Consider the following 1,011,372-nt stretch of genomic DNA (forward strand, 5'->3'; position numbering starts at 1 on the left):
AAGTCAAGCCGTAAAAAAAATGGTGTTTTTGACGGGTCTGGTGTTCGGCTTGATGCTTGGATCTTGATGCTACGGGAGTTTTTTTGCTTCGGTGGAGGAACGGTGTCTTTGGACGTGGATTGGTTTCGAGCTGTAAATATCCGTTTGTTCTGTATGTATTTGCCTCAATTGGAGCCCGAACGGATATCCGTGTATAGTATTTCTTTTGGCCATGTCGTCCAGCAGAACCCACGAGGCCCGACGTATCGTGTAGTTGAGCCTCATCTCACTGTCGCCCGATCCACTTCCTGATCCACGTCTTGGCTGCAGATGAAGGCCATGCTTTCTCCCAAGGTTGGTGGAGCTGTCCCCACCTTGGCTTTAAGCATAAGATGGGTTATCTTGTAGTTTATCGCTGATCCCTGCATGGGTTCCACTTGAGCTATGACTCTCTTGTTGAGAGCGGTGTTAGCCTATCATATTTCGAGTTGTTTCTTATCATACGTCCAAAGATAGGAGCTGCATGTTTTTTTTGGTTTGTTTCTTTTCTTTTTCCAAATGAAGGATACAGAAGTTTCCCTTCGGTCTTGGAGCAATAGCTACAGTCTACTCTCTAGGAATAGGGTCATCAGGTATAACACATCTAAAGGGGATTTACATGGTCCCGAATTAGAAGCAAGTAAATACCTCGACAGAGCTCTCACGCGATAGCAAAAAGCCATATTGACGTCCGTTCTCCTCACATGAGCTTTGATCATCAGATGGCCCTCCGAGCCCAGTCGTTATGATCTCTCACTAGCCATTCTGGGGGGTGATGACTAGCTTTGAAAGTCTCCACAACGTGGTTTATAGACTGAGCATCGCGGTAGATACCAGGTTACTAGCTACGAATTCGGATGGCGATAGATCGCCCGGTGCGAGGTAGCAAAAAGAAAAGTTTGATTGTGTCCATATGACAACTGCAGGAAGAAGGCCTATATAGGCCGACAAAGCGAACAAGGCCTGGTCCTGGAGACAACCGGCAATCGGAAACCTGCATATAGAGGGAATCCCCAGTAGACCTCGAGGCCGAGGAAGGGCAAGCAGACGTCGAGACCTTGGGAAAGAGGAAACTCTATCAAATTATTTTAAAATTGTGCAATCGCCGTTCAAACTACTGCGTCACCGACTATTTGAATTGCAACTCCCTGATTGCCGACGACTATTCTTTTTGGCCTCCTATTTCTCACCCCAACCCATCTTCATCGCCTACCATCTCTGGCAAATCCTTATCTTGGCCCTCGAGGTATCCTCCAGGGTCCTCGTCACCCTCGACTAACCCCCCACGGCGAAGTCAGCGATACCCTGACGGAACTGGCAAAGCAAAATGTCGCCCCATTCCTCGCGAAATATCATCCACGACAATTTGCGCCCCTTCGATCGGAGGACGGTACAACCTCGGTGCCACGTACGGTCAATGCAGGCTACTGCTATCGCCACCAGCCAGACTCCAAATAAAAAAACCATATACCTTTCGTATTCGCATTTTCTCTAACTTATCCTACAATACTTCAAACGGGGTACACCCGTCAATATCACAACTAGCCTTACAGAAATCAGCGTAGTAGACATTCTCAAGTAGCCCCCGCGTACTTAGAGGTTTGTACATACCTTCTCCCGCGATCATTAAATAAAAGCATCCAGAACTGTTATGGACAATGTGAAACTTAAAATCAATACCTCTATTGGAATAAGACGACCGTACAGCTTCATCGATGTTGGCACCGTCTTCCTTGCCGAAGCTGGCGCCCGCATAGAGTTCAATGTTCGAGCGATCGGGAATACCCGGACAGTTCGACAGTAAGCTACCTAGGAGCGACCTGTGAAGCTTGTAGAATCCATGTAGATAGACCCAGGCAATTCTAGCCATCATAAACTGCATATCCTGCCCCGGATGTGCGGACAACGGTCAGATCGGTAGCATCGCGGACTAACCCTGACATCCCGCGCTCCCCCCGCGCGTGGCCGAGGGTCGGGTCCATTTATCCCGAATCTCCCCCACGTTTTAGAATGTCCCCTCTTCCTGACATTTTCAACACTCCGGTGATTCTACTGCTTGCGTTGATTTGAGCTTCGATCGTCGGAATTATTTGATAAGATGTCTTTTACTACCGCTATCCAGCGAAGCCTCAAGGGCCCTTCGCCAGCATTCGGCTTCTGGCTCACGTACGTTTCAGATGACCTCATTCGGCGCAATTGGCGGTGCCGATTTCGGTCAATCGCAAGCGCAAGCGCGGAAAGCTGTGCAGCTTGCTAATCCATATTTACAGTCTCCCCAGTGCTGCTGTTGCTAAGACTATTCTTCACGGTGCCTCCGGATCTTCAACAAAGTTCAGCTGGGTTCTGGTTGATGCAGAGCACGGTTTGATTTCCGACACCAATTATTATGAGGTTTGTCCTCAGAATCGGCTTAGCAATGCTGTCCGGCCAAGCTGACAGGGATGTAGCTCAACAATGCTGTTGGTTCTGAAGACGCCAGCCCCGTCGTTCGGGTTCCCTGTGCGGAGGAATGGATGATCAAGCGCGCGCTTGATGCTGGAGCTCACGGTATTATGACACCCATGTGCCACTCGGAGGTAAGTCCGGTTCAAGATCAGCTTCTTGATTACCGATGAAAGCGATTCTAAGTACGATCACTACACCGTATAGGTTGATGCTGCCAAGATCGTTAGCTGGTGCAAGTACCCGCCTCTCGGAACCCGTGGCTACGGCCCCATGTTCGCCCCTCACTCTTTCCCCGGAGTCAACCCCGGCCCCGAGTACGACGAGGGCTCCCAGCAGGGTGTGACCGTGACCGTGCAAATCGAGTCGCGTCCCGGTGTTGAGAACGTCGAGAAGATTGCCGCCACACCGGGGATCGACGTCCTCTTTATCGGACCTTTCGATCTCTCTAAGCAGATGGGTGTTACTCGCGGTGGCGAGGAGCACGAGGCTGCTATCCAGCGTATTTTGGCTGCTGCTCATGCGAATGGCAAGAAGGCTGCGATCTTCTGTAAGTGCCTGCAACAAACATTCATGAAGATTTCTAACATCGGCTCGTTGTAGGTACCGATGGAAATGATGCTCGCATGCGTGCCGAGCAAGGATTCGATATGATTTCCGTTAACACCGACGTTGGTGTTATCCGGGCGGGTATGTTGAACGAGTTGAAAACGGCCAATGGAGAGACCGTCAAGGGTGGCTCGCGTGAGGGTTACTAGATTCCTCGCAGAAATGAGATGCAAAATGTATATACCATGACTTTGATTGCTAAATATAACCACAACTTTCTCGCACCACTTTAACATTTCCTCGTTGCTGATCACTAAGTTGACAAGCTTATTGACTGCGGCTGAGACCCGATATCATATTGGGCCATAGATCTCATGAGGGTTTAGGCCTTGACTTTATGTACATGTATGGTACAAGGAAGAGAGATGGCTGCAAAGTAGACCGGTAGGAATCTACAACTGCCCCATCGAGTCAAGCGACTTCGCTTAGACGCAGTCAGCAACGGCGACCAATCAGGACGCAAAGTGGGCAGCCAGCGTAGGTAAAACCCGGGGTCGGTGGATCCGGCGCTCGCGTCGTTCTCGTCGTCGTTCTCGCTCTCATAAATTCGAAATCTCTTTACACCTCACGAAATAGTTACCGTTCCGTTCTCAGCTGCTATATCTTAAGGATACTTTCCCATTCCAAGTGACCGAAAACCATATTGAGAGCTTCAGGGTTGTTGTAGTCTACTGACGTCATTTTGATCTGGGTGAGAACAATTGTGAAGAACATTTATGAAATTTAACTGATATATTCCAAGATAAAAGGTCATAGAGGGCACTCAACATCCGGTATAGTGTGGGTAGATGTAACAAGTTTCAATCAAAAGGCAGGTGGGTAAGATACGGTAAGGTATTTTAAGAGAGGAAACTCGGAGGATATTCCACGTGGATGAGAACTAGTCCGAGCGGGGAAAATATCCGTGAAAACCTACAGCGGTTGCAGTTTTAGGTATAACAGGGGTACTTTAATCTCACATGCAACCCGAGAGATTTTAAGATTTTGACCTCGCCGATGGCTCGGTGAGATTGATCACCGGTGAATTTCTCGACCGGGACACCGTCGTGATCATTTCACATCGTCTCTCGGCTCGCACTTCATCTCGAGCTATCGCTAAATTTGCGCTGATATCATGACCCAGGGAGATGGAAGTGGGCCTCTAAAGGGATACGCTATTAAAAGGGTCGTTTCGTCGGAGGCACACCTTGCATGATGGAAAAGGACGACATCGTCGAGGAAATCAACGTCCAGAAGGACGCGGGTTTCCACGCGATTCTTCAGGACGCAGTTTACAACCTCTCGCTGCGAGATGTCAACCCAGTGAATGTCCGAGTAGACAATTTGTCTCTTCGTATCGACACTTCCGCTCCGATATGGGAATCATCGCCACCGCAGCTCTGGCGTCGCCTGCGAGGTCAGAAACTCGAAGGTACCTCGAAGACGGTGCTCGATGAAGTTGACGCGAGTATGCCGAGTGGCAGCTTGACAGCTATCATCGGCAGCAGTGGATCGGGTAAAACCTCTCTGCTCAATCTGATGGCCGGTCGCATGTCACTTTCTCGGGCCTCCGTATCGGGAAATACAACCTTCAACGACAACACCGACATTGAAAGCATCCGGAGTGCGTATGTCATGCAAGAGGACGTTCTCGTGCCGACCTTGACTGTTCGCGAGACTCTACGATACTCAGCTGATCTCCGACTGCCACCGCCGACCACGCAGGAAGAGCGATATGCTATTGTGGAGCAGGTCATCCTTGAACTTGGTCTCAAGGAGTGCGCCGACACACGGATTGGAACGACGGCCCACAAGGGCTGCAGTGGTGGTGAGAAGAGACGCACGAGCATCGGTGTACAGTTGCTGGCCAATCCCTCTGTTTTGTTCTGCGATGAGCCAACGACTGGCTTGGATGCGACCAGTGCTTTCCAGATTATCCGCACATTGAAGAGACTTGCTCGAGATGGTCGCACGGTGATCGTTTCCATCCACGCACCTCGTTCGGAGATATGGAGTCTTTTTGACAATGTGATTCTTTTGGCTCGTGGATCGCCATTGTACAGCGGAACGGTGAGCGAATCAGTGGCACACTTTGAACAATGTGGTCATGTTCTGCCCCCATTCGTCAACCCTGCGGAGTTTTTGATTGACTTGGCTGCCATCGACAATCGCACTGAAGCTTTGGAGGCTGCATCTTATATCCGGGTGGATAATCTTCGACAGGTGTGGCGATCGCGACCTTCTCCCGATACCAAAGAAAAACAAGCTACTCGGACACCTAAATTGGTTGGAGCTGAGGTCGGAGCAATGAAGAAAGTGTCGTTCCGTCGACAGCTTCGCGTTTTGACGTCGCGAACCTTCAAAACAACCCTTCGAGACCCGATGGGAGTCGCCGGCAGTCTGCTCGAAGCGGTTGGCATGGCCGTGATTAACGGCTGGATCTTTCTACGACTTGATGAAAGTCTGGCAGGAATCCGCTCGCGCGAAGGTAGTCTGTACATAGCTAGCAGTCTGAACGGCTATCTCATTTTGCTGTATGAGACGTATCGATTGACCATCGACATTCGCCTCTTCGACCGCGAGCGCAATGAAGGTGTCGTCAGCGTGCCTGCCTTTCTAATCAGCCGTCGAATCGCACGATTCCCGCTTGAGGACTTGCCAGTGCCACTGCTGTTCTCGGTCATTTTCTACTTTATGGTCGGTTATCGCCTTGATCCTGCACAATTCTTCATTTTCTTCACCTTGACTGTGCTCACGCATTACATCGCTATTACTTTTGCGGCGGTAGCAATTGGCATTTCAAGGAATTTTCCAGGTGCCACCTTGGTTGGTAATTTGTCTTTTACCTTGCAATCATTTGCATGCGGATATTTTGTTCAGGGAAATCAAATCCCCGTCTACGTTCGATGGATCAAATGGTGCGCCTATACCTTTTACATCTTCGGTGCGCTGTGCGCGAACGAGTTCATTGGACCGAACGGCTCCGAACTTGGTCATTTTTACGACTGTCCGTACTCGGACAATCCACTCGATCCAGCTTGCAAAGAGTACACTGGAAGATACATCATGCAAAGCTTGGGCATACCATCCAATTGGATTTGGCGACCGATCGTCGTGCTAGTCACGTTCATGATCGTCCAGTATTTCGTGGCAGGCCTTTTACTTCAGTACAATCGCTATGCCATCGACATCGCCCAAGCTCGGAAGACGGAAAACGATCCTTCTGCAGGAAAGGCCAAAATCGCAGTTCGCCCGGCCGTGGACGTGCGACGAGTAGCCATCTCGCTGGACAAATATGCTCTAGAGATTCGAAAGAAGAGACTTCCCTGGCAACGTCCCTTTTCGCTTCAGATATTGCGTCCCATCACGGCGGATTTCCTGCCTGGAGAATTGAACATCATCATGGGTCCATCGGGAAGCGGCAAAACTTCACTTTTGAACTCGATTGCTCGCCGGCTTCATGGCTCGATGGGTACCCAATATCACTTGGATGGTCGGATGCTGTACAACGGAGCAGTACCATCGGAGAACGTGATTCGGTCGGTGACCTCGTTCGTCACGCAGGACGACGATGCCCTGATGCCTTCATTAACGGTCCGTGAGAGCCTGAGATTTGCCGCTGGGCTGCGACTACCCACATGGATGTCAGCGGAGGAGAAGAACCGCCGGGCCGAAGAGATACTGTACAAGATGGGCCTCAAAGAATGTGCAGACAACGTCATCGGCAGTGAACTGATCAAGGGCATCAGCGGAGGTGAGAAGCGCAGGGTCACCATCGCCATTCAAGTCCTCACCGACCCCAGGGTGTTGCTGCTTGACGAGCCAACCTCGGGTCTGGACGCATTTACGGCCATGTCCATTATCGAGGTTCTGCAGGGCCTGGCAGCCGAAGGCCGCACCTTGATCATGACCATCCACCAGTCCCGGTCCGATCTATTCACTCATTTCTCGCAGATTCTGCTCTTAGCACGCGGTGGATTCCCCGTCTACGCAGGCCCGGGGCAACAGATGCAACCCCATTTTGCAGCATTGGGCCACGAGTGTCCGCAGTCAACCAACCCGGCGGATTTTGTCTTGGACCTGATCACGGTCGATCTACAGCAGGAAGATCGCGAAGCCGTCACTAGAGAGCGTGTTCAACATCTCATATCCAACTGGTTGGATTCGACTCCTGCACTCGGACTGACTCCGTCCGGGATTGCAACGCCCGCGGAACTGGGCAGCCTTCGCCGCAAGATGCTGCCTTTCGTGGTCACGTTCCCCATAGTGCTACGCCGATCGTTTATCAATTTTTGGCGCCAGCCGCCGCTGGTGATAGCGCGGACGATGCAGATTTTAGGTATTGCGATCATCATGGCGCTGTTCTTTGCACCGCTGAAGAACGACTGTCCCGCTGTGCAGTCGCGCATGGGGTTTATCCAAGAATTTGCAGCGCTGTACTTCGTAGGCATGCTTCAAAATATCGCCATATACCCGAACGAACGTGACGTTTTCTACCGCGAAGAAGAGGATAACTGCTACTCCGCCGAGACGTTCATGATCTCCTACACCACGATCGAGGTTCCGTTCGAGATCATTTCATCTCTCATTTTCGGCGTGCTAGCCGCCTTTGCCGATAACATGAAACGCACCGTGCAGATGTTCCTCATCAGTGCGTTTAACTCCTTCTGCATCATTAACTGCGGGGAATCCGTGGGAATCATGTTCTGTACACTGTTCTCGCACGTCGGCTTTGCTGTCAACGTGACCTCGGTTCTACTATCGATCTCCACGATCCTGGGTGGTGTGATGAGTCTGAACGTCAACGACGTTCTACAGGGGATCAACCACCTGTCGCCGATCAAGTACGCCATCGCCAACCTGGCTCCCTACGCGATGAATGGTCAGAAATTCGACTGCACGCCCTCCGAGCGGCTTGTCAATGGCCAGTGTCCCATCAGTACCGGAGAGGAGGTACTTGCACTCTACAACCTGGACAAGAACGGGCCCATGAATATCATGGCTCTGGGAGTGTGCACGATAGTCTATCGATTCGTGGCATATGCATTCCTCAAGGCGATGCGGTCACATCGCATGATGGAGCGGTGGCGGGAATGGCGATCCCGCCGGAGAAATTGATTAGGCTTGCTTGAATTGTTGCCATACTATACATAGTTGTAGATACCCGTTGGATACACCTTGAATGATAATGAATTTCGCGTTGAAGCTATTCACATTACGTCAGACTTCTCAATTGTTGCCTGAGGCATAAATTTAAGGAAACGGGAAATAGGAAACCGGTCTCGCGCTGGCCTTGTCCTTTGAGAATCTGATATCCATCCTTTCACACCCTGGCATTCCAAGGTTTATGGCTTGTATCTAGACTCCGTATCCCTGCCCTTTGATATCACTTGGGGCGAGGGCTAGATGCATTAATTCATCGCAGTCTGTATCAATACTGCCTTCCGCCTCCGCCCCCGCCTCCGCCTCCGCCTCGCTAGAGACAGCCCCGAAGAGGCAAACATTATCACCACCACCTTCTCCAATAGATTAGACTTTACCAAGACTTTACCAAGCTTCTCGAGAAAATTCTCAAGTGTTCTAGCGAAACCGAAGCCGGCTAGACGGCACAAGATCTCATTCTCGTGGCTGCTCTGAAGTATGGGCCGGTCTCTTCGGTACCGGTTCGAGGATTATCCATCCGTAGTGTGATTGGGCAAACCGGCCCTCCGCCTGGGCTCAACCAATTCCAACTCACCGACGGCGGCCGTTGAACCACACAAATCCAACAGGAACAAGGGGCTTACGTGTGCCCCGAATGGTCGGGTCGAAACAGAGAGTTCAGTACCCGACGAGGCCATGGGTCGCACCCTTCGGGAAGTGCAACGGATCAGGCACTGCGCTCCGACCCGACTGAGGTCATGGATCAGTCATACTCCAGGAACCGGTTTGATGCACACGAACTCGAACAGATGGAGCCCGGACAAAGTCCTACAAGTAGGGCCTGAAACATCGGCATTGTCGGATCTGTGATTATTCGCTGTGGAACGGGCGACACGTCGTCAACGGTGGAGATCAAGGGTGGAGGGGGATCGCGATCGGCGAATAGGCTTCGTCCCGGCTGCCTCCACTTGATGTTTCCGTCGAATCGCATAATTACGAGTGCGTAAAACTTGTGAAAATTCACAGGCGTCCCTGTCCATCAATTGTTCTAGAGCGCATTTCAGCTCACGGGCTTCGCGCGCGGTTCCACGTCCGCCCGCTTGAACAAATCATATTTCGTTCCATGCCTTTTCCCCATTCATTTTTTTTGCATTCATTTTTTCTGTCCAAGGAACCGGATGAACAAATTTTTATTTGTTCGGATTAGAGTTTGCGTCTTTGTCCTCGTCCTCGGTGAGCGTGGAAGTATGAGTAGGTTGGGGGGGGGGGGGGGGGGGGGAAAAAGGAAAAAGAAATTTTATGAAACGTGATAATTCAATCTCTATACGGTCTATCGTGGGCCATACCCTTCTAACTCCTGGAGATTCAATTTCCATATCCTGGTAGGGGTATTCAACAAAGACATCAAAAATTCATAGCTCGTAGACGACGTCCTGACCGGGCGGGATCAACCGCTCACGGAGAGAAGACATGTCGAGTCAACCGAACATGTAGATACAAAACAAGTTCAATCAAAAAGGGTCACCAACTAGGGTGAAACGAAGGAAGAAAAGGATCACCAAGCTTGCTGGTGAGACGAAAGGAAAGACCCTTTATAAAAGAGTGCGCGGGTCAACCGGCAGATCATGATCATGAAAAAAAAGACCGGTTTAGGACTGGCCGATGGTCAGGGCCAGACCTGTGTTGATGGGGCATCCATGAGTGGCTTGGTTATCACTGGGGAACAGGTAGGCAGCGGCGCAGTTGGCGTCTCCGGCCGCGCAAACGGCGGAAGGGCAGGAGGAAGACTCGCCCTCGGAGGGCAGGACGGAGAAACCGTACTGAGTGAAGTCGGAGCCAGACTGCATGTTGATGCAGGACAGATCCCAGAAGATGGTGTCGACGGCCTGGGTGTACTCGAACTGGAGCACGTCGGTCTGGCTAGGGTCGGTGGCCAGCTTGATGGAGACACCACCGCCGTTGGGGTTGGTCTGCCAGGCCTCAGAGTAGGTACCGCCGTTGGCGGGCAGGGTCTGCATGGGGCCGACGACGTCGGTCACGGACCAGGCATACACGTCCATGTTCAGGTTGTTGGTGATCAGGACGGAGCCGCTGGCGGGGACGGTGTCGTTGCGACGGACCATCATGCCCGAGGGCAGAGCGGAAGCCAGAGTGGCGAAGGCGGCGGCGATGCCGAAAGTCTTAGTGAACATCATTTTGATAGAAGATGTGTTTCTTTGTGAGAAAAAAGACTGTGGTCTGATATAGAGTTGTTTGTAAGGAAGGTGATTTGGTCGACAGACTAAGGAATGTCTCGAGAATCGATCTCGGAAAAGAAAAGGAATGTCTTGTAGAGAGAGACTGCTGTGATCGAGAAAGGGTCCAAATGGGAAGACGAGGGCCTCTTTATAACATTTCAGCGAGGTACCTGGCAGGGACCCCGGATAGCTACCGAGCCAGCCAAAAACGTGTCGGGTAGGCCACGAAGACCGGATCCATGGATCGAATCTAGGAACAGTGGATCCTGCGAAAGGCAAATTGGAGGTGTGGACCATGGAAGGCGAATCACGGCGGGGTCAAAGAAAGTGACGGAGCGATTCGCCCTGACGTCGCATCGACTGTTTCATGGTCTGGACCAAAGAGGGACCATTTTTTGAAAAGCGCTAAATCGAGTCTGTATACATAGGGCAGGGCATGTGATGCTACTGCATATGCTATACATCAGTAAATCCAGCACATCTATGCGTCTGTACTTTTGTCGCGAATTTCAATGCTTCGGAAATGACGGTGTGATAGGGAATAGAATGTGTCCAAGTGACGTGTCTCGTACCTGATAAACCCGAGCAATATCGAAATGTAACGGCGCGTGCGTGGTACGACGGTGCGTGTGGATTGCCTTCCCCCGCTATCACGCCGTGGCAATAGGTCCCCACCCCACCTCACGCTCCGTCCCTCCAAGCTGCAAAAAGCAGAACCCTGGGACGAGCCTTTCCGTGGCATCGGCACCCATATGGCTCATATAATATGGCATCGAATGGCCACCCGGCGACTGGCGACCTTCTCGCCTTCAGGCTAAATTTTTGCCATAAAAGAACAACGGTTATAGACGTAGCATCGTCAAGCTGACTGGTGACCGAACGTTGGCCGTGTCAACCTGTGCCTCCTCCACTCTACGACCTGCCTATCACATATCCTAGACATGTCGCCCGCGCTAACACTTTCTGTTCCTGAAAATCTCGCGTGTGTGGCTAACCCACCCTGTCAGAAATTTTCTTTGTTCTCCATTCTGTACACGCCTCTGACGTCGCCGGGCCCTTGGGTACCTGGCGATCGAGTCTGGATTCTTGCGACCATTTGGTGGCAATACGTGGGCCTTCAGTTTCTTTCTCTAACTACAGTATTCTATCAGTTCGGATTTCGTAATCGCTGGTCCATGCAACCCCGACCCCTCTTGAACTCTGCACTTGCACCGGGGACAGTTCGTCTACACACCCCGTTCAATATATTCCATGCATACTCCGATCGTTCTAGTCTCGGCCTAACGGTGTGTCCGGCAAACACCGGAGCCTACCTACCTTAACGAGTGGGCCTGACTAGGCTGTGAGTTGACTAGGGTAGGGCGGGAAGGCGAACGCTGGAAAGTTCGCCGAGCCGGTTCCAAGGCTCACAGACGATCTTCCAGAATGCCTGTGATCATTCTAGACCGCTACTGTTGGGCCTGAAGGGGCCTGAGGGGTCCTGAGGGGCCTCGAGAGGGGGCCTTCCAAGATGAGGGGCGCCGTTCTTCCGGTGATCCGTCTGGTACCTGCGGCCTAGTGCCCGGTGTGCGGTGTCCCGCTAGACCCCATTTCCGCCTCTAGTCCGCGATGATAGCATGCCCGGTGGGCTAGATGGTCCAGATCAAAATGCTCAATGATAGATACTACTTGGTATACTACTGTGTACAGAATTATCTTTCCGATGTCTCACGCCCTGAACCCTCTAGGGCTCCCCCGCCTGGTGGAGCCCACAGCCATTTTGAGTCACCTTCCTGGTTGGGACGGCGTACTCCGTCCTGTTTTCGTGGGCAGGGTGCCTGCAGCCCAATGGAGACCCGGAGTTGGTAGGAACGAAGCCTGGCTAACCTGCCGGTCTAGCTGCTGCTTCTGTCTTACCAATACGGCGCCCGCATAGCCGACAAACTGGCCAATGTACTCTCACCCGTCGATTCCTCCTTCTTGCGGTGACCGGCAAGCTCCAGGTTGATCTGTCGGTGAATGTGCACCAGCCAGTCCACGTAGCTTTGGGCTTCGTTGTTCCGGTCCTCCAGCAGTAGCCGGGCAAATTCATACTCCGCCCCGTCCAGTCCCTGTCGTGCCAGCTGGATCGTGACCGCCTTGGATCCACGCACCGATGAGAAGTATTGCAGCAGGTTTCGCACTTGGGCGTTGAGGTGTGTTTCCAGCACCGGCAGGGAAGAGAGGTTGGGACTCAATTCCTGCAGTGAGTTCTGGCCGGGGCCGAACAGGTCCTCCAAAAGGTTGGGCGAGACCTGCGCATGCACCCACAGTAGAACGGCCTGGCCATTGTCCACGAGATAGACACCACCTTCCTCAATTCTGGAGAAACTAGCCCGTAATGCCGGTGGGACTTGGAGCTGCCCGTGCTCATTGGGGAATCCGTCCTCGGGTTGCATGTTGTGGATGGGGATAATACGAGGGTAGAGGTAGAGAGAGAGCTCCGTACAGCCGAAGGCTCGAATCATGCGCATGTCGTGCGCCCGGCGGTCTGACGACTCATTGCCACCTAAGAAACACGTTTAGCAAAGAAAAGCCGTGGCCACAAGATGTTGGTAAGCTCACCCTTGAATGCCCTCGATTTGATCAAGCTGAGCATATACATAGAGAACTCTTTCAAGTTCTCCGGCAAGACTAGCTGCCCAGGTGGATGTGAGCCGGAAAAGATCTTGCGGTATCCGCTGAAGATATCGACTGTCTTCTCGGAAATGTGGGCACGGATATCCTTGAGGTTCTTGTCCAGAGTCTTGGAAGCAGCTGTAACATGTGGATCAGTATATTGACACCCATCAAAAGGTGGTACAGACTGTGAACTTACCTTCCTTGGCAATGACCGATACTACGGCGTCCTGATCAACGTATTTCATCGTCTCCATGCCACCCTCGTTGACCGCCGCCACGACGTTGACGCAGCGGACCCTACGCTGGCCATCAGCCGAAGTATAGAGCAATGCTGCTTGGAAGTGCGCATCGAGCTTGGGGTCGAGTTTTCCGTCGTAGCTGAAGATAACTCCGATGGCCTTGTCCGCATCGACGCCAGCGATCTCGAGGTCTGCACCAAGAGCATGTTGCACGAAGTTGCCATGGTACGAAGATACCTGGAGACCATTTGAGCATCGCACTTTCATTAATGCCTGATAACCCGTGTCTCGCTGCACGGCATGTGCCATCTCCCGTTGGATCTTCAGCAGATCTCGTGGTGCATGGAAGTTGGGATAGAAGAAAGTCTCGCCTCCGGTGAGGCCGGAAACGTGTCCTGTGTCTTTGATTAGTCGAGTGTATACTTGGCTTTGCGTGTTGCGATTTACCGATGGTCGCCACGTCCATATACGTGCCACCGGGAGCTGCAATGAAGAAATCAACACCGACTCCCGCCTCGGCCAGCTTGGTGGCTGTCTTTTTCCATGCTGGGTTCTCCGTCGTGAACAACTTGCGCTCCGCATCGGTTCCGTGGATCTTGGGGTCTTCCCGTATCGACAGGTGTCCAGGACCCCAGGTAGGCAAGCTAGCCACTGAGCAGACAACCCTACCGCCAGTCGGCTGCAGCGCTGACAGAGCAGCGTTGAGCGCGGGCAACAATGCCGGGTCGGGGTTTTTAATATGTTGGAAAAGGGCGGGTATCCGATGCAGCAGTGATGTGATGACGGATCTAGTTCAAGTTGTTAGCAGGCTTGTAAGGATTCAAGGCCAATTTGTACATACTTCGATTCGTACGGATCCACAAACAGACCCTCACTCAGTGGCACGAACGGCTCCTCCAGATCCGTCATTACCATCATCTGTGCCTGACCCAATGACGCCTGCGTCGCTGTCAGTAAGAGGCAAATTGTTCGTGGCGAATGGCTTCACCTACAGTAAGGTTGTAGAAGTGCACTTCCTTGTCAAATGTGACGATGCCGACCTTCGCACCTGCGGGGATTTTGCGTGATGTAGCCTCATCTCCCTCGGTGCCATCTGCTGCCCTATCCTCGCCGTACAGAGCCTCCGCGATACCCTCGCAGACACCCTTCAAGAAGCCTCGGTGAATCGACTCGCGGCTCACATCGATCAAGAACAGGGTCTGCAGCCCAACGGGTTCTTTATTCCAGTATTCCTTCGGCACTAAGAATTCGACCGTGCCCATCATCAACTCCGGCCGTTGCATGCGGTCCACGCGCGCCCCGGTCGGGTCGAGAGGCGCGAAGTATTCCGGGGACGTATCATTGGGGAACGTGCACATGTTGCAGACAAACTTGCTCCCGCCGGCGCGGAAGGACATGAAGGGATTGATATAGGTTCGGCATCGTCGGCATGCGCGGGGGCCAACATCCCCGAAATCCAGCACTGGTATGGGTTGTTCGCCGGCGTCCAGAGGTGCGAGCGGTTGCAAGATCATGCCCAGAGGCAGTCCGGTCGAGGAGAGGAAGTCGGACGTCGAGGGGATGTTATTGAGGGTCAGACGAGCATACTTGGGCGAGGAGTTGCCCTGGTCGTGGGCCACAAAGGGAATTGAAGACGGCGGAGGCAAATGCCGGTCCATGGTTGGGTAGACATGGTTGAAGTAGTACTGAGCGGGCACGTCGCGCGATCGGGGGATGCTGGGGATGTATTCGGGGTCGATTCGGCCTTGTGTAGCGACGGAGTCTGCACCACCGGCCATGCCAGGCTGCGAAGTCATTCCAGGTTGTTGGGGCATGCCGGGCGCGGGCTGCCCCGGCTGAAGTGCAGCTAATGGCGACACTGGCCGTGCATCATGATTCAAACCAGTGCTGAGGAATTGAGATGCCGGCTGCGCGCCTCCCATGGCCATTCCACCGTTGAACCCTTGAGCACTGGCAGCGCTCCCAGTCCCAATATCGTGATAGGCATGGCGGTGCTTCTTGCGATGTGTCCTAGCTCCGGCGTCTGCGGCGATTCCCAGACCACTCATCTGAGAAGCTAAGCCTGTCATATTCGGGTCTCCTGCCCCCATGGAAGCTGGTGCGGCATTGTATGGGGCACCCGGGACGGGTGCCGGGTGTTGTTGCTGAGGAGAACCGTACGCGGGCCACTGGTTCGGTGGCGAGTTTCCGTAGGGAGCTCCTGGCTGTTGAGGAGCAGCACCGGGAGGGTAGGCCTGTTGAGGGGGATGTTGGGAGTGCGGGTTGGAGGGGTCCTGAGGAGCACCCCCCATTGCGTGATACATGGAAGGGTCAGCCATGGTGAATCACGCCTAGGATCCAAGGAAAAGAGAGAAGAGCTCAGTAGAACATGACCAGGGACGAGTGCAGCACCCCGCGAATGTTGACGATATACCGGATTGACCACCTCTCCTTAGTTCTCCACGGATTTACGTGCTTCCGAGGTTCTTCACGTGGAACCATCCATAGCCAGACCCGTATTTGTTGATTTCACCTTGTGATATCTTTTCCTCCTTAGAAAGGATAACAGAAGAAGTTAGAAACTAAGGTTCATCTGATAACATTTTAACTTCTCTTGGAAAGTCCACCGCCATTCCAATGTGGTCGTGCTCAAGGCAAATTCGGAAGGCGCAACCAATCTATTGATGTTCCGAAAAACGTCCGATGTGGCTATTACGGCTTAAGTTCTCCCAAGGTACCTTCTGCTTGTCTATCTACAGCTGTTCATTTCCCTTTCGATCGGAGCGCAGCCCCGCGCGAACGTGCATCTACTCGAGTCAATTGACTCGCGCTTGTCGGCTTGGTCCTTCAGTCTGCAGAGAAGTGCCGACTGCCGACATTTGACCCGTTTGGCTTAGGGTTTGTTGTGCATGTCACCGTCTCTTCGAGTCTCCTGGATTCCGACGGACCTTGGCCCCCTCCACCTGGCGTCACCGTCCTAGTAGATATAATCCCTGTAGAATAGGGGCCTGTAAGTGCAAAAATTTAATTTTTGCTTTTTCCGTTCCTTCTTTTTCTCTTTATACTCCACCTTATCCGTACTCATGGATCAGACTGTCAAACCACCAGACCCGAATCGCAAAGTAAAGGGAGACCGCATTGAAGACCCGGTGTGGACTCCCCCTGTTCCGCCCCCAATGGCGACGATCCAGGATGACGATGAACTGCTGCTGGCTCGAATTGGATACAAACAGGTACCTGCGCCCGCGTAACACACATTCGATCCGTGCCAATCCTAACCACAGTTCGATCCAGGAACTGCAACGAGAATTCTCGAAATGGTCCACCATCTCGTATGCCATCTCCATCCTAGGGGTACTCGGCTCCGTGCCAGCAACCTTCGGCTCGCCGTTATCGGTCGGTGGCCCGGCCACGGCTGTATGGTGCTGGTTGATCGGCTCCTGCATGGCGATGTGTATCGGCAGCTCCGTAGCGGAGTTGGTCTCGGCCTATCCAACTGCCGGCGGCATGTACTTTGTCACCAAGCATGTAGTTCCCGCCGATCAGGTTCCGATCTTCTCGTGGATCCAGGGTTGGTGCAATCTGCTTGGCCAGACGGCGGGTGTCTCGAGTGTGGCGTATACCGTTAGCCAGATGCTGCTGGCCGGCGTCAGTATGAACTCGGATCTGGTAAACGGCCAGTATTCATATTCGCCGTTCGCAATTACCTCTTCAATAGCCAATTCCCCCGCTAACGTGCCTCTAGGACCGCATTACAGACGGTGTTGGTGTCGATTGGGATGCTGTGCATTATTGGCGTGATTTGCTCGCTGACTACGAAAACCCTGCATCGAATCATTCTCTGGTTCGCCCCGATCAACAGTATGGTAAGCATTAATCTGAAATGAGCACTAGTAATTTCATATAGTATCCGCGACCATCTGCATCTGCATTGCATTGGTGTATCTCACCCCAGATAAACAACCGGCCTCGTGGGTCTTTACCCACTTCACTGACGGGTCCGGATGGGGCTCCAAAGTATTTTCCTTTTTCTTAGGCTTCTTGTCGGTTGCTTGGACTATGACGGACTATGATGGGACCACCCAGTGAGTCTATTTACTTTCACGTCTGGCAATCGCTCACGTATGTTAGCATGTCCGAGGAAACCCACGATGCCGCTGTGAGAGGACCAGTCGCCATCAAGACCGCCGTATTGGTCTCTGGAGCATTTGGCTGGATGTTGACTGTCTGCATGTGCTTCTGCTTGACCGAGTTCGATGAGATCCTGAATTCCCCAACTGGCCTCCCCGCCGCACAAATTTTCCTAAACGCCGGCGGAAAGGCAGGTGGCACCACCATGTGGGCATTTGCTATCTTGGTGCAATTCTTCACAGGCTGTTCAGCCATGCTGGCGGATACAAGGATGGCATACGCCTTTGCCAGAGATGATGCGCTGCCCTTCTCCCGTTTCCTATCCGAGGTTAACCCTTATACCCACACACCCGTTAACGCTGTGTGGTTTGTGGTGTTCTTCAGCTGCTGTCTCAACTGCATCGCCATCGGCTCCACAGAGACCGCTACAGCTATCTTCAGTGTCACGGCCCCGGCACTCGACCTGTCTTATGTGTCTGTCATTCTAGCTCACCAGATATACAAGAAAAAAGTAAAGTTCATCGAAGGCCCTTTCACACTCGGCAGATGGGGTACTTTGATCAACTACATCGCTGTCATATGGGTGTTGTTTATCAGCACTATCCTGTTCTTCCCTTCTCAACTACCAGTGACACCAGCAAACATGTGAGAACCCTTGTATTCCGACTACCGAACTTTACTTATCTCGACAACAGGAACTATGCCATCTGTGTCGCTGCTTTTATTTCTATATTTGCCCTGGTCTGGTGGTGGGTTGATGCTAGAGGGTAGGTACTTTCCATTTTACAGTGAAGAGAAACAGCATTGACATTTCTCTCCAGAAAATACACCGGCCCCCAAACAAATAATATCATTCATGAGATTCCCTCTGAGGACGGAACCGACTACGAAGAACCTGATGAGATCACTGTTTAGAGGCTGTCCGCCAACTCGATAATTCATTTGCCATTATCGGCGTGATTTGCTCGCTGACTACGAAAACCCTGCATCGAAGCATTCTCTGGTTCGCCCCGATCAACAGTATGATAAGCTGTAATCGGAAATGAGCACTAGTAATTTCATATAGTGTTCAATGGCGGATGTCCGGACAGTATATACACGTAGACGCACACGTTGTTTCTCGAACACCCTCTTCATCCCGAGGTCATGCCAGAGTGAGCCCGCTGGCTGAAGCGCCAACGCAAATGGGATTGCTGCGAAACGACGAGGCTTCCTGATGACCCGTATGCCTCACAATCCTTGGAACACTACAATCCCCAACACCAACACCGTTGACGCCAAGGACACCCAAAAGTTCTTTGTAGTTGGTTGCTTGATTTCCAGGTAATGACAGACTGACGCTTCACTCACGGAAAGCGACTTAATACAACCAAATACGTTTTCATTTCCCTCTTTTCTCCTCCGCCCGAGAAGTTAGAATCCTTTTTTTCCGGTTTTCGAGCCGAGAACGAGGAGAATTCGCCAGATCGCTGACTGATTAACAGCCAAGATCCCTGCGCACTTGACTTTTGACCCGAATGTATTTGGGCTAGAGTATGGAACGTAGTAAATGAAACCCTACTCAAGCTTGCTAACGGTATGCCAGCCACTGTCTCGATATTCAGCCGGTCCATTAATGCGCAGGTTGCTCTTGAAAACGCAACCATATTTGAACGTAGCATCTGCGGCTTCGTAGGCATATATCGCACTCTTGCACCGAGGCTCAGCGGCACAGAGCTCAGCGCAATGCTTGAGTGAGTGTGCCCGAGGCGCCCCCACATCACCCCATGTGTGCCAGTCTATAAAGGTCAGAACTGCAGAACTGCCGAGATCATAGGATTAAGCAAACTTACGCTGGTTACACCAGATCTTAAAATCCTGTCCACCAGCCGCCGCAACCTTGACGGAGTTCGCCGGGCCTTTAACAATTAGTTGCTGCAAGCACGCCCTTGATGTTGGAAAGAGAGCTTACAAGTCTGCCAGGCTTGAGATTCATGCAACTGGGCTTCAAGGGCGGATTTGTCGACTTCACACTTTCCAAGTTTGTTTTCCAAAGTCGACAGTTCACTCTCGAGATCGGTAAGCCTAGCGTTGCATGTCTCTGCCTTGTCCTTATGAAAATTCTTTTCAGCATCACATGTTGATTTGGCGAGTTCGAGGTCCGTGATTCGGTCTTTGCAGGCCCTCGTTCGGCTCTCGCAGGCTGTATTTTGAGCTTCACAGGTCGACTTGGCGAGCTCGAGATTTGTGACCTTATCTTGACAGGCTGTCACCTGGTTGCCACAAGCTTCTTTCTCGCTTTGAACCTGCTCATACTGTGTCGTGCATTCTTCCTTGTTGGATTGGCACTTTTCCACCTTCAGCAAAAGGGAAGAGTTCTCCTCCTTACATCTTTCTATCTCTCTGCCAGTATCACCCTGATCAGGCACACATTTTCCATCGACGAATACCGTATCCGGGGGGCAAATCCCGTCGATGGAATCGTCTTCAATAAAGCGCTCCAACAACAGCCAATTGCTATTCTGGCGGATCTCGTATGATTCCCCTTTCGCGAAATAGCATCTCTTTTGACTATTAGCGAGACTCCACGAGGCTGCCTGGCAAGAAGGATTGCTAGCACAGAGAGAAGCACATTCGCGAGAATTGGCTGCTATATGTCCCTGGCCCTGGGAAGGATTTGCATAGGCACCACATGTGTACCGGAGAGAAGAGCCATCCAAGTTGATCTGGCCCTCACTCTGGCCTGCCACTAAACAACATGTGGCGGGATCATTTGACGAGCACGGTCCACCGCCAGGAGGAGGACCCTGTTGAGCCCACGCGGTGGCAAAATAGAGGAACAAGGTAGTTTTGATGATCATGCTCGATGAGTTGGAAGAAAAGGATTTGACAGGTTGAGAACAGAGCCCGGGTTGGTGGCTGCTACGTCTAATATATATAGACGTCACTAAGTACAGCTTCTTATCTCAAACTTGCGTTTCTCAACCCGTTGCCACGAAGGCAACCTCCGTAGGTCCAAAGGTCCAAAGGTGCATATAATGATGCTTCTGTCGATCCACGTTTTGGAAGGGGTAAAAGACTAAGGAGCGGGCCGACCCAAAAAAAAAGGTTCAAGTTACTGATGGAGGCAATATACGGTGAGAATCTAAGGAAAGATCTACGGAGCTATGAATTCCTTGCTCTACAGTGCTACTGTATGTCCAGAGTATTATAGAGATCGACGGTGCAATGGTGACCGACCTCCTAGCGTCATCATGTTCTTAGATGTTACACAAGTTTCAAGTGCAGCACGCCAAACGGTGCCGAGCTCTCCAAACAAACATGACCCGTTACGATCTAAATCACGAAGACGAGTACTGTGCCAGAGAGTCGCACATGAGACAATGAAGCAATACCACCGGTGTAATGCAAGGGTCTCCGCACTGGCCCGTAGGCATTTTTGTCGCTGGCTGCAACATCAGCTAAGGGTGCAGCTGTAGTCGGTAATGATGGGGGATGTACATCCCGGTGAGTATTTCAACCATTGGCCTACATATTCCATATGCACAGACAAAAAATTAAAATCGAGCGCGTTTTTTGTGCTGATCTCCGAATCACCAGATACAGGATATTTAGACAGATATCGAGAGGCCTCTTCATACTCAAACCGTTCTCCCCCAAGCAGCATAGTCCGTTCCGACTGGAGCAACCACTAGGATGGCTCGATTCTTGACCAACCACACGCTCTGCCGCTCAGCAGTAGACCTTACGTTAGTCATCGCTTGTCTCCAAATGATATGGTTCTCCCAATGGTACTCCGCGACTAAATGGTTGATCACCATAAAGAGTGTGTTATGAGGTGGATGAATGAAAGATCTGCGGTAAGGGGCAAGGAGGTAGGTGGTGGACCGGGGCAGAAGAGATTGAGCCTGCATAGAGTGGGGTACATTCCGCGAGAATATGCGGAATGATCATCCTTTGCTTGCTAAGCAAATGATAGCCTGAGTCCATGAGATAACTAGATATCATATGTAGTGAAGAGGACGCACTAGTAGAAACGCACGTGTAGCCCGTCCCTATCGAGCTTCTTCCAGCTACGCCCATTTCCGGCATTCCGGTCAGATGTCACACAGCATGATCAAGTGGTTAATGAAAAGGAATACATCGTTGAGAATTCATGCCTGAGCGCTACGAGTTTGATGATCCCCTCACTAGTCGCAAAGCACGCTGCGAGAGGCCGCTTGCCCCCTCATAATTGCAAGTCGTAGACGCACTGCCTATGTAGACTAGGTCAGCGAGACAGTCTCCTGGCGTCGAAACAATTATATTATAAGTCTGGAAGATGGAAGTACCGATTTATGTGCTCTCATTGGTTAACCTGACATTGATTCATGCAGCATAACCAAATATTGGGCCTACTCATTTCAAGCGCCGAGGTGGCAGGCTCGGTAGAAGGGGCTAACTATCAATACTCGCTTAGGGAGATGATCAGCCTAAAAATCTGTATAAGTCTCGCTGGATACCCTTGCCCCTACTCAACCAGACCTGGGCTCACCCTCACATCTGACTTGTCTACTTTATCAAGATTCGTTGGCCAAAATGACCCGGACCAAGACCGTTCTCTTTTGGTCGACCTTGCTGCCAGCCATCCATACTGCAGCGCAACAACAGCTCCTGTCGCAGTCTCGGCACTTCACCCTGAATGATATTTTCCCGTCCATCCATCCCGCCACCGGTGACGTCAAATGTTGTCCAGAAGGCACCACATTCGATGGCACGAGCTGTGCGCTAGGCATACCGAGATGTCCGGATGACACTCAGCTTCGAGATGGCCACTGCATCTCCACCAGAGACCCCATCTGTCCCAGTGACGGCAAGTGGAATGGTCATACCTGTACTACTTTCAGTGAGCCATTCTGTCCTTCGCCGTACATCCAGAAGGGTCCGGTCTGCGTTAGTCCAGACCCCCCGGCTTGTCCAGATGGATTTTCCATCAACGGAAACGTTTGCGAATCCAACATACAACCTGCATGTCCCAACGATGACCACTTTAACGGCCAGAATTGCGTTCACTCGGCTGGGCCAAGGTGTCCCGACGGCTCAACCCTATTGGGCGCTGTGTGTGTCATCGACGAGGACCCCGACTGTCCTCTTGATACTAATTTTCTGCCTTCTATCTTGAAGTGTGTTTCCACCACTAGCCCGACGTGTCCCGAAGGCAGTTATATCAATGAAGATCGCAATGCCTGTGTTTCGGACATTGGACCACAGTGTCCTGATGGCACCGAGTGGAACAAGAAAACTCAACGCTGCGTCTCCTCAGAGCCATTGCTATGCCCGAATGGAAGCCGTCCCGTCAATAACCTCTGTTCCGCGTTCGCGGATGCGACTTGTTCCGAAGGAGCGGAGTTAGTTACCGACCAGCTCTCTGGTACAGCCTTTTGCTGTCCTCTGAACATGGGCTGGGATGGTGAACAGTGTTTCTTGACTCCTATTGATGGCGAGTGTCCAGACGGAACCGTCAAGGATGACGACCGTTGTGTGAGGCCTGGCATTGCGAATCCATCATGCCCGCCTGGAATGGATTTCGAGGGAAATGCATGTGTCGCATGGGAGCCAGTTCATTGCCCACCCGGGCAATTCCACGAGGGAGCCTTTTGTGTTGGTCGGGAGCCTCCCACCTGTGTTTATGGAATCTTAACCGATGGAGAGTGTGTGATCACCGCGGACGTCGAATGCCCACCTACCACACACCTTGAGCATGGAAATTGCGTCAGCCGAGAGACCCCAGATTGCCCCGATGGGTCTCAATGGGATGGAACGGGCTGCATCATTGATGACGTTGTTCAATGCCCCGACGACTCTATCTGGACTGGTACCGATTGTGTCACGACCGGCAAGCCAAGATGTCCCGATGGTATGACATTCAACGGACAAGCATGCATCTCGGAGGACGCCGTCATTCCTGTCTGCCCCGCTCATACAACACTTAGCGGTGATGTATGTGTGGCTGACGTCCCCGTCGAATGCCCCGGTTCTTCCACGTTTGACGGAAAAGACTGCGTCACCGGTGATGCTCCGGGGTGTACTACTGTGGGAACAGAGCTTATAAACAACGAGTGTGTGGTGATCAAAGATCCATCTTGTCCTCCTGGGTTTGACTGGGCCGGCAACAGGTGTGTCCTGACGGAAGGTAGTAACTGCCCTGTTGGCTACATCCTGCGAGATGGGGAATGTGTTTCTGATGTCGAGCCTGTCTGTCCCGACGGTTCGTTCCCCAGAGGGGATAAATGTGTTGGTGGAAAGCCAGACTGTCCCCAGGGCGCTACTTTCAACGGCGTTGAGTGCATTTCGACTGCGAATCCGACGTGCCCCGATGGCTTCGAGCTTAAGAAGGGTCGCTGTGTTCTGTCAGAAGACCCTACATGCCCTAATGGTTGGAGATTCAGCGTCGAGGAGAAGAGCTGTGTCTCGGAGACGCCCGCTACTTGCGGTCCTGGCCAGGTTCTGCACGGTAGCAGCTGTGTCCTCGATGACTGCGTCAACTATGAATTCTGTCCTGCTCCGGTCACTTCCTCGAGAGTCTTCCCCTAATTGAGGCTCTTCGTTACCGATCAGACATGGGGTCCTCCCGTGGGTTGATGTATCCACCAAGCAAACTGCGCTGTGCACAAGTCACCTTCCCTTCATTTCGCATCCTCTGGGATAGATCTATTTCCCTCCGAGTTCAGCATCCTCACGTGCAGTAGCTCGTCCACTCTCTAGGACGTATTGCAACATAAGCTTCTCTTTATGCTTCTTTTCAATGCATCCATTCTTTTCTTGCTCTGTTTTGCCATCTTACATGCCTATGCAAGGCCTTGAAACCCCATTGTTATCAATGGGGCTCTCATTAGCTGAGAGATAGACCAATAAAACATAACTTGCTTTTTCAAACACTAGACCCGGTATCGTACCCTGCTCGCAAAGTCAGAATTCAAGCAGGTTCTAAGTATATCTTCTTGCATTCGCCACAGCCGACGCCGAATGAATGTCCTCCTACACCAGAATTCAGAAATCATATGGAAAAGCGCTGATTGTACCCCAAAGTGTTGTTCATAAGTGCATTAAGGCTAGAACTTACAAACGCCGGGTTCGTATCTCACGTCTAGGGCAGCTACATTTCAGAGGCTCAAGTTGACCAACTCTTTCCTCAATGTGCTAAGACCCGCACCTGGGCGATCAACCACTTTCGTTCGAGGAATGTTGACAATGATACCGTATCCCGACGCCTGCACTCGTAGATGTTACAACTTAACTTTCTTAAAATATCGGTAGACCTAAAGTTAACAGTTTCGGTCAAACTGTGCGAAATGATCGATTAAAGTCTTTTAGCCTCGTTGAAAAACGCATGCCCATGTGATTCAACAAAGGAAAAGGTGAAACCAGTACCCTTTCAGAACCAAGAACTGCGGGTTTGAAATAAAAGATCAACACAATTGTGCGCTGTACTGTGCGGTCTACGAGGCTTTCGGGGTCGAGGTCGTCTTGATTTTGTCTCGCGCGCCAGCCCGCTGTAATTTACTTGTTTAGGTTTGCGGGGTCGGCCCGGTCCACTGCTCAGTCTCGAGCCCCTTACAGTTGAAAGTTTGACTTAGAACCCTTTCTCTAGTTCGTCAATTGCCTAATATATCTAAACTGATAGGCTTTGTTGATTGAGAGCGATTTGGTGGAATAGTGTGTGGTTAAAGATAGAAAGAGGCGTCGGGACGCGAAAAAGTAGGTGAGCGATCAGCTCGGTGGTGATGTACGTTACGTCATATGGTGTCGCATATGCGATCCTCTAATATATTACTCGTCTCCAGCATGTAGATCGTAGCAGGTTATGTCTGCCCTTGAAACTTGTGTCACGTCAAAGAACATGACGACGCTAGGAGTTCGACTCCTTTGGCTTCGTCGATCGCTTCTTTGTGAGCTTCAGCTGCACTGTGCTAGTAATGCCGACCAAGTCACACATATCTCCGTAGATCTTTCCTCGGATTCTCATCATATATTTATCCTCCGCGAGCAACATCAACCTTTTTGGGCCGGCCCGCCCCTTAGCCTGAACCCCCTTGCTGAGATCGCTCGACACAGATGTGTTCATTTCTATCCTATCAAAACTACATAAAGCTAAGCAAGGCAGGTCTATAAATAATAATGCCGACTGGAGTAGTTTCCCTATACATATATCCCGATAAGTAGCGCCCCTAGCCTATCTTCTACATTTCTCACATCCCAACCTGGGAAGTCGCTTTCCATAGGATGATCAAACATGATGATCAAGTCAGCGTTCCTTCTCTGCTTTGCTACTGCTTTGGCTCAACAGGAGCCCCTCCTGGGCGAAGAGTCGTGTCTGTCAAAGCACGCGGCAGCATGTTGCTCTAAGGCGGGTCAGGCTCAGGGCGTCGAGGTCTTAGAAGACTTCACTGTCAAATACACCTGCCATGTCTATGCAAATCCCTTTATGGGCACAGGGTATACAGTAGCCAATGCTCATGAATGCGCCTCGCTCTGTGCTAGCAATCCCTCTTGCAAGGCAGCTATGTGGGAAATCGTCGATCGGAGCGGTCGCCGAGCAAATTGCTATTTCACGGAAAGCGATGAATACACCACAGTTAAGAACAGCAACTGGATGTTGCTAGAGGACCCTACCAACACCGCAGATCCTCCAGTTGAGCCTCCAGTTGAGCCTCCAGTTGAGCCTCCAGTTGAGCCTCCAGTTGAGCCTCCAGTTGAGCCTCCAGTTGAACCATGTGAGGAAGAGAGGAGAAAATGCGCCAGGGAAAAGGATCTCCTGGAGGACAAGAATCGCCAATGCCTCAAGGATAAAGAAGAACTTGCCGAAAGAAAACGGCAATGTCGTGCTGACCACCAGCAATGCAGCGACGATAAAGCCGAGCTTGGGATTGAAAAGCAGCTTTGTCAAAATGACAGAGATCAATTGGCACTCAATGTCACGCAGCAAAAAGAAACGAACTTTGACCTTCAGAACTCTCTCACAACCCTCAACTCCACTTACCAGAGCCTTCTTACTCAATATGATAGCGAAGGAGTTCTGGGGAAAGCTTGTCGGAAGGATATGATCAATGCTGGTGAGTTACTTCACGATCACTTTAAAGCCAAGTCGCTAGTAATAGTACATCATCGCTAATATCATAAAGAACCAAGAGATGACCGTTGTATCTTGACTCTATCTGGCAAGAAGTTTATGGTTTTCTATAAATCGCGTATGTCACACTTGACTATTTTGCCAACCGAGAGGGTCTTTCTAACCATACTAGATCAACTAGGGGGGTGGGAATGGGACCTTGGCCAGAAACCTTCAAACAATTTTGTTCAGTGTGCAGATCTGTGCGGTCAGAATTCAAAATGTATTCGATTCACGTGGGATTCGGGTAATTCTGATCACCGCTGCTTTATGGCCTCTGGCCCCGGTAAAGGCCCGATTTCCACCACATCAAGGACTCATGTCTATTTGTTGTCATAAAGATGATTTCCTCGTCAATGGTAAGTTTTGTTTTGGACAAATGCTTACTATGGTACCCTTTGCTAACAGAAACACGAGGCATATACTTGAGTCTCGAGAATTGGGCTTTCCACCTAGGTCCATATTCGGCGGCTCGATACAAAGCAATTCTCAAGTACCAACTAGGAGATTTTCTTTCAGCAAGCTTGCTCTTTCTTTTTGTTTGCCTTGGTCTAGGTTTTCCCTAATAAAGTAGGTTTTCCTATACTGTCATGCGAATGCAAAGGCCATGTTTTCTTAATAAGCACTCGTAACGTAACTTAGTTAACGTAATTCACGATTATCTCTGATTACAATGATTTGCCCGATGCCCTATGCCATACCTGACTACAAAAAGAGTAGGTAAATTGACGTCGTCGTGCTGGTGCTGCTGGAGACTAGACCTCATGAAAATCATTTTGAGGGCGGGTCCTTGCCTACCCTCGCCCGGCCCTTAGCCCTCATAGCCCTTATCCGCCCTCATTTACATAAAAAAAGTTGACCATTCCTAATTTCCTCTGAGGACGGAATCGACTACGAAGAACCTGATGAGATCACTGTTTAGAGGTTGTCCGCCAACTCAATAATTAATTTGCCAATAGACCGAAGTGTTGAGCGCTTTCATAGACTTTATAGAATGGGAAGGAGAAAGGGGATTGAGCCCAATAATTTAACCATTTCAATCTCAAAATCTATCCTATGATTCCTTAAACGAAGAGTCCCGAAGTCAGGACCAGTAAATCGACCATGAGTCCAAATACAAGCTGGCATAATAATGAATAATCTAGGGCTTCATTGCATATCAAGTTATACATCAGTGAATTGTAAAATTACATGTCATGCCCTTAATTTCCCGCCACAACGGCCAGACCTTCATAGATCTTCCTCTTTACAGCCAGGAAACTACCGGCACCACGGCCCTGAGCAGCCCGGTTGGCCGAGGACTGTGCTGAAGCTTCGACCTCGATCTTGCCAGTGCCAGACTTCCGCACCGCAACGGATTTGTCAATCAGGAGTGTACCTTCACCCCGGAACTCGGCAGTGTGGCCAGCTGCTTGCATCAGTTTGCGCAGATCAGCCAGTCGCAGGTCGCCAACATGTAGCGGCCGGGTCACCGATCTAGTTCCTGCAGCCATGCTAGCCGGTAAGGTATCGAGAAGAGGCACGGCGTCTAATTTGTCCGTAGACTTCGCGTGGTTTGTCGTCGGGGTGATGGCGGAAGATGCAGTCTCGTCTTTGACCAATTTCATTTTCTTGCCAGATGCGTCGGCGTCGGCATTCTCATCCTCGTTGACGATCTCGGGTCCTCGCAACTGTGCGGTGAGAGCGACAACGCCCAGACTGCGGACATGCTGCCAGTTCAGACGGCGGACAAGGTTGTTGCTCAGCTTGACCATCCATGCATTGGTGTCGACGCTGGCATCGATCTGCTCGCCATTTACAGGAGTAAAGATGATAGCGGCGGCTTCTGCTGCGGCAGCAGAGACATCGATGCCTGCCTTGGCAGCCAGCAGCTTCTTGCACTCGGCTGCCAAAGTGGAAGTTTCTTCTTTCATTCCACCGACCAGGATCAACTTCTGGGGCTGAATGAGGGGAATCAACATCTCCAGACTGCGCTTATCGTGCAAGCCCATGCAGTCGATGAAGGCAATCCGCGCATTGATCGTAAAGGACTCCTTCTTGTATACAGCCTTGGCAGGTCCTTCAAATGCTTGGCCATCCACCTCGTCTTCGGAAGACACAGCACCGTCGGCAGCTTCATCAGAGGCGAGGCTGAGATCATCGCCTGCACCTGAATCGACCCTTTGGCCATCTTTGGACACTTGTTGGCGCTTCCGTCCTCCCGCGCCCCCAGAGAGTCTGAGCCCACCAGAGCCGGCGGCCTCGTCCCATCGCCTTTTCTGCCCAAGCTTGGTCTGCGCTTCCGATCGTCGCTGCTGCATATCAATTTCCTCGCGCTCTTCCGCTCGTAGATATTCCTCCGGTCGAATGAACTCTCCGTATTCGTCGCCCTTCTTTCTTGATGTAACATAAGGGAACATGCGTTCACGTCCCTTCTTGCCGCGTACATCATAATCGTAGACGTTCTTGCGTCGAAGGAGAACGTTGATACCTAGATCTTCATCGGTAAGAGCGAGCTTGCTTCGGTTTGAGTGCGCGAGCGCTGCCGAGAAGTTGAGTACACGACCTTGCTGCTCGGAATCGGAATCCTCAGAGGAAGTTGAGCTTGAGCGGTCGTCCAACGCGTCTGCTGCGGTTTCGAGAGTTTCTTGGCCACGCGGTTGGGAGGTATCTTGGAGTTGTCGTTTTGTGGCAAGATATTGCTGATACAGTAGTTGCTCGCCAACATCCAGTGGGGCTCTTTGCACATCGGTCCAGGTCAACTCCCGTCCGCCGCTATGAACTTGTTCGAGCAATTCTCCATCGGATGCTTTCTCCAATGCCACGCCGTCTCTCCGTTCTTCATACCATTGCCAGATAATGCTTCCAATTGACATCATATTATGAGCCTCCTGGACATCGGGCACCTTTGTGCGGAAGGATTCCGTCAGCAACAGCAGGTTATTGGGGCCTTCGGCGACCCGGCGAAGGGACTCCTTGGAGAAACCCCAAGCCAGTGAGGTATCCGAGGCAAGGATAACTTTGGGGCCTTGGTCTGTCAGAAGTTTTTCGAGCCGCTTCTTACGTTCGACAGTCTTGAGATGTTTGAAAGTGAAGGGTCCTACACCCTTTCCAGAATTCTTATCCTGTCCCTGTCCACCGGCCCTCTGGCCAGCCGCATCTGCTCCTTCAGCAGCTTCAAATTCACGAACGATATTCTCATCCATCCACTCGAGCATACTGCGGGCCAGGCGCAGAGTGGTGTTGACTTTTCTGCCAGCCAAATACAAGCCGGCACCCGAGAGAACATCGTCCTTCTCACCAGCTGCCGCATCACGCCAGGCATGCTCAAGTGAGTAAACCAACTCGAGCACTCGCGCGCTCGTATCCGTTGGGATGAGAACGGTACCACCTTTCGCCAAGCTGCTCCGGATCATGTCAAGCAGGTGTTCATCTCGCTTTTTGCGACCTCCAGATGGAGCAAACTTATCGCCGCCTTTGGAACTACAAATCAAAGCCGTTGGCTTCCGCAACGACTCAATGACTTCTGTCCCGCTGGCTCCAGAACCACCAAACCATGCAGCTCCTGCCACGACGCCCTCACGCGCCTGGTTCCAATCCATTGCATAGACAATAGATTCCATTCCATGCTGGATGTGCCAGATGGTTCCACCCACGGTGTGTCCGGCATTGTAAGCGGTAAGCGTAAGCCCATCCAGGGGCGGCGAAAATGGAGACGGGGACGGTTGGTGCGGTTGCGAATACTTGAGGGGCTGAATCAAGGAGAAATATCGGGCAATTTCTTCCGTTGTTGGTGGCTGGAGGAGAATCCGTCCGGTGCTGCCAGCAGCTTTGATAGTCCCTTCTTCGCTGGACACAGCAGAGGCGGCGGCCGCCGCGCCGGGTTCTGATACCGATGCATTGGGTAGAAAAGTAGCAGCGAGAGGCGCGGAGGCATAGAGGTCTTGTAAACTTGTGCGGCCGAGGGCAATTACAGGGCTAGTCGCATAGATAGGAATTTGAGAAAAGAGAGGGAAGGTTCGGCAGCAATGGACGAAGGCACCGATATGCGCCGAGGTCGCGTGGGTGAGAAGAATGAGCGAAAGAGTCGGAATATGTCTATGCAACGTTTATATTAGCACCGAATAGAATACTTTGGTCGATCAGAGACTAACTTCTCCAACTCCGTCAAGTCACGGGTATCGAACGTATCGTCCCACCCGACATCCACGAGGATCTTAATGCCTCCATCAAGCTCTAGGATAGATGATGACGCCCTCGACGACGACGACTGCGCGCCGAGTAGTGGAGTAAAGGTAAACATCTTGCTCGCCGGTCGTCAACAATTAAGCATTTGCGACTGCGTCAGGCCGAGCGTGTTCGCGAGGGGAACACGTCCAATCGAGTTGAAGGCCGGGATCTGGGCTTAAATAAGAAAATAGTGCATTATCTTCGAGACTTCCCGGTGCCACAAGCTGTTTTCTAGCGAGAACGGGGAATCAAAGAAAGACCGGTCAGATTCGGGAGGAATCGACTGTCGCGAAGCTGTCTTCGTCGGGCTGCAATGTTTGCGCGGTTTGTACCCTCGATGTCAGGTGATCTGGACTCGAATGGCCAATCACGTCGTTGACCAGAACTACACGAAATGTATAAGACCTCGATTCTCGTTCGGTTTTCTCTACTCCAGGGCGCAACCTAGGATATACTAGCTATTAAAACCTTTGTAGTCAAACTTTATTTTGCAAGTTTCAAAACGCTCAACAAAGCTCGCGAAGTTCGCTTTAAACTTCCATCGCAATTAAAACGGGATCTGGCTACTCTTGACGATCGCATCGCGCAGCTTCTAGAAGACTTCGGACATCTTGATGACAAAACATAATGATGTGTATGTATGTACGCGAAATAAATATGGGTGGGTACCAAACTCGTGCTGAAATCGGTGTCACCACCTACACTCTTTGATTCCAAGGTTATTTCTCGAAACTCCATTACCCTAATCACTTTAGGTAATACTGATACCCAGATTGAGGCGGTGAGCTTTTGGAGCCATATTGTGTGGCCAAATCTTGATTTACCTCAGATAACGCTCCAAGAGGTGTTGCCTAGGCAAGGGTTTACTTACTGGTCGATTAACTGAGGTGGCCGGTAGTCCTAGGTTAGGGCGTATACCCAAACCAATTTGGAGGCTTGCGGCTGCGGACAGGGCGGTTAGATGCAGCTGTACCTACAGACCTTCTTTTGGCCTTGTTTGGGGCTTTTTGTTCCCCATTTCTTTTCCGCTTTTCACCCGATATAGTAGCTGCCTCGAACGCCACTGACGAAGAACCCTTACTTCCCGCTTCTTCTGGGGTTGTCAAGGCCTCCGGAGCTCCCAGCGGTCGCTTTCCTAGCAAGCCCGAGTGTTCATCTACGGTGCCGTAAAAGATTAGCCTCGACCTCAAACCGCAGGAAAAAATCAAGCTCATTTGCCGAACGGGCCATGCAATATGCAAGGGATGTCAGGAATGTCAGACACGTCAATGTGAAATCATCACAGCCAATAAACGCTCATCATATGAGTCGAGTGACGAAAGATATACAGCTTTGTTCTTGCGTGTCTAGGACCGAGCCAGTTGCACACACTCTGCTCAAGTGCTCCTTTGGCACATATCTAATTATATTACCTGATAACTTTGAACGCATACAGGAAGAGACACAGGAACATGCTGAGAACCAAGACGATAACACAAAACCAAACACATTTGTACTCACCAACTCGAGCGGTCCTGCCTCCATCTTCGACTATATCCACCGGATCAGGGCCAAGTTCGGGGTCGACTGGCGGTGGGTCGATGTTCATTAAATCGGATCCTTGCGAGGCTTCTTTGAAAACTCCTTCAGGAGATCTTCTAGGAGATCTCATAGGGGGGTATCCGGGGCTTCCTCCAGGCCCAGGCGAAGGGGCATTGTCGTCCTCGGAAGAAGTACCATGGAGATCATCAATATTATCTGGTTTCTCCATGGCCTCTCTCATATGTGCAAACAGCCTCTGAGGTAGAAGCTTCAGAGTCTTAGGGTCCTTCTTGGCGGTGGGTTGCACTGCCAGACTGGGCCGAGAGTAGTCTCCCCAGAAATTGTGAGCATTTTCAAACCTCGCCTGTGCGTCCGCGAGAGGATGCTTTCCGTACTGGCTGCGGGGGAAACTGCCCGTTTTGGGCGGGGGTGGAAGCGGCGGCAATGGATCTTCCACGTTTTCGACATTCTTTGCCAGAGGTCCTTTCGAGATTTCCTTTCGAAGTTGATCTCGGGCTACCCAGTCACCCAGTATCTCCTCGAGAGAACGGTACATGAACTCGAGTAGTTGGTCTCGTGACAGTCCATTCCAATCTGCTGGGTTGTCACCCGCCTCCACGGTCCATTGCAAGCCACCCAGCCCTATCGTTGAGTCAAAGGCTCTAGGAACCTTATACCCTGCGTTGAATCTGGGGTGAGACGGATCCAACCTGACGTCCCCCGTGGGAACCGCACCAGGAATCACCCATTTTCCCGGCGCCATTTTGATCAAGTCCATCGAAAGGTCTTTCTCATCTTGAGGGTCTTTTTGGTGAAGCGTGAACCGCACTCGAGGAAATGGCGCATCGTCTCCGAAATAGATTATAGGCCAATCGCCCTGAGTCACGATGCTCACAGTGGGTGGGATCAGGAAGATCTGTTGATTTGCATTTAATGGATTGACGATCGTAGGCAACCCGTGGCCTGCTGGTGTCGTTGGGGGAGCTCCCGGAGCTCCCAGCCCAGCCCTATCAGTCCCTGCACATAGGCGCGCGTATGGGTGTGAAGCTAAAGAAGACCTGCCATGACCTCCCAAAAACAGGTGGAAGTCACGCATGACAGCTTTCGGTGGCCTCCTTGGTGGCAGAGTCTCAATTCCTGGAGGAGTAGTCCCATCCACGTATTCAATATGTGATGTATCCGGAAAATAAGACCCGTCTCCCAAAGCAATAGTCTTCAAAGGCGAGGACTTCCTTCGTTCCTGGCCCCGAGCATGTTCATGCCATTTCTGCGGAGGCCCTGCCATGATCAACACTGGAAAGACCCTTTCACTTCGCTGTCGTGCAGCTCTGTTGGCGTATGTTGAGATCCGACAGAAAGATCACCAGTGTATTCACAATAAGTTAAACAAATATACCCGCGGGACGACTCAGTCGAGGAAAAGAAAATCACGTAACCGAAACGAGGGGAAAGGGTGTTGTTTCAAATTAATATGATTGCATTCTGTCCGATTTTTCATATTAGCATCGTGGTCCCTTCAACAAATTTCCTTGAGACTCACAAAGAAAAGAAAGTAGATGTACCACAAAAATAGCTCCTTTGATTATTGCACCGCTGGTCGTAACGTAATAAGTCCTCGTGAAGGCCCACAAAGAAATCGTACAGCCAAACTGCGTAGTGGAAGTCGGGTTTGTGCCCGGCGAGGAGGTGGAAATATCGAAGTGAAGGATCAACTCGGATTCTTTGAGAGAGCAACTCCAGTCAGTCAAAGGTTCTCATAAACCAAGAATATAGCACCGTGCAAGCGACACTCACAGGAAGAAATTTGAGAAATTTGAAGCAGGTATTGGCAAGACGCGATTAGACGACGAACAGAGGAACAGTCGCGGCCGATGCGATATCAGCAGAGGGCCCGGGGTGCAGATAAGAAGAAACCAAGATGGTCAGCTGAAGAGTATCAGATTTAGCAAGACGAGTCATATTGTTCCCATCCGAAGCAGTATGTTCTTCGGCTCATCTGACCAAGACAAAGGTTCTGGCTTGCGGGTGTTATAAAAAAAAACCACAGGTGGCGCCCCTTAGAAAATAAAGTCTGAAAAACACTATTACGTCCATACTCCACAGGAGCTCCCCCGATGATACATCGCACCGGGGATCGACACAATTCCCTAAGACCCTGGAACATTGCGAAGGGGGGAGCTGCCTTGCCCTGGGACTGGCTCAAGTGGGGGCATCCAGAGCAAAAGGACCAAAGCAGACCTATCTGGCCTTCCACTCCACATGAAAGGCCACGCTGACGGTGAGATCAAGGCAAGGCGCATTCCCCGGGGATTCTTTGTATACGCCGCGCTAGATGATTGAAGCCAGAGAGCGAGCCGTGGAGCCGTAGGAGCCGTGGCATCTGTGCGCGTCGGTGGAAGTATCATCCGTCCAATCTTGAAATTAGCCTAGGCCTCTGGAATGTGAGCGTGCTACTCCGTTGGTGTCATTGCCCTGTTCTGAACAGCCGTGGAGGGCAAAAATTGACCTGAACCTGTTTGGTGGAGCTTGCAATGAACGTGTGGCTCATATCAACGGACGATCTGATCGATTAGGTTGGTTTGGGATCGGCGGCTGTTCATCATTGGGCTGGTGATTGAACTGCTGTCTTGAGACAAAGAGTATCGGCACAAGGAACTCGTTCAAGCCGAATATTCGAATTCGACTAATTTCGAAGGCCACAAGGGCTTAGATTTCCTGCAAACAAAGAAAATGAAGCAACCGGCTGGATTTGGAGGGAAATGAAGTGGGCAGGCCGTTCTGCCCAGGACCCTGGGTTACCCTGTCACATTCCAATGACAACCGAGACCTGGGAATTAAATCATGCCATGGGCCTGTTTTACGCCCGAGGCGAAATCAGCCTCATTCGTGTATTCTAACGAGTCTTACCCCGAGTCATATTGAATAGGCCTAACCTTTATATAGGTCTTTTAATACACATTAAAATACCGTAGCTTAAGTTTAGCTAGTCAGGAAATCTTAGCCCCAAGCCAGTCATCCCCCAACTTCTTGGTTACGACCAGCACTCCTATCTACCAAGGCTACGTCCTATATTTTGGATATGTTTCTCTTTCTCTTTCCTGCCAAACTAACCTACTCTACACATAGGAATCGTTGCCAAGATATCAACCCGAGGGATAGGATCCAGCTAATCCCGGAGATGCGTCCAGAACGGTCGCTACAAGACGTCATGAATTAAAATAGGGCGGCTGTTTCACCGTATGGCTTGCGAAAGACAAAAAGTCAGTTCCCAAAAATCAATGGGTTTCATTGAAGATCATGATTGCGGATTCCCAGGCCTCGCGAGAGCTGCAACTCAAGCATTTAGAGAGGCATTCTCAAAGAAGACTTTCTCCAAACCATATTGCCCAACTAGAGTCCGCTAATGTCTTGTTTTCGAATGGCTTGGCGCTGCGTTGATAAGGCCCTTACAGACTACCCTTCAGACCAGGATAGGCTCGACCTGGAAACTATACTTCGGATGACTGCGCTGTTTTTGAAAGCTGTCAAGTTTATTCACATTGTCAGCATGTGCCGTGGCGGTGAATCTTCAGTTTTTGCGCGGTAGGATAACCGTACTTATTCGATGCTAGATATAGGCGGCAGGGACATCACATTCGGTTGCATGAAGTCGCTGGAAACGACCGAAGAGCCGCTCTCTGGTATCCTTGGAGCCCTGGAAATTGAGCTGGCCAATGTTGATATATGGCGTACGGGTTGTATGGTGCGTGAATATATTTTTCTTACAGCTGCAGTTTCCGAGCGCTGGAGTGCTTATAGAAGTATCAACGATAGATTTACTCTTTTTATTCACGCCATATCAATTCTGGTATCTCGGCGAGGACGAGATTTTGACTTTCTGGATGATTGGGCTTGTGGAGAGATTGCCCTCCGAATGGGACATTAAATGGCAAGAAAGCAGACGGGATGTAGCCACGATTTGGAGCTAGAAGAAGCTAAGCAATTTTGTTACTGTAAAGACCATCGCTAACCTCCCAGAGATTCCAGTGAAATGTTGACGCTTGAATGGAAGTTGGCAAAGGATGTGCATGACTCAACACTCCAACCTCTTCTTCATGTGACCCAGGGATTGATGCGATTCCTTCCATCCAGTCGCATTACTGGAGACGAGGCCCTTGATATTTTGCGCAACACTGAAGAATGATCGGTGTTAGATGGTCCAAGCAAATTCATTGCCGTCCAACGCCAGAATGATTGCTCTGTGATCATCTTATACGAGCTCAGTCGTTGGAATGTTAGCTCGTATAGGAGGCGCAGACTCTGGCACTTTAGCTGCTGATCTCCATACTGAATCTCTTCCATGTGGCATAACTAGAGTTACCCGGGTGCTCAAGTCCAAGCTCCAATGCAGGAGGCAGGCGCGGAATTCGAACCAACAGAATTAGGGTATAGATCACCGGAGAAAACAGCCGCGTCTGAAGACAAAAAAATAATTTATTTGAATTAGAAGATCAGTATTGGAATGTCCGCCATTCTAATTCCGAGTTATTTCTTCGTGTAACGAAAATCTCAAGGTCTGTTGCCTCAATAGCAAGGATTTCCTGCAAAGACGCAAAGCACTGGTCATGTCCGCCCTTGTACTGCTTATTGCCAGTATCGGGGCTCATCGAAGACGTGATAGCGGTGTCCGCGGACACCCTCGCCACGGAACAGAGCTGGGAAGCGACGGCCTGGGGGAACAAGCTCCTCAGGGATGCGCACCTCCTGCTCCGGCTCCGGCTCACCAATGACAAACTTGCCAACCTATAACGCTTGTTAGTCTGGATTCTTGTTGTGGTTGGTGATAAAACATACCTGAATCTCGGTGTCGGTGATGGTGTCGCGACTGATTCTGGCGTAACCTGTGCGATGAACGTTTTTGTACAGAATGTACTCGCACCATCTGTCCCAGTCGCTGGAGTCGATATCCTTCATTCCGCTCAATTCGCTGACATAGGTGTTGTAGTTCCCCTCCAGCGGCTTGGTGACCAGGTAACTCAGCAAGATCAGTGGACGCGGGGAAGAGCCCATCAACTTGGACAGATACTGGGTCTGAAGACGACGATCCTCGGGGTCCTCTTCCTGACCAGAGTGGAAGACGACAACGTCAATCATCTCGCCGTACATGTCAAGAGTTGCATGGATGGCCGGGGCCAACTCGCCAACGGGCGAGGGGAGAAGGTGGTGGGTGGAGTTGACGATAGGGAATTTAGACAACAAGGCTGAACCCCAGGTGTGCTTATTGGGGCCCGGGCCAAAGTCGACATAGTAGCCAAGGTCCTCAGCAATGTACTGAGTGACATCCTTGTTACCCATGATGATGCGCTGGTTATCAGACTCAAGGAAACCAATAACATCGAGCTCAAGCTCACCAAGAACATCGCGCATGCGACGCTCAGCAGCCCACATGTTATTGTCAAGACCGAAGTGCACAGTCCAGATACCAGCGGTGAGTACCTTGTCCTCCTTGTGGTGGGGCTGGTAGTCATTGGTGGGGAAGCGCAGGTAGGCCACGGAGATGGACAGCAACTGCAGCGCAGCGAGGACGTAAATGTAGTACGAACGCTGTCTCTTGCCGTTAGGGCCGATGGGCTTCTTACGGAAACGAGTGGACGAGTTGGAGGTGGCCGCCGAGAACACACCAGCTCCAATAGAAATCATGGTAGTGATCATAACCCAGTCAGTGTGCTCGCGGACAAGTGGGCCGCCAGGAACGAACGCGTAGGCGACAACCCAGACGTGGAAGAGCAGCATGAACACGTAGAAGATGAAGCCAACGCCAAAGGCGGTTGCAGGGGAGTGGCGAACACTGGACGAGATCAAAACGGGTGAAACGGCCATGACATAGAAGGCGAAAGCAAGAGCACCGTAGTATCCGGTCCAGTGGTGATAGCAGGTCAGGAGAGCCGCACCGAGAGAGCCGATGCCGTAGGCAGTCCAGCTTCCGGCCACAGCGGGATAGAATACACCGTAGACAAGACCAGCTCCCATGGCAAGAATGGTCGCAGCACCATGAGGCACAGCGATGGGTCCCCGAACGGGATATCCGTCCCAGACCCATGAAATCATAGTGCTGGAGTCGGTCAAAAGCGACACGATGGCAAACATGAGACCTCCAAATCCAATGCCAGCCAGAATTGACGAGCCCTTCTTGCCGCCAGACGGTAGGTAGTCGCCTCCGCTGGTGTTGGAGCCACGCTGAGACCGCAAGACAGCGAAGATGGCAACGACCAGACCGATCTTGTTCCAGCCACCGTTTTCAGCGTGCATGACGGGCCAGAGCGGATTGTTAGTATAGCAAGCGAACTTGACGATCACGGACATGATCAGACCAATACCCCAGGCCATGATACGAGTCTCAAGGCGGGGCGAGTTGGCGCGCTCAGCGAAGAAGCTGGCGGTCCACGCGGCGCAAGAAGTCGCGAGGGCGAACCCAGTCACGAAAAGTCGGTTGGCGGGATCCTGGAACTTGTAGGCAAGGAGACCAACCAGCGAGATCAAGTGCAGAGCTCGCAGATTCTTGGCGGCAGCATATCGCAATGACGGGATAGCGAAAAACAGAGGCGAGCAGCAGCAGACAATGGCAACCTCGTAGCCGGAAATACCCATGTGCCACAAGGGGAAGTACCAGACGAGGACGGGAAGACCGGTCACGATGGTCCAGAAGACGAATCCATTGTAGACATCGGCAGCGGCGTCGATAATCTCCGTCCAGAAGAAGCCCTCGCCGAAGGTGTTGCCCACGGACTTGCCCTTCCTAAAAGTAAAAGCTACGTGGTTAACCTCTGGCGGGTCGTTGGTAGATTATGGGATTGTACACACTCTTTTTCAAGGACCGAGTCCGCAGTAGTCTTCAACTGCCTGGAAAGAGCCAATTTAGAAAATGCTTTTTTTCTTCAAACAACCGACGTAAATCGTAACACTATACATTCGTCGTGGGTGTCATTTTGGAAGCCACGGTACATACCCTCTGCTGATCCCCTTGACATCGCGCACCACAAACTCAAAGCCCTCAAAGTCGAGGGCGGTGATTGCATCAAAGCCCACATCGAACAAAACCAGGGACCACTCAAAGAAGGCGTAACGGGTGTAGGCTGGTGACGTTAGCGCACGAAGATCGCAAGTATTGAGGTTGACCTACCACCGGGTACCTTGTGGACCTTGTGCTGGATGAAGTAATAGATCAATGGCACCAAGGTTCCAAAGAAAAGGCTAGCCAGGATCTTGCGATACTTGACGGCGCGGCGGTTGTTCGGGCTGAGGGCCAGGCAACCCAGAGTCCACGGCAGGGTGGCCACCAGATAGGAGATCATGAAAATATCATGCCAGTCATGGTCATCGGTGGAAGTGACATAGGTCCAGCCTCCGCAGGTCAAGGTCCGGAAGACACCAACGCCGGCAACAATCTTCGGCAGGGTGTAGTTCGGGCGCGCACTGAGGATGTACCACAGGAAGACGAGGAGGAAGCGAGGGCCGGAAGTGATGGCGATAAAGACCATGAAGAAAGAGCGCTCGGGGTATCGATCGCCAATCGTGGCGGACACGGAGGGGAACCATTCGTCGGGGTAGCCGTAGTGTTCATTCTGAACGATCTTGTGATAATGCAACGCGATGCCGACAATCAGCGCGCTGAAGAAGGCAGCATATGCGAAGACAGTGTGAGACCATGACACCCATTTGCCGTTGATCTATGATGGAATCGAGTCAGCTTGCAACCGAGGTCCGTAACGCGTGAAAGGCACTTACGGTCACCACGGCATCTCCGTCCTTGATTCGAGGAGCCATGGCGGTGCAAAGGGAGGAGAGTACTCCGCACCGATATATAGGGACCGCGAAGAAGAAATGAAAAGAGTGTGAGGAATTGAAACAATTCAATCAGAAAAGAAGATAGTAAGGGCCCCTGAGAAGGAAAACACCGGAGTCTCCGGTGCTTTCCCAAGTGTCCTTGCCTGGGAGCTAGGCCCGATGGGGTTTAGCCCGCACCCGGGGGTCGGTGCTTTGTCCATGCGGGATGCCGACGCTTTTTTTTTCTCTCTTCAGTGATCACCAGCCATGTCCGCCGCCACCGATAAGGCTCGATTCTTCCTCGAGAAGTCCGTTCCGGAGCTCAAGGAGTACGAGCGGAAGAAGATTTTCACCAAGGTATGTGCCGCCGTGCGGCTGCAAAATTCTCCGCTGATTTTGATTAGGATGAAATCACCGCCATCATCAAGAAACGATCGGACTTTGAGCACAAGCTCAATGCACGCGGCGCACAACCCGTGGACTTTGTGCGATATGTCGAATACGAGATGAACCTCGAAACCCTGCGCAAGAAGCGAGTAAAGCGACTCGGAATTCGCCAGGCCGGTCACAGCGGTCAGCGGCGAATTTTCTTCATCCTCGAGCGGGCGACTCGCAAATTCCACGGCGATCTCGGCCTCTGGATTCAATACATCGAATATGCGCGGAAGCAAAAAGCACACAAGAAACTCTCCATGATCTTCACCGACGCTTTACGGTTGCACCCGACCAGGGCAGAGTTGTGGATCTACGCCGCCAAATCGGTTCTCGACGACCATGCGGATATGACGCAGGCTAGGAGTTATATGCAAAGAGGATTGCGGTTTTGCAAGAGTGCCAGGCCACTGTGGATTCAATATGCCAAGTTGGAATTAATCTATATTGCCAAGCTGACTGCCCGTCAACGGATTCTCGGATTGGACGAAGCCCGGCCGAAGCCAGTTCAGGATACGGCGCAGGATGACATGGACGCCGACGTGATCGCTCTTCCCCAGATCACTGAAGATGACATCAACCCCACTCAGGAAGATGCTGAGGAGGCCCTGCAGAATCTGAATTCCACGCCTGCATTGAGCGGTGCCATTCCGCTCGCCATCTTTGACGCCGCGATGAAAAACTTCCATAATGATGACCATTTCGGATTCGAGTTCTACGAGATGGTTTCCGAGTTTGAGGAGGCGCCATGCCTGGGCAAGATCCTGGAGCACGTGGTGGAGACACTTCGGGCGCACAAGCCTACCAGCCCCCGTACGCAGATCTGCTACATCAGGCTGCCGACCGTGGCCATTCGGGTCACGTCACCCGAATTCCCACGAGCGCTGGGTAGCGCACTGGGGCGCCTCAAGGAATTCCCCTTGACCATCGACCTTGCGCGCGAGGTGTTGAACTGGCTGCAACCCGTTGCAGAGACGGAGGACTTGGATCCTTCGCTGAAGAAGGCCATCATGGCGACGATGCGCAATGCGGAGCGAGCATCATCGAAGGAGTAATTTGGGGGCATTTCAAAAGGCGTTGGTCGGAGTATATTAATGACATCAATCATAATCGGACCTGCTTGACCGCCGATCACTCTTCTTCTTGCTCTGAAGCTTCTTCCCCTTTAGTCGAGCCTCGTTCTGAGCGCGCTGCCTGTAGTCTGAATTAGGTCTTTTGATGAGCTGCATTGAGACGGGGTGGGGGGCTTACAGATCGCGCACCCGTTTCTGCTGCTCCGGCGAAGTCTCACCCGGAATGACCTCCTCGGCCGTAGATCGGAGGAGTTGGTGGAGCTTGTCAAAGCACGAATCCACGTTGCTAGCTTGTTTCCGGGATTCGTCGGACTGGATCAGCAGAGCCTGGCCCTGGCCCTGGGACTTGCCGACGGCATAGCGCGAGGCACGTAAAGGAGCGTGCAGCACCAATGGCACCAGAGGGAGCAATGCGTCCAGGGGCAGCTTCAGGGTTGCTTTAGAATTGACTCTGTCCCCATTTAATTAGCCCGTGAAAGTGAAGGGGATCGGACATGCACCGACTTGTTGACGTTCTGACCGCCGGGGCCGCTAGACCGGCTGAACGAGATTTGGCCGAGATGGCGGGGGATGGTGCGGGAGTCAAAAGACCTAAGCCACTGCCTGGCTAGTTCGAGGTCCGAGTCAGCCGACCTCGACGACCCGGGGTTGGGGACATTGGAGGCAGGGGGTGCTAGAGGCAAACCGCCGGGATGGTTGGAGAAGTCGTAACATGGCGCGGCCTACTCCTTCCCGGGCAGGTATAAGCCTGGCAGTAAGAAGACGATGAAGCAATGCAGGTGGAGTATGTCCTGACTAATTGAAATGATTCAACCGAAGTACGTACTTCCTCGGGAAGGCACCTTCTCCGATTTTGCCAGTACAATCGTCTGGCCCTCCCCCGGCCTTCTTTGCACGACCGACGTTGGACGGGTGGTGGATGCTCGGCGGATGCCTCGGTGTCGGTGTACGACGTTGAGTTAGGTTTCAGCGCTATTGGCGGAACCTTGGGACGAACGCCGGCATTCGCAGGGCTCCAGAACACCTGGGCACCTGGTCCCTAGTTCGTAAGAAAAGCATGCACGTCTCCAGTCCGGATCGACCCCCTCGTACAGCGTATCCTGCATGACAACCTGCACCTGGCATCCGTCGCTCTATTTCCTGTTCTCCCCCATCTCCATTTGCCTCAGTTCCCTCAGTTCCCTCCTCCTTTTTGACGTGTCCACTCTCCTCGCCCCGTTTACCCTATTTTGGGACCCTGACCGCCCGGCCCCAAATCTTTTTGCAATCGCCCCACCTTAGCTTGCGCGATTGCAAAATTCACTTTGGCACCTGACACTCTCCACCTGCTCTACGCACCTCTTTCTTCTTCTTCTTTTTTTTTTATCCGTTGTAGATGAAACGCCCTCCCCCTTTCAGTCTACATGACGCCCAGTCCCCCCGATGAAGCTCTTCACTTTCGCGGCAAGACTCTGACTCCGGAAAGCCCTCGCCCGCTGCATATTCCGGAGCCAGCAAATATCCCGGTCTTGGAGAACCAAATGGACCCCGTCTTCAACGATACTTCAACTTACGAACGCTCGGAGTGGCCGGAACGGCCGGGTCAGGATGGACGGACCAAAGAAGGACAGGGACGGTTGGATGGTGGTTTGCAGCAGCAGCAGCAGCAGCGGCGGCGGCGGCTGGAGAACACTGTGATCAATGATAACTCTGCGGATATCTACCCTCCCCACTCGACGGGTACTGGGCATGGCCAGGGTGCAAACACAAACCCCGGCTTCGCTCTCCCCAATTCCACTCACCCCTACGCGCCTCCGGTGGTCCCGGTCTCCCAAGGCATCGCCACCACAGGCGAGATAGAAAATGCCGTCGGGGTCGAGCCGGCCCGGATAGATGATGCGAAGGAGGATGCAGTTCCCAATACTGGTGTCAATTTCCAGACTCTGCTGGACAATCTGTCTTCTGGTGCAGCGACCGCCGCCGCTTCCCATCTAGAAGGCCCGTCGCTCCACCAAGCACCTACTGAAGAGTCCCCCCAAACCCTCCCTGCCCGCCCTCTTGATCCCTCCCTTAATCCCAATCATGCCCCCGGTTCTTATGAGCAACCCTGTCCCGCTCCTGCCACATTCTCCGCCTACGCAACCCAACCCAGTAGCCATGCCCAACATGTCTCTCCCTCCATTGCCTCGGGGGGTGCCCCAGGGACCGGCGCGGGCATCGGCTCGCTCCCCCCACCACCTCTTGCGAGCTTCCAGCATGCCACTTCCTCGAGCTCAGACCCCAACTTATCACAGGAGGTTCCCAAGAAAAGTCGCACCGATAAACAACCAGTGCGCCCTGGAAAGGGCACTGATGATGATCAGCCTTGGGGTCCGGAGGTCCAAAAGAAATATGATGAGTTCCTTCATGATGAGAGAATCTACGTGACGGAGGGTCTTTGGGATCGCTTCCCGATGGGGTCCAGGCTATTTGTTGGTCAGTTTTATCGCCTTGATCCATTCGAACCCGTTTTGACTGACTCGTTTCGTATATAGGCAACCTCCCAACCGAAAGAGTCACCAAGCGAGACATGTTCCACCTATTTCACAAATACGGCAAATTGGCCCAGATATCCATTAAGCAGGCCTACGGTTTCATACAATTTCTAGAGGCCGGGGCTTGCCATGCTGCGCTTCAGGTTGAGCAGGGAGCCTTGGTGCGAGGCCGGAAGATTCGTGAGTTGATACCCAACCGAACGAAGAATGGACATGGCGCTGACTTGTTCAGATCTCGAAATTTCCAAACCGCAGAGATCGACCAGACCTGGTCCGACGGAGGCGCCCCGTGCCCCTCCTCCTCGACGATCGAGATCGCCAGAATTTAGCCGTACCGGTCCTGCTCGGGCTGCTGCACGGCTTCCGGGTGATCGCTTTGATCGATCTTCCGAATCAAGTCGACTTCCATTCAGTGATTTCCGAGATGATCCGAACCACCGTAGGCGTGACGATTATCGGCCGCCACGTTCACCACGTTCACCTTCACCTCGGAACTTTCGTTCTGGTCGGGATGGATACCGATCACGGGATAGGACCCCGGAAAGGTTCGACCGTCGTGAACGAAGAAGATCCCGGTCTCCGCGCTCGCCTCGCTCGCCTCGCTCCCCCTATACTAGAGATCGCCGGTATCGCAGCCCCAGCCCAAGACCTCGCGGTGTCTATGAAGGGGAAGCAGGCTTGCCGGTCCCTCGACGGGCCCCACGAGATGTGCCGGAAGTGCAGGTGCTTGTCTTGGAAGAAGTGGATCGGTGAGTTTGGATATCGCCCGTTTTAATACAAGACATTACTGATCAGTTTTAGAAACTTTATTCTCCATGTGGAAAATGCTTTTCGCAATCGCGGCTTGCGCGTGGACGTGCTTGTGCTTGGTCCTCGAATCCCACTGGGGGCAGCCGTCCATCGTCAATACGTCGAAGGAGTACTGGCTGTTGTCAGACTTTCCCGGCCCAATCAGTTCTCTCGCAAGATCCCCCTGCAGATTTTCGATCGAAGTGCGGGACCAGATAACGTTCGCTTCAGTGGTTCGTAGCCTTGATATCTCCAAGGGTATACCCCACACCGCTAATTCTTATCTAGACTATCCGGAGGTTGACCCTAACATCGCCGCCGAAGTCATGTTCCACCAAGCGCAGGCGATGCAGCGCGGTCCTGTTCCTACCTCATTCGCTCCCAATCCTGTTTTCGGCGTCCCTCCAATGCAGCCTGTGACTTTACCTCAACCCGGCTTGCCTCCGCCGGGCCTGCCAACACTCACGAATCCTCCCAACATTGCAAACATGATCAGCTCTCTGGATGGCCCTAGCCTCCATACTCTCTTATCGGCACTTCAGCGCCAGGGACCCCAGTCGCAGCCAGTCTCGACCACGCAATCACCCTTCTCGTCACCTAACCCTCCTCCACCCGCCGATCTTGCCAGTCTCCTAACCAATGCGACTCGGCCTCCTCTGCCGCCAAACCCTCAACCTCTTCCTCATCCACCTTTTAATCTCCACCCTCCAAATGCTCCCGTCCTTTCGGATCCTCACTTGCTTTCTCTGCTCACTAAGGGCCTGAGCGGCCAGCAGCCCCAGGGGCAGCCAGTTGGTTCAAATGTGCAAAACCTGATGAACCACCTGGCAAAATGGAAGCAATGATTTAATGAATCTCTTCTCCGTGACTTTTCTCAAGACTCGGCTACTTTCTCCGGTGCTCGGCGTTCTCGCTATCTGTTTTATGGGCGGCTTTTCTTTTCCTTCATGCTGGATTTGCCGAGCGAACTGCAACCATAGGCGTTTGTGATTTTTGAGGAGAACATTCTAGATGATATGGCGAACGGTTGGTCTTGGTCGGAGTTGCCGTGTATGTTTTCCATCTCAGCCATCTGTGTGTTTGAGGCTTGCTTGCCTTTTCTGCTCCCGGCACTTTCCATTCTGGCTCGGGCAAGGTGAATATAACACGACGCCCACTGACGGGGCATGCTGTTCTCATCAATTCATGTTTATCCCAGTAGATCACATTCAGCTTCGGTCATATTGTCGTAAGCCAAACCGGAGCAATCCTGGATAGATTACACGCCCCCGCCCTCCGATCCTCCACATGAAGAAACCAGCTCCAAAGCTGATTAGAGTTACAAGCTTGCCTGATGGGTTTGAATGGACTGATCATCAGATACGTGATAAGAGTGGATATGGTAACATAATGTACAAAAAGCCGCCATCAACCAGGTTTTAGGTAGGCTTCCAGCCCTGAGACTTCAATTCCTGCACCTTTTGGGCGTCCTCGTTCTTGATCCGCTCGATTGTCCGGTCCCGATTATATTCCATCACACGTTTCTCCTTGAAGTATTTGACCTATACAAGCAAGCCACGTCAGCAATTCGTTTGGCCTGAAATGCCAGGGAGCGATGCATCGAAAAATTTCTCTTTTAGGGCCAGAATAAGCCCGTAGAGAAAACCAAGAACTGTACGTACCCAAGACTTGGAACACGCCGCCTCAAACTCCGCAACCTCCTTCGCACATTTTTGCCGCGCCTCCTTGTCATTTTTGATTCCATCGAGAATATCGTTGCGGTCCAGGCAGGCGAAGAAGTGATCACGACCCTCCCAGCAGCGCGCGCGACTTGTTCGGTCCGGAGCGATGCGGCCGCCGTCGGAGGCTTTGTTGGTGTCGCTGGAAGACCAAGGGAGCCAGCCCATTTTGGAAGTAGTGGATGTGCTAGATGTTGTGTAAAGAGGTTTCTGGGGGCTCGTGGACAAAGTAAATGTCCCTGGGAGGCGATATCGTGAAGCTCGAATTCTGTGGCGCGGTAATGAAGTTGCTTCGTTGCTCCCGCGGACTCGGCGAACGCCAAGACTGTTGATCACGGCCACAGAAGGCCGTCCGTTTCTTCTCACTCAACTCTCCTCCCGTTCACCCAGCTTTCCACGACTTGTACCCCCTTTTCATATTGAGACCGAGCACCTCTCTTACATGTACCGTTCTCGACCTCTGAACTCCTGGTCGCAGTCGCATATACCTTCGGACGCCCCTCGCCTCGACTTGAGCGCAGCGCTCAAAATCACCATCTTCCAGACTCACCAGGTCGCCGAGGGAAATCCCTGGCCCCCTAGTTGATGCCCGGGCGCCGGCGCCTTCCAGCGGGGTCGCGAACCGACCTTCCGCCACTGAAGATTATTCGCAAGATCATCCTTCTCCAGTTTGCCTATTATGTCTGTGCCACGGTTCTCATCCTCTTCACCACGGTCGTATATGGCGCGCCCTTCTCGCTAGACCTGATTTTTGGATGGGACTACCTGAGAGGAGACACGACAGTTGGATGGATGCTGGGGCTAGTTTGGATGTTGAACTGCTTCATTAGGTGAGCCTTGAGCGTTGGAGACAACAAATCCATTTAAATGACGAGGGACTAACTATGTTTTCAGCGTAATTTTTCTTCTGCTTTTCGTCTCCCGCTCCAAGCTGGTTCCCGATTTCGCCCTCACGATTCACCTCCTTCACCTCGTTGCCACCATCCTCTACACCCACTCTCTCCCCATGAACCTACTCTGGTGGGGACTGCAGTGTGCCAGCGCCGCCATGATGACCTTCGGAGGCATGTGGGCATGCCAGCACCGTGAGTTGAAGCCGATTGCCTTTGGCGGACTCGGCGGTAGCAGTCAAACGAACTCGTCCTCGCAACAGCCCTCAGACGACCAAGCCGAGTCAAGCTTCGGACGTGGCCGCGGCCGGGAGCGTAGTCTTCAGGACTACGAAATGGATGAGATGAAGGCGACGGGCGAGCACGCTGTATGATATGCAGTCAACACCTTGGATGCCTCCGGGCTATGATTTCTTTGGGTAATTTCCTTTTTTTCTTTTCTGATCCTTTGGCCTCATTATTGTATACCCTGTTGCGGTTGCATCTGTATAGATGGCGTTTGTCTTGGGGATGAGAAATGGATACTTTGTTTCCATTTGACGAATATATCAATTTACTGATCTACAATAATCTATGGAGTTGGTCTCCATCAATATCACTTTCATTCTACCAGACTCGAGAGAATAGTTTAATGCCTCTGCATGTCAACCTTAAGGCGTGACAGCGTTCCCAAGTAGTCGCCCAATCTCCTGCGCAATAGCCAACGTCTTCTCCTCAGTCAGTCTGCGCCCAATGACCTGCACCGCAACAGGAGCCCCATCATACGCCTCGGGATCATACTCAGCCTGAACAGCAGCATCCAACTGACCGAGTGGCTGATGGTCAGCCTTCTTCACATCAACACTCTTATCCGCAAACGTAACAGGAACAACAACACTCGTAAAGTCAAGTAAGTTAATCACAGAGGCATATCCATAATACCGGAATTGATTGTGGCGGATGGCGGCCGTCGCAGTAATCGGGGCGATGATGGCATCTACTTCCTTGCCCAATCGGTCTTCGAATTCCCGCCACTTGTCGAGGTACTCGCTCTGGTAGTCCCATTTCTTGAGATGGACGTCCCAGAGCTCGTTCATGTTGATTTGGCCCTTGTCTGGGTTTAGGAGGTCTTTGATATTGGGAATCGAAGGTTCGCCGGATGCGTTGATGTTGCTCAGGACATCCTGGTGGGAGTTAGTACACGTGTGCGCCTAAGTTGGTGGTTTCACATACGGTACTGCCATCTGCAGCGTAGATATTATTGATGAGATCGTGTCCGAAGTCGTGCTTGTATGGTGTCCATGGGTGAACGGAATGACCGTTTTGGTTCAAAGTTGACACGACCTTCTCAATGCCCCTGAGGATTGGCGGGTGGGGAAGAACCTATTCAGTGGTCAGTTATGGGCAGTATTACCAGAGTTCTTGAACATACAACGCCATCGCATGAGAAATATCCTAGCGTGAGTCCACCCGAATGCAGCTTGGACTTGACAGCATCTTCCTCGGCCTGTCTCCAAGGAATCGGGACGACTTTGGGATCATACTTCCACGGCTCCTCCGCCAGCACTGAAGTAAGAAACAGTTTCAAATCTAGGCCGGTCAGCATATGCTACTTAGGCAGCAGTCTCGAATGAACGAACCTTCCGCAGAGTGCGCAATGGGACCGACGACACTGTGTACAGTCTCCTGACCCTCCATACTATTGGCCATCTTGGCATAGGGCATGCGGCCATGGCTTGGTCTGATGCCATAAAGGAAGTTGAATGCAGAAGGCACACGGATAGAGCCACCTGTTATCACTGTTAATAGTGAATAAACAACTGGAATCATTCAGCTCACCGATATCGGTCCCAACTCCAATAACTCCTCCTCGGATACCAACCATAGCACCTTCGCCTCCAGAGCTCCCTCCGCAAGACCAGTTCTTGTTTCGTGGATTGACGGTCCTTCCAATGATATTATTGACAGTTTCGCAGACCATCAGTGTTTGAGGGACATTAGTCTTGGTGTAGAAGATGGCACCGGCTTTTCGAAGGAGAGTTACGAGGACAGATTCGGTTGTGTCGTATTTTCCTAGCCAGGATACGTATCCCATGGAAGTCTCGAGTCCCTATTCAGGAGAAATATTAATATACAGTATCACTTTTGGCTTGGGGCTTGCAGACTCGTGGGAATTGGGTATTTACCTTCACGCGTAGCTGATCCTTCAGAGAGATAGGAAGCCCATGAAGGGGGCCGATGGGCTTCTTGTGCTTCTCATAGTATGCATCAAGCTCCTTTGCCTGCGCAATCGCGGCTTCGGGGAAAAATTCTAGACAACAGTTTACCTAAGGTAATGTTAGAATAACATTATTAGAGTGAAAGTCATTACCACTATATTTACCAACTGATGTGCCAAGGCCGCCCTTTTACAAAAAGCAATTGTCACATCGACGGCCTTGAGCTCACCCTGAGCTAGCTTCTTGACCAAATCCGTCGCACTAGATTGTGTGATAGTAAGCTCCTGGCCCGAGAGCAAGCCTGACCGTTGGGGAAAGTCGAAGACTGAGTCGTCTGTTGGTAGGTTTTGGATCTTCCATTCCGAGGGTATCGAGTCGTCGATGCGGTTTCTCTTGTCCGCGGCACGTTCTTCCCACTTAGTTGCCATGTTTTGTGATGCGTTTTGTATACAGTATAATGGAAAGCAACTAATCAAAGAGTGCTTGAGATGTTATGGCGAGTTAGGGCCATGTGCTGCAGGATAAAATATCCAACATGACGCTGCAGGTGGACCTGCGCTTTAATATGTGGGACACGCCAAATCATGATCTCACGAGCTTGTCAATCCGTAAACTTAATTACCTCACACGTTCTTATCTCTCCTTTTATCCGACACTCATGGTAGGGCCGCGGCCGTATCAGCCTGAGCGGGGAGTTGGGGTCGTTGGAGCAGGTTCCGTCACGCCGAGGATCTCCGCATCCGATTGTCGGGGAACTAGGTACTCTCGTATTTCGCAGCATGAAAACAATCCAATGACATACTGCTTAGGCTTTTCAGATTTTCCAAGGGTTTCTCTCTTGCTCAGATATGCGATCGACTATTCGGTATTGATTAACATGATTGCCACGAAAAGGGCACCAGGGTGCTAGATCTTATCTTAAGGTGCTTTCTCCACTATATTGCCATATCACGATTTATAAGCCAACGTAGTAGTTAACTAACGTAACCAGTAAGCGAGCCAGCCATATAAGCGAGCCGGCCACCTATCCATTTTTTCGCGTCCACACGCGTCTTTCTATTTTCTACCAACCACTATGCCACCAAATCGCTGCCGATCGAAGCAATATTTAATTAAGCAGGAGGGTAGGGTCCTACTAGCTATTTCTGCTATTCAGAAGTATGAAATTAGCTTAATTCGTGAAGCAGCACGCCAATTCAATATCCCACGCTCTACGCTTCAAGAACGGCTATCTAGTCACCTAACCCGCTCTGCATCACGCGCCAATAGCCATAAATTAACCCAAACTAAAGAGGAATCTCTTAAGAAGTGGATATTATCTATAGATACACGCGAAGCAGCCCCTAGGCCCACTATAGTGCGAGAAATGGCGAATCTTTTACTTGCAAAGCGCGGTTCAACCCTAATCTAGACAGTTAGCGAAAAATAGGTCTACAACTATACCCACCATCATTCGGAGCTAAAATCTCGCTTTTCACGTCGATATAACTACCAACGAGCAAAACAAGAGGATCTAAAGGTCATTCAAGGGTGGTTTAATAGCGTACAAGCTACGGTTTAGTAATATAGTATCCTACTAAAGGATATCTACAATTTCGACGAGACTAGCTTCGCGATAGGGCTTACGGCGACCGCAAAGGTTATTACCTAAGCGGAATACTACAGTCGGCGATCAGTTTTACAGCCAGGAAATCGCGAGTGGGTGACTACAATTAAGTCAATTAGCGCTTCTAGGTGGGCGCTTCCGCCTACGATTATCTTCAAGGCTAAACTATATAATCTAGCTTAGACTAATGACCTTCTAAGAGATTGGCGCTTTGAAGTTAGTCAAAATAGATAGACGACAGACGAGATTGGCCTTCGATAGCTTCAAAAGCTATTTATTCCGTCGATAAATAGCTATACGCAAGGCCGATACCGTTTATTAGTCCTTAATAGCCACAGAAGCCATTTAACCCCCTAGTTCGACCAAATTTACTCAGAACACGAGATTATCCCTATTTATATACTAGCGTATAGCTCGCATCTTTTACAGCCGCTTGATATTAGTTGTTTTACGGTTTTAAAGCGCTTATATAGAACCTTAGTTAATCAAAAAATACGGCTTAGCATCAACTATATTAATAAGCTTAATTTCCTTACTGCCTACCCAACTGCTCGCGATAGCGCTTTTCAAGCGCTTACAATAAAAAATAGCTTCGCAGCAGCGGGTTTAGTGCCATTCGATCTAGAACGAGTACTTTCAAAGCTTAATATCTAGCTTCGGACGCCTACACCCTCAGGAAGCTGCCTAAGCAGCCAATCAAGCGTTTTTACCCCTAAAACACCAGCGACCGTCGCCGAATTACTTAAACAAGGAGCGTCAATCTAGGCTTTCTTAAAACGACGCTCAAATAGCCCACCAACACCCTCAAAAACTACGTTAAACCAGCTTATTAAGGGCTATCAGATCGCTATACAAAACGGTATATTACTTAAGCAAGAAGTTAAGGAATTACGCGCTGCCAACGCAGTGCAGAAGCAAAAGCACGCACGGGTTAGTAGGCGTGTAGCCTTCGAAGCTGGTATGTCAGTGCAGGAAGCTCAGGAGCATTTACAAGCCCATAGGGCTATTATACAGCCTACGGCACCGTCTCCAGCAGCACCCAACCAGCCTATTCAGCAGGCGATAGCACCAGCGCGACGACGTCAATTTACGTGTTCTTTATGTAATCAGGTTGGGCATAGGGCAAATCAATGTAATCAGAGATAATTTAGTGAATACAAAGGCGTTTTGGTTGAAAAAATAGGTGCAAAGTAAAAAAATAACTGGATGGGTGGCCGGCTCGCTTACATGGCCGGCTCGCTTACCGGTTACGTTAACTAATGTTTACTCTAAACCCCAAATTTCAGTCTCTTTGCCGGGCAATAATTTTGGGGACGCGGTGCCCGGGCCGAACAAGTATGCGAAGTCACTGGAACGCGCTCACTGGAGGACCCTTCCATTTGTCTCCTCAACGATCAAATCAAACTCTGGCTGGAACTCAGTATAGAAGTTGTGCTGCGATTTATCAATATCACGGACATGTTATCACTTTCTGATTGGGTCGTACTTACCGGGTTTTGAGCAAATTCAGCAGTATACTGAGCCACCTCGGGGCTGATGATTCTCTTGGGGATGCCATTGGCCGCAGCCGCTTCAGCCATAAGCTGAGAGTGACAGGCATTCTCCAACATAGAATAGAGGATAGCGGCTTCGTCGACCGTTGTACCAACAGTCAGGAGGCTGAGAGAAGCCAGTGTCAGTTGAAAATAGACAAATGGGGTTTCAAGGCTCACCCGTGGTTTTGAAGAATGCATGCAATATTATCCTTTCCCAGAGCCTTTGCAATTGCTTTGCCCTCATCCTGAGAGAGGGCAACGCCGGCATGGTCATCATAGACGCCGATACGACCATACAGGTTGCACGCATCTGTAGCCATACATTAGTCTACATGATAATTTCGATCATTGGTGAGCAACAGACCTTGCGTAAGCATTTCAATGGGCTTTCCAAATGCGCTCCATGTTTTGCCGTGGATGCTGTGGGTGTGTGCCGCGGCCACCACATCTGGACGGGCCTTGTGGATTTCAGAATGGATCATAAATCCTGCCTCGTTGATGGGCAGTTGGGCACCTCCTTCGGTGACGTATCCTTCGTGGTCCACCAGCACAAGATCGGAGGCTTTGATGGTAGAGAAGTGCTTGGCAAAGGGGTTCATCCAGAAATGATCCTTCAGGACAGGATCTATTACCATTAGCATCCTCTACTTGATGATTGGTGGCCACTATACATGGACATACCGCGCATCGAGATGTGACCAGAGACTCCCTCCCCATACCCCAGCTTACCAAACCAACGGAAGGCAGCGGCCATGTGCTCTTTCATCCACTTTCGCTTCTCAAGGGGATCAGAGAAAGTGGGAATGCCGCGCAACTTCAGCGTACCATTGCGGTTACCGCGGGCGAGAGACTGGAACTTGACATCGGTAGCAGCCGAGGGAATCTGCTGCTCAGCGGCCAGGAGAACAGATAGTTCAGCCTGTTGGGTGGTTGTCGCCGTTGAAGTAGACATATTAGAGTTGTGACTATGAATGGAGTTGCCTTTCTACTGGCGTCGTAAGTAATGAAGAAGGAGGGTTCTGCTGTTTATAACAACTCCATTAGTGCAAACAAAGAGACAAGTCGTGTCTGGAAAGATGTCCGGATCTTCCATATCAAACCTTATCTATGGACCCCCGCCCCGACCCCCGCTCGTGTCATTGGAAGGCGGCGCCATGCTGCTGTGTGGCTTCGCGGACTCTTTCCGGGTCTGGCTTTACACTTTTGTCTGCTTATTTGAGATCTGCGTTTGCTTGGTAAGGTCCTCTGGCTACTTGACGCAGCGTAATCCTCAATCTACATTCTAGCTCGTCAGGTGCTGTCGTTCTAACCTGGTTCTTCTTCTTGTTGTTCTTTGCGTAATTTATTGAGAGGCGTATGTTTTTTAGATTTGGTAGGATGAATAGGGGAGATGACACTTTTGAGCTCAAAGCAGAAAGAGTAATTGTCGACAACATTTAGTTTCAGTTAACGTAATCGGTAAGCCAGCGGCCCATGCCTAAACCACAAACAAAATACAACTTCATATCTTGACACCAATAGCTTATTCTGACTACATTTTGAGAAGATTGGTGGTTTATTGTGTCAATAATAACATATATTGACCAAGTACAAAAAATACATTGTATCTTTGGATCTGAGGATATATATCTTTATCCATCCCACAATCATTTAAAGTATTCCTCGATTTTTCCGAAGGTATATATGCCTGTGGTACGTAATATGAGAATATTATATAATTATTGAGATAGAAGGTTGTAAAATAGCATTTTGTATGTCTTTTGGCGTGCCCAGCAGGCTCACTCGTTCCCCGATTAGTTACTTTAGGGGCCTGGAGCCTCAGGCTGCAATCATGTGACCCCCTTTATCGGAGCCATGTGGGATTATCGCGGAGCTCGCGACTGCTGTCCTTATTCGCGAATCCCTTTGCCCAGTGATAGCTCACGACGCGCTCGAAGATCGAGCTGGAATAAACTTGGTCCCACCGCCGGTTCAAGACCTAGTCAGCTCAGCTTCTTCCCAGGCCCGGCGATTGCAAAATACATGCGTATGCATTGCCTACTTTATTGATGCCCATACGTTCCTCGATTGTTCCTCGATTGTTCCACGATTTCCCTTGGATACGATTGTCAACCAATACCATAAGGAAGTGATTATACGGTGACATTATTGGACATTGCAAATACGGAGATATTGACCATGGCGGAAGGGGAACCTTCCTACATTGACTATGAGGCTTTCCTCGACCCCGACTTCTCGCCGGCCAGCTTCGCCAATTCACTCGTGCTGAGCACCAATAATGCCACCGACACACCTCTGGACCTATCAACGCCACTTTCACGGGTTCTCTTCGACCTCCAAGAGATCGACACCCACATTCATGCGTTGACAACGAAGTCAGCACTCCCGCTGCTCTCCCATACGCAAGGTCAAACCGCGGCCGCAGAACACATCTTACAAGAGACCGGAACACAAATTGCCTCGGTGACCCAAGGTTACGAACGGCTGGAGAAAGAGGTGATAGAGAAATGGAAGGCTGCCGAAGAAGCCCGAATCGCTGCGGAAAAGTCACTGGCTACGGTACGGTTAGCACGGGCCGTTGCGCGCTGTTTATCACTTGGTCGACAGCTTGAAAGCCAAGTCGCGGAAATTACGGGTCGGGGATCGGCAGGACAGAATGCGACAGCAGGTGCCGACGGAGCTGCGACCGCAAAAGAAGGGTTCCGAGCACTGGAGCGCGCAGCCTACACAATCCTGAATCTACGTCAGATGCTCTCTGCCACATCAGAAGAAGACGAGGGCTATGGGCTTGACCGGGTTAAGGTCACTCGAACATTGCGCAATGAATTTGTGATTCCCGCCGAGAACATGATTAAATCCAGAGCGCAACAGACCGTTACTCGATTCTCATTATCGGGCCAGGCTAATGGCCAGTCCGTGCCATTGAGCTACAAGCAGGCTCGTGATGCTCGTTCGCGCCTTGCAACCGCCGCGGCCACTCTATATCTCCTCTCACCCATGCCGAAAGGGGAAACCTATGTATCCGACTTCAAGCCCGAGCTTCTTCTGTCGACATTGCAAGGGTACATGCACACAGCTATCATGACCTCCGTAAACTCACTTGCCCGAGCCCTGTCCCAACTCCCTACCGTGGATCGCACCCTTGCCGAAGTCTCTGCTCGATGCCAGGACATTATTGCTCTCGAGTCTATCCTGAGGAATCTCCGATCGCCATTCCACCCTCTCCTGCCGTCTGTCAACGCCGAGCAGCCTAGCGATCCAGAGACACCCAACAATATCAACCTCCTACAACCACTCTTGCAGGCCCTGGATACGTCTTCGCTACCATCATACTACTGGCGCTCGCTCGCCTCCTCCCTCTCTCCACGCGTCCAAGAGATCATGAACCGCGGGGGGGTATCTGCACGTACACTGCGATCCAACCGCGACCGACTGAAGGCCGAGATCAAGGAATGCGTGATGCGTGCATCACATGTATCTACGAGCAGTTTACTAGCCGAGAAGGGACGATCAGGAACCGACACAGTAAACGTGGGCAACTGGGAACGAGAAGCGGCGGTCATGGTCAGCTCAGTTGTCGGGCCGTTGGGCCGGTGATAGGATCCTAACATAGCTTGGAATATCTACCCTACAGGCCACCCGCAGAGCGAGATGTCGGCTCGTTTACGGGGAAAAAAACTATATAGCACCTAGACCTAATTCGAACACACTTTTGGTCCGATCCACGATCCAACGATCTACGTGCGAATGCCCGCACCACGGACCAACTACCCCAGGAATGTAGGCACCCATGTTCCAGGTACCTGGCAGGAGGGCCGAGGACGGTACCTTGGATCGAATTGCAAAGTGACACCAGGCTGCCGAACTGAGGAGCCAAAACCTCTGGAATCGGAGATTTACGATCAGTCGGATGACTCCTGCACGATGCACATGTTTCCAGGCAAAGTTGCGGAGAGGGCTGGGGACCGCGCGCACTGCAGCTGTTGGTTGCCTTGGACGAAAGGCGTACAGCTTCCTGGGCCAATAGGGGGAGCGGACCTGGCGCGGAATCTCAGATATCACATGTGCCGTGGGCAGTGACAGTGCTGATTCGGTCGATAATGCGCCGAGTAGCCTCATGTCTTGAGCTTGAGCGTACGTGGCCGGGGGGCTAGGGCCAGGTACGCGGGAAAAGCGACATGGGCAGGTACATGGATCCTCCTGGCTGAAGATGCAGACCGACAAAAGACCATTGGTGTTCGGAGATAATCAGAAGAACACGAGTCCAAGAGACCTGTCATCTGCCGCCCTGACCGCTTCAAAGGCAAACTGATCGACTGCAGTTCCTATACTGTACCCTACATGTAAACATGGGATTGGCATTTATTTACCACAGTTACCGATAACTCCGAATATCCAGACCAGTCAGGCTCGGAGAATTCAAGTCGTCGACGTCACCAGTCATGGAGAGCGGGTGAGGGGAAGCATTGACTCGGGTTATCGATAAGACCTGCAGCCGGTACCTGGCGCTACCTGGCCGTGCGCCCACTTGGCCTCAGGGTGGCGCCCTGCATTTTGTACCTACAGGTACCCGACCCTTACAGCTGAGGGGGGATGGTGTATAGTACGGAATACGCTTGTAGCCTTACGCGTGGCCGTGGACCCAATCATCATACTGGGCCCTGTCCTGCCCTTGTCCCTGGGAGGGGCAAAGCGTTGATCAAGGTCTCGGCGTTGCCTACTGTCGAGTCACCGCTAGTGGGATGTGGGGCACCGCTGTCTCAGCGTGCGTGTATCCTAAACGCCATCTCACCAATCGTGTTGCTATAAAGCATAATCCCGGAGGGGCATGTTGGAGAAGTGCAGCACATCATCCACATTTCAGGTGGCGTCACGTTCTTTGACTGAAACTGAATGTCGAGGACCCTGTAGAAAATCGCACGATTTTTATCCGTAGGGGAATTAGAGTACATTAAAGTACTCCTGTACCATGGCATATCGTATGAATCATCGTCATGCGAGCAATACATCTCTAAGGTTTTTTTTTTGTGCAACGGGCTGGGATCCGCCGATCATCGATATCAGTGTCCCGCATTGCCGTTTGCAGATAAGAAGAGGGGTTGGGGGTTGGGGGTGGGGAAGCAGTGCGAAAGTTTACATCAAGGTAGACGCAGGCACGGTGATCATCAACGATCCAGTCGGTCCCAGCCGGGCCCTGAAGGTTTTAAGGACTCATGGTCAGGGAAAGAGTATCATATTGCCAAACCTTAGGAAGTGCCAGTGCCAGTGCCAGTACCAGTACCGGTGCCAGGGCCGGTACCATATCTCCAAAGAGCCAGTGCTGCACGATAAGAGCCCCGCAACCTATACTTAGCATGTAAAAGGTACATCTCCGTAGAGTAGGGTCAGTGCCCAGATCGTACCTCAAGAGGCTCGAGCTCGTCTCGGCAAAAGCCAGACCAGGGGCAAGAGGCGGAGGTTTTTGTATTCAAACGGACCATTCGGAATCGCCCAACCCCTACCGCGTAACCATACCGAGATACAAAGTCAGTAACTCCGTGCAGAGGGAGAGTATGACGGACACCACTCCTCACAAACCCTGCGATGATACATCCACGCGGATGCAAGGGGGCCGTATGGGAGGAAAACAAGCGAGGTGAAAAGGTCGAGACCGATCGCCTTCTCCAGAAGAACCAGACTTGTAAAGTTCTTGGACGGTCCAAGACCATCTTGGTCGTGGACCGTTCTTTGGGTCCAGCAGGTGGTGAACGTCAAAGACTCGTACACTCGATCCGCCAACGGGTCCAGCGGAGGTACAGGGAGGTCCAGGACCCGGGGCTGCACCATGGTGGCGGAGGCGCTATGAATCATCCATCGTCGAGGTGCCTGGTACCTTCACAGATTGGATGCTGAATGGATGTAATGGAGACTGTATCCTCCCGCTCCTGGGTTAGCGTTCGTGGAGAGTTCCTGGGATTGGCAGAACGACGGTCTGGAACTCGCGCCCGTCGACACGCGGTTATAGTCGCATTGCGATCTGGTGAAACCCTCGATGATTCGCATCGGTAGCCCCGGAAAGCATGGAGTTCCTGGGATCTTCAATTTGATGTTGGAGAGAAGTTGCCCCTCGCTTCCGATAAGCCTTTTGCTTTCTCGTCGTCACCATTTTCTTATGTTCTTTACTTACATCACTCCCTTCCGTACCCCGTTGGTTCCTTTTCCTTTCCTTTTCTTTACCCTTTCAATCCGGTCGGATATATCACCTTATTTCATACCAACCTGAAACCTCGATCGGGTCCCACCATCCCTCGCGACCTGTCTCCCTGACAGTGCCTGAGATGCTCGCGATCGGCTAACTCTCTTTCCCCTGTCCTCCCACATTTTCTCTTTTTTCTTCTCAACCCTTGCGTCGCCTCGGACTTGGAAGGTACATTCCATATCCAACCCCTCTCCAACCCCCTCCCCTCCTCCCTCACTCTCCTAAGCTGCAAATGTACGTGTCGAACCGCTTTGTTCCTGTAGTCTTATACTAAGGTTTTTGCGCAAATGTTTACAGTCAGCCTTGCCATCCGACTCAGTGTCTCACTGCCCTCCGAGTTCTCCGGCGTAGCGCTGCGGCTCCTTCGACACTTCGACTTCGAGCCTGATAGAATACCGGATTATAGTGACGTGGACCGGGTTGTCAGCTTTGCGACCGCGGGAGGATAGGAGTGGTTTTCGCCCCCCCTCTCCGGAACTCGAGAGATCCTTGACATCCGCCTCCACCGCTGACGCCCACCATGGCCGCCTTCCTCCCCGTCAACAACTCTTCCCCCGAGGACCACGCCATGCACGGTGTGACAACTCCCCGTGCCAACCTTAAAGGGGACCCGGTCACCCCAGAACGTTCTTCCGTCGCGGATCAACGCCCGGACGCTTCCATGACCGCCGGTAGCGAAGGCCTGTCGCGGGCACCGGCGTCTGGCCATGCCAGGAACACTTCCTCGTCCGACGATCACATGCACGACGATTCCGAAGGGGAACATGATACCGACCACGAGGACGAGCCGGGCAGTGCGCCGCCGTCGAAGAAGAAGAAGGGACAGCGCTTCTTCTGCACGGACTTTCCTCCCTGCAACTTGAGCTTCACTCGCAGTGAACACCTCGCTCGACATATTCGCAAACACACTGGCGAGCGTCCTTTTCAATGTCATTGCTCGCGCCGCTTCTCCCGACTCGATAACTTGCGGCAGCATGCCCAAACGGTGCACGTGAATGAAGAGATCCCGGGTGATTCGTTGGCTGCCACGGGCACTCGATTCCAACGTCAGGTGCGTACGGACCGAGTGCGTCCACCGGGCCGCGCCCGAGCAGGTACAGGAGGCAGCGCGGGCGGCCACAGCCGCGGTCACAGTAGGAACCTGTCGACCTCGAGTATCACATCTACAGCCTCCACCTTCAGCCAACCTCCGGAACTTCGGCGACGACCCCCACCCCTCATGATGGCCAACGACCCGACCACTCGGGCTCGTTTAGGACTGGATCCGATGGGAGAGCCTCCGAGTACGCCGCCAGGCCAGATTCGTGGCGTCCCCGGTTCGAGCGGATCGCCGTATACTCCATCCAATGTGTTCTCTGCCGGGCCGGGTGCTAGCCCGCAGTATGCCTCTCCTATGTCCTCTGCATCCCATGGCTTTTGGGAAGGTAGAACCGCCGCTCGTCGTCTTTCCGTCCCCACCAGCAGCAATCCATTCATTGCGCAGCACGGCAGCGCATATCCTCCAGCCTATGTCACCTCACCCGCCGGGGCCCCGTACCCGCCGAGCGCGGCCGGTGTCTTTGCGAGCCCGACTAGCACCAACTACCCGTCGTCTCGTGATGAGGGTACTCTCACCGCAGCCGAGGCGGAAATGCGGAGAAGAACATGGCATCCTTCAACATATCCAGCATTTGGCCGACCAGGAACCAGTGGTCTGAGCCAGTTCCATACACCCGACACCGTCCAGCCACCAAGCGGTGGAATCAACAGCAACAAGTCGGAACATCCTCCCCGACTTCCGGGAATTGAAAGTTTCGACAAGGTTGTCTCTCAACAACGACCTTTGACTCCTCCTACCCGCAAGCCGAGCCCGATGCAAATTGATACCTACCACCGGCCTCCTCCAAGCCACGCGTTTGGATCCGGTTACAGCTATAACCAGCCGTCGGTGCGCCCGGCGCCTCCAATCTCCGGTCCTGGTCACCGTCGGGGCCATGTGTCCTGGGACATGTCATTGCATCACAACCTCACGGGTCTTGACATTCGGGATCGACGGTCTTCCCGAGATGCATCTCATTGGAGCCAGCAGACGATTGCAGAGCTCCAAAACGTTTCTTCTCGCCCGTCTTCCTCGTACCAGCCAGCCTTCGGCCCTATGGTGGAGAGGAGCCCTGAGAAACACCGTGGCCATGCTCCCAGTCTCTCGACTAGCAGTCGGCCAAACCACCAATCTCCGGAAGACTCCAGTAGCAGCGAGGGCGTTCACACTCCATCCACAGCATCGGTTGAGTACCACCCAGCGATTGTACACAGCAGCGGATTTATTGAATCGAACGACTCCTCGCTGCCATCCGACCATCCTCAACCGGTAGGAACTCCTCTTCGAACGGACGGCTCTCGCCTCGCATACTAATCGCCGTCATAGATCTGTGATCGACAATCTCCTCACACCGACGGCTACGCGGGTCACGCGGAGCGAGAGCCGCGGACCGGTGTCTTCTCCGACCCATCTGCACGGGAATCCGGCATGGGCCGGTTGGAGGCCCTGGTGGCCGTCGCGACGAGCGAGAACAAAGGAGCAACCAAGCTGTTCCTGTAAATTGGATTATCCTATACTTTTGCACCCCGACGCTCTTCCTGTCCATTCACACAACCGTGGACATTCTCTTTCTCTCTCTCCTCTTTCTCTCTCTCTTCCCTTGATGAATTGACGACTTGATGACTTATACATGATGGAAATCTCCTCCAGATGTTCGGGAGTTTTGTTTATTGGGTCAATGGAGCTCTGGTTCTCTGCATGCCCTGGCGTTCGTGCGGGAGCTTTGGATGGCGTCGTGTGCATGACGATACCCCAGCCTGGACTTGGTCCGGGCTGTCGACGGTCGTGGTGTGGCTTCGATCGTTCGAACTCTCTCTGCTTGGCCGTGTTTCTGCTTTTGGGACGACTTGTCTCTATAGTTCCGTTGTGTCTTACTATACTTTTTTTATGACGGTGGATTATGTGCCTACGGACTCTTGATGATCGTTATACTCAATATGACAATACGAATGATGAATTACGTTATGCGTTGTAGACTATCCAGTTCGAATGAAGACGATCTCCAACCCCGACCTTGACCCCGCATGGACAAGGATCCCCCATTCCCCCATTTCCCGAACACACGCACGAGGAGGCCCAGAATCTGCTAGTCGAGGGAACCCGATCCCATGGAAGGATTCTTTGATTGTAGAATACTAAGCAGCAAAACCGTGGGTGGCACGATGGTAAGTGGAAACGGGTTCGGCGATGACCAGCCGGTGACGTCGAGAGGGGAGCATTGGACCAGGCTAGCGCCGAATGAAACCACACCCCGACTTCCGCATCAATTCGTGAATGGCAACACCGGAGCATGAATTAAGGGTCAACGAGCATAGAAATAGACCGAATCGAACCATTTGAACATGACTATTTTTCCTTGTTTCCCGTAACCGCATTCCGAGTCGATCAGCCACCGACAAGCAAACGAGGTGCAGGCGGCAGCACATGCAGGGCCCGAGTCGAACGATCCGGGCATAGACGTCATAGTCTGCTGACGGCGACCCTTGCTATAAAAGCTGGCATCCCCGATTCCTTCAGGTACTCGCCCTTCAACCAAACTCACATTACTTGACCTACCACATTTCACCATGTCGAAGAACCGAATGCCCCTTTACCTCGTCCTCGCTGGCGCAGGCGCAGGCGGTTACTACCTCTACCGATCGGGCGGCAATGTCGACGGTGCCAAGAAGGAGATGAAGAGTGCGTTTCCTCGCCCCCGAAGCTACTGGAAGGTGCTAATCCGATACAGTTGACGCCGAGAAGGCCCGCGAGAAGCTGCCCCACGGTAACAATGCACAGCAGGCGGGCGCCAACTTCGGCAAGGAGGCCGGTGCCAACATCGATGAAGCTGTACGGCTGTCTATTCCCCAGGGGGGTTCCTGATCTTTATGAACATCGCTAACCAGTGCAGGTCAACAACGCCCGCTCCAAGTTCAAGCTGGACGAGAGAATCCCTGAGGCGGCGGAGGACGGAAAGAAGAAGTTCAGCGACCTTAGCCAGGAAGCCCGGAACAAGCTCAACGAGGGCATTGACAAGATGGATCGCACTGTTGAGCAGAAGGCTGCGGAGGCCAAGGGGACTGCTTCTGGCTGGTTCTCAGGCAAGAAATAGATGGGTCCATGCGGACGGGTCTGCTTTACTTTTCATCTCTGATGGTTAATTAATCGGCAATATTATGTTCATGATCAATGAGAGTCATCATTCAATTGCGTGTTCTACTTGAGTCGTCCTTGCGGAGTGGTGAGGGTGTCGATGCTGGCGGGGCGGGAATAGTATCACTTATGCAGGCCACGGTGGAGTACTTGGGGGGACTAAACTGCATTTGCACCTGAGTGCTAGCGTCAACTATTCCGCCCGGTCTAGTGCGTGTTGGCCGGCTGGTTCTGGCCAGCCGAGGATTTCGTAGTCCCGGTCGCGACATTCCAATGCCCGAGCATTACCACAGTGACGAGAATGTCGATCCGATTTCTCCTGAAGTGATTTCCCTGCTATACAAATTGTCATTCTATTATCTATTCCTTCTAACAAAACCATATTCTTTCTGCTGCACAAACTGCTGCTTAAGACACTTGGTTAATTCCGTCCAGTGGAGACACGCGTGATTTAACCCGATTGAGACAAGGGCGTTTCCACGCGACTCGGACGCGTCTCACGTTCACGTCTGGACTTCGCGCCCTTTTACTACCCTTCACGCTTTCCCTTCCGCAATTTCTCACTTTCTTGTTCTTACCCCAATTCTCTCTAATATCCCGGTATCTCTTACCCCGAGTATACTTCATCTCCATTTATCCGTCTCGACTTCTTCTTTCCCCCTCTGAACCCGCACGAGAAAAATTGCAGTCGCGATGCCGCGTACCAGGCAGAGCCTGCAGGCCCAACCCGCCATCCAGGTCTTCACCAGGGCAACCAAGGCCGGTATCACACCGCAGTTAGCCGGAAAGCCGACTGTCTCGCTACCTAGCAAGACTGCCACATTGCCGGTTACCCCTTCAAAGAAGAGAAAACTGCAGGAGCTCGAAAACGTCGACACCGGTACTCGGCAACCAGAGGAGGAAGCCGGGACCCCCTCGAAGACTCTCAAGTTCAGCCAATTGTCTGTCAACTCGCCTCGCAGCGGTCACTATGCCACACCCAAGCGCACTCCCAGTCGTCGAACCAGTACCCCAGCCCAAATTGACCAGGCCCCCTCGACACCCGGAACCCCTTCGAAGCAGTCGAAACTCAACTTCACCCCGATCCGCGAAGAGCCCAAACTTGCACCGCGCACAAAATGTATCAATGACTTCTTGGATCTTCACTCGTCTTTTGTCAAGGCCCTCTCTCTCCATGCTGCACACAATGGCCCGAACACCCCTGCCGATCTGAGAGAATTCCTTCCCAGCGTTACCCGTGTATGGAGGAAGCGCAAGGTGCAGATCAATGATTTGCAGCGTCTGCTCTGGGTCTGGGACCAAGGTTTGAAAGCCAAGGATGTTTCTTACCGTCTCGCAAACTACGGACTGGGCAAGATCTGCCTTGAACGAACTGTGCAGTCGGATACACAGCCTCCGGCTTTGCAAGATGCGTTTGAGCAGGCATTTGATCTGCTCTGGGCGCAGACTGAAGACTCTTTGCAGCAGGTCACCGAGGAAGATCGTCCTTCTCTGTTCCTTAACACACTCGATCTCGCCGTCATCCACGAGTCCCTCACCCCATTCACCGCGTTCCAGAAAGGCCAGCAGCGCCTGCAAGACCTGAGAGGAGGTGTGCTTCGGATGAAAGCCGACAAGTTGCGCTCGGACATGGAAAAGTCTGGCTCGAAGCCATTGGCTGCCACCAGCAGCCGTCGACAAGGCCTTCTGGACCGCATCAAGAACAAAGAGCTGATCCAGTCTAAGCTGCCCCCCCCGCCGTCCAAGAAGGAGATCCTCCGTCGCTCTGCTGCTGATAGAGTTGAGGAAGTTGCCAACATTCTGGCTCTTCTCCGCCCCGCTGGATATGTGGGCACTGGTATCAAGGCCATGCTTGCCAACCAGCGCAAGCCGTTCCAGCTCGACACCATCGTGCAACACATTCGCGACTCTGCCCGCAACCCCATTCCCAAGGAGGAGGTGGAGGCATGCATTGAGATCCTCGCGGAACCTGGAATTGCTGGTAACTGGATTAACATCGTTACTATCAATCAGATGCGCTCTGTGGTGTTGAAATCCTGCAAAGATATTGCATCTAAAGAAATCGGGGCCAAGGTCTCACAAATGAAGGCCAACTGGGACAAGTCTGGTTCTTGTGTGCAGTCTCCTCTTCTTAGTATTTGAGCGGTGGATTGTTTGGTTGATTGATTTGTATTCGCATCCGTGGAGCCGGGCTGCTCGCGGTTTTGCATCAGCGTTTGATGATACCCTGTACTGTAGCATTTTATGTCTTAGCCTATACTCTGGCTACTATTAGCATTAGATCCTCAATAATAATAACGATATCTTGAAATAAACTTCCATCAATTAGTAGTCTGATGTATCAACACTGGAGCCACCGACCACTTAACGCGCGACGCGTCCCACGTGACCGCGTCCGGAGCGCGTCTGTAGCTCATCCCAAGTTCAGCCCAGATCTTCCTCCTTAACATTGCAGAATCACCGATAAAATGTCTTCACGGCCAGATCTCAAGGTATGCTTTGCATTCAGTCTGCAGATCAATCCCATAGCAAAATTGACTAACAAGCACCGTGGCAGGTCGACGACGAAGTCGGTTTCATTCGCTTTTACAAAGACCTCCCCACCTCCGACAACAATGAGACCATCCGCGTGTTCGATCGAGGAGATTGGTACTCCTCGCACGGTGCAGATGCTGAGTTCATCGCTCGTACCGTGTACAAGACCACCTCCGTTCTCCGCAACCTCGGCCGCAGCGAAACTGGCGGTCTACCCTCCGTCACCATGAGCGTGACCGTGTTCCGCAACTTCCTGCGCGAATCTCTGTTCCGTCTCAACAAGCGTATCGAGATCTGGGTCTCTGGTGGTGCGGGCAAGGGGAATTGGAAGCTGGCGAAGCAGGCCAGCCCCGGTAACCTGCAGGATGTGGAGGAGGAGCTGGGCAGCGTGGGTGCTTTGTCTATGGACTCTGCGCCTATTATTTTGGCTGTGAAGATCTCGGCGAAGGCTGCCGAGGCAAGGAATATCGGTGTGTGCTTTGCTGATGCCAGCGTGCGAGAGCTGGGCGTTAGCGAGTTTCTGGATAACGATGTCTACTCCAACTTCGAGTCTCTGGTCATCCAGCTCGGTGTTAAGGAGTGCTTGGTGCAGATGGATGCTGCACGGAAGGATGTGGAGCTGGGAAAGATTCGAGCCATCGCAGATAGCTGTGGAATTGCCATTTCTGAGCGGCCCGCGGCGGATTTCGGCGTGCGAGATATCGAACAGGATCTGACTCGATTGCTCCGAGATGAGCGCTCGGCCGCTACCCTGCCCCAGACGGAGCTTAAGCTTGCTATGGGCTCTGCCTCGGCTTTGATCAAGTATCTCGGTGTGATGTCTGACCCGACCAACTTCGGTCAGTATCAGCTTTACCAGCATGATCTGTCACAGTACATGAAGCTTGATGCATCCGCACTCCGTGCTCTGAACCTTATGCCCGGTCCGCGGGACGGTGCCAAGAGTATGAGTTTATTCGGTCTGCTGAACCATTGCAAGACCCCTGTGGGAAGTCGCTTGCTTTCGCAGTGGCTGAAGCAACCCCTGATGGATCTAGCCGCGATTGAGCAACGTCAACAGCTTGTTGAGGCGTTTGTTGTGAACACCGAGCTCCGTCAAACCATGCAAGAGGAGCACCTGCGCGCGATTCCCGACCTCTATCGACTCGCCAAGCGTTTCCAGAGGAAGCAGGCGAACTTGGAGGATGTCGTTCGTGTATATCAGGTCGCCATTCGTCTGCCCGGCTTCGTCGGTGCTTTGGAAGATGTCATGGATGAACAATACCAGTCGCCGCTGGAGAAGGAGTATACATCCAAGATCCGGGCTCACTCGGATAGCTTAGCCAAGCTGGAGGAGATGGTGGAAACTACAGTTGACCTTGATGCCCTGGAGAACCACGAATTCATCATCAAGCCGGAGTTCGACGAGGGCCTTCGGGTGATTCGCAAGAAGCTCGATAAGCTACGCTATGATATGGATATGGAGCACCGTCGGGTTGCCAAAGACTTGAACCAGGAAATGGAAAAGAAGCTTTTCATGGAGAACCACCGAGTCCACGGCTGGTGCTTCCGTCTCACTCGTACCGAGGCGGGCTGCATCCGCAACAAGCGTGAGTACCAAGAATGCTCGACGCAGAAGAACGGTGTGTATTTCACCACTTCAACTATGCAGTCTCTCCGTCGGGAACACGACCAGCTGTCTTCGAACTACAACCGAACCCAGACCGGCCTTGTCAACGAGGTCGTCAACGTCGCCGCTTCATATTGCCCGGTCTTGGAACAGCTCGCTGGTGTCTTGGCTCATCTTGACGTTATTGTCAGCTTTGCCCATGCGTCTGTTCATGCTCCGTCAGGATATGTCCGTCCAAAGATGCACCCCCGAGGAACGGGCAACACTGTTCTCAAGGAAGCCCGTCACCCATGCATGGAGATGCAGGATGATATCTCCTTCATCACCAATGATGTTTCTCTGATCCGTGACGAGTCTTCTTTCCTCATTATCACCGGTCCCAACATGGGTGGTAAATCGACCTACATTCGCCAAATTGGTGTGATCGCGTTGATGGCCCAAACTGGCTGCTTCGTCCCCTGCACCGAGGCCGAAATGACAATCTTCGACTGCATTCTTGCCCGTGTTGGTGCTAGTGACTCGCAGCTCAAGGGTGTGTCGACTTTCATGGCAGAGATGCTTGAAACCGCCAACATCCTGAAGTCCGCCACTTCAGAGTCCTTGATTATCATCGATGAGCTGGGCCGTGGAACCAGTACCTACGATGGGTTTGGCCTGGCATGGGCTATCTCAGAGCACATTGTGACACAGATCCGCTGCTTCGGACTCTTCGCAACTCACTTCCACGAACTTACTGCATTGGCGGATCGCTACCCCAAAGCCGTGCAGAATTTGCATGTCGTGGCCTTCATTGGTGATGGCACCGAGAACCACGCCGAAGCGGAGGAGAAAAAGAAGCGACAGGTCACGCTGCTCTACCGCGTCGAGCCGGGCATTTGTGATCAATCATTCGGTATCCACGTCGCCGAATTGGTTCGCTTCCCAGACAAGGTTGTCAACATGGCCCGTCAAAAGGCTGAAGAGTTGGAAGACTTTACTTCTGCGAGTGGCGAGAATGTTGGTCAACAGCCTGCACCCTCGCTGGACAAGTACTCCCAGGAAGAAGTTGAAGAAGGCAGCGCACTTCTCAAGGAGATGCTGGTCAAGTGGAAAGCAGAGATCGAAGGCAAGGAGCTATCCCCAGAACAGAAGCGCCAGATAATGCGCGATCTGGTTCAAGCAGATGAGAAATTGCAGGGGAACAAAGTGTTCCAGGGCATCAAGGCTCTATAATGGGTTCGATTGAGTTGTTCAGGAGTCTGGCGTCCGCGGGAACATCTAGGAAAAGGCATTTCACGAGAACGCAACTTAGCTACATCTTTCTGGGGGGAATTCATACCTTTTTTCCATTTCCATCTACTTTGTTCATTTCGTTTACTTCCATTTTATTCATGATAAGTGCATGTAGATCCGAGTCACGTGGTGCCACCTTAATCGGTCCAGACAACGCGCGGAGCAGGCGCGGGATTGTCCTCATCAGCCACTCGTTTGAGCTCTTCCTCAACCTTAGGAATCCACCCGGTATCTCCATCGTCTACCCTCACAACTCTCTCGGAAATTCTTCGATCCTCCCCCTCCAGCTATGCGCGCAGACTAATCGGCGACCCGCTTGGATTACCCTGAATTCATGCACCCCTTTTCCATCCTCACCCTTGGGATCTTCGTCGCGGGCTACATCACCGCCAGGTGGGACCTTGTCACCCGTCTTTACGAATTGGCCATTTTCGCGTGGGATCACGGCGTCGTGGTACGTTGGTTTATGGGGGCAGCCCCTCCGCCTCGACTTGGCGCGCTATTGTTGCTCGGTTGCTTACAATAATATTCGGGTTTAGACTCGCACGTTGAAGGGGTTCTTGATTCTCTCGGTCTTTTTCTTTCTCTTGATTCTGCCTATCAATCACCTGGCTTCGAGGGAGGGCACTTTGGTGAGTTACACCAGACAGTGGAGATACATGAGCATTGATGTATTGGCGATATCGATCATGGGCTAACAGCGTGCGCAATTAGCACCCACGCCACGTGAACCTCGGCGTTTCCGCGCGGGAACAATTACGCCGGCGAGGCTCCTTCTAGACACCCGGAGGATGACAATATGCTCATGAGCGATGGGCTACTGCGGGTATTTTGGCCATATGATCTCCCGCGATCCTCGTTGCCGGGGGTGATAGTTGGATGGCGCAATTCGGAGCTGGATTTCTTTGTGCTCACGGTGCTGGAAGATGTCGAGGTTTGTGCTGAAGGCCTGGCTTTGCGCGGCAGTTACTGATTCTATTGACAGCCACGGAATGTCGACAATGCGCTTCGCGCTGGAATCCTCTTTCGAAATGCTCCACATCCAATTGTTCGCATATTCAGCCTCTGTGGCCGATCTCAGATGCATGTTCTCGGCTCGACGAATCTCCGCGATCCTCCGACGTCGTTTAATCCCTCCCATCTATATGTGACTACGCACCCGCCGTCGAAAGCGCCGCAGATTTATTGTCCGCCGGAAGCCAATTTGTCGGTTCAGGTTATTATGTTTCACCGTCCACAACCGACGCGCATGGAATATATGTCATTGGATCCGATTTCCCTTGCGTTGGGTGATAAAGTCAAGGCCACAGAGGATGGTGGCTCAGTAACGAGTAAGGTCGAGTCCGAGGAAGAGAGGGAGAAAGCTCGGTCTCGAGTCTTGGTTGAAAAATTGAAACTTCACACGGTGGTCAAGCATGTTCCGTCGCTTAAAGAGCAGGCTCTTCCTCTGATTGTCAACCAAGTCAATTGCGCCTACGAGATGAGTCAATTGATGCATAAAAACAGTCATCTAATTGGAATCCGGGCCAAACGAAGCATGAGCGTTGGTGAGCGTGTCGTGGAATCTGCTACGACATTGTGGGGACTCTTTGTTCTCTGCGTGGCTCATGTGTTCTGGCAGTGGATTTGGCCGGTTGTCACTAGGGTTTTTGTCATCGGGCTCGTGGCCCACCGATCAGTCGCGGAAGTCGTCCTACAGGTTCTGGAATGGCGTGCAAGACCAGATGCCGCGGCTATCAAGGATATTTCTGCAACTGCTCAACAGGTTGATATACGGCTGCAGCAGTTCTGTTACTGGCCTATCCAGTATGTCAAATTGCGTCAGAGGAAAGACAACTGGGAGAGTGTGACGACCAGCCACCCCGATTATATTCGGTTTTACAACAGTCTATGGCTGGTGGCCAATGATGTGATCATCGGAATTGCCCTCGGCTCATATATCATTGACAACGCGAATTGGGTGGCTTCTCAAATCAACCTCGTTCTCACTGGCTGGACCGTTGAAGGCCTGCAACGCACCATTTCATGGCTGATGGACTGGCCTGCCGGTTTAAAGCTGAACAACGAGCTTGCAGCCTTCCTCGGTGATCTCTTCCTCTGGGTCATTGAGAACTGGGCAGCCTGCATCGCCAATCTCCAACCATATCTCCCTGCTGTTATCTACATCGTCGGCTGTTCCAGCTTCGCCGGAGCCAGCATGCCCATTGCCCTCTTCTCTGACCTTCTCTCGATTCTGACCGTTCACATCTACTCTTTCTACATCGCCTCTGCCCGTATCTTCAACTGGCAGCTTACCATCATCATCTCCCTTTTCCATCTGTTCCGCGGGAAAAAGCGGAACGTACTGCGCAACCGAATAGATTCATGCGATTACGACCTCGACCAACTCTTGCTAGGAACCATTCTCTTCACGGTGCTCTTTTTCCTTTTGCCAACCGTGGTGGTCTTTTACTTGACCTTTGCCTCGGCTCGAATGTTGATCATTTCCATGAAGGCCGGCTTCGACACCTGTCTGGCGTTCCTGAACCATTTCCCTCTCTTTGCGCTCATGCTACGCGTGAAAGATTCCCAGCGACTACCTGGAGGTATCCGATTCGAGCTTCGGGATGAACTGGACAAGCAGAGCACGGATTCAGACTCTACCTTTTCATACATCCATCTTGAAGTTCGTCAAATTCTTCCCCCTATACATCAACGTTCTAACATTCCCTAGTCCATCCCACTTCCGCTCCGCGCAATGTTCGACCAATACTTCCAACTCGGCCACCGACTTCGAAAGCACTATTTAGCACCACGCGTCATCTTCTGCCTCGCTACTGGCCGCTTCGTCCCGCCCATCCACCGCCGCAACTTATACAGCATGCAGTACAGTATGCTCCCTGCACGTCGAGCTGGAATGGCTGAGGTGTGGGCTATGCTCACTCAGCCGAAGAAGGGTAGTGGTGGAAGTGGTGGCTCTGGCTCTGGCTCTGGTGGTATGGGTAACACGATACCCAAGGTCCCGCCGAACTTTGGGCAGGGGGACAGTCGAAGACGAGGTCATCGATGATGCGACGCGAGTCTTTATCCATAGTCAGCGAGCATATAGACTTGTAATGCAGCTTTTCTTGCCCACATGATTTCCCTTTCTAGGTTTTGAAGTCTGAATTGTGAATATATTCCAATTGGAAGGTTGAGTCGTCGTTGGATGAGATGGTCTTATTGACAGAATATGTTACATGCACCTGTCCATTTGCGCCCATTATTTGGAGAGAAAAAACTGCCGTCGCTCATATTAAAAGAAAGAAAATGCAAGAGTAGGGTTTATAATGATGCAGAGCATGATTCATGATTTTTTGAGAAACTCTGCATCAGTCTCACTGCCGTTGGTCTTGCGGGCATCTTCCAACATGGAATCAATGCCTCGCTCCTTGAGAACCTTCTATAAGTACAACCGTTTTATTAGTCACATGTCTTAAAAAAAGCCTACTAGAGGTAATCAGAGCGCATAACTCACGGTCAGGCAAGACCTGTACTTGTCGAACAGCGCCTCGCAGTCATTTGATGTGGTGTTGCCACGCAGGTATTCTGTCTTGCTGTCAGCCACGTCACAGCCTCTATCCAGCTGGTTTTGCATACTCTCGCTGTACCACTTGAGAAAGCAAGTGTCATATTTCCTGCAGAGCTCCAAGTTAGCTTCTATAGCTCTCATCTCACATGGAATGTAGAGGCAGAGGGTGGAAACCTACTCTTTGATCTCGTTACATTCGGGTGCAATAGACGCCGCCATCTTGTCCGGCGAGATTCGTGTCAGATATATCAGAAAAGAGAAATCCTCCCACCTAGGAATCCCTGAAAAGCTGAGTTTCTGGAGATATCGAAGTTGCCAGAATGAAGGCAGTCGAGAGATCGGCCAATAAAACGCCGGTGGCCCTCTGGCTACCTCGGGAAGGCGGTGACTGCGGGCGCATCTTTTCTGCTTCACTTTTTTTCGGAGCTACTCAAGCACAACTTTGTCGCGACTTTCTTTCATCTTTTTGCGGTTGGAGCTCTGCCCACCATGGATTCCGCAGAGTTTACTCCTTTCCAGGACAAATTGAAGTCCTCTCTGGTGCAGGTGACCCGCACCGTGGGCCAACTCTCCTCGGAGGACCTGAACTTCCACCGTACCTCAAGCGCGGAGTTTACAGAGTCGCTCGACGAACAGAGCCAGAGAATTCTTGCTCTCACATCGGCTGTCTTGAAAGCGGCTTCTACCGGCACAGATATCGCCGCCCCGACTCTATACAATGAGGATTCGATCGACGATAATTGGCGAGGCGTGGTCGATGTGATTGACTCGCTTTTGGAAAAGGCCGATGCCTGTCTGGACGAGTTCACAGGCGTTATCAAGAAATTGAGCCCGTCGCAGGAGGATCAGGCACCCGTTGTGAAGAAAGCACCCAAGTTCCCGACCGTTTACGACTATGGACCGTCGAAAATCCCGAAACCACAACTGCAGTTTGAGCAAAAGCCCGACAACTCCGGCTCGGGCCTCTTCCACCCTCTCCTTACGACCAAGCCGCATGCTACTGTACCACTCGACAAGTCGTTGAAGACGCGGAATATCGATGGCGAAGATCGGTACCCGAACCCTTACGAGACCGAGATTCGCGATGCGCAATATCCCGAGTCCGTCTACAAGACTGCCACCCCAAAGGACTATCTGCCGTTTGAGGGAACGACTGCTACATTTGTGGACACATTGGATGGAGTCAAGGAAATGTTGGGGGAGTTAAAAGCCGCGAATGAAATTGCTATTGATTTGGAGCATCACGACGTCCACTCATACCATGGTCTTGTGTCTTTGATGCAGATCAGCACACGCGAGAAGGACTGGATCGTTGATACCCTCCAGCCTTGGCGACAGGATCTTCAGATCCTTAATGAGGTATTCGCAAACCCGAAGATCCTGAAGGTCTTGCACGGAGCTACCATGGATATCATCTGGCTGCAGCGTGACCTGGGCTTGTATGTGGTTGGCATGTTCGACACTTTCCACGCAGCCTCCGCGCTGGGCTTCCAAAAGCGGAGTTTGAAGTTCCTCTTGGACAAGTTTGTGAACTTCGAGGCCGACAAGCGCTACCAGATGGCCGATTGGCGTGTCCGTCCTCTTCCCGAGGGCATGTTTGATTATGCCCGATCCGATACCCACTACCTTCTTTACATTTACGACTGTCTACGCAATGAGCTCATTGAAAACTCGACGGAGAACAACAACCTCATCGATTACGTGCAGGAGCGTTCAAAGAACGAGGCCCTGCAAAGATACGATCGTCCGGTCTACGACGCAAAGTTTGGAACAGGTCCTGGGGGCTGGTTCGATCTGCTGGAACGGAATGCTGGAGTAATCTCCAAAGAGCAGTTTGCCGTCTTCAAGGCCGTTCATCGGTGGCGAGATGACGTTGCACGGGCTGAGGATGAGGGCTGGCAGTGTGTGTTCCCGAAGCACATGCTCTTCAGGCTTGCGATGGCCATGCCGTTGGATATGGGAACTCTCTTGCGGACACTTTCGCCTGTGACTCCAATCACGAAGGACCGGGCAGGCAGTCTTCTTGAAACTATCAAGGAAGCAAAGATCGCGGGAGCCACAGGCCCAGAATGGCGTGATGTGGCAGCACCACGTAAGGCTGCTGCTGAACCAATGGCCATTGACGTGGAGGATGTGGATTTCCCTGTCGCCGAGCGTTACGAGTCGTCTCAGTTCTGGGGCAATGTCTTGGAAGCCAATGAACCCCCTGCGCCACTTGAATACTCCCTCGCTGCCTCAAGCGAAGCTCTCCGACTTTCTCTCCCTCTACCACCCATGCCGTCGACTGTTTCGCAGGCCCGGGAGAAGCTTGGCGCTGCCCCGAGCCAACCTGCTCCGGCTCCTGCCCCGGCACCCGAGGCCGAAGATGAAACCAAGAAGATTTTCACCGTCAAGGAGCTCGGTGGCCCTCGCAAGCGGAAGGTCACCCCGGTCGAGCCCGCCGACGAGGAACCGTTGATCCCCTTGACCGAACTCGATCCAATAGAGAAGGAGCACAAGAAGTCTCGCAAGGAAAAGAAGGCAAAGAAGGCCACCCAGTCCGGTTCCAACTCGGAAGCTGACTCCACGCCATTCGACTACGGTGCTGCCGACTCGGTCCTCAACGCTCCTAAAGCCAAATCCAAGGTTGCCCCTCCAAGAAAGCACTTCAACCCATATGCCAAGGCCATGGATGCTCCCTCGGGTGCGCGCAAGCAAAAGACGGAAACCCCTGGCAAGTCTGTTACATTCCGCAAGTAATGTGGACACTTTGCACTTCTGGTCTCCTCAAAAGCATCTCTGGGGCTGGGTGTTTGTTTCTATTGTTTTTTCCTGTATGCATAGCGATACCCGTGCGTCGAGGACTCTGGGATTGTTCTTTATATACGTTTAGAGATTGGGAATTCCCCTTGACAATGATATATTATCACACTTGGACATTTGGCATCACATTGTGTTCCACACATCACAAACTTTCGTCAAGGCTGTAGAGCAATACTTCAAGCTGTCAACGGGCCACTTGATTGCCTCTGCTCAGGTGACCACCATTAGGTATTTGATACCAGGCACTACCCTAAATTCCAGACGTGTATTCACAAGGTATCCGGCAATATTTAACTCCGCCCTGCTTCCTCGGCTTTTCCTGTTTTCTTTCCAATAGTATCTTTTCCATCCTGGGCACTCTATCGATACAGATCTTCGCGAATGAGATCAGCTGCTTGTTCGGCTAACGCATAGACCGTGGCCATCGGATTTGCACTGGTTTGATCCGGGATTACGCTGCAATCAACAACACCAAACCAACCACACCTTTCACGAGCAGCCTTTCATCCACAACACGACCCATTGCGCAAGTCCCGAGATTATGGGTAAAGAGCATGGAATGTTGCTTTACAAAATCCCGAACCTGCTATTCGTCCTCCAAAAATCAATTTCAGGAGGTGGGGTTATATAGATTGTGCTGTTTCCGAGATCCGGAGTTTCGGATTTTCGGAGCGAGAAGGCATCAGAATCGGTTTCCTTATCAACAACTTTCAAATTGATCGGAAGGAAAGATGTATGTAGGGTGTTAATGCAACCAAAAAATATTCAATACAGATCATCCGCAACCCACCTCGACATCGAAGCCACAATGGATGCGCATCGCTTCCTCTCTGAGCAAGACGCTTCGGTTCGCGTCTCGTCCACTTCCCAGAACTAGCCGATCCCTTTCATCTCCTCGATTCGTCACGCCGATGGGTCCTCTGTTGCCCATTGTCCGGGTTCCGCTGACTGTCTCCATCACACCCCGGAGGTTGGTTTGGCTTCGGATTTTCGTGAGACTCCGCGGACTTTCAACCTTCTATGGATCCCCGGGGTTTCAAATTGTCCCCCCCCCAACCGGCCTAAATAACACAAGCTCCGGACACTAAGAAAGTGGAAAAGGGAGGATACCACCATGATGGAGATTGAAAAAAGGGAATGTCTTTCCCAAAAGACTTATAAAACCTCTGTCCTGTCTAATCTGGCTCTTCATCCAGAGCAGCTATCCAGCCCCATCCAGCGCTACGCGATCCTCTCATCATGTCATCTACTGATGAATCAAGTACTCGAAACAGCCCCCTGCACAAAGAAGAGGAGGTCATGAACGGCCCTGGAGGTGCTGGCGAGCCCGATGCCGCCGCTCCCCCAAGCAACTTCTCCTCTTCCTTCCAAGAAGCCCTGTTCATCTTTATCATCGGCCTGTCGCAGCTCTTTTCCGTCGGCGGTCTGGGTAATGCGGCGTATTCGATGCAGGAGATCGGCCAGTCTCTCAACGTCACCAGCAACGGCCAGAAGTCTTGGTTTTTGGCAGCCTACTCTCTCTGTGGAGGTGTATTTGTGCTCGTCACCGGCCGATTGGGTGATCATTTCGGGCACAAGTATGTCTTCCTGTTCGGGTGGATCTGGATGGCGATTTGGTCGTTGATCTGCGGCTTTGCCCACGACGTGATCCTCTTCGATATTGCGCGCGGCATGATGGGCGTTGGCAGCGGAGCGCTGGTTCCAAATTCATTCGCGCTTCTCGCGCGCGCATTCCCACCGTTCTCGATCAAGAAGAACATCGCTTTCGCCTTCCTGGGCTTCTGCGCCCCCTCCGGCTACATCTTCGGTGGCCTCATTGGGGCCGCCTTCGCCGAGAAGGTCACTTGGCGTTGGGGATTCTGGTTCTGGGCCGTCGGCTGCCTCATCCTTGGGATGGTGTCGATCATCGTGGTGCCTCATCGCGTGGGCTGCCCGATCCCTGGTCTGAGTCTGAGCCAGTTTGACTACATCGGCAGTATGCTTGGTATCTCCGCCCTGGTCTTGTTCTCCTTCTCCTGGAATCAAGCCTCGGTCGTGGGCTGGCAGGAGCCATACACGTACATCCTGCTCATCGTCAGCATCGTGCTGCTGGCTGGGTTCATTTTCTCCCAGTCCCGCGCAGCCGCACCCGTCCTGCCCAACTCGCTCTGGACCCGCAAGGGCTTCTCGCCCGTGGTCGCGGCCATGTCCTTCGGCTGGATGTCTTTCGGCATCTTCCTCTACTACACCACCAACTTTATCCTTACCATCCGCAATGCGCTGCCACTCACCGCGGTGGCCGAGATGGTTCCCCTGGTCATCGGAGGCTTCTTCGCCACCGCGTCTGTTGGCCTTTTCATCGCCAAGGTACCCGCTCAGTACATCTTTGGCGTGTCCATGTTCTCCTTCTTCATCGGCAACTTGCTTATGAGCTTCGCCGACTACTCAAAGGTCTACTGGGCCTTTATCTTCCCTGCCTGCCTGCTGGTCGTCGGTGGTCCTGATCTGTCTTTTGCATCTTCCGGTATTCTCATCTCCAATGCCGTTCTGCCGGAGGAGCAGGGTGTCGCAGGGTCCTTCATCTCGACTGTTGTCCAATACTCGATTTCCGTCGGGCTCGGTATCGCCGCGACTGTCGAGGGCCACGTGAATGATGGCAGGAAGCTTGCCGTCCTGGGCTACCGTGGAGCGCTCTGGCTGGGTATCGGCTTTGCAGTCATCGGCTTCTTGATCGTGGTTCTCTTCGTCCGCGATACCCGGTCCGCTCCGAAGAAGGGGGAAGAGATAAAGCAGAAGCCCAGTAGCGCGGATGGCGTTACTGAGGACACGAGGGCTTAAGGAGCGTCTTGGTGGCCCCCACGGTAGCCTGGCCGTTGATTTGAAGCGCGGGATGCCGTCCGCATCTTTCCCTTCCGATGAAGCCCTCTGCTCGCCGGCTCCCTTTTTTCGTGCGAACGGGGGAGACAACCGCCCGATATGTCCATGGGGGACATGCGGGGTACTGCCCTTGTGTATCGCACAATTAGACTCTCATAGATCGAAAGGTCACCGACGTGTGTGGGGTGAAAGAATCTGCACGCGGGGTCAACTATGTAGAATCAGTTCAATCGAATTTAATTTGAGGATAACAAATCCCAATCATCATCGAAAATTCCAGACTTATGATTCTGAGAATTCACGCAAATCAATTTATATATCCAGGTCATCAATCAACGTATCAATGCAGAGGTCCGAGAACCCTTCAGCGTTGTCAGCTTCGCTCCAAATGCATCCGAGTGGAACGGTCCGCAACCCCAGACTATGTGGGTCTTGGGCGGGTCTGACACAATGCAGTCTTCCGGCTTACGAGAGGAAGCTCAGAAGCCTCCGAGCTGATCTTCCCCTCCGAGCTGATTGTTTCCTCCCCCGTTCCCCGTTCCTCGTTTCCCCTCCAAGATCCGGGACACGGTCAGAGGATGCTTTCTCGATTCTCACCGTCCTGATGGCACGCTCCACTCCCAACGATTTGCGTAAGACGAAGAAGTTAACACTCTCGTGTTCTCGATGTCGCGCCTGTAAATTGAAATGCGACCGCAAGGAACCCTGTGTAGGTGTGCCGCTCATCCCCCTTCAAATCAGGAGGACGACTCTGATCGGTTCGCGATAGTTGGAATGTGTCAAACGCGACGTTGGCTACCTCTGCACCAAGGATGAACGGCAACCGAGAGCGAAACGGACCAAGACCCAAGACAACGGCCAGACCCTCGGTCAGGTCACTCCGGCGCCAGACGATGAACCTGAGGTCGAGGAGACCGCCCGGATCTTGGAGCATTTCGTGGATGGAAATCCTCCTCCCGCGCCAGATCCCGCGGCCGTCGCATCAGACTTTCCGAATCGATATTGGGTCACGATGGACCCACGGAGACACGAACAAAAGCTCGCCCTCATTCGCGAGGTGGTCGAGGCGCTGCCGGAGTGGGATGTCATGAATCTTCTCTACGAGATTTTCGTGACGCGGTGTCAAGGCCCACTGGGCAATGTGGTGCACACGCCCACCTTCATGCAGCAGGCAGAACAATTCCGCCATTGCCTCCGTCTAGAGGCCCCCGACACCGCCATCGCCAGTACGATGACCATGGACTCGCTTGCCGGGTTGCTCCTCGCGGTACCTCGTTCTTGCCCTCCCTTCCCCTGCGTCGAGTGTCCGCTGATTGTGTCTCTCAGCTCTTGCTCGGATTGGCCTTCCATCCGACCCCGTCTCTTCTGGGTTGGACTTTGACCCCGTTGACGTGCAGCGTGGAACAACTGCGCGCTTCCGACGAGCCTGCAGCGACATGGCGAACCCTCGCCGTGCGTTGTTTGCATGGAGGCACCTCCCTCTTCTGTGGTTCCATCCCGAGTTTACAGGCGGCCGTCATGCTCTTGCTTGATGCCAAAGACAGTTCATTGGCGCTGGATGCCGTGTTGGTCACCGCCATCTCGGGCGCGCGCAAACTTGGACTGCATCGTCTCGGTCACATCACGTTGGATGCGTTGCCTGTCGTGGGTGATGATTTTTCTGCGACGACCGAACCGCCCCATATTCGCACTGAGATCGCCATCCGCCTGTGGTAGGTCAACCCGAAAGTTTCCCCCTTTCCCGGGGCGGTGAATGTACTATATCCGTGAGAAACAGAGCGCTGATCATTCTGGACTACCAGGTGGGCCCTCGTCATGAGAGATTGGTCGCGTGGGCAAGCACTCGGATACTGTACCATTTGTCCTTCTCAGTTTAACACCCGGATGCCGCTCCATATCAACGACGACGATCTTTGTCGGACCCACGGCAAGATTTGTGAGCGCCCACGCTCCGAGTTCACTATGCTCTCCTATACCGTGCATGCGTTGGAACTGGCGAGCATTGTGCGGGAGTCGATCAACCTTAGGGATGCGAGCGCCGGGGCGGCTCACCGACGCCAGCGGCTCAATCAGCAGTACGAGGAGTATGTGGCGGGCCTGCCATTGTACTTCCGGCTGGGAAGCACGGTCGGACTGACGGCTATGGGTCCCATGGCCGCCGTTCCGGTTCAGCGATTCCTCTTGCATCACCAACTCTGGAGTCTTCTCCTGCGCCTTCATCGCGCCAATCTCTTTTCCCCCGTGGGCCGTGCGGCCTGTCAGCTTCTGGCACAGAATATCATTGGCACCCAGGCCCAGATCCAGGCCCGCTGCGCCGTGTGTGACTCTCTCTCCACCAACGACACTCAACTGTTCAATGCAACCGTGGTGCTGATTCTCGGGTTGCTGTTTGATTCCGTACCCACGGAATCCGACCAGTCAAGTGCCCAACTCAGTCGCTTGATGACACGCGACAAGATCCGGGAAGCCATCGAGTTGTTGCGGTCCAGGAGCCTCTCCGAGGATCCTTCCCAGGACACGTTGCCTCGAGATATGGCGCATGGATCGGCGCTGCGGAGTGTCATGGCCCTAGAGGCCCTGATGAGACTCGAGGAACAAGACTCGGCGGACGGCGTCGATAGTCTGCCTGGCCATGGCACTGGATCGGACGAAAGACGCTCCCTTCACCGCCAAGTGGTCGAGATTTTGGAGACCTTGCGCGGACCAGCTGGTTCCAATGAATGGCCGGTTCCTGGGCTTTCGGCTCCTGGGGTCGGTTTGCCGTCTCTCTCCTTGTCCACCGCGGATGACTTTTCTGATCTGGATGTCATGCCAATTCTCACGAATAGTCTGAGTCCTAGTGTTTGGGAATTTTTGGATTTCCCTGCGGCACCCGACAGCGCAAAGAAGGACAATTTTTTTTCGATCCCGGGAGATTTGTAGGGGTTCGTTCCTAGGCCTCCAGACCTTGTTGCCGCCGCCCAGTGTCACCAACACGCTGAACCCGAGCTTGGGTGACAGCACTACGGGCATGGGCAGAACCGAAACATCTCCCTCCTCTCCCGAAAGTGAATTTACTTCGGATCCGGTCCAAACTCCCCCAAGCGCAGATGCCTTGACGGCCGCTGCTTTCTACCGTGCTCAGAGTCACGCGTCCCTTTCCTTTATGGTCACAACGCTCCGGCTCTGATTCGCGGCCTCCTGGCTGTGGTCCCCCTGGGCCTCGGGCATCAGACACGGAGGCGAGTCCACTGTCAGGCGTTCACAGGTGCGAACGGATATTTTGGATGGGTATAAAGCCTCGTAGTATCCAACCGACCCTGAGTGTGGTCTGTTCCATTGGCCTCCCGGTATAGATGTCATGGTAACCCAACTCTCACTGGGTTCGCAGTCGACAAAAAAAATAGCCTCGTATCCAGGAGTATTCGAATGGGACAAAAAGACAATCGAATGTACAATTCGACATTTGGATGGTTCCAGAGGGGGTCGAACCCTCGACTTTGGCGTTATTAGCACCACACTCTAACCAACTGAGTTATGGAACCTCTTCGTGGCCAAAAAATCCATTAACCGATTTTTCAGGCTTCGGGTAGTGTCCGAGAAGCACAGACCACCACTGCGGGCTCTTTAACCGAAGGCACTGCTAGTTGATTGTGTTAGCAGTCTTGTCAAAGCCGTCATGCATCATGATGCTGACTTCGGCCACGATTTCACCCATTCAAGATCACGAAGCTTCTCTTTCTCATCAAGTATCACAATTGAGAAAAACCATCAGGCGTTTTGCCATTCCTAGGGTATCTTTTCAAGTCCTTGCGCGGCTGTGCAGGACATGGACCATTGGCCGACTCAGACCACTGGTCGCATCAAAGACCTTGTATTCCGCGCCAACCATTTTGGCAAAGATAGTACTCTGGAGCTGTCTTTGATTCATGGGTGGTCTCTTTTTCGCAACGAGTCCACCTAGTTTACCTGGGTCCATTATCGGGTCTTCCTTTTGCGGACCTTTGCTTGAGGGACCAAGTTCAAGATATATTGTTTTGTACAAGGTCACCATTGGTAACACTCCACCTGCGCCAATTCAAGCTCAAAAATATACATGGAATGTACATCTAATAGACGCACCGCGCAGGGCTTGATATTACTTGCGTCTAGCATGGACATTCATAGATCGCGTTACGACTACTTTGTAAGGTTAGACTCGCCGAAGATTTTCCTAAACATGGCTAGCGTACCACGGATCCTGCAGAGCATGTGGAGACGCTCGTTCCCATTCGAGGAAGGTGGACTTATCATCAGCAGGTTCGTTGTTCATCGAATCTTCTTTTTACCCCCTCATTCAAACCTGATTGGTGGTCGTTTCGCCCTATATGAATGTTTGAGAATATACGAGGTCATTGGCGCCAGCAAACCCCCATGGTTTGACCCCCATTACGCGTGCGTCCCCGTTCGATAAAATGGCACCTTCGACCTCGTCAGAGATTCTTCTCTGCCAAATACTCTCAGCTGAAAATGACGGCTGTAGCAGTTGCATCTCCCGTTCTTCCCGTCCTCAGCGGCTCTCTGAAGGACCGTTTACCGGGAGGGCTCGGACAGAGTGGCGGCAGAGTTCCTACCGATCACATCGGTTTACTCCGACCTACGTCTGCTTCACTCCCTATGGAGGACATGAGACAGCGTCTTAAGCAAGATGGGTATTTGTTTGTGAAGGGACTGATCCCTAGAGAGGATGTACTGGATGCGAGAGAAAAGTAGGTCTTATTCCGTGGAATATATACTTTCGAAGCTTTCTGACGTGTAGATTCCCATCTAGCTACTTCAGCCAGTACTCAAATACCTCGCTTTTGGAACCCGGGTCGTCTCCACGACATGGAATCTTCAACTCATCTTCCCACCCGGACTCTCACAAAGGGATCGGCGGGGCGGGCCTACCGACCGACCCAGTGGAACAAAAGATCCTAATCGATGCTCATTCAGACCCGAAGTATCGCGAGTTTGTAGAACATCCGGCTTTGACTGGGTTTATCCGAGAATTCATGGGTTGGAGGGAACACCGCATTCTGGATCGGACGATGCTGCGGCACAACGTGCCATTTGGATCGGGAACTGGAATCCATTATGATAAGCTGTTTTTGAGAGGTGGCGAGGGCTTCTTTTTGACTGCTTGGGTACCTATCGGTAGGAATCTCTTTTCTCTTTCTTTTGGATACAAAACTTTTGTTACGGTGCTCTAATACTCTTAATCTAGGTGACATCGCTATCAACGGGGGTGGTCTTTGCTACCTGGAGAACTCCGTTCCTCTCGGACGCCATGTCGAGGAGGACTTTAATAAACGCTCCGAGGCCTTCACGCAGGAACAACGCGTCTCTGCGTTCAATGTCAATATGCTGGACGGTGGCATGATTTCGAACTCCCCTCAGGAATTCCAGGAAGCCCACTCTGCTTATGGTACTCACAAGTGGCTCGTGACCAACTATGAAGCCGGAGATGTGGTGTTCCACGATCCATATAGCATTCATGCCAGTGGGCGCAATGAAGATACAACTGGTAGTATTCGGTTGAGTACGGATCTGCGATTCTACGAGAAGGATGACCCGGGTATTGATAAGAGGTGGTTCAAGATCTGGGCCCCTGGTGATGGACTTTGAATTGAAATTTATGGAATAGCGCCGTTAACCCACCATGGGAGCCTTGGTAAGGCCACTTGTGAGTGAAGATGAAAACTCTAGTATATAGCAAAAAGAAAAAGAAAACCAAGTATAAAAGTCAAACAAGAACAGAAGATAAATGACAGCGCGGGGATATAGTACCACGTGACAACCTAGCCCACACCAATGAGCGTGCGCACCGATAGCGGGTGGGTCTGACTCATCGGCGATCTTGCGAGGGGCACAAGAAATTCCCGGTCTCCAGCTGCTCTGCACAAAAGGTAAGAAGGATCCTACCATACTTGCCCCATAGTGACTAACCGTTTGGATCTAGTCGCAAATCAAACATCATGGCGGACGAACCAGGCCAGCCCCCGGCGCTCACCAACTTGAGTCTCGGCGAAAAAGCCCCAGCACCCAAGGCTACCGGCCAGGTCGTCACCCCGTTCGATGTCTCCGGCGGTGTCGACGAGGCCGGCAAGCTGTTGCCTGTCGACTATGAAAAGCTTACTCGCGAGTTCGGTGCCACTCCGCTCACCCCAGAAATCCTTGAGCGTTTCGAGAAGGTCACCGGCCACCGCCCGCACCGTTTCATGCGCCGAGGCATTGTGTTCAGCCATCGCGAGTTGAACAAAATTCTGGACCGTCATGAGAAGGGCCAGCCCTTCTACCTTTATACTGGCCGTGGCCCCAGCAGCGACAGCATGCACGTGGGACACACTGTCCCATTCGAGTTTACCAAGTATGACAGACTTTCTTCCGTCTTTACTAGCAGTTAACAATGCTGACATGTTCTGTCGTTGAATAGATGGTTGCAAGACGTTTTTGATGTGCCCCTGGTGATCATGATGACCGACGACGAGAAGTACATGCACTCCGCGAAGATCGAAGTCGAGGACGTCAAGCAATACACCAAGGCCAACGCACGGGATATTATTGCAGTCGGATTTGACATGAAGAAGACCTTCATTTTCAGCGATTTTGACTTTGTCGGTGGCGCTTTCTACGAGAACATCTGCCGCATGGCCAAGCGCATTACAATTAACCAGATTCGCGGCACTTTCGGATTCAACGACAGCAACAACATTGGAGAGTTCCACTTCTGCGCCATCCAGTCCGCCACTGCTTTCGCGACCAGTTTCCCACAGATTTTCGGTACCGACAAGAAGAAGGTCGCCTCCATCCCCTGCCTGATCCCATGCGCCATTGACCAGGACCCCTACTTCCGCCAGTGCCGTGATAACGCTGAGAAGATGAAGTTCAAGAAGCCCTCGCTCATCCACTCCATCTTCTTGCCCGCTCTTCAGGGTCCCGGCTCGAAGATGTCCGCCAGTATTGACAGCTCCGCTATCTTCATGAGCGACACACCGAATAAGATCAAGAACAAGATCAACAAGTTTGCCTTCTCGGGTGGCCAGGAAACCGCTGAGTTGCACCGCGAGCTGGGCGGCAACTCCAAGGTGGACGTCCCGTTCCAGTATTTGACTTTCTTCCTAGAGGATGATGAGGAGTTGGAGCGCATCCGCACTACCTACGAGAAGGGTGAGATGATGACTGGCGAGCTGAAGCAGATTTGTATCGCCGAGCTGCAGAAGTACGTCCAGGGCTTCCAGGAACGCCGGGCCAAGGTCACCGAGGAAATTGTGGCCGAGTACATGCGCCCGCGTCCCCTGGAGTGGAAGGGCAACCCCAACGCCGTTGTGGCTGAGAAGAAATAGAGGTCCTCGGGGTCACCAGGCGATGTCATTTTGAAAAAAATAAACAATGCTACAGAGTTCCATGCACTGATATCATTCAATTAAATATTTGTTCATGAGGTCTAGGCTTCTAATTCCCACCAGGCGAGCGGTTCAACACAACCATGCCACGCATGAATCCTCGGACCCCATTACTCAACCAGCATTCTTCACCATCGACCAACTCTGCTCCGTTGATCGTCTGTTCCGTGCAGAACCCTTGAGCCAATGCGTATCTTCGGGTGGTGCCATCATTACCCCCACTGCTCAACGGCGGTGTAAACCAAGCTTGACCAGATGTTCCTCGTGCGCGAAAGTAAGGCGTTGTAATGCTTCCTTCCATAATCTCGCCGGCAGGATTAATCACTAAGACCTCTGCCGTTTCCGCAAAGGAATTGATCCCCACCCTTAACCGAGCTGCCGTGTAGTCTTCCCGAGCCGTGGTTTTGTGCGTGGTAAAACCAGAGGGGTTGGTAGCTGACGTATCAACATACACGCGCCAGATGGGTGATTCTATGGGCGGGCGCAGCGAAGGAATTAGTAGATTGAGTGGATCAATGGCTGCTGTCGGGTTGACATCGATCGAACCATTGCCATTGCAATCCACTGTAATTCCGAGCCGCCATGGTTTTTGCTTGTCCGGTATTGAGCCTTCGAAAAACCTTTCAAGACTGCCCAAGTCCTGTTGTAGCCATTCCAAAGCTTTGTTCCATTGGAAGAAGCGCGCCGCGGCTATAAGTCGATCCCGGTGGTAGGCCAGGAGGTAGTAGGGGGAGCGTAGAGGTTCGGGATAGCCCTCCGGATAGCTCGAGACCACATCAGGAAGAGCAGGATCGTATCGAAGAGACGTCATGACCTGGAAAGTCGACTCGGTGGCCGAAGACACGAACATCGGGGCAAGACAAGACCCGTGAGGTCATCAATTCCACCCTAAAGTTAGTCGCGCTTCACCCGCGATCGGGCTTCCCTCGGCAATTGAGTGCGTGCTCGACTAATCTACCCAAGAGCAGGAAGAGCGAGTCTTCACAGTAGCGTATAGATAGGGTGCAGACTCGAAGTTATATCCCTTCGGCGAAACCGGGTGTGGATTGTGGAGAATCTGACGTTGCCGTCGCAGTGGCCGTGATTGGCCCGTGCAGCCACTCATCCAACTCAGGACTTTTCCTCGTAGCTCCGTCACTTCTCCCTATCTCACTCTTCCCGCTTCTGGCGTCAAGGACCGGTTCGTTTCACCCTTTTCTTGTCGTGCATTGACGCGCTTCTAACTCCGCTCTATCGCGCAGAATCAGGACTCTCACAGCATCGGCCGCCGTGTCCGGATCCTCATACATTATGTCGAGCGAGTCGCCATTACCCGCAACACCCACCCAGGTGGTGTTGGATACTGCGAAGCTTCCCCCTTCGTCATCACAGTCGGTTTGGGACCGCATCACCAACTGGGTCTCTGAGAACAAGGCTGTCGTCTATACCATTGCCGGTGTTGCCGTCGTCGTGACTGGCGCCGGTGTTGTCTACTACCTGTCCGACTCGAAGAAGCCCAGCGGCGACGCTTCTTCCTCCGCGCCGAAGAAGAGCAAGAATCAGCGAAGGAAAGAGAAGAAGAAGGCTGAGGAGGAGAAGAAGAAGACCAAGTCTGCTTCCGTGCAGGATGGTGCGTGATGAATTCTCTTCGATTGCGATCGCGGAATCGCGACTGACATCACTACAGAGCCTGCCAAGAAGGCCGAGGAACCCGCCGAGGAGATCCCCGATGTCGATGAGACCACCGTGGGTCAGTTGTCTGAGGAGGTTTGTTTTTCCAACCCATTGAGTCGTTTCACTCGACTTTTAGTCGCTGACAATCGATGCAAGACCCGGAAGGAGTATGCTGGCAAGCTGAAGGCCGCCGGTAACAAGGCTTATGGCTCCAAGGATTACAACAATGCGATTATCCTGTACGGCAAGGCCATTATTTGCAAGCCCGACCCCGTTTTCTACTCGAACCGCGCCGCCTGCTATAACGTGTTGTCTGAGTGGGAGAAGGTTGTAGAGGATACCAGTGCCGCGCTCGCGATGGACAGCGAGTATGTGAAGGCCCTTAACCGAAGAGCCATCGCGTACGAGCACCTCGGCAAGTTCAGCGAGGCCCTCCTCGACTTCACCGCCAGCTGCATCATCGATGGATTCTCCAACGACGTCAGCCGCAACTCCCTCGAGCGTCTGCTGAAGAAGGTCGCCGAGAAGAAGAGCAAGGCTATCTTGGATGCGCGCACCAAGAAACTGCCCAGTGCCACCTTCGTTTCCAACTACCTGCAGAGCTTCCGCCCCTTGTCTCTTCCCGAGGGCCTGGAGGACTCTGTTGAGTTGAGCGAGGACTCGGGCAAGGGTCTGCTTCGCAGCGGTATGGTTGCCATGGGCAAGAAGACCGCTGATGGCTATGAGGAAGCTGCCTCGTCCTTCGAGAAGGCAATCCAGGCCGGCGACCTGGAAGACTTCGAGGCCCTGGCTCTCAACATGCGGGCTACTTTCACATACCTCGGTGGCAACGCTGCTGGTGCTCTTGAAGACCTGAACAAGAGCGTTGAGCTGCAGCCCTCTCTTGTCCAGAGCTACATCAAGCGCGCCAGCTTGCACCTGGAGCTCGGTAAGTTGACTCTGACCGCCGTAACCCCCCCCGATCGCCGACACCTTTCTGACTGTTGAACAGGAAACAAGGATGCTGCCGCCGACGACTTCGAGCTTGCCATCACCCACAACAAGGATGACCCCGATATCTACTACCACCGCGCTCAGCTCCACTTCATCCTGGGTGAGTTCGCCGAAGCCGCCAAGGACTACCAGAAGTCGATCGACCTTGACCGCTCCTTCATCTTCTCTCACATCCAGCTCGGTGTTACCCAGTACAAGATGGGCTCCGTTGCCTCCGCCATGGCTACCTTCCGCCGGTCGGTCAAGAACTTCGAGGAGGTTCCTGATGTATACAACTACTACGGTGAGCTTCTGCTCGACCAGCAGAACTACTCCGAGGCCATCGAGAAGTTCGACAAGGCCGTCGAGATGGAGAAGCAGAACAAGCCCATGGGCATCAACGTCCTCCCCCTGATCAACAAGGCTCTGGCTCTGTTCCAGTGGAAGCACGACTTCGCCGAAGCCGAGGCCCTTTGCGAGAAGGCACTCATCAGTAAGTGAACCAGCTATGTCTCAGAGGAACGCTCATCTAACAAGTCGTCTAGTCGACCCCGAGTGTGACATCGCTGTCGGCACCATGGCCCAGTTGCTGCTCCAGCAGGGCAAGGTCTCGCAGGCCCTCAAGTACTTCGAGCGGGCTGCCGAGCTTGCTCGCACCGAAGCCGAGATCATCAACGCCATCTCCTACGCCGAGGCCACCCGTACCCAGCTGGAGGTTCAGGAGAAGTACCCGCAGTTGGCCGCTCGCCTGAACTCCATGGGTGCCATGGGTGCTGGCCCCGGTGGCATGTAAAAGTGCTTACTGCGATTTCTATTCCTACACTCTTCCCTCTTTCCTTTCTCGTCTTCCATCTCCGGGGCCTGGACTCGGGTGCATGTCTAATTATTCCCTTTTCGATATCCGGACTTCGGACTCTCTGGCTCAGCCTGGTGGAAGCCCTGCCAATTTTTTCTCTGCTTGTATTTAGTATCTCCCTCCTGACATATTCCCTCTTCCTGTTGCTTTGATCGTGGGCGGGCTGTGATATCCAGAGATGCGAACCGGGATTTTGAGGGTCAGGGCGGTGTCCGCAGACACTTGCATTGGGTTGTGAACATTGGAGAGTAATTTGTGTACCATAGAGGTGAATGTGACGTGACGTCTTGATATACCGTTCAGTATGTGGCCACCATGGAGCACCATAGATGGAAATAGCCGGCAAAATAGAGAGGAATCCGTACCCCATCTCAGTCCCATCTACGTAAGCTTCCGCGGGGATCCACAAGTGGGATGCTCCGATAAGAACGCCCCACCGGTATACCTGATAAACTCCATGAAGTACACTCTTACTTGCCTACTACTACTACACTTACTACATGAAGTGCTCTTGTGATTCCTTGGGAGTTAACGAATGATAACCGCACCATTACTTTCCCATTTGCTGGGTCCGTCCGGGTCAATCCAAGGGACCTCAGAGGGCCGGGCACCCAAGAAGCCTTGACCACCATAGCCTGATTCATCATCTACCCCTCCCCCCTCCTACTTTCACCTTACCACCTTCCGCTTTTCCTGCCTTCCTTCCTACGTTCTAAACCTTCTCTCTCAAGTCATTTCGCTTGGGAGGTACCCGTCCGCAACAGCCGGATAAACCCGGTACGCTCTCACCGACCCCAGGTCCCGTGCTTATCAGCCTCCGTTGCAGCCTGGGCCTTTCTTGACGCCCCGTTGGCACATATGACCGCTTCTTATCTTCATCTAACTTGCGTCATCTAGAAATCACTCCCCTGTTTTTCCAACATCCACTTCCCACGCCATACATGCTGCCGTCACCGTCTGAGTCCGTCAACATGTCGGATGTGCAAGGTGAGTCCCTCGGAGTCCCTGCCTGTTTGCTTCGCCTACCTTCGCTATACTCTTACTGACCCGTCTGTGACTTTCTAGTATCGGTGGTGCTGTCCCCCGTCAACTTCGATGCCAAAGTTTCCCTCGTCCGCTCGTTCACCCTCTCTACCTCCGAACCATCTATCGAGATCGGACGCTGCTCAAAGCGTGGGCTCAGGAACCGCACCCCCGCCAAGGATAATGCGTGGTTTGACTCCCGGGTCATGTCTCGGGATCATGCTGAGCTGAGCATCTCCCTGGAAACAAAGGTACGCTCCAACTTCCCGTTCTTCCTCATTTGACCAAGTATGCTGATGAGCACGATCTACAGAATCTCTACATCTGCGATTATGGATCGACTCATGGAACGTGGATCAACAAATCGAGGCTGATTACTGGCGAGAAGATGCCGCTTATTCATGGCGATATCCTGACCTTTGGTGTACCCGTGGACCGTGAAGATGGTTCGTACCTATGTCCGCAAACCCCTATGATACCGACTCGTTGGCTGACTCTACCAACAGAAACGTATCCCGCTCTGGCCGTCAGGTGTAAATTTGACTGGATCTATGAGTACGAGCACTCCTGCCTTAAAGTTAGCATGATCAAGACTGATGTACACCCTAGAGGGCCTACCAGCGACGAAGTTTCGGTGAACCATAGCGTTGCTGAACCTATCACACCTCCCGCCTCGAAGCTCAGACCCTCCACATCCACCAACACCTTTTGTGCTCCCGAGGATGACAGTGATGTGGAAGAACCTATCAAGATCACGGCGGCCATGATGCAAAGAAACTTCTCTCACCCGTCGGAGCCAATCTGTGTGATTGAGGACGAGGAAACTGTGCTTGAGACCGTGCACGAGGAGCGACACATGAAAGAGGAGTCAAAGGCTTCGGGAGATCCATGCTTTTATCACGAAGACGAAGTCCTTGGACACCAGTCCGATGATTCTACAAGCCCTAATGACGAGCAGGGATCGGAACTCGAGTCATCAGAGCCCTCTTCGTTCATTAACAGCAACGATGGTGCCAATTCCAATGCCGCCGGCCTTGAGGAAACCGGATACTATGAGTACGAACAATTCTCCGAGGAGGACTGCGAGTCCGATTCCGTCTCAGACTCGGAGGCTCAGTCTGGGAATGAATATTCAGTCAATGATGATTCCTACGATGACGAAGAAGCTTACATCAATGACAATGCCTTCGTCGATCCCAGTATGCTGTTACGGGAAAAGATGCGTGAGGATGCGTTCATCAGTTCTGTGCAGTCCGGCATCAGTTCTGTGCAGTCCGGCCTTCAGGACGCCGGCCTTCAGGTCAAGCCCGAGGCGACCGAGTCCAAGTCTAGCGTTCCCACAACCAATGTCCCATTCCACGCAGAGTATAATTTCCAGGGGCCTTCTTTCCAACCTCCTCCCATTTCGGCTTACGATGTCAACCCGTGGAGACTGCCTAACAACTTCCCCCCTTCGCTTCACACGCCTTACCCGCGTTTTGATTACGCTGATGGGCCCTTTTCATACAAGTACGGCTCCGTCTACGCCCAAAACAACGTTGACAGCAATCCATCAAGCTCTCTGAAAGAGCCAAGCCCGGTCAAGGAGTTCAGCCCTGCTCTTGCTCCAGTCTCCCTGAAGCGAAAGGCTTCTGATATGGAAACCCAGGATGCGCAACAGCCCGAGGCGGTGATCCCTGCCTCTCAGCCGGATCTCAACAGCTTTCCAAACGCCGAAGTTGTTGATGCCATCAGTTCAGCGCTTTCGGAGAGTGAGCCTTCAAATAAGCGAGCCAAGTCATCACACTCCACGTCCACGGCAATGGCTGGCTACACCGCCACGGCTGTAATCAGTGCCCTTCTCGGAGGGCTGGGTACCATCGCTCTTCTGGCAGCGCTGCCCGCAGAATACTTCCAGTAATTCACTTGGATCTCCATGAGCATTACCCCTGTGTTCCAGGTGCAGAACAATTGAGTTTCATTTCCCCTTTCTCTCTTGTGACTTCAACATCAGAAAGTATCCCAACGAATTTACTGGCAAGGGTTGAGTTACAAGATACGGAGTTACTAGGACTGGAGTTTGGATAGGTTGATGCGATGGCTATTTGATGTTCTCTTTCTAGTTACCCTTTTGCTTTCCATGCCTTTTTACGGTTCTGTCATTTCAAGAAGCTGTGGTCTACCAACTATGGATCTTCTTGAACTGAACCATTACCTCACGTCGCTTATGATATCTCCCCCTTTGTTGCAATGGCGATCCCAATGCTGGTCATAATGATTATCAAGAATGAATTGCCAATCTCCTATCTTGCAAATCTCCCTCTACACTTGGTAGTCGCCGCAGACCACTGTAGCTCTTCAAATGCAGCGTGACTCTAGGTAGGCGGTCCTATCCCAGTGCTGTCAGGCACCGACCACTATCGGGGCTTGTTCAAAAGCGCGCTATGATGTCATCTCGCTAGAACCCATCTGAAAGGGTCCGTCCGTGTCCAATGTGGAAACTACGTTTGGCCGAATTTTATCGCCGAAACTCGGAAACAAGCTCCCAGATCGAACACCAACAGGGCCCGAACCTCCGAAGTGGCAGACAGACCAGATGGCAGGTCAGTTAGAATATCGACGGCCGAAAAGCCCCGGGCGATCCTTCCAGATAGGAGGGCCAAATCAGATCGAGAGATCACTTCGTCAATCAGACTGCATCTTTTCGCATTCATGTCAGCTGACTGGAGACTTTTCTTTGCCGTTACATCTTTTCTGCGCGCGGTCTCACCACATCCCCTCGAACAATGAATCCACCACGGACGCCGAAATCTCGGGAGTCTCAGACCACCTTTCGAGAATTGTCGTGCCGGGTCCACCACAAAGAACGCATGCTGCCGTGTGAGGCCATGACCCCAGTCCGCGTTCGAATTCCGGGTCTAGCGCGTGATGGAGAATGGCTGGCTGCAGCCCACTCCCACTTCGCTTCGAACCGGTCGAACAAGCCACCTGTCACCCTTTACTATGATGGATTCGATATGCTCTATGCACCAGCTGCGACGCGTCTGTGCGAACTGACTAGGGCTATGTACCCTGCCACAAAATCCAGGCACGTTTCTTAGTGTCGACTGGCTGCACGCAATCGCGGGCGGAGAATATACTCCAACGATAGTTCCGTAAGACATCTCAGCTCCTGAGCATCTGGTGAATCAGCGACTTCGGCTCTCAACGGTTGCCAGGGGGACCTTGCGTCCGTCTCTATTTACCAGGATCTTGTACCGAGTGCAGTCAAAGTCGAGTCCACCCAATTGTTAGGATCTTGTCCCAGCGTGGAAATATCTCCGGTCTCCTCGACTACCGTGTTCGACGGATACCTACTTGGAGGATCACGGTGGTGTCTGCCATGTCGCATCCGCCGGCGCTTCCCGAAGTTCGTTCTTGTTCTTTACACCCTGCAATTGGCCAGCGAGCCAACCTTTTTGGCGTGTTCTCGGCCTCATGATCTGCGAATCAGACGTGGGATTTTCTTTGTTTCTTTGTTTCTTTTAAGGCATGCGAGATCTGTCGCATGCCACATCGTCATTTGAGCCAGGGGTATATTCGCTTGGGACCCTGGGGCTGAGCTCACATGCACCGAGATCAACTGCCATAACGTCCGTTTGTTCGGGTCCTGCCTAATGAGGGCTGATGACGAATGTGGATTTGTCATCGCGAGTTGAATGAGCGCATTTCGAGCGGACCTGCAATATCTCGATGGATGCACAGCCGTGCCTTTTAGCCGGGGTTGTCTCTCTGATATCCAATAATATCTTTCCCTGGACTGTTGGCTCGGCTTGAACCATATGCAAATGACCATATGACTACCAGCTTGTTGAAACACGCGATGCATTCCAACCCCGTCAAGATGGAAAGCATATTTGGAGTCATTGTATGAAACTCATGGATGCAGTCTCATAAGCTGACAAACGGCATGCCAATGTGAGCCGAATGTGATTCGTATACCTCGGAAATTCCACCATCCTCGCATGGTGGAATGCAGCTTCCCGTGGATGGAATCTCCATTCATTGCCCCTCGACCGCGCAGTCTGGCCCCATTTTCTCCTCTTTCATTTGTCGTCTCCAGTTCCCCTCTGACATCCAAATTTGAAGCGGTCTACTTTCCCTACATACCCATCTTAGGACTCGTAACACCAAGCCGTGGTGGCTTCCATGCGGCTGGGACTAATTTTCCGCGCAGGCAACACCGAATCCAGTCTAGGCGCGCATTTGATTTGTGATGGTCGAAGATCCCCGTTACTTGATCCCTGCATGGTGCGTCTCTTCTACCCGGGAACTGCTATCACGTTGAACCGCGCAGTCCGGGAACACCGTTGTAGTCAGATGGTAACAAGTGCCAGTCAAAAGTCGCGGACGACGTTGGAACCTCGATCTACCTTCCGCTCGAAACAGCCTCCGCCAACGCGGCCTGTTTCAGCAACCCTGAAAGTGCGCCGCTGGGTACCTTAATCCCGGGCATCAAGACATGGGCTTTCTGCGCCATCCCTCCGACGCTTCTTGGCTCTACTGCGCGCGCGGCCGCTTTAAACCCAATACGGTGCATGCGCCGTTCTCCTCATATGCCAGATTCACTTCTGCGCCTCTCATTGGAAAATCGTCATCTTGAAATATGTCGCTGCGCCAAGTCGACCGACTCACCTTGCTAAAAAAAATATCGATCTTGGGCTGCAACAAATTGCATTGCAACGCTATGTCCTGCTGATCAAGTGAAAGATCGGCTCAGTCCCTCGGCGTCATCGATTCTTTGTTTTTCAATGTAACATCTGCCCTCGGGGTGTCGTGTGCCACCAGCTGGTCGCGCATATAAGATGCAATCCTCCTGTTTCTGCCCTTTCCGGACTCGTTATACTTTTGCCCAAACGGGATTTTATCCTTGCAAGATCTGTGGATTCAACACGTTGCCTTCTGTCCTTTTGTTCCGACGTTGGTTCTTTTGCAAGGGCACGTTGATAAAGCGCCGCCTTCCCTCGAATCAACCCAGACCACTCTTAACGACCAGCAAGGGAAACGAAATCGGGAACCACCGGTATACACAAGCTTTAAAGTATATCGTACCTCCAGTCACCCCATCCTTGCACCGACTCCCAGAATCGGCGCTTTGCATACATCTTCGGGCCGCATAGCCTCACTGCCTACCACCGCGCAATGGCCACCTCAAACGTCTCCCTCTTCGATCTTGACCCTGACCACATATCATGCATCGGCGGAAGGACCGTCTCGACATGTCGCAATTGTGCCGGAAATGCTCCAAGGTATATACTCTATTTCTTATTCGTACGATGACTCGACTCGATATTGACGCGTCTAATAGGGGAGCAATCTGTACCAGCTGTGACGGCCGGGGATTTAACATATTCGTCTGTGTCCATTGCAATCCCGCCGCTGGGGCTGCAGCCGTTCAATCAAGCGTCAATAACACAGTTTCCCCAGCCACAACGAACACAACACCAGGTTCTTCAGCACCGTCCTCCCCTGGCTCCTTGAGCCGCAGTCCATCTTCCTCATACCCATCACATCCTGACCCGCGGGCATCAAGGTCCTGGAAACGATATATAGGCGGGAGAGATGGTACAAGTTGTGGGCAAGTCGAGGCCGACAGCCCTCGCAATTTCTAAACGGCGTTGGCTTGTGCCGATGTTGAATTACCCCCCTACGTCTGCCACCTGGATGTCGTACTCGTACTGGATCTCGTCTACGGTTTTGTTTTCCTTCTTTTCCAGGTTCTTTTTATTCAATCTTTTCATCTGCCTGTCGTCATCGCAGAGCATGCTGTGGCACAGTCTTTACGTGTTTTCGACTCCTAGCACGAGACTTTGCTGAAGTGGTCGCTACTGAAGAGCTACTGGTTTTGTGACATGCCTTCGGCTTCTGTTCCTGTTCTTTCTTAATACACCAGTGGGTGCCACGTATACAAAGGCTTGGAATCGGTGACTCGACGGGAATGAAACACAAGAAATTAAAAGCTTGAAGAGCGAGATGGACTATGATTACTGTTCATTTTACAGATTTGAAGAAATCTTTCTGAGGACTCTCCTTGTCTTCGGCACACCTTCCCCGCAACAATCGATGGAGACTTCCGTATTGTAGTCGCGGGCAGTTCCGGAGGCTGAGCTTTTGACGCGTACTGCTTCGCGATAGGGCCAGATGATAACCATTAGCGTAATGTGCATGCAGCTTTTATTTTATCGACGGGAGATTTGATCATGGAACTATGGTACCGTAGATAGTCGTCTTGAAAACTCTGCTCATATTGGCCACGGTAACACTATCCATTGCGGCGATCGGCTCTCCGATCACGGGGAAATGGATCACGTCTTAAGGGATACGAGACGGAATTCACCTCGGCAGTGCACTGAAAGGGCCCGTGACAAGGAGTTTTTTAACGCCCGTCGGTTCCCTTGCCTTCCAGGTTAGGGGCCGGTAAGACTTGAAAGGTCCAACCCCATCAACACAATGGCTTCCACGGGACTTGTCAACGTGTCACAAAGCTCGCCATTGAATGAGCGTCTTGCAATATGGGTCCTTTTCATTTTCGAATAAAAATTTTCTATTTGTTGAGGTCTTAAGCTCGATCCACAATCTCCTTCGGGTTAGCCTCCCCATATCGCCTCTTGCCTCTTCCCATGGGTTGTCTCAACAACTTCCCCTGGTTTCCCCTTTTTTCAAAAAAAAAATTTAATTTGTTTAGAATCACGACTTGTTTCGAAATTCGGCTTGGGTTTCAGTCAATGACTTATGCGAAAGTATCTCGCTGTATAGGCATATTGGCTGGTCAGCACCCACGGTGCCTAGGTAGATAACTCTGCAAGGAACTTTGCACGTGCTGATCAAACGGAAAAACGGATCAATGAGACAAGGTCTAATACCAAGACGGACAAAGTGTTTCTAAATCGAGCGGCAAAAGAAAAAGGAAAAAAAAAACTGTCAGGGGGGATCCATAGAAGCTAGGGATTAGGCTCAAACTCAAACTGAGTAGCGGCTCCTGGGCCTATAAGAAAGCAGCCAAGGCAATTAGATTAAGCGTTAGCCGTGAGAAACAAAATTTGCTCCACGTGAATTTCCCGAAAATCAACATCTTTCGGAAGACTTCTGTTGGTCACTAAAGGCGGTCTCGGGATTTGCAATGAGCCGGACCGTGACATTGGCCCGATGCTGATCGCATCCATGGAAAGGGGTCGCCACCTATCTAGAAGAGGACTAGAATCGGCTCCGCATAGGGCTCCATCATTAGGATCCTACGAGCCAATCAGTTCACCATGCCATTCATGTAAATAAATTTTCATCCAAGGGGCTCTTCAATTTTCACTTTATCTTGTTTTTTTTTTGTGAGGAGCATCATTGCAAGTATGGCTTCCACTATTCAGACGGTTGAGCCCGTCATTCAATTGAAGGGCGAGATTGAGGTAATTCATCTTCTTCTTTATACCAAATCTCATTCATGCTGACCCCGGAAAAAGCCCAAGGATATCACTTATGGCTTCATCAGAAGCAAAGTCCCAGCTCATTGCTTTGAGCGTTCTGCACTGCGGTCATCCGCGTATCTGCTCCGTGACTTTGTGTATGCTTCAGTGCTGGTGTTTCTCGCCCTGAAGATTGATCTTCTGCCTTCGCCGACTCTCCGAGTTGCCGCTTGGATCCTTTATGGCTTTGTCCAAGGCTGCGTTGGCGTTGGAATGTGGATTATCGGCCACGAATGTGGTCACGGTGCCTTCTCTGCATACAACAAGCTCAACAATGTTGTTGGCTGGGCTGTGCACTCTCTTCTCATGGTGCCTTTCTTTTCCTGGAAGATCACCCACGGCAGACATCACCGTTACCACGCCCACATCGACAAGGATGTTGTCTTTGTGCCTCCCACTGAATCTGAAGTTCAGAACCAAAAGCCCACTCTGGTCAGCAAGTTTGTGGAGCTGGTCGAGGAGACTCCTCTCTATCACGCTATCACTCTGCTCGGACACCAGCTTTTCGGATGGCAACTCTACATGCTGTTCAATGTCAGTGCCGGAAACAAGAGTCTTCCCAAAGAAAACAGCGAGAAGATGTTCCGGAACAGCCATATTGACCCCATTGGCTCTCTGTGGACCAACTCGCAAGCTCCTCTGATCGCCATCTCCGATATCGGTCTTCTCCTCGTTGGAAGCGCGCTCTACTATCTGTCTGGACAGATCGGTACCTGGAAGGTCGTGCTGCTCTACGTCGTCCCCTATTTCTGGGTTCACCACTGGCTGGGTAAGGATCACTTTTCCAATATTTGCGACTGGAAGTTCTAACGTTGATATAGTTGCCATCACCTACCTGCACCACACTCACCCTGATGTGCCTCACTACGACGAGAAGTCTTGGACTTTCGTCAAGGGTGCTCTTTCAACCGTCGACAGACGCTTCGGCTTCATCGGACGCCACTTGTTCCACGAGATCATTGACTACCATGTCATCCACCACCTCTTCCCCAAGATTCCTTTCTATCACGCGGAAGAGGCTACCAACGCCGTTGTGCCTTACCTCGGCAAGCGGTACCATCTCGACGAGGGAATGTACATGAAGTCCCTCGTTGACACTTTCAGCACTTGCAAGGTCGTGACCGATGCTGACTCCGAGGGTGCTCATCACTGGAAGCTTCCCCAGAGCGCGGGAAAGAAGCTGAACTAGACCAGGTGCTGGCTCGCCCGCTCCATGCTTTTCAAAAGGCGCTTTTCTTTTCTGCATAGAGGTTCAAAAACTAGAATAGACTAGACTCAATTCATACTCCCAGCCGACGGGCATCAGTGATACCAATTTGAGCAACCTTCTCATCATCAACGACCTTGTAAGTATCAGATTGTAGTCATTAAGAGAAGAATCATTCATTACTAAACTTGCCGGAGTCAATACTGCAAGATAAACACCAACGTAAAGCTAACACCTAGACCAACTTCTGGGTATGCGCTCGCAACCAGGGTCCGGCAAAGTAAAGCGGCAGCGCCAGCGCAATCACCGCCCACTCAATTCCGGCAAACTCATAGAACATCTTTTCCACACCTTCCATGGCCATCCAAGAATATGCGCCCCGAGCCAGTCCGAACGCAACAACGTTCTTAGATGTGTTGATTAACACAAGCGCCTCGCCACTGGTTCGTGGGTAGGAGTCCACGACATACGAGAGCATGACAGAGGGAACTAGGGTCAGTCCGGCTGCGACCATGGCTGCACCGACGGCCGGTTGAACGTAGTGTGCTCGTCGTGCAATTGTGTATCCGAATACAATGAGGCCGACGGGACAGACCAGGAATGGAATGATCAGCGCTGGGAGACGGTGCTCGGGCTTGTGGATGTTGTTGTTGCGTCTGCGCAGCCAGCGAGAGAGGATATCGGTCAGCGGGCCGGCAATGGGCCACGCTACCACGATACCGATGAAGCTGCTGACGGTGAAGAGGCCCAAAGCGGCGGAGGTGAAGAGGTAGGGCGGTGGGGAGAAGAGGGAGGGGGCGAGGGTTGAGATCGCAACGATGCTGTAGGTTGATTAGCAATGGTCCCAGCGAAATGGCCGATTGAGGTGGACGATAGAGGCCAGTGAATGCTTACCCTCCGAGTACAACACCGTACATGATCGAAGCGATCAACACGCCAGGGACTAGGAGCAGGGGGAAAGGAAGCAAGAAAATATAGATGAAGTGCTTGAGGACGCCTCGCTCCTTCGCTTCCTTGGTGATGTTGAAAGTGAAGAGCTTCTTCATATATTCACCGTAGTCCATTGCAGCACGGTCACCTACCTGAGATTGCAGAGTCTGAACGGTCTCAAGATGGCCATGCGCGTTCTTCTCAAAGTCTTCGGTGACTTCTGGCTCTTCTTCGCGGTCATAGATTGTTTCGGGAAGCATGAAGATGGTGGTGACCAGGTTGACACCCGCAATGATGGCACAGAGAATGAAGAACCACCGCCATCCACGAGCTTCGATAAGGTATCCCGCAATAACAGGGCCAATCTGTGAGCCGCCAGATAAGAATGCCGCGTATACGGCCATGGCGCTCGAATAGTTTCGTTCAAAGAAGAGATCTAGGGGGCCTGTTAGGGAAGACCGCTGGTATTATCGAATGAAGAAGGCATACCTGCCAGGATACTGGGTCCCAGAGACTCAATAGCACCATAACCTGTGGCCATTATTAGCCAAGTCACCGTTGCTTAAAAAAAAGATAGCCCAACTTACCAAAACTGGCAAAGACTCGCGAACCGAGCAAACTGTTATAATCCTTGGCGACTGCACTCCAAATGATGCCACCCAAGAACATCGCCATGGACACGAGAACAACTGGGCGCTTTCCAAAGCACAAGGCCAGAGGCATCCAGAACAGGTTGGCCAATCCCATCGAGAGAACCGAATAGGTGACCAAGGCCGACAACTTGGAGTTGTCTGCATGAAGGGCTATAGCTAGGGACTCAAACCCCGTCGTTATGCCCGACTATTATCAACGTAGCTAGTCAGTATCAGGGGTCTCAGCAGTCATAAGACCCAACTAACCGAGTACATGTTCCCCATGAAGACGTATACATTGACGGTAAGAAGGGCGGCATATCGCACCCGTTGTGGGAAAAGCTATTGACGGGCGTTAGTAGAATATCTTAACCAACAGGGGCACAGTTCTCACTCTAGGATCTACGGCCGTCATCCTTGCGAGACAAACATTCGGTGGACTGAAATGTGGGGATGGACCGTATGATTAAGGACGATTGCCGGGGGACGCACGCTGCATTTAAGTCACGTCCCCGTTATTTTCCAGTCGGGGAATAAGCGCCCCCACACTGGGGTTTCAATAAAGCCAGTCTGCTTCCCCGCAAGTTAGTAGCTTTGAGCACGAGGAGTCGCCATCATTGACTGGAAGGCGCTGTCGGGAAGTCCGTGGGGGATTCGGATGCGGTTCGGGACCACATTCCTGCGCCGCTTAAGAAGCGCCGCAGTACTAATTCGGGGCGATTCGTGGTCTTGGGCTTCTCGTTTTTCTTTATAAAATAGTTTTTAAGAGTCCGATCTCTAAGGGTCCAAACAGAGCTGTTCTGTAAACTATGGGCTCTTTTGCGGTCCTTTCAGGTTTTTGCATCGCATTGGGTGCGAGGACATTGCCGGGTGTCTATTTCGCTCGTCAACATGGGAGCGAGTGAGTCAACGATAAGTATACCGAGGTCAAATAGCTTAGGTTTAAAATAAACCATGGATTGTTATTTTGCTGTGGACTTTGACAGTCGAGACTGAATAAGACAAATGCTCGGCTATTCATTCGGCATTGATACCCTGGTCAACCGGGAGATCAGTGGGTTCCCATGATATGCACCCCAGAAAGATAAAATAACAGCGTGAGTGGCGTCTCCACCGGCCGAAGGGATCCATTGATGCATCTCCATCAATCGTCGCAAGCGAGTGCAATCTGGGAAATCCGGGGCGCGTATGGGGCGCCTCGGAAATCCCGAGTCGTGGCGGTTCCGGGGACTCGGCCATTCCGGGGATTTTGATGAGCTGCAATAGATCCAAGCTTGCAAATTGCTTCCTCCCAGCTTCTTTGTCTTCCTTGTAGAATTATGAAACCCTCTCATAGGTGACCGCAGTTACGAATTTTCATCACACATCCAAGATGGTAAGGATAGTCCAGCAACCCTTGGAAATATCGGTCTGTCTTAAACTTGGTTGACCAAAACACAAAGCAGGTTCCAGTAGAAGCGCGTCTGCGCGTGGTCATCGTCGGAGCCGGGCTCAGCGGCATTGCCACGGCCATCTCTGCAGCTCTCTCCGGTCACTCGGTCGAGGTCATCGAGCAAGCAAAAGAGCTAGCAGAGGTCGGAGCAGGCCTGCAAATCACGCCGAACGCATCTCGTCTTCTGCAGTACTGGAATCTTCCTGCTTCTTTATGGGAAGCAGCTGCCGAGCCCACCATGCTCACAGTTCACCGATATTCGGGCCAGGTCCTGGCCCTCGACAGCTCTTTTGACAAGAACATCCGCACCAAGTACCATGCACCTTTTGTGGACCTACATCGCGTGGACTTGCAACAGGCTCTTTACGCGCGATCGCAGGAACTGGGTGTGACTTTCCACCTTGGGGAGAGAATTGAGCATATTGATTTCGACACGACGACCGTGCGTTCCGTGACGGGAAAGATCTTCTCCGGCGATCTGATCGTCGCTGCTGACGGTTTGTGGTCTCAGTGTCGGGAGGCGTTTGTGGGGAAGAAGGACGAGCCCATTCCTACTGGAGACCTTGCCTATCGGATTGTGTTGAATGCCGATCAAATCTCCGATCCGGATCTCAAAGCACTGGTTCAGAACCCTGAAGTGCATTTCTGGATTGGACCTGGTGCTCATGCCGTGGGCTACTCGCTCCGAGGTGGACAGGTGTACAACATCGTGCTGCTGGTGCCGGACAATCTGCCTCCAGGTGTTTCGAGGCAGGCTGGCTCTGTGGACGAGATGCGACAGCTGTTTGTCGGTTGGGATCCAATGTGAGTGGCGCTGCCCAATGCTATATTTCCCTGTATTTACCTATGGGGGCTAGTCTGAACCGGTTCCTTACATATGTAACCAACGTGGACAAGTGGAGGCTGATGCATCGTGAGTTCTGGATGACATTGCGACAGAGTGCACCATTAACGTTTTGACAGATGGAGAAATGGAGAAATGGGTGAACGACACTTCGAATCTTGTCTTCACGTGAGTCAAAATCATATCTTGATAGAGGCGACTTGGACTGACTTGGTTGACACCCACAGCGGAGACTCTTGTCACCCGATGCTCCCATATCTGGCCCAGGGTGCCAACTCTTCCCTTGAAGATGGCGCTGTCCTCGGCCTTTTGCTGGGAAACATGACAGACAAAGCACAATTGCCTTCCATTCTCCGGCTGTACGAGAGTCTTCGCAAATCCCGAGGAGAAGCAATTGTACGAGAAACATTCAAACAGGTGAGCGTCTTTGAACTAGCTGGTCCGGTCCGAAGTGTTCAAAGGAATTAACCCTCGCATCAGAGACACGATTTCCACATGGAAGATGGCGAGGAGCAGAGGAAGCGTGATGAGATTTTCGCCTCGCAACTTGGCAAGGAGATCAAGGGTGCTTTCCCAAGCCGATGGTATGTTTCCCCTTCCGTTCCGCACCAGGAATATATCTAATGCTTTCCCTATAGGACATGTCCAGAGGTCCAGCCCTGGTTGTACGGGTATGATGCCATCAAGGAAGTTAAGAAGGCCGTGGCAGAGAACCCCGATCTGTTCTCACAACAAACGACTCCGAGATCCTTTTGCCAGATTCTGTAGCTTTGGTTTCATACAGAAAAAGATCTTTGCATAGCTAATTCGGTCCAATCACATTTTCGGGGTTTCAAGACAAGATCTAAACTACCGAAAGATTGAGATGGTCATTAGACGAGAGAACTATCTACCAAGCGTTATATTCAAGATGCATTTAGATTCTGGGCTTAAAGATATCAAACACCTCAGCCTTGGGGCCAAGGATAGGCTTGAAGTTCTCGCCCTCACACTTCTTCATGGCCTTTTGATAAGCCGGGCGCTCGCCGACACGCTCCAACCAAGCAAGGATGTTTTTGTTCTTCACAGTATCCAACTCCACCGGAATGAATCCTCTCATAGTGGTGAGAGTGCAAATATTCATAACATCCGCAGCAGTCAATTCCTTGCCAGCAAGGTAAGCACCCGTCTCGCCCAAACGTGCCTCCATCATATCCAGCTGATGCTCCCATTTAGCCACCGTGCGAGCAACAACTGGGGACTTGGGATCAGACGTCGGGCCTCTGGCCATCATCACTCGGAACAGCGTCGGCTGGAGGCTTCCGTTGCCGAAATGGAACCATTCAAGATAAGGCGCGTATTCTGCACCGTCTTTGGGGGTACGTGCTAGGCGGCCGTTGCCGTAGACGCTGATGATGTAGTCCACGATGGCACCTGTTTCAGCAATGACGACCTTTGATCCGGTCACGGGAGAGGGGTCATCTTCCATCACAGGTGCTGTGCCAGCGGGGTGAAGGTCCTTGATTGATTGCGGGGAGAACATAGGGTCGCGTTTGTGGTGGACATATTTATAGTCGAGGCCGAGCTCTTCGGCGAGCCAGATGATGCGCTCGGATTGGGATAGGCCTAGGTGGTGAAGTGTCAAGACCATATTTGCTGGTCTCTGTGAATGAGAGATGGGATGTTCGGAAACTTTATTGAAAATATAGGAACCAGATTGTCGGGACCCCACGCTTTTATACGTTGTGCGGGTCCCCGCTTTGCGGTTCAGTCCGCACCGAATGGAACCGGTTTTATGACGATCATGACATCAAGTTGGGGTGGAAGCTTCCCCGATTGTCCAACACGAGGACACGTGATAAAGCTAAACATGAAAGTATAACCCAAGAACGAGAATCGAAATACTGAATTAATGAATGCCTATGCGATAATGCATCCGGATTTAAGTCCCGGTAAGTCCTGGTCAGCACTAGACCACAATGGGAAAGACTCGCGATTGATGAACTCTCATCATAATTGCATGAACTGCTCGCTAATAATTGAAAAATCCTGGCTAACCGTCTAGCATAGGGGGCCCTCCAATATCATCAAACAGCCGCGCAATCCCATCAAAAGAGTAGTCCGGGAATCCGAATCCATAAGCCCACTCGGGGATTTCGAACCCGATGCCAGGCCCTGATTCAGTTGCAGCCATCTCTTCGGTCTCTTCGGCTCCAGGGACTGGCTGCTGTGCACCCGAGGATCTAAAGTCTCGAAGATACTGCCGGATTATTTCCACCGATTTGCGGGCCACGACGGATTCGTCCATTGCTTCCAGGATCTCGACGCCCATTTCTACGGATCGCAGAAGAGGCATGGTTTCGGCGCACATGCCAAGCTTCGACATTGGAAGGAGGAGGGTCGATGTAGCAAACATCACGTAGGTTGTATTATACCACCTGCGTATTGGTTAGCGAGAGAAATGCAGTGTACAGTAGATAAACCTACCAGCATCGGAAGAATGTGTGGACTCGATAAATGTCATGAACGACCTCAATTGTCTTCATGGCAGCATCGAGACATTTGGTGATGGTTTCCTCCAATTCACTGGGAGGATGTCGAAGTTTGCGAGTAAAGTGGCTTAAGAAGGGTCTGAAAAGGAGCATCTTCACGTTGTAATATCCTGATGAGAAGACAACGGTTAGCGAACTTCGGTTTCAAATGTGATTTTGCGGCGACTCACGAATTCCCAGCACAAGCCGTTGTCTTCGGGCCCATTTAGGGTCCCGAAGCGCGCTCCGGGACAGCCTGTCTGCGCCAATGTCAGGCTTGATCTTCTCCGGGAGTCTTGCCAGCCAGCGATCCATTTCCATTTCGATCTGAAGAGCCAGCTGTAGCTTCTCCTGTAGCGTGATTCGGGAATGATAGATATGGACGGACACGCGTCGAATAATCTGAGCAAAATCGATCATCCAAGGAATGATGGCATACTCAGTGTCATCTCGCTCAGGGATGGCTCGATTGTGATACTCGTCCATTCCCAGAGTATCCGGTCGACCAACAGAAAAGCTCATTTCGCTGAAGGAATATTAGAGACCCGGCATTGAGAAAGCCAATTGGAGTCAAAACTTACATTTCCAGCGAGAACAAGCCCCTGAATCACCCAGATTTATCAGCATTTGCGTTGCGAGGCCGGGTCGGCATCTACTCACCACCACGTCCTCGAGATCCAGCTCGACCGTTGATCCTTGGGGCACCGGACCTCTCTGTTAAACCCCGCCGAAAGGCAGGTCCGCACGGCCAAGCCAAGATACATATATGCCACTACCAAAGTTAGTATCTATCAAAAAGAAACGGGCGGAGACACTCACGATTTGGGTTCAGCTCGTTTTGGCAAACTTTCGCCTGTGTAGTTTATCAGATCCAGCTCAGAGGTATGAGGGGTATGACATACCATCAGGTAAAGACACTGTACTGTCTCAAGATCATTCGAAAATTGTAAATAATTAAGATACGCTTGGGCCTCGCCAAATAACTTGCGACTCCATTCGAACCGCCCCATTCCCGCAATGGTGCTCTCATCCCATACGCGCACAAGGGATCCAAATGACAGAACACTCAAATACAAAGCAACAAAACTAGGTTCGGGCGTACGTGCTCGGTTGAACCATAGGTCGTTGGCGCGTACCAGGAAGTCTTCTTTGTCAATAAATGGATGAATGAAGTGTATGTTCTCGAAATACCCGTTCATGAAGACATGCGCCTGGTCAAAATAATAATTGTGTTGTTCGATCGATGCGAGCAACGTCGGATGGGCTGGACCCGTGGTACAGGATGGCGAGAAGCTCGGGTTATGCAATGTGGAGATCAATGAGAAATCTGTGGCACGAGAAAGGCGTTCTTCGTGGCTTTTTGTCGCTCGGGCCTTTTTCAGATGGCCGATGAGTGCCGCTGATGAAGTGCTCCCGTGGAATTCGATTCCGTTGGTGTGATGGTTCAGCTCATTAATCTCATCATCGGCGCCCTCTGTCGACTCCTCCTGCGTATCGCCAGGCATCTTTGCAGCATCCCCAGGTGTAGATTCAAGTTGTGTCATAGAGCACGGCGGTGTCTCGATTCCTGTAGAGAGTGGCAGTTGAGTCATTGGCACCGTCGGAGGCTGCGGTGATGTTGCATTTTGGGCCTCGGCGTTGCGCAGTCTCGAGGCCAGCTCCTCCACTTTCTTCTCCAGATCAGCAATATAGCTGTAATTCAATTAGCTTATTACAAGTTGATAGCGGCAACTTTTGACACGTCGACGCGGTCAAAGGGGATGTCATACTTGGCAGACCGGCTGCTTTCGCGCTCTCGATAGTTGCCTTGATATACACAATCCAATGCACTTTCTGCCAATATATCAGCATATGGTGATGGAGGCATGAAGCGTGTCACTCACTTCTACAGTGGGAACATGGATACTGCTCGTCGCACTTGTACTTCTTCGTCCTGCAGCGATCGCATGCCTGCGCAGCACGCGGTCGCTTGGCACGCTTGGGAGCTGGCTCATCCACAACCGGCTGCAGAATCGGGCTCTGACTGGTTTGCATTATCCCAGCGTCATTCTCTCATGGAATCCGGGGTACGTGTTTGGCAGCCGCGACCCTAGTCGGATGTAGATGATAACGAACATGCATTCGGGATTTCCGGGGTATGTGACCCACTGGCTCCACGTGACACCCCGCGGGGGCGCCGCCGTCGACTATGGGGCCAAATTAACCAATCAGTGACACCGGTGGCACAGTCTGAGGTAGGCTGGGAAGCTTCTCGGCAGATGCTACGAGGAGGGGAAACCGTTGCCGATAGAATGCGAGTGGAGCCAATTTGAAATTTGAACTTGCAACTAAATATATACATCGAATCGCTGTACCACATTTATACAGCTCTAGAAGCTCACGTGGAGCTGCTTCTTTAAGGAATCCAACTGAGCAGGGTCCCATTCTGGAGCTTGGTCTGGCAGAACGACCTCCTCAACCTGCTTACCCAGCCGATGGATCAGAGCCTCGATACCATCACCATCGCTGAAGGAGTGGACCTTGACATATCTGCTCTCAAACCCAAGAGAAAATGCCTGGCCTGCAGGAATAACAACAGTCTCACCTTCCCGGAAGAGAGAGTCCCCGAATCCCTGCAGACTAACCCTGAGAGTGCCCTCCATGACACAGAGGCAGTGATCTACCGATGCGAAAGTCATGTACTTTGAGAACACGGTCTCCCCATAATCCTTCGACGACTCAATGCTAGAGATAGCAAAAAGACCATCACTCTGTCTGGTGGTAGCAAACGGTCGAGACATCACGCCTCCCAGCATCCAGCGGGGCCCGGTATTTGAGCGTAAGAAATATCCTTCTTTACCCTCGGGCAGTTTCTCATCATCTTTGGTCCAGTCGCTCACTTCGGGAGGCTCGTAGTGGGGCTGGAAAACAACGTCAAACTTTCCCTTAGCGGCCATAACCTTCGGGATGAGAATGGACTTCAAATCGCGGTTGTCGGTCTCGGGCACCAGAATACCCTCGTAGGGTTCCGAGACATAGCGGAAGAAATCGACCCAGTCGCCGGGGGTAATCAGGCCCTGAATTTCTGTATGGGGACCGATCATTTCAGGGTTGTGAATGACTGTCTGTGAGCATCGGTTAGACCTTATTGCATGTAACTGTGCAAAGCGCTCGAATTCATACCGGAGGAACATAGGCAAAATCACCGGGCCCCATTACCCGGCATTTGTCTCCATTCCACAGCTTCAAATATCCCTTGGTGACAAGGAAGACATCGTGCGCATGGTTGTGGTAATGAAACCCCGGGGCGTCCGAGAGGGTAGCTCCGCTCTGGAAAACGGCCATCAGACCGGCAGTTTGCTTCGAGGAGGTCAGAATTCGGAAAACACCTTTGCTGCCGGGAATTGTGATGCGCTCACCCTCCAGCTGAGGGATGGCATAGGGCACCCGATCGGCCGGAGGTTGATTAGCGAAAGGTAACGACATTTCTAGGTTGAGTATTGACGAATTCACCAAAAAGTTAAAACCAGGATCTTGCCCAAGGTTTTAAGTAGAGTTATCGGTATGCGGGGGACTTGACACCAAGGGCGGAGAAGCCGTGCTCGGAAGATCCGAGTGGCCTCAATTGAGCTTTTTGCGGGGTTTAACTTCATTTACTGCCTGGTAGCTGTACGAGCTATGTACAAGGTGGATCCGACTGGCTCCAGGTTGATGACCGGGAAATCTGCATCCTGGATTTTTGTTACTTTTAATCTTGCGCTATACAAGCTCAGCTGGAAGGGTTCGGGGGGTTTTTTTTTTCTATACTGTTTGGTCATTCTAGGCACATCTCCACCAATGCCAGCTCCAAACGGGTCATCGGAGTAGAGACAGACGTGCTTTCAGTCGAGTCAAGCTAGCCTTGTGAGCCCCATTCTCGACCTAATCAGTCATCTAAATGTTCGTTATTCTTCCCCGCGGAACCCAGACTCCGAGAATATGGTCTCCCACAATACCTCAGTTCCCTCGGATGGGGGATGATCTCACACTTCTCACAATTGCAGAGCCGTTAAACCGACAACATCTTGCTTAGTTCATTGGTTTTCAACAGAAGAGAACTCATAAATCCCTTTCCGGAGCACCCGGATTGGTTGGAATGAAGTATCGCCACTAGTTTTCAACCTACGCGCGGATAAAATCTCACCCACTATCCCCACGCTCGTGGGGACGCCGCCTTGCACCGAATCGTGTGGGGTTTCCGAGTATAATACTTGATGACGGCCCGCATCCCTCCACATTTTGTCAATGATCCTACCTTGTACATCTTCCACCATGTCATCCTCCGATTCGGCGCTGGATAAGCCGACGGGCGAGTACCGCCAATACCTGCCGGACCTGAACCTCGAACGGTTCCAGGTGATGTGCACCCAGGATGCGCATGAGTATGCCCATGCCTTTAAGACCGGCAAGCAGCCGCCGTGGTTGCATGCGCTATATATGCATTGGTTGGAATTGTTGCAGGAGCCTTTCAAGGGTGTCACTACCGACGGTAGGATTTGATCATGATCTGTGCAATACGAATTCTAACGTCCATCAGGCAAGGTCCGTCATGACCTGTTCACATTACAAGATGAAGAAGTCCCGATTCAGCAAATCGTGGACTCCACGCAATTTATGGTGTCCCTGCTGGATGACAAGCAGAAGAAAGCTGTCCGCTACCACATCGATTCGCCCCAGTGGCGCACCTGGTCGAATCCGGAGTTCCTGCTGGCACACAAGGGCGTCCGCCTCGACGAGGTGAATGAGCAGACGCGCGATGCGATCATGGACATTCTCAAATTAAATCTCTCGCCGGAGGGCTACGAAAAGGCTGTCAAGGCCATGCGCATCAACCACTTCCTCGGCGAGCTCGTCAAGTCTCCCCGCGTGATGAACGAGTTCTCGTACAATTTCGTACTATTCGGTCGCCCATCGACGACCCGCCCATGGGGCTGGTCTTTCTACGGCCATCATCTGTGCTTGAACGTCTTCCTGTACAAGGGCCAGATTGTCGCGTCACCGTGGTTCACCGGTGCCGAGCCTAATGAGATCGACGCCGGTCCCCACGCTGGCACTCGTATTATGCAGGTGGAGGAGAAGCTCGGCCTGCAGCTGATGCAGTCTCTGTCTGCCGAGCTGAAGTCCAACGCCCGCGTCTTCGCCCAGATGAAGGATCCCGCCATGCCGCCCGGCCGCTGGAACAAAGACGACCAGCGACACCTGTGCGGTGCATACCGCGATAACCGCGAGGTACCGTACGAGGGTATCCTGGCAGCGACATTCAACGAGGCCCAGAAGAAGTTGATGTACGGCATTTTCGAGCAGTACCTTCTGTATCTGCCAGCAAAGTCGCGAGCTAAGAAAATCGAGGAGGTGCGCCGCTGGGAGGCCGAGACCTACTTCTGCTGGATTGGAGGCTACGGCGATGAAGATCCCTTCTACTACCGCATCCAGAGCCCTGTGATTCTCATCGAGTTCGATCACCACTCTGGTGTCTTCTTGAATAATGAAGAACCGAAGAAGTTCCACATCCACACTCTCCTCCGCACCCCCAACGGCGGTGATTACGGACATGCGCTGCGCGCTCAGATCCCAGCTGTCGAGGGATTGAATGGGAAAGAGATTGTCTGGTAGGTGGCGCCAGACCGTGGCATGAATCATTCCCATGTATGCTGTACGCGATGAACCTTGATGAAGCAATTTCTTATGTCTATCTTTGACCACTTGTGCATTCCTGGGGTTGTATGTTTGGAATGGTGTTTCTTGTTCTTATTAGACCGTGACGGCTGATTACTCCGGTCTGTTTGCTCTTTCAAGGTCTCCAATGCGAATCACGAAGATATGATTTACTCGACGAAAATGTAGATTCCAAAAAAGAAGGATCTTGACTGGACTAGTCTTAGGATGGTTTGAATGCGCTCCATCATCATAATATCCGTATTAGTTGTATGATGCCATCAAGGCACGGAAAGAAACGCAAGGTATATACAGTCACGACTCCGGAAAGAAGAAGAGAAGTAAACAGCAAACTGAAAGACCACCGCCAAAAAGCAGATCATGATGAGAAAAATAAATAGCCGCCACGAAAGCCAAGTATTCAAGTATGATGACCAGCAATTTCAACTTGGCAGATTTCCGTATACCGTCTACTTCGTGGAGGCTTGATGGTTTCAAACAGCCGCTTCGAATTGCAAGCCGAATATATCAAGAACCCACCCTGAGGTCATCATTATCCGGAATCAGCTCATAGCCACCCTCGGAGGGCAACACATGAGCCGCAACGACGACCACGCCAGCACAGAAAAGACCTAGGCACCAGCTGATAGTACAAAAGATCCACGACTCATCGAGGTTCCAGCCCACGAAAAACCGGTCTTCGTTATCGTAGAGATACGCCTAGCACAACCTATCAGCATGGACTCACTCCCAGCCGGACTGGATGGACCGGATGGACCTACCACTATGGACATGCTCGCAGCCTGCAAAAATGCCGAAATAATAATAAGCAGACTGAGGAGCCTCCATCCGTTCTCGCGGAGCCGCTTCCCGCCGGAGAGAATCACCAGGTACGTAACGACGCTCATACCCTGGAACACGACCGCGAACGACATCAAGAACCCGACGGAGCGCCACATGGAACAGAAATACCGGTCTTCTCCATGGCAGTCTTCGCGCTGTGGGAAGCTTTCGCACGTATCGGTGAGGGAGGAGCAGCGTTGGTGGAGGCCGTAGGAGTAGTGGTGCGCAGGCTGCAGAGTAAAGGGTTAGTTGGAATTCAAGGGGTGGTGTCGCATTTCACTTCACCTTTTCGCTGCTATAGCTGACCCATTTAGGGATTACGATCGAGCATAGTGTCAGGGCGAAGGCTGTCATGTGGGTTCCCCTAGTCAGCGAAGCTCCGGCTGCGGCTGCGGCTGCGGCCTAGTTGGTGGTTTCCTCGTCGCAGATAGCTACTCACATGCCAGGAAGAAGACTAGCGTGCCTGAATAGATGATGGTTTTCGTTAGGAAGCCCGTGTAGTTTCGATCCGTGCCTCGAGGGACCAGGTGGAAATCCATGATGGGTGTCTAGGAGACGCACGGCCGGTCGCGTAGGCGGTTCAGGACGTTTGGCCCGTGCGGGTGGTGCATCGACACCCTGGAGGTTCCAGACAGGGAGGATTACCAGAGATGAGAAGCTTCAAACCGGTGGAATATCAGCCCGTAATAAAGGAAGCATCAAACCAAGGCAGCGCATTCGAGGTCGGAGGTATAAATGGCGCAGAAGATCATGGGGTGCGACCCACCTTCTTATCAAACTCCCCGCAGACCAAAACCAAAACCGGGCAGAGTGTCTGAGCGGCTGGTCGATCTCTTGGCAGATGCCATTCTTGGTCGCTTCTGATTACTCGATTACTTGGTGGATTCCTCATCTAGGATTCGAGTTAGGGTGCGGCTAGGTATTGCGATCATCAGTTTCGGAGGAACAGCTTTTACTATAACATAAGCCAAGCATTACGATTGAGTTGCACAAAGATAACAAACGCGTCGCACATCATTGGGAAACCCCCCGTGAAACAGAAGGGTCCCCTGGAACAGCCGTCATCGTTAGAATTAAAAGCCAGCAGTACAGAGACATAATGTACAGGAGGAGGGGCACGAGGCCAGAGAAAAAAAAAACGCAAAGGAAAAAGCCATGTCACAAAAAGCCAACCCGGACGATACATACCCATCGCGAGAAAGTATGCGGGCCACCGAGAGAAAACAAACGCCAACCAGATTCATGCCATTAGGGATGTTGCGCCGGTTACTTTCAATGCCGTTGCACTTCATGCCGTACGGTTCTGCTGTAGCATCGCACGGAAATCATCGTTGCTCTTTTTGGATTTGCCACCATCGTCCCTGCTGTCGGCCGTGGTATCCATCTTGTCGTTGTCGGGAGTCGCCTTTTCCGAGGGACCGGCGGTTGCGGAGGCTCGTTTCAAACCAAGTCCGCCTCGGCGGCCTCCACGGCCACCAGGCTGTTGAGGGCGCTTGATCGGACCCGCAGGTTGGAGGCTTGTCTTCGGCTTCTCCTGCTTGATCGAGGTGATTCGGTCGGTCTTGCGTTCAGCGTGGAGCATTTTCAACTCCGCAACACTGCCAACGTGAAGCGGGCGGCCCGGGACGATTTCTTTCCCTTCGAGCGCCAGCGATGCCTTTCCAGCATCGTTGACATCGGCAAACTCCACGATAGCGCCTTGATGGTCCGGCCGCAAAATGATCTTGATCAACTGCCCGAATGGCTCCACCAGGGCACGGATTCGAGCGTCGTTGACCGTGTCAGGGATATTCATCAAGCCGAGTGTACGATTACCACGCTCGCCACTCGTTTCCACCGCATCCGAGCCATCACCGTTAATCTCCGCAGACGGCGACGCCGACGTGCGAACGCGCGAGATGATGGTGCTCGCTATGCGTTTGGCACCAGTTTGACCACTGAGATTGACCTGCAGGCGGCGTGACCCGAGCATTTCCTCGTTCATCGCGACCGCAGCTTCCGCTTCTTCTTTTGTGGAGAAAGTCAGGAAGCAAAACCCTCTGCGGCTGCCATCGACATTGAGTGGCATGTGGAAGTTCTCGATCGTACCGAATCGCGTAAATGCCTCCCGCACGTCCTTCTCGCTGAGTTTGAAATCAACATTCTTACAAAAGATCTCGCGGCCTTCCTGCATGGGCCCAGAGCGGTTCTGCTTCTTGGAAGGGTCAGAAATCTTTGCAATAAGTTTGAAGCCTTTCTCAGTAGAGGTGCCATCAAGTTCCGTAGCCTGATGTGCTGCACTAGAAGTTGCAAACTGCACGTAACAGAACCGCCGACTGGTTTGATACTTGAGCGAAGGGAAGCGCACTTCAAGAACTTCGCCGTACTTGCTGAAGAGATTACGAATGTACTCCTCGTCAGCAGTCGGAGGGAAGTTCGTGACAAACAAGGTGGTGTCGGTATCAATCTGCACTTCAATGGTATTTCCATGGAAGTCCTTTTGATCGCGAGTTTGGGCACTCAGAGCTTCTTCATGTGTCTCAAACTCGATGATTGCAACCTCCGAGTTCCTGTCTTCGCTGGGTATCATCTTGACGCCATTGATAGTGCCAATCTGTACTCTGGTCAGTAAAGATTTCCCGTGGGAGAACGAGAACAAAACAGGACTTACGTGTCGGAAGAATTGTCGGACTTGGTGCTCAGATGTCTTGTGCGGCAAATTCTTGACCACCACCGTTGCGTGCTCACGGTCACGACTGGGTCCCGCGGGCTCCACCACTTCTTCGAGAGCCGTCTCTTCGCCACGAGCCTTCTTGCTAGTGGGCTCACCATTGGCATCATCCTCCCGTTTCCTCTTTTCTGATGTAGAAGCTTCGGCAGCGGCGGCTTCCCACTGCTGCTGTTGCTGTCGCTGGACTGCGGCAGATTCGCGTGCTTCTGTTTCCCTACGAGCATTGACAGCTCTCATGGCCTTTCGGGTCTCGATGACCGCAAGTTGCAGCTCGTCCGAGTCCTCGTAGTCCTCGCAGTGGGCGATGTAGGTCTGGACGATCTTCTCCGGCCAGTCAAGGTCTTGTCGCTTGATGGCTTGCTTCAAAACTGCAGTCGCATAGCTCGGGTTGGGTGTCCGCCTCGCTGCATCGACTGTCGCCTCGCCTTGAACAAACTTGCTCCACGAGATAAGCTCCCAGCCGTAGTAGGTGAGCCAAAATTCGTAACTGTTTCCACGGCGAGGAACAAGGCCCTTGAAGGTCTCACGTGCGCTGTCCCAGCTGCCACTTTCGCTGAGGTATCGAATATAGATGCGCTCTAAACGAAATAGAGGGTCACCCTGATAGGATCGACCATATTTCTTCTCACCTAGCTCTTGCACGCTCTCAATCGCCGAGCGAATGCCAACCTCCGCCACGTCCAGATCCTCGTCGGTGGCCTCGGAGAGGAAGGCACGTCGACGAAGGTAGCTGCACCAGGTAATGTGAACTTTGAGGACCTCTTCCATCCCACCGGCATCAAGCAACCCAGTGCTAGTAGCCTTGTGCTTGATATTCGAGATCTTGGAGAATGACTGGCCCTCACGTTCTGAGCTCAGAAGGTACTGAGACCAGAGATTACCGGACCAGGGGCAGTGGCGAGTTCCCCGGTCAAGGGTCGCGATGGTCGTTGTGGAAGCGTGGCCATGCATGGATTCGCCGATGAGGAACATAACATAATCCTCCCACAGAGAGACATCGGTGGGGAAGTGTAGAACAGCGCGCTGGTAAATAGCATTTGCAAGGTCGAAATTGAATTCTCGCCGACGACGGTTGCGACTCAATTCCCAGTCAATGTACTCGGTGTAGATTGACCATTCAAGAGTCTTGTCTCCAGACTCCTGCGCCTTGCTCAGTCGAAGCTCGTGCTCTTCACGTGCAGCGTAAAGATCCTTCGCCTTCGAGCCCTGGGCAACTGTGTTGGCCATGATCTCTTCGTAGTTAGATTCATAGTACGAAGATATGAACCCGGAGAAGGTCTGGAAGGTCTGATCCCAGGTCGCGTGAGGTGTCTGAAGTCGCACATCGTATAGCCCTCGAAGATGATTAATCTTTTCCTGGGAGGGGGCTCGCGACAGATCCTGAGTATAAAGCTCCAGTAATCGGTCCCAAACAAGGTGACTGTTGTTGATCCTCCATCGAGTCGCTTCTGCGGCCCGTTGCCACACATCCAAGACCGACTGCCAGCTGAACACTTCACGCCCAACCAACCGGTCTTCTTCAGTCCATTGACCAGCTCCACCTTCGCCAGCCGCAGAGTTATAGAGGTACAGCACCCACTCGCCGTAGATATGCCAGAGTTTTGTGCTGCCAAATTCTTCCTCGACCGATCGTTGACACAGTTCCATCACGGCAATACGCTCGGTCACCGAATGAGCCAGCATGCTTTCATCCTGGATCCATTCGGCCCAAAGATCCTCGCCCATTGCGAAAAGCTTGTCCATTTCTTCTCGGGCAGTTCGTAAATCCTTGAGGAGATCGTATCGTCGAGGGTCGCCGTGGATATCCGGGTTGTTAGGCGGATACACGTGGTTTACGAAGCCCGCATGCAACAGCCCGATGAACTGCACGTGCGCATCGTAGGTGTGCGGGTTTTCCTGGATTTGGTTGAACAAGCTAGTCGCAGATTGCTGTGCGTCCGGTTCTAGCGATGTCTGCACGTAATTCCTCCGCGCACTTGTCCGCGGGCCTTCTGACATTGCGATATCGAAGGAGGTACGAGCAGCTGGAGTGTTGTGGTTGATGGGATTCACATGTGGGTGAATGGTGGAGGGAGAGAGTTGGCTTTGATACGACTCGGTGTTTCGCAGCATGGAGGGGGGATTCCGAGCAGCTTGCGGCTGGTGATGCTGCATCGAAGCCAGGTCTGCCAAGGTATCCATCCCAGGTGTCGATGGTTGCCTCGAGGGTGGTCGATCGATCACGGGAGCTGTGCCATTTCCCCCGCTAGAGTTAGAAGCGACGGGAGGGCTTGCGGCTGTCGGAGATGACTCGGGCATGGAAGCAGGCGCATACACCTGCTGCGCAAGAGGTGAGGAAGTCTTTCCTTTGCGACCAGTACCCGACCGGGTCCGTTGAATAGATTTGTGGGGGGACGACGCCGGGGCTGCGGCTGGGGCCGATGCGTTGTTCGGCGTAGGACCGGGCACAGGCGTCGAGTTTCCAGATTGAGGATTTGAGTCCGGGGAAAGCAGTGAATTGATATCCATCTTGCCGGATTCAAAGCCTGCGACGCACCCTAGAGAAGTGGAAGGAGCGATAGAGAACTCAAGGATATGTCAACGAGCAGTAGTCACGGATAGTGCTAGAAAAGCAGAGATCCAGTTCAGACGACAGCCACAATATGTCTTAACGACACGTCCATTCCTGCATCGGCCAACAGATCCCGTCTCCTCGTGTCGGATTTCGCGGTCGCCGGGAATATCGCGCTAAAATGAGTGCGCAAAGATTGACTCGTTCTGTTAAAGTTGTCTGTCGAGGAGACCGAAAGAGACCGAGGGTAGTCGACGAAAAGGAACGTGTGGAACAAGGAGCGGGAGAGGTCCCAGGTGTGGGATCGATCAAAGGTGTTTGAGGAGTCGAGAACGAAGCATGTAGGAGAGGAAGCCACAGGCAGAAGCCTGGGAAGTACTGGAGGGGGAGGGAAGTAGAAGAAGGATGGAAAGGAAGAAGGTGCCGATGGAGAAGAGAGGGAGAGAAGCACCGAAAGCCCTGAAAGAGGAAAGATGAGGGCTAGTGGAGCTTCCCTGTGGAGATGACGGTGTAAGGGAATGCCGGTCGCGACTATGGACAGAGTATGTAGAGCAGGTCTCCCATGAGCTCCGGGCGATAGTGACGGATTTCTGTTCTTGGTTCTTGGAGCTACCTGTAGTATGTTTCGACGATGCGATTTCCCAATCTGATCAATCGCCTCGCGATATATCATGCCTGAGGCATATACGGCCGGCCGCGGCCGCCACTTGCGCAGCCCGGTTCATCACCTTTTTTTGCACCGCCGTCCATACCAACAACATTCCATTCCAACGGCCACAATGGGTGCTGTCTATCCATACGGGCAGCTGGTTCGGGCTGGTTCGTCCCGTATTCTTCGGTTCTCGAGTGCTGTCCAATACTGACATTTTCTATTTAGCGGCCCGGACCCCCGTCTCGTTCGTTCCGCGGCGGACATTGACCTCGACACCGATCTATCGCGCCCAGGATGACAATCAAAAACCCGGATTCTTGTCGTCTTTTAGCGATTGGTTTGCCAAGAAAAAGGAGGCTGCGGCATCCGAGAAGCAGAAGGAAGCTACAGAGAAGGGTTGGGCTGTCGGTGGATCTGGAGCAAAGCCCAAGTCCGCCCACACACCGGCCGCCCCCAAGCGCGAGGAAGGTGGTCTGGGTGCTAGCTCCATTTTCGCCGACGATATAGGCTCATCCGGACCCAAGCCCAGCCGCAAGAAGGAGCAGCTCCAAGAACAACAGCAAGCAGGACAGGAGGCGCCTGTACCTTTGGAGCAACGCAACAAGGACCGCATGCAGCTGGCCTTGAACCCCAACCCTAAGGCCCAGCTCCGATGGGAGACCAAGATGGTCACCCGTGAGATCCGGAAACGCGGCCGCGTCCCAAAGGCCGTCCAAATCCAGCGCACCGAGCGCGAATCCCTATCGAAGTCACACTGGTTCAAGACCTCAGTCAAGAAGCTGGGCCCACTTGCCCGGCAGATCGCGGGCAAGAACATCGACGAGGCCATCCTGCAAATGCGCTTCAGCAAGAAGAAGGCTGCCAAGGACGTGCTGGAACATCTGGAGCACGCGAAGAACGTCGCCATGGTCCGTGCCGGCATGGGCCTCGCAGCTCAGGAGGGCGAGAAGTCGGAGCGCCCCAAGCCCATCACTGTTACCTTCAAGGACGGCGAGCGCAAGAAGATCACCGACCCGACATCCATCTACATCCAGCAAGCGTGGGTCAACCGCGGTCCGTACGGATTTGGCATGGACCACCGTGCTCGTGGCCAAATCAACCGGCTCCGTCCCCCGGCCACTGGCCTGTCGGTGTTGTTGAAGGAGGAGAAGACTCGCATCCGCGAGTGGCAGGACCGTGAAGCCGATGCGCTGCGGAAGCGGAAATCCCAGCTCTGGACTCAGCTGCCGGACCGGAAGATTTCTGCTCAAAACCAGTACTACAGCTGGTAATTGCGAGCAAGATTCCCTTTTGGCGTTGCGTTGTATTATTTACACCTGCATTCCACCAGTGGATGCACCGGTCTCTTTTGTTTTTTCTTTTCCGTTTCCCTTGACCGGGTTGAGTGTGCAGAAGTTTTGCATCTAGCAGTAGAAAGCCGGGCGAGCAGCCCATGTACAATATACAAGATTCAATACACATCTCATGGATACCTAAGCACCTTTGTCCGCCATGGCGCCGTCCACACGCCGCTGAAAAGCCATTTCTTCCGGTGAAACCTGGCCTGATCCCACAGTCTTCATCAACTTCTTAAGATTTCCGTCTTTTCCGCTCTCACAACGACAGGAATCATCGCACCAGTCTGTAATGGAAACTTGCGATGGCCAACAACTTCCAGAATACTGGTAATGGCACCCGAATGCGCCGTCAGCGAGATGAAAACATTTTCGTCGTTGGTAAAAATATCGTCCAGTAGAGTTCGCAGTCGCCGAGTCCGGTCCTCATCAGACTCTCGCGTCTTCGGGTCATACAGCAAGTCGTCTTCTGAGAAGCCAGGCTCGAATTGGTATTCGGGAAACTCGGCTGCGATGGCAGATGCCTTGGACCGACTGTCACAGGTGTGCAAACCTATTGTTTCTCGTAGAAGCTAATAAACCGTAAATATCATTTCAGACATCGTATCAAGCACTGGTGGATGTGTCTGCAGAAAAGTGGACACGACTGACCTCCTTAATGACCGGTCTGAAGGGGTTCGTGAGCGGCATGTCAAGCCCCTCGAAGGTGACTTGCGCCGTCTTGCAACACCGATTCAACGGGCTGACGTAGTAGGATTGCGGCGAAGGGATCTTATGCTCGATCTGCTTTTTCCACGCGTCGTGCGCTGTCTTGGCTTGAGAGATGCCCAGCTCTGTTAGGCGTGCATCCACCCATGTGCCGTGTTCATCTCCATCCAGGAGTGACCAGTAGTCCTGTTGATGTGGGTGAGCAAAGTCACTCCAGATAGCAGGGTAAGAGGGAAGAGATACATACGTCCCAAGCTTTGGTTCCATAACGTCTTTCGGCGACGTTGTGGACGCCTTCGCCGTGTCGTCCCAGGAAGAGAACTTTATACTGGACATCGGACCTGTCTGAGTCCGGGAAATCATTCAGGTGCTCGAATTTCTCTCTAAACTTCTCCCATTTGGTAAGGCTCTCGAGGGAACTTGGTTGTAGGTCGTATTCTCTGTCTATGAGACCGAAATTCGATGCCACCTAGGGGCGTCAGTGGATTTTTTAATGTTCTGAAGGTTGGGCTCACATAGTCGAATGTGTCTGGATCAGTGGATGGCTCATCCTGAAGGAAGTACCCAGTCACTGTGCTGTATTTGAAGGTTTCCTGTGTCATAATCGATCGCTGAATGCTAAGGAACGAGTTGACCGGTAAGTCGGATACGGGGCGAGTGTAAGCAGCAGTCGTCGTGGTGGGGCAGTGGATCCCAATAGAGAACACGCTCAACTTTCTACACGAGTAGTTTACTACGCTTCATTTACACAGTGAGAGCAAGTTAAAATCATCATGGCTTTTTGTATTGCAATTCATACAAATACGGGGTTTTACCCATTCTAGGCATAGATTCTAACTATCTATCCGGGGTAAGTCCAGCCATCAACTCCGATGCAAGATCTTCGTTTCCAAAAACAATGCCAAATGCGTCACAAAACCTTCAATGGCTCCTAAAAAGAATCATTCAGTGCGGTTTCAATCTATCAGCCTGGCTTCTGCCTAGCCAACGAAAAGAAACCAAATCATGCAGACCAAAAGGAACGCATACGGTGCAGCTGAAGACCCTTCTTAGCAGACATTAGGTTCTTGCCACCGAGGGAAAGGCCTTTATAGGCAACGACCTCCAACCAAGAGGCAAGTGACATCGATGATCGCCAGGCGCCGGCAAACGCGAGAACAGTTCTTGAGAATACGTCTCCCATTTGTCCAGCAAAACAGCGAACCATCGAGGCATTTGGACAAAACAGACCCGTTGAGCCATATTCTCTCCCCACGAGTTGCTCGTGCTTCGGTACGGATTGCAGTCGAGTCGCGAGAGTCGCCAGGGGCTGTCTCGAAGCTTCGAGAACGACCGGACGTTGGGGGATTCCTGAAACCAGGACTCCGCGGCTCTGGACTCTCCTTGGAGATTGGGCCTGGGTAGGACTGATTTTCGGTGACGTGGAATCGTCTTTGATGTGCTGCTGCACCGTAGTCTGTCTTGGGCGCCAGACTTCCATGTTCGGTGCGCGTACAGACACTGTGCCGGAGCGGGTTGTCCGTGACAATGTTTGGCTGGTAGTTTTGCATTCCGAGGAACTCGCAGAATTGCTCATCGGGGAGTATCCCAGAGCAGAGAACCAAGAGACATGCGGGCCAACAGACCTCCGAACCGACTTGATGAATTGAGGCGTGGTTGGAGACTGGGATGTCGGGACGTGACCCGGTGAACTGCGAACATGCTTTCCATCCAAAACTGGGGATAGAACAATAGTTGGGTTGTTCCGTGGAACGTGGCCCGGTGAGCTGTGGACGCGCTTCCCATCCTTGACAGGAGATTGGACAACAGACGGGCTGATGCGCGGGTCGTGACCGGGAACACTGTCGACATTGTTTTTCGTCCTGATTGATTGTTGCAGGGCAGATGTGCAGAGCGACGAGTCGTAGCGCGGCGAGTTGGTGCTGGTGAGTTTCTTGATCACCTTGGCTGTTGGGCGTAGTGTAGGTGAAATCATCGTCGGCTCGTGGCCAGGTAGACTGTATGGGCGCATGTCCGGGTGTACTGGCATCGGTACGTTTAGTGGCCTCGGGCGTTCCCTGTATGAAACGTCCATCGGGACATCGTTGACGCCAGCGCGGGCGGCGGCCTTCTCCAGGCAGTTGCACTAAGAAAAGTTAGACATCCCGATAACATAATAAGAATGGGTCAAAGGCTTACTCTCTTGTGCTGCTTCTTGTGCTTTTCGCAAGCGCCGTACTTGCGGGCCTTGATGTAGTTCTCCTTCTGAGCCTGAGAACGAGGCTTCTGCTTTTTTGGCAGGTGGGCGGCGGCGTTCATGTTCAGGTCAAGGACCATCTCCATGGCCCCACTCTCTTGTGAAGAGACGGGAGTGCTCTCCGGGCTGGTGCTTGTCGGCTTGGGAGAGATGCTCTCACGCATGTAATCGGACCAGCTCGGGGAGGAGAAGCTGGTGTTGGAGTCGGAGGACATCTCCAGGTCGAGGGCGGTGGCATCACACAGACGCTGGAGGTGCAGAGCGATTGCAGCCTCGCGGCGCTTCTCCTTGTAAGAAGCAATGCGAGTGTCCGCAGCGGCCTGAGCCTCGACCATCTGCCTAAAGTCGTAAGACTGGTAGCCGTGGAATGCAGCATCGTCAAACACCGGGGCAGGGTCCTGCATCGTCCCCATTTCGGGGGACTGATCAAGGGATGCATCCTCGGACATGTCGTAGTTGATCATGTCCGGGAAGGCGAGCTGGGTGAAGTCGGTCAGGTCGTTGCCGAACATGTCAGCATCGTAGGGAAGCGCCATTTCGGGCGAGACGGAGTTGGCGGAGGCGGAATAGTCATCGCCATCCGCCGCAGGAAAGTCGAGGAATTGATCAAAGTCGACATATTCCGCGGACTGGCCAGGGACTTCCGTATAGAAGAAATGATTTTGAACGGACGCCATTGCTTCGGGGGTATCACGGTATCACTTTTGGGGGGTATCTAAAATCGAGAATTGGGATAAAAGAGAGACTAGCGTGACAATAAGGCACAGGGCCGAGATGAGCCCGTGATTGAAGAGTATGATCCGAAGACCGTCAAAAGAAGAAGAACATCGAAAAGAACCTGAGGCAGGGTGGACAGCAGTTGTATATGCGCCCGCACATCGTTGTACGCCTTTCCCGTTCGGAGTCCCCGACCTACGCTAAACCGCATTGGGTCCCCGACTCGACCCTTCGTGTTGGACTGCGCGGTGACTCATCGCTCCCATTGGGCTTTATTGGGCTCCATCGGGGGGCTTAGAGCTGATCACGGCGGGGCGGACATGATTTTTGTGCCGCGGGTCCTTCGTTCCCTGGTTTGCCCTTTTTCTGTAGTCATCATATTCGGTATTGAATGGGCCCTACGGCCGTATCTCTTTCCATGGTAGATGTGAGGTCGGTTACAGTGCCTAGGCACTTATGAGGTATCTCCACAGGCATTGACGGGGGACGTAAGGTGCCTTGGGGAATGACTTCATGTCAGAAAACTCCCATGACTCTTTGACGATCCTAGGGCAGTGCTCAGCCTCGTTTTTGAATCATGAATTCCAATCTCACGAGCTTAACCTGCCGGGCTGCAGCAAATGCCCGCGCTGGCCTCTCTGATTTGTTGACACGGCCCAGCCGATGGCAACTTTATCTGCAGCCAAGGCCTGGGAATGCAATTGTGCCATGTCACGGTGAGAGGTCCAATTGAGGTCTGGACCTACTCCAATTGGTGATCGAGAGTACCCTTTTGTATCTGCAAGGCAGTGATGAGATGTCATCAATACCTACCTAGGCTTGGTCGGGTCAAATAAGAGTATAGAAGAAAGCAGATTAGAGAAAAGAAGTTGACCCGCGAATGGAGAGCGTGTCGCGAGTGCCTCTGGCCCCACCAAGGCATCTATCTCCGTGCGGAACTTTTTCCCACCGGGTCTCGTACTAACCAGCTGCACAACACGCACAATCCCTTGTCCGCCACAATGACCGACGAATATAAGCCTCCGGCGCTCCCGTCGCCTTTCTCAAATACCAGCCCGGCACCCGTGCTCCTCACTCAGGGCGCCGAGGCCCACGTCTACAAAACCGTCTCCCTCGACCCCTCCATTCCGGCCGCTCTCAAGATCCGCCCCTCCAAACCATATCGGCACCCGATCCTCGATCGTCGCTTGACCCGGCAGCGAATCATCCAGGAAGCACGATGCATGGTGAAATTGGTCCGGGAAGGCGTCAGTGTCCCCGCCGTGCTCTCGATGGACTGGGAGGGACAGGGCGGCGAGAACGGCGGCTGGGGAGGAGCTTGGCTGCTCATGGAATGGATCGATGGACCAGTTGTGCGCATCGTCCTTGAGCAATGGGAAGCATGGATGAAGAAGAACAGTGCCTCGCTGGATCAGTCCCAGCTCGAGCAGGAGGAGGAGCGAGTGCGGGGGCTGCTGCGACGCGTGGGACATGCCCTCGGTGGACTGCACAAGGCTGGCGTGGTTCACGGTGATTTGACGACGAGTAATCTTATGCTCCGATCACCATCTACGTCCTCGGATCCTGGGCCTACGGGTGTCTCCATGGAAGGAGAGGTCGTCCTCATTGATTTCGGACTTGCCTCGCAGACTGCGCAAGACGAAGACCGCGCGGTGGATCTGTACGTGCTGGAGCGGGCAATGGGCAGCACACATCCCCGCTCAGAACCCCTCTTCGAGGCCTTGATGCAAGGCTACCGGGAGAGCTACAAGGGCGCTACTTCTGCACTCAAGAGGCTTGCGGATGTGCGGTTGCGAGGCCGCAAGCGGAGCATGCTTGGATAGAGTGCTTGTTTTCTTCTTGCATACAATTGTCCGGCAGGAACGCATTCCTTTAATTTGGGAGTTCGTCTCATCTGGAGCCTCGAAACGCCACGCTGAAATCATGAATGAATGCTTGACGACCATTTTCCTAACTTTTACGCCCGGTCCTTGACGCATGTGCCGACGTCCGCCAATGCAAAATAGCCCTTGTTCTCAACCACTCCACGATCCTTGACCACTGCTGTGTATTTCACCACCCACTGCGGCTCGACGTCTCCTTGAATTCCATCCTCGGCCTCCGGGGCAGAAGCCAGGATCCCTGAACCATGCTCCGTGGGCCCAAGAAGCTCCCTCGTTGTGCCGACTGGAAGAATATCGTTGCAGTCGTTGTGGGTCAGGAGCTGGATGTGCTCCTGCTTGGCATAAAGAATCAATGACTTGGGCACGACACAGCAGTCTTTGAGATTGATCTGGTCCACAGAGGGCTTGACCTTGGTATGCGGGAGGAAACGAGCCAGTCGCTCGCTGCCGAACTCGGCCACGCCCAGCTGTGCAATCATACCCTGCTCGTGCAACAACTCCAGCACCCGCCATGTCTGCACCATACTGTCGAAGTCATCCGGCTCCCCGTTTGTCGAGGCCTCCTCATCTTCGCTGTCGTCGTCGGCATCGAACAAGATCCCGGGGAACGACACGATGAGCAGATCGATAGATTTCACATGTAGTTCCTTCAATACCAGGTCAATCGCCTCTCGGGTGTGTGCGCATCGTCTCGATACCGGGATTCCCGGCAGATAGAACAGCTTCACTGTAATATCGTACTGATCCCGCTCCTCGGAGAGCCCGGGCTGCGAGAAATCAATCGCGGGGATATAGAGAGCCCCGTCCTGTTCACTTGTCCATGACTTATAGTCCTGTCGCGAGGTTTGTGACCCGTTCGCGTCGCCGTTTGTGGAGCCGTTGGGGGTATCGATTTGCTGGGAGGCGATAAAGTTGGAGCGTAAGGAGTTGATCAGTTCGACGTTGGACTTTTGCGTAGGAGGCTGCCGAATGACGGACGGCCGGCCGCCCTTCATGATATTTCTGCGATCCGAGTCAGCCGAGCCGGGTTGATTCTCCAGGACGGGGACCACTTACGAGGTGGAGAGGATCAACTTCATGATCGCGTTGATCGGTGGAGAAGGACAGAATAGCAGGGCTCGCTCATGCGGTTACGAAAGAGAGAAGTGTTCGGAGAGGACGAGTCGCGAAACCCCGCGACGGCCCCTCCAAATCCCTGACAAATCCACGGCTCCACGGCCTTCGATCTATGCAATTTGCTCTACCGTCTGCACTAACACTAAGGTATGTAACAATTTTTAATCCACATCCACGGTCGGATCCCAGTCAGTCGGGCAATACTCTCCGGTGTCCAGCAATTCCATATCCTCCGCCGACAACTCAAAGTCAAACACCTCCGTGTTTTCTTTAATCCGTTGCGGCGTCACGGACTTGGGCAGAGGCAGGAATCCCTAATTCTATCAGCACGCTCCCAGGGTCCTCTTTCATCCGATACACAAAAACTCACCATCTGCAAACTCCACCGAATCAAAACCTGAGCCGGGCTCTTGCCGTACTTCTTCCCGATATTCTTCAGCACCGGCTCCCGAAGTCGCTCGCCATGCGCGAGAGGCGAATAAGCTTCGACGATGATCTTACGCTTGTGCAACCACGTCGCGATATCGGAATGATCCAACCAGGGGTGCAATTCGTACTGGCCGACGGAGATCTCGCCGCCGCCTCCGCCTTTGATGTACTCCTCAAGCTCTTCGAGGTGATGGATACCGTAGTTTGATACACCGATGGACTTGGTTTTGCCTGCTTTCTGGGCTTCAACCAGTGCCTTCCATGATCCTAGTCGGGCTTCTTTGCCACCGTAGGGGGCATGGATAAGGATCCTAAAAGGGATTAATTTAGATCGGCGAAGTAGTGGTAGATGTACACGTACAGATCGTAGTATTCCTGCCCAGCGCCTCGCAGACTGGAATCCACTGCTCGCTTCGTCTGCGAGTACCCCATTGATCCCGGGGGAATCTTGGTCGTGAAGAACAGTTCGGAACGGTCGACGCCTGAGTTCTGCATGGCCCGGCTACAGGCCTTCTCGTTTCCGTACATGACGGCCGAGTCAATCTGGTGCGAAAGATTAGATCGTAGTAAACGCCCAGTGGCATGGGACTTACATGGCGGAATCCCACCTTGACTGCCTCTGCAACAACCTTTTCTGTTGTAGCCGGAGGGCTGTCGTTGTTAGTTGGGTTTCATGCGGGACAACTATCTGATACGCACATCATATAGGACTATCAAGACCCAAGACATGTTGTCAGCTTTGTTCAATCGAGTGATACCATGTCCAGAAGTCAAGAAACAGTCCTCGACAGGCCACTAGTCTTTATCCAGGTGCATGGAAGTACGTACCCCGTATCCAATGACCGGGATCTCATGACCCGATAGCATCCGGTGTTTAGAATGGAGAGTGTACTTGGTCGCCATTTTGCTATTTTGCAACGTTGCAAAGTTTGCGCGCTGAGTAGGGAGGAAATAATTAGGTCCAGAACGGCAATGTTGGCAAAGAGATCTTCGAAGCGATGAGATCATGCCAAGTGGGGTGATCGAGTGGGATGCTGTTCTGTAGAGATCGAGACCGAGCTCGAACACTCGGTATTATCAACACTTTAAATCGCAAGCCGAATTGGGATCAAATAGAAGTCGAAGGCGAGTTTGGTATCTTGCACCCTGACATCACAGTGAAGAAACTCCGTGTGGCCGACCTATCGATTCCTTCCATTCTCTACCTGGTGGATCTCCCGACTTTACATCACGACGCGGTACTCTTGACGCCATTTCACGGCCAAGTTATCCATGCGTGACGAGAATATGTAAATTGCTACGAGGGAAGCTCTTTGCTGTAACATAGTTGCGATTGACTTCATTTGGCCCTCCGAGCTGCTTTGCTCAGCCCCCAGAGACTGGGCCCGGGTGTTCCGGACGTACATCCATCCCCACGCAATCAAAGGGAGCATACTACACACAATCTACCCAGACTAAAGGCGGGGCAAGAAACTATAACATCAACAGACTCACGAATTAAATTTCGTGCAAGTTCTATGGACCAATCTCCATATCTATGTATACATACAAGTCCACGAGCACTCTAACGGCACTTACATCTTCCTCTGCTGCTCTTTCTCTGCTTCAGCCTCCTGCTGCTCCTTCGCCTTGCGCTCCATCTCGCGCGCCAGCTGATCAGGGCGACGCACAGCGATGTCCTTGGGACGGAAGTCACTGAAGAAATGCTTCAGGACAGTTTCGATCAACCAGCAACCGCCGTAGTCGAAGATCATCAGTACCGTCAGCGTGAGCTTAAACTCGTTGCTGAAAGGAACCAGACGCAGTTTCTCGTTGATCTCAGGGACGAACTCGGTTGCGCAGGAGAAGGCAACACCCGAAGCGGCGACCAGACCCCAGTACATGGCCTTGTTCTCGCGGATGGACTCGCGGAAAGGACGGCCCTGGTAGTTGATCGAGAAGGTAGAGATTTGCTGGATCAGCTGGAGGAGGTAGATGGCGCTGTTCAGAAGAGACGGCTCAAACTCGCCCTCGAGGTCGACGTTATCAGATCTCCTATTGCATTTGTTAGTAACAACACCTGGCATTAAAGCGGGGATAACATACGGCTCAATGGAGTAGACGTAGTTGGAGAGGTAGATCAAAGTCACAATGTGGATAGCGAACTGTCCAAGAACGGATCCGATGATATACACATTGAAGATGTTTGGCTGCGGGCGCTCCTTGGAGAGACCCTCGACCGACTGGGAATCATTAGTATGACCGACACTTGAAAAGGTAGGGAGTAGGGACATACCTTGGCACGAGAGATAGACAGGAAGCAAACGCTCATCAGCATACCGCTGATAGTGACCTGACCGTCACCAAACTTGATACCATCCAAGTAGATGACACTCAGACTGTAGGCACTAATCAGACAGTTCAAAGCAAGAATTTTATACATCTGGATCGTCGCGACCAAAGTGCAACGGCCCTGGCGAATAATGTTCGGAATAGCAATGACGTTGGCCAGCTTGCTGGTGAATGGTGCAGCAACGGAGGCGTCACCCAACTTAATGGTAGGTGGCTCGCTCTCATCCAGTTCCTGCTCCAACATGGAAGAGGTGAGCTTGTCGGCAAAGCCGGCGGCGGCAGCTTGGACCTGCTGCTGTCTCTGCTGGTGGGGAGTCATGGCCTGGGACGACTGCAGTGCCTGAGCACCTGGCGAGGTGATGGTGGGAATCTCCTCACCCGGCTTGGCAGCGGCTACGGCGGCAGCACCCTTCTTCTGCACCTCTCGCTCGATGGCCTTCTGGTAGTGGGGATTGGAGGGACCGGGAGGGTAGAGGTGAGCAATTGGCAGAGGCACAGGAGGCGCGGGCTGGTTGAATCTCTGCATCATGCCAACCTGCTTCTCATACAGCTCCTTCATCTTGGTGGTCCGGTAGTGCTCGGCAATCTTGGTCAGGTCATCGGGAGATCCGTTCAGAAGGGCAACGCCGACGTGTGCCTGCTTCAGAGCACCGACATCGTTGGTACCGTCACCGCACATCAGGGTAGTGTAGCCAGCATCCTTGAGGCCAAGCAGAATATCTTCCTTCTGCTTGGGAGACACGCGGGCATACACCCAGGTGTGGCGAAGCAGGTCGGGCAGAGCCTTCTGGCCCTTGAACTTGGCCAGAGCGTAACCGGTGATACAAATATCCTTGGTCTGCAGAATCTCGGGGTCCAAAGGCTTGGTCGGGTCAACATCGATGTTAAGCTTGTCGTCAATGGTACGCCAGACAACCCGAGTTCCCGAGGTATCGTGCTCGGGAGCATCGAGAATAACCACTTCACGGTCCACAATCTCAACCTTACGGGCAACATGGACAGCAGTCAACGGGTTGTCACCGGTAATCATGACAACACGGTGGCTGCTTTCATTGAGCATGCGGACAGCCTTGATCGCATCATCCTTCAGAGGGCACTGGAGGACAAGGAAACCAGCGAAGATCAGGTCGGATTCAATCTCTTCACGAACGTAGTTGTTGATGCGGTTCTGAGAGAGCTCCGACTCGGTAGAGAGATACTTGTAGGCGAGAGCGAGAACACGGGCACCATTGCGAGTGAAGTGCTTGTATGTCTCTTCGTAGTTAGAGGGCAGGTTGACAAGCATGGTGCTGATAGTCTCAGGAGCACCCTTGACACCGACAAAGGTAGCTTTGCTCTTCTTCGAAGTCTTGGGTTCGTTGGTGGTCACAGTGGCGATGGTACTCTGGCGCTTCAGGGCAGAGGAGAACTGGAATCTTCTCTTGATCTGAACAGACTCGACGGGGCGGGAGGAAATAACAGGGGCATTGCCCTTGCTATTCAGGGTGTCCTTCTTGCCAAGAGTCCAACCAAGCCACTCCAAAGTAGCCTTCTCCATGGGGTCACCAACGACATCACCCTCATCCAGCTTCACCAGGGCGTGGGCGCTGGCAAGCACAAGAGTAGTTTCAGGACCAACAGTCGCAGTCTTTGCCAAATCAGTGTGAGCACCATCAGCTTCAACTTTAGCACCCGTCTGTCCCAGTGTGAGACCAGCAATACCGTCCACGAGAAGGTCCTCGCCAGTCAGGGTACCAGTCTTATCGAAGCAAGCAATATCCACGCGTCCAGCAAAGGGGATACGGAAGGGCTCGGTACAGAAGATAGCAAACTTGCTCAGGGCAGCAAGACTTGTGTTTACGGCCAAGCTTAGCTCCATGGGAAGCTCCGGGGGAACAACACTCGTGACAATGAGGACACAGTCCAGAAGAAGCTTGGATCGCTTACGATCCTTGGAAACACCCTCCTTCCACACGTACCACGAGGCAGCGATCGCGAAAATCAGGAGGAAAAGAATGAACAACAGAGCCTCGACATTGTTGGCGGAGACACGCTCGGTGGAGTAAATCATAGTGCGCACAAGGCTACCCTGGCTGGTTTCAAAGCCAGTCTTGACAACCACGCCGATAGCACCATTGTCGGGGGGAGCGGTAATGCCAGCGGCCAGGTTACTCAGTGACTCATCTCCAGTGCCGTTGGGGTGGGTGACCTGAAGGACCTTGGTACCCCCATGCACAAACGAGTTCTTGTCCAGAGCTTCCGGTTCAATCAGGTCATCACCAGGGCGAAGCTGAACAGAGTCCTTCAGAAGCGGGGTACTCTCACCAGAGAGCATTGCTTCGTTCACGATAACACTCCCCTCAATGAGGAGAATGTCACAAGCAACACCGCCATCCTCCTTGGTGCGATTGACAGACATCAGATCGCCGGGAAGAAGCTTGTCGCTAGTAATTTCCAGCCACTTGTTCTCGCGGTAAACCCACACATCGTATGGCTTGATGTTCATTCCACGGAACTCGTTGAGGGTTCTCTGGCGCTGCCACACCACGGTGCTCTCGAAAGCAACGAGCATGAACAGCGTAAACAACGAGTAATACCAGTATTCGTCCAACATCCACAGTCCAACGCAGAACACCTGGAACACGAAGAACGGTGCCACCGCATGCTCTTGGAAGAGCTCGACGAAGGTAGGAACGGGGATGTCAAAGGTGTTGTCGCCGTAGTGGTGTTGGATGCGCTCGATCTCGGCCTTGGTGGTAAGACCCTTGCTCTGCTGGAAGTACTTGAGGGGGGGGCTTGGGCTCCGCATCGAGAACGTAGGACAGAGGCGCGAAGGAACGGGTTTCGGGGTAGAATAGGAAGCGGCGCTTCTGGAACAGGAACGAGAGCGTCTTCTTGCCACCAGCGTTTTCACGGATCAAAGGACAGATCTCGGCGGAACCGGCGTTGGTAATGGGAATGACCTTGATGAGGCGGGCAGTATCAACGGAATTCGCCGAGGTGGTGGTGAACAGAGTGCTAATGTTAATGTTCCACTTGGTCATCAGCCACAGCAGCGACTGCACGGTGATGATGGACCCCGCAAAGACAAAGGTCCATTCCTGGCCCTGAATGTAGGTATCATAGCGCTCAGGGGAAAGGTAGAAGGCAAAGAACACGGGCCAGATAATCAGGAACGGCCAGACATAGGTATGCAATTGAAGCGGGAGGGGATTATGCAGGGACGCATGTTGGATCTGGGGATCATCTGCGAGTTTTGCCCTGACATACTGATTAGCGGATGGTCGAGGCATTGGGGGAGGTCGAGAAACAGGCATAGAAACTTACATGGTGGCAGCGGAGGTGACCACAAACGGGATCCAGTAAACGGCACACTAAACACGCATAAAGATGCCGCAACGAATGGATTACTCACAGAGAAGAGGCCAGTTGGATATAATTTCGGGTTCCAGAGTTCGCCCCCGGAACGCGCTAACGGCTTAGTAAGGTGGATCTGAGCCCTCACAGCCGACTCTGGTTCATGAATCCACAATTTCTTCATTCTTCCACCAAGCCCTGCCGGGCTAGCTCAATCGGTAGAGCGTGAGACTCTTAATCTCAAGGTTGCGGGTTCGACCCCCGCGTTCGGCTATTCCTACATATAACCTGAGATATTTCTTTTTTGGACATTTTTGGTACCAGCGTGCCTATACCCCCCCCCCCATGGGATAGGGTGAGCGGAGCGGGTGGGAAGTACGTTTTATACACAAAGAGAAAACGGGCTTATGTCAAAACCCTGTTTCCTGGGGCTCTCTGATCATCAATGCAAACTTTTTGACTTCCCTCTCCACCACGCTCCGTGTAATCCAGCTGTATTTCCTCGACGATCTTCCACCCGTGCTTCAAATACGCTGGCACTCCTTCCATCGTAGATTCCAGATATATCCGGGCGTTACTGGCGTCTGCTTTCTCGATACCCCATTTGAGAAACGCACTTCCTATTCCCATTCTTTGGTACTCTGGTAAGACGCATAGTAGTTCAAGGACTAGCAGTATTTTTAGCAGTCAATATTGCAAAATTTTCATGTAGAGTGGCAAAATGGGTTGACGAACCAATACCAGTTTCCTTGAGATGTATGTTCCTACTACGCTTTATCATTTCCTCGTAGAACGTGTAGGTACCCTTGTTCAACTTTGGGGCATACGCCCATATATTCTGCATTTGTGTTTGCGCATCGTTGCTCAGACTTGTGTCCACGGCTCTTTCGAGCTCGTAAATAGCTGGTATATTCCAGCGGCTGTATGCGATGATATCACCGGTTTTAGACTCGATACCCGCTAAAATATGGCACTCGGACTTGGCGAAATACTCGAGGGAAGAGACTGTTTTGAATGTGTGAACTACCAATGGATCACATCCCTTGTATGTGCTGCGCATATAATTGGACGAGGGAAAATAGCGAATTTCAATGCTCACGAGTCCACTTAGGTCAGATGCATTGGCGTACTTTATTTCAAAAGGCACAGATGGACCTGGCGCCATTTTCGATTGCAACTACCGTGAGTATGAAGGTTCAATTCCAGTGCAATAATTTGAATTTGTACACTGAATGAGTCATGCATAGATTCCATGACGCATTACGGTATGATAACGATGACTCACGGAGCTTTGAAATGTAAATAGATCAGAGCATCCCGGAGTTTTCTTCTCCCTCAGAATCAAGTACGTCCGAGCATACAAACTAGGTCATTTTGGACCAAGGGAGAGAGAGCATGGGTGGTGGTGTGGGGTGTGGATATTGGGGGGTGCTCGTTCCTTTTCTTCTTGTTCCTCATTCACTGCCCTGGTGCATAAGAAAGAACCCTTAGAAACTCCATGGAAATAATATTCAATTCCTTCAGTATAAGTTACTGGCAGTTAGAGCTCGGAATTTATAGTTGGATCCAGAGGTTTATTCAATGCGTTAATTCAATCCAGCCAGCATATGTACTCAGATGTTGATGCTCTACACACTTCCTTCCCAAATATCCCAAGTCCAATCATTTTATCCCTCAAGAAAGTCCATCCACCGGATCCATTTTCTCAGTCAGTTTCTTCACCATCTCCGTCAGCGCGGCAACCTGTTCCTTCAGCTGCCGAACCTCCGCTGTGCAGGGATCAGCCTTCATATCAGGCGTGCTCTGCTTGACCTCTTCCTTCCAATTGTCGTCAAGATCAAAGTCAACGTCCTCAGCCACATGTCCCCATTCCTGGGCGTCGTTCTCGTCCTCCTCTCCGTGACGACGGTTCCATTGGATTTGTCTGGCCTCACGGGTCTCAAGCCAAGCAGTGATTACGAGGAGAGGCGAGTAAATGATACCCATTACGATGTCGTTAAGCTTGGCGTAGTGCTTTCGCGAAAGCCACCATTCGAATGGAGCTACAAGACCCAGTATTTCGATCAGGTTGAAGGCTTAAAAGTAGAAATTAGCTGGTGACATGTATTGGAAGGTGACAGTGACTTACGCGGAATGAACACATTCTCATCCGGGGCACGAACGAATTGCATGGTCTTTTGGGCAAAGATGGCCATGTACTCATCGGTGGCGTTACCGGAGATGTCTTCATACGCACTGTTGTACAGCGCAATCAGAATATTCAATAACACTATGAAGGATTAGTATAGCTTCATCTATGCGCATGTGAAATAAACGTACCGATCATGACAACGAAGTTGAAAATGTAGTAGAGAATGATGCCGAAGGGGAATGCAAAGTCCTGGAAAGTTCCAAATTCAGGGCTCTGCATCACAGAGTTCGCCATGCCCTGGATAATGGGGCGGGTCATGTCGACATCGGAGTCAACTTGAGCCATTCCAATGAAAGCCTGGAAGAAACCAACCAGAACCACAAACAGGAGAGCAAAGAAAATTATGCTCTCCTTCATCATGACACGCAACACCACAAACATGGCACCGAAGAAGCGGAAAGAGTCCAAGTAGAGCATCATACGCATCCAAAACATCGGACCGGCAAAGGCCAGGAAGTTATAGCTCAGCTCATTGAACAAATGCCGCTTTTCATCCTGACTCGAGGGCAAATGTGCCAAGGCAACAACGCGCATAACGAAGGATATTGCCAGCAGCGCGTAAAGAGTCGAATTGAAGGCATTCCAGAACTCAAGATAGTTCAAACCAACTTTCCAGACCTTGGCTCCTTCGTCACAAATGAACGCAAGCGTCATTGTATAAAGAATGCACTCGGCCACATCAAGGTCGCCAGTTGGATTGACAGTATTGATCACAGCCGTGTATAGTGCAAGATAAATCAGAGAGAACAAGATCTGGCAGACGTTCTGGTACAGAGGGGTGCGCATCCGGTCGGGGTGGAAGTGAGTCCAGTAATCGGTGCTCGACTTGTCACCGTACTCGACGAAATTGGTCGGATTGCCTTCTTCCTGGCAGATCCAGCCTTGCCACAGGTACGAGATACATTTCTGGTATCCAGCTGAGCTGATAACTCGCAGAGCGCTGAGGTCCACCGAGCTCTCGATAACGTTGGCCGGGTCCGTTTCTTCTCCTTCAACAAAGATGGAGTATCGCTTGAGGAGAATGTTTTTGAGCAGATAGTCCTGGTCTTGCTCACCATCGATGCTGTATAGAAAATTAGTAAGGTTGCTCGTCGGAATCTATGTCTGCGGCGGGGAACTCGTACATGCGCTTGGCAATGACCTCGCAAGCTACAGCTCGATCTCCGTGGAGATCCGCATCCCAGAGCTCCACAGAGGCCTGAATCTTAAACCATCGTAAACACGTGAGAAGACAATAGACAACGCAGGCCTTGTGTTCCTCACCGCCGGCGTTTTTGGCTGTCTTGATCACATCCTCTGTGATAATGCGACTGTTAGGGTCAGTCAGCACGCTCTCCTGGACCTCGCAGGGGACCAGCTGCTCAATTTGATATTTCAAACGCAGAGCAACCTTAGAAATTTCCTTCGAGGACTCAGAAGATGGAAACTCATCGGCAGCGAACGCAGGGAGAACTGAGAAGCTATTAGTGACGTTACACAGCTTGCGTTGATCATGACGTACGCCGGCGACGCTCTACCTGAAAGCGGCGGTTTACTGTGCGGCGATCGAAGCCGAAGATATCTCCCCAGTGTCCCATGTTGAATTGACCGAGTCGCAGAAGATTGAGTCAAGTTCAGGGAGAAATCAGTGCCGAGACCTTGGAACAAGGGAGCGATCGAGATGAAAAGATCGGCGGATAAGTCCAAGCGCGGAGTTTCCCCACCATCAAGCGATTACCGGTTTTATTTTTCGCTTATCGTTTCTTGATACTCGCAGCTATATTACAATATCGGGATGAGTGCACCTTGGACAAGGGCTCGGGATTAGGAAATGAATGGCTCTAGAAGCATCACTGGCATTGAACGTCTCGGTTGCATCACAACATATTTACATCAGAACTTGGCCCTTGGCATCTCCAGCACTGTGAACAGGCCGGAGCATAAGGACTTCGCCAATTGGCACACAGCGCCTGCGTCGGCATGGATAGATTCATCCCCAGGCCCGAGGTGCAGGCGACCGTCCTTTGGTACAAAGGCAATTTCTGACTGCATTCGTACCCACCAACAGATGGAGCCATCAAACCGTCCATTCTCATGATCGCGTAATGTGCATGGCTTTTCTCTATCCAAATTTTGCCCAATTTTCCTCCTCTTTGCAGGGTTGCGCCTGTCGCCAGCGCTGATGAAGCGCTAGGCACCCCGTGCTTCGTAAATGCGATGCGCCATTTACTCGGGAACATCGGCGTCGCTCTCCGAGTCATCCTCGTCTCCGCTGACCTGCTGGTTCTCCCGCTCGCGCTTCTCCATGAGCTCGGCGAGAATGGCGTCGTCGTGCTCGGTGACGGCCTTGGGCGCCATCTTGACGGAGCAGTTACCGTTGGCCTCCTTGATCTTCACTGCGATCTTCTCAATCGCGGCCTCCAGCATCTTGATACCCAGGTTCTTGTCCAAACATTGGCTGGTCAGGACGTACAGAGGAGGAGCCACAAGCTTGACCTTGATCTGGTTCTCGGGGGTGTTGTCCGCCTCGGCAGTACGGAGGGCCTCCTTGACGGCGTCGATTCCATCGTAACCGAAGCAGGTGACTTCGATATCGGCACGGACCTTAGTTGGGTGGGGGGTAAGCTTCTTGCTGATGTAGTCCTGGAGCTCCTTCTTCACGGGTGCGGAGGGGAACTCGACATCGTTCCAGATATCGGGGTTGCTGCAAGACTCATGTCAGAGGCATCCTTCAAGTAGTAAGTATCCTTGCCACAGAACATACGTAATAGCGAGCTTGAACGCATCGTGGGAGTGGCCGAATTTCCGGTCCAAGGGCCAGGCGATCTGTTGGTAGAGGGTCTCAAGGGGTGTCTGGGTCGCCTCCGCGACGTGGCGCATGATCGAGTGCACGGCCTTGCTCTTGTTGTAGCGCTCCTCACACTTGACAACATCCTCGGGCGAGACACGACGCTTCGACAGATCGATATAACCTGTAAGACCATGAGTCAGCTGCCAGGTCTCCAATCCTTAATAACGGGTCCGCTTGCCCTTCTCCTTGTCGACACGCAGCACAATGACGACCTCGTTGCGTCCGATACGGATAAGCTTCTGGATGGATCGAATACGTCTTCGCGAAAGTTCGGAGAGCAGGATCATGCCGTCGATGTTGTCGTATTCAAGCAGCTTCACGTACGCGCCCATCTCGGCGATCTGCCCAAAAATCATTCGTTAGACATGTTCAAGAACCGCCAGATATACATCAAACGCTCGTACCTGCTTGACATTGACCATGACATAGCTGTCCACCTCAGGGTACTTCTCCTCGTAGAATCGGCAATTTGTTAAAGACATCTTGGCGGGGTTGCGCTGTAAATTTCAGCGACAAGATTTCGGGCGAAAAGTGGACTGATGAGTCGGCAGTCCAAAGAAGACGGGATGCTCGAGCCTGAAAGGTCGGTTCGGAGCAGAACGAGAGGATTAGGGGGCCGGGGAGAGGGTCTTTGATCGGAAGCACAATCGATTCAAATCACTTTGTGGCGGACTCAAAACCCACATTGACGGTGTTCACGTGACCTAAATCGCACGGTGTCATGTGACTCACCGCCTACAGCTCGCGGCACGAGAAATTACGTAACACGCGAGTCGAGCGTCGGCGAGTGGTTTACGCGGGCGAATCAAGAGAGAGGCTTTTGGCTTATATCTCGCCATGCCATTTTACCTTGATTATGACTATTTCCTTTGCACAGCAGCATCGACGATCTGCCGGAACGGATCACTAAGTATCCACTAATTCGAAGCTCTGACTGGGTGCGCTTATCATTCCCTAGCGGCTACCGCCCTTGCTAGTCGGTAAACGGCCGGAATTTCGGCCTCGAATCTCGCCCAGTCCCTGTTTGACATCCGCCTCAGATGTTACCGATGGAGGGCCCTGGTAGCCTTTTCCTTTGAACCTGAATTTCATCTGATTCCCTTGGAGCAAACAATCATTCCTGAATCCAGTCCGCTGCTCTGTCAGGACTCGGATACTCGTCGCTAACCACAGAACCGATTCGTCGAAATGTTTCGCTCGAACAACCGCTCGGAGTCGCCCTCGGGCTTCGAGTCCAGTGCCAATGGCACCCAGGGCCTTGGAATCACAAGCGAGCCGGACATGAGAACTCGGTTACTGGAATCCTATGATCGTTCGGGTCCAGTGTGTGGTGAAAGGCGCTGCAGTCATGGTACATTCTCTCCGCGGCCGGAGGGAGCAGAAAGACACTCGTACCTCGGAAATTCGGGCGGTGATGGATACCTTGGAGTGGGAGATGCGGGTGCGGCGTCTGGCCATTTCCATGACGATCTGTCCGGGTCTCGCGCAGAATCGGAGTACATGTCGCAAATGAAGTCTCTCTCGGCTCTGTCAATGAACGAGTCTAAAAAGCAGTATGCCAAATTCCAGCATCCTTGTAGCCTGCCTCTAGCCGAAGACTAACGGATACCTGCAGGTACATTTCCTACTACATTCCGCTTTTCAACTGGATTAGACAGTATCGCTGGTCGTTCGTTCGAGGAGATCTGATAGCTGCGCTGACGGTCTCTTCCATTTACATCCCAATGGCTTTATCGTTGGCCTCTAACCTTGCCCATGCGCCTCCCGTCAACGGCCTCTATTCATTTGTCATCCATCCTTTGATCTATGCCATCTTGGGCAGCTGCCCTCTTCTGGTGGTTGGACCGGAGGCGGCTGGCTCGCTTCTCACGGGTGCTATTGTCAAGGCCAGTGTCGGTGGCAGTGAAGCTGGCGATGACAACAGCATGGAAAGTGCCATCGTCATAGGAATAGCCACTGCAATGACCGGTGCCATGATCCTGGTTGCCGGGTTGACCCGACTGGGCTTCCTGGATAATGTGCTCAGCCGGCCCTTCCTGAGGGGATTCATCACTGCCATCGGCTTTGTGATCTTCGTGGACCAACTGATCCCAGAACTGGGACTTGCGGACAAGGCAAAGGACTCCGGTGTCAGCCATGGCACCACGGTTGGAAAGCTTGGGTTCATTTTTCGCAATGCGCAAGACAGCCACCTACTTACATCAGTCGTCTCTCTGGTCAGTTTCGGAATTATCATGCTGTTCAGGACATTGAAAAAATGGATGTTGCCGCGCTATCCTCAAGTGGTCTACTTCCCGGATCGTTTTCTAGTTGTTGTCCTGTCGGCAATCCTGGCATGGCGTCTCAACTGGGAAGACAAGGGACTCGAACTGCTTGGACATACCGAAATCAGTTCGAACAGGCTATTTGCCTTCCAATGGCCGTTCCAGTTCGGACACATGAAGCACATTCGCACGGCCATGAGCAAGGCATTCATCATCACCCTGCTTGGCTTCTTCGAGTCTTCAATTGCAGCCAAGGGTTTGGGTGACGGGAAACCGGATGGCATCCAGGACATGCACATGAGTGCGAATCGAGAAATGGTAGCGCTGGGCGTTGCCAATCTCGTTGGTGGTTGTTTCATGTCCTTGCCAGCCTTTGGTGGATACGGTCGAAGCAAGGTCAATGTACAGACGGGAGCACGATCTCCGATGAGCAGCATTTTCCTCAGCGCCATCACACTAGTGAGCATATTGGTTCTCCTACCATATCTCTATTATCTTCCGGTTGGTTTACCTTATCATTCTTTGTCTTCTGATCGTCTGCTAAGCCCTGGTCAACAGAAAGCGGTACTTTGCTCAATGATCTCCGTCGTGGCATACTCACTCGTTGAAGAGTGCCCCCATGACTTGATATTCTTCCTCCGTCTCCGAGGATGGACCGAGCTCATTCTCATGCTCCTCATTTTCACCGCCACTATCTTCTACTCCCTTGAGCTCGGAATGGCTCTCGGCATTGGCCTCTCCGTCATCATCCTCATCCGCCATTCCACCCAGCCTCGCATCCAAATTCTAGGAAAGGTTCCTGGCACTGAAGCCCGCTTCGAAAACGCCGAACTTCAGCCCGCAAACGTCGAGCTCATTGAGGGCGCATTGATCATCAAGATCCCCGAACCTCTTACCTTCGCCAATACAGGCGACCTCAAGAGCCGTCTTCGCCGCTTGGAGCTCTACGGCACCAGTCGGGCTCACCCATCCCTCCCTCGAGTGCGCCCGCCGGAGTATAACAAAAATATTATTTTCGACGTGCATGGTGTCACGAGTATCGACGGGTCCGGAACCCAGGTTCTTTGTGAGATCGTGTCTGCATACAGAGAAAAGGGGACCCGAGTTTTCTTCTGTCGATTGCCTAACGCGAAGGTATTCGGTATGTTCGAGCGAAGCGGCATCGTCGAAGAATGCGGCGGCTTGGCCCATTTTGTGCCTAGTGTTGATGAGGCAATTCGGTTGGCGGAAACGGAAGACCAGACGCCTGAACTCTAGACTGATATGACTCACGTTTATGATTGTCCACTTAGCCGTCTTCTACAATACGCCCTGTTTTATATGATCGAGATGCTTCTCTGTACATAGTGTGGTTTTCTGTAGGTTTTTGGTCGCTGCTGAGCATGTTACTGAGCGATAAAATTTATCTTGAATTGAATTAGATGATCATAGCTCATTTCTGTTCGCATGTAGCTGTCCATCACGGCTCTAACTAAGCAGCCCCTTGAAGATGTGGCAGATTGGTAGGACCCGAGGCCCCTTCGGGGCCATGTCTCTCCTGTCTGCCGTAGTGTAGCCCATCCCATTTTGCTCAAGCCAACATGATGTCTAATTCGTGGCAGCGTCCCATGTCCCTGCAAGTTTATCAGAGGCAGATGAATATCATCAATCGCTTCTGTAATTGCGACTGTAGTTGGACTTGATGCTCAACCCCCAAGCTTGAGCTGACCGATTTCCCGCACCAGAGCGCGGTCGTTCGAGGGGGTTGCCATTTGCTGGCGTTGGAGTCGTTTCGATCTTTCAATTTCACACTGTACATAATCAGGAACCACCTCATGTAGCCGTCTGGTCGCCAATAATAGCCCTGCGTATGGCCATCTGGAGCAGCGCTTCACTTGCACGTAAAGCAGGCGAGCTCTGATCGACCGACTCCTCATCTTCGGCCGGCTCCGCGCCCACAACCAACTTCATGCGTCCTTCGTTCCCCAGAACAAAAGAAGCGCATGCAATCTTCGATAGCCGGACATGTTTCCTGGCCATGTGGTTCTGCGACGAGCCATCCAGATCTAGCTGCATCGCCAGGTGTGTTTCGAGGTAAACGGTAAGGTTCCTGATCAATGGGCTGCGCTGCTTCTGTTTGAGCGTGCGCTTAGACTTGGAAGCTTCATCGCGCAAAAACTCAATCAAAGACGCTCGAGAAATGCTGACATTAAGTGACCTTAATGCTGGCGCGATTGAGGGCGAGAATGCGAGCGTGAGTTGTAGTTCCTTGATCCCTTCTTCGATGGCCTCGTTTCCAGCTGAGCGCCCGCTCGGTCCTCGTCCACTGCGCAGCTCGTCGACAAACGTTTCCAGCCCCGTGCAAAGGAAATTTGACGGGAGGCGGAGGTTTGAGCAGTAGGTGTCGAAATTGGCAGATAGAAATGTTATGAAGGTCTGTCGCAGCGCATTGGGCAATTTTGTCAAGAGCAAAGGGAGAAATGTGGAACCTTCGCGCTGGCTTTCTGGTTCCACGTCGGCCAGAAGAGCGGCCTTGTAAAGGATGTTTTCATATTCCAGAGTCACCAGGATTCCCGGAAATGAAGGACCGGTGCGTCTGCTCTGCGACCCGGTAGAGATAGGCTGCCAAAGGCACTCCTTAAGTGCGCCCGTCTTCGACAGCGCGTCATCTCCTGCTGTGGTTGCACTCGCGTGAAGACCAGCGAGGACATCGCCGGTAAGCTGATCGCGCAATCGCGTTGCATATGCTTTCAAGGCGGCTGGGTTATCGAGGAGGATCTCGAAGTCCTTTCCGTGGTGGAGAGGGGACAGACGGTGCAGTGTCCAAGACGTATTGAAAAGCTGCCACTGAGATACTTGCTCCATGGCTGAATATCTCTTCGATATATTGTTTTGATTAGAAGTCAAAATCCCCCAAGATCCCAAGCTTCGAAGTGTTGCATCGCTGATATGATATCGACGCGCCCGGTGCAAACAAAACAAACGCCCGAATGGGGATCTACACACTGCGAGTTGTTTACGATGGAAAGCAAATCTCAGTAAATCGTTTATTAAATTCCAAAGAACTCCCACGAAAGATGCCCAGGTATATATCTATCGCCGCCGCTTCAAAAAAAACAAAACACAAAAAAAAAGAAAGTCAATGCATCATGCTTGCCACCCGTCTATACGCTGGCAATTCCCGCATCCAAACAAGATCGGGATGCCGTTCCAGCACCAGGCAATTTCTTGATCATGAGGAAGCGCCTGTCTAAGTTCCAGTTCTGCCTTTGCCGCATCAAACCAGAGATCGCGCACCGAGCTATGTATACTTTGATTAGATGCCTGACCAAAGATCGTAGAATTCATGTGATCGCGCTCATGCATCCTCATGTCCGCGTGGAAGTTGTACATGAAGTCCTTGCGCTGCAACCGCTGGTTGCCTCCATCTCCGATTTCTGCGGAGAAGAACTCGACAATGCGCGCGAATGGCGACACTGTGAGGAGGGAGCTGATCCAAGAATCATCTATCTCTGCCTCGGGGGCCATCGTGTACCGTATGTATATCACCAGCAGATGCATACAGTGATGTGTGGCAAGTAGTGCCGCGGTATTGGTGAAAGGGGGATTTTGGAGAATGCGGGTTTGCAGATCTCGATACATTCGCTGGCGAGCCTCTAGTGAGATTGGGACCGCGAGACGCCCGGCTTCGTATTCCCGCAGGAGTACATTCGTTTGTTCGCGCCTCGCGGACGCATACGACTCGAGGAAGTATAAAGTGTAGTACCTAGCGCCGGTCAGATCATCTAGCACGTCAAAACAGAATGTCAGGGTTTACTCACATTGATGGTGCCAGATGAAACCATATACTGACTTTACCACGTTTGACCAGCGCTGACCGTTCGGCCCTCTTCGACGGAAAGGAAGTTCTCAAAAAGATGGGCTCTGTCTGCACGAATCGATCCATCACCCGATCTGCGAGGTAAAAGCAAAGCCTCGAGCATAGCTTCTGCCTCTGGTGCAATCCATAAAGATATCTGAAAGTGTAGAGGTGCCCGCCTCTGGCACTTTTGGAGGGCGGGAAGAGGTCCGACAGAAGGACCGCGTCATCCTCCGGGTTTCCGGTATAGATCCGTTCGTCGTCGATGGGCGATGGAAGGGTACCATGGCGACGATGACGAAGGTATTGTCGGACAATTTCATGTTCGTTCGAGGTGACAGTGTGGTTGAAGGCCTTACAAACAAGTTTCAGCGGAAGATAGTCGGCGGTTCCGCAGTGGGCGAAGATCGTGATTTGAATCTCGACCGGGAGATCACACAAGGAGGAAGGAGAAGAGAGGGCATTATCTAGACTATACAGTCACAAGGGAAAGTCAGCGTCTATCTTCGACTGCAGGAGATACGAGGCTTACCCCAGGGTGGACGAGGATGCTGGGGTGTCGCGCTGGGATCTATCCCTGCCGCGCTTTTTCCGGTAGATCGCAGCTCGGAACTTTTGCACGGATGGCAGGATCTTAGAGAAACCACTCATGCTGGTGCTTGAGACCACATGAATTGACCAACACCGGTGAGACACCACCGCGTGGGAAGCTAAGTGAGAGATTCACTGGAGAGCTCGGAGGGCGCTGCTCGACTTTCGCACGCCTGACTAAGCACTTCAAGGCACAGCCCTCAATCTGGGGAAGAATGCTATTTATTCTCGAGCCTTTTGGGGGTCCACTGAAAGTCGTCCATGTACATAATTTGATTCGTATGCGATGAAAGTTCTTGGATCGGTGGACGGCCGAGGCCCGCAGTGTCTCAGACCGACATCATTCACATTGGCCGGTGTCTTGCCAAAAGAGTATCTTTGAAAGACCAAACCCGGTTGCAGAGGCTGATATGATATGGGATCGTCAAGTTCTGATGCGACTGTGGACAAAATAGAAGCTATGGCACTAATTGACGTCTGAAATTGACTTCTCTGTTGATGATCGTCGACGGATTGTTTTGAACGGCCCAAGTTTGTCCCCGTAAAGTATACAAAAGTATCGCTCCGTCTCTGGGAACTCCAACGATTTCTACAGTCAAAACTTGTTTGCCTCGTCGAATATATCCGTTCCTACTGAATTCAAGTTCCAACGGGCTTGCATCACTTTGTGCCCCCAATTATGCGCATCCAATTATGCGCAAACTTCATACAATTACGTCATTCTTCTTGCGTCAGCTTGGACTGACATGATCTTGATAAACGCTCTCCTTGATTCCAAACAGCTCTCCATTAAATCGTCTTCAATAACTGATACTCGATATTTACCGCGATGCCTAACAATATCCTGATCGTGGGCGCGACACGAGGCTTAGGGGCTTCCCTTGGGGCTCTATACTCGAAAGAGCCCTCCAACCATGTATTTGGAACGACGCGATCTTCTTCCCCCGAAACGACCTCTTCCATCACTTGGTTGACTGAAATTGACGTCGCTCAACCTAACGTGGGCCAAAAGATTGTTTCACAGCTACCACCGTCTACCAAGCTCTCGACCGTGATCATCACGGCGGGATACTTCGGCCTTGAATCCTTCGATTCTCCGGATTGGGAGAAACAAGTCCGCATGTACACGACATCAGCAGTCGGTCCTGTCTTCGTGGTGCACCATCTCGTGAAGGCCGGCCTCCTGGTCGAGAGCAGTAAGGTGATCCTCGTCAGCAGTGAAAGCGGCAGCATCACTCTCCGTCATGAGGAGGAAGGCGGAGGCAACTTTGGTCATCATGCTAGCAAGTCTGCATTGAACATGGTTGGCAAGCTGCTGAGCCTGGACCTGAAGCCCAAAGGAATCGCGGTTGGCTTGGTACATCCGGGCTTCATGCGCACGGAAATGACGAAGAGCGTTGGCTTCGACAAGTATTGGGATGCTGGCGGAGGTAAGATATTCATTCAAAAATACTGAAACTATGCAAGAATTAGGCTCATTCCGTGTTTGCAGCTGTAACTCCGGATGAAGCAGCTCAGTCACTTGCGTCGTTTGTTGACACGTTCGACATTAGCAAGACAGGCGAGTTTTGGGCACCGCGAGGACCTGGGTATGTGACCTCTCTATTCGTTCAACGGGAATCCTAACGACTTTACAGGGATATTGGAACTGCCGAAGCTGTCCTCGGGAAGGGCCTGCCGACGCCTTTGCAGCTGCCATGGTAAACTAAAAAGCTCAATGTTTTCTCATGCCTCGAAGCCGATTTACTAAATGGCAGTTGATGAAAATACTTGCGTCAATCAGACGCCGGCCGAGAAGCAGGTCTCGCATTCATGTAGACCAAAATTTTCCCAATATCCGGCCGTTCCTCATGTCCGACTACCTTCATACCTAACACCTGACCGTAGAACTCTTGCAGCCGCTCTTCACTAGTGAGTAGCATGATTCGGCGTATATACGGCATGCTCTCTTTTGAAAAGACCTCCGCAACACAGTCGATAAGCCACCTCCCCAGTCCGTGTCCCTGGTATTCAGGAAGAACATAGGTGTCCGAAAGATATCCAAAGGAAGCCCCATCCGTGATCATTCGTGCAAGTCCAATCTGCTCTGTATTTTCGGTGGTCAAGGTAAAAGGCTCTGTCTGCGATTGTTGTGGTTGGAGCCGTCTGTACACGCCGAAGCTCATAGAGCCATGAAGCATTTGGTGAAGAACATCCTCGGGGAATGGCTTGGTCCAGTAGAGGAAATCTTGACCAAATGCTTCATTCACAGCCTTTACTGATATCAACTTCGGGTCGTTTGAGATGAAAAATGGGCTGTTGTCTCGCGTCCATGTTCGCGGGGTCAATGTGGCGGTTGGCGGGGAAGAAGCCATTGTAGCAGCAAAGGTGGCCCAGAACAGAACGAATAGCTTTCAAGATATGCAGAGTTCAAGCATTGACAGGTGTCTTTGCGGATTTCTCATCGCCTGTTGATTGTTGCTTAATTAAGTGAGTCATAAGCTTGGCGTTGCCGGAGATTAGACTTCCGTCTCCCGTTTTCCGTGCATACAGTCAGGACCCGCAACTCCAAATCTGAGACCACGATCCGGTCACCGCTCATCGTGCTCGATGTGGGTATCGAGGCCGAAGTTGCGCGCCGCAGAATCAAGATACGATGTCACGATGTTCCATCCAATGCGCCCGTTGCTAAGGTGATCGATGGTCGAGAAGCGTCTGGCCAGAGCGTAGGGCGAATCATACGTCGTGGATGCGGTCAGCCCGAAGCCGATGCTTTGTGTTGCAGCTGCCATGGCAGGAATGCTGTACAGGGGGTCGTTGATCGGGAACTGGGCTGCGGTAGGGATCGTCGGGCCCAGATTTGCAAGGATCTTGTGATGTCGTAGCCCCCGATAACATCGGCGAAAAAGATTGCATGGAACTTGGCTTTCTCGAGCTTCTGCTCGAGGGGGATCCAGTGTTTGATGTCCTTGCAGTTAGCACCCTTGTCTGCAGGGTAACGGAAGAGGCCTGGGTTCAAGCAGCCGGGCGAATGCATTGCAAACGCATTGACAATGAGTTGATTTTTGTCTGTTGACATGGTGATCTATAGGCGCCGCGCAATGATTGCAGCTTGTAGAGGTGAGAGGAGTGGAAATGAGCTCGACGTGTTCTCCGGAGCTTCCTCGGGCCCGTTTTCTTCAAATTTATTGTTTCTGCATCGGTTCCCCTCCTGTCAGCCCCGCAGGTCATTATCGCTTCGTGTGGCGTGCGGGATCGAGAAAACGTGAATTTGGAGACTGATGGCGTCAGCATCTGCAGAAGTCGGGGTTGCAAAGCTAACAATTGCTCACAAATATCGGTGGAGCTGATAGCACTCGTGCTTGTGATCTGGCAATAGCAACTCTTAGACTTCTGTTTTGTCGTGGTGCCTCAGACTATCGTCGTAAATGGCTCGGCTCGGAGATTACTAGATATAATGCAACTTTCAACTTATCGATGCGTTTATATCATAGCCAGCTGTCTCGGATGGGAGATTTTGCGAATAGGACTACTGTTATCAACGAGGTTGCTACGTACATTAAGTAGTGGGGTATTTCACTTTGCAGGGTCAGCATTGGGGCCGCCGTGTTGTGATGGTGCCCTAAATATGTTACAACCGTGAAACTCTACATAGTCGTTCACCTCAGCCACCCAACCAAAGAAGATCAACGTAGCACAGGTACCGAATCGACTGCATTTTATTTACTATTATAATCAATTGAATTATCAAATTCAACGTCGAGGATTGACGGGTGACTGATGTCAGAAAAACAAAAAAAGACATTGAATTGCATCATCCGTGAATCGAACACGGGCCTCGTCGATGGCAACGACGAATTCTACCACTAGACCAATGATGCTAGTTCTTATTAAGAATCTCTCAGTAATGGTATATAGCCAGTTAAAAAGTCCCTGTCAATCATCAATATTTGTTTGACGCCTACTCCACACGCTCTGATTGATCATCTGAATAATGTCATTCTAAAAAGTAAGAGCCCCATCGAGCTCGGCCTTCAGGTTCCACGGACAAGTGCCCATTCAATTACGAGCTCTGCCCGCGCCCCATAGGACTGCCTGGAGGTAACCCGTGGTTCAACGTTGGCCGCGAATCCGTCAGCAGTAGTGAGGAAGTCTCGACGTCAGGGCGCAGTGGACGAATCTACTGAAGCAAAAAAGCCTTCACGGTCCAAACGCCGTACACGGTGGCTATGATTCGTGTCTCACCGAACTCAAACTTGTAACACAGAAAGTACGAAATAAATGAATAAAGCGCCCAGAGGTGCCCGAAAACCCTGCCTCACAGCCCCCTTGTTCAAATGATGGGCTAGAAATCATCTCGAAGACTGTGGAACCTCACGTGCGGTATGACGATGGCCCGGATATCCCGTGTCCACGGGCCCTCGTTCTCGTTCACGTATAGCCCGATTGGGACAAGGGGTTGGCATGCCACATCGATACATCGCAGGCCAGCGAAGAGTCCAGGAATGGAGGCGGAAGGATTACATCCAGGCAATACTTCTTCGATCTGTGGTTACCCTTAAGAGTAGCGGTGCATCACACACACTTCGGTGTGCCCATCAAGCTACAATAGGGAAGCCGTGAGTCCTACAATGACGGATCGAGTAGGTCGGATAGTCGGCAACCGGGCGACCAATCCACGGCGAACCGGTGGATTCGCCCATAAATTGGATTCGCGCCCGAGTCTCAGCCATGAAGGCTTAGAGGGCAGTCTTGAGACCTCATGCGGAGAAATTGCAATTGGCGTAAAGCTTCGGCTAAGGAACCTCCCAGACCCACTGCCCACTGCGGAGAAAGCTAGCAAGGCTAATCTCGGAGCAACTGTTTACTTGTATTTAAACCTTGTCGCCTCCCCCCTCATTCCGCCATCTCATTCCCTCGTCTGCATCCCTCTCACCACCCGCAACCCATCTCAACCATGTCTGCCAACGGTGCTGGTACTAGCAAGGCTCCCGCCGAAGACCCCAACCCACGCCTTCCAGATGATCGCCATCTGGTCAAGGTCCAGCCTGCTCGTCTGGCTGATTTGCAGCCCCGATATGCCTCCACCATCCAGCACGACGAGGACAACCCCGATGCGCACGGCTGGTACGCGCAAATGAGTAAGGCTTCCTTCTGATACGTTTCGCGTCAACTCTAAATTTGATTTTACTTTAGTCCACAGCCTGGGAAATTGCATCGGTTTCTGCGGTGCTATCCCCTGCTGCTTATGCTGCCCTAACCCATTCAAGCCCGTGGCCCAGGGCCAGGTCGGTCTGGTCTCGCGATTCGGACGGTATGTGCTACGCCTTTCTCCTGGATAATCAATCTTGACAATCAATCTATAGCTTCGAACGCTCCGTCGACCCCGGTCTGGTCAAGGTGAACCCGCTTAGCGAGCACCTGACCACCGTCGACGTCAAGATCCAGATCGCCGAAGTGCCGCGTCAGGTCTGCATGACCAAGGACAATGTCACCCTCAACTTGACCTCCGTCATCTACTACCAAGTCACCTCCCCGCACAAGGCCGCCTTCGGTATCTCCAACATGAAGCAGGCGCTTGTCGAGCGTACGCAGACCACCCTGCGCCATGTGATTGGTGCCCGCGTTCTGCAGGACGTTATCGAACGTCGTGAGGAGATCGCACAGTCCACATCGGAGATTATTGAGGAGGTGGCTGTCGGCTGGGGTGTCCAGGTCGAGTCGATGCTTATCAAGGACATCGTTTTCAGTAACGAGCTGCAGGAATCGCTCTCCATGGCTGCTCAGTCGAAGCGTATCGGTGAGAGCAAGGTTATTGCTGCTCGCGCCGAGGTCGAATCTGCCAAGTTGATGCGCCAGGCTGCCGACATCCTGTCCTCCGCCCCTGCTATGCAGATCCGCTACCTCGAGGCTATGCAGGCCATGGCGAAGACCTCCGGCAGCAAGGTGATCTTCATGCCCTCCGCTCCGAACGTGTCGCAGCAATTGGCCGCCGCAGAGAATGCCGGCGAGGGCCCGAGCACCTACGGCGGAGCCCCGAACCCCAACATCGATGCCGGTTTCCAAAGTGCTATCAATGCTCGCATCGTCGAGGACATCTAGATGTCTCGCCTGTCAAGCGCAGCGCGGTTGTCGGTGTCATCCGGCCTTTGCTCTGAAGTGACGACCTCTTCTACTTCTGTTTGTGACTTATAATGCCCCTGAGAAGTCGGCAGCCGGCGAGCAGTACTCGTTATCGGTCGTGCTTCCGGGATTCAACGTTTTGTACTATGGTTGGACGTGATTTGAATCCATGACGATACCCACCTTCTTTTGCGATATGATTACCCCCTGGCTTTATGTCTTTGATATGCGCATGGTTCATAGTTAATTGGCTCTTCCGAGCATAATTTCAATCGACTTTTGATTACGATGACCGTATCCACTTTCTAAGATTCGTGATTATCAATCATATGAGTAACATAGTCATATTCATAGAAGACTCATGAAGAAGAGCGATTGGGGTTCCAAGACAACACTGACCAAGTAATGATATGGAGGCTATACCACAAAACAGCGTCTTGCGTTCAGCACAAAAAAGCGCTAGCAAAAACAAATGTTTTCACTCTCATGAGCAAATGATAAACCTTGCAACTGTCTTATAACAATCCAAATATTTAGTCTATCTAGTTGCTACTATGAAGAGTATCTCGAGTTTCTTGTCTGCACCCCAAGGCGGTGAGAGCAAGTGGAGAGGCGATATGCAGCTAACGTGGAGTATTGACTTCCCGCCTCAAATCACAGACTCATTCGGCAGGTGTCGTGAATCGCCTTTCCAAGGACTCAGTTCACTCCCTTGAAGGCAAGGAACAAACATTGCCGTTCATGGCTTCCTCGAACGGCTACAGCTCGACAGCACGAGTTGTACCCAAACCTGCCAATCCGCAGGTCGACACGACACCCAACTTCGCGGACCCGAACTTCGACCCTGCCGACTTCCTGAATGACTCCCTGTCGCCGTTGACTGTGGCATCATTACAGCCCAATGCTTCTCGAGCCCCCGGCTCCGTACCCCTGACCGAGCTGTCCGCCCAGGTCCAGTCCTTGCTCTCGCAGATCAGTGCACAGAACGTGCGCCTCTCGAGTACATTGTCCCAGCTTAGCGATGAGATACTCCGAAGTGGTGGACGGCTAGCATACGAAGTGGAGGTGTTACGAGGAGAGACAATCGGGTTATCGGAAACCCTGACAGAAGTGCTGCGCGACGACATCGCCAAGTTCGTCCCGGACACATCGAGCTCGAACGCTACTGCTACCGGTCGCAAGGCAGAGTCGGCACAAGAAGGGGCCGAGGACCCTACGCCTACCAAGGGAGAGGGCGGGGCCACAGAGGAACGAAAGCAAGAGGCCCCAACCGACCCAGAGTTCATCACCAACCTGCGCACACTCAATCAAGTCCGATCACGATTAGAAGATGTTGTCCAAACCTTCGGCGACGCGATGGAATGGCCTCTTCCACCATCCGAAGTCTCATTCTCTTCCTCCTTCATCTCGGTTTCCGGTCCCGAGATGGGGCCTGAAGGGCAAGATCAGGAGCAGAAGGGACAGGAAAGTATGAAGAAGCTACGCAACGAGATATCAGAGCTGCTGGAGAGCGAGGGCGGTGGGCAAAGTGGGTTGGAAGCCGCTACACGTCGCCTGGAGACATTGCGGACATTGGCAGCGGTATGGAAGGGATCTGCCGAAGAGAAAGCGCGCACTCGGTTTGTGGATGCCTTGGGCAGGGTCGTGGACGAGCGACGGCGAGTGCTGGAACATCAACAGGCAATGGCTGAGCAGAGCCAACGCGGGCCCAGAGCGCGGGAGCAACGGCGCGATAGCGATAGTGGCGCCCCCGCGGGCGGACTATTCCGCAATCTGCAGCGACTGCGCGAGGAGATTTACCTGGAGTAGCATTTGTACTATACCATCAATGTACTAAACAAGAACATAAACATTACCAGCAAGATCCATGGGCTGCGTGCAGGGGTTCCCTCGAGTTCCGGAAACGGGCTACGGCGATCGGCAGGGTTTCCAGCTCCACCTTCGATTGCGTAGTTCCCGCGTGGCCTTTAAATATCTCGAAACATCCTGGACCTCAGCGCGCACCATGTCCAGCCTGCCTCCGACCCCGTCTGTCGTCTAATCCAAGCTCAGAATGGCCTCCTGGAGCCCGTCTAATTTCGGCGAGGCCAAATCAGCGGCCTTGACGCTTCTACGGCAGGTCTATCACCACCGGCCGCGATCCCAGCGAGCCAAGGCGATCGCCATCTCTGCCCTTGCGTTTTTCTTCTTCCTGTATATGTTCTCGTCATCGTCAAGGGTGAGTGATGATCTTTCCCGACCTGGCTGCGACATGTCTCGATTGGGGAACCCGGCTAACGGTGATTGAACAGCAACCCGATCCCGCATTCTGGACCAAGTTCCCATCGCGCCACCCTTTCCCTGAGATCCCGGAAGATGCGCAGGTCGTTCTTCCTCAAAAGTCAGACATTTCGATTAAAGATACTCTCCCGCACGACCTGGAGAAGACCAACCCGCACCTCCATGTCCTCGTCCCGGCCCCGAAGAACCCCTTTCTCCCCTCGCAAGCTCGCGGTGTCTGTCGAACGTTGACATCTGCCATGATTCTGGGATATCCGCCTCCAACATTGCTCGGATACGGACACGAAAAGCCCGGTGAGACGGAGTTCGAGCGCATGGTTGACCGGATCACCCGAGTGCGAAATTATCTCAAGAACAGCAAAACCATCAAGGATCAAGACTTTGTGTTGGTTGTAGATGCTCTGGATGTGTTCTTCCAGCTACCTCCGCAGATTCTGGTTGAACGGTTCCAGGATATACTGCGCACGAATAACCAGAAATTACGGAGGAAATATGGTTTCGCCGAAGTTCAGAGCACTCCGGGTGCTCCAGCGGAGCTGGTGCAGAAGTACTCTCAGCGGGTTCTTTTCGGTGCCAGTAAAATATGCTATAGAGGCTTGGAAAATGATCCCGGCTGCATCTCCGTTCCCGAGTCTTCTCTCCCTCCGGATGTGTATGGATGGAAGACGGATATATTCCATGATGGAACTTTGAACCGGCCTCGATGGTTGAACCCGGGAGCCGTAATTGGCCAGGCTGCTGATCTGAGACTTATCTATGACGAGGTCCTTCGGGTGATTGATCAGCACCATAAGAAGCATGGTGACTACCAGGCTCTCACGCAAATATTTGGACGACAGGAAGTGGTGAGAGAACTGGAGCGACGCCGTACCGCCAATTGGGCCAAGGAATGGGTCTACGATCTCCTGGGCATCGGAGATGCTGTCAACATCACAGGCATTACTTTGCGACTCGAGACAGGACATCGCTACGAGTACGGCATTGGCGTGGACTACGAATCCAAGCTATTCTTCAATCAGATCATGTCCAGAAATGATGTTGAATGGCTCAAGTACAACAACGTCACCAAATCCGAGCGTCTGCAGATGGAGATGGCTGTTCCTCGCGAGTCTCGTCTTCTCCTTCCGGACGATATTGCGGCTCTCCCAGGTCCCTTCAACCAATCCCGATTTGCCAAACAGCAAACGACACACCCTACTTGGGACGCTACTCTCGACAAGCTGCCCAATTCAGAGACCCACTCCTGGCACAGCGTGCCTCTAATGACCAACGGCCACTCTGCCACCATCCCGGTCCTCGCACATCTCAACGGGGACCCGAAACTCCGCGATACATGGTGGCAGAAGATGTGGTTCTTCCCCTGGGCACGCGCCCTACTCCGGAGATACGTCCGTTCCGCACGCGGCTTCGACGCCGCGCAATCTGCGCTTCTGGGTGGCCAAGAATGGTGGGACATGCGCGGCGGACATGGCGGGATCTGGACCGACGACGAGAACTGGATTACCCTCTCTGATATCTGTGAAGGCCAGGAACGAGACCTCTTTGATGATGACTTGGGCCCTTGGGCGAAAGAAAACGGTGATCCGGACAAGCCGGTCTATAACCAATGGGGGAACCTAATCTATGGAAAAGAGCCCGAAGAGGAGGTTAAAAAACCTTAGATGCAAGCCGTCTTCCCTTTCAACGCCCTCCCTTTTATATTAGAACTGCAAGCCCAGTTCTATGTCCCACTCCCTACATGATCGATCTCTATTGATTTGGTCCGGAGAGACTTGCATACATTCGTTGTCCTGGCACCCGATGCCGGGGTCTTTTTCCTGTTTGATACCACTGATTATGTTTGGAGCCCCATCTCGTGTATGTGCCCATGCCATGGGGTTTGGATGTTGAGGTTGCACCGTAGATCGGTGCAAGATAGATGCCAGTTTTCATTGAGTTGATTATCATAAAATTGAGGCACATAGACTGCTTTTTCTCCCTTGAAGAGACTGCTCCATCCGTATGCTAATAAAGCTGTGATTATGACCCAGCACACCGGATATGAGGCTGTTAATGGATCAGCGTCTGCTTTCCCGCTCCTGCATTTACCGCTGCAGACGTAAGGCATCACCCTATCAATGCAAATGCATTGATCCAATAGCATCCTACATGAAAGGTACCCCACAGCCAAAAAAAAGCCGACAAATTCCAAGTCTAAAATTGAAGCTACGCTTCGGGATATCAAAACATTTATAAACACCAAAGCACCAATCCTAAGGTCTCCGTCTCACAGACCCTCTCCATAATTCTCCGCCAGCGTCTCCTTGATAATTGACAGAATCACTGGCACATCCTCATCAGCAATACGGTCCTCACGCTCCTCCACCACGGTATCAAACAACGCCATCGCACTATAATCCTCTTCACTCTCCTCCCCATTCACCCCTTCAGCATCCACACCGTTCATATGCCCCTCATCAACTTCCATCTCCCCATCACCATTCACGTAGCCTTCTGCGTTGCGGTCCTGAGGATCCGCAGCACTGGTGAGACCTAAGCCTAGGTTCAGGATCATCACCACTTCGGCTTTCGTGAGTCCGTAGGGCTGTAGTTTCGCGATGATATCACGGAGAGCATGGTCCATGGGAGTGAGCTCATTGGACGGGATTGGAGGGGTGATAGAGGGATCTGGCTCTGTGGCGCTTGGTCTCATGGTACTGGTCATAGCGGCTTGCGACTGGGATTGGGAGGAGGACGGGCGAGGTGCATGGCGTGGGTATTTGAGCAGGTGTGGGGAGATGCGGCTGATGTAGTTGTGAATCTATGCGGTGCTGTTAGTTTTGGGTCTCATGCGTTCTTGCTTGGAACGAAAGTCGCAATCTGCGGACGTTCCGTATGGAGGAATGGGGTTTCCAGCTAGTTTCTGCATGAGCAGACACGAGTTCAACCGAGTGCATGTCTCACCTCTTTGACTACTGTATTATGGTCTCTCAGATCTGGGCTTGGGACCCATTGTCCTCGGAAATGTGGTGGCCGAGGGGGAACCCGGTGGGGTGGGTTGGCATTCAGGTATGCCAACACCTCGATATTGGTAAGAACGGCAGATTGGGGATCAAGAATCTGCAGAATTAAGTCAGCAGTGTCACTCTCTTCTGTAACAGATATCTTACCCTCATTGTGGTAATTTAGTGGGTATATGAAAGGTGGGACGTTGAGTCGAACAGACGGAAAATTGCTCGTTCTGCCGATGGAAATAGGCGGTGTGAACAGCGGTCACCCACCAAATATCCATTGAAGGCTCCGAGTCTTGTAGTCCCAATGCAGTGACGACTGAAGTACACATTACGAAACTACAGAGATGTTGAAGTATGAACAAAATTATTCAGCTAAACTGTACTGCCTTGTACCATCAAGCACCTCTGCGCCAGTAAAAGACCACGTAGATCAACCTTGAAAATGCCCTCAAACATATGCGAGCAGGTCGCGAAACAAAAAGAAAGTGATATCATACAGATCCGCAAAAGCTGTCCGTCACATAGCGAAACTTTTTGAAAGAAAACATTTACTCGCCCTTGCTCTTCTTCTTCTTCTTCTTCTCGTCACCGTCGTCGTCACGCTTGCGCTTCTTGCCGTCCTCCTTGCCGGCCTTCTTGGCTTCCTTCTTGGCCTTCTTCAGGTCCTTCTTGCTGACGGATGACGGGTTTCCAGACTTGTCAAAAGTGATCTCACCCCGCTCGAGCTTGCGCTGGTAACGCTTGACGCTGAGGCCAGCCTTCGCGGCAAGCTTCTCCAGCTCTGATTCACCAGTGGCCTCCGACTCGGAGTCAGAGTCAGCATCAGCCATCTCCTCGTCGACCTCCTCAACAAGCTTCTTGTCCTTCTTCTCCTTCTTGGACTTCTTGGCGGACGCGGGCTCCTCATCAGCGAGAGCATCGGCGTCGGGGTTGTACTTGCGGGCCTCCTTGAGGTCGAACTTCTGGGGCTGGGCAGCGCCGTTGGGGGCAATGGCCACACCACGGGCCTTCATGGGCTTGCCCTCCATGGCAGCGAGCTTGCGCTCGAGGTTGAAGCGGGCCTCGGTACCGAGAGCAGCCTTCTCCTCCTCGTTGACATCGTCAGCCCACTCGGCAAGGGAATCCACACGGATACCCAGGGAGGCCTTGGCGGCGAGGATACGGGCCATCTTGCCCTTGTTGCGGCCGGTGGCCTGGCCGATCAGAGAGGCGTGGTAGATCAGACCGTACTTGGGAGTGTCGTGCTTGGTCTTCAAGGCACGGAACAGGGCCTTCTCGGCACCCAGAATCTGGATGGTAGAGGCGGGGCTCTTGGAAAGGCTGGTCAAGCTACCGGCGTGGGCAATGAGGCGGGCACCCACGAGCTCACCGACAAGAGCAGTCAGGTTAGGAGCAATGGCGTTCATGCGGGAGGTGAGGTAGCTGGCCAGACGCTGGCGGTAATCGGCGAACTCGACGACCTGGGTGGCCAGGGCCTGGATGTTCTCCAAATCCTCCTCGCTGATCTCGGTACCCATGGAGCGATCAGCAGCAGACTTGACGGCAGTCTCGATCTCCTCGGGCAGGATCTCAGAAAGATCGACAGTCTCCCAGTTGGTGCGCATGCCCATCTTCAGGACGAGCTTAGAGTAGGCAATGTTGTCGTTGAGGATCTTGGCCAGCTCGGGGAAGTGCCAGCCGTACCATTCCTTAACGCGCATGGCGTAGGTGTTGAGCTCCTTGTCGAGGTCGTCCAGCAGGCCAATTGCCTGGACGATCATGGTATCGATCTTGTCGGGGGAGAACTTGAGCTTGTGGCGGGCAAGAGAGTGGGAAAGACCGAGGGACATGGCGGACATGTCACTGGGAGCCAGACCGGGGATGAGGGAGGTGAGGTGCTCACGAATGGCACGGAAGGCGTCGGAGGTGGTCGAGTCGGCAATCAGATCAATAGAGAAGCCGGGCAGCTTGCCAATGGCGTTTCCTGTAAGACAGTTAGGACCAATTGTACTCGCGGTGTGACGCCGTATTCAACTCAATTGTACATACCGAGCTTAGCGTCCGCAACGGCGAGAGAGACCTTCTTCTCGTCCTTGATGCCATCGAGAAGGGAGGCCAGACGGGGAGTAACCTTGCCCTCAATGATGGAGGCAGCCTCCTCTACGGCAGTGGCAGCGCTATCGAACTTCTGGAAACCCTTCAACTTGAACCTGCAGAGTCGGTTAGCATCGTGTGCCCGCAACGAATTTTTTTGCGACCGCGCAGCAGATTAGCTGCGCGCCTGAAAACTTTTTTCAGGGCGACGAAAAGCTGCACATACATTTCAGAGACACCCTCAGCAGTGGAAGCATCCTCAGAGATGTCCTTGCGCTTCAGGAGCTTCTTGTCCTTGGCCTTCAGCAGGGCATAGCCCGCACTGGTCTCAGTGAGGAGGAAAAGCGACATGGTGGGCAGACCACGGCGTGGAAGGTTATGCAAAACTTCAACAGAAGAAAAAGACCCCGGTCTAAATGCAAAAGAATGGAGAGGCAGGGGTGGACCGTGGACGCAATCACCGTTGGAGAAGAACTAGAAATTTTGCACGGAAGAAAAAGTCACTTTTTCGAGTGCAATAGGCAAGCCACGCTGTGGCGGTGCGTTCTGACTAAGCCCGTCGCCGGTACATCGAGCTCCAAGTGTAGCTGGCGACTCCCCGTTTCATCTGTTCCCACTCCAAGCACCATGGAGGGCCTCTTCTTTAATGTTAATGCCGGGTAGGCTGCTACCGACCATCGTGGAATTACCTCAGTCTAACCGTTGTCCAGATACGTTGAGGGCATCGTCCGAGGGTATCGGAACAGCCTTCTGACCGGCCAGAACTACTCCAACTTGACACAATGCGAGACCATTGACGGTACATACTGCTTGACATCTAGATGGTGGGGAGGAATGTCTAACAAATGATCTCACAGATGTGAAGCTCCAGCTGGGCCCTGCCTACGGCGACTTCCTGGCCGCTCTTCCCCCCAACCCCTCCACCTCCGCCCTCGCAGGCAAGATGACCGACAAGCTGGTCGCTGAGTTCCGTTACCTGACCGCACAATCCACTGGATCAACCGCCAAGTTTCTCGAGTACCTGACCTACGGGTATATGATCGACAACATTGCCCTCCTGATTACAGGCACCCTGCACGAGCGCGACACTCGGGAACTTTTGGAGCGATGCCACCCGCTGGGCTGGTTTGAGACACTGCCCGTACTGTGCGTGGCAACCAACATCGAGGAGCTGTACAACTCAGTGCTCATTGAGACTCCTCTTGCCGCCTATTTCAAGAGCAGTCTGAGCCACCAGGACCTGGACGAGCTGAACATTGAGATCGTCCGTAACACCCTGTTTAAGAACTACCTGGAGGATTTCTACAACTTCATAAATACCCACCCCGATTTCTCTGGCCCGACACAGGATGTCATGTCCGAGATCCTTCAGTTCGAGGCCGACCGCCGCTCCATCAACATTACCCTCAACTCTTTCGGCACCGAGCTCTCCAAACCTGAGCGAAGGAAATTGTACCCCGAATTTGGCAAGCTTTACCCTGAGGGGAGCTTGATGCTCTCTCGGGCTGAGGATGTCGAGGGTGTGGCATTGGCCGTGAGCGCCAATGCTGACTACAAGTCATTCTTTGACGCCGTAGGTCTGAACCAGGGTGGTGGCCTTGGCGGTATGGGTGGAGGCCCGGCCGACGGAAAGAGCCTGGAGGATCTTTTCTACCAGAAGGAGATGGAGATGTCGAAGTTGGTCTTCACCCGTCAGTTCACCCCAGCGGTGGTATACGCGTGGATGAAACTCAAGGAGCAGGTAAGACCGCCACAAGAGTATCCATGAGTAGAAACACTTAACTGACAATCCGATAGGAAATCCGCAACGTCACCTGGATCTCGGAATGCATCGCCCAGAACCAGAAGGAGAGAATCGGAAACTTCATCTCTGTCTTCTAGACGCACACACACCTCATGACCTCGTTCCTCCCACTTCTTTGTACCTAACCCTCTGGCTGAGCGATATTGCTTCTGCCAATTTTGTTGTATCGAGTACCCAGTTTGTTTTTTTTGTATTGAAAGTGAGCGCATCACCTCCCCAGGCCGGGGCAATGGTCACATCTGGTTTCGGCTTCCTTGGCTTTTCGATTTGAGGCGTTCGGCTATCTTCGTGATCTCCCATTGTGATATAGAAGAGCAAAATTCTTCAACTAGATGAACGTCTTGGTATACATATCCCTGAAAATTACCCACGAGCCTCTCAAACGTCAGGGCCCTGCTAGAGCCTAACAAGCTGTACACAGGCCAACCGGGGTAATTCAAAATACGTGAGACACGAGAAAGGCGGAGAAAGGTGATGGACATGTTTGAATTTTCAATTCAGGGTTGTATGTGCATATGATGGCAGAGAAAGCTAGATAAAACAGGGAAACTTGGAAGCCAGCCAAAGCAACAGAGCGACGGATAATGAGAAATACACAAAACGCTCTCGGTGTACCAAGTCTACTCTGACCGTAGTTCTATATATTGGAAATTTCAGGTAGGTAGAACATTGCGAAGAAGAAGTTCGCATCAACAACGCCGTATTAAATCCAAAGAAATTCATTGTGGATGCCAGATTGGGATATGGGATCCAGCTCTTTTTTATTTTCTTTCCAAATCATCGGAAGCAGCTCAGTCATACTGGAACAGAACGCTGATACTCTCACCGTGGTGAACGCGGCGGATTGCCTAGTAGAAGCGGTCAGCATGTGGTGCGGGTAAATTGGACGAATGTAACTCACCTCGGCGAAAACGTGGCCAACCTCCAGCACCTCCAGCTTTGGGCATCGGCGCAGGTGGTCACCCTGGTCGACGCTGTTGGTCACCACTACCTTGTCAAGGGCACTGGCGTTGATGCGCTCGATGGCATCGCCGCTAAGGATTCCATGGGTGAGCAGAGCATAGACCTGGGAGGCGCCCTCCTTCTTCAACAACTTGGCAGCCCGGGTAATTGTGTTAGAGGTGTCAGCCAAATCGTCAATCAGGATAGTTATCCGATCACGGACGTCGCCAACCAGCATCATGGTCGCATTCTGGCGGTCAGTAATCTTTGTGGGGCGTCGCTCCTGCGAAGACGAGTCAGATGATCCGTTTGGGTTATCGCACGATTTGAGAGGTAAAGCGAGACGAACCTTGTGGATGAGGGCGAATTCCATGCCCATTTGATCAGCGATGGCGGTGGCGCGCTTGGCACCGCCAGCATCGGGGCTGACGATGACGGCCTGCTTGTAGTTGGGGATATTGCGTTGGATGTAGCTCTTCAGAAGAGGACGGCCGTAGAGGTTGTCGACCGGGATATCGAAGTAGCCCTGGTACTGGGCGTCGTGCAGATCCATGGTGATGATGTGATCGGCACCGGCACAGGTAAGCAGGTCAGCCACCAGGGTGCCTGCTTGTGCGACCCATTGCTTGTAGCCAGGACGAGGCTGGAAGGAATTGATCTTCGAGGAAGCAGAGCTTGCAGAGTCTTCGGGAGCCCCGTTCGTTGCCACGGACTTGAGGGAATCGGCGGTGTCGCTGCGTGGAAGTCCATTCCCGGGACGCCGCTTCACGGGGCTACCGTTGCTTTCCTCGATCTGGGCCTTGGCGAGGCTCTTCTGGAGGTTGTCGATTCCGTTCAAACCGAGACCATCCGCTTTGGCGCCCAGGCCCGGGGTAGGCGGGGTGCTTTCAAAGGTGTAGCCGTTGTTGGGCCGGTTCGGCACGGACGACTTGACGAGAGGAGCGCCAGTCTTATCGTAAGGTATATCGCTCTGGCGAGAGTAGGGGAACAGAGGAAGGACGGCCGTCACTCGTCGGGCCGATGCGGTCTTGCAGGCGGAGATGGTGATGAGGAGCTCCAGCAGGTGGTCATTGACCTTGCCGCCTCCGGACTGGATGATGTAGACGTCTTTTCCACGGACAGACTCTTGGATCTCCACCCGGGTCTCGCCCACGGCGAACTTGGTTAACAGGACGTCCGCGGGTGGGATGCCCAGGACACTGCAGATGCTCTGAGTCAACTGCGGGTGGGATGTACCACCGATGACGACGAGATTGCGGACCATGGTTTCTGAGAGTTCTGGTTCAATGGCTTCGAGGTGATTTGTGTTTGTGTGTGAGAGGAAAACGCTGGATCGTACGGAGGAGGTCGAGGGATCTGGCGGAGAGAGAGAAAATCTGGGGCGATATCGGACAAAGGTAAGAGAAGAGCGGACGAAGGAGGCAATAAGTCAAGAGTGGAGAGCAGGGCGACTACTTCATGACGCAGACACGAGGGTCAAGGCAAACGACACGGAAGGACGATCTAGAAAAAACGAATCGAAGCTCGTGTGAGTCCCGCGTTAGAAAAAAAGCCTCTTTTGGAGAGTGGAACGGGTCTTGGCCTCGGGTTGGCTGCAGTTGGCAGCCTCAGGCACGAAATAGTTCCGCATTGGGGATAGTGCGCATGAGGCCCCGCGGTGACGGGCACAACCCGGCAGAAAACGGCGGTGCAGGATATGCAAATGGTCAGCAAGTACTTTTCCCGTTAGGTACTAGTAGGTAGACCTCGAGGTAAAAAGTGCATGCTTAGTGCAGCATTCCATTATCCCATAGATACAGGTGCGCGGCGTTGGAGAAAAAAAAAGAAATAACACATTGAAATGAATAGGCTTCGTAACGCTCCCATGCTCCGGTTCGGTAGCAAAACACTCCGAAATCACACTTGGAATTTCGATCTGGATTCGTACTCCTTTAGTCGCCAGTTCCAACTTCCCTAGATCGTTGTTAGTTTCCGTATTCTTCGATATTGCGAAATGGGGATAATGTTGAGGCTCACAAGTCAAGCTGTACTCCGTTGCTCACGCCGTAGTCCTCCAGCGTCAACTGATCCTTGAATGGGCGTTCGCCTTGGCGTTTGAGGAGAATTTCGTGGGGTTCGCGACCGATGCGGGCGGCAACTTGGGCCTTGAATAGCTCTGGTAGTAGTCAGTATGCTGCAGCAACACGACCAAGAAAAGAGGATACGAACTAATAGGATCCGAGGCCAGACAGGGAATCGCAGCCTTAGTACCCAGACGGTCGTTGACATGAACGACAATCATTGGCTCTGATGACTGGGGCATGACCGGCTTCTTTTCCTTCTTCTCTTTCTTCTCCTTCTTTTTCTCGCGGTCTTCCCGCGGTGCATCTCGATCATCGCGCCGGCGATCGCGGTCACGATCACGGTCACGGTCGCCGTCCCTGTATCTTTCTCCGTATCGATCGCCATCGCGATCCTTCCGTGGGGATCGTGGCCGATCTCCTCGATCCCGATATCCTCGATCTAACTTGCGATCATCGCCGCGGTCATCGTCGTCGCGCCGTTTTTCCTTCCATCGAAAGCCTCCGGACTTCTTGGGTCGATCTCGGTCACCGTCATCCCGTCGGCGAGGAGACCGGCTTCGCGCTCGGTCATCCATGGTGGAAGATAGAGAAATGAGCGAGGTATGTTGGTGCCCGACTGGCCGGCCTCAATGTCAACGGAGAATGAAGGCGGTCTGCACGTGACCGGGGAAGCGCAGCTGGCAGCTAAACCCAAAGAGAACTAGTGGGATCTTTGGTCCCTGACGAGCTTCTTTCCGTTGTCCCTGGAAGATCGAACGGATAGCTTAAATCGACTCGAGCTCTTCCGTGAAGCTTTCCACACTCTTCCCTCGCAATGCCCGGTCGCCTAAGAGTCCAGCGGCCTTCTCCCACCACGGTCAGCTTCACCGTCTCGAATGCGCCTAGGCGCTCCAGTTCGCCCGCGAAGATCCTCTTTGGCCTCCAGGTTCTCCTACGCGCAATTCTCTTCTGCTGCGTGATCATTGTTGGAACTACGCGTTTACGACACGCGTTCTTCTATCAGGATGGTCGGTTTATACCTTGGCAGGAAGTGTGGTCGACTTCCCTCGGGTCCAAGATCTGCGATCTGGTGGATACTTACGACAACCCGTGGGCAATCGCAGTTATCAGCGCCGTGGTGATTTACGGAGTTTTCAGGAGAGGATATACTGGTATGATGGTTGAACTATTTGCTGCTTGAGACAATCTAATCCCTGTTATGCAGAGGAATCGCTCCTGGTTATCCGCGGCTTCGGTATCCAAACTTCCACCTCATCCTCCACCTATCTTTCGACAGCCGCGACCAGGTTCATTCCTACCACGCAGATTCAAGATATCATCATTCATGAAGCCTTCAAGGGCTTTGAGGTTCGATTCTATCTGGCGGTCATTGTAGAAGGCGAGCCCGACGTCTTGGTGGTCTTCCCGGTAGGTTCTCTGTCACCCTGCGTAGGTTCTGGGCTAACTCGGTTTCCAACTTAGCAAATGCTACCAAAGCGAGAGATTTTAGAAGAAGTATGGAGAGGTTCTCGGCGTTGTCTCTATGATGCAAAGTCATGATACACCGGGGGAAAGCCGTTGCTCATGTCCAATATAATGAGTATGTACATTCATCTCTCAAACACTCTCGTTCTTCGATGCAGCCTCTTGCTCCTTTGCAGCTATTTTGCGCTCTTTGGAGACCAGCCATCTGGCGTTCTGGACCTCCACAGGGTCCGTTTTGACCTTTTGCGAAATAGGGACATACTTCCCGCCGAGGCGAGCCTCATTCGCTCCATACCAGACCTTGACACCTCTACTCTGCTTTTTGCCACTGCCCTGTTTTCCTTCAAGGTTCTGCACCTGGCTTTGATTGCCCTGGCTGACTGTCAAATCCAGTAGTGCACCGGCCAGGATCTCATCGATCTTGCGCTGTCTCCAAACAGACCACAACCCATCAACCACGCCTTTCATGCCAAACTTGCTATCTCCTTTAGCACTTTGGGTCTTGTTCAGGCGCGGGTCACCGGCATAGACCCAATCCAGAGAATCTTCCCGGCTACCAGAGCTCTCGTCAGGGAAGATACAGTCCCACAGAACCAGAGGAGCATCAGATGCCATCTCGTATGTCGGCTTCCGTGGGTTTTTGGCAATATCCAGTAGCTCGGCGACAATGGACGGAGATTCAAGCCCTTGTCCGACCAAGAATAGAACTGCTACCATATGACGGACCTGGTGCCACAGGAAGGCGGAACCATGCAGTGTGAATGAATAAACTTGAGGAGTGGACACAGAGGGGTTTTCGGAAGGCTCCATGTCTACATCAGAGACATGGTCCTCTGTCACCTGGAATCCAGGTCGACCGATATAACCCAATGGGTTAGACTTCGGGTTTACAAACTCAATATCGGAGTGATAGATGATGCGCTCGAAGTTCTCAATCTGCTTGCTGGTGTCCAGCTTACAGAAGTTCCGGAAATCGTGAACTCCCTCAAAATGCTTGGCGGCTTCGCGCATCGCTTCGATATCCAGCCAGCCTTCGCGGTACTTTGTACGCGGGCCATTGGCTTTTCCTGTGCGGTCGTCGAAGCCGAATGAGCCAGGGGTAGGAGAGAATGCAGGCTGGGTGAAGAAGTATCGGTATCGGCGTTCACGGCAGGAGAAGCGGGCATCAAACCCAGGCGGAGGGTGGGGACACCAGGCCAGAACACGGATATCTTCAGGCAGAACCCTGTTCAGGAGTTGTATGTAGTTCAGTTCATCAGCCACATCATCCCAGTCCGGGCTCACAGACTCCTCGATCTGCATCGCATCGCCCCCTTCTTGCTCCGTAGCGGACTTGGGTTTAGGCTTAGGCCGCGCGCTGCGGACTCTTACACCGATAACCTGTCCAAATGCACTCACACCACGGTCTGTTCTTCCTGCCTTCGAGTAATCACATCCATCCCAGTGGATAGAATAGGGCCGTGATACTCTCGGTTCAACATCATTTGGTTCATCGTCCGTTGATGTCTCGGGTGTGATCAGCCGTGTTCGGCGCATCGCCTTCCACAACACCTCCTCAATGGTCGGGAGGGGAGTGGCATTCCCATTTGTATGCTCGAGACCATTGTACCGTTGACCCAGGTAGGCGAACTTTAGCGCAATGTATCGCGTCGAGTATTTGGACGGATCGAAACCACGCTCTTGTTTAGGAGCTCGCGAAGGGGCGGGGGTATGGGTGATATCGACTTCCGGCGAACGCGCACGCTTCTTCGGGAGCTGGGTCGCAGACTCGGCCAGTGGAATCGCAGGTTCGTATACGTCGGTAGAGATGGGGCCGCCGGATGCAACTTCCGGGGCCGCTGTTGTGGGCGCGTTGTACTGCGCAGTCTGGGAATGCAGTTGCCGCTCGAGCTCGGATATCCGGTCAATCAAGCTGGAATTGCTCCAGGTTGTGTAGTCGGGGCGTGCATCGTCACCGGTGCCCGCCATGTTTTGCAGTCTTGGTGGGCAATTGCTCAAGAAACGTGCTTGCGACTTGAGGGCGTATAGTCGTATATAACTCGGTAAAGAGAGTCTGGCTGGTGACCTCCACATGCCACTGAGGAGCTTGGAAGTGCAAATGGCTCCTGCAATGTCGAGACGGGATGGTTTAGCGGTGGAAATTTGAAGTCCCGCGGAGCTTTTGGTAATTGTCGTAATTTCTATGGTTCTGTACTGTAATTCTAGGCCCCATATCCCCTCTCCTGTCAAGCACGACATGTAATATTCTGTATTGATAGAATTTCACATAATTTGAGAGCATTTGCGTACATATGTGGATTTAATATTGATAAAAGAACAAAAACTTGTGGCCGTTGTCTACGATTTATATTTTCAAGAGGTCCCGAGATATCTCGGTGTAGATCGACCCGCGCGGTAATCTCGACCTCACAACTCAGCACTTCTGCACGCCCCAACATTATAGTGATGTTACGGTCTTGATGAACTGCACATACAGACCAGGAGGGATAGCATGGCCGAGACAGAAAGCCAAGATACAGAGACGACAGTCAAGTTGCTGCTCCTTGGTGACCCGGGATGTGGGAAGTCCACGTTCTTATCGTCAGTTTGTGCTTTCTCTGCATCTCCACATCCCTTTCAATTGAAACGATAAGTGCAGGTGGCGTCAAGCTAGGGCAACGCTGATATATATTGCTACAGCCGTCTGAAAAGTGGAAAGAGGCCGACACCACAACCCGGCACCGCGCCGGATAGCCCAACCACCCTCCTGCGAGACACTGACCAGCCTTTCATCTATGATATTCGGTTCTCGAAGAGAAAGTTTACTTTGGAGCTTTATGACACATCGAATCCCAATCAGCACTGGTCAAGCCTACAACCGGACGTGGTTGTGCTAGCCTTCGATATTTCCAATCGAGAGACTTTGGCCGGGCTCAGAGGGGTAGGTTCCTTGTATCTCTGGTCCAGAATACCTAGCTAACAGTACGCGCAATCAGTGGCGAAATGATATTATTCGGTATTTCCAACATGGACAAGGCGAGCGTATACCTGTTATGCTGCTTGGCCTAAAACGTGATCTGAGAAAGCAAGGCGAGGGCATCATTTATCCACAAGAGGTACGTGACGGTGACCCGATGCTACTCTAGACATGTCGACTGATAGCACCGTACAGACCTACCGCATCGCCCAAGAACTCCGGTGTGATAGGTATGCCGAGTGTTCGGCCGTGACGGGCGAACTTCTAATAGAGACATTTGAAGATTTGGCGAGGCTTGCGGGGATGACCACTACAGAGAAAGGTGGACAGACCGCTGGTGCCTGTACAATCCTTTGAGTATTTTCTGGGTTTCTTTTCTTTTTAGGTAGCTTCAACTTTACGAGGATAACGATATCTTGTTTCTACCACGACAGAGTATGTAACGTCACCAAGGCATAGGGCACGACCTACAGCGTAACATATACTGTGCCCGGGAAACATCTTCGCTTTCCTCCTAAACTTACGGGGGCTTGTTCTACGTGATCAACACTGCGAATACCGAGCACGACCTTTTCTGATTACTAGAAGATACATACAGGGAGAAACCAAGGTCACGATTAAGCCAACCTTGTAGATTGATAGCACAGGGCTTTCCTCGCAGTTGCAGAACACAACTGGATATCTTTCCCTCATAAGCGCCAGTCAATAATTGACGTTGCTATTCCTCCCCGGTGCGAAAACATGGAAATCAAAATAAAGTGCTGGCAAGAGATCACTGATGCAAAAGGACTTGAAAGGTTCCCGGTGAAAGCTCTTTTTTCTTCTGCTGTTTTTCAGTTTCTTTTTTTGGACATTGGACAGAAACTAGGATAGACATGTCAAGGGAATTTGAGAGAGACGGTGCATTCCATTGTTGTCAATGGTTTCGGAAGGTGAAAGAATAAACAAGAGCATTTTTCTCGTTTCCTGTGTCTTGGGAACACGGGAAATCGCCACAACATCCCGGATCGCCATGGCTTTTCGGGTATAGGTCATACGTCCCCCCTTTCAACGACTATCCTAGTCTCAGACCGAGTGAATTTACCACTTAGCCTCGGTGGCGGGGGCAGCGACCGGGGCCTCAGCAGCCCATTCACCACCCTGGGGGGCGGAGCTGGCAGCCCAGTCAGCACCGTCAGCCTCCCAGCTGGTGGCACCGACAGCAGCGCTGGCGGCAGCGAAGGCAGTGCCGGGGGCACCGGCACCAGGGGCGTTGACGTCCCAGTTGTCACCGACGAAGCCGGACTCGACAGCACCGGCGCCGATCTCATCAGCACCGGGAACCTTGGTCTCATCGGCAATCTCCTTGTTCTCCTCGGCCTCAGGGTCGCGGTAGAAGTAGAGGTCAACAACGGCGTCCCACTCGGTCTCACGGGTGGCAAGGGTGCCACGGAGACGGAGAACCTCACGGGCGAGCATCCACCAGACGAGACCGATGGAGTGACGACCCTTGTTGTTGGTGGGGATAGCAACATCGACGAAGTCGGTGGGGGAGTCAGTGTCGCAGAGGGCAATGACGGGGATGTTGACGTAAGAAGCCTCCTTGATGGCCTGGGCATCGGTGCGGGGGTCGGTCACGATGATGAGACGGGGCTCCTTGAAAGAGCGGGTGATGTAGTTGGTGAAGTTACCGGGGGTGAAACGACCAGCAATGGCAGTGGCACCGGTGTGAGCGGCGAACTTCAGGACGGAGCGCTGACCGTAGGGACGGGCAGAGATCACACAGATATCGGCGGGGTTGTCGATGGCGGCGATGATACGGGCGGCCAGGACGATCTTCTCCCTGTTCCATCGCATCGCAAATTAGAATCTGTAACTTGAATTCCACGAATAGTCATTATCTTCTGCTGCATACCAGGTCTTGCCAATGTTGATGACATTGACACCGTCGGCGCGAGTCTTCCAGAGGTAGGGCTCCATGTGCACCTGGATGTTCTTGGAACCGAGGTGGCACTGAGCAGCCAGGAGCATCTCAATGTCCTGGGGGGTAGGGTTGAAAACCGGGGGGAGCTGGGAGGGGGCCATGGCGGGCGATTGATAGATTGATGGGTTAGAGAAATCAATCGTCTGGCTCTTGTCGTGGTGATGGAGGGAAAAGATCGAAGCCGAACCGTGAAACGCACGCCGCAACTCGGAAAAATTTCGCTTGCTGGTTGTGAGCGTTAGGGCTAGGGCAGGATATATTACATAAACAAAATTCAGGCCTCAGGTGTCGAATGTTTCTAGCCTGAGGCATGATAGAATGACCAAATAGGACTAGTGTATTCCGACCGGCGACACGATTTCCCGGACAAAAGAGTTAATCGCGAAGAACTTCGCAGACGGTATAGGAGGCCCATTGATCATAGCCGGCCACCATGCCTCCGCGTTTCTCAGTCCAGCCTTCTTGGAAGGCCTTGACAGGTATGATTCGATCCATTTTAGTTAATGATCAGCTATATCATTCGCGCTCGAATGCTGATAGAACCTGGTACAGGCACGCTCTCCGGACAGACCCCGTTCACCCTGTCAAACGGAACCACCATCACTGCGCGAGCGGCATCCACGAAGGCCAAGTCGCCGAAAAAGCATGACTTCTTCATGATTGCACAGGCCCGCCAACGGAAGGCAGCCAATCTCTCTCGACAAAAGGTTCTCCAGGCGGAACGGGAAGCCTCGCTCGGCCACCCCGTGGAAAGCAAGCCGACACCTTTTATCCAGGAGATTCAGTCAATCCAGACTGGCGCGCAAATTCCAGCTGCTAGTACTGATATCAACTACTACTTGAAGCCGGATGGGCTTAGCAGTGCGCTGCAGTTCTCGAAGGATCTTACCCAGCCGCTCCAAAATCCCGATCGTGATACAGCAGATCCCCAGCTGGAGAAGGAGGCGGCAGAGTTACATCAGCAGCAGCACAGAAATGCAGAGGAAGCCATACAGCGCATCGTGAGCCTGAGCAATGGAAACACAAAGGACCGCCTTCGGTTGAATGTACAGAAGTGCATTGACCAATTCGGCCGACACAACACCGACTCATTTCTACCACCCAAACCCGCCGGTATGCCGCATGAGTCCGCACCCGTTTACCCAGAGAAGGCGCCTCGCATCGGTCCGGATACTGGCTCCCCAGAGGTCCAGGTTGCTATCCTGACTGTCAAGATTCAGAACCTGTCTCGACACTTGAAGACCACCAACAAAGACAAGCACAACAAGCGCAACCTACAGCTCCTTGTACACAAGCGACAGAAGCTGCTTCAGTACGTTCGCAGGAAAGAACGAGGAGGTCCGAGATGGCAGAACTTGATGGAGACACTCGGCTTATCAGAGGCCGCATGGAAGGGGGAAATTGCCATCTAGAATATTTCGCTTGGCTCCCGGTAGGACGGGATCTCTACCGGACTCTCAACCTCTTCTCCGGTGTCTTGAATTGAGCATCAGCGTGTTTATTTTGAACCAGCCAGGCCTGGCTCAGGAACTTGCCGGTTCAACTATCCTGATCTGAGACTTCGAGACTAATTTGTCTGGAAAGATCGGAATCATGTGTACAAATAGCATTTCATTCTCTTCGATCTCGTATTTGATCCTATGTCAGTTTGTAACTGAACTCCCAAACCTGTTTATGATTCACCGGCAACTATCCCATCTCGCATACTACACAGGTAAGCGTAAAGTACCACCGGAGGCATTGTCTGTCATAAATTATACATGTTGTGATGCGATTTTCCGGTCCCTTCAACTGCCGATGCTGGGGGATTTAGTATGATGGTTTACCAACTATATACTACCAAGGCGCTACGTTCCCATACTTCCACGGTAGGTTCCTATCGTAAAGTAAAAGCCGACAGGATGACTATTTATCGGAGTGCGTAATGAATCGGCCAATCAGAAGTGAAAAGAACTCTGTATTGCTATCTCCCTGAACCTGACCATTTTTAGGGAGGCCTTATTATAAGAAATATCCATATCTGATGATCAATATATCCGACCTCTACTGCAGCCCGACACTATTGTTTTGCCTGAGGAACCGAGCTCTCACCGCCTGGCCGATTCGCGGTATTCTGCCCATCGCCAGTCGACATTTTTGGATCACGTCGAAGTGAGCTCGTTCAGCAGGTGAGCGCGCCCATCGCACCTTCCTGAAGTGAGAGCATTAGCTCTCGCGCACCTTCCTCACCAAGTGTATCACGCCTGACACACTGCCCCCGCGGACGTAAACAAGCACCCCCGGCCCGACTATAAATTCCCCTTCCTTCTCTCTCGTCCTCCTTCTATTTTTTTCCTTTCCCCACCTTTCGCAAACACGCTTTTTGATCAGATCTCGTTCTGATCCCGCCTGCTTGTGTCCCACTCGCTTCCCAGCGACACCCCCGTTCGCCCACAAGGGCACCCCAACCCCAACCCTCCGAGACCGGTTGGTTGTGAGTGCGCAGCAATGCGTACCCGTTCCCACCCCGTCTCGCCTGGCGGGCTCGTCTCGCTCGACGATGTCCCTGCCCCACGCCGCCGCAGCACGCGCAGCGTGTCTGCCCAGCCGCAGGACGCCGAGCCCGGCTTGGGTGCGGTGGAGGCTGCAAAGCTGAAGCCAACCCCGAAGACCCGGAGAACTCGTGCCAAGAGTACCCGCGGCAAAAAGGTACGTGAAGAGAACAACAAAAGGGTAATGCCACGACTAATAAGGCATTTGAAAAGTCCGAGAAGAGCAGCCGCCGTCCTACCAAATCTGCCGAGCCGGAGCAGAAGGACGCGGCCTCCATACCTGCCGAGGAAGTCGGCCAGGACGACATCGAAATGGTTGGCTCCCCCCAAGTTGCGATTGACGACGAGCATGTTACCCCCATCGTTACAATCACCGAGGACCCTGCGGTCGAGAGGCGTCTCCCAGCCGACCTGATGCAGGATGTCGAAAATGTTGTGCCAACCATCTCGGAGACAGCCTCCTCGGCTCAATCTCCCGTTGCCAACATTGGGGACTCTGCAATGGAGATCGACCACCCGGATGACCTTATGCAGGATGTTCACCATGATGCCATTCCCATTGGATTGGAATTACTCGTCGCATATTCCGAACTCAGTGCTGATCAATTTGCGGCTGAACAGAGTCACGAAGACCGCGAAATGCAGGACGAACCTACCTCCGTGATCCCCTCCATCGAGACTGGCGATGTCGAGCATGGCGCCGGTGCCGGTGCTGCACAACGTGAGTGGATCCCCACCCTTGATGTCTTTCGTCTCAGCATCACGAGACCCGTCTACCGACAGCTGCGACTTGCCGGTATCTGCGACAAGTTATCGCGTTTCCGCGACTGGGCCGCCCAGCGCCTGTCCCGGAATCAACGTGATGAATTTTATCACCTCCCTTTTCCCATTAACCCAATTATTCATGGATTCCGCGACGGCCAAGGGAACGCAATTGACCAAATCGTACTGATCCCTATTCGCTCAGGCCGGAACCTCGCCCGCCGGACCCCCCGAACCTCGCCCCCTCGCCGTTCTTCGACCTCTCAGCGTGCTACTGAGGGCTCTCAGGTTTTGAGACCGCAGAAAGCCACTCCCATTCGCCGTTCCTATTCGAACATCTCCCAGACTCGTCGCACCGAGGCCAGTGGCCGCATCAATCGCACCTTGTACCGCCTACCTGATCTCTTGACTCAGAATGATTCAGATGGAGAAGCTCCTGCGCAGGACCGTCACCAGGTTGTAGAGACCCAAGAGAATGTATCTGTCGTTGCTAATCCTGCGACTCCCGAGGCTGTTCGGCCCAGTACTCCCATGACAGCTCCTCCGGCTGCCCATGTCGGAAACCCTGCGGCAAGCCCTAACGCTTCCCCCAGCTGGTCGCGATGGATTTTCAACAATGTTTCTAGAAGATGGACGAATATCCGTGAGAGGCTTGTTCCTCGTCCGACCGATGAAACCCAGTCAAGTGCGTTCCACTTACTTGTTTTTGTCATGTTTGGTTCGTGGCTAACTCTGATATTTTAGCTGCTGAAGCCGTTGAAGCCGCCGAAGCCGTCGAACAATTTACTGCACCCACCACATCAGCCGAGATCAGCCTGGCTACTGCGACTGCGCCCGAGGTGCCCCCTGAAGCCGTTGCGCCTCTACCTGCACGCAACACCTGGCGCCGGCGCTCATCTTTTCGTTCATCTTTTCTCCCTCACGACCTACCCGTTTCCCGCCCTCGTCGTCCTCGTCGCATTTCAACTACCGATCGTCCAGTGGCTGCGCCCAAGCCTCGCCCAGAGCCTACCGCTGCATCTGAGCTTCGATATGATCTCTTCCCTCGTCCATACGATGCAGAGCTGCTCAAGAGGTGCTATGCGCGAGGAACGAACCCCCATCTGACTCAGCCTTCCCAAACTGCAGACACTACGCAGACTATCAATAAAGCTGCTATCTCTGCTCCCAATGAGGCTATATCTCCCCCCAATAACGCTACCCCTGCTTCCACTGAGGATCAACCGCTCAAGCGCAAGCGTGAGGAGCCTGATAGGATCCCGAACCCGAAGGGTTGCAGTTATGGTATGGATGAGGAGTACTTTGACTTCACTGACGCCGAGTGGGATGAGGAAGAAAAACGTTTAGCTGCACTTGAAGCAAAGGAAGCAGCTCAACCTGTCACTAAGAAGCAGCGCGTCGATGCATCGCAGCCGCGCCGGCGTGCGACCACTCGACCGAATACTCCCAATGCTCCTCTCAGCTCTATGTCTCCCTCGCGGCGTCCTGGATTTGTTCCTAACCGCCGAGGCACATACACTGCCCCTGATCTGTCTCCAATCGACTCAAGTGGCTTGATGTCTGGCGCGGAGTCGTCTCCGATCACCCACTCTTCCTCAGATCAAACCGCCCTTGCTCAAACCACCCCCAAATCGACTGGTGCAACCCAGACACACCAGCTTAACACACCCAAGACCCAGCGAGGTCCAGGTTCCAAATTCAAACCCTCTGGTACGTATCAAGCTCCTTCTTGTTCTTCTCTGGCAGAGGAGACTCCGCCGGATGAACTGCCCCTTGTTCCCACCACTCCTCCCCGCACACGAAATACCTTCGAGACCCCTTATTCCCTTGAGTGGCCGAGTCCTGGCTTTACTCCTTCGCCCCCGCGGGAGCACTGGGACTTTTGGGCAGACCTTGATGAAAAGCAAATCCGTGAGCGACGTATTCACCTTGCTATCGCTCAATATGCTCGGACGAATGGGGGTGGAATCATCACCAATGTCATGATGCGTGATCACTCGATATTTGCGAGTATCGATATGGATTGCTACCACAGATCTGTGAATCGTCACGGTCACTACTACGGCCCAACTCTCCTGGAAGAAAGACGCCGGTTCACTGCCAGATTTCTGCAAAATGGCAGGATGAAGATCGAACCCTTATACTTTACCTACTCAGACGGAACATTCAGAACATACTCCGAGACAGAAGATACTCCCCTTGTTCGTGTCAGAAGTGATGGAAGTCTCGGAACTCATCATGCCTACACGAGGGAGCCCAAGGATCAAACATATACTGACGACGTTGAATCTCAAGTTACCGCCCCGAACTCCAACGATGCCCCCGAATCTCGTGAAACCGCCCCTACCGGCGCCCCTCACAATCTCGAACCCCCCGATGCCACCACCCAAGACCGGGAAACCCCAAACACTGATACTGACACCGACGCCGACGCCGACGACGACGCCGCCGATGGTCCATCCCCCTTAACCCGAGCTCGCAACAAGGCTGAACAATTCAAGCCCAAGACTCCAAGTCGTCTTCGGGAGGCTCATCCTTTCGCGAGCAGTATCGCCTCTGCCACCACCGCCTCGCCGTCCTTCTTGGGTGTTACAACGGGCACCCCATCAAATTTCGGCGCAACCTTGAATACTCCCTCCAACCTGGGCGCGTTGACATCTTCTCCTGCCATTTACAGTGACTCCATGTCCATTGATACCACCCTTGAACCTGCCACCCCGGGCGAAGATGCTAATTGGCTGCGTCAAGTATGCCCAAGTGGAGAGATCTCCCAGCTCCCATGGCCGGAACCGGCCAGCCTTGTTGAGACTTTGGGCATCGATCCTGCTGCTGCTGATCTTGTGAACCAGAATGTGGATCCAAAGAAGGAGGTAGAGGCAGCTGCTGCTTGGCAGACCATGTGGGAAGAATTCCAGCGAGGAGAGCTGGTTTTCTGAGCTCAATTTAATGATGATCTTGTGCAAGTACCGATTCCAGCCCACTGGGCTAATTTACGACATTTTTTGTTCTCATGACAGACAGTACCACTTCGCCAACAGAAAAAAACAAAAAAAGAAAAAAGAAACCGTTCAAGTTGCATTTCGAATGCCTGGTTGGAAATGATGGGCGTTGGCTGTATGTATTACAAGCCAGGTCGTGATTTGGGATTTGCGTTTGTTCAGTACATATGAAGCATGGAGTTTGGGATGTACTTAAATATCATTGAAATGAAATGGATATTCATATTCTTATGGACTGACTTTCAACACGTTTAATCGAAGCCCTGAAACTCATCGTCCCCACCCGCATCTCCCTTAGCAGCAAGGTTTCTGGACAACCGTTCCTGCTCATTCTTGATGCGAATCTCCTCAACCATCCGCTCCGTCTCACGAGTCTTTTGTTTCTCCTCCTCAGGCAGCTTTTCCCACCTCTCCTTCTGTTTCCGCGATTTCAAGGTCTCCTTCCGCCTGAGCCTCTTTTCCCGAGATTCTTGGTTGAGACTCCAAGCAGCACTCTCGCCCGCGTGTCGTTTGCGGGAATCTTGTTGCTGGTTGTCTCCTCCTTGAGCCTTCTCTTCCATTTCCTCCTTGCGCCGCTTCTCACGCTGCTTATCCTTGTAAGCGAAAGTGTCCCAGTCGACACTGACACCCAGCATCTTATCCCCGGCGAAGTTGCGCAACTCGGGCATTCTGGGTAGCCTGAGAAGGCCCCAAGCTTTGCCTAGAGCTTCCCAGTCCAGGTCTGATATGCGGAAGATACTGCTCGCTTGGTGTTTGCTGTAGCTGCGTAGCCAGCTGACAAAAGCCTTTTGGGCCTTGTCGTGGTGGGCACGGTCTTTGAGATTATTCGAGCGGACCTTTTGGGTTGCGGTCGCGGCGTCCGCATCGGAAAGAGGAGCTGGGAGACTGAAGGGTGCAACGGGAGTCTTGCGCACTTCGAGGAACGACACATAGTCTTCTTCCCGCCCGGGGTGGAGAAGAACAATACTCAGACCTCTGCGTCCAGCACGGCCTGCTCGGCCGCATCGGTGAATGAAGGTCTTGGGATCCGACGGCGGATCGATTTGCACAACCAGATCAACAGATGGGATGTCCAGTCCGCGGGAAGCAACGTCGGTGGTCAATAAGATAGATGGAGTGGTGGAAGTTGTGAAGCGTGTGAAGTTCTTTTGGCGGACGGTGGCAGGATACTTTCCATGGAGAGGGACAAGGAGGAATTCGTCTCCCAAGATGATTGGCAAAATCATGGCGAGATACTCCACACTGGAGCACGTTGACACGAAAAATATTGTTTTTTGTGGAGTGGGCTGGACGGATGAAAGGACATGCTTGAGGATAGAGAATTTATGGGCTGGCGGTGTTGTAAGATAGGTCATTTGCAGACTGATCATATCTTTAGTATCGTTTACCATATAAATCAAGCATTACAGAACATACCTTGCCGGTGTACGCTTATCTTCAACGCCAGACCCGCCTTTGACTTTGACGGCGATCTTGACGGGGTTGCGGAGTCCCACGCGGACAATTTGATCAACGGCCTCGCTGATGCTGGCACTGAACAAGCCCGTTCTCCGCTGCTTAGGGAGATGGCGCAGAATATTTTGAAGGTCCTCCTTGAAACCGAGATCAAGAAGTCTATCGGCCTCGTCCAGAACAAGCATTTCGAAGGATGATTGCGGGCAGTGGACATGAGGTGACGAAAGAAGCTCCAACAACCTTCCAGGTGTCGAAACCAGCACATTAGGCGAGCGCTTCAGGAAAGAGCTAAGGTCCTCCGCCGGGGACGTCGTGCCGCCCAAAAGGAGTTGTGGGACCACTTTCAAGACCGAGGACGAAGATTTGGGACGAGGCGCATCGCCTTCGGGAGGGTGGATGGCCGCGGCCGACGCAGGGTGGAATTCCAGTAATGACAAGAGGACCTGGTATATCTGGGACGCAAGCTCTCTAGATAGGATATTAGCAACAAGCCTAGAGCAGAAATTTGCAGCTAGACTCACCTTGTCGGAGAGATAATGATAGCTCCGATATGATGCTTCTTGATGGGTTCATCAAGGCGCAAAAGCTTCTCCACCACGGGAACCAAGAATGACAGAGTTTTTCCACTACCTGTTACGGCCTCGACGACCACATCCTTATGCGCCATAAACAGAGGGATGGCGGAGGCCTGAACTGGGGTCATGCGCGTGAAGCCCATAGAGGCTACGGCATCGAGAGTCCATTGCGATAGCGGTGGCGTGAGACCATCCCACGCCCGGGAGGACGAAGACGGCTTGGGCGCCATTTGCAGCAGATACAGGCAGAAAAATGCCTCGACCTGAGATCTGATAATCGCCGAAGATTGCGCCGAAAAAAATGCGTTATCGATTAGATAGAGACACGTGACTGCGGCATTAGGCGGATACGGGGAGATCGCGATCTACTTTTCTCTTTCGCGCCAACACTGCCTCGGTTGACCTGGCGAGTTTGCCTCTATTCTTTGATCTTTAACGAGCGCATGCCATGCGCCTTATCTGTCATTTCACACATCTAATCCATCCTCGATAACGCGCCGGCGCATATCACGATCGCCCATCATTGAGTCGTCAGCAAGGCCGTTGATTCCCGGCAGCTTTGCCTCCGACGGCGCGGATTCTTACAAAAGGCCTTTTTTCGGCCTCATTCGGACTCCAGCACTCCCTCCATTCTCCCTGGGAGCTTCAGATATGCCCTCGTCACCAACCTCGGTCCCGGCGACGCCGCGAGTAATCTCTCCGTCGCCCTCCCTCTCCGATAGATCTGACGCACGTGATGGGTATTTCGCACCAACGACGCGGTCAGCGGCGCGCCGACAACGTCTCTCCGAAGACACACAGGATGTACCAGAGTCGGAGTCTACACCCTCGGGCTCGACGCGACGACGACGGCCCCAACGTCGGTCCAATCCGAAAATCCCGGCCTCGCCCCCGTCCACCAACGGCAGCGCCTCGAACGGCTTTCTCTTACCGACATTAAGGATCCCAGAGACCTTGCGTGACATCTCGCGATCGCCATCACCGCTCGGCATCATCCCTCTACATACCCGTTATCGCAGTTTCATTCACCGCCATGAAATTCCCCGCAAACTACTGCACGTGTCGATCGGGTTTCTGACTCTCCACCTTTACAGCCGGGGTATCCAGACGTTGCAGATCACCCCCGTGCTCTTTTCTGCACTGGTCCCTATCGCAGTTACAGATATCGTCCGCCACCGTTCGGAGAAAGTCAACAAGCTCTACACGCGCTGCCTGGGCGCTCTTATGCGCGAGAGCGAGGTCTCCGGTTACAATGGTGTGATTTGGTACCTTCTTGGTGCATATGTTGTCCTAAGATTCTTCCCCAAGGATGTTGGCGTCATGGGTGTATTGCTTCTTAGCTGGTGCGACACAGCCGCGTCCACTTTCGGCCGTCTTTACGGCCGCTACACACCTCGGCTCCGACCCGGGAAGAGTCTGGCTGGAACCCTAGCCGCCTGGGCTGTCGGCGTTGCCACGGCCGCGGCCTTCTGGGGTTGGTTCGTGCCTTACATTGGCACCTTCCCAAATGACCCAGAAGGTTCCTTTATGTTCACCGGTCGACTGAATCTTCTTCCGGACTGTGTCCGGGGTCTTCTGGGCTGGACCGGTGACTCGTCTTCCACCACGATCACTGGGCCATTGGCTCTCGGTGTCATGAGCGTCGTTTCTGGCGTTATTGCCGCTGGCAGCGAGTTCATTGACCTGTGGAACTGGGACGACAACCTGACGATCCCCGTCCTCAGTGGCCTTGGACTTTGGGGATTCCTGAAAGTCTTTGGTTAAGTTCATAATCAGGTACAGCACGCACATTCTTTTCCTATGTTGGGTGTTTCAATGTTTAGATGATTGGATGCTTCACCTTTCGGGCATGACACTGCATCAGATCTGGTTCTGGCTTAGACAGAGCGCAAAGTCCGTGTTTTCTTGCCGATTTATTATATTCTCTCTTCTCTTGCGATTTTGGGTGCACATTTTGTAGCTATTGAGCTGGGCATATGTCTTTGATATACTCCATATTGAATTTACCTTGAATACTTGACATGCTACAGTAGGAAATTAACGTTGATTTATGTAGTGGAGATCCATTTTTACCCGTGTGGAGTCGTTGGCCTTTGATTCCTTGATGGGCTGAAGGAACACCTCGGCCCCGGATTGAATATGTTTACGGGTGGGACTAAGACTGGGTATGCGTGTAATCAATGCAGTGTCAATTAACAATCCTTGATAATTAATGTTCGTGCGCTGAGAAATGAAAAGAGTGGTAAGTAGTGAAGTCCGAAAATGTTCGGGTTCGCGGATCGATTTCGGAGTGACGTCGCTGCTTAAAGTTTACGGCGCGGGACTATATAAATGGTTCGAGCAGCACTTCACCGTGCTTCAGATCTTCCATTCAATCTCAATTTATCCCTAGTTTCACCATGTCTGCTATTACCATCCAGAAGGGCCCCATCCAACTGGCCGGCCTCATTCACAAGCCCACCACACCTGGCTCCAAATTCCCAGCTCTCATCATTGTGCACCCCGGCGGTGGCGTCAAGGAGCAGACTGCAGGCCTTTACGCAAAAAAGCTTGCCCAGAATGGCTTCGTGACCGTCTGCTACGATGCCTCCCACCAAGGCGAGAGCGGCGGCGAGCCTCACTTCCTGGAGGATCCATCGCAACGTGTTAGCGACGTCTGGAGTGTCGCTGACTACCTGGAAAAACTTGACTTTGTCGACTCCGACAAGATCGCCGTCGTCGGAATCTGTGCAGGAGGTGGATATGCCACCGCCGCCGCCAAGGCAGACCACCGCTTGAAGGTCCTCGCCACGATCAGCATGGTGAACATTGGCGACTCGGCACGTCTGGGCTGGGATGCCGACGAGGACCCGAAACAAAAGGTTGCAGCATTCGACATGGCAGCTAAGCAAATCACCGCTGAGAACAACGGAGCCGAGCCGGCGGCTGCACCCTACGTGCCTCCTCAGCTGGACGACAAGACTCCTGCTGATATGAGGGAGGCCCACGACTACTACCTCACCCCGAGAGCCCAGCATCCTCGCGCTTGCAACAAGATGTTGATTCGGAGCTTCCCGCTTGTGCTGAACTTCGATGCTTTCCACCTCGCGGATCTTTACCTGACACGGCCTACTTTGCTCATCGCGGGCGAGAAGGCGGGCTCTTTGTGGCACACTGAGAAGCTTGACAAGCTAATTGGAGGAGCCACGAAGAAGCTGATTGTTCCGAATGGAACCCATATGGACTTCTATGACCAGGACAAGTATGTCGATCTGGCTGTTAAGAATGTTTCGGAGTTTATGAACGAGAAGCTGTAAAAGAGAACAATATGGATTTTATTAGCATGTCAACGATATAAATGAATGCCATTTACACCATTCAAATGTTTCACAATTTACAACTCGCTCTTCGGTAATTAAAAATCCGTGGGATAACCGAAATGCCTCATGGATGATTCAAATATTCGAGAAAAATGGACTTCAGAAACTCAGTATTGATTCCGTTCAACCAGTCCTACAACTTATTCTGTCGCGAGGCTTCATTCCAAATATCCACAAGAGGGCCATCAAGACCGTATACCGGATCATGCTGTGGAATATCGACGCCAGCAATCTCTTCTCGCAGGGTTTCCATGTCTTCATTGCCCCTGCAGTAGTTGTTGCGCCATTTTGGGGCGGCCTGGAATCGCCATCACGTTAGTTTCGTAAGCCCTGGGTAGCAACGACGGTCAATTGACGACCGGGAAACATACCTCGGGGTAAACTCCAATATACCGATAATCCCCATACGCACTCAGAGATCGGTGGGATACACCTGCTGGAACCACGATGACATCGCCAGCCTTGACATCTACCTCCACGCCTCCAGTGGCCGTTTCGTGTCTTTCACGGCCTAGAGCCAGTCTTGATCCGCCCTGAAACACAGCTTTCACGTCAAAAAAGATCAGTGTATGTAATGGCCAAGAGTAAATTGCTCAAACATACCGTAGCATTCATGTGTGTTGGGATGGAAATGAGCAATGTAAAGAGCTCCCCATTCTCCCTAATGAATTAGTTCATGTATTTGATATCAGAGACTTCATCACCTACCCCTTTTTTGCCAGTGATTGCCTTCGCAAAGAGCCTTTGCAGATTCTGGATTCAACGGCTTTGGAAGAACATTGCGATAGATCAGAGCCGGGACACTATTGTTCGGGACGAACTCGCTTTTTTGGAGGTAATATGTTTCTGGCTGCATGGGTTGTATTTGTGTCATTATGGCCCGGATTAGGTGTCAAACTAAAGATTCCCGGGAATTCGTTTCAATATATAAGCCAAAGGAAGGCTCTCCCCACGCTTGACAGCTCCCCGCACACGATGACGAACTGAGATTTGATCTCACGGCTTGTGGGGAAATCGGCCAACTTTACCGCTTCTGGCAATATTTTGCGGATGAAGGTTGTATTTCGATTTGATGTGTCTTAAAAATAGTGCAGTGGTCACAGAGGTCTCTGGGACTGTGCTCGTACTGGAAATATATTCAGCCCAGCACACCGACAAAGACCTTCATTGGAATTCTGGAGGGATACCAGATTAGACCCAAATAGAAAGCTTTGAAGCGGGTTTTGGAATAAACAAGGCCAGTGCTGGTCAAGTATTATGGGGGGGGGGGGAACATCCTCCAAGTGGATTCGCCTTGGATCGAACCTATTCTTAGAACAAACCGGACCCAGGAGGACTAACTAGGCCGGAGAGAGCGCAGAGCATCTGCAGAATAAGCTCTCAAAGGCTATTGGAAATTGTGCAGTACATTTTTCAATCCGGATTATTTATATGAAAGCTGCGAATAACGCCGAATGTATGCTTAACGCGCTGCAGAACTGCCACCCACCTCCCAAAGTATATGTGCTTGATATGATGTATGTATCCTGCCCACGTAACTCCAAATTCCATTTCCAAAAGACATGCAAGCAACGGTAAAGGGTATCGTAAAGTATTCAAACCAAATCAAGGATGCTCACGCGAGGAACACGTTTCTTTTTGTCGGCTTTTTTCTGTCCAAGCTGTGCGCTGTTCACGGTCGCAGCACGGCTTGTTCTTGGGATGGTAGAATCGTCTTCGGATTGATTGAGAGTCTCAACCGTCCAGAAGCCATTCGATGTTGTGAGGTTTTCAAGATGGCCGGCGGTTGGCGTGGGCCCCGGTTCCCGGTCCTTTGTTTTTGTGCAGGCTCGTGGCTTGCTTTTTGACCTTTTGGGGGTGTTTGGTGGAGAGTCGGATGGTTGCGTTAGCAGAGTCTCAATCCCTTTCACGTCTGCTGGGAGGCCATGGGAAGACGCAGGTGCCACGGATGAAACAAGAGTCTCAGGCTTGGGGGTCTTGGAAGGACTACGGCTGGCTTCAGGTTCTGGCACCTTTAACGAAGCTGGTACACGCAAAGAACGAACTGGCGAGTGCTGGAGAGTGTCCTTTTTTACGTCCTTCAGTGACGGGGATAACGAGCCAGTGGCTTCTCCAAAATCTTCAATCAAGTGTGATTTCCCTGTTGGACGTGGAGACTTGACTGGTTTCTTGGGGCCATGCCGATGCTGTTTAAATGACAGCGATGCTGTTGCAAGATCTTCTTTACTTACTTCGGCGGTGGTTGTTGAAGTCTCGTCGCCTGAGACGGAGTGGCTGAATTTGATACCTTTTGGTAAGGCTTGCGGCGAGGCAACAATATCGACGAGTGGTATGGTTGGCTCTTCAATCTCGCCTTCGGTACTTGCCAGAATGCCAGCTCGGGCTCGCATCCGTGATTGAGTGGCCATCGGGTGTCGTTTGACCGTCGGTGTTGACATTGTGCGCGGCGTGGAAAATGTGCCAATAAGATCAGCCATCTTATGTGACTTGGAGGGCGTCAGATCTGAAGCCTGATGCTGTGAATACATACTCGGAGAAGAAGAATCCATCTCAGGATCAATGGGCGTCATACTTTGAAACAGGGAGCGCTGATTTTTGGCAGGCTTAGTAGAAGTAGCAGCTTCTAGCAACTGAGTTTTTGCAGAAGACGATAACTCCGATCTTTCTTTCGTAAGAGTTCCATACTTCAGGATGCTTCCCCGCATCATGGAAGGATCGATAGGCCCCTTCTTCTTGGGCTCTGTGCGTCGAGTGGTCGCCTTCTTGGGTTTGGGGGCAGCAGCCTTGGCAGCCTTAGCAGCCTGCTCATCCCCCCACTTCTTGACAATTTCAGGAACACCCAGCCTGGCTACAGTCTCGAAGATCCAGACCTTCTCAATGGCGAGCGGATTGTAGCGTTTCGTTACTCGAGACTTCGAAGGAGTGGGCGGTGGTGCCTCGGCGGCAACCTCTGGGTCTTCCTCATCGCCGGAGTGGTGCGTGCTTTGCGATGGCATGGTTTCTTGGGATGGAAGAGGCGGATTAGGTTCTTCAGCCAAAAGGTCGATACCAACAACGTCAATAGGAAGCATGTCCATTTGAAGCTCGGTAGTGCCGTCTGTGCCGAAATTTGCACGACTTTTGTGAATCTTTTGCATCCAGGGTGTATCACAATCGGGAGCAAGAGTCCCTGATTGCAAGCCCATTATAGGCCTCTGGAGACGAAGTCTGTAGGAAATGAGAGGTTCCGCAAGGAGTTTGATAACCTTCCTTGCACCTGAGCGGTAGTTCCACTCAAAGTACTCGGCAGCAAAGCTTCGAATCACCGAAGGATCAATCTCGCAATCCCAAGCATGCCTCAAACGACGCCTTAGAGCTGCCATTTCATCTTCCGTGGACACTATGGGCTCCGCATAGTACTTGAGAATCACCCGGTCAGGAAAAGTCTCGGGGATTTGAACGGCTTTGTGTTTCGTCGTGAACCAACCGCTCTCGTTCTCCTCGAGCTCAAATTGCAGCCGTTCCCGCCATTCGTTCAATCTTGAGTCCAGGTCAGGCGACTGAGATGAGATCTCTCTCAGCAGATCGTCACCAAATTGCGCTTTCGCAATCTGTGCAGCCAATTTGCTCCCACACTTCGGAACGCCTGAGGGCAAATAATCACCTCCGCTGAGCATGGCAAACAAAATCATTCCCGCTCGACTCAGGGGAACATTAGAAACATGCCCCTCGTTGCCCATGCGGTAACAAGTAACGTGTGTCGATGCTGATGTACCGGTTCCGCTCTCCTTCGAGAAATTCATGATCGTCATCGTGGATCCAAACATCAACGCGTCAACATCGTTGCTCATGACTGCATCAACGATACCAGCTCGTTGCAGCCGCGCGCACTCCGCTTCGGCCTCGCCGGGGGCTTCATGCCACGGAAATCGGAAACGTTCAATCAGATCTCTGGAGCGTCGGATGATTGGCGCACTGCCGTAACTGCGGGCAGACACTGCTTTGCCCCTCTTAAATGGAGGCTTGTGTTGGCCATCGTAGACGAAGAGCGGGTGAACTGGCAGTGACAGAAGCTTCAGAAGTCGAAAGAACAAAGTCCGCAGCTCAGGGTTCTTTCCGCCACGACCGGCTTGGACTTGAAACAGCCAAATCGAGATATCGACCGCGACTCGGATGGGTCTTGCAGTCCGCTCCAGGTGGCTTACAGCCAGCTTGGACAGAGAGATACGCTCTCCTGTGCCAATGGCATTGATTAGTCTGTCCCAAAATTAGCAAAAACGTCTCGTATCAGGGGTAGAAGAGACGATATTGTCATGGACCGGGCGTTGCTAGGCTATATTCCCGCGGCGAAGCCTTCGTCGATATATCCCTGCGCCCGAACCAATAGTTGGAAGATAGCACGTACCCCGGGATACCCATATGGCCAGCTTCAATTTCTGCAAGGCGCCGACTCAGAAATAATGGGATACAGCCATGTGGTGCTGGCACAGACGGTGAGGAAGGAGGAGTCGAGTGTTGACGAGAGTAAATAAACCACGGCCCGATGTAGATCCGTGCTTTCCAGCTGTGCAGTTCCTCGCCGTCATGATCGTCTCTTTCGCTTCAGATTTGTGCTCAATCTTGACTTCCTGATGAAAGATTATTCTCTCGGAGTAACACAGAAAATTTAGATGGCACTGTTTGCTCGGTCGGCGCGTCTTTGAAGCGATTCTCCCGCTGCGGATTTCAGTAGCTCCGAGGGGCAACGCCCGAATACGTCTCCACCAAATAACATGGCGAGTACCACGCCGTCTACTGGTGACAACAAGCGCACGATGTCTGCAGCCTCCAACCTACGCCATTCCCAAACCGCTCGACCGTCCTCCCCTCATACACCTCAGCAGCAGCAGCGATCGGGCAACGCATCGTTCGCCAGCACGACATCGCCGGGCTCGTCCTTCCGAAACGAAGACGACGCGATCATTTTTGAGATAGGTGCCCGTTGGATTCGGGCAGGCTTTGAGGGCAACGGCAGTCCGGTATGCACGGTGGGATTCGGCCCTGAAGAATCAAGACGAGTGGGAGACTACCGGGGTTGGATTCAGGGAGCTTCTGGCGTTGGAACGCTGCCACAACCTGTCAATGCGGAGGATTGGGTACGAGACTATGAGCTGTGGAGGCACGATCTACGAGATGTCGACCTGGGTCTGGTCGAGGATAAAATCGAACGCGCCTTTCGCGAAACCTACAACCAGCACCTGTTAACCGACGCCGGTTCCTCTCGTCTCGTCCTGACCCTCCCGTCGCTCATGCCGCACCCATTATTATCCTCGCTACTTTCTACATTGTTCGATCGCTGGCGCTTCCCCAGCGTCACCCTTCTCTCGAGCGCGACCATGTCTGCAACTGCGGCAGGACTGCGCTCTGCTTTGGTGGTAGACATTGGCTGGGCAGAGACCACCGCAACAGCCATTTACGAGTATCGGGAGGTTACAACAAAACGGAGCACAAGGGCAATGAAGCCTCTCATGCAGGAAATGGGTCGGCTTCTGACTGCTCTGTCCTCTGATAACGTCTCGGAGCAAGCTGCCAAAGATGAGATCGCCGTGGGATTCACATACTGCGAGGAGGTTACGACTCGCTTCGCCTGGTGCAACCCACACGGAGACGTTGGTGGATCGGCACCTGATCCAGGCCGGACCATCTCAATACCCTCCCCGACCAGCCCGGAGAAAGACTTTTGTGATATCCCGTTCGCGCGTCTTTCGGAGCCTGTTGAAAAGGTCCTCTTTGCGTCAGGAGTAGCGGAGTATGAAATGGACGACGAAGAGAAGTCGATACCTTTGCTTCTTTACAACACTCTTCTCACTCTGCCTCCCGATGCCCGGGGTACATGCATGTCACGCATCGTGTTCGTGGGTGGCGGTTCTCGAATTCCTGGATTGCGACAACGGATTCTCAATGAGGTGTCATCGTTAATTGACCGATATGGCTGGAGTGCGATCCGAGGCAAGGTCCTCGAGCGACAACGACAACGATTAGAGCAAATGAAGATTTCATCACAGAGCAACGGAGAAGCGCCTTCAACAAACAATGACTCTGCGTCTTCCCCTGATGAAGAGAAGCCAGATCCATCTCGAGAAGAACCCGAGATCGATTTCGTCGAACAGAAACTTCGTCGCCAGAACAAGGACACACCCGTCTCTGTCCAGGGAGTTATTCGAGAGGTCGAATCCCTTGGCGCATGGGCTGGTGCCAGCTTAGTGACAAGCCTGAAGATTCGAGGAATGGTTGAGATTGAGCGAGAGAAGTTCCTGCAGCATGGACTGGCTGGGGCGACTCGAGATTCAGAGCCGCCGGTCCCTGATCGCCGATCGGGTTTGAAGGCTGGTGACCGATCAAGCTGGACCTTGGCCGGCTGGGCGTGAGACTGTACATTTTGCACTACATCGTGAGCCTAATAGATACCCCATTTCATCCCGGACCAGCGACGATTTTGTCCTCGGTACCCGTTCAAATGTACTAGATTCATATAGATCCCCTGGATGGTATGTTTTTTTCCTGCTCCCCGCAACCAAAATGTTACACCACAACGCTAGGTGACGGCAAATTAGGCACCAAAATGGCTAATTTTGACGCCATTTTAAGCATCCTATTTACCCCATTAAAACTACACTTCATTCATGATACTGTCAGATATTGTTGGACAATGGGGCTGATTGGACCGCTATGCTGACGATATACTGAGAACGGAAACTGACAATAGTATGTCAATTCTGCGAATCTGAAGAAAACCTTTGATTAAGGGCCTGCAAATTTCAGTCAGGATGTACCTATGTTGTATCTCCTTCCGCACCGACGAAGATATTGTCGGTAACATTGAAATTATACTATTTCCGTATAGAATGCCTAGGTGGTATAATTTCTCGTCTTTCTACTTCCCGGCGCCATCTTGACTCCCGGGCCGCGTTCTTCTGCCTTCTCTATTCGACTTCTCACTATTCAACTACGCGCTGTCAAATTCTTTGTTAATTATCAAGCCTTCTTAGCAAACTTCCTCCGCTAATCGAAATATTCAGATAACACGAGTAGGCGAGCACATCTGTTGATCAGATCTTGGCCTTGGCCGGAGCCACAGTCACCCGACTATGAACATAGCTGATTTTTTGGAACTTCTCGATCGCCTCTCCCCATAATTCGTGGCGTAGTAATGCATATACACTGTAAAATAGCTTCAGTTAATACCAATTCAAGATTCTTACTCGCCTCTTCATCGTCAGACTTACCCCATCTTCGCCTTGGGTGCCCACTTTGCCCCCAGCTCCAGAGCGACATCCAGCATCTTCTCTGGCTCGGCAACAGCATCGACAATACCATCTTCCAGCGCCTCCTTTCCAGTCCACCTGTGTGCTTCGAGAAGCATCTTTCGTGCAATTTGAGGGCGCAATTTAAGTCGTGGAAGAGATCCAATTCCATCAAAGTGCAACCCCAGATTGACGGGCGGCATAGAAATGAAGCCGCGGCGCGAGTTCATGACGCGGTAATCATGCGCCAGTGCAAGAGGACAGGCGCCACCAAATGTATGTCCCGTGAGTAGCGCAATAGTAGGGAATGGAAAGTCAAGGATTGTATGGACAAGCTATTTCAATTCCATATCAGTTCAACTTTTTCTTCTCAAACCTCTCAACCAGGCCGCAGGAACAAATGGGTACTGACCGGGTAGAAGCCGTCCGTGTTTGCAAAAGGATTATTGTCAGATTCATCTAATTCCAATCCCTAGAGGCCTTTTTGTTAGCAAATCTGTCGCTATCTTGAAATGTGTTTCCGCATACAGTGCACCAGAACTTAGCATCACTACCGCGCGTAATCACTGCACCTTCAGAGTCTGGACCCAACAGTTTCTCAACTGCACGGTAAGCCCGTATCATTTCCTGGCAATAGTGCGAGTTCAATCGATTCTCGGGAGGCTTCTGCATGGTCAACACGAATACATTGCCATGTCTCTCTAGCGATAAATTTTGGAATTTTGGAATGTCTGCCATGGTGATTATGGTGTATGTGGTAGGTAGGCAATCGGAATGCTGTTCTTTGTTAAATCCAAAAGCCGCGGACGACTTGCTGGACAGCCTCGGAGCTAAGCTAGATTTCCCCGCGTTCACAGGTTGCCGGGAGGCCACTGTTTCGGAAGTCACCGATTGCCGAATGCCGAACATCATAGTGCGAAAATCATGAAAGTGACAAAAGATTCACCACGCAAATACAGATTAATGATAATTTTTCTTAGAATTGAACTGGCCTCAATGTATGCAATAAACAGAGCATTGTCCGAGCTTGAATTCTTGAAGTCCACCATAAGATTGCGCCTCAGGATAGCATCTCTTTCATTAGTAGGCTGTTTATGGATTTTAAACCCCGTGTACAGCCAAAGCCTGTTGGTGTCGGTCGATGAGCTTTGGACGTTACACCAGTACAAAATTCAACTGCTGAAAAGGCATCTAGAAAGACGTTTGAACATATATTCACTACCAACTTAACAAATTTTAATAAAGTCTAAGACAAGGGAGGCTGTTTATTGAATCTATAGCTTGGCTCTATTCTCTTTGCTCCATACCTGGATGTCGGGAAGCTCGCGATAGTTTGGCGGGAAGAACTTTGGCCCAAGGATCTTTTTCTGCACTTTCCCAGTCCCCGATTTGGGCAGCTCGCCCTTGATGACCCGCAGAATAGTTGGAATTTTATACCCGGTCAGCATGCTTCGAAGATCGCTTCTCAGCTCTGAGAGAGTAAGGGTTTTGCGAGTCGTGTTCTGATCCGTCTTGAGACTTATGGTGGCTGCAACTCGCTGACCGAACTCTTCATCCTCCACGCCGACAACCATCACCTCGGACACATAGTCTAGACCGAGAATCTCTCGCTCAATGTCCAATGCGGAGATTTTGTACCCTCCTGATTTAATTATGTCAATGGAAGCACGGCCGAGGATGAAGTAGTATGGTCCTTCTCGACGAGCAATGTCACCCGATTTGAAATAGCCGTCTTTGTCGTGTGCATCAGCTGTTCCCTTTGCATCATGAAGATATCTGCCAAGTATCATCATTAGATGAATGTATTCTAGCACTGAACCGGAGGTATAACTCACTTGGAGAACATATAGGGACATTTCACAAGAAGATGGCCATCGTCATCAAGCTTGAGAGAGACCGCTTCAACCACTCGGCCCACACTATTCCGTGGTGTTCCTGCCGGATCGAGGTCTGTCTTGATCACCGCACCAAACTCAGTTGCGCCATATCGAGTCAGAATCGGCTTCTGTCTTAAGTTCTCCCAGAAATCCTGCACAGGGCCAGGCAGGGCCGACGAGCCACACAGCATGGTGCGAATGCTCCGTGCCCCGGCAATGTATTGATCGCGCACTTCGGGAGACTGGTTAGCAATGTTTCCTTCATAGTACCGCATCATTCGCATATAAATGGTAGGCACGCCCGAGAAAAAGGTGAGGCCACCCTTCCGCCAACGCTCCCATGTCCAAGCCGTATTGAAGCTACCGCTGCGGAATTCGATGCAGGCGCCTGAGACGAGGAAAGGGAGGAAGGTGAGCCCCACACCGGAGGCATGGTGGACTGGTAAGGTATGGAGGACCACGTCCCTTTCTGTGATACCATAAAAGTCCGCGTCCGTCTCTGCGTTGCCTGTAAGCCAGGTGCGTCTCTGGACGGCGCCTTTGGGTGGACCGGTCGTGCCGGAGGTGAAGATGACACCGCTTGCGCCGTTCATGTCGAGAGCTCGGTTTGATGAGATGACAATGTCATCTGCTGGGAGAAGCGTGGGACGAAAGAAAGAAGCGATAGGAGATATGCACTGGATGTGGAAATTCTTCTCTTCTCCCATGAAGCGCACAATTGACTGCGCAAGAGCTTCGCTACTTGTGCTCGCAACCAAGGCAACACATCGCGCTTTGAGCAGGAAATAAGAGGCTTCTTCGACAGGAAGTCCAGAGGCTGAGAATTGTTAGCTTGATTCTCGGCTCTGGTGGTGTATTACTCACCCATTGGCACGACTGCGGCGCCGAGTGCAATGATAGCAACGAAGCCAACCGTGTATTCATAGCCACCGGGAGCCAGCAAACCGATGTATACCTCTTTGTCCTCGGCTAATTCACGAAGAGTCTCTCGACTTAGACTCTTCTCAATCTCACTGCGAAGGGCCAGAGCATCCGACAGGAGATCGTGAAATGTCTTTTCCACGCCGGCAATCACATCTCGGATGGCAATGCGCGACGGCTTTCGCTGGGCGTACCGCAACAACTTATGACAGAAGGGTAAATTCGGGAGGATATTCCCCCCTACATGCGAAGGCACAAATTTAGTTCGGTCACCCATTATTGTCTTGCTATATGATCAGGCCCTGTTCTTCTGCCCGCCATCAGATGGATGAGCGAACTCCTTAAAACAGAGAACTCGAATAGTGCTGTTTATAAATTATCGAAATACATCCGCCTGCAACTTGGGTCCTCGATAATATCCGAGTCGGCTACTTCCCCGCGATCTGCCCCGCGGATCGATATCCGGCAATCGGCACTCGGCGATTTGCAGGTAAACCATCATGTGCCTAGGCAAACACGATGAGGGGCTTGAGCCTATTGGGAAGGTCTGCATATATTACTAAATCATAAGAGCTCAACATTCTACTTCGAAGTGTTTAACAGCAGTCCACCAACATGCCCGACTTCACTGATAAACTTCGTCCAAGCCAACCAGATGGACCCACAACTCTTGCTCGAGAACGACAGCAGTCCAAAATCTCAGTGGATGAGTTAAGCCGACACTTGTTATCGTCAGATGGATTCTTAGAGCGCCAGGCTCGAGTTCTGCCAATCTTGCAGCGAGAGCCAATGCTCTCAAAAGAGAAACAACAGAACCTGTCCCGCCCAGAGCGATTCAAGCTAGGGCTTGCAAGAGCCAAGCTGCTGCGTCGATTGACCGATCAACATCAGTGGAGCCATGAAGACTACAAAATGGCCGAGTACCTGGTCGATGATGTCTCCCCGTACTTTCTGCATATGGAGATGTTTGTCACCACTATCCGTGAGCAAGCCAGCGAAGCACAGCGTGCATACTGGCTGCCCTTGATTGAGGAATGGAAAATTATTGGCGCTTACGGTCAGACAGAGCTTGGGCATGGCAGCAACGTCCGAGGCTTGGAGCTAGAGGCGCGCTGGGATAGCCGCACCAAGGAGTTTGTGCTGCATAGCCCCACGCTTACAGCAAGCAAATGGTGGAACGGGAGCCTGGGTAGAATTGCCAATCATTCAATCGTGGTTGCACAGCTTCTCCTTCCCAAGCCAGGCTCACCGGATCAGTATGTATCTCATGGTCCTCATCCCTTCATTGTGCAAGTGCGTGATATGAAGACCCACCAGCCACTGGACGGGGTGGTGATCGGAGATATCGGTCCTAAATATGGCTACGTTACTATGGATAATGCGTACATGCTATTTGATAACTTCCGGTGAGCTGAAGTGTCACTGTTTAACCCGACACTGCTAATATAATGGCTAGGATTCCCCACTCTGCCATGCTGTGCCGATACTCCAGTGTCAATCCCGAGACCGGTGCTTATACAAAGCCCGAGCAACCTGCTCTGGTGTACGGTTCACTGACATATGTCCGTGCAAATATTGTACATCACGCCAGGCTTGTGCTAGCACGCGCTGTTACTGTTGCGGTACGGTATACTGCCATCCGACGGCAGTTCCAAGACCGAGATAGCGATAAAAGTGGACCAGAGATGTCCGTCCTCGATTATCCCACGGTGCAGATTCGTATTTTACCCTTGCTTGCGACTACATTTGCCCTTCATTACACTGGATTGGCTATGCGCTCGGTTTATCAAACCACGCGGAATGATGTCGAGCAAGGTGATTTTCGCTCTCTAGCTCACATGCACAGCATGTCTTCCGGGCTCAAGAGTTTGTGCACTATGCTGGCCGCGGATGGTATTGAAACATGTCGTCGTGCATTGGGCGGACATGGATTCGGTGGGGGAAGTGGATTGATTCAACTGAACAATGACTATCTTTCTAAGCCAACTGTCGAAGGCGATAACTGGATGATCACCCAGCAAGTTGCGGCGTATTTGATCAAGAAAATGACGGCAGCTGCAAAGTCCCCCAACACCCCTGGTGCTGATAAGACTGAAGCTGGATTTAAGGATTTCATTCGGAACAAACAGAGCGCCGGCCAACGCCAATCTGTCCATGATGTCTTGAACAGAGACCAAGACATTGTCAAAAGCTTTGGATTGCGGGCTACTGCTCTTGTAAGTCAATAACTTGCTGAAATGATGCGGACTAAATACTAATCTCAACTCGCAGGCCTATGACGTTTATGAGCAGCGAGTATTGAAGAAGCAGAGCTGGAACAATCTCCTTATTCAACTGCACAAACTCAGCAAAGGTACCTCACAACCACTTTCTGCATCGTTCAATGACATATTAATAAAAAATCCAGCACAATCCCAGTCAATTCTAGTCGCCACTTTCTATGAAGCCCTATCAACAGACAATACCCTTCCCAACTCTAGCAAAGACATAATGTGGGACCTGTATCGACTCTTTGCACTGCACACTATGGAGAATGAAGGTTATGAATGTAAGCGACTCTACTTCCTAATTAAATGGCTCACTCCTCAACAAATTCGAACTAACAATGCGTTCATGGTAGTCTTCCGCTGCAACGCCGTGTCTCAAGCCGATCTCAACAACCTTCCCGCTCGCGTCCAAGATCTGATGGCGCGCATCCGACCCCATGCCGTGAAGCTGGTTGATTCATGGATGATTCCTGACTACCTCCTGGACAGGTGAGAAAAACCTTGTTTCTTTCAAGAACTCTGCGGAATTTTATTTCTAACTGCGATGACAGTGCGCTCGGACGATATGATGGCCGTGTGTACGAGGATCTCTACAATAGAGCCCATCGGTTGAATCCTCTTAATTCCATCACGTTCAATCCGAACTACTGGGAGGAAGAGATTGTGAAGGGAAGCGGTGACAACGGGTCGGGTATACTGTCAAAATTGTAACTTTACCTAAAGTGCTTCTAATTCGAATTGCCCTCCTTGGGTGGCTGGGCACTGAACTTTACGCAAAAGAATTGCGCTATTACTTTTTAGACGGTCGAGCCATGGGTATTGGTCTCTTGTTAACAGCTAAAGCAGTAAATCGAGTAATTATGGTACTTATGGACATGTAAGTGAAATGTGCATGGTGGAACTTAAAAAGTGCCGAACTGGTAGGTAGCTAAGTTCATAGCAGGGCCATCATTGGGACCGAAGATCTGGTACGGCAGACGACCCCACTGGGGCTGATTGATGCCATCAATCCAATCCTCTGTCTCGAAGACAATGCAGCCGTACTTGTTGACGTACGCAGCGCCAGCATTACCATCCTCCTGTTTATTGCGCTTGGCTTGCGACTCCTTGGTCGCGATGGTGCCATTCTGGCCGTTGCAAGTGTAGATCTGGAGCGCAGCCTGGTTGGTGGCGATGTCCAGGGTAATACCGGTCGTGTCAGAGGCCATGTGCACTGAAGGGACGAATGAGTTGCGAGCTGCATAGGCGGGCGGGCGGTCAATCAGAAGGCAGGTATCGTAGCCGGTGCAGCCACCACCGCACAAGCCGGAGGTCTTTGCAATGTCCTGGCCAACCAACTTAGGTTCGATGAAGTCCAAAGCGCCATCGTAGGCGGTATTCACATCGAGGATTTTGCCGGTAGGGACCTCAAGGGTGTCCCCAGCGATGAAGCGCTCGGAGAGAGGCATCTGCAAGTAGGTGTCATTCAAGATTGTTTGGTTCTTGAAGGCATTGAGGTTCCAGTAGAGGTGGTTGGCAAGCATGATGGGGGTCTTCTCGGTCAGAGCAAGGGAAACAAGCTTGGTGGATAATTGTGGCAGACCCTTGGGGTTCTCGGCGCTCTTCTCCGTCGAGACGCTGAAGACGGCATGATTGATCACGTCGCCTGGGAAGTTCTCGAAGCCTTCATCGAACAGGGTAAAAGTGATGGCAGACTGAGTATGCGCGGTAACAGTCCAATTGCGCATATCATAGCCGACAAAGCCACCGTGAAGGGTGTCCCTACCGCCGTGTTCGTTCTCTGGAATGTGGTAGGTGTTTCCGTCAATGGAGAAGGTACCATTCTTAATGCGGTTGGCATAGCGGCCAACGACCGCGCCGAAGTAGGTGTGGTTGGTTTCGCTGTCGTGAAGATATTCCTTGGGATCGTCATAGCCGACCAGGACGTCCTGGGTGTTGCCATCGCGATCAGGGACCAGGACGTGGGTCAGACGCGCACCGTAAGGGATGAGCTTGACCGTGATGTTCTTGGAGCTGATCGAGTATTCGGTGAAGTGACCACTGTCACCTGAGCTGCTGGGAGAAGACAAGGGTGCAGCCGATGAAGAGGAGGCTGAGGGCATAGCATTGGCAAGAACAGGCAACCCATAAAGGGCAGCCGTCGCGTAGGACTTGAAGTGCATCTTGAAACCCAGAGTCGCGGTGACGGAGAGAAACAAGAGGCAATAACAGAGAAGAATCCGAGGTGTGATCCGCGCAGGGTATAAGAACGAGCGACAGAAGCTGAGGGGAACGCGCATTTTATGGTAATGAAAGCTCCTTCCCTAACCCGGTAAACATCGTCATACAACGCTAGCTTACCTCCGCATGGCTTGACGCTAGGGGGCGGGGCAAGGAAACCGGGGTAGATCCAAACTAAAGTGAGATAGATCACGGATTACCCAAAAGCAGTTGCGTGAGAGGATCCCGGTCAATGATTGGAGCCAGACCAAGAAGCGGAGGCTCGCAGGATGAGGGGAGGAAGATCCGAGCCCCTCGTGAGGCTGTCCGCGCTCGGGCAAAGACGTCGGTGGGGACCTTAGTGAGCTGGTCTGCCGCAATTGAGGCCCATTCGGTCCTAGTGCGGTGCTGGGACAAGCTTCAGATGGCGCAGATGGCAAATGCCAAATGCTACCCTTGAGGACCCTGGTCCAAGCCCTGGAGCATGGAAGGCAAAACTCCGGTGGAGGAATTCCCGTCCCTGGCACGGCCCAATTGTATACGAATTACCCTGCCTCCCGCTGGTGCGCCGATCGTTGACTCGTTCGGTTTCCTTACCCTAGGGGGGATTTTGGTTTTCAATGAACTTGGGCATTGCCCGGAATTTGGCCGTAGTCAGATCGCAATGTCTGTGCTGCGTGCGGGATGCATCCGGCCGTACGTGACCTGAGGTGTCATACCTGACCGAGACATGTATATTATCCACTCGCTCAAAAGCCTGCGCTCTCTTCATAGTATCCTAGATATAAGGACTGTGCAGGGTCTCGTGACTTTCCCAATCATGGATCTAGATCTTGCATGTGCCCAAACCCACTGGCCCCAAAGGGCGTACCCGGTCCTTGTTCTGCTCGAACCTGAGAAACGGGCCTCAGATCTATTGCCCGGATATCCTCACAACGAAGCGAGATATTACTCGAACTAGCGGTATGGTACTGGTCGGTCAAGGCGCTTGTGGGGTGTCGCCATGTGTAGGTCGTCTAATACTCAAACCCCAATCGAGTGCCTGATGTCAGTACCGTGGATAACGAGCTTCAGCAGATGAAAATCACTGCTTTTGTGTAACTCCAGATCTTGCAGTCCTAGAGACATTGATATTTGATGCATCTTCAGAGACATACACAGGCACAGAAGCACAGTATGAGGATTGTGACTTGGATATTTACATCACTTCCTGATTAGGATGCGCTTACATAACACACGTTTCGCCGTCACCGATTCGTGCCGCCTCGAGCCTCTTGTTTACGCATTGCCCCGCGCTTTTTGTCAGCGGTTGTACAGTTTCGCTGGCCTTTTGAGGGCCATATCCTGGCCATCGTGACTTATTCATCAGCGCATTCCGCAGGGTGCGCTCTCTCCACGCCCCCTAGCGGCACGCGTGCCGAGATTCCATCCAGCCCGCCATGTCAAGCACGTCGCGTAGCCAGAGCTCCTCGCCCGACATCCTCGGCCCTCCAGGTGATGCCGAATACCTCATCTCCTCCCCCATCAAGCCCTTCGTAGGTCGCCAAAGCTGGCTGTCGCCCGCCAACCTCCGACGCCAACAAACACCGGCCAAGCGATCGCGCGTGAGCCTCAGTCCTGCGAAGAGCGCGCATTCGATCCGATTCGATGATGTCCTGCTCCCCGGCTCGCCTAAAATGAAGCTCCATGGTCGCCAGAGGTCGTTTTCGCCAGAAAAGGGAGAGGACGGCAACGTCAGCCCGTGGCGCATTCGGGTCACCCTCGAGGCAACTCAGGACGAGGAGAACGAAAACCATGGCAGCCCGTCACGCAAACGGCTGCGCCCATCTACCACTACAACCATGGTTCCATTGAAGGACGACAGGAGTCCGCTACAGGAAAAAACACCGGCAAGACGACGTGGGCGCCCAAGGAAATCAGACGTTCAGATGCCGAATGGGTCGCCGTGGCCTGCTAGCGCAGGGAACACCCCCGGGCCAAAAGGTGGAAGTCCGCAGAAGGGTAAACGGGGCCGACCACGCAATGGCACGCCGAAGCCGAAGGCACAGGAGGTGCCCGTCGCAGAAGAAGAGCCAACGCCAGCACCAGCGATATCATCTGGCCCCGACTTACACTTCAGTCCGATGGACATTGCTGTTGACGGCGGAGCTGATTCGCCTCGACAATTCACACCAATGAATCTTGGAACAGACGGTCTCGACAGTGACTCCCTCGGAGCTGACGATCTGCCTGTCGCTTTTCTTCGCCCGCCAACACCAGCTGTGAATAGGGATAGATGGGGTAACGACAACGCCCATGAGAGCATCGACCGCGAATACGGTAGAGCCAGCTACGGTACACCAGTTATTGGAGCTGCAGAGCATCACTACCTTGATCATGACGACAACATACACTCTACCCCCTCAAAAATGCCATCACCGACCCGAGAAAAATCCGTTTCATCTGCAAGGTCTGCGCATCAAGCAGACAGCACCTCACCCCGAACCTATCCTTCACCCACTCCCACTTCTTCGCTGGCCGAGGAAGAAGCCCAGCATGAAGAACCCCGAGTACAACAACAGCCAGTAGACGATGATCCACCTTCTGAGCCGGACCCTACGGACGAGCACGAAGAGTTCGATTCAATTATGGAAAGCGAGGGCTTCACTATGGTCTCCTTGGATACACTTCCTTCAGCCAAGCAATATGGCCTCTCTAGCGCCAAAATATCAACAGGCGACTCTTCCAATAGGCGAGATAATGGACGCATTGGCGACAAATTGAAGCGACAATTGCCAGGCGGTATCGGTGGCCTGCAAGATGACAGTCACAGCTCAACAAGGCCAAGTCCGGTTGCCCTGGCTCCTTCTTCCGCTTTACGTCCTCCTTCGCGGGCTCGTTTGGAATCTCAAAATCCGATCAGAAAGAGCCCACTTACCACTGTTTCGTATCCCGAGCTGCCTGCAGCTTCGCCTGAGAAGATATGGAATCCTCCTGACGTCGAACAAGAGCCTCCGACACATGAGAGGCAAACAGCGGAAGATCCGGCTGAAGACGAGGAGGCAGAGAACATCGATCTTGGGATGGATGGCGACGAGGGACAAGTCGAGGAAGTCGAGGAAATCGAGGAGGAAGATTGGGACGACGATGACGAAGTGCAAGTCGTCAACCCGTCACCTCAGTTTGGGAAAACACACTCGCCGCAACCAAGTCCATGGGGCCCACGAAGCATCCAGCGGGAGGACGAATGGCATATCGAACGACAGGCTGTCAGCCGGCAAGCTCGGGATCCGACGAATGTCCAACGATTGATCACCATTCAAAGTGATGAAGAGGTCTCTCAAGGTGAAATGGTCAGTGGCAAAGATACATTTGACATCCACTCACAGTCCGATGTAGAGTCCATCGTGGACGAAGATCCTTTCGATGAACGGCCTTTGGAGGAAGAGCTCGTGGAAGAAGATCATGTGGAAGAAGCGCCTTTCAAACAAAGTCCTCTATATGATGATGAGCAAGTTTTGGAGGAAGAGGAGGTCATGGAAGAAGATCCTTTCGAACTGAAACCCTTCCAAGAGGAACCCATAGAGGCAGAGCCTGTGGAAGAGCCTCCGCCGGAGAATCCTCGAGATTTGGAGTCGGTGCCTATGGCGGAGCGTTCGCGCACGGCAAATCAAGCAACGGAGGCTGAGCCGGAGACCTATGACGAGGATGATGAGTCTGTCGACATTTGGCAACAAGAGCCTGAAAACTCAGAATTTGACCGTCAACTTCAATCCCATACCACCAACCAGGCAGTAGAGATTGAGCAGGAAACCATGGACGATGACGACGGAGGTTTTGATGATATCTGGCAACAAGAGGCCCGCGACAACAGCTTCCTTTCAAAACATTCGGATGATCGCGAACAAATTCCGGCAGACGATGGCTACAGGGCTTGGAGAAGAATAGACGCAGCCTACTCGAACGAAAACTCCTTAAGTTCATCTCCAGCTTACGTGACAATGGACGACGGCAACACGAAGTACCTTGGACCAACTCATATTCGCAAACTGCGGGACGAGGACGTGGATCTGTCGGCTCTACTGGCACAGGAGGATACGCCAAACCATGCGCGCTATTACAATGGAACAAGTACTCCTCGGAGTATCCTAAGTCGGAGGTCTGGTCCCCAGCCTCCGTCGATCAATGGGTCGTCCATCAAGTCTGCCTCCTCGCGCAAGGCTGGTCAGCGTGTCCGTCTACAACCGATCTTTCAGTCTCCAGAGAGGGAATCGGAGGCCCAAGTCAGCTCACCCGCCATGAGGCACAAGCTTACATCCTCAGAGCCTCAACCAGATGAGGTAGACGAGACTGGTAGCGTTTCCGATTCCGATCTGCACGAGACTGAATCTATCCAGGCAGAGTCTGTCGCCACCCCAGAACAACCCCAGCAGCCCAATGCGGACGCCCCGGGGTCTACCTGGCTCCAGCGAATCACTAGCCTCACCCCCAGATGGCTGAAAGCCCCGGCTGATGCTCACGACGATAGCTCGAGTGCCGCCTCAGGGAACGAATCACAGGAGGAGGATGACGAGGATCAGGAAATGGATAGCATCGAATCGGCGAAAGAAGTTCGTGAGCATCTCGAGCACACGCCGCGTTCAATCCGTCTGAATGAATCCCCGCGATACTCGAACAAAACAGCCGGTGCTCCTCAATTGCATCCTGAAGATACCGTGCGTTCAATGGAAGAGGATGACGAAGATGAGGAGGAAGATCTATTTATTGAACAAGGCCCCCCAAACAAACCGTGAAACGTGACGTGCGTTCGGTAGAATCGGTAGAAGAGGATGATGAAGATGAGGAGGAAGATCTGTTCATTGAACAAGGGGCGCCCAATCAAAGTGCGAAACGCGACGCTGCAAGCCTCATTGACGACGATCACCACGAACTGTCTGGACCGCGACCTCTGGCGGTGTTCGGCTACTTCTCCGACGATCATTACAAGGCACTTCGGCGCTTGTACCGAATGGCAAAACGGGACCCAGAGCGATTCCCATATTATGACGCACCGGGGCGTGCACAAATTATCGGTGATTGGATCTGGACCTCGGACGGTCGTCACGGGGTGCCCATCACCGAAGTACAATTTGCCATCATTGATCGCTTTGTACATGATCTCTCTCGAGCCGACGTCCAGTACGGTGGATCCGGGCAGGTCGACTGGACAGAAGCTGACCTGCATCGGCGTCTGATCAGCATCATCATTGGCGAGCAGATCCGAGAAGAGCGAAAGGCCAAGGTGACCCGCGGGGTCTCTGTCGATACATGGCGATGAACACAAACGCAATTTCTTTTGATCCTTTCTTTGGCGTATAGTTGGGATGATGGATACTAGTCGATGGCGTCCGTGGTTTTTTTTGGTTTATTTTAAGATTCCCTCATGGTCATCGGCTTGCTTTGTATGGAGTGGTTGGTTTATTATTGTTGACCTTATGACTTGAATACTCTGGCGTTATGTACATGGGATGGGTTCTCCCCGTCACTGACGCTATACAAATGAATGCATCGACCACATTTGTCAAAGTGGATCGTCGGGCACAGCTGCAAACACCTTGTATGTATTCATTATAATGCGCCGCTACCAGATAACTCTGGTCAACCAGGCCTGAATCATGCAGCAATGTTCCTTATTTCTCCGTGGTTGACGCCGGATGTATGTCCCGCGGCGGAGATATACGCCGTTCGACGAACAATAGGGCCTATCTTTACGAATTCATTCCCTTCTAGACTAGCTATTATATCACCGAAGGTCTTTAAAGGTTGGCTCTCAACCCAAAAAGAGGTAGGACTTACCGTCGTCAAGACACATGTGCGCGACGCTAGAAATGGGCAGCGGTTGAAGTCTCGACCAACGCTGCAGCCATCACTCACTTGGACCAACCAGGGACACCCCAGAGTCCGTGTTTTTCGCGTGGCAAACCAAGCAGAAAACGTATCTGATTCGCACCGGGCTGATCCCCCACTCTCATGCGAATTCCTGCACCTTCGTTTTCTTCTAGGATGCCGGTCTGGGTGCGAACCAAAGTACAACGCCCCTCGGGGAAATTTCTGGGACATTATAAGAGTACCAAGGGCTGCATGCGGAAAATGTTTTATTGTTTTTCACTCTACGCTCTTTACAGCTATCTTCCCACGGACTCGGTTTACCCTCGGGCTATCATTATGTCGGTCATTGCTATTGTTCAACGCGCCCTCCCCTTCTCTCTTCCATGGAAACGAAGACAATCAACAAGCAAAGAGAAGGACCCCGAACTGAAAAGCCCAGACCAGGAATCCCACGAGGAGCCCCCACCCGGCAATCAATCAGCCGAATACCCCTGCACAACACTCCAATGTGACGTCTTGGACGCCCTGCATATAGCGGTGAGGCAGCCCCGGGACCAAAACACGAACTCGGGTGCATCTAGCTCTGAAACAGACTCGGGCTCGGAATCCGAGCATCAGACCCACCGGCTCTCAGACCGCACGGCCTGCGCACGCGAGCAGTTTTCCCGAGCCGTGAGCTGGGCTAGTATCATCCGGAATCAGTGTCGATGGACGAAGAAACAAGAAAAGCAGCTTGTAATGGCAGAGAAGCAGTTGAAACGGTGTCAGAAAGCATGGAGCTCGGAGCAGGAGGTTTGGTTGGCCTATGTACGTGTCCCGTGTCTTATTAGATGGTTATTGTGACATTATTCGCAGACAATATTGGTTCTAACACAATCGTCACCCCTACTAAGATAAAAACTCTGAGTGAAGAGAAAGAAGCTCATGAAGATTTTATGCTTATGCGCATGAGGCAGCAGGAGGAGGAGCGGAACCAGTTTCGCAAGTCTTGGAAGCGGCGTCGGTCCGTGGAGAGTGCGTTGGAAGAGGAGCAGGATGTTTCTCCTAATAGAAGCAATGCTACTGGCTTGGATAAGCTCCGTCGGCTGCCGCAGTATCGAAACCTGGCATCCAATTTGGCGACAGAGTCCACGGCTGTGGCATGTCGGGGATGAAGATCCGAGGTATAGGACCGGGGTAGATATGGGAATGAATCATAACATGAAAACATCTCTCTCGCGAAGCTCGTCTCCTTTAAACCCCCATTTATTGTGTTACATGTAATCTCTTGCAAATTTCTTCACACAATTCGCACCCCTTTCCTTAACCGTTCTCAAGGATGCGGCCACTTTCGAAAGATATCCGCAACCATATCCACGGGCGCAGTCAAAAGCCCCACAGCCGTCTCAAAAGGCGGCTTACTCGGCGCCAAAGGATGTGATCTAGAAGGCACAAACATCTTCGTGCGATCCAACAAGCTCGTTAGCGCCTCGCTATCTGCCTGAGATAGCTCATCCTCTAACGCCGGGAGGTCGCTGCTCTCCTCCTGCTTGAAGTGATACTCCACGTCATCCAACAAGGCTTCGAGAGTCGGCGCAAAGCGTGGATCCGTGACCTGAAGTCCCTGGCATGCATTGAGCTGCTGTTTGATGGTTTGATGCTCGATGCGGCGCTTGTCTGCTCTGCTTTGGCCGTCGTCTACGTGTTTGGCGAGGGCAGGGTAGATGACTAGTTCCTCGCCGATAATGTGCCGTGCTAGTTCCCAGATGAACAGGTTCTGGTATCTGGTTTGTTCGTCTGGGTCTGATGATTTCAGGATCTTGCGCGTGTGGTACTCAATTTCGCGGTGCTCGTGTTGAATGGTAGGAAGGATACGGGCACGAGGCGCCGGTGTCGTTGTTTTGCCCTTGTATGTATTTAGTGGTCGTCTGGCTTTTCCATGGAACGAAGGGCGCGGTATGGGGCTGGCAGTCGTTGCTATGTCGCTGGATACGGCGGTCATGGCAGATACATAGGGCGTGAGTGTATAGATGCAGGCGCGGGACCGGACAAAGACAAGGCGTCTGAACATGGATGATGATGTATCTCGATCTCGGTCTTTTTCCAGAGCTGCAAGTGTGAAACGGGGACGTTGTGATAGAAGAATCGGCCATGACTTCCGCCTGTCATCATGATTATATCCAGCCGTAATCGGGACCACTTGTCCGTCGCGTAATACCAGTGGCAATCTATTCACGTTTCTAACCCTATCCATAGGCTTGTGAATAGACTCAGACTGTCTACCACGATCGCTGGCTTACTCCCGAGTCCAGTTCAGGACAACCTCTAGTGTTAGCCTACTATCACAGAAAAAAAAAAGTCTCAAGCGATTAAGGATCCAATCTTGATTCGATCGTAAAATCCAACTATAAAAACAAACCTTGACATGCAATCCAAGCCCAACCCACACCAAGCATAATACAACATAGTACAACACCATTCAACCAAAGACCAAGGCCCTAACCTCAATGCTCTCCCTAATCCTCGCACCAGCAGGAGTCCGAGGATCCCAAAACGCCGTATGCGGCACCCACTGTGCCACATCCCCATCCCTAAGCCCGCGCGAATCCGAACACTTGAGCAACAACCGCTCATCCCCCGTCATCCCGGACCAGTACAACCACTTCTGGTTTGGATTATACTTAACACCCATCGTCTCGCCAGTGCGATTGGGATACCGATGTTCAATCGGTACAAGATCATTCTCGTCCACCGACGCCGCAGACGCAAACGCCAACGGCGCCGACTGCACCGGTTCAACGGTCAACGGGCGCCATACGTTCACGATGCGGTATCGGCCCGCGAGGAGCTTCTCCGCTTCCTCCGGGTCGGTGGTGTGAAGCCTAACTCGCTCGGCGGCTGCGCGCGGTGTCTGATCGACATGGGCGCGTGTTACGGGCTGTCGAGGAGCGCCATCTTTCTGGCGGCGGATTGTATGGTCGAAGAGGACGATTTTGTGGGCGCCGGGGAGTTTGGAGAGGAGGAGTTGTTCGACTTCTGGGTAGTAGATTGAGCGGACGGCGGCGTCGGAGTCGAAGGTTGCGTATGTTGCAGCCGAGGTGATGTTTTGGAGTGCTTGCACGGAGTCTTTATCTAGGTTGTATTCCGCTTCGTGGCCGCGGATGTCGTTGAGGGGAACGGAGTGGGGGATTTCGAGGTAGTTGCGTTGTGGTTGGCCTGGAGGTGGGGATTCGACGTAGTTGAAGGGCGCGCTATTGTCTGGTGGTGGGGCGTAGAAGGTGAGGTCGGCGGTTGTTGGGCCGCGAGGGATATACTCTGGCGGTGTTGTTGTGGTCGTCTCTGTGGTCATCATGGTGGGTGTAGTTGGAGTTGGAGCTGGAGTTCGAGTATGAAGTATAGAGCGGTTGCTGGATGGCGGATGCAGAATGCGAGATGCGGGATATGAAAGTTGCAGAGTATACACTGAATGATGACTCCTAGCGGAAGAGTTGATCACTCTATATATATACAGCTTCTGAACATCCAAGAAGGAGATTAGATTAGTGAGCAAAGTCCAGTCGGCGTAACTCGAGGCATTTGTCATCTCGCCGAGGGCGGAGAAACGGAGGGAGATGCGGCTATTCGGCGATGATGAGATGATGAGATGATGTGATGACTCCATTTCCAGCTGCAATCACCTCATTCGCACTTTATCCCTGGTCTTGCCTCCAATTTGTCAATAATATTGAGCCAAATCCGTATAGAGTCATCCGATCGTGAGGCTGTCCCACGGTGCTTATCATCGGTGGCGTCATCCGGGGATGTTGCCGAGGCCGACTGAAGGATGAGCTGACCACAACCTTACTGGGGAACATTCTAGAGACGCAATGGAACAGGTCCAGTAGATTATGCTGTAGAAACGACGGAGGAAAAATAGACATGAGAATCTGAATCTGAAAATGACCGGACGCCTGTTCCCACCCATCGTTGTCACCAAGAAAGAAAAAAAAAAGCCAAGTCCCGATTCCACCATAGACACCGAGTTCCCCTCCTTAAATTACATGTATACGCCTTGTGCGCGCAGGCCCATTAGTGGTTCCGGGTGCGCTTGCTGCTGCGTTCGCGTTCCATCCCGGTGGACTGGAACATCTCGGGGCCAGGATGAGGTCGCGCAGGTTGCAGGTGCATGCCCATGCTGGATGGGAACTCTGGGTGCAGGGCGTTGAAGTGGTCGGGGTTGGGCGGATGACCATCAACGGGATCAGAAGGCAGTGGTGCGGCGACCAGCTCGATGAGAGAGGAATCAATCCAGCCAGGCGGCTTGCCATGCAGACGATCGAAGCGCGCGCAATCGTCGTCGACCTCGTCGTTGAGCAGCGAGGTTAGAGGGGGCGCATTACCGTTGGGCCGTGCATGATAGTTGGACAAGACGTGGTATGGAAGGGCGGGGCGCGCCGCGGGCTTGTCGGCCAGTTCGGCCAGAGCGCTAAGAGCACTGTGTGCTGCCGTGCCGCGAGTCGAGCGTGTGACGTGGAAGTTCTGGCTCGCGGTGCGGATCATGTCTGCCGTAGGAGTACCGTTATCCTCGTGCCCGGTCACTTCAGGAGTTTCATCCGCGTCGGTGTTGTTGCCGTTGGTCACGGCGCCGGAACCTTGGTCTGAGCGCTTCGACGTCGAGAAGAAGTGCAGGGTGGCGACGTGCGCCTGGTTCGCGTGCGCGCTAAGCTCCTTGTCCGTAAACAGTGAATGGATCGAGTAGGTAGGCGCAGTTTGCTGAGCCAGATATTGTTTCTGGCGCTCGGCCGGAGTCGTGCCGCCCGCGTCCCGCACGGGTGAACCCACGTCCTCCTCCGGCGCCTTGCGCTTGCGCTTGTTCAACTCAGATACGATTCCATTGCCGAGCTCATCCAGATCCACCCGGTGCCGTGTGTGCCGAGTCTTTCGGTTGCTGTGAAGGCCACCGGGACTGGCGGGGTTGGTAATGCTGAACTGGTTGGGATGAAGCAGCAGCGCATTGGTATCGGCAATATCGAGCTGTTCCTTCTCGCGCATCAGACGCGACCGTTTGCTCGAGATGCTCTGCATCAATCGCTCGCGTAGGGTCGAAGACAGCTGGTTGAATTCTTCTTTGGCGAAATGCTGGCGGAAGTCGTACTCGCGGCGGTGTCGCTCAAGGCTATTTTGGTGTCGGCCCTGTAACGTTTAAAGGGCCCTGGTCAGTATTGTGTAACTTGTCAAAAGAAATTGCAGGAGTTAAAATACCATAATCTGAGCCAAATCCGCGTCCCTCTGTTCTTTGACATTGTTCACCTCCTGTACAAACTTGGCGTACCAAGTACCAGACAAGCTCGCCATCTCCTTGGCGAACTTTCCACCGCCCACGGTCTCTTCAATGAGCTGCGCAACATCCTCGGAAGAGTCGGGCAGTGGGCCGGGCTGGTAGGGGTCGGCGTTGTTAATGAGGGTCATGTCGCATTGCAGGGAATGAAGCTGCTGGCGAAACTGGGCGTCGCGGTTCTGACTAAAGGTAGCAGTCAAGTCATGCAGACGCTCCTGAAGTGCAGAGCGACGTTTGTCGCGTTTGGAAATCGGCCCTGAAGCACCGCCGGTGGGACTTGTAGAGCGACCTCTGGAGTGTAAACCGCCATGGTAGGCGGGCCCAGTGCCGGGCGACGGGGGCCCTGGGGAGTAAGCCATAGGGCCGATAAGATTGTGTTCAGAGAGTGGAGAGTAGAGAACAAAGACGAGAATAGTTGCAATCGCAAGGCAATAGGACCAACACCGGAGCAAATAGCGGAGGAAAGGAAGCAATTCGTCGTCAGAAAAGCGGCGCTGCAGCATGGATTCCCGATGCGGTTTAGGGTCGGTGCTACTTTTCACCGGCCCGAAGCATAGAGAGTGATGAAATTAGCTTATTCAGACAGTGGACAATGGATAGGAGAAGGCAGAGTAAAGAAGAAACCAGAGGAACTGTAGGAATGAACAATATGGATTGAGACTGCTCTGGTGAATGAGTCCATGTGGTGACGTTTGATCCACCGTGCCGTTTGGCTGGACCAGCCAATGCCTTCGGTATATACCAGGGTAACTAAACTGCCTTTGTATTTATTCACTGCCATTGAAGATGTCACAGTCGTATTAAGATGCATTGAATCTTACAATTGTGGTCTACCTCAGGTACTCGTGGAACACCCCAGCTTACCTTTTCTCTACACGCTTTATTGACCCATAAGTCTCATGTCTCAACAAACAAAATTTCCACCTAAGCCCTTGCGAAGGCAGGCTGCAGGGTAAAAGTACCGCTGCCAGGGCACGAACTATCAGGGTAAAAGAATCCTGGTCCCTCTCAATGGCTGGATCCAACCCCTTATCAACAAGACCGAAGAGTCGGTCAAGCAACAGTGCCTGACGCTGCCTTACGTATCACCCGGAGGTCTCACCCTCCCTATCTACAGAATCAACACATTCCGAGGAAGATTTATACATTGAAACTGCAACTCTTTGTATATTTATATCCATCGAGAAACAAAAAAAAGAATCATCTCGCCAAATAAGACCAACATCATGGGTATTCACGTTCATTTACCATCCGCCCGACGCAGTATGCATGGCGCGCAATCGCGGCCGAAATAAGAGAATGAAAAAAAATATCGAGAGCCAACTCCGGGGACAGTGTCGAGGTCCCATATGACATCGTTGCAGCAAGCTGCAGGGAACCATCTATAAAAAGCGATATGGTATCAAAGGAAGGTGTATAGAAGGGAAGATTTAAGGGGTAAGGGTGGTTGGTCAGTGTGTCCGACGGATCACGAACACACCCAACTCAACGCCGTCGCGAGGCTCGCTGTCCTCGCCGTACGGTCGTTTCCGGATGCCATCGAAGATCTCGCTGAGCAACATGGAGGAGGAGACTTCCTTGTCGCCCATCATGGCACCGGGTCCTCCAGAGGACATGGCTTTGTTGGCCGGGGCGCGGCGGCCGTTCTGCCAGTAAAGGCTGAGAACCTCCTTCATCCGAGCCTTCTCCTGGTGGATGAACCACTCGACCCAGAGACTGCGATCCAGGTGGGTGCTCGCCTTGCCGGCATCAGCGATCTCGAACTTCGAGGACGGCGAGCTCAAGGACTCGCAGAGAGCAGCGATGTTGGCTTTCATCGTTGAAAAGTCATCCATCTGGGATACTGTTGACAGCTTGCCCAGAAAGCGACCGACATCAGCGGACAACCCATTTACCACGACGAGTTGACGCAACAACGGGTCGAGAATAGGGCCCAAATATTGGGATTTGAAGGTGGAGGCACCCTTTTTGGTCGGGTAGGTGAAGAGGAGGGAGCCTCCGTTCGGTGATAGCTCGCAGAGCCGGTCCACGAGGAAGGAAGGTCGGGTAGGACAGAAGAGGTCTCGGTACTCCTGTGCGGATGGTGGGGGCAGGTACCGCTCGAGGACGGAGATGTGAACGCTGTGCGGAGGGACGACGGGCATTGGGGCGTGGGAGTGTTGTCGTTGGAGTGGGCCGCGGAAGTCGTGGTAGGCTCCTACGACTGCGGCGCTGGAGAAGAGGGTCGCATTAAAATAGTCGACTGCGGCGGTCGGAGAACGGGGAGTGCTGGGGGGAGAGTGAGGAAGATTGGAGAGGCTGAATTGTTCGGGCACCGCGTGGGTGACATTGATGTAGGGCGACTGGCCGGGCTGGAGGTGGTTGTGCACGGCCTGGACAATGGAGCAGAAGATGCTGTCATTTCGCGGCAGCGCTATGGACTGATCGGCCGTCGGCGGGTACGGGAGTGTCTGAGAAACGATTTTGACGGCATCTCCTCGTGGATTGGAAATTCCCAGTGATGATACTATGGCCGAGTCAGTAACAGACAGAAAAGGCCCCGTGAGGGATGTCGCTTACCAGTCACGTTGATTCCCTGATCCAACCATGATCCAACGTCTTGCTGGCAGTCCATCTCGTCATGTGGACCAGGGCTTCCTCCGGAGCTGGAGGAGCCGTGAGAGAGTCCGTCGGACGGGCTGCTGAGAGTGTCTGATGGGGCCGTGGTGGGGGAGGTGTCAACGCCCGGACCATCGTGCATCAAGGCCGAAGAACCGGGTTCCCGGTGTGGTTGCTCATCAAACAACAGCATCTCGGACTGCGGGTTCCACGCAACGTGGCTATCGTCGTCCGGCGGCGTGGGAGGCAGGGTAGAGGGGTAGTCTGCCGGGAAGGAGGAGGGCGAGTTCCAAGGCGACGAAGAGTGTGAATGGCCGGTCAACGGTCTCGGCCCGCGAGACACGGTGGTGGACAGACGAAGACGAGAATCTGCCGACCGATTTCGAGACTCGACACGGAAGGGCGAGCCCGGCGTGGAACTGCGGTGTTCCCAGGAAGGGAAGTGGACGGCCACGCTGCCCTTTGACAAGAAGCGGGAAACCGTGGAAGGTCTGGTGCGGAGGGAGCCCTGCGAGGCTCGTCGACGAAGCTTGGCTGGGCTAGGTCCGTCGGTGGACGGGTCCGGGAGAGATTGGTTGGAGAGACGGCGTTCAGGGTCGATTTTCACAGTGGCAGCAGCGTGCATGATCAAGTCGTCCGGGCCGTTCATTCCAGGCCAGCACCGTCCATTGCACTGCTGAGGATTCATCCAGGCTGTCCGGTCCGGAGGGCGGAGAGATACAGCGGCCGGCATGAATGAGCCGTCGTGGGAGGGGAGAGGTAGAGTTGTGAAGAGGTTGAGGTGAAGGAATGTAGCAATGGGGAAAAGAGGGAAAAGCCGCAGAAGAAGAGGACTTGGGCGACGTAAGGGGAGCGAAAAGAGCACCCAGGCTTACAGGTACCGGATACATGAGCGAAGAGGCAAAACGCAGCGAGGAGCAGGTACCGGTACGGGGGCCGAACAGTTCTAGACCCGGCGAGTGTTCTAGACCGAGGGTCGTCGAGTCATCGGTTCCAAGTATGACCGTCGCCTATCGCCCATACATTCGTTACACAGGGCATCTGTGGGTGGATCGTTCGGGTAATCCCATTTAAATTATACTATATTACTCTTCCCCACGAGATAGATTATTGTGCATTTATGATCCAAACTTCAAAGTGTTGTGTTGACCAGAGGCCGTGCTAAAAATGTGCAGCGTCTAGACGCCCGGCGGCCCTGCGACTGGCTGAGGCGCCCCACGCGGCTGGGGCGATCATTCTCGGTTCTGCATCGAGTTGATTGCTGACTCGTGTTGTGCCCTCCCTTTTTCATCGCTTGAACCAGACCTTTTCCGTGGAAGGTTCGGAATCGATCTCGATGAAACTCCCCCCCGTGACGAGGGCCGCGCGACCTGGTGTGTCCCGGGGATATGATCAGACTCCGTTTCCGGTAATCGTACTCGCCACTGTGAGGGGTCGTGTGTGTCTGGTTCGCATGGAAGTATGCCGTACCCTGGGACCCATACTGCAGGCATCTGGACTGGGCTATCGGGGCCAGATTCGTTGTAGACCGTGCTGACACCCGCCCCCTAGGAGCCTACTGTAGGACCTGCTTGGTAGAATATGCCCCTTCTTCGGATCACTCCGGTTTTGCGGGTGAAAAACAGCATGACAGCCCAGGAGATCAAGGCCGTTGGACCGTAATTTCCACCGTAGGGCCCGATCTGGTTCGCAGCCCAGTTTTTATCTCATCCAGGCTCCACCGGGTCTCAGATAGAGTGTAGCCGTTGCCACCACGGCCTAAAACGTGTCCTGTCTTGGCGCGAGAAGATTTTCTATTTTCTTGTTTTGAGAGAGTACGGTACCCCGGATTTAATTAAGGTTGAGAATCGAAATGAATATATTATCATTAGAGTTATATAGCGGAAATTTGCCCCCGTTGACGGGTGCTGGTTTCGTGGCCCTTTTTGGGACGGATCTGGACTCTGTCGTGCGACCATGGGCCCGACCGGTTTCCAAGGTTCCCCACGGAAATATATCTCCGGATCCAACTGACCTGAATCGCCAGCATAAGCGCTCATGAGACAGCTGGTCGTAGATCTTAGCCTTCCGATATTTTGTCCGTTGCATCTCGACCGGATCAAGGTGCCCGACAAGGGAATCCGGCTACCGATGACGTGTCTACAGCATTGGCGATACCTGGCAGTTTCCTCCCATGTATCCTCCGGTTCGCTCGAAAGCTCACGATGTCCTGTGCTCGAGGCTGGAGATACATCTTGTATCGGGGTTGTTCTGCTTAGCAGAGGTGATGTCAAGATCATTTCATCTTGTAGGAGGAAAATCGGAAAATGCGGTGATAATATCGAACCGCATCCTCTGCAGTTTTTCAAGACGTCATAGAGCGTCGGCGCGACTGGGTAGGAGCGCTGCCGCCCAGCGGCTGACGCAACTCACGCGAGCAGTTCCATGCGTTCCGCGCCATTGATGACCGGTAGCGCTGCTCCTCACGGCCGAGCCGAACCTGTTTTCGGGCAAAGCTGGAGGGCTTGATAGCAATAGTGCAGGCGGAAGTCGAGCGCTCGTAGACCGGGACAGAGGTTTTGGCCAAAGGAGGAGTACAGGCTGGGCTGTCGAGGGTGGCTCGCAGTTCGTGACACTGGCGAACCAGCTCCTGCACACCTTCAGTCAAGCGCGAAGCGCGTTCCTCGATCTCGGGCCAGAAAGAGTCGCCCCAGAAGGAGTCTTCGCAGACGGCAGTCTCGAGGGCTGCGAGCCAGCAGCCGAAACCGGAACGGGGTCCGGCGAGTTGTGCGGCCACGGTCACAAAGCGGATTGTAGGCTCGGAGTTGAGAACGTGAAGGACGATGCATGCAGGGCACCGCGCCGTCAGATACCAATCGTGTTCTTCGGTGAGAATACAATTGAGCCAGGAAAAGGCACTGCGGGCCTCGCCCCGGAAGACTCGCTCGGGCTCGGCGCCCTTTTTGCTGGGCAGGGCACGAGCAGCGATGCGCCCGGCCTGATGGTTGATCAGGAATAGTGGGACGAGGAGAGTATGGATGATGTCGCGATGCAGGCGGAAAGAGTCCTGCTCGGCGGAGCTGCACTCGTGGCGATGGGCAGAACAGAAGCTGGGACCTTCCATGCCGCAGTCCTGGCGGCGCAGCTGTTCGCGCATGGCACGGAAGGCCTCATTGCGTTCCAGGCCGAGCTGGTCGTGCAGCGAAATACGAAACGGTGAAACGGTATCGGTCGACATTGTGAGATGAATATCAGCTAGGGCCAAATTAGAGAAACCATGCCGTAGGATAAAAGAAGGCATAGACACCCGGAGTGGAAATCGATCTCGTGTGGGGGAGGGTGCCGCATGCGGAACTTATAAAAAAAAAAAGAGACCCTTCGGAAACGTCATGAGAGGAGGACGGGAATTGCAGATCGCACAGGGCCTCTCTCTTTGCATTTGGCGTCCAGGGTAAAGGAGTCGATCGCAATGGACCCGGCTCCACTGCTGACGAACACAGCTCGGTCACTGTCATCGATTGGTGGACTGCGTCGGAATGAGTGGATTTCGGTGGAGGTTTGGAGAGTCTGGACACTTTGGACTCGGTCGCTTTGGCTTGTTGGCTGGGGTGGCACCCAATGTCTGTTGTTTGTCTCTTCTATGTATAGATAAGACTCGGGGTGTTGTTCGGTGGTGTTGTATAGACGAGTGGTGTGCCTCTGCTCGGGTATCTGCATGGTTATCTACCCATCGCGAGGAATTTCCTACTGCAATGCCCGGGCTTTGGAAAACCCCTATCGTCGGCCCCTACTGGGTGGAAATGATCACTGTGATACGAACGCTATTACAGGGTCTCCGATCGGCACCATAGCGGCCCAAGTCCACCGTGCCCAATACCTAGACCACGGGCGATTCCTTCGGCCGGTTATCTGACCGCTGATCGGGAGGGACCCAGAAGCCTTCAAGCTCCCTCAGCCCCGGTGGCAGAGGGGGAAGATCGTTTCTGAGTGGAGGAGGTGGATCAAAAAGGGGTCTCCATTCTGTGGGTTGAAGGGGGAAAGTGATTGACAGGGTGTCTGTCTTGCCCGATTACTTGTGCTGCGTTGTTCAACCGTACGACCATGCGGTAGCTCTCATTCCGATCGAAGGATTCGTCATGCATTCTAGGAGCACTCCAAGGTATCGAAAGAAGAGATGGAGTCGGGCCTGAAGGATGGAGTAGAGTCGGTGCGGTGCTACTGTGTCGGTGGAACTTTCGGCAGACTCCGGGCTCGCTTCACAGTCTTCGGGAAAAGTTCTTGCGATCGTCCCCTTCATTTCGTGATCAACATGGAAGATATCGAGTTCCGAGATCAAGTCACGTTCCATGGGAAGTGATAGACCGCGCTGGAGGGCCACGCTGCCCGTTGCAGCCCGCTTTCCACGGTCCGCGGTCCGCGGTCCACGAGGCCAACGGTCTCCACGATGTTATTGCTTAGCCCTCCGTTTCCAATTGAGCTGCATATCCACGAGTTGTCATTGTTTACTACCCAATATGAATGAACCAGACCCCATAACTATGAACGTCCCAACGGGAGTTATACAAGCTCACGAGGCCCCTGGCATATCTCGCATCTCCCATGTCTCACTAGGCCCGGAATGACATCCGCGCTAACGCGTGCAATCTGCGAAATACCGGTTGCCAAGTTTCAAACCTTGGAATCCTGCCCTGTTTCCTTCCTAGTAGATTTTTTTTCTCTTTAGTCTTTTCGCGCTTTTTGTCGCGTCGCTCTTTCTGAATTGACGGATCGCTCAACCCAGATACACCTGAGACTCGCTCGTTTGTCCAGGTCTTTGCTTCTCAGGAATTCCCTCGTCCAGTGTGCATAATCGCTGCTCGTGTTACATTCGCAGATTCTATCTTTGACTTTTCAATTATACCATGTTATCCTCGCTTGCTCTTTCCGCGGTGCCGCTGCTGCTGGCCGGTCTGCAGGCTGCGACTGTGGGCGCAATCCCAACCATCTCGGCCGTCGGATCCAAATTCTTCTACGAGAATGGAACACAGTACTACTTGAAGGGTACGCCGGAACTTGCCAAGTCCCCTCGTATCCATTCGCCTGACTAACCGAGTGCAGGTGTCGCCTATCAGCTCACCCCCGACGACCCGCTGGTTGACACGGCCCAATGCAAGCGCGACATCGTTCGCATGTCCGAACTTGGCACCAACGCCATCCGTGTGTACCACGTGGATCCCCATGCTGATCACAAAGGCTGCATGGCGGCTTTGGCGGACGCCGGGATCTATCTGTTCGTCGATCTCGACACTTTCACCACCCAGATCGAGCAGGTAAGGATTGTGGACCCGATGGCTGGGTACCCGAGCTGACAGCGAGCGATAGACTGCGCCGCAATGGAACCAGACCCAATTCGACCGTTTCCAGGAAGTCCTCGATGAGTTCCAGAACTACGACAACACCGCCGGTGTCTTTGTCGGCAACGAAGTGCTCACCACCACCGAGGGTTCCATCGCTGCCCCATACGTTCTTGCCGCTGCTAGGGACATGAAGGCGTACCGGGACCAGAAGGGCTATCGCAAAATCCCCGTCGGCTACTCCGCTGCTGATATTGCTGACCTCCGGCCCATGCTCCAGAACTATCTGGCGTGCTCCAGCAACTCTTCCGAGCGCCTGGACTTTTACTCGTTGAACGCCTATGAGTGGTGCGGCGAATCCAGCTATACCCAGTCCGGCTACGATATGCTGGAGAAGAACGCGACTGGCTATCCTATCCCGATCTTCTTCTCCGAGACAGGTTGCAACACCCCGCCCCCCCGTACCTTTGATGACCAGTCCGCCATCTTCGGCAGTGAGATGTCTGACACCTGGTCCGGTGCCATCATCTACGAGTGGATTGAGGAGACCAACAACTACGGACTGATCAGCTACGGTCCTTCCGTCAAGAGTGCGGCTGCCACTAACACGCTTGTCGTGGGCGGTTACACCCGTCAGGGAACCCCTACTCCCGTGTTGCCCGACTTCGACAATCTCAAGTCCCAGTGGGCTACTCTGCACCCCACCGGTGTCGCTCTTTCTGACTACAGCAAAGCCGCCTCCAGCATCAGCGGCATTGCGTGCCCTGCTTCGACTTCTGGCGGTTGGGCTGTGGATCCTTCCTCACCTCTCCCTACTCTTGGACAGACCTACAAGAAGAACGCATCTTCCGCCACGGGAACTGCTGGCTCCGATAGCAGCACTGGCACTGGATCTGCCAGCGCCACGACCACTGGCAAGCACAACGCCGGAAACGCAGTGATGGTTGCTGGTTCAGCCACCGAGCGTCTCCTCACCGGCTCAATCCTTTTCTCCACCTTCCTGGGTGCCGTCGCCTTCTGGCTGTGAGAGTGACTTCACGCGATCTCCCCCTGGCATCCAATTGTATTGATATTGATATGCATGGTTGTCATTGTAGCCTACAATAGACGAGTTCCGAGCTACTGGGTTTTGAACACCGATTAGTGCGAATGCACTCATATTATCATCCAGACTCCGTGATCCACGGCGTACATACACGAAATGGCTATTAGTCCTCCTATGTGAATTATAATTAAAATCATCCAGTCATTCAAACATTTGCTCCATCCGTATCGTACAACGTTCCCAACTCGACCTACAAAAGCTACTCGCGAATTGTCAATCCCTCTATCCCAGTCAAATGGGAATCCAGGTTCGGCTGCGACAATTGAGGAGACACTCGCTCCACGGGTATAATCAGAGATTCCGCATCACTCTCGTCGTTAACAACCTCAGGAACACCCTCCCGATCCTGCTGATCCGACTCGCTATCACTCCCAACCTCAGAGAACCCAAAATCAAACTCAGAAACAGAACTTGAAGTAAGAATCGTCTCTGCCTTCTTCTCCTCCGACCCCTCCTCAACCATCTTTCTTTCCAATTCCCTTATCCTCTCCCCTTCCGCCTGCCTCTCCTCCTCCTTCTTTCTCCTCGTCTCGTCCTTCTCAGGATCCACACAATGCAGCTGCACACTCTCACCCCGCAACATCGGAATTTCCCGAATCGCATTCGCAAAACACTTCTGCACCCGCCGCGCACTAGGCCTCTTCTCCGGCTCCGGCGCTAACATCGCCCGGATAACCATCAGAATTGGCGGCACGGCATAGAAGAACCGGTCACTGCCTCGGCCTCGACGACACCGTTTCAGTGCGTCGCCTTCTAGAAGGGCGATCCATGATTGGACCTGCACTGCGTTTCGGGAGAGGTGGAATGATGCATCGGCCATGCCACCTCCACGACCGGCGGAGCGGTTGCGGGCGCTTCGATGGGAGGCGAAGGAGGATATGGAGCGTTTGCACACGTGGGTTAGGATGTCGAGGATTGTAGCGGCTAGGGAGAAGAGGTCTGAGGGCATGGAGTTGTTTGTTTGGTGGGATTCCCAGGTGCTGAGGACTGTTGGGCCGAGTGAGGATGATGAGGTTGGTAGGGTTACCGAGGAGCCTGAGGAGGAAGAGGCAGAAGAGTGGGATGAGGCGAGGGATGGTGTTGAGAGCATCTTTCTAGGTCTTGTAACCCAGAGTGGCAGCCGTTGTTGCTTTACCGAGATTGCTTCATTGGGCCCTGATGACGCGGCCGAGGACGAGGATGAGGACGAGAAGGCGAAGGAGAAGCGGGATGGTGAGCCGGGTAGTCCGATGCGGATCACCGTGCCCTTTGAGCCGGCTGAGTCTGGGCGAGGGAAGTCGGGTGATGTTTGTGAGTTTTCATCTAGAGGAGACAGGGCTAGTTTCTCGGGTTTTCTTCTTCGTGCGGTGCGACCTCCAGATGGGAGGATAGTACGACTTGGTGCAGCGGCTGGTTGGATGGGAGTAGCGGTGCGGACCCAGCGCTCAGGTGCTGAGTACTGGTACGACTCGAGATCGTTAACTCGAGGCGGTGCCAGCAGAGAATCTAGGGCTTGGAATTGGCCAAGGTAGATATGGAAATTGGGGTCAATGAGAATGTTGGATGGTCGAATGGCCGCGTGTGCGTGGCCACGAGCATGCAGCCAGTATAGTGCGGATACCAGACAATGTGGCCAGGTAATCAATGTCTGGCGGCGCTGCTCTTTGGCCAGACGTTTGAAGGTCGGCGGTTCATCCGTCAGGAAGCTGTTTAGAGTACGATCTGCCTCGGCGCCGGTGAAGAGTGCACATACAGTGTCATCGACGAAGTATGAGGCATATATGGAGACGAGGTGTCGGTGTGCCAACTTCCGTAGCTTCTTGACCTCGGCCAGTACCTCCTCAGAGGTGAAAAAGTATGGTGCTCCACCGACTTGTACTTGGGTGCGCATGAGGACGCGAGACACCGACCCGGCGAGTATGACCTTGTCGACTGTATCATCCCGACCTTGAACTCCGGCGCTGGTGATGGCCCGCACGACCTCCACCGGAACACCTTCATTTCCAGTATAAGTGACATGCTCACCCTCGGCAATCCCCCGCACCAAGAAGCGCCATTGAGCTTGAAAGAATCGAGCATCGAGGGCAGGGTTGTTGCCATCCGGGCTCAAGTTCAGCATATCAATGTTCGGCTCGGCCATCGGGAGATCGTCATCGTCGCGGGACTCGTCGACGAGGCTGAATATGCGATCGGGAATACCAATGGCATCGAGAATGAGGAATAGACGACCCGCTTTGAGCAAGATCCATTCCATGTATGTCACACTCGTCAGATCTTCCCCCCAGCGCGGCAGATCCAAAAGCATCGGCACCCTTTCGGGACGCAGGCGACTAACGATAAACTTGGTGTCGAGCGTGGCCTTGATTCTCTCTTCCGGCCACCAGAGAGAGGTGGGTTCATGGTGTTGGGCCATGATGGTGTGTGCATGGCTCGAGAACGATCACGGAGCTTCAGTACGGAGGACCGGGAGTTGACGGTTATATGGAAGCGGCAGCCACAAACCTTGGACGTCGCGAACCATGTCACGACGGTCAATTCCGTTCCATGGGGTTGCCGTGTGCTGAGTGGTGGAGGGGATTCTTATCTTGATCTCCGCCAGGGGAGGCTCAAGAGCCAGTCGATAGTCCGGAGAACCATGGAGGCGGAGAGAGTCAGCACTTGTAACTCTGTCCACGTTCGGCAAACGGCGAAAGCCAAGATGTGATTGATCGAGAGACATAGGAACAAATTAAAAAGCAAAAAAGACGCAAAGGAGATAATATGCACTGTTTGATGGGCAGCCAATCCGGGGCCACGAACTTATCAGGGCGCTTTCAAGGCGCCGAGATACGCGGAGATCTTCGTTGACGTCGACTTGACGGTCTGGACAGTCTCGTGATCTGTGCACCATTGCCTCTTTTGCAAGGAGCACGATCGATCATTGAGTGCCATCTGATCCCGAGTCCAACACCTTCATGCAGTGAAGATCGCAGTGGGATCCAGGCGATACCCAGATCCGGTTCCGGTTCCGGTTCCTGTTCCTGGTCGGACCCATGTCTGGGCCGGGCTAAATGGGGCAAGTGAAATGGAGAAAGCCACAGATACACAATTACCCTTTGAAGACCCATTCTCTCGGTTCCCCGAAGGCTCTCCGGCATGTCCTCCCCGCGGTCCGGATAGCGCTTCCTGTTCCTGGCGCCGTTCCTAGGTTTGCACGTCACCATCTATAAGTCCGCCCCTTCTGATCACTCTCTGCGTAGTAGACGCGCAATATGCAGATTGAGGGCGAGTGTCCAGATTACGTCTGGCGTCGCATACAGTTGCTTTTCCCGGGCGGTTGATTACAAACGTGCCGGCCCTAGTCTAATTGAGCCTTGAAAGCTTTTGGGACTCGGAATACCCGATATCTGGATATGGAAGGACAAGTCTGGTGAATATTGAAAAAAGGAGAACGTTAAGAGGGTTCCCGTAGATAAGGAAGAAAGCCCGCCACAGATTTGGAAACCATTGAAGTTAAAGTTGGAAGCGAAATAGAGACAGATGCTCGCCATTACATTATCTATCGAGCTCAGAGTATCTACCCTATGCGTGATATAACTGGCGGCGCCCTCGCTCGGTCCGCAGTCAGGTACGCCAGGCTGCAAACTGCAGATCACTGATCTATCTTTTTATATTTGAGGCCAAAGTACGCATTGGCAGATCGCTCGAAGGCTGAAAATCCCATGAAGCACATATAGGACAGAAACATTTCAAGAACCGGCCAATCATTGGAAGGAACTTTGTAATTCCATCGGTACTGGACTCGTGCTGAGTGGGCCTGCACAGTGGACAAGCTCTCTACCCCACAGCCCAACCGAGCGCTCGCCTCCGTCGGCAGATATGGGTTCCGAGAGAGTGCGGGGACTGTGTTGCTTCCGACCGACCAGGATGTACTTCGCCTCCTCCAACTTCCTTCGAATGCGATATCCCTTTCGACCTTATGTACGAGCGACAGAGGGTTTGGCGCGCTTGTCAAGCATGTCGCCGCAAAAAGATCAAATGCGACGGAGAGCACCCGTGTCAGAGCTGCACGCGCAGCAAAGCCGAGTGCGTCTATGTTGAACCTCATGGAAACATGAGGCTAGTGGATCCACAGTATGTTCCTCCTACAGGGATTTTATCACTTTTATTCTCTTGGATTTGGCAGCAACGAGACCCACTAAATACCGTTATAGATACGTTATGCAACTTGAGGATCGCATCGCAGTGATGGAAAAGCAATTGAAACAGCAGTCACCTACCTGGGAGCAACCTGGAGACTCTCTTATTTCATCCGAACAACATGTAATCGAGGATGAGCGTTCTCGCTGGCCGGCGGCTCCCGCTTCCGATGGTGCACTATCCGACCCGCCAGAGGCATTCTTGCGTGCATCATCTTCCACAGATGCCGCGGCTCAGACAGCAGAGTCAATACCAATTTACTGCTCTCCAATGACAGGGAATAGCACCCACAGAGTGCTAACTGAAATGGCTTTCGAGAGTCTTGGTGCCGAACAAAGCAACACATCGCTAATTGCGGAGCCAACTCTCGACGTGACAAGATTGGAAGAACCAATCCTGCACGCTCTGATTGAAATATTTTACTCCTCTATTTACCCCATTTTCCCTATCATTCACCGGCGCAACTTCCAGTCGCAATATGACCGTTTGACATCTGCTTGGAAAGACGGCAGGGGCACTGGCAATGACGATACCGACTTTTCGTTTCTCTTGTATGCGCTTCTCGCCGTGGCCGCATCGATTCTCCCATCAGAACACACAGTCTTCGATCAACCCGGCCTGGAAGTATACAAATGGGTGGATCTAGCTGATCTTCTCTTCTCACATGCAACTTCTGTGTCCCCGGGGATTCAATATCACCAGAACGGGACTTCTGCAATCAATGTCGTTATCGCGCAAGGTCTTCTTAGTCTCTATCTGACTGAGAAAGGCAATGCAAATGATGCATGGGTCACCGCCGGCCATGCAATTCGCCTGTATCAGGGCCTGGATATCGAGGACAGCGTAGATCCTTGCGCAAATGCGGGCAATCTGCCAAGCACCCGCAGCAATATTTGGTGGTGCTTATACATCTTAGACCGCTCTCTCTCGACCGCATTGCTGAAGCCCTTGGCTATTGACGATGCCGAAAGTGACATTGAACCCTACGACGAGGAGGAAATCTCAACATCGACTCTGGGAACAAAGACGAACCCCTGGTTTTCAGTTATTGCGGAATTTCACATTACTATGGGTCGCATCTACCGGTCTGTCCGATACATTCGCAAATCCCAGCCATTCAAGGGTGCCGAATTGAAAGATACTCTGCGATCATATGTGAAAAAACACGATGCAGAGCTTGAAAAGTACTATACCAAGCAGGTACTACCGAAGATCGATGCACCTAGTCAAGCAATGGGGCCGCTTGTACTGCAGACAATTGCAGTTTCATCCTACTACATCGGACTTGTTTTGCTATATCGTACCTTTATCGAGCGATTCAACATCGCCGAGCCAGAGATATTCCTTCGCTGTGCAGAAGCTGCATCGAACTGCATCAAAGTTACCCCGCAAGTGATTGCCACTGTTCCTGCTAGCCACTTTGTCATTCAACAGAGCCGTGCAATCTATGCCAGTGCCAAGGTACTTTTGCATTGTATGCGGCTGGCCCGTAACCCGAGCTTTACGCGCAAGGCATGGCCAGATGTCGAGAGCGGTTTCAACATGCTGCGAGATATCAAGATCCAATGGCCTGAAATCAAGAAATACCAAGTCCTTACTGAAGAGGACATGCATACGACGCAGATAGATCTTCAGAAACATGACTTGTTTCAAAGGACGTTCGATCGCTACGGGCGGGCTGGTCAAGATCACCATGAGTTTGATCGCCAATCAAAGCGACGCAAGATATCACAAAGTACCTGTCACTCCCAGACTTCCACTGCTGCTGCGACTCAAAAGTCACCGGTGATACGCGAAGAGAGTGATTGCCCCCTGGTGGACCAGATAACTATTCCTGATGGTTCTTTTCTCTCCGACTTCGTCCCTCTATCCACCACATCAGAAGATTCACCGGACAACTTTTTCGGAGATGCTATGTTGATGGCTTCCATTGATCAATTCTTCTTACAGCAAGAGCGATAGAGAATTTCTACGTCTCTCTTGAATAAATATCAATCTAATGAGCTCAGTTTCGAGCCCCCGTTTCATCCTGATAGACATAATCCAGACATTCACAAACATCTCAATGTGGTGGAGCAATCTGCCCACATGAACCACATTTCCGCTTATCTTCGTTTTCCATCCAGTCATTAACCACCTGTTTCAGTTGTTCCTCAATATCTTTGCAATAAAAAGCTTCTTCTCGTATGATCGTCGGAGTACCCTTATGCGCCTCCTCATTTTCACAGTACCATCTTATGCGATCGATCATCTGAGCAGGTCGAGTGCATTCCATGACCAGGCCAATTGTGTCTTTGTACCTTCTCGGAGAGTGGGCAGTGTTTGCTGGAACGAGAAATGTCTCTCCTTCTCGGATGACAATATCTCGAAAGGAGCCGTTCTTGACGATCTTGAGGAGCATCTCGCCTTTGATCTGGTAGAACCATTCCTGTGGAACAGCGTCAGTTTTGAGTAATGTGCATATTGACAGTCCCGCCTGGACAGATTAGTGGATTACCTCTGTCTCATTAACTATATGATTCATAGTTTAGTGTCTCTAAAAATATCGAGCTTGTTATTTCTTGAAATGAGCACTCACTGTGATAGTCATTCCTTGTGTTCGGTCCACCAACGGCCATCAGAATGAAGTCTTTGCCAGAGTATAGGCAACGATTGTTTATTGGTGGCTTCAGATTGTCCGCGTTCGCAGCAAGCCACGAAGATAAGGCAATGGGTCCTGGGACAGAGGATGCTGAAGGAGTCTCCATAATGCAGTACCGAGGCACAGAGTTGATCCGGAACAATAGGCTCTGTGATAGAAATCGGTCTTAAATGATGTATTTGAACGCAGTTACGGCGTTATCCGCATCGACTTTGCTCGGGGCATTCGCATGCTCTGTGAGATACGGCCTTGGCATGGCGCCAGCCGACCCGGAACGCCATCCGATTGCTCGGCCGGATGTATCCGAGAGCACCATGACTGCCTCAGACAGCGCAGTATGAATTCGCGCCCGAGTTGTGCTGGTAACTGTATTTCAAAATGGTATCTAATTACGCTGGCTAGACTACTAAAGAATTCCAAGGAATGAAGTATTCGAACGAGCTGACTGATTTTCCAAAACAGCTATTTGGATCAAGACCACGCCTATCTCCACCAGTGCAAAATGACAGTTAACTCATTTTGTTGCTCTTGTGCAGCAAATTCAACTCGACATGAGCATCACGGTCCTCATGGAACCTTTCGAATCGACATGCACACACATATTATGCCACCATCTTTACCTGATTTCTCGAAATCTCATGGATCCCCTACGGACGAAGCGCAAAGTTGGATGACTCTCAGACCAAACAGACACTCAGTCCCTGGATCAAATGGTAAAAATGGGACAACTTCCGACAAAGTCGACATGTTTGTTGGCGACCAGTTCTTTCGGACGGTGGAACCCAACTGCTTTGATCCGGACGTACGCATGAAAGAGATGGATGCAACAGGAGTCGACATTCAAGTTATCAGCACGGTTCCCATATTGTTCTCATACGACAAGCAGATTGAGCCTGCGGCAGCACTAGCTCGCTACCTAAATGATCATATAGCCTCTGTCTGTTATGAACACCCGCATCGATTTATCGGGCTAGCCACTGTACCCTTGCAGGATGTGTCAAGCTCAGTCATCGAATTGAAACGAGCCAAGTTGGAACTGGGACTGAAAGGTGTGGAGATTGGCACCGAAATCAACGGGCGCGCGCTGGACCACCCTGACTTCGAACCATTCTGGGCTGCATGCGAGGACTTGGATGTTCCGATCTTTGTTCACCCCCTTGGATATGAACTGGAACGCGAGAACAAAGCTCGATGGGGATGCTACTGGTCAGCATGGCTGATCGGAATGTAAGTATTCCATTTATTATCATGCTATTGATAACGCTAATCATGCCATCTTCAGGCCGAGCGAGACTGCGCTCGCAATGCACGCCCTTCTCTCCTGCGGTATCCTAGTCCGACATCCTAAGCTGCGTTTTTGCTTCGCCCACGCAGGCGGCGCGTACCTTCCTCTGCTCGGACGAATCCAGCACGGGTACAACTGTCGTCCGGACCTAGTGGCCCATAGTTCCCAGGGAGTGTCCCCGCAGAGCTATCTTGGGTCACATCAGCATAATATCTGGATTGACAGCTTGGTACATGATCCAGACCTTCTCGAGCTGATCTGCAAGAAGATTGGGCCGGATCGGATAGTGATGGGCAGTGATTATCCTTTCCCACTTGGTGAAATGCCGGTACCTGGGGAGATGTTGGCTAGCAACGAAGAGGTTGGGGAGCTGCTTTCAAAGGAGGCGAGGGCGCGTATGCTTGCTCGTAATGCTATTGAGTTTCTGGGGCTACAGGATATGTTCATACAGCATAAGTTCTAATATAGTAAGCTGAATGGATTTTAATTCTGGAGAAAAGCGACATACCATTTCTGTAAAGCGCATCTTCTATAATTAGTTTGAATGACGGCGCTTATCGGCTGGCGTACGGGGATCGAATCGGAGTGCTATCCGTTCGAGATCGGCGCTTCTGGTGGAGACGACCATTACAAGAAACAATATGTACTAGGTGTCCTCCGCTCTCAGAGACGAACTAGGATCTGAAATACCTACCTGGTCTTCTACGTCAGTGTCTGGCTCAACATGGATACCATTTCTACACTATGGGAGCTCGACACCCCCGAGCGAGCGAATAACTACCCGACCGATTCCGCAGGTAGCCCTTTTCGCATCCAAAATTTCATTGACAATGAATTTGTGGAAAATACCAAGACAGATGAATGGATTGACACATTCAACCCACGAACTGGCGAAGTATTGGCCCAGGTTCATAAAAGTACGGCATCCGACGTGGATCGAGCGGTGGACGCCGCCTCCAGAGCATTTCCGTCTTGGTCTCGAACTACGAGACAAGAAAGATCAGAGATATTACTGCGGATTGGCAGCATCTTGGAGGAGAAGAGAGAGCTTTTTGCAGTGTGGGAGAGCATTGATCAAGGAAAAACGCTGGCCCGTGCTAGGATCGAGGTTGATCGCGCGATCTCAAATTTCCGGTAAGATTTTCTCAGATCCTTGTACTTTCACAATATTGACACATTTGAAGATATTTTGCGACCTACATCCTTCACGAGGAGGGCGCTGTTCGATTCGTTGACGGACCATCCTCGACTTTGACATACGAGCATCGATCACCGGTGGGAGTTTTTGCACTCATATCGCCATGGAATATGCCTCTTTATCTCTTGACATGGAAAATTGCACCTTGCCTTGCATTTGGATGCACGGGCGTGGCAAAGCCGAGCGAAGTTACAAGCATAACAGCATTCTGTACGTGGCCATCTAGAGACCCTTGACCAAAGTAACCCGCTGATCTCAAAATAGTGCTAGGTGAGGTATTCCGACAAGCCAAATTACCCCCCGGGGTAATGAATGTCGTCTTTGGAGATGGACCCGGTGCCGGATCAACGCTTGTCAAGTCGCCTCGCGTCCGCGGCGTCTCATTCACGGGCGGCACCAGTACAGGAATTCGCATCAGACAAGACACAGTGGCCGATATTGGCAAGCACCTCTCACTGGAGCTTGGTGGGAAGAATCCCACCTTGATATTTGATGACGTCGATCTGGCCAAGGCAGTACCTCTGGCTGCTCAAGCATCTTTTGAAAACAGCGGCCAAATATGTCTATGTGGCTCACGGATCTATGTTCATCGCAAAATCTACGAGACGTTCCTATCTGAATTCGTGGAATACGTTCAAAGGAACTATCGCTGTGGAGAGACCGTTGGGCCAGTCGTCTCCCGACAGCACTATGCCAAGGTTCGGTCTTATCTGCTCCAGGCCCAAGAGGAGAATGCAAGGTTCCATACCGGCGAGCTCCCCGATGAAGCTCCACAGAATGGCTATTGGATCAAACCGACGGTGCTAGGTGGAGTCCGCACAGACAGTCGGGTGATGCGCGAAGAAATCTTCGGACCCGTCGTCACTGTGTGCCCATTTGAGACGGAGGAAGAGGCCATTGAGCTCGCAAATGACAATCCGAATGGACTAGCCAGTGTCCTCATGACCACTGATGTATCGCGGATGCGCCGAGTCGGGGAACGGATCGATGCCGGGCTGGTGTGGGTAAACTGCTGGCTGGTACGCGAGCTTGGAACGGCATTTGGAGGTATGAAGGTGTCTGGAACAGGTCGAGAAGGAGGTGCCCAGAGTCGTGATGTCTTCACCAATTTGCGGACACTCCATGTACGGTAATGTAGTTCAAGATAGTTTGAAATTCACTTTAGAGGACATGCCGCGAGAAACGAGATACCAACTGTGGCCTCGGATCGCGGCCCGGTCGGATCTATCCGAAGCTTTGGCGGCCACCTGAAGATGCAAATCATCTCTGAAGCATTCACTTTCTTTAGCTCTGCTCATTTTCCAGTAAACTCACAACGCTTTCTTTCAAACTTTCTTTTCTTCATCTCCGCGCGTCTTCCAACACGTCCAGTGTCATTTATTTCCCCCAAATTCCGAAGAAGAGCTCAGACACTCCGCCATCTACATCGGGGCAAACAAATAGCATCCGTCAACATGGCCCAGAGCATGCCATATTTCCGACCCGCAAACCACGCCCAAGGGCTCGCCAACTACCCCCACGCGCGAACAGTGCCGTCTGCCGATGGCAAAAGCCGATACATCTACGTCTCTGGGACATCGTGTCGCCGCGGCGACGGCAGCTTCCATGGAGCCACTCGCGGAGAAGACGGCTCCTTGATTGTCAACATCAAAGACCAGACTGGCGCCGTTCTGTCTAACATCAACGCGATCATCGAAGGAGCTTCTGATGGACAAGCCAATATTTCGAACGTGGTCGATGCCACTGTGTTCCTGACGAACATGGAAAAAGACTATACTGGGATGAACGAGGCGTGGAATGGAACTTGGTCTGATCGCACGGATGCCCCGGCTCGAACGACGGTTGAAGTGCGGGCTTTGCCTCGGGAGGAAATCATCGTGGAAATCAAGTGCACCGCTTACTACGAAGTCTGTCAGACTTGAAAGGGCTACAGTGGCGAGCGCTATTACCTTCTATGTCATGAACATGAAGATGCTCAGGTTCTGGTACTGTACCACGTTACGTAAAATTACATAGAAAACAATAAACTGGAAATCTATGGAAATTTGTAATAGATCCCTTCAAATCACAAAACATTCTGCAAATGAGATAAACAGGATCGAGTGCCTTCAACGATCGGTGGGTGTGTGGCTGAGTGTATTAAAATATATCACGAAAAAGCTCAACTACGGTTCAAGCCCTGCTGCTATCTCTCTTACGCTACAGCTACGTAAGGCGACGCTCTAGAACAAGGACTATCGTGCCACATCAGTCTATCTTGTTAAGAGCCTTAGTAATTATCTATGCGACGTGTAACAGTCTATCTATTCAGAATGATTAGTACATATACGTAGAGAACATAATTCCACGTACTTGTAACAGACTATATAATGAGCTTCGAGGTGGGGTCTATTCCTAGAATGAAATCGTTCACGATCTAGAATATGGTGCTTCTTTCAGACCTCTCTTTTATAGCAGCGGGTTTTACAGGCATTATAGAAAGCCCTTATGCTGATTCTAATGCTGTTAGTATGAAAGAAATGGTTAAATTTAGTATGGGAAGGATAAATATAGCATGAAAGCGTCGAGTTTAAAATTCAGGATGACCAATCAGATTCGGCAAATGCAGAAGAGAAAAACCGCAAGTTTAACTTTCTAACCTCCAGGAACGCCCGCAGATGACTAGTGCATGATGACTGTCTACCAGGAGAGGCAGGAAGTCGATTTAAACATGAATGGTCTTTATCTGATTAAAAGCAATCGCATAACAGGCTGGCAGAAGGAACACCAAGACACCAAACACATGCAGAAGAATCACGGCAATTGGCTTGATGAAGGTGACCACCGGTATTCCTACATATTCCAATAGCAACATCCCAGTGAAGAACTCGAGCAGGCTTTGGGTTGACAAGAGGACCTCTTTGCGCGCCCATTGGAAGTCAGCGCGATGGCGGAAGAGGGTATGCAAGTGTACATCGAGCAAAATGCGACCAGCCAGCATCCAAGCTAGGAAAGCCCCAGGCGTCATGACAAGACTTGGAGCTTCCACAATTTGGCGGAGGCCCCAATCGGTGCACGTAGATGCTTGCACTATTGGTGTGGCAAACCAAATATAACGTGGAGTCTGCTTAGTCTCCATTAGACCAAGAAAGGTAACCTAGACAGAAAATTCAATGAGCCAAAGCATTAAAAACTCACTCAGGGGAAAAATTGCTATACCTCCCAAGTGATATGTATCACAGGATTTAACATTGACCATTTGGCCGGCGTTAGCGATGTCAGCATTAACCCGATCGCCCCATTAGAAGCAGCGAAGAGCAGCGCGCGACTCCAGGGCAGATCAAATACGCACATCTGCTTGCTGAACTTTTGGATTGAACCCCGGGAAGCTCCAATGCCGCGTACGGGAAGCAGCCTGTGAAGCCTCTCAGGGACGGCAATAGATAAAATATAGAAAACACAACACAATATGAGAATTGCTGCTGGGTGCTGCGTCCAGTGCGAGATAACATCTCTATTTCCGTATAGCAGACGGCCTGCTGCGGAAATAATGAAAGCCAATGACATCATACGCAGACTGACGAAGTAGTGGAATTGATGAATGAGAGAGCGGTTAAAGTTAATGACGATCGCCAATGCATCAATGGCAGCCATAAGCCCTAACGCAAACCAGACATCAAGATAAAATAGACTAATGTCTATGTCATTGTGACCGCTGTCAGCAATATTTATGAGATTGGTGGCTGGGGCGGATGCGTTCTCAGTAGGGCTGCTGGGCTCCCAAACGTTGGCACAGTGAGAAAAAAAAACCAGCCATGCGAAGAACGCTATCAAGCCACCCAGCAGAAGCAACCAGAACTTCAGAGCGCAATAGTAGATTGATTGTTTGGGCAGTAGCGTAGTGATAGCAGACAATTCAATCATAGCACCTTTCATTTCTCCGATGTTGAATTTCTTTTCCCCTATGCAATGTATGTCAGTCAAAAAGATCTGATGGTAGCCCTGACTAAAGCCAGATTAAAATCTATCAAGCTATACAGCATAAAACAAAAGTAAAGGAACATAAGGCAATGAAGATAGGGGTGTCGGTCTGAGATAAACATACCAGTCGGGTTCTGATCTGCTTCCAACCCCATTTCAATAGTGATGGTTTTTATATAAACTTCACAAGCATGAGAATATGCTGATAAAAAGAATCATACGATGAATATGAGAGATTGTCAAGAAAAAAAGGTGAGAATATAAATAATGAAAAGAAAATTCTGAGATATGACAAGAAATAAACCTTCAAGCTAGAGCAGGGCATCTATGGCTAAAATTACTCGTCTAAAATTATGCCCTTTTTTGTTTACATGCGTTTTTTGTTTGCATGCGCTTTTTGTTTGCATGCGCCATTTTTTGTGTACACTATTTATCCACATGCGTCATTTATCCACATGCGGTATTTATTCACATGCGTTATTTACTCACATACATTATTCAGCAAATCGGGTATTCTGATTGAAAGCTAATTTTGGAATTTCTGATTCATTGTAGAAATCGAGTCCCCGACTAATCGAGCTTGCGGTATAGGTGGGCCAAAAACAGACGCTACATATGAAGATTATGCAGAAGGCCATCTAAAATGGTATGACTCGCAACTCTATTCTTGAGATCTATCAATTTTATTTGGTCGTTAAGAAAAAATTCTGCGCAGAACGGTGAATACTGAGACATAAAATGTCTTAAAAATATTGAAGGCACAATTGCACGGCATTTTTAAATGTTTCAAAACCATCGCTCGGTCCCTTGTATGACGAAACTTAAGGAATGTAGAAAAGATTCAAACAATTAAGGTGAAAAGTATATTCATTTCTGTTTGAGTCATTCTTGTTTTGATGTATACTGCGTAATCAAATGGTCGGAATGGTACGAGAGAAATTGCATGGGCGAAAGGAAGTAAAAGTCTCAGGCTCCAGCACATAATCGTCCATTCCCTGCCTCCTCCATCCATGAGCACCAGCCTCCAAAGAAAATAAAGAAAATTCTTTTTCCAAATTTCTATAGAAGGACCTTCAATTCCGACAACTTTCTACACAGAAATCGACATCTTGAACCGACCTCTTGTCCAAGCCATTACTGTTACTTCCAGCCCGCTGCTGCAGATGAACGCCCACTCAAATATGCGGCCAGTAAATGGTTCAATAGATGCGTCGGTTGATTCTGGCGTTTTCGAAATACAGCACACCCTCGTCGAGCTTCAAAACGCAGAGGAACAACTTATCGTTGATGACTCGGCTGTCCAATCATCTCCCTTACCGAAAAGGCCCCCTGTTCAACTTGCAGCTCAAGTAGAAACTTGGCCTGTTCACGGTGAAGAGAATGAAGGAGACATATATCCTTCCAAGTGGAGATTAACGCTGATAACCGTTGCATTGTGCTTATCGGTCTTTTGTATGGCACTGGTACAATCGCGCCTGAATCTACCCTAATTTGCTTGCGCTTTGTAATTGCTGACATCATGGTTTGACAGGACAACACCATAATTGCCACGGCTATTCCTCATATAACAGATCAGTTCCACAAGGTAGATGATGTCGGTTGGTATGGAACCGCTTATCTGCTCACAACTAGCACGCTGCAGCTTCTATTTGGGAAGCTATACACATTATACTCGGTGAAAATCGTCTATCTCACTGCACTTTTTATCTTTGAACTTGGTTCTTTTATCTGCGGGATTACTCCTAACTCCCTCGGACTAATACTGGGCAGAGCAGTGGCTGGCATGGGAGCGGCCGGAATTTTTTCGGGTGCCATTTTAATAATAAGCCGGACGGTGACCTTGAAACAGCGACCCACATACATGGGTCTAATTGGAGGCATGTACGGCATTGCTTCTGTAGCAGGCCCGCTGTAAGTCATTTCTTTATACCAATATGGCGGAAAAATATTGACTAAATGATTTACGCAGCATGGGAGGTGCTTTTACAGATCACGTCACATGGCGCTGGTGCTTCTACATCAATCTGCCTTTTGGCTTGGTGACGGCCGTTTTTATCATTATCTTCTTCAAGAGTCCAAACACCAGTTCCAACAATACTTCAACATTTCTACAGCGATTGCAGATGATGGATCTGGAAGGTACTACACTGTTCGTTCCGGGAGTTGTATGCCTTTTGCTTGCATTACAATGGGGTGGCACAACATACGCATGGCAGAGTGGCCACATCATTGCTCTTTTTTCGGTCTTCGGAATTTTGGCTTTTTGCTTTGTCTGGGTCCAGATCTGGAAACAAGAAAATGCCACAGTCCCTCCCCGAGTCTTCAAAAATCGCAATGTGTGGGGCTGCGCACTCTTTGGTGCGTTCTTAGGATCTTCCTTCTTCGTGATGGTTTTCTACGTACGAAAATACATTTACCCCCAGAAAAGTGACATGGATCTGATAGCTCAGCAGACACCTATTTGGTTCCAGGCGATTAAAGGTGCATCGGCCGTCAAGTCCGGGATCATGAATCTACCCATGATTCTTTCTTTGGTTATCATGTCTATTGCCACCGGTGGTATCGTCACCGTGGTTGGCTATTATACCCCTTTCATGCTGATGTCGTCAATTCTGATGAGTGTTGGGGCAGGCATGATTTCTACATTCAAGGTCGACAGCGGTACCGCGCAGTGGATTGGATATCAGATCCTCTTTGGCCTCGGCGTTGGTAGTGGTATGCAACAGACTATGGTTGCCGTTCAGGTCTGTCTGCCGTCTGTCGATATTCCTACAGGCACCGCCATTATGATGTTCTCGCAGTCTTTGGGTGGTGCCCTCTTTATCTCTGTTGCCCAGAACGTCTTCCAGAATCAGCTCGTAACAAATATTTCTGCCGCCCATATTAGAGGTCTTGAGCCGTCAATGATTATTCACACTGGCGCCACGGAAATCCAAACAACGATACCTCAGAAGTTTTTGCCAGTAGTGCTGGCAGCTTACAATACTTCTTTGACACATGCTTTCTATGTGTCAGTCGCCATGGCATCACTGTCTATAGTTGGTGTCCTCTTTGTTGAATGGAAGTCAGTCAAAAGGGGTGAAGAGTGAGATGGAGACCGGTCCTTGGATATAACCGGTCCCCTTTTGGGAAACTTTTACACACTCTAGCTGGTCTATATTAAGCAGTTCAATTTGTATGGTGGTATCCAACCTGCAGCCTAATCACCGTGGCCAATGGCATGAGGCGTTGGCTGCCAATACCTTCATTTGTATCTCATCACGGAACGCAGACCTAGAATCACAAGCGCGTTCGGGTGATTTGCGTTATGATTCGAGAAAGAGTCGAAGGGAGCAAGTGGTGACATCGTATCTCGATAGTACTGTACAGCCATGAGCATCTCAGGGCTTATTTTTCTGGAAGCCACTGCAGCTTCCTCTTAGGTTACATGAGTGTAGGTGAAGTCTACTTGAAGAAACACTCTCACAATTGAAAAACAGCATACGCTACGCAGGAGGTAGGGGGAGGTCCCCAGCAGATCTTCAATCTACGTGGCACACACAAACCCGTTACTCTAAATAACCTTAATTTATTTCAGCCAATCCTAATGTCAAGAAATAAGCAACAAACTAAATTTTCTTTCTTTTTTTTAAAAAGAAATTTTTTTACATTGCATATAGCTCTCTAGGCACAAGATAAGCTATCTACCAAAACGCAAAACAGAACAAGCAAAACCACCACCGGTGCTTTAGCGAGTTGCAATTCCAAAAAGCTTGAGTTTCTCAGATATGCTCATTTGCTGGATTGAAATTTCGCCAAATTAATAAACTTAAATGACAAGACCGAGAACCAGAGCTCCCACAACAGCAATATTGCCTGAGACTCGGCTTGCAGCACCCGTAAAGAGAGGGGCGGAAGGGGACGCTGAAGTAGGTCCAACAGATGACGTGGATCCGCTGCCTCCCTGCGCGTCGCAAGCAGCCTTCTCGGAGGCGCAGGTTGACAGGTTTGCACCGGGGGCACCACGGCAAGTATCATACTTAGCCTGGCAGTCACCCGCGGGCTCCGAAGTTGGCTTCACAGCCCCCGTTGTAGTCGAGGTAGTGCCTCCATTCGCATCGCAGGCAGCCTTCTCAGAGGCGCAGGTCGACAGGTTTGCACCGGGGCGGCGACGGCAGGTGTCGTATTTAGCCTGGCAGTCACCCGTGGGCTCCGGGGTAGGCTTCACAGCCCCAGTTGTAGTCGAGGTAGTGCCTCCATTCGCATCGCAGGCAGCCTTCTCAGAGGCGCAGGTAGATAGGTTTGCACCAGGGGCGCCACGGCAGGCATCGTACTTGGCCTGACAGCTCGATCCAGCACCTTCACATGCGGCCTTCTCAGAGGCGCAGGTCGACAGGTTGGCACCAGGGGCACCACGGCAGGCATCGTATTTGGCCTGACAGCTCGATCCAGCACCTTCACACGCGGCCTTCTCAGAGGCGCAAGTCGACAGATTGGCACCAGGGGCACCACGGCAGGCGTCATACTTAGCCTGGCAGTCGCTCGAGGGTCCCGGGGTTGGCTTCACAAACTGCGTCGTAGTTGAGGATATGTCGCTATTCGCATCGCAAGCAGCCTTCTCAGAAGCGCAGGTCGACAAGTTTGCACCAGGGGCGCCACGGCAGGCATCGTACTTGGCCTGACAGCTCGATCCAGCACCTTCACATGCGGCCTTCTCAGAGGCGCAGGTCGACAGGTTGGCACCAGGGGCACCACGGCAGGCATCGTATTTGGCCTGACAGCTCGATCCAGCACCTTCACACGCGGCCTTCTCAGAGGCGCAAGTCGACAGATTGGCACCAGGGGCACCACGGCAGGCGTCATACTTAGCCTGGCAGTCGCTCGAGGGTCCCGGGGTTGGCTTCACAAACTGCGTCGTAGTTGAGGATATGTCGCTATTCGCATCGCAAGCAGCCTTCTCAGAAGCGCAGGTCGACAAGTTTGCACCAGGGGCACCGCGGCAGGCATCGTACTTGACCTGACAGCTCGATCCAGCACCTTCACACGCGGCCTTCTCAGAGGCGCAGGTCGACAGGTTTGCACCGGGGGCACCGCGGCAGGCATCATATTTGAGGTCACAAGTGGAAGCCCCAGGCGCTGCCATTGTAGCACTAAAAGAAGTAATGGCCAAGGCCAAAAGCAAGTTCACACGAACCATGAGGGCGGTGTATTTGGGGACGGTGAATATTCGAAGTTCGTATACAAATCCAATTGCGATTAGAAATAAGTATGGGTGAGGTTGCCCTTATTTATAGATGGTACACCTGAAGTATTCTTATCCACTTACATAAACATCCTCCACAAGCTCGTATCATGTCTGACTATGAATACTTTTGAGACAATTAGGTACTACACAACTGATGCTAGAGATTGCGTAATAATTTTTATTTCCAAAAATATTGTTAACTTTTCTTAATATAGAAAGAACAAGCAGGCTATGGGAAATGTCTTGCTTTGATGTGAACCCGAGAAAATGCTGAGACATGTTTCTCGGGGGTTTTTTTAGCAAATTGCCAATGAATATGAAGCTACAGTCATATGATAATCCGGAAACGCCCAGAAAATCCAGCACAAAACCACAGGGCCACATGACATGCTTGCTCATAAGATTAAACCGCAAGTTCTACGGTTCAACGGAGAGGGTTTCCATTATTTTCTCCGGAAGAAGATTAAGAGTGGTGGTTTCCTGAAAACAGCTATCAGAGCAGTCAATCTAGAAATTGACTGCATGATCTGTTGCATGCTTAAAATTGGGGATGAAGCATGTATCAGGTGGCTTGGCTAGATTAACCTATGAGATGATATCGTTCTGATTTGAAGATTAGGCACAAAGCCGCAACATTGGAAATTGTACGCTGTATATATAGCTTCTCGTATTTTCTCAGAAATAATAACCAACCGACGAATCTTCCTCTGAATTGTAACAGATTTTAGTCCATTGTGTGACGCGGAAAAGGATGACCAGTGGTGGTCATATGACAAAAGTGATAGATGATAGCTAGTTATGTGGGAAGCACGAAATTTCATGTCTTGATTCGGCCCCCATGCCTAAAGCGGATACGAAGTTACTCTCGGCTCCGAGAAATTTAAGACACAGGGTCGCCGGGTCTTCCTCAAGCGCCCAGATCAGGATTGCCAAGGCCGGACCCACCGCCCGCCGCCCTCCGCCCCCTACATTGTCTAGGGAATTGTGTCATGAAATCCAACAATCTCTATTGCAATTCACTTGCTGATTGAGACCTCGCCTAATCATGCCACCAAAAAGTACACAGCCGTATCGCCGGGGCTTGTTGTCCATCCAAGTTTAGGTCTGGATCTGACGAAAGCCCGACAATAAGTCCAGCATAATATTTTGACAGAAAGAAGCATCGGTGTGCAAAGTAACCAAGAGTACCACCAAGACAAGGAAAGTGAAAATGCTACGATGGTAGCAAGGCTATGTTCACTAAGTCGAAAGTTTCCTAGCGTGGACAGAAATAGAAACTCAGTCTCGCACCCAGAGGGTGTGCCAAGCGTAGTGGGTCGACCCACCGGGAAACAAGCGAGGCCCTTTGGCAGCTCTATCTAAATCCGGGTATCTGCTGAAATATAGTATGAACTTGGTAGAGGTGAAGGTGAAGGCGAAGGCGATGGTGTAAGTGAAGGCAAAGGGCTATTCGTGATAACTTCCGGAGTCGCCTGGGGAGCGGAGCGGGGCGAGAGTTATGGATAGGTCACCCTAAGTGACGGGGACTGGCACCCTGGTTGTGACTTCGCGCTTAATCCCGACACTCGCACCTGATTACCCACCCCCACGCTAGTGTGAACTTTCCTCGTTGTTTCAAAAGGAAGGATAAGCTGACTGAAGCTCTTGACCTTTCACAGTGCTGGTGAGCAACCACCCTATATGCCCAGAACGTAGGCACAACCCGTTTACAAAGACCGCTGTGTGGACGTTCACCGGCTTTTACCGAAGTACCCGTGGGGCTCTGGATCCCATGTCCTGCACCTGTGGCGGCCAAGGAATGCTGCTGCGAAAAGAATTCCCACGCCTTGCTTGCCGTCAGTGGCGCAGTAGTACGGATATCCTCGTTTGGTGCAGTACATCTGCAGGATACGGAAATTGGCTACGTTGTCGTCAACAAGCAGTATCGTAGGTTTAAGACTGGGATAATAGACGAGATTGGGCGACTGCTTCTGATCCTGCAGCTCCTGAACGGGAGGGGTCGGCTAAGCCGTTGATTCTGTACGACCTCAGTGGCACCGTAGTCTCGGTGCGGCCGCTGGGCGACCTGCTCTGGGCTATACGCGTGAGAGACCTTGTAGCAAAAGCGATAGAACTGTACGTCGAAACCGAGGATGACGTTGTACGCCTGTGTATGTACCGACAATTGCCACAGTCTTGTACCGGAGGAAGAGCAGGTCGCCGTTACCAAGGTCGAGGACGAGTGAACTTACAGGAGTTATGGAAAAAAGCGATATTACCGCTAGTTGATGGCCAGTAGTTAGGGCTTCAGTGTTTTAAATGCACTTAACTAGCATACACAGAGCTATCAACTATTCGATAGCCCATCTCATCGTTACAAGTAGCATTTGATAGAGTTCGCTTTTGGTGAGGGGAGAATATAGATATCCGTTCCTTCAATCTCATAAAGGGACGAGCGACATCTCGAGTCGCTGTGACACGTGTGTCAGAAAATTGCGAGCGCCACATGGACAACCACCGAGACTTACGAAAAGAATCCGCACGTGTAACTAGTAGCTATCTTGATGGAACGAATATGGTGCGCCCTGCAATACGTCGCCACTCAGTACTAACAACAGCACGGCAGCGTACTCGCACTTACAGAAAACCCTCAACGATGGCACACTTCGTCGACACAATTGTCATGTTGGGGCCTTTCAGGCCAAAGTCTCCGTAGATGACACCCTGTTGCCCCATACAATTAGTCGATGTGTCTTAATACATAAGGGAGACAGAACTGGTGACTTGCCAGTGGTTCATCCCTTTGAGCCGACACCAAAGCAGTGAAAGCAATAGTGAGAACCTTGGACAGAAACATAATCATTCACGCCGAGGGAGGATAAATTGTAGACGATCGCAAGGGGGAAATGATCTAACCTAGATAAACACTAATCCTCGGATAGTATGGATTAATGGAGCAGTACACCAGTTATATACCACTGGCGTTACAGTCTTTCCTCTTGGACTGCACCGGAAACCATTGGCCGGAAAAGTTCCATCAAAATTACGCCGTCTCGCCGTTTGGGCTGCGCACCTTTGTAGATCTCAACCCAATAATGGAAGAGCGAAATACATTTATGAGGGTGAATTATTTAAGACGCAAGAATACCTTCCTAAGTCATCTCGTACGGCGTTACATTGCATGTGTCTTAGGTAATTAATATGCCGAAGGAACTTGGCGACGGGAGTCCTGCAATACCGGTTATTATTATACCGCATCAGCTTGTAATGAATTCTTCTTGCCGTGTCCACTCGTGGAGGATGAGTTCATCATGGCCACCGTAGTCCTCATGGTGGTCCTCGCGGTGGAGGTGCAGGATTACGTGGTGGTTACGGCGCTAGTCCTCGGGGTGCGGAGCGGGGAATTTCTTTGTGTTTGTACAGCGATGGCATGGCTAGTCGGGAATCAACGTCGGTACAAGATGAGTGTCCGTCATTGTTACTTGCCAGAATGTAAGACTCAGTAGGTGAGAAGACAGTGGAGCATTGAACCGTTCCACGAACCCTTCGCTTCAAATAGTGCACTTACAGCGCAAGGAATAGAGATTCTAAGTTTTGGGGTAGCAAAGCATTAGTGTACTAATGAATAAACTCTAAAGAGGAAGATGTGGATAAACAGAAGGAAACCCAAATCGTTATTCTGACGGACTTATGGCCAGACACGCTGCTTGAATGCAATTAATGTCAGTCATAGCGGCTCATATAAATAATGACATATCTTTACGTGGACGTCTTTCGAGCGATTGCACACTATCATAGGGGTCGACTATTATAAGGCTGCCTAATTTGCGGTGGCAACTTCCACTACTACCCCACTAGCCGCTACTATTAGCGCATCCTTAAGATATCACCCGTCTACGTCTCCAATGCTCCCGTCCCTGTATACCCCTGTCCCGCTTTAGCGGCAGCGAGCCCTTATGACATCACTGGTCCACGTTTTCCATATAGTTCCCGTCCCGCTTCCGAAGCACAGCGAACCTCAAGCCGCCTCTGATTGCGAATTTTAGTTCTCCAACCAGCTGGACAGAGGGAGGCACGAAGATGGCTGAGTGTATCTTCCGCCTTGAGCCAGAAAGTGATCTCCGCGGAGACTGCGCTCACACGAGTGGACATTGATGTGCTTCCAGACCAAAGCTAAGATGGTTTAGGCTACGTGACATCCTTGCGCATTTTGCGGCACCAATCTTATTTAGATACTACCTACTTCTCGATCAAGATCATAGCTCCACTACTCATATTTTTAGGATAGGCTGCTATTGGCCCATTCATTGGTGGCGTCTGAAAACAAGGAAAACCAGCGATACATCCCCCCCTATCCAGCATTTTAGTTTTCTGACGAGGCGTGAGACAGCAGGCGAAATACCAGATCTAGTCTCAGCATTGTACAGTGGGCCCGTGAACTCGAAAGGGTAAGTTACCCTAGCGTTCTGAGAATGAAACGTAATGACGTGCCATCCACTTGAATCATAAAGCAGCCACAGGTGCCATGAAGACATATTAGAATAGGCGACAAGAGATAAGGAATACGACGCAGGAGACGAGGGGAGTGAAGAGGCGTAAGTTGCAACAGGCAAATCTCCTGCTAATAGCCGCTATACGCGTCGCACCCTTTAGGCAACACGGACATGTCGTACGTGTTCGAAGTGGTCGGTATGCTCAGCGTCGCCCTAACTATCACGCGAACCTCTATAAAAGCATCCTTAACCACCACATGTCTACGGGCGGCAAAATGGACACGATTCTTGATGTCGGCCGTGGGCCGGGCAATGCCCGTCCGTGATCTCGCACCGTATTTTATCAACGCCATTGGCCTTGACCCATCCGAGGGTATGATCAGTAACGCCCTCTCTCTTGGTGACGTTTCGTCTAATTTCCAGCCTATACGTTTCGAAATATCTACCGCTGCAGACCTCGGTTCCGAAAGCTTGCCGCCAATTCTGGACTCTAGTATTGATCTTATCATTGCCGCGACTGCTGCACTCTGGTTTGACATGACACGATTCTAGCGTCGCGCGGCTGATGTGCTCAAGCCTGGAGGAACTGTTGCTCTTTGGGCTGCTAGTGCAGGGTACCCCCATCCAACCATGCCCAATCACACTGCTGTTCAGGCCGCCATGTTGGAGATTGGAAATAAGCACCTCAAGCCCTATATGTAACAGGGCAATCTCCTTGCCAAAGGTTCGTACACCGATCTTCCTCTCCCTGGGTCTCTTGCCGTGCTTGTCCCTGGATTCGATCGGAATACTTTCTATCGTAAAGATTGGAATAAGGGCATACCATGCGCCGAAGGTGACGAGTTCTTCGCGAGTCAACGTAACCCTCAATATCTAGCCATGGATCTCCAGGCTGCAGAACAGATGCTTGGGACCATAGGCACAGTAGCACGGTGGCGTGAAGGCCATCCGGCGATCATTGGGAGTGAGTTTGATGTTGCAAGAATGATGTGCAAAGAGATCGAGAGACTTTCACATAAAGCAGGAGTGAAGCAGGACGAGGAGGTTATCAAAATAAGTGTCGAGGGCGGATTGTAGATGGTGAAAAAGACCCATGAGTAACCTGTGAGGGGCTAAAAGTTCAATTGAAAAGGACATGAAAAGTCAGTTGTCAGCAGCATCCTGAAAGCATTTTGCCAAGAAGGCAGTCGCTCTCATCTCCCGTTGAGGATCGTGCTGCAGGATCCAGACCAATGTACAGAGAAGTGCAAAACCAGCTTCACCAACTTGCACTCTTCCATTCTTTCTTCGCCCCACTGCGACGACGCTAGCTTAAGAGATGGGTAGATCTAAATATAGAAGATATATGCATTTGGACTCAATTTAAAAAACTTCGCCTTATATCTACGAGTTCTGCCATCACATTGCCTTATTTCCCTTCCGCAGCCGCAGCCTTCGCCTTATCATCAATGGTTTTGGCAATAGCCGGGCGAGCCTTGATACGGTTCAACCAGGAATTAACATGCGGGAAGCTCTTCTCGAGATCCATTTCGTTCGACCAGAAGAGCGCAGCCACCTCAAACCACGGCACAAAAGCAGCATCGACATAGCTGTACTTGCCACCAACGAGGTACTCCTTATTCTGGAGCGATCGGTTGAGCACGCCCAAAACACGACGGATCTCGTTAACATAGCGCTCGACCGCACTGGGCACCTTCTCCGGGTGGTAGACCGTAAACCAGGTGGCCTGGCCGAAGTACGGCCCCTGACCGGACACCTGGTAGTGTAGCCACTGCTTGCTTTCGTAGTACTCCTTCGAGCCGGCGGTGAAGCTGATGGTGTGTTGCTTGTCGTATGTGTCCACTAGGTACTCGAGGATGGCGCCGGATTCCCAGATGGTGATGCCGGTGTTCGGATCCTCGAGGGCGGGAACACGACCGTTGGGATTGATAGACTCGTAGGGCTCCTTCTTTAGGTCGCCGAGATCGACCAACTTGGGCTCGTAGGGAACCTTGAGCTCTTCCAGGATCATGAGGACCTTCCAGGGATTGGGCGTGCCGGCGTGGCCCCGGAGGGTCCAGAGAGTGAGGGTTTTGAGAGACATGGTGAGCCGATGAGAAAGAGAGTTCGATACAGAGACTACACGGATCGAGGGTTGGTCTGCTTAAAAGTGTCGGTATACTCCAATGGCGGGGACATCAAGACATGAATTATTCAGTTCGGCACCCGAGAAGACCGAAGGCTTGGTAAGCTGGATAGTTAGTTAATTCTCGTGTTTTTCATCAGCAGTTGTTAGGCCTTGGTTATCAACACAAACCACGGACTATGCAGCAATCCCGCCCGGACCCCGGGACGTTGATTGGTTGGTCTCAACGCAAACAGCACAAACTACGATGCAAACAAAACTTTGGGTGGATTAATAATTGCGGAGCGTAGCGAACCATTGGTCCTTGGTCATCAACACAAACAGCACAAACTATGATACAAACAAAGCTTGCTTGAGGGTCTGGCTGGTTCTAACGCTTCTGTTAGTACCAGAAAAGGAGCCGGTGGATCTTTGCACAGTTTATCTCAGTTGGCGGCGGAATTACCGGGACTATGTAATCTGGTGGCCAAGTTGACGAGCCCACTTGACTAAATCAATGTGGCCATTTCGATTAAACATTCCCAACATCGCGTGCCCTTCTCAGGGATCGGAAGTATCTTTCATGCTGGCTGTAATTAAGTGATCCTGAATATGTACAACGAGATTTGAAACAGTACTGTCATATTCACTCTGGAAGTCTTCCCTATTCAAGTGGTTTTGTAGAGGGTCGGTAAACCCAAAATAGAGCTTTGAATGGTGAAAGCACAATTCGTCCAGTGAATCGCATTTCTATTGAGACATTCGTCAGTATGGAGAGCAGAATGCTCATAACGTAATGTACACAGGCCCATTTAGATCTACCCATTTCTTAAGCTAGCGTCTTGGTAGTGGGGCGCAGAAGGAAGAGAAGAGCGCGAGCTGGTGAAGCTGGTTTTGCACTTCTCTGTAACATTATACAAAAAGAGGTTCCTCATACAAAACCCACGGTTTACCAGGATATAATCCCACCCTAAGTGACATGACAAGGAAAAAGACCGCGACCTAGTTTGGCTGTGACAGGTTCATTCGTGGATAATTTTAGCGCCGAGCCTACAAACAAAGCGATCGTGCGACAATGAAGAGAACTCCGAGCGGCTACCCAGGAACTTGGCCATTCACAGGAAAAAGGACACTGGCCGCCAGCATGAAACAGAGTCATCAGCCGAGGGGCTTGATGGCGTTGTTCAAGGTCTCTGGGCTGCCTGTCAATACGGCTCGGCATAATCAAGACCAGACGCCGTTCAGGTACCGACGCCACCAAGGGTTCTCGGATCATGAAGTTACTCCCTCTGTCGGAATAAAGATGGCACCTGGCGTCCAGCCTCAGGTTCGGAAAAATAGCACACATGCTGCCTTTTTGCATCACATACAGAGCCGCTGACCGATTGCTTTTGGCGGTATTTGACATCGAGGCGTGGTGGATGCTGGTTGGGCCGTTGAAATGTGACCCGGCGCTAAGTCCATTGGCGGAGTTGGATCGCGGAGCACAATTCAGCTTGGGCATAACCGTAAAAAGCACGGGACAACGGTCGCGCCCTGTAATAGTGGGGATCCGTTAACCTGACCAGTCAGTAACCGGTCACCGACAGCTCAGACTCAGGGCGCGACGCCGGTGGCAGAGTTTCTTCACCTGCACCTGCGGCAATGTAGGTCCGACCTGGAAAATTGATGCCCCAACACCATATTCTGGTATGTCGGATGTAGAGTTAACTCCGTCCTTTCAGTTCAACATCCCTCGTTAATGGGATGATGTTGCGAAAAAGCCACCTGGGACGTTCTCACAGTCGGACAATGCATCGCACGAAGCAAGCCATGATCGCATCTCGATCCAAGTCATGCAACGATGAGTGATTGCGAGACGTATACTTTACTTCCTCAAAATCTTCGGCTTAGGAGATCGACCTCATCCCATGCATCCGTGCCGATCTGGCGCTTCCCTGATGAACACACGGTGCAGGGGCTATTTTTGTACCCCACAGCTATGATTGGACCTTGTGTAGTCGCCGCAGCGGATCCCCGGCTTTCTTCAGGAGTGGAGGTCTTTAACCGCTGGAATCGATCCCTGCTTCTGATCCAGCATGGTACCTGCTAGGTTACCTCCGAATGGGGTGCTCTTCGCCATTTTCTGGACGGTCTTCGTTTCAAGATCGGTGCCTGGCCGATGCTCATTGGTGACTGGACGCCTTTGTCCCCAGAATGTCTTACCAATTACTATTCACAGAGCAGATATGGTCAATTGGAGCAGGCAGCGTCTTAGGTCGCATTCAGGAAGAACCCTTTGTTCAGGTTCGTCCGGACGTTTCCGTTTAAGAAGCCTGCTCCCAAGGCCCCTGGGCTTCAGTTTCTAGATTTTGCCCTTTGTTTTGGTTTCCTTTCTTCTGCACCCTCGACCCTCTTTTTTCTTCTCATATCCACTTCTTTTCTTTTCTACACTCGTTCCAGGAACTCCTCGTCCTAATTCCCCTCTGCTGATTTTGTTACTGGCCTCCGGGGCCTCGTTGTTGTTGCTGGTCTCCAACAATTGGAAAATATCTCGTGATTTTGATCTTCATTCTACTTGTGTCGCTCGTTGACATCATTCATGATGAAAGGCGTTATCTCCATCGCGTTCGCTGCTCTGCTGGCCGTGGGCCATGCTTCGGTATGTTTTCGCGTCATAATGTGGTTGATATCAACATCGGGTGCTAACACTCTATGTTTTCTTTTAGTCATGGGACTCCAACGAGTCTTATTCCGTCCCGAACACTTCGGTCAACAAGTGCAATGAATACCAGAAGAAGGGCTTTACCTGGTCTGGTCTGGCTACCGGTTCTTTTGACCAGTACGGTGGCATGGACTTTATTGGATTTACGTGCAGCAACAGCTTCGGTAGCAGGAGTGTAAGTTGTTAACATTCCCTTGCTGATTCTATACATGGTTCTTTTTGACGCGTTGTTTGTGCATCCATATACTGACCTTCTGCTTAGGACAAGTGCATCACTGGTACTGCAATCAAGGGTGCTAGCTCCGGTGATAGCTCGTCTTCGCCTTCGTTCTCCGTCGGCAGTGATGAGTCCGATTTCTCTATCGCCAACCTCAAGGTCTCAACCTCCAAGGACACCGATTTGCTAATTATCTACAACATGCCCGATGGTCAAAAATGCCACAAGACTGCCTCCGTCTCAACTGCTGGTTCTACCATCACCAATGACCAATGCGGCGGTGCTGAGTCTGTTCAATTCGTTCTGCCTGATGACAGCAAGGAAGACAGCTGCGACTTTGGAATCTACAGCATCGGCTTTGACTGCACCTCCGGTACTTCAAGTACCGTATCCGCTCAGAGCACTGTTTTGTCGAACCGTGGCCTTCTTCCTCGTAATTTGGAAAGCTCGTCCATTCCCTATATTTCCGCCACCCCATCTGACTCCGTACCCTCGGGTACCTCGAGCTCTCCCCTCGTTGTGATCCCCGTATCTCCGGACTCGGGATCCTCGACGACCTCGAGCTCTTCCGCAGCGGTGGTTTCCGAACCCTCTGACTCGCCGGCATCTACATCCTCGAGCATTTCTACCCCAGTAGTGGTCCCCGTTTCTCCGAGCTCCGCCCCGTCTGGAGCCTCGAGCTCTTCCACAGCAGTGGTTTCCGAATCCTCTGACTCGCCGGCATCTACATCCTCGAGCGCCTCTATCCCAGTGGTGATCCCCGTATCTCCGGGCTCGAGATCCTCGACGACCTCGAGCTCTTCCGCAGCGGTGGTTTCCGAATCCTCTGACTCATCGGCATCTACATCCTCGAGCATTTCTATCCCAGTGGTGGTCCCCGTTTCTCCGAGCTCCGCCCCGTCCGGAAGCTCGAGCTCTTCCTTGCCCGTGATTCCAGGGGTCTCTGCCTCATCGCCGGCCACTATCACTACATCTCCTGCCAGTGTTTCGGCGAGATGGACTACCTCTACGGTCTACACCACCAGTGAGATTACCATTACCAGTTGCGCTCCGACTGTCACAGACTGCCCGGCCGACTCGACCAGGGTGGTTACTTCTACTATCGCCGTCTCAACCACGGTATGCCCTGTGACCGAAAGCGAGACTACTCCGGCCGGCGAGTCGACTCCTGCCCCTGGCCCGAGCGGTGTCTCTCCTGTATCATCTCCCACAAGCACAAGTCCGTCGGCTGGTCCCTCAGCCTCTTCCCCCGCTGGCTCGCTCTCGACTCCTGTTAGCTCGCCGGTAACCTCTGGCTCATTTCCCATCACTGGATCTACCACTCCTTCTGCCGGTATCAGCAGTTCAGGATGGACCACTTCGACTGTGTACACGACCAGCGAAGTCACTATCACAAGTTGTGCCGCAAGTGTTACTAATTGCCCGGCGGACTCGACCAAGGTCGTAACCTCCACAATCCCTCTCTACACGACTGTGTGCCCTGTGACCGAGACTGGTTCGGATAGCCATACATCTTCTACCGAGTCCGCTACCCCACAGACATCATCGGCTAGTCTCAGTAGCAGCTTGCCCGCAAGTTCTCCCGCAAGCTCACCCATTAGCCCATCTGGTTCTTCCGGTACCGTCACGTCTGTAGGCCCGTCTGGGTCCTCGCCAGTCACTGGCTCTATTACATCCTCGGCCAGCGCTTCGCAATGGACAACCTCGACTGTTTTTACAACTAGCGAGGTCACTATTACTAGTTGTGCGCTTACTGTCACTAATTGTCCTGCGGACTCGACTCGCGTTGTTACTTCCACGATTCCCCTGTACACAACTGTGTGCCCTGTGACTGCGACTGAGACAACTTCTGCTGGTCAGACTGATTCGAGTCCGGTGCCATCAACCACAATCAGCCCTAGCAGCAGCTTACCTAAATCGTCTTCTCCTGGTTCTTCGGTTTCTTCTCCTGCTGGTCCTTCCGTTTCGTCCCCAGTTAGCTCGCCTGCGAGCCCATCTGGCTCATCACCGGTGACTGAATCAATCACATCTGCTAGCGTTTCGCAATGGACTACTTCGACCGTGTACTCGACCAGCGAGATCACTATTACGAGCTGTGCGCCAACTGTCACTAACTGTCCAGCGGATTCCACCCGAGTTATCACTTCTACTATCGCCATCAGGACTACTGTTTGCCCCGTCACCGAGACTACTTCATCGCAGTCGACATCGGCACCGTCGGTTCCAGCCAGTCCTAGTGGAAGTTTGCCTGCGACTTCTCCTGCTGCGCCCTCGGGCTCGTCGCCTGTTACTGGCTCCATTACCTCTTCTACTAGTGTTTCTCGGTGGATTACCTCCACAATATACACGACCAGTGAAGTGACCATTACTAGCTGCGCTCCCACTGTCACGAACTGTCCGGCGGATTCAACTACGGTGATCACTTCTACCATTCCTGTCCGGACTACCGTTTGTCCTGTGACTGAGACTTCCGCTGGTGAAACCTCCCCTTCTGGCACGACTACTTCGATTATCCAAACTACTCCTGTCCAGTCGGTCTCTCCTGAGTCAACTCCCGCTAAATCAACTACTGCTGAATCAACTACTGCTGAATCGACCTCTGCCGAGTCGACTACCGCTGGCCCCTCTGGTTCTTCTCCAGTCACTGGTTCCATCACATCGTCCGCTAGTGTTCCGCAGTGGACTACATCCACCATTTATACGACCAGCGAAATCACCATCACGAGCTGTGCCTCAACTGTGACCAACTGCCCGGCCGATTCCACTTCAGTGGTCACCTCCACCATTGCTATTAGAACTACCGTGTGTCCTGTTACAGAGACTACGCCAGCCGGTGAGACATCTCCGGCTGTAGAGACATCTCCGGCTGTGGAAACATCTCCGGCTGTAGAGACATCTCCGGCTGTAGAGACTACTACAGTGAAATTGACCTCTGTTGGCCCCACTGGCTCCTCTCCGGTTACCGCGAGTCCTTCGGTTCCAACTGGTGGTGGTTCGTCAGTTCCATCGGACTCAACAGTCACTGAAGTCACCTACACCACCACAACTGTCTGCCCGGTCACTGCTACTATTAGCACGGGATCCTCATACTATGTCACGACATCTACCACCCTGTCAACCATCGTTGTTACTTCGACTTCGACCATCTGCACTAAGTGCTCAGCTGGTGCTACTACTTCTGTTCCTGGCGTCACCGAGACAAGTGTTGCGGAGACCAGCCCTGCGGAGACCAGTCCTGCACCTACCGTTTCGGTTCCTTCTGGCACCAGCCCCGAGTCTACTGTCGTTCCAGAGGATTCCACAACTACTATTGTGACTTACACCACCGTCACTACCTGTCCTGTAACCAACACTGTCACTACTGGTGGATCTACTATCCTTGTTCCTACCAGCACTGTCTCCACTGTCGTTCTGACCTCTACCTCCACCGTTTGCACCAAATGTTCAGCAGGTGCAACGTCTGTTACCGAGACTATCACTGTCCTTGGTGGTACCGGCACCTCGCCGACCTCAAGTCCAGCTCCATTCTCTTCTTGTCCCAGCACCGTCCCACAGTGTATCAACACCTGGCTGAGCCTCGTGCCAAATTGCAAAGACAACAGCGATGCCAAGTGCTACTGCCCCAACAAGGAGTTCACAGACAAGGTCATATCTTGCATCGACGCATGGGGTTCATCCAAATCTGAGATCCAGGTCGCCATGTCGTACTTCACCGGCATTTGTGCCGCTTGGGTTCCCCAAAACCCCGGCATCGTGACTGGCGTCCCGTCGACTATCACGCTGGCCCCGACCGTCTTCGTCTCCGCTCCAACCGGCAGCACTGTGGCTCCAGCGGGCGTAACCTCTGCATCCTCGGTCCCCTGCACCACAATCACCTACTCAACGTACACCGTCACGGTGCCGCAGGTCAGCTTCGTGACGTCCACACTCACCGGCTCCTCAGGCTCCACCCCAACAGTCGGCCTAGTTCCCGTCAGCCCAAGTGGTGTTCGACCCTCTGGCCGGATTCCCGTTCCGAAGGGGTCCTCCTCGAGACTAGCAACCTCAAGCATCCCCTACACATCCGGCGCAACGCCCGCCAAAGCAAGCGCCTCGCCAGTATTCAACTCAGCATCGACAGTGTCGATGTCATGGGGCGTGATGCTGGGCTTCATCGCAACGCTCATTGGTCTCGTCATCTAGACAGGCCTAATGCAGACTGAAGATGCTTTTTCTGTTCTCGATTCCCTAATTTGTTACCTTGTCCAGCGGAATTTCCTTACTTGTTTCTGGTTTCCTTTTGTTTCCTCCATGGCCCAGAGGCTCGAGCTGGGTGTATTCGAGTGCTGAATAATATTGCGCCTGAATGGACTGGTTCTCATGTCACTTGAACTGTACTTTATTCCTGCTTAATTGAAAGCAATAGACATCGTGTTCACACTTCATTTTTGTGCCTTGTAGATTTATAACGGGTTATCATGGCATCGGGAGTACATAGATATACTTTGAAAAAATGGTGCTTGGAAGACGTAGTGGGGTATTCAAAAGACGCTCGAAGGAGAACGTAAAGGAAGCCTAGGGAGTTTACAAGTTACCAGAGAGATATTGAATACTTTGATAATTTTTTGAAATTGACTAAAATTGAAAAACATCGTACAATGTAAGAGAGAATAAAAGATCCGCCAGGTGACTTTTCAGAAATAGAAAAAAAACATCGAAAGGAGGCAAGGAGATCCCCAATCTACATCAACAGATATAGCAAGGAGAGCCCGTACTCTTCTCGGGCCAAAGTCTGCCAGCGACTCAATCAAAAGTGAACTGCGTCCGTGTGTATCATGCGATCTTTGTAAATCCAAACTTCATAGAATCGTAACGGGCTGGTGACGCTGGTCATCAGCGGGGCTCGTCAGAGCGGGAGGTATGCGAATTTGCTTAGAAGGGAAGCTGGGTACGACGCTGGGCATCCATCAGCTTGCGTCGCACTGCCTCGCCACCCGCGTAACCGCTGGCCTTGCGCTTTCGTGTGGGGGTGCGCTGGTCAGTGTGTTTGGCGTGACGGAACACGCTGGCTGGTCGCGAGGGGGAGTTGGCGGGCATGAATTCGCGATGTTGAGGGAGGCGCAAGAGTGCCTGGTAGCGGTTGTGGTTACGGCGGAATGCAGTGACGATGCCCTTATCCAGGTGATTCAGGAAACTTTCGGCGTTATTGCTGGCCTGCTGCGACTCCGAATTGTTTCGGGTCGGGGTCGGGGTGCCCATGGGTGGATGCATGGAGTTCAAGTTACTGGCCATAGGGGAGATGAGAGCCTCGTCGTCGAAGGGCTTGCCCATGTCTTCCTCCTCATCTGAGGATCCATTGCCAAAGTCGATGAAGTCGTCGACATTGAGAGCAGACTCAGGGTCATCATCATCGTCGTCTTCATAGGAGCTATCGATGGTGAAGTCCTGCGAGGGGTAAAAAGCCTCGGGAGGACCCATGACCTGGCCACCCGGTGTCAAATCGTTGCCGAGGGCAGTCATCATCAGGTTGGCGCTGGAGGCCAGCATGGGACTGAAGACAGTCTGATTGGGGGATGCGAGAGCATCGGTGTCGCTCTCATCGACCAAATGCAGGGTAGTTTGGCGAGGACTGTTGTTGGCAGTCCCTGGCATGCTGTTGGCGGCAGAGTCCAGCCAGTCGTGGCGCGAGGATGCATATGCAGGAATGATGACAAGATGCTTGCCCGTGCAGTCTACCAGAGCTACAGGCTTATGAGGATCGGCCTTGAATGTGCCCATGATCGGGCCCCGTCGACGTGGAATGGTGTCAGACTTGTCATCACCGACAGCGGCCAGAGAGTCGGTAGAGTCACGGCGAAGAAGAGAGCGGGGGTGGGTAATGGTAGCAGGCGGGGGAAGATCTTCATCCGTGGTATCACCATCGTCAGCTGGAATTGGGTTAGCAAAGAAGTAAAGCAGCATATCCAAGAATCCAGCATACTCTCATATCCGCTCAAGCTACCTTCGGAGGTCCCGTCGGATTCAACATGGTAAATGTTTCCGTGACCATAGTCAATATCGGCGAAAATTTCTTCAGACTGTCGGCGATGGCTGCGGTGGTGATCATGGTTATCGTTTTCAATCATCCGACGCAGCTGGGGGTCTAGGGAATCCTGTTGCAGGAAATCGCCAGATATCTCGTCATCCGTGTGAGATTCACTGTCGGAAGAAGAATCCGATCGCTCTTCAAAGTGGACCCGGCGAGCAACTGGGGTTTCCACGGCCTCCGAGGCCATGTCGGTTTCACCAAAGGCATCCATGGCGCTATAGAGGTGCTCTTCGTCGAAGAAAGATGCAGCAGGGAGGAACATTGAGTCACCAAAGCCGTTGGGGCCGTTCCACTGGTCATTCACTTCAGATGAGGGCAAGACGCGGTGGTGATTCTCGGATTCCAAGATCATCATCTCTTCTAACTTTTCCACGTCCTGCTCTTCATCGTCTGCATCGGTGATGTAGTCAACAGCAGCATAGACGTCATCCGAGCTGTCCTCGGAACCGCTGCCATTGCTGCTGAAGCCACCATCCCAGTCTTCGTCATCGGAAGCCCTTCTCTTTTTCTTCATGGGAGGTTGGCGCCCCATCTTACGGCCCTTGTTCTGACGACGATTGTAAGACGGGGCCTTGGCCAATGGCCTGTCTTCTTCGTCGTCCGCATCATCTTCCGATTCATCGGCATCGTCACTCAAGTCTTCTAGAGAGGAGACACTAGAGACACTAGAGACAGACGAGGAGGAAGCCCGACGCTTTCGCTCGACAGCAGGTCGGGCCTTCTTTTGCTGACCCTTTGGAGACATGAGGTGTCGCCGGAGGTTTTCCGGGGTGGCTGCGCGATGGCTGCTTTTGGCAGACCCCTTGGGAGCCCGCTTGGAGGAATATGAATTTGATTGAGACATTGTGGAAAAATCGAAACTTTTGCGTTGTTATGCTTTTTCGGTCATGAAAAACCTTATTCTGGTGTTTCCAGGAAGGCCGATTGAGGTTGATCAGGTCGCTTGGTGGAGGAAATCTCTCTCGGTGGTATTTTCGAGATTTCAAGGAGTTGTCGTATATGTCAAATATGAGGAGATCTCGACTGATAGTCGTGAGGGAGGATGGCGGGGAGGGGAGGTGATCGGGGGAGGGAGAGAGTCCGGGAGATTTTTTTCGTAACCGGGCGAAGCACCTCGAGTCCGACAGGGACGTAAAAGTGCTCTTTCAGTGACTGTACTAGGGGGCAATTCCGACGCTTCGGAGCGGGCGTCGAAAGAGGATAATATCGTCAAGTGGAATTGAAGTCGGAGCTGCTGGACTGGGGAGCCGGCAGACAGGCTCCCCAGTGGGGGATTTACAGCTCAACGGCAGCCATTAGGCAGGAATTCTCGACGATATTTGTAGGTTGACAGTTCTGGGGGGGGAATAGAATAAAGACTGGCGTTGGCACAGAGAGAGTTGATGGAAGAAGAGAAGGGATAAGCCGATAAAAGTAGAGCGTCACTCGATTTTTCCCAAAGGTAAGTGGGGACGCGGGCTGATTGGCCACCCGTCGCCTCACATTATTCGTTGGCGCCAGTTCACCGCATCTTCGCGCCAATCGTCGCCTCCTGTTTACTTGTTCTTCTCTTTTCCGGAGAGCTAGACGTCTTCGCATAGGTGACTCAACGTACTCATGGGCTGGTTGGAATACCCCTGGGACAATCTCTGCCCTGGAGCGGTCCCTAGATGACTCCCTGCCTCGGTAGAACCCATGACTCCCTTGAGACTACGTAACAATCCATAGAAAAGAGGAGAAATGGAAATTTCGACACTAGTAGCCCCGAGTGGACAAGCGCATGCTTAGTCCGGCAATCCTGCGGGTCCATACTTGTGCCACCGTTTGCACGGCATGTGAGGAAATGCCCTTTGGATGTCAGCCCGGCGCCTGGCCCAGGGCAGTGGGTAGCCCGTGCAGTACTGCATATTAACATGGTGATTCATCGCCCGATCATGACACACCTAGCGATGAATCATATTGTTGGTGAGTAGCCGCGGGCCTGATTGGTCGGGTCCGAAGACCCCGTCGTGCTTTTTCTCCCGCGGTGGCAATTCGGGGCTCCCAATTCCGGCCGCAATTTACGTTTCACTTTTTATTCAGCCTGCGAGGTCCGATCTGCCCGGGAAGCTGCAGTTCCTCATCACTTAAAAAAGAGGGGAGAAAGAGGCGGTAAGCTGGGGGACAACATGGATAGCATGGACTACGGTGAACCTGCCGCGTGCAGGAGATAGATCGCATCATCTTATCTCCCTGATTCCAATGCCTGCAAGGGATAGTAGACCCCCAGTACCCCTCAGAGAAATCGATTCTCGTGGTGCCTGCAAGATCATCTCCGCCCCGCAGTCGCTGTGGATCAGAAACTTTTCCTAGCGCCAATCATGTCCGCTCCCCGCCGGGAGAAATGTTTGCGGCGCTAAACCTATTTTTATTTGAGGACCACTTGTCTAGTTTTCTCCGAGAGATTCAATAGCCAAAATGAGATTATATTACTTTGCAATGGATTCAATATAGAAAGGGAACAGGAAGGGTGGTGATGCACATACTTGGGTTACTCTATCTACAGTATTTTTTTTTTGCCGAGCGGGGCTTTATATATCAGTTGGGCCGCATCATAAAGATGCCCAGAGTCAGGCTTAGTGAGTAACTGCTAGTCTGGCTGAAGCTCCCTAAGGCGCTCACTGTAATCGTATAACTTATCAGCGATTCATCACGAGGTTCTACCTAGGTCCACCTGACTCGGTGGACATGATAAGCGCGTAGTTGGAGAGTACCTATGCTAGAGCCCGAGGGGTAAGCTGGTCTTGCTTACCCCTACCCCCCAATACCTATTTAGGGCTGTCTGTTAAGTATCCAGCCTTCGCTAGCTTGATATGGAAACTTGTGAAATTGAGACCGAAATGACCGATGTTATCAGGTTGCTAGTAAGTGGTTCTAATTTCACCAGATGGAGGGTGATATCTCTGCCTCTAGTTTGTAAACGGTCACCAAATATATTACTCAAGCGAGTGTGGCCGAGTGGTTAAGGCGGAGGAGTATGTATCCACTCACCGAGATATCCGGAGTTCACCCCACTAACAATCTAAACAGTTCAAGTCCCTCTAACGAAAGTTGCGCGCGTTCGAATCGCGTCGCTCGCATTCCCTTTTTTTGTCCCAAATCTGTTCTTTGTCGATATCCTGACTTATCTAAAAAGTGGGTATTAAAAGTACTGCAGCGAGTGTGGCCGAGTGGTTAAGGCGGAGGAGTATGTACCCACTTACCGACACATCCAGAATTCATCATCCTAACAACCTAAATAGTTCAAGTCCCTCTAACGAAAGTTGCGCGCGTTCGAATCGCGTCGCTCGCATTACCTTTTTTTTTCATTTTGCCTCAAATTGATTTTCGGTACTTTACGAAATGATCACTTCAAAGACGTGCTCGAATCTACCCCATGAGCACAAAGTGGCGAGCAGTGTCCCGTACGCAGGGGCCTGGTGTGGCGCATTATTGGGGGCCAGTTCTATAGCCCACCTAGCGTCACCGGTACCCCTCATGCAGGCAGCCTTATAATCTGAGCCTAGATAGACCTCACGAGTAAGTCCCAGCAACCTTGGAATATGGTGGATTTGCGGGGCTTGTACCACGTCGTGCTGTGTGATATTGCTGTCGCCTCAAGGCCTGGCGTTCCTAGAGGTACAGCCCCCTATTGAGTCTCGACCACCCCCCCTCCCCAAAGAAATATGGACAATCATACTGGCACATGTAGGCTGGAAGCTGCTTGAATAACGCGATATAGACTAACTAACATATAGCTTCAACGCGATGACCCAAATGCTCTCGGAGCGCCTGCCGAGGCTTGCGATGACTGGTGCTGCCACTACAGATGCGCTCGGTCACTCTGAACTACTTTGGAGCCGAAGATGCAGTTATTATTGAGGGCCTATACAACACTCATACCGCACGTCAAACACGATGTATCGTTAGGAGCGGCAATGAAATTATAGAGCCCCCGCGGGTTCTATTCATTCGGAGATTCCGTCCAGACAACCGAGCTGAGGCGAAAAGCACTATCCACGAAGCTATCAAGCGTGCCCGGAATCTCAGAGTACTCAAGGAAAAGACCTTGACTTGCCAACACCCAGGTTTGTACACCCTCTGGGCGAGCATATCGACACGGTTTTTGATCATTTCCGAGGATGGTTGGTTGAATAACTTGTATGTTGACTTAGATCGAATGTAGAATGTGGTTTTACTTGGTTTTAATAGAAGGTACGTACTACATCAATTTGTATATCCAGATGTCTAGAACATTTCAATGATAGCTGGATCCAGTACGGGGTAGAAATTACACAATTGAAATTGTATTTTTATACCCCGGGCCTACATAGATCATTCAGTATCCCCGGTCCCCCCGTTGTTCATGAGGTTGTCAAAGAAAGCCATGTCAACGCCCTGGAATGCCCAGTCCTGTCCCCCGGCGGTCAACCCAGGATTCTGAAAGAAAGGATCCGAAAAGAGATTATTGATTTGAGGTACGCTATTCGAAGCAGACCCATCTGTTCCAGTGGCAGTCAAAGGATTTGGTGACATGGAAGACATCTCGAGGCGATCAAAACGAGCATCCACACGCGGTTTCATGGCTTCAACATTTGGCATTTCGTGAGTCTTAGCGATTCCGCCATGACGCAAGGGATCTGCAGTATGGACGTTTCCAGGCCTTGTTTTACAAGGCATATTCATGGTTTGAAATCGAGGTAGGTGATTAAATATCGAGTCTGTCCGTTGTTGAGGATATTGATTTCTTGGGGCCTCCTTGCGCATGCCCCCGCCGGCAATCTTAACAATGCCAAAATAGGGAATGTTCACGGTAACGACAACATCGTCATTTTGGTCCGGCACTGTTTCAGTGGCAAATCCCTGCACGCTGATTCTCCCGGAACCATCCAACGGCCCGGATTCAATGGCCAATAACCGGCGTAGCAATTCGGCGCTCTTTGCACTCATTGCATCTGAATTCAAGCTGTTGACTTCTTGCATATTCTCTTGTGCCTGTTCAATCATGGCACGGTCGCTCAAGTATTGATGGGCAAGTAGATTCTCTGCCTCTGAGTGGCTATCGAGGTGAGCTAACAGCAAGGTCATAGCGGCCATCAGGGCAAGGAAATCGATTGTGCGACAGCTGTAGGCAATTCGATTAAAGCGGCGGAGCGTGATGAAGCGTGAGAGAACTTCCCGTGAGGCATTGACACATGTGATTCGTGAGAATTCGTATTTCCGCCCCGCTGAAGACGAGCGAAGCATATAAGGTAGATGGAGATGGTTGACGAGGTTGTAATGAAGTACCTGAGCAAACAATCGCCGTGTGTCCCAGAAAATGGCCTGCGAGTCGGTTAAGCTGGCGTTCAAGGTTGGTATCAACCACCATTTGCTAGGGAGTCCCCTTGCCGCTTTCTGCAGCTCCAGGTCGAGGGTTTTCATCATGGAGTAGTCATGGGGCGTTGAATGAGAGCTTGAAGCATTGCGCTCCAGAATCTTCGATGAAAGAACACAGTGGATTCGTTCAAGACGGCCAATGGGGGTTTCTCTTTGAAGCATCACGTCGGATGCCATGGTACGGTCCAGCGATCCTTGAGAAAGACCCAATAGTAAAGACAGTTGGCGGTCCAGAAACACGATTCGAAACCACATGATCTGTGGGTGGCATCTTGTGTTCGGGTCGAGCACTTCGAACTGAGTCCGATGATCCGATCGGTCGAGACGCATCAGCTGAGCAATTCCCATGGCTCTTCGATTTGATACCCAGCTTCGTCGCAAACTCCCGATATTCGCCTGATACATGCTCTCAATCATGATGCATTCTAAACCCTCAATGCTCCCAAGAAACTCATCTTTTGTTATCACGAGATCGATAGCAAGATTCGCTAATCGTTCCATGGTGGTCCTTGGCGTCTCTGAAAGACTCTGTATTCCTTCGTGGAGATCGGGGTGTAGATGCTGCAAGACGGTGGCAAGCTGGAGCATATACCTTGCTATCAGAACAGGGTGTGTATTTGCGTTGGGGACATTTAACAGAGTTTCACTCGTTTTCAATGCTGTTTTGGAAAGGATGTCGTATGGCATAGTTAAGATTTCATGGGCGAGAATGAAGGGATTACCCCCAGCTTGACATATCCTCTCGGTATCTTTTCGTGAGGGCAGTGATTCATGTAAGAGCCGTGAAAGCCTCTCATGCTTATTATGCGAGACTGGTACTTCACTTTCTGGCTTTCCAAAGTTATAAGAAAAGACACGATCTTCGGGCGATGGTTGCTAAAACAAGGAATGAGTGACAATCGAATGGCGGTAGGATCTTGAAAACACACCCGTGGTGATCGATAGAAGTCCAGAGAAGCCGAGGTTGGTAGAATCGTGGATGCTGGTGTCGGAATGCCATAGCTTGACCTTTTCCCATCTTCACTGGACGTTAAAGGTGTTTGTCCCTGGTCTGTTTCGATATTTCCTCCACCAGTCCGCGTATTAGAGATCCAGACGTCCTCGGGAAACTCTTGACTAACGCATTTAGATCCCCGAATTTGACATGGCTTGCAGATTGTATTACCGAGCGGATCGAATACACATTTCATCTTCCGCCGCTTGCATTCCCAGCAGCTGTGGGTCCCCTTGCGGAGCTTTTGGCGCTTTGCATGGGGCGGAGACATTGTATCTACAGATTGACCAAGACCTGACGTGTTGCGGAGATGTGACTAAAAAGTATGCGGCAGATGGCCGGTGGGCAACGGGGTTCTTTTGCCTGACGGCGGTCGAAGCGGGTTGGGGGCCTTTTGGGACTGGCGCCGGCGGTCGAAAGCGACGCTAGTCCTTTAAAAGGCCTAGTGGTTATCGGCCCGGCGGACGAGTTTAACGCTAATCCTAATTAAGCTTTTTCGATGTTTGGTATCCGGCGGACGAAGAGATTATCGTCTTTAATACCTTTACTAATTATTGATCATTTTCGCACCCTGTTGTCACTTCATCGAATAGATATATTTTCTATATTTATGCTTCCGTAAATGCTGCATCGAAACCCACGGCCTGTCCCGCAAGATATTCCGGTCACTTCAAAACCCGCATCATTTTACCGACCTGCCAAATCATAGAATAGCGAGAAAGTTAAGAGCCATGTCTTCTGAAAATCCTGACATGGGGGACGAGTCGGAAGCCAATTCGAGAGTGGTTCATCCGAGAATCTCATCTAGCGATATCCAGCACACCCCAGCAGAAAGTGACCAAGAGAAGCATGAAGATGAGAAGGACTTGGCCGCAGAGCCTTCTTACATAACGGGGCTGCGATTGTTTCTCATCATGCTCACCATCTTCATGAGCACTCTCCTGGCCGCCCTCGAGATTGGGATCATTGCGACTGCTATTCCTGGCATCACCGATGACTTCCACCAATTGAACGATGTCGGATGGTACGGAAGCGCCACTTTTCTCCTCGTTGGGGCATCCTCTCCGATGTGGGGCAAGCTGTATAAATATCTCCGCATCAAATGGATTTACCTGAGCTCCGTGGTGTTTTACTTGGTTGGCAGCATTGTCGCCGGCTCTGCTCAGAACAGTCTTTCTGTAATCATCGGTCGAGCAATCCAAGGATTGGGGGCTGCGGGGACTCTGGGTGGATCTGTCCTTCTTATCAGTGTCGTGGCCGAGCCAAGAAGGCGTCCAGTGTTGATCGGCAGCTGGATGGGAGTCTTTATGGTATCGACCATACTCGGGCCTGTTCTCGGAGGTGTCTTTACCAGTGAGGTCTCTTGGCGGTGGTGTTTCTGGATCAATCTGCCTCTTGGAGGTCCGATTGTCATTATGTGTTTACTGTTCTTGCGGGTACCCGGGCATATCAAGCCTGTCCCAGCCACTTGGAAGGAGATCATTTTACAGCTTGATCTTCCTGGGTTTTCTTTGTTACTCGGTTCTCTCGTGTGCTTTGCCTTGGCTCTGCAATGGGGTGGCCAGACAAAAGCGTGGAGCGCTGGTCTTGTCATCGCCACATTGGTTCTTTGGATTGCCTTCACGATCATGTTCTTCATAGTTGAGGGATTCCAAGGCTCTCGAGCTATGGTTCCATTGAAGCTACTGAGGCCTCGCATGACATGGGCTAATGCTTTGTGGTGCTATATGTAAGTACTCAACCACTCCATTCATAGCCTCTTGTCCCGGAGCTAACATTGCGTGCTTACTTAGCTCCAACTCTTCGTTCTACCAGGTTATGTTTTATCTCCCTATATACTTCCAGTCTATCCATGGGAAGACCGCTATCATGAGTGGTGTTGATACACTCCCATTTCTATCTTTCTTCTCCTTGGGGGCTGTGATGAGCGGTGGTCTCGTCGGGAAAACCCACTACATCATGCCCTTTCAGTTAACCAGTGCACTCATCATGGTGGCCGGCATGGCTCTGTTTTACACGATGGGAGTCGACACATCTCAGGCCCGCTACCTTGGGCCTCAGGTTCTTTATGGCTTTGGGCTCGGCTTGGGTAACCAGATCCCTATGACTGCAGTGCAGGGGTTTTCAAAGCCAGAAGACGTGGCAAGCTCCACTGGTATCATGCTCAGTATGAATTTCGCCTGTCTCTCTTCGCAAGTAAAGACTTTTTACTAACTCCCAGGAAAGTGTGTCAGTCCATCAGCGGAACCTATTTCGTTCTCGTGGCGCAGTCCCTCTTCGCCAACCGCATGCTACAGACGTTGGAGAGCTCCAACTCAAATATCAATACCTCATTGGCCTTGGGCACAGGCGCAGCCGAGATCCATCATGTTTTTACAGGCGAAGAGCTTACAGCTGTGACCACTGCTTATATGGTCGGGATCAAGGATGTTTTCGCCTTTGGTTTGGCTGGTGCGGCAGCGGCCGTTCTCTTGGCACTTCTCATTCCCCAGAAACAGCTTCCCGATCATCAACAGAAGAAGACGGAGGAGTCCGGAACTGCTTGAATAATCCGAGTTGGCAAAATGGGTGTGTTGAAACTTTCCGGTACTTGCCTTCAGCCGTAAGTCATAGATTGCCCACTGCTAGTTGGCTACCCTTACAAGATTTCCTTTCCTGAAACGGCAGCCTATAAACCTGATATGATATTTTTGTCTTTCTAGTGGACACCGAGATAGTAAGTCCGGTTTTGTAATATTGTTTCTATATGATGCATTAGGACTATGATTTGGATAAGACAATAATATTATGGGCACTAGTATAACGCCAGAATCAAAATACTTACAGCCATGTTTATGTTTCATTACCTTCACCGTCCTCTCGCAGCGTCTACAGTAATTTCGCCACCGACGGCCGGGGACCCGCATTTTGCCGCCTGCACCCATAGCCAAACCATGGAACCTCTTCTCTCCGGGGCAAAAGAATAACAAGTTGTATGTACAGCAAACTTTTGCCGAATTGAGAAAAAATTGCTATGGAAACACTAGGTTCCTGGGTAGGGGCCGATGTTAGAAGGCGTGGGCTCAGGACGAAAACGTCCAAAGATGGAGAGACGCGATTTGGATCGAGTCGGGGCTGGCGCTGGGTTTGGTTGGGCATTCTCCTCGCTGGGACTCAGGGGCTCAGAGGCATCGACAGGAGCTTGCACTACCAAAGCTCGGGCTTCGTTGACTTTCTTCACGCCTTCACGGACCTCCTCGGCCGAGGCGCCCTGGGGCGCTGTGGTCGTCAAGGTCTCCGTTGTACGAATCTTGCCTTCTTCGGTGCCCTCATTGAGCTTGTTTATTTCCTCCTCGGTCACGAGGCGCTCATTCTCCAGGCGGACTTCGCGGCCCCGCTTGTGGCAGTACCACAGGACGAAAAGGAGGGCTAGAGGGCGTTAGCATATAAAGTAGGATAATTTGTTTCATGGTCACTTACTGAACAAGGCCAGTGACCAAAGGACGTTCATGCCCAGCACAGCCGGGAAGCGGGCGCGCAAGAACGCCATGATTGATCGTAGCATTCCGACAATAGCAGCTGGCTTGGAAACCAGCTCCTTCAAGCTTGGAAGGTTCAGGCCGGCCTTATTCGCGGCCGCTGCAGCCTTGCCCACATTCTCCATGTTGATACCACTCTGGGCTGCGCGCTCGCCAGCCACAGCAAGCATCTCTGGAGCCAGTGTCTCGGTCCACTTCTCGGGAAGCTTCTCGATCAGCTTCTGAAGGAATCCAGGCAGCTTGGTATAGGTGTCTTGCAATTGCCGGTTCCCGTTTGTCAGGAGCATTTCCAGGTCGTGGTAGGCCGTTGGGACGCCGTTGATCAAATCCTTGAAGATGAGCTTGAACTTTCGCAGCAGTTCCTGTGTCTCATCGCTGACGGAGAAGACACGGTTATTGTCTGCTGCGAGGTTTAGCCGCTCGAGGATATCTGTCATGTCCTCCTGCTCTTTCTTTGCTTGATCCCCGCTGTCGGTCGTGGACGTTGTGGCAGGGGCAGGGCTTTGAGATTGTGAGTCGATTCCGGTGCTCGGCTTCATATTCTGTGGCAAGAGAAGGCGTTATTATTCCGAATCCGTCATGACGATCATTGGGTTAGGTGTGCATACCTTGTCCGAGTCCGTATTCTTCTTCCAAAACGTGGTGCTCCATCGTTTCTTCTTCTTTTCGGGAGCAGCCGAAGCTTCTGTCTTCGGGGGTTTTGATTCAGACTTCCCAATAGTCTCAGGCTTCTCTTGTGCTTTCCTCTCCTCTTCCCCCAGTTCCTTTCCAAACTCCTCTACCGGTGAAGTAGGAAGTGGGACATTCTGGGCTTCTTGAGAGCTCCCGTTCAGGCCGGGCTGTTGGGAGATCTCTGTAGAGCCTTCGGTGGCTTGTGCGGGTGTATCTTCTTGCCCGGAAGGCTCAGCCGTATTCTCAGGCTGAGCAGTGAGTTGTCGCAGATAGGCTTCCTCCTCAGCACTCAGAACAGGGTTCGAGGGTTTGATGATCTGCGACGATCGCCGCCGATTCTTGATCTGGTTGAAGTACTCCATAATCACGACGTGACGGATGTAGAAGAGAACTCTACGGGTATGTGGAAAGAGAAGTTGAGTCCCAAAAACAGAGACGAAACGGGTTGGGCGCGTAGTGAAAACAAGGGGTTTTAGCGCGCGCCCTGCTGATAGATCACCCTATAAAAGGTAGAGCTGCAGAGAGATCAAGTCCGTTACTGATCGATCACTGTGGCAACAGAGAAAGGCACAGAAGCATGAAGCCTGTACGGAGTACTCTAGAGCAACTTTATGGCCAAGGCCAGCTGCTTTTCCCCGATGATATCACCGGTGGCTGGCATGTGGACCAACCCTACACAGGCCCCTCGCGCCACCGCCACATCTCGTGTGCACCGCCACGGTTTGATCTGTACTAGCGATGGCACGGCCATATCGGGACTGGGCTACACTACGATGACTACGAGCAGGCAGTCTTCCTACAGGTTGATGTTTGCGCAACTTTACAGTGTCCTGTCCTCCGGTACGCTCTTAGTTCACTCAACATGGGTCGACCCCGCTCAGACTGCCGCAGGTACGGTCCGTTGGATGTGGGGTTTACAAGTTCAGACAATTTGAAGGGGTCAATACAAGACAGACTGCCGGCATGCAATGAACCTTAACTTATCTTATTCCCCCTTCTCGAACATCCGCGATTTCCCAAAAGCCCTACCTCTGCTTGTCTGAAGAACCCGAGGTATGCGAGAACGGAGGTACTTGCCGCACGACTTCGTGCTATGGCACCGTAAATGATTCTACCATGGTATCCCGTCCTCCTGAGCCCATATTCCGTCATATTTGGTTATAAAACGGAATACTACAGCTCCACCACCGGCGTAAAATGGCTCGGGAGAGCGTGATACCTCTTGCTCGGCTGGGCATAGTATGTACACCGTGACTACCGACGCTTCTATAACTTCGGCGAGGTAATGGGCGGTACTAGCTGTGGATCTCTCTTCTAAACCATTGATATCATAACGAAGATGGCTCCTCAAGAACCCATGATTCTGAACAGGACTATGTGACCGGGTCTCTAGATCCATGCAGCCGAGGTCTTGTTCTGAATCATCGTCTGCTTTGGCATGCCAGATAGGACGCCGGACCATTTAGCGTGGCCGATACCATGCGATCATTTATTTATTATGAAAAGGTGTATCATCAATCAAAGTCGGCCTTCACCTGGACTTGTGTGACGTCTCGTGACTGCAGATAAGCCCAGTAGGCAGAAGCAACGTGCATATGGCCACGCCGATCGCCGAATCACCGGCCAATGCGACACCCGGGTTTAGCGCCATTCCCCGAACGCAACGGCAGTTTGCAAATGAAGCTTGGGCTGTGCCCTGGTGATGGCTGTTGAAAGTATCACCTGACCCCGTGTCTTAAATAGCGCGTGCCCCCCTTCCCCTCGTTCTTTTCTTCACGTCTGCCAGAGTTGACAACCGCAAACGTGAGTTTTTAGGAACTTTCGAATGCAAAGCCATCATCCGGGCTAGTTTCTTCCCGTCTCTTGATGAAACGGTGAAACCATCTCGGAGGACGGCTTCCAGGACTCTCACTCTCACAGTGACTCGCAGCGTCGCTCATTCTTTCTTTTTGACCAACTCATATCACTCCTTCTGATATTTCAGGGCTTCTTCGTCGCTAGGTTTTAGATTGGACATTCTCTGTTGCTCTTGTCATGTTCAGACGCTCTTTCTCTTCGAGGAGCCGGGCGGGAAAGACCGTCAAGGCTACCAAGAAGAGGTACGACGAACAGGTCAAGGAAAAGATGCAGCAGGGGGTGGCCGATGGAGCGGACAACATGCCCGCGGGAAGGTGGTAAAGTCATCCAGTAGCTCGTCGAGCCAGGCTAACGCGTTTGCTGTAGTGCACTCACTAGCCCCATCATCACCATGGCGGTGGGCCAAGACCAGCGTCTGTTCGCTGCCCACGAAGATGTCTTGTCCATTTCGCCGTACTTCCGTGATTCTCTGAAGGAGAAATCGGCGGATGACGGCTCGAAACAACTGACTCTACCTGACGAGTTGGTACTGTCCCATCTCCTTGCGATAACACTCTAACATGCAGTGCAATAGGGACCCTGAGATCCTGTCTTGCATTCTGGAGTTCTTGTACAAGGGTGACTATTACCCACGCTTGCTTCGCGGCAAGCGTCGGGATTCCTGGCACCTCGAGAATGCTCAAGATATCGACAACACTGGCCGCGGGTCGAGCGAGGCGACGATCTTCCACCCTGGAGTGGGAGACGTTGTACTCCGGGACACGGCGGTGTACTGCGCAGCCGAGAAGTACGGCCTGGAAGAGCTGAAGCGCATTGCCCTTCGAAAGCAAGGCCTTCAGATCGGTATCTCAGCCGACGTGATCTTGCGATCTGCTCGGTACGCGTATGACAACACCCCTGACTCGGAGTCTCGAATGCGCGCTCATTACCTTGCTCTCATCATCCGAAGTCGCAAGACTTTCAAGAGAAGCGGGACCATGCAGATGGAAATGGAGATCGGTGGCAAGTTGTATTTTGATCTGTTTGTGGCAATGTGCAACCACATGGATGACCTCGCGGAGATCCGGTAGGATCCTTCTGTCCCCATTCCTTGATTTGGACCCCCTGTTCAAGGTTGTCTAGACTTCTAACATAACCCCTCTGCAATTTCGGCAAATGAATGCTTATACTCTCTCGCAGCGCCAAGCGAACTTCGAGGCTGTTCTAGCCGGTCGTCTACATTGCTTTTTATTGTTCAAATTGAGCTGCACGAAATTGAAATTGAACACGGAGGCGCACTGATTTTCAACCAGAATGGCTATCTGACTGCGATTTTGAATCGGTCTGTTATTTTGCTTTGACAGCAGAACAACTTCTCTTCCATCGAGGTTGGCCGCCATTTGATGGTTCCCCAGAAACCGCCCTATTCTCTTTTAATTGGTTGGAGTATGGTGACTTGCGTTGATCGACGTCTTCACTCCTTGATGATGCTCTGACAGTGTCGGCAACATTTCCGCTCAATTTCTGCGTTGATTCTGCGTTCTCGTTGATATGTGACATTTACGCCTCCATTCCTTGAATACCGACGCATATTCGTCGAGTGTGATATTATTGGGCTCCTGGCCCGTTGGTGATGAGAAATATGATATGAGAAATCCGGCCACCTCAAATTCGTCTCCAGTAGTCTCTAGAATGGAAATATCATATATAACGCTGCTCTGTTCATGGTGTGAATTTCCTCGCACCCAAACATGAACTTGTCTGCAACTTCGTTCTACTCAACTTGTCCTTCACGGCTTGTTTCAACTCTGAGCTTTTAACATTACATCTCGAGTACCTGTCTTACTTGTGGATCTCAGGTGTGCACCTACTATCTACTATCATCGTCTCTCTGAGTGCTTAACTTCTTATCTTCTTCATAGTCAGTTGCAGAAATACAACAACACATCTGCTACCATCATCTACCTCTTGACACCTCTACCATACCCAACCCTTTCACCTTCTTCAAAGCCAGTTCTAGATTTCAGATTCTCTCTCTTCTTTACACCTCGTCATTTGATACCATCTTCCAACCCCAGGCATCTTCATTCACTGATGCTTAACCACTCACATCCAGTTTCTCTACCAATCGACACACTCAACCTCTCGGTCAGCAACCGATAATAAGGGTCAAGGATTGAGCTCATCCCTACCTCTCACATACTCTATTCTCGAAGTTTCCCAATTTACATTTCGGTCTCAGTAGAGCCTCTCACCTTCGCAACATCTTACCCTACTTGATTTTCCACAAGGTGCGTGCTATCATGCCAAGATCTTTATCATACAACTCCCCTCCGGTGGACACTGTCTTCCTTCAACCCCTTATACATCCCACAAGACGCTCTCAATACATCGGAACACATTGGAGACGGGTCAACCTTCTGCGTCACATTCAGGTGATACGCACTCTTCTGTAGGCGCTAACTATCACACATTTCAGTCCCGGAAAAAGATCTTCGTCCTACAACACCCCATATCTCCATCGAGCACTTTCTACTTTTTTCGGGTCTTAACGCGCATCTTCCTGCCCTTGAATCTTTTTCACAACCTTCTACACTCTTTTGATCAATGACAAGTCTTCTTCCCTTGCGAGGTTTTTGCATTCTCCCATTGTCAGTCTTTCGAAGCCGTCTGCCTACAATCCTTGACACCAATTTCCTCACGGCTTCCTTCTAACATTCGATCGGTTTTCCACCAACTTTCCTTCACCTCTCTTTCCGAACGTCTTTCTAACATCCCATCCCACAGCTCTTTCTAGGCATCTGTCTTGACGTCTTCTCGAAGGTATGTTATTTTCCAAAGGATTCCACCTAACAGCTTCTCTTTCTGACATAGCCACAGTTTTCCAGGAAAAGACTTCTTTTCATCTCTTGTCTATCACGTTTATTTTCATCAGAGAACCTCTCTCTCCCACACATTCACTCGCCCTCCTTAATTCAGGCATACCAAGGTATGTAAACTCTTCTGATGGCATGCTCTTCCCACAAATTATCGGAGACCAAGAACCCATTCATATTCTGCTTCAGATCCATTAATCCGATGTTGCCTTGACCTTACTCAATTCTGACCAGTGACGAAAGATGTCAGCTAGTACCATCCCGGCCAAAATGGCCCATTACGCGCCGATGACGGCTGATCTCAGTCACATTCCCACGCCGAGAGAGGTAAATGCCGGCGAGGTGTTCATTGCCCGCTTCAAAAATTCTCACAAAAAATACCGAGTCGATATCTGGGTCGGTGTGATCCTCCCCGATGGATTTGAGCCAGGCAAAGGACTTAGCCGTCGACCAAAGGGCTCGCGACCGCTCATACAGGGTGGTGCATGGAAAACTCCGCTGAGAGAAAGGATGTATCCCGTTTACTTCCCGGGAAGAAACACCTTGTGAGTTGAGTCGAATATCCCTTTGAAATTTAATACTGATATGATTAGCCGGTGGACTATCTTCAATGATCTTTTTATGCTCGGTATTCGGATCCCATTTCACTTCAATGAGCCTAGCACCCGCAGTGATGCTAAGGCTTTCCGAAAGATTTTCAGGATTGCTAAGCAGCATCCCACCCTGCAGTTCTGGTTGGAGATGGCCAACCATGAGACTTCGATCAAGGGCAAGTCTGGCACTGAAGTATCGATTGCCGTTCCGGATGGATATGGTGCTATGTATGATGGCGAAAGCTCCGACGATGATGGAAGTGGTGACGGGTCATACGCAGATGATCTAGATGAGCCAGAATCTGGTGATCGATCTGCTAATGTGCAGGCGACCAGTAGCTCATTCTCTGCGTCGCGACTGATCGGACCCTTTGGCAAGAGAGCAGAGACTCAATCTACATCTCTCCGATTCCCTGGAGAGACAGCATCATTTCCGAGCTACTCCCAGTCCAATTGTTCCGGTACCACACAGGCTCGTCAAGGTTCACCTGAACAGGTATTCCCCGCTGTACTGAGACGAACTCAGTTGCCTACATTCTCGGAGTCCAGCAGACCCAGAATCGTGCAAGTCAATAGCAGACTCAAGACCGAAGATTCAAAAGACAGCTCAGCCAAGACCTCTGTTTTTGATCTGACCTTACGCTCAGCTCTCCAGCATGTCTTTCTGCAGGAAGATGATTCTTCCGAGGTTGTGGAAATTTTCCGTGAAGTGCTCCAGACTCAAGACCAACCCGAATTCTTACAAATTCAGTCTTGGCTGAGGTCGCATGAATTTGCCCCTCTTGTGGTTCAAGTCAATAATCCACCGCTAAGAGCCGCCGACGGCAATGCGTCACCGAACGTTGCGTCCCGCCAGATCGGGGACGTTATGAATATCCATCGTAAATACCATCTAGCTGCCGTTTCCGACTCGACAGACCTACAGGACAAGATCATCTCTCTTGGCCGCCTTTACACACAAGCAAGGAGGTATGAGATGGTCCAGCTAATTGACCTTATCCGAATCAAGCTGCAAGCTGCGTGGAATTCGTATCCTGGTCTTGCTCAGTTACAGCCGATCCTGCAGGTAACTACGATGGCATTCAGCCGGGAACCTGTGGGCTACAAACATGATAATCTCCAAAAGTGGCTGATCGAGTTTATCGCCGACGCACATGACCTGTTCCTCTATGACTGCCCAAGCAATTTCTGGGCTGTCATGCAGGAGCTTCCAGAACTGTATTCAGAGATCTCGAAGATTCGAACCGAAATACACACAAAGTCCCCGCAACGCTATGCGGATATTGTTTCCCTGATGCGCAGCCGGGGAATCGAGAAAGTGTGATGGGAAGAAGGTGCAGAGGAACGTTCCGAAAGATGTCCAGAAAACGTTCAATAAAGAGGTTATCAAGAGGTATAAAAATGCACCGCGGAAGCAAGTAGGGAGATACAAATAAAGGATATAATTGTGGAGATGCAGGCATTAAATACCTTGGGTAGCTAATTCGAAAAAAGATTCCCCTGCCTTTGCAGACCTTCCATTGTCTATATCCTTTACAAACTACGAACCGGGTACAAGTTATTGATTAATGATTCATTTGAATTGGTCTTGTGACATACATGACAGACCATGGAAAATAGAGATCCATAAACAGAATTCCAAGGCCCAAGTCACCGCCCCTGGTGAAAAAAAAAGGGAAATACACAGAAAATACTGCGTAATCAGAAGAGATTCAACCCATAGCACACCGAAGAAGGAGAAGCTCCAACCCACCTCGCGCCCAGTTGCAATCCAGAAAGAACATCTCAGGGTGCAGAAACAAAACACATGGGGGATTGGAAATGAAATTCCAAAGACATTTACTCCTTGGGAGCCTTCTTTCGGCCACGCGCGGCCTTCGTGGGGGGAGCAGACTCATTATCGTTGGGCAAAGTGCTGGTCTTGCCAGCCTTGCCACGGGCTCGCTTGGGCTTCTCGGGCTCGGAAACATGTGTCTCTTCTTCGGAAGTCTTGCGCTTGGTACCCTTCTTAGCAGGCTGAGCAGGAGTCTCAGTAGCAGCGGCCTTGGTGGGACGGCCACGCTTCTTGGGCGGGGCATCAGCGTCGGCAGCGGTGGCAGGCTTCTTGGCACGGGACTTCTTGGTGTTGGCAGCAGGCTTCTGCTCTGTCTCGTCAGTACCACTAGCATCCGGTTCCTCATTGACAGCAGCTTTCTTGCTGCGAGCAGCCCTCTTGGGCTTGGGCTTATCAGCGGGAACGGTGTCATCGTTGGCCTCAGAGCCCTCAGTGGTGGCAACCTTCTTCTTGGTCAAGTTAGATCTTTGGCCATTGCACAGTATACAGCGGACTTTACCTCATCTTTAGCATTCTTGCCCTTGGCTCCGCCACGAACACGGAATCCAGTCTTGCCAGGGCGATTAACCTCGAGATCCTGGTTTTGTTAGTGAAATTACATTCGCGGTTGGCACATGATTGGTTTGACTTACGCCCTTCCAGTCGGAGTCATCGACGTGTCCCTGGGTCAGAGCAGTACGAATCTTCAACTGAAGGTCCTCAGGCAGCTCATCGTAGCCGTCGAGCATGGTGTAGTCAGGCTCTTCGGAAGGAAGGATATCCTTCCATGCAGTGACGATATTCTCGATCACCTTGGGAGTGGTGCAGCCCCTAGGTACAGTTAGATGCCTCGCAATTCAAGGCTATCGATAGAGGACTTACCAGTGGCGCCAAGTGTAGCCCTGGAATCTTTCACCTTCAATCCAAGATCCAAGGCGAAGCTCGCCCTTGAGGATCTTGACCTTGGCATCCTTGCACTCCTTGTTGGTGCAAGAAGAGCGGTTGCTGGGAGCTTGCTCTAGAAGTTGTGTTAGCTTAGTCAACTAAATATTTGATGCTTGGGGATGGAGCTGGGTGCCGTGGGTATCGTGTCATCCATGCGGAGCTTGGTGCTTGGAGCTTGGGCCAACTGGACAGCCAGCACCGCAACCCCCACGACGCGCATTCGACACGCAATGGGGAGCAACAATGTATGAGCAGTTAAGGATAGACATCGCGATGCCCGAAAACACATCTAGATTATGTACAATGACGACGGCGGGATACGGGCAGAATGCTCCAACTTACCGAAGCGATAACTTCCCATGACTCGTGTTGGGCGCGCGGATCGCGCTCCAAGTTGGGGGAGAGAGAATCAGAGAGTTAGCGAAGCGACGATTCAAGTAAGAATGACACGGTTCACGACAGAAGCTGAAACCGTGGAGTGGATGGAGATGATGAAAAGGAAGATGATCGGGGGAGGGAAGTGAACAAAGGTGAAGAGATCTGGCGAACGCCGGTACGCAGCGCAAGCCAGCTTTCACTTTAGGACGACTACTATCTTCCCATGGCCCTGCGGTTGATCAAACTAATGTTGCTACTCCAAAACTAACCCTTATGTTCTATTTCGGAGACTTGCGAGCTCCTTGGGGGGAAGGTCTCGATCTCTGGCCCTTACGATACGGTTTGTTGCCAAACACGAAGCCCGAGCAGCTATCTGTGCGTTGACGCACTTTTATTTGATTATGATGATAATGAAAGCTCTTGAAGATCATTATGTATCCCAGATATCCAATGGCCAGGGTATTTTGTCGGAATTCAGGATTTAGAGCACAATTTTGTATGTTGCGCCCGGCAATTGGTGTTCGAGGAATGTGATGAGCCCATCCATGAGCCTTTCTTCGACGCACCTAGAACAAGAATTTCCATCACATTGCCCTAGTCCAATACTAGGACCTGGATTGATCCCTATATTATCTTGGGACTGCTCAACGGACTGCTCAATGTTAAATTCTTGCTGTGTTTACCACCGGGCGGGAGTTTTGCCTCAGGATATTGCTCCAGGGCCTTGGAAAATGCAGAGTCCACGGCCTTTATTCTCGATTTAGCAGGCTCATTGAACAATCAACTTCCATGCGCTAAACCACTTGTCACAGTTATCTCGCCATTTTCTACAGATGCTTCACATGCCCGCGAGACTATAGTGCAACGGCCAGTCCGGAAGTGGTTAGCGTGTCGCAATTCCGCCGCGGGCTTCGCGATCTCACCTCGTCATTTCCAGTCATTTCTCCTCTCCCCATTGCCTCGTCCAAGGAGCTTTCTGAAGCTCATATAGCTGCAGACCTTGCGTCGATCTTGAGAGGAGCGGTTCCACACCCCAATTCCACAGTGTACCATCCGTTGCACCGCAAATCCAACGAACAAAAGGTTCTCTCGGAACCACCTCCAATCCAATCTTCCTCTACGCGCTCTTCCCAGGGGAAAACACGTTCGCCTACCATTCAAAATGTCTGAACCAGGACCTGAATCCGTCCCAACAAGCGCGGACCCGCGCAGCAAACGGCCCATCAAGCGACGAGCCGTGACACCACACTCCGAACAGGCGGGCCAAATCGAGACGCTCTTCAAAGACCCGTCGAAGGAGATCCGTCTCCCAGATTCATCAAACCCGCGCACATCATCGTCACTCGCCCCGCCGCCCGAAATTGTCACCAATGTGCAAGGTTCGTCGGCCGGTGCAGGCTCCGGCGAGTTCCACGTCTACAAGGCGAGCCGACGCCGCGAGTACGAGCGGCTGCGTCTTATGCAGTCTGAGGTAGACCAAGAGAAAGATAATGCGGAATGGGAAAAACAGAGGGAGGAAGCGAAGCGAAAGGATGATGAGAAGACGGAGAAGAACCGCAAGCGCCGCGAGAAAAAACGCGCTACTAGAGGGAAGAAGGGCGGGAAGGATTCGGCGATGGATATGGATAAATCTTCTACTACGAAAGCGCCGTCTGTGCCTAGTCAGACAGATCAGGGTGTTAATGCCGAGGGCCAGGTGCCACATGGAGAGGTTCCTGGTGTGATTATCCACGATGAAGATTAGAGGATTACCTCGGCGCAATGTACAATACTACTCAATACGAAGATACCCATATGACAGTTCATTTTGGTCTAGGATATTCATACAGAAGAGAACCCAGAGGCAGTCGTGTAGCATTATGTACGGACCTGAGGCCCATGAATCATTCTTTTTTTGTTCTCGCGCTCGTCTATTACTCGTCACCACCACCGACACCACCGGCTTGCTGCGCCGACTTGCCGCTGCAAATGTCGTCGACACGGAGGAGCAGACATGCGGACTAAAATCAGTTAGTGGAATGTTATCAAATTGGGAGAAAGGTGGATAGCTTACCTCGACGGCCGTCTTGATACTCTGCAGCTTGACGGCTTCGGGCTCCCACACACCGTACTCCTTCATATCGACCAGGTTACCGGACTCGCCGTCCAAACCCCAAGTGGTGTGGCCCTCGACGTGCTTGGCACGCAGACGGGTCAGGACGCGAATGGGGCTGGCACCAGCGTTCTGGGCCAATGTACGGGGGATAACCTCCATGGCATCGGCGACAGCCTTGTAAGGCCACTGTTGGACACCCTCGATGGAGCGGGCCAGCTGGCTGAGCTTCACGGAGACAGCCATCTCGACGGCACCACCACCAGGGGACAGGCGAGGGTGGAAGATAACGTTGCGGGCAACGGACATGGCGTCCTGCAGGTTGCGCTCGATCTCGTTCAGGATATCCTTGGACGGGCCACGCAGCAGGATGGTGCAGGCCTTCGGGGCCTTGCACTGGCGCATGAATGTGAAGTATTCGTCACCAATCTTCTCAATCTCGAACAGACCGCAGCGGGTACCGATGTCGGATTCCTGGATATCGTCGACGCGGTTGACGATGGTGGCACCGGTGGCACGGGCAATACGGTTGTTGTCAGTCTTGCGAACACGGCGGAGGGCGGTGATGTTAGCCTTCATCAGGAAGTGCTGTGCGAGATCTAGAAGCAATCCAGAATTAGTAATGGTCCTGCTAGCAAATGGACTGGGTTCTGCTTACCCGAAACACCCTTCTCGGTGATGACAACATCGGGCTTGACTGCCAAGATGGCCTCGCACATATGCTTCACCTGCTCCTCCTCAATCTGCAGAATGCGGTTCCAGTCCTCCTCCTTCGAGACCTCGATGTTTGTCTGGGACTCGCCCTTCTTGTACTCCAGGGGGCAGTCGAGCAACAAGATGCGGGGGTTCTCAATTCTCCGTCGCATCTTGGGGTGGGTGATATCCTTGTTGACCATGACACCGTCGATGACCTCGGAATCCTCAATCTGACCACCGGGGATCTTCTCGATACGAGCATACCGCTTAATGTCGACCTCCTGCTTTCCACCACCAACGTCGAAGGAGACTGTCCGCACAGCATTCAAAGCCAAGCCGCACATCAGATCGGACCACCGGGAGACGAACTTGGTTCCGATAGAGGACTGGATGAGGGTGTACATAGCCTTGTCATCGTGGATGTCAACGGGTAGGGAGACCTCCTCCACGATCTGGAGGGCATCGGCGAGGGCGCGCTTGAAAGCGGAGATAATGACGACGGGGTGGATGTTGCGTTCGAGCTGAGGAAGAGCCTGGGCCAGCATTTCACCAGCTTTGAATATGTTAGGATGCATCCAGAGTACGTATGGGATAGATAGGAGTATTACCCAAGATGATAACAGTTGTGGTTCCGTCACCGACTTCCTCGTCCTGGGTACGGCTGAGCTCGATCATGCTCTTCGCCGCAGGGTGCGACACCTCAATCTCTCGCAGGATAGCGTGGCCGTCGTTCGTCAACACGATACCGCCCATTGGGTCGAGCAGCATCTTCAACATCGCCTTGGGACCGAGACATGACCGGATGATGTCGGACACACTAGAGATCATTTAATTAGCATGCGGACAGAAGGTTATCATCAAAGATGGAGGATCATACGTCTTAGCCGCGGTAATGTTGGACAGCTGTGCCCGGCGACCGACCTGTCTGTCACCAGCATTGGTGTCTATCGGGGAGTTAGCAAGCAGCAACAATTGCGGAGGAGGGGCAACGTACTCATCACCACCACCGGAGCCTGCATTTTGGCGGTGGACTAATGTGGAAGGGAATGAAAAGGAGTGAGGTCGTAAGGTTGATGAACACGGGAAGGTCTCGTCACAGAAAAGGAGCCAACTCGGATCCACGTCGAGTGTTGCCCGCATCCCAAATTTCCAAAGTGGGAGCTCCCTGACACTAAGCCCGATCGGGTGATTCAAACGCGTTAAACACGCCAAGCCTTCAACTATATAGATCAGCTCTACGACGAGCACGTTGTAGTCTTTATAATTGGGAGATAGCATTGGAAATATGTTCATGAGATTGATACAGGTTTTGTTGAAGTCTAGTAATGAATATCCGGTCATGCCGAGCATCAAGTCCATATACCCAAGCCCCGCTCCCATCTCGGCGTATCCACATTCCCTTATGAGCATCGACAAACGAAGGGCAAAGTTAATCAATGAAAAAGAGCTTGACCGTTTGATAAATGGTGGCGGTTCTTGCAGCATGACTGAGTACAGAATTCAGCTTGAGCAATCCTTGAGTCGAAAGCTCGGAGGACTTACCACGTGTGACCAGCACCATGCGGAGCGTCAAAGATATCTCCCGTGGGCAACGGGAAAAACGAAGTTGTGTAGGATTAATGGAAAGATGGGCCACTTGACTCCACGCTCTTGGTTCTTCGCCCCGACCCAGTCGATGCTCTCCACGATCATTGTTCACTGGACCTGCTCGGGATGCGAAGATATTGACTTACCAGGGTAAGTTAAGAGCAAGAGATAGAACAGAGGCATAAAGGCGAGAAGGCCGAGAAAGGAGGGAAATAAGTGGAAAGGGCTAGGTAAAGGAAACAGAGAGAAACAAAGGTGTATAAGTAATGGAAGCAAAGAAGAGAGAATCTACGGGCAGAAACAGAGCTCCGTTCGAGAAGTGGAGATTTTACGGGTTAGCAAGAACCTTGAGCACTACTTTGTTAATCAGGTCGATCTGGGACGTGCCCTCGAAGTTGTATCGCCCTCTGATCCGCCTCCCAACACGCGCACCCACAAGCCACTCCCTCCCGTGTGGTAGACCGAGGTCCGTGTATTTCTGTTGTCCCAGTCAGCTCCTTTTCTTCGAAGTTTGTAGCTGAGTCAGGTCTATGAACATGATCGTAGAGGGCGGAGCGAGTCCCTAGAAATATCTGCAGTGAGCATTCAATGACAGGACTGGGAGGGAAGTGATTGAGGACACGTTGAGATAGAAGAAAGAAATGGGTAAAGAAATTGTTCGAGGGAAATGAGGAATACGGGAATCTCTGGAGGTTAGTGAGGCAAGGGATGGCCTCAGAAGTGATAACTTCTTTGTAGATAATGGTGCAGTCATGCACTGAGCATATTAAGCCACTTCATTCAATTAATCGTTCAGGAATCTGAAATGAATGACTAGTTCTGATATGATAGGAATGGCATATATTCAAGTAATGCTTCTTAATATTGTACAGTATCAACAACAGCCCCACAGCCTCATCTGATGCACCTCAGCCTTTAAATGCTCCAGTAAATCCAGAGAATCACACAAGTAAAGATTAGACCTGGGAAGCAGACGACGGCAATAAAGCAGAGATATCAAAATTCTCGGCTTTCACCAATGTCTAGAACATCAAACACACCCTTCTCAGGCAGACCAAAGTGCTTCAGGGCAGTTTTCAGCTTCTCGGGGGGCTCAAGGACATCTTCCTCGGTGAGAACCCAAGTTCCCCAATGCATACCGAGAGCCTTCTTGCACTTGGTGTCCTTGAAGATTTCCACTGCATCATGGGGATCCGCGTGGGCGGCACTCCACACATGGCGGGGGGCATATGCACCAATGGGGATCAGGCCAAGATCAAATGGACCCCGGAACTCACCGATCTGCTTGAAAGCAGGGCAGACGGGGAAGTTGTGCTTCGGGTCGTGGTCGTCTTCTCCCTCGGGCAGCTCAGGGACCTTTCGGTATCCGGTGTCTCTGTTCCCCGGGTTAGATTAAATCACCATTACTTCACACTGAAAACAGCAACATACCCAGTAAAGTAGACCTTCTTGCCCCCCGACTCAATTGCCCATGAGCCCCACAAAGTCTGATACCGGTCAAATGCGGTACGGGCACTAACATGCTGGCAAGGCAAGTAGCCGATCCGTGCCTTGATTTCCGCAGATGTGGAATCAGCTTCACCTGCAGCCTCGACGTGAGTCACCTTGTCCGTCGACGGGGAAAGAGTGATATCGCGCTCATCCCACCAATCCAGCTCGGTGACTTTATCGATACCACAGCTGGTGAACCAGGGCTTAGTACCGAGTGGAATAAAGAAATGGCAATTGGGATGTCTCTTTGAGATTTGCATAACACCCGGGTACGACAGATGGTCGTAGTGGTTATGAGAGATAAAAACGGCGTCAATCACAGGAATGTCCTTGATTTGGCACGGAGCGTCCGTGAAGCGTTTCGGTCCGAGGATGTTGTATGGCCCGCAGCGCTCCTCGAGGACTGGATCAAAGAGCGCACGGAGACCACTGGGGAATTCAACATAGTAACAGGCGTGTCCGAGCCATGTCGCCCGTAGGTTGGGGGTATCTCGACTGGGAAGGAATTCGGGCTTCCGAACGGGAACCGTTGGACCACTGGTATCGGGGACATTTGCTTTACCGGTCACTCGGCGCCTAAAAGAAAGCATCAACTGTTAGGGAAAAGGTCTCGGGAATCCTCAAAGCCAGTGTAGACTCACATAAGCATCTGCCTGACGTTTTTGAGGTTGACATCCTGCCACGAGCTGTCGGGTAAAAAAATCTGGGGTTAGTGTCGCGCGACCCGGGGAAACCAACTGCATGGCAAACTCACTCCCAGGGATTCCTGAAGCCAGATTTCGCATGATGACTCTTCTGCAAAGCATCTTCAGGCGCCGGTCTGGCTGGAGAGCTAGCCACAGTCAGGGCGTAAAGCACGCCGGTGGTGGTTGAGCCCATGTTGCGAACGAGAAAAGCGCGCCAGTCAAGTGTCTGTCGACATAACCGGGGGCGCGGTAGAAAGCTGCGCATGGGAGGGAATAAAATTAAATAGACAACCCTCGGATCGAAAAGACCTCGCGGACCATGCGCAGGCTCCTATGATTGGGAAAGGAAAGTCAAAAGTATCGGAGTGAGCCGTACTAAAACCGCTATCTCCGCATCGGAATCGGCGTCAACGACTCAAACCGCGCATCGGCCCATGTGAATTCCCGAACCCGACATCATTCTGTGTCGATGCTAGCTTAAACCTAGACTTAGATACAAAATATACTATGGATGATCGCGGATGTTTACCGTACGCGCTGTACGGTTGTACAATCTACCACTGGGCTCACTCGGCCCGTTGAAAACTCCGATAATCTGGCGTTCTTATCGATGATCCGCTCGGCGCGTTCGACTTTTGACCTTCAAGTGCCATCCACAACCCTCTCTTCAACTTGGCCGGCATGGAGCCAAGTGGTGCTTCCAATGCTGCGCCGTCTGCGAGTGACCTCGTCCTGCAGCAGAGGACTCAGGCGGTCCAGCAGGCACAGCAGTCGGCGCAAAACGGTGACGGCAGCCTCATCTCACAGTTGACCAGCAATCCCTTCTTTACGGCAGTATGCGACCCTCTCCATGCAATCGCAGATTGGCAAATGAACCCAACGTACTTACAAACTCTCGCTGCTAGGGATTCGGCCTGGCAGGTCTAGGCGCCGGCTTGACATTTGCACAAAAAGGGATCCGTCATGGTGCGGCTCTGCTGCGTCGCCGCATGCTGGTGGACGTCGAGATCAGCATCAAGGACGATTCCTACCCATGGTTCCTCCATTGGATGACCCTCTACCAACAGTCACAGCTCACCGCAACCCGAGCCGCGGCGGAAAACTCCGGTTTTATCGACCGTATCTTCCAAAAAATGACACCGGGCATGCGCCACCTCTCCATCCAAACCCAGAAGGTCGAACACTCGAACGGAGCGATCCACACACATTTCTCTCTGGTGCCGGGCCCCGGAAAACATGTTCTCCGCTACAAAAACGCGTTCATTTTCGTCAACCGCATGCGCGAATCCAAGTCTCGCGATATCCAAACCGGCAAGCCCTGGGAAACCATCACCCTGACCACCCTCTACTCTCACCGTCACATCTTCGAAGACCTCTTTACCGAGGCGCACGCGTATGCCGAGAAATCACACGAAGGAAAAACCACAATCTACAATAGTTGGGGCACCGAATGGCGACCATTTGGACACCCGCGGCGAAAGCGCCCAATCGAGTCCGTCGTTCTCGACGAAGGGGTCAAGGAACGTATTGTGGAGGATGTCCAGGACTTTATCGAAAGTGCATCGTGGTATCACAACCGCGGTATTCCGTACCGACGCGGATATTTGCTGTATGGTCCGCCTGGTACCGGAAAGAGCTCCTTCATCCAAGCATTGGCGGGCGAGCTGGACTACGATATTGCAATTTTGAATTTGAGTGAACGCGGTCTTACCGACGATCGGTTGAACCATCTCCTGACGATCGTTCCAAACCGAACCCTTGTCCTCCTCGAGGATGTGGATGCAGCGTTCTCCAACCGGACGCAGACTGATGCAGACGGGTACCGCGGAGCGAATGTGACTTTCTCCGGTTTGCTGAACGCCCTTGATGGTGTGGCTAGCGCCGAAGAGCGTATAATTTTCCTCACTACCAACCACGTCGAGCGACTCGACTCGGCCTTGGTGCGACCCGGTCGTGTGGACATGACCGTTCGTCTCGGCGAAGTAACGCGCTACCAAGTTAGCCGTCTCTGGGACCGGTTCTATGAAGAGATCGACGCGGATGGAGCTCATCGCAAAATCTTCCTCGACAAGCTTCATCATCTCGGCTTGATCGAGGACGAGAGTGGCTACAAGGCTGACCGCTCGAGAAGCACTAGTGCAGCGGCCCTGCAGGGCCTGTTCTTGTACAACAAGGGCAATATGGAAGGGGCTATTGAAATGGCCGAGGGCTTGACCTATTCCGTTCACGATGAAGCCATGGACCGCAGCCAGAGCTGAAGTGATGAAGTGTATCATATGATGTAAATATTAGCCTCTAAATGTATAGATATCCACTTGTGTATACAAGATCATCTTGCTTTTGTCTGAGCGAGCGGCTATCTCTATGATGTAATTCTTCAAGATCGATCTCGCGTGGGGTGATATGCATCTGTAGCATTCGGTCCCTTGTGACTTCTTCACGCCCCAAGGTGGATAGACTGGCGGCCAATGAGCCAAGGTTCCTTCTTGGCTCTTTCCACTCTTTCTAATATGTGATGAAAGAGCGGTGATCAGTGAGCGAGAGATGGAACAGCATCAAGTGCCGAAGATCGCTGTATGCGCCGCATCTTCAGTCCTGCCGAACTTAGTCGTGCGACTTCTGCACGGAGCGACCGCCAATACGAGCTCAGAATCGCAGGAGTAAGACGGCTTACGGTCTTCAGAGACCAATCAAATAGAGAAATGGAGGCGCCGTTTCTGCGCCGCCATCCTCGTCCCATGATCGGGGCCAGTCACATCGACGGCATCCAAGCGCCGGCCCTAAAAATAGGCCGGTCACATCTACAGACCAGGACTACCGGGGCCAGGGCGCGTCTGGCTTCCATCTGCAAGAACCAGCAGACTTTATCCGGCGCGATGGAGTATATGTCGGGCGAAACGCCCCCTTGCTCGCGCTTTTCCGTGTTGACTGTCTCTTCACGGATCTCCTCTTTTGAACGCATACCGCCTCCACTACTAGGATGAACCAATTCCAATTATTCCCTCCTATCTCGCCCGTGAGAGGGAACCAGAATCCGTTTCGCAAGGGCACCAAAAAACCAACTGTCAAGGTTGAGTCTGGGTCTCCAATTCCTTTCGATGAGATCAAAGATTCTACCAAGACCGAGGCAGTAATACTCCAAATTATCGAAGATACTCAGTCTTTTCCACCGCCACCACCATCAAGAGCACCTGCTGTGAGAAACAAGTCCCCAGCAACGACAGAAGCGTCGTCTGCCTCCAAATCTCCTCAGTCCCCGCGCAATTGGAGCCGCCCGCCCAAGGCAAATCGGGCGTTGCCTTCACAAAGCCCGAGTAACACTAGCGTTAGCAGCAGGGCTGCAACATCAGCTGCATCACCACAATCCTCACACTCTTCGGTTTCCCCAGTCCCAATGAAATCGATGTTTCCACAGTTAGATTCGAAGCTCCCACTCAATAAGCAGAACTTGAACGCTCTGATGTCTACCGAACGCCCGACTGCAAAACCTCGCAGGCCTCAACTTACTCTTTTGCCGCCATCGTCGGATATTGATCAGACTCTGGGGCCAAAGACAGTTCCTGCAAGTGTGCTCAACTTTCCCACTGGGATGTTAGAGCCAGAGGAGATCCGCTATTCTTCCCCGCAGGAGTTGGACTTGCTATGGGAGGCTGCCAATGGCCAACGTGCTCAGAATTTGTTTGGAACATTCAACATGCGCATGACAAGGTAAGTGAATATTGCCTAAAGAGGCTTTGGTCTGTTACTAATTTGTTCAAGAACCGGACCGGCGACATTCACATTCGGCAACACCCAGCACCCATTCTATACATTGGAGACATACGAAAATGATGAACTTTCTATTTCTCGCGGAGCTCCATCCAAGCCTAATAGTGATGTGCCTATTATGACACTAAGTCTCGAGGAGCGCAGTCGTCGAGAGCACCCTAACGACGGGGTTGTCGCACTCCTTTTCTCCAGGCTGGCTGCCATGCTCGCCATTGAACAGGCCGACGAGATTAGCAAGCAACATCAACTCGCTGGGTCTGAGGCGGCCGAGGTCGAGAGGAATGCCCTCAAACGTGCTGCTGCGCAAGAGTCCTGCCGCCTATCCTGGAACCGTAACCTGCGACTCTACGAGCTTCATCATCCTTCGCTGTCGAAACGCCAGCCCGCGGCTCTAGTGGGAGCTGCCGGTATCCCGCTCTCTCCTGTACGGACTCAATCTTCGGGTACGCTGCACATCACCGTCTCTGAACCATCTAGTGACGCATCACCACGTCAACCACCGACCATCATTGTCACTGGGCCAGTATCTTCTACAGCCATGGCAGCGGCACAGCAAGCCGCTACCGCGCGTACGTCCACACTGCCCGTAACAGACGCTGATGAGCCGCTGGCGGCTCTGGACTTCGCAACACGAACTCTGTCCATTTGCCCAGCTGCCGTAAGTGCAACGATTCCCTCGCTATACGCCATAGATTCCCTCGTCGCAGCTATGCTCGCCGTCGCGGTCTCAGACGAAGCCACCAACCCCATCCTGGCAGACATGGAGCTTGGATCACCTCTGATAGAGCCGGGTTATATTTCCCAGTCGAGCAATTCGATGAAATTTAATGGGCCGCTGATCACGACACTGGCCGAGCGCGAAGACTATGCTCAAAGCATGCAGCTGGCATATCAAATAGAATCTGCAAATGCCTCGGCAGAGTTCGCTCCCAAGAGGAAAAGCTTCTTCAAGTTCTGGAATCGAACACCGTCTGCGCCACAGAGTCGGCGGAAGTCGAAGAAGAAGCAGGAGATTGTGATCGAGGAATTTGACTTGGAGAAATACGGTCGATACGGACATTCTTCGTCGCGTCGGGGGGAAAAATTGCCCGGAATTACTCGGAGTGTATTGAAGATTCTGTTCTTCGGGTTGGATTTGCTTGTTAAGAGTTTGACCCTTCTTGTGAAGATACTGGCTTGGTTATTGGTTAATTCGACGCGTTGTGTGACGAGTGAGAGGTTTTGAGCTGGACTTGGATCGCAATCTTCGTGTTAATTTGTTTTATGTTATACTGGACTTGTCAGTTTGTGATTTAGAGCGATAGGAGTGGTTCTTGGACTTGGTCATTTATACCCAATGGATAATCATCTTTATTTGAAGCAGACATAATGGCATCCTTTTTCACGTCAGAGATAAGCCGAATCGGTAAATCCAAGCCGAGTCGGCAAGCTATGTCCGAGTGTAAGCAGCAAGCAATGTTTCGAAGCACTTTTACTCACCAGAATATATGAAGGCACAGATATTGATTGATATTCCCTCTTTTTCAAATCACAATCTTTATTCACTTATACATTATTTAGCCTTGGGGTGGTGATTGAGGTAACAGTGTGGCGGTTAAAGTGAACTCGAAACCTACTGTACAGGATGCCAATATTCTAAGGCTGACACGGTTCATGGATTGACACAAACAATGGGAGAATACACTTCATGTACCTAGGTCAATGTTGGAGCTGAATCGTTTGTGCACACATTATAGCCATACTTGAATTGTACATGTTTCAATTTTTCTCTATGCATGATCACGCAACATCCGCATAACTTGATGTGATATCGTCGGAGTACGTAGGTTCTAAACCTCTCATGAGCCAAATGAACACTGCATTTTTCAGGGAATTTTTGTTGACTTTTATACGGACTAGTGAAAATCTGCGTTGCATATGAAGAAGATGTACATTCCTTTGGACGCTTCCACCAGTGTCACATCAAGACCTTCACGAACTGTAGGTAAACTTGGAACTTGGTTTCTCACCACCAGCTTGAAGACTACTGTATGCTTACTTTTTACGAACCATTGGATTACGCGGCCCAGTGTTATATCTCCGAGAATCAAATTAAGTTCCGGCCAGTTGGATTAAGTTGGCGTACCCGTGGATCATCCCCTTGTTTGAACGTGTCAGAGGACATTGCCACATTGCTTGAAGCTCCTATTTAAGTACGTTACACTCTGACAGTTGCTATGGAATCCACCAGCCTTTACTGCACTTTTGCTTGAGATATTTGGCGACTAAATTACTCACGATTCAAAACTCATATCACTTGCAAAATGTCTGGGGACCAACCAAGCCACGACAACTACGAACAGGGCATCTCATCCAAACAGGATTGACCATTCCATCATGGTAATGATCGTGGGAAGACCCTCCAGAATGACTTGGACGTGAGGATTCCTGGAGGTGGACATTCCTCGGAGGAAAGGGTAACTAGGGATACCACCAAACACTGCCACAAGGACATGGCAACTGGCACATTCTTAAGTCATTCCAAAGCGATCTACAAGGTGCTTCTGTGCCTTCAAGGGTGTATTTTACAGTGTGCAGGGTAAGCAAGATGCCAGCCAAAGCTTACGCCGCCGGTTAAGCGCCGTCCCCCTTCCCAACGGGGATACACACCAGAATGTCCGAACGTCATCACCCATTCGCCAAAGGCCTGGGATCAAGGGATGCTGATTCAGGGCCAATTATTTCACCTCGTTTGGTATGAATGCTGGGTTTTACTTAAGTCGATACCAGCTCCCAGTGCCGGGCGCAATTTCTCCTTACCACACCCAATTTTGCTATACTACACTTTAATCTTCACCATATCCTAATACCCATACGACCAAGATGCGTTCGTTCATCGCCGCTCTGTTCATGGCCGGTGCCGTCACCGCGCAATCTGCTAGTGAGTACTACGACTGCGCAACTGCTGCTCTCGAGGGCATCGACGTGTCCAAATTGAAAGATTGCACCAACTTGAACAACACGCAGTGCCTGTGTGCAAACAAAGATGCGATCTCTGAGCTGACACAATCTGCAAAAGATGCCTGCAACAAGGCCGGTATCGGTAGGTGATATCAACCAATCCATCGAGACGACTCAAGTTTAACACATTCCAGCCATGGACGACCTTGCCTCCTCCCTGTGCGGTGCTAGCGGCGACAAAATGGCCGCCCCCGCTCGCCACGGCAGTAGGCCCATGGAGCCCGCTGGGGACCTGAACATGCGCGCCTACTTACCCAGCGACGACAGCCAGGCTCGCATCATGACCGTCACCGTGACCGAGTCCTGCGCCTGCAAGGCCACCCCCACCAGTTCCATGCACGTCTCCCAGATCCCCGTGTTTGTGCCCTCCAGCAGCAGCATGGGTGGTATGGCCGCCGCTTCGTCGCCGTCCTACTCCTACGGTATCCGGGTTGGTGCTTCGTCTTCGTCTGCCGTCTACTCGCAGATGGCGGCTACCCCTACTCCCAGCGGTGCTAGTGCCAACCGCTTCCACACCTTCGAGGGCGCTGCTCCCCAGGTCAATGCAGCCCACGGCGGTGTTGCTGCTCTGGGTGTTGCTGCCGTCATGGCTCTGATGATTGCTCTGTAAGGAGTTGGCTTGGTTGATCGAAAATTGGGTGAAACTTGGATGAGATGTATATTCTCATAGGAATTATTTCTTTTGGTTCGGGAGTTTATATGGTTGTCTATTAGTTTATTTAAATTAAAGGCCGAGACTGTAATGATCAATGAAATACATGTCATTCCGTTATGCCGTGTTGATATTAAGTAGACGTTGACATGCACTTGTTCGTAAGACTCGTTATTCACGGAGTCGGCCCAGTTTTCAGGGTATCAATTTATTGTGCAAATTCCAAACGAAGGTTTTCCAAAGTTTAGGCGTGGATCGCCTGCTGCACGCGAGGGTACAACTGCACAAGCTTGTAATAGATATCCGGGTGATCGTTGATCATCACCTGGGGATCCCAGCCCATAGCCACGAAGATGGTTTCAACGCCACTGCCAATGGGCGTCAGGAACACTTGGCAGACCTGCAATCCAATGACGAAAGAGAAAGCCATGATCACCGCAGTGAAATCCCCGTTCGCGTTGTAGGCAGGTTTCGTGAATTGCAGATACAGGTAGGCCAGCAGGGCGCAGACGTACGAAACGAAGACCGAACCCATGGTCAAGACAGGACCCATCAGACAGTCCTGGACCAGGGCATCGATGCCGCGATCACGCATCATCTTCCATGTGTCTTTCGCAGCGGGAATGTAGGCCTTGCCGTACAGCGCAATGTGGCAGAAGGCATAGCGGTTGAATAGTGTGACGAGCCAGTCAAGGAGCGAGATGATGCATCCCAAGACCCAGATGGCGATACTACCAATCAGGTTGCCCTGAGCCGCCTCTTGTCGCTGTGCGACTGAGCATGCCTGGCGCATCATTTGGATAATCGCAATGATCAGACTTCCCAGACTGATACTGCCAAACGAGTAGGTCGTCGCCCGACGGAATGCACCTCGAGTCGATCCCTTGGGCATTCCACCGGCAGACTTGCTCCAGAAGTACCACGATCCATACACACCGGCGATAGTCGTGTGCACCGTGTTCTTGATCCATTCGCTGAGCCAGTACATGGCAAAAGTCACGTACACCGTGAGACCAATAACCTTGGCGGTACTGCAGCCACCATTCGCGCATGCTGGATTAGTCCCCTTGGAATCCGGCTCGTACTTGACATAAATCGCGACCAGAGTCACGGAGAACCAAGCCGCAAAAGCTACAGTGACGATGCCGCCCAGAGCACTGACCAGAAAGACGTGGCCATAGTTGCGCGCGACGTCCATGGTGGTCTGTAGCATAAAGGCCGTGAAGGGGATGCGCGGGATCCAGCTAATGAAGCAAATAATGGCGAAGACACCGAAGATCAAGAACACTATTCCGCCTCCGTACTGCTTCCGCGCGATATAGTAGATGCCCGTGGCGAGCGCGAAGACGATGTTTAGGATGCCCGTGGCCCAAATGAAGGTCTTGGTGAAGTATCTCGCGCCGAGAAAGTATAGCCATGAGAAAACTAGCGCGACGCAAAGGACGAAGATGAATAGAACCAGGGTGTTGGTGTCGAGCGAGAAATCGTTCGTGGAGTTGTAGATTCCACCTCCGTTGAAACTCTTGTTGGTTGCATACGAGTGAATGGTCAAACCCGACACTGCAACATAGCCCAGAAAGACAGCGATTAACTGAGAAACTGCTGTTAGCTTCGGGGACCCCTTTTCCCAGGGGACAATCACTTACCAACAGACCCGCCCAGAGATCGTTCCACTTAGGTCGCTCAATCTTGAAAGCTTCATCGAAAGTACTATACGGCGGGGGGTTGTCAGGATACGGCGGAGGTACCGCTGGCTTGGCCTCTGGCGCAGATTGCGGTGGCTGATAGCCATTGCCACGTTGATCATTGAATTCATTTTTGCCGTTGGGCTTTGCCTGGCCTTGGCCCTGGGCATCGAAGCCCTGATTGGGGTCGTAATAGCTTGCTGCTTGACCACTCATCGCTGCGTATCTGGGAGATAAGATCGGAAAGACGAAATACTCCTCGGTGGGGGGAAGCAAGGAGCTATTTATTCCCGCATTAGAATGCATGACGACATGCACCGCCGATGCGGTGGATGTGGAGGAAGCAGCGATCGACCCAATAATCAGCTCTGATACGCTCGGATCAGCCCTACAAGGGTCCATGGATCCATCGGGTTCACTCCGTCTGAATAGCGCTAAACTCATTTTGAGTCCCTGTTTGTGTTGCCTGCTCGGCATTTCTGGGCATTCTTCATGTTTTAGTGCTTCTTTTCTTTTGATGCTATCTATGCTGTGCTATGTACAAATGCAGACCTTGCACTCCAATATATCAAACATGCCTAGGTATCCTTCGAAGGCGCCTTAAAATGCAAGGGTTCCTCATGGTTGTGAGGTGTTCAACACTGCCAGTTCGGCGAGGACAATTATAATTACAGAGATTAGTGGGCCAAGAGTAGAGACCGGTTCTAGGTTGCCCGGTCTCCCGATCGTGGGGTGACCGGTCCACGGGTGAAGAACATCGGCTAGGCTTTAGCCACGACCCAGCATGCTATCGGAATGCATGTTGCTTGAGATTGCGCAGGGAATCCACCACACGCGGGTGACCATTTCGCGGGCGGACTCCGAAATCGTCGGTGGCTGGTTGAATCTGACCTTTGCTGAAAGCGACCGACCGGCGCATCTTTTCCTGGCGAACAGCTGTCCGTCGCGCGGCTCTTAGTTCTTCGATTCGACCTTGCCCGACTCGATGGCGTCGCACGAAGCAGTCTTCGAGCAGGATATTGGCATCGAGCAATTTCTTGGGTATGGTTTGTACCACCTGAAATACTTCCATCGGGTCGGAGACTGCGAGGATCTCCCGTTCGCATGCCTTGAAGACGGCAAGCGAGACACGGAAAAACGTCTTGGAGCCTTCGTAGAAGAAAATGTCCCAGACTCGCAGCGTGGTCTCGAGAGGTAAAGTACCAATGAACACCGACATGAGCCAATTCGTCAACCCCAGAGTGATGTCCGGTAATCGCGAATTAACAGTGAGCGGGGGTGTTTTGCGGCCGGACGGTGTCCCGCCCATGCTGGAAATCTTGGCGTAGACGCCGGGCATGGAGTCCCGGAGGAGAACCATCAGGATCCAGAGATCAATGTTTGCACCTTCTAGACTGATCTCATGAGTACCGGGGAGGTATTCTGAGGTGATGATGTGCAGCATCCAGAATGCCTTTTCCTCGGGAAGGAAAAGAAGAAGCATGCCGGTGATAAAATTGAGCGACTGCGTGTAGCCAACCTTGGGGTTGTGGAGTGCGAAAGCATATAACACCCGGCGAAGTGATTGAATCATCTGCGTCTCCGTCGTCACATCGGGATTTTGACCAGATTGGGCGGTGTCCACGCCGTCCGGCTTGAAATGCATATTATCGGGAAACGTGCGATGGAGGTCTCGTTCAATGTGCTCTTTATCATCGTTGCTTGGCGAGTTCATGACCTTTTGCACAAGGTCGTCATAATGGCCGACGTGTCGGTTCAGGAGCTCGTACCCGCCGGCGTACCAGAACCATGCTGCACCCCGGAACTCGGACGGGATGCCCTTTCGGACGAAACGCTTGACTTTGTTGGACTGTGCTGGGAATACAGTCGGGTCGTTCGTGGACAGCCCATGCTCCTTGAGCATTTCGTGCCATTTCGTCCGTCGCTGACCCGCGTAGTTGGAATATGGGCCTTTCCAGGCTTGATACATTTCCAACGTGACGTACTGTGTGGCTTTGCGGAACCCGTACTCATCCCGAGCTTCATTTCCAGAAATGAGAGGGGGTGGTACTGGCCCTGGAATGATGATTCGCGACTGCTGTCGCCGGTGGAAAGTCTGTAAATTGGACGGTTTATCGGAAATTGGAGATGTGAGCGGCGTCGGTTCGAATTGAAGAGTTGGTTCGAATTGAAGAGTTGGTTCGAATTGAAGAGTGGGTGGTGGTGGCGGCGGGCTTTTGGGCGAGGGCTCTGAGACTGGACGCTCTGATGGCGCAGGCTCAAATGCTTTTGGCTCCAGTAAGGTTGGCTGTGGCAATGGGGGTATGGGAGGGATGTCGTCCAGCGATGTCGTATTGGGTGGGAAAATTTTTTCGACGCGCGAATCTCTTGATGGAGGGGGAGTTATGGATGGGGCCTTGCTTTCAGCGCAAGACTTGGGCGAGCCTGGTTCCTCGGTCACATCGCTGAAGCCATCCAGGTACATGGAAATCGCGTCTTCCACACTCATTCCCTCATCCATATAAGGAGCGTCTGGGGTATCAGGTGAAAGGTCGGTGATAGAGCTGCTCTTGGTGAGAACGCTGCTGCGCTCGGTACCGCTGTTTTGCTCGACGCTGGATCGCGAAGTCATAGTGGAATTGACGCTAGTTCTGAGGGCATTGTCGTCCGCGGGTCCATTCGAAGGGAAGCGCGGTAATGGCAGAGCGTGTGGGTTCAATTCCTGGCGACGGTCCGGAGACTCCTGCAGTCTGGGCCGCCTGCTATTCAACCTGGACATCGACATGGAAATCCGCAGACCGCCCCTGGCAGGCGGGGCTTTGTGCTGGGTTGGCCCGTCAAAATCGTTATCCCGAGTATACCATGTCGGGGGATTTCGGTCTGCAGGAGGCGTGTAAGGGGGAGTGCGACCGGTCGGGGTTTTCGCTCTCCATTCTTCTCGGCCTTGCGGCGAACCTGCCCTTAACGATTCCGGGATCCATGGACGTTCCTCGACGACAGTCCGGTTCACTGGCGGCAGAGGAGAATGCGATCGCGGCGGGCGCGCGGAGTGGGGAGAGTTTGGCGACGATCTCAGGATTGGTTTTGCGGTTCGCAGCACGCGTGGTTCAATCTTCAAAGGATCCAAACGCGGTGGATGAGGGATCCTGCGACGGCCGCGAAGATCAGATTCACCCAATGGAGGCGGATATCGAGGGTTTCCATTTTCTGTGGCCATGGCCACGAGCTAATAGCACCCAGTTCCCGCTGGACATTGGTTTTCTTTATGACTGAGAATTGAAGGGAGTGACTGGAGCTCTGGGAGTTCTTCGGATACTCGAGCAAGGTGTACGAGAAAAGAGAGTGTATACACCGTAGACGCAAGTTGCGATTGCAAAGGTTAGGCGCGAAGGAAAAGGGTCGAGCGGTTAGATCTCAGGACGCCGGCTCGGCAGCGGAAATGAAAAATGGGTCGATGAGGTCAAGGGAACAAGAAAGGAAGGACGAGTGAAAACAAAGGGCCACAGCCTGCCAGAGGACTGGAATGAGGGCGAAAGGTCTCAACTTGAGACAAAAATCAACAGAGCTCGATTGGCACTAGTGGCGGATGACGTAAGGAAACGAAGGGGCGTTGGTTTCAGAGTAAACAGGATGTGACTCTTCATTTTCTCTTGAACTATCTATCAGTTCCCCGGGATACCCGCGGTGCAGTCCTGTAGTCCTGTGCAGACCTGTACACTTCCTATAGTTTACGCAGGCTAGATCGCGAAAAGTCGATGGCTCCTTCCGTTCCCCGGAGACCGAACCAGAGCCGGACGTTCACCAAGTCCTGCCGAGTTCCCCGACAATGGTCGCTTTTTAGTTTGCCCCTGACAGCTCCATTCGCGAGATTGAAGGAGTCATAATTCTCCAGACCCTGGTCTCCGGGAATGTGATCTTGTGCCTCTCAACAAATATTGCAGCCCCCGACAATGAGTCTTCGACTCCCTTCCCTTATTCTTTCAATGAAATCTGTTAGAATCTAGCCAGGCATAGAAGGACGTTGCTTCCTATGGCCGTTGAGATGCTAAACAACCCGAAACGCCGAGCCCGATCTGAAACTTGATACGGTGCCACGGATTCTCAAACTCTTCGGGGACTCTTCAGTCCGTCCCAGGAAGTTTCCGAAAACCCTAACCCCACCCATAGCTCAGGAAACATCTTCAATAACTCATCCTTTTTAGTAAAGCCCTTAGGTTTTCTATTGGGTTTAAGTCTGGCGAATAGGCTAGCCAATCCATAATAAAACACTCTTCATCTCGTAGCCAGTTAAGTACTCGACGCGCAGTATGTGTACGAGAGCCGAAAACACCCGTCTCTACGGTGTATTTCCTTGAAAGATAGTTGTGATTTCTTCTTCTACAGACGTCCCTAGACTGCGATCTTAAAAGTCGCTTTGGTGACAGCGAAGTAACGAGCGACGCGGGCGGGCGACTGGCTCGAAACAACGGTTGTAGAAATGTATTTGGGGGCAAAGAGGTTTCACTTGGAGTTAGGAAGCCAGCGTGTCACTTCTAGAAATTCATATCTCCTGAGTCAGCGCTTGATGCAAAGCCAGTGTACTAGGGTTCGAAATTGAAGTGTCAGTCAAACTCTGGCAGCTTTGTGGATAAGTGATGTTTAAAAAGGAAGCGAATTACGCGGTTTTTATAAGTCAACTTCGGAAGGCTTATCACGAGCGAAAGACAGCAGATAGTGGAGCTCACTATAGAGTATCAAGAAAAATAACTTTTAAAGGGCAACGGTGTAAGAAATGAGTTCTCGGTATTATATATAAGGCTACAGTATATAGCTCTTCTCGGGGACAAGGGCAGCTCCAATTCTTGGACCCTAGCCGATATTGAGACACAACTAAATACATATATCAATATTAGCTTGTGCGAGCCCGTAGATCACTACATCCACAATCGAATAGCAGTTTTATTGTGCTTCGCGCTAGTATCCTATAGGGGTTTCGGTGTGCAAATAGTCACTCGAATTTCTAGGCTTATAATCTTGATGCCGGCACAGTTGCTTGGCAGGGACAAATAGCGCCTACGCCTCGTTTCAGATCTTTTAGTTCAGTCTCCACCTACGTCTTAAAAACTCGATTCCCTAGGTCACATCGATGCATCATATTCTTTAAACTTCTTACGACTCGCCGACTCTTCAATTATCTTCTAACAGACACAGCATGGCAAAGGATCCCAGGGTCTCTTGGAAGGGACCGGACGACGGGACGTCCAAAGCCACGTCGCGTGCTAAGAAGTCTTGAGCCGGTTTTCCCAAAAGAGCTGTGCCAACTACAGCAGCAGGTGGAGTCCACGCATGCTATAATGCAGGATCACGTCCCATAGAACATCTTCAGCTGGTCTTGCACTACACATAGCGAGCTGGTACCGGCGTGCACTCGAATCTGGAACGCGATCGACGCCTTCCAGAACCGCAGACCAGCATCTTATTTGTCAGGATTTAGAGTAATCCACGGAAGTTGGCCCGACCAGGACGGGCCGCTGGGAACTCTGAGCGACAAAGCCCTCCCCGGGTCCTCCGTGTCGGGTAATCTTCCGCTTGTTACTCAGCAGGAGCCACCTCTAGCCAATCAATACGGCTCGCTTGTGTGAAGGATGACGGCTTTTAAGCTCCTTGGGAAGGTCCTGACTCTGAAGGGATGGAGCTGCAATTTCGACATCGTAAATCACCACCAAGATAGCTAGCTAGCCTCATGAAAGAATCCTCGCCCTACCGCCATTTCATGACAACAGTTAAAATTAGAAGACACATTCCGGCTTCGATTCATATAGTTACCGTCTAGGCGCGAATTTTATTTATGTAAATCCTTCTCGGGGACTGGAATTTCACCGGCAATCGCAGCAGTGAGTTCCTTAGATCCACGGCCGCTGGATTCGGTAGCAGCAGGGCCTACAACCCGGGCGGGCGGGCAGAGATTAGGACTGTTGTTTTGTAAATTGAAAGAGCATCTTGAAGAAGACTTCATTAAAGTCAAGATAAATTGGAACATGAAAACTATCTATATTTCAACTCGTGGGCTGAGATTTTGGTAACTAGGGATTTATTTCCATCTGTTTCAACGCGGTACCTTGTTCATCTGTACAATCATACATGCCCATGTTTGGGTGAGCGTTAATCGGCGCTTGCAATACCCGAAATCGGCGGTTTCACTTTTCCCTTCAATGCATGCCAAAGGCGTTCTATATAAATATAAGTAGTGTAGTACGGTGCTTCTAATCCAACACTCAAGCCCAGCTAGTTTTACCAGAGAGGCTCATCTTCAGAAACACACAAGAACCGAGGCCCACTTTATCATGGATTCTATATTGAAGCCTGGCGACAGCTTCCCGGACCATGTCGTATTCCAGCAAGATTCCCATCTCCCTATATCTCATAGTCAAGTCCAAATGTATCCTAACAAGCACCCCTCAATGGCAGATATATACCCTGGACAGAGGAAACGAGCTCCATAACCTCTTGCGGGATTGCGATCCCTTACAATGCTTCGGAAGAATGGTCTGACAAGAAAGTTATTTTGGTTTCTGTACCCGGTATGCTCTTTTCTCACTTCTAGTTGTTCCTACGTTACATGCATGCAGAAAAATAATCCTCCCATCTTCAATAGGTGCCTTCACCCGGACATGCTCTGGTCTCCATCTCCCCAATTACATTGAGAATCTTCCCGCACTCAAGGAAAAAGGTGTCGATCTCGTGGCAATTATTTCCTTCAACGATGCAAATGTTATGAGTGGCTGGGGGAAAGCAAATAATGTTACGAACAACAATATTGTATGGTTTGTGAGACAGTGGCAAATAATACTCAGCTGACGCACTTAATGTCAGATTTTCCTCTCTGATCCAAATGTCAGGTTCTCAAAGAGTATTAATTGGACAGAACCATCTGGTCATCGGGGCCTTCGCTATGCCATTGTCATCGACCATGGAAAGGTTATCTATGCACAGAGAGAGACTGAACGGGGTAAAATCCAGGTAGTATTTTCCATGTCATTTTTGTCACTGCTCCCAACATTGCGTACAGAGCTAATCCAAGATATCCTTTATTCGCGCAGAACTCGGGAGCTGAAGCCATTCTTCCGTATTTATAGATTCTATGGTTGTCTAGTTTGTTGTCCGTCCAGGTTGACTTGGGGGGAAATGAGAGTACAAGGGCCTGATTTGTGACCCCATTGATCACATCTGAGAGCTGAGTTGAATTATTTACGCAGAGAATCTCCAAAGCCTTTTGAATATACAAAAGTCCAACTTCCGATTCCCAACTATACAAAATAACAACCGATCTGGCAAAAAAGAGATAAAAACATCCAGCAGCAAGGATAGATCATTGCTTTTTTGCACGATAACCATTACTTGGGGCCTAGGTTAAGACAACTTGCTCGTATACATAGTCTAGGTACCATACATCGGAGTGGGATCCCCGAGATTGCCTCTTGTTGTTCGATTCTATTGTGTCATTTTTGCACACAGCTAGGCCATCGTGTTCAAAAAGCCCCGGAAGCATGTGTATAAACTCAGTCAATGATAACCAAGGTTTGGCAAATATTGGCGCAATTTTGGTGGTTAGTTGCATAGTAGCTCGTTAAAAGACATAGTTGAGGCCCACTGGCATATTTTCGAGAAGACTTGGGAGCCAAAACACGAACGCGGAGTCGAATTACTGTATTGTACGTGTGTACGTGCCGCGCTACTCTCTGGATTTCAGCGCCACCAAGGAATTAATTGCCGGGCCGAAAGCTTGCACCAAAAAAGCTTGGCCAGCGTATGGAGAAGATCCCGATTAAAGGTTTCGTGCCTTCATTCGGTGGTGCCTTCACAATATTGGCGCAAACAGGATAGCACCGAAGGCCAATTCTGACATGGACTTGACCCGTACGTTGGCCACACGTCGTCACATGTGCCTTCGCGCCGAGCAGGTTCCTTGGGCTCCGAAAACAGAGTCTGCGCAGTCTACCTTTTTCACTATGTCACGATACTAATACTATAATAACGACATTAACGGCGATGCGCTTTTCTGACCCGACATCGGGAGATGCAGATCACACCGAGATTAATTGCTAGTACTAGCGTTATTAGGTGGGAAGGGGGGCTCCGTTTGACGGGGGATTATTTAATTTAGATAGAGCTAGACCTCGGCATAGCTCGCCACGAGAACCCATGGCTCTCCTTCTTGGGGCCGCCTATGGGTCTGCCGAGGCCTTAGTATATACAAGATCATCTAGGGCTTATATACTTAGCTAACTTGGGCACAGGGCATCGGTAGTGGCCCGTATGACTCTGGGCGCGATTGAGGAGTACATGCGCACGTGGAGCTCATGTCACAAGTGGCAGCAACAGTTCCCGCACCGGAAACGTCGTGCAGAATATGAATGTGGTGAGGGCGATGGGATTGACCAGATGATGGAACCTATTCGAGAGGCTGAGCCTGGATTACGTGGAGAGGGATCCCGAAACAGTGTGGATTGGAAGGGGATCGAGATCGATGTGGAATGGGGCAGTGCTTTGGTCCTAGCGCGCAAACGGTAGTGAGTTATACCTTTTAAATTAGTGGGCCTTCTCTATATATCTGCCTGTTTTTGTTTTGTTTTGTTTTATTTTTTTGTTTTGCTTTTTTTAGGTGTCTGCGATCATTTCTAATTGTTCAAGACAAATGGACAACTAGGGAATGGATGAAACATGGTCTGCTCTCAGTATTATCGTTCATTCCCCTGAATTTCGCCGAAGATATGCCCGATTGCAATGTTCAGTCCCAACCTTACCACGTAGCCTGTAAAGGTAAGAGAAATGCCCGATCCAGGGCTTTAGGCGAAGTGGAGATGAAACTTCCACCAAAGTAGCATTTGATGGAGCTATCGCGGTTCAGCATTGCTCAAGGCAAGCAGAGAGGTCTTTAGCTTCTGACCATGAAGCTAGTATTTAATTTTTAGATAACGATTGCAAATTAAGCTAACACAACCTATTTCACAAGCGGGTCGCCGTCCCCCAAATCCCAAACAATTCACAATTTCATAGCTCAACAACTACACATTATTCCAAGTTGGTGTTTCCCGAGGGCTATCAACTAATGTTTTGCGCAATATATATTGATTAAGTAGTAAGAAAATGACTATTATACTATTTTACCGGATATTAGACTAGCTATAGCGACAAAATAATAATTAACCCTTTGAGGGAAGGGGCTGGTAGGATCAAATCTCTAAATAAATATGGCAAAGTGTACGGTTAAATAAATTCTTCTAGATGATTTATTCTTGGTGGGATATAATTTGTAATTTGTTGCATTTACTATGAGTTTTTACCCTGGTGGCACGCTTGTGAAATACGTTATTCACGGCCATTTCCCAAATTCCCTGCTTTGTTACTCCATCTGCCCACGAAATCACCACTCCAGCCCTGCAAGCCCCCTTATTTGGTCGATTCCTTAGGATCTCACTTTTCCGCGTTAATTGCCATGCCTGTTGGCTCTTGAAACGTGCTCCCTGCCGTAGTCAGCACAGGCTGCGGGGGTGCAATCTCCTCCTTTCGCTGTAACCCCTTGTCTCGAATGAAGACACAAATCATCAGACAGAAGCCCATGACGGGCGCCATGGAGATAAACACGGTGCGACTGGCCTGAGAGTATGCGGCCCGGAGTGCATTCTGGTCCGCTGTAGAGAAGTCACTGAGCGTGGGCAGCACATAACTGTCCCGACTGAGATAGCGCAGATCATCTGGGAGCGCCTTGCCAAAGGATGCCTGGAGTACAAGACTGGAACATGCTAAGCCGATGGCACCGCCAAGTGCACGGAAGAAGTTGCGATTAGAGATGATAACAGCTCGCAGATCTTTGGGTGAATGGGCTTGGATAGCGATTAGGCAGGGTTGGAATACATTGCCCACGCCGACACCGAGGATGATCAAGGCCACAATTATCACTCCTAGAGATGTGTCTTGCTTTAGGGTGCAGAGCACACTTGCTCCACTGTACGCCACGTGTAAGTAGAGGGTGATAAAGAAAAGAAAAGAAAATTCGGGCCACATACGCTGTCCAACAGATGAAACCAAACCAGATAACCTCCCCGTACCGTGAATAATGCGAGATGTAGAATCCGGAACCAACGGAGAATATCATCTGCGCAACCACCAATGGTACGAGGAGAGCTGCAGATACCAGTGGAGTCACCCCGCGCACATTTTCAAAATACAGCGGTAGAAAATATAGCTCGGCGTAATAGCAGTAGCCGAAGAAGAGGTTCTGCAGCAGAATGACCGTCACGGCAGGAGTGCGAAACATAGACACTGAACTCGTAATTAGGTCTCCAGCGCTGCATGAAAAGGATCCTGCAAAACGAATGGGGCAAAACTCACACGGGACCATTGGCAGCTTAGCAACCTTCCACTCGACCAGGATGAATGCAATCGTGGCCACGCCACCGACGGAAAGCATGGCGATGACGAGGGTAGAGTTCCAGGGAAAGTAAGACCCACCACCAGAAATAGGGATCAACGTACAGATGATAGCGATGGATCCAGACAACAAGCCCCAAATGTCGATCAGTTTCGCCTTGGCGAGGCCATTTCCTTTGGGCATGGTGGATGGCAGCAGGAAAAAATGAACCCATGCCACAGAGCACCATTAGAGGACTGATCAGATAGAAAAACCCGCGCCAAGTGGCTTGCTGCGTAAAAGAAGCTGATAGAAACGGACCAATCGTATTGCCTAGTCCGATACAACTGCCCAGGATGCCCTGATATCGGCCCCGTTCCTGTAAAGTGACGATGTCGGATACAATCATCATAGTCAATGAGTTGATTCCGCCAGTGGCAACACCTGCCATGCCACGAAACAGGTAGAAGGCCCACGCAGTCTGGGCGGTTGCGCAGAGAATGTCGGCAATGGCAAGCAGCAGTACCGCAGACAGATACACTTTCTTGCGGCCGAAAATATCAGACAGGCGCCCGTAGAGAACCTGAAACACTGTATTCGCAATCATAGAGGAAGTACCTGCCCAGCTAATGGTATCTCGCGCATTTAGATCCCGCGCGATAGTGGGCAAGGCCACTCCCACTCCGTTTTGATCTGCATAGGCGATAAGAAACGCGGTGGCCAGGGTACTAAACACAACCAGTAGCTGGGTGCGAGGCAGCAGATTGGTTTGATCACGCACAATGACTAGGGGGCCACCAGCGGTGATAGTAGCCATGATAAAAGAGAACAATTTAGGTTCCGCGTAAATGAAAGAAAGTGATCAAGTCAATTGTCGGAATAGAAGGTAAAGATATAGACTTAGTCTCAATTGGTTGCTCCATGATCAAGAGTCTTATATGGCGGCTGCAAAACCCACTACTGATGGTGAACAATAACGATAGTACTGGCAATTACTCTCGGTGTGATCTGCAATCTCCCGATGTCGGATTAGAAAAGCGCATCGCCGGTAACCGGCGTTATTACAGGATCGGTATCGTGACGAGGCAGATTAGCCACCTTGTCATCCCCGGGATTAGCAGGAATTCTATTTCGAAGGCTAACCGAATATACAATACCTAATCAATGTGGGTATCTTGAGGCTAGCGTGCTATTATCGCTAGACATTGACCTTCTACGTAGGATGTCTCGGCCCGTCCCGCGTAGACTTCGGCAAAGCCAACCCGGAACGCCCCTTTTGAGCCACGGGCGTCATCACATGCTATATATATCAGCTGCTTGGATAAATTTCTCGCATTTCTACGGCCAATCACAAAACGACTCTTACAAACTTTTATATCCCTGTCTCAACACTTTCATGTACTATCACTTCCGTAATCTTATTTTACAGTCAATTCCATTTCTTCTTCACTTCGTTTTGGGGTGCGCAGCTTGCGGAACGCGCGTCACCATTCTCGTAGGATCTGTCAGAGTCGGGAAAGCACACTTCGTTCCTATTGGGCCAAACTAGTTAGTTACTTCATGATATATTTTATACGAAAGTACTATACGCTTGCTGCCTACGTGCCCCTCAGCTGCTGTCCACCTCCCCACCCGAAAAGGTTTCTTCCTCACTGACCTTGACTGTTGTCCAAAGTCGAAACCCAACCTAGTACTAAGGCTCCCCCTCTCAAAGCTATACTTATAGAAAAGACTGAATTTTACATTACGCCTGTGAGACCTCAGAGAATAAACTTTACACTTAAATTTGGTGACGATGACCCTCGCGTTCCATTTACAGTCACTATGTAGGGTGGTGCTTAATAGACGAACGGATGTATAGGAGTTGTAGTTCAAGTGTACATTGAATGTATAGTGCTTGCTGTATATATCTGTATTAACTCAAACATGAGTAATAACTTGCTTGCTGCCATTATAGTTATCAATGTTGTTTAAGGCAGATTCACGAATTTTCTCTCTTTCAAGGCGGCCAACATTAAGCTCGGCGCCGGTATATGGCATGTCAACAGGGTTGAAAGGGTTGGGCCTGACTTCAAAGATGGCATCAATTTGCATAAGCGCGCGACCCTAGACATGTCATGCCGTGCCAGCTTAATAACGATACAACTGTGGCCATAAGCCGAAAAGAAAATCTCATGTTGGTCTCTGGGGGAAAAAAGAAGGTGACGATAAAGGCCAGTATTGAGATGCTGCGGAATACCCATCCAACTTGAAATTGGACGAACCGTCGATGCCCTCTTCACCACGCCTGGATTCAATTGACATAATGAAAATGTGAAACAGCCGGATGGTAGCTTCCCATTGATTGACACCTAGGTATTGTAATATTGTAACTGGGCATGTTATACACCCAAGATGCCGTCCATATCTCCACAATAATCTTGAAATGTCCCGACTATATATCACTGCGTGTCAAATTAACATCCATGTTTTTCTGCCGCACAAACCACGCATTGACCGTCTCCCACTCTTTCTCCGGGCACTCAAGCTCGATCTATTATTCACAAGGTCAGAAGGTGATCTCTAGTACTTGGGGCGCCTTTAAAGGAAGCCATATCTCACCTTGTATGTCAGCATTAGCGACGGTATGAGCTTGTAGATCTCCAGTAGACTAATATTCTTCCCAATGCATGTCCTCGGCCCAGCACCAAACGTAAAAGTTGCTCTGAGCATTTGCTGTTTGCGTGCCTGGAATTCAGAGTCCGACTCCTCATCCGCCTGCAGCCACCTCTCGGGGACAAACGAGTCGACATCTTTCCCGAAGAGCGAATGCCGATGAATGATCCAGGGATTGGCACCGACAATTGTCCCAGCTGGCAGAAAGGGTCCACCATTGGGCAACTGGAGACCACCAGCGGGGATGATGCGTTCTAAAAGGAGCCCCACGGCCGGGTGCAAACGGAGGGCTTCCTTGATCACTGCATCAAGGTACGGCAATTCCTCTTGACTTTGCTTCCATGAGACGGGTATAGTAATCCTATTTTCTTGATATGCGGTTCGAAGCTCTTGGTGTAGCTTTGACATAACCCTTGGGCTCTTGAGGCTGTAGTATAGGATCGCGCGCAAGGAAATAGCCGTCGTATCAGAGCCAGCATTCATGTTGCTTATGGTATATGAGAAAACTTGATTGTCGCTGACGATTTTGGGATGCTCCTGTTTTGCGTCAAGAAAACGAGCAAGAAAGTCCTTGTGTGATGGCGTTGCGGGGGTATCGGTATTCTTCGATTCTGATCTTGTCTGTTGAAGTCTTTCGTCAAGCCGAGCACGCGCAAAGCGAGCCACAGCACCAGTGGAGCCTCCTTGCACAAGCTGTCTCAGGGGGTTCTTAATAAACACATAATCCAACCAGGGCATCTGGCCAACCTGCGACCTCTCAGTAAAGCTGACAGAAGCGGAGAACAGACACACACCTTTCCTGAGTAGTCAAGCATATGTTCAAGTGCGGTAATGATTCCGTCTACATCACCTCCGTTCTCCAAGAAGCCAAGAGGCTTACTGAAGGTCAATTCGCCGATTACGTCAAATGCATCTGATGAGGGTTTAGCATTGACACCGCAGTTCATCCCAGGGCTCATCATACAGTACTGTAACCAGGCCGCAATGTCGCATACTTTCTTTTCAGCAACAAACTCATCTAGCCTTCTGAATAGCGTATGAATTGTTGTGTCAACGAACGGCTCGAATTCTGTCAAAGTGCTCATTGAGTATGCGGCTGAGATAGGCCGCTTGATAGAAGCATGAAAGTCTTCATCTGTCGTCGTGAACAACGTAGGTGTTGGCCTGCCCTGGGCCAGTTGTTGTTGCACTCTGTAGAAATCGGTCTGAGGGGCGTCAGGTCAATACTACTCAAGATGAGCGACATGCACTCAGCTGACCTTGTTATATCCTTTATTGATGCCATATATTATCTTGAGTGCGTCCAAATCCCGCACACTTACTACATTTGGACCTAGTCGTACATAGTCACCATGTTTCTGATGGAGTTTCTGGAGCGTGACCTCAGCATGGCCATTGGCCACATCAAAGAATCTCCAGAGATTGGATATTTTCGCTAGAAAGGGTCCCGGTACAGATGATGCTCCCGGTGTAAAGTAGTTGCGCGTGAAATGAGCCACAACCACCAGTAGGAAGATGCTCGGTGCATGTTGTATGAGAAAGGCTACTGAGTCCGAGATGATTGCCATAATGGAGCTTCTTCAGAGAGCCAGATCTCGGGTCCATTTCATAAACCCTGGCCCCCGTCCTTCATTTATAGCCCGGCACTTCATCTCCCGAGGTGTATATGCCCCAGATAGCTTCGGCCAACCAAAGCCGTGGGCCTGATTCCCCGTGGGGTCGTCTGCGGGGAAGTAGTGACATAATCGAGGTATCATTCCGCCAGCGGCATTGCAGTCCGAACACGCATTTCCACCTTGAAGATAGATTAGGTTTTTTTTTTTTTCTTGTCCTTGCAAGGGACAAAAGTCCGAAGGGGAAACCGCCGCTTTTCCAAATATGGAATGTTGTTAGTCCAACATGCCTGTGACTGGAATGTCCTTGTATCATCCTCGTACTCACCTAGCCATAGACTGAGCAGTGGTTCACTAGCAACGGCGCGCTAGTCATCTCACACGCCAGCCTTGGTTATAATTCCGCCACGCTACGGAACAGTCCCGCCTACGAGGAGCGGACAGTAAATCGGTAGGTAATATCAGCAAGAAGGACAGAATGAGTATTAGCAAAATGAAAATCAATGCTTCTTTTGTATGTTCAGATGCGATCGACTAGGATAAGCCCTTGGTTCCTTCTAATCCCCGACTTAGGCCATGACACAGAAACACCCCTCCCTTCATGATTTTCAAGATCAAAGTCATAGACACATAACTGAAAGGCTTCTCAACGATAGACTAGCCTACTGATGCGCCGCATGCTTTCGAGTCCACTCCCGTGCAACCTCATCATAGCGCTGACGGTCATTCCTGTATTGCTCCGCGATCCTCCCCTCGATAGCATCGTCGGGCATGGGCTCTGCCAGAAGTTGGCGAGCAAACTGCAGAACCGCACTGATCTTGGAGCTAGGTTTCCACTCGTCTGCACGCAGCATTCCCAAACACATACTGCCCTTCTCGTCGTTTGTAACATTGGGGTGGTAGATTTTGGTAGCGAAAGAAACCGTGGGAGGCTTGAATGGGTATGCGGTAGGTAGCGACAGTTTCAGAAGGAAGACTCCGCCCTGTTTCGTTACACATGGGGATTAGAACAGGTGTTCGGGAAAAGAGCAAACGGTATGCTGAGGCGTTTGCGTACCTGGTATGGTGATCCTTCAGGACCCTTCATATGCACCTTCCACTCATACAGGTTTGCCTCATCGGCCAATTCGACGCTGATGCCCGCGGGGGGCGACTCAACGAGCTCGGAGAGCTCCTACCAGAGAAGCCAAGGTCAGCGAACGGAGGTCAAGTGAGAAGAAAGTTTGGGGAGGCATTGTACCTTGGCTATGCGTTTCTGGCTGCCCATTTTCTCAGATCAGATTGTCTCGCGGAGCGCGTGACGGAGGTGCGGGGGCGTTGGCGGAGGGCGCGAAGAGTTGCGACAACAAAGGGAGGAGTTGATGTAAGGGGCAAAGTCGAGAGAAATTTCGAGGCAAAACACCGAAGAACGAGAGTGGCTCGGTGTGCGATTTCAAAGAAAGTGACCTGGTATATCGAAGCTAGAAGCTCTCCAGGATTTGAAGTGGGGGTGGGTGAAGACGTCAGCTTGGCCCACAAGGTCGCCTCGCAATTTACTTCGAGCCTTCTACATCTTCATCATCTTAATTCGCGCCAATACATATAATTTCACTGTTTACGGAAGACCCAAGTGTATCGATTGATTTATGTCGATGTCGATATATTTTTTATTTGACCGATCGAGCTTTTGCATGCCAATTACTCCCTTTGGAGCATGACCATCAATCCCATGATACCGAGAAGAACTGTCTTGAGCCAAGGATGCTCGCTGAGCATGATAGTAACATATCCTACCATCTTCAAATTGTTAATCTGTTGTCAGGTGAAGGCACGGGGTGATAGAACCTACAGGAATATACCCTCGGACGCTGCCCACGATGTCCTCCTCGCGGTTGAGATAATCCTGGCCTCGAGCATATAGCTCCGTGTCATCGGCAACGTTGTTGTCTCCCTATTGCAAAGATTTATTGTATTAGCCCGAGCTGTCACGGAAACATAAGGTATGATTGTCGACGTACTTTGGTCAGGAGCATGTGCGAGTTCGGTGTCGAGGTACTGAATATGCTGGTCAGTATTAATGTAATCCAGAATGAACCCATTCCGAAGAATTCCCAGATGGCGCCCAACACATACACTGTAATCTCCTTAACCTTCTTCGCCTTGCCCTCGACCTCGGGGTAGGTCCGCACCACTCGGTGCACGATCGGGATGTCTTTTCCGCGAACGTTGTAAACGACAATCTCGCCGATTTCTGCCCGTGGACTCCGGTTCCAGAGGAAGAGTAGGTCACCACGCTGGAAGGCCGGCTCCATCGACCCGGATAGAACCACCACGATCGGCGAGCTGGACGCCGAAGCGACGGAGAGGCCCTTCCATAGCATGAAAGCCGTCGAAAGAACCAGGGCAAAGTTCAGCGCTTGAGCAATTGATTGCCGCGCATTTGTGAGGCTGGACGAAAGTGATGATAGCATGATGGGTAGTTTGTAGGCGCGGATGGTAGGGCGAGGTTGGACAAAAGGACGCGCTGGAATTAGGCCGATCCAGTCAGTAGATCGGTACTATCTGGAGCTGTAAGCCTTAGATGCGAGCAGATTTAGGCAGTGAAGCTCACAGTCGAGTACCAGCCTGGCTGGTCAAGTTTGTTTTGGCCGAGCTGAAGACTGCGGAGAGGTGGCCTCGCCGATCCGCTGCGAATTGGCTTGATGGAGACCTCACCGCCTTGAGCGTCAACACGGATATAGATCTGAGTAGGAAATGGACGACAAGTGCATTTGACATCGTTTGAGGACATTTGCAAAAAACAGCTGACCTGCAATATTTGGGTATGAACACGCTGACTCAAGGTGGATTCGAGAGTGACTTTGTGTTTGGGGACATCTTCAAGATTCTGCTCTGATATCTTCCCCTTCGCGCGAACTCGCGATAGGCCTCATCACACCACAAAAGGGATATATCAGATATCTGATGATACTAACAATAACAACTAGACTATTATAGAGCCAATGTGAAAAAGGTATTCAGCCCGTTTAGGGCCCGCCCGAAGGCACATCCTCCACTTCAAGAGCCTCCCGCTGCACAGGTTAATGTACAGTGACGCCCGTGGCGAATGACGTACCGGTAGGTCTTGAGAATGTATCATATGACGAGGCCATCAACACTTTTTGTATTTAACCACTCGACCACCGGGGAGGATTGTTAGTGATAACGCCCGGAACTTGATGTTATTCCTCCCCTTCCTTCCTTCCTCTACAGGTAAACGACGGATCCACCACCCACGCCACCTTGTCAACCGCATTTTATAATAATGTCGCCGACCTTAGGGGTTCTCAAAACTACTCTAAAGCTCAACCTTGGCGCACACCAAGCTGCCCTCGTCGCCCCCCTGGCAATCCCATATCCCGCCACACCTCGACTTTGACATCAACCGTAAATCTTGTGTTTCATTGGTTCAAACTCCCAGTCATGATAATTGCCAACGTCCACAAGCCAGACAAAGATTACTACATGCCATTTTAGATCGCGATTGCTCTCCCAGGGACTGTTTGTAGTTCCTTGCTGTGTGTGATGTCCACTCTTGCCGCATGATCGGCTCAAATTTCCAAACAAAATCTCATTTGACCGGATGCTCTAGGGGTTGAGTGTTTTTGCCAGAATGCTTCGAAGCCACGAGTGGGCCAAGCTGTAGGCTCAAGTTGATAGCCGCAATGTGGCCCCTGGAGGCTGATAAGCATCGGCCTAGATTCCTTCGAAAACGTTCAATTCCAGCTTGGCATCAGGTACTGCTCGGCTAAGGAAGCAAGATACCAGTCATCTTCTGGATCTGCCACGAAGTGGGTCCCCTGGTTGCCCAAAGAATGCTACATCCCTAGCATCGAAACTCCGGAGGCTGGGGTTGAAGAGCAGTGTAAAATTATAGTTGATACCTGAACCGATAATCAAAAGCAATATGGCAAGAGACAATTGAGACTAATCATCGAGTATCATGATCAGTGCGTTCTAAGAACTTATTTAGAAGTATACTCTACGGGTCAAGGTAAGGTTGTCCGAGTGACACTCAACTAGACATAGATTCCAACGTGGGGCTTGCAGGGGGGCTATCATTCCTCAGGCTCAGTTGCTGGCCATCCCAATTTCTTGAAGAGAATTTATACTCATAGCACATGTCACACCAGTTGTTTCTTGTCACATCTCTGATCGCTTGTCTTGAACGAGCAAGCTTTCATTGATATCTGCGCATTCGCATTCGCATTATGAGAATATCGTCAACGCCGCAAAATGAAGTCCAGCCCTGTTATCACTGTGGAGCCGAAGTTCTACCTGAAGGAGCAGATGCAGGAACATTTGCGCGACCACTATCTTGAATTGACGCCAGACACCAAGTTTGTACGATGGCTGCGAGAGAATCCCAAGCACCCGAGAAACTGGTCGATTTACAGGAAGATATATGATCTTGGACTTGTCTGTTTACTGGATCTTGTTATGTATGATCGACCATTTACGACTCGCAATACCCAAGGACGATGGCTAACCGAGCTATACAGAACTGCTAGCAGCACCGCAGGCGCAGCCGCTGCGTGGCAAGCCAGACATGAGTACAACGTTGGGCATACATTCGCAACATTTTGCTTTGTGACACTGTAAGACGGACTTTCTTTGAGACCCGAGGCCCTTTCTAACACTATACCAGATTCCTTCTCGGGCAATGTGTGGGTACAATTGTGTTCCCTCCATGGACGGAGTCCTTTGGCCGCAAGAAGCTATACATTATCAGCAGTGGTCTGAGTTGCGTTTGTTGCGTCGTCATCGGCACCGTGGATTCCCTTCCTACGGCTATCGTTATGCGAGTCATTGCAGGACTTCTCTCAGCAGTCCCGGGTAACATAGTGGGCGGAAGTATCGAGGATTTATTTAATTCGCAGGCGCGAATCTGGGCGATCTACTGGTGGACTATTGCATCGAATATTGGCTTGATTGCGGGTCCGATAATGAGCAGCCACATCGTTGCCTTCCTCAACTGGTGAGTTTCTACGGTCAAGGCTTTTGCATTGTGACTTACTAACAAAATGCTTAGGCGATGGGTGTTTTACATTTACGCCATCGTTTTGGGAATTATTACCGGTCTCCTCTTCCTCATCTGCGAATCCCGATGTTCCTTGCTATTGACTCGCGAAGTCAATCAGCTCCGACGTAAAATCGAAGGCATCCCTCCTGCGCTGAATCACGACCACACGCCGACCATGCATAATTTCATGAAAGAACACTTGTTCCGGCCTGCGCAGCTCTTCTGCGCCGAGCCTATTGTCTTCGCCATTGCGATGATAATCTCCGTCGTCATGTCTCTCATCTACATCTTCACTGAGGCTATGCCCATCATTTACGAGTCAATGGGATTCACACGTCCCCAAGCGTCTCTCATGTTCCTGGCAATCGGTCTTGGTACCTGCCTCAGTGCGTTCACCCGTCTCCTCGACGCCCATATTCTCAGCAAGCGACGACGCAAGGGTCTACCTGTTAGGCCCGAAGATAAACTCGTGGGTCTAGGAATCGGCACTCCGTTTTTGGCCCTTTCCTTGTGGTGGTTTGGCTGGACCATCCCGCCCCTGATCCAAAATCCCCACATCCCTTGGATTGTCCCAACAGTAGCGCTCGTCTTTTTTGGATACTCGTTGACCGAGATCGACACCGTTCTTTACGGATATATCTCCGATAGCTATCTCAGCTACTCGGCTAGTGCCACAGCCGCAGTGGGCTTCTTCAGAGGGTTGCTATCTGGCTTATTCCCCCTCTTCACAAAACAGATGTTCCATGGATTGGGCTCCAATCTGGCTGTGTCGGTGCTAGCAGGTATCGCAACTGTCTTTTGCGTCGTGCCACCCCTGTTTCTGTGCTATGGGGAGCGAATCAGAAAGCGCAGTCGATTTGCAGCGTACAGCTGGGAAATCCAAGGACAAATGGGGAAGGATGAAAATGACATTTAGTGTATTTAGTAAATAATTCATTAGAAGGATTAACTAATCTATAATCAATATGAAATCCCATGATACCCACCATTCGAGGGACAGTTCCGAGAATCAGTCAGAAAATCAAACAATGATGACAATGGAAGACAGAAGCTCCACACTTATGCGTCTTGCGCGGTGCGAGTCTCGTCGGGATGAACACCACCGGTCTCCCAGTACTTCTGCTGCTTGCCACGCTTTGTAATTAAACCGTAAATGTCGAAAGGATCAATGATAGTCACGAGTTTGGGTCGGGGGTCGTCATAACCCGGTCCTTCAATTTCTGTCACGCCATCTGCGGCCAGATATACCTTGTTCGAGCGCGGAAGCACTGACATCGGATGGAAAATGTTGAGCATGGTGGTGTTGCTGTACATGAAGACGGCCTCGAAGAACCAGAAAAACCATTCTTGCTTGAGAATGGGACTAATGTGCTGGATGTCCGTGTAGTTGTTCAGGCTCGCAGCAGTGAAATACTCGACGGTACGGTAAATGGTTCGAACGGTGATGAGCGTGCAGCTGATGTAAAGAACAATCAAGGTGCGCTTAATTTTCCGATTCAAGACACCGCCCTTCGAACAGTTGATGTGAAATCGTCCGGCAAGTGCCACGAATCCGACCATCAAGGCAATCTGCATGATGAGTGCAGCCTTGAGCAGCGCTTTGCCGGTGTTTTGCTCACTGACTGTAGAGCTAGCACTGGCGACTCGGACGGCTCCATTGGCGGTGATAGCTTCAATGGCCGCAGCCAAGGCAACGAAAGTTGTGAACACGCGACCGGGGTGTATAGGTGAGTGATATGGGATGTAGTAGAGCATGCGACCGAGGATTAAGTAGTTGGCCGTTTCGTAGACCGGCCTAGTGGGAGAGAAACGTTAGCCATATCGTTCATCCCGTAGGTAATTGGGAAGTGGGCATCTCACGGTCCAGCCAAAAGGAGGACAGTGCTTGAAATATAAACTGGAATGTTGCCCCATTGTCCAAAGGCACCGATGGTGCGCATGATGAATCCTGCCGTGAAAAGAAGTGCTGACCATGGCAACATGCCCGTCACTTTCCAGGACTTGTAGCGGCTATAAGATCATTAACTTTGGGTCTTGAGTGCTGTTCGGCTGGAAGAAATAAACATACAAGGTCTGATAAAAGTGAGCTACGCCCGAGACAGCGAAGAGAATCGCAAAGGCTATGGGGGCGCCTTTGTTCGGTGCATAGAACCACAGACTCCCTGGCTCTTGTGGGGCGTCAGACTAGCATCTCAACAAATAGTATGATGATACTCACGATATGAACGTTCCTCAATCATCATGTAGGTGTGAATTCAGGAATATCACAAAGATTGTAGTTTGTTTCCAAGTCTCTGACAGAGAACCAGGAGTCTTTTTATGCGGGTGAAGCTCCTCAGCCCTATCGTATGGATCGATAGGCTCTAATGACAAGCGAAAACGAGTTACCCATTTGGGTCATAAACCACGAAACTACGAGCCAGATCAGCACGACGGGCGAATCACCATGCGGGATCCGAGGAAATGACCCACAAAGGTTCAGTCGAATATACCGCAGGGCGCAGCGTTTTGGCTCGCCCCAATACGAGGTCATTTCGGGCCCAAGCGCCGAACCGCGGGACTACTCCGTAGTATGGGCCGTATACGCTTGATTGGGCTGATTTTGTGATGGCTGAGTTACAGTGACTCAAAACGGTAAGTCTCGTATCTCCTATCCATGGGTGAAAGCGGGTTCTTCCGTGGCTGAACTCACGGCCATCGCCATGCTTCCAGAAAGAAAGCAAACTTGTCAATGCTTCAATGAGATCATCCAGCAGGCTAGCGGCAATTACTAGCTTATCTCCAGGCCGCGCTGAAGAACATCTAGGTGTATTTCGAAAGACTTGGAGGATGTTTAGAATATATACACGTGATCTTGGTTGCCACGACAACACAACGCCTTTCCACATCGGGATGGCGCGATGGAGATCTGTGGACATGTTTGCACTGGAGTCTCGACTTTTGACGTTTGACCTCCACAACCAACTTGCGGCTGGATGCTTAATCCAGACAACATCGTCATGTCGTCCAAACAGCCCCAAGCTTCGTTGTTTCAGGTCTACCTTCGTCTGCGACCTCCGATTGCGCAGAATCACGACGAAAACGAGCGATTCCTCACGGTCGAGTCACCAGAGGCATCTCAAAATGACGGCGAGATTGTGGCACCGGTTTCAACCCATATCACACTGCAACCGCCCAGTGCTTCTCGAAAGCGTGCAATCGAGAAATTCGCCTTCACCAAGGTCTTTGAAGAGAACGCCTCACAGGTGGATGTCTTCCATGACACTGGCATGGAGTCATTGGTGAGGGGAGTCTTGAAGGAAAGCCGCGATGGATTGGTTGCGACACTGGGAGTTACAGGCAGTGGAAAGGTTTGTTAGCTGTGGTTTGAAGCAGCGAGGACGAAACTAATATGGCGAGGGAATATAGAGCCACACCATCCTAGGATCCAAGTCCCAGCGGGGTCTTACCCAAATGGCCCTCGATGTCATCTTCCGGTCACTGGAGCCCACCGTGAAAACCGAGGACGGCAGCATCAGTCCCATGATGCTCGCTTCTTTGGCCGCTTCTGATGCTTCAGAGGCACAGATTTTCTCTGCCCAGACATTCCTGGACGCCGTCTACGGCGACCCCAATGGAGGTCGCAACTCGAGAGCCCAAACTCCTATGAGCCCTGGCCGTGCACACACCCCACTGACGGTACGGACACCCCATTTCCTGAATAGCCCCCAAGGATCACACTCCTCGCGTCCACCCGCTCCTGGAACCGGTCTTCCCAGATCGCATAGATACACTGGAAGCCCTCAAAAGGCGGACCTGATCTTGGGTCCCATCGGCAAGGATCGATCCGGTCAAGGCCTACAATCGACTGAGCACTTTGGGAGGATAACCCCAGGGCCCTTCAATCCTCTTCCCTTTACACGCCCCAATCCATATGATAGCCGTTTAGCTAAATCACGACTCTACGTCTTCCAGGAACCAACCCCTGCATTGGTATTTCCCCGCCGCCAGCAGCGTGAGCGACCTGTTACCGCGCCGAGAATACCCGACGTGAGCCATCTAGCCGTGGACTTGAATGCGAACGCCGACTACGTGGTTTTGGTATCCATGTACGAGGTCTATAATGATCGAATCTTCGACCTCTTAACTCCATCGATTGTCCCTGGTCAGGGAAGCGCCATGTCACGTGGAAACAGCCAAAAGGATCGACGTCGCCCATTGCTGTTCAAGCCTACTGAGGGCTCACCCGACCGAAAGCTTGTCGCAGGGCTCAGAAAGATTGCCTGCAGCTCCTATGAGGAAGCATTGGCTATCCTCGACGTTGGTTTGACGGAACGAAAAGTTACCGGCACTGGAGCAAACAGCGTCAGCTCCCGAAGCCATGGTTTTTTCTGCCTTGAGGTCAAGAAACTGACACATAGCAAACGCTACGGGGAGGCCAACTGGGTTGGAAACACCCTTACTGTTGTCGACCTGGCCGGTACGTACATTGTACAAAAGGATTGATCTAGATCCTGACATTTCTAGGCTCTGAGCGAGCGAGAACGGCGAAAACTGCCGGCGCTACTCTCGCGGAGGCCGGCAAGATCAACGAAAGTCTGATGTATTTGGGACAGTGCCTCCAGATGCAGAGCAATTTGCAGGATGGAATCAAGGTATGCCGGACCATTACTGAGGCTCAGTGACAGTCACTAACATAACGCAGACTGCTCTCGTTCCTTTCCGCCAATGCAAATTGACGGAGCTCCTGTTCTCCAACTCCTTTCCTTCGTCCAACCAAATGTCTCGAGGTCTCCACCCACAAAAGGCTATCATGGTTGTGACAGCAGATCCCTTGGGTGACTTCAATGCCACTTCGCAGATCTTGCGCTATTCTGCGTTGGCCCGCGAAGTCACTGTTCCCCGAGTGCCCTCGCTCACTGAATCCATACTGTCGGCTGTCTCAAGCAAGGAACGATCGGCCAGCGGACGTACCTCGCCAAACGTTGCTCAGATCGAAGAATTGGAGCGTGCTGCAGCGGAGATCACGAGGCTCACAAAGGATTGCCACGGTCTGGCTGTGAGACTTGCCGAGGAAGAGATCGCACGATCCGAGCTAGAAATCAGACTTGCAGCTGCTGAGGACCGATGCGTTATGATTGAACAAGAAGTCCGCGAAGAGTGCTGGGCTGAGATGGATGAGATGATGGAAGCAGAGCGGAAACGGTGGCAGACGGCCTGGGATGAACAGGTAAGTAATTTACTCTGCAGCCATGGTATGTGTCACTGACAGTTCACAGTCTGGCCGTAATGACGAGCACATCGATAAGAAGATCGAGCTGGTTTCTCGAGGATTTAACAGTAAGCCTAAGCCATTTCAAAGGCTGCTTTCTCGTTCACGACTAACCGTTTCACCAGTTTTTGAAGATCCCGAGCCAACCTCCGATCAGAAAGTGCAAGATCTCGAGGACGAGAATGAGCAGCTCCGCCGCCGCGTTGCAGCTCTTGAGCGTGAAATGAGTTCTCAGTCACCCACGCGTAAGCCTCGATCCAAGCATGTCCCGCCCAGCCGATCATCCAATCTCCTGGGCCGAGAAAGCGACATTGAGAATGCGTTGCAACGCATGAACCAGTTGAACCTCACAGACAGCATGTTCACACCTTCCTCACCAACTGCCTCGCCTGGCAAGAAACAGAGAAAATTGCCAACCAGGAAGTTCGACTTGGCTCCTGAGAACGAGATTTAAGCCATTGTAATGTCTCTTTTATCATGACTGTTATGATTTGATTCTGCTTCGTGCTTGCAAACTTTGCGATGGATTGGATACACCAATGGGCAGGGATACAAGGATTTCGGCAGAGGCGTTTTGGATTCGTGCTTGATGGTTCAGGAACATTCGGATTCATTGCTTATTACCTTTTTGTCTGGAAATAATTTCGCTTCTTCACGTGTTTTAATGGCATGAGCCTAGGATTGACAGATACCTTTCTATTGACGAAGGCAACCAGCGCAGCCAATGTAGCCCCAACCTCAGGTCTCAAAGGGCGGAAGTCCGCCGATCAACCAGCGTGTCGTCCCGATTTCCTTGGAGATGCAAAGAGTATAAGAGCTTGTAAAGTAAATATTTATTTTTGCGTCTATGTTCATGATCGTGAGCTCTCCAATTGCACCTTGTAATCCTGCACGGCCACTTCAAACGACTCATCACGCTTCATTCCCAGCGAAATAGCCTGGGAGTTATCAAACTGCGTAGGCCATGACTTGAGAATCGGCACCAGAGCAGGGTCTTCCTTCTCCCGAAGCAGAGCCAGCTTATCCTTGCCACCCACCTTCTCCAGCGCATCCATCATTCCCTGGACGGTCACGCAGATACCAGGAACGTTAATCTGGCGGATGTGCGGAGGAACAGAGGCACCGTCAAGACGGAGGGTAACAAGAAGATTGTGAACAAGAGTCTTGGGCGAGCAAAGCCATGACTTGAACGAGCGGTCTTCGATGGGGATAACACACTCCTTGCCATCCAGAGGCTCGCGGACCATACCCGACAGGAACGAAGAAGCAGCGGCAGTAGGCGCACCCGGACGAACTGAGATAGTAGGGAAGCGCAGAGTGAAACCCGTGATGAACTTGCGACGGGTATACTCATTGATGAGGGTCTCACAGATGATCTTCTCGGCGCCGTACGAGGACTCGGGTGTTGGGATGACGCTGTCAGTCACTACCTCGGGCAGCGGCTGACCGTAGACGGCCTGGCTGGATGCGTAGATCACCCGCACCCCGGGGCAGGTATGCCGCAGTGCCTCGAGCAGGTTGCGGGTCGCGTCAACGTTCACGCTCATGCCCAGGTCGAAGTTGGCCTCGGAGCCTGAAGACATGATGCCATGGAAGGCATAGACGGCGTCGATAGAGGGGTCAACAACATCATTAGCCCCGACGAGGAGGTCTGCCTTCACTGAAGTTGCATTCTGGGGGTAGCGAACGCCCTGGGGGACTGGGGGTTGATGGATATCTGTCAAGGTAACGCGGTATTCGGAGTCATTCAAGAGTTCTTTGGCGAGTAGCTGGCCGATGAAACCGGCAGCACCGGTGATGAGAATATGCATAATAAAGAATAATCGATTGTTGGGTGAGCAGGAATTAACCAACAGTGGGTTTATGAGCGCATCGGAGCTTCTCTCCGCATTCGCAGCAAGTCCGAGGAGATCCGCCGTTCACCCTCCGCACCGGACTTGGGCCGGCTGGTCTCCTTCACGGTGGATCTGCTCCACGAATGCCGTCGCTCTATCACCGGCGCATCTCAGGGCGCTCCATTAGACCATGCGCATTATTGTACTAGACAATTGGTGATGAAGGAACGGGGTATACTCCGCCAGCTAATGTAATGTATGCGCTGGGTGTTGGTGCCAGGAACAGGAACAGATGGTAGTGAAGTATGTATACCTAGCAACCTTAAGTAGAAAGAGACTAACATTATAGCAAGGGTCCTATCTTCAAACAGATGGCAAGCGCACAGCCTTCAAGCGTGGATCCAGATGAGGGCACACCGCGAATCCACCCTCGGTCTCCCCCGACTGTTCCACTCCCCCGCCAGTCTTTTGCCCCCTAACCCGCATCCCCCGGAGCATCACCGAATTCCTTCATGGATGCTTCGACTCCACTCAAGCGCTCCTCAACGGAGGCTGGCTTAGATTCACCAAAAGATCGTTCTGCAGATTCACGGCAGACGCCCAAGATCTCCAAGGCTCGCGCATGTGAGTGTTCGCCACCCCCACATCGCTGCATTGACTGACTCCAGGCAGGCGCCGAGTGCAAACGCCATAAGATCCGCTGCGAATTCCGACCGGGTGAGACAAACTGCACAAAATGTCTTCGCAGTGGCATCAAATGCGTGGTGAACGATTTTTCGCAGAAATTCGTCGACGACGACGGACTGTACGTTTCCTGACCCCGCGCTCCGGGAAACATCCCGAGCTGTCGCAAAGGAATCGTTGCTAATCCAATCCCTACATAGATGGAAGTCTCAGGCAGCTGCGTCGATGCAGCAACTGCAAACTGCGGTGTCGCAACTTTTGCGACAAGCCGGACTCCCTGATCTTTCAACCTACTCGACTGGTGAAAGTCGCAATGGACCCAGCCCGGCCTCCTCGCACCATGGCCACCGAGCGTCCATTGATGCGTCGCAATCGCACCCACACGCTACTCCTCAAGAGGGACCTGGTGTCGTGATGGATGTCACCAGGGAGCCATCCCAAGAACCGGACCCGGAATTGGTCCCGGCACCCATGCGCAGTTTATATGAGGTTACCAAATTGCGAAACCTACGGAATAACCACATTGAAGCACCCAGAAAGACTCTGCTGGAAGAAGACTTCATTACACGGGGATTGATCTCGTTACACGAGGCGGAAGAGCTCTTTGCATACTTCAGTCGCACCATGAACCAGCTGCTTTGGGGCGGGATAATTCTGGTGCATCGAGATCTGACCTCGGTCCGTCGCGCATCAACCCTACTCTCCGCTGCAGTGTTGACTGTTGCGGCACTTCATATTCCCAATCGCACAGATACACTGAATCGGTGCTATAACGAGTATGTGTCGTTGGTGTCTAGCATGGCGCTTACACGGGCCCACACCCTGGATGATATCCGCGGTCTCTGTGTTGGCGCGTTCTGGTTATCGGAACTGAGTTGGAAGCTCTCCGGGCATGCAGTACGCATTGCAACCGAGATGGGATTGCACCAGAGCTACCAGCGCCTGACTCGCGGAAACACTGACCAGTATGAGCGTGCACAGCTTTGGTACTTGCTCTATGTCTGCGATCACCACTTCAGTATAGCTTACGGACGACCACCCGTCATCCACGAGGATGTGGCTATCCGGAACTACGAAACCTTCCTCGAGTTCCCATCGGTTGTTCCGGGCGACATACGCCTTCTGGCCCAGGTCGCCCTGTTCATGATTTTGACCGAGGCCTACCGGACCTTTGGCAGCGACACCGAGCAGGCATTGACCGAAGAGGACTTTGGTCAATTGAGAGTATATAACGTTGCCGTGGATCAATGGCGGTTGCTCTGGCAGCCCCGATCTGGTATGTCTTGTCTGAGGTGTTTTGTCGAACAATATTTCTAATTTACTACAGCCGACAGCCCGTATGTGCGGACATACCCCTCCAAGGGAGTGGTACTACATTACCATTTTGCTAAATTCCAACTTAACTCGCTTTCGCTTCGAGCTCTTTCACCGTCGAACACTCCTGTCTTCTCGATGGATCGCAAAGAATCGGCCAATATTGCTATTTCATCTGCAATGGCCTGCCTCAACATGGTACTCGAGGAGCCTGACATCCGTGATGCGATCGTCGGTGTCCCCATCTTCACCCACACCATGGTGACCTTTTCCGCAGTCTTCCTGCTCAAGGTCGCGATTAACTGGAACTCCGCCTATCTAAGCATCAACGCACGCCAAGTGCGGCGGCTGGTCGAGCGCGTGATCGAGCTCATGAACTGCGTCTCTGCAGGTGAGCGGCACTTGACACGACACATAGCACGTGGGCTAGGCAAGATGCTCGAGCGATTCGACTCCTGGGAGGCTGCATGGCAAGTGGGCACTAGTAATGGCAGCGGCATGGATGGCAGCGAAGTGCCGGGGGGCGCGAATGCGATGGCACAGGGATTCCCGCCTCCAGACCTGATCTACGACATGGTCGGAACATATGGATTCGGCCTTGACGAGAACCTGCTAGACCCAAGCATGGCGAACTTTGAATTCTTGGCGCAGTAGGCTGGACAGTCGGAGAGAAAGAGAGAAATACACAGCTGAAAGTCCCAGCCACGGAGGTCTGAGCGGGAAAGAAGGAAGCGTAATTAGAACTACCGGGATGCACGCACTGCAGCACACATCGCCACGCACCCGTCTCCACAAAATGGCAGTGTAAGCTATCAGCCCATGTCGTCACCTATTCGTTACGTTCCCCTCCCTTGGTTGCCCCTTTGGAGCTCCGGAACCCTGGAGACCCTCCCCTTTCCTATATAACGAGGGTGAGATTTCATCTCCTCACCCTTTCCCCTCCCCTACACCTACACCTACACCTACACCTCCCTTCTCCACCCTCCGCACCTATACTACGCGAATTGAATTTAAATAACTCATACATTGTCCACCATGTCTACTCGCAAGAGAAAGCAAGACCCCGAGGAGGAGCTCCAGGCTCTCCCTAGCGACGACAGCGAAGAGGAAGAAGAGTAAGCGTGCTTCCCCGTATCCATTTCGGTCCAATTAGCGCTGCGCGCGCCTTCCGAGCTTTGCGCTGAGCCATTCGGTTCATTCTGCTTACCCCCGAATGGTCGCGCGTTGATCGCATCACCCTGCGCAGTCAATCCCTTGCAAGACACAACCCAAGATGTCGAGAAAAGTCCACTAACTCGATCGCGCATTGTTATAGATACGAAGACTCCGAACTCGAGGCCTCAGATGTGAGCGACGAGGGCGAGGGAGAGGAGGGCGAGGAGGATGATGAGGATGAAGAGGAAGAAGAGGAAGAAGCCGAAGCCGAAGGTGCGTTTCATCTCTTATCTACTGTACTGATCCATTTCCTGACCGTTTCATACACTCCAGCCCCTCCTAAAGCTAAGAAGCGAAAGACCGCGCCCACCGTTGAGGACGAAGAGGATGCCGAGGAGAATGGCGCCAATGGCGACGATGCTGAAGGACAGGAGGAGGAAGAAGAGGAAGAGGCCGATGATACGGCTAAACCCAGTGGTCCTGCGGCGACTGCGGCCAAGGCTAAGGGCGGCGATATTCCCAAGGAGTCAGATCTCCCTGAGGTTGATGCCGAAGAGTGAAGTTAAGACCTTTTTTTTGGCTAGGATTAAAAACCTCGTTTTCAATGGGATGGCTGTATGGCTTTTTTCCCCGTCTTCGACTCTGATCTAAATTGTTTAGAGGGAGTATATGGAGGTATACTGAGTAGATCTGGCTGGTTTTGTCATTTCCAAGGTCGTAGAGGGTTGCACTATGGTGTATACTTGTAACGGGCCATCTGTAGTGATTTCACAGAGCTCAAACCTTTTCATGAGGTCCCTGGTCACTCGCTTTTAAGGTTACTGTCAACATTGATATCCACCTGGGCAGTTAGGGCTTTTCCTGTTTCTAGGATAGTCGATTCTGGCAAGTCCTTGCCCTTCATAGTCATGTGATGGTATCTAACTTACAACAATTGCCAATTTCCCAACTACAAGTTTTAGAACAGCAAGAGAAAAAAGAAATAACACCTAGTATATACCTTCTAGCCTACGTTACTAGTAGTAATAAATCGAGTAACAGGAGAATTATAGAGATAACAAGTCTCATCAATCGGAGATAGTCATTAACCCCGGCGTCGCTTTACATCTGGAATCCAGGCAGTTCACAATGCCACATCCAGCTTTCCCAGACCTCGATTCAAGTATCGCTGCCGCTGCTACGGAAAGTAGCACAGAGTTGGCAGTATTGATGTGTGAGATCCAGAACTGGCTGGGGTAGGTTGGTAGCCTGGACGATACTTCGCACCTTGACAGCACCCTCATCCTCGATCAGCTTCCGCATCATGTATAGAAGCTCGGGAGAGAACTATAGGTAGTCAGTATTGCAGCTCATCTTTTGGGGTGTCAATATTCATACCTCGGAGTACCAACGGTACTGCCATGCGATCAGGCGGATCAATGCGCCCAGCATGCCTCTTGTGTCGTTCCTCTTTTCATACAGCTTCAAAAGTCCACGCGTGGCCTTGGGCGAGAAACGAATCGACAAGCAGTTTTGATAGGCCTCGATGCCCTCATCGAAGTGGTCCAGCCGCTCGGCGAGCTCGCCGAGGATCTCCCACTCGGTGGCGGACTTCTTGTATTCCATGGCTTGCTGGCGGAACTGGGCCATTTCAGTTCGCCAGATAGTGTAGATGCGGAGGTCTTCGTAAAGAACCATGAAAAGATTGTCCAGCCAGCGCTCACAAAGGCGCTTGTTCCGGAACTGGGTGTAGGCGCTGTGGGATGTATCGGGCTGTTGGAAGAGTCAGCAAATTAATCATAGAATGTCTATAAGATGAGCAACCTACATCATCGTTACCCGACTTCACAACCTCCGATGCCATTGTTTGCTCGGGGCGCTCGATGGTGTTCTCTGCATCAGCCTCATCACTGTTACCATTGGCAGCAGCCTCAGAGGCCTCTGCGAGTCCAGGGCCCGTGACAGAGCCAGTGTCTTCCTCGTCTTCATCCTCATCCTCAGCTCCATTCCCATTAGTCTCTGGCTCGAGCGACTGTGCGGGTTTGGGCGCATGATGACGCTCGACACGATACTCTTCTTCCATGACAAAAACCTCGCTGCGGACCTTCAGAAGCTGATCCCAACCGATTGCCGCAGCAATCTTCGTCAGCAAATTGTAGGCCTTCAAAAACGTGCCCTGATAGCCGGCGGCGTGCAACTTTCGCAGAGAGGGGTGGACATAGTCATGTGGGTCTCCTTGCTTAGGTTGGCCCTCATCAATCTCATCAAGGATACTTTCTGAAAGAATCGGAAGCATAATGCGAGAGGGTTGCGGCATGCGCGGGGTATCCTTGTCCTGATACGTGAACATAGGGCAGGAGTTGAGGGTCAGAAGCGCCAGGTCCCATTGCTCCATGCCAACATATACCTCCGCCAGTCGAGCCCAGGTGCTGAACTCACTTGGAGCCGCAGTTACCGCCCGTTTGGCACACTCCAGTGCCATCTCACCCTCACCCTTTTCCTGACAGAAGGCCGCTTGGCAATCAAGTAGAGCGTAGTCCATCGGGACATCCTGCAAGGCATCGTACAGCAGTCGCACCGCCTGTACCTCCTCATCGGCCATCAATTGTACCCGAGCCAGGAGGGACGAGACCTCAACATCCCGTGTGCGCAGCTTCTCGAACAGGTTGATGCCAGAGGTATAGCGGCCGGTTGTGTAGATGTATTTCAGGATACCTGATGTCAGGTGGTTGCTAACGGTATTGGGGACTTGCGTTTCCGGGTCTGAACTGAGCTGGCGTCCTGGAAAGTTGTCAGCGTTAAAATCAAGCTTATGTAGATGACGATGCGATGAGACATACCCAAGAAGAAGAGTTTTTCAGCAGCATCCAAGAATTTGTGCTCCATTTCAGTGTTTGTGACCGGGTTGAAGCGGCGGACCCCGACAATTTTCTTGATGGCATCTCCGCTTCCATTATCGGCGTACAAGTAGGCCCTAAGGACGGCACATAGGAAAGTCTCCAGCCAGAGTGCCTCGGTTGCCACACGTTTGTCGCCGCGCTCGTCAATGCAGTAGCTTTCCAAGCTTCCGGGGATCTTGACTTCGACTCGCATGTCCAGATGGGAGAAAGCATTGTAACAGCTGGTCGGTCATTAGTGAGAGGATTGCACAGCAACCAGATTGGATGTTCTCACCAGTAGATTCCTGATACCACTTTGTGTGTCTTATCAAGGGGAGAGAACGTGAGGGTGTTGACGTAGGCGGCTAGGCTGGCGGAGGAGGAGGCATCGATTCCGGTGACATGGTGATACACGCCAGTCTGCAGGTAGAGAGAATCGTCAATTGTTAATGTTAACTCCACACTATAATCGACCGGTATATTGGCATACCTGACGGGTTGAGTTGGCCTTCGGCTGTTTCACCAGATATACCAGGTCCGGGGGACCCAATTCCCGCAAGCTCTGCAGCGACTCTGTCCGCGCATCGACCGCAACATAGATATCCTCCTCCTCGTGGATCCTGGATAAATTCTCGGATGTCAGTTCACATTTCTTGCCGGTTGCGCAATCGCAGCCCCCGCCAGGAACGGGCAATGGCCATGCGCACGCATATCGGGGAACACGTAAACCAAGGATTCAGGAGCACATACTCAGGAACAGCGGGCGCGACCATGGCGCCTGCACATGCGGAAGGGTATCAACAGTAAGAGGATGCGAAATTCAATCGAGTATTAGTCAAGCTCGGCGTGGTGCTTTTATTCCTCTGAAGATGGCGAGGGGAAGTTGTTGTCGACAACACTGTTTGCCTGAAAGAGCATCAGGCGCCCAGGCAACAAGGCGGAGAGCGTTCTTGCCCGTTTGGGCCAACGCGCGGACCGCGATTTAGAGCTGCGTCTTTCGTGTCCCTTCAATCTACTTTCCTTCGCTCTCACCGAGGCCTCTGTGCGATGCCGAAGACCTTATTCACTTTAAATATTGGTCCTTGAGTACGCCCTACGCGGAGCCCCCACCATGGCGAGCTGGGTCGCTCTGAACGTTGAGCCCGACGACGCCGTTGAGGAGGAGGTCGACGATACCAAGGAGCTTCAGATCGAAGAGGCTCTGAAGCTATATCAGAGTGCATTGAAGCTCCATGCACAAGGCCCTGACTTTTATCATCAAGCGGCGGAAGCATACGAGGCTCTTCTCGGCTCGGAGATCTTTAAATACCCTGAATCCATCTCGGACTTCAAGCAGGCGCGGCAATCAGATACGCACAGCGCCGGCCGTGTCGATGAAAGCCCTACCGAAGCGGTCGCCTTCAATGTCAACGATTCGACATCCAGTCTGTTCCAAACGCTCTTCCTATCCTACAAGAACCACGGGAGATACCTTCTCGACTCGCTCGAAGATACTGTACGGAATGCGCGCCAGGACACTGCACAGGATACAGCACAAAAGACAATCAAGGCAACGAAGGAAGCTTTGGGTTCATTTGCGGATGCCCTGGAACGGGATGACACCGATCTCAATCTGTGGAGACAAAGTGCACGGCTCAGCAGTGCCCTGAAGAGTTACCGCTTGAACCGGTTCTGCTTAGAGAGTGTGCTGGCAGATGACGACAATCGTCTAGAGATACGTTCAGAACAACTTGGGCTGGAGGAGATATTTTCAGAGGAGCGTCTGCGGAGCACTCTCACGTCTCTTTTTGATGGGCTATCTGCTTCTCAAGTCCCCGTCAAGAAGCCAAAGAAGGCTCTCGTGAAATATCTCAAGCAGCACGAAGACTCGTATCCCTACTTACCCAATCTTCCAGCCGATTTGGAGTCGCTTGATCCGTCCAAAGGCCCTCTTGCTCTCTCCACCTCTAGACGGGAGATAACTCCTTCGAGTTCAACCTGGGAATCAGTTGGGAAAGCCATTCTTCAAGCACTTGATGCTGAGGACGAGGCGTCGCTGGCGGCCGCTCCGAGCCAGTCTATTCGCATAAATTTACCGCAGAGAGGCTCGGAAGCGGCCGAGTCTATAAAAACGGAGGAAGCAGAGAAAGCTCCTGAGCTCGATCGCGACGAACCTAAAGTTATGGATGAAGATGTGGACATGGTGCAAGAGGGCGAGCAAGGCACGGAGCCCGAGAAGCCGCCTGTGGAGACCACCGAAGCACCAAATGAGGCACCTGAAGAGCAGTCCTCAATCGACCAGAGTGCAGAGAAGCAGCTCAGGGAGTCATTGCAAGGTCACTACTCTGTGCAACCGCCCGAAGCACAAGTTGCTGAAAACGATGCCGAGGCCGAGGCTGAGGAAACGGAGCCCAAATCCCCATCTGGAGCTCGTAAAAGATCGTCGGCATCAGCCGCAAACGACGAACAGCAAGAGGGGCGAATGAAGAGTCGGCGAACACGAGCGCGTGAGTCCAACGCCGACGGACTAATAGTTCCGGAGGAGATTGCTTTTGACCAAGAGAAATACTACGAGAGTCGTCTGGAGATTTTCGTCAATGCGGATGACTGGATGTTCAACACGGTCAGCTCTCTGTATTCGAAGGTTGGCATTGAAGCGCTAGGAAGCATCGAAGGTCTGAGAGAAAAGGCAACAGCTGCGATCGATGCCGAAGATACTCCGCAAGAGACTGAATCCAGATTAATCCATGACCTGCGTGGAACTCTCAAGGGTTGGGATGATGCGAAGTCCCGCTTGATGCATCAAAAAGACGACCTTTCCTCTCTGAAGGATATTCGGGGCACTAGCAAGTCTGGCTTGGCTGTTTTCCTTGAGCACTCAAGAAAATCAACTCGCAAGCAGACACTCCAGGAAGAATTGCCATCTGGAGAGGAACTGCATTCCTTTTCAGACTCAGTCAACAGCGAGTGGCTACACCCACACGATACTTCATTCGAATGGCTCAAATGCCTACTTATGCCGGCATTTGGAGAAGCTTCCTCGGAATGGCCGGTCATGAAATCGGCATATGAGTTTTTCCTGTGGCCCAGTGGACTCAAGGAGACTGTCTTGGTTCTCTTGCTTCGAGAGGACGAGTTTCTTTATTCCAGGCTGAGCGAGCTTATCGCAAACCTCGAACGTCGCATCCTTGACTCGAACGACGAAGCTCCTTTCCATTACCAGACAAAGGACTTTTTCGAACTTGAAATGATCCAGTCTATTTATGAGCTTCACTTGGACATCTTTGCCTCTGTTGAAAACCTCAGCAGTGAGACGAGCCAAGCGAAAAGACTGGCCCAGAGTGATCGATTAGCCAGATGGGGAATGCTCGCCAGATCTTCCTTGGATCATTTCATTGATCACTGCCCGTCCGATGAATGCCGACAAAATATTGCTCTTCGTCATCTATGGACATCGGCGTTCCATGTAAACCTTGCTGGCGAATCTCAACGAGAGCACATTTTGCTTTGTCTTCAAGATCTAAAGCATATTTTGCAGTCGATTGGCGACCCAAGTATCAGCCTTGTAAATAACTCCGCCATGTCGGAAATGTCTGCAGCCACGATCGACCAAGAAGTCCTGAAGCTGAAGTGCATGGATTTCTTCGCAAAGGTTTTCAATTCTGAATCTGAAGATCCAGTATCGCTGATTGAAGCCATTGAACCTATTCTTGAGCCTTCGTCAATTGAATACGTGGAGGGGTCATCTGAGCAAAGTGAAATGAGTTCCCCTTCTTCACATCTTACCGAGATGGTTTCCTTCCTTGACCGAGGAGATGCCACCCTGCGCTTGTTTCTCTGGCGGAGACTCCAAGAAGCATATCAAGCTATCGACTATCCTCCCAAGGTTGTGTCCTGTTATTTACGAAGCATCGAGACGATTATGACAGAACTTGAAGATGCAAAGCATATCGAGGAAACAGACGGACAACGACAGCTTTCCATGCTGGGCTGGCTCAAGTCACTTGATGGAATCTTGGCTAAAGCCATTCCTCTCATCCTGCAGCAGTCAGAACAAGCCTATGAGTGTGTGGACATGGAACATTTGCAAGCTTCCATATCTGCAGTGGCTCGACTGGTGAGGCTGCTTCATAGCTTCATCTTGTATGAAGACTCAGTACGGGTAGGCCAAACCTCCGGACGCGAGTTTCGTGGGTCTCTAGCCAAATCGTTGGAGAACTTCAAGGAAAGGTTGCGGGAGCTATACGTCCGCTGCTGGATCCTGCAATATACCCTTTTCGTGGAAGCAATTTCTCAGAACAAGGACCTTTTCGATGAGCCGTTGGAAGATCGTGTTCAACTACTTCGGTGCGTACACAATGCGCTTGGCATTCGTTCCATGTGCAGATACTCCCAAAAGCGCTTCCTGAAACTCATGAAATCCGAGCTGTTCGATCTTGAGACCAAAGGAGACTATGAGCTTGACATCTGCCAGGTTCTTTTCGACCTCCATGGTATCAAGTTTTCGCCGTTTGATGGAACTGCTGATCATGGATGCTCCCCTGAAAAACTGGATCGCCCTACAGCCATAGCAATGATCGATTTTGTTATGAGACAAGCACAGAAGATGAATATGAAGGACCTGTCGAAGTCCGAGTTGAAAACGACCATTGAAAAGATGCAACAGGCGATTGGCCCTGCAAAGCTTCCATCGCAATCGCCGCAAATGAGCTTCAACCGTCGTGTGTTCAATGCATACATCAAGGCCCCAGTTAATCCCTCGAATCTTCTTCGCGCCGTCCAGGGCGTAACGGACCTCTCCATGATGACAGTGCCTGGAGAAAATGCAACAATCGCGGCGAAAGGCTGGTATTTTCTCCTCGGTCATGCTGCGCTCACCAAATTCCGGTCTCAAAAACGGCTCGGTCCGGGGTCAACTTCGGAGCTAGATGATGCCATCAACTTCTTCAGGCAGGATCTGGACCATGGGACTGGAAGATGGGAGACCTGGTATCGGCTCGCGCAGGCTTATGATGCGAAGTTGGAGGAAGACATCACCTGGGCTGCGGACAAGATCAACAACAATCGCAGTGACTTGGCAACCATCCAGCGATACGCCATCCATTGCTATGCAATGGCCGTCTCCACAGCCATCAGAACCGCGGAGCCAACGACAGAAACTCGTGCGCTTTTATCAGATCTGTACACCGATTTCGGAATTCGCATGTACTCTTCTTCTCGGGAGCCGCTTTCAATGGGTGCCTTTGGCCTCACCGATTTCTCTCGTCACTTCAGCAATGCAGAGAGTCAACAAATGTACAAAAGCCAGCCATTTAAAGAGATGTCTCTATACACGGTCTGGAACTTCGCCAGCAATCTTCTCAGAAGGGCAGTCACCGACAAACCAAATCGCTGGATGTTAGTTTCCCCAAATCCAAGGGCCTTTTGAATATTGACTTCCTAACGGTCGAACAGAACGCAGTACTTCCTCAGCAAGTGTCTCTGGAAGATGTTCAATTGCGACGACTCGAAGCGAACGACTTCAAAGCGAATTGAAATGCAAGATGTAGTTGACGCTCTTATTGATGCGATCGCAGCCCTTCCGCAACGAAAAGATTCCCGCTCTGATCCCATCTTCGAGCCCCATTTCAAGCTCTTGTCTGTGGTTCACAAACTCGTCGTGAGCGGAAAGATGACTGTAAGTGCAATCCTGTTGTTCGTTTTTACTACTAGCTGACCACAAAATCAGCCCGTCGAAGGAAGCCAAGTCCTTCTGGCGACGCCATGGGCTCGCAAGGTGGATGCTCCTGATAGCACCGAGGGCTGGAAACCATACATCCTTGAGGTCATTAAGAAGTTTAAGAGCGGCGATAAGTCGAATTGGCATCACAGGATAAGCGCTAAGGTACAACCCCCCGTATTTCTAACTACCTCGACCTTAGCCGTTAACTTTCTCAGGCTGCGCATGTCATTTATGATGATCAGAAGAACGCAGCAGCAGCAGCCGCAGCAAAACAAGAATTGTCTCAGATCTTTACCAAGACGCTCACCATTCAAGTGTGGCGTCCTGAGTACGAACGTCCCGGAAGACACTTTGTCTACACAACCCGTTACGTCTATTTCTTCGTCGACCTTCTCGATGAACTCGACGATCGTGCAAGTCTAGATCAATTGCTTCGACGCGTGAGGAAGAAGCAAGGCGATTTCATCAATCACACCAAGCTGTGGGAGGATATTTGCTTAACGTACGCCAAGATGATTCGGAGAGCTGCGCACATCAAAGAGGGACACGAGGAAGGTGTCTTCAGGCCTATTGGCTGGGAAGAATTCTCCACCAAGACAGCCCGACTCGAAGACTTGAATCAACTAGCGGCAGAGAGTCAGCCACTTCTTGAGCTAATTCGTGATTCCCTGGAGCTGAAGAAGCTCAATAACAACTTGATGAAAGTTACCATGTTTGAAGATCTTATCGCGGATCTTTACGCCCGCGTCTACGAGCTCAACATGCCCCAGCTCATCGAGCAGGTCAACGAGGAAAACAAAGAGAAGATGAAGGTCGATCATCTTCTCATGGCAGGTGATGCCACTACCGAGGTGTCCACACCGGCAAGCTCTGCCCCAGCCGCTGACACTCCGGCACCCCGAGGACGCACCAAGGGTATTGCCCGTCGAGACATCCAGAAACGAGCTGATACAATCGTCAATCTCAAACTGGGGCCTCGTACTACAGCCAAATTCACCGCTGCAACGGAGCCTGAACAGCCCTCATCAGCACCACGAAGACCCAGTACGACTGCTACATCAGGACCTACTTCTGCTCCTCAAGAGCCTGGGAAGCAAGCATCAACGACAGAAAACAATGTTGCTGTACAGCCAAGTGACCCCAACAGCACGCAGGACAGCGATGACGAAGGCGACGACGAGTTAAAACCGAAGAAGTTGGAGAAGCCTTTATTCCCGAACTTGAACAAGACTGACTCGGGTACTGTCGACACCGAGGATGAGGGTGCTGGCAGCAGTGACGAAGGTGGCGATGAAGCCGAAGGAGACGAAGGAGATGGGGACGAGGACGAAGATGGCAACGACAATGAAGGCGAAGGCGAGGCTGAGATTCCTGGCGAGGAAGCCCAAGAAGATGACGATGGCGGTGATGATGAGATACAAGACGACGATGGCGAAAATGATGATACAGAAGACAGGGGACCTGCCGATGAGTCTACCAAAGCTAGTGAGGAACAGACTGATGCACCCAAAGACGAGGACTCCGAGAAGCCGGATCCCATCGATGTCACACCTGCATGAACGAGACTGACATACACCGGTCTACCATCCCCTTGAAAGATGATTTTGGTTTTTACTTAATTTTTGTTTCTGTTTTTTTGCCTCCGTGAAGAGGCTGGCATGGGGAAGGCATTTGCTGCTAATTCGTGGTCGAGGCGTTCGTGGAATATCGGGCATTTCCATCTATTCATTGATACCAGATATTACTTTAAACAACCATGTGTCATATATCAAGCCTTAACAACTGCAACACATGTTATTGTCAAGTCCATGCCATACTCCGGAGGACACGCAGGAAAGCTGGTCACCAAGCTGAGGAATTGAACATGGAAACCCGGGCGGTGGAATTATTTCAACAGACTAAACCTATTTGGGATGAATGCCTAAAAAAATCAGGTAGGGGCGGTGCGAGTATCAACCCCCTAATAAAACACACATGTTATAACAAAGTGATAACAGACTACATGATAGTAGGGGATAACTCATCTACCCCATCAAGATGAGGTTGATTACCCAGACCAGTAGCATCAACAAGGCCGGTGCTGTGGCCATGCGCGATCGACTCGCCGGATTGCTGGCAGAAGACGTGCTGGTGATGGTCGGACAGGTCACGTTGGGATTCACGGGAGTATTGGGTGCACAGGCCCAGGCGGTGGCCGAGGCGTATAGACTGGAGGCGGCTGATGAGCTGATGTTCACGGCGCACGGATTGGTGGTTGGAGTCTGGCCGAGATGACCACAAGCAGAACCGAAGGATGTCACGTTGAAGGCATATGCTTCCATCGCGCCACATTGACCGGCAGAAGTGGCAGCCACCAGATCGGGTTCCTGGCCCGATTTACTAATCGTAAAGACGGTAGAACCACTTCGCGTGAGGGTGTGGGGTGGGCCCGAATACCGAGAGCAATTGGAGATTTCCAGAGACCAAGTCAAATTCCAATATCCATCTGGGTAGTCAATGGTGTTGAAGAACCTCGAGATCAGCCGTTTACTGGATGGGTCCTCCTCAAGCAGCTCAATGAGCCCCCCGTCGAGGGAGCCTGGTGAGCTATAGTTGTTGCCTTCCCATAGGTTCCAAGTAATGTAGCTCGCTAATGGGGGAGCCATGCTTGGGTTCTGCAGCGCCCACACGATGGGCATCAGCGCCTGGGGGGTATAGGTAACATTGCGTGGGAACACCAAGTCCACTTCAAAAATACCCATATTGGGGTAGCTCATCGTGCTCGTTGGACCAGCGATCGATGCTGCGATGCAAGACAGAGAAGTTGAACGAGTGTAAGCCCCAAGTTGTAATGAATGAGTTGCGAAGGATTTTATGGAAGGGAATTCAGTTTAACGGGGGGACGTCGGGGTTTCCCACTTAGTCCCACTTAGTATCCCAGTTTTGACTATACATGTACGGTGTACAAGAATCTCTTTAATAATACTAGTTTATCTTAGTGCCTCTTAGTGTCTTTTTAGTGTACGGTGGTTACTTTCATCCCACTGCGCTAGTACTAGCATTATGCTATGTTTGCTTCGCGACTCGGACCCTTCGCGACCCTTGTCTCCTACAATTTGTCTCCACCGAGTGCGAGCGCGAGGCAGACTACTTCCGATGAGATTTGATCGAAATCAAACGGGAGGTCTACTAACCTATAAAGCTCACGGGCTCATCATCCATCATGGAGAAGAACAAGAAGCAAATTCCACTATAGCTTATGTCGTGGTCGTCTACTTCGCTTTCGTAGCGGAAGCCGCGGAGTGCCTTCCTCACTCTCTTTCGTGTCACTCTTTTGACTCTTTTCTTTTCTGTCCGTCCAACTACTGCTATCTCGGAACCCGTTCGGCTCCCTGCCAGTCCTGGGTATCAAGGGAGATCTAATGCGTGTCCCACTCGATGTGCGGTCTCGGGACCCAACCCAGCCAACTGGCCATGTACCACAATTTTGATCAACTGGCTTGGCCAAAAATATTGCGAACTTCGTCAAGGACAATGGGCTCGACGGCATCAATATCGACTGAGAGTATCCAGGAGTACGTATTTACCATCGCCCTTGCGTTTCATGACTCTCTGGAGCTGGGAATTCCAATTGACATTTTGGTCTTCACGGTTTAGGCACCTGACATCCCTGGTATCCCTGCTGCTAGCACCGATGACGGTACCAACTATCTCGCCTTCCTTGCTATCTTGAGAAATCTCCTTCCTGACAAGGTTGATGATAACTAAAGGCGCTAGGTGGGTGCAAAATAGTGATGGTGCTGGGCGGTGGGCGGTGAACCACCCGCTCGCCGTCCAAAGTTACGGGTGGAAAGGCGGCCGTTTCTGGCGTCAAAAGCCGTCATTTTCGGCGTCAATTTCACAGGTCCTCAGATTCTAGATGTAATAGCGACCCGCTGGTTGAGAACATAACATGCACGAGATGACTTCAGAAACTCCTACATCTTCCCCCTCATAGAAACTTGAATGCAAGGAATACAATAATTTACTTCCAAACCTGGGATTCTCTTAGCACGCATCCGGGCATCATGTCAAAAAGTTTCCCAAACCTGTCCGTCAATCGCAATCAATCGGTTGAAAAGCTGATTTCTCGTTCCCATCGCCGTCAGTTGGTACGATTGGTCTGGCTCCTTGCCCTTAATGAGCAAGCCATCCACAACTTCCTTGCTCCCCATGGCCCATCCGACGACCAACTTTCCTTTCCATCCCAATCCACCCAGCTTCTTCATTTCCAGTATATCACTCACTGGTATCTTGAAGAAGACCGAGCCCTTCTTCCGGTTCTCCACTTGCAGGTCCCCGGGTTGAGGTAGATCGGTTGTGAAGTAAAGTATCGGGGTATCTTGGGACGAGTCGATCACCACAGCACCACGCTTACCTTTATACCTGGCATGAAATTCGACAGGCCCGACGGGCGTACTCGTCTTCCCCTTGGGACGCAGCACACCGACGCGATTCTTGGCATGACGAGAGCCAATCGTCGCTCGCATGCGATCAATTCCTCGTTTGCTCTCCACGCCTGTTGCAGTAGTATTACGAAAGAAGCCGACGATTCTGGATGCCAGGGTCTTTCCGTGGGGGTCTTCTGTTGGCTTTGGCGCTTGTGGCGCAAGATGAGGCTCGTGCGAGGCAGCCTGTTCGATTTCATCGCGAGTGGCACCGAGGGTCAGCTCTTCATGATGGAGTGAGGCGGGTCGCGATGGAGCTTTGTCAAGTGAGTTTGGAGGAGGCGGCAGTGGTGACATATTGGTTTCGCCAATTCGAAGGAGAGTCAGGGTGAGTTGAGCATTGGTTGGGATGCCTTTGAGAAGGGAGCTGTGGATCTGTCAGTGAATGGAACTGTATGAAAGGGCTGCTTGAATTACTTTTGCAACTCTAGGAGCCTCTGCCAACGGGGATATTTGCTGTTCAACCAAGCGATTCCGCGCCAAATAATAGGATCTGCGAAGAAAGCAAAGCCGATAAATAATCCGATGCTTTTCATCAATATATAGCTTGATATCAAAGTTGACAAGAGACATGCCGGGGCCAGGACGGCTACTAGGCGCAAACGAGGAGAGAGTCGAGGAAACGGCGGCGTAGCGGATAACGCACTGGGAAACGTCAATACTCAAATAGCTGTAACCACTCATGTCAAGCACTCACTTTCCAAACTTTTCAAATGTATCTGTAATGTCGCTTACCACCTCCATAGCCATGTTTGCCCCATCCATGACGGCTTGCTTCATAGGCTGCCGAGTCTTGTCGTGGGTATCGGACGGTATTTCTCCCCGAGCTGCGCTTTGCGCATCTGCGGTGTTAGATACAATATCCATTGCATCCGGTACAGACCCTTCTAGGGGTGCATCCTCGGGGACACCCTGATCATGCTTTCCGACTGCACTGCCAACAGCCACGCTCGCAACACTTGCTACCAAGTTGCTAGCTTCTTTCTCGGCAGCCTCGCCTTTATATTTTTCAGGAGCACCTGTGATACTTTCATGTGAGCCCAGAACTCCGGCTTTGGGCTTTTGGACCCCTCCCGTGTCTTTGTCGACGAGAGCAATTGGCGCTGGCGGGAACATGATCGGTCGGCACGGTGGGTATATGACCAGAGCGATCAAAGCCGCAAAAATTGCCGGCGCCAGAAAGTCTAGGATCCAAGCAATGACGTAAACCTATTCCGGGGCCCCGTTAATGAAATGAAGTATATGAGCACTGAATCTCAGCTTACCGCGCAAAAGACGCCCGTCCGGCGAGGCTCTTTCCAGGATCGAAGGCGAGCGATGTGTTTGATAAAGCTCGTCAATGTAATAACCACTGTTGTGTAGAACCTTTCCATTGTTGCGCGCAGCTTGTCTGGAGAGAAATCATCGTCATCCGATCGGGTCAGATCAAGCTTCTGCAGCGGAGCATTCGGCACAGCTTTGACATTGTAGACTTGCTACACATACTCAGCTCATATTCACACCGTGCTTCTTGTTCAAACTTGCCTTGTCAAATCGTCTGATATACATCCACAGATCTTCATTCGAAAGTCCAGCAATTAGCGGCTCTTCGATATGGCCGGCGGGTGTGATCCATCCGAGATCAGTCACTTGGGATGTGTCGCCGGTTTGTTGCGATATGCCTTTTTCATCCTGTTCAACCTGAGCCAAGACATGGCTATCCGTTGGTCCTTCCGGGGTGGGTGGTTGCTCGTTCATCTTGTCGCTTGTACTGTCATTGCGATTTGGAGCCGGAAACATGGCCGATTCGTCCTTTTTGGACATCTCGAGACGTTGGTGAAAGGAAGAAGCACAAACTATGGATCATCGAGGGGTTTGCGGGTAGGAAAACGTAGCGATTTCCATGGAAGTGGGAAGCTTCCTGGTATGTACTTCGGAAAACCGTCGACGTCATTGCACAAAAACGGGCTTCAAGATACAGCCATACAGCCCCGCCAACATCCACGACGCGTTATACTTTTGGAACGATTGAACTCCCATTATTCGTCTCGCATTCTCTTTTGCCTCAAATAATATTCGCATTGGATCGAATGTGTGACGTCCTTCCAAAACTAGGCTGCTTGTCTATCGGTCACGTGATAGTCGCGTTCCCAAAGAGGATATCCACGTCGCGTCCCTCGTTTGACTCTCAACGTTAGGCTTCACCTTTCCCCTGCAGCCCGATGGCTGCGAGGTCACGATGACCGAGGAGTGTGCAAACCCCCTGCTACTGGGTTGGATCAAAGAATGGCTCGACCAGGCCCGCGAGCGGAACAGCAAAGGCGTGACTGTGTGAGTATCCACCGTGTACCTCGCCGAACCGAGACATTCTGACGTTCCTTCCAGGTACAAAAAGGCCTATGAGTCGATGAAAGCATGTCCATTGCCCTTTGAGCATCCGTCTCAGGCTCAGCAGTTGAATGGACTGGGACCTAAGCTGTGTGATCGCCTGACGGATAAACTCAAGGCTCACTGCCAAGAGAATGGACTTCCTATGCCCGAGCCCCCTGGTCAAGGTATGTGATACTGAACTCGAGGAATATTTGCTCCTCTTCGCTGACGGGATACTACAGCCAACAAAAGAACGTCCGACACCAGTGTCGCAGACCAGCCCGCCAAGAAGCCTCGCAAAGTAAAACCATACGTGCCAGCTCTGCGCTCTGGCCCGTATGCGCTTCTTTTGGGTCTGGCTACTTTGGGAGAGAATTCATCTCAGGGCATGACAAAAGCCCATTTAATTGAAGTGGCACAGCCTTACTGTGACAGTTCGTTCACAGCGCCCACAGATCCCACTAAATTCTACACTGCGTGGAATTCTATGAAGACTTTGATTCAGAAAGACTTGGTCTATGAACATGGTCGCCCCCTCAGGAAATATGCTCTCTCCGAGGATGGCTGGGAGGTTGCCAAACGGATCCAGAAGACTCTTCCCGGGTTGGCTGAAAACATGATGGCTTTTCCTGGCGGCGATCCTCGAGGTCAACCACCACGGTCAGTTCAAAACACCGATCCCTCGACTCTGGATGATGATGAAGATGCCGATTTTGAGGATAGCAACCCTCTGGGTCGGTTTGCCAACACTGAAGGCCCCGCAGAACCAATCATCCTCCCTCCGAACAGTTTCACTGTCGAATTGGTGCTAGACACTCGAGAAGTGCGCACCTCGACAGACAGAGATTACATCGCCAATGAGCTCATGAAACAGAACATCACTCCTCAGGTGCGTGCTCTAGAATTGGGCGACGCAATGTGGGTTGCCAAATGCCGAGATCCCGCATTTCTTAGACGTCACGGCGAGGAAGGTGATGAGGTGATGTTGGACTGGATTATTGAACGAAAGCGTCTCGACGATCTGATCGGGTCTATCAAAGATGGTCGATTTCACGAACAGAAATTCCGTCTGCGCCGCTCAGGCATCAAAAATGTCATCTACTTAGTCGAGGAATTCTCGGTCACCCACCCCGATTCAGGGAACGGGAGCGCATTGAAATACCAAGAGATGGTCGCCTCGGCTATAGCCTCAACCCAGGTAGTCAATGGGTACTTCATGAAGAAAACGAAGAACCTGGACGACTCCATCCGGTATCTGGCGCGCATGACCCTCCTTCTGCGGAAGATGTACGGCGCACTTGACTCCTCCATATCAAGTGGAGACCAACCGGCCAGCTCGTCAAGGGTTGCCTTCATTCCCAGTCGGCGCCTCTCTTCCACCCAATCCTACCTCACTCTCCTGGACGACCTTCGTGCAAAGGATGCATCCCTCACCTACGGTGTCACATTCTCCACGTTCTCCGCCCTCACTTCCAAATCTGATGTGCTTTCTTTACGTGATATCTTTTTGAAGATGCTTATGTGCACGCGTGGTATCACGGGTGAGAAAGCACTTGAAATTCAGCGCCGATGGCAAACGCCTCGGGAACTGGTCGAGGCATACATGGCTTTAGAGCCGAAAGACCGAGAAACACTGATCTCAGACAAGCTACAATCACTTGTTGGACGAAAGAAGGTCCAAAGGGCTCTTAGTAAAAAGGTCGCAGAGGTTTGGGGAGAGGGAGGATAATGGAAGAATAGCTTCGTCAAATTACAAAATGCGATAATGAAAGTCGATTGATGGATATCTTGAAACAGAAAACAAAAGCTCAAAACGATGCGTAACTCTATCTACCCTTCAAACCCGGTTCTTCTTCCTGAAAACCCTCTTGATACTCTTCATTTCAACTCTCAGCATAAGACTACTCGTCACAACCGAGATACTGCTCAGCGCCATTGCCAAAGCCGCCCAAACAGGACTGAACCTCCAGTGCTCATTGACCATGACAGTTTCTTGACCAACGGTCTTCTCGTAGTGACCACTAACAATGGGATAGAAAACACCAGCAGCAACTGGGACAAGGCAGATATTGTAGAACACCGCCCAGCCAAAGTTCATTCGCACACGGTTGAATACACGTCGACTGAGTAGAACCAATTGGAGAATCGTGCTCAGATCCGAATTGAGGAGGATGAAACTGGCGGAGTTGATGGCGACGTCAGAGCCGGATGCCATAGCGATGCTTACATCTGCAGCGGCCAGAGCGGGGGAGTCGTTAACGCCGTCACCGACGAAGGCGACGATCGGGCGAGTCTTGCTCCGGTTTTGCGGGTTGACGCCTGTGGGTGATTCCTTCACTGATCTATCTTGTACCTGGCGCACGAAGCTTGCTTTCTCTGCGGGCAAGACGTTGGCCATCACGTTGGAACGTGGAATGCCCAGCATGTCTGCCACGGCATGGGCGGTTGTCTGGTTATCGCCGGTACACATGAACACCTCAACTTGGCGCTTGTTGAGCTGAGCAATGATGTCGATAGCTTCAGGCCGAATGGTATCCGAAGTTGCGAAGACAACTGCAGGAATGAATGGTGTAGGTTCGGAGGACTGGCAATCAAGACGTCGCAATGAGAGTATCGCTGTAGATTTACCTGCGGACTGGAACTTTGACAGCAAGTTGGAGACGAAGTATGTGTCGGATTCAGATGGTAGGATGCTGTGAAGAAGACGCTCGTTACCAATCGCAGCCTCGTACTGTTCCTTCCGTTCGGACTTGTCGTAGGACACGGTGAATGTTCCCTTCATTCCCTGCCCAGAAATCTCTTGGATATCAGAGGAATTAACAGCAACTTGTGGCTGCGAGGCACAAAAGGCAGAGATCGCCTGGGCTATCGGGTGGTTGCTACTCTCTTCTAGCTTTTGAGCTAGTGCCCATGCGACCTTCTGTAGTTCGTTATCCTTTGTCAAGATCTCGTGGTCGGAGACCTTAAGACTTCCTCCCTCGGTCAATGTACCCGTCTTATCAAAGACAATGGCGTCAAGGCGGCTGGCTTCTTGAAATGCTTCACCGCCACCTTTGACCAAAATGCCGTGCTTCGCTGCAAGCCCACCTCCGACAAAGAGCGCAGTGGGAGCAGCCAGTGCCAATCCACAGGGGCAAGCCACAACGAACACTGCGATGGCGAATTCCAAGCTCCAGAAGGTCCAACCACCTTGGGCGACATCCAGGTAGTCGCCGGGTAGCACTCCAGAATGTCCGAGAGCAAGCCAGATGATGAAAGTGAGAATGGCAATCAAGGTGATAACAGGCACGAAGTGGGAGGTGAGAAGATCAGCGATCCTCTCGAGAGGTGCACGTTTGCTCTGGCCCTCACGAATAACAGTAATGATTCGATCAAGCATGGACGATCCTCCGAGCTCGGTGATCCGAATGTGCACCGGATGACCGACATTGACCGATCCGGTGTAGACTTGGTCTTCAGCAACTTTTTTGACCGGGCGAGACTCTCCGGTCAAAGAGCTCTCATCAAACTGGTAAGATGCTTCTCCAACCACAATGCCATCCGCCGGAGGTGATGCGCCGTGGGGGATGCGGACGATGTCGCCGACCTCCAGGAGGTCAACACTGATGCGTTTCATTGACTCGGCTTCATTGCCCTCGTCACTCTCAGCATTTGTAGACTGACTCTCGATGAGCAGTGCCTCTGAGGGTCTGAGTTTGCCTAGCGATGTAACTGCATCTCCAGTCTTGGCTTTGCTGTAGGCCTCCAAGAATCGCCCGGCGAGGATAAAGAGGGTCAAGAAGACAACCGAATCAAAGTAAGTTGTGCTACGAGGACTGGATTTCGTACCCACAACAGCATCAACGATGAGGATCGCCAGGGAAGAGAAATAAGCCACCGATGTTCCTGCAGAAATCAGGAGGTTCATGCTGCCGAATCTGTAAAAGCGTCGCAAAATTGGCACTCGACTCCCAGGGCGCCACAGTGCGTGAATCTCTTTTATGGCTCGGGTGTGGAACACATCGGTGCCATAGAACATGACGGGTGTTGATGTGATGAAGAGAGCCCATTCCGTGCGAGTCACGCTGCCAGACCAGATTGTCTGGTCCAGATACATGCGAATTGGGTTGTCCGATGAGACCAGAGACATGAAAACAATGCCAACGATGAATGTTGGGATGGCTGAAGCAAAGACGAATAGCAGCCGAGCCAAAAGTCGGCGGCGCTCATACAATTGCATCGCACGAGACCGGTCTTCGATGCTAGGTGGGTGGTAAATGCTTGCAGTGAAAGCACCGTCGGCTCCGTTGACTGTTGCAAGTATGGAGCGAACAGTCAAGGTGGGCGGGCTGGGCGTATAGGACACTTTAACTATGGGTTTCTTCTCGCAGAGAGACTCCTCCACAGTGACATCTGGAAGAGTGTCCAAGGAACCTAGGACTTTCTCGGGACAGTGGTGGCAAAACATCCCCTCGACATGAATAGAGACTGTTCTCTTTTGGACAGGGCCAGCCTGGTCCTTGCTCTTAGCCAAGGGGTGCACACTAATGACTGCAGCGTCATATCCCAAGTCCTCAATCTTCTCCACGATCTTGTCCAAGTTCTCGCGTCCTTTAAACTCAACATTTCCGCTGTGTGAGAGCAGATTCACGGAGACGCTTATAATGAATGGAAGCTCTTCGATCCCTCGAGTCACAGACCCGACACAAGAGCCGCAAGTCATGCCGGTAATTGAAATCTCACTGACATAGCCTGTCGAAGATCTGTCGAGGCTTGGTGCTTTAGGGACTGGGTTGACTTCGTCCAAGAAAGCGTCAAAGCCAATATCATGAATCTTTTCGATGACAAGGTCAATATTCTCCCGGGGACCAAAGTACACCAGCGTTGCACTATTTGTAAGAAGGTTGACAGTAACATCCCCAATAAACTCCAGTTCCTGGACAGCAGCGGTAACAGAATTTACGCATGATGCACACGTCATGCCCCCGATGCTGATCCGTGCGGTAAATTCATCACTTGGCTGCGATGAGGGCTGACGCGTTTCGGGTATTTCAGGCGGGATCTTTGGAGTCGATGAGGCATCACGGTCCACCTGAGTTTCGGATGTAGTCACTGATGATGGAGTAGGGGCCTGCCAGACGGCCTCGGGGGATTTCTCATGCAGCGGGCTGGCCTCACTCTGGGTAGACAGACGGGAAAGTCTTTCTGCTTCCTCCTTCTTGCATGCATCGCAATTGGCAATATGCCGTTTCTCTCCGCTTGAGTGCAGCCGGTCTTTTATATTGGATGAGATGCTGGAATATGAGGTTCGAGGTGTGGAAAAGAGCGTTGATCCACGATGGTTCCATGAAGTGGTGTCGAGTTCGGATATCACGGCTGCGCGTTCATCATACGTCGTAACATGATGCACTTCAAATGCAGCGTGTATCAAAGCCACGACGAGGTCTGCAGGCGATACAGAGACGCCATGGGTAACGCGTACCTCGTGGGTGATGATCGACACGTCGATATCCCTGACGGTTGGGATTTCGGACAAAATTTCGGTGACATAGGCAACGCACGAAGAGCAGTGAACGTTGCTGACCCAGAAGACACTTCTCCTGGAATCAACCTCTGCATGTTGCTGCATATTTGGAGTGCGGGGAGGAGTCTTCGTCCCGGACATGATGATCTCCAGGATCTTGAATATTTCGTTTATCAAAGCAGCAAAGACTTCTTGCCAAGATGTGGCGTCGAAAGTCGGAAAATTAAATCAGCAAGTATGTGTCGAATATGTATGTGGTGGAAGTCTTGAGTCTCTGAAACACCCAGGGGCCCAGGGGTACCGCGCGGGTAGTAGGAGCTTGATATAGCAAATCGCCACGAGAAAACAACATCCACGACGGCGATGGCTACGTCATAAAGAAACAAATGTCAGGATCAAAGGCGAATGGGGCTGTCTGATGCATGTCTTGTAGACAAAAGAAAAAAAAAAAGAGTGGAAACGGGTGGATGACTCGCGAATGGCGAAGATGCGACATTTGTGCGTGATCCAAGGCGGAAGGCCGAACTACGCACAAATGCCGCATTAGCATTCCAGCCGTTGAGAGCCATGACGTTCGTGCAGTATGTAGCTAGGTCGGGCCTGGTTCGCCCTCAGAAGAAAAAGCACGTCTCAGACTCGAAGTTTGAAACTCAACCGCCTTCCATGTGCTTTTTGCATACAAGGATCAAAGTAATCACACGTTGGTCCAGAATCGGGCGTCGTCGGTGCCTGCGCAGTAAGGCAACATTGGAGTCCCATTTGTTTCCATTTTGGGACTAGTGCTCTTCTCTTCGGTCTGACTTATGTATCACGTGATATTGCCACAGGGACAATAGCACGGAATATCAGTGAATTTTGGAGAAGACCGGGGAACTATCCCGGTAGAAAATTAACTCGGCATTCCTTAAGCTCAGATTTCCACTTGTCCCACTGAACTTATCTCCGTAAAGCGCTGAACAGAATGTGGGTCGTGGCCGCCTCCCCGAGTTGAACGCGTGCCTTGCCCGTTTCCGACAGCTCCTTCACCGCTGAGCCACCCGTTAACGCCGAACAAAAAAACTTCACTTGGGTACCGCCCCCCCCCCCACCCGCGCGTTCTACTCTGCTCTTATCACTTATCACTTTACGCGCTTCACGTACTCGGGGTGGAATTATTCTCCAAGTTCGACTGATACTTCGGCAGAGAAACGATTGTCCTTGTCTCTCATTGTCTCTCCCCTCCTCATCCTCCTCCTCCTCCTCCTGCCGTCTTATCTCTCCACCTCTCCTCTTATCCTCGACTTTTTTCCCCTTCCTCATTGTCGCCCTTATCGACAACCTGCGCGCTATGAAGACGCGAATCTGATACGGCTGGAATCTCGTCTGAATAATTCTAGAGCTTTGAAGCATCTCGACCACTCGCCTGACTGACTGACTACGTGATATTACCACCACGCTCCGTTCCCCATTCCCGATCTTCCTTCTTCATGTCGAAGCCCGGCACGCGCATCAGCGTGACGCCCCGCGGGCCTCGTGCACCTGTCGGGCGTCTGGCTACTACCAGGGCTCCGACCCCGACTCCTATCAGGCGTCCTTCCTTAATCGGACGCCCTCAACCTTCTCGACCGACTACACATCCCAAGACTTCAAGCTGTCCCAACCCAGGCTGCCCCGCTCCCCACATCGTTGAAGATGAAGGCCAAAAGGTCTGCTCCGGATGTGGTACTGTCATCAGTGAATCCAACATCGTGTCCGAAGTCACCTTCGGTGAGACCTCATCCGGTGCTGCTGTTGTTCAGGGTACTTTCGTCGGAGAAGACCAGACCCATGTGCGCAGCTTCGGCCCCGGTTTCCAGCGAGGTGGTGCAATGGAGAGTCGAGAGATGACCGAAGCAAATGGAAACCGCTATATCAACCAGCTGGCACGAGCTTTGACCATCCCGGAGAGTGCTACGAAGGCTGCTGGCCAGGTTTTCAAGCTCGCCGTGGGATTGAATTTCATCCAAGGTCGCCGAACCAAAACTGTTGCTGCGGTATGTCTGTACATTGCTTGTCGTCGCCAGGACGGCAACACGGTCATGTTGATCGATTTTGCCGATGTACTGATGATCAACGTCTTCAAACTTGGTCGCACCTATAAAGCTCTTCTCGACGAGCTCCGCCTGGGAGGAAACGTTTTTCTAATGAACCCCATCGACCCTGAGAGTCTCATTTACCGATTTGCCAAACAATTGGAGTTTGGAACGGCTACCATGCAAGTCGCCGGTGAGGCTGTCCGTATCGTGCAGCGAATGAATCGTGATTGGATGACCACCGGTCGACGACCGGCCGGTGTCTGTGGTGCAGCATTGATTCTTGCTGCGCGAATGAACAATTTCCGCCGAACCGTCCGTGAGGTGGTCTACGTTGTCAAGGTGACAGAAATCACCATCAGCCAGCGCCTGAACGAGTTCAGCTCAACCGAGAGTGGAGAATTGACGGTTGATCAATTCCGCTCTGTACAACTAGAAAATGCGCACGATCCACCCTCCTTCACCCGAGCAAGAGAAGGTCGCAAGCCAAGTCACATCAACAAGAAGGGCGCAGAGACTGCAGCAGAACTTGAATGGGATACCGAAAGCGAATTTGGATCGGTTCAACCTTCAAGGGTTGACGCCGATGGCTTTGCCATTCCAAACCTGCCCATTGACCCTGCTTTGATGGAGAAGACACGCCGGCGTTCTTCCATTGCCAAGGCCGTGAACGAAGTCATCGAAAAGACCGAAAAGGATCAGGGTGATTCTAAGATCAAAGGCAAGCGGAAGCGAGAACCTCTTCCCGCCCCATCTGAGGAGCAAGTTGCATCCGAAGATGCTCTCGAAGATGAGATGCGGACCATGCTTGCCAAGGGCTCCAACATGATTGAGAGCATGGTCGAGCCCGAGCAGAAAAAGCACATTCCCGACGATACCGAAATTGCTGAGACCGAGTTCGAGGATGATCCAGAAGTCAAGAATTGCCTCTTGACGCCTTCCGAAGTCGAATTTAAAGAGACTATCTGGGTCTCCGAGAACAAAGAGTACCTCCGCACGCAACAAGCCAAGGCACTCAAGCGCGCGCTGGCCGAAGCAACCGCCGGTCCATCTTCCCATAAGCCTCGCAAGCGCCGCAAGGGCCGGATGGGCGACGTCTCCTACCTCGAAGGTGAGGGCGATGGCGAAGACGGCCGCAGCTCTCGTGCATCGACTCCCGCAGAAGCGACCCGTCGGATGCTGGAACGACGTGGCTACAGTAAAAAAATCAATTACAATGCTCTGAATGACCTCTACGGTGGAGAAGAAGCAGGCGAAAATGCCAAGGCTGAGAGTTTGAGCCGAAGCCAGAGTCGCAGCGTCAGTGTTGCCTCGCGCCGAAGCACCAGTCGGGCACCCGAGCCAGTATCTCGCCGCGGAGCTCGAGCCACCCCAGTGAAGGCACGCTCTACCCGTCCTCAGACTTCTGCTCCTCGGCCCACTCCGCCACCGACGCAGTCCCAGCCAGCCGAGCCAGTCTCCGGTCCCGCCGGCAAGGATGACCTTGGGGAGGAAGAGCACCCCGATCCGGACGATGTGGAAGATGATGAGGATGACGATATGGAGGATGACCACGTCGATGATGCATTCGCCGGCAACTACAGCAGGTACGATGAGGATGATTATTACGGAGGCAGTGACGATGACTTCTGAGCGACGGCATCTGGTGTGTGGCTTCGTTTTGTGTTCTAATAGATTATTTTCCGCTTGCTTGGTTTTAAAGGCATGATATCCTGTATCAATAAAGCAATCATTGACGAGTTGTCCCAATATCTTTTTAATAACTCTCCTTCTATCTTGACCGCTTCAACGCTCAGGCGCAAGGGCCACAAGCTTACTTGACCCTGCCCGTGCCGCCGAAGGGCTCTTAAGGCTGCCTTTTCCATGTTCCCTTTTATCCGCGTCATTTCCCGGGCCCCAGTGGCCCCAGATTAGCTATACAGTAGTTTTCGAAATCAGCTATACTGCCATACTCTAGAAATACTAGCAGATTGCGCAGGAGAACTTGGAGAAGGATATGCTACGACGTGAGATAAGAGTTGTAGCGAATAATGAATCTGAACTAATTTCTAAATAAAAGATCACGGCGATAACGTCACGGACCAAGCTTTCTTGGAGGCTGGGAACCCCCGCAATTTTAGGCCGCACTCATTTGAAGATCTTCCTCCTTCCTACAACACCAGGAACAGCCCTGATGACAATACGAGTGGCCATTATTGGCGCAGGGTATGTCCATGCCCTTCTTCAATTCTCCAAACGCTAATATTATGCAGCCCTGGTGGCCTGGTGACCCTGAAAACCTTGCTGGAGGCATCCAAGCCCGACCGGCAGATCGAGGCGTACCTCTTCGAAACGTATGTTTTCAGGCCTTGGTTCCCACATAGGTATTAACCTCTATTCCGCAGTGAGTCTGATGTCGGGGGTACATTCAACTATCGCTCTTACGAGAATGCCGAATTGGTGAGCAGTAAGCAGTTGACAACGTTCTCGGATCACCGCTTGCCGCCTGGGACTCCCGACCATGTTTCACTGCCCGAATACGTCGACTACCTCCGGTCTTATGTTGAGCGATTCAACCTGGGTTCATATATCAAGTTCAACTGTCCCGTGGTTCGCGTGTCTCCGCTCCATGATGGTTCCAAATGGGCTCATCGAGTGACCTATGTGGATCGGAATGATGGAGACGATACAAAGGAGAGTACTTTTGACTGCTCGCACATTGCCGTCTGCACTGGACTTCATGTTGAGCCGAATATTCCGGATATCCCAGGGATCGAGAATGTCCGGGGTGACGTATTCCACTCATCGCTTTACAAGAACCGTGATCAAGTAGCTGGCAAGAAAGTTCTTATCTTGGGATGCGGTGAAACAGCTATGGGTGAGTTTGATCCAAGCGAACCAGAAAGAGCTATCTAACACATTTGAAGATATTGCCTATGAGTCCATCAAAGCCGATGCCGAATCAGTCACTATGTGTTTCCGCACCGGCTTCCTCTCCTTCCCTAAGCAGCTCAGCCGATTCCAGGTATTCGGCAAGACCTTCAGTGGGGGCCTTCCAATTGATGGTCTCATTACCAACCTCTTCGAAACTGCATACGTCCATCGGGCAGTCGCTCAAAGCAGATTACGCTGGTTCATTTCCGACTTCGTGATCAAGCGAGTTCTCTGGTTCCTGACCGGAACCCAGGCCGGTATGAACCAGCATGTCGGCGCTCTTCCCAAAGAGCGATTGGGAAGAGCCTTTGTTTTCCTTAACAAGAGCAACAAGGCGATGCCTTATCTCAATCGTCCTTATAAGACACACAATCCATTATTAGCCTACATCGGCAACCGCTACATTGATCCTCCGGAGGATGCTGCATCCGAGCGAGTCGTTGACACTTGCACCTGGCCGAAATCTATTGATGATACGGGGCGAGTCCATTTCCAGCCAAACCCCGATAGAAAAGATTGGCAGCGTTTGAAAACCCGAAACATTCAGCCAAACTGCGTGATTTATTGCTCGGGGTATATTTCTCATATTTTGTTATAACCTGTCAATTCCAAGCTAATGGTACATTTCTTAGATACAAACAAACGTTTCCTTACCTTGACCCGTCATATCCGACGGCAGCAGACGCTCAAATCCGAAACATTATCAATTCATCACGTCCAGACATCGCTTTCATCGGCTTCGTGCGTCCCGGCGTTGGCGCAATCCCACCCATAGCCGAACAACAGGTGATGTGGTGGACGGCCCTCATCACAGGGCGCATGCAGATGCCCACGGATCCTCCCCATTATCATCTTCTTGCCGCCAAGGGATCTCGTATCCAATACGGCGTCGACCACAGCGCGTACATGAGCACGTTGGCCAAGGATTTCGGCGGTGCCCCAGGACTACTTGAGCTGTATCGTCACCATGGGTTGCAAATCCTGCTAATCTACTGCTTTGGTGCATCCTTCGTGACATTTTATAGGCTAATGGGGCCATTTGAGTCATCCGTTGCGCCTGAGATTTCCCGGACAGAATTGGCCGAGACTATTCTCCGACGGGGTTATATCGGAAACCTCTTTTTTGGCGCTATACCGATGCTCTTCTATGGCCTTGTCAATTCTGTGGCCTTGTTCCTCGACTTGATCGGGCTGCTTCCTCACGAATCAGAGATCGGGTGTGATGAATTTGAGATGAAGAGCAAAGCTTAATTGCTAGAAACCATATACATCGCTACCTTAGCGGTGATAGGGAAATGGAGAATGCGGTTGCTAGATGAAGATGCTAAGGAATATTAGATTTGAAGGCTAGACTAAACCAGCTCTTATGCTCGTTAGAGGGCTTTCATTGAGTGTTATAAATGGACCATACTTGACTGAAACTACCCAGGAAGGCCTTTATTAGAAGGAACTAGCCTCTAGGCACTACTCGATTTCAAAACATTGTGATCCACGTGTTTATGCAAGTCAAATACACATAGCTAAGCATTTGGCCTTGGCGTTGAAACAACAGGATTAGCGACTCCCTCCAAATTATAACCAACATCAATAGAAGGTCGAAGTACTGTAAATGAAAAAAAAAAAAAAAATAATAAATCGAAAAAAGATAAAAACCGCGCTAACTTTTGCCTATCTGGGCAAGTAACTTAGTGCAGGCTGACTAAGTCAACGATAAACAGTCCAAGCTTTGAACAGCGACCTCTGCAAGAACCGAAGGACCGACCATTGGACCTACCACATTGGCAGCACGTAGACCACACGTGGTCTCATCAGCTTCACTCCAATGCTGGAACCACTACATGCCTCCATTAGCCAACCCCTCCACGACCACCGCTCCCTCTCCATTCTATCCTTCTACCTAATCTCCTGCGCTGCCCTCACAATAAAGATCCTCCTCAACATATACCGCCGCTATCAAATCTGCAAGACGCAGTTAGATTGGCACCACGGCTATGGTCGTCAATTCGCCATATTCATTACCCTGTCGATCCTCAGCATAGTAACAACATGGTACTACATGTTCGCGTTCTTCGCGCATTCTTATCACAACTGGGAAGCCGGACAGTCACCCACACAGCAGGCATTGATTGAGGTGGCACCGCTTCTGGCAAAATGGGAGATGTGGCTGCGAGATAGTAAGCTGTTCCGGGAGGCGTGGGGAAGTGTGTTTGCGACGCCGGCGAGAACGTGGTGGAGCGGGCAGATTTTCCTCTGGACGATTGGATGGAGTCTTTTCTTGGGGGTCATGGGTCTGTATCTCATTCCATGTTTGGAAGTCACTTGAGAATATCGTTAACCCTAGCTCAGGCCGTCGGTACAACATCCCAAACGTGTGGATGTACATGCTGCTGGGGCAGATTGTTGCCATTTCCTTCGCGCAGAATTTGTTCTTCGTTACAGTCCTCGTCTCAAGCCCGAGTGTCACCCCAGCTACGAAGCTTGCCTGGGTGCCCCCCGCATTCCTCGAGCTTGCGCCAGTCGTGATATCCGGCCTTGGCGCTGCGGCTACACCTTTCGTCGCAAACACGCCGTACTTTATGCCCGTTCTCGCTATTCCTCATCTCCTATTGTTCGTCCCGGGTCTACTGTCCCCTCGAGTTCTACCGCAAGGCTGGGGAGCTTATATCGCTCACCCTACGCGGCGATATACCTCCTTGTACAAATGGCTGCTCGCAATCGGGGTGGCCATTCAGGCACAATCTACGTATTCGGTTTTTCTGGATGAATCTGCTTTTCTGGGAGCTTCAGTGGTCAATCTAGGGCGGAGATTGATGGATACGATGTTGGAGCATCCGGCTGTGAGTAGCGTTGGGTGGGATGTGATATGCTGTACGATTTCGGGGATTTTCTGGGTGTTGTTGCGGGGGTGGATTTGAGAACATACTTCAGTAACAGGCATGAGTCTGTCTATACATGTAATTCTCGGGTACACGTGAACTGATATCGATCCATGCTGTACATAAGTGGTCCTATTGGGAAATTTGAAGTCGACTAAGATTCTTCGGGAAACCAAGGATGGGTGCTAATCGAAAGATCGTGTAGTCTCCCGGAAAGTCCTCGCTGGCTCTACCGTGACAGCAGGACGGACTCGGTACCGTACTTGGCTCTCAGCCCAGCCCAGCCCACAATCAGCCCGCAACGCAACGCCATCCACGGTGTGTTGCAATCGGCCAATTGCCTGCAGCCCATGCTCCACTTTGAAACAGCCAAACAGCGCCGGATCCACTCGTTCCGTTCCCGTACGGTCACAGCCGCCCTGGTGGGTGCTCCAAGCGGGCGTATCGCCGTCAGGTACGGTAACCCTCCGCATTTGCAGATGGATCCCCGATCGCCTCGCCTCAGATCACTCGCAGCCCTCTTTGCGCTCGCCCTCTTTCTTCTCTTCTCCCACTCCCACTCCCACTTCCCTGGACCTGTCTTATCTTCTCTCTTCACCTCCCCCCCCCCCCTCTTTTGTCCTACCCTCACCTTTACTCCTTCTCTTTCCTCACCCTACCTTTCCTCCTTTATACTTCGCCTTTTCGTGATCTACAGGTGGTTGAAAGCTTATGGTGTGTAGCTCACTTAACCATACAGAACAGTTCCCTTCGCCTTCGTCGCCCCGAGGACATTCATCATGTGTCCAATGATTCTCAATCGCCTTTCCGATGGTCCCTCGATGGTCTTTTCTCCTCCCCAGGAACACGCCTTCGCTCAGTTCCCATCTCAATCCGTGCTGGATGGCCCCGGTACCTTCCATAGTTACCCTGCCAGCCCCAGTTCCGTCTTCGCAAGCAATGGCTCGGCCCAGCCCACTCCCAGCTCGAACTTCGCTTCCGCTCCTGCCGCACCCACGCCGTCTCGCAAGAGATCGCGTGACGAAGCTGCCTTCGAAGAGGCCGTTGCCCTGAACGTCCCCTCGGAGCCGGCGCCTACCCCGGCTCCGAAAGAGGAGCCCATTTATGGCGAGGGAATGGTGTTGCTGAACCCGAGCACTGGTATGGCGATTTCTGCCGACAGTCAAACCGGCACATGGTACGAAGAAGAGGCCGAGTTGCAGCAGATGAAGGCGGCGCTGGTCTCCTCGCGGTCGATCACGCTGCAGTCTGATGCCGCCGATATTAGTCGCAAGTCACAACGGCTGGACAAATCCGCCCCGGGTCTCGACGACATTGCGTTTTCGTCGATTCAGCAGCGCTTGAATGGCCCGGAAGCCGACCAGCACCGCACTCTCAACACTGGACCCGCGCCTCCAGCTGAACCTCTCATTGACGATGCCACCCGCCTCCTCGGCATCAGCTGGCAGCGCATTGACAGTGATGATGACATGGCCCCGGCCGTCCGTGGCTGGACCAAGTATATCGACAACCAATACTCGGACTATCTGCACGACTCGCAGATGCTCATCAAAAGCCGCGCCCTCAACGCCTATCTCGTAGCGGCAACGCCTACCAATGCGTTCTCGCCCGCCTTCTACCTGTTCAGCGACGACCTCACCCAGGCTCAGCTCGTGGCCTCTTCCTGGGAAGCATGCCTACACAATCTGCGCAGCTCCCCAATCGTCTTCGAGGGCATCGGCCCTCTCGTCGCCTCATCCCGATCCAACACTCCTCCCGCAGCCAGCCCCTTCACCGCTGCAGAAGGCGGCGTACCTCTTCTCCAACAAGCCCTCTCCAATCATGCGCCCACCAGCACCGGCATGGGAGCGGAATTGAACGGAGGCGTCGACATGGGAATGGAAATCGACTCGTAATAGAGAGGATTCATCTTCTATATTACTCCAATTCGCGAATTAAAAAACCACCGATCGAGCGACCCGACTTTGCCGACTACGCGACGCGACATCCGCCCGATCGACTTCAATTATTCTGTTTTTCTGATAGTTTACTGGATTTAGCTCGGCAACTCACTAGCGCCTAACTTACCCAGTTCGGCAACCCGCTCCACTTCTCGCCCTGGGAGGCTGAATGGGTTACAGTGTTGATATGACCTACCGGGGAGTTGGGGCTCTGGCGTAAATGCGGAGTTCTCTTCGCCTGTCTTTTGGCTTGGTATCCATCTTATTTTATTCTACGACTTCAAATGAAAAGAAATCCCATGAACTATTCAATATTGAATCTACTCAACTAAAAGACCTTTTGACAGATGGCTTTCCGAAGTTGCTAGTTCTTCAAAGAAACATTTGCTCGAAGAGCTGCCAGTGCCATCACCAGTTCACAGCAACTTACTTCCCCGGCCCCCGCACTTCAACTCCGTGGCGATGCCAAAGATGTGCCGAAGTAGAATCTTCTCATGGCCAGGTGGAGAGGTTAATACACCCTGGTAGCTACATAGTTGATCTCTACCTTACCTCAGTGGCTATTACCAAAACAGGCCACATCATGAACTATGTACCTGCATTTACCTTGTTCTCACGACGGAAACCAATACATCATCTTGCCATCATTCAATCATTCACACACCCTTCGGTAATGCGATCTAGATAGTACGCTTGAGTGGGAAATAGACGGAGCAGCCTTCAAAAAGTCTATTGGAATACTATTCAGACAACGAAGGGGAAGAAACACCAGTAAAGAAGGTCCAAAGCAATCCGACACCAGAGCTCGTGCAATGTCTAACATCAAATCAATGTTCGTGGAAAAGGAAAGAGTAACATGGAAAATAAAGTACGACAGTAAAACCACCTATGGTTCAACTGTATACATCACTGCAATGCGGTCGAGAAAGGAAAGGGGGAAGGAACCGGAGCTCTTCGGGATTTTCCATCGCAGCGCGAGGACTCCGGAAACAAGGGCCGGCCACCGGCTGGATTTCCTGCATTCGCCGGTCCCGGCCCGTGGGTGAAAAAAGGAGATGTGTTGAGAACAATCATGTTCTCCGCGCGTCCAACACTACGATAGAGTCCAAGATCATTCCAGAGTCGTGGACAACCTCCAGTCTTTCCTCTGTAAGCACCAATAGCCATTTTCACGGTAATGCTGGTGACATCGAAAGATCAGCGCATTTAAGCGTTGCCAGAGGCGGCACCACCCAGCATGCCCTTGACCTGGTTAACCCGCTCCGGGGCATAGCTGGGAGCCATGGCACCGACGAAGAGGAAGAAAACCAGAGCCGCAGCGCCGAAGATGACGAACTTGCGTTGCGCGGGTTTGGTGTTGCCGTACTCGGCCCACGCGCGGCCAGCCTGGCTGGTGTACTCGCGCATCTTGTCACTACCGAGCTTGTAGTACACAAGTCCGACCAGGGCAAGCGAGTAGCCGAAGAACTGGAGGCCGGAGACGGGGGTGTTCCAGATCATCATGGAGGCGGCTACCAGAAGGATATCCTTCAGGACTCCGCACAGGGTCATGACCAGAGAAGAGGTCTTGCCGATCAGGAAAACGACGGAGACGTTCAGCAGGAAGGCAACCATGGCGTTGGCAAGGAGAACCCAGATGCCGACACCGTAGATGTGGTCCATGGTGACGCGGGGAACCTCGAGGAACAGAGCAACGGAACCGTTCATAACGGCGCAGACGGGGGCGAAGTAGTACAGAGAGACCATAGGGTCCATCTTGTACTCGGCGGAGCTGAGCAGGCGCTGCACCATGACCAGACGGGTGGCCTCGAAGACGATACCGCCGAGCTGGAACAGGAAACCGACCATGACGAACTTGATCTCGCCGAAGGAGGCAATAATAACACCAACGACAATAATTGAGACGTTCGCGAGGGTCTTGTAGTTGACGGGAGCCATGCCCATACCCCAGGTAGCGAGCAGGACAGCGACGGGGGTGGTAGCCTGCAAAAGGTCCAATTGTTAGCGACGTTTGGAGTCCACTGTAAAACGCGCAAAAAACATACCTTCAACATCTGAATAAAGGCCACACTCAGGTACAGATAGGTCATGTTACCACAGATCAAGCTCAGACTGAACATGAGACCGATGGGGACGATAGCGCGCAGATAGACGCGGCCGGTCATCTTCACGGACTTGCGGCCATCGAGGACAGTGGTGGTGCGGGCCAGGAGCTGGGTCATGATGGTCGCGAAGGTCAAGTGCCATGTTGTGAGGATAATGGGGAAACGGAAGTTGGCGTAGTCGAGAAGGTGCTTGTTGAAGAGGATAACGGTGGAGCTCAGAGTGATCCAGACACTGGGTTATTGGGTATCAGCTAATGTGTTTCCCTCGTGTCTTGTCAAGTTTTCAACTCACCTCACGTAGACGGCGGGGTGGAAAGCCGCCTTGGGAGCCTCCTGCTTCTCCGCCGACGGGTTGACGGTGGGCAGAGTCTCACGCGGGGTCTCGCCGGACGCGCGGACCTTCTCGCCTTCGGACATGGTGAAGGCGCGAGTTTGATCGAAGAAGAACTGTTTCAATTCGAAAGGCCGGGGCCGGGAAAGGCTACCTTGGCTGAAGGCAGAGGAAGCCACGAGGGATAAAAGAGAATTACAAAGGGCTAAGGGACACTAAGTGTCTGGTTAACAAGTGCGACTGAGTTGGGCCAAAAAAGAAACGCGTGAACGAGTGGATGAAGAAACAATGGAAAGTTGAAGGGATGAAATGGCGCACGTACTTCGGGGAGGGAATCGACTTATTGATACCACGAGCAAAGGGACTGGACCGCTGGAACCTGGAACCTGGGACCTGGGACCTGGGACCTGAGAAAAAAGAAATGAAGGCAATGGTTAGTGTAAAATAAGAAGGTCCAGGATCCGCAGATTAATCAAGTGAAGCTGCAAACAGAGTGGAACGGGGAAACGGGGAAACGGGTCTGTTGTCGATAACGGTCACGACGTGACCGTGACGGGCCTCGCTCAGGCCACCTGTACATTTCCCCGCCTGGACCGGGGGCATCCACCCGCCCGGGGCCGTGTAATACCGATACCCGTACACGGTACGATACACCGCTGAATCCACGCTCGTGGCGACTCCTATTTTTCCCTGAGCCTCGCACCAATAACATCGGCTCGTCCCTCCACCCGCTGACCGAGTCTTACTTTCTCTTTACCTTGGGCTATATTTGGACGTGGCCTGCTATCTGTTTACTGACACCCCCAATTGGCACAAAAAGAGGGAAAATGTAACCTGCCCTACTGGACGCATGGCGTCGGGTTTGAGACAGAAAACACCGGCCTGTCACCATCCCGGGCAACGCTGATCCAAATTAACGGACAGTTGACACTCGCCGCATTACGCAAGCAGCTGTTGGCCAAGACCCACGGGAACCCGCGTTCAGCGTCCCTCGGAACCCATCTGGTCCCTTACGGGTGGAGAATGCGGCGATCGTCTTGAGAGGCTGTGTCTGACGCCATTGCCCCGTTCAGGGACTCTGAGTCCTTTCGGTGGGCCTTTTGGGGGCAGGCTAAGAAATAGGCAAAGGCCGGGGGCGCCAGGGGGTGGCCAGAGCCGATATCGACCGTGACTGGTGGTGGAGGTCTCAGATCAAAGAAGCTTTTTTTGCGCTGTTTCTCTCCTCCGTACCAGTCCCGGCCTTGTCCGTGACGGGGGCCAACTTCTGGTTCGAGAAGTTCTTCGGGCCATTTGTCGATCAATCAAAAAAAGATCGGTGCCTGCGGTTATTATGAGAGGATCCTCGTCGTCGTTTCTTGTTTGGGGAGGACAATCAGTGGAACCTCGCCTCCGTGCACATGTACTGGGTACCCTTGAATCCTCGGACACCGCTCGATCGAAGGGACGATCGCCGGCTGAGCGGGTTCGGGAGGGTTCAGGGTTTTTGGGGGTTTTTTTTTTTTTTGGGAGTACGGTACGGAGTAAAAAGTAGTCAATTGAGTCCCTTATACAAGGACTCTATCCCAAGGTCGGCCACGAGCGTCCAGCCAGGTCTATCACATCACAGTTACAACCCCCGTTGCGGCTATACACAACGTGCCAGACAACATCGGTGGCGTCCTTAGCCCGAACCGATCGGGGATCTCCCCCTTGTCGACCGTTTCCAATAATTAATAATGGGACTTGTTGGATTTGCGAATAAAATCCTCGGAGATGGGAAAGACGATAAGAACATTCTTAATTCGTGCAAGGACCCTGAAACCCGCCAAGGATGATTCTGCGTGTCGAGATCCGCATTCGAACGACACTCGAGCAGCCCCCTTTGGGAATCACGATAAGCCCGGAGACCAATCGACGGCCCTGCACGGTTTGTGATAGATTCGATAGTTTAAAAGTCAGAGTCTGGCAGGTGGCGCCGTGACAGCGAATGGCAAAACGACAAAACGAGAAAATCACAAAGCAGAAATCGAGAAAAACAAGAAAAAAATAAAAATAAAAAGGAGATACCCAGAAGCGTACGTGTTCAGTGTGTACTGTACACAATGTGCCCGGTGGGGAAACAGTTCTGTTCGCGGCCCCTGAGCCAGGATCACGACCAGTGGGGATGGCGCTTGGGACAATGTGTCCAGACCCAGATCGAAGTTTGAAGCAGACTGCTTTCATTTCAAGTAATAATCTAGTCGGTGCTAGCCCACCCGGCGTAAACCTGAAACATACACACTCTCCACTTCGACACCGCTCTGCGAAAGTGCCGGTTCCGTATCCCTATCCACGGTTGAACAACTTTCCCTCTTCATCCTCCTTTATTATCTCCCTCTTCCCCTGCCCTCACCTGCAGTCTACTTGCTGCTCCGTTCTTCTTCTATGCTGAACATCGCCCGCAAGACCTTCAAACGCGTGCCCAGCTTCCAGGACCTCCTTCAAGGCAGGATGACCCACCCCGACATGTAAGGACCTCCTCCCCTCCGTTCATCTAGCCTCAAGCTGATTCAATTACTCTAGTTCCGTTGACGTTCTCGTCATTGGCGCTGGCCCGACTGGTTTGGGTGCCGCCAAGCGTCTCAACCAGATCGTGAGTGTTTTCTACCCCGTGGAGGGGGAGCAGATTCTCCCCGGAAAAAAAAAGAAAAAGGGGGCGATGGAGGGGTACGGAGACCATTGAAGCTAACCAATTGTCTAGAATGGCCCCTCGTGGTTGATTATCGACTCCAACGAGATCCCCGGTGGTCTTGCTTCCACTGATGTGACCCCTGAGGGCTTCGTAAGTTTCTCCTGAAGTTTTGGCGTGGTTTACCCCGCCAAAATAACATCGCGGAAGAAAAAAAATCACTGACCGCCGCAACAGCTCTACGATGTCGGTGGCCACGTTATCTTCTCCCACTACAAGTACTTCGACGACTGCATCAACGAGGCCCTCCCCAAGGATGAGGACTGGTACACTCACGAGCGTATCTCGTACGTTCGCTGCCAGAACGAATGGGTCCCCTACCCCTTCCAGAACAACATCTCCATGCTTCCCAAGGAGGAGCAGGTCAAGTGCATTGACGGCATGATCGATGCCGCTCTCGAGGCCCGTGTTGCCAACACCAAGCCCAAGAACTTCGACGAGTGGATCGTCCGCATGATGGGTGTTGGTATTGCCGACCTCTTCATGCGTCCCTACAACTACAAGGTCTGGGCCGTCCCCACCACCAAGATGCAGTGCGCTTGGCTCGGTGAGCGTGTCGCCGCCCCCAACCTCAAGGCCGTGACCACCAACGTCATCCTGAACAAGACCGCCGGTAACTGGGGCCCCAACGCTACCTTCCGCTTCCCCGCCCGCGACGGTACCGGTGGTATTTGGATTGCCGTGGCCAACACCATCCCCAAGGAGAACACCCGCTTCGGTGAGAAGGGCAAGGTCAGCAAGGTCAACGCCAACAACAAGACCGTCACCCTGGCCGACGGTACCACCATCGGCTACCAGAAGCTGGTCTCCACCATGGCCGTCGACTTCCTGGCTGAGGCCATGGACGACAAGGAGCTGATGCCCCTCACCAAGCAGCTCTTCTACTCCTCCACCCACGTTATCGGTGTCGGTATCCGTGGTAAGCGCCCCGAGCGCATCGGTGACAAGTGCTGGTTGTACTTCCCCGAGGACAACTGCCCCTTCTACCGTGCCACTATCTTCTCCAACTACTCCCCCCACAACCAGCCCGAGGCCTCCAAGAAGCTCCCCACCATCCAGCTGGCTGATGGCTCCAAGCCCAAGAGCACTGAGGCTCAGGAGGGTCCTTACTGGTCCATCATGCTGGAGGTTTCCGAGTCTTCCATGAAGCCCGTCAACCACGAGAAGCTCCTGGCCGACTCCATCCAGGGTCTGGTCAACACCGAAATGCTCAATGCCGACGACGAGATTGTCTCCACCTACCACCGCCGCTTCGACCACGGCTACCCCACCCCCTCCCTGGAGCGTGAGGGTGCCCTCGCCCAGATCCTGCCTAAGCTGCAGGAGAAGGGTATCTGGTCGCGTGGTCGCTTCGGCAGCTGGCGCTACGAGGTCGGCAACCAGGACCACTCCTTCATGCTGGGTGTGGAGGCCGTCGACAACATTGTCAACGGTGCCGTTGAGCTGACCCTCAACTACCCCGACTTCGTCAACGGTCGCCAGAACACCGAGCGTCGTCTGGTGGACGGTGCCCAGGCCTTTGCCAAGAAGAGCCTGCAGTAGATAATTTGTCCTTTTCATTGATACAACTTGCACGAGATCACACCGTCACGGGAAAAAAAAGATATACACGCGAAAGGGAGCATTTGAAGCGGCATCTGGAGACCATCTTTGTTGGCGTTTCATGTGATTCTAATCCCCCATACTACTACTACTACCCTTTTTCACACAATGTCTTCTCTTCTCACCTAGAGCCGTTTGCTAGAGGTCTACCTTTTCTCGATACACATTTTTTTTAGACTTGCTTGCTTACTTTAATTGACTCCTATTGACGAATCCCAAGATGCGCTATTGATCATGAAATCTAGAACTGTTCTATTGGTGTTCACCCCTTGATGGAACAATTCGACTTGTTACCGACCACCCAGTAACTACGTCGCGGCATTTTCGGCCACCTTACTCCACCGTGCATATCCCGGTTCAATACAACCCTCGACCAAGTCTCGCCTCACAAGGTCATTATCTTTTGCCACACGAAGATCTCCAACTCCCAAATCCCAGGAATCAACGACCCTGGCAAACCCAACGGCATGTCTGAACAAGTGACCCCTGGACACCCGATCGAGGCGCCTCAACCAATCGAATTGACCAGCACCAAAAGACACGGTACTTTGGTTCTGGCTTGCGATTACTGTAGTGGCGTCGACAGTGGGTCCACAAGCCAAGCGTCTGGGACACACGGCTGAGAGATTAAAATTAAATTTCGCCTGTTACTATGGATAGAATAGATTACAGCCTCTTTCTGGTTGCACCCATGCGTGGCACCTTCTTGGGTTGATGGGTCCTGAACGTTTGTTACCCGGATAACGTCCGCCGGAAATGGTAGTAGTTGGTGGGGGTGATAACGGGAAACTCAAGCTTAAGTTCTCGGGATTGTAGTGCAACGGTCGACCCGATCCCGGTGAGGTTCACATGGGAGTGTTTGATTTATCGGTTCGCCGAGTGCTGCAACGGAAAGTGCTTGGAAGGTATTTCCGCATCAGGATGATAGATATGGCTTACACGTGACTTTATTGCCTGATATTCAGGGGGTTCAACGTTGACACCTCTGATGCGGGCCAAACAAAGAACAAGCCCACGGCACGTGCGAACATCTCATTCGCTTTCTTTTCTCAATCTGATGTGGAACATCCATCACCTGTCCAGGACTTGAGATCAATCCCCAGCTGTTCCGCTGCATCCACCATTGGGCTATGGCGCCGGCCATGTCACGCACAAATCGAATGTGGTCTCGGAGAGAGATTGAGGGATTGATAGCAAATGGGCAAAAGATTATCATATTTGGTGATCGGGTACTGAAGGTCGACGCGTGGATGCCATATCACCCAGGCGGTGATAAATCAATATTGCACATGGTCGGTCGAGATGCGAGGGACGAAATCACAGCATTCCATTCAGAGGAAGCACAGACACATATGCAGAGGTATGTGATAGGGAGGATACATGGAAGATGGGAGAATTTCTTGCCTCCGATACAGGGAGGAATATTTAGAGCGCTGGTATCGAAGGACCACGAAGCCGAATCCGAAGCGGAAGCGGAAGAAGATGCTAGCTCATCTGGACGGTCGACACCGCCATCACTGGTCTTCGATAGTGAAGAGATTGGATACAAAGTTCGTCTGAGGAGTATAGGCAATGTCACGCCTGTTTCTCGACCTTCATCATCAGAGCCGGAGCCGGTCCACTTTAAGTCTGCGGAAGCATCAATAGCCCACGCGATATCATCGGATTTTTCAAAATATCCTCATCTTGATCAAATGTCACAACACGAGGTCATCTCTAAGTACCGCCAGCTCGATGAAAAATTGCAATCCGAAGGACTCTATCAGTGTCGTTATAGCTCTTACGCTGTCGAATTCATCCGATACTCGACTCTTTTCGCTTTGTTCTTAATATCCCTTCACTACTCATACTACGCTCTTTCGGGTCTTTTCCTCGGTTCGGCCTGGCACCTACTTTCATTCCTCGTTCACGATGCTGGTCACCTAAGTATAACACATGGGTTCCACACAGACACCTGCATCGGAATTTTTGTTGCAGATTTCATTGGCGGTCTTTCAGTCGGTTGGTGGAAACGGAACCACAACGTCCATCATATAGCAACCAACTCACCCGAGCACGATCCCGATATCCAGCATATGCCATTTTTCGCCATCTCTTCTCGATTCTTTGGTTCCCTACGCTCAACCTACTACGACCGCGACATGCCCTTAGACGTTGCAGCACGGTGGTTTATCAAGCACCAGCATTATCTCTACTATCCCATACTTTTAATGGGCCGCTTCAATCTTTACCGCCTAGCATGGTCATACCTACTAGATCCGAAGCAAGCACCCCGTAAAGGCTCAGCATGGTGGCATCGCTACCTTGAAATGACCGGCCAGGTATTTTTCTGGTACTGGTACGGCTACCGAACACTATACCTCTCGATTCCGACATGGTCGTCCCGTATCGGGTTCCTATTCATTTCGCATATGGTCACCGCTCCGTTGCACGTCCAACTCACGCTTAGTCACTTTGCCATGTCGAGTGCCGATGGGGGTCTCCACGAATCTTTTGCTCAGAAGATGGTCAGAACGACGATGGACGTCGATTGTCCACCTTGGTTGGACTTTATACATGGTGGTCTCAATTTCCAGGTCGTCCACCATTTGTTCCCTCGTCTGCCGAGACATAACCTCCGCCAGGCGCAGAATCATGTTAAGGAATTCTGCGATGATGTCGGAATCCCCTATGTAATGTTCACTTTCACGCGCGGCAATAAGGAAGTTATTAGCAGACTAGGCGAGGTTGCTGAGCAATTGAGGGTGATGGAGGAATGTGGAAAAGTTGCTGCGAAGGATTTGATTGAGGGCCACCACAGCCATTGATTATTTTGTTTTGGTCTGTTCTGTCTTGTGTTATGAGATAACTAATGCGAGGAGAAGGGACACCAGGAGCCAATCAACTTGGATCAGTCAGCAGGAACGGTAACGTAATTCACGAGCGAGCGGCCCACCTCAAAACACCATAGTAAATGCGATAAATTACAACTTTATATCTCAACAACGGTAGCTTCTTATAATATCTTCTTATAAATCTATGTCCTTTAGAAATGAGTCTAAGGGTATTTGAAGGTCTCGGAGGTTTTTAGGATAAAATGGATTAGAAGATATATCCTGGAAGAATCGGTGCCCTTGGGGTGTGAGGACAAATGGTTGTCAAGTCGCAGATACGGTAAGAGTATTCTTCGGGATTTATTTCAGGCATATCCGATTGACGATTGATATATTGATCTCGGTGTTCTCCTTGCATGTACTCATGGTCTCATAAAGTCAAAACGGAAGGACCCAGAATGCAGTCGCGGTCTGACGGCTCTGCCCCGGTAATCAACTCATAGTCCTTCCAGTTTCTTTGCCATGGCCGCAATGCTCTCAGTGCGGGCATTCGTTAGGTTTGTCAATATTTGAATCGCCTCTAATAGGGCCTCATAACCGCTCTCTGCGCATGCGTTCCTTGTCCTCTGCCTTTCTTCCACAATGAAAATGGTGAGTTGTATGATTATCAAAGCGTAGATTGCGTTCGTCACAATGGGGAGGTTGAGGAACCACCATAGTGACTTTAAAATAGCTTTGATCCTCTTGTCTTTCGTTGTGGTTTTCTGGTTGTCTTCGCTCGGGGCTGAAGCGGGCGTGTCGGGGGCGGGTGAGTCGTTATCCTCTTCACTACCAGGGTGTCTCGTATTGTCTTCATTGAGTGGCTTCCTTCTGATGGAAGTATTGTTGTGTCGGTAAAACTCGGAATCCAACATGGGTTGGTTTTCCATCGTGTGTATTTGTGATGTCTTGAAGTTGATATGGAGTTAAGAGCCCGATGATCATAAGCTAAACTTCAACCCTTGGAAGTCTGAACGCACAAAAATGACTACCAGAAACGGGAGACAAGCAAGGTCTGCTGGATATTTGAATGTTACCGCCACTCCTGTGGCGTTGAATCGCACCGCCTTGCATTGACAGGTTGCCAAGGGCGATTTGTTGGCCCCCGGGGGCGGGGCATCGTGCAGGAAGGGGGCCGACCTCAGATAGGCCACCCTCATATCTATGGCGATCGACCTTGACTCGACAGTGCTAAAGACATACCTTGCTTCTTTCTATCAAGAGTAGGGAATCATGTTGCCTGGTTGTCGGCGAATGTCATGCAGTGACTGGTGGTTCAATCCAATCTTCCTCCGAGCGGGGTTTCGTTAAGCGAATGCGTCAACTCGGATATTTATTCCTGAAGTGTGTGGAAATATTGAGGTGTGATACATCATGCGCATAACAGTCATCTGTATCATCTCTATTAATACTATCTACCTGAATCATCAGATGAGATGCGGGTCTCTTTACCTATGAATGATGTATCCGAGCATAAGATCGGGAGTACCAAGAAAAATATATTTTCTGAATGTCCATATAGGCATATTGAATCATAAATCTAAGGAGATTACTGGAGCTTAAAAAACCGGTCGGATTCTTATTGTTTAGAACGGGTATTAGCCCAATACAGCTCTGCGTTCTTAAGCCGTGGGAAATACCAAAAGCAGTCTATTCAAGACAAATTTTTACCTCAATCTCACGATGAGGTTGATCATGATATTGCACATCAAGCTGGCGAATCTATTCATAGTTCTTGGCAAGGCTGTGTCACTAACAGACTCATCCCCATGAATGCCGATTGCCGAAGTGGCCAGGTCATGATTGCGATATCGTATTGCACCACATATGATATGTTTCTCTTTTAATACGATATGGCAATAGCGATAGTAGACGTTTTTGGATGGATTCATTTTGATTGAATGTAGTTGGGCCACCTGACTCCCTCAAAGTCTGCTCGGCTGGAAGATACATATTTAAACGCCGGGTGCGGGGCCCCATACGCCTCCTTGGCATCATCGTACTTTTGTATGTACCCTTGCTTCTATTATTATCGAGATATGGATCTCCCACTGCGTCGAGGCGCAAAGTTTGGCTGTAGCCTAGATAACTGAAAGGAACGTCCGAAATGACAAAGCCAAGCCAAACCAAGAACGTGGCGGTGTTTTTGAAGAGACGAGGATCACGTAAATGCATTAGTAGTACTATGAAGCGGTGACGACGTTATGAAAATAACCAGCAATTGGAAGGGTCACCTTACGTGGAAAACGGGGCGCATCGGATACGCGTCAGTTGTTAGGTCAAAAACAGCCGAGTTTTGGGCCGCGTTCCCCCCTCCCGCGAACTATAGATAGCTTGGGTTGTTCCCGTGATCGATGTTTCAGCCCAAATCCAGGCTCAATTAGTCTCTTCTTGTAACTGCCAGAACGGAGGTGCATGGATTCGAAAATTGCCTGGGTACCAAGCAGGGTTCATCCGGGGTGCAGTGTAATGTTCATGAGATGAAGGAGGGATACTATATATAGCACATTGAGTTGCACTGAGGACGGCCCGAGTATCTCGAAGACAGGAATTCAAGAACCTTACCACACCGCTTGAATAATGATAGCTAGCCGTAATAATTAGTGAGCCCAGCATGTGTAGACCACGCGTATCCCAGATCATATAGGCCAACAATTCCACGTCGGATGCCTAAACACATCCACGATTATGCATACGATCCCTCAAAGATCGAATCCGGTTGAACGGTGCCGAATTCCCATGTGGCGTCCACCGGATCAACGGGCAAAGCTTTCGTGTCGGCCAAGACTGCCTCGTAAGACTTTGTAGACGCTAAAGTTAGGCCCCGGAGTGGGACACTGGAGATTGTCAGTTCGGAACAGGAATCGGGCGACCACCGGGAAATTCGGGAAGCGGAGAGCCGTGCATCATGATTTGGAGCTTCTGCCCGAGCGCTGCTTCGTCGACAATTTTCTGCGCGATGACCAAGTCAATGATCCGATCGTCAGACTCCACTGACGATCATCTCGGCAGATAGGACCGACCTGTCTGTTTACTCTCCTGAGGACCAATGCTGTAGAGTTCAAGCTCGCGCCGTGAATTAAACAACGTCATGTTGGCGCTCAGGGACACACGAGACCGACTTGTTCGGTTCCACGGGAAAAGAGTGGATATCTGGTTCGTGGTGGCGGGAGGCCTGTTTGGTTCAGGAGGTTGGTGGAGCGATGTGGTCATTCCGGCCGCGGAGAGTGCAGTTGGAACTGTAAAAGAGCGAGTCCTGTCTGAAGAAAGGTCGTTTCCAATACAGGATGAATCACCGGTCGAGTCGGGCATGGTGGTGAAATCAAATTCGCCATCAGAATCAGATGCACAGGCATCCCCAGAAGAAGAACGGGCAACGGTGTGGTCGTCGTCACTCTGGCCCCGGTCTTCCAAGTGCAGTTGATTGAAGTCAGCAGGTAGCGTACGTAAGAAGGCACGCTGGAGATGGCATTGGAGTTCCTCGTCATTTAGCGAGATGATGGTGGGAGGCCGTCGAATCATGGAGTGCAACCCGAGGCAGTTTCGTGTATAGGAGTGTTTAGAAGGAATTACCTGTTGTCTAGCGCATATAGAAGAGGAGAGGAACCGGCGGTTGCACAGTCTCGGAGAAGAGAGAGGGAGCAGCTTGATGAGACGGATTGTGTCGAAATTCATGATTGACCCTGCCTCGAGCAAATCACGAAAGGCAGCGACGATGACGCCGCTTCTTGAACAGCAAGAAGGTAAATGGAATATAGTGCCTCTTGGTTCCGAGTCTGACCTCTGTAGTTTATTTCTATACTTCTCTCTCACGTATTCATAACCGTCATGCTCAGCCCCGACACTAGACCCGATTCCTACTAAGGAGCCTCCTGTTGATCCTTTCTGCCCCCCTCTCTCGCTACTCTCCAACGTCAACTCTGCCAACTTCGTTGGACCATGTCTCCACTGTCTTCACGATCGCCGCCTTAGTTCGTCGGCTATTTCCATCTTTCCTCCCTGTGTTCTTTCCCCCTCCTTCATCACGGCTTTCACCCCCTTCCGCCCACCTTCACCATGCCTGGCATGGGTGGTGATCTCAGCCTATCCCAATCCCTGGGAGGGCTCCGAATAGCAAATCCGGACGATTCGCCTCTCCCATCGGAGGAAGCGACCCCGAACTCTGGCATGACTCCATCCGATCCCGAGGGTGCGGCGTCAACACCTCCCCAGTTTCCCGAACCGAACGACGACCGTCCTACACCTTTTCCTCCTGCCCCCCTCGAGGCTCCTATATTGACTGAGAATCGCTCTTCTTCCATTCAGCCCTTCCCCGAGGTTCCTCAGTACCCCGCGGGTCAGTACCAGGCCTACTCGGCACTACCGCACTCAACACCTCCAAATCCCAACCGCCCCCTGTCCTCCGTCTACACCAACGGCTCTGCGGCCGCCCTTCCTCGGGATAATTCGTATCGGATGCGAACCGATTCTGGTGCCTCATCAACCTCGACCTCCCAATCTCGGATACTCGCCCGTGACGGCAACTCAGCCTTGCAAGCCGGTGTCCCCGCGCGCGACAACTCTCACAGCGACCGTTCCTACCGAACAGCACAGATTCCGTCCAATGGGCCGCCTGTGATGCGTCAATCGTCTCGAGCACACGGCCGAAGTTCAGCAACGCCTCAGATGTCACGCACACCGTACAATATGGAGAACGGGCCGGCGCCCAGCAGTGAGGATTGGCAGGATCGCGGTGCCGCGGTGTCTGTAAGACAAGAAGTCGATGCCAATGGAAAGACGGTCGCTCGCTATATCAAGAAAGGAGTCCGTGATTTTTCATTTGGAAACACCCTCGGAGAGGGCTCCTACAGTACCGTGGTATTTGCGACGGACCGACAAACGTTGAAGGAATACGCAATCAAGATCCTCGACAAGCGGCACATCATCAAGGAGAAGAAGGTCAAGTATGTCAACATCGAGAAAGACACTTTGAATCGCTTGACCGATCACCCCGGTATTGTACGTCTATACTACACCTTCCAGGATGAGCGATCGCTCTATTTCGTGCTGGACCTGTGCAAAGGAGGAGAGCTTCTCGGGGTGCTCAAACGGATGAGTACCTTTGATGAAGAGTGTACTAGATTTTACGGCGCCCAGATTCTCGACACGATAGACTATATGCACAAGCGTGGAGTTATTCATCGGGATTTGAAGCCGGAGAATGTCCTGCTTGACCATCAGATGCACGTCAAAATCACCGATTTCGGCACCGCCAAAATCCTCAAGGTGCCACGACGACCAGACGAGAGCACGAGCAGCATCCCGCCGATCGACTCGACGGATATTCCTGAAGAAGAACGAGCGAGCTCTTTCGTAGGCACCGCGGAATACGTCAGCCCTGAATTGTTAACGGATAAGAACGCCTGCAAAGCCAGCGATCTGTGGGCATTTGGCTGTATCATCTACCAGCTCCTAGCTGGCCGACCGCCCTTCAAAGCAGGCAATGAGTACCAAACGTTCCAGAAGATCGTTGCCCTGGACTATGAATTCCCAATCGGATTCCCCACTGTTGCTCGGGATCTCGTCGAGCGTCTCCTTGTCCTGGATCCTGCCCGACGCCTGCAGATCGAGCACATTAAGAATCACGAATTCTTCGATGGTGTCTCTTGGGGAACGGATATGTGGAAGCAGAAGGCCCCTCGTTTGAAGGCCTATGTGCCACCCGCGCGTGAACCTATCAAATTGAACGGCGGCGAAGGTGGTGAGAGCTTCCCTCCGACCATCTCAACGGCTCCGTCAAATGCACCAAATGCAAATGCCCGCGCCCTCCCTCGAGTAGTCACCGAGTTGCCTCCGCCTAGTCAGCTGGACATCGAATGGTCGCCCGTGCTGAGCAAGTCCAACGAGCGGATCTTGAAATTGGGAAATCTCGTGGTGCTGTCCTCTCCGGCATCTCACAGCCCAACATCGAAGAACGGCAGCGGCGAGATTGAAACCCCCAAGAAGTTCTCTCGTTTCTTCTCGAGCACAGCGACCAAAAAGCGACAGCGGCTTGTGATGGTCACGTCATCAGCACGTATCATCCTGGCTGCGGCTAGTGGCGATGAGAAGAAGGCAAAATTGGAAATCTCTCTCCTCGCTCCAGGCACTCATTATCGGAGTACGACTGATGCCAAAGGGCACTCATCCTGGATTGTGGATACGGTATGTCAAACGCCCCCCGCGACACATTTCTTGCTAACCCCAAAACAGAGAGATAAACACTACGTCTTTGAGGACCCTAAACCTTCCTCGAGCAATATCGGATCCACTGCAGTTTCAGCCCAAGAATGGCTTGACGCACTGGACCGGGCTCGTGAGATGGGCTTAAATCACCAAGGCGGGTCCTATTCCGCCGATGATGCATTCCGCGATCTTTCTTCTGGGTTCTCTAGTCACGCCAACACTCTTGAACGTAACTCAGAGCTACAGAATGAGCATAGCTCTCACCAACCGGGACGTCTCATTAAACACCAAGCGACCGACTCGGAGTCGACCAAGGGGAAGAAGAGATTCAGCAGACGTCACTCCAAAAATGGTCTCGCTGCGGTTTTCTAAGCAATTACTGGTCTTATCAAGGCCCAGAACCTTGCTTCTACGCTACACACATTTCGCTTCACCCTGTCTTGACCAGCGCTGTTTATTGCTCCCCGTACAGCACCTACTTATTTATAGGTAGCTGAGCTACTTCATGGCGCACTGGCTCTTCCCCACCATCGATGGATGGATGCCGCGTCTTAGCTTGTCTATTTTTATTTCTCTCTATCACCCACACAGAAAAAGACGGGTGTTTCTGCATATTGGTTCTCCTACCCTTGCATTTTACAGTGACGAGCGTGTTTTATCGTGTTGGGACATGTTTCTGCATTTAGATCTGGAAGGGAGCGTATTCTTTTTTGTCCTTACTCTTTGGTCTTCCAAGTCTTCTCTGTCTCTTTGTTTCCCGTCCGTCGACCGTTATATATCCCTGATTTGATCTGAAGCATACTCGACAACCTCAGGCCTTATTCCCTATCTCTTATCTCTTTTTCCGCTGGCGACTCTGGACTCCCCAAGATGTTGATGTTGATACTGTTGAGCTACCGAGCTGCAGTAGAATTCATTCTTATATCATCGTCTAACTTCCATTTCCGTGCAAAAGAATCCGATCAAGCGCTTCATTCCCCTTTTTGTCCTTTGTCATTTTTCTTCTCTCTCTCATTTTTTTTTTACCCTAGCGTCCTTTCTCTGGCTTCCACGTCTTCTCTTCTCCTACTCGTCCTCATCCTGGGCATTTTTCACTGTGACTTTCTTCCATTTCATTTATCCTCTTCCTATACACCCTTGATCATCTCCTTTCTCCGCGACAACCTAATTCTCTTCCCGAAACCCAAAAAATTTGATATACCCGGTTTCTTTCAGTCAGTCTTGCTGTGTCTGTATTTCAACGTCGAATAACGTCTATTTGAGCAGATCTTTGGATGGTTGAACACAAGTTCAAGGTCTTTTGATCGATTTATGCCCATGCTGCTACGAGATAGCCCTCTTCGAGGAACTTTTATGTCCGTTCCCGTAACTAATGGATCGCACGGTGTTGACTATCAACTTCCAAGTTCGAAAATTTAATTTCATCTGAATCGTCCAATATACAGGTACGCTCATTGCATTATGTACAAGCATTATAAACATTATTCGTGGAAGAATCCCTGGGGTTCGGGCGGTTGTACATCGAGGTTTTCGCGGAAACGATCAGATGAAGAGCCAATCTAGACGCGACTCGTCCATTTCATCGATCCAGTCGAATGCACTGTCGACTTCATCGTTGTAGATGTCGTTATCGTATTCAAAAATGCCGCTTTCCATCTGTTCACCCGCGAATCCCGAAGAAAAGTTTCCGTGACGCTTGGACCGTTTGAGATCATGTTTCTCCCACATGAGACGAAGGACCCAGGCGGCGTTGCGAACGTTGACGCTGGTGACCGCATTGTAGAGGGCGCCCAGCTCCTCGAGGATGAGTGCGCGCTGCGAGCGGGGGCATTCGGCGCCAGCAATGAAGGTGGGCCAGATGAGACATTTGAAGTGCGGGTCGGAGGGAGGAACGGAGCAGATTTGGGTGATGAGTTCACTGCAGACGAGAGGGTGGTCAGCTGGGACGCCGATGTCGGTCCAGGGGGGTGAGAAGCCCTGTCTTGCGCGGGAGAGTACACGGCTGGTGTATAGGTAGACGGCGGCTTTGTAGGAGGCGGCGAGGGCGGTGCGGCAAGAAAGGTCAGAGATGAAGTAGAAGGCCTGCATTTCTTGAGCCCAGGCGGCTGGATCGAAGTTGCGAATGCCTTGGAGGAGTGCAGCAAATGACTCGAAGGTGATACCTTGATCTTGCTGCATAGATTGGAGGAAAGCTGTAGGTTGCGGATTGGTGGTGGCATCGGAGTCTGGGTACCAGAGGCCGTGAACGAAGAAGATGACTTCAAGGAGGTAGGCTGGGCACCCGACCCAAGATGTTACTTCGAGTCTTTTGAGCATGGCTGGTCTCAGGGTATCGGAGTAGAAGGGCTTGGAGAGAACACCCGGACGTGCGAGTGTAGATCCCATGATTTCCATTCTGGTAGGAAGGTTAGTTGGAGTGCAGTACACAGGGGCATCGCGTCACATACATTAAACACCCGTCGATTGCAAATGTTTCGAGTCCTTGGAGAATGCCTTTTCCAAGTTCGTTTTCGGGTCGACTTCGAAGAAGCTTCTTTGCGCCTTCAATATGATAACTCCATGCGCCGCTACCCGACTCGAAGAGATCCAAAAGAGCGAGGACAACGATGGCGGCCAAGGTCCGATCGTCATTTTGCATTTCAGGATTTGTCAGATCCTTAGACAGCTGGCCAAGCGTTCGCTGCTTAAATTCAAGGAAATGTTGGTATGGCTGGGACGTAGGCCGTCGTGCGCTGGCGGGCATCATCATGGTTTCGATTTCCTCTGGGGACAGGTGAGAAGGGCCAGGCGTGGGGTCATAGGATGTCCAAGGCATCACCGAAGAGTCTGAATTCGTCATAAGTGAGTAATGAAGTGCTCCCATGGCAGATAAGCCATGTGCGAGAACGGGCGAGTCGCCGACCAACGCAATGATATCTCGCCACGGATTCTTGGTCTGGTCATACACCACGAAGTCTTCTGCCATGTTTTGATTATCTAGGAGGGTCAGTACATTTAGAAAGGTTGAGAGGGCATGAGTTAGTCCATACAGTGATAGAGGTAGAAACGTGCAGTCTGGCTGAGACCTTTAAGCATAGGATCTACCAGTCCCCACGGGGCCGGGATGTACTGGGACTGAACGGTATCCCGAGGGACATGAACTACCCTGGTTTCGGGCTCCTCCGGTGGACTGAAATTCAGCAGTGTTTCTGCATCTTCAGCTCTGAAAGTTATATCCTCAGACGGTTCCAGAGCCCAAGTATGCTGTTCGGGGCTCGTATGGGTTCCAGATCCCGGTGACTCGGTGTCGGACGACGTTTCAGCTATAGGGGAAAATCCAAATCCGGTATTCGGTGCCGTGGAAGCTTGCACTTGAGTGGTATGTTGGGATTTCGAGCTGTCTGCTGGTTGTTTCACATCGTCGAAGCTGCGGCCCATCATCTTGCCGCGACTGGCCACGCCACCTTTGACCCAGACCAGAGGCTTCTGGTAACCAAGACATTCTTTCCCCGCATCGTGACACTTCCTGCAGGTGGGCTGGCCATTATCGCAGATGATGCGGCGGCGGCGACAGGTATAACAACCTTTGGTCATGATTGACGAAGTGGAAGGTTGCGGAGTATAAAGAAGCTAGCCACGAGTGCTGTGCAACTCGCCATCGCGGTCAGGAACGGTCGCAGGGTGGGCGAGACCACTCGGTCATCGCTGGCTTGGGAGAATCGCGCGGTCGAAGCCAGATAGAGTGCTGCAGAACGTACAAGGCGTCGCCAGGGAAAGAAAATCGCCCGCGAGGTATCATTGGAAATTCGGTGCGGGGCTTACTAAGAGCATCTCGGCCTTTTCCCCTCGGCCTCCGCTTTTTGCCATCCAACACTCCGCGTCGCCAACATGGTGTGGAATCAGTTCTGGCTGAGAACCCTGGAGGTACGTATTCTCTCTGGTCAGAACTTTGCAGTCGCTGACATCTCCAGATCTGGCTGACCACCAGAGTACGTGCCTAACCCGGTGAAGCGGTGATCTCAACTAACCCATGCAGCTCCTGCGAAGTCCCATCTTCCATCAGATGGTCGGTCGAGTCCATCAGCGTGTGCAACATATCCGTCATGGCATTCCACCCGAACCATCTCGGACGTCCCTGGAGAACAACGGTATGCCTCCGCCCGACGAGCTCCGGTGCAACCGGTGCAGCATGGCTGATCGATATGCAGAATCCAGTTTCAACAAGTTCATAAAGTACTTCAAGGAGGAAATCAAGGATCAGGTGAAGGGAAACCCTCGGAACAAATTGTGAAAATGAGGCATCGGCATTGCTTTGGCGTTCGGTAAAAGTTGGATGATACCCACGAGTTGAACATGGTCTCTTTTTCGCTTTCTCTCTCTTTCTCTCTTCCTCTCCAGAAAATCATCAAAATTAGGGCATAGAGTAAGATGTATCGCTTCATGGAATGCGCCCCTGTATACTTGTCCGTAGAGCAACGGTACCGTTCTTTCCGCTGTTCCCGCTTGGCGTTGAATCTCCTGGCTGGGATTTGAAATTTGGAGCATACAGGCGGTCTTAACTAAATAACTACCGGTAGGAGCATAATAGGTTCCTACACGAGTCGGATTGGGCCAAGTAAAGACTCGTAGGGCATCAGGCAAATAAGATAAAAGCCGCCTCAAAAGCTTGTAGATCCGACGTAAATCGCTCGGCTGTCTACCCGACCAGAACCCAGTAAGGCAAACTTCCACGGACCATTCCAGGGCTAGGCAATCTCTCCCACGGTAGGACAGGCCCCATAGTCCCCGGCTTACCCCTGGTCTAGAATCTTTCCCGGGCAACGCATTCTCGAGACGTCGACTCCTCGCTCGTAGAGTCACGGACTGCCGCCAAGTTCATAATGCAATCAATGCACGTGAGGCGGCACACTCTCACAACTTCTCCCTGCCAACTCAGCGCCACCCGGCCTAGTTAGGGCTAGTCATCGGCTACGACGGCTTGGACCACCGAGGAGACTGGAACCCCGGGATCACGGCTGGGAGCTGGGGATAGCCGCTGAGTGCATGGAATAGCCATGATCGACATGGAGGGTGGTGAAGGGTGGGTAGTATGGTCGTATTGAGCTGCAGGACCTGATGCCATGTGGAGGACGTCAGGCCGAGGGTTGCTAATTATGGGATGATCGAGCGCGAGGGGGTGGAGCGAGTGGACCAAATGGGTGCCGTGACCCCCGTTTGGGCCCGGGACGCGAATGCCTTCCCACACACAACAGCCCCTCGTATGGACAAAATCTGTGTTATGGGCACTTCGTTCCCACTGAATATGACCGTGGTCATTCGCGTAGGTTTTAGTACTGAATACACATGTAACCCTGAGATGGCCGGTGGCCTGAAATCGAAAACGCAATCCGGAGACTACAGTAGGGCCGGGCGAGTGGGTCCCGATCGGGTTAGTGCCTTGCTTTGTTGCGCCGTTTCTCCTGATCTCCCTTTTTCCCTCTTTTCATATTCCACGATCGTTATTATCCAACCTTGACCTCATCCTTGAGGTGTCCCTCGTTTACACCATGCGTCTCGCCAAACTCTCCTTCGTCATTCAGGCACTGCTTCTGACCGCTGCTGCGGCTCAGAGTGCAGGGGCTTCCGACCTGCTCAGCGATCTCACCGAGCCCTCGTCCAGTGCAGCGACTGAAACCTCCACTTCCGAGACTCCCAGCACCACTCCCTCCGCTTCTGAGACTTCGGCCACTTCTACTTCCTCCGAAGCGTCGACTACCTCAAAGGAGGCCCCTTCCACCACTTCCACGTCCGCGAGTGTTGCTTCCACCACCTCTTCCAGCGAAGCCCCCTCAACAACAACAACTCACACCACTAAAAATGAACCTACTTCCACCACCCACGACGGCTCCACCACCTCTGCCTCTGACACTAGCTCGACTACTCAGAAGCCGGTCGTGAAGACCGTCACCTCCTACCAAACTATCGGCGACAGCACCATTGCCAATGTTATGACGACAACCTCCACTCCCACCTCGGGCCCGACCTCGCCCTCGCTTAACAGCGACAGCAAGAGCTCTTCGAGCAGCGGTGTGTCCGAGTCTGACAAGAAGATCATCATCGGTGTGGTGGTCGGTGTCGGCGGTGCAATCCTGCTGGGTGTTTTGGCTGTCGTGGTCTGGCGCATCCAAAAGAAGCGCAGCGAGCAGTACAATGATGACGATGATGATCTGATGGGTGGTACCGCTGTCGGCACTGGCCCTCGCGAGAAGGCCCCCAGCCCGGCTCAGGGCGGCACCCCATTCCGGAGCACACTGGACCAGTATCACAACCCTGGCCCTGTCAACGCCGCATCTAACTTCTAGACATCTGTCTTGAACCTGGCACTGAGGAAGACCAGTGCCCAGCGGCGTATGGCGGTTCGACGGCGTTCGAAGTGTAAAAATCTCTGTACGATCTTCATGCAATTATCAGGCGCTATGGGCAGGAACAGGCGAAGGTCACGATTGCTTTTTCTTTTCTTTGGTTGCGAATCTTTTTATACTTCTTCGGGGTTGAGCATTTCGCCCCTCCACTCCTTTCAGCATCATAGACTCGACTTCACTCCTTTCAGCGTTATTCTTCAGCAACCTCCACACTCCTTGTGATCGCACCTCGATTATCTGTTTTCGGCACTCCGTTCTCTCGGCTCTGCCTTGTTATCCTGCGTGATTCCCCAGTCAAAGCGCTTGGCTTTCTCTTACATGATTCTTATCATCACATCTCTTGTTACTTAATACATCACTTCCTTCAAGCCTTGGTCATTCCCCGGTTTTGAAATTGAAAGTAACATTGGAATCATTTGAACAAGACACAGGCAGCCTAAGGTACCGTACCGTCTCGGCTGCCAAGTAATTCCTGCTCGCGGTCCGTAGTGGCAGATGCGTCACGCGGGGGGTTTAAGAACCGCAGAGGACGGTGTCGTCGAATTTAGTAGACCAAATGGAGGGACAGACATCAGACTATTACCTCATACTCCAAGCAACGATCGATAGGCAGCTCAGATAAGATCGGACCCCGATTTCGCATGAGTTCCGCGATCGACACCTGATGTGCCTACGCGATCATCACGTGGCGTGGAATGCGCGTCGCGATGCGATACAATGAGATCGACAATCTCCCCAGCCTCTCTCACCTCATTGAAAAGTCGCGATTCCCACTTCAGCTGATAAGCTTCTATTCATATCGTTACTCAATTTAGCCTGATAATCAGATTGAAGAACCCAATCCCCGGACTCAGCAATATCACAACACACTTCCATTTCCGAACCACGGAACCCACTGAGCCAAATCTCACCACTCACCACGGTCACAATGTTCGCAGCACAATTACCCTCCTCTCCCTCAACCCCCTTCCGCCAAACAAGCCAGTTCTCCCCAGTCCGGCCATCGCCGCTGGGCCCGCGCAGCTCCAACATCGCCACTCCCCCATGGACAATGGGATCCCCGACTCGCGCGGGTCAGGCCCAGAAACCCAGTTTCGACCGGAATACGCAGAGCTCCCCAGTCCTCCCGACTTTCTCAAACCACAATGAGAACCAGTCGCAAGAGCAGGTCTCACCCAATCTGTTCGGCGCGTCTACGCCCTTCTTTCCCCAGCAATCCTCCATCATGTCGCCCACTTCTCCATCACCCTCGACACGTCCTAAATACTCGGAGCGCTATGCGTCGCAGATTGCAAACCCTATGAAGACGTCCAACTCGCTCGTGCGCTCGAAGACGCGCAAGATATTTATGAACCGCGTCAAAAACGAGCGTGACAGCGGCCGCTTTGAGGCTCGGGGCGAGCAGATGATGATGATGGAGCACCTTGCTGATAAGCGGCGGTGGGAGGAGTCAATGGCGCGGGATGCCGCTGGCATTATACAGAAGTTCGAGCCCGAGGAGGACGATATGCTTCCTGGTAGGTTTCACCTGACGTTTACGACTGCGGACACTCGCTAATTGTTGTATAGATGAGGCTGATGCACATGCTCTGAATGAGTTTATATCCGAGGAAGAGGCTATGCAAATGGCCATGCAGGAGACTATGGCCTCGAATGGCCAACAGTATCAAGATCAGACGGCTCGGCCGAATGCGTCTTTCAGCGATGACGAATACGACGATATCTTCATGACCATCTCGGACCCGGCACAGTCGAACCAGGATATGGATATGTCTTGATTGTCTGATTATCTTAGAGGGGTTATTGCATCGAGTGGCGTTTCGGGTTTGAAATCATGCGGATGCCTTGGGAGTAAATAAGGGTATCGACGTGGTTGTGTATATGTACAGAACAGAGCAAGCCGATGAACATGAATGTGTATCAAAATGATCCCAAAATCTTTATTGTTGCGGGCAGTCGGGAACTCCTTCGGCTCCTCCTGCACCTGCAGCGGCTCCGAGACCTCCGAGACCTCCCAGATCCGCCATATGAGGGTTGGATATCAGTTCCTCCGGCGGGCTGCCTGCGGCTTGCATCTGTAGATAATATCAGTATGAGAACACCAAACACGAACCAGGACCATCTTACCTCTTGCATCCGCTCCCAGATATACTCCCGACACTTGGGATCCTCATCCGTATATCCGGGCTCCTCGAACTTCTGCACGATCTGCTTCACAACCTTTGCCTGCGTCTCGTAGCGCGACATGTCCTCCGCGGGAACCTTATCCTCGGCCTTGTTCTTCTCGATCCACGGTCCGAACTTCCCATCCAGCTCCTTCATCGGCTCGTAAAGCATCTCCTTGTTCGATAGCTGCTCCATCATACCCATGAACATTTTCGTCAAGTCACCGTCCTCGCCTGCACCCGCCGCGCCGGCCTCTACAGCCTTGAGCAACTGCGCCAGCATATCATCCGAGCCGTCATCCGTGCTCGCCGCCTCGGTCGCCTTGTTGCCAGATTCCTTCATGCGCTCCATTGTCCGCTGGATAGCATCGTTGAACGACTCGGCGGGTTGTTCACCACCGGCCGAGGCGTTGGTCGGCGCAACAGCCGGCGCAGCAGCCGCCGACGGTTTCGCGCCGGACCCTTCGCCAGCCCCACCCTCCTCGGCCATCACGTCCGCCAGGAGCTGCTTCAAGAAATCGCCCGGCGGGATTCCGCTCTCCTCGAGCTGTTTCGCGAAGACGTCGGCACCCTGATTCACGGCGTTTTGGAAGTCCGGCTGCTCCGCGGTGCCGGGCCCACCTCCGGGTCCCGCGTTGCCCATCATGTTGGCCATGTCCTTCTCTAGCTGCTTTAGGAAGGCATCCTCGTCGAAATCGGGCGGGGCGACGCCCGTCGTATCCGCCGGCGCAGGCGCGGGAGCAGGTTGTGCGGGCTGGGCTTTCGGTTTGGAGAAGTCATCCAGAACGTCTGTTGTAACGTTAGTACGGTGATTGGTTCGTGGATGATAGCGCCGAGGGTTAAGATGGCGACGTACCGTCAAGTTCGTCAAAGTCCGAGTCTTCGTCTTCGTCATCGTCATTGCCTTTCTGTTGATCAACCTCTTTCTGCGGGGGTTCTGCAGGTGCGGCGGGGGCGGGCTGCTCGGTCGATGAAGGGACGGGCGCGGGAGAAGTAGAATCCTGCTGCGGGCCAGGCTGACCAGGTTGGCCGGAAGTCTCCATGATGTATGAGATCGGGAGATCAAAGGTCGGAGGCGAGCAAGCCGAACGACGCTTGTCTAGTCCGACAGACGAGGCCGAGTTTTGATGGCTAGTCACGGCATGTGACGAGCTCCAGTCGGCGGGGAACCGAACGCCGATCGCCGAGGGTTCATCATTACGGTGCACCGTGTATAACTTCGGTGTATAACTCACTACCTGTTCTAGGTAGAATGAGGTAAAGTGCGATGGCGTCCCACGATCATCTACGATCTCGTATTCCACCCGAGAATATACAGTGGAAGTAGTTTTAAGGTCCAGTCCAATAGTTCAGTTTCATAATCCCCCGCACGGAACGCGGGCGAGAATCTGCAACGCAACCAGTATTGCATGATGTCAAGGGATCCGGGGGCCTAAGAGCCCGGTGGCTTCGACCGCATCGCATGATCCGTAGCATTTCTCTTTTGAACTTCCTGGTCGGGTCGAGACCACCTGACGTGCGTTCCCCTGAAACCCCCGCGGTGAACTGAACTGAGCCTAGGCGGAAAACGCCGTCCAGCAACGTGCGACCCCGGTTCGCCCCGGTATCGGCTATTCGGCGAACCTTGGATGCCCTCGTCAGGATTTGCTGTCTCCTCGCCTCCCTCGTGTTTCTTTTGACGTCCGTATGACTTCTCCGCGGAGGTATCCTGCCCCTAGCAATACCTAGCGGTAGGTACCCCCCATGTAGGTTACTGGGTACTTCTGTTCATGCCACATCGTATCGTGCGACACGAAAGGAAGGACCTTGCGAATTGGCCACTGGAATTCGTCCGTCTGGGGCTCTCGAGTGGACAGGTGGACCCGTTGCCGGCAGTGGTTGGCGGCGCAAAGGCGAAGAGGAGAAAAAAAAAAGAAAAGAAAAAAGTCAATAGGCGAAGGCCCCTCTCTTTCCCCTCCAATGCCCCAAGGAGCCTTGGGGTCAGACGAATCAACGTTATTATTCGTTTAGTCAATCGCTTTACACATTTCTCCCTTCCTCCCCCCGACATCCCGTTTATCTCCATTCTCTGACTCTTCCTTTCTCATAATCCAATTTTTTTTTATGTCACTCTCTCGCCTCTCACTCGCTACGTCCCTTACCGCTTAGCCGCGCGTCTCTTGCGCCTGTTTTTGATCTCCGATCTGAATTTTCATTGTTGATTGTCCCAAAGCCCGTGGTTCGGCGGGGGGATAGCTTCAGGTCTTGCTGAGCTGGTCCGTGTCCGAAGACCGGCCTGCAGGGAAAGGGCAAACAGGGACGAGTCGCGATCCAGGAAGATCGTCCATTCCAATGGTCTCTATGGTCGAGACCTCTCACCCCGAGCATAATGACACGGTCATGGACCCCGTCGTGCCCAAGTCCGAACCGTTGCCGGACGGTTCGGGTTCTATCAGTTCGAACGTGTCAACTCCCGATGCTGAGGCGGAGCCTTTAACTCAGGACCCCGCGCAGACTCAGAAGAGGAAGGGTGGCAGAAAACCTGTACGTAACATCTTCTCTCCTTGCAGTAATCCGGGGCCCCGCATTCTTTTGCCTTCACATGTGTCACTGTCCTTTTTGATAGCCTTTTTACTTACTTTGGATAGATATATGCCACCTCGGAAGAGCGTAAGCAGCGCAACAGACAGGCGCAGGCTGCCTTCCGTGAGCGACGGACCGAATATATCCGTCAGCTCGAAACCACCATCAAGCGCAATGAAGATTCTTTACAGAGTCTGCAACAGAGTCATCGCACCGCTGCAGACGAGTGTCTGATGCTACGATATAAAAACTCTTTGCTGGAGCGAATCCTTCTCGAAAAGGGTGGGTGCCATTTTTCAACCGTCAATTGAACTCCCATGACTGACTTGATAATCCAGGTATCGATGTACAGGCAGAGCTACGCTTGAAGACGGGAGCACCGGGCGCTTCCGCGAAGGCGAACCCTATGCCCCCCAAGTCGGCTCCAGGACCTCTTGGCCCTCGCCCCGGGCAAAGGCATCCCGCCGGTATTGCCACCAAGCCCGATGTCTTCGGCATGTCGCAGCGGGAGGGTGCATACGGTGTGCCGTCTCCGCAGTTCCAGCCCACGCCTACCTCGCACGTGTCCTCGCCGTCCCACGCCAAGTCGCCCGGATTCGGTTTCCAGGGTGGCATGTCACCCGTTGGGGTAGAATCACAGGGGGGTCGTCCCCAGCTGTTGCCACAACCGCGAACTTTCAACAACCAGTCCTCGCCGCCGGGCATGAGCATGCCGCAAACTGACCCGTCGGACTCGAAGCCTCGGGGGCCACGTGGACGGAACGTTGCCGCGGCATATTACCCATCCCCTTTCCAGAAGCATTACGACCAACTTGGTAAGTCCTTGAATCTTTGAAACCGGTATTCTTGCTAACCCCCCGCAGAACAAGAATACGACGCACAGGCCGATCTCGTGGACGAAGATCAAGACGGCTCAGTAAATACACCCTACGGAGTACCGGGATTCACACCGCAGTCGGTAGCGTCGGGACCACATATCACAGGGTTCAACGCTCCTCCCGGTGGGGACGGGAACCCCGGAGATTTCGGGAATGCAAACCAGCTGCTGGGCCAGTACGAGCCAATGTTGGATGCGGATCCGTTCGGGCTCAGTGCCAGCATGCATTTCCCAACGCCGTTTAACTACGAGCAGAACAATTCTCGGACGTGAGAACAAAAGTGATTTTGCATTGCCCGGCGTTGGATTGATACCAGGGTCATAGTTTTGTCTATATGTCTACTGTGAACCTTTTACAAGTATATTTTACGGGTATACGGCGCATTAAAGCCAGGATGAAGTCGATTAAACCCCCGAAACTACCTAAAAAGCATGTATAAAATGGAAAATGTATGATGCCATGCTCCGCCAGTGACGCCATGATACCCTAAGCCCTAGCCTGATTCGCTTAGTAAATCGGGCCTAACCGGATTCGTCGTGCACCACAAACCTCCTTCTTTCACCTTGTGAACCACCTAAAGCCACCCATTCATCATCATCGTTGAGGCCGGATCCTGTGCAGGTTCTGCCTTGTGCCCGTTTTAACCCTTTATACTGATCTGTTTGTGATCGTCGAGAACCTTCCCGTCCGGAAGGTCTCCGCAACAGGCAGGCGTCATGACCGAAATCCGGTCCAAGGTACGCTGAACTGGAGCTTCAAGACGTGCTTTGCGACTGCACAATTGAGCTTGGACGGTGCATCGGAACTGTGGCTAACCTTTGTCTGCTTTTTTCTCCGGCAAATAGAACCTCTACGAGCTTCTTGGTGAGTTTTTACCAGCTTCCGGATCACCTCTCCCCTCACCCCAAGTGCTTTGGGATTCCATCTCCTGCAAGCGCAATTTTCTTCGTCCTCTAACGCATCGTCTTTTCAATTGCAGGCAATGACCCTGAGCTCGACCCTAACAGACCCGCCCCTCCCCCCGCTAAGGCCGTCGACCGCCCCGCTGCCCGCGTCGGCAAGCGCGATGCTCCCAAGGAGGCTCCCACCGCTGCTCCCCGCGAGGGCAACAACAACCGCCGTGGTGGCCGCGTGACCGCCGGCAACGAGGCCGGTATGTGATGTGATCGTGGAGACTCGATGCGAATCGCAAGAACTGACGACGTGGTCCCATAGCTTTCCGCGACCGCAACGCCGGTCGCACCAACAACCGCTCCAAGCCCACCGACGAGGCTGAGCAGCCCGCCCGCGGCGGCCGTGGTGGCCGTGGCCGTGGTGACCGCCAGTCCCGCACTGGTCAGACGTAAGCGACCCCTCAGCCGAGGAAGCCGAACGAGAAGAGACGAACATCGATCGTTTCGGGTTGCCGGGGATTTTATCAAAACGAAGACTAACGACTATTACAGTGACACTCGCAAGCAGGTCCAGCAGGGCTGGGGTGCCGAGAGCGGCGAGAAGGCCTGGGATGACGAGCGCCAGGGTGAGAAGCTCGCCAAGGACGAGGAGAACGCTCCCCAGACCCCCGCCGAGGAGGTTGAGGAGCCCGACAACTCCAAGTCCTTCTCCGACTACCTGGCTGAGAAGGCCGCCCGCGAGAGCCTGGCTGCCAAGCCCGTCCGTGCCGCCAACGAGGGCGTCAAGGAGGACAAGAAGTGGGCCAACGCCAAGGAGGTTGAGCACAAGGAGGAGGAGGCTTACTTCCAGGGTTCTGGCGAGAAGACCCAGCGCCAGAAGCAGCGCAAGGAGAAGAACTTCCTCGACGTCGACCTGCGCTTCGTTGAGCAGCCTCGCTCCGGCCCCGCCCCCCGTGGTGGCCGTGGCGGCCGTGGTGGTGACCGCGCTCCCCGTGGTGACCGTGGCGACCGTGGTGACCGTCCTTCCCGCGGTGCTCCTCGCGGCGGTGCTCCCCGTGGCTCTGGTGCCCCCCGTGGTGCCCCTGCTAGTGCTCCTCGCGGCGGTCGTGGTGGTGCCCGTGGCCCCGCCGGTCCTACCGTCGACGAGAAGAACTTCCCCAGCCTGGGCGGCAACTAAATCATTCCAACGCCCCCAGCGCCCTGGACGGGACTGCCTTCCCTGGACTTTTCCCCTTCTTTCCCTTCTCTGTCATCCCCGTTCTCTAGGTGTGACATAGCACTTGGGAGGTTTTTCTGATCTGCATGAGTCCATGGAAATTCAGCTCGTGCGATATGTGATTGATTGTTTTCGCGAGTTTCTGTTTTTTTCTGATGCGACTGGGTAGGGAGCAGTGGAAGAAGGGAATTGGTTTCTGATATTCAGGGAAGCCTCAAATAAAAATAGTCACCTGGTTTGCTCTCTTTGATATGAGACGGCCGGGTTCTTTTGTGTGCTCTTGACATGTTTCTTCGGATGTGGATGCGTGCAAACGTGAATTGGATGACTGAAATTCAACGGGCCCATGTAATTTGATTTAAACCCACAAGTCTTGAAAAACCTAGTAACGCAATGAAATCCTTCATCTGAACTTGGACTCGGTGTTATTCGGGCTGTAGACTTATATCCCGATCTCGGGAGGTGTCTTCGTGACACAACTTGGCTGGGAAAGGTTGGAATGTACAACATGACTGGAATGGAACCGGAGCAGTCAACAGACATTCCAGGATGAGGATGCAATCTCCCCAGAATCTTCCACCAGCAAGCAGCTTTACTACGAAAATCTCTCCTCTCCCTTTCCCTCTTTACTATTGATGATTGTACATAGGATGAAGTGAAGCAGAGTCATATGAAACATCCTCTCTCCCACTGATTCTAAGGTTATCCTGATATCAATATTGAATTGCAGGAGGCAATTGAAGGTTGTATGTAACCATGTACCTCCACTTTCTCCAACCTCAAAGCTACGTACCGAACCTTGGAAGACCCGAAACTTCGGAGTCTGGAACTACTTTACTTTGCTAGGGGGGTATCAAGAAGCAAAAGTGCAGACAACAGTTGAAACCACCATCTCCACCAGCCCTTGGATTTTCACCCCCAACAGGACCACCAAAGGAGATGACGTTAAAGCTCTCCATCACCGTGATGGTTCCTAGACGGATGAGTAAACTCCTCCGCCGCAACCTGGGCACTATGAGCCCAAGCCTGGACGGTCTCTTCGTCAACATCATCCAAGAAGGACAATCCCTTCATAGCACGACCACCACACGCCCGCTCCAGCGCCAAGAAAGCAAAGTGGCCGCCGATAACAGGGCGCGCAAAGAAGTTGGGACCGGGGAAGTTTCCATCGCCCTCGGTGTTATGCAGATCCGTGAACGGGCGGTCCGTCACCGTCTCATTGACCCAGCGTGCAACGGACTCGAGGATCTCAGCGCGGACGGGCTTGGATGCCACGGCCATCGAGAAGAACTCCCAGTCTGTCTTGGTGTACAGGTGCCGGCTGTCGAGGGGAAGGCCGAATTTCTGGCGCACGTAGTGGTACCACACGGACTCTTTCTGGTAAATGTGCCGGGGAACGAAGCCGGGTGACTTGGTCTTGTTGGATGAGGCGGTGCCTTCTAGGTGGAAGCAGAGCTGTGCGTCGGCGTATAGGTTGTAGATTGTGGTCCAGGAACCGTACCAGTCGTAGGCAAGTTTGGCGTGCGTGCCGTCCCGGGACATGGCGAATTCTTCCCATTTCGCGATGTACTTCTCGGCAATGTCCTGGTTTTTGCTATTAGTTAATTGTTCTCTGCATGGATTTGAGGTCCGCTTGGCCTACTTTGAAGTACGAGGCGTCAGAGTCGTGGCCAGTCAACTCGGCCAGCTTGCTCATAGCATTGATGCCGACGATACCCTTCAAGGCAAGGTTGGTTTGCAAGGCCAACCAACCGGCGAAGTCGTCCGTAGAGACTGTGACAGGTTAGCATCCGGTTAGAAAAGGTTCGCTGGTGACTTACGTTGATTAGCCGGCTCCAGGGAGAATTCGACCAGATATCCAGTCCATTGTTTCCAGAGACGGTAGCTTCGCTTCACCCACTTCTCGGCAAGGTGCTTTCCCTCTAGACCGCCACCCCATTTGCCATCCTGGTGAGCGATTCCTGACAGAACCTGCAGGTTGTCAAGTGGGAAGAGTCCAGATGACTCGCTGGAGAATGTCGAGGAGCTCGATCCCTCAGTAGACCAGATGGAAGAAGCTTCGGATGAATACTTGTATTGAAGCGAATTGGCAATAGCCAGACCCATGATCAGGATGTTACCGCACTCCTCTACCGGCATATACTCGTCGTTGCCGTCGGGGTGACCAGTAGCATTGGGGAAGTGGGTGCCTAGGTCATGCATCGCGTACGTGTTGGGATATTGTCCGCTTAGCATATGTTCAATCAGCGGCTCCAGCAAATATGCCAGCCAACGCGGGTTGGTGTATAAGAAGAAGGGGAAAGCTGGGAAGATCACATCAATGGTTTGGAAGTTACCATTGGAAGAGATCTCCTTGAGGAACAGGATAGGGTTGTCCGGAGTACCAGAGAACGTGGTAGCGCCCATTACCTGGCGTGCACTAAGAGCAACGATGTCGACATAGTCGTCGGCTCCCGAAAGGTACGCATCCTCGGCCAATTGCTGGGAGTAGTTGGATGCCAGGGCGCTGGCCGCAGCGTAGTCATTGTAGTGGAATGTGAGAAGCTCCTCGGTAGTGGGGAACCATGACTCCCAAAGAGGGCGCATCATGGTGAGCCCGCGAGCAGATGCATACTGAACAACGGGAGTTTGTACAAGACCGAGGGTGAACGTGACGCTGACGGAACCCGACTCGACTGGTCGGCTGAGATTGAAGAACTTGGAGAACGCAAAGACTGGTGTGCGATCACGAATAGCTCGCCACTGACCATCATTCTTGTTTCGCAAACCTCCAGAGCTGGCAAAGTTTTGCCTCACCTTGTCGGCCTCTCCGGATTCGTAGCGGGCACTGGCAGGTCCGGTGAAGTGGAGAGTGCCCCATTCACCACGATCGCGGATCTCAGTGAATAGAAGCTGTGTCGTTCGGCGAACCTGCCACCGCTGAAGACCTGGCTTCTTGTTTTTGTTGTCTCCGACATTTAAGGTATCCCACTCCCATTTAAGTTGGCTTCCTGTGTCTCCGCTCAACCAGCGTCCGTCCACATCCATATAAACGTTGACATCGATCTCGCCTCGTACATCAATAGTAATATATGATGCCGGGATAGACTGCCGCAGAGTCGATGTCGGTGTGATGGGCGAGAGGAATGAGACTGTGATTTCAAGAGGTTTGGAGTCATCGGTGTCAATGCGATAGGTAAAATTGGTTGTTGAGGCGTCGTAATTATTTCCAAGATAAACGGGGTATTTAATTTGATACCTGAATTCACCTGGTTAGCTTCTATTTCATTAAAGAAACATCAGAGCGCTCTCATACCCCCCATCCGAGCCCAAGGAATCCTGCGGCTTGCCGAAGAGAGGGTATACGGATCCCTGACTCGGCACCTGGGCCATCAAGGACAGGCCAATCTCTTCTCCGGTATAGAACATGGGCCATTTAGACCAGGGTGCGTCGCGAGCATCGCCTAGCCAGGTACTTAGGTAGGGATTCCGCACGGTCAACGGCAGAACCGGGGGCGTGAGCCTTGAAGCTGTGCTGACGGCGGCCTGCGTGACCGCCGCGGCCAGAACAGCGAGTGACAACTGCATGGTGGCAGCTCTTTCTCAAGGAATGACAGGAATGGCAGGAATCGGAGCTTGGACCAAAGTCACGAAGGACCAAGAAGTGTGAAGGAGCGTGAAACGAAGGGGCAGAGGAATGTGAATGCGGAAATGCGGGGAACGATGAACTCAGGTGGATCGGACTCGACCCCGGGTACCTTCCCGTTCGTATAGGATGTTCTATAGTACAGTAAAAGTCCAGGGGGAACGCAAAATGCAATCCTGATTGGACCCTGTTCCTCTCTGTTGCAGCTCTGCACCGAATGAATGTTGGAGTTTGAGTTCGCTCGTTCCGATGATGTCATGCGGAGACAGCTCGGGACCAACACCGCGCGACTTGACCCTTCAGACAGCATATCTGAAAGTGTATCTTTCATAGTTTACTTTGGAATGAAAACTATAATCCCATAACAAAATGCTGGCTATGCTGACCATGTCATAGATGCTCAGCACGATGGGGTTGAAACTTGGGATATGTGGCAGCAGTATTTGTCGCAGATATATAGAACCAGTCCAGACACAACTTTAGATAGAATTTGTCTTTGACATGACAGCACTTGAGAAAAGCACTATGCTAACGAGAGCGAGTAGAGAATATATTTCTATGGTTCTGGTAGTGAAAGTTTTCTTATAAATATTTCTCATGACTTGACCATCTATATGTCGAATCAGGTGAGGAATAACTTATATGGTCAAAACAGCGTCAATCACGACCCATCAAATGTGTTCAATAGCCAAAAGAGTGGCGCATACTGCAATTCTCCGAACCTTGCTGCATTGACGTCGAACTACTAACCCCATTTGGGAGCCCTGGTTATCGCGATAAGCGTCGCGGTCACGACACACAACAGCGCGTGAGGCAAGAATTCGAGTCAATACGCGCCATTGGCCTGGCTCGGAGTCTAGCTAGAATTAGGACCCGAATATTTTAATTTCACCCTAAGGGTAAGACCAATAATCAACGGGCAAAATTAAAATTGCCTGCCTTTTTTGCCACTGCCCACTATGTCATAAAAGGTTCAGGGCAATATGTTACGCTTATTGACTATCAATAAAAAATACTACATACGATCAGGTCAAATAAACCGGTTCAAATGATCCAAACTAGCCCAGCCCCTAAGTCAGGGCACCCGTGGACGCGTGCTCAACACGACCTCGGTGTGGAACCGCGTCCGTGCATCTATACAAGGCTAGTAAGGTATCGGGAGACTATACGCGATTGACGCGACCGTTTTGTGTTGGGAACACCCTTGCTCTCCAAGTCTTCTTTCTCACACTTTGATCTTCCTCTTTGATCTTGTATTGTTGTCTTCCTGGTTGTGTTGCTTGCATTGTTCGCGTGGACCACGAGATCCCGGCTCCGCTTCCCCCGCCGCTTTGTATCTTTCTTTCTAGACCTCGACACAGCTCTACACCCTCCTCTCCTACAAAGTCTCGGTCTCAGAGCACGCTCCAACATGCAGTCAGCCTCAATGCAGTTCAGTCCCGTCAAGGACGGACGCCGCATTCTCGGAGAAAAAGACACCAACGCGTGTCTTTCGCCAGCCCACCAGAGCAAACAACCGCTCTCGGTCGCCACAACCCCCGTCAAACGGTCTTTGTTCATGAATACATCACCCAAGAAGCTCCTCCCCTCACCGATCTTTGCTGGTCAAAAACGGACGAGAGATCAGGTGGATGAGACCGACGTAAACAACGGACACGTGCAGGAGCCGCGGGGCCTTGAGGGAGAAAGCTCCCAATCAACAGTCAAACATGACAGTCAAAAGGTAAGCTTGCAAATATGACCGCTGGAGCTGGACAATGAAAGCAGAAGAGCGATTGGCTAACATGGATGTCTCACCATAGCTGGATCAAGAATCAGACGCGATGGGAATCCGCGTCCCAACACCACCCTCCCAGCCAGAACGCGACCAGACCCAAGATCCCATGGATACCGACAGACTTTCTACCGCGTCTCAAAGTTTAGAAAAAGAAACACGGCCTGTTCCCGAAGACCCCGAAGCGCGAAAGATGTTCATACAAGAAGTAAGCGGGGCTCCATTAATCTATCATTCCGCGGCATATGCTAACTGTATTCTTCAAGAAAGCAACACTTCTTCGAAACACGCTTCAAAGTGCTATGCGCAATGTCACCGACCACCAAATTGACCGTCGAGTATCCGAGCTCGAGGCACACAGCCGCAAATGTCCTCGCCTCTCGTTCTCGGCTCTCTCCTCCCATTCTATGGCCTACGGAAAACATGCCACACCCTCTCAATTCCGCACTCCTCGAATTGGCACGACCGCCGAAATGAGCTCCACTCCTTCTCAAAAAACGCCTGACCTCCCTACACAATCATCAACGGGCCGGGCAAAGACGTCTCATCGCACCCCTCCTCGCACTCTTGGATCTCCAATGCAGCTGAGCAGCCCTCCGGCTACGGTTGTCCGCTATGCTCACAGTCACGATGTTACTGCGGCTGCAAAGCGCGAAGACGATGCTATGCGAGACAATCTGTCGCCGTCGCAAAGAGGAGACGCGGTTGATGGGTTACTCAAGCTCATGAGCACTTCCGAGAGAAACAGCACTCCCAATTCATGGACTGGGTAACTATACAGAATTGGCATGAAATTATGCCAATGACGCGTCCTGCCCTACGCGATGTATCCAAAGGGTATAATTCCCTGGATCCTATGTTTTGCATGATTGAGGTTCCTGCAATACTGGAGTATTGTTTGGAGATGATGAAGCGTGCTGCAATGACTATATCAATTACTGTTTGATACATTATGCCTCTTAGCATTGGCCTTGGAGATATTGTGGACGCTCTATAATTGGAACATGCGGCGTCCTCCACAAACACTCTAATCACTTGCAATCAACGATACCATTTGTATACTCTTACTCGTCTGACCATTGTAGATTACCGCTAGGTGATCCTCAGATAGATAGAGCCATGCCATCCACGGTCTCCACCTGCCTAGATTTGATGTAAACCCAAGAAGCCACGACATACAGACACAACTGGCCTGTCTTTCACCGTAATGTTCTCGATCCTCAGATCGGAGCTAGGGAGAGCGGGGATCTGCAAGATGACGAAGATTAGACAGATCACAAAAGGCGTTGTTGCATCTTAAGATCAAATGTGCCAATACTTGAGATCTAATTCGTTGGCTCCTTGAGAAAACAAGATTGCTGACGTCCCCTTACTTGAAGATATCATATTGGCTACTTTTTAACCTTGTTGAGATTGAAATGATGATGCCTACGAAGTTGTTTGCTATAGTAGTCGCCGTGACATCGCAAGGCATTTCTCATTGCCGGTCTACATTACTGTGTACTCTTCAAAATATCAAAGACCTCGATTGTTCTATTTCTCCACCAATGGGCATCGCTAAAGTAGACATTGATTCTAAAGATGGTATCAAGTAGACATGAGTATATACAGGTCCCGCATACTATTTACCGGACCTTCTTCAACTTATTACGCTTGCGACCCAGAACGTCACGACCCTCTTCAATCTCACCCGTAGCCTCACGCTTCGCCGAGCCAACCTCCTTGAGCACTCCAGTACGAGTAACACGGCCCTCGATGCTGACGCCTTCCTCGGCCCACTCTTCCATAGGTCGACCCACACGCTGCTCAATAGCGAGCACGAGCTCGATATCACGCTGTCCAACTAGCGTGACGGCCTCACCGGCTCGACCGGCACGAGCAGTACGACCAACACGGTGCACGTAGTCGTCTGGATTGCGCGGGACATCGAAGTTGATGACTAGGCTAACGGATGGGATATCCAGACCACGCGATGCGACATCTGTGGCGACGAGCACTCGGGCAGCGGCTGCGCGGAATCGCGCAAGGTTGGATGTACGCTCCGACTGAGGAAGGAGACTGTGGAGGGAGGTGGCGCGGTGTCCAAGGCGACGCAGAAGGCGCTCGAGCAAATCCGCGGTCTTGGTGTGGTTGCAGAAGATGATGGCGGGCTTGGAGACATTTGCCTCTGTGGATAGAAGCACATGCAAGAAGGCTTCACGATGTGTCATGGGGACCTTCAAGTAGGTCTGCTTGAGGGTTGGCGGGATGTTTCCTTGGTTTTCGGTTGATACTTCGGTCACGAAGATGGGGGGCTTATCCTCAGTGCGAGGCATTGACTTCAGTGCCCGAACCTCTGCAGTCAGAGTGGCTGTGAAAAGGAGAGTTTGGCGCTCTGATGAGGGAGGTAGCGCAGAGAGACAGGTTTCCACATCTGGCAGCATGCTACCTTGGCCGCTCGCCAGCAGTCGGTCTGCTTCATCAAGCACGACCATCTTAACCCGGCGCAACCCCGCCACTGTATCCTCGCCTGAAGTCTTGATGTGGTCCGCTAGCCGGCCGGGGGTTGCAATGATGACGTGGGGTCTTTGTGCCAGAGCGATCGCCTGGGGTCGCATATCTGTGCCTCCAGTAATGAGAATGGGCTTCATGCTCTGCGGTGCTCCGACAGCCTGGAATTGCTCGTAGATCTGCAGTGCAAGCTCTCTGTGAAGAAAAAGGGATCAGTATACTCGGTTAAGGGATGATTGGAGTTATCCTTTGGCTGCACATACCTCGTCGGTGTCAATACCACAGCAAAGATTCCAAACGGATCTTGCGCCCACTTCTGCAAGATAGGAACCGCAAAAGCCATTGTTTTTCCTGAACCAGTTCGGCTTCCACCGATACAGTCCCGACCCTTCAAGATCTCAGGGATACACGCCTTTTGAATAGCCGTGGGCCGTCGAATCGCCATAGTCGTCAAAGAACCAACGAGCCACGGTGAAACTTTCAAAGCCCCAAAGGTAGACTCCTCGCTGCGAAGTCCAATTTCGAGGGCATCAGCAATAGTGACAGGTTCCTCCTCGCCTGTAGCTTCGGGCTTCTTCACAGTATCGTCCTTCTTCTTGATACGGGTGAGGGTGGGGAGCGGCGCAGGCGCAACATAGGAGTCGTTGGAGGACTCGGAGAGACGGCGGCGCTTCGGTGCACGGTCTTGGACATCGTGCTGATTATCTTCAGAGCTATCAGATGCATATGAGTCCTCGGACACCGGGTCTTCTTTCGAGGGCGCCATTACTGTTTGCTGCTTTGACTCGGGGAAATAATTTCGCGGCAGAAAAAGTTATCTTGATCTGGCGGTGAGAATATTATGCCCTGAATTCGAGACAAAAATCTTGTTGGTCTTGATATCACGTGACTATATCCGGACTAAAATTTGGGATCAAAAATTTGATTTCTGGTGGTAGAAAAGAACACGAGAATAATTATACACATGGGATGAATGAGGAGTCGTACCAAGTTGGGACATTATTTAGTAACTCAGGTGTTGGATATATTAGGGAGCTATATTCATTCCGTGGAGTTCAAACTACAGGCATCGTAGCATCTTAGACGTTACCGTCTGTGCACCGTGACTATTCCGGCTCGCAATTCAATTGTTCCGGCTGGTAGTGCTCCTCCTCCTTACAGATGACAGATACGGAAGCTCATATGCCTCACCTCTCTCCAAATCATTGTCTTCAATGGCAGATCCCGAGGAAGAAGACGGGCGGTCCATCAAGACTCCGTCGTCTCTGCTTGGAAATCCTTTTGCTCCGCTACTCGTCGCCTCTTCAGCATCTTCATCTAACCCATGGGTACCACCAACGCTCTCCATAGTAAAGGGACTGGCGGTTGGAGCGTCTAAGGCATCCAGTTCCTCACGAGTAAACCACATGGGGAATAGGAAAGACCGCACAGGGATCAAAAGAAGAATGATGACGGGAAAACCAATAGCAGCGATGGTTTGGGTGATGGCAAAAGTCGCACCGAAGCCAAGGAGCTCAATAATGACAAATACCCAGACAGCGGCGCGTCGATTGAGCCGCTTGAGAGGGTTGGAGCCGGGCGTGAAGTTCTTGTCTTGGGCAAGGAATATCAGCTTTTGTGTGATACCGTTACCCTGCAGAGCTTGAACACCCATGATGAAGAACAGGCCGGCCATTACACCCTGTGGGATCAGATGGAGGACAATGAGAAGCGGGCCTGTCATTGTACCGAGGGTCAAAAGGCCTTGCGCGAGATTGCTAACTCGTTGCTCTACTACGTGGTCTGTGATGCGAACAGCCTTGCCCTTGTTGGATTCGTCCTCATCCGCCACTTGACGTGTGACGCAGAGCGCGGATGTATGGAAAGGCGCTTGGGGAATAAGACCGTTAGGGAAGGGGATTCCAAGTAGACCGGCAACAAAGGTAGTGAGACCAAGGAGCCAGAGGTCCCAGTGGAACCCGGCCGGTTTGCGGAGAGGGAATTCGGTGCCTTGCGCGATGAGAGAAGAGACTAGCGGAGAAAGTTCAATGTTAGTCATAAAACAGGCAATGTCAGCTCAGGGCTACCAACCATTGTGATCAAAGTAGAACAAAATTGTCAGGAGAAGCGCAAAAGGAATGGCCAAAAAGATGTCTCCCACGTCGATATCCCAGAACCGCACCAGCCACGACCGATCCAGTGTAGGGAAGAATGCCTTGCTAGTAGGAAGAACGGCAACATCGACGTCTCTCATGTGACCAATGTGGACGAAGCCGGTGAAGAATATAATGACCAACGGCGTGCCGTAGTCTTCAAGGAACTTCCGTACGTATCTCCCGAAGAGATTGCTGTTACCCAATTCTCCGCAGATCCATGCAGCCATCAGCACAAGAAGTGCTACCATGATGGCCAGGTAGGCTGAAGTTTCGCCGGCGGCGCCCCATTGGCGGGTCAGGACTTGTATACCCTTCTGGATATAGATGCAGGCAACGTAGAAACCGAAGATGTCGCATGAGAAGCGGGTGACATATTTTAGCCCATTGCAAGCATTGGTGATTGCCAGGAGCCAATGCATAACCAATGACCAGCTAATACCCATGTTAATATGTCACTGGCGAGTCAAGAGGGCGCAACTTACATGCCGATCCAACACATGAAAGCGAGATATGGGGTACCTCGAGGAGCTATAATATCATAGACTGTGTAATTGAACACGGTAATAGGACCTAAATTGATCTTAGCTTGAGAAATTGAGTCTCAAAGTGGCAAAACTTACCAGTAACGCCCACGATGACCAGAGGCTGAGCAGCGAGGAGAGAAAACACAACTGCTCCAAGAACAGAGGCAAGCAAAACCTCATTGACGCCGAAGCTCTGGTTTGTCTTTTCAAACATGTCCAGAGAGAAAGCAAGGGCAGGCAAAATACTGCGGCCATTGTAAGCACTCTGCTGCGCAAAAATATTGGTGAACGAAATTCAGCCCGAGACCTTGCCTCGATTCCCAATGGATACGAGGAATTTACTCATGGCGACAGATGGGACCAGAAGAAGCAAAGGAAATAAAACCGTCAAAATGGAAACAATAGAGAATCGTACTTAGCAAAATACATGTAAACGGTCGCCGGCACAATGCGATAATCCCACGCGTCCGTCCAATCACTCCAGTAGTAGGGTGCTCTCCGCTTGACATCCTTGATCATTCCCCGGAACAAACGCACCCGCCACCATTTTGGCTGGGACGACTGGGCAGAGGTTGCCGCCGACGCGCGACGCGGCGGCTCCTCGCGTGCTGGCTCCCGCTGGCTCGCGGATGAAATCGACTGGGAGTGACGCGAAGCATGACCAGACTTGCCGGAACGGATAGACGATAAGCGTTGGGACTTCCAAGAAGGCTTCCGCTGAGAGGATGAGGCGGAAGCGTGCATATTGGGACCCGAAGGGAGGGAGAAGTCCCCATGCGACGATCCCTGCATGCGCGGCACTGAACTAGACGTGACGATGCAGTAGACCGTTCCCAAGTCGGGGCTGATAGAAAGCGCTAATCAATTGCGTACAAACAGATGTTGCACGGAACCGATCTGCGGGGACGCAAAATAAGAGAACTGGGAGCCAAGACTGGATGTGGGGCCTGAGGTCATCGCGGAGAATCTCCAACGAAGCTACAAAGTTACGAAGCTACTGAAAGAAAATAAGATGCTATGTTGAGAGTGACTAAGAATGATGATTTTCAAATACAAGGCGCGACTGAAAATGGAAGTATTACGTGACAAAGATACAAGGCAACTTCTTCCTCGGGATCAGAGCGAAACGAAACCATCCTCCACAACTTTTCTTCACAATGAAACCAGCGGCGGGACCAAAATTGCTCACGCCGGAGGCGGGGGCGGGGGAGGCTGATCGCTGGGAGGTGGAGGAGGAGGCTGATTGCCAGGAGGAGGGGGAGGAGGTTGGTCGCCAGGAGGAGGCGGGGGAGGAGGGCTGCCGTAACCCATCTGAGGCATGCCCGGAGGGGGGGAGCAGCCATGCCAGGAGGATAGGCGTATCCTCCGTATCCTCCGTACCCGTAAGCAGCTTGCCCACCAGGAGGCGCCGGTTGCTGCCAAGGTGCAGCACCGGGGGGAGCACCGGGGGGAGCGCCGGGGACAGCGCTGGGGGCGGTGCCCGGCGCAGCGTATCCAGCTTGGGCTCCATAGCCGTAATCACCACCCTGGCTCTGCTGAGCAGCAGCCCAAGGAGGAGCAGCGCCGTAGTCGCCGCTGCGGGATCCGTAGTCGTCGCGGCGGTTGTCACGGCCTCTCTGCTGCCAGGGAGCCACGTCACCGGCCGGCGGGCCGCGCTGCCAGGGCTTCGCATCACCATCGTCAGGGTAGCCACCCTGCTCGGGACCGGCCTCAATACGACGGGGCGGGTATTCACCGGGAGCACCACCAGACAGCTCGTTCATGAGTTGCTAAAACCGGTATCAGTATCAATATGTACTTTGTCCCCACGGGATTAAAGAAACTCACCTCCATCTCACGGTCAACAGCATCGCCAGTACCGATGGCACGAGGAGCGCCACGGCCACCACTGAAGCCACCTTGTTGGTTGTTGCGCCAGTCGCTGCCTCTTTGGCGGTCGGGACAATCGCGAGCCATGTGTCCAGCATTGCCACAGACGCGACAGATGATGTTGGCAGTGAAGTTGCGCTGCTCGGGGCAATCGTACTTGCGGTGTCCGATTTGACCACCTGTCGAACAGTTAGAAACCACATTCTCAGTGACAAGAGGCATTCATAGACTTACAGTTCTGGCAAGCTTGGTTCTCATCGTCACGGAGGGTACCGTTGAGAGCAGCCAACTCACGAAGCTGGTTGCGCTTGAGTTCGTTCTGACCTTCTGGAATAGAAGCGGCCTAGAAATGTCTCGTTAGTATCTAGATTGAGAAGATAGAAAACAGAGTTATAGCTTACCGTCTCGATGACATTGTGCACCAGCTTCTTGGCTTTGTTCACCTTCTCTTCGGTGTCGGCCATGATCAAGCAGTGAAGGTCTTCTTCCTGGTTGCTAGCGTGAGCGGCGTCAGATCGGCCCTTGCCCTCCTTGACGGAGCCTTTGCCTCGAATGGCGATCTTGGCTCCGGACTCCGTCTCCATCTTCTTCAAAGTGTTTCCACGAGGTCCTATGAGTAAGCCAACTTTAAAAAAGATAGCAAAGAGCTAAGTGTTAGTTCATCCGGTAATTGTAAAGTGCGCAGAGCAATGTGCAACATCAAGCACCCAAGGGTTAGCAAGAAACGGGCCGAGGACATCCGAGGAAATCTCGTCAACTCGAGTCGAGCAGGGCGCCTTAAAAGACATAGTGAAGGGACAGTTAGGAGTTAGAGGGTTAGTTATCATACTGAAGTTAATCTCTGGATAGTCATTGACTGGGACGTAGACCTTCTCCTGGGTCTTGGTGGGACGTCTGTAGTCAGAGGGCGGGTGGTAGTTAGGGATGGTCTTCATGGCCTTTTCGACCAATTTGTGACGCTCATCCTCGAGTCGCTTGCGGTAACGGTACTCGCGAGTGTTCACACGTCTACCAAAGTTGTCGTACTGCGGCGGCGGCGAAGGAGACCTGCACGAGTCAGTATCTTGCGTCTTGCGAAAGGCGCATGCCATAGAGCTTGTACATACCTATCGCCATCACCCGGGACCACATCGTTGATCCGAAGCTTCTGGCTGATCTCCTCGATACGCAGGTGCAAGGTGTAAGCCTCGAGTTGTTCGCTGGTGAAGTTCGCCATGATCATCGTGGGCAAGCCCATTAGGCCGGCAGCCTTGTTCTCCTGCTGGTCTCCCCAGCGGTTGCGCTTCTTGCGCCGTTTGACACCATCGGCCGGGGGGTCCGCTGCGTCGAAAGAATAAAAGTCAAAACCAAAGGTTTGCGAAATACTCGTTGGGGGGGGGCGAACATACCTCGAACGGGGCTGCGGCCACGCTTAGGGCCATCGGGCATGGAAGAAGGAGTAGCAGTCCGACTATCATCCTCCTCCTCCGCAAACCCGCGGCGGCGACTCCCCAGAGGGATGTTGTTAGAGCCCGTAATGCCTTGATTGCGCCAAGCCATGACTCTTGAATTCAAAGGCCGTTAGTGGTATGACGAGTCTTCCAAGGAAGAAGCTCCCGTTCAGTGAAAAGTGGCAACGCGCCACGTGATATGCCATGGCGGTGAATGGATTCTGCCGGACGGTGGATCTGTTTACGACCGGTTACAGGTGAGACCTCGATTTAAGTCAAGAGTACATCAAAAAGAGGTGCTCGTTGTCCTGTGGTGGTTCAATGTTTGGCGATGATTCTGGGCTCAGGGGGGCCAGCTTCTGGATAATTTAGCGATACTAAGCCTGGCACAGGGCTCTTCAGAGGCCATCACAGGTCAATCGAAATCATATCATAATCGAACAGTCGAGCAGGCAAGGTTTAGAGGTGACGAGTTCTCAATTCTCCATTTACATTGGTCTCAGCTGCTCTTTGCCAAGATTGGATGAATATAATCTCCTAAATTATCGTGAGAGATATTAAGGCCATTACGTCTTCATCTCTCCCTCAGATCTTGTTCTTCGCATCATCCTTCATGCCCTGCTGGACCCATGCCCGTGTTTGGGCGGCGCTCTTCTCCATAGCAGCCTTATCCTTAATCAAGTCCTTGATGGTGTGCTTTGAGGGGACATGGCGGCCCTTTTCAGTGCCCTCCCGCTGAGCCATCCGCTCCTCCCAGGCCTTCAGATGCGGGAACTCCTCAATATCAACGCCAGCCCATCCAGCAGCCGCCACCCAGCCCCAGTGAGAGATATCAGCGATAGAAACATGGTCCCCGACAAGATATCCGGACTTGGACTGAGCGAGATGCTTGTCCAGGACACCGTACAGGCGGCGGGTCTCATTGACGTATCGGTTCACACCGTACTCAATGCGCTCGGGGGCATACCGCGAGAAGTGGTTAGCCTGGCCTTGCATGGGACCAACGCCGGCGTTCTGGAAGAACAGCCAGTTGTTCATCTCGTAGTATTCGCGGGTGCCCTTGGGGAACGAGATCTTGTGGTCGGTGTCATATTGCTCTGCCAGGTATTGCAGAATGCTGCCAGACTCGAACAGGCGGATCTTTTGGCCGTCACTGAAAGTGTCTGTCAAAGCGGGGATGCGGCCGTTGGGGTTGATCTCGAGGAACCAGCTGTGCAGCTGTCAGTCTCGGGTTCCAATAGTTGATGCAACTGTAAGCACGTACTCTTCCTTTTGCGTGTTCTTAGAGATGTCGATCTTCTCAACTTTGTAGGGCACTCTATTATGCTGTCAGTGGCAGGTCGAAACGCATCTGAGCTGATCACAGACCCTAGCTCCTCCAGCGCCATGGAGATCTTGATCCCATTGGGAGTCTGGGCCGTGTAGAGAGTGATGTCCGGGCGACTCATTTTTGGAGATATCGAATGTGACTGTCAAATTACTGTGGGAACGATCTGTTGTAAGATCTACGAGTGGATTTGGAGGGGCATTTAAAGCGACGGGATTGAGGTCATCCCAAGCTCACCCCACTCGGATTTCTAATCCCGCCGAAGCTTCCACGCCCCGGGCATTTCTGAATAATCACCATGCACGTCTATCCCCATTCCGATAAGACTTATACGAGCTCACTCAAATCAACCAACTAGAGCAGCATGACGTTGGGTAACGCGAGCTGACAAATGAATCTCCCGAGACAACAAAGTTCACATGCCGACAAACAGACCAATTGATTACTTATAATCCATGAGTACAGTATACCAGGAGCTATCACCGGCTAAATTAAGCCATTGCAACATTTACCCGGGCAGTCCGACCGGACATCCAGCTGCTGCCTTTCCCACACATGAATGCCATGGCGCTAACGATCTCTTCTGGTTCTCCAACCAGGCCAAAGGAACTGAATCCAGCGACGGTCTTCAAGACCTATTCTGGCTTTCCTGCCAGAAAGAGCCCTGTAGTTGTTGACCGAGACAATAGGGTCCTTTCACCATGAGGTTGGAGGTCTTATCAAAGTCCGCTTCGGTAGTATTCTCTGTTTGATTATATGTACCCACACTCATTGTAGCTGGCGTCCAAGCTACTAAATTATTCACCATTTCAGCCCCATCTGGACACTGCCGGGGGGCCATGATTACACCGTTTCGCTACTACCACTTGAACCTCAGCTTGCTTTTCCACTCCAACATTAGATGAAACAGATGCCCACAAAAGGAATTGACAGTTTCGTCCTTTTTTTTTTATATTTTTTATATTTTTATATTTTACCTTGCGAGTCAGGAAGAAGTTCAAGGTTGCTTCATATCTTGCATTAGTACATAAAGAATGTTTACAACTCCCAAAGTAATTACACACGCATCAGGGAGTATGACAAGTTGTTGTCGAAAGAATTATACAGGAAAATGCCAGGCCAAGGCTAAAGGAACGGAAGCAAACTCTAGAGTCCAAGCTAGAGAGTTGGCGAAGGAAAGAGAGCAAGACAAGAAAAGAAAGCGACCAAGACATGTCACAACCTATACGCTTAGCAACTCAACAAACATCTTCGCATGAGCACATCTACCAAGAGAAACTCTCCTCAACGTAGTCGATATTCGTGGGGCCCTGTCTCTTCCGGCAAACCTTGCGCACATCATCGCTCAAGCCTCCGTTGCCACAAACCATGACACCCATAGTTCCAATTTGGTTCTCAACTTCCATACCGACAAGGGTGTCGATATTAGGTCGACCAGGGAACATTTGCACGGTGGAGGAGGGACTTTGAATCTCCTTGGTATTACGCGGCCGGGTAATGAAGAGCATGATGCGGAGGACTTCGCGACGGCGGTCCATAGCCAGGATACTGAGCATCCAGGGCCGGATCCACTCTAGGTGCTCGGGGGACTGGATGATCCAGACGAGGGTCACCCGGCGCGTGGCTAATGTGCCGTCGGCGAAGCCGGACACGAGATGGCGGACGAAGGGGATGTGGTGTGTGATTCCGACACCACCGGCGAAAAGCATCACCGTTCCGTATGAGTCCATGGAGTGGATATTGCCGTAGGGACCTTCCGCAAAGGCGCGAAGAACGACGCGAGAGCCGCCGGCGTTGGTGGCCCGCTGGAATAGTTTATCGGTCATACCGGTGCGACGGCGAACGAGTAAGGAAATCGTTTCTTTTTGTGGCGAGCGAATCAGATCCTCTTGTGACATTGGCAAAGATGATTTCTCATCGATCATCAGGTTGTCGGCTTCGCTCCAGGCGACTGAGAACGGGTGCGACGTCCACCATCCGACAGCGGGAATGTAAAGGTAGATATGCTGACCAGGGCGGAAAGTCCATGGTCGCGCCATGCGTAGGGTGATGCGCATAGCATCGCCTGGCACGGCCTCGACGACTGCGGTGGTAGACTCCCGACCGAAGTTCCGGTAGATGATGATGAAGAGCCGAGTGGTTCGCTCCAGGACCCATAGGATGATAGCGACGAGCACGTAGATCTGGGGAGCCAAGCCGTCCAGATGCACCCAGAGGAAGCCAATGGAGACGGCTGCGAGGGCAAAATGGAGGTGGACGAAGACTTCATAAAAAGCATGGCGGATGGGCGACGGGGAGTGCAGCATCAGTGCTACAAGAGCGGCGGTGGAAACCGTGCCAACGATCAGGAAGCTGCTGCTACCGATGTCCATGGCAACCGTCTTCCAGTCCTTCTCCTGGGCCACGGGAATTGCCCAGGAGAAAGTGTGTGCAACGGCCTCTAGCACCACGATACGACCGAGCCAGCGGTGGAGCAGGTTCCATGTGTCAAAGGGTACATGGAGCATGGCGATGAGAGGGTTGTTCCGGCCAGCCATCAAGATCAGAGGAATCAGATTCACAGTGGCCATCGTGCCAGTACGGTTGCGCACAACGCCTGCGGCAGAGAGCTCGTCGGAGCCATAGGGAACGGTAACCACACATAGAATCACATTCATGGCAATAACTCCGAAGACAAGTAATCCATGGAAACGGCTGGGAAGGGTACCCATGTTGATAGCCGATGACAATTGCATCTCGCGATTGTGGCGCGTGCGGAACAACGGGGCATATATCAAGTGCTCCTTCACCCAGGAGAATGTGCCGTGTGCGGGCACGAAGTATTGCTGTCTGTCATCGCCGAAAGTGGATAGTCGTCGGAGGTGAGCCGTGAATCGAAACCAGATCTGCCAGGCGAGATATAAGGCAGCGACACACCCGAGAATGAGGATGGTGTAACGTGCCAAGGTATCACTGGCTGCTACGTAGGACAGTGGAAGAGGGGTCTTGGTCCATCGCTTTTCGATTTCAATTGCGCTACTCAGTCCCACGAGGGATAGAGTAAGAACGAGGTGCTGCATGATGTGTCGAGAATTGGACGCCTTGAAATTATATAGGGAGGATCCAGCTTTTGTTAATGGACAAGACCAGCTTTTGCTAATGGACAAGACCAGCTTGCCTGATGAGTTGGAGTAAGGAAGGGAAGGCTTGATATCAGGGCCTAGAAAGTGCTGGAGTTCTGCGGGGCGAAACGAATGGTGGGCAGCACTGCCTCAAGCAACACCGGGCTGCTTTAAATTGCGAAAGAAGAAGGAAATGCAGTGAAGGGCCACGATAGCTAGGTGATACGGCGTCAAGGGCCGGTGTCGAAGGGCCTGCCTAGTTTGCTGAACATATGGGTTGAAATGTGGAAAACGAAGGAGTAAACATCAATCGATGAATATCCTGTCGTCAAATCGTGCACGGCACCGCGTCAGGAATGACAGATCGGCCGAAATGCTTGCCAGAGGCCCGATTCTGTCGAGGACAACGAACGGAATGCTGGTGACCACTGGGTCACTACAGAGCAAAACTCGGTTGGAAGCTAGTTCGACCGCCAATGACGATTGTCAGAGATATAAAGAAAATTGGAACCGAAAGAAGGACAATGATTAATTTCGTAGAAGAAACAAAGCACGTCAAGGGAGAAAGGAGAGAAAAGCACTTTTGGGCTCTGCGTGGAGGGTGGGGAGGATATGAGACAGGCCAAGCCCTCACCCGGATCCACGATGACAGAGGGATCATATAGAAATAAGGCTGGGCCGAAAAAAGGTCCGGGTAACCGTGCTACTGGCACAACTCGAGTATCGTCTCATCCTGTAACTGATCATACTCCGTGTTCTGGACACCGAGCTCCTCAATCCACGGGTACGATTCTATGAATGCTGGCCATGTCACCGGTCAGGGGGACAGGCCAGACCGAGGGACAGGGCCAGACCGAACCGGCCCGGTCATTCTACCTAGGATAGATCCATGAATCGAATCAAATACCTAGAGGCGAATTCAGGCATAGCAAGATTTGCATCTTTGCCATCACCGCGAGATAGGTAGGGGCTTGGCACTAGAATGTGGCGGGACGCGCTGCGCCGGGTGTGACTGGTCGATCCTGAAACGCCCCTGTTTCTTGGGTTTGGCTTGGGAGCAACAAACGCGCTAGTCACTAGCCGATCCTCGGCACCGCGGTTTGGTTGATCCGCGGTTTGAAGATGTGGCCCTTGCTTCATTGGGGAGCCAATCTGTGCATCGCGACCCCGAGAAAGGGAGAGTTTCGGGAGGAACTCGATAGGCCCGACTGTCCACGCGACAGTCACGGAACCCGCCTCCGACTGAAACATATTTAGCTCGACGCTATTTCTCACGAACTACGGAGTACGCCTCCACTCGATTTAGTGATCTCCGCTGGCTTCGGATGCCTTGGCTTCATTTATCCCAGACCTTAACCTCTCTAGATGGAGTATCTCCATCCGAGAAGGGCCTCCGGCCCGCAGACTTCCCCTGTGTCAAGCCCGACGTGACAGGCGGCTGAAACGGGACTTGAAGGTGGAGGTTCTGTAGAGAGCATACGGCAGGTAGCAGATATTGATGCTGCTACATCCAGTGTCTGCAACGAATGGCGCCCCCTCTACACAGACTCTCAAGTGATCTCTGCATGCTACAGATAAAGTGAAGTATGAACGCAGCCCGTGTGTAGACTTGTCCGGTAGACTTGTCCGGTTTCAGATGCCATTTTCTCACGTGAAAGGTATCACTCGTAAACTTTAGATCTAAATCGGGTCCCGCAGGTCCCGAGTCTCCTGGTAGATCGGGACCAGACTGAACCATGGCGCAGACCGAGAACGGGTAATCAAAACACAAGGAAAAGAGAAAAAAATAGAAACAACGCTAATCCGAAGCTAAGGGTATCATGTCGTAAAAATCTCAAACATCGTCTCCAAAAATGTGGACCGTCCTTGAACCCAATTTTGGGTTTCGGTCGAGTTCATGCTCGCTTAAGCTCCGTCGAACCGTCCCCCGTCGAACACCTCAATTTCTAATGAGGTCCGTTCGCAATGCAAAATGAACTAGATACGGAGTACGCGAAACCGGACTCAAGACTCTCTCCAGATAAATGATCTGCCAGCCCAGCGGGGCGAAGAATCTCTCACGACCCCGTTTCAGAAGGCCCAGAGGGTTGCTACATGAAGCTTAGCTCGTCGTCGCTGCCATCCTCCGAACAAGGAATGATGAACCTTCGCTGAGAGGCAGACCGGACAGCCACAGTGGGGATGTCTGAAATTCGAGGTCGCCCAGGCCTTCGTCGCTCTACCGCACGATGGCCGTGTTTCTCATCGGATCCTGAAGAGGGATGCGCAGTTTCTTCGCTTGTGCGGGCCTGTTTCCTGTTGAAAATGACCACCTCGATCTTGGATGCAGGCTTTGTGCTGAGAGCAGGTTGGCTAGCGGTGTTGTGATTCAACATCTCCCGCAGAATGCGACGCCGCGGAGGCACGGGTTCCAAAGAGGGAGATTTGATATCAAGGCTAGAGGACGTGGATCCACACCGTCTGTCTTCTGAATTTTCAATCACGACCTCGCGAGCAGGCCGCCGACGTTTAGCCGGGCGTAGAGGCGATGAGTCGATTTCCTCAAATTCCCGGTTCGTCCCATCGGTCCCAATAGATGAGGGTGATGAGGTCAAACTCGAGGCGGGTGCTTCGAATCGATCCGACTCGGGAGAGCTGCTATCCGTGGAGCAGAAGATCCAGGGCGTAGGTAGTACAGTCGTGGATATTCGTCTTCTGACGAACACACTAGGCACTGGGTTCACTTTGGCTGCCGGTGTACGGGCAACCCATTCTCCAATGCTTTCTTCCCACCGGAACCCTCTGCGCTGCCCCTGTTCCTCTAGTTCACTCGTAGCTTCCGGACTTGGCTCCTTCCCATTCTGTAGCGCGATGACTGTCTCTTGAATCTCAAGTGCCCACAAATGATCACCCGGTTCCCCGGTGCCCTCTGCAAATCCCATGGCGGCCTCAATGGCAATTTGACTAAGCAGCGCAGATAGACACGACGCACCTGCCAAGCGAGGGAACTGCGAGATAATGCGGTGAATCTCTTGGGCCGTGTGGAGATGTTCGTTGTCCGTGGCACTTCGAAAGCATCGGAAAGCCTGCCGGACAAATAGTGCCAGTTCCTTCATCAAGTCGGCGCGCGATGCCAAAATCTCGCAATACTTTTCGAGTCTGGGGCTTGACGCCATCACACATTGGCTGTCGCCCACTAAAGCCGCATCGTTACACTGCAAAAGACAAGTTGCCAACAAGACGCACCCACGTCTAAACAATTGATGCGATGTGAGGTTGGTAATGTGAGAGATTGGCCTCGATTCCATGTCTTGCACCAGTGTAAATGAAAGATAATTGATGATGTGGCCCGCTTTTGTCCCGTTAAAGATCTCCATATCCTCCGTGTCGCGGGACCGTGAGATATGCATACCACATAATGCCGCCAAGAGACTTGTGATGTGGTTGCTCAGTGCATCTTTAACCAGCATGGGACAAGGTCGGGAAATGTTAGGTTTGCCCGTCGGTGCTCCGAAAGAAGCTCGAGTCGCTCTTCTACGAGCATCGCGGCGCTTGACTGGATGTCCTCTTCTAGGCTTTGGTGCCTCGGTAACCGGACGGATATCGCTGGCGGAAGCCAGTACAGCCTCGATCAACCGTGAAGCGGCAGCGCAGTCATTATCACCTCTAGAAAATGATATGGTGGCACGGGTCATCCAACTGGTCCAATGTTTGGTCGCCATCCATTCTGGAGGCAGCGCGCCACGTATAAGCAGCGTGGAAAGTTCGTTAAAGATAAAGGACCGGCTGGCTGGCCCATAGTGGGTGTACTTTCTCAATAATAGAACAGGGTCCCCGATGCACGACTCCGTGACGGGATTGAGAGCTAGAGGGCAAGGGTAGCTTGTGCGCGTCGAGAGGAACGTTGAGAGGAGTGATTCATACGCGTCTAATTCATGATATCCGCACTTTTCAATCAGTGCACATGCGATGGGATCCGTCACCCATTTGTTCTGGATCATGGTAGATACCAAGTAAATGCCCTGGGCACGAACCGCCTCGCGGAGAGGCTTCCAGCCTCTGCTGTGGGGTGCGTAGAATGACTCCAGTTCCGTAAAGTAGGCATCGCACATATCTTCGTCGCCATCCTTCTCCATATCGTTCTGTGCCTCCTGCTCGCTTGCAATAAACTCCGGCAGGCTGCGCGCGACCATAGAGAGCAAGGAACGTGCACCGCGCTCAGGTTTGGCGGATATGCCATTCGTATCGCGCTTAATGATCCGCGTGTTGCAAAGGAAATTCTGAAAAACGCGGTCGAGGTTGTGGGCTATGTTGGCAAACCCCGAGTCGTCTGAATGGTCGAGAAGCGTCTGCCATGGACTCTTGTGCAGCGGATATCGGTCACGAAAAGCTTGTCGCTGTTCTGATGGGTTCGTTGTCTTTCGCCGGCCAACCGACGATTGGGATCGAACGCTTGACGGGATCTCCCATCGCTTGCCGGTAATAACAGGCGTTGTGAGCTCGATCGCGCCCGGTAACGTCCGAGGGGCTTCCGGGCTGTGAATTGACAATCTGATGCGTTTCCTCCCTCCCCTTCCTTGTCCTCGGCCCGAATAATTATGCCTGTTACGCCGCTGCTCGGGCTTCCTCCCGGGTATCCAAACTGGATCGTCCTCATCCGCGTCCGAGTCGGAGAAGCTGTCTCTGGTACGAACAGGTCCGGCGATTTCCTGCGCATGCGTATTGGTATCCTCGCTCGGATCATTTCTCCTTGACTCGGCCGCGATGATCGCCAGTGTTTCATGGTGTTTCTCGAGTCGACGGTATATGGAGGTCAAAGGGCGCAGCATGCGGTTCGCCCATCGCGCGGTGGGTTGAATGTCGTCCATTAGGAATAAATGGGGATAAACCTATCTACCAAAGCCATACAGCTGTAGGAAAATCCGTCAGTCTCGTCCTCAAAAGGGCAAGCCTTGAGGGGGCTTTGTGTCATACTGCAGTAACGGGGCCTGAAACCAACTCTGCGATGCTGCATGGCAATCACCACACCAGGCCTTCAAGCATTGCAAACTTCGGAGCAATATTAACCTAGGATAAGGGATAAGATATGCTGGAACCCAAAATAAGAGGTGCGTGTCAAATGGAATGCGGACGCGAATGCGAACACCAGCACGGAGATCGGAGGGCAAAACAAAGTAAACAAAGGTGGGTCCCGAATGCGGTCAAGCGCCGGCGGTGAACCGCACCTTGAGGCATTGTTCGCTGTTATATCGAGAATAGCCTCAATAGCAGTGTTTATACACAGATCTAATGCAGAGGTACGTATCTTGTTCTCAGGGAATCTGACAATGACCCAAATTGGAACTGCCGTATGCAAACCCTCAAGTACAATCGCATCATGCACATCCAGATATGGGGCAATATAGTACAACCGAGTCCGTGAGCCTTCTCATTAACCAGGACAGGCTCATCACGTCCAAAAAATATAACAGAGAGAGGAGAGAGATCTAAAATACAGCATTTTTCGCTCATCAAACGTGAAACCCCGAGCCCCTTCCGAAATTCAATCATGGAGTACTTTACTGTTAAGACACAAATGATCAAGAAAGGGAAATACCCGAACTAATCAAATGGCAATAGAGATCTATGCCTTAGACTGCTTGGAGCCCCGGAGCTTGGGGTTGGCAGAAGTGCGCTTCTTTTGCTTGGAGCGCGAGGAGCTGGCATCGCTACCCTCGATGAACTTCAGCAGCTCATCAATGCTGCGAGAGTCCATACCGGAAGCGGCGGCACCGGCACTCTCGGGCACAGTCTGGCCGACCTGGGGCTGGACGCGAGTGCCCATGGTGGATCCGCGAGGGTTAATGGCGATGCGGCGTAGGCGACGGGCTTGGATATCCTTGGCGTGCTTCGCGATGGAGACAGCATTCTGGGTGAGCTGCTCGAGCCATGTCTCGGCCTCCTTGGTGTTGCGGTCCTCGGGGCCAAGCTGAGCAAGGAAGATGTTGTAGGCCTCGCGCATCTTGCCAACGGCAGCCTTGGAGTCCTGGTCCAGAGCCAGGGCCTGGGCAAGTTGGAAGAGGATGGTCGCGGTGTTGATGGACTGCTTGCCGAAGAGATCCTCGCAGACAGCGAGAGAGGCCTCGAACCACTTGCGAGAGTCACCGTATTGCTTAAGGTGCTGCAACATCACGGCGGCGTTGTTCATAGTGGTGATAGAGTCGGGGTGGTTAGCTCCGTAAATGATCTTCCAGAGATCCATGGCGTGCTTGATGTACACCAAGGCAGTCTTGGTGTTACCGGAAGCATGTTCGAACAGACTCAGGTTAAGGTAGGCTAGGATGGTGTCAGCCGAGTCAACACCCAGGGTGCGCTCGGTCACGATAACAGCCTTGCGGGCCAGCTCCACGGCGGCCTCCTTCTCTTCGGTCTGGTAGTAGAGCATGGAGAGCTGGTGGTACAACTTGGCAACCTCGGGGTGAAGGATACCGTAGATCTGCTCGTGCAGAGACAGCGACTCCAGAATGAGCTCCTGGCCCAGTTGCTTCTGGTTCTGCATGAGCGAGATACGGCCGGCCTCCAGAGCCTCCTCGGCCAAAGCACTACGAGGAGCGGCGTCCTTAACCAAGGGCACAATGTTCAGGATATCATCAGCGCAGATGGAAAGGGCAGGCTTGGTTTCCACTTCGGGGCGGCTTGGAGACTTCGACTTGTTGTCACCACCCTTCTTCTTGTTGTTGTTCTTCTTCTTGCCGTCATCGTTAGCATTACTGTTGGCGCCATTGGTGGGAGGAGCCTGCTCCTTGACCTGGGCCTTCGAGAAAGCAAAGTCACGGGCGCCAAGCTGGAGACCCAATTTGATCGAGATATCGCGCAGAAGCTGCAGATGGCGCAGCGAGCTGACCCATCCCTGCTCCAGAGGGTAGCGGTAGCGGACAGAAACTTGCTTCTCGATCTCTGCACGGAGGGACTCGGGAGTGACCTTCTCGAAGGAGAAGTCACCCTCGGGGTAGACCTCACGCAGCGACTCATCGATCTCTGCACGGGGGGCAGCGTTCACATCAGTGCCCAACAGGCAGTTCAGCAGGTGCGCGATACAGGGAGCAACGAATGGAGCAGGGACATTAGACAGGTAGTTGTGAGCAAGGTGCTTGAAGGCACGGGCAACCATCTCCTGGACCAGGAGAGTGGACAGAGCGTGCACGCGAGCACCCTTCTCGTTGGACTGCTGAGCCAACTTGCCCAGATAGCGGACGTTGATACCACGTTTGTGGAGGAGCTGGGTCAGCGACTGGCCATCCATGGGGAAGCCAACATCGCCATCGTGCAGATCCTGGATCAGCTCGGGAATGACCTTGGAGCGCAGGTAGTCGCAAGCATCGCGCACCTCCTGCTCATCCTTGGCCCACTGCTCTTTCTCCTCGTTAGTCTGAGGGACCTGGCCACTGAAGACATCGGGGTTAAGAGACAGGTCGAATCCAGAGATGTCGACGCGCTCGTTGTCGGCGGACTCCTCGGTCTTCTCCTCAGAGCCTTCCTCTGACTTGCCCTCCTTGGGGGCTTCCTCAGCCTTAGCAGCGCGGCGCTTCTCCACCTCGGCCTTGACGTACGCGCTCATCTTGCTACGCCAGTACGCCTCGACAAGCTCCAGTCTCAGGACGGACATGCGGTGGGGGTACACATCGCTGCCATCCTCCTCCTGCCATAAAGCATCCAGAGGAGCAACACGGTACAGATCCAAAACGTATTTCCGGCCATCAGTACCAAGGAGACCCTTGGTCTCAACGCTGCCCTCAAGGTTGTGGCGCTTGCCATCCTTGTCCCAAACCGGGTGCGACTTAATGCGGAGAGCCTTGGACAGCTTCTCAAAGACGGGAACGAACTCCTCGTTGGTGGCAACAACCTCTTTGCCCTCAACACCGCCATAATCGATTTGGTGCTCACCAGGCTCGCGCTGCTTGAAGATACCAGGAACAATACTCTGGCCAACAATGCGCTTACCAAGGTAATCCACGACAACAGTACCGGGAGTGAACAGGCCCTGAATATCGAGCTGGTTGACTGCCTTGATACCCAAAACGTCCTTGCCGACGGCAACGCGTGCAGCCTCATCACCGCCCTCGGAGGTGAAAGTGCCAACGCCATCAGCACCAAAAGAGTAGAAGATATTGTTGTATACAAAAATCTGGGCATCCCGTGCCTCAGTCGGGTTCAGAGGAGCAACCTCACCGCGTGCAACCAGGACGGCACCACGGGCAGCGGCCTCATTATAGTCAGCGAACAGCTTGGAGGTCAAGCGTTCCCGGAAAACGCGATCCTGAACGGTATCGCGGGGCAGTTCGCGGGTGGTCTGAAACTCCTCGTTCCAGTCACGCAGGGTCTCCGCATTGTCCACACCAGAGATCAGGTAGCTCTCCTGAGAGCGAGTGATATCGGGCTGGTGAGTGCTCAAGCTGGATGAGGCCGGGGCAACGAGCCATGGGCTGTTGGGGATCGCGTTCTGGAAGGGGAAGGTAGTCAGGAGATCCTTCTGGTTGTTGGACTCCTGCAGGGCCTCGAAGGCAGTGTTGAACGAGGGCGACAGCTGAGAGAGCAGGGTGAGGAGGGAGTGTGCACTGCCGCTGACATTCTTGGGCATCACCTTCGGGAAAGGATCGAAGCGAGTGTTCGAGCATTTGTTCACAAAGAAGCCCGAGACGTGGGAGGTGATCTGGAACTGCTCACCCTCGTTGGTGGTGACCTGAAGGTACAGCAAGTGACCCTTCTGGCGGAGGTGGTACGGAGCAGGGTTCCACGGCGACAGAGAGATCGACTTGACCGTCTTCGGGAGGGGGGCGTCGGACTTGGGCAGGATGGTCTGCAGCGAAGAGGTACCAGTCAAGTTGTACTTGGCGAGCGAGTGGTCCTTCTCCGACTCAGCAGCAGCAGCGGCCTCGGCCGCGATAGCATCATGCAGGGAAAGGCCTGCAGAGATACCATGAAGGTTGTCTACCCGGTCACCCGCAGCACCAACCAGTTCCCTCATCCGCACAACATGCATGCGGGCCTCCTTCTCGGTGTAGGGGTCCTCCACCAGCACGATCTCGGAATCGGCCTTGAGATCCGGGACCTCAGACAGCTCAATGAAGTCATTGATGCGGGTTCCGTTGTACTCCAGATGGAAGCATGTGTACTGGAAGGTACCGGGGAGCTCGACGATCGATTGACGGACATCTTGTACCTGCTCTTGGCTGGACACCTGTTGACACAAAGGGTCAGTGGTTTCCCATGGCCGTTGAGACAATCCACTTACCATCACCTGGATCTTGAAAGGCTCGTGAGGGAGCTTCACGGAGATCTGGAAGAGACCTTGACACGAGTCAGAAAACCACCATTCCACCTGGCCATGGTTAATCCCACATACCACCGGCATTCTCTTCTTCCACGCCCTCGGGGCCATTGCCGTTTGTCTGCTGAGGAACCTCTGTTGAAATGTCAGCGTATGCCTCTCCAATCGAATGTTGTTCGCGTTTTATGCTTCGATCCGATGTCTCGTGTGACAACGTGGTCTCGAGGGCGGACGGACCTTTCGAGTGTTCCAACTCCCCATTAGATTGCGCCATTATGTCAAATCGGTATAGGATAGCTCCGGCAAAATCAATCTGCGATAGCTATCTCCCGTCGAGCGGAGGCGAAAAAATGAGGACCTGCGGGGACTCGGCAGGGAAGAAAAAAGAGTCGCTAAGATACAAGGATAAGGGCAATTGAAGCAGAAAAGCCAAAAACCCCGTATCCCAGATAGAGAGAGAGATGCAAAAAGGAAATAGTCGGTACAGGAACGGTGGAACGGAGGAGAAAATTTCGCGGATGCGGCATACCCTCGGAAGTGCTCGGGCGGTGGGTTCGGGGAAGGCGCCGCGGAGAGTCTTCTCCACAACCTGGGATTCTTCGAATTGCTTCCGGGCAACAACCCCTTGGTATTGCTTAATTCGACGCTAATAAGAAAGAGGCTCTTTGGATTTGTTAAACCCCGGTCGTTATTCTGTACTTACATATCTAGGTAGGCAGCGACTCATGAAAGTAACTCGTAGGTATATGATGCCTCAGGCCTCAACATGATGACACGCGAGGATATCTTGAGCTTTTTCGAAAGGTGAGAGATAATTCGTAATTCATCGCATCAATAAAATATCGATTCATAGCCATTTCCGAGACATCTAAAGCCCCCTGAAACAGGCTCGTACTGCTGGGTTTCGTCATTTAGCTTCAGGCGTACTTCCCCACAGCGATAAGCAAGTTTTCGACGGACTTTTGACGGTGGATACTCAACTTTGGAAGTATGCAAAATTACATGGGTTTAATATATAGTGTCTGTATGTAAGCATTGCTCAGTTTAACTCGAAATACCACTACAGTTCAAAAGGTGAGAATATTTCTAGGTAGCACGACTTGACTCGGTGGCTCAGGAACCGTCCCACAATTTGACCCCCAGACTAAATTCCAATTCCGGCATTGCATACGCAAAACCAAACATAGAGCTGATATACCCCGGTGGTTTGCCGTATCCCAACTTCCAAGAACGCTAGTCGACACAGCCGGGACTCGGCTACGACACGTTAAAGCAAGCTGAGCCCCAATCGACATTGCCAAGCCCGTGAGATCGAGGAAAGAGACTCCACTGCGCCTCAGCCACAATAACTCGCGCACTCCTTGCTGTTTTCACTTCATACTTCAGTCTCTCGTTATCTCTTTCTTCTTTGTTCGTTGAAGCTTCTTCTTCGATTTGACATTCTTGGGTTTCCACCCGTCCACTCCCTTTTATCAGACGCGTCATCCCCTGGTGGTGTGGCGCTGACAGACCTGAGCCCACACAGTCTACTGTAGCCTTGCTGTGGCTGTTGCGCTGTGCCTTAGATCAAGTCCAATCTACAGACCTCAGTGCATACGGTTGCATTGCAGAACTCCATCTCGAGAGATCCCTAATATTAGATAAGGCGGCGCAACCAAGATGTTATGGAAGCGGCTTGCTCAGCCTCTGACAAGCTATGCCCGACAGGGCTTATCTAGACCTCTTCGGTCCAATGGACGTTTCGTTCAGAACACATTCAAACGCTTCAATTCTTCCGACCCGAAAAACATGGGCCAGTACACCCCCGACCCTACTGATCAGAATGATACGGAAGATGGCAAAGGTCAGAGTCGCAAGAGCGATGACCCCAATCTGAAATCCACCATCCTAAAGATGCTGGAGACCGCTGCAACGACGGCAGCATCTATTTTCATTCTAGGGTGGGTTTGCCTCTCTATGACGGGATATAACCAGGCTAATGTTTACCCAACAGAGCGGCGGGCTACTCGTACCACCGGTACTACAAGTACCTGATCCTGGATAAGATGGACAATGCATTTGAACCAGGTGATCCCGCTCTTGAAGTCGCGGGTGTAGTGTCTGGCAAACACCAGTATACCCAGGAGGAGCACTGGGTTCCGCGAGACGAGCAAACGCGGATTGATGACATTGTTTCCGGGCGAAGCCGCGGTCATTACTATCTCATCGTCGGCGAGAAGGGCACCGGAAAGACCTCTATGCTTCTCGAAGCAATGCGCAAAATCAATGGCCTCAGTTGTGCCATGTTTGAGGCGCATGCCGACCTTGAGATCTTCCGCATCCGTCTTGGAAAGGCCCTGGATTACGAATTCCACGAAGAGTATGTATATCTTCTCTATATTTTTCGTATATTTCCAATCTTTCTGACAGATTCCACAGCTATATTGGCAGCCTTTTCAGTATCCGTGGCCCGCGTGATACCACGGCCCTGCTAGATATCGAACGAGCCTTCAATAAGCTTGAGAAGGTTGCTCTGGCCAGAAGAAAGAAGGGCACGCCGCCGCTTGTCCTCATTGTCAACAGTGCTCACTTGGTTCGAGACGATCACGATGGCCAAGATCTGCTTGAGATGATTCAGCAGCGGGCCGAACAATGGGCTGCAAGTGGCCTTGTCACTACTAGTATGTTTCCAGCCATCATGATGATCGAGTATCACTGATATTTATTTTTAAATAGTTCTTAACAGCGACGATTACTGGGTATACGAGCGTCTGAAGCGCTACGCCACGCGCATGGAAGTCATCCCAGTTACCGATCTGCCCAAGGACAAGGCCATGAATGCATTGAAGAGATACCGCCAGCAGTTCTTCAACGAGGATCTGCCCTCCAAGGTCCTCGAGGAAGTCTATGACAAAGTGGGGGGGCGGCTGTCATTCCTGAACCGAGTTGCCAAGTCCCACAACATCACGTCGACCTGTGACGAGATTTGCCGGGCCGAAAAAACATGGTTCCTCAACAGATGCTGGATTCTCGGTATGGAGATGGATGATGATGTGATGGACGAGCAGAAATATTCGGTAAGCGCCTTACTCCGTCCCGGTTTTACAAGAGCGTACTAAAACATCTCAACAGTCTGCTGCTATGGTCCTGGCTAAGGCTCTAGTCGAGCTTGAAAAGGAAATGGAACAAACCTATGACCCAGAGAGAGGCCATATCTTGCCCGAGATCCCGCTCCACAAAGCACGTGAGATCATGACCCGCGCCGACTTCATCCAGTCTTACGACCACGATAACATCTTCACCATTGACTCGCGAGCAATGGTGCGCGCTGATTCTGTTCCCATGCAGCGCGCCTTCCGGGAGATCTGCGCAATTGAAGGATTCGACAAGCACTTGGACGGCACTCTGGAGCGCATTGGCGACATCGAGAGTCTCGGCCGTACGCGCGAGCTGACTATCAAGGACCTCTGGAATCAGGGCAAGTACAGAATCGTCGTACGGGATACCAAGGGACGCGAGAGTGGGACGGTGGAGTTTGCCGTGGCAGAGAACGAGGGAGGCGAGGATGATTGATGTACATTCCATGTTTCCATGTTTCCATGTCACCTTTTTTGAAATAGATTTTATATTAAATTTTCTTGAAATCTACTCCTGATGCGAGATCTTGGAATATGGTAACTAATAGGCAGCATCGCTCAATATGATCTTTTATACAACTCTCCCAAAGGCGTCTAGCCGAGAACACAGTCTTGCATAGTATCTTGAATAGTATTTATTGAGAACTGTATCAAGAACGGCATCTAGAAATGTATCTAGAAAGCCTCTAGAAGGTGTCAAACGGTGTCCAAAATGGCGTTACTAAACGTGCTAGAATATTCTAGAAAAATACCCTATCATTTTAAGCAATGGCGACTTAAGCTATTGTACCAAGGGGTAGCTCATAGTTATGACATCATCACGTATTCACCGCCGACCTTGGAACATTCCACTTACCTGCCACTTCTTTTTTTCCCCCTGGTCGCGTGGTCCCGCAATTGTTCAAATCTTCGGATTATTGTCTTCAAGTCTTTGCAGCTCGCTCATGTCTCCTAAGAAGAAAACCTCGTCAGAAGGCACTCAGTCGCGTCAGACTGGCGATCCCAAGGCCGATCCCAAAGCTGCCCTTACACCTCTGACGGCCCCTGTGCAATCCCGACTTTCGTCGCCAGCGCGGTTCTCTCTGGTAGTTCTGTGCAGTCTACTTGTGAGCTCGGTTCTTTTCACCCTCACCAGCAGTGTGACGGTGGGCGATCTCGGCCTGGTCAGCAAGCACCTGGAAGAGTGGTGGGAAGTGGGGGGCTTGGTGGCATGGAGAGCCGTCGAGGTCGGTTTGGCCTGGATTTTTGGACTTGACAGTGAGTTGGAACCTTTTGGATAATGAAATGCAGCTAACAACGGTCTTTCTTGCACGCAGGCTGCGATGTCGCATCATTCCTCTTCTTAACGCACCTCCCGACATACACCCTCCTGTCCTTCTTCTACGGTGTCCGACCTACATCCGTTCTGACCTCGTATGCGATCACGGTGCTCTCGACAGTGATTCCATTCGCCCTCTTGCGCCAGCCGTCGTCGGTCCATAATCTGTCTCACGCGCCCTCCGGCACGGTGGCCAACCGAGGCATCCTGCAGGATCGTCTCACCACCGTCTACACCACCCTGACCGCGACCTCTATCTTCAGTGTCGTGCTGTATGCTAGTTATGCAACCTGGCTGCCTGTCCAGCTCGTCACGCGTTTTGAGAGCATTCCCGACATCAGCGCTGTGCATGCCGGACCCAGCGGCCTTCCTGTTCTCTTCATCACCCTGATCCCCGTCGGCTACGCTGTGCGCGACTTCTTATTCGTCAGCTCTGCTGGCCACTCGAAGAGCCCAGCCGACGATGTGGAAACTGAAGAACGCCCGGGAGAGTATCTGTTTGAGTCTATCTATCGCAAGACCTGGGGTCGGCTGTCAGTGAAGACCAGAATTCTGGCTTCTCGCACGTTCCTGCTCGCATCCGTGATACTGCTCAACACCATTGTGCAAGTTGCAGGCACGATCCGAAGCGTCTCTGTGGCAGGGGCATTTTCCTGGGGCTCGATATGGGCTGTGGCGACCTTGGCAGTGGGTGGTGTCTTTGGCTGGGTTGAGGCTGTGGATGGTGTATAAAACGGAGCTAGTCCGCATGGTATCAAGGAGGGGGGAGTTATGACAGCTTGGTTATTGCTATGTGGTTTTGCTAGTGTTGACATGATAATTTTACGCGCTGAGTTAGTATCCTGGTGATTACGGTAGGGTAGAGACAGTAGATAAATGTCACACCTTGTCTAGAACGACGGCTAGAACGACATACTATTGCACACATACTAAGGACGGGTGTGGATGTGATAGCATGATGTCGTTTCTGTTAGCTTCAAGGGATAAGGAACTCTCCGTGTCCGGTAAATTCATGATTCTTCGGTATTGATCTCACTAGCACGTTGCTTCTGATCTAATACCTGAATACATGGGATGTCTTTAGTCTTCGAAATTAATCACAATTCTATGTTCATTATCGCTAAAGCTTCAAATATGGTCTAGTTTGCTTTCCACATAATATATATCTGCAATCGTATTCGAATGAGACACAACAAAGAAGTATACCAAGGAAGAGATTAAATCACTGAGACGCCGACGCGGGGTTCATCTCAACCTCATCTCCAGTGACCTCCCGCTTCAGCGCGTTGGTCTGCTTATCGCTAGGTAGAAGCCAACCCGGATGCAGAACATTGAAGACTGCCACAGCAACAACCATCATGGCTCCATCCAGGCCAACGAAGTAGCTCTCATGGGTAATCAGGTACCCAGTCCAGCCCTGCAACAACTCGATCGTTCGGTAGATGCTCCGGGCATAGATGCACAGCACAGAGAGGATCATCGCGCCAAGCAGAGGAATAACGGACCCGGTCAATTGCTGTAAAAGACGGCGGCGCATGGTGCGACTGATGAAATCGACTGCGAGGAAAACGAAGATGGTGATGGAGAATAGTTGGAACACGATACCAGCCACCATGACGTGAGTGCCGGGTGCGGTGTTGCCGTGGACCTTGGTGGCTTGTCCAGATGCCATTCCACCACCGATTGCCTGCACGGCTAGCGAGACTATGTCGCAGGTGACGAAGATCCAGAGGTAGAGGCTCGGTTTGAGGATGGATGATTCACGGCCAAGGCGTCGGATGAATTCACCGAGGAGCACGTAGATGCCTGCTGTGAAGAAAGTGGGAGCTATGAGAAGGTAAGCACCACTATGTTTTTACTCGAGTTTTTCTAGGCTTATGGGAGGCTGTTTGTTACTCACCAATGATAAGGGTGGAAATCTGCATCAGGAATGCAGTCGAGTTATATGGGCATTGCGATGACCAAGTTCGGCCGGCCCATCCAATAATTTCCACTGAGGAAATGTTAGTCGCACTGGTCTTGCAACCCAGGGAGCTAATCGAGAATATCAGAACTTACCAATGCATCCGACACTGAAAACGCTGGTCCACCATGTGCGCTTCCAGCACATCTGGGCTGTGTGTAGAATCATTGAGATTCCGAAGAGGACGCAAAAAGCAATACCCGCTCCTAGTGATGGGACATATCCGTATGAGGTACCGACACCAGGAATTTTGGCGTGGCAGCCAACCAGCAACTCTTGTTCGAACATGATAGGCTCGGAGAATTCACACGAAACTCCTACAGGTCGGAAAATTAATCGAGAAAAGGAAAGAAAATATGCGCGGGCGTAATAATAGATCGAAAAATCGGAATGCAAGAAGTTGTCAGACAGCCGGCTGGATAGCGAGTTTATAGAAGACGAAGGATTGATGGGCCGTTTGATCGAGATAATAGAAACGGGTCGCAGTTGAGAGAAATTGACAAACGAAAGGATTTCCGAAAAGGTAGGCTTCCGGTTTTACGGGGATAAGTTGGTAAAGAGGCCACAAAGAGGCTGAATTTTTAACGGCGGTGTATATAAAAGTCAGAAGGAATCATGGCTGAGCAATGTGTGAGCCCCCACTATTCAAGAACGGCTTGCGAGCTATGGGAGGCCACGCGTATTTGAATCGCATGGTATAACGGGTTTTGTGCTCGGGGAAATCAATCCCGAGTCTCCGTGAGTCAATGTCAACTCGTCTGGCGTCAACGGATCTAGCAAATGGTGGGTTAGGGAACGGCGAAATTTAACAAGTGGGGGTTGTCAGCCATAGGGAAAAGTGGGCCACCACTATGCATTGTATAGAAAACCAAGACGAAATGACATCAAAGCCAGGAACCAAGCGACATTGGACAGACCTTGACCGGGACTCGGTCGGACAGAACCGCCCGCCATGTTTCGCATAGCTTTAACCTCGCAAGCTCCTCCCGTTTAGGTTTAGCCCCGATGGGCCCGGGTGAGCGCTTGGCGGCCTCAGCGCGAGACTCGGCGAATTTTCGATGCTTTTCCGCTATGTCCCGGTCCGACGTTCCGTGTTTGGCCCCTACCACGTATTTGTTGACTTTTTATGTCGGTGAGATCCTTTAGATCGAAGATAGCCCTGGGGAGCTGTAAATCCGTTGCATATATCAACTCATCCGTCAGCTGCAACTGGGCTTCGTCGTGCAGCGCAATCAACGCACATTATACAGTTCAGACCTGACAAGTCACCTGAGTCCAAGATTGCACGAGTCAGTCGCATCTACTTAGAACTCAGTTAAGGCCTAGAACCTCAGCCCTGGGACTTCCAACGTTGGTAGCAAGGTTTGTGGCTTTTTTCTATACCTTTTTTTGGCAGACGTGATGCGCGCTATGATGACTTTCCAACCTTGGTGGTGATGGACCCACTACTCCGTATGTGTGACAGATTTTGACGCATGGGCAAACGGTGCGAACGGTGGGCTCGATACCTGGCCCCTTTCATTATTCATGAGGTTGCTGATTACTTGAAGCGATGGCGTCTTTGAGCCCATCTGATTTCCTCCCTACGAATATACGAGCGTGGTTTCGATCCAATGAACAATTATAATTGCCTGCGGCGAACCTTCCAACAGTCTAAAAAGTCTCTCGCTAGATTCTGGGCAACGCCCCGCCTTTTCTTTCCACCAATCCGGGCAGCACCTATGAGAAATTCGGCGTGTCATATGTCTCAGGAGGATCTACAAGCCGATTAGCATCGAACAGAAACAGAACCGAAAGGAGAAGTTAATACCCACCCTGCTGTTGCTCGATAATGTACTTTCTCGTCTCAACCACCTTCTGCTCGAACTCGGCGCGCAGCTCTTGGTGGTGAATTCTAACTTTTTCATTACGCATTGCAGCACCATCAACAGCCGCCTGCGCAACATGATAGCGCGAGGTGTGATTGACAAGCATCATATCAAAGGGCGTTGTGGTGCTGCCCTCCTCTATGTATCCTGCAATCGAAACACGGTCCAGACGCGGGCGACCGAATAGCAAGCCCTGCAGCTCAGTCGGATAGCCGTGATAATTGAAGTGAATGGGCCTGTCCGCGGTGAAGAGGTTGTCATACCGTTGAGTAGACAAGGCGTGCGGGTGTTGACCCTCGTTCTCAAGAATCATGAGGTCTGTCACGTTCACCACACGAACGCGCAGATATGGTGCTCGCTCGCGCAGTATCGCCGCAGCTTGGATCACCTCAAACATGACCTCGACACCAATGCCCACCAGGACCACATCTGGATCCAAGCCGTCGTCGGTGCTGCAGAACCTCCAAACAGATGCTCCCGCACGGCAGTGGTTCTCGGCTTCATCGGGTGTGAGATACACCGGAGTTGGCTGTTTCGAACCCACCATCAGATTGATGTAATTCTTTGACTTCAGACAGTGATGCACTGTAGTCAGGAAAGTGTTTGCGTCTGGTGGTAGGTAGACGCGGGCGGCGTTGGACTTGAGCTTGAGAACAGCGCCGATGAATGAAGGATTCTGGTGGGAGAAGCCATTGTGCTCCTGGCGGGTCCAGGTGCTGGTTTCGATGTAGTTGATGCTACTAACAGGGCCGTGCCAGGTGGTCTCTCGGGCCTGGACAGAAATCAGTTAATGAACAGGTTGTGACTGAAAAGAGGCAAACTTACCATCTTGATGAATTTGGAGTACTGCACCATCATCGTGTGGATGATTCCCAAGAAGCTCTCGTATGACGGGAAAATACCCACACGACCCGTCAGGGTGTATCCCTGCATAAAGCCCTGACACATATGCTCACTCAGGACCTCAATAACACGACCGCCACGCGCGTTGGAAAACTCATCCCATTGGAAGTTGCGGCCGGTCTTTTCGAATACGGCGTCAAGCTTGTTGCTTTCCAGCTCGTCCGGCGAGAACAATCGCACACCGTGCGGGTTCTCCACGAAGACCTCACTAATCAGCTTGCCAACTACCTTCATTGCACTTTCCTTTGAGCCTTTCTTCACGCAGAACTTTTTCCAGTCTGGTAGCTTGGGCGCGACATAGCTGTTGTAGGATTCGATGCGCTGTCCCAGCTTCTTTTCATTCTCCGTTGGGATGACCGATTTGATCTCATCGATGACATCGCCATTTTCTGTGAAGAGTTCTTCAGGCTTATAGTCCGAGAGCCATTTCTGCAGTAAGCCCAATTGCTGGTCGTCGGACTTGGCCTTGGGGAGTGGCACTTGGTGGGAATGGAATGATCCTTCGATGTATTGACCATTGAGCTGCTTCGGACCGGACCATCCCTAGGATATTGTGAGTATCATCGATGGTTTCCTCCGGCTGCTAAGCTTACCTTGGGTGTTCGCAGAATCAACATTGGCCATCTAGGTTTGAAAATTGGCTTTCCGGAGCGAGCGGCCTGCTGGATCTTCTGAATCTCTTCCACAGCCCAGACCATAGAACAATGAAGGTCTGTATCGATATCATCGAGATCTTCCACAAAGCGGACCTGGTACCCATATCCGCTGAAAAGCGCTGCTAGCTCCTTATGATCCATACACCCGAAGATGGTGCGCTCGCTGATCTTGAAACCGTTAAGGTGGAGGATCGGAAGAACTGCACCAGACTCCTTGGGATCGATGTACTTGATTGCATGCCATGAACTGTTTCCGGTCAGGACCGCACTTTTAAGAAAGATGCTGTGGGACATACGTAGCAGTTGGCCCGGATTCGGCCTCGCCGTCCCCAATTATACAAGGGACGATCAAATCGGGGTTATCCATGACTGCACCAAAGGATACGGCCAACGCATAGCCTAGCTCTCCGCCTTCGTGAATCGAGCCCGGTGTTTCGGCATTAATATGACTAGAGGGTGGAGCTGTCAGCATGCGTAGATATCAGGGGATTTGGTGAAGCTCACCTAGGAAGGCCGGCCGTTGTACTGAACGTTGAAACAAGCTGATGAAGACCTTTGCTGTCACGAGAATACTCCGGATAGAACTTCTCCAGGGATCCTTCCAGCCACAGTGCTGCTTGAATCGCGGGCGCTCCATGTCCCGGACCGACAACATAAAGTAGGTCGAGATTTCTCGTCCTGATGAGATAGTTCAGGTGAGAATACACCATAACGAGACCGGGGCATGTTCCCCAGTGACCTGCCAAAAAAAAAAGCCTGTTTAGCACACAAAGCGACTATAGTGAAGAGTACACTATGTTGAGCTCACCGAGCAACCGAGGCTTAATATCATCGAAAGTAAGGTCTCTTTTCAGAAGAGTATTGTCCTTTAGGAAAATCATCGCTATGTGACAATTAGTACTTGTACCACGAAGTATCCCAATTGTATAGTGCACTTACCTGCCGCAATGTAGCACGCCGCTCGGCGAAATTTGAACAAGGCATCGCAAGCTTTTTGATCCAGAGTCTCATGAGGGAGTTTGATTTGCAAGTCCTTCAAATAATCTGGCAACTGCGACGGCAATGGTTGCGGATTTGGCCGATCGATGACTTCGCCAGGCATGATTGCGAACGGGTGGAGTTTTGGCACGGGTGATCAACACTGGAGGAAAAAGTAAAGAGATTAGAAGGATAAGACGAGCAACGATAGTGGATTGGGAAAAGAGAAAATAGTCGACCGGATGCAGCTCAGGAAAAGAAAGTACGGGGGTCACGCCTTGGGGTCTCGCCATAGCAGGTTGACTATTCGATCCACCTTCTTCCCCTCAGCGACGTCACAACGCTTCACACTTGACATCACCCCCACCTGGAACAGGATAACAGAACAACACGATAATCAGTTGGTCTACTAGATCCAACCTCATTGCAACAAAACTTCTCTAGCATTCTCTCGCACCCTTCGAACACAGCCATGGCGAAATCTGTCCTTGCGGTGAATGCCGGATCTTCGTCCGTGAAGATAACGTTCTATACGTTTGAGAACCCACCCAGAGCTATCGCCGATGCGCAGATCTCTGGTATCACGGCACCCCCGCCCACTCTCAAATATCAGCACGGCTCTGTCAAACACAAGGAGGAACTGCAGGAGAAGCTCAGCACGCCTCAGGATTCCTTTAAGTACCTGCTGAAGCGTTGCTTCAACGATCCCGAGCTATCCGAAATCGCCAGCGAGAGCGATCTAGCATATATCTGCCACCGAGTCGTCCACGGCGGCGACTATCGCGACTCGGTAGAGATCACTGATGAGTCTCTTCATCATCTAGAGGCATTGGAAGATCTTGCGCCGCTGTATGTTTTTTCCCGTGCCTCACAATCTGCCATACGCTAATAAACCCACGTCGTATTAGACACAACTTTTCAGCTCTGGAAATCATCCGCCTCTGCCGAAAAGAACTCCCAAGCGTATCCAGCGTCACCTTTTTTGACTCCGCTTTTCATCACACGCTGCCCGACTATGTGCGAACATACCCCATCGACCAGGGCGTCGCAAAAGCAAATGGGCTACGCAAGTACGGATTCCACGGGATCAGCTACTCGTTCATTCTCCGCTCCGTAGCGCAATTTCTGCGAAAACCACAGGAAAAGACGAATTTGATCGTGATGCACATCGGAAGCGGAGCCTCCATCTGCGCGATCAAAGAGGGGAAATCGATCGATACCTCGTGAGCGATAACCCCCCTCGGTATCATCAAGGCGTGCACTAACGGATATTACCAGGATGGGTCTTACTCCCCTCGCAGGATTGCCGGGCGCGACGCGTAGCGGCGATATTGACCCCTCGTAAGTTTAATCGCTCGATAGTCTCGTGTTAAAGCTAATTGCGCTCGTGATCCCCAGGCTGGTCTTTCACTATACCAATGACGCGGGGAAGTTGAGCCCCGCTAGTACCAAGGAGATGCATATCAGCACGGTGCGTAGATGCTCCAGCCCCTTGCGGTGTTCGAAGTACTAATTCCCATATGTGACTTGTTAGGCAGAAGATATTCTCAACAAGAAATCCGGCTGGAAATCATTGACGGGGACGACTGATTTTGCAGAGATTGCAGTTGAGAATCCGCCTTCGGAGGCGCACAAGCTTGCTTTTGATATCCTCGTTGATCGCATTTTGGGGTACATTGGAAATTACTACGTCAAGCTTGGCGGGGAGGTCGATGCTCTAGTTTTCGCTGGTGGCATCGGCGAAAAGAGTGCGCTGCTGCGCCGCACACTATCTGAGAAATGCAAGACTCTTGGTGTGGCAATCGACCCGCAAGCCAACGACAAGGGGCCTCAAGATGACGAGACCGTGATGGATATCTCCAAGGGCGCCGGCAAGGGGCCCCGGGCGCTGATCTGCCAGACTAATGAACAGGTGAGTCAATAACAGGTGCTGCAGATACACGTTCGCTAATCCTCGTCTCTCAGTTCGAGATGGCTTACCACTGCATCCGCGCGCGATCGTAAATTCCCCGAAGAGAGATCGAGTGGAAGGATGTCGTGATCGGATAGACAATAGCTTCAAATGCTCGGTACATAAATTCCAAATCAAATGTGACAGCTCGGATTGACCCAGACCTGCGACAACGATGAGTGGTTTACTTGTAATCTCGGACGCGTCAAAATATCTCTCGATTGAGTTTGTTGCCAGGAACGCGCCGATACTCATGTAGCTCAGTCAAATGGACTTTTGTCATTCCAAGGGGAGAGACAGGTCCCTGCATACCAATGCAATCCAACATCGGCCCCCCCAATCTGAAGATCAAGGTGGTCTGGAAGTCCGTGGGTTCTATGATTGGGTGGCTGAGGAACAAGATCATGAATGGATGTGATCCATCACGCTGACCAGGTAGTCGGATTCGACAGCCTGCATTCGGGGGGAAGCTGGTACCCTTCCGCGATTCCCCAAGGTTGGGATGATCCCCTAGTGCAATGCATGATGCGGGAAGGGGGAGCTAATCGCCGGGTCGCGATCGGGGAAGACGATCGCTCTGGGGCTCAAGGTGAAGATCCATCGGTCGAAGGGCTGATCTGCAAGATTATGAAAGGCCTCCAGATCTTGCTGCGTACTGCGAGTGCTAGGTCTATTTGCATTCTGGTCTGCACAGAGGACAAGAAAGGCACTGCATGATACAGAAGATCGATGCAGTATGTCACCGTCAACAAGGGGGTGGTGGACAAGGTCATGGGATCGACACTGCAGAGTGTCGTGCTTTTGCAGCGAGCAATCAGTGTGTCATAGTTCAGCCGTACAAAGACCAGTACTTTAAGATACCGGGCCCGATCTGGTCGGGACCAGGGGCAAGTGCTTTTCCCAACCTCGCATCTTTCGGACGCAACGTCTGATAGGTGAGCTCCACCTGCCGGCGCTAGTGGTGTTGGAGACATTAGCCGTACGGAGTACCTGTAGATTCTCCACTGCCTGCGGAATTCCTAGCGAGAACCCGTCGGGTTCCAGGAGAAGGTGGTGGGTCGATGGCGTGAAGTGTATTCACATTGTACTCCGTATGGTTCGGTCCGTCCATAGTGCTCCTCCCCCCGTGCATCCAACTGAGCGTCACTCGGCTCAAAACCGGCTGCACGATGTGCATCTTGTCCAGGGGCGATCCAGCAGGGGGGAAAAGAGGTCGATCGAGCCCGACACTGTGGATGTTGGGGCTGTGGACCGGCGATCGTCATCTCTATGGTTTTTTTGGTCTGGCACCTGTGATGGACGTGGATTGAGGCTGTCCCTTGCCAAAAATGGATCATATCCACTTCCTGCTGGATGATTTCCGGCTGGTCTGTTACGAGTATTTTGCCTCACGGGTGTCACCGTGTGGCTTTCCGACGGATTCTCCTAGGCATCGATTTCTTTGGCCAAGATTATAGTGCGAAACCGATCGGGCGCTTAACAAAGAAAGTACCGCGGAGCTCTCGTCTCTCGGATGCATCGTGGATCATTGACGGGTCCCAAAATCCCGGGTGAGCGCAGTCCAGTTTTCAGCGGAGTACGGCGGAATACGCTCCAGACCTCTGTGGATATTTCCCACTTATTCCAGAATGATTCTCTTTACGGAGACCCAATTTCTAGGAGGACTCACTAAGATCGTCCGGCTTCGCTTCCGCGCAGCCCTATCACGCCACTCATGTCGGTCCAGATGACTTGAAATGGAACCGGAATCGGGGCTGGAGGTTCATCAGACAATGAAGAAAAGAGCCGCCACCAATTTGAGGGATCGACACATCGATCGGCTGTCATACGAACAAAAAAGAGCCCAACCCTGTCACGCGTTATCGCGCAGTGAACTGATTCGATGTCAATGCGGCCGGCTCTGCCTTCCGCCAGTTCTGTTGTTATACCCCTATCCCTGCAAGCGCCACTCTGTAGGCGCACTGCATGGCGCACGGCTGTGCCCACCCCGTACTGGCCATGGAAACAACTTTGATCGAGCCTATACCGGGGGCACCTATACTATACATTGATAGCGTAGGGAAGATAGAAAGGTAAGCTTGGCAAGCGGTTCATGCAATCGAAACCTTGTTTGAGAACTAATGCATCGAGCCGAAGTCTGGAGTTCTCAGGAGCCCGTTGTGGCGACTTGGATTTGTTTAGCTTTGCAAAGTACCGGAGCTCTGGATCGCCCGTTTCACCTTGGCCCCCAAAGGGAAATCCTACACTCAAACTGGTTCCCAGCTTCCTGAACAGGGTAATCAACGGGGCAACGGAGCAGGAGCCCGGAGACCGCACTGGGGCCAACAGACCCGCGACCTTCCAAGTTCTTTCTTTCCCGTTTCTAGCGCGGTTCGAGCTGTAAAATGGAGAACGGGGTCTTCCCGAGGCGAATCCATGGAATGGATGCTGTTGCCGGGTCCACCAGGGGAAGGAAAAGGAAGCTCGTTCCCCTACGTAAGCCGACCGTCCCTCTTTTTCTCTCTTTTTCTCAAGGCCCCCGAGGAAGATACCGTACCGGTACAGTTCTAGCGCATCGAAAATACCGTAGAGGGCCCAAATGATGGGGTCTCTCAACCGCGTGCGACCCACAGGGGATCATCGTCAATTCCCATCCGGTCGTCACGAATAGGAAGCTATCCTGGTCGATGGCTTGGAGTGGAGGACCCGATACCGAAGCATCGTCTGTAGTCCCTTTACCTACATAGGTCCTCAGTGGCATCACCAGCCATGTCTCGATCCCACTAACGGCCGCGGAGTGCGTTCCGCGGTAGATCACCAGTCCCGATTGCAATGAGACAATTCGATTGAGACCCTCACCACATCTATTCAACGCCGTTCATCTTTCGGAGCTTGCAGGCTGAGACAAGGCTTACGAACCCGCTTGAGAGATATGCCAGGGCAAGCGAGACGTCCCGTCACACCCACAATTTGTGGCTGGATGGGGAAACGGTGCCTGGCGGCTCCAGTGTGGCGAATACTGAGAGCTGACGCAAAGGTGTGCCCTGAATAGGGGATATGGGGGTGGAGCCGGGGGACTGTTTTGTGTAATTCCCGGACCACTGTATGGACGGAGAAAGAAGGAGTCCAGAATGTTTCCATGAGCAATTTACGCTGTATCGATATCGTTACATACCACCACTGCCCAGGAAAACCTAAGAAGACCCAAGACTCCGGGAGGCTAAGGAGACTAGAAAGGCTAGAAGACTGAAAGAATGTTCATACGTAACCGAGACTGGAAGTGGATTTCCTTGCGCGGGATGTGATTTGGTTGAATCGCGCTCCGTAACGATGGAGCCTGAGTGGCGCCCCGCGGTCCACCCCCTATGATGGATCCTTTCCTTTCCCCCAACGGGATCGCGTAGATACGTTTGGTGATCGATCCGTTGGAACACGGCGCTTCCCCGGAGAGATACCACAAAAGTAATGAGACCGAGTCTCAGCAGACACTCATGAGACAGAGGTAGGGGTCAGCCGCGATGCTTGGACAGCGAACGATTGGGTTTTCGCTTTGTTCCACCGGCCGGGGACAGTCACGAATGGGGCGCTCCGAACAGACCTCTCCGAGACCACTCAGATAAAGTGTTCGGAGTTGGGAAAGCGAAAGTGGCTGACGGGGTAGATGGCTGTCCATTGCACGGAGAGACCGAATGTTTGGTCTTCAGTAGTCCTACGATGTTAGGTTGGCTAGGGGATGAACGTGATACCTCGTACCTAGGCATCATATGTCAACGCGACCGGTGTTTTTCTCTCTTTTCTAGTGTTTTACCCTGGCATTAGGGTTGGAAGGGCTAGTTCTCAACTCTCCTTGGGTAGCTAGTACTCTTCCAGTTAGCAAGTGATCCATCTTGTCCGATGGAGCCCGACCACGCGAGTCGTATGTCTATCGGAAGTCTAGTTCGGATGGATCCGTTTTCTGCTCCTGCGGCTGTTTTTCCTGCCTCCCCTTCTCCACTTATGTACAATGCCCGGCGATTCGGTACCTAGCTTCCATATGTGGAGAGCTCATCTGGGCCAGGACCTTTTTTCACCTTTTCTTGGGGGCTGCATCGTACTTTTGGATTAATATATCAAGGGGGTGGCCGATGCATCCAAGATCGATTTGTGACGGATCAAAGTTCGCATTTTGATTGATAGCAAAAATCAGACCCGATCTACCTGGCGCTACTGCAACACTACTTTTAGCTAGACGTTGGAGAACGCAGAAAGGGGGCCCGCGGTCGCGTTCCTGTTCCCCGGGACCAGGGACGGGAGAGCCGCTCTGCTAAACAAAATATGGAACCCTCCATAAGCTTATGATTCTCAAAAAGTAGTAATTTATTTTATTTTTGTTTTTAATTTTTAATTATTTTTTTGGTAATTTATGATTTATTGATTTTCGATTTAATTACCCTTTTTCGGGTTTCCTGCTAGCCAAAGGAAATAAGGGAAGATCCTCCTAGGCTCTTTCACATAAGCCAAGCTCATCCTATATCTACGCAATCATTTCCCCCCTTGTGCTTCTCTTCGTTTGTTATTTGACTTCCCCCGGGACATACTTGACAACATCCGCCCTACCTCCAACGCCTCCCTACCTACCGCCCTGTCTTCTCCCTTCTCCCTTGCGATACATCGCTGGTTTTCAACCGGATCTACCGGGCACAGTTCCGCGGCACTTCTCCTTTCCAGGGCCTCCCTTGCCGGCTAAGCTCCATATCCCTTCTGGCCGTTTCCTGGGTTCAGATCGCGATTTCATGGCTGTGATTCTGCAGCCACCCTCCCGCTTATCTTTTTAAATTTCTATTTTTTATTGGCGGTGGAAAATCCGATTCGCGATCTCGCGGTGGCACAGAGCAAATAAAAAGCAACGCGCGACGACCTGTCGAACCAATCTTGAAAAAGCCCGCCATTCTCATTTGTCGGTACTGTGTCGTCACATTCCTGCCCTACTATCTGCTGGCGCCCGCATTGTTCCAGCGGTCATCTTTAAAAAGGATCGCCTTTTCCGATCTCGACTGCACCTGCATCCATCCATCTGCGCCGCCCATCCTCGTCTAGAACATTTTTCACCTTTTCCTTTTTTGCGCTTCGGGGGGTGGATTGGGAGCTCGTTTGACAGGCGATTCCCCGAGTTCGCAAAACCTATAAGAACCGTTCGTGGTGTTTCGTTGGTGAGTTCTTCATCTCATCATCATTCCTGACCCTGCGCGTTACATTTGCAACCCTCGCCCTCTTATCTCAAACTCGCTACTTCGCACTTCTATCGTTCTCAGCTTGTCTAACGATGGTCGCCTCCGCAGAACTCAACATGATTCTCCGAGATTTGTCGGCCTTCAACATGGGACGAGGTGCCTACGACACTACGGGTGTCAAGAAGCCTGGCGCTCCTCCACCACCTCCGAAATAAACCACGTCCGCGATACCCATCCTCATACTTGTTCCCGCTCAGCGGTAATGCTTTGGATTCTGTCTGGCGCCCACGGATGCTGGAGTTTGATGCCTTCTACGTTTTGGAGTTTCACCCTCTTTCGGTGAGTTCCTTCTATGCCACGCCTCGCATTGGGCAGCAACGCTAACCGGCGTGTCTAGACACCTGTATCACTATTTACTTTGTCACCGTTAATTTATTTCGGTCATATCTGCTGTTCATTCGCCACTGGCCTTGCGCGACCTCATTATACCCTTTTAATTCGTGCTCTCTGCATCGATTTTTGAATTTCCCGCAGCAACGCTTCTTTCGACTTTTACTTCTTCTTCTTCGCATCCTTGTCTTACCATCTCGGATACTCTCTCACACGCCTTGAACCCGCCTCACCTCATATCTCTCTCCGACACGACTCCCGAGATTTCAACTGTTCGATATCTCAAAAGTGCCTTTTTTGTTGATTTTTTTCTGATATTGGTTGGTTTTTTTTTTTTTGTTATTATTCCCACGGCGTTATGGCATAGATGGGATGGATATTATTGCATGGGAATGCATGGGCTGATACCAGAAGAACCTAGACCTTCGACCTCGCGGTCAATAACACGTTTCGCTGATTCTGATTCTATTTTGGGCTGTTCCATTTCTGTCTTGTGTTTAATTTTTGATGTCTGTACAATACTTGCGCAATTGAATGTAAGCGCCGATCAAAATTTTCCTTCGCTCCACGGTCTAGACTCTTCCTGTCTTGCGCCATAGCACAAGTTCCCGTGGACCGACTGTCGTGTTCCTTGGGGTTTGACGGTGTCCCAGGCAGGGTGTGTAGACCGTCGGGCAGATTTGCTTGATGACCGCCGAGCCAGGAACCGCCAGCCGATTTACGATGGTCATTGTTGCTGCTTCGCTAGATAACTCCCGAGCCCGACCAGGGCTCCGCTGGCGTCCACATCATCTCGCATACTTGTTGGGCACTAGTCTCTACTGCGCCTAGGAACGAGGTTCCAATGTAGGCAAGAACGGAGCCACGTGGTCGGCCCCCGACCGGCCCCCAAATCTGATCCTTATAAGCGTATGTCATGGTGGGTCGCACCTTATTTTCGGTTAGTGTAGATACTTGTATATCCAGGGTGGGTCTCTCTAGTATGGAAAATTTGGCTACAGATCCTGGAGTCCTGAAATGATGTTTTTCTGTCACTTTTTCTAAACTGCGGAGACCTTTTGTTTGAGAAGCTTATTTCCTTTCTTTGCTTGGCTCACGATGTTAGGGACACTAAAGTTTTGCTTTTAAAGAGCCGATAGGTGTTGCGTTTCAAATACTGAAGTTATTCATCTCTTCGAAAGGAAGGTCGAGACCAAGGCATTCTTGAAGCGCCGATGTCAGATGTGACTTACGTCCCATTCAAACCATATAGGGAAGTAATACTATCACTATGTATTCGCAACCGGCATATCAATCAAAGTAATTGTAATCAGATAGGACATAGTACAGCGGCAACGACGGTCTGACAGCAATGAAATCAATATTGAATTGAGGAAGCTCGCGTGGGCTTCTTATTGACAGAGTCGACAAATTCCTGTAGTAGGAATAGACTCTATCAGGGATGTCTCGGGGTGCATAGCAGTTGGTGAGTGAGAGCCACTGAAGCCAACTTCAGGTTGCATGTGGCTCAATCGGGTAATAGTGACCAGGGTATAACGTTTGAGAACCCACTCATCTAATTAGGATATCACCGACAACTCCACAACTTGAGGGCTCTACAGACGACTCAATTGGTCTTGAAATAGCCGACGATTTCAGAAGATACATGTATTTTCGTATATCTGAAGCTTGTTAACTGTACCTTGGACGCAGTGGTCAAGATAGGGACACGGTATGTCCTTAGTCTGAGTTGTAGGGCACTGACCCAATTAGCAAGTGTACTTATCTAGTTAAGCTGTTCTAATGACACTCTAATGAGGCCCCACGGGCAACCAGAGAAAACGAAGTAGACTCAGTGTGAAACCAGCGCTCTGAAAGAGATTCTCAACTGGGTAAGATTTCGTCCACGTCAAAGTCTCTCTCAGTTAAATATAGGTACCTCTGCTTAGGCAGCGTTCGAACTCACCTTATGGAGCGAAATAGCAAGGGCAACTTTAAGCCACAGTTGAAGGAGCTTGGCTCCAGTTAACAAAACCAGGCTTAAGTTTCTAAATATAATTTTAAGCTAACTCGAGAGTGCAATGCTTGTGGGTTGCACAGCTTCCAAGGTTGAATTTGGCATACATGGATCACAAGCGGGAAAGTGTCGGAAAAAAAAGTCGGCAAATAATCTCTGAAGGTTGCCTAAGTATCACCCCGGTGCAATCGACCCAGTAGTTTATCAGCTTTCAAGGGTCCCAAAGTAGGAAGTGTATTTCCCTGGGTAGTACAGGAAGAGAGCCGTAGTATATATGGGGCAGTAAATATGTACCTTGTCTTGGCAGCGAATATCAGCAATAAGGATTGGTTCCCGTTTTGCTTCCACAAATACGTGGCTAGTGTTGGCTCGGACAAGGATCTTTAGCAAGATAGAAAGAACACTCAGCTCCTTAAATACTTTGAAGGGTTCGTTCAATATACTTGCACAGACCCAAATCCCGTGACTGCTGGGTTCTGCTGGTCGCGCTAAACCGGATACGAAGCACCGCCATCATCATCGACCTCCGCTTCACAACCTCCGGTCCCTCCAAACCTCCTTAAGAGTTGCGACATCTTCTTCTCACCCCACAAATTCGAGAGACACGTTTCTTGTATTCCAATCATTGCCATTTCTATAGGGCCCCGCCCACAACGCTGAGTCACAGCTGAATCCGCCAGCTCAGCCTTCTGCCTGATCGCCCGATTGTTTGACAGGCGTCGCACTCTGCACGACTGCCCGACCCGAGATTTCTGTCATCCTTACTTTTATCTCTCTGTCTCAGTCATGTCCGAATCAGCAGGCGCCAACGCACCGAAGCCGAGCAGCAGCGTCAAGCTCGTACTGCTGGGCGAAGCTGCGGTGGGCAAGGTACGCTTGTTCTTAGCCCGTTACGCAGGAACCGATAGCTGACGTGGGATTCTTTCTTACAGTCGTCGCTTGTACTTCGATTCGTCAACAACGATTTCCAGGAAAACAAGGAGCCCACCATCGGCGGTAAGACACCCCTAATGACCGCAACACCCCCCGAGCTCGAGACTGGCTGCGCCGATGCTGGTCTACTATTCTGTCTGAATGGGAGATGTGTATGACACAACACTGGTGCATCTACAGATGAGCCATTCGTTCTCAGCTACCACACTACCTCGGAAATGACCGGCTAACGTCATCATGCAGCTGCCTTCCTGACCCAGAAATGTACCCTTCCCACGCGCACGATTAAGTTTGAGATTTGGGATACGGCAGGCCAGGAGAGATTCGCCTCGCTGGCCCCGATGTACTACCGCAATGCGCAAGCCGCACTCGTCGTCTACGATGTCACCAAGCCCTCGTCGCTGACCAAAGCGAAACACTGGGTGGCTGAGCTGCAGCGCCAAGCAAGCCCTGGTATTGTCATCGCTCTTGTTGGTAACAAGCTGGACTTGACTAACGACGGTGGTGATGCCTCGGCTGCCCCCGAACCCGAGAACGAGTCTGCTGGCGCTGACGGAGATGAGGCTGCCGAGGAGGGAGAGGGGCATGATGCCAGTTCAGGTAACGCGCGAAAGGTTTCCACCCGTGAAGCCAACACCTACGCGGAAGAGGAAAGCTTGTTGTTCTTCGAGACTAGTGCTAAGACTGGCACCAACGTGGTGGATGTGTTCACGGCTATTGCGAACGCGATTCCAGAGAGCAGCCTCAAGACCGGCCGAGGTGCTGCTGGATCCGGACAGACTGCTCTGGGAGCACGATCCGGAGACGACTCCCGGGTAAACCTGGGCGAGCGAAATGCTGCGACGGCCAAGGAGGGCTGCGCTTGTTGATCGGGTCTGTTCTTGAAATCACTTTGCAATTGTTATGGGTGAAGGCGTCTGCGCTTCTGTGTTTCTTCTCGTCTTTTGTTGCTCCCCATGGAGACATACAGCCTGTGCTATATCCCTATTGCCTGCTTCAAGTATCTAGAAAGAAATGTAAATGTTCGAGCCAATCAGATCCGCACGAGGGGAACGCTGTCACGGGACCTTAGTCTCGTGACCCGACAACCCCTACCTTAATCAGCAACAAACCACACTAAACCAAAACAGGCACAAGCGCGCCCTAAGCGAAGCCGCCGATCCCACAGCAAATTCCCATCGCTTGATGAGAGCACACCTCCCCTCCGTCGACACCTGCAACCAGCACTTCCGCCCCGTCGCTCGCAATCATGGCTGCCATCAACAAGATTGCCCTCAACTCGCCCTCCCGGCAGCACCCCTCCGAGCTGGAGACCGCCATCGCCGGCGCTCTCTTCGACCTCGAGAGCAACACACAGGACCTGAAGGCCAGCCTTCGGCCCCTGCAGTTCGTCTCTGCCCGCGAGGTAAGATTCGCAATTGTTTCGCCAATCGACATCCCTCCGATTCGAGTCGCAGGAATTTTGTGCGCGCAATGGTGATATCGGATCGAAATTTAAAGATTGTGTGGCATTTGTGGACTTTGGTCAACTCCGTGCTATACCTGCTCCGGAATACAATGCATGTGCCGATGGCAACTAGAAAGATGAACGGAACCACCTGCGCAAGATTCCTCGATGTCGTGTCTGGAGGGATAGATTTTTCACGTTTTGTGTGCGAATGGCATTTTCGAGGTCGAGTTCTAACATGTCACAACAGGTTGAGGTCGGCCACGGCAAGAAGGCCATCGTTGTCTTCGTCCCCGTTCCCCTTCTCCAGGGCTTCCACAAGATCCAGCAGCGGTAAGCCGAAACACATCGACCACCAACATGGTCTTCATGCGCCATGGACACAGTGGAACTAACGCGAAATTTTCCTCAACAGTCTGACCCGCGAGCTCGAGAAGAAGTTCTCTGACCGCCACGTCCTCTTCGTTGCTCAGCGCCGCATCCTGCCCCGCCCCAAGCGCTCCGTCAACTCGCGCACCACCCAGACTCAGAAGCGCCCCCGTTCCCGCACTCTGACCGCTGTCCACGACTCCATCCTGACCGACCTCGTCTACCCCGTCGAGATCGTTGGCAAGCGTGTCCGCACCAAGGAGGACGGCAGCAAGACCCTGAAGGTTATTCTGGATGAGAAGGAGAAGGGCGGTGTCGACCACCGTCTCGACGCCTACGGCGAAGTCTACCGTCGTCTGACCGGCCGTAACGTCGTTTTCGAGTTCCCCCAGAGCGGCGCTGAGCTCTAAGAATGTGCTCACGTTGTTGCTAGTTGCGGTGGGAAGGATGTCCTTGGTATTATGGGTTACTTGTTTCTAGGTCTGAAACTCACTAGATTCAAGGAGAGCATGACGGGTGAAAGACCAAAAAAATGCATTCACGGGTTTTCTTTTGAGTTATGTGGCCCCTTCTTCCATTGACTGCGCATGGTTTGTCCTCCGGTTCTCAATTTCCGGGCGCGACGGAGCTGAAATTCCATCCGGGCCGTGTTTCTCTAATGAGGATGGGATGGGATATGTGATAAATATTTCAATTGAACATTTCCGACTTTCAATTGCCTCCGCGTAGTATGGAGATAGACCGGTAATTCCTCGGGGGTACAACCATGCATACCCTATACTGTCTACGAAGTATAGCTATAAGGTTGTCGTCTCAAGTCTATTTGATCAAGGCCAAACTAAATTGTAGGGCAAATCCCAGCCCTGATGTATGTGCAACTAAATACATTCCGGGGGGGGAGTATGGAAAAGAAATTATCAACAAAACAAAAAGTCTTCCTTCACATCTACAACGAAGTCTTGATTCTTCCCACGCCCAGGACCATCCAATAGGCCAACTCCCGAGCCACCAAGTCATCCGGCTTAGACGCCTTTCCGACATTCTGTTGCTCGAGCTGGGCTTCCGCATCCCACTCCATATGCACGAATACTGGGATCTCCAGAACATCCCCGTCCTGTTGCGCCAGAGTACCATCCTCGCCTGCCTCGTTACCACCCTCGGCTTCAGAGCCAGGAAGTGTCCCGGGGACAACCTCCAATACCACTGTCGTCCAATTGCGGCCCTTGTCCCAAACCTTCCCGGCTTCTGGCACTCCACGCAGACCCGCAAGACGAGGGTCCCCGGTCACAGGAGCGGAGGCACCCTGTAACGCTTCGTCCCAGACGTCACTGTTAGCACCGATGTCGAATTGCGGTGAAAGAACAGTAACTTTGCTTGCCACACGACCTGGAGTGACGGACGGAGTAGCAAGAGTGATGCGAACGGGGTCGAACATGTGGTTCTTCAATGTGAGTAGAACATGGATTGGGCGAAGAGGAGGCAACGCATTGAGATCCGGGACCGGAGAGGACATTAGAGACGAGGATGAAGGAAGTGCAAGCGGGCGTAGTGTTGGGAGAGGAATGTAGCTGAGGGCAATGAGGCGGATACGGAAGCGGGTGGACTGTGGCTTGGTCTCGGGCTTCACGAGAATGTGCTTGCAGGACTTGCAACGCTTGGCACGCTTTGTACGCAGTAGGCATGGCAGCGGGAGCAAATCATCAGTGAACCGGACATCGGGCGATTGCTCCTTACGCTGGTCGATGGATGCAACGCCGTCCCAGCCGCATTCGTGGGATCCGAGCCGCTCGATCACATCGGCATCGCCTTTTTCTGGGGCAATGCGGAGACCCTCGCTGGCGGTAAGAGCTTCCCGCATGACTGGAGGCTTAGATTTGGGTTTTTTGCTGCCACCGTAAAGCCCTCCTAGACGGGAGGATGAAGTATACAGAGACATGAGTCGGTTCAGGGCTCCGGGTGACGAGAACCCAAGGTCCGAGCCAAGAGGATCGCCGGGTGAGGTTGACGTCTCCGAGATCTGTGTACGGTAAAATGACTTCAAGGCTGCAAACCGAGCATCTGTACCAAGATCTGGCGTGGGTGTCTCGTCTTCCTTTGTTGCAGACTGCTCTCCGTTGGCCTCGCGAGAAGCCGATTGCTCGTCGATAGATGCGTAGCTGGAGAGAGGCGACTTCAAATCACCAAAAGTCCGCGAAGCTTGCCTTGACCTATCCAATGCAGGTGCAGCGGTGGCATCGGTCATCTTTTGCAGCTGGGCGCGGATGTTGGTCGGCTTGTCGAACTTGATGCCGATGTCGAGCGTTGTCCACATACAATAAGCGCAGGAGAGAACCCAGGGCCCTTGTTGGCTACCGGTCGCCGTAACGTTTTCAATTGTGCTCACAGCAAGTGGAACTGTGCAAGTTGGACAATTGAAGCAGTTTCGGCCACAGCTGAAGGTTGCGTGGTTTATTTAGCATATCCCTTCTTGTCTGGAAGAACTGAGGTCTTGAGTACGTACCGGTTACCGTCACTACGGACCATACTGCTTGGGGTTTCAAATAGGCAATTTGGACAGTACCAGCTCACAATTTCTTCCGTTATGCACCGAGGGCACTTAATCTGGTGGCAGTCCTCGCAGTATAGGAGCTGCTCGGGAGGATAAAGCGAGAAATTGGAACGCGGCGAACGGGGATCAAAGGTCTGTTCTTCTTCATCCCCATCTTGATTTTCTGCTTCTTTGGATTCCTTATTATCGTTGTCGACATTTGGCTGCTCGGGGGTCGGTGATTTCTGCGGCGAGCCCCTCGACCTCCGCTTCCTGGCCGGGTCAGGCACAGGGGTGTCGGCGCAGGGACATGATATGTAAGTGTAAGGAAATGGACGCGACATCTTGGTTTAGGAAAGAGGGATTTGGGTCGAGATAGCGCTTGATTGGAGTGTTCGTTTCGCTCTTCAAATCATGCTTTTGCGCCGGCGGGGGTTCAGATATGAGAGATAGGGGCCGGACAAGCGCTGATGGCGACGCGTAACGAAAGACACGAGGGTTTTAGCTAGCTTATATCTGCTCGAAATATTAATGTGTATTCACAGCCGAGTTCCAGTATTGTGTCTGGTGAAGCGCATACCTCAGGCGGGGATCGAGTCCGCGCCGCTGCACGAGGACGGACCAGGATATAGGGGCAATGGCTTTATCGCACTCGAGTTATACGAGGAAGCCAAAGAGAGCCTCCGAGCAGCTCAGACAGATAGACTCCGTTGAGGCCCAATTGCTAGCGCGGCGAAAGACAGTGCGCGACCGCGGAGAGGGAACTGCGGAGGTTCCGCATCAACAATCGACGTCAGAACAAAATTTGGGACTCGACTCACCTTCACCTTCACCTCCCCAATCCAGCCACGCAGCATGGCCTAAGCCACTAAAAACCCCATACTCGACCAGAATATACTCTAATTCAGCTGCCATGTTCTCCCTACACGCAATTCGCTCCCGCCTTCCACGGCGATGCATCGCCGCAACCTCCGTCCGGACATACGCCAGCCAGACGCCCGGCAACCCCATGCTGGAGGTTTTCAACCGCAAGACAAAGCATTTACAGAAGGACCGGGCCGCCCAGAATGTCGAGGAGAGCCGGAAGGTCGATTACTTGAAGGATGAGGTGGCATTGCGGCTATGTGAGCGTTTGCTGGTATGAAACCCGACAAAACAAGGCGGCTCTGAGCGGCTAAGAAGGCAGACGCTGACTCGACTCTGTTTTGCATACAGGACATCAAACGCGACTTTCCGAATGTGCTCGACCTGGGCGCAAACAGCTGCAACATTGCGCGGGCGCTAACGACACCAAACCTCGACATGGCAGTACCAGAGGGCACGCTGACACCTCCGCTGGCAGAGCGCATTTCGAAACTGACATGCGTGGAGACGTCGCACGCATTGCTGCACCGGGATGAGGAGATGCCATTCAATAAAGAGATTGATATTACTCGCGACGTGATCCCAGATTTGGAGTCCCTGCCGTACCAGCCGAACACGTTTGATGCTGTGTTATCGTCACTTTCTATTCACTGGGTCAATGATCTACCCGCGTTGCTTAATCAGATCAACACTATTCTCAAGCCGGACAGCCCGTTCATTGCGGCTATGTTTGGTGGTGACACCCTCTACGAGCTGCGTGGATCGCTGCAGCTGGCAGATATGGAGCGCCGTGGCGGTGTGTCACCACACATCTCGCCGTTGGCTGATGTGAAGGATGTGGGCAGTCTCTTGAACCGTGCTGGGTTTAAGATGCTTACCGTCGACGTCGAGGACATCGTCGTGGAATTCCCAGATACCTTTGCTCTGATGCAGGATCTGCAGGCCATGGGCGAGAGCAATGCTATCTTGCACCGTGAAGCTGGTCCTTTATCTCGCGAGGTATTGCTGGCCAACGAGGCCATCTACCGGTCCTTGCATATGGAGGAGGGTGCTCCCGGCATCCCTGCAACATTCCGGATGATCTATATGATCGGATGGAAGGAAGACAAAAACCAGCCGCAGCCATTACAGCGTGGAAGCGGTGATGTCAACCTGAAGGATATCTTGGGCGGGGGTGACTTCGAGAAGCCATAAGAAGCTGCACAACAAAAGGGGGCCATAGAAAGCGCCCACCATAATGTCATCGTATCTCAATTGTAAAACTACGCTGAAAGCAATACACGAGGGAGAACGTCCATAAAAGAAATAAATGCATGAAATGCAATCAAGCCTCTACCAAAACAGCAAATAAAAACATACAGACTCGTTTTGCTGCCTCTACTTAAACCGTCCGGCGGTCCGTCATGACACGCACAATCGATCCAGTTCCTGTCAATTCCACCAGCTTCTCGTGCCAGTTAAGCAGGACGCTCATCTGCTGACCACCGCCGCCTTCACCCAAGTTGCGGCCCTGGATCTGCGAGAAGCCGCCTGTGCTCTGCGGGGAGACCGACTTGGCGGGGGACCGGGCACCGTTGCTGGGGCCAAACGAGGACATTCCCTTGTAACTGTTCTGAGTTAGCGCACACTCTGGTATTCATGAAAGAGCTATTGCAAAGGGCCACACGTACATATACTTCATCAAACAGTCTGCCCGCTCTGCCCCGCCATCTGAGCCACAGACACCCTCCAGGACGCGGGTCATCTCGCCCTGCCGAATTCCCTGGAGCACCTCAATCACAGTAGCGAGATGCACCTCCTTGGCGCGGTCGTCGCCGCCCAGCGGCGCTGTGTCGAGAGCGTGTCGGAGTGCGCCTTCGGCGTCACCGCCGCGCAGCAGCTGGCGCACCTGGGATGCGACGTTGGCGGCATCGCTGGAGGTCTCGGGTTGAGGCAGCGTAGCTGGGAGGAGGGTTTCCATGGGGAAGTTGACCGACGACTCCGGGTCGAGCTGGTCGATGTTGATGGTGCGGTAGTTGATTTGCGACATGTTGGCGGTTTATGGTGGGGTATGATTCGGGCAGAAGAAGTCCGGACGGAATTGGCTTCGAAGGGTAGCTGAGTACGGTTTCGGAAGCAACGGCTGTGTCGTCGAAGCTTACTTGTTGCCAGGAGGCGTGTTGGGTATATCGGTGGAGGGAAGCGGGGAGATCGGGGTCGGGGTCACGGGCGGTGCGATGTTGAGGTTGAGGGAGACGAGAGGGGAGGGTTAAGGGAGGAAGCTAAGGCCACTCTAGTCACTCGCAAAATGAAGCGATATCACTTGGTTGCAATGGGAATTAGGGATGTTAATGGGAGGTGGAGCTGGGCACTCGCTGTGGAGGTGATGGGGACTTGGTGCCTGAGGCAGAACATCCCATACCGCCGCCTAAATGTGAATCGACGTGTTGATTGATGCATTCTGTAAGGTGGTGGACGAAACGGAAAATTGAGAATAAGCTACATGAGCTAAGATGTGTTATACTCGCAGCTTTTAATCCGGCTCACCAGGGGCCTCGACTATTTAAAATGCAAGACTCAATATCCGATTTTGTCCACGCTGAAAACAAGTCACCGTGTGCTCATTATACAGACACATCGGTAAGATGCGAGGTTTGAACAGACCAGTCTTTGGAAAATCATGGCCGAGTTGCTGAACAGACTTTCGACGCATCAACATGGCAACGCTAGTCTTACAATGAATTTTAAGCCGCCATTACATTCTCTTTTGCAGTTGTATTTTCATGTATTCATGTGGAAAATTTTCTGATATTTCGATGGCTTTGCATGCACTACATAAAACAATATATAATAGAAGGCCTAGCTCTGGCTTTGCGCGTTTTCTAGTTCCCCAGCTATTTCGTGAGGATTTTCCGATGGCATTTCCTGGCGTGAGCTGTGCCCGTCCAGCTCAGGAACTGGTAGGGGCTCCGCAGCAAGCTCCGGAGGTCCCTGACCTGGCTCATTCGGGCTTTCTGTAGGCAACTCAACAGGGGTGGACGTATCAGTAGAGGACTGTTGACGAAAAGCATCCGAGTTCAGGATGTGCATCAGCGGGTCAGCTTCGGGCGGTGGAGGAACCTCTCCACTGAGCAGCTGCATCGCTTTGAGTTTGCGCTCATACATCTTCTTGTTCGCAGAGGAGCGTTCCAGGATCACACTGCCTTCAAGAGTGGCACCACCATAAACTCCACGAGTCTTGGAGTAGGCATAGATACCTGCTATGCCGTTTGTTCCGAGGATGGCTCCGGACTCAGCACTTCGGCCTGGGCCTAGGGCCATAGAGATGTTTAAACCCATGGTGAGATTACCAGATTTGAGAAACGTCTGCACTGCCGCGTCTGTATTCAGCACAAACACAAAGTCTGTGAGCTCTAAGCCAAACTGGCCTCCAGCCCCTAGACCAGCGAGCGCTATAGCTGAGGGTGCTGACCAGCTGCCGTTGGGCATACGGGCTACCATCAGGCCAGAGCCGAATCGGACGGACCCGAAGAAGGCGGCTTTGAAAACAGTGCATATTACTAGGCCCTAAGATCGAGTCAGTTCGGATCGTTCCAATCTGACGGTTCGGCCCACTTTGGCATTTGCGAGGATCTTACGAGGAATCGCGGTCTCCCCAGGAGTGTTGGTCAACGTCGAATTGACGAACGAGTATATGATCTTGCCTGCTTTTTTGCACTCGCCTAGGCATGTTAAGAACCGTCAATACCGTGAGTCGTTGCGGGTACTCACTGGACAGCGAAGCGGGGAACGGGTTGTGGATCGGGTTGCGCAGACTCGGTTTTTCTTGCGTGGTCGACATCGTATAAATACGTGCGCATTAAATCATGGCAGACTATTGGGAGCACGCAGTTTGTCGTTTCATGGGCCTTGGATCCAGGGATGTGGAAGTGCAGTCAGGTGAGCCTGGCCCTGAGGCTGATCAGGGGCTGAGTGGGGCTGAATCAAGCGATACACTGCACAGAGATGGAATCTCGTTCTCGTGTATAGAGAAATCTTGTCCTGCTGGACTACTAGCTTGTTTCAAGATTACTCAAGGAACGTGTTCCAAATTTACAATCCTACAAACTCTTCATGATTGCGTATCTGCTTCAGAGTAGAACAATGGTGAATTGGAAGTGTTTTTCTATTTGCCCATGGGCTATTTATATGTACAAACAATCAAGCAATCGCTAGCCACCCAATGATATCGCTTTATAAAATAGACATGAAATCTAAGGAGATGTCGTAACAGTGATAGGAGGCACCGCGATGGTAGGCGCCGTCTGGGGACGTTCGTGGCTCTCTAGTCGAGCTAATTTTGTCGAGGATCGATGGGATTCCTCGTCCGAAGCGGGAGTCTCGAGGGTCCCAGTCGATTCAAGAGGGGTATCGGTGGACTTCGAGTCCTTTCGGAAAATCAAACGGCGAATGAACCGTGACGCAGGCTGAAAGAAAGCCCTTATACCGCGAACAAGGACCTTGAATCCCTTGGACAGCGGTCGCAGGATGACATTCATCCCAGCGACAACTGCATTAAACACAACGCCAAAGTGGCGGTCGGGGACCATGCGCAGAACCACAGCCCATGGCAGACAACCCAGCGTGCAGATCAAACAAACAGCCCAAAGAATACCGGAGATTCGAGTCACGCCAAATGCCTGGCCGCCGACGTATACGATCATGATTTGGCCGCCGACCATTACAAGGTTGATGCCCAGGAACCAGTAATTCCGGAACATACCTTCGAAGATGTTGAAGCGATTGTCCAGACGGCGGTTGTTGAACTCGTTGAAGATCTGCATCCAGACGAAGGTATTGAAGACGACCGTTGAGAGCTGCTTTGCTCGCAGTGCTGCGTCGTTCTGGTCGAGGTGTGCGTTGAGAAGTTTATCGCCGGCGAAGTAGAGCATGAAGGTCACGGCCAGTTGATAGACTGCTTGGCCGAGAATCATTTTCCACATAGTCAATGTGAATAGAGAGGCACTCTTGGGCACGGGTTTCCTCTCTAGAATCTTCTCGGTCGGGGCGTCGGTAGCACTGTCATCTTGTTAGTGGGTGAAAAGAGCGCCAAATGAAGGCAACTTACAGTGCAAGAGCAGCAAAAGTGTCCATGATCAGGTTCACCCAAAGCAGCTGCACGGCATTCAGAACACTGCTATTCGAGCTGCTGGATACAGATGACACAAAAGTCAAGGTCACAGCTGTGATATTGACGGTGATCTGGAACTGCAGGAATTTGGCAACGGCATCATTGACCGCACGCCCCCAAGAAATCGCAGTGACTATGGAGCTGAAGTTGTCATCCAGAAGAATAATTGAGCTCGCTTCCTTGGCCACCTCGGTGCCAGCAATACCCATGGAGAAGCCAACGTCGGCAGTCTGCAGAGCAGGCCCATCGTTAGTGCCATCACCAGTGACAGCAACCGTCTCACCAAGGGCCTTGAGTCGCTCCACGAGAATGCGCTTATCCTCTGGTGAAGACCGCGCAAGGACTTGCAGGCGGGGAATGACTTGATCCATTTCATCATCCGACAGTTGTCGGAACTTGGGACCTTCCATGACCAATCCGTCTTCAGTCTTGATACCGCAAGATGTCGCGATTGCAGTGGCAGTTGCAACATTGTCACCAGTCACCATCTTGACCTGGACTCCTGCGGAGTGACACTTCCGAATGGCAGACGGGACCTCGGGGCGAAGGGGATCTTGAATCCCAACTACTCCAACCCAAGTCATGTTGTGGAAGATACTGTCGAAGTCGGCAGCAGACTGGTCGTCTTCTAGCTTCTTAGCATTCTTGGGCGGCCAAGATGCAAAGTCACCATGGACCATTCCGATCGTGCGAAGGGATCCCCGGGCATATCGCTCAATGGTCCCAAGAATCTTCTGTCTATCCTGATCGGAGAGTCCTTCCGTGTGGATGGTCTCCTTCGAAATGTCGATCTCTGTGATCTGGGTAGAGCAAGCGCCGACCATCAACTCGGCCGCGCCCTTAACTAGGAGGCGGTATCCAACACCGGGGTGCCGATATACGACACCCATGCACTTACGTGCAGAATCGAATGGAAAAAGCTGGACAATCTTGGTAGATCCCCGCTCCGAGGCGAGATCCATACCCAAGTAATCCTGGGCCAGCTGGAGGAGCGCGACCTCGGTCTTGCTTCCGACAAAGTCTTTGTGTCCATCTTTATCTTCTTCAAAAGCAGTCGAGTTCAAAGAAACACTTTTGACAATTAGGTCTCGAACTGGGGCAGAGCATTGCTGGAAGACTTCTGAGGTGGTCATAGCATCGGTGCCGGTCTCACTCTCAGACGGCTGGCTGAAGCTTTGATCTGAGCCCCAGGTACCAGCAACGACTGTCATTTTATTTTGTGTTAGGGTTCCTGTCTTATCCGAGCAAATAACCGTGGCATTCCCCATTGTTTCGCAAGCTCGAAGTACACGGACAAGGTTGTTTTCTTTGACCATGCGAGTTGTAGCAAACGCCAGAGCAAGTGTAACGGCCAATGGAAGACCCTCTGTAGTTGAACGTTAGATTTATGAAGTATTCTATACTGCAGACATACTCACCGGGAATAGCAACGACGATAACAGTTACGGCAACAATCAAAATATCCACAAACTCCTTGCCCTTCTCAGCAGGGCTTACATTAGGATGATTCGGAAGGTCGGCAATAAATCGGAACAAGAGGATAAAGAATAGAATGATGGCGGCACTTTATAATCGTCAGTTCTAGATCGTATGCAAGGTTAATAGACAGCGAACTTACGCTGAACCCAAATATCCAATCCAGTTAGCCAACCGCCCCAGCTTCACTTGAAGCGGAGTGGGATCGTTAGTCGTTTGCAGAGACAACATAATCCGACCATATGTCGAATAAGGCCCAACACTGGTTACCAGGTAGGTACCGACGCCTTCAAGAACCTTACTACCGGAAATCATGAACGGATCGAGCTTCTTAGTTGCCCGGCCCTCGACGATCTGTAGCCAGACTTCCTGGCCACCGGTCTTTTTCATTTGATCGGACTCGCCGGTAGCAGATGATTCATCGCATTTGATACCATAGCCTGAGATCAGAACCCCATCTGCGGGAATCGAGTCACCGGGCTCGAGGTGGAGGACGTCGCCGACTAGGATATCGTAGACAGATATCATCATCGACTTGCCCGAGCGAACGACTTTGACCTCGCGGTCGTTATTCTGCTGATGTTAGTTTCATGGTGAACCATTGAAAAGGAATTACTTACTCGCTTGTTCAGTTTCGTAAATTGTCTTTCTTTCTGCCAATCATTGACAGCAGTGACGATGGTGACGATCAAAATAGCCACACAGATGGCCACTCCTTCAACCCATTCCACACCAGTGCCCGCAGACACCGTTTCATATATACCAAGCGACAATGACACGATGGCGGCAATCGTCAAAAGTATAATAATCTTGTCGTTATAAGCAATCCAAAACAGCTTGAAGAAGCCAGTCGACTTTCGAGCCGGTAGCCTATTCTCACTGAACACGCGAATGCGGTCCTCGAAAGAAGACCCATCACCAGTCAATGCAGGTACTGCTGTTGCAGGGCTAGAGCCCAGCGAAGGCTTGCTAATAGAGGGTCGCTGGCTGTATACAGGCGGAGCCACTTCCTGAAAAGCGACAGTGCCTTCTAATCGACCCTCATCGACAGATAAACCCGCATTAAGATCAGTGCGAAGACCCCGTTCGAGTCCCTGCAGCCCACCAAGAGCATGTAAAGCAGCAAGAGACTTGGGGTTCTGCATCTTATTCAACTGGCCCGGCGAGAACGCGAAGCGATTATCGTCAACCTGAAAATCGGCCTCGTTGCGAGGATCAGGCGTTAATGCCTCCGCCAGCGGGACATCATCGTATGCTTTAGCAACAACGGCGGGATCAACTTCCGAGTTTGCCCTCGAGCGGACCGTCAAGTTCGCAGTAGATGCGAACGAGTCCGAACGCGGACGTAAAGTATCGCCATCGATGGACGATGAAGGTCGATGCGAGGCTGGATGGACCATCAGCCGTGCTGAATCTTGATTCCATGCCATATCTGGTGATAGAGATGATGTGGGAGATGTTGGACTATGGTCATGATCTGTTGGACCGGACCATGATGAAGATGCTGCTGCAGATGAAACGGATAGAGATCGCTGGTGAGACGTTAGCATGGGTTTGCCGCCCAATAAAGGAAGGGTTATCGGGTGCTGCTTACATCTCTTCCATTAGGATTCGTCACAATGAGGGGACTCAGGAAAGAGCCCTGCGGGAGATCATTAGATGAGGCCATAGTGCTACTTTGCACCGGATGGTCGTTTTTGATCCCTGCAATAGGGAAAGTAAATAATGGGAAGAGTTCTTGTGAAAAATATGATGCAAATGCAGGGGCATTCGCTTGATATCACCCCCTCTTCCCCACGGTGGCTGTGTTGAAATGCCTAGCAATGCCCAGTAATGGGAGCTCTGGTACTAAGAGAGGAGCTAAGAAATAAGGGCCATGCCAAGCTTGAGAAAATTTCCATACCCCAAACGATTGCTGGAGAAGCGAGGGGCTCGATCGGGAGAATCGAAGCTCGTAGCCAAGATGACCCGGATCAGATATTACGTGGGCAGAGCACAGCCCCAGCGGCAACATCCAGTACGTTTCACCGAGGTGTGTACAGCGTTAGACGAGGTATAAGACGAGGTATAGAAAGGCGCACGGTGTCTTGATACCCAGGTAGGAGTCGTAGTAAAGATCAATCACAGCCAGGACGAGGTGCGATGTGATAGCACGCGACAGTTCGCTGGGAATTAGGCGCCGACGAGCTCATCCTGTAACATCCGGGACGGCGAGACGCCCGGCCTCGTGAGCCGGCCCCAGACCAAAAGAACGGGTTCCACTTGGCGAATAGTCCAATGCGATAGTCGCAATGCAAGTCTAGATGTGATGGGCGGTTTTGGTTGCCGCCAAGTCCACGGATCGGGTCCGACTGCGCCTCATACATGCATCCAATGGTCGTGCAGCCCATCCATTTCCCCACCTTAATCTATGTATCAGGTTGAATATGGAGGGATGTCATCATCGGCTTTGACTGAAAGTGAGGAGACGGGAACTCCTTCGTGTACGTCATGGCTTATGCTTCGGATAGCTATTGCGTGCAGGTACGAGGTGTGTCTGGTCAGCTTGAAGAAAGCCTTCTGCGTCATGGCCCCGATCGGGTTCTGCAGAGTAATTTTCATTTTCACGATATTTACAGGGGTGGGATTCTGATACAGGCTATGAGAGCCACTGAGCTGCGATGATCGTTGCTAATACTCTATGGAGGCTCGACGGCCATTGCCATCGGATGTGGCTGAGTTGTGGCGAGTGACGAAGATCTGTGGCGGTGCTGACATAACTCATCGTAGTTGTCTATGTAGGCAGCATTGTGGCTCATCCTCGTACACATCAGAATGAAATTTAGCGATAGAAATTGTGGTGGCTTATACTGATGCAGCTATGAGACACACCCCACGTGTGTATCCACTGCCTCATTAGGCTACAGTCAAAAACAGTCAGAAAAATTCCAGGTTTCAAATATTACATTATCCTAGACTCGATAATGTCCAAGTCAATGTTGGCTCATAACCATAATCAAAAATCGCTGATCCAAAAAATAGAGAAAGGATGAAGATGAGAGAAAAGTAGAGATAATTATTCACGAGGGATAGGGGAGGGAATAGGGGGTATCTAAAGGAAACAAGAGACAAAAGCAGATGTCAAAGACAGGCAGGGTCTCTTGGAGACCCTATAAATCGCAAAATAATCGAACGGAGTGATCAAGTGATCAAAAAAAATTTAGAATCGCTGCAATCAAATCAGCGTGAAGAATCGGTCGTGGCCCATCTCTCGGATCTCCAAGTCCCGTATCACGTCGGCTATATCGTATCACATATCCCGTATCAACAAGTACATCCCGCATCAGAGATCAAGACTCTCCGTAAAGCGGCTTCCTCTGCTTCCGTCATGACTTGGATGACTTCGGCCTAACCCGTCCGGCCGCGCCGGTAATACCGGCACGACACTCTGAGGTTGGGCCAATGTATGTGAGGGGATCACGGTGGTTGGAGAGCCGAAATTAACCGAACTGGAGACAGGAAGGTGGACTGGCGATGGCCGAGTTGGAGTTATGTTCTCATCGGCCTCGCGCAAGTTGGTGTCCAACGGCATGCCGAATGGTGATGCCGGGGGAGGTCCATACGTCGAGGGGGATGAGAGCGGCCCTCCGCCAGGAGACATAGGAGAGAATCCAGGAACGGTGGGAGAGTCGCCATCCAATCCACCGCCAAACCCGTCGCCGCCGTGGGTGAGGACTGGCGGGATCTTGCGGCCGGAGAGCTTCTGGAAGCCTCGCTCACTCGTGTTGGACGAGGACAGGCTACTCGCTGTTGCCGTCGTCATAGTCGAATTGCGCCAACGTCTCATGAAAGCAGGCGCAAGATACGATGGCGAGAACAAAAGGTCGTTGTCGTTACTCAAAGTTCGTTCGGACATGCCTCGCGCCCCAGCATCTTCGGACGGAAGGGCTTGGGCACTCTTTTGTTGCAAGAATTTTCGGCGGCGGAAGAGGTAGAAAAGAAGTAGGAAGAGTACGGCGAGTCCGGCAACGCTTCCTAAGACGCCGCCCACGATTTTGGGCGTGGTAGCATCGTTGCTTGATCCTGATCCTGATCCTGATCCTGATGAGGGTTGTGAATTGCTCTTGGACGGCTCCGCTCCACTACCCGTACCGGTACCAGTCTCTTCGGATCCTCCAGACACACTCGTTGAGGCATATGATGTTGTGCTGGAATACGGGCCCTCCCAAGAGCTGGAACTGGCATACCCACCACCACCTCCGTAATAGCCTGATGAGGTGGTGGTCGGTAAAACCGTAGTAGAATTTGATGGCGGAAACAGTGGTGTCGATGTGCAAGGGACTGAACTGCTCGCTGGAGAAATCTTTGGCGAGGAGATTGGCGCTGTCTGAATCTGTTTGGACGTAGGAAGCGGTGTAGTCTGGGTTGTCGAGGTTGCCGGCGGGGTAGCAAGCAAATTTGTGGGAGTAGTCGATAAGGACAGCTCTGCTGATGCCGTCTCACTACCTGTAAAAGTAAAAGCGCCAAACGCGGGATTTGAAATGGTCATCGGAAAATCGGCCGCGGTGGACACCCAGAGGGTATGGGAGTTCTGGTCTACCACTTGAAGGATGGTCTCGACGACCGTGGTGGGGGGTGACTCAGCCTCTTGTCGTTTGGAGAGCGATATGTTCGGTGTATCAACGCTATCCTTGAGGCAGGTGACGTTTTGTAAGGGATCGCAGTGATCAGTTGATACCATATCGGAAGATGATAGACTGGGGGTCTCGAGTGGGTCAACAGCCCCGAGTAACTTGGACTTGGCGTCCTCAACATCTGCGATTCCTGCATCTTTCTCCTCCAGTAGATGCTTGTCTGTGATGCGCTTGCCTATCCGCGAGTGGCGGTAATGTCCATGTCCATGGCGCACCATTTCGAGAAGCGTATAATCGTGGGTCAGAAAAAGGTAAAGTTGAGGTCAATTGAAGAGAATCGTGAATTTTCACTTAAGTCGGAGCTGGATCGACCAGCTGCACGATGGCGAATAGCAGTCGTTTCGAGGTCGCTTGTGTTGGATGACAAGCAGGGACTTGCCCGCGGGTTCAGCAGAAGCGAATGAAATTGGTCGAAGTACCCGGAAATGGAGAGATTGGGGACAAGACAATAAGGAGTGGATGTCAGCGGGGTGTGTCGCCGACGAGTGAATCAGTAATGAATGAATGGCATTCAGCGCAGACTTGAACGGCCTAGAGGATCCATCCTATCAGCAACGGGTTTCTCAATTAATCAGACTGCTACGGAGGTTAAGACTCCTCCGCCAGACCAGTGGGATCATCAGGCAACCTACCAGAGAGAACAAGAAAAAAGAAAAAAGAAAGAAAAAAGAGTGAAGATGGGTGAATAGGAAGCCAAGTAGTCGCCTAATCCATAGTGTCGACACGGCCCCCCAAAGAAGCCAAAGGCGACAGAGTGATATCAGGACCCCGGGAGATCAGCGGGTCTGATGTGATTGGCAAAGGCGTTGTGACACTCTTCTGAAGTCTGAGTCTGGGGAACACAGAAAAGCTTCCGAGCCCGGCCAACTCTCCAGAGGTTGGGAAGAAAGAAGTGAAAAAGCGAAACGGTGGAGCGGCGGACCCAGACTCCCCTATCGAAGCCAAGACGACCCGCGTGGGTGACGGAACTAGTGCCGGGGCCGGGGCCGAGACCAAGGCTTTTTCTTTTGTGAAAGGTACCCGAGTACGGTCTGACCTCGAGAGTGTGAGATGGGTAAGTTTGGAGTTATTGCCAAAGCAAACACGCCCATTGAATAGTCATTTTGTTATTGTTTTATGTTGAAACGCACGCTTCTTCTCCTCGCAGCGTCCATCGCCCGTTCCCGAAACGACCTAGCGGCGATGCAGGTACACGCGGTTCACAGCCAATCAACACTCCCTATATGTGATAAGTGGGGCCATACGACAGTCTGGCCAAGACTAGCGCAACTGCAGGTTTAATTATCGTCCTCCGCAAGGAACGGGCAAACTATTCCCGGCTTACAGGTGTGATTGACTATTGTTAGACCTACATACTCCCCGAGTCTTACGCCCTTAGCTAAGACGTACTTGTTTATCTCGTACCTCTTAGAGGTAGTATGGACAACGTTTGGTTTGTTACCTCGGTACCTAGACACAATGCTCGACAAATGGTTGCCATATGGCCATGCGTGTACTTCGCTATCTACTCTCTCATCACATCTCAGGCGGGGTATTTAGTATTGAGACGTTTCTCGTGCTAGGGCCCGATCCCGTTCCGCTTAGAACGTCTCCAGGTCGTCGGCCACGACCTCCTCGCCCTCCGCCGGAATCTCGAATCCGTCCTAACAATCCATCAGCGTTGATCAAGAATAGAAATATTCCTTTCAATGATACTCACCTCAGTCGAGTACAGAATTCCCTGGATGTGCTTCACAAGTGAGTCTTCCTCCTTCTCCAGCTCCGGATCCGCCTCAATGGCGCTCTGCAGTAGCAATTCGATGTCGCGCAGCTTGGCAAAGTAGAAATCCCGCTCCTTCTCGAGTCCGGCAATTGCCTCCTTCTGTGTCACAATCTCCTGCTGCAGAGCAGAAGTGGCAGCGCCGCCAGGCGCAGCGGCAACCCGGGGAGCGCGGGCAGCATTAGTGGTCGGGGTCGATCCGTGTCGCGAGCCAGCCGAGACGGTACGCGCAGCGGGGGCACCGGTGGGAGCCCCGGACGCTTTCCGGCGACTTACGGCGTCGTAGTCACCGCCGGGGTAGTGCTGGTCCCAGTATCGCTTGGTCCACTGAAGGAATTCGAGGTTATCCTGCATGCGGCACTTGCTAAGGGACTGAACGGGAATGGGCTTCTCGACGGCGTGCTTGGTAAAGACGTCTGGAATGAATGTTACGTTAGAGGGGTGATCGTGACGATGGGCGGCTTCGTGACCGTGACCGATTGTCGGGACGTACTCTGGAGGACCTTGAAGTTTTGGAGGTAGGCATATTCAGTGTTGACGTTGAACTTGACCCGGGACATGGGCACATCCACTGTAGAAGAAAGGTTCTTCGCATCAGTATACGCTTTCACAAAATGTCGGACGGCTTGACCGCCTGTCCGGCCACTCCGCCATTAAAGGTCGCACTCACTGAATATGGAGTCAAAGATCTGGCATAGTGCAGCACTGTTTATTTCCGCCCGAAAGCCTTGTCAGTCGATTGTCCTTTTCCGCCAATTCAACGTGTACCCCTCCAGGAGAGGGGGAGGGGGTGGTCGATCCATCTTACCCGGTTCCACACTGCTCGATCTTGGTAATGTTCAACTGCAGCAGGTTGTTCAACCATGCCAGCAGCTCTTGTCTGAAGAGAGACCAGGGTTAGCCGACCGATTCCATGCCTTTGAGAGGCCGATTGTCGATAAGGGGGAAAAGCCGACCTTGATTCACCCATGGTGGGGTAGTGATAGGATAGCCGCAATCAGAACCCTGGAGGGAACGACGGAGGACGAATAAGAGACAAAATTCGACGAAGAGCCGACAAAGGAGAATACTGTGAAAGATCAGGGCCTCCTCGCTGGGGTCTGCCTGTCTGTGTTGATGGAAAACAACGTGGTTTGTTTTGATGCCAAAACCCACGGATCATTGACGGCGCTAGCCACGAGCAGCCAATCACGGGAGCTTAGCTAATATGTGGCCTGAGGCATCATTTTGGCTCTTTCTCACGTCAATTCAAAAAGGGTTCGAGATTGTATATACGACTTGCGTGTGTATCGTCTAAAGCAATAAACCAGAGAGCTTCTATGACCAGTTCCATCCCCCAGTCCCTATATCCCGGTTTCCCAAATTTTTCCAACTCCTCAAAAGTCCCATGCCGGAGTACTCAAAATCAACGCTAAATGAAGAACAAAATCTGTGTAGACAGATGCAGCAATTATCACTCCTCCAACAATTCAATCCCATCTAGACCGTATCCGAAGTCCATAATAACAGTCCGCGCATCCTGGCTAGTCGCCACAATCCGCCGGTAGTCCGACTGGACATTCAACATCCAGCTGGTGGTCCAGCCAGGCAGATCGATAGACAACTTGCCAGTTTCGGTGTCAAACACCTTAACAGTCATATCGTAACTACCGCTAACGATCCGCTTGTTCATGCTGTCAAGGTGAAGCGACCGGATTAGCGAGGAATGGCCTCGGAGCTCATTGACCATCTCGCCGGTATTGGCATCGAACTGATAAATGGTCTTATCATTGCCACCTGTCAGGATCGTTCGACCATCATCACTGAACTCAATACAAGCAAGACCACGGTCCTTGCTGTGAAACTCTTTGATGCAGTGACCTGAGGTGACATTCCACAGCTTGGCCATACCATCGCCACTCGCTGATACAACGAGGTCACCGCGCAGTTGCACAGCATTCACCGGCCCGGTGTGGCCGGATAGTTGCTTGAGAAGCGCACCTGTCTTGCGGTCCCACACGCAGATGGAACTGTCCTTCGAACAGGATACGATATACCGGTCGTCGAAACAGACGTCCAACACACCGGCGCTGTGGCCGATGAGACGATGGATTGGTCGGTAGTTCTTCTTAATATCCCACACGATGCAGCTGAAGTCTGAAGACCCAGTCACCATAATTTCCTCGTCGAACTTTAGGCAAAGAATTGAGGCACTGTGGTAGTCTGACGGGTTTTCCATTGGCGCAACAATACCCGCGGTGGGAGTTGATGGCGGGCAGATGGTAGCAAAGGGAGACTTGCCCGTGGCCTGCTGTGCCGGGTTGTTCACCGGATCATCAGAGATAGCCAGATCGCCCGGGGGTGGGCCGATGATCTTCTGGCACGACCACGGGTAGTGGGCGTCCCACACACGAATGGTCCGGTCACGAGAACCAGTAATAATTTTATTTCTAAAACGTTTGTTAGCGGTGAAACATGCAGCGATGAGCTATTCTATCAACGTACTCATCAAATTGCGCACAATAGACGCTGTCTGTGTGTCCATGGAGATAGATGGCCGCAGCCTTGCCCTCCTTCCAGCGGTGCTCAAGAGCTCGCCGGACAAAGAACATCTTCTTCCAGTCCTGGTTGGGAATTGACTTCCCCAATCCGACAGGCTGCTTCGTCTTGGTCGCAGTGGGGCCCACTGGGCGCCGAGGGTATGCGCCACGGAAGACATGCTTCCAAACATGTGGAGAAGAAGCCTGTCGGTGCCATGATTTAGATACTGATTCTGAATCCATGAGGGATGCAGGATCCAAATATGAAAAAACATGGGCCGAGATCTCGGCTGGGAGGTAGGAGACTGGATCTATAGACGACGTTAGCGGCTGAATTAAGTTTGCTCGAATTCATGGTTCTTTACCAATGCGCACACAGCTCAAGTCGGATTTATCGGAGGGATCGCGCAGGTCAATTCCAATACCGCTCTCAGAATCCTGTGCCACTCTCGTATCGGATTTTCGAAGATCCCGCTCCGCCTTAGCCATTTCTACTCTGGCCAATTCATTCTGCGCAGCGGCAGCAGCCCGAGCGGCCGAGCCCGCAACCTTGTCATTCGGAAAAATGGGCGGCTCTAGTCCATGCCCCGGAATGGGACCTGGGACCGAAGAAGTTGGCGCATAGAAACTCTGCAGGGCAGAAACACTGTTGAGCGAGGGACGACGGTTGATGCTGATACCATTGGACCAGGCGCGGGACTTAGGAGCCCAGCCTCCCGACACGCCATTTCGCTTATGATTCGAGCCGTGGCTCACGGCATGGTGATAGTAGCCACTTTCGCAGCTGCACTCGCTGTCGTCCTCCAGTTCCTGAAAGCGCAAGTTCTGTTTCGAGGACTTGTTGCGCATCGAGACGGACAAGCGACGGCCCAGAGCCACTAGACCGTCCATTGGATGACGCAGACTCGAGAAGCTCTTGGCCGCACGGCGTCGAGGCACAGTCTCTGGAAACAACTCCGTGTCTTCCACCGCCGAGGCAGTATAATCGTGGCGAGCCTCCGCCAAGGAGGCCTCCTGCCACTGGTCGAAAGTGTTACCTTTCGGCGGGGCAGCCGAATGAGCCGCAGTTCGGGAACGAGGGCGTAGGGAGAGCGAGGGGCGGCGCCGCACGGAGATGCCAATGGAGTTCTCGCGTGGCGACATGACGTTGGTGATTGCACGGGCAACGAAGGCGAATGAACAACGGCAGATTTGATGCGATGCGATGCGATGCGTAAAAAGGCTCGGTACTCAGCTAAACACCGAGTATGAATGAGATTGGAAACGATTGAGCTTTTTCCGGTCCTGTCTATGTGTATGGGGTCGATCGAGGAATGAAAGCTTTCGGTGAGCGTCTCAGGGAGACGAGTCTAACGTATGAAACCCAAGACAGGAACCAAAAACAACACCAAAGAACAAATATAAGAGAGAGAATGAACAAGGAAAGACAGAAAAATCAAACGAAGGTGAGCAAGGAGAGAAAAGGGTGAATCGCCGAAGCAAAAGAATGAGCGGGTCCGAGAGTTGGGCGGTGAATCTCGGAGGAGTGATTGGCTCTGGGGCGAGGTCCTTGAAGTACTCTATACATTAAATGTCTTATAATTGTCCTGTGCTACGATGTACCGGTACTTGTAGCTCGTCTTCTCCGGCAAGGATTTAATTTTTTTTGGCACCTCGGGAGGCAAATCATGGGGGATTTACATCCGTGCGGAGTACTGATACTGCACTGACTACGCCCACTGGCCATGCGGACAAGTACTGGTACATCCGACTGCGTACCGTCAGCTGCGGGTGGCGGTTCAGCCTTTTCCGGTCCCAGGGAAACCGCTAAATTCGCCGACACTCGGGTGAAGTAGGGTTTTCAGGGCAGATCTGACACTGCCGTAAATCGAATATTGAAGATGCCGTCGATCCGGTTCGTGGTTTAGGTTGCTTAACCGTGATGTGGGTCGGTCCACTTTCAAGTTGCATCGATAAGGTCCAAGACAATGCAAGACAATATAATGCAACTATCTGGGGCAGACTTTTCAGTTTCAGTCCGGTTTCAAGAGGGCGTGCAGAATATGGCACAAGTAACAAAAGTACCAAGAAGGGACCTTCGGCCATCCCCTGAAAGTAAATACCAGAGTGGGTACGGAGGTATAAACCACCCGAGCGTAGGTAAAGATCATAATAATCATTGTCTATTTTTCAAATTGACACCTGAATACTCTCGCAAACCTTGTCCACAAAACCACGTTATACATCACCAGAACTCCCCAACCACCCCTGTCTCAGACACACCTACCATTCCCCTCCAGGGCTGCTTAACCAAAGACCTTCTCGTACCCAGTCAGGGTGAAGCGATAGTGAACATCCCCCTTCTTCATCCGCAGCATAGCCTCCTTCAGGCCCTCTTCCCCAATCGGGATCTCTTCCACCCAGCCCTTCAGCCCCTTATCAGCCGCCAACTGGAGCATCTCCAGCATCTCCCGACGGCTACCCAAGTGGCTGGCACCAATGAGCACGCCGTTGGAAATCAGGTTCTGGGCCTTGATGACCTGGCCCTCTTCCTCGGGCAGACCGACGCTGATCCAGCGGCCATGCACATCCATCATGGATAGGTAGCGCGCAAGATCGAAGCCCTCGGACGAGTTGGCGCAGTTGATAATCAGATCAAACGAGAACTTGTGCGGCTCTTCCCAGCCTTCCTCCGCAGTAGCGATGTACCCATCAGCACCCAGCTTCCGCGCATCAGCCTCCTTAGCCCGAGACCGTGAAATGGCCCACGTCTCAGCCCCAAGCGCCTTCGCGAACATAATGCCAAAGTGTCCGATACCACCCAGCCCGACGATGCCGACCTTCTTACCGGGCCCGGCGCCGTTTCGCACCAGGGGCGAGTACGCAGTCAGACCGGCGCACAACATCGGCGCCACGGTGTTGCTGGATAGTGCTTCGGGAATGGGGAAGACCCAGTGCTCGTGTGTCCGAACATGCGACGAGTATCCGCCCTGGCTGATAATCCCGGTATCCGGCCACTCCGATCCGTAGGTGTCCATCATCTGCACGGGGCAGTAGGTTTCGTTCTCGTTGCGGCACTGCTTGCACTCGCCGCACGAGTATGACTGCGCACCAACACCGACGCGTTGGCCCTCCTTGATGAGGGTGACCTTGGGGCCGACACGAGTGGCGCGACCAATGATTTCTGCGACTCATCAGGGACCGGAACGATATTTCTGTACGGTTTGAATTCTTACCGTGTCCCACGCACAGTGGGAACTTCTGTTCTCCCCATCCACCTGAAAGACGTGAGCTGGGACCAAGTTTGTTCGTTCATTGAATTCCTACCGCTGATGGTGTGCACGTCACTGCCGCAGACACCGCATGCCTCGATCTTGATATCAACGTCTGTGTACAAGTTAGACCTTCACCCAACCGTAACACAACAGGTCCCAACTTACCATGGTCACCAAACGGCTTCAACTTGTACTACAGCACTCCGGGAAACACCAGTTAGACAATCCTACAAAACTGCAACAGGAAACTCACGAAGCGCTTGTGGAACTGGGTAAAGGTCTCAGGTCCATCAACCTGGAAACCCTCAGCTTCCTCGGGATACGGCATTGTGTCGAGATATAGTCAATTTGAATCAATAACAAAGTAGAATATCCTGCACGAAGCTGGCCAGACGACAGTCTTAAAAGTAAAACCGAAAAGTAAAAAAAAAGTATCCAGCGTGGGGGTAAGGAGGGGTATATCCAGAAAAACCCCCAAACAAAATTCCAACTCCACCAGATTCCAGAAAAGCGACATGCCATTGCACCGAATACAACGTTGACCCCAGGTGACAACCGACCCGCCCCCGTGTCGACGGCCACAATCGGAGATGACACCGTACTGTAAAGTGGGCTCCACCGGCCAAACTACTGGCTCAAGCCCGGAAATCAAAGCGCAAGATTCTCGTCCGAGAAACAGCTCCTGCCAGAATTGAATCGAACACGGGAAATCATTTGAGCTACTTACATCGTGGCCTCATGCGACATAGTTAGCATGCGCATTCAATTGGCGTACTTCAGGCTGTTGCGCTTGGTGATAACGATGCTTGTCTCGTATCAACTCCGATCCGCTATTTTTCCGCCTATGAGCTGCGCAGGAGAAACCGGGCTCTGGATGGCCACCTTATCGTCTATCGTCGATAAGGAAGCATTGTCCCGCCTGCAGTAGGGCTTGGCATTAGGGCTCGAGCTAGGAATGACGACTATTGACGTTTAAAATATTTATTACGCAGGATATAGGGGGAGAAATTGAAGCCATGGCATGATTATATGCGACGCAGTAAGTAATCTTATTTGTTTTTACAAACACCCTTTCCATCGTTATAATTACGCCACATCGGGCAGCGACAACTCCACCTCCAATGCGCCCTTGATCTTCTCGGCGATCGTTTGGGCCTGGGCGTCACTGAGACGGGCCAGCGGCCGACGCGGGAATCCACCGTAGCCATAGTAGGATTGGATAGCGGACTTGGTGCCGGGGATGGCGGACTTGGTGAGGACCCAGTCGGCATCGCTGAGCTGTTGCTGGGCCTGCATAGCCTCGGCGAGCTTGCCCTCGGACCAGAGGTTGAAGATCCGCACGCACAGGCGCGGGATCACGTTGGCACCACCGGCGAGGATGGCGGATCCGCCAGAGACGAGAGTCTGGAGACTGAAGTCCGCGACCCCGCCGAAGGCAACGTAGGGGTGCTTGGCGTCCGGCTTGGAGACGGTGGGAGCGGCGCGCTGGGCAGGGGCTAGAGGGGAGGAAGGAGTGATAGCACCGAGAGCGGTTGCGACACGGGTCAACTTGCCGGTGTTGGCGCAAGTGAACTTGGTGCCGACGATGTTGGGGTGCTGGGAGATGCGGATGATGAGGTCGGAGTCCATGTCGATACCGGCGACGGCACCGGGGTAGTTGTATAGGATGATAGGCACGGGAGAGCTGTCGGCCACAGCAGTGAAGTACTCGTACAGAGTCTCGTCGTTGCCGACGGCAGCCCGGTAATAGCTGGGCGGTACGATTAGGACATACTCGCCGCCGGCCGCGGCAACTTCCCGACACAACTCAATGGTGCCGCGGATGCTGTTCTCGCTGGCGCCGGCGATGACTGGCACGTTGGTGAAACCAGCTTCATCGAGAGCGGAACGGGTTTCCCGGGTCACGGTGGCACGCTCCTGGCGCGTCAAGTGCACGGCTTCGCCATTGGAGCCCATCGTGACAAGACCAACGAGGCCGGCCTTGGCCAGACGCACGGCGTGGCGGCGAATCGAGGCAACATCGAGCTCCTCGGTCTTGGGATCGAAGAAGGTCATAGTTGGCGCATAGACGCCGGGGCGGAGAGGAGTGGGTGACATGATGCTGTAGTTGTTAGTCTTGGGGAGGATCAAATGAGTATGGTCCTGGCTTACAAGGAGTTGTAAGGTTAGAAAAGGATCGCAGAAAGACAGCTGGCAGCCTGTTTTTATTTGACCGGCCACCACGCTCCGTTACTCCTCCCCCACGTCGGTGGATTCTCCGATGCGATTTGTATGGCGGAGAAATCAATTCCGCCAATCAACATACACACGTCGAATGTGGGGTGACATCGCGCGTACAGTGTTCAGCAGGGTGAATGGTACTACGCTGGACTGATTATGATCGGAAAATTAAGTGAGTAGCTGCTGGTAAACGATAGCTACTAGATAGATAGTATAACACCGTTCATACCCTTTAATAAAAAGAGCTGGCGGCGTATTCTCATATTCTAGCACCCCGCGCCGATAAGATACGACATCGTCGGCTATTGGCATTTTCAAACGCCGGAAGAATTACGTCCAGCACCACATCTACCAAGATTCCCCATTATTTCTCTCAATTCCTCTTTTCTCCTTCTCATAGCCCCAATTCTACCTTGCTATCCTCTACATTGAAAGGAAATTCATCATGGCACCTCCCAGCGTATTGATGGTAAGCAGCATAAGCTCCCGTCGCATACAGCGCATGTTAATCGCATCAAATAGGTCGGCACCGGCGAGTACACCACTGGCTATGTCGGTGGTGGTGCTTCCGGCTCGGACAAGAAGGTTGGCGTGGTAGGCCTGACTCTGTTCGACCTGCGCCGCCGAGGCAAAGTGGGCGACCTGAGCATGGTCGGCGTGTCGGGCAAGAAGTTCCCTGGAATTCGTAAGTACACCCGAAGGAACAAATGAGCAATCAGACTAATAGAATATCCACAGGTGATCACCTGCACCGCAACATCTGCCAAGTGTACAACAACCTCGACACTTCATTCACCTCCTTCCCCGCCGACGACCAGACCGACCCAGACGCGTACAAGACGGCTATTGACGCCCTGCCCAAGGGCTCCGCAATCACTATCTTCACCCCCGACTCAACCCACTACCCGATTGCCCTATACGCCATCGAGCGTGGCCACCATGTACTAATCACCAAGCCCGCAACCCAGCGCCTGGCAGACCACCTCGCACTGGTCGAAGCGGCGCGCAAACACGGCGTTTTCGTCTTTGTCGAGCACCACAAGCGCTTCGACCCTGCATACTCAGATGCTCGCGCCAAGGCCCGCACTCTCGGCGATTTCAACTACTTCTACAGCTACATGAGCCAGCCCAAGAGCCAGCTGGAGACTTTCAAGGCATGGGCGGGCCGCGACTCGGATATCTCGTACTACCTGAACTCGCACCACATTGATGTTTGCGAGAGTATGGTTCCGGATTACAAGCCTGTGCGGGTCACGGCTACCGCTTCTCAGGGTACTGCAGCTTCACTCGGCTGTGTTCCCGAGACGGAGGATACTATTACTCTTCTGGTGGAATGGCGGCGCAAGGATGATCCTGCGAAGATTGCTACGGGTGTTTATACGGCCAGCTGGACGGCGCCGCAGAATGCCGGCGTGCACTCGAACCAGTACTTCCACTGTATGTTCCGGGCCCCCAATGGAAACTACGATTGTGACTGACATGGTACACAGATATGGCTGCCAATGGCGAGATCCGGGTCAACCAGGCCAAGCGCTCCTACGACGTCACTACCGATGAGCAGGGGCTGATCTGGGTGAACCCGTAAGTGAAGTTATTCTCGGCAAGGAAGACCATATGCTAACTTTGAGCTCAGCTTCTATATGCGCTATGCCCCCGACGAAGAAGGCAACTTCGGCGGCCAGACTGGATACGGCTATATCAGCTTCGAGAAGTTCATTGACGCCGTGACTGCTGTCAACGAAGGCCGTTTGACCGTCGACCAGCTGGATGCGCGTCCGCTGCCTACGCTGCGCAACACAATTGCCACCACAGCCATCCTGGATGCCGGCCGGAAGTCGCTGGACGAGCGGCGACCCGTGGAGATTGTCTCGGATGGTGGGAAGTGGGAGCTCAAGTGAAGTCGTTGAAATAAATACAAATTGTGAATACTACGATATAAAATCGACCCTGTTTAAAGCCATTATCGAATGTGGATGATAATTTTTGAAGTAAATAAGCGATTGTAATTGAATCTCTTGCTAAAGGCTCATGACTCCGTTGATGCCCTGACCGTAAGTAAACTCCGAGCTCGATTCAACTCCATAGCAGACCAGAAACCCCAGCAATTGAAGAAACATCCCGTGGTATCATACAAACGCTCGCGATCTCCCTAATATTCAACGACGTCCTCCCCTGACGATGCCGTCTGCTCCTTTGTGAAACCTAACGCGGCAGTTGGGACAATACCATTTAGCCGTGCGCGAGGGAACCTCCGATAGACCAACACAGTCCAGGTGGAACCATTCGCGATCACACTGCGAGCACGTTAGTATGATGTACTGTTGACAGGGAAAGGGAAGAAACTCACATCTGGATTCTCGCAGCAAATCATCGTGCCAAAACTCACATCTCCGCAGATACAATACCGAGGCTCATTTGCATCGATCTCCTCTACCACACCATCTTCATCGATCCGAACGTCTTGTGAGTCTCGAATGCTGATTTGTTTCTTGCCCGGCTTGGCCTTGCGTCGACCGTAACTAACAGCCGCGCCGCCATCCTGGCCATTTGAGACGGGTCCTGGAGCGGGTCGCTTGCGCTTCCTAGCTGGCGCAGGGAGGCTTGGCGCATGCGATGCCTCCCGAATTGGCGTTTTGCGAGCGGGTGTCGCACTCTTAATGCGAAGATCTCGCCCGACGGGTGCGGTGGTGGGGAGACCGCCTAGACCACCTAGTTCAATCGATGCGGCAGCAGCAGAGCGCCTTGACGAGGGTCGCGTCGCAGGTGGGGTGGGTGTTCCGGTTGGCTTTCCAGCCGATCGAGTGGAAGGACGGGATTCATTAGGCGAGGCCAAAGCAGGTTCTACTTTGGTTTCGGCCGGTGATGTTCGAGTTGCGATTGCAGAAACGGGACCACTGGTCGCTTCTCCCGGAGCAGTGGTAGCAGCTCCACGGCTTGATCTGCGGCGCTTGTGTGACCTCGGAGGGGCTGGATCTGGAGCGGGCTCAGGCGCAATGACTTCTTCCAATTCATCCTCTTCCTCGACAACAACCTCCTCCCGCTTCCTCTTGCGCGACGAGCGATTCGCTGGGGTAGCTTGGACGGAAGATTTCACCGGAGTTTCTCCGCCGTTCATTGCTGCCTCCCGTGCCAATTGTTCGCGTTTTAACTTCTTGGCTTCGTTCAACTTCATACCGCGGTTGCTTATCTTGGTCTCTTCCAAATTGCCCCCCTTCTCACCGCGGTAGGTCTCCTCGAGGTTGTCGCAATCAGTGAATTCCGCGCCGGTCCGCTCAGCCAATGCCTTGGCCTCCTTATAGGCATCCCAGCCACGGCCAGAAAGTGCAAGCTCACGCCAAACCATGACCTCGCTGGGTTGCCAAACGGCGTTCTTTTTCATCTTTTTCCGTAGCTTGGTCATCTCCCACTCCGTCAAACGGATCCACGGCATGTGTTCGCTTCCGACCTTCGCATCCGCAGGAGGAGGTTTGAGCAATGCAAGCGCGTTGCTTGTAGAGACTCCCACTCCCGAGCTAGGGCGGCGTGCTTTATCCTTCTTTGACGGCCTGGCAGGCTTGGGGGGAATAATATCCAAATCTTCGGCATCTGACTGTTCGGTACTGGCGATAGGGGAGTCAGGGTTGAAGCCCGCCAAATGATCCGCCGCCACACCTGAGCGGCGCGCCTTCTTCTTGTGACTGCGTTTGGGGTTATCCAGTCGGAGGGTGATACGCGTCGTTGACGCGTTGTCCTTCTTCCCGGGGCGCGCACGTTTCGGTGTAGGCTCTGGCGGCGGCGGTGTTGGCTCCGTAGAAGGCGGCCTTGGTAGTGCATCAAGCTTCTGCCTGATACAGCTCAACCGGTCGAAGTGGCGATCGATCACATCGTAGAGGCGGCATGCTTCCGCATATGCGGACTCGCGCGCATTGATCGCGCGATCAAGCTGGTGTGATATATCCCTGCGCAGAGCGATAGCGCTCGGTTGCTCATCGGGCGGAAGGTCTGGTAGTTGGCCGTATGTATTCGTCAGGGAGTCCACAGAATGCGCCGAGTGGAGGTAGCGCTCATCCAGACCGCGTATCAACGTGAGGGAGCGGATGAGATCGGCGGGGAGGTATTCCGTGTAGTCAATGTAGTCAGTGACAGTGGCCTGGGCATCTGGGTCGAAAGGGCCATCCAGAATGACCCCGCCACTGTGGTCGGTCTCGTCGGTCATGGCCATCTTGCGGGTCGACATGTGCGCCGTCTGGGACCACGCAGGAAGCACCAAGAAACGAGATACAATGGGACTGATAGCAAGAAATAGCCGGGATTCACATTCCCAAAGCCACAAACAAAGGAAGGCGACGGCGTAACAACGACGAACAACGACGAACAACGACGAGGCGTCGGTGGTAGCTGAGGAGCAAACAGCGGGTGATCTTTATTCCGGCGATCACGTGGTAACCCAATCGGGTAATGTGCTATGAGTCGCACCTGCCATAATGGGCAGGTGCCACATGCCTGTCTCATTTGCGCATAGCAAAACATGGAGTCCCACGTCGAAGGGCTTCCGGACCCGCTCCGGGCCTCTTCCAGAAATCGTGCGGCACCTGACTGCTTCGGAAAGACATACAGGTCGAGGTTGTATAGATCTACGAAAGAATTTGACAGTGTACGTGTAGAAACCTACATGGCTACCAAGTGTATAACGGGAGATTACGCCAAACAATTCAATAACGCTCTAGAGCAGAGAGGAAGCAATAAATCAGACTTCAATGATGATATTTGGAGACCCTGGTAGGAGAGATGAACTGATGCTGACAAAACATGTCAGAGATCCACAGACATCAGGTCATCCAAAATAAAATTCTGCACGGATTGTTCCATTCGTTTCCTGAGGTCTACTTTTACGGGGCAGGGAGACAAGGAGGCTCGGAGACGCGTGCCAGGAACTGCATCGTGCCCCACGATTATACACACTGACAGAGTCTAGGTTTTCCCTTGAAGTTCCTCTCGACCATCATGCACTTCCGCACCAAAGAGTTCTGCAACTACTTCAACAGGAAGTACTGTGCAGGATTTCTCCGATAAGTAAGGGTATAGAAAAGGAAATTTGTCCAAAGAAGTCAGCTGGGAATGAAGGTAGATCAACTGTTCGTGCCTCCGTATGGATGCCACGCCGTTGGCACCTCGTCCAAGCATCACCGACGCTACGTGACTCTGATCGGCCACAGTATGGCTAGCGACATCAGCCAGCTTGTTAAGACTGGCAGGGCAGTATTCCCAAGCCTTGGTAAGACCGAGTCGACATCCTGGAGGTTGCGGGATACCAACAGGCTGTGGCGGGTCATACGAAGCACGACCAATGCCAGGTCCATCTCTTATCTTCTATCACTAAGACGTGCAATTCACACATATCATGAGTCCTTCATTTTTCACGTCCAAGGGTGCTACCAGCTGGGTTACAGCTGCAGCGACCCCATCCCGATTTCCTAAGTATCAATGGGCTCCTGAGTTGACCAGCTCCCATTGACTGCGATATGCGTCATGAGCTACACAAAGGGTTCGTCCCAGATTTCCAGACATGCACTATAAACTACAGATCTGCTGATGCATCAAGAAGTCAGATAAGCTTAAAGTCAATCTAATCACTTTATCCTTTATCACTTAAGCTATCCCTTATCACTGACGCCATAGGCACATCGTTTGATTGTTGCGCCCCACCGCAGCTCTCTTCGATAACACTACCCCTCCAAAAACTACCCATTCCAGATCCACATTACCGGTTGATCACATCAGCCCCCAATACTCCCCCAAAATGACCAGTCAAGGACCCCTAACCGCCTGGCTGCTCTCCGCAACACCTCAAGCATTCAAACGCGCAACAACACACCCTTTCCTAGCCTCTGCCGGCCGCGGAGACCTCCCAAAATCAACTCTCTCACAATGGCTCGCCCAAGACAGACTCTACGCCCAATCCTACATCCGCTTCATCGGCCTTCTCCTAACGAAGATCCGCATGCCAGTCCATAAAGCAAACAGCACCTCCGCGCTAAAGCCATCCTCGGAACAGCGCGCCGTCGACATCCTAATCGACGCGCTGGTTAACATTCGCACCGAACTCCGCTTCTTCGAATCCACAGCCCATGACTACGGTCTAGACCTGACCGCCATCTCCGCCGAAGAGGGCGGCGCAGGTCTCGCCGAGTCTGGTTCCGGCGGTATCACCACGTCCGCAGGAATCTCGACTGCGGGCTCGGGGTCGTGTCCCGGTTCTACGGGTATAGCGCCCAGTGGTAAGAGTATCTCCACCGCCGCTGAGGGCGAGGGTGACATGAAAGCGGGGCACGGTCGCGAGGGACATCAGCTCTGCGGTGCGCAGGGTGAGTGTCAGATGCAGGCTGGTGGTGACGTGTGTAATCCGTCTTTGCCGCAGAATCCGCAGAAAGGTACCGATGAGTGCGAGCCGGGTCTTTCATCTGGTGGACATTCTGCGTCTGCGACGCCGTTCGAGTCGGGCGGGCCGGCTTACTTTGCGGCGACGCGGATCACGCGCGCGTATATTGATATGTTCATGTCGGCGGGGAGTTCGGGGGTGTCTGTGTTGGAGGGATTGGCGGTGCTGTGGGCGACCGAGGTGTGTTATCTTCGGTCGTGGAGGTATGCGGCGTCGTTTTTGAAGTTGAGAGACGGAGAGAGTAAGGAGGATGCGGATGGTGGGGCATTGAGGGAGAAGTTTATTCCCAATTGGTCGAGTGCAGAGTTTGAGGAATTTGTTGATCACATTGGGGATGTGTTGGATGAGATGGCTGCGCAGGTTAAGGGTGCCGAAGAGGCGGAGATGATGCGTGCACGGTGTTTGGAGTGGTGGAAGCAGGTTATTTGGCTGGAGGAGAGGTTCTGGCCTGTTATGGATTAATTGATCCATAAAGGGACGGTATACTTGGCAGTATTTTGGGATTGGTATGTCTTAAAAAGTAATTGTTATTTTATGTGGATCAAATCGTATGGATGTATCATACATTGATGGCTTCGTACGTACAGAGCCAATCGAGGCTAAGATGGCATACACAAGTAAGTCAGACAAGTTTAAGCGAAAAAAACGACAACAGAGGCCAGGCTTCTCAAATCAGAAACCCCGAAAACTCCTTTCTCCGCTGCATGGCCAGCAAACAGAAACACAAGAAGCAAGTAAGAATATAGCAGCCAAAAAAATAATCCTGCCAACACCGGTGAAATGCGGAGTTAAAAAAAAAAAGTAAAAGCAAAAACACAAAACACAAAACAAAAACAAAGTACAATTTGTGACAAGCATGTGGTACATCATGGACAACGCTTAAGTGGCTGTAGCTCGGGCAGCATTGCTTAACTGTCGATGGTAGGAACCGATGGGTTGGAAGCCACTGCAGGATGAATTAGTCGCTGTTGGAAAATGGTATTTAACCGAGGGTACATACCGAGCCAGGTCAAAGCCTGCGTTGCTCTCGTCTTCCTCGTCTTCCATTCTCTGCTCCTCCTTGCGCACTGCATTGGGCCCCTTCTCACCGCCATCCGACTGCAACGGCGGTAATGTCCGGCTAGAGCCAAGACCATTTGAAGTGCCGGGTTTACTAGGACTAGCCAAGTTGGGCGGCGGTGGACTGCTGCTGGGGAATCCTCCAATGATACGGTCGTCAGGCTCACCCTTTAACGGACTCATGTCCGGGACATGGCGGGCTGGCGTGCTTCCGATATCAGCAAACTTCCAGAACTGAGCCGGCGAGCTCATTGGCATAAATTTGGACGGGATCTGCGCGGTGCTGGGAGGCGGGAGTCGGGGTTGTTGGCGCTGGGGTGCCGGTGTGATCATTGAAGAAGGGCCTTCGTCATAGTACGATGACGAGAGCACTGGTGGTGAGCCGGCCACGTTGTCCGAGAGCCCGTATGCGCGGCTGAGGTTATTGGTGCTGTTCTGCGCTTGGCTAGAGCTAGCATGGTTGGTATGCGAGCGAGCTGGTAGCGGAGAGGGCTCTTCGTAGTCTCGAGGGCTCATATGTCGCAATGGGTGATCCGAGCCCATGCCCCGACCAATGCGCGAGCCACGCTCCGGAGTGTAAGCCTCTACAGGGGCCACTGGGAATGAACTGAACCCTGGAGACGAGACAGGCGGGGATTTCTTGGCTGTGGCTGAGAATGAAGAAGTATCCAATGAGGCAAGGTGCGCTCCACGCGTAGCGGACGATGGCGGCTCCTTGGTGGCAGGCGAAGAGGGAGCAGAAGATTGGGCACCCTTCCGCATCTGCTTCTTGCGGTACTCCTCACGGTGCTCTGCTGCAATTTGCCACTTCATTCCCTTTCCTGGCTCATCCGTCCTGCGGGGCACTTTCTGGAACGCCTTGTTCAAAGACAAGTTATGACGGATGGAGTTCTGCCAGCCACTCTGCGAGTGTCGGTAGAAAGCATATCGTTCCATAATCCAATTGTAGATGCTGTTCAGCGTAAGCTTCTCTTCTTCACTAGAGAAGATAGCCTGCGCAATGAGCGTGGCATAGCTGTAAGGCGGCTTCAGGTCCTTGGCCGCGTCCTTGCTGTAATCGATCTCTTCCGTGCTCTCCATCATCATACCGCGGTTGTAAAGCGGTGACTGCTTAGCCGTGCGCTGGCCAGCAGTATCAGGCGAGCGCGGGGGCGGCGTGACATTGCGATTGAGGAACTGCGGCGGCGGTGCTAATGAAGGGCCACCGGAGGACGAGGGTCTCGCCGACTCGGTCATCTGCGAGGCCTTGGGATGGGAATGTTGCGAAGCGTCCCAGGCCTGAGTAGCCGGGTCGGGTTCCTGGCCGCTGGCGATACGCTGAGCGCGCTCGATAAAGCTCGGGTGGATATTGGCGTCGTCACCGGGCGTCACAAACATCATCTGGCAGTTGGCCACCTCGATGATATCGCCGCAAGAGAGAATGGCATCGACACCGCGTTTCAGAATCGCATTGTTCAAACGGACACCGTTGCGGCCGTTAACCCGGATATGCCACGCAGGCGTCTGTTCGCCGTCATAAAAGATCTCGGCATGCAGACGCGAAACAAACTTGCTTGGGCCCAAATCGACATGCACGTCGGGGAGCGCACGGGCAGCGATTGTAACGGGACTTGATTGTTCATTGGATCTCTGCTCGCGGTCCGGTTCGCGGCCGATATTGACATGCAGCGTCTTGACGTAGTAGGTCCAGTTGCGGCCGGCGATCTTGGCGTAGGCCTGGATACTTTGCTTGTTCTCGGTCTTGGTATTGGAGTGGTCGCGAGTGACGCGCAATTCTTCGCGGGGCATATTTAGGTACGAGATTACCAAGTCGACGGTATCCTGATGAGTAGAAGTATCATGGTCCGCCGCCGAGTCCTCGGCTTCGTCGCCGGACTCGTGCTTGACTCCAGTTCGTGAAGGGGAGGCGCGGCGATCAACCTATGTTTCCAAATCGGAAGATCAGCCTATCTTGCGCACCGGCCATTTGGTCTCAGACCGGGACTCACCTTGCGCTTCTTTGCGGAGGGACGAGTGGGCGACGAGTCTGGTGCTTCCGCATCAGACGTTTCCTGCAGTTGAATTTCCTTGCGCCGCGCGCGACGGCGATTTGACAACGGCATTTTTCCTTGTAATTCCGAGAGTGCGTTTCAAAATGTTCGCAAGTAAAAATCAACCGATATGACCGACGCAGCGAGCGCGGAATGCGAAAAATGTGTGAAGTGCAAATCAGCCCGAGGCAGTTCGCAAACAACACAGAGGCAAAAAAGAAGGCGAACTCGGAGGCAAGATTTCAATCAAACAGCGAAAACACAACAACTCTGGATCCGGATTACACGCCCCAGTCTCGGAGGCACGCTCAGAGGCAGAACCAAAGAACGGCGGTCGTCAGAGCCACCCGATTGAGCGGATTCGCCACCGGCAAAAGATGGCGATGGAAAAAACAGAGAGCCGAACCAAAGAAAGGTAGAAACAACAAACAAGGGAAATCGAGAGGCTGAAGGACGTGAAGAAGTGTGTGGCTGGAGGTTTGATTATCGATAATCCCTACGATCGACACGCGCGACGGCGTCTGTTTGGGGCCACCGCCTTGTCGCGTGGGGAGCGTGCGAGGTGGGTTTCGACACTACGCACACAATAGAGGTCGAACAATTGGGAGAATATGGGAGAGGAGGGAAGGAACAAAATGGGGAAAACCATGAAAGAGATCCAGAAGGGAGAAAGAAAGGAATTAATGAAGTGTGAAGTGTGAGGTGCGAAGGGCACCCGTTTGGCCGTAAACAGTGGTGGAGTCTTGTTCCGGCGGTGTACCGTACACAGTACAGGACAGGGTTTGGCGGCGGGCGCTGGCGGAGGGGCCGGTATTACCAATACGCCAAGTACGTGCTCTGTGCTCAGCGTTCAGCGTGGGATCGAAGATGTTTCCGAGTGCAGTTGAGATCGCTCCAATCCCACGTAGATCTGAAGTGTGGATATCTTCCTAAATATGCGATCTGACGTTCTGCTGCCCCTTGATTGCCATCCCCCGCAATAGCACGTATACAGTTCTTATACACACCCTTATACACACCTGGGCAGATATCCAACTTGAGAACTATATAAGAATACAAACATTCATACATTCTAAAACTCCTTGATCGCACAAGCTTCACGGTATGGCCCTTGCGGAAGTCTAATTACCTGTTCCCGATTTCGTTTGCGTCACAGGTCCCGGATGGAGTTTAGCTTGGTCCCATTGGAATGTTGCTTTGTATCTTCAAGGTTTGACATGTCGATCCGCCGCCGGATTTGGAGTTCACGTCCCATGAACCCTATGTAACCTTACTGGATTTAAACTACGACTTCAAGGTCAGATCGGGGGTTGGATCGAGATCCTCGACGCAAACAAACACCGTAAATAAACAGCTGGCCCTAGTCATACAGATCCATGGGATGGATGGGAACAGGGTCACCCGGTTTGATGCCAATTGGAAAAAAAGGTAGAGTAAATATAAAAAAAAGTAACAAAAAAAAGTCCGTGACAAGAATCCAGCCTGAATGCCGACACAAGGAAATAAAGTGGAAATAGAGTAGTGAGCTCAGAAGATAAGTGAGATAGTGGAAGACACAAAACAAATAGTCATGACAGCGTTATAGAATTTCAAGTCAAGACTGAGAAAAACCTACGCCCCGTCGCCGGGCATCTTGGCATCTCCGTCCTCGTCCACCTCGCGCAGTGTCGGGTACAGGACTGCCTCAGGCTCCTGCTTGGTAGGCTCCTGTTTGGTAAGGTCCTCGGATTGCCCAGGAGAAGCATAGGCCCGACTGGCGGTCTCGACTCCCTCCATAGCGTCCGTCCCTGATGCCGAAGACTCGGTTCCGCTGTGGCTTCTGGACTCTCCAAAGCTGTCCTGCTCCAGAAGCTCGGATACCAGGCGACGGAGGTTTTCTAGCAAACGAACCTTCTCCACCCACGCAACGTTGACGTCGCGATCGGCCACCTCGGTGGCAGCCTGAGCAGTGCGCTGGGCAGCCTCCTGATCGGGGTCGGGAGAAGCGCCGGACAAGGCAGGGTCAATCAAGCTAGTAGCGATAGAATCCTTAGTAGGAGTGCGCTCGCGGTCCTCCTTGCCGTCATGATAAGTGTCCATGCTGTTCTCATCGAGTTCTCGCTCCGCGGGGCGCGCGCGCTGCAGAGTGCCACCAGTGTAGCGGCGGCGCTCATCGTGATCGAAGACACCGCTGAGAGTGGAAGGCGGGGCTGCGCTGGACGCGGTCGGGTAGCCGGCAGTCATGCTATCGGACATGGTGGTCGACGGCAGGCGGGGATACATACCCGCGCCGCTCTCATGAGGAGGTGAGACGCGGTGGTTTTGAGACATGGAAATTGGGGAGCGATTTGAGGTGTACGACTGTGCGCTCGAGGGCGGTGTCAGGGCAGGGGTGCCGATCGAGGGAGAGTGAGCCGAGGTCGCCATCATAGGCGCAGAGGTGGCCGCGGTGACATGGGTGGGAGGGAGCTGGGACGGAGGAGAATGGGTAGTCCGGTAGTTCATGCCCCCGTGCACGTAGTGGGCACCGGGTTGAGCCACGCCAGCGGCAGCCACATTCTCGTCGCTCTCGTAGATTGTGTTTTGCATCTGCTCCAAGAACTGGTCGATGTTGATCAGGTCGTTCTTGGTGCGGACGTTCGACATGGGCGGGAGGTGGTAGGCAGGAGCAGGAGCGCCGCCGGGGCTGTAGCCACCGCCTCCGACTGCGATACCAGCCGGCATGGGCTGGTACTCGGGGACGGGTCCGTTGAGAATGGGAAGTTGCAGTGCCTGGAGACCCAGCAGGCGCTGGCCAACAGCGGCGTAAGAATTGGGGTCGAATTGGCGGCGCTTGAGATCACCGAAGAACTCGTTCAGGGCGTCATATCCGCGCTTGCGGTCGTAAGCCTGTTGGCCGTCTTGTCCCTGGCTCAGGGCATAGTAGACATTGCCGTATGAGTGGGGGTTGGCGGGCTGAGGAGGCGCATGGCTCTGGTAGTACTGAGGAGCTCCATGAGTATACTGCTGGCCGCCGACGCCGTTCATCGGGCCCTCGAAATAGTGAGTGGCAGCAGCGTAGCCTGGATTGCAATCGACATTTAGTTAGTAATGGTCCAAGCAAGGAGCAACTTTGTGTAGTTCATAAAAATTCCGGGACAGGAAAACCCGCCGGCAACACCTTGACCAGGACGGGGGCTTGGAAAGGGAAATCCAAAGCTGAAAAATAATCCGAAAACGAACCTTTGGGATTCGGGGGAAACATCATGTCAGGGTGATGCTTCATGCCAGGCTCGGGAGAGCGGATTTCCGAGTCGTCGGCATGGGTTTTGACATGCTTCTTCAGATCCTGGGGGCGCTTGAAGGCCTTGCCACAGAAATCACACTTGTGAGGCTTGAGAGGCACATGCACTCGGATGTGGGATGTGATATGATCGCGCTTGACAGTGGTAGTGTTGCATGCTCCCCACTGGCAGGTCAAGTTCAAGTTATTGGTACTCTTGCGACCGACATGGCGCTCGCACACGTGTTCCTTTTGTCGCCGAAAGTCATTAGTACACTGCGCAACACCGAAGCAGCAACGGCCAAGCTTACGTAGAGTGCCTCCGGAGTGGGAGACTTTTCGGTGCAGCCCACCCACTGACAGGGGAGCTGCTCGCCCGCACCGTTCATCGAGCCGTTCACGGCCGCGGTGGCCGCGGCAGCCGTCGCCGTCACCGAGGCGGGCGTGGTCGCGGGGATCTGCGAGACGGGGTGCGTCTGCTCGCCGGAGACAGGCACGGGGGCGGGCGCCGCCTGAGGCGTTGATGTTTGGGGAAGATTGTTCTCCGTCATGATGCCAAGAAATGGATCTTGTCGTGCTGGCGGGAGCCCAGACGCGACTTTTTAGCGGGGGGTAAAAGAGAAAGAGGAAACCAAACAAAAAATCACGACAATCAAAAACACAGTCAATCGTCGCCCGAATCACAGAATCAGGTAGTATAAAGGGATCAGGCCAGGGTGTTCAAGGGGAAGGGGGAAAAAGAAGAAGAAGGAGGAGGAAGAGAGCGGGTGCCTAGAAAACAAGACAACGGGGGAGACTCCACATAGGCATTCACAAGGGAGGGAAACCAACCGAGATTATGCCCAGAAAAAGCCTGGGGCGGAGGGGGCGAGGGACAAGAATAGGACAAGACTGACCGAGACTGGGCACAAAAAAGAGACTGGGCAAAAAAAAGGGACCGGGCACAAGAAAGGGTCTGGGACTGGGACAAGACCGGAGCCAAGAAGCGTGCGGGCCCAGCGACCCAAATGGTGCTGCGTCTTGGCTGTTGAGGGGTGGAGTACAAAGTCTGCCCTCGAGGCTGTGCTGCATTCCGGTATTATTACGTTACCCTTTTTCAGCACCGAGTAGAATATTTATGTACTATACAGTCCGTCTAGGTACCTAGGACATATTGTGTAGACTACTTGTCTGTAGAGCATCTGAGTAGTATAGCCAAGTGTACTCGGTGCTCCGGTGTTCCGTAGGGACATCCGGTCTGCCCCGATGTGGGCAAGCGCCGTACTCCAGGTTCCCAAAGGTCTCAACCAATCTCCAATGTTTGTCCTCGGCTGGCTCTGGTGGGAAATGAAAAGTGGCGACACCTACCTCGATTCAAAAGGGGCCACCGGGTCTGCCAAGAACCCCCAGCCTTGGTGTTGCTTCTTGGCAGCCAAGGTTTCCCTCATTCCCGCTCCGAGCGACTCTTGGGCCTTGGTATCTCTCGGCACAAGGAGTCCCTTGGCACTCTTCCTCCAAATCTCGCTGCCTGGTTCCCTCCGGACTTGGTACGTTCAGTGTGATCGGTTCAGATCGTGTCCGGATCGATTTGATCCAGGAGGGACGCCTCCCATGAGGTAGGAGGCTTGGGGAATGAGAACATGGTCTGATCCATGCAATGTTTCATTTTGATCATAATACAACCCTCTATCCCTCTATCTATACCCATCTAATAGTGTAACACCGCGCAACACGGAGGCTCCAAGCATTCCGCGACACGCTCGTCGCAATGCTTGGCCGGGGTAATCCCAAACACCCCATGAAAGAAATCAAGGCTCTCGGGGCTAAGGATTCCCTCCACCACGGCTCGGACACTCTTTCATGTGCCCTTTTGACTCATCCTCCGTGGCGGCTGATACCAGCTCCAAATATTCAGCCCGACCTTCGTACCCTCGGACACCGGAAACGCAGCGTGCCACGTCTCCGGATACCCGGTCCCATCGGGGCGCAGGTTCTCCCAGAAGATCGCATTCCCCTTGATCGGTTTGAACGTGATGCCCTCCTGGGCTGGCTGGCCCTCCGGCTCGCACTCCAGGAACTGACACCACTGTTCACCAGGCGGCATGCGCAGGCGCGGAAAATTCGTGCCTCCGCCCACACAGTCGGCTCCTAGGTATACCATGAACGTGCTGAGTCGGTCACCGCCGTGCGCAAGTGATCCCACCCAGTCGTAGTGGTGTCGGTAGTGGCCCGAGGCGTTGTATCGCTGTGCCCACATGCGCTCGATGTAGAGGTGTGGTCGCCACCCCTGGAAGGCACGCGCGCGCTCTTCCAGGCAGCGGACAGTATCGTCTCGGTCCAGGAGGGCGCGGTCGGAGAGGCGTTTGCTTGGGTCGACGCGCTCGGTGACGCCATCGTAGACGATTGAGGGGCTGTACTTGTTAAGGCTGAGTTCTCCGTTAGCCCGATTGCCTTCTCGAAAAAAAGGGAGAGTAGTGTTACCTGATGTCGACCAGATGGTCGGCTTCTTCGTCGCTCACGAAATTCTCAATGTACATGATGAGTGGTGTTCGCGACAAGAGGTGCAACTTGTACCCGGGTGCCTCGCCGGGGCAGTTGATGGGCACATCATCCTCCGGGCTAATGAAGCTATCATCTTCGAGATTCAATGCCGGCTTTGTTTCCTCCCAGTCGTCCAGAAGGACCTCGCTTTCCCAAGTCGTCACCTCGGAGGGTTCGGTTTTGTCGGGGAAGATGGGGCGCAGGATTGGCTCGAGGATGAAGATGTACACGGGGATGAAGTATAGGATCCACGTGAAGACGCTCGAGAGCTTTGGCACGGAGGCCATTCTTCCGTGTATATGCCGGGGTCCGTAAATTAATACTGTACAGTATCACGGAGAGGATCAGGCCCGCGTCGGATGCGACCGCGGCGGCCCTGGCAGGAGGTCTCGGATCAGACCCTAACTGAAGGCAACAGTGCAATAGTCATGAAATGTAATCAATCGAGGACCTCGCACTCGTTTCGTCGTAAAGGGTCATGTCGTTGGGAGTGTCGCAAGACCGACGGGCGAGACTCGGATATTGAGTGGGTTCTGGTTCTGGTCTAAACCGATCATGGCAATGCCGCTATTAACAATGTACGAGTGGGCTGATATCATCGAACCACGGAAAGTACGATCCTTGAGCTGGGCTATATCATTTGAATTATTTTCAATTGTACTGCCATCTTTAGATCGCCTGTGTATTTCACAAAGCAAATTAGGAAAAAAAAAAAAAAAAAGACCATGTCCAGTCCACTGCGCCCGCCAGGTATAAACAGATTTTTTCTTTTGCTTCCTTCATAAAGTGCATATCGTCGTAGAGAGCAATGTCCAGGATTAGACGCCGGAATTCATCCATTGCGTCCATTCATCATTAGGCGCCCGCGGCCCAGGTCGACAGGTAGCGTCGTTTCCGAACAGATCGTCAAAGGAGATCCCCAGGTCCATGCTCATTGCCATGGTACTGTCATCAAGCCCGATGTTGAGACCATTCGGAAGCGGCCGATCCTGTTGCATCGTCGTCTCTGCTCCCATGTTGGCATTAGTAGGTTGGAAGTTGTATCCTTCCCACACGAAGTTCTGGTTCGGGATCGAAACCAAGTCCGGGCTGCTCAGAGTTTCACTCGGAGTCTGGCTCTGCGGGAGCGGCGAGTGGAGCCGCGAGGAGTTCATTGAGTGAGTGTTGGCCTGAAGTCGGCTAGGAATCGATGACTTAACTCCCGATGTGTTCCCGATGGGGAAGCTGGGCAAGTTGAAGGCGTCAAAAGTGGGCGTGGATACACCTCCCGACAGATCGCTGGGGGTGCTTGTTGCCATTCCGGTTGGCTGCTGCGGTTTTGAGTCGAACGGGAGCTGCATGCCCGTCCGATCGTGACGGAAATGATCATCCTCCAAAGTGGACATAGGCTGTGTGGGATACGCGAAAGGATCGTCCGATGGGAACATGATAGGCATGAGATCCGGAAGGTTGTTCGGGTTGTTGAATTGCTGGGACCAGGCCAGACTTGATGGCTCCTGGTTGGCAAACGGATGATTCATAGATGTCGCAGACAACGGTTCGGGTGTTTGCATACTCTCTGTAAGCAGCTCCGGAGTTGACGCCATCCAGGCAGACTGGGAGCCACTATCCGAGGGTTGGTTGTTACCCATAATTCTGGTATTGTCCAAACTCCTTTGTCGACGATTCGAGTCTGATGTGTTCAATTGAGACATCATCTCGGTCGGGAATGTGCTTGAGCGGGGGGGTAAAGTCTGTCCAGGTAGAGCGCTGACAGGTCCCGGCTCGGAAGAAATGTTAGATGGAGCGGATCGCTTCAGATTGACCTGAGGTTTAGAGCTCTGACGACTCTTCAACATCTCCGGCAAAGATTTGAACAAGCACTGCGAAGCATAATTAGCTCAAGACTTTTCTCGACGAGGAAGGGGCACACCTACGATCAAACTCTGGGAACACCGGTCTGCCGCCAAACTCTTCTTAGCCAGTCCAGCCAAGGTGTTTTTGCCCTCCATAGCATCCTTCAATACACCATCTTTCGCAGTAGGTGAATCGGGGTTCTCAACCACGAAGAAAATCAGCGACAGAATCGCGAAATAAGTCGTATACATCGTGAACCAGAAGGATCCATTGAGAAGGCCCCTCTTGTGCATCCCGGTCGTAATGTGAACAATGTTTCGAGACACGCTCACGCAAGCTGCGGCGCAGGCGTAGGAACGCTTGTCTACACCACGCGCCTGTGACCCGCCAGAAACGTAGTGTAGGAATGGACGATACATGACCATTTGGACGTGGGCGTAACTGATACGCAGCAATTGACGGATTCTAAGGGAAAAATTAGCTCTCAATCCTTTCGTCTGGGTCTCTTTCCTGTCATGGCTTACCGTTCCAGCTGTGGCGAAACTTCCGTGCCAGGTCGCAGGGCTGGTGGAAGTTCTTCCATCCAGGTTTGAAGATCGCGCTCAATTTCACGAATCTTGGAGTGACTGACCATGTATCGCTGGTCGAATTTCGAGCGGTATCGGGCATTTTTCACCGGATAAATGTACTTGACAACTTTCAAGATGACGTTGCAAAGGCGCGTGTGCGCATTACATCCTGCCATCAGAGGGGTATAGTCGGAAGGCATCTGCGTGATTCCCTCCGCAGTAATGTATTCTGCATCAACCTCCATCGGGTATTCCTGATCGATATCATCGTCACTCAACATTTGAGGGAGACCCAAGAGCGTGCTAACGTAGACGTCCATTTTGCGAATCACCCAGAAGATGCGCTTTCGCAGCTCTCGCTCGATCGGATTGAAGTCTGCCGTGACCTTGCGGTGTAGTCCCAAACGTAGGGCCGAGCGGAGGCAAATACCCACGTAAGAGTAGCAAGTGCTCAGCTTAGCCGAAGATTGTAGGAAGAGAACCATGAAGCAGATTGCTTGCAAAGTGGTCAGATCTCTACAATCAGTGACTTCGAGCAGCTGCCGCCCTGCCTTGAAAAACTGGAATCTAGAGTAAACAGTCAGTATACTAGTTCTGCATACTCAAGTCGTGGTGGCAACATACCCTTGACCAATGGCACCTTCATAGCCAGCCAGGTCCAAGGTGCTGACGCCGTCATCTGAGAACAAACAGCCGACCGCCATGACAATATACAGAAGCGGCAGGAATGTGTTCTCCTCATTTGTAAACTGGTCGGTCGGGGTGTCGTAGATGCGCTCGAGAGTAGCGAAAAACGAAGGTTCATGCACGAAACGCATCAAAGAGCACGCATCGTCCAGCGCATTGTGACACAGACGGCGCGCAACCACTCGAGGAGGCAGGTCGTGGGTGGGAGGTAGTGAGGCATCCTGGGGCGAATCCGAGACGGACTTGGGGCTCTCGAGCATACCGAGCGCTGTTCTAGTGATCGGCATATCGTCAGCGCCCAGTTGTTTGCGCAGGCGGCGTACGAAGATCATCCCTGACGTGTGGCCATGGTAGTCCCAATGGCCCTGGTCGTCGCGATCCAAGCAACCCGAGTTATCGACCATAGTCTCCAGTAATCCTTCTTCTCCGCCCTCCGGGCCTGTCTCTGTTGGGCCAGAGGGGTTGGGCGCTGCTCCAGGTCCTGCTCCAGGTCCCTGGAGAGGGGTCTGCTTCTCTCTTTGGGCTGCGAGTCGTTGCTCGGCCGCGTGCACGTCCAGTTGCGGGTCATCAAGGTTGATGTCGGGGAGGAGGGTTCGGAGAATGGCCTCTGCCTTGTGCATACGAGCTTCGAGGGCTTCTACATACTGCGGGGCGGGGTTGCGACGGCGGTTGGACGGTTGATCGTACGTACACTCTATAGGGAAATGTCAGACACGCGCAGAGGTTCACAGAGGAGTAAGGCGCACCGTAGCTGTACACCGTGCAGTGTGTGCAGGGCTGTTTCCCATCGCACTTGATTTTCTTTCTACGGCATTCATCGCATGCTCGGCCAACTCGTCGCCTCTTCTGCATCGGCAAGGGCTGGCCAAGCTTGGAGTCGGGGGGGAGCCATCCTGGCCTGAGTGCGAGGGGTCGTCGTCGTGGTAGTCCACGGCGGGATCATCCTCAGTCTCTCCTGAAAGAGGATCCACAGTCGCCATGGTCAACGGAGATGGTCATGTAAGGGGAGAAAGGCTTGGCGGCCGATCAGATACAAGGGTTCATTGATCGCCCTGGCGTGGTCGCGAAGATGGTCAATAGTTCAGAGTTATGGAGCGACGAATGACAGGCGGAGTAAAAGGGACGATCGGACAAAAGCTCTCGGGCCTTTTGGATTTGCGATGATGAAATGATTATGTCCGAAAGCGGTGGGCGGAGGGGGTTGCTCTCAGGTACTTCTCCAAGTGGGAGTGCTGGAGCTAGGAGGAAATACGGAGACAAGTTCAACTTCTAAGTTCCATGCTCTACGTAAGTCCCCGGTCCAAAAGGAGAAAAGTGGGTTAAATGTCGGAGGTCCAGTGTGCGTGAGCCCGACGCCCTACGCACGGGGATTCCAGGGTTCTTCTATTGCGCCATTGTCTCTTTGGCAGCTCGTCCGATGGTAGAATTTTCCCGCGTTTCAGTCTCCACTATCACTGGCTGCCGACTCGGCTGGAGTCCGGTATCCGCTGGGCGCTCGGCGATGAGTCTGCACGAAGCCGAGGCGAACAAGTCGATGAGTCGATCCGCCGAGTCGGAGGTCGGAGATAAAGCTTCCAATCTGGTAGAACGTTGTCTCAGTGAGTCCCCTTCGGCCGTTTCTTTTGCCAACCCGGGGCGCATGCATCACCCAGTCAGATTGAGAATTGGACGACCGCGTGTCCATGGCAGATGTCTTCGTATTCCAGCGGATCCTGCATGCTGGGACGTCGGCGGATTGGCGCGTCGTCGAGTTCAAATGTTCCTAGGGTAGGGCTTGTGGCTAACCTTGGAAGGCTCGTTATCATAGGCACAAGTGCTGGAGGGGGTTTCAAGTTTATTTATGCAAATTGGAATCTCCAGCATCTTACGCATCTCATTCCTTTGTTTCTGATGCCTGTCGATCAGTACGTCAGAGCTGTCGAGGGTCAAGAATAAGACTCGCCTCCACGCACGGGAGAACATGTACAGCATATCAAGGACCATGCATGACAGTTACGCTAGGTACAGCATCTGACATGAAGGGATTAGCCATGTAGGGCTAACATGACCTCCTGTGACGCGACTGGAGGAATGCGCGAAAGCTGAAACGACGACACGATTCCTCGGTCGGAGAGGTTTAGAGGGTTTTGGGCCCCAATCTGTTGGTCTCCGCAGGTCCTCTCTGGCTCCCAAAGCGGTTTGTTAAACGAACCATTAAAGCTCGACGTCAACCCTGCAGGGCCGAGGAGCTTGATCAACACGGAAAAATCAGAAGAAAGGGGCACCGTCTTGTCCACTAGTCCTCCACTAAGCAGATCCCTCACGTCTCGCATGGCATTCACGTAGTTTCGGGATCGATTTACCCCCTTCGGCACGTCCCACTTCCCCATGGATCTGCACATTCTACATGGACGCGTGAGAAACCGGTTCTTCTAGAGCTGACTCTCTGTTTATATGCCTCTGCTTCACTCTGCGAAGCTACGACTGGTTCTAGGAATGCAGCTGCGCTGCTGAGAACCATGGTTTTCATTTTAGTTACGTTCTGCTGCGCCTTTGCAGGCCTGGGCTCGTTCCTCTCTGGCTATGACTCGGGTGTCATCTCGTCGAGTATTGAACAGGATGCCTTTATAGAACGATTTGGGTCTCCCAAACTTTCTGACGCTGCCAGTGGAGGCATCATCTCGTCATATACCGGTATGGCATCCGATTTTTCATAATAATGATCAGTATCTAACAATCTCCAGGAGGTGCAATTGTGGGGTCGCTACTCGCGCCCTATATCTCTGATTCCCATGGACGCAGAATGGTGATCTTTATTGGCGGTTTCCTTGCCACTCTAGGTGCTGCACTTCAGGGAGGCGCAGTCAGCATCGCCATGCTAATCGCCGGTCGATTGATCGCCGGGCTCGCCATTGGCCTGATGTCTGCCACAATTCCCGTCTATTGCGTATGTTGAACCATGACATGCGCAAATTAGGGCCATTGTGCATCTATGACTAACATTGTCTCAGAGTGAGATTGCTCCGCCTCGCATTCGTGGGTTGCTCGCAAGCATGCAACAATGGATGATTGGAGTGGGAATTATGGCTGCCGTAAGTAGCTCGTCGTCACTAAATTATGAATTAATTTTTTTCTGACGATGCCACCAGCAATGGGTCGGATACGGCTGTTCACTACGCACAGGCGAATTCACGTGGCGGTTCCCTCTATCTTTGCAAACAGCGCCTGCTCTGATTCTCGCTTGTGGCATTTGGTTCCTCCCAGAGTCACCGCGCTGGCTGATTGAAACTGGTAAAGAGCAGGCGGGCCGCTCTGTGTTGACCCGTCTGCATCTGAACCGCGATGCAACGAACAACCAGTTTATCGAGCACGAACTCAACCAGATCTACGAGAGCATTTATCATAAGCAGCAATCAGTAGTCCGCTCCTGGCGCCATATTTTACTCTCCAAACAATGGCGCTATCGAATTCTTCTCGCATGCGGCCTACAGGCATTCACTCAAACCTCTGGCGCAAACGTGATCCAGAACTACGGACCTAGGATATACAAATCACTGGGACTGTCGACATCCACTTCCTTCATGATGATCGGAATTTGGTGTGTGCTGGCAGTACTGTGGAACACGATTTTCATGCTCTTCATCGACAAAGTCGGGCGGCGAAAGCTTCTAATCCCATCGCTGCTGGGCATGGGAGCCGCCATGTGCGTTGAAGCCACGCTCGCGCGGTACATTGACTTTAGCGACAGCGAGGCCAACCGAGACGCACTCCGCGCAGCAATTGCCATGTTCTTCGTCTTTTCTTTCTTCTTCACCGGCCTTGGTCTGATTTCTTGGATCTATCAGTCCGAGATTTTCCCCACGGCAATCCGAGCCCGTGGATCATCGGTGGCTACCGCAACGAACTGGAGTTTGAACTTGATTTTTGCGCAGTGCTCCCCTGTTGCGCTCACGAGGATTGGCTCTAACTACTTTTACTGTTTTGTTGGATTCAACTGGGCTGCCGTCTTCCTGGTTTGGTTCTGGTATCCAGAGACCGCTGGGCGGTCTCTTGAAGAGGTGGAAGAGGTGTTTAAAGAAGAGAAGGATGAGCAGCCAGAACCCACAACTGGCGAGGTAATCCGCGAGCGTGCGCCATCTCGCTTGCATGTCAAGGACAAGAGCATGGATCCTCTCTCCATGCATCCGACTACTACGACTGGCAGTTGGAGTAGCAAGAGCGGGTCTTCTCCAAAGTTATGGAATAAGAAACCGGAAGAAGCATGAGATAGATCAATGCTGGCATGATATAGAATTGTACCATTCTTGTACTATTTTCAAGCTCTTCACTCTATTGCGTGATATCCCGCATGAGTTCACAATGCCCTCGGCACCGCCGCCACCACCATTTAACAGCTCCAGGCCGCGCAATCATATTTCGCATGGAGTGTAATGTCCGTGATAACCATACCGTGTTCCAGTAACACCAACGGGCACAAAGAACCCGTAACCCACACCAAGACACCAATTGGGTAATGGGGTGATACAAATTATATACAGAAGAAGCAGACCACCGCGAAGCATTAGACCATCAGTGAAGGCATAACATAGCTCGTCAACGGCGCATCGAGTATCTCCCTCCGCAGATCCGCCTCCCAAAGATAAGCACTTGATTCAGTAACCCGAAGCGTTAAACAATCGAAAAGGAAGTCATTGATCCGGTGCCACGAGTCCGCGCCCAGTCTCTTCGCAATCTTCAACATTCTACCCGTGAACCAGGGCCGAGCAGATGGAGACGTCGCAATGGGTGAATACTGCTTAAAGTCGGGAATGCTTTCTGCAAGCCCAAGTGCAACACTGCCTTCGACACTAGTCGTCCAGTTATTCGTGCAGCCATCGTTACATGCTAATAGGATCTGAAGGATGGCTTCGACGGACCCGCTCAGGTTGACTTCGCTGTCGACCATTGCTTGTTCCAAGGTGCTGAGGAAAGTGCCCGCGAGGATGGGTGTGTAGCGGTAGTCCCAGAGGGCGGCGTTCAACATCATGACTGCTGTCAGTCGAGCGACCATTTGTTTTCGGTCTCCGGATGCGGTGAACCGTGCGCTTGGGGGAGCGGCTAGGACTTTGTATAGGAGAGATGATGTTTTTACTGCAGTGTAACGGGTTGGGTCGCAAGATTCTAGGTTATGTAGTTGGTAGAGAGATAGTTGTTCGCAGCGGCGGAGAAAGTCGAGGAACTCTTCGCATTGAAGTCGGATCTCATCCATTGGTGACGTTCTTTGGGCTGTCGGTGTGGGCTCTGGGCATGCCGCGAGGTCTGAGAGGACAGAAGAGGTGGAACTTGGCGGAGATGGTATGGAGTAGAGGTTGTGAGAAGGTTGGGATTGAGCGCACTCGGGTTGCGAGATTGAAGTCGGTGGTTCGTTTTCAAAAAAGAAGCTTGGCCCATGAGTTTCGTATCCCGACAAGATATAATCTTGCCAATTGATCAGCATCCCGAGTCGGGTATTTGCGAAGGCGGTTGGTCCGCCGCGAGACCTAATCATCTCGCGAGCTGCACGCATATGCACCCAGCTGATTTCCTTGTGGCCCGGCCTGGGATCAAAGTCTTCCAGAGCGGCGGCGCTCAGGCAGGAGATGATTGCGACATCAGAGTCGGCTCGAGGGTCATTGGACAGATGCTCTCGGAGCATTGTCAGAGCGCGATCTCGGTGTAGGAGAGTGCTGGAAGTTTCGGTCTCGTTGCGGACCCAGGCCCAAGTATTGGCGGCATGAACCAGGATTGTATTTTGGAAGGCTACGGCACCTTTCATAGCCTCCGGGATGAAGACGGCCGTGTACCAGTTGTGTGCTTTGGTAGATCGGAAGTGGGTGCCATAGGAGCATGCCGGCATATCACTCACGTAAAAGTCGAATAGTCTTTGGCCTTCAAGATCGAGCTCTATCGGGAGGCTATTGAATGGATCTGTCCGTGCAGCGCTTAAAATCGTCCTCGGGGACCGTGCATATTCGAGAAGAGTAATGGTAGCAGACGAAAACGACTCAAGACTGTTAGAGTCTTCTGTATAATTATGGCTGTACGGAGAGAAGTTAAGGAAGCCCCGAGGTGGGAACTGATAGCCTTGTGGCACGACAGGAGATGTGTGGTGAGATAGAGGAAGAGCAGGATCAAGGACTGGAACCGCTAGCGAGATAATTGAGGATGTAGCGGCTTCCCGCCAGTGAATATCCTCGATTTGGGCCTGTGTGTCCCCAGAAGGGAAGGTTCCTTCCTGTGACTGATCTGGAGAGCTGCTTTTCTCGGCCTTTCTTGCAGACTTGCGCTTCGCAGCTCGACCTTTTCTGGGCCGCCCACGTTTCGAAGCAATAACGGGCTCTTCTTCGCTTTCGCTGGTTTGACGAGAGCCACCTTTTTTATAGCGCAGGTACTCTTGCATAACATGGCGCTTCACTTGCGTCAGATTGCTCCGACTGTTATTCGAAGAGTCGATAAACTGCCATCGCATGTTGGAGTTTTCGACGTTGCTCGCCGCTTTCGTGGGATTTGACATTATTGTGTATGAAATCAAAGCGCACAGGAAAGCGCAAGTGTCCTTGAAGGTGCACGGTGAAAAAGGCTAAGGTGACCAGTGATGTTTTGATATTGCGGGAAGGATTGATTAAAGAAAGGACAGCTGGAGCTACAGAAAAATCGACAAGTCCTCATGCACAGGCTTAAAACGCGAGGAAAGCACGGCGGGGGAGGCCGGAGTCCAGACGGTGAAAATAAGCAGAGCTCAGGACTCCACAGGGCCCTCGCGCATTTGTGCCAAGACGGAAAGTAGGATCCCCACCATCGACTTCAACAGTCATGAACTATGACCGAAACGGAATAGGGTCCAGCATGCCGGCTACAACACGCCTGTTTCGAGCCCCTGTGCAAGAGAATACCGGGATCTTTCAGGGCGAATCGTGGTGAAACATCTCCCAAAGCGGGAATGGGGCCGAAGTGCGCCATCTTTGCAACGACCAGTGGCCGATCGTCAGATCAAGTCGCGGCTCGCACAGCCATGGATGCGTATTGCGATTGGCAGGCGCATTTTTTGACGCAAGTGCAAACACCAAGACACCAAGCAGACGCGAGACATGGGTCTCACTCGACACCACAAAGTAGGTTAGATCAAGATCAGCGGGACCACATTTTAGAGCGGACTCGGCTCCACTTGACATTTAGGGGATCGAATGGTGCTGTCTTAACCAGGTCACTGCCTAGGGCCTAATTACCCTGGTCTGTTCCAGCGGGATCCGGGAAGCCGGGGCTTTTGGAGGCTGGAAACTGGAGACTGGGCCAGTTCGTCCCTTTCCGTCTCGCTGCTTGGCATTTCTTGCCCAAGCTTCAGCTGCGTGGCCATGGGAGCTCAGATGATCGGGACTTCCGCCGTGCCCGATGCTGGGCATGCTTGACCAATACCGAGACCAAGTACTCGGCCTACAGGATACGGATACATGTTTGCAGACGCCTATAGCCGACCAAGTCCTGCGTATCCTGCGGTAGCGTGTCTTTCGGCATACCCCATGAGAGTCAGAATGGAGTCTCCCAGGAATGTGTTCAACGCCAAACTGTTTCGAAGCCTGAGGGTTGATGAACATCACTATCAAGCTCTTAGCCTTATCAACCCCCCGCCCGCATCCCTACCGTATCTCACGATGGGGCTCCACATTCCATCAGCGACATACCATCTTCGGCATAGTCCAGGCTGATCACTAACGGGAACACTCACTGTCCCTACGCCCCTGATCCATCAACATCAGAATTCTAATGCCTGAGACACGCTCGGACCCGGATACGGCGGGGCCTAGCTCGGTCTTCATGCCCCGAATCGGGCAAGATGCAGCCTTAGGTTCATTACGCAGGTGTAGACCTCGATGCACGGTGATTGATATGCCGCGTCTGACGTTGGTACTCCTACTCAACCCCTGATGAATGAATCCGGCCATCTCCAATCACTCTAAGATCCTATGCCTTTGCACCCGGCAATCTTCAATGGCGCTCCAGGGTTTTAATCCTGGTTCCGCTTACATGTAAGCGTTGAAGTGGGCCAGCACAGCCCTAATGCCAGAGACATCGGGATATGATTATGCCCCAACGCTGATGACTCCAAGTCTCCCTGGATGATCTCCAACGGCTAGTCTAGTCTTACCTGCAGGCTCTAAACGTGGCCCTAAAGTATGCAGATGCACCATGTGTCGCCCTGTTTCAGGATTTTTTTGAATCTCCAATTGTCACCCACGGCTCCAGGTTGCATTGAGGCGATGTCTGCACATGATGTTCTGGGGAAAGATGAACCCGATGGGGTCGGCATTATGTCTACAAAATGGCCTTGGCTTCCCCGGTTTACCGAAGGATGTAGACCGCTATGCGTCCACTCTTATCCGTCTTCTTCACCGCATCTCACATCCAATTAACGATTGTGCGCTTAGCCGCCAGACACACAACTTTCCCTGACCTCCCCTGTTGCTGTTGGTACTATAGGACTATGGCATGGAGGGAGTCGATGGGCATAGAGTATACCTACCTGGGTTGCTAAGGCGCCCAAGGATAATCTTCACCATAGCTCAAGCCCCTGATACTGTCAATTAGCAGGAGTGGTCCGTTTCTCGTAGCATCAGCATGGTATCTCTGATATATCTGGCTTCAAGGTGCGACCTAAAAGAGCAGATGCAGGTAAGATAACTTAGTAGCAGCGATTTCAAAATACAATACATCACGGCTGTCCTTGTCATTTCACGGAGAGGTTTTGTGGTAAAGGAACCAAGTACTTGGTCTGATGAAAAATTTTATAGCTTCAGAGAGAACTTAAATAATGCCTGCTGCGAGAATATGTATGCAACTGAGAATGACCGCCATGCCGTGTCCTTATGTCTGGGAGTCGGTGCAGCGCGGTGAAGCCAAAGCGCGACTGTCGCGTGTCACGGACACTCTCACCGCCTTCGCTTTGTGCCAAAACTCCGACACGCCGATCTGCGTTTGCGATTCAAGGGACTCGTGATAACACCCTTGTGTTTGCTGCTTCGTATGTTCCATAACCTGTTTTGAGGTTTTGTTTATCAATATATCACTGTGAACGCACCCCCGAAGGCGAATTGCAGGAGTGACACATCCCAGAGTGAGCGGTTGAAAGGAGCGTGAATCTGCTCGAAATCCGCCCGCCGACACAATTTGCTCGAAATCCCCTACTGGTCGCGTGCTGCTTGTCGCATCAGTGTGAACGGGTCTGTTCTGGATCTTGAACCGACAGACACATCGATGCAAGTTCCATGATGCCGCCAGCATTTCCGACGGGACCTGTGTGCATTTAACTCAGTCCGCGCCTTTCGCTACCGTGATCGCTTTCCTCCGCTCAAGCTTGACTTTACACCATCCGTGTGCCGTTTGACATACTAAGCGACAAAACGCATAGCCTATTGAGCTCATTTCTGCGGCTTTGGCCCTAGTGGTGGAGATGGAGACGAACGCAAATCACTTGAACGGGTCCGCGGAGATCGCATGCACCACGACGACAGTCAATCCATACGAGACACGGCCAGAACACATCCCCCGAGACGATCCCTTCCTTGCGCAAAGCGCGCAATATGGACGCTACGCCCCGCACCCCGACGATTTCACCCCTCATTACAACCACTGGTACCAGCCGGATCCAAAAGCGAATGCCTTTTGGCAGGATACCGCCACAAAATTCTGCACTCCGGAGCACTCTCTTGGTATCTCGGGACCAAGAGAGGCTTTTGCTGCAGGCAGTGTAATCATTCGGGTTGATCGCGATGTCGCCGATGGTGCAGCTGCGGAACGATACTCTTGCGTGAATGCGAACGAACTATCAGCAGCTCGGAAAGCCGAAGATACTCTGAAGGAGATTGGAGTCGCGGTTCCAGTTATATGCTTCTGTGGGACAATCGAGGGAAGAAATGTGACAGTGGAATCTCGAATCCCTGGTGTGTCGCTGGATGTTGCTTGGCGATATCTCAGCGCCGAGGAAATAGATGTCTTCAAGAATCAATGTCGCCAGATCCTGCAGCAGCTTGCGACAATCGACCCTTCTTCCGACGAACCCTCCTACGTATGCCGCGGTCTCAATTCGCAACCCCCGCCATCAGGAGCCGAGGAGGAACGAAGCATATTGTTTGCAGAAAAGGTTGCAGGGGAGGAATTATGTCTCACACATAACGACCTGGAGCTACCCAATATTATTGTGAAAGACGGTCGGGTCGTGGGGATCGGCGGATGGCGACAAAGTGGACATTTCGGACTTGCGCGAGCCCAAAAGATTCATCGGTCCTTGAGAAATCTCGAGCCTTCAATGCAACAGAACGGAAGCACCGCTGAAGGTGGAGCGACGTGGATTGATCTCTACGATGATTCTTATGACTCCAACAAGAGTGCGCCATTAGTCCGAAACCTGGACACTGCTTTACCACCGGTGAAAAACGAGATAATGAGCTCAACTCTGGACATAATTCCTGCCAGTGATGATCTTGAAACCAAATCGCTTGGGCTGGATGGCATAAGTGACCAGCCCACTTCCAAAACACTCGCAAATCTCAAAAACGGACCATCATCACGCGCATCATCAACCGATCGATCATCTCCAGCGAACTCAGTGAAACTTGCGTCAAATAAGAAGGGATCCGCAGCTACCAAGAAAGGCACGGCGAAAAAGCCTACAGCAAAGAAGCGCAGGCCGAACGATGACGCAGACAGCGTTGACGGGCGCTCCAATACACCAGCATCCCGCACTAGCAAAACACCCGGTAAAAAGCAGAGCTCTGTATCAGTGGCCGGTTCTCCACCACCAGAGAAGAAGAAGAAAAAGAAGCCTAGCAAGACAGCAGTCAACGAGGAGGATGAGGATTCGTTCGAAGATGAAAACGCATTATTTTGCATTTGCCGACGACCTGATAACCATACATGGATGATCGGATGCGATGGCAATTGCGAGGATTGGTACCATGGGAAATGTGTCAACATCGATCCCCGAGACGCCGATTTGATCGATAAGTACATATGTGAGTGTCCTGTCCGCCTCTCTTCATTCCCTTCTCTAACCAGTAAACCAGGCCCGAACTGCAGTAAGCGCGGCAAAGGTGTCACAACATGGAAACCGATGTGTCGTCTCTTCGAATGTCGCAAACCGGCGCGCGTCACTCGCCAGAATCCTAGTAAATACTGCTGTGACGACCACGGCCGCGAATTCATGCGCCAGCAGACCCGTCGTTTCAAGCTGGGACCTGCTCGGAAACGTCTGGAGGACTTGGGCAGCATGGGTGGGGTTCTCACGGCCGGTGATCTAAAAGCCGCGATCATGGGAGCTACATCTGTGGAGCAATTCCGCACGTTAGGTGACCGAATCATTTCTCCACCTCCAGAGTCCACCAAGGAGGAAAGCCCCAAGGCCGAGGTAAAGAGCGAGACACCGCAGGCCGGGGACAAGCTCGGTTTCGATATCGATTCCAGCGACCTGGACTATTCTCCCGACGAAGCAGCAAGACTTGACAAGCTGCGCAACCTTCGGGACGAGCTCATCCATCGCAAGGAGATGCTCGCAGCCCGGTCGACATTTGTGGGTCTTGTGCGCCAGCGATCCAAGGGCGTGGTCGAAAAACTCAAGGCAAACGACCCGAAAGGCGGATGGAAGGACATCTGCGGCTTTGATTCTCGCCTCTCCTGGTCCGACGAGGAGTTTGATGAGTGGCGGCTGTCGGATGCTGGCAAGAAAGCCCTTTCGGAGGGTACAGTCGAGGCCCTCGCCGCGAGTTACCCGACAACCACCGATGGCGATGGCGACACGGCCATGGACGGGGAAGAAGATGAACTGGCATTCTGGACCCGCGGCATTTGTACCAAGAAGCGGTGCGAACGACACAAGCAGTGGGTTAAGGTGCAGCAGCAGGACATTGTCTTTGAAGAGAGCGCGGCGGATCAAGATCTCACCAAGTACGAGTCTGAAGCTCGCTCTGTAGCGGAGAGAGCCGTGTTGAGGAAATGGGCCGAGAAGGAGAATATGCCTCTTGAGGCCCGATGAACGATCCTGAACTGGAACAAAAAAGCTTGATACCCTTTACAGCGAAAATGGCTCATGGATCGGAGTTGATATTTCGAAAAGGATCATATTGCATTCGGTAAATGGCGCACTATGAGGCGGATCTGGTCGCACATTTGATCGTTGGATGGGCGTGTATGAGTAGCGATTTGCATCAGATAGATGAATATGAACCTTCTATCAAAGTCTCATGGCTGACGTAGGTCTATTTTGAGGTCCATATTCCCCATTTACCCAGTCCGGGGCCGACGCGGTCTTTGATCACTTCTGCTACCTTGGCTGACTTGACGTCGGAGAGCAGTATGTGTGTGTCGATGCCTTGATCCAGGGTTTTCATAAGGAGGTTAAATAGGAGTGAAGGGCCGGGTATTTGGAAGATCGAGTGGATGCCACCGTCACGAGAGAATCTTGTGTCATCTTCAACTGGGGCCTTTTGCTTCTCTGATTGCTGGTCCGATTCGAAGTTTGGTGGGCCGAGTCCGTTGGTATTGACTAACATCACCGAGAGAAAGGAGGCATATGCTCTGGATAACCGAGTCAGGTTCCGTAATGTGGCTGCTAACAAAGCGGTCCCCTTGACCGGATTTGAAGCTCGGATGATGCCTTCAGATAGTGTGTCAAGGCTGACGACGATTAAAACGACGGAGTGGTTGTTCGTGCGTTGAGTTTGAAGCTCTTGTAGCGAGTCTGAGACCTTGCCAATTGCCTGGGCGGCATTTGGGAAGTTGTGAATTGGGAGTAACTGCACGGAACTAAGCCGCTCGATTGCATCTTCTTTTGGGAGAGGCTGGCCAACGGTAGACTGGAGATGATTGAGTAAGACCCTAGGCGCAAAGGCATCGAAATTATTGGGATAAATTATGAATGCGCTTGTTCCTGATGACGGGGTCACCCTCAGCAAATGTTTTATTAGAAGGGAGCGAGGTATCTGAGTTGATTTAGCAATGCCTTTGGTCCAGAGGGCCTCGTTCATACCTGAGCGATGTATTCGTCATTCTCTTTGCTTTGGTTACGCAGTCTGGAGAAGCCGATGACAGCGCCGCATCGGAAGGTGCCAGCCGAAGACTGGATACCGGCGTCCCAGTCATCTTTGAGGTTCCAGTCATTGATATCTGTTGATTCATGTGCAGAGCGCGTTGTATCAGTCGTCCTGAGCTTTGGCTGAGTGAGGAGGGAGCTCGCAAGGACCGGGTGTGTAGGCTCCGCTGAGTAGACATCAGGAGCAGTGGCCATTCTGCGTGACGATCTTAGCTCAGGGATGTTCAATCAGCCTAATACACGCCACATTTCGGGGGTGTCAACGCGAAACTGAAGAGTGGTGGGGCCGGAAGTTGGGGACGCGATCGGCCACTTTTGTGCGTACCGGCTTCCCGAGACCCACGGCGTACGCTACAATTACAGTACACTGCGATTCGAATGTCGCGAGAGTAAGATATTTGCAAGTCCTTATATACGTGACGTGATTCGTTTCCAAACACTGTGTTCATCATGCTTCCAGCCCGATTCGCCCAGAGAATCCTCCAGAATCTGAGATAGTTCGGAGCGTATAGCGTCGAGATGAAAGTCTCCACTCCTAAACTCTACCAGGGAGTGCTTTGCATTTACTTCGAATCCTATCAGGGAATATGAGGTTGCAAGCTCCATCCAAGGATCATTAGGATCCATGGATCCGCGTTGCTCGGTCTCGGTAATATGGTTGTCCGCATCGGGAGCTAACTGCATCTCCAGCACACGCAATTCTGGCATACTGGCAAGTGCATCGAGCACGAGCTTGACGTGGTTGTAAAAAGGGAACACGGCCGTATAGGAGAAATATGTTAATCCATGGAGGGTTGCCGGTAGATCCAAGGACGGAGGCTCCTGGGGCGCAAGTTGCATTCCCCACTCCCCAATTACGGAGGGGACTCGTGAAAGAAAGTACTCGTAGTGATTGTAGGCTTTGAGGGAGGATGACTCGTTAAAGGACATGGATGTCCATTGGTGTGTGTCAAGCAAGCTTTTACAATTCTCCAAGTCCAGCGGCTTTTCCGAGTGGGGAAGTGGATTGTGTCGCTCCAACTGCAATACCTGCAGCTTGATATCAAACGCCCAGCTATGGCCATCCATGATCGGAGTGTTCAGCATATTGCCGATGAATGTCGGCGGCGCTAGGACTGTCACACAAGCCGGGTCCAGATAACGGAGGACCCGGCGCCACCAGCCCTGATCGGTTGGATCGGCCGATGCATTTATTGTAATGGCCACAAGGGAGGTCACGTAACGACGAAGACCGGATCGTAGGATGAAGGCGAGGAAATTAAATTCATCCTCCAGCTCCAGACATGCATGGGTGAAGAGCCGGGGTCGCACAAGATCCAGAAACTGAGACGAGGTCTGTGCCAGGTGCTTGAGATCCCTGGTCCTGGACCAAGTGAAATGGCGGGTCGGGGGCTGATGATGTCGAGCCCGCGAGGGTGGCTCTGTCGCCAGGTACGAGATGATGTGATCCAGCAGCTCGTTGGGGAGCCGTTCCAGGGCAGACGGCATCACCAAGCTCACATGACGAGCTTCTTGGCTAGGAATCTGATAGCGAACGCGACCAATATTGGGGGCGATGTCGATGTTCGGGAAAAGCAGAGAGGACGAAGTGCCGTGGTTCCCCACTTCGACCACCACATCATCCACTCGGTTCTTTGTCAGCCTTTACTCAGCGTGCTTGTATAGGTCGCCAATTCTTCGGTTTTGGGATTGAAAGGAACATCGTACTGGATACACATAGCATCATGATGTTGGAGAAGATAATGATGTGATGATCTAGTTAAAAGATTCTAAAGTATGACAGTTAGGGAAGAGCTCGGCCGGAGGTTTCCCGGGCACGGTGTGGAGCACGTCGCTTTCGAACCGCAGATTTGGCGGCCACACTGCTTCTCTAACTAGAAATTACAGGCCATTTACGTGAGCTGCGATGCCGGAGCACACCGTTGTACGATTTTAAGACGTTTGCAGACTCAAGCCGATTAATCCGGCCCCTGTTTATGAGGCGCCAAGCAGCGGCCCCCGTATATCTGGGCAAATTGTATAGACGCCGCGGCGGAGATTCCTCGATGTCAAGTTGAAGATACTGCAACGGACTGCGTTTCCTTCAGCAGGAACAAGTCGTACATGTACAGTAGCGGACGGCTTGGACCAGGGCATGAGCAATGGCAGGGTTCCAATAGGCGGAGGACAGAGTGTGGGGATGCTCTTCTTTTGCCTGTGGGGCGAGGATCGTAGGTCCGCGAGGTCGGCGAATACTATCGCAACTGGTTGCCCCTCATTTAGTTCCTAGGGTTGCTCGTCATTTTCTTTCCAGACTTTTTTTTACTGCACATAGTCATTCTGTGAGTGCCATCTCGTTACAGTCTTTGTTCAAAGCTAACCTTGGGACTGCGTAGTCTCTCCACAATGGCTCCTCAACTTCACCAGAGACCTCCTTTCCGCGCCGAGCACTTGGGCTCACTTCTTCGTCCCCAGCAGCTTCTGGACGCCAAGACTGCTCAAGAGAAGGGCGAGATTTCCGAGGCTAAGCTCGCCGAGGTGGAAGCCCACGAAATCAAGAAAATTGTTGACATTCAGAAGAAACTCGGCTATGGCGCACCATCCGATGGCGAGTACTGCCGCCACAGTAAGCATATACAAAAAGAGCTCGAAGTAGAAAGGACATAATTGACGATATCAGTGTTCTGGGGCACCTTCTTCCCCGGTCTGGATGGCTTTGAGGAGGTCACCGAATTCGACCAAGACATCTTCCGCCCTTATGCCCCCGATATTGCCGCATTCCTCGAGGCCGGCCACAAGCCCGGTGAGACCGTTCTCTGCACGGGCAAGATTAAGCACGTCGGTAGCACCTATGTCGACCAGTTCAAGTACTTGGCTAGCCTGGTGCCCAAAGACGAGGTCAAGAACCTGAAGATCACTCTTGCTGCACCCAACTGGTACCACCTGCGTTACCGCGAGGGCAAGGCCTACCCCAAGGAGGTGTACAGCTCCGATGAGGAGTACTTTGGCGACATCGCCAAAGCCTACCAGGCCGAGCTGAAGATCCTGTACGATGCCGGCTGCCGCAACGTGCAGTACGACGACCCCAACCTGGCCTGTAAGTTATACTCTCGAACTATTCAGGAAACCCTATTAACCTCAGTGATAGACTTCTGCTCCGAGAAGTTCCTGAACGGCTTTAAGGAAGACTCCGCCAATGTGTACAGCGCGGACGACATGTTCGAGAAGTACATCAAGCTGTACAACGACTGTTTCATCAACCTGCCCGCCGACATGCACGTCGGAGTGCACCTGTGCCGCGGCAACTTCGTCGGCAGCCGCCACTTCTCCGAGGGCGGCTACGACCGTATCGCCATCAAGCTCTTCCAGGAGCTGAACGTGCACACATACTACCTCGAGTACGACACCGAGCGTGCCGGTGGCTTCGAGCCGCTCAAGCACCTCCCCACCCACAAGAACGTCATCCTGGGCGTTGTCACCAGCAAGTTCGCCACCATGGAGGATAAGGAGGAGATGAAGAAGCGTGTCGTCAACGCTGCTAAGATCATTGCTGAGGGCAACAACATCTCGCTGGAGGCTGCGCTCAACCAAGTCGGTGTTAGCCCGCAGTGTGGCTTTGCTTCGCACCATGAGGGTAACGCTATTGACTGGAACGGCATGATCAACAAGCTCAAGCTGGTCCGTGAGATTGCCAACGACGTCTGGCCCAACCAGCTTTAAAATTGGATTTCAACGAATACCCATCTGTATATTTGCCATTCGTCGTTGGGGCGGCAGGCCCCAATTGCCTTTTCAACAATGTGGCGGGGTCTGGGGATTTGCTTGTGTATAGCGCGATAGTGGGATGAACGTCATGATCTTGGAATGTCAACTTAACGTACTATTTCTTGGATACAGTCAAATGGATACAAAAGCAGTGCTGATGCTGAAATGGATGGTGCTCGTGGGAAATGGGACTTGCTTAAATGCAGTGTAGAAGATTGACTTGTGGAAGCTGGAGAAGTTGGAAGTGTCAGAAGCAAGAATCTTGAAGACCGGGTCCTCGTTTCATAAAGGACATGGAAAGTGTCGCCCAGGGTCCTCAAATTTGACCTTCGGGTCACATTCGTTAGCCGCTGCGCTTAGCGTCTACCTGATTATCAGATAGTTAGAAACATCTCTGGGCCTGTTCACTTGGAAAATCTTCCAAGGAACCCCGGAATCGCTCACTCGCCGGCACCATACTACACATCTCGTTCAATCATCAAGTTTAGGAGTCCATACGCAGCACAGTTCAGTCACTTTTATGTCATTTGAGTTCAAGTTGATTCTCTATCCTAGCTCTGCATCCGGTTATTATCGCTTCGTCTTTCTATGCAATCAGTCAACTCTGTACATATCGGGAATCCACAAGAAAATGGCAAGGGAATCGAACAATGGCAACGCTGATTATGAGAACCATTATTAGGATTAAATAAATAAAGCGGAGCTCATGACGAGTCCGGGTAAGAACAGAGGGGATATCATAGAAGGAAAATGGAACCAAGAGAGACTGAAGAAAAGGCCGCGCACAAAGGAAAAAGACCCAAGGAGAATAGAACAGAAAAAAGCCCAAATGCTGCGTCGTCTTGTCATCAAACACGGACATGAATCGAAAGGAAATACTTGTCGAAGTTTCAAAGTGTTGTACACGAGGCTGGTTGGGCGCCTCTCGAGATCACGGGGCGAATTTATTTCTGCGGCTGGGTTTTGACGTTGTTGGAGAGCCAGGCCTGCGAAGTGGAGCCATGCGGGTCAGTGCTTGTTTCAGTCCAGTCCAGGGGAAGGGAACACCTACCAGGCCCTCGAAAATACCAGTGCCGTCTGTTGCAACACTGGGTGCAACGTACCACAGCTTGTCCTTCAGCTTGGTCAACTGAAGCTGCTGGGTAACCTCCTCCGGGCTCAGATCTGTGCAATTGGTAAGCGTGAGACAAGGAGGAAAGGGACAGAAATCACGTACGGCCGGGAACATCTTGCTTGTTGGCAAAGACCAACAGGAGAGCATCCTTCATTTCACGGTCGTTGATGATCTTGTGCAGCTCCGAGCGAGCCTCCTCCAAGCGGGCAGTGTCGCTGGAGTCAACCACAAAGATTAAACCTTGTGTGCCAGAGTAGTAGTGTCTCCAGAGAGGCCGGATCTTGTCCTGGCCACCGACATCCCAGACATTGAACTTGACATTCTTATAGGTGACGCTCTCGACGTTAAAGCCAACGGTGGGGATGGTGGTCACGTCCTGGTTGCTGAGTTTCAATTTGTAAAGAATAGCTAGCAAGAATTAGCCACATTCCTGTCGTCGTCCAGCTCCAGAGGGCCTTACTGGTTTTTCCAGCAGCATCCAAACCCAGCATCAGGATACGCATTTCCTTCGTGCCGAATATCCTTCCCATCATTTTGGATACTTGGCCGCCCATCTTGGCGACGCGTTTGGAATTGGCTGGAAATAAAGTAGGAGCTGAAGCGCCGACTTAAGGGCACAGGGAGGGAAATACACGGATCGAGTCGAGGCTAGCGAAGGTGGGAAATTAGAGAAGACGCGAAGTTTCTCGAGGCGGGGGAAAAGGGGCAGGATGAGTCAGCCGCCCCAGGCAATGTTTCACGCGGATCCACTTCGGGGTTATCTGTTATCTTTTTCAAAGTATGAAACTGAACTGTAAATGGGTTAAATGTTGATTGTATATCCTCAACGTATGCTAGTTGGTATAGTTTATTCGTTGCAGTTGGAATTCACGAACCGTGGTTATGAAGGACTCTTTACGTCATGATCGAGCTAGTCAGTACATCTGTACTCGAAGACCACTCATCGAAGTTGTACTTCTATTAATTCGCACTTGTGTGTCCTTCCTATTCTACAATTATCTAGCACTATGACCAGCAACGGACAAGACTTCCAGCGCCGTGGCTCTGTCACCCGGCAGCGCCAGCTATCGCAGCAATTCCAAAACTACGCCTGGCTGGCACCTCCGTCAGATGTACGTGCAGCTCCATCCAAGAACAAGTAGTATAAGCTTGGGCAGGGCTAACCGGCCAAAGAACGTCTACGCAGGTATTTCGGCCTACTTCGACGACCACCATGCCTCCGTCATTGCCATCTCCATCCGCGACACTACGTACCTGCTCGATTCTATCGAGAAAGTATTTGAGCAAGGATCGAAACCATCCGTCGAAGAAGCAACCGAATTCATCGTCTCTCGGCTTCGAGGATATGGAGAGAAACACCTGGAGAAAATCATCGGAGCGGCGATGCCCACGTATCTCGCGGACCATTGCTCACGACTTTGTTCCCGCCTATGGGCCGAGCTCGATGTCATCCCACTGGTGTCGCCCGAATCCACCAATTCGATGGATCGGTATACCAGGCGGGGATCGGATCGGACCCAAGCGTGGAATGCCAAAACAATCGATGAACAGGCCGAGGCCATGTCGCGGAAATGTGTTCGGTGAGTGGAGATCGGCGAGCTCTGGGCCCCCGAAATGCTGATCGCGTGCGCAGGCTGTTCGGACCGGAAAACATTCCCTTGCTGCAAGTGGGCTTTATGGGGCTCGTGGAGGTGGACACGGGCTTCCACGTTCGACTAGCGAATGTTGAAGATTTCCAAAAGACGGTGTCTCCCAATACGTGGGAGGCAGTGCAATACTATGCTAAGGATATCAAGAAGCGGAAGGTCAAGATTGCATTCTTTAGTGCAACACCTCAAGGAGGAGGTGTTGCTCTGATGCGGCATGCCCTTGTGCGTTTCTCGCATTCCCTGGAAACGGATATCAAATGGTGGGTCCCTATGTGACTGCGGTTGATGCAGAGGAAGACTGATTTAGGATAGGTACGTCCCGAAGCCCAGACCGGGCGTCTTTCGGGTAACCAAGAACAATCACAACATCCTCCAAGGTGTTGCACCCCCGGATGAACGCTTGAGCTCTGAAAATAAGAAGTTATTGAAGGACTGGATCGGGGAGAATGCGAGGCGCTACTGGTCTTGTCATGGTGGTCCTCTATGTTCACCTTCTGACGGAGGGGCAGATGTGATCATTATTGATGATCCTCAGATGCCGGGTTTGATTCCTATAGCCAAGGAGCTCGCCCCAACCCGACCAGTTATCTTCCGGAGTCACATCCAGATCCGAAGTGATCTAGTTGACACGCCGGGCACTCCGCAGGCGGATGCATGGGAATTTTTGTGGAATCAGATCAAACTTGCCGATGTTTTTATCAGCCATCCAGTGAAAGCGTTTGTGCCCCAAGACGTGCCGACTGAAATCTTGGGCTATTTACCCGCCTCGACCGATTGGTAAGTGACTCGCTCAACGTGCATAATCTCCCTAACCTGGCGCAGGCTGGATGGGTTGAATAAGGACATGCGTGACTGGGATGTGGCACACTACGGTCGCATTTTCAATGCTGCGTGCAGGAATGCGGACATGCCGACTATCCAGTACCCAGACGGTATGGAGACTTCTCTCCCAATTGTGCATGAGAGATGTCACTAACCCAAACGTATCAGATCGGTACATCGTGCAAATCGCACGTTTCGACCCGGCTAAAGGGATCTTCGATGTGCTGGACTCGTACGAGAAGTTCCACAACCGGCTTACCCATGACCGGCCAGATCTCAGCCCACCGAAGCTCTTGATCTGCGGACACGGCTCCGTAGACGACCCGGATGGAGCGGTGATTTATGACCAAGTGATCGATCACATCGAACGCAAGATCTCCTACATCCGTGATTACATCTGCGTTATGCGTTTGAGGCCCTCGGATCAAGTTTTGAACGCCGTTCTTTCCAAAGCCACAGTTGCACTGCAGCTTTCCACCCGTGAGGGATTCGAGGTAAAAGTATCAGAGGCGATTCACAAGGGCATCCCAGTCATCGCCACGCGGGCTGGTGGCATCCCACTTCAAGTCGAGAATCTTAAAAACGGGTTCTTGGTGGATGTCGGCGACACCGATGCTGTGGCGCGGCATTTGTACGATTTGTGGACCGACGAAGCACTCTATGACCGCATGGCGGCGTATGCGGTCAGCCACGTCTGCGATGAGGTTAGTACGGTGGGTAGTGCGTTGTCTTGGTTGTATCTGTCCTCGAAGCTCTCCAAAGGCGAGCCGGTGCAACCGCACGGCCGTTGGATCGTTGATATGGCGTATGAAGAAAGCGGTATTGCCCCGGACAAAATGCATCGAATGAAGCGAGCGGTGGAAGTGAACAAAATGGGATAGCAATATACTGGTCGTGTTTTTCGTTTGTTACGTGACTCTCTGCCCCGAGGGTGTACCTGTTGCCGGTTTTATCTGAGTCTATGCATTGCAGACACAAGTCATTTCAAGCCGTAGCCGGAGCCTATGCAAACAAAGCGTTGAAAAAAAGGGGGGTATCATTTGCAAAAATCACAAAAAAAAGGCACGATCAAAAGCTCATCTATCCCGGCCTCCCAACAACCCGATATCTTTCTCGTGCCATACCACCTTCAGCCCCCTCGACACCATACCCCTCGCCGACCTCACCAACAATCCTAGCAGGTCGCCCACCTACAACACACCAACTAGGCACAACCATACCAGGCGGGACAACGGCACCATCAAGCACGACCGCAAAATCCTTTATGATCGCCATACTGCCGACAGTAGCCCCCGCGCCAACATGAACGTGGTTCCCAAGCGACGCAGCCTCGACAACAGCAGACTCTCCGACAAAGACGTGATCGCCGATCTTGAGCGGGTAGTATGAGTGTACACCGCGGTGCAGCCTGCTGGGTGGCCGCAGGATCGCGCTCTTCGAGATGTAGGTGTAGCGGCCGACGGTGATTGCGACGCTTGGCGTGTTGGATGGTTGTGGGGGATTGTTGGGGTCTGTCGAGGCGGCGGTGGAGGGGAGTCGGTAGAGATCGCCGCGGATGACGGCCTCGGCTTGGATGACGGTCTTGCCACCTAGGATGATGTGCTGTGTGCCGTGGATTTGGGACCGGCGCGAGATCTTGTTTCCCGTGTCCTGTTGCGCGTGAGCTGCGGTTCGAGAGGCATTGGGTGCTTGTGTAAGGGCCTTGAGAGTTGGATGGGGTTATTTCGGGAAAAGACGTACGGTCTCAATGTACTCGCCCTTGGCGGCTTTAGGAGGCATCTTGGAGGTGTGTTTCTGTATGTTGTCGTCGCTCTTCCACTGGTGTTGGGTCCCGAAGGCGGTGTGGACCTGAAGTATACACGAGCTTCGTCAAAGGCTTTTTTTTTTTACAACGCATTGACTCTGATTTGAGATCTTAATTTCATGTTGGGTTTGTATCATAGTATGGACAAATCTTTGAATCAGTTTATAATACACCATAACGCTAGGTGACGGTAATTGGGCGCTTGCTAAGAAACGATATTGCAAAAAGTAAAAGGGGTTGCTGTAACTCCTATGTTGCACACCCTTAGCAGAAAAGGAAGTCAATGATCAAGTATAAAATATGTATACCGTTGGACTAATATCATACTCAGGAATGAACTTAATATGAGCTTATCTTTGTGGAGATTGACTGCCAGCTCTTCACCGCCTACTTCGGTTTGACAGTGGAGCATGAATATAAGATATTGGCCTGGCCCTGTATAACTAATGAGTAAAAGGGATTTTCAAGTACGTACAAGGTAATATTAGGCTAGCAATTCCGCGAGAAAGAAGTTATATAAGCGCGTCTGCATACTTAAAAGGGATAACTGCGCCATAGTGGCGGAAGTCGGAGTTGCCGCTCGCGTATACAATAAGGAACTTGCAGGTGCCGAAATTTTCAGGTTCTAAGGCATCTCCTTCCTCCCAGGTACAGCTTATAAAACGTCGATAATTTATTTACTCAATATACCTCTTCCCACTACCACTCAAAGAACATCTCCTTTTCCTATCTCTTCAAAAGGACGAAATTCAGATTTTCAATCTTTCGCGCTGCCGGCACACTGCTAGAGTGACATCTGAGTGTCTATCGCCTTTTGAGTGCGTATTTCCCTCGAAACATCTCCTCTCAAGCTACCGGCATCATGTCAACTTTCCTCTATGACATGATTTCTGAGGGCACCTGCCCATTTTCTGGCAATGAATTTGCCGAGTCGTCAATACATGATGGGAATATGATCGATTGCCCGTTCTCCTGTCTATCTGCTGGACATAGAGGTAACTGGTCTATGGGTCTTTCATCACCGCTATTGGATTGGCAAACCTCGTTTGCACTGCCTACGTCAAGTATTCCTAAATCACGCCCTTTACAGTTCAATAGGAGTGCTCTAACATACGTGGCATAGTTCTTACCGCCAATTTTCCAGCTATGATCAACAACAACGGCGCAGTTAGAAATCGTTGGCCGCAACTTTCTATTCCCGACCACTCCGAGGACAGTCTGGCTTCCATTGTTTTTAACGAAGATGGTAGCCCTCAAGCGGGTACCACCGGTGGTCCGCGTCAAGAAATGAAGACCAAATGCGTTTTTTCAACACATGTTGCCTCGAAATAAGTCGATGCTGACCTTGTCCTAGGCTCAAGTCAACCAAGCCATTTCAATGCGGCTGGACTGGCTGCACATACTCTGGTGGGTTCTCTCAGAAATCAAGTCTATGGCGACATATTGAGTCTACGCATGTATAGCCGAATGAGTTCCAGTGCTTCAAGTGCGGGAAGTCTTTTGGTCGGAAAGACAGATTTTGAACACATATGCGACTAGTCCATATAGATCATAGCGCGGATTTGTATTCCTAAATTTGCCTTCTTCTCCGCTTGATAAATCAAGAGATTCATTTCGTTACTTTTATCGTGTTTTTACGTTCAAAGGCTGTCTTTGTCTTGGATTTCCATGGTCAGTGTGATGTTCACGGGACAGAAACACAGGCACTTTTGGAAGTGAGCTCAACATCGTGGGGCGATGCTTAGATACTCTTAAACTTATGATTTCAATTTTTACTCATTGATTTTTGAAGCAAGCCAAATACTTAAGGTAGATGTATAGGTAACCTCAAGAACCTCAAAATACTATCTCCAATGACAGGTCATAATGATACGCCACTACCATGAAAGGATCAACGAATTGTATGTCAAGAACAATCGCGTGAAAAACTATAGACTACAGTTGTCAAATCATAACTAAAACACAATTTCGGGATATCCTGGAGAACTAGAGAGTCTCCGAAAATCAAAAACAAAACGTAAACCATGGTCACCCCAAGGTGCCGTACATTATTCCACATGCTGGACTGTTGTCCAGGGCTATAGTTTTCATTCGGTGCAATAGACGATTTAGAACTTGGGAGGGAAATCGCCGTCCCAGTGGAGCTTGAGCGCTGTATCGAGTGTGTTAGAACAGACATTTCAGAGAGTGAGAGGTGGAACTTACACATAGGGAAGGGGAAGTAAGAAGTGCCATCCTGGCGGAGGTAGACGTAGTAGCCACCCTCCTGGGGGATCTTCTTCAGCTGACCCTGAGCACCAGGGGCACGACGAAGGTTCTGAAGACGACCGACAACGCGGAGCATGGCAACGAGAGCGATCTTGGTGATTTCCCGACCGAAGCCGGTGTTGGGGCCCTGGCCGTGGTTAATATAGGAGTCGATAGGACGGTCGAGCTTGACCTCCTTGGGCTCGGGGTAGACGCTGGGGTCATGGTTGGCCTGCACGAAGGAGGCGAAGACCTTATCGCCGGCCTTGATGTCGATGGTCTTGTCGCCGTCCTGAACGGTCATGGTGCTCTGGGCCTCGCGGTATGCGCCGAAGGTGCCGTTGATACGGATCGCCTCCAGGCAGTAGCGGTATAGGACCTCGTCGTTCTCGGCGGAGTCTTGCTTGGCGAGACGGTTGATCTCGGCAAGGTGCTTCTTGCCTTCGGGCGAGGTGTAGTACTCGATGATCTGAGTGAACACCTGGCCTTGGTTGGGGACCATGCCGACGACGAGAGGGATGATCTGGGACCAGGTAATCTGTGAGGCACTAAGGCCAGCCTCCTGAAGACGGCGTAGGGCACCGGTACCGTACTCACGGAGAGCGTTGTCATGTGGCCGGAAGTTGTTCATCAGTCCGCTGATGATACCGTTGCTGGTGTCAGCCTTGACGGTGGCCTCGACAACCTGGCCAAGCTGGGTAGCGACGGCGGCGGATGCACGGTTCAACGAGTAGGACTTGGTGGCATCCACATCGAAGAAGAGAGCAGAGAAGATGGTGGTCAGGATCATGTACAGCTCGTGCTCGGTGAATAAACCAGCGGGATTCTCCTCGGTCTTCAGGGGCAGGCCGAAGACAGTGGAGGCGAAGTGGATGTGAGCCAGGTTGCCGACGTCACGGGTAATGTCGACCTGATTTATGCCAGCCAGCTTGGCGCCTTTCTCCGAGATGAGCCGGAGGGTGACATCCTCGTAGAACTTCTTGACCAGCTTGGGGAAGTCCTCGGTGTTGAAGGCCTGGCCCATAGCGGCGCGCTGCTTGGCATCCCACTCGCCCTGGCCGAAGAGGTCATCCATGGCACGGCTCCAGGAGGCCTTGAAGGCCTGGTTTTCCAGGACCAGCTTGGCGTTCTCGTGCGAGAGCAGGTTGATGCGGGGAGGGCTGTAAGCAGGGCGGTCCCAGGAGTAGTCCTGCTCACGGCCAAGCATCTTCATGATGTTCTTGTTCTCACTGGGGATGGTCATGGGGTAGTGAGCGTAGATAGAGTCAGGCTGGAACCAGTTGGGGAAGGCACGGGTGGCCAGCTTGTAGAAGACACAACCCTGATTGATGTTGAGGTCGTAGCGACATTCGTTGTAACCCCAGCTGGTCAGGTTGCGAGGGTTATAGTCAACGGTGTAGTGACGGTCACCGCGGACCAGGGCCACGGCATCGGACAGCACAGCACGGGAGATGGTGTACGTAGGGGCGATACCGACACCGGGGATCATGGGTTCCTTGGCCTCCTCAGAAACAATACCGGGGTACAGCTCGACGTAGTCGGGGTGCTCGTACAGGTGGCGCAGGGTGTTAGCAATCTCCGGATCGGAGTTGATCTCCTCAAAGGTATCATAAGTCTTCAGGCCGAAGTGCTTACGGAACTCGTTGAGGGAACCGACGTGCCAGCGGCGAGCAGCCTCGATACCGAGAATCTCAATGGAACGGAGAGCCTTGGGGACGTTGCGGGGACCGAAAGAGCTGGCAACATCCTCGCAAGCGTGGGTGAGGATCTGAACAAGCTCCTCGTCCTTGAAGGTACCGTCCTCTTGGCGCTTCAGATGGGCAAAGGTACGCTTGGAGGGATCGGCATCGAGCATGCTCTCGACCTTCTTCATGCCCATCAGCAGCTCGGGCATGGTGACCTGGTCGGCAGGCTTGCCCATGAGGTCATAGTAGACCTGCTCGATCCACTTCTCATCACCCTGGGAGATGGTCGAGTGCCAGCGGTAGGCCAGGTTGAACTCGACGGAGCACTGGTTACCAAGACCGGACGGAGTGGCACCAGCCTTCTCCATCTGGGCACGGGGATCCAGACACCAGGTGGAGTTGGTGCGGTTCAGGTTGACAATGGTGCGTAGGTAGTCGTACAGGGTGATGTTAATATACAGACCACAAGTGATCAAACGACCGGTCTGGAACAGGTCCTCATCATACTTGGCCCAGGCCTTCTTGGCATCCTCCTCGGGCAGACCATCACGGGGCTTAGTGAAGCGGCCGTTCTCGTTGATCACGGCCAGCTGTTCGACCACATGATTGTGGAAGCGGTTCAGCATGACCAGGAGAACACCGCACGCAGCGGGAAGAGCCTGCAGACGACCCTCGGAGAAGGTGTCTGGCTTCAGCTTACCGTCCTTGTGGGAACGGATCATATCCTGCTGTTCCCGGAAGTCACCGTACAGAATAGACAAATCGAGGTAAGCAGAGGTCTTATTCAGATGCTGTTGGCGGTAATCGGTCTGGAAAATGTCTATACACACAATCAGCATCTGTTCATTCAATTAAGCGCAATGACAAAACTTACCGTGAATGACGAGGGAGGCCCAGTCGAAGAACATACTGGAGACGCCGTTGGGATGGGGGTTGAACTTTTGACGAGCGTACAAGCTGTCGAAGATCAGACCGGCATCAGGCAGACCACTGGGCTGGATGGTCATGGGAGGAATGGTGCGGCAGTAGGGGGTATTGGCAGCACCAAGCCAGGGAAGGGTAGGGTTGTTGTTGGAGCCATCGGCGGAGCGGTACTTATACTCATCACCCATGTAGCTGTTCATCGCATCAGAAAATTATCACTGCGGGCATAGGTTCAATTGCCGGAGTATCTTACGAGAGAGGGGGATGAGGCAAGGAATTCCACAGCTCATCCAGGAACTGGTTGGTGAGCTCGGTACGGTTCTTTGAGTGACCGGGCAGGTCGGCAACCATCTGCAATTAAGATCTATGTTAGCACGTTTCAATTGCGATTGACCGTTGACAATGCAGTCCGTACCTGAATAATGCGCTCCATGAGGTAGGTCTTGTCGTCAATCAGCTCACCGGAGGCCTTACTCTTGATCAGGTCCTTGACAGTGTTGATGTCGCGGAAACCCAGAGACTTGATGTCGTTGATCAGACCGGAGGACTGGTCATGCTTCAGATAGGTACCATCGCCGGTCTGGTTGGGCAGAGGCTCGCGCGAGGCGTGGATAGCTTGCGCATACTTCTCGAAGACAGCAACAACCTCGGCGCGCTTCACCTGGTGATTCTCCTCGTTGGAAACGGATTTCCGAGCAGGTGCAGCCTTGGAGAAGCGCTTGCTGCCATTCTCCTTGGTCTTAGGCTCGGAATCACCATTGGTGTCCTTGTTGCGCCTCAGCTGGGTGGACAACCTCTTCAACATGGTGACGGTAGAGCGAATCCGCTCAGAATATTACTTGTAGGGGTATATAAAGAAGTACAAACAGAACAATTGAGAGTTGGCAACCTCGGGCCAGATCAGGAGAGGAACAGGAACAGGAAGAGCTCCGCGCCCGCGACACTCGGATTTAAAGCGAGTTGTGCGGCCGAGTCAGCTGCAGGACTGTGGAGCGTCCGGGGCGGATTTGTTATCGCTATTAGTTGATTGACTGTCAGGTCCAGATCTGATTGGGGAAAGGTTCGACAGAGAACAATAGCTTCGATCTGCCCGGGACCTGTGGCTCATAGTCATCACCGTCGCCTATCATGTCGAGAGCCCCGCATGGAACGAGCTCGCGGTTGTCCGGCGGTGATCCCAGGCCAATGGCTCTGGTTTGTTTCATCATGAAGAGCTGAACCGAGTAAAAGATCACCCTGCACGCGTTCCACAGGTGGGGGAGCTTTCAGGTCTGAGAAAGGGGGTGGGCCAGGCAATTGGCGCGGCACGTCCCTTCTCTCGCATGCATAGTTACGCCACTCTTTACACGCCCCATGCAACCTGTCAACAGAAGACCGGGATTGCAGGGATCAGGTACATACCGACGCACGAATATTGACGCCAAATTGTGATTCGTACGCAAAGAAGCTTCCCTTGCGGGGATGTGACGGACGTCAATGGGTAGCGGTGTACCGCATCTCGGATGGGGTCATGGCGGTCCACACTAGGATCGCGATATCCAGCCAGATGGGCCCGATGGGCCATGGCAGCACGAAGTGGGGCTTTGTTTTGTTTGGGAAACTTAGTGAGCTTCAGGTGGCTGGCTGGCAGTCGATCACGGAGAACCGGATTGGGAGAGAGAAATAATGGAGGGGGCTGTCATACCCACCGACCATTGACATTTTAGGGCATCGGGGAGTAAGGGGAATACATCCCCGAGAAGCAGCAACAGCAGCAGCAGCAGCACCACGTCCTGTAGCTTAGGCATTACCCTTTCAGGTCAGCTACATCTGAACCATAATTACTCGATCGACCCGGAACCCACCCGTTCGCCCACTCGCTACCGCCATTGCGCCAGGCTGCTCACGGGCCGCGCAGCAGCATGGATCGCATTACACCGATCCTTATTGGGTACCGGGGCGGCCAGTCATCGTCAGGAATCAATCAGAACCTGATCTATCGGGTCCTCCACCCTCAGGGTCCTTCATGCGACTTTCATTCCAAGATTCGTCGTGGAAAAAGAATGAGTGCACGATGCATAAGGATGAGAGATGGTGAGATCGGCCCTGGCATTGAGCTTGGAGCTCCACCGGGTTTTGCGCTGCAGAACCACGGCTCGGCCAGTCTGGGGCCGCTCCCGTCGCGGCTTCACAATGCCACAGCTGTGAGCACAAACATAAACACAAATCACCTCCTGTTAGGAGTCGTTCTATGCGATTTTTCAGATCCAGATCGCCATCGCCTCCGGGAAAAGGGGACCATTCTGGAAGATGTACTCCGTATAGCCCGTAGCTGAAGCGGTCCCAACGTCACACAACTTTTCGCGTAAACCTCGGTCCGCGTCACAGCGCAGATTTAGGAAATCCACGACATCACAACCTAAGAATCTTCAGATGACGGCCGACAGGTGGGTCCCGAGCCACGACGTGAGTTCGCCGCCCTCGATCCGGTTAGTCTCGATCTGGGGGTCTCTGTGAGAAAGCCGAACACCCTGGGCCCAACTCGTTGGTGAGGCGATCTCAGCGCTCGGCGAGGGGATTGATCGTCCGTAAATATTCCGAGCCCATGTCTTACCGGTGAGTTCTTAGGCCAGGCCTGCGTATCTACAGTACTGGGGCTAATGACTAGGTTACCACTACGGAAGTGTGGTGGACAAGGAAAAAAAAAAAAAAAAAAAAAAAAAAAAAGAAAAAGCTGCACCTGTGATTGTTTCCGGGGCGAGATGTGCCTAGGAAAGATGCTTGTTCGTACCTATTCAGGTAATCGATCGTCCCACTTACGCCAGCCCCTCGTGAGAATCCGCGTCACGATCAGCCCAGATCGTAAAAGAGCGAAGAGATCCGAGCGATCATCATTGGATGGCATGCGTCCGCGTTGGAGAGTGGTGGCTTTCTGTACAACCTGAGCAAAGGCAAGTCTGCCCTTGGGGGAAGCTTCTTCGTATCTTGGGGGAGGGCAAAAAAAAGAAACGTCCCAATACCGAGGATGTAAGAGATCCACAGGCATCCTGGCGTATCTTTTCCATCTGATCGTCCCGACGGATGACATGTTTGGAATGGATTCTTATTGCTCCCTCCACTTGGTCACCATTGGCTCACCCTCTGTGCATTAACCGCTTCCTTGGGTCCGAGTTCTTTCGTATAAGCCCGCATGCCCCTTGAAGGTCGCGAGGGAACAGACTTTCGCAAAGATGGCGAACCCCCTGCACCACCACGTAGAGCCGAATTCCAACCCGAAGCAGTTCGTGCTCTGCTTCGACGGCACCGGCAACAAGTTTGCCGGCGACGAGTCCGATAGCAATGTCTTGAAAATCTTTCGCGTATGTTGCGATCCCTTCCGCGGGGTATGAATACTCACAAGGTTACAGATGCTGGACCGCAGCAAGAGCCACCAGTACCATTACTACCAGCCGGGAATCGGCACCTATGTGACCTCCAAATCGCTCTCCAGCAATAGTCGCACACAGCGCATCAAGTCTTGGTACCAGAAGGCCAAGGACTCTGCTATCGGCTCATCATTCGACGAGCACGTAATGGGCGGCTACAAATTCCTGATGCGATACTACTCCCCGGGTGACCAGATCTTCTTCATCGGCTTCAGTCGCGGCGCCTACATTGCGCGTTTCCTGGCGGAGATGCTGGACTATATCGGCTTGCTCGAAGCCGGAAACGAGGAGTTGATCCGTTTCGCCTGGAAGACCTTTGCCAAGTGGCAGCAGCGCGCGGGCGACTCGGAAGAAACCCAGGAAGAGAAAAAGAAGCTGTTCGAATATATGAAGGCCTTCCGTGAAACCTTTAGTCGTCCCATCTCGCGCATTCGGTTTATGGGTCTCTTCGATACCGTCAACAGTGTTCCCCGGTTCGAGAATGCTTGGATGCAGCGCAGTAAGTTCCCTTATACCGCGCGCAGTTCCGCTCTTGTGATTCGGCACGCGGTTGGCATTGACGAGCGCCGTGCCAAGTTCCGTCAGGATTTGATCTCCGGCAAACGTCCTCACGACATGAAGCACAAGCATCACCGTCCTCATTTCCCCCCGCACCGTCTGGAGAACCATCTGGCGCGCCATGTGGATGCTCAGCACCACCTGCACCTCCGCCCCCAGGATGGACAAGCTGCCCAGACCCAGAACCCTGCCTTGCCGTCCATTCAGGTGAATGACAACGCCCAGAATGGCCAGACCAAGAACAAAGAGTTGTCTGAGGCGGACAAGACCCTCGAAGAATTCGGATGGGGTCCTGGCGTAGGCGAAACATACTACCGCATCCCTCACGAGGGATCCTCTCACCAAGGAAGCGAAGGCAACTATGGACCTGAGAAGCAAAACCGATACCGTGGCCCGTCTCCCAATCGGAGCATTAATCTCGCCGTTCCCAGCGGCGCTGCTGGCGCTTCAGACGACAACATGTCCGTCCACAGCGGGCACTCCGGCAACATCTCCATCCAAGTTCCCAGCAACGCCGGCGACGACTACCTCGACGAAGAGGACCAAGATATCCACGAGATCTGGTTCCCGGGCTGCCACGCAGACATCGGCGGTGGTTGGAAGCTAGACGGCGGCGAGATGTGGGCGCTGAGCCACGCGCCGCTGGTGTGGATGGTGCAAGAAGCCCAAAAAGCCGGCCTGGAGCTGGACGAGCGCAAGATGAAACAGTTCCAATGTCTGGAGGAGTACGATGGTGACTACACCCCCATCCAGGAGGAGATTGCCGCTCGTCGGCCTAGCCAGATCGGTCGCGAGAAGCACAACGAAAAGGACGATCCGGATGCCTACCGCGAGGCTCCGGACGACAAGCAGCGCTCGGCTGCTAGTCGCGACTTCTGGCATGCTCTACACACATCCAGCACCAAGGGTCTCCTGCACGACTGCCTGGAGTTCAATCAAGGCCTGCCTATGGGATCCGTCATCTCCTGGCGGATCATGGAGTGGCTTCCCTTCCGCCGCATGGATCTCCAGGCCGATGGACAATGGAAGCCGATTCGCTGGCCTCTTCCTCGCGGTGAGGTCCGTGACGTCCCGCTCGATGCGGAAATCCACGTCTCCGCCATTAGACGTATGAAGGCGAACGCTAAGTACCGCCCCGGCAACGTCATCGTCGGAGGCGGTGGTCGCGGAGTACGCATCGCGCCGGCGGAGTACGGCATGGGCGACTGGGTAGTCCTCAAGAACGAGGGCGACGCAGTGCGCGAGACGTACGTCCGAAGGAGCGTTGCGAGTAAGTGCAAGGATGAGCAGTCGCATCACCACTAGTGTGCCTGTTCGATGATTTTCTTTTTTGGGTTGTCTCTTCCTAATACCTAGAACCTATACCTCCTGTACCACGAATACTCTCCTGTGTACTGCCAGCTATATTCCATTTAGTCAAATGTACCATGTGAAATTTCCAGAGTCTGGAGCTGTCTAGAACGCCGTGGTCTGGATCGAAACTGCTGCGCCCGTTCTTGCGTGCTTTGGCCGCGTGGACGAATCAGCCAGGAGTTTGTATGCACGTCGGGCCCACCGTGTGCGTTGCGAGGCTCGGGGAGAGCGATAAGAATGTAAAGGGAAGGAGGCTACATCTGCAGCCGAGAACAAGGGCCAGTCTTGGCCAGTGTCTTGGCCGGCCGGGAGTGAGCCATGGATTGATGAGGTCTCGATAGATATTTGCTCCGCTCCCGGCAGCGCCGTTGTGGAGGTTTCAGATTGCGATCCAGGGTTCTTCGGTGAAAAGCTTGGCTATGTAGTTCGAGTGCGGTGGAGGGAATTGGATGACGCTCGAGTCTGCTCTATCTTTAGAAAGAGAAGCCAGAATATGGTCTATAACGGAAACATCCAAGGGCTCCGTGTGATATTCCGCAGTCTATTCGAAGGAGACCAGGCTTTCCCTACATCGTGCTTGGTGATGATTCACGGTAAATTCCCCGAGGTAAAAGGTGTAGGACAACCGCCTCGGTCCTGGGAATGTCATTCTTCACTCTTGGCTTCGCACTTTGACTTCCTGAGCGGTGGTCGGTTCCAGGGTTCAGAGCCTCATAGTCTGGGCAAACATGCCGAGACACAGGGTTTGGCCAGAGCGGACTATATGATATACTGCATGTTATAGACCATGGATCTGCGATACCTGCCAAGAAATCTCAAAGAGCGCCTGCGCCGAGTCCAATCATAGTCATCGTAGCCTGTAGATACATGGTTTCAAGTAGGGGTGAATTGTGCTCCTGTGAACCAAGGCAAATCCCGAACGATGAGGATGAGAGGTTCCAAATAAACGCAATGTAACGGTGCGATGACTGCCGAAGGGGAAAGTGTTATCTCCGTGGCAAACCCGTGGATGACCACTCGGTGCTCCGCGAAGTGCAAGAGAAACTTCAATCAACTAGGGATCTTATCGGGGACCTCTGTAGACAAGAAAGGATGAAAAATCTGCCTCGTATACCTGACCTACCTGAAAGAGTATAGAAGCCGATCTTACGCAGGGCAGGGTCCACGGTCTGGGCCTTGCCGCGCAGTTTTCATGTGCCTCATCCTTTTTTCACAGTTCGTCTTTCTCTTTCCCCGACACTGTTGCTTCTCAAAGCTTGGCCGGTCCAAGGTTTTATTGTTCTCGCCCCTGCCTTTTAACATTATGCGCCCGTAACGTCTTCACCTCCTTCTCCCTTCATCACCATCGGCCCCCCTCCCCCCCTTTTCCCGTACCTGATCGCCTCGGTCACACCCATGGACGGGTCACAACGACCTGAGCTCATGCGCTCTCCTCGATCTGATTCCAGTGATCGCTCTGGATACAGCTCCGGAAGTGCTACGGATCGAGTGGGAAAAGAGGACGTCATGATAACTTCGTCCCTCTCCCCCGAGCCACCGGCTCCCCCTCGGACCCGATCCCCTTTGGCCCGATCGCATCTTCGCTCTCGATCACTGGTTGGAATACCCGGCATGCCATCGATGACGCGCGCCTATTCTTCCCCTGGGATGGACTCCCGGGGAAGATATATCTTCGTCAATGGCCGCGGGGTTCCTGCACCCTCCGTGGATGGCGCAAAGCGGATCATAATGCCCTTGCAGATGCGCGCCGACGATCACATCGAGACTCGTCTGGGTTCGCTCAACATCTCCGAGACCATTTCTGAGAACGCAGAGCTTGAGACTACCCCGCGGTCACCCACATCGCAGCCCGGGTCCTCGCCGGTGCTCATGCCGCAGACCTTCCCCCGTGTCGGGCGCATACGCTCAATCTCTCCCCTCCACTTCCAGCAACCCATCAGCAGTCCTCCCTCTTACCATTCCTCGCCCTTGCTCGGCGGCAAGTACAACGAGTCGTACCCGAACCTTTCAACGTCTTCCACTTCATCCATGCCCTCTACCCCGACCAGTCTTCGATCTCGGAGCCCCAGCATTTCGTCGCTGGAAACTATTCCCGATATTCCTGACGAAGAGGAGGAGGATGCTTTTGAAGACGATCGCATCGCTGAGCTCAAGGCTGCAGCCGATGCCGCCGATGCCGCGGGCAACACAAACCGCCGCCGCGGAGCTTCCGATACGTCTCCGTCTACTGCCTTCAACACGATGCGCGGCGGATCCAATGCATATGCCCCACGCAGCGAGAAGCGCAAACGATGGAGTGTGTGCGGTGCCGAGCGACGGCAGGATCTTGACTTGGAGACCATCTGGGAAGATTGATGGGTGACTTCGTACATCCAAGCGCACCCGTATCCAATCTTCCAGACACCGTCACAATCCTTCAACCTGTTCCGGCTCACTACTGCGCTTCGAATCATCATGCTCATTTATGAGCACCCGCCTCCCCAGCTGGAGTTGATCTCCACTGGGTTTGGCTATATCTTGTACCGCGTCACCTTTGCGCGAGTCCCTCGCCTACTTGATACCCTTCCTTCCATTGTATTCGATACGTACATATCCTCAACATCTATCTTTGCAACGCGACATCACCAAAGGGAGTTTTTTTTTTTTTGATTTTGATTTCTTTTGGGCGGGTGGCGCTCTACTTTGTACTCGGCCCGCTGGAGGGTTGATTAGGCGCATGGCTTTCCCATTGATTATGCTGAGCATAATCCCTTTAGTTTCTGTCCGCGATACCATCATCCCGATGGATCTGATGCTTCTGCTTTCGCTTTTGTCTCGAGTCTGTAAGGCTTGAAATCAAATGAATTGCCATCCCAGGCACGCCTTGCATAGTTCCTGCATAGACGCTAGCCCTGTCCGTATGATCGAGGGGATCAGCGATCGCATCGAATCAATACGAACCCGTAAATGGCCAGGTCAGACGACTGCCAAGAGCGCCCCATAGATCGAACGATAGCCAATCATCCGGGCACTTGGGCCTCCGCCTCCTATCAATGACACCAATCGTGGGATCCCCTCGTCAACTTTTCACCGGCTGGGATTCATGTTCAGCAACGTGCTCGGATACGCACGCAAGGGTTTTTTTGTCTTTCCGGTTCACTATACGAGTCGTCATTTCAGTACCATGGCTTCTAAGCCCCACGTCGGGGTCATTGGGGCGGGCCTCTCGGGCCTGCGTTGTGCCGATATTCTTGTTCAGAATGGTGCCAGAGTGACCATTCTGGAAGCTAGGGATCGCGTTGGTGGGAGGGTACGTCCTTATTCACTTCTCTTGGACGGTTAAATGCTTTTCATGGTGAATTGAACGGGACTAATATCGTTGCGATTAGGTGCATCAAGACGAGTTGGGAGGCCATTTGGTTGACCTGTATGTACAACCATCTCACTTTTTCCTTTCGTTACGATCTTTACCTTTGGATTCTACCACAGCTTTAGAAGTGCAAGGCTGACTGCGTTTATTAGCGGACCGAATTGGATCCACGGCACGGGCGAGAATCCGATCTTGACGATTGCCCACGCCACGGAGACTGTAGTCCATGACCCGGAGGGCCACAACATCCTCATCTCGCGCGATGGGCAGCTTGTGTCTGAGGAGGTTGCGTCCAAAATCTCCGAGTTCATGTGGACTACCGTCGGAGAGGCTTTTGAGTACAGCAACGCCCACGGGGACATCATCCCGCCGGAGCGAAGTCTGTACGACTATTTCCAAGAAAAGCTGGAGCAGACACAGTTCTCGCAGACGGAGAAGCAGATGTGTTTGGATTCTTGTAGGCTTTGGGGCGCGTATGTGGGCGATCCCATTGAGCGACAGAGTCTCAAGTTCTTCCGTCTGGAGGAATGCGTTGATGGAAGCGAGTACTGCCTTATACTCTATCAATGTGATGAATCTGCTAACATCTTTATAGACAATTATTTTGTGGCTTCTACCTACAAGCGCATCTTAGCGCATGTTGCCAAGTCAGCACAGACGCACGTCGATATCCAACTCAATCGGCCCGTTGTACGCATCGAAGCACCACCACGAGACAGCTCCGACCCAGGCCAGCACCAAGTTACCTTGTCTACCGCCGCGGGAGAACAATACACCTTCGACGAAGTAGTCGTGACTTGCCCACTCGGCTGGCTCAAGCGCAATACGGACGCATTCATCCCACCACTCCCAGACCGACTTCTCCAGGCCATCAACAGCATCTCCTACGGACGCCTGGAAAAAGCATATGTCACCTTCCCACGAGCATTCTGGCACGACACGACCAATGACAACACTAATGGATCCTCACAAGCGACCAAAAGCCCCGTCTTCGCCCAATTCCTCGAACCATCCTACACAGACTACCCCCATGGAATCGAATGGAATCAAGAATGCCTCTCTCTCGCCTCTCTCCCGGACAAAACCGCCCAACCAACCCTTCTATTCTACACCTACGGGCCATGCTCCACATACATCGTGTCCAAAATCGCAAACCTCGACCCCTCATCACCAGAATACAAAAACACACTCATTGATTTCCTAAAACCATTCTACGCCCGGCTCCCAGGCTACAACCCCACCTCTCCAGACTGCGTACCCAGCGAGATCCTAGCAACACGCTGGCAAACAGACCCCTACGCAGGGAACGGGTCATACTGTAATTTCCAGGTCGGGCTGACGCAGGCGGATAAAGATATCGAGGCGCTACGGTCTTGTGTGGGCGTGGGCGAGGGACGCGGGTTATGGTTTGCGGGTGAGCATACGGCACCGTTTGTGGCGCTTGGGACGACTACTGGGGCTTATTGGAGCGGGGAGAGGGCCGCAATGCAGGTTTGTCAGAAACTGGGGCTTGGAAGTGCTGGGGCCAATGGTGTGAGGGACGATTCTTTGCCTTCTGCTGGTAGGAAATAGGATTTATAGATATTGGCTGTATATAGGTAAAATGTATCTTCAATAGACATACTGAATATAAATCGCGATTGTGAGATCCTATGGTTCTACTGCAACCTGATATTCAGCATTCCCAGAAGGGGATCTTTCAAAGTCGAATACACCTGCGACTTGCAGGTGTTGTGTGTGGAAATGATCCTATATTATGCCAAAGCTTAACAGCTCAAAAAAGAGTAGAGGGGAAAAAGGCAAAGGTCAATGAATGGCAAATGAGAACTGCTAGGGAATGAAAGCAGAGCCAAATACACCAGAGGCATTCAAGTACATGAATAGGAAGACAATGCGCCATCGCTGAGTGGTATAGTCAAATGAACCAGACGAACGTGCGCCAGGATTCTATCTTTGCGACCAAATGGCATCTCGCAAGCCATGGGGGCCTTACTTGTCAGGAAGCTTAATGGACAGCGTGAAGGGAAGAATCAGGGATTGCCTGATTCGGTAAGTTCCGAACCCCCACATTGACTCGCTAGGCCCTTTTAGAGATGGTACATAATGTTCTATCACCCTAATACACGCTAATCATGCATTAGGGTTACAGCAATTAGACCCTGTATTTATAAGACTGGTTCGTGACCCACATGGTGCGCAGACAACCTTGCAATACAACAATCTTACACAGGCTCCTGTACATCCCATATCCATGTCGCCTCCACTAATCTTAAACAGGAAAACGCGTTGGCAGGGGCACTCAGGGGCGTAAACAAAACGCGAGCATGCGGCTCAACCTCGCCTCACAAAAGGCAGCTGTATATTCCAACGATCCTCTCGCTTCATCCTCACTCCATTCCTGGCAGACGTGATCAACATAACTGACTGCCACTGCCTCCTTGAATGATTGCTGGACTAGCTCACCATGCCGAGCTGCGACCTTGGAAACCAGCAAGCGCCTGTCCAGGCAATCCAAGACGCCACGCCCGCCAACCCTCCCTTGAACCCAGTCGGCTCAGCGGCAGCTGATGCAGATAGAAAGGAGGAAGATGATGATCCGTTCAAGCATCTGCCTGAGCACGAGAGGGTCATCCTCAAGAGACAGTTGGATCTGCCCGCCACCAATGTCAATTACATGAAGCTGTATCGTTATGCAACACGGAATGACATGATCATCCTGGTCATCGCCTCGCTCGCAGCAATCATCGGCGGTGCACTCATGCCTCTGATGACCGTCCTGTTTGGAGGTCTTGCAGGCACCTTCCGCAGCTTTGTACTGGGCGACATATCTGACAGCCAATTCACCAGTGAGCTTGCCAGATTCTCTTTGTATTTCCTCTACCTCGCTATTGGTGAGTTTGTGATGGTGTACTTGGCCACGGTCGGTTTCGTGTACGCTGGTGAACACATCACAGCAAAGATCAGACAGCAGTTCTTGGCCGCCATTCTGAGGCAGAATATTGCTTTTTTCGACAAGCTCGGTGCGGGTGAGATCACCACACGCATCACAGCAGACACCAATCTTGTCCAGGAAGGTATCTCAGAGAAAGTGGGATTGACCTTGACGGCCGTCGCCACCTTTGTGACCGCGTTCGTGATTGGTTTCGTCAGATACTGGAAGCTGACGCTGATTCTGTGTTCTACTGTCGCTGCCATTGTTGTTACATTGGGCGCCGTGGGCTCGTTTGTCGCCAAGCTCAGCAAGAAATACCTCGGCCATTTTGCTGAAGGAGGAACGGTTGTGGAAGAGGTCATCAGCTCGATCCGAAATGCGACTGCGTTCAATACCCAAGAGAAGCTGGCTCGACGATATGATGAGTATCTCGTCCAAGCAGAGAAGTCCGGGTTCAAGCTCAAGTCCATCACCAGCTCAATGTTTGGTTTTCTCTTTCTGTAAGTACACCGAGTGGCACAACATCTAGCCGTCCAAATGGCAGTCTCTTAAATTACCTCAAACATCCCAGTATTCTGACCTTGCCTTTTTCTAGGTACATCTACCTCAACTATGGACTGTCTTTCTGGATGGGCTCCCGCTTCCTGGTGGATGGGTCTGTTGGATTAGCGCAAATCCTCACTATTCAAATGGCCATCATGATGGGGGCTTTTGCCCTCGGGAATATTACACCGAATATCCAGGCCATCACATCAGCGGTCGCCGCGGCCAACAAGATCTACGCAACCATTGATCGTGTCTCTCCTCTCGACCCTTTATCGACCGAGGGGCAGATGCTGGAGGAACTGCAAGGAAGTGTAGAACTCAAAAATATCAGACACATTTACCCTTCCCGCCCCGAAGTTGTTGTGATGGATGATGTGAGCTTACTGATCCCTGCGGGCAAGACTACTGCGCTTGTTGGGGCTTCAGGCTCTGGGAAAAGCACTATCATCGGGCTGGTTGAGCGTTTCTACGATCCTGTCGGTGGATGCGTCCACATCGACGGTCATGATATCAAAGATCTGAATTTACGCTGGTTGCGACAACAAATTTCTCTGGTGAGCCAAGAGCCTACCTTATTCGCTACTACGATATTTGGCAATATCAAGCACGGTTTGATCGGAACAGCGCACGAGCATGAGTCCGAAAAAGCAATTTGTGAGCTGGTCGAACGTGCTGCTCGGATGGCAAACGTAAGTAAGGCAAATTCCATGATGCCCTGCCTCAGACACACCCTCTCTGCTCGTACTATATACGATACGATGTTCTGACTTGGTTGCTTTTCAGGCCCACGACTTCATCACCTCCCTTCCCGAGGGCTACGAAACGGACATTGGCGAACGAGGGTTCCTTCTCTCGGGAGGTCAGAAACAACGCATTGCCATTGCTAGGGCCGTGGTCAGCGATCCTAAGATCCTGCTACTTGATGAAGCAACATCCGCACTCGACACAAAAAGCGAGGGAGTTGTGCAAGCCGCACTGGACAAAGCCACCCAGGGACGGACCACCGTGATCATTGCTCACCGACTGTCTACTATCAAGAATGCGGACAATATTGTGGTTATGTCCCACGGACGTATTGTCGAACAGGGCACCCACGATGACCTTCTCCAGAAGAAAGGGGCTTACTACAACTTGGCCGAGGCTCAGCGAATCGCGACCAAGCAAGAGTTTGGAAACCAAAATGAAGATCTCATAATGCATGAAACCGATTACGATTCACGGCGACCCGAATTCAATGAGAAACGCTACAGCTCAGACAAAGAGTATCAAGAAGACCCTGATGACCATCAGGTGGACAAGACACGATCAGACAGGACCGCATCGAGAACGGCACTTGCGAAGAAGGGACAAGAGGACATTGCCGACAACTATACTTTGTTTACGCTGATACGGTTTGTTGCTGGTTTAAACAAACAAGAATGGAAATATATGGTCTTTGGACTTTCACTCTCGGCCGTTTCCGGTGGCGGTAATCCAACACAATCTGTCTTCTTCTCCAAGTGCATTACAGCCCTTTCGCTTCCTCTTTCAGAGAGCTCTGAGATACGGCGACAGGCCAATTTCTGGTCCGTTATGTATGTGATGCTCGCCTTTGTACAGCTGCTCGCTCTCATCTCTCAGGGTATTGTGTTCTCTTACTGCTCAGAGCGACTTACTCATCGGGTTCGCGACCGAGCATTTCGATATATACTCCGGCAAGACATTGCCTTCTTCGACAAACGTTCCTCGGGTGCTCTCACTTCATTCCTGTCAACTGAGACCTCCCACCTGGCTGGGCTGTCTGGGACTACTCTTATGACGATTCTCATGCTGATCACCACCTTAGTTGCCTCCTGCGCCATTGGTCTGGCCGTAGGGTGGAAGCTTGGTCTAGTGTGTATGTCCACCATCCCCCTCCTTCTCGCTTGTGGGTACTTCCGTTTGGCCATGCTGGTCCGACTCGAGAAGGAGAAGAAGAAGGCCTACGAACATTCTGCAAGTTATGCCTGCGAGGCCACTTCAGCCATCCGAACCGTGGCTTCCTTGACCCGCGAGGCCGATGTTTGCAATCACTACCACGAACAGCTCCTCTCGCAAGGCCGCAGGTTATTGTTGTCTATTCTCAAGTCATCCGTTCTTTACGCGGCATCTCAATCACTTCAATTTCTTTGCATGGCTCTCGGCTGTTGGTATGGAGGTACCTTGTTCGGCAGAAACGAATATTCCATGTGGGTAGATGACAATTCCCCGAACAGACGCCATATTAGCTCTAACTTATATTCAGGTTCCAATTCTTCCTGTGTTTCAGCGTAGTCATCTTCGGGGCGCAGTCTGCAGGAACCATGTTCAGCTATGCACCGGATATTGCCAAAGCCAGGCACGCTGCTGCTAGCCTCAAGGCTCTCTTCGACCGGACGCCGGAAATCGATAGCTGGAGTCGAGATGGCGAAATGGTCCAGAGTATAGAAGGCCACGTCGAGTTCAGAGACGTGCATTTCAGGTACCCGACGCGCCCAGATCAGCCCGTTCTGCGAGGTCTCAATCTGCACGTCAAGCCCGGGCAGTACGTTGCGTTCGTCGGAGCTAGTGGATGTGGCAAGTCCACTGCAATTGCCCTCCTGGAGAGATTCTATGATCCGGTCCTCGGCGGTATCTATGTCGACGGCAAGGAAATCTCGTCATTCAACATCAACAACTACCGCTCCCATCTCGCACTTGTCAGCCAAGAGCCAACGCTCTACCAAGGTACCATCCGCGAGAATATTTTGCTAGGTACGGACCGCGAGGACGTTTCGGAAGACGAAATAGTGCTATGCTGCAAGAACGCAAACATCTACGATTTCATCATCAGTCTGCCAAGCGGTTTCGACACCCTCGTTGGTAGTAAGGGCAGCATGCTGTCAGGTGGCCAGAAGCAACGTGTTGCAATAGCTAGAGCATTGCTCCGCAACCCCAGAATCCTTTTGCTGGATGAGGCCACTTCTGCTCTCGATTCAGAGTCTGAAAATCTCGTGCAAGCTGCTCTGGATAACGCAGCTAAAGGCCGCACGACGATCGCCGTGGCGCATCGTCTCAGTACGGTGCAAAAGGCAGACATGATCTATGTCTTCAACCAAGGCCGCATCATCGAGTATGGAACTCATTCTGAGTTGATGCAGAAGCGGTCGGCATACTTTGAGCTTGTCGGCTTGCAGAATTTGGGCGGATTGTGAATGTTCTACCTGGGGGCCCCGAATCTTTGGCGGTTCTGAGACAACGTGCGGTCGGGTAGTGACTATCAATGATACTCTTGTTTCTTTTACAGATTACCTGCTGGTAGCGAGGCCCGTCCTGCCCGTTTCTCTTGAAATTTCTTGTTAAGACGGGCTGGCTGAGACGGGGCCTTTGAGTAGTGGTAGGCTGCCTGCGTATCGCGGACTGCGTCAAAGATATTCTCCACGTAGGAAATCGGGGGTATAACCTCTGGCCTCAACGCCATCGGCTCTTGGGACCTCCACATGCTCACGACTAGCAGTGTCCTTGTCGTATCGGATAGTGCCAAACATCTTTTGCAGTTATTGGCTGGCTTTAATTCGGGAGGCAGTCTAATCCCATGAGAATCTGGAACTCGAGATATGAGATCAAATATACGCGAAGCAAGAAATCCCTGCAGATGGGGGCTCCTTTACAGAGTGTCCATATGTGGCACGGCTAGTATGTGAGAATTTATGTGATGATTGCGAGCTCCCCACCAGCGCAAAGGGTCAAGCTGGCACCGTTGAGACATGATAATCCCTGTTGTCTGGATGGCCACCCGATGTTCAGGGTGACTCCATCACAGCGCCGACCGGACTCCTGTACTTCCTCTGGGAGCCGCCTGAAGGCACACTGCCTATAGGGCCATAGAAAGAACGAGCCTCGTTCTCAAGAGCCGCTCGAGACGCGGGGGCCAAAAGAACCCTGGACCCATACGTTTCGTGTCCCCACACGGCCTGCTCGCCAGGTTGCACCCTCTTACGCAATTTCTTCCTCCCCTATTGCCTGATTTGTTTCATATCACACGAGGCTGAACTTCGGAGGAAGAGTGTGGTCAATCAATGGCCTCTGTGGGGACCTACTCCAGCGACTGCTACAGCAGGCCGACGAGCTAACGCAAACTAGCCGCATTTGGAAAGCAGAAAGTGGCCAGGCCTCACTGGGCGCAGTGTACCAGTGCACTAGTGAACTAGTGAACCAGAACTTTGATAGATCAACATCCTAATACTACCATCTGAACACCCTACTGCTATTTCGGGAATAGATTACATAGTACATGTATTACACTAGCTCTACTGCTGTAGCATATTCTTTCGGATTGATTCCCGAGCCCTGTCTCGAAATATGCTAGTCTAATGTTAGCCTTCCCTCAGTACAGTACAAAACCTCTTCAGCAATTTCACGAAAAGCTCGTATCGCGTTGATTATTCCTTTGCTTTACATGCATGAATCTACAGGGTCCTAAGAATACATTCTTCACCGTAGAGCTAGCATGAAACGGGAATGTCATGGTGCGGACCAAAACAAACAATCTGCGGGCTATAATATCGACGGACTTGATGCTTTCTCTCCTCCATGCTAGAAAAATGACGGATCTGTCAAATTCTGAAACATTGATGGGTCCGAGAGATCAAAGCTGAAATTGTCGTCATCCCAAAAACCTAGGCCAACGTCGAAGGCTGTAGGAGTGCACATTATTTCGTCCTGCCTCCAAGCCTCGGGATTACTGTCGTCGCCATTACTGCTTAGATTTGTCGACATGTTGCCCAGAATAGACTCGCATTCATCTAGGCTTTCGAGGGCTGCGTTCTCCATAGCTTGTTCGACCGGTAAACCATCAAGCACAGCCCCAGCTTGAGCCGTTGCTATCCTCAGAAACAAGTACCCTTTCACGTTTGTTTCTCCTTGGCACATCCGCTCCTTTGCATATCGAACAATTCGATGAGCATCTTTAAGTAATGGCTCTTGTCGGGCGCGATTTCTTCTCTTGGCCAGAATTGAAATATCCGACTCATGACTTTTGTGCAATTCCAGGTAAATCATCACTGCACCACGTGTGATGATGTCCCGAAACATACCACTTCCATTGACCAGCAGCCGGCTGTAGAGATCATCGTCGAGGAGCGATATCAAATCCAGGGCAACCTCAAGACACACTTTATGTGAGTGCGCATAGACTGGGTTTCGTGTCGCCTGTATCGCGTACTTGTAGTGAAGACAAAGAAGGAACCGACTCAGGAGATGACTGCAAAAGCTATATGCAAATTGGCTTCCCAACGACATATGCTCGTCCGAGGAATTGCGAGAGATCTCGACCGCAGCCTCGCGACAGCCCGACGCTAGCTCATTTCCAAGGTCCAAAACAGAGTGATATGAGGGTTCTTCCTGTAAACTGTTGATGACTCTGGTGGCTCTGAGTCTTAGAGAGAAAGAACAGGCCAACACGCCCTGAATTGACTGCCGAGTCGAGTTCGAAGATGAATTTTCCCGGTCTTCGCTCACTGCAGAATCTAGGTCGGCATCTTCTATTCCAGATGGCGGCATAGTGTTATAATCGCTCTCCGTAATCATCGGGGCCATGCCCGAGTCCAAAGCCGCCTGAATATTCATCTCAAGGATGGTATACCATAATCTTCTTCGAATCTCTTTTTCTCGAAAGTCCATATCACCCAGATAATTCGGATCTTGATGCAGGCCCATCTGCATGGCCATCCTCATTAGTGATCCCGCGGAGACCCAGACTATGTCTGCTCCTATTCGGTTTACCTGTCGGGAAAGGAGCAATAGGCAATATATCTGAATGCCTTTTAACGTCAAGCGGTCTTTCTCCAATGGTGCGGAGAGCCATGTTTGGGCGATATAGATCCAAGAAATACTCTTTTCAGCCAGCCCACGGCGAGTATCGCCATGGGTGTGCAACGGACCAGCAGCGGAAATTATGAGAAGAAGCTCCACAATGAAGGAACTCTTTGCGCTTTCCAGTTTATCGATATAGCGCTCATAGTCCGCTTGGAACGAGGAGCGATGGAGAATACGATAGCATGACTCAAAGGTTGCAAAGTACAGCTGAACGAGATCGTCTATGACTTGGCGTTCGGGGAATGAGCGGTGAATTTCAGCAGGAAGACTCCGTCTGTACGGGCGTTGCTTCTTGATTTCTCGGGCCAGCTCTTTACATTTTGCCATCTTTCGCGAAATAGGCCCCCGATTTGCATCGATCGGGTGTTGAAACAGTGTACTTTGATATGCCATGGCTTGCCCTAGAATGGACAATTCGGAGGTCTTGGTGGGCTGTCAACAAGGGGCCGACGATACGGATCAGGAAGAGATCATAACTTACCATGTGCATTGTACTCATCCAATGGCCCTGTCCAAAAACTCGAGTCTTAGATTGGGTGCCATGGATTTGGCCAGACGGAGCAGGAGTAGGTGGAGAGATATTGCCAGAGAGGGGTCCGTCAGGGATTCTCGGCGTTCTTTGTTCCTGCTGCTTATTGACTTGAATTTCGAGCAAATCATGGTCGGATGTGGCGCGTCTGTTGTCTGTGAACGTGCATGATGGGGCATTATGCGCGACACACTGGCTGCAAGGGTTGGCTCGGTCGCATCGGACCTTGCGACGGCGACACTCAACGCAAGAATGAGCCGGGCGCCGGCGTTTTCGGATGCCGCTTTCTGGACTTTTCGTTGACAACTGCATCTTGCAGATGCTGTTGGCCCCGCATTTACCGATATTTCTCGAGTGTAGTTTAGGGTAAGAACTCGCGAGCTCGCTCGGTGAAATGCGCGTAGTGAAGTGGCTCGGTGCTTAGTGTGTAATCCGATATCTCCGACGCCAAGACCTACTTGCGTGATATCTACCTACATTTCACAAGAACCAGCGGCCGAAGATTAACTGATTTGTCGTTTATTATCGTGCTGGTCATAATGGATGAACTAAAAGCAAATACAGAATTTAACAGAGTCAAAATGTAGGAATGCAATATAAAAATATAAAAAGAAGGAGAGGATATTTGACGTGGTAAAGTAGGTGGGGCTCTAATTGAGAACTAGCCAATAATAGCGGATAGAAGGTACTCTGGCATAGTTAAGACCGCTGTCCTTTTTCTGCTCGTTCCCATAGGGGTGGGAGACCGGTAGTAGGGGGAAAGGGCTTAGACATTTTTGTAAACATTCAGAATCAGAAGAGAAATCGCTCATCGACATTGCATTTGAAGATGCTTCGAAAACTGCATAAAAATAGCACTTGCAACTATCTCCCTCCATGCAGTTTCAGTGACCTTGTACCGACGAACGACTTCTCGGGTTTCAAATTACCCAGTGTAAACAGCGAAATTCATCATTATTAGGCACCAAGGCCAAGTAATCATTATGTATATCATTTTTCCTGACCCTTTGCACAGGGCCTTTGGCCCGAACGACGGCTATTTTGTCTCTATTTTGAAGTTCATACTCTCGTTCATCCCGCGTGCGGCTCGGAAAAAAAAAAAAAAATAGAGAAAATGGGTGCATCATATCGAATTACGTAGAAATAAGAGGTGCGCTACATACAAGTACTTTTAGCATGCCATGGGTGCGGAAATGTTCTGTGATACCATCCGCTTAAGTGAAATGCTGCTCGGCCGTAAGGCTGGAATTTACCGATAGCGCCGATTACGCCCGCCGGCCGACAACAATGATAATTACTGGCAGGGTTACCTCTCAAATGATGGCGGAAAATATAAATAGTCAGCTAGTCATTTTCATCGATACCAAATTCTAAATTATCTTCGTGGATTCGGACGCCTGCAATCTTACTGCGGCAACAAGGCAACCCTCGATGTTTCTCCAGTACGTAAATGGTTCTCTTTCCCTCTCATTTTTACTCGTCCCTTTCTGGGCGGCCGAAACAGATAGATGCATATGACATTCTCGCTCGGCTTCAGAAAATATACCTTTCATACAGGCAGTCACTAACACATTGGCAGGGCGTCGAAACGCAACCTGAGCTGTACACGCCTCCCGGCTCTGCAATCATCACCGACAATGTCCCTCAACGTCCTCATCGTAGGGGCCGGCATCTGCGGCCCAGCTCTCGCAATGCTTCTCCAAAAGTCTAATCCCAAACACAACATCACGATCGTCGAGCGTTCTCCCTCTTTGCGGTCGACGGGACAGCAAATTGACCTGAAGACTCAAGCTCCTCATATTTTGAGAAAGATGGGCCTCCTGGATGAAATCAAGTCAAACTGTGTTAACGAGACTGGTCTTGAAATGGTGGATTCCAAGGGCAAGCAAATTGCTTTGTTTGGTGCTAGTGCCTCCGGCCAACGTCGTCCTGGTTTGACAAGCGAGCACGAAATCATGCGTGGTGATTTGGTGCAAGTGCTATATGATGCCAGTATCAAGCAAGATGCAGAGCTAAGGCATGAGTCGGGGAATGGCAAGGGAGTGACATATGTATTCGGTGAAACGATCACAGCCCTTGACGAGACCACGGAAGGCGTCGATGCCACTTTCTTTGGTGGGCAGAAAAAACGATATGACCTCGTCGTTGCTGCCGACGGACAAGGTTCACGTACCAGACGTCTCGCCTTTGGCCAGGAGGTTAGCGATGCAGCTTTTAAGTCCCTCGGCGTCCATGCTGCATACTATAGCATCCCACGAATTGAAGGCGAAGGATCTCTCGCAAGAGGTCACTTGGCTCCGGGAAGAAGAATGATTTTGACCAGAACGAGTGATCGCCCAGTCACCGGGGTGTTACTCTTCACCATGAAAGAATCGTCCAGGCTGCAAGCATCTTACCAGAAGTCGTTAGAGGACCAGAAAGAATCTTTTGCCGAGATGTTCAAGGATGCCGATTGGCAGACTGATCGATTGCTGGCTGGGTTAAAGACTTCCGATGACTTTTATGCCCATGAGATTGGACAAATCAAGATGAAACAGCTGTCTGCTGGCCGAGTCGTTCTCCTTGGAGATGCGGGCTACTGCCCCGGTCCTTTTACGGGCTTGGGAACCAATCTTTGCCTTGTTGGTGCGTATGTCCTTGCAGGAGAATTGGCGCGGCGTGGCAGTGACGTCGCGGGGGCACTCAAATCGTATGAAGAGAAGATGCGGCCCTTTATAAATGATTGTCAGCGATTCTCATCTACAACCCTCGGCTTCTTGTTTCCATCTTCGCAGCTTGGGATTTGGTCTATGAACAGAATTCTTTGGGCAGTGTCTAAAATCAGTGACATCTTTCCCCGTTCCCAACAAGACGACCATTGGAAGGATCTCCCGGAGTATCCCGAATTGAATCTCGCATCTTGATTGTCTTTCACGTCAGGAATACGCCCATGTATTTGTACATTTTTGTCTTTATCCTTACTGCCCGCAATATATGCATTCTTTCTTGCCATATTGAATCTAGTCGCCCATTCCCTGTCCATCGTAAACCGGGTCATTCCATCCTGCGACCAACCATTGGGAAGGTTCCAATTAGATCCTGGTTTTGACGCAATGAATTGTAAACATTTAAGTTCATGTCTTACAATTACAACATCGAAAGCCTCTACGGCAGAAAACAGGTCAATGGTCGTTACAGAGATTCATTCCAGGATTAGTAGATCAATACCGGGATCTCAGCCCCGCCGTCCAGTCTCGACAACCACCAATAACAAAACAGCCGGACATAGCACACTTGAAATCAAACAAGTCACCATGCCCTGGGCAAAAGGGCAGTAAAATGAATTAAAGGCCACTGGAGGAGACAGACGGACCTTGAGAACGGGATGTCATAGAGTTCACGTGACAGATGTGGCGAAGACCGCTTGCAGGCACACATCGCGAATCATGAAAAAGCAAGATACATCACGGCTGCACAATTGAAAACAAAGGAAATGAGTTTAAATGACAAGTCGGCAAGGACAAATCTGTACCGGTTCTTTTTTCTCGCTATCGCCATGCCCCTTGGCTCAGAGATAGAAGTCCCTGGACGCAGTCCAGATCGTCTTCTTGACTTCCCCCAGTGCCGCTGGACATGAACGCTGACACATCTGCGCTCAAGTCGGTTGGGGCTTTGCCCTGTGTTCCAGCTGGGTATGGCCGATTGCGTTTACCATTACCCACGGCGCTGACTCGGCGGTTGGTGTTGGCATCGCGCAGTACCGGTCGAGGAGCGTGCGACGTTGTTCGTCGTCGTACTTGTGATGAGCGAGTACCAGGAACCCAGTTCTCCTTGTCTGAATCACCAGGGTCAAGTTCGAGGTCGGGTTTGTTGGACTTGGATGTCATCGACTTGGAGAGTTTCGATGGTAGGTTGGAGGCTTTGTTACGCTCGGTCTCTAACCTACCCAGAGAAGAGACTGTGCGGGAGAGCTTTCGCCTCTTATCTCCCATGGACTGGGAGATGGGCGTGCGGATAGAGTCGGCGTAAACAGATGTAAGATTCTGTCGTGCTGACATGGTTCGGGACAGAGAGCGCTGGGAACGGGATTGGAAAAGGCCGGGTGACAGGTTGGGAGCAGTTTGAGAGCTGGTCGGTGTGGACAGAGCACTTCGTGCATCAGTGTCGAAGAAGGATTCCCAGTTGCGAGGATCGCGAGAGCGACCAAATGCCCTATCATTCTCGGTCATTCCCACTCGTGGCGTGGCCGGGAAGATGGCACTACTACTGCGGCGCAGACCAGACATCTTTGTTCGACGAACTGAGAACATGGCCACGCGGTTCTTGGACGGGGACGGCTCATTCTCTGCACGGATCACAGCCTTTCCATCCGACGACATGGCAATCCGCAACGCGTTCCTGCTCTTTGGAGGAGACGGCGTCATCTCGTCTTCCTTCCGCACCATAGCCTCACCATCGAATGAAAGCGACAAACGCAGAGAAGGAGGAGATTTGACTGGCGTGGTGTTCACAGCTGCTACCCGCTCATCGCTCACGCCTTCGGCCCAAATGTCTGATACCGACCGTTTTCTCTTCGGAGCTTGCAGTAATGACTCTTCCGAGGTGTCATTCGTGGCGTGTCCTGACCCATGCCCATGAAATTCCTCTTGGGTGGTGGGCGGGGTATCCTCAACAGCCTCTGTCGCCACACTCGTCTGCGTGCTCTGCAACAACTCCAACTCGTCCTTGTCTCCCGTCACAGGATCCGACTCATCAGACAACTGCAACAAATCTCCACCCCAAGATTTGGGCCTGTTATCCTCCGGTCGGTCCAGGACCTCAACCAGCTCCGCCCCACTTGAAGACCCGGGCTCCGCGAACGCGTTATCATCACTGGTCGGGTGACCCGACTCATCCGACATACTTGATCTCGGCGCGAGCAGCTCGTACGGCTGAAGGGGTTTTGATTTCCGGCGGTCGTTCTGGCGGCGATTTTGGAACCAGATCTGTCGAGAAGTTAGCCGCGCGGACAACGGGCGGAGGGTTTTAGACCGGCAAGTCTTGGCATCGCGTACCTGCACCTCTTTCTCGCCGAGCGAAACGCGGTTCACGATGTTTGTACGCGCGACCTTGTCTGGCTTTGGATTCCTCTGGTACTCTGACTCCAGAATTGCGTGGTCCTCCGGGCTGTTCACGACGTGTTGGTTAGACAAAAGACGCGTTGTGGGTATCAATACCCGAGACGTACCTAGTCCGACGCCGCTTTTGGCGCGCCAGCAGCTTGTTATCGATGCGAGGAGGGAGGTTCTGAGTGAGGGTCTTCTGGGAGTGAACCAGAAAGGCGTAGTGGAGGGCATTGGAGTCGGTGGCCGGGAGAGACGGCGAGGACGAAGCCGCCACCACCGAGGGCTCCAGATCGGACATGATCACTTGGAGAGATAGAGCATGGAGAGAATCTCTCAAAAAGAGGAAGGGGAAAAGGTCAAGCGTAGGGGAAGTAAAAAAGAAGGTCGGGGCTGGAGAAGAAGCGAGCCAAGTATGCAGAAGCCGGCAGTGTATCAAATCGCGTCGCGATGTGGACGCGGAGGTAGAAGAACGTGGCCGCGCTAGTAAAGACGGTGCGCCTCGAGGTCCCTGCTACTTTCGCGGTACACGCGATTTTTGTCCGTATACTTGCTCTATTATTTTACCACGCTCTACGATTTCAATTGAAGCTCCTAGCCCTCCATAACCCCTCTTTTCGTCCCATGGACGCGCCGTTGGGGTGGCCGAAAGTAATTCGGGCGTCTCCACCGGGTATGGCTGACGGGGCGCCTCGCGTGTTGCACGTCACAGGAGTGGAATGCGCGAGATCTCAGGGATTCCTAACTCTCCGAAGTCCTACCTAAATAACTGGCATCCAGCATTTTGCGTGTCATCATCAACCCACGGATTTCCAAGGTTTCTGTATCTGACCCTCCAAAGCTGTTCAACGCGAAAAGCGCGTGTTCACGTGACGTCTGGGTCCACCTAAAACGTGTTGCGGTCAAATTTGGGATAATTCCAGCAAGCTGTTGCAGTTGATTCTGGAGAACAGAACATGTTGGGTGGGATTATAATCGACTTGTCGCGGTATACCTCGTGTTTAAATAGAAACTCAATGAGAGGTTCTCTGAATTCAATATGGGCGGGACGGAGGTTCGAGTCTACCAGACCTAGAATATACCTTCTAACGTTGGAAGGGTCGGGGCCAAAAGGAAACGGTCACCATAGCCGATCAAATCAACCAATGCACTTCCCAGCAAGACACAGTTATGCTCATAATGCCCCGCCAAAGCACTCTATCCTCGACGCTACGACGAGCCGTGCGGGGATACCCATCGGCACACCGGGATCGCATTGGGGCACATCGGGCCTCGACAGCGGTGTCCGGTGGCCGTGTCCGCCGAGCGCTATGATAGGTTCTGACAAGCCCCGGCATTGGTGAGGTGGGGAATTCGCACATGTCACCCCGGATTTCTTCAACCCCTTTCGGCGGTGTTTGTGCTTCAGCCGCCGGCATTCACCCCCCGCTTGGATGGCCTATTAAAGGATCGGCAAGACCATCTCCCCCACATGTCGTAATGTAGTCGGTTTCCCCAGATCGACATAACTTGACCGTTCGCAATGGGCCGGTTCTACTCTATCTCCGTGGCCATACTGGCGGCTACGGGGTCCTTCCTGTTTGGATATGATAGCGGTGTCATGACGGATGTGATTGACTCGCCGAATTTCTTGCGCTACTTCAATACTTCGCAGACGTCGGCTATAATTGGGGCTATCAATAGCACGTACTCGGGCGGCGGTAGGTTTCCCTGTTGGTTGGCATTGAAGGGAAAGCTTACGGTTAATGGATCTCAACAGCGGTGATCGGCTCCCTGCAAGGCGGATTGACAATGGATCGCTTCGGCCGCAAGTTCACCATTCAACTGGGCGCGGTAATCTGTGTCATCGGCGCAACGCTGCAGGCGGCTGCACAGAATCTATCCATGATCTTGGTCGGTCGTATACTGGCAGGCTGGGCCGTGGGGCTGATGTCGATGTCGGTGCCGGTGTATCAAGCTGAATTTGCCCCACCCCGGTCTCGAGGCTTGATTGTTGGATTGTCGCAGCAGATGATTGGTATTGGATTTATCGTCAGCACGTATGTTCTCCGGTCTATCATACTCGCGGTCACAGCTGACTCAAGGAAAGATGGATTGGATACGGATCTCTCCATGCATCAGCTGAGAGCCAGTTCCAGTGGCGCTTCCCACTGGCTTTCCAAGTCGTGCCTGCATTAATCCTGGTCGTAGGCATGGGTTTCCTACCAGAGTCCCCACGGTACCTCATCGAGAAGGAACGTTTCTCGGAGGCGATGCAAGTTCTCCGAAAGATGCACTCGGATGGAAGCAACGACGATTGGATCGAGACAGAGTACAACGGAATCTGCAGGGCCATCGAGGCCGAGAAGGCCATCGCTTCACCCGGATGGTTTCCCATGTTCACCGTCCCGCAGTGGCGTACACGCATGCTGTACGTGCAGAGCAAAGCTTCTACTTTCAGCCCGTTGAAACTGACGAGTCGAGCAGCCACGGCCTCGCCGTTCAGGTCTTCACCCAAATGACCGGAATTAACGTGATTAGCTACTACCAGACGATCATGTACCGGGCACTGGGCTTTACGGGCAGCAGGAACACGCTCGTTGCGGGCCTCTACAACTGCGTCGGCCCGCTCGCCAATCTCATCTTCCTAGTCTTTTTCCTCGATCGCGTCGGACGACGCAGACCCATGCTCATCGGCACGATCGCCATCTCTCTAGCGCTGATCTGCGAAGCAGTACTGAACTCACAGAATCCGAACGGTGAGCGCATCGCGTACAGCATCGGCGGTGTGTTTTTCTTGTTTGCCGTGTCGATCGCTTTTTCCATGTCTTTTGGGCCCTGCAGCTGGTACGTGCCTTCTCGATAGCGTGAAAACGAGACTAATGTCCGGTAGGGTCTATATGGCGGAGGTCATGCCGATGCAGATTCGCGGCAAGGGCAATGCCTTCGCTGTCGCGGTCGGAAACTGGGGGGTCAGTACGCTGTGGAATCAGGTGTCGCCCGTCGCGCTAGATCGGCTGCAGTGGAGGTTTTACTTTGTCTTTGTGGCGTGGAGTACGTATTCCTCCTTGCCTCCTATTTCCGAGCCGAGCTGATTTATTTCCCCTCTGTAGATCTCTGCGTGTCGTTCCCCGTGATCTTCTTCTTCTTTCGGGAGACCAAACTGAAAACGCTTGAGGAGATCGATTTGCTGTTCGACCAAGTGCCGGGGATCATATCCGAGAGCGATGAGCTTGGAATGGAGAAGGATTTAGGGATGTCGGCGACGATAGAGAATATTGAAATACACTAGGATCCAGTACCGAAAAATAAAGTATGACAGTAGTGGAGAGTGACAGTAGTGGAGAGCGGGGTGGAGAGCGGGGGACTTTAGTTGCGGGTTGACTCGTCTTTACGGCCTCACCCGTGTGTTGTGTAGATGCGTACGGAGTACCGATGTACTGTGTAGAATCAGCCCCGTCGGCAGCGATTACCCAACCGATCCCATCGCACGACGTTCCACGCAGCAGGCCACCAGAAAGGACACTTCAGGCGATCAACATTCCCAGCCGCTAGCGACTTGGCCCGCACATCCCTTCCAGCGCCACGGCCAACGATTGGTGCAACGGGCACAGGGAGGGGGCCATTCACGATTCCACCATCCCATCATGCAGGTGAAAGAGCCGTGAGCTGTGCGTCTCCCCGCTTTGGTCGATCACTGCTCCCCTGTCAAGGAGTTGAACCACTTTATGACCCTACCTTGACCTTTCAGCCATTTATTTTATCCAACGGTCTTCGTTTCTTTCTTCCCCTCATATGTGACAGATCGCAGATCTGACCGAGGGGCGATGGCTGAGAATAACCTCAAGACGAGCCATATGGCCATCGTCTTGGGGATTGGCCTGGGTGTCGTGCTGCTCATTATCCTGAGCTTACTGTGAGTTTTCGTTTCGAGATCATTGCGAGTTTCATTTCTATCCCCGATCTACATCTTCCCCCACCTTCCTTTCCCCTCCAGCTCACGGAAATCCTCTCCGGTTATCCTCCGGTCTGTGTGACCGGGAATCTCACTAACGTGGATCCCCAGTCTCACCATCGTTATCAACCGACGTGATCGCCAGGCTTTTCTGCAATCTCGGAAATCTCCGGATGAGCGCCTGCGTAATCTGGACGTGGTTGCGCAGACTCGCACGCTGGAAGACTGGTTTACCAGTACGAAAGACAAAATGGGTCTTTCCGACGCTGTTGATAGCCAATTTGTCTGGTAGGTTCCTTGCTTTTGATTCGCGTATGACCAGAAACTGACGTGCATCCAGTGCCGTCTGCCTGGAGCAAGTCAACCGATCGGAGGAAATCCGGGAATTGCGATGTTTGCACGTATTCCACCGGGAGTGCTTGGAAAAGTGGTTTTTGGGTGACCACTTCAACTGTCCGCTTTGTCATAGGGCCTATTTTGTAGCAGACAACCCGCCGCGGAATGATTATGTATGGGCGGTATGATCTCGGCCGGCTCGATGAGATGAACTCACGATGTTACTTCCTTAGCTGTTAATGATTATGAGACCATGATTCAAGATGACTGTGCGTTTCAAGCGTAGATCAAGGTGCAAACCCTCCCTCTGCGGGGAAGTACTCTGAGTTGAAATCCCACGTGTTGTAATTCGACCAGTTCAAGAAACTGGACAGGTCGGACGTCACATCGTTCACTGTCTCTGCGTGCACCGGCCGTGGGTCGAGCAGTCGGTCGAGAATGCGAGATAGGTTCTTCTCGGCTTCTTGACATGTACGGTAGTTGCCATGGCCGGGGCGTGATACCCAAGAGAGGAGCGAGATGAAGACACTCAGGTTGCGGATTAGCTCTGCTCGGGGTAGAACGACGGAATGTGGACCCGGTTGATGCGACTGATGCAAGAGCTCGAGTAAAAGAACGCTGGCAGTGGGGAGGCCGTATGTGAGGGCCTGTATCTGTCAGCAAGGCCCGTCTTGGCGGGTGCTCGAGAGCGAGGCAAGGGAACATACAATCCACGAGTAGTGTCTGTCAAGGTCGACCATCGGGTTTCGAACAGAGGTGATGCTGATCACGATAGCCAATATTCTGCGGGAGACATCGCAGAGAGCATCCTGCTTGGCACCGGCATGCTTGATCAAGGATCTCTCCAGTAAAAAGCAGGTGTAGAGATAATTGAGGTAAATATAAACAATGGTCAGCCAGCCATCGTGGAAGTCATCGTTCATTCGACGATCATATCGGAGATGATCCGGTGCTGCATTCCACACATCGCGCACACTTGCCTCGATTTCCCTATTCAGAAACAGGGGCGTCAGTTCTGGAAATGGCCGTTGAGTAGATAAGATTGCCTTACTTGGATTTGCGAATGAGGTCATGCGGCTCAAGTGTCCCTAACGCAATCTCCAGCGTTTGCTCTCTGTAAACCGAGAGCTGGAATCGTAGTCTCCCGGAGCTCATTCTCCACCGAGCACCGGAGGTGTTCCAGCCGGCACTGTCAAGTTCGGAGATAGCCTTCGTCAGGGCATCTCCTCCCTCCACGAGAACCTCATCACTCAGATCTAGTGGAGACGCTAGCGTGCAGAATCGATAGTTCATTAACGGTGGTCGGCCGACAAATGTTGCCATCATTTTATCCATGTAGAAAGCCGAGATAAAACATCCTCTTCGCCATTGGCGCAGGAAGAAGGGGCAGTTGTCGGGCCCTTCGCCATCCAGATGCAGTCCAGAAGCATAGATCGTGGCGACCAAATCGCCCAATCGGCGCCATGCTTGATAGCCTAGAAGTAATGTCAGTAAATCTTCGATTTGACCCTCTTTCCAACGACACAAACGTACTTGAATCACCATATTGTTGCGTTCTTAGCATAAAGTCGGCATACTGAAGAAAGGCAAGCAATTCATTGGCCGAAGAAGCCTGGTCGCAGAAGCTCAGACAAACACTACTTGTCACAGTCACCTGCTCGAGAAGCCGGTCCTTTGCGCCTGGATCATCGGATTCCTGAGAGAATTCGGGATCGTTGTCCGGCGTAATCACCAGCTGCTGTCCACACATGGTCAAGATGTTGCCCAAAGCCTCCCAGCGGAAGTTAGGACCAGTGAACAAGGCGCAGTACTCTTGAACAGTCATCGCCTGATGTGTCTTCATTGCTCTGGAAGAGTTCTGAAAGATCTGCGTGGATAGGTCTTGCAGCTGTGGTTTTGGATCATTCGGGTTGAAGCTATCGAAAATATCCGAGATCGAGTCCAGGATTGCATCCATCATGATCTTGGGCACAACCGCACACCAGCTGCTTCGGTAATATCTATCGATCAACTGCCGCCGGAAGCTAAGATTGTATAGCAGCAGCAACACTTCTACCCCGGACTGGACTCGATCCGGATCCACCGAGGGAGCCGGATACGTGTCTGCGGTTTCTTCAGGCTCCAGGGGGATCTCATTGCGATGTTCGGTCAGAACAGCTGTAAAGCTCGTCGAGCCCAGATAACCGGGAAGAGCAGAAGGTGGCTCTAAAGGTGCATACAAGCGGCTGCCACCTATTGATCCAGGGCTTGAAGCACTTTTTGACTGTTAATTTTCCCGGGTTCTACGGCGGGGTTGGGGGCATTCTTACTTGGAGGCCGGCTGGCTGGTGAGCAGGCTCGACGATGCCCGCGACGGAACGGCATGATCTGAAGGCCTTCTTCTAGTCATCGGAGCCGGGTGATAAAAACATTGGTCGTTGATTCGCTTTGCGGCGCATCTGCGGCAGACAGGTCGTTCGTGGTCGCATCGCTGCTTGGACCGCCGGCAGGGCTCGCAGGACTGCAGAGTGCCATTACGGCGTGTAGCCGGGGACAGCGAGCGGCGGTCATCGGTGTTCGTCATCGCAAAGAACCACGGGGGATTATTGCAGACTAATGGAAAATATCTGCGATATCTAGAAATGGAAGGGTCCGCGGCAAAATTCCCGCCCGAAATGGTTTAGCGTGTCCATTCTTAGATCTCGACCCGATGAAGGGCTTGGACTTCTTAAGAGAGCCTACAACGATACGATAATCCCACATAGCAGGGAAGACCCAATTTCTTTACCCGACATGGCTTTTCAGACATCTTTTCAATCATTTTTCAAAGATTTCTTTCCAAGAATCCTTCTAAGCATGTTTCTGGATCTGACGATTCTATTTTGCGGGAGAAGATAACTATAGACGGAAGAAAAACTCCGAACCCGTATCTGGGGAATTTAGGTCGCCTGAAGCACGAATCGGAATCGACCGATTTTGTTGTAAAGGACTGGAATCACCCTACACATCCCAAATCCGCATTAAATAATGAGGATTGATACTACCGACCCAAAATAACCTAATTAGGATTAGCTTAAAAGAATTCCCACCGCGTTTCTCACCGCTTCTGACCATCTCTTTATGTCTTAGTCTCCCCTTTAGTATTTCTATGAGGGAGGCCATGGAGAGCAGGTTGCTAGAGGGCGTGGACGCACGGTCGGCGATCGGAGGATATTACGCAGCAGTCAGTGTGGTCAGGGGATGCTGAATAATCAGGATAGAGGCATATGATTGGATGTTAAGAGAGATGCATGTAAAAAGCAAAAAAATAGAGATTTTAGGGGATAAAAACAAGGGGTTTTACCATCAAAACCAATAATAAAAATCTCTACAGCTAAGAAAACTGACACTTTAAAAAATACGGATGATTTATTCGGCAGAAATATAGGGTGCCTAAGAAATCAGGCAGGAGGGGGCTGGTAGGAGGGGGGCTGGTAGGAGGAAGGAGGGGTTGGTAGTATCAATCTTTAATTAATTCCAGGACGCTCTGGAGGAGCCTCGGCATCACATGGCGTAAGTGTCGTATTTATGACCAAGTAGGTGGGGAGCGAGCTGACCTTCCATCTCGAATATGAACTCGATCAATCTTGAACCTACCCTGAACCACCGAAAATCCCACGATGAGTGTTTTCAAAATCATCGAGCATAACATCCCGGGCCAGCACATCCGCGAGCACCCCCACAGTATCAAGGGACGCCAAGAGGCGGTCCTGCAGCTCGCCATCAAGCAGTACATTCCGGTCGACCAGTCGGATCCGATTCCAGACAATGCAGTCACGGTGATTGGGGCTCATGGAAATGGCGCGCCTAAGGTACTGATCCTATCGTGGCTTAATATTCATATAACTGACCCATCAGGAATTGTTCGAGCCGCTGTGGGAACAACTTTATGTGTACCTGAAGAAATGCTCGGTTCCACTGCGTGCAATTTGGATTGCAGACGTCTCCAATCAAGGTGCAAGTGGTGTCTTGAATGAGGATATCCAGGGAGACACTAGTATGTCCTACTGTAGTCTTCACCTCAAGATCATTCTGACCCCCACCAGCAAATTGGTATGATCATTCTCGTGATCTTTTGCACATGGTCAATCATTTCCGTGATGAGTTCCCACGACCCATCATTGGAGTCGGCCATAGCATGGGATGTGCCCAACTGTTCGTACATATTCCTTCACGCAAGGGACCACCTCCTAACCCTTCGTAGGGTCCAACTCTCCATCATTCACCCTCGCCTTCTCTCAACACTGATTCTCTTCGAGCCAGTCATCTTTGACACGAGCTTTGGCGACTTCAATACAGCCAAGTTCGTCGCCAGGAGACAAGACCTTTGGGAGTCTCGAGAGAAAGCAGAGGCAACCCTCCGCAAGATTCAACGCACATGGGACCCTCGGGTTGTGGAGAAGTATCTGCAATTCGGCTTACGGCCCGTTCCAACACGGCTCTACAACCAGCAGAGTGATCCTAATCTCTCCTCATCGGCTGTAACACTAACAACAACCAGACACCAAGAGTCTTGGAGCTACACCCTCCCCAACCTGGAACCGGAATCGGCCGGCCTAGATCGGCTATTGTTGCCAGACTGGGATCCTGAACAGGAGCGTCCGTTGAGCTTCTCAAGACCAGAATGCCTTGCTTCAATGCGAAATCTCCCATTTGTCCGTCCCAGTGTTCTGTGGGTGTTTGCCAGCCGCAGCTATGTCTCGGCGCCCGAGGCCCAGGATGCCAAAATGCGCGTAACGGGGACAGGCGTTGGCGGTAGTGGCGGTGCTGCAAAAGGAATGGTTGAGAAGGTCGTGCTTGATAGTTCACACGTTGTAGTGTTTGAGCAGATCGACAAGTGTGCGGAAGTGGCGACGGATTGGATTCGGCGATGGTTCCAGGGTTGGCTGGCGGATGAGAAGGTTTTGGCCGAATATAAGAGCAAGAGGTCGGATGCGGATATGATCAAGGCTTCGGAGGCCTGTCTCCAAGTGACGAGGATGAAGATGTTCTCGAAAAGGCCTACGGCTAAGATGTAGATGGCTGATTGAACGAATATACCGCTATCGTACCATGATACCATGGCCTACGGTTGCCCTTCCCGTGCAAACAGCTATCCTGGGATCCACATAAGTTATCTAGGGCAGTATCGTGTCATGAAGGTATTCCAAAGACACTGTGTGATCTCAAATTTTAAGACATGAGGGTCAAATTCAGGTGGAGATGATGCGTCTTACAGCCAAGTTTGCTCAGGCCCCAAGTAAGACGAGCTAGTTCAGATTCCCAAAGCCCCCACAATCGCAATCTCCAATCTAAAATAAGAAAACCCGAGCATCCCCAAGCTAGCGAGATAATGGCCTGCGGAATCAGACGCGCACCTTGGCTCGAGGCACGGCCGAGTCCACCCGCGGGTGGCCATTTTAGTCTCGAGCTTAATTGGGGGCGACTGTCTGTTTCCCTTCACGACCCCGGCAACCAAGCAGAAGCAGAAGCAGAAGTCGAAGCAGAAGTAGAAGAGGTACACGGGCTGCTTTCACCATTCGTATTGATATCTAAAATGGGACTCCAATTATAAGACGAACAGGCAGCCGACGTTCACAGACGCCATCCGCATCCGCACAGGGCAACGGTCCGTCCCAAACCCAGACACCGGGGAACAAGCTGTCAAAACAACTCATGTTAAGCTCCCAGCCAGCTTGGCATCCATGCCTTCTCTGTTTATTGGCTCGCTTCCACGGGCTATCGGACACCTTGGAGTTAAGGGTTCAGCGATGCCCAGTCGAGGCTACTGCGCCCATTGCCCCGCTGTTCTATTTATACGTTGCCTATGTTTCCCGTCGCGCTGTCTATTTTGGGCTCTTTGCATGTTTGGCCGATACTGTGCTGCGCAGGACAAAGGCAGGGCTGATCTATAGGAACCTGTCAAACACCTCGACGGTCAGACGATTATCTGAGATATTAGTGGTCCATCGGCGTATTGAGTCGCGGATCCCGCTTATTCCTTAACCGGATATTCCCAGATAGCAATCGCTGCTAAATCAGCCGAGAATACTTCCTAGCACGCCATGACCTGCGCACGACCTTAACAATGGTCGGACCAGATCAAACCCGACGATCTTCTCTTTCGTTAAAGTGAGTCAGAGATGCTCTTCGCAACAGCCAAAACACTCTTCTCGACATGGTTGGTGTTCCTAAGAGTCAAGGGTGCCAAACGTGCATCAAGCGGCGTGTGAAGGTATGCTCTGCACTGTTTTCATTATAAAACCCTGGCGATTTGTCGCAAGTATCTAATACCCTCTCAAATTAGTGCGACAGGCTACGCCCTGTGTGTACACGATGTTTAAAATATGGCGTCGATTGTCCCGGCTATACACGCTCACACAAGTTCATGGATGAAGGCCCGACCCTACACCAACGTTTCGGCAAGAGCAGAACCCAATCGACATCCAACATAACCCCCGAATCCATTGACGAACGAATCGTGCCCTCCCTAGTAGCCCAATCAATGCGCAAACAACAACCAGTCATATTCGGCTCCTTCGTCCTCACGGCATTCAAACGATGGTTCGGTCTCAACAAATACCGCGTCCACGTCCCATGGACAGTATACGTCGCGCACAAGATGGGACAAAGCCCAGCCTTCGATGCCTCAATCTACTGTCTCAACGCTACATTCATGGGTCACTCCCATACCAATACCATGCTGCAGCGCTCCAGCCGTGAGATGTACAGCAAGGCACTGCGGCTATTCGGCGACAGGATCCATGACCCGGACAAGATGAAGTCGCGCGAAAGTGTCAGCATAACCATTCTCCTCAGCTTGTTCGAGGTTTACGCGCGAACGAATCCGGACTCGTGGGCCAGGCACGCTGGAGGGACGGCTTTACTGTTGGCGCACCGGGGTCCGAATGCCCATCTAACTGGTTTCGATCGCTGTCTGTACCTATCCTTTCGCAGCTTCATTGTCGCCGAGGCTTTCATCAATGAAAAGCGGTGCATCTTTGAACGAGCCGAGTGGCAGGCTCATATTGACCAAGTCCGGGCTGAGGATATGGCTGATCCGCGTGTTGATGGTCCGATTGCGCTCTTCATCGATTTGCAAGATCGGATCTTTATGGTGGTTTCAAAGGTGCCGGGGTTGCTCTTCCAGGCTCGTCGGCTTCATACTACACCTGATTGCGAGAAAGCTTCTAAGCGCCTGGTTTTCCAGTCTCTACGCTGCCGTCAGGCTCTTCATACATTATCCGCACAACTACGTGTTGCTGCTGCGGCGCAGAGCTCTTGGGCTGATACTGCTTTCAGGGACGGTGCCAAGGGGCCCTTCATTGGACCCATCCCTTCCACGTTTCCTCAGGAATTCGCGAATAGTGTTCTTCGCGGCTCTGATATCTGTATATCTATCCTGCAGATTCTACTGGAGTATCTTGATAGAACGGAATCTCATCTCATGAAGAGCAAACTCTCCGAAGACGTTCTGGAAGTCTCAGACCCATTGTCGTTTCGAATTGTCTCCAAGCTGGGAGCCGGCATGAGTGACGATACCCCGTCTGCTGATAAATGGTGTGATATGGTGGCTGCATCAATGGGGCTTGAAGCATTTGACATAGTCACTTGTGCTAGTGAGAGCCCGGACTCATCTGATAACCAAGGCTGCTCGGAGCAATGCAGCCTACAGCGTTAGCTGTGCGATGAATCTAGTAATAAATACTCTACAATTACGAGTGATGGCAACGGGATAGAAAATTTATAGACGAGTTCATGAAACAAATTGTCATATCGCCGCAGGAAGTGAAAGGTAGAAAGGCCCCGCAAAAGAAGACCATGTCATGGGCGCAAGGAGAATCAGAAAGAAATGCAATTCAATCGGAATCAGCCACGAAACCCCAGGTCCATGACGACTTCAAGTCATGCAAGCATTCATTTATCGACAGCAGAAACCCAAACGCCACGCAAAACATGCCCAAAAACCATTTGCACGCCGGAAAAGACCCCGAAGAAAACCATGAGACGAAAGAAGAGAAGGGCATTAAAGGCCTCAAGATGCATCAGAAAGGGGGTATGCAAAAAAGTGTCCCGTGGGACGGGAAGAATAGAAAGTGTCATCACTTGAAGACAATGAAAGTCCAGGGGCTAAGATCCAGACCCTTATTGAACAGCACGAGCAATGCGATTCGGGCTGGAGGAGCTGCCGACTCGACCACTGGGCTTGCGAACTCCTCGCGACTCGCTCTTGTTGCTATCTGTTGCCCTCCGGGGGCTGGAGCGAACTTTGCTCACGGAGATGGGTTGGCCGCCGCTCTTGCGGCTGGTGGGTGTCTTAGGAGTCATAGTCTCAACCCAGTTCTCTCGGTCTTCGTGGATATCATCAGTCAGAGTGTAGCTGGCCGTGACAGTGGCAGAGTAACTGATGGAACGGCAGGTCGGAGAGGCCACAGGGGACTTGGACGACTTTTTGGCTTTTAGCATGCGTAGTTGAATTTCCTCTTCACTCTCGCTGCTTTCATTGCTAGCCCGGAGCTTGCGGGTTTGCTGCTCCTCATTCTTGTTACCATCGCGGTCCACAGCTAACGAACCAGAGGTGGTGCGGGCATATGGGTGGTGACGGGAGTCTTTGCGATGGGACTTGCGAGGCTGGCCCGGAGTCGGGGCAGGAAGGTTTTCCTCGTATTGGGCAGCACCCTCGTTGTGATCAATCTCACCGAGGGCGGCGCGCTTGGAGTGGCTGTTGTTGGGAGGTGTGGAGACAGTGCCATTGCTGGGGCGCTTCTTGGTCGAGACGCGAGGAGTGACCGGGGCGGACTGGGCCAGCTTCTCGCGCATGCTATCCTCAAACCACCATTCCCGGAAAGCGCCCTGGTTCAGATGCAACCAGTGCTGTTGGGGACCAACAACCATGCCGGGACGCATGAAGCGCATGAAGGCAATGACCTCGTTCGCGGTGAAACCATAGCGGTAGATCAGATAGGCACCAATTAGACATCCTGTCCGACCCAAGCCAGCCTTGCAGTGGACAGCAATTCCCTTGTTCTTCACATTGATCATGTCGTGGGCAAGCTTGATGAACTTGCGTACCAATTGCAAAGGCGGGCAGGTACCATCCTCAAAGATCATGTCGATGTGAGAGATTCCCATAGCCGTGAAGTAAGAGGGACAGTAGAGTTCGGAGTTCAATCGCACCACGAGGCCGACATTTCGAGAGGCGAAGTGGACGAGGACATTCTTGAAAGGAAGAGGGAGCTTGGTCGAGCAGACCTCGGAAATGGTAGTCGGGAGGTCATCGTATTCGGGGGTGTTCATAGGAATGGGCGCAACGGGCTGCTGCTGAGGAGAGGCGAAGGCGAGGAAGTTTGGTGTCACCCAGTTGAAGTCACCCATGTCGACTCTCTCGAATTTCTCATACCTGAAACAACAGTTAGCGCCCAGAATTCAACTCGACCACAACAGACATTGGCGACATACTCTTCGAGATTAAAGTCGCGAAGGCCACACAGGCCCTGCTCTTTGGCTCTCCACACACCGTAGACGACATCTTGGATGTTCAGGATGAAGTCCGCCTGGCTGTACCCCGCATCGCGGAAGGGCATGTAAGGCGGATCGGCCTGCGCAATCGGCGCAAGGGCGAGGTGGGGTGGCCAAGACTGGATCAGGACCATATAGCATGCCACGATGCAGGCAGCATTTGCGCGGCTTCGCGGGTCGGTCTTGCTGTAGAAGACAACAGGGCGGTCGCTGTTGGCCGGATCTCCGAGGATCTCGTGGAAGAGGACAGCAAAGCGGTAAAGATGACCGATGTGCAAAGGACCGAAATCAGCGTGGAAGGCGTTGTAGAGAAGAGTATCGTCAATCGTGAAGTAGACGGGAGATCGCCGCTTGGTAGTCGGTGTAGTAGGCTGCGCCCGGCGCTTGCTCGGAGACTTGGAAGCCTCGAGCGGGAAAGGGAACGGGGTCCTCGAGCTTGGGGCGGAGTCATACGACGCCAGGTATAGGCGGTCTGTTGTTGTTTTGCGATTAGATCCCATCTTGGCATAAATGCGAGACATGAGACATCCGCAAAGGCGGCAACTTACCTTGGATGTACTCAATCATCTGGCCGCCGCGGCCAGAATCGGTAGTCATTGTGTCCTTCGTTGTAGATTGCGCGACTAGAAAGGATGAAAGAGAGTAAAGGAAAGCAATGAGAGTTTGACAGGCAGTGTTGTAAGGCTGTCGTCAATGTTGTGGCAAGCCGGACGGATTGTCAGGATGCGCCGCGGAGGTTGTCAAGAATTGCGAAAGGTGAGGTCTCAAATGCTCATGGTCTGATTGATGTTCAGTCAAAACAGAGTGGAAATAATGATAGAGTCCCTGGGGATCTGTACAGAGCAGAGAGGTTAAAGATAAAGATGAGGGGAGAGTTATGGAAACAAATCTCATGTTGGGGCAACTGCCATGCCACGCTAAGCCGCTGTTATGTTGTGCTGGGCCCCTTTGGGACTAGCGTTTCCCGTTGACTCGACAACGGCATCGGTGCCTGAGGCCAACACAACGTCGGGTTTCAGGTTCAAGGCTCCGCCAAAACAAATGACAGCTCCATTGTGTTGGTGTGCTCGCGCTTCCAATCCTGCAGCCGCCATAATTTGCACCTTTGGACCTACACACTCTGTTTCCTTGGTAACATTCAACCACTGGTCCCGTATCTGAACGTCGAAAGTTGTTTGATCACATTGTAGATGCCTAAACGCGGCAACCCATCAGCTCGGCATTCCGTGTGACCGGCTGAACATTTTGATGGCTGATATCATCTGCTATGTTAGTGTTTGCCTCGCGCCTATGGGGGCGGCTGAGTTACCCGCAACTATGTCTATCATCCACACAGGTGCTTCCAAGGCTCGAATCTCCCCAGCCCTTCTTCGAGGCCTTGCTCTTTCTTTATGGCTACAGCCTTCAGACAATGGCCATGCTACCAGATGATCTTGAGCGGAAACCCGTACTATTGACTACAATTGCATCCCTTGATGCTCCCGCTATGATATCAGACAGCAAGGCCCGGCCTAAGCGCAGACACCCTCACTGGCCAAGTTGGGAAGACAAAACAATCGGAAAATACACAAGAATGGCTGGGCAACAGCACATTTGCCACTGGTACGCGTTGTTATGATGTTATGTTTTGCGGCGGCAATCGGGCCGATCAACGGGAGCGGCAATATGTGGATTAATTGGCTATCGTCTGTCTTATCTAAATCTATCTCTGTCTGGGGACCATTCCTCTTGACACTTACTATCTAAACCGGCTCTTCAGTGGGAATATGAAGATTCAGCCTGCCAAAGAGCGCTCTCTCAATGTTTGCCCTGGCATATTTGCCTGTTTTCAAAGCCAGGGGGAAAATGAGTGTCAGGGACTTCCGCCGGCGCCATGTAGAATTGACGCAAGGATTATTAACGGTCGGCCAGTTTCCTCAGGTTGGACTGCTATACGGTTTGGACCCTGACAGGGCTCCAGAGGCACATTTGAGTGATCATCGTGGCCCTACGGAAGCTATTGATCGATCTTGTTTATGCGTCACCCTTACCTGGCCACTCCACCGCGGGGGTCAGTGCGTCAGCTCTACATCCCTCACATGCAGCATGAGATAAATCGCAAATGCCGCTGGTCATAGCACTGATGATTGCTTTTGCGAAGAATCAGACCACGAGATGGGAAAATGCATTCCAAATGCAGCAAACAAATTGAAAATGCCAGCAAGATCAGCACCATTGCAGAATCGCTGTCCTCCGTGATGATACCTCTATATCAACTAAAATCTGGACAAATCTCCAAGAGCAGCAAGCGCTTCCCACGCCACTAGCGCATACACTCAAGCTAGCCCTGCACCTTGCCGGCCTCCACAGAGCTTGTCTGAATCGAGTAAGCAGCCATCATGGAAACTTTGGCCAGCCTGCGTCGGGGGGTTTTCATTGGCACCCATGTGGCACATCCCTTTTTTCTGCCGACTGCTATCCACTGCACTACCTTCGCGGAACTCCGGATGGCAGCTTAATAGTGTCGATCGTGATTAATGGCGGGGTTCAGGGGCCGTAAATAATGACGGATGGACCATATGCCCCCGATGATCCCGATAACAGCGCATGCGAGGAGCTCACCGCGTGTAAGAGCTCACAAACACTCTTTGAGCACGGTGTACATAAGGTGCTCCTCGTCTCGTTTAGCAGGGTCTTCTCTTTCACTACTCAATTCATTCCTTCCTGTCACTCTTTTGACGCTTCGGTCCGTTCTCTCTATACACTCCTTGTCTCAATTAAGTCACTCTTTCGACCCCATTCTCTTTTACTGAGCCGCAGCCATGAAGTTTACCGGATTCGCTGCTTCCCTTGCCTTGGCCGGCCTTGTCTCCGCTGCCGCCCTCCCTCAAGTTCCCGGAATCAATGGCGGAATCGATGGCGCGGTTACAGGTATGGAGGCTGCTGCCGAAGGCACCCTTGCCGGCCTTACCAGTACCGCCAAGCGCCAGCTTGGCGGTCTCTATCCCGTCACCGAGGGCACCGGCAGTACTCTGAATGGTGCTACTGGTATCGTTGGTGGCGCCGTCGGTACTGCCGGAACCACCGTCGACGGTGCTGCTGGTACCGCTGAGAACACTGTTGCCGACACTGCTGGAGGTTTGTAGCCCTATATGCACATGGTGTGTTTCCTTGCCTGACTATTTCATAGCCTTGAAGAGACGCCAGCTTGATGCTCTCTATCCTCTTACTGACGGCACCGGCAGCACTCTGAACGGTGTTACTGGTGTCGCCGGGAGCGCTGTCGGCACTAGCGAGAGCACTGTTGCTGGTGCCGCTGGCACTGTTGAGGACGTGGCCACTGGTACACTTGGCCGTACGTCCACACGTTCATCTCTTGAGCAATTATATGCTGATTTATTCTTCAGATGTCAAGGCTCGACAGTTCGACGCTCTCAGCCCCGTCACCGACGCCACTGGTAGCAGCATGAACGGGGTTACTGGTCTCACCGGCAGCGCTGTCGGCACTGCTGAGTCCACCGCTGGCGGCGCTGCTGGCACTGCTGAGAACGTCGTTGCCAACACTGTTGGTGGTACGTTAACTGGTTCACTCTAGATAAATTGTGTGCTGACTTATTTCTCAGGTGTTAAGGCTCGCCAGCAGCTCGACACTCCCGACGCCCTCGCCGTTGCTGAAGCCACTATTGGTTGTACGTTCACTGGTTCACTATAGATAAATTGTATGCTGACTTATTTTTCAGCCCTCGAGCGTCGCCAGGATGATCTTCCCATTGCCGATGTCCTTCATGAGCGCCAGCTTGGAAACCTTCCCGCCAGTCTCGATCAGACCGTCCAGTTTGCTCTCATCGGTCTCTCTGGCAACCCAACCGGCCTCTATGGTGCCCTCAACAACCTGCGCACCATCGTCAACGCCGGTGATATCTCCCACGAGAACCTCACCAACATGCCCCAGGCCATCCAAGACGTCATCGCCCACCTTTCCACCGCATAAACACCTTTCACGAATGAAAAAGGTTGATGTTCCTCTGCATGGAAGGTGTTATGACTTTACCCGGAAAGAGGCTTGTTTTATTTTTCTTCACTTCACTTCTTCGATGCCTCCAGGGCTTTGTGCTCTCGGGATTTTTCTTGCAAAAGCCATTGTACAATAAGTGGATGAGTGTGCTTTTATATTTTGACGACTCCCGTATCTGGGACTGGGACAGGGACATTCTCCCGGAGAAATTTCTTCAACTATACCTAGGTAATGCCTATTTGAGTTCTATCTCTTCATCAGAAGAAAATGTGATTTCTGTATTTTAGTATTTTATTCTTCAATCAAACCAATGTCCTCACCCCTCAAGTCGAATGTAGAATTATTCCTGATCTGTATTATGGTCTAGTGCTGTGGGTCTGATACATGATTAGTCATTGCCACTCATGCCCCTCGTTTGGCGGGCAAAATGTTCGACTGAACACAGACGCAAATTAGCGACAATCGAGAGGTCAGCTCCTGACAAAAGATTCGGGTCTGCTTTGGTTCTTTCTCGTTGTATCTACATTCATCTCGTCCACCATGGCTGCTCCACAGCTGTCCGACAGCGAATTCCCTGTCTCAATGTACGAAGTGTTCCCAACATGCATGGATATAACTTGAATTCCTGTATGGCATACTTCTACATAAGACAGAATGCTCATAAATACTTTAGAACTATCTCCCTTCCCTTCCCGACACAACGTCTTGCCTCCTCCGCCTTGCAGGCCATCGAAGTCGACACCGAGCTGTCCTCGTCCGTGCGACGCACCATGACTCTCACAACCCCGACCTCCGAGAACGGTGACGAACCGCAGGAAAAGAAGCAGAAGCAGGATCCCGAGGAGTCGAAGAGCGTACTTCAGACCACCTACCGTGCCACCACCAACCGCATGCTGCGGGTCGCTGTCAATGGGTTCATGGAAAGCTTGGGGGTGGTTCTCGGTGTCATGAAGGAGTTGGATATTGACGTGCTCAAGGCGGAAATGGAAGGCTGAACCGTGAGGGTTCTCTGCTATTTCAGAAACAGATCTTTCAGGCGGCGCGCGAACTTGCGGTACGGCTTGGTCTACATTGCGATGGTCTCTGAAGCTGGCACACCAGCTTTGGAACCGTGGGAGTGAGCGAAGCTTTCTCAATCTCGGTCTTGGGCGTCGCATCTCGAAACTATTCCCTCTGGCCTCTCAGCAATTTTCTTGGTTGAGCGATGGTGGTTGGTTGTTGCCTGCGGAGAGACCCTTAGGCCAGCCCATATCGTCAGCCCACACCTGCGCCTATCGCACGATGGATTGGCGGTAACATCGAAGATGAAAGATTCCAGGGGTTCTTCACCATACACTAGGGCATCAAGCCACAGCACTACCCACCCTACGTGGATGCCGGTGGCCTGACGAGACTATGGGGAAGGTGGAGTCACTGAAAAAAAGTCCAGGCCCGCAAAATCTTGTAAGCAGCAAGATATGCTTAACTGTGGATTATACTCAAATTATACACATCCTGGTAGTTGTGCAAGGCTAGAACTAGTAAGATTAATAATGTCAGACATAGAAGCAGAAAAGGAACCGTAGAGACGATCGGGTCTCCACCAATAAAAGCGTATGGAATTTTGAATTTACAATCGATAGGCTCGGGGCAAAGACGTAGCCTCGGAACCTCACCAATCCGTCTCTTGGCCCGTGAACAATTGGTAAGAGCCTTTGTTCGCCTCGGCTAGTAGAATAAGTACAAAACCAGACCATGCGCGCTGTTGCCCTCCGCCAAGTTCGCCAAGTTTCCCGAATCGCAACTCCGTGTCCTCCCCGCGGCTACTCTACGACGTCATCCCTACTCCGAAGCTCCAAACTTTCTCTCTCTCCACCCATCTCCACGCGATATCCTGCACAGTTTAGCACCATGTCTTCCGCGACTTCTTTCTATGACTTCGAGCCCGTCGACAGTACGTGCAACCATAACACCCATTCTCCTTCCAAAGCCCCGGTTTTGCCTCAGCGAAAACCCCCGCGACTAACAAACACTCTCTCACAGAAAAGGGCGAGCCCTTCCCCCTCACCTCGCTGAAGGGCAAGGTCGTGCTCGTCGTCAACACCGCATCTAAGTGCGGCTTCACACCCCAGTTCGAAGGCCTCGAGAAGCTGTACAAGAAACTGAAGGAGCGCTACCCGGACGACTTCACCATCCTCGGCTTCCCCTGCAACCAGTTCAACAGTCAGGACCCTGGCTCCAACGACGAGATCCAGTCCTTCTGCCAGCTCAACTACGGCGTTACCTTCCCCGTCCTCGGCAAGCTGGACGTGAACGGCGAGAATGCCGCCCCTGTCTTCGCTTGGATGAAGGAGCAGATGCCTGGTATCATGGGCATCAAGTACGTCAAGTGGAACTTTGAGAAGTTCCTTATTGGCGCCGATGGAAAGGTTGTCTCGCGCTGGGCTACTATCACCAAGCCTGAGGCTCTGGAGGAGCCTATTATCAAGGAGATCGAGAAGGCTAAGAAGACCAAGGCTGAGTTGTAAGCCTAAGCCTGTGTGGATAGGCTTGTTTGTGCTGTCTTTGTTTCCCTGTATTCATATCCTGGCATTTTCTCTGTACGACATACGCTCGTCCATGTGCTCTACGACACTTGATCCTACTGAGGTCCACTTAATGTTCAGTTAGTTGGTCGGAACCCTCCACCGTGATACCAACCGGCTTATCCATTCATTGTATGGAAGGAGTAGTGTGGAAGGAATTTTTGTTCTTGCAAGAATCAACCTAACATTCTCGCGATATTGGTATCAAGTAAAATCCGCAAGCTCTTGTATAGTCGAGGTTTTTTCTTATCAAGAGCCAGCAAGCAAGCCGATTCCGTATCGTTTCAATCAAGCCGCGGCGCCGCCTTTGGGAATCAGGTTCCGCAAGGAGAGGTCGTAGACGACGTCCTCGACCTTCTTGACCTGTAGCGGAAGAAGAGTCAGCCGGTGTCACACATCCCTGCGAACTATTCAATGGATCAGGGCAAACTCACACTGTACTTGACGCCGTCGCTGCGCTTCCGCAGAATATCATTCTTCAGGTTAAGCAGCTGGAATCCGGAGAAGAGATCTTTGATAAAGTTGCTGATCTGAAGAGGGCGATCGTAGTCACCAAGGGTAACCGAGTTGACAGCCAGACGCGACTGCAAGGGTGTTAGCAACCGCGCTCCTGAAAATGCAGTACTGGTGTCTTGGGGTTCGTACCAGTTCTTCCACCATGGCAATCAACGCCAGGAGATACTCCTCAATAGTCAAGTGGAAGGCATCCTGCTCCTTCAGGTTGACAGGGACTGTAAGGGTGTCATAGTCAGGCTCAGATTCAGGTAAACTAGTTCAACGCGAAGATCGACTTACTGTCCAAGAACTTGCCCACCTCTTCGATTGTCATGAATGAAGCGGAGCTGGTCTTGTGCTCCTGCAGTCCGCCGAGCCATGCACACAGCTCAATTGAAGCGACGAGGTTCTGAAGCTCGCGAGTCCACAAGCCATTGTACTTATAGAATGGGTGCTGGTCAGCCACAGCCTTCAGGCGGAAAACCTCCTGCTTCTGCGCGTTTATTTCCGCGGCCGCATCGTCCAGGACGGGCTTGACTATTTTCAGAAGGTTAGTCAACCCGCAATTGGGATATCATTTCGGCATGGGCTTGGAAGCGGGGCGCAATGGAAGCTCAAAATCTTCGACCATGGAGGAGGGATACATACTCTGATCAGACGGGGTCGAGTGTGCCCGTGCAAGAATAGCTGTCGTAGATCGACCTGTTGAAGCGACATCAGTCACGTCTTTGGCCCTTGGGTTCTCATAGGACCGGGCGAACCCCGCCAGCTAGGCAAAGGGCGCATGTTGGTCCCTCGGAATCGAATGAATCATACCTTTCCGTGCAAGGGTCTGAACAATCTCGTGTAGCTCCTGTACCGGCTAAGTCAGCTTCTGGTTCCCCCGTTGTGTGCGCGGCGGCTCTGCTTGGGCGTAGGCTTGGCAAGCGAAGAATTCACTGTACGGGCAGCATGCCGGGAGCTGGGCAACTCACATCTCGGACAGTAGTCTCCTCGTCGATCTTAGTCTGGAGATCCTCGAAAATGCGCTGGTCGATCATTTTGTTGGACGTGGGGGGTGTTCGGCTAGTAAAGCGCTGAGTGAAGGGATTTTGGTGCTGCGCTGCGGAAGTGGTGATGCGAACTTAAGTTACGTCAAAAACTGAAGGTTGAAAATCACAATAACTGTTGTAGACCACAATAACTGTTGTAGATTCGAATTTCAATGCATTTGAAGTGAGTGCAAATATACTGAGTACGGAATGAAAGACTACGATTATTGCTGCTATTTGAACAAGCAGGCATTGTGCCCATTGCCAAGCTATCTACTGCTCCGTTTACATGGCTGCTTACACGGACTGCAGAGGTCTTTCACATGCCCAAATGATCAACTTCAAGGCACTCGGGGTGTGAAACAAGCGATGGTTCTATCTTTCTTCCGTATACGGCGGGACAGACACCATTTTGCGTTGAGAGATCCATCCCTCCAGCAACTACCTAGGTCCAACCGAAATTCTCAAGACTGGTCGAGAACTTTCAAAAGGTATATTGCCATTTTTATTGTTCGCCTCCTCGTATCTAGCGTAATCATAAACTTCATGAAGGTGGCGACATCCATCAAATGTCGCCAGTGCCACCACTCTGCAGCTCAAGTCTCGCTTAGTACCGGTATCTCGTCGAGTAATCTGCAAAAGTCAGCAACTGCTTATAGTCTCTGTCAAAGGATCGAGAGCTTACCCTTGGGACTGACGACCAGACCGCGGCCCTTCTTCGCACCCTTGTAGACGGTCTCGATGATGTCGATCAGCTCCTGCTTGTCCTCCAGCACCCAATTTAATTTGTTGTTGTTTCCCGTTCCGAAATCGCACATCATATGTTTATTGCGGTAGAAGTACATGATCGTCATTGGATCGTATAATTCGTACATGCCGTTGAAATCGGGCACCTCGTCGATGTCGCAAAGGTAGATGACGGCGAAGTCTATGCAACGTAGCCATTAGCAGGTAACCATGTTGGCAGGGAAGACTAGAACTTACTCTTCACCCGTTCGGCAATCTTGTAGAGGACCTCATCTTGACGGATGCCTATAGACGGGTGGTTAGTCGAGCGACGGCGCGACAAGGGAGACAAACTCACAGTCGGGATCGTGGTCGCGACCGAATCGGATCACCACGAGGCGTTCCTCCTCGGAAAGGATGGCCTGGTCGACGTGCCAGGCTGTCCGCAGGTGAGGCAAGACGATCGAACCCATGGCGGCGTTATCGAGTGATGCGGGAGGCGCAGGACGGAAAATTGGAGAGCTCGAGCTTATCGATGGCCCCGCGGTGTGCACGTGACTATTGAAGATTTGGCTGCGGTGGTCTCTTTGGATATTGTGTTTGGACTCTGGCGTGGGCTGGTCGGTTTTTTAATACCGGCCAGTTGAAGCCCTGGAAAGTTTCAAGTTTACTGGAAAATATGAGATCATACAATGCAGTTTTGGCCTTGCCACTCGCGATGATATATCGCGGCTATAATTTGACTCACGGCCCGAGCCACTGATGTATATTTACACCCTTACGTTGTAATTGTTTATGCGCTCGATCACTAGCTACAAACTCGTAGAACCCAGATCAGCTGCAGACTCCATGTTACTGTTCAGGTCGATGTCAAATATCGGAAACAACTGATCGTAGAGCTCATATGGCTCCGCGGCCAGCGCCCCACGGCGTTCCTGGGACCATGCATGACGCCTGAAAATCAAGCGAGGCCTCGAACTTTGGAACCACGTGCAAAGCTACAACTATAGTAGAGTTCGAAAACAGATTACCCCCCGGCCCGTACGCGGTACGACACTAGACCCTGGTAGGGACGGAGATAAAGGTAATCGCCGCTCGATTAATTCCGTTGAGAGAGAGAAATAACGCATGCTTATACATAATTTGCGTTCATCCTGGGGCTAGTAATTCCATTTTCTATGTTATCAACAACACACAAGCTACAAGAGATATATTTGACCTTACAACAATTCAAGAGAATCACCAGCAATCATGAAGGAGGCATTTATAGACAAGAATATCTCCCTGACGATCCGAGACACTGATATTCCCGTCCCTGAAGCTGGCCAGGTCCTCATTCGCGTGGTCGTTTCTGGCACCAATCCTAAGGACTGGAAGATGCCTCTCGTGTGGCCAACAGACGGGACCCCAACCAATCAAGGAGATGATATCGCTGGATACATCGAGGCAGTGGGGGAGGGCGTGATGGGATTCCACAAGGGCGACAAGGTCGCTGCCTTCCATCAAGTGATGAAACCTCACGGCAGCTACGCCGAGTATGCGATCGCGCCCGAGCATACGACCTTCCATATTCCTGCCAAAACCAGATTTGAAGGTGAGCCTGTTTCTCTGGTCAAATGTTTTCACTGGAGCTAATATAGAGCCGCGGCCAGAGGCGGCCACTATTCCGCTAGCTGCTATGACGGCCGCACTCGGTCTTTATCAGCGCTTGAAGTTGCCTCTGCCCTGGAATCCGACCACTGAGCCTTTGCCTTTGATTATATACGGCGGCGCGACCGCCGTTGGAGCCTTTGCGATCAAATTTGCCCAGCTTTCTAATATCCACCCGCTTATCACAGTAGCTGGTAGAGGGAGCGCCTTCGTCGAAACTCTCATCGATCGCGAGAAGGGTGACACGATAATCGACTATCGTGAAGGTGACGAGGTCGTTCGGGCAAAGATCAAGGAAGCGGCCGGTGGGCGATCCATAAACTACGCGTTTGATGCGGTGGGCGAACATGGAAGTCATCAGAATATCGGCGCGGTTATAACCGCGCCTGGGGAGATCACTACCATGCTCCCTAGCGGTGACTACCAGCCTCCCGATGGAATTATTATGGGCCAAACTATAGCGGGATCGGTTCACATGCCTCCCGCAGCAGGGAAGACAGTTGAGGATAACGAGTTTGGCGCTGCTCTCTTCCAATTTATTGGCCGTGGCTTGGCGCAAGGCTGGTTCTCGGGACACCCGTATGAAGTGCGCCCGGGTGGGCTGGCGGGACTTGAGGAGGCGTTGCAGGATCTCAAAGAGAGTAAGGCGTCTGCTATCAAGTACGTAGTACGCATTGGCGAGACGGAAGGGGTGATGTAAGGTTCAGCTTCCATATCATAATCTCTAGAGCGCAAGCACTTCTTCTCCAAACGATCGGACATGCCGACACGGTTGATGAAAAAGGGGGTTCGCGTCGATCGGGGGTAGTGTAAGCCCGATGACACTGTGCGACGAGGCATGCGCAAGCACAGAGGCCAAGTCGCGGGATCCAAAAATGAGATTAATCAATGTGATGTCCTTAGACATCTTTCAGAGATTAAACTGAAAAGAACAGATACTACACTTGATCTAAGCCAATTGGCAAAGAGAGCTAAAGAAGAAAAAAAAAGAAGAGGAAGGGCGGCTGGGGACCTGGGTATTTAAGTAAACCGGGGCGGTCTGTGCGCCACTAGCTTCACTAGCCTCGTCTAAGATACCCAATCAGAGGCGAGAATACGGTATGAGTCACATGACTCATAGACTCTCTCCAGTCTCGTGACATCGCCATATGGTCTCATCATGTGATCTATGCAGCCCCTGCCCTGGATTCCCAAAACAGGACTAGCTCACACACCGCCTGTGAATTTTCGAGCCAAACGGGCTCCACCGCAGTACAGCGGCTCTTCTTTCGACCATCCCTCTCGCCGGCGCAGGATATTCACCTCTTTGCGACCTTTTTCCCCTACATCACTCTACCCCCCATCATTCAAAATGGCTCCCGTTGCTGTACGTTGAATACTCTGTGAACCGCTTTGCTGTTCCCCCCCAACGGCAATGTCTCGGCGGACACATGCATCTCGTTGAACACCGGATATTCAAAAATCTATCCTGTGACTTCGTCGCAAGATCATTGTCTACCGAGACAGCCACCGGGGCTCTCAACACTATGGAGCAGTAGGCTAATTCATTGTTTCCCCCTAATAGGCCCGTGGTCGCAAGGCCCAGAAGGTCACCCACAAGGTAAGTTTTTGCATACTCAGAGCGTCAGCTGCAGACAGTCAACTAACAAGACTCTACAGTTCATCATCAACGCTTCGCAGCCCGCTAGCGACAAGATCTTCGATGTCTCCGCCTTCGAGAAGTTCCTGCACGACCGCATCAAGGTTGAGGGCCGTGTCGGCAACCTTGGTGACGACGTTGTCATCTCCCAGGCTGGCGAGGGCAAGATCGAGGTCGTTGCTCACATCCCCTTCTCCGGTCGCTACCTCAAGTACCTGTGAGTATACTCCGCGCAGTTCCGTCCTGCGGCAATCGGCTGACCACGTTCGCTCTCCAGGACCAAGAAGTACCTCAAGAAGCAGCAGCTCCGTGACTGGCTCCGCGTCGTCTCCACCTCCAAGGGTGTCTACGAGCTCCGCTTCTACAACGTCGTCAACGACGACGCTGAGGAGGATGAGGAGTAAATTCGCTCCCTCGATCTTTGACCAATCTTGGGCCCGACTGTCGGACGATTCGGACCCTGTGTACCTCGCCTTTTGAGTTGGAATTATACCTACTGGAGAGTGAGCCATGGGGGTTTGGTCGTGTGGCATGTGGGGGATAGACTAGCCTCTGGCTATGAAATCAAAAAAAGTTTATACCCTCAGTCTATGATTTTTCCACGTAGATCTTCAGTCCTTGTATTTTAATAGACTTGTCAAATGCGGGCTACCTCGTGCTCTTCTGACATGCAGTAAACATAGTGTTTTGTCTTGGATGCAATGTCGCCGTTCTTGTGATCGATTCTTGCTTCTTGGCCAAGCCATGAGCCGCCGCTATGGATTTGTCTCTCTATATGACTCGGCCTGGATTGAATGCCATGATTTCAATACCTTGTGAATGAGACTTGAAAAAGAAAAACTGTTGCATTTGGAAAATGAAATGCACCTTTAGATCATAACACTTTGGTATCAATATAAAGACGAACATGCCGAAATCCAAAACCACATTCGGCAGCGCGGCCTTCATGAAACACTTGAATTTTTCCTCTTGTGTCCGAATTCATAGCCGAGATCCACCACAACTTTATCCACATTCTCGGATGCTTGACCGGGCGGTGCAATCAGTGCACCGTCCTCAATCTTCCAGTTTTTGGCTTTCAAGCGCTGCCATAACTCACGCACTTTGACCCGAACCAAGTCACCTGTGGCGATTGAGTCTTCCTTAGAGTCGTGGCCCTTGTCTCCTCCGGTTTGGATTTCACGATCGAGGAATCTCCGGGCAAGTGCTTTCAGGCTCATGCGGTTGGGAAGACGTCTTGGATGCGGATAGAGAAGGACTGTATCGATGATTGTGGGGTGGATCACACGGCAGACATTGAGGTCGTTGTCAATCGCATGGCCCATCAGAGGTGTTTCGGGCTGGAGAAGTTTGAACAGTAGATCCCGTGCCGCAGCGGGTGACTCGACCACTTGTAGTGGTTGTTGGTTGTCGGTTCCCTTTGGAGGGGCAGAGGTCCCGTAAGGAGTAGCAGAGAAATAGTGCTCCTTGAACACGCCTGAGAAACGCGAATTCAGGTCCAGAATCTCGCCCATGGGCTTGACGAGGACGTCGAGGAGCTCACGACCTTCAGGCCAGCTGGTGGCTGTGAGACGAATCAGCTCCATGCCCAAGGTTGTGTAGCCCATTTCACAGTCAAAGCAGACAGGATCCAGGTGTCCTTTATTGGGTTGGCTGCGGGTTGTCTGGAACTGGAGAATCGATGCAAGACGTTTGGTCTCTGACACTTTGAAAACATGTGTAGTGCCTTTGGTACAGCCAGCCGAGGCCCCGACAGATTCTCCGCAGCAAGGAAAGTACTGCTCCGAGGAACCAGTTACGTTGTCTGTCTTCTTGCGGGGAGGGAAAATGGGTCGGTTAGGATGGTAGGTACATTGACCACCACTCGTCAGCGCTCCGTCCTCCCGGCGACCAGGGAAGACTTGGAAACGTCCCGCACATCGGTCGCACTTCTCCCAACCTTTGGATTCTGCTGCGCCTTTCCTAGCAATCTCAATCTCTTCCTCCGTAGGGGCTTTGGTGACATATCCGAACTGCTCGAGGCCATTCAACGGAGTGACCAACTCAGTCGCCAGAACGATCTCTTCCTTGACTGTGAGTCCAGTGTCGATGGGCATAGGAGCCTCCTGAGCTTGAGCCGGATAAATCGGATTGGTTTTGTAGTATCGCATGTTGAGATGAGCCGTGACTTCTTTGGTCCACTCCTCCAAGGCCATTTTCGTCAATTTAACTATGCGAAGCTTGATGATGTTGTTATAGACACCGTGGCTCTCCTTGGCCACTCTTTCTTCTTCGTCCAAAGCCATTGTCACAAGCTCGTCTTGGTTCAAAACAAAGATCTTGTTATTGTCATCTTTCTCTTTGGCCATTTTCTCGTTGAGACCAGTCATGGCAGCGTGCAGCTTTTTCAGAATGGCAGTCCGGACAGCATGCGAAGCGGGAGCCTTGGCCAGCATGCGAGGATTGAGAGTTTCCTTACGCACCGTTCGCGGCGGAAGCTTTGTTAACGCGACCTTGGGAGAAGCAGTAGTGATGCCATTAAGAAGTTCACCACCAGTGCCTTTAGATCCCGAGCGGGATGATGGTGGCGGAGAGACTGGTCTGGAGGCTGAAACAAGTTTTGGGGTGCCACGACTGGCAGGTGATTCTCTGCGAAATCCTGGCCCTGATGGTACCGAGGCGGTTGCTGTGCTCTCAGAACCATGGCTTGTACGAGACAGTCCGGATGAGTCCGTCAAAGATGACGACCCGCCTTCAATTTTGAGCCTTTTTGAAGCACGGGCATTGTCATCTCCTGATATCTTGGTGTTGTGACAAAGTTGAGCCGTGGCTGCAGGTAAGTTGCGAGCCTTGTGAGAGAACATGCACGTAAGAAGAGGACATTTTTGGCCCTCTGGGCAGGGTACGTCTGCGAACAGACCAAGTGTCGTGAACATCGTGCCCTGGCTTGAGGACTCTGATGTATGTTTGATCCCACAACGGTCGATCACGGTCAAGATCACCTAGGTCCGACGAATGATTATATCAACAGGTGATATTATAGGTATCTGACAGGTTAGACCGAGCCGATAGTGATGCAATACCGACAGAACATGATGTATCGAATTCGACCAGCTAATCAGGCGATATGGATGTAAGCTCCCGGTAGCATTGTCGCTACTTGTAGATCGATTAGTTGATTAAAAGAAACCTAGGGGGTTTCAATTCCCCAACCCAAGTAGTGTGGTCTCCAAGGCCAAACGGAGGACGGACGAAGGAGGACGGATATACTATATTCCGTTTACGGCCTTGCGTCCGTACGATTCGGACGCCTTACATAAGCAAAGAGCAGGATAGTATTTAGCTGGAGTCCTACCCTCTCCGGGAAGGACAATCAATTACTCCGTTCATTCTCACAGTAGCATGCCTCTCCAGGCATGTGACCGATGATTAACGCTCAGTCCATACTCAGCGAGTGCTTAGTACCCCGAGAAGGCCATGCCATTGTTAACGTAGGAGACTCGTTGCACCTTCTTTCTTAAGGTAGACTGAGGTCGAGTTTGCATCGTGTGGTGCCATATCCGGATGCCCTCAACCTTACCAAGTATATCAGAATAAGCGCCATACGCCAGCTTTTCACGAAACTGATTATGAGCGCTGCCCCAAATGGGAGCAGGAGTACAGAGTCAGAGAAAGCTTGCCGGTCAAAGAATCTTGGATCAGATTCATATCCGAGGTAATTCTGGTTGTGATCTCTCCAGCTCCCATGACATCGAAGAATGCGATGTTTTGGCGAAGGATAGCGGCAAGGTATTTCTCTCGGAGTCGTTGGGTAATCTTTTCTCCTCCAACCATGAAGCCGGCTGTCGAGATGTAGACCGACACAAATTGTCCGATGGCGATATACACATAATACAGGGCGAATCTGGCGACCAGGGATGAAAGGTGTGATCCCGAGGACGTTCCGATGAAGAATTCTTTGAATGCTTGCGCCAATCCTCCTAAAAGGAGCTATATGACGGAAATCAGCTTTGGAGATTGAATACCGGCGGAGAGCAGCTCACAAAAGAGACGGGTTGAAGAGCTCCACCAATAATGACTGCAATTGAGCAGATGACCAGGAGAAGTAATTCACAGGGTGTTGTATATGTATAAAAAAGTGCCATGCGACTCATCTACGACTCCGGAGTGTGGATTTGGCGCCTGAGGATCTCTTTCTCATTTTCCTTTAACTCCAGACAGGGCGCCACAAGAGGAGACCCTGCACCTGCGCCTTTTTCTGACATCTTGACCAGTCCTTCGAGAATGGGGTTGTCGACAATGAATCCATTGCGACAAGCGGATGGTCAACAAGATGAAGTATGTTTCCAAAGTTCGTGCTATCTCTTTGCTATATTTGCCTGACCAATCATGAGCAGCCGTCACCGGTCACTCATCATGACTCATATCATATCATAGCACACTTGAATGCACCAAGGGGTGAGCACTAAAACGGAGGGGAAAGCCAAGTGTTGCCCGACTTTATCCTGTGTACGTATGCTATGGAAGGAGAAGGCTTGGTTGCAAACCATGCAAACATGCAGCCTGGCGTGCGAGGCCTTATCGCACTTATCACCGACTGGGATTCGGGAAGGACGGTGTCTTAACTCCGGTAGGAACCTTATAAGCGTCTGCCTTGCCACCCTCCCTTCTTCTTCGATGATGACTGCATTTTGATAGCAACATGTCTGACTCGTCTACGGAATCTGACCACCTCTGTGTTTTGGTGCACGGGTATGTGTTCCTCCTTGGCACAAATGGCATCAGGGTGAACCCAACTAACTGCATGTCTGGACAGGCTCTGGGGCAACCCGTCGCATTTGGACTATGTGGCCTCGGCGCTGAGAGAACGACATGAAGATGACATCCACATCCTATGCGCGAAAGAGAACAGCGGTAATTGGACGTATGATGGGATTGAGCTCGGCGGAGAGCGATTGGCGCATGAGATCGAAGAGACCCTCGAAGTTCTGAACAAGAAGGGACAGAAGATCCAGAAGCTGAGCATTGTTGGCTATTCACTGGGTGGTTTGATCGCGCGATATGCGATTGGCTTGCTTCATAACCAAGGAGTGCTCGATAAGCTCGAGCCCTTGAACTTCACCACATTTGCGTCCCCGCATGTTGGAGTGAGAACACCGCTCAAGGGCTTCAGGAGTCATATTTGGAATGGCTTGGGAGCGAGGACTATCTCCATGTCCGGTCAGCAGCTGTTCCTGATTGACGAATTCCGGGACACCGGGCGTCCCTTACTCAGCGTTCTGGCGGATCCGGAAAGCATCTTCATCCAGGGACTCAAGAAGTTCCGCCATCGAAGTGTCTATGCAAATATCGTCAACGACCGGTCTGTTGTGTTCTACACCTCGGCCCTCTCCAAGGTGGACCTTTTCCACGACCTAGAGAACATCAATATCAACTACGTCAAAGGATACGACAATGTCATCATCGATCGTGACAATTACTTATTGCCTCTCATATCAGAAGATCCGCACGGCGGTTCTTCTCGAATTTGGAAGCAATGCAAGTCATTCGTGTCTGGACTACCTTTCTATCTACTCCTTCTTATCTTGATTGGTCCCGCTTCCACGATATTCCTTGCGAATTCAGTCGTGCAGACAGTCCGCAGTCGGAAACGAATTCGTTTGCATGGCGAAGGGAAGAACGGCAAGCTCTTTGGAAGATATCGGGTGCCTTTACTGGTGCAGGACGTTCAGCATGCTATGGAAGAAGTGTTTGAGAACGTCAATGCTCGACAAGAGCCTGCTTATCTTTCGGGCAGTGAAGCCGAAGAGACTGGGCTATCGAAACGGCATGCGAGCATCTTAAAATCAGACGGGGCTGACGAGTATGACGTTTCAGATGTATCTGCTGAAGGCTCGTCAAACTTCCCTACACTTGCCCTAATGCCTGAACAATTTGCCATCATCGATTCACTTAATGCTGTGGGGTTCCACAAGTACCCTGTGCATATCCAGAAGCACCGACACAGCCACGCAGCTATCATCGTCCGGATGCCCAAGGAAAGCTTTACGGAGGGTAAAACCGTCATGAAACACTGGTTGGATAATGAGTTTGTGGTATGATACACATTCCCGTCCAACAACGCATAATATAGAGGATTTGGGAAGTCTGTACATTATTTGAAGTTTGCACATCTGTACTTTCCTAGCCTGTGCATCATTTGGGAGACTCGATAGACTCTGCGCAACGTCTACCCTCTAATCTATACATGATTCCTCTCTACACTCCAAATCCTTCATAACTTCGGCTCGACCTCATACGAAACCCGACTAACCCCCTTCTGCCGACTAATCTTCCGTATCGTAATAGACCCAACCAAACCAGTCCGCGGAACGTGCGTCCCACCACAAGGATTCTTATCAAGCCCACCAATACTCGCAACCCGAACAGGTCCATCCCGATCCTTCCCCCGACCTTCAACATCCTCCAGATCCGAGGCATCCTCAACCCACGAAAGCAGAATGGGCAGGTCCCGCTGAACGAGTTCATCCACCTTCGCCTGGATTTGCGGCTTATGCTCGTTGTACAATAACCCCTCGTATTCCATGCACGCCTCTCCGGGGAAATGATTCGCTTTGACTTTCTTCATCTGCGGCATGAGGAGTTGCATTGCCAGGCCGACGATGTGACCGCCCGTGTGCAGTCGTGAATGGTAGTCACGTTTGGCGTCGTCGACTTTTTGGATAACGGATTGGCCTGCAGAGAACGTGGTGGTTGTCCTGGACTTGCCAAAATGGAGAATTCTTCCGTCTTGCATCTTGCGCACTAGAGATACGGTGAATGAAGGCTCTCGGTCTACCGGTGCGATTGAGCCCGTGTCGCTGGGCTGTCCGCCACCCTGTGGGTACAGGATAGTCTGGCGTGTAGTGATGGCCGAGTCTTCTGGCGAGACATTTTTGGCGAGGAACTTTTCTTCCTCGCTGAGCGATGAGACTGGTTGGCAGGACACGATCTTTGTGGCCAGTGTTCTCAGAGAGGCGTCGTGGAGGTATACTGCCTCCGTGGGTTGAGCCTGGTCCGAGTCAATTAATGCGTTCGTACCAAGGTAGCAGGGCAGCTTACCATTTTGGTGACATGCAGTGTGCTTATTGCTAATGAGAGACGTTCCACCTCTTTTCCACAAAACTCAGGTATGACTCGTTCCCCGCCGCCCGCTGTGGGGAATTGGTTGTAACTGACAGGGCGGATGTACCCGCCTGGATTCTTAGGCTACGACTGGATGGAAGTAGATGTGCCTGCGAGATGAAAGATATACAGATAATCCTTGCGATTACGATTTTCTAGTGGCAAGGCTTGAAGCGGGGCTACGAAGACGTTATTGAAGAGTTACCGTTATTTCCAAGCCTTCGCTAGATACATCACCAGCCTGTACCACATACCAAGACCACAAAAGTACACCAAAGATGCAACATAAAAAGTCTTTTCCATGCAAGTTTCCAGGTTACAGCAAAATGATGACATGTATAACAAGCCCCCAAAAACAAACCTTAACTCGACGCCCTCAACGCGGATTCGCCCCCGCCATCCAGATCCGTGCGATCCGGGGCAATCCATGTGGACAACCATGTTAATGTCGGATTCCAAACCCGAACTAACGAACGCCCCACGGGTTGCCTAACCCGTCACTCCCGGGGTCCCCGCATTGATACTCGCTTGACTTCCATGGTTTTTCTGAGCAATAAAACCTGGGTACTCAACACCCGTGGCGAGGACTTCTCAGTACAGTAGAAGTCAGTTTGTGATCTTGATTCAAAGAAGTGACGACATCATTCTTTGGAAGAATAAGCTGACTCGGAAGATTTACTGTTGATCCGGAGTAGGGGACACTGAGTGGGATAAGGTTAACTTGGCATGGGCTTTGCGTAGGTTCTACGGCAGAAGAGACTGAGTGGCCCTTGAGCGAGATGTATTCTAGCGGACGGGAGATGGAAATATAATTTGGAAGGTCTATCATTTCATTGTTCATTGCATTTGTAGTATAGATGGATCCGACGGTGCGGATCGAGTCAAGAATAACAGGTAGGTAATAAAGGTACTAGAACCACGAATTGCAAAAAGCTCCGAAGGTATTGAACATCGTGGACGGCATCATGGTCGGATATGACTTGGGAGACATAGCAGATGAATATATTGGAAGGCATGGGTGTAGCCGGTGGGAGAAGGTAGTCAAGAGGGTAGTTGGCAGATGCAGTGATGAAGTACCAGCGAGCGACAATTTTACTTGTTCAGCTGGATCGACTTGATATCATCCGTGAACATGCTGAAAGAGGCACCGCGACCACGCAGCTTCTGGGCCTCACGATCAATGGCGAATTTGACTCCCTCGAAGATGTTCTTGCAGATCTTCCTGGGCGGGAAACGGGGGATGGTCCCCTCTTGCCAGACACCAGTCGCCACGAGGACGGAGTACCACTCGATCTCGGAGGACCTGTTGAACTCATTGGTACCGCGAATGTCGGACTCGGGAGTATCACCGAAGAAATAGACCGTGGCGGGAGGCTTGTCAATGCCACAGGTCTCACTCCGCCATTCCTGGAGGAGTCGCGTTGCGAATGCGAAGGTGCCCATCTGCGGCTTGCCAAATGCGACCGTTTTGAGTTCCTTTCCGCCGGTGACAGCCTTGTATAGAGCCTCGAGCGAGGCTCGCAGGGCACCCATGCCAATACGCGAGTGCTCGTGTGAGGTGGACCACAACACGTCGTTGTGGGAGAAGTAAACAGGTGGGCCCTCGTCGAAGGTCTCGGACCGTGTGTTGAGTTGTCCATGTTGGGTCATTAGGACATCCAGAATAATTTGCTGGTCACCAGCCCAGTCGCGGCTATCGGCGAAGACGAAGACGGCTTCAATTCGAACTTTCTCCAAGTCGAGCTCTCGGGAATTCTTGTATTCCTCGTCGGTTAATTTGCGGAAGGGGGTCGCATCGTGTTGTGTCTTGATGATGTCTCCGGGGGTGATGACATCCTTGAATCCATATCCCTCGGCCACAATGCGACACTTCTCGCCTTCACCACCGACGACCAGGACGGTGCCGTAGTGCTCGGCCATTTCTCGCATGGGAGTGTGTCCACAGATGAACTGGCCGGGGTCAACTTCGTATTCGAGTTGACGACTGAGATCGCGACATCGTTCCTCTTCGGTCTTGCCGCCACCGTTGGTAAGGAAGATGTAGGGTCTGTGGAGGGATTCCGTCAGCAAAGGTACTTGACCCCTCACCGGGCCAGATCAAAGAAGAAACTCACACTTTAATTCCGTATGGGTTTTCGCCATTGATATACTTCATGGCCTCCACAGCCTCTGGAATGGGCTCCCCGCCCTTGACGAAGACGCCATCGATATCGAAGGCGAGGGCAAAGTCGTCGCTGGTGACAACTGGCGGGGTAGAAGAGGGGGTGTCAACCTGGGGAGACTCTTCCTCGGAGGAGACAACTTCTTCTTCGATGTGCTGGTTTGACATTTTTGAAGAAGACAAGTTCCGATCGTGAGACGAGGCCATTAAATGACTAGGAGGGATGACGACGTTAGGTCCACCGTAAAGGTCGGCCCGATCGGCGTCCTTGTGGACCCTCTGAGACCCGAACCCATCGGCTGTGGCCATCGTGAGATATGAGCGGACGAGAAGACGTTGTGGGTCTGAACTGCGGGTCTTGCAATGATCGTCTATGCGCGTCTAATTCTAGATGCTTGCTCGTGGAACCTGTCCCAGATGCAGGATATGTAGAAGGAATGCGCACTTTGCAGTGATCCGATCTCGAGTAGGCAGCGTGCCAAGTTGTGTCGAAAGGAAGTCCGTGGTGATGGGACGCGTGGGAGAGGGCCCTAATATAGTATCATTCCCGCGCTACACACTCTCAAGACATCTGGTTGCGAGGACCCACCCTTTCATCCCCAGAAGCGTCATTCTTTTCCGTCACTCGGCTGACATCTTACTGGTAGCGCCGATGCAAGTGCACTCGCAGAGGGAAGTCAGTCCCTGCGGACCCACAACGGCCTTCCCTTTGCCCTCGGTGCACTGAGCCTTAACCACGAGTGTCATTGCCACTGCTGATTTGTTCGAGTTCCAGGGAAAAAAGGCGAGGGTGTACATAGATAGCCCAGGGGACGTCCAGAGTTTACCGAGTGGAGTCCGAGGGGCCCCGCTGCCATTTTGTGAATGGACCACTGCCACGGGGATGGCTTCAATGAACACTGGTTTTTACCAGATAATGACGGCACTTTGTAACCCGTCTGAAAGTCCCGACTCAATTTTTCGTTCGGAACCGGTTCTGCGCTCTTTCCGTGTCTCTAGGCCTTATTTCGGCGTGGCGCCGGTGCCTCCAGATATTACTACACCGATGTCCATCCCCCGTCGCACCCCTCGCATACCGCCCAACTGACGAATCACTTGGCCTGTTGGCCTGCTGACTGGTAACCCCATGTCAACCATCCGATTTAGAGTATCCCGTTCTCTAGCGGCGTCGTCGGCAGGACATGATTGAATCAAGCCGCCGGTGCGCTGCGGGGCAGAACGGGGAATGACGTCACACGGACCCCAGTGCTGACTCAACCGGGTTCAGGAACCGGATAACGTAATTCACAAGCGAGTGGCTCACACAAGCGAGTGGCCCACCAATCTCATCACCATTTTTCAAAGGCGAATATATCAACCGGATCGCATTAATTAATCCTAATCTATCGCTTATTACATTGATTGATCTTATGCCCAATCGTTCCGCATCCACTACACCTTGGTGGAGCCCTCCTGCGTGGCTGATCCTGCTGACTAGGTAAATCGCCCTGCTCATGCGATACTACCTCATTAGCTTCTACTGGCTGAATTAGCTGCTGAGCTAGCTGTAGGCCCTCTTCGATTGATAGGCCCTCTTCGTGTGCAATCTGCCTAGTCGATCGAGTGCGCTTTTGACGTTTCTTTTCATTCGCTGCGCGTAGATCGGCGTTCTCCTTCGCAAGGAGCGCAGCGCTATGCATCGTTATTGCGCATCCTTTGATAATTTGATTTATCATAGTTTTCGATGGGGTAGGAGGGCTTTTCGATAGTTGCTTATGTAGCTCTTCAAGCATAGAAGCTTGCTTTTCTAGCTGAAACACTGTTCTAGGCGTTTTCGGTGTGAATTGGCTAGATCTGCTGCTTGGTCGGCTTGATGGTGGTGAAGGCGTTCGAAGCGATATATTAAGCTTAGAAAGCACTCTTTCGGCACTAACTGGTACGATACCAGTAGCTGCAAAGCTGCTTTGAATAATATGCGGCTGGAAAGCTTCTAGCCGTGCGCGAGGATAATCTGCTAGAAAATCAAGCTTGTCGATATGATTATAGCCTGTTCGGACTAAATCGCTCACGAAGCGACCGTACGCACGCTTAAGCACTGCAAAGCACCCAACATCAAGCGGTTGAAGTAAGTGAGACGAATGTGAAGGCATACACAGTGGTATAATATCATTTTCGGCACAGATTCGATCGAATTGAGGTGTAAGATGGCTACCGTGCCCGTCAAGGATCAATAGGCGAAATCGTCCTCGTACACGCGAATTAGTGTACGGAATGAAGATCTTTTGGAGCCAGCGAAGGCCGATTTCATCGGTAGTCCAGCCATTATTCGATACTTCGATTCGCCAATCCCTAGGGAGATTTGATTCAAACCAACCAGCGATATAAACCTGGCCTTTGAATATAATACAGGGCGGCAGCGAATAGCCGTCAGCGCATATCGTTTCGATCGCAGTGACCCATTGGCGATTTCCTGGCTGTAGAAGTGATCGCCGACTGTAGTATTCTGCTCGTGTAACCACTTTCTGCGCTGATATAAGGCCCATTGCGAATCCAGTCTCATCAAAATTGTAGATATCCTCCGGTTGGATACCGTTCTCATCAATCGCGCGTTGTACCATCAAAAACCACTCTTTTATAGCCTTTGGATCCTCGTTAAGGGCGCGCTGGTAGTCATATCGCCTAGAGAAGCGTGTTCGAAGCTCATCACGTCGTTTAACAAAATTAGATACCCAATTAATGCCAACGGTCGGCGGAGGGGTGATTCCACGCGCTGCAAGAAGAATATCGGCCATTTCTCGTACAGTAGCACGTCTAGGCGCTGCACCACGCGTATCCATAGAGAATATCCATTGGACAAGCGAATCCTCTTCCAATTGAGTCAATTTATGCGAATTTGGGCGTGTATCGACGCGTGACATTGTGCCTTTTGCCCGCCGCGATAGCGTTCTAGCGGGGATATCGTATAGCTTCGCTGCTGCGCGCAACGATTCAACGCGGCCGCTTTTAACATCGGAAAGGGCTAATAAGATTCTGCCCTCCTGATTGGTCGATTTCTGCGAAGATTCAGTGCGAATTGGTGGCATTGTAGCTAGTTGAATTGAGGTAGGTGGTTTGAGTGAGCGATTTTGGATGGGGTGGGCCACTCGCTTGTGTGAGCCACTCGCTTGTGAATTACGTTACTGGTTGATGGGTCCTACTGGGGCTATGATAACATCAACCAGACCGAGAATCGGCCGTTCATTATCCCGATTGGGGTATCGAGGCTATGCCGCATTCGCGTGGCCTTTGTCTGGGTGTCGGGCTGGTTATCCAATCAACGGAGCGCATTGGACTGTACTGTATGTATGTGGCGGCGCAAAATTGGCCCTCGGATACGACGTCGACTGGACGCTACTGTAGAGCGGCTCACTTTCTAGAAATACAAGTTACCGCTGCAAATTTGCAGAGAAGCTAGAGGACCATGGACCATCTCGTCGCTAAGCACTTGCAGGAAGCATACGGAAGTGATAGACAGATAAGTAGGCCCAGCGGACTAACAGGCAACTACTCGAATTCGCCGTGAACTTGATGCTTCTACAATGTAGAATTGCCAAAATGCGGAACCCTCCGGGAATGTGTTCGAGTGGCTTGAGCTGGTGTTAGCGTGCAGGGAAACTCGTGACCTCCAGACCCTAAGCCGGGTTACGGGCAGTGCATGTTACAAGGCGGGGAGTGAAAATGCTGTAGGTCCATGTATGTCTGTCCGTCCGTGTCTAATCACAGCCGTTGCCAGCCAATCCTGGTCGAGATCTGAGCGGGAAGTCGCAAGCCGGGACGGCTTGCATGGAGGCGCCCGATTCGTATCTGTATCATTCACCTGAACACTACGTGCGCACGGCCTATGCAAGGTAACTTGGGATTAACATGTGAATGCAGACACCGAAGAGAACTAGTTCTGCTGACAAGAGCATAGGTCTCCGTTATCCGCATCCCAAACACAATACAAGCCTCGCCGATGAAGGAAATAGCTCGTGCGCAGCTTCTCTCTATTATTCGGTATTAAGAGGGGCCATCGTAAATACGGTGGCTAGAGACTATAGGCCGAAAGAACGCGGTTCCGGTGCATGCTAAGTCTTTAAAATGCATCAGAATAAGATAATGCTGGTAAAAGAATGGGTTATACAAGATGGTGCCCTGAACTACAACCCGTTATATAAACAGACAGACCTTCATCCACACAAAAAAATTCTATTGATACAGTTGTGCTCATCAATGTGCATAATACAAACTAATATGTACAACCAACGCATTGCAGGCCCAGCCCAATGCCAAAGGAAAAAAAATACATTAAGAGAGTGGGTGCATCAATCCACACGCAGAAACATATCCTGTCCCCGCCTTGAAGGCGTCAAATTGCGACTCGTCGGTGACACTCTCTTCGGCGCACCCTCGGGTCTCTTCTTGGGACTTGATGGGTATCCAATAGTGCCGGGATTCACTTCTGAGGGATATGGAACCTCGGAGGACGAGGCACGTACATCCCTTCCACGGCCGCGTTCAAGCCACAAGTCATCAGGGCCCCACGGTGCTCCTACCTCGCTGGGTGGATGTGGGCTGCTGCGGATTTGGACGCGTTTGATATCGTCGCCGCGGACGATGCGTGGCCGGGATACTATCTCCGCGGGTGGTCCTAGTGTGCTCGAGGGAGTTGGTGCTGTAGGGCCGGCTCGACTATGAGTACCGCTCAGGATGCGGCCTTGAGCGGCACTGAAGGGGGCTGCGAGGGATGTGTTGGATGATGTCTCGTGCGATGAACCTGAGCTGTCTATTGGTGTCCAGGTGCTGTTTGATGTGTCGGATCCGGGTAAGGCAGGCCTGACGAATGGTGGTGCCGACCCATCCGTGGTAGGATCGGGTGTTAGGTTTCGACTCTGGTTTGGTCGTTGTTGAATAGGGGCACGGAGGAATTTCTGTGCTGGAAATCCGTTCTTGAGCGCGCGAGGGTTGGCTGGCAGCCCTGTTATCACATTTGGAGACCCTGATCTTTGGGCGGCATTCTGTCTTCTCTCTATCACGCCCTGCTGAAATTCATCCTCTTCAAAGAGCGTTTCCCCGCTAATAGGCCGGTGGGTCCATCTGAGAGGCTTGGGATATAGTCCAGCTCCCTGGTTTGGCAGGAGTTCTGAAAGTGTGGCTTGTGATGACAATGTCCTAGGTGATGACCCCCACTCTGAATCTGAGCTGGCGGCCAGTCCTATGCGCTCCCGCCCGCAGAGCTCTGGGAGATCGCCTTCGATGTCAGGTGTAACCAATCTCGGTGGGCGCTGAGACCCCGGCTGTAAGGTGTGTGATGACTGTGACATTTCCTGGCGATTGGCTACAGCACCAAATGAAGAAGGCCCTGGCCTTGGACCGGATGTTGAGCTCCGTGATGAGGATTGTGAGAAGCCAGGAGGTTCAGCCATTGCACCTCCAATCTCAAAGTCAGAGTCAGGGTCTTCGACCCGGTTGTTTCGCCGCCATCTCTTGCAGAGAAAGAACACCGCAACGCCAATGATGAAGGAGCCCGCCACACCCGATACGACGGAGACTCCAATCACAGTACCAGCGCTGACGTGGTGATCGTTTTTGTTTTTCGTAGCACTCGGACTGCTTGATGGAGATGAAGAGCTGGTCGATGTCGGAGAGGGTGTTTCAGTACTGACGAGTGGCGCCGCTCCAGTTTCAGACGAGGTTGGATGGTAAACGGTGATTCCGGGAGATGCGGTAGAAGTTGTAGAGGTTGTGGATTGAGTAGTAGCCGTTGGGGCGGTATCTGAAGTTTGGGAAGCAGTTGTAGCGGAGTCGGTTGTCGCTGTCTCGGTCGTAATAGTAGACAACACGCTGGGAAAGGTCGATGCCGTGATTGTCTTATGCGTCTCCGCGATAGCACCCGACACCGAGTCGCAGATTCGATAGACTGCAACAGAAGAGTTTTGTACAATTGTTTTCGAGCACAGAGCGTAGACACAGCTTAGCCCCGCCTCGCCAATGGTGAGACCGCTGGGTGTTTTCGTCCGACACAAACACTCCACATCCGATGTAGTGCTGCATTCTTCGGATGTGTACTCGGACTTGGCAAAGTTTTCAACACAAGTCTTCGCGCATTCTGGGACAATATCCCATAGAGACGAACCCGAGTCATCGTTGGAAGTATCCGAGCTGCTGGCCGAGCGTATGAAGACTAACGGAAGGACCGCAGCGAATATCCTGTATGCAGGATGGAAGAGCATACTGCGGAGACTCTGTACATTGCATCAGTGAAAGTTTCTTCCCCTATAGCTTGGTATCCTCAACTAACCTATTTCAATATTGTATGGGAGTGACTACCCTCGAGGCCATAAGATCTTTGAGGTTATCATCATCGACAGCAGTAGAATAGCTGCAATGGTAAGATTATCGAAGCAAAGACAGCAAGGACGAAAAGAATAAAAAGCCACGCAGCCTCAACACGGACTCGGGCTTAGTTAAACACGAAAAGTGAGCGCATCGCGAAATTAGGCGCGTAGCGATTGCATCCATGACGCCCAAATGAGGGGCCCGCTCACCAAGCAAAAGGGTGCGAGGCGACTCTGAAACCCGGCCATCGAGGCGGAGCACATGCAGGCGCTATGGTGAAACCAGATGACATCGCAGGCTGTGAATTCGTCCAAGCGGACGAATCCGTGAGGTGGTAAAGCGCCCTGGGTCCGGTGGTGGTTGGGTTTCTGCGGTGTAGGCGCCTGCGATACGCGCCGGGGCAAAGCGTGGGCGCTTACAGTGCAGCGCGAGTCACCCATCGTGCCGGGGTGTGTTTCAGGTTCCTCTGGTTTCACTGATCGTTTTCATCTCATGCAAATCTTGTTTGTTTTTGGGACTGGAGAGTTGTTCGTCCTCGGTCCACCTTTTGACGGTGCTTCAGGGTAGCGTTAGCTAGAATGAAGCAAGGTCTCTCATCATCATGCATATAGGCCATTTACAAAGTCCCCTCTTTGCGACGTGTATACACTAGTTGATCTTACTGTATACAGAAGCGCTGGTCCCACCTGTGGGCCTGGTACCAAGTTGGATAAGAATGCCGAGGAGAGTGTTGATGTCAATGGCGCAGAGTGTACAGGACAGTCCTTTAGGAATAGCCTATGTGCTCTCAACCTGGGTGATTGCTTGGACTGCGAATTCTGCCTGGTTGGACCAAGTTTATTGCAGGATTGCAGGTCCAGAGGCCATATACAAGTGCTATTTCATTGTTTTATACTGTGGATTCTGGGAAGACGCTTTGTCAAATTAGCCTTTGCCTCCGATATAGTTATTAAAATGAGTGATTCAAACACAACGTTCATACCTTTTGAAGATGGAAAATGGAGCATGAAGTGGGAGGAGCCCCGAAAAGCCCGATGCGATCGAAAGCGGTCCAGTCTTCGATTCTTAATTCAGCATCAAGGCTTCTAGAAAACTCCCTCGTGATCAACGCAAGGCGTGACTAGCGAACGTCGATGATTTGTATCTACGGTGGTGGCGTTGCTACTGCCCTGTATGGTGCAACTTACAGGCGGTTCGTCATACCCGCCTCATCCGATAGGGCCGCCTATCAAACGTCACACCACCCCATGCTGCAGATTTGGGGATACTACATCTCTCTAACATGTAGCAAGTACTGAATTCGGGTTTTCAAATAATTGCCATTCCGTCAATAGTAAAAGCTAACCGACCACGAGCCAGGACACACAGCCCGACAGCCAGACGATATGAGGTGGTATCATTTGAAAAGCAAAAACAAGACCGGCATTATCGTGTCACAAAACAAAGGAAATAAGAAAAAAAATGTTAAATAGACGACGTGCACGCGCGCACAAAGACTGAAATTAGGCAATTATGGGCATCAGGCTGATGCCAAGCGGGGGACGCTGCAGAGGGCTAGACTCGACCGGACTTCGGCGGAACCGCGCTGGCGCCGGCGCTCGCTGGCAACTGCATCGCTGCATTTGGAAAGAGCAAGGACATTTCAAGTGCCGGGCGGATAGACCTGGACGACACGGCGTTGCTTGTTCCGTTGCGTGCTTGACTAGTATTTGAAAATGATGTAGCTGGAGAGACCGTTAGTATTGTTTTGAATGGCTACCCGGGGTGGAACTCGGGTAGAAGGAGAGCGAGAGATCACGTACAAGGCGTGGATGACACCGGGGATCCAACCCAGGATGGTCAAACAGATGTTGATCAGGAAGTCAGCACCACATCCGCGCTCCAGGAAGACACCCAGAGGAGGCAGGATGATGGCGAAGAAGATCTTGCAGATGTCACTGTGCAGTGGAGTCAGCCATGATGTTCGCTTTTCGTTCGAGTGCGACCGGAACCGGAACCGGAACCGGAAATTGGAGCGCGCAGTGAAGTCGAGCTGTTCTTCCAGTTCCAGAGCGAGGACGACTTACGAGGCAGTGAAAGGCATGATGGTGGTGGGATTGAGTTGACGGGTGAATCAAGACAAAAGTGGGAAGGGGTTTGGAGGAAGAATGCGGAGAGCAGCTTGCTTTAAAAGAAAAGGGAGAGTTGCAGCTGCGGGCGGTTGCGTCATGGGCCCGCCACCTGTGGCGCAACACCGCATGATTGGTGAGTGCCTGTGGCTCAGCGCTGCAGAGTTTCCCGTTCTGCCTGATTGTGGCTGTTTTTAATTATTCTAATTGCGATAGTCGCCCGGCCAAGGTTTCCAGCCTTGGTACCTCTGCGATCTGCTGCACGTTCCGACCAAGTCCCAACCCCCTTCCATGATGCCCGGGGCTACCTAGGGCTACCTGAGACGACACACGGCCGAGCCTATCCCAAGTCCCCGTTTGCCGGCTGCCTGGAAACTTGGCTTGGCAACATGTATCTCGATGTGCGGCGGTCTCATGATGGTTGGTTCTTGGCTTCCCACTCTCGTCGTGGCGCTTATTGCCCAACGGTCCAGCCCTACGTCCCTGTAGCCCCCACTTGCCAGGCCACGATGCATGCCTTGTTATGGGATTGGTTCGGCATGACCTCATTCAAAAGTAATTCTTACAAGTTCGTGCTCTGCCGGTGTTTGTCGGAGTGGCTCGAGTTTCACCTAGGACATGATGGCTGTGGCGCCCCTGACGCAAGCCGAAGGTACAGTACTACAGTAAGGATCTCGAGGCGATCGGATCGTTCCCTCATTCGGAACATGCTTGGGGTGAACGGGCAGAGGCCGTGGATAGCTTCACGTTTCGTATTCAGCATCCTAGTATACATCGAGCTGAGAGGTAAAATCAACATCGTCGAGCAGTGCGTTCCACTGTGGCGCATCGAGATCAGGGGCCACAGCCACAAATTCGGACCAGAGATGCTCCCAACCTTCCTCGCCAATGTCATTGATCAACCCGAAGCCCAGGGCACCGTCGCCAATTATTGTCGAGGAGGGTTGCACAAAGTCTGAACTTTCGCCTTCATGAACTGCCTGTGATCCGCCAAGCCCATTTACCGGCTGGCTAGTTGGCAACGCCTCATGGGCGGGATCATTTAGGGTAGGGCCGGTTACTTGTGATCGCTGCTTGTGAAGTGTAGACATCAGGGTCTGTAGATTCTTCTGAATTCCTTCCATCAGGTGCATCGAATCCTGCTTCGATCTTTCTAGAGTTTCGTAGGCAGCAAGGACCTTCGCCTTGCGAGCCTCCGCGTCTGGCGCCTCGGGATTGAACGACACGTCCATCGCCAGAATCACAGCCGCGAAGAACACATGATGCATGACAGTCCAGAACCGTGCTGGCTTCACTAGGATCTCAGAGTCCACCTCGTCCATCGCACGTCGTAGTTCTAGTACGGTGTGGGCAGAACGGATACACATCGCGTGCGAGTAGGCGTACTTGGGGTTCGTCACGCCTTCCAGATGATATGGCCTGTGGAGTCGACACAGACGAGTGTGGATGCTGAAATGTACCGCAAGCCGTTGTCCGGCAATGTAAGGTCGCTCTTTGCAAATGGCCCGGCTCTGTTCGATGCTTTCCTGGTCCAATTTGAAGAATATCGGAAGATTATCGATGAGATCGTGGAAACGTCTGTCCAACTGGAGGATAGTGTCGTATTCTGGCTCTTGAGAATCCAGCAGGATAGATGGTAGGGCGTCAATAACCTCACGGCAGACTTCTGCCGTCTTGACTCTGAAGAAGAACCCAGAAATGCTGGTAGGCACGGACAGAGGCAGGTTTTGTTTAACCTCTGTGCTTGTAATAAATTCATCATCCGTATTACTCGGCAAGTTCACATTCATGTGTTTTGGTTGAAGAGTGTATGCACCTTCTTGAGGCCCGCCGGAAAACGAAAGAAGCCTGAGACTTGTCAGCATACTTTGCATGTACTCAAGAACCCACAACTTACCAGTCAGATGCTACCATGTTCCACCAGAGACGTCTCTGAACCTCGACCTCAATCATATCACATCCCTTGAGCCTTCGTTCTTCTCGTGCTTTCGCCGTATCCAAACGGTGAATTCCCAAATATCTCGACATCAACAGGCATCGATTTCGAAGCACGTGGACCTTGAGAGGAAAGCCGTCGGTATTCATGAGCAGATGGGCCATGGTGCCAGTGGCCACAAGGGCCGTGGTCGATGACTGTATGATCTGACGAGGGTGATCCAAGATAGCCAGTGCAAGGCGAGTATATGCCATGAAAGCCGACTTGGTTTCCCATTGAGTTGCATTTAACTTCTCCAGAAGCTGGGGTGTCCAAACAAGTGCAGCTCCAGCGAAAACCGCAAAGAGTAGCATCAAATCCGCCGCTGGAGCCTCTTCGCCCTCCAGGAAGCACTGATAGGTGCGCTCCATCAGGACACGAGTAGATGGGATATGAAGTATGCCGAACGTCGGCTGCAGTGTTGTTGCAAAATGATCGAACAGGCTTTTTGCCTCTCGTAGAGGAGGAAGTTTCCGCGTAAGGTCGACGATACTTGGGTATTCGCTGTAGTTATAGCTAATTGAATCTGCCGGAGGATGCGAGTTGAATGACATGACATAGTGAGAGCCAAAAGCCTATAACAAATGTCAACAATTAGGTTAGTTACATGATTTAGAGCAAGGATATACCCACTGGTTCTGAAGTAGGTGTTGAGGTTGAAAATATCCCCTGGTGTTTGACATCGACCTGTGGAGACACAACGGATCTTTCTATGATTCCTTCCAATCTTCGAATACGATGAAGAATCATCTCATCCACGTTGCTTCGGGATGTTAGCTGACACCTTCATCAAATTAATAATCGGGACACAAGTTACTCACCGATTGTTAACTTCAGCTGAATTTACAGGCTGTGCTCCAGTGACTTGACCAGAGCCAGCAGTGGATGCCTGTGAAGCCCCGGATGGCCCTAGAGTCTCCGAGCTTTGCCCAGCATAGTTGCATGGAATGTCTCGGAGCACGCAGTTTGAGCATGGCTGAGCACGATCACATCGGCGCTTCTTTTCACGACAGGGCAGACATGATAGCGGTGGTCGATTCCATCGGTGTGTCACCTGGACTGGGTTGCCCTGATTATCTCGTTTCATGACTGAGCATGTAGTTCTGAACTGATCCGACTGCGGCGGGTATGCAGATCTCAGGCCGCGGAGCTCCGCGGGGCTTGCCTTTTTAAATAGCCAGGAAGCCCAGAACCTTTCAGGCCCTTCAATTTTGCCAAAGGCCAATGAAATAGCGTACGCTGTACCAGACAGACAGGCTAAGAGAAGACAGTAAGACGACATGGGCGAGGTCCGCGGATGTCCGCGGCATCAACTGCCAGAAGCGGTTAGTTCGTCTTGTAATTTGTGACGTTTATTCAAGAAAAATTGACGGCAAGTACGGTAAAGTATACAGAGTATTACAGAACTTTTTCCCGTCTAAATCGCGCGCATCTGTGGTCACTCTCCGCCGCTCCAACTTTCTCTCTGTTTGACATTCCGCGTTTGAGGCTGATGCCCAGATGTCAATGGCCTCCAGATATGGCCTGAACGCCATGGCCCCCAGGGTGGTCCTTCGATCCACGCCACTCCGCCTTATGCGCAGCTCAAACCGAGCTCGGAGCTCGAGTGTCGCAAACCGCCTGTTTGCGACAGAGACCAATCGCAAGGTCCCTGCGAAGAACTTTTCGCCCTTTGCTTACACATGGCTCACGAGGACGCCGGCAGCTATTGTGAGCTTTTCAACCTTCCACCATTGCCTCGCCGTACACTAACGGGCATGCAAAGAATCCCGACGATATCTTGTCAACTCTCCCCTCCACGCCGTCCGTGGACGCCGCCTCGGATTCCGTGCCCCTCCTTCTCGTCACCCCTAGCTTTGCCCACTGGATTGACACCGCCAATCCATTCCTCGAGTCCTTGATAAGCCGATTATATCACAGTGTTCCGAAGTCCACTCCTCTCTACGCCGTTGCAGCAGTTGTTGATAAACTTCCCAATTCTACGCAATCTGATATGCCAACTTCGGAAGGGAGCGCCGACTCTACCTTCTCATCAGAGTCCGAGGGTTTGTCTCTCTTAACAATCCAAAGAGAGAATGTACGAGGAAAAGCAGCACCTGTTCGTCGCATTGGAGGGCCCGCTGGCGAGGAAGCCGACCTTGCGATTTCCATTCAAGGCATAAACGTCTCTGAAGGACCAGCGTATGAAGTCGGTCTACGCCTTACAAACACCATCTTTATCAATGGAAAAGAATCGACACTTATCGGCATGCGCTGGAATTATAACGATGCCGCTGGCGCATATACCATCGATAAATCAGCGGACCTCACAAGCTGCTCTGTCACATCTGTCTCGACTACTACGAATCCCAGTCTAACTCTTCCGCTCGACCCCGTAGGCGAGAGAAGGCGGGTCATTACGAGTATGGGCAACATCCTGCGGCAGGTTTCAAAATCGACAGACCCAACTTCGGCCGAGCCAATGCCCGCTTCCTCCGAACTGGAGACGGCGCTTCCCCGATACATTGACGAGCATAATATTGTCGACCAAAGGGTCTCCGTCTGGGCCTTGGTTGAGAAGCCTGACCTGGTGGTTGCCGATTGGGAATCTTCATCCACCCAGGATCGAGTCGTCCAGTCCTTGCGCCGGGGTGGTAAGCTGCACCGCGTCATGAGCGGTGGAGGCGGATGGGGAAAGAAACAAGGTCTTCTTTCGCTAGATCCAGAGGTTAGCTTCCCAGGGATGACGCGTTCCGATGAACTACTCTCCCTGGATCAAATCTTCAACCCTAGCGCAGATGCGCCTCTAGAGATGCCGGCATTTTTCGCCAAGGGGATGATAGGTGATGATCTCTCCCTGTTGTCACAGGTCGCCACAACAGGTGATTTCATCCAATTCTTCGTCGGGCTAGAACCGGAACATTCACAAGACGAAGTTACAAGCAACCATGGGGTGAAAGGATCTGTCACCTACCGGTTTGGTGTCGTTGCCGATGCTGAAGAAGTGGATGTTCAATCTCTGAATGAGAATAAGCACGACCTTGTCGTTGTGCCGAGTTCTTTTGGAGCGCTGTCCGAAAAGGCGATTGCGTACTCGCAGCCAATGATGGATGGAGCAGAGACATCCAGTTCCAGCACCAAGCTGGATATACCAGGATGCAGAGTGATTATGAACCCTGTACAATAACGAACTTTAGGCATGTGTAAGATAGAAAGGTAAAGAAAAAGCCAATTGAAGAGACATGTATACAAACCAGAGATCGATGTGGAGCGTCTGCCGTGCCAAGAGCCATTCACGTGATCCGGGACCAGCGTGGTGGCTTCTGACCTCGTAGCACTCTCCATCCTCCCGATTACCGCAATCTCCTCATCCACGGCTTGAGCCTGCACATCTCGGGTCTCCTATCATCCATTTCAAGCAAGATCCTCTTCCAGAGAAGCTCGTCGAGCCTCCATACCATCAAAATGGCCACAGAGCTTTGGTAAGTCGCTATGCAGCCTCCCAACCCCCCTGGGTGCTTGACAGCTATGGATCGTCGGTCTACTGCTTCGCTCTCCGGAGGTTTCCAAGCATTGATGAATCTTTGCTAACCGAAATGCTCCGATAGCCCCGTCTATGCGGTGAGTCTAGCTTCCTCGATCTCCCCGAGTCCACCCCGTCCACGTCTCCGTGTTTTAGCCGTCCCCTCCACATCTTCAACCACACACACCTGTCACGCTAGCCTGAGAACGATAACTGATGCTATGATTCTAGCCCTTCTTCGGTGCGCTGGGCTGCACGTCCGCCATCGTCTTCACCTGCTTCGGTGCCGCGTATGGTACCGCTAAGGCCGGTGTCGGAGTGTGCTCCATGGCTGTCCTCCGTCCCGACCTGATCGTCAAGAGTACGTCAAGCTCCAAACAGGCTCAGAAAGTTGCGATATCACGCCGCGGTGATATCTTTCTTAGCTTCCATGGGTCTTTTCGCTAACCTTGAATCTTAGACATTGTCCCCATTGTCATGGCTGGTATCATTGGTATCTATGGTCTGGTCGTGTCGGTCTTGGTCGCCAACGACCTGACCCAGAAGCTCCCTCTGTACACTGGATTCATTCAGCTCGGCGCTGGTCTTTCTGTCGGTCTGGCCGGTCTGGCCGCTGGGTATGTTCAAACTTGATTGATCCCGACTTATCAAACATTTCCATGACTAATGACTCTGTACAGTTTCGCTATTGGTATTGTCGGTGACGCCGGTGTTCGTGGAACTGCTCAGCAACCCCGCCTCTACGTCGGAATGATTTTGATTCTCATTTTCGCTGAAGTTCTGGGTGAGTCTATCCGTCCGAGCAAATCCATATCGTCCATTCTAACAGCTTTTCCCTCATCTAGGTCTTTACGGGTTGATTGTCGCTCTTCTCATGAACTCCCGCTCGAAAGCCTCCTGCACCTAAACGAGAAGCGTCTCGTTGCACTCGGAACTCGGACTCTCAATCCAGCTATCTTTCTACGGTACCTGGTGACTTATACCGTTTTCCGGTGTGTTATTATCGACTTCCGACCCCAACATAGCAACTCACGGTTTCTCTCGCATTATGCCGGGCGACGAGGACAGTGGTACAAGGAAAAGATGATTTTGGCTATGATAAATTCATTTTTTTGAACTCTGAAAGGGATTTCTTTTTTGGTGGTATGTAGAACTGGGAACCTTCCGAGACTGGTTGGTCAGGTGTGGTAGATATTGAACTGGCTTACATTGCATGAACGCGCGCTGGATACTGTACTTTTTATGGGTCTCGCTGAACTGGGCCCTGGACTTGTTTCTTGTCGGTCTGGCTAAGCTGTGGATTTACAAACCCTTTTTATTTTCTCTCGGTTTTGGCTCTTTCTTGTCCTTTTTTGGTTGTCGGGTCTTTGTATTCGGTATGATATAGCAATCCCGATTTGTGTATTTCAAGTCTCTTGCTGTCGTAAGACCTTGAAGTACCTATCAAATGTTTCAATAGGGGGTTTTCCTACGTAAAGACTTGGCAAAGTATGCCTGTCAAGGTCCTTATTGCTTCGAGCTACCCGTGAACAATATATCACGGAGATGGGCTGAAATATCAAAAGAGCAGAATCTATTGGGTAGTCCGCAATGTATTGGGGCCATAAATGCCGCACACACATAAGAAAACAGTTCAATGACCATAAAAGCGTCTCAAAGATATGGCGATGATTGGATATTTAGTGGAGGGTGGGAGAGTAGAAGGAATAGACGAAACAAGGAAAAAAAAAAGAGAATTTCGCAATGTACGATAATAAGTAGGATATATGCCCTGAAAGTCAGACAACACTAAGCCTCAACCCAAGACTATGCAAAGACGCGGGCCATAGATGCATCCGATAAACCGAACGAGAAAAGCAAAATGGAAAAGCGAAAGAGCAGTCTAAGCTTTGTCGAGTTTCCGTCTAAGAGTGCGCGTTCTCCGCATCAGCTTCTTGAACTTGTGCTTCTTCATCTTGACCTTGCGGCGGCGCTTGGTGCTGATGGCGTGGATAGTCTGGTTGTGGCGACGACGTTCAACATAGGTCATGCCCGAGGCCGAGCCGCTGGGTGCGTCGATGGTGATGCCCTCGTGCTCAGGGTCCTCCATGTCGCGGACAAAGGGACCGGTAGAAGCCTCGTAGGTCTTGCGACCATCGGAGTTGCGAGTTTCCCGAATCGTCAACACGGTCGAGTAGGTCGAAGTCTCGTGCTGGTTCTGGGCTTGGGACTCCATGGCGTCGGAGCTAGGGTTCATGTCCATGGGGATCGGAGGCGGAGGAGGGTGGAACGGACGCAGGCGTCGGACGAACTCCTCCACGGACATCTTGGCCTCGGCACCATCGAGCATCTGGAGGTCTCCATTTGGATCGCTCGTGAAGCTCCGCTGGAGCTGGCCGAACTGGTCTTCGGGCTCGGACATACCGTTGGCCATGGACTCCATGTTCTGAGCTGTCGAGGAAAGGGTGAAGATGACATCGTCGGGCTCATTCTTGAGGAACTTCTTTGACGAGAAGATCGCATCGAAGGCTTCGGTGGACGAGGTCGGAGGGACCGTGGTGGTCACGGAGATGGGGCGGTGAATGGAGAAGAACGAAGCGACATGGACGTCTTGATAAACAAAGAAAGTTAGCACCGTACAGAAACTTGAATAGGAGATAAAGCTGTAGCCGAGGCACTCACCATGTGGCTGTCGGTGCTGTGTCGAGGGGACACTGGGAAGCTTCGAAAATGCGGCGTCCTGCTGGCTAGCCTTCGAAGACCCGTTGCGGGCACCGTTGTCCTTCCCACGGCGGCGGGTCGTCTTGCCCTTCTCACCGGATGAGTTCACCCCCTTTGCCGGGGTCGAGGTATCCAGGCGACGGGAGCCATCGCTGGGCGGGACCGGCGGCTTGGAGGAGGAGTATCGGCGCTGGTGCACATGTCGGGTCGCACCGAGCAGACCGGTCGAAGGAATATTCTGGGCGGAACGAGGTATGCCGGACAGAGGCGCCCATGCGGCCCGGCGTAACGACGTTGACAACATGGTTGACGAGGGACCCAACAATTGGGAAGAGTTGGAGGTGAGTCTGAATCGGAGGCGAAATCATCGGGTCGGAACTCGGCGTCTCAGATCATGCGGACGTTATGTAAGTTTTATGCCTCAGGTGTCACTTTCACCACTTGCGATCACCTGGTTCCTCTGAGCACAACTCGAAATTATTCATTCTAGATGCAGCAATTGCCTACAATTAATGATACATTGCGAGATTCAATTGAGTTCATTGATGAGAAGGAACAATAATGAATTGTGATAGTACAGGGAACAGCCGTCAGGTATCACACATCTGAAGCGACAAAAAAAGTGGTATCATCCTGCGTAATCGATAAGAGAAAAGAGAAAAGATAAAAGGGAAAAGAGAGCAAAGACACCTTCGCTGAAACCGAAGCGGGGCATTGGTTAGCGAAATCCAACGGGCTTTTGGATGCAACGTAATAGACCCAAGGATGCGGCAGAGAGCCGGCGATTCCTTTATATCAAGACGCCTCATGAAGAAATAAGAAAATGAAAAGAGAATAGGAAAGAGAGGTTCCGATAGTGTTGGAGAAGATAGAAGGAGAATGGAGCCGCGGAGGAATGCAACAGAGGAAAAGGCTAGAGAGCTTGACAAGAAACGAAAATCAACTTCGTGGCAACAATGACGTTCATCATAAAGGCCACCGGTACCTGAATGCCGCTGCCTTATAGTATGAGGGTATGAAGGTTCTTCTGAATGATCATGTCCTGGACGGAATCCATGGTCGCTTTCAGCAATGTGGTGTCTGTGGCGTTGGTATAATGGATATAGATCTCGCGGTCTGGGATTCGGTTGATGCCGCGGAAACGGTCCGAGAAGTACCGTGCTGCGGCATCAAAGTCCGTGTTGGAGCCTGTGTAGTCGGGGAAATGCTTGGAGATGGAGGAGATGGCGAGTTTCCCTTTGAAGAGATCGATCTTGTTGAGGAAAAGGATGATGGGTTTCCGCTTAAACCACTCGCCATTGACCAATGATTCAAAGAGCATCATGGCTTCGTGCATTTGGTTCTGTGGCATAAATTAGCGACCGATGGCCGGGAAATGGCGAATGAAATCGTGGACTTACCGCGTTCTGGTCTTCAACAAGACATTGGTCGTATCCAGACAGAGCAACCATGAAGAGCAGACACTGAACACCCTCGAAGCAGTGGATCCACTTCTTCCGTTCTGACCGTTGTCCACCGACATCCATCATGCGGAAGTTCATCTGCCCAAGCTCAAACAAGGTTTCGGTGATACCCGTTGTGCGGAGTCGCGCTTGCAACATGTCCTGGTTATCAGGAAGCCAGCCGGGCTTGAAAATGCGATCCAGAGAGTCGTAGAAGCTATAGGTCATGGTTAGAACGGGTGTGTATGATAGACACGACTCGGAAGGTGGGCTTACTAAACCAAATTATCATGCAGGGCGAATTCGTGACCACGCGCAACGGCCTTTTGAACGCCAGCATCAAGCCACATTTCTCTCATCGCGTCCCGGACCTTCATATCGGAGAAGGCTTCATCCGAGCCCACGTCCGGGTCCGTCTTGTCTAATAGATCGGCCAGCAGCTTTGATGGATGTTAGTTTACATCCTGAATAGCCAGAGCAGCTCGTGTGAATTATACCTTTGTCTTTTCTTGCTCAAACTCTATGTTTTCGGCGTTCATGATATCCAACAGAACCTTGAAGGCAATGACGATGTTCGAATAGATAACGGCCCGTGTTGTGTGACGCTCTTCCTCGGGGAAGCCTCGACTGTGAATGATGCGCATTTGCTTTATGATCGTCGACTTGCCAGACTCTCCAGCGCCTAGTATCATTGTTAGCATATGACACATGACGGGACCAAGACAGTCAGAATTGAGATCGCCGAGCATCACGCACCCAATAGCAAGATCTTGATCGTCCGGTCCATTGTCTTCTTGTCATTTTTGATCGCTCGATCTATGCGGGCATTCCGCTGAAGGGCATCCTTGTCCGCCTCGGCGGGTTTTGAATTGATGCAACCCATGATTCGGGAACACGGCGGTATCTCTGGAAGGAATGGCCAGTCGTTAGCTACAGAACGAAGCTAAGCGCTGGGGAATCACAGTCGCGGAATGACGGTGCCAATGCCAACTCGATCTGAATCAGGGGGACGCGATGGTCCCGCGCCACTCGCGAGTCCTCCCGGTTCAGAATCAGAGACAGACAATGACTCGGCTGGACTCGATACGGCCGAGGCACCGGCAATTCGCCAAGATGTGATCGTGATCAGTGTTGCCCTACCTATACAGAGATTCTTGTCCACCTTCAAACGACCCACGCGATGAATGAACGGCCGTCGGCGCTTGTTCTGACCACGCCGCGAGCTCGAAGTGGTTCTTTCCCCACACCCAGGAGCTGCTGCCACGTTCCGTGATAAATGGCGCGGCCGGGTATCCAATTGGACCAGGTTATCCTCCGACACAAAACCCGAGTCCGTAACGTGGTAGGTGCGACGTCGGATTGGCAGTTCGGGGATTCGAAGGGACTCGAGGGGGAAGTCCGGTGACAGCCGAGAGCGCGTGAAGTTTGGTTACAGGCTTTTGCGGGGGAACGAGAACCTTGAGGGGCGCGGGAATCGGACAGCCAGGATTTCCAGAACCGGCTATAGAGGGTGAGAGAGAGACACCTGCCACCAAGGATCAGGTTGAGACCACTGGTTCACGAAGGGGAATCGCGAAACCGGAGGGGTGAAGGAAAGGAGAAAACGGGAGTAGGATAGTCAGATCAGTAGTACATCTCTGCCGTCCCAAGAGAAATCCCACAAGCGGGGAGAGCGTGTCCGGTTCGCCGGCACTTAATCTTAGTTTGATCAGCTTCCGCGAAGCTGAGCTTAGCGTTTGGAATTCCAAATTCCTACTCGGAATGTGAGCACAATGACCGTTGTCTCGGACCGCACACTATTTCTCCATGACGCGATGACCATCCAAGCGTTTTATTTTATTTTCCCCTTCACTCCAAGCGGTCGTACAGTCTTAAGCAGGGGCGCGCCGGGGCGATCCACCGGATGGGGCCGACTCCCCCTGTCTGATTTGCCCGAATAATATAGTGGGATCATAGACCGGGATTATTGCTGAAATGGATCCCCATTCCATGTTCCCTCGGCCTATCGCCTATCTACACGAGCCTGACATTTCCAGAGGGGGTAACGGAGGACAGGTGGTACCTTGTGCTTACCACGCGAGACACAAAGGGGGAGGCATGTATTCCCGCGCGCTTCTCGAACCATCATGGCCCAGGTGCTCCGAAAGGCTAAATGAGCATGGGCTGCTGCAGGGGCAATCTGGCTGAACCACACCCATTCATTGGAGACTATTGGACTCGCCCCCCAATAAGAAGCATTGTGCATCTCGACGATTCTTCACGTTACACAACCCCTGAAATTATCCTGGATGAAGGCCTACGTTGCGGTCGCTTGTCCGGTAGTCCGTAATCCGTACTCCGTAGGCAACCGGGGCCCAGGGTGGAGTGGACGGAGTGGATTCTTCGATGGTTCTTCGCTGCCAAGCACGCGGAATGCACGCAGCGGCGATCACCGCCAACTCAGGGTGGTATCGATGCAAGGAAATTTCAGAAACGTTAGGGATTCCGTTCGCTCAGTCGCAGCCCAAGAATCTTCTCCGTCTCTGGAAATCCCTGTTCCATCCAAAGTACCAAGCGTATCTGACTTGCTCATCTTCTACCGAGGCTCTGTTCGGTAGGCCATGTAGGGATCGCTCCATGATACGAGGCACCGTCCGTCAGGCAAACCTTGATTGCGCTAGTAGCGCTATTTCGCTTACCGGAGACGCCAGAGTCGCTCTTAGCAGACTTGACAAATTTGAACCATGGAATTGGAGCGGTTCGGCAATACTCGGTGGAGCTTATCAAAGTCACTCCACAACCAAAAACACCGCCATCCCGTGTCCGGTAAACAATGAAGCCCGTGCTCGCCGTCGTTTTGAGTTCGGACTCGTACGCCGCACGAGCTACTGTAAACTGTCGAAATGAAATAGCCTTGCCGTGACACGAGGGAATCCTCTTTTTTTATGACCTGTATACTCTGCCCCCCCCCCCCCCCCCCCCCCACAATGGCTGGTATCTCATTCCCCGGGCCTCAGTATCGTATCTTGAAACGAGGGTCCGTTCGTTTCACCCTTGTCGGTTTCACAATTTCGCTGCTCGCATGCCGGCGCGGAAACTAAGGCAGGGGGTCATCCTGCCCACGCTGGGGTGTGGAGACAGATTGCCCTAACGTAGGAGACACCCGAGTTAGATCGACCACAGGCCGATCTGGGGGCGAATTATCTCCGGGCGTGAACGTGGCCGCGTAGACCTGCACATGGCACGTCGTTTGGACCCACCGGCCTCCACGGTGTCGAGCCAGAACCATGTTGTTCCGGTGACGAGTCTTGCCTAATCGATCGATAGCGCCTCAGAAGAGGGGTTCAAGTTCGTCACGGCCGTGAAGACAAGTCTTGACTTTCATGTGCGGTCGAGCCCTTCAAACTAATTTTGGGGAATCGCGGAAGCCACATGGACGCCCTCTCTGTCAGCGGCGATCACCCATCCTTGATTTCGGCTGACCAAGCTAAAAACGTCAATCGATGTGCAAGTTTGTCGTTGAGAGCTCGGCACTTGCCCGAAGTTTATCGCCACCTGACTGTGAGGGGCAAGGTGTCTGCAGGGCTTCCTAATCGGTGTCCTTCCACAAAGGAGGAAAGAAAGACAGCCATTGTAGACGATCAGGGAAACGTGTAACGGGCAAAGGATCCAAAGACGTTGGCCAGTGGAACCTAGGAAAGTAAACGTTGTCGATCAGCATTTGACAGCAGTCCAGATCCTGGCTATTCAGGGCCTCCGGGCACCGGCTGCTCGGGATTTGCTCCCGGGTGGGGATACCAATACTGAGGACGGTATTGGCCCGGTGAGTATTGGTGCAGCATTTCGGAAAATTTATTAGACACCATATCTCGGCTAACTCGCGGGTGTGGTTAGCCTGTCAGTCTAAAGTACCTTACATAGGTACTTGATTCAAGTCAATCATAGCTAAGTTCTGGCTGTGGCTTGAATCATGAGACTCTTAGAGATCCTGATTCTTGGAATTAACGTTTGCTTTCACTCGATATTGGGACCCGGCGATGAAGGAATCCTTGGCATTATTTGAAATACAGGCAGACCCGGGAACAGCTCCTTTTTGAGAGGCGAGATAACAGAGTCCATAGAACTTCTGAGCTCTTGTCAAGACTTATGCAAGCTTCTTACCCACGGGATCAATGCTGGGACTGCTCCGAAGCCATCCCAGTTCATAATATGTACTATGATTGGCACGCTTCTATCCGTCAGACAGGGAATCTACCCGTCGGAGCAGCATACATTGTAGGGATAAGGATATAATTAGTGATTTTGGTGTGTTTGGGGGTGCTTGGCAGTCCAATCGTTCTTACAATTTTTATCTTTTAAGACAAATGATGTTGTCCTGCATGACGCGTTTCAGATAACATTCGGTGCGATAGCTGCATCAACTGGCCCGGTGGACATGAGGATATAACGAGCTCGGCTAGTCCATTGGTCTGGGCTTTCAAATACTGAAACGCACTTGACATCAACAGCTTATCAGAAACAATCGCCATCCATGATTCTTCAGGCATTGCAGCTATAGACTTCCAAAAAGCAATCGGTGGCACATCTTACAACCCGTTTTTAACCTTGAGCGCGACAATAGCTCAGGGCAGTCTATCTCATCCGACAACTCTCCTTCCGTTCAAAAGAAAAGAATCACCCATGTTGTTATCATGATAACTGTGTCTGTTATCCTTTTCCTTTCATTTGCACTAGCACTTCGTGTTTTTCCATCTTCTACAGCAGTATATGTCCATGCTTTCTTGCAACTCTTTACTCTTGCTCTAGCGATCGCTGGACTAGGTCTTGGCATCTCAATAGCAAGAGACTTGCAGTTGATACAGACCTACCATCCAATTATTGACATGGTAGTTGTTCCATCCCTTATCCTTTTCCAGCCTGCCATGGGTCTCCTTCAGCTCCGGTATTTTGGTAAATTCGGAAAGAAAGGGACTAGAGTCGGCACTTCAATTGCTCCTACCTGGGCAGTTATTGCGTACAGGATGGTCGCTGGAGTATTTGAAATTGGCTACTATTTTGCGGTCCCTTTCTTTGCCCGGCGAAGAAAGTTGCAAAGATTATCTTCCTGACCAAGCTCGCTACAATGATTTTCCAAAATTTGGCGAACTATTTATTGTTCTCATTCCCAGGGGAATAGTTGCTATAGTACACAGTCACATGACGAAATGTGTGACACAATGTTACCCTCCGCCTCCGTGAGGGGATGCGGAGAAGCTCCCTCGTGAACTTAACATCCACCAGGGGCTCATTCAACAATCGTAATCGAACTGGCTGTTGCCAGTTTACGCCCCAAATCAAAAATGCCGCAGTCATTCCACAGGTCTGTCTTGTCAGCCGGCTCTCTGCCCAAGGGTGACATACTGAATGTCTCTAGTGACAACAAACCGGTGTTGGTCGACATGGGACCAACTGAGATCGAAGGCAAGCAGGGCCTCATGGACGATGGAAATGGCTTTATCGATGAGAACCTGCCCATTGCCTATCCTGCTTGGAGACGGGACCCACTTCGAAGAACCCGCTGTAGGTGGAATCCCGTGAAGCTCGTAGCCACAATTGGCTGGATTGGCCTGATAAGCTACGGCCTCATCAAATTCGTCGAAAGTGAGTATTTCCTTGTTCGTCTTGAAAGTCCGTTTTTAACACCGAGGCCTTGCTATCAGACAAGTCGGACGAACCACGTACCCCACACCCGCAAGCGCCTGCCTTCTGTGACTCGCCGCAATGTATTCATGCAGCATCGGAGATCCTGAACAACCTCGATCCTAACCACGCAGACATTGATCCTTGCACCAACTTCGATCAGTATGTCTGCGGTGGGTGGCGCCAGTTGCATGACATGCGCTCCGACCAAGGCTCCATATTTGCCGGCACGATCATGGCAGAGAACTCCCAGACCAAACTCCGTCATATTCTTGAGCAAGCGGACGCTTCTGATCCATCTGATGCTAAGAACTTCAAGAAGCTCAAGACCGCTTATGATGCTTGTTTGGACGAATCGACCGTCAGAAGTCGCGGTAGCAAACCCTTGGATGAGATGCTAGCTGGGCTGCAGAGTATCTATCCTACCAAAGGTGGGCTTGTTTCCGGTACTCAGGATCATCTCACTAGTGCGATCCTCTATCTCATGAAATCTGGTGTTAATGCTTTGGTATCCTCGGGTGTCACTGTAAGTTGACTTGCTGCATCCTTATCTTACGACACTCCTAATAGCTTCAGCCTGATGATCGGGACCCGGACAATGTGGTGATCATGGTGACACCGCCTCGTGAAATTGGTCTCCCAGCGATCGAGTACTATAACAACACAGAGCTGGTGGCTCAATATACTACGGTCCTAAAGGAAGTGCTTCAAGGGTTCTCAGGGAGTGATAAGATTGCAGAAAACATCGTGGCTTTTGAAACAAAGCTTGCGAACGTGACACCAGATACGGCCACCCAGGAAGATGTCACAAAGTACTATAACCCACGCAGCATCAAGGAAACCGATTCAATGATTCCCGAGATCTCGTTTGCGGATATCCTTTCAGAATTGGCACCTCATGACTACAAAGGCGATCGCCTGATTGTGGGGTCGCCCTCATACATGAAGGCATTGTCTGAAATATTGAACGATGCATCCCGTGAGACGGTATCTTTCTTCCTGCAATGGAAAGCCATTCAGGCATATGCCGACAAGATTGAGGATGACAAGGTGGCTCCCTTGCGACGATTCAAGAACACGCTCGAAGGCAAAGATCCGCAGGCAACCCAGGAGCGATGGCGCAAGTGCATTCAAACTCTCGATGAGGGCCTTGGCTGGAGCCTGAGTCGGTTCTACGTAATGGACTCGTTCCCCGAGTCATCGAAGAAGCTCGGTGACCAGATCGTTTCGGACATCAAGGAACGTTTTGTCTTCACACTGGATCAGACTGAATGGATGTCTCCGGATGTCCGGAAGCTGGGTATCCAGAAAGTGGGGAACATCATTCAAAAGATTGGATATCCCACCAAAAGCCCCAATGTGATGGATCCAGAGGACATCGAGAAGTACTACCGCGAGCTGGATGTGTCCGAGAATTCTTTCTTCGAGAACCAAGTGGCTGTGGCCAAGTTTGACCTTCACAACGAATGGTCCAAGCTGGGCAAGCCAACAGACCGCGACGAATGGGACATGTCGGCACCTACAGTCAATGCCTATTATAACCCTCCAGGAAATGAGATCGTATTCCCTGCAGGCATCATGCAGCCGCCGACGTTTTATGGACCTTCTGCCCCGCTGTATCTGGCATATGGTGCATTTGGTGCAGTCAGCGGCCATGAACTATCTCACGGTATGGATTTTTCTACCCCACAACAGCTGATCTCTGATCCGATATACTAACCACCTGCAGCTTTTGATTCTACGGGTCGCCACTATGATGAAACCGGAAATTATACGAACTGGTGGGATGAGAAGACTGTCGAGGCCTTTGAGGAGCGAGCTCAGTGCTTCGTTGACCAGTATTCGGATTTCACTGTCGAGGGCCCTGGAGATAAGATTCTCCACGTCAATGGACGTCTGACGCTCGGCGAAAACATTGCCGATGCCGGTGGCCTGACCGCTTCATTCCATGCTTGGAAGAAGCACGATGAGGCTAAGCCTGATCTTCACCTCCCGGGTCTAGACTCATTCAGCAAAGAGCAGTTATTCTTCATCTCATACGCAAACTGGTGGTGTGGGAAGACTACCAAGGAGGCAGCGGAGAAGGGCATCTATACCGACCCACATGCGCCCAAATCGGCGCGAATCATTGTGAGTTCAGCCGTGTCCTTGTTTTTGTTCTTCTACAAGTACCCCGCTAACTTCGCGTGTAGGAAACTATGGCGAACTCTCGAGAGTTCAAGGATGCATTCAAGTGCCCGGACAAGAAGCCAGTTTGCAAGCTCTGGTAGCTTATGGCGCGTCGTATTTTGTGCACTTCATCATATCTAATTTACTTTTTTTTCCTTGCATGCGTCAAATCCTCCCGAGTACCTCGAGGTTGTCCTTTCGGTGTCTGAAGATGTAAAGAATGGAACAGCCTCAATCTGCAAACGTTTGCCTTGCGAAGCGTCGTCTGCAAATACGACAGGAGATGTCCCTCTTTTGAGCTAGATGCACATCCCCTCCCACGTTGATCCCTGTTAAAGTTAGGTTAGTCGAAGGCAGTAAAAGAGATCCCGCGTCGCAAAAGCAACTCCTCCCGCAGATCGTGGAGGCGGTCTGAGAGCCGGGACAGCAGATCCCCAGAATGAGATCGGATCGGTCTCGAGATACCATTTGTAGAGGGCTCGGCGCGGAGGAAAGGGAAGATCCTTGACATTTAGTGCGGAAAGAGGATCATGTGAAAGCTCAAAAATACGGTTTGTGTTCCCAACCACTGAATTAGTCGAAACACAGGCCTTGGCACGGGTGGAACCTCGCAGATGGGCTGAGCAACAGTCATACACAGCTCCTATGCTGGAGGGGGAGCCCCGGACATGCATGAGACACTTGCCAGGGAGGGCCAGTGAGAGCCGCTCTGATGGACCCTCACAGGACGTGTCATGAGGCGAGCTCCATCTATCAGCTCCCGGTTTCCAGCGTCGCGTCACTCGGTGCCGGGGACTAAGTGGAGCTGGCATAACGGCGGTCACATCGGCCAACCAGCGCGCGAATTAGCGTCGCCCCAAAGTTCTCGCTTCGCCGGGGCGAATGGGCTAACGGGCCCTGTAGGATGGAGTCGTGACCTATCATCTCTGGTGCAGGAATGAAGAGTGGACAGATTTAGTTCAGTTGCGGGGACCCTTTGAGATGTGTGAGATAAGATGGATGTTTGTGAGACGCAGGAAAGGTGAGGCTGTAGACAAATAAGAGGTCAGGGGCTTTCCCCTCGGGACCGTGGACCCGTTCGTGTGGTTTCTGGTTCCGTCGCGCCGGTACCGGTTTTCCCCAACTCCACTCGGGCAAAAACAAGAGCTGTCACCCTCATCTTTTCTTTATTCCCCCCCCCCCCCCCTTAGGCGGCAATGTCGTGCCATCGTCATCTCCGATCCCGACTCGGGCTGCTGCGTTTCGCGTTCTAACCGGCTTCAATCAAAAGGAAAGCTTTGCAAAGCTTATCGCTCTTCGCGTCGCGTTGAGCTACCGTAGCTCTCGCGATCGCCCGCGATGGGGCCGTTTCCTGTGACCGTTGAACCGTCCGTCAACTCCAAAGATGACTCCGAGCCTCGAGTCCAAATCAACGAGCTGCCGACCTTGGATCAAACCCGAAGTGGAGGCCATGCGCCATCCAATCTACGACGTGCCAACACGGTAGCACAAGGAGGCAATATCAAGCGGAATTTGGAATTGAAGGCCACTCGAGACAGGACGGCGACCACGGGGCTGCGTGCCAAGGATAGCCATGAATTGTTACGGAAAGCCCCGTTGCAACGGTCCCAGACGCAGCGCGGCCCGCTCGAGGCGCGTCCGGCCCCGCGCAAAGCAGGTCATTTTACGGTTGGAAGTGTCGGCCAGAATGGCAAGATCTTTCTCAGGTGCGATCAAGATATAATCTCTGCGACGTGATCCCGTGTCGTACACCCTCTGCAGCCAGCTGACATACGACTGCCACGGCCAGGCCGATTGCCAATCCGCCGCAGAAAGCCTCCCCAATAGTCCCCTTCCCCTCCGTTGATCAAGTGACAAGTGACCGTCTTCAGCCGCAAAAACACGCCCATATCCGAGATGACCCTTCACGCTGGTCAAGCTCGCAACTTTCTGAACTGCGCCCTCGCAACGGTCCCGACGAAGAGTACGAGTCGGTTGTTTCCGACTCTATACGGCCCGAGTCCGTCAGAAACACCCATCACAGAGCGAACTCGTTCTCGACGATATCAGAACAGCAGTCGGTGTCCGGCGTGGGGAAACGTGGCGAGCTGCGCATTGTGATTGATAGATCTGAGGACCGGCCCAAGCCCTCAAATGGGAAATCGGGTAACACCACGCTGGAGGTTCCTATCCCGCACTACCGGCTCGGTACACCGCGATTCAACACCGAAGGCAGTGCGGCCCTGCACAGTTCCGTCTACACGCGGACATCAATGTCCGATAATTTCCGCAATTCGAGCTTCCTGGGTAGCATGGCAGACCCTTTTCCGACCCATCTCGCGAGCCCGTACTGCAGAGACTCTTTCTCTCGTCACCGGCCGTCCTTTGCGGTATCCATGTTTTCGGGGACCGCGGCCATTGATCTCAGTCGAGCCTCGCCAATACCCAGAAACTCCGTGGTATATGAACTGAACGGACCGGTGGAACCGTCTATTTATGAACGCTTGGTTTCGGACATGGACCGTGAAGCCGTCGTGCGGTATATTCCCGGCACTAAAGACGTCAGTGCTGCTACGCCCGCGCGGATTGTTGCGCAAATATCTTCAGAGTCGTTCATGGACTACGAGTTGGTGTCGGACTTCTTCCTCACCTTCCGCTCTTATCTTTCACCAAGCCATTTGCTAGCCCTGCTTCTTGCACGCCTACGGTGGGCGATTAATAGGCTACAGGATGATGGCCGCATCATTCGTATTCGAACGTTTGCAGCTCTTCGTCATTGGATTCTGAACTACTTTGTTGACGATTTTATCACGAACTATGATCTCCGGTCCCACTTTTGTGAAACCATCAACGTTCTATATGAAGACGTCAAATCCCGGGAGAACGGTGGCATGAGTGACTTGAAAATTCTGCTCGATTTGAAGCGGTGCTGGAACGGAAAGTGTTCGGTCTATTGGACGTCACCCGAGCTCGCTCGTGCATATAACGATCCAGACAGTCCCATTGAGCCTGGAAGCGTACAAATTGAACTGCCTAAAGAGGATACAAACCAGCAAAGCCCGGCTGGCACGCTCCCTCATACAGACGCCAATCTCCGTGACAGTCTGCCCAGTTCCACGCAACATGATCGGAAGGAATCTGCTGCGACTGTTCAGAGCATACCTTTCTCCACCAAAAGCGATCAAAGCTTGCTGGCCTTGTCTTGCTCTCTGCCTCCTAAATCTCCAAAACGCTATTCCAATCCATATTCCAAGAGCAAGGGACCGCGGCCGGTGCAACTAGGACTCAGCAAATCTACATCTCCACATGAACCTCCTCCCACGTCGCCGAAGCTTTCGCGGCACCCATATCATGGTCACGGACATAAGAGGAGCGGCAGTTTCTCCGATTCGGTGCGAGATGACCGGGTGCCCATGTTTGGTATGGAACTTGGTTCTGGGGGTGCTAGAATGCCGGAAATACTGGACCCTGTCAGTTTCATTCGCGGAGCGCTCTACCCTCCTGCGGAAACTTATATGACAATGATGGCCCCCGACTCGCCTCCTTTGGCCCCACCCTCGAACTCCTCAAATCCAGACCGTCGAAGTAGCTCGGATGGTGGACCCAAGCCAGCCCCGCCGAATTCAGGCGTTAGGACAATCATTGGTTCGATCAAGCGTGCACTTCACACCAGAAATGGCGGCCATAGTGTTTCTGCTCGGATTGCGAATGCCTCTGAGGCTATCTCATTGCCGTCCCGCGGAAAGACCTCTGCCATGCCCAACAATGTTGCTCTGGGATCTGAGTTTTACCGAGAGAGAAAGATGGCCGCTGTGCCTAAACGGCCTGCTCGGATCGATGTTCTCTGCGACGAGGCTTTGAAGCATTACCGCCAAGCCATGAACAATAACGAGACTGGGCAAAGCACCCAGCCGCCAGTCCGTACCTCCGGGCCCCAGGCAGATTTGGAGGAGTCTGCCCCCAATGTGATAGACTCATCATCGCTGCATCCACCCAGGACCACCGAGTCAAAGATAAAGAGTGGCCTGACTACTGGAAGTGGCTCCATTGTCATCGTGGATGATACAGGGTTCGATTTTATGCCAACGATGTCTGGGGGTTTGTCAGAACCCCCGCCAAATACCATGGATCATGACCCTCGACCTAATTTTGACAGCAACGTTCTCTCGGGCCCTCTCTCCCATGCTTCGTCTCAAGGAAAAGAAGGATATCTACTTCCGATATATTACAATGGCCATGGATCGGACCCCACCATCCAGCATCCAAATTTATTGCACATCCCCCATCCTGCTTCGACAAGAAGATCATACTCCAATGAACGCCAGTCAATACCTCGCAAGAGCGCCTCACTCTCCCTCCGCCTCCGAAAGTATGCCTCTTTCCAGAGTGGAATAGCTAGGCACCGCCTTTCAATGGGAAGCGAGGCAGGAACATCTGTGGCTGGATCGAGGACCGCGCAAGACTTACCGGGACAAATATCCGGTCCACCACTGCGCAGACGCCCTGGTGGGAACCTGCGGCAAATTCAATATGCAGATGACATTGAACCGGGCTCCGATCGCGGGTCATTCGCTTCATACGATGACTCTCTGTTAGAGACTGTGACTACAACCGAGGATACTGCGTCGAGACCCCAGACCACCTTGATTCCTCCAAACCCTCGCTATTCTCTTGTTCAACCAAATCAGATTCGGAATGTCAGGCGATCTTTCGAATCCGCTCTTGCTCGTTTCGCGCAGATTCCCGATGATGACGATGGAGGAATTGAATCCACGCTGCTGAAGCTCGAGGGCAAGTGGCCATCTGATGGTGATAGAGAGGCAGAATCTCGTCAGACTCCTAATTCTCACGGGAAATATGGAGCACATCGTGAAATACCTGTTGCTGGAGTTGGATCCGAAAAGGCCAAGGACTATGTGAACCCGGACGTTCTAGCTCGGAGACACCAGACAGACAAATCGGCTTACTCCACCGTGGGGGGTCGGCTCGCGCCACCCAGACCCTACTCTGACTCCGTTGCGGAATCTGAGGAGTCTTACAATTCCGTCCCTCTTCTGGAGCGTGGGTTAACCGATGAGTCGATGAAGCGACCGGCAACGAACCGTGGACCCAATGCCGGTATTTATGGGGCACCTCTCAGTCTCATCTCCAGCCGAGACACGTCCGAGCTAGCATCCTCACATCCTTCTATTCATATTGTGCATGAGACCGAAAGCATGCGGCGTATTCCTCGAGGTGCAACGGCCCCTGAGTCGGCGCAGTGGGTCGATGGGCAAAATACCCCCAAGCGCTTGTCAGCCATCTCTATTAATATGATAGATCCGCGCGAAGCCATAGCTGGCCGCATATCTACTGATACTCGCAGTCTGACTGCGTCGACTGTCGATATCCCGCCTCATCCTCTGGCGCACCCTCCCTCCCCTCCCATGACCATTCAACACCCAGGATCCTTCGGCTCCTGTGCCTCGCCGATAGACAAGGTCCTGTTCCAGGCAAACCCTCTTACTCCTGATACCTCCCCCAGACGCCGGGATGCGGAAACTGCCGGCACAGGGCCAAGGGACGTCCCGAATTTCTCGAGCAATGTACTTGCTAATTCCGAGAATCAGCGACAAATCCCGAACACAATCGATACTACTGGCCCTGACCATGTTCCATTCATCCTTGCGTGTGAATCCCAAGTTCTTGCTCAGCAACTGACATTGGTTGAGATGGCTGCCTTGAGTGAAGTGGATTGGCGCGACCTGGTCGAGATGAAGTGGAACAGCGGCCCCCAGCGCGTTGTTAGTTGGGCTCAGTTCCTTAATGCCGAGGAACGTAAAGGCATCGATCTCGTCGTTGGCCGCTTCAATCTTATGGTGAAATGGGTTGTGTCCGAGATTGTCTTGACTCGGGACATCCATGAACGGACACGCACAGTCGTCAAATTCATTCACACGGCAGCGCATGCCCGTCGTCTCTGCAACTACGCCACGATGCTTCAAATTGTGATTGCCCTGTCTTCGTCCGATTGCTCCCGGTTAGAACGGACTTGGGCACTGGTTCCTCTGGAACACAAACGTCTATTCAAGGACATGGAGTGCTTGATTCAGCCGGTGCGCAACTTCAATGACCTTCGTATCGAGATGGAGACAGCCAGCTTGCAGGAAGGCTGCATTCCCTTCATTGGTTAGTATTGCTTCTGCTTCTGCTACTTATTGCTTCGGTACTAATTTATAATACAGGTCTGTACGTGCACGACCTCACCTACAATGCCCAGAAACCCGCACAGATTCAAAGCAGCGAGGGAGGAATGCTGGTTAACTTTGAACGCTACCGCACTGCTGCCCGCATCGTTAAGAGCCTGCTCCGTCTGATCGATGCCAGCACAAAGTACCGATTCGAGCCCGTGCAAGGTATCATCGAACGCTGTTTGTGGATTGCATCCCTTTCCGAGGATGAGATTCAAGCTCGAAGCAAGCGGCTTGAGTGATTTTGCAGCTCTGATTAAACTTTGTCTTTTGTTTTTTTCATTAACATACCCCCTTTTGCCGCAGAGGCGTCCTCTGCTATATATCCTGTATCTATATCTGCATTCGTTTATATTTTTCTTTATCTTTGTACTCTGCGTTTGAAGCGAGCATTTGCATGAGTTGGGAACTCGGAGATTTATGGGCCGAATACTTAGTCCATACTTGACTTTTTATTTCCTCTATTCCTTTTGCCAAGGGCTTGTTAAATATCTCACATTAAGATCTGAGAGTAGAACAGGATATTTGAACTCAAAATGATGGGCACTGAATAGATCGTCCGTCCTGTATTCCATGTGTAGCACGGGTGAGTAAATAGTGGTTTCGTATACAGTGGTTTCCAACGTGCGTCATAAAGCTGCATCACTGGCGGTGGTTGATCTACGTAGCGGGCCACCAGTTTCAGCGCCGGTCCAATTCCCGCCCGACTACCAATTCTCACCGCGGAGCTTTTCTTCAACTTGCTCTCCTCAGGGACCATCTACACCTTCTTACCCTTTGATGTCCCGCTCCCCGTGTCCTCGACAGCAGGCCCGCCACGATGGACACGACCGAGCCACGGCGCGGGGCTTCAGAGGACGTTGACCCTGAGTCTAACCACGACCCCGCGTCCCCAGAACCCCAACAAGAGCTCCCCGATGACCTGCCCAAATCGCTGGACGATCGCCGCTCGGTGCCGGTCTTTCAGCAGGAGACCGAGATGTACGACGCTTGGCAGGGTGAGTGCTCTCTTCCGGCAACCCGCGGGGACCCTGTGCTTGGGGGATTGCACAGGAGCCTGGATTCTGGACCCAATAGACTGACGCATGACTCCTCGGAACAGGACAGTCTCAATTCCTTACTGCTCCGGTCGCCGCGAAACCCTTGGCTTTCAGCCTCGCCCTCGATGACCACTCACACGACTCCGAGCACGAGCTGCGGGCTCAGTACGGACGCGACCTCGAAGATAGCGATGCGCGACTGATGGAGATGCTCGCAGCACAGGCCGCTCATCGGGAGGTGGACTCGCTAGGCGCCAACGAAGAGAGTATCGCAGCCGACGAGACGCTGACCGTGGCCGAGAAACGCGACATCCTGCAGAAGAGCCTCAATATGGCCGCGAGCAACGGCGACGTGGAGCGCGTACGGAAATTAGTCCAGGGGCCAGCTAAGAGCTTTGTGGATGTGAATATCAAGGACGAGGAGGGGACGGTGCCCTTGATCTACGCGAGTTGCTTTGTGGGTGGCCCTTAAACTGCGCCCTAGGATAGGGATGAGGTCCCTCGGGCGCAAGGAGTGGAGAACTAAGCTGACGGATGTACTGCAGGGTCACCAAGACGTGGTTTCGGCACTTCTCGAGGCAGGTGCCTTCGTCGACCAGCAAGATCGCAACCAATGGAGCGCATTGATGTGGGCTATGACCAACCGACACAAGACGATCGCGAAAACCCTCCTCGACCACGGCGCCTCGCCAGATATCAAGTCTTCGTCTGGGGGAACGGCTTTCGACTTCGCTCAGCCTGGCAGTGAGATTTCCGAATATCTGCAAGAGAACGGGTACAATTTTGGACCTAGCGCTGTTGAGGACGACTTCTATGATGCTGGGCTTGCACATGGTCGCTTTGAGGAAGAACTTGCCGAGAACGAGATGAAACGCCGAATGATGATGGAAGAGAGTGCACTAAATCTGGAGGTCGACCTGTCCAGCCTCGGGCTGGATGAGAAGTTCGAGGTGAGTCCTGTGATCTAGACCTCTGCAGAGAATGAAACTAACAGAAAGGGAAGCCTTCGGACGACGACGACGACCTCGAACAGGAACAACAGGAATTTGTCTGGGACCGATGTCTTAATGACCAGATGTTCGTATTCCAGGATCATGAGCTGGAGCGGATTCTGGACATTATCATCACCAACATGACGCCGCAACGATCTCCCTCCCAAAAACCTGTCCCGGCGAATCTCCTCTTCCTCAGTGCGCGCTACGCACACTATCATGCCAGCCCTGAGCTTCTGCATACTCTTCTCACTTCAGCGATGGATAAGATCAACGACGTTGTTGAACGTTACCAATGGGATATGACCATGCAGGCATTCTGGCTGTCCAATGCCACTCTCCTGCTCCATTATCTGAAGAAAGACGGCGAGTTGGTAGAAGCAACCGTGCAATTCCAGCTCCATTTGGCGGAGCTGATCAACGAGATCTTCGTCCTCATCATTCGCGATGCCGAGCGACGCATGAACAAAGTCCTGGATGCGGCAATGCTGGACCATGAAACCATCCCTGGGCTCGAGGATATTGCTTTCCAAAATGAGTGGAAGCTTTTCAAAAAGAAGAGGACCGAAGCCCCCGAGCCTGCAGAGAAGCGATTCCGGCCACCTTCTCCCCGGCGACGAGCCCAGATCTCCCCGCGCAACATCACCTCCCTTCTATCGTCTACTCTCTTTGTACTTGATCTATATGACGTTCACTCCGTGATCACTACTCAAATTCTCTCTCAGCTTCTTTACTGGCTCAGTGCGGAGATCTTTAACCGGGTCATGAGCACGAGACGCTATTTGGCGCGGACAAAGGCCATGCAAATCCGCATGAATGTCTCTACGTTGGAAGATTGGGCGCGCAGCAACAATCGACAACCCGAGCATTACGAAAATGGGTCCATGTCTAGCACGGGAGAAAGTACGGTTGATTCTGCTCGTCGGCATCTAGCGCCCGTCATCCAACTGCTCCAATGGCTGCAGTGCTTCTCCTCACTCGGAGACGACCACGAGTCTCTCGTGACGACTCTGCTTCAGCTGCAACAGCTCATCCCCCTCCAGCTCCTGCATGCCGTCAAGTCCTACCGGCCTGAAGTTGGCGAAAAGGGCCTGACCAAGCAAGCTATGAAATTCCTCCTTGAACTGCAGCGGGACCCTGGAATATTATATCGGGAGCAGCAGAAAATCCAAGACGAAAAAGCAAAAGCAGCTGCCGGACCTGCACAAAGTGCAGCAGGAGATCGACCCAAAACTCCGACCAAAGACCAACCCTCGGGGACACCCGCAACCCCAGACCTAGCCACATCCCCCGGCTCAGTAGCGGCATCATCACGCCCAACAAGCATGATGGCCGCAAGAGAAGACCGCCCTGGCAAAGAAAGCATCTTCCTCGACCCAACCCTCTTCCTTCCATTCTCCCTACCCACAAGCACCGACATGCTCGTCAGCTACGGCGCCGGGCTAGGCGGCATCAACCGCGAGCGAGCGCGCAAATACATCCCAACCGTCCCACCCGAAGTGCTCAGTCGGTTCAACCCCGACGACCCATAGATAACCCTTCCCTATCTTGCGTCTCCACTGCAATTTATTTCAGTTTCCTCCGTCCTGGCTCAAGTCAGTGTTTCGGTCGTTGCATGCGAGTTCGGGATCTAGGATGGAACCGGAGTCGTACAAAGCGATACGCTTTGCCATCGTTGCTTTTCGTGTGCTACATGGAGAGCACTGGAGTGCATGTTGGACTGATTCTAAGAGTATATATATACCTATATTCCGAATGAAAATGAAATTAGTGCAAATGTTGATTCTCTAGGTAAATTGGTGACTGGAATAAGGCACTCCTTGGTCCGCTATGCCCTCCCGATGCATCCAGCACTTAGGGCCATTCTTATTAGTCTGGTTTCTTCGTAACTTAATTCTGAGAGAATTAGATTGAGGGGAGGGAGGTTATCACTCTACAGAATGGACAGTCTTCTAATTATCAATTTGCCTAGATGATAAGAGTGTTTCTAGTGAATACAAGATTTCCGGATCCTGTCTTCTGACATGAGTGCAGAATTCTGGTATACAATTGAAATTCTACCAGCCAATAGAGTCTCTTGAGAGACATGAGAACGACGCCACTCAGATTATCCAGATTACCCTATCTATTTGGGAATTGCGGCAGAATATTGATGATCCATGCTAGTCAAGGGCTGTTGGTGTAGAACCTCTGGATCCTGCGAGTCCTAGTTGCAATTCACGGCTAACACCATTATAACTCATCTGAGGAAGCTCTCCATCGTTCTTTTGTTCGGTTATTAGGAAGACGCAGCGTTTTCAAGATCTCTTGTGCGGCACGATTCTGGCCGGGATCAGTTTGAAGCACTGAACTAATCTGCTTGGCTTGCTGCGCGATGTGAACCCCATCGCGTTCCTGATCCAGTACGCTCCGGATTGCATCTGTCAACTCCCCGTTGGCTATGAACGGAGCATGGTCTCTGTTTGCCCATTTGCCGACGCCTAGCCATTCAGCCTGGACTGCGTAGTCGTAATCTCTTTGCCATTTAGGTAAAAGTAATTGGGGAACGCCTGATCTGTTGCAGTGGGTATTGTTAGTAAACCGACTTATAGGAATTTATCTCTCGTCATACTCACGTCAGAGCATCATGGAAGAGGCCAGTCTCGCCGCGGTGCAGAACACAAGATATGGCCTCACTGGTCAATAATGACGCGATGCCTGCCATATTCAGTTGTAACTTGCGCGTCCGGCAATACGATATAGAAGAGAAGGTGTCAACCACCAAATGGATATCATCTGTTCGAGAGTCTTCCGTCTGGTTTTTGATATTCCACAAAACCTGGAGATCATCGTATTCTAGTAGAATGTAAAAGAGCGTGCGTACGATTTCAATTGTATCGTCTTTTGTAAGTCTTTGCAGGTCGATTAGGAGTATAGGTTGGCTGGAATCGTGCCAGCATTTTAAGCAGTCTTGCCAGCATTGGTCTCGACGGACTATTGACGGCACCAGCGGTATAATTGGGCCACATGCTATGACGTTTGGGGGGACGAACATAGGATACTCGATCTCCAGGGAAGAAGTGACGAGTACTGTGACTTCATCTCTGTACCACTCGACAAGATTGACTGGGTTGGCCACGCCATGATGTTGTCGGCATGATTTCAATTTGCGTAAATGCGACGAGAACACCATTGTAAACGCCCTTCGCAGCCATAGGTAGGCATTACACGGAGCAAGGTACCATGGCAAAGGTGATGAGAATCCAGAGCCAATGCTTTAACCGTGTTAGTACCAGGGCTTCAGTGCATGGGTATATGGTACTCACGCGGGAAACTCTCGAATCATTTTTCCCGCTGGCTGCTCTGTTACAAGCACGTCGCGTAAATTACTCGCAGACAGAATCATATATTGATAGCCTAGTTGCAGCACTGCATCATTTGCTTGTTTTAACATTGGATCGATCACAACCAATGTTGGATCGACTGCCTTGATCACGTCAAGCATACTGCGATACATTTCCAGATACTCGGTGCCATTCCACGGTACTTGGGAGATCGGTAAATCTTTTCGCGAAGCTACAGCGCCGTGGAATCCGGGGGGATGCGATAAACCTGATAATCGATACTCTTCCAATTCAAGCCGCTTCGCGTAAGGGGTTCCATTCAGAGCATGGAACCTGACTCGGGACAGGCCCGTATGTAAATTTGATACCTCATCTCTCAGCTCTGGGAAAGAGGCGAAATGAACATCCACGAAGGGATATTGAATAAGCGATTGGCATGTCGCTAAAAAGGCATTGGACTGCTCGTGATCAGAATTGGTAAGGAACAGCACTTTCTGATCGGCGCTTGGATAAGAAATGTCCGAACTCAACGAGAAGCGAGGTTCTATACAAAAGCCAACTTGGATAAATTTGAGAAGAAGAAAAGGAATAACGAGACAGGACATCATATCGTGCATAGTCGATCGAGTCAAGTCTGATGTTTCTAAGGAATGCCGTTTTGTCAATTATTGTGAGCCTTGTGAGGGGACTCGAGACTTTGTCAGCACCGTCGTATCCTACTCCTAGACTAACTATGCGACCCATGTGAGTAGTACTCCAACGGACTTCTAGTGTCACGTGAAGCGCTTTCAGATCGATAGAGTAATGTCTAGGGATGCGCTTTGGAATTTACGTTTTGGAAAATCCCCAGTATAGATTAGTGCGTCTTGTCGTTGGGGCTGGAGAATCAATCGAAGAGACTACTGTACCAAAATGCGTCTTTGGCACATTTGGGTCTAGCGCCACTCTCCCCCAAACTCCCCTAACCCCCTTGGTCGGGGCTTTTAGTAAGCTGGTTGAGGGGAAACTTGCAGGCTGCAACTACGACTTATCAAAATATTTTCATTTTCTTTGTCATTACACCGCAATCCCAGGAGCTGTGTATGTCCAATGTTGCTTTCGTCTATCGCTGGCCTTATAGGCCTCAGCTACGCTGCAAGCCAGCAGGTCCTGCAACCTGAGAGTTCTGACGGCTTTCGCATATTCCAGAGTGACTCTTCACCAGAACACTCGATCCGTATTCGAAAACAAGATGAATCAATCTGCGCAGCCGGTTCAGCTCAATATACGGGATGGCTTGATGTCGGGCCGGTCCATCTCTTCTTTTGGTACTTTGAAAGCCAGAATGACCCTACCAATGACCCATTGACACTCTGGATGACGGGTGGACCAGGCGGGTCTAGTATGATCGGGCTGTTCGAAGAGGTCGGCCCTTGTCTCGTCAACGAGCACGGAAATGGTACCAACCATAACCCATGGGGTTGGTCGCGGAACTCATCGTTACTGTTCGTTGATCAGCCTGTCGGGGTTGGTTTCTCCTATCTCGACGAAGGCTATGATCTACCTGGCGACTCGACGCGCGCTGCTGTCGATATGCACCGATTTCTGCAGCTATCCGTTTCAGGCGTGTTCCCGCATCACCTGAATAGCCCGCTCCATCTATCGGGGGAATCATACGCTGTAAAGCAGCCGTTTCTGATATTCACATTGTATAAGAGACTAACTTTTGCAGGGTAAATATATTCCGGCTCTTGGCTCTCAGATAGTGAGACAGAATAAGCTCTACCCTCACGAGCCCCAGGTGCAGCTTCGCTCGTGTCTGGTGGGAGACGGGTTTATGTCTCCGAAGGATCGGATTTTCGGATATTGGGAAACATTGTGTACCACCAACCCGGGCGTTGCAGAACCCGTGTTCAACAAGACCAGATGTGATATCATGGCTGCTAACATGCCTCGGTGCATGGATGTCATGGATACTTGCAACCAAAACCCGGACCCAGCCGTGTGCAACGCAGCGATATCTGTTTGCTACGAGGGCGTCATCGGATGGTACGATGACGAGTCATACGCGGGTGGCCGCAACAGGTTCGACAGTAAGTATACGATAACATTGAACGAAAGCATTCGAAAATCTCACATAAAACAACAGTTACGGCCCCTTGTGAACTTGACGATTTCTGCTATATTGAAGCGGCCCATGTTGGAAAGTACCTTAACACCCGAGCTGTTTGGGACGCACTTTCGCCCCCAAAACAGGTCGGCCACTTTAATATTTCTTCTGATGCGATTTCTCGATCATTTGAACAGACTTCAGACGAAGAGACTTCCACGTCTAACCAAGTGGCTTATCTACTTCAGAACCAAGTCCATTATCTCGCTTACCAAGGCAATCTTGATCTTGCCTGCAACACAGCTGGAAACCTTCGCTGGGCGAACTCGCTTGCCTGGAGCGGGCAACCTGAATTTGCTTCTAAGTCGCTGCAGCCATGGAAGTCAGTAGTTGCGGCAACGGGCAAGGATGAAATCGTCGGAACGATGAAAGAGGTCCGGGTTCGGGCGAGCAATACCGCAGAAATTGAATCGCGGTTTGCTATCGTGACTGTGAATGATGCTGGCCACTTTGTGAGTGACCCAAGTATAAGAACGGAAGAACGGAAGAAAAAGCAGACGCTAACATCAATCTCGGTAGCTGCCACAAGATCGCCCCGACGTGGCTTTCGATATAATGACGCGGTGGATCAGCGGAGCAGACTTTGTTTAAGCGGGGGATCGAGGGCATCGAAGGCCCTTGCCGATACTATTGAAGAAACGGTTGTATGGCACAAGAGCAAAATGGCTGGAGACCCAGGGGGAAATATAGTAATCAATTTACTCCTTATCACGACCCCGAACATATGCCAGTTCTGATTCTGTGTCCGCAGCAGGCCTTTGTCGCTTCCTGCCTTGCGGTCGTCCTCGTTCTTTGCGAATTGCTGATTTCCTCGTGAATGCCACAGGACTTTGGCCGAGAAAAGTTTATGCTGAAGTAGCTTTTAATAAGTTCCAGTGGTACGCCTAAAGTTTTTTCCTAGTGACCTCTATCCACGCCCGCAAAGACATATGATCTTTCTCTCGATATCGTTTATTCGACGGTGGTACCTACTTGGGACGGTACCTTGAGTGGTACGCATCTTGGCAGGGCAATTACCGCTTCAAGCGTCGTCATTCATTCTACTTCTTATTCCGGCCTTGACTCTGAATCAATTCATCAGGACGACATCCCATTAGCATGCGTCATGACTCGCAGGGGTCTCTCGAGGCACACGGGTCCTACTCAACATAGCCGCATACCAGAGAAATGGCCGCATTTGGTAAAACAGCGATCCCCACATGGCGGCAGCCACTAGTTTCTAGCGTTGCACCCCCCACCTCCCCCGCGGATCGAGACCCGTGGGTTCGAGTCTCCGACTATTGTATTTTGCCGGAGACGGCCAGTTACCTCATGGTGGTGATACGATCATTCCGCGACTCGTCCGTTTGGCCAGGTTGGCTCGGCATCCCTTCACTCGGGAGCAGCTAGGGAATCCCATTTGGTGATTGCAGAGTACGGTGTCGAACGCGTGGGACAGAACGAAAGAATGCTGGTCGGCAGGCTAGGATAACCGGAAAATTCAGTAAGACATATTCCGAAAGCTCCGAAGCCGACGCGGATCTCGGTGAGATCCAAGGGGGGCGTCGCTCCGAATTTCCCGCCACCAACCGGCCAGATTTCTGGAGTTTCGGGAGGGAAAGCTGGCCCGAAGGGTGTCGCAAGCGGGCAGGTGGAAAGCGGACGCGCTAGTATCGGGGCGCATGAATCTGGGAGCTTAATCGCTCTGGCAGCTGGGGCCGAATCCGTTCCCCAGTGTAGAAAGTCTTCTCCAGCTCTGGGCCTGGGTCTGGGGAATCCCCGGACTCCCCCAATCTCCACGTCGTCGACCTCGTGGCCTTCCCTTCCGTAGCACATGGCCATGTCTGAAATCGCCGGATGCGATCTTGACTCCGGATCTCGGCCCACATGGAATATCAACCGACTTAAGGTTCAAGGGCGAAGCTTTGTGAACGGGTTGAGAGTTGACTTGGTGCGCCACCGCCACCCAATCACAGCCGGTACAGCCGGGATCTCGACCGCGGAAAAGAACAAGGCACATCACATCCAGGAATCCAGGGCACGTCCCGCGTACGAGAATAACGAGGTGGCGTTTTAGTGTCCCTTTCCACCCAATCTCGTTTCGGGTCGCGCTTAGAAGTTCATTGTGGCGCTATCCCGTGGCGATCTTGGATGCGTCGTTTCTTTTTACTTTAACCGGGCCGGAATACCGCGATTCTGTTTTGCTGAACGCGGGGTTATCGTGGAGTAGGACTCATAGACTCCCGGTGAGTTTCGCCATTCTGTCGGACATGGCCCTTCACTTGGGGGCGTCGGCCTGTAGCCAATGTATGCGTGAGTGGCCGAGGGGGAACGGAACAAAAACTCCATGGACAGGTCCAGTCCGTGTTTCCGGCGTTGAATGTCCGCGTTTTCTCCGGGGCAGGTGACGATCGTAGCAAGTCTCCCCGTGGTTCAGACCCCAGATTGAGCCCCCGCTTCTGGAAGGTAGTTCTGAAATCAAACTAGCTCTGTTCGTGGCTTGGTCCGGGGTGTCGACCTAATTCCATGCCCAATGACTGTGCCCACTCTTGCCAAACGGGCCGACCTGAGGGAAATTCCCTGAAGGCATAAAAGGCCGTGGTTTCTCCCCTTTGACGGATTCTTGATTCTTCCATTCACTGTCGTCCCCGGTTCAATCCTTGCCTTTCCTTTGAGGCATTGCGCTGACCCGGTGAACCTCTTTCAACCTTCTCTCTGTCTCCTATTCTTCTACGCCACACGGTCTAGCCCCCAGTATCTAGCCCACACTACCTGAAACAAACCTCGAGCCTTCATCCATTGCCATGGCGAAGGATACAATCACCCACCTGGAATCGTCTAGGTAAGTTGCTTTGCACGTTGCTGGGCCCACCATGCTTATTCAAAACTGGGACTAGTGATGACAACAGTGGTGCGGAAAAGGGCCACGTCGAGCAAGTAAACCTACAAAACAACGTCTCTGCCAAGTATGTTCCAAACCACGCTTCATGGCGGCAGCAATGATCTAACATCAGCCCAGGATCAAAAACCCACTTGCGGAATTGAGCCAGTCCCAAGTGCTCCGCGACGTGGAAGAGTTTGCTCAGGAGTACAATGTTACCGATATCCTACCGGAACTGAAGAAGGGAGCGCTTGTTGCGCGTGACCCTACCGAGTTCGAATCCGTTCCTGACCTTACTGAACGAGAGGTCACTGCTCTGCGCGACGAAGTTCTCCACAAATGGCGCCAGCCCAAGGCGCTCTACTTTACCATCATCCTTTGCTCGATTGGTGCGGCAGTTCAGTATGTTCATGAAGCTCTTCCTGGAAACTATAGTGCTAACGTTTAACAGAGGATGGGATCAGACTGGTTCCAACGGTGCTAACCTGTCTTTCCCTGACGCCTTTGGTATCCCCGAGTCCGCGAGCGAGAGAAACCAGTGGCTCGTCGGTATCGTTAATGCTGCTCCGTACATTGCAAGTGCCGCCTTTGGATGCTGGCTCTCGGATCCCATGAACCGGGTCCTGGGCCGACGTGGTACAATCTTCATCGCTGCCATCTTCTGTGTGCTTTCCCCCATCGGCTCCGCCTTCACCCAGAACTGGCCCCAGCTGTTCATCACTCGTCTGCTCCTCGGAATTGGAATGGGTCTGAAAGCCTCCACAATCCCTATCTTCTGTGCTGAGAATACCCCGGCCCCCATTCGTGGCGGTCTGGTCATGTGTTGGCAGCTGTGGACGGCCTTTGGAATCTTCCTCGGCTTCAGCGCCAACTTGGCTGTCATGAACACCGGTGCCCTGTCCTGGCGTCTACAACTTGGATCTGCCTTTATCCCTGCCGTGCCTCTTCTGTGTGGTGTCTACTTCTGCCCCGAGTCTCCTCGTTGGTACATTCGACGGGGCGAGATGGCCAAGGCTTTCAAGTCTCTTTGCCGTCTCCGCAACACGCCCCTTCAAGCTGCTCGGGATCTTTACTACATCCATGCTCAGATCAAAATTGAGCAGAGTATCATTGGAGAAAGCAACTACGTTACTCGTTTCGTCGAGTTGTTTACTATTCCTCGTGTCCGCCGCGCTACCCTTGCCTCGTTCACAGTGATGATTGCTCAGCAAATGTGTGGAAGTAAGTTGGCCATCTCTCCATCTCCTGATCTTGTTGATCTCTAACGGGTTGAAACAGTCAACATTATTGCTTTCTATTCCAGCACTGTCTTCCAACAAGCCGGCGCCAGCACCACCAGCGCATTGTTTGCATCGTGGGGATTCGGTCTGGTGAACTTCCTCTTCGCCTTCCCAGCAGTCTGGACTATTGATACCTATGGCCGCCGAGCTTTGCTTCTGTTCACTTTCCCCCAGATGGCTTGGACCCTACTCGCAGCCGGATTCTGCTTCTGGGTCCCAGGGGACGGAGGTGCCCACTTGGGCACCATTGCGCTCTTCATCTTCCTGTTCGCCGCTTTCTACTCGCCGGGTGAAGGTCCCGTGCCTTTCACCTACTCTGCCGAAGTCTTCCCACTTTCTCACCGCGGTATGTCTTCATCCAACTTTAATCTAAAATAGGAGCTGATCATTTTGCAGAGGTTGGTATGTCGTGGGCCGTGGCAACCTGCTTAGGATGGGCCGCAGTGCTTTCCATCACCTTCCCGCGCATGCTCTACGCCATGACCCCCACCGGAGCATTTGGCTTCTACGCGTAAGTTTCCTCACTCGGATGGGCTTCAACAACATACTCACAGTCGCATTAGGGCTTTGAACGTGACTGCGTTGGTCATGATCTTCCTGTTTGTCCCCGAGACCAAGCAGCGCACCCTCGAAGAGCTCGACTACATCTTCGCTGTCCCCACGCGGGTTCACATGCACTACCAGGTCTTCAAGGCCCTTCCGTGGTGGGTTAACCGGTACATCTTCCGCAGAAAGGTGGAGCTGGAGCCTCTGTACAAGTTCGATCAGTTTGCTACAGGCGACGCGGCTGAACGCGTCCCGAGTGTAGTCTCTGAGACCGTCAAGGCGTAACTTGGGCTTGCAAAGTAGACCCGTTGATTGGCGCTAATGTTATGACTTCTGTAATTCTGGTAGTGACGCAGGGACCGGTCATTGGGGCTCGGTCCCATTTGCCAGGTCCCTTTTTGGTCACATACCTATTATGATTTTTTTGATATGAGAAATGAGAGCTCATGAGATTCCAGTGTTTTTCTCCATAAATGTAAACTTGGCGTAGCGGGTCCCGGGGATGTGGCGGATCCATGGTTATGACCGTCAGGTGATGGGGATGACGAGGTCAATACAGATAAAGGAATGAACCCGAGGGGATCAGGGACTCAAGGGGTCAGATAAGAGTAGTAAGGAGTTAGGAGATGATGCAGTCCCATGCAGGCGATGAGTGATGAGTGACAAGTGACAAGTGACACTTAGGGTTATTTTTCTCGCACGCGGCTCATATCACGTGGGGTTGGGCCGATCTGAGTTGAGACGGAATTGTTGTTGAGAGACTTCACTGAGGCCTGTGACATCTATCCGTGAAGCTCACACGCCGCCTTTATTTACCTGACATTCCCCTTCCCGCTGGCCTCTAGGAGTTGCAAAAGTTGCACCTCAACCAGCCCCCTCTATATACCAGCCCGCGAACAGTGGGGTCCCGACCCAGTTACTGGGGGGCACCAGTTCAAAACACACTACCCTGACCGCCTCTCACCTTATAGCTAGCTCACACTTCTCGTGGGACGCAGAAAAAAAAAACTAGAGAGGCTCTCACTCGCTGCAACTTACCTCCTTCCTCGCCCATCTTTGCCTGGGGGTCCAATCTCCTCTTTCGAGCGCGTGGGGCCGTCCCTCTCCCCTCTCTTTATACCTTGACCCAAAACACCGACCACGCCGACCACGCCCCTCGACCTTCCGAGGCACCGCCATGCCGTGCTTCAAAGGGCTCGCCGTGAGCATCCATACCCCGGATGGTCCCATCTCCGAATACTCCATTCAGCGCCAGTCCCGAGCTTCGCGGATAGCTTGCTTCATCCCGGTGCCCCCGCCCAAAGTCCCCGACTCCGCCAACGGCAAGGCCGAACAATCCACCTTCGCCATTTCGATCACCCTGCTCAATCCCGGCCAGGATGTGCCTTACTCCACCCCCAAACCCACACCCGATAGCCCGTCCCCCAAGCCGAAGGTCGTCGGAGGCCTGCCAGGCCAGACCGGCGAGCGCGGCCAGTATTCCGGGGCTGTCGCGCCATACCAGGCGTTAACCAACTCTCCGAATGAAACGGTGGCAGCGTACATTTACTTTGATGGCAGACAGAAGGAAGAGGTTGCTACATTGCTGCGAAGAGGGGAGGAGACCTGGGTGAACTCGCGTTGGGTCAGCGTGCCCGACTCCGAGGGCGGCGGCATTGCTGAGCGCGAATTCCTGTTCCGCGAAGTCGGACTGGAGCGCTGGCTAAATGGGTTGGATCTGGAAGGCAAGGACGCTGCAGCCAAGATTGAGCGGCGGCGACAGAAGATGGAGAAGCGTCGCGCGAAGCGCCAGGAGGAGGGCCAGGGCGCAATGGACATGGAGGCGAACGCCTCCTCGAAACCCAAGAACATCATGCGCTATGGAAACGATGAGAAGGACCCGCTAGAGAACGTCTCCGACGATGATCTGTCTTCGGACTCCGATGACGACGACCCGATCCCTGAGACTGCTGGCCAGATCAAGGTCGCCCTGTTCCGCGTGTTGGCATCCGGGGAGATCAAGCGCGGTGAATACTCGCCGCAGTTCGACGCACACGACGATGACGAAGGAGGTGGTGACAATAGTGGAGGAGATGCCGATGTTGACCATACGACGAGCTTCGCGAAGCCCAAGACGTTGGATCCGAAGACCATCAGCACACAAACTGTCACGGGTATCGACCCGACTGATAAACCCTACGCGACATTTACATTTATGTATCGTGGCGAACGTGAGTAACAGCACTTTCCGAGATATTTGGACATCCGCTTACACGGTGTATAGGCCAACTGCAAAAGATGGGCATCTGGAAGGATCCCAAGGTACAAGAAACGCCTTCGGCGAAGAGGAAATCACTACAGGCGGACTTTTCCAGTCTTGGACCCCTCAAGCCCGGAGGCACCGTGGGATTCTTGAATTTCCGGGACCAAGAATCTGGACGCAAAGGCAAGAAGGGCGACGATGAAATGGACAGCGATGACGATGACAACGATAACCCTATCCTGGGCAAGGCCGATGATGAGGAGGACAAAGAAGACAACAAGTTCCTGTCTCCCGACGACATCAAGCGCGAAGGAGAGCTGGAAGAGGGTGTTCGCAAGATTCGCGTAAGTACGATTCCACGGTACTGTTTTGAACCAAGAAACGCTAACCATCTCACAGCTCAAGCGACAACACTCTGCAGAGCCGGGTTCAAGCAACGCCGAGAACTCTGCCAGCACCCCGGCCTCTGGAACTACGCCCCCTGCCGCCGAGCGCTCCATCACTCCACCGAAAACGACTACGGACACGGAGACGCCCGAAAAGACTCAGCCCAGCACCGACGCAGTTGATGGCTTCCTGGGTAGCCCGTTGAAGAAGCAGCGCGCGAGCGTCTCAACAGCCGACGAGAATGCCCTGCGGCGTCGTATCGCAGAGTCCTCCGGTCGTATTAACGAAGCGCTGGGAACGGGCACGACCGAGAACAAGACCGCCAGCACCGGGTCCCTTGGCGACAAGCTGGACCAGGCACCGGCCGGGTCGGATAATATTGACGAGGAGCTGTGAATTGATAACAGCTCCGATGCCAGATTTCCGGCGAGAGTTTTGAATACATAGAAACTCCGTTTGAGGAGTTGATGGCTTGTTTGACGTTTCAAGCGGAATTGTCTCCGTCGATATCGGGCGGTTGCATCGTTCCCCCTTTATTTCCTCCACCTTGAATACCTTGACTCTTTGACGCCGTTATGTCCACAATCTCTACACTACAGGAAGCATTCGGAAGGGAAAATACATTAGGTATGTCGCCAGATGAGCGACTTGTTTATAGGGATCTGCCTTGTGTAGGCTTGTAGGAGTGTATTACCCGAGTACTCCCTTTTTTCTTTTTTTTTTGACTAGGCTTTACCTAGGCATGTCTTTCTAGCGCTTATTCATTTGTCTTATCCGGGGGAATGGAAACCATCATACAACTTGTAGAATTGTTCTAATCTAGCAAGGGGCCTACTCTAGCCGGACAAAGGCAGACGCGACGCATTGATCACTACCTTCAAAATACACTCGAGCATCTAATATGCTACGGCAGATTTGCCCACTTCGTTCGCTATTCCTCCCACCGTTCAGGAAGGGCATTCTGGGCCAACACGGCTGCTTTCTCCACCTGGTTAGAGATTCTGCCGCCCACACCTGGACCTGCACCGTCCTGTGCCATTCACCACGACTAACATCCTCAAGCCACTACTTGCTCTTCGCTACAAGACTACGATGCCAGTCACACGCTCCACTGATCCCCTCGTCTGGATCGACTGCGAAGTGCGTCCCGTGCCACCCATGCCCGAAACCAGCAACTAACAAGCCCAGATGACGGGCCTAGACCCCGAAAAAGAAGAAATCATCCAAATCTGCTGCTTCATCACAGACGCCCAACTCAACCTGCTGGAACCTGCAGGCTTCGAAACAGTCGTCCACGTCTCCGACTCCACCCTCGACGCAATGTCGCCCTGGTGCATCGACACGCACGGCCGCACGGGCCTCACCGCCGCCGTGCGCGCTTCGACCACGACGCCCGCTGCTGCGGCGGATCAGCTCCTTGCCTACATCCAGCGTTACGTACCCGCGCGGACGGGTCTGCTGGCGGGGAATAGTGTTCATGCTGATAAGGCGTTTTTGGTGAAAGGGCCCTATGCGAAGGTTATGGAGCACTTGCATTATCGGATTCTGGACGTGAGTACTATTAAAGAGGCGGCTAGGAGGTGGGGGAGTGACGAGTTGTTGGAGGGGGTTCCGCCTAAGAAAGAGGTGCATTTGGCCAGGGATGATATTCTTGAGAGTATTGCCGAGATGCGCTTTTATAAGGAGAAGCTGTTTGGTTGATTATAATATCCGAGCTTGATGCACCTGTCTGTACGATGTTCAAGTCCTTTATTTCACCTTTCCTAAACTAGATTCCGCTGGGAATGACATCAAGGTTGAATTCTATTTTTAACCGTGTTTAACCGTGTTGATACCAAGGCAATTGCAGTTTTTCTTGGTCACTGGTAAAACATCGGAGCTGCCCCGCGGGCGCGTATTTTGATTTCCCTCATGGGAAATGGGCAAACAGCTCCAGGGACTGCTGAGGAACGTAACCCTAGGAATACGTCTGGTCTGAAGCTCTTGAATATCCGATACCTAATAGGATGACAGTCGGGGAATTTAATTGAAAAGATATCCACTGAAACCAGCCAATTGGAAATGTAGTAGACCCTGTCGAACTGGCCAAGTGGGATGATCAACACATGACGGCAAGCCCCTCCTTCAGTCGGTGAAGCTTCCCCTTCTCTCTCTCCATCATCCAACCCACTCCATCATGTCGGTCCAGACTGTTTCCATCCAGCCCTTCACTGACCAGAAACCTGGCACGTATGTTATTTGCCTGCGTCGTTCCAATTCCACCGCTAACATTGCCCCAGTTCTGGTCTTCGCAAGAAGGTCAAGGTGTTCCAGCAGCCCAACTACTCCGAGTCCTTCATTACCAGCATCCTCCTCTCCATTCCTGAAGGCGCCAAGGATGCCTTCCTCGTCATTGGTGGTGATGGCCGCTACTACAACCCGGAGGTGATCTCCAAGATCGCCAAGATCAGCGCTGCCTACGGTGTCAAGAAGCTGCTGGTCGGCCAGAATGGCATTCTCAGCACCCCCGCTGCTAGCAATCTGATCCGTGTTCGCAAGGCCACCGGTGGTATCTTGCTGACTGCCAGCCACAACCCTGGTGGTAAGTAATATGAAGCTGTATTTGCTTTCGCTGGCCGCTAACTCGCCATCACCAGGCCCCGACAACGACTTCGGCATCAAGTACAACTTGGCCAACGGTGCCCCTGCCCCCGAGACCGTGACCAACAAGATCTACGAAGCTTCCAAGTCCCTCACCTCCTACAACTACGTTGATATGCCCGATGTCGACACCTCCAACATTGGCACCAAGACCTACGGCCCCATCGAGGTCGAGGTGGTCCACTCCACCGCCGACTACGTGACCATGATGAAGGAGATCTTCGACTTTGACCTGATCAAGGACTTCCTTAGCTCCCACAAGGACTTCAAGGTGCTCTTCGACGGTATGCACGGTGTCACCGGCCCCTACGGCGTCGACATCTTCGTCAAGGAGCTCGGGTTGCCCGCCAGCAGCACCATGAACTGCGAGCCCAAGCCGGACTTTGGCGGCGGCCACCCCGACCCCAACCTCGTGTATGCTCACGAGCTCGTTGAGGCCGTTGACAAGAACGGCGTGCACTTCGGTGCCGCCAGTGACGGTGACGGTGACCGCAATATGATCTACGGTGCCAACTCTTTCGTCTCCCCCGGTGACAGCTTGGCCATCATTGCCCACCACGCCAAGCTGATCCCCTGGTTCCAGAAGCAGGGTGTCTATGGCCTGGCCCGTTCGATGCCTACTTCCGGTGCCGTTGACCGCGTCGCCGAGGCCCAGGGTCTGCAGAGCTACGAGGTCCCCACCGGCTGGAAGTTCTTCTGCAACCTGTTTGACAACAAGAAGATCTCCATTTGTGGTGAGGAGAGCTTCGGAACTGGCAGCAACCACATCCGTGAGAAGGACGGTGTCTGGGCTATCGTGGCCTGGTTGAATGTCATTGCTGGTGTGGCCAAGCAGACCCCCAACGAGACCCCCAGCATTGCCTCCATCCAGAACGCCTTCTGGAAGACCTACGGCCGTACCTTCTTCACTCGCTACGACTACGAGAACGTTGACAGCGACGGTGCCAACAAGGTCGTCGGTGTCCTGTCCGACCTGGTCGCCAAGCGCGACACCTTCGTCGGCTCCACCATTTCCGGCCGCAAGGTCGTTGACGCTGGTAACTTCTCCTACACCGACCTTGACGGCAGTGTCTCCAAGAACCAGGGCCTGTATGCCAAGTTCGACGACGGCAGCCGTATTGTCGTTCGTCTGTCCGGCACTGGTAGCAGTGGCGCCACCATCCGTCTGTACGTCGAGCGCTACGAAAGTGATAGCTCCAAGTTCGGCCTCAGTGCCCAGGAGTACCTGGCCGACAACGTCTCTCTCGCTTTGTCGCTCCTCAAGTTTAAGGAGTTCGTCGGCCGCGAGGAGCCCGATGTCAAGACCTAAGCAGTCTATAAGTGTTATTGTGTGACCCGCTGGATGGGGATCACGGCTATGGTTTCCCGAGTGAAGAAGTCATGTTATGATGGACGAATGCAGAAAATAACGTATTGGATAGAACTCGATATAGTTCTATTCTAGTAATCGGTCTTCCTGTTGACTTTAATTTCGATATAAGGGAACCGACCCTCTCAAATTAAATACCAGTATCATGAAACTCATCAGATCATAAATCATCGCAAATGCCGTATCACGCAGCCCAAGCCGCAGCCGAAGTCTTGAGCTTCTCATTCCACCATTCCTTCCACTGCACAACCCTCTCCTCGCGCCTAGCCTCCTCGGCCGCAAACACAACCGCATGGCTTCGCACCGCTTCTTCCAAAGTACACCCAACGAATCTCGCCTGCGCCGTCTCAACATCCAAGCCCCCATTCACCACCGCATCAACAGCACTGACATACTGTCTCGCCAGACCATAGTCACCACCACCATGAGACTCCTTTTGATTCGGCGGCGGAGGGGGCACATCAATAACATGAGTTTTGGCTGTAGCAAAATCATAGATCGAGATCGTTCGGCTATCGTATTCAATCTCTCCCGTGGTCCCGTACACACGGCCGCGCCGCTCGCACTGTTTCTCCGTCGGCGCAATCATATGGAAGGTAGCCGTTTTCGCGAGCCGGCGGGGCTCGCTCTCCTCATCATCCCATGCAAATGTCACGACTTGGTCGTCGCAAACGTTGTTATCTGCTTCGTAGACACACCGGCCGTACCAGGGCCGCGAGGCAATATCCGCATCTGCATCCTTGCCAACCTCGTAATCCTCCCGCAGCCGTGAAAGAAGATGCGACTCTGCCGCTGCCGTGCCTTGTGTCTTATACACGTCTTCGATATCGGGACAGACGATATCAACAGGCCAACTCGCATGCCCCTTCGCCAGGTGGCGATCATTATAGATGCGCAGGGCACTGTAGCTGCAATCCCGCTCAGCCGGACAAGAGAGACAATTCGTAGCATCCTTCGCAGCGGCAGGTTTGCGCGATCGTCTGAACTGCGTCATGTACCCCGCCGACGAGATGCTGCGCGGGAAGTGAGGCTCGTGGCCCGATGCAACGGCGTTCTCGAGTGAAGGGGGCGAGCAGAGAAGCCAGAGGATGAAGTCGATGTCATGGCATGACTTTGTTAGGAGGGATCCGTCGCCGGCGGCTGTGGCACGCCGCCAGTTCCCGCGCACGTAGCTGTGCGAGAAGTGCCACCAGCCTACGGGCTCGGTGTGTTCCAGTGAGACGATGTCGCCGATAACCCGTTCCGCAAGGAGGAGTTTGCGTAGGAGAATGTTGTGTGGACTGTATCGTAGTACATGGCCGATGGAGAAGATCTTTGACTGGGCTCGTGGGCGTTGGTCTGCGCCCTCTGGTGGCTGAAGCGTGCGGTATACGGTAAGGCAGTCGTTCAGCGAGAGGGCGAGCGGCTTCTCGCATAGGATATGTAGATTGAGCGGAGCGATTGCCTTGATCACCTCGATGTGTGTCTCGTCCAGCGTGCAGATGAATACACCGTCGACTCCAACGGGTCCTGCGCCCGTTATCCCTGCGGCGCCATCCTGGCCTTTATCTGCGCGTCGCCGTTCGGTTTCCCATCGTATCCACTCGCGCCAGTCGGTGAATTCTTGGCCCTCCTGAGCTGATCCCTGTCCCCAGATGTAGTTCCGGCCGAACTCGCGCCGCTTAAAGGGGTGTGGCTCGGCGACGGCGTGGATTGTTCCCGGTGTGACCTTTGTCACGGCGACGGCGTAGGCATTACCGCGAGAACCGGCGCCGATGACGAGGAAGCGGAGTTGTTGAGGCGTGGAAGAGGCCGAGGAGCTGATTGAGTTGACGGGGATGTCTGCTGGGGGGAGCTGTGGTTCTTTCATGGTGCTGGTCTCTGGTTCGAGTTTGGCCTTTGGATGTGTGATTCCACAGAGAATCAATTGACGCGACACATGGAGCGCCAAAGGTCTTACTTAAGACTGGGAGAACGAATACGATGTTGCAGCGCGGGGAGGTTGCAATAGATTGCGGGGAGTGGCATCAGCACTTTCATCTTGGCTGTGATTGGCCACCACGCAAGTATATGCTTACGCTTATCTACACTTTCACCAAGCTACCATGTCTAGGACGACTTTGACATTGTTCTCCTGTAATTGGCATGATGTAGATTAGCAAAGATATAAAAAGCTAGGGACGTACATTTTATCCATAGTGACGGCGACTGCTGAAAGGGCATAATACCTTCATGTCCAAGGTCGTTAGTGAACATAGAGATGCCATGCATTGTGATATAGCTGTGGACTATACGAAGCAAAATGGTGAGTACACGAGGAAATGGAGATTGATTCAAAACTTGCTCAACAAGGCCATTTTATACAGGCCAACGGCATATAAGCACATGGCGGGGGTCCTTAGGCCACCCCGGCCACAGCTGAGGATAAATGTTATTCTAAATACTATTCTATCTTTACACTTTCTTGCCATATTCACCATTTTCCTTCTCATCTGTGCTCGTGCTGGCATCCTCGCTCTCTATAGCCTGGATATTCCCACGGTCAAAAATGCGTGCACCCTCCTCCAGAGACCGTCCTTTTGTCTCTGGGAACAGGAAATAGACAGAAGCCAGGAAGAAGATCAGACAGCCCACATACACAAAGTAGTACTTCCAATGGATAGCTGAGAATGCGACCGGGTTGACGTATTGGTTGAAGAAGCATGCAATAGCATCAACCGATAGAGTGACAGCTATACCCTTCGCCCGAAGCTGGAAGGGTAGAATTTCCGCCGGGTACGAAATAAACAAGGGCGAGTACGCGAGATCGAAACAGGCGAAGAAGAGAAAAAGCATCGGAACCACAGCCAAGCCTGCAGCTTTGATGTATAGCTCTGCGAAGAGACCAGCGACAAGAGTCGTGACTGATAGGAACAGTAGCATTCCCGATGTCGCCAGTAGCCACAGAATACGCCTGCCATATCGCTCAGAGGCGACTGCTCCAGCCGAAGAAAGGATCAAATTCCAGACCTGCATGCCTATATTGATTGTTGCTTGATCTGACGCACGAGTGATTCCGACCGAGGATAGAATCGGTGCCAGATAAAAGGAAACGATGCCTGCAATTCGTTAGCTGCTGCGTTGTGAAACTCGGAGACCGTTCATACCGTTCCCAGCCCATTCTTGCATGAGTCCAACAATAATGCAGATTGCCAGACGATGCCGGTTTCCCTTGGACGAGAAGAACGAGCTCCATTTTTGAGGCTCGCTGGTCTCTGCATTGATACTGCAGCAGATCGTTTTGAACTCACTCTGAACCAACTCGTCGTCTTCATTGCCATTTGCATGGAAACGCGCAAGTATTTTCAGAGCCTCCTTCTTCCGATTTTTGGATACGAGCCAGCGGGGACTCTCAGGAACAATAAGGAGACCCACTAGCTGAGCCGTGGGATAAAATGCCTGGAGCAGACACGGGATTTTCCATGACCAGCTACTAGCCACAGACAGTGTGGCAAATGTGAAAGCGGCCGACGTGATCGAGCCCACACACCAGCAGGTGTTGTATAATGCGGTGGCTACTTGCCTCTGACGAGGATGCGCGATCTCGGTCGCCAACAGCGGTGCAGCTGTTTGGGCTGTACCGACTCCTGCGCCAGCCATCACTCGAAGAGCGAAAAACGCCCAGTGGGTTGAGACCACGACTTGAAAGACAGAGGCGATAATCACGATCAAAGATCCAATACCGACACACCACTTCCTGCCAAATTTGTCCGCCATGTATGATGCTGGTGTGAATGAAATGAGAGCCCCTAGGGAAGTGGCAGCGATCATGAGGCCGACGATACTCGGCTCGAGGCCTCCTATGACCGTCGAGACTGGATTCGGAGAAAAGTCTTAGCATTGATCCTTCGTAAATCTCGCTCTCTCTCTCTCTCTTTCTCTCTCCCTACCCTTCGCTTACATTCAGGTAGCACGAGCAATCCATTGATGAGACTTCCGTTATATCCTGTCCCAGCGGACGAAGTGAACATGAACGCGATCCCCAAATTCAGCTTCCGCAACCCGCGATCCTTTATCCAGTTCTTGTGTGTGTTGTTCGGAAGCATCTTCAGTGCTTCGACTGGCGTATTAGGTTCCGACGCTTGATCCATGGTATGCTGGGTGACTGCCACGAGCTCACCACACTATCGAACAGAAGATACAAGGGAGTACTATCCCCGATTGAAGGCTCAAAAAGTTTTATATTTCCGAGCTTTTAAAAGCTCCTGCAATTATTTCGCCGAACAAGGGATTATCCACATTCCAAAAGCTCTTTGCCAGAGCTACACCACAGCGGCGTGGTTAAGAGATGATCTCAGGCCTTGGAATGAAGGGAGGAATGGATTCCAGGTTTTTCCTTGGATGGGTTACAGGTTTTTCTTGGATGGAGGTTGCGTCACTAAGCTGGGGTGTTTTCTCAATCAAGTAGGGTAGCGCGTGTATATGTCGAAAGATGTCTCAAGGAACATAAACACTTAATGGCCGTGAGACTATATTTTAAACTATAACTAGATACCGACGTTTACCCGTAGCCCTATCTACTCGTCGCCGTTGTCAACCAACGAAGCATACCGATTACCCAGGCCGCAGAACCCTTCAACGGCGCACTGATCCCCAACCTCCCTTTTCTTCTCCAGAATCTCCTCCAAGCTCCAGGCGATTCGCTCCGCGCCCAGCCGGGCCCCTTCCAGATTCGGCGCACCAGGTCCGAGTCTCAACCCTGCCATCCGTCCAGTCATGAATAAGGGTATGTCGTCGCGCCACATTAGGTCATTATTTAGGCAGGGAAGTCCTTCTTTTATCTCGATGGGGTACTGCTCGTTGATGTTGTTCAGGAGTGGCATCTCGCGCACATCTGCACGTGCGCCAGTCGCAAAGTAGATAAAGTCGATCGGAGGCAGGTTTGGGATCGGTGGATCGGTGGTCAGTGCCCACGTCTGAGCGTCGGGGTTGTATTTATGGGATGTGATGATGGTACGCGGGTGTATAGAGGCGCGCTTATGTGCGGCGTGGTCTTTGACGATTTTCACGTAGCGAGGCGTGATACTGCCGCCGTTGCGGGCAACCTTTATCATTTCAAGACGCTCTTCACATACATCAGCTGGGCTATACTCTTTACCTTGATGCAGGAGTAGACAACTTACCCTCGTCGGTATCTGCAGACCAAAATGCCGCTTTCTCCCAGTTCTTATATTTGCCCATCCAGGGCAGACTGATGTCGAAGTGCTTGACTATGAACACGTTAGATATTTTACCTTGAATCGTGCCTCTTGCTCGCGTTCACATACCTTTCATTTCAGAACGCATGATAAACCACACTTTGGTGACACCTTTCCGTACGGCCATATCAACGATCTGTGCCGATGATAGGCCCCCTCCTACGACAACCACGTTGGTTTCCTGCCGGAGTTGAATCTTGCGACGGACGTTGGGACTCGGGAACGATTTGATCTCCATGCTGTGACAACATGCTGAAGCACCTTCTTCTTCGCTTGCTGGGCGCCATGGGAAAATCTTGGCCACGCCTGCTCCACCAGCCCCAATAGCGAGCACAGCTGCTCGGCTATAAAACTTCTGACCGGTCGTGGTAGTCACTGTGAAGGTCTTCGAATTGGATATCGGCGTGTCTTTATCCTCGGGTAGGTAGCCGTATGTGATGTCTACAACCTCTTGCTTCTGAATGAGGCCCGGTTCGTTCAGACCGTATCGATCGATAATAGACGAGCAGTAGTCGGCGAAAAGGTCTGTTGATGGAGAAAAGTAGTCCTTGCGATCCCGTTCATCGATTTCGACACCGCCAATGGTTCTTCGGAGAGATTCATTATCAGCTTTGATCGTACGGCATGACAGTTTAATCATCACTTACTGAGCCTTTCCCCCCTGTCGTCTCTTCTTCTTCTTGTGCTTGCTCATTTCCTTTCCCACACAACCAGAGATCTCCCATAAATCTTCTTCTCTTCCCACTTCTTGTGTGTATGCCAGCATCCCATCTCTATCGCCAGGGTCCACATGAAAGAACATCGGGCTTCTCAGCTGCTTGATTTCCAGCGTCCGGAATGCATTGTTCCATCGCTGCATCCATTGATCCCCCGAACCGTCCAACACCAGGGTTGAGATGGAATCATCCGAAGAGACTGAAGATGCCGAGGACAGCGAAGGTACTGAAGATGCTGAATCCGTGGATCCTCTCCGTTCTTTATCCTGTTCCTTTTCGCACGCACATTTCTGACCTCGGTTCCACTTCTCAGCGCGGGCACCATTGATCTTGCCGTGGCCTGCTTGGACCAACTTCATTCGACCGCTGTGTTTTTTGATCCAGTGGTATCTTTGATGTTCCTCGTCCGTGAACATTGCCGATGGAGTTTCTTCATGGAGACGAGCGGCCACCCCAAGACCGCATGGCCCAGCACCTATGATGATGACATCGTGTATACCATTGTCTGCGTGCATCCTGGTGGTGAGAAGAATATAAAAAGAGTGAGATTTCGAATAGTGTAGTCTGCGCAGCTAGTTCACGCCCGAAATATCGGGGGATTTTCCTTTTATATTCAGCACAGGCCGCCTCCGGCCATCTTCTACAATGTCCTCACGCGTGGCCATCGAGGTACTCTCTCCCAAGGTCCCTATGGTCTCATACAATATGTACCACAAGGTAAAGGTGGGTCCCCCACAGCGGAAAGTGCTGATCAGTTGGAAGCTGTCTGGTGTGAGGACCTTGGGGAACGGCATGGGTACTTTTTGACGGCGGTGAACCCACAGAAAGTTGGGCTTAGATTATTGCTGGCAACACGGTGAGCAATGTAATTTAAATGTATCTGAGAGTATCTTTTTTGACCAGGATAACAAGAAAATCTAGCAAGGTGAGCACAAAGTGGACATGAGGAGATATATATTTCGCACAGCATGGAGAGCGCTGGCAGACGCACAATTAGTATCACACTGTCAATTATGGTGATTAGTAGTACATAAAGTTGACAAGAAAGAAAGGAAAATAACGAAAACACTAGATCAGATTGAAAGAGATTAAAATGACTATCAAAACACCCAGGGGAATAGCAAAACAGAAACTCCAAGCCATACACAGACCAAACATTGAATACCAAAATCCGCCGATAAAAAGACAAAACCACTTAAGAACTCCAGAAAAATAAACACCACCATCTCTCACGCCGACTCCAAACTTAATCTTATTTACCTCTTCTTTTCATCTGAAATCCTCGAACGATGAACACCACCACCTTCACGGCGATGCCAAGCATCCTGAGGCCAGACCCACCCACGTACGCGTTTAGCATCGCGGCGCTCACCGATCTGTGGTTCTGGGATCCATTTATCCTTTGCATCGGGCAGGATACGCTGCCGCGTGAGAGCACCAGGTCCGCCGACGTTGAGGTGGGCGGATGGTTGAGAAGGAAGCGGGACAGACTTCGACAGCATTAGCAGGAAATAAAGTGCTAAGCTGGCTGTCATAGGGCCGGAAAGACCATCCTCCGACACCTCTGGGTCGTGGACGGGAGAATTCTGGCTGGAGTAGGAGGATGATCCATGTGATGATGAAGAGAACGATCGCGCACTGATGGGGGTTGCTAGAGGCGGTGCCTCGCGTGCGCTTTGTGAGTGGTTACAGGCGGTCTTGAGAGGGATCGGGGCTGCAACTTCTAGAAATCCGAAGTAGGGGACATCATCGCCTTCGTCGCAGCCGGCACGAACGCAGACGAGCTCGATTTCGGTGATAATGAAGCCATATCGGCAGGAATGTTCGCGCATGCAGCGTTGCAAGTGCGCCAGTCCGTTTAGGTACTCGACGCGCCGGTGCGGCGCTTCGTTGCGCATACCGGAATTCCATCGGTCGAAGCTCTTTACAATCCCCACCAGACGACCGCGTGGCTGACCGGAGGCTGTGTGCTCCGAGTCCGTGGCGTAGTTGGCCAGGAAGTGTGGGTGGCCGTGGTTTTTGTGGCCAGTGTAACGCATGTCGGGGGCTGTGTAGAGCTGAAGGTGCTCTGGGCCCTGGGAAACAGCAAGCGCAGCGTTGATCCGGGGTGCATAAAGGTCTCGAATTAGACCAACCAGTCCGGGCTCCGACTCCGGCCCCAAGCGTTGGGGGCTCACTGCAACTGGAGGAGCAAGGTTACCAGGAATCTCCGTCTTCAAGAGCTGAGTGAGTCCACGAATTGAGTCGAAAGTACCGAGGGAGAAAGAGTTCCAGCTGCGAAGGTTGCGAATATCCCACCAGAAATAGTCGTGTAAGCCACGGGTGGGAACAACGCTAACATTGCGGACAAGGTTGATTGCCTGGGTGGGCGAGCTCAGATATGAGAGAAGATTGGTGGATAATGAGGTCAAATCTTCTTTAGGGCTAAGAATGGGCGCTGGTGATGGCTGGGCTCCATGTGTCCGAGGATAGCTGTATTGCGGTGTAGGAATTGTCAATGGATTGTGAGGACGCACAGGGCCAATTCGAGGCACTTCAACTGTTGATCCTTGGGGATAAGATGGATAGACCATAATAGTTGGGGTCACAGGTGTCACAGGTGTTGCTGGAGTGGTCGGTTGTGTCTGCGCAATAACATACTTCGGCAGCTGTCGATAGGTGGGATATCCATAACGATTCAGAGTAGCTTCGTCAATACAGGAGGTTGACACTGAGCGTGAGTGTCCCCCAGAAGGCTTGCGCTTGCTTTTTGGGGTGACAGTCACTGGGGATGATAAGGCAGAGGAGCTACCATTTCCGGTAGTGATAATTGGCGAGATGGGAGAAGCTAGGGCCAGTCGGCCTGTACCGTCAATACCATTTCGCTGAACAGGTGGCCGGCTTGGATAAGGAACAAAACCAGGTGGGTTCCGGGTGTTGGATAAGACTCGGCGATGCCGCTGTGGCCCACCGGAAGATACAGGCTCAATCACGACATCTTGAGGACGAATTTTGGGTAGAAGAGCTGGACCGTGATGGTGCCTAGTTGGCGAAGTGGTTGGGCTCGTGTTGCCCGTCATTGTAGACCAAGGCGAAGACTCGCCAGAATAGATGGACGAATTGGACGTGTTGAAACAGTATGTTGATCCGATGTACTCTTCAAGAGGGATCCCCGGCGGAGTGGTTGGCTGGTAATGAGCGTATTCCGAAGCCATGATGAGATGACAGTGAGGTGATGGAAGGTCGACCCCCACACAGAGGAAACGAACGCAGGGTAGGGTATAGTCAAGGACCAACGAAAGACCAAGAGAGGAAATCAACACATTGCATGAAGAAACAGAAGCATGATGCGAAAGGAGATTGTTTGGATATTAAATGAACTTGAACAGGCTCAAACAGGCCAAGCAGCGATGCATATAAAAAGACCTGAGGAACGCAAAGTGGACCTGAATAACATGAAACATGGAGAAGCAGTCTATCGTGACGCCGGAGGCTCCAAATCTTTTTTTGGGTTCCCCATCTCCGATACAGAGGAACGGCTACCACGCGATGAAACACGAAACTGCCGACGATTGTGTCTGAAGGTCGCGCGATAGGGGCCTCTTGAAACCCCGTTCGAGTTCCGGATGGGTATAGTGCGGTTTCAACGGACAGTCGCGCGTTAAGATGTTGCTATATTTTGCATCAGCTTCGGCGGTATTCATCAGATGCCTCATTAGGCTTAACGCCATGCACGGCGATCGAACACTTCTAAATTCAGCAACAATTAGGTCGCATTTCCAGGGTAATTAGCGGCCTCATTATGCTCCAAAGGGAAGAGCGCCATGCCTCAGGAATCGCCGGCGATGGGCGGCTACATCGAAGGTGATAAAAATGGATAAAAATAGCTCAGCGTGTGCTGAGACGGTGCATGAAGCCAGCAAAGAAGCAGGGGTAAGTTGTTCCGACGAAAGTCTGGGGAATGTGAGATGTGATGGCCATAGCTCGGCGGCTACAGATGTATGTTCAGTCTCAAGTTACGCGCCGAGGGATCGGCGTCACGCATCCCCCGTTTCCTGAGACCGAAAAGTCCCATAATTAGCAAACAATCAGCAGAGTATTGTTTTATGTTCCCAAGTTGGCTAATTATGAGGCAAATAGGTCCGAAGCCTTGGGCGAAAGGGGAGTTGTTAATGTGGAGGGGCAGTTCGGCACCTTCCGCGATGTGATAGGAACTGCCTAGGGTACCTTGCCGTGTTATTCCAGGTTGAATGGTTAGGGTAGTTCGCACCCATTGTTCAGTGTCTAATGTCCCCTATATTCCTATTCACAGAAATCGGGTTGTAGCCAGAGGATGACATGGAGATAGTGTGCTCAACGCAACCAGCATCACCCATGTTTGTTCCAACCGGCCTTTAATTCTACAGGTCTGGTCGGAGTCAGTTTTTTACTTCATATTTTGGAAGCCAGGAGAGAGTTTGTTCAGAGTTTATGATTTGAATCGCCTCGCTACATGAAGATCCACATGCAAAACAGACAGCCCCCAAACGCTCCTTGCTGATGCAAATCATGCCGGGAGGGCCACAAAAAAAGCCATCAAGTAAACAGAAAGACCAGCTCAAATAGCACAGGCTCCACCAAAGCTACAATTGTACCGGAACCCGGCTATATACACCACAATTCCGGTCTATACGTCCTGTATGTAGTTCGCCGGAACGCTCTTAGTAACTCCACCACGCTCCACATCAGCCCAGCCATCACCGCTATCGCGAGTAATTAGAACGAATCGATCGCCCTCAGCCATCGTCCATTCCACATCACTGCGTGCCTCGTAGTCGTACAGGGCTTCAACGTACTGTAATTTCTTGGCCCCTCGGCGCGGTGCTACAGCCGGCCCGACGCGCTTCGGTGCAGCACTACCCGCTAGCGAGGCCGACGAGTTGGAATAGACAGAGCCCGGTCGATCAGTTAGGCCGGGACTGGCCGAGGGGACAGGCGATGGTGTGGGTGCAGCCTCAACATAGGAGGCTGGGACCAGGCCCTCGCTAGAGCCAGCACGAACACGCAGCCATCCAGACCCATCTATAATTCATGTAAGACGAAGCAATGTTTTCGGTGGGTGGACAACTTACCATCCGGTTCAAGGATCGCGACATCGTCGCCATCGTGCACGGTCACCTCATCGGCCCCAGTGGCCTGGTATGCATATAGCATCTTGCCCCTCGGTTCCTTCGACTTCGAGTCAGTGGCCGCCGGTGAACTGACATAAGCAGTTGGAGGAGGGGCCAAGACTCGGCCTCTCTTCGGTGCTGGTTTCGTCTCTGCGGAAGGCGCGGGCGCTGCTTCTGCAGGATGCTCGGGGGTGGGCTGCGTAGCAACGTTGGAGACCGACCGGGCAGTACTAGCCGCATACCCTGAACTGAGGGAGTTCATGGTGTTTTGTCGAGTGAGCGACGGAGCAGTTGTCGAAACCGCCGAAGAGTCAAGATCGACTGTAGGCATAACACCTGCTTGCTCCTGGCGTACTACCTTGAGCTTCTTCTTGTCCTCTTTCGACTGCTCCCCGGGACATTCGGCGGGCACCTTCATCTGACACTTGCTGTGACAAGTGTACCCGCAATCCCGACAGTCGAAGCCCTTGGCAGACAGACCCCATATGCGCTCTCCACAAAGATCACAATTGGTCGGAATCTTGAAGGTTTGAGATCGGAAGTTATGGTTCTGGGCTCCCATGGACAGGTCTCCTGCCACGGCTATAATGGTGGATGTTTCAACCTCCGCTGTCAACCATTTTCGCTCAACTTCATGCAATCCCTCCTGAAGGGCGAAGATCGATCGTACAATATCAACCTCATTGCGGTTATCCTTGCCCTGTTGGATTCCCTCCCGCACCTTTTTGCCGGTGTCCACCTCACGTCTCTTCTTGTCCGCTTCTATTCGCAGTTCACGGACTTGCGATTTGCTCTTTCCCAACAAGTTGCGCAGGAAGATCTTGGCAGCTTCGTCGGTGATGATCGTTGCATCATCATGCCATACGGGGCTGGGCTCAAAGCCCATGTTCGGGGGCTCTTGGGATTGCGTGACGTTATGTTGAAGGAACATCATCGAGTCCAGTCGAGGGTCATTGCGAGGAATTTCATTCAGGAGGTTTGTTGTGTGGTTCACGCTGTTGGTGAGTGATGACTTTTCCAGCTGTCCTGCCAAGGACCACAATGCGTTTAGTCTGGTCACTCGAGTTTCGTTGAGATCTTGCAAGCCCTTGTGCATCAAGTTAGCACCGCGTTGAGCAACGGAAAAAGGACACATCAAGGACATACATTCAGGAGCTCGGGCACATATTCATGGTAGAACTTTTCCTTTAGTCTATTTGTGACGTTGATATTGATGAGGTATAGGTTCTGTGAGAGACGTTAACAAAATGAGCCAGCTACTCGCACGGTCAAAAACCTACCTTGTAGTTGTTCATCTCCAAAATTTGTTGTTGGTATGCTGACTGGGCTTTGGTTTTGCCATGGTCGAAGGACGACTCCATCTTCTTTCGTCGTGACTCGACTTCCTGACAGGCACCATCATATTTGCCCTTTGCCTTCTTGAGGTCACCATACGACGCATCGCGCTCCTTTTCCAACTTGATATGGTAGTCGACATGGCACTTGCGGATTTCTTCATACTGAGTAGCGGCCAGCTTCAGCGGTTCTGCGACCTGGGCAACCAGATCTGTCGCAAACTTCTCTCGCTCGGCGGCGTGGGCCTCCACGGTGCTCAATTGGGTAGTCCACGTTGTCAAAGAAGCGCTTTCGAGGGATCCCGGGGTCAGGGTGGGGTTGTCGCCGACGCTCAGCGGGCTAATCTTCTTCGATTTGCGGTCGTAGTATTTCTTGCAGAGGGCCGTCAATTTGGATGCATATTCTTTTTCAATGACACTGCGCTCGCGGTAGAACTGCTGGATTTCGTCGAGCCATGATATGCCATTCGATACCTGTGCAACGTGGTTGCATTAGCTCCGCCCCAGTTGGAAATGATATGACGCCTCTCTTTGCGGGGAACCGGTGCCGGCAACGTACCCAAGTACTGACGGGTTTGAAGTTGTCCTATACAATTGAACCGGTTAGATATATATATAACGTAAACCTAAGGGCGAGTTATCAAGGCTCATACCTTTAGCTCCGCTCCAAACTGGGGAGCCACGTCTGGTGCCGCCATGGCCGTGTCGCGGTTGATGTCAGACCGCGCATGGGCCGGTTAACCAAGCTGATGTAGGGATTGAAGACCGGTAGTGTCGCGCTTGGTTGAGTGAGACACTTAGCGATGAGTCGAAGGAGAAATATCGAGCAATTTGTGGCTCGTTGGACCGAGAAGCCAAATGGGACAGATGGACGATGATCGCAACGCCCGAAGGCGGGGAGCATACTCGGTGCCTGTGACCATACAGTACAAGTATGTTACCCTAATATGGTGTCTTCTCACTACGCTAAAGCTGGTATTGTGACCGCGTTGTTACACAATTTCCTATCCAGGACTAGCGTTCCTCCAGCAGGGTGCGGCGTCACTTGTTTTTGCAGTCCGCAATGGCTCTCAAACAGCTTCCACCTTATCAAGCTTCCATAATCGTTCTCAATTTCAGGGTCTTTCTGCTTGCGTGGCACGTGTCTCTGTGAATCTTGGGAACGGTCCGGTGTGGGCTGCCTTTCATCTCCGCTTCACTTTTTTCTACCCCACGCAACTCCCCTCACCTTCTTTGCTCCTTCCACCCCTTCCCGTTCCCAAATATTCTGTCCTTGACAATGGCGAGCGAACCTACTGAGAAGCCTCCTACCGGAGGCTCTCTGGCCGACCGCGTTTCCACCCCCGCCGACGCTGCGCAACCCAACGGTACGAAATCACCACCTCACCACCTCACCACTATACCCCGCCGACCTCCCCCAAACGCGCTGCGAAACACCTCATCTTGTCATGATGACGGCTAACGAGCATGGATTTTGAATTAGCAGAAGCGCCTCAAGATGCTGCCGGGAACTCCGATCTCCAGGAGCCGGATTATAGTGTCGAGGTCAAGCTGAGTGACCTGCAGGCTGATCCCAACAACCCCCTCTACTCTGTGAAGTCTTTTGAGGACTTGGGATTGTGAGTATTGCGAAGGCGGTTACTATAATGGAAGCTCTTTACTAACAAGTATGGCAATGCAGGGATGAACGCATCCTCAAGGGTCTCTCGGACATGGGCTTCCGCAAGCCGTCTAAGGTGCAGGAGCGCGCCCTGCCTCTGCTGATGGGCAACCCCCCAAAGAACCTTGTCGGCCAGTCGCAGTCCGGTACTGGCAAGACCGCTGCATTCGTCCTCAATATCCTGAGCCGGATCGACCTCACTACCGAACAGGCTCAGCAGACCCCCCAGGCCCTGATCCTGGCTCCTACACGTGAGCTGGCGCGTCAAATCGTCGGCGTCGTGCAGGTCATGGGCCAATTCCTCGACGGGCTTATCATCGGCACTGCTGTTCCTGCAGACACTGCTACTCGCCCGGCTCGGATGGACTGCTCGGTCGTGGTTGGCACCCCCGGTACTGTGCAGGATATGATCAAGAAGCGCATCATGAACCCTACCCAGCTGAAGGTTCTGGTGCTTGATGAGGCAGATAACATGCTTGATCAGCAGGGTCTCGGTGACCAGTGTATCCGTGTCAAGGGGTGAGCTCACCCCACAGTATGATTTCCGTTCGGCATTTACTTACATGTTCTCCAGGATGCTTCCGCGAACCATCCAGGTCGTCCTCTTCTCAGCTACCTTCCCCGCCCATGTTCACCGCTATGCGGGCAAGTTTGCTCCCGATGCAAACGAGATCACCCTCCAACACGAGGAGTTGACCGTGGATGGCATCAAGCAACTTTACATGGATTGCAGCAATGACGAGGAGAAGTACGCCAACCTCGTGCAGCTCTACGGTCTGCTCACTGTCGGCTCATCCATTATCTTCGTCCGGGTAGGTTCATTCAGGTTACTCCTTACTTACACCTCCATTGACTAATTTGCTAGACCCGTGCTTCTGCCACTGAAATTGAGAAGCGCATGGTTGCCGAGGGCCACACTGTGGCTTCATTGACCGGTGGTATTGAAGGCTCTCAGCGTGATGCCGTTATTGATGCATTCCGCACCGGTGAGGCCAAGGTTCTCATCACCACCAACGTTCTGGCTCGTGGAATTGACGTATCTACCGTGTCCCTGGTGGTCAACTACGTATGTTCACCTGGTAGCTGCCATAGATTCAAGCTGACCTTTTTATCCAGGATATCCCGGAGGCTTACGCGGGCGGCTCCCGCTCCAGGGAACCCGATTACCAAACCTACCTTCACCGTATCGGTCGTACCGGTCGTTTCGGTCGCATCGGTGTGGCCATTTCCTTCGTCTCCAACCGCGACGAATGGGAGATGCTGCGGAAGATTCAACAGCACTTTAACTGCAGCATTGAGCGCGTCGAGACCAACGACTGGGACGAGGTTGAGGACCTCATCAAACGGACACTCAAAAACTCGCGCGCACAAGCCAACTTCGTCACGTCGTGAGACTTGCATGTCAATAAATGCTTTGAGACAGCTGCCTTGGCTGGCTCACCTTGGTTTTACGTATTGATGGGTTATGAAATCTCATCTGAAAATTCACGATCTGGGAGGATGGCTGCAGAAATAATAGATACCAATTTACGAATTTGAGCACCTCTCCATGTTTTGTCTTCGGTGCATTCTGCGTCACGGGCTTCCTTGTTTTGAAACGGTTGGCTCGGCCTCAACGTTGTCATGTAGAAGGTAGGAGGGGGGAAATATACCCATCCTGTACCCTGTGATGCAGGGGTACAGGATGAAAATTGGCAAAATAGACAGTAATGTATGTCTAGACAGGAACCCAGGGTCCAACCATGGAGCCAGCTAGAGGCTCGGTGACATGAAGCTCGTGGGGCCAAAACATCCTGACGGCAGGGACTCATGTTGCGATGTGAGTAAAGATGGTCGCGGGCATGTAGGAAATAAATGATTCCTCGCTTTGATGAGAGTTCCTGTATTGACAGTTAAAGAATGTGGTAAAACTCAAGCCCTGGCAGTCGTCGAAGAAAATTCGATTCATCTTGTTGCCGAATGATGAACGCCATCGTGCGTGGCAACAGTTTGAAATCGATATTTCGGACCCGTGTATGCAAATAGGTCACTGGGAAGGCCCTCGCTCACCGACTTGTCGAGGGCTATATTCGGCTTTTGCAGCTCCGGCCAGTCCCAGACGGAACGCCGGGAGCTCCGAGACCAAGTGGGGGCGATCGGGTCCGGTAGTATAGATAGCACAAGTAGTAGTGTGGATCATTCTGGACTTATTTAATGCACGATGAACACATCATTGAAGGAGCGTAGATTACAGAAACTCTAGCCTTTCAAGGCACCACTATACTTGGGCCACAATACAAAGAGCGTAGATAAGCGATAACGTGCGGGGGAAGGTCACATGGATCTCTTCTTAAGCCCGCTTTCCATCCATTTCCAACCCCTCTTCAGAGATGTTCAACTCAGAGAATACCTCCAAAATGCCAGAGCCAACCTCGCCGACGTCGGCGACGTCTCCCAAGGCTTATAGGCACATCATTGTAGGTCGGGAATCTCGTCAGAAGAAGGGGATGCTGACCGCCGGTAGTTGACAACGTATCCCGGCCAAAGCGGTATTGAACCCGTGCCTCTCGAATGGGGTGCCCCAAATGCCAAATTGCGCGGTCCGATTGTGGTGTCGCGGAGTGGGAACCTCGTGAAGCGCCGCAATGCGATCGGTGCTCATGGCGGCAGCTACAGCATCTATAATGCGTTGGCCATTGCTGCGGGCGATCTCGATGCTGATTTTCGACCCGATTTGCGTAACAGCGAGCCGACTTTCAACTTTGTGCAACAGCCAGCGTGGGGCGATATAAAGAAGATCGTCTCGATGGATCCGTACGGACATGATATCGTCAACCAGTACAAAGAGGAACTGGCAGCCGGCTGGGATATCCGGCCCACTATGGCCATCACCAGGGCTAACATGAAACTTGCAGAGATTGGCGAAGCGGTAAAGGAGGGAAAGTTGAATGTGGATGGCTCTATCATTGTTGACTCCTCCGGCGAGGTACGCGTCACAAAGGTCGCAGTGGAACCGGTGTGGTATCTGCCTGGGGTGGCCGAGCGATTTGGCGTGGATGAAGGCACTCTGCGTCGATCTTTGTTCGAGCATACCGGTGGCAGCTATCCCGAGCTTATTACTCGGACAGACCTGAAGGTCTTTCTTCCCCCGATCGGAGGCCTCACGGTGTACATCTTCGGTCCACCTGAACGAGTATCTGACGAGAATGTCAAGCTGGCATTGCGCATTCACGATGAATGCAATGGCAGTGATGTCTTCCAGTCAGATATCTGTACATGTCGCCCGTACCTAGCCTTCGGTGTCCAGGAAGCGATTCGCGAGGCGCAGAATGGCGGAAGTGGCGTGGTCATTTATTTCCGGAAGGAAGGTCGTGCTTTGGGAGAGGTAATCAAGTACCTGGTGTATAACGCCCGCAAACGTGGAGGAGACACCGCCGACAAGTACTTCACACGCACGGAGAACATCGCAGGCGTGCGGGATGTATGAAGCTTCTTATTCCTTTTCCTTTTCCGCTGCAGCGCTCTAACACATAATCTTTGCAGATGCGATTCCAAGCCCTCATGCCCGACATCCTTCACTGGCTAGGCATAAAGAAGATTGACCGCATGCTGTCCATGTCGAATATGAAGCACGACGCCATCGTGGAATCAGGAATTAAGATCCTCGAGCGTATTCCCATCCCCGAAGATATGATCCCCAGCGACTCGCGGGTCGAGATCGATGCGAAGATTAACGCTGGATACTTCACTACTGGGAAGCAGTACACGATGGAAGAGCTTGCTCAGGTCCGTGGGCGTGGATGGGAAAAGTGGGAGGACATTACGGTAAGTGCACCTTTCGATGTTGCGATACCCGTGAGACTAATGCACCCATGCAGCATTAAACTCCATTCAGATCATGGTGTTATTTTGCAACTTGCTAATGGAATTTTCGGTTTCCTTGTCATTGACTGCTTGATGCATGGGCGTATTTTGTTAGCTTCTGATCTTCAGTAGTTTTGCACCAATCTCACTCCATCAGGACAGTCCGAACCCGATGTTCATTGAGCGTAGAAATGTTCGAAGCATTTGAATGTACTAATCTTCTTCCAAGGTCCCCAAGCTGCATTCGGCGCTCTTCCGAAGGCCAGCTCACCCGGCCCGCGCCGGGCCATCGCTATCCTGGCCGAGTAGCGGCTAACCGTCGGCGTCTGTCCGACACGGATTCTTTTCCAGGTTTCCCCGCATAAACCCCAAGATTCCGAAGACAATAAAAGCAAGTGCAACTGCTATTCCATTGTCCGAACGGATTATATTCCCGTATAATTGGTTGCTTGAAATATCCAGCGCCGCCTTTTCTACGCATAATATATACACGTCGTGTCAACTACATCAAAATGGGATCGCAAGGAGTCCAAGTTTCCCCACAACCACGCATCCCTAAAGCAGGTGTCTGGGTGCCAGCAGTGACCATCTTCGACCAAGCCACTGATACACTCGACCTTGAGTCACAGAAGAAATACTATGCCTATCTCTCGCGGAGCGGGTTAGCTGGTTTGGTGATCATGGGCACAAACTCCGAGGCATTCTTGTTAACGCGTGAAGAGCGAGCTCAATTGATCGCTACTGCGCGCGAGGCCGTTGGCCCCGACTACCCCTTGATGGCCGGCGTAGGCACGCACTCGACAAAGCAAACCCTCGAATTGGCCAACGACGCCGCTGCTGCGGGCGCGAACTACTTGTTAGTCCTCCCGCCAGCCTATTTTGGCAAGGCGACCAACATGAACGTTGTCAAGCGCTTCTTCGCCGATGTGGCGCGCAAAAGCCCTCTTCCGGTGTTGATCTATAACTTCCCTGGTGTCTGTAACGGCGTTGACATCGACTCCGAGACTATCACGGAAATCGTGCGCGAGTCTGCGGCTGCAAATCCCAACGGAACTTCTAATATCGTTGGAGTCAAATTGACTTGCGGCTCTGTGGGCAAAATCACACGCCTGGCAGCCACATTCGGCCCGTCCGAGTTTGCCATCTTCGGTGGACAGTCGGACTTCCTTATTGCCGGTCTGACAGTCGGTTCGGCGGGATGTATCTCCGCATTTGCGAACGTGTTCCCCAAGACCGCCTCCAAGGTTTATGAGCTTTTCACCGCTGGCAAGATGGCCGAAGCAATGGAGTTGCAGCGGTCGTCGGCTTTGGCCGAGACACCTTGCAAAGGTGGGATTGCATCGACTAAATATGCGGTGGCGCTGTACTCGGCCCCAGCAGCTGGGATTGAGAATGCCCTGGAGAAACTCAAACCGCGCACACCGTACGAGGAGGCTGGAGCCGGAGTCAAGAAGACGGTGAAGGAACTGATGGAAGCGGTGGCGGGTATCGAGGCCGCGATCTAGATGAAACTAGCAACAGAGGAGCCGTGGCTGAATATAGATTTTTCCTTGCTGAACGAGGTTTCTGTTGCCGAAAGTCGGCCGATTGACGCCCGAGGACGCTAGCGTTCAGGCTACTCGTAGGCCCCCGACACCGCACAGATGATCCGCTGGGCCTTCTGGGTCATCTTCATTCGTCCCGGTCGCCGTACGTTGGAGTTCCGAATTTACGGTGCATGGTGGGTGGGGACGCTACTCGATCAGATAAGATCATTCCTGGATTCCCTTTTTTCTTGCCGTGTCATCGGTGGAGAAGCCAAGTACCCACCCAGGATGATCGTTGACGTCGTGTGAAGAAAACCTTGCTCCTTCAGAAGCCATAGAGCTTAGTGAAAGCATGCATTTATTGCAATGGCCTTGTTTCAAGACGCCTGCGTTTTCGAGCTGCCAAACGGTTGGATCACATGTCCGCTGAGTCATCAGGGGATGGTGGCTTCAAGGGGAACCAATTATAATTCATTTAGATTACTGTACAATAACAGCCAAGAACACCGACTTTCCACTTTTGGGATGTCCACTAGTTGTCAATTACCGGTACCATACCACGGAAGCCTGGCCGGAAGTGCGGCGAGCCGCGATCATACGACGACTAAAAAAGCTCCAGTCAACCGCCGGTGTGCATCATTCAAACGGTTCCAATCACCCTTTCTTTCTGCGATGTACCCAATTTAACAGTCGAGTCCCGATTTCGCGTGGCGCGATTCTTGGTCCACCAACATCTTGCCAACTGGAGATGATCGCCTTTGCAGCGAAGGCCAATTGATTTGTGAATCCACCCATCCTCCGTCTCCAAGGGCCCACGCTACGACCGATTGGGTGGGTATCTTTAGACTGCGCGGCTTTCCCTATGGTCTGCACCGCCTGCGACTCGGACTTCTGACATCTTCCCCCTCTTCAGTCTTTGCATCTCTCCCTGCACGCCCCGCCAACACTTCTTATCATTCTCACCCGCGTTGACTTTTCCGTATATCATCTGGACCCAGTAAGTAACGCCTTACCACCGACTAGTTAAGGTTGCCCCCACTAGCCGATGATGGCATGGCTATCGCGCGCCACGTATTTGGTTTCTGGCAGCTTAGGGACCTTGTGACCGTTCATGTGCATACCTAACTTATGACATAGTGTCAACCTACACTGCTGGTGAAAAGTCCTATCCAAAATTCACCAATATCACCGGCTTCGGATCCGAGCCTTGGATTCCCGGGCATCATGACTGCACCCTGCATGGACAGTGATTTCCAGCTATTCTCTCCTCGCCGCCAGTCCGAAGGCGACGACACTCGGGGAATGTATTCCCAGCCAACCACAGAAAATGCCAACCAGGATTGGACCCAGTGGATGCGATGGGATGAACCCATATTCACCGAAGGCGTCCAGAAGCCGCAAATGGACCATCCCCTTCCCTTTGTCTCCCCGAACACGACCTTGAGCTCGCCCGGCCAGGTTCACCAGCTGGACTTCTCGCCGCAGCTTCCTCTTGGTTTGATGGAAATTCCCTCCGAGCCCATCGGAGGAATGGCCCAGAATCGGAACATGAGGGGGTCACAAGACTCACAGTTTCAAGGCCTTGTTTCTCCGATCTCCAGTGTCGGTACATCTCGAAAGCGAAAGACAGGCAGCGACGACGACGTCACTACTGTTACTGGCCCTGTCCAGCCGGGCAAGAAAATGCCCGCCAAGAAGCGTGCTCACAACGTCATCGAAAAGCGATACCGAGCGAATTTGAACGAGAAGATCGCCGAGCTGCGCAACAGTGTGCCGAGCCTGCGGACGACGAAGAACCCCAACGGTGACTCGAATGAAGACGACGATGACGAGGCTACTTCTGCCGGCAAGCTGAACAAGGCTTCCATTTTGTCGAAGGCCACCGAGTACATCAAGCACCTGGAGATTCGCAACAAACGTCTGGAAGATGAAAATACTGGTCTAAAGAACCGCCTTCGCCAAGTTGACAAGGCGGCGGACCAGGCGGTCACATCAACCGCCTCCGTCTCATCGCCTAGCAACTACACCGCTTCTAGTAACTCTGATCCTACATCCCCGAGCGTGTTTTCCAACCCCGAGGAGGTTACTGAAAGTTCGCCAACCCCATCAAATCCCCCCGAGGGTCTCATCAAGGTCCCTGATGCATGGAAGCGCATGCGTGCAGAGGCTGCACAGACAGGAATTTACGCTGAATCATACATTAAATCATCCCCCCGACCTGGCCATTATGGACAAGAAGAGGGTTCTCGTCGACGTTCCAAGCTGCCCAACAAGTACATGTTGGGAGCACTCGCTGGACTGATGGTATTGGAGGGTATGGGCTCGGACAAGTCCGAGACCGAGGAGAAGGGTCTTTTTGCTATTCCTCTGAACCTGCTCAACCGACTGCAGTCGCCCACTCTCGCCCACTGCGAGTACTATCTGAAGAATTTTTGGTATTCGTGGCACGCGCGAGCCTTCTCTCACTTCCTTTTGCTCGCCACTCTGGTGGTTGGCAGCGCATTTATTGTTTTCGTTTACCTGTTCAACGCCCAGCCCGTTACTCAGCGCGGACCGGCGAAGGCCCTATCTGAAGGCAAGACTGCTTCGCTAACCTCGAATGACTTCCGTCGACAGGCTTGGCTCACTAGCATGCAACGGGCCGGTGTCCCGCGCCACAGGTTTTTCCGTGAGTGGTATGTGGTGACCTCGCGATGCTTCGAGTATGTCCTGCGGTGCTTCATGGGGTGGAAACTCTATTCCTGGGCTACAGGCATCACCGAGGATGATGAGAAGGGTCGCGTGAAGACTTGGGATATTGCCATTGATGCGCAGCTCACTGGTGGTGATGCCGAGATCAGTAAGAGCCGCCTTGTGCTTACAATCTTTGCCGCGGGTACTCTTCCGGCAAGCCCCATGAGGATGATGCTCAAGGCTTTGCACGTACGCATTCTTCTGTGGCGAGTTGGCGAGCCTGGTTCCTGGACATTCCACGTCTCCAACGATATCGCTCGTGCTCTGGCCAACTACCAGTGGGGCGTTGCACGAGAGATCAACAATGCCATCCCCGAAGGACATCCCGATCAGCTTCCAAGTCACCTCGCTTCTTTGGTTAACCTCGACTGCGACGAGGTTATGACCGACTCTATCATCCAACGTGCTGTGAACCTGACATGGAATCGACCCACGCAGGAAGGCACTGGTGACGATGAAGTGCTTCTCGATGTTGTGGAAGAAGATCCCGCCATCCAGTGCTCAGTCGATGCCCTCGCTGCTTGGTGGTCTAGCCACCTTCTCCAGAGCGCACTGCTAAAGTACCTGGAGGCTAGTGAAGGTGGTCCAGTGTCCAAGGCCAGTCGTGACGGCTTCAAGGAGAAGATCCGCATGGCCCTTGATGCTGCCCCGCGACTTTCGGCAGCTTACACCCGTGCACTCGTGATGAAGGCAGTCTTCTTCGAGCATGGTCGCATCCAGAACGTGGGTGCTGTTCTTGCTGCTCTTCCGAAAGACAAGAGAAAGGGCGAGCGAAACCAAGCCGCCAACTTCCTTGATTCTTCGCTTCCCGTGTCGGTCCGTGAAGAGATTTCCATCGCAGTGCGCTGCGCTATGATCGCCGCCGTTGTGACCTCGCGACCTACCGGCGAAAGCCCCTTGCCTGCGTCTTTTACCATCCACAAGGCAATCAATTGGTTCAACCAGCTTCCCATCGACCCGGTGGAGCTCAGTCTTCTTGGATTCTCCGCAGTTTATCATTTGCTGCATCTTCTCGCATCGGATGTCGACTATATTGTCTCGTCCGATTCATCGGCTCCGTCGACCTCCGTCTCAGAGGCCGCTTCTTCCGCTGACGACGAGGCTGAGGATAAGCCTCGGGCAGCCCGTAAGCATGCTGTCTGTCCCCGAGACATCCCGAACATTGGCCGTGTTGCCGCCGAACTCATCTACTGGTCCCGCAATGCGTATAATCCGGCTTTTTACGGGTTCTCATCCAATTTGGTCGATGTCATCGTTAAGTCATGCACCACACTTTGTGAAAATGCAGGTATCAACCTCGATGAATACCTCCACAAGAATCCCGAGCCTATGCCATCAAGGAAGCGACGAACCCGCCGTCGCCGGGGCGCATCCAACCAATCCCTCCAGAGCGATGCCGACCAAGACCTGGTCGAATCGCAAACCGCACAGCCTCCCCGACGAGAGCGATCGGCTAGCAATGATACCGGGTATGGCAGTCTCAGCCTCGAAGAAGATATTCAGTCCATCCCTAAGATTCCCGAGAAGGTGCAGGAAGTTTCAGCCTGAGGCCAAATGCAATGTTGAGTCAAGATCCTTGTGATGACGGCGTTTTGGGTTTGTTTTGGAGTACGGTCTGTGACTGGTTGATCTCGGGAGGAAACAAAAGGCAAGGATTACGGGGATGGCGCATCTGGGTGTTTTTTCCCGTGTAGAAATATTTCTAACGTCTAATTCTTGGACCCTCTCATTTCGATAGAGTCTAGAATGCCAAGTGTTAAATTAGTGATATCTTTCCAAGAAACGGATGCTGAAGAAAAAGTATTCTGAAGGACTATTGAGCCAATGCACGGATCGCATCTCACACCATGGCCTTCTTCCACATCTATTTGTGAGGTAGAAATGCCCCGGGAAATGGCTAGCCCCAAACACACCTGAACTCGTAGGATTTCCTAAGTCACGCTTTCCAGTTGGATCTTGTCTTGGGATCTCAGTTCCCCTCCTGCCGACCCGCCATGGCCCCATTCAAGGTAATCGCCGTCGACGGCAACGTCGGTGGCTTCGATAAATTCATTTGACCAGCATCGAGTGCAATTGGGAAGCCAACCCGAAGTGGGCGAATTGGGTGAGTTGCCGATAAAGTTTCTTGTGGGTACTGGGTGCTGAGACCTTATAGTTTCGGATGCAAGATGCGCTTCATGAATCGCCAGCCGATCATCCAGAAACTCTGTGATAACTTGCGCGACAAATCTTACACATATCTTGTGGCGTTGCCAAGGTCGTATGCGATGCCGACGGGGTTGCAGTTGAGGTCGCTGGCGGATCTGTTTTCCACGGTGACATTGTCGTCGGCGCCGATGGCATTCACAGCAAAGTCCGGCAGGAGATGCAGCGAATTACCTCTGAAGACACTTCTTGGAACGATCTGTTCTGCGATGATGAGGATGAGGTTTCCATTGCTATTGGATCTACTGACCGGCGAGTGGGTCTCGCCTTCTGGCCGGCATTTTCGTCGTATAGGCTCGATCTTCGGATTTATTCGGTCTAGACCTTCACTTTCTCGGAGATATGGTGGGTGCTTCCTCATACAGTATTGCCGCTCACGATTCAACTCTTCCGAAAGTTCATTGCGAGATGACTTATGCCCCCTCCAACTACTCGTGCTACGGTTTACGGAGAGCAAGATGCTCGGCATCTATGCGGTTTTATGAGAGCTGCCACATGAATTGGCCTTGATCAAATCGAGCACATGCAAGTACAGCTTGTTCAGAGTATCGTATGACATATACCACGGGTACTGCCAAGTTATCACATGGGACGTCGAGAAAATGCCCTTGGATGTCGCACTCGTATTCATGGCCTTTGTATTTTGGGACCTCCGTCATGTGGGTGTTTCTGGCTAAAATAGCACCCAGTAGAGTCGCTACCTCGAGGGTAGGTCTAGCCAGCGCCCTCGACGAGCTGTGGGTCTGCGAGAGGAATTATAGGAGGAGGCGGGGAGGAGAGAAATCGCCGATGAGGTGCCTGAGGCCCTGCGGAGTGGATTACGTCGGCAGGAACATCGGCGGCTTTTATTCTCATTTTGCTCAAGAGCAGAGCCCGATGTCGCAGAGATGGTACGAGTACGAAAGGTTCAAGAATTGGCGGCCTCTATTGGGTGGGTGAACGAAGCGAGATCTCTGGCGTCATCTGCGACGTTGGCTCCACTCGAACTTGACCATTGTTTATAACGTTGCAGTTGCGTCCCAGCCGATCGGGTGCCATTATGACGGACATGGCATGACGTATACGAGATGAAGACCGGGGACGAGAAAATCACATTGAGATCTCAACACATAAACTGTTCGCATCAATGATGGCTATCACGCCGTCAAACGAAGGGTTCGGGCTAGATACAGGCCAGTTGCCAAAAGCGGCAGTCGATCACGGCCAAGCACGGCCAAGCATGCCAGAGAGCCGCAAAAGCCAACGTTCCGCTCTCGGACAACAAGGGCGGTCAAGTGGTGGGAGTCTAGACCCCCTTGATCCCTTGACTCCGCTCCACGAGTGTCACAATGGAAGCTACGATTACGCAACGAAGTCCTGGTCTTGGCAGGTCCCCGGGCGATCGAAGATCTAGAATTTAGAGTTCTAGCCACCGCACACCCGCTCGCGGATACGCTTAACCTTGTCCAGTAGACCCTCCATTCACATCACTCGATTCGGCCCGTTACACTCACATTTCCGTGGGGTGCTCCCGCACCGGAAGATGACGAGGTTTTTGCTTTGGGCGAGGAAGATGTTTCCCAGGGGCAGGGGTCTATGACGGCATCCACGTACGGAAGGCCCTTAATCAAATACAACATGATGCACTTGCCTTTGTATTCATCTTTTTTTCGTTCCTAGACTCGCGCTTCTTTCTCCAGACTGAGCCTTTGAGGAGCCCCAGGACACCCACGTTGGGCGACTGACCACGGCATTCTTATACCTTCCTCCCTCTCTACTGTATTCGGTCCTCGGGTTTTTATCCCACGCATGGAACATGGGTGTTCAGCTGGAAGGAAACGGCTCTGGGGAAGCGCCCATGAACCCAGAGCTGGCGGTTCCTCTGTTCGTAGTCGGCGGGCTTGTCGCTATCTTGTTCGTCTGGAGAACCGTCATCCGGATTAGACACCGTCGTCGGTCAAAATTGGCCCTGCAGATGGATGACCAGAGGGAGCTGGAGCGAACGAATCCTGTCAATGCGAGTCTCAAGAAGCATGTGCTCTATGCACCGCTTTTTGGGACTCGTCACAGTCGCGAGTTCCGGTTCCTGAGACTCCACATGGGATCGGTCCCCTTGCGGCTGGAGACGATCTTCTTGCTGATCTACCTCGCCTTGAACCTGATCTTCGTCGTTGTGACTGTTGATTGGGGGCAGGATTTCTCCAAGAAGATGTTCCAGCTGAAGTATGCGGCGGGTCATTTGGCAGTCATGAACACGCCCGGTCTGGTACTGAGTGCGGGGCGGAACAATCTTTTGGTGCCTCTGCTTGGACTGTCCTTTGACACTTTCAACTTCATGCATCGCTGGGTCGGACGTGTCATTGCAGCCAATGCTATCGTTCATATGGGCGCCGTTCTGGCAAACCAAGCTTACTTGAGTACGTTCGGTGTCGAATGTACGAGGTCCCAACTGCTAACTATACGACAGACGGCACGGATTATATCCTATACTCTATCTGGCAGATGCCCTTTTACATTTATGGCCTTGTCGTATGTTACTCAGCACGAATCTGGAAACCTACAAATCTTCTAACAACGCTCTCTACAGTCACTCCTCGGATTCGTTTTCATATTCTTCCAATCGTTGTCGCCGGTTCGACACTATTTCTATGAACTTTTCCTTCACTTGCACATTGCCCTGGCCATCATGTCATTCGTTGCTCTATGGTACCACCTTAAGAATCTACTTCAACAGCGAGTTCTCCTCGGTACTTTGATCCTCTGGGGTCTCGATCGAGTCGGCCGTCTTGGAATTCTCATTTGGAGAAATTGCGCCAAGCGACGTACAACAGCCACTGTGGAAGTCCTGCCGGGATCCGTGGCTCGCGTTGATGTGGGTGTCTCCCGGGCCTGGAACTTCCGTCCCGGCCAGTACATGTATCTCTACATGCCTTGTCTGGGGCTGTGGACATCACATCCCTTTACGGTCGCTTGGAAATCTATGAGCGAGCAGTCTCTGAACGAGAATGAAAAGAGCAGCTCCAGTGACTCCTTCGCTGCTCTTCTTGAGGGCTCGCAGACGACGACCATGTCGATTCTCATCAAAGGCCAGGATGGATTTACCAAGAAGCTTCTGCAGAAGGCTGAGGATTCACCCGATGGCCGTATCAAGGCCATGGCACTAGCCGAGGGGCCATTCGGCGGTATTCACTCACTCGCGTCGTACGGCACTTTGTTGTTAGTCGCCGGAGGAATCGGCATCACGCATCCGATGTCATATTTGCACGAGGTTGTTTCGAACTTCTCCAAGAAGACTGCAACCCGCAAGGTGCATCTGGTCTGGATTATTCGAAGCTTAGGTATGATTCACCACTTACCAAACTCGTCACGCAGGGCTAATTTCAATTTTAGATCACCTGGCATGGATCCACACATGGATGCTAGATATCTTGAGCCATGACGCTATCAACAGCACCATCAACCCCAAGGGAAACACGTACTTCCAATTCCCCGGCTTAATGCTTTCGATCCGCATCCATATAACCGGCCACAAAGACAATGTGGAAGAATTTATCCCCCCGCTCGATACCCCATGGACAGAATGTGCCCCCGCCAATGTCCCCGTGAGTGTTGTCCACGGCAAGCCGTGCTTCAAGACATTACTGGAGAACGAAAAGGCCGAGCAGGTCGGTGCACTGGCAGTCAGTGTATGCGGTCCCGGTGGACTGGGTGACAGTGTTCGTGAAGCTGTGCGAGAGGTGCAGGGAGAGAAGACGGTGGATTTGTTCGAAGAGGCGTTTTCGTGGTGATTGTTTATAGAAAAGTCTGCTGTGTTCTGGTGTTGGTGGTTGTTACACTGATATAGGACTGTATATCCCAATCAACGGCCTCTGTGAGGCCTTATAATTTTTATTTTTGGAACCTCAGATCGGCTCTTGGGCTGACTCGGTAATCTTAATTGGCTCCGCACAAGGTGCATATAATCCTTGTCTAGAGCGCCCACCGCCGGCCATATCATTGCCGCAAACGTTCTAGTGCATTGAACGGTCAGGAACCGAACCAGTCAGGTCAGCTCCCTATTACATAGAGCCTGGAATTGCGCTCAGGGTCTCGGCAGTTGGTGTTCGATGAGTTGTTTGACTGTTTTACAACACAACACATGTTTACTTTCTTTCCTCACAGGTAATTTTGAGTTCTCTAGACATTGGAATCGAGAGAACCCTTCCTTGCCTTGACTCGAGTCGAATGCATTGTATTCGAGAATGCTCTTTTCAAGCCTACTCTTCTAGGGATACGGCAGACTCCGTTCCAGTCTGTCTCCCTCTCTCAAATCCGCCTTATCGGGTCCCTGTAACAGCACCTGCGATAGTGGCTACTTCGTACAACGGAACTTCATTCCGGCCGAGTTGGGCTTGCTAGAGGACCGAATGGCCGCAACACCGGCCGAGAATAAACGGCAATGACCAGATTAGCCCCATGGATGCAAGATATTGAATATGGTTTGCTGACCACTTTTTATTGGCCCCATTTGCGATCCATTTCAGTTCCATTGAATCTGCATAGCCAGTCCATAGAGCATCACTGGAGACTCGCACAGACCTTGGCCTCGGGGGTGACGACCAACCCCCACGGCACCCCACCATCATTTGGAGGACCTCCGAATATGAACCGTCGGGTCGGCGGCGTCAGCCACACGGCAGGCGGTGGATCGCGGCAGCGGCACTCGCCGCCAAAGCATCCGGAGGGCTTCCGTGCAGACCCTGCAATTGAGTTTTATGCCGCTGCGTGCTTTCTATGGGATGTTGTGTAAACCTCCCCCGGGATTCCGCCGTATAACAATGGCCTCTCTCATTGCAGCTAGTTGAAAATATATACCTACCGAGGCTCGCATGTTCTAACGGAAGTGATAAAATCGGAGATATCGTTGTTTCGTCGACCGTGCACACGACCACTTACCCAAAGTCGCCCCGAATGTGTGGTGGATCTGTGTGGAGCCCTTATGACATGGGGAAATACAAAAGGCACAGAAAGACCCTCTGCGGACTGAGGAAACCTATTGCTTTCCATTAGACATGACTACTACCTTCTCTTCCCTGCCCGTTGTCGACGTCGGTCCTCTCGGGTCTCCTGCGGGAGCATCCGAAGCAGAGCTGACAGCGCTGAGCAAGCGTCTCTATGATGTGTTTGCCACGACGGGTTTCGCATACCTAGTCAACGTGCCGTTAAGTTACAACCACGAAGAGGTATTCGCCATGTCGAAAGAGTTCTTTTCAATGCCCCAAGAGGAAAAAATGAAACTGGCGAAGCGATCATTCCGACGCGACCACACCAACACATATCGGGGGTTAATATCCTAGCGCCTTTTATTCTGCGCATCCATGACTGACGATAGTGAAATGGAAGATACTTCCCAACACAGCCGGAGTTGGCGTCCGATAATTTGAAGGAAGGGTTCGAGATGGGACCCGCCAAACCCATCCGCACGAAATCCATCGTTTCGCCGTCTTCGAAGTTCGATCTCGCCGAGCCGAATGTCTGGCCAGATGGAGACAAGTTGCCTGCACGCCCGAGGTTGGAGACACTGTATATCGAGCTCCAGGCGCTTGCTTCGAAGTTGCTGTCACTGTTGGCTGTTTCACTGGGCAAGCCAACAGATTACTTTGCGCCGTATCTGGAGGACTCACTCAGTACCCTGCGTCTCCTTCATTATCCTTCTGTTGCGTCAGCTGCATCGGGATCCGGCTCGGCTACATCGGAGGCCAAGCTGAGTTGCACTCCACACACCGACAGCGGCATCTTAACCCTGCTGCACCAGGATTCCACGGGTGGGCTGGAGGTGCGCAACTCCTCCGGCGAGTGGGTTCCGGCGCCGTATATCCCGGAATCTCTAGTAGTGAACATCGGAGATCTGATGGCCAAGGTGTCTGGCGGGCGTTTCGTGGCCACCATGCACCGTGTCCGGGCTCCCGGTCTGAGACCCTCGGCCGCTGCCATGGATGGACAGCAAGATGGCAGCCAGGCCATTGGCCGTATCAGTGTTCCGTTCTTCTTCGAGCCGGGAGAGAACTGTTTGGTGCGATCTGTGGATGGGGACGAGGGATTCGTGCTCTACGGTGAGCACGTGCGTGCGAAGATGAAGACTTGGGTTGAGTTCCAGGACGACAATTAAGCCCGTTTGGGTTTCGGCACTGGTTCCGCTGAGATCGCATTGGCTCTATTCGGTTTGTTCCTCTCTGTTTGGTTTCACAGATGCAGAAGTTTTGGCCCCAAACACCGCGGAGGACCCATTGCGACAGAAATCCATACCTCTGGACCCATGCGATCTCAAGATCCCCTTGCGACAGGATCCCATGCGCCATATTATCGGAGTTTTGATGAATGTCCATACGTGTACCCTAAACGACATCGTGTTTGATTTGTGTGATAGAAGTGATATGGTGCGGCCTTGGGACATGATTTGGATGATATATGACGTTTCAGATAGTTTCATTTGCGCTCTTTGACGAGCTCTAGTCATGACCGTTGGGAAATCCCATGAGCTATATGAAAAAGGGTTCTAAAGAAATACCATGTCCAAATCACTGCATTTATGAACCCGTCTATGATGCGACAATTCTTCGACAATTCCTTATGAAGCTTGCGACTCTTTCAGGGCCCATTGCACTAACTCGGCGATGGAGTTGCTCACAGCCCCTGTCCGAGGAATCTCATGGCCACCGCCGTGGTTGTAGACACGCCGTTTTTCAGGCTCGCAGATCCCAGACAGGTGCACACCTGCAGGGTAACGCGGATCCTTGCTGCCATATATATGCACGGTGGGAATAGAAATGCGATAAGGACTCTTAATCTCGTTGCGCAACTCCTCCTCCGAGAGGCCTCCAGTCAGAGCGCCGAGCCCAGTCCAGCGGTCCGCACCCTTGGCCATCAGGGACGAAGACCTCGCCTGCAGTTCCAGTGCGGATCTTGATGCAATATCACGCTCGCGCGCTTCCGCAGAAACGTGGAATCCCATCTCCCCGAGAACGCCTAGCGAGGGACCGCCACAGATAAAGATGGCGGATTTGAACGGAGGTGGGAGGTCAGGGGTTTCTTCCTGGTGAAGAATCAGTGCGCTCGATCCGAGAACACAGCCCTGCGAAAACATCATGGCTGCGTCGTACGGACCGTTTTTCGCGATGTAGTCCTTCAACCAGTCGTAGGCCTCGCGGGCAGCCTCGATGCCGTCGCCTTCATACCAAGAGTAATAGGGAGGGCCATAAAACAAGTCCACGCCCGCAGCGGGATTCGACGCATGGGGGCCGTCTAAAAAATCGAATTCAATGTCTTTGTCGGTCAGCTGCGCCCGGAATGAGGCTGTTTGGGTAAGATCAGCACGATACTATCAAGGGGATAGGGGGGTAGGCTTACAGGTCTGCGATCGGAAGATCGCAGCACTGGTGCCCTTCCCGTGGAGGCAGAGGATTCGCATGATTGGTATTGGATTCCGGAGAGGCAACAGTCGGCGTAAGAACAGTTGTCCTAGATGGGGTGATGTTTGTTGACAGGGATAAGCGCGTTTACGAACGGGCCCCGCCGTGCTGACAGGGCTGGAACAATCTTCAAGAAAGGTAGATAGATCATTCACTGTCTCGATCTGTTCGAAGCTTTTTGAAGTATACCCAGATCTTTGACCCCAACAGAAAGAAATTCGCGCTCTGCCGACCGACTATTGAAGAAGGTGGGGTTGTTGGTAGGCGCGGGGCTTGGATGTTCCTCCAGCCAAGCTATTCACCAGTTTGTCCGACGTCTAGGAATGTACTTTCGACTGTTTTTGAGCAGGTGCATTAGATTTTGCACCTCGACTATTCATATTGGCGGGGGCTCCGGGTATGAATTTCCAATTTGATTCACGGAATCAGAGGAACAATCTCTGTGCCAACGAAAGTCCTAAGGTGCAAGGCGATGGGTCTCACCCGAAGTTTTTACGCACCAGTTATGTGCGCGGCATAATTTGACGAGCTCGTACTTCTGCTTAGAGAAAACCCTCGAGATTATAAATCCTGACAAATCAGGCGGCTTGGAAGGAACCTTGCATGCATGAGTCTTAAATGAGACAATCTTGAGACTAATTAATATTCACGCTAGAAAAGACGGGGCCGATTATTCAGAACGGGGCCTCAGGATTTGTAAGTTTCGGCTTTGATTAGAAAAAGAAAATTGACGGAGTGGAGTGGTGTTGTACTCCTGAGTGCCGTGGATTCCCGCGAAGACTTCAATGTGACGTCATAAGCCAGTCTTCAAGGAGGGGCCATTTCGCTATAGCAATTGACCATCATCAATTGGGATGGGGTTTGAGACAACTCCAACCGGACCGATGGACCAGGTCCTATACTCAGCCTCGGTAGATCTACGCAATCGTCCTAAGGATCCACCTCGAGGGACCAGAAACTTCGTTGTTTCCCCATAGGCAGCTCGCGGGTAAGGTTCCGCCCGGAGATAAATACATATAAGCTTCGTTGCTTTCCGTTCAAACTTTCCCTCAAACGTATTTCTCTCAGTCCATCTCGTCCATCTCTTCCATCATGTCTACCCAAAAGGCCGTTATTGTCACTCAGCCCAAAACCGCAGGTCTGGTTAGGGACCGGCCCATTCCCACCCTGCGAGGTGACTACGTCCTCGTCAAGACGGTCAGTGTGGGGTTGAACCCCACGGATTGGAAGCACGTCGAGTACTTGTCTCCTCCCGGCGTGCTTATTGGATGTGACTATGCCGGCGTTGTCGAAGCCGTTGGCAAGGATGTCAAGAAGCCATTTAAGAAGGGCGACCGCATTTGTGGTTTCACCCACGGTGGCAACGCCGTCCAGCCCGAGGACGGCGCTTTTGCCGAGTACATTGTTGCGAAGGGTGATGTTCAGATGAAGATCCCCGACAACGTGAGCTTCCAGGATGCTGCCACCCTCGGCGTCGGTATCATCACCGTCGGACAGGCTCTCTACCAGAGCTTGAAGCTTGCCCCTCCCACTGAGCCCATCAAGGATGCCACTCCCATTCTCATTTACGGCGGCTCTACTGCCACCGGTACCTTGGCCATTCAATTTGCCAAGCTGTCGGGTTACAAGGTCCTGACCACTTGCTCTCCACACAACTTCGACCTGGTCCGCAGCCTGGGCGCGGATGCCGTCTTCAACTACAAGGACCCAAACTCTGCCGCCGAGATCCGCAAGCAAACCAACAACAACCTGAAGCTTGTGTTAGACTGCATATCACTCCCCCTAGCGCCGAGTTCTGTGACAACGCTATCTCCACCGAGGGTGGCGAGTACAGCGCTCTTCTGGAGGTGAAGATTGAGCGTGCCAATGTCAACGATCGCATCACCCTGGGCTACACCGTTGTTGGCGAGGCCTTCAAGTTCGGTGACACTCCCTTCCCGGCTAAGCCGGAAGACTTTGCCCACGCTTCTAAGTTCACCACTATTGCCCAGTCTCTTCTGGCCGAGGGCAAATTCAAGGTCCACCGTCCAAAGGTTGGCAAGAACGGTCTGCAGGGTGTTCTGGAGGGATTGGAGCTGCTGAAGGCCGACAAGGTCAGCGGCGAGAAGCTGGTCTACAATGTTGAGGAGACTCCTTAAACGGAGAAAAGCTCTGTTTCTATCTTCTTATGCCAAATGCAATTCATTGTTCAAAATTATCTGCGCCAATTAGGCTCTTTCTTCTTCGTAAAGCCAGTAACCACCTAGAAGCTTCTAGGTCTGTTTTTCCGCGACTTTACATCACTTTAAGTGACTCTCATTCTATCTTCTACTTGGATTTCGCAACCGGAGGGTTGTGGGCCGCTGGGAACCCACGTCTGTTCACGATCAAGTAGTAATCAAACTCTGACAACTTGATTGTACAATTAATTGGCTATTTATGAACACTTGGGTTATAACTTGGAGACGCTATTGAAGACTTCAGGCTGGTCATTGCCATCTTTCAGTCGCGTCTTTGACAGAGTGTTCCAAACTTGTCCAGCCAGGCAAACCCGCAAATCCTTTCAGCAAATCCTCTGCTCTCTTGTTTGCCACCTTTGATTTATCCTCCGCAATATTAGGTATATCATCGACAAACTTCTTCTGAGGGTAGAGTTTCCTAAACACAGCCAGGATGTCATTCCAAGAATACGGATGCGCAAAGGTGAAAAGGCGTTCATTCTTGACATCGGTATAGACCAGTGCCGCAACATGCACGCGTGCATTATCCTGGACATTAATGTAGTACTGCGGAGGGGTAAGTGAGATTTCCTTGCCCTCTTCTCCAGGGAATCCGTCCCAGTGAGATTTGAGCCATCCGTTCGTGCTGGAATAGCCTTGGTGCTCCACGGAGAGAATCTTGCTCATATTGGCATTTGGAAGGACCGTGTTGAGAACGAAGTGAGGCTTTTCCTCTTTCATAAACTTCCAGGCGGCCTCTTCGGATTGTGTCTTGGACCCCGCGTACACATCAACGCGGCGCTGTGAGCCTTCATATGGAGGGGGTGCCCAAGCAGCCTTGACAGCAGATTGGTTCCATGTATTTTCATCAATGACGAACTCCTTGTTGGGCTGTGGACTTGCTGCTGCCGTGGATGACGAAGTCATTACAACCCTCGTAAGCTTTGGTTCCTTGGCTGCGGGTCTGAGTGCCTCGAGTGCACCGTTGACGACCGAAATGATTGCAACGAAGGGATCGTAATGCCTCATCACGGGGGTCGCAATATGTACCATTCCCGATGCTCCTTTGAAGGAGTCGTCGAATGCACCAGGAGTGAACATCTCGGGAACTTCGGCGAGTGAGAACCGCCTTGACCGAACTTGCTGTTGAAAAAATTGACGAGCCAAGATGTCTTCTGAGAATCACGAACGGTGCCTCGTACATTGTAGCCAGCCAGCAGGAGCTGGTCGACTACATGGCTCCCAATGAATCCGTTGGCACCTGTCACAACGATCAGCTCCTCTGGCAATATTGCAAGTTCGCCACCCGAGACCATTGCGGATGTAGGTACTGAGATTGTCAAATTGGTTGTGAATTACCTTCTGAAATATCTCGAAGTATTTGATAGGCAAATATGGGCGGTCTCCGTCAATTAATAACCCTGACGTCAGTTCATGGTCAGACCAGCTGACCTACGGAGTACAGAGCATCTACATCGCTCGAAGGGTCTAACCAGATACAAAGCTTCAGTAATTACGGAATGATAGGCACAAACTAGGAATAATCCGAGCAAGGAATATCTGGGAATTCCGGGAAAACGAGGGAACGAGGGAAGGTCTGGTTCGGAACTGTCGACTGCTCTGACTAGGAGGTAACTTCACGGAACCCCTTTCAGTACTACTCAGCTTCCTGATCATCGATAGTAGAGCCCCGGAGGCTACTGAAATAATGAATGACAGTGTGTTCACATTTGGCCATGTATGTGCAATCTATGGGCAATTGAACAACACGAAAGAACCACCTCCTCAAGCCTCTGTGTTGAACATCGGCTAGTACGTAATCCAATGTGATGATTGATGTTGAATCAGTCAAACAAATCCCTTTCACCAACTCACTTCATTTCAATGCTGGCATCGGCACTCATAGACAGCGGCGTGGTACTCAGACCCGCCCTGGTCTCCGCATCCTCCAAAGTGAGAATAGTATTCTTCCCGCTGCCAATACCAAACGCTCGCTTAGTCGCTTTCCAGCTCTCCACACACGCCAAGTACACAGCTGTGCAACCGAACACAACACCCCATTCCCAGGTAATGGCATGATGCTTGAACACTAGCTGATTGATCACTGGAAGATAGATAACCGGGAACGCAACGAAGAACCCGGCCATAACCGCCCAGAAGAGGAAACGGTTCTGCCGAACCGTGGGAATAATTGAAAGTTTCTGCGGGAAGCGGATAGGGTCCATATTGAATAAGGACCGCGAGAAATGTTTGACCTCCCAGGCTGTAACAAGCAACAGAAAGGTCAATGTAGCGTAGGTTGTAGCGCGCGCTCGGAAAACGGCGTCGCAAGACGCGTTGTATCCCTGATTGCATCCATCGCCTAGATCTGAGGTCCCAGTGCCTGCGGCGTAGATGACACATACGAATGCTACCAGGCAGAGCGAGCCCATGAACGTACCGTAGATCATTTTGTCGACAACTAGCTCGCGCGTAAAGACTCCAACGCGTAGGTCGTGAGGTGGTCGATACATGATATCAGGTTGTGACTCTTCAAGGCCCAGGCCAACGGCTAGGAAAGAAGATGTAACTAGGTTGGCCCAGAGGATCTCAAGCGGAGACAATGGGAAGACAGAGTCCCATCCGGCATCTTTGAAGGCAAGGGCTATTAAAAGGAGAATCACTTGGGCAATGTTGGAGATAAGGAGGTGCATGAGAAACTGTTGGCTGTTAGTATGCTCTTTTTCTAGTTGACTGACGTGGATAAATACCTTCTGGATATTATCAAACAGTCTTCTCCCCTCCTCAACGGCCTTGACGATAGATGAGAAATTGTCGTCCGTTAGAACCATGTCGGCAGCCTCTTTAGCGACATCACTGCCATTTTTCCCCATCGCTATACCAACATCAGCTCTCTTGAGAGCCGGGGAGTCATTGACGCCATCGCCAGTCATGACACAAAATGCTTGACGACGATGCATTGCTTCCACCATGCGAACCTTCGTCGCAGGGCTACAGCGAGCGATGACCAGAGGCAAATTCTCGATTGAATCAATTTCGTCATCCGTCAATTTGTCAAATTCGTCTGCAGCCATGACCAATTTTCCTGGTTTCGTCATGGCAGTGACTCGATCAAGAATTCCGACCTCTGATGCAATTGCCGTGGCTGTTTTGATGTGATCGCCAGTGAGCATGTGAACCGTGATTCCCGCCATCTGACATTTGCGAACGGCAGCGGCTGTCTCAACGCGTGGAGGGTCGTATAGTCCCACAAGGCCTCCGAACTGAAGGCTTGATTCAGCGGCACTGCGTGGAGAGATTTGGTCCTCTTGGTCAGTCGGGGCCATTTTGTAGGCAATGCATAGAACGCGAAGACCCTCTCCGGCCATTCGATCCGCCGTTTCTCGGATAATCTGCGCTTCACCTTCGCTGATTAACAGGGATGGAATGATAGACTCGGGTGCACCTTTTGTGTATATCTCATTGCGCTTCTCGGCGGAATTTCTGTAAACGACAGACATCTTCTTGATAGCCGAGTCGAAAGGATATTCTGTGTTTAGCTCAATCTTTCTTCTCTCTATCACTTGCTTCTTGCCAAAGTCGAATCGCATGGCTAAGACATGCAGGGCAATCTCGGTGGGCTCGCCAAGTGCAGTCCACATCCCATTGTCATGGTGCACTACTGAAAGATTGCAAAGCGCTAGAGCAGAAAGGAAGGTATGTAATGCAGGGCTTTGTTCGATGGGGTAATTTAAATTGCAGTCAATCTGATCCAACTGAGTAAGGCCACTGGTAGGGTCATATGGGTCAGTTGTCTGGTACACCGCCAAAGTGCCAGCGCCTGGGATCCATGCAGAGCGAGCGACCATCTTTCCTTGGGTCAAGGTACCAGTTTTGTCAGAGCAGATGTTTGTGACACCACCCACGGCCTCCAGGCATTGGAGTCTCCGGACGATTACATTGCCTCTGGCCATTGCCTTGGTGCCAACCGCAATAGTGATTGTGAGTACTGCGATCAAGGACTCTGGAATGACGGCCACGCCGACACATATCCCGTAAATGAGGACTTCGCCCTGGACATCCCAGAGATTGACTGAGAAGACAATGAGTGCCAACAGAATGGCCAGTCCAAAAAGCAGGAGCGCGAACTTGCTCAGCTTGACTTGCAACGGAGTGCCTACCAAGCCCAAGATATTCGCAATTGAAGATTTCAGGCGTTGAAAGAAGCGAGCAAGAGGACTCCGGTTTCCAGTAATGTCTCCTTCCTGGAGAAGCTGGGCAATCTTCCCCACCTCCGTCCCCATCCCTATTGCAACAACAATTCCTGTGGCTCGGCCTTGGGTCGTGCTACAGCCCGAGTATGCCATGTTGGTGCGGTCACCGATGGGAATGTTTGGAGATGCGAGGGTTACATGCGGCGTTTTGAGAACTGGGAGGGACTCGCCCGTCAAAAGAGCTTCTTCCATGGATGCATTCATGCCCTCGAACAACCGTAGATCCGCAGGCACGATATCACCGACTGCCAGTTGAACTATATCTCCAACAACCACCGACTCGGCCTTAACGGAGGTCATTCGGCCATCGCGAATGACTCTGCATACGGGGGCGGACAAGCGGTGCAGGGATAGAATGGTCATCTCGGCTCGGTAGTCTTGAACAAATCTAGTATATTGTCAGTCAGTTCAAAGACCACAAACCCCAGTGCGCAATAACCTACCCTACAATTATGTTCAAGAGAATGACAGCCGTTATGACGCCTCCCTCAATATAGTCATCGATTCCAAAGGACAGAGCCATGGTGATGAGTAGGACCTTTGAATACATGAGCAAATCTTCGTACCGCACCCCTCGGGACACATTGTAGGGACAACTCACTATGGTCAGGCTGTTCGAAACCTGCCTTAGTATTATTCCCCAGACGGAGACTCCCTTGATTTCGCGAATAACATTTGGTCCATCCCTCGTGAAGCGAAGTCTCGCCTCTGTATCGGAGATTCCATTTCTAGAGAGAAAGGGTAAGAGGGAAATTCTTGGATATCGGACACCCAAGGGTATTAGATCTCTACGTACTGTAGATCCGTCTGGGCAAGAGCGGCAATATCGGAAGGCTCCAAAAGATGGGCATGTTTGGCTTGATCTTCAAGTATTTCGCTCGAACTACGACCGGGTGTAGGCGTAGACTTCTCGTCGGGGTGACACGGCTCAAAGCTTATGCTGGCAGTTGCATGTGGATTTGTAGTGGGCTCCGTGAAGTCACATATAGGAGGCTCCGTCGATTCCTCGACATCGGGAAGCGTCTCTATGCCCATTCAAGTAGGTGGAAAGAAAGTGGGGAAAGGAGAGTGAGGTGATTTCTGCTCAATAAACAGCCTAAACAACGAAATTCCTTTTGTCGAAATGAAACTATCGCTCTCGGGATACAACGTAGGAAAGGTAAGGAAGAAGCGGGGGATATGCGTATTTACAGGGGCAGTGTAGTGGTCGTTTTTCTTTCGCTAGGAGGGACTATCACGCAGGGAGCGGGGGATTGTTGTCACCACCTCGACGCCATAATATTATTGGAGCATCCCAAGAGAACGGGTGCTTGGCTGATTTGATCCGGGAGAAGATAGCTTGCGACAATGCCGATTGGCAGTGGGCTAGTTTGTCTTGGGAGTCTGCCTCTCCACTGTCTGATTGGGCGCCCTCGTCTGGGGAGGGGAAGCCACCGGCGTCCGGGCGGCGCGCATCCTTGTCCTGCTCGAACCGGGGTTGATCTCTAGAGGTTCACAATACATTCAAGCTGAGCGTAGTTATGAAGCATCCAAGGTATCAATAGCCCGAAATCAGGTTTGCTCGTTCTTTGTGCATTTCCTCGTGGAAAACCATGGGTTCCGAAGAGTCCATGACTGCATCGCGCCCATGATTTGCCAACCATTTGCAGTGCCACGTTTCAAGGTCTCGGCGCATCTGGAATGGCTGTGTGCTGTGTACCGTGACGTATAGCCTCTGGGCAGAGTTCCGTCAATATGGATGAAAGCTCGCGCTAGAGAAGTTTAGGTGGATTGGTCCGATAATAGATCCCTCGTGATCAAAGTGCCCACGTATAACCACAGTTGGGCATGTGCATTAAAGCCGAAAAGACAAATTCAATCCTAAATCGGCCTTGTTAAAGAAATTGAGAGTACTATTTCACGTCAACTAGCTACTTGTATGTGGCGAGACGACTAGATATGTTCAGCACAAACCTTGGACGAATTGGGAAAGCCCTAGTCATCAGTATTGGAGAAATTCGGTTTATTGTAGCTTTCCTTTTTTGATAAGTTGGTTAAAGAAGTCCAGATCTACTTCTTAATGGTATGTTTAAGATAATATACGCCGAATGAATGGTGGTTTAAGAAGTTCGGCCAGCTCGACCTTTACGGGGTGGGCAACAGCCAATCAGAGGGCGACCTGCATGCCGCATAAAAAATCGCGTCGAGCCCACGTTCAACGTTCAAAGCTCAACCAGGCACCCAACTCCTTCCCGATCAACTCCCTCCTCCTATCATCCTCACAAAATGGTCGGTCCCACAGCTTCGCTCTCGACTTTGCACCGTGCCGACGGCTCGGCATCCTACAAATGCCCGGCCACCGGTTACGATCTGCTGGGCTCCGTCAATGCGCCCATTGAGCTCCCAGCCCGCCGGGACGCCCTCAAGCCCGAAGAAGCGACTGTGGAGGTCTTCGTCAAGCCTGGGAATACCACCGCCGGTGTCGGTGAGCGATATGTGGAGGGCATCCTGCGAAGTGTGTTGAGCGAGGTTGTCTTGGGACGCGAAAGGGGATTTCCTCGTCGAGGTGTGGTGATCACACTCGCTATCGTTGGAGGTGACATTGTGGAACGAGGTGACTCTGTAAGTCAATGGGTTTGTTTCCTTTGAGAAATAGTTTCGACTGACAGCCACAGTATCTCACGATCCTCCCCGCCCTCTTGCACACATCCCTGCTCGCTCTCCTTTCCGCCGCTGTGCCTCTGTCCATGACATTCTCTTCTACCCTGCTGGGCGTAACTAAGTCCGGCGACATCATTTCCGACCCCTCGGCGGCCGACGCAAAAGCAGCCTCCTCTCTCCACGTCTTGGCGTTTTCCTCCAAGGGCCACCTCCTGCTCAACGAGAGCGAGGGACGATTCGATTTTGACACCTGGGAGGCAGTTCGAGAGCGAGCATCCTCTATTTGCCGCGGAGCGGCAGTCTCTGCAGCCGACGGGGACGTTGCAATGGGCGAGGGTACAGATGGTGTCCGCCTGGACAGCTTCATTCGCGAAACTGTGGAGGACCGTTTTCACGTTGACTACGCCTGGAAGATTGACTCGAACTGATGAGGAATTCAACTACTGTAACAAGGGCACGGAATGATGACTGCTGGAGATACGCAATAAGTCCGAGGCCAACAACCCTCGGCCACCGTTGTGATCCCCCTCCTGATCATAAGCTTATCTCCGCAACGGCACTTTTACCCTCCTTGGATACTGGCAACACGAGAATGTGACCCACAAAGGCTGCGTTGCACATCCGATCGAAGCCCTATCATCTGACCGTCACCACATGTGTATGAGCTCAGGTAAGTTATTGGTGTCAGCGGGGATAGATTTCCGTGCAGACAACCCTCAGTTCTGCCTACTCTCGGCGTGGAATCCCAATCCGAGGCCTGGCGCCCCTGGGTCGGCGGATGGCGTGGTTGCACAGCCTTACAACTTTCCCATGAAGGTTGCATAGGTCGACTCGGACAGAGCTGCCTACCGATAAGCTTTTGCACCAGTCTGTAGGCGAAAAGATCAATCCGATCGAGTCGATCAGGCCGATCAACCCGAACCATTGAAGCCTACTTTAATCCCGGTAGCTTATTACGCGGCGCGAGAGTTGTGCAATATGCGCAGAAAAATGAAAAAGACTTGCAATCCAGACCCAAGCGCTTTCGTCATCCCTCTAAGACATGATATCCAGTAAAACCATAGTATTGTTCGGCAGTGTCGGGGTAAACGTCATGTTCCAAGTACCGGGTATTTGTCAACAACTCCGCGAATTCCAAAGCTGGCAATTTTGTCCAAGTTCACGTCGAGCGATTGTCCTGCGGTTTCGCTTCCGTTGTCGGACCCTGATCTTTGATCCGCCCCGTCTTTGATACTATCAGTGAACGAGTGAACGAAAGTCGCAACCCCCGAGTTTCCGGGAAATTTGTGCACCGCATCAATTGCAGCCCCCACTCGGCGCTCGGGGCAACCCCAGTTTATCCGGGCGCATCCCTGTCGGCCGATCCAAGAACCACGGTGGAAGACGGTAGAATCCAAGTGGAAATCCAGGCATATGCTGAAACCGCCGGTCCAGGGCGACCCACGACAGCGGATGACCCAATCTGGCTTGACTGCTGGCCCGCAATCCCCGTTACATCCGAATCCCGCGTATCCGTCGACACCTCCTAACCTCAAATCCTGCCGACAGCCAATCTACGTGTCCTATGGCGTCGCCCGATAGTGATTCTGTCCGATCTGACATAACTTCGACGCTGCCTGCCGCATCGGTGCGCTCTCCGTCTCACCCATCTCCGGCACCAACTACCAGTGCTCCATCTTCCCCATCCGCATCTGCCATCAGCGCGGCCCTGCTCCATGACTATGCTTCTCATATAGAGCCCTCGCAGACGCCTTCCGGGGTTCATTCATACAACCCCGCCCCGCGAGCTACCGGCAGCGCCGTGCTTTCAACGCAAAAGGACGATTCGACCCAGGAGGAGGCTAGTGGCTGGTCACTGCCCTCTTCTTCCTTGCGCCGGTTTCGCCAAAAGACGATCTCCGGACGTCCCCAAAAAGCGCTGTCGACAGACTGTATTCCACGACAGACCATTATGAAAGCCTTGGCTTCGCGGCCAAACTTTCCCAGCCATAACAGCAGCACCGCATTTACGAACCCTTGGTCCGGGCAGATGGCTAATAACAAGAATGAGACCTCGTTTCCGCCAGACGAGAAGGACCAGGAAAAGGACCAGGAACGTCGGTGTAGCACCGATTCCTCTCAAAGGCTATCTGCAGCGCTTTCAAACTTACAACTGGGCTCATATCTCGAACGATCCCCGGCAACGGCGCGACTGATGCTACAGTCGCCATGCTACTTCCATCAGCGCTTCGACGACGCCGTCAATATAACGAAAGTTTTGGAGGAGATTGCAGACGATGAGTGGTTATCACATTCCCGGCTGGTCCAAACTGCAACAGGGGTTCGGGAAGTATCGAAGCAGTTGCAAAGACGGCCGATCAAGCGCGCTGTGCGCAATGTCATGATCGTCACCAAGGCACGCGATAATAGCCTCGTACATTTGACCCGCGAAGTGGCAGAGTGGCTGCTATCAACACCGCGATACGGAAGTGACTTGGGAGTCAACGTCTATGTCGATGCGAAACTCCAGAATTCCAAACGATTCGACACAGACGGTCTCCTTCAGAAGGAACCGCGATTCGCGCAGATGCTCAACTTTTGGACACCCGATCTCTGCTGGACATCACCAGAGAAGTTCGATCTGGTCATCACCCTCGGCGGTGATGGGACTGTCCTTTTCACATCATGGCTCTTCCAGCGTGTAGTGCCTCCAGTGCTTTGTTTCTCGCTAGGAAGCCTCGGCTTCCTTACAAATTTCGATTTCGCCCACCACAAATCACATCTTAACGCCGTTATGGGAGATGTTGGCATGCGCGTCAACTTGCGGATGCGTTTCACATGTACAGTTTTCCGAAAGGACCGAAGCAAGGGCGCCGAGGCCGGTGCAGTCGAAGAAGGAGAGCAGTTCGAAGTCTTGAATGAGGTCGTCATCGACCGCGGCCCCTCTCCCTACGTGTCCAACTTGGAACTCTATGCCGATGATGAGCTACTCACCGTCGTCCAAGCCGATGGATGCATCTTCTCGACTCCTACCGGCTCCACTGCCTACTCTTTGTCCGCTGGCGGCTCTCTCATGCATCCCTCAATACCAGGCATTCTCCTCACTCCGATCTGTCCTCACACCCTCTCATTCCGCCCAATGGTCCTTTCAGACTCTCATCTTCTCCGAGTTGCCGTGCCCAATACCTCACGGTCGACTGCCTACTGCTCCTTTGACGGCAAGGGTCGTATTGAACTCCGTCAAGGTGACTACGTCACTGTCGAGGCTAGCCAGTATCCATTCCCAACTGTGGTCGCCGATAGCGGTGAATGGTTCACCAGTGTTCAACGCGCCCTGCGCTGGAACACCCGTGGTGCCATCCAGAAAAGTTGGAATGGCGGTGCGAAGGGCAATCCTGAGCTCGAAGATGAGCAGTGGGACATCGACACCGATGCAGGACTAAACGGCACGGACAGTGGCCTTGGCCCTAGCGAAGACGGTGACTCCCTATCGCCCAACCCCATGCGGCGACAAATGAGCCTGCTGAACATGTGATTCATGATCTGCAGCATGTGTTTCTGTTATACATCTACCACTTTCAAGTCTTTCGCCCGGGACACGGCGTTTACGATATATCTTGGCCTCGGAGATGCATTTGGGCACGGTCATTTCATGCATAGATTCATGGCTTTTCGGCTTTTTTTTGGTATAGCGTATTTAGGGACAGTTTAGCGGTCACTACTTTACATATTCTTGTCATACCTTTCGATTGGATTGACTGTTTCTCGGCACTACTGGGTTCTGCTGCTCATTCTAGACTTTACTGTCACTACTTCTGTTGCCAGGAACTTGGATATTAGAGGGCATTCCGGTGCTAATACAATGCACATTTTCCTCACTTATGCCATCTGTCAGGTAAATATTCACAGTCGTTGCCTAGCTTCACGGATGAATTAGAGTACGATGTCATCTATGCATACAAGGACTCGGTTACCTGGTTGGAGAGCCTACCTTATCTTTTGGGGTGGGTCCGGAGATTTAGACTTACAGCAAACGGGTTGCCTACATAATCCCTTAATGCATAAACCTTTGTATGGCTGTTGGCTTTATTAACTCTCGTTTTATTCTTTGATTTGGATAGCAGGTAAGCAGATTTGATATGTTCTCAAGATCCACATATCTATATCTACATTTATCACTTAACTTGGATACATTAGGACGCACCCATCTAGTGATCGAGTGGTGCGATAAACATGACACCTCTATACTCATCGAAATGGAGAAAGGGGAGGAAGGACAAAGAAGCTTCTGGAGGGCAGGAATCTTTCATGACACAGGATTGCAGACGAGGCTCTGGATGTTCTCTACCTCCCTAGCATTAGAGCGGGGGAACGCCAATAGTCTACTTCCGCTACAGGTAGTTATTGTCGATATTAGAAGACTCGGAAGCAGACGAAAATAAATACAGGGTGGTAGTAAAATACTTGTTTACCATAACATGACAGTTCGTAACCAAAAACGTGAGCCACGTGGAGTGGGCTCGGCAAAAGGTACGTACCTCAATGCCGCGAATTCTCAGGCCAGGTACCGATGATCTGTAGTCACGTAAGGGAGGGTGTTGGTGGAACAATTCCCGTGTTTATTGACCTGCTCGTTCTAACATGTAGCGGTTCACTATGTAACCCCGTGACGAACCTCGATTAGGTTTGCAGATCACTATCTGCACTGAAACGCCGCGGCGTTTTGGCTTGATTAAGCGATCAAAACTCCGGAACTATAATGAGAATCGGCGTTTTGGCTTGATTGAACGACCAAAACTCCGAATAACTATAAAAAGCAGCGACTGCAGCAGTTTTGCAACGATATCAACCCCATCAATTTCTTCCTCTCAACATCTCAAGCCAAGATACCAAAATGAAGACCGCCTCGTCCATCCTCCGCGCCACCATCCTCTCCTGCGTCTTCCAAGCCTCCGAGGCTCTGGTCGGCGTCTCATGGAGTGTATCCAACGTGCCCTCGGCCGGACTGAAGGAAATCACCTTCCCCATCTCCATGCCGCACGCACCCCATGTCGCCGGCTACTATTTCGCACAGCAATTCGGTTTCGTCGGCCAAAAGGACATTGGCTACACCGGCCTCCAGCCACGCCCAAACTCCGGCTCTTCGTCCGTGGTTCATGCCGTCTTCTCTAGCTTCGTCGAGGGAACCACTTCCAGCGATGACAACTGCAGTAACGGTGCGGATGGCGGAGCCGGTGTGAGTTGTTCCGTGGATGTCGACACCACCTACGCCCATGGATATCTGCTGGAAATCAAGAACACCGGAGGTACCACCTGGACCGGAACTCTGGTTGATTCTGTTACCGGACAACACCACCACATTGGCTCCTACACCCTCCCGTCGGGGTCGCAGGGTATTAAGGATTCCCAGATGGGCTTTGTCGAGTACTATCCCTGGAACTCGCAGCCATCGCACTCCTGCAGCTCGCTTCCCAAGACCGAGGTCAAGTTTGGTGTTCCGACTACTTCGAGTGGCAATGCTGGAAAACTGCAGAATGCGTACGAGTATGGTGACTGCAAGGGAAAGGCTGGTTTCAAGAGCGAGCACAGCAGCAGTGGTGTTGAGGTTACCGTTGGGTTCTGAGAATCAGCAGCCGGTCTCTAGGTCAATTTCGGTTATTCTCCTGTATATGCTGTCGAACCATGTGCATAGCTCTAAATAAATCGAACTTCTCAATATCTGCACGGATGAGCTATTCACCTTCTCCCCGGTCAATTCTGTAAAACGGCTCCCGCGTGGGTCAATGGCTGTCCCTGGCTGTCCCAGCTTGAAACACGGCCACCTGGTATCCAACTACAGCCTGACAACAGATATAATCAAAAAGCCCACAAATTCACCACTCATTCTGTCGGTTCTATCTTGCCCATCAGACCACCATATCGGTCTCTAGGTAGGCAGGCGGTCGAATAGGAGCTGATCACCGTGGGTCCTAGATTTTTTGATTACATCTGTTGTCAGGCTGTAGCTGCATCCACAATGGCACCCCACATGGACGGTTACAGCCTCGCGTCTCAGTGCAGGTTGACACAAACTCTTTGATGCCCAGGCGCGATGTTACTTGGCAGGGACACGCGATCCAAGCGCAATCTCCACACTGCCGATCTTGCATTTCATAGGAAGTGCAGCCGATCCAGGTAGCATTTAGATAAAGGTTCATCTTGGCTAAGGGTGTTCCGGCGTCCTAACTCTTGGAATGAATAAGACTGCTAATCGAACTAGTCAAGTTCTTAAATACTTTTTCATAGAAAATATTCAAACGGCACAGACAAAGGCCGGAAAACGGACGAATGTAACGTGGCAAGCACTTTAAACCACCGAGTTGCTCAAAATGCACATCGAAGCGGAAGGGACTTTTCAAACTTTTGTGGTTGAAAATTGTTGGCGGTTCAAAGGTCCAACCCTATTATAAATCTCAATCGTATCACATAACACAGTGCTTCGTATCTTGGATCGTCTAACTGTCTACCAGTCACAGCTTTCAGCTAGCATCTCGGCCAATTCCTCGAGGTATTTCTTATCCTCGTCGTCGAAGCCAGAGGGCTCGGTGCAATCGATGTCGATGATGGCGACGGTCTATAGGCAGTCCCGTCAGCATGTTTCTCAACCTGCAGTGGGACACTTCAAATGCATACCTGTCCGTTCACAATGATAGGGACAACGATCTCGCTCCGGCTTTCCGCATCGCAGGCAATGTGTCCAGGAAACTTCATCACGTCGGGCACAACAACGGTCTCCTGCCTCGCAGCCGCGGTGCCGCACACGCCCTTTCCAAATTTAATCAGCTGGCAAGCGGGCTTGCCGTGGAACGGACCTAGCAGCAGGGTCTGCTCCTCGTCCATGGACGCATATGTAGTCGAGATGGTCACTTGACCACCGAGGAGCGGCGGCGATTGTACAGGGGAGGCGAGGGTGGGGAATTTATCATCGCGGATATAGAAACCGGCCCAGTTCACGGAAGAGGATGGCGAGGGGAGGGTTGCGTAGGCATGCCAGAGGAGAGAGGAGACATTGGCGAGGTTACTAGGATGGTGTGAGTTCCGTGAGGCTCAAGTGGTGTGGAGTGCGTCGTGACGGGTGTCACACTACATATGCAGGGATTGGCAGCTCACCTAACCTGTTAATGCGAACTCAGTCAGCTCATGGTTCAATCGACTGGACGCGACCACAGATTGTCGCTCGGTACATTGCGACCACCGGAGGGAGGAGAACTCACCCAATTCCGCTGTCCGGCGACGAGGCCCTTCGCCTGATCCAAAACTTGGGGGAAGACTTCGGCCTTGGTCGAGCCGAAGAAATATGAGGAGTCGGCGTGAGGCTGAATGAGACAATCGCATCAGTCCTGTTCCGAGTAGGGGTCTGCGGTGATCAGTGCCCTGGAATGGGCCAGTTGGGGCAGCAGGGGACCACAGAGCGGCCAGGGACGAGAACAGGGGTGGCGTACCATGTCGGCGGGCGCGTATAAGGGAGACAACCGAAGAGACGAAAGGGAAGAGACAGAAGAGAAGACGTGAGGCTCGAGTCGCAGAAAGGTATCAGGGCGGGTGCAGAATTCGGGGTTCGGGTGGTGGAGACCCCTCTCAACAAAGAAGCCCTGAATTCGGTGTCCACTCCGCGCCCTGCCTTCACCTGGTTCACACGGTTATTTCTTTGATGTTCCAGAACCTGTTGTTCGATGTGATCTCGATCGTATACTGTGTATATTATCCGATTTGCGCCATGCGGTAGACCCAAACACAAGGGTAACGGAGATGATATCTCGTTCACTCCTACTGGCGCCCGCTCGGTAACTCTAATGCCGACTTCGTTACCAGACTTCGGCTTTGCTCCCGCGTGGGGGTGAACCAGTTATACCTCCGAAAACATTCGGTTTGTTTCCGAGACATTCTCGCCCCCAAACTCTGTGATGGAGGATGTTCACTCGAAACGGCAATCGGCGACGTGACCCGACCGCATCGCCGACAGTCCTTGTTCATTGACTTTCGGCTTCCACGGCCCTACGTTCCCCTCTGCTACCCCGAAAAGCCGAGGTCTGGGGAACGAGCGCGCACTTTGGGGTCCATCTTCCAGGTCGCTCCCTCTCGGGGGATCAACGCGAATCATGAGCGGGCTTAAAGTGGGGGGAAACGGCCGCATGCTGGAGCTAAACAGCTTGTGGACATGGTGTTTTCGCACAAGGCCTCGGATGATCTGATGGATCTCCACTTGAAGGATCGATCGAACTCTCGACATCGATCGCTTCCGAATTTGGAAGCTCATAGAGATTCTACCCGATTGGTGAGATCCGGAGTCCAGACTCTGACTACCTTTGACCCAGCGGTTGACGTAGTTGGTGTTGTAAAGCTGGTCCAAGACGTGGATCTCGTCGGGAGTAATGCGAACGACGGGGCCTTCCGTTTGTCAGTAGCGAGACTTTCCGATGTGGGGGAGTATATGGAGTAGCCCACCTACCGTATTCCTGATGCATTCGCTCAATTTCGTCATCGAACGAGCTAAGACCCCAGACCGAAAAGTATATCTCATACAGACCGGTCACAGCGGCCAAGCGGGGCCCCGGGAATTTGCTGAGTGGGTGAACATGAAGACGATAGACGAGAGAGACCAAGCCGTAGGCCAGGACACTACCGAGCAGGAAGCAAACGACTAACGTCATTCTTAATGGGGGGAGAATTGCAAAGGTAAAGGTGGCTAAGGTGTAGTTGGCGCTCGATGCTCAGCGCAGAAGTGCCCGGCTCCAATGTCAAAGTCACCGATGGACGAGTGCAAATAAGTAGAATGAAGTCAACACCAGCTCACTTCCATGTCAATGCCGTACTGTGACCCCGCTATTGTCCCAATTAGATTTGCATCGCGAAGGTCACACAGGCTCGACGATGGCAATGTGGCACGACTTGCGAAATCCGGGGCAGGATATTCACTAAAACTATCTTTCCTTCCTATCTGACACACGGACCAGCTGCTCTCGCTCCGTCCCACATCCTGCAGGATATCGCAAGCATCGTCAGTGATCAACAAGATCAGAATTGATCATTGGCCAGCCGACTCGACATACCGCCTCTTTGGAAGCCCTTGTGCACCGATGCCGAGATCCAGCTCCACGCGACTCTTCATTGGACTCTTTTTATGCGTGTGGACTGGACCAAGGGGCTGGGAGTTTACTTTTTGCCTCGAAAACATGCCAATGAGCAAAAGTCAAATACTGGGAGGTCCGAGACCGCAAACATAGACCGCTATTTTGGTTCACCCATTCTTACTCGGTGTGTGGTCTATCTATTATGGCGGACGCTTATGCAGTGCCTAAAGTCTATTGGACGTCATCCTGCATATGGTAAGGTTGATCGTGGGGTGGATTCTTTGAGCACAGAGACCTGAAAAGGCCCGTGGGGGAATCAAATGAGAGGCAAAAGCTGTTTTAACACGCTACAGAATCTGACAGGGTACAGTAGTGAGAGAAAGGGCAAAGGATGAGTGGGGATGCGGGTTCCAGCTGAGCGGGACTCGGGATTAGTCAGAAACTCTCTTAGTCCCGGTCAACTTTTTCCTGGGTCTCGCTCAGCTGGGTGCCCGTGGGGGGGGTTCGCATATCGGACGTGCAGATGGGCACACCGCAGGATTAGCGCATCGAGGTTACACAATCCATGACGTGGAAAATGGGGAAAGCCTCTGGAGGGTGATCGGAGGCTAAACTTTCAGTGAACCCGTACTTGAATCTATCTACTATCGCGCATTTTCCAATCAGCAAATTCGATCTATGATCTAGCGGATGAACATGTGTCAATGCTGCCAGACTTTTCAGTTCCAAAAATAATCTAACCCTGCATGGGAAGTATAGATATATCATCCACCAGTAGTACTTGCTCATCGCCGGTATGCTCTTGTATATATCTCGGCTTTCCCTTGCCTTCACTGGAGTGGTCCAAGGCATTCATTAGCACTTATTGTCCCCCGTACCTCAATACCTGAAAAAAAGAAACAGGAGTCGTCACACCGGTATCTGCGACCCAACATGAGGTGCAACAAGCGCTTGGCCACCTCGACTTAACTTTCTTGTAAACATTGCCAAGCGGAGTGGGACCCCGTTTCACCATGCAGGGGTTTAGCCCCCAAGCCAGCTAGCCGGGCAGTCTTGGCGCCTTTTATAGGGATTGGTTTGTTTGCCAAGACACTAAGCATCAGGCCTTGTTGCTGGGCCTTTTCGTCGAGGCCCCTGAGATTTCTTTTCAAAGGAGGAAACGTTATGAAGCTGTCCATATTTTTCATTGCTGCTCTCCTCGGAGAGGCAGCTTGTGCGTACAAACTCGGTGATAAAGCGACCGGAGAGACCGATCCCGATGTGATTGAAAACTGCAGCCGATGGGCCAACGACATTGCTTCCGGTGATACTTGCAAGAAGCTCGAAAGCGATTTCGATATCGATTACCTGCAACTACATGAATGGGTAAGTTGGTAACCCCTATTCACCCCGTTCCGAATCGCTAATAAGAATATTTCTAGAATCCCTCTCTGGTTATGGATCCCTGTAATCCAATTGAAGGATGGAGCTATTGTGTCGGCAGCCCAAGCAAAACAAACAGCCTAGCCGGACTTGTGGGTACCGAAGCGCCTACTCTTAAGAACCCCAACTACACCGGGTCATCCTCCAGCGCATCTGCGTCTGCGTCTGCGACTGCCGTTTCCAGTGCCAACTCGAGCACCAACACTAGCTCAACTGCCACTGCGAACTCAACTTCGAATGCCGCTTCTAATATCAGCGAGTCGCCGTCTGCCCAAAAGACAGGCAATGCTATTAGCTTCGGGGTCGCCAACGTTCCCGCTGTTATGGTATCTGTTGCCCTCTCTGTCCTGACCTTGCAACTTAATTAGGCTAAGGAAGTTATAAAGTCTTGTTTTTTAATAGCTCGCTACACTGGGCATATCAATTTTACCCGAAGAGAGTTCCCATAAGCTAGAATACGTACTCATTCACTAAATAGAACCGAGTCAGTAGGTCGCTACTTCACCGGGAGGGTTTGCCATGCGTTGTATCTAAGTTACAGTGAATAGCTTCTTTCATGTGCTCAAAAATTAGATTGAATCAGCGAATTCGGATAATGGAGGTGTTACGAGCCGTTAACGTTGGATGATTAGTTAGGCTTCAAAGGATGCAATCCGTAACACACTTTGGGTATGTAACAAGTACTGCATCTCCAAACTTTTCAGGTTCCCAACTCCGATTAGTAATTTAATTGAAGGCCCTTGACCTCTTCAAAAGCGGGGCTCTGCCTAACACCCCTTTTTTCCAATGCTACGCGGATTCAAGAGGATTTACTTGGTGGGTTAAAAGTGGATGTGATTGGCTACAGTCGAGTAAAGTGGGACCTGTTGCCTAAGTCTGCCTGGAACCCATGCAATCTAAACGCAAAGAAAGCCAAGACATACATCTATCCTCAGTCTATTTAAAATCCATTTTCCCATTGAACTTTCCAGCAGCAGATTCATCAAATATTTGTCAATCTTCCAGGTATTCATCACACCATGGCTCTTACCCTGCCTTCGGTACCCGCAAAGCACGAGGACTTCTTGCGTTACGTTGATTCGCATCCTGATACTCCTATTGGAGACTTGGTGCAGCCTTACAATGACTATGATGCTGTTACACGCAAGCTATTTGCTCAGGACCCATCTCATGTCATAGTGAAAGACAATCACGCCAACATTGTGCCGTTGTACAATGCCATGGGGTCCGCAGACATTCGTGTTCGGGCGAGAGATCTAGCCTCAGAGACACCTGAGCAGAAAGAAAAATATATTTTACCCCTCAACGAATCAATGCGCAGGGAATATGGCTCTTCTGCTGTGGTATCAACCTTGGCCGAGTTCCAGGAAAACTTCGCCGTCTTCACCGAAGGTGCTTTGGGTGAAATGGACTGGAGTAATGTCGTGGCAGCTGGCAGCGCCGTGGTGACATCTCTTCTTCCTGTGCCAGAGAAATACCGCAAGTCCAAGCGAGGCCTTCGTCAGTATTATCACGATCAGTTTGCCCCGGCGTCGGATGTCGATCTTTTCATCTACGGCCTTACGGATGAACAAGCAATTGAGAAGATCACACACATCGAAGATGCAATCCGGAATACTATCTTGTATGAGACCACCACAATCCGGACTAAGAACACCATCACCGTCGTCTCACAATACCCCACACGGCATGTGCAGATTGTACTTCGAATCTACCGCTCAGTGGCTGAAATCCTCACTGGCTTCGATGTGGACTGTTCCTGTGTTGCCTATGATGGCCAGCAGGTTTATGCTTCTCCTCGTGCGATTGCTGCATACATCACCCAGACCAATCAAGTTGATTTGACTCGACGATCTCCTTCATACGAAAATCGACTTTCCAAGTATTCTCACCGCGGCTTCGAAGTGTTTTGGCCCTCACTCGAGCGTTTGAGGATAGATCCGGTATGAATCTCCCATGATGTTCTGACCTAGGTTTGGAGTTGGTTTTGACTTACATGAGCCAGACTATCTTCGAAAGAAGCTTTGCTAGAACCGAAGGACTGGCACGACTTTTGGTTCTCGAGAAACTCCCCAAGAACACGGACCGAGATACCTATCAGCACAGGAGACGTGAAGAACGTGGCCGTCCTCCCGTGAGCATCTACTTGCGCCGTCGCCAAGGAAGAGAGCTCAAGGGAAATATCAAGGACGACTGGGAAGACGAGGTACCTGAGTGGCAAGAGGAGGACCAAGTGTCGAATTACCACACATTTGTTCGTACTCCACGAGCTGCGTCTTTGTTGTCTCGATTGACAAAATTATAGACCATTCCTTACGGTCGCAGATACAATGCACGGAAGATTGAAAAATTGCTTTACACGAAGGACCTGCTTTTGAACGCAGAGTGGAATCAGCCCAAGGACCGTGCTGTCTATCTTCATCGCCATCCAGCGTTCGTTGGCGATGCCCAACACGTCATTGGCGACTGCTGTGGCTCCTGTCCCCAACCCGTCACAGAAGAAGAACGCAAGATTGCCGAAGAGGAGAGCAAGATATACATCTCCGGTAAAATATCTTTCATCAAAGATGATCCTGGTCGGCAAGAAATTGGGAGCTTCAATCCAATCACCGAGACTGATTGGACAGAAATGGCATATACTGGTGGCACTGAACAGTTGTGTCAAGCCATCGTGTCGCATGATTTGGAAGCTGTCAATTGCTTCCTTAGCCGGGAAGACTCAAATCCAAACCGCCGTGATATCACTGGGCGTACACCCCTTCAACTGGCCTGCATGTGCTCTACTCCCGAAATTGTTCAATGCCTTGTGGATCATGGCGCCCGTTTGATTTCACGGATGGCTGATGGAAAGACGGCACTGCATCTTGCCGCTGCTCGAGGAAATGTTGAAATCATCCGGATACTGCTTACGAAGAGCGATGAGAATGAAAAGGCCGAAGACCACGACGACACGTCAAAAGATGATGAAAGCGACGACTCCGAAGGTGATTCTGAAACTGCCATCGAAGATGGCAGTAACGTCGGTAGTGTTTCTCGCACATCGGCCTCTTACGTCAAAGTCGAAGTCGACGGGGGCGACGTAGGTGAAAGCTTTCAACAGACGGACGACAGCATTGAAGCGAAGGATGATGAGCCGGATATCTACGACATCAACGTGGTTGCATGGGACAGCCTCACTACACCATTACACCTTGCGATTCTTCACGGCCATGTCGAGGCTGTCAAAGAACTGGTATCCTCTTTTGGAGCCGATGTCCTGATGCCAATCAAAATCGTCAATGAACATGACAAAACACCCCAGGCAACGATTCTCAACCTGGTGCTCGTACTTGCACTACCATTGGACAAGGCCAGGGAGATTTCACAAACACTTCTACAAGCCGGTGCTTCGCCCGCTCAAGCGGATCTCGCTCAGTGGACCCCGCTGCATTATATTGCTCAAAGCGATTACAGTGATCTCTTGGATCTCTACATGGAGCACGATGGGCCAGCTGTACAACGCGCAATAAATCACCTGGCATTAGATGGCAGCCGGTGGGGTTCGAGCATCAAGTTTTGTTCGGCCTTGATGAGCGCCATACAGGCCAAGAAGCATGTGTCGGCAAGGAAGTTGTTGGAGATCGGCGCAAAGCCTATTTTGGAGTCTGCGGATATCTTGAAAGCCACCAAAGCTCAAATGCCTGACCTGTTGGCCTATGGTGGCGATCATCAGACGCCGGTTTCAAAGGCAACGCAACCCATTTTCTGTGCCATCTATCACGACATGCCTTTGATTGCGCTTGATTTACTCAACCGCGGAGTTGATCCAAATGCAAGAGCTCAGGCCCTGGGCACTCCGGGATGGACGGCTTTGGATACTGTTCGAAAGTATCTGGAAAAGTTGCGAGGCTTCTTGAAAACGAAGACTTTCATCGGACGACTCGGTGGCTGGGAGCCAAGGCCCATGACTCTTGAGCGTGATGACGAGTCATATCTGAAGGAGTTCCATGAAGGAACGTACAAGATATTTTTCGCTAGGAATCAGCTGAAGGATGCACGGAAGTCCAGCAAGGAAGCAGAGGAACAAGAGGAGTCTGAGAAGAAGTCTCGAGAGCCAGCTGGTACGAGTGAAAAGAGAGAGGCTATTGCCAAACTGATCCGCGACTATGAGACACTCGAAACAGAATTGCTGGTGAAGGGAGCAAAGACGCTCGAAGAACTTGATCCTGAGGCCACCCATCCAAATGAATCATCCTGGCGCGCGTCAAATCAGAGAAACGAAAATCCTGAGACCAAAAAGCCTTTCGAGTTCAAATTCGATTTCAACCTAGCGGATATCACCGATACCACTCGCAATGGGTATTTACAAATGTATGGTTTTGTCTTCCTCTTGCAAAAAAGGTTCATGAACTAACATTAACGCAGGTTCGAGGCAGCGTGGAGCGGCGATATCACAACAATCAAGGAACTGACTCTTGGCATGTGGGGGCCATCTCAAGACCAACCACCGCTGGAGATCGCGGTATGCGATACGCTAGGATTTTCATGCCTCTCACTTGCAATTTTGCGCGGCCATCTACATGTCGCAAAGGCAGTGATTCAGATCCTCCGAGTTCAATACAAGGTGAAGAAGCCCGAAACATCAGCGCGCTTTGAGATCGACAGTGATGCAGATTTATCAGATGACGAAGACCTCAATATTGTGAGCCATGATGTTGATGATCGATTCACCCACGAAAACATTGGAGAAGTCACCACGCAAGTGGAAAGCAGTGTCCTACCAATCGGAGCATTGCAGAGATGGTGCCATGCTTTTCTCTTCTTGGAAAACCGCTCTACCAAACATGAGCCAAAGTTCTGCCATTCTGACCAATCAAGACTTCACTATCAACATTCGATTCGTGTCGATACTCTTGGGAAATACGCAATCTTCAAGAATGATCTGTCTCTCCTGGACTTTCTTTTGGCAGCTTCTCGGGAATGTGAAAGCATGTTCCCAACCGACAAGAATCAGTCTGATGCTTCCCGAGAAGCTTTGGAAGAGGAATATCAGCTGGCAATCGCTCTAGGTCATACTGACTGTCTTGCTAAGCTCATTCAGTTTAGCGCCGTTGGTCTTCCACTCGCAAAGATGAGTGAGAAGTCGGGTGTCAAGGCGCAGACTGAGTCACTATATTACCAAGGATTATCAATCTGCGGTAAGAAGCGCAGTGATTGGGCTAGTGCTGGACGTCCTGAGCCGAAAGAATCGCCTGAAGGGCGGCCGCCGCTTTTGATCTCTGCCATGCAAGGAAATATCACCAGTACCGAGTGGTTCCTTGGCACAGCGCCGGGTCGTCACTACTTAGAGTATGTCAACTCGCATTTGGAGGACGAGAGGATCAAAAGACTCGCTCAATCCAATCTAGGGCTTGAAGGATCTATTTTGAACTGGCTACAAACAAGGAGTGAGTCCCAACACGGCATATTTCAATCACAGGTTTTTTTTTTTTTACTAACTTTTATAGATAACCTTGTCCTTCATTGTGCGGTGATGTCTAGGCCGTGTGAGGAGTCTGAACGTTTGGTCCAATACTTGGTTGATCACCATCCCGAATGCCTAGAGGTGCGCTCGGAAGGAGGTCATACACCTCTAGCTATCGCCTTCTCCCTTCGTCGAATCAACTTTGCCCGCATATTGATTGCTGCGGGGGCCAACCAAACAGTTCGGGATACCGAAGGAAATAATCTTCTTCACATACTTCTGAGGCCCGTTGAGAATCAAACTCTCAAGCACTCGGAAGATCCCTCTCCCCTGATCAATCTGCTGGATAAAGAACTCCTCTCCTCGATGTTGATCCAGCGTGCTGGCGATGGATCATGGACACCTCTAGCCCGCCAGCTAGATTCATATCATCCATTCAACGATTACAGCAATGACAAAGAATCAGCCAAAAAGGAAAGGGATTTCACAATTACCCTCCTATTGGATCTGGCGGAGCCTTCCAATCAAAGGCATCTCGAGCTTCTGGATGGATCTGGAAATACACCAGTGCATGAAGCTGTCAAAAATGGCTTTACACACCTTCTAAACCTCATGCTCGATCGTCGACCTGATCTGCTGTACCGTGAAAATGCCACAGGCAGCACTCCACTTGAGATGGCCGTGGATGCGTGGGTCAACAATACAACTCGCAACCCTCCCAAGCGTACCACTGACCAAAATCACTGGGATCCCATGTCCAATTCCGCAGTGGATCGTGAGCCCGGGTTCTTTATCCAGGATAGGGATTCCAGGACCAAAGAGGAACAGGTGTATCAGACCTGCCAGGAGCGTGCTCAGCAACACCCGGGAAAAAGAATATTGGTCAGCCTGTTTGAGGCAAACGCGCTCGTCGAGAGATTGGCTTCGAAGAAAATCTCTACTGATTATCACTATGTGCGCCGTCGCCATCGGATTCGTCGAAATTGGGTAGTGGGAACACAAGAGGTTGACGAAGTTGCTTTGTGGGGACATCTAGCCTCATGGTAACCGCCTGGCGCTCTTCTGACATTGGAGTCTAATTTGCTACTGAAATTGCAATAATTCTGCTTAAATCATAAATGTCACAGAGTGTGAAATAACTTAAGACAGTAGAAATTGGAACAGAACATGGGCGAACAACAATACAAAAAAGTCGAACGATACCGCAATCAATTGAGACCGGAGCAGCCAGAGTACGGATGCCAAGTGGGCAGAGGCAAGATGTTAGAGACGGGGGGGAAACAGGAGAATAATGTTGGAAATTGGAGCCCTCATCCTAAGGCGCCAACTCTGGTCGGCATCTCCCTAATTTTAAATAAATTACCCCTGATTTTCGAACTCATGCAGATTTTTACTATTTTATTATTATTGTTGCTGTTGAAGGAGGTTCTACCGATTACTAAATGCGTGATTTGGATAGTTGAAAACGGTGTAATTTGCTAGGAGAGAGTGTAAATTTGGAATTTTTTTTTTTGGATGTTGAAATATCGAGTTTCATTGCATAGGCAATATAGGTTGCACGGTATTGAACCTTTCGTCATTCGGGTCAAGATGTACGTAGTCACTATTAGGTGACTCATACCATCCACCACATACATGTTCAATCTTCTGTGCGGTCTCAGTTGACAGCCACACGTATCTCTCCACACCTCCCACATTCGCCGGCCTGCTGCCATAGATACTGTAATTTTCTGCCCATCCAGCTGCCATAGAGGAAAAGTCGATAGAGCTATAGGCTATCGACTTTCTAGGCTCCAGATCAGCCTCCAAGCTTGATTCATTCGCATCGTAGTCACCGAAGTCTGCGAGATATCGACTTTCGATGTTTGTCTTTTTTGCACATTCTTCTAAGTATTGTAGATAGAATGGGTTGTCGCTTCGTTTCGCGGCCGCGAATAGGGCTTTGCGGGGGGGAGGCTTCAAGTGTTTGAAGATAGTTTCATAGTCACACAGAACACAGGTAATTGCTACCTGCAGTCTCATGGACGGACACTTTTTAGCCAACTCGTAACAGGTATTATAGTGAGGCATCACCGGCCACCAGATCATCCAGGGGAGGCAGTCTGAGCTATCTTCAAGGCCGCCCACTTCATTGCTCATTATTTTACGAGCAGTAATCGCGGTGCGAATCTTTCGGCTCTCGTGCTTATTGCCTTCGCTAAGCAATTTGTCTGGGATAATAGCTCGTTCGGGGTTGGTTTCCATCTGATAAGCCCACCATTTGGCAAACATCGTACTGTGATGAATTCCACGAAGGATACAATTCAGTTCCGTAAAAGTTCTGAGCCTACGTGGGTGCATCAGTCGAGCGTATCTGTCCACATTACCATCCCATGCAGCCATTTGCGTTTGAAGGCGTTTCTCCAGAACTGGAAGGTCAGGCGGAAGAGGCATCCATAATTGCCCAGAGTCTCCTGGGCCGAGTATGGCATCACAATCCTCTAAACAGAGATCTTCTAAGCCAATAAACCCATCTTCCTCAATATCAATATCATCTGCAGTTGTGTCGGGTATATTTTTGGGAGGAGGGGCACGCTGTTCAAGGGCCCATCGAGGCTTTATATCGCCATTTAGAAACGCGGGTGTTTGTGGACTTTCAAGATTGATAGATCGGGTGAAATCATTCATAATAGCGTATCTTTGAGGGGCTGACATAATGATCTTGTAGATATCGGCATCTTTGTCAACTTCGCGAGCTTCTTCAGCAATAGACACGTCAGGCAGGAGATCCAGTTCTTTGTAAAGGTCCGTATATCCCGCAGTAGCACATGCTCGGCCGACTTGATACCGCATAGATGGATATCGACGGGCAACCTCACGGTAGGTTTCTAGCGACGCAAGTTCTGGATACCAAATACAGTATGGCTGGGTAGCAGGGCCTTCTATATCAGGAATTATGTCACTCATTATCAGGCGGGCATTACGGGCGCGGGAAAACTGATAAGCCTGACGACTATCGTCGCCAAAGCATAGCTCGACGATTGCCGGGCTTGTTGCAAATTCGAGCGAATCACGAATCCCGCGGATGACTGCTCGACGATGCCAAAAAGAGCTTAAATCAGTCGGGACTTCTTTCCCCTTCATTGCCGCGACGCATTGGTCAAAATCGTATTCAGGTGGAGTTTTGTTGCCATTGCCTAACTGGTTGGATTTGCCGGAAACGTTGGCTGACTGGTCTGTGGGGGAAACGACAGAGCTTTCCCCCGTAAACTGGTCATCAGTAGCCTCGGTAGCCGCCATTAAGATAATGGCGCGGGCGGGTGGTGCTGAAAATCGGTGAATGGAGGTGAAAAGAAAGAAGGGAAGACAGTTTCTCAAAAGGCGGAATGTGCCGGTGACTAGCAGGAATGTAAAGTCAAGGCCGACAGCAATATTACTTGGAGCCTGTTAGACTTAACTATTTCCCTCACTTTCTGAATAGTGTAATTCTTTGTCTGATTTTTTACGCTGGTTTTCAACCTATTGGTTATTCTCGGCCCGTGATGCCCCACCGCAAGCGTTGCATGCGCCGAGAAACAATATAGTTTGACGATGCTGGCTAGACCTAACAGAGTGTGGGGCTTTACAGGTGATCACGGCCAAGGGGAACACCTAATATCATGAAATCGACTTGGACAAATATGTGGCAGAAGACCAAAGTCGTACTTTTGAATTTGGCAATCCATTTTCAAGGACTGGACTCGCTAAGGATGAGAGAACGAACAAAATGTTTTATGTTTGGACAATTCACCACGCTTTGTACGATGCATGGTCTATCAGGCTGCTTTGGAAAAGGATCCAGCACGCTTATGAGGGCATTCAAATTCTTCCTTCAACCCCTTTACAAAGTTTCATCAGGTACCTAACCGGTATCAGCAAGTCTTCTGCCGAATATTTCTGGAGACAACAATTTGTGGGATTCGAAACCTTTCCATTTCCAGCTTTACCATCTCCTCTTTACCATCCATTGGCTGAATAGCAGTGGGGACGAAAATTGGTACTTCCTAAATGGAGCACCGTTGGCTTCATGCCATTTACTGTTATCAAAAGTGCTTGGGCAATACTTTTTGCAAAGATAAATAAGGCAAATGAGACACTTTTTGGGAGCTTAAAATCCAATCAATGTCACAAAGTGTGAAATAACTTAGACTCTAGGTAGAAAATTGGAAAAGAATATGGGTGAACAACAATACAAAAAGTCGATTCTAATAAAATCAAGAAAGTCCTCCGAGCAATCCACAACCCCCTCAAGAGTCAAATAGCCGACGCCAAACTGATAAAATCGAGGAGCTTGGCATTATTGCGCGAACACTAACCTACTTCACTCTTCCCTACCTATCTACAGGCCTCCGAGATCCAGGATCTCGATGCCCGTCCCAGGGTTATGAAAGAACATCGACTTTTCTACATGGCTATAGGTGTTCAAGACCTGAGTACACGTAGCAATCAAATTAAGAATATACGCCGTAGCAAGCGACAGCCGCTGCTGGCGCGTGTGTATGTCCCTGCGATGTACATGTTCACATATAAATACAGACTTTATTCGCAACAAGCGGGAACCAAATCAGGTCTTTTTCTCTTCCACCTCTGTTTCAGCCACTTCGGAAGTTTTTTGAGCAGTGTTATTTCCGCTCGAAAAGCTGATAGCGCCGGGTCCAGTAAATTGCTTACGGCCAGTTGTCACCCATGTGATGAGGCTGACAAGTGCGATCACGCCAATAGCAGCACTAGTGTAATTCATCGATTCGTGGTTGACGGGGGCTGTGCTAGGGAAGTTGAAGGTGATGGCTGCGAACAGCAGGAACAGCAGTCCCACAATGTTGAGCCCGATCGACACCGGTGTCGAGAATGAGTAGGGACCGGTGAGCTTGGTGACGTGACCGGTGTAGTAGCCAAGCAGTCGGGCCCCAAGAGCCATCGCATAGGAAAGATCTGGAATAGTGGTTAGCTATTATTCGGTAAGCTAAGAGCTAGAGGACTTACAGAAGCCTTCCGTCGAAATGGAAATGACGGTCTCGAAGCCAGTTGTTGTGCCGAACTCAATGGCGTCCAGAGCCAACTGCACAACAAGTGTAAGGATGACAGCATTGACGGGAACTTGGGTCTTGCTGTCAACCTTGCTGAAGACCTTCGAGAAAGGAAGGCCATTGTCACGCGCAAAAGCGTAGACGGAACGAGATCCTTCAGCCAGAATGTTGTTACCAGCCACAAGGACAATCACGGCAATCATGCTAGACAAGATACAAGTGGCGGCCTTGTTTCCGGTCGAGTCATAGATAATTTGGATGACCGGGACACCGGTGCTACTTTCGGCGGTCTGCGTGATGTCCCCGATGCAGAAGCATAGAGTAAGAAGGAAGGCAAACCCAGTGACGGCACCCAGAACCACAGCCATCACAATGGCCTTAGGAGCCTCCTTAGAGGCGTACTTCATTTCTTCGGTCATGTGCGAAGGTGCATCGTAGCAGCACATTCCAAAGCATGCCTGCAGGATACCAATAATTGCAGCCATCCCAGTACCCCAGCCAGTCGAGTTCTCAAATTCTTGGAATACAAAGGACGCGGGCTGCAGGTGATCGTTCGTGGCGAGAAGTGTGATGGTGATAATGATGAAAGAACCGACGTTCCAAATCAAAATAAACTTTGAGATCTTGTGCAGCAGATGGGAGCACCAAAGGTTGACGGCGGTCGATAGAAGAGCGACCAGGTAGGCGACCAAGACCGTTTGCCATCTCTGGATTTCGTATTCCGGAAAGACCAGATTTGCCATTCCCAGCACGAAGTTCGATGCGATGGAATTGTTTGTAGCACCCATTGCCAAGATACCTGGCTCAACGTCAGTATATCTCGATGACAGATGGATATACTCCAGACATACCGATGATCATGAACCAGCCAGTCACATAGGAAAGACCTCGAGCGATTCGTGGAGGAGCGAGAGCAGCAACCCAGGAATATTGGCCTCCTGCCACGGGGTACATGGAGCACATTTCGGCCATGGGTATGGCAACCGCAAGAGTCAGAATACTAACACCGATGAAACTAAACACCATCACTGGCGGACCACCCGACGTCACGCCGACGATGAAAACACCGCTCAGAGCAGTCCATCTAGAAACGCCGTCAGTTGTGCATATACTTCAGTTGAGATGGCGATGCTCACGATGTCACGACACTGAAACTGAAGCCAATCATACTAAGTAGGCCAAATGACCGCTTGAGCTCTTGAGGCAAATGTCAGCTCCGACCCCGCGCCCGTTTGATTCCAATTAGACTCACCTTGCTCATAACCCAGGTTCCCCAGACGAACATCTTCGTTGGTAGCGTCTTGAAACACCGTATTGTCCTCTTCTTTTGACATGATTGCAACAAATCTACTTACATCCAAGATGGTAGATGGTGAGATACGATGGCGAGCGGGTGAGAAAGATATAAACCCATCGGAGGGATCGGAGCGCCTTCCGCTATCACCATGCTTCCAAGAAGCCCCCATGGTAACCTTCTCATGATAGACGATAAGATAGATTGTCAATTACCCGATTGAGAAGGTCTCCGCGATGCCAGTGGAGCCGGTCTGCCAGTCTCGGGCCGACAGAAAACCTTCTACGGGTTACAGTTACATGTTTGCGGGGAGACCCAGGCGATACTTTCGACGTCGGCTCTTCCGCCTATAAGTAACCATGTTGCCGAGGCTGTCATCTGTCTTGTGGCTTGAGACCCGGAAACTGATACCAAGCCCCCGAGGTTATGTAGCCCGAATTGTGTAATGAGAAAGCCAAAAGGCGCGGTTGTCTCCTGGTGTTTCCTTTGTCGATTTAGCTTTCTGCTTGTCTGGGGCCATTGTCTGCGGAAAGTGTCCGACCGTATTTCAAGCGAATAGTGTTTTTTCATGCCGAAAGTTACGCTTGCTACGGGCTGCCATTTTTAGTATGTGGCTTCCAGTAAGGCGGGGTCTAGATCCCAATCGGATGGGCTGACGAGTCTGTGCCGAACAGCCCAATGCGTGTTGTCCGTATACGGTAATAGGGCTTAGGGCTTCGGGAGCAGGCAATTCCGGGCAGAAAAGCGCGGTAATATTGGGTGATACATAGCGCCGTATTGCCCCCCTGACCTGTGTAGCAAATCAATGTCACGACAGGCTCATCAATTGCCGAATGGACTGTAGAAGGCAATTGCCGAACGGACTATTGAAGGCTTCTTGGCATTGAATATAGTCTATACTCGTCATGCATATTAAACCGATCTTCTTCTACTATGTTTCTAGATCCCCTTCTCTATCTCGGTCTAGGTAGAGCACGTGGCTTCTTGATACTGTACACGGCGTACCAAGATTACACCTCGGAGCGTTGGGTGGTTCGAAGCGGGCCCCATGGCCTTTCCCCAGGAAATTCAACGGCCGAGCCGTGAGCAAAGTGGACAGAGAGGACCTGTCCTCAACGGAGAGCGGATGTGATGCTTCCCGTCGCTATTTGAAAAAATTCACTTAAATGAGTGTAGATTACGCGTTCGATCTCCAATCGATCTACATATCCCTTTCCCCCTTTCCAACCAGCATATTCGTCCAACCACACCCCAAGTTCCCAGAATGTCTGATCAAATCCTCGCCGGCAAGGTGTGCCTCGTCACCGGTGGCGGCGGCGGCCTGGGCAAAGTCATTGCAACCAAATTCCTAGAAGCCGGTGGCAGCGTCGTTATTTGCGATATCAACGAGGAGCGATTGCAGGAGACCTCGGCAGAGTTGTCGTCCAAGGGTCCCTTGAAGGCCATCAAGACCGATATCACCAAGAACGAAGAGGTGCAAAGTCTATTCGCTGAGATTATCCGCGAATTCGGCAAAGTCGATGTCCTGGTCAACAACGCTGCTATCATGGATCAGTTCGACCCAGTCGGGGACTTGGAAGTTGACCTCTGGGACCGAGTGATGGCCATCAACCTCACTGCACCATTCCTTCTCAGTAAGCTTGCTGTGCGCAACATGCTGGAGCAGGAGAAACCCGACGGTCGGATTATCAACATTGTTTCAGTGGCTGGTCGTGCCGGTTGGGCTAGCGGTATGTCAACTATCCTGCTTTCTATATTGATTAATCTAATGCGTTTTCTCAAAGGCGCTGCCTATACCGCCAGCAAACATGGCCTTGTTGGTCTAACCAAGAACACTGCCGCTTTCTACGGCAATAAGGGTATTAAGTGCAATGCTCTTATGATGGGCGCAATGCAAACCAATGTCGCCGATGCGTTCAAGACCGGCCTTAACATGGAAGGATACCAGAAGATGAACACTGTCTTTGAGTCGATCAAAGCTCCTTACTGCGATCTGGAGGAGGTTGCCGGCTTCTGCACTTCGATGACTTATGGTAAGGGAGCTAGTATCATCAACGGCGCATGCATTGCCGTCGACAATGGCTGGACCTGTGTTGTCGGCTGAGAACTTCGTCGTGACAATGCTGTGTGTTCAAGATGAGCGGCGTCCTTATTACGGAGGCTTTTGTATTTAACTAGGGGTAATTTCACGGCAACAGTGTAAAACAAATCACTATAAATTGGTTCTTCCGCTAAATAAACACTCCTCAACCGCTCACGACGCCATCCTATTCGCTGGACCAAATAACACATTCAGATCATGACACAAGGGGGTTTTAATTAGGCGGTTCCTGCTCCCACTGCTCCACGCCCTCCGGGATATCTACAACCGCATGCTGAGTCCAAATATGAATAGCTTCCCTCATCATCTCCTTATTCAGATCCTCAAGACAACCAGCCTTCACACTGACAGTGGCTGGAGGGCCCGCCTTTTCGCCTGGCGCGGGCATGGTTTTATGGCGGCGATGCAAGATTCTAGCACCGCAGATCTTGCAGAACAGACACTCCAAGTGTCTTCCTGTAATGGTGAGCCGGGTGTAGCTCCCCACAAGCTCAGAAACCGATTCTGGGAGCTCAAAGTAGGGGAAGATGGCTGAGATGCCATGGGCGGAGGAGCTTTGGTGACGGCATTCGGTGCAGTGGCAGGCGTAGATCTTGAAGGGTTTCTCTGTTGGTGTGGTAAATTTGATTTTGCCACACTGGCAACGTCCTTGCATGCCCATTGTTCCAGTTCTATGGGATAGTTTGTGTTGTGTTGATGCTTGTTGCTGGGGGGTGGGGATGGGGACGTCAGTGCGGGGGCAAGTCAAATCGAGGTTTTGAACGCCACGCGAAGGTTGGCAATGCTAATCCTCTACATTTGAAATAAAGGTTTTTTGGCATAGCATCTCACGTGCTAACTAAAATCTACACGTAGGCTTCTTCCTCAAGTACAAACAGGTACCTCTAAATTTGCTCTATATCGCTATTGAAGTGATGGATGTAGCATTGAACAAGTCGCTATGGTAAAAATGTGACCATGACACAAGGGGACTCCCTCGTAAACTCAGGCTTTATTGGATTGGGCGGAACAGAAATACTGATGCAAAGAATCAGGACGACGCAACTAGCTCTGGAGGTGGGCGTCGCGAAGGGAAAGTAGCTTCCCAAGCACTCATGACTTTGACCAGTAGGGCTTCTTGGTTTCGACCAGCGATGGCCGAAACACCAAATGGCCGGCCATTGTAGTCCAGATATCCCAGGGGCATTGAACAGAGCGGGAGCCCTGATTGGTACATTAGTATCCGACACTCAAGTTATTTCATTCCGTGGATAACATACCTCCAGCTGCCGCAATGGATGTGAGACCAGAGTCTGTAGGGCCGAGGATCACATCGACCCCGTAAGTATTGAGGACTCGATCTACTCCTTCGTCCCTCGCAACCTGTCTCAGGTGCGCCAGGTGTCGGTCGTAGTCTTCTGAAGACATGTCCAGCTCCTGGGAATTTGTAAATGTATCTTGTCGCGGATGGTCTGAAGAAATTATAAGCTAACAACCACAAACAAGTCTTTGATGATTAGAAGTTTTCTCACGCGAAGGCAGCTCTTTAACCGCATGCTTGATGTTGTAGTCGATGATCTCTGCGAGCGACCGTACTTCGCTTTCTTCAAGATCTTCGAGGTAGGCATTGAGTTCTCGTTTGGTGTCGGCCACTGAGAAAGTTAGCTTAAAGAAAATGATTCTAGAACCTTGAGCACGCACGAATAATCTTCCATTCACTGCTCTCCCCATTAAGTTCTAGCTTGTCTTCCGTGACTAAGTCAACATCATTGACGAACTTCTTGGCTTTGGACTTGATAACCTCATATGCTTGGCGGGTCTCACGGGCCTGATCAGAATAAAATTTTAGCCCACAACTATTCAACACGACAGATATTAAACTTACGATCTGGGCCTCTGCCTCGTCAAGAGGTTTGACGTAGGTCTCAGGGAACTTCCATATCTCAGGGTCAAGGACTGCAACGGCTATATCGGACCATGACCTGGTAAGGTTCTTTGTGTATGATTCTGAGGGATCTCTCGCGGTAATGACATCCAAGAGAGCCGCCAAATCGTATGACGACTTGGTCATGGGCCCGGCCGAGTCAAACTTGGTGGAGATAGGCACGATACCACTTGAGGAAACAAGGCCGATTGTTGGCTTGATCGTGTAGAGTGCCGCGCGGCCAGCGGGAATAGTAAGGGATCCATCTGTCTCGGTCCCGATTGAGAACGGCGCATACCCAGCAGAAACGGAGACGGCGGAACCAGTCGACGATCCCGAGGGGTTCTGGTGATCTCGTCAGTGGTGCGATTAACTTCTTGCTGCTGGGATAAAGATAGACTCACCGAGTGTCCATCATGCGAGTCATTCGGGTCAATCCCACCGCGAACATAAGCGGATTGCGTTTGGCCGCCAACTGCAGACCAGCCGTTTGGCATATCGGAGCCTCTGTTAGCATGTCAGAAAATCATTGTTTTTTTCAAAATGGAAGGACCTAGAGCTAGTCCTACCGGGCATTTGCAAATTCCTAAACAGTCGTCAGCAAAACCAGAATTCACACCTTAGCGGCATAGACACTCACGGCTAAATTAGCCTTGCCAAGGATGATAAGTCCCGCAGCAATGATCTGAGTGTCTGTTAGTGAGATTCCAATGCCAAATAGAGAGCCACCGTACTTGATCGATGATTTTCGCATTTTTCCGCGGCTTAGAATTGAGCAAAGCAAGGCTCCCGACACTAGTTGGAAGACCGAGATCTGGGTGAGTAGCAATGTTGTCCTAAGAAACATCAGAATATAACTTTGGCACACTTGGAAGAAAATCTACCTTAATAAGGATAGGAATTCCGTGCAATGGACCACGGATCCTCCCAGCTGCTCTCTCCTGGTCAAGCAATTTGGCTGTTGCCTCGAGTAGGTCCTTCGGAGTTGTCTGGATCATGGCATGAAGCTTGCCGTCGTGCTTCTCAATTTGAGCCAGATATTGGCCGACGAGGCCGAGGCTTGTCACATCACCATTTTCCAAGAGCTTTTTCAGACATTGAGCATCAATGGTCAGGACATCCACGGCCTTCTCGCTCTTGGTTGTGATAGTCATTGGTGCGGCGGTTCAAAAGAATGCTGGAATGTGACGCTTCCAAGGTTGTTGCACAATTATTGTTGATAATTTTTCCACCACAGTCGCTAAAATGCAGCGTTTCAGAAAGGAATGTTTTGCGGCGAGTTTATCGGCGCCGAAAGGTACACACCATCATGGCTAAAATCGGTGGGAAAAAATGAGGGGCAAGGCTGAAGATGCGGCTGTAGCCGCCCAGGGGTTTCCAACAACATCAACGGGGGACCAAGGAGATATTCTGAAGTGGGTTACTTTCAAAAAATTTAGATATATTCTTAATATGACGTATCTAGAAAGACGTTTAAAGAAGTGCCTTGGAAGAGGAGAGATAAGAGAATATGGTATCTACACCGGCCGCCCACATACAATATCTCCTTAGGTTTGCTATAGCTTTGGAAATTTAGTATGGAAATGGCAAGCTGCTTCTGACCAGCTTTTACGGTATAGGGCAATGTGTGATCAATCCGCCACAAACTAACCTTGACACAAGGAGTCCGAATCTGGAGTCGTTTTAAACTCACAAAAGTCGACCTACGAGCTATCTTGAAAGAAGGGCATCGACAGTTTCCCGTTTGCCCCCAAGCCAGTCATCCCAGCATAGAGACAGGTACGCTGTGTCTCGCCCGCCGTCCTTCTGCTCGCCATACGCTGGCGTATCCCGCCCATTATGTGCCTTCCCCCGAGCATCTGCGTTATGAACAACTCGGTTCCACCGCAAAATACCCTCGAACTGGAATCCCATCCGCTGCGCCGCCGCCAGCGACGCCTTGTTGGGCGGATCGGCCAACCACTGAATCCGACGGAGGCCTAAGCCACCCCGCTCGGGGCTATCGAGGGCATAATGGAGCAGTAGTCCAACGGCGTGAGTCGTGACATGCGTCCGTTGATATGGCGGCAGGATGATGATGTAGCCCACCTCGGCGGACAAGTGAGCGGCAGAGGCGGCCATATATGAGACCATGCCGGCGACTTCGCCTTCTGGATCTGCAGCGGATGGGGGTCTTTTCTTGTCAATCACCGCGAAACAGGCAACAGAGGACTGTTTTACAAATCCCTCAAAGAAGTGAGCCACGAAATCTTGCTCTGTTGCAAACGGGCCGATAGACATATATCTGTAGAGCTCGGGGTGATCTATCGACCCTCGAAAGTAGGGAGCGGCATGCTTGCCTGGCTGTATTTCGAGATGTCAGCGGGCAGGCTTATTTATAGCATCTCCGAATCGGGCAATCCCACATCAAAAGTAGTTAGCTTGACTGCATCATCGGACAGTTCTCGCAGAGGAAAACAAAAGTCTGTCGTCATCGAGTCGGGCTATGTAGTCAGGAGGGTGGTGGCTTCAGGGAGGGCTTGGACAGATTGAGGATAGGGAGGGGTTGGCTGACTTGCATTAGACCGGGGTTTACCATATGCAGGGGCATCATCGGCAAGGCTGCACCGATCTTACCTGCGTCAAAACTCATATTATCCTCCATATGGACACGGTGTTTTCCCTTTCGGATCTTTTTTTTAGATCTAGATATTTGATGGGTAGCATTCCTGTCTCGGTGTGTTGTATTTTACGTCTGTGGCTATGCTGAATGGGTTGAGGGGGTTTTTTGTTCTACTCCATAGGGATATGGGATAGAACCTAACAGTGGAGCAGAGAGACATAGCACATTCCAAGGTTCCCGGGGTAGGGAAACTATATCCCCGTGTGTTACACTTTCACATCTTGTACAACCGACGTGCATCCGCTGCAGGAGACAGGGGTCGAATCAAGATCTATACCGATGGCGGGTGTACAGGAAGCTTTGGTCAAGGGAGACGATCAATCTTGCAGTCTCGAGCTTGTGGATGGAATCCCCGCCTGACTCACCACCCTCCCAGACAAAGGTGGGGTAGCAGTTCAATAAATGATACCCTTTCCGAGACACCCGCGCACAAAGTGTTGAGGGAGTGTTAGGAGGGAGGCAAGAACTCGAGCTAGATCTTGACCAACCAGCGGGGGACGGCTCCATCCCTCCTCGCGTGTTGATAGGTGTCGGCTGATCTAGTTCTCTCGGTTCAGAATGGCCGGAAGAAGCATCCCGGAGGGGCTGCAGGAGATGGACGGGCATCCCTGACTGGCGGCATCGCTAGTGCCCGGGACGTCACCATACCGAATCAGGACGCGTGCGAATCAGACGATGAGCTGAACTCAACCACGCATGACCCCGGGCGATCAACCGCGTCTGGTCGGAGATCTTCATCCCCCATTTCCCTCTCGGGCGCAGCCACTAATAACCCCGATCGAGAAGGGGGATGATGGCGGGCGTGGTGGTGAGGATATCACGGCGTTTTGAGGCTTGCCCTGCCTTGGAAATGCGAACGTACCTGAGGTCACCCGTCGGTGCCTCGTGGGGGAAAATGTACTTGGAGTCCCGGGAGTCATCGTTTCACCGGTGCCTGGGGACCTTTAAAAGAGAAGGTCTCTGCGCATTCCAATCAATGCTGCTTCCCGTTCTGTTTCGGTCTGGAGTTATCAAGTTATCCTTTTCCCTCTATCACTCGTTTGAGGACCTTGTTTCAGGCCTGGCCCACCGTTGAAACAAGAGCACTGGATACCGGAGAACTCGGAGACCGCGGCTGCATGCTGTATAGGGCAAAGCAAGCAGGGTCCGGGTGCCAGGGAGTGGGCAGTCAGGCCGTTCTTTCGACCCGATGCCTTCGTCAGTAAGTTCTAGACTTTTCCCAATGCCCTCCGTGCCAGGAACCGACGCCATCCGCGAGCAGAGCCAAGGAACGGCAGGAGTGGGCCCGGATAGACACGCAGGCCACTGCAAATGACGCCATGGTCGTGGAGCCTGAGCCATGGAGCCGAATCCCCGCGTGCACACTAACGAAGAATACAGACGCGCAAAACGCCGATAAAATCATCGTCGCCCCCTTTTTCCTACTCCTCGTCCTCGTCATTTTACCCCTCATCCCTGAGCTCCTACGACAGTAAGTTGCACATTCCACCAGTCATAAACCACGCACTTGTACATTCTCCGTGCGACACGTGGGGCATTCCGTCTCGTTTCATTCCATTTCTGATCGCCTCGGCAGGTGTCTCCTCCGATTGTCACTCGTCACCGTACCGACACCAGGACCACCTGGAAAGTCTGATCCTCAAGCACGGCTACCCCACTCCCGTCTCCCTTTCCTCCCTGCGCGATTTGACGGCCACCTCCTCTTCTTATACCCCCCCGTCTCCTCCTCGGTCTCGTCGCTATCGTCCTTCGGATCCCTCTCCGATAGACGCTTTCGACTCTCTCTCCCTCTCTTCTACTCGGCCCATTCCGATTCCGAGACGGCCTGGTCCGATCTACGGCGAGGATCTCCCGGTGACTCCATTGACCGGACGTTTCGACAAGGCCTCCTACTTTGACGACTGGGAACGAGCTTCGCTGTCCGCCAAATCCAGGCACCCGGTCTCTCCACGCGCTGGCCGTCATACCCGGTATTTAAGCATGCGTTCCGATAACTCCCCCTATTACTCTCCGGTTACTTCACCCACCATGTCTCCACACCGCCCGAGTTCCCCGCAGCCTTCGCGGACGCGGACGCAGAACTCGTCCAAGTCCAGTACCGGCTTCAGTCTAGGCTCTCTGCCGCGCTTCCACCCGGCTGTCTACCAGTCCAGCCCAACCTCCCACGCTGTCACCGCTCAGCCGCCGTCCCCGCGGCAATCCCGCCAGCCCAACTACCGCGCTTCGGCCGGCTCGCGTGACTTCAAATTGCATTACCGCGAGTTTCTGGAATCTTCTCATGATAGCCCTTCGGCTCCACGTCTGGACCCTCTGCGCAGCCCCGGTCCGGTGACCCCGCTGGCCCTGGAAGCCGGTGACTATCTGGCCGCCGGATCTGTGAGCACGGCTGACCGCTCCTCGCGGGACATGGCGGGCCAGCACAGCGGGCCACCACCGGACCTGGTTGACAAGATCCTTGCACGGGAGAACGAAAAGGCCCGCCAAAAGGTCCGCAAATCCGCCATGGGCCGGTGATAGCCGCCTTCCAATTGGCGCACACACGCTGCAGCTACTGCTACTGCTACCGCATCAGAACTGGTGTTATTTTGGAGTGCTTTCTTCTGCGTGGGGAGAGAACAGTATCCCCTTTTCTTACAGTTTCGTTTTCTCCGCTCAGTCTCGTCTTCTCCGCTCGTTACTGGTGTTTTGCGCATTAAAAGAGACCTTGCACTCAAGGTCGAGGACTTTGGTTCGTGTTTATTCATTTCTGGCATCGCGCATCATTACAAACTACAATTTGTGCCTGTCCCCTTTGCATTACGACTTCATGTACCTATACCCCGCTCGTCTGAGCATTTTCATTTTAAGAGCCAGACCTCCATTTGCTCAATACATCATTTTAACCAGGGTTTCTGCATCCTGTGGTTGTTACAGTATTTTTCCCCCGTCTGGAATTGCATTCTGTAGCCCCGAGCTAGGCTCTCACTTCCCATGATCATTATTCAATCCGACTGGTTTAATCTACCATCGTCGACCAGCTAGAATACTCGTGGAGCGGCCCATCCCCTTTCAGTGTCCCCGTGCGTTGATATGCAGCCGATTTATAGAGTTGGCCGCCACAGCCGGTGGCGTCCTGAATCCTGAGGTGTCGACCGGAGTTGGATGACTGCTCCGCGAAGGAACCAGCGGGTGCGGGGCCTTCAAGGCGGATCATTGAAGAGTTCTGAATTTCCCTCCTCGTTGTCCTCAATTGCTCTCTTACCCCATATTCTCGGTTCCAAAATCCCCGCGACTCATCTTCAACAGTGAGGTTTCAACAGTGAGGTCAACCTCATATCCTGTCGGGCGGACTCTCACGATCCTCCGTTGCCGTTCCCTCGCGCGATTATAGTTTCCCGATCCTCGCGCCGCTGACGCTTCGGTCTGTGTTCTCGCAGCAAACGATGTCATCGGCGCCGGCGCCTGCGTCTGTCCCACCTACGTCTGATATGTCAGAGCAAACCGGCTTGAAGAAGGGGACGGGAAGGGAAGAGCGCGCCCCTGTTTCGGCGCCTGTCGCGAAGCAGAATTACAAGGGGTTTGTGGCGGGAGTATTTTCGGGCATTGCGAAGCTCAGCGGTAAGTTATCCGGGAGTTGATATGTTTCAGGCCAATATTTATCTGATCGAGGCTAATGAATTCAATCTCTAGTTGGTCATCCGTATGTCTCTTGAAATGCCCTCCGCGTCAGATCGTCCGTAATAACCGTGATACATGTGAGCAGATTCGATACCGTTAAGGTCCGCCTTCAAACGAACACAGATGGACGTTTCCGTGGGCCGTTAGATTGCACTCTACAAACGGTGCGCAAGGAGGGTGTGCGAGGATTATACAAGGGTGCTACCCCACCGCTGGTCGGATGGATGGTCATGGACTCTGTGTGAGTGGCCTCAAACACCTGATTAAGCATTGGAAGTTTATCAGCCGCTGACTATATACACGATTAGTATGTTGGGATCATTAACGCTATACCGACGACTGCTGCTGGAAAACGTCTTTTCCAAACCTCACCTCCGTCAATGGATTCCTTTCTCAAGCAATCAGAACTTGAGCACACTCCCTAGCTTTGGCCATGGACTCGCGGGTATTATGGCGGGCACTACTGTCAGCTTTATCGCCGCTCCAGTTGAACACATCAAGGCCCGACTTCAGATTCAGTATGCGGCCGACAAGAGCAAGCGCATGTACAGTGGGCCGATTGACTGTCTTCACAAGATGGTAAGTCCCCAAAGACAGTAGACCGCATATTCGACCGACTGACCTCATCTAGGTCAACACACACGGTATCAGAGGTGTCTACCGCGGTCTTTGGGCTACAGTCTTCTTCCGAGCCTTCTTTTTCTTCTGGTGGGGCTCCTACGACGTTCTCACTCGCTACATGAAGGACAATACCAAGATGTCTGCACCCGCAATCAATTTCTGGGCTGGAGGTATCTCTGCCCAAATATTTTGGCTCACCTCGTACCCATCCGACGTGGTGAAGCAACGCCTCATGACCGACCCTATGGGCGGTGCTCTCAATGACGGGAAAAGGCAGTTCCGCGGCTGGAAGGATGCCTGTAAGGCCGTCTGGCGTGAACGTGGGTGGAGAGGCTACTGGCGGGGCTTCGTGCCATGTTTCCTTAGGGCGTTCCCGGCGAACGCGATGGCCCTGGTTGCATTTGAAGGCGTGATGCGCACTCTTCCCTGAATCTCTCCAGATCTACTTACGAACTTGTATATATTTAGGCTCAAACAGCCTCACCAAGGACATATAACTAAAACTTGGAAATAAATACTAGACAACACGTTTCATGGAGATTGACTTTGGTTATTCGACAAAATTGCGTAGGTGGCTGCCGCCCCGAAGAGTCAGGTCAGGAATGTCGATGACAGTCCGCATTCGGCATACAAGGGAACTCGGCCAGCTGTTTCGGGAATCCCGCGATAACCCTTCAGGAAAATTAGGAGCCTGGCAGAACGTTCGATCTGCGATTGGGCCCGCGGGGCTGGTCCCGAGCTCATGGTGTCCATGATAGCAGAGTCGTATAGGGTGGTGGATTTGGTGGATTCAGGGCTTCTCTTTCCGGACACGTAGGGGATCACATATCTTTAATCTGTAAAAAAATTCCAATCTCAACTTCTCTCATTATCAGCCCCAGAAGACCGGAGGTGCCCCAGAAGACCGGAGGTTGAGTAGGAAGATAATTGGAGGCCGACATTGGACTCTTGCAGCCTGAGGCCAAGCCGTCACTGCTGATCGCCGTTTCAGATCTCGGCCCTTCGCAAGCCTACACCTATACAACTACCTCACCCCTACGCAATTAAAGGGGAGGAACGGCCATGGCCGTCGCACGCTCGATGCGCCGCGCGAGTCCTATCAGCCTCATGCTGGCTGCTCTGCTAGCTTTCGGCTTCATCTGTTTCATGCTGTCTCCCTCCGCACCCTCCGCATCCGCATCGGCCGTTACCTCACATCAGCGACAACAAGACGCCGCCGACCATCCTCTCTCGCCACCAACAAAACCCTTTCTGAAATCGCAGCCGGTTCGCAGTGATGGCTACATGGCAGCCCCGCCCGTGGTCCACTACAATCTCAACAACCTCACCAGCACGAGCACCGCCATCGCCAACGGCGAGCGGATTCTCATCCTCACCCCGCTGGCGCGCTTCTACCAAGGATATTGGGACAATTTAGAGAAACTGAGCTATCCGCACGAATTGATCTCCCTGGGCTTCATCTCCCCCAAGACCAAGGACGGCAACGCGGCCGTCGCGGCACTGGAGAAAGCTATATCCAAAACCCAGTCCGGCCCGATCGACGACCGCTTCGCCAGCATCTCGATCCTACGACAAGACTTCGAACCCCCGCTTACATCCCAAGATGAAAAAGTCCGGCATAAACTCTCCGCTCAAAAAGAGCGTCGCGAGTCCATGAGTCGTGCGCGCAACAGCCTCCTCTTCACAACCCTCGGCCCCAGCACTTCATGGGTTCTCTGGCTGGATGGCGACATCGTGGAGACGCCAGCCTCACTCATCCAAGATCTAACGAGCCACGCCGAGCCCGTCATCGTACCGAACTGCTTCCAGCGATACTACGACTCGAGTTCCAAGAAGTCGGCCGTCCGGCCGTATGATTACAACTCATGGATCGACAGCGAGCAGGCCCAGGAATTGGCTGCGAATATGGGACCTGATGACATCCTGCTGGAGGGGTACGAGGAATTGCCCACGTATCGCACTCTCATGGCGTACCTACCGGACTTCCAGGCGCTGGATCCTCAGCGCATGGTCGCCCTGGATGGCGTCGGCGGTACTGCTCTCATGGTCAAGGCTGATGTTCACCGTGACGGTGCCATGTTCCCTGCGTTCCCCTTCTATCATCTTGTCGAGACGGAGGGATTCGCCAGGATGGCGAAGCGGCTGGGGTATGCCGTTTTCGGATTGCCGGATTATTTCGTATGTTTTTCCTTTCCATCTTCCACCATTTCTACCAGGCCTTTCCACTAACAGTCACAGATCTACCATTATAACGAGTAACGGCATCACTCCTTGTGTTCTTACGGCTGAGACACATGCATCGAGCGCTGCGCGCCAAGTCTGCAATCCCAGCATCACCATATTCTCGGCGTTCATGTTTATGGGCTTTCTCTGTCTATTTTGTGTGACATCTTGGGGAGGCTCCGGACAATCAAAGAAGTAGATTTCATTTTTGTGTACGACAGAACAGGGTACTTGAATCGCTAGGCAAGGGTTGGGGATTGGGGCGTTTGGAGGTTTCTTTGGGGAGGATTCAAGTGCTTCGTAATAAATTGATGGACGCAGTTGAAACTTAGATATATGAAAACACATCCATTTTTTCTCTGTCGATAGTTTCTGTTTCCAGCCTAGAGAGGGTTGTGGTCAAGGTAGATTTTCTGGGACGCTCCTAAGTTTCATAAACTAGAATATAATACCCCAATCTCTCAGGTGTTCCTTTACCCATACAGGGGCTTCTCGCAAGTCTGTCAATTCAACAATACAGAAACGGGTATGAATTGCGTGTGGGGTATTTAGTCCCAAGAGATCCTATAACCCAAAGTCAGTAGTTGTTCGATATGTTGATAGGGAACAAAACTTACGCAAGCATGATACCAGCTCCAACTGCAACAGCCAAAAACTGGGTGATGGTCTTCCAGATCTCGGCACCCTTATCCTTACCAGTCTCCAATAGCTCGGGAATAACTGCCACAGTACCAACGTACAAGAAAGTACCCGCGGTGAAGGGGAGAAGCATATCGCCCCAGGAGAGGCTGGTGCCCATGAGACCAGAGGTAGCAGAGTTCTCCAGCTCAACCCCGTGGCCGCCGAATTCCTGGACTGCAATACCAATGAGAGTGCCCAGGAAAGCGCCAACGGCAGTAACAAACTGCGCGCCCATGGCCTTGCGCTTGGAGAAACCAGACTGCACGAGCAAAGCGAAGTCGCCAACTTCGTGGGGGATCTCGTGGAAGAAGACTGCAACAGTCGTGGTAGCGCCGATGGTCGGCGATGCGTAGAATGACGAGGAGAGAGCGAGACCGTCGGTGATGTTGTGGGTGAAGTCCGCAATGAGGTTCAAGTATCCGCCCAGCTTGACACTAGGGTTAATTTCCTTCTCGGGCTTCGTGTCCGTCGAAGACTGCTCTGACTTGGTCGACTTGCGCTGCTTCAGCTCACCACTAGACTTAGTGTTGACATCGGAGCTTGTAGTAGCTGCACTATCATCTACATGCGAGTGACCATGGGAGTGATCGTGGCCGCCTTCGCCGCCAGTTGCAATGCGGAGAGCCTTGTCCATAGCCACGAATGTAAAGAAGCCAACCATGATACCGAGACCGAGCAGGAGGTTCTTGTTCGGCTCAACCATGACGAAGCTAACATGGTCTGGGGAGTCTTCGCCGAGAAAGATCTCGGGAAGCAGGTGGAACAGCGTGTCACCCAGAAGACCACCCACAGCAAAAGCAACCATGATCGACAGGGAGGAGGGGTCGATGTTGGGAGGACATAGTGCCAAGAGGAAGTCTGGAGTCACGTTAAACAAAGTCTCGTTGTTAATTTCGAATTGTACCACATACTCGGAGGGCCAGAGATATATAGCGTCGCAAGGAGGGAGTTCACGGCTGGGCTCCCTGGGAAAAGAACGGCGAAGATCTTCGAAAGGAGGCTCGCAGTTTGAGGTGCAGTGGCTCGTTTATGCTCATTGAGCGACTCAACAAGAGGGCAGTTCTATGGACATCAGCCACTGTCTGTAAACGGTGTCAACGTTCTCACGTTGACACGTTGACAGCTCTTCGAGTTCGTACCTGCAATTGCTCCTCAATCTCGCTAACAGATAAATCTCCGGGACGTGCACTTGCAGCCGCCAAGGCAGAAAACATTAGACATCCTGCAACGAGCATAAAGCCCGTGCGGCGTGAAGGAAGCAGTTTCGAAGCCATTGAAGCCAAAAAATGGGGGCGGAGGAGTAAAGAAGACAGACAAACAACGCGCGTGGGCATCCGCTTATCGCCGGGCTCGGACCACTTATCGCAGACCCTGCACAAACTCGCCAAGACACCGTGCAAACATCAAAAAAGTTTCGATAACGCCGATAATTGCACGATTCCTCCGCAACCCAAGTCAACAAACGCAACAATGGGCAAACTCCTGCAAAAGAAGAAGAACCGATCCGGCCTTTCCAAGGCCAAGGCCAAGAACAACCGCCTCAAGAGCGGCAGCAAGAAGATCAATGTGCTGGGCAACCAGATCATCGCCGATAACTGGTATGCGGGACGACCTGGAAAAAAAAAAAAGTTGCATCGCGCTAACAATCATTTCTCTACAGGGACAGAAAACTCACTCTGACCCAGAACTACCAGCGACTCGGCCTGCTGCACAAACTGAATGCCCCGACTGGTGGCAAAGAGCGCCTCCCCATTCAAGGAGAGCTCGCGGAAAACTCGCTGCAAATCACCGGCAGCGGCAACACGGCCCAGCAGCTCGATCTGGGCGAGACGAGGGTTGAGCGCGACCCTGAGACCGGCAAAATCCTGCGCGTGATCCACGACGAAGAGGAGATTGAAGTTGCGGGTCGCAAGCGCCGCGCCGCGAACCCGCTCAACGACCCGCTCAACGACCTGTCTGACAACGAAGCTGAGATCGTCGACCCCGCTCAAGCATCCGTGATTGTCCAGCAGCTGGAGCGTCAGGCGGATCGCGAGGGCCAGTCTGTCAAGAACAAGAAGCCCCGGTATCTGAGCCAGCGGGAGGTTGAGTGGATCACGAGACTGGTTGAGAAGCACGGGGATAACCTGGCCGCTATGGTTCGGGACCGCAAGCTCAACCCCATGCAGCAGAGCGAGGGTGATCTGCGGAGGAGAATCAACCAGTGGAAGAAATCTCGCGACTAGTGGTGGAGGGATATCTCTTGAGCATTCGGTTAGGCGAATCGGGCGTTTTCGTTTTCTCTCTGGTCTTGTACTTCAAAAAGTTGTCTCTCTCTATGTATGTTCATGGACGGAATGATTGCGCAGTATATAATAGGCTCGAAATTGAACAGATAATGGGCTATCATGGCAGTAGAAAACGTTTGATCTCGTAACTGTACATCAATTGGTGCCGAGAGTCGAGTATGTGACGATTCCAGCTGGTGGGAGATTCACACGCTGCACAATTCGCACCCACCGACGACGTCGCCATTCTCCAACTCCGTACGAAGCACTCCCTGCTTCCTCCCAATCCTGGGCAGACTTGGCCTGACGTCTGTCTTTCGATGGTGCGCTGCCCTTATTCTTGGACGAGGGATTTGGCTCTGGTTCCAAGTCACCGTATGCCATTGTGGTAATCTCCTCACTTTCTTCTTGTGTCGAGGCGGATTCGGAAGGGAGGTCCCAGACCCAACCGCCAACTTCGTCGACAATAGCATTGCCTTCTGGAGAAACACCTGGAACTTCAAAGCCAACACCGGTGATCATGCGCTCAACCACCCACTCCCGGCAATCCAAATCAAGTTCCCACTTCTTGCTCTTCCATTTCCAGCCAGATGGAGCCCGAACGTCATCAAAAAAGCGACACCCGCGGGGTCGGTCTCCAGCAATACGGGACGGAGATAGCGGATCGTATGGTTGAGGGCTGAAAAGGAAATTCTCCCATCCAGACTCTGATGTTCCCGGTGCACGGTGCTGGACCTCAAATATCTCCACCTCGCGCTCCTCGGGATCGGTGTCCAGCGAGATGTCTGTCAGATTTTCCAATGCAGACATAGCCGCGGATGGATCTTTTGGGAGAGCAGTGCTGAATACATCTTGGTCTCCTGGAGGATCCAAATCTTCACCTCCGACATCTTGAATCAGGGTTTGGAAGAAGAGCCGGAATTTCGGGTTGTTCGACAAGATCGCTACATTGCCTCCAACAAGCATAATCAGCCTCAGCGGTAAGAGATGTGCTGACAGGAAGAGAGCCGCAGCGGCAACAGTGCAGCCTAAAAAGAGAGCCGAAGACAGCTTCTCATTGGAAAAGTTAGTCAACGGCGCAAACACGGAGATGGCTGCGTCGTGGACATCTGAGAAATCGGCCATGCAATTCTGTAGGTCTCGCATGTTTCGGAAGAAGTCCTTGGAGGTTTCAGAGGCCGGCTTAATGGTGCTTGCCGGCGCTAGTGCCGGTCCTTCATAGGAGTAATAGGGAATAATGCTGGAGGTGGAGGTCGAAGGTGGTGGAGGGTGGCGAGTGATAAATGCCGGCACCATGATAAAGAGTAAGAGAACCACCAGAGGCAAGACCACCAGCAGGTGCGGGTCCAAGCAGATGAAGGAGTATACAAAGAGAAAAGAAAGGGTATGAGTCGGGTTCCGCCAGCCTAACAGGCGCTCGACCCGGTTCTGGAACAGAAAGACCACTCCGATTCTAGAGCTGAGTCAGTCCGATGGTCCATCAGATTAATGATTGATAGCAGATACCTTGCATTAAAGCGGCGAAAATTGTTTGACATTAATGGCAGACTGAAACCCGGTCGTTTTGGGGACGTAGTAAAGACATTATCCCCATGGTTGGCATCATCCTCGTCATCGTCAGTGGGGATGACATGTTGTAAAAGCCGGTGGCACTGTCAGTAAAGAGGCAACGGCGAGGGGTCCGGTACAGAACATACTTGGTCAGCAATCGGTCTTGGATCGAATTCTTGGACTGCGAAGATGAGCGCGAGTGGGCACTGTCCGGGGAGCCTTTGCCCATGCGCCTCGGTTTAGAGGAGATATTCAAAACGGGAATAGGCTCGTCGCGGTTCACCAGTGCTTCCGGGGTGTATTCATCCATACTGGAAGGATACTGGCATGGCTCGGCAGTAGCACTAGAAGAGTAGAACAAGGAAGAAAGAGGGAAGTCGAGGACGGGGAACCGATGCATCGGCAGGCGCAACTGGCACATGCGGACATTGTCGGTGCCTGCTAAATCGGGCAAAGATATGCCCTTTCTGGGGTTGTGTACCGCGTACTGTCAGATCAACGGTGCATGGTGGGTAACGCTGGTTCGGTATGGTACAGCCAGTCCGCAATCAGGGGAAACCTAAGTCTGAATATTGAGCTACAGATGTTTACACTTTCTTTTCCTTCAGAGCTCTTGTTGTCGGTTATAAGAATTTTCTTTTGATCTGACTCTCTTCCTATCTCTTCCTATCTCTTCTTATCCTCCCCCCTCCCCATTTGTGTTTTCAGATTGTTTGGTTGCGGTGGATCCTACCTCATTGCGACCGCCTGCTTGCCCCAGCAACCTAAACCTGAGCTACACCAAATTTATTCTCACCGTCCAGCTGCCCTCCAAACCCCTCGCCCGGGCACCGCAGAAGGCTTTACTCCGTTCTCCCCGATATGGACCGGTAACCTGCCATTTGACCGGTCGCGCGACTGTGCTGAAGGCTCTTCTTGGTGACCCCTCCTGAATGCCAATTGCAATCGGCTTCTCGCTCTATTCGGATCCGTCGGCCTCGCGAACTGTCGATTTGAAGATTTCCCTGCTCTGCTAGGAGACGTGTGGCATCTGGAACAATGCAGGCCAGGTCGTCGCACGCATCCGGGAGAGGCCAGTCCGGAACAGCCCAATCACGGTCATCCAATCCCTCTAGAAACGATGACTCGGGTTCAGGAGGTAAGGCACGAAGCCTCACCGGGATACGCCAATTGCTAACCACGTTTCAAAAACTAGCGGAGACCCCGGCTCGCAGGCGCCTCCAGAAATCCGCCTCAACCACTTTCCACATGAATAACCAGACCAATGTTGATTCGCAGTCCTCGAGAGATGTGGCAGGACCGCGTTCAGGGGAAACGGGTCGAAGGAGGTTGTCTATTAGAAGCCAGAAAGCCCCTCAGGGGCCTCGGCCACAGGACGCCTCGCGCTGGAGGTAGGCTTCATCTGCAAGCCCCTGTTCCCTGCCCGCAGTGGGGAAACGACTTCAAAATTCTAACGATACCTCGATTATAGCAAGCCAACGAATAACTACTACCATCCCGAAAACTCCCCGATTGACTCCACGAACGACTCGATGAAAGGCTACAACCTGCGATCCACAAGCGTGGGAAACCTGTCAAAAATGGAGACCTACCAAACCCCGCCGGAAAGCATGGAATTTTTGGCGCCGATCAACTTTGACGATTTCCACAACAGTATCATGACTGAGCCCACTTTGAATCATAATCATTTTCCCATGCCCAGAGCTGGTGGTGCGGGCTCTGAGAATCGGGATTCTGGTCTGTCAACAAACAGTACTTGGACGAACAACAGTTACGACAGCAATATCTCGGAGAGGACGAGAGGTGCTTCCGCTCGCCGCAAGAGCGAGGTATCGCGTTTGAATGGCCAAAACCCGGCGACTTCAAGGTTATCGACGACATCCGCCAATGCCCGCGCGCGCCGCCAAAGTCTGGCACAAACCAACGATGCCAGCTCTGTCACTTCTCGAGGATCACGGAAGTCCATCAGCTCCGGGGCCTTCGGCCCTACAAATGCATCGGCGAGGCGGGCCAGTCTGAGTGCTCGCAAAATCAGTATGGACACGACTCGGACGGATCCAAACAATGTCCTTCGCCCTCGTGGTCAACCGACAGAAGCACCTCGGGACGAGACCAGAGTCCCCTCGTCCGTACGAAACCTCAAAGCCAAGTCTATGCAACCCTCTCCTCGCGAGCCGCGTGGCACCTTTTTGACTGCGACTGGTATAACCGATCACTCGCGATCTTCTTCAACCAATGCCGTCCGTACGCCGGTCAGGAACACGTCTGCATCGACGGTGACGACTCCTTCCTCGTCCTCCAAGCGCATGTCTACCATGCCCCATGCCACCGGCTTGGGTGCGCGCACTATCAGTCCAACCGATGCACGTCGGGCCAAGCGGATGTCAATGGTGCCACCTGCACCTCCCATGCCTCACACCCCTCCTCCACCGACCGAGCCGCTTCCCATCCGACCTGTGTCGTCAACCCAGTCCCCTTCTTTTCTCCCGAGGAAAAGCGTCACCCCTTCCTCCAACCGAACGACTCCAGACCCGAGCCGCAAGTCATACAGCTCCGGGCTGTCGTTGTCATCGAACACGAGTTACAACTCGGTGCGAAACTCAGGAAGCTCGACCCAACCGCGTCTATCACAGAATTTCTCATCTTCTCGATTACCTACGCCCAAGCCGCGTACGGAGCAGGCGTCTTCTTCTTCCACGGGAGAGGAGGTTCCGCCAGTTCCCGCAATCCCCAAGGCCTATGAATCGCCCAAGGGTGAGCTTGACGCGCCTGTATTCCCGGCGCCAAGGAAGTCTAGTTTGCCGGTAGACATCAGTCTTCTTAACATTTCACGTGATGTGGACTCGGATGCCCTGGCCGGTACCACCGAGAATGGTGATTACTGCCCTGGGCAGGTTGCAAAGACTCCCGAGTCGCGTACCCGGACTTCAACGATAATTGGTCGCAAGGGTCTGCAACCGTTGAAGCTACCGCCATTGAACCTGCTGCCCCTGGGCACTCCGATGACTACAAAGATTGAGGCGTTGAGGGACAGGGAAGCTGAGGAACGCAAATCATACACCCCATCCAACCAAATCACCTCAAAGACGCCTAGCACTCCAATGACTGCGTCGAAGGCCAACTTCTGGGCTTATCGTGACGACGAAGATACAAGTTCTACCAATCAAGTACGGAGTAGCACATCGCATTTCGCGTTGAGCTCTACCTCTACGGCAGCACTGCGTACTGCCAGCAGTACCAGTGCTTTTGAAACACCCAATGGCACTCGCAACATCTCACCCTACGCATCATACACGCTACCGAAGAGCAGCTCCGAGTTTACTTCGCTCCGCTACCAGGCTAGCGGGGACTATTCCAACCGAGCCTCTCAGTCATACAAATTGACGGGTCCGCGACCTCAAACGCAGAGTGCCGTTTTCACACCCGCTGTGGAAAGACTAAGTCAGATCTCGACACCATCGGAGCCAGAAAGTGGTCCTGTGCCTAGTTCTAATCCGAAGGAGCGATTGATTGTGACCCGTATTCGCCGCAACTCCAAGGCTGCTAAGTCGTCCGAGGTCGATACCGATGCAGCCAAGTACGATCATATGCCGCCGCCCAAACTTCCTGCATCTGCCACGTGGAACAATTTGTCTTCTATTCCATCGACCAGTCCTACTGTCAAGTCTTCATTCCTCAGGCCTCGGCGGCAATCGTCTGTGTCAAGCATCTCAAAGCAGTCTGCCAACCGGAAGCCCAGCGTCAGCAGTGATCGGAGCCTACATTTGGAACCTTCTACTTCAAATGAGTCCGGTGGAAGCGAACATTCTCAGAACCGTACTTCCAGCGCCTACATATCTCCAGTCCATAAGATCATCAACTCTGCTCGATCTAGCGCTGCTGCTTCTCCTCGGTCGGCCGATGTTAATGCCGATGCAGATGTGGTAATTGCTGACGAGGAAATGAGGAGACTGGGATCTAAGCGCAAGGACTTTGAGACTGCAGCGAGAGAATTGGATGAACTGCGTCGCAAATCAGGGCCGAAGGATCGTGTCAGCCCTGCCCAGGCTTTGAAGATGGCAAACTTGAACATCTTTGAGCGCGGCGAGATAATTGACTATCGGGATATTTTCTTCTGTGGCACACAAAACGCCAAGAAGCACATCGGCGATCTCCACTCGGGCGCAGCCAACTTTGGCTACGACGATGATCGGGGTGATTACAACATCGTGATAGGCGACCATTTGGCCTACCGCTATGAGGTTGTCAATGTTCTCGGCAAGGGAAGTTTCGGCCAGGTCGTGCGTTGTGTTGATCATAAGACTGGTGCTTTGGTTGCGATCAAGATTATTCGCAACAAGAAGCGGTTTCATCAGCAGGCTTTAATCGAGGTTAATCTCCTGACAAAGTTGAAGGAGTGGGATCCCGACCACCGACACAGCGTGGTCAACTTCACCCAGAGCTTCTATTTCCGTGGCCATCTCTGTATCTCGACCGAACTCCTCGGCATGAACTTGTACGAGTTCATCAAGGCGCACGACTTCAAGGGCTTCTCACTCAAGCTCATTCGCCGGTTTACCAAGCAGATGCTTACTAGTTTGGTCTTGTTGCACGCCAAGAAGGTCATCCACTGTGATCTGAAGCCGGAGAACATTCTTCTCGTCCATCCCTTGAATTCAGAGATCCGAGTGATTGACTTCGGATCGAGCTGCTTCGAGAACGAAAAGGTGTACACCTACATCCAGAGTCGTTTCTACCGTTCCCCAGAAGTCATTCTTGGAATGTCTTACGGCATGCCCATCGACATGTGGAGTCTCGGATGTATCCTGGCCGAGCTTTTCACAGGGTATCCCATCTTCCCTGGTGAGAACGAGCAGGAACAACTAGCCTGCATTATGGAAGTGTTTGGACCCCCGGAGAAGCATTTGATCGAGAAGAGCACTCGCAAGAAGCTGTTCTTTGATTCTCTAGGCAAGCCTCGCCTGACCGTCTCGTCCAAGGGACGTCGTCGTCGTCCAAGCTCCAAGGAACTCCGGCAAGCCATCAGATGTGATGATGAAGCTTTCCTCGACTTCCTCACCCGTTGTCTCCGCTGGGATCCTGCTCGTCGACTGACTCCTCACGACGCCCTGAAGCACGAGTTTATTACGGGCATCAAATTGCATTCTCGGCCTCGGATGTACGCTGCGATGAACTCGCCCTCCAAGCGGGGCGCCAGCAGCTCCAACACGCGTCCACTTCCCGAGCCTCCCGGCAATAACCTGAAGAGTGGTTCATCGGGCCGTCTTCGTGATGCCTCGGGCAATTCCCCGGTCAAGGGCGGAAAACGCCAGTCAACCGTCAGCGGTCTTCCGCCGTCCAGCCCCGTCAAGCGATCGTCCAACAACCTCACCAGCACGTCCGGAACTGCTTTGCCCCGTGCCTCAGCACGAAGCATTAGTGGGAAACCCGATCTCGCGACGGCGGCGGCTGCGACCAGCTTAGTGAGTTAAGCCGGCGTCGACACGACCCCAAAAAGCTCAGAACGCTGACCAACCACAGAGGACCAAGTAAGGTCTATTTCGTCTTGTTCTTCCCCAGCGCTGTAATCATAATTTTGTTCTTCTCTTCTTTTTCTCATGCATCAGGTGGTTTGTCATGTCGGCATTTGTTGCTCCGGTTCGGTGAACCCAGGAGATGAAAACAGGGACGGCATCCATCCTATACCCTTTATGTTCGTTGACAGCATTTGCATCTGGGTCCTGATATGATTTTTGTGAAGGGGTTTTTCCGTCCATGTTCCACGTTCCATGTCTTTCGCTGATGTCCCTCATTCTATACTCACGACTTCCCAGGCTTTACATCCTGTTGTACATTTTTATCGCTTGCATCTCTCGCGTGAGAGCTTTATGATGAGTGCTCTATAGAGCTCTTAGCCATCAATTGACTATTATTTGCATACCATAATCATAAACATAGGTCCAGGTCTACCTGCATAGTTGTAGTGTAGTGCAGTCAGTATAAGTGGGTCAACTGGCCGCGTATCGGCTTACTTGGCCTCATCGCCTTATCGCGTTTACTCCACTCCCGACTTTCAATCTCCAACTCCTTCATGTCGCCCGCCCTGCACTCGCAATGAATGGCTTCGACAATAAGGGCCTCAATGAGGACACCTTCGGGGAAAAGTCTGGCGTCTCGGGGGTAAAGGCCTTTGACGCTTTCCGTGAGTCCAGCGCCAGCTCTCGAGCCCACTCCCGCTCAATTGAACACAACAGAACCATTCGAAGACCGTACCAACTAACAATCGCCTCTTTCAGCCAAGACAAAAGCCTCCTATACAACTCCAAGCCACCGCGGTGGCCAATGGACCGTCCTTATCCTGCTCGTCTGCACGCTGTTCAGCTTCTCCGAGTTCAAAACATGGTGGCGCGGCAATGAACACCACCACTTCAGCGTTGAAAAGGGCGTGTCCCACGACCTCCAACTCAACCTCGATATCGTCGTAAATATGCCCTGCGACACCCTCCGCATAAACATCCAAGACGCAGCCGGCGACCGCGTCCTCGCGGGGGACCTCCTCAAGCGCGAAGAAACGAGCTGGCAGCTATGGATGCAGAAGCGTAACTACGAGACCCACGGCGGTGCGCACGAGTACCAAACGCTCAGCCATGAGGACGATGACAGACTCAGTGCGCAGGAGGCGGACGCTCACGTGCACCATGTTATTGGGGAGGTACGCCGCAATTCCAGACGCAAGTTTGCCAAGGGGCCGCGTATGCGCTGGGGTGAGGTCGCGGACTCTTGTCGCATTTATGGTAGTTTGGAGGGGAACAAGGTGCAGGGTGATTTCCACATTACGGCCAGGGGACATGGGTATAGAGAGATGGGGACGCATTTGGATCATTCCGGTATGTTTTGACTCCATTCCGTCCTATACAGGCCCCGGAATTGTACTAACAAGTCCTTCACAGCATTCAATTTCACGCATATGATTACCGAATTGTCCTTCGGCCCTCACTACCCAAGTCTGCTCAACCCTCTGGACAAAACTATCGCCGAGACCAGCGCCCACTACTACAAATTCCAGTACTTCCTCTCCGTCGTGCCGACCCTCTATACCAATGGCAAAAACGCACTCGACGCATACACTTCTAACACACGATCTGGACGGAACACTATCTTCACGAATCAGTACGCAGCAACCAGCCAGAGTGGCCCGATCCCCGAGACGCCGATGCTTGTCCCGGGAATCTTCTTCAAATACAACATCGAGCCGATCATGTTGCTTATCAGCGAGGAGCGGAGTGGGTTCTTGGCTCTAGTTATCAGGGTCATCAACACTGTTTCGGGTGTGCTCGTTACTGGTGGTTGGATTTATCAGATTTCGGGATGGGTTGGCGAGATCCTGGTTAAGAGACGGAGGCAGACGGAGGGTGTTTTGACGGGAAAGCATTATTCGGATTGAGGAGTTTATTTGTTTTTGAATGCATTTTGTTTCTCAGGGTTAACTTGTCTCCGTCTAGTGTTGTTTTGTATAGTTGTGTACACAGCAGTATCCCGAATGTATTGCATATCATCAGGTTCATCTACAGGGCTCGGAGATATCTTGTCATCCTCGACATTTAATGTTTTGAACCGAATCCTAGTGGATGACTATTGCATGCAGACAGAAGTTGTATTGAAGACAAGATCATGGTATATATCATCAAGCGCCACCCCCAATGCCCAACCCGCCCAAGAGGACGAGGATCTGTGCAAACCAAATCTCAGACCTCGAAGATCTCACCCATGCCAACACCAGCGCCCTCGGCGCCAGCCCGACTATCAACTAGATCTAAGCGCCACTTCTCCCAATCGCGTAGCTTACGCTTAATATCGCGCATCCACTCGACACGCTTGCGGGCTTCTTCCTCTGCCTGGGCGCGCGCGAACTCAGCCTCGTCAAATTCATCTTCGAAGTTCTCTTCGGACAACAACTCGAGACTGCCACGCGTAGCAGGGCCGTGCGGATGGGGCGGATTGGATGAGCCAGCGCGGGAGCGGTTACCACCACCGCCCGTAAAGGCAGCAAAGCCGCTGGACAGAACAGTCGAGAAGGAAGAGTGGTGCTGGGTGGCCATACTACGGCGACGGGCATGGTCGGGACGTCCACCGACAAGGTCGACGTCGTCGAAGGCATTGGCACCGGCATCACCGACAGACTCAGCTCCCTCCTCGTGATACTGTTGACCAGCCAGCTCCTGGCGTTTCTCTTGCCAGGCTCCACGGCGCAGATCAAAGTTCTCGCCCTCCAGCTCGCGGATGCGGCGCTCAAGGCGCTGTCGCTCCTCGTCTTCGAGTTCGTCGAGGGCTTCGTCGTCTGCGCCGCCGCCAGCCTCGCGCTTGCGAATGCGGTCACGCTCTTCGCGGAGCCGCAGGTTCTCGTTTTCGATGCTGGCTAGCTTCTTACGCATGACGGCGGTTTCCTTTTCGATCTTTTCGCTCTCGCGGAGACGGGCTTGGTGTCGGCTCTCGGATTCTTTGTGCAGGTTTGCCATAGCCTGGAGCTTCTTATCAAAGGTTTCGATCTTCTTATCAGCCTCACTCTTCTCCTTTTTGAGTTCTTCGATTTCACGCTGCAGCGTCTTGATCAGGGTCTCGGTTGACGTCTTGTTCACCCCTTCCTTGACGGCCTTCTCGGATGCGCGCGTCAGTGCTTGCTTCGAGTCTGCCAGTTCACGCTGAGCGTGCTCAAGCGCCGCCTGGCTATTTGAGACTTTCGCTTCTAGTGCAGCAAGCTGGCTCTCATGCGCCTCATTGGAGGATGACTGCGAGGTGACCTGTGCTCGTAGATTGGAAATTTCCAATTCCATAGCCTCAATAGTGGCAGACTTAGACTCTAACTGACGCACAAGGTCTGCCGGTGGCGAATCCGATGACCCTGGTGTAGAGGAACTGACATTGTTCCGGTTTGACCGGGACTGGAGCTGCGAATTTTGCCGCTGTAGCGAAGCGATTTCCTCTTTCTGTTCAATGGGGTCAGACTGTATCACATATCCAGAAGAACATGGGCATGCTTACCAATGTCTCAATGCTCGCCGCCTTCTCCTCGGCCTTCTTCAACTGCTCTCTCAGCTCCGGCAAATCCACACTTGTCTCGCGCAGATCCTCCAATTGATCCTCCGTCTTGCGCCAGCGGCTCGTCGCATCTGCTAGCTCCTTCTCCATGCGCTTATTATCCTTCTCCAGCTCGCTAATCCGCGTCGACTGTTTCTGGAATACTTCATGGACCGAGTCTCCATCCCCGGTCAGGGGTGGGAGGGATTGCGGAGGGGACTTGAGAGCCGAGGACGGAGAAGGGGAAACGCTGCCTTGCGACACGGAAGTCTTGCGGAATGATGATGAGCGCATCTTCGACTGGATCGATAGCGAGGGCTGGCGGCCATGGCCGGCTCGTGGGGTATCTAGTCGGGCAGGTTGCGCCTCCGTCTCAGGACCAGGTGAGGTGGGGGCAGGGGGCATGGGTTCAACAGGAGACTCGGCAAGCGCATCGGATTTTTCGGGCTGTTCTTGTTCTTCCGCTTGCTCTGGACCGGCGCTCTCTACCGCTGTATCCTCCTGCGGCTTCTCCTCGGCGGGGGCCTCTGGCGATGGAGTCTCGGTGGCAGGTTCAGCCGCAGGTTCTTCGGTGAGGTCAGCCTCTTTGGTGGCTTCGGCATCTTTGGGTGTATATGTAGCGCTCGAGGCCTTCTTGTTGGCCTTTTTCTTCTGTTTCTGGAGCTGGGCCACCTACAAAACACGGTACCTGTTAGCAACGGAAGTTCGCCGTCATGAGGACGGGGCAGGTCATACTCTCTTCTTGGCCGCAGCCAACTTCTCGGCCTTCACGCGCTCCTCTTCGTCGGCCATGATTAGCGGTCAACGGTGGGATCAATGGACTGGTGAGAGTGGAGGACGAAGTGAAGGGGACGAGAATGGACCAGCTTTCCCCATCTGTGCACGGGCCACCTCCGATCTATACGCCATGTACTGCGTACTGTAGTACATCAATGCATCTGCCGGGTTATCTCTACTGGAAGTTATGTTGAGTAACAAGAGACATGCTATTAAAAGATTCATGCAGTTGTTCATGTTCTGAGAATCCAAAGTGCAAACCCGTTGAGCGACAGACACTATTTATGAGGACATCCTGTCCATCGAGTACAAGTACCTGATGTTAGATTGATACTTTTACAATAGTGCTTACTTACCATTTAGGATCTCAGATAGACGGCCAGTGCTGAAAAAAAGCTCTGTGCCCAGTTACCTAGGTACTACAGCGTATATGATGCATTGGGTTGATGAAAACATGGCAGTTAGGTATATCATTAAGCGGTATAAACAGAGCAGAACTGAAGATAAGATCGAGGCGTCGTTCCGTGTCAGTCTCGTCCCTCAATGCCCGCGACAGAAAACATATGCAGGTTGAATTGCGCCACAAGCCCCTCAATATCACACCGAACGCCTCCGGCTATTAATAAAGAATCACCGATCAACGGGGAAGAGAAAAAAAACAATCGAAAAGTAACTCAAGCTGAAAACGGTTAAACCTCCATGGCATCCGCAATCTCCTCACTCATTGCCCTCACCATCCCCTTACTGTGTGAGCGCGACCGGATCTCCTCGTCGCTGAGCATGAATTGGTCCTCGTCATCGATCACAGGGCGTGATGGCTGGTCGTCTATATCATCATCGTCGCTTTCCTCGTGACGGAGCGAGGACGCCGCCCGACTTCCAAGCCAGTAGCGGGCACGCTTGCTGGAACTGAGATCGGGAGTCAAATATCCATCGTCGAACGCCCGCTTGCCGGTAGGCGTCAGGGCCATCTCACTATCCTCCGGGGGTGAATGGCTCAGGATTGGGATTGCACGCAAGTAGATATAGCACACGCGCTTCCGTAGAGGGTTGAACCAGAAGTAATGCAGACTCCAGATGGCTCCGTCGTCAGCGTCGGCTGGATCCTCCTCCGGGGAGTACGAGTAAACCGAGCATTCCTTGAGCGACATGTGCTCATCCATGATCTTCCACATCCTCGGGCCCCAGGCAGGGGTGCTGCTATTGTATGACCCCGATAGGGTTGCAGGAGATGAGGGAGAGAGATCGATGGACTCGCGGGGTCGCAGGTTATACAGGGTTGAATTTATCGTATTCATCACGCGCTTCGGATGCCGCTCGCGTCGGAAGTCGGTCGGTCGCAGCACATGTGAGAAGTCGTAGTCGGAATGGCTCGCATTGAGCGTTGCAATGAGATATGCAAAGGTGCGACGACTCGAGTGCTCACTCAGGGGCCCGAAGGGACTGGAGCGCGATAGGTTCAGGGTTTCGGCGGCCTCGTGGGCATTCGGCGGAGATAAAGAGGCAGAGAGTCGAAGAATGGATTCATACTGGGCTTCGAGCGATTGTTCGATGTGGTTGTAGAGCTTCCTGTCGGATCGCGCAGCCTTGGTCGTGTACAGATCACATCCACCCACGATATGGCAGTCGGCGGTATCGAAGTTCAGAGAACTTGTGACATCCTCAAACTCCGGGAGAGGGAGAAACTAAAGGGGGCGAGGTTTAGTAAACCCGACCGGGGAGAGAGACGGGCGATGTGTCACCAGGGCGACCACGGGATGTCAACCTACCTTCATCCTAACAGTGAGGGCCGTAATCGGTAGCGCTTAAAGTGGTCAATTCTTGGAAGTATTCTATCGACTTTGCGAAGGTGAGAGAAGAGATGAGAGAAGCGCTGGACTTGAGCGATGATGAGATGACGCGGGTGGTCGCGCCGGAGCCGGAGCCGGAGATGGGGGATCGATCGGCGATAACCGTGAGATAGCCGCAAGCAGGGAAATGTAGACAATCAGCTACAGTAGGGCATCAAAGGCATCAAGAGGGTCCAAGGAATCAAAGAGGGAGATGATAGAAATGGCACAAAGACACAGCCAGGCGCAAGAACGTCTCCAGGCCACGATAAGAGGGGGTTGCAGTCACGTGGTCCATCCGTTCACCAGTGAGAAGGCGCACTGACCTCACGAGTGGCCCGATCCATGGATCACTCGTTCAGTCACAGCCCGACTGCGGCCAAGTTGCGAGAGACATCATCTGCGTCCTGAAATGGCAGGTTGGTATTATCAGTATATAAACAAAACATCGCTACGCCAAAAGTTAAAGCACAATGAGTCGCTCCGTCGTTACATGATCTTGGTGACCACATCTTCCTCAACCTGGGGAGAGCATTAGCCCGCACCTGGGAGGGGGGGTTTGATAGGGGAAGGGGAATAAAGCCAACGGTATACAAGAATGTACATCCACAGTGGGAGACACCCGTATATCGCATAGGGGGGGGATGGAACTGTATCCGACTCACCTCCATGTCTTCCAAGCTGTCCTGCTGGCTGATGCACCGTAGCACGTTCTTCTTGCTGCTTTCCTGCATCTCTCCCGCCAATAACAACTCATCCAGGATGAAGTATGCCTTCTGGAAGTTGAAGATGATATCTAGCTCGCACACGTTCCCGTAGTATTTGTCCATCTGCTCCACGTAGCGGTGCACGATCTCGAGGTTGATCAGTTCGTTGTCCGTGGACGAGCAGCCAGCGATGAAGAAGAGAGAAGCATAGCGACGGTAGACGACTTTCGAGTCTGCAGGTACAAGTGGTCAGCAAATGAGTGGAGTGTCTGCGATGGTGCTGGGGGAAAGCCACCTTTGTATTCAAGGAAATTGCACATGCGCGTCCGGCGCGACAGAACCAGCTGAGTCACATCTTTGATGATCTTGGCCTTCTCCTTGGGAGACAGAGTAGTGAACCACTTAGCAAGGCGCTGCGCAGAAATTTGTTAGTCGGCTTCAAGCCAGGTGGATCGGGAATCGGGGTGGGCCACGAGGACGGGGGACGCACCACTTTGCCCTGTCGGGAGAGCAGAATCAGGTAGCTGGGAACAGTCAGTCGAAATTCAGTCAACCCAATGATCACAATGATAGTCTCACCTGATGGGCATTTTGATGGTGGGAGGGAAAGGGATGGAGAAACGGGGGGGGTTGTTGAAGCCGTGGCGGATCCAAGCTCTGGAGAAATTCTTTGGGTGGAGCAGAGGGGAGGTGCCCCGCTGTAAGTGCCCTAGCTTTGAAACCTGTCAGTGAAGGTATTCAGATATCCTGACAGCTTTGAAGTTGATGAGCTGTGGATTTGCAAATGTGTGTTTGACGCACGGTTCGATGTCCTATGAGTCAACGCTGCGCTTAGGTACGCAGCCGCTGCGTCCGACGGTCACGGCACAACAGTTTACTTGTGCTATTCTATTACACATAGTGAGCTACAGAGAACTATAGACTATTTGAATCCAGACTAGGGTAAACTCACAGAATTACATTGTTCTGCATATTCTTTCAACTTCTAATCAGACACCATTTCCGGCATGGCAGCTCCTATCCATTACCCATACGCCTAAGAGGAGAAAAAGTCCACGGCTACTAATCACTCGATCTAACAATAGATTGCGGTACATTCGGTATCAAACTCCAAATTAACAATTATAATGACATAGTAATAGCACAAAAGTATCCAAATGCGACTCGTCGCAGATTATCCGTAGACTTCCAATATCGTTTTCCTTTTCCCGAGCATGGAGACCGACGCAGTCGATTCCAAGCAGGATCATCAATCGTACACTCGTTTTTCCAACCCTTTCCTACCAACGTCATTCCAAACATAAGCCGTGGTGTAGATCACGGTCGTGAGAGACACAATAGCTCCCATATCCCTAGAAACGGGCGATTGTCCTTCTCCAAGGTGAACCAGACGGTCTAAGATCACCCTGGAGCTCCCACGACCAAATCCATAGTCATTTTGTTGCGTCCAAGCTTAGACCTGGGCCATGTTGGGGCGGCGACGGCTGCCAGAGCGGCCACGCGTGCTCACCGTGGAGCCGCGGGCTGTGAAGATTGAAATGATCACCGAGCCCATGTAACCAGCCCAGCCGAACCACAGGAAGGCAGTCGACGCCTGTGCCTCCCGGCAGCGCTTGGTCATGTTAAAGGCGCCGTTGGTAATCTCATTGTGGGCGAGGTATTGCTAAGAAATGTATTAACCATGGACAATTTATAGACTGGCCGAATGGTTTGCATACCTGGTTGGTGCAGGAATGGCAGGTCAGCTTCGAAGCCAGCGCAATAGCGGCGCAGAAGAAGAAAATGCAGTTCAGCACATCCAGTGTGATCATGAAGATCGGGTGGATGGCCCAGTCCAGGTTCCAAGAGGCCGGGACCAGGTAAAAGAGTGTAAACATCGAGAACGCCACCGTGTACATGGCGTAGTTGACCGCGGCCGGGTTGCCCGCAAAGGCCGAGGCGAGCATGTTACCGATGAGGGCCATGACAATGACAGTCCACACAAACTATACACGGCATTAATCAGCTCTAGATCTATGAGTATCCCGTACGCGACACATACCTCCCAGGCACGAAGACCCAACTGAACACCCCGCAAACCCATTTTGACTGGTTCCTGGAATTTCTGGACGGTAAGATGAGGTAGAGTATGTGAAGAAAGGGGCTTGGTAAAAGGATGAAGTTGAGTAACAAGATACGATGGTTAGACAGCGTTACTGCTGAGCTTTAGGGCGGCTTGGGCATTAAATCGCGGAAGGCCCGGAGGGACGTCATGACATAGAAAAAGCTATTGGGAACGAGTCGCTACGTCATGCATCGACGCGCCCGGGAGCCGGCGGCACCAACACCGATCGAGTGATTGGGGCAGGGGGTTTGATCTGGATTCCGCCTAGCTGCAGACGGAGCTTGGTCAATGACAAATGAGTCTCGGTGCGCACAGATTCTTGCGCTCTGCGACTCAACTTCAAAACCCGAGGTGACACTTGAACCCCACTGATGATTTGCGGTTGGGGGCGACCCTTTCTCCCATCTCTAAACGGTTTTGCTAGGTGACTTTTTGCTGAACTTCTGCCTGCTCATCGTATTCCCATTTTTTCATGCATTCTTCAGAAAACTTGGAACAGAGAATGGATGCAGGGGTATGCACACGCACTTCAGTGGAACGGGTATAGTCTGGTCAATAATGATACTTTGCGGGGATGAACACTTAGAGTTCGGACCAGTAGAAGAAAAGAAACGAACGCAAAAGGCCAAAAAAAAAGGAAGGGTTGCAACAAGAATTTACAAAAAGAAGTGGTTCCAGAGGGGGTCGAACCCTCGACTTTGGCGTTATTAGCACCACACTCTAACCAACTGAGTTATGGAACCCGCTTGTATGATAGAGTTTGCCAAAATTGGTCTACTTGCTACCATCAATCGGTATGAGCCATTAGAAACAGCCCTCTTTTTAAGACATCCAACAACTAACAGTTTCAACGCCATCCCTGGATGGTGGCATGGGTGATAAGAAGCATGCTGATAATTCCACATCAATTACATTACAGATATCTTGGAAAATTACCTCCATGAACCTTTCAAAGTTGGAAGGCGTGTGGAACGGGTTTAGTCAGTCAGAGCTGGCTGATTTTATATATATCAACTTCCACTTGGGCAGCCTTGAATATCATAGCAACACGGAAGGAAGGTTGCAAACTTAGCTGCCCAGACCAAAATCCCAGCTGAAGAATTACTCACCATTATTGAAGGAAATGATACGGAGTTCAAAGTGCGTATTGACTGAGTAGCCACCATAATGGGTTCGTGCTTGCTCTGCAGTCTCATGACTGATCCACCCTTCGTGCTGCCACAAGCTGGACAATTGCTTGCAGTTCCAACTGAGCTGAACCCCCAACCGTCCAGAGAACCTGTCTAGGGCGTCGATTTTTGCTGGACTCGAGTCATGATTTCCCAGAGCGACGAAAACAGGCACCGAGAGATAGTCCTTGAACATGCCGAAGACAATTGTCTCTGTTACTCTAAGTAGTCCCGGGACATTTGCAACTCAGGGTCGCGCGAAGCAATATCCCCAGTATAAATGGACTGTGCTAGGGAGCCCCCACAAGCACCCTTGCTGGTACCGGTCAAAGACCAACAGCCTGCAAGGCTGCTAGGGCCAGATCGTACGGGGCATCGCATTTGAAGTACGCATAAAGCGAAGCGAGATGAAGAGCCTTGCTACTACTTGAATGGTTATCGAAGTTGTCAGAACGACAACACAAGCCAGACGTGCAATCCGCTTCCGAACCGATTGATGTGAAGCACCTTCACGCGCTTCTCAGTCGCCTCGGGGATTTCAACATGCTCTGGCTTGGGCCTAGGAAACAGCCTGGAGGTATCCGAAGGACGAGTCAGGGGTCCAGGACAAAATTCAGGCCCGAGTGTATGGCAGATATAGTCACCATCCTCGGCAAGAGCGAGCACCTGCGCCCAGGTGGCACCGAAATCTTGTGTCAAGAAGTTTTCCTCGCAGGTCTCATTGGTGTAGAAGCCAAAGGTCTTGCACAAGTTGACCATGGCATCTGGCACCAGGAGAGGAGTGAACAATGCAGTAGGCTTGGCTGCAACCAGGGCCTTTTTGTATTTCGCACAAGGGCCGCCTTTGTCAGTTGACTTGATGATCTCGGTCACATTGGCGACAGCGGCATTGATCAATGCTTACTTCCCGATCCATATCAGAATTGCTTTGGGCAAGGGGAAGTAAAACCAAGTGGAATCCAGAAATTATATTAGAGGTTGTTTCCAGGTATCTGACAATCTACTCTGAGATAGAGTACGATAAGATTTAAGTTGACCGATTATACCTGGATCCTCCACATTTATATAGACCAAGCCGCCGCTAGAAGAGAGTAAGGAACTGACATTGAAGCTCATACATAATGCGAGATGTATTAGGTGTGATTTTGAGTCCCTGGGTAAACACTGGCGGTGTCTCAGAGTAGCTCGGATCCCCAACACACAAATAGAGTAAAGATAAACCGAACCAACGTCCCAAGATCTGGGAATAAGCCTTGAGGATCAGCGCTACTCGATTGTCTCGGGTATATCCCAGCATCTACCGTCACCTTACGTCTGTACAGGAACGTAAAATTCCCGGGCTTCCGGGGTTACATGATTTATGTGCAACTGTTCACCGCAAGTACGGAGGCTGTGGTATCAAGGCCATTTGACAATCAGCCATTAAATATAGACCGTCTATCAACGCTAAACATAAACTAGCCTGATCTGGGACGTGGGCGAACAACATTGAAGTTCAACTCAAAGTCATGATATCACCGACCACTCCGGACTTACTCCACCACATATCTCCAGGTGGATCAACGATGAAAGCAGGATTTATGATGCAGCGCGAAATCCTGGACAGCGTTCGCGCTTATGTTGCATGGCGTCTTCGAATGGGCCCACAATCGACCTCGGCACCCTGAGAAAACATAACTCTGGAAGGCGCTCTGATAAAAAAAGAGACTGCACTCTACCTCGCTACGTGTCCGAATTGCAAGATCAATTGAGAATATCCCGAAGGATTCTGTTGAGTCTATATTTAACGACTTTTCTACCCCGACGAAAACCCCGATATCCAACACCAAGCCAGTCCAGTGCACATAATGCCCGTCCGTCCATCTTTGAAAGGTTCAACCTTTGACGCAGACCTGCGAGATCGACATCTGATCTATGACTATGACGCGCAAGACGAACAGGGCACCCCCCAGAAGTGGCGGTATGAGATGTGGTTCCAAAACGAAGATCGCATCAACTACGCCATTCATGGCGGGCCAATGGCTGGCCGAATCAACTTCCAGGCGGTGGAGTACCAATGCATCCGAGCCGGGGAGTTGTGGCAGTGTAACTGGCTGGAAGAGACGGGAACGATGTGCTCTCTCGTGTACGACATCCCGCAGCGACGGATCACTACCATGCTTGGTTTCTCTAAGGGACATTGGGAGAAGGCCAAGGATGCGCATGGCGATAAGCGGAACCCGGAAGATTTTGAGCGGTGGCGCGGACTTGCGAAGATCGGGATTCAGACAGATCGTGTCATTCTGAGTGAGCAGGCCAACATTTTGGAGGATTTCCGTGGACCGGGAAATTTGAAGCCTGCCGAGAATAGCTGGCCGACTTTGTGAGATTGTCTTCGACGGTGGCGGCAGTGCCGGTTCTCGTATAGGTGTTGATAAACACCATTTGGTAGTGTTGCCCGATCCATGATGGAATTCTGAGTATGGATGCTCCTTGGTCCATTTGCCCATGTATATAGCCCGTGATAGGCTACGATAGAAGGCGACAATGAATGTATCAATGACCTGTTGTCTGTTATGAGGTGCCTGGAATTATCACGAAAGATATCGATCAATGCCAGGTAGAGGCTACCCCAGCGACATAGGGGCCGGACGATTGTGCCATTTGACTCCATCGCGTGTCTTCCGGACGAGGGACGTGTTTCAACGAGTGTATCCGGTGTGGCGGTATTAGGTAGAGAGGTAAGAAATCAATGGACGGTTCGATGACCATCACTAGGAGAGGTTTCAATCGTGACCCTTTGATGATCCACTCGGCGGACTCTGTGGAGCCTGGAGACACACAAGCTCAACCTGGATTTCATCGGGGGAGATTGGTGGCGGACTGTCGTACGTCGGGCCACGAGTGATTATCCCAACGGCGACTTGGGAAGCTTGTTGGTGAGCTGTCATGTCATCGAGGTACCATACCTGCCAAGGGTGACTGCCAGAACCTGAGGGCATCACGGTGACATTCTGGTCGGTTCCTTCTTTGGCAAAGTCTAGATAAGAAGTGGTTAGTATGTTGTCGGCGTGACACTAAGCCTCGAATGAACAAAAACAAACCTTGAACTGGAATCGTGGCGACATCAAGCACAAACGGCCCGCAATGAGGAAGGTCAGGCGGACTCAACAACATGTGTTCTAGAGTCTTCTGAAGAGGTCGATCGTAGTAAAAGCCCGACGAAGCGAGGTGAAACATGGAGTGCTGCACGGCAGACTTGAGCTCGTTCGAGCACTCAAAGCCCCAGATACCATCACATCCATTGTGGGTTCCCGACGGCGTGGCAGTCATATTGCCGACACGGAGCGCAACCTCCGAAGTCTTGTTATGTTCGATGGCGTCCTTGTTGACGTGACGATCCTCATACCGAAGCCAGAACCCAGTTTTTGTCATGGGACCCTCGCCCTTTCCTGAAGAACTCGCGTCGAAGCCGTAGTAGAGGTAGATAGGGTCGGTGAAGAGAGGCTGGAAGTTGAAGCTCACGGCGGTTTGAGCGAGAGGGTCGATGCAGCCGTTATTCCAGAAAGAGCAGAACTGAGCCGAGCTGCACTGCAGCAGGGCCAGAACCAGGAGCAATACCCAGGGCCGGGCGACCGGGCTCAGCCCCGAACTAGAAGCCATGGTTGAATGAGAAGAGTGAGCTGTTATGTCCACAAAAGCGACCGCCGAGGGCCCTCGAACGCGCGTGGAAGAGAGAAGCTGGCGGGCAAGGTCACGATTCTCATGCTCATCGTCCGATAGCTGGGGAAATTCGAAGGTAGGATCAGAGGGGCAGGAGAGGATGATAATATCCAGTGGCCGAACCCGATCCTAAGGACCCATTAACACATCAACGGGCGGCACAACGGCGAGTCAGACCAAGGAAATCCAGCCGCCGAGCCCACTCTGTGATCGGGTAGAAGACAAAAGGGTCTTGGCTAATGGTGGTCGAGTGGAAGAAGGACTTGTTCCAGTAGGCAAAACGGGGCTTCCGGGAAGCAAAACCAGGGAAGGAGAAGCAAGACCCAAAAAGGAAGAGAAGGGGGGCCACAGCGCAAGATGGAAATAGATTAGTAGTGCATTCCCATCCGTTCTCGCACACTGCGTGAGATGCCGGTGAAACACAGGGAGCGCGGCTGCTTCGGGGGTACTTCGCTAAGGTGGAACTCGTCCCTGCAGCAATCTACTGTAGCATTCACGGAGGTCACCCGCAGGCCGTCCCAGCATTGTTTCGCGGACGCTGGAATCTTTCTCCTCGTCATGGCTGCTAACGCACTAAATCCAAGGCCCCGCATAGCGAGCAACAAAACGGGAAAATCCAGGCGCGAATCACAGCCTGGGTTGCAGAGTTGGCCAGGGCACGGCCACTTAGCGCTCGCCATTGTCCACATTCTCGGTCAATGAGGGACTTTGGGGTCTGGCGCGCGTGGGTCCCGACCTCGCTAGCGCGCCCGTTCGGTCATGGAAGGACCCTTGTTGGCTCCCCCCTTCCTGTGTGGCGTTGGAACCCTGATTTGTATATCACTATCTCTGGGGTCTCTTGATACGGTGGGTTGGACATGAGTTGCTGATTGCAGATAATTTGCGTTGAAATGATAGGACGGGGGAACAACATTTGCGCTATGGCGGACGGAAGGTTTCCATCTTTCGGAGCCCCGATAATAGAGCGGACCCCTTGTCGCCTCGGACTAGCGCAATACTGGACCCTAGCACCGGAGAACCCCATTTTTGTTACCTCTTTCGTGCACGGAGTCTGTGGGAAATGTCCGGGTTACATGGGACACCGGTGGCTTTGCGTGGGTGCGGTGTATGTACGGAGATGTCGCTGCATATGCAGGAGCCCCGAAAAACACTCTGGTCCATACCACTACGGTATCAGATCTGAGACGCTGATCATCCTATCACCAGGGATCCGACGGGCTTGTAAATCCTCTGACGTCATATCCAGGCCTGAATCCCCCAGGTTGAATCGGAGCATTCCGACAGGGAGTCCTTGTGAGATGCACTCAGTGTCATAAGATTGGTCTTGGGGGTGTCACATATGCCCTTCTCATTGGTGTCTTTCGGAAATGGGTTCTCGGTGGAGAAGTGAGATGGATCTATTAGGATCTATTAGGCACTTCACCGAGGCCAATGGGTATCGTCGGCAATTTGAGGTCTTCTCGGCGCCTTGGCTGCTTGGCGCCATTAGGACATCGGGATCCCGTGTTCGCCGATGCAAATTGTTGGGAGATGAGGCATGGGTTATAGGGCTGCCAAGAATACGAAAAAGGCGAAGTTTTGGTTCTGAAGGAACTAATCTTCAGAGCCGCTGATACTTTCGTGATGATCATGGTACAAAAAGAGTCATCATTTCTCATCAATCATGTCTTATAGCGGTTGAAAAAGCGACCGGCCTTCAACTATCAAGCATACTAATCCGGTTCTTCAGCACGGCCTGTGACCTGTGGATGGAGTCGATCAGTGTGCGCAGCCGCTCTCTCACGCGTGTCACGTTGTCTTCTGCAGCAGCGTTGACGAGCTGCAGCATTTCAATCTCAGCGATATCGCCATCGGTCAGTCGTGCATGTCGTTGGGTCCGTTGCAAGTGTTCTTCAGCCCTCAGGATTTTCGTGACTGCTTTGACAAGCGGCAAAAGGAACGGCATGTTGATGGTGATCCAGGCCGCATGCTCTGGGGCCATGCCCCGTCGTTGCCAGATAATATCCATGGCAATGGCACGTCGTGAGAATGTCTGCATGGCCTCTGGAGGCACAGGTACTTGGTTGTTGTACCAATCCAATTCAGGTAGCTTGATGATGCCCATCTTCCACGCCTCATACTGAGTTGTCTCTGGGCTCGTCATTCGTTCCCTGCCAAACTCCTCTGCAGTCTGCTTTTGCTTTGGTGTAGATACATGACCGGGGCCCACTGACAAGTTGCCACCACTGGATATCACGCTGGCCAGAATTTGTACCTTCCGAGCGGTTGTTTCAAGATCGTCACCGTCTTTCGGTATTGGCAAGAAAAACGGGAACCCGTCGCGAGTAAGCAAGGCAAGTTCATCGGGGAGACTCTTGGGATCCTGGCTCTCTGGCACTTGCGAGTTCTGCAGAGCATTCACCGCGAGTTCCATGCTGTTGGTACTGTAATTTTGTGTGGTCAATAGATGAGATGGTACAAGTATATGGTGGTAAGTAGTGCTTTGTTTGTTTCGACGATATGGCCAACGGTATCGAATGCTTGGTTAGCGAGAGATGAAAGTCATGTCTTGATACCAACAGTGAGACAAGTCGCAGACAAAGCGGCCATGACGCGAGACTGCCAAACAGAGAGACCGTCGCTTCACTTCCAAGCTTCCATGCCCACACCTTTTAGATGAGGGCTCGTTCTTTCCAAGTATGGCAGAGATGCACGAGACCAAAATCAGGTGACCAAAATACTTCGAATGGAAACCTGGGGATATGCATTCAACTTGGAAGGTGTTCGTGTGAGCAATAAATTTCGATCGGATAGATTGATAGTTTGGTTATGATACAGAATGCTCGTAATTTGAGCGTCACTTCGTTCCAGCCTTCCACCGCAGCTTCATAATATACAAGCTAGTAAGCAAATGCCTCGATACAGAACACGATTGGCCAATGCACAGTAAACCAGAATCCAACACAGCAGAAAAAGAGATGTCATAGGAGAGTTTCCGTCAAAGATGCCCATAGAACTCCAGAACTCCACGCTTGAAAACAAAAATGCAGGGGAGAGGTGTCAATACCCAGGAAACGACAAAAATGAGCGAATGTCGTAGCCGGGACTTAGTTATCGTCGTCCTCGATAGCCCGATCCTTGAGCCCACTTCCATTTAACAACACACGCTTCCAGGTCCCATCAGGCCCGAACGCCAACTCGCGGTCTTTGCGCATGCCTTCCAGGACGCCCACGATGCCACCCTTACGCAGGCGCTCCAGAACCACGTTCATTCCTTCCTTGCTCTTCAGCACCGCATCGCGGGTCCGACTCACTCCGATCAACTCGATAGTTCGCTGGATGCCGGCGGTGGACAGTGAGGAGAAGAATCCCTTCTTGGGGGCCTCCTCTTCCGCATCGGCATGGCCTGGAGTAGCATCCGTCTTTTTCCGCCCAAGCAGCTTTCCCTGACCGAGTCGAGACTTGAATGTCACGGTGGTCCGGACAGTAGTCTGCTCGCTGTTCTTATCGATGGACAACCCATCGAGAGCGCGGGCTTCCTCTTCAGCATGGTGGCGCTGGTAATGCTGCTTTTCAACCACGCTCAGAATACCAGTCCACTCCATGTTGCGCGATTCAGTCTTCATCCAGCCCTCATTTGGGTCGACCACGGTGGTCTCCAAGATATAGCTCTGGCCGGAGTTATCGGAGCCACCCATTCCCTTGGGCAGCAATTTGAGGATACCAGACGGGATCTTTGATTTCTTCAAGTGCAGCCGGGTGGTGTGAAGGCGCTGCGTGTCGGGGTCGACACGGCGTTCGATCACGTCGGTAGTGAGGACATGGCGAGAGTAGGGGTTTGGGTAGCGGAGGAAGTAGGCGAGAGAGACAGCAGGGAAGGAGTAGTCGTAGGTGAATTTATTCTCGAAGAACTTCATGGTGGATGGATGGTAAAGACATCAGGGGGGATGGATGTTGGGAGTCGTGCGATCCTGGGGGACTTTTTGCCTTTGAAGGCGGCCGGAGCTCCGAGCCAGTGGAACGGATCAACTGTTGTTCCGGGGCATCACATGCCCGGGCGCCTATCAACGGCGGGGAATAGTTAAATGGTGAGTAATGGTGATGTATCCTGTTGCTGAGGGGAAATCGTATTATTCTTGTTTTGTTGTTTACCTTTGAACTCTACATGGCCGTACCCCTTACGTTGTAAACACACCAAGATACTTTACATTATCTGACCAGTCGGCCCGACAGATCATGGATCTACTACTCCAGAGGTAACAATGTGGTTCAAGAACAGCATTAGACCATAGTAATGGCTAGTTCGGTCCTATGCAAGGTGCTGCACTATCATATGATTGTGGAATGGTCAAAGTTCTGGTGTGTTGTCTTTCCGAGTGGCGGCTGATATCCACCCAAGTCACATTAGTCGGCATGTCTTGGTGGAGTTGTCGGGGAAAGGGAAATAGCCATCGAAGATGATCAAAACATGGATGCCATCTGCTTATTATTTTGTGGAGAAGAACGATATTATCTAGTCTATTACCACGGCTCTAATTTGCTATTCTTTTGATGGCCATGGTGTGATTCGGCCAAAATGGCACCAGAGACCTAGACCCTGCAAACTCGAAGTCTCCGTAGTTTTGTCGGATTATGAGACCGCTGATTTCCAATCTGCACAATAAACTCACGCCCTGACGGATCTTTTCACGCTATACATGGGAGGACTAGCGCTTGCAGAGTAACTATAACCCCTCCCTGGGGAGGGCCTCCTGATCTACATGGGTCGTGTCCAGCGCGCCCCGTGTTTCCAATGTCGCTGCCGGAAGGTATACTATCCGCTAACCCCGCCTTGACTTGTGCTAACTGGCTACAAGGTCGGCTGTGATCGTCGTTCAGACACATGTGGAAATTGTGAGCGTTTAGACTTCAACTGTTCCTTCCAGAAGACCACTGTCGGGCCTACGGCCCAGCGGACACGCCACGATGGAATTGTTGGCCGCACCAAACGGCGTCGAGGGGCACAGGCATGTATAGATTTCCACCACCAGAAGGCACGGTGCTAAGGGGAGCTTCCTGAATGTGCAAATTGTCACCGACGGGGTCGTGTATGTCGGTATCCAACGACGAAACAGACCGGCGTGCTGCAAGTCTCAACCCAGGACGAGCAGCAGACGAAAGGAGTAGTAGAACATGACAAGGATCAACGGTATGTCAATTTGATGCTACTCTATGACAATGACAGTTTTGACCAATACAGACTGGATTCACTTATCCATCGCGAGGAGCTTCTACAGAGGATCGACGAATTCTTCAATCATCTCTACCCACTTCCTCGTGCGATTTTCCACGAACCGTCAGTCCACCAGCAAGCAATACGCAAATGGCACAATCGACCAAAATCTAGCACTTTCGATTTCGGCCATATCAAAAATGAGCCTTTCACGGGACCATCTGCCATCCGATGCAAGTTCTCTCTGCATTGCTGAGGTCGAAACGGAAATTCGGAGCCAATTAGAAAAGCCGTCAATCATCCAGCTTCAATCACTTCCTCTAGTGATCCACTGTCACATCCAGATCGGTAGATTCTCTCGTGCATACATGCTCGCTGGACTCGCTGCCCGAGCAGCTACTGGTTTACGATTGAATTACGAGAGTCCCGAGCTCAGTTTCATTGCCCAAGAAACACGCAGGCGCGTCCTTTGGGCCCTCAGCTCCATTGACGGTTCTTTTTCTGTCGGATTGCCCGAATATGAGACAATCTCTGACTCGATAATTTATCAACGTCTCCCGAGTTCAGAAAAGGCATACCGGGACGGAAATCCCTCGGCCCAAATATCAGGCCAGCAGCATTTAATAGAAGCCGACTCAACTGAAGTATATAGCTTACTAGCGATGTGTATTCAACTCTCCAAAATCGCCAAAGATATCATGCGGCTCACGCGACTGCTTGCGCTATCTGAACAGCCATTGGCTCAAGTAAGTGGCCTGGTTCAAGACATTCAGAACGATCTATGGTGAGTACAAGCGGATGTTGAACTCGCTTTCCAATACAAGATCGCAGCCACTGGCAGTATAACCGAAATGAAGAACTCCAGATGGTTTCCACGTTACCTCCAGGTTTAGATATCCTGGCAACAAGCCCACTGTGACCTGTATCGGATGTTTCTTCCCAAATACCCCGAGGCCGCACCAAATGTAGTTTTGAATACTGTCGAGCCCAGCTTGAAAGCTCATGCTGTAAAGCCATGCCAGGAGCATGTTCAGAACATCAACCAGATCCTACAGGGACTACTGGATCTCACCAGTCATCCACTCCTACCATCTTACATTGCCGTGTGCGCCTATCATGCAACGAGGCGAACATTGTTCCTCCTGTCATCGCCTGAGCTAGGTCTGCACATGAACATGGAGAGTGCAATTGAAAGTGCCGATGTGGCTTTGACCGTACTGTGCCGGTTTTTTGGACGCTCAGCGGCCGTGGAGAAAATCATTCTGGATATGCAGCATTTTGTGTCTCTGTCGCGTGACGAACCGGGCGCGATCTTCAGGGAGCTGTGTTGCCCCTCACCCCCACTTGATCATGGACGCCATGGAAACAGTTATCTTGCTGTTTACAGCTTAGTGCGGCAGGCTAACTTTGTGGATGCTGGGTATGATTGAGCAAGCAGGTGACGATTTCACGTCAGATAGTAAAGTCAACGCTGTGCATGAAACTAGCCCGATGTGAATAAAGCTACGTTTTAAAAGTCTACAGGGACTATGAAAATTGTAGACAGAGAGATTTGAAGCCGTTAATGGAACAGAGGGTATATATTTGAAAGGAGAAGCTATCCCAAATGTAATGCCAGATTGAGATCCAAAATGGCTAGTGAAGACAAAAGAGATGAATAGAAAACCGAGCGTATCAACAGGACTTTTTTTTTTTCACAGAGTGTAGTGTATGACAATCTCGTCCTGACCGCAACAGCATGGGTATTAAATTATACAACAATCTATAATGACTTCGCCAACATAAGTCAAGACATGTGCGTCATGCAACATCAAGCACATTCAAGATCCACCTACTGGCTCAGAGGCTTCTGCTGGTCGGCAGCGGAGGCAGGGAGAGTCATGGGCTCCTCAGTGTGGGTCTCCTTCTCGACACCACGGAAGTCAGGGGTGGTACGCTCGAAGTAGGTGTGCATGGAGCCAGAAAGAATGTGCTCATCAACATCGTCCATGTCGTAGACGTTCTTCTCATCAGCGCGGGCAGCTATGGCAGCCTCCCACTCGGCGCGATACTCGTGGACCTTGTCCTGGTAGTCAAGGGCAGCATCGTAGTATTTGCCCTTGCCGGTCCAGCGCTCCCAGACAGACAAATGCTTGCGGTGGACAGCAGGGCCGTGGTACTCGTTCTCGCGGCCCTCACGGATGAACTTCCAGCGACGCTCCTGCTCGCGCAGGTCGAGACCGGTGGTATCGGGGAGGAAGAGCCAAGTGACCAGAGTACCGGCAAGACCAAACCAGGGCACAATGTAGAACTGCTGCTGGATGTTGGTGTACGAGCCGATGATGGCGATGGCCAGAGCACCGACCTTACCGGAGGCGGCAGCAATACCGTGAGCAGTGCCACGAATGGGGGTGGGGAAGCATTCGGCGGCGACAAGGAAGGTAATGCAGTTGGGACCGAACTGGTTGAAGAAGGAGGAGAGGAAGTACATCGCCTGGAAAGAGTGAATGTGGGCGGGCTCCTCGTAGTACTTGAGATTGAAGGCGGGAATGACGAAGAGAATGAAGCACATCATGAAACCGACGATCTGCATCCACTTGCGGCCGTAGAGCTTGTTGTCGACGAACCAAGCGGCGGAGTAGTAACCGGCAAGCTCAACACCGATGTTGGCCAAGTTCCAGAGCCATTTGGTGTTGATATCCGTGGATGCAGGGCTGATGACGGAGATGAACTTGCTCTGGAAGAGCTTGTTACCGTAGAAGAAGACATCGTTGGCGAACCAACCACCGGCGGTGGCGATCAGACGAGGGGAGAAGTGCTTGAAAGTCAGACGAAGAGACTCCTTGTCGTATCCAGTGACGGAGGCCTTCTTCTTCTGGGCATCCAGTTGCTTACTGGCAGCCCTCATGTGGTAGGCACGGTAGTAGATGAGCCAAGCGGTACCAGTAGCAGGGATAGCGAAAGAGACACGGAAAGTCCACTGGGTGGCAAGGGCAGAAATCGGGGGCTCGCCAGAGCCGTGGTGGAAGATGAGAAGCAGCAAGATCAGGATGACCTGGTTGGCAAACTGGCCCCAACCCTGCATCAGGAAAGCACCGACGACGGTGCGACCACGGTGCATACGGTCGTTGGCCGTGCTAATCTTGCCGGAGCTGTAGCCCTTCTCCATACCAATGGTAGCGGTCATGGGGTATTCACCACCGACACCAATGGAGTAGAAGAACAGAGACCACGCGTAGCAGATAACCCAACCGTTCTGGGTAACACCCCAAGAGGCAGTGAGCATGAGAAGACCGATGAACATGATAGTGGCATCCTGAATCAGACCCCAGCGACGACCGATCCTAGAAACTCTTGCTTAGTATTTGTCCGTGGCGGTAGTGATCCAAAGGGCAGACTCACCAGTCACCCAGAACACCAACGAGAACCTGACCGACGATGATACCGGCAACCTCCAGGTAGTTGACGGCGGCAATCCAGTTGGCATCACAGATTTCTTTCTTGTCCCAGCACTCCTTGAACGAGTCCTTGAACAGCGAGCCGATGTTACCGATGGAGAATAGGACATAACTAGAGAAGCCGAGGGTTAAATCGATTCCATTTCAGCATTCAACGTTCACGAAATTGACTTACCCTTCGAGACCAAGACCGGCACCGGGCAGGACGGAGTTGCGGAAGTAGTGACCGATAGGGGACAAGGGATCAGCCTTGAACATGTCCCACAGCCAGGCAAACTCGCGACGAGCTTCCGCGCCATCCTGGGCCACGACGAAGCTGATACGCTGGCCGACGGGGAGATCGGCCCAGTAGGTACCGTTCTCGGTGTAAGAATCAACGGGACGGATGACCTCGTCGAAAGCGAGCTTCTCGTGGATCTCCATCTCATCGACGGAGTTGATAGCCTGCTTAGGAACCTCCATGGCGACGTTCAAGTGTGGAAGAATTGATAAAGCTTCGACCACTTGAGGGAGCCGGAGTCAGGGAATCTGACTTGGACTGGTTTGGGAAGGGAGTTACAGAGCAAAACGAAAACCATCCAGAAGCGGATGGGCAATGCATATTTATTCCCCAGCACGCAGTAGGGCGCATGAGAGGGAAGCACGCGCGACAGCCATGCGACGGACCGAATCAGCACTAAACCCACTGCGAACCAAAGTAACCGACGCCCGTCAAGCCGCGGTGGCCCTATCGCAGGCATGAATGCGAGCACGGTTTGACACGGGGGTGGAGACGAGGATTTCTCATTCATGGCGCTAGCCATGGGGTCATCTCGGGTGCACTGATCGAGCGAGGACGACGGAGAGGGCGAATGGCGCGCATGGAGACTCGAGCCGAGTGGTAGCACCGCACTAGGCCGGCGGTGCCTGGATCAAGTGGGACGTGCTATCGCGCATGCAATGGACTTTCTAGAACGATGTCACCGGGGGGCAACGGGCTGCGCTGGCACTTTGATTGGGTCGCCCCCAAATGGCCTTGTGCGCACTGAGTTCGTTGCCCGACAGTAGCTTCATTTGAGAATGATACGTGAAGCTTTTAATCGTCCTTCAACAAGCCCCTATGTTTACAACGAGATCGAGCTCGAATCCAACCTTTCCACCACGTCCCACGTAAATAAAGAGTACCAAGAGTGCCTTGGCGATGCTTGACAACTTGGCGATGCTTCTCCATTCCCTCGCCACAAGTCTTGACATCGTGTGGAAAGTAACCAGCGCCGAACAACACGGGGAAGGTGGAATTAATCTCGAAATGCACGGGCCATGATGTACTCCCGCATTCGCCAATCACCGGGCTCCGTTGCACCCCGTGCTCGACTGGCTGGTGGAGCCAACTTTAATTAAACCGCCAATGGCAATGTCCAATTCACCCACGCCCTCATCGTCCCACGTCTATTCCGTACCGCAGCCCGCAGTACGCGATTCACGTCTCGTGTCGCTAGGCGACGCCCGGGCTTTGGATTTTCATGAACTAACGGACTGCACTGGAATCTATCCAAGGCTCCGAGACCTCTAGATCCACGACCCGATCCAACTTCAATTTCTCCGTGGTTCCAAGGTTGTTTGGCTGCTCGCCGTTCTGTATCACACCCCCGTCGAGCCATTTGAATCGACCAATCTCTTGCATGAGATCATCGCCGTTGATCTGAACTGCACCTTCCCGCCACGGCACGGCCGTAGATGATCGTGAATAACGTTCGACTGCGGTCTGATTGGAGTTGCCTAGGATAGGTATAGGCCGGGCGTCCGGCACCCATCCATCCGGTTCGGGGAGCCACCTACCCACAGTGACAGCGACCCACAAGACCCAGGGACACTAGCCCAACGGGAAACGCTAGGTGGTGGTGGCGGCTGCTATTGCTCGCGAGATCGCGAACCAGCCACGTGCTGCTGCAGTGGTAGGGCCGACAGATTTGTCTAGATCCGGTGGCAACGTGCTACCGGATGGTACTCCCGACTGGTCGATCTCCGCTCCAGCCTCTTGTTGATATCGACCCATTTTTATCTTCCAATCTCGTGGGGCTTCCGAACCAAGTGCGGGAGCACGTGTCCATGGAAATCTGCCTTGCAGACGTCAAGCCATATCGGTCTTGTAGTGATGGAGCTTGCGAACCACGGACAAAGAGCACGTGGCCATGCCTCTTCTGCATCCTTTCTAGAAATTTACCGGATAAAGTCTAATGCACTCGCTTACGACAACCAAATAGAATTTTCACTTTTCATTCTACATAGCTGAGCGTTTTCGGGCGAATGGATTGCTCGCCGAAACGTGCACGCCGGGTGGAGTACAGCCCACTCCGCCGGCTGCCGAGTGCGGAGATCTCCCTGAACGTCTCTTATCTAGTCTTTACGCCGGCTGTGTGACCTCTTTCTACGTCTGTCACAAGAGGTTCTTACATGATCAGTCCAAGGTTGAATTTTACCGCCTCCTTACGCCTCCTTACGCCTCCTTGATATAGAATAGATCATACGATATGTACAATTCCAATTTTGAAAAAGGCCTGCGATTAGATCAACCCAGCGGAATCCTAGGATCATTAACAAACGCGGGATCTCTGCACAACAAGATGAACGCGTAGCTTAGTGCAGTACTACGTGCTGTTGCTTCCAAGGTTTCCACAGCCTTTGAATAAGCAAAATATATCAAGTCCTGCTCTTACATGAGTAATAGCGAGTCATTTATGCCTTGGGTATGTACAGTCTACAAAAGCGATAAAAAAACGAATTGGCCCTCAAAAAACACTACAGCATCTCAGATCTCAAATTAATATCAATTTAAAGTTCTCCAGTGGCCAGTGCCTCGGACTTGGATGTGCTGTTTGGATCCAAGAACGGCTTCTCGCCAATACCAACCGCCCGGTGGCCGAATCGGTCCCCAAGGCCTTCGTAGTCAAACGTGGCACTGTGGAACGCGCACCTGTTATCCCAAATAGCTGAAGAAAGTTTATCAGAAATGCCATGCCGGGAAAAAGTCATCTGTGAAACTTACCGATGTCATTGGGGTTTCTCCACTTCAACCTCACCTGGAGGTCATGGTTCTCAATGATGGTGTTGTAGAATTTCTTCAGTAGCTCGTCCGACTCCCTTTGGCTGAGCTCGTTGATATATTTGGGGAATGGTCCAACGGCGAAGATGCTTTTCCAACCGGTAACCGGGTTTGTTCGCACTATGGGGTGAACCGTGGATAATTCCGCGCCGATGTTCAGAGGGCTACCTCTTGGCTCGGTGTAGACCTTGACATTAACTGGATCCATCTCAGCGGCCTTGAGAAAACCCGAACCAGTATATGTTGCCGTCAGACCCTCAAAGAACTTTTGATATGCTGGCGAGAACCGTTCATAGAGCTCGTATCCCGACGCCCAGAGAGTGTCACCTCCGGTCTTGGGCAGCTGGGTCAAACGGAGAGAAGTGTAGTCGGCCGGGGCGGGTTCGAATTGAATATCGGAGTGCCACTCGGCGGAATCATAGCGACGCTTGTTGGGCTGATTTTCATGGCGGAACATTTTCTTGCGGGCAACTGAGCTGATGGTGCTGACCTGGGCGTCGTTGACGCCAAATTCACTCGTGTTGTTGAGCACCGGGTGGATGTGCAGAGTTGAGTCGGCCGGCTTGCCTGTCAACTGCCCTAAGCGTAGCACCAACTTCTTCTGCAGCTCGTCGGTAAGGTTATCCTGGGCACGGAAGAAGACGACACCCCTTTCAGCAACTAGAGAAATTATGATTAGAGTCAGAGTAATAAAATGAAAGATGAGATATTCCTACTTGTGATAGCAAGGTCCCGCACCAACTCATCTGCATTGGGGGCATTCAAGAGGTCATCGACAATGTTGACGATGAGGAACTCACGTCCAATGGCTGGCGTTGTATCTTCAAACGAGAACTTATCCAGGGCACCCTTCTGTTTCAATGGCACAGGATATTGTACCTGATCAGTATCGGATCCCTTGGGTGTAGGGCGCAAGGGAAGCGAGGTATCTGAAATAAGTGGAGGCATTGTGATTTGAGCCTGGCGATGCACAAGAGAACGGGATCGGAGACTCGGACTTCGTTTTGAGAAAAATGGAAATAAAAGTATAATCTTTTATCATAACACACATTGAACAGGCTAATTTGCGCATGCCTGTCTTATAAACATATTCCTCGCCCGTCACTCATGACGCTTCTGGGTCACGCAAGTACCGTGGACCATTGCGACTTGAACTATCCTATCTCCGATGAAGTGCGGGGCCTTCGTGCGGGCAGTTTTGAAGATGAGCTTCTGATTAGTTGGAGGTCATTAGATCTCCATTGATTGGACTTGGAAACTCCTGATTTGGCTAGTGCGCATGGGGCTGCGGGATTACGTTGTGCACCGGGCGCATAGTCCGACGTAAGCCTGCATGGATTCGTCGACATGACACGAGTTCTTAAATGAAAGCCGATCACGAAATGCTAGCCCCGAATCACACCTGCCATCAGATTACGTGGACGTGCCGACCAGCCGTGCGTCGGAACATCGGCAGATCGACCCCACGCGACCCCATAACATGTATTGAACATTCCTTATTCACAAAACATTGGTCTGGTGTCTATGCGGGGTGGTCACAATTACTATCGACCAACCAGCGATGTTATATACCGACAACCGCCGACTGCCGTACCTGGGTGGGTCCGGAGCCGCTATACTTGTCCACGGATACCCCGCATACACCACATTCAATCAATGAACATGGACATTTATGGATCATGGAGTTCCAAGAGGACCCCTCAGAGGGGTCAAAGAGCTGTTTATCAGCTCGGATTTGCCTGTGGCCATAGTCAAAGCCACAGCCGGCACCGCCTTTCAACATTTAAAACGGACCCCTGTCCCTGAATAGAGCCTTTTCTCGGTCTTTACTCTCCAATCAGGAATTCTGGAAGAAACTGTGATTGTAGTAATTATTACGCAGCCGTCATGGCCGATTCACGCCCCAACATCCTTTTCATCATGGCTGATGACCATGCCGCCAAATCAATTTCTTGTTACGGAGCTGGCATCAACAACACGCCCAATCTGGATCGCCTGGCTACTGAAGGAATGAAGTTCAATCATTGCTACGTAACAAATAGCATTTGCACTCCTTCCCGCGCAGCAATTTTGACCGGAACACACAATCATGTCAACGGAGTCATGACACTAGACTCGAAAATCAACAAGCACCTTCCTAATGTGGCCAAGCAACTCCGAGTCGGTGGTTATCAGACTGCGATGGTTGGAAAATGACATCTGGGCGAAGGAAAGGATCACGAGCCTACGGGATTCGACTACTGGGAAGTCGTTCCTGGTCAGGGTGAATATCACGATCCTCAATTCATTGGACCCAGCGGCACAACGCGAGAGAGCGGATACGCAACCGACATTATCACTGATAAGAGTCTTAACTGGATCAAATCGCGTGATCCGAAAAAGCCCTTCTTCATGATGTGCCACCATAAGGCACCGCACCGCAGCTGGGAATGCGATCCCAAGCACAAGAATCTGTACAAAGACCCCGTTCGGGTGCCAGACACCTTTACCGACAATTACAAGAACCGCGCAAAGGCTGCCAAGGTAGCTAAGATGCGTGTGGCAGAGGATCTCACATACATGGATCTGGGACTGGCTCAACCCGACGGCCCGGCTCATATCGTTGGCACCAAAATGCTGGATACTTGGTCGTGGTTTGACCGGAAGATTCCCGACCCGGAGGACGTGACCAAACTGAAGTTGATCGATAAGGAAGATGGAACGGTCTTCACATTCAAGTCCCGCCAGGAACTGGCCGAGTTCAAATTCCAACGATATATGCAGCGGTACCTCCGCACAGTCCAGAGCATCGACGACAACGTGGGCCGCATGCTGGACTATTTGGATGCAGGGGGACTGGCTGAGAACACCATTGTCATCTACACCTCCGACCAAGGCTTCTTTCTCGGCGAACACGGCTGGTTCGATAAGCGTCTTGTTTACGAGAACAGCTTCAACATGCCATTCCTGATTCGGTATCCCCGAGAGATTTCAGCCGGAAGTATCTGCAATGACATAATTTGCAACGTGGATTTTGCTCCGACTTGGCTGGACTTCGCCAAGGTGCGGAAGCCGACATACATGCAGGGTGTGAGCTTCCGTCAGCTATTGAAGCAGCGCACCCCGCAAGACTGGCAGCAGGTAGCATACCATCGATACTGGATGCACCGAGATATCATCCACGAGGCATATGCGCATTATGCAGTGCGAGACAAGCGCTATAAGCTGATTTACTGGTACAACGAGGACTTTGGAATTGAGGGAACTCGCCCCGGTGGCGAAGAGAAGAAATGGGAACTCTTTGATCTCGACGAGGACCCCATGGAGCTCTTCAACTGTTATTTTGAGCCCAAATATAGTGATGTCGTGAAGTACATGACCAAACTGCTGGAGGATAAGATGGAGGAGATTGGTGATGAACCTGTGCACCCGCGCCAGATATGACGGAACCATTTGTATTAGATTACCTCAAGAATGTTCTATATGAAAATGAAAAGCACGATTATTGTGATGAATTAACTTTGGTAAAAATACAGGGAGAGCGATTTACTAGAAAATGAGCGGAACTTGATCTCCCGAGGTCCGACATGATCGCGTTCTTTCCAACCTTCTTTCTATAGTCCCAAAGTAATCTCTGCTTTCGGGATAGCCAATTATTTCGCGTCGACTGAACTGTTTTGCATATTATTACATTCCAGAGTCAGCGGACCCACTGAACGCCGCCACAAGATTTCCTCTTGAATCACGAAGCCTAGGGGTTCATAGTTCAGTTTCTTACCCGGATTATCCATCAACCACCCAAGTGGTCGAGCAGTAACTCGGCTGTCACTTCTTCCTTGGTCTAGTGGTCATGATTTCCGCTTGTCATTAACACCGATAAGCGCGGGAGACCGGGGTTCGATTCCCCGAGGGAGAGATTCTTTTTGTATTTTTTTTTGATTCATAAATTGTTCCGGCCGAGGTAGGGTGTAGCTATTAATAACAGTGAACAAATCACGTGTTCATCAAGCCACAGAACGTGCGTCCTCTCGAGGGAACAAGGATGTAGGTACACAAAGGGATAGAGTCACGCGATATATCGCGATGATTTTCTCTCATTTAAATCCACGCCAGATCGGACCCTTGGCTAGGGTGTTTGAAGTCCGCCAATTTATCCCAAAAAGGACTACAATCCAAGCCCGCTTTCCTCGGAGTTCGGTGGCACTGTCGCGATCAACTTCACCGAACATAGCCAGACATCTACGGGATAGGCATGTCGCCGCAGTTCGAGCATTCCACACACCAGAATGCAAAGATGCAAGTCAATCACAGCAGATTTACGAACTATCTCTTGGCCTCTCGCGAATCCCAATGAACGGGAACGCCGAGATACAGCATTCTCTATACGATGCCAACAGCGGTGGTGTCTCTTTCCAGAAATTGACAAAACACGAAATTGCAAGCAAGTATTGCCTAAGTACGCGAGATCTGCGCTCCATTGATTTACCATCCATTGGATTCCCACATATTCTGATCCGACAGAATACAATTTTAATCCACATGTTCAGCCTGCGACTACTGGTGCAGGCTGATCAGGTGCTGATGTTTCATGTCGAGGGATCAGTCGATCTTGAAGAAGCCAATCAGTGGCGAGTTTTCAACCATGATATCGAAGGGAAGTTGCGTGGGAACCATGGATCGGGCATATCAGCGATCCTGCCGTTCGAACTACGTGTTCTAGAAGCCGCGCTTTCGTCGACAACCTCCACAATTGAAGCAGAGTACTTGCTAGCAAACGAGCAAATCTCCGAAGCTCTGCGTCTGTTGGATTTGCAAATGCACGGCGACGAGGAAAGCCTTATACACGTTGAACTTCGGACGCTCCTCGATCTTGTCCAGGTCCTCTCGGGCATTGAACAGCGCGCTCGCCTTGTTCGTAATGCGGTACAAGAGGTGCTGAACGACGATGACGACATGGCAGCGATGTACCTCAGCGATAAACGAGCAGGAAACCCACATACGTCTGATGATCATCAAGATGTTGAATACTTACTAGAGGCGTACTTCAAGACAAGCGATGCCGTTGTCCAGAAAGCAAAAAGCCTGCTAGGCAAGATTCAGCGCAAAGAAGAAAACATTCAATCGATCCTGAATGTGCGACGCAACCAGATCATGGTCTTGGAAACGAAGATTGAGATTGTCATGGTTGGCCTGGGGTCAGCGACACTTGTGGCGGGATTCTACGGCATGAACGTGATAAATTACTTGGAAGAGAGTGCGTGGGCATTCGGTGTTCTGACCTCGCTTTGTTTGGTTGGCACCGCGATTATTTGGCGCTATGGACTACGGCAGTTGCGGCAGATCCAAAGAGTCCAGATATAAAATACTAACATTCAGCTTTCTTCGGCGTCCTCATTTGTTAACAGCATTGGTCTGCATGGGTCTTTATTCATCTGCCCACATACGAAATGCATAAATATTGGGCCTCGGGAGCAGAAGTACGTGGAGTGGTTATGCCGATCTTGATAAGCTCGAATGTACATTGTTTAAAGTTTTGTATGATACACAGCTCTACCAGTCAGTCTCGCTTTCACTGGCAGGATAGGCCTTCTTTCTCAGCTTCCACAACGACTTTTCACGTCGTGCAGCAGCTTCGCGCTGTCGTCGGCTGTTGTCCTCCACAACCGTCATGTAAGGGACATTGCTTGCACGGCGGATCCTCTCGCGAAGCATGGCAAGCGTTTGGTTGTGCTTAGTTTGATCGATCTTCTTCGAGTCGCCGCGTTGCTTCACCTCAGCAATCGACTCCTGATAGTGTCGCTCTGCTGCCCTCGCGGCGTGATATTCTTCGCTAATAGCCCAATTGGGGTGATCTAGCTGGCCACGAACAAGCACAAGCTGGTGACCTTGTTCGATAGCATCCTGCAGACGGGTAGACGGGATTGGCGTGAACAGCTCAAGCTTCTGCGAAGCTACATTGACCGAGCGAATTAAAGCCAGGCCAAGACAATTAGATGCCTTTGGATCCAGGGGAGTGCAGCTCCCAGAACCAACGAAGAGGTAAGGAAGGCCCTCTTTCGTCCTGACGACACCGTTGTCTGTGAGCGAAGCAGAAGTACCGTTTGTGGCTTGACCATCGGTATCCATATCGACATCCTCTGCATCAAAATCGTTTCCCTCGCCTTCATCTGAGGGCCCTTGAGCAGAAGATGCACCCATAATGGCGTTCGGGGATTCCACCGCTGTCACACCTACAATGGCCCCCTCAAGTACTTCGCGCAACAAGTCGGGGCTGATTTGGGACCCCATAACCATTATGCCCAGAATACCTTGTTTCGAGCCGGAATAGTCCACAGCGAGCGGCCTCGTGCGAGAAAGTGGTTCCCCTTGCCAAAGAGGATTGCCGAGGTCGAGGGGGTGAGACAGGTGGAAGTAGGACTGTATTTGCATGGAACGCAACTGAGCGCTGGATCGGCTGACGAAATCCGTAGGTTGAGATGGCAGAATTGTCATAGGGACATGAGCTTGCTTGGCAGCAGAGCTCAAGGGGTCCACAACCTCCGAAGGTCCCTTCTCGCTCATGTACACCACATCTGATAGTCCCAAGCACTGGATCAACCAGGTAGCGACCTCCAGACCCTGCCCAAAGATCCATCCAGGGTAGTTGACAACCAACGGGCATTGGGGGTACCGTGCCAACAGCGAGCGGTACTGGCTCAGTAAATCCATCGTAGCCAGCGCATAGTGATCGGGATCTTCCTTTGGCGACGTTGACCCGATGTGATGAGCTCGTACTATGTGTCCATCACGCGGTTTATCCACTGATGGGTGAGTGAACGGCGGCCCAAAGAAAGGGGCCCGCAGATAGGCGAGAGAGACCTGGCCCATGGGCGTGAATTCAGGTTGTCCTGGGTCGAGATCCAGGAAAGCAACACCATCGGTATTGATGTATCCATCTTCAAAGCCAGGGTCCGAGCTGAGCAAATGATTCAACAAGTAGCGACTGAAAGTAGACTTTCCAGATGCTTTGGGACCGCAGACCAGAACTCGGAGTTTGCCTTGCCGCGAAGAAAGCGCTTTCATCGATGCGCTCCATTTTTTGTCGAGATGGAGAGGACGCAAATGTCTTTTCAAAGAGTCATCTGCGGATGTGTAAAGCTGCAAAGATATTAGTACCTCTGGTCTTCAAGGGCTTAAAGTGTAATCGAGGTCACTTACCACCGAGAAGGTTCGCCGCGAATCTTTGGAAGCCCCCTTCAATGTGACTTTGTCCGCAGCGGTATTTTGACCGTTCCAAATTCTTTGATACAGAGGGGAAACGTCCCGAAGACGAGAGAGACCGCTATTACAAGACTTGATTTCCACCTCAGCTTCCCCATTTACCCCAGCCACGCACTTGATGACGGGCAAGGAATGTGTCGAGGGAGCGTACACTCTATACACTCGCGATGAAGGGTGCAACTTGGCGCCCATAACACTGACGACTCCCCGCTTGACCCAAAGATCGTATTGGCCCAACAGCACCAGATTCTGTTAGGGGTTAGCACTATTCAGTACTGTCCAAGCACATTCGCCCATACCATCTTTTCTTTGATGCGGACACAGAGAGTATCAGCATCCGCATAGACTATGTCCTTCTTGTTGATCCGAGATTTCGATAAAGGGAAATTTTGAAGCTCTGCAGGCGTCTCCGCCGGGGACTCATAGCCGTCTGCGTCACCAGCAACGGACGCGATTTCATCTTCGGTCATTTCATCCACTCCCTCGGCTGCATTGTCTTCGGATTCTTCTTCTTCTTCAGAATCATCCCGCGTTTCTTGGACCTGAGCCTGAGACTCTTCTTGCTCCTTCCCTGTAGCCTTTCCTTTCCGGCTTTTCACTTTCTCCGTAGGCAATAACGCATCTTGCTTCGTGGACGACCGTGTTCGCGGACCTCGAGTTTCTGGGATATTCATTTCGGTGGACTCGTCGGCCTCTAGGGATCGTCGAAGTCGCTTAGAAGGAGGCTCGACAGCCGGCTGAGCGGCCGGCTCATTCTTCGGTGTCGTCGCAATTTGTGCTTGTTGCTGCCGAGCTTTGCGCGCCGCAAAGGCACTCACGGGGACTGCGGAGGGCATTAGAATGCGTTCTGTGGTTCAAAATTCAGCAATTGGGACAGTACCAGCAGCCTGTTGTTTCTCGGCCTTTCGTTTCATTGTGTCGTGACTTTTAAGGAGATCTTGAATTCAATGCGCGTTGCTGAGGCCGATAAGCAAAAAAAGTTGGCGGGTGGTCCGTGCTCCCGCGGAGCAAAAAAAAGATCGGCCAACCTCGAACATTCCCTTCAACGTCGAGAACCGGCGCTTTGCGATTCTGCGGATTCATTTGTCCTCGTGGTTTTTCTGTATTAAAAGATCGCCGTTTTCTGCTCGGCCAGTCTTACACACAGCCGTCATGGCAGCCTCATCCTCGTCCGATAGCGACAGCAGTTCGAGCCGGTCGTCGACCTCGCCGGAACCTGGCAACCACCAGAAGCAGAGTGTGAAGGCGGCCGAGAAGGCACCGAAGGACGACAACTCCAGCGATGACAGCTCCTCCGGATCGGACAGCTCTTCAGGCTCAGAGTCGGAGAGTGGCTCCGACAGCGAAATGGATACCACTGAGGATGCGACAGAGGAACTAGCTCCTCCCAAGAAGTGAGACTTCCTTTCAACTACTGGTTTCTTGCGATATGGTGAATGAAACTAAATGTATCCTTTAGGGTTAATGTCCCCGGCCCTCAACCGTACAAGCCCCCTCGGGGCTTCCAGTCCGCAAACAAGAAATCCCCGCCCTCCTCGAACACCTCCTCTCTCCTCTCCGACTTGCGCGGCAAACAAGTCATTCACATCGCAGCTCCCTCGTTCCTTCCACTATCGAAGATTAAGGAGATCTCCATGTCCAAGATCATGAAGGGCCAGCCGATCCTCGGGTACGAGGGCAAGAACTACGGGATCCCAGTGGAATCTTTCAATGAAGATGACTCGGAGGGAAAAATCCTGCTCATTTTTGACGAGAGCACTCAGACATATCGCAACAAGTCCGACCACATCCCGAGCTATCAGATTCAGGAGATGATTGGGGTACCGGAAGCCGACAAAGCCGCCGTGGAGGCACTGCGCGACACCGTTAAGCCCCCGAGGCCCCAACCCAAGAACCTGAAGATGCGCTTCCGCCCAGTTGGAAGTCTGCCCGCGGCTCCCGAGACCCTTGGATCCGATTCGGAGTCAGATGCAGAGCCCTCGTTCAAGGCCCCTGCTGGAGAGCGCAAGGAACGCAAGAGGAAGCACCACCACACTGAAGGCGACGGTATACAAGCAGCGAGTGTGCCACAAAAGAAGTCGAAGAAGCACTCACAAGAAAACGACGCCGACGAGTCTAGCCATAAGAAGTCAAAAAAGTCCCACAAGGACCACAAGCGCAAAAAGTCTGAGAAGGCATAAGCTGGTGTTTGGGTTTTGTTTCGCGAAAAGATATCTTTGTTGTTATGATATGCAGGACTTTCCATTGTACAATTTTACCATTTCCATCCGGTCCAGCTATGGCATAACACTACGATGCGTTGAACGGTTACAAGTAGCAATCATTAAAATTTATTTAGCAACCCAGGCTCGAGTATCTCAGGTGGGTGTCAATAACTCCCAAAGAGTAATTAACCATGCAGCGTCGAATTACCAGAAATCTAGCTCGAGCCTGCAGATATCACGAACTAACGATGGTGAATGGTAGCATGGAAGTTCTCGTGCACGCTGACGAGCTCCACCTTCTTGCCATCCGCGCTCAGCACACCACCCTTTTCATCATCATCGAGGGAGCTGCGCTCAGCAGCCTCCCACTCGGTACCCGCGGCGACCTCCAAGTTCTTTCCGCGAGTCTCCTTGACGAAGAACCAGCAGAAGATAGCAGCCACGACATCGAAGCCCATGAAAATGAGGAAAGTGTTGGCACCCACGTTGGTGATCATATAAGGACTTGCGAATGAGAAGCAGAATGACGATGCCCAATGGGCCAGCATGCTGACTGCCAATCCAAGAGCACGGATCCGCGTGGGGAAGATCTCTGGAACATAAGCCCACGGCATTGGACCCCAAGAACAGTTGTAGATCTAGAAGCAAGTTAATCAGTGATCATGTTGAACTGGGTAGAATACTCGAGACTGACCATGATATCAAGATAAATCATCGCAACCGTCGCACGTCCAGCAGCTGTAACGTCGGTGGCGGACTGCGTTGGGATGTAATCTACAATCAGTGCGGTAATCAGCATACAGATGGCCATGAGAGCGGCGCCGCCGACCAAGGTCATGCGACGGCTAAGCCTTTCTGCGAGGACCCAGATGAAGAAGGTACATGCAATGACCTTGACGGCACCGAAGAGACCCGAGAGCAGCATGTTGCGGTTTGTACCGCTACCAGCGATGAGTTTAAAGTATTGCGGTGCAAAACAGCCAGAGCACTGCTTCCCGTCGCATTCTGGAAAATAAAGAGCACGGGTCCAACTAAGAAACGAAGACGATTGGCGGGCTCGAGGAGCTCGCGGATGGAAAAGCCTTCACGTTCTGCGCGCTCGGCCTGCAGCCCTAACTGCGTCTCGGTGAACTCGTCGCGGGTCTTGGGAGTCTCGCCACCTCGGATCCAAACGATGGATTTCCAGGCATCTTCAGTGCGGTTCTGGGTCAGTAGCCAGCGAATTGACTCGGGGAGGGTAAAGGCGCCAATGAACAGGGTGCCCCCAGATATCAATTGCAAACCTACGGGGATCTGCCACTCGCGCGAAGTGCCAACAATGGATTTGTTTTTGGACACGCCCTACTTCAACATGAGTAGCAATCCTTTTACCAGGATACTGAATACTCACATAGTTAACCCAGTAGGCCAGGAAGACACCCCAGGCATACAGCCATTGGTAAAAAGAACCGCATCGGCCTCGAATTTCCTTGGGAGTCATCTCTGCTGAGTACATGGGAATCACGACACTTTGGCCGCCCATACCCAGGCCTGCAACAATACGGCCGACATACCAAGCCGCAAGTGAGCGAGTGTTTATGACCTGAATGATGACACCAATGACGAAAAGGGCAGTGGAACCAATGATGCAGACCTTGCGGCCGTAGCGATTTGTGATCGGGTAGACACAGGTAGCGGCGATGAACGAGCCCAGCTGCTCCAAACCAACAGTCAGGGACGAAACTCTCGACTCTGTAGATGCAGGGTATCGGAAGTCTTTTTCGAAGGACTTGTAGGTCAAGATGCCACCTGCGATTCCGGAGTCGTAGGCAGAGAGGAAGGATGAGATACTTTGGAAAGGGTTTAGATAATGAAAAGGCAAGACCCCAAACAATGCAAGGAAGCTTACAAGACGATGGCAGCCAAATGATAGGCTCGCAAAGTCCCGGTGCGAGTGTTCAGCTCAGGAATCATAAAGAACGCCATGGCGAACGGAACGAGGTTCGTATTGCTGTACGAGATCTGCAGCGGCCAAGACAGCCCAAGCCAAGAAACTTATAGAAGCTTGACGCAGGGGTGGACGCTAAGATGAGTAGGGACAGGGGCTGTTTTGCGTGCTTTTAATTTTTCGCCTACGATGGCCTACAGAGGGCTCGTTCACACGGGAGGACGCCTTTGCGCAATACGATGGGGACATGGCGTTATACAGGTGCGGTATGGGCCGTAGTTCAACCACTCGAGCCCACGGGGATTTTGCAAAGCCACGCTGATGACTGGGATGCGAAAGGTTCAAGCACACGCGTCCGTGGCCCCAAATCGACCCGTCCAGCTCCCCAAGTCTTCAATACTTTCTGGTCCGGGGATGCAGGGGGTAAACTGTGCAATGTCACCTGATATGTTCCTGGTTTGAGAACTAAGTCCATCAACCGGTGGGTGATCATGTAAACAAACATTCGCCATGCCATTTCATGTGTGATAAAAACATGATCAAAGATCGGAAGTGGCATCTTGTATACGAGATTAACATGGCCGATCCTAATGCTTGGCATTCCACTCCGATCGGCTCCACCATCAACCACCACTTCATAAAAATAGACCGTGAGCACAACAGTCTCGGACGGGTTGTTAAAAGAGAGAGAAAAGAATACGAAGAAAGTGAAAAGTGAAAAGTGAAAAAAGACTTGCGCCTCTCAACCGGGCAATCAAAGACAATGATTAGATAATCAGTCACCTGACGGGCCTCCCCATCACATGCGGCAAGCGCAGAGCAGCTGATATGCCTCACTGCGTTCACTGGACCTCTTCGCACGTTGAGCACTGACAGTCAGTCACCCACCTCTTATCGCTGGAGTAGAACCTTCATTACTCTGCCAAATTGAACATAACCGGGAAGCGGGGTTTCTGATTTGCTTATCGATCCCGCAGAGCTTCCCTTATCGCGCCCCGGAGGTACATGAGCTGTCCGATCAGACCGTCTTTGATTGCTCCGACTAGATCGAACCGCAGGACGACCTCCACGTTGTGATGACTTCTTTCGTTGCAGATCAGCCTGCTGGCCTCATTTGATAGAAGCCGCCTGACGTGGATGCCCATTCCTGATCGTCCTAGTCACTCCCGAGCTGTCACCTGCGAGTCTTCCTCGTCCGATCACTGCTGGGGCTCATTCACACCCTGACAGGCGTTATCATTATTATTTCTTACCTACGAGCCTTCTTCGATTATATCAGTATACCATTTCTCAAAATGAAGCCTTTAATAGATGACAACAAGCGATGGGCGGATCGGGGGATGAGTGCAAGCATGAGGTCCCCTCGGTCCGTTGCGGATCAGTTGCCTGAACGATTCAAAGACGGTGACGATTCCCAAGTCGATTATACAGCCCCGCCACGGGCTATGGGTTCCCGGGACGGAAATATGCACTACATGCAACAGTCCTTGTTTTCCGTGATCGCCGCAGTCGGCTCACGATCCGATTTTCGAACCCGCTTCGACGACTCCAGTGATAGTGACGGGGAGACGGAGGACCATCCCAAGATGGAGCGTCTCCCAAGATCGCAAAATCGACAGGCCTCACCCGACATCGCTCCAACGAGCGGACGATCAGAATCGATGCAACGGAACGAGCCCGAGGAGCGAGGACGGCGGCATCGGAAGACAATATCGGAAAATAAACCCATTCGGAGGCTTCCCACCATAGGGTCTAGCGACAAGGAAAATAATCCGTCAGCCATGACCGGATCGACTCTCCTTATACCGCCGAGGCGAACACGCAGCGCCACGCCCCGCTCAGCTCCGGTTCTCACCCGTATGGTACAAGCACAGACTCGCTTTGATACAGCAACCACGACGGAAAACACGCCTCTCAGACCCGAGTCTCCGAGCGAGGACCAGCAGCAACCATCTGCCTCTGCTCTCTCCACCAGACTCATGGAGATGTTTGGGTTCGACAAACCTGAAAAGGTCTTGGTGGAGTATGCTTGCACCTTAGTACAGAGCATGCTTCTCCAGGGCTACATGTATGTCACAGAGGGACATATTTGCTTTTACGCCTATCTCCCGAAGAAGTCAAGCGTTGCGATCAAGTCTGGCTACTTGTCAAAGCGTGGTCGGAATAACCCGAAGTATAATCGCTACTGGTTTGTATTGAAGGGTGACGTCTTTTCATATTATGCCGACTCTTCAAACCTTTACTTCCCCAGCGGCCATGTGGATCTTCGCTACGGAATTTCGGCGTCCCTTGCGGAGCCCAAGACCAAGGGCGCTGAGGTGAAAGACTTTCAGGTCACCACGGACCAGCGAACGTATTACTTCAGGGCCGATAGCGCCACCAGCGCGAAAGAATGGGTGAAAGGTCTACAGAAGGTCATCTTTCGAACACACAATGAAGGAGACAGTGTCAAAGTGTCTTTTTCAACCGGAAATGTGATTGACTTGGAGGAGAGTCCGATGACCGAGTTCGCCGAGACTTTCAAGATCCGGGTCCTCGACAGCAGTGAGACCTACGCTATTGATGAAGTAATGTACTCTCCCCGGAAATAATACCTCAATACTAATGTGGCTTACAGTACTTTTTCTGTTTCTTCAACTCGGGGCAAGATGCCTTCAATTACCTGAAAGCCCTGGTCGGCTCTTCGCCTACAAAGAATTTGTCCGAAGGGGGCCCGGAAAAGAATGAAATGAAATCCCAAATCGAAGCCCGAGCTTCAGGTCCGAAGCAAGACTACTCGCCACAAGGACGAAGTGCAAGTCCCGGGAACGAACAACGAGAGGAAGCGGACTCCTTCGCGCAGTCCATAGGGTTAGACACCGAGTCTTCCGCCGTTGTGCGGTCAGCAACAGAGACAACTGAGTCTGCGAGTCAGATCCTCAACCGCAGCGATGTTTTCCAGTCACCGTCATTGGCGAGACGCTCCTCTGATGTTGAACAAATGAGTCGAAGACGATCTGACGACACCACTCGGTCTGCATCTGTGCAAATTGGCGCAACGGCTCGACGGGAAGTCGGGGTAGCCGGTCCGGGCAGAAATGCTGGAAATATTTATGCCCCCACGCCCGCCAGCCAGAGAGTTCATGATCACCCGAACGTTCCCTTGAATGATTTCATGAAAACGGGTGCATATCCCCTTCAGCGTGCGGCTGGATTTGCCGAGTACCTGAAGAGTAGATCCAAGCAGATGAGTTCTTTGTTAGCCACAGAGTCAATGGGATACATTGAAAAAGTGTCCGGCATGTGGATTGGAGGTCAGAAGCACTACGGCAAGGCCGAAGGAGTCTTGTCTGAGGATCAAAATGTTGATCCCGAGGACAAGGAAGGCAGTCTGAATCACGGCGATCGATTCCGAGCACACTTTGCACTTCCCTCTACGGAGAGGCTCCAGGCGACTTACTACGCCTATTTGCACCGAGTGCTTCCGCTCTACGGCAAGATCTATATCAGTGAGAGGAAGCTTTGTTTCCGCAGTCTTATCCCTGGTACTCGCACCAAGATGATTCTCCCCCTCAAGGACATTGAGAACGTCGAGAAGGAGAAGGGATTTCGATTTGGCTATCATGGCCTGGTTGTAATCATTCGTGGCCATGAAGAGCTTTTCTTCGAGTTCAATGCATCCGACTCGCGGGATGACTGTGCAGTCACATTGCATCAGGGCCTTGAGTCGGTCAAATATTTAGTGGAATCAGGCATGCTTGCCGAAGAAGAGCGCGAGGAGGTTGAAGCAGCCAAGGCCGAGAATCGCATGTTGGAGGAGGCTAGGCTCGATGGCCCAGTGGAACATGACACGCAACCCACGCTCAACGAGGATTCATCGGAGATCCATCCCTTCTTTGACGACCCACGTGCATCCATCATCAACTTCAAACCTCCCCATCCTTTGCGTATCACTTGTCTGACGATCGGCTCTCGTGGTGACGTGCAGCCCTACATTGCTCTTTGCAAGGGTCTTCTTGCTGAGGGTCATAAGCCAAAGATTGCCACTCATGCCGAGTTTGAGCCGTGGATCAGGAAGCACGGCATTGATTTTGCTCCCGTTGATGGAGACCCGGCCGAGTTGATGCGCATTTGCGTGGAAAATGGAATGTTTACATACTCTTTCCTCCGCGAAGCTTCACTGAAGTTCAGAGGATGGATTGATGATCTTTTGTCATCTGCTTGGACCAGCTGTCAAGACAGTGATCTTCTCATCGAGTCGCCTAGTGCAATGGCGGGGATCCATATCGCGGAGGCTCTCCGGATTCCTTACTTCCGCGGCTTTACCATGCCATGGACAAGGACTCGCGCCTATCCACACGCCTTTGCTGTTCCAGAGAATCGTATGGGTGGTTCATACAACAAAATCACATATGTCATGTTCGACACCATCTTCTGGAAGGCCATTGCTGGTCAAGTGAACCGCTGGAGGAATAGCGAGCTTGGGCTCAAGGCCACCAACCTGGAAAAGATGCAGCAGAACAAGGTCCCGTTCTTGTACAACTATTCACCTTTCGTTGTCCCTCCGCCTATCGACTACCCAGATTGGATCCGCATCACCGGCTATTGGTTCTTGAGTGAGGGTTCGGATTGGACGCCTCCACCGCAACTCCTGGACTTTATTGCCCGTGCGCGCGCTGACGGCAAGAAGATTGTCTATATTGGCTTTGGATCGATCGTGGTGTCGGACCCAGCGGCTCTCACAAGAACTGTCGTCGAATCTGTCCAGAAAGCCGACGTCCGTTGCATTCTCTCGAAGGGATGGTCAGACAGACTTGGTGATCCTGCCAGTGTGAAAGTCGAAATACCTCTACCCCCAGAAATCTATCAAATTCAAGCCGCACCTCATGACTGGCTCTTTTCGCAGATTGATGCGGCCGCTCACCACGGTGGAGCAGGAACTACTGGCGCAAGTCTCCGAGCCGGTGTGCCCACTATTGTGAAGCCGTTCTTTGGCGACCAGTTCTTCTTCGGGGGTCGAGTTGAAGATTTGGGCGTCGGAATCTGCATGAAAAGATTGAATGTCAGCATCTTTTCGCGGGCTCTCTGGGAGGCTACGCACAGCGAGCGGATGATTGTCAAGGCTCGGAATCTGGGCGTCCAGATCCGCAGTGTAAGTTTGTCCCGAACTAGTCAAAATACATGCAAGTGCTAATCCTCTGTCTCACCTATAGGAGGACGGCGTGGCCACCGCAATCCAATCTCTGTACCGTGACCTTGAATACGCGAAGACGCTCGCACGACAGCGCTCCATCGCGTCATCCACCCCGTTCTCACCAACACCTACTGCTCAAGCGGCCCCAGACCACGCCGACGACGACGTCGACGACATTGAAGAGTGGACCTTTGTGGGCGATGACACTGACATCGACATCACGAGACGCATGCGAGATCGAGCTGCCTCCGAGAGCGACAAGCTGACCTAGGGCATCATCAAATGAGGCAGTCATCATTCCAATAACCCCCGAGGGCTCCCGGCATATTTCCTTTATTTTGACTTTGATTCCCATACTTAATGATTGATGGAAAGGAGCCTCCATGATGTACGACTTGATATGTGGCTTGCAATTGAGGCGTTTGTGGATTTCATACAGCGCATTGACTTGGCTCCTTGGGTTCATTCGATCGAATACACCGCGCTCTCAGCCCCTTATTCTGTTAGACTTTTGTCACATTGGATGTTACTATGATTCCCACCATAGTAAATAGTCTATACATTGTTTTCGATGTTCAGTAAGCTCTCAGAATGTTTTTTCAAGTCTTCCAGCATAGTCTCTCATATGTAGACTAATGAGGAAATGTACTGGTATCAGTTCAACCCGCTGAGGTAAAGCAACCGCCTCAATTTCCATCGTCGATCTCATCTATATCAAACCCAATTGACTTCCAACCTCATAAACACAAGATTTTATGCCGAAAGAGACCCCAAGATCTGGGACGAGTGAAGGACCCCCGCATTCCAAGTTTGAGAGATATGATGCTGTATATCATCACTGGCACTCTTCTGGAAACGTTTAGAGACATATTTCTCCGCATTCGTTTGGGCATCTTTCCTTAAAAGGGGTTGAGCAATGGCGACAGGCGACTATCAGCTGCCGTGGTTTGAGGATCGGTGGCAGTAGAAATAATTTTCATTCAAGGAATTCAACATGTCATCCGGATATATTTTAACTCCATCATTTCTTCTCATCATCCTTGCCCTCGGCCTTCTCTTTACGCCGTTGCACAACATCCCAGTTGTACACGCGCGCCGTAGCAACCTCGAGCGTCTAAGATAAGGTCAGTAGAAGAACAACCACCCCCCTCTTGGAAACAAAAAGTACATACCGTAATCTGCTCACGCAAAAACTCCAGATCCTCCTCGCAATGACCCAGACTCAACTCCGCCGCCGACAACTTCTCCGCCAGCATAGACTCAGCCTCGCTCAGCGGGTAGGCCAGCATGACATTAGCACCAAGCCAGAGATAGACCTCCTCCGCATCAGCAGGGGAGATAGAAGCACGTGCGTAGAGGGTATCATTGAGTTCGAAGTTCGTCTCGAGATCGGAGTTTGGGTTGGACTGCACAATCGAACTTAGTTCTTCCACTCCATCGCCACATATCGGGAGAAAAACCCACCTCCTTGCGCAGCTTCAAGAACCGCACCATCTCCAATGTCTTCTTGATGTCCGGGATCTTCTCGCGCAGGCCCTGGCCGCGGCGCTGCGTGTTCACCTCCATGAACTGGTACTTGGAGATCATCTCCTGGAACGAGCGTAGGGTGGTCTCGACCTCCGCGCGCGACGAGACGTAGTCGCTGACATTGTCGATGAAGGGGGCGACGGGGATTCCCCGCGCGTTGGTTTCTGTTGTGACCGGGCTGGAGATGGAGGGGGGTTAGTGAGGGTGCATGGAGTGGTTCACGCCGATCAGGGAGACGGTGGGTAGGTTTTAAATGTGCAACAGGGCTGGAAGATCGGGTTCAAGGAGAATTGGAGACTCACGCATTGCTCGTGGAGTCTGCCATGGCTGAGACGCTGTGGTGAAGAAGCAAAGTGGGGAGCTTGAGCCCGGAGATTTACATTTCTTGTTCCCGCTCCGCCGCAGCTGTCCTCTCCGCTCCACGTCACCACGCACCACAAGGATGGTCCTCCTCGTTACGACGGATCGTATCCTGAATGCCTTCGAGGCGGTACCCGGCTCGTGCCGGCAGGAACTTGATCTTCCTGCGACGCTGGAACTCCATGGCCCGATTGCGCACGAGCAGATCCTCCGCCTGTCGAAGCACCTACAACACGATGCCGAATACAACGCGATACAGGGTATCGGTCGCAGCCCTACAATACTAAGTGCTTTGCTACGCGGAACCAAAGTCTATGTCCCGCCTCCGCCAAAGAAGCCAGAGCCTGTACGTGTCGTGAACCCTCGGCGTATCACACCCCATGCTCCAGAACAGCAACTGACCAAACCGCAGAGCCCCGAATACCTTGCATCCAAAGCTCGCCTCCTCGCCGCCGAAGAAAAAGCCGCCTACCAACGCCTCTTGCACCCAAGCTACGCCCCCAACCCGAACGACGCAGACCGACTCATCGCGACCAGCGATGCTCCCATTGTTGAAGAAGACACGCTCACCCCGTCACTGGTGTTCAACATCTTTATCTCGGTGCTGGTCACCGGGTTCAGCACGTATTGGGCACTGACGAGGTTTACAATGCCGAATGTGCTAGCGAGGATCTTCTCTTCGTGGACGGGGCCGCGAACCGATGTCTTTTCTGAAGAGCAGGCGACCGGTGGCGCGTCGGCGGCTGTCAGAGTCCTGTTGTCGCTATTTGCTGCGTTGACGGTCGCTATAGCGGAGTCGTTCTTGTATGCGGCGTATCTGGGGAAAATTGAGAGGGCCCGTGTGCAAGAGAGGAAGGTCAAGGAGCGCAAGACTGTTGTTGGAGCTGTGCAGGATAGTGGGCAAGTTGCGAGTGCAGAGCAAGAAGAGGTTGAGATCTGGGGTAAGGGAGTGAACGGAGGCGTGAGGCGAAGGGTCAGAGAGAAGTGGGAAAGAGAGAAAGAGCAGTCGTGATATGCTCATTCAATTACCATTTCGTACACTTTCGGCTACATTAGATACCCCAAGTTTTTCAGATCGATAATGTTTTTATTCATATTCTATGCCTAAAGCTACACTGTGCTGTCATTATCTAACGGGTATGAATGCTGTTCAGTCATTAGTTTTTGTCACCGACTCCAGACCGAGAAACGAGATGCAATGAGAAAGGAAAATGCCGTGGCGCGCTGCCAAGAAAGGTGAAAAGATGTGAATGAAAACGTTATTTTAAACACGCTTCTCGAGGAGCAGCTTGCCAGCGGGAGTCTTGGAGTCGAAGCCCGCGTCACGGCTGAAGACGCGGTCACCACGCAGCCATGTCTCGCGAACCATGCCGCGCAGAGTCTTGCCCTGGTAGGGCGAGCACTTGTTGCGGAAGAGCATGGTGCTAGGCTCGACGACCCACTCGGCGGAGTCGTCGAAGACGCAGATATCAGCGTCGAAGCCCACGCGCAGATCACCCTTGTGGCTCTCCAGGCCAACCTGGGCGGCGGTGTTGGCGCAGCAGAGGCGCACCACATCTTGCAAAGAGTTTCTGGTGTTCTCGTCGTCGGGCGCAGGAGTCAGGCCCTTGCGGCGGCTGAGCTCGGTCCACAGGATGGGAAGACCCAGGCCGACGGAGGAGATACCGCCCCATGCGGAGAAGAAGTCACCCTTCTCCTCCTTGCCGTTCTCGGCAACGCAGTGCCCGGGGATGTGGGAAGGAAGCTGCTTCAGGTTGGGTGTGCAGGGAGAGTGGTCCGAGACGACGGTCTTGATGACGCCGTCAGCGGTGTGCTTCTCCAGCTCCTCCCACAGGCCGTCCTGGTTGAGCTGGGAGCGGATGGGCGGGCAGCACTTGTGGCGAGTATCACCGTCACGCACTTGCTCGGCGGCCAGGGACAGGTAGTGGAAACAGGTCTCGGCGGTGATCTTGACGCCGTTGGCGCGGGCCTCCCGCAGTAGAGGAATAGCCTCCATGGCAGACAGGTGGACGATGTGCAATTGGAGGTTGGGGGCGAGGTGAGCCATTGACAGGATACGCTCGACGGCGCAAGTCTCAAAGGCCGAGGGTCTGGAGGCCAAGAAGGTCGAGTAGGCCTCCAAGGGGCCAGCCGGGGCCGCTGGGGGCTCGGATGTCTGGACCTCATCGCCAACAGACTTGGTGATAGGAGGTATCATTTCGGCGTGGAACATGAGCGTGGTGGGCTCATCTGCCAATGCAGCCATAGCCTTGTGAATATCTTCCTGGCCCACAGCAGGGAACTCATCCACCTAAGATATGACATCGGGTTAGTATGGCGAAAGAAGGGATGTACATGAGATTACTTACACCACTATCAATCAAAAAACCCTTGAAGCCACGAACGCCTGCGTTGACGAGGCCCTTGAGATCGGCATCGTTGCCGGGGATGATGCCGCCGTAGAAGCCAACATCAACCCAGCACTTGCCCGTAGCAGCCGCGATCTTCTCGTTCAGGTTGGCCACGGTGGTAGTGGGCGGGATAGCGTTAAGAGGCATGTCAACCACGGTGGTGACACCGCCAAAGGCGGCAGCCTGGGTGCCGGTATAGAAGCCCTCCCATTCAGTACGGCCGGGCTCGTTCAGATGAACGTGAGCATCGACCAGGCCGGGCAGCAACACATAGGGTGAATAGTCGGTATAAGGTGTGCCGGAAGGGAATTCCGAGGCCGGGATGACGGAATCAAAGACGGCAGTAATCTTGCCAGTAGTGCGAGAGATCACAATTGTGGCGGAAGTCAAACGACCGGAGATGACGGCTCGTGACGAAGCCACCACGGCAATTGAGGGCATGTTAGCTGTCGCCATAATAGCTAGTCCGGGGGGCTCTTCTTGCTCGTAGGCCTATAGCGATATTGCAATATCCACAGACTCGCCGATAGCGATAGATCGTAGTAAGGAAGAGGCAAGGCACGAGTAGTTAACAGAGTTAGAGTAAAGGTATAGGAAGCGACGGGGTAGATAAGGCGGCGAATAGAGTGGGCGAGATAAAGGGAAAAGTCCTTATCTGACAATGAGGGACATGGAGAGATAAGGACGGAGTCTGGGGGAGGGGATATAAATAATAGCCCACACCCTGAAAATTTTGATTTCCGGTAGACGGGGGATTGCGGCGACCCACCTGGAGGCGCGGTCTTCTCGACGCCATCTCAATACCCATCGTGGGAGTCCGACCCGCCGCGGTGCCGGAGTTGAATCGATTACTCGATAATTGGCAAATGGGTGGCTAATCGGCCGGCCCAGAGCCAGTCAGGGTGCACCATGCACAGTGCAGCATGATCACGAATGCCTTCACCCTTGCCCTATCGGGAGAACGCCTGAGCGCAGGACGATCCATGCTGGCTGCTTCTTTGATCGTGTATAGGGATGGGGGGTATATTGCCGCTCGTGAGCGCTGCGGGTATGAACCGCGGTTCGAGTCCCAAAATCTGTGCTTAAGCGGCGAAGAAACCAATTGTGGTGCCCAGGGCGCACGGTGGTTGGACGAGCTGGCAGTGGTTATCAAAGGGTCAAAGTCTGCCATCGGGCACCTCCGACGTGCAGTGTCGGGGATGTGGCTCTGCAGATGCCGGACAAGCCTGGGCCGTCCGTTCCGGATCTATTATCAGCACGTTACTCGATCAAAACTCCCGTCTTCTGCCGATTCGATTCTCTTACTCGATCGAAACTCCCACTGCACGGTTATTCTTGGAACCGTCTCGCCCGTGACAGTTTCCAGTGGGCTTCCTCTCGCTGGCCCTCTGGTTGCGGTCGGCGGTCTCCGAAGAGGGGGCTTTGATTACTCGACATTTTGATTCTCATCGAGTAAACCAGTCCACCTGCTCATGTGGAATTTTGCCCCATGAAGTGAATATGATGCAAAGATGAGGATGTGGAAGTGGGAGAGTTCGGGTTTGTTGCGGGGTCAATATCAACTGATCCGACTCGTCCCAATGACATTCCGGGATCGTGCCTTGATTGCGCCATCACGCCCCAACTGCTGAGCGCATTGATCTGCACTGCATCTTGACGCTCGAAATGCTTATTGTGACTTCTTGCATCATGATCGTGATGAGATCTCTACTGATCTTGACATCTGACCTTACTTCCAGGCTTGAGCTATTGAGGATGTACGTTGCACAGGAAAGGTCGTCCGCTAACTTTAGATCCTCGCTCGTATTTGCGATCCGCCGTAAATCCCACTTCCTCGTGGGCAGGAGAAGGACTGTGGAACTCTGCTCACCCAAACAAGACAGTTGATTTTTGAAAAATCAATTCACCGCTATCACCATTCCATGCCTTGAATACATCTCAAGATCGTTTCTTGCCCCGAATCACTCTTGGTAATTCGATACAGAACACCCATGAGCTAGACCTACCCAGAATACTTCATGTACCCAGAGGCTCAGTCTTCATTCCGAGTAGAGCAACTTGTAATCTCTGGTCCTCCCATCACCCCGAGACGTATTCACAAAGTATCCGTCTCTGACGACGTCTCGCGCTTATGGGAAAAGCTCCCCATCTCCTCGACATCTCCGAAGTAGCCGTCATCGCTCAACTCAAATGCTGCATTCATGGCATCCAGTATCTCCCTCACGGAAGGATCTACCATGTCCTTTGGGCTCCCACCCTTGACTCCTGCGACTTCGTTCTGGACAATTTCTTTCGTATCGTCCGACTTCACGGTCTTATCCTGCCTCACGTCCTCGGCCTGGGTCTCCGGGCTCACACTTCTATCCTTTGAATCATCATCTTCGCTGGCTAGCTTTAAGTTCACCCCTTTCTCCACGATGAGATCCTCCTTGGGCTCCTCGGGTTCCTCGCGCTCGGCCTTGCATGACAGCCCTTCCTTGGCCCGCTGCAGCACCTCGTCCACGTCAGCACCCATGACCTCGACCTCCGCATAACCGCGGTCCCTGTATAGGATATCGAGCCAGGCGAGCATGTGAGGCCAGGCCCTGGGCAAGATGCCTTCGGAGTTCTGGGTTTCACCAGAGGAATAACATTTACAGCCGTGGTGGCGGTAACCAATCTGAGGTTTGTCGGCCTCATCCTGAGAGACAATGTAAGCACGGCAGCGCGAGGACATGAACGCTGGAAATGATGTCGAGTCGGCCAGTTTGGCCATGTTGAGGTCAATGTTGGTGCTCTGGAGCGGGTCAGCGAGACACATGGCCGAAATGTAAGGTCGCCATTTCTCCCCTGTTCATTCATGGTTAGCGTGGATGGACTTCTCTTGAGTTGCAGATATTTGGCAGTCAAAGTCACTTACAGTGCTCCGTCAGGTAGTTGATGGCACCCAGGCCACCCTCCGACATCCCGATAATATCGACACGGGTTGAGGGCCCAAGGCTTTTCCATAGAACCTTCTCAAAGACGTAGGCCACGTGCTCCCGCCAGTCCTTGTTGCCAGGGATCATGTTTCGGTAAGACATTTTAGCCTGGTCATAGTTACCGGCAGGACGAGGGTTCGCAAGCCAGGTTGAGGTCGTGATAGCACGAGAAGTAGCACAATGCCAAAGCAGCTGGCCCGTGTTAGCCAGAATGAGTGCGACGTCAGTTCTGTTGCCAGAACCGTCCGTAGCCACTTTGCCTTTGCCCTCCCCAAGAACGGCCTTGGTGAAATCCACGGCCGATCCGATGTTGATGCCATCCCTGTTGATGGTCCGATGGGACCAGATGCCCAAGTCCTGGATAGGCTCGCCGAACACCACGAGGATGCGAGGTGTCTTGGACAGATTTGGTGAAATCAGGATTGGCACATGAGCTTCAGTTGGAAAACTGTCCCGTGGGGGATTGCCATCGCGATGAGGAAGGCGCAAGGTCTTCAGACCGGCATCCTCGAGACGCGGGAGGACGATGCCGCGAACGGCTTCTGTTGTAAGTGGCACGGGTTAGTCTATCCTTTGATTATAGAATTAGATCTGCACAAACCATTCATAGCCTCGCGGTGCTTGATATTGAACCGATCATTACGGTTGATCTTGTACTTGTATTCTGCCTCCGGGTTGGCAGTCTGGCGGATCAGATCTTTCTCAGTGATGAAGTACCTGGGTATGGAGTGAGACCATGGCCTGTTTCAACTTGTTATCTGAGGAACTTACCCTAGCTTCTTGAGTTCGACCGGATACTCCGGGTCCGGAGGCAAGTTCTTGTTGCGGTAGACGAACATCTTCATGAGACGTTGGCTCGCAAGCGTGGGAAGTGCAGTTGAGGAAGGTAGAAGAAAGCGCCGTGATGGTAGACGAAGTAAGGAAGAGAGTCAACCGAGGGTGGAAAAGTAAAATCAAGAAGACAAGACTGGTGTCAGTGAGAGCGATCCAACGAACTATACAAAGCGTCCGAGGTCTCACTTGGACCAGAAAGGAAGTTAACCTAATGCGAGAGAGATGTCTCCAGGCCAGACCGGACAATAGAAAACTTGAAAGCAATGGCAGTTCAAAGAAAATAAAAACAGAATGAAATCTTGGAATCTGTGATATTCTATACTGTACAGGCTTCAATGCAAATGAAGCGGAGAACGCCGGCCAAACTTCTCATACACATCCTGGTATCCAAACATCCCACGCTTACCAACTGGCCTTCTTAACACCCGGAAGCTCGCCAGCGAGTGCCTGCATACGGAATTGGAACTAATGCAACAATCCCCAGTCAGTAACCCATTGTTCAGTAGTTCGCCATCATCATCAAAGATAGGCCCTTTACTCACCCGGTTGAGTCTGAAATCCCGGAAGACACTGCGAGCAGTTCCTGAGGCCACACATCGGTTCTTGATCTGTGTCGGGCGGGTGTAGACATGCATTTGCGACAGCTGGAGCTGGGCCTGGGCGCGGACTCGCTGGGGGAGGGTGGTGTTGCGGATCATGTAGCGAAGCGCTTGGCTATTGCAAAAATAAAGTCAGATGGGTCATTCCATCATTGTAGCAAGGAGTGCCTGTCTAAAGGAGCACTCTGCTGGTCCAGGCGCAGGGTTCTTACCGCTCGGGCTCCATCTGCTCAAAGGCATTGCGCTTGTTGTGGTCGCGGATCAGGCGGGTGTTGACGAAGCCGGAGAGGTCCAGCTTCTTGGACCGGAACATTGACGCCGCTTTCGACATGCTGGCGGGTTCTCGGAGTTGGCTGTGTTGGAAGCTTGGGGAGAATCGAGATGCCCTGTCGTCGCGGCGGAGTTGGCAAAAAGATGCGGGTCCCGATCGGGGTTAGCGTGATCCTCAAGATTTCAACCCTTCAACGGGGTTTGCAGGTACTACAGCACTAACGCTATTTTAGGCATTGTTTCTGAATTCATGGTTCATGAAGTAGTTTCAATATGGTTAGTATTGCTGGTAGCCACGGATTGTGAGAAAAGCACCAAATTAGTAGAATTCGGCGCACATATCACCACCCGACTCCAGCCGGCAGTTTACAAATCTCAAAGACATACCAATGCCGCCGATAATACAGCCTAGACCTCCAGGGCCACCGAGAGGAACGACATTGAATGCGGTGATAAGTCTACGACATGCAACACATGACAGCCAGGGGCCAAGGACAGTAGTGGTACAGCTTGTGAATTGATCCAAGTCACCCAGCAGGGAAAGATCTATATGCTTGGACAGAGGGCAAACTGCCCGCAAATGTAAAACACAAAATATTGCGAATCGTAGCCGCGCAAGGGCCTTCAATTCACATACACCCTATGCACAACGGCTCGATCTGTTCCTGCTCATGCCACACAAGGTGGCATCTCACAGCGCCTCATCGTAGATCCAATTTAGTGACCGTTACCGGGCTTGGCGTTGGGGTTGCGAGGGTCGTTCTTGAACTCGGCGGCTATAGGAATTAGGTGTTAGTGTTAGGTTCAATGATGCACTTTGAATGACCGTTATCGGAGTCTGGAGCTCCATACTATCCATCGCACAGGAACTCCGAGGATAGTCGGGATAGATATTGGGGGCAATTGGTGCACTCACTGTTGGACAGAGCGTTCTGGAGGGAGTTGACGCCGTACAGAACGATGGCACCTGCAAAGGAGACTAGTCAGAACACTAATACACGGGTGGCGCCTGGGTCGGGAATAGGAAGCAAGTCGGATGTCCATTCAACTCCGACGAATCAAGGCAATAGGGCGGATTTCAGGTATTCGTACCGGCAGCGAAGAAGGGGGTCATGGGCGAGGCTGTTCAAAGTGCGGGTCAGTTTCGGGATCGTCTGGCGCTGGAGCGCAAGGCCGCATCGCGGGATCGGGATGACATACCCAGGAGGCCGGGGAACTTCTTTCCGAGGAGAGACATGGTGGCAGATGGTGCGAATAGGTGAGTTCGGTGTTCGCGGGGGTGGTGATGCAGGAGAGAGAGGAGAAGTGAGGTTGGAGTTTGCCCGGTCCGAGACGCCTTGCCGCTTTTGGGGGCGGTGGCCGCTTTACCGATCCGTTCCGATGCTTGTAAACAAGAGCAGCGCAACAGTCGTACGACTTGATCATTTCAACACTCCCACTCATACAAGATGGCATCCTCGCTAGCTTCATCAGTCTCCTCGCTGCAGTCCTCTCTACAGCTTCTCGACAACTCCATCACCACCCTTGATTCCGGCGTTAATGACTTCCCCCGCCTTTGCAAAGTCCTCCAAACAACACGGGTATGCAGTCCCAAACACCGAATATTGGCAAAAAACAAGAAACAAGAGCTAATTATGTTTGGAACAGCATTTTGAACTCTTGCCGGAACCAACCCTCCGCCAAGCCCAACAATCCCTACTAGACGAAATCACGCCCAGCATCGCGCACCTGCTCTCCCTCGCCTCGAACCACGTTGATAAGCTCTCGCGACGCGAACAGGGCTTGAAGGCCAAATGTGATCTGCAAGAAGGCCGACTCTCTTCCAACTCAGAAAGCAAAGCTTCAGCAAAGGCTCAGAGCAACGCGCTGCGGGGTCGTCTGGCGGGGTCCGGCCCTTATACCAGCAGCAATGCCGCCTCAAAGGCCGCAGAGCTACGAAGATTGGTGCAGAAGAAGGAGCGTCTTAAGTATGCGGTTGATCGCTTGGAGTTGCAAAGTACACAGCGGCAGAGGCAGTTGAGGAAGAGTATGGCTGCGCAGTGAATTAGTCCGTATGGAACAATTCTAAATTGCATCAGACTGCTCCGACTTGGTATGATGTGTCAGGTCAATTCTATCACGGCAAGGAATCCGAGGCTATCTCAGTCAACATGAAGTCTGGCAGACGCGCCCGGAAAACAATCAACCGGATGATCATCTCTGTGCTTCCTGTGTCTCGGGCACCCGTCTCTGAAGTACCGGCTGTGGGAATATCCACGATTTCGAGGGCTTTCCAACTGCATACGCCTTTGTGGCAGGATGTCCCTCTCTTAGTTCGCCCTGACAAGAGATGATAGTTCCTGTGAGAGTCCTCTCAAACTTTTGCTGGGTTGGGACTGCAGAAGTCAAATTATGATAATGAAGTTTCGAAATGTACGAACACACGAGATACCCATCAACCAAGAATATCGAAGAAATTTCCAGAGTGAAGAGACTGTATTTACAGCTATTGTCTGGTGTGAAGATGAATCCTATAGTACAAAGTTTCCAATTCCCAATGCCCATGCCAAATGCCTGCCGCGATTAGTCGTACAATTACATGGGTTCCAAATCTCAATATGTACGCCAATCGACCCAATGCTAGTCCACGTATCCAGATAGATCAGGTACCAACAAATGCTTAAAGATCTTCCGCAGAACGCTTTCTCATAGCTTGTCGAATCTTCTTCTTATCCGCATGCTTCTTCCAACTCGGGATGTTCTGGCCCTTCTTCCGCATAGGAATCTCCGGGAGCGCGGAACGGTTACGTTTTCCGTCTGCCAACTCCTCCTCATCGTCTTCTTCCTCATCTCGGGCATGCTCATCGATGTCACCCTCCTCGTCAACTTCGCGCATGGCAGCCTTGTCCGCCGCCCGCCGAGCGAGTCGCTCTTTTTTGCCCTCGCCGTGCTTGTCGCCGAGGTTCAGCTTGCGCGGAATGCGCGTCTTCGCTCCGAGAGCCCAGAGGTCACCCCAGTGGGACTTGCGGGCGTCACGGTAGGCCTGACGGCTGAAGGAGCGTGGGACCGTCCAGCGCTCGATCTTGCCGGCCGGTGTGCAAAGATCGAAGATGACATGACCGCGGCGTTTGAGAGGCGGGTAGACTGCGCGAGGGAGGGCGAGAGGCTGGAATTCTCGAGATGATTCGTCTTGGTGCTCAAAGCCTTCGAAAGCGGCGTCGGTCGCTTCGGCATCCTGGCGAATGCCGCGCTTCTGCCGCATATCTACGCCTCGCTGCACGGCGACATAGCTAAACTTGATATCTTCGTGGTTGCGATCCTTGGCACCCATGATGCGCTGCAGGAATGCCGGCCGGATGTACCGTTGTTCGAAATGGCAATAATCCTTGCGGCCCTTCGTCGGCCCTGAGGTGTTGTGCATGGGGCACGTCGAGTGGTTGGTGCAGGGGGCGATGATCATACCGGGCTCCTTGGCCACAGTCTCACTCTCCACGGGGGATTCCAGGGCAGTAGCATACTCCGTAGAATCGGGGCTTGCGATATGGCGCTTGAGAAGCATCTCACGGGCACCGGCAATCGCCTCAAAGCCCTTTTGACGACCCTTCTCGAGCAAAATGAGGATGCCGCCGTTGGGGTTGAGAAGTGCCCAGAGGTTCTCGACATAGGCCTTGCGCTCATAATCTTCCTCGATATTAAGGAGTGAGTGCGGTGCAATGATCACATCGAATTGCTTGCGCTTAGGAGCCGCCCGGGTATCATGTAAGGTTGGTCCCTCGCGCACATGAAGGTAGTCTGGTAAACGGGGGAGGAAGGTAGTATTATCGAGCATTGCACTCGCACGCAGACGTAGCGTATCCGAGCCTGTCAAAACGGTGGATCGGCCATAGGGGATAGGCGCTCCATCGGGGTGATCGGGGACCATGGTCTCCCATTCTGCGCGGACAATATCTCTCCAGGCCAGAATACCAGCACCACCGCCACTGGCATCAAGAACGTTGGGGCCACCTTCTTGAGAGATGAGTTCACGAATCCAGTCAGTTCCCAATCGCTTCCGAATTTCGACCAGGACGCTGAGTGTCGAAGCGTAGATTCCAGGATACAAGGCCGCCAGGAAAGCATTGGCCTCCATTTCTCCCATGAAGTGTTGGGATGCAGTCAGAGGAATTGGCAGCTGTGGCAGCTGGGCACGCGGAGGAGCAGTTGTAGTGGAATGAGGCAAGCCTGCTCCACCGAACAGGCGATGTGCGGTATCAGCGATGTGCCTGTTGGAGAACTCGGACAGAATGACCGAGATGGGACCGGTTACAGTGCTCTTCGGCAGATGAATCGTGCTAGGGTCCGTCTGAAACTTTCCCTCTGTCGTCAAGGGGTGGGATCGCGGAGCAGAATCGGGCACAGCCTCGTTCTCAAACTGCTCCAGCATAACCTCTCCGCCTAGCTGCTCGGCCACTTCACGGGTTCGGCGCATGGCGATTGTCTCCTCCTCCTCGGGGCCAACCTCCATATCGTACACAACGGGAACATCATCCTCGGCCTTCACTTCTTCTTCGTACTTGATTTCTTCCCAGTTCGCATCTCTGTCTTCGCGGTATAATTGATCGGAATCCTGCTCGTCATCCTCCGCAATGGACTCTTCGAATATCTCTTGGACGATAGGTTCGCCATAGAGCGATGTGTAGAGTTTCATCTCCGATTCGTCCAGGACTCCCTCTGGGATGGTGTCCCCGAACTGTTGCCGAACGAGGTGTACCCACGATTCTGGGCTGTGCTGGTCTCGCTCGCTGAGGAACTCAACGAATTCACGTATGCCTTCCATGTCTTCGGGGTCGCCCATCATATCCAAATCATTCATTAATTGAGCCATTTCGTCTTCATTCGCATTGATGCGTTCGATCAGAGCGTTGATGTGGTGCGTTTCACTGGGCTGTGGCGTTTCGGCGGAGGGCGCTGCGGTGGACATGGCTCTCTGTCCAGGGGCCCATTGCGGTACGGTGGGCTTGGAAAAATAGAATTTGCATGATGAGGGTTGGGAAGCGACCGAATAGGGGCGTCGCTGGGTTGCGTTTCGTTTCTGTTGCGTCGCTAAGCCGCCCGTAACTCCATGGACCTGTCGCGAACCGGCATTGCGATAAGCCCGGGAGCGCAGTAACTGCCTAGCATGAGGACAGCTGGCGCTCGATGCTGAAGGTCTGGACAGCATCGTGCAAACTCGGGCGCTGGGCTTAAAGGAGAAGAGAAAAGACGGCGAAGCTCCAAAAAATTAAAGCCAGGGCCCGCCGTCACAATCACCGGGCCGCTCATTGGCCGGCCCACCGTTCCAGTTCATGTTGATCGATCCACTCTGAACGTCAGTGGATCAGGATTTTAATATCGGAGATTTGTCTAGCGAGCTTGATGAGCTTGAGCGATGGACCAGAGTCGGGGGTTGACACCAATTCGTTTGGGAATTACGAATAAAGGGCAAGTTGCGGACGGTGGGCATCTAAACACATTTCACATCTTAGCCATGAAAATCTTTAGTGAAGGTTATAGATCGCTTAAAAACTTCATTCGATTGGGATTCTAACAATGCTACCGAAATATAAAGGGTATCTTCAAAAATGCGAAATGTCTATACCTCGCTCTCGGTGTCCTCGTCACCCATCAACACTCGCAGCGCCGCCACCCAGCGCATCACTTCATGTTCCAGCGCCGTCAACTTGGCCATGACCGCCATCAAGCTGGGATCCTGGCTTTCTACCCGCACCTTCTCACGGACGTGTACTTCCTCTCCTTTCCACGTAAACACGTCGCCAGCCTCGTCATGCGCACGATTTCGGGTTCCGAAGATCCGGTCTCGCAGAGAGAACCCGGCCAGGGAAATATCCGAGGCAAAGGCCGAGGGCGCCTGCGCCGTAGTGCTGCTTTCGAGGGTACGGACCAAAAGGACCAATGCCGAGTCTGCGATGGAGAGGTGGAATGAAAGGTAGGGCGGAGGCGGAGGATCGAATGTCTGGATCGTTATATGAGTTGCGGCTCATTTGAAACTTATCAAGTAGCACTTACGTTGTCGGCGGCGCTGGTTTCCCACCAGTTTCCACGCACGTCCCCATCCCCCTTCAGCATCTGGCGTGCCTCGCTGATGGTCTCTTGCAGGAGGTGCAGCTGGCTGAAGATGAACCCTGCATTCAAGGGGTCGCCCGTGAACGTGCTGACATCCACTATATCCAAGCTCTGATTGACCAGGTTTCGTGCCGACACGAGCTGCGGCAAGACCATGCCAGGGGCGTCAGGCGATTGGGACAAGGTGAGGCGGGTGCTGGGAGCACCTCGTGGAGGAGGTAATGAGCTGAGGCGGAGTTGAATATCCTAGAAATAGACTTATATGAGTCCCTGTTGGCGTCTTCCACGGGGCAGATGTTTGGGCGCATACTCCTTTGACGACCTTGGTGCCGACGCGAGTCACGAAGCCCTTGACATGTTCGGACCGCAGCGACGAGAGGACTAGAGTCGATCCCGGTTCTTGCGGCGCTAGTAGGGCAGCGCAATCTTGGAGACCTTCCTTGAGAGAGGCTAGTGACTCCTGCAGCGATTGGAGCAGCCACTCCAGTTCGCGGGCCTAAAAATTGGGTGTTGGCACAAGTCGACAAGATCCACCGCCATCCCTGAGACGATCCATTCTGGGATAGACAACCAGGATCAGCAAGGTATCTTTACGTACCAATGCGGAGTCGGCCTCGCGGGTCAACTGGTCGGCGGGCAGTGGGGGATAGGCCCAAGTCGCCATGATGCCGGGTAGCAGGAGGGCCGGCAAGGACTCGGCAAGGACGAAGGCCGCAGTGTATTGATCCACGTCACAGGCTCCGCAGCGCAAAAAAGCCAGCAAAAGCTAAAGAAAACGGAAGTAACCTCGTTCGTTGTTTCTCGACATTCGTCATGGACCGTCGACACTAAACCGGATGTGGTTTAGCTCGAATGCACGGGACAGCAAATCAGGTGCGCAGTGACGTCGTGATCCTCACGATCTATGAACACGCCGATGATGCTCACACCGTTATATACGTCGTGGAGAGGGGCATGAGCCCGGATAGCCCCGGCTGTTGAGGTCACTGCTCTCTGCTTTTACTCCAGCTTTTCTGGCCTTCTAATTCAACCTCTTACCTCCCCCCCCACCCCGGACCTCTACTCCATAGACTTGTTGGGCATCGATCAGACCGCTATCTCCCAGCTTCAGAAAGAAGCCCCGAAAAAAGCCTTTCTCTCAAGAACACCACCAGACACCAGGATACATCACAATGCCTCTCAGCAGTAAGTCCGCACCCGCACTTCGAGCAAGATCAGAACAGTTCCTTACATGACCTCTAGGAATATCGCTGGGCTTCCTCGGCCTGTTCTTCACGGCCGGCGCTATCCTATTAATCTTCCTCGTAATCCTGGGCGGCGCCCGCAACACCATCCCGCTGAATGAGATCTACTTCCTCGAGGCCGACACCTCCAATATTCCTGGCGCTCCAGCCATTTCGCGATGGACCTTCTGGAGTCTGTGCAGTGTGGCACCAGATGGCAAGAGCATCTGCGGGACCTCACACCCGGACCACCCATTCGATCCCCCGAACCCCAACAACTTTAACACTACAATCAATGTACCTCATCAGTTCATCGGGTAAGTTTCGAATTGGCTTGCGCATCTTTAGGGCTCGCTCTAACCTGTAACCATAGGACTAACCACTACTTCCTGACGTCCCGATTCATGTTCCCATTCATTCTCATAGGTCTGTTCTTCGCCGTGTGCTCTCTTTTCACCGGCTTTCTGGCCATGTGCACGCGCATTGGCAGCTACGTCTCCAGCCTCCTGGCTTGGCTCGCCCTGACTTTCCAGACCATCATGACCTGCCTCATGACGTACGTACTCATTGAAATCTTTGTTGAATTTCTCCTGCTAATTAGAGTCCAGTGCTGTCTACGTCCAGGGCCGCAACGCCTTTAGCAGCAATGGCCAGGTTTCCAAGCTGGGCGTCAAGGCCTTCGCTTTCATGTGGACGGCTACCGCGTGCCTGTTCCTCTCCTGTATACTCTACTGCCTGGGAGGTGTCGTCGGCCGTAAAGACCCTGGATACAGTGGACGTAAGCAGCGTCGCCGCGGCTTCTTCTCTTCGGCTCGCTCGAACAGCGTGCGCAGCCAGAAGAAGGAGCGGGAAGCCGGTACTCAGTATGCTTAAACAAGCAATCCAAGGATATTCGAGCTCTTGAAGCAAGACATTCCAGCGCTTTGGAACGCCTTACCAAACTGAATTTCCTCGCAGAACGTTGAGCTGCATCTCGTCTTTCAACGTCCGGCCTCATCACGTATACGATTACCCTCTGCTGCGCTGATATCCCTGAGAGTTTTCTCTTTAAAGGGGCTTCTCTCGCCTTGTTTTTTTTTTTTTTTTTTTAAGCCTTGCGCACTCGTCCTTGGTTATATCCCTCACGCTCACTCATGTTGTCACGAACTACTTTACAATCGTTAATTGTACCATAATGACGCTAGTATCGGCCGCATCAAGCGGTGCCTGCACTAGTGCTCGCCTTCTCGTTTCCGACTCCGACTTTCATGAATCGTTCACGAATTCATGCTGCAATATTTTGCCGATGTGGTGTTATCTGTGCGTTCTGCTTTTTTATCTAATAGTTGTAATATAATCTCTATTTGTCCTAGACGATCAAATGTTCGCGTAGGCCAGTATCGGTATAAATCGGTAGCCGGAAGATTATTTCCAAGGTTCGAGTCTTGAGCCCTGGAATGATCTAGGAACCCGGGTGGTTCGCAAATGAATCCCTGCTGTGGCATAGGCTGGACGGCTACTTCTACCACGGGTCACCGCATCGTTGGAAAATATTCTTCATTGGCCACCTCCAATTGGGAGTCTATATAAATCGAACAGATAAAGAGAAAGGGTGACTCCAACGAGACAAAATGAAAACGAGTAAAAATGAACAGCCTCTATCAATCATGCATGCGTCATCACACCATAAGGGAGATCAATCTTTTAGGGCGAGGAAGTTTAGGCGGAGCCGTTGATGGCACCACGGACAGCGGTGCTGCCACCGACCTCGCGGACGGCGATTTGGAGACCCAGGTCGGGGTTGACGTGGACCATGACCTCGACCTTGCCGCCGGCCTTGACGCCCTTGACGGCGAGCTCGGCAACGGGCTTCTCGGTCTTCCAGACAATCTCGCGGTGGTCCTCCTCCTCCTCATCGTCAGAGTCGAAATCGGAGTCCTCGTCGTCAGCGGGCTTGTCCCCCTTGGCCTTGGGCTCAGGCTTGGTGACCTTGATCTCGCGCGCACCCTCGCAGACGCGGACCAGGACATCACCGCCCTCCTTGGGAGCAGTGTATTGAGCGATACGGCGGGCGGGCAGAGCGGTCTCGGCACTCAGCAGGGGCTGGAAGGTGGTCTCGGTGGTGGACTGGAACTCGACACCAATGGCCTTGCTCAGGTGGGGGGTGGCAGTCACCATGGGGTGGATGGACTGCTCAATATCCTCATGGTCGAACTCCTGCACCAGAGAGGCCTGGAAAGCGGCACCACGGGCAGACAGCTCAGAGGGGTTGATGGCAGAGGTGAAGGTGGAAGGAGCCAGGATGTTGGTCTTCTCGGAGAAGATGTTCTGGGCCAGCTGGGCGATCTTGGGGGTGTGCGACGCACCACCGGAGAAGATGACCTCGTCGATGTCGAGGACATCAAGGCCGGCCTTCTTGACGACCTGTTCGATCAGACCAGTGAACTGAGCGAAAACCTTGCCGGAAAGCATCTCGAAGCGAGTGCGGTTGACGGTGGAACCGTAGTCAATGCCATCGGCCAGGGACTCGATGCTCAACTGAGCGTTGGGGCTCAGGCTGAGGGCCTTGCGGGTGCCCTCACCCTCGAGCTTAAGCTTGGCCAGGCCGCGGGCGTCCTCACGGGGGTCGGTCTTGTGCTTCTTCATGAACTCCTTGGCGAAGTGGTCGATGATGATTTGGTCCAAGGAGGCACCGCCCAGCTCGTAGTCGTGGGCAGTGGCCAGGATGGTGTACATACCGCCGCGGGAAGCAACGACGGCAACGTCAGAGCGAGTGCCACCGAGGTCGGCAACAACAACCAGCTTGTCGGTGACGGTGGCTTCGGGGCGGCCATCGTAAGCCATCACAGCGGCGACGGGCTCGGCGATGAGCTGGAGGACCTCAATACCGGCATCCTTGGCGGCAGCAACGAGAGCCTCGCGTTGAGCATCGGTGAAGTCGGTGGGGACCGTGATGACGGCGGAGTTGACATCCTTACCCAGGAAGTCGGTGGCGGACTGCTTCAGGCGACGCAGGTGGCGAGTAGCAATCTCCGAGACGGTGACGGAGTTGGGGGTCTCGCTGGCAGTGTCACGGATGGTGAAAGCAACGGTCGAGCCGCTCTGCTGGGGGTGAGCGGACTGGTGGCACGGGGTAGGGTCGATGTCCTTGAACTCCTTGCCCAGATAGTCGCGGAAGTATGCGACAGTGTTGCTGGAGTTCCGAACGAGCTGTGCCTTTGCCTGAGTACCGTGGTACTCCTCGCCATCGATATAAGACAGGACGGTAGGGATTTGACGGTCTAGACAAGTCAATTCGAGTCCATTGAGCGCGGTGCGACAAAAAACGTACCTCCCTCCTCGTTAGCAATAACCTCAGCCTTGCCTTCCTACATTGGTGTGTTAGCGTCTGCTTCCTGGCTGAGATGCAAGTGTGGCACATACAGGCGAAATGCGAGCAATTGAGCTGGACGAGTTGCCAAACGAGATACCGATAGCAAACCGCTCAGCGGAAACACCGTTGGCGTCACCCATTTTGAATGTGTATGAAGAAATGATAAGTCACAAGAAAAGACAAAGAATTCCACGTCACTTGGAGTGAAGGGAAAGTCAAGAGGGTGACCGATGAAGGGGGAATGTCTCGATGGAGGGGGAAGCCAATCGAAAAATTTGAAGATTTTCGGCGGAAAGTGGCTGGTGCTTATCGATAGCATGTGGCGGTGTATCGAGTTATGTTTTGATCCGCACCGTACTGATGCCAAGTGGAGTATATAAATGGAGGTTTGTCAATTAAAGGATTCTGTTAGTCTATCTCATATCCTTGGGGTTTTTTCACTAATTCATCAATCTTAATGGCCCTATTTCTCTTGTGAAGATTGCGGCCAGTAACATTGTCACGTGGTGATAGGCCGATAAGCCGGACGTTTTCTGCGCCAACCGCTTTGCCTTCTCTACCCAATTCTTTACTCCGCAATTGTTCATCATCTCAGTCCATATTCCAATTCCTGAGAGCCGGTCTCTTTTCGAACCAATCTCTGAGGTTCAGCTGGCAGCATGTCAACCCCCCCTATTTTGCTCCCGGGCGATGAGGTACCCAGCGACCACTTGCCGCCCACCAAGTCCAATCCTCTCAAACTAGGCCAAGGCCTCCGTCTCTTGTCACAGCCCTCATCTTCGTCTACAACCTCGAACCATGTCATAGTAGCCACACAAGCCGGTTTGCTGGCAACCGACGCAAAGCGCAACACCGTCTCACTACAATCTTTCTCCAACCGCCGCTACATACCCACAACCAACGACCTGGTTATCGCACAGATCCACCATTCTAGCGTCGACTACTTCCATTGTATGGTGACTCCGCACACAGCGCACGCGATGCTGGGCCAATTGTCCTTCGAGGGCGCCACGAAGAAGACAAGACCAATGTTGAAACAGGGCGAGCTGGTCTACGCGCGAGTGTTATCCGTGGGTGTTGGCGCCGGTGCCGAGGTCGAATTGACCTGTGTCAACCCGGCCACTGGCAAGGCAGAGCCCGGAGGTCTGGGTCCCCTTGTGGGTGGAATGGTGTTTGATGTTTCTACGGGCATGGCAGCTCGCTTGATTCGAGCTAGCTCCACTTCAGCTAATCAGTCTGATGTCGTCGACGGTCTTGTGGTCCTCTCCGAACTTGGAAAGAAGCTTGAGAGCCTGGGTGGATTTGAGATCGCCGTTGGACGTAATGGGAAGGTGTGGGTGGATTGCTCCAATGCAGGAGAGAGTGCGGTGAAAGTGACAGTCGCCATTGGCCAATGCTTGCAAGGTACAGATGACAAGAATCTCGACGAAGCGGATCAGAAGAAATTGGTGACAAAGGTCTTGCGTGCTATGAAATTGGCATGATCGTGCTTTTTTTTTTGGAGTATGGGTCTTGGTGTTCTCCACTTTTTATGTATACCATGAGCATTTTGTACATCAATTCTACGTCGCAGCATTAAGCCGATACATGACAAATTACTACGCAAGTCCAAGTTTTGCATTCCAACTTACATCTTGCTTAGATTGTGGGCGGCGAGGGAGGCGGTGTATGATCTGCCGGCCAGTCTCGCCAGTCGATCGTAAATTCTAGCAGTCGCGACTTCCGACGCCTTCGTCGCATTCCCCGCTACGATGGCATATGAACCTTCATTCGAGCCCCGCCGGCTAGATGGATTTGACCTAGCTGGTGAGTCTTTGCATTCTTTTGTTGATCTTTTCCCACCTCTTCCAATTCTGACCTCATGCAGTCGCCGATTCTCACCATCAACAATCCACCATGGATAGCGTAAAGAAGAAGAAGAAGTCGCGCAAGTCCAAGAACAAGGACCGCTCATCTCCACCAGCGCCCTTAAATGGCATCGAATCCGCGCGTCCTCGAGACGAAGATCAGTCACGGCCCTCGAAGCGAAAGCACGAGTCCGATCCCGAGCGCAAGAAGAAAAAGAAGAAGAAGCACCATGCGGCAAAGGACGAACTTGATGATGTCTCCATGGCTGTCGCAGTAAATGAATCAGAACTTCAAGCCAACTCGCAACTGGAAACCCTGGCAGAGCCCCGTCAGACTGGTCAGAATGGAGTTGAGAAAGAGGCTCCTGCCACACCCACCTCCCAGCCCCAAACACCTAAATGTGATTATCCTACGACCGGCGAACTCAACAGCAAGGGCGTGCCGAGGAAATTGAGAGGATCCCGGCCGGGCGGAAAGGACAACCTGAAAGTGGGGTTTTTCACACCTGACGAGGTTGAGAAAGTGGAAAACTTCAAGATCCAATTCTGCACTATACATGGCATTCCAAGTAACGCTTTTAATGAGATGGTGCAACATTCTGAGCGAGGAGGCGCCGATTTCCCGTGCCCGCAGAGCATCGCGACGAAGCACGAGTTCTGGTCCGACATTTATTCAGTTCTTCCTGACAGGGACCGCAGATCTCTGTATCGTTTCATGCGGAGACATTTCCAAGTTACCGGTCAAAAAGCGCACGAGTGGACTGCTGAGCAGGACGATGAGCTTGTCTCTTTGATGAAGCAATACCCAGCGAAGTATGCGTATATTGGCAAAATCCTTGGTCGCAGCGACGACGATGTGACGCAGCGGTGGAAGAACCGTCTTGAACATCGCGAAAAGATGAATCATGGAGCATGGGATATCGATGAACTACAAACTTTCATGAAGGCATTGCAGGAAATATATGAGGCCCACGCAATTGTGACCCCCGCAAGTGCTGGCAAAGACGTTTATGAGATGGACGAGAAGATGGTTGGATGGGGTGCCGTCAGTAATTCCATGCAAAATCGACGGTCTCGTCAGCAATGCGCCGACAAATGGCGAAAGGTCCGCAGAAATGTGTTGGCTATGCGCGCCAACGGCAACCCGGATGCTTTCTTCGATTTGGAAGAGGCCGTAAGGCGGTCGCAAGAAAGATCGGCCGGCAAAAGCCAGGAGTTCGTGACAGAAGATGAAGCAGACGATGTCGACGACGGCCCAGTGGCTATCAGCACACCGACAACAGATCTCAAATACGGATTCGTGGATCAGCAGAAGATGATGGCGTTAGCTTCAGAGGCAGCGAATGACACCCCGGCAAAGAGCTCGTTTTCGCAACGGGCTGATGTCGATATGGACTCTGAGTCGATACCCGAAACCGCATTCCTGACCGAGAAGCCCGATACACCAGCTGCTGTCCACGGACTGCCCACGCCGTCAGGACCCCCGACTCCACTAAGCGCTGGTAATGCCCAGACGCGTGAATTTAACCGAATGGCGCGAATCAAGGAAAAGATCAAGGCAGCCAACAAGTCGAACCCCTCTAAGAAGCGCCGTCACTCCAAAGTCGAGCCTGAGCCCGAGCCGGTATCCGAGGCCTCATCGCGGTTAAAGGAACAACAGTCTGAGAAAGAGCGAAAGAAAGAGAAGAAGCGAAGAAGGAAAGAGAAGAGGCGTCAGCGCGAGCTTGAACGAGAGCGTGAGGGTGAGGGTGAGGGTGAGGGTGAGCGAGCATGCATTGAACCCGAGGTCGCAGAGACACCTGCAAAGGAATCTGGTACAGGCGATAAGGCGAAGAAGCAAAAGAAGCACCGAAAGTCACGCGATGTCACCGATGTCGTCAATGCAATCGCAGCTGCCACACCCGAGAAGAAAAAGAAGAAGCACCGCAAGTCAGACATGGGGCCTGGTGCCACTGTCGAGTCTCCTGAGTCCCTGAAGAAGCCAAAGGAGAAGAAGAAGAGGAGGAAGAAGAAGAATCAGGAGAGCCGCGAGGAAAATCAAGAGCGTCCTACGCCTTCCAGCCGCCAATCCGGGGCCCCCTCTGAAACCGATGAGTCGAGCAGCGACGACGGAAGGCACTTCAAGAAGGAGGACTCTTAATTGTACTAGACATGTTAATACCTACGTGACTTCTTTCTCTGCTGTACAATTACTTACAACGAATCAATGCAAATATCAAGATTCATGGACGCTTCTTATACAAATAAAAAAAGGGAATTGGTAACCCGTCCCACGCCCCCCTTCTAACTAAAGTAACTATTTCACTACCCACCCGGCCACGGCAGAACTCCATATTAAATGCCGATTTTGCAATCTTATATCTCAACAATCAAGGCTCTTATAGATAGCAAACTCTAAGGCCATATTTTTCACAATTGGCATTTGGGGGTCGGATTACCAATTCCCTAATATAAGTGTAGTCTATAACTCGTCCTTGCGGTCTTCATTCACATCCTTCTCATCAACCTTCCGTTCCTCCTCCCCAGTCTGCACGAACTCAACCTGCTCACTTGCAACACGCTTCGCCAGTGCCGCAATCTCATCATCATACACCGTCCACTCAGGAACCTGTCTCCGAGCCCGGGCCAATTTAGGCTCCTTAGTCTGGGGGTTATTGCAAAGATCAATAGTCCTCGCGCTCGCCAGATCCTCATCCGAACACCATGTCTCACACCACAGCCACTCCTGCGGCAGGCTATGGATAGGGATATGGTGCTGCATATGGTTCGGCAGATCCTGGTCCAGATTGCTAAGACTGTTGGGATCGGCCGAGAGCATCTGGTATTGCCCACGAAGCCGGTCACCGGCGGCCAGAGCACGGAAACGGTTGAGGTCGACCACGTATAAGGCGGAGATGTGATACGGACGGCCGCGTAGGAAGGTGGACCAGTAGCCCTGTTTCCAGAAGCGGAAGCCCTCCATCTCGGTCCGCGAATCGCCCATTGGTGTGAACCCATACGGCGCATCTTGCAAGTCGTGCGTAACGAGGTCGTACATATCTGTGCGGACGATCTGGTCCGCGTCCACGAAGATGACCTTGTCCAGGGATAGAGGGAACAGCACGTCCAGGAAGAGTATCTTGTAGCCCCAGATCTCGCGTTGCTTTTCGCGCTGGTGGCGAAGCCAGTGGGGCCATTTGTAGGTGACCATCTCGTAGGAGAAGCCGTATTCTTGGGCGAGATGGGGCAGGAAGGCGCGGAATGAAGGCGAGAGGAATTGTTCGATGAACCAGAACTTAACGGTGTGTTTGGTGTGGCGCATGACGGAGACCATCATAATATTGAGCATGCGCTCGTAGAGGTGGCCGCTGGCGACGGAGAAGATGTTGATGTCTGCGTGTTGCTCGCTGCTGCTCTTGGATCCTACTCCAACGCTTGAGAGGACTCCGGAGGCAAAGTTGAGGCCCTTGGATACGTAGTCCATTGTCGAGCCCGCTTTGTGGCCGGTTTCGAGTACGTCTTCATCCTCGTAGCCGGCTTTGCGGGAGAGACGTGGGAAGATCGTTCGGCCTTGGAAGGATAGGAGGGTGACTTCGTTGTTTTCGTCACCAGGCTGAGGGCGATAGCCCAGACCACCGACGCTGTCAATGTTGAAGAGCTTCTCGCTACGGCCGGGCTTCAGATTGATCTGCCACAGGCCAGGCTGAGCCTTGAACTGGAAGTAGCCCAGGTTGGCCATGATAATGGTGTCGTCAAAGTGAGGGTTCTCTTCTGTTCCCAAAATGAGCTGCACGCCTCGCGGTGGAGTCTTGGTGGTGACATCCCGAGAGTGACCTTCAATCAAGATATGCTCCAAGGCGTAAATAGCGTCAACATTTGAACCAGTCTGGAGCGAGCTCAGTTTGATGTTGTCCAGGTCATGGACTGACTCCTTGGGTGCAACAAGCCACGAAGTAGGTACGTCCATGCCCAGCGTAAGCAATGCCTCGACCGGCACACCGGAGAATGACGCTTCAGGGCGAGACAAAGATCCATCGGAGGCAAACTTTGGCTCCGATTCCAGCACATAGCGATAGAAGCGCTTGACAGGAAGCTCCTGAATCTCCTCTTTGGGGTTCAAGAAGATCTGAAGCCGGACACCAGCCAATTCAGAGATGACCTTGAGAATGGGCAGCCATTTCTGGGCTACCTCCGACGCGGGGTCCAAGACAGCCGCAACATTGATCGCCGGATCCTCGGAGTTCGAAACAGTAATGACAGAATGTTCGGTCTTCCAATTATCTGACACGTCCAATCGGAAGTCGGGTGTGGATTCAAAAATCCCCTCGGGGACATCTGAGATCGTCGACAGTGACACGAGCGAAATGAGCTTAGCCAGGTCAAGCGGCTTAGAGAGCTTCGTGTTCAGTCCAAGACTCAGGGAAGCCCCAGCAACAGGGTCGATGCGTTTGACACGTTCGTAGGCGATAAGCTGAGCCAATTCGTCGACGCTTAGGCCAGATTCCTTGTCAATAGGACCGACTGCCCTCCCGTTGACAACGAGGCCTTCAGTGCAAGGCTCAAATCCAAGTTTCTCAGCAAGTCGTCGGTGGGTAGCAATTGTTTCTTGGCTTTGCGCCTCTGCGTATGTTCCAGAGTCCTGAGCACCAATGCTTGCCAGGATGTTGTCAATACTCTCGCCCTTGGTGATCAAGTTTTCTATCTTGTTTAGATTCGGGGTATCCTCTTGGGAATCGGAGGCACCATTGTGCACCAGGAGAAGCTCCACCTCCCCATTCTCCTTCCGGAAGTTGAGAGCATCAGTCAGGAGTTTCATGGCCTCCTTCGACTCGAAATCACCAACAAGGATGACATGGATCCCGCCCAGAACACCCTCCTTGGGTTCGATTCGGGGGATCTTGTCCAAGTTTGCATCAGGTCCAAAAATACTGGCAAGGTCCACAATCTGCACGCTCTTAGGGTCTTCGGGCATGAGGAAAGTGTTGCGTCGTTCAAAAGACGAGCCCAAGAAGAATTCCGGCAGCCAGGCATCCTCCTCGATGACTCCGTCGACAATACCCTGCTGGATCAGCTTTAGATCCCTGCCAATCGTCATACTCATCTCCTGCATCCAGTTCCCGTCGCGGGAAATCGGGATACCATTGACCAGGAAATGCGGAGCCTCGCCCGTGAGACTCAAGCGACGCTGGTAATCAACGGTGTGAGCTGCCACAGTGCTGTAATGCTCGTTCTTCAATAAGTCGTCGAGAGAAAGAACCTCCTTTTCAGCACGGGGTTCCCGCTCTTTCACTGCAAGGTTGAAAACCGACTTTTCGGGGCCGCCCTTTTTCGGTTTGGAAGCAGACTTCAATAACGCAGAGTCAGCTACTATCAAGTTGAAGGGACTACAAATGTACTTACCTCTTCCAGGTATCCCATGAGACCGGAAAGTCCATAGGTCTCGTGGAGGTAGTGTGCTACCTTCAATTGAGCAATCGATTCAGGAGACGAAGCAGTAGGCACCAAGCCAAATCTCACGGGAATAGACCGCTTGATGAACATCTGGACCTGCTTGACAACCAAAAGCATATCTTCGGGATCGGACAAGTCCACAGGCACGACGACGTTGTGCAGGTCACGGCGGACTGGCGGCAATTGTCCTGGATAGGCACTCACAACATACTAAGAGACTGTCAGCATGTTTCTGTGGTTATTTTATGGAGGATTATCTAACCGATTCGAGGTCACCGGGCCAGGCCTTGTATCTAGAGTCCTTCTCTAGATTGTTCAGCCAGATGATAACGTCACCACCTTCCAACTGATCGCGGAAATCATATCGCTGCACGTCATCGTCCGAGTGAGCTTCAGCGAGCAGTGGGTGCGACAACAGCTTCACAGCCTCCTGTCCAGAAATGCCTAGGTCTCGGAACTTCTCGATCAACCTTCTCTCCCGACGGAGACTGTCCAGAAGAGAAAAGGCATCAATCTGCCGAGAATCAATTTGTACACCGTTGATCCACATGACATTATATCCAGGCGGGATCACTCCCGCCCGGTTAACACGGATTTCGTTGCGCAGTTCCTTGGTAGCGTTGTGAGCTGCCACAGTGGACGAGTACCTTGGGAAGTTCTGGGATAGTTTGAGCAAAGTGCCCAAAGGATCCTCGCTGTCCATAACATAGGCTGCAGAGTTCATGCCCAATCTAGACACTTCGGAGGAGGAAAGAGGCCGCAGGTCATCAGGCGCATCCTCCTTCAACTGTCCAGTTGTCGTGCTATCCTTCGAGCTCTCATCTCGCTGTTCGGCATCTCGGTCATCAATGACAATGTAGTCCGTCCGTTTCAAAGCCAGCTCGACACCGTATCCAGACACAAACAGAGGACGGGAGGTCCAATGCTGAGGCGGTCGGTAGCGCAAGCGATACGAGATCTGGCCCTGCTTCGCCATATCACTCAACGTCTCGTGGAAATCTTTAAACATGGGCGCGGAAACGTCTGCGTAGAGAATGGCCGGAGGAAGGGACAAATCGCCCAGGACTCGATCGAAGGGCAATTCCCTAGGGTCTCTGTGATAGAAATTTAATTAGCTTCCATATACAACTCCCGTCATATCCGGTTTCACCCACAATTCTCCCTCGACATCCTGTTGTGCCCTCTCCATGGCTGAGGAGCAATACTGCTTTCCTTCGGAGTGAACCCAGACCGGACAAGCCGCATCCTGAGCAGCCATCAATGACTGCTGAACAGAGGTGTTGTAAAATTGGTAATGAGCCTGGATTCGCGGGGCGGGCGATCGGACTGCAAGCGACAGCTTAAAGGACGAAAGACTCTCAGCGGTTCGTAGGTGCCCATCTTCATGGACGACCTGCAGGAAGCGATGGTAAAGCTCTTCTTCGGTAGTCGCATCTTCAAAGGTGCCGTCGGCGATTCGGTCAAGCAATGGGAAGTAGGCGGTCGAGTTCTCCTCAGCGGCCGACTCTCTAAAAACATGAATCAGCACTTCACTCGACTTCAGAAATCCAGGTCCAACTCACAGCAGTTCCACGAGGTACGGAGACGAGTCGAATGAAGCCTGGAGAGCCACATTGACAGCCGGGCTGGCATTCGCCAGCAGGCCTGGTAACAAAGCTCCAAGAGCAGCATACCAGCACCAGGAGGTGCGGCATGTTGACGGGGCCTTCATCCTTACGCAACGGGGTAAAACGGGTGTAGGTATAGGGGACAGCCCGCGAGAGGCGGTGCTGCCACAATTCAAACCTTGGCTGGGGCAGAGTTAGTCAGATTGCAGATCGATTGCGCAAAGCAGCGCCTCCAAACAAACGCGGAGGTGGATCTGGACACTTGGACGCTTGGTTATCTCTTATCGCAGCTTCTACGGTGGCCGGTGCGGCATTATGCGCAGGCCCTAACTAATCTCAGTGGCTTGTCTTCGTCCTTATACGAGCACAACCGAATATTGATTTCATCTCTTCAATTTCTATGTTCTGCAAATGATCTTTCTCAAGGCCATACGTAGAGACAAAATAACAGCGCAATGACGGCCAGAAACGGCTCTTCACTAGTGACCAAGGCCTTCTTCCAAGGTTCAACGACACATCTAGGAACTACACAAGGAATACAATTACTGGAAAGATTATTCAGATGAAATCCTGAAAGTATTGAAATTTTGCCGATCGTAACACATGATTCGTAAATGACTTGGTAGTCCCGGGCGCCAGACATTTTGCCTCCGATACAATGCTGTCAGTGCGCCAATTGCTCCGTGAAATAAGTTGAAAAAACCCTGATGATCAACCATATATGCAAACCGACTGGCCTCTTCTTTTTGTTCCAGTTCAATAAGACGCCGAGGGATGATAAAACGATGGAAATAATGCGCCGAGTCCATGCTCAACGAGATAAAGAAAAGACGCCCCCTGCGGCCAAGCATGGTCCTTACTGGGTGAACACCTGGGATTGGGAGTTCTTGCGGAAATTGGCTTCGAAGATCAGACGCTTGCGCTTGTTGTCGTCGATCTCGAAGAACGAGCTCTCGGCGTGGCTCTGCTGGCTGCCAGGCCGAGCGTTCAGGGCAGTAGTGGACTTCATTTTCCGCAGGTTTCGGGCCTTGGAGTTGGCGCCCAGGGCGCGCACCTCCCGGGCGAGGCGCTCTAGGATCGAGCCGCCAGTCTTGGCATTGATGTTTTGGGGGAGGGGGAACTGCGGGAGTTCCTTCTCCGACATCATTCCTTCGGCGATACTCGCTTCGGTGGTGGATGAGCCGAAGCTGACGCCCGAGTCGAACTTGCGACCTCGACCGCGGTTGAGGCTCTTGTCTTCCTCCAGGGAACTAGGCTCGTTCACTAGAACACACTCATCAATGACATCGTTGACCAAGGTCAGATACTTTGACAAGGCGTCGTGAATCTGAGGCCAGTTGTTGGAAGCACCATCCTTAGCATCCTGCTTGATGACGGGGTCCAGAACACCAGTGCCCTTGGCATCAACGGCATTGATGTACTGGAAGAATCCATCGCGGTTGCTGTTCAGGATCCGCGGACTCAACTGAGGGGTGGGGGTAGGACCCGACTGAGGTGCAGGCGGGTAGAGGGTGTTCAGCATGGCAATGTGGTTGGTCTTCCAGGTGGGCTCAAGCAGCATGTCGTTGATCATGATCTGAGTCACGTGTTAGTCGGAAGAACTGGAAATCTTTACAAACGAGATACTCACCCAGCGACGTAGGCCAACGTAGACCTGAGTATACAGGGCGTAGATATGGCGAATCTTGCGGTGGATTGACTGCAGCCAAGCAGCCACACCGGGATACTTGAAGACGAGGTCAGAACCTCTCGGGTTCGCCGCATCCTCCCGGCTGATCTTAAGACGGGCGAGGGCGTCATTAACCTCCTTCTTCCAACGGTCGTCGAGAGACTTGAGGTAGTCCAGCGCGGTGAGAGCCTGCGGGAAGTCTACCAGATGCAACTCTGCACAAAAGGCCTTGCGGATGTAGTTGGTCGTGAAACTAGGAGGAAGAGAGCAAGGCTGCGATGGCAAGCGTGACAGTTGGTTCTCCAGTGCGGAGCGGAAGTCGGCAGCCGCATCCACGGATGCATCCTGCGAGGAGCGCGAGGACTTGGCAGTGGAAGTGGAGTCACGCGGAGAGCTGCGCGGGGAGAAGGCGGTCTCGGGCGAGCGACTGCCCGAGGCCCTGGTGGGGTTGAGGTTGAGTTGGTACATGCTGCGCAGAGGAATCTCGTAGGAGCCTGGGTAGCGATTGACGTGGTCGAGGATCCAAATGAGGCTCGAGCCGTCAGGAGCGTCCAACAACAGTTGAGACATGAGACAAGGAGAGTGAATGGTAGCACCAGGGAAAGAATTTTAGAGTGAAGTGAGAGATCGGGAGGAAACAGATCGCATAAATATGGGATCAAGCTTCGGAGGGCTGGTGAGATTCGAAATCCGCCAAAGGGGCAGTGGGTTTGGCCGAATGAAAATAAAAAGGCAGGATCAGATCAGAGGCCAGTATGGCTGAAGAGGACGTGATGTTTGAGAATTTTGCAATGGTACGTGATAGTTCTGAGACGTTCGTAGGAGTTGATGCGAGGGGGTGGACGCTCGGGGTTGTGGTTGGCCAATCTCAACGCAGATGCGGGATCCGAAGCTTATGATTGAAGGCAAAAAACAAGGCAATCGAAGGAGAGTTTAAAAAAGAGAGGCTTGCTCTCGATAGAAGTGAAATGATGAGACAAGTCTCAATGGTGTTAACGAGGGATAAGATAGAAAGAGAGTTACAGAGGGAAAACAGAGATTGGAAAGTCGAAATGAACCGGGAAGAGGGGCGATAATATGGGAAACTGGAGTACTGAGAGTCTGGACCGACCTCTTTCTCCGTTAGCACACGATTCGTTTTCGATGGATCCATGGGTTTCGCCCGTTTTTGGGGCTCCACAGCTGCACTCATCCGCGCCCGACCAGGCAGTCGACCGAGGGAAGGAAAAGCAGAGAGAGTCAACCGTTGGCTTTCCGTCCTTCCGGATGGCCCACTTGGTCTCCATTTAATCATCCACGCTAACCTCATATCTGCTCGCTTGGGGTCAATCGAACTCCGGCTGTCTGGATGTCGCCGCCGTAGCGCAGGTTAGCGCGTCCCAGTCCGGGAATTGGGGATTTTCGGGGTGCGACGCCGTTCCCCATTCGTGAATGCCGTTTATTTTTTCTTTCCCTAGTAAGTGCCCGACATAGGCCGATGCATCTCTCAGGGACCCACTGGCAGGCTTGTGACGAAAAGCGTTTCCTTTCAGCGCTAGGTGATGTGCCGAGCTAAAGCCCGATGAGCCGAAAGGAGGATCATCGTGGACGGAGTACATACGTAAGTAGTACCCTCCGGAGTACATACTGTACAGGGAATGCTTACTACCTACCCAGACTGGAAAATTCTATGTATAGAGAAGCAAAACGGTGCCTCCCTCTGTGTGGGGTGGACCACACAATCACAAGCGAGCCCTGCAATGCGCCACGGCCACGGCCACTGGAGCTATCATGAGACATAAAGTACGAAGTAGTATCCCCCGGGTACCTTTGTCGGATAGTATCAATCTGATCTGTACATTCAAATGATGAAAGAGACCGGACATTATCGATAAAACAGACACAGCACATTTGGAGCTCATCAATAAACAACCGGAATCGGAGAGAGGACCCATGGTTCCCGTCCCGTCACCCCCGAGCGGCCCATGGATCCAAATGTGCCTGTGCGGTTTCACCTCCCACGATCCGTCACGTTTCTTTTGTTTTCAAGCGAGTTTCAAGCGAGTTTCAAGGCCATGATAGTTTAAATCTTCTACGGAGACTTGAAATCTGCTCCATATTGGGGTTAGACGTGCAGGGAAATATTTTCAGCACACAGCCCCGAAATCCGGCACGCAGGTACCGGAAAACGACCTTCCCAAAACTGCTGGGATTGGAAGTGGGGGCCCCTCTCGAGTCTGGACACTGAGATCTTCGCCTCTTTCATATTACACCCGGGCGGATACGTCAGACCCTCGCAAGGATCACGAGGTCGATAATTAGAACGGCGATCATGGCATTATGCCTTCTTTCTTTGGTATCCGCCGAGATCGCGGGCGAACTGCGGGCTACTCTTGGTCAGGAGGGAGATCGCGATCCGTGCCAAGTGGTGTTCCCCTGCCTCGGTACCGACGTGATCATGTGTAGACCGGGGCAAACAATGAGATCCTGAGACGTGTTCGATTTTCAACGCTGGGGATGCCGAATTTTGGGGTGTTGTTTCCCCTTTGACGGTTCCGTGTCTACGGGTCCCATTTTCCAGTCGGGCACCGAGCGGATTCGCGCGTTGCGATTGCAGTGAATGCCCGTGAGACGGCACATCTATGTTATGATCTTCGCGTCAGCTTTCTGCGGTACACTCAAAATCCGAAACTGTGTCTTCTATTGGGTCGGGGGGAAGAATGACGACTCCACATCCACGTCAAGAATTGAGAGAAAGGAAATACCAAATACTATCTAGGTGTATCGGTCCGCAGTGTGCGCAGCTCGCCCCGCATCCTGATCCGTAACTACCATCTCCTCGAAGCGCGGGATTCCCGTGAAGCCGCTGATGGGTGACAGGGTGAGAGCGCGCACCTGGAAGCCAAGATGGATGACCATTCCGGCACCGAGTCCAGCCAAAGACAAATCAGCGCTCGATGGTGATTTCATAACCGCCCCATTTTTGGATCACCGACTTGGAGGAGTCGGTGCCATCGGCCGCTAGCTCGTCAAAGCATAGCCCGATCGAGGAGCCAAGCCGCGTCTGGGCATCGAGGGCGAGCCGGGAGACGGACTTTAGGAATCCGTAGTGCTTTGGTAAACGATTTTGTAGCCCGCTTTAAGGATCGATACCAAAAGGTGACCCACCAATAGGCTGGAAGGCACCTATGCAACCCACATCCGCCTCGCACCGTACTCATCACGGCCTGAAATACTCATCCAGGGTGACATCGGGCATGACAAAGTCCAATGAGGGCGCAACCTTTTGCCGAACGTCGAGGACTGTGCTGTTGCCGGCTCCCGACGGATAGTCGCCTGGATGACCACCACCGACGACGGAGAAATCGTTGTCACCATCAAGGCCAACATAATTCTGCAAACGTTCAACATAGAGCGGGATAAAGTACTCCTTCTTGCCTGCTGCAACACCTTGTTGAGGTAATGTCCATGGTGGTACGTCATGAACAGCTAGTTAATATGCGGCCCTTTCCCAAAGACCTGTATCTACGTCCCACTGGGGTAAGTCTGTGCCTCGAAGTGACCCGTATTTGCTTTCAGATCGACAAGGATGTTACTTCAGTCCAATGCTAGGAAGTGCAGCAGCAGATCTTCGGGAACTGACTTCCTGAATCGCTTCTCGGCGGCTGTAGAGCCGTCACAAGACTTGCCTAGTAGACCCTTCTCTTCTCGACCTGGATCATGAGCACTGTCGAGTGCTCACTGTCAATTTCCTTTGGCATGCTGCAGCAGGCGGGAAAATACATTTGCATGGCCTTGCATGCTTCTTCATGGAAGATCGACTGTATGTTGCCTACTTTCAGAACACGGCCAGCTTGGCATAATTTCGCGCGAGGGAATCGTCGGTTGTTTGTCTTAACCCAGAATCATAGAACATAGGTGGTGATACATGTTACTCTTCAGGATTTGTACTACGATCCTCCATGATGACCCATGGAGTGGAAATGCAAGGTCAGATACCATTCTTCAACGAGACAACCCACTACGGCACGTGTAGCTCGGTTTATTTCCGAGGTTGGATGAGGTTTCGAAGTTATACATGGTATCTATCGGAGAATATTTCTTTCAAAAAACTACGAGTGTTCTTTTGGCTCTGCCCGGCAGGTACAGGGATTCGCTAAACCTTGAAGCCCAAATAGATTGGTCAAGTAAATTCATCAAAAAACCACCAACCTCGCAAGATATTCATTCAAGTCCTCTATACCATGTTTTCCTAGATATTTAAACCCCTGCAGCTTATTAGAATTAAGAAATCCAAACTTTTATGCCCTCAGAAGTCGTGATCGTGACCTGAGTGGTCCAAAGGTTACACTTTATCAACACGCACCGCCCGGCAGAAAAAGGCCGAAGATAAAGACTGCGTCCCCGGCATCCATGCGACAGCTTCCCAACCACACCTTCACAGACCCTCCTATTCTCACAATGGGCAAGGGGCCTCTGGAGAAAAATCTCCAGTTCGAGAAGAAGAACCAAGACCTCGTCAAGCTCCCGAAATGTACGTTTCGTACCCCTCCACAACTCTACATCTCGGACAACGCGAAAAGCAGACAGAAGACTCACCCGAGAACTTGCAGATGCCAAAGTCGAAAAGCGACCTATCCCCCATGCACCAGTCGCCTCACCATACGCGGGTCCCGCCGTACCCAAGATCGTCTATGTCTCCAGCAAGACACCTTTCATGAGCGCGGTGAAGCGCGTCCAGAAACTACTCCGCCAGGCGGAGAAGCGCGCAACAGCCAGCATCAGCCTTGAAGACACGCAGAAAACAGAGAAGCAGAAACTTGCAGAGCTCGCCAAGGCCGCGAACACGCGAGAGGAGGTCTTCGTGAAGGCTACCGGCAAGGCAATCGAGAAGGCCCTCAACGTGGGCAAGTGGTTCGAAGAGAAGGAGGCCGAGTACACAGCACGCGTCACCACTGGAAGTGTACTCGTCGTTGACGATGTGATCGAGGATGAAGATAAGAAAGAGGGGGAGATGCGCAAACAAGAGCGGCAAAAACGGGCCAAGAATGCCGCGGATCAGAAGGAATCTGCGACTTCAGAGGAACCTGCCTCCAAAGATTCCACAAAGAAAAGAAAGCGCGAGGTCGCGAAGGTGCCCGAAGATGCCGAGCTACCTGAGACCCGAACTCGATGGATCAAAATGGTCGAGGTGGCCATTAGCCTCAAGTGAACCGTCCATGAGTAGAGCATGCCATTTACGCATCTTTTGCGTGCCGGTCATGCCATTGAATGCACCAAAGAAAGACACAAACAGCCTCGAAAGAATTGGATCACCAGGTACAGGGGATCATGATCCCGCTTGCCTGTCATGTTCAACGATGTTGTGCCAAGTCCACCAGAAAGAACATCGCTGCAGCAACACTGCCTCCACGTATCGCAGAAAACCCGATATGGAGAGCCTGTTCCTCTCACAGATACCTGGATGAAGTCAGAATGAGTCACCACTTAGTCACTCAGCCTGCTCAGCCCGATGGAGGAAATCCTCATGGAAAACTCGTGAGGAATACTGCAACGATAGTGATCGTCCACGCACGAACAGACTAGCAAAATCCAACGACAGGATATGGATACCTTCCAGCCTCGAATCATCCTATAAGGCCATAGAGATGGACCAGAAATGCTTTTTCAGTACTATGTACTGGTTTCCTCAAATCTACAGACTCAGACCGAAAACAATGCTTGAGTAAATAAATGTACTTCCGTCCACACGACGGATAAATTCTATAACAACCCCATATCATGCACACACAAGATATACAAAACCGTAACAATGCACACGAAAGAGAAGAAGAAAATTAATATACAGGCTAAGAGTCAGGAACACAAGCCCAGCTGCACCCAAAGCGTCTGAACGGCAAAGGACGAAGCTTCTCACCCGAGGCCCGCGGCCTCTTCATCCCATTTTCATGAGGTGTGCAGTCCCACCACTCCGTCCACTCAGAGCGCGGGTTCACATACTCTTGATGGCACACCGAGCAGTGCCAACCGCCGTCTGATTGCCACTTCTTGGCTAGGGCGATCAACGGGACTGCTAATGGGGGGAAGTCGAGCATCTCTTCATCGGTGATTTGATCGAGACCTGGCGTTTTGACCAGAGTGCGAAGGGAGAGTTCTCGGAGGGATGGGGCGCGATTTGCCGAGTCGGATGGTGCTGATGATTCCACCGGCTGGCCGTCCATGTCTAAGAGCTTTACTGGGCCCGTGGCGACGCGGATCGTGGCCCATGCGTCGGCGGGAGGTTCGCCTTCATATTCATTGAATTCGAGAGCTTCTCCCGAGGAGCGTTCATCGTCTTGAGTCGATCCACGACGCCAGACTGTAACCTCGGCTTCTTCAATTGATGGGAATGGGTTCGGGAATATAGATAAATGTTTCAGTTCCCCCTGTAGAAGGCCCAGGAGCTCCCACGGGAGGGATGTGAGTTCGTTAACTGCAATGTTGAGGACTTGCAAGGCCGTCAGATTGCGGATATTGGCGGGAAGCGTGGTAAGCCTGTTGCTGCGGACGCTGAGCACTTTGAGATATTTTAGTTCGAAAAGTTCGCTACCCAAGCTGGTGAGATCGTTGTTAGGGAGGAAAATGCGGAGAAATGGCTGAAGAGAAGTATAGGCGTTCTCGGATGTTGGAGGTTCAGTCACAGATGGAAGCTTCGTCAAATGCTGCAGAGGCGCCAGGAGACCTTGCCCGATGCTCTTGAGATTTAGGTTTCTATAATACCCAGTTAGGTTTCATATCGGAGATTGTTTGACGACGAGCATGCACTTACCCGAGATCAATACTGTCCTCACCCTTCTCGAGACAATTATTGATAATTTCCTTCGCAATGCGGTACTCCTCTGATTCGCCGTCCTTGATAGAGACAGGCATTGGGCGAGTCTGCGCCTGCACCGGAGTAGGGGCCCTTAACATAGATGGCTCAAGCGGAGATCTCCCTTTTGCCTGCGGATCGAGGACAGACTTCAAGAGATCCTCTCCCCAAGCCGGCCCATCCTCCGAGGGCAAAGAAGACTCAGCAAGTGACTCGTCGCTGCCCATCCAGACACCACTGTCAACGTGGCGCTTCTCCTTGAAATCAGCCCTCTTCCTCTTAGGATCCACGGCCTGTTCTCCCCACCAGGTCCCGCGATACCTTCGCTTCCGCCCCGCTCCTCCGGCGACAGGCGCATTGTAGTTCTCCAGTCCCGACGCAGGAATATCGTCACTTGAGAAAAGCGCAGGGTCACTTGAAGGCTGGCTCGAGCGGTCGTCGAATCGCGACAGTCGGCGCGCCTTGCGGAAGGACGAGGCGACCGAGCCTGCGGGCGAGGTGCCGGCACGCGCTGGAGAACGATGGCGCAGACACCGCGGCGGAGGGAGGGGGATCTCGTTGTCCATTGCGATCAATGGTGCACAGCACGCGAGTCAGTAATACAGTCCGGGCTCATTCGAAGAGCCGGTGGACAATGCGCCGTTGGGCGAATTCGAGGGGCGACGCGTGGTGGAGCCAGAGTGCCGCGACTCGGATGTCAACAAACGCGCCAATTTGACGCAATAGAATCAATAGGAATCAGAATCGATCAATTGATCTCTATAGGTGTGAAACAGAAGAAGTTCAAATTGAGATCAGTTGGAATGCCGAGAGATAAGATGCGATCAAACGAATGGTTGCCTGAAGTGGTTGACGCGTGGGCGCACGGTCAGTCGAGCGCGGAGTCCACGGCAGAGAATGTGATCCACCCGAATGTTCGATCGACGTGATCTTCACTACATTCAAACTAGCCTTGTCATAGATGGAAAACTTAGTTGGAAAAAAATTAAAATAAAGTTGATTGTCTGGTGAAGTATTCCCGGGGTTTCTTTGGCAAACATTGGATTTGTACATTCGCATCCAGACCGCGTCACGCCCAAAGGTGGAACGAGCCATGGCCGAAGGATCCGTAGAAAACATCCACCGAACAGATATGAACAGAAGAAGTATAGAAAAATATAGGGTGAGAAGTAAATCCGACATCAACTCGTGTCCACAAAGTCGTTAAAAGGGGGTATTGGAAGTGTGAAGTGCGTAAAGGCCGTTTCCTCTGATGAAGGGTTCTCCAGCTAACCAAGAGGATCAAAAATAAAGTCGAAGAAGAGAAATTATGAATCCAAAATAAAGAAAATGTACCCCGGCTCGGCTAGAGATGAACGGCAGGAAGAGACGTCAAGGCAGCCACATCCATTAGTGAGTATTGAATGCGGTGGCCTGCCGATGCTCTTGAATCGCAACTGCCGATTAAAGGGCCTGACCCATAATGAGGGCGAAAGAGCCAGCAACGATGGCAGCCGGCATGCCGGCGCGCATGCTGATAGCGCCGCCAGTGTGGGTGGCAGAGGGTGCGGCGTGGGTGGATGAGACAACCACGGGGGTAGAAGTCGCCGTGACGCTCACCATGCTGGAGCTGGGGGTGGGAGTGGCAGTGACAGTGACCGAGTTCACCCGGACCAGGGTCTTGGTGACGGTCGTGGTCAACACGGAGGTAGTGTCCTCTGCAACAGCGAACTGAGCCGCAGCCAGGCAGAGGAAAGACGTGACAAGTGCGCCGAACTGCATTTTCGTTGATCAATTGGTCGAAAGACGTGATTTGATCGTGCGTAATCGGGTGTTATAGAGTGGTTATAGAGTGGTTTCAGATATGGACAGTTCACAGAAGTCCGGCAATGACTCGAGTCAATGTGTGAAAGGCGGGTAGATGGATAGAAGACGCGATGCGATCGCGAGTGTATGAATAGCAATGAGGATGGACTTTGAGTGCAAACGAGTGGGACTCCAAAGTAGGATAGCGAGCGTAGGTAGAGCACGGCTCGGGAGGAGGATTGGAGTATAAAATGAGTGACTGGAGGTGTGAACGAATGACTGGGGTGAAAGGCGCCTAAGGGGGAAAGAAAAGGAAGTATGACAGGGCGTGGTATGCGCCCATCTAAATAATCTCAGGCACGCGTGTGGCCTCGATCCTGAGGAAAGGGTCATTCGTTCACTCTAGAGCCCTGTGGGGGCCAGACTTTTTAAATTGGCTTTTCGTTTTTTCCCTGCGCAACGGGGCTCCCATTGGATGAGTGGGCACGCGGTTCCTGGAACTATCCGAAATAGGGCCAGTTCATGATCGAACTATGGACCCTCGGCGCCATCAGTGCCCTAACTAAGCCCGGCGCCAAGGTCTTACAGGATCTCGTTCCGCACAGACTCATCCCGGCAGTCCGTATGCGAGGGGAGGGCCAAACGCAATTTGCTGCACAGCGTCGGGTTTGATTATTGATGCATTACGTTGGCTATTGGGGACGATCCCAGGTAAACACCATTTTCTTGGGTCGAACCAGCCTGATATCCTTGGTACACGACACCTCTCACCCTTTCCACCGGTGTATAGGATTCTTTGCCCCTGGAGAATTCCGTACAGTAGCGTTCTCCAGCCCTAGACCTAGACAGGGCGTGAATGGAGACGACTTATTGTTGCTAACGGTTGAGCAAGAGCCCACCTGCCCCATCTGAAACCCTCTGGGTTCGGAATGTGATTCCTGAGTCGTTCCAGTTCGTTTGATGAGGATTGTCACCGCATATGATCTGCGCATGCGTTGCATGCTTCTCCGTGCCTTTGTACAAACAGACCCGGACCTGTGTCCGTCTAGGGGGAATTGAAACGGTGTAGCCCCTGGCGTCATGGATGCAGGAACGCCCGGTAGGACGGATCGCGCAGGGTTGGCGGGTTTTCATTCGCCCCGAGGGTAAGCTCTTCGAATTTTCTCTCGTGATTTGAGAGGCCCTGTTCTGTCGATCGGATTGGCTAGACTCGGTGTTAGCCGAGATTAGGCAAAAAGTCGTTCTCAATTTGCCTCATTCGGGTGCAACCCGAGAGTCCACCCACACAGTCGAGGTGACCATTGTTGTGGCGGTGGACTTGGCGGTCCAGAAGCCGGTGGAGTGTAATTAGCGGACGGGGCTCGGGCGGCGACTCAGAAGCCTGTGCCTGGCGAGGTCCGTAGAACCCGAGGGCGATCCACCGTGATGTTGAGATCGTCCTTCCGGGTTGCCCTTCGTGGCCAGTCACTTTGTGCCTGTGAAGAGTCCGGGGGGTTCGAGAAGTTGTGACTGATCATCCCGTTCCCGATTTCTTGCATACTCAGTCTGTCACCAATTCTTGAGTCGCCTTGCACAACAACTTGAAGTTCACAACATACCTTGCCGGAGGCAAATCTTTGGTTAGGTCTGCCCCCCGATGGAGGGGAAAAGGCATTTCAACGTTTCATGGCTGGAACCAAGATCCGACTGCCCGAGGAAAGATGTTTACAATTGGCCCGGTCAAGCGATCTGTGAACGATCTGTGTTATACTGGACAACGCCGGTTTTCAATCCCTCAAGTTCACTGACCGCTTATCTTGCAGTGAAAGAACGAAAATGCCCGTAGGCGTTACACAATAGGAGAGGCACGAAAAGAGGCGGAAACAGCCGAATTTGCCCGACGTGCAAACCGTATGCGAGAGTCCACCCTGCTGACGGAAATCCGATCGAACCTAAACCCCCGCATCAAAATATCGTCGCGAACACCTTTCTTGTTTGACGTGTTCAAAATCCGCTGTCATTCCCACCTGGAGTATGTGGGTACCAGTAGCTATGTTGGAAAGTCAATGGTGATTTTCCTCTTTCACTCTGTTTACCACGAAATAAATATACACATCTCTGTAGAATTCCCCAGGCAGATATGGGTCAAAGCACTGTAGATTGTATATCTGGCCCCTCGCTTGCTACTTTTGTGCAACATTCAATATATATGTCGTTTCTGACCCTACACCTTATCAAGTTATGTTCCACCTAGATATAACTGTAATGACTGCTACTTGGGCAATCCTTTGGCACTGGAACTAAGTAGTCTAAACCCATGTCTGCCCTCATGACCTTGCCTTCAGGGTTGCTACATACGTACTGCAGCCATACAATAGCGGGTGTCGTCTTTTCATGTTATTTCTGGACGGATTAGTGGTCAAGAAGTTCTGGATCAATCAATGTCTCTGCTCAGATTTGCAAAGCTTGTTTTATAGAAACAGCAATCTAGGGTTATACAAAGTTATTGATGGGACATAGCAGATTCTCAGGTAAAGTTTTCAGATTGGGCATCGAAACGCTCCCAAAGAACATCCGCTGTTTTCCCGTCCGCTATGGACAGAAGAAAGGCCCGGTACTAGACAGTCGGAGCAAGAAATGACGCCAACCCGGCGATTCCTGAGTGAAGAGATGACCAGGCCCAGCAAATTCCTGATGCGACAAGCATATGTGCATTATAAGCTTGGAACCTTGGAAGCTCTCGGCCAGTATGGCCGCCCAAACCACCATCTCAAGCTCCTCAATCTTAGCCAATCTTGCTATTCCACCTCTGCTGAAATCGCTTCACAAATTTAAAGATCGTATCGTACAAGAAGCGTCCCCTTCGATTTGGTCATGTCACGTGCACCATTTGACATCCCCGTCCAGAACGACAGGAGAACACGAGTTTATTAGCGCACTGGCTGGAGGGGGCTTTGGCGGGGAAGCATCATGGGAGGGCCTCGAGCGCGGAGCCAGGCATCGTTGTGGGGTCCTTCAGTACGGATGACACTGCCGATGGACATGAAAAGACTGAAAGAGTAAAAGCGTATTGGTTAGTACAAGGCTAGAGTCGAAGAAATCCCGGAAAGGAACAAGAAAGGGAAGATAGCCCATACCCAAAGGTCGCACCGGAGCCCAGCATGTACTTGCCCAGAGTGCGCATCACACCATTGGGGCCGGCTCCGTACTGGAAGATCGTGACCGTTCCTACAAGCTGTCAGCTTTTTGGCCCCTGCAGCAGCTTTCATTTGTAGTGTTCACCGATGATGAAGCCCATGATTCCACCGACAGCTAAATGGACGCGCCGAGTTAGTAGGAGCTCATAGCTATGACGCAAGCACGCTCTCCGATCACGTACTGGAACCCATCATGCAACCCATTTTCACTATAGTCTGGTCAGCTCATGCTATGTATCTCGCCAGCTTCCCAGGCTTGCAGGGCCTTATATGGTGGACAAGACAACATACTTTTGTCGAAGGTCGAGGGGCCAGCAGGGCCCCCTGCGGCAGGACCAGCAACGACGGGCATCTTGGGTTCGGGAGAGAGCTCAGAAGTGTGTACAAGGGAGCGAAGTAAGTGAGCGGAAGCCCAGAGCCGAATGGAGCTAAGCAGTGAAGATTGGACAGAAATCTAGAAAAGAGGCGTTTTCATCGCAACTCATCTCCGTCTCCGCTTCACGTGACCATAACGGGCACACACGTGCCGGTAGACCACGTGACCGGCTGCGTCAAGGGAGTAAGAGAACAGGGACGGTTCCCTCTCTCCGTGGGCTAAGATTCCATGGCCATCCCCGTCTTTTGATCTCTATCATTTTCTACTTTTGCTGTTAGGGCGGCTTCAAGCCTGTGGCAAAGGCGGCAAGTTCCGTCTTGTGCTTCCTCGTCCTTGGAAGGTGGTGAGACACCGGTCGCTTGCTCACGTTCCGGCAAGACCTCACACGCCTCCGTGGTCTGGAGCACTGACTTTATCCCCCCCCAACGGTGCTTAAATATTTCTGAAACCTCCTTTAACGGTAAGTATAGCATCTGATTGCGATTATCTCGACCGTTCACCCGTCTCGAGCCCAGGCCCGAGTCGGAGGGCCGATAACTTGTTTGGCAAGCGACCAGCGCTAACGCGACCGTTCTAAATTAGCCGGCCGACCAAGAAAAAACAACAGCCCTGCGCGCATTGCACACCACCATTCCAACCACGCAATCAACCTTTAGTCACGAACACAACTTTTGCCCGAACGTTCGAACTGTCCGCCGTGAAGGGATCGTGTCCTGTCAACTTTGCGACCGTCGATCGTCGTCTGGACATTCCACTGAGTTGAACCATCCCCGATATCCTTCTCCATGACTGCTGTGGCATCACCACCTAGTGTGCAATCGGGGTCTCGCTTGGGATGGTACAGCACTGGTAACGGAGGACAAGGAGCTCTGTCTTCAGCGAATGCAGACGAAGTTTCACGGATGTTCATGCCACGGAAGCAAGTCCACCGCTCCAACTCCTCATCTTCCCTCGGATCGAACTCCTCTACATCGACGGTGACCAGCAGCCAGCAAGAGGCCTATGCTGAGCAAAATTCTGGCGGTGAAGCTGGCACCTGGTCATCGAAGAAGAAACCTACCCGGAGTCTCTGGCCTAGCTCCAAGGCCGAGCCTGTATCAGGAGTAACAAATACCCGATCACAGGCAGTTCCCGCGCTCTCCTCGGGGCCAACTGCCTCATCGACCATGTCTGCTATGCATCAACCATCAACCATCGTCCCGTCACAACATATGCTCCAATCATCCCAGCAGAATGGTGTTCGGCATTCTAATGGGCAGTCCTCGGATCCCCCTGCTATTCTGGCCCTGACACCGTTGAATGGAACGTTTGAGAAGAAGCAAATCAATGTGCCTTTCTTCCCTGATGTTCTACGGGTCGGTCGTCAGACGAATGCCAAAACAGTGCCCACGCCACTGAATGGGTATTTCGATTCCAAGGTCCTCTCTCGGCAGCATGCTGAGATATGGGCTGATAAATCTGGAAAGATCTGGATTCGTGACGTGAAATCCTCAAATGGCACCTTCGTTAATGGCCACAGGCTGTCTCCTGAGAACCGCGAATCAGATCCGCACGAGCTTCGTGAAAATGACACCATGGAATTGGGAATCGATATAGTCAGCGAGGACCAGAACACTGTTGTTCACCACAAGGTCTCTGCTAAAGTTGAACATGCTGGCCTCTATGGAACTACTCCGAATATCCTTGACCTCAATTTTGGAGACTTGGACCCTGCTTCTGGTGGAGGCCTTCTACCATCACCTCTTAGTCAACCACTTTCCCATCTTCGGGGGCGATCAGGCAGCAATGCGAGCAACAGGAGTGCCCAGAGCACCTCCAGCAACCAGATCAATGCCATGCACCAGCAACGGCAGATGAATTACTGGAGCTCTCCTATTTCTGTCGAGCAGGTCGTCAAGAGACTCACGGTATAATTCCCTCACATTTTTTGAAGTTGTTTCATGACATACTGATTACTTTTACAGAGCGAGTTGAAATCGGCGAAGCAGCAATCGCAGGATCTTCGTCAGACTGACGAGTTCTTGGCGGCGATCATGAAACCTGGCTATCCTGAGAAAGAGAAGGCCACCAAGCCGACATCTTTTGAGAACAGCGCTCCTCGTCAGCTGAATGGTCGCCCGAAAATGCCCCGTGTCGACTCCTTTTCCAGATTCTCGGAACCTCCCGCTCCTCCTCCCCAGCAACCTCTCCCAGAGAAACCTGATGCTCCACGATCTGGGCCTGATTCGTTCTCGCCTCTGAAACGCAGTGACACCGACAAGCCCAAGTCGGTCTCCAATAACTCACCTGTCTCTCGTGATTCGAGCCAGATCTTGTCTCTTATCGAGGCACTTTCATCTGCCAAGCGAGAAATCGATAACCAAGGGGCCCGTGTCAAAGAATTGGAAGATATGCTTCTCCAGGAACGAGCCGCTCGCGAGTCCGCAGAAGAGAAGGTGAAGAAGCTGGAAATGCGCTCCGCATCGGATGAAGTATCCAAGTCTGAGAGTGCTATTCATACACCGGAGACCGAGTCAAAGATCAAGCTGGAGCCAAACGACTCGACAAATGGCCTCCCTATACCAACTGCTGTCCCTCCGCCTTCTGAAGTTGACCAGAAAGAACCATCTGCGGAGGTGAATACCACGCAGCTCCAGCGCCGCCTTGAAAATATGATGGAAGAGATGGAGGAGATGAGGAAGCAAATGACTTCATTCAAGGAGCGCGCCGAGAAGGCCGAGGATGAATCGAATGAGTCGCGCAAGTCGTTGGCTGAGATGATCGAAACCCTGCGAAAGGAGCGTGCGGAGGAGGAATCGACCTCCGTGGCTGGATCGAAGCCAGACGCACAAGGCCGGGACTTGATGAAGACCATCTCTGGACACACGGTCCCGACAGAGAATGGGTCAGCCGAGTCCAAGACGGACGGCTCATCTCCACAACGATTTGACCCAGTCACCCCAAAGAGCAAAGAGTTCGACGCTACGGCCACTGCCTTCGCTACACAACACCGGCGTAATTTCCTGGAGGAGGCAAGTCCATATGCATCCATGTTCGGTGTGGTTCTTCTTGGGGTTGGCTTAATGGCCTATCTTAACGGGTGGCAAAAGATGGATAAATAAATCAGTTTTGGCTATTCCGCATACGCTCACGATTTATCTTTACCCAAAAGTCGGCGCTCTTGAAGGGCAGCCCAGCATGACTCTTTTCACCAACGATTCTACTTCTCTTGACGACATGATATTTACTGTATTCTGGGCCAAGGTGCCTGGTGCTTGATTCTTCTGGGGTTCGGTGTTGTTGTCTTAAGCCTCATTTTGCATACGTTGCATACGTTGCATACCCTGACTTTCTCTCTTGTCTTTTTTCGCCCTCATGTTTCCAGCCTCCGTTCGCGCCAGTCATGACCTTGGCGCCGAATGTCCTGATCCTTTCTAAACCAGTGAACACTGTTCCTTTTCATACCTTGTCTCCATACCATGTCTCATAAGCCTAGCCTACACAGTCTCTTTACTATTTTCTTTTTCTTTAACACCCTGTTTTTCTACTAGGAGGCCTTTTCCCCTTCAGGACTTAGGTCTGTCTCTTCCTGTACATGATGGAAATTTCTTAAGGATATGTCCATTACCAACTTTAAACTGACCAGATTAACATGGTTGGTAGACTGAAATAAGGGACTGTTAGTCCAGTATGCTATGTTAAGTCGGGTAGATTCCTCACATTCTCCTACCTACGACGGAGGTATCGGGGTAACGCCCTCGATCCCCTTCAAGCCGCCCGTACCCGATGTAAGCACTAGCAGGGGCAGATCAGCTATGTCCTTGTCTAGTGCTAGCAAGGCTGTTTCCATCCCTTCTTGGCAGGAGGATCAAAACACAACAGCTCGCGACTTTATATCACTGCTATCAATTGTGCTGGCCCCCTGGAACACCATCTCCACGGCTGATTATTACTTGTTCGCTAAGTGATCCACCGGCAAAATGGTTCTCAAACTCTATGGCTCTGCTATGTCCACCTCCCGGGTCCTGGTCACGATCCTGGAGAAGGAGTTACCCTACGAGCTCGTTCTCGTTGACATCGCCAAGGGCGACCAGAAGACTGAGGACTACAAGAAGCTGCAGCCATTCGGAAAGGTCCCTGTTTTGGATGATGACGGGTTCATCATGTTCGAAAGTAGGGGTATCTGCAAATATCTTGCCCGGTACGTTAGTTTCTGTCTCCGATCGAATCAAGTGTATGCAATTATCAATCTAACCTTGGATCAGAAAATACCCCTCCGGTAAGAAGCTGGTCCCAGAGGGTGATGAAGCCTACGGTCGCTTCGAACAGAGTTACTTCGCAGCGGCAGCGGAGACCATCGGAATGGAGCTTGTCATCAAACCGTATATCTTCCTCTCCGTTCTTTCTATGCGATAACTAATCCGCAGTTATATAGAATGAAAGGCCTTGGTTCCCCCGACATGGACAGAGTTGCGCAGGCGGAACAGGAGCTTGATGCGGTTCTCGCTGTTTATAACAACAAATTGGCCACCCAGAAATATATCGCTGGAGATGAGCTGACTTTGGCGGATCTGTTTCACCTACCAAATGGTGCTGCCTTGATGGGAGGTAAGTGGAAGGAGGTCTTTGAGAGATATCCCAACGTGAACAACTGGTTTATAGGGCTACAGGGGAGGGAGACTTGGGCGAAGGCGGCTGCAGAGGCTGGAACTATCCTATGGGATACTGGGTGTACCTATTTTCAGCATTCGTAGGTAGTTGGGGCATCCATGAGAAGACATTATAAATTAACCACATCTATGAACAAGCTAACCTTGCCGCCGGAGGAGACAGAGAACAGAAACAGGTAAGGAGAACTTGGCTCCCGCAACCTATGTTACTTACTGGGTTATGTCACAGGGACCCAGGGGAGTACGTCTTTAGGGCATAATGCCGTGCAATAGGACTTAACTTCATTCTTTTCACGAAGCAGCTGCAGCCAGGGTAATGGAGAACGGGAAAAGTCACCATAAGACAGGGCTACCAGGCATGAAAGGGGTGGTCTCATTAGGTTAGATCTAAACGCACAGTAGTACGAAGGCTCTTGCTCATGCGTCTTGCAGTAGCAAATTCCATTTTGCGGATATCGAAACATTATTAACAAAATAGAAGAGATTCAATCTCATAGAACCATTAAGTAATCAAAAAAGCCCTGGAAAAGACCTAGGATGCCCGCTGGTTACCAGCCGTCTCATAGTCCGAGCTCTTCACACGGGGATCAAGCTTGTTGAGGAGATTAGAGCTATGGGGACCAGAAGATCTTCTTCTTCCCGTGTTGTAGCTGCTACCACCGGCAGCCGAGCCACCCATGTCGCGCTGTTTTGAATCCATCTGGCCCATGTTAGAGCCGGTGGTGGCAGAGCGCGTGTTGTAGGCCGGGGAGTTGGTGCTGCCGCCATAGTCGGAGGTGTACATGCCTCCCTGGCCGGTGGAACTGTCGACACGAGGGTCCATCTTGTTGGCCATGTTGGACTCACGAGGTCCCTGGGTGCCGGAGTAGTCTCCAGTGCCCGATGACCCGTAGGCGTTGGAACCAGTGCTGTAGTCACCAGTGTTCATGGTAGAAGGTCCCATGCCTGCCTGACCCTTGGTGTCCTGAAGACCGGTGTTGTAACCACCGGCACCATAGTTGCCTGAGCCTGTAGTCGAGCCGTAGGTGTTGCTCGTGTCCATCTTGTTGTCCATCTTGGAATCAGAAGTTCCGGTGCCCATTCCAGAACCCATCTCAGCGCCTGTGGTATTCGAACCATAGGTATTGCCAGTTCCTCCGCCAGTGTTGGAAGTGCCGTAATTGTCTCCTTGGCTAGTGTTAGAAGAGCCGTACGTATCACGGGTATCTATACATATTAGGGCTGGTTTGATCACGATGTCTGCAGGAGCTAACCGCTCGTCCTGTTATCTCCTTGAGACGAGTCATGGGAGGACCCCTTGTGGCCACTCATGGCATCTCTGACTTTGTGCATGAAATTCGACATGTTGAATAACGTAGGTCAAATGTTTAATTGAAGAGTAAAACGTTGTAGAAAGAGCTAGAGAATAAGTTCGTGAGGATCTGATTACTTGAAGTTTCTGGTAGTTTTACAATGGAAGGAATTCATATGTCAATTACCCATTTATATATCTAGGCACTCTCAAATCTTGGATACTGATCAATTCGATTGCTAGAAGACTGCTCACGGGACTCTCTGACGCCATTACGCGGGGATGGAAGAGTCGACGATGGCCACTCAGATGCGGGGAGAGCTCTGCCGTTGTCTTCTTCTAAACTGTCATGACGTGACAGTGGCACGGTGAGATATGCGGCGTTCGACTTTGCTAAGAACAGACGACCCGTCCATGTCATCGGCTGTCATGTTCCGGATCGCCCACAGTTCGAGCTCGCCACTGGATTAAGATCCATGTGTACCCATTGGGTAGTTATATGCGGATCGGACAGAGTTATAGTACATACGAGAGACTTATCGGATAGGAGTCCAAGACGTGTTCCATGGGTTCTCGGATGATGTACCTACTGGCTCCTCTGAATGGTGACCCAATTATACCTTACCGTCGACTACAGTAGAGAGCGTCGTCAGCCCTTCACGAGCAAAATCTCCACAAAAACTGTACGGTTCCGCAGAATTTAAGTGCTAAATCAGTGTCGGTTGAGCTTTCTTCGCTCGCACTTCTAGAAAAGCGACCTCAGGTTCGGTGTGGGAGTTCGAATTTAGATCGAAATAGAGAACGTCATGCCACCCACAGAAATTACGATACGCTAAACTATGATCGGCAAGGTGGATTAATGCACAGAGAGTTCCTCATGCAGATCTCCTCAGTACACATTCGGTGTTCCTTGGGATTAACGCTGAGCATAGTCTATATAGATTCATTCAACTATGACTTGTCAAGCGTTGTGTAGCTTGAAAGGGCGGTGACATACTCAGTTTCCTGGAGAAGCATGATGACATGATCGGCGGGGAAGAGAGAGGCCAGTCAGTAGATCGGCCCTTCCGCAAGACCTCAAAAAACGAGTGAGGAACCCAGAGGGGACTCAGTCGCACGGCAAAAACTATGGAATCGGACTCTAAAATAAGAATACCTCAAAGAGACACAACTAACGTCAGCCTGAGGCAAAGCGCATTGCCTCACGTGCCTCAGGCACAAGATGCCGTCACGGAAGTTACGTAATTGTCAGTTCACCCCGAGGCCTTCTCCACCTGACTTCAACATCATCCCCTTCCCCTAAAAGCCCCTTTTGTTTGTCGATTGGGTGTGTTGGCTGTGGCTACCGGCTTCTTTCCGTGACAAGCGGTGCTGCTCATTATCCTCGATGAGTGGCCACCTGCTCGCTTGCTGCCAACCTTTGGATTGGTAGAGTGTCCAGGCCCTTCAGCAGTGTCATACAACGGAGACACGGTTATTGTCAATCAGTCCCCGCGATCACCCACCCTTTTCTATCCTACCTCCCTCATATTCGTTGCTGGAGCCCTCCATCTGCAGACATGCGACCTCCACGTCTTCTCCTTGTTATTTTCTGCCTTATCTTTTTCCCTATCTTCCTCACCTTCTTTTCCGCACTCTCTTCATCGAGTGTCGCGACTCCTAACACGCTCGCTGGTCGGACGTCCGGGTTGCACGCTCTCTTCTCCTTCAACATCCCCTCCTCGCTTTTCCCTCCTTCGGCTATCATCAGTCTCACCGATGACAACTCGACCTTCTTCTTGGCCCGCCCTGCGGCTTTCGGTCCCCTCTTGCCGGGCAAGGGTCTAAGCGGCCAGCTCTGGGTGGGCAGCGGGTTTGGTGAAGGTGGGCTCGCCGCCGGGGTGGAAGGAGAGCTAGGATGTTCCGATATCCCCGGCTGGGGCGAGGGCACGGGTCACAAACCACAGGACGCAGCGTCCAGGGGCACGGAGCAAAAGTCCGGCAAGCCCGGAAGTAGCACAATGAACGATGGTGCAGTGACACAGAACCGCCCTCTATTACCTTTGCAGGTCGATGCCGCTCGGCAGAATGATCGAGGCGACGCCCCAGTTGGGCCTTCATCGAGCGACGGTACCGACGATCATTTGCATCATCCGCTGCCCGAGTCCAGCGCTGCCGATAACGGGGCGCCTCAGAAATACGGTGACTATGTTCAAGTCAAACAATCTACTCATGCCGATATCCAGTCGCTGCAAGAGACTGCTGAAATACAGGGCAAGGTTGTCTTGCTGAGTCGCGGTGGTTGTGGCTTCCTTGAGAAGGTGAAATGGGCTCAGCGCCGGGGAGCTATGGCGCTGATTGTTGGAGATGATACCCGTGGCGGTAACTTGGTCACTATGTACGCCCGGGGTGATACGTCGAATGTTACGATTCCCGCCCTCTTTACGTCTCATACCACTGCCCATCTTCTTTCGTCTTTGATGCCGTCGCACTCTGGCGCAAGAACTGGCTTCGGCGGTGCATTGAAATCGCTACAAGCGAAACTTGCTGGGCAGGCAGATGTAGACCCACAAAAGGCTGCAACAACCACGAGCGCAACTGCTACGTCTACATCCACCTCTACTAGCTCTTCCGCATCCAAGGAGCGGCCTTCTGCTGCTACACAACAAAGTGGCGGGTTCCTTCGTGCCCTCGGGTCTTTCTTCGGCCTTTGCAGTAAACACGGAGGCTTGGGTCACCCGGAAGACAGCCGCCGTCCACCCAGCAGCGGCAACATTGACTGGATGACTTTGGGCTCGTGGGACTCTGCCAAGTCTCGGCCTGATCGTTCGAAGGGGTCTGGAGACTACAATCAGCGCAGCCGGGGCAAAGTTGAGCACGGCATAGACAGCAACAAACCCGGGCTATCATCTGATAACCTCGATGGCGATGGATTTGTCATCGGTGTTCAAGACTGGAGAGATCCTGATTTGATGCCAGCACGAAGCAGCACACTCCCGACGCCGAGTACTTCTGCAACTGGAAAGGACAGCGCCAAGACTGCTGCCCCGGACACGGACGCGGCCTTGACTCCTAATATACTACGTGGTGGCAGCATCACCCCTGGTAGCGGTGAATATCTCAGTATTGATAAATCTACCGGCAATGTTCGCGACACCAATGTCAAGGAATCCGAGAAAGATATCGATGCCGGCCATGGAGGGTCAGAATCCTCAGGAGAGGGCTGGTTCTCAAGCCACTTTGGCTGGGGTGATAATACAAAGCTGGAAGCTGAACCGTCTTCCTTTCCATCACCTCAAAAGGCCGTGTCAAATCAAAAGTCGAAAACAGCTCATTCGGCAAACCCTCCAGCTGATTTGTTTTCGGAGCACGAGGGTTTATGGGTTACCATGACCCCCACAAGCATGTCGACGAGCCCGTTCTTTGACACCCTTCTGGTACTTGTTATTAGCCCACTCTTGACGCTTACGGTCGTTTATGCCCTTCTGCTACTCCGATCCCGGATTCGCCGCCGTCGTTGGCGTGCTCCTAAGTCTGTTATTGAGCGCCTTCCTGTCCGCACATACCACACGATCTCGAGCACATCTTCGTCCCCTAGATCTCCGCGCCCTCCTAGCCTTGGGGATGTCTCGCCCACTTCTCCACTCCTCGGTGAAAGCCGATCCAGCACTTCTCGGCCTACTCGGTCTCGGTCTCAGACTATTTCAGGAGTCCCATTGAGTTCCGCACCTAGAGAAGAAAAGTCGACGAACTTGCAGTCCGGGTCTACTCTCTGGCGCCGAAAGTATACTGGAAGACAGGTGGAGTGTGTTGTGTGCCTCGAGGAGTATATCGATGGTCAAAGCCGAGTGATGAGTTTACCATGCGGCCATGAGTTCCATGCGGAATGCATTACCCCTTGGCTTACCACTCGCCGACGAACTTGTCCAATTTGTAAAGGCGACGTCGTCCTTTCAATGGCCCACCCCCAGAGCGGCGGCGACTTTCACAATCAACACGAGCACACCAGCAGTAGTGGTCTTTCTCAGTTGGACCCACGATCTGAAGCATCATCTGCACCTGTTCTCATTCCCGTTAATGACGAGGATGCCTCGGACACCGAGCAAAGCGCCGGTCTTCTTGATGGCCATGCGAGCTCCGCACCCCCATCAAGCTGGAGAAATCTGGCTTCCCTCAGCTTCTCTGCTCTCAGTGGTGACACCATCTGGCACCAGGCTCATGCGGATCGAAACCGCTGACCACGTCTCCTCTCTTATATTTTGTGTCAATTCATGTATTTTCTCCTGTTTCCCGCCAATCGGCGGGTGTTGCTCTAAGACTTTGACACGCGTTGTATTAGCGATCGTTTGATTCCCTTATGACTTGACTTCTTGCGAGGCGTTTAGCGGGTTCATCTCGGAGTGCTAAGTGGGTGCAAACCTAAGCATTCAGCGAGCGTTATTGAAGCGGCTGGGATATACCGCAGGTCAATCGTTCTTACATATTTCTTTGGTGGATGAAAATTCATGGATACTATTCTCAACTTGCTTTGAGCATTTCCTGCCCTATCCCTAGTACCCCAGCACCCCAGACAACTACTGAAGGAAACTATAGACCGGACAGGTCGACCGGTACATTTTGTCTGCATTGTACTCTCGATCAAACCGTACTAGTCCTATTTGGGAAGTTCAAGCATGCCAAGCCTTGGATCCCCCAGATGGAAAGGGGTGGCTGGCACCTTGATATGTAGTGTAGTGTCCTATATCATACACCCCGACATTGATGAGAACAAACGGTTGACGCGTAATCTCTGTTCTTGATCATAATTTTCGCAACTGTGCCCAACAATGTCTCTATGGATATTGGCCCGGCTTCGGCCAGGCCGAACGGCGTCCATTCTACGGACACCGGCCTGTAATTCCTACTCAACCAAGCGACCTTCGCATTCGAGAAGATATGTGGCAACTGTCAGTTTTGTCGGCACGTCGGGCATAGGGTGGTTCCTGAGCACCCGCGATGATGTACCAAGTCTCCAGAGCCCGCCTGCCGAGGACCTGGTCCCTGAAACCGGCCCTTCGAAAGAAGAAGTGACACATATCATTTCCCGAGCTGCATACTCGTTCGCTGTCAGAGACACCCCTGGTGTCAACAGATACGACGGCAATCAATTAGCTTCCAATTCGCCCTGCGAGGACCGGTACATCCATGGTACCTTTTCGCCGTACAATGACGGTAAGAAATGGATGGCTTGGGCTGTTTTCGACGGCCATGCCGGCTGGCAGACAGCGGATCTACTGCAGAAGCAGCTTTTGACTTTTGTGCGACATGGCTTGAGCCAAATCAAGCTCTCAAGCGAAGGTTATACATCCGATGCGTCTGTGCAGGATGCCGTCGTTAAAGGCTTCTTGGCTCTTGATGACTCTATCGTCGAGACAGCCCTGCAAACATCTCAGAGTAAGATGTCTCTTGCAGAGAAAGTCAAGAAATTGCTTCCCGCGTACGCGGGCTCCTGCGCTCTACTCTCTCTTTACGATTCCGCCACAAGCACATTACATGTGGCGTGTACTGGTGATTCAAGGGCGGTTCTGGGACAGCAAGGGCCTGATGGAAAGTGGGAAGCCATTCCGTTGTCAGTTGATCAGACCGGTTACAACGAAGAAGAGATTGCCAGGCTCTGCTCTGAGCACCCCGGTGAAAAGAATATGATCAAGGACGGACGCGTCCTCGGGTTAGCAGTCTCAAGAGCTTTTGGCGATACCCGATGGAAGTGGCCACTGGACTTCCAACGAAAGATGAAAAACAAATTTGGTGCCCCGTCGCCTTTGACGCCAAAATACGATGTGCGGACACCCCCATATTTGACTGCTGAGCCGGTCGTAACCAGCACAAAAATCGACCCGAACAAGCCTTCGTTCTTAATCATGGCATCGGATGGGATTTGGGATATGCTCTCCAATCAGCAAGCTGTCAATCTGGTGACGAAATGGATAGAAGCGTCGACCGGCGAGAAGAGGAAGAGCGAGCTGGAGCCAGTCTATGGGCCCTTCGATTTGGGTCGGTTTGAGAATGGCGTGGATTGGAAGTTTGAGGAAAAACGAACAACCGTCCAAGATGAGAATGCTGCTGTGCACCTAGTGCGCAACTCCCTCGGTGGAAACCATCATGAGATGGTGGCAGGCCGACTAGCCTTTAGCTCTCCCTTCTCACGAAACCAACGGGACGACATGACTGTGCAGGTGGTCTTCTTTAATGTGCCCGGAGTCGAGAAGCGATAAACCCAATATATCATAATCTATATTCTGTTGATGAAAATCACTATCTAATCCTGTCGCTCCATATAAAGATTGCCACTAAAGTCGCCAAGCACTTCCAACGCATGCGTGTACTGATCGCGAATAAGACAGACCCGAGTAATCATATCACGGTCCAGTGGAAGGAAAAGCTCAGCCTCGCGCTCAGCGCCGACACCTTCGCCGGCAGCCATTTCATAGATGGCCTTTGCCGCTTTATCCGTGTCACCATCGAACGGGAGCTTGCCACTCTTGATAGCGTCCATAGTACACTCGGCAACGGAGCTTCGGCAGTCCTCCGGCAACGAGTCTCGAGCGATCCGGAGACGTTGCCGAAGTTTGTGTTGAAGATGTCCAATCAAACAGTGACTCTCCACCTCGGAGACAAAACCTGGGATGCGCGAAGGCTGTCATGAGGCTGCGATGACTCTGTCCCCGAGCTTGAGCATCACGAGCTAAGGCAAGGCCAAGGCCGGAAGAGCAGCCAGTGATGAGCCAGTTCAAGGGCCGACTAGGCTTGTTGGAGTTTGAGGACATGGCTGGGCAATGTTTTGGGAATATCGAAGACCGGAGTTGATCCAACCAGACTATGCATCTGATCACTTTCGATAACAGCGTAGGCTTTACCACTTGTAACAGTGCCCTCTATGCCCTGCTGTGGCCCCAAATGGAGTAGATGTCCATGAAGCGGTCTCTTACGATCCAATAGCAAGCACAGGGAAGTAAAACGGTATCACAACGATTGATACGCAGTGAAGAGTAACGACGACCGAACATTTTGGCAATCAGTCATGTCTTCAGAAGCTGCCGTTGGAAAAAATCGACAAGACGAGAACGCGTTCAGATTGCGAAGAGGCGCAACGCATCCTCTGTCGACACATCGGTGCGTTCTCTCACTTCTGTCCTTTCTCTTCTTTCCATCAAACCATTCACCGTTCACTAAACCCAGACAAGGTACGCATTGTGCATCCCGCAAGCTTCAAACCTGATTTCTAAATGAGCCCTATACCAGCTCACTCATCTAGAAACCCAATATCGAAAGTTCTTGATTTGACTGATGCATTTTCTGTTTACCAGAGAGAATCTTCCAAGTTCCCAAGATCGTGCACCGGCATGGCCAGTGCAAACTCCAATGAAAATACCCCCAGGCTGGAATTGCATGAGGGTATTACCCATTGCCCCCGGGTTATACATCACGTCTTCAACCAAGCCCCGTCGCAAGATTCCTTGCGGGAGGTCCCCGATGTTGGATATGTGCCGGTTTCTGCAAGCCCCCAAGGTACAGCCCCTATGCCGAGATTCTCATACCCTCGCCCATTCGAAGGGCTTGCTCATCTGTTCGGGTCAGGCTTGAATTCACCTGGTGTCTCTCCACGCCGTGCTGTTCGGCAGCGAATAAGAACGCGGTTCTTCGCTGCCCAGAGGAACCGTAATATGCCTCCTGATTCTTTTTCTTCCCTTGGCACCCCTCCTACAGGCTTCTTGACCGTAGGTCCAAATATTACTGTGCCGCAAGACTTCAACCGGCCACGATTTGAAGACCATCGGCCTCCCCATAACGTGATGCCGCGAGAAATATTCACTGAACTTACTGTGGCTCCTCTGATAACCCATGAGCTTTGTTCTGTTCCAGGATCAACTGAGAGAATGAGCGGGCGAACCTCACGCCCTCTGGTTCCAACCGTGGAGCCATTCCAACCTGCTTCAGCATGCGCAAGTCCTGTTGTCGAAAGAAGGATTGCCAAAGCAACCGAGGACCACAACTCACAGACCTCAGGAAGTCTGATGCCGCAAGTCGAGAAAAGAACCCCACGGCCCCTCAGCGCTGAAGTTGAACCGTTCATGCCTAAGTCAAAGCGCATGGCATATGCATTGATGGAGGACTCCCCAAAGAAAAACGAGAACAATGGCTTGAATAATGGTCCGGGGCCATTTACACAACAGGAAGAAGCTCATCTGTGCACATCTTTCTTGGAAGAGGCTCGCTTGAAAGAAGCAAACAACCCTCTCTCTAGTCTGAAGCCCAGAATCGAAACGGTCAATTTTGCGCAGCTTGAAAATAAAGATCATGAGTTCTCTGTCACTACTCAAAGCATATTCTCCCCAAAAGATTGTTGGCCAGAACAGAGAGTTTCTTCTGAACATCGGCAGCTCGAGTCTGTCGATGAAGGTGTCCTGCTGGGCATCCCTGCCTCAGTCTATCATGCTCACCAGGAGATGGCCTATCCCTCTTATGCTTCGGGATTTACACCCCACTCAAGCAATGAGTGTGTTGATTCATATGGAATTTCGCCAATTGACTTCTGTGGATCTACTGGCCCTCCAGGCTATGGACCGTCACCCCTTCGACTTACAGAAGCGGAGGCTGACGTGCTCAATAGAGCGGGTGAACAGCAAGCTAGGCTGTGGAAAGAGGCAGAAAGAATCGAGACGGAGAGACTCGAGATGGAGGACAATGTAGCCGAGAGACGTGGGCTTGTACAGCAGGTACTCAAGGCACGCGAAGATGCCAGACTTAGAAGAGAAAGCAACGACTTAACCCGGCCTGGAGCACTCGCTCGTGACCATCACTGTCGTGACGAATCTTCCACCCGCGAAGCCTTCTGCAGAATCGAGTTCGAGAACCGGATTTGGAGCGCCATTTACCCATTCTGGAGCGAGCAGCCCAACCCACGACTGCCGCGTGCACACACTCGAGCTGAAACTATCGAATCCCAAGAGATGGTTTCCACATTTGAGACCGTCTTTTGTAACCTCGCGGGCTACAGAAAGAGCTACACGAACTACCAGGCATCTCGCCCTGCGCTGTCCGAGACGAGCCCTGTGATAGATCAACCTCTCCATCGTCAGCCCCGCTGGATGCCCGGTCCAACTCGAACCAATTGGGACAACCCTAGCATCTGTGATGTTCCAGAGTCTCGCCGCACCATCTTGAACACTGGTTCCTTCATCCCATACATGGGACCCATGGATATGAACCATCTCCCCCACCCGCGAGACCCATGCATCGAGCCACTCATCGGAGAGGGGGATCTCCCGTGGATCCCCCCATTCAACCCCGTCTTTCCGGAGAGTCCGCAACTCAATGCCTCGGCCAATAAAAATTCCCTTGACATCTCTTCTCCCGCGGAGGAAGCATACGTACAGCAGCAATGCCCGGCACCGACATCTGTACAGAGCACTCCGCCTCACGTGAGACGATGCAAAGACCCAATCCAGTCTTCAGAAACGCGTGCTCAATCGGACACCACAAACTTCGAGAACAGATCTCCACGCTGCCCTGCTAGCATGGCTCGCAGCAGTGCTATGTATCAACAAGGAACGCAGAACTCCAACCCAAGCTCGAATGACACTCCTCGTGGGAAGAGACGTCGTCGACGACACTAATTCCGTCCCCAGGACATACCCATATCAATTGCTCGTTCATCTTTGCCTTACCCCGTAGCTTTTCCATCCTTTGTAAATCGTCAATATAGATTTATCGTGCCGATGATGCCGCAACATGGATGATCTTGGCTACCACGTGATACATCAAGCCCCCATCTGACCTGGTCGGAGTACTCCGTACAATTTACTGGGCTTATTAGAACCCAACTGGAGATCACAGGTCACAGAACAATATGTGTGGTCATATTATTGCAGCATCGCTAAGTAGATAACAAGAAAAAAGGAAATCATCATCGGACCCACATAGGAGACACCGTCTGCGCTAAGGAAGCCGAGGCAATTAGCAGCGCAACCGGTCTCCCTGCGTTGGTTCAAATATCCACACCAGTCCAAAAATCGAGGACGGGTTATGCCATCTTGAAAGCAAGCAGAAAGAAAGAACAAAGAAGCAGTATGCACCGAAAATGGCTGCTTCAGATCATGTCGAAGAAAACAACTACCAGAGATACTGATGGAGCCGACAGCTCGACGGGTAACCAGAAAGGGAAAACGAGATTGTGGACGGCCAAATCCTTCGCCGAGACGCCCGAGAAATTTGAGGAATGTGTATGAAAAGCCATATTACAAGAAGAGAAATCGTGCAGCTGAACACAGATAGATGGCCCAAGGCCCAAGATCTAGCAGGACACGAGATTGATGTGGTTGTCGTTCAAGGCGGCGCAGGCAAGCATGGTGCGGTGAGGATGGAAAGCGGTGCTGACGATGGGAGAGGAGCGGTTGTGGTGCAGGAAGCTCGAGTAGGGCTCGAAGGTAGAGAGGTAGGTGCCATCGACGTTGAACGTCTTAACTTCGTGGCGGTTTGTGCCCCTGGAGTTGAAGTTAGTCACATCATTAACCAACAATCCTAGGGAGGAATACTTACATGCTGAAGACAGGGGCATGTTCATGCACACTCAAGGTTCGAAGAGTGTCCTTGGTGGTGTAGATAGTCGAGAGAGCGCTATCCATACGGAGGTCCCACAGTCGAATTTCGCCGTTGCGGCTACCCGATATAAGCTCTCTGAAGCCACCACGCTGCATGTGGACGTTGGTGATCCACTGCTTGTGTTCACGCCAAACCTTGACCATGGATGTGGTCGGCTTGAGGCGCTGATCGAAGACACGGACGGCACCGTCACCAAAGCCTGCAACGAAAATGTTGCCAGCTACCTGATCCGATGTCAAGGACGTAATGCAAGATCCGGATCGTGCGGGTATATCCTGGATGTGATTGTCAATATTTTGGAGAAAGATTGAGCGGTCGAAGAAGTTAATGCTTACATTAGTGCAGACTTCAGTAGCTGCGTTCCACACACGAATCACCTTCACGTCACCCGCGACGAGAGCTTTCCCTTGGCCTTGTTGCCAGTCAAGAACAAGTCCCGCATTTCGATTACTTGGGATCAGCTCAGGTAGAGCCCGGAAGGCCGTGACGACCTCGATATTCCGTGCAGATTCGTAGTTGCGGAAGAGCTTGAGCACACCGTCGGAAGACCCAGTCAACAAAAGAGCCTGGTCGTCTTCATTGATGTATCGGACTTCGTTAATCTTCGATCCAACGGGGTTTCCGTTCGAGAACTGGTTCAAGCGCTTGTGGCTCTGCCAGTCCCAGATTCTGCATGGAGAAAGTCAGCCTGATATTTAGACATAGGGTGATTCTTATGAAACGTACGCAATGGTATCGCGATCATCTGCAACAGCAATGTGGTCCTCAAATTGGTGGAAGCACATTTTCAGGGGTTGACTCTGATTGGAGAGCAGAGTCATGGAGTTATCCCATCGGCTTGTTCCCGCCTTAACCTTAAGCGGCTGGGTTTCCGCAATGATCTTTTCGTTACGGCTGCGGCGCCAGAGTCGCTCGTTGTAATCGGAACTGCCGGGCTCGTCGGGCTCATTCGGTTTCATCTGCGGTTCCCGGAAATACTTTTCATGGGTGAGTAAATGTTCGGGTGCAAAATTGAAAAACGCTTTGTGAAATTTGGTAAAGAAATCTGGGATTACCTCTGTTGACCAGTCCAGGAAACGGCTTCTCAAGGGGATGAACGGTGCCTCTTCCGGGTCCCTGGGGACGAAACCGCGGGATGCGGGGGCGGGATTTCGGTGATATGAAGTTGCAGGGGCGACGCTATCGTTGACTTCGGGGGGTCGGGTCCATTCCGGGGGAGCACGACCACGGGGAGTGATGGGCATCCGACTTGTTGAGGGAGACTGAGGAGCAGAGCCTTCTGATTCATCACCTGCAGATCCTCCAAAGGCAAGGTTCTTGAGAGAAGCGGCAACGCTCGCAGTACGTTTGAAGCCCAAAGTAAGATAGCTATCTTGTTTGGGAGGTGTCGTCGTCGGCGACTGCGGGATTGAAGGAGGGACTGTTTTCTTTGCCTCTGACCGCTCGTGAACCTGCAATCGCTGCGACATACGATATGTGAATTCTAATATTTCAATCCTGATTCTGTCAGCGAGAGCTGCCATGGGGGACTCCAGAAGAGAAAGATGGATGAAATCAACGATGACGCCGGCATCCTGGGCGATATCTGGGTGAGGGTCCACAGAAAGAATCAAGACCTGCTTCCAAATTGTTCCGAATGTGGTGTTGCGGGACAGCTGAGGGGTCTTCGTTTCAGCGACCAGGTCGCCCTTCTTGGCCTCGAGACGGCTTGTTTGAGACGTCTCGCTTTGAAGACGGTGGAGCAGGGACCTTTTTTCGTCCTGAAGCTCCTCGTATGCCGCTACCAGGAACTTGTTCTGATGGCGTTTGACAAAGGTCGAGAAGAAAACAAGAAGCTCCTTGCGTACGAGCACACTGCCATCAGCTGACATGGGCAGCACCGCCATAGCCAGCGACTCTTCTATTTGTGCAACCTGGTCTGTCAAGTCTGGAATACCAAGGAAGGTGGTCACTGCATGCAGCATCGCTGCACGAACCTCAGGGACCGGATCGAAATTGAGTTCACAGAGTCTCGCGGGTGCTGCGCATCGAATACCCATCCACTTCGCTTCCGGGAAATCACACCAAAGCATACTAAGACAGAGGCAAGACCATTGCCGCAGCAGCGGATTCTCCACATCTCCAAGGTGTCTCAAGCACGAGTCAAACAACTCCCCTGATAGACAAACATTTTGACCTTGAGGATAGTTTTTGCAGAAGATCGAGACGATAAACGCACACATAGCTCGGTGTTCGCTAGCATTTCCAACCGGGATGGGGGAGGATGGGTTTAGAATCGAGATGAAGTAATGGATCCCGTTGTCCTTGAGGAGATCGTTCTGGACTGTATGGTCGACGGCCATGATCCTTGCCCAAATGAAGACCATGACAGGTTTCAATTCCTGGGCAGCTGACTGCAGCAGCTTGACGACATAAGGGAAGATACCAATGCTGAGCGCAAGGTGCACGGCCCACGGACCCAAGTCCAGAAACTTGCTCAGCAGGATCAAAGCGCGCAGTCGATGTGCCTGACTGAGAAGTACTTGAAGTACGATGGGGAGTTGATCTGGGGGATTCTTCTCCGTAGGTCCCGATGAGAGATAAACCTCAAAGGCAGTGAGTTGCTCAGCGAAAAATGTCGAATGCTGGTACTCATACTGCCTGCGGCCTTCCTCATGGTCGATCAGTGCAGGAAGCTGTGAGAGCACCATCTCGACGGCGAGGTCCCAGCTCTTCCAGAGTGGATGATGGTGGGTTTCAGGGAGTTCGGGAGAAGATATTGGGTGGCATTTGTACGTGCGCATGATGCGCTCGCTGAGGAGGAAGTTGCGGAAGAGGGCGGCGACCATCAGGTCTTGTCGGAAAAGCTTCTTGAACAGCGCGCGAGGAAGGGTGTTCCATGCAATGGTATCGGTGATGGCAGTGAAGATCCAGTTGAGCTCTCCAAGAGGACTTCGTCGATCCTGCAGGCGCCCCGGTACTCTGAAATCTTCGATCGTGAAATCAGTACGGAGGGGGTTCTGCAAGATGAAGAATCGCAGCGCAATTTCAATTGGGGTTGTGAGACAGCAGGTGAATAGATCGGCTGGTAGATCGGGGTTGGTCGGGAGTGACTCGTTCTTCTGGCATGCCGCTAGAAGAATGCAGTCGCCGTAGTTCTGGACGACAGCGTTGGGATCTCTCTTTTTGGCCTCGATATTCTCCTTCTCATGCTTCTCGACAAACGTATGGAAATTCTGGACGATGTTGCCCGCATGTGATACGTCAAACACGAAGAGACTGGGACCGGCTAGCCAGGACTGCAGATCATAAAGCGGGACAGGAATGTACTGGGTGTAATTCTTGTTGAAGACCCAGATCTCGCCAGACTGTGTTGGTAAAGGAACTCCGTGGCCATTGTAGTGCAGGAGAACTCGCTCATCCTTGGCATTGCGACGCAACGAAATGCAGAACTTCTTAGTTTCGTCCACCGATGGGTCCAGATACTGCTTGTATCGTGTCCGAAGACTGAGGGTCTCATACTGCTCCTGAAGCTTCTTGCCGATCTGCTCCATAATCTTATTCTGACCCCCGCCCGTGGTCGAGGTGGGATCCACCCAACATTCCAACTTGGAGGTCGGGTTTGTCTTGACGACGTCGGGGGGATCGACACCGATATTCAAACAGATAGCCAGCGCAGCTGACACGGTCTTCAACCGATCTTTCATACGCCAGTCCTGACTTGGCCAGCTGCCGACGGGGTCTCTGGGGATACCATTGGTCTCGTGACGCTTCTCCGTGAAATACATGTAGAAGTTCTGTGGGACATTTGTGTTAGCTCTGGCACGAGATACATATCCCAGAGATCAGCGAGTTCTTACCGAGTGCAGAATCTTGAGATACTCGCTGGAAGTGTATTCTTCCTGCCATCCATGCCGCATGGCAAAGTCCTCCTCGTCGTCTCCTACGATTGGGTGCTCGAAGGTGACGCGGCTCGGGCCATAGTCACTCTTGGCTCTCTTGAGCATGGCTGGCCGACTGCTCTCCGATCTCCGGGGAGACGGACGCCGTGGTGGTGAGCTCGGCCCTATCGCTGCATTCTCTCCGGCGGAACTCGTAGGACGAGCGGACGGTAGAGCTAGTGACGGCGGCTTGTGCTCAACGGTTGTAAAGGAACGGTGATGGCTACTCAATGGAGCTGGCGATCGCTCGCGTGCGGGAATGGTGGTTTCCAGGTCGGGGCCAAAAGCGACTCGAACTGATTTGTTGCGGCGGGGTTCGGTCGACCCATTTGTCGCGGGTTGCTGAGGGGTTTCGTCCATGTCTGCAGTGGGATCTCTCATATTGCGGATAAGGTCATTGTGTTACGTGGGAGAGTGAAAGAGAGGTAGGACGATCGCAGGGAAGAGCTGCGGAATATGCGAGAGTCCGGGATATTCCAAGATACCTCTTAGGTGATCGGGCTCGAGAGTGAATGGAGTGAATGCCCGAGCGCCTGGCGGTGAGGGGATGACGCAATTGCAGACGGATAAAATATCGGTCTCTCAGAATCTCAAGCGCAAGCTCACAACAGCGAAGCGAGCGCACGAGGACGAGGAGCCGAGATAAGTTGAGCGAGGACGTAACGGTGAGGCTCCGATTGCTCTCGAACCGGATTATCCATATCCCTGCTGACTAACCCGGGCTTCCCCCCGGACTTGGGTGCCTCAGGTTTCGGTGTTACTTGGACACACTGATCACACTGATACATGGATTACGGAACAATGTAAATGGACAAAAAGCTATATCTGACCATAATGCCTGCATTAGCTTCGGCTAAGATATCAGATGTATCCGTATCTGGTGAGTTGTAGTATGACCCAGTGGCAAGGGAGCTAGGCGTAGTTCGCAGTAGCTTGTTGTCCGAGCCCTATAGGAAGGATATGAGGGAACTTGGTGTATCTGACTTGTTCATCTCAGTCCATATGCACCAGGGGAGCGACGGAGATCCCGATTGACTTGCCAAGATATGGAGTTAATGTCATTAAACACACTGTCTCAGACATTGCTTTCCCGTTGCATGGGGAGATCGAGATGGACACGGCTAATCAAACCAAGTCTCACTGGAAAATAAACCAGACAGGGACATTCACGAAAGTCAGAAAGCAAGCTAAAACATTCTGTCGGATCAATGTGATTCGTAGAGCCGATTACTAGGTTTATCCCTAGACGGTGCCAGCATGCCGTAACCGAATGGCAGAGGAGACGCTCAGGGACTCGCACCTGTAGCGAACACCGCGGCCCAGAATTCCACTGATAGGCACAACCACAACGTCCCACCCCTTTTTTTTTTTTTTTTTTTTTTTTTTTTTCTCATGTGGCTCAATTTGAGGGTCCATCAGGCACGTCAAAGTACCTAAAAGTACGGGTGGTCCAGTCCCACTGACGAGAGAAGCAAGCCACCCCTGGCTACATCCAGCTGCAGCACCCGTGGGAACCGGGTCGAGACGATAGGTTCCTTGCACGTTGTGGGGTACGGATCGCCGGGTGGACTTGGGCCTTTCCAGCGCAGCAATTGGCCGCTTCGCTTTTTCACGGTCGAAAGATTCGGTAAAGACATCCCCGCGTAGAGTGCCCAGGTGGTGAGTATAATTAGAGTGTGGGTTGGAATGGAAGCACACCAGGAATGACAAGCACCACGGCAACGGCCCCGTACTCCACGATAGTAGTACCTTATATCTCCGAGATCTACCCAGTCACTTGTGGTATTTACTATTTACCCTACGGCACTTGGCAGTTAAGTCCCTGGCTAGCCGTAGTTGCTATGGTATTGCGTTCACGCAAGTTACCTACTTCATAGGTATGAATAGGACGTAGAACATATCCGTCTAAACACAGGGATGGAAGACACCAAAGATACCTCTACGATCGGAGGCCATGACACCCGAAGGCTGGGCCATGGACCGGAATGAGGGCTCATCATGATCTCTGATGCCCCTGAGTATGCAGCGTGTGGCACTAGTGTACTCCCCTCTCTCCGCCTCCGAAATGAAACAAACACCTTTTTCTCGTCTTCAATTTCTTTTCTTTGCCCCCCTTTCTTGACTACCTCGTGGGAATTGCAATTCGGCCTTATTCCCTTTTAGCCCCAGTAGGGCTGCGATCGCTGGGTGAGGCGCTGTGATCAGACCACTTCACCCACCCCTGGCTCGATTTTTCCCCCGAAACGTTTTGGATGGGACAAGTTTGACGGTTCGTGGTTCCTGGGTTCCGACTCCACACTCTCTGAAAATACACAACCCCTGTATCCGCCCTCTTTCCACCTCTCCCAACCTCCGACCGATCCTCCCCGACAAGCCCTTTTTTTTGATATCCTGTGCTGGGGCCGAGGAGCGCACATCGCACCGGGCATCCCCCGACTTGGGCGCGGACACTTCCTCAGCGCCACTGAACGACTTACGACCGATTAACGATGGCTTTCTTGTTTAAATCCAAAAAGAACCAACAAGGGACTGCGCTCCCTCCCGCGACGAGAAACGTCCACACCTCCGAGGGCTCTCCGTCGACCGGGGCCCCGTCAATCGCCAACGGGGCCAAGACCGAAGGGAACGCTTTCTCGCAGACACCGACCCCCAGCAGCAGCTATAACAATTCCCTGAATTCCGCGACGAGTCCCACCAGTCCGGATAACGTGAGAATGCGCCAGAGGGCGGAATCAGAATCCCAGGTAAGCTTGCCCGTGCAGCAATTGCCCCCGAACTGTGTTTCCCTAACGCCGTGCTTCCAGGTCCAGCGGCCGCAACAGACTCCCAATGGCGTATCTCCACAGAGTCCCAACTCCTCACTCTATCCGTGGTCACAACGCCGACTCAATTTCTCTTCGCCCCAAGCTAATCCCTTCCCCCGATATGGCGCCGCAATCAACGCCGTCGCATCGAAGGAAGGGGATATCTACATGATGGGTGGTTTGATCGATGGGTCGACCGTGAAAGGCGATCTGTGGATGATCGAAAGCAGCGGCGGCAGCTTGTCCTGCTTCCAAGTTGCGACCGTCTCAGAAGGCCCGGGTCCCCGAGTTGGTCATGCCAGCTTGCTTGTCGGAAATGCATTCATCGTTTTTGGCGGTGACACAAAAATCAACGAGACCGATGCCTTGGACGATACATTATACCTTCTTAACACATGTATGTGGTTGGTACACTTTTTCTTTGATGATTTAACTCTAACTTTTCGACCCTTTCAGCTTCTCGTCAGTGGTCTCGCGCTATTCCGCCCGGCTCGCGCCCCTCTGGGCGATACGGTCACACTTTGAATATTCTGGGCTCTAAACTCTACGTATTCGGTGGTCAGGTCGAAGGATTTTTTTTCAATGACTTGATTGCATTCGACTTGAACCAACTTCAAAATTCCTCGAATAAGTGGGAGCAGCTCGTTCAAAACAGCCATGAAGGTGGGCCCCCGGAGGGTCAAATCCCCCCAGCACGAACCAACCACACAATCGTCACCTACAACGACAAGCTGTTCTTGTTCGGAGGAACCAACGGCGTGAAATGGTTCAATGATGTCTGGGCTTACGACCCTCGTGTCGGCACATGGACTGAGATGGACTGTGTCGGGTTTATCCCCACTCCCAGAGAGGGCCACGCCTCTGCTCTGGTCAACGACGTGATGTATGTATTTGGTGGCCGGACTGACGAAGGAATGGATCTTGGTGACCTGTCCGCCTTCCGCATTTCCACACGACGATGGTACTCTTTCCAGAACATGGGTCCGGCTCCCTCCCCGCGATCTGGACACAGCATGACGGCTTTCGGCAAACAGATCATCGTCATGGCCGGTGAACCGAGCTCGGCTCCCAGAGATGCGGCCGAGCTGAGTATGGCCTACATTCTGGATACTTCCAAAATCCGATACCCTAATGAACTACAGAACGGTGAACGCAATGCCTTGCCAGGCGGCCGTAAAGCGAGTTCCGACAAGCAGGGACCTCCGTCGGGCCGGACTTCACGGGAGGCGCAGAACGCAACCCCGGATTATCTTCGTCGGGGACCGACCCCATCGAGCGAAAATCTGGTCCAGGCTGCAGGTGGACGGCAAGGCGAATTCGGATCTAATCCCAACTTGGGTCCAGGCTCCCGACTCCCACGAGCGTCGATTGCTCAAGCGCCTTCTGGCCCACCTCCGCCAGGACAAGCTCCTTCTCCGGGTCCCCGCAGCAACGGACCCCAGGCTGCATCGAATCCTCGTAGCAAGACTCCCACAAAGATCGACCGTGGCTTCACACCGACTGTGGATGTTCGCATTGCCAATGCTGATCGAAACGTTGAGTCGCCTGTTGCCAAGGATGGCCCGCAGGACGGCCCAGGTTCTTCTGGTCAACGGACTCCAACTCATCAACAACAAAAGATCGCGGCGAAAGCCATGGAAGCTGGCGAAGCGGCTCCCATGATTACTACTCCGGCTCGCCAACGGTCGTTGCAAAAGCATCGAACACGCAGTTCCGTTGATAGTGCCGAGGAATCGGTGCTTGGTGCCCGCCAAGTGAGCATTGATGGCTCTGTAGAGTCTCGCAGTTTCCGCAACTCTCGAAATTTTGGAGACGAGCCGCGGTCACCAAGGCTGACGCCTCACCAAGAGGCATTGATCAAGGAATTGGAATCTACAAAGGCGCGGAACGCTTGGTACGTGTCCGAGTTGGCATTGGCGAAAAAGGCTGGCTACATCCCCAATGCATCCAGCAGTCCTATGTTGGATGAGCGTGCTAGGGAGTTCTTCAATGACGAGGACCGTCCTCTCCTTGAGGCCTTCCTCCAAATGCGAGAGAACCTTGCCAAGATGCAGGCAACCGTGGATCGCCAAGCATCCATTGCTTCCAAGCGGATTGCCGAAGTAGAACATCAGCGCGATGTGGCTGTCAACGAGGCCGCTTATTCGCGAGCGAGACTCGCCGCTCACGGCGGTAGTCAACGAAGCACCCCGCAGCCCGAAAGCTCCCGTAATGGGGAGGATGGCGCTGAGCGTCCTACCGATATGGGCCGTCGCCTTGCATTAGCACTGGCTTCCCAGTCCGAACTCAAGGCCAAGCTGGATGTACTATCGACCGAGCTTTTGCAGGAGAAACGAGCTAAGGAGTTGGCCGAGGACACCAACGAAGCCACACGAAAACGTTTGGCAGAGCTTGAGATGTCTAACAACGCCCTGGAGGCTGAGAACCTGCGTGCTGAACTTCACCGTGCCGAGGCCTCTGCTAGACAAGAGTCCTTGATGCGCTCTGAGGCAGAGGCAGCCTTGAAGCAGCTCAGCTTGGACAAAGAAGAGCTGCTGAAGCAGATTGAGGATTCTTCCGGTCGTTTGAAGGACTTTGGTACCAACTTTGGCAGCTTGCGTGAAGCTGTTGCCGCTTCCGCTTCTAAGACAGCAATTGTTGAGAGGCAGCTGGAGGAGGAGAGAGAGCGCCGTGAGGGATTGGAGAGGAAACTCTTGCAGCTCCGATCTGAACACGAGGAGCGCACCACGGAGTTGGAGAACACCACTCGTCGCCTGCGTGATGCGGAGGAACTGGCCGAGAGCCATGCGAAGGAGGCAGAGACTCACAAGCTGGCCTTTGTTTCAGGTCTCGAGCGTGCATCATCTACTGATCTGGAAGCATCAATCCGGTCCCGCGCCGACCAGAGAGTGGCCGCTTTAGAGACCCAGATTGAGAGATCTACTGCTTTGGCCAAGGCAAACCAGGCAGCTGCTGATGCAGCTGCAGACAAGTTGAGACGTGCCGAAGAACGTATTGCCGGTCTTGAGGCGTATCAAGAGCAGGCTAGCCGCGAGGGTTTGCAATTGCGGAGGCAGCTCCAGACCGCCATGAAGGAAAGCCAGGCCGCCACCGCGGAAAGCCGCGATTTGAAGGCCCAGCTCGAATCCCACCAGCGGGAGGCTGGCGCATTGAATATTCAACATGCCGCTCTGAAGGATCTCCTCGGTGAACGAGGCGTGAATGCGGATAGCAGACGTTCTCCCCGCCTCGAATCGCCAGGATCACGCTTTGGAACTCCCGAGCAAGGTCGACTGCGCGAACTTGAGCAACAACTTTCCGCCAGTCTGAAGGCACACGAAGACATGAAGTCCACTTTCGAATCTCGTGAGCAAGAGGCCGATAAGGTGTTCCGTGAGAAGCTGGAGCAGCTCGAAAACGACTACCAATCGGCGGTCCACTACGTCAAAGGCACTGAGAAGATGCTGAAGCGCATGAAGGATGAGTTGAGCCGATACAAGTCTCAGAATGCTAAACTGCACTCTGAACTCGAGGTTGCCCAGAAGAGCCTGGAGAGCGCTGGGAGTCAGAAGGATGCCTCTAGTGCGTGGGAGGCTGAACGTACCCGGCTTCAGAAGTCGATATCCGACCTGGAGCAGAACACCTCACATTCGCTGGAGAACCTAGAGAGCCAGGTTTCGGAGCTAAAACAGGAGCTTGCCGCCGCAGAGGCTGAGAAGGAGAAATCTCAGACTGAGCACGAGCGTCTTAAGCAAGAACTGCTCTCTGCTGCCGGACGGAGCCGTGCCGAGCTTGATCAGCTCAAGCAAGAGAACGCCCACCTAGAGACTCGGGCTGCAGATGCAGAGCAGAAGGTCAACATGCTCCTGGAACAGGTTGAAACGTCGGTGGGACATTACCGCCGGCAGTCTCAACACGCTCCGGGTGCCAATGGCATCACTCGCAGCCACAGCAATGCCTCCAGTAACACGGCCGGAGGACGACCCCGCGCCGACAGCAATGTCTCCCAGGAGTCCACCTCTTTTCCTGACAACCGTGGCTCCATGGCCTTGGACTCTCTCGCCAACGAGCTCGAGGCCCTTCGCACCCATTGGGAAAGCACCAACCGCAACTACCGTCTTAGCAGCCAGCTGGATATGGATCGAACCCCGACCAAGGACACCAGCGACGGGCCTGCCATGATGAATGACAGCCTGGCGGAGTGGCGCCGGCGACTGGATGAGGAGGAACGGACCGGGGCCCCCAGTCAAAGCAAGCCGGTGGCCTCCGGCAACGGTGCCTCGATGATTTGAGTTCCTCTACTTCTACGACTACGTGCCCTGAGATATGTCAATCTGCAACACCCTCCGAGCGCTTTGCTTTGCCCCTGTATTCTGTCAGTCTCTCTTTTTGCTTTTGCCTTCGTTTTTTTTTGCGATGCATGATCCTTGTCTGATGAGGTCCCTATTTGTTTCCGTCCTCATCTGGGAAACCGAGGGACGGGCTTCCCTTCGTTTTTGTTTGTTTTTAATTCCTGGATTTTCCTTGTCGTTCGTTGTACCTCTTTGGTTTTTCTTTTTCTTATACCCCGGTTTCCCGATGTTTATTGGACTCTGGTTGTACCACTAGCAACATCCTACACGAACCTTATACTTTATAGTCAGAAAACATCATAGTCGATCTAACAAGTCCACGTTCATATCCACCCAAGCCCTTGTAGACCCAAAATTAGGGCCCGATGCGTAGCACGGGCCAATCTAAGAAGCTCAAGGGATGTTTAACTTGTCACTCAGAAGTGAAAGGCGCAGAGACCACTGCAGTCGTGTCATTTGGGACGCGCACGGAAGGCAGAGGGGGAAGCCCGGGGCAAACATGGCATTGCATGGTAGGTATCCAGTTGGACCTGGGGCAAGATGAGACATGACTCGTTTGAGAAAATGCCGCATGGAGGACAGTGAATATGTTGTTTTGTTAGAACTAAATAAGCAAAGAGAATCCAACATCTTCGGCTTTCACGGCGTTATCGGGTCAGGTGAGGCGCGCTCCGACAAGGGCCACGTCTAGAACCCCGAGACAGGAACATTCAATGCCATAGCTAAGACACTAGGTAGACAGAGCGAACCCCCCGAAAAGGAATTAATAGGTATCAGGGGATAGTAAATTTCAAAAAGACTCATAGACCACATCTCAATCAAAACATTTCAGCCCAATGTTACGGGTGTTACAGTACCCCAGCCTCGGGAGTGACTGAGCGTGACAATCCCTTGACGCCCTGTACTTTGCATGTAACGCTTTCGCTAATGAAAAATACGCCTCACCGACTCCTCCTCCTCCTCCCCCCTCTCTCCTTTCTCTCTCTCCAAACCCGTATTGCCGTGATCAAGGCTTTTGCCCTTGATATTTGATCGGTTTCCCTCCGTTTTTCTTTTCCCTTCGGCCCTGTCCGATCCTCTGTTCCTCCTCTTATCCTCTCCCCCCTTCTCCGGTCGGCCCTTCACGGTCGGCATTGGACCTCTTCGATTCTACCAAGTAAGCCACCTTTTCGTCTTTCGTCCGATCCTTTCCACCTCGTCGGGTACCTCTTCGATATCAACGGGCTCTCTCTGGCTGCCTGTGTGGCCAAAAGTGTACACGCCGACGCGGTGGCCAAACCCCAGCCGCTGAGCCCGGTAGCCTCGTTTGCCTGAGGCTCAGCTCGTCATGCCCCCTCTCCATCTGCTTCGCTCTCTGCGTCTGCCTTGCCCACCTTGCATAAATCCTCTCTTCTGTTTTCAACTGCTTTCTCCTGGAGTTTTTGTTCTGCTCGCATCTGGATTCCATCTAACGGCCATTTCAGTCTCCAGGGGCATACTGCACGGCTAGCCGCTGTGCCATCTTCGATTCAAGATGACGACCATGGTCAGTGTAAACTACGCCCATCGATCCATTCCCTCTCAGCACCCGATACCCTGAAACCTCCATCCGCATATTCTGCCCAAACAACACCGTTGTGAACGGCCTTTATCGGGGCAACTTGGAAGGCCATGTTGTGCTGACCTCATATACAGGATTTGCGTGTCGGTAACAAGTACCGCATCGGCCGTAAGATCGGCAGTGGTTCTTTTGGTGACATCTACCTGGGTGCGTGATTTGAACTATCTTTTCCGTGGTTGCCCCGCTGACAGCAACCTAGGCACCAATATCATCTCTGGCGAGGAGATCGCCATCAAGCTTGAGAGTGTCAAGGCCAAGCACCCCCAGCTCGAATATGAAGCCCGCGTCTACAAGTCTCTTGCCGGTGGTGTCGGTATCCCCTTCGTTCGCTGGTTCGGTACCGAGTGTGATTACAATGCCATGGTTATCGACCTCCTGGGTCCCAGTCTGGAGGACCTGTTCAACTTCTGCAACCGCAAGTTCTCGCTCAAGACAGTCCTCCTGCTGGCCGACCAGCTCATCTCCCGCATCGAGTACATTCACGCCAAGTCGTTCATTCACCGTGATATCAAGCCCGACAACTTCCTGATGGGTATCGGTAAGCGCGGCAACCAGGTCAACGTGATTGATTTCGGTCTTGCCAAGAAGTACCGGGACCCCAAGACCCACTTCCACATTCCCTACCGTGAGAACAAGAACCTCACTGGTACTGCCCGTTATGCCAGTATCAACACCCACTTGGGTGTCGAGCAGTCACGCCGTGACGACATGGAGTCGCTTGGATACGTGATGCTTTACTTCTGCCGTGGCTCTCTGCCCTGGCAGGGTCTGAAGGCGGCTACCAAGAAGCAGAAGTACGACCGCATCATGGAGAAGAAGATGACTACCCCCACCGAGGTTCTGTGCCGCGGTTTCCCCAACGAGTTCGCCATCTACCTGAACTACACGCGTTCCCTCCGCTTCGACGACAAGCCCGACTACTCTTACCTACGCAAGATCTTCCGTGACCTTTTCGTCCGTGAATCCTTCCAGTATGACTACGTCTTCGATTGGACCGTCTACAAGTACCAGAAGAACGCCGCCATGATTGTGGACGCCACCAAGAAGGACAAGGATGACGAGCAGGCCCGCCGCCAGGGTGCTGCTGCTGGCCCCATGGGTACCAGCGGTGCCGCCAAGCCCGGTGCCATCTCGGGACAGCGACGCAAGGTCATTGACCGCGGTACCCTCGACAACACTCCGGACACCAACCGTGCCGTGGGAGGAAGTGACAGGATGTGAGTATTTTGAAACAAGGTTCCGTGTAGGGAACCCCCTTTTTTTTTCTCCTGCGTTAGGTGTTTTCTTGTGACGCTGGCGTGGAGGACCCTTCAGTTCTGAATCTGACTAATCGCATAGTCTTCGGCGTTAGGCTGCGTTCTGCCTCGAAGGGTGCTGCTTTAGGTTATGGACCTTCTGGTGGCCGTTCGAAGCGGGACGATGGTACGGGGGCTCAGTGGTACTAATTGTGTAACACCTGCGGCGGAACTGAGGGGATGGCGATTTTTTTTCGTTTCAATTCCCTTCTCCCCTGCTTGCTTACACCCTTTGTCAACCTCAAGACACCCTGGAGATCCCATTGTCAACCACCGTGGACGCAACATTCTGCACTCGACTCGACTTCTCGGATTTCTTTTTTTCTCCTTGGATCTCTCCATTCATTCTGCAATCTCTCATAACAGCCCTTCTACCCCGTTTTCGATCCATTTTCGACCACAGCCGTTTCGACCTGTCATAGTTCACTCGTTTGCTCGCCTACGCCAATTTACGAAGATTCCTACCTGTGTGAATCTTCGACCCGAGCTTCCGATCGCCTTGACGACTGTTTTTTTCTCAAATCGGATTACCTGCACCTGCTCATGCGGGGCAGCCGATCACTCAGTCTCGAAACGCTATTCAGATGGTGGCTATTTCTTACCTCTTTGCCTTTCGGCTTTTGCGACTTGACCACCACACCTCTCGCAAGCCACTGGAAAGGAAAGATGGAAGGAGATGCGAATGACGGCATCAATTCGGAAACAGAAAATCATATTTCTGATTCTTTGATTGCTAGCACTGGACATCCTTGGACCGCATGATCGAATGCGCTACCTATCGTTATTTGCCCCTTTTCCTTGCCCATTGAGTTTTTTATCCCTATCCCTTGTTTGTTTTAGGATCTCTCTTGTTCTCGCGTTTTTTTTACTGCATATCGACGCTGAATGGGGACGAGGGGAGGACCGGTATAACCCGGCCAAGATTGGAGGGTTGTTCGAGGGTGGCTTTCTTCGGGTATTTCTTTTCGCAGGCTTCTGGATTCTCGCCACGGCTACTTTGCAGGCATTCAGATCTACGATTGTGCCCATTTGGAGGAAGTCAGGTCTCTTGGTAGTTGGCGACGGACATGGTTTGGGTCGCTTCCGGGGTGGTTTGCGTCGATATTGCACTGCGTTATCAAATTTGAGCCCTTTCTGTTCTTCCCATCTGCATGTTCAATCCCTTTACTTTCACATTTCCCGAACGGCAGGTCATTCTGATGATGCCACGACAGTGCCACTGGATCCCTCAGGTCCGGCGGTACCGCCCAGCATCTTAAGAAAATGCCTTTGGCTCTTTTCCCAACATCTAATATGAAGTTTTCCCCTCCCGTTAATTTCGAGTAGATATCTGCGTAGATACCTGCGTTCATGGGTCCACATCACATTTGACTTTGGATGAAGTCATCGAGTAGTCCGCCGCCCTGCACTGGCCAGACCCTGCTCCACCGCGGGAGGCACGTTAGATAATCATGGTATGGTAACAAGATTGCCCCGAACAGGAGATAGAAGAGGGTAAACCTTTTATAGCGTTGCACAAGAACGTCACTGTAGTACAAAGGACCCGAATTGCGGAGTCGCAAAGCGCAGGAATTGGTCAGATCACCCCGGGGTTAAAAGCTTTGGGAAGCAAAAGGAACCCAGGCCCAACTTCATCCCACGTTCCACTCCGCTCTACCATCTCAACGTCACCCCTCGTCGCAGTACAATGGACTACCCAATTTACGCCGGTCATCAATCCCAGCCCTACTCGCTTCATGGGCTACCCACCCCTGACCAACAGCCACAGTCACATAGTGACGATGGTCTCCGCGACCCGTTCGCTCTGGTACGGCTCCCCTTAGATCCAAAGCCGTCTATAAGATCGCGTCCCTTACTGACGCCAGTTCTAGAATGCATATAACAACCAATACCTTCCTGGCTTTGACCCCTCGTTCCGCCTCGACCCCTCCTCGTCGCTGTTTCCGCCGCCGCATTCACCGCCGGACTCGTTCTCCAAGTACTCGGTTTCGAGCAATGATGTGAACCATACCAAGACGGACCCGACTCCGATCGATGGCGACGAGGGTCATTATGCCGACCCCGCGGGCCGTAGCAGCAGCGAGGAGAAGGATAACATGACGCCGGCGCAGAGTAAGCGCAAGGCGCAAAACCGAGCAGCGTATGTGATGTCCCGCCACCATTTACTCCGTACGATGGCCTACAGAGGAAAGCGGTATCTGTCCAAGATACTATAAAACTAACATGCATTCGACATATAAGCCAGCGCGCATTTCGCGAACGTAAGGAGCGCCGCGTCCGCGACCTCGAAGACAAAGTGAACAACCTTGAAGAAGCATCTACAACCCTACAAGCCGACAACGAGCGCCTGAAACGCGAATTAGCCAAATTCACAACCGAGAATGAGATCTTGCGCGCTACATCACGGTCGAACGGCTCCCACCCACAAGAGTACCCCGAACCAACCGTCACAGGGCCGATGAGATACTCACCCACCGACTTCTACACGAGTCTGATGCCCGAGGGCTCAGCTTCGAATTCAGGCTCTGATGTGGCTGTCCCTGGTGCTCACACTCCACATCGCATTACGGTATGCCAGATCACGGGCGAGAAACTACTCGATGCCGGCGCCACGTGGGATCTTATCCAGGGCCACGAGCTGTTTAAACGTGGGCAGGTGGATCTTGCTGATGTCGCGGAGCGCCTCAAGGGTATGGCGCAGTGTGATGGACAGGGCCCGGCTTTCAAGGAGGGTCAAGTTCGGAGGGCTATTGAGGAGAGTGCTTCGGACCGTGATGAACTGATCTGAGGGTTTCTTCGGTTATGGATTCCGTGCCTCCGATTTGACGAGATATGTTCTTTTGATTTTCTATTTCTATCTGCGAGGATCTGCGATTGCAAGTGTTGGAGTACTCTGGCGTTGGTGCTTGGATTATCGGGCGATGGTCCGCCCTGATTGTGGCTGGTTTGGGATATTTGTTGATTTTATGGACTGACTGTCTTTGGCATTTTGAAGTTGATGTTTTACTTCTTTGGACACTTTCTTCAGTATTTTAGGAACAATACTTGCATGCAAGCTACCCGTTTCTTATGGAAATGAATCGGGTGTTTGTAAGTTTGTGGAGTGTACAGGAATCAGGTGCGTAATGTGCATGTCTTTTGACCAGTTCAACTGCGCAAAAGGGAAATATGTTCGTAGGGTCATTTGGCATTGAGCAGCTCAGGACCATTCAAGTCCTCAATGTTTTTGTTGGCCTCTTATACCCCCTCCAATTCCATCCCCATCAAGGGGCCAAGGCCGGGCATTTCATAATGGTACACGCATTGCAAAATCATGATTTGTCGTATCAAACCAAAGAGAATCAATCCCAATCGTCATCGTAATCCTCAACATTGAGCTCATCATCCTTGAGGTAATCCTCGTCCCCCTCGCGCTTCTTGAGACGAACATCACTCTCCTTCAGCGCTCCAATTTCAATAAGTAACTTCTCCAGATCCGGCAGCTTCGTCCGCGGGCCATTCAATTCCCGCAGTGTGATAAGCTGTCGCCGGATCTCGGTGTCCTTGTACACTAGGATCGTGGGTGTGTTCTTCTCCGGGTATCCCTCGATACACATGTCGGCGCGAATCTCGCAGAACTTGATGTCGCCGAACTTGGTGGCCGCTTGCCGCCACAGCTCTGTCAGCACGCGCGACTCAACGTTGGCACCTTGGGAGGTCAGGTTGACTAGCACGAAGGCGTTGTTTGAGGCGTCGGTCACCTCGCGGGCATAGTCTACCTTTTGCAGTGGGTAGACTTGGTTGAAGAGGCTGGTTTGTTGGAGGGTGGAGAGCTCTGCGAAGCGTTTTTGGCTATTAGGTGGGTTAGCTTGGGCTTTATACATTAAGGCAATGAGCAGAGCTATTTGTGTAATTTTTTTTTTAAAATATGCCCGGTTCATTCCGTATGAATACTCACCGATATTGCTGGAGGAAGCCCTCATCCTCCTCATCCTCGAGTGCGTCCAGTTCATCAATGTCCTTGTCCTCGAGTCGGTTCTCATACGCTTTGTGTTCTGCCGCGATCAGAGCTTCTTGGATCAATGGCTCGGGGTCTTGTGGTTTCTCGGGGATGATTCCATGTTGACGAAGGATATCATTCCTAAATCCATACTGCAGTTAGTCCGTGCTCGTAAATAGCTCGTGGCGGGTGGGGGATGCGGGCGGCAGGTAGAAGGCAGCAGGTAAAAGGTGTGTACGACGTACCATTCGGTGTCCTCGTTGGGATTGACTTCGACCTGCATAGTGAATTCACAAGCACACTGCAGTAATTCTCGGTGCTTGAGTGAAGATCAAGTCGAGTGTGAGGGGAGAGCCAGGCATCATTGCGCCCTCCTGTTTGCATGTTTGCAGTGTTCGGGGCGCCACAGAGCCAAACACACGGAAGGCCACCTTCAACTTAACTCCATAAACAGTCGGAGCTCGAGGTCACCCTTCATCCCCACGTTTCCATTTCTCCCCAATTCCTTCGCTCTCTTCATTCGCTTGGGGGTGACTATGCCAATGCAGTAGTCGCCTACACCGCCTCACCCCTACTGCTACTGTGTCCTCCCATTTCCATCCACCCTCGGCGATCGCGAACACACTCTGCTGGTGCAATCCCAGCACCTGGGCAATATGAGCTACATGAAGAAAGATGAAGATGCGGACCAGGTCATGATCAAGCTTGATCGGACCTCCGTATTCCAAGATGGTACGCGGTCCGCATTGGGACTTTTCCCCCCTGGCCATGCGGCTCAGCACACCCACCCATTGTACAATTGTACTGACTTGATTCTTTTCCTAGCTCGACTTTTCAACTCCTCCCCGATCTCGCCGCGGACATGCCGTACGTTATTGACCAAGATCGCGGTCCTCCTCTTCACGGGGGAGCAGTTCCCCACGAACGAAGCCACCACTCTCTTCTTCGGTATCTCCAAGCTGTTCCAGAACAAGGACCCCTCGTTGCGCCAGATGGTTTATCTCATTTTGAAGGAGCTGGCTGGTACCGCGGAGGATGTGATTATGTCGACCAGTATCATCATGAAGGACACTGCGGTCGGCAGCGACGTTCTGTACCGGGCCAATGCCATCAGGGCGCTGTGCCGAATCATTGATGGCTCCACGGTTCAGGGTATTGAGCGCCTCATCAAGACCGCCATTGTCGACAAGACTCCCTCGGTTTCTTCGGCTGCCTTGGTTTCGTCCTACCACCTTCTCCCTATCGCCCGCGACGTCGTTCGGAGATGGCAGAGTGAGACTCAGGAGGCCGCTTCGTCCTCCAAGTCATCGACCGGTTTCCTAGGCTTCTCGTCTGGCTCGCAGGCCCACGCTATCTCGCAGTCGAACTTTATGACCCAATACCACGCAATTGGTCTTCTGTACCAGATGCGCTCGCACGACCGCATGGCACTGGTCAAGATGGTGCAGCAGTACGGTGCAGCAGGTGTGGTTAAGAGCCCTGCTGCTCTGGTTCTTCTGGTTCGTCTGGCGGCCAAGTTGGCGGAGGAGGACCAGGGTCTCCGGAAACCCATGATGCAGATGCTGGATGGCTGGCTCCGTCACAAGCACGAAATGGTCAACTTCGAGGCCGCAAAGGCCATTTGCGACATGCGCGAGGTCTCTGATGCCGAGGCCTCTCAGGCCGTCCACGTTCTCCAGCTGTTCTTGTCCTCCCCCCGATCCATCACAAAGTTCGCCGCTATTCGTATCCTGCACAACTTCGCTACTTTCAAGCCACACGTCGTCAACGTGTGCAACCCCGATATCGAGGCGCTTATCTCCAACACCAACCGCTCCATCGCCACCTTCGCCATTACGACCCTGCTCAAGACTGGCAACGAGGCTAGCGTGGACCGCTTGATGAAGCAGATCTCGGGTTTCATGGCCGATATCACCGACGAGTTCAAGATCACCATTGTCGAGGCCATCCGCACGTTGTGTCTGAAGTTCCCCAGCAAGCAGGCTGGCATGCTAGTCTTCTTGAGTGGCATTCTGCGCGACGAGGGTGGTTACGATTTCAAGCGCACCGTTGTGGAGAGCATGTTCGACTTGATCAAGTTCGTCCCCGAAAGCAAGGAGGATGCTCTCGCTCATCTTTGCGAGTTCATTGAGGACTGCGAGTTCACTAAGCTCTCCGTCCGGGTCTTGCACCTGCTTGGTGTTGAAGGCCCCAAGACGTCCCACCCCACCAAGTACATCCGGTACATCTACAACCGTGTCGTTCTGGAGAACGCCATTGTTCGCGCTGCCGCCGTTACTGCTCTCGCCAAGTTCGGTGTTGGTCAGAAGGATCCCGAAGTCAAGTCCAGTGTGCATGTTCTCCTCACCCGTTGTCTTGATGACACCGACGATGAGGTGCGCGACCGTGCTGCCCTCAACCTGCGCCTTATGGGTGCCGAAGATGACATGGCCGGAGCGTTCATTAAGAATGGTAAGTACACTTTGCATAACCTCCACTTTCATCATTATACTAACGGCACCAGATTCGATGTATTCTCTTTCCACATTTGAACACCAGCTCGTCATGTACGTGACATCAGGTGACAAGCAGACCTTCGCTGCAGCCTTCGATGTCTCCTCTGTCCCCGTTGTCACCCAAGAGCAGGCCTTGGCTGAGGAGCGGACCAAAAAGCTCACCACCGCCACCCCCACCCTCAAAGCGCCGTCCACCGGTGTCCCCAAGAGCAAGGGAAGTGGTGTCGCCGAGGCAGCTGCCGCCGCCGCTACTCAAAAGTATGCCGAGCAACTTATGCAGATCCCCGATATTAAGGAATACGGCAACTTGCTCAAGTCCTCCTTGCCCGTCGAACTCTCTGAGAGCGAGACTGAGTACGTTGTCACCGCCGTCAAGCATATCTTCAAGGAGAACATCGTCGTGCAGTATGATATTAAGAACACCCTGCCGGATGTTGTCCTTGAAAATGTGACTGTTGTCGCAACACCATCGGAGGACGACGTGTTGGAGGATGACTTCATCATTCCGGCTCCCAAGTTGACTCCTAACGAGCCTGGTGTTGTCTATGTGGCATTCAAGAAGCTTGGCGGTGAACACAGCGTCCCGATCTCCTCTTTCACCAACAACTTGAAGTTCACCACCAAGGAGATCGATCCTAACACCGGCGAGCCGGAAGATAGTGGTTACGATGACGAGTACCAGGTGGAGGACCTTGAGCTTACTGGCAGCGACTACGTGATCCCCACGTTCGCTGGCAGCTTCGACCACATCTGGGAGCAGACTGGTGCCAACGGTGAGGAGGAGAGCGAGACTTTGCAACTAAGCAACATGAAGGGCATTACCGGTAAGTCGCTTCTTCAGATCCTAGTTCCATGTCAAAACATACTAACGACACCCAGATGCCACGGAGCAATTGATCTCTGCTCTTTCCCTTCAACCCCTGGAGGGCTCAGACGTCGCCCTGAACAACAGCACACACACGCTCAAGCTCTTCGGCAAGACCGTATCCGGCGGCCGGGTGGCCGCTCTCATCAAGATGGCCTTCTCCACCAAGAGCGGCGTCACGACCAAGATCACTGTGCGGGCGGAAGAGGAGGGCGTTGCCGCTGCCGTGCTGGCATCTGTCACTTAATGTTTTTAACCTACTTTTTTCTCCTTTTTCTATATCAAATTGTAGTAGACATGAGGATTTGGTTCCACTCACGCTTCCCACCCTGTTTTGTCCCCAAGGGCCTTTCCTATCTGTTGTCGCTGTTCTTAAGCTCAGGGCCAATTGTTTGTTGCTTGTGACGAGTCCCATGAAGCTGCTACAAAAATTGGAGGACTTGTTCTGTCTGCTGTCAAGCCTGGTTTTTTTGTTCGTTGTTTTTGAGGTGTCCAAATAGATTTGATGGAATACATTTCAGAAAGGTTCTTGATCCAAAGTACTAAATTCGCTAATGGGGTACAAAGATGGGTTTCTTCCAACCTGGCCAGTGGGACGAAAAGCAGTCTCCAAGGTGCCAAAATTTTGGCCAGGAATATCGCCCGGCTAATCAATCCATGGCGTAGAGACCACAGTTCTCAATGCCTTCGAGGTCGGCTGGGGGGCTCCTTTGCACACGCCTGCGGAGCTTCGTCGAGATCGGTGAGAATTGGCTATTCCACAGGTTGTTGGGAAGCTCACACATTCCCAAAGCCAGGACATTGCACAAATTGAGGTTCAATGCCTGGAAAAGTTGTTGCGTGAATTCTTTGAGGACCTGGCCGGAGTACGGCTCAGTCAACTCGAGCACCCGAATCGACATCGAGGGTTCAGGGGGCGGCAACATGAAGAAGTCCTCCGTACAGTCCAGTGGGATCCTGAGGTGCATCAAGTTCCGCAGCTTGTATAAGATTCCAGTGGGTGCGTCCTGAAACATCATTGTATTGCTGCGGGTGATGTAGAGACGAACGAGGTATTCATGGATATTCTCGTTGTCGAGAATGCCCTCTAGGGTGGCAGCGCGCAGGTTCTGGCAATTGCGAATGGTGAGCTTGAACGGATGTGAAGGCCACTGGAACCTGCGCATCACCTGAGGGTCAAGCGTCCCTCCGATCTTGATGCTTCGCAGAGAAGCAGGCCAATCTCCAATGGAGTCGTCCGTGTCGACAATCGCCATTTTGAGCGGAAGGCTGACGGTCACAAGATTTGGCAAGCCACTGATAGCCTGCTTGAGGTCTGGGAAAGTGAAGCAGTCCTCGGTCCGATGCTTGTCGGTCAGCAGAGTGAGGTCCAGCTGTTCGACATTCTTGCACATAGACAGGGTAGTCAGGCCCTCAATGCCAAATGGTGTCGGTGGAGCCTCGAAGCTGATCAGGTTAGATTGCAGCCGGCTCAGCAATCGTTCAAGCAGCATGTCAGGGATATCGTGGTCGAGATGTCCCATCTTGAGGACGTGAATCATTGATCCAAAGTCGATGTTCAAGTGATTGGCGTCACCGGACTGGGTCACGGTGTCAACAAACCGATCCAGGCTGTTTGCCGCGCGAAGCTCTGGGCAAAGATACAGCAAAGCGATGCCAGCTGTGTACCACTCGTGTGATACAAGACAGAAGTTCGTCATGCGCCGCTGTCGCGCCATGAGTCCATCTCCATTCTCGTCCCGTTCTGTAATGGACCAAAGATGCTCTGCGATGATCAGGATGATCTCGAAGGGTAATCTGGAGCAGCCGATGGAGGACATATTGGATTGCAGTAATGGAGGGAGGGTTGTCAAGAGAAGAAGGCTTGGCCAAGTGAAGAGAAGTTGAACAGGGGATATGATGAGAGGAGAATTGATTGATTGGAGGGGACGAATTTATAGAAGAGATAATAGGGAAGGTGCCAGTGAATGAATCATAAGGGCTGCTATTAGTTCACCTTGAAGCTTCTTCTGGTTCTTCGAATATCTTGAATATGCCTTACCCAGGCTAGTTAGTTGGGCTCGGCGGCAAAAAAGAAGTGAGAGAAAAGCGAGGATTATTAAATACTCGAGTAATGCGAAACTCCGAGTAATACGGGAAGTATTCCAGGCCAGGTTGAGCGAAGTTAAATGTCCAGGATTAACGGGAGTTGTGGTGCTGAAGTATGAGGGACCGTGGGGACCTGGGTAGAAAGTAGCTACGCCGGATCGGAGATGCCCATTTTTGTGGGGAAGAACTCGCCTTCAACCCCCAATGGCACCGTTCATTGCTGCTATTTCCTGTCTAAATGAATATGTGCAATGCGCTGGGTGGGTATCTCGCTATGAATTTAGTCTAAATCATTATGAGTCGTCGTTGAGAGTGTACAGCCCCAAATCTTCGAGTTTCTCAAGCTCGTCATCATTTCCCTCGTCAATGTGCTTCCAGATCTCCTCGTCCAGCTCCTCCTCGCGTTCTTTTACCATGTGCAAGCACTTTTCGCTGATGCCGAATGCCCACAGATTGGGCAAGTTCTGGTTGAATGCCTTGAGCAGCTCATCCGGGAGGCTGAACCCGAGAGGTTCCTCATCGAAGTATGGCCTCGTTAACTCTAGTGCTCGAAGTGGAAGGCTTGGAAGCCCTTCGGGCGGCGGCAGAAGAAGAAGATCCTTAGTGACATCAACTGGTATCTTCAAGAAGATGAGGTTCGGCAGCCAATATAGGCTATCACTCGCCTGATCAGTGCACATCTCCTCGTTGGTATTTTCCAGATGTAGAGATTGAAGGCGTTCACGAAGCTGTTCATTTTCGAGGACGCTATATAAAACGACCGCGCTGAGATTTGTACACTTCCAGATGGATAACTCGGAGATGGACGGTGGCCATTCAAATGTACCCATCACTCTGGGATCCAGGGTTCCACCAATCCTTAAGCTCCGTAGCTCAGGTGGCCACTTGCCGGTGGATTCGTCCGTATGTGTAAGAGACATTGAAGCAGGAAGCTCTAGTTTTCTGAGCTTCCATAAACTGCCGATGGCTTTCTTCAAGCGGTGAAATGGAATCACTTGTCCGCTGATGAGACTCAGGTTGAGCTCCAGAAGATTGTGGCATTTTGACAGCGCTGGGAGGCAGTTGACCGAGAAGGAAACCCGCGGTGCGATAAAGAACCTGAGGTTCTCCTTCACCCGTCCCAACAGGCGTGCTGTGAGACTGTTTGAGCTGTGGTGAACCAGGCCCGCCAAAGAAAGTGTCATCACCATCGATCCAAAATCGGCCTTTGTTTTGACACCTCGAGGCGGGCACATGGTGTGGGCGAATTTGGTGAATCCATTACCACCCGGAAACACAGGGCGCTGGTAGAGGAAGCTGATTCCGACTGAATACCATTGCCGAGAGACCAGGCAGAAGCTATAAAAAGCCCGTTGTCTTGCGACAAGAGACTGGGGCGACTCATCCTCGTCGGTCTGGTTAAGAAACTCGGCGATGAGGAAGACGACTTCAGTGGGGAGGAAGACGCTGCGGCTTGGCGAGTACATGACGGATCTGGCTTTGTTCACGTAGCATGATTGAATCGGAGGGAGTGGTCTGGACTGTCTGGCCTGTCTGGGACAAAGTGTAAGATCGTGAAGAACAAGCCGCGGCGAATCGGAGAAGTGAAAGTGTGGGGCGGGAATGATATCACTGGCCGGAGCTCCCCTCACCCTTGTCGCCTCTACAACTCCCCTCAATCGCAACACGATGAGACTCCAAACAGTCTGGCGGGCACGGAGCTTGCTTCAGCGTGCGCCAGTCAGCTGCACATTCGGCCGTCGAGCCATTCAAACTGCTAGTTCGACCCGCGTACCGGACTTTGCCTTTGCCTTTGAGTGAGTGACTGCGATGTATGCGTATGGCCGAAACCTTGCCTCTCAGGACTAATGCACCATCACAGCATCGACGGAGTCCTCCTACGATCTTCAAAACCTATACCCGGCGCTGCCGACTCCCTCGCCCTTCTAAAGGAGCAAGGCATTCCTTTCATCCTGCTCACCAATGGCGGCGGTAAACACGAGACAGAGCGCGTTGCGGAGATCAGCGAGAAGCTGAGCGTGCCGCTGGACCCGTCAGTGATTGTGCAGAGCCACTCACCCTTTGCGGAGCTAGTTAATGGCCCCGATGAGGAGAGGGCGCTGGAGAACAAGTGCGTGCTGGTTGCCGGAGGTGATGGCGATAACTGTCGGCGTGTCGCGGAGCAATACGGGTTCAAGAATGTTGTGACACCAGGAGACATATTCATGGCCAACCCGTCCGTCTGGCCATTCTCGAAGAACTTCTCGAACTACTACAAGACATTTGCCCGACCGCTACCCAAGCCATTGGACCCGACAGACCCGATTAAGGGTCTTAAAATCGACGCCGTCTTCGTTTTCAACGATCCCCGGGACTGGGCACTAGATACCCAGGTCATTATGGATCTTCTCCTCTCGTCCCAGGGTCATGTGGGCACTCTCTCGGAAAAGAATGGTCGTGTTGATCTTCCCAACCACGGATACCAGCAGGATGGCCAGCCTCACTTGTATTTCTCTAACCCTGATTTGTGGTGGGCCGCCGCGTACCCTTTGCCACGTCTTGGTCAAGGTGGTTTCCGTGAAGCCCTGGAGGGCGTTTGGGCTGCGACTACTGGTGGGCCTAGCAAGGGCATCGAATTGAAGAAAACAGTGATCGGAAAACCATATCAAGGAACCTACGAGTTCGCCGAGCGACAGCTGCTTCGCAACCGCTCGAAGACCTTTGGTGGTGCGGCAGATCTCCCACCGATTCGGCGTGTCTACATGGTTGGTGACAACCCTGAGTCGGATATTCGGGGCGCGAACTCCTATCGCAGTGAGTTCGGCAGTAGCTGGCACTCGATTCTGGTACGCACCGGCGTGTACAGTGGTGGAGACCCTGCTTGGGCTCCCAAGACCATCATGGATGATGTTCAGAAGGGAGTGCAGTGGGCTCTGAAGGCTTCGAAGTGGTCTTGATTCAGCACCAACTGCATCGGTCGTCTTGAAGGTTCATTGATGTGCCGGGAATAGGCATACATACGGCGCTGATTCGATGCATATATGTTCAGACCTTGGTCACACATTTCTTGTAGATTTCCAGCGAATTTATCTCATTTTCGACAGTAAAATCAGTATCGTTCGAACTATACGGAGTAACTTTGCGCCCTTGTAATGAAGTTTCTCAAATATAAGGGAACAGGTATTTCAATATTTGAACCAAGTCTGAAGAGACACAAAATGAATATACCACTCTTGCACTGCCTAATCCCAGGGTGTCCAAATCTTCAGGTTATTCTCAACAGACACCAAACTTCTTCGTCGGCATCGACGAGATAAATAGAGGTCATGTGACCAACACCCCTCTTAGGGTTTAGGGCACTCCGGCGGGGTGAGTCAAGAGTTGATGTGTCAACCGCAAAGAGCTTTCCCATTCCAGAGCATCATTAAGGTACAGAACTTCTCCGGCAGTCAGCCCCAATAACCACTAATTGTTTCTCTGATAGCATCATGGCGGACTCCGAATTGCCCACCCGTCCCAAGCCCGAGGAAACCCCCGCCGCTCCCGCGGAAGGCGGCGACTCCAAGAACGCGAGCAAGAATGCGCTGAAGAAGGCGGCCAAGGAGAAGGCCAAGGCTGAGAAGGCTGCTGCCCGCGCGGCTCAGGAGAAGGCTCAGGCTGCGACAGCCGCCATTGACACCGCCAAGGATCTGTATGGCCCGCTCCCCGAAACCGAGGACGTCATCTCCAGCACCCGATTCACCGAGCTATCGGAGGCTTACGCCGAGAAGGAGGTGACTGTGGTCGCTCGTGTGGACAATGCGCGTGTGCAGAGTGCCAAGTTGGCGTTCTTGATGCTGCGCCAGCAGGGACAGAAGATCCAGGCCGTTATCGCGGCCCAGGAGCCTATCTCCCGCCAGATGATCAAGTATACCGGTGGCTTGAACGTGAACTCCATTGTGCAGATTACTGGTCTTATCAAGGTGCCGGCCGAGCCCATCTCGTCCGCATCGATCCAGAACCTCGAGATCCACATCCGCAAGGTGTACATGATCTCCGAGGCCGCGCAGATGCTGCCCATGCAGGTCAAGGATGCTGAGCGCCCGCCTCCGATGGAGACCAACGATGAGAGTCCTCAGGTTGACGCCGAGGGTGCCCCCATCGTGACCCTCAAGACCCGTCTCGACAACCGTGTTCTGGACCTGCAGACCGAGACCAGCCAGGCCATCACCTGGATCTCCAGCGGAGTCGCCCAGCTTTTCGCCGAATACATGATCAAGAGCGGCTCGCGATGGATCTTTACTCCCAAGCTGGTCAGTGCTGCCACCGAGGGTGGTAGCAACGTCTTCGAGGTCAAGTACTTCAAGCGCAACGGCTACCTGGCCCAGAGTCCCCAGCTGTACAAGCAAATGTGCATTGCTGGTGACATGGAGAATGTGTTCGAGATTGCCCCCGTGTTCCGTGCGGAGGACAGCAACACCCACCGTCATCTGACTGAGGTAAGATCATGCTGCAGTGATGGGGAAATAGACCCGTGCTAACGAACCCGTAGTTCGCCGGTCTCGATTTCGAGAAGACTTTCCAGAACCACTATCATGAGGTGCTTGACTTCGCCGAGGACCTTTTGGTCTTCATCCTCTCCCAGCTGAAGGAGCGCTACGCTGCCCAGATCGCCACCATCCAGAAGTCTTACCCCAAGGCCGGTGACTTCAAACTGCCCAAGGACGGCAAGGCCCTGCGCCTGAACTACATGGACGGTGTTGCTCTGCTGAAGGAGGCCGGCGTTGACATGTCCGAGCAGGAGCGCTTCGAGAACGATTTCTCTACCGCGATGGAGAAGCAGCTCGGCCAGATCATCCGCGAGAAGTACGACACCGACTTCTACGTGCTGGACAAGTTCCCCATGGCGGTTCGTCCGTTCTACACCAAGGCCGACCCCAAGGATGCCCGCTTCTCCAACTCCTATGACTTCTTCATGCGAGGTGAGGAGATTATGTCGGGCGCCCAGCGTATCCACGACATCAACGAGCTGGAGCAGTCGATGCGTTCCAAGGGCTTGGATCCCACCCAGGAGGGCTTCGAGGACTATCTCAATGCTTTCCGCCAGGGCTGCCCCCCTCACGCCGGTGGTGGTCTGGGTCTGAACCGTATAGTGATGTTCTTCCTGGGACTGCCTAACGTGCGGTTGGCGTCTCTGTTCCCTCGTGACCCTCAGCGTCTGCGGCCGTGAGCGGATCGTCTGTAAATAGACTTGAAAAGAATTAATTGTTTGAACGACCATACAAATGTCCTCCACTTGACCGACAATAGATTGTTTCAAGAATAGAGTAGATCGTTTACTCGAATTTAATGTGGGAGGGGTAGGGGGGCAAGATGTCAAAGTGGCAGAAGATGGGGTCTGTGAATGGCCTCGAATCAATACTCCACCAGCTCCACCAAAACTCCACCAAAACTCCACCAAAACACGTCAAAACAACCCCACTTGGCGCGGATTTAGTGGGTGCCAAAATTTCTTTGAAAGTACTTTCGTGACTAAAACAACAAACTAACAAAAATTCACCCCCGGCGGGGCCAGGAACCGAAGGCTATAAAACCCCTCAACGGCGAGGTTTTGCGACGCGAGTCGAACCGCAGGGCTTGCTTAAATGCAGCAGCTGGTCGCCCAGCTACGCCACTCACCCTCGGGTACCTGATTACTCTCGAAACTTTTCCATAACCTGCCCCTCGATTCTGAATTCGGTATAGATGAGGAAAGAGCTTCCCCGGATTTTCTTTGATGACTCAGCTCCCGCGCTTTCCGAAGTTCATTGGTCCAGACTGGTGGACCGTGCTTCGGTCCCACCTGCCTGGACATTCAATTTCAACTTCACTGCAGTCGCGATTTAACACTATTCCCAGACACACTCGGCCCATCCTTGAACTTCACTATCTATTTTTGGTTATTTCACAAACATGTACTAGCTTGACAATGATTAATGCAAACACGACCCATCCCAAGGTCTTGAATATATTTCCCTTTTCCAGACTCAAATGTATTGTTCCATTGGTTATAACTTTGGAAACCGTGTCACTTCCATAGCGCATATCTTTTTTGCTTATGTATTTAGTCCTGGCATTCAAGGTCGTGTCTTAGCAAAGCTCAAGACATCCAATTAATCTGCCTAAACGCTGCCAAGGTAAACAGCTTCATACAAATTGACGTAGAATCGGATTCAGCGTCGCACTATTATGGACTGGACCTGATCACATGCGGCTTACCTTCCGAGATACCTGGTTAAATTTGAAGGCTGCTTCTTGCGTGGTATTTCAGCTCCTCTACGGCTCTCTTCCTCATCATTTCCCAAGAGAGCCAGGCCCAAATCACCTTATCGGGCGATAAGCTCGATAAGCCAGGTGGGCCCAAGGTCCCCAACTTTTCCTTCTGCAACGCCCGTGATGGCTGACAAGCGCAAAGCATCCATGGCCGCTCCCAATCCCGAGCCTAAGCGACCACGCGTATCCAAGGATGATGACAGCGACAGCGGTTCCGCCGTGACTCCCTCGGAGCGGCCGCGGAATAACCCCATCTACGGCCAGAAGAGCGCGTTTCCTGGCCTCGACGATGGCGGCGACGAGCTGACCTATGACGAGCCTGATGGAGCCCTGGAATACTTGCGCATGGTCCGGTAAGCCCTTGCCATTTATAGTCGGTGTATAGCACCTGCTGCCCCTGTACGCATAGTGGACCTTTATCTGACCTTGGAACGAGCTTCTAGGTCCGAAGCCAGCTCGCTACCAACGCTCTTCATCGCCGCAGCCTCGAAGAAAGAAGCGACAACCTCGATAAAGAACACAGGGACGGGCTCTGTTCCTCCAGGGCCGCAGTCATCTCTGCCAGCAAGGTTCTTCGACGACGAGGCCTACATCGCCCCCGTGAAGGGCAACAAAAACATGATCGGTTCCTCCGAAGACGCATTACCAGAAGCACAGACAATATTCTATGACCTCCTCCGTCATCGATTCCGGCTGCTCCGATCAACCCTACGATGCACACCCCCAGCTACCGCCATCGCCGCCCTTGACGACTCCCATCCTATCAGCCTTCCACGTCACCACGAAGCTGCGCGAAAAGAGTGGCGGCGCTTAATACTTTCAGTGGATCCACACATGGCTCAACTAGCATGCATGGATTCACATAGTGTGCTCGGGGCTCTGGGGATCGTGGCGCGAGAGTTGTCCGACGTCGTGCGAGGCGAGAACGCCGAAAGTATTCGACGCATGGGTGCTTGGACCTGGGGAATATTGGGCAAGTGCCGCGAAGTGGGAGAATTGGCTACGGAGGACGTGGGAGCTATTCGCGACCTCGGCAAACGCGCTGCGAAGATTTGCGAAAAGATCGGGGAGGCAAACAGCCAGTATCCCGTTGACGGGGCCGATTCAGAGGCCGGAGAGGATATCCAGACCGGAAATAAAAACTCGCAAGGTGATACTGGGCAACACGTGATGCAGCAGGCGGAAGTCACGGGTACTGGCGACTCTGATATGGCTGATGCTACGGACGAGTCGGATGACTTGGAGGCCGCAAAGGCTCGTCTTCAGGCCCAACTGCAGGCGAACATCTCCACCAACCCAACAGATGATACCAGTGAAGGAGACAAAGAATATGTGACGCAACAAACCCACGCCATGCTTGACATGATCCTCACCGTTGTGGGCGAATTCTTTGGACAGCGGGATCTGCTGGAGGCACGGCAATCTTGGGCCATTTAGACTGTACTAGGGACATTGTTTGATATAACTGAGATACCCCGAGCGCAATTCCATTCAACGTGTACAATAAAGTCACACTACCATTCATATTTACATCCCATGTATCTATACAACGTGATCGCCGATCAGCCTGGGTGCCTGACGGAGCTAAACCGCATCGGGCTCTTTGCGTCATGCGTCAACTGCAGCTTCAACCTTGCGACTTTCCTTCTTCTCTGCATGTCTCTGCCGTTCCAACAGCCATGGCGCCGACCGTTGAAATCGCCATTCCAACTGCTACCCTGTCGAGCACCTCTCCGCCTCATACCGTCTACCATATCACCCTACGTCTCCCACTCCGCTCGTTCACCGTCTCCAAGCGTTACTCCGACTTCTCCGCTTTCCACAGCGCTTTAGTCAATCAGACCAACGCACAGCCTCCAGTGCCACTTCCTTCGAAGTCGTGGTTCTCGAACACCAACTCGAACCCACGTTTCCGCGAAGAGCGCCGCATCGGCTTGGAGGAGTATCTTCGTGCGATCAACGAGGCGCCCGATAGCCGGTGGCGTAACTCGTCGGCCTGGCGAGCATTCCTGAACCTTCCGACCGCCGCTGCGGCCTCCACATCCAATGGTACAAGCAATACGTCTGCGCGTCTCCATGCCGCTATCACAGACCCCAGCTCCACGAACGCCCCGATCACCGATCCGACGCTATGGCTCGACTACTACCGCGACATGAAAGCCCACCTCCACGACTCGCGGCTCCAGCTCTCCCGTCGTGACCAAGAGACCACACCTCAAAAACAACATGAAAGTTCCGCACAGGCAAAGAGTAGCCTCGTTCGTGCAGGGTCTATGATAACCACATTGGAAGAAGGCCTGAAGCATCTCAGTGGCCGCGGAGCGCAAGCCGGCGAGTCGAGCGCATCGTCCAGCCTCGGCGATGGCGAAATCCGTCGCCGTAAGGACCTACTCATCAACGCACGCAAAGAAAAGGATGGACTGGAGGACCTGCTGCACGCCATGGCAACGAAGACCAAGCTCGACCACGCCGTGGCCTCGATGCAGGATAAAGATGCGCTGCTGCGTGGTGGGAACGATTCTTCAAGCGAGGGACGCAGGACCCCCGCACGATCCGGACGAGTTCTTGGCAAGGAAACAGAACGCACGCGCGAGCTTGGTAATGACGGCGTCCTGCAGCTGCAGCGGCAGATGATGCAGAGCCAGGATCAGAATGTTGATGAGCTTTTGAAGATCATTATTCGCCAGCGGGAGCTGGGCACGGCTATACATGAGGAGCTGGAGGTGCAAAATGAGTTGTTGAAGTTGGCGGATGAGGATACTGATCGGTTCGTTATTCTTTCCCACTTCCTATGTCTGGTCAATTTAACTAATCCTGAATCTAGACTGCAATCCAAGCTCGATGTCGGCAAGAAGCGCATCGGCAAGATCTCATAATTTCTAATCTGATGTGAGGACGTATACTTTATCTCCTCTCGACGGCCATGATATACGTCGCAGGCCACCTGCACTCCCATTTCATTTGAGCGTTCATGTTGCGAGACTTCGTTGATTCCTGTCCTTATTCCCAGCACGGGCGACTTTTAGATATTCGAAATTTCGTTTTTTTTTGTACAATCATCACGCAGATAAACGCATGGACTTGCATTCAAGGTTAAGAAATATCGCTTCATGACATGTATCATTCTCTATGCTAGCAACACGCGAAGCAAAGGCTGGGCATAGAGCACATCATCCTCAAGCAGCCGAGAAGAACTATATACCCATGTTAGCATCACCCACAAGTCATAGAAGTCTCCATCAGACATACCTCTTTAGCCTCCTCCTCGGATACCTCCGATCGCTCAGAAGTAGCCTGATCAATAAGCCCGAGCTTACTCTTCCTCACAAGCCACCACAACTCTCGCCGATCCCCACCCAACTCCTCACTCAGGACCTTTCCCTTTAGCACGCGCAAGAATTCATTATAGAGCGCAGGCTCCTCGTAATCCACCAACTCCTCACGCATAGTCCCCAGACCCTCAACAACACGATCATAATTAGCATCACCGAGACTGTGCTTAATCTGCGCCTCGAGAATAGCAGACATCTGCCTAACAGCATCGTGAATGGTGTCGACGCTCTCGGCACGCGAGAGCATCTGCTTAAATTCCGGAACGGCGTTTTCAGCGGAGATCTTGGATCGTTTCGGTTCTTGGAAGAGGAGGGCGTCGACGTCCAGACCGGAGAGGGGCTTTTCGGTTTCGCGTTGGCGTTTGCGGCCTTTGGTTTTCGGTGGGACTGATTTGCTGGTTAGGATGGATGGGATGGGATTGTTGGTAGTTATGGGAGACTTACCTTTCTTGACGTCTGCCGTGGACATTAATTTTTCAAGGTATTGGCTTGATTTCTTCACGAGATCTTCGGGTGGATTGGCGAATTTGGTTAACCGCTGTGAGGGCTCTAAGATGGGGTCGTTGGGATGAACAGCGCGGTATCGCACTGCAGAGTCGATTCGGTGCAGTAATGGGGAGAAAGACTCTTCGATAGGGAGTCCGGGGATGGTGTCCCTGTATTAATTCCTTTGGTCAACTTGCTTGATTTTGAGTGCTTCGATGGATGTACACACCCGTCATCGTCCTTCAAGTCCAGCTCCATACTGTCAACATATTGGCTCATCGCGTCCTTCAAGTCGTCGTTTGGAAGGTTGCGGTGTTCAGTGACAATCTTCCCTGAGACGGTGACCACTTTGTCAAGTGGAGGGAAGCGGTATGATCGTACGTCTTCTGCAAATGGCAGTTGCAATTCAATAAGACATTCGTAGTCCGGCTCGATGGACGGCGCAAGTAGCACGATCATTGGTGGCTTGGCCTCTTTGGTCACTAATCGAGCGACAGCGTAGCTCTCCAGCTCGAAGAGAGCATGAATAAAAGAAGACAACGCGAGAGACGCCTTATCATTTGCTCGCTGCGGAATTATGACGTTGGTGTTGGACATTTCAAGGTATCGATCAAACTGCACGGCCTGATTAGTTTCATCAGAATGGCGAGGGATTGCCAAAGTACCTACCTTGTCGCTTTGGACAAACCCAATGAGCTCCATGCCTGCAAAGGTCTCCAGGTTCGTAATGTTCTCATCAGTCTGGCTGATATGGACGGCGGTGCGTCCATACTCATAGCCCTTTGCAAGGTCGTCTCGCTCGACATCGACCTTGCCTCCCGGTGCCGACTCATCTGAGATTTGATATGTCCGCGATGTTCTCACGGTGGTAAGGGCCTCGCCTTCACCCGGTGCTTGACTTGCAGGGGCATCACCTTCCTCTCTCTGTGTACCGGAGCGAAGGGCGAAGGAGCTTGCGGAGGGGGGCTTGGCGACGTAAGTTCGAAAGTAGCGCTCGACGGGTATGCGGAACGCTGTTTCGTATTTCGAAGCATCGCCAAGCTGGAGAAATCCTTTGAAAGAGGGCATACTCCTCGTCACTTTAATGCGAGGAATGTCCAGCTCTGCGATCGCCTCCTCCAGTGTTCCATAGACGCCATCGCTGCCCTCAACGAATTTGTGGAGAAGAGCCTCATTCTTGGCCTGAATTGCATTGCAATCGTAAGTATATTGCACGCCGAGACACCCGCAGGAGTTGGTTTACCTTGAGAGAATCCTTATCCTCCTCCTTGATACCAAACTCCGGATCGTCAAAGTCCGCCCCGCTGGAATAAATCAGCCTGATCCAAACAAATCAAGATGCCAGAGGACACACATGACAGCAAACTCAATATTGTCATCTTTGATCTTCTTTTGAATCTCATCAATACCGTCACTGTTCATGACGCCCGTGCCATTGGTGACCAGCACAATCTTGCGCTTGTATTTAAGCTTCTTGCAGTAGGCACTAATCATTTGAATCGCAATGACAATTGATGAGATGGCTTGAGATGATTAGTTGACGGCTTCCCAGGATGGGTGGTCATTGTTACATACCATCGCCTTTGTTAGTTTGACTGGGCTTTATGCAGTCTCGCAGCTTCCGAATGTCAGGCATGAGAAACCTAAGCAACATCTCAGTCCAAAATTTTTCCGGTGTACCGAGAAACCAACATACTGCCCAATATTTTGGATCACGGAAATGTTAGAGAAGCTGGGATCCTCCTCGAGCTCATTCGACGTGACTGGGAATCTCTGTTTAGCTAGGCTCACCCGAAGCTTTTGGAACCCTACCATCTGAGCGCAGGGCGACCACCCCAACAGTAGCCGTTTTGCGGCCTGTCCCAACCTAATTGTGTCATTAGAAAGTGCCATTCATGATGGGAGTTCCACATACTGTAGTTGTGATTCTGTCCCAGACATACTGCATGGCCCATTCGAGATCCGTGACGTGACGGCCATGGCGGCGCTCACCCATGGATTTCCCGACATCAACGATGTAGACGGTAGCCTCTTTTTCCGCCATTGTTAGATGATGAGAGATAGAATTGTGGGAAAGCTCAAGAGAAAGGCGCGAAGTAGGCAGACGCGTGATATTTCCTTTTTGGTTTAGCCTCAGACACGCGCACATGACATCACTTGACGCGCGTGGGTTTAATATTTGTGCGTGTTTGTAGTATTCTGGCACTAAAATGTCAAGGGCAATAAAATTACCCATCGCAATTGGCAGTGGATTTAAAAGCTCTTGCTTCCTCTTCCTCTCCAGCTCTCGCCACGTCCAAACTGAACTACAGCCTTGAGCTAGCTCTCGATCAAAACCTCCACTAAAATGACTGACCCTCGCCCCTATCACATCCTCGCGTATGTCTTCAGCCCAACCTTGGAGCAAGATCAAGCTAAAGCTTCCGAGCTCATCAAACCTTACTGACACTCTCCTAGCTACGGTACCCTTTTGGGTACCCAGTTCTACCAAGTGAGCTCATTATATGATCCAAAAATCATCCGATATTGTAATTCCAGCCTGTCTAACCTTACATAGTCCTTCGTCGGTGGTATTGTCGCGTTCCGCGCCCTGCCGCGCCCGCAGTTCGCCAGCCTACAGACTGCCATCTTCCCCATCTACTTTTCCCTGCAGACGGCCTTGCCCGTTGCGGTGGCCTTGACTGCCAGCAGAGGTGGACAGGCACTGGGTCTCTCGGGTCTCGTAGCCCCAGAGAACCGCCTCAACACTTTGCTGCCTATGGCTACCGTCGCCCTGACCGGACTGATCAATCTGTTTGTGCTGCGCCCGTTGACGACGAAAATCATGCGCGAGCGGAAGCACCAAGGTAAGTCTCACTCTAGTTAGAACTTTATCACGTCGTATATTATGGCCAGGACTGACAGGTTCAGAAACCCGCGATGGAAAGAGGAGCTACGATCCCGCTCCTCACTCCAAGGAGATGGTTGCTCTGAACAAGCGCTTTGGCCGTGTACACGGCATGTCTAGCCTGGTCAACATGGTCAGCCTTATCGCTACTGTATGGTATGGTGCGGTGCTGAGCAAGCGGCTGGAGTAAATTGGCAGCCAATGTGTAAAGATTGGATCGAGGTTGTGATTAGATGGCGTATGTACATGAACGGGCCGGATTTCTGGCTGCGATCGCGACTTTTCCAATCGGAATATTGCCGCTTTGACGAGGGCGCTCAGCTTCCTGGGCACTGATAGGAAGTACTCCATACCTTGTACAGGATCATTACTCGGTTATGATTATTTTGCAATCAAGATGCATTCGAGTTTATCTCGAGATAACTAATCGGAATGTTCAGGTCGTGCTCAGTGACCTTGGATGTAGATAATGCATTTTTGCATTTGTAGAGTCGAGTACCTTGCATCCGGCATATTTCCTACCTGCCAACCTTGGAATACCTGGTTGAGTTCCCGGGGCTCGAGACATCGGGGCTTGATGGATGTGGAAAATGATCTACAATTCAAAGTTGAAGGCGATGTGATTAGGTTGACATTCTTCTTTGGGCTCCCCCCTCCACCTAGATTGTCTTGGTAAGTTCCGCCAGATCCAGGAACAATCGATCAAAGTCCACACCAGTGCACCCAACATGCTCGGCAGTCAATTGTAATTACACCTGGAATAGTACCCCACGGCCACAAAAAGCCAACTCCGGGCCGAGTGGAGAAGGCCGTTGAATCACCAAACCCGGAAAGACATTATACAGGGAAAGGGGGCAGATATGACGATCATGAATCATGTACACTCAAAAAGGAGTTGGATACTTGAAAACCGTGCATAATGAGTGGACGTTAAGTGAAGTAAAAAGGTTATTATTGCTGCTTGTCGGGTATGATAACCGTTAGAGGAGTGGCTCCGGCGAACAACCCCGGATAGTTTAACTTCCGGCATTTGGCCAGCCTAGACGGTATTGTGATCTTCACTTCTGAATCCCGTTCAAGTCTTAATTTTGGCTTGTTATTCCTATCGTACAAAAGTACCGAAGACTAATTCTCCCTGTTTCCCCACATGGATTGGAATATTGCCTTATTTGAACACCCTCGGGTCTCCCCTTTTGTAGGGGTTCGACGAGCACAATCACAATGCTACCTCTCTTGCCCTTGCTGGCTGGCATCACGCCTGTGGCAGTCACCGCTGCAGGTCCATCGGCTTGCTCGAATATTACTTCCCAGCTAGGCTCAACCAAAGTTACCAGTAATGAACTCAGTGTCAACTATGTGGAGAGCACTGAATGTTGGAGCACGCTCCAGGATGCCTACAAACCCTCCTGCGTCGTCTATCCCAAGACTGCTCAGGATGTTTCCGTGGCTCTCCAGGCGATCCGAGCGGCGGGCAGTCGCTTTGCCATTAAGGCTGGCGGACACAATCCAAATACTTTCTTTTCATCCGTCGACGCAGGCGTACTTTTGGATCTGAGCAGCATGACTGAAAAGTCATACGACCCAGATACAACGCTCGCCACGTACCAGCCCGGTGGGCAATTCGGCGATATATACGAGTACTATGCGCAGTATAATCGTACCGTGGTTGGAGCGCGATTGGCGGGCGTGGGAACCGGCCTAGCTCTGGGTGGTGGAATGAGCTATCTTTCTCCTCAATACGGCATGTCCTGTGATTCCTTCCGCGAGCTGGAAATCGTCCTCCCCGATGGTCAGATTGTGACCGCGTCCGAGGATTCCAACCCCGATCTGTTCTTCGCGTCTCGAGGAGGTGGCGGAAACGCGTATGGAGTGGTGACCAAATACACCGTCCAGAGTCGGCCTGCCGGAGAGTTTTGGGCTGGAAATCTCATCTATGCCTTTCCTCAAAAAGACAATGTCATCGAAGCGATCGGAAACTTCATCCAGTACAACACGGATCCCAAAGCGGCCATTATCGGCACTTATGAGAAGCTGGGGACGCCTGATCTGAACCTGAATCTGGACGAGGCCATTATCATGTTCCTTGTCTATGATGGCCCCGACCCAGGCGATGCATTCACCAACTTCACCAGCATTACTCCCATCCTCGACACTACCGGTATCAAGACCTACACCGAGGTAGTCAACATGCCAATCCCAATGTCCAGCGAGATTTCGCGTGGGCCCAACATCTTCCGCGTTGGAGTTCACCGTGCGGGTGATGGATCGTATGAAAACGCGCTGGATGTATGGCGCAACTGGGCCGAGGACAACAAGGGCAAATACATCCTGCTTTCACTCGATTTCCAGCCAGTCCCCAAGAGTCTGACAGATGCGAGCAAGGCCCAGGGTGGAAATGCGATGCAAATGCCTGACGGCCCATGGTACTGATTGTGCTATCTGATTTCGACACCGCCTCTCATGAGTGAAGCGGATTTCAATGCTGTTCAGGCTAGCTATCGGGACCTGGTAGCGTCAACTGGGAATGCTGAGGGTCTTCCTCTATTTATCAATGATGCAAACTACGACCAGAACCCTCTGCAGACTTTCTCTGCATTTGAAAAACTGCAAGAGATCAAGAAGAAGTATGACCCGGATAACTTCTTTGCTGACAAGACCGGGGGTTGGTCATTTGCGTAGAGGCTGCACGTTGTATCCAGCCTTTCCTCGGCTACCTCGCAATGACAGGCTGATTGGTGTCGGATCCAGTGATTGGTGTCGGAGACGAGAACAGTTAATTATACATATATTTGACCTGTAAGAGAGGACCTGGAATTTTCGTATGCGGTTAGTTTTGCCTTTTCTGGTTTAGCACCCTAACACGCCTCTCTTGAGCGGGTTCTCCAAAGATGTTGCCTGAAGCAGTTCCAGAGGCTACCAGAGGCTACCAGAGGATCCCATATTTTCAAGGTCGCCCATCAGCTCCGCCTACTTGGACTATTGAATCACTATCTGGATTTGGGTCAAATTTGCTGAGGCGTGATAATCTCCGCTTTCCCCTCACTGAGGCCAGAGTTACGTACCGCGAGAACAGGTGGGTGGTAAGACAAAACGCCAGATTTTCTTCGTTAGCATTAACCTTTTGGTGTATACAGTACCCTTGTAGTTGACTGTGGCTTGCTTGTTCATCTGCACTCGACTTTAGCGCCTTCGTGCGTCTCTCCATTTTCTGAGTTCCGTCTAAGAGCCCATTGAAAGCTTTTCAACCTGCGCTTGCCTCAGCATGTCGCCGCGTCCCCAGGGAGGAGAAGATACAGGCTCCCCAGATGCTTGGATGCGGAATGAAGGTTTGACGCCATACGAGGTCATGTTGCGGTCCGCGCCATTCGACTATCTCACCAACATCGAGGGAGACATCTACAACCCCCCCCCCCCCCCCCCCCCGGCATTCCCGGTCTATTACTTCTTCTACGGAACATTGACGGCTCCAGCAACCCTCCAACGGATCATCGACCTCCCAAAAGAGCCCGAACTGCAGAAAGCCAAGCTCATTGGATACGCGCTCGGAAAATGGGGCGATTATCCTGCCTTGATAGATGGAGAACCGGGCCAGGAGGTCCCGGGATACGCCTACATTGTGCAGTCCGAGGAAGAAGCCCAGAAGCTTGCCCATTACGAGACGAACGCATACAGAGAAGCACACTGCTTGATCTATCTCGTTGACAGCAATGAGCCTGTGGAAGTGTCGGGCAAGACATTCAAGTACGTTGGAGATGCAAATGCCTTGTTGGAACAGCGATTCGACCGCAAACTGTGGTTGCATCAGATGGCTGGGAAATTAGGGTGATCTCATTAGATGCGCTGACTACTACGCTTCCGGTTCTAAAAGGATTGAAATACTCTCTGCACCATCCACCAAAGAGCTAAGTCCAGCGGAAAAATTACATTTATTATTGTCCCAAACCTTATGGCTGATGGCGCATATGTTGTGAAACACTTCTTGAGCTGAGGGGAGAGAAGCCTGAATAGTTGATACGAGAATATGGGTCTATTTTTAAGGGCCTTGGGGTACAACACTTGAGGGCTGTTCTAATTTTCTGCTTGATATTTATTGGACTTGCAGTATTTGAAAACAACGGCTTTATTAGGGTTAATACAAAAACCTTAATTCATTTTGTATTCCCTCAATCTCACGAAGACTCAAATTAAATTAGCGAAGGGGAAGAAATTCATGTAATAAACACATCAATTTTCTACGGTATCAGAAAACCGAGAAATCAATCTCAAAGTCTCAAACGAGAGGTAGAAAAATCTACTCCGAGGCAGTTTAACCGACTTCAGCCAGGTGCTCTGCACCCTAGTAAAACTTGGGAAGAGGCTCCAGCTTTTGGCGGAGGACCCAAACACGGAAGTGCCAGACAGCATTCTTGAGCTGGTACGAGGCATGCTTCCTAGTCGAGACAGAGAAGACTTGGTCCAGTTCTTCTAGGGTAAGAGCTGAGAGGAAGCAGGTTAGTATTATCCATGGAGTAAATTGCACAGAGAAAGTTGAACACTCACCCTTAGTTTCAGGAACGAAGAGCAAAACCAGAACCCAGCCAATAAGACACCAGGCTGCATACCAGCCGAAAGCGCCCTGGGGCTTAAAAGTACTAAGGAGGTGAGGCCAGGTAAAGGACAAAATAAAGTTGAAACACCAGGTAGTAGCAGTAGCCCACGACATGCCGACTTCTCGAACGTGCAGCGGGAATGCCTCGGCGGAATAAGTGAACGGAACCGGTCCTTCACCGGGGGAATAGAACACTTCAAACAAATACATGCCTGTCGTGACCATTGCGACTCTCTTTTTGCTATCCAGAATGTTTGGCTCAATCCAGAAGGAAAACCCTGACCAGAACAAGAAGATGGCCAGGAAGGGGAATGTGAAGAGTAGCAGGTTGCGGCGACCCCAGGTGTCGATGGTGAAAACGGCCGGCAGGGCGAAGACCCAATTGAGAATACCAGTTCCCATGGAGGCCAAGAGTGCAGTTGATAGACTATATCCGGAGTCCTAATTCATTTGTTAGCCGTGTCCACTGGCATAAATCATCCAGCTGGTCACGATCCAAGGGTAAAGGGAATGGCTGACCTGGAAGATGGTGGTGGAATAGTAGGCAATAACGTTGACACCACAGAACTGCTGCATGAACATCACAATCCAGGTAGCTAGTGTAGCACGACGGTTGCGCGGAATAGTAAAAAGCTCAAGGAACATGGTGAAAAAGTTCTTTCCCTTGTTGATCTTGCGCTCCAGTTGCACGGCCACGTAGGCATAGTACAAATCTCTTGCAGCCTGAACGTCGGTGTTTCGTAAAATCTTAAAGCTCTGGTAGGCTTTCTCGATCTTGTCATGCTGGATCAACCATCTGGGGGACTCGGGGCAGATGTAGACCTGGGAACAGACAACGAGGGGGAGAACGACGGTAGATCCCAGCATGAGACGCCAGCTTAGATTGTCATCGAGATTCATGAAGGCAACTCCCATGATATTACCAAGCATGATACCAAAGGCCGTCCACATTTGCCACATCATCACGAGAGCACCTCGGATTGGAGCTGGTGAGCATTCGGCGGCGTAGACCGGTACCGTAGTTGATTTGGAACCAATTCCCAGGCCAAGAACGAAGCGGGCAATGAACAGATTCACCCATGAGTTGCAAAGTCCCTCCCAGATCGAGGCAATGGCCGCGATGAAGCAAGAGATGAAGATTGTTCCACGACGGGCAAAGACTCGGTTCAGAGGCTCGGTCAGCCAGCAACCGAGAATAGCGCAGGCCAAGTATGGTGCGCCGACGACAAGACCGGTGAGATTGTCGTTACCTTTGATACCAAGTTGCTATTAATGTGTTAATCCTCCATGTAATTCTCAGTGCCTGTAGTGTGATCAATACCTTTAAGTAGATCGCCTGAGCACCGTTATTGACGGTCTCATCCATACCCTGGACGGCGGCAGCGAGAGAGCACATTACTGGTGAAAATAAAGCATCAGCAGGAGTCATGACCGTTGTTCAATGCCGACATACTTGCAAGAAAATAGAGTTGCCATGGCTGCGACCATTTATGGGTGTGTTCTCGGATGAGAGCCATCCTCTCGGTTTCATCCAACTCCGGAAGACTTGCTGCTGATTCAGGGGTCTGTGAGATGAGCGCGCCCTTTTGGAAGACTTTGAGGTCTGCCATAAGGTCGTACTTCAAGCAGAATTTCTCGACATCTCGCAAGAGCTGTTCGCGGGGAATACCAGCTAGCGGGTTCTCGAAGACGGCGTTCAGATTGTTCGCTCCGCGGCCCTCGATCTCAGGCAGTACATTCTCCCTCTTTTCCTGGTGGATAAAGCTCGGCGGGTTCTCGTCCAAGCCATCGCCCTTCGTTGTTCCGCCCTTTTCGAATTCATTCATATTGAACTGTGATCATTCAACCGTTGAAAATCACGAATACCTTCATGTTAGAAGGTGGATTTTTGGGGCACCAGCGCTTTATGTGTGGAGGCCATGTGCAATAACCGGCCCTCAGGCCGGAAAAATACATTAAATCTGACATCTTATGGACCAGATAGGCCAATCACATCGATTACTGCTCTTCTGCAATTGCGGCATGGGCCGCAACTGGTAGACGGGCCTACCAAAAAGAGTGCTGGTGGCTGCAGCAGGCCTGGTTCAAAGAATGCATTTCCCTGTTATTCGCGAGTCACTGCCAGATGAGCCAAAGGAGCCACTATAGACGTGGAGAAGGGCGTGCTATTGCCCCCGCCACGGAGAGAATATGGGGATGGGTGTGGGGATCGTGGGTCACCACGCGAATGAACGCCAATGACATGGAAGACTCTGTGGGGGCGTGCGGGAGGGCGCTGCTAGTGCCGCTGAGCATTACCAGCGGGGCGATAAAGAAGCAATCGAAGCATTGCTGCTGCAGTGAGCAGGGCCCAGGAAATGATCGTCGGGTCGGCCTATTACAGATGTCGCGGCCGTCGATTGCGTCACGTCTCCAGGCTGGCAACGGTGAGATCGCAGCGATCCGTGCGGGGAAAGCGTATTTTCTTAGTCAAAATACCACTGGTGACCCTATGGTTTCGGGAATCGTCCGCCACTGACGGAGGAGACTCCCCGAGCGGGGGGTTAGGGGGAGGCGAAGAGCACCAAGAGCCCCAGGATGAGCGCAGCATGGCTTACGGGCATTTCTTGCCGGAACGTCTTGCCGGAACGCCTTCCCGTCAAAGGCTGGCTTGGGCCAAGGCTATCTCAACTCCATACGATCACTCCCCTTGCCGTATTTGTTGGTGTACGACGCCTTAAGGCTGCAGTCTTATGTAACCGATTCGATCGGGACATGGGCCATTGTAACTATATCCCATACTGCTTACGTTACGCGTCTATCCTTCCTAACTGAAGCATGTTTCCCTCCAATAATTTCTACAATAAGGTTTGGTATTCTGGATCATTAACGCCCATTGGAGACGATCAGATGTGGGCGAATCTTTTCATATGCATAGTCGGCCCAGGTGTCAACCAACCGTTTGGCCGCATCAGGTCTTCATGACCGAAGCCTACCTACCTTGTACCTCATGAAGGTGCACAAAACATGGCCACCCTGATGCTTTCAATAAAAACTCTACATCGAGTGGAAAGTTTTATCCACATTGAATGTGGGTACATTGTCATAGAGCCACGTAGGCAGAGGGAGAGGCCCAGTACGTTGGCACCCGTGTTCCAGGTACCGCAGACAATGAGCAGCTGCATAGCGATGCCACAATTGTGTTTGATCTTCAGATATGCATCAAGCCTTGCATGTTGGTAGCAGAGTCTTAATAGCGAGGAGACAATTTCAATGATCTATGCTTCTCTATTGACTGCTTGAGATGATACTTCAGGGATGTGGTTCCTACTTCCCTTGAAAGAGATCTCAAAATTAAAACCTCAACTAAAAAGTTTTCGGAATCTCATTTTCAATTTTGATACCTCTCAAAACTTGAAATTACGCCATCATGAGGGAACTTTTACTTCCTGGGATAGTATTCTTCACCTCTAGCCTCTGGGGCTTCTATGGAAGGATCCCGTTCACCGCAGTCGAGCCTTCTCGCCCCTTCATGGATCGAGCTGTTGGATGCGCTCAATTGGCAACCGCCGCGTATACTATAGAGCAGGTTTATCAAAATCTCACCTCAACAGCTGTCACCAACTACACCGACATGCCAAGGCGCGACACCCCCGCGCGTGTCGTCATGCCCGACATGGATACCATATGCAATGTCACACAGAAATCGCCCGAACCTGCAGTAACTCGGACTCTTATCGGCCACGAGGCATTCACCTTTCCTCCCAATTGGACAGCTCAGGCTACCTTGACTATACCTGAGCCCGCCCCTGAAAAGGATTCCTTGTTCGAAAATGGGACTCTACTCATGCTGTTTGCGCTTTTGGCTCTTGGCCTTAAACAACTTTTCAACTACGAAGTAACGGACTTGGCCAACAAGTTGAATTCATTGATCACACAACCTCCTGGCTGGGTCTATAATGTCGTTTTCAATGCTGTTCACACTTCCGTCGGCCATGCCTTTCACGCTTCCATCGAAGCCTTCAGCAATCACCTGCAACGAATTGAAGCAAGCAGCAGCCAACTCAGGAACCAATTATTTGGATTGGGCCAGGATTTGGACCTCCTGCGAGAGCAGTGGATGGCGGAAAGAAACGAAATACGCGCTGCGCAAATTGATGTCCAAGCTAGTATTCGAAATGCAGTCCGGGGTTCTATCCAGAACGCAGTTCATACTTCTGTCCAACCTGCCGTCCAGGCCTGTATTCAGAATGCAGTACAGACTTGCATACGGAGCGCAGTCCAGGTCGTCGCCGCACATACCTCCGGGAGTGCGTCTGAGACCAATAGCGAGACCTTGATGAGCATAGTTGATGGCGTACATGACATTCAGGAGGCCATCACAAGCGAATTGCGAACTCTGAGCGGTGCCGTTGGTCAGTGTGAGGAGGTATGGAAGGACATAGCCGATCGACTCGCCAGACCTGGAGAGAATCTTCCCGAGGGCATCGCCCAGGCCATTGCAGAGAACCTTTCCGATCCTATCGTCAAGGCTTTTGCAGGGCATCTTGCAAGATCGAGATCAAGATCGGGAAGGGGTATGACTACCCCAAGCACCGCCAATGGAGGTGACAACGGAGGCGACAACGGGGTCAACCAAAATGAGGAAATCCGCGAGACAAGCCATGAGGAGAACAGCAATGGGGACACTAACGGGAAACATGACCACAAAGAAGAGGCTCAGAATGAGGAGGAAACTTGAGCGTCGTGTATTTTCAAAGACGCTTGAGAAGACCGCCTGAAAGGTGCCATGTCCATGTTCATTTTTTTTCTTTGCGCGATGTGATCTTTTCCTTTGCCAGACTCAAGATATGGAGAGTAAGAAAGGAGATAGGATAAGTTCAAGATGTTTTTTAAAAAAACACCCCCGGGAGTCTCAAAGTCAAGTATAGTGCGGTTAGAGCCAATAACACAGGTGATCATCATGAAGCAGCTCATTCAACTAGATATTTCCGGCAGGCTGTTTTTAACATCTCAATCCGTCTCTGAGTATGAATAAAGACCTCTCGGTACATATCCAGACTCTGCTGCACCACTTCCTGCCGTGTCTTGGTACCCGCACAGATCTCTAACATGCGCAATTCCATCTCCTTGCGAAGAAAAGGCTTGCTGAGGGAGATGCTATTTGTAAGGCCCGCAACAACGTTGTCGTATCCTTCCACAAGCGCAATGCCCAGCCGGGTCGGAATGAGTTCCTCAACCTTACTGCGGCCGCTACCTCGCTGGTGCACGACGACGTATTCACGCTCTTTGATTTTTGCAATGTGTTCTGCCATGGTTGCGTCGGTACCAATTCCGTTGGCATCCATGAGGCCGATGAGTTCGGGTTCTGTCAGGTAACTCGGCGGCGTGGTCTTGCCTTCGGCAATATTCGCCTCGGTGGGCTCAAAGGTTTCTCCTTTCTCAAAGTTGGGGAGCTGCTGGCTGCTCTCCCATTTATCGTAGACGTAAACGTCGAGATAGTTCCTCTCCAAGACGATCAGGCCATTGGCATGGAATAGCTCTTCGCCATATTGGATTTCGATCTCTGTGCCATGGCCTCTGGCGTCCTCTGAGCAGCAAGCGAGGAATCGCCGGACCACAAATTCATATACTTTCTTCTCATTTGCGTTTAATTGGCTTTGCGAAACCCAGCACACGGGATGAATGGGTGGATGGGCTTTATCGTTATGACGGCCAGACCGAGGGGTCCTGAATTTTCCGTCGATGAGTCTGGGGGAATATGTTAGCTTCGGGTTCAGAAATGAAAGTACACAAAAACTCACTCTCGGGCATATTGGCCCCATGCATCATCGGGATACTGCTTCTCAACCAGCTTCTTCAGGTCAATGGCCTTGTCGAATTGATCTGTCTCTGTTCGTGGATAGCTGATGTATCCCTTGGTGTAGAGCGCCTCGGCAACTTTCATAATCGTCTGGCTGTCCATGCGGAGAAAACGACTGCCCATCATCTGGAGATCCACAGTTGTCAAGGGTAGGGGGCGCCATTTGCTCTTGGGCTTCTGGTTTACTTTTGTGACCTTGGCTTCCTTGGCCATTAGGCATCGCTCCAGCATCATCGTGACAGCTGCGCGATCAAATAGATGAACACGCTTCCAGAGGAAGTTCACCTTCTTCCCTTCTCGCTGATGCATGACCTTGATGCTCCAGAATGTTTCTGGCTTGAAGTTTTTCACTCGTAAGTACCGATCGACAACGAAACCCAGCGTAGGGAACTGGCATGATCCTGTAGAGCGTTAGTATAAATCCATAAGAACCATGGGAGGTATGTCACCATAGCTGATGATTTTCTCTTTCAATGTTGCGGCAACCGCCTGAAGCTGAAGAGTCTGCAGACGAGTAAAAGCAGCGCCAATCCTCAAGTCAAGCTCGATTCGGGCAGCCACCGCATTAGCTTGGAATTCATCTAGCTCGACGGGTTCCCTCGCGGCGCGAAGAACGTGACTGAAAAACAAGAATCATTTGAATCAGTAAAAGGATGATCATGCCAACCAAAAACCAGACTTACGCTCTCTCCGTGTTGCTGAATTTGGCTCGCTTCACTTCAATTCGAGAATTCCCGGACCTTGCCTGATTCCGGACCTCAGAACCAATGTGTTCTCCCTCCCTATCGCAATCGGTCCAGATAAACAGCGCCTTGCTGTATCTGGCTTGGTTGCGAATGTTCTCTGCAATTGGCAACTTGTCCTATGGCGGTTTTAGCAAAGTCGTTCGCTGTACTGTTCGGCTGATCACAAACTTTATCAACAGACTCCTGCACTGGTGCCTCAAACAGAGACCCAGGAGGACAAGACATCCAGCCTTTGTACTGGCGTTCGAAATCCAGACCGGTGAGGTGACCAATCACACTGGTCATGGTCACGGAGCAGTTCCCCCAGGGACCGCCGAAGTTAAATTCGAACTCATAGTTCTTGACATATTGATTGCCGCGAATCGCATGCTGTTCAAATTAGCCCCGATTCCACGCGATATGCGGAGCACTCACTGTCTGGAAAGAACCACCGGACATGTGCGTGGCCACGGCACGGGCAATGGCAGGTTTCTCTGCCACGCAGAGAATCTTACGGGCCATGATGAGCCAGCACTCAGTTAGATGGGGCCCATCCGCAGCGTAGGTGATATCCCAACGGGGAAATACTTTGGGACGCGAAAGTTGGATGCCTGAGGACCCACGGCGCGTCGTCCTCAGGCATCAACTCAGATGTCACCATACCCAATGAGGCAACCCAAACATTAACCTGCGAACCCCGAACTTGAGCTTTCCCACCTTTCTCAATAGTTCCGTCCTTGTTCGTCGGGCCCCGAGATGTCGAGCCTCCCGCTTCCTCGCGTCGAGTCCCTGGTGGACTGCACCAACTTTAAGCTCACCGTCCTCCCCTACCTTGGCCAGCTGGAATGGCTCCCAGCCAGCTTGCGCGAAGCTGGCCGGGATGTGGATAGCTTGAAGGCCGTCTACCTCGCCACGAACCCCTTCGTTTCCGCGCTTGCGCTTAGCTCGGTCTTGGCTGTGCTTTTCTTCGTGGCTGCCGAAATTAATCGGAACTATTCTCAGGTGGACCGATTCTGGAGCATTTTGCCCGCCCTGTACAACGTGCACTTCGCCGCTTGGGCGCGTTTAGCCGGAATTCGCACCGAGACTTTGGATACCATCGCTGTTGTCAGCGTTTTGTGGAGTGTAAGTATTTAGCTGGATGCGTCTATGTTCAAATGTGCTTACTTGTGTTCCGTTGAACAGATCCGTTTGACATTCAACTATTGGCGCAAAGGGGGATACTCCATCGGTTCAGAGGATTATCGCTGGCAGATTGTGCGTTCGAAGGTTAACAACGGCTTCCTGTTCATGATATTCAACTTCTCGTTCATCGCTGTGGCCCAGTCTCTGCTGCTTCTTTTGATCACCGCCCCGACCTATGTCTTCGTGGTCGTCGCGGAAAACCAGGGTCCCGAGACCTTCAGTCTCGCCGATCTGGCCTTCTCCCGCGCCGCTTTATTCTTCATTATCATCGAATTCTTCGCCGATCAGCAGCAGTGGAACTTCCACACTGCAAAGCACGAGTACCAGACCAATGCGCGCATTCCGGAACAGTTCAAGGACCAATACAGTCCCGAGGACCTAGAGCGTGGCTTTGTTGTCAGCGGCTTGTGGTCGTGGTCGCGCCATCCCAACTTTGTCGCTGAGCAGGCAGTTTGGCTCACTATGTACGCCTGGTGCGCCTTCCGCACCGAGACCTATGCCTCGTGGGCTGGCATCGGTGTTTTGGGCTACCTGGCCATCTTCCAGGGAAGCACTCGTCTGACCGAATCGATCAGCGCTAGCAAGTATCCCGAGTACAGCGAGTACCAGGCTCGTGTGGGCCGTTTCATCCCGCGCCTGTCCGTTGAGGCCAAACAGACCAAGCCTGCGAAGAAGGCCGCTAAGCACCGCAAAGGTGTTGAAGAAAAGAAGAGTAAATAAGTTAGAGGGGTATAATAAGGTGGACTTTAATGCTGATATACCAAGGGCGGATCTGGAATCGTGATTTTTGCACATCTTCCGTATGTAGAATTCTTTTTGAATGCTTGAATCTCATTACAAATCGATTGCTATTCTCACAACTTAGAAAGACCAGAATATTAGGAAGACAGATAATGCGAGTGAGGTACTAATATCATCCAACACAGATGCGATACGCCCGGGGTACAAAAACAAGTGAAAGGAGCTCCTTAAAACTCGAATTAGGACTGAGCAGAAGCAAAATCACTTCAAAGTCAAGCTTCACAGATTGATGGTAGGTGAAATTTTCTCGAGCTTCTCCCATAGTTCGTTGAAAAAGGCTTCTTGGATCCGTGCGCCTTTGGTGTTTGTAACGGTACAAGACGGTCTGAATGAACATCAGCAAGATGATGATGAGAGGAAGATGGAATATGATGGTCTTACCGCTTCACCTGACAATTGTCAAGGTACTGACCACTACTTTCTTCACCAGACAGAATCGCATGAACCAAAGCCCGGCTCCCCTCCTCGGTACTGCGAGCCAGCATGCGCTCACTGAAACGCAAAGCAGCACTGTTCAACTCTCGCATCAACTGAGACTTGCACCAGCTGGGATTCGGGGTGTTGATGACGACTAAGGGCTCCTTGCCTTTCTCCAGCTTGTCCGCGAAAGCCCTAGCCGCAAAAAGAACCAATAGCTTCGACAAGGGGTACCGCATGGCCATGTCTGCCGTTTGCTTGTTGTTGAGCCGGGCGAATATTTTATCTCCATGTTCCACATCAATCTCCTTCAACGGTGCAACGTAATGCATGGCCGAGTTCACAATCGAAACACGAGGAACGATGCCAAACTTCGAGGCGGATTCACGTAGTTTCGGCAAAAGCAAGACAATTAGTAAGAACGTGCTAACTACGTTGACGGTGATTGTTCTCTCGTTATCCTCTGCCATGGTGAAACTGTTTGTGGCCAATCCAGCGTTGGCCAAAAAGACGTCAAGACGTGGAAGTGTTGTTACGCGAGTCGCGAAGCTTTCAACGGAGCTGTAGCGATCCATGTCCAACTCCCAGACTTCGATTGAGCTTTCTTCACGTCCGGTAGCCTCCAAAAGCTTCAATCGAGCAGTTTCGCCCTTTGGAACGTTTCGTACAGCCATGATGAGACGATCAACTCCTAGGCGCAAAATATGGCGACTGGCTTTGTAGCCGAGACCTTGATTTGAGCCGGAAACGATAATAGTCTGACCTGAGAGGTCACCTTCTGGAACAGGGAGTCCAACGAAGATATTGGAGTATGCATTGGAAGCGTTGCTTCTGTACCTTCAAGGCCGATTCATGGCCCAAACAACATCAAACGCACAGTTATGGCTCGAGCTTGGAACAGTTATCCGCCTTGCCTTTTGAATGGGCTACCATCGTGACCCCAATAAGATGACCAACATACCCAGGTTCGAAGGAGAAATGCGCCGCCGCGTCTGGCTACATATTTTTCAGATCGATGCACTGGTTTCATTCCAGATGGGTCTCCCGAGCACGATTCCAACAGAGTATTGTGACACGCAAGTTCCAAGGAATTTGTATGATACGGACCTCCATGTGGGCATGGAAAAATTGCCTCCTTCCCGTCCATTCGCGGAAGTTACACCTATACTCTATGGAATCGTCAAGTCTGGCATCATGAGGGCTTTTAAGAAGATTGTGGCTCATACACAATCTCTTGCTACTCCTGGCTATGACGAGATCCTTGCTTTGCATCACGAAATGAATGAAGTATACGGGAGGACCCCAGTTATCTTACGCCGAAGAGATGTCTGCGAATCTTTCATGGACTCTTCAGACATCATTCTGGAGCGATGTACGCTTGAACTACTATTTCTCAAGGGCATTGTGGTGCTTCATCGACGCTACATTCGACACGAGCCCCAGAATCCTACTTTTGAACCCTCCCGCCGCTTCTGCTTAGAGGCCGCTCTTGAAATTCTTGCCCGGCAAGCAGACATATACCAGGCAGCTCTTCCAGGAGAGCGCCTACACGAGGATCAGTGGATGGTCACTGCTCTGACCGTGCATGACTTTCTCTTAGCAGCCATGGTACTTTGTCTCGATCTTTCCGTAAGGATGGAAACTCTTCAGGAAGACAACCAAAATTTCGCATCAGAAAAAGTCCGCACGCTTCAAATCACTCAGCAGATATGGGCAGCAAATGGTGATTTCCCTCCTTAGTCACAACTAGCCTCGTTAACGCTAGACCTGATGGTTCAAAAGGTGAATGAGGTTCTGTTCAATTCCGATCGAAGTCTACATCCCCAAAATGCAGAAACACTTCCTTTTTCTGGGGTTGAGCTGCCATACATGGAGGCAATGTCGGATATGATTGACGGCACGGAGGCTCTGGATTGGGTGAGTCAACTTACCATGACGATTCTTTCCAGGCTAACTAGTGCGATAGTCTTTGCTAGATCAATTTTTTCAGAACCCGGGAGCGAACTCGCCTAGATAAATTTGGAAAATCAGGGTTCACCAACAGATTATCAAGAAGCACTTCCAATTGGATAAACTCTTCTATGAATCGAGCGAGTTGGAGTACCATATGATTCAAAACAGCCATCATATTACCCTTTCGAATAGCTAGGCCAACTCAAATCTTGATTTCTTACGATTGCTCGCAGTCGCTCGTCGTCGTTCCTCCGCCAGTGTCCGCTGTTCGTCCTCACCTAGAAGATCGTCCACCAGTCGACACATGTCTACCAATGAGTCCAGTTCACTGTCACTTCCTTCAATCCTCTCTATCAAATCTTCAACCCAACCGCCCCAGTTCGGTCCCAATTTCATCAGAATAAATTGGCACCACAGCCATTCCGTGCCCCTCTTACCCTCCTGATTACACTCAATTGCGTGGCAGTATTGCACCATGAGACCAAGAAAATCCTTCATGGAAGCGCACTGCTCATACTTGAGATTGAGCAAGTCGCCTATACCCCGCATAGCGCAAAGGGTGGTAGCCGGGACTGAAGAATACGTCTCCTGCAGATAATACCAAGCTCCGGGCGTGTTCCACCAAAAGTGGTCACAGAGATCTCGACGTATCTCCCGGGATATGCTGGAGATGATAAGGAGCCACGCCTGCTTGTTGAGGCGGGCCCATTGTGCGTGATAGCAGCTGTCTGATGGTACAGGGCTCAGACTTTGCGATATAATCGGCCATGCGTTGGACTCAGTAAGCTTGCGCCGCATGTCCCTGGCCCATAGGGCATAGTTCTCAGGCCCAGTAAGCTTGTCATCCAATTCTCTCTCTTGGTAGAATCGCTTCACTTTGGGAGCGGGGATTCGCGCAAGATGTTGCTCTGTCATGTTCAGAGATGTCTCTGTCACCGTGGAAGGTGCTGACTGCTCTATTCTCCTGCTTGGAGGGCTCGGCCAAGAGTAAGATCCCTGCGTCGGTGACTTGCGGTGGCTACCGCAGGTCGATGTCTCGCCGGGTGATAGTTGTCTTCCAGGTTGCAGCCCCAAGCCGATCGTTCTGTCGGGCTCCACGTTCGGTGCATGTAATTCTTGTGAATGGCGTGGTACATCGAATGACCAGTTCCGTAGATAAGGAATATCCCATTCCTTCTCAGTGAGCTCCCTTTCTTCGTCTGTTTCATCGTGTATCTGTCCTATATTTTTCCTTCTATCTTTTCGAATCTTGGCGATTGACCTTTCAGGAGACTTCCAGTCTTTGCGCGAGGGGTGGTGGTGATCGAAGATGCCGGTATTTGACCTCTTTTGGAGTTTTCGGACAGATCCCTGATTAGCAGTCTCACGGCGAGACTGTCTGAACATTCTTGACCTACGTTCGGACCCTCAATTAAATAAGAATAATGCGAATTGCTGCTACTCATCATCGCTAGGCCAATCCATCAGCTGGTCATATATTCCTCCAGAACTTCCTTTGTGTGCGTCCTGTCTTGCTATCGTTGTTGGAATTGCGAGACAAGTCACCCAGTTTCATTGTCAACATGATGTTACACAATTCCCAAGGTGGTATATCATTAAGGGTCATTTAACAGTTTACGTGTCTCGCCAGGCCAATCATTCGTCGCTGAAACCAAACAACAAGCCCTTTTATCGTTTTATGCACCTATATAGACAGGATGAAGTCTGCTAGGTGGGGAACATATGGGTCCGGGTTGCGGATCAGGATCTGGACGTGAACACTCAAGACCAAATCGACATCTACGCGCCGTGGTATTCTGATTGAAAGTCAGCTCGCATGGCTATATGGTACTTCCTCTGAGCATTCCACGCTTTATCAGTACCAGATTTTCGGCGCCAACAGAATTATCATGGGAATGATTCAATGCCAACCTGTTCCTTTGGCTCCTGCCCCATTTAATCCCGGGAAATTCCCCAATGTTTGCCAACTGTGATTCAGACTCTGTCACATGTGCTATCTCCTGGGCTGTTCGAACTATCGATTCCAGCAGCATCTGGATTTTGGGGTGCGGTCTTTACAGCTGGTACGTTGCGCCACGGGTAAACGCTTTCTTGGCCTACGGCACAACTGAGAATTGTAGTCGTTGGCATGAGGCTGCAGCTAATGATACTTGTGTGGGCATTTGTGGGCAGGAGAGCATCATGCACGCTTTGTCCGTCCTGGTTAACCCATCTTTGGATAGTGCCCATTGTACGAAGAGCTTGCAGACTGGGAAGACGTACTATGCTGGTCCGATGTACACTTGGAATGATACGTTTGTTAATACTGGTAGTGAAGCCAGCCCGTCTGCTTCTGCTTCTGCAGCTGTCTAGAGATTTCCCTGGGCAGTGCGGTTACAAGGTCAAAAATAATCATATCTTTCTTTGGATAGCATAATGAATTTACCAGATAGAGAGCATCTATATTCCATCAAAGTCCCGAAAAGGAATATCGTAGTTCTCGTTTAAACGTTTGAATATTGAAAGAATCATGCCAGGTCCAATGAGGCGGTTTCCAAGGTTGGTCAATATACAACATGTGACACTTCTCACATGTGTACATACAACCCGTGGACCAGAGATGCCTTTTCGTTTAGGATCAATTAAACCCGCTCCTCTCAATGTTAAAGCTGACCACCTCTCACTGAAGATCGTTGAACCTAGTTTTATATGTATAGGTGCATGTACATATTTACAGCATAAATAGTCTCATTTAAAAAACTAGGGTAATTCAATTATAATACAGTACCACTACCCTTCTTTGACCCCCGAATTGCAGGGACCTAGTAAGCGTTGCCGGACATTATCCGGTATATATGCAACATTTGAATACCAAACTATGTCATCAAACACTACGAGAGAACAATCTACTTGACCAACAACTGGCTTCAAAGGTCTTTATAATATACACTCGACACAGTAGTACATGGACATTCAAAAAGAAGTCCCAATAACAAGAGATGAATAGGAAAAGCTCTTCATATTTAATCGCGACATGGTTGAAGAAAAGTGATTTGAGAGGTAGAAGGGACGAGAAAAAGAGTATTGAGAGGGGAGTCAAAAATGAAGAAGAAACAGATGCAAGTCCATAAATACAAAAAGAAAACCGAGGAGACCGCGATGATACCACTACCTGCGAGATTTGCCAAAGATGCAGTCCAAATCAATACAAAACAAGAACCATCACTTCCAACCCCTTTATGGGATCGGGGTCTCATCCCGTCCATCCTTGCCGGATGTCTCCTCGGGATTCTGGGGAGGCTCAGGTGGGGCGATGGTCTCGCCGTTCCTGCCATCGAAGTACTTGGCGAACTCGCCGGACTCGGGGAAGGGACGCGGGCCCAACAGACGGATCATGTCGTCACGGCTGAGAACCTCCTTGGAGAGGAGCTCTTCAGCGACCTTGCCGACCTCGCTCTTCTTCTCAGTGAGAAGGTCGTGGCACTTCTTGTAGGCCTCGTTGATGATGCGGCGCACCTCCGAGTCGATGCTCTGGGCAGTGTCCTCGGAATAAGGCTTCTGGAGCTGCTGCTGGCCATCCTCCTCGTAGTAGATGTAGCCGAGCTTCTTCGACATACCGAACTTGGTTACCATGGCGGTGGCCATGCGGGTAACTTTGTTAAAGTCGTCGCTGGCACCGCTTGTCACAGTGTCGAAGTGGAGCTCCTCACTGACTCGGCCGCCCAGAGTCATGGCCATGCGGTCCATCATCTGGTTGACGTTCATCAGGTAGGTGTCACCGCCAGCAGGGAGGTACTGAGCGTAACCCAGAGCACCCTGTCCACGCGGGATAATCGAGACCTTGAGCAGCGGATCGGCCCACTGGAAGTACCAACCACAGATGGCGTGGCCAGCCTCGTGGTAAGCAACAGTGCGCTTTTCCTCGGGAGACAGCACAAGGGACTTCTTCTCAAGACCACCGACCACTCGCTCGATGGCTTGCTCGAAGTGCTTCATAACAACCTTGTCGGCATTCTCACGGGCGGCTGTATCGGGCGTTAGCATAACTCTAGTAATCTGATCTCATATATACTTACCAACAAGAGCGGCTTCGTTCACACAGTTGGCAATATCGGCACCAGCGAAACCGGGGGTCAGAGCAGCAAGTCGGCCCTTGAGATACTCCAGGTTCTCATCGGTAACAATCTTCTTCAGGTAGACATTGAAGATCTGCTTGCGGCCATCCATGGTAGGGCGATCAATGGTAATGTGTCGGTCGAAACGTCCAGGTCGCATAAGGGCCTTGTCTAGAACATCAGGTCGGTTGGTACCAGCCAGAACGACGACCTGCTCGGAAGTGTTGAAGCCGTCCATCTCGGTGAGGATCTGGTTGAGGGTACTCTCACGCTCATCGTTTCCACCACCGAAGTTCGACTTAGAACGGGATTTACCGATAGCATCGATTTCATCAATGAAGATAATGCAGGGGGTGTTCTTGCGGGCGTTTGCGAACAGATCACGGACACGCGAGGGACCAACACCGACGAACATCTCCACGAACTCGGAGCCACTGACACTAAAGAATGGCACGCCAGATTCACCAGCGGTTGCCTTAGCAAGCAGTGTCTTACCAGTACCAGGGGGGCCAGAGAGAATAGCACCTCGGGGAATCTTTGCACCAAGCTTTTCGAAGCGCTCGGGCTGCTGGAGGAAGCTCACGAATTCCATGATCTCAACCTTAGCCTCGTCCATACCGGCGACGTCGGAGAACTTGATCTTGATGTCGGACTCGTGGTTGAAACGCTTGGCGCGGCTCTTGCCGATGCCAAAAATTCCACCCTGACCACCGGCACCACCACCAGCGCGACGCGAGGCCCAGTAGATACCACCGATCAAGATCAACGTAGGAGCGAAGGACAGCAAAGCACTGCCCCATGGGACCTCGTCGACATAAGAAACCGGAATCCGTTCGTGGGGTGGGATGCCCAACTCATTCTGAGCATTCTCAAGCTTCATCTCGAAACTGTCGACCGAGCCAATGCTGAAGTATACGTGGCTCACAGGCTGGCCACCGGAATCGGGGTGAGCCTGAGCCACAACCTCGCGGTTGAGGTCAACCCGGACCCGGCTACCGTTGGAAACTGTCAACTTCTCCACAAGACCCTTATCAAGGTAGTTGGCGCGGAACTCCTGCCAGGTGATTTCGCGGGCACTACTCTCGCCGGGGAAGAAGGATCGGTAGACGTAGTATGTGACGAGGGCGGTAACAAGGAAGGAGGCGGGATCGAAACGGAATTCAAAGACTCTGCCGCCGGGGACCGGACCCTGTTGCTTGTCCTTCTGGTCTTTTTTATTTTTCTGGCCAGGCTCTTCCTGGCTCTTCTGTGACTTCTTCTTGGCCTCTTCGGCTTCTTTCTCCATCTCCTCCACCGACTTGTTCATCATACGAGCAACATCCTTCTTTGCTTGCTGGTCGGCTTGCTGGCTGGTATATTTCAAGAGGAATCGCGTCATCCGCAGATAGTCCATCAAAGACGCATTGCCGTGGTTGTCGATAAATGACTTCACGTCCGATGGGATTCCGTCCTTCATGAACTGGCGCCGCATCTCATGAAGCGACTCATGCTGTGACGGAGGCAGACGGCCTTCGATATGTTTGATGAACGCATCCAGTTGCTTCTGCTCTTCTTCGCTTAAGACCGTCTCAGGCTTCTCCGAGTTTTTCGGGTCCTCATCTTTGCGACCATTGTTCTCCGGTCCATTACCGCTCGGCTTATTGTCCGGAGGCGTCGGGCCACCGGGGCCGTCGGTGGCATAGGTTCGGACACGGAAGGGGGGAGCGAGAGACGGAAGTCGAGCCGGGGGCACTCGCAAAGAGGCTGGGCCTGCGCGGATGAGGCAATCTGTGGCTCTCCTCGAGATTCGAGCAATGTTGCCTGGCCGTCGGAGAAGGGCGGCCATGGTCGAGGATACGGGAGCCCAGAGGGCTACTCAGGCAGAGGAAGGGGGTGATCAATCGGGGACAGCAGTGATGGACAACTGCGCGCAATCCATAGAGAGAATCGACGATGATGTGGGAGCTCTGGAGCTGCCGTTTCGGCGAAAAAATCACGCCGTTCCGAGCTGAGTCATCGGAACCCGGTCGAACCTCGGGGATGGACTTAACAACGGTGTTAACACACCTACAACTACGTAATACCAAAGGGGGAGAGAAGATAGGACTTGTAGGAAGATGGGTGTTAATGTAGTGAAAGGACAGAGCAAGCTCCTTCACTTCAGGTATCATTTTGCTCGGTTTGTACATTAACTATTGGTAATCTAACCGCTAAGGCACATCAGAACAAAAAGCCGGTTTGTGACCATCGCTGAAAGTGAAAGTTTGGAGATACTTCTATGTACATGTAGGGGAGATAGGACCTTGGAGGAGAGAAATACATACCCATCTGATGATGCCAGGAACAACAACTCCTTATAGACCAGTACCGAGCGCCGCGCAAATCTAAACAAATACAGAATAATCCATATGGGATCCTCAGATCTTCAATGGAGTCATACATTCATAATCACTGCGCAGGCGGTTGGCCAGCGCCCCCGGATTCGAAGACAGGAAAATTCGTAGATAAGTCAGCCCAGTCCCACTCGATCGTCATTGGCATCTGCCAAAGGTCTTGTGGTACAAAGGGCTGTTGGAAGGATGGCATATTCGGGCTAGCGGGGAAGGAGTTTTGATCGGAGAAGCCCGCATTGGCCATATGATCAGGACTTAACATGTTTGGGAAGTCTTGTTGGAGACCAGGCATTGTGCTGATATTGCTCGGTAGGTCACTGGACATGCCGGTGGTTGGAGGCATACCTTGGTTTGCACCAAAGCCATTGGTGTCACCGAGAGGAGATGTTGCGGCGTTGGGGTTATTCATAAACATGGATGGTGAAAAAGGCGCTGACGATGGCGGTGCGTGTGAAGGCTTATTGGCAGAGGGGTCGCGCCGTCCCTCGGTTGTCTCGTCCTCTGGTGCATTCTTGCGCTTTTTGCGCGCATGGGATTCTTTCTCCGCCTTGTCAAGGACGACCTTGGCAATTCTCTCGAATTCACCGCATAGACCCAGCATGCGCTTGATGCTACCGTTCGATTCATCAGAAACCAGAGTGGAGAGGAAATTGACGACAACATTCATCAGCTTGACGTCGGAACGGGCACGAGCGTCACTTGGATTTTGGAGAATGTTGGCAAAGAGAGTGACTAGTGCAGACACTGGATAGTAGAGTATTAACCTGTGAAAAATATAGTCAGTAAAAGATTCGATATCCAAAAGGCTGGAGCACTTACCAGACACAAGCAAAGTCTCCCTGTGGAATGTACTTGATCAGATTGATTGATGCCCTCGCAGCAGTCACGCAAAGAACTGCGGACAGGAATACCCTGGGGTTCAAGGGTCGCGCATTAAGACCTTGAATTGCATAGTTGGATAGACGGCTGGTCCAATATCCGTGATGCACAGACATGCGGTGGATCGTGGTTAGACAATTATAGTATGCAAAGTGGAGAACGACAACGTGGAGTAGAAGTGGGCCGTGAGTTGCTTGGATTTCATATTCGGGGCGGAAATCGATAGGGATGTTGTCTTTCCAGTCTTCCAACTCCTTGTCAAGTTCACCAATAGTGTTGAGCAATTCGCCATCGGACTGTTTTGAGGCCTTGGCGGAGTAGAGTCTCTTATACACGCTGCTCTCAATGGTAGCGAACTCGCACAGGGATCTGAAGAGGTTGAATTTGCCCTTGCCATCAGCAAGTGGGACGTTGCCAACATTGTCTGGCGGGTCCTCGCTCGGCAGCTCAACATTCATATCATCGTCATCTTGCACCGGTGGCCGACCAGATCGAAGACATATGTCTTTATCGAGGCAGTATGCAATCCAGAAAACTCTCTTCCGCTGCTCCACCTCCACTGGGTTCAGTCCGAAGCCCGAGCCGCGTTTGTGCAACCCGATGCTGTGGGAGAGACGAATTGCCGCGGCCACCAGGAAGAAAGCTGGTTGAGGGTTAGGAGTACCCTGTAGGAAGAGCGACATGCCCAAAAGTGCCTGTACACTCAAGAGATCGGTATTACGCATAGTCAACTCTGTCAAGACACCCATGGCATTCTTCAAATATAGCCATGCTTTCTTGTCTTCCTCGTGTGGTACCAGATTGCTCATGACACGGAGGCGGTGGGAGATGGCCAGCACGACGTTGATGCTCGCCCACCATCCGGAACCCTCGTAAGGGTCGCGAGAATATTGTCGGTCCACCAGATGCATGAACGTCGCCTCGTGGAATAGCGGGAACATGCAATTGAAATTCTCAAAGAAGTCCTTGAATAGAGAAAGAGCCTCCTCTTTCGGGGGAAGCGGTTTGAACACACGGCGGGCGAAGATGTCGCTGAAAATCTCCGGCTTCCAGTACATCCACTTATTGTCATCCACGTACGCCGACGAGATCATCTCTTGGAATGAAGTGTCTCCTGTCTTTTCGTTGACCCATTGAATGCCCTTTGGAGAAAAGATGGAGAATCCGGAGGAAGACCCTGCGATACCATTGTCAGTACCCCGATCTTTCTATTTAATTTGTATAGAACCGTACCAATGTACCGAGTCTCTCCGCAATTGTTGGTAACCAGAGAGCACATCATATCCGACAGTGCCTCGACTTCTCCCTCGGACTGATTTTGTGATTCGGGTGATGTAGTGGTGGTGGCGGCGGTGGGCGGGCTGGACTGCGAATCCATGACGGGTGTGGCGATGCGAGAGGTCGATGTTTGCCGGAGTGAACTCGGCGCGGTAAATTGTTTCGCATTTCCCGCCGTGTTCAAGGCATTCGTTCGATCGGCCAGTCGCTTTTCTAGAGTGCCCAGATCTGTCTTTCCATTGTCGTCCTCCGACAAGAGGCCGGACAATCGCAAGAGGGATTCCATGCGCCCCAAGCGGTTCTCCAAGCCCTCGATGTATTTGGCACTGCCTAGCGTGTCAGGAATCGAAAAGGACGTATGCACTAGCCAACATACCCTTTGGGTGGGTTCCGCTTCTTCTCCACTTGCGTGAAGACGCAGTCCGTCTTATAGTTGATGCAGTGTGAGCACTTGGGCATTTTGCCGTCGCACTTGATCTTCTTCTTCCGGCACATGTCGCATGCCTATAGCTCAAGAAACCTTGTTAGCATAGGACGTGGACGAGAACCAATAAGTTGTCCGCACCCTCGCAATCCGTCGCCGTTTCGCATCGTTGGATTCCTCCCCCGCGCCCAATGCCGAGTCGTCGTACATGGAGCCTCCGGACATACCAGCCATCTGGCCGTCATGAGAGTAGTTACCGTAGAGCTGAGCCTGCTGGTTCATCATCATGGACTTCATGTCGAAGCCCATGCCATCGTCATCCCCCAGGCCGTCCATTTTTTTTTCTCGCGTGGAAACTCCGCGGAGTGGAGAAGGAGAGGGCGGTGTTAAGTAAGGTGACGCTGCGGGGCAGTCGCGTCAGAGTGGTGCTTTTTCCGGAGCTCTCCCTGAAGTTGAAGATCAGAGAGAGATTGATAGTGGGCCAAAGTGGATGACGAACTCGAGAGGCGAACCCTACGAAGTATCTTCGGTCTTTTTTCTGTTCTCCGGATTTTAGGTAAGAAAGCTGACTCAACCCGGGGGGAGCCCGGCAGGATTAGGATCCTTCTAGCCTTCCAGTTCAGGGGTGCCTTAATCGCATGTCTCAATACGAAATACGAGAGAAATCTGCTGCCTTGGACGTTGAAAGACGGAGACGGTTTACCCCGATTCCGACCCAAGAGCGGGCTTGTGGCGGTGCGGTGAGGTCGGGGCGTGAACTCCGTCCTTTTCGTCCGGGTAAAGTGCGTGCCCGGCTAGTGTCCTTCTTGCTCCTTCGCTAGCGCCCGGATCCTGCTCGGATGCATCTGACTGATTGGCGCAAATTTCAAGCTACAAAATGACACCTTCATCGGAACCGACAAAAGCGAGAACGACGTGCTAAAAGAATCCGAAGGTGGGGTAGATCGGACCCGAGTCTGAAACTGCGCGGGCTGCGCCGATTCGTGCAGTCTCGGGGACTGGAACAAGCAGAGATCGTCGGTCTGCTGAGAGGTCGGTAAGGCATGGAGTTGCATGTTGCATCCCGGAATATTATCTAGGCCTGGGCCTATAAGCCTACTGCGATGAGTGGGAGCCCGGATGCTCTGTAGTTTATAGTACAAGATGTAGTATAATATAAGATAGTACATTTGGAGTGGCGATCTCATCAGAGTATGTGAAAGTACATAATATACAAGCAGGTAGGAAGTGAACACTTCGTTCTGTCCCTCGCCCTGGTAAATATCAACCAAACGCCACGCTATGCACCCAAAATATGGCCAGTCTCTCGGACGTGAAGCCCGAGTGCGACGATCTGCCTTCTTAAAGAGATAATGTCCAACGTCATGGGAGTTGGTCTAAATAGATTGAGTCGAATCGAGAATATCATGTATGCTTGTCGAGGAACTCCTTGGCTTCGTTGATCTTGGTGGCCAAGTATGGGCTTCCCCCGCGGTCGGGGTGGTTGAGCAGCATGAGCTGACGGTGCTTCTTGCGCACTTTGTCCTTGTTCAGAGTACGCTCACTGCAAATACATTCATGTTAGTTTCCAGGTCGGATGGATGTGGATGTTGCCGAGGTACGTACGGAAGTTCGAGGATCAGGGAGGCTTCACGGCGGTTCATGCGCGGCTCGAATCCTCTATACAAAGTGTTAGTGACAATCCAATTCAATCGTTGATATTAGACGAACCCCTTGTAGAAAGCCTTTCCGGCGGCGTTGACGCCTCCCTTGGAGCGGCGATAGGCGATCAGACCGGCGCGACCCTTGCAAAACAATCAGTTCAGATACTCCTGAAAAATCAGCGGCTCAACTTACCAGGAAGGCGGCCACGCCGACACCGAGACCAACAGCAAGAGTGGAAGCCATGGGGACAGGTAGGATGAGCGAAGATCGAGAGGGCGATGAATCTCGGGCAGGTCAGAAAGAGTCAAAAGGGTCGCGGGATAAAAGTCAGCGCGCGAGTCCCAATCAGGTTTAGCGCCGCTCCTCCACGCCGCCCGAAGCTTCAAAAAAAAAACTTCTTGCGACACCGCCAGAACAACCACACCCAGCAACCATGCGGTACGTTTACATCAGATTCAATATTCCGTGACTTCTGCTAACTCTCCGTTCTCCAGTGTGGAAACCTGCCATTTCTGTTCCCGCCCCGCCTTCCCGGGGAAGGGCATCACATTCGTCCGCAATGACGCCCGCCAGTTCCGATTCTGTCGGTCCAAGTGCCACAAGAACTTCAAGATGAAGCGCCAGCCCCGCAAGTTGAAGTGGACCAAGAGCCACCGCGCCGCTCGCGGCAAAGAGATGATCGTCGACTCGTCCCTGGTGCTGTCCCAGTTCTCCAAGAAGCGCAACGTCCCCATCAAGTACGACCGCAACCTGGTTGCCGCCACCGTCACCGCCATGCAGCGTGTCGAGGAGATCCGCCAACGCCGCGAACGTGTGTTCACCAAGCGCCGCCTGGCCGGCAAGCTGGCTCGCGACCGCCAGCGCGAGGCCGACCGCAAGGTCGTCGCCGAGGGCGAGCACCTTATCCGCAAGGAGCTGCGCGACCGCGAGGAAGGCCAACCTATGGTGGCCGAGCAGAGCAAGACCGCCAACCGTGTCCACGGTGGGGATCTGCTGGAGCAGAGGAAGAAGAAGAAGCTGTTGGTCGATGGTGGAGTGCAGGACGAGATGCAAATCGATTAAGCACGTGCTTGATCTGGGTTTTCTTTCTTATGTTTCGACTGCTATTTCGACCGCTACGATACGATCCTGGAGTTGGGTTTGCATTTCATTACATCATGGTGTTTCTTCCTCAAAAGCAATCGATATCACCGGCTCTACGTCTCACATCCAACGAGCCGGCAGTGAAGAATTTTATTCACAATCTTTTCGAGTTATGGATTCTCATATCTTTGCCATTGAAATGTTTAGCATTTGGGCGATTTTACGTTGTAGATCTATGACTAGGAAGAATCTAAATATCTTCTGTCACCAAAAGCCCCTTTTGTAGATTTCCTTACTCGGATTTTCCCAGGCTTGTACAATCGTTTCCTCACCTCGCTACTGTCAAACAGTGACGAATCACCTAACAAATTGACTATTTTAGAGGGCACATCGACGTCAGTAGTGTGTCCTGTTGAACCACTCTTGTTGTGTTTTCTATTTCGGGATTCTCTTGAGTCAAAAGTGCCCCCTACCGATACCAAACACGTTAGCAAGAAAATAAGCAGAAATCAGTTTAGAGTATATCATATCAACTTTTAATCTAGAGGGAATTATAGTTTTCCTTCCGGTTGATCGTGGATTAGCCATGTCAATAGACAGGCCATCGCGATGGCCCAGTCCATCTAGCAGGCATCAAATCCGCCACAAACGGCTCCTTTATCCCTGAAAGCTGAAAGGTCTCCATGAAAGTCGACATTGGATTCCGAAATACCGTCTGTCCTGTGAGATACAGGGATAACTGCTGACTATACCCAGGTAATGGTTTCATACGAGTGGCAAGGCCTGGCACCCTCGGTAAAGGTTTCGACCGAGACAGTTACCGTAAGCTTGCAGACAACAAAGAAATGTCTGCGGCCGAAACCACCTAGCCAGGTTCCAGGATTTCTTTGGAGCTATTTTTGGACCTGCATATGGTTTCAGTCCTGGTGGGCCGGCGAGTGCCCGGAGAAGGACTAGTCTTTGAGACGGAAATTTATCGAGCTTCACAGGACGTGATATACTACGGTACTAGAGGATAATATGGTACAGTTTCATGAGTTATATTCATTGCGTGCCCCGTCTGATGGTTGGAGTACACACGGTATAGGGAGAGGGCCAGAAATGGCAGAGACAATGGAGAAGATAGCGGACGAGAAAACACGGGATATGAGGTTTAGACAGATAGGTGTATATGTGCGAGCATGAGACGAAACAAAGAAAAAATCAAGAAGCAGAGGAACTGGTATGGGATATGAGTATGCGCCGGCCAATCAAGTAAGGCCATTTATGGGGGTTTCCAGGAACAAAAGAAAAAATACTGGCAGAACGAATAGGCAAAAAAAAAAAAAGAATGGTAGGGCCAAGGAGACATGGTACATGGGATCCCAAAGTGAAACATTGGAAGATTCCCGAAATTCTTTAGACACACTGTTGCGAAGAACAAACCCCGCTCATTCCAGATCGTGACATTTCCAAAAGGTCTCAACGCGGTCCAGAGTGCATTCCTTCATTATGCAGTGTGCGTGTATAAGTAATCGTGTAAACAAGAAGTTGCTCAAGAAAAACGCTCAAGCTCGTACATTTCGTCGTGAAAAAGTCGTCGAGCGGCAGCAGAGCCGCCACGGCGGCCGGCTCTGAGCTGGCTGGAAGGTCTATTCTTCCATGCGGCCGAAAACACCGTCGTCATCGTCGTCTGTTGGGGTTGGGCGGCTGCCGAAGTCCACATCAGCATTGCGACGTTGGCGGGTCTCTTGGGCCGTGTCCTCTCCGGATCGTGCTCCACGCAGATCTGACACCTTGTAAGACTGAGACGGGTTGAGCGACGGGGAAAGGAAGAGTTCAGCGTTGGATTCACGACGGAGAGCTTCGCTCATAGGGCCCGGTTGAGCCAAGCCTGGGCTCTGGTTGCTGGGGTGGCTGCCCGAGTCCAGATAGCGAGCCGGCAGCGGAGGGACAGGTGGCACATCCGGGGTATTCGAGACGGCATTGGTGCGAGGAGTGCCAAAGTTGCACAGTCCGATGGCGGCAGCCAGGTCGGCCTCGTCGTCCTCGTGAAGCCGCGTATCCGCGGTCGACGGACGAGTATCGACGCTCGCCTTGCGGAAGTGGGAGAAGGCAGGGGAGTGGAGCGGAGCGCTACCGGTATAGGAGCTGGAAGGGATCGACTGGTAAGAGCGGGAGAAGGCCGAGGCGTTGCTGATGCTGGGGCGCTTGGTCCAGTTGGCCGGCATGCCCGACATTTCAAAGTCGTCGTCCTCTTCCTGCTCATCCATCGGGGGCGGCGTGGTCTCGGCCGAGCTGATGCCATCCCGTACGTCGGATAAGGCGTCGGGCGAGCCAGAGGAGATTTCCGAGTCTGCCTCGGCAGACTGCTCGGGCTCCTCGTCGATGTTCATGTTGACCAACACGGAAGCGGCCTCGAGCAACTGGACCTGCTGGTGCTTGGAAATGAGAAGTTTCGAGGTAATGGACCATGCCGGGTCGTGCTCCCACCTAAGATGCCACAAACAAGAAACGTCAACCGGATGCCACCGAAATCAGGGGAGTGCAAGGGGGAGAGAATGAATGACGAAGGGGAGTTGAATGAACCACGAGGGCGACCTGTACAGAGCCGACATAGCGCATACTCCCCGATCTTTCGAGAGGACGGGCGCCAAGGGGGGATACACACATATGCTTGGACAAGCAGCTGCCATGCTTGTACCCTTTCCCGCAGCGATCGCAGCGGAGTTCCGCCGGGTTGCGTTTTCCGTCGATCTTCATCTGGGCACCTTCACTGGCTCGACGGTTGCGACCCTTGGGAATTGCCTTGCCGTCCGCTTCAGAGTTGGTGGGCGAGGATTTGCGAGGAACCGGCTCCTGACTGGGGCTGTTCACGCTTCGAGACAGGTATGAAGCATAGCCGGACGCGCTGCCAACCGAAGCGGATTCCAGTCCCTTGCGGCCCCCAAGGCTGCGGCGGTGCGCGGCCATGGGGAGCGACAGGGACTCTCCGCCTTCCTTCATAGAAGCCGCGACCGCAGCGGCGGCATTGGCAGCGGAGGTGGTGACACTCTTTCTGCGAGTCACGCGGTTGTTGGCATTGACTGCACCGAGCGAAATGGAGTGTGCGTGGGAACGCTGGTTGGGGTTGAGAGGACGCGAGAGGGACAATTCCTATAGAGCGGGCCGACAGGGCCACATCATCAGTCTGCGAAACCACCAAAATGACTCATGGACCGGAGACGGCTCGTTGACCACATACCTTGAACGAGGCCATAGTGAGAGGACTTCCTGGCAATCGACTTTTTGAAAGTCCCCAATCAAGCGAGGCACCCTCAATTCCGGGTGGAAGTTGGTGGAATGACGCGGAGGGCCGAGTGATCGGGCGGCTAGCGGAGGTAGTGTAGAATGTCGAAATGTTGAGAATGGAGCAGCGGAGCGAGAGTTGTGAAGTTGAGAAAGAAGAGAAAGGAAGAAGGGGGTCCAAAAAAAAAAGGTAGTGTGCAGGTGGAAGGTGAACAAAAAAAAAAGAAGGGGAGAAGGAAGGAGGAAGTCCGGTATGGCAGTGTGGCCCACCAAAATCGCTCATCGCTTTGCGGGGGCCTTTCTCTCTGAGCATGCGGGGGGAGAGGATCCTCGCGTGTAACACGGTGTATCGGGACTGTGTTTTTTTGTTTTACGAGGGCTATTACTGTCGCGGTACTCCCTTTCGACTATATCTCCCATCTACTTTCCCTCCAGTACTACTGAGCGCGTGTCTTGAGGGTTTGTGTGCGCCGTCGCCGCCGGCCTGGGATGATGCGATAACCACGGCTCCACTTCGCTTCGTGAATTCCGGGTCGCATTGATAGTGAACCTGACATGCTCAAGTCTGGCAACCACTCATTTCGTCTGTCCTAACCCTTTTCCCGGACATGACATGACAGGCCAAAAGTCTACAACTCTTCGGGTAAGGGTGGTTCGCGCCATCCCTAGGGCTGGTTTCAAGGTCTCCCTTCCCTTCCCCAGGCACCCATTAATATGAAAGGCGCGATTGTCATAATGTGTCCACCGGGGCATTCGGTATTCCCCAACTGTTGGTCGATCGCGGTCTCGACAGTGAAGACGCCCAGAGAATATGCGTTGCCTGACGATCACCCGCCAGGACCACAAGGGGTTTGCCATTGAGGGGGCAAATCATTGCCTGACCCGATGAAGGGCAGGTGTACTGGGCGCGTAGGTACCTAGATCTCAAGTTTGAGCGCACCCAAGCGCCGCGATACAGGGCAGTGACAGAGAACCGAGTACCCAAGTACAGTGACGCAGCAAAAGTATTAACACCCCCTGGACCCACGCCTACACCGCCCTCTCACCGCCTACCTAGGAACACGCTAGTAGTAGCTCAATAATCTCGCGTTTTTGCGCGTTATTCTGTTTATACCTCCTGAATCTCCTTATTTTGCTATCTATTATGGCACCGCGGTCTGAATTGACACCTGCGCTACGTGAGCGTATATGTGAGCTGTCCCAAGCTGCGGGATGGGGCTATAAACGTATTCAAAAGCGCTATCCTTGGGTCTCTCTTTCTAGTATACGCTATACTATTAAAAAGGACCGCGAACGACTCGATGGTGTCTCTAAACCACGCTCTGGACGCCCACGGAAGCTTGATGAAGCTGATCGTGAGCGTTTGTTAAACGCTATTGAGGAAAATCCTAAGATTACCCGCGTTGATTTGCTTGCAAATGTGTCGAATAAGGTTAGCTATATTCCTTTAGTTTTAAATGCTTACTGACCTAAATTTTTGGTTAAATATGACTCGATCCGACGCCTTTTAAACGCCGAGAATATGCGAAAGTGGCGCTGTAGCTGGCGGCCCTATTTGACCGAACAAAATGCGCTAAAACGGCTTCAATGGGCGCATCGCTATCGACACTTTATTGCTGAAGATTGGGCTCGTGTCTATTGGTCTGACGAATGTACAATTGAGCGCGGTATTAGTGTTCGTCGTGAATGGACTTTTATTCGCCCTCGAGATCAGCCTAAGGAGAGACAATGTCAAGGTCTTCCTATAAAAGGAAACCAAGTTAAGCAGATGTTTTGGGGGGCTTTTTCTGGCAGCACACGACGCACTGGCCTTATCCCTCTATTTGGAAACCCTGAAGCACCTCGCGGAGGCGTTGATCGCTTTATTATTCGAGATTTATATCTCCGAATGCTGCCTACATTAATGAATCATGAGGGTGGTATCTTTCAGCATGATAATGCGCCTACACATACTGCACACGTTGTCCGCGATACTCTACGCGAGCTAGGAATTGAGGTAATGGAATGGCCGCCTCATTCGCCTGATTTAAACCCTATTGAGAACCTATGGGCGCTCTTGAAGGCTAAAATCTATGAGTTACGGCCGGATCTTATTGATATGCGTAATAATAGCGCGTCCTACGCTATTCTAGTGGAGACAGCACAGATAGCATGGGAAGAACTAGAAATACAGCACCTAACGCATCTATCTGAGACGATGCCGCACCGGGTGGAAGCTATTATTGAGAGCCAGGGCTGGTATACGCCCTACTAGATAGAAATTCATGGAGTTTTAGGCCGGCAGAATATTAGGTAATAAGGGGGGGGGGTGGGTCTAGGGGGGTGTTAATACTTTTGCTGTGTCACTGTACTCCGGCCAGGTCAGCCCCGATCACCTGCAGCCATCGACCGGTCTAGGACGTGGTCGAGGTGGATCCGGTGATGTCACCGGGAGTCCGGGAACTTGGTTTTCTGACTAAGGGCGAGCACCTGACGGCGGCCGTCACCTGATCCCGTGATTCCCTCAGGTGACGTGCGTGTTCTGTACTTTGAAGGTTGTCAGTTCCGCCCAATGGCCGGATCGCGTGCAATCCGTACGCCCCCGTGTTGCCACTGCGCGTGCACCAGGTAGTATTATTCCGAGGAGGCGCAGGCATGCACTGGCCCAGGCCGACGATCAGATCGCCTCCAGTCGCGCCATTCGGCACGCTAACGCCGTGCCGGAGAGGATCAGCACTCCGCGAGTCCAAGCTCTACCACAGCTGAAATGCGTGCGAGTAATTTTTGTTTGGCCCCCCCTCTCCCTGGAAACAAGCCATTCTGGCACATTCCCCCGCCGACATTCCTCGCAGAAACATGGGTTCCTGCAAGTCCTAGTATATTCTCGGTCTAGTGTACAGGTACCACCTTAGCTCCGTACCTTGTAGTTCAATTAGACCGAGGAAAAAGCAAAACAGTTGAATCGAGACTAAAATTATCATGGATCTTCAGCTGAATCAATACATGTCTCGCATCTGTTCCGCTCAGCTCCACTATGACATGGAATTCAAACAGTGCAAACCACTTTTTTTTTTGGCCGATAAGAAAATCACACGATGCGATGCCATCCTTGATGATAGGCCAATTGTGTCCTCGAACACCAAAGTCCCTCGTGGATCCCGGTGGGCCTGCTATCTGAGCCCCAACAATCCGAAGCTTTCCAAAAGAACAAAATAAATAAAATAAAATAATCGCCTTCCGAGCACAAAGCTCCATTCCCGCCTGCGGCCATTGCCCCGCCGCAATCCCGTCATTGTGTCCGCACCGGCGCCGGATCTCAAGGACGAGGATCGGGATACCGAGGTCGAAGAGAGCCCCGAGGATGTCTTTGGAGCATTCCTGCCTCATCTTTCCCCAGACGATGCGCCGTCAATCCACGGCGATCCAGGCCAACGCCTCCTCTACTCCTCCCCGCACTATGGCGACCTCGAAATCATGGTCCCCTCTTACCCCGGCCAGAGCGAAAAGTGGACCGAAGAAGTTGCAGTCGGACTGCAAAAAAGCGAGGACGGTGTGAACCATGTGGAAGAAGGTCGAAAATTATTTGCGCATTTCCTGTGGAGCGCGGCCATGGTCGTGGCAGAGGGCATTGAAGATGCAGAGCCCACCCCCAACTGGATCGAATACGAATGCCAGCAACGAGGCACGAGACATCTGGACCGTGAAAGGTGAGAGTGTGCTGGAGCTCGGCGCTGGTGAGTAGCTTCTTGCTATATTCTTAACTATACAATACGAAACATCTCAGCTAACATGACAACGTCCAGGCACCGCTCTGCCCTCATTCATCTGCGCCCTCGCCAATGCGTCTACCGTCGTGGCCACCGACCATCCCTCGTCTCCCGCATTCGCGGGTGCGATCAAGTTCAACATGGACTATAACCTCCGCAATCGCCCGTCAAAAACTCAAATCACCATTCAGCCACACGCATGGGGTGTCCTCGACGACACCTCCGCCCGGGAAAATAAAGGCACTTTCACGCGCATCATCGCGGCAGACTGCTACTGGATGCAATCCCAGCATGAAAACCTGGCTCGTACATTGCAGTGGTTCCAGGCGCCTGGCGGAAAGGTCTGGGTGGTGGCCGGGTTCCATACAGGACGTGCGATTGTAGCCGGTTTCTTCGAGACGGCCCTAGAGAACGGGGTTGAGATTGAGCGTATCTTTGAGCGCGATCTAATTTCCAGAACGGAAGACGGTGAACAGATCAGGAGAGAGTGGCTTCCCGAGCGCGAAGTCGAGGGACCTGATAACCGGAGACGCTGGGCCGTGGTTGCAGTATTGAAGCGCAAGGAGTGAACCGCATTTGCATATACGAATGACATCTCACCGGTGTCATTTGCATCTTAACGAGACCATGATGATAGATTGTGGTCCAGTGAATATCATGGACGTTTCGTCGTTATATATCTATTTACCGTAGACATCAAGCATCTACGACCCTCTGGAAACACACGGTACACACACCCTGCCCTTCCTGTCCTCCAAACCTGAACCGCGGATACTCTACACGACCCCAAACAACCAATCTATCCTTGCCCTCTGCACCGGTGAACCATTTTACCAGTTCATCCTCCGTCCAATTGCAGCTCGTCACAATCAAAAACCCACCCCGTCGAAGCAACCGGCGCGCAATATCAGGATACCGCTCACAGACACGAGTATCCTTCGCATCATCCGCCAGCGAAATCGCATCGAATGTCCCCTTGTCAAGCGCGATATCAAATCCACCCTGCTGATACGGGAACCAGTCCAGTGCATCCGCACCCGCAGGCTCAACAACATCCCCACGAGGCGAAAGCAAAGCCGTCGACCCAAGAATATCCCACTCCTCAAACCGAATAGGCTGTTCCTCCCCCTTTACCCACTCTTCCCCTATCTCCTCCTCACTATCCTCCTCTTCATCCTCAGACCCGGTATGATACGCAGAATGCCCTCTAGAGCGCTGCAACTCCCTCGCCACCTCGACGCTCTGCTTCGAGTAATCCACGCCGACCATGTTGCCCATGAACCCGCCCCGTTTCCGTAACAGCGCTAACATACTTCCATTGCCCGTTCCCAGGTCCAGGATCTGCGGCTGCGGTGCATTGCGCGTGTTGCGCGGTGCTAGGGGGAAGGATTTGCGGGTGAGGAAGCGGAGGACTTTTTGCGGGGCGTTGTGCTCTGAGAACCAGGATGTGCCGGGGTCGTCTTCGTCGTTGACGTCGGAGTCGGCGTCTTCGTCGTTGGTTGTCTCGGTGGGGTTGGAGATGTGTGCGAGCGTGCGGGCGTAGTATGTTTCCCAGCTTTCAAGTGTTAGTTCTATGGGATTTTGATAGGGGCCTCGGGGATGTTGCGGTTGGTGTTGGAGGTGTTTTGTTGCGTTGCTTGCGTGCCCCGCGGCGGGGGTAGATGGGGAACTTGGGCATTGGGAGGGCTGGTGGCTTTTGACGTGGGAGAGGTTTCAATGGCACGTACTAGTCTTTGGTTCCCAGCTCACTGGGTGAGAGATAGGCTGGTTGACTCCCTTCTGGCATCGTGGGCGGTGTTTTGTTTTGGGGTTGTTGGTTGCGCGAGAAAAATTGGGATTGCGGAGAGGGAAGTTGCTTATCAGCTATCAGCTGCGACTCCATACTCCAAGACCAGATACAGGAACACCCGAGGCTCCACAAGTTATTCTACTATTCTACGAATTTACAAACAAATCAAAGTCAAGCTTAAAGCTGTCCATTTCTATTCAACTGCGCTCAAGGGGTATTTGTCGTTTCTTCGATCTGCCCATAGATCCAGCATGCCGTCTCGGTCAATGGATGGACCGAAAAACAAAACAGAGGAAACAAAGATAACGAGAGCTTGTCCGGAAGGACAAGATGAGATAGGAGAATGTAGCGAAAGTTCATGGTAGCCAACCAATGCAAAAGGCCCTGGGATTCCCCGCAATAATATTACAGTTACCGGGCTCCCGAAAGATAACGAAGAGTCCTTTGGGAGGTCCTCGGTACGGGAAAAGTCATTTTCACACCCGTGACGCCAGAAATGAGGATGAATCAAGGGAAATACAAGCGATAGGGGTCGGCGGGTGGAACAGCATTGCGGGTGAGGGCGAAAACTGAAGATGCGAGTCGAAAGATGATGAGCGACAGCAAAGCCCGCTTTGGTCATGGAAATCATCAGCCCAGTCAGAAAGGGGTATGTGACTGGAAAATAGTGTAAAAAAGACCGGGAAAAGATGGCCGGTAACGAAGTAAAATGTTCCTCAAAAGATCGGGAATCAAGAGACATGCAAAATGTCGGGTCGTGGTATCGTTTCATGCCTTGATCCGAGGGAAGCCTCGGAAGTGGAAGGCTATAGAATTACAGAAACTCATCGATGTTCCTCATGATGAGCCGCTCGCCTCCCATTGGGGGTGAGCGAGGATCGGCTGTTACTTGTGCATACTGCACAGGGTTGGAAGCCGTTGCAACGCTGGGATCCTCTGCGACAGTATCGATCGTTCGAGGCGGTGGTGGCATTGGCGGGGCCAAGAATCCAGTGGTTCGTGGAGAAAACAGACCACCGTCGGCAGGATCTGGAATGTCACGCACAACCATATGAGTCTGAACTAGGGGGTCACAGCTGCTGACGCTACGCGGCAATCCCCGGGGCCGACCACCAGACGCGGGCTCGACAGATTGGAACTTCCGTCGGAATGGCAACGGACGCGGAGACAGACTGCGCTTGGGTGATCGGTTCCCATTATCACCGGTTCTGGGGCCACTATTGGAAGATGGGATGTTGAGGCATCCCATTGACGGCGCTTGCGACAGCCCGCGGAAAAGCGGCCGGTTCGACTCCTCCGTCTCTGCTCGCGGGACCTGAGGCTCGGAGCTTCTCCGGCCAGTCTGAACAAACCACTCGCGAGGAGCAGGCCGCGAGGGAGAGCCTTGCGTCAATCGATTGCGAAAGTCCGTGAGCTGATAAATAAGACTCATGTTCGGGCTCACCCACTGGCTGCGCTCCTTGACCATCCCGTACATGGAGTTGAAATCCATGTTCCGGTTCTTGTACAAACCGTACGCAATGACCAACGACGCCGAACGACTAGCACCCAACTGACAGTGCACGAGCACCTTCTTGCCCTGCGAAGCCCGGTCGTCGATGAGTTCACACAAGGGCAACAAATCATCCAGGATTTCCGAGTTGTGGTCCCAGCCAACATGGATGTACTCTGGCGTCGAGGCAAAATTGGGCGCAGGAGTAGTCGGAGTCGCTGATTCAGAGTCGGATGGCTGGTACTCAAACGCGGATTTGAACGAGATGTCGGAGATAGCAGTCTGAGGATCTCCACTCGAGAACCGTTTCGAGGCTCTGGAGGCATTGCGCCAGGTGCTCATGACGGTGTCATTTCGCTCCGTCTCGGTGTCGAACGGGTTCGCGACCTCCTTAGCGACGTTCACCACTATATCGAATTTGGCCGCTTCCTCCGCAGTCGGTTCAAGATACAGGAACACGCCGGTGTCGTATATCCGAATGGGTCCATCCGGATAGCCACGCGAAGCTTTGCGCGTGGACTCTCGTGACGCGAGGTGGTCATCTTCCTCCTCGAGCCCGTGAAGAATGCGGCTTGAGAATGTAGATCCATCATCTTTAATGGGCGTGAGAGGCGAAGCAGTATCCTCAGATGAGGCACGCGATATCGGACGCACGCCGTGGTGGGACATCGGACGTGGCAGCTGCATGCCACCCCGAGGAGCGAAGGAGGGCGAGGCAATTGATGCGAGGGAAGGTGATGATTCTGCGTGCCGTAGGGACTGTCGTCCCAGAGGTGTCGGGGGAACCACTTCAGAAATATTGGATGAGAATGACTTGTCGAATGCCGGGGTCCGGATGGTGAGATTTGCGGGACGTCGCCTGCCGCTGTTGCTCTTCTGTGGGATTTGGAGAGGCGATGGCGGGGCCCCAAGGTGATGTTTTGAGGACGTCTCCATGATCGATGCTGTAGCAATGGGAGGTCGGGACTGCGACGGAGGTGGCATGCGCAAAGACAGGTTCTTCAGGTTACGCTCTCGGCGTTCTGGTGAGTCAGGGCGTCCATTGTTGGGAGCTGGCAATAGCTTGGAGCACTCCATAGGCATCATGGGCCGCTGTGGAATCTCCATAGGGCGGGTAGGAGGAATGAATTTGGGATATGACGCGGGCATTGCCGAGGGAGATTCCGGAGATGAGCTAGGAGAGATATCGCCCGTAGAGGGCGAATCGAAGGGGGAAATCGTGGTGGTCGGAGATGACTCGGTTGAGACCGAGTTCACGGACGATACGCTTTCGCGGTGGGGGGAGGGCAGGATGTGTCGCGACGTGTTGACGGGAACACGGGCCGGAACCTGGAGGGGATAGACCTGGCTCTCGTCCTGTTTGTAGGGGGACAGGCCACCGTAGACAGACATGAACGACGGGAACGAGTCCGGGAAGGACGGTGGGCTGGTTTGTACCGGCATAGTTTGGAGGGTCGAGATGGGCGCGTGTGAAAGGCAAGCGTCCCTTTCAAAACCCGCCTTTACGTTCTCTCGAAGTGTGCAACGAATTCACCGGGTTTAGTGGGGCATTCGGATGGGACGTTTGCTACCTGCGCAAAAGGGCTTTCTTCAAGGGTCGGTTAGTGACGTTGTTCGGGGGGGATGAATCGAGGGTGGCGGGCGCGCTGCAAGGGACGAAGGATGATCTGCGACCATGCAAAACAGACTCCGCGGTTTCAAAGTTTCCGTGTGCACGAGTCACGCAGGGCAGGTCTGAGGGGATGGCGAAAGAAAAGAGGCGCGAACGGAGTCGGGGTGGTGCCTCACATACCAAATCACAAGCCACGGCTGGATCAGTACCACCTCGCGTCCGGTAGAAGTTGAGATGAGCGCTGGAAGAGTTGAAAGTTGGAAGTGTAGAAGAGTTGAAGGTTGAATGGAAGGAGTGACAGGTGTACAACCGGAGAATAAGAATCGAAGGTGAAAGGCGCAAGGGCGAAAGAAACCGTGTTGGGGGCGGGGACCTTCAATGGGGGCCGGGTCGTTCCTCCGGGGAACGAGAATGCAAAGGAGAGGAAGAACAATGCCCGGTGGAGGGAGAGTTGGAAGGACAAAGGGTGTGGGAAGGAAACGAGAACAGAGGTGCCGACGATAGGGCCGAGGGGAAGGAAAGTTCCTGAGGACCCTTAGTGTTTTTATTTAGGTGTACAAGGCACAACTCTGATACATGTTAGAGATCTCCGATGGAGGCCCACCGTAATTTGGCCGGTGGAGGCGGCGGGCTGAAGATGCCAATGGGCGCCCGCAGATCGAGAGCTCGGGGGCTTCACTCCTCCCTCTTCCAATGACATCCCTTCGGTCTAATTTTAGCCGCCCGGGGGCGTCGTGAGTGCTTCGTCGGCGCCAAACGCACGCTGGTGAGAGGCCGGCATGTGTAATGCGTGTCCGACTTTTCGTTTGTACGGTACTCCGCGTCCGAATCTCTACGAGGATGGCTCGTAGACCCGGGCTGGGTGAAAGGCGTGCGAAATGTCCCGGATTTCTCGAACAACGGGTCCACCCCGTCCCACTGAGCCGGGGGGTTTCGCCCGTTCGCACATGCTTCGGTCTGTTCTCACTAGTCACCAAGGTGAGGCTGTGATTGGGCCTGTGGGACACAGGGTAGATCCGTATTTCTGTACGGAGTACAACAGAGAGTACACCTTACACGGTACGACTACTCTAGTTCATGTCATGGTGGCAAGCCCCGAAAATTCCAGGGACTCGGCTAGGAAACCGCAGGAGACGGGAGGGGGTGGAGATATGCCCTCCGGTGCCTGTCTACAATACAGTACACGGATTCGAGAATTTCAAATTCGGCCCTATCCGTCCCGTGTCTGTGCACGGTTCTCTACGTACATGAGCAGGGGATGCTATGTCGGTATCGAGTACGGAGTACGGAGTACCGTGACGGCAATGTCTACATCGTGTACACTACTGTCCGATCGAGTCCCAAGGCCCTCCTTGAGCGAGGTAGACAGGAAAATAAACACGGCACGTCGGGTGAACGGTGGGCTGGCTGACCCATGGATAACCTGCTGGACAGGCCCGCTCCAACCATGATTGGCCATGGCCCGGGACAACAAGTCGTGTATTTCACGCAAACAGGCATCGAGTTTCGGTGAGACGGAGTACATGGAGAGGGGCAAGCCCAGTCTTGCCATTCTGAAACCCCGGAGCCCGATGGATCTGGATTATCCATTCTGAAACACGCCAAACCCGCGCTAGCGAAGCCCGGTGGCCCCTGGCGCACAGTCGCCGTAGCCTATCGCGTTTCTTCTCGACAGTCGATACTTTCTTCTTTCGGACTGCCTCGTGTTGTGATGTTCACATCCTCATTTGAGTTTCAACGGATGTGAGGTCACCGACGGTACAAAGCAGTCACTGCTCTGCTTTGCACTTCGCTCAAATCTTGTGATTGTGCGGTCAAGGGAGAATCCCGATCGTCCTTCCTGGGGCGATCGATCCTTTTCCACGTGGACGCCGTGCCCTCCCTGAAACTTGCCTTGCGTTCGAGTGGAGAGACGGGGGAGTCTGCGGATCCTGGTGCGCAGTACTCTGTACTCGTCATAAGGGCAATGTCCATGTCTCCTTTCATGAGCCAAGACTACATTTGAAGCTGTGCTGTGGAATGATCTACAGGTGCACCGGCCACTGAGCGCCTCTCTGCTCCCCCTGTGTCGTCTGCCATGTTCGCGATACAGGTTCGTCTCAGGCGACGCGTTCCAGTTTGATGAGCTGTTCCTGACCCCTCATGAACTCGAGACGTTTCAAGAAAGGAACCTCGTTCCTATTTTTGTCCCTGAATGGCCTGTCCGAGCGGCTTATGTTGGTTGGTGTTTCGTCTACGTTTCGGGTTCGTTTGCCACACTCAGGAGCTCGGTTTGAGGCTTATGCCTGCGTAGATTGGTGGACGACTCTCTCCCGCCTCCGCGAGTAAAGAGGGTCGTGATTTCGGCTCATCCACCAACCATCGCAGTCGCTGTCAATATCAGACGCCAGAGCCAATCGATAGCTTTGTATTATGTATATTTTTCGGCGATGGCTAATCTGCGGCTCCTATGGCAACAGGCAGTAGTTTGTAACAGATGCAAGACTTCATATCGCCATCTTGTCCGGGTCCACTGGATGCCGTGGTTGGACACGGTGCTTCTTCATCACGCGCCTCGTTTCTGTATCGGTAACAGAGTTGAGGATGGGGATGCCGTCAATCAAATAAACGAACCATTATCAGAGGTATACAGCAGGCCCAGCCGAGGCTTTCGCCATCCTTGGGACGTGCAGCACGTTGGTTTGCAAGTGGAGTATCCAGGGATCGAGTCGAGCCCAACGGGGTTTTCCAGCATCCAAAAGAAGCCATGCCATGATTCAGGCGCAATTGGAAATAGCCTCCATGCAAGCCTTCCAATGTTGGAACCCTTCGGGTTTTTGGCATTGGACTCCCTCAACCGAGTAGGCATTTGAATGACGCCACTGGCCCCTCTCCGGTGGCTCTCGGAAAGTTATCCACCGAGCTTCTAAAACCCTTGAATGCAACCCACAAAGGTCTGGATACTCAAGAGATCCCATATTGCAATGCCCGCGGACTACGAACCTATCACGTTGCATGGCCCCCTCGGCAATTGCATGATCATCGCATTCCCCATGGGCGCAGATATCAAGCATGAACCACGTGGAAAAGTAATCCACAGTGCCATCAGATCGAACGAGACATCTCGTTACTGAGACTGCCGAGTTCCGGACAACGGTGGACTCGGTCGGCTCAAGATCCATGGCTCCTATATTGCGGTACCACGGTTCATTGCCTTTGTTTGTTGCTGTGGAAAAAAAGGTGCCCGGCTTGAGACCATATTTTGCCGCCCATTGAGAGAGAAAATGAAAACAAAGTCCTCGGAACACTCCTAGGATATCCACAAATGTACCAAAACTTCGGCACATATAGATACATTACAGTCACTGCCGGCAGCAGGGATCAAAACCTCGAGTCCTCATTAGGCCATGCACTGCTCTCTTGAGACCAGTCGGAGTCTAGGCGTATTCTATCATGTAGAAATAAAGATGTCTGTCTGTCAACGTTGTCGGAGAGTGCACCGGACGCACTGGAGACCCGGCGGGGTCCCTCGTCCGCATCGAAATTTCCCAGCCACACTTACCAGCTAGTTTTTCTTCTTTGCGATACCCACTTTCCAAGACTGACAGGTCAAATGTGTCAGAAGTGTCCCTGCGATCACACTCGTGCTGCTTGTGCAGGTTCAGTGATCCGCGATGCATACCCCCAAGTAGCTTCCCTTCCCCAGAAACCTTGTTGACATCGGCGGTGACCCGTGACTACAGTTCACGCCCACACGTCCACGCGGGAGCCAAACGCAGATCAAGGCCCCCGACAGGTCTCCCGGCCCAAATCAGAGTCCAGCCATCACCAGTCAAAGTCCAGCCAGTCCAGCCAATCCAGCCAGTCCAGCCAGTCCAAGCCCGTCGCTTTTTCATGTCAAGAGCTGCAGCCCCACCTCAACCAGTGGTGAAACGCCTGGCGATACTGTGACCCCCCAAGACCAAACGCTCCTTATTGCCCGGTTCCCGTCGATCCGTCCCAAGCTTCCTCCCCAGCCTCCAAAGCTCGCGCAATTTTATTTCTGCTGCGACACCTACCGACACCCTCACCCTCAATGCCGACCCGATATTTGCACGTCCTGATGTGAAAAGCATGCCATCGAGTGTGGCATATTCTGAAACTCTAGCCTTGCCGAGCGACCATGGTCGCTCCTTGAACGGCTCTTATCGACTCGGTGCCGACAGAGTCCCAAACATGGACGACGGGCGCCCGAAGAATGACGATATCTTCTTGAATATCGCGAGGTCCGATTCTGGCCGTCGCGACTCTCTGGGTCGCTCAGACTTTCGAAGAGTGAGTTTCTCCCCTCTGCATAGTGTTCGCCGGATCATTTGGACCTTGACACTGCCCAACCTGGTTGTGTTGATGGCTGAGAAAATGGTGAAAACAGTCGCGACTAGGATATTCCAGTCAGGGATTACGGTCGCCAATCTCCCATATCGATAAAGAAGAAACGCCTTCCCCCGATCAGCGCTTTAGCAATGTTAATACCCCCTTGCATTCCCAAAATGGCTCTCCTACAATCCCATACGGCTCTATCCATTCTTCCGCTACCTCTGCCCACCCCCTCGACGAGCCAACTCGCTTCCGCTACTCCAGTCTGACTTCTGGCGCGCGATCAACAATCGGCGCCCCTCGAAGCCGTCTCAGTCGCACAAGTCCCGAGACCTCTCCGCGATCACCCACAATCAACGGAGACCGACACGTTCCTGTGCACGATTCTCGCCGTCATCGTCGTTCCACCTTATCCACTGTTCGAAGTAGTCGCGAACCCTCTGCCTCTGAGCCGACAGAACGGGTTCTCGCCGACGCAGAAAGAGCGCGAGTCGACGGGACCGAATCAACGCTGTCAACGACGGCACCTTCCACCGTTTGGGACGAACTGGACGATTTGAAGTCCCGAATCCGCAAGCTGGAGCTTACCGGCAAATTACCACCATCGTCTCAAGCCGCCATATCAGGTGCAAACCAGGAAAGGCCGCGCACCGCCGCAACTACTGCGAGTGCCCTGTCTACCTCACCTAGACACTATCGCAAGGCGAGCACCCCGTCTGCGGACGCCGAAAATGCGGTTCAAAACCCGGTGCATCCTCTTCTGCAATCAGCATTGGCCAAAGCCAAGACTGTCCTGCCAAATGACGTGTACATGGCGCTAGAGGCGACGATCACAGATGCTCTGACTCTATCGACCATCTTGGGCGTCAACACAGCACCGTCAGGCACAGTCTCTGTTGTGAATGGAGGATACAGCTCCTCCGAAAGGCATTCTCGGCGCAAAGCGGATAGTCTGTGTCGCGGCCTGACTGAACTTTGTCTGGCCTTGACGGACGAGCAGCTGAAGAGAGACCGGCCACGTTCTAGCCATGCCGGAGGCGCTCAGTCTCAGCGGTCGAACGGCGGCGAGAATAGCTCTGTAACGCCTACACATTCCTATCAACGAGCTTCCAGTCATGAGCCTGAAGGAATTGAACGCATTGAGCGTCGCCAAAGTATAAGTAGCCGCCTGCCCAGTCGCCTCGAGGCGCGAAGGGCCTCCCTAATCAGCCAGAGCCCGGGAACTCCAGTGGCAGACACCAAACCGGCCCCGTCATCACCGAGTGCAGCTCCCCCGCCGAGCCGACTTCACCGCATCTCGACATCTCTTCGCACTCGTAGGCCACCAACTGACGAGGGAAATGGGGAGACATCGACTCCACATAATCGGTCACTCTCAAGGGCCTTTACTGAGATTGGCACGCCGAGCCCTGCACAGAGCGTATCTCCACAACAACGGTTCTCCCGGGATCACTCCCTTTCTCGCTCCATCTCCATCACGGGAGCCCAGAATCAAGAGCAGGGACTGGGAATCTCTCCGCGCTCAGCACATTTTCAATCGTCGACCCAATCTCAGGCACCTTCATCCCTGCCTCGAACACCTTCCACCTTGTCCCAAACCGGAATTCCATTCCGCCGCAGCTATGCGACACCCTCTGTGTATTCTCCTGCGACATCTCGCTCCAATATTCAGGCTGGATCCCACCGCTACGGCCTCTCACCTGCTACCCCGGCCTCTGGAGCAGAGGATAGCCCTCGATCTCAGCTAGAACCCTCACAAACCCGAATCAGCGCCCCATCCAGCAAGACGGTAACGAGCTATACCCCTATTCAGCAACCACGTCTCCGCACAAATAGCCTGGGTGCTCGGAGATTCGGCCTCAGACGCCGTTCCGCGGTCATGCCAGACGACACCAACAATATGGACGATAGTATCGACTAGCCTCTTCTGATATTCTGCATCCGCTGAGCCGCCATCATGCATGCCTACCGATACTACAATCCGGTTACGCCTTTTTGACTTTTACGCAGCGACCTCGCATCTGATTATGTTTCCCGGTGATTTCGGCCTCAGCTCGGCGTTCTCTTTCCTCCCTCTTAGACGCTTTCTGCCTGTGTATGCATACTTGTCCGGTCTGGAGTCCTTTATCGCATTGTCCAGTCCCCACGCATGGCATCTTCGACGTTGACGCATCCATTCCTCTGCCTGATTCGAATTCACATACTGCCAATGATGAGATATGAGCATCAACGCCTCATTTTCATATTTTTCATGTCACCTCTTGTCGACTTCATGTCCTCCAGATCTTTTAGAGCATGAATGTCCAGGGTCTAGATTCTTGTACAAAAGCAACCATCACAACCGGAGTCCATGTCCAAATATTCTTCTCTTCGCCTGACGTTTCCTTCTGGTCCGTTTCCTTTGTCGACCACAGCATTTCTCATGTGCTTGGTGGCGTGATCTTGAGCGAAGCAGAATTTCATGCTTATATGGAAGAACTTCTCTTATGAATGAATGAGATTACCATACTCCAGTTTCTATGACATCAACCTTGTAGTTCTTGGTATCTTCCCTATTAAGTCAACGCCTGACAGCTTACCCACCCCCATAATCGTACTAGTCTTGTCTCAGACCTCTGCTTGTCATGCAGTCTCTGTAGCGATAAGCTTGATTTATGATACATGCATACACCATTCGAACATTTGGTCTCTTCATTGACGTACTCGAGCGGGAGCTTTGTCCTCTAACCGGTTACTACCTACTCTCCTCATGGCGTTAAGTAACCGCCTACAAAGTATCATTAAAGTGTTATTGGATCCCCGTCATTATGTAATTTCAATACTAATAAAAAAAACAGAAATTGCAAAAAGCATTGGCTCAGATTTTATAGTCATCCTCAGAATTGGTCCCTTACACCTCTCTTCTGTTCCTCGTCCAGCCTCTCTTCGTTAAATGATGCCCACCAAGCATGAGTATGATCTTGGTTCTGACTGGAGTTTCCACTGCCCTTCAGTCTATCTGCCCATTCATCCCATGGTTTCGGGCTGAGTATGTAATGTATATTTTTGACATTCTCATCGCGCCATATAGCGTCATGTACACCTTCCCAACGGAGGGTTTTGAGTGCATTGTAAATATATGGGAGTGCAACCCATCGGCCGTAAAACATATCTCCAAGGAGAGATTGGTCGGCAAAATCGTAATTGGATGTTGCAGAGGACGCAAGTCCTTCAAGAATTTTCTCATATGTTGCTTTAGCTGGGTTCACCACCTGGAGGCCCCCATTAGGTATCCCCAAACCCGCAACAGCTGAAGCACCGGCTTTTTGCGCAATATCCGGACTACTATGCTGAGTGGTATATGCACAGTTTTCCGGGACCCTGTTCAGGGTGTCAGATTAGTTATGTTATAAACTGAGCACACTAGGTGCTCGGGTAATGAAAAGAAATCACTAGGGCCTTACCAGTTGCTCGGGTAATGAGGTTTATGAAGTGGATTGCAGACACAGGCATGACTAGCGGCAAACACACGATTTCCCTCACCAGCCATTTCCGGTGGATCCAAGTCAAGATCCATTAGTTCGTCCATATTTTGAAGGACCACCATGTCACTGTCGAGTTGCACGACGCGGTCATACTCAACGAGCGAGAACGGTGTCAACTTGCTCCAGCAGTCATAGAAACGCACATCGTTGGTATAATCCTTAGGAGCCGATGGAAGGAGAAAGGGCACATGTCGTTTTATGATGCCCCTTGAATCAAGAGCTTGGTGCCCATCAGCAGGAAATGAATCCGTGTAGAGAACAACGAGTGGATATTTTGAGCCCACTTTTTTGAGCGAGTATTCGAGGGTCAGAAGACCGGATAGATACTCAGTATTTGTTATGAGTGTGGTCCAAACTGAGAGGTGTTAAAATTTAAGATGCAGAGCCCAGGAAACCGTTCACATAACCCATACCCTTCGAAACGTCTGGATTCCGGATACCACCGTCCATGATTTGTCGCTTGCAATGTGGCTTCGATTAGTCACAGAGGACTAAACGTTAAGAAGACCGGCAACGTTTCTTCTGAGTTTCAAATGAAGTCATGGAAAAGGGCGGCGAAACGTGCGGCTCAATTCATTGCTCCGGCACCGGTTCGCTTAGGACGCACTAGAGCATATTTAGCTAGTAGATTTTCAACCGTAAGTCACATTTCGCGTGGAAAGATATCATCCAATGAATGCGCGCAATATTAGTCTTATCGGCGGGAGGATATCTAATCGTGACATACCCTAGGTATCACGTACGGTAACTTTGCTCTTGGGCATCCACTTTTGGTCGGACGGACAAATCGTATAGGGACATCTGGAAGACTTCAATCAATCAGCTCAGAGGTCGGTCGTCCCGAAACAATCAACCTTCCCTTCGCCTAGAGGAATTTTCATCATGCCCTGCACCAATATGTCAATTATACAAAAAAGCCTTTGTGGTTTGTGCTTTCATACACATTTTTTGTTTCTGCAAGGTCTTCCTCAACTTTTTGAAGCTAATGGTTCAGAACGGACTGATTTCCCCCATTTCATGTCGATACTGAAGCGTTAACTACCGGCCAGTGTAGTCGGCAAGTGCCGTCCCGCCAAGAGGCGGCTTTCCACGCGCCGAGCCGTGCCAAGTGATAGCTGGACGGACATATCTCTTCGTCCTCTCACGAGACATACATAAGTTAACAACCTCCACTTTGATTACGCGTGGGACCCCGATGGCACCCCTCTGTCTTAGAAACGCATGACCAATTTTCTGCCACAGTAGCGCTAGTGGACATCGAGCTTGCCTACGCGGCATACCGCGGGCATTGAAGAGTGGAATGGCCTATTGGAGACCTTACTCGCGCTTATTTTTGTACGCACGATTCTCATACAATGTTCACTGACACGTACCCGACAGTTATTGAGTAAAGGGTCGACGAGTGCCTACAGATGTTGGCCGGGGTAATTGATTCGCGAACATCAACTGCACTCGAGGTTGTCTTTCCAGGACGCAAGCAATCTGGCAAATGGATACTAGAATATGCCGTCAAAGGATTTGGCCGCACACATGGTGGAAGGCGTCTCTACAACATGATTGGCAGCAACGTAAACGAAGTCGACTACTTGCTTATGAAAGTCACGGAGTCGGAAAGAAAATCCTCGCAAGACATATACTTTACCTGCCTAGCACGACAGGCAACGTTCGTGGAGTGACTTTATACGTTCCAGAAAGAGAAGCGGCCGTTCTGAATGAGGCCTTGGATAAGCTTCCGTGGGCTTTTATATCATGGTCTATTCATCGAGGGCTCCGCGATATCCTCGTGGCTTTTTCAAAGGACAGGATGGATCATTACCGCAGCTGTTTAGCAGACAGACTTCGCTCTACAGTGCCAAAATGGCCAGGAAGACGGGATGCCAGAAGCTGGAACTCACGTTTTGTTAGGGATGACATGGCGGACATAGCTGCTAGCGCTGTTTTGGCCGGACAGGGGAACTCGGGAGATGCTGTCAGAGTTGTGACTGAAATAGCAGCAGTCCTATGGGAAATCACTAAATTAGGTCTTGACGAAATGTAGTTCTGGAGATGTGCGACACTGGAGCCTCATTCTTCACCACTGAGCACTCCGACCGTTGTTGCGCTTGTCAAGTGTTTCGTGTTAGAAGTGGAGTATGGACTTGGACTACCAGATGTATCATGGCTTGCCTTTAGGAATGTACCTTGGATAAGAGGAGGATTATACTTTCAGATTGCCAAGGGGTTGGAACGAGTCACAAATGATATTCTCGAAGACATTATACTTTACCTGCCCAGCGACGACAGGGAGCGTTTGTGGACGGACTTTGTACGTTCCAGAAAGAGGCGACTGTTTTAGAAGCGAATGTTCTGGAACGAGACCTTGGATGAGAGTCACCAATTGGATGGAACAGGGTTATAACGAACTTTAATATTTGCTACTGTAGTTGAGGCGTTTGGGATTGCGGACCAAGATTTTCCAAGTGGGTACTGCCGAACAGACCGTACCGTCACACTCCCGCTCCACCTTCCCCAGACTCTCCCCGTGGTGGCAATCAACCAGCTTATGCCAACATTCCGTCAATAGCCGGAACCCTTATCACGGCTTGAGTCCCAGCCACTCACGAAACGGGCTGCCGCTGACACGGGCCGGACATTTGGGGGCCACAGTTCCAGCTGAGCCTATCCCTCGACCATCACGCCCCGTGGCTGATCTCCGGACCCCTAATAATTTTCGGGGTCCGGATGGTTTGAGGCGCCGGCTTTTAAAGGCTAGTTTTGGTCAATGGCGCTCCGGGGCGCACTTGGGCGTAAGCCATGCCGTTTTTGAATTTCATGATCGTCTACCCATCTTTCAACTCGGCTTTCTGAAGCGTCCAGTGAGCAAATAGCCATTATACCGGCTGTGATCTCCAGTCTGGGGCGAATATGGCCACGGTAGTAACATATGGGTCGAGTTTGCCACGGGGTATGGTTCCCAAGGTTGGGGCTCAGGCCTGCCTATTGCGGTAGTCTCCCCACAATACTTGAGCCAATGTGACATTCGGTTATCGGGCTTGGCGTTGGCGCGGAGACAAAGGCCTTTGTATGGCTACCACCATGAACGTGCGGATAACAAACTCAGAGCTCGTGATTTCCCCGTTAAATGACTCTTAAGCCGCACTTGCGCACTTTTGCCTCTTGCTTCCTCCCGATCCTTTTCCTCTCCAAGTGTTACTTCCATCCACTGCATCACCTGTAGCTCTCACTTGCAAGATCGTGGTAGTCTGACCTACTGGCTCCATCGCCCTGCACCATCCCGCATCATCGCGATGGCGCACTCTTACCGGAAAACAGACCTCGAGACCTCACCAGATAGCAAACGAGAACGCGCGCTGGCTGCCGAAGAGACTCATAGCGTCGATCATGCGGAATATGAGGACCCTTTCGGCAACGAAGAGTTTGCTGAGGTGAGATATCGGACATTGTACTGGTGGTAAGGCCTCCGCACCTGCACATGCGCCAAGCTCCTAGCTAACTGAATCAACACAGGCAATGTGGCATGAGTATGTTTCCTTGTCTCTGACCTGAAATCCCTCGCTCAAGAGTCCGATGAATTGACACAAATTTGCGCACTAGTTATGATTGCCGAGACGATCTCTTTGGGAATTCTGTCGCTACCCTCCGCCATGGCGACTCTTGGACTGGTCCCGTAAGCCTGCCCTTATTCCTCGGTTGATAAAATGCTCGTGTTTGCGGAAACTGAGATACATACAGAGGTGTAATCCTGATCGCGGGACTGGGCCTTTTGGCCACATATACCGGATACACGATCGGGCAGTTCAAGCTGCGGTATCCCCATGTTCATTCTATGGCAGATGCTGGAGAGATATTGTTTGCACCATTGGGCTTGGGGCGGTTCGGACGTGAACTCCTGGGCACGGCTCAACTCCTCTTCCTGGTCTTCATCATGGGCAGCCACATCCTCACTTTCACGGTGATGATGAACACCTTGACCGACCATGGCACTTGCTCTATCGTTTTCGGTATCGTTGGCTTGGTTATATCTTTTATCTTCGCATTGCCACGGACACTGCGAAAGGTTTCGTGGTTTTCGTTCGCCTGTAAGTTTCGCGGCAACGGATAACAAAGGGATGAGCTGACATTATCTTGGGACAGCTTTCACTAGCATCTTTTCGTGAGTCGTGCTTCAATCACCTAGCCTTGCGAGCTTGCTAATATGTCTGCTAGTGCCCTGATGATAACGATGATTGCAATTGCGATTCAACACCCCGGCGATGGCAAAGTGAACGCGACCACGAAGATAAATGCTGATACTGGTTTCCTGGCTGTGACAAATATTGTGTTTGCCTATGGTAGGTTTCTATGCCACTGTCGAACAAGACCGATATCCGGCCTCATACTAATACTCACACAGCGGGTCATGTCGCTTTCTTCGGCTTTATTTCGGAGATGCAGAAACCGACTGATTATCCTAAGACCTTATACATGCTTCAGGCGACGGACACCATTTTGTACGTGATAGCTGGAGTGGTCATCTACTATTACGGAGGCAATGACGGTAGGTTCTCATGTCAATGCACTAATGGACTAAATGGATATTGACGCGATCGGTATTCTAGTGAAATCTCCGGCCCTGAGTTCCACTGCTCCCATCACCGCAAAGGTGGCTTATGGAATCGCAATTCCAACGGTATCTGCCCCCTAACATACTACCCATGGTCTCGAGTGAAGCTGACTCTTTCCGGTAGATCGTGATTGCGGGTGTTATTAATGGCCATGTCGCAGCGAAATACATCTATGTGCGGCTCTTCCGTGGTACTGACAGAATGCACAGTCGGAGTTTGGTGTCGGTTGGATCCTGGGTTGGAATCACCCTGGTGCTGTGGGTCATCGCTTGGATTATTGCCGAGGCCATTCCCGTTTTCAACGACTTGCTCAGCTTGATTGTGAGTTGCCGTCTTATAACCAGCGAAGCTTGGAAGCATATACTAATGGTATCACCTAGACCGCTCTCTTTGCGAGTTGGTTCACCTGTAAGTCATTTTGCATACCCTTTCACAGGCCGGGAGGATTCTAACCTGAATACTAGATGGTCTCAGTGGCATGTTCTGGCTGTTTTTGAACTGGGGGCGGTATAAGAGTTCCTGGCGAAAAATGTTCCTTACCATTGTCAACCTTCTGGTTGTCGGTATTGGTGGCTGCCTATGCGGCATGGGTCTGTGGGTGTCCGGAAAAGCGATCCATGACCAGAAAAGTGGATCTAGTTTCTCTTGCGCGGGAACCAGCTGAGCTAGATCTTTCTCGTGTCTTCATGCTACTATCGCGGTGTCGGGTGTGTGTTCGCTGGGATCGACTGTATATTCACGAAGGGCTGGTATCAAATAAAATACTAGAAGCAAGTTGAACAGGATATTTGACTTCAATGTTTAGAGTGAACCAGAATGGCCACCAGTTTCCCACGCTAGCCCCACAGCCATAAAAACATGATGATCCCTGCAGATCGACCGGATACTCCAAAGTATACAGGGACTAGACACCTGGTAGTTGGGTGTACTGTGGGAGGTACACTCTATTGGGCCATACGTATTAATCAACCACTGTACTTGCCCCCACCGGAGTTTGATATCGTAATCCGTGATAATTTCTCTAGTAGAAGAGACCTGAAGCAAAGTGAGTGAGTGTTCTTGACAATATTTCGTTGTGAAAGTGAGTCCGTTGGTTTTGAGTCCCCATAACAAGCTATCTGAACGAAGTCGAGACGGGCAATATTGTCAAACTTTAGAAAAACAAAGCCCCGGCACGAGCATACAAGCTTAACTAATATTTGCAGGGATTTACATAATACCAGTATGTGAAATTTTCTGTATCTTCTCAGCCAGCACGTTGAGCTCTGTTTCAAACCCTTTTGCCTGTTGGCTCAAGTAGGTACCATCTGCCTTGCCGAAACCAGTCTGGCTAACCATAACCGCAAAGGCATGTACAGTAGCCTTGAGATCGGCCAGATGTGTCTGTATCAACATCCTTGCAACTGTAGTTCCAAAATCTCCAGAAATTTGGTATTTGCCCAAACGAACCTCCGCCGAAATGCATCGTTTCCCGTAAGCGCAGACAGAAACATGAGTCCATTTTAACAGACGTGCCAAGACCATATTGACTAAGAAAAGTGCTTGTGGGTCTCGCATGCAATGGTGACACTTGAACAGAGAGCGCATAGAAGGGATGATCCGCTGCGACTGTATCAGAAGGATATCGATGGCCCGTGCCTGTTCAGACGTCTGAGGAATGGCTTGGAGTGTGCAAAGGTGATTGCTTAGTGTTGCAAAGCATCCACCGGATGGGGAGTGATGACATGAGCCCCCAAGTAAAGATGGCCCCGAGTTATCGGAAAGAAATGGATTGCTGGATTTGGCACCGATACTGTCACATCTTGACGACTTTGGAGAACATGGGAAAAAGGAAGGAAATCCGATCTCGGTCGCTGGTGCATTGTGCCAGATAGACTTCTCATTCCCAAGGTTGCTGCCGTTTAGGATTCCTGCGGAGTTTGTGTTTGATGTTTCCTTCCCAATATGAGTCCCTGTTTGTTTGTCAATACGGTGTACTTGTCTGAATACTTGATTGGGAGAGAAGGAACACACCAGTCAGCCCACCATATAGCGGAAAGCTACCCTATTGACAACCAGCGCAGTTAGTCTTATGGACAAGGGAAATGCAGTGATCGAGCACTGTACATTCTCAATGGATTCACTGGGGATAGTGGGTAGCCAGTCCTCCATACAGCCAAGGTCGCTTTCGGGCATAATAGATTCCTGAAATGAAAAGGAATCTATATTAAAATTGGATGGACTTTGGCTGTCAAGTGTAAGTCCTGCATTGGGTGGCGATTGTAACGGGCTAAAGGCCGAGTCCTCGTCGCAAGAAGGAAGTGGTGGAATGGCCGGGTTGCCGTCGCTCGTTGGTGGTGGCGTATGGGGTGCTAGGTGCTGCTTCTCCCTTGCTTCTTTCATCTGCCGTAGACGCTCGATTGTCTTTTTATTCATACTGCCCCTTGGCTTTCCGATCTTTGCTTTGCAACTATAGTGACACTCCAGATTGCTGTGGAGCGCGTAGAATCAGCGTGGGATCGGATATTTGTAGAAGAAGAGAGACTTACTCCCTGGCACATCGTGCACACGGTTTGTCTCCTGTGCAGCGAACTTTGGCCGCATGACATCCATCACAAGCACTGCGAAGCCTTGAAGAATCCTTTTCTAATTCCTTAGATTTCCGTGTTCTGTCATTTGACTCAATTGAAGGATCTGTGCCTTCATAGTCAACAGAAACCGCAGCGTGAGACATCAGATCCCAACCAGGGCAATCGCTTTTATCGATAGAGAAAGCAGCTCGGCTCAATTGCGAGACAACATTGGCTCAATAAGACGCAATTGTGGCTACCGGGGTCTTATAAGCTGGGGCGTTTTTATTCAACAAAACTATCGGCAAACTTACACGAGGGTACCCTCGGCCATTTGTCTCCTCGAATCGCCCAACTGGGATTAGGAATTACTGGGTAATCTAGATTTTTTGGCCCATCGATGCCATGTTACGTCCCCCGTGCAAACGGAGAAATAGTGGGCCTAGCGCTTATCGCGATCCATCTGTGGATGCTTGGACAAAGGATTAGGCAAGTGGTACGAGCTCAAGTCCCGTGGCTCGTATTTAAACTTTCTGCATGGTGTTCTGCTTGAATAACGTGGAATCCGTCTCCAAAGCAAAAAAAAAAAAAGAAAAGAAAAGAAAAGAAAAAGAAAAGGCGTCGTCTCGGGTAGCAGAATTGGTTCTTACAGCGAGTCTTGTAAGTTGGTGAGTGTTTTCAACTCCTGTCATGCCGAGTACTGACTGATATGTAAGTAGTCAATAAACACGGGCCATTTTCTGCCCCAGAATAGGCAAACGCTTGTAAGTGAATAAGATCGTACCCATAATGCAGGCTTGAAAGAGGAGTAGAACAGCTCCCAAGGTACCAGCCATCGGAGCCTATTCGACTCCCGCTGTCTCCAAGGTCCCGACGGCCCGCAGCCACTGGAAAGTATGGGCGGAGCAAACAAAACGCTCATTGGCGTAATTTAAGAAAGGGGTTCAAATGGGGAGGCTCCCACGTCAAATAAGTGTCCAAACGGATTCGATTGGGCTTGGTTGGTCGGCAGAAATTCCACCGAGGAAAGGTGAAGAATCCGGAGACAATAAAAGCCAAGCCCCTGCACCTTTATAGAAAGTGCCTACTGCGGTCTTACGGAATTAGCTTGGTTGACTTGACAGAAGAGATTCTGCCACGTGTATCCAGCCCCTGCCCGGCAAAATGGCAGACAACCAAAAGTGGTATTTTGCCTATGGCTCCAACATGCTTTCGGATGTCTTCATCAGGCGACGCAAGATCCAACCTCTCAGGTCCGAAGTTGCTGTGATCAAAACGCACACCCTCTGCTTTAATATCATGGGTGTTCCATACACGGATCCTGCCATGGGGGGCTTGCGCCCGGCGGAAGAACAAGATCTTCCAGTCTACGGGGTCGCGTACCTCTTGTCCTCGGAGGATATGAGACAGATGATCGTCAGCGAAGGGTGCGCACAGTCTAGGATCCTCATCTCACAAGTAGCTCGGAGGGCTCTAACATGATACAGAGGTGGTATAGCCTACAAGACTGAACTTCTCTCAGCCACGTTGCAGAGCGATGGTTCCGAAGTGAATGTTAATACATTAATGGGGAGACACATCATCCCACGAAGTTACGAGAGACTTCCTTCCGGAAGATACATGGTAAAGCTATCCAAAATATCACTTCATTGTCTGGGGTCTAATTAAAATCCACAGAGCCTGTTGATTCGAGGTGCCAGTGAGCATTCTCTCCCGGACTTGTACCAGAAGAGACTTCTGTCACAGCAGACCTTTATTCCGGGACAAGGTTGCCGATTCAAAGTCGGAAAATGGTTATTTGACGGATTCTGGCAGAGGGTCGCATACTGGATTGAGAAAGGAGTTGGTAAATTTAAAGATGGCGAGGGGAACGTTCCACCGTGGTTTCTACTGGTTTTCGACTTTCTCCTATGGACTATGTGGTATTACCATGACTACGCTCATGGTGTCATTTGGGGCAGAGGTGATGGATTGAATAGAAAATGAATGTTGTAATAATAAAAGGGTCTCGAGTACCTCAAGGCACAAATTTCACTTCCTTGCCTCCGGCAATGAGGTTCTGGGTAAATCCCTCTCCGCACGAGGATAAGCCTCTCTCACAAAGCCTCGAAATTTCTCATTCCACAATTGCTTCACCTCATCCTGCATGAACGGTCTCTGCGCTTTGCTTGAAATAGATTGCAGCTCCACGTCTTTGAGAACTCGGATCAGATTAAGCCCTATGACTTTTTCCACGTCCGACCGGACAATGCCTCGTTCGAGCATTCTAGCCACCAAATGGGGGTATCGAGCAACATCCTCGACTCCTTCCACAGCACTAAACATGCCATCGTAGTCGGACCCAATCCCAATATGGTCGTAGCCAATAAGTTTGCCAGCATGCATAATGTGATCAATGACATGCTCCATATTCGCTCTTGTGGCATCGACGTGGGCAAGAGATGGGATAAATGTGATCATAATCACGCCCTTGTTGATTCGGAGTTTCTCGAGGACGGTGTCGGGGACATTGCGAGGGTGTGGGACAATCGATGCACTGCAGTTTTGAGGTTCAGATTTTGCTTCGGAGTGTTTTGATTCGGATCTCGTTGCTTAATCGACTCACGTTGAAGAATGAGAGAAGACCACAGGGGCTTCAGAGATATCCAAAACTTGATGCATCACAGCTTCACTCGTATGTGAGAGGTCAATGATCCTAATACTAGTCAGCTTCTTGGGGCTGCAAGAACAATATACGAAGACCGAGTTATTCTCACATTCCAATTCTGTTCATTTCCCTGACCATTAATTTTCCCTCGGCAGATAGCCCGTCGTGCGCAGGGATGATTGCAGTCTAGTTATCTTAGCCCCTGTCAATTGTTCGTCAAGTGGCATCACTCACCGCGCTATCTGCGTAGAGATTGTTTTTATTGTGTGCCAGTGTGACATATCGAACTCCAAGTCTGTGATACAATCGAAGAACGCTCGAGCTGTTTGCAATTTGATGTAACCCTTCGACTCCGATTAGGCTGGCAAATTTCCCATCCTTGAACAGGCGCATAACATCCGAGGCACGATCGACGAGACCCATGTGGTCTGAATACATATCCACTAGTCGATGTACTAGATCGATTTGCTGTAATGTATCTCGCAATGTCTCTAGATGTGCTGCGTCGTCGGTGAAGTCTTCTGATTCTGGGCTAAGAATATCATCAGCAGAAAGATGACAGCATCAAGGGTCACGTTGTCGAAGCTACCAGTCTACATAGACACTCCAGAAAGCACCACCAGACTTTCCATTTCTGAGACGCTTGAGATCGACATGCCCTACTAGATCTTTCTCGGGCTCGAAGCGATCGTTCAGTTGATTGTCATAAAAACCGCGGATAAGATGCGGCCAGTCGTTGTGGCCGTCTAGGTACAATGTCAACCTCTCTAAAAAAAGAACCCCACATTATTAAGGTATCATACCAATCAGTGGAACTGACTTCAGGATATCGAGAGCCTGTTTCATGGACATGCTCGTGGAGACCGGCTATGGCTGGCCAAGCGTCAGACCCAGACCCAGAGCGCCCTAAGCGAAAACTGCGCCAAGGCAATTTTAGATCGGCAAAAGAGGCAAATGGAAAATATTTGACAGCGTAGTATTTTAGTTAATATCAAAGGATATTTGTCAATAGTCTCCGAGAAAGTCTCCGGAGTCGAGTCTCGGCCTACTTCCCAAGGTACTCACCTAAAGTATATGGCGAGACCGAAGGAATTGACCAGCTTTCTCGGAGTATCCGGCGAATTCTATCATCTGCTTTTCCCAAATTTATTGCATTTTCGTTTGTCCGCTTGAAACATCCCGAAGCTTCAATCACGATGACATTAGGACGGTTGATGCCGCCGTATCACCTTGGTGAACGGCTGGGCACCAAAGCCAACCTCAATCTGATTCTCATGACAACGACCCTCGTCAACTTTTTGGATCTGTTTCAGCTCTCAGCCGTCCTTTTTGGTCTCCCAGATATTGAAAAAGCATTGGATTTTACTAGCGAAGATATCAATTGGGTGCTGATTGTTTACAATATTACTTTTGCCGCCTTCCTCCTCATCGGGGGCCAGTTGGGCCAGAGATTTGGTTTGGAGAGGACATTCATTTCGGGCGCAGCAACCCTTACAATATCCAATATTATCAACACAGCGGCACCCAACAAAGCGGCTCTGCTTGCCGGTCGTGCGATTTCTGGGATTGGAGCGGGACTGACTGTGAGTGACGAAGACGATAAACTGCCGCTTTGCACTATCTGATGATATTTTTGCTACCAAGGCACCCAATGGACTTGCGATCCTGAGCAGGACCTTTCCAGATGGCGAAGCTCGAAACAAGGCACTGGCAATCTACACAGCTTGTGCACCTTTAGGATCCACCATCGGCACTGTGGTCGGGTCCCTTCTCTCCTGTATGTTTCACAGCCCCTTTTTACAAGAGCAGTGATTGAATACCATGACTAAACAATCCTAGCGTCTGATGCTGGCTGGAGATCTATATTCTGGCTATGTCTAATCCTCACCGGGCTGGCGCTTGTTCTAGCATGCCTATTTTTACCCTCGTTTGCCAAGAAAAGTGATGTTCCAATCGACATAGTGGGAAGTGTGGTTTTTGTGATTGGAATCGCTCTGCTAGTTTACGGCCTCAACGACAGCCCAAGAAGCGGATGGACCTCAGCGTCCGTCCTTGTGGGGATAATACTAGGAGCATGTCTATTGGTTGTCTTTATCTTTATTGAGATGAAGGTTGCCAATCCATGTATTCCTCGATATGTTTGGAAGAGCCTACCTTTCTTCCTCATGCTTGTCGCTGTCTTTGCCTTTGGTGGAAGCTTTAGTTCGTGGTTCTTCATTACTACGCAACTCTGTGTCAACCTACTGGGCTACACACCGGTTCTCACTGCGGTTTATTTCTTGGTAAGTCTCTCGCTATCCCCAGTGCTTCAACTCCATCCTAGATCAAGTCAGGGATATATGTTCTAGGAACATCGAGATTGATTCAAATCTAATAAACTTTGTTTTTGAATAGCCAGGTGCATTTTCAGCAATTGTCAGCGGGGTGTTGTCCGCTCCCATGATCAAGTTCACTGGAGAGAAGATGACGCTGGTCATTGGCCTTGCCATTACAGCAGCCGGTGCTGTAGCTTGGGCATTTGCAACCCCCGGGCTAGCCGGAGGAACCGGTCATGATGATGGATACTGGTACTCCATTGTGGCCGCCATCATCTTTGTCTGTGGCAGCCCGGTTGCAATGGTTCCAGCCCAAAGCATTCTACTTCGGCAGGTCGAAACAACCAACCATGCTGTGGCTAGTGCGCTATTTAACACTGCTTATCAAGTCGGGGCTAGTGTTCTTCTGGCCGGTGCAAACGCCTTCATGAATGGAAGTCGAAAGCCCATTCATGGAATCATGATGGTATCGATGACTGGTTACAGAAACGCGTATTGGCTACTAACCGGAGTACTCGGGGCCGCTGCAATTATAATAGCTGTTTGTTACTGGCCTCGAGGAGCAAAACAGCCAGAGGGCCTCGTGGAGGAAGCTATTGCAGACGGGGAAGAACAGACAGTGAAGGCTTAGCAGCTTCTAGGATGCGCTGGGCTGCATCGGAGATGTTACTTCTTCCAAATATCGGCATATTTTGCTTCCTTCTCCTGCTTTTCTTTATATTGAGCCAAATGACGAATTGCTGTACATGTATAATGGCCAGAAGTTATAATTGTTGATAAGGAAAAGTGAATATTCAAACAGCGAAATACCTTATCTCAGTTGGATTTTCAAGTTGTAATAGACAGCAGCCAGTTTAAAAGCATTTATTGAATCTATTCTGCTACAGCACCTAGGCACGCTTTGTTGCTTCCGGGGCTCGTATTTCCTCAGGCTTTTCGTGCCCAGGCGAGATGATAGTAGTAGACATTCCCAACAGTACGAAGCTCAACCTCTAATTGTTTCCGGAGATCATCAAACTCCTTGCTCGTAACTTGCCCTGGCTTATCTATTGTGATTTAATGTTGGTTAGTATGTAATTCTCTGGACAGGGCCATCGGTAGATGAAGAACATACCACTTAGCATCATCTTCATTCCATCCAGGAGATGGAGCAAAACAGCCACAGCCCTCTCACCCTGCTCTTTATCCTCCGATGCAGCTCCAACTTTGATGATCTGGACACTTTCCTGGATATCTACAGCACCAGCACTCCGTAGCCACGGCACCAGGAATGACCCAGGGCTCGGCTGATTCCCTATGGCCGCCCATGCGTTGACCATTATGTCGCGGAATTTCATAAATGCTGCATGCTCAGGGCCTTCCTGGATTGAAAGCATATTCCCTTCATGTAACTCAATCCAACCGCCCGGCTTGACGCATGATAACAGCATTTTGACAGCCTCTTGGGCTGTTTGGTCGGAGGCGACCGTAAGAACGAAGCGCTGATGCACTACGTCAAAGCTGTTCTGAAAGTCGGCAGGCCAAGGGTCAAAGATTGAGTGAGGCAAGAGATGAACGTTTGGAGGCCGCTCATTCTCGGTGACAAAGTGTTGTGGGGCGATGTCGGTGCCATACAGTGACGTCGAAGAGGGAACAGACCGAGCCAGATCGATCAACCACGTACCCTCGGCAGTTGCGGAGTCTAGGATACGGAGGTTGGGCTCTTTTAAATCCACAGGACAGTACAGAAGCTTTCCGTTCATTGCAGTTTTCACGAGATCATGTTGAGTTCGTAGACGATCGTATTCTCCCTGGTGGCGGGGACCTCGATAGGTGTCCGGAGGGTGGGATTCGGTCATTTTGAGAGATGAAAGACTGGAATACTGGAGAAGCACTTGCTTATACGATGAAGTCAATGAAGAGGTGACAATGAAAGCCGGATTTTTTTCAGGTACTTTGTTAGGGTTTTAAAGAAAGGACACATTTCGGCGACTATCACTCGACCGGACAGCAAAGAGAACATATTCGCCGGGACCGGTATAATAAGTACACGACTCTTTGAATATGCAGTACATTTTCTACGCAATCAAGCTTGTCAGATCTTTTCTAATCCAATCGCAATTGTTAATCATACGAAATGGCCGAGCCAAGCCAAGATCTATCCGTTCGCCCTCAAATCCCCGAGGACAAGCTCGTTCTGTATGTCAAGAAAGGTAAGAGTGTTCAATGTTGTGGCCGAGCTTTGTGATGAAACTCAATTACTCGCTTTTATTTGCCGTAATCCATTTTATGATTGGCATTCACCATGGACTTTCCACGTTGACAGTTACTAACTGCCTGCAGCGAGCCCTACCTCCACGGCCAACGCCGTGAAGCCACTGATGCTAATTGAGGCTCTGAAAATTCCTCATACAATCCACATCATTGAATCAACTAGCAACGAAACATGGTTTCACTCGGTCAACCCCTACAAGATGGTTCCCGCCATGGAAGACGTTGAGATCTACCAGGTCAACAGCAAGCCGCAGCGGCTGAACGTCTTTGATAGCTCCGCATGCTTGACGTACCTGGCAGAGAAGTATGACAAACAAGGACTTTACAATGGAAAGGACCTCTGTGAGCGAACCATTGTCATGAACTGGCTGATGTCCTACACTGCTGGTCTGGGTGCGACTGGAAAAATCTGGCTTTTGATGAAAGCACCCAAGCCGGTGGACATCGGCGAGTCTCTTTCCGTTCTGCTCAAGTATATTCGGACAGAATACCAATTCTTGGAGACTCGGCTGAATGAGCCTGGTCAGGATTACATAGCCTTGCCCGACAGACCGACGATTGCGGATTTTGCAATCTTGCCTTTGGCGAATGAAACCATCGCAACATCTGCCGAGCTGGACTTTAATGAATGGCCGAAGCTGAAGGAGTGGAGTGAGAGAATGACCAAGTTACCGCCAGTTGAAAGGGCCTTGAATCGGATCTCTCGGTTTGGATTATCCGATGAAGAACTCATGAAGCTGGACCGCAAGGATTAGAGATGCCATTTGTCTCAAATTGGTACTGAAGTGGAAATAGAACAAAGATTTCGATCATTTCTCACTAGAATCGAATAAATTGTATCGTGCAATCTATCTGTCCATCATCTTATTGGCTTCAGAATAACCCGCGCATTGGAAATTGGGACCCATGTGTCTTGGATGGGCTGCGAACTCCAAGTCTTCCTGGCTTCCACCCCTGGTAACTCGATCTCGTATCGATCCACTAGCTGGTAGACAAAATGTTTTAACATAGCCTCGGCAAAGTGTTGTCCAAGGCATTTTCTTGTTCCAAGTCCGAATGTAAAAAGGTTGTATCGAAGCTAGCCAGTATCAGTATCAAAACTGTAGAATGATAGGCATTTGTGCGTTCATACCTCCGTTGAAGACAGATGATGAAACCGATGTGGATTGAAACGGGAATTATCGTTTCCCCAAAACTTCTCGTTGTAATTGATTGCGAGTGTGTCTACGACGACGTTTGTCTGGTTTTCACATCAGCATATTCTCCCAGTCACGGTTTCAATATAACTGACGTATGATGGAACAATGTAGCCCCCAAGAGATTTTGTCTGTGGCGAGCTTTCGGGAATCGTGAATACTAGTCGTACTCAGTCAGTTACTCTTTGATGATGTGCAAAGGAATCTCTCACTGGTAAATGGCCGAAGTCTGGCTGACTCCAAAAAGCAAAAGTGCAACAGAGTATTCTTCCTGCCACATAACTCTGCAAGGGACCCAGATTTTCCTGAAACTTCTTTGCGGACCTGTCGTTGTATATCGACATCTTCAGCTAAGAAGATAATAAGCCAGCTGAGAACGTGAGTGGAAACGTCCAAGTTGGCAAAAAGCATTTCACTTAGAGTTTGGAGTATCTGGGAGCCAGTCAGAATCGGCGAAGAAAGCATACTGAGATGAATGACTTCACCTCGTCTATCGAAACACAGCCATTTTCTACCCCTTTCCAAGCTTCCACAACGGGCGACTGCTGATCTTTTGACATTCCTCGTGACGTTATAATCTTTTCGTTGAAGGTTCGCCATTCGGTCTGAAAGCGCCGGAGTCGTCGGAATGACCGTGGCTTCGCCCACTGACATAGCCTGAAACGATACACTCCACCAGAAAGAACATTTCCCATTAGCGCCAGACTTTCCTGGCCCAGATTCCATAGCTCCTCCTTTTCATCTTCAGTTAATGGCCCATATAGATATTCCGCAGTAGTCATGAATGGAAAGCGCGAGAAGTCCTTGGCGGCGTGCACCTCGATAGACTCAGCACACTTTGTCTCAAGGCTCTGTAAATGCCCAGCTGCGGCGACTTCCACATGACTAGAAATAGATGCGACAGCGCGATGGATAAAATGGTGATCAAAGTGAGCCCGAACTAGTTTCCATCGATCGCCGTTAATGAGGCCCATGCAGTTCCCGAGAAGCTCGTGGAATAACCAGCCGCCGTTGCTGGACTTTGATTTCATATGGGTGAAAGAGTCGCTGTGAAAGACCTTGACGTCCTCCGGTCTCGTAATGACACTGTAAAGGCTTAATTTTGGAACTGTTGCTTTTCTCTCCCGATACTGCTAGAAGACTTACACTTCGGGGAGAAACCCTGACCAGATGCGATAGACCGGTCCATATTGGCGCCATTTCTGGCTGACTTCACGTCCTCGAAGAAATTTATCGAGACAATGCCCATCAATGAACTTCCATTTCGGGCCTTGAATATTTCCCCCGTGTTCGTTTCGAATTGGGTACAACAGAGTCGAGATCTGGGATTCCAAAAGCGTGAGTTTGTGACCGTCGGTCAATATTGCCAAGGTCAGCGAGCGAACTCACCATTCTATCAATGATATGATCCTTCCATTGATAAAGCGTCCATAGTACGAATATACCGAAAACAAAGGAAACGATCCTATAATTGATAAAGTCCATTGCGAATGATCCGTCCGTGATGTCGCTGACGTGGCTGAGGGAAATATAATGTTCTTGATGTCTTTACTGCAGAAATGACCAGGCGCAATATCCATGTGACAGGTGTCGTTCACAATAAATTTTCGTATGCCATCGCTTTGGTCCGCAAGGTACTCTGTTGGAAAAGACATTAACGAATATTCCCCGAACCGTTGCTAATCAAGCATCGCTTTTCGGGGAATAAACGACCCGAGACCAACGATCCGCCAGTAAGAAAATAGGATTTCTTTGCGTGGATACTATCAAGAGGCAATGTCTATATTCTAGTTTATGGCAGTTCATTCCTGCCTATTGCTGTTTAAGCTGCGGCATTATCCTACTCTGTTAGACAAAGGACCTTACGTTAGATGGTCAAGATATCAGTCTACAAAATTTACTTCGGTCGCCTCAGAGAGGATCGAAATATCCATCAGAAGAAAACTTAAATATAGAAATATCATGCTTGGTATGACCTGCGACCCTTCAATTCCATATCTTCTGAAGTTAGAAAAATCGATGCCTGCCGGGGCATTTCCGCAATTTAGAAAGATCTTCCAGTCATCTAGATACAAAATAACGGGAAATTTCACCGCAATAATGAACAGCTGCTGGCAATTGGCTCCTTTGAATCAAGATTGACATTTTCAAGACCGAGAATGATGGTAAATTTCCGGATTGAAGTAGGCAGTCACATTCCATTGGCCCTTATCGGAAGCCCAGCATATGTAGGTGTGAAATCCTAATCCGTTGGCCAAGTCTCGGTGCGTGCTGTCAGATAATTGATGAGTCGGTTGGTTTCCAAAAGCAGTCTCATTATTCGCAAAACTCACCACAACTTTTTAACCCCGTCATAATAAGAGCCTGTCGCCAGTGTCTTGTTACGGCGGGCAAGGTAATCGGTAAGGCCTCGGGCAATTTGCTCGTCACTTTGCGCATAATGTCGAACGGGCAAATATACTTTCGACTTGGGTACCTTCATGCCCCGCTTTAGCTCATAGTAGTATAGGATACCGCCGGTGCGATGCTCCTTGTCACTCAGGGGTTGATGATTATGATACTTGTCGGGATTTAAACCAAAGACTGAACACCAAAGTTCCCGTAGAGAGTCTTCTTCGTCGCGTGTTTTGGGGGCGTTTCCCCCTAGACTCAGCATGTGAATTGCACTCTCCAGAGTCGTGAGATGTGATCGAACATACATTTTCAGCCGAGAATGAGCCGGGTCCAAACAATCAATAGCCACGATTTCGACGGCTGGCTGTGAATGTTCCGGAAAGGAGCCGAAAAATTCGTTGAACATATCAATGGAATCCATCAAACCATTTGCGGGTGCAGGAAGTTTTTGAAATGAGTCTTCGACGATGGAAAGTTTGGTCTTCCCTTCTGCCAAGGCTCTCCATCCGGGCAGGTAGTATTGCTTGACAACAATGGATTTTTCCAGAAGGTCAAATGCCATAAAGCTTTGTGACTGGGGAGCTAGCGAGTTTTGATTGTCCTCTTTCATTGGTTCATTTCGTGATGAAAGCAACCCTTTGAAATGGCGATGCAGGTATAAATCCAATTCCGGGGCCAAGGGGAGAGTGTCTCCAAGTAGGCGCAGACTAGCAGCTGTGTTGATGGGATCGACTTCCTTTCCAGCGGATGGGCCAATTGGTTCTACTGAATATCGAACGGTAGGGGTCTGTAGCGTTGTAGACCAGCACCAGCTTAGCTCGACTGGGGTATGGTCATCCGTCATGAAGCTCTTCCAGCTGTCCGGTGGGCCGCACCCCCTAGGATGAGGACCCAAAGATCGTGCGACTGACTCATGAAAGAACCTGGTATGAATCGATTCCGAGTTTGAAGGGTAGCCAGCCATAACCAACATGTTTGTTAGCATGGAGCCAACCTCGTCTACCCATAATGATCGATCGTTTGCTGAGGGTTGACTGTCATTTTCCTGACCCGTGTCCTATTGTGACGGTCAATGACTTGATTTATTTTTTTCACCAAGGTACCTACATACCTTCACATCTTCTAGTGTCCATTTCCATTTGAAAGGTCGGGCGCTAATATAGATTAGTCCTATACCGGGTCATTGTGCCTGTTAGTGCGGACGGTCACTCACAGGAAATTTAAAAGTGTCAAAGCCATGATGCCCTTCTATCTGTATCAATATTGAAAAGGCTGCTATTATTCTGATGACCCCACTAAAAGGTAAGTTTCAATCGCACTGAAGATTCAGTACATTTATGGAGTCTCTTCGGGTGGCAAATGCTTCAAGCACCCGGGTAAAAGGTACCCTATGGACGGAGCGTAAGCCGGAGGGCTCGGCGACTAAGTAGCAAGCATACCAATGATCTTATAAGCATCTTCTGAGAGTGCGGGGTACTCGGTCCGTAAGGCGTTCATGTTGTCCGCTGCAGAGAGGGACCTCACTTCATGGGATTTTTGAATCGTGTGCGGCAAAGGTCACAACCTTGGGAATACACGCAGCGAAATTTTAACGACTGTGAATGACAGCCATGATGGCCTCAAGAATGTCCAATCGCTGTAAGGAACGAAATGCGACACTCATACCCAATCTCATGGGTCAGCACGATGCCGTTCTCACTGGAGATACGACTACCATCGACCTTAGCACAGCCGAGAACTGGGCGACCAAAACGATATTGTTGCAAGGCGTGGAAGGGGCATTTAGCGACCTGTCCGAACATGTATGTTTTTAGAATCTTCATAATACCGCTGTCTTCGTGTCACTCATGTCTATTGCCAGGACTTGGCCTACTCATCTGGCATTGGTGGTTGTTCCACTACCCGACAGCTCATCGCCGACTTGCTCAATCGCCACTTCAAGCCCTTCACTCCAGTTGAAAACTCTCACATTGTCTTGGCAGCTGGAGGCAGTTTCGCCTTGACCGCGCTAGTGGAGCAAATCTGTGATCCTGGGGACGGGATTTTGATTGCCGCGCCATACTGGGCCGGTCTGGATATTTCCATCAGCGTTCACTGTCATGCCACAGTTGTGCCCGTCCATGTACCCCTGAATGATTTCTTCGGCACTGACAGCATTCGACATTATCGATCGGCGATTGAAAATTCTACAATACCTATCAAAGCCATCCTAGTCTGCAACCCCCACAATCCGTTAGGGCAGTGCTACCCTAAGGAGACTTTGCAGGCTATGCTCGAGTTTTGCAAGTGTCATGAGTTGCACTATATTTCGGACGAAGTGTATGCTCTTTCCGCCCATCGGCCCTTTGCGATTGATTTTCATCCATTTGTGTCGGCACTTCAACTGGGCGATGACGGAGTGAGGGATCAGATTCATATTATTTACAGCCTTAGCAAGGACTTTGGCTGCAACGGAATCCGCGTTGTAAGTGTTTCTGCGCTTATGCTTGCTAAATAGTGATGAGCATTACTGACAAGCTACTTCAAACGTGTTTAGGGTGCCCTGATCACTCAATTCAACGATGCCGTGCGCCTTAGTAGCGCTCTGAGTGTTCACAGTCAAGTCTCCTCACTGTCGACTGTCTTGGCATCGAAATTGATACTGAAACCTGCCACCATCGAGGAAACTGCAAAGCATGGGGGTAAAGAACTGATGGAAGCCTATACGTCTATTCAATCTTTCCTAGAGAAGGGTGGGATGGAGTACATATCAGTAGCCTATGGTATGTTTGTCTTCGCTAGACTTGGGAGGCTCAGAGATTTCGATGCGGAAAAGAGGCTACTGAGATGTTTGAAGTCTAGGGGAGTATCTGTTTCATCAGGATCAAGCTATCATTTCCAAGAACCTGGGTGGTTTCGCATATGCTACGGAGTTCCCAGTAACCAGTTGCAAGAGGGTCTCAGGAGGATTGGTCTAGGTGTTCAGGATTTCCAATCCTATAAGTGATCTACGTCTAAGGATGACTTCCTAAGCTCGGGATCATCCAATAATATCTATGTGTTTACCAGTTGAGTTATTCTCCTGAGTCGACGGAATTCATGGCTGCGCAATTTACAAGTCTCGCAGAGAAGTAACGAAACAAAAATAAATCAGAATCAAATGTCAAATAAATTTCTATTCAATAATGAGAAAGTTATAAAGATAACAAGATCTCCCGCATTGTCTGCGAAATGAAAGCAACGGTTTCGTCGGAGACCATATCTTCCATGTATTCAAAGTCACACGTTGTGTGTTCCTCCTCTTCTATGAATTCAACCAAAAGCGGAAACTTTGCACCCGTTGTTTTTACCAGTCCAGATTCCAATTCGATATCAGGAACTGTAATGCTTTTTGCGATGGAATCTTCCCTCCTGTTATACACAACCATCACTTGGAAAAGCTCGTCTTGTCCAGTGATCTTCCGAATGTCTTTGAGGGGAATAGAGTGGACCAGGGCATTTTGTATCGAGGTCTGCACAGTTTTTATCAGACTTTCGAAATCATCCGAGCTTTCGGGTACCATATTCACACGCACTGGCAGGCGGTCGAGGAAACAGCCCAGAAGGTACTCGGTGCCAGGCTCAGTGCGATCAATATGCGGTATGCCGACGATGACATCTCGGGATCCTTGAACCTTTGCAAGTGCCATTCCAACGAGAGCGACGTAAAGTCCCATAGATCCCCTAAGTGTTGGGAGCTTCAATTTAACAGATTGTGAGTGTCCGACATAGGTTCTGGGACTCTGCCCAGGCGATTGGAATGGAGGGCTGGGTGAATCTAGTAGTTGGGTTCGCCAGTATGTGGAATGTTCATTCTGCATAGAGAGCGATGACTGATGATCTTTCTGCCACTGGGCCCAAACGGTGTAGTCTGGGACCTCCTGGGCAGGCGCAGTCCCTGTTGTTTCAGAATCGCTTCCCAAGGCACGATGATACTCTTCCAGAATATTTTGTAGAAGCAACTTCATTGCAACCTTATCCGTAATTGCGTGATGTTGCGCAATGACGATATCGAGCCATGAACTGTTCTGGTTGATCATGATTCTTGTCAATGGCCCAAACGAGAGATCGAAAGGTCGGCTTGCAAAGCTGCTGATTGAGGGCTCGGACAGCTTGTCCATGATCACTTCACAGGAAGAATGAGATTGGCTCCGTAATACATGATCATTGACGGCTCTGAAGCTGCTTTGGAGAACTGGTTCCCGGCAAGTGGCTTGGGCAATGGCTTTCTCGAGTAGTTTTGGATCAATGTCTCCTTTCAGTCGCAGGTGACAGGCCACATTGAAGGCTTGAGGTGTGGGAGACGAGGTCGACAATTTGAAAAACTCTTCTTCGATGTGAGAGACACTTGTATATGGTGTCTTAGCCGTTTTCCAGGATGAAGCGAAAGAGCGCTGGTCAGACAACCCGCTTTCGTCGGGTAAATAATCAGTAATCTCCTCGCACAATCCCGACAAAGCGGTGTTCCAGATGAAGAGCCCCATGGGCAATTTTATATTCAGTCTTCTACTGGTGATTTGAGCCGCTTTTATCTGTGAAAGGGAATTGCCTCCAAGTGCTAAAAAGTCCGAATCTTCGCCAATTTCGACGGTCTCGGGAAGGCCGATCGCCTCGCGCCAAACCTGAGCCACCAATGATTGGAGTGATGTCAATGGTTTTTGGCTCTTTATCATGGTCAAATTCAAGTGGGACTGTAATGCCTTGCGATCAAGCTTCTGATTTGGCATCGTAGGTAGAGCAGGAAATGCCACGATGGTCGAAGGGCAAGCATATTCGGGCAGTTTGGTTCGAAGGGCTTTTTGAAGACCGGGGATATCGACATTCTCTGGCTCAACAAAGGCAATAATGTTATCATTACTCACAAGAGCTACTGCCCGACGAACTTGTGGACTGACTGTCCGAATGACATTTTCGATTTCGTTCAGCTCGACTCGGTAGCCTCTTATCTTGACCTGGTTATCATATCGCCCCAGAAACCTGGGCTCCATGTCCTCTGTCCAGACTGCGCAGTCTCCAGTGCGATACATGCGGTGTCCAGGCACAAACGGATCCGGAATGAAGCGAGTTCGTGAAACAGATTCCATTTCAGCGCCAATATATCCATTGGCAATTTGGATGCCACTTAGACAAATCTCGCCAGGCACGCCAATGGGAACTGGCTGATTCTGGGAATCAAGCAAATAAACTCCAACGCGAGGAATTGTTCGCCCTAGAGTGACCTCCTTGTGTGGCTTGAGAGGTTGGAACAAGCACCCAATCGTGCACTCGCATGGACCATAGGAGTTGTAGACAGTTTTAGTGTTTGCCCACCGGTCTGTAAGAGCCTGGGGAACCGCCTCCCCAGCAAAGAGAATGGTGTCAATATTCGGAAGATCGGAGGGATCCAAAACCGAGAGAAATGATGGCGTAATCATAGTCGCGTCAACTCGTGACAAGTGGGCAAATGGGTCCGCTGGATCGGCCAAGACGAGAGTAGCTCCATAGCAGAGTGTTCCGAATATCTCGGCTTGGTTAACATCGAATCCGGGTGAAAACATCTGTGAGTGGCGTCGGCCTGGACGAGCATCCATGCGAGCAGGTCCATAGGACAGATATGAGACCACTGCTTGATGTGGAATTTGGACACCTTTGGGAACGCCTGTGGACCCGGAAGTGAAGGTGATGTATGCAACATCTTCTCCCTTTGTTACTGTCTCAAGCCGGGAACACATATTCGGGTTTTCCCCTTCCAGGAGTTGATGCAAAAGAATGTTGTTCTGGAAAATGCTTTGGAATTTGGAATGAGAGTCTTCGCTGGGAAAGATGCAAAGCTTCATTCTAGCCGACTGTACCATGATACGCATTCGCTCGGCGGGTAGCTTCGTATCAAGTGGAACATAGATAGCCCCAGCTTTGATCACTGCAATGACAGAAATGAGCCATTCAATGCTCCGATCACTAATTATCCCTACGGCGTCGCCGGGACAAGTGCGGACTGCAATGATTTGGGCGACAGAGTTTCCCAGCTGATCGAGCTCTCGATATGTGATACATCGGGCTGTGGATTCAATTGCCACGGCGTCTGGCCACTGATCGACACCTATCTCGAAACTGTCTTTGAGATTAGACGGACCTGTGTAGGAGTCCATAAAAGTGGGCGAATTGGTAATCAAGGAGAGAAACTCGCTCGGCTCCAACATTCGTCCGCGCACCTGGGCTAGCGTCTGACATTGCGGATCGAGCAGCGCGAGGAAAATGTTTCGGAAATGTACCATCATGCGCTGAATCACCGGTTTTGTATACATTGTCTGGTTATATAGACTCTGGAACAGGAGATGGTCTCCTTCCCGCTGGATGATGACGGTCAATCCAAATTCTGGAATGTCGGTACGAGAGAATTTCCAAGTAGAATCCTCAAACCCCGGCAAGTTGTACTCCAGGAATAGAGTGGTCTGATAAACTCTGGAGTGACTTCCTGGCATGATAGTCTGCAATGCTTCTTGTGCTGACCACTGGTGCGAGCTAATGTCAAGGAGCAGGCGCTGCACGCTTGAAAGGAAATTGAGCTTGCTATTGCAGTTCACAAGGCTCATTGGAAAGGGACATGTATTCAACGTTGGGCCCACGATAGTATCAATCCCCTGGAGAGGAAAGTCACGGCCCGAGAAAACAGTTCCGAATGTGACCTGCTCTTGTGCTGTATAAGACTGTAGTAGAAGAGCCCAAGCCGCATGTATCATTGCGGCTGATGTAACATTCTGAATTCGACATATCTGCTCGACTTGGGGCAATTCGAGGGCAACTTTGACAGTAGTAGTGCCGAAACGCTGCTCTTCCGTTTGGTCCGTTGGCTTTGGAAGGGTCAATGGCACAGCATCGGCAACCTTGGAAAACGCTTCCGTCCAAAAGTCCAATTCCTTGTCTCGTGTGAGCTTGGATTGCTGCGACAAATGCTGCGAGAACTGCCAGAACTGCGCAGGCACGTCTCTCAAAGTTTCCCCTTCCAGAAGCGCTTGGACTTGCTTGACGATGTTACTCATGGACCAGCCGTCAACAAGACTATGATGAACAAGCCACAGCAAAGTGGCATCGGTATTTTTCTCATTCAGAATAAGTCGAAAGATGTTGAGGGGTTGGAAAACATTGCTATCTTTTTCATAACCCGTGCTTTTGATCAACTCGTCAGATTCAGCCATGAGAGCGAACGGTAACTCTTCATCAGTCACCCAACGGCTTTCCCAGTCGTGATAGTACTCAGAACTGATTTTCTGGATGCCTTCAATCAGGTCAAAGGTTGTTCTGAATATGGTATGCCGCTCTAGAGCTGCTTTCCAGGCGTTTCGAACTTCGTCACTGTATCCCGTTTCAGACTTCCAAGGAAGGCCGATGGTCACCAGCATGTAGCTCGTTCCTAGACTTTTAATGGAAGATCGAATCATTCCCATCTGTGTTGCCGTAATCGGGGACGTAATGAAGGAGTCATTCTGCGTGGTGTCCATTGAGGACGCCAGTTGTGCCTCTTTCGGGGCACCAATTGGTTCCAGTCGCTCAGATAAGAGAGCCAAGGGAATCGGCGCAAACACCTCCTGAAAACTGACTCTATACCCTTTTTGGCTGAGGCTCGACAATAGCTTGATAGCAAGAAGGGAGTTTCCACCAAGCTCCCAAAAGCTGCATTGAGTGGTCACTGAGCCAACAGGATGCCCCAAGGCTTCAGCAACCGCTTCCTGAAGGATTTCCAAGCGAGTGCCGCCCGTGATGTTTGAAAAAGTTTTGTTAGATATAGTTTTGAAAGTCTCTCGCAACTTGGCCAAGTCCACTTTTCCATTGGATGTGCGATATATCTCTTGAAAGGCCTTGATCTGATCAGGAACGACGAACTCATCGTGAGACTGAGATAGATGCAGTCGCATCTCTGTGACATTAATGCTTTCTGGCATGACAGCTCCTACCAGTCTACCCTCGTGCATCAAGGCAGCCGCCGAATGCACACCCGGATATGAAGTTAAGATAGGAAGAACGTCCAAATCGAGGTTGATGAGGTAGCCCCTGTTTTTCACCATGCTATCCTCTCGGCCACAGAAGACGATACCCTCTGGTGCTCTACGAGCCCGATCAAGTGTCCGGTACACTCGACGGCCATTCCAGGTAATGAATCTTTCGGCAGTCAATGATTCGTTCTTATAATACCCAGTTGCCAGACCGGGTCCACTGATACATATCTCCCCTTCAGTAGATTCCTCGAGGTGCTCATCAAGAATGAGCAATTCTGTTTCTGCCATTGCCTCGCCCAGAATAATGGGGCTCCCAGGTCCTAACTCGGCCATACTGGTACAAATTGTGGTCTCGGTCGGCCCGTAGCAGTTGAAGATTCGCCGCTGGGGGCTCCACCATCTCTCGATCAGTGCTGGGCTTGGAGACTCGCCTCCGAGAAAGATATTCTTGGCCCGAAGATAGGCTTTGGGATCTCCCAATGTGATAAGGAGCGAAGGCGTTGCCGGAAGAATAGTGCAAACCTTCGCATCCTCAAGAACCCTTTCTGGTTCAGAGAGGACAAGAAGGCCTCCATGGCAGAGGCAGCTGAAGAAAACTCCCCAGGCGGCTGGAATATGGAGGTTTAGGTTAGCATCCTGTTACAGATTTCCGCAGTTCCCTCGGCTGCACTTACCATCGAAAGCAAGAGAGAACAAGAGCAGCACTTTCTCGTCGCTACCAACTCCCAAATTGAAAGGCATCCCTCTCTCACATCCTTGCATAACATAATTTTCAACACATCGACGAGGAATAACAACACCTTTTGGGTTCCCCGTTGTCCCGGACGTGAAAATGATGTATACTGGTTGCTCTGGGTCACCAGGAGAGTCGAGTTCTCCAGTCATGGTTGGAGCTTCCCCCTCGCTGAAGGAGGCATCGTACGTGGAGCGAACACCTTCTGCATCGATCATCGGGTGCCCCATGGCATTGAGCTCAGTTCCTTCACATACTACCACAATATTCGGCTCGACGGCTCGCAAAACCGCATCAACTCTCGCTTGGCTCCAAGCTCTGGCATCCATAGGCACAAAGCATGCGCCCAATCGCATCAGCGCCAGAATAGCTGCGACACTCTCCAGAGATCTGGAGAGAAAGATTGGGATTTTATCTCCTGCCTTTATACCATGCGAATCGAATAAAGCAGCTAAAAACAGCGAGGCCTTGTCAAGTTGTTCGTAGGTTAAGGCTCTGTCTCCTTGATTTGCGGCAATCGAATTTGGCTGATTGCGAACGTTTGCCTTGATCAGAGCACATATCGACTGAGGCCGGTGTTCTCTCTCCGAAACGGTTGGCGACTCGGAGGTAGCGTGTGGTGTCATGCTTGAAAGGCAGGTCTGTTCCTGGGGAACCTGGCGTAGAGACGAGAGTAAGATCTTAGTTAAATTTGCTGTGAGTTGGTTTTGGCAAAATATTGTTCATTCTACGGAGACTAAGCTTCGGCGGATATTTACGCCTCAACTGGCCGAGCCAGGCTCTAACCACCCTGGGGAAGCTCTATGGTTGACAAGACTCGAGCTCATGATACGGTTCTTGAAGTAAGGCTGCATATAGACTTCAATGAATGATTTCTGTTTTCAAAATTCTACCATGTCTGATAAATGCAAAAGAAAAGATTGGTGTGTTATTTACTACCCTGCAAAAGGTCCTTGAATTAAACTCTTAACCAAACAGTGGCTGCTGTCCCTGAGTTTCCGCCGCAATCTGAGCCGATACTCCCATTCCAGCCAAAGAACCGGAGAAGATAGCATGGGGAGCGTTTTTCATCATTCCACAGCTGTCACCAGCCGCAAACACACCCTTGACGGTGGTTTGATAGAAGGGAGGACCTGCTTTGATATCGCCACTAGGTGTCTGTTCCAGGCCTAGCTGCTCCGCGAAGGGACCACGAGGTCTGGTCTCGGGGGTGTGTGCCAGGAATCCCTCTATCACGCTGCTTCCATCCTCGAACTCGAGAAGGACGCTCGCCTTCTCGTGTTGCTTGGAGAGGCTCTTGATTTTGCGAGATTCGACCTTCATCACGGTTGATGTCCCAAATCCAGCGCTCACTTCTTTGGCGAGATCCTCAGAGCCGTTTGTGTAGATTGTGACTGTCTGGCTGAGTGTGGATATCTGCCGGGCGACGTGCAGAGCCAAAGGGGTTTTGGAAAGTCCACCAACTGCAAGAACACCGGCTGATGTACATCCTCGCTCTTCGTAGCCTTTACAGAATAAGCAGTGGAAACTGGTTCAATGATTAGCTTGAAACAGCTCACTAGATATCTTGGTATCCCCTTACATTCCCTTGCCCCAGCACTCAGCGTAGCCGTCGATATTGGGGTAAATATCCTCGACGCCGTTGCAAAGGATGAGTTTCTTGCCATTCCATACATTTCCCGCTTCGTCAGTCAGGGAGAAGCCTCCATTTGACTCGTCTTTTCGAACGCTGGACACAGCTATCTTCTTGAACTGGACTTGGTCATAGTTCGAGAGAATATTGTCCTTGGCTTTCTCTCGGAATTCCGACGGTTTGACGTGATCAAATCCAGGGATTAAATGCATGTAGTCTGCAGGGTCGTTTCGATAGGTTCCAGCATCAAAAACGATTGAGCTCTGCTGTTGACGAGCCAGGGTGAGAGCCGCAGTAAGGCCGGCTGGTCCACCACCGATAATGAGAGCGTCACTTGAACCTGCCATTTCCAGAGTTTATTTGACTTCGTATCGAGAAAAAAAGTTTGATGGTATGTATAATTGTTGTGTCGAGGATTTCAGAGAGAAATGACTTCTGTCGCACGGCGAGGGCACAGCTACCAAGGACGCCCCCAGCGGAAGCAGCGGAAGGATGCTTTCGGTTTTTAAGAGCCGATATAGTGCCCGCCGGAGATTAAATGTTACAAAAATACCCTGCATAGCTACCGCTTGTCAAGTTCATTGGCTCTCATCGCATGTTCTAAGGATATCGGCGGCGCCTTGCGCGTTCACAGGGTCCCCATCATCCATCCGAAGTACCTTGCGCGACATTGACACATTTCTGCCTGCATGTGGGATGCGCGGGCCCAGTCATCCGACTAGTGCTTATTTTATTTTCTGGCGGTATTTGCTATTGAGTCTATGGCTGTGTTGACGTGTCCGTCCTGCTCTCCAACGCCATCCGTGGTAACCCGCCAGGTCATACATCTCTGTTTTTTATATGGAGGAAAAGTCAAAAGTTTTATGTGCAGATTCATTTCATTGGACAACTTTGAAGGGAGCTAGTTGATAGTATTCATATTCATCCCTGTATCATCAGAACTTTGTTCTAAAGCAAGCCTTCCCAAGTTACCTGGTCCAGAGTTTGTTGTGCTCACTCCCAACTACTGAGCTGCGGCTTTCTGACCCCAGACAAAGTACACCCTCAGGGCGACATGATGGTTCTTCATCTCCTCGGCAAAGCGCTGCGGCAAACTCTTCCATTCTTCTTCCGTCATCCCAATCATTTCAGGTCTAGATTGCGTTAGTAATTGCTTTCCCGGTTATTCTTGAATGCAAAACCTACTTGGCCACCGATTGAAAGAAACCGAGAACCGACAGCATGTTTCGTTTTCCTCGCTCTCCCAGTTCGGGATCAGGATGCGACGAACCAGCAACCATCTCAATTGCCTTGTATCCCACCTTGACGAGCCCTTCGTCGGTCAATCGACCCGCCAGCTTCGTTGAAGCGAGTGGGTCCGAGACCACCGTGCTGGTCAACTTATGGACCGCCTGGACAGCCGGGCATGACTCGATGGGCTTGGACACCGGGGTCTGGAAGTCCATTTCGACGAGTTGGATCCAACCGCCCGGCTTCATACAGCCTATCAGGTTGCGGAGTACCAGTGGAACTTCTTCCGTCTTGAACAATGGGATGACGAATCGTTGGTGAACGAAGTCGAAACTGTTTTTCCATGCGGCAGGGAACTCCTCTACCAGGTTTTGCTTCACTATCTGTAGCGGAGGGCTGCTGTTGAGAGGTGGATATCCTTCGGGGCTTTGAGGCGCAGAACGTGAGCCCAGACGAACATAGTATGTCACAGATGGGACTTAGTACTTACGCGTTGTCAAAGCCAACAAACTCTGTATCTTTGGGGAAGATAGACTTGGCATCCTGCATCCAGTAGCCTGAAGGATATTAGCATCAGGATTGAAAATTCCATAATTCAGTTTCTTACCATCTGCAGTGGCGGCGTCGAGAACGCGCATTTTTGAACGGTTCAAATCAATCGGCGCCAGGACCAAGCCATCAGCGCCTCCTTTCAGCCATTCGTGCTGGTTCTGCATTCGCTCTGCTTCCTCCACGTTTCGCGGCAGAAAATATCTGCTTCCGACATCTTCGACGTTCTTTTCCGAAAGCTTGTCTTCGCTGATGTCTGCCATGTTGCTTCGAGGTTGATTCAGGTTAAGTTACAACGGTGTCTGCATGTGACGAGTTAAAAAAGCAAGTTCACTACAGGAGGGTGCTTATCGACCTTTTATCAATATTTTGACGTGCACCAGGCTCCTGTTCAAGGGGTTATCGTATCCTCTGTTAGGCGACTATCGTACCGCTTGCTAGAGGGGCCGGAGAGGCCGGAGAGTAATCGGACCCAAATACTTATCATCCCTCATTCTCCGATTTTCATTAGCTTGATCTATCTGTGGGCTGGCTTCCAGGCAGCGGGGAATATAGGAGGGCGAGAGGACCCTTGAGGCCAGCCCCGTAAGTCGCCGATGCTGAACGAACTCTTTTATGTTCAATCTCTGAAACGGACTGCACCATTTGGACCCGGTATGCTTCTATTAACGTTTTAAAAACTTCCTATTCCCAGTTTCATTGGTGTGCTGACCTCGGGAGACTATCAAATAGCTGACCATCATCAGGACCTGTCTACCCGATCAGCTGAACAAGTATCTTGGCTCTTTGGCTCGCAAGCCCGGTCTACACGCCCTCGCAATCTAATATGAGGACAACAACTACGGCAGATACGAAAGAAACAAGATTGACAATGTCAAATCGTAGCCTATCCGCGGCAGGTAGGAATCGTCTTTTTAGTATTTGTAGTAAACTCGAGATATGCCGGCACATGTCCGAGCGACATTTAGAGCAGTAAGATAGTGAAGAGTGAGAGGAAACAAGAGGAGCACGCGAAGATAAGGGGCGGATTGAAGGCGACGATTAGGAGAACGGTGAAGGGAACGGGATTTTTTTTCGGTTTCGGGCGTTTCGTAGTAAGATCAGGGAGGAGACGCGGTCAAAGGAAAAGGTGGTAAAGGTGAAGGGCATCGCACGATTAAGGCAGGAAAAAGGGAAGCCGTCAAGCGAGGACGAAGGGAAATGGAGGAGAGTCATCGCCCGCGTCGAGGATTGAGGTTGAGTGAGCGAAAGGCGGAGCTTCCATGGGGACGAGGTGAGCAAGTGGAAGGTAGAGACAGAAGGCGATGATGCCCGGAGGTTTGGTGCGGTAGTGGTCGAAGAATCGTGCGTGGAGGCGGAGTAATATTTAGTTGAAAAGCAAGCCGGATTTCGAGTCGCAGTGCGTTATGAAGCAGAGTTCCAGGGTGGGCAGCGATCAAATCGGGAGAGGTACAATTTGCGATTCAACGCAACGCAGAGTGGTCCATTGGATCACACAAGACTTGATGTCTAACACACGTGGACCCGTCCATCGCAGCAAAACTTTTGCCTCTTGATCAGAGAAGCGACACATGAGATGAGGGAATACATCAAGGAATTTGGAGGAAGGGAAATGAAACAAAAAGCAAAGAAACGCGCTTGCACATGACCGCCGCTGATCATGACCGACAGTCTTTGGGGTCGTTAATTTAAAGAAACGCAAAAAAGCCATGTCGGGCTCCCCAAAAGCCTCCGAGGCTTTTACTCCTGGGGGAGCTGGCTGCGGCGAGTCTTCTCGGCCTCGAGGTTCTCGTAAAGAAGGTACAGGGCCTTCTCGTTGGCCTGAGCAGATCCCATGATGGTGAACATGCGCTCGCCGGTCTCATCGTGGGGAGCCTTGGCGATCGAGATGCGGGCGCCGGAGCTTCGACGGATCTCGGTGATCTTGCTGCCAGCGCGACCGATGATGCATCCGACCATGTCAGCGGGGATGCTGATGTTCTGAGTCTGGATTTCCTCGCCATCTTCGGTCACCATGGGGTATCCGCGAGCGCCGGCATCCGAGGATCGTCGGTTGTAGCCGCCGTTGTCACTGAAATCGGCACCATTACCGGTACGGTTGTACTGTCGGCTGGCATAGCCGTTGTTGCTCGCCGGGCTGCTCTGGATGGGCTGAGAACCACCGAGAGACGCACGAACAGCTGGGTTGTAGAGGACGGTGCCGGTACCGCGCTGCCAGTCATCAATCAGGCACTTGCCAATCTCCCAAACTGCCTTCTCGATGCCCTCGGGGGTGCCCTGCACCTCCACGATGCGCTCCGTAGACTGAGGCAGCATCTCCTTCTGAGCGACCATTCGCACACCAGATGCATCCTGAATATGCTTGATCTTCAAACCCTGGCGGCCAATGATAGTGCCCATCTGGTTGTGAGAGATCAAAAGGCGAACGGCTGAAAATAAGTTAGCACGTGGTCAGATCCAGTTCAAAATCAAGGCAGATAATCAAGTCGGCATTTCATCGTTCCGGTAATACCGTGCGATAGGAAATGCCTCAGTGCATTAACGAGGGGGAAAAGAAATCCGAGTGACTAACGGTGGGTTCCATTGTTAGAGACGATGCCGCCCATGCCCATTTGCGGGGCGCCTTCCAGCAGGCCCTTGGCAACGATCGCGTAGGCCTGAGCAGTGCCCTGCAGAGCACCGGTGACGGTCAAGACCCGGTCATGGACACCGGGAACGACCTTGCTCACACCGGCCTTGACGCCAGTCTCATCGCGAAGGTCGGCCACGTTCTTGCCAGCCTTGCCGATGATGACACCGGCCTCCTTGGAGGAAACGATCGCACGCAAAGTCAGCATCGACTGGGCGTACTCTTCTTCGGTCTTGGGAACGATGTCCATGGCGTCCTGGTCGATGGAGTCGTTGAAGGCGGCATCAGGCATGGGCTCTTCGCCCACGGGGAGGGGGGCCTGGTGAACTTCGGTAGCCTCCATTTTTGTCGGTTGTTCAATGGAAGTAGAAAGGGTTTGGAGAGGTGAGATAGCGATTAGGATGGAGGTGGTGGTTGGCGGAGGTCACACGGTCGCAGCGGCGTCAATAGAGGGGAAATCACTGCACGGGCAAGGTCAGTTTCTGCGATGACGAGAACGCAGCGCACATCGATGGGAGTATTGCGCGACGTGCGAATACGTGTGAAACTCAAGAGCGACGGGGTCGACCTGACTTGAATGTTGGGCGACTTACCGATGAGGGACCGAGATGGAAGGTGGAGAAAGGTGGGAGAGAGGGGAAGGCGACGGAAGATGCAGGAGATCCGGGGCGTGATGGGGGATAAGGAGAATGAGGAGAGGGGAGGAGGGGGAAAGGTGAGGAAGAGGAGACGAGGAGAGAGAAGGACGATGAGGGTATGTCGATGGGGAGTGAAAGGTGAAAGAGTTACAGAGTTGGTGGAGGAACGTTGTGAGTTAAGCGGAGACGCCAGTTGACGACAGTTATGTACACGCCACACTTTAAAATCTATCTTTTCTTTATTCATCCGCCACAAACACCACCTTTTGCACCTTCATTGCATTGAACAATTCATACGCTTCCACTGCTTGTGACAGAGGCATGATCTTTTCCGTCATGAACCTGGTTAAAAGGATGTTAGCGCTCTGTTTCTTGCTCTTTTTTACAAGGCTCGAAAGACGTCTTCTCAAACCACCTTATCGACGTCTTCTTGACTGTTCTTTAGATAAACTCACCCAAGCTTATGTTGGTTCTTCTTCAGAACCGCCAGTGCCTTGTCAGAGACTGAGCGCACTGGGCATCGGCCCATCTGAACAGTCAAGTTCTTATTATAGGCGTCGTTGCCATCCCAAGGAATCTAACAAGAACACACATTAGTACAGGCATCACCCGTTTCGAAGTAAAACAGAGCTTACCTCGGCATTGTGAACTCCCACACTGCTAATAGTTCCCCAGGGTCGCAGCAAGTCGTACGCAGTTCGCAAAGCAGGGCTGAGGCCAACGACCTCAATGACTGCATCGGCACCCCGGCCCTCGGTCAACTCCAGCACACGCTTATCTAGACCCTCACGATCCGTCATGAAGTTCCATGGCTCAGCACCGAGCGACTTGGCAAGCTCCAGTCTAGACGGGACCGAGTCAACGGCCAACAAATGCTTGGGCTTGAACTCGAGCGCGTTGATGAGCGCGCAAAGGCCGACGGGACCACAGCCGATCACCACCACCGTTTGCTCGGCGATCTGTTCCTGGGTAGAGTTCTTGAACGCATTGCTGGCGGCAAAGTAGCCCGTGGGAAAGATATCGCCCATCAGGACGAGATACTTGTCATCGACACCCTCCGGGGCCTTCATGACGGTGCCCTCAGCATTGGGAACGCGGACCTAAGTAACCATTAGTATTAGATGCTATACATTAGATCAATGGAGTTGAAATTGGCGCACATATTGGGCTTGACCACCGTCCAAGCGCTCACATCCGAAGAGAGTGTTCTTCTCGCATCGCGAAGAGAAGCCCTGCTTGCAGTAGAAGCACTTGCCGCTATCAAAATGTCAGATGCAGTACAACAGACCGAATAGAAGAGAAAACATACCAAGAAGTCGTAAAGGAGCTTACCACGCGATCACCTTTCTGCAGCGTCTTCACCGCACTGCCGACCTCAACAATTTCACCCATGAACTCATGGCCCATGATAGGCCCCGGGGGACTAGGCTCAATGCCACGGTATGTATGGAGATCACTAAAGAAGCTCGTCAGACTCAATTCCATGAGATATATACAAAGCACTACAACTTACCTCCCACATAGCGCCGTATATCCCACCTTAACAACAACATCCTCCGGATCCTGCACCGAGGGAATCGGTCTCTGTACAACGGCAACCTTGAACGGCTCCTTAAAAACAACCGCCTGCATCATTCCGGGGGTCGACATATTTGCTAGTTCTGTGCAGCTTGCTGGAGGCTTCACACTTCAATGGTGCCGATTGGAAAGGTGGGGCTTAGCGAGGAAGTCAAATGCGGGTGATTTCGACAGAACTGCCGGCCCGGTCGGCTGCGAGTGTCTTTCGAAGGGGATTCAATCGAGCAATTTGCGGGTCCCGTTGTCTTTCTGTGGGTGGGTCTGATTACAATCTACGCTACGGTTAAATGGGTACGTTCCGCGAAAAGACAGAGGCGGAGGGTCAACTAGTTCTCTTTGAAGGCCAGCCCCAGCTGTGAACATTCAAGTTGTAGATGGGCTGGATGGGAATGGTACCGTAGATATCTATGGAGTATCTTGGTTCAGTGGTAGTTAAATAAATATCAAAGTCGGCCTTATGTGGGCCCGTCATTTTGCGCGATTCCTCCAAGGTTCCCCCAGGAGATCCCTGTCTCTCTTCAGTGCAAATAGGCGACTCTACGACTACTACAATCATATCTTATCTAGCCTATGTTGGTCTCCGAGGGATATGAGAATCAAAGTTTTTAAGCAAGATGCATAAAATAGCTTCCAAATCAAGACAGCGGCCATATCGTGATGCCCAGGATGCATTGCCTGGAACCTCCCATTGCACACAGAACCCTGTCCTGCAAGTGGTTCGGTCCGTCGGCTTCAATAAACAAGGCTCATTGCAAAAATGAAAGCGAAGAAACCCATGCGCACTGCGCAACGCTATCAAAAACACCGAAGCTGGGAAAGATGAAGAGGGGAGACAGGTGTGGTATCGAGGCCTGAGGGCTCACCGGTCGTGACAATACCCGGAGGCTCGTCGGTCAAGACCATGCCCTTTAACACACGATGCACAACAGCTCCTCCTCCAAAATAAACTTGCCCTCCTTGTATTTCTCGCTGCTCTCGTATGCCTTGTCGTACTTCCACCCTACCGTCTCCTTGCACTGACGGCAGTTGATGTCGCGCACAATGTGTCTTCCGGTGGTCATGTTACGTTCGACGGGGTCGGATTGGGTGGTGTTCACGACGGTATTGAAGAGGTAGGCTTTGCCATGCTGGCCGCGGAAATTCTGGAGTGACGTGTTCGGTCAGCGGCTGTCGGGAGCGACGGGCAAAGCATCTCCAAAAGAGAGGGGAGGGAAACTCACCCGACTAATAATGTCATTGTAATCTGCAAGGTGAGTCTTGCATGCCTTGCATCCAAAAATCTTGTTGGAGGTCAGGTAGACGTTGTACGAGAGACCCATGATGGCGAGTTGGTGTTGCGGTCCGGGGAGGACGGGCAAACTATGGTTTAGCGGTGGGTGGTACGGAAAAAGGTTGGAGATGGGAGAAGCTGAAACAGCAGATTTGACCTCTGAAGAGCTCTGGCAGGAGATGAAGCTGGAGCGTGATTCAGGGAAGTGCCCGACCTGCGGTCCTCAATAAGGAGTGCCCCGCCCTGGACGGCTGGAATAATGGCCCTGCTTTTCACTTTGTCTCGTCTCAGTTTATTTTTAGCAGTGGTATTTGTCGAGCCAGCTCTGACAAGGGTATTTAAGACGTCAAGGAAGCCTGAGAGGAGCAGGTACGTCGTGAAGTACGGGGAGCTGACGGATCACTGACGATAAGGTCTCTCCGCACGATAAGGTGGCAGTGTCGGGATTTGCGGAACGAGCACACCGAAGAGCCTCTTCCTTGGTGAGGCTAGAAAGGTGAAGCTGGATCAAGGGAAATATTGGGGAAATAGTCAAAGACGGAGTAGTCGGAGAGATTTGAATCAAGAAAGTCAAGGCTCGTGGGCCCTGAGGCGCTGCCCCGCACCGGGCGCGATCAGCTGCTGTTTACAAGTTGCAAGGTTTACAGTCGACGATGCTCAACTCTACGACATGACGAGTGAAACAAGGAATACACTAGGGCGTTGCGTGCGATATATCTATTTTGGTAAATTCACAAAAGATCCCTGTACAATGCGCCAGTAAATGCCCTCCTGCATGATGACCATATTACACGGTCTAGACGTGGCACTGCTCAACTTCCCTATAGGCAGGCTGCCTAAACCAGTGTCTCACTCATAATCCCTCACATATCGGCCAGGGAGTTCAACATCCCACATCGGTCGCTCCACCACCGCCACCTCCAGGTTGCCACTCAGGGTCTGCTCCTCGGAATCCTCACCCGGGGCGAGGGGGACGATGCCAAGGATGTCACGGTACTTGTAGGTGTGCCACCAGCGGCGTGCAGGCTGAGCTGACGTGCCGTTGGCTAGCTGCTTCTTCAGGGTATCTCCGTTGACTGGCTTGCCCTTGGATCCCTTTTGCGGCGTTCCAATCTCGATCGCAGCTCCACCTTCACGTCGGAGACGGGCCAAGTTGGTCTCGTTGGTGGCTGCGAAAGCCTCGTCATACTCGTAAGCTTCATCATCCTCACCAGGTACCCGAGGGCGGTCCTGGTCGAGAGAAACCCACTCGCCCTGTGATTCATCGCTTCCAACGATCTTGCGGACCTTCGTGCCAAGGTGAATGTCCATCTGAGACCGGGGGATCCGATCACCGGCGCCGCTGTTGGCCTTCTTACGGTCATTCTCGTCATCCTCGGATGGGTCGCGCTTGCGCTTGGATGCCTTGACGAGCTGGCCGGCGGACTTGTCCTCGGCTTCTGCTTCCTCGGGGGATGGGAAGTCTTGCAAGAGATCAAACATCCACAACCAAGAAGCTCCGTACAGCCAGAGACGCTCCCGGCCATCAACAAGATCCCACATGCAGCCCATGGCGCGGTCCTTCACTCCGCGGAACTCCGCAGGGAGATATGCCTTGGGGTTACGTCTTGACCAGTCGGAGAGTTTGCCGCTACGAGCTTCGAATTCGATGAGCTGATGCTCGCTCGTGAGGACCATCAATCGGTCCTCGGTAGACTCTGTGTGGTTGTCGCCATTGGGCAGTGCCTTCAAAGAGGACTTGTGAGGGCGGAAGGACAACAAGGTGATGCCGGACTTCATCCGGGGAATAGGAGATTCATTGGCACCGAGATGCCAGCGTTCACCTTCAATCGCAACCTCCTCGTCTTCGTCATCAGATGATTCGGCATCGGAATCAGCGGCACCGTTGGTCTTAGAGTGGCCGTTTGTGGCAGGGCCGGTCGCAGCACTCAGCACCCAGGTATCCACGCAGCCAGACAGATCACCGGCAGCCAGAATCTTGCTGTCATCAGAAAAGACGACGGAGCGTACCGTTCTCTCATAATCACCCAGAGTACCATGCGAGGCCTTCTCGTGTCGTACATGCCGCGAGGCACGCTTGATGTTGGCGAGCTGCGGCAAAATTTGAGGCTTCCCGGTGGCCGTGGAAGCCGGCTGAATTCTGGCGACGTAGAGATCGCTGTTGGGTCGGACAACACAGAGCCATCGGCTGTCGGGGGAAACGACCACGATACGTGCACCTTCTTCAGAAAGAGCCTTGGGAACATCGATCTTTTGAATGCGCAGAGCGCCCTTCTCGTCACCCTTGCGACGACGCACAGTAAACATCTTAACGTCGGAAACGGTTGCGATAGCAAGAATCTTGCCATCCGAGGACAGTATAGCTGATGTGATGTTCTCTTCGCCCTAAGTAGAACACAAACGTCAGTAAATTTTTGCTACGCTGCTGCATAAAATGCTTCGCTTACCTGTATCATAACCTTTGCAACAAGTCTGTGTCGCTGGCCGTCAATGTTCTCATGAAGAGAAACCGGGCCTCGAGACACACGCCACAGGCTGACTTCTCTATCCCAGAAACTCATGACCAGTCGAGACGAGGGTGCAGACGTCAATTGAGGGATCTGAGGCAGGCTAGACAGTTTTCGGTGGTGCTCTTTTCCGAATTCACGCAGCGGCAAGACAACGGGGGTGGCATCGGGGCCTGTAAAAGAATGAATGAGCAACCATGAACTGGGATCCGATAGGAACAGATACATACCTCCAGAAACAGCAATGCTGATATCCTTTGTCTCGTAGACAGCGAAGGTCTTAACATCGTGAGAGTGGTATCGACGATGCATAACCTCTGCCCACCGAGACTTTTTATCTCCCTTCTCGCCCTCCTTCTTGCGGTAAACGACTGTTCTTTGGTCTGCACCTCCGCTGATCACAGTGTCTCCGTTCGCGGTTACGGCGACGTCAAGAACGTCTGCCAGATGACTCTGTATCCGCTGGATGAGGGAGTAGTTCTTGGCATCCCAGAAGCGGATTTCACCAGCGGAGTCTCCAGAGACAATTGTACCATCGGGCAGACACTTGACTGCCCAGACCAACAATTCCTTCGGACCGCCCGACGGACCCTTTCCAAGTGAGATTGTGCGCAGTTGCTGGCCATTGCGGATATCAAACAGACGAATGGAACTATCAGCATAGCCGGCGACGATGGTGTGGCGGTTCTGGAAGGTAACGCTGAGCACGCGAGCTCTCTTAGTGGAGGGGCGCATCAGACGGAGGAACTTAACATCGTCGTCCGCAGTGGAGAGGACCACGATGGATCCATCTGCACATCCAGCGACGAGGTGCTGTCCGGTGAACTCGCCCTCGGCGGGAGGAAGGAATTTTCCATCCTTGCCCCTCTTCGTTGGCTGCCAGCGCGGCTGGGCCGCGAGACACCAGATCTCCCCGTAGTTTCCGCTGGAGTGACGCAGAGGACGTCCCTGCTCGATATCCCACTCAGTGACAGCCGTCGAGTAGCCAATGCTGAACAGGCGCAGCTTGCCCGGCAGCTTGGAGCCGTCAGGTCCCTCCTCGGAGGGGTCGAGGGTCCAGGTAAGACCCTCGATACTGCGATCCTTTCCTCCGCGCAGCACCGTCTCCTGGAACCAAGCCCCGCGCAGAGGGTTCCATATTTCGATATCGCCGTTCGCACGACCGATCGCAAGTCGGAGGGTAGGCACGCCACGTCCAGCAAGATCAGCGGATGGTGGATGCGAAAAGGCGAGCGAGTTGATCGCCTGGGGGTTGTAAGACACAAATCGACAACGGTGGATATCCATGGCTAATGTGAGGGCTTCTTGAAGCCGAAACGCTCTTGCAGATCGAATATAATGTATGGGTGCGAAAGAACGAAAATTGTGGCGCTGGATTATCAATTCAGATCAATTCCACAACGGGCTGCGACGCCAGCCCTTAGATGCTCATCTCGTAGACTCGGAATGGTATTGTCGTGCGGTGTCGAAGCTGTCCGTCTGCTGCGCGGTCACTTTTTTTCTTTAGATAAATTTTAGCGGGCCGGAATATCTTGGCGGAAGGTGTAGGGTCACGTGTTTATGCCTCGTTTTTCAGGCATAGAAATTGAAGCCGTCATTGACAATGCCATTGTCGCGCCGGGATAAAGTTTCATGGGAATAGGGACGGTTCAAAGTCTGGAATGAAAGATGGTGAAGTGAAAAGATTTCATGATATTGCAGATTATCTCCCCGGAAAGTGCCGCCGGGCTGGATGAACCAAGTAACAAATGTCATTTGAAATATGACCAAGCAAATAAGTTACGACCGCAGTTAGTTAAACACAGGAACCGTCATGACTGCTCGAGCAAGGTTCAGGTTTACGTTTTCAAAAACACAGCGTACGCCGTGACGAAGCGGTATATTTTGAATCTCCAGCCGCCCGGAGTTGCCAATGCAGAATATCAAATCAATCAATTGGCAAGGAGCGGTCTGTTTTCTTATCAGGCATTCCATATATAGACCAGTCAGCGGTTGCTGATCAGAAGTACTAGGCCGTTCATGCTTTAATGGCGATTAGGGGATGCGGCAGCACTACTGGATATCTATGCGTCTCGACCCCGGACAGTTGGGTAACAACCCCCATTCGGATATCGCTAGTCGCTCCGTCGTAAGCTGAAAGGTAGTGTGGATAGACAAGGTATGCCAGAAGCAAGGAATCTGCTAGCGACGTCAGGTAATGCAAAGACATGCCCAGCTGAAAGAGTTATTGATGGCTCATGAGCGCGTGGCGTTCGGCCAATCCCCGATGCGAAGAGGACCGGCTTGAAGATTCCATATTAGTGTTGCTTCGCACTGCATGCAAGTTCTGCCTGCCTTCATTAGGCGTGCCACGTCAGAAACAGCCCCATTCGACTTTGACATGGTGTGGCTGATCTATCCTGAATCATGCATTTCTTATGTATCAGGTTCCAGAACATCGTCGCACTGGGGCACTCTGATAGGGCAGATTGTCCTTGGCGGTGCAGCTGGCATCCGATCGACACTGCCAGAAGGTAGGATGAGAGTAGGCAGTGGCTGACGGCGGGTGGGTTCTGTGCCAGTTTGATTGGGTGGTATCACGGCAGTGCGCGAGGGGAAAAACGAGCTCAGATGCTCTTGTCCACCCAAGTGGCCGTTGCTGCCGTTAGCATCCATGGAAGCTTTCCATGGTGTGATTGCAGGCATTTCGATGCGATGGCCCGGCTAAAGATTCGCTGGGACATGATTGTTAGTCGGTAGGTTCGTGCTAACGGACGAGGGCTCAGGCGCACCGACAGTCGAGCGAGATAAGCACTAGGATCCTGCCATTTTGGGATCGCGGTGTTTCCCGGCTCTATCTCAATCCGAATAGTAATCCGGGTTGAACTCAATTCACAAGGTTCCAGGTTTGCCCTCGTACACTGCCTTGATCTGTGTTAAATTGAAAGATCCACTGGGGGTGGTGTTAATGGCACGATCTCGCGAGATCCGGCCCCCGATACCCCGCTTCCAGCGTTCGGATCCCGTCTTGAAACCGATCAGCTCCTAGGGCCAGCCATGACTAGACTCCGGGCTTCACGGCATATCGATTGCACCGTCAAAGCATGCCCCAATTAGTTATGATGCGTGCTTTTCAGGCCAGGAACTAGGAACTAGCAGCAGCTCGGACGCACTTTAGCGAACCTAGAAACCGACTATCAATCCCAGCTAAGGCCTTCCGCCCCGTCGGGATAGCCCTCTGGCCGGAAATACAGCGACGGGGGGCTGATAGACTAGGACATCCCCGTCCGAACCCAAGGCTCGGTTAAGTTCATCAGTGTCGACGAAGGGAACGAGATTCCGGATCAGCAATTTAAACGCATTGTCAATCTCAAACAATGGCCGAATCAGCACGCGTAAAAGGTTCGACAGGGATTCGCGCCAAGTCTGGAAATCAAATTCATGTCCCTAAAACCGTATACGGACGGTGGCCGAGCTGCTGATCTATGTGGTTGTCGCCCGAGGATGTGATTCTCACGATCCTCGGTTTCAATCTTTTGGAAAGCTTAGTACCCATTGCGAGGTTATATTGTGCAATAAAATCCACTTCGTTGAATCTTCTCCATGTCAGCCACAGTCAAACAAGCGAACGCGCAAGACCAACCCGAAGTGTGGGACGCGAGCCCGGCGATGACGGCACCACTTTTATGCCCAGACCGCGGTATCGGGCGCCCTAAGATTCATTGTATCCTTGCACCTGCAGAGAGGTGCTGGTGAGCTCGTGAGAGTTCCAATGGTTTCATGGGCTTGAAGTCTCTATGATTCCACTCCGCATTTCTGGCCACACAGCCATTTATCCCTTTTGAGCCGAGCACCGTAGAGTTAGGTAATCCGTAAATATACAGAAAGCTCCGAAGTGGAGACTCTGTTCTTTACGCGACGGGTATTCTCCACTCTGTTTTGTATTCTTAACTCTGTTCAGTCTAGTGCCGTACTGAATAGTCTTACTGCCCCGATTACCTTTCGCTTGGAATCGGACAGGTCTTGCCTGGAAGCAGGAGTAAATGGTAAGACACTGGTAAGACTTGATTGCTATATTTGCCTCCCGAATGATCAATGGGAGTGCAGTGAAGAATGAGGCCCCAAATACTCTTCAGCAAGCCAAACGCAGGAAAGAAAAGGAGCGGGGAAAAGGGGAACGAATTACAAACCAAAGCCATGGTTGAGCCTCCACATGCCTCGCCCGAGTGGGATCGCTATACCCAAAAGGGGCATATTGCCTTGATCATTGGCTTCGCGTTGCTAATTAGCACCACTCTTATTCGTTGTGGGGGCACACGCGAAGATTTTTGCCAGCTACATGCTTGACGTTGAACTACTTTCTTTCCTCGATCTCAAGATAATTTAGTCTAAGCAGCGGTCGGGAGTTGAATTACATAAATATGAGTTGGAGGCGAACATGGGATCTACGCTGTTTCGGAGGCAAGTTTGGACATGGACCGAGATGAAACGTGACGCAAGCTTGACGCAGCTAGTCCACGACCCAAGACCCTCCTCCAGCTTAAGGAACTACAAGAGAGGAAACTTCTGACATGGTGGAGTTGTTCCCACTACTACTGCAGAAAAAAGATTCCCGGAAATATACACCTCTCCGCAGAGGGGCACCAAACAGAAAAATTTTCACCGGTCAAGACCATTCATTTTTCTTCGATACGTACGAGTCCAGAAGACGGTGAACCTCATAGCTTAGACACATAAAGTGACTGGATGTAAAAATGTCGAACTATTTTAGTGATATTCCAACGTGGCAGGCATGTCGTATTTCGATGGTTTGTTATCTAACAATCTGTGAACGGATCCAGAGACTAGTCTATAAGCACAGATCAAGAGTCGTCGACGAAGAGCTCAGCTCCTTTTTGCGGTTAGTATGGAAAGCTCTGGAAAGCCTCAAGTTTTCCTTTTTCAGTACCGGCCGTTTGTGTGTACGGTATCCGCTGCATCCGACCATCGCCACTCCTCTGTCACGTCAAAACAGTAGTGGATCGGAAACCTGTCAACGGGGGCGGGGCGACCACAAAATAGCTTTTTTGGATGAGTTGCCATGCCCACTGTACGGTCCAGGTGAAAAACGGTCACGATTATTCCATACTGGCGCGCGCTACCATGGTTATTAGATGCCGGTCCGGCCCTGCTGGACAACCAGTATTCCCGGTGTGGAGTTTTGGTTATGTACTCGGATGGATCGGAGGCTTTCCATGGTTGGGTCGCTCCAACATGTTAAAGACAGAAAGGACTTCGACAGTAGGACGTATTATTTTTCTCGAGGCCAAAACGGATCTCTGCTCCATTTCAATGCGTTTTTTTTCTTGCTGTCGCCTTCAAAGTGGGCTGTGGTATAGATGTGTACTGTACAGTATGTATATCCCACTGCGAGTCTCGCAGACGAACCATACTTGTAAACGGGATAATTCGGCACATTCGATGTACTATACTGCGTATGGAAACAGAACTGAAAGAAGAAGGGGATAAGATTCAATGGAAAGATACCCAAGTGAGGATCTATCTCGGGGTGGCCTGGATAACTACCAATCGAGGCCACATATATTTCAACGAAAGAAAATCACAATGTGAGATGCGACTCATTCAAGGCAGGGATTAGGCCTGCACAGCAAACAGTGCTCGGGCACTGTAGATCACGAGATCGACGCAAGAGTCCGAGGCCCAGACTCGAGCGGTGGCGGCTGCATTGCTACTTCTCACTCGGTTAGTAATAAACTACGGGAGACTGTCTCCCTTGCGGTGGGAATAACATGATCTGCAGGAACGCGCTTCGGGGCAAACAGACGGTGTGGTAGAAACCAGTGGAATGATCACTTCTGGTGTTTCTGACCCGCTAGTGCGCAAGGGCGAACATATCTATACCATGTCTCTACCCTGGGGTTGGGATCTTGCAGGAACCAAAGAAACAGAGAGGGGTTTCGTCGAATGACATGTCTTGCTCGGAGATTAAGGTATTCCCTAGCAAGGACTCATCATTGACCTGCCTTTTTTGGGCCTTGTACTGTGCACATACTTCATCCCATGCTCGGCAGTTGTCTACGGAGGATGAGCCTTTTCCTTTCGCAGATTCCAAAAAAAAAAAAAACACAGAAACCACAAAAGGACCAAAAGTTCCCGAGCTAAAGAATCAGGCACTTATGCGAAAGGTAACATTAAGCACATAGTCGCAATCTAACGTAATTCGTATGTCAAGGCACCGGGAAAAATAACCCGAGCCAAAGTAGCTTCCAGACCGAAACTTCAAAACCGCCCAGGAGCATGCTCGCGACTTGGACCGACCTCCTGGCGTGATACTGTCGGCAGTTGAAACCTAAGTTACGTGAGGATTGGGCGAGAATCGGGTAGAAAGCGCACTTTGAAGTAGAGTGAACGCGACCGAGCCAGGTCGATCGCCGCGATATGTCCGCCCCTTAAACTGAAGGCCCTTCCTAGACTGGATGGGCGCGTCCGACGTGTGTCAGCCTATTCCCAAGCCATCCAGGTCGCCATGGGTACAGCCGTGCTATCGCTCCGAAGTCCATGGGGACAAAGCACAAGTACGTGTTCTGGTGCTTTTCTCGGCCCCCAATCCACCCCCTTTTTTTTTTGGTTTGAACTTGGGCCTCTTTGCAATAACGCCGCCACGTCCAATGGTCTCGGGGATCGACGGCTTGTATGGTGTTAGATTGGCTTGGCTAGTTTAGTTCTCGGTTCAAAGAACTAATTTGTGCCTTGGCTGGATAGGGGAAGTGTTGCGCTATGCATCTTAATTAAGAGTACATACGGGGTTTTTGATGCTGCATAAGTGGATTAAAAGGTCCTGTTTCCTCGGGCACGAAGCCTTTTTGTCAAAAGTCCGATTTCATATGTATTAGGTATGGGGTTCTCGTCCAACGTGGAATAAGAAACACTTCATGCTTTGCAGCCGAAACACATAGCCCCTTGATGCTCCAAGCCCGTCCGCTAGATTGTTAAAACTTGACCCGCCAGACACTGCATGGAGCCAGATTCCTGGAGGAAAGACTTATGCTAGACCGTGTTTGAAGGCGAATATGCCGAACTTTGCGAAATGATACATTCCAAGGGCTGAGGTATTCCGACTATTGGACATGCAACAGGACAGAAACGACAAGGTTGCCCATGGGGGTATGAGGATCGTTATGAAAGTCCCTGGCATGCTTAGGAGACAAATCTCGACCATTGAACACTGTCAGAGGCGCCGGCTCCTGCAATGGGCCGTGGGTTATATTTGCGATCTACCTCTGCATTCTAACCATGTCCATCACTATCACCACCTGAATGTCCCTTACGTGGTCAGGTTGTACAGCCTGAGGTTACGGTAGAGATAAGCAACACGCTCGCCTTTCCCCCTTTTTCAATCACCCACGAGGCATTTGACGAGTGGAGACAGTTCGAGATCTGCAATGTTCTAGTTAAGGGAAATGGAAATAAATGTCTCCATTCTGCGCAATCACCTTCTGGTCCGCATACCCGGGCGAGTTTAGGAAGCGAGCTGCATGGTCCGTTACAGTACGGAGCGGAGCATATTGCGCCGTCGATCCAGTCCCGCGGTTGATTAATCGTGCCTGTCGGAATGATCTCACGTCTTCATTGCAAAAACGGCCGAGTCGCATAAACGTCCATCGACTGTGGAGTCCCCGGAGATGGATGAGTAGCTAGAGTTTAACACCCTTTGACCTTACAGAGCGTCCGTTAAGGGTTCAAGCAAGGGGACCTCATGTAAAGCTCCGAGTCGCAGCATTAGCCATCGCAATCGTGATCTATTGGCTGGGTTTTGACTGAGGTGAGCAAGACGTCGCATGTCCCCTTGTGTGCCTGTATGCCTGTGGAGTGCAGCCGTGCATTTGATGACCTTCTGGAAATGGGAAAAGGGGGAGTCGATCCAGACATCTCTTTATTGCAAACCTTATCTGGGGATGCGAGGACGGGGACAAAGTAGTGCATCCGTCGGGTCTCACAGGCTGCCAAGACGGAGGGGGGGTAGTCTCACGTAGGAATCGTCGCGTGTGCGACCAAACCGAGGATAACGCGCAATTCGAGAGGACGGGATGAGCTGAGTCCGCGTAAATCGATCGGTGACGCGGAGGAACGCGAACAAAGTAAATTCAATCGAGTCGAGTACCATGGAAAAGAATCGGGGAACGAGGAGCCACTGGCTGCTCCGAGCCCGAGAGAGAACTTGCTTTTGCGACCGAATCGTCCCCCACATGGAAACGCAGGCGAGATGAGATCCCTGCTAGACCGAGGAGGCTCGGGTCCAGGGAAGCCACAGAGAGTATCCACCAGCTGAAGGACACGAATGGCTGGGGAAAGGGGAAGGCAGTCCAGGGCCATCCTGGCCAGTCAGGCAACATAGGCGGCAGAAGGCCCTGGAACGCGGGCGTATCGGAGGGGCCAAGAGGGCTGGACGGGTGAACCATTCAGGCCCAGTACAGCGCTAGCAGCCCAGGGGGCCATCTATGACGAGCCAACGGGAGTCGATTTGCATGCGAGTCGATCGTAGGGCCCCCTTGTACCGTTTCAACGAGACGGGTATCTACCACCACTCTAGGAACTAATAAAGTATATGCTGGAGAGGTGCAAAGTAAAATGCCTTGCTGGGTTTACGACGGATGGGTAAATCACAGTCGAAAACAAGGACATGGCGAATAGAGACGTGAAATATGGACGGATATCAAAATTGGGTGATTTTCGAGAAATCGTGAGCCAGTCGGGCTGGCAGAATACTGTGCTTCGGCACGAAGTGTATGCGGAGCAAAATGACTGGGTCGCGGCAGACCCAGATACTGTACTCAGATACGCAAAACCCAATGGTTGACAACGCGACACTGGCAACTCTAATTGCTGGCCGTCGTGGCATTGCCGGTGATAAGAACAGTCTCCGGTTATTGAATCGCTTTGTCTTTATTCCTGCCCTCGTTGATACATCGCCAACCTCAGGAAGTAAAGGGAGCGTGTAATGGGCCCGTTTGCCACGCGAGCAAGGGCCACTCCGGGCACAGGCCGTCACTCCTGAACCGCACCAGCAGGGTGGAAAACTGGAAAGAGAAACACACCAATTTCCAACGAGCTGGAACCTTGATATGCAAATCGTTATTTTTATTCCCGGTCTTACCTGTGAAGTACGACACCAATCCCGGTTCTGCTCCGCCCTGGTGAGGTCGAGAGTGGAGGCCGGCGTAAACCGTGGTTCAATACGTGGAGTTTAGCCCTGAGGGCACAAGGCGACAGCTTCACACACCACCACCCGTAGCCCTTGACGGATGGGATACATATGCGAAACCGCGGCGGAACTCGTAGATTGAGGGTTTCAAACCCGTCAGTGGTGCAGCTCGTCCTTGCAGGGCCAGGGACAGGTCAAAATTAAACCCCCGCCTCCCTTACCATCAATACGTCGGCGTAATACCTCGATACATTCAGCCTCCACCCGGAAACCTCGTTATGACGGTACCACACAGCTAAGCTGCTGGTATCTCCGTGTCTTTTGTCTCAGCTCTCTCTTCTTCTTTTCTTTCCCACACCCGCCTGGAGAGAGAATCCAAATTCCTCCTCCTTGTACTCCCTCCTCCCTCCCTTCTCTTCTTCTATACTCTTTCTTCTTCCCTTTTCTCTTCCCCTTGCCAATTAGTGGAGAGCACGGAGAGTCCGGCTGAGAGAATCACTTCCTTCAGCCCTCCCTCCGGTCGAGTCGAATCCCCCTCCTCGAACTTGACGATCCTCCTCAACTCGACGTTTGTTAGCTCAAACGGCGAACCCTTCGTCCCTGTCCGCCGGTGCCTTCCCGATCCCCGGACCCCACGACGAATCCCTCCCTGATCCAGCTCCTGCCGGCTAGACGAGCGACAGTGTGAGGACATCATCTCGGATTCTCTTCGAATGATACGAAAACTCTCCGTTTTCGTCTTTTGATTGATTTCGAGCCTGATAGTTTGGTAAGTGGTGAAAATTTTGGGGGTGTGCAGTGTGGTTGGGTTGTCCAGGCCCGAAATCTTGAAATCCCTCGGCTGTCATCGATACCCGTATACCCTCGACGGGAGGTATAGAGGAGGATGGATTGGAGACGTCGATATTGCCGTAGGCAGTTTTGTGGGCTGAGAGGGAAAAAAGGGTCGATTCCGGAGACCACCAGTTCAAGCTGGCCTCCGTTTGCCCAATATCCGAATACTCCAGACCCAAGACGCCGAGGTGCTATTCATCCCATGTTATCAACGCCGAGAATGCATATTGAGCTCCGGTAGTTGCGGAGTTCACGGCACAAGTTGAAGGTCCTGGGTGGACAGTGGCAGGGGACAAGGGAAAATGATATTCGAGTGGAAAACGCTGCGGAATGCACTTTCCAGCGTCCCAATGCCATGTTCTCCTAGGGCTTGGCTTGTTTATCAGTCTCAACTGTCGTCCTCTCTTAAACCTGGGATTGAATGGGTTGAATGGGTCGAATTAAGGGGTCATGAAGTCCTCTACTGGGGGTTGGACATGCCGAGGGGGTTCGATGATCAACGCCAGGGCAACACATGCCATTGACTGTCACTCTGAGTGGGAATGACTGACTGACTTTTCCCTCTCAATTCAGGTTTTTTCCAAGACTTTTTGACCGTCGTCCCGTTCCTTCTGGATGACATCTGAGAGTCGTTGAACGACCCTTCTCACAGTCTCCCTTTCAATCCGCTTGGAGGTTCATTCAGAACACGTTAACTCGTGGAGTGTATGTCATGATCATTCCTGTTGCCCGTCCCCTCCCCTGACGATCTGGTCCCTCCCCCCTACATAGGGTCGTCCTGTGTCCTGCACTCCACATTCCGCTAGTACACCCGGCCCTAGGGGTGAAGACGTTCACTCGTGCTTCATCTCCTGGACTGGCATCCACCAGAATCTTAATTCACCGGATCCATTCCTGCGTTCTTGCCTAGCCTAGATGCCATCGCCGGTACGGTAAGGGTTGCATTGTGCCCTCTGCCCGAAGGCTTTCTACTGGGTTAGTATTCTCCGAAGGAGTTGACCACCCTTCTCCGCCGGCACTTGATATCAAATGCTCTTCCATCTCGTCTTTTCTTCCTTCACCTCACCTCACTCACTTGTCATACTTCACGCTTTTCTCTTAATTCTAATTCCTAATCTCGGCACCGGTCCACTAATACGTCAATTCCTACCTACAGCTTTCACTTTTTGAAGACTTCCTCCCGGCATTCCGGCTCTCTTCCCAGCAAGACTTTTGTCTCGACGCTGGTGTCCACTCCTTAATCGTTACCAACTACAACTCCAGTCATTCATTTCACCAACTAATTTACGACGACTGTCATTCTCTTAATTCCGTCGTTACCTGATCAGCCCCCGCTCTTCAGGTCCCTTCATTCGGTATTCAGCAAAGCTAATCAACTCTCGCCCCTCATTCACGGTCAACACTCAAGAACCTTCCGCAATCATGGATTACCTTCGTCCTCGATCTGGCTTCCAGCCTTGTGAGACATTCTTCGTGGAGGATGACTATCGTCTTCGTCCCGAGAAGCAGGCCAAACAGGAGCACGAGAAACTCGTTGCTCGTGAGCGGCAATATGCTATCGCGGATCAACTGTCTAGACTCACCAGCGAAGAGCTTCGGGATGATGTCCTGAGCCACATGCTGGAGATGGATGTAAGTCGTCGCCGGTCTTGACTGGACCTATATACATTATGCTGACTATCACTACCATTAGGGCCAAACGCTCCCGGACGTTGAGTCGATCGATATCCAAACCGAGATTCAGTGGTTCATGCGTCCGTACCTCCTTGACTTCCTGATCGAGGCCCACACTGCATTCCAACTCCTGCCGTCGACATTGTTCCTGGCCATCAACCTCTTGGATCGTTACTGCTCCAAGCGTGTGGTCTACAAGCGTCACTATCAGTTGGTTGGCTGTGCAGCTATCCTCATCGCTGCGAAGTACAATGACAAGAAGGATCGTGTTCCCACTGTCAAGGAACTGAAGTCGATGTGCTGCTCCCTCTACGATGACGACATGTTCATCCAAATGGAGTGGCACGTTCTTCAGACCCTTGGCTGGACCATTGGCCACCCGACTGTGGACAGTTTTCTGCAGATTGCGGTTCTTGACGAGGTCTACGACCCTGAGGTGGAGCACATGGCTCTGTACATTCTGGAGATTGCTCTATTCCACCGTGACTTTGTCTCTAAGCCTTCGTCTGAGCTCGCTCGAGCTGCATTGGCTCTGTCGCGCTGCATCCTCAACCGACCCCAGCCTCGTCACAGCGACTGGGCCGCCCAGTATGACTCGATGACTCTTGTTGGCTTGTCCCAGCAGCTTCACCAGCCCTCTACTGTCGTTGCCCGAAAGTATGCCTCGGCTCACTACTCGCGGGTCTCCAAGGTCCTGGAGCACTTCCTCAGCCGCCAGGCTTCATTGGCTAACTATGCCCGTTGCACCCCGCCGGTCGAGACTCCAGTGGAGTCCAAGCCGTACAACGGGGAGATGGGCCTTGCCACCCCTCAGAAGTCTTCGCAGTTGATTGCCGTTCCACACGGATACCTCACCCCGCCTATCACACCAGAGAACGTAGGGTTTGCTCAGGCCCAAATGAATAACCATGACCTGAGCCGAGGTGTCCCCACTGTGCCCGGCTGCTCTCCATCACCAACTCCTGATGCCGAGATGCAATACATGGCCACCGATACCTACCAGCAGGAGGCCATGTATATGCAGCAGCAGCAACTACAGCAGTTCCCGCAGCCTCAGATGGCAGTGGACCCGACGTATGTCGGTGGGATTTAAAGGAAAAGGACAGCAGAAGAAGCAGCATTAGCCCAAAAGTGTTTCGGCGTCTTGCACATATTCTTGGTGCGCCTTTTCTTTTCTTCTCGACCGCATAGAAGGAGCGTCTGCTTTTGCGTTGGTTCGGCACTACCCCCTAATACAACTCTAATCCGCCATGCGCTTCTTCGCCCCGTCGACCCAGTGTCATCCCTCGACTTGACCATCTTCAATCATCCCTTGAAAGCTTTGCATATCGGCTCCGGTCTGCAGAACCGGAGTCGACACTACCCATTTTTCTCTTCTTGTTCCAAAAATTGCATACCCTTCTCCTTCGTGCCCCGATCGTTTTTGGGTCATCATTTGCATTTTGTTCTCATTTTCCACATAGCATTGCAAGAGCGAGCCATTCTGATTTTTGTCATCCTGATTGCATCGTGTTGTTCCCCCCTACACCACACATTTTCACTTCGCATCTGTCGAGGAAAAACAAACATATTTCCTCCGATAACTTCTTGTCTTTGCTGCGCGCCCGCTGGCGCTGCGCCTTTGCATCACCCAACCCACTCATTACGATCATTAGCAGCACCGCTGCCTCGACCCCCTGTCACACAGCACCCCAACCCCAGCCCTTTCCCCGAAGAAAAAAAAAAGCCTTTAATGTGTCTAGCCTTGCACTTCATCCTTGCGAGGAATTGGAGTGTACTATCTTGCCATCCTTCTTCAACTCTCTGTCCGGGGAGGGCGGCAGATAGGTCACAGGCCACAAAAAAAGCAAAAAAAGAGCAAAAACCTGCAAAAAATAACATTGCGGTCTCCTGGGGAACCGAAGGCTGAGACCTGAGATTGAAACAACCCCCTTTGCACCCCTTCTTTGTGTACCTAGTCCGAACATGGCCCTTCGCTGTTCACTCCGCTTCTGTGCGAGTGCGGTGGAAGGTGCTTTTTGATTTCTGTGTGGATTCGAGACTGCCACATGGCCCACGAATGATATCCAATTCTGTGGAAACTTTTCCAACTGTAGCCTGTAGATGTCACAAATAAGTCTTGGGATCTCCAGGGTTGCATGTCTAAAACCGTCCCGCCCGGGTGAGAAATTGTAGATAGTTTTTCCGATTGTTCATGTTGCGCGGCCCCTATATTCCAAACCTTGGAGTGAACTTCTAACCGTGGAATATCCATACTTGTCGCTGTAAATAAATCCAATCAATCGTTGAAGCCTCGGAGGTGGTCTTGGTCCCTGGTTCGACAGGTTGATATATATGCCAAACGGTTTACCAATATGCCGAGGTCCTTGCAATTCACCAAATATATACATAGCCCCCTGCTTAGTTGCCACGTCCAACATTGGAATTGGGCTCCCGTACATGGTAACTCTCTTCCTCATAGGCACACCCCACGGGATGCACTAGACCGAGGACAGCCCGGCTCTATACGCATAAATTGGACACGGGAGGTTGGCCGCAAGCTCGACACGACCCACCAAGCCCAGACGCTCTGCTCTGCCAGCTGCACAGCAAACTACACCCAAGAACTTCGAAACATCCAACCGCTTCCCACAACAACTAGCAATCAAACCTACTTACCAACGGGCCTTTTTCTTTCCTCGGCCGTTGTATACTTCTCAATTCCCAAAAGACTTCATTCAAGGTCCTGGTGGACCCACTGAATGCAACCACGGATCGCTCGCCCACCCGCCTCCACAACCACCAATCACCTCCATTAGGAACTGGAGACGTGGACCATCCAAAAAGAGTAGAAAGTAAATAGTTCCCAATGATCACTTGACCACGCCCGGAACCTTCAAATTACCGCAGAACAGCGCCAAAGTATGTTTGAGAATTCGGATATTATTGAAAGGTGTGGAGAAGTAGCACACATTTGAATACAAATTCGCTCAATTGAAACAAGATCCCAGGATTTCCCCATCGCTATGCATAACCCTCACCAGAAAACCCAAAAAAAAAAAAAAGAAATCCAAGGGTGAAAGCCGCTGTATCGCCTGCAGCCGATGCTGCCAGGTGTATGCGTTTAATGATAATATGACACGTGTTACCGCTATCTGGGATGTTCCCAAGAGAGGCGGTAAAGAGGGGAGAGAGACGTATAGACTGATGAAAGAAAAAAGAAAAGAAAAGAAAAGAAAAGAAAAGAAAAGAAAAGAAAACACCACCCTGTAGCCTCGGATAGACAAGCCAGGGTTAGTAAAGGAAACACCAGAGAAACGCCGCACTCGAGAATAAACTCCAGAGAATGAGGATAATGGTACAAGGGCCGCAAGCAGGGGGGGCAAAGAGTATCAATGCAAGAATGGGGAGGGTCCCACTTTCTTTCCCCAGCGTTCAAGCACGAAAAGTCCGGGGCAGGCCAAGCCCGTAAAAAAAGAAGACAGGAGGCAGCAGGTAGGAAGCAGTCAGGTTGGCAAGGACCAGGACCTTAGGGAGGCCCAGGCCCAATCTGGGTCAGGGGTGGTGATCGGGGCCGGTGACGGATAGCGCGCATCCCTTCATTTGAGGGTTTTTTTGTCAAAAAAGGGGGGGGGGGAAAGCCATCGAAGCTCCGGGTTGCGCGAGTATTCGTCACTGAGGGAAAAAACGAAATGCAGTTGAATGGCACTCGGTATTCTTGTCGATCGCCGCCTCACTTTTTGCTCAGCTTGGTTCCGTTGTTCGTATAACTGGCAGGGATCTGGAGACGCGCGGATAAACGGGACGCCCCAACCGAACTGGGACTGGACTGGACTGGACTGGGGGCCTGCTGCTGCTGCTGCTGCTGCTGCTGCTGCTGCTGCTGCTGCTTCGGAGGACTCGTCTGCCGGACTATTTCCAGCGTTGTTTATCCCAGTCGGACGGCCGGGTCTCGTCGTAGATCTGGCCGCCTCTATTGTGGACGATGACGGGTGGTTTCCGGACGGGATTGGAGGCTGGTGAGCGCGTATTAGCACGAATGTAGAGATCGACCGGGTCCCTTCTCAAGGGTTGGGACTCACTTCTGACTTCGGTAGCGACCACTGGGTCACCGATGCTGCCTCTGCTTGCGAGGGTGGAATTGGAGTCGTTGTTGACTTTGTGTGGCATGGTGAAATGGAGGTATTATATAGGAAGGAGTAGGGAGCAAAGTAGTTGCGGCTGAGAACGATGGTAGTCTCGAATGGCTTGACAGTGTTGAACTGCTCGCAACGAGATTCTATAAGAGAAGGGGAATATTATATGTCGAGGTAGATGTATAGGACAGGACAGGAACCGGGACCTTTTTGTATACTCCAGCCCATTCCCCATTGAGGGATCTGATCGACTCCGGGGAACGAGTAGACTACGTATGGATTGCACCGGACCGGGAATGGATCGCCCTCGTATCGGGTGCCTGGTATTACATAGATCCATTCACTCGGCTGGTGATGAAGCCAGGACCGAACGCAGGGCAGCCAGTCGCGGCCTTGGTGACCGTACCAGCTGGTATCGCGGTACACACCGTACGGGCTGAGTCAGCCATTCTTGACGTGCCGAACCGGTTACTTCAGTTACCTCGACTAACTCCCTCGGGCAAAGACATGTCCAGAAATAGCTATGAGCTCAAGATTCCTCAGCCTCACCGCTGCCCTGGCCTGCTCGCCAATCATCGTGACCAGGGATGCCCTCCTGCGTCAATGGCACGATAGTCAGCTAACCCCCTAAGGTATACGTGATGTCAATGATCCAGGGGGAGAGCTTCACCGACTCACGACTCCACTCCGGTCCAGATTCTCCCCTGGTGCCGAATCATGACGACTGTCTGCGATCCATTGGACCTCGCGGTTGATCATTGCAGTTAATGCGTGGTCTCGCCAATCGATGCTTCCCGATCGCCCTTTTGGCCTGACCTCGCCTTCCTCTATCCTCTCCCTATCTGGTATAAAACACGCATTCGCATTCGCATCTGCGTCACTGTTCTCTCTCCGATCGAGATTCCTTCCTAGGTAGTCACTGGTCACGTATTTCGGGCACGTAGCCGAAAAAAATAAAATAAAAATAGAAAAATACAATGTCTGCAAAATAATGAGGCTGCGAGACGTGGATCACTTGACCCCTTGAAGCTACTCCCAGTTCTAAAACCCGTCTACCGCACTTGGCCACCACCCTCCCGCTTCATCCGCTCCTCCCATCCATTCATACTCCGCCGAATCCCCAGCGTCCGACGCCCTGGCCCGCCCTGCTGTTGTAAACTCGCCATTGTCGTCGTGTTAAACGTTACGGACTGGATGCCGGTGGAGCTCTCCTGTTTCGCCTCTTCTGACTTGGTCTCTGCCTCCACTGCACTGTTTCCATTTGGAGGCTGCGTCAGCATCCTCGCGGGTTTCACGGCTGGGCGGGACGGAGCCGCCATCCACGTATAGTTGCTCGGCTGCGCGGGTTCTAGGGCTGGCCGGCTTGGCTGAAGGGGCCGTGGCTGGAGACGGTGCGAGGTCAGCGCCGGCGGAACAAATGCTGGTCCCGGACGTGTCGTCTGGGCTGTCTGATAACTGCTTTGAGGATATTGAATAGACGGTCGGCTGGCTGGGATGGGTTCACGTTTCTGGAAAGATCCCGGTCCGCCAAAGAAGTTTGAGATGCTGGCTTGGGTCAGCCCGTCCTTGCGGCTGGCGGTGCTGGATGCCTTCTTGGTTATGGGTTGTTCGGGGACAGCATTTGGTGTAGATTTAGTGACTGGTTCCTGACTTGCTGCTGAGGTGGCCGCGTAATCCCGAGCGGACAGGAACCCCGTTGAGAGCGTTGTAGAGACTTGGAAGTTGGACGAGTTGTTCATCAGGCTGCTCGCTGACATGTAGGTCGTAGAAGTTGGCTGGTTGGAATCAAGCCGTCGCCGTTTAGGGTTCGATTTGGCCTCGTCGTTGGGGCCCATCGCGTCCTTCCATTGCCCATCCGCGTCCTTTCTCTCCTCACCCTCGGACGTCCATCGATCGTCCAGAGTGGATGGGAGTGAATTGAGTTCCTTGTACATATCGTCGGGAGTGGGACGTGGCCGTCGCAGTATATCAGCAATCGCATATACGACCTTCTCGTGCAATTGGGGCCCCTTCGGACGAAAACGATCTTTGACCAATTTGGGTGTCAGAAATGGCGTCAAACTGGTCGATCCATCTTCTCCCTCGCCGAGTCGGGGTTGCCGTAGAGGGAGGCTCAGGTATAGCAGAGCTTGCGCTCGGGTCATGGCGACATAGAGCAGCCGTCTCTCTTCGTCGATTACCTCGGCCCTTGAGTGTGGGATACTCCCGTTGTATACAGCTGGAATGAAGACGACGGGCCACTCGAGACCCTTGGCTGCGTGTATCGTGGAAATTGTGACCTTCTCCGTCTCCATATCGCCTTCTTTGGTGGCCTCTGTGGCCAGAGCAACGTTGGCCAAGAATTTGGAGAGGGCCTCTTCACCGGGATGCGATTGTTGTTGCTCAACACCTTCAATTTCAGGGAGGTCCTCCTCCTGGGCCACGTCCCCAGCGGAGGCGGCGGCATCATTGGCTTGGCCCATCAATTCCTTGACATTCGCCCAGCGACTGTCTTCGTCTAACGGGTAGGTTTTGATGAGATATTCCTGGAAGGACAGACTTTCTGTGATGTGCTCAAGGAGCACGCATGGTGCGGATGCGTCTGGACAGTCCTGTAATTTTTGTTTGGCAGCGTCAATCAGCTTCACCAGGGAACAGAGACCTTGCTCTGCTGCTTTTTGCAACTTCTTCTCCGTCGACCGGCGACCTTGAATCACGTCTTTAATAAAATTCCATAGCGGAACTTGAGCCTTGTCTGCACCGCCGGTCAACTGCCTTATAGTCTCGTCGCCGATTCGACGAGGTGGAACGTTGATGATCCCAAGCAGTGCATCTGCATGCCCTGTATGGCTCACCACCCTGAGATAGTTGACCAAGGTCTTGACCTCCGTCCGGTCAAAGAACTTTCGGCCTCCGACCATCTTATAAGGGATACCGGCTCGCCCGAATGCAGTTTCAATCCGTGTTGACAACGAGGTTGATCTGAGCAGGATCGCGATATCAGACATTCGCACAAGACCACCTGTCATCGCAACGGCTCTTTTGATCTCAAGCACCATCCAGTGGGCCTCTGCATTGGCTGTCGGCAGTTTTCTGAGCACAGGCAAAGTTCCAAAAGAGTGGGTCGCCTGCAGCGTCTTCGCCGGCCGCATCGTATCCTGCTCGATCACACCCTGGGCAGACTTCAAGATGGATGCCGACGAACGATAATTGGACTCGAGCAATACGATCGACGTATTTGAGTATCGCCGCTGCATGCGTCTGAGGTTCTGGATCTCCGCTGACCGAAACCCGTAGATGCTTTGGTCGGGGTCGCCGACGATCGTGATACGTCGGTTTTGCGCCGCAAATAGGTTCATCAAGTCATATTGAATGATATTGGTATCTTGGAACTCATCGACCAAGACAGTCTGCACGTTTGACACGCATTCAGGGTGCTCCCTAAGAAGATCTCCACAGCGAACTAGCAGGTCATCATAGTCCAGGAGATTTGAATCCGCCAGCGCCGACTGATATGCGCGGTAGATATCAACCAGCTCCATTTCCTCTGCTTTCACACGTTCAGCCAAGGCATCCGGGGAGAGCCCGTGAGCCTTGTGGCGGGAGATCTTCCCTTGGGCAGTCTTCACTTCAATAGTAGCATTCAAGCGTTTGATGATTCTCTGCCAGCGGGATTAACAACACCACACGAAAGCACAATCATTTCAAACTTAGAAACCCACCCGTAAGATAGCGCGACTGTCATCCGAATCTGCAATACCAAACCCCTTCCTCAGACCAATCAAATAGCCATACTTGACCAGATACCTCCGACAAATAGAATGGAAGGTACCCAGAATTAGCCGACTTTCCAAGCGCTCACCGATAAGCTTGGCCAGACGCTCACGCATCTCACGGCTCGCCTTGATGGTAAAAGTGCAACAGATGACATCTTGGGGTAGGTATCCGTGGTGGGAAAGTAGATACGCGACGCGTGCTGTCAGCGTCTTGGTCTTGCCGGAGCCCGGTGGTGCGAGGACCTGCAAGATTGGTGCGGACGAGGTAACCGCTTCCCGCTGGGCAGTATTGAGGCCATCGAGAATGGGATCCATGACATCTCGAGGGCCCTGCTTGTCCCAAAGTGGATTGAAGGTTCGCCAAGAGTGAGACGCGCCAACGCGCGGTGTCATGTGACCTCTATTCTCACGAAGTATCCATGACAGTGGTCAATGTTGCTCTCGAAATTCTTCTGAGTGACATTCAACCAAATCGTCAGTGTTTTATTTATGAGAAGAAAAGTTGTGGATGAAGATTGGATGCAGGAAGCATTGTCCGGCAGCGGCCACTGTCCCAGTTATATAGTGGATACACAACTTGGAAAACACTACTTTCCAATCTCACTTTCCAATTCCCAGTTAATGAGAGGCCGATGGCAATGAAAATAAAATTAGATATGGGTTATGCATTCTCAATAGTATGTTCTTAGGTATACCCTATACGCAACCATCACCGGGCCAATACTCCAGAGCATATGGCCTCCATGCAGGAAATGCTGGACACAGCGCTGAAGCCACATCACAATATGTACAATATGAAAATAGAAGAAGGCAAGTCAGCAGGACTGGGTATCAACGCCATGCACCACCACACAAAAGTCCACATCTTCCAACCCCTCGAAGCGTTCTATTTGCTAAAAATGCCCAACTCAAGGGTCATGGCCACTTCGTAGTTGGGAACGTTGACAATTTCAGCAATCTTCAAGTCTGCAGCCACACTGGCCAGGATGTAGGCTTCGCTGTGAGTGAGTCCCTTGGTCGAGACGAGCCATTGAACGAGGTTGTGGGTGGCAATCTTCGCAGCCTCGAAGATATCAGGCGAGACGCCGAGCACGCCGTAGGTTCCAAGGTCCGGGAGAGGGTTGGCTATTTGCGCCAGCGGGGGAGTCTGGTATTGAGGCGTCGTCACCCAGGGTTGGTTTTTGCAGACTTCGAAGCGGAGGGTTGCCCGGATGGGAGTTTCGATGGCGGTGCCGCAAACTTCACCGTGACCCTGGGCGGCGTGTCCGTCACCGCAGCTGAAGAAGGCCCCAGCAGTCTGGACGGGGAGGTAGACGGTCGAACCGACGCCCAGCTCGCGGCAGTCCATATTGCCACCGTGATGAGTGGGCGGGACGGTTGACAGTTCGTCGTCATTGCCGGGGGCCAGCCCCATGCATCCGAGGAAGGGACGGATAGGGATCCGCATGTCCTTGAACTGAGCGTAACCCTTCTCACGGTCGAGAGACCAGATCTTGATCTCGGGCTCCGGGAAGTCCTCGGTCAGAAGACCAAAGCCCGGGATGATGGCGGACCAGCCCCAGTCGGCAACTTCGAGGTTCAAGACCTCGACCTTGAGAACATCACCGGGCTGAGCATTGTCGACGTAGATGGGACCAAAGACCGGGTTGGCAAGTTCGAGATCCAGGGACTTGATGGCAGAGGCGTCGGAGCCCGGGTTCAGCTGGCCGTTGCTGCTGTCGATGGCATCAAAAGTGACAGTCTGGCCGGATGAGACAGTCAACTTGGGCGCAATTTTCCGGGACCATTTGCAATGGCCGCAATCTCTTCCAACGTGGAAGTTGTTCCAGGCCGGAGCCATAGTGCGAGATGAAGATTTGGTACGAGTTTCCGTAGAAATCATGGGAGCAAGCGAAAGGGTGAAGTGTACGTGTGACAAACAAAGAAAAGCCACGGCTTAAAAGGGAATTTCTAGTATCGAGGTCCAGAGGTCCAGGCAAACCAAGATTCTCTTCAGGGTTGACCGTTCTGGAAGGTGGATAGTTTCGGATCTTACTCATTGCTTGTTCTCCAAGGGATCTCCACTCGTGAACCGAGTTCTATCGCCTTCCTAATCGGGCGTGACAGGGATAAGCACTGTAACTGAGAGTACTTTTTAACTCCTGACTGAGCCTCTGGGGTTCCGTAGCCCAGACGTGCAGATGGGTGGAGCAGGGGCGGTCCAAAGCGACCAAGTTAAGCGACTTCTTATCCGCCTGCTTCATTCGAATCGAGAATCGTGGAGAGATGTTGGTCGAGCGGGTCCACGTGGAACATTTAAAAAAGCCGATCGCGACTAACCGGGAGATAGATCTTCCTTTTGATGTCTACGTTATTTCTAGGGGAATTCCCAGTACGGTTGAGCGACGATAACGGGTCGATGCGGAACGAAGTACCACGAACAATGCTACGAAATGACCCCTCGTACGCGAGGACGAGGTAGGACGCCACCGCAAGGCAGGTTATTACAGGGTCAGCCGTGGCGAGCATCGGATCTCTTGCTACCAAAAAATTCGTGCACCAAATTATGGACCCGAACAGCACAACCACCTTCCGGTTCAGGAAATAAAGGGAACCGCTCGGCGACCGTGAGTGGGCATGCATAACACAATTGCGGTGGGTCTCGGAGTCTTATCTATTTCGGGACTACAAACATTTGAGATTCTATCTATGAATGCCAAGTACTCCAAATGCCCTTGGATCTCACGATCGCTGCCCGTCTATCATAGCCACGATACACGAGGTATTGTCGCTTCTCGGATGACTGCCGGCCTTGGTGGCGACGTCTTGCGCGACGTCTCTGGCTCTCATCCCCCGCATCGACAATTTCATCACGTGCCGAATCAGGCCCGCGTCGTCGGTGTAGTCGGTGACTCCATCCGATACGATTACCAGGAGGTAGCGCCGGTCTTCCTGCAACGTGCGTCGTGAAGTATACGGGTCATTCGACAGGAAGTCCCCGCGAACGGGCGTAGATGACGACGAGGCCCGTCGGGCCCCGAAGATCCAGTCGTCTTCCTGGACGGTGTTCACCGGTGTTTTGTACTGCAAATCGCCCAGAGCGCGGGACATATTCAAGGATCCTACGTTCTGCAGTTAATGTACATTGCCGGACCAATGGAACTGTCCGGACTCACCTAACCGAGCGACCCCGCTCCGCATTTCGACCGTTCCCCCAGCCTCTTTGATGCGTGACAGTTCATCGGGTGCCTCGGGCTTGTGCGCCCGAGTGAGTCGTCGCTGGTACCTTGGTCAGCCGACTGTGACCTTCAACGGTGAATTTACTGCGCACGATGTGATAGGGCATCTCCGTTTTAGGATCGCGCTCGGCCAGGATGACATGTGAGTCTCCCAGGTTGGAGACAATCAGCTCGCCCCGTGTGAGGTTTATCAAGCACAGGGCCACGGTGGATCCGGAAAGCGCGGGCTCTGCAGAGTCGTACTTGAAGCTCTCCAACAGGAGGGCGTCCTCGTCCGCCAGAGCGCCCTTGATGGCTGCAGCATATTCTCCCTTTTTGAGCTCGGGTCGTTGGGCCAGCAGGTTATGCAGGTTCTCTGTGGCATGATCTGCTACCAGACTGGAACCACTATACACCGCAAGTCAGACGGTTCCAAGTTCGGAGTCTTCGTGACGTACTGTCCATCGAATATCGCAAAATATGCAAACGTATCCTTCATTTCTGGAAGAAACTGACCCGGTCGAATCAATACATGCCGGTCCTCCTGGAATTTTCTACTTCCTTGGGCCTGCGCTGACGACGATCAGTATGGGATCTTTTAATTCAGGTCTGGGCCCTGACTTGACCTGCTCCAGCATCAAAGAGCAAGACGGCATCGGATGGAGACATGAGTGTGTCCCGGTGCATGTTATTCCTCACAGCTTCCGAGATCGATGAGCAGGCACCGTTTCGAATAATCCCGCAGATAGTTTTACATTGTGCTGGCAAAATTACTCCGAGTTCCGTCGCCGTCTGATGGTGATGGCGTACTGACATCATGCACGGGCTATTCTCTCCAAGGGCAAACCGAGACTAGCTGACCGTATCTAATAATGCGCAAATTTGACCAAGATCCGTCTGTAGTTCAGATGAACCTTGGAATGAAACACCAAACCTAGCTTTTTCTTGATCTTGAACCTCAAATATATTTTACTCGAACAGACGCATGCCAATGTGCCTACGTACCGGATTTCCTCTGCCACTCTTGACAAAAAAGAGACAGTAATGAGACCAATCTAAGTCTTGGGAGCAAGCTGTTGGACTAGAAATTCTCTGCATAAGCCCTTGTGGCATGATGCTGCCAGTCTGACTTGCAGTCCGACTCGCAGCCTACAGCGTGGCGGCGCAGAGAAAGCAACCCTCGTGAATCTAGATGGCCTAGCCAACTAGCGTACCAATCCAAGAATTCTGGAATAGAATCAAAGCGGGCCTTTCGGCCGTACAGGACGCTAGGATTGACAACCTCAGCCTAGAAAACAACCATCCGGGACTGCTTTATCACTAGCCTTGACCTCTAGGTCCTCGTCAATATAATGTTGACTACGCCGAAAGTTGGTTGGAGTGGGCACCGCCCTGGTTCCTCGAGGTGCCTAGCGGAGAGCCTTCAGGCCCTGGTCCGCCAACTTGGTTCCCACTGCAGATACTACAGTGTGTACAGTCCTGACTGGTTTTTATCTTGATTTATTGTTGTTCCAAAGACCAAACTTTGGAACGAAAAAAAAAATAGACTGCAGGTTGTGTGATATTTCACTAGCCATTACAAATTTGACTTCAACAGACGCATGTTCAATTGACTGACGTGCAGATCTCTCGAGTCGATGCAGCGCACGGACCAAATGTCTCGGGAGCCGTTCTGCAGCAATTAATGATTCATGCAAGTACAACATCCCCGAGGTTTCTTCTCTCTGCATCGATCATTTAGGCCGGCATGGGCTGGGTTGGCGTGGGGACTCTCGTCACGACCGCGGGTTACTTTCTCTATCGCTATCCTCCGCGCAGCTGGACACCCGATCATCACTCCCCCCCACCGGATCCCCGATCCCAAGCGCGGCCTGCTTCTCCCTCCGAGCCTCTGCCGACGAAACATGTCACAGGCCCCTCGACCCCTCGACCGATCGAAATAGAAGAGGAAAGCTCTCCGACCACTCCAAAGGCTTCGGCATCGAGCGCACCGCCCCCTGTACTCGCAGTTCCTGTGCTGAACCTGGAGGGAGAGCCTGGCACCAGCGACACTCGGAGTGTCGCAACAAATCCCCCTGCTCAGCAGAATATGAATGGATCCACGAAGCAGCAATCGCCAGACCGCAATGATCAGATCTCGGAGATCAAGTCTCAGCCGCCGTCCCTCACAACCCCCTCCCTTCTCCAGGCGCGAAAACCACCCACACTCTCCACACCCACCGCAAACACCTCCTCCCTGATGCCACCACCCTCAGTCCCTCGTCTCCGACCAACACCACAGCCGAATAGAGCCCCGCCAGGTCTTCAGCCACCGCGCTCAAATGCGAGCTCGCTCATGCCCCCTCCCTCGGCCGCCGCAGGACTCCGCGTCCCATCAAACGGCGGAGGCCTCAGCAACAGCACGCTAGCACCCAGTCTCAAGAAATCCTCTCGCAAAGTCATCCTCGATCCGGGATACTCACCCCTCGATTGGGCCGCTCGGGCCGCGAACCCGAAAAGTCAGCTTCGAGGCGCAGGTGTACCACCAGGCTTGGTGCGCGTCACACCATCCATGCTGAAGTCACAGAACGGGCGTAAGGACCGCGATGCGTGGACTTCCTACCAGGGCAAAGTGTATAATATCCAACCTTACGTCCCCTACCACCCGGGCGGAAAGGGAGAGTTGTTGCGCGGCGCAGGCAAGGACTCGGCGCAGCTGTTCCAGGAGATTCATCCCTGGGTGAATTGGGACGGTATTCTCAGCGAGTGTCTCGTTGGCATCCTGGTTTCTGAGAATGATATCCAGACCGAGAATGCTTTGGATGCGATGGATTGAGCGGGACGTGGCTGTTCCCTTCCCTGAGATCCCGTGTATTTGTTGTGGCCGCAGGCCTTGTACAATCTTACTGATACTAGATGAGATACCCTATCGCATATAATAGAGACATGTTCACAATGGAACTCGTTCTCGTCCCTGGGTATATTCCAAGATTCATAGACTAGATAACCAAAAGCCCTGTCGTAGTAGATGGCTTGATCGTGCCATATCATTCACGTACCGGAGCCGCTCTACAGCTCATCCTTGTCAACACCGTCAATGCCAACCAACTCAGTCTCGAAGATCAGGGTGGCACCGCCGGGAATGGGACCAACGCCGCGGTCGCCGTACCCGTACTCGGGAGGAATAGTAAGAGTGCGCTTCTCGCCAATGCACATGTCCAGAAGACCCTGGTCCCAGCTGTTCAACGGTAAATTAGCCAACTTGCTTCCGGCGAAAACCAACCCACAGAACAAAGAACGGAACTTACCCCTTGATAACTCGGCCAGTTCCGAGCTTGAAGCTCAGGGGAACATTGCGCTTGAAGCTCGAGTCGAACTCCTTGCCAGAGTCTTGCAGGGTACCGCGGTAATGCATCTGGACACCGTCGCCGTTCTGTGTCTTGCGGGTGCACTCGACCTTGTGGGTGACATCGATGCCCAGCTCGGCGGCGCAGGCCAGGGAGGCGAGCGAAAGGAAGATGGCGCTGAGACGCATTGTGTGAATTGGTAGGAAATGGTTGGATAAGGGGTGAAGGGAGAAAGAACAACGTGGACTTGAGGTGCGGAGTGAACTTCGGTGAGACCCACTTTTCACGGTTGCGGCGGGGTGCTTTTGGACTGTGATCGGATCGTGAATGTGAAGATGCAACGTATAGAATTGGCACGTGGGGTGGTACACGGTGTTCTACCGCTGCAATGAGCTGATCGGTCCAGACTGACAGCGTAAGGCTCTTTAAGAATTTCTGAAGTTGGCGACTTGAGAAATTGCTCTGAAGGCGTCCGTAATAGTCGCTCCCACGTGTAGAGCTAGCACGTTCTGGCACCAGTGAACAGGGGTATCCATGAACCCCGCAGAAATTTTCACTTGACATTGAAAGGGTGCTCGCATCTTCCTTTCCCTCCGAATCCATCACCTTCATTATCGTCCGAGGACCAACCCTGGAAGACAGTATGGCGACGGAGGACTCTGTGACTATGGTTGCCAAGGCTGATACCGATACCTCCACTGAGATCCAGCGCAAGGACTTGGTGGGAAACACCTTGCACGAGGTCTCCAGGAAGCAACAGAGTTTATCTGACCTCTTTACCATCGTGAGTCTGCCCAATGCCGGCTTCTCCATGGCTCGTGGACTATGAAGCATTTGCTAACGGGATCCGCTGTCTAGTTCGCCAGCGGCTTTGCCCTGATCAGCGATGGATACCAGAACAACCTGATGACCATGGCCAATGTCCTTCTGAAGGCCGAGTACCCCAAGCAGTACACTTCGGCCATCAGTACGCGCGTGTCTAATGCGCTGCTGATTGGCGAAATCATCGGCCAGGTCGTAATCGGGTAAGGACGAGGAGACCCTGATCGTATGACTTGTCTAATTTTTGAACAGTCTGACCTGTGACTATCTCGGCCGGAAGACGGCCATCGTCTTTACGACTGTCATGATTGTCGTCGGCGGCATTCTCGCAACTGCGTCGCATGGAGCAACCATCGACGGCATGTTCTGGATGATGACCGTGGCGCGAGGTATCGTGGGATTCGGTATGTCCTTGCAAAGTACTGCCAGACTATGTATGAGAGCTAATACTGATATTTACAGGCACCGGCGGAGAGTATCCCGCATCCTCGACTTCTGCTTCCGAAGCTGCCAATGACTTGGTTCCAAAGCACCGTGGCCCGGCCTTCATCATGGTGACCAATTTCCCATTGTCCTTTGGCGGACCGTTCGCAGTGTCAATCTTCCTGATTGTACTCATGGCCTGTCACCAGTCGCACTACAGTACCGTGTGGCGCGTCTGTTTCGGCATCGGGTGCATCTGGCCACTGTCGGTGTTCTACTTCCGGATTCGCATGCTCAACTCTGTGCTTTACCGGCGAGGCGCAATCAAGAAACATGTCCCTTACAAGCTGGTTCTCAGATATTACTGGAAGTCACTGATTGGGACCTGTGGCGCCTGGTTCCTCTACGGTACGTCCTGCACGAACTATACACGAGCGTGTTGCTAATTCCTATACAGACTTCGTCACCTTCCCCAACGGCGTCTTCTCCGGAACGATCATCTCCTCCGTCGTCCACGACGGAACAGTCCGCCAGACCGCAGAATGGCAACTCCTCCTCGGAGCAATCGCGCTCCCAGGTGTTTTCCTAGGCGCAATCCTCTGCGACCGAGTCGGCCGCAAGAACATAATGATGATCGGCTTCAGCGGATATCTCGTCTTCGGCCTGATCATCGGCTGCTCCTTCGACCGCATAACCAAGATCGTCCCTCTCTTCGTCATCTTCTACGGCCTCATGCAGAGCTCCGGCAACTTCGGCCCCGGCAACATGCTCGGCTTGCTCTCCTCGGAATCATACGCCACCGGCGTGCGAGGTACCTGCTACGGACTGTCTGCAGCAATTGGCAAGGCTGGTGCGGCGATCGGCACGCAGGCTTTCACGCCCATCAAAGTACACCTGGGTAATCGGTGGACTTTTATCATTGCCGCCATCTGCGGTGTTGTTGGTATTCTGGTAACCTGGTTCTTTGTGCCGGACCTGTCGGGCGAGGATCTGCGTGTGCGCGATGAGCGGTTCAGGGCTTATCTGGTTGCTAATGGGTGGGATGAGGCTATGGGGGAAGATGATCTGCGTGCTGATGTGGATGATGGGGTTGTCTCGTCGGTGGTTGCTCATGGCACCAAGGAGGGTTAGATGATGGGTGAGAAGTTCTTCAAAGACTAATTTCTAATGTAGCTTGAACCCGAACGTGTTTATGGACATTTCCCGGGATTACTGGGCATCTGTCTTTATGTTTTTTTGTGAAACTCTCTACGTAGATAAGACGGTATAAGCAGATTCGATCTGATTATTGAATTAAGTACATTGAAGAGCGCCCGTGACGCCGTGATGGGAGTAAAAGAGTCTAAACGCCGAATATGTGTGCCGGTCGACGGCAGCCAGGTTTGCCCTGCGGGTATCACATGATCCATAATAAATCACAATGAACATCATCCCAAACTTTTTGAGGCATGAAACAAGATAAAAGAAGAAACAGAGTCTATGCCCATTTACCCAGCAACGCCATCAGGGCAGCTCCGAGGCACAGAAGGATAAAGGCGGCTAGCACTTCGCGGATGGGCGCCTTGCGCATCGAGGTGCTGAACATGAACTCGTGCGCCATCAGCTCCACCAGGGCCGTGTAGATCAGGATGCCGGCGGAGATGGAGTCGAACACGCCGTTGACAATAAGTGTAGTTCGTCCTTCGGGAGGATAACTCTGGCGGACACCCAGGCCAATGGCGATGGCGATGGGGGTGGAGATGCCAAAGGCCAATCCCAGGAAGTATGGCGTGTTTCGCTTGGATCGGGGCCAAGGGACAAGCGCGAGACGCGAGCCCAGACCAAGACCCTCAAAGGTTTGGTGGAAGACGAGAACAATGTACAAAGTGGTGAACTCGGCACCGGAGACAGCCAGCGTGAGGCCGATGAAAACCGAGTGGAAGATGATACCGAACTCGAGGATAAAGATGGATGTCAGCTGCGCCGCATAATCTTCAATGGCAGTTTTGTCATTCTCCGAGTCATCGACATCGCGATGCTCCCGCGAGTGACCAAGATGGTCTTCGCCGGGGACGTAGTTTTTGTTTTCGGTGACCTCGGCGTCCACAGGCTCAGCATCTTCGAGTTGTAAGTGAGAGTGACCCTCATCATCATGCACATGGCCCGCACCAAAGCGGGAGAATCGCATGACCATCAGTTCAACGAAGAAGAGGACGATGATCGTCATAAGAACGATGCCCTCCACCCAGCTGTATTCAGTGATGGGTCCAGTCAGACACGGGTTGGTCAAAGCTTCCTCGGCCGGAGCGAGAAGGTGAATGAAAGCAGTCGAAATGATGACACCAGAACCAAAGTACTTTGCGATGAAAAAGGACCAGCCGGGGACACCTCCGCGGCCGCCGAAGCGTCGAGCAAAGACGGGGGAAAGTGCACCGAAGCTTGAGCCAACCAGGATGACAAAGATAGATGAGATGCGCAGGCCTATGCGGCCATCGAACTCGTTGCCGGTTTCACAGGCATCGGCCGCACGCTTGACCAGCACGTTCAAAGGATCCACCTCCATTGTGAATAGACTTGTTGCACGCCAATGACACCTGAACCGACCAATAGGCGAAGAATGTGATCAGATGCACGTGGAGATCGTAAGAAGATCAACAAAGATCAGACGGAGCCAGATCTGGAGTGGATGACTAAATCAGAGGCAAGGAAACGTGAGCACCTTGGGAGAAAAGAAGGCGAAGAGAACGTTTGGTAAGTTGCTTGATGTGGAGGGGTTCCCAGGCCAGACCTGAATTTTGCGCCGGTGCTTTGCTGTAGCGTCCTAACCCCCAAGGTCCTCGATGTGAGGCACAACGGTCCAATGACCGGGGCGAGAGTCAACTGGGTTATCCTGTCGAGCAATGAACCCTAACGCAGGCAGCGCAGACGACTAGAGCACTACCACCACGAACAGACTCGAATTTGGCTCTTTGGGGCGACGTACGTCTAGCATTCGGTGAAAATTGTTCAAGACCGAGCGGGGGTTTGAAGATTGATTTGCGGTGTTTCGATTGCGGGTCTCTCAAGTGGACCGACGTGAGGACCCTGTGAGCCAGGCGTAAGAATCGGTTGTCAAGTATAAAGAGAACGACACAGTCGACCACAGCGCACAATTCGAGCGATAATTTCGAGATCTCATCGGAATACAAAATCTGCGGGAGTTACACCCGACATCGTCCAGCGGGGGCAGATGGGATCCATGGTGACCTTGCTGGCCTCGAAGACGTCAAGCGCGGGGTACTCAGTACATAATTTTGCGCGGGTTAATAGTGCGGAGCGAGGTACCCGGTACTTGGCCGTGGTGAGGACCTTGGGGACGGTCAGTCTCTTTCCGGCTGCGGATGGCCGAGGTCACGTGGGCCATAGTACGGCCGGCCTGCGGGTTTGATCGGACATGTTATGTAGTATTGAGCATGTCAAAGTGCGTAGAGCATAATATCAGGGTGGAATCGAGAGGAGAAAGGAGGATGTCAAGCCCTAAGGCCAGGATTCTTCGAAGCAGGGGATGTTGATGGCGTTGGCCCTCACCAATCAGAGGATCTGCGGCCAGAGCTTGGCAGCTTGATGAGCTCACTTGCACCCAACTCCATATTTCTACCATCACATCACCATGGCCCCCATTCGCCGCTATCTACGCATCAGCAAACATTCCGTTCTCGAGTGTCGCATCTACCTGGATAGTCCTTCCGATAATCGATGGCTCCTCAACCCTCGCGATCCCGTACTCCAGCGCGTCTTTGAGGCGATCCGCCCGCTGATTCTACCTAAACTTCGCGAGGAGAATGAGCGACTCTGGGCGCGCAAGAAAGGCAAACCCGTCAAGGATGTCATCATTGAGGGTACGGCTTCTATTTGTGTTGAGAAGTTGGAAAGCCATCGCTAATGTATAATTGCGCCCGCAGATGAATTCGAAGTGGCCATCTTCCTGCGCGAATCCCGCACCCGCCATTCACTCTTGACGCGACAGAAGACATTCCAACAGCTGGGAAAGAAAGGAGACGTGGCATCGGGGACCACGGGGACCAAGCCTGGGAAGGGACTATCGGAGTCTGCGACCGACTCTTCCAAGCCTACAGATATCGAGGTCATCCCCGATAGTGACGACGAGCCCGAGTTCGACCTGCACCATATTCCCCAGGCAGCCGAGGACGAGGCAGCGGAAAGCGGCCTCTCATCACGCAGCAAGAGGAAACGAGTACAGGTGGAGTCGCCAGTACCCGAAGAGGACGACGAGAAAAAGCTCGGGTTCAGCACCCATTATGAGAGCTTCAATATCTGTGGTTGGGTGCTGTGTCTGCTCATCACCCGTAAAGGTGACCGGGCCCGGCCAAGTGTGACAGAGCCTAAGCAACCCCTCATGGAGGAATGGATCTCGACCCAGGCTCAGACAGCTGCGGACGAGGATTGAGCGATCACAACATTGACTACATCTGCACACTTCAAATGTGGTTAGTGATTCCCCAGCCAAGCCTTCTCCGCATCTACTGTACTGTAAGCAAGCATCCACGGTGGCGTGATCGGTTGCAGGCACCCCTGCGATGTCCAAATTGCAGAGTTGCATGCTCCTGTTTGCCCCCTGTTGAAATGACAAATATCGTGGATCTTCTTCAGCGGCACGGGAGGGCCTGCCCGTGCGGTAGTGTCTCCATGTCACGCGGGCCTCGCGTGACAGGGCCAAAGCCCCTCACGCAGTCATCCCTGCTCACCCCTGGTTGACGAACGGACCGCTGCCGTGCGCATATGGCTGCAGCCAGCCTAGCGGGGCAATGGCATGCCCAGCCATGCCTGATGCCTAGACAAGTTACGCGTGTGGCGGCCACTGATCTTCCTGAGCGGCCCGGCCAAGTACTGTACAGTACACCTCTAGCGTCCGCCGGCTTTTCTAGTATCGTCAGGATTAGAATTGCCGGGAACGGCAGGAACGGGTTGCGGTGTGCCGTGGCTGATCCAGAATGATACACCCGGCATCATGAGACACGATGACTTGGGAGTCTCTAGGTTTACAATGTCTCAGTCGAGCTCACGACGGTAGATTTACAAATCCGTACCTACGAGAATACTAGTTAGTTACCCTAAGGTACTTTCAGTCAGTGATTACTCAATGATCATCCCGCGGCCAAAAATGCACAATTATTCAATTCTAGTTCCGCAGCTTGCATCCACGTGCCAGGGACCTCGGCACAGGGTTTTCCAGAACACTCCGTAGAAGGCACAAATGCAAATTTCCATTGTGGACCACAGGCTCGAAACAGCCCGCTCCTCCACCCGTGACCGGGAGGGCACTTTCCTATAAGACTCCCATCCCAGACCCCAGCTACCGGAGACCGCGGAGAATGAAACCACCAATTGGAAAAGATGATGACAAGCTGACGAATGGCCATCCTAGTGACTATCTCCTGTTAGGGGATCGCGATCATCGCGAGCACTCTCTCGGGGCAAAAGAGGCATTGATTGACGCAAAGAATACCCACAGATCTTTCGCCACGTGCGGACGGGAACCGAACCAAACGGGAAAGTCACTGGGGAACTTGGAAGAACCCGGGAATGCGGTGAAAACCTCCGACTTGCCAATAACCGGCCTCCTGTTCTCCCGGCCTCCACACGTTTCCAACGGTGCGGAACGGCAGGCAGTCCACCCCATCATGGAGGCGTTGGTACCTGACTAGTCCTTTTTCGTCTGGTTTATTGAAGTTTGTGGGCCGTTAGCGCTGCCGAGGTTTTTTTTTTTTCCTGATCATTTCAACATTTTTGCCACCTCTCCTTTGTCTCCACACAAAATATTGATTCAGGAGTCGGTTGAGATTCGGGGAGTGAGAATACCGCTTGAGCCGCCGGGCTAGCAATTACGAGGCCAGAGTTAGAGTTCTCAGCAATCGAGTGACAAATTGTTACCGTATAGGGCTGCGGTCATGCGCCCCTCCCCCTACCCTAGGGCCTTCTTACAGTGCACTAAGGCCATGACTACTCCGTAAACTCGGTCTTCCCGGAGGTGTGACGTCTTTGGAGTCCCCGGTAACTCGTACCCGTAGTTACATCCTGTTGAGCGAATGTACGGAGTACTCCGTAGAGTACATCACGAGAGCTCATGTTGAGCACGCCATTGACAAAACGCCACACCAGTAGATCTGCTAACATGAAACGCCGACTGCAGTGATGTACGTGATCAACCCTGGGGAGGGAGCAAGGGGGATGAACGTCCAACCTGCACGTCTGTCCTACATGTGCCAAAATGAGGATGTGCAATGCACAGAGTCCCCTCAGGGGTCTGCAGGGCAGGGCATGCAAAAGTGTGTATTGACCTCCCACAGGCACAGACACAGACACAAGGCGGAGCTCACCCGACAGTGTTCTCCGTTCACCTTCCGGGACACGATTTTGGTACCCCATCGGGGCTTAGCTTGCCAATCCGAGTGGCCCTAACCCACCGATAAGCAAACGAGAACGAAGGACATGCGGGAAGAAACCTTTTTTTTGCCTGAACCCTTCGCGTACACAGGGAAAACAAAGTGTACAGTATTAATCAGCCACACTCGATTTGCTGGGACAAACCCACGGGTACGAACCGCGGTACGTGATGGGTCCATTCGAGGTGAGACTTGTTTGGGGGTTCTCAAACCCCTGAAACAGTGCCACCCCGGACCGTTATCAGAGTCAAATTATCAGAAACTAGGTTGATGCAAGCAGGTTGACGTGTCATTTCATCAGCTTTACCCGGGTTCAGAGACATATTTCTACGAATCACGGCGGTACGATCCCCTGCGCCACGAACGGCTTATTCCTTATTCTCTCTGCCTGGAGCCACTATCGATATCCCGGTCAACGCCTGTAGGTAAGACGAATCGGTCAGAACCCGGCTTAAACTCGATGTTTTTACTTTTTTATTTTATCTTTTATTTCTATTTCATTTTTATCCTTTTTCATTCCATTCTTTTTTCCACCGCCACCGATCGAAGCAGCACGTGTGGATCGGACCCTGGTCATTCTCTTTTTCCTGTTCGTTTGGGCCCCCTTTTCAACTGAGTCATAGCTGGAATCGTGTGCTTAGGCGCGGTCTCCGTGAGACTATTTGGCCATTCAAAAAGTACTCGCTGCACCGCTCACTCCGAAAGTAAAAAAAAATTACAAGAAAAAGAAAGAAAAAACCAGGTCAGCTTCCGTTCCTCCGCTCACCGCATCGAGGAACCGAGCCGATGGAGCCACGAGTGGGCCCACGGGAGATTGCCCATTCCGAGTTGTTACCTCGCGTGGTTTCATGATTATTTAGCGAACGCGTCGTGTCACCTGGGAGAGCGCAAAAGGAGAAACCAACCTTAGCCTGGAAGCGAGTAAGCAGTTAGAGAGTTCGAAGTAAACAGATTGCATTTGGGACCTGTTTCAGCACCGGTCCATAGGGATTTCCTTGGCCCCTGACTTCCCACTAGTGATTTACCAGAGACCGACTACGCCACACGGGAATTGGGTGGGGAGCTTCTAGAAAAAATCCTAGGTTTTCCATTGGATTTCCCGATGGGGCTGTATTATTCATCCCGAACCAAGTCAATCGTAATTATTCCTACGTCAGATCAGGTGGATACTCAGCCTCCTGTTCACGGCAGGGATGGTCGATGGGGGGTGTTAGCACTGCACTAACGTAAATTAGTCCTACTGTAATGGCGTTGGCCTCGGGGTGATCCATTTCTGCTATAAGAACGCTTGTGCTCCTCGCTTGGTTTTCTGCACATCGCACATCCCATATCTACCGTCTGCTCTGCTCTACTCAACACTCTACACTCTACACTCTACCCGACTCTATTCAACCCTACTGGCTTCGAGCATTCACACCTTCCATCTTCAACCACCCAACAACCACCACCACCACAACTACAACATGCCTTCCGTCGGCACCTCTCAGTTCCCTCCCTGCCCCGGGCCTCCTCCCCAGGGCCCTCTCCCTCCGTTGCCGAAATAAAAAGGCCCTCTCCCAAATGACCGTGATGACTCTGGCGCAGTCCATCGACTGCGCTCACGACCTGGGAGGCTCCTCCTCGGCATGGATATGAAATGACCTCGAATTTGACCTGGTTTCGGCTCTCTGACGATGCTCTTCGATTCGGCCTACATCGCCGTCCTAATACACACCCCTCTTCGGCCTTACCGAGCACTCCATACCTCGATGCTACGACGAGGAACAAAGCCTGCTTCCGGCCGCTGCATTCTGCGCCCTCGAAGTACAGTGCAGCGCGCGACTCGGAGCTAGCTCGTCTCGAAGGCGGGGATAATCTGCATTTCCTTTGGTGCGGGCTCGCGCCGGCGCTACGATGCCCCCCGACACTTTGCATTAATAGCCACATCATTCTCACCAATTCACTTTCCGCGGTTTCCGCGTTTTCAACTCTCGACCATTCATTCTTGTGCGGGGTCTCCCAATCTATGTGAGCTCATCATCGCCGATATGCACGTGCGGAGAAAACCACATTTACGCCAATCGTGCATCCGCCATCTGCATCTTCCTGCAGGCCCCGGCCACCCAAGCCGCGATCAGACGGTTGGATCTCATTTCCTTCAGGTTTCCACTTGAAACCACCCCCGCATCTCTTTCGATTTTAGCCTTGCATGTCGTTGTTGCTGGTCATCTCGACTTTCAATCTCTTCTAATCTTTCCCGTCGTTTCTTCGTTTCTTCATTTTTCTTACTTTTATTTTTATTTTTAATTTTTCATTTGTTTTTTTAGCATGCATTTCGGCCGACGCCGAAGCAACAGCTTGTATCATAGACTTAATATACCCCAGCAAGAAGCAATCTATCTGATCAAATTATCGGATGTCGTGCATGATCCCCCAAACCACCCCCGGACATTTTCTACAACTAGACTATCGTCGCACAAAGATAAAACATCGCCCCTCCCGGCCGTTTCACCAGTACCCGTCGCCACAGTACATCCATCCCAACGTCGCAGGGATATTACAGGGGAAATAACCGGTTGTGAAAACGTCAAACAGGACGGCGACGCAGCACGGGCCGTGGCCCGGTCAATGTGGAACGATCATACGGGACAGCGTCGATCAGGGAAGCGATCTGACGCAACTGGGATTTATCGAATCGCCATCGATCAGCGACGTGAAATGGGGGCTGCATGGCATGAATTCCGGGCGCATGCCGGGGCTGGACATGACGCATTTCCCGCCCTGCCCATCCCATCCGTCCCATCCGCCCGCATGGCCAACCCATGCAACATTATGGAAGCATGGCCCCACCGACTGACAAGGAGAATCAAGAAAGAGATAGGGCGCCGTCCGAGCGTTCGCCGGGCGTTGTCTTACGAAATGCTCAATGCGAGGACGAGGTGCGTGTCCTGGTACCTGGGACGTGATGCGATTGGAGGGATACGCCATCCGGGGTTAGGCTCAGCTGGGAAACGGGTGTGGTTAACGGGGGGGCAGTGGAATCTATTGTTAGCGGGGGTTCAACGGTCAACCGCCAAGGCATGTCAGCTTCCGGGCTGGCCGTTGGTCCACTCACAGGTATCGTCGTCATCGTCGTGGTGAAATCAGATCAGATCATCATGAAGCCCCGCTTTACACTTTCAGCGCGGAGATGTTGGCCGCTTTTGGAAGGGAAACTGGGTTTGCGGAACCCAGGTGCTTTGACTGTCGTGTCTTACTAGCAACCTTAAGTCTCGGGGATTCAGCTGAAGGGGCTCTTGCGCAGCCACGTGTGCCGTGAGGTCATTTCTCTTGTCGAGCCCACGGGGAATGCACGGTGCGCTTTGCGATGACTAGATTGGTACGCCGTGCAGGATATATTTTCCCTGAGAGCTGACATGAGAAATATGAGTGCCAGTGTAGTCATAAACTAGGGGTTACAGTGTCTCAGCTAAAATACGAGGGGAAAGGAGTCGGCCGAACTTTCGACGTGCCAAATATAGCTTAGGGTCTAAGGGTAAAGTATGAAGCTTCTACTCTTCGTACCGTACCGTGGAAAGGCTGTCGTGTTCTATACTGTCCTTATTCAAGTAGTCAATTTGGAATCATCAAACCTCAAACGTAAAGCCGGTTCTTCCCAAGGTTTCTTGGCTCAACGGGTGGACGCCAGTCACGGCAATTTGTACCATCCATCAACAAGCATTGACACAATGTCAAATGTACATTTCCAAGATGTCTCTGCAGTAAAACAGGGCTAGTGAACCAGCTCGGAATAAGTCCGCGAACAGAAACTTGGGCGTTGCAGATCTCGTATAGATTGTGCAAACACACGTGATTCGTCCGCCCAACTTGCCCGCCTCCTTCCTTCTCTGTTCACGCGCAAACCACCATGGTCCTACAACTGCATGTGTGGGGGCCGGCCTTTGCGCTGCCCTCAATCGATGCGCAATGCCTCGCCGCAATCGCGTATTGCTCCCTGTCCCTTCCCAAGGACTCTTGGGAGCTGATTGCCAGCAGCGATCCCTCCGTCTCCCCTACCGGTAAGTGACGTGATACCCGGCACCCGGACAGCCGAGCTAGGGAAAAGACCACCCCAAGAAAAACGGCATGGCTAATTCGGTTGTATTCATTGCGCATCAGGTGAGCTACCGGCCCTGCAGAATGGTTCGACCTGGGTGAGCCGCTTCCGCAACATCGTGGATTATCTCCGCCAGTACTCGGACGGCGCATGGGATCTCGATCGGCAGTTGGACGAATCAGACCGGGCCGATAATACTGCGTACGTGCAAGCCATCGGCCTAAACATCAAAAATAGAGGTCAGCTAACCTTTGCGCCCGCGTTTTAGGTTCGCCTCCTTCGTTGAATCTCGTGGCCAGTCCCTCGTCGACCTTTCTCTCTACGTCAGCAGCCAGAACTATCACAACAACACCTCACCTGCCTACGGTAGCATCCTCCAATGGCCGAACCAGTGGATTCTCCCACCGAAGCTGCATGGCGCCGCCAAAGCCCGTACCGAACATCTGGGTCTCTCGTCGCTGGACCTACAGGCCATGGAAGAACAGCGGCAGCGCGAGCACTCCGCCGCCGTGGCCGCCGGGAAAGTCCCCAAGAGCCTCATCCAGCGGCCGCGTGATACCGTGACAAGTCTACTCGGCCGTAGCTCCTCGCAGAACCACTTCCGGCTGGAAGCCTTGACGGCCGATTTCTTCGAGCCGCTGGAGGCTATGCTGGGCCAGAAGGCGTACCTGCTCACCTTGAAGGAGGACGATCTACCATCCAGTCTGGACTGCATCGCGCTCGGCTATCTTTCTCTGGCCCTTGTGCCCGAACTCTCTTTCCCTTGGTTGCGCGACGCCATGCGCGCCAAGGCCCCGCTTCTCTCGGCGTACACCGAGCGTCTGCGACGACGCTGCTTCGGCGATGTACCGGTGGAAGTCGCGCATGCCTTTTCGCCACAGTCAGCCTCGGCTTCTTCGCTGCCCTGGCGCGCCCCCGAGCGCATCTCCGTCACTGCTGTCGGTAGCACCCTCCTCGCTACATTGGCGGACTCTACTCCGTTCCTGAGCGAGATCCGCAGGAATAATCGTCTGAAGCAAGCTGCGGAGGATTCGGACTTGACATCTATTGAAAAGGGAGCTGTTTCAATGTATGCCGATTCCAGCAAAAGGGACATGTATGTGTCCATCGCGGCGGGGGTGGGTGGTATCGTCGCTCTCGTGGGCTACATGTTTCATGTAGGTTTGATTTCCGTCTCCAGTCAGGAGCAGGAGTCCGATGGAGAAGAAGAGGAGGAGGAGGAGGAGGCAGTCCCGGACTTTGCAACTATCTCAGCAGGCGACTTCCTCGGATTATAACAGGGCGACACACACCATGAAGCAACTTAGCTGCACTCTAGCTGCATCTGCGCGATGCATTTGCTATTTCAAAGCGAGCCAAAAACTGTACAATAGTCAAAGCCATTTCCCTACTTTGAACACCTCCTACGTGCAAGGCGAAATCGTAAACAAAGACAACACCAACAAACCGATATTAGCTAAAAAATATTGACGCCAGAGAAACTCGAACGCTCGTCCTTTAGGATTCGGTTTGAAACACCTAAAAATCAAGGTGTGTGCAGGTCTCCCATATCTACATCTGAATAGCTTCACTACATTCCAACCTTTCCTGCCTTCCCTCAACCCCCACCCCCTCATTTTTGATCAAGAGTCTCCGAGTAAAAGGATTCTCTTATAAGTTGCACCTTTTACAATAGTATCCAAAGTTTGAAGTTTATATGATAAGGGGAAGGTGGTGTGGGGTGGAGGGCCTGACCGAATTAGGTAAACCCTCCATACATGTCACCCGGTATTGGATACACATTTCCGTGGGAGCCTCCCTGTGGCCTAGTGGTATCGACCGTCAATAGATGGCTACGACTACGGCCAGAGTGCAACGGTGCACACGATCTATCCGCATACCACAACCGTACCAGGGCTTCGGCCTCTGACTACGGCGAGACCGTGGCTCCGGAGAGTGGACGATGCATGTCGCGCACTTGGGGCGAATCGGGGGAACTTTTTTATTATTATCATCTTTTGAAATATGTACAGGATGCGTGGATTTCTTTTATACTCTGCTCGTGTCGCGATTATCGTTGTTTCCATCAAGGAGTGCAGACCGTTCCTCCTTAAATGTCCACGTCTTCGTTCCGCCCTTCTCCTTCGAGAACTGCGCTGCAGACACCCAGTGCACGCCTGGGCCCTCTGCAAAACTCTCCTCCATCTCAATACCCCATCGCAGGCCTCCATCGTCGTCCACAAACCAGCCCAGTCGCGTGCGCAGATGCTCGTAGTCGTCCGGTCTCAGCCGTCCAGCCTGGATCTCGCGTACGACTTGTAGTAGGTTTGAACTTCCGGCTATCAGGACTAGCACGTCGCCTAGGCCTTCCACGTTGCGCACCAGGCTTCCGAAGTATCGCTTTTGTAGCACTGCTACCACGGCGGTTGTGATTATTAGCCAGCCCATTATCCCGATGCTGAGCCAGACGGCGATGGAATTCATCTGCAGGAGTTCCACGCGTTGGGTGACGCGCGCTGCCACTGTGCGGTTTGTGTGGGAGATGGGATGCATGACATCCTGGTAGGCTGCGGCTTTTGTTCCCGGGAGATAATTATCCACAATCTCAATCACAGGACCTAGAGTGTCTGGTAAGCTGGCATTGATTTTCTGGTAGCCCCAGCCGCCAGTCTCGAAAGAGATGTCGTTGCTGACGAAGTGTTGGAAGAAGGTTGTGAATGTCTTCTCGGCGAGGGCTTGGTACGTGGTCATGTTGAGAAGCGCTTTGGGGTCCTTTTTGACCATCGAGTACATGGAGTACGTCATGAAGTCCATGTTGAGGCCGTTCATCTCGTCGCGGATGTTGTATGTGTTGTCGTATAGGTCTTCGGTGAGGAAGCCGCTGACATGCTGTGCACCGCCGATGTTCAAGGTGTCGGCCGCTGTTAACATGGATGCCATGAATAGTCGACCGAAGCTGTGTTCAAATTAGTTCTGTGCTTTTGGTGCCTTGGAAGCCTTGACTCACCTCACTGTCACATTGTAGGTTACCATGCCAGTTTCCCGACTGAACTGGGTTTTGTTATGGGGAAGGAAGTTGTCCGCGAAGGCTTCAGTAAGTTCTGTGGGTTTGGTTGTGATGTTGAAAGATTGGATCTCGCCATTCGCCGGGTTCACAATGATGTTTGCCTCTGCGGACTCGACGATTGGCTTGCAGTCCAGCAGTGATAGTGATGGTATACTAGGGAACAGCATATCAACATCATATGAAACACCACCCATTGTATTGTCGTTGTTTGTAATCCCCGTCACTGCGTTTCCGTAAAACCATTTGGCAGTGAAATTTTTGTGCCACTGCCGTGTTGAATATGACATGAGATTCGTGTTTGCAGACCAGTACCCAACAGCCACGCTCGGATCCCACTCACTACTGCTTCCATTTCCACAGCAAATGATTTGAGCCGGATTGACGAAAACAGTCGTGCAGCCCGGGCAGGATCCATTCCAACTGAGGGCTGCGTCGGATGAATTTACCGGGTATATCATGCTGGGACGCGGTGTTCCCGTCCAGGGTGCTTCTGCGCCGAGTTGATAACCACCTTGAAGGTATGCTCCTTTGTCGTCTGTCGGGATAGTACTCGTATTCCAGATGGTGTGATTGCTGATATCCTTTGGCGTGAGCCAGTTGGAAATGTTCATCATAACTTCGAGGGGGTATTGACTGCATTCAATGCGACCCCTCACGGCAGGGGTGGTGAAGGAAACATTGGTTTGAGATCCGTCCACTGCTTGGTCGGAAGCATCGAGGTCATTTGGTAAATTGATATTGTCGAGATTTTTCATTTGGGTGGGCACGAAACTCCACCCATCTTTGCTCCATGCAGGCTCTGATCCATTCAGAGTTAATTGAATCGTTGCGGTATACATCCAATGCGTGGAAAGATTCTGGTAGAGATCTGCAAGAATGACCGCTGCGTAATCATTTGAAGCCCCGGGATAGTATGACTGCTCGGTAGGAAAGACAAATGGAATGTCGCGGATCTCTATTGAACGGTCCAATGTGATGGGCTGAGAAACAACTCCTGGGCCGCGGTCAAAGAGGGCAGACATGGAAGTAGTGACTAAAAGCAAAGATTAGGTAGAATTCGCGAAGAGGAAAGGTGGAGGGACATACAAATCGGGGAGAGAGTACTCCCCAAAGTAAGAAGGGACAGAAGCCAGTGCTTGTTCATCACAGCTTTCACGCACGCCCACATCCAGAATGAGGACTGGTATGACAGACCAGCGCCCCGTGAAAATTGAGGACGGCCCTTTGACATGGCTATAAAAGGTTGGAGGCGACGGAAGTTATCATCAATGGCACTCCACCACAGGCCAACTCCAGTAGCTATGACAGTCGGAATCATGGAGAAGGGTGCCACAGATGATATGCCGTTGCTGAGCCAGGAGATGTTGACTTCATAGACAAAGGCTTTCTGGTACAGACCCGAGGTCTCAGCAAAGTGATACAACACGGCGATACCAACAACCACTGCCACAAGAACAGTGACCAGACCAAGAAGAGCTGGTAGACGGAGTAGTTTTGGTGTCCCATTCTCCGATTGAGACGAATTGCTGCTCAGCGAGTCATCAGGGTTAACTCGAGACAGACCATGAGAGTCGGTATAGAACTGAACACCCTTCAATTTCTCATGCAGTTCCTTCTCCGAAGGTTGCCTGAAAGCCTTGAAGCTATACTGTGTGCGAGGATTATGCGTCATCAAACAAGCCACGCCCAGGGTCGAAGCTGGATCCTCCTTCAAATTCAATGGCCTCCGCCCTAATCTGGAACACCACCAAATGACAAGCACAAGGAAGAAAGAAAGCGCAAAAAGGATCCCCAATGCAATAGCGATTCCAGCTTGCACGATCACTCGAGTTTCAATGTCTCGAACTATTCCTTGCATTTCAACTTTCTGGGATGCACCTTGGTGGCTCAACGCTGCTTGCAATACCTCTCCAAAGTAGCGTTGCTTTGCTTTGGCGGCTGAAGAGACCCAGTTCGGATCATTGATCAAGGCAGTCATGTTGTAATCATACAAGGCCCCTAGCAAAATTGAGGGACCTCCTAACAATGCGGTGTTTGACCACAGGATCGAAATCATGTAAGTCGGCCAGTTTGGATCCAACGTCAGGTTTCGGAACTCAGTTGTGTTCACTAATGTATTGGGAATCAAAACTTTGTTGACCTCAAAGTCGGTCTCATTGAAAGAGATGTTGGGATCATCTCCCGTAAGGCCAATCGAAGTCGTAACATTAGCCATGTAATACTTAGTATCACACAGTTGGGCTGTGTAGCCAGCTCCTGGGTTCTTCCAGGAGTCGGTCACAATCAATATCTCTTTGTTCTTGCATTCTTCCGTCATATTGGTCGTGGAAAGAGGACTACCCGAATCATAGAACAGGGAGCTCGTCGCGTAATAAAAAGTCGACGCATCAGACCAGCTGCCACCTCCAATGTCAAAAAAAGTCTTGTCCACAGACAGCCCATATTTGCATCCACCAGGAGAGGACCAGATAATAGATACAGAAGGCGTGGCTCCGTACTTGATTCCATCCTTTGAGTACTGAACATCCGGGAATGTTTCATGATCCACAGACATTTGGGTACAGGTGAACTCGGTTTTGAACATCGTTGTCTCTGCCTCCCACGTTTGGGATGAGCTTGACGGAAGGGACGTGATGGGCGCTTCTTGTAGCTCGGCGGGCCAGACCGGAAGGATCGTGTATTCATCTGTAATCCATGGAGATGTCGACACATTTTGCAACAAATTGGCGATTGTTCGGAAGTGTGTTGAGCGGTCTGCATCGATTGGCAGAGGAGATTTGGTGGTCGGTGTCAATTGAAGAAAGTCGGCCGATTTGGGAACCTCCACTTCATCAGAGTATAGATAGGCGGAAGATAGAGACGAAATGGCCAAAAAGCCGAATATATTGAGAAAGGATGCGCAGATTAGAGCCCAGCTGAGCGCGCCATTCTTTTTTTTCGCGAAGCCGTTATAAAGCGCAGTCCACCAGGCCACCGGTGGCTCGAGGATGCTAACTGATGAATCTGCCCCCCCTTTTCGTGCCAATCGTGCATAAGGTTCCGTGCGTTTGATGTCCCCGAACAGTACAGCGGTCATTTGAACGTATATCACAGCAATTAGGGTTGGTGTATATCTCCAGCCGAACAAGAGAACTGACGAGCCATTGTCGGGGCCAAGTCCATAATTTGTAGACGAACGCCACCATAGTAAAAAGGTGATCAGACAGAGAGATAGAGAGACAAAGCTCAGGACTGCCAGAAAGGGATGCTTGAAAGTATACGGCACCCAAGTCTCTGCCCAAGCGGTTGATGACTTTTTGAAAACTTGAACACCTCTTGGCGGTTGTATGTTATACCGCGCGGTGCTAGCAAGACTGACATCGTCGGACCGGTTGCTTCTGGTCCGAGAAGTAGAGCGACTTGGTCGAACAAAATGTTGAAAATATGGCTTGTTGCCAAGGACGTTGCGAGCTTCTGATGTATTATAATCCCTCGAAGACATATTCAAACAAGCAACAGGCACGACCGGCGTCCTGTAACTTACAGTATTAAGATATAGAGCAAGAAAATGATAATAGGAAACCAGAATAAGCGCAACGCTGGCCATGTTTATAATTTCCTGGGAGGCCTCCCGTGGAGCCTCCAGGGTTAAGGGACTTCATGCAGGTCGACCGAACCTGAAGCCGCCGGCCTTCCACCGGAGGAGGATGGGCAAAAATCACCCAATGACGATGACCAGTCAGACGCAGGTCGCCCGCAATCAAGAGCGGACGTGGGATCGACGATGCACGAAGGGGTCTAGCCTGCATATTGGCCCCCAAATTTCAGCATCAGCTAGGTTGTAATTAGCCAACCCACCCAACGGCTCCATCGATAGCCTGCAGCGAGTGGAACAAGAATGCAACATCAGCATCTTAGTCCTTGCCCGCTAGCATGTCCGATCCTGTTTGTCTCAAACATTGCATTTACAGCAACCCTTCTATGGAATAAGCGCCGACGAGTAAAGTTGTGGCGGCGGATGCTTGACCTCTGAGAAACCACGAGTTAGCGCCCAGCTTTGGGTCGACCGTTGAATGCCATGAGTTACTGCAACGCTAGCAGGATCCTTCAAAACTATGCAGCTGCTAAAACGCCCAGTGTTTTAAATAGGCGCTGGGAAACGGGTGCTTCCGGGGCCGAGCCGTTGCCGCCGTGGATGTGATTCAGCCTTGTTCCTGCATGGAATTCACACAATGCAATGGGTGGATACCCCGCCGCTTCTTATAAAGAGTTCGACAGTCTCGTCCCAAATATTTCATTCGAGAGACTTGCAGCGGTTTTCAACTTCCTCATCCTCGTGGCCGGGATTCGCAGCTCGATGGTCGGCCCGGGACATACATGGAGTGACTGGGCGGCCTTGATGTTGGTCCGGCCTCACTTCTTTGACACAGAGCTCAGCATCAGAACTACTGTCGGGTACTTGCCGTCTTTTTTTTGGTCGGTTTTAAACGCAGGCTTTGTGGAACAAGAGAATCTCATGGTGAGTTTGTGGTCACTTAATCCAACAATGCTTCGATGGACTGATGAGAAAGCAGTAGACCTTTGCGAATGCTCTTTTCCAAAACCCAAAGCATCGTGTCGCTACTATTCACCTTCTAATACATATACTGACCTCCACGGGAAGTGAGCTAGTAGTACCGGAGATTCATCAACAGGGCAAACTACTCAGCACACATTGCAAGAAGAAGAAACTGATATGAACGGGCAAAATCAAGTGGTATATATACACAGAATCGTAAGGAGGAACGCAAGTCATGACCACACAAAGGTATGTATGCGCTCCCTGGAAACCAACATGGAAAGAAATCCATGAAAGCGCGGCTCGAGATGGAATGTCGATGGCCGGGGAAATTGACTAAGCCACCTTAAGTTGAATCGTCTGCTCAAGAAAGATAAAAAAGGGATCACGCTGACGTCTGAAATTTAGTGGACGTAGTCGAGCGTGACGGTCAGGCGGACGGGACCAGGGGCCTGGGCGACGGCCTTGTGATCGTTGCCCTGGTCGGCAGAGGTGTAGGCGCTAAGGAGGCCTTCCAGACCCTTGCCGATGTAGGAGCAGTCACCACCCTGGTGGTTGCAAATCTTCATACCCTGGATTTCCAGGCCGTTGAGCTCAGCAATGATGCAGGAAACGTCCCAGCCGGAATAGTAGTCGTTCTTCGCATTGCTCATGTCAAACTCACCCCAGGTGGCAGCATACTGGCCGAAATTGGTGGTGGGAATTTCACCAGGAGCGGCAGCCCAGCCACCCTGGGAGTTGTCGTCAACAGCGACGTACTTGACCTCACCCTTCTCAAGAGTGAACTGAAGAGCAGCGTTGGGCTTCCAGAAGCCGTCCATCTTGCCGTTGGGGCCGTAGGTGTTCCAGAACAAAACGGTCCAAGGCTCAATCTCACTACCCTCGAAACGCATGACGTGCTTGTACTGGTTGGCGTTGGCCTCGGAGACCTCGATGATGTTGCTACCCCAGGGGATACCGACATTGCCGACATAGTCCCAGTCAAGGAGACCAGTGGTCTCGCTCTTGGACTGGCCGCCGAATCCAGCGCGGGAGTACGAGCCGCTGGAGGGGGTCTCGTACCAGTCACCACCGGATGGGGACGAGGTAGGGACGGGAGTGACGGTGGACTCGACTTGGCTGGGAGTGGCAGTGAATTCGGGAGCGGGAGCCGCAGAGATGGCCGCGGGCACGACGATAGAGGTGGCGGACGAGGAGGAAGAGGAAGAAGACGCGGAGGCAACCTCACCAGACCACTCGTTGATCCAGGTCTCGAGAACACCGTTGATAGTGGCAGTCACGATATCACCAACGTTACGGTCCTCGAGCTTGGGGGCATCGGTGACGGTGGGAAGCTCGGGCTCGATCTCGATCTCGACCTTGGGGTGGGCGTGGCGGCGCTCATGACCGTGGAGGCGGGCGACGGCGGTGCTCGCGGTCAAGGTCGAAGCCAGAAGGAAGGAGTTTTTGAAGTGCATTTTTGCAAAGAAAGACTTGAAGGAGTGACAGAGCGAGAAAAACGCTCGAAGCAGAATTTGCAAAAGAGTGTGTGGGTGGACGAAGGAAAAGAAGGAGAGTGGAATCCCTTAATATGAGAACGGGGGGGAGGCATCAGACGGTGGACACATGGGAAATCCGGGTCAGGGGTTGGCGAGTCCTCATTGGCAGTGGCTCGGTGGTTCCTGAAGACGGGGCCAGTGCCGACTGCTATTGGTGAGCCGCTGGCTCCGAGCCTTGGGCCGAGACCCTGTTCTGCTTTTGTGCTGTTCTGCTTATTTACGGAGTACTGTATTGCAAAACTACGTACCTGCATTTCTCCCCCCTGTTCATAGGATCCTTCGGTGCTTTTGGCACCCCCTGAAGAAACTAGATAGTTATCCCTGAACTATATGGAATCACTGCCAAACACGTGTTCGTCGGAATGCGCTGGCTGGAATGTTGCCTGGCACATTCCCGGGTTCTATACAAGACTCGATACACTGAATACCCTGAATACGCAAAACGAAAACAGGAACAAGCCACGACAATCTCTCCCTTCCCCACACAGGCCAATCGGACCATCCACGCCCATCGCTGAGACCGTCTTACGTGTCTCGGGCAAATCCCTTTTTCCAGGCTGACTGATTTCAGGCTCGATGCCTCTATAATCGATGTGTACTCTCCGAACAACGCATCGTCAATTTGAGCGCCTGACGAAACTTCCTCCAAACTTCCTCGACTCGTCAACACCAATGACTTTGCTGTCAACCACTTCACCGGCGCGACGGTCTGGGCCACAGGCGATCGCCACCAAACGGCAACAATTTACGTCGATGCTCCATCCCTGACCGCTGATGGAGCCCCTAGAAGGTGCGAGGGCCGCTGTAAGGTACCAAGCTCGGCTGCTTCGAAATTTTCGCCTCCACCGGGTCTGATGCCTCGACTCTGAAGGACCAAGATGGCGGAGCCCAGCGGAGTACAGTCTTACTGTATCCGTACCACTGTACAGTACTCCATCGACAGTTGCCTGTTCTGGATCGAGCCTCGAGTCCCGAAAACTTTATCGATGCTTGGCTCGTTTCTCCTATTAACTAGCAGGGATGATGGTATGTTTGTGTTCTTGAACACCCTAGGCGTAGGTACTCGTACTTATGTCACTTACCACCCTTATTAATTGCGATATACGGAATACTTCACGCTCCTTCGTGATTTATCCAGGGCGCTTTACACCTCATCCTGTTAGGTTCAATTCAGTTGGAATCCCTGGCTTACCGCGTAACGCAGCGTAAAGGGGTCGATGCGCGGAAGCCGTTCCTTGGTTCGACGATCTACACGGGGGCCGGTGGCGTCACTCTGAAACCGCGATATAATTATCTCAGCATCGACTACCGAAACCCGTGGAGAATTATTCAGCCTTCTCATTTCTAACGACCGCCGAGCACTACGACAATCGTCAGTGGAGATGTTACTATTTACAGATGCGGCTGACCCTTCACTGGCCCCCGTCCAAGCTCGGAAAGTAAACATACGATCAAGCCCAGATGGCCCCAGCGAATACCCCTTGAACCACCTCAGGACTTCCGCAGATCCACGCCGCCCTCGAATGCAACACCCCCAGCCTCCGCATCCAGCTTCATATTCTCATCCAGCCCACAGGTGCGGAATAGCGCCTGCGGCGTCAACTCTTTATCCAATCCCGGCAACCCATCCCGTTTCAGTTTCTCCAATCCCTCCCGTATCGCAGTAAGAGCAGGGCCGAGCGTGGCAAACGGAAAGATGATAATGCGGAATCCCATCTCCCGAGCCTCCGCCGCCGAAATGGACGGCGTAGACCCGTGCTCGACCATATTCAGCAGCAAGGGCCACGGCGCAAGGTCCTGCACCGCCTGCCGGGCCATCTCGCGCGACGAAATCCCTTCGAGGAAGCCCACGTCCGCGCCCGCGTCGCGCGCTGCACGCAGTCGTGCCAACGCTTCCTCGTACCCGTGCCCCTGGAGGGAATCCGTGCGTGCGATGACTACGATGTCGCTGCCCAGCCGCTGACGCGCTTGCACCGCGGCCCGGATTCGTGACGTGTATGTCTCTATGTCCACTAGCACCTTGCCGGCCAGGTGGCCACACCGCTTCGTCTGCACTTGGTCTTCGATGTGGAAACCTGCTACCCCGGATCGGGCGTATTGTTCGGTTGTGCGGGCGACCATGATAGGGCCTCCGTAGCCCGTGTCGGCGTCGCAGATTAGCGGTGTGGACGGGGATAGATTCGCGAGCATCTCTGCGTTGGCCCGCATGTCGTTTAGTGTGCAGATACCCAGATCTGCCTGGCCGTGGACGGAGGCCGAGGTGCCAGCGCCGGTCTTTTTGGATCATTAGTCGTTGCCTATTGACTATTGACGCAGAACACTTACCATGTACAGAGCATCAAATCCCGCCGCGAGCGCCAGACGTGCCGAGAGGCCGTCGTACACACCAGGGGCGACAACAAAGCCATTAGGATCCTTGAGAATCTGGCGCAAGCTGGTTGCAGCTGAGGCGAGAGGCATGACGTTTATCGATATCGATACCAGCTACTAACTAGATCGAAGTTGAAAGACCGAGGAGCAGTATGGAAGAGGATGGAGTTCGAGCCGGCGAGTCGAGACCGGCTTGGGACTTCCCATTTTATACATACTGCTTCTATGTATGTCATCTAAGCTTTTTTTTTCATGTTCCAACCAATGAAGCCTTCTCGTTGGTGATGATTCGCATCCCCACCTTCCCGAGAGATGCCGATACCGGGACCGCTTATGTCACCGCTCTTCTCTCGGTCTTTTCTCGCTGTCGGCAGTTTCTTAGTTGGTATTAGTTTGTATCCTTGAAAAGGATATAGAGTAGAGGAATAAATATTTGTACAATCAGATTGACTGCATTTCGGTATTTGAGTCCCATGTGCCGAGCTCAGGTAGCTCGATAAGTAAACCCCGGGTTGCAAGCAACTTCCACAGCAGTAAGAGGCGGGGTAACTCATTATACCAAGTACAACCATTGCTTCATGTCGTATAACAAAAATAATGTATCATATGCATCGATCGGTATTCGACAGACCGCTGGGTTGGGGATTGTTTTGTGGCTCTGGCGGGTTTGATATCGGCTTTGCACCACTGATTTTCTCTTCGATCTCCTCTGCTCTTAGCACTCGACCGGTATTTGCATCACAAGTGTCTGCATTATGCAGCATGTCTCTCCCAGACGCTCGCAATTGTTGCAATGCGGCTGGTCTCGCCACGGCGCACCCTTCGGCGAGTGCATACAGCGCAGCTCAACGGCAGCCGGGGTCTTTTCACAGGATAAGAAGACATCTAGTTGACCAGGCCACGGGCTGCAATGCAAAGCATGGAATGAAGCCCGGAAAACGCGCAAATGTACAAAAAGACCCAGAAAGATACAATCAAAGGCAAAAGCGGGTCACTCATAGCGCCATGAAGATCGCCTTAGTCAGCATTTCCAGAACCGTGGAACTCGCAGCTCGACGTTTCCATCGCGAACTTGTCTTTTCGTCGTGAAATGTCCTCGAGTTTCGCCTAGAGTGCGCCCTCTTCCCATCCACCCTTCGACATGGTCCTCAGGACTGGCACCCCCGTCGTCCAAGAATATGCGCCTCCGCCAACCCTAAGCACCGACCAGAAGGTCACCCGCGAGCGCCAAATCTACCGAATCCCTCGCCCTCAAGGCTATCGCGTCTCATGGCACGCCAACCCGGCCGTCGAGGGCCACCATTTCGGACAATCACACCCGATGAAGCCCTGGCGCCTCACCCTGACCAAGCAGCTGGTCATGGCTTACGGCATGCACAACGCCATGGACCTGTACTTGGCGCGGGCGGCTACATATGAAGAAATGGCCGAGTTCCACGAAACGGACTACCTCGACTTCCTGCGGCAGGTGATGCCCGGTGATATAGAGCGCGCGGAGCAGAGTGACAAAGTGGTGCGGTTCAATTTCGGTGACGACTGTCCCATCTTCGACGGGCTGTACAACTACTGCTCGCTGTACGCGGGTGGCACGGTCGACGCTGCGCGCAAGCTCTGCAACGATCAATCCGAGATTGCGATCAACTGGTCTGGGGGTTTGCACCACGCGAAAAAGGCCGAGGCCAGCGGGTTCTGCTATGTTAACGATATCGTCCTGGGCGTTCTCCAGCTGCTACGCCACCACCCGCGGGTCATGTACATTGATATCGATGTGCACCACGGCGATGGTGTCGAACAGGCGTTCTGGTCCACCGACCGTGTGTTGACGGTCTCCTTCCACAAATACGACAAAGACAACTTCTTCCCCGGCACCGGCGCCTCCGATGACACCGGCCCCACGCATCCTCTCAATCCGGGCGCCCACCACTCCATCAACGTCCCGCTCAACGACGGCATCGACGATAACTCCTACATCAGCCTGTACGAGGAAGTCATCGGGGCATGTGTCAACACCTACCGTCCCGGCGCCATCGTCCTCCAATGCGGCGCAGACAGTCTAGGCTGTGACCGACTCGGCTGCTTCAATCTCAACGTCAGCGCCCACGGCGCCTGCGTCGCCTTCACCAAGAAATTCAACCTACCCCTCCTCGTCGTCGGTGGCGGTGGCTACACCCCGCGCAACGTATCCCGCGCCTGGGCGCACGAAACCTCCATCCTTGTCGACGCGGACAAAATCATCGATCCTCAGATTCCGCAATCCGTCGCCTTCCGCAACCACTTCGGGCCTGACTACTCGCTCTTCCCATCCTTATCACTGATCCGTCAAATCGAAAATAAGAACTCCCGCCCCTACCTCGAGGGTCTCGTTGAGGCGGTCCACGAACAACTCCGCTACATCAAGGGTGCCCCGAGCGTGCAGATGAGCTTTATTCCTCCGGATATCCTGGGTCTGCGCGAGGAAACCGAGAAAGAAATCGAAGAGGAGACCGCCATGATGGAGGAAGAGCGCGAGGAACGCGAGGGTGGTGGCTTCGCTGCTGCCATGAACGACACTTCTAGTGTCCCCGGTTCGGCGGGTGGTATCCAGCGGACAAACCGTCGACGTGAACTCGAAAGAGGAGCTGGATATAAGGGAGAGCTATACTCATGATGAACATTTCTACTGAGTTGCGCTGCTCTATAGCCTTTGGTGTTCTGGATCTGGGAGTTTGCTGGCGTCACGGAAGGGATCTGGCATTTACATTTACAATTTTCCAGTGGTGTTTGGTGTTTTGTTTATTATCGTGATATCCCCCCCTTCAAAAGACTTGTATAGTAGACACTGAAAAAAGAATTCATTTAAATTGAATACATGGAAAAGATCTGTCCTGACCCTCGTGTATAGAGATCTTGTAGCTGTAGCCTGGTCTATTCATCCTGGAGATGCTCTCCCAAGGCTCCGTCGCCATGTAAATTAAACTCTTGCCGCCTTCACATCTCTTTTTTTTTTTTTTTGGCATTTTCGCACGATTGGTTACAATGTAGCGACTCCATGTGAAGCATTACTACGTACCTCGCCCATAGCCACTTTCTCCATCGGCCTGTCATTTCGAGTCAATGGATAAATTCATATTGTTTTATTTTGAGTCGTTGTGAGGTTTTGTTTGGTCAATAGATCAGATCCATCATCAAATCGGGTATCCAGCAATGGGGCGCGGCTGTGGCCGGGGAACGCTTGTGTTGAACATCATAGAAAGGGCTGAGAAGAAGGGCGGCGGTCGTCGGGCGTGAGCGTGCTGGGTAGTCTGCGCAGGTTGACTACGTCGTCTGGCGGGCTGCCAGATGAGTGGTATGGATTCGGGGTTTCGGGGTAAGGAAGGCGGCCCGTATAGGGCGGTGGTGGGCGTACGTGCCCGGGCTTTTTTGGTGTTTATTTGGTCTCCTCTGCATCCACGAATTGTTCTATGGATGCTGTTTCTGTGTCTTGTCGCTCCACGATGTGTCGTCCGTCGGCATTCGTTCCTGCTTGTTCTTGGTCTACGCCTGGGTATTAGCTGCGGGTCCTTTATCCTGGGAGGGGGCGTAGTTTGCGAGGCTGGAACGCCTGTGTGGCGGGATCTGGAACTGGGCGGATTCTCTCTGACCTTGGACGATGGGTGCGATGGCCATGATCTGCTTTGTAGCAGCCTGGGGATTATGCGAGTCGCTGGGTTTCAAGGTCAGTTGACAGGACAAGGAACTGATAGGCAGAGCGAAACATACACATGAGCGTTGATAATCCAATCGAGATCCTCCTCTCCTTCATCAGGGCCATTGGGTCCACCTTGGACTGGACGGAAGAGCCGAGGCTTCCAGTCAACACCCTCATCAGCACGCTTGGCGGCCTCCTCTCGTTGACGATCCTCGATCTTGGTCTTTTCATCCGTAGCAGCGACATGGTTCGAGGCTATGATGGCCTTGACCGTCTTCTCCCATAACCGTTGCGACTCACGCTCTCCTTGCTCCTCGATTGGGCGCGCTATCGGCTGCGAGTGCTTCGCATGGGTGGCATCGAACAGAACCTCTTTTTGGTGGGTCTGCACTTTCATCAGGGCCTGAAAAGGCTGGGAGTTTAGGAGCGGGACAAACGTACGTGAACATCTTTGATGTGCATCTCGCCATTCCAAAGACCGGACAATTCATAGAGAACTTCGCCGGTCTTCTCGTTCTTGATCGTTCCTCCAATGGCATTATAAGTACCGGAGAAATAGCCCTTGGTCTTGAATTCAATATCGGCCACAAGGTTGTTCTCCGGGCATCGCACGTAGCTGTGATCGCCGAGCTCATACTTCATCTTGCCGAAAAGAATTCCGCGCGCATACATGTTCGGTTGCGTCAAGATGCTGCCATTCGTTAATATCCACACACCAAAAAAACCATGTATTTGAAACGCACTATCGTTCGCCCTTGTCCTTGTCCTGGCCACGGTTCAGAAGTCGCAGGATCGCGATTCCCTCCATCAAACTGGCTGCCGAGTTTCCCAAGAACTTACTGCGGGGCTTGAGAGTGCCGTCTATCCGGATGTTGTGCTCGGGAGCCATAAAGAAATAGCTCGACTTGGGCGGGTGGTGAGAGGTCTGTTCCGAAATGTAGTATCCACGTGTACCATCGGGGTAGTCCCAGTAGCATGTAAAAGTCTCCCCGAGAATAGGGTTCAACGGCTTCTTCACTCCACTGCAGGGCGTCAGAATCTGGCCATAGCGCGCAAAGATGGAGCAACCTACGGAGGCTTGATGTGCCATCCACTCAAGTAAAACTTGACCACCGAAACAAACCGCTCGACCGGGTCATCGATTGTGGGCATGGGGAGGAGGGTATCGGGGTGCGCCATGAAGCTAGAAGAGATCCCGTCAGTTCGCCGCAAGCCCGCAGGCAGCAAAAAGCACCTACTTGGTGATGCGCTCCAGCATGGACCTCGGCTCGAGAATGAAAGTGGGCAGCACGACCCGACTCAGGTCGGCACCGGGGCGCAACTGCGAGATGATGTGCGAGAGGACTGGCCTGGTCAGCGCGAGCGCAGCATTCCTAGGCAGGGCGGCTTACCATTTCCCTGCTCGGGCTCGACGACCTCATCTTCCCCGCTGGGGGGAGAGTCGTCCACGGACGATCTGCCTGGTTGAGCGACTGTGTCAGACCCGAACATGATGCTTGGAGGTTTGGATGAGAAGTAACGTGGAGAGAAAGCACATACTGGCTAAGGAAGCGCGGCGGAGACCCGGGACCGGCATGGCTGCGTTCGGAAGTTGGTGGAGGGGAGCTTATGAGCAGCACGGCATCTAACCGAGCTTCAAGTTGAGTGTTTAAAAGATGGACAGTCTAATGGGGGTTGAGCGAAAAGATTTTTAGGGAAAGTCGAAGAAAGGCTTAGCCTTGGAGGGGGGGAGTGACGTCGAGCCTCACACGCCTCCACTTCAGGCTACGATTTATTTACTCGCTCTAAATCCTGCTGATCACTCTTGATCACTCCTGATCCCTCAACCAAGGGGAACCAGGTTCTCCCACTCTGACTGCATTTGCCTGCTCATCACTTCCTACTCGCCAGTCCATTAGCCCCTCCCTCGATTCGATGAGGGGTACGGCTTGGCAGTGGGTATCCGATGTATACGCAGGTCGGGCCAATTCGCTGCAGCTGCAGATGTGTCTGGACTAAACACCGGTCCACCGTGTGCCTGGTCTTGTCCGATCCCAAGTGCAGGGGTCCTTCAAGCCCTAAGGACCCCTGGGTTCTCCCCCTTAGACCCGGTCAATGAGTGGCACGTCTCCTCGGGTGATCTCCGCCACGAATGCCAAATCTGGCCGATGGAGCATGACGTGGAAATGTTCGACCGCGTGCACCGATTTCAGTGACTTCCAGTTCTTGAACCACACGACCGACTCGGCCGCCAGCCGTGAACAGAAAGTGCGCTGCACGTACTGCTCGATCGCATCCCTCGCCTCACCTGTCAACTCGCCCGTGGCCGGGTCATCGGGAAGCTCGAACTTGGTCCATACTACCAGGTGGACGATGTCGGTGTCGATGCCGTAGGGCCAGTCATTGTACAGGATGCAAATGTCCTCTACCATGCGTCAGCCGGCTATTTGTATCCAGGAACAAACACTGCCTACCGTCAAACTCAAACGGGCGCCCCCGTGGCTTCATGTCTGTATCTCCATCACCCCAGTGCAGTCTCTCCTGGACGACGAACCGCATCACCGATCCATATTGCGCTTTGATATGGGCCGTGTATTCCAAGTACTTTCGTAGGTCAGTCGGGACACGTTGGAAGCGATCGATTCGGTTCGTCCCTGTCGCAAAAACAACGTTAGCCCAAGGTCCCGTGCGCTACGCATGCAGGAGACAAGCTCCACTCACTAACGATCTCTTGCACCAACTCCCAGTTCTGCCGTTTGTAGTGTTCGTCCGGCGTCGACAGGCATCGAATATTTTTTGGTGGTTGATCACGTAGAAAGCTGGGACACTCCGCCGTCCATTGCGACCGGGGTACGTTCACCAGCCAATAAGGCAGACTATCGGCCGTGAGATCGTGCTCTTGGAGAAAAGAAGCCGGAGCGGCCGCGTCGGCGTCGGTCAATTTCTCATCCAGCGAAGAGATCGTCGCGGCCGGGGTTGACGGTGTAGAATGAGGCATGATGTGAAGATGCCGAGCTCAATGTATTTCTTTATCAAATGTGGAGACAAAGTAGAGACGGTAGGATAGGACGCCGCTTCCAGCGCGACGTCACTCTGCAGTATAAGGAGTGTGTGGAAGTCGAAAGGGAGGTTTCTCAATCCAGGGCCCTTTCCATGTGGATCACACTTGGACCACTCATCCCCTCGGAACAACCCACCCGGTGGCAACCTGATTGGATTGGAACGGAACTATTGGAGCTGTAAATGATAGATTGACCAGCATCTACCTCAATGACTAGGTAATTCTCGAGCTACCTCACAGCCAGCTTCTTGATCACTGGGTCGTCTGTATGAATGACGGATACCCCCGCAACCTTCAGCTCCGCCTTGGCCTCGTCCCAGCTAGCGGGCATGACGCATTTGGTTCCCTCCTCGATAAGCCAACTTCGGAATCCAGCCTTGACGGCATCGATTGCTGTGAATTTCACACAGTAGTCCCCCGCGAGTCCTACGACAAAAACATCGGTAACCTTCCGTGCCCGGAGCAGCTCAGCGATATCCAGATTGACCGACCGCTCCATCACAGCAGGATCACGGTTTCCAAACGCATCAGCAAAGGCAGAGTACATCTCGACCTGCGAGTGCTTCCCTTTGTGAATGAGGACATCGATGAGATCGGCGCGAATCTCGGGTATGAGCTCCGCACCGCGACTGTCGGCCACGCAGTGGACGGGCCAGAGTTGCTGCGGTTTTGTCTCTGTTTCCTTTCCCGGTGCCGGATTCTTCATCTCGATGAACGATTCGAAGGGTCGGTTGTTCGGCGAAGGATGGTTGCTCGCGAAGGAGATATGGTCTGGTGGGTGGTAGTCTTGGGTCGCAATGCGCGTCACGAACCCTGGCCAGGAGAGAAGATCGTTGATCAATGGTGCAATATCTCGGCCTTCTTGTACTGCGAGAGACCCAGACTATTGTCCCACCAAGCGTTGTAGCATCAGCACGACCGAGCTTGGAACTGCAGTCAGCTATTCTTCAAACTCACGGGTGGACAGAAATCCTCCTGCATGTCAACCACGATCAAGGCGGGCACGATGGAGCCATCTGCCCCGTCTGAGGATGCCATTGTAAAAGAATTCGTGGGGATAGCCTCCGAGAAGCAGACTGCGTAGCTGGTAGCTAAGCTTGGAGATGGAGATGCAGATGGAAAACAGCGGGGCCATGATGAGTCAGCCGCGGCGCTAAAAAGAGAGCGAAGCAGCGGCACAAAACTTGCTTCCTTTCTTTCTCCAAGGGCTGCGGCCCCATTTGAATTGACCAACTAGTTGAGCCATCCTAATGCGCGATAATTGCAAGGTACGTGATAGTCGTTTTTGCATTCAATCGCCCTACATGATGATCTTTATTTATTGGAGCTGTCTGAGCTTTCGCTATGCGGACAAACTCAATTATACGCTTTTCATCTGAATCTCCCCTTCTGTTCATCATCGACTTGAAATACATTGCCAGGGATTTTGCTAATACCCTTCAAGTCAATATCAGGACATTGTAAAATCATATTCAAACCACCTTGATCAACGGCCTCATTGTGTGCCCACTTAGTCTCATTCCATAGTCCTCTCCACAACCATGGCATATGACCCTCGTCGAGTAAACACGGGGAGCACCACTCCTCAAACTCCTCCCCCTCCCCCTCCTCCACCTCCAGAGTCCGCCTCCGACATGGCCGCAACGGACACGGGCGCCAAAGACCCCCTGGACTCATGGAAGCTGAAGTTCTGCACCGTGTGCGCATCGAACAACAACCGCTCCATGGAAGCCCACCTCCGTCTCTCAGCAGCCGCAGCCGCCTTCCCAGTCATCTCCTTTGGGACAGGCTCCCTGGTGCGCCTGCCAGGTCCTACCATCACCCAGCCCAACGTGTACAGCTTCAACACGATCTCCTACAACCAGATGTGGGAAGAGCTGCACGGCAAAGACGAGCGTCTGTACCGCAGCAACGGCATCCTGAACATGCTCGATCGCAACCGCAATCTGAAATGGGGCCCCGAGCGCTTTCAGGACTGGGTGCCCGGCATGCCGCGCGTGGACCACGTATCCAAGGGCGACAAGGGTGCGTTGGGCACGGAAGCAGGCGTCGTCGATGTGATCATCACTTGCGAAGAACGCTGCTGGGATGCCGTCGTCGACGACCTCATGAACAAGGGCAATACCCTCAACCGGCCGGTGCACGTCTTCAACGTCGATATCAAGGATAACCATGAGGAGGCCCTGGTAGGCGGCAACGCTATCCTCGACCTGGCCAATAGTCTCAACGAGGCTGCCGTTGAGCAGCGTACTCTCCATGGTCCCGGTGGCTGGGAGAATGGTACTGGTGCCGCGCGTCAGAGCTTCGATGAACGTGTTCCTGAGATTCTGGCGGATTGGCAGGCGAAGAATCCTAATCTGCCGGCTCTGTGGACGCTTGCTTGGTTGTAGCCTTGTTTACTTGTGACTGATACCCCTGTTTAATGGCCGGTCTTGTTTGGGTGGATTTAGATGGTGTCTGAATGATAATACAATGGATGGTTTTTTTTTATGAAGCAATCAAGTGCGCGAGTTATGACTTTCAACGGATCGTTGGGACGTCCTTAGCCCGTGTACCGTACGGTTTATTTGTAGTATTGACGTAAAAGTTGCAAGAAAACCGCCATTCATTCGAACTCCATATAGCAAAGGGGTATCATCGCCTTTAATATCAACGCCAGCAAAAAATATCCCTCACGGTCACAATGGATCTCGTCCAAGTAGAATAACAAAGAATCATCTCTCGTCCTGAATACGCGGCTTCACCTCAACTCTGTTTTCAGACTTGATCTCGGGTCTGATCCCACTCGTCACCTCACCCTTGACCAAGAAGTCACGCCTTTCCTGGTACCAACGATCGAGAGTCGCTGTTCGCTCCGCCTGGGTCATATTCTCCACGACGAGTGCAAACTCCGTAGCGTCCGCACATCCAAAGCGCCGTGCCATGCTGCAGAACTGGCGACGCTGCACGTCTGTCGGCGGATTGTACTTGAAGTGGGAAAGCTTCCCTTCAGCGCTGCGAAGGGGGCCCTGTATCGCGGGATCGGGCGGGGCCCGAGGCTCTGCAAGTGGATCGTCGATTGTAACATCTTCGTAGGGGTTGAAGACTTGGTAGTTGGCTCCCGGGTCGTTCGTTGTCTGAGCGGCGCGTCGACTGAGTTGTTCTTCGACGCGGGAAGATCCGATAACTTCGTTATTCAAGTGGGTGTATTCGACTCCTGCGCCAGCAAGGATTGCCTGTACTGGATCATGCTTGCGTGACGTGGGTTCAGACTTGGATCCGTCCTCGTCCTCACCGCGGATTCTTGCAGCCAGTTGGCTCATTGCCTCGTCCTCGGATTTGACCAGTCTTTCACCGGTGGGATCCTCCTCTTCTTCAAACTCAAAGTCCACTACCTGCACGCCGGCTCGGCTCTCGGCGACGTTGGTCTTGTTCACGATGTCTCGGAGGACGACGTTGTCGTACTGGTATGAAAAGAGGTTTTTTAATCCGAAAATCTCGCCCTTTTGATCTTTCTTCTCTTGAACGCCCTTGAAGTATCGACGTTCAGAGCTGGCATTATACCCGATTTCAGCCTGCTGTTGCTTGTAGATTTGTCGGGCATATACAATCTCTTCGATAGTACCGGCAGAGACGAGTCGGAAAACTTCGACATCACGAGTTTGTCCAATACGGTAGGCTCGGTCTTGAGCTTGCAAGTCGTAGGAAGGGTTCCAGTTCGGATCGACCACCACGACCTTGTTCGCGGATGTGATGTTCAGCCCAACGCCACCAGCCTTTGTAGAGATCAAGAAGACGAACTGATTTGGATCAGAGTTGAAGTCGTCCACGGCTTTGGCGCGGTCCTCGTAACTCATCGAACCATCTAGGTAATTCACATTATAGCTGGTATGGTTGAAGAGCATTTGCAGCATCCTCAACAGCCGGACGCTGTGTGAGAAGACAAGGACCTTGTCACCATTTGCGTGCCACCACCTTAACAACTTGCGGAGGACCTTCCACTTGCCACAGAACTCAGGATTCGCATAATTCACGATCGAATCCCGAGAACGGTAAAGGTCTTCCCACTGTTCTGGTAGGGCAATTTCCAACATGTCTCTCTCCTTCTCCTGCTTCTCCCGTGAATCGTTACCCTGTGGTATGAGAATCGCAAGGTGGTTGCTGAGTTTTTGCAGCACGGCAATAGCAGGAAAGACAAATGCCTGCCAGGGTTGATCAATCCCAGGGATGATAGTCTTGCAGCACCAGCCTTGTTTCTTCCCTGATCCACAGGTGCACTGATCCGTAGAGTATTTGATATAATTGACCATGTCGCTATCCAGGAAGTTCTCGTATGCTTCGGCTTGCGTCCAAGTCAATGGACAGAAGACTACGCGATCACTTTTCTTGGGTAGTTGATCTGCAATCAAACTCTTCATTCGTCGTAGGAAAAACTGCGGGAGAAGGTTCTCGACTAGTTTCTTAGCTGTCTTTCGAGCTTTGCTGAGCTCGTTTATGGTTGCATCATGAGACTGGCCGATTTTCAACGGCTCCGCAATCTGCGCGTTCCATGTAGTCACCGGGCCGAGTACGCCGGGGTTTGTCCAGTTCAGAAGCGTCCACAGCTCCTCGTATCGGTTCTGAATAGCCGTACCAGTCAGGCCAATGCGACAGAGAGCGTTGATCTGATTCATGGCCTGGGTGGTTTCTGATTTTCGCTCCTTGATTTTGTGGCATTCATCGGCGATCACACAGTCCCACTCGACCATGTTTACAGAGTCCTTGTTATTCACGTACGTGGTGTATGTCGTGATCAGGATCTCCACTCTGCCAGAGCGTGCAGCATGGAGGGCCAAGTCCTTGTTGGGGCCGTGGTACACGTCGACATGCCACCAGCCCCACCGTTGAAGCTCGGCTATCCAGTTCGAGATCAATGTTCCAGGACACACGATCAAGGAACGTGGGTACCACGCATTGTCCTGGGATCTGCGCATCTTGCGCATACGTTTGGCATCTCGTTCATCGACTGTCTTCCCGTAGGCTGCTGTCAAAAATGCAATAACCTGGATTGTCTTTCCAAGGCCCATATCGTCGCCGAGAACACCGCCCTTCTGGTAGACAAACATTTCATGAAGAAATGCGGCTCCCTCCACCTGGTATTGGCGTAGCCATTGCGCGATCGGTGCAGGGATCAGCCCCAGAGAGTAAGGTAAAGTGATATCTTTGTAGTCACGGACCGGTGTTCTGCCCGGGAATGACGGCTTCTCTTGTAAGTGTTCGAGACGCTCATCATCAGAGAACTCCACATCCTCGTAGGAAGGCGGTAATTTCAGACCCGACTCCTGGAGATGTTCCTTCTTGCGGTCAAATTGAAGTCGGCGCTGCTTCAAATATCCTGGAAGAGTATGCTCCATCAATTCATCTTCGGAAGACACATCGCCATATTGCAAAGGCCGTATGGGTCTGGACCTCGAGCGTTCTTGCTTCACGCGGCCAACGATCACGTCGCTGTTCCGCGGCTCTTTCTTGGGCAGTTTTGCCTTGCGTGTTGCGGCTGCGCTCTGCCTTCGCTTAAGTGATTTGCGCGCTTTGAATTTTTTGTACGCTGCTTCACCATCGTTGAACTCATCTTCGCTGTCCAAGGACTGGAATTTAATTGGTGTACTCGTAGTGCGTGAGGTATCAGTGAGCTTTCGCTTGACGGGCGTGAAATTCTCGGATCTGACGGAATCGGGATTCCTGTCTGGTAAATGTGAGCTGCATTCCACGCGCATATAGTAGGTCCATACGAGAATTGGTGGTGGGGTTTAGATAAGGCGTCACTTCAAGGTCATCATCGTCCGAGTCAATGGTGATGACCTCAACATCGGCGTTGTGACTCCCCATATCCTATGTAAAGCCTGCATGGCCAGTATGGTAGCTTGAGTGTGTTGGTGAAGAAGCGTGGAAGGCGCGTCAGGCCGCGAAGGCGGAGAAGTTGGCGATGTCATTCCCGATCGGCAAGAAAAAAAGCTGCTCCGATCACTGTCTCCCATTCATATCGCGGTCTACGTCGCCGCTATTCCCAATTGACCCTGAAGATCACTTTGAATTAATTACGCGACCGGATAGATGTAAGTCTTTTGCAATCGGTGTGCTCTTCGCTCGACAGACCGGGCTGGGCTAACTTTCCTACCTCCAGAGGTAACCGCATAAAGCCTGTCGAGCTTGCCCCTCTATCCTTTTCGCACACGTGAAAGATCTTTACTATCTAAATTGGACCATTCGCAAGAATGCCTCTCGATACCTCAACCACATACCCTCTCACCCGGCTGCGTCTGGACGGCCGCCGGTGGAACGAACTGCGACTGCTCCAGGCTCAGATATCTACGAATCCTGCCAGCTCGGGCTCGTCTTACCTTTCCATGGGTAATACTGCAATTATGTGCTCTGTCCACGGTCCCGCCGAGGGTCGCAGGGGCGAGGCCAGTGGTACGGCAGGCAGTTCAGGCGCTGTTGTGGAGGTGGACGTGAACATTGCTGGATTCGCCGGTGTGGACCGACGGAGGAGAGCCGGAGGCAGTGACAAGTAAGTCGACCATTTTCTATGTGCAGATGAAGCTCTGCGCAGCATCTGTTCGGCAAATTGGACAACAGTGATACTAACGCCCGTTTCCTCGATCACAGACAATCATCTCGCATTGCAACCACTCTTCGCTCTGCTTTCCAGTCGCATCTACACACCTATCTTTACCCGCACAGCACGATCAGCATCCACGTCTCAGTGCTCTCCGCCGACGGCTCTCTGCTTGCGGCTGCGATTAATGCCTGCACACTGGCTCTGGTGGACGCAGGCATTCCCATGCCCGGACTGCTCTGCGGCTGCACAGCAGGCATGAGCGGTAGCGCATCCACTCCGCGGGACCCCCGTAGTGATGAGCTAGATCCGCTACTTGATCTCTCTCTTCCCGAGGAACAGGAGCTTCCCCAGCTCACCGTTGGTACCACGACCTCGGTTCCCGTGGGAGAGAACAACATGGACGAGGAGGAAGGGGAGACCAAGGTGGCCGTGCTGAACATGGACTCGAAGCTGCACTGTACGTACATTGAAACGATGCTGGCTGTCGGGATGGATGGATGCAACCAGATCCGCGAGCTGCTGGAGGGAGTCATCAAGGACTCCAGCCGGGCATAAAGTCAACGATACCCATGCATTGCCTTAGCATCAGCGGAGTTTTGGAGTTTAATTGGAGAGAGTTGTGTACATCGGGTACTTCTGTACCATGTTGATACAAATGGATTAATCTGCTCAAACACGCTCGCTCAGCGACCACATCGGAAGTGTGGTCATCATTTAATGTTAAACTTCCCGTAGCTCGTACCTCCTTGTTTACCTTTTCCCTCTCGTTGCACGTTGCACCTCTGTACGCCTGCGTCCGGTAAGAACGGGTTGCTACAGTGCGAGCTCGTCAAGCTTGATATCCATGTGCGATTGTACGCTTCAACATCTCGTCAGAAATAACTCATGATCATCATGGAATCCATGGGTACTATGACCATGGTAATGCCTACTGCCTCGGCTGCCGGTAACGCTACGGCCACCATGTCTGGCATGTCCGTTATGACTGCGATGCCTGGTATGGACGGCATGGACATGAGCTGCAAGATCTCGGTCTGTCAGCGTGAAAATCTTCAGGACGCTGAACCATGAGCTGACTTGAAATAACAGATGTTGTGGAACTGGGATACCATTGATGCCTGTACGCATCGTGAGCCTTTATAGATCGTTGGAAATTCTGCTGACCAGAAAACAATATCTAGGCTTCCTCGCCAAATCATGGCACATCAGATCTCACGGCATGTTCGCCGGTTCCTGTATCGGTTTCATCTGCCTCGTTCTGGTCCTGGAGCTGTTGCGCCGTGTGGGAAGGGAGTACGATGCCTTCATCCTCCGCCGGGCTCGTCTGATCAGAATGTACATGCCACGCTCCTCCGAAGACGCCGGTCAGTCCAAGGCAAATGGCACAAACTACCAGAGCATCAGCCCCGATGGGGGTGTTTCCAAGGCTACTGACTGTGACCGCTGCTGCAAAGCCCCTCCGTATGCATTCACCCAAGACGACGGCATCACGACTGCCGCAGACTCTTCCTCGAATACGAATGTTCCGAAGCAGAGTGCGGCCTCCACTGATGCTATTATGGTCGTCGGGCTTTCTGCTCAGCGTCCCGGTGTAATGGACCCATATCGTCCCTCGCTCATGGAGCAGTTCGTTCGCGCTTTCATGCACATGCTTCAGTTCGCTGTGGCATATATCATCATGCTACTTGCTATGTACTTCAACGGGTATATCATCATCTGCATTTTCATCGGCGCATTCCTGGGCTCGCTGATCTTTTCGTGGGAAGCTGTATCTCTGAACAAGGAGTAAGTACTCTCCCGGAGCATCTATTGTCTTGCATCGAAATGGCCAGGGTGCTAATGCTATTCCAATCAAATTAGGAATGATGCTTGCCAGGTCACCAAGTGCTGTGGCTAGAGTGCACGCTACTCCCTGGGCGTAGCGAACACGCAGGTGGTTGAAAGACACAGAATCGAGAAGTTGGGAATGGTGAACTGAAATCATGAAGTTACGAGAGAAACATCTGTTATCTCACAGGCTACGTACACATTAATCTTATTCTCTTCGCTCTTAACACATCTGGCCAACTACACTTCTCTCCGTATCGTCCAGCTTCACGTCTCTTAGTCCATATTGTCTCGAAAATCTGGGTTGCAAGAGACGCATTGACAAGTCCACTCGTAGCCAAGCAAGAATCAAACCAGGACGAAAGGAAGATCTTCAGGAAGACCATGGTTCTTCCACTTGGCGCCAGCCCGGGTTTTTAACGTCTTGAGCAGAGCGACAGAGATCGCTTCCCTCTGTTCAGGAGCCCCCTTTAGCAAGGACAGGTCGAGAGCTTCGGACAATTTGTTGACAAGATTATGTTTTAGACAAGTCTTGTTTTTCTCCGTGAGGACTTTGATTGCTTGGGAATAAGCATGGACATGAACAGGGCCGCGCATCTAATTTATAGATTGATCACATGGAGGGCCGTCATTTTTACACGGTAGACAGAGACCAATTTAAGAAGATGGTATCCAAACCACAGGTTTTGTTCATCATCGCCTTCTCTTTGTGATGGTTTGAAACACACCCCGCAAGATCTAGAACCGATCATGTATGTTCCCGAAGGAGCCGAGTGGGGACTACGACTACCTTCCTTATCCGAGGCCTTCCAATCAGGGACGTGGATAATTGCGGATCACCTTCCATTCACTCGAGAAGGTGATTATTGCTGGGGAAAGTGAAAGTACCTCGTAGGTAGGTTCTTGATAGAAATAGTTTGGCTAGCTTAAACTGCAGTCAAGGTGCCGGTAGCACTATCGTCTTGGGGAACGATCGGCTCTGCGCCTGCATGGACCCTTCGATTTACTTCCGAGAAATAGACACTGATATTGATGTCACCAAGCATAAAGAGCATAGTTGATGTACCGCAATGAAACGAAGCATATATGTATAGGTAGGAATAAAGGTCATATCCAAGACCCCAGTTGAAAAGTAACCCATTCACAAATTTTACAGCCCGAATCAATCAATCAATCGACCCATAAAATTCTATTAAGATCGTGGGGCGTAGGAGAGAGCAGGGATGTTAGTGACGCATAGATTCGGGAACCGGGGAGCAGATCCCAGGGGAGAGAAAACGCGAGGTCAACTAAAAACGTGGTTCCCAACTACCCCACTTTCCACTTTTACTTCCCGGAGAACTCAACCCGAGGCCCCGCGCAGGGTTGCATGGTTGCAGGATTGCAGATTACGCCAGGCTACGCTCTGTTCCCTTACGCTGACGTTACAGGTAGAAACTTGTTTTTTTTTTTTCGTTTCCCGCCTTGGAGGGCATGCATGACTAGCTTGGTAGATTGTCTAGATTACATCGTGCAAAAACTGAAAAGGTCACCAAAGAACAGCCAGTGCGCCGCCTCTGTGAGACAGGAAACACACGCTTTAAATATAGATTATTCCGCCAATTAACTAGATCAGGGATCAAGTCGTTTAAAGCTCACCAGCCTCGACGATGGTGGGCTTGACGTTGGAGCGGATGGCACCGGAGGAGGAGCCGACGGCCTCGATCTCCTTCACGACCTGCATGGAGGCCTCGTCAGCGACCTCGCCGAAGACGACGTGCTTGCCATCAAGCCACGAGGTGACGACGGTGGTGATGAAGAACTGGGAACCGTTGCTGCAGAGAAGATTCTAGTCAGTAAGGGGATTCGTGGGGTAGCGTTGACAAAATCAGCGGGCACAAGAGACGTACGTGTTGGGGCCGGCGTTGGCCATGGAGAGAAGACCGGGGCGGGTGTGCTTGTACTTGAAGTTCTCATCGGGGAACTTCTCGCCGTAGATGGACCTGCCACCGGTGCCCTGTTCCAGACAGAGAGGTTAGATACGGTATCCCGTTAAGAAAGGTAGGGGCAGGGAAACTCACATTGTGGCGGGTGAAGTCACCACCCTGGAGCATGAAATCGGGAATGACGCGGTGGAAGCCGGAGCCAACGTAGCCTTCGCCCTTGGGCTTCTTGCAAAGCTCACGGAAGTTGGCAGCAGTCTTGGGGACATCCTTCTCGTAGAGTTCGAAGTTGATGCGGCCAACCTTGGCTGGAGAGAGAGTTAGCCATCAACTTGATTAAAATAAACAGCTGGAGTGAAAGCAATTGATTCTAAATGGAGGGGAGATGGAAGACAAGAAGGGCAGGGGACTTTGGGATGAGAGGATGGAGGCCCATGTGTTTTTTTTACCCCTCCATGCAAAGAGCTGGAGCGAAAGCAAAGCTCAAGAAGGGAATCACTTACGGGCGCTGGAGCCCACGGGGGCGTACTCGACGTCGAAGTAAACCTTGGTGTTGGCCATGATGGAGGAGGTTGATGAGAATGAACGAGTAGAGGGGTGGAAAGAGCAATTGAGAGAAGAAAAGAGGGAGGGTGGGGTTGACTTGAGGCGGCAGAACATGATGAGGGGCAGCGGGCGGAGCGGGACAACTCGGGTGCCGGGCTGGATGGGGGTTAGCTCAGTTCGGGCGTGCATAGAGACACGATGTGCCGTTGATGATGGGGCCATCATTCGATGGGAAGAGAGATGCCAACCAGGCCTTGCCAGACCCCCGGTGAAGATACACCGGGCTCGTGAACAAGACCCGGGTGCACTGCAGCATCCATTGAGCACAGGAATACTCACAGAACCTAGGTAGTGACGATGTGTAGTTTGGTTAACGAATCCTATAGGGGAAAAAAACCGAAGCTCGAAGCCGAAAAGCTCCTGGAGCTCCGGCGTGCACGTGACCAACGCCCGGCAAGCCCTTTCCGGGGAAGGAAGGGCCTTGTTGCTGCCTTGTTTGTACTTGAGTGGTCTGTCTACTGCACCTCTTTACTTTCCTAGTTGTCTTTCGTGCTTAAATCATAAGATATGGAACCCGTTTTACGAGACATTTGGGAAGAGAAAAAAAAGTGCTTCTAATTCATGTGCACGAAATGCCAAGACCGGCGCCTAGATGCAGGGCCGAGAGAATAACGGGTAAATCAACGTCAAAGGATCAGCAGCAGAAAGAGAATAATAAGTCGTCAGAGACCGGAATAGAAATACAACGAATAATACCAATAGGGTGTGCTGGAAAAGGAACAGAAAATCGAGGGAAAGAAAACCGTGAATGCCACGCGTATCAGGACATCATTTCGACATTGTCGGCTCGTTGCCACAGATGGTAGTCGCTCAAAAGCCAGAGAAATGGGATAAAGGGGGTCAAAGCTGATATGAGGAAGAGGTGCTAAGAGAAGAAAAAACGTGCACAGGCAGTGCCGAGGACAAAGCCTTCGGGTATATGCCAAATTTTAGTACCGATGGCCAAGTTTATCACCGGAAGTCATCTTCGTCGTCGCCGTGTGCCAAGGTCTCAAGGCGCTGTACAAGCTCCTTGGTCTGTCGCGCAATTTCAAATGCAATCGGAGGGAGCTGGTTGGTAACCTCACGCAGCTGCTCAGGACTGGTGGCATTGTGGCCCTCGGCGGCAGTGCCCGTCAGCCGACCGCGACATTCATCCAATGCCTGGATGATGGGCTCGGAGCGCTCATGGAGCGCGACATCACCACTGCGTTCGTGCATCAGATTTTCTGTGGAGGAAACCACGTTGGCGACAACGTTCGAGATGGTCGAGACGTGGGTCTGGACAATGTTCATTCCCTGTTCAGATCGGATACTGGCCACCAAGGACTGGATGGATTGGACCATTCCATCGGTTTGGTCTTCGACATAGTACTGTAGGAAAGATTGTTAGTTACAGCTCAATGAACATATTGTGTAAGCAGCTTACCTTCAGTTCCTGAAGCTCGTGGTCCCCCTGCGGGGCCCCGTAGTTAAAGCCATTGGACAAGCCATTCTGCATCATGGGGTGATCCTCGCCGGGGTGGCTCATAGCACTATATTCAGAGTGGTTGCTATACCGTCTTTGGCTAACGGACGTGCTGAGGTAGTCTGGGAACTTCTCCTGAGACACGTCCACATCATACTCGTCCAACTCATCGACAGGGGACGCCTGGATCTTGACCACGCGCACCAGCTCCACGACAGCGGTGCAAAGATGCGAAGCTGCAGCATCGAGCAGAGAGACCGGTGAAAGACCACTAGAGCTGGCAAAGTTGCGAGCGGCTGTGATCATGTTGTTGGCAGTCGCAGATACCCGGCCCTTGGCCTTGACACGCAGAGTGGCCGAGCCGTCGACTGGAGGCGGCGCCTGATCCACGTCTTGAATCATATGGCGAACAGCCACAATAACGAACTTGATCTGGGCAAGCACGTCCTGGGAGTCTTCGAAGCGGGCGACACGAAGGAGCTCATCAATGGCCATCTGGAACTTGGTGACGTGAATATCCTTGACCACACCGTCAACTTGCACCAGTTCATGCTCCTTGGCAATAACGCTTGCGTCGGGCCGGTGATCAGAAATACCACCAGACGAAGTGCGAAGATGGCGCAACTGTGACTTTGCCTTCGCATAGCGGTGCTTCCATTCGTTGACCTCGTTCTCCAAACGGTGAACGTCATTAGACAGCTGTTCTTCGCGTTCCCAGTTGGAATGACTCTGAGCAGTGAGGGTCTTCATCTCCATGAGGAATTCAGACGCCTCGCGCCGGACCTCTTGTGTAAGCTGCTCCTGCTTTTGCAGTTCGTTTTGCAAGTTTTGGTGCTTGCTCTCCAGGTCGGCGTACCGAGCAATCAAGTCTGCATCCCCTGAGCCACGAGCGACCTCGTCAAGCTGCTCCCGAAGATCGCGCTCCATGTTTTCATGCTCAGCCCGGACTCTATCAAGCTCATACTGAAGCGAGCTATTCAGATCCTCAGCCTTGGAGACCTTGCTCTCGAGATCCAGTCTGAGATCATCCCACTCCTGACGTTCATTGGAACTGACTCCAGATTGGTCTGCGTCGGATGATCGGGCCAATTCCTCATCCTTAGCGCGAATCTGTTCCTCCAGTTTCTCGACTTTTTCTTGCAATGCCGACACTTGTGTTTGGCTCTCCATCAACAACTTCCTCTCGCTATCACCAAGCGTTGTCGTGGTTCCCCGTCTGCTTAGCACTGCATCCAATGCAAATGCATCGCTCCGAGCATCATCGTCATCCTCCGGTCCCATATCATCACTATCCTCCACCATAGTACTCTTGTTCGGAACCATGGTGTTGCTTTGGAAAGATCGGGGAAACGGACCATCTCCATTCATTGAAGGCGGGCCACCAAGAGAACCTTGCCTAGGAGGGAATGGGCTGCCCGGAGGGAATGGGCTGCCAGGAGGGAATGGGCTGCCAGGAGGTCCACCAGATGGGTAGCCCCGACCGCCCATGCGACTAGGAGGCCCGCGAGACTGTGAGGCCCGAGGACCCGGAGGCATACCACCAGGCGGCGGTCGCCCTCGGCCGGTAAAATGCGGGAAGCGACGCTCCAACTCGCAGAAAACATCAGTCGCCAAGTCTCGGAAGCGCTGGTGTTGGAGGGAGGCCAATTTTGAGCGGGCATGGTTGCGTTTCTCGTGGAAGTCTGTACGGGGAGGGAGGAAGGTGGGCACATCGGGACGAGGGGCTCTACCCGGTGGCGGCGTAGCCTGCTGGCGCCGGATAAGTTCGTCGTACACATCGGTACTAAGTTCGTGGAATTGTGTGGGTGAAAGGCGGAGAAGCTTATCGCGGGCTTTGTTCGATCGGGCGTTTAGTCGATCGTCGCGGTACGAGGCGTTCAGGAACCGCTTTAGGGCTGTGTAGTGTTGAGAGAGGATTTCCTCCATTTGGCGATTCCGTCTGCCACCATCGCGATGACCCTCACCCAGGGTACCGACACTGGATCTCGCAGCGACCGAGCTGGGCGGAGAAGGGTTTCCACTGCCGGTGGGCAGCGGCACCGTCGGGCTCAAGGGCGTGCTGGGGACGCCGGAGGTAGGAGGAGTAGCCAGGTTGCCTCTCGAGGAGAATGTCGGGGAAAAGGGCGGGTCCGACTTCTGATACTGATTGAGGCCAGACCAGTCGCTGCCATCGATGGAGACAGGCGACATAGCTCCGGAATGGCCATTCATATCAGGGCTGTAGGGGAAACTTCGGCTCCTCTGCACGCAGGTTGGTGTATCCTGGGTATCCTTGATATCCTCGCCGATCTCGTTGTTCGAAGGGGGGTTTGGCCAAGGCCGTCGCATTCACGTCTCGTTACTAGTCACCACACAGATCCACCGATCGATCTGAGACAAGAGCCGGGGGAAGTGAAGCGGGTCAACAAAGGGGGGCGTGATTCAAAAGAGGTGAAATCGTAGATCGTAAAGATCCAGCCAGAAGGTCCTGGTCCGAAGGAGTGAAGGACGCAAGACACCAAGGGAGAAAAAAATAAAGGGAGAAAGGTGTGTAAGTGATTCTGCGCCGTGACTCCGGACTTCCCTTACGGCTGGACCCGCCGATTCTGGGTTACTTACGCCTTAAATGCAGGTGCTATCAGGCTTTGACCGGGTTACATGGAACTACAAGTTACACATGTAAACCCTAGATGATAATCTGATTTCACTCTGAGATCGTATTCGCCTCGTGGTGGCAGATAATTCTGTTGACCTGTCCAAGAGCCAAGGCTCCCTGACGGTTACAATTCACTTACAATACTGCTAGTAATCAACTCCAACCTCCCTGCCAAGGCCACAAGCCACAGGGGCTGAACGCCTCGGGCTCATATGCGCATCCCCAGCATGCAGATATCCCTGCCGAACAAAATTACCGGGTCTTACTTTCATTAAACTCGTGGATTATCTTATCGACAAAGAAATCGGTAATACTCAAGTCTTAAGGGCCAAGGGGAAGGGCTGACGGCACCGCTCAGGAGTCGACATTCTAGACCTCTTCGGCCCCCCCATGGCTGTGCCGATGGTAATCGTCTTGTATTGACACCCATTAATTACTACCGACCAGTTGGCACTTGGATTTAGGGCTTGTGAACTTAAAAAAGGGGTTTGATGAAGACAACCGAAAAATACAAGTTTCATAGGCCATGATCAGCCGACATATCTATCCAGTAACAAAACTAAGTACACAATGTAGAACAGGAGCGTAGCTCGTATCCGCTCGCAGCGGTTTTGGGGGGTGTGCCACCATGGGCTCCCGCAGGGGCCGGGTATTGCATTCCCTGGAGTACCATCACTGGTGCCATCCCAATTAGCGTCCAAGGACAAGGGGGATAGGGATGCAGTATCCACGACGGAGATCGAAGCAAGTGGTGTAAACTTGCCAGAGAAAAAGGCCTGCGTCCCAGATGGCATCGCGAGAGTTTTCTATGGCTCACGAGGAGTATACAGGATTCTTTTTACCGCAAACCAGTGGTCGCGCCAATTTATTTCGAGGTCATAGAAAGGCCACGGGCAGCACCAACGGCGGCCGACACGGGAGTCGAGGACCGCGTAGGAGCTGCACTGCGGTTGTGGGCCATGTGGGCCTTGACGAGGTGACCAGCAGCGAGAGCAGCGCACAGACTAAGCTCACCGGCGAGGACGGAAGCCGCGATAATACGGGACAGCTGGCGGGCGTTCTCACCAGGGGTAGTAGGGTGAGCGCCCCGGACACCAAGCAGGTCCAGCATCGCGCCTTGGGCCTCGAGGATGGTACCACCACCAATGGTGCCGACCTCAATGGAAGGCATCGACACAGCGATCTGGAGGTTGCCGTTGTTGCTGTGATGTGGTTAGTATGATTGACACAAAAAATCGTTGGAAATGACTCACTTCTTCATGGTAGTAATACAGCTGCTGCTCTCAACGTTCTGGGCGGGATCCTGGCCAGTGGCCAAGAAGATGGCGGACACGATGTTGGAGGCGTGGGCGTTGAAACCGCCCAAGCTACCAGCCATGGCACTTCCAATCAAGTTCTTGCTGACGTTCAACTCCACCAGGGCATTGACATCGCTCTTAAGAACACTCTTGACGACGTCACCAGGGATGATGGCCTCGGCCACGACAGACTTGCCACGACCATCGGTCCAGTTGATGGCAGCAGACTTTTTGTCGGTACAGAAGTTACCAGAAAGTGAGATGATGGCCATGTCATCGAAGCCACACTCCTTCGACATGACATCCAGGGCCTTCTCGCAGCCCTTAGAAATCATGTTCATACCCATGGCGTCGCCGGTGGTAGTCTTGAAGCGGATGTAGAGGTAAGTGCCAGCGAGTGCGGTCTTCAGACTTTGCAGGCGAGCAAAGCGACTAGTTGAGTTGAAAGCGGCGGTGATGATACTACGGCCTTCCTCGGAGTCAATCCAAACCTTCGCGGCGGCGGCCCGAGCCAGGGTCGGGAAAGTCACGCAAGGTCCACGAGTCATACCGTCGCCGGTCAGAACAGTAACAGCGCCGCCACCAGCGTTGATAGCCTTGGAGCCACGGCTGGTACTGGCCACCAGCACACCTTCAGTGGTGGCCATGGGGATGAAGTAGTCCTGGCCGTCGATCTTGATCGGACCGGCAACACCAAGAGGCAGGGGAAGATAACCAATCACATTCTCACAGCAGGCGCCGTGAACCAGGCCGTAGTTGTAGTCCTTGAAAGGAAGCTTGGAGGACTCTAGAGAGCCGGTGATAGCAGAAGTGGCCGGGGTACGGGCGATCACAGCGCGGCGGATTCTGACAGCTCGAGTGAACGCGTCCACGCGACTCATCAAGTTCTCGTCCTCCATGGTCTTCTCAAGAGCGTATCCGGGGAGCTTGCCCTTGAGTGACAATGCGATCAACTCCTCATCGGTCAGATGAGGCGCACGCTTCTCCTTGAGCATCAGTTCGCACTCTTCAATAGAACGGTCCGACTCCTGCTCGTTGGGCTCAAACTTAGGGTAAACCTTCGGGGCCACCGGCTCGTTGGGGGCAGCGGGGGCAGCCTCGGGTTCCTTGATACTCCAGCGGGCAGCGTTGAAAAGATAGCCATTAAGAATGATACTGAGGGTCAGAGCAGCAATGATCCACTTGCTGATGAAGGGGTCCTCCACGCTCTTGAGCAGACTTTCGAGAACCTTGCCACCGACAGCATCGAGGATCTGATCGGTGTACTCGATGTCAAACGAGCTGGAAGCCTCACCAGCAGCGTAGTGAACGGAGGGGTACTCCAGCTTATACTTGATCGGTGGGATAATGGTCACCATGGTCTCCTGCTTCTGGCTCTTGGCAGCCACGTAGATAGCATCCAGGCCATTCTCACCGACCTTGAAGGGGTCGATAGGGGTAGGAGCCATCACGTTAGACAGACGCGAGATCAAAGCACCGTTGCCGGTATTCCGGAAGGGAATGGCCGAGAGGTTCACAACGTTGATGAGGATCAAACCACCGACCATGAGGATCTTGAATCGGCGCACACTGCTAGACTTGATCTTACGTCCGAAGATGCTGGTGTCACCCTCGCTGCTGTCGGAGCCCACATTCGGCCAGTCGTTGCTGGAAGCCACGTTCTCAGCCACGCTGTGAGTGATGCCATCCTCCTCCAGGGCCTTGCGCAGGGCAACGTGGCGCCTGATACGAGTAATCTCAAGCTTAATGCAGAGAATGGTGGTGTAAAAAGTGAACAGCAGCACACAGTCGAAGAACAGGATCCAGGCCGCAAGGAAGCAGAACTGCTGAAGACCGCCTTGTACGCCAGAGGCAGCACCCATAGCAAGCAAGCCAATCTCAATGCAATAGTGCTGGACAATCTCGAAACCCTGCTTCTTGATTGCAGTTGAAATGGAGTCTTGAATGGAACCGGAGGTGCTCGAAGTCAGAGGCCGAGGAGCGGCACCAGGACGAGGCCGACGGTTATCCACCGAGGCACTCAAAACGGCGCGAGTGAACATGATCGGCTTCTCAAAGCCAATTGTCACCACCAAGAAAGGAAGACCCTCGGAAAGTAGAAGTAGATTGATCGGCACACCGAGCTTGGTAGTCACCAAAAGGCCAAACAGGAAAGCGAAGGAGCCAGAGAACAGCACTGTAGCGGCAAGCCAGAAGTTGGAGCCGAGACGCCGCATGGAGAAGAAGAGGGACACAAAGCTCAGGTGCATCGAGATATAGCCGAGAGCCATGATAACAATGTCAATGGTCTCAGCGTGCTTGATGAGGTCCACGAAGGAGCTCCATGCATCCGTCAGCCACAGCTTGAGAGCCATGTGGGAGCTGGCAGCGCCACGAGCAGCTCGCATGATCCATTTCTTCGACTCCTCCTCCTCCTCCTCGTCGGCAGACGGATCAGGGATCTCCTGCACAGCCCTCAACAGATCAGAGACCTGCTCGAAGGGAACGGTGTATGCCAGGGATGAATCGTGTGAGAAGGGCGAGAACAGATTGGGGGTGTGGGGAACGGGGTGGGCGGAGACATTGGCGGGAATCGGGACATCGTCGGCTGACGGGGCGGTCGATCCAGACTTGGAGGTAGAATCGGGGAAGATGAACGTGGCCAAAGCCAAGTGACGGGCAGCGGGCTCTTCGGCTTGCTAAAGTGCTAGTTAGACGTCTTTCAATTCCAATTTGCAGCCCGGGGGATGCTCACCGTCGAATCGGCCCAGGATTCCTCGGCCTGCCACTTCCACGAGGTCGACTCTCCCAGGCGCAAGCTCCGGCTGCCCTGGAGAAGGGTCTCGGTGTCCACCTGACCAGCAACGTTGCGGGGGTTCCGAGCGGTGTCCAGAAGGCTGCCCTCCAGCAGACCCACGTAGGTCGTGCTGGCGAGAAGGGCAATCACCACAATGGTGTGAATGGGGTGAACACAGGCCCGGCGAGAGATGAATTGCAGCCCGGAGGTGACCTGGCGCCGAATCCAGCTGGGTTCGGACTCCGGTGCAGCCTCGGAGGAACGCAGTCTCTTGGAGATAAGTGAAGTAGCCATTATGTTGAGTCGCTGGAGAAGCGGAGTAGACGTCTGTTGAAGGCGTTGAGAGGGATTAAGACGGTCCGCAGGGACCAAGGCCTGCGAGTACTACCGTCGGGTTTGCTCTGGTTTCGACCAAAATCGAAGCGAGAGGCAAGTTGACGTGGGAGAGGGCTTAATTCGAGGGCCGCATGGGGCTCACGAGGTGCTGCTTCAGACACGTTCCCGCTGGGACTTTCCTTTTGCAAAGGTCAGTGGGCCACACACAAGGCTAAGGCAATGGGATAGTCATACCAGAAACAGAAAACAGGAAAGAAAAGAACAAAGCAGGCCGCTCGGGGCAATTGGACGCGGTACAGTGCAGGAAGAGTACGGGGACCCCCTGAAGGCTGCAAAATAATTGAGCTCCGGACCCGCGCCGATGGAATTAAGTATCGCCGACGACGGCGCTCGCCAAGCCACGCTTCAGTGGGGGAACCCAGGCTTTTCTGCTGTTAGGGCCGTTTAGTTCGATGGAAAGAGTACGATGGGATGTTGAACAGAATGGTCGTATTTATCAAGCTAGGGTGGACAAAAAGGAGTGCGAACAATACGTAGAACAATGCGATTCCCGATCGAGTCAATCCAACACAAACCAGAGGGGATATACACCTGGGAACATAGATTCTTTTCGTCCATTCAACAATTGCCTAGATAGCTTCTACGTCGGCGTCGGACACAGCATGCAATAATTGATTTTTCTATGAAAAGAGAAGTGACTGCCAATTTCACCCTCGAAATTGGTGATTTCGAGTTTTTTTCTCGAGGCGGTGGCGAGGACCCGAGAAAAACTGACAGCCCTGGAGCTGCGAGTCGGCAGCCTCCAGGCCATCGCTCGTCGTGTCTCGGACGGTCGATCGGTCTAGCGCCAATTGTGTCGATTCCAGGTGTATGCCGGCATACTCACCTGATAATAGACATGGTTGCCGGGTACCTTTATGGGATGGATGCTCGGGTAGTTCCCCGTGTACCTGTAGGTGGTTTCTCGCACAGCCCTTGTGCACTATCTGCAACTGGTACGCACACCGACGGCGGTTCCTGGCATTTGCAGAATTCTCGAATGTGGACGAGTCGATCAGCGAGTCTCCACTCCACGTTGGCCTTCCCAGGGTTTTCCCGTCACCCTGTAATCAAACCGCCGTGAGCGTCGCTTTTTCGGTGTCCGCGTCAGCAACGCTTCGACGCTTCGACGCTTTCTTCAAATGGGAAATTCCGCAAAAAGGCCCCTTCTGAACCTCCTGCTGGCGGGAATTTCGACCGCGCTTCTCGTGGACAGAGCCAGATGGAACCCACCGGGTGGAGCTGACGGAGAAATCAGATCAAAATCAGATAAATCCAGTCAAATCATCATCCTCGTCTTCTCCGGCAGCCCCGCGGCTTTTATCCACAATGGGACGTAACCGATCTTCGCCAAGCTTGAAAACAAAATCAAGATAAGATGCAAGTCCGACGACTGAGGCGGCCGAGACCGTTTTCGGGCTCCGAGTGGGTGCTGCGCTTTCTTCCGAATGTACCATACCCACTATACGAGGAAGTAGGCCGAACACAAGACCAGAAGTAAAAGAAATCTCCCGATGTCGGTGCTGTTTTCCCAATAAGGTGTGGCGACGGGCTTTGACAGACTCACCGTTTGGTGCTACCCTGTGTTCCGGCAGGGCACAGGCATCACGATGCTCAATTTACATACTACCGCCAGATCCGCTGAACCCTAGACCGAGCTATGACCAAAGAAGCATAGCTCTGGAGGCCGGATAGTTGAGGCACATGGACAGTGGCTGAAGATGTCCGAGATGCCCGAGAAGTATTTCCCGCATGCACCGCCCAAGAGCCTGACAATCTTGGAAGGCTAGAGATGACGATCCAAGACCCTACTTTGATAGATCGATCATCTCTGCCAAATGCAAAACATCAAGGGTGGCAGAGACCTGCCGACCCCTGAGAGGGCGAAGCGCTAAGTGAGCTATTCCCGCGGCCAATCGCAGAGCTCACAGAGCTGCAACATCTGCAGACCTGCAACACTTGCAGATGAAGACCCTTTGTAAGCGCCAGGAGGTGCGGGATCCCACTTGTCTCGGGCACAAAAATATCTTGACGATGATCTGAAGCAGACCTTCCATCAATTTTCCGACTACCTCGTCCAATTATTCATTTTTAGGTCTCCCGTCCTTCGGCACTTGGTGTCACTAGGCTTGAAAAGGACAGTCGGATCGCGGATATAGGTCGTTTCAAGCTTTGCGTCGACTCTCATCCAAGACCTTGGTTTGTTTGTTGCGCCAATTACGCGCTTCAGTGGCTCTGACAATGACTGCCTGTCCTTATATTTGCAACAGGTGCCCCTCGAGGGGAGCCTGCCTGGTTCTTTTTCTTCTCGCCGAGTCTGTTAGTGGTCTGATGCCTTGAGATGAAAGATCCTGAAACAATCTCTTTGACCTTTGCCTTGTGGCCCAAGTATCAGCGTGGCATGGTGTGAATGACCGGCTATTTCCTTTCATTGTTTTCATTGAAATAAAAACCATCTGCCTGCCCTTCAACTCAGGGAAACACGTACACCTGCGCACTCGCAACACCCTGCCGCCTATTGAAAGTGAAGATATTTTCCATAGTCTTCCGCAGCAGAGTCACTTTCTTCAATCACACCGCTGGTCGGCATCCTAAAAACCTATGAGACTGTGGCCTCCTACCTTGTCCCATCGCCATCGAAAAATACCATGAAGCTTGACAGCATTCTCCAAACTCTCTGGGTCCTTCCCACGTTTATTACATTTGCCAACTCTCATTCATGGGTGGAACAGCTCACGGTGATCGCGGCAAATGGAACGTTTATCGGCACCCCAGGGTATGCCCGAGGCAATTATCTTCGGATGGCCGCAGGATTCAATGATTCGACCATGACATATTTGATCCCGCCCGATGGTCGGCAGAACGTGACACTCGTCCTTCCTACCGACAGGATTTGCAAGAGCACCCAGCAGACCCAGACTCAGACCGACGGTAGCCCTCGACTGCAAGCCAGCGCTGGCGCGGCGATTGCACTCCGCTACCAAGAGAACGGCCATGTCACTCTTCCTTGGAACCAGCCCGGAAAGTCCAAGAACCGGGGCACCGTGTACATCTACGGAACTACGGAGCCCAAGCAAGGAGAAACGCTCCTCGACGTGCACGGGGCTTGGAACGCGGATGGCACAGGAGGCGATAAACGAGGCGTGCTCCTGTCTACGCAGAACTTCGACGACGGCCGCTGTTACCAGATCAACACTGGAAATATCTCCGAGTCTCGCCAGGAGACATACCCACACCAGGCCAACAAGCTGATGGGAGCAGATCTCTGGTGTCAACAGGATGTTCAGCTGCCGTCCACTGCCCCATCGGGAAAATTGTACACGCTCTACTGGGTGTGGGACTGGCCCACCCTCCCAGGTGTCGATCCAACATACCCACATGGCAAGAAGGAGATCTACACCACCTGTATGGACATCGACGTTACTGGTACATCCAATACCCATGCACAGGAGCAGGACGACTATGTCACTGGCCAGGATCTCAACAGCGCTGCCGTCCCGTCGGAGTTTGCCGATCTGAATAATGAAGGGTCTGCCAAGCCGACCGAGTCATCATCATCAGTAGAGTCGGCTGCAACTGCTACAACCGCTAGAACCGTGTGGCAGACATTCACTTCCACTATTCCCACGGTCACCGAGACTGCTTGGCGGACCATGGAAAAGACCGTGACCATTAGAGACTGTCAACCGACAGGAAATGCCAACTGGGGCGAGTAGGAGAGAGGGAATATAGGAGACGTGAGAGGTGCTCTTTGGCCGGAGAATATGTACCACATAGAGAATGAAACATGCCGTGGAGCCAATGCAAGTGAGCAAAGAGAACAAAGAAGTCAACATGGACGGAACGTATACAGTAAGATCACTTTCCTGAAACGGGAGTAGCTCAGATCTGAAACACACTAGCACGTGATTCGTATTACTAAGCCCCTCGAAGCTTCAATTCACACAGGAGGTGTGGGCTATGTGAAGACCAGAGGAGCCGCTCGTTCTGCTTTTGTCTCTGACTGAGAACCTTACCCCCCTTATGGTCTCGGCAATCCGCACTGCTGGCTCCGAGTGAACCCCCGCTGCTGATTATCCACCGAGGGGAGAAAGAAAGAGAGAGAGAGAGAGATCTAGAGGTATGCCCCATGTCCGAGCCGCTCGCATTTCCCTCCTGTTTGGTGAAGGCCACAGAAATATACTGGACCCCTGATCTGGTGTGATCTTGAACCGCCAGACCCAGCATTACCCATTGCCCACCTCGTTTCCTAAGCGCTGTGTCTGCAGTGCATTTATATCTGACGTTCTGCGATTACAGAATCTAATTATAGACGGTTTCATCTGCGGGACAACGTTCCGATCACCACACCCTTGACACCTCGCGCCTGAAGAACTGTCCAGACCTCATCCACCAGGGGTCCGCTATTTACCCTCCGGACCCGTTATTCGGACCCGTCATTCGGTTCCCCCGTTCGGTGCCCTTGAACCCTCTTCCCCTCCAGGTTTACCGATTCCCGAGACCTCCACCGTCGGGGGTCCTCGTCCGCGCCCCATTGGATCTGGTTAATACACAAACCGCTGCCGTTGTTGAACTGTGGTTGGGAGGCTTTGTGCATCGTGTCCGGGCCCTGTGTTCACAGTAGTTGTCGCGCAGTGATCCCCTCAACCTCTCCACAGCTCGGCTTCAATCGCAAGTGGGATACCGTTGGCGCGCCACCAATCGCAATGCCAAAATAGAGTCTCGACGACGCGATCGATGAACAATCCCATTATCTCTGACTGAAGACTCGAATCGACACTTCTCATTCTCAATCCCGCCCGCTTAGGAATCAATCACCTGCCTATCCGAGATGTCCGAACCGGTTTCGCCGAACAATCTGTCGGTGCTGCCGCCCATTCTCACGGATGGCACAGTGAAACAGTCGCCGAGCGCGAAGGATCGCCTGTCTATGTACTCCAACGTCTCTTCCTTCTCCCAGAATCGCTCTCGCCCGGGCTCCCACGTGTTCCCTATCTTCCATTCCAGTCTTCCCTACGCTCTGGTGCGAGATTTTGCCTATCCCCCGATCCACCCTCTGCATTATGGACCACCGCCTCCGCGCGCCTCGGAAGTATCCACGCCAGCGAGCGAATACCGCCGGCTGTCTGATCCACCCCCCTCGTGGGACACTTCGAAGGGACCCTGGGCCACGGGCCCGTGGAGCAGGGAGAGCGGCCATCAACAACTTCCTGCGATGTCCTTTGGAGACGGACCTCCGTACAGTGAAGACGAGGATTTGCACAGTCCGGTGGTGACTTCGTCGCGCCAACGCCAGAAATCCAATGCGGGCTTGAACAGCATGGTAGACGAGAACGGCATGTTAGGCACCGGGCAAGCGGAGCACGGCACATTCGTGGGATTGAACCCTGATGGCAGTGAGACATACTATGTCAACGACGATGAAGAGATGGAGGATGGACCTGGCGGCGAGTACGTCACAGTTCCCGCAAATGAAGGGCGATACTCGTACATGTATGGCGGCCAGCAAGACTATGCACCAGATACAGTTTTCCACTCAGAGAACGGGGATCGATACTCAAATGACTATCAATTCGCCGTCGGCTGTCCAGACGAAGAGATGCACGGTAAGGCCGTTGCACTCTTTGACTTTACTCGTGAACACGAGAACGAGCTTCCTCTTACGGAGGGCCAAGTCATCTACGTCTCCTACCGGCACGGCCAAGGCTGGCTGGTTGCAGAAGACCCAAAGACCGGAGAAAACGGTCTAGTGCCCGAGGAATTCGTGCGGCTTCTGCGAGACATCGAAGGCGGATTGACCTCGTTGAACGGGGAGCCCGGCCCAGATGTCACGGAAAGCAGCGGGTCCATCAGTATGGATGTCACCGAAGACAGCCATGCCTCGACTCCCACTCAGGAGAACCACCAGGGCACCAATGGTAACGCCCCGGTCACTATTTCGGTTGGCGGCATCGATGAGTCCTACGCTACATCAGAGACCGGAAAGGCGGCTGGTGGCGCTGGCAAACGCTCTAGCAAGTTGACGAAAACCTGAGTTCCCTCTTCAACACTCATGAAGCGGCTTCACTCGACGACATAAGTCGGCGGCGCCAGCATGGCTCGGCTCCCCGAAACATCTGCGGTGCCGAAGCCGACTAGCGATGGTCTCCCATCTCCCTTACACACGAAGCGTTCAGGGTCTTTCAAATAAGCACACGCCAACTCGCCTTGCCTTCAATTGATGGACAATGACTGCCATCCGGTTGGTAATGGCACCAAGGAACAGAGAACAAAGAACGGAGAACGAGAAGATCCAGGATGCTGGCCCACCAACAGGTCAGCCCCGATCAAATTCATTCTCAAGACCGCCTACAATCGCTTCACCTGGTCAACACCAACTACCCTTGTCCGAAAACGCCACCCTTAGATCCGACTGACGAATGATTCCCTCCAGCCAACAAATTTACTCTTGATATCCCACGACTTTACCTTCGACGGGGAAACCCATGCGCTAGAGATTGTCTTCTTGCCTCTCAGACATGCGCATTCTTGCACTTTCTCCACAAATTCATGTTCTGTCTTCTGCCAAACAATTGCTTGTTTCCCCTCTTACCATCCTCTCATCCGCTTCGTGCACATGTATCTAGCTTTCTTCAGCGCAGGCGTTGTCCTAGCATCAATTAGCATTAGCGTAATGCCTATTAACACTATAGCTATCCTTTTTGATTATCGTAGACCGTAAACGGTCGCGGAGTCTCCGGCTTTCACTTTTAGAATACCCTACTTAATCTCGAGACAGAAGGGTGAAATGGTCGTGTTTTAATCGACTGTACTAAGTAGTATCAGACAGCGTAAAATCGTTGCAGTGGGCTCGGGGAAGAATATAAAGCATGTTTTCAGGGAATCGTGACAAGAAAAATGGTTGTACATAACAGACATCGAGCATTTTACTGGAGAGGACACGGAAAATGAAGAAAAGAAAATTTTCAGAAAACAGCTCTGCTAAAGTGAAAGATTCCAGACCAAAAGAACAAATATCGAATGGAAAGCAGTGTAGAAAGAAACCAAAAATGAAGTATGAGATTATGAAATGCCGAATCCCTTGGGACCTGAACTCAGTAACAAACAAAAGGGAGATGATCAGCTCGCATAGCTACCAAATCAACCGAGAAGGTCGTCGAATGCTGAGCCGCTCTGCTTCTGCTGAGGCTGGGACGGTGCTGAGGCGCCGCCGGATGAAGCAGGAGCACCCCAAATACCGGCACTAGCCTTCTCCTTGGCCATGCTGGCGAGGTTGGGGCCTTTGTTTGCGTTGCTGTTGGACTTTTGGATGCCGGCGCTAGCGCTAGCAGAGGACCAGAGGGAGCCGAAGGCATCGCCGGAAGGTTTCTTGGCTGCTGTGCTGGCGGCGGGCTTGTTCGCGGTAGCGGGAGAGGCCATGGAGGAGACGGAGGATTTGGCGCCGTGCGAGGAGAAGGACGCAGGGTTGGTGTTCACCGATGTGAAGTAGTTTGGCGTTGCGGCTTGGTAGCCTGAGGGCTTCGAGGCCATGGGTTGCTGCATGTGCTGGATAGGGGCGTTCTGCAACACGGGCGAAGTCATTGAGCTAGTGGACGGGGTCGGGGTCGCTGATGTGAAGCCGACAATGCCGTTGATGTTGTTGCCCTGTGAGGCCGACACGGGTACAGGAGCCACGAACTGGGTATTGGAGGTTGTACTGGCTGTGGAAACGGGAGGCGCAATGCCAAATTGGTTCGGGGCTGGCGCGGAGGGCGCCGGTGTGGCGGACTGGAAGTCGTCGAAGTCGTCGTCGTCGGCCGGGGTCGACTCCAGCATGTTCAATGCGCTGCCGGCGGGCTGCTTACCGGCAGCGGTAGAAGTGGTGGTAGTTGTAGGTTCATCGTCACCAAAATCGAAGAGGTCTGGCACAGGTGCAGGCTCTGGCTTCTTGGTTTCCCTCTTCGCGGCAGACACAGGCTCACGCCGTGGTGCGCTGACTTCTCCCTCATCGTACTCGTCGTATTCATCAAAGCGGTTGCCCCGGCGGCCGCTGCTGCTGCTGTCCTGGAAATCACCACCACCGGTAGAACCGCCAAAGCCTCCGCCGTCGCCATACACGCCTCCACTGTATCCACCATATCCCATGCTGTCGCTTCCGAAGCCACCATAGCGGCCGGAGCTAGAAGACATTCCTCCAACACCCATGCCACCCTCGAATCCACCGAACTTGTTTCGGTTGGACCTGGCTTTTTTGCGCTCGGTGCGAATCTGGTCCACATCACCCAACAACTTCACCAACTCCGAAGATCGGTTACGGACGTTGATACCCTGATCCTTGCCGTTCTGGTCAATGAAGTGGAACTGCCGGAGCATCCGCAACAGCGACAAGTGAGACCTTGCGTCGTCGACCACCCGCTCCGATCCGTTCTTGACGAGGAATTCGAGAAGCTGCAGACTCTATAATTCGTGAAGATGAACATGTTAGATCGATGAACATTTTGTGATTAAATCGCAACCCTCCCATACCTTGTAGATCTGTCGCCACTCCTCCGCGGCCTTGTCGGTGAACCGCTTGTAGATCAGAGGCATGATCTCATTGAGTAATTGGCTACAGTGAGTAGTATAAGCATGCGTGCGGTGCAATTGACCTTGGGACGGAAGCATCACTGACTAGCTGTGTGTTCCATTGGCGATATCCTGCATCAACGTGGTCGAGGCACCCCAGGGTTCATTGTTTGTAGCTTCCCGGACCTAGTCCGCATAAGTAAGCCTTTGGTTCATGTTCACGAAGGTTTCTTTAAGGTCGAATAGTATTCGCGTTGCAGGGTTGTTGTGCGCAGGGGGTCGTGGTTGGGTACAAACCTTGGCCTCCATCTCGGTATAGTTCATGACAGCTATGACGGAGCGGTCAGCCGGGTTTCAGGGAATTGCGAGACACACGCAAGTCGCTTGGAATCGCAACATGAACAAACATGAGGAATCATAACATACCATTTTGCATCTTGCGAACACCGGCCTTGAGGTCATACAAGGTCAGGTTGCTGACCTGATCTTGGATCTTGGAGAAGTCCATGGCGAGGGGTGGACTGGGGTCTGGCGGAAGGAGACGCAACGGAAACGGGGAGGTTGCTGAGCAATAACAGACAACTCGGGAGATTTAAATTCAAGGACAGTGAAGCGAAGCCCGCCGGGGTTGCGGAGAAAGACGAGGATTGTTCTTGGAGGGGGAAGTTGGCTGGTTCCCAGCTGGCGGATTCCCACGCGCCACGCAGTCACGTGGCAGCCCCTGACCCCGGCAACGAGTTGTATACTCCATTGCTTCACCGAAGCCTACAAAGATTATGGGATGGATTGATGTTATCATATTGTGTACATTTCATTCGGGTGCTCGTATAGTTCGAGGCGCTATCGCTATCAAAATCGCAGGAAAGAAATACCATAGGTATCTAAAAACAAGTAAAACAGGTAAAAAGGTAAAGAATAATACTATGAATGCCCACCCGAATCATCCTTCGTCATGTCCATCAGCATGAAGCTCACTCGTTGTAGAACTTCTTCATAATCAAATGCAAAAATAAGTTCACGTTGACACGCATCTGACCCTCAAAGAAGTCCATGAACTGTGTGTTGTTGAACTGGGCCTGGAGTAAGTCATCCAAGGGGATCTGCGCATTGGCACCGGGGACCATCATGTTGCCGCTGCTTCCATCAATGGTGAATACTCCAACTTCATTACTGGAGATGGTCAAGTCCACGCGGTCCCATTGGCGCTCAGTGTAGCCCTTCCAAGAAACCAATACACCTCGGTCGGCCAGAGTGCGGGCAGAGTACTTGTAGGATCCGAACTTGAACACCTTGCCTGACTTCTGAAGCTCTCTTTGGTGGTCCCATTGCTTGGTGAAAGGCATCAGGAAGCGCTTCTTGCCCTTCTTGTTCTGGAGCGTAACCATGGCCTGCTCGATGTAGTCGTTGTAGGTCTTCAGCTGCTGATCCAGATAGAGGGCTTGGTCTTTGAGGCGGGTGGAAGTGAGTCGTGCACCCTCCAGCTCGCGTTCTCGTTGGATTCGCCGGCGGTGTTTTGTGCGAATATCAATGGCGATGGCATTTAGGAGGTCTTGGTAGTGGTTTTGCCGAGAGATTTTGCCAGCCTGTTCAAGACGAAGGATGTTTTCGAGAGCGGTGCCCTTAAGCTCTGAGTAGCTCATTGAGCCGATGTCAACCAAAGTACTGGCCTCGCCGTAGGCACCACGTCGAGGATTGTTTGTGTGCAGTTCTTCTCGAACCAATGTCTGCCACCTTGCTTCATCTTCATCCGTGGGTAGTTTGACCATAATGTCCATTAGGTTGGCACCAGTTTGCACTCGGATAATGTAGAGGATGCATCGCTTGGTCTCCATGAAGAGTGCCTTAACCTCAGCCTCCGGATCTGTGGTATGATTTAGCAAATGTTGAAATGACGGGATATTATGGAGAGAATCTTACCTTCCATCTGAGCCAATTTCGGGTTCAGCGTGAGATTGATCTCGGTAGTGCTGACGCTCATCAATTCGCTCTCGTTGCGTTTTACATTGCCAAGTTCTCGCACAAACTGTTTGAGGATGTCATCGGGGTTCTGGCACATAAAGTCGATCTGCGAGGCCACAAGTTGGTGAATGGAAAAGATATCGGACATTTTGATATACAAAGTCGGCTTGGCCTTTGCGTAAAGATCGTTGAATTCATCGATGTCAAAGTAGGACTCTGCATCCTGGACCGAGACCACTGATTCAAGTTAGCACTAGAAAAGAGGGAGATAGAAAAAGGAACAGAAAGAAACTTACCCTGGCCCCAGATGCGACCTAACCGTTGTATTGACTCGCCGATGTAAGAGTTAAGAGGTTGGAGGTAGACATTCTCGGCCCCAAAGAGTCTTCCAGAAGCGACCTGCGCAACCACCTTGGCGATCTCGCTGAGATTTCTCTTTTGCTCTTGGGTCAAGCCCCGGTCCACAACGCCGTACTTCTCTGGCTCGAGCATTGCAGGTTGGAAATAATTCTTCCAGACCCAGTGGCCGACTGTCTGCAGAATAAAGCCCGGGTCCTCGTTCGAGAATCGTGCAAGGAGGTTCTCGTACATTTGCTGGGCAAGGTACCTGGTTCCGAAAGGCATTCGGTACAGGAAGTCTTCGAAGGCAGCGAAAAACTGATCAGCAAGGTCGCGCAGATCTTGCAAGTGCTGAATGAAGGTCTCGCGAGTTTCAGGATCCCTGATAGCTTCTTCTCGGGGAAGGTCCGCCGGGCGACGGCTGCGTTGGCCTGTGCGGAGCTCTTCATTGTTGATGGAAGAGCGGTAGATTTGGATCGGGTCGCTCTCGAGGTCAAGCTCGGGGTTTTCGATGATAGATTCCTTCACCACAGTACCCATGACATCGCGCATGAACTTTCGGTCTCGGGGTGACTTGGCGTAGGAGCTGAAGAGTTTGTTCCAGAAGGAAGTGGAGCGCAGGTATTCGGGAAGGGAGGCAAAGTGCTCGATATCCTCCTTGGCAGAGCGAGCAATAAGCTTGACGAGGTAGTACTCTTCACGTCGTTTCTGCGAGTATCCGAAAAGACCCATCATCAGTAGCCTGATCCTCTCGTATTCCTTGTCCGATGTGTTGATCTCGCGGAGTCGACGGAACAGACGGGCCAAATACTGGGATTGGGTTTGAAGGAGGAAGAAAAAGACCTGGTACTGGTCCAGCTTCCGCCTCGATGTCTTGTTCAACGCCTTGAGATCATATGGGTCTTTGGAGGAGATCTCGGTGTTGGACAACAAGTTGCCAATGTGTCCTCCAAAATGCTTCTGATGCTTGACAACTTCATCGAGGGTGATTTTGTTCTTGACGAGGAGGGCAATCTTGATGTCCAGCTGACTGATATACTGCTCTGCCTCTTCATTTTGCCGAACTTGCTGAACCACAACCTTTCGCAGGCGCTCAAACTCGATCTCCTCATCGAAGTCGAAGTCACTGTCGTTGAGAAGATGTACAAAGCCTTTGACAGTTCCAACAGGTGGGTTCTTGCCGTTTGTCAAACTCTTGTAAGCTTGACCCTGAATTCGGCCTCTGATGACACTTTGAGCCTTGATGACCTTCTCCATGTTCTCATGGTAGTGGCGACGTCTCTCCTCAAATCGATTGCGAATGATCATTCCTCTAATCCATGATTGGAAGTCGGTGGTGATATCCTCCTCATCCTCAAGATCAGTCAGCATGTGACCAACCTCGACCCTAACTATCATTGCGCGAGCCAGTGCCTGAAGTTGTACAGCTTCCTCTTCATGTTCTTCGAGACGGGAAAGAATGCTGCCAACTTCGATCCGGGAGGTGGCTGCGCGAGCAAGAGCTTGGAGATTTACAATGGAGGGTTCTTCTCTCTGCAGAACTTGTCGGTCGGCTTCCAAGTGCTTGCGCAGGATGATAGCCCGGACCCTTGACTGCAAGTCCAAGATGGTGCTCTCTTGGTTCATCAATGCAACTCGCTGCGACACTAGGTGTTGCCTCATGGCCCTGCCCCTGAGCACTCCCTGAAGGATAGTCACGGCTGAGGTATGCTGGATCAACTCAGCACGAAGAGCCGAGTTGTGTTTTCTCAAAGCCGCACCTCGCACGTGAGCTTGCAACTTACTGCACTCATTCACCGTGGAATTAAGAGCGTCCACAGCTAGTGATCGCTGCTTTCTGGTCGCTAGAGCCCTAGCAAAGGACTGGAGCGATGTGATGGTAGGGACTTCCTTGTGAAGGGTCGTTTTTATTTGAGAGATGTGCTGACGAGCAACATTTCCTCTGATCACTGCCTGCAGTGATTTGACAGGGCTACTGGCTTTCTCAACGGCTTGTGATTGTGCACTTCTTTGGTTTCGTTGCAAAGCACCTCGGATCAATGCCTGGAGGGTTGTAACATCGTTTTCGGCATATCGAGTTTCTTCGTATTGATCGGTAACATCCTTGCGCTGTAATGCTCCCCGGATGGCAGCCTGGAATTGCTTGATTCCATGCTCTTCTTTTCGAATGCGAGACTGCAAGGTGTTTGTTTGAGCTCGCACCTTTGAAGCACGGATGAGGCTTTGCAGCTCCAGAATATCGCATTCTTGAGCCTTTCGCCATTGCATCTCTCCTTGCTGACGGTGGCGCACGATAAAGCCGCGGCTGATTGCCTGGAGCTGGACAGCAAACTGACGCATGCTGAGTCGATACGAGCTGATTTGTCGGGCCCAGTCCCCACGCAAGCGTGACTGTAACTCAATAAGCAGAGGCTCGAAGTCCCAAAGGTCATTCATCGTGTTCCCGAGTTTCAAGCGCAACATTGCGCCCTTGATTAGAGCCTGGAAATCCCCGATTGAGCCCTCATTCTCATGTAGCTCACGATCGATGCGCTCCTCTTCCGATTCGACCGGTTCCGGTTCGGGTTCAGGCTCTGCGCCGAAATTCGCAGCCATGTCCGCAAAGCTTGGCATGCTGACGCCTGCTTTGTCAAGACCCTTCTGAGTTTTTTCGAGCTCATGGTGCTCAAACTCGAGTTGGCCAACTAGATTTCCCATGCGGAAGTCGAGCATCCCATTCTTGAAAAGCAACCAAGATAGGGCGTGAATGCAGTGGATGACTTTGGGGATGTTCTTCTTCTCGTAGAGGTCAATGAGCTCGAATCGGAACAGTTCAGGCAGCCCGGCCTCGTCTAAGAAGCGGAAGAAGAGGGCGATGTTGTCTGAATGACGGTACTGCAACTTTGGGTTCCGAAAGATGCGCAGAGGTCGATTCGAGTACATGGCCTGCACCACCTCCGCCAGTGTAACACCATCCCGCAAAGCTTCCTCCAGCTGAACAATTGGAGGAATCTGCTTCTCGATAACCTGTTCAATCCACTCTTTGGCCTCTCCAATGTGACACAAGTATTCATAGGCTTGCAAGAATTGCCGTTGCTGGTCCATCCAATTCCCAGCTGCCCATGAGGAGACCTTGGGCTTCTCTGGTGATCTCGCACCATTTCTCCCAGCAACCGAGCCCGCACGCTTCAACCGTCGCCGTCCTTGCAAGCCAACCACGGAAGGTGTTGTCGTGCCAAATTGAAATTCCTCCGTTTCGCCAGATTGAGCAATCTTGGACAGCGTTCTGAGATGGCCCGTCGCTGATTTTTGGAAAGTTTCGAGCTCAGGTGCAGAGAGAGCGGTACTTAGTGGTGGAGGACGAGGGCTGTTCGACAGCTGTTTCTGGGGTGACGACGGACGCGATGATCCTGGAGTTGGATTGGGAGACCAGTGTCGAGGTGAAGCGCCACGGGGAGGTGTCTGAGGTTCGAAAGCGGGCGATTTGTATCGAGGTGATTCATTTTCCTTAAAGTGGACATGATGCGATTCGGGGGTACTGGGCCGATGTGCCTTATTGAATTGGTGCTCGTCGATAGTGTTGCTACGCGAGTGTCGATACGCGCCGGTCTTAGGAGAAGATGGGGTAAAGTTCGGCGCCTGTTGCAAAGGGCGCAGGGACCGGCGGATGTTTTCATATGTCGACCCGGCATTTGCCCAGCTTCCTTGTCCAGCCGAGTCCATGGTGATGGAGCTGGCTTCGCTCTTTCCTCGGTGATGTCCTAGGTTGCTCTGAATCGAGGCATTGGATGAGACTGTGCTTGTTCGACTCGGAACGAATGAGCTGGAAACAACAGAGTATGCAGAGGAGTTTGTGGACGCGGTTGACCCGTTTCGTAGCGGACTCGATGACTGCGCCGGGAGATCCGTATGGGCCCGCTTGAATGATGGAAATTGAGTCGACATTACCATTAGCGACGCGACGGAAATGGGAAAAGCGGGGAGAGAGTTTCGTTCTCGATTGACCGCATCCCTGCTTCACAAGCAGAAGCGGGGGTTCTGGTTCGGTCCGAGCTTCGAGAGGCTATTGACTTTGTTGTTTCGGGTCAGCGGTACTTGGAATGTGAGACCTAGGGAGCGCGCGCGCAGCGACGAGGTTGATGAATGTGTCGGTGGGGAAGTCGGCAGGTCGGGTGAAGTGCGCAGCGGAAGTCGAAAAGGTGTACGGCTCCAGCAGGACCCTCCGATGATGGAACTCTTGTTGACGGTGGGGGAGAAGGCAGGAGCGAACCGGGATCTTCCCACCCACCCAGTAAACAAACCTCCCGATCGGGTTTGGTGAGATCGTCAATCAGTCAGCCACCGGTCACGTGTGGCTTGCCCATAGTAACACGGGTTTTCGTGAGATCTTGTTCCGCTACTATCACTTTTGCTTTCTTTTATTCTTACCCACTCATAATTCTCCTACTGAACAGTGTGGTTTCGGACCTGTCAGACAGGGGGAATACCGACAAACTTGGCAGGTGTGGCTGAGGTCGATTCGGTAAATCTCACGGATTCCGTAGTCCCGTGCGACCATCATCTACCGCCTCTCAACTGTCAGTTAATGTTCGATTTCGTACTTCATCACTTCCTCTGTAGGAGCACTATTATCTTCGAAGTGTTTAGGATGATGCTGTTGAACATGCCCGAAAACGCGCCTTTCGCAATTATCTCTTGGCGACCTCTTAAACGACCTTGGCAGTGTTACTCGAACGGGCCTGGTCCATAACGAGCTGCTGTAGCCCTAGTGCAATGCAATACGAGCCCTCGCTGGGGGCAAGGACAATAGATAGCTTCTTGCTATGTCATGCCCTAGATTTCCTCGATAATCTGTCGGTTCTCTTCCTTGTAATCTCTGAAAAGCTTATCTGTTAGCCGCCGTCAGACCTAATGTATATTTCACTACTGCACCACAGTACAGGAACCACTCTTGATCCTTACCTGCAGATACCGTCAAATTCCATTTTCAAAAATAAGAAAGAAAAAAAGGTTCCCAGTCCATATCAAAGTACTAGTACTAGAAGCTCCATCGGAAAATTCAATGTCCCGTGGTGCCTATTTCTAAACATTGCCGGTCGACCCCGCCAACCTGGAGAATAGCGCGACAATAATGACATGCTCCAACCGTTAAAACCCAACGGGACAGGTCAGCTCTTCCCCTCATTCCCTACTAGCCACAGCATCCTCACATCGCCATCATGGAAGCTCTTGGTACCCAACCGCGTTATCTCTACAAAATCATCGCCTCCAACGCGCCCATCCGTGAGCCGATCCCCGAGCGCCTGCCGGTCAGCGAGCTCGACCAAAACTCGGGATTCATCCATCTCTCCTTGGCACACCAGGTGGCCAACACGTTGAACCATTTCTTCCAAGATGAGCCGGTTGTGTATATTTTGCGCATCGAGTACGTGCAAGTCATGCAAGATATTCGCTGGGAGTCCCCCGACGCAAAAGTGTGTGGGCCCCGGCCGGGAGAGGGTTTATTCCCGGTAAGTTATATGGCTATCCCAACTGCTCAAAAACAGGAGCATTTTACTGAACAACTTAAAGCATCTGTATAATGGACTAAAGCTGGGCAAGGAGGAGGTGGAGAGTATCGCGATATGGCAAAATGAGGATGGATGGGAGAAGGCTCTAAATGGGGCGGAGCCATGGCTATTGTACTGATAATAATTTGTTTTCAGTTGCATTAATGTTCACTTCCAGTGATACGTACAGAGCCCAGTCACTAAAAACATGGAAATTGGAGCCTCGGACGTGAAATTTAGTGGGAGCGTTTTCTCCTTTAATCGCCTAGTTCACAACAATGAAGGACCTGCCCGTCTGCTTCCATATTAGCTCCCCGGGGACATGCCGTGCCGATAGTACGACAGCTTAGAACAAAGCGACACATCTGCACTAGCCAGAAACACATTTGTGGTCGCAACTTCGCTGGGCTCACCTGGTTGACCAAGGCCTGCCCTTCAATCCCACTTCTCCAGGCATTTGGAGAAGCCGGTGATGGCACCTTTAGTCGCGCCCCAATCAATCATCGTGGATGGGCCCCGGAAGGTTACGATGAAAGAAGTACGGATCTGAAACGAAGGTTTGACTATACTGTAGTTGATCAAGGGGTTATTCAAAGATTTACTTGATAACCTGAATCTCCACTGCCTGGCGGCAAAATTCACAATCTCTCAGGTCTCCAGGAATGAGATTACAAATTTATCCCCCCTGCCCCTTCGGCAGGCAACAATGCTGATATTAACTCCCTCCCTCGCCATGGACGCTGCTACTGATCGACTGATACCTGAGCTGAATCACTGCCAGTAGCTGGGTGCTGACAAGGACCCGCGAGCCCGTGCCTGTGGCAGCCTGTGGCATTTCGCTGCCAAATGACAGAATTGCATAGACGTTGGTATAAGGATACGGCTCTATGAAATATCCGAGTGAATTGTTTTCGTACGGTTCCAAGCAGGAGATTCAAGATGTTTATCTGATTTGACTAGAAAGTGGTTCAAATGGCCAGAGAATAGGTCTTCGGTTTCTCACGTAATGACACCACAAATTACAGGGAAACAGCTCTGTGGGAATACAGAATAAACGTATAGCCAATGAACGCCATCAACCCTGCCTCCGATCGGATCTATCTTGGACCTCTACTAACTATAAACTCGGAGTCTAAGTCATCATTGCTAAGCAGCTCGTCCTCACCGCCCGGGGATCTCGTTTATCAGGCCAATGAACGTGCAGTGAAAAGACGGTACGCTACTCCGGATGAGGCAAGGACCCCTCCCGGGCCGGCGTGCGCGAGAAAAAAAGCTGGATCTTCTTCGTCGAACTTTTTCTTTTCTTTTCTTTTCTTTGGGAAAGCTGGTCTCTCTCCATCAACAGATTGATCCCGTTCTGTTGATTGATCCCTTTCTATCTTTTATACCCCATCACTTTCTGGCATCAGAGATCCCTTCTTTTTAATAATTATGCCTATTACCAAGAAGGAGGCTGCGCCCGGTGCCGCCATGAAGGCTGAGATCGAGGACTACACCAAGGCTCTTGAGGTCGTCAAGACCTACACCAACCAGGATGGCCTGGATGTGGACACTCTCCTCGACTCCGACAAGCACGGTGCTCTGACCTACAACGACTTCCTGGTCCTGCCCGGTTACATCGGTAAGCCGGTCACAATTCAGGGATGATGTGTGGCCATATTAATAACATCTAACAATTAGGCTTCCCTGCCTCCGATGTTACCCTTGATACCCCTGTGACCAAGCGTATTTCGTTGAAGGCTCCCCTTCTGTCCTCTCCCATGGATACTGTCACCGAGCACAACATGGCTATCCACATGGCCCTGCTCGGTGGTCTTGGTGTTATCCACCACAACTGTGCTCCCCAGGACCAGGCCGAGATGGTCCGCAAGGTTAAGAGATACGAAAACGGTTTCATCCTGGACCCCGTTGTTCTCTCCCCTAAGGCTACCGTTGGTGAGGCCAAGGAGCTCAAGGCCAAGTGGGGTTTCGGTGGCTTCCCCGTCACTGGTAAGTCGATCGCATTTTCTTCATTTCGATCCCATCTCCACCTTTTGCATGATGATTTTCCATCTTTTCTATATAACTTTCGTTCCACTGGAGCAACGAGAGTTGCGCTGTAGAGAACCGATTCTCAACTGATCGCTCGTTTTACCACCTGTCTTGTTCACACAATGGTTGTCTGGCATGATGCTAATCAACTGTTTTACAACAGAGAACGGAACCCTCAAGTCCAAGCTGATTGGTATGGTCACCTCCCGTGACATCCAGTTCCACCACAAGCTTGATGACCCCGTCACTGCCATCATGGCCACTGACCTGGTCACTGCTCCCGCTGGAACCACCCTCTCCGAGGCCAACGAGGTCCTCCGTCAGTCCAGGAAGGGCAAGCTTCCCATTGTTGATGAGGCTGGCAACATTGTCTCCCTGCTCTCTCGCTCGGATTTGATGAAGAACCTCCACTATCCCCTGGCTTCTAAGCTCCCCGACTCCAAGCAGCTGATTTGTGCTGCCGCCATTGGTACTCGCGAGGAGGACAAGCACCGTCTCAAGCTGCTTGTTGAGGCTGGCTTGGATATCGTCATCCTGGACTCCAGCCAGGGTAACTCCATGTACCAGATTGAGATGATCAAGTACGTCAAGAACACCTTCCCCGAGATCGACGTTGTCGCCGGCAACGTTGTCACTCGCGAGCAGGCTGCTTCTCTGATTGCCGCCGGTGCCGATGGCCTGAGAATTGGCATGGGCAGCGGTAGCGCTTGCATCACTCAGGAGGTTATGGCTGTCGGTCGTCCCCAGGCCGCCGCTGTTCGCAGCGTCTCCGCTTTCGCCGCTCGCTTCGGTGTCCCTTGTATCGCCGACGGTGGTGTCCAGAATGTTGGCCACATCGTCAAGGGTCTGGCCCTTGGTGCCAGTACCGTTATGATGGGTGGTCTCCTTGCCGGTACCACCGAGTCCCCTGGCGAGTACTTCGTTTCCAACGAGGGTCTGCTCGTCAAGGCCTACCGTGGTATGGGCAGTATCGCCGCCATGGAGGACAAGAAGGCCGGCGCTGGCAGCAAGGACAGCAAGGCTAGCAACGCTGGTACCGCCCGCTACTTCTCCGAGAAGTCCAACGTCCTGGTCGCCCAGGGTGTTGCTGGCTCCGTTCTCGACCGTGGCTCCGTCACCAAGTTCATTCCCTACCTCGTGGCCGGTGTTCAGCACTCTCTGCAGGACATGGGTGTGAAGAGCCTTGACGCTCTGCACGACGGTGTCAACAAGGGCACTGTCCGCTTTGAGATGAGAAGTGCCAGCGCCCAGACCGAGGGTAACGTCCACGGTCTTCACAGCTACGACAAGAAGCTTTACTCGTAAGATCCAGGCTTCTTTGAACTATAGACGTTCCCGCTGTGAATATGATTTGGGATTCTCCGCACGATGACATGGTGAAAATAAAAAATGGTGTATGAGATGGATAGGAGTTACGATTTGAGGAGTTACGCTTTTCAATTAATGAGGATACTGGTCCGAACACTATTTGTGCATCTGTAAAGTTCAATAAAGTAGCCAAGTAGAAGCACATGGCGCGGCTATCGGCACGCCCGAATGCGGCCAAGGCGGACGCGGGGTACCGGGATATGCCTAGGCTCTCGGGTCATGTCCTCGATTATAACCGCGGGTCCAAAGGTAAACGTTTTCGGGCAATGTCTGCCCTATCTGAATATTTCTGCAGCCGTATATTAGTACCTGGACTGGCTCAGGGATCCTCTCTAAACCTAAGGACTCGAGGACACCGGGCTCCGCTTCACATTGCGCGCTTTTGGGCTTTGCCGTCGGGAAGTCACAGGGATTTTGTCAGGAACTATTCAGCACACTCGAACCCAACGCCAGCAGCCCAGTCCGCCAAAATGCCTCGTGAGAAGGGAGACGGCGGCAAAGAAAGGAGGCCTGCTGTTCCTCGGCCCAGTGCAAGGTGAGTTGGTGCATGAGTTAATTTACACCGTGGCCGTATAGCCGTTGCTTTTCCCTAGGGATGGCGATGTCGGTCACAACCTTGCAACCTAGAAAAAGTCTCGCTGACCAACTGCCTAGTGTGATTTTGGTCTCTCCGAAAAATGAGGTCCTTCTTCTACACCGTGTCCATACATCTAGCTCCTTTGCATCGGCTCATGTGTTCCCGGGTGGAAACCTTTCGAGTCAGGATGGGCCAATACCGCCACCCGAAGACCATGCCGTGCATGATGATGCTCCAGCTTACCGACGTGCAGCCATCCGGGAGCTTTTTGAGGAGAGTGGCATTCTGCTTGCGAAAGACCGGGACTCAGGAAAGATGCTAGTCGTCAATGAGGAGACCCGAGAGCAAGGCAGACGACTTATTCATCAGAACAAAGTTTCATTCTCAGACTGGTTGAAGCAGCAACATGCAACGGCTGAGCCAGATATTGGTTGGCATACCATTTCTTGAAGGATTTTCTCCAGGCTAATTTTTGAAAAGATCAACTGATTCCCTTCACGCACTGGATTACTCCGACCAATGTTCCGAAGCGGTACACAACACAAATGTATCTCTACTTCATGCCTCTACCAGTCAACTTGGATAAGAGGTTGCTCGAGGAGCTCCCTGCGGAAGGCGAACGTGAAGAGATTCAAGTCCCGACTAGCGATGGTGGCATCGAGGTTACGGAGGCGCAATTCCTTCCGGCTTCAGAGTGGCTTCGCCGCGCACAGAGCGGGGAGGTCATTTTGTTCCCGCCGCAATATCTACTCCTACATCTGGCGTCAGGCTTCCTCGACCGGGAACCCCGATCGGGCACGTCCGTGGAAGAGATGGAGAAACGCCGAGCAGAACTAGTCGAGTTTGTATACTCCGGGTCGCCTGCTTGGACAGATAAGTATATTTCGCCCAAGATGCTTAAGATGACCGAGGACGGGCGGGCGGTCCTAGCGTTGGACGAGCCTGGACCTGAATTGAAGGGATCTGGGAAACGAGGCGAGTCGGATCGGGTTGTCCTGGTGCGGTTTAAGAAGGGCAGTGCGAGGGAGGTGAACGTGGCATGGAAAAAGGATGCCCTAGAAGAGGGAAGAGAATCCCGTAGTAATCTTTAGATTGTACAGAGACCTTTACCATGATCAATCTACACCAACTTGGCAGACATAGATGGTGCATTCTTTACATTACCGATATTGCCACGGCGCTGCAACGGCAGAAAGCGGTAAAGCCACGCTCGCCGCCTTTCACCCACGCGAGCCCTCGACAAAAAGTCACATGACCCACACAAATCATTTGGGTCTTTGATTTTACGGGCCACCAAAAAACCCTCCACCTCCAACCTCACCGTCGCCCGTCAAAACCTCTTACACCCAATCCGCCAAAATGGAGAACGAGAAGGGAGAGATCGTCGATCTGTATGTTCCTGAGTCCTTCGCCTTGCAACAATTCAACCCCGGTGTCCTGAGCCTGGCTGTCCGCGATCGCAATCCCCAATTCCACGATTTCCCAAGCACCAAGAGATAGAAAAATCGGAGTCGGTCGCAATGAACGGGAGAGCGACCAGCCTGTGGAAATTGTGCGATATCGTTCCGAGCAGCCAGGTCCTTGACGCTACCTCGATTGGAGGGGAATATTTCAATATTGAAAAATGGACATGAAAAACTAACATGCCCTCTCCTCAACAGCTACGTGCCCCGCAAGTGCAGCGCTACCAACCGCATCATCAAGGCCAACGACCACGCCTCTGTCCAGATCTCCGTCGGCAAGGTTGACGAGAACGGCCGCTACACCGGCGAGAACAACACCTACGCCCTGTGCGGTTTCATCCGTGCCCGTGGTGAGAGCGACGACTCCCTCAACCGCCTCGCCCAGCGTGACGGTTACCTCAAGAACGTGTGGTCCGCCTCCAGCCAGCGGTAAATTACCTGCCTGTGATATGGTTTACACTGGGGTGTTGACGGGTTGATATGATGGTGAGCCGAGACTCTTTCCTGTTATCCATGACAGTGGTACTAATACTGCGATAGATGAACTAGGGCTCGATGGTCCAGGTTCGGGGATTGGTTTACGAAGATTTGAAAAAATGGGAGGAGGGGTACTAACATAGTCTCCTTCGGCCTAAAGTCTTTTTTTTGCCTTCGGAGAAACCCTAATTTCCTACTGTCCTATCTATCGGAATGAAATGGAATCGACGACTTAATGGGTCCGGTTTTCTCCAATTACCGCCTGTTCAAATCCTCCACGCCTTTGCGATAGATTCTTCTAGTGAGGGTTTCCCTTCTCGCAACCTCCCAGCGGCCATGAAAACAAAAAGCCAAAAATGGAATGCCCAAAAATTTGAAAAAAGATTTCCTTCCTCTTTTCCTTAAGTCTTTTTTCTTCTTCTGGTTTGCATCGGCATATCAAGGCTTCCTCGCACTAGCGGGCTCGAAAACCGGATCGTTTACGCGGTCTGTGCTTTTGTTGTCTGTTTTCCATGAGCGAGGAGGTAGAAAAAGCACATCCAGCCGAAAATTACTCTTTCAAAACCCGCCTTCTGAAGAGCCACTGTTGCAGAGATCTATGCACTGGGGCACAGATACGGGTGGGACATCCCTATTGTAGACTGCGTAGACTTTCTATCTACTATATACGGAAATTGAATGATAATGATCTTGCTGCCTCATGTCCTCATTTACAT

General features: G+C 52.0%; 403 protein-coding genes across 403 annotated transcripts; 189 read left to right on the forward strand and 214 right to left on the reverse strand.

Annotated features, from left to right (window-relative positions):
- Window positions 1-2,048: 2,048 nt before the first annotated feature.
- N7498_003486 (HpcH/HpaI aldolase family protein) lies at window positions 2,049-3,218 on the forward strand (the record flags this gene model as incomplete). Its single annotated transcript, XM_058450548.1, has 5 exons — window positions 2,049-2,184; window positions 2,289-2,409; window positions 2,466-2,594; window positions 2,668-3,010; window positions 3,064-3,218. The coding sequence occupies exons 1-5, from the start codon at window positions 2,117-2,119 to the stop codon at window positions 3,216-3,218; spliced, it is 816 nt and encodes a 271-aa protein (XP_058310010.1). The 5' UTR covers window positions 2,049-2,116.
- Window positions 3,219-4,263: 1,045 nt separating this feature from the next.
- Window positions 4,264-8,166, forward strand: N7498_003487 (putative ABC efflux transporter; the record flags this gene model as incomplete). Its single annotated transcript, XM_058450549.1, has 1 exon — window positions 4,264-8,166. One exon carries the CDS (start codon window positions 4,264-4,266, stop codon window positions 8,164-8,166), a length of 3,903 nt encoding a protein of 1,300 aa, XP_058310011.1.
- A 1,673-nt stretch (window positions 8,167-9,839) lies between these two features.
- Window positions 9,840-10,385, reverse strand: N7498_003488 (putative extracellular thaumatin domain protein; the record flags this gene model as incomplete). Its single annotated transcript, XM_058450550.1, has 1 exon — window positions 9,840-10,385. One exon carries the CDS (start codon window positions 10,383-10,385, stop codon window positions 9,840-9,842), a length of 546 nt encoding a protein of 181 aa, XP_058310012.1.
- Window positions 10,386-12,319: 1,934 nt separating this feature from the next.
- Window positions 12,320-15,624, reverse strand: N7498_003489 (Sec23/Sec24 family protein; the record flags this gene model as incomplete). Its single annotated transcript, XM_058450551.1, has 6 exons — window positions 12,320-12,954; window positions 13,011-13,202; window positions 13,264-13,701; window positions 13,754-14,094; window positions 14,148-14,245; window positions 14,299-15,624. 6 exons carry the CDS (start codon window positions 15,622-15,624, stop codon window positions 12,320-12,322), a joined length of 3,030 nt encoding a protein of 1,009 aa, XP_058310013.1.
- A 744-nt stretch (window positions 15,625-16,368) lies between these two features.
- Window positions 16,369-18,331, forward strand: N7498_003490 (uncharacterized protein; the record flags this gene model as incomplete). Its single annotated transcript, XM_058450552.1, is given in 7 exon segments — window positions 16,369-16,518; window positions 16,580-17,020; window positions 17,031-17,151; window positions 17,193-17,370; window positions 17,417-18,061; window positions 18,112-18,183; window positions 18,238-18,331. 7 exon segments carry the CDS (start codon window positions 16,369-16,371, stop codon window positions 18,329-18,331), a joined length of 1,701 nt encoding a protein of 566 aa, XP_058310014.1.
- Window positions 18,332-18,973: 642 nt separating this feature from the next.
- On the reverse strand, window positions 18,974-20,256 carry N7498_003491 (uncharacterized protein; the record flags this gene model as incomplete). Its single annotated transcript, XM_058450553.1, has 3 exons — window positions 18,974-19,194; window positions 19,249-19,314; window positions 19,368-20,256. The coding sequence occupies 3 exons, from the start codon at window positions 20,254-20,256 to the stop codon at window positions 18,974-18,976; spliced, it is 1,176 nt and encodes a 391-aa protein (XP_058310015.1).
- Window positions 20,257-21,973: 1,717 nt separating this feature from the next.
- N7498_003492 (uncharacterized protein) lies at window positions 21,974-23,968 on the forward strand (the record flags this gene model as incomplete). Its single annotated transcript, XM_058450554.1, has 1 exon — window positions 21,974-23,968. One exon carries the CDS (start codon window positions 21,974-21,976, stop codon window positions 23,966-23,968), a length of 1,995 nt encoding a protein of 664 aa, XP_058310016.1.
- Window positions 23,969-25,667: 1,699 nt separating this feature from the next.
- N7498_003493 (uncharacterized protein) lies at window positions 25,668-26,546 on the forward strand (the record flags this gene model as incomplete). Its single annotated transcript, XM_058450555.1, has 1 exon — window positions 25,668-26,546. One exon carries the CDS (start codon window positions 25,668-25,670, stop codon window positions 26,544-26,546), a length of 879 nt encoding a protein of 292 aa, XP_058310017.1.
- Window positions 26,547-27,745: 1,199 nt separating this feature from the next.
- On the reverse strand, window positions 27,746-30,825 carry N7498_003494 (cleavage polyadenylation factor subunit CFT2; the record flags this gene model as incomplete). Its single annotated transcript, XM_058450556.1, has 2 exons — window positions 27,746-30,620; window positions 30,677-30,825. The coding sequence occupies 2 exons, from the start codon at window positions 30,823-30,825 to the stop codon at window positions 27,746-27,748; spliced, it is 3,024 nt and encodes a 1,007-aa protein (XP_058310018.1).
- Window positions 30,826-32,160: 1,335 nt separating this feature from the next.
- Window positions 32,161-33,558, reverse strand: N7498_003495 (uncharacterized protein; the record flags this gene model as incomplete). The annotated part of the gene is made up of 1 exon (XM_058450557.1): window positions 32,161-33,558. The coding sequence occupies one exon, from the start codon at window positions 33,556-33,558 to the stop codon at window positions 32,161-32,163; it is 1,398 nt and encodes a 465-aa protein (XP_058310019.1).
- Window positions 33,559-35,691: 2,133 nt separating this feature from the next.
- On the forward strand, window positions 35,692-36,241 carry N7498_003496 (uncharacterized protein; the record flags this gene model as incomplete). The annotated part of the gene is made up of 3 exons (XM_058450558.1): window positions 35,692-35,833; window positions 35,891-36,015; window positions 36,041-36,241. 3 exons carry the CDS (start codon window positions 35,692-35,694, stop codon window positions 36,239-36,241), a joined length of 468 nt encoding a protein of 155 aa, XP_058310020.1.
- Window positions 36,242-36,896: 655 nt separating this feature from the next.
- On the reverse strand, window positions 36,897-40,182 carry N7498_003497 (uncharacterized protein; the record flags this gene model as incomplete). Its single annotated transcript, XM_058450559.1, has 6 exons — window positions 40,038-40,182; window positions 39,433-39,979; window positions 39,259-39,385; window positions 39,114-39,152; window positions 37,107-39,048; window positions 36,897-37,055 (listed from the first exon to the last, which is right to left on the reverse strand). The coding sequence occupies exons 1-6, from the start codon at window positions 40,074-40,076 to the stop codon at window positions 36,897-36,899; spliced, it is 2,853 nt and encodes a 950-aa protein (XP_058310021.1). The 5' UTR covers window positions 40,077-40,182.
- Window positions 40,183-40,343: 161 nt separating this feature from the next.
- Window positions 40,344-41,563, forward strand: N7498_003498 (snoRNA-binding rRNA-processing protein UTP6; the record flags this gene model as incomplete). Its single annotated transcript, XM_058450560.1, has 2 exons — window positions 40,344-40,433; window positions 40,481-41,563. 2 exons carry the CDS (start codon window positions 40,344-40,346, stop codon window positions 41,561-41,563), a joined length of 1,173 nt encoding a protein of 390 aa, XP_058310022.1.
- A 45-nt stretch (window positions 41,564-41,608) lies between these two features.
- On the reverse strand, window positions 41,609-42,295 carry N7498_003499 (peptidyl-tRNA hydrolase domain protein; the record flags this gene model as incomplete). The annotated part of the gene is made up of 4 exons (XM_058450561.1): window positions 41,609-41,702; window positions 41,760-42,032; window positions 42,086-42,184; window positions 42,267-42,295. 4 exons carry the CDS (start codon window positions 42,293-42,295, stop codon window positions 41,609-41,611), a joined length of 495 nt encoding a protein of 164 aa, XP_058310023.1.
- A 689-nt stretch (window positions 42,296-42,984) lies between these two features.
- On the forward strand, window positions 42,985-45,728 carry N7498_003500 (putative RNA-binding protein (Nab3); the record flags this gene model as incomplete). The annotated part of the gene is made up of 5 exons (XM_058450562.1): window positions 42,985-44,035; window positions 44,095-44,274; window positions 44,327-44,843; window positions 44,896-45,116; window positions 45,172-45,728. The coding sequence occupies 5 exons, from the start codon at window positions 42,985-42,987 to the stop codon at window positions 45,726-45,728; spliced, it is 2,526 nt and encodes an 841-aa protein (XP_058310024.1).
- Window positions 45,729-46,301: 573 nt separating this feature from the next.
- On the reverse strand, window positions 46,302-46,769 carry N7498_003501 (cytochrome c oxidase subunit 6B family protein; the record flags this gene model as incomplete). The annotated part of the gene is made up of 2 exons (XM_058450563.1): window positions 46,302-46,424; window positions 46,545-46,769. The coding sequence occupies 2 exons, from the start codon at window positions 46,767-46,769 to the stop codon at window positions 46,302-46,304; spliced, it is 348 nt and encodes a 115-aa protein (XP_058310025.1).
- Window positions 46,770-47,186: 417 nt separating this feature from the next.
- N7498_003502 (protein SYS1) lies at window positions 47,187-47,865 on the forward strand (the record flags this gene model as incomplete). The annotated part of the gene is made up of 2 exons (XM_058450564.1): window positions 47,187-47,431; window positions 47,496-47,865. The coding sequence occupies 2 exons, from the start codon at window positions 47,187-47,189 to the stop codon at window positions 47,863-47,865; spliced, it is 615 nt and encodes a 204-aa protein (XP_058310026.1).
- A 276-nt stretch (window positions 47,866-48,141) lies between these two features.
- Window positions 48,142-50,117, reverse strand: N7498_003503 (amidase; the record flags this gene model as incomplete). The annotated part of the gene is made up of 7 exons (XM_058450565.1): window positions 48,142-48,654; window positions 48,704-48,853; window positions 48,903-49,060; window positions 49,111-49,260; window positions 49,310-49,580; window positions 49,657-49,797; window positions 49,854-50,117. The coding sequence occupies 7 exons, from the start codon at window positions 50,115-50,117 to the stop codon at window positions 48,142-48,144; spliced, it is 1,647 nt and encodes a 548-aa protein (XP_058310027.1).
- A 2,537-nt stretch (window positions 50,118-52,654) lies between these two features.
- On the reverse strand, window positions 52,655-53,782 carry N7498_003504 (class II aldolase/adducin domain protein; the record flags this gene model as incomplete). The annotated part of the gene is made up of 5 exons (XM_058450566.1): window positions 52,655-52,729; window positions 52,786-52,954; window positions 53,008-53,140; window positions 53,195-53,455; window positions 53,512-53,782. The coding sequence occupies 5 exons, from the start codon at window positions 53,780-53,782 to the stop codon at window positions 52,655-52,657; spliced, it is 909 nt and encodes a 302-aa protein (XP_058310028.1).
- Window positions 53,783-55,008: 1,226 nt separating this feature from the next.
- N7498_003505 (putative Golgi transport complex component Cog5) lies at window positions 55,009-56,427 on the forward strand (the record flags this gene model as incomplete). The annotated part of the gene is made up of 1 exon (XM_058450567.1): window positions 55,009-56,427. One exon carries the CDS (start codon window positions 55,009-55,011, stop codon window positions 56,425-56,427), a length of 1,419 nt encoding a protein of 472 aa, XP_058310029.1.
- A 1,870-nt stretch (window positions 56,428-58,297) lies between these two features.
- On the reverse strand, window positions 58,298-58,656 carry N7498_003506 (uncharacterized protein; the record flags this gene model as incomplete). The annotated part of the gene is made up of 2 exons (XM_058450568.1): window positions 58,298-58,327; window positions 58,408-58,656. The coding sequence occupies 2 exons, from the start codon at window positions 58,654-58,656 to the stop codon at window positions 58,298-58,300; spliced, it is 279 nt and encodes a 92-aa protein (XP_058310030.1).
- Window positions 58,657-59,588: 932 nt separating this feature from the next.
- N7498_003507 (C2H2-type zinc finger protein) lies at window positions 59,589-61,646 on the forward strand (the record flags this gene model as incomplete). The annotated part of the gene is made up of 2 exons (XM_058450569.1): window positions 59,589-61,415; window positions 61,473-61,646. 2 exons carry the CDS (start codon window positions 59,589-59,591, stop codon window positions 61,644-61,646), a joined length of 2,001 nt encoding a protein of 666 aa, XP_058310031.1.
- Window positions 61,647-62,713: 1,067 nt separating this feature from the next.
- On the forward strand, window positions 62,714-63,237 carry N7498_003508 (uncharacterized protein; the record flags this gene model as incomplete). Its single annotated transcript, XM_058450570.1, has 3 exons — window positions 62,714-62,825; window positions 62,875-62,975; window positions 63,037-63,237. 3 exons carry the CDS (start codon window positions 62,714-62,716, stop codon window positions 63,235-63,237), a joined length of 414 nt encoding a protein of 137 aa, XP_058310032.1.
- A 734-nt stretch (window positions 63,238-63,971) lies between these two features.
- On the forward strand, window positions 63,972-65,420 carry N7498_003509 (DNA replication factor Cdt1 C-terminal domain-containing protein; the record flags this gene model as incomplete). Its single annotated transcript, XM_058450571.1, has 1 exon — window positions 63,972-65,420. One exon carries the CDS (start codon window positions 63,972-63,974, stop codon window positions 65,418-65,420), a length of 1,449 nt encoding a protein of 482 aa, XP_058310033.1.
- A 326-nt stretch (window positions 65,421-65,746) lies between these two features.
- Window positions 65,747-68,634, forward strand: N7498_003510 (mismatch repair ATPase MSH2; the record flags this gene model as incomplete). Its single annotated transcript, XM_058450572.1, has 2 exons — window positions 65,747-65,770; window positions 65,836-68,634. 2 exons carry the CDS (start codon window positions 65,747-65,749, stop codon window positions 68,632-68,634), a joined length of 2,823 nt encoding a protein of 940 aa, XP_058310034.1.
- A 292-nt stretch (window positions 68,635-68,926) lies between these two features.
- N7498_003511 (uncharacterized protein) lies at window positions 68,927-69,474 on the forward strand (the record flags this gene model as incomplete). Its single annotated transcript, XM_058450573.1, has 3 exons — window positions 68,927-69,148; window positions 69,234-69,326; window positions 69,409-69,474. The coding sequence occupies exons 1-3, from the start codon at window positions 69,029-69,031 to the stop codon at window positions 69,472-69,474; spliced, it is 279 nt and encodes a 92-aa protein (XP_058310035.1). The 5' UTR covers window positions 68,927-69,028.
- A 19-nt stretch (window positions 69,475-69,493) lies between these two features.
- Window positions 69,494-71,743, forward strand: N7498_003512 (phosphatidylinositol N-acetylglucosaminyltransferase subunit Q/GPI1; the record flags this gene model as incomplete). The annotated part of the gene is made up of 3 exons (XM_058450574.1): window positions 69,494-69,628; window positions 69,680-71,359; window positions 71,408-71,743. The coding sequence occupies 3 exons, from the start codon at window positions 69,494-69,496 to the stop codon at window positions 71,741-71,743; spliced, it is 2,151 nt and encodes a 716-aa protein (XP_058310036.1).
- Window positions 71,744-72,019: 276 nt separating this feature from the next.
- On the reverse strand, window positions 72,020-72,463 carry N7498_003513 (uncharacterized protein; the record flags this gene model as incomplete). The annotated part of the gene is made up of 4 exons (XM_058450575.1): window positions 72,020-72,115; window positions 72,191-72,261; window positions 72,313-72,350; window positions 72,423-72,463. 4 exons carry the CDS (start codon window positions 72,461-72,463, stop codon window positions 72,020-72,022), a joined length of 246 nt encoding a protein of 81 aa, XP_058310037.1.
- A 270-nt stretch (window positions 72,464-72,733) lies between these two features.
- On the forward strand, window positions 72,734-74,983 carry N7498_003514 (exosome nuclease subunit RRP6; the record flags this gene model as incomplete). The annotated part of the gene is made up of 1 exon (XM_058450576.1): window positions 72,734-74,983. One exon carries the CDS (start codon window positions 72,734-72,736, stop codon window positions 74,981-74,983), a length of 2,250 nt encoding a protein of 749 aa, XP_058310038.1.
- Window positions 74,984-76,285: 1,302 nt separating this feature from the next.
- Window positions 76,286-77,863, forward strand: N7498_003515 (uncharacterized protein; the record flags this gene model as incomplete). The annotated part of the gene is made up of 1 exon (XM_058450577.1): window positions 76,286-77,863. One exon carries the CDS (start codon window positions 76,286-76,288, stop codon window positions 77,861-77,863), a length of 1,578 nt encoding a protein of 525 aa, XP_058310039.1.
- Window positions 77,864-78,290: 427 nt separating this feature from the next.
- On the forward strand, window positions 78,291-81,071 carry N7498_003516 (putative C6 transcription factor; the record flags this gene model as incomplete). The annotated part of the gene is made up of 5 exons (XM_058450578.1): window positions 78,291-78,611; window positions 78,672-79,169; window positions 79,229-79,614; window positions 79,705-80,820; window positions 80,867-81,071. The coding sequence occupies 5 exons, from the start codon at window positions 78,291-78,293 to the stop codon at window positions 81,069-81,071; spliced, it is 2,526 nt and encodes an 841-aa protein (XP_058310040.1).
- Window positions 81,072-82,390: 1,319 nt separating this feature from the next.
- On the forward strand, window positions 82,391-83,527 carry N7498_003517 (phytanoyl-CoA dioxygenase family protein; the record flags this gene model as incomplete). Its single annotated transcript, XM_058450579.1, has 3 exons — window positions 82,391-82,629; window positions 82,692-83,056; window positions 83,127-83,527. The coding sequence occupies 3 exons, from the start codon at window positions 82,391-82,393 to the stop codon at window positions 83,525-83,527; spliced, it is 1,005 nt and encodes a 334-aa protein (XP_058310041.1).
- A 186-nt stretch (window positions 83,528-83,713) lies between these two features.
- N7498_003518 (tryptophan--tRNA ligase WRS1) lies at window positions 83,714-85,253 on the forward strand (the record flags this gene model as incomplete). The annotated part of the gene is made up of 3 exons (XM_058450580.1): window positions 83,714-83,736; window positions 83,862-84,269; window positions 84,336-85,253. 3 exons carry the CDS (start codon window positions 83,714-83,716, stop codon window positions 85,243-85,245), a joined length of 1,341 nt encoding a protein of 446 aa, XP_058310042.1. The 3' UTR covers window positions 85,246-85,253.
- A 101-nt stretch (window positions 85,254-85,354) lies between these two features.
- On the reverse strand, window positions 85,355-86,155 carry N7498_003519 (uncharacterized protein; the record flags this gene model as incomplete). Its single annotated transcript, XM_058450581.1, has 1 exon — window positions 85,355-86,155. One exon carries the CDS (start codon window positions 86,153-86,155, stop codon window positions 85,355-85,357), a length of 801 nt encoding a protein of 266 aa, XP_058310043.1.
- A 440-nt stretch (window positions 86,156-86,595) lies between these two features.
- Window positions 86,596-88,723, forward strand: tom70 (putative mitochondrial outer membrane translocase receptor (TOM70); the record flags this gene model as incomplete). Its single annotated transcript, XM_058450582.1, has 5 exons — window positions 86,596-86,914; window positions 86,972-87,051; window positions 87,115-87,886; window positions 87,950-88,423; window positions 88,476-88,723. 5 exons carry the CDS (start codon window positions 86,596-86,598, stop codon window positions 88,721-88,723), a joined length of 1,893 nt encoding a protein of 630 aa, XP_058310044.1.
- Window positions 88,724-89,757: 1,034 nt separating this feature from the next.
- On the forward strand, window positions 89,758-91,709 carry N7498_003521 (FHA domain protein; the record flags this gene model as incomplete). The annotated part of the gene is made up of 5 exons (XM_058450583.1): window positions 89,758-89,773; window positions 89,852-90,060; window positions 90,123-90,255; window positions 90,316-90,364; window positions 90,419-91,709. The coding sequence occupies 5 exons, from the start codon at window positions 89,758-89,760 to the stop codon at window positions 91,707-91,709; spliced, it is 1,698 nt and encodes a 565-aa protein (XP_058310045.1).
- A 5,461-nt stretch (window positions 91,710-97,170) lies between these two features.
- Window positions 97,171-98,473, forward strand: N7498_003522 (oleate delta-12 desaturase; the record flags this gene model as incomplete). The annotated part of the gene is made up of 3 exons (XM_058450584.1): window positions 97,171-97,227; window positions 97,282-98,053; window positions 98,106-98,473. The coding sequence occupies 3 exons, from the start codon at window positions 97,171-97,173 to the stop codon at window positions 98,471-98,473; spliced, it is 1,197 nt and encodes a 398-aa protein (XP_058310046.1).
- A 253-nt stretch (window positions 98,474-98,726) lies between these two features.
- N7498_003523 (putative MFS transporter) lies at window positions 98,727-100,468 on the reverse strand (the record flags this gene model as incomplete). The annotated part of the gene is made up of 6 exons (XM_058450585.1): window positions 98,727-99,312; window positions 99,386-99,857; window positions 99,911-99,952; window positions 100,009-100,261; window positions 100,321-100,395; window positions 100,448-100,468. 6 exons carry the CDS (start codon window positions 100,466-100,468, stop codon window positions 98,727-98,729), a joined length of 1,449 nt encoding a protein of 482 aa, XP_058310047.1.
- Window positions 100,469-101,425: 957 nt separating this feature from the next.
- On the forward strand, window positions 101,426-103,097 carry N7498_003524 (putative monooxygenase; the record flags this gene model as incomplete). Its single annotated transcript, XM_058450586.1, has 7 exons — window positions 101,426-101,428; window positions 101,499-102,289; window positions 102,343-102,398; window positions 102,449-102,497; window positions 102,557-102,746; window positions 102,810-102,913; window positions 102,968-103,097. 7 exons carry the CDS (start codon window positions 101,426-101,428, stop codon window positions 103,095-103,097), a joined length of 1,323 nt encoding a protein of 440 aa, XP_058310048.1.
- Window positions 103,098-103,245: 148 nt separating this feature from the next.
- N7498_003525 (glutathione S-transferase family protein) lies at window positions 103,246-103,959 on the reverse strand (the record flags this gene model as incomplete). The annotated part of the gene is made up of 1 exon (XM_058450587.1): window positions 103,246-103,959. The coding sequence occupies one exon, from the start codon at window positions 103,957-103,959 to the stop codon at window positions 103,246-103,248; it is 714 nt and encodes a 237-aa protein (XP_058310049.1).
- Window positions 103,960-104,361: 402 nt separating this feature from the next.
- On the reverse strand, window positions 104,362-106,873 carry N7498_003526 (Zn(II)2Cys6 transcription factor; the record flags this gene model as incomplete). The annotated part of the gene is made up of 9 exons (XM_058450588.1): window positions 104,362-104,746; window positions 104,796-104,970; window positions 105,031-105,365; window positions 105,421-105,441; window positions 105,500-105,611; window positions 105,659-105,692; window positions 105,742-106,531; window positions 106,609-106,672; window positions 106,723-106,873. The coding sequence occupies 9 exons, from the start codon at window positions 106,871-106,873 to the stop codon at window positions 104,362-104,364; spliced, it is 2,067 nt and encodes a 688-aa protein (XP_058310050.1).
- A 335-nt stretch (window positions 106,874-107,208) lies between these two features.
- Window positions 107,209-108,304, reverse strand: N7498_003527 (cupin domain-containing protein; the record flags this gene model as incomplete). Its single annotated transcript, XM_058450589.1, has 2 exons — window positions 107,209-107,943; window positions 108,002-108,304. 2 exons carry the CDS (start codon window positions 108,302-108,304, stop codon window positions 107,209-107,211), a joined length of 1,038 nt encoding a protein of 345 aa, XP_058310051.1.
- An 825-nt stretch (window positions 108,305-109,129) lies between these two features.
- On the forward strand, window positions 109,130-110,470 carry N7498_003528 (DUF3500 domain-containing protein; the record flags this gene model as incomplete). Its single annotated transcript, XM_058450590.1, has 2 exons — window positions 109,130-109,346; window positions 109,395-110,470. 2 exons carry the CDS (start codon window positions 109,130-109,132, stop codon window positions 110,468-110,470), a joined length of 1,293 nt encoding a protein of 430 aa, XP_058310052.1.
- Window positions 110,471-111,040: 570 nt separating this feature from the next.
- N7498_003529 (uncharacterized protein) lies at window positions 111,041-111,894 on the reverse strand (the record flags this gene model as incomplete). The annotated part of the gene is made up of 4 exons (XM_058450591.1): window positions 111,041-111,232; window positions 111,295-111,585; window positions 111,641-111,702; window positions 111,795-111,894. The coding sequence occupies 4 exons, from the start codon at window positions 111,892-111,894 to the stop codon at window positions 111,041-111,043; spliced, it is 645 nt and encodes a 214-aa protein (XP_058310053.1).
- Window positions 111,895-112,643: 749 nt separating this feature from the next.
- On the reverse strand, window positions 112,644-116,573 carry N7498_003530 (U6 snRNP complex subunit PRP24; the record flags this gene model as incomplete). The annotated part of the gene is made up of 2 exons (XM_058450592.1): window positions 112,644-113,948; window positions 114,006-116,573. The coding sequence occupies 2 exons, from the start codon at window positions 116,571-116,573 to the stop codon at window positions 112,644-112,646; spliced, it is 3,873 nt and encodes a 1,290-aa protein (XP_058310054.1).
- An 822-nt stretch (window positions 116,574-117,395) lies between these two features.
- Window positions 117,396-118,539, forward strand: N7498_003531 (mitochondrial 54S ribosomal protein uL22m; the record flags this gene model as incomplete). Its single annotated transcript, XM_058450593.1, has 2 exons — window positions 117,396-117,435; window positions 117,494-118,539. The coding sequence occupies 2 exons, from the start codon at window positions 117,396-117,398 to the stop codon at window positions 118,537-118,539; spliced, it is 1,086 nt and encodes a 361-aa protein (XP_058310055.1).
- Window positions 118,540-118,829: 290 nt separating this feature from the next.
- On the reverse strand, window positions 118,830-119,912 carry N7498_003532 (phosphoglycerate mutase family protein; the record flags this gene model as incomplete). Its single annotated transcript, XM_058450594.1, has 4 exons — window positions 118,830-119,174; window positions 119,254-119,496; window positions 119,558-119,779; window positions 119,826-119,912. 4 exons carry the CDS (start codon window positions 119,910-119,912, stop codon window positions 118,830-118,832), a joined length of 897 nt encoding a protein of 298 aa, XP_058310056.1.
- Window positions 119,913-120,313: 401 nt separating this feature from the next.
- Window positions 120,314-122,232, reverse strand: N7498_003533 (uncharacterized protein; the record flags this gene model as incomplete). The annotated part of the gene is made up of 2 exons (XM_058450595.1): window positions 121,489-122,232; window positions 120,314-121,435 (listed from the first exon to the last, which is right to left on the reverse strand). The coding sequence occupies exons 1-2, from the start codon at window positions 122,221-122,223 to the stop codon at window positions 120,314-120,316; spliced, it is 1,857 nt and encodes a 618-aa protein (XP_058310057.1). The 5' UTR covers window positions 122,224-122,232.
- Window positions 122,233-123,264: 1,032 nt separating this feature from the next.
- Window positions 123,265-124,086, forward strand: bud32 (serine/threonine protein kinase BUD32; the record flags this gene model as incomplete). Its single annotated transcript, XM_058450596.1, has 1 exon — window positions 123,265-124,086. One exon carries the CDS (start codon window positions 123,265-123,267, stop codon window positions 124,084-124,086), a length of 822 nt encoding a protein of 273 aa, XP_058310058.1.
- Window positions 124,087-124,220: 134 nt separating this feature from the next.
- Window positions 124,221-125,225, reverse strand: N7498_003535 (putative gamma-cysteine synthetase regulatory subunit; the record flags this gene model as incomplete). The annotated part of the gene is made up of 2 exons (XM_058450597.1): window positions 124,221-125,148; window positions 125,203-125,225. The coding sequence occupies 2 exons, from the start codon at window positions 125,223-125,225 to the stop codon at window positions 124,221-124,223; spliced, it is 951 nt and encodes a 316-aa protein (XP_058310059.1).
- A 198-nt stretch (window positions 125,226-125,423) lies between these two features.
- On the reverse strand, window positions 125,424-126,594 carry N7498_003536 (aldo/keto reductase family protein; the record flags this gene model as incomplete). Its single annotated transcript, XM_058450598.1, has 6 exons — window positions 125,424-125,576; window positions 125,633-126,002; window positions 126,053-126,234; window positions 126,285-126,342; window positions 126,391-126,401; window positions 126,520-126,594. 6 exons carry the CDS (start codon window positions 126,592-126,594, stop codon window positions 125,424-125,426), a joined length of 849 nt encoding a protein of 282 aa, XP_058310060.1.
- A 671-nt stretch (window positions 126,595-127,265) lies between these two features.
- Window positions 127,266-131,542, reverse strand: N7498_003537 (ion-transporting P-type ATPase SPF1; the record flags this gene model as incomplete). Its single annotated transcript, XM_058450599.1, has 6 exons — window positions 127,266-127,725; window positions 127,777-127,913; window positions 127,967-130,771; window positions 130,818-131,262; window positions 131,329-131,375; window positions 131,417-131,542. The coding sequence occupies 6 exons, from the start codon at window positions 131,540-131,542 to the stop codon at window positions 127,266-127,268; spliced, it is 4,020 nt and encodes a 1,339-aa protein (XP_058310061.1).
- A 1,490-nt stretch (window positions 131,543-133,032) lies between these two features.
- yvc1 (putative potassium ion channel Yvc1) lies at window positions 133,033-135,126 on the reverse strand (the record flags this gene model as incomplete). The annotated part of the gene is made up of 5 exons (XM_058450600.1): window positions 133,033-133,433; window positions 133,487-133,627; window positions 133,678-134,612; window positions 134,674-135,001; window positions 135,051-135,126. 5 exons carry the CDS (start codon window positions 135,124-135,126, stop codon window positions 133,033-133,035), a joined length of 1,881 nt encoding a protein of 626 aa, XP_058310062.1.
- A 628-nt stretch (window positions 135,127-135,754) lies between these two features.
- On the reverse strand, window positions 135,755-136,861 carry N7498_003539 (translation initiation factor eIF2 subunit alpha; the record flags this gene model as incomplete). Its single annotated transcript, XM_058450601.1, has 4 exons — window positions 135,755-136,232; window positions 136,293-136,500; window positions 136,558-136,720; window positions 136,784-136,861. 4 exons carry the CDS (start codon window positions 136,859-136,861, stop codon window positions 135,755-135,757), a joined length of 927 nt encoding a protein of 308 aa, XP_058310063.1.
- Window positions 136,862-137,567: 706 nt separating this feature from the next.
- Window positions 137,568-139,900, forward strand: N7498_003540 (SulP family inorganic anion transporter; the record flags this gene model as incomplete). The annotated part of the gene is made up of 3 exons (XM_058450602.1): window positions 137,568-137,932; window positions 137,995-139,144; window positions 139,202-139,900. 3 exons carry the CDS (start codon window positions 137,568-137,570, stop codon window positions 139,898-139,900), a joined length of 2,214 nt encoding a protein of 737 aa, XP_058310064.1.
- A 555-nt stretch (window positions 139,901-140,455) lies between these two features.
- On the reverse strand, window positions 140,456-141,487 carry N7498_003541 (uncharacterized protein; the record flags this gene model as incomplete). The annotated part of the gene is made up of 1 exon (XM_058450603.1): window positions 140,456-141,487. One exon carries the CDS (start codon window positions 141,485-141,487, stop codon window positions 140,456-140,458), a length of 1,032 nt encoding a protein of 343 aa, XP_058310065.1.
- Window positions 141,488-141,769: 282 nt separating this feature from the next.
- On the reverse strand, window positions 141,770-143,169 carry N7498_003542 (F-box protein; the record flags this gene model as incomplete). Its single annotated transcript, XM_058450604.1, has 3 exons — window positions 143,014-143,169; window positions 142,444-142,953; window positions 141,770-142,388 (listed from the first exon to the last, which is right to left on the reverse strand). The coding sequence occupies exons 1-3, from the start codon at window positions 143,130-143,132 to the stop codon at window positions 141,770-141,772; spliced, it is 1,248 nt and encodes a 415-aa protein (XP_058310066.1). The 5' UTR covers window positions 143,133-143,169.
- Window positions 143,170-143,901: 732 nt separating this feature from the next.
- Window positions 143,902-144,776, forward strand: N7498_003543 (oxidoreductase, short chain dehydrogenase/reductase family superfamily; the record flags this gene model as incomplete). The annotated part of the gene is made up of 3 exons (XM_058450605.1): window positions 143,902-144,502; window positions 144,565-144,661; window positions 144,710-144,776. The coding sequence occupies 3 exons, from the start codon at window positions 143,902-143,904 to the stop codon at window positions 144,774-144,776; spliced, it is 765 nt and encodes a 254-aa protein (XP_058310067.1).
- A 71-nt stretch (window positions 144,777-144,847) lies between these two features.
- Window positions 144,848-145,426, reverse strand: N7498_003544 (GNAT family N-acetyltransferase; the record flags this gene model as incomplete). The annotated part of the gene is made up of 1 exon (XM_058450606.1): window positions 144,848-145,426. The coding sequence occupies one exon, from the start codon at window positions 145,424-145,426 to the stop codon at window positions 144,848-144,850; it is 579 nt and encodes a 192-aa protein (XP_058310068.1).
- A 216-nt stretch (window positions 145,427-145,642) lies between these two features.
- On the reverse strand, window positions 145,643-146,130 carry N7498_003545 (uncharacterized protein; the record flags this gene model as incomplete). Its single annotated transcript, XM_058450607.1, has 2 exons — window positions 145,643-145,921; window positions 145,948-146,130. 2 exons carry the CDS (start codon window positions 146,128-146,130, stop codon window positions 145,643-145,645), a joined length of 462 nt encoding a protein of 153 aa, XP_058310069.1.
- A 1,878-nt stretch (window positions 146,131-148,008) lies between these two features.
- On the forward strand, window positions 148,009-149,153 carry N7498_003546 (slipin family protein; the record flags this gene model as incomplete). The annotated part of the gene is made up of 3 exons (XM_058450608.1): window positions 148,009-148,192; window positions 148,248-148,365; window positions 148,418-149,153. The coding sequence occupies 3 exons, from the start codon at window positions 148,009-148,011 to the stop codon at window positions 149,151-149,153; spliced, it is 1,038 nt and encodes a 345-aa protein (XP_058310070.1).
- A 762-nt stretch (window positions 149,154-149,915) lies between these two features.
- Window positions 149,916-150,983, forward strand: N7498_003547 (uncharacterized protein; the record flags this gene model as incomplete). Its single annotated transcript, XM_058450609.1, has 1 exon — window positions 149,916-150,983. One exon carries the CDS (start codon window positions 149,916-149,918, stop codon window positions 150,981-150,983), a length of 1,068 nt encoding a protein of 355 aa, XP_058310071.1.
- A 244-nt stretch (window positions 150,984-151,227) lies between these two features.
- On the forward strand, window positions 151,228-153,115 carry N7498_003548 (glycosyltransferase domain-containing protein; the record flags this gene model as incomplete). The annotated part of the gene is made up of 2 exons (XM_058450610.1): window positions 151,228-151,392; window positions 151,466-153,115. The coding sequence occupies 2 exons, from the start codon at window positions 151,228-151,230 to the stop codon at window positions 153,113-153,115; spliced, it is 1,815 nt and encodes a 604-aa protein (XP_058310072.1).
- Window positions 153,116-153,720: 605 nt separating this feature from the next.
- On the reverse strand, window positions 153,721-154,609 carry N7498_003549 (uncharacterized protein; the record flags this gene model as incomplete). The annotated part of the gene is made up of 3 exons (XM_058450611.1): window positions 153,721-154,254; window positions 154,398-154,553; window positions 154,604-154,609. The coding sequence occupies 3 exons, from the start codon at window positions 154,607-154,609 to the stop codon at window positions 153,721-153,723; spliced, it is 696 nt and encodes a 231-aa protein (XP_058310073.1).
- A 386-nt stretch (window positions 154,610-154,995) lies between these two features.
- nop58 (RNA-processing protein NOP58) lies at window positions 154,996-156,983 on the reverse strand (the record flags this gene model as incomplete). The annotated part of the gene is made up of 3 exons (XM_058450612.1): window positions 156,747-156,983; window positions 156,476-156,636; window positions 154,996-156,410 (listed from the first exon to the last, which is right to left on the reverse strand). The coding sequence occupies exons 1-3, from the start codon at window positions 156,869-156,871 to the stop codon at window positions 154,996-154,998; spliced, it is 1,701 nt and encodes a 566-aa protein (XP_058310074.1). The 5' UTR covers window positions 156,872-156,983.
- Window positions 156,984-157,147: 164 nt separating this feature from the next.
- On the forward strand, window positions 157,148-158,401 carry N7498_003551 (H(+)-transporting V0 sector ATPase subunit d; the record flags this gene model as incomplete). The annotated part of the gene is made up of 4 exons (XM_058450613.1): window positions 157,148-157,179; window positions 157,231-157,319; window positions 157,378-158,261; window positions 158,318-158,401. The coding sequence occupies 4 exons, from the start codon at window positions 157,148-157,150 to the stop codon at window positions 158,399-158,401; spliced, it is 1,089 nt and encodes a 362-aa protein (XP_058310075.1).
- A 714-nt stretch (window positions 158,402-159,115) lies between these two features.
- N7498_003552 (ribose phosphate diphosphokinase subunit PRS5) lies at window positions 159,116-160,530 on the reverse strand (the record flags this gene model as incomplete). Its single annotated transcript, XM_058450614.1, has 3 exons — window positions 159,116-159,172; window positions 159,226-159,549; window positions 159,616-160,530. The coding sequence occupies 3 exons, from the start codon at window positions 160,528-160,530 to the stop codon at window positions 159,116-159,118; spliced, it is 1,296 nt and encodes a 431-aa protein (XP_058310076.1).
- A 667-nt stretch (window positions 160,531-161,197) lies between these two features.
- On the reverse strand, window positions 161,198-161,904 carry N7498_003553 (ubiquitin-like protein HUB1; the record flags this gene model as incomplete). Its single annotated transcript, XM_058450615.1, has 3 exons — window positions 161,198-161,219; window positions 161,283-161,421; window positions 161,475-161,904. The coding sequence occupies 3 exons, from the start codon at window positions 161,902-161,904 to the stop codon at window positions 161,198-161,200; spliced, it is 591 nt and encodes a 196-aa protein (XP_058310077.1).
- A 239-nt stretch (window positions 161,905-162,143) lies between these two features.
- Window positions 162,144-162,868, forward strand: N7498_003554 (PIG-H family GPI synthesis protein; the record flags this gene model as incomplete). Its single annotated transcript, XM_058450616.1, has 3 exons — window positions 162,144-162,480; window positions 162,534-162,736; window positions 162,791-162,868. The coding sequence occupies 3 exons, from the start codon at window positions 162,144-162,146 to the stop codon at window positions 162,866-162,868; spliced, it is 618 nt and encodes a 205-aa protein (XP_058310078.1).
- Window positions 162,869-162,925: 57 nt separating this feature from the next.
- Window positions 162,926-164,761, reverse strand: N7498_003555 (pseudouridine synthase DEG1; the record flags this gene model as incomplete). The annotated part of the gene is made up of 1 exon (XM_058450617.1): window positions 162,926-164,761. One exon carries the CDS (start codon window positions 164,759-164,761, stop codon window positions 162,926-162,928), a length of 1,836 nt encoding a protein of 611 aa, XP_058310079.1.
- Window positions 164,762-165,284: 523 nt separating this feature from the next.
- On the forward strand, window positions 165,285-166,106 carry N7498_003556 (uncharacterized protein; the record flags this gene model as incomplete). Its single annotated transcript, XM_058450618.1, has 4 exons — window positions 165,285-165,373; window positions 165,473-165,713; window positions 165,769-165,888; window positions 165,945-166,106. 4 exons carry the CDS (start codon window positions 165,285-165,287, stop codon window positions 166,104-166,106), a joined length of 612 nt encoding a protein of 203 aa, XP_058310080.1.
- Window positions 166,107-166,829: 723 nt separating this feature from the next.
- Window positions 166,830-167,813, reverse strand: rps0 (40S ribosomal protein uS2; the record flags this gene model as incomplete). Its single annotated transcript, XM_058450619.1, has 2 exons — window positions 166,830-167,571; window positions 167,644-167,813. The coding sequence occupies 2 exons, from the start codon at window positions 167,811-167,813 to the stop codon at window positions 166,830-166,832; spliced, it is 912 nt and encodes a 303-aa protein (XP_058310081.1).
- A 332-nt stretch (window positions 167,814-168,145) lies between these two features.
- On the forward strand, window positions 168,146-169,124 carry N7498_003558 (mitochondrial 37S ribosomal protein uS15m; the record flags this gene model as incomplete). Its single annotated transcript, XM_058450620.1, has 2 exons — window positions 168,146-168,191; window positions 168,265-169,124. The coding sequence occupies 2 exons, from the start codon at window positions 168,146-168,148 to the stop codon at window positions 169,122-169,124; spliced, it is 906 nt and encodes a 301-aa protein (XP_058310082.1).
- Window positions 169,125-170,199: 1,075 nt separating this feature from the next.
- Window positions 170,200-173,941, forward strand: N7498_003559 (uncharacterized protein; the record flags this gene model as incomplete). The annotated part of the gene is made up of 3 exons (XM_058450621.1): window positions 170,200-170,400; window positions 170,457-171,690; window positions 171,750-173,941. 3 exons carry the CDS (start codon window positions 170,200-170,202, stop codon window positions 173,939-173,941), a joined length of 3,627 nt encoding a protein of 1,208 aa, XP_058310083.1.
- A 314-nt stretch (window positions 173,942-174,255) lies between these two features.
- On the reverse strand, window positions 174,256-176,264 carry spb4 (ATP-dependent RNA helicase SPB4; the record flags this gene model as incomplete). Its single annotated transcript, XM_058450622.1, has 3 exons — window positions 174,256-175,366; window positions 175,421-175,927; window positions 175,981-176,264. The coding sequence occupies 3 exons, from the start codon at window positions 176,262-176,264 to the stop codon at window positions 174,256-174,258; spliced, it is 1,902 nt and encodes a 633-aa protein (XP_058310084.1).
- A 421-nt stretch (window positions 176,265-176,685) lies between these two features.
- Window positions 176,686-177,798, forward strand: N7498_003561 (diacylglycerol/polyprenol kinase family protein; the record flags this gene model as incomplete). The annotated part of the gene is made up of 1 exon (XM_058450623.1): window positions 176,686-177,798. The coding sequence occupies one exon, from the start codon at window positions 176,686-176,688 to the stop codon at window positions 177,796-177,798; it is 1,113 nt and encodes a 370-aa protein (XP_058310085.1).
- A 635-nt stretch (window positions 177,799-178,433) lies between these two features.
- N7498_003562 (alpha/beta hydrolase) lies at window positions 178,434-179,330 on the forward strand (the record flags this gene model as incomplete). Its single annotated transcript, XM_058450624.1, has 1 exon — window positions 178,434-179,330. One exon carries the CDS (start codon window positions 178,434-178,436, stop codon window positions 179,328-179,330), a length of 897 nt encoding a protein of 298 aa, XP_058310086.1.
- A 196-nt stretch (window positions 179,331-179,526) lies between these two features.
- Window positions 179,527-180,008, reverse strand: N7498_003563 (uncharacterized protein; the record flags this gene model as incomplete). The annotated part of the gene is made up of 3 exons (XM_058450625.1): window positions 179,527-179,691; window positions 179,765-179,926; window positions 179,997-180,008. 3 exons carry the CDS (start codon window positions 180,006-180,008, stop codon window positions 179,527-179,529), a joined length of 339 nt encoding a protein of 112 aa, XP_058310087.1.
- Window positions 180,009-180,988: 980 nt separating this feature from the next.
- N7498_003564 (crossover junction endodeoxyribonuclease) lies at window positions 180,989-183,791 on the reverse strand (the record flags this gene model as incomplete). The annotated part of the gene is made up of 2 exons (XM_058450626.1): window positions 180,989-183,629; window positions 183,778-183,791. 2 exons carry the CDS (start codon window positions 183,789-183,791, stop codon window positions 180,989-180,991), a joined length of 2,655 nt encoding a protein of 884 aa, XP_058310088.1.
- Window positions 183,792-184,144: 353 nt separating this feature from the next.
- On the forward strand, window positions 184,145-185,779 carry N7498_003565 (putative actin-related protein RO7; the record flags this gene model as incomplete). Its single annotated transcript, XM_058450627.1, has 1 exon — window positions 184,145-185,779. One exon carries the CDS (start codon window positions 184,145-184,147, stop codon window positions 185,777-185,779), a length of 1,635 nt encoding a protein of 544 aa, XP_058310089.1.
- Window positions 185,780-186,460: 681 nt separating this feature from the next.
- N7498_003566 (enoyl-CoA hydratase/isomerase family protein) lies at window positions 186,461-187,393 on the reverse strand (the record flags this gene model as incomplete). The annotated part of the gene is made up of 4 exons (XM_058450628.1): window positions 186,461-186,572; window positions 186,638-186,990; window positions 187,068-187,127; window positions 187,184-187,393. 4 exons carry the CDS (start codon window positions 187,391-187,393, stop codon window positions 186,461-186,463), a joined length of 735 nt encoding a protein of 244 aa, XP_058310090.1.
- Window positions 187,394-187,929: 536 nt separating this feature from the next.
- Window positions 187,930-189,730, reverse strand: N7498_003567 (uncharacterized protein; the record flags this gene model as incomplete). The annotated part of the gene is made up of 3 exons (XM_058450629.1): window positions 187,930-188,431; window positions 188,491-189,349; window positions 189,397-189,730. 3 exons carry the CDS (start codon window positions 189,728-189,730, stop codon window positions 187,930-187,932), a joined length of 1,695 nt encoding a protein of 564 aa, XP_058310091.1.
- A 338-nt stretch (window positions 189,731-190,068) lies between these two features.
- On the forward strand, window positions 190,069-192,431 carry N7498_003568 (Acyl-CoA oxidase; the record flags this gene model as incomplete). The annotated part of the gene is made up of 6 exons (XM_058450630.1): window positions 190,069-190,859; window positions 190,910-191,669; window positions 191,725-191,806; window positions 191,861-192,001; window positions 192,074-192,209; window positions 192,272-192,431. The coding sequence occupies 6 exons, from the start codon at window positions 190,069-190,071 to the stop codon at window positions 192,429-192,431; spliced, it is 2,070 nt and encodes a 689-aa protein (XP_058310092.1).
- Window positions 192,432-192,622: 191 nt separating this feature from the next.
- On the reverse strand, window positions 192,623-193,882 carry N7498_003569 (aldose epimerase family protein; the record flags this gene model as incomplete). Its single annotated transcript, XM_058450631.1, has 1 exon — window positions 192,623-193,882. The coding sequence occupies one exon, from the start codon at window positions 193,880-193,882 to the stop codon at window positions 192,623-192,625; it is 1,260 nt and encodes a 419-aa protein (XP_058310093.1).
- A 1,476-nt stretch (window positions 193,883-195,358) lies between these two features.
- Window positions 195,359-199,215, forward strand: N7498_003570 (putative AT DNA binding protein; the record flags this gene model as incomplete). The annotated part of the gene is made up of 2 exons (XM_058450632.1): window positions 195,359-198,512; window positions 198,713-199,215. 2 exons carry the CDS (start codon window positions 195,359-195,361, stop codon window positions 199,213-199,215), a joined length of 3,657 nt encoding a protein of 1,218 aa, XP_058310094.1.
- An 812-nt stretch (window positions 199,216-200,027) lies between these two features.
- Window positions 200,028-200,920, forward strand: N7498_003571 (uncharacterized protein; the record flags this gene model as incomplete). The annotated part of the gene is made up of 2 exons (XM_058450633.1): window positions 200,028-200,573; window positions 200,660-200,920. The coding sequence occupies 2 exons, from the start codon at window positions 200,028-200,030 to the stop codon at window positions 200,918-200,920; spliced, it is 807 nt and encodes a 268-aa protein (XP_058310095.1).
- A 158-nt stretch (window positions 200,921-201,078) lies between these two features.
- On the reverse strand, window positions 201,079-201,747 carry N7498_003572 (HHE domain protein; the record flags this gene model as incomplete). The annotated part of the gene is made up of 1 exon (XM_058450634.1): window positions 201,079-201,747. The coding sequence occupies one exon, from the start codon at window positions 201,745-201,747 to the stop codon at window positions 201,079-201,081; it is 669 nt and encodes a 222-aa protein (XP_058310096.1).
- A 477-nt stretch (window positions 201,748-202,224) lies between these two features.
- Window positions 202,225-203,097, reverse strand: N7498_003573 (putative methyltransferase; the record flags this gene model as incomplete). The annotated part of the gene is made up of 1 exon (XM_058450635.1): window positions 202,225-203,097. The coding sequence occupies one exon, from the start codon at window positions 203,095-203,097 to the stop codon at window positions 202,225-202,227; it is 873 nt and encodes a 290-aa protein (XP_058310097.1).
- A 716-nt stretch (window positions 203,098-203,813) lies between these two features.
- N7498_003574 (Sds3 domain-containing protein) lies at window positions 203,814-205,421 on the reverse strand (the record flags this gene model as incomplete). Its single annotated transcript, XM_058450636.1, has 2 exons — window positions 203,814-204,917; window positions 204,987-205,421. 2 exons carry the CDS (start codon window positions 205,419-205,421, stop codon window positions 203,814-203,816), a joined length of 1,539 nt encoding a protein of 512 aa, XP_058310098.1.
- Window positions 205,422-206,513: 1,092 nt separating this feature from the next.
- Window positions 206,514-208,393, reverse strand: N7498_003575 (uncharacterized protein; the record flags this gene model as incomplete). Its single annotated transcript, XM_058450637.1, has 2 exons — window positions 206,514-207,568; window positions 207,622-208,393. 2 exons carry the CDS (start codon window positions 208,391-208,393, stop codon window positions 206,514-206,516), a joined length of 1,827 nt encoding a protein of 608 aa, XP_058310099.1.
- Window positions 208,394-210,004: 1,611 nt separating this feature from the next.
- Window positions 210,005-210,877, reverse strand: N7498_003576 (uncharacterized protein; the record flags this gene model as incomplete). The annotated part of the gene is made up of 1 exon (XM_058450638.1): window positions 210,005-210,877. One exon carries the CDS (start codon window positions 210,875-210,877, stop codon window positions 210,005-210,007), a length of 873 nt encoding a protein of 290 aa, XP_058310100.1.
- A 149-nt stretch (window positions 210,878-211,026) lies between these two features.
- Window positions 211,027-211,356, reverse strand: N7498_003577 (uncharacterized protein; the record flags this gene model as incomplete). The annotated part of the gene is made up of 1 exon (XM_058450639.1): window positions 211,027-211,356. One exon carries the CDS (start codon window positions 211,354-211,356, stop codon window positions 211,027-211,029), a length of 330 nt encoding a protein of 109 aa, XP_058310101.1.
- A 1,126-nt stretch (window positions 211,357-212,482) lies between these two features.
- Window positions 212,483-213,999, forward strand: gel6 (putative 1,3-beta-glucanosyltransferase; the record flags this gene model as incomplete). Its single annotated transcript, XM_058450640.1, has 3 exons — window positions 212,483-212,679; window positions 212,737-212,948; window positions 213,001-213,999. Exons 1-3 carry the CDS (start codon window positions 212,541-212,543, stop codon window positions 213,997-213,999), a joined length of 1,350 nt encoding a protein of 449 aa, XP_058310102.1. The 5' UTR covers window positions 212,483-212,540.
- Window positions 214,000-214,276: 277 nt separating this feature from the next.
- Window positions 214,277-216,469, reverse strand: N7498_003579 (protein kinase domain-containing protein; the record flags this gene model as incomplete). Its single annotated transcript, XM_058450641.1, has 1 exon — window positions 214,277-216,469. The coding sequence occupies one exon, from the start codon at window positions 216,467-216,469 to the stop codon at window positions 214,277-214,279; it is 2,193 nt and encodes a 730-aa protein (XP_058310103.1).
- Window positions 216,470-218,014: 1,545 nt separating this feature from the next.
- N7498_003580 (Zn(II)2Cys6 transcription factor) lies at window positions 218,015-220,197 on the forward strand (the record flags this gene model as incomplete). The annotated part of the gene is made up of 2 exons (XM_058450642.1): window positions 218,015-218,169; window positions 218,250-220,197. 2 exons carry the CDS (start codon window positions 218,015-218,017, stop codon window positions 220,195-220,197), a joined length of 2,103 nt encoding a protein of 700 aa, XP_058310104.1.
- Window positions 220,198-220,297: 100 nt separating this feature from the next.
- N7498_003581 (3-hydroxyanthranilate 3,4-dioxygenase) lies at window positions 220,298-221,192 on the reverse strand (the record flags this gene model as incomplete). Its single annotated transcript, XM_058450643.1, has 4 exons — window positions 220,298-220,663; window positions 220,733-220,746; window positions 220,814-221,024; window positions 221,070-221,192. 4 exons carry the CDS (start codon window positions 221,190-221,192, stop codon window positions 220,298-220,300), a joined length of 714 nt encoding a protein of 237 aa, XP_058310105.1.
- A 288-nt stretch (window positions 221,193-221,480) lies between these two features.
- N7498_003582 (amidohydrolase family protein) lies at window positions 221,481-222,624 on the forward strand (the record flags this gene model as incomplete). The annotated part of the gene is made up of 2 exons (XM_058450644.1): window positions 221,481-222,103; window positions 222,159-222,624. The coding sequence occupies 2 exons, from the start codon at window positions 221,481-221,483 to the stop codon at window positions 222,622-222,624; spliced, it is 1,089 nt and encodes a 362-aa protein (XP_058310106.1).
- Window positions 222,625-222,885: 261 nt separating this feature from the next.
- N7498_003583 (aldehyde dehydrogenase) lies at window positions 222,886-224,492 on the forward strand (the record flags this gene model as incomplete). The annotated part of the gene is made up of 3 exons (XM_058450645.1): window positions 222,886-223,295; window positions 223,346-223,569; window positions 223,624-224,492. 3 exons carry the CDS (start codon window positions 222,886-222,888, stop codon window positions 224,490-224,492), a joined length of 1,503 nt encoding a protein of 500 aa, XP_058310107.1.
- A 321-nt stretch (window positions 224,493-224,813) lies between these two features.
- On the forward strand, window positions 224,814-225,281 carry N7498_003584 (RidA family protein; the record flags this gene model as incomplete). The annotated part of the gene is made up of 1 exon (XM_058450646.1): window positions 224,814-225,281. The coding sequence occupies one exon, from the start codon at window positions 224,814-224,816 to the stop codon at window positions 225,279-225,281; it is 468 nt and encodes a 155-aa protein (XP_058310108.1).
- A 3,899-nt stretch (window positions 225,282-229,180) lies between these two features.
- On the forward strand, window positions 229,181-230,408 carry N7498_003585 (uncharacterized protein; the record flags this gene model as incomplete). The annotated part of the gene is made up of 2 exons (XM_058450647.1): window positions 229,181-229,230; window positions 229,289-230,408. 2 exons carry the CDS (start codon window positions 229,181-229,183, stop codon window positions 230,406-230,408), a joined length of 1,170 nt encoding a protein of 389 aa, XP_058310109.1.
- A 719-nt stretch (window positions 230,409-231,127) lies between these two features.
- On the reverse strand, window positions 231,128-232,495 carry N7498_003586 (uncharacterized protein; the record flags this gene model as incomplete). The annotated part of the gene is made up of 1 exon (XM_058450648.1): window positions 231,128-232,495. One exon carries the CDS (start codon window positions 232,493-232,495, stop codon window positions 231,128-231,130), a length of 1,368 nt encoding a protein of 455 aa, XP_058310110.1.
- A 1,435-nt stretch (window positions 232,496-233,930) lies between these two features.
- N7498_003587 (uncharacterized protein) lies at window positions 233,931-234,768 on the forward strand (the record flags this gene model as incomplete). Its single annotated transcript, XM_058450649.1, has 5 exons — window positions 233,931-233,971; window positions 234,202-234,206; window positions 234,293-234,469; window positions 234,526-234,658; window positions 234,717-234,768. 5 exons carry the CDS (start codon window positions 233,931-233,933, stop codon window positions 234,766-234,768), a joined length of 408 nt encoding a protein of 135 aa, XP_058310111.1.
- A 2,418-nt stretch (window positions 234,769-237,186) lies between these two features.
- Window positions 237,187-237,567, forward strand: N7498_003588 (S-adenosyl-L-methionine-dependent methyltransferase; the record flags this gene model as incomplete). Its single annotated transcript, XM_058450650.1, has 1 exon — window positions 237,187-237,567. The coding sequence occupies one exon, from the start codon at window positions 237,187-237,189 to the stop codon at window positions 237,565-237,567; it is 381 nt and encodes a 126-aa protein (XP_058310112.1).
- An 856-nt stretch (window positions 237,568-238,423) lies between these two features.
- Window positions 238,424-239,098, reverse strand: N7498_003589 (glutathione S-transferase family protein; the record flags this gene model as incomplete). Its single annotated transcript, XM_058450651.1, has 1 exon — window positions 238,424-239,098. One exon carries the CDS (start codon window positions 239,096-239,098, stop codon window positions 238,424-238,426), a length of 675 nt encoding a protein of 224 aa, XP_058310113.1.
- A 2,605-nt stretch (window positions 239,099-241,703) lies between these two features.
- Window positions 241,704-246,222, forward strand: N7498_003590 (extracellular serine-threonine rich protein; the record flags this gene model as incomplete). Its single annotated transcript, XM_058450652.1, has 3 exons — window positions 241,704-241,760; window positions 241,828-241,998; window positions 242,086-246,222. The coding sequence occupies 3 exons, from the start codon at window positions 241,704-241,706 to the stop codon at window positions 246,220-246,222; spliced, it is 4,365 nt and encodes a 1,454-aa protein (XP_058310114.1).
- A 729-nt stretch (window positions 246,223-246,951) lies between these two features.
- On the reverse strand, window positions 246,952-248,951 carry N7498_003591 (uncharacterized protein; the record flags this gene model as incomplete). Its single annotated transcript, XM_058450653.1, has 2 exons — window positions 246,952-247,946; window positions 248,000-248,951. The coding sequence occupies 2 exons, from the start codon at window positions 248,949-248,951 to the stop codon at window positions 246,952-246,954; spliced, it is 1,947 nt and encodes a 648-aa protein (XP_058310115.1).
- Window positions 248,952-252,439: 3,488 nt separating this feature from the next.
- On the reverse strand, window positions 252,440-254,170 carry N7498_003592 (fungal specific transcription factor domain-containing protein; the record flags this gene model as incomplete). Its single annotated transcript, XM_058450654.1, has 1 exon — window positions 252,440-254,170. The coding sequence occupies one exon, from the start codon at window positions 254,168-254,170 to the stop codon at window positions 252,440-252,442; it is 1,731 nt and encodes a 576-aa protein (XP_058310116.1).
- A 1,023-nt stretch (window positions 254,171-255,193) lies between these two features.
- On the forward strand, window positions 255,194-257,023 carry N7498_003593 (MDR family MFS transporter; the record flags this gene model as incomplete). The annotated part of the gene is made up of 3 exons (XM_058450655.1): window positions 255,194-256,206; window positions 256,271-256,644; window positions 256,704-257,023. Coding segments are annotated over 3 exons (1,707 nt in total), but the record flags the coding sequence as incomplete, so codon positions are not given.
- A 476-nt stretch (window positions 257,024-257,499) lies between these two features.
- On the reverse strand, window positions 257,500-259,029 carry N7498_003594 (uncharacterized protein; the record flags this gene model as incomplete). Its single annotated transcript, XM_058450656.1, has 3 exons — window positions 257,500-257,885; window positions 257,937-258,537; window positions 258,604-259,029. 3 exons carry the CDS (start codon window positions 259,027-259,029, stop codon window positions 257,500-257,502), a joined length of 1,413 nt encoding a protein of 470 aa, XP_058310118.1.
- A 1,672-nt stretch (window positions 259,030-260,701) lies between these two features.
- Window positions 260,702-261,594, forward strand: N7498_003595 (BTB/POZ domain-containing protein; the record flags this gene model as incomplete). Its single annotated transcript, XM_058450657.1, has 3 exons — window positions 260,702-260,841; window positions 260,891-261,046; window positions 261,099-261,594. 3 exons carry the CDS (start codon window positions 260,702-260,704, stop codon window positions 261,592-261,594), a joined length of 792 nt encoding a protein of 263 aa, XP_058310119.1.
- Window positions 261,595-263,622: 2,028 nt separating this feature from the next.
- On the forward strand, window positions 263,623-265,296 carry N7498_003596 (uncharacterized protein; the record flags this gene model as incomplete). Its single annotated transcript, XM_058450658.1, has 2 exons — window positions 263,623-263,924; window positions 263,973-265,296. 2 exons carry the CDS (start codon window positions 263,623-263,625, stop codon window positions 265,294-265,296), a joined length of 1,626 nt encoding a protein of 541 aa, XP_058310120.1.
- A 515-nt stretch (window positions 265,297-265,811) lies between these two features.
- Window positions 265,812-267,091, reverse strand: N7498_003597 (PARP-type zinc finger-containing protein; the record flags this gene model as incomplete). The annotated part of the gene is made up of 5 exons (XM_058450659.1): window positions 265,812-266,255; window positions 266,306-266,383; window positions 266,439-266,616; window positions 266,668-266,803; window positions 267,073-267,091. The coding sequence occupies 5 exons, from the start codon at window positions 267,089-267,091 to the stop codon at window positions 265,812-265,814; spliced, it is 855 nt and encodes a 284-aa protein (XP_058310121.1).
- A 1,179-nt stretch (window positions 267,092-268,270) lies between these two features.
- N7498_003598 (PRKRIP1 family protein) lies at window positions 268,271-268,852 on the forward strand (the record flags this gene model as incomplete). Its single annotated transcript, XM_058450660.1, has 1 exon — window positions 268,271-268,852. One exon carries the CDS (start codon window positions 268,271-268,273, stop codon window positions 268,850-268,852), a length of 582 nt encoding a protein of 193 aa, XP_058310122.1.
- Window positions 268,853-268,914: 62 nt separating this feature from the next.
- Window positions 268,915-271,019, reverse strand: N7498_003599 (chaperonin-containing T-complex subunit CCT3). Its single transcript, XM_058450661.1, has 6 exons — window positions 270,891-271,019; window positions 270,774-270,840; window positions 270,505-270,713; window positions 269,859-270,449; window positions 269,162-269,799; window positions 268,915-269,108 (listed from the first exon to the last, which is right to left on the reverse strand). Exons 1-6 carry the CDS (start codon window positions 270,913-270,915, stop codon window positions 269,022-269,024), a joined length of 1,617 nt encoding a protein of 538 aa, XP_058310123.1. The 5' UTR covers window positions 270,916-271,019; the 3' UTR covers window positions 268,915-269,021.
- Window positions 271,020-272,479: 1,460 nt separating this feature from the next.
- On the reverse strand, window positions 272,480-273,985 carry N7498_003600 (uncharacterized protein; the record flags this gene model as incomplete). Its single annotated transcript, XM_058450662.1, has 4 exons — window positions 273,729-273,985; window positions 273,616-273,660; window positions 272,915-273,550; window positions 272,480-272,858 (listed from the first exon to the last, which is right to left on the reverse strand). The coding sequence occupies exons 1-4, from the start codon at window positions 273,923-273,925 to the stop codon at window positions 272,480-272,482; spliced, it is 1,257 nt and encodes a 418-aa protein (XP_058310124.1). The 5' UTR covers window positions 273,926-273,985.
- Window positions 273,986-274,341: 356 nt separating this feature from the next.
- N7498_003601 (bifunctional AAA family ATPase chaperone/translocase BCS1) lies at window positions 274,342-275,918 on the forward strand (the record flags this gene model as incomplete). Its single annotated transcript, XM_058450663.1, has 2 exons — window positions 274,342-274,494; window positions 274,566-275,918. The coding sequence occupies 2 exons, from the start codon at window positions 274,342-274,344 to the stop codon at window positions 275,916-275,918; spliced, it is 1,506 nt and encodes a 501-aa protein (XP_058310125.1).
- Window positions 275,919-276,640: 722 nt separating this feature from the next.
- On the forward strand, window positions 276,641-278,653 carry N7498_003602 (uncharacterized protein; the record flags this gene model as incomplete). The annotated part of the gene is made up of 2 exons (XM_058450664.1): window positions 276,641-277,368; window positions 277,420-278,653. 2 exons carry the CDS (start codon window positions 276,641-276,643, stop codon window positions 278,651-278,653), a joined length of 1,962 nt encoding a protein of 653 aa, XP_058310126.1.
- A 1,637-nt stretch (window positions 278,654-280,290) lies between these two features.
- On the forward strand, window positions 280,291-281,038 carry N7498_003603 (uncharacterized protein; the record flags this gene model as incomplete). The annotated part of the gene is made up of 2 exons (XM_058450665.1): window positions 280,291-280,510; window positions 280,563-281,038. The coding sequence occupies 2 exons, from the start codon at window positions 280,291-280,293 to the stop codon at window positions 281,036-281,038; spliced, it is 696 nt and encodes a 231-aa protein (XP_058310127.1).
- A 286-nt stretch (window positions 281,039-281,324) lies between these two features.
- N7498_003604 (choline transporter-like family protein) lies at window positions 281,325-282,981 on the reverse strand (the record flags this gene model as incomplete). The annotated part of the gene is made up of 2 exons (XM_058450666.1): window positions 281,325-282,671; window positions 282,727-282,981. The coding sequence occupies 2 exons, from the start codon at window positions 282,979-282,981 to the stop codon at window positions 281,325-281,327; spliced, it is 1,602 nt and encodes a 533-aa protein (XP_058310128.1).
- Window positions 282,982-283,552: 571 nt separating this feature from the next.
- On the reverse strand, window positions 283,553-285,961 carry N7498_003605 (putative GTPase activating protein (Gyp3); the record flags this gene model as incomplete). The annotated part of the gene is made up of 1 exon (XM_058450667.1): window positions 283,553-285,961. The coding sequence occupies one exon, from the start codon at window positions 285,959-285,961 to the stop codon at window positions 283,553-283,555; it is 2,409 nt and encodes an 802-aa protein (XP_058310129.1).
- A 3,146-nt stretch (window positions 285,962-289,107) lies between these two features.
- Window positions 289,108-289,859, forward strand: N7498_003606 (peroxiredoxin family protein; the record flags this gene model as incomplete). The annotated part of the gene is made up of 5 exons (XM_058450668.1): window positions 289,108-289,112; window positions 289,192-289,304; window positions 289,379-289,542; window positions 289,597-289,746; window positions 289,824-289,859. The coding sequence occupies 5 exons, from the start codon at window positions 289,108-289,110 to the stop codon at window positions 289,857-289,859; spliced, it is 468 nt and encodes a 155-aa protein (XP_058310130.1).
- Window positions 289,860-290,925: 1,066 nt separating this feature from the next.
- N7498_003607 (uncharacterized protein) lies at window positions 290,926-291,294 on the forward strand (the record flags this gene model as incomplete). Its single annotated transcript, XM_058450669.1, has 2 exons — window positions 290,926-290,954; window positions 291,021-291,294. The coding sequence occupies 2 exons, from the start codon at window positions 290,926-290,928 to the stop codon at window positions 291,292-291,294; spliced, it is 303 nt and encodes a 100-aa protein (XP_058310131.1).
- Window positions 291,295-292,197: 903 nt separating this feature from the next.
- On the reverse strand, window positions 292,198-293,951 carry N7498_003608 (uncharacterized protein; the record flags this gene model as incomplete). Its single annotated transcript, XM_058450670.1, has 4 exons — window positions 292,198-292,729; window positions 292,791-293,046; window positions 293,116-293,328; window positions 293,456-293,951. 4 exons carry the CDS (start codon window positions 293,949-293,951, stop codon window positions 292,198-292,200), a joined length of 1,497 nt encoding a protein of 498 aa, XP_058310132.1.
- Window positions 293,952-295,568: 1,617 nt separating this feature from the next.
- Window positions 295,569-297,363, reverse strand: N7498_003609 (cytochrome P450; the record flags this gene model as incomplete). The annotated part of the gene is made up of 4 exons (XM_058450671.1): window positions 295,569-295,667; window positions 295,736-296,536; window positions 296,584-296,994; window positions 297,049-297,363. Coding segments are annotated over 4 exons (1,626 nt in total), but the record flags the coding sequence as incomplete, so codon positions are not given.
- A 701-nt stretch (window positions 297,364-298,064) lies between these two features.
- N7498_003610 (putative ubiquitin conjugating enzyme (UbcB)) lies at window positions 298,065-298,669 on the reverse strand (the record flags this gene model as incomplete). Its single annotated transcript, XM_058450672.1, has 3 exons — window positions 298,065-298,385; window positions 298,460-298,576; window positions 298,643-298,669. 3 exons carry the CDS (start codon window positions 298,667-298,669, stop codon window positions 298,065-298,067), a joined length of 465 nt encoding a protein of 154 aa, XP_058310134.1.
- Window positions 298,670-299,079: 410 nt separating this feature from the next.
- Window positions 299,080-300,172, reverse strand: sec11 (signal peptidase complex catalytic subunit SEC11; the record flags this gene model as incomplete). Its single annotated transcript, XM_058450673.1, has 5 exons — window positions 299,080-299,178; window positions 299,231-299,332; window positions 299,400-299,436; window positions 299,515-299,939; window positions 299,993-300,172. The coding sequence occupies 5 exons, from the start codon at window positions 300,170-300,172 to the stop codon at window positions 299,080-299,082; spliced, it is 843 nt and encodes a 280-aa protein (XP_058310135.1).
- Window positions 300,173-301,638: 1,466 nt separating this feature from the next.
- N7498_003612 (uncharacterized protein) lies at window positions 301,639-303,359 on the forward strand (the record flags this gene model as incomplete). The annotated part of the gene is made up of 4 exons (XM_058450674.1): window positions 301,639-301,862; window positions 301,923-302,018; window positions 302,069-302,398; window positions 302,453-303,359. Coding segments are annotated over 4 exons (1,557 nt in total), but the record flags the coding sequence as incomplete, so codon positions are not given.
- A 143-nt stretch (window positions 303,360-303,502) lies between these two features.
- Window positions 303,503-304,683, reverse strand: N7498_003613 (putative RTA1 domain protein; the record flags this gene model as incomplete). The annotated part of the gene is made up of 4 exons (XM_058450675.1): window positions 303,503-304,238; window positions 304,304-304,453; window positions 304,512-304,611; window positions 304,662-304,683. 4 exons carry the CDS (start codon window positions 304,681-304,683, stop codon window positions 303,503-303,505), a joined length of 1,008 nt encoding a protein of 335 aa, XP_058310137.1.
- A 759-nt stretch (window positions 304,684-305,442) lies between these two features.
- On the forward strand, window positions 305,443-308,148 carry N7498_003614 (uncharacterized protein; the record flags this gene model as incomplete). Its single annotated transcript, XM_058450676.1, has 6 exons — window positions 305,443-305,793; window positions 305,852-306,902; window positions 306,950-307,077; window positions 307,128-307,652; window positions 307,702-307,762; window positions 307,820-308,148. 6 exons carry the CDS (start codon window positions 305,443-305,445, stop codon window positions 308,146-308,148), a joined length of 2,445 nt encoding a protein of 814 aa, XP_058310138.1.
- Window positions 308,149-308,545: 397 nt separating this feature from the next.
- On the reverse strand, window positions 308,546-309,505 carry N7498_003615 (SDR family oxidoreductase; the record flags this gene model as incomplete). The annotated part of the gene is made up of 1 exon (XM_058450677.1): window positions 308,546-309,505. One exon carries the CDS (start codon window positions 309,503-309,505, stop codon window positions 308,546-308,548), a length of 960 nt encoding a protein of 319 aa, XP_058310139.1.
- A 536-nt stretch (window positions 309,506-310,041) lies between these two features.
- Window positions 310,042-312,181, forward strand: N7498_003616 (putative C6 transcription factor; the record flags this gene model as incomplete). Its single annotated transcript, XM_058450678.1, has 4 exons — window positions 310,042-310,153; window positions 310,202-310,334; window positions 310,414-311,489; window positions 311,541-312,181. 4 exons carry the CDS (start codon window positions 310,042-310,044, stop codon window positions 312,179-312,181), a joined length of 1,962 nt encoding a protein of 653 aa, XP_058310140.1.
- A 381-nt stretch (window positions 312,182-312,562) lies between these two features.
- On the forward strand, window positions 312,563-313,242 carry N7498_003617 (uncharacterized protein; the record flags this gene model as incomplete). The annotated part of the gene is made up of 3 exons (XM_058450679.1): window positions 312,563-312,642; window positions 312,843-312,955; window positions 313,016-313,242. 3 exons carry the CDS (start codon window positions 312,563-312,565, stop codon window positions 313,240-313,242), a joined length of 420 nt encoding a protein of 139 aa, XP_058310141.1.
- Window positions 313,243-313,840: 598 nt separating this feature from the next.
- On the reverse strand, window positions 313,841-316,313 carry N7498_003618 (ChAPs family protein; the record flags this gene model as incomplete). The annotated part of the gene is made up of 7 exons (XM_058450680.1): window positions 313,841-314,008; window positions 314,060-314,434; window positions 314,490-315,442; window positions 315,502-315,782; window positions 315,836-315,960; window positions 316,031-316,160; window positions 316,291-316,313. 7 exons carry the CDS (start codon window positions 316,311-316,313, stop codon window positions 313,841-313,843), a joined length of 2,055 nt encoding a protein of 684 aa, XP_058310142.1.
- A 338-nt stretch (window positions 316,314-316,651) lies between these two features.
- Window positions 316,652-322,800, forward strand: hir3 (putative transcriptional corepressor of histone genes (Hir3); the record flags this gene model as incomplete). Its single annotated transcript, XM_058450681.1, has 4 exons — window positions 316,652-320,916; window positions 320,974-321,196; window positions 321,248-321,403; window positions 321,457-322,800. 4 exons carry the CDS (start codon window positions 316,652-316,654, stop codon window positions 322,798-322,800), a joined length of 5,988 nt encoding a protein of 1,995 aa, XP_058310143.1.
- Window positions 322,801-323,265: 465 nt separating this feature from the next.
- N7498_003620 (uncharacterized protein) lies at window positions 323,266-323,997 on the reverse strand (the record flags this gene model as incomplete). The annotated part of the gene is made up of 1 exon (XM_058450682.1): window positions 323,266-323,997. The coding sequence occupies one exon, from the start codon at window positions 323,995-323,997 to the stop codon at window positions 323,266-323,268; it is 732 nt and encodes a 243-aa protein (XP_058310144.1).
- Window positions 323,998-325,290: 1,293 nt separating this feature from the next.
- Window positions 325,291-327,510, reverse strand: N7498_003621 (DUF3292 domain-containing protein; the record flags this gene model as incomplete). The annotated part of the gene is made up of 5 exons (XM_058450683.1): window positions 325,291-326,074; window positions 326,125-326,352; window positions 326,405-326,916; window positions 326,973-327,163; window positions 327,210-327,510. The coding sequence occupies 5 exons, from the start codon at window positions 327,508-327,510 to the stop codon at window positions 325,291-325,293; spliced, it is 2,016 nt and encodes a 671-aa protein (XP_058310145.1).
- A 415-nt stretch (window positions 327,511-327,925) lies between these two features.
- N7498_003622 (crossover junction endonuclease MUS81) lies at window positions 327,926-329,785 on the forward strand (the record flags this gene model as incomplete). The annotated part of the gene is made up of 3 exons (XM_058450684.1): window positions 327,926-328,017; window positions 328,072-328,241; window positions 328,299-329,785. The coding sequence occupies 3 exons, from the start codon at window positions 327,926-327,928 to the stop codon at window positions 329,783-329,785; spliced, it is 1,749 nt and encodes a 582-aa protein (XP_058310146.1).
- Window positions 329,786-329,893: 108 nt separating this feature from the next.
- N7498_003623 (putative copper resistance-associated P-type ATPase) lies at window positions 329,894-333,700 on the reverse strand (the record flags this gene model as incomplete). Its single annotated transcript, XM_058450685.1, has 1 exon — window positions 329,894-333,700. One exon carries the CDS (start codon window positions 333,698-333,700, stop codon window positions 329,894-329,896), a length of 3,807 nt encoding a protein of 1,268 aa, XP_058310147.1.
- A 1,325-nt stretch (window positions 333,701-335,025) lies between these two features.
- On the forward strand, window positions 335,026-337,242 carry N7498_003624 (transcription factor TFIIIB subunit BRF1; the record flags this gene model as incomplete). The annotated part of the gene is made up of 1 exon (XM_058450686.1): window positions 335,026-337,242. One exon carries the CDS (start codon window positions 335,026-335,028, stop codon window positions 337,240-337,242), a length of 2,217 nt encoding a protein of 738 aa, XP_058310148.1.
- A 524-nt stretch (window positions 337,243-337,766) lies between these two features.
- On the forward strand, window positions 337,767-339,774 carry N7498_003625 (flavin-containing monooxygenase; the record flags this gene model as incomplete). Its single annotated transcript, XM_058450687.1, has 5 exons — window positions 337,767-337,815; window positions 337,863-337,943; window positions 337,995-338,467; window positions 338,517-339,096; window positions 339,156-339,774. The coding sequence occupies exons 1-5, from the start codon at window positions 337,784-337,786 to the stop codon at window positions 339,772-339,774; spliced, it is 1,785 nt and encodes a 594-aa protein (XP_058310149.1). The 5' UTR covers window positions 337,767-337,783.
- A 571-nt stretch (window positions 339,775-340,345) lies between these two features.
- N7498_003626 (uncharacterized protein) lies at window positions 340,346-343,294 on the forward strand (the record flags this gene model as incomplete). The annotated part of the gene is made up of 4 exons (XM_058450688.1): window positions 340,346-340,811; window positions 340,870-341,131; window positions 341,605-341,853; window positions 342,139-343,294. 4 exons carry the CDS (start codon window positions 340,346-340,348, stop codon window positions 343,292-343,294), a joined length of 2,133 nt encoding a protein of 710 aa, XP_058310150.1.
- A 1,251-nt stretch (window positions 343,295-344,545) lies between these two features.
- glfB (uncharacterized protein) lies at window positions 344,546-345,861 on the reverse strand (the record flags this gene model as incomplete). The annotated part of the gene is made up of 3 exons (XM_058450689.1): window positions 344,546-345,322; window positions 345,385-345,676; window positions 345,737-345,861. The coding sequence occupies 3 exons, from the start codon at window positions 345,859-345,861 to the stop codon at window positions 344,546-344,548; spliced, it is 1,194 nt and encodes a 397-aa protein (XP_058310151.1).
- Window positions 345,862-348,178: 2,317 nt separating this feature from the next.
- N7498_003628 (protoporphyrinogen/coproporphyrinogen oxidase) lies at window positions 348,179-350,024 on the forward strand (the record flags this gene model as incomplete). Its single annotated transcript, XM_058450690.1, has 4 exons — window positions 348,179-348,261; window positions 348,317-348,386; window positions 348,495-348,575; window positions 348,660-350,024. 4 exons carry the CDS (start codon window positions 348,179-348,181, stop codon window positions 350,022-350,024), a joined length of 1,599 nt encoding a protein of 532 aa, XP_058310152.1.
- Window positions 350,025-351,244: 1,220 nt separating this feature from the next.
- On the forward strand, window positions 351,245-352,891 carry N7498_003629 (fatty acid desaturase; the record flags this gene model as incomplete). Its single annotated transcript, XM_058450691.1, has 1 exon — window positions 351,245-352,891. One exon carries the CDS (start codon window positions 351,245-351,247, stop codon window positions 352,889-352,891), a length of 1,647 nt encoding a protein of 548 aa, XP_058310153.1.
- A 503-nt stretch (window positions 352,892-353,394) lies between these two features.
- N7498_003630 (uncharacterized protein) lies at window positions 353,395-353,826 on the reverse strand (the record flags this gene model as incomplete). The annotated part of the gene is made up of 1 exon (XM_058450692.1): window positions 353,395-353,826. One exon carries the CDS (start codon window positions 353,824-353,826, stop codon window positions 353,395-353,397), a length of 432 nt encoding a protein of 143 aa, XP_058310154.1.
- A 1,957-nt stretch (window positions 353,827-355,783) lies between these two features.
- On the reverse strand, window positions 355,784-356,458 carry N7498_003631 (uncharacterized protein; the record flags this gene model as incomplete). Its single annotated transcript, XM_058450693.1, has 2 exons — window positions 355,784-355,929; window positions 355,972-356,458. The coding sequence occupies 2 exons, from the start codon at window positions 356,456-356,458 to the stop codon at window positions 355,784-355,786; spliced, it is 633 nt and encodes a 210-aa protein (XP_058310155.1).
- Window positions 356,459-356,992: 534 nt separating this feature from the next.
- On the forward strand, window positions 356,993-359,512 carry N7498_003632 (PDPK1 family serine/threonine-protein kinase; the record flags this gene model as incomplete). Its single annotated transcript, XM_058450694.1, has 2 exons — window positions 356,993-359,119; window positions 359,168-359,512. The coding sequence occupies 2 exons, from the start codon at window positions 356,993-356,995 to the stop codon at window positions 359,510-359,512; spliced, it is 2,472 nt and encodes an 823-aa protein (XP_058310156.1).
- Window positions 359,513-360,682: 1,170 nt separating this feature from the next.
- Window positions 360,683-362,713, reverse strand: N7498_003633 (Zn(II)2Cys6 transcription factor; the record flags this gene model as incomplete). The annotated part of the gene is made up of 3 exons (XM_058450695.1): window positions 360,683-361,535; window positions 361,588-362,116; window positions 362,170-362,713. 3 exons carry the CDS (start codon window positions 362,711-362,713, stop codon window positions 360,683-360,685), a joined length of 1,926 nt encoding a protein of 641 aa, XP_058310157.1.
- A 294-nt stretch (window positions 362,714-363,007) lies between these two features.
- Window positions 363,008-363,410, forward strand: N7498_003634 (uncharacterized protein; the record flags this gene model as incomplete). The annotated part of the gene is made up of 4 exons (XM_058450696.1): window positions 363,008-363,043; window positions 363,091-363,108; window positions 363,156-363,267; window positions 363,328-363,410. The coding sequence occupies 4 exons, from the start codon at window positions 363,008-363,010 to the stop codon at window positions 363,408-363,410; spliced, it is 249 nt and encodes an 82-aa protein (XP_058310158.1).
- Window positions 363,411-364,665: 1,255 nt separating this feature from the next.
- On the forward strand, window positions 364,666-365,460 carry midA (putative cell wall protein; the record flags this gene model as incomplete). The annotated part of the gene is made up of 1 exon (XM_058450697.1): window positions 364,666-365,460. One exon carries the CDS (start codon window positions 364,666-364,668, stop codon window positions 365,458-365,460), a length of 795 nt encoding a protein of 264 aa, XP_058310159.1.
- A 988-nt stretch (window positions 365,461-366,448) lies between these two features.
- N7498_003636 (uncharacterized protein) lies at window positions 366,449-367,298 on the forward strand (the record flags this gene model as incomplete). The annotated part of the gene is made up of 2 exons (XM_058450698.1): window positions 366,449-367,037; window positions 367,090-367,298. The coding sequence occupies 2 exons, from the start codon at window positions 366,449-366,451 to the stop codon at window positions 367,296-367,298; spliced, it is 798 nt and encodes a 265-aa protein (XP_058310160.1).
- Window positions 367,299-367,460: 162 nt separating this feature from the next.
- Window positions 367,461-368,728, reverse strand: pex19 (putative peroxisomal membrane protein receptor Pex19; the record flags this gene model as incomplete). Its single annotated transcript, XM_058450699.1, has 3 exons — window positions 367,461-367,595; window positions 367,648-368,474; window positions 368,542-368,728. 3 exons carry the CDS (start codon window positions 368,726-368,728, stop codon window positions 367,461-367,463), a joined length of 1,149 nt encoding a protein of 382 aa, XP_058310161.1.
- A 1,288-nt stretch (window positions 368,729-370,016) lies between these two features.
- On the forward strand, window positions 370,017-371,397 carry N7498_003638 (bZIP transcription factor; the record flags this gene model as incomplete). Its single annotated transcript, XM_058450700.1, has 4 exons — window positions 370,017-370,208; window positions 370,313-370,529; window positions 370,586-371,062; window positions 371,111-371,397. 4 exons carry the CDS (start codon window positions 370,017-370,019, stop codon window positions 371,395-371,397), a joined length of 1,173 nt encoding a protein of 390 aa, XP_058310162.1.
- A 444-nt stretch (window positions 371,398-371,841) lies between these two features.
- On the forward strand, window positions 371,842-373,195 carry stm1 (uncharacterized protein; the record flags this gene model as incomplete). The annotated part of the gene is made up of 5 exons (XM_058450701.1): window positions 371,842-371,862; window positions 371,971-371,989; window positions 372,105-372,278; window positions 372,341-372,467; window positions 372,571-373,195. The coding sequence occupies 5 exons, from the start codon at window positions 371,842-371,844 to the stop codon at window positions 373,193-373,195; spliced, it is 966 nt and encodes a 321-aa protein (XP_058310163.1).
- Window positions 373,196-374,179: 984 nt separating this feature from the next.
- Window positions 374,180-376,801, reverse strand: N7498_003640 (putative glutaminase; the record flags this gene model as incomplete). The annotated part of the gene is made up of 4 exons (XM_058450702.1): window positions 374,180-374,818; window positions 374,877-375,007; window positions 375,055-376,472; window positions 376,530-376,801. The coding sequence occupies 4 exons, from the start codon at window positions 376,799-376,801 to the stop codon at window positions 374,180-374,182; spliced, it is 2,460 nt and encodes an 819-aa protein (XP_058310164.1).
- A 1,469-nt stretch (window positions 376,802-378,270) lies between these two features.
- N7498_003641 (uncharacterized protein) lies at window positions 378,271-379,406 on the forward strand (the record flags this gene model as incomplete). The annotated part of the gene is made up of 3 exons (XM_058450703.1): window positions 378,271-378,582; window positions 378,662-378,841; window positions 378,900-379,406. 3 exons carry the CDS (start codon window positions 378,271-378,273, stop codon window positions 379,404-379,406), a joined length of 999 nt encoding a protein of 332 aa, XP_058310165.1.
- Window positions 379,407-380,258: 852 nt separating this feature from the next.
- dbp8 (ATP-dependent RNA helicase DBP8) lies at window positions 380,259-381,889 on the reverse strand (the record flags this gene model as incomplete). Its single annotated transcript, XM_058450704.1, has 2 exons — window positions 380,259-381,318; window positions 381,387-381,889. The coding sequence occupies 2 exons, from the start codon at window positions 381,887-381,889 to the stop codon at window positions 380,259-380,261; spliced, it is 1,563 nt and encodes a 520-aa protein (XP_058310166.1).
- A 357-nt stretch (window positions 381,890-382,246) lies between these two features.
- On the reverse strand, window positions 382,247-384,526 carry N7498_003643 (anion exchange family protein; the record flags this gene model as incomplete). The annotated part of the gene is made up of 5 exons (XM_058450705.1): window positions 382,247-383,133; window positions 383,194-383,690; window positions 383,741-383,828; window positions 383,879-384,027; window positions 384,198-384,526. 5 exons carry the CDS (start codon window positions 384,524-384,526, stop codon window positions 382,247-382,249), a joined length of 1,950 nt encoding a protein of 649 aa, XP_058310167.1.
- Window positions 384,527-384,967: 441 nt separating this feature from the next.
- bbp (putative zinc knuckle transcription factor/splicing factor MSL5/ZFM1) lies at window positions 384,968-387,190 on the reverse strand (the record flags this gene model as incomplete). Its single annotated transcript, XM_058450706.1, has 8 exons — window positions 384,968-385,079; window positions 385,163-385,551; window positions 385,610-385,830; window positions 385,886-385,994; window positions 386,053-386,276; window positions 386,481-386,698; window positions 386,758-386,971; window positions 387,040-387,190. The coding sequence occupies 8 exons, from the start codon at window positions 387,188-387,190 to the stop codon at window positions 384,968-384,970; spliced, it is 1,638 nt and encodes a 545-aa protein (XP_058310168.1).
- Window positions 387,191-387,666: 476 nt separating this feature from the next.
- On the reverse strand, window positions 387,667-388,529 carry N7498_003645 (glutathione S-transferase family protein; the record flags this gene model as incomplete). Its single annotated transcript, XM_058450707.1, has 3 exons — window positions 387,667-388,291; window positions 388,346-388,399; window positions 388,450-388,529. The coding sequence occupies 3 exons, from the start codon at window positions 388,527-388,529 to the stop codon at window positions 387,667-387,669; spliced, it is 759 nt and encodes a 252-aa protein (XP_058310169.1).
- Window positions 388,530-389,673: 1,144 nt separating this feature from the next.
- Window positions 389,674-391,467, reverse strand: N7498_003646 (ferric reductase family protein; the record flags this gene model as incomplete). Its single annotated transcript, XM_058450708.1, has 1 exon — window positions 389,674-391,467. The coding sequence occupies one exon, from the start codon at window positions 391,465-391,467 to the stop codon at window positions 389,674-389,676; it is 1,794 nt and encodes a 597-aa protein (XP_058310170.1).
- Window positions 391,468-393,599: 2,132 nt separating this feature from the next.
- On the reverse strand, window positions 393,600-396,356 carry N7498_003647 (uncharacterized protein; the record flags this gene model as incomplete). Its single annotated transcript, XM_058450709.1, has 1 exon — window positions 393,600-396,356. One exon carries the CDS (start codon window positions 396,354-396,356, stop codon window positions 393,600-393,602), a length of 2,757 nt encoding a protein of 918 aa, XP_058310171.1.
- A 755-nt stretch (window positions 396,357-397,111) lies between these two features.
- N7498_003648 (translation initiation factor 3 subunit CLU1) lies at window positions 397,112-401,127 on the reverse strand (the record flags this gene model as incomplete). Its single annotated transcript, XM_058450710.1, has 4 exons — window positions 401,033-401,127; window positions 400,871-400,930; window positions 400,760-400,815; window positions 397,112-400,705 (listed from the first exon to the last, which is right to left on the reverse strand). Exons 1-4 carry the CDS (start codon window positions 401,067-401,069, stop codon window positions 397,112-397,114), a joined length of 3,747 nt encoding a protein of 1,248 aa, XP_058310172.1. The 5' UTR covers window positions 401,070-401,127.
- A 1,456-nt stretch (window positions 401,128-402,583) lies between these two features.
- Window positions 402,584-404,347, forward strand: N7498_003649 (ATP-binding protein; the record flags this gene model as incomplete). Its single annotated transcript, XM_058450711.1, has 5 exons — window positions 402,584-402,735; window positions 402,789-403,154; window positions 403,214-403,455; window positions 403,511-403,851; window positions 403,907-404,347. 5 exons carry the CDS (start codon window positions 402,584-402,586, stop codon window positions 404,345-404,347), a joined length of 1,542 nt encoding a protein of 513 aa, XP_058310173.1.
- Window positions 404,348-404,855: 508 nt separating this feature from the next.
- Window positions 404,856-405,961, forward strand: N7498_003650 (uncharacterized protein; the record flags this gene model as incomplete). The annotated part of the gene is made up of 2 exons (XM_058450712.1): window positions 404,856-405,168; window positions 405,228-405,961. The coding sequence occupies 2 exons, from the start codon at window positions 404,856-404,858 to the stop codon at window positions 405,959-405,961; spliced, it is 1,047 nt and encodes a 348-aa protein (XP_058310174.1).
- Window positions 405,962-406,451: 490 nt separating this feature from the next.
- Window positions 406,452-407,480, reverse strand: N7498_003651 (RTA1 domain-containing protein; the record flags this gene model as incomplete). The annotated part of the gene is made up of 3 exons (XM_058450713.1): window positions 406,452-407,056; window positions 407,130-407,222; window positions 407,288-407,480. 3 exons carry the CDS (start codon window positions 407,478-407,480, stop codon window positions 406,452-406,454), a joined length of 891 nt encoding a protein of 296 aa, XP_058310175.1.
- Window positions 407,481-408,911: 1,431 nt separating this feature from the next.
- Window positions 408,912-411,721, reverse strand: N7498_003652 (putative phosphoketolase; the record flags this gene model as incomplete). The annotated part of the gene is made up of 8 exons (XM_058450714.1): window positions 408,912-408,949; window positions 409,007-409,832; window positions 409,886-410,506; window positions 410,557-410,866; window positions 410,916-411,068; window positions 411,124-411,358; window positions 411,428-411,502; window positions 411,559-411,721. 8 exons carry the CDS (start codon window positions 411,719-411,721, stop codon window positions 408,912-408,914), a joined length of 2,421 nt encoding a protein of 806 aa, XP_058310176.1.
- Window positions 411,722-412,069: 348 nt separating this feature from the next.
- Window positions 412,070-413,601, forward strand: N7498_003653 (uncharacterized protein; the record flags this gene model as incomplete). The annotated part of the gene is made up of 6 exons (XM_058450715.1): window positions 412,070-412,446; window positions 412,506-412,820; window positions 412,876-412,938; window positions 412,996-413,068; window positions 413,132-413,509; window positions 413,563-413,601. The coding sequence occupies 6 exons, from the start codon at window positions 412,070-412,072 to the stop codon at window positions 413,599-413,601; spliced, it is 1,245 nt and encodes a 414-aa protein (XP_058310177.1).
- Window positions 413,602-421,909: 8,308 nt separating this feature from the next.
- On the forward strand, window positions 421,910-422,925 carry N7498_003654 (Rab family GTPase; the record flags this gene model as incomplete). The annotated part of the gene is made up of 3 exons (XM_058450716.1): window positions 421,910-421,993; window positions 422,056-422,119; window positions 422,300-422,925. 3 exons carry the CDS (start codon window positions 421,910-421,912, stop codon window positions 422,923-422,925), a joined length of 774 nt encoding a protein of 257 aa, XP_058310178.1.
- Window positions 422,926-423,305: 380 nt separating this feature from the next.
- N7498_003655 (40S ribosomal protein eS7) lies at window positions 423,306-424,282 on the forward strand (the record flags this gene model as incomplete). The annotated part of the gene is made up of 3 exons (XM_058450717.1): window positions 423,306-423,461; window positions 423,754-423,836; window positions 423,919-424,282. 3 exons carry the CDS (start codon window positions 423,306-423,308, stop codon window positions 424,280-424,282), a joined length of 603 nt encoding a protein of 200 aa, XP_058310179.1.
- Window positions 424,283-424,818: 536 nt separating this feature from the next.
- N7498_003656 (putative dynactin Arp1 p62 subunit RO2) lies at window positions 424,819-426,743 on the reverse strand (the record flags this gene model as incomplete). The annotated part of the gene is made up of 2 exons (XM_058450718.1): window positions 424,819-426,304; window positions 426,373-426,743. 2 exons carry the CDS (start codon window positions 426,741-426,743, stop codon window positions 424,819-424,821), a joined length of 1,857 nt encoding a protein of 618 aa, XP_058310180.1.
- Window positions 426,744-427,312: 569 nt separating this feature from the next.
- Window positions 427,313-428,457, forward strand: N7498_003657 (uncharacterized protein; the record flags this gene model as incomplete). The annotated part of the gene is made up of 2 exons (XM_058450719.1): window positions 427,313-427,537; window positions 427,615-428,457. 2 exons carry the CDS (start codon window positions 427,313-427,315, stop codon window positions 428,455-428,457), a joined length of 1,068 nt encoding a protein of 355 aa, XP_058310181.1.
- Window positions 428,458-428,644: 187 nt separating this feature from the next.
- On the reverse strand, window positions 428,645-429,292 carry N7498_003658 (actin-related protein 2/3 complex subunit 5 family protein; the record flags this gene model as incomplete). The annotated part of the gene is made up of 2 exons (XM_058450720.1): window positions 428,645-428,870; window positions 428,934-429,292. 2 exons carry the CDS (start codon window positions 429,290-429,292, stop codon window positions 428,645-428,647), a joined length of 585 nt encoding a protein of 194 aa, XP_058310182.1.
- An 809-nt stretch (window positions 429,293-430,101) lies between these two features.
- N7498_003659 (lipid-binding SYLF domain-containing protein) lies at window positions 430,102-431,083 on the reverse strand (the record flags this gene model as incomplete). Its single annotated transcript, XM_058450721.1, has 3 exons — window positions 430,102-430,809; window positions 430,858-430,964; window positions 431,014-431,083. The coding sequence occupies 3 exons, from the start codon at window positions 431,081-431,083 to the stop codon at window positions 430,102-430,104; spliced, it is 885 nt and encodes a 294-aa protein (XP_058310183.1).
- A 412-nt stretch (window positions 431,084-431,495) lies between these two features.
- On the reverse strand, window positions 431,496-435,557 carry pmcB (putative calcium-translocating P-type ATPase(PMCA-type); the record flags this gene model as incomplete). The annotated part of the gene is made up of 6 exons (XM_058450722.1): window positions 431,496-432,300; window positions 432,350-433,778; window positions 433,831-433,976; window positions 434,031-434,461; window positions 434,509-435,420; window positions 435,483-435,557. 6 exons carry the CDS (start codon window positions 435,555-435,557, stop codon window positions 431,496-431,498), a joined length of 3,798 nt encoding a protein of 1,265 aa, XP_058310184.1.
- A 1,653-nt stretch (window positions 435,558-437,210) lies between these two features.
- Window positions 437,211-438,779, reverse strand: N7498_003661 (uncharacterized protein; the record flags this gene model as incomplete). The annotated part of the gene is made up of 1 exon (XM_058450723.1): window positions 437,211-438,779. One exon carries the CDS (start codon window positions 438,777-438,779, stop codon window positions 437,211-437,213), a length of 1,569 nt encoding a protein of 522 aa, XP_058310185.1.
- Window positions 438,780-440,141: 1,362 nt separating this feature from the next.
- On the reverse strand, window positions 440,142-441,290 carry eb1 (microtubule-binding protein BIM1; the record flags this gene model as incomplete). The annotated part of the gene is made up of 6 exons (XM_058450724.1): window positions 440,142-440,204; window positions 440,261-440,736; window positions 440,814-440,891; window positions 440,991-441,025; window positions 441,129-441,200; window positions 441,277-441,290. The coding sequence occupies 6 exons, from the start codon at window positions 441,288-441,290 to the stop codon at window positions 440,142-440,144; spliced, it is 738 nt and encodes a 245-aa protein (XP_058310186.1).
- Window positions 441,291-441,773: 483 nt separating this feature from the next.
- N7498_003663 (F-box/WD repeat-containing protein) lies at window positions 441,774-443,982 on the reverse strand (the record flags this gene model as incomplete). The annotated part of the gene is made up of 3 exons (XM_058450725.1): window positions 441,774-442,749; window positions 442,805-443,150; window positions 443,205-443,982. 3 exons carry the CDS (start codon window positions 443,980-443,982, stop codon window positions 441,774-441,776), a joined length of 2,100 nt encoding a protein of 699 aa, XP_058310187.1.
- A 1,142-nt stretch (window positions 443,983-445,124) lies between these two features.
- N7498_003664 (NAD(P)-dependent alcohol dehydrogenase) lies at window positions 445,125-446,421 on the reverse strand (the record flags this gene model as incomplete). The annotated part of the gene is made up of 5 exons (XM_058450726.1): window positions 445,125-446,002; window positions 446,055-446,096; window positions 446,146-446,205; window positions 446,259-446,286; window positions 446,347-446,421. 5 exons carry the CDS (start codon window positions 446,419-446,421, stop codon window positions 445,125-445,127), a joined length of 1,083 nt encoding a protein of 360 aa, XP_058310188.1.
- Window positions 446,422-447,179: 758 nt separating this feature from the next.
- On the reverse strand, window positions 447,180-448,190 carry N7498_003665 (dihydrodipicolinate synthase family protein; the record flags this gene model as incomplete). The annotated part of the gene is made up of 1 exon (XM_058450727.1): window positions 447,180-448,190. One exon carries the CDS (start codon window positions 448,188-448,190, stop codon window positions 447,180-447,182), a length of 1,011 nt encoding a protein of 336 aa, XP_058310189.1.
- A 568-nt stretch (window positions 448,191-448,758) lies between these two features.
- N7498_003666 (Gfo/Idh/MocA family protein) lies at window positions 448,759-450,211 on the forward strand (the record flags this gene model as incomplete). The annotated part of the gene is made up of 5 exons (XM_058450728.1): window positions 448,759-448,782; window positions 448,836-448,998; window positions 449,052-449,750; window positions 449,804-449,894; window positions 449,947-450,211. The coding sequence occupies 5 exons, from the start codon at window positions 448,759-448,761 to the stop codon at window positions 450,209-450,211; spliced, it is 1,242 nt and encodes a 413-aa protein (XP_058310190.1).
- A 258-nt stretch (window positions 450,212-450,469) lies between these two features.
- N7498_003667 (putative PHD finger domain protein) lies at window positions 450,470-452,529 on the reverse strand (the record flags this gene model as incomplete). The annotated part of the gene is made up of 2 exons (XM_058450729.1): window positions 450,470-450,607; window positions 450,661-452,529. 2 exons carry the CDS (start codon window positions 452,527-452,529, stop codon window positions 450,470-450,472), a joined length of 2,007 nt encoding a protein of 668 aa, XP_058310191.1.
- Window positions 452,530-454,092: 1,563 nt separating this feature from the next.
- Window positions 454,093-455,193, forward strand: N7498_003668 (putative transcription regulator PAB1642; the record flags this gene model as incomplete). The annotated part of the gene is made up of 1 exon (XM_058450730.1): window positions 454,093-455,193. The coding sequence occupies one exon, from the start codon at window positions 454,093-454,095 to the stop codon at window positions 455,191-455,193; it is 1,101 nt and encodes a 366-aa protein (XP_058310192.1).
- Window positions 455,194-455,610: 417 nt separating this feature from the next.
- Window positions 455,611-457,892, reverse strand: N7498_003669 (putative forkhead transcription factor Fkh1/2; the record flags this gene model as incomplete). The annotated part of the gene is made up of 3 exons (XM_058450731.1): window positions 455,611-455,677; window positions 455,732-457,710; window positions 457,779-457,892. 3 exons carry the CDS (start codon window positions 457,890-457,892, stop codon window positions 455,611-455,613), a joined length of 2,160 nt encoding a protein of 719 aa, XP_058310193.1.
- A 1,539-nt stretch (window positions 457,893-459,431) lies between these two features.
- pacC (putative C2H2 transcription factor PacC) lies at window positions 459,432-461,612 on the reverse strand (the record flags this gene model as incomplete). Its single annotated transcript, XM_058450732.1, has 3 exons — window positions 459,432-460,861; window positions 461,022-461,310; window positions 461,373-461,612. 3 exons carry the CDS (start codon window positions 461,610-461,612, stop codon window positions 459,432-459,434), a joined length of 1,959 nt encoding a protein of 652 aa, XP_058310194.1.
- Window positions 461,613-462,898: 1,286 nt separating this feature from the next.
- On the reverse strand, window positions 462,899-463,868 carry N7498_003671 (oxidoreductase, 2OG-Fe(II) oxygenase family; the record flags this gene model as incomplete). The annotated part of the gene is made up of 2 exons (XM_058450733.1): window positions 462,899-463,466; window positions 463,522-463,868. 2 exons carry the CDS (start codon window positions 463,866-463,868, stop codon window positions 462,899-462,901), a joined length of 915 nt encoding a protein of 304 aa, XP_058310195.1.
- A 531-nt stretch (window positions 463,869-464,399) lies between these two features.
- Window positions 464,400-467,653, reverse strand: N7498_003672 (putative C6 transcription factor (Mut3); the record flags this gene model as incomplete). Its single annotated transcript, XM_058450734.1, has 5 exons — window positions 464,400-465,443; window positions 465,498-465,882; window positions 465,942-466,553; window positions 466,611-467,365; window positions 467,420-467,653. 5 exons carry the CDS (start codon window positions 467,651-467,653, stop codon window positions 464,400-464,402), a joined length of 3,030 nt encoding a protein of 1,009 aa, XP_058310196.1.
- Window positions 467,654-469,171: 1,518 nt separating this feature from the next.
- N7498_003673 (sugar porter family MFS transporter) lies at window positions 469,172-470,917 on the forward strand (the record flags this gene model as incomplete). The annotated part of the gene is made up of 4 exons (XM_058450735.1): window positions 469,172-469,346; window positions 469,397-469,599; window positions 469,664-469,744; window positions 469,802-470,917. The coding sequence occupies 4 exons, from the start codon at window positions 469,172-469,174 to the stop codon at window positions 470,915-470,917; spliced, it is 1,575 nt and encodes a 524-aa protein (XP_058310197.1).
- A 296-nt stretch (window positions 470,918-471,213) lies between these two features.
- On the reverse strand, window positions 471,214-473,184 carry N7498_003674 (sigma-70 region 2 family protein; the record flags this gene model as incomplete). Its single annotated transcript, XM_058450736.1, has 1 exon — window positions 471,214-473,184. One exon carries the CDS (start codon window positions 473,182-473,184, stop codon window positions 471,214-471,216), a length of 1,971 nt encoding a protein of 656 aa, XP_058310198.1.
- A 2,931-nt stretch (window positions 473,185-476,115) lies between these two features.
- On the forward strand, window positions 476,116-478,692 carry N7498_003675 (putative PHD transcription factor; the record flags this gene model as incomplete). Its single annotated transcript, XM_058450737.1, has 2 exons — window positions 476,116-477,676; window positions 477,728-478,692. The coding sequence occupies 2 exons, from the start codon at window positions 476,116-476,118 to the stop codon at window positions 478,690-478,692; spliced, it is 2,526 nt and encodes an 841-aa protein (XP_058310199.1).
- Window positions 478,693-478,915: 223 nt separating this feature from the next.
- Window positions 478,916-479,943, reverse strand: N7498_003676 (uncharacterized protein; the record flags this gene model as incomplete). Its single annotated transcript, XM_058450738.1, has 2 exons — window positions 478,916-479,512; window positions 479,686-479,943. The coding sequence occupies 2 exons, from the start codon at window positions 479,941-479,943 to the stop codon at window positions 478,916-478,918; spliced, it is 855 nt and encodes a 284-aa protein (XP_058310200.1).
- A 213-nt stretch (window positions 479,944-480,156) lies between these two features.
- N7498_003677 (F-box domain protein) lies at window positions 480,157-481,236 on the reverse strand (the record flags this gene model as incomplete). The annotated part of the gene is made up of 1 exon (XM_058450739.1): window positions 480,157-481,236. The coding sequence occupies one exon, from the start codon at window positions 481,234-481,236 to the stop codon at window positions 480,157-480,159; it is 1,080 nt and encodes a 359-aa protein (XP_058310201.1).
- An 897-nt stretch (window positions 481,237-482,133) lies between these two features.
- On the forward strand, window positions 482,134-483,447 carry N7498_003678 (cobalamin-independent methionine synthase II family protein; the record flags this gene model as incomplete). The annotated part of the gene is made up of 3 exons (XM_058450740.1): window positions 482,134-482,353; window positions 482,408-482,824; window positions 482,876-483,447. The coding sequence occupies 3 exons, from the start codon at window positions 482,134-482,136 to the stop codon at window positions 483,445-483,447; spliced, it is 1,209 nt and encodes a 402-aa protein (XP_058310202.1).
- A 989-nt stretch (window positions 483,448-484,436) lies between these two features.
- Window positions 484,437-485,160, reverse strand: N7498_003679 (ADP-ribosylation factor family protein; the record flags this gene model as incomplete). Its single annotated transcript, XM_058450741.1, has 4 exons — window positions 484,437-484,478; window positions 484,544-484,656; window positions 484,709-485,014; window positions 485,067-485,160. The coding sequence occupies 4 exons, from the start codon at window positions 485,158-485,160 to the stop codon at window positions 484,437-484,439; spliced, it is 555 nt and encodes a 184-aa protein (XP_058310203.1).
- Window positions 485,161-485,613: 453 nt separating this feature from the next.
- Window positions 485,614-487,958, forward strand: ccg9 (putative trehalose synthase (Ccg-9); the record flags this gene model as incomplete). Its single annotated transcript, XM_058450742.1, has 6 exons — window positions 485,614-485,718; window positions 485,780-486,186; window positions 486,240-486,515; window positions 486,568-487,032; window positions 487,078-487,187; window positions 487,246-487,958. The coding sequence occupies 6 exons, from the start codon at window positions 485,614-485,616 to the stop codon at window positions 487,956-487,958; spliced, it is 2,076 nt and encodes a 691-aa protein (XP_058310204.1).
- Window positions 487,959-488,157: 199 nt separating this feature from the next.
- Window positions 488,158-488,856, reverse strand: N7498_003681 (dynactin subunit 5; the record flags this gene model as incomplete). The annotated part of the gene is made up of 2 exons (XM_058450743.1): window positions 488,158-488,727; window positions 488,818-488,856. 2 exons carry the CDS (start codon window positions 488,854-488,856, stop codon window positions 488,158-488,160), a joined length of 609 nt encoding a protein of 202 aa, XP_058310205.1.
- Window positions 488,857-490,989: 2,133 nt separating this feature from the next.
- On the reverse strand, window positions 490,990-494,542 carry N7498_003682 (peroxidase/cytochrome P450 family protein; the record flags this gene model as incomplete). The annotated part of the gene is made up of 5 exons (XM_058450744.1): window positions 490,990-491,033; window positions 491,087-493,633; window positions 493,688-493,929; window positions 493,991-494,088; window positions 494,153-494,542. The coding sequence occupies 5 exons, from the start codon at window positions 494,540-494,542 to the stop codon at window positions 490,990-490,992; spliced, it is 3,321 nt and encodes a 1,106-aa protein (XP_058310206.1).
- A 2,404-nt stretch (window positions 494,543-496,946) lies between these two features.
- N7498_003683 (T6SS phospholipase effector Tle1-like catalytic domain-containing protein) lies at window positions 496,947-499,004 on the forward strand (the record flags this gene model as incomplete). Its single annotated transcript, XM_058450745.1, has 2 exons — window positions 496,947-497,075; window positions 497,124-499,004. 2 exons carry the CDS (start codon window positions 496,947-496,949, stop codon window positions 499,002-499,004), a joined length of 2,010 nt encoding a protein of 669 aa, XP_058310207.1.
- Window positions 499,005-500,447: 1,443 nt separating this feature from the next.
- On the forward strand, window positions 500,448-501,407 carry N7498_003684 (uncharacterized protein; the record flags this gene model as incomplete). The annotated part of the gene is made up of 1 exon (XM_058450746.1): window positions 500,448-501,407. One exon carries the CDS (start codon window positions 500,448-500,450, stop codon window positions 501,405-501,407), a length of 960 nt encoding a protein of 319 aa, XP_058310208.1.
- An 808-nt stretch (window positions 501,408-502,215) lies between these two features.
- On the forward strand, window positions 502,216-503,973 carry N7498_003685 (flavin monoamine oxidase family protein; the record flags this gene model as incomplete). The annotated part of the gene is made up of 3 exons (XM_058450747.1): window positions 502,216-502,341; window positions 502,421-502,458; window positions 502,554-503,973. The coding sequence occupies 3 exons, from the start codon at window positions 502,216-502,218 to the stop codon at window positions 503,971-503,973; spliced, it is 1,584 nt and encodes a 527-aa protein (XP_058310209.1).
- An 892-nt stretch (window positions 503,974-504,865) lies between these two features.
- N7498_003686 (ABC transporter permease/ATP-binding protein) lies at window positions 504,866-509,070 on the forward strand (the record flags this gene model as incomplete). Its single annotated transcript, XM_058450748.1, has 4 exons — window positions 504,866-505,833; window positions 505,929-506,568; window positions 506,663-508,086; window positions 508,143-509,070. The coding sequence occupies 4 exons, from the start codon at window positions 504,866-504,868 to the stop codon at window positions 509,068-509,070; spliced, it is 3,960 nt and encodes a 1,319-aa protein (XP_058310210.1).
- A 1,381-nt stretch (window positions 509,071-510,451) lies between these two features.
- On the reverse strand, window positions 510,452-512,059 carry N7498_003687 (putative C6 transcription factor; the record flags this gene model as incomplete). The annotated part of the gene is made up of 1 exon (XM_058450749.1): window positions 510,452-512,059. The coding sequence occupies one exon, from the start codon at window positions 512,057-512,059 to the stop codon at window positions 510,452-510,454; it is 1,608 nt and encodes a 535-aa protein (XP_058310211.1).
- A 1,839-nt stretch (window positions 512,060-513,898) lies between these two features.
- Window positions 513,899-515,164, forward strand: N7498_003688 (uncharacterized protein; the record flags this gene model as incomplete). Its single annotated transcript, XM_058450750.1, has 1 exon — window positions 513,899-515,164. The coding sequence occupies one exon, from the start codon at window positions 513,899-513,901 to the stop codon at window positions 515,162-515,164; it is 1,266 nt and encodes a 421-aa protein (XP_058310212.1).
- Window positions 515,165-515,788: 624 nt separating this feature from the next.
- On the reverse strand, window positions 515,789-517,643 carry N7498_003689 (homeobox domain-containing protein; the record flags this gene model as incomplete). Its single annotated transcript, XM_058450751.1, has 3 exons — window positions 515,789-517,225; window positions 517,295-517,406; window positions 517,468-517,643. The coding sequence occupies 3 exons, from the start codon at window positions 517,641-517,643 to the stop codon at window positions 515,789-515,791; spliced, it is 1,725 nt and encodes a 574-aa protein (XP_058310213.1).
- Window positions 517,644-518,864: 1,221 nt separating this feature from the next.
- On the forward strand, window positions 518,865-520,613 carry N7498_003690 (sugar porter family MFS transporter; the record flags this gene model as incomplete). Its single annotated transcript, XM_058450752.1, has 6 exons — window positions 518,865-519,042; window positions 519,102-519,381; window positions 519,432-519,752; window positions 519,809-520,168; window positions 520,215-520,375; window positions 520,435-520,613. 6 exons carry the CDS (start codon window positions 518,865-518,867, stop codon window positions 520,611-520,613), a joined length of 1,479 nt encoding a protein of 492 aa, XP_058310214.1.
- Window positions 520,614-521,131: 518 nt separating this feature from the next.
- Window positions 521,132-521,800, forward strand: N7498_003691 (putative RING finger domain protein; the record flags this gene model as incomplete). The annotated part of the gene is made up of 3 exons (XM_058450753.1): window positions 521,132-521,237; window positions 521,388-521,564; window positions 521,617-521,800. The coding sequence occupies exons 1-3, from the start codon at window positions 521,149-521,151 to the stop codon at window positions 521,798-521,800; spliced, it is 450 nt and encodes a 149-aa protein (XP_058310215.1). The 5' UTR covers window positions 521,132-521,148.
- A 99-nt stretch (window positions 521,801-521,899) lies between these two features.
- N7498_003692 (putative C6 transcription factor) lies at window positions 521,900-524,175 on the reverse strand (the record flags this gene model as incomplete). The annotated part of the gene is made up of 5 exons (XM_058450754.1): window positions 521,900-522,259; window positions 522,320-522,602; window positions 522,664-523,087; window positions 523,146-523,867; window positions 523,922-524,175. The coding sequence occupies 5 exons, from the start codon at window positions 524,173-524,175 to the stop codon at window positions 521,900-521,902; spliced, it is 2,043 nt and encodes a 680-aa protein (XP_058310216.1).
- A 1,075-nt stretch (window positions 524,176-525,250) lies between these two features.
- Window positions 525,251-526,648, forward strand: N7498_003693 (putative toxin biosynthesis protein; the record flags this gene model as incomplete). The annotated part of the gene is made up of 4 exons (XM_058450755.1): window positions 525,251-525,442; window positions 525,489-525,627; window positions 525,677-525,785; window positions 525,835-526,648. 4 exons carry the CDS (start codon window positions 525,251-525,253, stop codon window positions 526,646-526,648), a joined length of 1,254 nt encoding a protein of 417 aa, XP_058310217.1.
- Window positions 526,649-527,997: 1,349 nt separating this feature from the next.
- N7498_003694 (uncharacterized protein) lies at window positions 527,998-529,290 on the forward strand (the record flags this gene model as incomplete). The annotated part of the gene is made up of 1 exon (XM_058450756.1): window positions 527,998-529,290. The coding sequence occupies one exon, from the start codon at window positions 527,998-528,000 to the stop codon at window positions 529,288-529,290; it is 1,293 nt and encodes a 430-aa protein (XP_058310218.1).
- A 464-nt stretch (window positions 529,291-529,754) lies between these two features.
- cdcA (phosphoprotein phosphatase CDC14) lies at window positions 529,755-531,725 on the reverse strand (the record flags this gene model as incomplete). Its single annotated transcript, XM_058450757.1, has 3 exons — window positions 529,755-531,009; window positions 531,069-531,600; window positions 531,677-531,725. The coding sequence occupies 3 exons, from the start codon at window positions 531,723-531,725 to the stop codon at window positions 529,755-529,757; spliced, it is 1,836 nt and encodes a 611-aa protein (XP_058310219.1).
- A 2,204-nt stretch (window positions 531,726-533,929) lies between these two features.
- Window positions 533,930-535,098, forward strand: N7498_003696 (uncharacterized protein; the record flags this gene model as incomplete). The annotated part of the gene is made up of 5 exons (XM_058450758.1): window positions 533,930-534,245; window positions 534,298-534,462; window positions 534,515-534,679; window positions 534,731-534,796; window positions 534,848-535,098. The coding sequence occupies 5 exons, from the start codon at window positions 533,930-533,932 to the stop codon at window positions 535,096-535,098; spliced, it is 963 nt and encodes a 320-aa protein (XP_058310220.1).
- Window positions 535,099-535,662: 564 nt separating this feature from the next.
- Window positions 535,663-536,117, forward strand: N7498_003697 (CTAG/PCC1 family protein; the record flags this gene model as incomplete). The annotated part of the gene is made up of 2 exons (XM_058450759.1): window positions 535,663-535,706; window positions 535,796-536,117. 2 exons carry the CDS (start codon window positions 535,663-535,665, stop codon window positions 536,115-536,117), a joined length of 366 nt encoding a protein of 121 aa, XP_058310221.1.
- Window positions 536,118-536,856: 739 nt separating this feature from the next.
- On the forward strand, window positions 536,857-537,629 carry N7498_003698 (glutathione peroxidase; the record flags this gene model as incomplete). Its single annotated transcript, XM_058450760.1, has 2 exons — window positions 536,857-537,055; window positions 537,145-537,629. The coding sequence occupies 2 exons, from the start codon at window positions 536,857-536,859 to the stop codon at window positions 537,627-537,629; spliced, it is 684 nt and encodes a 227-aa protein (XP_058310222.1).
- A 345-nt stretch (window positions 537,630-537,974) lies between these two features.
- On the reverse strand, window positions 537,975-539,221 carry N7498_003699 (translin; the record flags this gene model as incomplete). Its single annotated transcript, XM_058450761.1, has 7 exons — window positions 537,975-538,049; window positions 538,121-538,270; window positions 538,332-538,417; window positions 538,482-538,718; window positions 538,830-538,883; window positions 538,998-539,034; window positions 539,156-539,221. 7 exons carry the CDS (start codon window positions 539,219-539,221, stop codon window positions 537,975-537,977), a joined length of 705 nt encoding a protein of 234 aa, XP_058310223.1.
- A 574-nt stretch (window positions 539,222-539,795) lies between these two features.
- N7498_003700 (DIM1 family thioredoxin-like protein) lies at window positions 539,796-540,434 on the reverse strand. Its single transcript, XM_058450762.1, has 4 exons — window positions 540,297-540,434; window positions 540,197-540,244; window positions 539,898-540,140; window positions 539,796-539,845 (listed from the first exon to the last, which is right to left on the reverse strand). The coding sequence occupies exons 1-4, from the start codon at window positions 540,409-540,411 to the stop codon at window positions 539,820-539,822; spliced, it is 432 nt and encodes a 143-aa protein (XP_058310224.1). The 5' UTR covers window positions 540,412-540,434; the 3' UTR covers window positions 539,796-539,819.
- A 755-nt stretch (window positions 540,435-541,189) lies between these two features.
- N7498_003701 (zinc-binding alcohol dehydrogenase family protein) lies at window positions 541,190-542,288 on the forward strand (the record flags this gene model as incomplete). Its single annotated transcript, XM_058450763.1, has 2 exons — window positions 541,190-541,532; window positions 541,591-542,288. The coding sequence occupies 2 exons, from the start codon at window positions 541,190-541,192 to the stop codon at window positions 542,286-542,288; spliced, it is 1,041 nt and encodes a 346-aa protein (XP_058310225.1).
- A 651-nt stretch (window positions 542,289-542,939) lies between these two features.
- N7498_003702 (60S ribosomal protein eL22) lies at window positions 542,940-543,631 on the forward strand (the record flags this gene model as incomplete). Its single annotated transcript, XM_058450764.1, has 4 exons — window positions 542,940-542,954; window positions 543,153-543,188; window positions 543,248-543,444; window positions 543,505-543,631. The coding sequence occupies 4 exons, from the start codon at window positions 542,940-542,942 to the stop codon at window positions 543,629-543,631; spliced, it is 375 nt and encodes a 124-aa protein (XP_058310226.1).
- Window positions 543,632-544,171: 540 nt separating this feature from the next.
- On the reverse strand, window positions 544,172-546,142 carry rex3 (putative RNA exonuclease Rex3; the record flags this gene model as incomplete). The annotated part of the gene is made up of 1 exon (XM_058450765.1): window positions 544,172-546,142. One exon carries the CDS (start codon window positions 546,140-546,142, stop codon window positions 544,172-544,174), a length of 1,971 nt encoding a protein of 656 aa, XP_058310227.1.
- A 1,766-nt stretch (window positions 546,143-547,908) lies between these two features.
- Window positions 547,909-549,307, forward strand: N7498_003704 (lipase ROG1 family protein; the record flags this gene model as incomplete). The annotated part of the gene is made up of 2 exons (XM_058450766.1): window positions 547,909-547,958; window positions 548,023-549,307. The coding sequence occupies 2 exons, from the start codon at window positions 547,909-547,911 to the stop codon at window positions 549,305-549,307; spliced, it is 1,335 nt and encodes a 444-aa protein (XP_058310228.1).
- Window positions 549,308-549,480: 173 nt separating this feature from the next.
- Window positions 549,481-550,310, reverse strand: N7498_003705 (uncharacterized protein; the record flags this gene model as incomplete). The annotated part of the gene is made up of 2 exons (XM_058450767.1): window positions 549,481-550,257; window positions 550,308-550,310. The coding sequence occupies 2 exons, from the start codon at window positions 550,308-550,310 to the stop codon at window positions 549,481-549,483; spliced, it is 780 nt and encodes a 259-aa protein (XP_058310229.1).
- A 1,152-nt stretch (window positions 550,311-551,462) lies between these two features.
- On the reverse strand, window positions 551,463-552,840 carry N7498_003706 (phosphatidyl synthase; the record flags this gene model as incomplete). Its single annotated transcript, XM_058450768.1, has 2 exons — window positions 551,463-552,417; window positions 552,485-552,840. The coding sequence occupies 2 exons, from the start codon at window positions 552,838-552,840 to the stop codon at window positions 551,463-551,465; spliced, it is 1,311 nt and encodes a 436-aa protein (XP_058310230.1).
- Window positions 552,841-556,853: 4,013 nt separating this feature from the next.
- N7498_003707 (uncharacterized protein) lies at window positions 556,854-558,761 on the reverse strand (the record flags this gene model as incomplete). The annotated part of the gene is made up of 1 exon (XM_058450769.1): window positions 556,854-558,761. The coding sequence occupies one exon, from the start codon at window positions 558,759-558,761 to the stop codon at window positions 556,854-556,856; it is 1,908 nt and encodes a 635-aa protein (XP_058310231.1).
- A 1,752-nt stretch (window positions 558,762-560,513) lies between these two features.
- N7498_003708 (YqaE/Pmp3 family membrane protein) lies at window positions 560,514-561,046 on the reverse strand. Its single transcript, XM_058450770.1, has 3 exons — window positions 560,934-561,046; window positions 560,670-560,804; window positions 560,514-560,591 (listed from the first exon to the last, which is right to left on the reverse strand). Exons 1-3 carry the CDS (start codon window positions 560,948-560,950, stop codon window positions 560,570-560,572), a joined length of 174 nt encoding a protein of 57 aa, XP_058310232.1. The 5' UTR covers window positions 560,951-561,046; the 3' UTR covers window positions 560,514-560,569.
- A 693-nt stretch (window positions 561,047-561,739) lies between these two features.
- Window positions 561,740-564,037, reverse strand: N7498_003709 (uncharacterized protein; the record flags this gene model as incomplete). The annotated part of the gene is made up of 4 exons (XM_058450771.1): window positions 561,740-562,823; window positions 562,873-563,525; window positions 563,584-563,713; window positions 563,772-564,037. The coding sequence occupies 4 exons, from the start codon at window positions 564,035-564,037 to the stop codon at window positions 561,740-561,742; spliced, it is 2,133 nt and encodes a 710-aa protein (XP_058310233.1).
- Window positions 564,038-564,483: 446 nt separating this feature from the next.
- On the forward strand, window positions 564,484-566,116 carry N7498_003710 (uncharacterized protein; the record flags this gene model as incomplete). The annotated part of the gene is made up of 2 exons (XM_058450772.1): window positions 564,484-564,660; window positions 564,716-566,116. The coding sequence occupies 2 exons, from the start codon at window positions 564,484-564,486 to the stop codon at window positions 566,114-566,116; spliced, it is 1,578 nt and encodes a 525-aa protein (XP_058310234.1).
- Window positions 566,117-566,394: 278 nt separating this feature from the next.
- On the forward strand, window positions 566,395-567,359 carry N7498_003711 (H(+)-transporting V0 sector ATPase subunit c; the record flags this gene model as incomplete). Its single annotated transcript, XM_058450773.1, has 6 exons — window positions 566,395-566,411; window positions 566,538-566,550; window positions 566,684-566,813; window positions 566,913-567,069; window positions 567,133-567,236; window positions 567,298-567,359. 6 exons carry the CDS (start codon window positions 566,395-566,397, stop codon window positions 567,357-567,359), a joined length of 483 nt encoding a protein of 160 aa, XP_058310235.1.
- Window positions 567,360-568,172: 813 nt separating this feature from the next.
- On the reverse strand, window positions 568,173-569,498 carry N7498_003712 (mitochondrial 37S ribosomal protein mS38). The gene is made up of 2 exons (XM_058450774.1): window positions 569,114-569,498; window positions 568,173-569,041 (listed from the first exon to the last, which is right to left on the reverse strand). The coding sequence occupies exons 1-2, from the start codon at window positions 569,454-569,456 to the stop codon at window positions 568,335-568,337; spliced, it is 1,050 nt and encodes a 349-aa protein (XP_058310236.1). The 5' UTR covers window positions 569,457-569,498; the 3' UTR covers window positions 568,173-568,334.
- Window positions 569,499-570,152: 654 nt separating this feature from the next.
- On the reverse strand, window positions 570,153-571,477 carry N7498_003713 (guanine nucleotide-binding protein subunit alpha; the record flags this gene model as incomplete). Its single annotated transcript, XM_058450775.1, has 5 exons — window positions 570,153-570,494; window positions 570,553-570,811; window positions 570,871-571,034; window positions 571,092-571,276; window positions 571,351-571,477. The coding sequence occupies 5 exons, from the start codon at window positions 571,475-571,477 to the stop codon at window positions 570,153-570,155; spliced, it is 1,077 nt and encodes a 358-aa protein (XP_058310237.1).
- A 4,435-nt stretch (window positions 571,478-575,912) lies between these two features.
- On the forward strand, window positions 575,913-578,522 carry N7498_003714 (M13 family metallopeptidase; the record flags this gene model as incomplete). Its single annotated transcript, XM_058450776.1, has 6 exons — window positions 575,913-575,932; window positions 575,987-576,213; window positions 576,273-576,778; window positions 576,829-577,921; window positions 577,982-578,382; window positions 578,445-578,522. The coding sequence occupies 6 exons, from the start codon at window positions 575,913-575,915 to the stop codon at window positions 578,520-578,522; spliced, it is 2,325 nt and encodes a 774-aa protein (XP_058310238.1).
- A 1,237-nt stretch (window positions 578,523-579,759) lies between these two features.
- On the forward strand, window positions 579,760-584,911 carry N7498_003715 (mitotic regulator LTE1; the record flags this gene model as incomplete). Its single annotated transcript, XM_058450777.1, has 3 exons — window positions 579,760-580,127; window positions 580,211-584,568; window positions 584,625-584,911. The coding sequence occupies 3 exons, from the start codon at window positions 579,760-579,762 to the stop codon at window positions 584,870-584,872; spliced, it is 4,974 nt and encodes a 1,657-aa protein (XP_058310239.1). The 3' UTR covers window positions 584,873-584,911.
- A 437-nt stretch (window positions 584,912-585,348) lies between these two features.
- Window positions 585,349-588,194, forward strand: N7498_003716 (uncharacterized protein; the record flags this gene model as incomplete). Its single annotated transcript, XM_058450778.1, has 4 exons — window positions 585,349-585,628; window positions 585,733-586,127; window positions 586,216-586,620; window positions 586,674-588,194. Exons 1-4 carry the CDS (start codon window positions 585,451-585,453, stop codon window positions 588,192-588,194), a joined length of 2,499 nt encoding a protein of 832 aa, XP_058310240.1. The 5' UTR covers window positions 585,349-585,450.
- Window positions 588,195-588,894: 700 nt separating this feature from the next.
- On the reverse strand, window positions 588,895-590,602 carry N7498_003717 (UDP-glucoronosyl and UDP-glucosyl transferase family protein; the record flags this gene model as incomplete). The annotated part of the gene is made up of 3 exons (XM_058450779.1): window positions 588,895-589,216; window positions 589,278-589,916; window positions 589,968-590,602. The coding sequence occupies 3 exons, from the start codon at window positions 590,600-590,602 to the stop codon at window positions 588,895-588,897; spliced, it is 1,596 nt and encodes a 531-aa protein (XP_058310241.1).
- A 472-nt stretch (window positions 590,603-591,074) lies between these two features.
- cp8 (putative carboxypeptidase Y) lies at window positions 591,075-592,725 on the forward strand (the record flags this gene model as incomplete). The annotated part of the gene is made up of 4 exons (XM_058450780.1): window positions 591,075-591,644; window positions 591,697-592,057; window positions 592,114-592,586; window positions 592,654-592,725. 4 exons carry the CDS (start codon window positions 591,075-591,077, stop codon window positions 592,723-592,725), a joined length of 1,476 nt encoding a protein of 491 aa, XP_058310242.1.
- A 780-nt stretch (window positions 592,726-593,505) lies between these two features.
- On the reverse strand, window positions 593,506-593,955 carry N7498_003719 (uncharacterized protein; the record flags this gene model as incomplete). The annotated part of the gene is made up of 1 exon (XM_058450781.1): window positions 593,506-593,955. One exon carries the CDS (start codon window positions 593,953-593,955, stop codon window positions 593,506-593,508), a length of 450 nt encoding a protein of 149 aa, XP_058310243.1.
- A 962-nt stretch (window positions 593,956-594,917) lies between these two features.
- Window positions 594,918-597,105, forward strand: N7498_003720 (sugar porter family MFS transporter; the record flags this gene model as incomplete). Its single annotated transcript, XM_058450782.1, has 7 exons — window positions 594,918-594,955; window positions 595,011-595,079; window positions 595,133-595,396; window positions 595,446-596,215; window positions 596,273-596,620; window positions 596,671-596,785; window positions 596,838-597,105. The coding sequence occupies 7 exons, from the start codon at window positions 594,918-594,920 to the stop codon at window positions 597,103-597,105; spliced, it is 1,872 nt and encodes a 623-aa protein (XP_058310244.1).
- Window positions 597,106-597,997: 892 nt separating this feature from the next.
- Window positions 597,998-599,845, forward strand: N7498_003721 (uncharacterized protein; the record flags this gene model as incomplete). The annotated part of the gene is made up of 3 exons (XM_058450783.1): window positions 597,998-599,030; window positions 599,084-599,406; window positions 599,462-599,845. 3 exons carry the CDS (start codon window positions 597,998-598,000, stop codon window positions 599,843-599,845), a joined length of 1,740 nt encoding a protein of 579 aa, XP_058310245.1.
- A 696-nt stretch (window positions 599,846-600,541) lies between these two features.
- Window positions 600,542-601,150, forward strand: N7498_003722 (oligoribonuclease; the record flags this gene model as incomplete). Its single annotated transcript, XM_058450784.1, has 2 exons — window positions 600,542-600,589; window positions 600,638-601,150. The coding sequence occupies 2 exons, from the start codon at window positions 600,542-600,544 to the stop codon at window positions 601,148-601,150; spliced, it is 561 nt and encodes a 186-aa protein (XP_058310246.1).
- Window positions 601,151-601,625: 475 nt separating this feature from the next.
- On the forward strand, window positions 601,626-603,398 carry pgmA (phosphoglucomutase PGM2; the record flags this gene model as incomplete). Its single annotated transcript, XM_058450785.1, has 3 exons — window positions 601,626-601,678; window positions 601,729-602,030; window positions 602,086-603,398. The coding sequence occupies 3 exons, from the start codon at window positions 601,626-601,628 to the stop codon at window positions 603,396-603,398; spliced, it is 1,668 nt and encodes a 555-aa protein (XP_058310247.1).
- A 244-nt stretch (window positions 603,399-603,642) lies between these two features.
- Window positions 603,643-605,307, reverse strand: N7498_003724 (Gfo/Idh/MocA family protein; the record flags this gene model as incomplete). The annotated part of the gene is made up of 1 exon (XM_058450786.1): window positions 603,643-605,307. The coding sequence occupies one exon, from the start codon at window positions 605,305-605,307 to the stop codon at window positions 603,643-603,645; it is 1,665 nt and encodes a 554-aa protein (XP_058310248.1).
- Window positions 605,308-605,891: 584 nt separating this feature from the next.
- N7498_003725 (uncharacterized protein) lies at window positions 605,892-607,567 on the reverse strand (the record flags this gene model as incomplete). The annotated part of the gene is made up of 3 exons (XM_058450787.1): window positions 605,892-606,535; window positions 606,584-607,291; window positions 607,378-607,567. The coding sequence occupies 3 exons, from the start codon at window positions 607,565-607,567 to the stop codon at window positions 605,892-605,894; spliced, it is 1,542 nt and encodes a 513-aa protein (XP_058310249.1).
- Window positions 607,568-607,993: 426 nt separating this feature from the next.
- N7498_003726 (FAD binding domain protein) lies at window positions 607,994-609,905 on the reverse strand (the record flags this gene model as incomplete). Its single annotated transcript, XM_058450788.1, has 4 exons — window positions 607,994-608,541; window positions 608,600-608,686; window positions 608,744-609,261; window positions 609,322-609,905. The coding sequence occupies 4 exons, from the start codon at window positions 609,903-609,905 to the stop codon at window positions 607,994-607,996; spliced, it is 1,737 nt and encodes a 578-aa protein (XP_058310250.1).
- Window positions 609,906-610,646: 741 nt separating this feature from the next.
- Window positions 610,647-612,584, reverse strand: N7498_003727 (uncharacterized protein; the record flags this gene model as incomplete). Its single annotated transcript, XM_058450789.1, has 1 exon — window positions 610,647-612,584. One exon carries the CDS (start codon window positions 612,582-612,584, stop codon window positions 610,647-610,649), a length of 1,938 nt encoding a protein of 645 aa, XP_058310251.1.
- A 1,451-nt stretch (window positions 612,585-614,035) lies between these two features.
- N7498_003728 (putative actin polymerization protein Bzz1) lies at window positions 614,036-616,653 on the reverse strand (the record flags this gene model as incomplete). The annotated part of the gene is made up of 6 exons (XM_058450790.1): window positions 616,507-616,653; window positions 616,413-616,439; window positions 615,800-616,327; window positions 615,666-615,746; window positions 614,481-615,606; window positions 614,036-614,430 (listed from the first exon to the last, which is right to left on the reverse strand). Exons 1-6 carry the CDS (start codon window positions 616,549-616,551, stop codon window positions 614,036-614,038), a joined length of 2,202 nt encoding a protein of 733 aa, XP_058310252.1. The 5' UTR covers window positions 616,552-616,653.
- Window positions 616,654-617,132: 479 nt separating this feature from the next.
- dbp5 (ATP-dependent RNA helicase DBP5) lies at window positions 617,133-618,905 on the forward strand (the record flags this gene model as incomplete). Its single annotated transcript, XM_058450791.1, has 6 exons — window positions 617,133-617,220; window positions 617,340-617,472; window positions 617,535-618,032; window positions 618,088-618,325; window positions 618,379-618,579; window positions 618,630-618,905. 6 exons carry the CDS (start codon window positions 617,133-617,135, stop codon window positions 618,903-618,905), a joined length of 1,434 nt encoding a protein of 477 aa, XP_058310253.1.
- Window positions 618,906-619,909: 1,004 nt separating this feature from the next.
- N7498_003730 (putative GTP cyclohydrolase II) lies at window positions 619,910-621,376 on the forward strand (the record flags this gene model as incomplete). Its single annotated transcript, XM_058450792.1, has 4 exons — window positions 619,910-619,969; window positions 620,017-620,973; window positions 621,036-621,317; window positions 621,371-621,376. The coding sequence occupies 4 exons, from the start codon at window positions 619,910-619,912 to the stop codon at window positions 621,374-621,376; spliced, it is 1,305 nt and encodes a 434-aa protein (XP_058310254.1).
- A 492-nt stretch (window positions 621,377-621,868) lies between these two features.
- On the forward strand, window positions 621,869-622,861 carry N7498_003731 (dihydrodipicolinate synthase family protein; the record flags this gene model as incomplete). Its single annotated transcript, XM_058450793.1, has 1 exon — window positions 621,869-622,861. One exon carries the CDS (start codon window positions 621,869-621,871, stop codon window positions 622,859-622,861), a length of 993 nt encoding a protein of 330 aa, XP_058310255.1.
- A 1,245-nt stretch (window positions 622,862-624,106) lies between these two features.
- On the forward strand, window positions 624,107-627,163 carry N7498_003732 (basic helix-loop-helix domain-containing protein; the record flags this gene model as incomplete). The annotated part of the gene is made up of 1 exon (XM_058450794.1): window positions 624,107-627,163. The coding sequence occupies one exon, from the start codon at window positions 624,107-624,109 to the stop codon at window positions 627,161-627,163; it is 3,057 nt and encodes a 1,018-aa protein (XP_058310256.1).
- A 446-nt stretch (window positions 627,164-627,609) lies between these two features.
- On the forward strand, window positions 627,610-628,142 carry N7498_003733 (uncharacterized protein; the record flags this gene model as incomplete). The annotated part of the gene is made up of 3 exons (XM_058450795.1): window positions 627,610-627,624; window positions 627,677-627,719; window positions 627,901-628,142. 3 exons carry the CDS (start codon window positions 627,610-627,612, stop codon window positions 628,140-628,142), a joined length of 300 nt encoding a protein of 99 aa, XP_058310257.1.
- A 1,473-nt stretch (window positions 628,143-629,615) lies between these two features.
- N7498_003734 (ferric reductase family protein) lies at window positions 629,616-631,587 on the forward strand (the record flags this gene model as incomplete). The annotated part of the gene is made up of 4 exons (XM_058450796.1): window positions 629,616-630,216; window positions 630,267-630,328; window positions 630,387-631,137; window positions 631,190-631,587. The coding sequence occupies 4 exons, from the start codon at window positions 629,616-629,618 to the stop codon at window positions 631,585-631,587; spliced, it is 1,812 nt and encodes a 603-aa protein (XP_058310258.1).
- A 1,263-nt stretch (window positions 631,588-632,850) lies between these two features.
- On the forward strand, window positions 632,851-633,947 carry N7498_003735 (isopenicillin N synthase family dioxygenase; the record flags this gene model as incomplete). Its single annotated transcript, XM_058450797.1, has 2 exons — window positions 632,851-633,122; window positions 633,182-633,947. 2 exons carry the CDS (start codon window positions 632,851-632,853, stop codon window positions 633,945-633,947), a joined length of 1,038 nt encoding a protein of 345 aa, XP_058310259.1.
- Window positions 633,948-634,406: 459 nt separating this feature from the next.
- Window positions 634,407-635,246, reverse strand: N7498_003736 (Serine hydrolase FSH; the record flags this gene model as incomplete). The annotated part of the gene is made up of 2 exons (XM_058450798.1): window positions 634,407-635,131; window positions 635,186-635,246. The coding sequence occupies 2 exons, from the start codon at window positions 635,244-635,246 to the stop codon at window positions 634,407-634,409; spliced, it is 786 nt and encodes a 261-aa protein (XP_058310260.1).
- A 1,093-nt stretch (window positions 635,247-636,339) lies between these two features.
- Window positions 636,340-637,385, forward strand: N7498_003737 (zinc-binding alcohol dehydrogenase family protein; the record flags this gene model as incomplete). Its single annotated transcript, XM_058450799.1, has 2 exons — window positions 636,340-637,007; window positions 637,034-637,385. 2 exons carry the CDS (start codon window positions 636,340-636,342, stop codon window positions 637,383-637,385), a joined length of 1,020 nt encoding a protein of 339 aa, XP_058310261.1.
- A 330-nt stretch (window positions 637,386-637,715) lies between these two features.
- N7498_003738 (uncharacterized protein) lies at window positions 637,716-638,761 on the reverse strand (the record flags this gene model as incomplete). The annotated part of the gene is given in 2 exon segments (XM_058450800.1): window positions 637,716-638,588; window positions 638,606-638,761. The coding sequence occupies 2 exon segments, from the start codon at window positions 638,759-638,761 to the stop codon at window positions 637,716-637,718; spliced, it is 1,029 nt and encodes a 342-aa protein (XP_058310262.1).
- Window positions 638,762-639,316: 555 nt separating this feature from the next.
- Window positions 639,317-642,733, reverse strand: N7498_003739 (putative potassium/sodium P-type ATPase; the record flags this gene model as incomplete). Its single annotated transcript, XM_058450801.1, has 4 exons — window positions 639,317-642,086; window positions 642,142-642,236; window positions 642,300-642,426; window positions 642,495-642,733. 4 exons carry the CDS (start codon window positions 642,731-642,733, stop codon window positions 639,317-639,319), a joined length of 3,231 nt encoding a protein of 1,076 aa, XP_058310263.1.
- A 1,173-nt stretch (window positions 642,734-643,906) lies between these two features.
- N7498_003740 (putative exosome complex subunit Rrp46) lies at window positions 643,907-644,766 on the forward strand (the record flags this gene model as incomplete). Its single annotated transcript, XM_058450802.1, has 2 exons — window positions 643,907-644,299; window positions 644,353-644,766. Coding segments are annotated over 2 exons (807 nt in total), but the record flags the coding sequence as incomplete, so codon positions are not given.
- A 1,136-nt stretch (window positions 644,767-645,902) lies between these two features.
- On the forward strand, window positions 645,903-647,852 carry N7498_003741 (putative NAD+ kinase Utr1; the record flags this gene model as incomplete). Its single annotated transcript, XM_058450803.1, has 1 exon — window positions 645,903-647,852. The coding sequence occupies one exon, from the start codon at window positions 645,903-645,905 to the stop codon at window positions 647,850-647,852; it is 1,950 nt and encodes a 649-aa protein (XP_058310265.1).
- Window positions 647,853-649,211: 1,359 nt separating this feature from the next.
- N7498_003742 (uncharacterized protein) lies at window positions 649,212-649,940 on the forward strand (the record flags this gene model as incomplete). Its single annotated transcript, XM_058450804.1, has 1 exon — window positions 649,212-649,940. The coding sequence occupies one exon, from the start codon at window positions 649,212-649,214 to the stop codon at window positions 649,938-649,940; it is 729 nt and encodes a 242-aa protein (XP_058310266.1).
- An 879-nt stretch (window positions 649,941-650,819) lies between these two features.
- N7498_003743 (GAF domain-containing protein) lies at window positions 650,820-651,801 on the reverse strand (the record flags this gene model as incomplete). Its single annotated transcript, XM_058450805.1, has 5 exons — window positions 650,820-650,930; window positions 650,990-651,377; window positions 651,467-651,471; window positions 651,571-651,672; window positions 651,799-651,801. The coding sequence occupies 5 exons, from the start codon at window positions 651,799-651,801 to the stop codon at window positions 650,820-650,822; spliced, it is 609 nt and encodes a 202-aa protein (XP_058310267.1).
- A 470-nt stretch (window positions 651,802-652,271) lies between these two features.
- N7498_003744 (uncharacterized protein) lies at window positions 652,272-653,007 on the reverse strand (the record flags this gene model as incomplete). The annotated part of the gene is made up of 2 exons (XM_058450806.1): window positions 652,272-652,744; window positions 652,806-653,007. 2 exons carry the CDS (start codon window positions 653,005-653,007, stop codon window positions 652,272-652,274), a joined length of 675 nt encoding a protein of 224 aa, XP_058310268.1.
- A 1,584-nt stretch (window positions 653,008-654,591) lies between these two features.
- On the forward strand, window positions 654,592-655,217 carry N7498_003745 (uncharacterized protein; the record flags this gene model as incomplete). Its single annotated transcript, XM_058450807.1, has 2 exons — window positions 654,592-654,792; window positions 654,849-655,217. The coding sequence occupies 2 exons, from the start codon at window positions 654,592-654,594 to the stop codon at window positions 655,215-655,217; spliced, it is 570 nt and encodes a 189-aa protein (XP_058310269.1).
- Window positions 655,218-655,868: 651 nt separating this feature from the next.
- N7498_003746 (uncharacterized protein) lies at window positions 655,869-661,339 on the forward strand (the record flags this gene model as incomplete). Its single annotated transcript, XM_058450808.1, has 5 exons — window positions 655,869-656,792; window positions 656,855-657,103; window positions 657,155-659,187; window positions 659,254-660,275; window positions 660,336-661,339. The coding sequence occupies 5 exons, from the start codon at window positions 655,869-655,871 to the stop codon at window positions 661,337-661,339; spliced, it is 5,232 nt and encodes a 1,743-aa protein (XP_058310270.1).
- A 486-nt stretch (window positions 661,340-661,825) lies between these two features.
- Window positions 661,826-663,571, reverse strand: N7498_003747 (uncharacterized protein; the record flags this gene model as incomplete). The annotated part of the gene is made up of 1 exon (XM_058450809.1): window positions 661,826-663,571. One exon carries the CDS (start codon window positions 663,569-663,571, stop codon window positions 661,826-661,828), a length of 1,746 nt encoding a protein of 581 aa, XP_058310271.1.
- Window positions 663,572-664,874: 1,303 nt separating this feature from the next.
- Window positions 664,875-666,671, reverse strand: N7498_003748 (putative GABA permease; the record flags this gene model as incomplete). The annotated part of the gene is made up of 5 exons (XM_058450810.1): window positions 664,875-665,242; window positions 665,294-666,136; window positions 666,189-666,421; window positions 666,474-666,534; window positions 666,590-666,671. 5 exons carry the CDS (start codon window positions 666,669-666,671, stop codon window positions 664,875-664,877), a joined length of 1,587 nt encoding a protein of 528 aa, XP_058310272.1.
- Window positions 666,672-667,895: 1,224 nt separating this feature from the next.
- Window positions 667,896-668,735, forward strand: N7498_003749 (SDR family NAD(P)-dependent oxidoreductase; the record flags this gene model as incomplete). The annotated part of the gene is made up of 2 exons (XM_058450811.1): window positions 667,896-668,361; window positions 668,416-668,735. 2 exons carry the CDS (start codon window positions 667,896-667,898, stop codon window positions 668,733-668,735), a joined length of 786 nt encoding a protein of 261 aa, XP_058310273.1.
- A 211-nt stretch (window positions 668,736-668,946) lies between these two features.
- N7498_003750 (GFA family protein) lies at window positions 668,947-669,393 on the reverse strand (the record flags this gene model as incomplete). The annotated part of the gene is made up of 1 exon (XM_058450812.1): window positions 668,947-669,393. One exon carries the CDS (start codon window positions 669,391-669,393, stop codon window positions 668,947-668,949), a length of 447 nt encoding a protein of 148 aa, XP_058310274.1.
- A 369-nt stretch (window positions 669,394-669,762) lies between these two features.
- Window positions 669,763-671,789, reverse strand: N7498_003751 (uncharacterized protein; the record flags this gene model as incomplete). Its single annotated transcript, XM_058450813.1, has 10 exons — window positions 669,763-669,935; window positions 669,992-670,183; window positions 670,244-670,363; window positions 670,413-670,539; window positions 670,597-670,980; window positions 671,040-671,142; window positions 671,205-671,221; window positions 671,276-671,320; window positions 671,370-671,471; window positions 671,520-671,789. 10 exons carry the CDS (start codon window positions 671,787-671,789, stop codon window positions 669,763-669,765), a joined length of 1,533 nt encoding a protein of 510 aa, XP_058310275.1.
- Window positions 671,790-672,345: 556 nt separating this feature from the next.
- N7498_003752 (GNAT family N-acetyltransferase) lies at window positions 672,346-672,915 on the reverse strand (the record flags this gene model as incomplete). The annotated part of the gene is made up of 1 exon (XM_058450814.1): window positions 672,346-672,915. The coding sequence occupies one exon, from the start codon at window positions 672,913-672,915 to the stop codon at window positions 672,346-672,348; it is 570 nt and encodes a 189-aa protein (XP_058310276.1).
- A 1,571-nt stretch (window positions 672,916-674,486) lies between these two features.
- Window positions 674,487-675,811, forward strand: N7498_003753 (uncharacterized protein; the record flags this gene model as incomplete). The annotated part of the gene is made up of 3 exons (XM_058450815.1): window positions 674,487-674,498; window positions 674,678-674,768; window positions 674,874-675,811. The coding sequence occupies 3 exons, from the start codon at window positions 674,487-674,489 to the stop codon at window positions 675,809-675,811; spliced, it is 1,041 nt and encodes a 346-aa protein (XP_058310277.1).
- A 908-nt stretch (window positions 675,812-676,719) lies between these two features.
- N7498_003754 (uncharacterized protein) lies at window positions 676,720-678,005 on the forward strand (the record flags this gene model as incomplete). Its single annotated transcript, XM_058450816.1, has 5 exons — window positions 676,720-676,894; window positions 676,967-676,976; window positions 677,040-677,195; window positions 677,263-677,533; window positions 677,586-678,005. The coding sequence occupies 5 exons, from the start codon at window positions 676,720-676,722 to the stop codon at window positions 678,003-678,005; spliced, it is 1,032 nt and encodes a 343-aa protein (XP_058310278.1).
- A 632-nt stretch (window positions 678,006-678,637) lies between these two features.
- Window positions 678,638-679,834, forward strand: N7498_003755 (mannosyltransferase complex subunit MNN9; the record flags this gene model as incomplete). The annotated part of the gene is made up of 2 exons (XM_058450817.1): window positions 678,638-679,753; window positions 679,814-679,834. The coding sequence occupies 2 exons, from the start codon at window positions 678,638-678,640 to the stop codon at window positions 679,832-679,834; spliced, it is 1,137 nt and encodes a 378-aa protein (XP_058310279.1).
- A 577-nt stretch (window positions 679,835-680,411) lies between these two features.
- N7498_003756 (Zn(2+) transporter YKE4) lies at window positions 680,412-681,813 on the reverse strand (the record flags this gene model as incomplete). The annotated part of the gene is made up of 3 exons (XM_058450818.1): window positions 680,412-681,337; window positions 681,391-681,541; window positions 681,619-681,813. The coding sequence occupies 3 exons, from the start codon at window positions 681,811-681,813 to the stop codon at window positions 680,412-680,414; spliced, it is 1,272 nt and encodes a 423-aa protein (XP_058310280.1).
- A 109-nt stretch (window positions 681,814-681,922) lies between these two features.
- Window positions 681,923-682,704, forward strand: N7498_003757 (nucleolar protein 16; the record flags this gene model as incomplete). Its single annotated transcript, XM_058450819.1, has 2 exons — window positions 681,923-682,077; window positions 682,140-682,704. The coding sequence occupies exons 1-2, from the start codon at window positions 681,950-681,952 to the stop codon at window positions 682,702-682,704; spliced, it is 693 nt and encodes a 230-aa protein (XP_058310281.1). The 5' UTR covers window positions 681,923-681,949.
- Window positions 682,705-682,902: 198 nt separating this feature from the next.
- N7498_003758 (PEX28-32 family peroxisomal membrane protein) lies at window positions 682,903-684,697 on the reverse strand (the record flags this gene model as incomplete). Its single annotated transcript, XM_058450820.1, has 2 exons — window positions 682,903-684,199; window positions 684,444-684,697. The coding sequence occupies 2 exons, from the start codon at window positions 684,695-684,697 to the stop codon at window positions 682,903-682,905; spliced, it is 1,551 nt and encodes a 516-aa protein (XP_058310282.1).
- A 638-nt stretch (window positions 684,698-685,335) lies between these two features.
- On the forward strand, window positions 685,336-689,768 carry N7498_003759 (putative protein kinase; the record flags this gene model as incomplete). Its single annotated transcript, XM_058450821.1, has 3 exons — window positions 685,336-685,435; window positions 685,493-685,688; window positions 685,769-689,768. The coding sequence occupies 3 exons, from the start codon at window positions 685,336-685,338 to the stop codon at window positions 689,766-689,768; spliced, it is 4,296 nt and encodes a 1,431-aa protein (XP_058310283.1).
- Window positions 689,769-690,390: 622 nt separating this feature from the next.
- N7498_003760 (endoplasmic reticulum-Golgi intermediate compartment family protein) lies at window positions 690,391-691,720 on the forward strand (the record flags this gene model as incomplete). The annotated part of the gene is made up of 3 exons (XM_058450822.1): window positions 690,391-690,478; window positions 690,573-691,163; window positions 691,227-691,720. The coding sequence occupies 3 exons, from the start codon at window positions 690,391-690,393 to the stop codon at window positions 691,718-691,720; spliced, it is 1,173 nt and encodes a 390-aa protein (XP_058310284.1).
- A 301-nt stretch (window positions 691,721-692,021) lies between these two features.
- N7498_003761 (uncharacterized protein) lies at window positions 692,022-694,143 on the reverse strand (the record flags this gene model as incomplete). The annotated part of the gene is made up of 3 exons (XM_058450823.1): window positions 692,022-693,260; window positions 693,316-694,023; window positions 694,087-694,143. The coding sequence occupies 3 exons, from the start codon at window positions 694,141-694,143 to the stop codon at window positions 692,022-692,024; spliced, it is 2,004 nt and encodes a 667-aa protein (XP_058310285.1).
- A 674-nt stretch (window positions 694,144-694,817) lies between these two features.
- Window positions 694,818-695,903, reverse strand: N7498_003762 (RNA polymerase III-inhibiting protein MAF1; the record flags this gene model as incomplete). The annotated part of the gene is made up of 2 exons (XM_058450824.1): window positions 694,818-695,813; window positions 695,898-695,903. The coding sequence occupies 2 exons, from the start codon at window positions 695,901-695,903 to the stop codon at window positions 694,818-694,820; spliced, it is 1,002 nt and encodes a 333-aa protein (XP_058310286.1).
- A 543-nt stretch (window positions 695,904-696,446) lies between these two features.
- N7498_003763 (AP-1 complex subunit sigma) lies at window positions 696,447-697,254 on the reverse strand (the record flags this gene model as incomplete). Its single annotated transcript, XM_058450825.1, has 5 exons — window positions 696,447-696,479; window positions 696,623-696,897; window positions 696,960-697,077; window positions 697,155-697,188; window positions 697,244-697,254. The coding sequence occupies 5 exons, from the start codon at window positions 697,252-697,254 to the stop codon at window positions 696,447-696,449; spliced, it is 471 nt and encodes a 156-aa protein (XP_058310287.1).
- An 863-nt stretch (window positions 697,255-698,117) lies between these two features.
- Window positions 698,118-698,747, reverse strand: N7498_003764 (MARVEL domain-containing protein; the record flags this gene model as incomplete). Its single annotated transcript, XM_058450826.1, has 3 exons — window positions 698,118-698,327; window positions 698,383-698,649; window positions 698,706-698,747. 3 exons carry the CDS (start codon window positions 698,745-698,747, stop codon window positions 698,118-698,120), a joined length of 519 nt encoding a protein of 172 aa, XP_058310288.1.
- Window positions 698,748-700,153: 1,406 nt separating this feature from the next.
- On the reverse strand, window positions 700,154-701,057 carry N7498_003765 (Ser/Thr protein phosphatase family protein; the record flags this gene model as incomplete). Its single annotated transcript, XM_058450827.1, has 4 exons — window positions 700,154-700,253; window positions 700,307-700,360; window positions 700,428-700,836; window positions 701,042-701,057. The coding sequence occupies 4 exons, from the start codon at window positions 701,055-701,057 to the stop codon at window positions 700,154-700,156; spliced, it is 579 nt and encodes a 192-aa protein (XP_058310289.1).
- Window positions 701,058-701,784: 727 nt separating this feature from the next.
- N7498_003766 (uncharacterized protein) lies at window positions 701,785-702,303 on the forward strand (the record flags this gene model as incomplete). Its single annotated transcript, XM_058450828.1, has 1 exon — window positions 701,785-702,303. One exon carries the CDS (start codon window positions 701,785-701,787, stop codon window positions 702,301-702,303), a length of 519 nt encoding a protein of 172 aa, XP_058310290.1.
- Window positions 702,304-702,642: 339 nt separating this feature from the next.
- On the reverse strand, window positions 702,643-703,624 carry N7498_003767 (uncharacterized protein). The gene is made up of 2 exons (XM_058450829.1): window positions 703,021-703,624; window positions 702,643-702,956 (listed from the first exon to the last, which is right to left on the reverse strand). Exons 1-2 carry the CDS (start codon window positions 703,577-703,579, stop codon window positions 702,703-702,705), a joined length of 813 nt encoding a protein of 270 aa, XP_058310291.1. The 5' UTR covers window positions 703,580-703,624; the 3' UTR covers window positions 702,643-702,702.
- A 1,711-nt stretch (window positions 703,625-705,335) lies between these two features.
- On the reverse strand, window positions 705,336-706,052 carry N7498_003768 (uncharacterized protein; the record flags this gene model as incomplete). The annotated part of the gene is made up of 1 exon (XM_058450830.1): window positions 705,336-706,052. The coding sequence occupies one exon, from the start codon at window positions 706,050-706,052 to the stop codon at window positions 705,336-705,338; it is 717 nt and encodes a 238-aa protein (XP_058310292.1).
- A 673-nt stretch (window positions 706,053-706,725) lies between these two features.
- N7498_003769 (MSF1 domain protein) lies at window positions 706,726-707,535 on the reverse strand (the record flags this gene model as incomplete). The annotated part of the gene is made up of 1 exon (XM_058450831.1): window positions 706,726-707,535. The coding sequence occupies one exon, from the start codon at window positions 707,533-707,535 to the stop codon at window positions 706,726-706,728; it is 810 nt and encodes a 269-aa protein (XP_058310293.1).
- Window positions 707,536-710,661: 3,126 nt separating this feature from the next.
- Window positions 710,662-712,729, reverse strand: N7498_003770 (uncharacterized protein; the record flags this gene model as incomplete). The annotated part of the gene is made up of 3 exons (XM_058450832.1): window positions 710,662-712,153; window positions 712,212-712,379; window positions 712,443-712,729. 3 exons carry the CDS (start codon window positions 712,727-712,729, stop codon window positions 710,662-710,664), a joined length of 1,947 nt encoding a protein of 648 aa, XP_058310294.1.
- A 2,349-nt stretch (window positions 712,730-715,078) lies between these two features.
- N7498_003771 (TauD/TfdA dioxygenase family protein) lies at window positions 715,079-716,297 on the reverse strand (the record flags this gene model as incomplete). The annotated part of the gene is made up of 3 exons (XM_058450833.1): window positions 715,079-715,236; window positions 715,293-716,009; window positions 716,066-716,297. The coding sequence occupies 3 exons, from the start codon at window positions 716,295-716,297 to the stop codon at window positions 715,079-715,081; spliced, it is 1,107 nt and encodes a 368-aa protein (XP_058310295.1).
- Window positions 716,298-717,236: 939 nt separating this feature from the next.
- On the forward strand, window positions 717,237-718,772 carry N7498_003772 (sulfatase family protein; the record flags this gene model as incomplete). The annotated part of the gene is made up of 2 exons (XM_058450834.1): window positions 717,237-717,533; window positions 717,564-718,772. 2 exons carry the CDS (start codon window positions 717,237-717,239, stop codon window positions 718,770-718,772), a joined length of 1,506 nt encoding a protein of 501 aa, XP_058310296.1.
- Window positions 718,773-719,678: 906 nt separating this feature from the next.
- On the forward strand, window positions 719,679-720,689 carry N7498_003773 (CorA family magnesium transporter; the record flags this gene model as incomplete). The annotated part of the gene is made up of 1 exon (XM_058450835.1): window positions 719,679-720,689. The coding sequence occupies one exon, from the start codon at window positions 719,679-719,681 to the stop codon at window positions 720,687-720,689; it is 1,011 nt and encodes a 336-aa protein (XP_058310297.1).
- Window positions 720,690-720,878: 189 nt separating this feature from the next.
- grc3 (uncharacterized protein) lies at window positions 720,879-723,502 on the reverse strand (the record flags this gene model as incomplete). The annotated part of the gene is made up of 4 exons (XM_058450836.1): window positions 720,879-722,465; window positions 722,526-722,837; window positions 722,888-723,411; window positions 723,469-723,502. The coding sequence occupies 4 exons, from the start codon at window positions 723,500-723,502 to the stop codon at window positions 720,879-720,881; spliced, it is 2,457 nt and encodes an 818-aa protein (XP_058310298.1).
- A 238-nt stretch (window positions 723,503-723,740) lies between these two features.
- N7498_003775 (DNA-directed RNA polymerase I subunit RPA34) lies at window positions 723,741-724,768 on the forward strand (the record flags this gene model as incomplete). Its single annotated transcript, XM_058450837.1, has 2 exons — window positions 723,741-723,982; window positions 724,048-724,768. The coding sequence occupies 2 exons, from the start codon at window positions 723,741-723,743 to the stop codon at window positions 724,766-724,768; spliced, it is 963 nt and encodes a 320-aa protein (XP_058310299.1).
- Window positions 724,769-725,034: 266 nt separating this feature from the next.
- N7498_003776 (uncharacterized protein) lies at window positions 725,035-726,757 on the reverse strand (the record flags this gene model as incomplete). The annotated part of the gene is made up of 5 exons (XM_058450838.1): window positions 725,035-725,430; window positions 725,487-725,797; window positions 725,839-726,133; window positions 726,183-726,621; window positions 726,681-726,757. 5 exons carry the CDS (start codon window positions 726,755-726,757, stop codon window positions 725,035-725,037), a joined length of 1,518 nt encoding a protein of 505 aa, XP_058310300.1.
- Window positions 726,758-728,014: 1,257 nt separating this feature from the next.
- Window positions 728,015-732,163, forward strand: atg26 (uncharacterized protein; the record flags this gene model as incomplete). Its single annotated transcript, XM_058450839.1, has 3 exons — window positions 728,015-729,286; window positions 729,337-731,850; window positions 731,912-732,163. The coding sequence occupies 3 exons, from the start codon at window positions 728,015-728,017 to the stop codon at window positions 732,161-732,163; spliced, it is 4,038 nt and encodes a 1,345-aa protein (XP_058310301.1).
- A 729-nt stretch (window positions 732,164-732,892) lies between these two features.
- Window positions 732,893-733,765, reverse strand: N7498_003778 (tubulin-binding prefolding complex subunit PAC10). The gene is made up of 4 exons (XM_058450840.1): window positions 733,722-733,765; window positions 733,357-733,597; window positions 733,065-733,298; window positions 732,893-733,006 (listed from the first exon to the last, which is right to left on the reverse strand). Exons 1-4 carry the CDS (start codon window positions 733,742-733,744, stop codon window positions 732,914-732,916), a joined length of 591 nt encoding a protein of 196 aa, XP_058310302.1. The 5' UTR covers window positions 733,745-733,765; the 3' UTR covers window positions 732,893-732,913.
- A 96-nt stretch (window positions 733,766-733,861) lies between these two features.
- Window positions 733,862-734,791, forward strand: N7498_003779 (TMEM199/VMA12 family protein; the record flags this gene model as incomplete). Its single annotated transcript, XM_058450841.1, has 2 exons — window positions 733,862-734,125; window positions 734,192-734,791. 2 exons carry the CDS (start codon window positions 733,862-733,864, stop codon window positions 734,789-734,791), a joined length of 864 nt encoding a protein of 287 aa, XP_058310303.1.
- Window positions 734,792-735,043: 252 nt separating this feature from the next.
- On the reverse strand, window positions 735,044-736,625 carry N7498_003780 (allantoinase alX; the record flags this gene model as incomplete). The annotated part of the gene is made up of 2 exons (XM_058450842.1): window positions 735,044-736,069; window positions 736,128-736,625. The coding sequence occupies 2 exons, from the start codon at window positions 736,623-736,625 to the stop codon at window positions 735,044-735,046; spliced, it is 1,524 nt and encodes a 507-aa protein (XP_058310304.1).
- A 1,639-nt stretch (window positions 736,626-738,264) lies between these two features.
- On the reverse strand, window positions 738,265-739,968 carry N7498_003781 (uncharacterized protein; the record flags this gene model as incomplete). Its single annotated transcript, XM_058450843.1, has 4 exons — window positions 738,265-738,998; window positions 739,069-739,671; window positions 739,731-739,846; window positions 739,901-739,968. 4 exons carry the CDS (start codon window positions 739,966-739,968, stop codon window positions 738,265-738,267), a joined length of 1,521 nt encoding a protein of 506 aa, XP_058310305.1.
- Window positions 739,969-740,365: 397 nt separating this feature from the next.
- On the reverse strand, window positions 740,366-740,893 carry N7498_003782 (mitochondrial 37S ribosomal protein uS14m; the record flags this gene model as incomplete). The annotated part of the gene is made up of 3 exons (XM_058450844.1): window positions 740,366-740,428; window positions 740,506-740,677; window positions 740,775-740,893. 3 exons carry the CDS (start codon window positions 740,891-740,893, stop codon window positions 740,366-740,368), a joined length of 354 nt encoding a protein of 117 aa, XP_058310306.1.
- Window positions 740,894-741,327: 434 nt separating this feature from the next.
- On the reverse strand, window positions 741,328-742,117 carry N7498_003783 (F1F0 ATP synthase subunit i). The gene is made up of 4 exons (XM_058450845.1): window positions 742,033-742,117; window positions 741,925-741,954; window positions 741,749-741,799; window positions 741,328-741,608 (listed from the first exon to the last, which is right to left on the reverse strand). The coding sequence occupies exons 1-4, from the start codon at window positions 742,067-742,069 to the stop codon at window positions 741,550-741,552; spliced, it is 177 nt and encodes a 58-aa protein (XP_058310307.1). The 5' UTR covers window positions 742,070-742,117; the 3' UTR covers window positions 741,328-741,549.
- A 130-nt stretch (window positions 742,118-742,247) lies between these two features.
- N7498_003784 (DASH complex subunit SPC19) lies at window positions 742,248-742,908 on the forward strand. Its single transcript, XM_058450846.1, has 2 exons — window positions 742,248-742,412; window positions 742,480-742,908. The coding sequence occupies exons 1-2, from the start codon at window positions 742,281-742,283 to the stop codon at window positions 742,873-742,875; spliced, it is 528 nt and encodes a 175-aa protein (XP_058310308.1). The 5' UTR covers window positions 742,248-742,280; the 3' UTR covers window positions 742,876-742,908.
- Window positions 742,909-743,491: 583 nt separating this feature from the next.
- On the reverse strand, window positions 743,492-746,011 carry N7498_003785 (tRNA methyltransferase RSM22; the record flags this gene model as incomplete). Its single annotated transcript, XM_058450847.1, has 1 exon — window positions 743,492-746,011. The coding sequence occupies one exon, from the start codon at window positions 746,009-746,011 to the stop codon at window positions 743,492-743,494; it is 2,520 nt and encodes an 839-aa protein (XP_058310309.1).
- A 411-nt stretch (window positions 746,012-746,422) lies between these two features.
- N7498_003786 (uncharacterized protein) lies at window positions 746,423-747,577 on the reverse strand (the record flags this gene model as incomplete). Its single annotated transcript, XM_058450848.1, has 4 exons — window positions 746,423-746,803; window positions 746,857-747,159; window positions 747,224-747,409; window positions 747,512-747,577. 4 exons carry the CDS (start codon window positions 747,575-747,577, stop codon window positions 746,423-746,425), a joined length of 936 nt encoding a protein of 311 aa, XP_058310310.1.
- A 508-nt stretch (window positions 747,578-748,085) lies between these two features.
- N7498_003787 (SUR7/PalI family protein) lies at window positions 748,086-749,009 on the forward strand (the record flags this gene model as incomplete). Its single annotated transcript, XM_058450849.1, has 4 exons — window positions 748,086-748,098; window positions 748,156-748,453; window positions 748,510-748,692; window positions 748,745-749,009. The coding sequence occupies 4 exons, from the start codon at window positions 748,086-748,088 to the stop codon at window positions 749,007-749,009; spliced, it is 759 nt and encodes a 252-aa protein (XP_058310311.1).
- Window positions 749,010-749,834: 825 nt separating this feature from the next.
- N7498_003788 (ribosome-associated complex protein SSZ1) lies at window positions 749,835-751,628 on the reverse strand (the record flags this gene model as incomplete). Its single annotated transcript, XM_058450850.1, has 3 exons — window positions 749,835-751,396; window positions 751,447-751,483; window positions 751,539-751,628. The coding sequence occupies 3 exons, from the start codon at window positions 751,626-751,628 to the stop codon at window positions 749,835-749,837; spliced, it is 1,689 nt and encodes a 562-aa protein (XP_058310312.1).
- Window positions 751,629-752,147: 519 nt separating this feature from the next.
- Window positions 752,148-752,972, forward strand: N7498_003789 (exosome non-catalytic core subunit RRP40; the record flags this gene model as incomplete). Its single annotated transcript, XM_058450851.1, has 1 exon — window positions 752,148-752,972. One exon carries the CDS (start codon window positions 752,148-752,150, stop codon window positions 752,970-752,972), a length of 825 nt encoding a protein of 274 aa, XP_058310313.1.
- A 412-nt stretch (window positions 752,973-753,384) lies between these two features.
- On the forward strand, window positions 753,385-755,475 carry N7498_003790 (MYB DNA-binding domain protein; the record flags this gene model as incomplete). The annotated part of the gene is made up of 1 exon (XM_058450852.1): window positions 753,385-755,475. One exon carries the CDS (start codon window positions 753,385-753,387, stop codon window positions 755,473-755,475), a length of 2,091 nt encoding a protein of 696 aa, XP_058310314.1.
- A 321-nt stretch (window positions 755,476-755,796) lies between these two features.
- Window positions 755,797-760,476, reverse strand: N7498_003791 (putative UDP-glucose:glycoprotein glucosyltransferase; the record flags this gene model as incomplete). The annotated part of the gene is made up of 5 exons (XM_058450853.1): window positions 755,797-758,658; window positions 758,715-758,975; window positions 759,028-759,859; window positions 759,920-760,273; window positions 760,328-760,476. The coding sequence occupies 5 exons, from the start codon at window positions 760,474-760,476 to the stop codon at window positions 755,797-755,799; spliced, it is 4,458 nt and encodes a 1,485-aa protein (XP_058310315.1).
- Window positions 760,477-761,228: 752 nt separating this feature from the next.
- On the reverse strand, window positions 761,229-762,611 carry N7498_003792 (uncharacterized protein; the record flags this gene model as incomplete). The annotated part of the gene is made up of 2 exons (XM_058450854.1): window positions 761,229-761,948; window positions 762,003-762,611. 2 exons carry the CDS (start codon window positions 762,609-762,611, stop codon window positions 761,229-761,231), a joined length of 1,329 nt encoding a protein of 442 aa, XP_058310316.1.
- Window positions 762,612-764,967: 2,356 nt separating this feature from the next.
- Window positions 764,968-765,781, reverse strand: N7498_003793 (uncharacterized protein; the record flags this gene model as incomplete). Its single annotated transcript, XM_058450855.1, has 3 exons — window positions 764,968-765,157; window positions 765,257-765,461; window positions 765,763-765,781. The coding sequence occupies 3 exons, from the start codon at window positions 765,779-765,781 to the stop codon at window positions 764,968-764,970; spliced, it is 414 nt and encodes a 137-aa protein (XP_058310317.1).
- Window positions 765,782-766,433: 652 nt separating this feature from the next.
- On the forward strand, window positions 766,434-767,232 carry N7498_003794 (ribonuclease P subunit p20 family protein; the record flags this gene model as incomplete). The annotated part of the gene is made up of 2 exons (XM_058450856.1): window positions 766,434-766,554; window positions 766,634-767,232. 2 exons carry the CDS (start codon window positions 766,434-766,436, stop codon window positions 767,230-767,232), a joined length of 720 nt encoding a protein of 239 aa, XP_058310318.1.
- A 637-nt stretch (window positions 767,233-767,869) lies between these two features.
- On the reverse strand, window positions 767,870-769,436 carry N7498_003795 (leucine-rich repeat domain-containing protein; the record flags this gene model as incomplete). Its single annotated transcript, XM_058450857.1, has 2 exons — window positions 767,870-768,770; window positions 768,829-769,436. 2 exons carry the CDS (start codon window positions 769,434-769,436, stop codon window positions 767,870-767,872), a joined length of 1,509 nt encoding a protein of 502 aa, XP_058310319.1.
- Window positions 769,437-770,313: 877 nt separating this feature from the next.
- On the reverse strand, window positions 770,314-770,631 carry N7498_003796 (uncharacterized protein; the record flags this gene model as incomplete). The annotated part of the gene is made up of 1 exon (XM_058450858.1): window positions 770,314-770,631. One exon carries the CDS (start codon window positions 770,629-770,631, stop codon window positions 770,314-770,316), a length of 318 nt encoding a protein of 105 aa, XP_058310320.1.
- A 2,626-nt stretch (window positions 770,632-773,257) lies between these two features.
- N7498_003797 (MGR2/ROMO1 family protein) lies at window positions 773,258-774,327 on the reverse strand. The gene is made up of 5 exons (XM_058450859.1): window positions 774,123-774,327; window positions 774,014-774,040; window positions 773,917-773,946; window positions 773,772-773,862; window positions 773,258-773,685 (listed from the first exon to the last, which is right to left on the reverse strand). The coding sequence occupies exons 1-5, from the start codon at window positions 774,181-774,183 to the stop codon at window positions 773,565-773,567; spliced, it is 330 nt and encodes a 109-aa protein (XP_058310321.1). The 5' UTR covers window positions 774,184-774,327; the 3' UTR covers window positions 773,258-773,564.
- Window positions 774,328-774,992: 665 nt separating this feature from the next.
- On the forward strand, window positions 774,993-777,308 carry N7498_003798 (uncharacterized protein; the record flags this gene model as incomplete). The annotated part of the gene is made up of 2 exons (XM_058450860.1): window positions 774,993-776,114; window positions 776,172-777,308. 2 exons carry the CDS (start codon window positions 774,993-774,995, stop codon window positions 777,306-777,308), a joined length of 2,259 nt encoding a protein of 752 aa, XP_058310322.1.
- An 858-nt stretch (window positions 777,309-778,166) lies between these two features.
- N7498_003799 (glutathione S-transferase family protein) lies at window positions 778,167-778,940 on the forward strand (the record flags this gene model as incomplete). The annotated part of the gene is made up of 3 exons (XM_058450861.1): window positions 778,167-778,387; window positions 778,452-778,568; window positions 778,622-778,940. 3 exons carry the CDS (start codon window positions 778,167-778,169, stop codon window positions 778,938-778,940), a joined length of 657 nt encoding a protein of 218 aa, XP_058310323.1.
- A 448-nt stretch (window positions 778,941-779,388) lies between these two features.
- On the reverse strand, window positions 779,389-780,200 carry N7498_003800 (uncharacterized protein; the record flags this gene model as incomplete). Its single annotated transcript, XM_058450862.1, has 2 exons — window positions 779,389-780,062; window positions 780,110-780,200. 2 exons carry the CDS (start codon window positions 780,198-780,200, stop codon window positions 779,389-779,391), a joined length of 765 nt encoding a protein of 254 aa, XP_058310324.1.
- Window positions 780,201-781,706: 1,506 nt separating this feature from the next.
- Window positions 781,707-784,364, forward strand: N7498_003801 (uncharacterized protein; the record flags this gene model as incomplete). The annotated part of the gene is made up of 1 exon (XM_058450863.1): window positions 781,707-784,364. The coding sequence occupies one exon, from the start codon at window positions 781,707-781,709 to the stop codon at window positions 784,362-784,364; it is 2,658 nt and encodes an 885-aa protein (XP_058310325.1).
- A 588-nt stretch (window positions 784,365-784,952) lies between these two features.
- N7498_003802 (PP2C family serine/threonine-protein phosphatase) lies at window positions 784,953-786,380 on the forward strand (the record flags this gene model as incomplete). Its single annotated transcript, XM_058450864.1, has 1 exon — window positions 784,953-786,380. The coding sequence occupies one exon, from the start codon at window positions 784,953-784,955 to the stop codon at window positions 786,378-786,380; it is 1,428 nt and encodes a 475-aa protein (XP_058310326.1).
- Window positions 786,381-786,424: 44 nt separating this feature from the next.
- On the reverse strand, window positions 786,425-786,661 carry N7498_003803 (Short-chain dehydrogenase/reductase SDR; the record flags this gene model as incomplete). Its single annotated transcript, XM_058450865.1, has 1 exon — window positions 786,425-786,661. The coding sequence occupies one exon, from the start codon at window positions 786,659-786,661 to the stop codon at window positions 786,425-786,427; it is 237 nt and encodes a 78-aa protein (XP_058310327.1).
- Window positions 786,662-788,042: 1,381 nt separating this feature from the next.
- N7498_003804 (uncharacterized protein) lies at window positions 788,043-789,782 on the forward strand (the record flags this gene model as incomplete). Its single annotated transcript, XM_058450866.1, has 1 exon — window positions 788,043-789,782. The coding sequence occupies one exon, from the start codon at window positions 788,043-788,045 to the stop codon at window positions 789,780-789,782; it is 1,740 nt and encodes a 579-aa protein (XP_058310328.1).
- Window positions 789,783-790,459: 677 nt separating this feature from the next.
- On the reverse strand, window positions 790,460-795,068 carry N7498_003805 (raptor family protein; the record flags this gene model as incomplete). Its single annotated transcript, XM_058450867.1, has 6 exons — window positions 790,460-790,649; window positions 790,705-791,042; window positions 791,103-791,436; window positions 791,494-791,744; window positions 791,823-794,543; window positions 794,607-795,068. 6 exons carry the CDS (start codon window positions 795,066-795,068, stop codon window positions 790,460-790,462), a joined length of 4,296 nt encoding a protein of 1,431 aa, XP_058310329.1.
- Window positions 795,069-797,176: 2,108 nt separating this feature from the next.
- Window positions 797,177-801,762, forward strand: N7498_003806 (uncharacterized protein; the record flags this gene model as incomplete). Its single annotated transcript, XM_058450868.1, has 3 exons — window positions 797,177-797,431; window positions 797,492-797,888; window positions 797,948-801,762. 3 exons carry the CDS (start codon window positions 797,177-797,179, stop codon window positions 801,760-801,762), a joined length of 4,467 nt encoding a protein of 1,488 aa, XP_058310330.1.
- Window positions 801,763-803,335: 1,573 nt separating this feature from the next.
- N7498_003807 (casein kinase 1 family protein) lies at window positions 803,336-804,867 on the forward strand (the record flags this gene model as incomplete). The annotated part of the gene is made up of 4 exons (XM_058450869.1): window positions 803,336-803,347; window positions 803,497-803,569; window positions 803,622-804,639; window positions 804,774-804,867. The coding sequence occupies 4 exons, from the start codon at window positions 803,336-803,338 to the stop codon at window positions 804,865-804,867; spliced, it is 1,197 nt and encodes a 398-aa protein (XP_058310331.1).
- Window positions 804,868-806,404: 1,537 nt separating this feature from the next.
- N7498_003808 (bZIP transcription factor) lies at window positions 806,405-807,505 on the forward strand (the record flags this gene model as incomplete). Its single annotated transcript, XM_058450870.1, has 3 exons — window positions 806,405-806,524; window positions 806,589-806,857; window positions 806,959-807,505. 3 exons carry the CDS (start codon window positions 806,405-806,407, stop codon window positions 807,503-807,505), a joined length of 936 nt encoding a protein of 311 aa, XP_058310332.1.
- A 553-nt stretch (window positions 807,506-808,058) lies between these two features.
- On the reverse strand, window positions 808,059-809,012 carry N7498_003809 (phosducin family protein; the record flags this gene model as incomplete). The annotated part of the gene is made up of 3 exons (XM_058450871.1): window positions 808,942-809,012; window positions 808,655-808,837; window positions 808,059-808,548 (listed from the first exon to the last, which is right to left on the reverse strand). Exons 1-3 carry the CDS (start codon window positions 808,977-808,979, stop codon window positions 808,059-808,061), a joined length of 711 nt encoding a protein of 236 aa, XP_058310333.1. The 5' UTR covers window positions 808,980-809,012.
- Window positions 809,013-809,040: 28 nt separating this feature from the next.
- N7498_003810 (uncharacterized protein) lies at window positions 809,041-812,578 on the forward strand. Its single transcript, XM_058450872.1, has 4 exons — window positions 809,041-809,428; window positions 809,522-811,147; window positions 811,200-812,015; window positions 812,071-812,578. Exons 1-4 carry the CDS (start codon window positions 809,353-809,355, stop codon window positions 812,301-812,303), a joined length of 2,751 nt encoding a protein of 916 aa, XP_058310334.1. The 5' UTR covers window positions 809,041-809,352; the 3' UTR covers window positions 812,304-812,578.
- A 128-nt stretch (window positions 812,579-812,706) lies between these two features.
- On the reverse strand, window positions 812,707-813,876 carry N7498_003811 (uncharacterized protein; the record flags this gene model as incomplete). The annotated part of the gene is made up of 1 exon (XM_058450873.1): window positions 812,707-813,876. One exon carries the CDS (start codon window positions 813,874-813,876, stop codon window positions 812,707-812,709), a length of 1,170 nt encoding a protein of 389 aa, XP_058310335.1.
- A 561-nt stretch (window positions 813,877-814,437) lies between these two features.
- Window positions 814,438-815,610, reverse strand: N7498_003812 (F-box domain protein; the record flags this gene model as incomplete). Its single annotated transcript, XM_058450874.1, has 1 exon — window positions 814,438-815,610. One exon carries the CDS (start codon window positions 815,608-815,610, stop codon window positions 814,438-814,440), a length of 1,173 nt encoding a protein of 390 aa, XP_058310336.1.
- Window positions 815,611-815,812: 202 nt separating this feature from the next.
- Window positions 815,813-817,080, forward strand: N7498_003813 (putative HAD superfamily hydrolase; the record flags this gene model as incomplete). The annotated part of the gene is made up of 2 exons (XM_058450875.1): window positions 815,813-815,940; window positions 816,006-817,080. The coding sequence occupies 2 exons, from the start codon at window positions 815,813-815,815 to the stop codon at window positions 817,078-817,080; spliced, it is 1,203 nt and encodes a 400-aa protein (XP_058310337.1).
- Window positions 817,081-817,611: 531 nt separating this feature from the next.
- On the forward strand, window positions 817,612-819,332 carry dps1 (putative aspartyl-tRNA synthetase Dps1; the record flags this gene model as incomplete). The annotated part of the gene is made up of 2 exons (XM_058450876.1): window positions 817,612-818,601; window positions 818,655-819,332. 2 exons carry the CDS (start codon window positions 817,612-817,614, stop codon window positions 819,330-819,332), a joined length of 1,668 nt encoding a protein of 555 aa, XP_058310338.1.
- Window positions 819,333-820,537: 1,205 nt separating this feature from the next.
- On the forward strand, window positions 820,538-821,851 carry N7498_003815 (SIP1 domain-containing protein; the record flags this gene model as incomplete). Its single annotated transcript, XM_058450877.1, has 2 exons — window positions 820,538-820,767; window positions 820,858-821,851. The coding sequence occupies 2 exons, from the start codon at window positions 820,538-820,540 to the stop codon at window positions 821,849-821,851; spliced, it is 1,224 nt and encodes a 407-aa protein (XP_058310339.1).
- A 242-nt stretch (window positions 821,852-822,093) lies between these two features.
- N7498_003816 (Qc-SNARE protein) lies at window positions 822,094-823,290 on the forward strand (the record flags this gene model as incomplete). Its single annotated transcript, XM_058450878.1, has 2 exons — window positions 822,094-823,181; window positions 823,239-823,290. The coding sequence occupies 2 exons, from the start codon at window positions 822,094-822,096 to the stop codon at window positions 823,288-823,290; spliced, it is 1,140 nt and encodes a 379-aa protein (XP_058310340.1).
- Window positions 823,291-823,590: 300 nt separating this feature from the next.
- N7498_003817 (ATP-dependent DNA helicase 2 subunit KU80) lies at window positions 823,591-826,276 on the reverse strand (the record flags this gene model as incomplete). The annotated part of the gene is made up of 11 exons (XM_058450879.1): window positions 823,591-823,608; window positions 823,664-824,133; window positions 824,191-824,402; window positions 824,462-824,847; window positions 824,902-825,414; window positions 825,476-825,536; window positions 825,587-825,755; window positions 825,808-825,875; window positions 825,929-825,995; window positions 826,045-826,099; window positions 826,148-826,276. The coding sequence occupies 11 exons, from the start codon at window positions 826,274-826,276 to the stop codon at window positions 823,591-823,593; spliced, it is 2,148 nt and encodes a 715-aa protein (XP_058310341.1).
- Window positions 826,277-826,579: 303 nt separating this feature from the next.
- N7498_003818 (DUF4149 domain-containing protein) lies at window positions 826,580-827,309 on the forward strand (the record flags this gene model as incomplete). The annotated part of the gene is made up of 4 exons (XM_058450880.1): window positions 826,580-826,611; window positions 826,690-826,723; window positions 826,790-827,078; window positions 827,143-827,309. 4 exons carry the CDS (start codon window positions 826,580-826,582, stop codon window positions 827,307-827,309), a joined length of 522 nt encoding a protein of 173 aa, XP_058310342.1.
- A 1,031-nt stretch (window positions 827,310-828,340) lies between these two features.
- Window positions 828,341-829,798, forward strand: N7498_003819 (FAD-binding oxidoreductase; the record flags this gene model as incomplete). Its single annotated transcript, XM_058450881.1, has 2 exons — window positions 828,341-829,542; window positions 829,615-829,798. The coding sequence occupies 2 exons, from the start codon at window positions 828,341-828,343 to the stop codon at window positions 829,796-829,798; spliced, it is 1,386 nt and encodes a 461-aa protein (XP_058310343.1).
- Window positions 829,799-830,381: 583 nt separating this feature from the next.
- On the forward strand, window positions 830,382-830,945 carry N7498_003820 (gamma-glutamylcyclotransferase family protein; the record flags this gene model as incomplete). Its single annotated transcript, XM_058450882.1, has 1 exon — window positions 830,382-830,945. One exon carries the CDS (start codon window positions 830,382-830,384, stop codon window positions 830,943-830,945), a length of 564 nt encoding a protein of 187 aa, XP_058310344.1.
- Window positions 830,946-831,455: 510 nt separating this feature from the next.
- N7498_003821 (sugar porter family MFS transporter) lies at window positions 831,456-833,533 on the reverse strand (the record flags this gene model as incomplete). The annotated part of the gene is made up of 5 exons (XM_058450883.1): window positions 831,456-831,595; window positions 831,659-832,148; window positions 832,227-832,973; window positions 833,029-833,105; window positions 833,161-833,533. 5 exons carry the CDS (start codon window positions 833,531-833,533, stop codon window positions 831,456-831,458), a joined length of 1,827 nt encoding a protein of 608 aa, XP_058310345.1.
- A 2,228-nt stretch (window positions 833,534-835,761) lies between these two features.
- On the reverse strand, window positions 835,762-836,232 carry N7498_003822 (uncharacterized protein; the record flags this gene model as incomplete). Its single annotated transcript, XM_058450884.1, has 1 exon — window positions 835,762-836,232. One exon carries the CDS (start codon window positions 836,230-836,232, stop codon window positions 835,762-835,764), a length of 471 nt encoding a protein of 156 aa, XP_058310346.1.
- Window positions 836,233-836,659: 427 nt separating this feature from the next.
- N7498_003823 (DNA topoisomerase 3) lies at window positions 836,660-838,796 on the reverse strand (the record flags this gene model as incomplete). Its single annotated transcript, XM_058450885.1, has 6 exons — window positions 836,660-837,437; window positions 837,491-837,950; window positions 837,999-838,168; window positions 838,233-838,411; window positions 838,464-838,664; window positions 838,710-838,796. 6 exons carry the CDS (start codon window positions 838,794-838,796, stop codon window positions 836,660-836,662), a joined length of 1,875 nt encoding a protein of 624 aa, XP_058310347.1.
- Window positions 838,797-839,030: 234 nt separating this feature from the next.
- Window positions 839,031-840,179, forward strand: N7498_003824 (DUF1295 domain protein; the record flags this gene model as incomplete). The annotated part of the gene is made up of 2 exons (XM_058450886.1): window positions 839,031-839,399; window positions 839,460-840,179. 2 exons carry the CDS (start codon window positions 839,031-839,033, stop codon window positions 840,177-840,179), a joined length of 1,089 nt encoding a protein of 362 aa, XP_058310348.1.
- Window positions 840,180-840,479: 300 nt separating this feature from the next.
- Window positions 840,480-841,673, reverse strand: N7498_003825 (uncharacterized protein; the record flags this gene model as incomplete). The annotated part of the gene is made up of 3 exons (XM_058450887.1): window positions 840,480-840,585; window positions 840,642-841,508; window positions 841,639-841,673. Coding segments are annotated over 3 exons (1,008 nt in total), but the record flags the coding sequence as incomplete, so codon positions are not given.
- On the forward strand, window positions 841,656-842,417 carry N7498_003826 (fungal specific transcription factor domain-containing protein; the record flags this gene model as incomplete). The annotated part of the gene is made up of 1 exon (XM_058450888.1): window positions 841,656-842,417. One exon carries the CDS (start codon window positions 841,656-841,658, stop codon window positions 842,415-842,417), a length of 762 nt encoding a protein of 253 aa, XP_058310350.1.
- Window positions 842,418-842,822: 405 nt separating this feature from the next.
- On the reverse strand, window positions 842,823-844,016 carry N7498_003827 (uncharacterized protein; the record flags this gene model as incomplete). Its single annotated transcript, XM_058450889.1, has 1 exon — window positions 842,823-844,016. One exon carries the CDS (start codon window positions 844,014-844,016, stop codon window positions 842,823-842,825), a length of 1,194 nt encoding a protein of 397 aa, XP_058310351.1.
- A 1,830-nt stretch (window positions 844,017-845,846) lies between these two features.
- N7498_003828 (ATP-dependent metallopeptidase FtsH/Yme1/Tma family protein) lies at window positions 845,847-848,549 on the reverse strand (the record flags this gene model as incomplete). Its single annotated transcript, XM_058450890.1, has 2 exons — window positions 845,847-846,634; window positions 846,686-848,549. 2 exons carry the CDS (start codon window positions 848,547-848,549, stop codon window positions 845,847-845,849), a joined length of 2,652 nt encoding a protein of 883 aa, XP_058310352.1.
- Window positions 848,550-849,151: 602 nt separating this feature from the next.
- Window positions 849,152-852,013, reverse strand: atrR (transcription factor atrR; the record flags this gene model as incomplete). Its single annotated transcript, XM_058450891.1, has 5 exons — window positions 849,152-849,860; window positions 849,916-851,152; window positions 851,209-851,579; window positions 851,630-851,757; window positions 851,819-852,013. 5 exons carry the CDS (start codon window positions 852,011-852,013, stop codon window positions 849,152-849,154), a joined length of 2,640 nt encoding a protein of 879 aa, XP_058310353.1.
- A 1,068-nt stretch (window positions 852,014-853,081) lies between these two features.
- pam18 (putative mitochondrial DnaJ chaperone (Tim14)) lies at window positions 853,082-853,564 on the reverse strand (the record flags this gene model as incomplete). Its single annotated transcript, XM_058450892.1, has 4 exons — window positions 853,082-853,220; window positions 853,283-853,336; window positions 853,388-853,461; window positions 853,514-853,564. The coding sequence occupies 4 exons, from the start codon at window positions 853,562-853,564 to the stop codon at window positions 853,082-853,084; spliced, it is 318 nt and encodes a 105-aa protein (XP_058310354.1).
- Window positions 853,565-853,754: 190 nt separating this feature from the next.
- On the forward strand, window positions 853,755-854,383 carry N7498_003831 (Ribosome biogenesis protein RLP24; the record flags this gene model as incomplete). The annotated part of the gene is made up of 2 exons (XM_058450893.1): window positions 853,755-853,759; window positions 853,816-854,383. 2 exons carry the CDS (start codon window positions 853,755-853,757, stop codon window positions 854,381-854,383), a joined length of 573 nt encoding a protein of 190 aa, XP_058310355.1.
- A 1,652-nt stretch (window positions 854,384-856,035) lies between these two features.
- N7498_003832 (putative C2H2 finger domain protein) lies at window positions 856,036-857,851 on the reverse strand (the record flags this gene model as incomplete). The annotated part of the gene is made up of 3 exons (XM_058450894.1): window positions 857,628-857,851; window positions 857,055-857,539; window positions 856,036-856,876 (listed from the first exon to the last, which is right to left on the reverse strand). Exons 1-3 carry the CDS (start codon window positions 857,640-857,642, stop codon window positions 856,036-856,038), a joined length of 1,341 nt encoding a protein of 446 aa, XP_058310356.1. The 5' UTR covers window positions 857,643-857,851.
- Window positions 857,852-860,653: 2,802 nt separating this feature from the next.
- Window positions 860,654-861,986, forward strand: N7498_003833 (putative nicotinamide N-methyltransferase; the record flags this gene model as incomplete). The annotated part of the gene is made up of 3 exons (XM_058450895.1): window positions 860,654-860,811; window positions 860,893-861,350; window positions 861,454-861,986. 3 exons carry the CDS (start codon window positions 860,654-860,656, stop codon window positions 861,984-861,986), a joined length of 1,149 nt encoding a protein of 382 aa, XP_058310357.1.
- Window positions 861,987-862,113: 127 nt separating this feature from the next.
- N7498_003834 (putative S-adenosylmethionine-dependent methyltransferase) lies at window positions 862,114-863,203 on the reverse strand (the record flags this gene model as incomplete). Its single annotated transcript, XM_058450896.1, has 2 exons — window positions 862,114-862,972; window positions 863,145-863,203. 2 exons carry the CDS (start codon window positions 863,201-863,203, stop codon window positions 862,114-862,116), a joined length of 918 nt encoding a protein of 305 aa, XP_058310358.1.
- Window positions 863,204-864,020: 817 nt separating this feature from the next.
- On the reverse strand, window positions 864,021-866,141 carry dspD (putative protein-tyrosine phosphatase; the record flags this gene model as incomplete). The annotated part of the gene is made up of 1 exon (XM_058450897.1): window positions 864,021-866,141. One exon carries the CDS (start codon window positions 866,139-866,141, stop codon window positions 864,021-864,023), a length of 2,121 nt encoding a protein of 706 aa, XP_058310359.1.
- Window positions 866,142-870,504: 4,363 nt separating this feature from the next.
- On the forward strand, window positions 870,505-872,566 carry N7498_003836 (putative LPXTG-motif cell wall anchor domain protein; the record flags this gene model as incomplete). The annotated part of the gene is made up of 2 exons (XM_058450898.1): window positions 870,505-870,603; window positions 870,701-872,566. 2 exons carry the CDS (start codon window positions 870,505-870,507, stop codon window positions 872,564-872,566), a joined length of 1,965 nt encoding a protein of 654 aa, XP_058310360.1.
- Window positions 872,567-873,521: 955 nt separating this feature from the next.
- On the reverse strand, window positions 873,522-874,619 carry N7498_003837 (glycosyltransferase family 8 protein; the record flags this gene model as incomplete). The annotated part of the gene is made up of 3 exons (XM_058450899.1): window positions 873,522-874,005; window positions 874,089-874,524; window positions 874,583-874,619. 3 exons carry the CDS (start codon window positions 874,617-874,619, stop codon window positions 873,522-873,524), a joined length of 957 nt encoding a protein of 318 aa, XP_058310361.1.
- Window positions 874,620-877,456: 2,837 nt separating this feature from the next.
- N7498_003838 (uncharacterized protein) lies at window positions 877,457-879,437 on the forward strand (the record flags this gene model as incomplete). The annotated part of the gene is made up of 11 exons (XM_058450900.1): window positions 877,457-877,620; window positions 877,677-877,690; window positions 877,764-877,836; window positions 877,902-878,248; window positions 878,304-878,322; window positions 878,376-878,500; window positions 878,563-878,706; window positions 878,768-878,838; window positions 878,897-879,094; window positions 879,154-879,181; window positions 879,238-879,437. The coding sequence occupies 11 exons, from the start codon at window positions 877,457-877,459 to the stop codon at window positions 879,435-879,437; spliced, it is 1,383 nt and encodes a 460-aa protein (XP_058310362.1).
- A 545-nt stretch (window positions 879,438-879,982) lies between these two features.
- N7498_003839 (uncharacterized protein) lies at window positions 879,983-880,168 on the reverse strand (the record flags this gene model as incomplete). The annotated part of the gene is made up of 1 exon (XM_058450901.1): window positions 879,983-880,168. The coding sequence occupies one exon, from the start codon at window positions 880,166-880,168 to the stop codon at window positions 879,983-879,985; it is 186 nt and encodes a 61-aa protein (XP_058310363.1).
- A 2,318-nt stretch (window positions 880,169-882,486) lies between these two features.
- gliK (gamma-glutamyl cyclotransferase gliK) lies at window positions 882,487-883,308 on the forward strand (the record flags this gene model as incomplete). Its single annotated transcript, XM_058450902.1, has 3 exons — window positions 882,487-882,749; window positions 882,810-882,945; window positions 883,000-883,308. 3 exons carry the CDS (start codon window positions 882,487-882,489, stop codon window positions 883,306-883,308), a joined length of 708 nt encoding a protein of 235 aa, XP_058310364.1.
- Window positions 883,309-883,353: 45 nt separating this feature from the next.
- On the reverse strand, window positions 883,354-884,821 carry gliJ (dipeptidase gliJ; the record flags this gene model as incomplete). The annotated part of the gene is made up of 6 exons (XM_058450903.1): window positions 883,354-883,858; window positions 883,928-884,017; window positions 884,079-884,155; window positions 884,204-884,501; window positions 884,559-884,715; window positions 884,773-884,821. The coding sequence occupies 6 exons, from the start codon at window positions 884,819-884,821 to the stop codon at window positions 883,354-883,356; spliced, it is 1,176 nt and encodes a 391-aa protein (XP_058310365.1).
- A 344-nt stretch (window positions 884,822-885,165) lies between these two features.
- N7498_003842 (MFS transporter) lies at window positions 885,166-886,915 on the forward strand (the record flags this gene model as incomplete). Its single annotated transcript, XM_058450904.1, has 4 exons — window positions 885,166-885,552; window positions 885,614-885,746; window positions 885,809-886,251; window positions 886,364-886,915. The coding sequence occupies 4 exons, from the start codon at window positions 885,166-885,168 to the stop codon at window positions 886,913-886,915; spliced, it is 1,515 nt and encodes a 504-aa protein (XP_058310366.1).
- A 296-nt stretch (window positions 886,916-887,211) lies between these two features.
- On the reverse strand, window positions 887,212-888,122 carry N7498_003843 (uncharacterized protein; the record flags this gene model as incomplete). Its single annotated transcript, XM_058450905.1, has 2 exons — window positions 887,212-887,330; window positions 887,399-888,122. The coding sequence occupies 2 exons, from the start codon at window positions 888,120-888,122 to the stop codon at window positions 887,212-887,214; spliced, it is 843 nt and encodes a 280-aa protein (XP_058310367.1).
- Window positions 888,123-888,400: 278 nt separating this feature from the next.
- gliG (glutathione S-transferase gliG) lies at window positions 888,401-889,292 on the forward strand (the record flags this gene model as incomplete). Its single annotated transcript, XM_058450906.1, has 2 exons — window positions 888,401-888,476; window positions 888,607-889,292. 2 exons carry the CDS (start codon window positions 888,401-888,403, stop codon window positions 889,290-889,292), a joined length of 762 nt encoding a protein of 253 aa, XP_058310368.1.
- Window positions 889,293-890,176: 884 nt separating this feature from the next.
- Window positions 890,177-891,218, reverse strand: N7498_003845 (Cytochrome P450 E-class group I; the record flags this gene model as incomplete). The annotated part of the gene is made up of 3 exons (XM_058450907.1): window positions 890,177-890,819; window positions 890,880-891,055; window positions 891,123-891,218. 3 exons carry the CDS (start codon window positions 891,216-891,218, stop codon window positions 890,177-890,179), a joined length of 915 nt encoding a protein of 304 aa, XP_058310369.1.
- A 662-nt stretch (window positions 891,219-891,880) lies between these two features.
- On the reverse strand, window positions 891,881-893,624 carry N7498_003846 (uncharacterized protein; the record flags this gene model as incomplete). Its single annotated transcript, XM_058450908.1, has 4 exons — window positions 891,881-892,004; window positions 892,067-893,184; window positions 893,239-893,297; window positions 893,567-893,624. 4 exons carry the CDS (start codon window positions 893,622-893,624, stop codon window positions 891,881-891,883), a joined length of 1,359 nt encoding a protein of 452 aa, XP_058310370.1.
- A 176-nt stretch (window positions 893,625-893,800) lies between these two features.
- Window positions 893,801-894,968, forward strand: N7498_003847 (pyridoxal phosphate-dependent aminotransferase; the record flags this gene model as incomplete). Its single annotated transcript, XM_058450909.1, has 4 exons — window positions 893,801-893,929; window positions 893,989-894,591; window positions 894,664-894,889; window positions 894,943-894,968. 4 exons carry the CDS (start codon window positions 893,801-893,803, stop codon window positions 894,966-894,968), a joined length of 984 nt encoding a protein of 327 aa, XP_058310371.1.
- Window positions 894,969-895,300: 332 nt separating this feature from the next.
- On the reverse strand, window positions 895,301-901,477 carry N7498_003848 (uncharacterized protein; the record flags this gene model as incomplete). Its single annotated transcript, XM_058450910.1, has 2 exons — window positions 895,301-900,726; window positions 900,793-901,477. 2 exons carry the CDS (start codon window positions 901,475-901,477, stop codon window positions 895,301-895,303), a joined length of 6,111 nt encoding a protein of 2,036 aa, XP_058310372.1.
- Window positions 901,478-901,817: 340 nt separating this feature from the next.
- Window positions 901,818-902,831, reverse strand: N7498_003849 (NAD(P)/FAD-dependent oxidoreductase; the record flags this gene model as incomplete). The annotated part of the gene is made up of 2 exons (XM_058450911.1): window positions 901,818-902,379; window positions 902,434-902,831. The coding sequence occupies 2 exons, from the start codon at window positions 902,829-902,831 to the stop codon at window positions 901,818-901,820; spliced, it is 960 nt and encodes a 319-aa protein (XP_058310373.1).
- Window positions 902,832-903,487: 656 nt separating this feature from the next.
- Window positions 903,488-904,526, reverse strand: N7498_003850 (uncharacterized protein; the record flags this gene model as incomplete). The annotated part of the gene is made up of 4 exons (XM_058450912.1): window positions 903,488-903,617; window positions 903,670-904,140; window positions 904,205-904,271; window positions 904,322-904,526. The coding sequence occupies 4 exons, from the start codon at window positions 904,524-904,526 to the stop codon at window positions 903,488-903,490; spliced, it is 873 nt and encodes a 290-aa protein (XP_058310374.1).
- A 1,477-nt stretch (window positions 904,527-906,003) lies between these two features.
- On the reverse strand, window positions 906,004-907,235 carry N7498_003851 (KH domain-containing protein; the record flags this gene model as incomplete). Its single annotated transcript, XM_058450913.1, has 2 exons — window positions 906,004-906,692; window positions 906,836-907,235. 2 exons carry the CDS (start codon window positions 907,233-907,235, stop codon window positions 906,004-906,006), a joined length of 1,089 nt encoding a protein of 362 aa, XP_058310375.1.
- A 534-nt stretch (window positions 907,236-907,769) lies between these two features.
- Window positions 907,770-909,180, reverse strand: N7498_003852 (alcohol dehydrogenase family protein; the record flags this gene model as incomplete). The annotated part of the gene is made up of 6 exons (XM_058450914.1): window positions 907,770-907,872; window positions 907,986-908,107; window positions 908,166-908,630; window positions 908,691-908,787; window positions 908,840-908,986; window positions 909,044-909,180. The coding sequence occupies 6 exons, from the start codon at window positions 909,178-909,180 to the stop codon at window positions 907,770-907,772; spliced, it is 1,071 nt and encodes a 356-aa protein (XP_058310376.1).
- Window positions 909,181-910,016: 836 nt separating this feature from the next.
- N7498_003853 (putative Yippee zinc-binding protein Moh1) lies at window positions 910,017-910,427 on the reverse strand (the record flags this gene model as incomplete). The annotated part of the gene is made up of 2 exons (XM_058450915.1): window positions 910,017-910,250; window positions 910,329-910,427. 2 exons carry the CDS (start codon window positions 910,425-910,427, stop codon window positions 910,017-910,019), a joined length of 333 nt encoding a protein of 110 aa, XP_058310377.1.
- Window positions 910,428-911,227: 800 nt separating this feature from the next.
- On the reverse strand, window positions 911,228-914,172 carry ura7 (small subunit rRNA maturation protein UTP4; the record flags this gene model as incomplete). Its single annotated transcript, XM_058450916.1, has 3 exons — window positions 911,228-912,763; window positions 912,826-913,058; window positions 913,116-914,172. 3 exons carry the CDS (start codon window positions 914,170-914,172, stop codon window positions 911,228-911,230), a joined length of 2,826 nt encoding a protein of 941 aa, XP_058310378.1.
- A 1,128-nt stretch (window positions 914,173-915,300) lies between these two features.
- Window positions 915,301-915,570, reverse strand: N7498_003855 (uncharacterized protein; the record flags this gene model as incomplete). The annotated part of the gene is made up of 1 exon (XM_058450917.1): window positions 915,301-915,570. The coding sequence occupies one exon, from the start codon at window positions 915,568-915,570 to the stop codon at window positions 915,301-915,303; it is 270 nt and encodes an 89-aa protein (XP_058310379.1).
- Window positions 915,571-922,430: 6,860 nt separating this feature from the next.
- Window positions 922,431-925,667, forward strand: N7498_003856 (G1/S-specific cyclin; the record flags this gene model as incomplete). Its single annotated transcript, XM_058450918.1, has 4 exons — window positions 922,431-922,835; window positions 923,474-923,605; window positions 924,057-924,532; window positions 924,594-925,667. Exons 3-4 carry the CDS (start codon window positions 924,323-924,325, stop codon window positions 925,665-925,667), a joined length of 1,284 nt encoding a protein of 427 aa, XP_058310380.1. The 5' UTR covers window positions 922,431-922,835; window positions 923,474-923,605; window positions 924,057-924,322.
- Window positions 925,668-928,465: 2,798 nt separating this feature from the next.
- N7498_003857 (uncharacterized protein) lies at window positions 928,466-928,723 on the reverse strand (the record flags this gene model as incomplete). Its single annotated transcript, XM_058450919.1, has 2 exons — window positions 928,466-928,569; window positions 928,636-928,723. 2 exons carry the CDS (start codon window positions 928,721-928,723, stop codon window positions 928,466-928,468), a joined length of 192 nt encoding a protein of 63 aa, XP_058310381.1.
- Window positions 928,724-929,741: 1,018 nt separating this feature from the next.
- On the reverse strand, window positions 929,742-932,759 carry N7498_003858 (ATP-dependent helicase; the record flags this gene model as incomplete). The annotated part of the gene is made up of 2 exons (XM_058450920.1): window positions 929,742-932,330; window positions 932,391-932,759. 2 exons carry the CDS (start codon window positions 932,757-932,759, stop codon window positions 929,742-929,744), a joined length of 2,958 nt encoding a protein of 985 aa, XP_058310382.1.
- A 571-nt stretch (window positions 932,760-933,330) lies between these two features.
- Window positions 933,331-934,284, reverse strand: N7498_003859 (acetamidase/formamidase family protein; the record flags this gene model as incomplete). The annotated part of the gene is made up of 1 exon (XM_058450921.1): window positions 933,331-934,284. The coding sequence occupies one exon, from the start codon at window positions 934,282-934,284 to the stop codon at window positions 933,331-933,333; it is 954 nt and encodes a 317-aa protein (XP_058310383.1).
- An 881-nt stretch (window positions 934,285-935,165) lies between these two features.
- N7498_003860 (PP2C family serine/threonine-protein phosphatase) lies at window positions 935,166-936,460 on the reverse strand (the record flags this gene model as incomplete). The annotated part of the gene is made up of 5 exons (XM_058450922.1): window positions 935,166-935,545; window positions 935,600-935,702; window positions 935,755-936,049; window positions 936,100-936,209; window positions 936,263-936,460. 5 exons carry the CDS (start codon window positions 936,458-936,460, stop codon window positions 935,166-935,168), a joined length of 1,086 nt encoding a protein of 361 aa, XP_058310384.1.
- A 928-nt stretch (window positions 936,461-937,388) lies between these two features.
- Window positions 937,389-938,456, forward strand: N7498_003861 (cytochrome b5-like heme/steroid binding domain-containing protein; the record flags this gene model as incomplete). The annotated part of the gene is made up of 1 exon (XM_058450923.1): window positions 937,389-938,456. The coding sequence occupies one exon, from the start codon at window positions 937,389-937,391 to the stop codon at window positions 938,454-938,456; it is 1,068 nt and encodes a 355-aa protein (XP_058310385.1).
- A 219-nt stretch (window positions 938,457-938,675) lies between these two features.
- Window positions 938,676-939,155, reverse strand: fkbp3 (peptidylprolyl isomerase family protein FPR2; the record flags this gene model as incomplete). The annotated part of the gene is made up of 2 exons (XM_058450924.1): window positions 938,676-938,858; window positions 938,929-939,155. The coding sequence occupies 2 exons, from the start codon at window positions 939,153-939,155 to the stop codon at window positions 938,690-938,692; spliced, it is 396 nt and encodes a 131-aa protein (XP_058310386.1). The 3' UTR covers window positions 938,676-938,689.
- A 455-nt stretch (window positions 939,156-939,610) lies between these two features.
- Window positions 939,611-941,343, forward strand: N7498_003863 (Glycerophosphoinositol permease 1; the record flags this gene model as incomplete). Its single annotated transcript, XM_058450925.1, has 5 exons — window positions 939,611-939,751; window positions 939,826-939,992; window positions 940,042-940,193; window positions 940,252-940,620; window positions 940,670-941,343. The coding sequence occupies 5 exons, from the start codon at window positions 939,611-939,613 to the stop codon at window positions 941,341-941,343; spliced, it is 1,503 nt and encodes a 500-aa protein (XP_058310387.1).
- Window positions 941,344-941,689: 346 nt separating this feature from the next.
- Window positions 941,690-942,754, reverse strand: zrfB (low-affinity Zn(2+) transporter ZRT2; the record flags this gene model as incomplete). Its single annotated transcript, XM_058450926.1, has 1 exon — window positions 941,690-942,754. The coding sequence occupies one exon, from the start codon at window positions 942,752-942,754 to the stop codon at window positions 941,690-941,692; it is 1,065 nt and encodes a 354-aa protein (XP_058310388.1).
- Window positions 942,755-943,840: 1,086 nt separating this feature from the next.
- On the forward strand, window positions 943,841-944,638 carry N7498_003865 (uncharacterized protein; the record flags this gene model as incomplete). Its single annotated transcript, XM_058450927.1, has 2 exons — window positions 943,841-944,069; window positions 944,133-944,638. 2 exons carry the CDS (start codon window positions 943,841-943,843, stop codon window positions 944,636-944,638), a joined length of 735 nt encoding a protein of 244 aa, XP_058310389.1.
- A 5,882-nt stretch (window positions 944,639-950,520) lies between these two features.
- N7498_003866 (glutathione S-transferase family protein) lies at window positions 950,521-951,986 on the forward strand (the record flags this gene model as incomplete). The annotated part of the gene is made up of 3 exons (XM_058450928.1): window positions 950,521-950,671; window positions 950,772-950,910; window positions 950,978-951,986. 3 exons carry the CDS (start codon window positions 950,521-950,523, stop codon window positions 951,984-951,986), a joined length of 1,299 nt encoding a protein of 432 aa, XP_058310390.1.
- A 751-nt stretch (window positions 951,987-952,737) lies between these two features.
- Window positions 952,738-957,236, reverse strand: N7498_003867 (DUF3433 domain-containing protein; the record flags this gene model as incomplete). Its single annotated transcript, XM_058450929.1, has 3 exons — window positions 952,738-953,644; window positions 953,696-954,788; window positions 954,842-957,236. 3 exons carry the CDS (start codon window positions 957,234-957,236, stop codon window positions 952,738-952,740), a joined length of 4,395 nt encoding a protein of 1,464 aa, XP_058310391.1.
- Window positions 957,237-958,696: 1,460 nt separating this feature from the next.
- aspf4 (allergen Asp F4) lies at window positions 958,697-959,749 on the reverse strand (the record flags this gene model as incomplete). The annotated part of the gene is made up of 1 exon (XM_058450930.1): window positions 958,697-959,749. The coding sequence occupies one exon, from the start codon at window positions 959,747-959,749 to the stop codon at window positions 958,697-958,699; it is 1,053 nt and encodes a 350-aa protein (XP_058310392.1).
- A 1,572-nt stretch (window positions 959,750-961,321) lies between these two features.
- On the reverse strand, window positions 961,322-962,290 carry N7498_003869 (isocitrate lyase/PEP mutase family protein; the record flags this gene model as incomplete). The annotated part of the gene is made up of 2 exons (XM_058450931.1): window positions 961,322-962,104; window positions 962,156-962,290. The coding sequence occupies 2 exons, from the start codon at window positions 962,288-962,290 to the stop codon at window positions 961,322-961,324; spliced, it is 918 nt and encodes a 305-aa protein (XP_058310393.1).
- A 1,051-nt stretch (window positions 962,291-963,341) lies between these two features.
- hosA (histone deacetylase HOS2) lies at window positions 963,342-964,847 on the forward strand (the record flags this gene model as incomplete). Its single annotated transcript, XM_058450932.1, has 1 exon — window positions 963,342-964,847. The coding sequence occupies one exon, from the start codon at window positions 963,342-963,344 to the stop codon at window positions 964,845-964,847; it is 1,506 nt and encodes a 501-aa protein (XP_058310394.1).
- Window positions 964,848-965,606: 759 nt separating this feature from the next.
- N7498_003871 (OSBP family protein) lies at window positions 965,607-967,512 on the reverse strand (the record flags this gene model as incomplete). Its single annotated transcript, XM_058450933.1, has 9 exons — window positions 967,407-967,512; window positions 967,259-967,327; window positions 967,106-967,211; window positions 966,940-967,050; window positions 966,611-966,889; window positions 966,309-966,558; window positions 965,939-966,252; window positions 965,779-965,882; window positions 965,607-965,707 (listed from the first exon to the last, which is right to left on the reverse strand). Exons 1-9 carry the CDS (start codon window positions 967,441-967,443, stop codon window positions 965,607-965,609), a joined length of 1,371 nt encoding a protein of 456 aa, XP_058310395.1. The 5' UTR covers window positions 967,444-967,512.
- A 436-nt stretch (window positions 967,513-967,948) lies between these two features.
- On the reverse strand, window positions 967,949-968,844 carry N7498_003872 (GIG1 family protein; the record flags this gene model as incomplete). The annotated part of the gene is made up of 3 exons (XM_058450934.1): window positions 967,949-968,271; window positions 968,321-968,500; window positions 968,568-968,844. 3 exons carry the CDS (start codon window positions 968,842-968,844, stop codon window positions 967,949-967,951), a joined length of 780 nt encoding a protein of 259 aa, XP_058310396.1.
- A 292-nt stretch (window positions 968,845-969,136) lies between these two features.
- Window positions 969,137-969,945, reverse strand: N7498_003873 (nicotinamidase; the record flags this gene model as incomplete). Its single annotated transcript, XM_058450935.1, has 2 exons — window positions 969,137-969,790; window positions 969,865-969,945. 2 exons carry the CDS (start codon window positions 969,943-969,945, stop codon window positions 969,137-969,139), a joined length of 735 nt encoding a protein of 244 aa, XP_058310397.1.
- Window positions 969,946-970,448: 503 nt separating this feature from the next.
- On the forward strand, window positions 970,449-971,297 carry ssuA (RNA polymerase II subunit A C-terminal domain phosphatase; the record flags this gene model as incomplete). Its single annotated transcript, XM_058450936.1, has 1 exon — window positions 970,449-971,297. The coding sequence occupies one exon, from the start codon at window positions 970,449-970,451 to the stop codon at window positions 971,295-971,297; it is 849 nt and encodes a 282-aa protein (XP_058310398.1).
- Window positions 971,298-971,621: 324 nt separating this feature from the next.
- On the reverse strand, window positions 971,622-974,639 carry N7498_003875 (putative DNA excision repair protein (Rad26L); the record flags this gene model as incomplete). Its single annotated transcript, XM_058450937.1, has 1 exon — window positions 971,622-974,639. One exon carries the CDS (start codon window positions 974,637-974,639, stop codon window positions 971,622-971,624), a length of 3,018 nt encoding a protein of 1,005 aa, XP_058310399.1.
- Window positions 974,640-975,137: 498 nt separating this feature from the next.
- N7498_003876 (exosome non-catalytic core subunit SKI6) lies at window positions 975,138-976,039 on the forward strand (the record flags this gene model as incomplete). Its single annotated transcript, XM_058450938.1, has 2 exons — window positions 975,138-975,433; window positions 975,532-976,039. 2 exons carry the CDS (start codon window positions 975,138-975,140, stop codon window positions 976,037-976,039), a joined length of 804 nt encoding a protein of 267 aa, XP_058310400.1.
- Window positions 976,040-976,378: 339 nt separating this feature from the next.
- Window positions 976,379-977,273, forward strand: N7498_003877 (high-affinity Cu transporter CTR3; the record flags this gene model as incomplete). The annotated part of the gene is made up of 3 exons (XM_058450939.1): window positions 976,379-976,516; window positions 976,574-976,604; window positions 976,666-977,273. The coding sequence occupies 3 exons, from the start codon at window positions 976,379-976,381 to the stop codon at window positions 977,271-977,273; spliced, it is 777 nt and encodes a 258-aa protein (XP_058310401.1).
- A 1,665-nt stretch (window positions 977,274-978,938) lies between these two features.
- Window positions 978,939-979,893, reverse strand: cyp4 (peptidyl-prolyl cis-trans isomerase; the record flags this gene model as incomplete). Its single annotated transcript, XM_058450940.1, has 4 exons — window positions 978,939-979,125; window positions 979,201-979,307; window positions 979,372-979,541; window positions 979,737-979,893. 4 exons carry the CDS (start codon window positions 979,891-979,893, stop codon window positions 978,939-978,941), a joined length of 621 nt encoding a protein of 206 aa, XP_058310402.1.
- An 897-nt stretch (window positions 979,894-980,790) lies between these two features.
- N7498_003879 (putative cell polarity protein) lies at window positions 980,791-983,614 on the reverse strand (the record flags this gene model as incomplete). Its single annotated transcript, XM_058450941.1, has 2 exons — window positions 980,791-981,192; window positions 981,248-983,614. The coding sequence occupies 2 exons, from the start codon at window positions 983,612-983,614 to the stop codon at window positions 980,791-980,793; spliced, it is 2,769 nt and encodes a 922-aa protein (XP_058310403.1).
- Window positions 983,615-984,786: 1,172 nt separating this feature from the next.
- hmg1 (HMG-CoA reductase) lies at window positions 984,787-988,289 on the reverse strand (the record flags this gene model as incomplete). Its single annotated transcript, XM_058450942.1, has 3 exons — window positions 984,787-985,123; window positions 985,175-987,897; window positions 987,954-988,289. 3 exons carry the CDS (start codon window positions 988,287-988,289, stop codon window positions 984,787-984,789), a joined length of 3,396 nt encoding a protein of 1,131 aa, XP_058310404.1.
- Window positions 988,290-991,018: 2,729 nt separating this feature from the next.
- Window positions 991,019-992,086, forward strand: N7498_003881 (uncharacterized protein; the record flags this gene model as incomplete). Its single annotated transcript, XM_058450943.1, has 1 exon — window positions 991,019-992,086. The coding sequence occupies one exon, from the start codon at window positions 991,019-991,021 to the stop codon at window positions 992,084-992,086; it is 1,068 nt and encodes a 355-aa protein (XP_058310405.1).
- Window positions 992,087-993,201: 1,115 nt separating this feature from the next.
- N7498_003882 (adaptor protein NBP2) lies at window positions 993,202-994,404 on the forward strand (the record flags this gene model as incomplete). Its single annotated transcript, XM_058450944.1, has 1 exon — window positions 993,202-994,404. The coding sequence occupies one exon, from the start codon at window positions 993,202-993,204 to the stop codon at window positions 994,402-994,404; it is 1,203 nt and encodes a 400-aa protein (XP_058310406.1).
- Window positions 994,405-995,510: 1,106 nt separating this feature from the next.
- N7498_003883 (uncharacterized protein) lies at window positions 995,511-997,422 on the reverse strand (the record flags this gene model as incomplete). Its single annotated transcript, XM_058450945.1, has 5 exons — window positions 995,511-996,806; window positions 996,876-996,957; window positions 997,021-997,100; window positions 997,212-997,243; window positions 997,341-997,422. The coding sequence occupies 5 exons, from the start codon at window positions 997,420-997,422 to the stop codon at window positions 995,511-995,513; spliced, it is 1,572 nt and encodes a 523-aa protein (XP_058310407.1).
- Window positions 997,423-997,885: 463 nt separating this feature from the next.
- N7498_003884 (putative Ras GTPase activating protein) lies at window positions 997,886-1,003,142 on the reverse strand (the record flags this gene model as incomplete). Its single annotated transcript, XM_058450946.1, has 3 exons — window positions 997,886-998,775; window positions 998,832-999,110; window positions 999,170-1,003,142. 3 exons carry the CDS (start codon window positions 1,003,140-1,003,142, stop codon window positions 997,886-997,888), a joined length of 5,142 nt encoding a protein of 1,713 aa, XP_058310408.1.
- Window positions 1,003,143-1,004,410: 1,268 nt separating this feature from the next.
- Window positions 1,004,411-1,004,879, forward strand: N7498_003885 (DUF952 domain-containing protein; the record flags this gene model as incomplete). The annotated part of the gene is made up of 2 exons (XM_058450947.1): window positions 1,004,411-1,004,701; window positions 1,004,763-1,004,879. The coding sequence occupies 2 exons, from the start codon at window positions 1,004,411-1,004,413 to the stop codon at window positions 1,004,877-1,004,879; spliced, it is 408 nt and encodes a 135-aa protein (XP_058310409.1).
- Window positions 1,004,880-1,006,171: 1,292 nt separating this feature from the next.
- N7498_003886 (putative IMP dehydrogenase) lies at window positions 1,006,172-1,008,076 on the forward strand (the record flags this gene model as incomplete). The annotated part of the gene is made up of 3 exons (XM_058450948.1): window positions 1,006,172-1,006,361; window positions 1,006,421-1,006,729; window positions 1,006,935-1,008,076. 3 exons carry the CDS (start codon window positions 1,006,172-1,006,174, stop codon window positions 1,008,074-1,008,076), a joined length of 1,641 nt encoding a protein of 546 aa, XP_058310410.1.
- Window positions 1,008,077-1,008,609: 533 nt separating this feature from the next.
- On the forward strand, window positions 1,008,610-1,009,807 carry N7498_003887 (NUDIX hydrolase; the record flags this gene model as incomplete). The annotated part of the gene is made up of 3 exons (XM_058450949.1): window positions 1,008,610-1,008,674; window positions 1,008,794-1,009,146; window positions 1,009,197-1,009,807. 3 exons carry the CDS (start codon window positions 1,008,610-1,008,612, stop codon window positions 1,009,805-1,009,807), a joined length of 1,029 nt encoding a protein of 342 aa, XP_058310411.1.
- Window positions 1,009,808-1,010,075: 268 nt separating this feature from the next.
- On the forward strand, window positions 1,010,076-1,010,612 carry rps21 (40S ribosomal protein eS21; the record flags this gene model as incomplete). The annotated part of the gene is made up of 2 exons (XM_058450950.1): window positions 1,010,076-1,010,107; window positions 1,010,378-1,010,612. The coding sequence occupies 2 exons, from the start codon at window positions 1,010,076-1,010,078 to the stop codon at window positions 1,010,610-1,010,612; spliced, it is 267 nt and encodes an 88-aa protein (XP_058310412.1).
- Between the last annotated feature and the right edge of the window lie 760 nt (window positions 1,010,613-1,011,372).

The sequence above is a fragment of the Penicillium cinerascens genome (genome assembly GCF_028974065.1).
Source record: "Penicillium cinerascens strain IBT 15544 chromosome Unknown contig_24_segment0_segment0, whole genome shotgun sequence".
Taxonomy (NCBI): Eukaryota; Fungi; Ascomycota; class Eurotiomycetes; order Eurotiales; family Aspergillaceae; genus Penicillium; species Penicillium cinerascens.

Excerpts from the sequence above, each read along its gene's own strand:
- N7498_003599 (XM_058450661.1), bottom strand. The coding sequence starts at position 270,915 with ATGCAGGCTCCGGTGGTGGTGATGA. Across the intron at positions 269,800-269,858 it reads CACCGAGAAGGGTGTTTCGG|ATCTCGCACAGCACTTCCTG; the intron begins GTAAGCAGAACC and ends GATTGCTTCTAG. Across the intron at positions 269,109-269,161 it reads GTATCAAGACGGCCGTCGAG|TCCGCATGTCTGCTCCTCCG; the intron begins GTAAGCTATCCA and ends AACTGATTTTAG.
- N7498_003700 (XM_058450762.1), bottom strand. The coding sequence starts at position 540,411 with ATGGGTTCGATCGTCTTGCCTCACCTGCGGACAGCCTGGCACGTCGAC. Across the intron at positions 540,245-540,296 it reads TCGCGACCACGATCCCGACT|GCATCCGTCAAGATGAGGTC; the intron begins GTGAGTTTGTCT and ends ACCCGTCTATAG. Across the intron at positions 540,141-540,196 it reads GATTGCCGAACGGGTGAAGA|ACTTCGCCGTCATCTACCTT; the intron begins GTAAGTTCTAGT and ends TACGTTGCATAG.
- N7498_003708 (XM_058450770.1), bottom strand. Across the intron at positions 560,592-560,669 it reads CCCGGTGTCATCCACGCCTT|CTACATCATTTTCAAATACT; the intron begins GTACGTGATCTC and ends CGGTCTCTCCAG.
- N7498_003712 (XM_058450774.1), bottom strand. The coding sequence starts at position 569,456 with ATGTTGTCAACGTCGTTACGCCGGGCCGCATGGGCGCCTCTGTCCGGC. Across the intron at positions 569,042-569,113 it reads ACAGCACCGACAGCCACATG|ACGTCCATGTCGCTTCGTTC; the intron begins GTGAGTGCCTCG and ends TTGTTTATCAAG.
- N7498_003767 (XM_058450829.1), bottom strand. The coding sequence starts at position 703,579 with ATGGCTTCTAGTTCGGGGCTGAGCCCGGTCGCCCGGCCCTGGGTATTG. Across the intron at positions 702,957-703,020 it reads CGCCACGATTCCAGTTCAAG|ACTTTGCCAAAGAAGGAACC; the intron begins GTTTGTTTTTGT and ends CTTCTTATCTAG.
- N7498_003778 (XM_058450840.1), bottom strand. The coding sequence starts at position 733,744 with ATGGCAGACTCCACGAGCAATGC. Across the intron at positions 733,299-733,356 it reads TCTTGAAGCTGCGCAAGGAG|TCCAACCCAAACTCCGATCT; the intron begins GTGGGTTTTTCT and ends TCGATTGTGCAG. Across the intron at positions 733,007-733,064 it reads TTTTGCGTGAGCAGATTACG|ACGCTCGAGGTTGCTACGGC; the intron begins GTATGTACTTTT and ends ACCTTATCTTAG.
- N7498_003783 (XM_058450845.1), bottom strand. The coding sequence starts at position 742,069 with ATGTCTCTCCTCGGAAAGAAGTTCCCCGGCCTCCTGG. Across the intron at positions 741,955-742,032 it reads GAAGTTCCCCGGCCTCCTGG|CCTCGCCCATGACCCCCTTC; the intron begins GTATGTCATCCC and ends CACTTTGAACAG. Across the intron at positions 741,800-741,924 it reads GACCCCCTTCTTCGCTGCCG|GTGCCATCGTTCTGTACGGC; the intron begins GTACGAATACCT and ends TCTCCTTTGCAG.
- N7498_003784 (XM_058450846.1), top strand. The coding sequence starts at position 742,281 with ATGGCATCCTCGCTAGCTTCATCAGTCTCCTCGCTGCAGTCCTCTCTA. Across the intron at positions 742,413-742,479 it reads AAGTCCTCCAAACAACACGG|CATTTTGAACTCTTGCCGGA; the intron begins GTATGCAGTCCC and ends TGTTTGGAACAG.
- N7498_003797 (XM_058450859.1), bottom strand. The coding sequence starts at position 774,183 with ATGCCCGTCGTTGCTGGTCCTGCCGCAGGGGGCCCTGCTGGCCCCTCG. Across the intron at positions 774,041-774,122 it reads CCCCTCGACCTTCGACAAAA|TGAAAATGGGTTGCATGATG; the intron begins GTATGTTGTCTT and ends ACCAGACTATAG. Across the intron at positions 773,947-774,013 it reads GGGTTGCATGATGGGTTCCA|CTGTCGGTGGAATCATGGGC; the intron begins GTACGTGATCGG and ends GCGTCCATTTAG.
- N7498_003810 (XM_058450872.1), top strand. The coding sequence starts at position 809,353 with ATGAGCTACATGAAGAAAGATGAAGATGCGGACCAGGTCATGATCAAG. Across the intron at positions 811,148-811,199 it reads CGGAGCGTTCATTAAGAATG|ATTCGATGTATTCTCTTTCC; the intron begins GTAAGTACACTT and ends TAACGGCACCAG. Across the intron at positions 812,016-812,070 it reads CAACATGAAGGGCATTACCG|ATGCCACGGAGCAATTGATC; the intron begins GTAAGTCGCTTC and ends AACGACACCCAG.